Genomic DNA, 1,153,433 nt, shown 5'->3' on the forward strand with positions numbered 1-1,153,433 from the left:
TGCCCTCCCTTTGAAATGCTGTGGACCCCTACAGGTAGATCAGTAGAAGGAAAAGGGATGAAGAAGGCTGACAAGAGAGAATCTCCTCATTATTTCTGGTACTTAATTCCCATCAGCATCAGTCTCATCTTAAAATCCATGAATGTTTATATATCTTTTTTCTTTTTGGCCGCACCTCTCAACTTGCAGTATCTTAAGTTCCCCAACCAGGGATCAAACCCACTCACCCTGCAGTGGAAGCACAGAGTGCTAACCACTGAACCGCCAGGGAAGTCCCCAAATGAACAAACATTTTATGTCCACTTCACCTGTCCATTTTTCTGTAACCACTGAGTGAAGCGGTCATGTCGGGGAGGCTTGTAATACCAAGCAAGCATCTTAACTGTACTTGTTCTGATCAACTGTGAAACTATCCGTTCTTTCTATGGGCACAGCCACGTTAGAAAAAAAATGTCACAGAAAAAGTCAAGCTTTATTTCCAAATGTTGAAGGGATTCAGAAAGCATCGTTAGAATGATTTATAAAGTGTTCCTAAATGTTTAATTCTTAATAACTTTCCACTCTTTAGCAGCAGGCAAATGAATGGGCTTTTAAGACTCTTTATTTGAATCATTATGGGCAAAGAAAGCTACTAGGGTTGTTCATTAAAGGTGCATAAAATATGCCCTCCCCACTCACATTAAGGTTTTCCCACAGGAAAATAAAGCACTGTTCACGCAATGGCTTCAGGCTGCCACTCAGCACTGTTATGTCTGTAATAAACCATCTCAGGCACATGTGGCCCTTCCCCCGAGCACGTGGGTCTTACATATTCAAGCTCAGTGTTTCAAGATTACAAACCACATTGTGTTAAGATTTGGGCTAAAACATGGCTCTGTTTTTAGGAATTCTGTGATAAAGGAGTTTCTTTTTCATAATAATAATGCAGAAGCAATTTTAGTCTAGTTTGGAATTTAACCTTACCAGTTGTACACATGAGCTTTGATATGTAGTGAAATACTTGATGATATGCTGTGGAAAATAGCCATCTTACATGATGAGATAAAAATGCCTAATTTCTTATGTAGGACACCACCTTAACTTTGGAAAATAGTAACTTAGAGATTTCCTCAGCAAACATCATGGCAAATATAAAAAGTTTGTATGTAATTAAGACAAAAAAAAAAGTAAGGCACACACTGATTTGGAGTTACTGCTGAATAAGTCAGCGCCATAAAACTTGGATACATTTGGATGGCTTTGGACTTCCAACAGATAAAATCAGGTTTGGTGTTATGCAACTTTCAATACTGTTTCACTTATTATGCTAGGACAACTCCAAATAGTTTACTGAAAATTCTGTATTCAATTATAGTGGACTCTACCTTTTAAAAAATGTTTAGTTTCTGAATTTTATTCCTTATTGTAGCTTTATACTTCATGTTAACAATTTTACTGGGTAAACCTTATCCAGTGAGGAGACACTGTCTGGATTCCTTTGGAGATGAATGTTAGTCATCTTCATTCATATTACTTAGTTTAGACCAGTAATTTAGCATTTTTAATCCATAGCAATGCCAGATAGCTTTTAAAATAGAAGTGAATTGTTTTAACTGACTCTGAATACTAAGCACACATGCGTTGTAGAAAATTTAGAAAAGCCCAAAGTGAAAACATGCAGGAAACTTTTAACATTTATTGTTGCCCTTTCCAGCATCTAGAGATCTGCTTGGCTCATAGAAGCAGGCTAATATTTGGTGAATGGTTATTTAACAAAAAATGTGTGGTCACTATAGAAAGTTTGATTGATTAATGCAGAAAATAATGAAGGAAATAAAATGTATGGAAATTCTAATTCCTATATGGTGGACTAGATCATTGAAATACACCTTCCTAGGACAAATACAAAACTGGAAGAAATCTGAGGGATTAAAGAATAATCGCCTCTGTTCTCCTCTAGGAGTTTTATAGTTTCTGGTCTTACATTTAGATCTTTAACCCATTTTGAGTTGATTTTTGTATATGGTGTTAGAAAGTGATCTAGTTTCATTCTTTTACAAGTGGTGTACCAGTTTTCCCAGCACCACTTGTTAAAGAGATTGTCTTTACTCCATTGTATATTCTTGCCTCCTTTGTCAAAGATAAGGTGTCCATAGGTGTGTGGATTTATCTCTGGGCTTTCTATTTTGTTCCACTGATCTATATTTCTGTCTTTGTGCCAGTACCATACTGTCTTGATGACTGTGGCTTTGTAGTAGAGCCTGAAGTCAGGCAGGTTGATTCCTCCAGTTCCATTCTTCTTTCTCAAGATTGCTTGGGCTATTTGAGGTTTTTTTGTATTTCCATACAAATTGTGAAATTATTTGTTCTAGCTCTGTGAAAAATACCGTTGGTAGCTTGATAGGGATTGCATTGAATCTGCAGATTGCTTTGGGTAGTATACTCATTTTCACTATATTGATTCTTCTGATCCATGAACATGGTATATTTCTCCATCTATTAGTGTCCTCTTTGATTTCTTTCACCAGTGTTTTACAGTTTTCTATGTATAGGTCTTTAGTTTCTTTAGGTAGATATATTCTTAAGTATTTTATTCTTTTCGTTGCAATGGTGAATGGAATTGTTTCCTTAATTTCTTTTTCTACTTTCTCATTATTAGTGTATAGGAATGCAAGGGATTTCTGAGTGTTGATTTTACATCCTGCAACTTTACTATATTCACTGATTAGCTCTAGTAATTTTCTGGTGGAGTCTTTAGGGTTTTCCATGTAGAGGATCATGTCATCTGCGAACAGTGAGACTTTTACTTCTTCTTTTCCAATTTGGATTCCTTTTATTTATTTTTCTGCTCTGATTGCTTTGGCCAAAACTTCCAGAACTATGTTGAATAGTGGCAGTGAAAGTGGGCACCCTTGTCTTGTTCCTGACTTTAGGGGAAATGCTTTCAATTTTTCACCATTGAGGATAATGTTTGCTGTGGGTTTGTCATATATAGCTTTTATTATGTTGAGGTATGTTCCTTCTATTCCTGCTTTCTGGAGAGTTTTTATCATAAATGGATGTTGAATTTTGTCAAAGGCCTTCTCTGCATCTATTGAGATAGAACATAGGCAAAACACTCTCCGACATAAACCACAGCAGGATCCTCTATGACCCACCTCCCAGAATACTGGAAATAAAGGCAAAAATAAACAAATGGGATCTAATTAAAATTAAAAGCTTCTGCACAACAAAGGAAACTATAAGCACGGTGAAAAGACAGCCTTCTGAATAGGAGAAAATAATAGCAAATGAAGCAACTGACAAACAACTAATCTCAAAAATATGCAAGCAACTCCTGCAGCTCAAGCCCAGAAAAATAAATGATCCAATCAAAAAATGGGCCAAAGAGCTAAATAGACATTTCTCCAAAGAAGACATACAGATGGCTAACAAACACATGAAAAGATGCTCAACATCACTCATTCTCAGAGAAATGCAAATCAAGACCACATTGAGGTACCATTTCACACCAGTCAGAATGGCAGTGATCCAAAAGTCTACAAGCAATAAATGCTGGAGAAGGTGTGGAGAAACAGGAACCCTCTTACACTGTTGGTGGGAATGCAAACTAGTACAGCCACTATGGAGAACAGTGTGGAGATTCCTTAAAAAATTGCAAATAGAACTGCCTTATGACCCAGCAATCCCACTGCTGGGCATACACACCGAGGAAACCAGAATTGAAAGAGACACATGTACCCCAATGTTCATCACAGCACTGTTTATAATAGCCAGGACATGGAAGCAACCTAGATGTCCATCAGCAGATGAATGGATAAGAAAGCTGTGGTACATATACACAATGGAATATTACTCAGCCATTAAAAAGAATACACTTGAATCAGTTCTAATGAGGTGGATGAAACTGGAGCGTATTATACAGAGTGAAGTAAGCCAGAAAGAAAAACACCAATACAGTATACTAACACATATATATGGAATTTAGAAAGATGGTAATGATAACCCTGTATGCGAGACAGCAAAAGAGACACAGATGTATAGAACAGACTTTTATACTCTGTGGAAGAGGGAGAGGGTGGGATGATTTGGGAGAATGGCATTGACTATCAGGTAAGAAACGAATCGCCAGTCTATGTTCGATACAGGATACAGGATGCTTGGGGCTGGTGCTCGGGGATGATCCAGAGAGATGATATGAGGTGGGAGGTGGGAGGTGGGTTCAGGATTGGGAACTCATGTACACCCGTGGCTGATTCATGTCAATGTATGGCAAAACCAATACAGTATTGTAAAGCAAAATAAAGTAAAAATAAAAATTAAAAAAAAAGAATAATTGAAGAATGAAAGAATTAGGAAACTAGAAGCCTAGAGCCCAGGAAGGGCAGAGGGGCGAGTCTAGCCCTGGGACCCCTTTTTCTCAGAAACACGTGATGACCCCCAAAGAGGAAGATAAAGAGATGAGAGGCAAACACAGCTTTAAACAAAAAGGCATGATCACAGCAACAAAAATTGGAGTCCCAGGACTTGATTTGAGTCCTCAGGACTGGTTCCTAGAAGTAAAGGCAAACCCCAAGTGGACTAGTCCCTACACGTGCTAAGACCAGAGTTGAATCATCTCAGTCTCTGACGGGACTGAGCTGATCTAGGCTGGTTAGTATTGTTGTCACTGGCCAGATATGGAAGTGAACTCTTTCTGTAGAATGGTAACATCCTATTAGACTTCAAATAACAGTTATAATTTTCCATAACCTTCATCCATCCTAAAAATAGCTGGATGTATGGAATCACAGACAGTATGATCAACAGCCCAAAGGAAGCAGAGCCAATGGAAGTCCGGATAAAGTGTCATCCAGAGCAGCCCTGGAACGATTCAGCCTGTTTACGGACATCTAAAAGGACACTTGGAACATTGTTTAGAATGTATCCAGAATGAAGCACAAGGAGACAAAATAGATACCGAAGAGAAAAAAGAGAATAATAAACATGTGAACAGGAAAATGGATCTACAAATATCCTTGTGCCTGGAGGTCTCGGTGGGGTAGGTGTGACAGGATACAGCAGAAGCAGTACTTGAAATACTGGCTCAGAATCTCCCCAAATTTATGGAGCACGTTAAGCCACGGCTCTAAGCAGCTCTGTAAAAACTAACTAAGAAGCACAAAGGAAGTCTCATGGATACGCATTGTAATAAACCTGCTAAAAAGCGAATAGAAGCAGAAATGCCTTAAAATCAAGCAGTTAAAAGACTGTTTTTAAAGGAGCAATAATAAACATTCAGCTGACTTCTCAACAGTGAAATTGAAAGCAATGAAATACCTTTAATGGAAAAAAAAGAAAAAACTAACCTAGAATGGTATTCCTGAGAACATTTTTCCATTATTGTCAAATAATGACATTTTTAGATAAGCACGTTGAGAGATTTTATCACTGGAACACTCACACGTAAAAAATATGAGGGAGTGTTTTTCAGGCAGGAGTAAAGTGATACTGGGTACAGAATTATTGGAGATACATGAGAAATACACATGAGATAAAGGGGAAATGGGCAGCAGTAGTAAAAGTGTGAGTAATTCAGTTGACTTTTTGAAGCAATAATGTATTCAGGATTTCAAAATATAACATTTAAAGTATGATTCTCAAGAGAATGAAAACATCCAAAATATTTGCAAAAGACATGCCTGATAAAGGGCAAGTCTCCAAAACATGCAAAGAACTCTTAAAATTCAACAATAAAAACAAAACCAAATCATCCTGTTAAAAAGTGAGTCAAAGCCCTGACAGACACGGCACAGTGAAGATATTCGGATGCTCGGGGCTCAGGCCTGTCCGACTCTTTCGACGCTACAGGCTCCTCCATCCATGGGATTCTCCAGGCGAGAGCACTGGAGTGCGTTGCCATTTCCTTCTCCAGGGGATCTTCCCAACCCAGAGATTGAACCCAGGTCTCCTGATTCTCCTGCATTAAGCTGAGCCATCGGGGAAGCCCCAGTTATTCTTAATAGCAAGCTCTCATCTAAAGCTCTTATCTCATTTGCATATTTTTTCCCTTTCTAGAAGGCATCTTCTATTCTGTTGTGGAAAGAACTGTGTTTGAAATTTTGTGATATGATTAAAATTCCCGTGAGCATTAATGACAGGGCTTTATAGGTATATGTTCTATAACTTAATATCATGAAATAAGAGTAGTAAGCTCTCGTTCATGTTATAATTGTGTGTTGTTATTAAAGTAAATGACATTTTTAAAGGTTTTTTTTTGCTTCATTCACATTATATGCAGAACACTAGTTAGAATTTCAGTAAGCGGTTTAGATTAATTCCTAAAATAAACCTAGGTAATTATAAGAGCATTTGAGAAATACTTCTTATAAATTATTGATTTTGATTAGTGAATTTTCATGGACAGTCCTACATAGCCAGGACTTGAATGTCACCCATACTACATAACCAAGTGAGCCTTTTCATTATAAGGAATGGCATGAAATAAAAACTAATAAATGGCCAGCATAAAACAAAGTCCAGAATAAAGACATTGAATTATTTGTCATAGGAATACTTAATGAATAGTTTGCTCTTTAATCAGCTTATAGTGAAGCTGGTACACAGAGTTTAAGCCTCAATAAATCTCTGATGCAAACACAAAGCAATGATAAACACAGTAAACTGAAGAAATGCTATATATAGAGAGATAAGACATATAAATATGACATGTGTAGCAATACAATAAGGTAGTTATGGCTACAGATCAGAAGAGACAGACACCGGACGAACACTGGGCGGTCTGGCCTCTGCCTCTGAATATGAGAGTGGCTGTCTAGAGTTGAACCTCTGGGGTTTTAGGGACAAAGTGTGTAAAGTGGGGGCAGGCTTGCTATCCAAAGCAAGACCTTGGTTGGGGTCTGCCTTCACTCACTGATTCATTCAGCAAAGACACGAGCCCCTGGCACGTGGCAGGCATCGTTCTTGTGCGGGGTTTGTGTTTGTGCAGGCACGTTATAGTGAGAAGAAGCCCACAGGCTAGCTAGGAGAACCAGAGTGGGAGGGAGATGGAAAAGAGAGCCTCCCAAAGGACAGTTGAGACGTCTCACCAACTGATCTGTTGTATCACAGCAGAAAGGAGCTCTGGCAAATGCTCTGAGGCTAGGATTTCAACTAAGAATCTCAGGGATGGAGACAAGGTCAAAAGTGTTAAAAGAATAAGAGTGAAGGGACATACCTATGGCTGATTCGTGTTGATGTTTGACAGAAAACAGCACAATTCTGTCAAGCAATTATCCTTCAATTAGAAAATAAATTGAAAAAAAGAATAAGCATAAAGTCAAGCAGAAACAATGTAAGAATAGTTCCTATAAAGATGAATCAATAAGTTTGGGAAGTTAAACATACTGTCATCAAAAAAAAGCTCAATGGGTGGGATAAATACTAGCCTAAGTTTAATTTAAAGGAGAATCAGCCAATTTACCACACAGACAGACAGGGAGACAAGCTCAAAAGAGCAGTTAAGATACACAGGGGATGGTTTATGGTTTACAATCCACGCTGACCAGCATTATAGCTAGGGGCCACTCGTGAGCGTTTGAAGCATGTTAGTCCGTGAACACCCAGGGGCCACTCGTGAGCGTTTGAAGCGTGTCTAGTCCATGAACACTGTATGTCATCAGTTATTTTTGTGCTCAGTTACGTCCTGCTTGTGGCCCCTAGACTGTTGGTCCACCAGGCTCCTCTGTCCCTGGAATTCTCCAGGCAAGAATACCAGATTGGGTTGCCGCTTTCTGCTCCAGGGCACCTTCCCGACCCAGGGATCAAACCCGTGTCTCTGCTGTCTGCTGAACTGGCAGGTGGGTTCTTGACCACTAGCTCCATGTAGCACAAATGAACCCATCTACGGAAGGGAAACAGACACGCAGACAGGACAGACTTGCTGCCAAGCTGCAGGGCGTTCAGGGAGAGAAGGACTGGGAGCCTGAGATAAGCGATGTAAGCTATTGCATACAGGATGCATAAACAAGGCCCCACTGTTTAGCACTGGGAACTATATTCATATCCTGTGATAAACCATCGTGGAAAAGAATATAAAATATAGAATGTATATGTGTTTAACTGAGTCACTTTTCTGTACAGCGGAGACTGGCACAACATTGTAAATCGACTATACTTCAATAAAAAAATGAAACGAAATGTATCTAGTCCAAATTGTGATGTAATATAAATATTATAAAATACATCAATTCAGTTCAGTTCCATTGCTCAGTCGTGTCCGACTCTTTGCGACCCCATGAATCGCAGCACGCCAGGCCTCCCTGTTCATCACCATCTCCCGGAGTACACTCAGACTCACGTCCATTGAGTCCGTGATGTCATCCAGCCATCTCATACTCGGTCATCTCCTCCTCCTGCCCCAATCCCTCCCAGCACCAGAGTCTTTTCCAATGAGTCAGCTCTTTGCATGAGGTGGCCAAAGTACTGGAGCTTCAGCTTCAGCATCATTCCTTCCAAAGAAATCCCAGGGCTGATCTCCTTCAGAATGGACTGGTTGGATCTCCTTGCAGTCCAAGGGAATCTCAAGAGTCTTCTCCAACACCACAGTTCAAAAGCATCAATTCTTCGGCACTCAGCCTTCTTCACAGTCCAACTCTCACATCCATACATGACCACAGGAAAACCCATAGCCTTGACTAGATGGACCTTAGCTGGCAAAGTAATGTCTCTGCTTTTGAATATACTATCTAGGTTGGTCACGACTTTTCTTCCAAGGAGTCAGCGTCTTTTAATTTCATGGCTGCAGTCACCATCTGGATTTGGGAGCCCCCAAAATTAAAGTCTGCCACTGTTTCCACTGTTTCCCCATCTGTTTCCCATGAAGTGATGGGACCTGATGCCATGATCTTCGTTTTCTGAATGTTGAGCTTTAAGCCAACTTTTTCACTCTCCTCTTTCACTTTCTTCAAGAGGCTTTTTAGCTCCTCTTCACTTTCTGCCATAAGGGTGGTGTCATCTGCATATCTGAGGTTATTGATATTTCTCCTGGCAATCTTGATTCCAGCTTGTGTTTCTTCCAGTCCAGCGTTTCTCATGATGTACTCTGCATAGAAGTTAAGTAAGTAGGGTGACAATATACAGCCTTGACGCACTCCTTTTCCTATTTGGAACCAGTCTGTTGTTCCATGTCCCAAAACATAATGTAAAATATTGTTAATAATCTTTATATTGATTATATGTTGAAATTATAATACTTTTGGCATATTGGCTTAGAGCATATTATTAAAATTAACATCTGTTTCTTTTTTACTATTTAATGTTACCACACATGAAAAATATTAAATGATGGCTTACATTATATTTTTCATGCACAGTGTTGGTTGATATAATACTGAAACTCACAGCAACAGTTTAAGGAGACAAGATTACAGGGAATGGTGGAGAAAATATTTGAAGAGCTGTTAGAAAATTATTTTTCTATAATTGGAAAAAGATTGGGGTTGACACATCAAAATGTGCATCAGGCCATGCTCAGGATAAATAAAGTAAGGGCATATTCAGGGAGTCTGTGACACTGAAGAGCCTCGGGTATAGAGAGAATAATCTGAACCCTGGTAACTGTGTACACAGGTTACCTAGGAAGGAACAGCTGGATTAACAGTACATTTCTCTGGAGGACACGGATGATGGACTAACAAATTCATAAGCAAAAATAATATTGTCAATCTAAAAATGTTATACCAGATTTGACTACTATTCAAGTATAAGGGGAAAAGCATAAGGAAAAAAGATATTTTCAAATAAAGAACATGAAAATATCAAATTACTTTACCATCCAGAGATCCTCACTAAGCGTTTCTGAGGGATGTGCAGTCAGCATGGATAATGGGCCAGAGGAAGACATGGTTTGTGATAAACAGGGAGCATAGAAAGTGATAAAATATTAATGCCTTTAATTCATTTTAATTGAGATATAATTGACCTATGACATTATATTCATTTCATGATGATTCAACATTTGTACATATTGTGAGATGATCACCATGGCAACTCTAGCGAGGGCCTTCTCTGGCAGCCCAGTGGCTAAGACTCTGAGCTCCCGGTGCAGGGGCCCTGAGTTTGATCAGGGAACCAGATCCCATGGGCTACCCAAGGCCCAGCGCAGCCAAGTAAAAGTTTCTTAAAAGTCTAGATAAGATCCATCACTGCACATAGTTATGCTTTTTCTTGTGATGGGAGTTTTCAGATCTCCTCTCTCAGCAGCTTTCAAATATAAAACACAGTGTTTTCAATGATAGTCACCGTGCTCCAAAGACGTTTCCAGGGCATTTATTTCCAAACTGGAAGTTGCATTTCTTCTTTTTTATTCAATTAAAAAGAAAATTAAAGGCAGGTAAAGTTGAGTAAGAGTAATAAAATGAGTCAGATGTTCAATGTGTAGTTAGAGTATGTGTATGGTAACACCCAGAGTATAGAAAAACTAAATTATTTAACTGCATTGGACTCATTTATAACCAAGAATATGAATTATGAAACTAAAGATAATCCATAAAAAAATAGACATCTAACAGAGCTTCCAACGGAGAAGGCAATGGCACCCCACTCCACTACTCTTGCCTGGAAAATCCCATGGACAGAGGAGCCTGGTAGGCTGCAGTCCATGAGGTTGCTAAGAGTCGGACATGACTGAACGCCTTCACTTTGACTTTTCACTTTCATGCATTGGGGAAGGAAATGGCAACCCACTCCAGTATTCTTGCCTAGAGAATCCCAGGGACGAGGGAGCCTGGTGGGTTGCCATCTATGGGGTCGCACAGAGTCGGACGCGACTGAAGTGACTTAGCAGCAGCAGAGCTTCCAAAGTAGAAAATAAGAAAAAAAAGATTCTATAGAAATCTATGAATCCAACAGAAGCATGAAGTGAGAGAGGGAAAAAAAGGGAAAATGGATACAGTTAGCAAGAAACAGGGAAAATATAATGCACATATTTTAAAGTCCAAGTGGATTGTTAATCATCTCGTACAGAAGTCTATTAAACACTTATTAAAAGTCAGAAATTATCAGATGAGAAGGAGCAAAAGACACAGATAATGGAAAACAAACAAACGAAAAGGAATAGAAAAGAAATATATTGAGGACAGTGCTCACCACACACTAGCAATTCAATAAATGTTCCTTGTTTTTTCAGAGTTTTCTCCCAGATGATGGATGCTTTCATATTAAAATGATTAGGTTCTTTATTTTATCCGGTAACCCATTGAAACAGAGACAAAATGAAGAGAAATGCCTGAAGACAGCAATGTTCTTTTCTGTCCAAGGACAGCACTTACAAAGCGTAAGGGCAGAGGCGGTCCATCACTTCTGCACAGCTTCACTGAACCAGCTCCTTTACCCCGGCCGAGAGCCCGGTTTAAACACATAGCAACATGGGTGGACCCAGATGTCATCATGCCAAGTGAAACAATTCAGACAGAGAAAGGCCAGTATCATGTGATGCCATTTATATATCAAATCTAATGGATACAAATGAACGTATGCACATGCCAGAAACAGACTCATAGATTTCAGAAACTAATCTGTGGTTACCAAAGAGGAACCGTGAAGGGTGGGGGGATCAATCAGGAGTTTGGGATTGCTGCTTCTGCTGCGTCGCTTCAGGCGTGTCTGACTCTGTCCAACCCCATAGACGGCAGCCCACCAGGCTCCCCCGTCCCTGGGATTCTCTAGGCAAGAACACTGAAGTGGGGTGTCATCGCCTTCTCCGATACACACACTACTATATATAAAATAATTAGTGAGAACTTACTGTATAGCAAAAGGAACTCTACTCTATTTTCTCGAATAGCCTGTGTGGATAAAGACTCTGAAGAAGAGCGGGCATATGTGTACGCGGAACCGAGTCACTGCTGCGCCCATGGAACCGGCACAGCATCGCGCATCAAGCGCTCTTCAGCCAGCACGGCAAAATCCATCAGGCTCTCCCCATCTGCCAGGCAGTGGGCAGTCTGCCTCGGGCAAGCAAAAGAAGAAGGTGTGGAGATCTCGGTGGAGGGAAGAAATTCTTCACCGGGTGGCTGGGTTTCTGTGCAGATTCATGTTGGGCTTGAGGGGATTCTTGACGACGCAGACCCGACGCGCAGACATGTGGCTCCATGTCTGTCAGCGCGCTGGCCCCTCATGTCGCTGTGTTCTGGAAGGCCTGTGCCAGCATGTGCCAGGGCTGATGAACTCACGGGACCTGTAGAGCTCCGAGAGAAAACCAAGAGGCAAGCTTTGGTGTTTTTTTTGGTTTTCCCTAGTGATAATTTCACTTCAGAAATTAGGTTTCTCTTTTTCCAGTAATTGTCATCGGAAAGACTCTTCTCTCTCCATCTCTTTGCTGGTAAAACTGTCCTTACATTATTCAACTTGTGAGATTTAACACTCTGACAACCAGTTTGCAAATTGACTTTTGAGGCCCATTGTCATTAGACTTGCAAATTAGGGTGGATGAGTGATAAAAAGAAACTCTCAGATAGTCTCCAAACCTCATTTAGCCAATGATTTCTGCACTTTCCTCATTCTTTTTTTTTTCTTTAAACAAGAAGTTAAAATAGGTTTCAAAAATAAGCCATCTGGATCTCATTTCCATCTCCTGTCCCTCTAGGGAAGGTGTTAATGACCCAAAGCAAAGACCTGGAACCTTGTAAATGGCTCAGGAGTTTACCATGAGGTGATTTTCTCTTTTCTGACACCCCAGCTGCTTTTATCAATTACTTTCAGCCTTATGATAAATGCAGACAGAGGTGTGAATAAATAGTATAAAATACTTCATATGTGTTGTTCTCCTTTTCTCCCTCAGGCAAAATCTCCATAAAAGTTAAATAATAAAAACCCATGTGCAATGTTTCATTTAAATTTTATGATATGTTTATGTGATAAGATAAAATCATATCACTGTGTGTGGCTGCTTTTATAACAAACCCAAGCCTTGATTTCAGGTGGTCCTTTGTGTTCAGTAACCAAGATGCCCTGGATATGGCTCTGGGACCAGCCCATCCTTAATATTGAGGAATAATTTCGGATTATGTTTCAGAGGCAGAGAAAGAGATGGTTAGATAGCATCGCTGACTCACTGGACATGAATCTGGGCAAACTCTGGGAGATGGTGGAGGACAGAGGAGCCCAACTTGGCTGCAGTCTGTGGGGCTGCAAAGTCTGACACTACTTAGCGACTGAACAACAGCAAGTGTTTCAGAGTACAATGCCATTTATTACCAGAGAAGGCAGTGGCACCCCACTCCAGTACTCTTGCCTGGAGAATCCCAGGGACGAGGGAGCCTGGTGGGCTGCAGTCCATGGGGTCGCTAAGAGCCGGACACGACTGAGTGACTTCATTTTCACTTTTCACTTTCATGCATTGGAGAAGGCAATGGCAACCCACTCCAGTACTCTTGCCTGGAGAATCCCAGGGATGAGGGAGCCTGGCGGGCTGCCATCTATGGGGTCTCACAGAGTCGGACACGACTGAAGCGACTTAGCAGCAGCAGCCATTTATTACAGGCAGAGTGTCTTTTAGTGAGGACTCTCAGAAGAGACTACCAAAATTTGAATCCCAGCTCCTCTACTCCTTGTAACTAGTGTGATTTGGGGCAATTCACTTGACTTTCCTCAACCTTAATTTTCCAGTTGCTGAAATGGATGGTAGCCACACCATCACCATCATCAGCCCCGCCAACATCATCATCGTTTATAGAGTCATTGTGAGGACAAAAATGAGATCATTCTTGTAGCACAGTTATCATAGTTAATTTGCCCCTCTTCAGGAAAGGAATGTTTAATGAGATATTTCCTCTTAAGTTACCAAGTAACATCAGTCCTTCCTTCTTGCCACTTTATTGTAGCAAATGCGATAGCCTCTTTCCTCTTCTCAGTATTCCTAAATACTTCTGAGTATCCCTAAAGAATTGTTCTTGATCCTATAAAGCAGTAATCATGTGCCATCAACAACTGCATACAAACTAGGAAAGGATCTCCAATACTGGTTCAGAGCCAGACCCAGAAGATCACACACAGCCTGACCCTGTTTGTCTCTGGGGTGGGACAGACAGTGATTGGAAGGTGGACCTTCTGAGATGCGGAGAATGTTCTGTCTCTCAGATGGGGTGTTCCTTCCTTGGCTGTCTTCAGTCTGCACAGACTTATCAAGCTGACCATTTACGCACCAGTCCATACACTTCTGTAGGGGGATTTATTCATGAAAAAGGCTTGAAACAGAGATGCTGTCTTTCATTTTTATTATTTGTTTTTACAAAGATTTATAGGAGGATAGTTGATTTACAGTGCGGGGTTCTTTTCAAGTGTACAGCAGAGAGATTCAGCTTTACATATACAAAGGTTCATTCTCTTTCAGATTCTTTCCCCACACAGGTTACCACAGAATGTTGAGTCCCATGTTCTACACACTCAGTCCTTGCTGGTTATATTATGTATATAGTGTGTGTGTTTTAATCCTAAGGTCCTAATGCTGTCTTTTGTTTGTAAAACCCCAATCCACCTGGATGGATCAGTACTGCTTGGCACTCACACCTCATTCTTGGCTTGTTTCTGCTTGCTTTTCTTCCTTGCCCCTACCCTTTGCTTCACCCTCTTCTGTCTTGAGCTGCATGTAGCTTCAGACCACTGCTTTTACTGTCCAAAGCATAGAGGAGGACAGAATTTTAATTCCTCGTGAGAAACAAGAAGGAATGGAACTGCAGGCACAGAACACCTAGGAGCTGGGCCCCAGGCTGCAGGCCCTGCACGTGGCTCCTGGGGGTTCTGGTCCCTGGAGCGACCCCACCTGGAGCCTGGAGCCCCGCCCCTCACGCCCCCCCACCCTTCCCCGAGCACAGGCGTGGCTCTGACAGTACCTTGCTCCTCCAGCCAGGATTCTGGCCTCCTGATTTCTCCAGGGCTTGGGAAAGGGAGAGCCCCTTTCACCTCTCAGGTTCAAGTTTATCCCCCCAATAGCATTACCAATGAAGACAGCAAATTTGCCCGTGGTAGACGTGCCCTGGAGAAGGCAATGGCACCCCACGCCAGTACTCTTGCCTGGAAAATCCCATGGATGGAGGAGCCTGGTGGGCTGCAGTCCATGGGGTCGCTAAGAGTCGGACACGACTGAGCGACTTCACTTTCACTTTTCACTTTCATGCGTTGGAGAAGGAAATGGCAACCCACTCCAGTGTTCTTGCCTGGAGAATCCCAGGGACGAGGGAGCCTGGTGGGCTGCCGTTTATGGGGTCGCACAGAGTCAGACACGACTGAAGTGCCTTAGCAGCAGACGTGCCCACTTGTATGAGAGAGGCAGGACCGTTAGGGTCCGAGTGTCCATGGCCTTTCCCCTTGTCACGTGATGAAGGGAGATCCAGGCTCGCCAGGCGCGTTTTCAGAACTAAGTGGGGAGGGGAGAGCAGAAGCAGAGGAGAGATGTGGGGGCCGCCCTGGGAGCCGGGCAGCCAGGGGCTGAGGGGAGGGGACACGACGGGTGGGCTGTTCCCGAGCAAGGGGGTCGCTGAACTGCTGGAGGTGCGGAGCTCTGGGTAGAGAGTGGGGGAGGAGGGTTACTGGGAACTAACTGCCCCTTTGCTGCCTGGCAGTGGCACCCCACTCCAGTACTCTTGCCTGGAAAATCCTATGGACAGGGGAGCCTGGTGGGCTGCAGTCCACGGGGTCGCGAAGAGTCAGACATGACTGAGCGACTTCCCTTTCACTTTTCACTTTCCTGCACTGGAGAGGGAAATGGCAACCCACTCCGGTGTTCTTGCCTGGAGAGTCCCAGGGGCCGAGGAGCCTGGCGGGCTGCCGTCTGTGGGGTCGCACAGAGCCGGACACGACTGAAGTGACTTAGCAAGAAGGGGTCGCTTTATTACTTTGCCAGGCAAAGGGGGGCACAGTAGGGTAAACCCCTCAAAACTGCGGGTGCCCACTTTTAGAGGAAACGGTAAAGGCTCTCGGGCGTTCTTCCGGTGGGGTGAGGGCGTCAGCGCCGTCAGCCCTCTACCTCCCACCATCTGGGTCTACACGCTTGCGCCAGCGTGCTGTTAAGGGCTCCCGCTCGGAGGGGCTCCGGTATCTGCAGAACAGCTCACAGACGTGGCCTGTGTCCCTGGAAGGGGAGCCGGGGCCCCGCCCCGAGGCCGCAGTCTCGCTCCTCCGGCTGCTCCTCCCTGGTGGTCTCGCAGCCCCTCCCTTCCCCAGCCAGCAACTGCTTCAATCTGGAATTCAGGGAAGGTCCTGGAGGCTGAGTGAAGGCTGCTTCCTGTGGTTAGAAGAGCAAGGCGCACGGAAAGCCTTTGTGCCCAGGAGCCCCATAGCGACCCGATTTGTATCATCAACCGCATTTTCAGTTAAGAAGTACTAGGCTTTAGAGAGAGAGAAAAAAGAAAGGGATTCTTTTTTGATCCCTCATGACAGGGAGACTGGCCTTGAGAGAGGGCAAGGTGGTCCACTGTTACTAGATTACATGTTTCAATCCATATATAAAGATGCTATTAGAGTTCATGTACTGATCCATGTAAAAGCACTCACAATGCAGTCTTCCAGAGCTTGTCATGTAGGAGAGTTTTTTTTACTTTGTTCTTGTGTAGCTAAAGGATTCAAGGGCCTATTCCACTTGCCCGCTTTCCCACTAAAAGTAGAACCAAGGTACATTCGACCCCCCAACATCCTAACTATATTTAAAAGTGCTCCAAGCTGGAGTTTCTAAATTGTTTATTTTTCATCTCAAACTTTAAAAAATTCTGGAAAAATTAAAAAAAAAAAAAAAACCAAGGTCAAAAAACCTGGGCTTCTTTTCCTTCAGAATTTATTATAGTAGCAATTATAATTAGCAATTGTGAAGCCCTCTGTGGCATGCACTGTACTAAGAACCTTGCATTTTCATTTAGTTAATCCTCACAAGAAATCTACAAGGTGCTATCAGCCTTACAACTCTGATCTTCATTTTCCTGTAGAAGGAGCTCGTGCATGGAGAGATTGAGTGACTTGCCCAGGGTCACACAGCTGGCACGTGGTAGAGGTGAGATTCCCACCCAGGTGATCTGAGATGTCTCTGCTTTTACTCACTGTGTTTTACTGTCTGGATAAAGGTCACTTTGTAAATTCCATGCTCAGAATAGATAACGGTGATAAGAAATCAAATGGGAGGCGTTACTGAAGAGGAGGCGCTTATGATGAGTGGAGATTGAGGAGTGCAGAGGACAGGAAAAGACTTCTGTTACAAATGCTTCTGCCACAGCGTTGTAAAGCAGCTGCATTCTTGTTCAGTTGCCCAGTCCTGTCCAACTCTTTGTGACCCCGATGGACTGCAGCCCGCCAGGCTCCTCTGTCCGTGGGGCTTCCCAGGCAAGGACACTGGAGTGGGCTGCCGTGCCCCCTCCAGGGGGTCTTCCCGACTCAGGGGTCAAACCCGCATCTCTTGCTTGGCAGACAGATTCTTCACCCCTGAAACACCAGAGAAGCCCAAAGGCAGCCGCTGCCACCAAGTCACTCAGTCGTGTCCGACTCCCTGCGACCCTATAGACGGCGGCCCACCAGGCTCCCCTGGCCCTGGGACTCTCCAGGCAAGAACACTGGAGTGGGCTGCCATGTCCTTCTCCAATGCATGAAAATGAAAAGTGAAAGTGAAATCACTCAGTGGTGTCCGACTCTTAGCGACCCCATGGACTGCAGCCCACCAGGCTCCTCCATCCATGGGATTTTCCAGGCAAGAGTACTGGAGTGGGGTGCCATTTCCTTCTCCAATGCATGAAAGTGAAAAGTGAAAGTGAAGTCACTCAGTGGCGTCTGACTCTTAGCGACCTCATGGACCACAGCCTACCAGGCTCCTCCATCCATGGGATTTGCCAGGCAAGAGTACTGGAGTGGGGTTCCATTGCCTTCTCCACAAAAGCAGCTATACTCCAATAAAAATTAATTTAAAAGAAGTGAAGATACCAAATGCTGTTGCTGTACCTTATATTTCCTTTTCCAAGTGAACTTTGGTGTCAGCTGGTCAAATTCCATTATAACATGCTGTTTGGATTTTGACTGGGATTGTACTTAATATATAGATAATATTGGAGAACAGAAATCTTTAGAATATTGAGACTACTCATAGGGTCATAAAATGTTTTTCCATTTTATTTTCATCTTTTTTTACTAGTCAGCAGATTGGTATATTACTTCACCTAAGTTGTGCACATTTCTGTTATTTATTCCTGGTTTTATTTTGTGTTGCTACTATGAATGGACTTCCATGATGTTATAAATCCTATTCTTGGTATACCAAAGAGTCTTTGCATTGGGTGTATTGATTTTGCAGATGCACACCTTACTAAAATATCTTATTAGCTCTAGGTAGTTGGGGGCAATGATTCATATTCATCACTTAGTGTGTTGCCTGACTCACTATATAAGGACACAGCGAAGGTCACCTGTTATACTTTCTATGATTAAGCAACAGATTTAGCCTATTATTTTGTGTATGATTTTGCATCTCTATCCATAAATGATATTTTTGTAGATATTTGCGCTAGCATTTCTTTAAAAATCTGCTTTTCACTGTCTTTAAGAATAAAGCACCCACTTAGTGCTTCCTCCCTTGAACAGAAGACATTAATCATATTTATTAATAGCTAAATTCCACGTTCAGTCACCCCCCTACCCCCAGTTTTGTATCTTGAGGTTTCAGGTCTAGATGGTTGTTGTAACTAAATGAGTGAGCGTTTTCAGTGGTCAGGAAGTCAGCAGAAGCCAAGGGCAGTACTGGGGGCCTGGCAGATCTGGCTTGTCACCCACTGCTCTGTTCTCCACTCTCATCTTGTTCCCTTGAACCGTGTGGGGCCTTGTGAGCACCAGAGAGAATGGAAGAGCTTTTCTCAGTTCTGAGCCTTGTAACCAGCAACAGAGAGCCTGAGCAAGGGGCAGAAAGGGGCACATCCCAGGGAGAGCGCGACCTCCGAAAATGAAGGGACCAGGGTGGGGATGGATGGTATTAGTGCCAGATGTCTGTGCCGGCTCTCATGTAAGCCACATAGAGGCTGGGCAGCTTTCTCCTGCCCTAATGGTGTGGGAGGACTTGGGGGTCCAAAGGATTCCCCTGCCAAGGCCTCTTACACATTTCCTGGCCCTGCGGGTAGAGACTGCGATGTCCACCATCCTCAGGAGGATTGTCCCACAGGTCCCATCAGAGAAGAAAGTCCATTTAAGGTGCTCCAGCAATGAGAAGGCAAGACAGGGCTGCTGGAGGAGGCAGGCGACATGTGATTAAAAGGAATCAAAAGTGCTTCTGTGAAGACTGTCTGGAACTTAAAGAGTATTTTCAAGCTTAATAATTCAGGAGAAACACTGAAGAAGAAAATCACTGACTGGTTGGGGAAATGGAATAGCCAAACACAAGATAGTATGTCAGGAAGTATTTGTAAGAAACTTGGAGGATCATGAAGTAGGTGTTTTATGCAAAGGATGGTATTCTTTGTTTCCAGGGGGACAGAAAAGAACAGATTGAAAGGGCTGCACTGGTGAAAAAGCCTGGGATAGGCTGTAAAGTTCCTCATGTCTGAAATTAAGGAAGAAAACTTATAAAATTCTGCCAAGTCCATTGAAGTTTCCCCCCAAAGTCAGACTCATTGTGGTGCTTCTTTACAGCATTGAGATAAAAAGAAGAGTGAAATAGTGTCCAGATTTCGGAGGGAACCTCCTCCGTGTGACATCACTATGTTCAGTCAAGGTTGTTTGTGTTATTTAGTTGCTAAGTCTTGTCTGACTCTTTTGTGGCCTCATGGACTGTAGCCCGTCAGTCCCTTCTTCTGTCCATGGGATTTCCCAGGCAAGAATAATGGAGTGGGCTGCTATTTCCTTCTCCAAGGGATATTCGCAACCCAGGTATCCAACACAGGAATCCCACCCGAGTCTCCTGCATTGCAGGCAGATTCTTTACTGCTGAGCCACTGGGAAACACATATGTATTTCTGAAAAACAAATCGAGATATTAACAAAGAGTATGGTTGCTTGGTTGGCTTTTGAGGGTTTTATTTATTATTTTTTTTAATACTATAATTTTTCTACCATGGACATTGTCTGAAAGTGAAAGCAACAGTCGCTCAGTCCTATCTGACTCTTTGTGACCCCATGGACTGTAGCCTGCCAGGCTCCTGTTTGCATAGAATTCTCCAGGCAAGAATATTGGAGAGTGATCCTTCTCCAGGGGATCTTCCCAACCCAGGGATCAAACCCAGGTTTCCCACATTGCAGGCAGATTCTTACCATGTAATGCACCAGAGAAGCCCAAGAACACTGGAGTGGGTAGCCTATCCCTTCTCCAGCAGATCTTCCCAACCCAGGAATCAAACCAGGGTCTCTTGCATTTCAGGCAGATTCTTTACCAGCTGAGCTACCAGGGAAGCCCTGGGCATTGTCTCCTTAACCAAGAAACGGTAACTTTGGAAAAAATAGACAAAGATTAACTGTCTTTCAAGTCCAACTCTCAGTTCAGTTCAGTCGCTCAGTCGTGTCTGACTCTTGTGACCCCATGAACCAGAGCACGCCAGGCCTCCCTGTCCATCACCAACTCCCGGAGTTTACCCAAACTCATGTTCATCGAGTCAGTGATGCCATCCAACCATCTCATCCTCTGTCGTCCCCTTCTCCTCCTGCCTTCAATCTTTCCCAGCATCAAGATCTTTTCCCATGGTCAGCCCTTCCTACCAGGTGGCCAAAGTATTGGAGTTTTAGCTTCAACATCAGTCCTTCCAGTGAACACCCAGGACTGATCTCCTTTAGGATGGACTACTTTACTGATACATTTTTATTTTATTTTCTCTTGCCTTAAAATATGAATTTTATTTCACAATGTGAAGTGGTGTTTAGAACTGACAGAGCAAAACAGCAAGTATACTCTACTACATAACTTTTGGCAGCTTCTGGCTTGTCCAGCGCCCTCTAAGTATGGACCTACATCCAACAGGAGAGACTATGTTTTACCTTTTTAATTCATTATTGTTATTAATTTTTAAGAGTTCTCTTTAGTTTGTAGCACATAGGTTAGTTTTTAGCACATAGGAGGTGGGCAGACATGTTTTCCCTGGGATGTTGGTGTGCAGGCCTTTGAACCCCACATGAAGCACACGCATACTCTTCCAAAAAACATTTGAGTGCACTGTCAAAGTCCCCACAACAGTGCCCTGGGTGGGCGTTCCTTTGCCTGTGTTAAAGGCAGTTTTGATGATAAAATATCTTGAAATGATAAACAGTAAGGTAAATGTTTTCTGTTAAAATTTGTGGGACCAGCAAGAGATGCCCTCAAAGGAAAACGTATGACTAAAACACTATCGTTTAAAAAATCTGCTAGAAATTTAAATCACTTTAATGCCAACTCCTTGATGTCCACGTTAGGGAAAGCTGTCTGCAATATCAGCTCTGTGCTTGTCGTGGCCTTTTCATTCCCATTTTGTCCTTGCCCTTTTGAATTAGAGGATTTTGCAGAGGACGGCATCCCTTGACTTACTAGGAGCACAGCTTTGGATAGAAGGAGATTGTGAGTCAGGGGTCAGGGATTCAGAAACCAGAGCTACGAGCTCACTGAAATCTGGGCTTCCTTGATGTTGTAAGAAAAAAAATGTGCATTTGTGCTTAATTACTAACTTTCTTTGAGTGAAACACTTGGGGCTCTTATCGTACTCTCAGAGACCTACAGGAGACAACGCTGCTCCGCCCCGGCTGCATCTGCTGAGGTGTTCCTTGTTCCTGCCATTTGAAGTGTCTCTTTCCTCTTGTCCACGATAGTCACTTGTCAGCTTCCCCACCCCCCAATATTTTTGGCATTGTTTCTTCTATTAACATCATTTATCTTAATTTTATCCAAATTTTAGGATTTCTAGCAAGTTCCTTATATATAAACCCACCTTAATACGGCACGTTATTCTCTAGATGTTATCATTATTGTTTTTCAGTTCTGTTCATTTATTTACGCCGAGCGGGGTCTTTCCTGGCGTGCAGGCTTTCCTCTCGTTGCACTGAGTGGGCCCCCTCTCCAGTTGGGGTCCACGGGCTTCTGCTCGCAGTGGCTTCTCGCGTTGCTGAGTAAGGGCCCTGGGGTGTGTGGGCTTCATACTCGTGGCTCCCAGACTCCGGAGCACAGGCTCAGTAGTTGCAGCTTTCAGGCTTAGTTGCTCTGCGTCGTGTGGGATCTTCCCGGCCCAGGGATCAAACCTGTGTCCTCTGCATTAGCAGGTAGATTCTTTACCACTCAGCCACCAGGGAAGCCCGTCTAGCTGTTATTTGCTGTGACCTTTTTAGATATGAATAACCATTCAAAAGAGCTTTTTGAATTTATACTTATTTAATGAGCATTAATTTAATTGATGAATGTTCTAGACAGTATTCAACAAAACTTGGTTCAGGTCTTTACATCTAGTAAAGATGAGGTTAAAAGGTAGTTTGAGCCTTTTATATAATCCATATCACTTTCAGAAATGTTCTTGTTCTCCATTGCATTTATAGAAGGCAGTTGCATGAAGGTTATAAAGTTAGCTTTTTTTCTTTGTGCTAATTTTTGTCATATTTTCTGAAATGGAACAATTTCTAAAAGCTTGCAGTGTAGGCATTTTAGGTAACCTCTTCAGTCATTAATAGGGAGAATATTCATGCTTTTAAAAAGCAAAGTATTCTTTAAAAAAAAAATGTATTCTTGAGGACTTAACCGCTGCATATTTCTTCTCTGACTACAGCAACCGCATTTCCATTCCCTTCCTCCTGATGATACTTCTCTTTATCCTCCCGTCACCTCCAGTTCCTACTCACCGTCTGTTTGCACAGCGCTTCTTCAGTTCACAGGCAGTGCATAAGTACTTCCATGATGTTCAGTCCAGTAGGCCCTGATTCCTGTCTTTCAAAAATGCAGGATTTCCTGGAATCATCCCTTTTAGTTTTCTGTTGTATAGGGCTTCCCAGATAGCTCAGTGGTAAAGAAGCTGGCTGCCAATGCAGGATTCACAGGAGACGCAGGTTCAATCCTTGGGTCCGGAAGCTACCCTGGAGGAGAAAATGGCAACTCACTCCAGTATTCTTGCCTAAAATGTCCCATATTTGTGTTGCTGATACTCAGTCTTGGATAGTTCCTGCCACTGAGTATTTGTTTCTCTGCTTGCTGTCTCCAAAATTTTGCTGAAAATGTCAGGCAGAGGGCCAATTTATTCACCCACCAACTCACTTAGTGCAAATCCACCCTGGCGCCTCTCTCCATCAGAAACACTTGCAGTCAACTTGAATTCATCTCCTGGCTTCTTCTTCCCAGCTGCAGCTCCATCATTTTCCATTTACCTCAAGTTTCTGACCTAACTCTCTTTGCTCTGGAGACAACTTGTCTGACTCTTGATTAATTTATCAAGGTTATCTGAGGTTTGTGTTCTTCCTGGTTCTCCTTTCCACATCAGATTTTCCCTACATCTTCATCCATTTTCTCAGTCTTGCCTCTTATATTTGACAGAGAATTTTCGTCCCACTTTGAGCTTGCTTTCCACTTGGGCACTCAGTCCAATTTTGTCTGCTTCCCTTTGCCCCAGTCCTTACCTTTCTCATGATCGTAGCTTTGTGCATTTTCCTTTGTTACCCAGTCCTTCCAACACCTGTCTGTTTATGAGGCACTGACTCTATTCTCGCCTGGAGGAGAGCAGGTGATCCAGGCCTGGTCCATCATCAGATGGCCGTGACTGTTGGTTTAGAGTTGGAGCCACTCAGACTTAACTAGAGCATGCATTCCTCATGGGGGTGATTGTGCCCCCGAGAAGAGGAAAATCGGTAATTGGAGGATGGGAAAATCTTCACTGGGACTGTGGTTTGTGGCCCTCCAGAGCTCAACTCTATTGCAACATGACCTGACAAAGATCTTGGTCCTTATTTCCTGACAAGGGAGGACGTAGGAAAAAGTATTTTAAAAGTTTCTTTAGGGGGAAGCTCATGAAAGAAGCTTGAGAAACATAGAGTCACAGTGGTTGAGAGAGAGAAGCGCTTTGCTTTTCTGCAGGACAAGGTCTGGAAAAAAGACCTAGGTTTGAATCTCTGCACCCCTCTAATGCCACAAGCCACAGTGTATCCGACAGCAGAGCCAGAATGAGGACGCAGACCTGAGGATGAAGGGAGCAGGCGGGGTCCTGACCGCGTCCTCTGCGCTTCCAAATCCGGTTGTTGCTCGAGGAGAAACCAGTGATGGGCTTCTGAACTGTGTGTGCACTCCTGCTCTTGCTTAAGCCATTGGGCTGCTCTATTCGCCCTTATTTTTTCGCTGAAGCTTAGCTGGCTCACCGTGCTGTGCGAGCTCAGCTGTGCAGCAGAGTGACTCAGGCACACACGTGTGAGTCTGCTTGGTCTGCTGCTTTTCCCTTCTAGGCTATTACAAAGTGCTGAGCGCGGTGCCCTGTGGATACCGTCCGCCCTTGCTTATTTTTAGATGATAATGCGTAGAGGCTAATCCCAAGTCCCTAAATTTATCCCTCTCGGTTCCCTTTTGGTAACCGTAAGTTGGTTTTCCATGTCTGTGAGTCTGTTACTTTAATTTTTAATCGCTGTCCGCTGTAACAACCCTGAACGTTTCTCTGACTCTGCCGGTGTTTGTACATACTTCTCTCCTACCCATCTTCTTTCTCAATTTTATCATAAGTTATTCATTCATACCTTGCCATCTTTGCTTGAGTTTTTTTTTTTCTTAGCCATAATGTTCTTGAGTTTCTACGTTATAAACTTTTTTAAAGACATGTTAAATAAGACATATATGCCACAGTCTTCAATGAATCTCTCCCACATCTTCCTATAAGAGAAATTTATCCACAAGTTAATCTTAGTATGTCTATGCTATATTTTTGAAATGTCAATCTGTTTATATCTTAGTGAGATGGTGAGTTTTGGAGCATCCATGAACACTTACTCAGGTTTGGACCTCTAGTTTCTCGTAGAATGCTTTCAAAGTAAGACGTGCTCAAGAAGATGGATTTGATTACATTTTCACTAGCAAATTAATGTGCATACCTAATTTTTCCTCAACATTTCTGAAGAGGAGAGAGAAGCCGATGACCAGAATAATATCTATACAAATCTAAGAATGAAAACCTAGCCCAAAGGGAAGAGACTCAGGTTTCCATTCAGTGATGAATTAACTGAGTTGCTACACACTTAGGCAGTTTTGCCACTCGAGTGAGTGGGGTGTGAGTGGGGCTGGGAAGGCACAGTGGTCCAAGCCGGTGGTCGGTACTGGGAAGAGGGTCATCATCGAGCTCCGTGGTCCCCCAGGGATGCCCTGTCGCAAAATGAGTAAATAGAGGCTAATTTGTGTTGGAGCTACTAACATCCTTCATCGGATGAAAGGCAAGTATGCCACTTGATGGAGTTGCAGGTGTATAGCAGAGAGGCTGGGAATACTGATTTCGTAGCCTAACTGGGATTATAATAGGAAAAGCTGACTTGTTTCATTGTAGCAAAGCTGATTTTCTGAAACTTTAAAAAATACTGGATTTGTACCATATTACGAGACAGCAAAGCTTTGACATGGTCTTTTCTCCTCTCTTTTCGTCGTATCTTCAACCAGACTGTTTTCCCAGCTTTATTAAGATTGATTGATATACAACATTACGTAGGTTTAAGGCGTAAGGTGTAGCGATTTCGTACGTGTATTTATTGCAGAATGTGCCGCAATAAGGAGAGCTAACACGCCTGTCGCCTCACGCAGTTTTTCCGGTGTGGCAAGCACTGTATAAACCTACTCTTTTTCAGTCAGAATTAACATTGCAAGTTTGTCCATGTGCACCAAGTACACATTCTGTGGGGTTTACACATTTAGGGGTTTTCCCCTTTGATTTTACATCTCTCTCTGCCTCTGCCTAGGTTGGACTTAAAAAATTTAGGTGAAAGAATGAATAGCTATACATGTATCTACTATTCCTAAAAGCAAAAACCAAGGGCAACTTGTCTTGCCAGAAGTAAAAACGTATTATGAACTTACATTTGCTCTTAAAGGGACAGAATGTTAGAAATATTAACATAGCAACATAATACAGAGTTTTTTAATACCTGATGTCAAGGTGAGGAAAAAAATCACACTCACATAAAAGCAAGTTATCTTTTTGTTTTTTACTATGTGTAATTTTCTTCAAGTTGACCTAAATACTTAATTTAAAATGAAAGTATTAATATTCATGTAATCACTTGTATCTGGATATAGTAAGGATTTTCTGAGCATAAATCATTGTGTGATACTAGGAAGACTGATAGTTTTGACTTCACGAAAGTTAACAGCTCTTCAACATTAAAAGTTTCACAGATAAATGACTGTGTTTAACTAGTATGAAAAAGAAAATAAAAGCCTTTAATATAAAAATGTACTTATAAATCAGTAAGAAAGCTGTTAATTAAAAGAAGATGAACAACATTTACATTAATACAAAATGGCAGTGAAACTATGAGAGAATTGTTGAACTTCAACAATCTTAAAAGTGAAACCGAAGAAAACAGCATATATAGCCTTCACTTGCAGATTCTGAGAACATTAGAAACAATGCTCCTAATGGTGGCATTACAAGATGAACGACTGGCAGAAGCATACGATCTTGTTTCCTCTCAAGTAAGCAATTTGATAATAAATATAAAAGTATTTAAAGGTCTTTATTTTCACTTTCTTTGAGTCAGTGACTCGGCTTCTAGCAATTTGCTGTAAGCACTAATCATTGATGCAGCTATGAGTTAATTGCAGTAAATAAATATATACATATATATATCAGTGAAAGCATGGGATAGCGCAGATGTTCAAAAATTTAATAATCCAACACATTACCACAAAATATAAACATTAAATTATGCTTCCCAAAATGTTAGTTGTGGAACAATGATGAAAGGTTACCATGTAAAATCACTTATTATGGGCCAGGCCCTATGCTAGGTTAGACTTTGGTGCAATACTGCATAGCATTTTCACTGCCATCCAGGAAAGAGTTTTTCTGTTTTAAGCATAGTAAAATAAAACTCATGTGTGCTAAGTTACTTCAGTTGTTTCTGACTCTTTGAGACCCCAAGGACTGTAGCGTGCCAGGCTCCTCTGTCCATGGGATTTTCCAGGGCTGCCGTGCCCTCATCCAGGGGATCTTCCAGGTAAGAACACTGGAGTGGGCTGCCGTTCCCTCGTCCAGGGGATCTTCCAGGTAATCCCAGTGGAGTGGGCTGCTGTGCCCTCGTCCATGGTATTTTCCAGGTGAGAATACTGGAGTGGGCTGCCATGCCCTCGTCCAGGGGATCTTCCTGACCCAGGGATTGAACTCGCTTCTCTAACGTCTTCTGCATTGGCAGGCGTGTTCTTTACCTCTAGCGCCACCTTCGAAGCCCATAATAAAGCTCAGAGAAGTTACGTTACTTACCTTTGTTCACAAGCTAGTAATTATGAAGCCTGGATATAAATGCAGGAAATCGTGTCTAGAGGCTACTTGTAGTGACTGCTTTTAACTTCCGTACTAGACTGTCACCAGAACAGTCAACGATCGTAGTCCAAAGGGGTGAACGCAAGCACGACACTATGCTTAATATTCTGTAAAACCCCAGCGAGCCGACATGCTTCCTGGGGATCTCAGCTCTCCTTGGTCGGAGCCTCTTCCGGGGCAGTTAACTCTGAGCTCTCAGGGGAGCCACTGTCTCTCGACTGGAATAGGGCTTCGAGCCTGCATGCCTTTATCGGGGATGGGCCAGTGTTCTACCTATTTTGGGTCTTGTATCGTCCGTTGCTGCTGCGGATGTAAGATCCCACCCTGTGGCCAATGGTACCTTTCCCTTGTGGATATCAAGGCTGGTTTAGAATAAGGTGCCGACACGGGTGGCAGGGAGAATGGGAAACTGAAGTGTGATGAGAACCCCTTTGGGAAGGCTAAAATAGATTAATCGATTACCATTAGGAGAGAGACAGTACTATTTCCGAAGTCAACACAATTGTCAACTCTTGCCACTGACCTTTTAGTTATTTGAAAATGCAAGAAAGGTATCTGGATGCATTTTAGTTTATTTTATACCTTGCTACGGTTTATCTGGGAGCCTGTTTTTTGCATTAAACATTACTTGTATATCTTTACTCTTAAATAAAACATACGTTTGCCCTTATGATTACATTAATATTCTCTCTATAAACAGCCTAGACCAAAATAGTTCCGTGTCCTTATCTTCACCTTTAGAAGTGAGAGACTGGGACAAGGTCACGCCCTCTCAAATCCAAGAAGTGTTTTATTTATACTTGCTTTTTTCCTTCCTTTGGATGTTTTATTACAGGAAGGATTACCACATGAATAATTAAAGTTTTAAATGTACAGGGCAGAGATAAGCAAATAATTACAAGCAAAAACTCATTTTTATTTAAAGTAAAAGCAGATGCAGAGGAGAATTTAAGACGGTGCTGACTTTCTCAAGAAAGGACAGGTGCCCTGCTACATCTCAGTACACTTACTCAAAATGTGAGTAGCCTGGGGATTCAACAAAAGGGCTGCTATTCCTTTTTTGTTTCAAATCCATTAGTGGAATATTTTGGCACCCTTAGAGCTGCACAGAGTGGATTTCTGGGTTATTATTTCCTTTCTGGCAGTATTTTAATACAAGTACAGAAAATGGAAAAATTATCTTTATAGCCTCCATTTTATTGCAGAAGCAATGCAGGGATTAATCAATTTTCAGCTGGAAAAAATTCCCTAAATTATTAAGCAAACTTCTAAAATTTATTAATTCGCAGAAGGATTTTGTCTATCTTTGTTTTCTCTGTTGCTGAGAGAAAATTGGAAACTTACATGAAAAGTGGATTCACCCCAAGCTCATATTCTGCATGGTGGCATTTTTGTGAGCCCTGTTAAATCCCCACTTTTTTATTCTCCAGCATGACCTCGTTTTTGTCACTACTTTGGTTTTTTAGAACATTTCTAGTCTGATGTGAGTTTTCCTCTTAATAAACTCCCGGGATCCATGAATTCCAGTCTCCGTGCCTTTTACTGTGCTGCCTCTGTTGGGCACCTGAGCTGTTTTCCTGCCCCGTCTGAACAGTGCCCAGTGAGTAGTAGTCAAAGGTCAGGGACCTTTCTACCTTTTCCATCGCTAAGCTTCCTTCTTCATTCACTAGAAATCATTTAATGGGGGTCAAGGCAATGGTGCCATCTTAGACAAGTTGTATTTTAAAATAACTTTTAATCATTTTTGTTGAAGAATGTAGTGTTTAAAAAGTAATTTATTTAGCAAGGATGGCAACTTAAGTTCTCTATGTTTGGGAATTTATATGAAGAAAATATGGCATTTATATGAAGGAAAGAAAAGCTGATCTCTTTTTTTTTTTTTCTTGAATTGTGAAGTTTCATTCAGAGAGGTGACTAAATAACCTGAAATAGGGCATAAAAGACAATTTGGAATAAATTCCTTTCTAATATAATACTTGATTCAGAGTTTTTTTATACCTAAAATTAGATTTTCTTTGTTCTTTAAATAATGTGCACTCTTTTGGAAGTTTCAGGAAGTCTTAAGATCACCAGAGAGCTCTTTAATTACTATTACAGAGCTTTAAACTATGTTCCCTCCTGTTCTGTTCTCCTGACCTAAAAGTAAATGAAGCTTTAATGAGGCCAGAGCTATAGTATGGTATGGAATTTGATTATACATGGAAGAAAATCTGATTCAACTATTTAAAAAATTAAGGGTTATTTCAATTTTATTTGGCTTTAAAGGGCCTCATTTATCTTTCGTAATTTTCCCCCTAGAAACATATTTCTAGTTGGGTGATGTTATGAGCCTCTCATGCAAAAAAGCTGTGTAACTTCTTTGCATGTGTCTGATGTATTTTCCTTAAGACTTGCCTAGTTTAAATTACCTTAAGCCAACAAATTTTTTAAAAAAGCAAAGAGAGTAATTCTAGATATGCTGAGAACATAACTTTTAAGCAAACAAATAAGTACCTTACTTTTGACCTCTAGGTCTACACACTCACGTGCGCGCACGCACACCTGTTCCCTGAGAAGCTGAAGAGTCTGTGCAGTCCCTTTGTGTTATGACTTCTGTCCACATACTTCATGTGTCACACGCATGTGGTTGGAAGAAAGCACGTGTCCACATTCACGCAGATACACACATACATTCACAGTGCGTGTATATTCTGTGCATAACCACATCCTGTCCCACATCTTCAGCAATCATCCCCAGATGGTTGCCCTTCAGCTGCTGGTGTCAGGAAGGCCTCCCAAATCTCAATCCTCAGCCCAGCTGGACTCCTCAGATTCAGTGCTGTGATCGAAAGCTCTTTACTAGCTGCCTCGCTCAGTCTAATGTCTTCACTGTGGCATCGAAGCTCTTTCTGCACTGTGACTCCAATCCATCATTATAGATTCATCTTCATGTTTCTTCAGCCTTATTGAATTAAACTGACTCAAACACAACTTGCTGCCCCAGAAGGACTTTCTCAGGCACTTAATTTATCTCTCACTTACTTCCCTGTTCCCTTCTTCAGGGCTCAACTCCCATGCTCAGAAACCATAGGTCTATCCCTGTATTTTAAACCCTGGGCTCTAGAGGGGTAACTGGGGTTGGTTCAGTTCCTTTATTTGACTTTCAGCCACCAATGGGATTATCATCTTTCCTCCTTGGAGCTCTAATGCATATTTATACAGAACCTCTGAAGACACTTCAGACAGACTTGTATTTATTTTTGGAGTTGTGTTTTTCCCTGATCAAAGTGAACATACCTCGATTTCAGAGGTAGTTCTTCCACAGTAAAATGCCTAACATTTTGACCATTATCTTTAAATGTTAACTTGCTCTTCTCTGGTTTTATAAATCCAGTAACTCCATCCTAGAAAACTGAAGTCCATTCTTCCCACACCCCTACAGGCACTCACTAACAAATCTCGTCTCTCTGACCATCTGGAATATTACAGCCCAGGCAACTTACGTGGCAGCCGTAGCAGCCCAGGAACATGCTGAGGTCAAGATGCTCTTCCCCCACCTCAGTGGAGATGCTGGTTCTCCACGTGCTGAAGCAGCAGCATCCCATCAGCCCAGCATCAGTGCCTTCCTCCTGCTCCCTCCATACAGACGCGCAGTTTCTTCTTTACTTGGTTCAGAGGGTAGTTATTTAATGGAGCTATAGTTTCTTCTCTGTTATCATAGAGACCTTAATGGAGAGATAAAACTGAAGATTTGAAGACAGATCAGTCTTGGTAAATAAGAATATCAACTTAATAACATGCTGTTCTCCTGGAGGAACTTTGATGTATAGAATGTGTTCCAGTCCTGAATCAGGGCAGCAGGCACTGAAGGAAGAAATTTTTTTTTAATCACAAGGAGAAAAGTTGGCTATACTTTATATCCATAAATAAAGTTTCAGACTTATCATTTGCCAGGAAACTGGGAAAGAAGACTACTCTCTGCCAAATTCACTTACATGAAAACTGCCTTAAAATTGTAGATACCATACCAAAGGCATGATTTTTGAAGAAATAATTGAGAAGCTGGACTTCATTAAAACTGAAAATGTGTGTTCTGCAAGAGACAATGTAAACAGGAAGTGAAGACAAAGCACAGACTAGGAGGAAACATTTGCAAAATACATGTCTGACCAAGAACCCTATCCAGAGCATACAAATAACTCTAAAGACTCAAAAACAAGAAAATAATCTGATTAAAAAATGGTCCAAAGACCTCAACAGACACCACACCAAAGAAGGTATACAGATGGTAAACATATTAAAAGCAACTCCTCATATTATGTCATGAGGGAGATGCAAATTAAAACAACAACAAGATGTCACTGCACACTATTAGGCTGGCTAGAATCAGAACTCTGGCAGCGTCAGATGCTGGTGAGGATGCCAAATGACAGGAACTCTCCGTTGGTGGGAACTCAAGATGCTGGATCCTCTTTGGAAGACAAAGTTTGGCAGTTTCATATAAAACTAAGCGGATTCCTTATCAACTGAGCTCCAGGGAAACTTGAAACATGGAGAAACCTTAAATGCACAGCAAGTGAGAGAGGCCACTCCGGAAAGTCTGTGTCATGTCTGGCTCCAACTAATGACATTCTGGAAAATGGCAAAGCTGTGGGGATGGTAAAAAGTCCAGTGGTTAGCATGGTTGGAGAAGGGCATGAAGAACAGGCAAACCAAAGAGGACTTTTAAGGTAGCAAAAAAAAAAAAAAAAATACTTTGAATGATAGTGAGATGTTGGATACATGTCATAATGCCTTTGTCCAAATCCGTAGATTATGCAACACCAAGGGTGAGCCCTAAGGTAAACCGTGGGCTTTGGGTGATCATGATGTCAGTGTGGGTTCATCAGTTGCAATCGATGTCCCGCTCTGGTGAGGGATTTTGATCCTAGGGGAAACTGTACGTGTGTTAGGGCAGGGAGCATGTGGGGAATTTTCATACCTTCTCCTCAATTTTACTGCGAACCTAAAATGGCTTAAAAAAAAATGATGTCTTAAAAAAGTCCTTCATGAAGTCACCACGGGCAATGTAGCCATGCTTCTGCCTCATCCTCACCCTCATCACTAAGTGAGAACGGCTCAGATGAAGGATGAGAAAATATGGAGTCGTGGGGAGCTCTGGCTGTTATGGTTTCCTTACTCTCCTTTTACAAGGGGAAGGCTGCAGGCTTTTTCAAAGCATTTGGTGGAGAATTGGTCTCCTCTAGTAAGAGAGCTAGCTAACAACGAATAAGTTAGAGATCTTTATTCATTCTAACAGAACCATGCTAGAAAAATTACTGCTAGGTAGGAAATGAGTACTAAATATATTGTTTAGAAATTGTGTTTGGAAATTTCCCCTCCTTTCAAGATTCAAGAAAAAGATTGTAACAACACAAAAAGGGACAATGAGAAAACCAAAAAGAGGACCCGCACCCATCTACTGGTGTGGTGGTTAGCCATTGGTTTTTCTTGGATATCTTCAGCTCTTTTTCCACACAGGTGGTAGAAATGTGCTGCTAAGCCCCCTTGAAGTTAGGTGTGGTCACATGACTTGTTTTGTCCAATGACATATAAGCAACATACATGCATTGCTTCCAGGCACAAGACTCTAAGAGCTGGTGTGTCCACTCACAGTAGCTTCTTCCCTGTGGGATGATGCCTGGTGACACTGCAGGGGAAGAGCTTCTCTCCACCTGAGATTCCCTGTGATGGTGACAGGAGGTAGTTCAGTTCACCAGCTCAGTTGTGGCCAACTCTTTGTGACCCCAGGGACTGCAGCATGCCAGGCCTGCCTGTCCATCACCAACTCCCAGAGTTTACTCAAACTCCTGTCTATTGAGTCAGTGATACCATCCAACCATCTCTTCCTCTGTCATCCCCTTCTCCTCCCACCTTCAATCTTTCCCAGCATCAGTGTCTTTTCAAATGAGTCAGCTCTTCACATCAGGTGGCCAAAAGATTGGAGTTTCAGCTTCAGCATCAGTCCTTCCAATGAATACTCAGGACTGATCTCCTTTAGGATGGACTGGTTGGATCTCCTTGCAGTCCAAGGGACTCTCAAGAGTCTTCTCCAACACTACAGTTCAAAAGCATCAATTCTTCGGCGCTCAGCCTTCTTCACAGTCCAACTCTCACATCCATACATGACCACAGGAAAAATCATAGCCTTGACTAGACGGACCTTCATTGGCAGGAAGTAGAGCCTGGTGCTAACTGTAATGTGATCACATGGTGTGAACAAAAGGCTTACAGTCAAAACCTGAGCTAGTGGGTAAACTAAGAACTGTCAAGCCCAAGATTTAAGCAGAAACTGAATGTCTTTATAAAAGAGAAAAACAGAGAGGGTATGAGTAAAGCGTGTGAGACAGTGTCTGAGACACCAGCTCAGTGAGGAGCGCGGTGCTCTAGGAGCAGATAAATGATGACAGTTTAGGAGAAAAGAACAGAATCATATGCATATTTAGCAAACATGTGACTTTTTCCTTAATAAAATCTAATAAACCCAGTAATTCATGAATAGAGAGATTGCAAAGAATAAGTGGTTTAAGAAGGTGAACAGAAGCTTCCAGAGAGGAGAGCTGAGATTAAAAGAGAGCTGGATGAGATTGGAAAAAATATTTGGAGATTAAAAATACAAAAGTGAAATGGAAATCTTTCTTGGATATACTAATGAACAAAGCTGACACTATAGTAAAAGAGAAAGAATATTGAACTAATGACAATATTTTCATTATAAAAATAAATAGCATAAATAAACTAATGATTTTACTAAAACAAAGATGACTTAAATTCAATGACTCTTGGGGCAGATTTTAATTGAAAAGCAGAGTAACACAGTAATAATGGCAAATAAAATACCTGGCTACTTAAAAATAAATCATAGTTCTTAAATGCCTGATTATGTGAAGAGAGAGAATAAGAAATCCTCAAAATAACAATAATCATATTTTAGACATAAATGTGAAAAATTTGAAAAGAAGACCTTAAATGTGGTTGGAAACCTCATTGTGGTAATCATTGTTTAAGAAAAGATGCTTTGTCAAAATTGGTGCTGAAGAAGTAATAAGCATGTTTGTATAATCAACCTTGAGAGGTACTAAAAGTTCATCATAGGATTATATCCATGAGAGCCCTGGCCTCAGATAGATTCAAAGGTTATTTCAAAAAATTTCTTGCACATAAAAAGGAAAGTCTCAAGTGTACTTTAGAGTGTTCATACAGCATTGAAATTAATAGCAGAAAACTAACAAAAAAGAACGTTGCACATTAGTGTCTGGTAAAAATAAGTGTATTCAGGAATCTTAAATAAGATGCAAATAATTTGAATTCAGCAGGAAATAAATGAGGAACAAAGTGAATTTGACTTTTAAAATATATCTATTAAATCACAGAGTATAATGTTGTTTGTTACATTCAAAACACATTTCTGATAAAAAGTCCTGCTTAGTAGAAAAATGCATGATAGAAATGTTCATTTGAGAAGAAAAGCCTGCTCTTGGCATTTTCATTGGAAAGTATATTGGAAAATCTGCAACAGAAAGGAAATAGGGGCAAATGACAAAAAAAAAAAAAAAAAAAGTTATCAAAAAGGAAACAGGGCTTCCCCGGTGGTCCAGTGGTTAAGAATCGTCCTGCCGATGCAGTGGGCACAAGTTCAGTCCCTGATCTGGGAAAGCCCCACGTGCTGCGGAGCTACTAGGCCCATGTGGGGCAAGTACCGAGCCCAAGCCCTGCAGCTACCGAATCCCACACGCTTACAGTCTGTGTGCTGCAGCCAGGAAGCCACTGCCAGGGAAAGCCCACACACCCCACGAAGAGGAGCCCCCACCCGCAGCAGCCAGAGAAACCCGCCCGTAGCACAGAAGACCCAGCACAGCCGACACAGGATAAGTAAGTAAAGCTTCTGAAAAGGAAACAAACGGATTTTTAATGGAAGTTATATAGTTTTCAACATTAAAAGTGCACCATTAAATTGTATATAATCTAAAAAAATAAAATCAATGGTTGAATTTAATTATAGCCCGATGGTTTAGTAGGTAAACTGTAAACTCTTTTGTGACAGAAAAGATAAAAATACCACATAAACGCTGCTTTATGTGAAGATCACTCTATTGATCAAAGTCAAAGCAAATCTTCATAAACTGTAAGGGATGAGTCAACGATTGAAAGAGCCAACAGCTGTCCTGGGCGCACCAGAAGATCTGCAGTGGTTAGGACCTTTGCGTTTAATTGGTCATATGTGCGTGAACAGGGAGTCGGGGCAGGGGTCAGAACCCAGTTATGTGCAAGGTGGTAATGCCCGAAACTCGGCCTCTGTGCCCTGGGGCTGAATCGAATCTCCGAGACAGAGCTTTGGGTGAAGTGGAAAAGAATAGCTCTATTGCTCTGTCCATCAAAGAGGGACGCACACAAGAGGCTTGTGCCTGAAAACCTGTGTCCCACCTGGGAAAGGTTTGAGGAGTGTTATGGCGGCGGTTCAGAGGTCGGGCTGCTGATGAGGATGAGGGTGTGTGCAGAGCCTTCACTCCTTTAACCTGCCTCACGTGCTCTCCTGATGAGCCAAGTGAGTCGCTCAGTGGTGTCCAACTCTTTGCAGCCCCATGGACTGTAGCCTGCCAGGCTCCTCAGTCCATGGAATTCTTCAGGCAAGAATACTGGAGTGCGGAGCCATTGATCAAACTGTGACCTTCTTTGGAATCAAGAATGCTGACATCTTCCATTCGTTGAGGTTTTAGTTTTGTAAAGAGCTTAACGATACTGTTATGTACTTCCCCATCCCTTGAGGTGGAACAGGACCTGCCTCAAGGCTGCAAGACTGTTTCCTGACTGCCCTTCCCTTGTCTTGGCCTCTTCTCCTTCCCTGATTAGCTGCTGTGTGAAAGTCTTCCACGGAGCCCCACAGGCTCCTGCTCGTCTCACTGGGAGGTCGGAGATGCCACTGGTAGTCCCCATACAGCAGGCTGCTGCAGGGAGTGCATTTAGCTAGCTGTAAGGAATGGCAACCCACTCCAGTGTTCTTGCCTGGAGAACCCCAGGCACAGGGGAGCCTGGTGGGCTGCTGTCTATGGGGTCGCAGAGTCAGGCACGACTGAAGCGACTTAGCAGCAGCAGCCGCAAGGAAAGGTGGGAAGAGTGGTCTTTGCCCTAGCAACAGGTGTGGTCAGCGACCTATCACTGGTGCAGAAGGGAGTGGATATGGGGGCTTTGGGCTGGTGGAACAAATCCTGACAACTGTCAAAGAAAGTGTGCGTTAGTCATGTTCTCTTAGGATACAATTCAACTAATAATGTTAACTAAAAGGTTAACTGTTGCCTTTCATGTTTGAAAATCAGAGAATTCATTAAAATCGTATACCTTTTTGTGAAAACTCTCTTAAAATTAGGAGTAGAAGAAAACTTCCTATCATAGCTGCCACGAGACATTTAGCTAGTTCCCTTAGCTATAGAAATAAGACAATTATGCAAATATTCCACTTAAAATAACACAAATATTAAGTAAAAATAATTTAATGGAAGACATGTGAAGCCTTTGTGGACAAAATATTTGGATTTGTATAACTCAGATGGTAAAGAATCTGCCTGCAATGCGGGGGACCTGGTTTAATCCCTGGGTGGGAAGATGCCCTGGAGGAGGGCATGGCAACCCACTCCAGTATTCCTGCCTGGAGAATCCCATGGACAGAGGAGCCTGGTGGGCTGCAGTCCGTGGGGTCACAAAGTCGAACACGAGTGAATGACTAAGCATACAGCATACCCGGTATTTGGAAAAACGTTGTGTGTGCTCAGCACAGGCTTTGCACGCATGGATTTTCCTGGCAAGAAGAGTGGAGTGGATTGCCATTTCTTCTTCCAGGGGATCTTCCCAACCCAGGGATCGAATCTGTGTCTCCTGCATTGGCAGGTGGATTCTTTACCACTGAAGCACCTGGGAAGATGTCAGAACAATGTAAACCAACAGGGATAGATCCACGAGCGAGGCTAAAATGATAAGAACTGTATAACTCTCCAAATTAATCTACACCCTCAGTGTAATCCAATCAAAAGTGCAACTGAGATGTGCTGTCTGAATTGAAAATTTTATTCTGAATGTTAATGGGAGAGCAAAGGACAGAAAAAAAAAAATTATCCAGAACCATTTAGAAATCCAGACTGTTATCATAAAGCTAGTGTTTACTCTGAGAACAGATCTAAGCACACGTGTAAACTGTACATATCACAAGGGAACATTCAGGGGAATGAGTGTGAGCAGAGTAGTCCCAGAAGTCAGGCATGAGTGGTGTGTTCTAGAATTGTATTACCAATTGATAGAAATGCAAGTTAAAATCCCAGGGGGAAACCAATTCCCACACAGAAACTGGAATCAGAAATTAAAAACCTTTGACAGTATTACGTGTTGGTGAGTACATGGACCTTTCCCCAGACATATGACAGTCATGAAAATCGGTAAAGCACTTTTGGAGAGGAAAGTTTTTGAAAATTTTAAAATTAAAAAAAATTTTATTATACCTTGAATTTGTCAAGATACAGTAAAATTGAAACTACATTCCCCATGTTCTGGGACTGTGAATTGATTGTAGAGTTTATTAAAGCTCTCCTCCTATGCAGGTAAGCAGACAGGAGCAACGATGCTCATATATCAGTGTTGTCTGTAAAATGTAAGCATGTAAGCAGCATAAAGGTCCACATGCAGGAGAATGAGCATTTAGTAAAGTGTGCACTCTGGACAAATAATGGTACATACAGTGCTGAAACAAACTGAAGTGTCTGCAAGCATCCACATAGAAAGAATCTCCAAAGCACCATACGGAGCAAAGAAGAACAAATGGCAGAGAATAGTTGCAGCATGATACTCATTATCTAAGTTTTAAAAAGTGCAAGAAAGTAGTATATCTGCTAAATAAAGTATATTCCTCTATATCCTGGCACAGAACACAATGCCAAGTTCATATGCAGTGCCTTGAGATGACAAACCCTAAATTCATGTTAATGGCAAGCTCTGGAAACAAGGGTAAAGAGTGGTTTAGTGGAGAGGATTCATCAATTTTTTCTGTATTTCACTTATTAAGCATACTGGGAAATGCATAGGTTTTTTCCTCTACTTTTGTATGTCTACACTTCTTTATCCAACAAATAATCATTTCTTTTTATCAGTATTCTAATAGAACACTTTGCTTGTGTTGTTTTTCAGAGTATGGTTTGCTCGTACTTGTAACGTCTATGCCATGTCTGGAGTAGAGTCCTTCTTCGGGTAGGAAATACTCCCGTCATTTGAGTTCCTAAAGTCCTGTGGTAAAATAGAGACCTAAAGAGTTATTGAGGTATTAAAACAAGTGAAATAATGCCATTTGAAGCAAGAAGGATGGGCCTCGAGATTATCATACTAAGTCAGACAAAGACAAATACTATATGGTGTCACATGATATCACCTGTGTGTGTAGTCTAAAATATGACACATGATTACATGTGGGACAGAAAGCGGCTTACAGACAGAAAACATGCTTGGCTTGCCAAGGGGGGTGGGAGAGAGGGAAGGACTGAGAGTTTGGGATTAACAGCTGCACACTCTCATATGAGGGATGGTTAGACAGCAAGGTCCTAATGTGTCGTGCAGGGGGCTATATGCAGTATCATGTGATAAACCATAATGGGGAAGGATGTAGAAAAGTATGTGTATGTGTATAACCGAGTCACTTTGCTGTACAGCAGAGATTAACACATTGCAAATGAATTGAAGTCCACTGTCAAAATAGCTTTTTTTAAATTGAAATCAACTATATTTCAACTATACTTCAATTTGAATAAAAAAAGTCTCTTTTGCTGTCTCGTGTACAGGGTTATCATTACCATCTTTCTAAATTCCATATATATGCGTTAGTATACTGTAGGGGGGTTCAGGATGCAGAACACGTATATACCTGCGGCGGATACATGTTGATGTATGGCAAAACCAATACAATATTGTAAAGTAATTAACCTCCAATTAAAATAAACAACTTTATATTAAAAAAAAACTGGAAAGCTAGGTCAAAGAAGAAAAAAAAAAGTTATTTTGCCATTCTCCCTAGAACTGATTCAAAAGTAACTAACCTCCAATCAAAAAAATAAATTTATATTAAAAAAAGTTATTTTGGCAATGGACTGCTTCAATTTTGCTTTTTTGGTTTTTGTCAATTATTGTTGCTATATTCTAAATTATAATCATCATGTGAATCATAATCTTAAGAATCCATGGACATTCCCACAGCAAATTGTGTAGGTGTTATCCATTTTATTGGCTATTAAATTCTCCATCAGCCTCTTTAATTTCCACAGACCCAGTGAACCCTGAAAGCAATTTAAGAAGAGATGCCAGTTCATTATTGATAGAAGCATATTCTCCTGATACAAGCTCGCAAAATTTGAATTGTGATGGAAACTGCTTTGTGATACATTTTAATCTTAAACGGGCCTTGGTTCTGAGGTCTCTGTCCCCTCCACCAAATCATGTTGTCTTAAAATTAAATGGAATCAAAAGAATGTTGCTAGTCTTTATTTGAGAACAGTCTCGTGTAATACAGTTTTAATTGCCAGAGTTTGGTAGAAAAATAAAATGAAAGATCCTGAGTCCATGCCCGAGTACTTTCAGGAAACTTTTTAAAAAATATAAATTTGTTTATTTTAATTGGAGGTTAATTACTTTACAATTTTGTGTTGGTTTTGCCATACATCAACATGAATCCGCCACAGGTATACATGTGCTCCCCATCCTGAACCCCCCTCCCTCCTCCCTCTGGATTTCCTGTTTCTTGGAGCCTTGTGTTGTTTTGATGCCATGAAAACTGAATCCCCCGAATGGAAATGTGATCATTTTACGATCTCTCATTTTGTTTTGCATTTTAAAAAAAACTGTAGGCATGCGCATTAGCACAGGTTCCAGAATTCAGCTGGAGAGGCACTGGCGCGGCGCCCCGAGAGGAGAAGCCCCTCTGCTCACTCTGCGTGTGCTGCTTTGAGTTCCCTCCTCCAGCACCCTATTTAATGGCCCCTTGCATAGTGACCTTTAAGTGACCAAATCGGGTGACTTTCCCAAGTCTTTATTCTCTTTGACTACTGTGTCTGAAATTCTGAACAACCTTTAAAATAGTCCATCTTTAATAGCTTCTGTGTTCCTTGAAATTATTTGACTTAATTTTTTTTAAAGCATGGAAAAGTATATGCCTATTTTAATGAATCAAGTGATAGAGACACAGCTGGGAAGAAGCTCAGAAATTTCCTCTTTCCAGTCCTGTACCTCCACCAACCCATCCCCCAAAAGTGGTCAATATGAATAGGCTGGAAACTGCTTAATGTTCTCTGTGCTCAAAGCTATCGAAATGTGTTTGTAGATACATAGATTGTTTTTTGGTTTGGTTTCACTATTTACAAATATTGGACAAAAACATACATTGCACCTTTAAACATGCTTTTGAAAGGCAGTTGTGTGTCATGCACTTCTAGACCGATATGAAAACTCTTATAAAATTAAGAATAGAAGAAAACTTGCCATCATAGCTACTATGAGACAAACTAGTTGCCTTAGCCAGAGAAATAAGAAAAAGGTGTAAATATCCCATTTAAAATAAAAATAGAAATATTAAGTAACTAAGAGCAAGTTTAACGAAAGACACGTGAAGCTTTTATGGACAAAATATTTGAACTGTTTGAAAAGATGTCAGTAAAGGTGTAAACCAACAAGGATAAAACTGTATACATCCACACACCAGGGATATATCTGTACTGATGTATATGTGTGTGATTGTGTGTATGCATAGAGGTCCTTTTTAATTTTATATAGAACATGTCCACTTGTACGCTCTCCTACGTGTTTACTGTTTCAAAGAAGGATGTGAGCAGAGGAAGGGAACGTTAGGTCACCCAGTGCGCCAGTCCACTTGGCAACTCCACGTTCATTAGCCCTTTGCAGAGCCCTTCTCTAGTTAGGAAGTTTGCAGATCAAGGAAGCTGCCCTTTAGATCCCGTATCTGTCCCTCTAGACTTTGCTCTGGGTCCGCAGGCTCCTGAGGTCCCTCCAGGGTCTCTGCGCGCCTCTGCCCCCGACCGCCCTCCCACAGAGGGCAGCCAAGAGACCACTTTCCTTGCTAGCGGAGGGTGGAGGAGGCGAACGCTCAGCGCTGTGTCACCCCGGCGTCTAGGCATGCGTGTAACAGGCCTGACAGGAGAGGGCTCGGGCTGGGAGTGAAGGTGATGAGCCTGCACCGGGAGCCCGAGGCCAGCGGTCTACCCAGCCACCGCGACCTAGAGCAAACGCCGGAGACGTGCGAGGAGCCGAAGTCTGAAGCTCTCCCTCCAGGCCCTTGGCGCTTTCTGTTGGTCAAGATGGGAGAATCCAAGCAGTTTAATAGTTCACTAGTTCACGATGGACGCGAAATACGATCTGTGACATAAGTAACTGGGGGTGGGGGTGGGGAAGAGCGCCCGTTAATGCTTGTCCCGCAGGCTCTGCCCGTGTGAGGGTGCTGCTGTCTCTGCTGCGCTCTGCACGGGGACTCTGGAGACCCGCCATGGACTCTGCCCTGAGACTTCCGTTCCTGCATCAGCTCCTCTCCTTAAACTCTCTGGCTTGCTTTCACCCATAGAACACACAGAGGCGGCTCTCGGGGGAGGCCGTCACCACGACTGGGGCCAGCGTGCAGGGGGCGGTCACACGGGGCTCCTGCGGCGGCGATGGAGCGGCACTCCCGTTGCGAAGGGGTCCGCCGCCGGTCAGGAGAGCAGGGAGCTGAGGGCCTCTCGCTGAAGCGTCCTCGGGCTCCAGCTCCGTGTTCAAGACGAGCCCGTGTTTCCATCCGCCGGCCTCCAGCCCCGGCCCAGCAGAGTTGGGAGGCAGGGTCTGGCCACCTTGAGGATCTTACAGCCAAACATGTTGGGGATGTTTTCAGAACAGTTCTGCTCTAATTTACTCAACCTCTGAAAAAGACTGCCAGTTTTAGGCTAGGAATTTTTACAGCTTATTATTCAAGGGTAGAGAAGGAATTTATGGTTGTCTATGGTGTGTGAGTTCAAACACACGTTACTGTTATTGCCAGCACGATGGCTTTTCCTCTAATAGGAACACTGGAGTTTCCCCACTAATAATAACAGAAATTAATGGGCCATAAGCAAACATTTTCAAACCAATTATCACCCCGTAGTGAAGATATATGTAAGTGTGTATATAAATATAATAGTTAGACAGAGATAGACACTTAGTCCTCTGGTCGGATAACTGAACCCAGAGCTACTTAATTTCCCCATTTCTTTTGTTGAATGCTTCTTTCAAACGCAAAAGATATCTAGCAGCAGTAATAGATTAAAGGTTTAGTATTAGTAACTTTGGGATAAAATAAAAAATGCACCAAATTCTTACTGTCTTGATATTTTATTTATTTTGAATTCTTACAACGATCTAGAATTTCGCATCTTTTTTTTTTTTTTCTTTCAGCTGAAACTAGAGGCTTAGAGATGTTATATAGCTCAGCTGTCGACACACAGCTGGAGATTGCCAGCACCAGTATTCAAATCCTATTCTCTCAGATCCTGAGTGTCATGTTTTCTTTCATTTGATCTATTTTAGCCAAGCAATGTCCAATTAAATCCAGGTATCCATTTAGCTAGCCAGGCAGGCTCCTGAAGCAATGGAAATAGGGACCTCCCTGGTGGTCCAGTGGTTGAGACTCTGCTTGTCCACCTTAGGGGACATGAGTTTGCTCCCTGGTTGGGAAACTAATGTCCTGCATGCCAGGCGGCACAGCCAAGAAAAGAAAAGGAAAAAGAAACTGAAGGTAACATAGGCCTTATTTTTTAAAAAAGGAGGAAATGGAATTATATTCCCTCAGATCATGAACTCCTTATTGCCAAATTCAGACTTAAATTGTAGAAAGTAGGGAAAACCACTAGACCATTCAGGTATGACCTAAATCAAATCCCTTATGATTATACAGTGTAAGTGAGAAATAGATTTAAGGGCCTAGATCTGACAGAGAGAGTGCCTGGTGAACTATGGACATAAGTTCATGACATTGTACAGGAGACAGGGATCAAGACCATGCCCATGGAAAAGATGCATAAAAGCAAAATGGCTGTCTGAGGAGGCCTTACAAATAGCTGTGAAAAGAAGAGAAGCAAAAAGCAAAGGAGAAAAGGAAAGATAAAAGCAGCTGAATGCAGAGTTCCAAAGAATAGCAAGGAGAGATAAGAAAGCCTTCCTCAGCGATCAATGTAAAGAAACAGAGGAAAACAGCAGAATAGAAAAGACTAGAGATCTCTTCAAGAAAATTAGAGATACCAAGGGAACATTTCATGCAAAGATGGGCTCGATAAAGGACAGAAATGGTATGGACCTAACAGAAGCAGAAGATATTAAGAAGAGGTGGCAAGAATACACAGAAGAACTGTACAAAAAAGATCTTCACGACCCAGATAATCACGATGGTGTGATTACTCACCTAGAGCCAGACATCCTGGAATGCGAAGTCAGGTGGGCCTTAGAAAGCATCACTATGAACAAAGCTAGTGGAGGTGATGGCATTCCTGTTGAGCTATTTCAAATCCTGAAAGATGATGCTGTGAAAGTCCTACACTCAATATGCCAGCACATCTGGAAAACTCAGCAGTGGCCACAGGACTGGAAAAGGTCAGTTTTCATTCCAATCCCAAAGAAAGGCAATGCTAAAGAATGCTCAAACTACCGCACAATTGCACTCATCTCACATGCTAGTAAAGTAATACTCAAAGTTCTCCAAGCCAGGCTTCAGCAACACATGAACCATGAACTTTTAGATGTTCAAGCTGGTTTTAGAAAAGTCAGAGGAACCAGAGATCAAACTGCCAACATCCTTTGGATCATCAAAAAAGCAAGAAAGTTCCAGAAAAACATCTATTTCTGCTTTATTGACTATGCCAAAGCCTTTGCCTGTGTGGATCACAATAAACTGTGGAAAATTTTTCAAGAGATGGGAATACCAGACCACCTGACCTGCCTCTTGAGAAACCTGTATGCAGGTCAGGAAGCAACAGTTAGAACTGGACATGGAACAACAGACTGGTTGCAAATAGGAAATGGAGTACATCAAGGTGTATATTGTCACCTTGCTTATTTAACTTCTATGTAGAGTACATCATGAGAAACGCTGGGCTGGAAGAAACACAAGCTGGAATCAATATTGCCAGGACAAATCTCAATAACCTCAGATATGCAGATGACACCACCCTTATGGCAGAAAGGGAAGAGGAACTAAAGAGCCTCTTGATGAAAGTGAAAGAGGAGAGTGAAAAAGTTGGCTTAAAACTCAACATTCAGAAAACGAAGATCATGGCATCTGGTCCCATCACTTCATGGGAAATAGATGGGGAATTAGTGGAAACAGTGTCAGAGTTTATTTTTTGGGGCTCCCAAATCACTGCAGATGGTGACTGCAGCCATGAAATTAAAAGACACTTACTCCTTGGAAGGAAAGTTATGACCAACCTAGATAGCATATTCAAAAGCAGAGACATTACTTTGCCAGCAAAGGTCCGTCTAATCAAGGCTATGGTTTTTCCTGTGGTCATGTGTGGATGTGAGATGTGGACTGTGAAGAAAGCTGAGCACCAGAGAATTGATGCTTTCGAACTTGGTGTTGGAAAAGACTCTTGAGAGTCCCTTGGACTGCAAGGAGATCCAACCAGTCCATTCTAAAGGAGATCAGTCCTGGGTGTTCATTGGAAGGAATGATGCTGAAGCTGAAACTCCAGTACTTTACTTTGGCCACCTCATGCGAAGAGTTGACTCATTTGAAAAGGCACTGATACTGGGAAAGATTGAAGGCGGGAGGAGAAGGGGACGACAGAGGATGAGATGGCTGGATGGCATCACCGACTCCATGGTCATGAGTTTGAGTAAACTCCGGGAGTTGGTGATGGACAGGGAGGCCTGGTGTGCTGCGATTCATGGGGTTGCAACGAGTCAGACACGACTGAGCGACTGAACTGAACTGAACTGAATAACAGAATAAGGAGTAGATTCACAGCAGGTTTTCCTAGCAGGAGAGATCCTTGTGGCCCATGTAGAATGTCGCTTCATGCAGGAGGCTGACCGAGGAGAGAAGAAATTGTGCAGAGCCACCGAAAGGAGGTAGTTGTGGGGAGTGAAAACTGTATGCTCTTCTTCATAGAGCCACTTTGCTAGGGTACCCTGCCACGACATTACTCTTCTTACTGGCCTGGGAGAAGTATGCAGTGAAGCATCAGGGTTATCTTTACGATGACCACAAGGTGTCTAGAGTATATATATTCAATGCTTCCTCCAGAAACACAAGAGAATATAATAAATTATGGGAAAAAAGTACAACAAGTGTTATCATCTAGGAAATGTCTGAAGAAAAATAATTACTGAAGAAAATTTTTTAAAGAGGTAAAATGAACAAATATTTAAGGAATACAGCTGAACCCTTAGACTGGTATTTGTAAACTTGAATTATCTGAAACAGGTTGCTGAGCCTCACCCTGAGCTTTCTTTTTTGTTTTAATTTTTTTTTTTTAGTTTCTACTGGAGTGGTTTTGATGTACAATATTGTGTTAATTTCAGGTGTACAGCAAAGTGATTGAGTTATACATATACATATATCCAAGCTTCCTTGATGACTCAGATGGTAAAGAATCTGCCTGCAATGCAGGAGACTGGGTTTCAATCCCTGGGTAGGAAGATCCCCTGGAGAAGGGAATGGCAACCCACTCCAGTAATCTGGCCTGGAGAATCCTGTGGATAGAGGAGCCTGGTGGGCTACAGTCCATGGGGTTGAAAAGAGTCAGACATGACTGAGCAACCAACACTTTCAATTTTGATATCCACTCTTTTTCAGATTCCTTTTCCATATAGATTATTCTAGAATATTGAGTAGATTTCTGTGCTATACAGTAGGCTCTTGATGACTATTTTATATGTAGTAATGATATCTATGTCAGTCGCTAACTCCTAACTTATTCTTCATCTCCCTTTCACCTTTGGTAATCGTAAGTTTTGTTTCTAAAATCTGTGAATCTCTTTCTTGGTTTGTAAATAAGTTCATTTGTATCATTTTTTTGGGTGCCACGCTTAAGTGATATATGATACTTGTCTCTCTCTTACTTCATTTAGCACGAGCTTCTCTGGGTCGTCCATGTTGCTGCAAATGGCTTTATTTCCTTCTTTTATTATGGTGGACTCATGTTCTATTGTATATATATACTGCATCTTGTTTATCCATTGATCTGTTGATGGACACTGATGTTGCTTCATGTCCTGGCTATTGTAAATAACGCTGAAATGAACATTGGGATGCATGTATCATTTTGAATTATGGTTTTCCCTGGGTGTATGCCTAGGAGTGGAACTGGATCATATAGTGGGTCATATCGTATTTCTGTTTGTAGTTTTTAAAGGAGCCCCCACACTGTTCTCCGCAGTGGTCGTTCCATCTTACATTCCCAGCAACAGTGGAGGAGGGGTCCCTTTTCTCGACACCTTGCCCAGCATTTGCTTTTTGATGATGGTCAAAAATTCAACACCCGAGGTTTCTGATTCAGTGGTTCTGAAGTGGTACCTGTGAATTTTCTAGCGTAGAAAGGTCGCAAGTGATACTGATGGTGAAGTGGATTCTGCTGGTTTGGGACCAGCTCTGAGAACCACGGCCAACATGGAGGAATGAGGCTGTAGAATGCCTGAGGTGAATCTCCAGACAAACGTTTTCCATTTGGTGGAAAAGATAGTGTGTCGAACTGGAACTGTGTCCGACCCCGTCTACCGCTATGGAGCCTACGCCCAGCTTATCCTGCGCCTAGGTGCTATGCTAGGCATAACCCTGAACACTCCCACAGCTCATCTGTAGGAACAGCTACTGGGAGGGGCGCTCCCACAGCTCATCTGTAGGAACAGCTACTGGGAGGGGCGCTCCCACAGCTCATCTGTAGGAACAGCTACTGGGAGGGACGCTCCCACAGCGCATCTGTAGGAGCAGCTACTGGGAGGGACGCTCCCACAGCTCATCTGTAGGAGCAGCTACTGGGAGGGACGCTCCCACAGCTCATCTGTAGGAACAGCTACTGGGAGGGACGCTCCCACAGCTCATCTGTAGGAACAGTTACTGGGAGGGTGTCACTGAGCCAAGAGCAGTCTGTCATGTTGGCTGAAGAGGAAGTATCAGGTCAGTCACTAGAAAGAGAATGTCTGAAGTTTCTACATTAAAAGAACTGTGTACAACGTTAATATTTTACGGAGAGACGAGGAAAAAGACTAAATTGGGAACTCATGGTGACCACTCACAGAGGTGATCACGGACACGGTCGGAATTTAATCAGAAACAGCGAAGCTCCTGGTGCATTTCCGCTCCCTGCTGCTCTGACAGTGACTCTGGCTCTAGGATAATGGAATTGTAACAGCACACACAGTGACGAATGTCGTAGCTAGAATCCTCTCTGGGAAATTTCTGTACAGACTTGTTGGAGGGGTTTATAATGGACGGATGATGATAAGACGATATTTCAGTTGTACATGAAAGTAAAGTTTAGCATGCTGCTGCTAAGTCGATTCAGTCGTGTCCAACTCTGTGCGATCCCATAGACGGCAGCCCACCAGGCTCCACCGTCCCTGGGATTCTCCAGGCAAGAACCTATAGTGGGTTGCCATTTCCTTCTCCAATGCATGAAAGTGAAAAGTGAAAGTGAAGTCACTCAGTTGTGTCTGACTCTTAGCGACCCCATGGACTGCAGCCCACCAGGTTCCTCCGTCCATGGGATTTTCCAGGCAAGAGTACTGGAGTGGGGTGCCATTGCCTTCTCCGAAAGTTTAGCATACATAGTTGCATTTCTTGATACAACTAACTGATCACTTCTCCAAGGAAATGTTCAAAGCAATGGAGCTGATAAATAGCGTAGTTGCACTTATACTTTATTCAAGTCATTGGCAGCATATGTTGGGGACAAGTAACAGGCTGGGGAAAACAGAAAATGCGTTCTCTTGGAGATCCAGAACTGAAAAAGTACTGCAGATGCTACTTAGAATCATCTCTCAATTTCAGTGTTTCTGTAAACTTTTTGGTTCTAGTCAAAAAATGTCAGGAATGGAATGTGGCTCTAGTATATTCTTCTTAATTTCTCATGATCAAATACAGAAAAAGGTTTGCCATAGAAATTATGGCAATATTCTACTTGTATATGACCCCTTTCCTTATCTTTGAATTGGCCATGTAAAGCTATAATCAAATAAAAAAATTTCATTTGACATATATTCAGGCAAGTTACTTTCAAGTAAAGGTCTACAAACTTTTCCAGGTAGTCCCACTATGGGACAGTTATCTTTAAGGATGAACTAACAAAAACATATCCAAATTAAAGCATACAACCTGTTCATCCATAAATAGACATTAAGTACAATACTTAATTCCAGACTATATTCAAAATATTTAAATAAATGTGAGATGAAAACATAAGAACTACAATATATATCATTTTGTTTTATATTTTAAAGCAATAAGGACCAAAATTTCTAAATGTGTGTTAGGGCTCAGAAGATAAACTTTCCTTATTCCCTTCTTTAAAAACAAGAGCAACAAGAACAAAAAATATTTTCAAAAGCATATTTTTAACATAATGTTTATTTTATGTTAGAGTATAGTTGATTTACAAAACTGTATTAGTTTCAGGTGTATAATAGAGTGACTCATTTTCTGTATATCTATATAAAAATGAGTGTATATATATGTATATATATGTGCATATATCCATTCTTTTTCGGTCTTTTCCCATATAGATTGTTACAGACTACTGAGTAGAGTTCTCTGTGCTATATAGTAGGTCCTTTTTGATTTTTAATATATAGTAGCATGTATATGTTAATCACAAACTTCAATTCATCCCATGTAAGAGATATCACATGGTATTTGTCTTTCTCTGTCTGGCTTACTTCACTTAGCAGGACAGTCTCTGCGTCCACCCACATTGCTCCAAATGGCTTTATCTTGTTCTTTTTTACGGCTGAGTAATATTCCATTGTACATATGTACCGCCCCTTTCTTATCCATTCAAAGTGTATTGTAACTGTACTGCAGAGTTAGTCAATGATTTTTTTTTTTTTGGCCCCACAGTGTGGCACTGCAGGATCTTCCTTCCCTACCAGGGATAAGACTCCCGCCCCTGCCTGGGAAATACCGAATCTGAGTCACTGGACAGCTAGGGAAGTCCCAGAATCAGTCAGTCTGAAACTGTCTTAATCCATTTGAGCTACTGTAACAAAAATACCATGGGGTGGGTGGTTTAATGAACATTTATTTCTCACAGTTTTGGAGGCTGAGAAGTCTCAGCTCATGGCACTGCCAGATGCAGCGTCTGATGAGAGCCGGCTCCCTTTTTCAGGAGAGGCTGGCTTCTCTCTGTGACCTCACGAGGCAGAAGGGGTGAGGGAGCATTCTGAGTCTTTGTTAGGGCACATCCCAATCACCAGGGCTCCACCCACATGACCCAATCCCCTCTCAAAGGCCCCACCTCCAGATACCATCATATTGGAGGCTAAGGTTTCAGTCTATGAATTTGGGGGGACACAAATATTTAATCTAAAGCAGAAACTGACATTATGAGTTCATCCAAAACACAAGGAAAAAGCCAATATCCAATATTCTCATGGAGATAATAGAACATAGTATGATTATCTTGTGTGAAGATTAACCAATCTTTAATCAATTTAATAAATCCATCATGGTTTACATACCAAAACCTGAGAATGATAATGGAGGAAAATAAATTTCCTGGCCAGTGTTACATGTGAAAGTTGAAGTAAATATGTATGTAAACAAAATACTAAAATTTAATTTTCCATATTAAGAGAACAGTGTACAAGCAATAGGGTTTATTCTAAGAGTGCTGAAAACTTCCAATATTGCAAAATCTTATAAAGCATTCTATCATTCAGTAGAAAGTATTCCTAACAAAGTTAAAAAACAGGAAAGATCCCATTATCACAAACTCCCCAATATTTAAAACAGCTCAAAATGTTCTTGATAATGCAATAAGATAGTAAAAAAGTATAATCATTTTAGCTATTATAATGAATAACATAAAATCATCATTATTTGCAAATAACATACTTAATCAACTAAAATCTGTTGGTAATAAAGTTCAGTAGTGTACTTAATTATAAAAGCTTGATAGGGATGATATTAAAGTTTACAGATGGTAGGGTATAAAATTGAATAGAAAATTATTCATTTAATAATTTACTATGAAATTAATGTACCTTGAAATAAGATTATCAAGAAATATTTAGGACCCAAATGATTTTAAAACACACAAAGGGGCAGGTAATAAACTTTGATGAAAATTTTATATAACAGTAGAACATTTTTTTCCAACACTATGTACATGTTTAGCAAATCACAATGAATATTTCAATTTTGGGGGATTCTTTTCAAAATTAAGTTTGTTTGGAAAAAGAAATCAGAGAATAGTGAAGACCATTCTGACAAAGAACCATAAAGCTGGGGGAAGGAGGGCCGAAAGTAAGGGTTGCATTAACAAAACATGAAATAAAGTTAAAATCCTCAAAACACTGATGACTTGAATTCAGCAACTAAATATCGGGCATGTATAAAGGTTAGACGTCAGACTGAATTCAGCTTGCCATGATCTGATATTTAATATGGATGAACCATTGCCACCAACAAACATAGTTGCATCTTTCTTTTGCCCTTCCCCCTTCCAGCTTAGTCACTGGAGATTGATTTGGGGTTTCAGGTTGGTGTCACGATCAGACACTGTCGATGCGGCAGCAAAGCTCCGTGTGCTTTCCCCTGATCAGGACACCAGAGGAATGCTAAGAACAGCGCCCAGAGTTACTAGCAGATCCCTGAAAGAAGCCTAAGAAGGAGAGGAAAGCTAAAAGAAAGACAGGAGGAGGACGTGCAGAACAGAATGAGGAGGGGACAGAGAAAGGGAGAGGAGGAAAAAGAGGAGGGAGCCAGAGAAAAGAGGAGCAGAAGAGATGGAGGGAGGGAGCGGAAGAAATAACCCGTCAGTATGGAGAGAACGGTGCAGATGAATAACAGAAAAAAAAGACCCGGAAACTCCTAGCGTTTAGAACATGATACGGATGCTATATGAGCAATTAATTAGCAAAACCATCACTTTGCCTACAAAAGTCCATAGAGTCATGTACAGATGTGAGAATTGGACCAGATAGAAGGCTGAGCCCCAAAGACCTGATGCTTTAGAACTGTGGTGCTGGAAAAGACTCTTGAAAGTCCCTTAGACTGCAAAGAGATGCAACCAGTCCATCCCAAAGGAAATCAGTCCTGAATATTCATTGGAAGGATGGATGCTGAAGCTGAAGCTCCAATACTCTGGCCACCTGATGTGAAGAACTGACTCATTGGAAAAGACCCTGATGCTGGGAAAGATTGAAGGTGGGAGGAGAAGGGGATGATAGAGGTTTAGATGGTTGGATGGCATCACTAACTCAATGGACATGAGTTTGAGTAAACTCCAGGAGATTGTGAAGGACAGGGAAGCCTGGTGTGTTACCGTCCATAGGGTCTCAAAGAGTTGGACAGGACTGAGTGATTGAATAACAACAAAAATTGATTAATATTTGGGAGGCAGCATTTGGTTACTATATCAAATTGCACAAAGTGTAAAACATTTGAAAGTTTGCAAAATAAGTGACAAAAATAAAAACTGAGTATTTGAAGTCATCTTATAAATTAAAGGGAAAAGATTAAAATACCCAATAGAAAAAGTGGGCAAAGGACATTAGTATGTGACTTGTGAAATATAAATATAGTCAGTATTCACATACATGAAAGATATTTACTCTTAGTAGCAATAAAGAAATACACAATGAAGCATACATGAGTGATCATTTGTTAAGTCAGATTTCAATAGGATGAATGCATACAGAAATACTCACCGATTTTGGTAAGGATGCAAGGAAAAGGGCTTTCATGCATTCTTGCTATTGTTGTATTTCTAAAAGGCAGTTGGGAAGAATGTGTATGTGCTTTGCTTTGATGTTATTTCTCTTTTAGGAAATTATCCAAAGGCCATAATTACAAGGGCATGCAAAAATATGTATGTTGGTTAGTGGAAATGATTTAAAAAATCTTGACAAATCCATCCAAGGCAACACTATAGAACCATTAAAAGCTCTCATAGTTTGCAAGACTTGAAATGCCCAGAACATATTTATAAAGAGTTTGGAAGTAAATTTAAAACTTTCACACAGGCATATGTTACAGTTTTACTGAGTATTCTGTACATTGCTATTTTAATTTAAGAATACACCTTAGAAGCTTTTTCACCGATGGAGCTTTAATTAACTTGGCTGCTTTTTTAGTCTGAGGCATCTTTGACAAATCTCAAAGCTAACTCAGCCGCTTGTCCCGCCGGGGCCCATGATGGGCGTCTGGGGCTGGCCTGAGGCCGCTGTAAAGCCTGCTGGTGTCTGAGGCAAAGACGGTCTTAGACGTGTGTGCGTGCGGGTAATGCTAGTGTTACTGACCACGCTTCTTGGACTCTGTAACCAGTAGGAATTGAGAAGAAGCCAGAGGAGGAATCCAGGCAAGGCTTTGTGGGGGCCCCGCTGCTTTGTGGGGGCCCTGCTGCAGGCCGGGGAGGACGGAACAGACAACACGCCTCCGTGGGCCGAGCTGGTTCCTTGCGGAGATGGTGAGGGTAGGGTGTGTCCAGGGGCTGGCCTGGGCTGTCTTAGGGGTCTGCCCGCCCCTTTGGGGGTGTTGAGCGCAGCGCGGGGGGAGTGCGCGGGACTCTGCCTTTGCTCCTGGCTCTTCAGAAATGGCAGTGACTTTTTTGCGATTTTTCTGTCTCTCGTCTATATTTGTGCCGACTGTACAGAGTGTTTTTAGTCCCCGATGGTTTCTTTGCATTTTGTTGCTGGAGGAGACGTGGGTCCAGGTGCACGCACTGCAGCAGAGGGTCCCAGGTCCCAGGTCCCAGATCCCAGCCTGTCTGAGTATCATCGGTTGCGATTGCACGGTGAGAACGTCACTGTGCTTGTCTCCTGCCGCCTCTCAAGCGCAGTGATTCCCTGGTGTCCATCCGTCTCCTGCTAGCTCTCCCTGCATTCCCTTCGGCGCTGGGGACGAGGGTGCTGCAGACCAGGAGGGGGCCACGTGCCGCTCGCTCCTGGCAGGGGCTAAGTGGCTCTTGCCACATGTTCTCCCCTGAGCATCCGATCAGCTGCCCTGACCAGGTAGCTAGTCCTGCGCAGGAACCTGGCAGCGATCTCTCGTCACGTCCTTTGCTGACAGTCTATATGGGCTTAAAACTGTTTTCCTAAGAGTCTTCAGAAACAGTTCGGAACTTAGAAAGCCCCTGTTTGGCGGGGTTGGGGAAGTTGCGGAGTGAAGTCTCATGGGCCGCTTAAATATCCGACATTGAGCAGGAGCACTTTAAACAGGGATTTTAACAGATCCCTTAGAGAGCCTTAGTCAGAGTTTCCCAAAATAGAAGGAACGGATATTCACCTTTATTAAATTAATGAGAAGGAATATTGTTATTTTTAAAATTGTACGTTTTGTTGTCGTAATACAAATTATGCATTGTACGACAGATGAGGAATATGTTTTAGAAGATGTTTCTGTGGATTTTTGAATAGGCAATGCTGTCAGGAAAGAAAGAAAACCAAGGCCCCTCCCTTTTGAATCCCCTTTGATGAGAACTTTTTTGACGGACTGGTGAGGTGGTCTCAGCGCATCCAAGGTTGAAAACCTGAAAAAAAGTGCCTTTTAATTCTTCCTTCTAAGCCTCATGGTCCCCCTGAAAATTCAGTCGTGTTCCCTAATGAAAGGACAGATCGCTTGGAACCTTCTGTTAACAAGAGCTTTTCTGTTCTCCTCTTTTATGACAGAGGTAAATCATGAGAAAATAAGCACATATTTATTTATTTATTATTTTTTTAAAGCTTTTTATTTAAAGTCACATGCATGTATGCTTACAGTGTGTGTATGTGTGTGCGTATGTGTGAGATAGAGAGAGGGAGAGATTCAACTTTCCAGGGCACATTCTGGAACAGTTTATTGATTTTAAGTTTCTGTAACCATTAGATCTGCATTTTCAATGATCACTGATGTATACTTTTGTGATAAGGCAGGGGTACTAATAATAATACCAGCAAAAAAACTTCATTTATAGTAAACATATTCTTTTTGTGCACGAGAGTCTATTATTCAATTTTTAAGTGATATTGATTGGGATGATTGAAACAAAATGAGCATTTCCAGGTAATTTAAGAATTCGAACTCCTCTTACTAAGAGTATTTTTTAGAAACAAGAGTTGTTGCTTTGTTCCTTATGTTTGTGCAAGAGCACAGATGTTAGTATATTACACATCATGGAAGAATCAGGGAAAAAATCAATTAACTGATCTTACAGTTAGACCCAAAATGTGTTTGCCAGGTTTTGTATGTAAGTTGATAAATAATAATGCTGAAAGTGCCTTACACATTTAAAAAAAATCAATACAGTGAATCAAGAAAGAGTAGAATGTTACCTCTACAGTCCCGCAGTTTCTTATTTCAAACCTTCTCAGTGTGTCCTTACTTTATCTGTTTACAAAGGAAATGAATTTAAAAAGAAATGCCTCCGGGAAGTATTAACACCCCTTTGATTTCTAGATGATCCGGTCACTTCAATTTATGTATAGCTTCTGTTTGCTGCAATATAATTTGTGAGAAGATTTACAGCAAATACCCCTTCAAAGATTAAACGATGCCAGTAATACTAGACGGGCTTCCCAGGTAGCTCAGTGGTAAGAAGTCTGCCTGCCAGTACGGGAGATGTGGGTTCCATCCCAAGTTGGGAAGATCCCCTGGAGAAGGAAATGGCAGCCCACTCCAGGATTCTTGCCTGGAGGAACCTATGGACAGAGGAGCCTGGTGGGCTACAGTTCATGGGTGTCTCGCAAAAGAGTTGGATACCACTTAGCAACTAAACCACAAAAACACCGCCACTGAACATGCATTTTAGGGACGCCTGTCATTTGGATGAGAGCAAATTACCATAAACTGGCAACCAATCTTTGCATGAAAGCAAAGCAGATACCACTTTCCAATTAGAAAATTTCTCCTTTTTTATTCTCAGTTTCTCTGTAGGGGAAACAATGTTACAAAATAAACTATCAAATTTCAGATCTAGCCAGTATTTTTCCACCAGCTAAATGGAAAATAAGTATCTTCCATTTGTGATAGTCAAGTGTCTCTGCTTAGCTATGTGAAACTGAATATAGAGAGGGGTGGGTTGGAGGATGAAGTCTGGCTGAGTCTTTTATCACCAAAAACATTTCTGCTTGTTTAGAAGCACTCACACGGAAGTCTTAAGAGCTTGCTAGCCAATGCAGGGGATGTACAAGATGCGAGTTCCATCCCTGGGTTGGGAAGATCCCCTGGAGGAGGGCAAGGCAGCCCAGTCCAGTGTTCTTGCCTTGGAGAATCCCAGGGACAGAGGAGCCTGGGGGTGACAGTCCGTGGGGTCGCTCAGAGTCGGACACGACTGAAGCGAGTTAGCACACACAGCAGGCACAAGGTAGTCTATTGGAAGATACCTTCTCTAAAGATACTCATCTTACATGATCATCAGGCTCGTGATTCAGTTGGCTTACCAAGGACTCACCGCCTCTAATCACTGGTGAAAACTTACTTTTTCTATCTTTTGAGTTTGCATGAGGCCAGTTTCCAGCGGGTGATTCAGCAACACTGAATTCATTATCCAGCGGTCTACACATGTGCTCCGTAGCCTCTTCTCCTCTCTGCTTGCTTGGCTCTGCATCTCGTTCCTCCCACCTTTACTTCTTTGTCCCATTTTCTTCTGTCTGCCCTTTTAACGCAATAAGATATCCTTTCATCGAAACTGATTTTGCTCTGTCAAAATAGACTCTCTCAGAAAAAAAGATTTTCTTCTTTAAGCCTGCCAGATTCATATGCGTCTCCTCGGCCCTGACATTCTTAAATTATGACGGAATCTTCTGCCATTTCTCTCCATAAGAATGAAAGATTCATACATAGAGCAAGAATGCTCTAGTGGGAAGTGGCTATGTATGCCTAGTGTGGTTGGTTCCTATTTGCTTTTTTCTTATTTTGGTGGTGGTTTAGCTGCTAAGTTGTGCCCGATGCTTTGCGACCCCATGAACTGTAGCCCACCAGGCTCCTCTGTCCATGGGATTCTCCGGGCAAGAATACTGGAGTGGGTTGCCATTTCCTTCTCTAGGGGATTGTCCCAACCCAGGGGTCAAACCCAGGTCTCCTGCACTGCAGATTCTTTACTGAGTAAACCACCAGGGAAGTCCCTTTTCTTACTTTACATGTAATGAAAAGGCTTTTGGTTGTGCCTGTGAGATTCAAATCAGTCATAATGTCTAAAGGCTCTGGAAGGGTCCCTCTTCTTTGTGGTCTGCCGTACAATTTAGAATCCACACATGGCGTACAAAAGGTTCGGGACCCTTAAAAGATACCTGTGCCTGTTGATAATCCTTCATAGGCAATATTCCTTTTTACTGACGGATGCTGTAGTATGTTAGTGTAAGAGGAAGTCTGATGTTAATTTTCCTGTTGTCTTGAAAGGATAGCTAAGTATCCACCCGTAATAAAAAAAGAGAGCAGATGCATCGTGAATGGACTCATTGAAGGGCATTAGATTCAGTGATAAGAGCCCGACCTTCACTCCCTGCCCTCTTCCCAAAGATTCAGATTAATTCAAGGGTTAGACGTGACTGGAAATATATTATTCCTGTTAAGAGATTTCTCTTCCTTTTTTCTTTTTTGTGAGGAAAAATGGATGGAAGATGGTACCTGCCTACCAAATCCAGGGACTCCAGGAGAAATTTGATAGCAGCTAACAATGGCACCCCACTCCAGTACTCTTGCCTGGAAAATCCCATGGACAGAGGAGCCTGGTAGGCTGCAGTCCATGGGGTCGCTAAGAGTCAGACACGACTGAGTGGCTTCACTTTCACTTTTCACTTTCATGCATTGGAGAAGGAAATGGCAACCCACTCCAGTGTTCTTGCCTGGAGAACCCCAGGGATGGGGGAGCCTGGTGGGCTGCCGTCTATGGGCTTGCACAGAGTTGGACATGACTGAAGCAACTTAGCAGCAGCAACATTTATTGAGTGTTCACATACTCCATGCCAGGGGGTGGAGTAAGTGCATCACACATACTGCGAAGTCCTCTAGGGCAGAAGCTGCTGTTACTTCATATTTACAGATGGGGAAGTTGAGGAACAGACAGATATTTTGCTCAACGATGTATACAACTATCACTTGTCAGATTCTGGCTCCAACCCCATCTTTTCTGGATTCAGATAATTTACATATGAGAAGTTATATGGCCCTTCACTCCTAGGGATTATGGTGAGAAAGAAAGACTAGGACCTGTTCCCTGACTGGAATCTGCTTTTACATCGCACTTGTAGGTATGAGCTCTGTGCTTATTTACAGAGGAATAAAAGAATTAGAAAGAAACTCAGATGGACGGAGTGCATTTCCACTGTTTGTTCCAGTGGCTTGCACAGAGTCCTTGGGCATTAAATGGACACCGTGGTAAGTCCAAAGCCCAGGTTGGTATTTGTAATAACCTACCCAATAGTGGTGCCTCTCGTGCAAGGGGCCCGCAGAGTCATAATCACGGGGTGTTGCCTGTGCAGGGAGTGGGCGGAGGGAGCATGTGCAAAAGCTCACACCCAGGCCATTGCCATGCCTGGGGTAGGGAAGGATGGACCCTGCAGGGCTTCCCAGAGAACCAGGACCTCGCAGGACAGGGACCACTTGGTCTCCTGGCCAAAGGAGAGAATTGTGAACCAAGAAAAGATTCTAATTGCATCTTCATTTAAACATTTTTTAAGGTTAATCGTAGTTAAAAATATTATTTTGCATTGGAGTACAGTCCGTGGAATTGCAAGAGTCAGACACAACTCAGCCACTAAACAACAACAATAAAATGGTTGTTTCACAGAGCTGTGTTCATTTCAAGTGGACAGCAAACTGATTAAGTTACGCTTACACTTTGGCCACCTGACGCGAAGAGCTGACTCATTGGAAAAGATCCTGATGCTGGGAAAGATTGAAGGCGGGAGGAGAAGGGGACGACAGAGGATGAGATGGTTGGATGGCATCACTGACTCAATGGACATGAGTTTGAGTAAACTCTGGGATTTGATGATGGACAGGGAGGCCTGGCGTGCTGCAGTCCATGGGGTCGCAAAGAGTTGGACACGACTGAGCGACTGAACTGGACTGAACTGTTCCACGTATTATTCTTCTTCAGTTTCTTTTCCCGCTTAGGTTATTACAGAATGTTGAGCAGACTTCCCTGTGCTGTACAGCAGGTCTTTGTTGGTTACCTCTTTTAAACATAGTGTGTGTATTTCAGTTCTGAACTTCTGATTTATCCCTCCCCACCACTTTTCCCCTTTGGTAACGAATATATTTTTTTTCTCTAAGTCTGTGAGCCTGTTTCTGTTTTTTAAATGGATTCTTTTATACCATTTTTTAGATTCGATATATAAGTGACATCATATATTTGTCTTTCTGTATCTGACTTGCATCACTTAGTACGACCGACAATCTCTAGGTGAACACGCATTGCTGCAAACGGCATTGTTTCACTCGTTTTAATGGCTACTCCATTGTTTACACACCGTGTCGTCTTTATCCAGTCATCAGCTGATGGGTGCTTAGGTGGTCTCCATGTCCTGACTGTTGTGAGTAGTGCTGGAGTGAACTTTGGGATGCATGCATCTTTTTGAATGGCTCTCTCCAGGTGTATGCCCAGCAGTGGGGATGCTGGGTCATATCCCGTTCTCCTCTTTGTGTTAATTCCCTCTCTTCTCTGATGCTCCTGGATCCATAGCCCTGCCTTTGCTCTCGTCAGCACTAATTTTGCTCCCTTCACGTGCCCTTCTTCCCCCAGCTCTGTTTTCATTTTATTTTTTGCTTCTGTTTTGGGCAGTTTTAAGATAGGTTTGGTGTGGGAAAAAAAACAAAGTCTGGTGCCAAGAATTAGAATTTTGAGCTGTCTTATGCTTTGCAAGAATAGAAATAAGCATAAGTAATTGCAATGAGATGATATATGATATTATGTTTAAATAATTTGTGCCTATATTTTTTCTTTTTATCAGCTATGTAAACTGAAGTGAATACGTGGTTGGAATAACTGTGATCTCTTGTTATTTCTGACCATTGACTCATTCCATCCATTTTCAGGTCTGAAATGTTAGAACAGGAAAAGAGCTAAGGTTTTACCCTTTATTTTACGATGACGTTCTATATTTCTTGCCCTGATGTACTGATAATTTTTGGTTTCCATGAGAGTTCCCTGCATAATTAGCAAAGGCCAGTTATCACATTTAATGAAGAAAAAAGGAAGATGTGTGTGTCACCAACTGTAAAACACACGGTAAGGAGAAAATCACATATCTTTATTGTGATTTTTTCCCCAACATTTCCCAAATGCATTTTCTTATTTAATCCATAAAATAGCATGGATATAAGCAAGGCTGTGCCATCATCATTAGTTTTTAAAAATAATATTTGTCTTGGTATCTTTGAACGGTTAAGTTGAGCTTCCACGGCTGAAGGGTTGGTAGATCTGGGTCTCAAATGTTGGTCTTATGATTCTTGGTTCAAGTAGGTGTCTGGTAAAATCTTCTACATCTGTATAGGATCCCTATGCCAAGAAGAGCATTGTCAAAGCATTTACTGAGGTATAAATTGTAAGAGTGGCTGTCATAAATTACAGTGTCTAAGACAATTAAAGCACATACTTCTGGGACGGTGACTCTTTCCAACTTAAATTCTGAACTGATGCAAAGCATTGAATCCTAGCGTTTCTTCCCCAATATCCCAGAAGCACGGAAATGCTCAGTATGAACAATATTGCATTAATTCATGAAGAAACAAATTTCCATCTTAGTTTTGCCAGTGCCCATCATGACTGTCGCCATTTCCATTTTCCTAATTTTTAAAAAAGTAATATGCAAATTTAGTGACTATCGTCCACATTGGCATTCTGCCTGGGGAATCTTTCGATATCACATAAGGCGAAGAATCGACGCTTTTGAACTGTGGTGCTGGAGAAGACTCTTGAGAGTCCCTTGGCCTGCAAGGAGATCCAACCAGTCCATTCTAAAGGAGATCAGCCCTGGGATTTCTTTGGAAGGAATGATGCTAAAACTGGCCACCTCATGCAAAGAGTTGACTCATTGGAAAAGACTCTGATGCTGGGAGGGGTTGGGGGCAGGAGGAGAAGGGGACGACAGAGGGTGAGATGGCTGGGTGGCATCACAGACTCGATGGATGTGAGTCTGAGTGAACTCTGGGAGTTGGTGATGGACAGGGAGGCCTGGCGTGCTGCGATTCATGGGGTCGCAAAGAGTCGGACACGACTGAGCGACTGAACTGAACTGAACTGAAGGTTGTGAATTTTCTGTTATTTTTAAAGTTGATCAAAATATGCGTATTGCCTTTTCCCACCTTCAAACATTCATACTATCCAAGATGAAATAGGATATTTCCTTAGATAAGAGTATTCATCTGGCTTTCAAGTTTTTGAAGCAACAAAGTCTCAGTCCTAGGATTGGTAGAGAGATGTTGTGTTTTGAACCTCAGCACAAGTGAACTGTGTCTTTAAATCACCTCACTCTTACCTTGATAAATACAATGTAAACCTCCAAGAACCATTGTGCCCTGCAATTACCTTGATTAAAGAAGAATAAACAAGGTTCCACTGCAATCAGAGGGCTCTGAAACCTTCATGTCGCCAGCCTGTGTCTCCCTGCGCCTGGTCTGCAGGTGTGGGGTGAAGTAGGGGACTAGTTGTGCCTTCCTGACCGTCTTTGATTAATATCTGTTTTTCATTCTGCAAGAGCTAATCACATTTGTAATTTGCTAATCAGGTGTTTTTTTTTTTTTTTTGATTAATGCTGTAGTAATTATTTAAGGAAATAGAATACAATGTTAAATATCCCTCACTGAAAGTATGTTTTCACTGCTATAGATGAAGCATGTATCTTTTCTAGGTAGTCTCATTAGGTATTTGTGAGAAGGAATATTCTCAAGGAATTGAGAAATGACAATGGAGTGATGATAAACCCAGCTGACAAACGTGGCATATTTGATTTGATATTTAGATTGTGGTGACCAAGGGTTCATGGGATTTGGGCTCAATTAAAGGGACTCTGAATGAGCAGGACGGGGTTTGTCTTGCTCTCTAATCAGCGGATCTCTGGCGTATACCCTTGTCTGCTTCCTTACCCAGTCAAATTTGGCTGTAGTTTATTTTGATGATCATAAATGTTTTCAATTCTTTTTAGATTTTCAGTAGCTTTGTCATTTTGAAGTCTAGTGAAAAATATGCTTGGCTATTTCAGTATTTTAATGAAGGAGAATAAGAAACAAAGCTTTAATAAGGTTTTAATTTTATTGGCGTGTGGTTAACTAGTAATGTTGTGTTAGTTTCAGGTGTATGGCAAAGCGATTCAGTTACACATGCACACGTATCTACTCTCCTTCAAGTTCCTTGCCCATTTAGGTTATCACAGAATACTATAAGAAGACTTTAAACAGTTTGAAGAGAACTTTGCTGGAATCCCAGGCAATATTTTTATTTCTACTAGATGATTAAACAGAAAAGATTAAGTGTAGAGGGTTTCATTCATACGTACTTTACTTCCATCTTTTTTTCAGATTAGAAGCCTTTGCTGTCATTACCTGGAGATATTTTCATGTCCAGTCAGTCATACTGTTAGAAAGCCAGAGGGACTTAACAGCTTGATTGCAATGCAGTCTTGGTCAACCTTGGTGAAACAGTTCACACATAAATGAAGTTAAGATGGTGAGGCATTAAAAATCATAAGTGATTTATAGGAGGTTGGATTATCCATGTTTCCTTAGGGGCCTATACTGGACATTCGAAATGGTCTTTAATAAACTTATTGTCTCAATCATTATTTCCAGTCCTATGGTTTTCTATGAATCATTAATTTGTCCTCCTTATAAAGTTTTATGAGATATTGCAGTGTCCTCGTGGTTCTATTATGATGAAAAATGGTATCTTCTCCATAATTTCCATTTAAAAAGACAAAAATATTTGATTCTGATGTTGGTGTCTGGGAAGACAAAGAGGAATATCTTTCTCACGTATTCTTTTTCTTTCTTCTGTGTGCTGCAGCCTGATGGAGCACAAGTTTTGCTGAGAAGGAGAAGATAAAATTGAATTAAAAAAATCTATTTTAGATATGCACATTCCAGGGTAAAGGGATACATTTGAGGAGATTCTCAAGTTAGAATCAGTGAATTTGAAATGCTAGGTAATAAAAATATCATGTCTGTGCTAACTAAGCTCATTCTCTAGGGAATATTATCTAGAAGCAAAGAATATGTTTGGCCAATGGTAGCATTTGATGGTGACTAAGGTCTCTCTCTCTCCTTTCTGTAGGAAAAACCATGTACTTAGGTGAAAAACTGCATTGTCCACAACACATCCTTCCATCTTACCTGATTCTGACTCGGTGGGAGCTGTTCTCCAGTTCTGTAAATTGTAGATAAGCTCTGCAGGTACAAGAGAGATTCGGGTAGTATGTTACTGGTGTTGGCAAAGGTACAGATATTTAAGAGGTGCTCAAGATGCCATAGATGAGCTTACTCCTGACAAAGCCAGATGAGTAAATGAAATCCACCTGTGGTCCACAGAGAACAAATACACCGATCCTCCGAGCAGTGAGTCTTTTGACAATTCTCCAAAAAGGAAATATGAAGCAAAGTTTTGTGCGTAGGGGATCATGGCGATAGCCCAGCGGTAGATATCAGCAAACCCTATCTGAATTCAACCACAGGCTTCAGGAGACTGCTTCTGTCTGTAAAGATCGTTGGTCCCTGCTTCCTGAGTACCTGGGGAACACACGCAGGCAAGGATGGTTGTGAGGGTGGTATAATCATTAAGTCTCGGTCTGTGGCGTGTATTTACTGAGTGCATTACTGTCCTAGGAGATGAGGATTATAGAGTTAAACTCTAAGACAGAGACCCTTCCCTCAAGGACCTTACATCCCCAGAGGGAAAGAAAGTTATAAGACGAAAAATAAGATAGTTTCAGCTACGGAAAATATAAAACGGTTCGGCCTGCCTGGGGGTTCGACGGGTGGGGCTGGGGAGGACAAACGTGAAAAAAGCTTGCATGTTGAGCAGCAAGCAGACTTGGGAGGCCTGAGGGAACAGTGTGCGAAGATGAAGCGTTAAGGGCATGGTTTCGAGGTGGGAATGAAGTTGTTGTGTTTCAGGAAATGCAAGCCTAGTGTGTGGCCGGAAGCATCTCAAGGGCTTTGGGGGAAAGTGGTGATGGATTCAGAGACGCAGGCTGGGACCAGCAAAGTGGGCCCTTTAAAGGCATGGCTGGAAATTTTTGTTTTGTTGTAAGGATAATTTCTTTTTTCTCTGTGCAATCAATCAGCTTTATTTTCTTGTTTTTATCTTGAAATTGAGGGAGTCTTTGAACATTTTAAAGGAAATGTTTGCATGACAGAAAGACATTTTTGAATAAAAAGAAATGGCCAGATAGAAAGATTGTGTGGAAAATGAACCCAAATTAGTCTTCTCCAATATCTTTAAAACTTTTTACCTCTTCCCTTTCTTTCTCTCTTTCCTCTTCAATCATCCTTCCCTCTTGTAAAAGGAAACTATGATAATTGTTCCTTGATGATAACAGCCCAAAATAAAACACTGAGTGTGTTACTAACTGTGTTTCTAATACTTAATATCAGTGGATATAGACAAATGAGTGACCAGGAGACTGATTAGATGGATAGAGGGCAGGATCTCTGGTTCAAGACAGAGAAGGCGTGCGGGAAGGGATGTCAAGGAGAGACACTTCAGTAAAGACATCTGAGAGTGTTTGGTTCAGTCGCTCAGTCATGTCCGACTCTTTGCAACCCTGTGGACTGCAGCACGCCAGGCCTCCCTGTCCATCACCAACCCCCAGAGCTTCCTCAAACTCATGTCCGTCGAGTCAGTGATGCATCCAACCATCTCATCCTCTGTCCTCCTGCCTTCAATCTTTCCCAGCATCCGTGTCTTTTCAGATGAGTCAGCTCTTCACATGAGGTGGCCTAGGTATTGGAGTTTCAGCTTCAGCATCAGTCCTTCCAATGAACACTCAGGACTGATCTCCTTTAGGAAGGACTGGTTGGATCTCCTTGTTGTCCAAGGGACTCTCCAGAGTCTTCTCCAACACCACTGTTCAGAAGCATCAATTCTTAACCTTTTTATTAGGTTGGCCAAAATGTTCGTTCAGGTTTTCCCATAACGTGTTGCAGGAAAATCTCAGCCAAGTATTTGGCCAACCCAGAACATTTCAGTCCCACCTGTCCTGTCCCCTGTGGGTGGTCTGCAAGCGATAGCCCATGCCAGATGTATTTTATATTCTATGATAAAATGTATTGGAACACAGCCGTGCCCATTTGTTTGCATGTTGCCCACAGCTTCTTTCGTGCTAAAATGGCATGGGGTGAGTCCTTACAACAGGGACCTTCTGACCTGAAAAGCATAAAATGTTTCTTATTTAGCTCTTTGATGTAAAATATGCCAGTGTCTCAGATATATAGAACATTCTCTTGGACTCTGTGGGAGAGGGCGAGGGTGGGATGATTTGGGAGAATGGCATTGAAACATGTATATCGTATATGAAACAAATCATGAGTCCAGGTTCGATGCAGGATACAGGATGCTTGGGGCTGGTGCACTGGGATGACCCAGAGGGATGGCATGGGGAGGGAGACGGGAGGGGGTTCAGGGTGGGGAACACGTGTACACCTGTGGCGGATTCATGTTGATGTATGGCAAAACCAATACAATATTGTCAAGTAATTAGCCTCCAGTTAAAATAAATAAATTTATATTAAAAAATAAAAAATGAATAAAAACTTAAAAAAATATGCCAGTGTCTGCTCAAACAAAGCAGACAGCAATACTAGCTTGCATGTTACATACAAAGGTTTGTGCAGCCATATCTTCATATACTGAATGTAACATTTGCAGTGGAACTGAATGGAAGAAAATAAATCAGTTATTTCAGTCCTGTAATCAAATGGTCTCAGTCTGATTAGAAGGTAAACAATTCCTTGTTTCAAGGAGCAGGGCTGGTTTGCACCACTGCTGAGCCCCCGGGGATGGGCTTGGTGGTCCTAGGGCTGGAAAGCTGAGGCTGCCATTCCTGAAGTCACAGTGGTTACTATTTCCATTTTTTGTTGTTTCATGTTCCCAAGTTGAATAATGCATTTTTGTTACTAATTATTTAGCATACCCTGAAACAGCAAAATAAATTTACATAATAATTTGTCTCTAGTAGGGCATTCCCCCACTATAATTGAAAAGGTGGAGAAATAATATTAGCTTTATTTCACTTATTGGGATTCCAAGACTCAGAAAAACAAAATATTAAGAATTTATTTTTGTTTTGTTTTTCACTGCAAGTGGGTATACATTCAGTATTTTTCCTGTTCCATCAATGCTTTTTACTGCCTTCTATTTTGTTCCACATAAAATATGAAAAGTATGTTTTGCGCATTTTTTTTATCAGTTTAATTACTTAGAGCTTAATTTGTTTTTAATAATTTAATAGATGAGATCAAAATAGAGCATTTGATTGTACATGTTCCCTAATCTGGGAGTGCATTAGGGAAAGCAATTAATCGTTTGCACAGAATCTTTTACTGTGACAAATGAAGAAAAGTGTAATTAAAATAAAAGTAATGGTGTTTTAATAAAGTTAAAAGGAATTTTTTCTTAATCTTTCTGTAATTGTTCATCTGGGGTTGTGAGCCTGTCTTTCTTATTGAGAGGTATTGGTTTGACCATTGATCTTATTTTCAATGAAATTCTAATTTTTGAAAGTAGGAAAATCAAACCTTTTAAAATAAGACAGATTTATAATTACTGTTAACTTTGAAAATTCTTCTTGACCTTTTGTTTCTTAAAATAAAAATGATATCTAAATACACAGTTTAAAAAATCATATTCTGTGGTAAAATATATTGAAAAATAGACGTCAGTTAGGATTAGGAATTAAGAGATTGATTCTTGTATATTATGACAATGACTCTGAGGATATAAGCAGACAGAACTTTGGCTTAGAGTGGTCCAGACCACGGGTGCTATTCACCCTTTAAATTTGCACCATTGAGTTAGTTGGGACACATGGCAGCTACTTCCCAAATACTTTTTCCATGGACATTTGTTTTAAGTTCAGCTCTCATTTTGAGTCCTCTGAAGAGACCCATCACTTAGCTTAGTTCATTTATGAAAGTATTTGAATAAGAACATTGTCTTCTTTATGTTTTACAAATTAAAACTCAGAAGTAGCTTATTGCTTTAAATGATGCATGTAAACTTGTTTAGAATATTGTGTCAAAACATTGGCATTATAGTTGTCATTATATAACTCTGGTAGAAAAATGTGTTTGTTTTGTTTAGTTTTGTGAATGGGATGATACTGCCTTTCCCAGAGAAGATAAACCCACTCCGCTCAGGAATCTGTGCCTTGGCATAAACTTGAATGCTTACTCCTGGATAGCATTTGAGCAGCCTTTATCACATAACGGTAAAGTTGGGAGCAGTGGCCAAGGAGAGTGTTCCTTTGAGACATGAAATACAAATACATATCAGATTATAAAAATGGCACTTTTTCAGCTGGACTAAAAAATTTCCATCTCTGACACCTCTGCTTCCCTGTCCTAACTGTTCAGTTGAGTCCTTGACTGGCAAACTCTCCTAAGACTCTTAATATGACCTGTCTAATTTCTAACTGTGGTTTCTCAGGCTTCCCAGTTATTTTTCCAGGTATTATTATTAATTAGAGTCACCCTAGTAGCCTCTTCAGTGTAATGGTTCAATGCAAGATGGCAGTCAGCAAGCCAATACTTGTGAACAATTCCAATCAGCACACCTCTTCTGCCTCCTGGTTTTGTTTAAGCTCTCATTCCCAGGGGAAAAAGGAGTTACTGTTATTAACAAATCATTCTAATTAAGGGGAGGACATTGAGAAGTGTTATGAGCTTGAGTGAAGATGAGTATCTTGCTTTTCTTGTTGTTTCCTGTAAGGCGTGCCATTTTGGGGAGATGAGAATGACAAGTATTATGACCCAGCTCTCTTCCAAATAAAAGTGGCAGTGACCGCTAAGGACCAAATGGACAGAACGTTTTTGTAAATTGCTAAATTCTGAGGATAACAGATGTGTGGAGGGAAACCTCAGGCGTTGACAAAATCCAGAGCTGTAAGATTTATTTGAGTGAATTTAAGCTAGCTCAGTCATTTTACAGATGGAAAAACAGAGGCCAGGCTGGGCTGTGAAATTAGCTTTGTTCTGAAACAGAGGAGATAGCATATCAAGACTGAAAGAAGCGAGTTTTGAGCTGCATAGATCTGGATTCCAATCGAACTTCCTTATTAGTTATTTGATGCCGAGGCAAATGGCTTCACCTCTGTGTGACCTTCTTCTCCACCTGTCCAAGCAGTACCTACTACACAGAGGCTAAAACGAGAAGGCACAGGTGGAGACAGTGACGTGCCTAATATGCAGTAGGCATTGGGTCACTGACTTTTTCCCCTCTTGAAGAGGTCCCGGAATGTTGAGGAACAAGTCATTCGGTTTTGATTGTGCCTTCTATTTATGCCCATAATTCTATCACTTGGGGAGTTTAGACTGCTGACTCACAAGCCTCATGCCATAATCCTTCCATGACAAAAACTGATTTGATGGTGATGTGTTAGGGTGACGGCGACAAGGTCAATTGAGTTTGATTTGCTTTTCTCTCTAATCAACTCTATTCCTCTGGTATGTGAGACCTTAAGAGAACTGGAGGAGTTTTAAATGCTTCTATGGTACAAATGTTTATTATTCAGATATAGAACAGTGCCTTTAAACTCATTTGGCAGTAATATTTCACAAAAAGATTTTGTAATTTCATGATGAAAGCTTAAGTGTTTTGATTCATTTAAAAGTGATTCTACCATTGGCTTTTTAATCCTTAAATGTTCTAAGCCTGAATCTCACCTCCTCCAACAAGTCTTTGCTCATCATGTTATGTAACTAGGTCACCTTTGACTATAGTGTTTCTCTTTCCATGGTGAATACCATATTTTGCAGCTTCATTTGTCAACTGGGGCTTGCCGCATAGCTCAGCTGGTAAAGAATCCACCTGCAATGCGGGAGACCTGGGTTCTATCCCTGGGTTGGGAAGATTCCCTGGAGAAGGGAAAGGCTCCCCACTCCAGTATTCTGGCATTGAGAATTCCATGAACTGGATAGTCCATGGGGTCGCAAAGAGTTGGACACGACCGAGCGACTTTCACTTTCACTTGTCAACACCTTCTTCCTTCAGTAGTCTGTAAAATTCCAGGAGAATTGAGGTCAGGTCTATTTCACTCATCATTCTCTCCAAAGCACCTAGTTTTATTCATGGCATATAAAAATCCATGTTGAAAGAAAAAACTGTCCATTTTCTGAGAAGTCTGGAATAGAAGGCTAGAAGCACAACCCGAGGCAATGGCAGACCCTGGTCTGGAACGAGCTCAGTGCAGTTACCTGAATCCTTTTTCCTTCTCCTGGGGTGGAGAGTGGGATTTTAGAGAGCTGAACGTTCATTTCAGATAATGAAACTTGTTTTCCTTGCAGTGCAGTTCATTGCTGGGTGAACCTTTATTCACTAGGTCATCCAGCAAATATTCATCCAATAGATCAGCAGACCTAAGAAAGCAATGGTGAAATGAACATCCATCAGGTAAACATAAACACGAATATATTACTACACCTGGTGATAAATATGATGAAGAAAAGTGAAAAGTGAGAGTTAGTTGCTCAGTCGCGTCTGACTCTTTGCGACCCCGTGGACTGTACCCCACCAGGCTCCTCTGTCCATGGGATTCTCCAGGCGAGAACACTGGAGTGGGTTGCTATTCCCTTATCCAGGGGGTCTTCCTGACCCAGGGATCAAACCTGGGTCTCCTGCATTGGCAGGTGGATTCTCTATCGTCTGAGCCACCCGGGAAGCCCCTATAATGAAGAAAGCAAACAGAAAGCCTAATTTAAGCTGTGGAGAGACAAGCTTCTCTGAAGCTCCTCCCTAGGAAGAGACCGTAGGGCCTGAGACCCGCCCTGTCACCTGCAGCAGCTGCTCTGCTCCGACCCTGGGGGTCCTGACACCCTTGCACGCACCTGTCCCTGGTCCCTGCTGTGTGAGCAGGGCCCTGTCACGGGCTTGCTGTGCTCCCTTCACCCGGTGGGACTGCTGTCCTCCCTGACACCCGCTCCTCTTCCCTGAGGCCCGGCCACCCTCCTCCCTGCTGATGCTTTAGCCGAGGGGAAGCGCAGTTTCCTGCTTAGCAGCTCCTGGCTCGCTGCCTGTCCCAGATTCGCTGATGCACACGTTCACTCCCCTTCCCACTCACGGATTCCTGTCAGGACGTGGCCCTCTTTTACCTTGCACGTGACTTGACTTTTGAGTGGAGTTGATTTCCATGTCTCCAGCCTTCCCCTCTGTTTCTGGGTCTTCACTGTGGGCTCCTCCTTAATATGTACAGACTTCTTAGTTGTGGTGGACAGATTTAGTAGCCATGGGTCATTCGGGATCTTAGTTCCCCAAGCAGGGATTGAACCCACGGCCCCTTCATTGGAAGGTAGATTCTCTAGCACTGGACCATTAGGAAAGCCCCCTTCTTCCCCTTTTCTGTCCCCTATCTCACGCCATTCATGCCCCTCTGGGTTCCATATTGCTTATTTGTCTTTCAGATGATGGATGATTGTGGAATACGGCAGCTGGACATACTTAGATTTTTTTTTTTTTTTGGACTCTTCAATCATAGTTTCTCAACTTCAGCATTTTTGACATTTGGTGTCTGATCATTCTGTGTTATCGGGCTGCCCTGAGCACTGTTGGATATTAAGCAGCATCACTGGCCTGTACCCTAGGTTCTGGGGGTACCCCTCCCCCAGCCGCAGCAATCAAAAATGTGTCCGCATGTTGTCAGACGTCATTTCCCAGTTGAGAACCAAGCAGCCAAGCTTCCAAGTAGTCAAGGGTTATGTGGCTTACGCCTGTACTCTTTCCTTCACTCATTCATTTTTCCTGGTACCTGACTGGTGTCAGAAGCCATTCAAGGCAGTGGGAATATGGTTGTAGTCAACCCAGACAAAACTTTTGCCTCAAGCTCACATTTTTTTTAAAGTGGGAAAATAGAATCAATATGAAAGCAATATGCACTTTCCATGAAGTGAAAAGTACAACCAAGCTAGGAGATAGAACACTATTTTAAACACTATGGGTGAAGACGGAGTCTCTGAAGAGAGAACTTCTGAGCAGGTTGTTAGGCAAGTTGAGAGTTTTGAGACAACTTGGACAAAATCACTGTAGCAAGTGGGGAACAGACAGTGGAAAGTCCCTGAGCAGGAATGAGTGTGCAGGGGTTGGCAAGCTGAGAGGTGGCGGGGTGCTGGGCTGCGGGGAAGGGCAGTTGGCTGTGACGGACGGCCACGGGAGAGCTTCGAGCCAGGCAAGAGGGGATGCGGCTTCTCATCAGGGAGAGGCGTTCTGAATTCTCAGGACAGACTGACGGTGATAACACAGTCAAGACCGGCCTCAAACAGGCCCATTAGGAGGTTCCATGGAGGACGAGAGAAGGTCCTGCTGGAAGACGGATACTGGTATCAGAGGAGGTGAGGTGGTGTTGCATTTAGAGATGCTACTTGAGGAAGGCCCGACTGAACCTGTTGATGGACTGGAGGTTGGATGCAAGTGAAAGAAAGGCCCAAGAGTGACTCACAGGTATGAGAACCTAGGTGGCACTTTAAACAACGACTGTGTGTGTGTGTGTGTGTGTGTGTGTGAGTATAGCTGATTAACACTGTTGTGATAGTTTCAGGTGGACGACAAAGGGACTCAACCATACATATCCATGTATCTGTTCTCTCCCAAACTCCGCTCACATCCAGGCTGCCATGTAACATTAAGCAGAGTTCCCTGCATAAGCAGAAGGTCCTTGCTGGTTATCCACTTTAGACATAGCGGTGTGTGCACATCCATCCCAATCTCCCTAACTACCCCCACCCCCGACCCTGGCAACCATAAGTTTTCGAGAACCGAGGTGACACTTGAGGCCAGCTTCTGAGATGGAGAATGTGGTCTATTGTTGAAGTACAGCTGACTTATGGTGCTGTGTGGATTTCTGATATACAGAGGTTGTAAATGGTGGGAACTGTGCTCCTGGTAAGATACTGCACCCCTCTCCACCCAGCCTTTAACTGGGCTCCTGCAGGCTCTCTGGCGATTTTCTCTCTCTTCTCCAACTACCTAATTATATTGCAGTCTTATCTTACCCCTTTTCTATACTTGGCTTTCCAAGGAATGTAGAAGAACAGGGAGTTGGGGATAATATGAATGTAAGCAGGTGGGTAGGTTGGTCTCGCTGTTGTTCGGAGGCTGAGTCATGTCCAACTCTTTGTGATTCCATGGGCTGCAGCACGCCAGGCTCCCTGTCCATCACCAACTCCTGGCTGCTAAGTTGCTTCAGTCGTGTCCGACTCTTTGTGACCCCATAGACGGCAGCCCACCAGGCTCCCCCATGCCTGGGATTCTCTAGGCAAGAATACTGGAGTGGGTTGCCATTTCCTTCTCCAATGCATGAAAGTGAAAAGTCAAAGTGAAGTTGCTCAGTCATGTCCGACCCTCAGCAACCCCATGACCTGCAGCCCCCCAGGCTCTTCCGTCCACGGGATTCTCCAGGCGAGAGCACTGGAGACCAGCTCCTGGAGCTTGCTTAAATTCCTGTCCACTGAGTCAGTGATGCCCCCTAATCATCTCATCCCTTGCCACCCCTTTCTTTTGCATTCAGTCTTTTCTAGCATTAGCATCTTTTCCAATGAATCAAAAAATAGGTAGGTAGGTAAATAAATAATGATTCTGGGAGAGACGCTGTTAGTTAAATTAATTTAAGTGTGTTTCTCATACATATCAGTCAAATGATTATCCTCATCTAAATAATATAAAAATGCCATTAAAAAATTTCAATTTCTGGAGGATTCTATGAAAAATATATTTAATATAATTATGAAGTAATAGCGTAATAACTAGTTTCCTTAAACATACTGCCTGACTAAAACTTATTTTCAGAGAAAAACTGGTAAACACATTCTTCCAAATTGAAAATGGAGCTATAATTTTTGATTTTAATAAATTAAGCATTCAATGTTCAAAATTAAAACCATAACCAAAAATTTATAGTTGGATTAGCATTTTTATATGGGGTAAAAGAGAAGATACTTCTTATGTTAGAGTAAAAATGCTTCCTTTTTGAGAACATACAGATTTATAACCATTTTATTAATGAAGCCTTGTTCAGTATTAAGTAGAAAACTTAAAATTTCTAACTATCCAGTTCCTACCTATTTTATTCATCTTAGAGGAGATTGCAAAGAGATTTACAGCCAATCAAAACCAATTCTACTATAATTTTATTGAATACAATAATCACAGCTTTTTATTAGAATATATTGAATTTTTCTTAAATTCAGTATTAGCCCAGAAAGCCTGAGTCAAATGTGTTTGACTAACTTACAACTGAGAGGGGAACATATTCAAAATAATCTGATTAATTGGATTTTGACATTATTAATTGCACATACTAGGTACCTCTTTCATACATTGAGTTTTTGTTTTCTTTATTACTGATTTCTATCCCAACAATCCTTTTCTCTTTTATGTGGATTTTGAGGTTCTTGAAAGTAGGGAAGCGCAAGGTTGGTAATTCTCTTTTACAGAGCCTGAGAGAGGAAAACTGTTTTCGTAGTAAAACTATGATTTTCATTTTTTTTTTTTTTTTACTGTGTTGACATTTCCAGGGATAGTCAACAAAGCAAGGGTGATAAATGTGTCAGGACTTAGCACAGATCAAGGCCATGGTACCAATTCTACTAGTGGTTACTGGATTCTTCATACCGAGTGCAAATAATTTTTTTATTATGATTTCTTTTTTAGGTACAGTTTTAAGTTTACAGAAAAATTGGAAAGGAGATTCAGAGATTTCCCACATACCTCCTGCCAGCCCCCCTATATGCATAGCCTCCTTCATCATCAATATCCGCGCAGGTTGAGTGATTGGTTATGACCAGTGAACCTCCACTGACACATCATGGCTACCCAAAGTCCGTAGTTTGCATCGTGGTTCACTCTTAGTTTTTGACATGTATGGGTTCAGACAAAGGTATAACAACATGTATGGGTTATTATGATACCATGTAGAGTGTTTCAGGGCTCTAAAAATCCTCTGATTCCATTGAAGGATTCCTCCTATGCAGCAGTAAAGCTTCGTGCTTTTATTAAACCTCACACCTCAAGTATACACATCTTTTTATTATCCTGGTGGCAAAACGGGACGCATGCCTGCAGTGCTTTTGCCACAGATCATAATATGCCTCCAGTAACCGCCTTTGACAGCGCAATTCTGCTGCTAAAACTTTATCTTACATTATTGAAAAGTTTACGAAGGGATGTATCCAGTAATACTTATCCAAACACTAGAAAAAAGAAATGCCCCAAATGCTAAAGTATTTAGACAGATTATTTTCCATCTAAAGGATAAAACACGCCCAGAAGGGAAACAGCGATGTACGTTGCTATTTATCGGTGCCCACATTACATAGAAGAAGGAGAAAGTATGAGTTTAAAAAACCATCCCATGTGTGGGTGAAAATCTTACATGAATAGAAAATTAGTGTGAGCATTGACTTGCTTAATGGTGCTGGAGATTATAAAGTTAGTTTCTAATTATCAAATTTTTTTAAAGTTTATGCAATAAACAAAATTTACTTGTATATTCAGGAAATAAAATGTACTTTACAGTGAAATGTATAAAGAAATGGAAAAATAACCTTAATACAAGCCCAGAAGGGACTTGCTAGGTCAAACAAAACGCGTAGATTAGATTGTCCTGCTGGAGATCATCAAATGCTTCAGGAGACAGCTGTCAGTGGAAGGGGCAACCAGTCTGACACAAATGTCTTCTGTCTACACTGAGAAGTAAAATTAAATATGTGCATATAGATTGGCCAGTTTCATAAGCAGATTATTCATTTCTTTTTAATTTGCATAATTATGATTGTTAGTAAGACTCAGAAGTTTTAAAATATTTATTACTCATTTCCATTCCTTTCCTAATAAATTGTTCCGGCGTATTTCACACTGCATTGCCTCTATGAGAGATTCTCTCTCTCTGTAAGTGCTCATAAGGGAAATGTGTGTGTTAAGGTCCTCAAATGCTTTGTAGATTATATGTTAATATTTTCCTCAATTATGTCCTTTTTGCTTATGGTGTTTTTAAAAAACATACAGAAAAGATAGCTTTTAGGTAGCTCTAACTACCAAAATTTCTTTTTTTTTAACTTTAGGAAAAGATTTTTTAAAATTTGGTGTCTTGGGTAAGAGGGGGGCTCATTTCACTGTAATTTCCTTGCAGGCAAGGCCGCACAGGCTGAATAGCATTTTCTTCCCTGCCAATCTGGAGCGCCTCTCTTGCCGAGCCCATGCTTGTTTCCGGGTTGCGTCTGTGTCCTGGCAGTCGGGCTTTCCTGCGCCTGTGCTGCGCTGTCTCAGTAATCACCCTCCTAAGTTGTCCTGATGCGACACTTTCTTGCTATTATTTTCCAGTTACTCTTTTAGACCAAACTTGGAATGAATGACAGAAATCCCTAAGTAACTATCTTCACTTGAGATTAAAAATTAAGTTTCATTAAACCTGTAAAATTTCATACCAGAATACTGGAATTTTGTCATCAGTGAGTATCGTCATATCATGAGGAGGCGGACGGTCTAACCTTTAGGCAGAACTTTGCTTATCACCCTCGCCATTATTGAAAGGAGATCTATTATTAATGTACTGATTGAAAACTCTTCAGCTTTTATAACTGAAGGTATGCTGGATGATAAGAAAATGCTTTGATAGTTTACAGTTGCTGTGATTTTGAAGTCAAAGCTGAAACTCAAACCTGGTGAGCTTGCCAGCCTACTTACTCTCTGGATTACCTGCAACATGTGGTTTCAGCGACAGTAAATTCTACAAGAGGTCATACACTGGTGTCTTTGTCCTAATTCCTTCCTACTCCATCATCAAGAGTCAACAATTGTTTCCAACAGCTTAATAGAGAGCCCCTCACAGGTGTCTCCCCAACACCAAACCGTGACTTTTTCCTGTCCTCAAACCTGCTTTTGTGTGAATGGTGTTCTGCTTCGGTTCTTGTCATCAGTCTCTCCATCCTGTCCTGGTTCAGGAGATGAATGTTTGTCCCGAAGGCCTTTCTTCTTTGTCTCTAACACCCCACCAGTCTTCTTACTTTTCCGTCCGGCTTCACACTGGGCCACCAACATCCTCTTGAGACTAAGAGTTTATGGTGTCATGCTGGGATTTAAAACAGTCACTTGTTATTTCTGATGCCTAGAGATAAAAAAGATAACCTCTTATTATTTAAGCTTGGGTGAAGATGAGATGATAGGATGGCATCACTGGCTCAAGGGGCGTGAGTGTGAGCAAACTCCGGGAGATGGCGAGAGACAAGGAAACCCTGTGTGCTGCAGTGCCCGGGGTCACAGAGAGAGAGCATGACTGAGGGTTAAACAACAGCAACAACAATTAAAGCCTAGAGTAAGAGACACTCGTACAGTTTTGATCAATGTCAGGCTCATTTTGTCTAAAGGTGTTGGTGATTACAAAAAATTTTTTTTTTTTTGCTTATCAATATTTTTAACTTTATACAGTAATTAAAAGCTGGTTTGTTGTCATTGAAACTGCTCAGTTAGGGGTAATCAGGAGAGCAATCAGGTTGACTAGTTCACCGAGTCTGGATTTCAACTTCGACTTCAGCTTCATAGCAATTGTAGATCATAAAAGCACTTTCTTATCAGCCAGCCAAAACTCCCAGCTTTCATTTCTATCTTTTCAACTCAGAAATGCGCCTGTGCTTCCACCACACTAACTTGTTCAACTGAATCAAACGTGCTGAGCATTTTAGTGCCTGCGTGCAGACGCTGTTTCTCTTTCCCGTGATGCCCTCCTCTAATCTGTCCATCTCTACTGGATGCACTTGGGCCATTCTTCAGCATTGAGGGGCCGGCTTCTGCTGTCTTCCTCGGCCACCCATACAGTGTTAGTTAAATGAGGTAATGGGCGAAGCACTTATCACAGTGCTTATTCCTAATAATTACTCAATAAATGGCAATTACTTAAATTTTTTTAAAAAGTAAAATATTATCGATTTTTGATTTACAATATTGTGTTAGTTTCAGGTGTAAAGTTAAGTGATTCAGTTGTATTTATCACATTGGATCCCTGGGTCAGGAATATCCTCTGGAGAAGGATATGGCTACCCACTCCAATACTCTTGCCTGGGAAATCCCATGGACAGAGGAGTCTGGTGGGTCATCGTCCATGGGGTCGTAAAGACTCAGATATGACTGAGCGGCTAGACAACAACAACTACGTGTGTGTGTGTGTGTGTGCGCGCACGCGTGCACACACTAGCAGTTAGTAGGTAGGTTAGTTGCTTAGTTGTGTCCAACTCCGTGGACTGTGGCCTATCAGGCTCCTCTGTCCAAGGAATTCTCAAGGCAAGAATACTGGAGTGGGCTGCCATTTCCTTCTCCAATATATACAGTTACGTAAGGAGAGGGAAAGAGAGAGAGTGTGTGTCTTTTTTTACATTTTCTTCCATTATAGGTTATTACAAGATATTGAATATAATTCCCTGTGCGATACTGTAGATCCTTGTTGGTTATCTGTTTTTTTGTAGCTGTGTATCTATTTTAATCCTGAACCCCTAATTTTTTCCCTTCTCCCTCCCCTTCCCTTTGGTAACCATAAGTTTGTTTTCTGTGTAACTACTTTTGCTAACATTGGTTTTCTTATCTCTGCTCCATGGATTCTGTTTACACCTGTATCATATCAGTTTGCGATACAATGAGACACTTGATCACATCTGTCCCGCCTCAAGACTTGGATTTATAAGAAGGTGCCACCCGCATTCCAAGTTTCTTACCTTTGGGTCTATTTCCCCACAGCCTGGTGACTACTTACTCTTTTCTGATTAAATGAATGAATATCAAACAATTTCCAAATTGAGGAAAACTCATTTTGTTATGAAATCTAATCATCTATTCTTCCTTCCAATTTACCTTTACAAGAGTAGGTTAAAACATGTGCTTACAATTGCTTAAAACTTCCTCAATTTTTTTTTTTTTTTGGTTCTGAAGCAAAGAATATCACAGTCTAAATTTCACATTCAAATCTAGGAGAACAAAAGTCTTGGAAAACAAGTTTTGGAAATGTATCAATCTCTCTTTTTCCACCCTGAGTTCTTTATTCTCATTTCATTGATTTGAATTCAGTTGCATTTCCATTGCAGTTTTTAAATAACGTTTATTGAATATTTAATAGGTGCCAGATAGTAAGCTCAGCACTTTGCAAGCATTACCCATTCAGCGTTGGCCACAATCCGATGAAGTAAATCTCACAAACTCTATTTTACAAGGAAGACACTGAACTTTAAAGTGACCGTGCAAATTTCCCAGCTTCATACAATATCCGAATGACAGACATGGATCTAAAGATGGTACCCGTGGAATCTCAGCCCAAACTCTGAGCTACATTTCTGTTCACTTTCCTGTAGAAGGAGGTCCAAGGGCCTGGTTCTCAAAGGAGATGGCAGGTGATCTTGCCCTTGGTGGGACATTTGGCAGCATCTGGGCATATTTTTGGTTCCTACAACGGAGAAGGGGTTGCTGCTTACAGCTCATAGGTAGAAGCCAGAGGTCCTGATCAGGGACAGGATCCAGAGAGCCCTCCACAACCGGGTACCATCTTGTCCAAAGACTAGAAACCTTGGTCTAAGCTAAAGGCAGAGAAACTTCTAAAAACTGGGGCAGAGGCTCACTCAGAGATTCCCAAATAAAGAAACGGTTAGAGAAAGGGTTGCACAAAATCAAGGCTTGATGTCTGTAGTAGTTGCTTTGGTTTTTTTGTTTGTTTGTTTTTTGTGGAATACAGCCCTTTGTTTTTCAGTTGCTGAGTTGGGTCGCATTCTTTATGACCTCATAGACTGCAGTGTGCCAGGTTCCTCTGTCTTTCACCATCTCCCAGAGTTTGCTCAGATTCATGTCCACTGAGTCACTGATGCTATCTAACCATCTCAGCCTCTGCCTCTCCCTTCTCCTTTTGTCTTCCTTCTTTCCCAGCATCAGAATCCTTTCCAGTGAGTTGGATCTTCTCATCAGATGGCCAAAGTGTTGGGACTTCTACTTCAGCATCAGTTCTTCCAGTGAATATTCAGGGTTGATCTCCTTTAGGATGGGCTGGTTGGATCTCCTTGAAATTCAAGGGATTCTCAAGAGTCTTCTTCAATACCACAGTTTGCAAGCAACAATTCTTCAGTGCTCAGCCTTCTTTATGGTCCAACTCTCACATCTATACGTGACTACAGGAAAAACCATAGTTTTGACTATATGGACCTTTTTTAGCAAAGTGATGACTCTGCTTTTTAATATGCTGGTCTAGATTGGTCAGGTCCATACCATTTCTGTCCTTTATTGGTGCCCATCTTTGCATGAAATGTTCCCTTGCTTCCTAACAGAAGCAGAAGATATTAAGAAGAGGTGGCAAGAATACACAGAACTAACACAAAAGATCTTCATGACTCAGATAACCACGATGGTGTGATCACTCATCTAGAATCAGACATCCTGGAAAGCGAAGTCAAGTGGGCCTTAGGAACCATCACTATGAACAAAGCTAGTGGAGGAGATGGAATTCCAGTTGAGCTATTTCAAATCCTGAAAGATGATGCTGTGAAAGTGCTGCACTTAATATGCCAGCAAATTTGGAAAACTCAGCAGTGGCCACAGGACTGGAAAAGGTCAGTTTTCATTCCAATCCCAAAGAAAGGCAATGCCAAAGAATGCTCAAACTACCACACAATTGCACTCATCTCATACGCTAGTAAAGTAATACCCAAAATTCTCCAAGCCAGACTTCAACAGTACATGAACCGTGAACTTCCAGATGTTCATGCTAGATTTAGAAAAGGCAGAAGAATGAGAGATCAAATTGGTAGCATCCGTTGGATCATCAAAAAAGCAAGAGAGTTCCAGAAAAACATCTGCTTCTGCTTTATTGACTGTGCCAAAGCCTTTGACTGTGTGGATCACAATAAACTGTGGGAAATTCTGAAAGAGATGGAAATACCAGACCACCTGACCTGCCTCTTGAGAAACCTGTATGCAGGTCAGGAAGCAACAGTTAGAACTGGACATGGAACAACAGACTGGTTCCAAATCAGGAAAGGAGTACATCAAGCTATATATTGTCACCTTGCATATTTAACTTATATGCAGAGTACATCATGAGAAATGCTGGATGGGATGAAGCACAAGCTGAAATCAAGATTGCTGGGAGAAATATCAATAACCTCAGTTACACAGATGATACCACCCTTATGGCAGAAAGTTAAGAAGAAGTAAAGAGCCTCTTGATGAAAGTGAAAGAGGAGAGTGAAAAAGTTGGCTTAAAACTCAACATACAAGCTAAGATCATAGCATCCAGTCCCATCACTTCATGGGAAATAGATGGAGAAACAGTGGAAACAGTGGCTGACTATTTTTGGGGGCTCCAAAATCACTGCAAATGGTGACTGCAGCCATGAAATTAAAAGATGCTTGCTTCTTGGAAGGAAAATTATGACCAACCTAGACAGCATATTAAAAAGCAGAGACATTACTTTGCCAACAAAGGTCCATCTAGTCAAAGCTATGGTTTTTCCAGTAGTTATGTATGGATGTGAGAGTTGGACTCTAAAGAAAGCTGAACGCTGAAGAATTGATGCTTTTGAACTCTGGTGTTGTAGAAGACTCTTTGAGAGTCCCTTGGACTGCAAGGAGATCCAACCAGTCCATCCTAAAGGAGATCAACCCTGAATATTCATTGGAAGTACTGATGCTAAAGCTGAAACTCCAATACTTTGGCCACCTGATGCAAAGAACTGAGTTATTGGAAAAGACCCTGATGCTGGGAAAGATTGAAGGCTCAAGGAGAAGGGGATGACAGAGGATGAGATGGTTGGATGTCATCACTGACTCATTGGATATGAGTTTTAGTAGGTTTTGGGAGTTGGTGATGGACAGGGAGGCCTGGCGTGCTGAAGTGCCTGGAGTTGCAAAGAGTTGGACGTGACTGAGTGACTGAACTGAAGTGAACCGAAGTTGGTCATAACTTCTTCCAAAGAGCAAGTGTTTTCTAATTTCATGACTGTAGCCACCATCTGCAGTGATTTTGCATACAGCTAATAACAAGGAATTATTGATGGTAGGGTACTTATTTCTCTTATAAAACTTAAAACAAGAAATGGTCATCTTAAATTAGTCAGTGAAGAACAATTACAGTTGACACTTCTGTAAGGGTGGTAGTTAAGCAGGGATGCTAATGTCACATATCTACTTCAAGCTTTCACACTTTCTGGGGTAATTAACTGTGGTCTTAATTATTTCAGCAAAAATCTTTTATCTTTGGTGAATTTTTCTTCATTCAAATTAACATTGAAATCGCAAGTAGTTCACTAGTCTAATGCATTTTGTGGCTGAATGTTTGCAGTTTGCTGAGACAAGAGTGATTACTTGGCCTTGCCCTGATCTCAAGATTTGTGCACTGAGGGTCTTCAGATGGGCAGATGAGTGTGGAAACCCTTTTTGCTGACGTGCTCGGTAGATTCTCAAACTCCAGTAAAGTTCTTGATGAGGTTTTGGATTCCCCTGATGAAAGTTTATTAAACAGCATATTAAAAAGCAGAGACATTACTTTGCCAACAAAGGTCCGTCTAGTCAAGGCTATGGTTTTTCCAGTGGTCATGTATGGATGTGAGAGTTGGACTATAAAGAAAGCTGAGCGCAGAAGAATTGATGCTTTTGAACTATGGTGTTGGAGAAGAGTCTTGAGAGTCCCTTGGACTGCAAGGAGATCTATCCAGTCCATCCTAAAGGAGATCAGTCCTGGGTGTTCATAGGAAGGACTGATGTTGAAGCTGAAACCCCAATACTTTGGCCACCTGATGCAAAGTGTTAACTCATTTGAAAAGACCCTGATGCTGGGAAAGATTGAGGTCAGGAGGAGAAGGGGACGACAGAGGATGAGATGGTTAGATGGCATCACCGACTCAATAGACATGGGTTTGGGTGGACTCCGGGAGTTGGTGATGGACAGGGAGATGTGGCATGCTGCGATTCATGGGGTCACAAAGAGTCAGACACGACTGAGCGACTGAACTGAACTAAACTGAACTGACGAAAGGTTTCTTGGCAAGAAGGATTTAATTAAAAAAACATTGACATAGCCACAGGTTCAGTCTTCCTCACTCTGCACTATCAGAATATTTTGCCTTATGCTCAGTTGATCAGTGTTCTTGTGTATTTTTTAGACTTTTTCAAAGTATAGTTGATCTAGTGTGTGGTGTAATTACTGCTGGACAGCAACATGATTCAGTTATACATACATTGCATCAGTTCAGTTTAGTTGCTCAGTCATGTCTTACTCTTTGCGACCCCATGGACTGCAGCACGCCAGGCTTCCCTGTCCATCACCAACTCCTGGAGCTTACTCAGACTCATGCCCATCACGTTGTTGATTCCATCCAACCATCTCATCCTCTGCCATCCCCTTCTCCTCCCGCCTTCAATCTTCCCAGCATCAGGGTCTTTTCAAATGAGTCAGTTCTTTGCATCAGGTGGCCAAAGCATTGGAGTTTCAGCTTTAGCATCAATCCTTCCAGTGAACATCCAGGATTGATTTCCTTTAGGATGGATTGGGTGGATCTCCTTGCAGTCCAAGGGACTCTCAAGAGTCTTCTCCAACATCACCGTTCAAAAGCATCAGTTCTTCAGTGCTCAGCTTTCTTTATAGTCCAACTCTCACATCCATACATGACTACTGGAAAAACCATAGCTTTGGCTAGACAACAAGCCATACCTTTGTTGGTAAAGTAATATCTCTGCTTTTTAATATGCTATCTAGGTGGGTCATAGCTTTTCTTCCGAGGAGCAAGCGTCTTTTAATTTCATGGTTGCAGTCATCATCTGCTGTGATTTTGGAGCCCAAGAAAATTAAGTCTCTCACTGTTCGCATTGTTTCCCCATCCATGTGCCATGAAGTGATGGGACCAGATATATATCGTTTTTAAAAACATTCCTTTCTATGACGGTTTATCACAGGATATCGCATATAGTTCTCTGTGCTACACTGTAGGACCTTGTTGTTCATGCATTCTCTATGTAATAGCTTACACCTATGCAGTGGTGTTGATTTTGCAGCCAAGGCTGGTTTCATGCATGCATGACCTGTCCAGCAGCACAGGGCTCTCTGCTGTGTTTAAACCTTTTCTCTTAGTCTTGACAATCTTAACGTTGGAACTATGGGACCATGTTTTCATTTTACGCTGGGTCTCCAAATTATATAGGCGATTTTTCTGCATCACGTACAGTTTATTTATATATTGTCTGGTTGAATAAGCAGAGTATTAAGGACCATATTCACACACTCTCCTAAAGAAGCAGTTAAAAGCAGAATCATTCCAATCTGAGAAAATGACACTTTTTTTTCTAGAAAAAATAGGGGAAGGTAGCCTAGGGAGGGCAGTTATCAGGAATATACCCATCTGCAAAAGATCATCATCTCAGAATGCCATTTGCAGCAATGTGGATGGACCCAGAGGTGATCACACTAAACGATAAGTCAAACAGAGGAAGACAAGTACCATATGATACCACTTATATGCGGGATCTAAAATAAAAAGATGCAAATGAATTTGTTTCTAAAACAGAAAGAGTCTGATATACATAGACCAAACTTACAGCTACTGAAGGGGAAAAGCTAGGGAGAGGGATAAATTAGGAGGTTGGCATTAAATAGATACTGTATATACTGTACACACCGCTAAGTATGAAATAGATAACCGGCAAGGGCCTATTTTATAACAGGGGGCTATACTCAATATTTTGTAACAATTTGTAAGGGATGAGAAACTCCATGATATACACCTGAAACTAACACAATACTAAAAATCAACTAAACTTCAATTTAAAAAAATCACCACTCTGTTTGTTGAAATATTTTTTGATAAATCTGTTTCAACAACAGTATTAAAACAAGAATAAAACAGTTTCAAGTCTTTTTGCAGTTAAAAAAAAAAGGATACAAGCCACTCAGGGAATATTTGATCTATCTCTATAACGATATTTTCAATTTTTTCTTGTATCTTATACGATTGGACAGCACTGTGATTTGCTATATGTAAATAAAATTCGGGGAAATAACTTGATTGTACCCTTGCCTTGTTCTTTCCCAAATGACAGATTCAAAAGTGAGTAACTGTAATTACTTAGAAAATACTTGGAGAAGGAAATAGCAACCCACTCCAGTACCCTTGCCTGGAAAATCTCATGGACGGAGAAGCCTGGTAGGCTAGAGTCCATGGGGTTACAAAGAGTTGGACACGACTGAGCGACTTCACTTTCACTTAGGAAATAGGCTTCATGTAACTGTGCTATATGAAGACAGAGTTTTGTTTTTTTGGCAGAAGTAAGTTTCCATTTTATATACTTGTTTTGGGTAGTTTGGCTGATATCTCCATGAGAAAAAAATGTGGTGCCCAGTTACCCCTGAGGGGTGATCAGTACCCTCGTTGGCATGTGCTGAAGAGGCTTCTCTGCAGGAGGGAAGCACTGACGTGGCGTGTGCAGCCCTCCCACGTTTCCTCGTGAACCTAAAGAGAAATCCAGGCGATGCTATTTCAGCTTCCAACATTGAAAAGTTTGAAGCTCAGCATAATCTCAAATAGTGCACATTTGAACATTTCTCGGAGCTTTGAAAGTGTTTGTCAAAAACTATTGCTGTTGCTCTTCAGTTATTTATGAATTTATCAATACTGTATCAGTCTCTCTCTTTAGTAATTCCCAGCACAAAAAATCAACGCGCTGACCTCACCCTTAGGAAAGAACAATGCATAGTAAGGCACACACTGTGTTCTTGTATTTGCACACTTTAAAAGCAATGTTTCACATTATTAGATCCCTTAAAGAACAGGTCGGAATTTCAATGGTGGGATGTCCTGGGGGTAGAAAAGCACCAGCTCAATGCTTAGCAGACTCTCCTGCTGTCATGGTGAGGGGACTCCTTTTGAGTTCTGAGAAGCCGCACAATGAAAATGTTTCCCTTTACTTAGTATCTATTATTTTTCAGACACCGTACTGATTGCCTAAGCTTTATTATCGCAGCTGCTCCTGTGGAGGATGGGACTCTGGTTTTTGCTATGGACAAGTCAGCCCCACACTGACAAGTCAGCCGCCCACACTCCTGCTGGCAGGAGACAGCAGCCGCTGGATTCTACCTATGGATTGGAAGATGAGGGACTAAGAGGGGGCTTCAGGATGGATGTGGCTTGTCTGTTCCGCACGTCTGGGGTCACAACGGGGAGACTCAGGTCTGGGAGCACGTTGAATGTCTGGAGCAGAACTAACAGGGCTCGCGATCTTGAGACAGGCGAACAGAGCTGGGGGAACAGCACTCCCTGGCCTCAAGGTCACAAAGCACTGATCAAAGCAGCGGGGCGCTGGCGTAAAACGGACATGTACACTCATGGGGCCAAACAGTGGGCCCCGAAATAAACCCTCACACCTGTGGCCAGCTCACCTTTGGTAAGGGTATCCAGCGTGCGCAGTGGGGAAACGATTGTCTCTTTAATAAAGAGCGGAAGTGGAGACACAGATGTAGAGAGCAAAGGCGTGATTGCCAAGGGGGCGGGGGACGGGGCGTGGGAAATTGGGATTGACCTGTACGTAACAGTGACACTGTGTCTAAAATATGTAGCTATAGTGAGAACCTGCTGTGCAGCACAGGGAGCTCTAGGCAATGCTCTCCGGTGACCTGAACGGGAAGGAAGCCCAAAAAAGGGAGATTTCTGTGTACGTAGAGCTGATCCACCTTGCTGTGCAGCAGAAACGGACCCGACACTGTAACGCAAGTATACTCCCCAAAAGTAGAAACTAAAGGGTTCTTGGCAAACTGCATACCCAGATGCAAAGGAGTGAAACTGGACCCTTATCTTACCCTATACACAAAAATTAAGATGAATTAAAGAGTTAAATAAGAGGCCTGAAATCATCAAACCTCTAGAAGGAAAGAAAGCAGCTTTTTAGCAATGATGTGTGTTGGGGGGTGCGGTGGGGAGGGGTGCTGGCTTCTAAGTGGCTTCACCGCTCAGAGGAGAGGCAGCTGTGCTTGGGCATCAGGGAACTCACAGACAACCTCCCCTCTAGGCTGAGGCTCTCTCTGGTTGATGGATCCCTTCCAAGAAGGGGCACCCAAGGAGACAGGTGTGGCTTTGCAACTCTGCTGACATCTCCCGGAGAGACGAGCGTCAATTCTGGGGTGAAGGGCTCCCAGCACTCACTGCCTCGCTTCAGGTGAGAGGACCTCACCACCCCTCTTCATGGGAAGTCTGCTGAAGAGTCTGCAGTCTCCCTTGAAAACCTCCAGAGCAAGGAACTCATTCCCATTGCAGAGCTGAAGAAGTGGAGATTAAGGAGGCAGAATAATTTGCCCAAGTTCACAGTGCAAGTAAGTGAGAAAACCAGGATCTAAACCCCAAAGCTTGGGTTTCCTGAAGCGTAATGCCTGCCAGTTTAGAGAGACTTCTCTGTCATACAGAGGGAGATAAGTCAGAAAGAGAAAAGCAAATCTTGTATATTAATACAGGTATGTGGAACCTGGGATGTCCCAGGTGGCACTCCTGGTAAAGAATTCACATGTCAGCGCAAGAGACACAAGAGACATGGGTTCAAAACCTGGGTCAGGAAGATCCCTGGAGGAGGGCATGGCAGCCCACTCCAGCATTCTCGCCTGGAGACTCCCATAGATGGAGGAGCCTGGCGAGCTACAGTCCATAGAGTCGGCCGTGACTGAAGCGACTTAGCACACTGCATGTGGAATCTGGAAAAGTGCTGCCAATGAACCTGTTTGTAAAGCAGAAACAGGAGCATAACCGTGGAGCACAAATGTGGACACCAGGGGAGGAAAGGAGGGTGGCATGGATTGGTGAGCTGGGCTGATGCAGATGTGTGTTAACACTGCGTGTAACACAGGGAACTAATGAGCACCCAGGGTGACACGGGGAACTAGCGAGCACCCAGGGTGAAGCTTAGGGACACTGCTTACTGCTCGGTGGTGGCCTCAGTGGGAAGGAGACCCAAAAAAGAGGCCGTATATGTAAATGTGTCACTGATTCACTTTGCTGTACCCATAGAACTAACGCAACACTGTAAAGCAAATATACCCCCCCCCCATTCTTGTTTTAATTAGGGACTTCTATTTCTATTCTATATCCTAGTCTTAACTATTTGCAATTACTCATGTCATTTTAATTTTCTGCCTCCCTCTTTGGCACTTCATGAAAGGCAAGGATTGTGTTCTTTTTCTTCCTTATCTCCCCAAAGCTGAAATTAAGAGCTCAATAAATATTTATTGAACACAGGAAGAAATGGAATTTTAATGTCATCAAGCTTGGTTGGAACTTACACTGATTGGTCCTGTAGACGACGTGTGGTCATTATGCCTTTTCCAGGTGATTGGTGATTGTTAGATTTCTCTTCCATTAGCAAAGTGAATGATTGACTAGAGTCACCTTGATTACATTGGAATGCGAAATGCTGAGATCTGCCTGATTCTGGAAAACAGTCTTCAGAGAACAAGTTAGTGTAGTTAATGAACCATTGCATCAGGTTAATACAGGACTACCAAACTGTTGTCACATTTTTTGAAGACTTAAAACTTTATTATATGGTTTTGTTAACTTATTTATATAGAGAATAGAGTGAAATGCTTCTTTTGATGCATATACTCTTTTAAATATGTGGGAATTCTGCCTTACAAGTTATCCTATCAGAACACAGTGATAATTTTCATATACAGATTGTACACAAACTGAATTTCAAATTGTATAAAAATTGAAAAAAAAAAAAACAAGTCAGCTTAATTTGGGTGACTTTCAGGAACAGCACTGGTTTCCAAAACATCTCTAACCAGTCTTATCAAAATATGCGTTTTCAAGATCTCATGTTTTCCGTTGACATAATTGTAGGTGTAGGTTGCATGGGGCTTAAATGAGTCATCAGCAGCTTTTTCATTTAATTAAAAATCTGACATAAGTTTTGTTGTATTTATGTTGAGCATACAGGCTTATGTGTTTAGACTTAATTTAGGAAAAATGTTTCTGGTTTTACTACTGACCAAAAATATATTTTTCCAGTAATCAGTCAGCTTAATATATTTTAAAAATTAGCACTCTAAAGGACAGTTAACAAAACAGGAAATAGAGCTGTATTTAATGACCCAGGATAATTGAATGGAGTAGCCAACAGAGTTCAGTTTCCTGATACTTAGAAATTTAAAATGTAATAGAAAAGACAAATGAAATTCTGGGTGTGTATTAAATAAAACTCTAAGAATATAAGCATATAAATGAAATTGTGTATGTGCATGAAGTGGGATATGTTTAAAAATTGAAAAATGAGTGTTGTGTACGTGCATGTAATTGACAGAAAATGGCCATGATATATGCTCCAAACATATCTACTCAGATAATGTTAGTTCTGAAAACAGTTTTGAGGAGTTAAGCCTAGTAATTAGAATCCTAAGATTTCTAAAGAAGCACAGACATTATGTATCAGAAAAAGTGAAAAATGGCTGGGGAATAGGAGTGTGAATTAATTGGTAGTGTATCTCTCAAAGTGATTTCTGAAAGGATGTCTGTCCATTTTTCAGATATTCATGGTGGAACCAAAAACATTCAATTCTCTTTGCTGCTCCCCTTTCATCAGAGGCTAGGAAAAGAAAAGCTCCTAGAAGTTTGAATGGTTTAGCTTGCATGTCAAGCTGTACAGATACTAACCCCAAACCTTAATATCACAAAGTGAACAGTGGTCCTGTGCTTTTCAATTGGTTTTTTTCCTTTTTAAAAATTTTATTTTTTTAAATATAAATTTATTTATTTTAATTGGAGGTTAATTACTTTACAATATTGTATTGGTTTTGCCATACATCAACATGAACCCGCCACAGGTGTACATGTGTTCCCCATCCTGAACCCCCCTCCCACCGCCCTCCCCGTACCATCCCTCTGGGTCATCCCAGTGCACCAACCCCAAGCATCCTGTATCATGCATCGAACCTGGACTGGTGATTCGTTTTATATTTGAAATTATACATGTTTCAATGCCATCCTCCCAAATCATCTCACCCTCTCCCTCTCCCACAGAGTGTCCAAAAGACTTCTATACATCTGTGTCTCTTTTGCTGTCTCGCATACAAGGTTATCATTACCATCTTTCTAAATTCCATATATATGTGTTAGTATACTGTATTGGTGTTTTTCTTTCTGGCTTACTTCATTCTGTATCATAGGCTCCAGTTTCATCCACCTCATTGGAACTGATTCAAATGTATTCTTTTTATGGCTGAGTAATACTCCATTGTGTATATGTAGCACAGCTTTCTTATCCATTCATCTGCTGATGGACACCTAGGTTGCTTCCATGCCCTGGCTATTATCAACAGTGCTGCGATGAACATTGGGGTACACGTGTCTCTTTCAATTCTGGTTTCCTCGGTGTGTATGCCCAGAAGTGGGATTGTTGCGTCATAAAGCAGCTCTATTTCCAGTTTTTTAAAGGAATCTCCACACTGTTCTCCATAGTGGCTGTACTGGTTTGCATTCCCACCAACAGTGTAAGAGGGTTCCCTTTTGTCCACACCCTCTCCAGCATTTATTGCTTGTAGACTTTTGGATCGCAGCCATTCTGACTGGCATGAAATGGTAGCTCATTGTGGTTTTGATTTGCGTTTTCTGATAATGAGTGATGTTGAGCATCTTTTCATGTGTTTGTTAGCCATCTGTATATCTTCTCTGGAGAAATATCTGTTTAGTTCTTTGGCCCATTTTTTGATTGGGTTGTTTATTTTTCCAGAATTGAGCTGCAGGAGTTGCTTGTATATTTTTGAGATTAGTTGTTTGTCAGTTGCTTCATTTGCTATTAGTTTCTCCATTCTGAAGGCTGTCTTTTCACCTTGCTTATTGTTTCCAATGTTGTACAGAAGCTTTTAATTGTAATTAGGTCCCATTTGTTTATTTTGCTTTTATTTCCAATATTCTGGGAGGTGGGTCATAGAGGATCCTGCTGTGATTTATGTCGGAGAGTGTTTTGCCTATGTTCTCTTCTAGGAGGTTTATAGTTTCTGGTCTTACGTTTAGATCTTTAATCCATTTTGAGTTTATTTTTGTGTATGGTGTTAGAAAGTGTTCTAGTTTCATTCTTTTACAAGTGGTTGACCAGTTTTCCCAGCACCACTTGTTAAAGAGATTGTCTTTTCTCCATTGTATATTCTTGCTTCCTTTGTCAAGGATAAGTTGTCCATAGGTGCATGGATTTATCTCTGGGCTTTCTATTTTGTTCCATTGATGTATATTTCTGTCTTTGTGCCAGTACCATACTGTCTTGATGACTGTGGCTTTGTAGTAGAGCCTGAAGTCAGGCAGGTTGATTCCTCCAGTTCTATTCTTCTTTCTCAAGATTGCTTGGGCTATTCTAGGTTTTTTGTATTTCCATACAAATTTTGAAATTATTTGTTCTAGCTCTGTGAAAAATACCGTTGGTAGCTTGATAGGGATTGCATTGACTCTATAGATTGCTTTGGGTAGTATACTCATTTTCACTATATTGATTCTTCTGATCCATGAACATGGTATATTTCTCCATCTGTTAGTGTCCTCTCTGATTTCTTTCACCAGTGTTCTATGTATAGGTCTTTAGTTTCTTTAGGTAGAAATATTCCTAAGTATTTTATTCTTTTCATTGCAGTGGTAAATGGAATTGTTTTCTTTATTTCTCTTTCTATTTTCTCATTATTAGTGTATAGGGATCCAAGAGATTCATAACAAAATCAGTACTGGGATTTGGCTTTAAAGAAAACCTATCTTTCAAGTTCATCAGTGTGTTTCGGAGTATGGTGCTGAGCTGTGAATTGTTTCCTTTGGCAAACTTGGCTGTATGTTTTGGCCACCTACAGGTTAGTCATTTAACCCTTGTTTTCCAGTGTTGAGAAAGGTGATTTTTTTAACACCCAAGGTAGACAGCATGCTTAGGAGTGGACAAAGGAAGGAAAAAAAATAGCCCTTTTGTATGGAAATCAAGAACTGAAAAATAAGTTTGCTATTATCTCTAGACAGTCATAAATTCTAATGAGAAATATTCTGGAGAAGGACAGAGATTTGAAAAGAAATATATTTTGTTTTGTGTGAACCATTAAAATAATTGTCATCAGTTGCATGAATAAAACTTTACATTCAAAACATTCTTTCATTATCCAGGGTTTCATGGATCTGACCCCAGCATCTATTATGATGTTGAAATTCACTGGTCAAATATTGCATCAGGGAGTAAAAGCAGGGGTGGGCTGCCTCTAATACTGTCACTGTCCCTGAGATTGGTTGGAATGGAGACTTCACCCTTCATAAGGAGCCCAGATTGAGCCATGGTACTTAAATCCAAACCACTTTGCAGATTTTTCTGGAAATGATTTAGAGTGATTATTACTTGATTAGAGTGGTTCATCGTGACAACTTCAATCACATTTCCTCCCAATTTGTGGCAGACTTGGAAAATTTATCATCCTTCCGATAAGGCAGGTGCATCTAAATATTTTCCCCACAGACTAAAAAAAAAAAAACCAAGTTAAGAAAGAGAAACTGATCAGTTTTTTAAACTGCTTTCTTCTCTGGGGTTTTCACTAAGCCCTTCAAAGTTTCGGTACAGTGCCTATCCAACTATTTTATATTGTGGACAGCTGCTAAATCTTAAACAAATTTGCCATTTAAAAATTAAAATGCTTTCACCAGGTGACTTTAAAATGCTGAGTAAGGAGAATAGAAGCAAATGTGCTCTCCAGCTCTCCAATTTTTTTCTGATTTTTTTTTTTTTTTTTGCTTATTCTGTCCTTGCAAAGTCAAAAAGCTGAGTCATATCACACTGCTTCTAAATACGTGGGAACACACTGGTTTATGTGGACTTTGCTGCTATGAAACCAACAGTCTGCTTGCCTTGGAAAACAGAGATCACAGCTGGAGCAGCCCCAGGACACCTGTGTCATGTGGAAGGAATGCTGAAGCCAGGATGCTGGCGAAAAAAAAAATCAAGATATAAATACCATCTCTCTTTTTACTGTGACACTCCTATTAATCAAAACTTTTATGTTCCTGTATCCTTTTTCTATGGCAAAACCAATACAGTATTGTAAAGTAAATTTTTTTAAAAAAATTATGTTAAAAATAACCTTAAAAAAAACCCAAGAATAACCTAAAAGTAACTAAAATTAATCTATTGATTATTTTGCCTTCTCAACCTCTGGAACCTCAGAGTTTCTTGAATGCAGTATACAGGAGAGCTTTAGTCAGCTCAGCGGTTGAAATCACAAATATTAACTTCTCACACTTTGAAGGCTGGCAAGGCCAAGGTTAAAGCGCTGGCGTACCTGGTATCTGTGCCGCCTGCTTCCTGGGTTGTGGGTGCCGGCTTCGTTGTGTGTCCCACATTCAGAGAGCAGATGGGGAAGTCTTCATTGTCTTCTCCATCCCATCATGAGAGTTCCGTCCTTATGACCTCACTGTCTCCCTGAGGACCCCCTCCTCATACTGTCACTGTGGGGGCGAGGATCTCAGCAGGGATGGGAATCTTTCATCCATAACACAGTATCTCTAGCTTGCCATTAAATTCAAACTTATAGAACATAGAACTATTCACTTGGAAATCATTTCCTCATTGCTTTGGCAATTTTGAGGCAAGTGCAGACAACTTAAAAAAAATAAAAGGCAGACCATTTTGCATCTGGGATATGCCAAGGTCACAGTTCCTCAAGCATAAATTTTAGAAATCACAGCTGGTATTGAGACCTTGGAAGATTCAGTGATCTGATGTTTATTCATCTGGGTACATGCCAGGCCAAGTTGTATAGCAGAAGAGCAAAAAAATTTATCCAAAAATTTTTTTACCAAAAAAGAAGAAACAGCTGCAAGTAGAATGTTCCTAGTACATTCTATTACTTTTAAATATACCTGCGAGGCATGAAATACTTTCATTGGAAAGTTCCATGAAATATTAAATTCAGTGTATAGACTATGAAGCTACAGAGTAAAGTCATTTGTATTTAAGGGATATTAAACACAGTTTGAAATGCTATTTTAAACGTATCAATTGTACTTTGAGAACTGATGTGCCTGGAAGGGACATGAAATATTAATCATTCTAAACCTCTCTTTTTATATGTGATGATCCTGATTCAAGGTACTTAAGAGGTTCACTTTGATTGGAGTATTTGTTAAGAGGTAAAAGATAGAGAAGAAATTCTACATCCTGGATTGATAATGAGAATATACTTCATATTTATTACGCTCTACTTTTCAGTTTTTTGTATTTTCAATGTCTTTTCATGTTCAGTGCTACTTTGCTTCAAAGCTAAATAAGAAATATCTCTTGAAAGTCTCCAAATACTAACACAATTTCAAGATAAATGGCTTCACAAATCTTAGGCGGTTATAGCAAAGTAACACGTAGTGGCAGACTGCAGGTATTCTGAACCCTGGAGCAAAAAGTTTAATAATGACTTCCTTTTCAATTTTTTCCCTTAGGAAGGTGCTTGCACAGGGTACTAACACTTTTTGGAACTGTAGATTTTGTAAAGGTTCATTTAAATGGTGACCCACTCCAGTACTCTTGCCTGGAAAATCCCATGGGTGGAGGAGCCTGATAGGCTGCAGTCCATGGGGTCGCTAAGAGTCAGGCACGACTGAGCGACTTCACTTTCACTTTTCACTTTCATGCATTGGAGAAGGACCTGGCGACCCACTCCAGTGTTCTTGCCTGGAGAATCCCAGGGACAGTGGAGCCTGATGGACTGCCGTCTATGGGGTCGCACAGAGTAGGACACAACTGAAGCGACTTAGCAGCAGCATTTGCTAAAGGAAAAAAAAAATCTCAAGGGATTTTTCAGTAACTTTCTTCTGGTGGAAGAGTGCTAAGTTAAGGAAGAGATTTACTAAATGAAAGACTCGCTGTAGTCATGGACTGTAAATTTCTTGTTATCATTGTTAGAAATAAATAGTGGATAAATTCCAAAGGTGCTCTTACTGAATGGAGTGCTGAACTCCAGGCTTGCCAGGATCAAAGTTTGAACGTCTTCTGTTAAACCCAGACCATACTCTTCACCTGCTCCATGGGGCTGCAATGCAAGTTTGTGTGCTGGACACAGCAGGGCACGCAAGAAGGATATGTCAAAGTTTGGAGCAGAGAAAGGTTCATTGCAGGGCCATGCAAGGAAATTGGGTGGCTCATGCCCCAAAGAACCTCAAACTCCTTAAAGGGTGTCAGCAAAGCAATTTTAAAGGCAAGGTGAGGAAGGGGCATGGTTGATGGCTGCAAATGTCTTGGTGCTGGAATCCTTTGTTCTTGCAGTTTTCCACATAGATGATGTCACCACCTTCCTGCAAATCTCCAATGAAACAAATGCTATTCTCTCTTCTGCAACTTTTTACCTCTGACATGACTGGACTGTTAAAGATAGAGTCCTGAGAATATGCTATCCTGTATATTCTGGGCTATAAGCTACTGTCTTTTACAAAAGATGCAAAGCTAGCATGACTAAGCTCAAGAAAGGGACTAGATCGAATATGGAGTCAGGTTTGTTCTGTTATATAATTATTTTGCCAGGCTCAAAACCTGACAGTTGCCTTTTCCTCTTCCCTTTGAAACTGTCAAGTTAGCCACTGTGCTTAGGCCTGTTCTTGCCTTTCAAGCACTCTGGAACATTTTGTCTTTCATCCCCATGCCCGGAAATGGTGGTGGCAGGGATTCAGGTCATTTCCAGTGTCACAATAGTAGACTTATTCCTCTCCCTGTTTGCTGACTCAACCTACCTTTCAATACACACCTTTTAACACCACATTCTTTAGCTCAGAAATCTTCAGTGACTCCCTATTGGTAAGGAGATAACTAAGTATATTTTTAGTTTGGAATTCAGGGCCTGGTTGCTTTCTTACCATAACATCAAAATATTCACAACTAACTCTTGACAACTCTGTTTCTCCCACTGAAATATTGAGCTTCAGGGCTTCAGTATTAGTGTGACCGTGGGATTGAGAGCCACAGGCAGGGTTTGGCATGTTAACCCACACCACGTTAACTGACTGCTTAATGCTTCTCCTTGATGGTCTAGGGAGGCCCAGGTCACCTCCATTAACCCAGACAGGCTGACACACAGCCCAGTATTTCCAGTGACGAGGAACCCTTTGGATGATACTTTCCAGAGCTGGGTGATAATTTCCAGAGCTGGGTGGTAATTTCCAGAGCTGGGTGGTAATTTCCAGAGCTGGGTGATACTTTCCAGAGCTGGGTGGTAATTTCCAGAGCTGGGTGGTAATTTCCAGAGCTGGGTGGTAATTTCCAGAGCTGGGTGATAATTTTTAGAGCTGGGTGATAATTTCCAGAGCTGGGTGGTAATTTCCAAAGCTGGGTGGTAATTTCCAGAGCTGGGTGATAATTTCCAGAGCTGGGTGATAATTTTCAGAGCTGGGTGAAACTTTCCAGAGCTGGGTGGTAATTTCCAGAGCTGGGTGGTAATTTCCAGAGCTGGGTGGTAATTTCCAGAGCTGGGCGATAATTTCCAGAGCTGGGTGATAATTTCCAGAGCTGGGTGATAACTTTTAGAGCTGGGTGATACTTTCCAGAGCTGGGTGGTAATTTCCAGAGCTGGGTGATAATTTCCAGAGCTGGGTGGTAATTTCCAGAGCTGGGTGGTAATTTCCAAAGCTGGGTGGTAATTTCCAGAGCTGGGTGATATTGACTGGATGACACAGACTTGCAGAGGAGGCTGTTGGTTAGTCAGATCTGAAGGAAGCCTTTTGTGTACGTCCACACTTTAACGCTGCAGACCTAAGTTTATCCACTGAAGAAATTCACGTCACAGATGCATATCTTAAGACTGATGGAAGTGGACAGACCATCCATTGCTGCAGTTTTTCATTGCTCAGCGATTGACTATTGACTTTGCTATTGTTACCGACCAGGGTTCTTGGCTTCCTTAATCAATAGATATTGGTAAGAAGCCAGACACAAATTTCAGGCAAGGCTCTCCTGGGGCTCCTGCTGCCCAGGGGGAGGAGAGCAAGTACTGGGCAATCTTGCGTTCTTGTTCCTCAAGATGTGGAGGGCTGGGTCCTTACATGGAGCGTGTGCAGGGCCCTGTCCAGGGGTCAGGCGGAGGCGTGCGCCTTAGGTGGTCCGCCCCTTTGGCGGTGCTGAGTTCAAGGGGCATATGTGATATCCTGCTTTCGCTCCTGACTTCTGGTTTTGCTCTCGGCTCTTCAGAAGTGGCTTATTAGTCTTTCTGTATCTCGCTGTCCATCATTTGTCCCAACTGTGCATGCATGCAGTTCTTTTTAGTCCCTTATGTATTCTTCGTATTTTGCTGCTCAAGGAGACGTTTGCCTAGGTGCAATCACCACAGGGTCTCAGGTCCCAACCTGTCTCAGTATGAATTGAGTACATATGGTCAGGTGGCAGAGATACCTGACTTTGGCATGTTTTTTCTTAGTTCCCCTGATATAAAGTTTTCTTTCTCTTCTTACACAATTACCAAGCTTCTTCTACTTTTTTCTCCATCTCCAAGTTGGTTTCTTCTATGGAATCTTTCTTGGTAACTCAGACTGGAATAATTTGCTGAAGCTACACAGACATTATCATTTGTTTGTAGTGGGGTATTTCTGAGTATTAATTAATAAAAGTGAGGTCCTTCCTATCAGCTGAAAGTATTTTCTTTATTTGCAACCCCAGACATACCCCGCCCCTGCACCCTGCTTAAAGAATTTAACAAAAGTCTCCAAGTACATGTCTGGTCAAAAATCACTGTGGAGGGACAGACTTTAAAGCACTTAAGTATATTCTTAGCGCTTAAGCATGAATGTTGATGGTTTGGGTGTAAGACAGAAAGAAATGGGTAGACATTTGGAACCTAAATTTTCCTTTTTTCAGTCTGACTGATAATCCACGGACTGGAGAAGGGAAGGAGAGGGCTCATGTAGACAAGACAGTAATTAGAAACTCTGCTCAAATTTTCCCTCACGGCTGACTCTCCTTTGAAGGTAGCTGGCTTGTTACCTTGTGCCCATAAGGACATGTGAGGCTGACCTGTGCCTTGAGATTTTTCTCATCAGCCTTCTTTGAGGACAACTCTCTTCCAATGACCAAGTGCTTTAGCAGGATCTGTTTCAAACTGTCAATAGCAAAGGACCAGTGATGTATGCTTTTTAAGTTTTTATTTTCAACTGGCTGCAGATTGATACTTTTATAAAACAGCATAAAAATGAATGGCTATAATAAATAATACCAAAGTATTAAAAAGTTGAGTACAACATCTTCCAAGAATCAGTAGTCATAATGTTATCCTATCAAATTACTAGATAAGTCTTTAGATGGGTTTTTAAAAATATTTTTAACATTGTGTGAAAAGTCACATAATATAAAACATACTATTTTATGGATACATGTATATGTATGACTGAGTCTTTGGTTTCCACCTGAAACCATCACAACATTGTTAATTGGCTATACTCCAATATAAAATAAAACGCCTTTTTTTTTTAAAGAAAGAGATCAAATATGCTACCACTACTGCCACTCTTTCTGAGCAGAAAGCAAAGCCACATAATGTGAAACTGGTACTGCTGCTAAGTCGCTTCACTCGTGTCTGACTCTGTGTGACCCCATAGACGGCAGCCCACCAGGCTCCGCCATCCCTGGGATTCTCCAGGCAAGAGTGCTGGAGTGGGTTGCCATTGCCTTCTCCAAAGCATGAAAGTGAAAAGTGAAAGTGAAGTCGCTTAGTTGTGTTCGACTCTTAGTGACCCCATGGACTGCAGCCTACCAGGCTCCTCTGTCCATGGGATTTTCCAAGCAAGAGTACTGGAGTGGGAAACCTCTTTAAGGTAATTCAGCGCACAGTCCAGTGGCGCTCAGCACGTTGACGGTGGTGTGCGGCACCCCATCACCCATCTCTGAACTGTTTACCTTCCTAAACTGAGACCTGTCCTCGTCAAACATGACTCCACGGCCCTCTGCGCAGCCCCGCACCATGACAGAAGCTTCAAAGCAGTCACTTGCAGTGTCTGAACTGACTTCGTCTTGACAATATCTGGACAATGCTTGTCCAGACCAGCATTCTCCTGTGGACCACGCTGTTCCAGGTGGTCCCTGTGGTCCAGTGAGGAGCGGGCGTGGAGAACCGACAAGCAGAGTCGTTGCCTCTGCAGCACGGGTGCCCGCAGGCTGGTGTTCACCCCGCCTGGGGCAGTGAGTGATTCAGCAAGAGCTCTGCTCATTCATTCAGTCCTTAGTCACAAGTTAATGGGCAGCTCAGGTAATACCTAATCGTGAATTGATGTCTTCCTGCCGTCTCTGGGGTCGCACAGGGTCGGACACGACTGAAGCGACTTAGCAGTAGCAGCAGCAGGATATTTATCATATTATGGTCTTCAAAATTGCTTAAAGATATTAATCTTTATTCTTCTCTGTTTTTGCTTTATTTCACCCCCCCCACAAAGATCTTAAGGTTCTTGGGGTCACACAGTAAATCTTATTTCTCTTTGCGTTTCCTGCGTTTTCTGGTGCCGCATCTCCTGTAACTGCTAAGAAGCATTTATTTGTTTTGATGAAGCAAAAAAGCCAATCAACTCTGAAGAACATATAACACACTTGAAACTGTGCAGATAAAACATAACAGCCCTTTGGGTTATTTTTGGTATTCTGGATTGTTTCCTGCCTCCCCAGGGGAACAATATTTATTTAGGCTGTTAGAGAAAGGTGGAGTCAAGAGGGACCTTGGCTTTTCGAAACTTTAGCTTGTGTCCTCATCTGTAAAGTAAGCATAAGAGTGCTGCTAGGCTGTCTTGAAGGTGAAACGCATCGCTAATCCCCTGGCACCTAGAGCAGAGGACGCGGGGCAGGCGCGTTGGCTGTCCTTTTCTTGGCGGCGCTGCTCTAACTGCTCTGCTCATCCTGCGACCGGGATGCGATATATAGGACTGTTAGTGGAACGACTTTGTAAACATAGTGATTGCATGCAGACACATACAGCTACTCAGTGGGAGAAAGTAGTTCTCTAACTCCAGATTCTAGCTTGAAGAGAGGGACAAAGCTGCTCAATGACACTAATAATATGCACTCTCCCCCTTTGTTTTTAGTGCCGGTTTTATGATACTTTCCATACATATATATCCCCCAAGGAATCTTGTGTCCCTGAAGAATCCATCTTCAGGAGATATAAGTATCAGTTTTGCTTTTGGGGACACCAGGAACGTGGACCACATTCCCCAGAAGATCACTTCAATGGATCGTTAGTGGAGATTTGCATCATTAACGCAGCCGAGATTTCAGTGTCTTACAGTGTGATTTCCCATTACGACTTGTTTTTTGTAAATAATGGAACTTGCTTCCCTGCCTGTGAATTTGCAATTCTCTCTCAAGGCTGTAGCGGTGACAGGGAAATTGTGTTTGTGTTCATTTCTTAGCTCCAAATTTGCTCTCAGAGCAAACAGGACCCCAAATCACGGACTTTGTGACTTTGTAACTTCTTTCTGTCATTTTCCTCTGTTTGTAATAGTTCCTGCTGTTTCGGTGTCATCCCTGAGCTTGCTAATTTAGAGGTGTGTTTTGAAGGCTAGAAAGCATATATAAATTAGGCTTGTTATGCAAGCTAGGTACACATCTCATATCCCAGGTATAGCCTGGGATATTTTTCACTCCTTTTAAATTACCTAGTCCCAGGGTAACTGTCCCTCGTCTGTATTAGAACAGAGTCCAGTAGTATGCTGAGAGCTCCTTTTTCCTTCCAAATCTCCCACTGACTTCAGCAAAGCAAGCCAATTACTGATGACTCTGCATGGCACCCACTCCAGTACTCTTGCCTGGAGAATCCCATGGAGGGAGGAGCCTGGTGGGCTACAGTCCATGGGGTCGCGAAGAGTCGGACACGACTGAGCGACTTCACTCACTCGCTCACTCACTACAACTCTATGGCTTCTCTTATGTTTTTGAACTTTGACTTGTAAAATTTCCTACGCTGTAAATTGTTTCTTCCTCTGCTAATGACCCATGACTTATTCCTTTGGCTGAGGGAGCAACTCCTTCTTATAGGAGTTGGCAGAATCTGGAGGTTGGGAAAATTAGAATTTAACTGTTTGTATAATAGATTCATATCATGGAAACACAAAATGTTTATTTTCTAAGCGGGAGCAGCCTGGTTCTCTCCCAGTGCAGGGGACTAGCCCACAGCTTTAGGACATTTTATTACTCTGTTTAGTGATTACTTGCCCTGGTCTGCATGATCACGTTATGACCTCTATTTCAAAATACACTTCTACAGTGTATAGCTAAACTTTCAGTCAGCTACATGAAGTGATTTCCTGACACTATTGTCAACACACATGGCTTCTAGGAGAAATTTGGGATTTCTGCTCTTTTAAACATAATTTTGAAATAAGTTTAGATTTATAGAAGAGTTGTGTAGTCAAAACAGAAAGTTTCTATGTAGGCTTCACCCACCTGACAAAATGTGAACATTTTACATAATGATATGTTTTTCAAATCATGTATTTCGAATCAAATGCTTTTCTAAGACATCAAAAATTGGTATAGTACTACTAACTAAATCATAGACTTTATTCAGATCTTACTTATCTTTTTTCCCCAATGATATCCTTTTATGTCCCAGGATCTGGTCCAAGATACTGTGTTGCATTTCGTTGTGATGTCTGTTTACTCTCTTCCAATCTGCAAAAGTGCTTCTGTCTTTTCTTGTCCCCATGACCTTGACACTTTTCAAGAGGACTGGTCAGGAATTTTGTAGCCTGTCCCTTGATCTGCATCTGATGTTTTCTCCCGATCACACTGGCATTACTGATGTAGGGGAGGAGTGCTACAGAAGCCCACTTGCCCTTTGCTCCCTTCAGTGCAGGGTCCACGTAAGGTCAGCGTAGCTTCTTACGGGGATGAATCTTGGGCATCCGGTTAAGCTGGTGTCTGCCGGTTCTCTGCTTTAAGGTTCCCTTTCCCTCCCCGCTTCTCTGCTCGGTTGTTTGGAAGTGCATCACTGAGTCTAGCTCGCACTCCGGGGCAGGAATATTAAACCCCACCTGCAGAGAAACAGCAAAGAAAGAACAGTGTTAAAGTGTTAAAGACACCACAGTACTTAATAAACTTTAAGGAGAGGCAAATATTTTGTACCTTCTTCGACTTTTGTCACGATTTTTATCATCTATGCATGGATTTTACCTGCATCAATTACTCCTAAGATGTTCCAATCATGTGACTTTTCTACTTCTCTCCTTCCTTTTATATTTTTCTTTTCAAATTTTTCTTCAGGAAAGATCTAGTCCTTCTGCATTTACTTATGAATTCAGTCACTTATTAAGATAAGTATGGGCACATGGCAGCCTCCCTGGTGACTCAACGGTAAGGGAAACCACCTGCTAACATAGGAGACTTGCGTTTGATCCCTGGATAGGGAAGATTCTCTGGGGAAGGAAATGGCAGCCCACTCCAGGAGTCTTCCCTGGAGAATCCCAAGGACAGAGGAGCCTGGCGGGCTGCAGTCCATGATGTCTCAGAGTCGGACACGACTGATGACGGAGCTCACGCACGAATGCCCACGTGTGTGTAACATCACTATTCATCTACTGTAATACGTGCGGTTCTCATATTTATATATCTGAGTCAGTTTAGCAGCACGGGGTTCGTTCCAACCTTCCTTCTTTCCTTACTTGTGAGTTTTCTATCTGACTATGTGAAACACAGCTCCACTAACAACAATGTATGTATCTATTTAGTCCTCAGTTCAGTCCAGTTCAGTTGCTCAGTTGTGTCCAACTCTCTGTGACCCCATGGACTGTAGCACGCCAGGCTTCCCTGTCCATCACCAACTCCCGGAGTTTACCCAAACTCATGTCCATTGAGTCGGTGATGCCATCCAGCCAATTCATTCTCTACTGTCCCCTCCTCCTCCAGCCCTCAATCTTTCCCAGCATCAGGGTCTTTTCAAATGAGTCAGCTCTTAGCATCAGGTGGTCAAAGTATTGGAGTTTCAGCTTTAGCATTGGTCCTTCCAATGAACACCCAGGACTGATCTCCTTTAGGATAGACTGGTTGGATCTCCTTGCAGTCCAGTCCAGTTCAGTTCAGTTCATTTCAGTCGCTCAGTCATGTCTGACTCTTTAAAACCCCATGAATCGCAGCACGCCAGGCCTCTCTGTTCATCACCATCTCCCAGAGTTCACTCAGACTCACCTCCGTCAAGTCTGTGATGCCATCCAGCCATCTCATCCTCGGTCGTCCCCTTCTCCTCCTGCCCACAATCCCTCCCAGCATCAGAGTCTTTTCCAATGAGTCAACTCTTCGCATGAGGTGGCCAAAGGACTGGAGTTTCAGCTTCAGCATCATTCCTTCCAAAGAAATCCCAGGGCTGATCTCCTTCAGAATGGACTGGTTGGATCTCCTTGCAGTCCAAAGGACTCTCAAGAGTATTCTCCAACACCACAGTTCAAAAGCATCAATTCTTCAGCGCTCAGCTTTCTTCACAGTCCAACTCTCACATCCATACATGACCACAGGAAAAACCATAGCCTTGACTAGACGGACCTGTGTTGGCAAAGTAATGTCTCTGCTTTTGAATATGCTATCTAGGTTGGTCATAAGTTTCCTTCCAAGGAGCAAGCATCTTTTAATTTCATGGCTGCAATCACCATCTGCAGTGATTTTGGAGCCCCCCCAAACAATATCACAGTAATCCAAGTCTACGCTCCCACCAGTAACACTGAAGAAGCTGAAGTTGAATGGTTCTATGAAGACCTACAAGACCTTTTAGAACTAACACCCAAAAAAGATGTCCTTTTCATTATAGGGGACTGGAGTGCAAAAGTAGGAAGTCAAGAAACACCTGGAGTAACAGGCAAATTTGGCCTTGGAATGCAGAATGAAGCAGGGCGAAGACTAATAGAGTTTTGCCAAGAAAATGCACTGGTCATAACAAACACCCTCTTCCAACAACACAAGAGAAGACTCTACACATGGACATCACCAGATGGTCAACATCGAAATCAGATTGATTATATTCTTTGCAGCCAAAGATGGAGAAGCTCTATACAGTCAACAAAAACAAAACCAGGAGCTGACTGTGGCTCAGATCATGAACTCCTTATTACCAAATTCAGACTTAATTTGAAGAAAGTAGGGAAAACTGCTTGACCATTCAGGTATGGCCTAAATCAAATCCCTTATGATTATACAGTGGAAGTGAGAAATAGATTTAAGGGCCTAGATCTGATAGAGAGAGTGCCTGATGAACTATGGAGTCAGGTTCGTGACATTGTACAGGAGACAGGGATCAAGACCATCCCCATGGAAAAGAAATGCAAAAAAGCAAAATGGCTGTCTGGGGAGGCCTTACAAATAGCTGTGAAAAGAAGAGAAGCAAAAAGCAAAGGAGAAAAGGAAAGATATAAGCATCTGAATGCAGAGTTCCAAAGAATAGCAAGAAGAGATAAGAAAGCCTTCTTTAGCAATCAATGCAAAGAAATAGAGGAAAAGAACAGAATGGGAAAGACTAGAGATCTCTTCAAGAAAATTGGAGATACCAACAGAACATTTCATGCAAAGATGGGTGCGATAAAGGACAGAAATGGTATGGACCTAACAGAAGCAGGAGATATTAAGAAGAGGTGACAAGAATGCACAGAAGAACTGTACAAAAAAGGTCTTCATGACCCGGATAATCACGATGGTGTGATCACTCACCTAGAGCCAGACATCCTGGAATGTGAAGTCAAGTGGGCCTTAGAAAGCATCACTATGAACAAAGCTAGTAGAGGTGATGGAATCCCAGTTGAGCTATTTCAAAACCGGAAAGATGATGCTGTTAAAGTGCTGCACTCAATATGCCAGCAAGTTTGGAAAACTCAGCAGTGGCCACAGGACTGGAAAAGATCAGTTTTCATTCCAACCCCAAAGAAAGGCAATGCCAAAGAATGCTCAAACTACCACACAATTGCACTCATCTCACATGCTAGTAAAGTAATGCTCAAAATTCTCCAAGCTAGGCTTCAGCAATACGTGAACCATGAACTTCCTGGTGTTCAAGCTGGTTTTAGAAAAGGCAGAGGAACCAGAGATCAAATTGCCAACATCTGCTGGATCATGGCAAAAGCAAGAGAGTTCCAGAAAAACATCTATTTCTGCTTTATTGACTATGCCAAAGCCTTTGACTGTGTGGATCACAATAAACTGGAAAATTCTACAAGAGATGGGAATACCAGACCACCTGACCTGCCTCTTGAGAAATCTGTATGCAGGTCAGGAAGCAACAGTTAGAACTGGACATGGAACAACAGACTGGTTCCGAATAGGAAAAGGAGTGCGTCAAGGCTGTATATTGTCACCCTGCTTATTTAACTTATATGCAGAGTACATCATGAGAAATGCTGGGCTAGAAGAAGCACAAGCTGGAATCAAGATTGCCGGGAGAAATCTCAATAACCTCAGATATGCAGATGACACCACCCTTATGGCAGAAAGTGAAGAGGAACTAAAAAGCCTCTTGATGAAAGTGAAAGAGGAGAGTGAAAAAGCTGGCTTAAAGCTCAACATTCAGAAAACGAAGATCATGGCATCCGGTCCCATCACTTCATGGGAAATAGATGGGGAAACAGTGGAAACAGTGGCTGACTTTATTTTCAGTTCAGTTCAGTTCAGTAGCTCAGTCGTGTCTGACTCTTTACAACCCCATGAATCGCAGCATGCCAGGCCTCCCTGTCCATCACCATCTCCCTGAGTTCACTCAGACTCACCTCCATTGAGTCGGTGATGCCATCTAGCCATCTCATCCTCGGTCGTCCCCTTCTCCTCCTGCCCACAATCCCTCCCAGCATCAGAGTCTTTTCCAATGAGTCAACTCTTCGCATGAGGTGGCCAAAGGACTGGAGTTTCAGCTTCAGCATCATTCCTTCCAAAGAAATCCCAGGGCTGATCTCCTTCAGAATGGACTGGTTGGATCTCCTTGCAGTCCAAGGGACTCTCAAGAGTCTTCTCCAACACCACAGTTCAAAAGCATCAATTCTTCGGCGCTCAGCCTTCTTCACAGTCCAACTCTCTCATCCATACATGACCACAGGAAAAACCATAGCCTTGACTAGACAGACCTTAGTTGGCAAAGTTATGTCTCTGCTTTTTCCAAGGAGTAAGAGTCTTTTAATTTCAAAAATTTTCCACAGATTATTGTGAACCACACAGTCAAAGGCTTTGGCATAGTCAGTAAAGCATAAATAGATGTTTTTCTGGAACTCTCTTGCTTTTTCATTGATCCAGCAGATGTTGGCAATCTGATCTCTGGTTCCTCTGCCTTTTCTAAATCCAGCTTGAATATCTGGAAGTTCACGTTCATGTATTGCTGAAGCCTGGTTTGGAGAATTTTGAGCATTACTTTGCTAGCATGTGAGATGAGTGCAACTGTGTTGTAGTTTGAGCATTCTTTGGCATTGCCTTTCTTTGGAATTGGAATGAAAACTGACCTTTTCCAGTCCTGTGGCCACTGCTGAGTTTTCCAGATTTGCTGACATATTGAGTGAAGCGCTTTATCAGCATCATCTTTCAGGATCTGAAATAGCTCAACTGGGATTCCATCACCTCCACTACCTTTGTTCATCGCGATGCTTTCTAAGGCCTACCTGACTTCACATTCCAGGATGTCTGGCTCTAGGTGAGTGATCACACCACCGTCATTATCTGGGTTGTGAAGCTATCGTTATCTGGGTCGTGTGAAGAGTCAACTCATTGTTCTGTGTATTCTTGCCACCTCTTCTTAATATCTTTTGGTTTTGTTAGATGCATACCATTTCTGTCCTTTATCGCGCCCATCTTTGCATGAAATGTTCTGTTGGTATCTCCAATTTTCTTGAAGAGATCTCTAGTCTTTCCCATTCTGTTCTTTTCCTCTATTTCTTTGCGTTGATCACTGAGGAAGGCTTTTTTTAAATCTCTTCTTGCTATTCTTTGGAACTCTGCATTCAGATGCTTATATCTTTCCTTTTCTCCTTTGCTTTTTGCTTCTCTTCTTTTCACAGCTATTTGTAAGGCCTCCCCAGACAGCCATTTTGCTCTTTTGCATTTCTTCTTCTTGGGGATGGCCTTGATCACGGTCTCCTGTACAGTGTCACGAGTTCATCCATAGTTCATCAGGTGAAGAGAAGTTTCAGGATTATGAACCCATACAGTAATTACGTACAGTTCATTTTATGTTTAGCCTTGCAGTGTTACTCCAAGCACCATTTCCCGAATGGCCGAGGTCTGCTTTTACTCCCTAGCCCCTTGGGCGGTCAGGTTAAAGGCTGCAGCACATCCAGATTCGTTTTAACGGCTTGCATTCTGTCCTAGGATTGGCTGCAGTCAGTTCACTTAACTTTTTTAAATGGCGTATCAGGTTCACTCTTTGTGGCATGCAGCTGCATGGGGCTTGGCGAATTCATAGTCATGTGTCCACCACTGGGATCGCATATAGAACATTCCCTTCACCTTAAATTTCCTTGGTGTGGCCATTTTATTGTTGACACCCATCTCTCAACTGCTGTGAACTCCTAATCTGTTTTCACTGTAATTTTACCTTTTTAGAATGCCCTATAAATGGTGACATGCAGTACCCTTTGGGGTTTGTCATCTTTTACTCAACAAAATGCATTTTGTATGCACCCATGTTGTTAGATGAATAATAACAGTAGGATTGCTAGGGGCTCCGTGGTAAAGAATCCGCCTGCCGAAATGTAGGCAACATCAGAGATGTGGATTCAATCCCTGGATCACTAAGACCCCTTGGAGGAGGAAACGGCAACTTACTCCAGTCCTCTTGCCTGGAACACTCCATGGACAGAGAAGCCTGATGGGCTACAATCCATGGGGTTGCAAAGAATTGGACACCTTTGAGTAACTGAGCATGCACACACACATGGTAAATGTCTGTCTAACTTTATCAAAAATAAAAACAAAAACACCAAATTGGTTTTGAAAGCAGTTGTACTACTTTGCATTCCCATCAGGCATGAGTGAGAGGTCTAGTCCTTTGCAGTGTTGACATCTGGTCCCATCACTTCATGGCAAATAGATGGGGAAACAATGGAAAGAGCGCCAGACTTTATTTTCTTGGGCTCCAAAATCACTGCAGATGGTGACTGCAGACATGAATTAAAGACGTTGCTCCTTGGAAGAAAACACTATAACAGACCTAGACAGCATATTAAAAAGCAGAGACATAATTTTGCCAACAAAGGTTGTCTGTGTATAGTCAAAGCTATGGTTTTTCCAGTGGTCATGTATGGATGTGAGAGTTGGACCATAAAGAAGGCTGAGCACTGAAGGATTGATGCTTTGGAACTGTGGTGTTGGAGAAGATTCTTGAGAGTCCCTTGGACTGCAAGAGATCAAACCAGTCCATCCTTAAGGAAATCAATCCTGAATATTCACTGGAAGGACTGAAGCTGAAGCTGAAGCTCCAACACTTTGACCACCTGATGTGAAGAGTCAACTCATTGGAAAAGATCCTGAGGCTGGGAACGATTGAAAGTAGGAGGGGAAGGGGATGACAGAGGTTGAGATGGTTGGATGGCATCACCAACTCAGTGGACATGAGTTTGAGCAACCTCTGGGAGATGCTGAAGGACAGGGAAGCCTGGTGAGCTGCAGTCCATGGGGTCACAAAGAGTCGGACACGACTGAGCTACTGGACAAAAACAAGATTTTATATTCTCAGTTTTTACTTGGTTGTTTCTAGCCATTCTAACAGGTGTGCAACTGTATCTCATTGTAGTTTAAATTTGCATTTTTCTAAGAACTAATGACACTATGTTAATTTTATTCTAATTTGTGATTAATTTATCATCTTTGATTAAGTGTCCGTTCAGATTGTTTGCATTTTTTTAAAATGTAAGTGGTTTGTTTTGTTACTGAAAACCTACTGAATTTTAAATGTTCTTTATATATTCTGGATACCAATCCTTTACCTGTATATAATTTGCAAATATTTTCTTGTAGTCTGTAGCTTATTTTCCATTCTCTTAACAGTATCACTCATAGAACTTTCACAAAAAGTGTTTAATTCTGACAGAGTCCAATTTATTATTTTTTATTATGGATCAGGCTTTTTTTGATGTCTTATCTAAAAGCTCAAGGTCACAAAGACTTTCTATTGCCTCCTCAAAGTTTTATATTTTTACATTTGACATGTAAGTCTATGATTAATTTTCAGCTAATTTTTTAAAAAAATATAAATTTATTTATTTTAATTGGAGGTTAATTACTTTACAATATTGTATTGGTTTTGCCATACATCAACATGAATCCGCCACAGGTATACACTTGTTCCCCATCCTGAGACTCCCTCCCTCCTCCCTCCCCGTACCATCCCTCTGGGTCGTCCCAGTGCACCAGCCCCAAGCATCCAGTATCATGCTTCAAACCTGGATTGGCGATTCATTTCATATATGATATTATACATGTTTCAATGCCATTCTCTAAAATTATCCTACCCTCTCCCTCTCCTAACTTTTTAAATAAGATACATGAAATGTGTCAGGATTCACTTTCTTACCTGTGGATATCCTGTTGCTCCAGGACTGTCTATGGAATAGACTGTCCGTGGAATATACTGTCCTTTCTCCATTGGATTTATAGTTGTGCTTTTCAAACTCAGAAACCGTCTGTTAACGACAGAGTAAATTGTAGTGGTTTCCATCCTAAATTTAAAATTGTCCCTTAGTGCTGTCCATAAACAATATTCTACTTCTCAGGATGGAAATATTTAGAATATTTGTCTCTTTTCTCAGAAGAAGCATTTTTACAATAAATATTACTGTGATAAAATATGAGAATAAGTCATATTCAGAATATTCAAGAGTTATCTGTTGTGTCTGGGACTGCAAATGATGGGCATTGCCTTGTAAAATGTGTAGCAACCACTATGTAGGTTTTTTTGAGAAAAAAATTGTCTTAAGTATTCCTCACTTCAGCCTCAATTAAGGTAAAACAATAGGAATGGTTTTTTGCCTCCCTTCCAGAAAATGATGGATGTTGAATGTAATATCCTTTCCTAAGCCAAAGAAGCCAAGTGAATTCATTAAGGGCCAAAGGGCTGCAGGCTTAGAAATAACAAATCCCAGACCTGAGGCTGGCGCATCCAAATGTATGCAAGTGTGTAAACACAACATGCAAAATGAATCTTGTCCATGGTTTTGAAAATTCGTTGGGGATGGGCCAAAACTGAACCATTCAGACAACAGATAAGTCCAAGTAAAAAGATGAACCAAGAGACCGCAGACAGAGTAGCTGAGCCCAACGCCAAGAAAGAACAGACAAGGAGATGAGATTTCAGGAAGGATGAGTGGGTGGGGACAGTGCCCTCTAGAACATGGCGAGTGGTGGAGCGTTTGCCTGCCGATGCAGGAGACCCGAGAAATGCAGATTCCATCCCTCGGGAAGATCCCCTGCAGTAGGAAATGGCAGCCCACTCCAGTATTCTCACCTGGAAAATCCCGTGGTCAGAGGAGCCTGTCAGGCTACTGTCCGTGGGGTTGCAGAGTTGGACGTGACCGAGCACAGCACCTCCAGAACACCAAGGCCCTGCCAACTTCCCCACCGTGCTACACTTCCTTTCACTTTCCGTGTGTGGCTGATGTTCTGAGCCCATTGGTTGGCACTTACTTGGAGGAATGAGCAGTTAGGCTGGTTGGGCGTCTCAGACCATAGCGATGTGAGTGTATTCATTTAATCGCCCGCTAAACACAGGCTGCATATCTGCTACTTCTAAACTCCTCATTGGATGTTCAGGGTTCAATGTGCGTACATTTACTTAGTTGAACAGGCATTCACAGATGACATAACTTGTGTGTAGGATCGGTGGAATGTATTTATAATCTAATAGAAACAGTGGTCGAGGAAGCAAACTAATTATGCTTCACTTTGATATATGATGGAAGCATGCACTTAAAATGGAAGTGTTACAGATGAGGAAATGATTAGATCTATGGAGGCCAAGTTGGGGGATGGTAGTCAAGGAAGGCTTCTGGGAGGAGGTGGCAGGTATGCTGATTGTTGATAGAATTCTGCCTACAGCCTCAGTCTGGAGATGGACAATCTAGTATTTACTGCTTAGGTGTGGTTCAAGCAGGATCCTCGGGAACTGAATGGAAATTCAGAAGGATGGGGAAAGAAGGAAGAGAAGGAAGGAGGGAGGGAAAGAAAGAGGCAGAGAAAACAAGGGGAAAACATGGGAACAAACAAAAAGAAAAGTTAAAGTTGCTCACCTCATCTGACTTTTTCTTCCTTCTTCTTTTTGCGGACACTTAGTCTGCAAAGTGTCCGACTCTTTGCAACCCCGTAGACTATACAGTCCATGGAATTCTCCAGGCCAGAATCCTGGAGTGGGTAACTGTTCCTTTTCCAGGGGATCTTCCCAGCCCAGGGATCGAACCCAGGTCTCCCGCGTTGCAGGCAGATTCTTTACCAGCTGAGCCACCAGGGAAGCCCAAGAATACTGGAGTGTGTAGGCTATCCCTTCTCCAGAGGATCTTCCTGGCCCAGGAATTGAACTAGGCTCTCCTGAATTGCAGGCAGATTCTTTACCAACTGAGCAATCTGGGAAGCCCTAAATGGAAAGAAATACGTTGCAATTTGGAAATTATTAGATTTGCCAGAAGTTCATTCTGGTTTGTCCATAAGAGGCCATGGAAAAACCTGAACGAACTCTTTGGCCAACCCAACTCTGAGTTTCTGGAGTGTGGAAGATGTTAATCACTTCTTCATAATTTTCTATATTTTTTCCCATTTTTCTGCTAATGTATATATTTATTTTTGAATTGGGAAAATACTAAAAGTAATTTCTTTGAAGTTTCACCCATAAAAGTGAGAAAAGGCAGCTGAATCCTTTTAAGATAGCAGAGCAAAGGAGAATGCTTATTCTTAGGATGGAGCAACCAGGCAGTTGGCACGGTTATAGTTCCTCAAAAAATCATAGACCCACATGCGAGAACACTACAGCTGCACATGCAGCCGTGAACGTCAAGCTATGCCAACCCTCAACTTCATCTTCGTGGTGAGGGAGATGATAGAATTTTTTGATCAATTGAAATACTTACTAAAGTGGAGACCATAATTTAAGAGAGTTAAAGCTATACGAATGATGCAATATGATTTGAATGGCTATTAAAATTCCTCTCTAAAGGACTAGTGTTGACAGAGAAATTAAAAGGCAATAAACGTTTCCACTTTGGACTTCAGAGAGCCTGAAACTGGACAAAGTAAGTGGCATTCTGCAAATCACTTAGTACATTTGAAAATCAGGAAGTTTGCCAAATGCTTAATACTGTGTAATTTGGACCAGACATCATTGTTCAAGCTCCATTCCCCGGCTCCTGCCTTGGGTCAGTCTTCCTTGTACGTCTTGTTGATAAATGTGTGTGTATGTGTGTGGTGTGTGTATGTGTGTGGTGTGTGTATGTGTGTGGTGTGTCTGTGTGTATCTGATGCACAATCAAAAATTTTGAAACAGAACAAAATTATCCAGTGAGCAAAACTTAGAGTGTCCTTAAAAACTTAGCTGTTGTGAGTCAGGCTATCTTCTCTTGTTTAGATACATTCTTCTGCTCCTTTTCCTTTACTGCATGTAAGTGTTGGTGTTTGGTGCTTTCTTTGTTGTATTTTTTCATCGCAGGGTATGGAAAGTAATGCTAGTAGCTTTTTCCTTTTTAATGCAGAGAAAAGTAAAGGCATGTGAAAAGTATGTAAAATTGAATTTACTAAGCCATGAAACTTTGAGTAGAGGAGACGATGACAACCGGAAAATTAAGTTATTCAAATGGAGTGACCGCGTGCCCTTCTCAAATGACTTACAGATGTTCGAGATAACTGATTGTAAACTGCTGTTGTTCTTTTGTTCTTTCCAAGTGGTTTCTCACTGGAAGTTGAATGTCTTCAATAAAAGGTGACTGCAGCCATGAAATTAAAAGACGCTTACTCCTTGGAAGAAAAGTTATGACCAACCTAGATAGCATATTCAAAAGCAGGGACATTACTTTGCCGACTAAGGTCCGTCTAGTCAAGGCTATGGTTTTTCCAGTGGTCATGTATGGATGTGAGAGTTGGACTGTGAAGAAGGCTGAGCGCTGAAGAACTGATGCTTTTGAACTGTGGTGTTGGAGAAGACTCCTGAGAGTCCCTTGGACTGCAAGGAGATCCAACCAGTCCATTCTGAAGGAGATCAACCCTGGGATTTCTTTGGAAGGAATGATGCTAAAGCTGAAACTCCAGTCCTTTGGCCACCTCATGCGAAGAGTTGACTCATTGGAAAAGACTCTGATGCTGGGAGGGATTGGGGGCAGGAGGAGAAAGGGACGACCAAGGATGAGATGGCTGGATGGCATCACAGACTCGATGGACGTGAGTCTGAGTGAACTCCGGGAGTTGGTGATGAACAGGGAGGCCTGGCGTGCTGCGATTCATGGGGTCGCAAAGAGTTGGACACGACTGAGCAACTGAACTGAACTGAACTGAATGTTGTGAAGATAAATGTTAATTGTTTATCATTTCAAAAACCTGGAAATATAGAAATGTACTGAGGAGAGTATGAAAATTTGCCATCATTCTAATACCATTATTAATGATACCACTAATAATTTATTGAGCACTTAACACCACCAGGCCCTGGTTCACATATTCTCCATGGATTATCTTATTTAATTCTTCCAGTAAACTCATGAGCATTAAGTAACTTTTATGTTAGGAAACTGAAAAAAAAAAAAAAGAAGTCAATTGCTTAAGATGGCTCAACTGAACTGATAAAGAGAATTCAAATTCTACAGAAATGAATTCCAGAATTCCAGTTACTGGAACTTGCCCTGGCCCCCTCCACTCTTATCAGCTTTACATTCCCTTCTAAGACTCACTTTGTGTACGCACGTCTATTTCAAAAGGTGGCAGAGTAATGCATATATATATATAGTTGCTGTTTAGTCACTAAGTCGTGTCCGACTCTTTGTGACCCATGGATTGCAGCACACCAGGCTTCCCTGTCCTTCACCATCTCCCAGAGTTTGCTCAAACTCATGTCGATTGAATGAGTGATGCCATCCAACAATCTCATCCTCTGTCACCCTCTTCTCCTCCTGCCTTCAGTCTTTCCCAGCATCAGGGTCTTTTCCATTGAGTCAGGTTTTCGCATCAGGTGGCCAGAGTATTGGAGCTTCAGCTTCAGCATCAGTCCTTCCAGTGAATATTCAGGACTGATTTCCTTTAGGATGGACTGGTTGGATCTCCTTGCAGTCCAAGGGACTCTCAAGAGTCTTCTCCAGCACCACAATTCAAAAGCATCAATTCTTTGGTGCTCAGCTTTCTGTATGGTCAAGCTCTCACAACTGTACATGACTACTGGAAAGACCACAGCCTTGACTAGATGGACCTTTGTTGACACAGTGATGTCTCTGCTTTTTACCCATTGTCTAGGTTTGTTGTAACTTTCCTACCAAGAAGCGAGTGTCTTACTTTCATGGCTGCAGTCACCATCTGCAGTGATTTCAGAGCCCAGGAAGAGGGAATCTGTCACTGTTACCATTGCTTCCTCGTGTATTTGCAATGAAGTCATGGGACAGGATGCCATATCTTAGCTTTTTTACTATTATTTTAAGCCCACTTTTTCACTCTCATCAAGAGGCTTTTAGAAAATATTTTATTTTTATTTATTATTATTATTATTATTTTACTTTACAGTACTGTATTGGTTTTGCCACACATCAATATGAATCCACCACGGGTGTACACATGTTCCCAATCCCGAACTCACCTCCCCTCTCCCCCACCACACCATCCTTCCAGGTCATCCCCGTGCACCAGCCCCAAGCATTCTGTATCCTGCATTGAACCTGGACTGACGATTCATTTCTTATATGATATTATACATGTTTCAATGCCATTCGCCCAAATCATCTCACCCTCTCCCTCTCCCACAGAGTCCAAAAGACTGATCTATACACCTGTGTCTCTTTTGCTGTCTTGCATACGAGGTTATCATTACCATCTTTCTAAATTCCATATATATGTGTTAGTATACTGTATTGGTGTTTTTCTTTCTGGCTTACTTCACTCTGTATAATAGGCTCCAGTTTCATCCACCTCATTAGAACTGATTCAAATGTATTCTTTTTAATGGCTGAGTAATACTCCATTGTGTATATGTAGCACAGCTTTCTTATCCATTCATCTGCTGATGGACATCTAGGTTGTTTCCATATCCTGGCTATTATAAACAGTGCTGCGATGAACACTGGGGTACACATGTCTCTTTCAATTCTGGTTTCCTCGGTGTGTATGCCCGGCAGTGGGATTGCTGGGTCATATGGCAGTTCTATTTCCAGTTTTTTAAGGCATCTCCACACTGTTCTGCATAGTAGCCCTTGAATTCCTCTTCACTTTCTGTCATTAGAGTGGTATCACTTGCATATATGAGGTTGCTGATATTTCTCCTGGAAATCTTGACTCCAGCTTGTAATTCATCCAGCCTGGCATTTCTCATAATGTGCTCTGGGTATAAGTTAAATAAATGGGGTGACAGAAACTGCCTGTCGTGCTCCTTTCTCAATCCCAAGCCAGTCAGTCGCTCCACACGAGGGTCTAGCCGTTGCTCCTTGATCTGCATACAGGTTTCTCAGGGGACAGATAAGATCTTCTGATATTCCCATCTCTTTAAGAGTTTCACACAATTCGTTGTCATCCACACAGTCAGAGGTTTCAGTGTAGTCAGTGAAACAGGGGTAGATGCTTTTCTGAAATTCCCTTGGTTTCTCTGTGATCCAGAGAAATGTTGGCAATTTGATTTCTGGTTCCCCCGCCTTTTCCAGCTCAGACATCTGGACGCTCTCGGTTCATGGAATGCTGAAGCCTAGCAGGCAGGATCTCGAACATATGTACAATATTACATATACATATATTACATATGTATACATATATATTACATATATATCCCCAACTCCTAATTTATCCCTCCCCATCCATCCCCTTCTGTAACTATGAATTCTTTTCTATGTCAGTGAGTAGGTTTATGCTTTGTAAATAAGCTGACTTGTACTAATTTTTTAGATTTCACCTGCACATGATATTATGTGATATTCGTCTTTTCTGCCAGACCTGCTTAGTGATGCTCTCTCGGTCCATCTGTGTTGCAGCAAGTGACAATACTTCTTTCCGTTCTGATGGCTGAGCAGGTTCCCATTGTGTGGGTGGAGATGCTCTTCATCCACGCTTCTGCTTCCATGCTTTGGCTGTTGTGAATAGTGCTTTAGTGAACACTGGGGTGCATGTATTTTTTCAAAGTAGAGTTTTCCTTTTTTCCAGATATATGTCTTGTCGTGACATTGCTGAATCACATGCCAAATAACTCTGTTTTTAGTTTTTAATGAACCTCCTGACTGAAACCCATCTAATTGTTTCCAAATATCAGAATAAAAGTAGAGGAGAAAGATTTAAGGATAGAGAGGTTTAAGAGCTATTCCAGTAAGCAGGAAAGCAACTAAGCCTTTTCACACTAGAAGTCAAAATAAGAGAAAATTTTAACAAGGCCTCTGCCTCCTGAAGACTGTACTTGTGACATTCACTGGAATAGTTTCAGTGAGGTGAGTTGTGCAGAAGCCTGGGGGTTAAGAAACTAATTTTGAGGTTATGCACATAATACTTTAAAAATCAACTTTCTTGAAGCATGAATTGCATGCAGTCATATACACCAATTCTATGTGCATCTCAATGAGTTTTGATTAATTTATACTTACCACCATAATCAAGAGATAGGATAATTTCAGTACTCCAAAAAGTTCTCTTATGATCCTTCTCAATTCAATTCCTGAGAGTGTCACTCCAGGCAACCACTCACTTGCTTTCCGTCACTAGGGATTGCACCTGTCTTTTCTAGAATTCCTTGTAAGGATGGTCATATGCCACTAAAGAAGGCAATGTTTCTTTCCTGGCTTTCTGCACTCAGCATGATTTTGAGATTTGTTCATGTGGTTGTGTACGTCAGTATCTCTTTTCTATTATTGCTGAGCATGTAGAGTGTGGGTTTGAGCAGTGTTGTTGCTGAGGTCAGATACAGGCCATAAAAGACAAATGCAAACACATTTCTTGAGACAGCAGAAATCTAAGAGTGTTTACGAGCAGACAAGAGGACTCAATAGGGAAACTAAATATACTAAAAAGGAAATAATTTAAGGATCTCCAGAAGATTAAAAAAATTAAGGTATTCAAGATTTAAATAAGTGATTAGAAAAATAAGTAAACAAAATATTTTCAAAGGACCACGGGTTGTTAGAGGGAAAAGACTATGAAATAAGAGTATAAATGGGGACTCTACTCTTAGAATTAAACAAGCAAGCAAACCCCCTCCCCCCCTCAAAAAAAAAAACAACAGGAAAAACGTTTGTTGATCAAGACTGAAAAAGAAGAGCTTCTAGTTAAAGAGAAGGTTCAGGATGTAAATACGTTAGGAATTGTGGCAGAGAGGAGATCATGGAGAAAATGTACACCAATGGCCTGTGTGTTTTTCCAGTTTTATTTCTGTATTGACTTGCTTTTGGGTGGCTGGGTCTTTGTTACCGCAGCAGCTCCTTCAGTTGCTGCAAGCCGGGGCAGCTCTCCAGCTGCGGTGCTGGGACTTCTCCTTGCGGCGGCTTCTCTTGTTGTGGAGCACAGGCTCCAGAATGCAGGCTCAGCAGTTATTGTGCAGAGACTTAGTTCCTCTGTGTGGTGTAGAATCCTCCCAAACCGGGAATTGAACCCATGTCCCCTGCATGGGCAGGCAGATTCTTAACCAGTGGACCACCAGGGAAGTTCCAATGTCCTGACTCTTTTAAGAAAGTGAAGGCACTCTCTGAGTGTGAGAAATGTAGTGTTGCAGTTGAAAATTTGAGGAAAAGGGATAATACTATTTTATTAACACAGCACATAGAATCAGCGGGTGACTTCTTGGTATAATCAGCCCATTTCTTATGTATGTATGTATCTAGCAACATTTGGAAAGTAGAGAGGCGATCATCATAGATGATCTTGTCTTTGAAAACTGCACAATGAGTGGTGTATGAGATCAAGAAAATGAAGAATTTAATTGTGTCTCAGGAAGCAGCATTTCACACCTAATTTGAGGACCTACATTGATAAGGAAGGAAAGTCCAAGAAACTGATGGATGCTGAGAATAAGAAGGGGGGAAGGAAGAACCACGGAGAATCAGAAAGCATCCAGTTGTTAAATGCCGAGTGACTTGAATGGTCCATACGTTAGTCACCAGTATGCCCCTCTGGGTCCTTAGACAGGTGATGCTTTTCTGGGTTGGGTTGGGCTGGAAATTTCTGACAGCCCTTTCGGCTAAGTGAAGCTCACTGCTTCCTTGCCTTCAGCACCCTCCCTTTTCTTGGGGGCCCCCAGGATGCCCGTCATCCAGTGCTTCTCATGCCTTCTGTGAGACCTTGCAGTTCCCACTTCACCACTTGACCTAAATCCAGTAACGAATATTCTTAAGATGAACATTTAAAATCATCAGAATGTCTACAAACAGTAAATGCTGGAGAGCATGTGAGGAAAATAGAGCCCTATGATAAGTGGGAATGTAAATGGCTGCAAACATGATGGGAAACTGTATGGAGATTCCTTAAAAACCTAAAAATAGAACCACCATGTGACCCAGTCATCCCACTCCTGAGCATACGCCGGGGGAAAACACAATTTGAAATGATACATACACCTCTATGTTCATTGCAGCACTATGATGCCAAGATATGGAAACGAGGACATCAAGGCTGTATATTGTCACCCTGCTTATTTAACTATATGTGGAGTACATCATCCGAGAAAGCAATGGCACCCCACTCCAGCACTCTTGCCTGGAAAATCCCATGGATGGAGGAGTCTGGTAGGCTGCAGTCCATGGGGTCATAGAGTCGGACATGACTGAAGCAACTTAGCAGCAGCAGCAGCAGCAGCAGCAGCAGCAGCAGAGAACATCATACGAAATGCCGGGCTAGATGAAGCACAAGCTGGAATCAAGATTGCCAGGGAAATATCAATAACCTCAGATATGCAGATGACACCACCCTTATGGCAGAAAGTGAAGAGGAACTAAAGAGTCTCTTGAAAGTAAAAGAGGAGAGTGAAAAAGCTGGCTTAAAACTCAGCATTCAGAAAACAAAGGTCATAGCATCCAGTCCCATCACTTTATGGCAAATAGATGGGGAAACAGTGGAAACAGTGACAGACTTTATTTTCTTGGGCTCCAAAATCACTGCAGATGGTGAAATTAAAAGACACTTGCTCCTTGGAAGAAAAGCTATGACCAACCCAGACAGCATATTAAAAAGCAGAGACATTACTTTACCAACAAAGGTCCATCTAGTCAAAGCTGTGGTTTTTCCAGGAGTCATGTGTGAATGTGAGAGTTGGACTATAAAGAAAGCTGAGCATTGAAGAACGGATGCTTTTGAACTGTGGTGTTGGAGAAGACTCTTGAGAATCCCTTGGACTGCAAGGAGATCAAACTAGTCCATCCAAAGGAAATCAGTCCTGAATATTCATTGGAAGGACTGATGCTGAAGCTGAAACTCCAATACTTTGATCACCTGATGTGAAGAACTGGCTCATTGGAAAAGACCCTGATGCTGGGAAAGATTGAAAGCAGGAAGAGAAGGGGATGACAGAGAATGAGATGGTTGGATGGCATCACCAACTCGATGGACATGAGTTTGAGCAAGCTCCCAGAGTTGGTGATGGACAGGGAAGCCTGGTGTGCTGCAGTCCATGGGGTCACAAAGAATTGGACACGACTGAGTGACTGAACTGAAGATATGGATAAAACCTGAATAACTATCAGTGGAGGAATTGATAAAGAAGATGTGATACATTATATACAATGGAATATTACTCAGGAATTCATAGAAAAGAGTGAAATGATACTATTTGCTGCAACATGGATGGACTAGAAAATACTTTACTAAGTGAAGTCAGTCAGATGGAGAAAGACAAATATTATATGTCATTTATATGCATAATTTAGAAATATACAAATGAACTTATTTAAAAAACAGAAAGACTCACAGACTTCTCAAACAAATGTATAGTTTTCAAAGGGCAAACTTGGGGGAGGAATAAATGAAAAGTGTGGGATTAACATATACACACTACTGTATATAAAATAGATAACCAACAAGGACCTACTGTAAAGCACAGGGAACTCTACTCAGTATTCTGTAATAACTTACATGGGAAGAAGATATGGAGAAGAATGAATATATATATGTGTGACAAAGTTACTCAGCTCCACACCTGAAACTAAGACACCATTGTAAATATACAGTATTGTAAAGTAAAATAAAGTTTAAAAAATTGATGTAAATAATTAAGTATAAGGAGCAGAAAATGATGAATATTGAAAACAGCTATGAGCCCCATCCATTTCCTCATAAATTACCTATATTAAAGCTTCCGGAGCTTTCATGTACGTACGAATAGTGAGTCCTCGTCTTATGCAAAGCTTGTTCTGATCAAGTGGGTCTGGGTGAGGAGCCCGAGCTTCTACATTTCTAGCAAGCTACCAGAATATGCTGATGTGTTTCAGTCACACCCCGAATAGCAAGGATCTAGCCTCTACGTCTTCATCTTGGCCTTTGCAAGCAGAAATATGTCAAGGGAGAATGAGCTCAAAGATATGGTTAGACATGTGGGGAGATTGAATGGAGTTTATATGAAGGTCACTGGGCCTGTCAGCATCTCACTATTCAGAAGGAAAACCAACGCAGATGCTAACTCACGCCATGTAGGAGATGACAGACGATGCGGAAGAGGGAAACGCAAGACGAGTAGAGCGGGTAAAAAACATGCGATGAAACGGAAAAAGATGGCTGACTGACACGCACGTGGCCGGACGCTATAAATGGATGACCTAGACCGCAGGAGAGGCAGCTCGAAAGCTCGCCTCGGGGAAGAAAGTCATAGCAAAACACGGCGTATACGCAAATGAGATTCGCGTTCTGCTCAGTAACTTTAATAACAAATTGCTAAACAAACACAAAGTAATTACGCCACGTGTTGCCAGGGATACTGTTTTCACAGTTTACCAGTGTTTTCTCACCTGCAGATCGCAGAACAAAACAGCTGAGCTTTGCAGGGGAACTTCTGAAGTCTGGATAAAACAGCCATCTTCTAGGGATCAGGGGATTCTCAGCAATTTTCTGCTGAGCTCTTTGCTCGCGTCCTGCAGCTTTCTCCGGAGATGTGCCTTTCCACTGTGTGTTTATGAGTCAAAGATTCCTGCGGCCTGTCAGGCCGAGGCTCCTTGCTTCTAAGCACCTTGATCCCTGCTGGCAGCTTGCTTATAATTTTCATGTCCAGCTGTGGTAGAAGCAAACGCTCCTGAAAAACAAACAGGGTGTTTTGTTTTTTTTTTTTCCTTTTCTATAGAATAAATTTGGAAAAGGGGCCATCCATATAAAATGAGCAGTACTTAGATAACTTTTTTTCACTTCCATTTCCTTTGGAGAGTTAAGAGTCTTTTCCACTTATAGTTTCATTTTACACTGGCTCCCACTGGGGAGGTACAATACTTGGAAGTAGTACTTGGAAGTAGTTGGCAGCGTTTTAATTTCAGTGGGAATCCATGGTAGGTCAAGGCACTGGGAGTGGTTGAGAGAAGGCTTCTCTTGCTCGTTTAGATACAGAATCAGCTACTGAAAGGAGGTGTATGTGTAAAAGTTATTACAGCCAAACTCAGCACACTGAATGTGTTAGCATGACGGGCAAAGATCATCTGATTGATGTTAACAAGATCACATTTGCATTAGTTTCGCAAAGAGATGCTTTCTACATCTGAGATGCGTGTGAAAATTTGCTATTACTCTGTCTTAGTTGGGGTTCCCTCAGAGTTAGGTGTGTGACAAGGATAATTAAACAGTTTCTTTGGGTGGCGAGCCCAGAAAGTACCGATGGAGAAATGGGAAAGGGAAGCGGGCAGGGAAAGGCTGTGTGATCCTGTGGCTCCATGGGGGGCAAACGTTGCTTACAGCCTCTGACGGGAACCCGGCAGCTCACATCTCACAGACCTTACATCCCTCCAGTTTCTAACCGACACCGAAGAGCTGGGGGACTTGGCATTTATATGGCAGTTTCCATAAACTAGTAGTTGCAAGCTGCTTCTCCCAGTGCTCAGTCATGTCCAGCTCTTCGTGACTCCATGGACCATGCCCTGCCAGGCTCCTCTCTCCACGGGACTCTCCAGGCAAGAACACTGGAGTGGGCTGCCACGCCCTCCTCCAGGGGATCTTCCCGACCCAGGGATGGAACCCTCATCTCCTTTGCCTCCTGCACTGGCAGGCAGATAGCTCACCACTGAGCCACCGGGGGAGCTTTGAGTGGAGAGGAGCGCTTGCTTCTCTGGCACTACTGCCCATGTGGGTGCAGGACGGGCTTGGGGTGCAAGAGAGACTCAGGCAGGAACTTCCCCAGTGGTCCAGTGGCTAAGACTCTGTGCTCTAAACGCAGGGGGTCTGGGGTTGATCCCTGGTCAGGGAACAAGATGCCGCAACTGAAAGTCTGTAAGCTGCAACTCAAGGTCCCACGTGCTGCAGTGGAGACGGAAGGGCTTGCGGGCCACAGCGAAGACCACAACTAAAACAGACAAACAGAAGGCGCTGATTGTAAAGACAGACGCAGGCACTCACTGTTCCCTGGATATTGGGCTGGCACCCAGGCAAGGAGTAAGAAGGGTTCAGGTGGGGCACCACCACCAACAGCGTCTACACCTGTTACACCCTGTGGCGTCGAATTCCACTTCGGTGTCATCTTTTCCTCCAAGCATATGCTACTTGACATGAATTAGTTTTGAATGTAAGAAGGAAAGTAAAGGGAGCAAATGATTACTTATGAGCCATGAATTTAGGGATCTGAAAGTGTGACAAAAATTTTCAAAACATAATTTTACCTGTAACTGTAAGTCGTGGCTTCCCAGCTGATGCAGTGGTAAGGAACCCACCTGCCAAGGCAGGAGACGCAAGAGACACGGGTTCAGTCCCTGGGTTGGGAAGATGCCCTGGAGAAGGAAATGGCAACCCACTCCCGTATTCTCGCCTGGAGAATCCCGTGGATGGAGGAGCCTGGCAGGCTACAGCCCATGGGGTCACAAAGAGATGGACAGGACTGAGCGACTGAACGCTCACATGCACACACATGATTGTAAATAGATGTCCATCATCAGTCAGACATCTGTCCAACAGCCAACATCAATTAGACGTCTAGCCAACATCCAACATCAATTAGACGTCTATCAGACACTTTTTCCTGGATAGTAAGATATGCTAAGGAACATGGTGTATTTTCAGGAATCAGATATCCTGATGATTCAATTTATTCTTTGAAGACAGAAGAAGACAGAGAAATGTGTGTTCCAATTGGGTGATGAGCAGAGTTTAGAGTCAGAGTGTATGAACAGAGGTCACTGCTGGCTTCCAGGGTGGGTCTCCGGTGCCTGGCGGTGGGAGATGTGTCAGTCGGTGGGGCTGGGCTGGTGGCTTGGCAGGTCCTGAACCTCCTGACCAGATCCCCCCAGCTTCACGTGCCTGTGGGCAGTGATGAGGCCCTGTTACTGGCAAGGCTTGGCTTTGACCGGGTCTTGCCGTGACTCGCTCACCGCGGCCTGCCGCACCTGGTGGCCTCTGCTGCCGTGTTTCGTTGCTGTTGTTCTTAAGCTCCCAGCATGAGTGTCACTGGGTCTCAGCTGTGTCTCCCATAAGTCTGGTACCATTTGATCTCCTTTGCCAGCCACTGCAAAGCTTTCTTTAGCTCACTTTGGAGGTTGTTTACCATGGATTTGGTCCAAAGGGCTGACAAGACGTTTAAAATGTCTGGACGATACACCAGTGTAGAGAGGTAGAAAGGTGAACACATGCCTCAGTTAGAGACATTTAAACATTTTAAACACTCACTCAGATGAAATATACTCATGGGATATGCTCGTCTGCTCAGTGGCAGGTTTGAGACCATGACTACACTGAAGAATAAAAAATAAACAACTAAAATCTCCAGTTTAATGATGTCTTTTCTATGGTTGGAATAGTATTCCCCTCCTCTGAAAGCTACCTAGGTTGAATTTATTTATTTTTATATCTTATTGTCTCAACATGAATATCCTTCCTCCTCTGTCTTCTGCTGAGGGTCAAATTCATAACCAGTTTATCTTTTATTGCTTCAAGATAAATCAGTGCTTCCATATACTTGAACTGGGCAGGATTTTATTCATCTTTAAAATTCATACCTCCTTTGTACAACTATTTGTGGGCTTATTCTATGAAACGAGTATTAGATGCTGGGGATAGTCAGTGTATAATAGTGAATAAAATAGGCAAGGTCCTTGAGTTTATATGCTTTCACTGCAGTAAAGCTGGCTTATGGTAACCAAACAAAGTGCCAAAGCCTTTGACTGTGTGGATCACAATAAACTGTGGAAAATTCTGAAAGAGATGGGAATACCAGACCACCTGACCTGCCTCTTGAGAAACCTGTATGCAGGTCAGGAAGCAACAGTTAGAACTGGACATGGAACAACAGACCGGTTCCAAATAGGAAAAGGAGTACATCAAGGCTGTATATTGTCACGCTGCTTATTTAGCTTCTATGCAGAGTACATCATGAGAAGTGCTGGGCTGGAGGAAGCACAGGCTGGAATCAGGATTGCCGGGAGAAATATCAATAACCTCAGATATGCAGATGACACCACCCTCATGGCAGAAAGTGAAGAGGAGCTAAAAAGCCTCTTGATGAAAGTGAAAGAGGAGAGCGAAAAAGTTGGCTTAAAGCTCAACATTCAGAAAACGAAGATCATGGCATCTGGTCCCATCACTTCATGGGAAATAGATGGGGAAACAGTGGAAACAGTGTCAGACTTTATCTTTTTGGGCTCCCAAATCACTGCAGATGGTGACTGCAGCCATGAAATTAAAAGACACTTACTCCTTGGAAGAAAAGTTATGGGCAACCTAGATAGCATATTCAAAAGCAGAGACATGACTTTGCCGACTAAGGTCCATCTAGTCAAGGCTATGGTTTTTCCAGTGGTCATGTATGGATGTGAGGGTTAGACTGTGAAGAAGGCAGAGAGCTGAAGAATTGATGCTTTTGAACTGTGGTGTTGGAGAAGACTCTTGAGAGTCCCTTGGACTGCAAGGAGATCCAACCAGTCCATTCTGAAGGAGATCAGCCCTGGGATTTCTTTGGAAGAACTGATGCTGAAGCTGAAACTCCAGTGCTTTGGCCACCTCATGAGAAGAGTTGACTCATTGGAAAAGACTCTGATGCTGGGAGGGATTGGGGGCAGGAGGAGGAGGGGATGACCGAGGATGAGATGGCTGGATGGCATCATGGACTCGATGGATGTGAGTCTGAGTGAACTCCGGGAGTTGGTGATGAACAGGGAGGCCTGGCGTGCTGCAATTCATGGGGTTGCAAAGAGTCGGACACGACTGAGCGACTGAACTGAACTGAACTGAGGCTGAGATTTCTCAGCTTTGGTGTGCCGGTGAGACTCCCCTTCTTACCAAGTACCAGAGTGTGGTCCGTGGGAAATTTGTCTCCTGAAACTTTTGGAATCATAGCGACCTAATAAACAGCGTGGTTCCAACACCAGTGCCTTGAGGCTTTCTTGGGGCATTCATCCCTTTCTACCTTGTGTTAATATTTCGAGAGGTGTGGTGAAATAACTTTGCCAGCTAACTTTGAATGTTGAATCTAAGACTTATTCATCCTGATGTCTGCAGTGCATCCTCAGTGCTTTGTTAGTGACAGGCCATTAATTAATTTTTTTTTTTTTCCAATTGGGAGCCAATATGAATGTGAAATGCACAGAATATTCTACTTCCAGAGGGAAATCCTATCTGGTCCTGTGACAACATGATCAAGTTTTGCTTTAGAGCAGAGACTTCAGCCCAAGGGGCCAATATGCTCTTCGGCTTGTTTTTGTCCTGCCCATGGCTTCCCTTGTGGCTCAGCTGGTAAAGAATCTGCCGGCAATGAAGGAGACCTGGGTTTGATCCCTGGATTGGAAAGATCCCCTGGAGAAGGGAAAGGCTCCCCACTCCAGTATTCTGGCCCAGAGAATTCCATTGCAATTCCATTGCAAAGAGTTGGACACAGCTGAGTGACTTTCACTTTCACTTTCATGAGCTAAAGATGGTTTTAACATTTTCAAAAGCTTGTAGATTCAAACAAACCAGTAAAAACAAAAATGAGAGAAGAATATGAAACAGCAACTGCACGTGGCTCACAAAGCCTAAGCATTTACCATCTATGGCCTTTTATGGAAAACATTTGCCAAGTCCTGTGTTAGATTACCAAGACAAATGTGTGAAGTCGCACAGTCGTGTCCGACTCTTTGTGACCCGAAGCTGTGACATTATTGTGCTTTATCAATTAGAGTGTCATGTGACTAATTTCCTGTAATTATAATTGTTCTTTGCAAAGTGTTCTTTCCATATGAAATACATTTTCTGAGAAGACTGTGATTTGCAAACTTCTACCGATTACTTGCACTGAATTCAGTGGAGGCTAAAAAAAAAATATTTTAGTTAGCATCTTACTACCTCTAAATAAATGCAACCTAACCATTATGTTTGCACAGTCTTTCATTGGTTCCAAATGAACAATTTCATGTTCTTTTCATTCTAGTTAATGTAATTAATTTGGATGTGCATCTTAGCCTAGAATCTCGCAATTAAGTATTACTTAGTTATTTGTTCTCAGAAAGTCTATAAATGAGAGAACAATTAAATGCTTTTAGTATAAAGAGTTCTAGACTCATTACAGCTACACTATTAGTTTTTCCCTAATTTTACTTTTATTATGATAAAAAACAAGCATATACATTACTTGTTTCTCTTTACATTTTATCACCTAAATGATCATTATACTGCTATTAGGAATGGCCTTTTTGACTTACTTAGAATAGTCATTCAAAAGGGGAAACATATTAAGGCTGATTTCTTTAATGATGAGGGAATCGGGTCTGACATTTTAGACATATATTAGTTGCAAGAAAAGAGAGTTTCTTAAGGGAAACATCACTAATGTGTTTCCAAAAGGTCAAGGATTTATTACCTTATAACAGATGGATTGGAGCCACTTGATCTGAGCTAATCCATTTCTTTTTTTTCCTCCAAACTTCTTGATTTAAAAATCATTACAGGAAGATGTAAGCCCATGGGAACATAGTGAGATGGGGTGGAGAAACGGAGACAGAGTTATTTTGTGTTATTTTTGTCATTTTGTGGAGCAGAGGTCGACAGATGGGGAGTGGGGCGGAGCAGTGGTAGGCAAGGGGGTGGCGCAGTGTTTGATGGCCCAGCCATTTCCTCTGTGTCCTTTGTCTCCCTCTTCCCCTGTGCTTTGCTATCCACTGGGCATATCTGAACGTGAGTCTGCTGGGTCCTTCTTAAATGTGCCGAAGAAAGTACAGGTTTATGGGGAAGGAAGTTAGCTATAGGGATGCTGCAAAAATATTACTTCTCTGTTACCTCCACGTTTTATAAAATTATCAGCTGTGGGGCTAATAATCACCTCATATCTACAGGGGATTAGCAGGAGAAGATTTCTGGATGAAATTCACATTGTTTGGATGGCTTAGCTGTCTGCTGCTAGAGCCAGGGTTCATTTAGCTGAATTAGAAACGTAGCTAAACTAGATTTAGAAAGCAAGAGGGAGATGAAAGCATTCTCTGGGCGTGTGTAGAGTGATCCTAAAGACTCAGGGACAGGAAGCTGTGTAAAGTCTCAACAAAGTGTACCCCCAGCATACAAGTCACTCAGGAACCACTGGCAGCTTTCTTGCCCCGTTCCAGGCTCTGTCCCGTCCTCCATCGCCCTCCTGTCTTCTTACCCTCCCCGATCCTCCTGCTCCCGGGAAGCATTCTACTTTCTTTGTGGATCTGATTTCTCAGTACTGTATCCAGCAAGAACACACACATTTATTCCTCCACAATGCTTCCTAGGTCAGCCATCCAAATGAAACCCTTAGTCTTATCTCTGAGTCTAATTCCAGTCTTATCTCTGAGACTAAGTCACCATTTTAGAAAATAAGGTTGTCTGTGTTTGGGTCAGCTGCCCACCTGTGACACAGATGCATTGCAGCCTCTGGGATAAAGTTACATTAACCCTTGGCCATGTGGGCAGGTTCAGGGAACCAGATTATCTGAAAAGGTGGAAGACCGAGGTAAGAAAAGTAGCCACTGGCGTGTATGTACTCAGGACATATATTTGGTTGTCCAGTCATCGTGAACACTGAGAAACATTCATTTATTCATTGAGTGCTCTACGGAACTTCTATTATGTTCTAGAAGTAGAATGATGAATAAGACCTAGTCCTTTCTGTTAAGGAATTTCTAATGCACTGTTATGGACAAACAACTCTGTAAACACTTTCATTCTATTGAAATCAGTTCTTCATCTAGGCAAGCACAAAACACCCACAATAAGAGTTTGGGAGGACTTAAATATTTCCTGGAAAAACAAGTAAGAGATAAACTATCTATTAAAGGATTGTAGAAGTTAGCCAGATGGATAAGTTGAGGAAAACTGCAGAGGGTGATATAAAATTTAGAGTCTGAGCCCGTTAGTTTAAGATCAATTGTCAAAAAGAACAATCTGTGAAAAAGCCAATTCACAAAGAAAAGTCAGCTTTCCGAACTTGTGTGTTATCAAAACTTGTTTTAAGAGATGCCATCCTTTCAGTACCACTGATATGAATACATTATGGTTATGGGTTCCTACTTGCAAGGTTTATAATTTGGCTGAATTGATCATTTGATGAAGCTAATGTTTAGTAAATTTGTAATTCAGCGTGTTGACCCTGGTGTATTGGCCTGCTTCCAGGTAAATAGGTGCAGCCCGTGAGGGGACAAATGCTTTTTCCTTTTGGTCAGGGCAGTGCAGCTAGGATGCAAAGTGTGAATCAAGCAGAGGGAAGTGGTTTGGGGAGTGGGGCGGGGAGGGGAGGCGGAGGATTATCTCTTAGGATTCATCTATATCCATTTCATCCCAATGGGTTGTAGGCTTCTTTAGATTAAGAACCATATGCTTTCTTAATCTAAATCGGCTTGTTTTTAGTGTGGTATTTTAGGAAACACACATGTTCTTCTCATACGACTTTATGGGTTCTTCGGGTGTTATGTAAGTACGTGTTAACTGGAAAGCCCATATGCCATTAATGTTAAGCATAATTAGACTTTTCTAAGTCCTCGTTGACCTGTGGGTGCCCCTCTCGCTTTAGAGAGATAAGTGTAGCATTATTACATACATTTTATTATTTTTTCATGCTTTCTGAAATAGAATTGTTCCTGTTAAAACATTAGCTGCTGAAGTTATTAATGTAAAAGCAGATGTGTTTAACATTTGAAGATACAACTTACTGATTGATTATTGAGGCAACTCTGTAAGAATTAAGCATGGTGGTGCAATCGCCACACCATAGTTCCTTCCACAGGAATTTCCCCTAGGGGTTGGCTGATAAAAATGGTTCCAAATTTGCTCTTCAGTTTTCGATAGATTTCTTTCACTCAAGGCATTTCAGTAGAGGGCCAGATATGATCCAGAATGTGATAGTCTTAATTGAATATAACACAATGTAATTATGGATGAAGGAGTTGTCAAGGAATCTAGACATTAAGATCAGAAATGACATATGTCCCATTTCCCTGGTAAACAACTGACCTTCTTAAATGAATATCCATGCTAATACCCTGTCACTGGTGAGGCTGAAAATATAATTGTCTTATAATTTCCACGTGTATATCCTGAGTTGACTTTTGTGTGTGTTATTTGTACTGTTGCTTAGTTAAGTGAAAAAAAAAAAAACTAAAAGAGAGAGAAATGTTTCTTCTTTTAAAGACAGAACCCTGAATGAACATCGAGTGAATGAGTTCACTTAAGGGGCTGACGGCAGGTCCACTGGTAACTTGAATTTTTGCCAGAGTTCTCAAAAAATAGAAAAAAGGAATAAGATTATTTTAGGAATACTTATAATAAATAGTCATAGAAAATATATTTTAAAATGTCGGTACACGGGAAAGAAAATGGTTCGCTTATAGTTCATTTTTTCTACCCCATGCCAACTTAATTATAAAACTATCCTGATATCAGTAACATGATACCAGATAGAGAACAGAGAAATTTAGAACCGTTAGCAATGTAAACATGCTTTATTTTTACTACATCTGAATTCCTTCAGCGCATTGGTAACAGAGTTGACTCGTCTCCCATTGCTTTTGCCAGCCCCTTTACTTAGCTTCTACTAGTAAGTTTATTATAGCAGCTTATTTCATTTTTATTTATAGGACAAAACGTGCGTGGGAGCATTTGTGACATGTCTCTAAGAAGCTTTCTGTGTGGTAACTTCAAGATTTCCGAGGGAACGGATCATATCTGTTCTTGTTTTGTAGCTCTCCCAAGATATACATAGTGCAACGCTGTATTCTCAGTGTGCCTCGAGCGAATACTATGGGCTGCCTGGTATGAGTGGATCTGAGAAGCAGGGGCTTTTACGGCCTGCAGGTCTCCTCTGTAGTACCGTTGCCAATGCTCTGGGCGGCCATCTCAGAGACCGAGATGCGGAACATCGACCGTCTCATAAGGTGGGGACCACCTTGGAATCTGCACGTGCAACTGTGAACCAGCCCCAAGCATCATAGAACGGATGACAGAGAGTCCCCAAGACGCCTCTCCAGCCCATCGCTGACTCTCTAGGAGCCTTTTCAGCTTTAGGGGCCACGGTCCAATTCTACTCTTTCCTGGGTTTTGCCACCTTATAAATTCTGGAGACTGCTGACCACTTGTCATCTGACGGCTGACAATACCTGTCAGGAAGCTGCCTTACACAGGAGACAAACTCAAGGCCCCAGAATCCTGGCTGAGCCAGACACCGCTTCCCAGGAGGCACCAGGAAAGTATGTGACCCTTTTCTGTCATCGCTGTGATATGCCTTCCAGCTCTTTCTGAGACAAAGGAGATGTGGCTGAATCATTCCTAAAGATGTCCCACCAGCTTTTTCCAAAGACCTTTCACATGTATCAGAAGTTAGGAACAGTGCTTCCAAGAAAGTCCATTGATGGGCTTTCTTGTATGTTGGCATTTCTTATATGTTGTATTTTCAGTGAATGAATCTTTCCATCAGGACTTCTCTGATGGTGCAGAGTTGAAGAGTCCGCCTGCTGGTGCAAGAGGTGCTGGTTCGATGTCTGAGTTGGGAACATCCCCTGGAGGAGGAAATGGCAACCCACTCCAGTGTTCTTGCCTGGGAAATCCAATGGATAGAGGAACCTGGTAGACTATATAGTCCATGAATTTGCAAAAGAGTCAGACACGACTTAGCAACTAAACAACAGCAAGAACTCTCCTTCTATACCCCAGTAAAGTGGTTAACTGTTGTTTCTATTTCATAACATAAAGTAAAACCAGGAGAGAAGATGAGCATCAGTCTGAAGTCTTCCTTGGTTCCCAATTTCCTGCCTCAAATAGGAAAGAAAGACTTACGGCACAAATGCCATCAAGAGAACATTTAGATAAATTTTATAAAGCCTCATTTAGTATCTCAGGTTGTCTAACACACCAATTTGTTGTTGTTGTTGTTTATTTGTGACGTTTCGTATGTGTTTTTTCTCCAGTTAGTAACTGATTTTCTTTACACGTAAGCTCAATGGGAAAATGTGAAAATAACTCTACTTTGTCAAAGTTAGCAAATTAGGATGACTTTTGTATTTCTTTTATCATGACAGCCACTTTCACCTTTTACTTTTTCATGTATAGGTAAAGACTATTTGGTGGCTAGAAAACTACAAAAAAAATAGTATTTGCATGTTATTTAAACTTTAAACTTTAAGAATTAAAACAGGAATAAACAAAATATTTTTTTCAAGCATCTTCCTCCTGTTGACTTTCTCATCTCACTGACAGAAATGGAGGGAGAATGAGCTGATCTTATCCTGCCCCTTCTCTTGTCAAACTCCTATGTGAAGAATCCAGGTTGTGTGCTCTAGGGTCACGGCGGTCAGACATGAGTTCTGGCGCTTTCAGCTTCCTCTCTGACAGCTTCTAGTTACATGATCTTGACCTTTCTGTGACCTCCTGGAACACAGTCTCCACCTATAAAATCAGAAAAACACTTAGTACCTGTTCCTTAGGGTTTTATAATGATTAAATACATCGAGGCAGGGAAAATTTTTAGAGAGTTTCTAATATATGATAAATACCCACAATGCAAAATATTCACTGTTATTGTGACTATCTGATCCTCTTTCCATGAAACTTCCCATGTTATCCTGCTTCCTATTGAAACTACAATTGGTAAATTCTGTCCACACATCACGTATATGCATCTCTGTACTTGGCACTGTGTCCTCCTCTTCACTTCTTGGCCTTGCTGTCAGCTGTGGCCATTTCAGTCAGAACTCTGGCTTTTAAATCTGCCTTACCAGTATTTAATATGTATATGACTATGTATTAACTAATGCATATGTATTATGTATTACATATGTATTGCAATATTTAATACCAATAGTGTATATATGTCAACCCCAAAGACACAAGGTGGATCCCTGGGTCAGAAGGATCCCCTGGCGAAGGAAATTGCAACCCACTCCAGTATTCTTGCCTGAAAAATCCCATGCACAGAAACGCCCGGTGGGCTACAGTCCACAGGATCACAAAGATGAAGACTTGACTGAGCATCCTGGTTACAATCCCGCTGATCCTCCCACACCCCTCCCCCGTGGCATCCACAGATCTGTGCTCTGCATTTGTCTGTTTCTGCTTTGCCAGCAGCTCATCTATACCAGTGTATAAGCAGATCAGTCATGAGACCCTACTGCGCAGCACAGGCAACTCTGCTCAGTGCTCCATGCTGACCTGTTTGGGAAGGAAGTCCAAGAGAGAGGGGTTACGTGTGTATATCTGGCTGATTCATTTTGCTATACAGTAGAAAGTAACACACTGTAAAGGAATTATATGCCAATAAAAAGTAATTTTAAAAGAAAAAGAAAAGCTGTCTTACCGATATTTGCTTAGTGTTTGGCTGCAGCTTTGCACGTGAACAATGAGCATGACAGTGGGACGTGGTTCTGGGAGGAGCTCTGTTCCTCCCAGACAGTAAGAATGTGGGCGTGCTGGCCCTCTCCCTTCCCTTTCACTGCCCATCGTGTGCTTGCACACTGAACTTGCAGTCAGCAAGCCTCTCTCTCTAACTCGATGGAACCTGCCGAGGGCCCTTTAAACTGGGTATTTCCGTACCTAGCATCTTATCCCTTGGTGGAGACAAACACTCCCTTTTGGGTAGCTCTTGTGTTCAGCTGTATTGTCAATCAGTGTTGTTACTGGTGCTGCTAGTTTAAGGAGGCACTGAATAAAACATTCAGATCGTGTTATTTAAAAAGTCTTCATTTCCCTCTACGCATTTCTCTAGATGTAAGCTGTAATCTGCATTGAGCGGACAATTAGAGCTCAGTGAAACAGAGGAAAGAAAAGTGGAGGGGGCAGAAGTAAACACGACAAAAATAATGTGCAGATGGGATTTGGGGATTGTGTCTTTTGTTTGTTTCTCCCCCACACATCAGAGCTAAGAAATTCTGGGAACTTCAGAAATTTCAGATGAGAAGAAAGGCATTTGAGATCTAGTCAAGAAAGAATGATGCCTGTGATGGTCAGTGGTCAAGGGCGCGTCAAAGAGCAGTAGGTGGTGTAGGATTCAGGCTTCTGCAGGTGGCAAACGGAGACTTAGTGAGACCTACAGCAGCAAGCGAGTTGCTGCTCTGTCTTTCCACCAATTAATATGTAGCCTATGGACTATGCATTGCATTTTAAGACCACCATTTTCTATTTAAAAGAAACAGTGAAATCTAAATTAAGCAACTTAGTGATGAGGCAAGTTCTCTTGTATGAAGACTGAGAAAAATTTACCTGTTGAGTTGTTTACTTTTTCTATTACACATGCTTGCCTGCCATGCACATATTTTAATAATGGTAATACAAATATTGAGACTTCCCTGGTAGCTCAGAGGTGAAAGTGTCTGCTTGCAATGCAGGAGACCTGGGTTCGATCCCTGGGTTGGGAAGATTCCCTGGAGAAGGAAATGGCAACCCACTCCAGTATTCTTGCCTGGAGAATCCCATGGACAGAGGGGCCTGGTGGGCTACAGTCCATGGGTCGCAAAGAGTCGGACACGACTGAGCGACTCTGGGTGGGTAGATACAAATATGGGCTATTTATTTTGTACTACCATGAAATATAAGGGAGGAGAGCAATGTAAAGGGCCTAACAGGAGATTTTAAGAATGCTAAAGCTGTGTTTCTGTTGAGAGAAGCTTTTTAAAAAATTTCCTAGCTTTACAAATACTTCCTACTCAACAATACAGCAAAACCTAACTTTTCTCTCATTTTCAACACCTATTTTCTGGAAGTTTATTCATATAAACAAGGACTCATCAATTATCTCCTGTGTTTATAAGACAGATTTGTCTTTCACAATAAGGTTAGCACTGAATCGTCAATTATCCTGAAGCTGTCTCTCACTGAATGTACTTTTAAAAAAATAAAAATTAAAAAAAAAGAAAAGAGACAAAAATAAAACTCCATAGGTAAGGCTGCTGTTCATCTCCAGTTGAACACTGGAGGTCAGATGAAGCACTGACCTTAAAAAGTTAGATTCAAAATTTTAAATTGTTATCAAATAAACAAATGATAAAAAAATCAATCTTCATATGACTTTGCTGCAAATATCAATGTTCGCTTCAACACCACAAATCGAGAATACCACTGTCCTTTTCTTTCTAAATGTGAAATTGGTAGAAATCCATCCTCTATTTTTTTAAATTTACTTTTTTTTGAAGGATAATTGCTTTACAGCTTCCTCTATTTTTAAAGTTAACATTACCTTTGAAACTTACCAGGTGAGCTTGTCAAGTCCAGTTATTGGAGGCCTCCTTTCATTTTGGCTCTCTTTTCTGTATCGTTGCTTAAATTCTCACATCTCTTTATGATTCTAAACACAATTTCTGGGTCTGCTCCCCAGTCTTTAATTTGGATTTTTTAAACATTTTACTTTCTTTGCACTTTGTGTGTAAGTAATTCATGAATACATTCTTGGCAAATAGCAACACCTATTATAGAGGGCAGAAAGTAAAATAGGACATTCATTTCCAAATACGACAGGGTGGTTGCATCAAGCCAACCCTCTCTTCAAACACAACTACGAAAAATGACACAAAATAACAGCAGATAGCTCTTCAAATTCTGAACACAAAACGGAAGGCAAGATGCCAGAGAAAAGGAAACCACAAAGAAGTGAGATCAATATTTTAAGCAGCTTTTGTTCACCAGCTTCCTTGTTGCTACCCAGGCTTCTGTCTAATCCTACACTGTGGGGGTCGTGAGTCATAAAGCCTGAACAGGATGAGAGGACAGCAAGCGTGTGGTTCTGAGGGAGCTCTGACAGACGCACAGAGCTGGAGAGGCCAACACTGACTTCATGGTCTCGGGGAGCGCTCCCCAACTTTCACCGGAGACTCCGGAAGCCTCATACCCTAGGAGCAAGGGCCAAAAGCCCAGACAAAATAGCTCATGCTCTGATTGAATCAAGAGGATCTGCCTCAGTTCTAGGAGAAGGTCAGAAGAAACATAATCTTCCCTGATGGAAGACAAATATCTTCTGCAATCCTTCCAAATTTTTATACAGATTTTTCCATCATTCAATAAAAATGTTTGAAGCAAATCAAGAAAATTTACCCAAATCCAAGAGAAAAACTAGGTCTATAGACTAGAGATTATTCAGATATTAGCAATCTGAAATATAACTGAAGTTAATATGTTGACAAAATAATGCTATGATGTAGAATTTCATCAGAGGACTGGAATCTATAAAAATAAGCCAAACTCAAATTTTAGAACTGAAATACATAATCTTTAATTAAGAGCTCAGTAGGTAAATTGACCAATTAATCAAAGCTGAAGAGAGGTCTCTTGAACCCTTATATATCTCAGAAGAAACATCTGGAATGAAACACTGGTAGGAAACAAAATTGTGAAAATGCAGCAATAAAAAAGATGAAGATAAGTGATTCGTTGAGAAAAGTTCCCATGTTGGTGTAAGTCTAGTCCTAGGAGACGAGAGAGTCTTCAGTAGAAATAATATAGATGAAAAGCATAAGTTGCTCATAATGTTTGAATTATAGATCTCTAAATGTGAAAAGCAGAACTATAAACTTTTAGTAGAAAACATGAGAGTCTCTGCAAACTGGGTCAGAATAAGTGTTCTTGGGCATGCTACCAGAAGCATAATCCATTAAAGACACTGGTAAATTCCACTATATTAAAATTTAAAAGTTTTGCTCTGCAACAACCCTGTTAAGAGAAGGAAAAGAAAGACATTGTACTTAAAGGGAGAGAGTATTTGCAGAACTCAGGGCCAACATTTTGGAGGCATGAGATGAGGACTCGCTGCAAGATGAAAACGCAAGGGCTCTTGTTCAAAAGGCAGGAAAAATGGGTCATTTGGTAGCCAGAATGGAAAACTTGTCCATATCTTTCATGGTTTCTTTCTCAGTCTTCAGAGAATTTTTTAAGACTTGGCTTTTAGAGACGTTTTAGATTCATAGCAGAACTGTGAGAAAGGCACGGAGACTTCCTATCCACTCTCTGCCTCCAGAAAGGCAAGGCCTCCCCTGTTACCTGGACACCCCTACCTGAGTGCTGCATTGTTATAATCGTGGACCAACGCTGACGCGTCCTAATCACCCAAAGTGCACAGGGTGTACCTGGAGATGGACGTTCTCTGAATTGGGCAAACAGGAAATGGCAACCCACTCCAGTGTTCTTGCCTGGAGAATCCCAGGGACGGGCGAGCCTGGTGGGCTGCCGTCTCTGGGGTCGCACAGAGTTGGACACGACTGAAGCGACTTAGCAGCAACAGCAGCGGCTCAAAGACATGTATGCATCACATTTCGCCACACAGAGCGTTTTCTGAGCCCCCAAAGCCTGTGTGTGCTGCTCTGTAACCTCTCCACTGCCTCTCCAACTCCTGGCAACCACTGAGCTTTTTACCTGGCTGCAAGGTGTTGTCCTGTAGCCGGAATCACACAGTATGAACCCTTCTCGGTTTAGTTTTTTTCACTTCGTAATCTGCATCAGAGTTTCTTCCTTATATCCTCATGGATTGAGAGCTCATTTCCTTTTAGCACTGAATAATATTCTGTTGTCTGGACGTACCACCATCTCTTTATTTGCCCATTCACCCACTGAAGGACGTATTGGTTGCTTCCAAGTTTTAGAAATTATGAGTGAAGCTGCCATAGACATCATGTGTAGAGTTTTGTGTGGATGTAAGGTTTTGACTCCTTTGAGTGGATACCAAGGACCTTGATTGTTGGCTTATATGGTAAAAGTGAGTTTAATGAAAAGAAAAAAGAAAACCAAAACAAAAGCAAGCACAAATAACTGTCAGATGATCTTTCAAAGGGGCTGGACGCTTTTGCAGTCCCCCAGCAACGAGCGCGAGTTCCTGTGGCTCCACAGCCTCTCCAGCGTGTGACGTCATCGGCACTCTAGACAGGCCCCCTGACAGGTAGATGGTGATGTTTCGTTGTTTCATTTGTGTTGCCTGAGGCCACTGATGCGGCGCTTTTCATGTGCTTTCTTGTCATCTGTCTTCTTCGGTGAGGTGTCTTTTAAAGACTTTGGAGCATCCATTTTTTAGTCAGATTGTGTTACTAACCTGGGATTTTAAGAGTTGGGCATGTGGATATATGTGCCTCCAGATGGCGCTAGTGGTAAAGAACCCACCTGCGGATGCAGGAGGCACGCGAGACACAGGTTTGATCCCTGGGTCGGGAAGATGTCCTGGAAGAGGGCGTGGCCACCCTCTCCAGGGTTCTTGCCTGGAGAATCCCATGGGCAGAGGAGTCTGGTGGGCTGCTGTCCATAGAGTCTCAAAGGGTTGCGTATATACATGGCGTGTGTGTGTGTGTGTGTGTGTGTGTGTGTGTGTGTGTGTGTGTGTATTTCTCTTTCATTAACTTTTACTTATCTTAGCAATAATTGGAGGACTTGTATATAAACTCTGGGATTATTGGCAATGATCAGCATTAGTCAGGCTTATCATTCAGAAAAGGATATTACGTTTATGTTTGTTCTGTTTCTGTATATTTTGAATAACAGTGCTTTCTCAGAAGTATCTATTGCAAATATTTTTTTCCCAGTCTGTGGCTTGTCTTGTCATTCTCCTCACTTTCACAGAACAGAATTTTTAAAATTTAATGAAGCCTTGCTTATCAATGCTTTCTTTCATAAATTGTGCCTTTGACATTGTAGCTGGAAATCATTTTCGTGTATGTGGGTTTGACGGGGTGACAGAAGTCTTCTTTCCCAGTTTTCTGGCAAGTGACACTTTTGACTCTTATTTCTAGGCGTAAGGTGTGGTAAACTTTCTCCTTCTTGAGGTTAAGAAGAGCTCTTTCTTCCAGCACCTATTGTCCTGTTTCAGCACCTGGACAACATTCCGTACTGAAAGTTCCTCAGGAGAATGGCATATTACTAAGTTGATATTCTTTTTAAATTTTGTACTTTCTGTGTTTAGTTATTGCTGTGCTGTGTTTTCACGGCCGCCCGGGCTGCTCTCTAGATGCGGCGCGTGGGCCTCTCAGTGCAGCGGCCTCTCTTGCTGCAGAGCGTGGGCTCTGGGGCATTTGGGTATCCCTGACTGCAACACGCAGGCCCAGCAGCTGTGGCTCCCGGGCTCCAGAGTGCAGGCCCAGCAGCTGTGGCCCATAGGCCTGGTTGCTCCGAGGCATATGGGATCTTCCCCAACCAGGGATCAAACCTGTGTTTCCTGCATTATCGGCAGGCAGATTCTTTACCACTGAGCCTCTAAGGAAGCCGCAGGTTGATGCTCTACTTTACCAAGACTGGCCTTTCTATTTTCAGTTTTACCTGCTTATCAGTATTTCTAAGATAATGGAGAGAAAACTAGAGCTTCATTAAGTAGTGTTAGTTGCTCAGCTGTGTCCGACTCTGTGCAACCCCATGGACTGCAGCCCACTAGCCTCGTCTGTCCATGGGATTCTCCAGGCAAGAACACTGGAGTGGGTTGCCATGCCCTCCCTCAGGGGATCTTTCCGACCCAGGGATCAAACCCAGTCTCCTGCATTGTAGGTGGACTCCTTACCATCTGAGCCACCAGGGGACCTTGTGAACCAAGTAGGAAGAAACTGCACATCTGCACTGAGGTAGGAGGAGGAGGTTCCTGAGGCTGGGCTGGTCAGGAGGCTCTGCTCCTGCAGGTGGGAAAGCAGCGGCTCGCCTGGGAGTAAAGCCCTGTGTGCTCCTTGGGCGGCTGTGGCTGCCTTGAGTGGAATGGGCACTATTGTTACTGCTCAGTGCTCAGTCGTGTCTGACTCTCTGTGACCCCATGGACTGCAGCATACCAGGCTTCCCTGTCCCTCACCATCTCCCGGAGCTTGCTCAAACTCATGTCCATCGAGTTGGTGATGCCATCCAAACATCTCATCCTCTGTTGTCCCCTTCTCCTCCTGTCCCCAATCCCTCCCGGCATCAGAGTCTTTTCCAATGAGTTAACTTCGCATGAGGTGGCCAAAGGACTGGAGTTTCAGCTTTAACATCAGTTCTTCCAAAGAAATCCCAGGGTTGATCTCCTTCAGAATGGACTGGTTGGATCTCCTTGCAGTCCAAGGGACTCTCAAGAATCTTCTCCAACACCACAGTTCAAAAGCATCAATTCTTCAGTGCTCAGCCTTCTTCACAGTCCAACTCTCACATCCATACATGACCACAGGAAAAACCATAACCTTGTCTAGATGGACCTTAGTCAGCAAAGTCATGTCTCTGCTTTTGAATATGCTATCTAGGTTGGTCATAACTTTTCTTCCAAGGAGTAAGTGTCTTTTAATTTCATGGCTGCAGTCACCATCTGCAGTGATTTTGAAGCCCCCTAAAAAATAAAGTCTGACACTGTTTCCACTGTTTCCCCATCTATTTCCCATGGAGTGATGGGATCGGATGCCATGACCTTCGTTTTCTGAATGTTGAGCTTTAGGCCAACTTTTTCACTCTCCTCTTTCACTTTCATCAAGAGGCTTTTTAGTTCCTCTTCACTTTCTGCCATAAGGGTGGTGTCATCTGCATATCTGAGGTTATTGATATTTCTCCTGGCAATCTTGATTCCAGCTTGTGTTTCTTCCAGCCCAGCGTTTCTCATGATGTACTCTGCATAGAAGTTAAATAAGCAGGGTGACAATATACAGCCTTGATGTACTCCTTTTCCTATTTGGAACCAGTCTGTTGTTCCATGTCCAGTTCTAACTGTTGCTTCCTGACCTGCATACAGGTTTCTCAAGAGGCAGATCAGGTGGTCTGGTATTCCCATCTCTTTCAGAATTTTCCACAGTTTACTGTGATCCACACAGTCAAAGGCTTTGGCATAGTCAATAAAGCAGAAATAGATGTATTTCTGGAACTCTCTTGCTTCTTCCATGATCCAGCAGATGTTGGCAATTTGATCTCTGGTTCCTCTGCTTTTTCTAGCTGGATGATTCTGGCTCAGGGTTTCTCATAGGCTTCAACCAAGATGTTGGCCATGACATTGGTCATCTCCTGATGGCCACTTGGACCGGAGAATCCACTGACAAGGTGGTTCACACACATGGCTGATGAGTTGGGGCTGGATCTTGACAGGAGGCCTCCGTTCTCTACCATGGGCGTGTGCCTGCTAAGTCACTTAAGTCATGTCCTTCTCTTTGTGGCCCAGTGGGCCATAGCCCATCAGTCTCTACCCATGGGATTCCCCAGAAGAGCAGGTTGTCATGCTCTTCTCCTGGGGATCTTCCAGACCCAGGGGTTGAACCGTTGTCTCTGATGTCTCCTGAACTGACAGGCAGGTTCTTTACCACCAGCACCACCTGGGAAGCCCAGACCTTTTCAAAAGGTGACTTGAGTGTCCCAACGTGACAGCTGGATTCTCTCCAAATAGATGGGTTAGAGGGTGCAAGGCAGAAGCTTTATAATCTTACCTCTAGAGTGACACACCATTCTTTCTGCTTTATTTCCTTTTGTTGAATGTGTTGGCTTATTCACTGTGAGATGGGACTACACAATAGTGTGAATTCCAAGAGGCAGGGGCACTGCGAACCATCTTAGAATCTGGCCGCACAGTTTCATCTTCTGTCTACCAAGAATTTCTTCACTTGGAGGAGGTGATGGCGTTGATAGCCATCTCTGGCATCACAGCTTGCAAACTGGAATAAAGAAAAGAGCTCTCAGCATCTGAACATTCAGTATTGCAGAAGGTCTCTGATTGGCCCAGTGCTGGGTCACATGTCCTCCCGTGGAAGGAGCCGCCATAAGCCTAAGTCCTGGGGTCACCTCCTCACCCTGAGATCGTGGCAGGATCTGTGGTTGGTAGCTTCACCTGACTCATATAAGTCTGGGGAGAGGATCGGAATAAGGTCTATCTTTCTAGGACTGCTGGGTAAAAAAATTTACATCTTCTTTATCATTATCATCCTACCCTTGCCGATATGGGAGAACGTTCTCTGTGGGAAGAATCTTCCTTTGTTAACTGGATCTGGACATTTGCTACTGACTTTTTAGGGGCTGGCACTTCAGGATATTCTTTAGGTGTCAAAAGTAAGATATTGGGTATATTTCCCTTGTGTTTCTCATAAAGTATAATTTTAAAAGGCTTGCATTACTAATGACTGGGTCATTTTACTTCTTCACTAAAATCTTTTAAATTCTACTCTTTAAAATCTCTTAGGCTGTGCATCCAAAGCATTTATTCATTAATTACTGTTTTGCAAGGACTACACATTTCATTAGTCTCTTAATTTTTTGGAAAGTGATTTTGTTTATCACCTAAAAGGCTTAAACAATAAACAATGAAGAGCCGTATAAAAACAAAATGTTCACATCTTTCCCAAATAATAGCACAGAACTACTTTGTGGTATATATGTGTGTATGTGTGTGTGTGTGTGCACTGCTTATCAATATTACCCAAATTAATATTCTATTAACACAATCTAGGAAACACAATTCTAGTTTAAGTTTCTTTGTAGAGTTACTGGAGTAGTAGAAAGGATAAGGAACAGACATACTATATTTCAATTTTTAGAGGGCATTTGAAAAAATTATTTTTTATTAATTTAAGATGAAAACAATTTCTAGACGAGTCATCTTCAAACATTTTTCTTGTATAATCTATGAAAAATTTTTGAAAAATTAATCGTCTCACAAATTTTTACCTTGATGTCACGTTTTTCATCATACCTTAAAAATTATTTTTTAAAAAGTTGAATCAGAGATTCACAGAATTGATTTCACTGTAAATATTTTCCATGGCATACTCTGCGTTGGTCTCATACATATTCTATTTTTAGTTATTCATTTATTAAATCCGTATTTGTAATGTCAGTCATCAGTATTTGTGTAATAGCATACACAAACCCAACACCCAGAAGGAAACCTAGGACTTGATCTGACATTTAGCTGTTTATTTTCCTCCTGCTGTTCCATTCCCCTGGGTCACCTACCCTACCCTGAGTTCTGTGTTTGTTGCTCTCTAACTTTCTGTTTTATTTAGTTTATTGTATTTGTATGCGTTCTGAAGATATATATCATATATTTGTTATATATATATATAATTTTAAATGTTTTTGTTTTATAAAAAAGGCTTAAGAGTATATGTAATCTTTTGGAACTTAATATTTCATTCAATATTATTTTGGTAAGATTCATCCATATTTTTGAATGTCTCTATTGTTTAAAAAGAAATATTTTATCAAAGTTTATAACAAATGTAAAATACACGGACCAAAAAATGTGCAAGGCAGATCATAGGTACAACTGGATGAACTGAAATAAACACACCTGCACAATTAAAAAAAAAAAAAAAGCAAAATGCTCACGTTCTGCCATAGTATTCTCCAGCTCTACAAGAAGAATATGCTCAAGGGGCATCTCTGAGTGATTATGTTAGGCAAGAAAGTCCTACAAAGTCAATATAATACTCTATTTAAAATATACTTAACCAGACCAATAATAATTATCTAGCCCAATTAACAATATAGAAAGCAATTTCTGCTTTGCTTTCCCTAAAGAAAATAAAGACACCACTGCACTTAATTCCCTGTGATAAATCACAAATTGAAATAACAAATGCAGCAGTTTAATTAAAATTGGGCATATTTATTAGAGATGAATCACAAGGGTCTTGCAATCAGAGAAAACGTGTCTGAATAAGAAATTTAGGTATTTTTTTTAGCATTTTTAAAGCACATTTTAGAATTTCACAGAACATCCTTTGTAAACAGTAATTGTAAAGGGGTAGGTCATGCTATTGTTATTTTAAATCAGCTTAAATTACATCCCAAATTACAAGAATGGAAAGTGCTTATCTCTATTACATTTCTTAGTTTGTCTGGATAGATATGCTTAAAGGGTGGCAGCTTTATGGATGTATTGTAGAGAAGCATAAGGTAGTTGCTGGACGTCAACTGCATCACTTCATCTTACCTCAATTTTACGTTCTGGCTCATTCTAAAGGGTTTGTTCCACACTGCTCTGGTGCTCTTTATGTACCCTTGTCCCATTAGGGGTTGTGAAATTAACAATTGCTTCCCGAATTTGTGACTGTTAAGCATTAAGTTCTGGGACCACAGCAAAACCCTTAACACATTGGAGAAATTTTCTCTAGATAATTGAAAAGGAGATTTTCACATCTTTAAAATGCAATGGAGTTTACCAACATATGAACTAAATAAAAAATAAATTAGTAGCAAGAATGATCTATACTCAAAAAAATCTATCTCCTATGCCTTTGCCAGCATAAGAAATACACAACGTGAGAGTTGTGAGTTAAGTTGTATTTGGGGCAAAATGAGATTGAGGGCAGGAGGAGAAGGGGACGACAGGATGAGATGGTTGGATGGCATCACCAACTCGATGGACATCGGTTTGGGTAGATTTCGGGAGTTGGTGATGGACAGGGAAGCCTGGTGTGCTGCGGACGCAAGGAGTCAGACACAACTGAGCGACTGAACTGATCTGAACTGAAGACTATCGCTGGGGAGACAGTGTCTCAGAGAGCTCTGAGAAACTGCTCCAAAGAGGCAGGGGTGAAGGCCAGTATATATGTGATTTTGGTGAAGAGGGAGTATGTGCAATCAGTAGGCCTTAGGAAGCATCACTATGAACAAAGCTAGTGGAGGTGATGGCATTCCAGTTGAGCTATTTCAAATCCTAAAAGATGATGCTGCAAAAGTGCTGCCTTCAATATGCCAGCAAATCTGGAAAACTCAGCACAGGACTGGAAAAGGTCAGTTTTCATTCCAATCCCTAAGAAAGGCAACGCCAAAGAATGTTCAAACTTCTGCAGAATTGCACTCATCTCACACGCTAACAAAGTAGTGCTCAAAATTCTCCAAGCCAGGCTTCAATAGTATGTGAACCGTGACCTTCCAGATATTCAAGCTGGATTTAGAAAAGGCAGAGGAACCAGACATCAAATTGCCAACGTCTGTTGGATCATCGAAAAAGCAAGGGAATTCCAGAAAAACATCTACTTTTGCTTTATTAACTATGCTAAAGCCTTTGACTGTGTGGATCACAATAAACTGTGGAAAATTCTGAAAGAGATGGGAATACCAGACCACCTGACCTGCCTCCTGAGAAATCTGTACACAGGTCAAGAAGCAACAGTTACAACTGGACATGGAGCAACAGACTGGTTCCAAATCAGGAAAGGAGTCCGTCAAGGCTGTATATTGTCACCCTGCTTGTTTAACTTATATGCAGAGTACATCACATGAAATGCTGAGTTTGATGAAGCACAAGCTGGAATCAAGATTGCTGAGAGAAATATCAATAACCTCAGATATGCAGATGATACCACCCTTATGGCCAAAAGTGAAGAAGAACTAAAAAAGTCTCTTGATGAAAGTGAAAGAGGAGAGTGAAAAAGCTGGCTTCAAAGTCAACATTCAGAAAATGAAGATCATGGCATCTGGTCCCATCAGTTCATGGCAGGTAGATGGGGAAACAGTGACATACTTCATTATTTTGGGGCTCGCAAATCACTGCAGACGGTGACGGCAGCCATGAAATTAAAAGGCACTTACTCCTTGGAAGAAAAGCTATGACCAAGCTAGACAGTACATTAAAAAGCAAAGACATTACCAACAAAGGTCCATCTAGTCAAAGCTGTGGTTTTTCCAGTGGTCATGTATGAATGTGAGAGTTGGACCATAAAGAAAGCTGAGCACTGAAGAATTGATGCTTTGGAACTGTGGTGTTAGAGAAGACTCTTGAGAGTCCCTTGGAGAGCAAGGAGATCAAACCTGTCCATCCTAAAGGAAATCAGTTCTGAATATTCATTGGAAGGACTGTTGCTGAAGCTGAAACTCCAATACTTTGGCCACCTGATGTGAAGAGCTGACTCATTTGAAAAGACCCTGATGCTGGAATGGCTGAAGGCAGGAGGAGAAGGGGACCTCAGGGGATGAGATGGTTGGATGGCATTACTGACTCTATGGACGTGAGTTTGAGCAAGCTGCGGGAGTTGGTGATGGGCAGGGAGGCCTGGTGTGCTAAAAGTCCATGGGCTCACAAAGAGTAGGACATGACTGACTGAACTGAACTCTGCTAATCATGAGGAGTGGCTGTCATGGTGAAGGATTTTAGTGCTTTTCTAGATATGAGGAGATACAAGGATCAGGCTCATTAGATCAGCTTGAAAATATCTAACTTTCTAAATACCTGTTCTGCGGTGTCTTTCCAGCCCACAGAGTCCTCACTCCTGGTCTTTACCCTTCAGGAGATGTGGACGGCCTCAGCTGCAGCACCACGTAGTCTAATCCTTACAGAGGTGGAGGGCACGTGCCAATGGCAAGTGCCAGTTTGTAGTTGACACCTGGTATACGCAGCTGCCATCTCAGTGGGCAGAAAATGCAATCAGGACGTGCTCCAGCGGGTGGGCTGTTTTGTGGACAGAATGTCAGTCTGAGCTTCAAATGTCCCATCTTGTAGATTCGTTTTCCAACTTTGATGTATTTGAATATTATTAATATATTTGCCCACAAGTAATTGTTTTAGAAATTACTCCTCAGCAGCAATATAAAATCTCATACTGTGATGGTAACACTTTCCAAGAACACTGTTTTTATTGCTTCATTACACCCACTGGGCCATTTTTATTGTTGAATATAATGGGTAAGTGTTCATTTTCCAAACAATGCAAACATGTCAGGGCAAAAGCATGCTGGAATTAATAAAGGAGAACAGATGGCATTTAAGGGGCAACTTATACATGGCTCTGTAAGTAGAACTCACTTTCTGGGATAAACAAATACTATTTGGAAGGCAGTGTTTGTGCCTAATGAAAAAGGAGATACTTTCAACAGGACGTAAGACATGTAAAATCATCCACTTAGACCCCCTCTTTGCCTATTAAATCCTGCTTTTCTAAATGCTGCATGAAACAACTTTGAGCTATTTAAATTTGGCTTATTATCATTATTTAAAGAGAGACATGTGAGATAAGTCTAAAAATGTAAAATTTCTGATGGTGAGGAGGAGGCTAAAAGGCTTATTCCAATGATGCCTTTCTTCACATTATGTGAATGAATTTATTGAAGCCAATCTAGGAACCCTTCTAATCTGCCCAGTGTTATCACAGCTCTGTCCCTCCCGCCTTCCCTCTGAGTTCCCCAGCTCCTGATACTGCCTCCTTCAGTGTCAGTCTCCCACTTCTGTGCTGAAGTTAGTTGATTAAAATGTTGTGTTAGTTTCTGGTCTGTAGCAAAGTGAGTAATTCAGATAAGTCTTTCTATACGCAAATATATATATTTATATTAATCTATGTTTTCCAGAGTCTTGTCCATTATAATTTATTACCAGATGTTGAATGCACTTCCCTGTGTTGCAGAGCAGGACCTGTTGTCTACCCATTTTACATAAAGTGCTGTGTATACGGTAACCCCCACACTGCGGATTTATCCCCTTCCCCTTTGGTGACCATAAGTTTGTTTTCTGAGTGTGTGAACCCTTTCCTGTTTTGTACAAAGGTTCATTGCATCTTGTTTTAGATTCCACATGTAAAGAATGTCACATGGTATTTCTCTTTCTCATTTCACTCAGGATGACAATTCCTAGGTTCATCCATGATGCTACAAACAGCATTATTTCATTCTTTTGTGACCAAGTAATAATCCATTGTATGTATGTACTACATCTTCTTTATCCAGTCATGTGTTGATGGACATCTATGTATAACTTCCCTCTTTAAACAAAATTTCAATATTATGAGTTGGCCTGGGTCTAATAAATTGTTATTCAGAATATCTAAATATTCCTCATGATAGGAAATTTGTCCCCTCTTATTTCATTACTAATTCCATTTTCCCTGAAAAATGAATTTAAAATGTCTGTAGAATTTAAAAAGTATGCCTAGGTGTGTGTATGTGTTTGTGTGTGTATTTAGAAAGAGTGAGGAGAGAAAAATTAGTACCAGCAGGGAAGCTTTAATATTTAAAAAAATAGATTTTTGTAAATTAATTATATTAATTAATTGGGCTTACCTTGTGGATCAGCTGGTAAAGAATCCGCCTGCAATGCCGAAGACCTGGCTTCAATCCCTGGGCTGGGAAGATCCCCCGGAGAAGGGAAAGGCCGCCCACTCCAGCATTCTGGCCTGGAGAGCTCCATGGGCTGAGTTCATGGCTACAGTCCACAGGGTCACAGAGTGTTGGACACAACGGAGCGACTTTCACTTTTTGTAGTCTTAAATAGTTCTAAACTACCCAAAATGCTCCATTAGTTAGTATGAGCTTGAAAAATAGATTGTGTTAACAGAAAACTGAAAGACATACGGTGTTGACTGGTGCCTGTCTTATTTTAATAGATCTCAGTTAAATAAATGCCTGCAGATAACAGTTAAAAGTTGTTCCTGTACAAAGGTACTGAAGCAAGGAATGCAGACATTTCAGAGGAAAATGACCATACATTTTGTTAAGAATTTACACATGTATTTTCATAGGTGAAGGGGATTTTAGACTAGAATCTTCATTGGTTACAGTCTAACTAGAAGATGGGACTCCCCAGGTGGCACTAGGTGTAAAGAACCTGCCTCCTGATGTAGGAGACGTAAGAGATGTGAGTTGGGTCCCTGGGTGGAGAAGATCACTTGGAGGAGGGCATGGCAGCCCAGTCCAGTGTTCTTGCCTGGAGAATCCCATGGACAGCAGAGGCTGGAGGGTTACAGTCCATGGGGTCGCAAAGAGTCAGACACAACGGAAGTGGCTCAGCATGTATGCATGCAACTAGGAGCTATCACTAGACTCTCATTCTAGGGCTAGGACCAGAGTTCAAAACTCAGCTCTGGGTCAATTTCTTTGTCTGTAAGTCTGGGTTGATGATAGGACATACCTCATTGGTGACATTTTGAGGATTAAATGAAGGCATATTTGTAAACTGTTTCAACAGTGTGTGACATCTAGTGAGTGCTGTAGTAAGTGCTTCTAAATTATTAGTTTAAAAACCCTGACATTTTCATTAATGGTCTTCATTTTAAGGAAACATTAATTGTGAACACATTTCAAGCATGGTATTGTTGCCTGTTACTCTGGACACTTGTGAACAGGGTGATTTTATGACTATGGGAGTGTCCATCCAGGAACAGCATGAAATGGAGAGAGACGCCAGGATTTCAGCAGGAAATTAGTGCCCGAGATCAGAAGCACATCAAGTTTCTGTGACCAGCTCATCCTTCCCTTACAGACACGTCTTCTGATACAGCAAGCCAGGTCAAAATCAAATGGTCGCTTGCTGGTCATGTCCTCAGGACGGGGGCCCTTATATGACCTAAGAGTTTTAGAATATCAAGACACTGAAGCCTGCAGCCTCTCTCCCACCAGAGATGGTCATGCATGTGTGCTTATTCATCTTCAACTCCTTGTAACCCCATGGACCATAGCCCACCAGGCTCCTCTGTCCATGGAATTCTCCAGGCAAGAATCCTGGAGTGGGCTGCCGTTTCCTGCTCCAGGGGACCTTCCCGACCCCGGGACTGAACCCACGTCTCCTGTGTCTCCTGCCTTAGCAGGCAGATTCTTTACCACTGAGCCACCTGGGAAGCCCCAGAGATGGTCAAGCCAAGGGCTAATCCTTGTCCACAGGACTGGTATCCCCCAGATAGTGTTTTCATAAATCCATGTCACAATGCCTAGCAAACTCTTTCACCTGCTTCCTGGTTGACCAAGCCCTTGAAGTCAGTATTTCTTCATATGTCTGGATATCTGTTCAAGCCATATTTCAAGTTTCCTCTGAACTTTTGTTGCCCTGGGAGCATTCTTTCTCTCCATCATAACTTTGAAAAGCTCTTTTCTGACCCATTATGTATTTATGTCAAAGCTTAAATTCTCAGAGGCTTTTCTTATTTTCTAGGCTTTTCTTATTTTCTAAAAAAGAAGCCTCACTTTCTAAAGCCTGTTTGAGGTTGAGTAAACTTGCTTAGTTAAGCAATAGAAATGTCAAACCAGATTGAATTTTGAAATGTTTAAAAAGAATGTGAATGTTTGACCAGGAAAGTCTCAAGTTATGCCTATTTTCAACTTAGCAAAGTATCATTATGAAAAGTTGCATTAAAGTAAGCCAGCTGGACTTTGGTACAAAATATATACTCTTTCATGCCAGTTTCTATTGGTGCCCTGCCTTTAGGCAATAAAATTTGTTCTCAGAAGATAATCACCAATCACCATTCCTGAACATATTGCCAACACCACAATACTAACATCTCCCTTTCCGGTGGGACAGGGATCTTTTCTCCAAAAGATGGATCTCAGTGGTTTGCATCATATTTATATATATGTGAATTGTTTTGAGAAAAAGATTGCTGATATGCAAGCTTTTTGCACACAGAATTGTGTAGTTTGCACTAAAAGCTTGCAATAAAAGTTGTTTAACTGATAAGCATCATTGAGTTAGAAATGATTATGACATTGAGAATACTCTATCTAAACATTTGTCGATGGTGCCATTTCATTTGGCTTAAATGCTCTCTTAGTATTCTCTTTTTCCTCCTAATTCATCATTGATCTATACATTATTCCTCCAAATTAATGATTTTAAAGCTTCTACAGCTTTTCCACTTTCATTCCTGGCTCTTTGGATCAGGAAAAAGTGGATCTCATCTGGTAAATTACAGATATAATGAGCTGAAGTTGACAGTAAATAATATTCAATGTACAGCAGCACATTACTGATTTTGGAATGGCTGGGTGGAAAGCTATGTTTTTTCAAACATTTTTTATTTAAACATACCTCAAAAATTAGAGCAAATCTGGGTAAAACTTTCTTTCTAAGTACCCACATAGCAGTTCCATATATGTTAAAATTGAAGATATATAGAATATATGCTGCTGCTGCTGCTAAGTCGCTCAGTTGTGTCCGACTCTGTGTGACCCCATGGACTGCAGCCCACCAGGCTCCTCCATCCATGGGATTTTCCAGGCAAGAGTACTGGAGTGGGATACCACTGCCTTCTCCGATAGAATGTATAGAATCACAAATCTATAAAATCTTAGCATGTGAAGGAGCTTCATGGCAATATGGTATATTTTGACATTTTTTATTTTGGGGCTTTCAAACTTTGTTTGAGAAGTTTAATTCTGAGATGTGTTAATAAAATGCAATAGTCTTATCAATTAATATACTCGTTTCTGAAGATTTCAGATCTGGCATCATTTTAAAGGAAAATTACATGATGGTGTGATCACTCACCTAGAGCCAGACATCCTGGACTGCGAAGTCAAGTGGGCCTTAGGAAGCACCACTATGAACAAAGCTAGTGGAGCTGATAGAATTCCAGTTGAGCTGTTTCAAATCCTGAAAGATGATGCTGTGAAAGTGCTGTACTCAATATGTCAATAAACCTGGAAAACTCAGCAGTGGCTACAGGACTGGAAAGAGTCAGTTTTCATTCTAATCCGTAAGAAAGGCAATGCCAAAGAATGTTCAAACTACTGCAGAATTGCACTCATCTTACACCCTAGCAAAGTAATTCTCAAAATTCTCCAAGCCAGGCTTCAACAGTACATGAACTGTGAACTTTCAGATGTTCACGCTGGATTTAGAAAAGGCAGAAGAACCAGAGATCAAATTGCCAAGATCTGCTGGATCATCAAAAAAGCAAGAGAGTTCCAGAAAAACATCTACTTTTGCTTTATCAACTACTGCAAAGCCTTTGACTGTGTGGATCTCAACAAACTGTGGAAAATTCTTCAAGAGATGGGAATACCAGACCATCTGACCTGCTCCTGAGAAATCGGTATGCAGGTCAGGAAGCAACAGTTAGAACTGGACATGGAACAACAGACTGGTTCCAAATCGGGAAAGGAGTATGTCAAGGCTGTATATTGTCACCTTGCTTGCTGCTGCTGCTGCTGCTGCTAAGTCACCTTAGTCATGTCCGACTCTGTGCGACCCCATAGATGGCAGCCCATCAGGCTCCTCCATCCCCTAGAGTGGGTTGCCATGTCCATCTCCAATGTATGAAAGTGAAGAGTGAATGTGAAGTCGCTCAGTCGTGTCCGACTCTTGGCGGCCCCATGGACTGCAGCCTATCAGGCTCCTCCACCCATGGGATTTTCCAGGCAAGAGTACTGGAGTGGGTCGCCATTGCCTTCTCCATCACCTTTCTTATTTAACTTATATGCAGAGTACATCATGAGAAACGCTGGGCTGGATGAAGCATAAGCTGGAATCAAGACTGCCGGGAGAAATATCAATAACCTCAGATATGCAGATGACACCACCCATATGGCAGAAAGTGAAGAAGAACTAAAGAGCCTCTTGATGAAAGTAAAAGAGGAAAGTGAAAAAGTTGGCTTAAAGCTCAACATTCAGAAAACGAAGAGCACGGCATCTGGTCCCATCACTTCATGGGAAATAGATGGGGAAACAGTGGAAACAGTGGCTGACTTTATTTTTCTGGGCTCCAAAATCACTGCAGATGGTGATTGCAGCCATGAAATTAAAAGATGCTTGCTCCTTGGAAGGAAACTTATGACCAACCTAGACAGCATATTAAAAAGCAGAGACATTACTTCGCCAACAAAGGTCCATCTAGTCAAGGCTATGGTTTTTCCAGTAGTCATGTGTGGATGTGAGAGTTGGACTATAAAGAAAGCTCAGCACCACAGAATTGATGCTTTTGAACTGTGGTATTGGAGAAGACTCGTGAGAGTCCCTTGGACTGCAAGGAGATCCAACCAGTCCATCCTAAAGGAGATCAGTCCTGGGTGTTCATTGGAAGGACTGATGCTGAAGCTGAAGTTCCAATACTTGGGCCACCTGATGTGAAGAACTGACTCATTGGAAAAGACTCTGATGCTGGGAAAACTCAGGGCAGGAGGAGAAGGGAACGACAGAGGATGAGATGGTTGGAAGGCATTACTGACTCAATGGACATGAGTTTGAGTAAGCTTCAGGGTTTGGTGATGGACAGGGAGGCCTGGCATGCTGTGATCCATGTGGTCACAAACAGTTGGACATGACAGAGCGACTGAACTGAATTGAAGCAAGAAAATGTCTTTTAAAATGGTTTACTGAGCCTTAAAATCCAAACAAATACTAGATTTTAAAAATTATTTTGAAAACAAAGCACTATATTGCATCCCCAGCAGTGGTAGGGTTCACAGCACAGCAAGAAGCGGAGCCCCAGCCCCAGCCAGAGTGAAGCTTTTGAGTGGCCACAGAGACACAGCACCACCAGCAAGCAGCTAGCTAATTAAAAAAGCCAACCGGGGAGCTTCCTCTTGAAACAGTTAAATACAGTATGTTGCCTACATTTTCCATGAGGTGAAGTCATGTATTATTGTTCTTTCATCGATAGAAATAGAAGCTGAATACCACCTTCTATTTAATGACATTATTTTGTCTATTTTAAGATTGTAATTAAAGTTCTTCTTAGTCTTCTCTTTGCATCTAAGAAACCAAATCTTCTAATTTAAATTTATAATCTACTGTCTGCTGTTTAATGATCTGCCGCATTTCTTCCTAGACCTGCATTCATGTCTTTTAGGTTTCTACTTAGAGTTTAAATATGAATATAATGCATTTGAGAAACAAGAGTATAAGGAAATTGTCACTAAACTCTTTAACATATTAAAAAATCTCTATTAAATAGTCATTTTCTGTCTCAAATTTATCATCCTTTATTACCTTTTTGTTTATAATAATTGTTATAATTCAACAATGTCATTTTCAATTTTGGTTGTTTTACAGGGTCTAGAATTAGTCTGATTTGAGTCTGCAAACTTAATTAACCATCATCAAGCTTATCATTCTGATGATAGAAAAATATATTAAATGGCACTGTAGTGAAACTTGGCTACTGAGAGTTTATTGCATTTTTTTAAAACTGGTTTCTACTTTTTTGTAAGTCAGATCTGATCTATTGATTAGTGTATCTAGTACATAAAATGAGTCTTTGTCTTATATGGGAAATGTAAACAGTTGTCGGATAGCTGCATGTAAAACCAAATCCAGGGTCTGAAGGAAAGAGTGTGTAATTGATTAGTCTTGTTTGCCAGGGGTGTTCATCAGGGGTGTTCATCCCATGAAAATTAGTTCATGGGAGAAATAATTTTTCTTCTGTCTGTTTTACCCTAATATGCTTTATCTATTTGAGGTTAGGAGTACAGCTTGGGGGGGAAAAACAAAACAAAACAAAACTTAAACCATTTTGTAAAGCTTAGGTGATAAATTGTCATAGAAATGTTCTTTGATGAACAAACACATTTCCTTGGAAATCCGGGTCAATCCTCAGTTTTACTATTAATACCAAAGAGTTCACTGGCTTATTAGTTTTTTTATTGCTGCATGACAGTATACATTATCACAGGAAAGTTAATGGGTGAAAACAACACAAACGTATTATCTCACAGCTTCTAAATAGCGAGAGTCCACACATGGCTTATCTGGTGGTCTGGATCGTCTGCCAGCTTGCAGCTGATGAGCGCAAAGTGAAAAGTTGAAGTGTCATGTGAGTAGACAGTTAAAGTGCAGGGAGTCAGAGTCAGATTACTCAGTAACATACCAGTTACTTTGCGTGGGTTAGAAGTTTCGGAGCAAAACGGCTCTCAACAAAACACGGCCTCTGAGCGCATAGGGCGCTCGGCACATGAAGTACTGGGTCAGAAACCTGGTGAAGGGAAGCTGTGGCGGACCCTTCAGTTTCTTTCAGACTTCTAGAAGTCGGTACCAAGGTGTCTGCCTGTGCTGTGGCCACACCTAAGACGTGGCTGGGGAAGGGACCCCTTTCTTACTCTCATGCCGTTGGTGACATTCAGCTGCTCATGATGGCCTCAGTTCTTCCTTGGCTATTGAAGGAGACTACCCTAACCTCCCTGTCCCGTGGTCCTCTCCATACGGAAGCTCAGAACGCGGCAGCTTGCTCTTTCAAAGCTAGCGAGGCTGAGTCTCTCCTCACAAAATAGGCAGTAGAGTCGCTGTGGCTGTTGTTCAGACACTGTTCTGACTGTTTCTTTGTGACCCCATGGGCTGCAGCACACCAGGCCTCCCCGTCCATCACCAACTCTGGCAGTTTACTCAGACTCATGTCCGTCGAGTCGGTGATGCCATCCAACCATCTCATCCTCTGTCGTCCCCTTCTCCTCCTGCCTTCAATCTTTCCCAGCATCAGGGTCTTTTCCAGTGACTTGGCTCTTCGCATCAAGTGGCCAAAGTATTGGAACTTCAACATCAGCATCAGTCCTTCCAATGAATATTCAGAGTTGATTTTCCTTTAGGATGGACTGGTTGGACCTCCTTGGAATCCAACGGACTCTCAAGGGTCTTCTCCAGTATTACAATTCAAAAGCATCAATTCTTCAGCGCTCAGCCTTCTTGTAAAAATTTTTTAATTGGAGGAAAATTGTTTTACAATATTGTGTTGGCTTTTGCCTTCTTTGTGGTCCAATCTGTACATGTCTTATGTAGCACATGTAAGATGTAACATGCATGTACAGACTAACCAGCATCATACCCCTGTAAGCATGTCCATCTTTCCCATATTCTATTTATGGAACCAAGTTACAGCTTCTCCAGGGGAGCCAACTCTGCAAAGGTCTGATGACCATGAGGTGGAAATACTAGGCCCATCATACAGCGTGCCTGCCGCAGCTGGAACGAATACATTTTTAGGGAGCTTTCTCTTGATATGGGAAAGTATTCTCGAGCAACCTGAAGGCACCCGGTATCATCAGGAGTGCCTACTCCACTCTTTGCGACTGAGACGGGGACAAATGTGAAGGCAAACACAGAACTTAGAGTGATCGTGCTTTCTTAAGAATGCTTATGGAAACACCTAGATACAGGGAGTATCAGGAGTAAATGCATATATTAGAGAAAGACTAGGCAGGAACAAAACCCGAAATCACTAAAATATCAAAATCTATTTTGAGAAGTCAGAGTCCATGGGAAAAACAGAGGAAATCTTGGGATGGTAAGCACCCAGGTTGAGAGGGAATGCAACACTGCTCCTTAAAATAAGGAGACAACTTAGGCCTCCAGTGCTCAGTTGGCAATCCCAAATCTTAATCACGATAAATATCACAGTTTCACTCTTCCTTGGCATGTGATCAATTATTGAAAGTCATCCCAAACTCAGTATAGCCCACACTGTCCCCCTCTCCTCACACTCCATGGAGAACTAGGGTATTTGCCTGTGGGATCTGCTAACATTTAAGTGCCTACAGGAGTGCTGGACACAGAAGAGATGCTCTTAAACTATGTCTTTCCAATCACTTTTTAGTGATTCTCAGGCTTCCCAGCTCCTTCTTTGACCTAACTTTTCCCCCAAAACAATAAAGCCAAAACAATCTCTAATTTAGGTCTTCGGAAGTTTTTCTGGGGCAAGCCACTTTTAGGTTTTATATAAACTTTTTTAGTTGCAAAGTAAGGTACAGATGAAACCACAAAAATTTTTTGGCACATCCTCCAGAGAATGGGGCTAATATTTACAGTAGCTTTGTAAAAAATACGGCCTGAGAACTCAAGAGCTCCTGATTCATTCTCAAGCTCCCTCCTAGGAGAGCAGGGACATTGCTGGCATAAATTCCAGGGGGCCGTGTTTTGTCAAGGAGGCCCTGAGGACATGACTGATTCAAGAGAGACTACCCAAAAGGAAAACAGATCAGAACACAAAACTATTTGCAGCTTGTTTGTAACGATAATAATAATAATGCATTTTTTCCATAGGACTTTGAAACTTTGAGGGATAACAATAATTACACTGAAATGTAAGATATATCTGACCTACTATTGAATACATGTTCTAATTGAAGAATGACTTTAAAAATAAGAATTGCTTTCTTTTTTTTTTTCTTTCTAAGGTTTAGCTTATGAACTCCTGTTTTGTATCAGAGATATATTAGCCATGATTTTTTTATGATGAGTCTCTTAAAGAGTAAGGTAAAAGTTTCTGTATCTGAGGTTTGAAAGTGGAAATTGTGATGCTGAGTTTACAGTGTCGAACGTGTGCTGCCGAGACAGGGGAAAGGAGCGCGATGCAAGCTTCATTCTGCGCTTATTCCTGCCACTCCTGATTTAATTGTGTGTGTGAATCTTCGACTATTTAGGAAGAGTTTTGTCATCTTTTGAAAACCATAATCTGACTGAGACCAGCAAATTTAGTTTGGTACCGTGAGGTAATAAAAACTAGTTGAAATATCCCATTAATCTTGATTTGTTTCACGTCTTCTATTATTTTCCGATTATAAAGATAAGATTGGTTTCCCTGGTGGCTCAGATGGTAAAGATTCTGCCTGAAATGCAGGAAGCTCAGGTTTGATCCTGGGTCCAGAAGATCCCCTGGAGGAGGAAATGGCCACCCACTCCAGGATTCTTGCCTGCAAAATCCCATGGCCAGTGGAGCCTAGTGGGCTACAGTCCATGGGGTCGCAGAGAGTCGGACACGACTGAGCAACTAACACTGCTACTACTGTAAAAGTAAGATGTGACTGATCTATATGGCCTCAGTTCTGAAGTTTCAAAGTGATATTTATATTTAGCTCAGAAGTCCATGTAATAAACAATTGCTGCTTATCAATAATAAAAACACGATAATATGGGGTTTCCCTGATGGCTCAGTTGGTAAAGAATCTGCCTGCAATGCCAGAGACCCCGGTTTGATTCCTGGGTCGGGAAGATCCACTGGAGAAGGGACAGGCTACTCACCCCAGTTTTCTTTGCTTACTTTGTGGCTCAGCTGATAAAGAATCCATCTGCAGTGCAGGAGACCTGGGTTTGATCCCTGAGTTGGGAAGATCCCCTGGAGATGGGCAAGGCTCCCCACTCCAGTATTCTGGCCTGGAGAATTCCCTGGACTGTATAGTCCATGGGGTCGCAAAGAGTCGGACATGACTGAGCAACTTTCATATGACGATGAATTTAGTTTGTCAGCTTTTCTGCGACTTTACTCCAATGTATTTTAATCGTCTTACTTTTTAGTTATTAATGCAGAATTCATTAGAGATACTATGTATGCGTGCCACTAAAGCTGAACATTGTATATAAACATGTTATATGTATATAACACACACACATATATATATATATAAATAAAATGTTCTGCAGACATAGAGAACAGACTTGTAGACACGGAGGGGAGGGGAGGAGGGAGAGGGAGCAATGTGTGGAGAGAGTAACATGGACATTTACAAAGCCACATGTGAAATAGACGGCCGGTGGGAATTTGCTGTTTGACTCAGGGAACTCAAACAGGGGCTCTGGGACAATCTAGCAGGGCGGGATAGGGAGGGAGGTGGGAAGGAGTTTCAGGAGGGAGGAGAGTCGGCTGTACCTGTGGCTGATTCTTGTTGATGTCTGACAGAAAGCAACAAAATTCTGTAAAGCAATTATCCTTCAATTAAAAAAACAAAAAGAAAAATAAAGATATGTATGTATAACATACTTACAAAATTGCAGTGAAAGCTGCTCCGTTGTGCCCGACCCTTTGTGACCCCGTGGACTGCAGCCAGCCAGGCTCCTCTGTCCTTGGGATTCTCCAGGCGAGAACACTGGGCTGGGCGGCCAGTCCCTCCTCCAGGGCGTCTTCTGGACCCAAGGATCGAACCTGGGTCTCCTGCATTGCCAGGAGGATTCTTTACTGTCTGAGCCAGCAGGGAAGCCCCCAAATTGCACTACTGCTGTTTTTATGCCTAGTATTATGGAACCTCCTAGCACTGTTGTTTTAATTTTAAATTCACACTGCACTCTAGTGGGGAGTGGGATCAATGCTAAGTTTTTCTTACGTTGGTGCCTTTTACCTGGTGGGCTGCCGTCTCTGGGGCCGCACAGAGTTGAACATGACTGAAGGGACTTAGCAGCAGCAGCACTGATTATGGATTATTTATACTTTGAAAAGTGAAATGTAAAAGGGTGCTATGGTCTATCATTTTCTCAAAGCTGAGATAGTATAAATATAATTTATATATTCTATATAATATATATTTAATATTTAACCCTGGAGTTAAATATTTACTCCCGGAGTTTGAGCAAGCTCCAGGAGATGGTGAAGGACAGGAAGGCCTGGCGCGCTGCAGTCCACGGGGTCACAAAGAGAAGGACACGGCTGAGCAACTAAACAACAACAATAGTTAACCATTATAATACAATGTGATTTTCTTCTCTAAGTTGCTCTAAAGTAATAGAGGAAAATTCACTAATGAAACATTTGGATAGATTTCTTGTGGTATATTTGGCATATATATATATATATATACACACACATATAAATGTATATATGGATATAATTTACACTGTAAAATCCTAATATAAGGAAATATGAAATAAAAGATAATCCTTCATTTTTTTCTAACTAGAAGACAAAAGAATGGCCAATTTTCTTTCACAATTTTGAAAAATGAGGGTTAGATTTTAAAATATTGGCTTGTAAATTTTCTTTTTTGATCTTAGTTTAATTCAGCATGTTTATTGAAGCTCTGCAGAGGAACCTTTGGCAACAACGTCTTTGAAAGCACTAGAACCTCTTTTCAAATATCTAGTCATTTTCTCATTTTTTCTAAGTGATTTTAAATTAAATTAGTGCTCTTAAAATTCGTTTTTGATGTTGTCTCCAGAAATTTTATTCCAAGTAATGAGTACCCAATCACATAAGTGTAGTACATAGTTTTTCTAACTATTTCACTCCATGAGTGGTTATTTGCGATCTCCACAACCTTTTTCTATTTCTTAAGATCGCGTCTAAAAGGTTCTTGAAGATGATGCCCTACAGTTGCAGCTGTGAGATCGTGTCCTCATAAACACTGACTGGATCTCATTCTTTTCTCCGCTTCTTTTCTGCTGAGCCGATAGTGAAAAATTGCATAAAAACTATGAACTCCATAAGAATCTTTACTCCTCATACAAAGTACAGCTTTCCTTTAGTGAAACGGTCTGAATTGATGTGTCCTCCCCAGACAGTATTTTTTTCATAATAAACCGAAAAAGCTCCTTATAGTGGACTCTTTAAGGCATTCAATATCGGTAGATTCTTCTCTTCAGAAGAGATTTTTGAGAACACATTTTGTCCTGCATTTGGGTAATATTTAGACTCATTTAGACTTTGGCTTTTATTTTCTCAGTGAAACGGACTTTGAAAAAAACAGCTAAAATTTATCACTTGCCACCCTCTGAATAGATACTATTTAAACTGAAAGGAATGAACTTATAATTTCTATTTTTTTACTAAGCATTTGGCTACCACCCACCTTAGCTGGCCAACTGTGTCACCGTGAAATAGCTACAGTTCAAATGTTTATTTTGTTTGTATTAGATGAAAAATGACTGTGAGATATGCTCTCAGATCACGGTTCATAAAGGGGCTTCCTGTTTGCTTGTGTAGTATTGGCTATGCCACTATTTATCGCACAGTTTTGTGTTAAATATGTTCTGCAATTTTAAGTCCCTACCTACCTCATTAAATAATATTCTAAGGAAAGAGAAGCCATTGCAAAAACAAGAATATTTACGTTTGTTTTACTGTCCTGCTTACATTTCTATGCCTTCTTAGGTCACGGTTTACTGTGCTCTGAACTGCCTGTTGGCCAATGTTTTTTTTATTGTCATTTGATTGTCAGTGCAAATTATTGTAGAATCTTAAGGGGCCTTGCTGTTTTGACAAGGGAGAAAATCCAAGAACAAAGGATAAAACCAATTATAGGTGAAACAGAAGAACCTGACTTTCTGACTTGGAAGTGAGATATCAAAATTGTGTATAAGGGAAAGTCTCCATTTGATAAAGTTAGGGTTAGTTTTCAGCCAATATATATTCCTTCTAATTTTGTATTAATGCTTGTTGATTGTTGTGGTAGAGTTCAATACTAAAGAAAAATGAAATTTATGAGACCGGTTGAATAACACTCGTGTGTGTGTGTGTGTTTGTGTGAAAGTGGCTCGTACTTCAATTTTATTGGAACAAGTCGTGATTAGACACAAAGGCTCAGTGGGGGTTTGTTAGATTTTTTGTGAATAGGTTGGCAGGTTAGTTATTTTGTCAGCAAATTTGATTGAGAGGAACTGCCTTGGAGCCATGGTCCATTAGATTTCCCACTTCTCTGCACTGAATTTACCTCCAAGTCACACGCAGGGCACCTGGAGAAACCAGAGATGGTAAGCCTGTACACTGTATGTCTGTATATGGCAGCTGAGAAATAAGAGCATGTACTTTTTAGCCAGTCTGAAGCACAGAGTCAAGACGGCCAGTCCCCCGCAAGGCAGTGATCTTGCCGCTCATTCTCCCCGTCACGCCGTTTACTGTTCCTACTGTGGAGATTAATGAGCAAAGAATGAAGAGCAGAGAAGCTTCTGTCTTAGTTCTTTCCCAGAGTACAGGAGCTCCAAAGGAATTTCTGTTCTATTAGTCAAGAAGACAAATAAAGGATAGTCTCAAACTAGTAGCTTTTTTTCCGATTTAAATATACCTCTTGCTTCAGAGTGGCTTTAGGTTAGCAGAAAAGTTGCCAGCTTGGTTGAGTTCCACACCCCCAGCTGCATACTCTGCCCTGCTGTCAGCAGGCCAGTCTGGCGCACTTGCCCCGTCATAGAGCGGGGACGTTGCTGGCCCTCCATTCTTCATATTGCTGGCCCTCCATTCTTCATCTGGATTTATTAGGGGTTTTCATTTCCCCCCCGCCCCCGCCCAGATAAGGAAATAGCAACCCACTCCAGTGCCAGTCCTCTTCCCTGGAAAGTCCCACGGACAAAGGAGCCTGGTGGGCCACAGTTCATGGGGTTCTGTCCAACGGAGCAACTGAGCACAGGGCTTTTTTGAACCAATGTTTTTGCTCTTTTCTAGCATCCCATCCAGGACACCACTTTTTTTTTCTTTCCTATTGTGCAGTCAATTGGTTTTATAAAATTTTTGTTGAAATCTATTTGATTCACAATGTGTTAATTTGAGGTGTACAGCAAAGTGATTCAATTATATATACATACATATATAGATATAGGTTCTTTTCCATTATAGGTTATTACAAGACATTGAGTAGAGTTCCTTGTGCTATACAGTAGGTTCTTTTTTATTATCTAATTTATATATATATATATATATATATATATACTCAATTTATGTATTTTAAACTTAATTCCTAACTTAGAATTATTTTAAGTCATTTGTAAATAAAGAGTAAACTATGTATTCAATAGTTACTTTAATTATTATCTTAAGGTCAGAGATACTGCAATTGTCAGCTGATTTTTCTCTTAGATTTGAGTATGCATACCTTATATTTGTCCAAAAATAATGTATTCTGATATAATCCTTGGATCTGTCACATGATTTTTTGCATGCTATGAAGCTATCTTAGATGTTCAGAACATCTCATGTATTTGAGGTACAAACCGTATGTTTTTAGATACTGAAACAATTTTAGCTTTTTTATATATGTAAGATATGTCCATCCAAATGTAAGTGATTTTACTTAATTGATTGATATTAAAATATGAGAATTTTATTTAGTTGTAGAAATCAAGAAAGAAATCTCTAATGCATTAATGGTATCCCAAAATTATTGTGGATAGTGACTGCAGCCTTGAAATTAGAAGACGCTTGTCCCTTGGAAGAAAAGCTTTGACAAACCTAGACTGCCTGTAAAGAAGCAGAGACTTCACTTTGTCAACAAGGGTCCACATAGTCTTAGTTACAGTTTTACCAGTAGTCATTCATGGATGTGAGGTTGGACCAAAAAGAAGGCTGAGCACCAAAGAATTGATGCTTTCAAAATGTGGTGCTAGAGAAGACTCCTGAGAGTCCCTTGGACTGCAAGGAGATCCAATCAGTCCATCCTAAAGGAAAATAGCCCTGAATATTCTTTGGAAGGACTGATGCTGAAGCTGAAGCTCCAATACTTTGGCCCCCTGATATGAAGATTCTACTCATTGGAAAAGACCCTGATGCTGGGAAAGATTGAAGGCAGGAGGAGACATGAGGGATGACAGAGGATGCGATGGTGATGGGAGGGAAGCCTGATATGCTGTGGTTTATGGGGTTGCAAAAGTTCAGACATGAATTAGCAATTGAACAACAATGTATCCTTTGATGGATTAAACAGTTCCTTATGTCTATCATGCAAGCTTCCTTTTCTTTAATTCCCACCATAAATTTGAACAACCCTGGGAGATGGTGATGGACAGGGAAGCCTGATATGCTGTGGTTTATGGGGTTGCAAAAGTTCAGACATGAATTAGCAATTGAACAACAATGTATCCTTTAATGGATTAAACAGTTCCTTATGTCTATCATGCAAGCTTCCTTTTCTTTAATTCCCACCATAAATTTGAAAGGTTGGGAAGCTAATACAGGTACCCTCTCTTTTGGAAAGTTTGCTTGCTTTATACGGCTTTTCTTTTAGGAAGGCTTACATTATTTTATTACTTGATTTTGCTAATTGAAAGAAATTTGAAGATGATTTTTGATTTTACAAAATAAAAGATGAAAAGTGAAAATAGCATTCATTGTTTGTTTTCAGCAGCTGTGATAGGTGAAACACCTCCTTTACCAAGTCCAAGCTCACTCTGTTCACAGGACAGGACAGTGAATCCTCGAGATGGAAAGCTGAGGCAAAGTATATGGCTTTATTGGAAAGCCTGCTGACTGAGAAGATGGCAGACTAACGTCTCAAAATAACCATCTTGTCGGGGCCTGGATGCCAGATTGTTTTATGGATCAGAGATGAGGGAGGTGAGGGAGCAAAGTTTAAAAGACCATTTAATTCTCGCAAGTATTTCCTAGAATGGCAAGCCTCAGGCAGGCGGACGTGTTACTTTCTTTCTCTTACAGTCATTCCACAGGTGGTGTGGAATGGAATGTCTGCTGCCACACCAATAAACAAGCATGCCACAATTATCTTTGATTCCATCCCTCCAAACACCAGTCTCTGAGCCATGCTGACAAGCCACACTCCCCGCACAAGGAATCAAGGGTGGTAAAGTCATTAGTGATTTCAGCCCTGTGAGCTAGACAAAGGCACTTTAGTTTAAGGATAAAGCAAAGGAGACAGGGTTCTCTAAGGCAGGCCATTATGTGTGATTATACTGACAAAAGCAGCGAAAACAGGGGCTCAAGTCAAAGAAACAGATTCAGCATGAAATCAAAATTAACTCTTCCAGGTTACATTAGTACTTACTGTAGAGCATGGTGAGTAAGAGCTTGTGATATGGAGATAAATAAAATTGAACACTGATCCCAAAGGTACCATTTTTGGGGGCATGACCCTAGGTGAATTCTTTATGCGCTGGAAACCTCAGCTTCCTCAGTTCGAAACAGGAGAGACTGTAGTGCTTCACTGGTTCCTTTTCCGTTGTTACGATGTTTGTCATTTAAAAAGGCATTTAACATGGTATTTGGCATGGCAAAAGCAAAGTGAAACACTTGCCATTTTGGTCTCCAGTGGCCTCCGCCTGCAGTGGCTTGGAGTGGGGCTTGGGTTCCCAGCCAGAGACTGGACTGGTTCACAGCAGTACAAGCACCAGATCCTAGCTACTAGACCCCATCAGTGATGGGCCCTGGCCCTTCAGCTTTGCAGAAAAGAATTCCCACAGAGACTGAAAGTAGTGAAGCAAGTCAAGTATTTAGCAGGAGGAAAAGAGTACAATACATGTAGATACCCTCACAAGTAGGAGTTGTGCCCTAATGGCAGTTTGAATTGCTTTTATGGGGTGTTTCCTCCAGGCTTTCTTTAGTCAATCTTTCTTATTTGCCTGGTCCATGGTCCACGTTTAGTGTATCTCAGCATCCTCCCCTGTGTGCACATGCATCTCTTAGCCAAGAGGGATTCTACCACAAAGCTGTCTGGGTAGGAAACATCCCTTGATGTAACTCCCCTCTGGCCTGCAAGGAGTCTTTTCTGCACATATGTGGTCAGGGAAGACTCCTGACTTTGGAAATGAGGACTGTGTGGACCAGGCAGGGCCCAGCCTCCTCCCTTAATTGTCTTGCTATTCTAGTCCACAGGGAATCAGCCTCAAATTGCTTTACCCTGGGGGGCGGGGTGCTCACCCACCTCCTACCTCCAGTTGCATACCATGAGAGGTATAAAGATATCATGCACAGTGTGAAAGCAACCTACTAAAATGGGAAGACTTGGGCAGTTTGAATTGTAAGTGTCTCTGTGTGTGTGTTAGTCACTCAGTCATGTCTGACTGTTTGTGACCCCATGGACTGTGGTCCCCAGGCTCCTCTGTCCATGGGATTCTCCAAGCAGGAATACTGTAGTGGGTTGCCATTCCCTTCTCCAGGAGACCTTCCCAGCCCAGAGAGTGAACCCTGGTCTCCCACATTGCAGACAGATTTTTTTTAAGTTTAGAAGATGATTTGATATTTTGTGTTCTTTATGGATCTGTCCTTAGAAGGAGATTCTCTAAAACTAAATAAAAAATGTACTTTAGTGCTTCAACATTCCTGAGAATAACTGTAAAAGTTCCATTAGCCAATATCTTAGCAATATTCTTTGGCTGGATGATTTTTTTTTTTTTTTACTTTATTTTACTTTACAATACTGTATTGGTTTTGCCATACATTGACATGAATCCACCATGGGTGTACATGCGTTCCCAAACATGAACCCCCCTCCCACCTCCCTCCCCATAACATCTCTCTGGGTCATCACCGTGCACCAGCCCCAAGCATGCTGTATCCTGTGTCGGACATAGACTGGCGATTCAATTCTTACATGATAGTATACATGTTACAATGCCATTCTCCCAAATCATCCCACCCTCTCCCTCTCCCTCTGAGTCCAAAAGTCCGTTATACACATCTGTCTTTTTTGCTGTCTTGCATACAGGGTCGTCATTGCCATCTTTCTAAATTCCATATATATGTGTTAGTATACTGTATTGGTGTTTTTCTTTCTGGCTTACTTCACTCTGTATAATCGGCTCCAGTTTCATCCATCTCATCAGAACTGATTCAAATGTGTTCTTTTTAACAGCTGAGTAATACTCCATTGTGTATATGTACCACAGCTTTCTTATCCATTCATCTGCTGATGGACATCTAGGTTGTTTCCATGTCCTGGCTATTATAAACAGTGCTGCAATGAACATTGGGGTACATGTGTCTCTTTCAATTCTGGTTTCCTCGGTGTGTATGCCCAGCAATGGGATTGCTGGGTCATAAGGCAGTTCTATTTGCAATTTTTTAAGGAATCTCCACACTGTTCTCCATAGTGGCTGTACTAGTTTGCATTCCCACCAACAGTGTAGGAGGGTTCCCTTTTCTCCACACCCTCTCCAGCATTTATTGCTTGCAGATTTTTGGATCGCAGACATTCTGACTGGTGTGAAGTGGTACCTCATTGTGGCTTTGATTTGCATTTCTCTAATAATGAGTGATGTTGAGCATCTTTTCATGTGTTTGTTAGCCATCCATATGTCTTCTTTGGAGAAATGTCTATTTAGTTCTTTGGCCCATTTTTTGATTGGGTCGTTTATTTTTCTGGAATTGAGCTGCATAAGTTGCTTGTATATTTTTGAGATTAGTGGTTTGTCAGTTGCTTCGTTTGTTATTATTTTCTCCCATTCAGAAGGCTGTCTTTTCACCTTGCTTATATTTTCCTTTGTTGTGCAGAAGCTTTTAATTTTAATTAGATCCCATTTGTTTATTTTTGCTTTTATTTCCAGAATTCTGGGAGGTGGGTCATAGAGGATCCTGCTGTGATTTATGTCAGAGAGTATTTTGCCTATATTCTCCTCTAGGAGTTTTATAGTTTCTGGTCTTACATTTAGATCTTTAATCCATTTTGAGTTTATTTTTGTGTATGGTGTTAGAAAGTGATCTAGTTTCATTCTTTTACAAGTGGTTGACCAGTTTTCCCAGCACCACTTGTTAAAGAGATTGTCTTTACTCCATTGTATATTCTTGCCTCCTTTGTCAAAGATAAGGTGTCCATATGTGTGTGGATTTATCTCTGGGCTTTCTATTTTGTTCCGTTGATCTATATTTCTGTCTTTGTGCCAGTACCATACTGTCTTGATGACTGTGGCTTTGTAGTAGAGCCTGAAGTCAGGCAAGTTGATTCCTCCACTTCCATTCTTCTTTCTCAAGATTGCTTTGGCTATTCTAGGTTTTTAGTATTTCCATACAAATCTTGAAATTATTTGTTCTAGTTCTGTGAAAAATATGGCTGGTAGCTTAATAGGGATTGCGTTGAATTTGTAAATTGCTTTGGGTAGTATACTCATTTTCACTATATTGATTCTTCTGATCCATGAACATGGTATATTTCTCCATCTATTAGTGTCCTCTTTGATTTCTTTCACCAGTGTTTTATAGTTTTCTATGTATAGGTCTTTAGTTTCTTTAGGTAGATATATTCCTAAGTATTTTATTCTTTTCATTGCAATGGTGAATGGAATTGTTTCCTTAATTTCTTTTTCTGCTTTCTCATTATTAGTGTATAGGAATGCAAGGGATTTCTGTGTATTTATTATATCCTGCAACTTTACTATATTCATTGATTAGCTCTAGTAATTTTCTGGTGGAGTCTTTAGGGTTTTCTATGTAGAGGATCATGTCATCTGCAGACAGATTTTTACCCTCTGAGCCACCAGCAAAGTGTCTAGGACAATGCTTATTTGCTACTGAATTTAGTAATATGAAGGAATCTAAGAATTATTTTATTATTTTTATTTTTATTGATTTTTTAAATTGAAGTACAGTTGATTTACAGTGTTGTGTTAGTTTCAGGTGTACAGAAAGGTAATGTAGTTATATAACATACACACACACACACATATGTGAATATACATGTGTCTTTTTTCAGGTTCTCTTTTGTTATAGATTATTGCAAAACATTGACTTTAGTTCCCTGTGGTATACAAAGGGGCCTTGCTGTTTATCTGTTTTATGTACAATAGTATGTATCTGTTCATTCCAAGCTCCCAGTTTATCCCTCTGATATTTCCCCTTTGGTAACCATTAGATTGTTTTCTATGTCTGTGAGTCTATTTCTATCTTGTAAATGAGCTTGTTTGCATCTTTTTTTTTTTTTTTAGATTTCACATTTAAGTTATATCATATGACTTTTGTCTTTAACTGACTGCATTTAGTTTGGTAATCTCTGGGTCCACCCACACTGCTGCAAATGGCGGTATTTCACTGTATTTTATGGCTGAGTGGTATATACGGTGGTACATCTATCTACACATATGTATGTATTTATTCATTCATCGCTGGATGTTTTCACTGCTTCCATGTCTTGGCAATTGTAAAAAATGCTCCTACACTGTTGGTGGGAATGTAAATTGATGCAGCCATAGTGGGGAACAGTATGGAAGTTCCTTTAATGGGAATTTGCTGTGTGGCTCAGGAAACTCAAACAGGGGCTCTGTATCAACCCAGAGGGGTGGGATGGGGAGGGAGATAGGGGGAGTTCCACAAGGGAGGGGATATATGTATACCAATGGCTGATTCGTGTTGAGATTTGACAGAAAACAGCAAAATTCTGTAAAACAATTATCCTTCAATAAAAAATAAATTAATTAAAAAAATAGGCTTATCATATGATCCAGCAATCCTACTCCTGGACATATATCCAGAAAAGATGAAAAGTCTAATTAAAAAAAAAATACATATACCCTAATGTTCATAGGAATCCAGGAATCTTGATTGGCTTGTTCATAACTTTCTTTGTACCCTAGATTCTACATGTGTCCAAGATGGAGAGTGTGAGGCTGAGTTTTCACCTGATGGCTTTGAAGAGAAACCAGAAAAAGAAAAGAAACAAACCAGCTTCACTTTGTGCACCGTGTGTAACATTCAGCTGAATTCGACTGCCCAAGCCCAAATCCACTACAATGGCAAATCGCATCAAAAGAGAGTGAAACAGCTCAGCAATGGGATGGTGAGAAACGACAGTGGTAAGTGTTTCTGAAGCTGTGTTTTCAATTTTATATCATCAAGTTCTTTATGTACCTGCAGATGTGGAAATAAGAGAATAGACTAAGCTTTATTTTAAAAGCCGGAAAACAGTAAATAAAAGTTTAATCAGCATAGTACATTAAAAGAATTTCTCACAGCTATTTGAAGGACAAGGGGAAATTTGGTTGTTGTCTATGTGTAAATGTATCAGGACTGGGATTGGGATTGTGACCTACCAGGACACTTAAGATAATTAGAAAAAGTTGACATTAGATTTTGTTGATATTTGACTTCAATATAATTATTTGAAAATTAGCATTCTTCTATATTTTATGTAAAACAATTGTTTCTGTGTTTGTTTTATGCATGTGGGGGGCCTCAATTGGTTCACAAGATTGCAGTTTATTTTAAAAAATACATACTTTTCAAGTCGAAGTTTTAACCAATAAAATGTGACCTTTTAGTATGTACAGATTCTTTAAATTTGCTGGTGAAAATTCATGGTTTGCTTAATCACTTTAGACTACTTTTAAAAGTATAAGCTGAATTTAGGAGTAGGCAAATTTTAAAAAATAGCACATATGTATTTTGAACCAAATGGAAGATTATTAATAAAAGCAGAGAGAGGTGAGGGAAGGGAGGGTAGAATCCTGCAGCAGGATTTAGGGGAGCTAAAATAACAGTACTGCCAAAGAGTTAACAATATTGTGGTCTGGTTGGATGTTTCATCCATAAGATGTGTTTTATCTCAATTTTATTAACAATTAAATATGAGACTGGATTTTGATATGTTCTGATATTTGATATTGGAGCCAAATATAATTTTGAGGTGTTAACTAAAATAATTACACGATGTGACAGTTGCAAGTTAAGTTTTATTTGGGGCAGTATGAGGACTGCAGCCCAAGAGATAACACCTCAGTAGTTCCGAGAAACTGCTCTGGTGAGGTAGGGAAAGATGGTATATATGTGATTCTGGTAAAGGGGGGGTATATGCAGTCAAATACATACTTTTTTGTAGAAATTTTCCACTTGTATCATGAAGCTTCTGCTAATCAGGAGAAACAGTCATCACCATGGAAGGTTTTAATGCTTTTCTAGATATAAGGAGATACAGGAGCTGGGCTCATGAAATCAGCTCCTGAGAATGTCCAGCTGTCTGAAGGGCTGTTCTGCCAGTTTCTAGGAGCACAGAGTGCCTCGTCTCTCCGCTCCACCCTGAACTCCTTCCTGGGGTGTTGGAGGTCACCAGCTGCAGCCGCACAGATTTCATTCTTGCAGAAGTAGACGGCAGGCACCCACGGTGAATGCCAGTTTGTGGTTGACAGGGGTTTGCTTCAAGGCCACCAAAATGAGAAAAAAAAGAAAAAAAGAAAACACCCACCACAAAACAGTGTACTTTTTAAATGGAAAGTATTTCTACCTTCCTTTGTATTTTTAGTATGGATGAGCTGGAATATTCTAATAGAAAGGACTCTGTTTCTCTTTCTTTTGTATGACAAAAGGTTAATTATGGATCTTACTGGTCAAAGAGGTATAAAAAAATAATCATTGCAAAGTAAGTAAGAACTACTAAATTTCATAGCTCCAAGATGAGCTAGCGAGGCCGTGGACTTACTAAGTCATATTTAAAAATACAGATGTCATGACCTCTACTTTGAATGTCCTGAGGAGAAGCTTTTCCCTGTCATTGACATTAAGGTAAAATCATGTTAAGTGCAGCATTATTTAGTTCCAAGTTGTTTTTCTTTCAGTTGGTGCTGGTGTGAAGCCCAGTCTGGATCTCTGTCCATTGACACTGAATTAAATCGCGGAGACAAGAGTTTTGGGTGAAGTTAGAACAGAACAGCTTTATTGCTTTCCAGGCAGAGGGAACCAGAGTGGGCTAATGACCTCAGAGCTGTGTGTCCCCTTGGAGGGGATAGTGGGGGGTTCACAGTACTGGTTCAGAGAGAGCGTGATCGGCTCGTGAACATTCTTCCGATGGGTCAGTGGTGAGCTGAGTGGGAATTGGCATCGTAGGCCTTATGGCTCCAGCAGGTCTGAAGTCTGTGCGCTTCTGGGTTAACTTCTCCCGCCTGCGGGGGGCTCAGTATCTTCATGGCAGCTCAGAGACACTGTTACGTGCGGCCCTCGAAGGAGAACAAGGACCCTGCCCCGAGGCTACACTGTTATTCCTGATTCTCCTCTTGTCTGTGTGTCCCCTCCCTTCCCTGATTAGCAAAGGTTTGGACCTGCCGCTCTGGGAAGGTCTTGGAGGCTAAATGAAGCCTGTTTCCTAGAGTCAAGAAATGCAAGATTTCATGCCCAGGAGATCCACAGGGGTCCTGCTGGGCTTCCGTGGTGGCAATGGTGTGAGCTTCAGTGATTTACTTCACTTGCCTTGCTATTCACAGTCCTCTCTGGAGAAGTGATAAGTTACATCATAGAGAGAAACTCAAGAGTTTAGAAACTTGAATCAGAGCTAATCTCAGATGAAGTTTAGGATGGTCAACAACTTTCAAATCATAGGACTGAGTTCCTCAAATCAAATATTTTAAAATAATTGCATCAGTCCACATATAATGGACTAACATTGTACTAAAGGCTTTATGTACATTTCTTATTTATTTTTCTTTACACCCAGAGAGATATTTCCATTATCATCCTCTTACAGATGTGGAAATTGAGCAGAATGTCAACTGAATCCTGTACTGAAGGTCACCCAACTCTTAAATGGTCGAACTAGAGATCAAATTCCAGTCTTATTCATTAAATAGCTGCATTCTAAAGTATACTGTCTCCCCAAAATGAATATTCTGTAGAAGTGGTGACTTTATTTATTCAATGAGAGAAATTATTTTAAGAGAATATTAAAAAAAATAAAATTCTATCATATTCCCAACAATGCAATGATCAATTTGGTGCTTAGCAAATTTCATTGCTACATTTTCTTTGCATATTATTTTCCCAAGTTTCTTTTTAGCATCAAGTTATCAAAACTTGTGAAAATGATGATGAATTAATGGGAGCACTTGGTTGGGGTTATCTTGGTTTGATCTGAAATTATACTTCGAAGGAGCCCTCACCTCTGATGACAGGTGGATTTAACTACGGGTGGATCTAACTGCAGGCAATCAACTCTCAAGTTGTTATTTTACATTGATACACAAACATATTATTTCTTTTACATATCCCTCTGTCTTTCCACACTAGAAATGTACTTTTTCAGACCTTTTGGGAATAAGGAAGGAGCCCAGTTCTGAGAGTCGTATGATTAATTGTCCTTCCTTTACTCACACAGTGACCAAGCTAAACTCAGGAATTCTCAAGAATAACGGGTCATGTAGATATTTAGTCGAGCATTGTCACCTTTAGTTTATTCAGAGATAGAAATGGGACTAGAAGGAAACAGCCTTCTCCGTGAAGAGGCACACACAGAATGGCTGCTGTGAACTTCTTCCATCTTTAGAATATCATCTCATCTCAGATTTCAAACTTGAAGTCAGTGTGGGAGTGCCAAGGAAGCTAAGATATTAGAAACACTTACCTGGATGCATTCAGCCTTATCCACGGCTTACTTTTAGAGATGCAAATAAAGTAAGTAGCAGTTGCTGTTGCTGAGTTGCTGAGTCACGTCTGACTGAGTCACATCTGACTCTTTAGCAGTTGCTGTTGCTGAGTTGCTGAGTCATGTCTGACTGAGTCACGTCTGACTCTTTAGCAGTCGCTGTTGCTGAGTTGATGAGTCACGCCTGACTCTTTAGCAGTTGCTGTTGCTGAGTTGCTGAGTCGTGTCTGACTCTTTAGCAGTTGCTGTTGTTGAGTTGCTGAGTTAGTTGCTGTTGCTGAGTTAGTTGCTGTTGCTGAGTTGCTGAGTCATGACGCCTGACTCTCTGTGGCCCTGCAGCGGCCAGCGTGCCAGGCTCTGCTGTCTTCTGCATTCTCCTGGAGTTCGTTCAAACATGTCCACGGAGACACGGAACTAGATCTTATTATTCATTTGAGGTTGTCTAAGTGGAAAAAATTAGTAGCACTGGTACTGGATGACTGCAGAACATTGTATATGGCAATCCACTCCAATACTATTGCCTGGAAAATCCCATGGACAGAGGAGCCTGGTAGGCTACAGTCCATGGGGTTGCAAAGAGTCGGACACGACTGAGTGACTTCACTTTCACGCCTACAGGCGTATTCTAACATATGTGGAAAAAGAACAAGAATAAACGAGAGGGACATCACCCTAGCTAAAATATGGTTTCTGTATTTCTGAGCAAAATGTGGCATTTCTCATGTCATCTGACTTATTATCTAAAATGGCCTTCTGAAGATCACAGTGAAAAAATATACCATGTGTGCTAGTTAGGTAGGGGCCCCTGGTACCACAGGTGAGAACTGACTTCACTTTCTGACAGTTGCTGCTGTCTTGACGGAAGTTACGTTACCAAGGACACGTGTCCGCACATGCGTGTATGTTGTCCTGAGTCCCCAGGTCCCGCCTGATGACTGAGAGTGTTGCCTGCATAACTCCCCAAGCACTGCCTTCACGTGAAGGGGGCTAGCTCTTCTGAATTTGTTCCTTCCTTGGAGCAAAACCTCCCAACTTGGCTCAAAAGGCCATTCCAGCTTCAGCTTTACTGATAACATGGCTGCAATTCTATCAAGTCCAGCCCACCTTCCCCCAGATCTGCTTTCCTCCTGCCTCTCACTTCCTGATCACTTATCCACCACTTGCCCACAAGGAGTCTGCCTCCTGGGAATGCACCCAAGACATCACCAGTGCTTCCCATATATTCCTAAGTGATATGCATAATGTGCCTCATTGTGCAAAAGCACCAGCATTTAATATCCCCCATGTGTGCTTTCCATCTAAGCCTGTATTTAAGCTTTGTTATAGAAAATGCCGATGGAACAACAAAAAGTGAACTAGTATTTGTTATTGTTCCACTTCTTTTATATGCATCATCTATTGCACCCAATCAGTATTTCTGCAAAGCAATTGTTACTACATCTGTTTTAAAAAGATGTTAGCCAGGGAGATCAAAGTGACAGAGAGACTGGCCAAATAACTCTGTTTATTTGTTAAGTTTGTCATATTTATATTATCATAATACACGCATCTCCATGGTAGACTTACATTCTTCTGTCAACAAAATTATGCCATATATTTGGTATTTTCTTATGTGATTGAGTTTATGTCATTTTTAAAGCACTTAACTTACATTATTACAGGAAAACTGATGTTTCCTAAATTTTCTTCACCAGCAAAACTGCGGAGGACATTTTGTGCAGTGTAATTTACTGCTACATATTATTCTAGAAATGCGTTTATGTTCATGTTAGCACACTCTTTGAAGATGAGGTGAGATACAGAAGTGGCATAAAGGTATTATATAATTAAAAATTGCTTAAATGTCTAGAATTTCACTTATTTCAGAGATTGCATTCTTCACACTTTCATGAAAACTGTAAACCAAAGAAATTCCAATACAATCTGCATGCATGCCTTTCTTTCTATTTGGAAAAGGTCTTTGATTTTATATTTACGGGAAATGCGTGTTTTGCAAATAATGATTATTTTCTGATAATAATAATGTCCTGTCTGAGCTGTTCATAAATGTACAAAAGTAAAACAAAAATCATCAAGAATCCCACAAAGGTAATTACTTCTAATCATTTGTCACCATTCTACCAGGTATGCAAGTAAATATGAATAAACGATATTATATGTACAATATTACATGCATTATAGTATAGTAGTGTTTATAGATGATTGCCTTTTTATGACTACCTATTTTTAATTACCATAAAGAAATTAATTAGGGGATTGAGATTTCTAGCTGATGTTAAGGTTTTGCTTACGTTTGTCATTTGGTTTTCCAACTATGTGATATATTCTATAGTGGAAAAGCCTTAACATCATTATGAAGTATAAAATGAAAAGTTAAAATGAAGCATCCTAAGGATTTTTATCAGAAGACAGGAATTTGAACATTAGCCTAAAAATGCTTCTTTGATTCACAAGAGCATTTTGGAATACATATCACAAAGGGTACAACTTTCAGGTTGTTAAAAAGCTCCTATGGCCAACTAATATCATTCAATTTCAGGGCTCACCATGGTTAAACTCTTGCTAATGCTCATTGAAAGACTGAGTAATAAGTTGACAGATTGTGGCAGCTTTATTTTATAAGCACCGTCTTTGTCATATTTGAGTTATTTTATTAAGCCTGGTTGTCTAGTTTTATTGGGCTGAAACTGCCATCGAATAATTCAGTTTTGTCTACAGTGTTCCGGACCCTTTTGGTGCTCATTGTTTTGTGGCACATAGATTGTGAGCGTCGTCGCCCTTGTCTATCCCCTTAGCATTAAATTTTCTTTTATTTAACAAAGAAGCTAAATAAAATTGTACTTTCTAGCTTTCACTGATCTATTCTCTTTTCTCTTTCCATCGATTATCCTAGGTAAGGTTTAAAGTGTCAGTAGATTTTCAATCTACAAAGGTGTTCCCTGTCTTGCAACATTGGTCGTTAATTAAAATAGCTTCATAGAGTTTTCTGATACCTCATGTCTTAAGAGATATATATATATATATATATATATATATATATATGTGTGTGTGTGTTAAATGTTTCATTTACATATGTTTGTCTCATCTTTTAATCTCCAAGTACCATTCATGCTTTTGTAGAATGTCAAATGTCAATAAACTAATTAGCATTTGCCAATACCTTTGTTGGAGAAGGCAATGGCACTCCACTCCAGTACTCTTGCCTGGAAAATCCCATGGATGGAGGCGCCTGGTGGACTGCAGTCCATGGGGTCGCTTAAGAGTCGGAGATGCCTGAATGACTTCACTTTGACTTTTCACTTTCATGCATTGGAGAAGGAAATGGCAACCCACTCCAGTGTTCTTGCCTGGAGAATCCCAGGGACGGTGGAGCCTGGTGGGCTGCCATCTATGGGGTCGCACAGAGTTGGACATGACTGGAGCGACTTAGTAGTAGTAATACCTTTGTGGGTTCATAGTGTTCCCTTTCATTTGACAATGAAAGCTGCTTTCTTGATGCTGCTGTATCTGTATTGGTATATGACATACTGCAATGTGGCCATAAGCAATGCTGCTCTGCTCCTGCTTCTCTCCTATCGACCATAGCCTTTAGAAGGTTCAGCCAAGAGGAGGCAATAAAAAAAGTGCTAATGCTAAATTGACCAACATTATGTGGTAAGTTATTTTGTTCTTACTTGAGTCTTCTAAGTTTCTTTTTATCTCTGAGGGATAAGAATATGGGAAAAGTGACAAATGCTTACTGGACCATATTCAGATTGTGACTAGGTCTCTGGCGTTGGTTACTGATTTTCCTTTCTCCCTTAAAATAGGCATACATTGTTAATTAGTTCAATGGAAACATACCTCCTTGCTAATACTTTAATAGTTTGGATCAGACAGTTAATCCTCTTAGAAGCATTATATTTTGTGAACTCTGTTGCTTTATGTCTCATTTTTGTAACTGAATGTGAAGGGAATGAAGCATTTTAATCATAACTCTGCCAACATCTTTAATTACAGGCCAGTTGCCATTTTTTGTTTGTTTGTTTGAAATTTTTGTCTCCAAGAAAGGCACAGTTTTTCTCCTTCTAGACTGAGTTGGTGGTAGTGTAATTTTGGTTATCAAAATGTTCATAGCTTTGGGAGTTTGAAATGGTGAATATTCATGATGTGTGAAAAGGCATGGTATAAAACTGTATGATCCTAATTATACGAAAACGGATGCTTAGTTGTGTAAATACATAAAGGAGACCTGGAAGGACGCATCAGAGGTAAACTGCTTGTTTTGATGGATAACGTTGCTTTTTGCTTCTTGTGTTTTTGGTTTCCTGTTATGCACATGTTAACTTTTAAGAAATAAATGTTATTTAATGTTTTAGAACCTTTTTAAAGGGTTATTCTAATAAAATATTCTAATAAAAATCTCTATTGAAAAACCTTTAAAAAGAGAGAGCAAACACATTGATTATTCTAAAAGGGACAGATTTCTGGTCTCCAGCTACTTGCTTGGCCTGGACTTGGTAAGTCCATTGAAGGAAACCATCTTTTTCAACACAGAGATCTCTTTGTCTAATCTGTGTCCTGAAGAAACACTTCTTTACTGGGATAATGGTGAGGTTTTACAAGCTGAGGTGATAATCTAGGCTGACCCCTGTCTGGAGACCCTGGCACTGTGCCCAAGAAAAGTGTACTCAAGTTCCTCATGACCGCTGTTTGTATGAAAAAAATAGATGAAACGACCATTAAGGGAAACTTGAAGAGAGAAACGGATGAATTAAATGCATGCCATTTAGCTTGAGAACAGGATTTATCTGAGATAGAAGAGTTTCATTTGTGATTCTGTGTCCATATGGGGTGTGTATTTGAGGACTTTAGAAGAATTGCGATCAACCCTGGGATTTCTTTGGAAGGAATGATGCTAAAGCTGAAGCTCCAGTACTTTGGCCACTTCATGCGAAGAGCTGACTCATTGGAAAAGACTCTGATGTTGGGAGGGATTAGGGGCAGGAGAGGAAGGGGATGACAGAGGATAAGATGGCTGGATGGCATCACTGACTCAATGGATGTGAGTCTGAACTCCGGGAGATGGTGATGGACAGGGAGGCCTGGCATGCTGCAATTCATGGGGTCGCGAAGAGTTAGACACGACTGAGCGACTGAACTGAACTGAACTGAAGAATTGCAAGAACTGAGAGCTTGCAGTGGTGGTGGTATAAGCTGGGGGTGCAGAGTAATTTTACGGCCCATCTGAGCCTCACTCTGTTTAGCGGGGGTACAACCACCTCTTCTTTCCTCACCTTTTGCCCCTTCAGTCAATAACCACATTCAACAGTGACCTCTTCCCGTCGTAGTGTTTCTCTACCCCCTAATCTTTGAAAAATAAGCATTTTCCTGCTTTTGTAGGTTTGAAAGTATGTTTTGCCACGTTTGTTCTGTTTCGTTTATATTTCTTCTGAAAGCAATTCACTGCACGGCAACAGTGTTAGTAGGCGCTGGAGACAGGATGCTTTCAGGGATGGATTTCCCTTTCCTGAAAGAGTTGCCTTGCATTTGGAGGTCAGCCCCATAACTGGCTTCCTGGTGGCTAAAGCTCCACTCCGGGCATGTCACACTTCATCGTTTTGTCTGTGTTTCTCAAGAACACTAAGCAGTGGTATGAGCAGGTGTGTGTGTGTGTGTGCAGGAAGGTACACTAGGGTGGGGCAAATAGAGCCGCCCTGGCATGTGCGTCACTGTGCGTAAACCCAGCTAATGGGTAGCTGCTGTGCAACTCAGGGAGCTCAGCCTGGTGAGCTCTGGAGACCTAAAGGGACAGGGTGGGGATGGAGGGGAGGGAGGCCCTAGAGGGAGGGGGTCAGTGTACACTTGTGGCTGATTCACGTTGCTGTACAGCAGAGACTAACACGGCACTGGAAAGCAAGTATACTCCAATTAAAAATGAATAAAATAATACAAATAAAAACGAAGGTACAATAGAGTAATCATTAAATAGATCTTTAAAATTGAATTTTAAGTGTTTAAATAAGAAACTTTGACACAGTTTTCTAAGATAGAAGCTCAGATACATGTATTTCTTCTCCTTGTTTTCAAAACTGCAATGATACAACACAAGAAATTTGGGAACAGAAGTAAATATATATGTGGCAGCGTTGCATGCTTGAGAACAGTAAAACAGTGAGGAATTTCTGGAAAATACAAAGGCAGCAAGGGCTTCCCTAGTAGCTCAGTGGTAAAGAATCCACTTGCAATGTGGGAGACTCTGGTTCGATTCCTGGGTTGGGAAGATCCCCTGGAGAAGGGAAAGGCTACCCACTGGAGAATTCCATGCTGTATGGGGTCACAAAGAGTCCATGGGATCACAAAGAATTTGAGAAAATATAAAGGAAATAAGGTGAAAATGAGGTAAAACAATAAAGCTAAATGCAAACAAGAAAATACAGAGGTAGGGGGAAAGGGCCCTATTCCTTAAGGTTTCCAGAAAAATTTCAGACTGTCTCTAACGTTGATCTGAGGTAGCCTTAAGTGTAGGGCTCACCATTCGATGAACATCATGATGACTCTATGTACACTGATTTGCAGTCAGAAGCTGGGACATAACTGACCTGCCCAGCCTAATCCTGGAAAAGTGAACAGCAAATGAGTCTAGGGATTACAAGCCAGAAAGGTCAGAAAGTGAATGGTTTGCTGGAGATCAGGATGAGAGAGGCAGAGGAAATAGATGTGTCTGATCAGAATTTTTAATTTGTTGCCTTGTACGTGTGCTGTAATATCTTCTGACATCTCACCTATAGAAGCTTCAGTAAAGGCAGCTTCACTTACTGACATTTAATGTAGGATCAGAATCCTTTGTGGGGGATAAAATGTGTGCCAAGACTGTATCCAAGTTGAGAAAGATATTATCTTGCCGATAGAAGGACAAAGGAAGTATAATGCATGCACGGCTCATTTGCAAACCTTTTAATCAGGTACAATGTTGAAATCAAAGATGTGAGCAAGACATACTTACCAGTCACTTAAAATTTGCCATCTTTGAGAAAATGCATGAATTTCAAGTCAAGATTTTACCTCAGAGAAGATAGGTAATGAAAAACCACATGTGCTTTTATTTCAAGGTTTTCAGTGATTCAATAGCAGTATATAGTACAGAAGATTGTGTGAACTCATCGGTGAGTAAGAGGTGAAGGACTGTGGTTTCAAAAGTAGAAGAATAAAAGCAGAATTAATATAAGAGTATTCCACTTCCTTGATATGTTCCTGGTGGTCCAGTGGTTAAGGCTCTGCACTTCCAATGCAGAAGGCACATGTTCGATCCCTGCTTGGGGATCTAAGGTCCCACATGCTGTGCAGTGCAGCTTAAACAAAGAAATAAACGCTCTTCTGGAAAACAATCATTGGGAAGTATAATACATTACAGAAAAAGAATGTTTAACTTCCTTAGCACATATTAAGCAAACACGTGCATAGGTAATAGTAATTCTGATCAATAATTAATATTTTTGAATTCCAGAGAAGATTAGTCTTCTAACAAAGACAATCGGTCCAAAATACGTCACTGGCAGGAAGAACAGAATAGTGAATATAGTCTGAATGGGGAATTAACAAGGTTCTCCATTGGAGCCCTGTTTGTATGCTGTGTGTTTGGAATAGAGTGGTTGATGTTAAGAAATTGAACAGAGGAAAAACTGATCAGAGCTTAACAAACATGATAACTCCATCTACACACACATTCAATTTGCACTACTTCAACACGGGTTTTATCCCCACTGGTAGCATGGCTACAGTTGAGGGAATTATAAAATAGCCAAAAGAAAGAAGAAAGGGGGAGCAAACTCAATGTTTACTTGTAGGACGAGGAGAAAGAGGATCTTAACGATGTAATGAAGATGTCAGAAGTATATACCGTGGGTTACGTTTGCTGTGCATTTAATAGTATTTCCAGTCTTATTTTCAGTGCAGTCCAAAGGACCGATGAGATTGCCAATTGTGCTAATGACGTGTTGATATCCTCTTCATATTTTCCACAGTGAGGGCTCAATATTAAAAATAAAAAGACTTTATTTTATTGTTCATTTCACAGCTTCTCTCCCTGAAAATAAGTCCATGTGGGCTGGGGCTTAGGCCAATCTGAGAACCAGTCTTCTCTTTAAAGACAACATTACTGAGATGTCTTTGACATATATAAGTTTTACATATTATGGTATACAACTTAATGTTTTTATATGTCTGGATAAACTGTGAAAAGATTACCATGATCAAGCTAAATGACTTCTTCGTTGCTTCTACATAGCTACCCTGTTCTGTGTGTATGTGCTGAGAAGATTTAAGACTTACTCTTAAGGGATTTCCTGTGTGTAATGCAGTATCAGCTATAGTCACCGTGCTGTGTTAGACATCCAGAATTTACCATCCCGCATGACTAAATCTTTGTACCCTTTCACTGACATCTCCCTATTTCCCCCACACCACCTCCCAGACCCTGGAAACCACAATTCTACTCTGTGTTCTTACGAGCTTTGCTTTTTCGGTTCCACATATAAGTGAAGTCTGCAGTAGTTATCTTTCTGTGTCTGGCCCATTTCACTTAGCATTGTGTACTCCAGCTTCATCCATTCTGTCTCAAATACCAGGGTTTTCTTCTTTTTACAGACTGAATAATTTCAAATTGTGTGTGTATTTATGTACAGACACACAGTTTAACCTTGAATCACGTGGCTGTTAGGGGTGCTGACCCCCAAGGTACTTGAAAATCCTGACTAGATAGCTAAAAAATAACTAATATCTTTGTATAAGCCTCCTTATCTGTTGTTCTACAGCTTCAGATTCAGCCAACTGCAGATCCTGTAGAACCTATTTATTGAACAACAACAAAAACCCAGGTATAAGTGGCTCCACTCCAGTTCAAACCCATGTTATTCAAGGGTCAGCTTGTACACACACACACACACACCGCATCTTCTTCATCCACTCATATCTGCACACCTAAGATGCTTCTGTTTCTCGCCTATTGTGAATAACTCTCCAGTGAACGCGGAGTGTAGACGTTTGTTTGAGACACTGATTCCATTTCCTCTGGATCTACACCCGGAAGTGAAATTGCTGGGTCATGAGATTGTTGTTGTTTAGTCGCTGGGTCGTGTTCGACTCTTTTTGACCCCATGGACTGCAGCCCTCCAGGCTCCTCTGTCCGTGGGATTTCCCAGGCAAGAGTACTGGAGTGGAGTGCCATTTCCTTCTCCGGGGATCTTACTGACTCGGGGTTTGAGCCTGTCTCCTGTGCGGCAGGTGGATTCTTTACCACTGAGCCGCTGGGGAAGCCCGGATCGTAGAGTCGGTGATGGAGACCCATCGCGGAGACCTCCACGGAGGCCCATTGTAATCACGCCGTTAAAAGTCAGAGATGATTCTGAAAGCAGCAAAAGTGACTTGTTACATACAAGGTTCGGCAGAAGCCTTGAAGGCAAGAATGGTGTGAGATGATATATTCAAAATGCTTAAAGGGAGAAGACCCTGCCAACCAAGCCAGTGAACCTGGAAAGAGTAGCCTTCAAAAATGGAGAGGAGACGAGGTCTTCTCAGACAAATGAGAGCTGAGGGAGCTCATCACCACTAGACCTGCCCGACAAGAAATGCTAAATACAGCTCTTCAAGTTGCATTAGAAGTTCCCAGCTCAGCAAGACAAGAGCACAAGCAAGTATGAAACTCACTGGCAGCATTCAGATGTAGGCAAAACCAGGTTAGACTCTACTACCTTAATAGGCGTGGGTACTCATTTTTAATCCTCACTTCAGGGTTGAAAAGACAAACGTGTTCAAAATAACTGTAGCTAAATATTGTTAGTGAGTGCACACCATAAGCAGATGTGACCTTCGAGTGACCTTTCCCCTCAGTGCTCCCAGAGGCTTGGCTTTCGTCCCCAGGGGATAAACCTTTCCAAGAGGCTCAGTGTTCAGTCAGACTGTCTCCCGAGGGACCAGCCCCAGATCACTTCACACATGATCACATAGGTTGGAATTTTCACATGAGTGCTGTTCAGATGAAGCCTACTCTAGTTCTATTTATTTACATTTTACTCTGGATGCTCCACTTAGCATATTAAATATGTTTTAAAAACTAATATGTGGGTTCAGAACAAGCTTGGTAAGTCATATCTTCACCATGGTCCCTATCCTTCTATAATTAAATGTGTTATCAAATTAAGTGGGTTGGTGGCTTGAGGGAAGACATTAACAATATTTATATTTTACTTAATAATCAATGTTGAATACTCCAAGGTTTGTCTTCTATGGGAAGATTTCTTATTCAGAACCTAGAGAGAAGAGAATTGAAGAGAATTCTCTTCAAAAAGAATTCATTGTTGACTTAAGAAAAAAAAAAAAAAATTCTAGGGAGGCTATTCCAAGAATCTATCTACCACTTAATTTCTGTAAGTAAAATCTGGTATGAACATACTCTTTTTTACTGAGGAATATTTATGTAAATAAAGCAATAAAACTATGTATGTATATGTATGTCTATAATACACAAACACAAATAAGTAACAATTACTGTGTAGCTTGGAGACGTGTGTAAGGCCCTGTTTGAACTTGTAAGGAAAGATAGAAATGTGGCTGTTTTATAAGGAGGATATTCATAAACTGAGACTTATTTTGCTATTTCTTTTTCCATTCCTTCTAATTATTTATGGCATTATTTTGTTTACTTTGCCTGTTCAATAAGCTTCTGGAAAGAAGGAAATGAGACAGTGCAGGTAGAAGTATTCCAACAATATAGGCTTCCCTGGTAGCTCAGACAGTAAAGAATCTGCCTGCAGCACAAGAGACCTGGGATGACTCCCTGAGTGGGGGAGACCTCCTAGAGAAGGGAAAGGCAGCCCACTCCAGTATTTTTGCCTGGAGCATTCCCTGGACAGAGGAGTCTGGTGGGCTACAGTCCATGAGGTCGCAAAGAGTCGGACACAACTGAGCGACTTTCACTTTTTTCACTTTCGTCCGAACAGTCTCTTTTTCATCCAAAGATGTGAATTTTAATTCATTTTTTTTCCCTCCAAAATGACTTTGAATTATTTGAACCTAAGGGCTCCAAGAATTTAATAGGAATTTAATTCTATATTAAACCTAGACTAAAAGTCGAGGGGATACACTCTGAGGATGTGAGATTTCTGGAACGTTTCTTATATACGGATTCCCTGACACTCTGCTGTGCTTTACTCTGTCTGATACCATCAAAACCAAAAGCTATGAGACTTAGGGGCGGCAAGAGGAGGAGAGGTGGGGCAAGTATGCTGTTTTTCATATGTGTCCTTAGATGGGAGGAGAAAGTGGGCAGTGCTCACTATGGGGAGGAGAGGGACACAGACAGAAGCCTAGAACTGGCCAATAAAAGGTGTAAAAGAGGGTGAAGAATTTGCCTGCATCTGTGATCCCAGCTCAGGTGGCCAAATTGACAGATACTTGTATTTGGGGGCTCTCTCTTAGTGCGTCCAGTTAGAGTCACCTGAATACCTGGGTGAAGTGTGGTTCTTTGCAGCCTCCCCCAGAGTTCGTGAACCAGAAATACTGAGGGCAGCCAAGGAATCTGTGTCTTAAAGAGTTCTTTAGGTGCTTCTGTTACAGGCTGTTTGAGAATCACTGCCCTGTGTAATACATATCATCTCAGAAGCAATAATTTTTAAATTCAATAGTAATGTATGTCATGTATTTAGTAAAACGGGCAGTAAATTTTCAGTACAATAAGCTGTGGCTATAATGATGGTTAGTCCTTGTTAAACACTATAATCTGCTGGGAGAAAAGTCCAGGTTGGGAAACTAACATGTATAATCATAGATTTTACTGTTTATAGTGTCCTTAGAAAAATGGCCCAGGGCCCCCTCAGGTGACCTGTACACAGATCTCATGGGAAGTGAGAAGGGCTTGTGTGCGTGTGTGATCCAGTCCTGTCCAACTATTTGTGACCCCATGGACTGTAGCCCGCCAGGCTTCCGTGTCCATGGGATTCTCCAGGGAATACTGGAGTGGGGTGCCATTTTCTTCTCTAGGGGGTCACCCCGGACCAGGAATCAAACCAGTGTCTCCTGCATTGGCGGGGGATTCTTTACCATCGAGCCACTAGGAAAGCCCTTGACGGGCCTGAGTTTCAATAATTAAAATCAGCTCTTAGGTAGTGATGTTGCAACTGGTCCTCTGACCACAGCGCGAGCAGCAAAGATCTGGCCCACGGCCCCTTTTACTTATACTTGGCAGTCCTGTGCAGCCCCTGGAGCCATCCGAAACAGGAGTTTGCATGTTTGTGGGAAAGCGAAAGACAGAAGGCAGGAGCACGTTGGGGCTATCTGAGGTCATGGTCTCCCCTCCCTTGAATTGTGGCATTTGTCCGTCTGTCTTTAGGAAGCCATTCGATGCTTCTCAGAGAGTTTGGAAAGCAACCATACGTTGCTAAAATGTTTATGGTCACATTCTATTAATTTCACACCTTCAGAGGGAGACAAATATAACTTTAGATAAAAGTAAGACCATCGCACAGGACAAGCCGTACGTAACTCCTACCATGTAGACTGTACTGTGCAGGGCCATCCAGAAGAGAGCACACTCCTGCTCTGCTTAGGAAAGCTTTCACTTCAATTTTATTTTGAACATGAAAGCAGTTTCTTTTTTGAAACTAAATTTAGCTTTAATCGCTGACTCATATACGTGGATCTTGGTGTATAGCTGCAAGGATACTACCAAGGGAGCTTTTTCAGTAACCTACATTGTTTCACTGGGCCTCCCAGGTGGTGCTAGTGGTAAAGAGCCTGCCTGCCAGTACAGGAGGCATAAGAAATGCAGGCTTGATCCCTGGGTCGGGAAGATCCCCTAGAGAAGGGAACGGCTACACACTTTAGTATTCTCGCCTGGAGAATCTCATGGACAGAGGAGCCTGGAGGGCTATATAGTCCCTAGGGTCACAAAGAGTCGGACATGACTGGAGCAACGTAGCATGCCCATTTCCTTCTGCAGTTTGAAGAGTTTTCCAAGAAATGATTGAAAATATGGCCTCCACTTTAATAAAGGAAGCTGGGTGGTGTTGAGTAAGTGATTCTGTCCTTTAAGCAACACAGTTAAGTGCTTAAATGTGTGGCATGGCAGAGTAGTGATAGTGCAGCTTGTTTAAGTGGAGCCCATTTAAGTGGAAGGCTTTTTACTGCATCTGACTCTGCTCTTTTAGGGCTGGTGAACTTGTCCTTAATTGGATTTGATCCCTCCATCATGCATGGCTGAAGACAAATTTTAAAAGCATACGCTTTAACTCAGTAGAGTTTCCTTGAATTATGCAGTTTTATATTAAGGTCGTTACACAGATTTTACACAACTTGAATTCTATGCATGCACCTCAGTCTAAAATGTTATTGAATCAAAAGAATAAGCTATAGTAAAGCTATATTTTTATGATTAACAGTCCTAAAAACAGTAATTGCAGAGATGAAATATTTACCCTGTCTTGGCCTCAGAAACCTTGTTTTAAATACCCATTCCTGGAGTCAGGTTTTTCTGAGTTGAAGCTGGCATTGCCTACAGCTCTGGGCTTCCATTTTCCCAATGCTAAGCTCAGTAAAAGAGAACACCTCTTTTTTAGTAACTACAGAAGAAAGCCTCACTCATCACCAAATGCTATGGTAAATGCAGGGAAAGTGGGTAGGAGGTTTCAAAGTCAGCCCTGACTCTCTAATGGAGGAAGAAATATTTTCTGGATAGACGTACATGGAAAATTGCAAAGTCCTTCTGAGGTATTACAGAAATTTCAAAGGTAATACATATTAACCAAGTTCTGTATCAGTTCAGTTCAGTTCAGTTCAGTTGCTCAGTCCTGTCTGACTCTTTGCAACCCCATGAATCAGCACGCCAGGCCTCCCTGTCCATCACCAAGAATGAAATCTTTCTTTCTCCCCAAAATTTTCTATGGAAAATCACATAATCTTCATAAACTTAAAAAGGGCACTTTGGCCTGTAATAGATTTTATAAAAGTGCTTCTAAGAAAAATTGGGTCACAGCCTCAGTTTTATATATTTACCTTGCAGGCAGGATTTGACTGATTATTGGGGCTTCAAAATAATTTGAACTTACTTTGAGAAAATTTTTGAACTTGGAAACATTTTATTGCCTGTTGTTCTTTTATGACTTAGTATCTTAATATTTAGCGCTTAAAGTGATCTTTTTTTTAGTTATTAACAAACACTTTACTAGTGGATAGCCTTGGCTTTCAGTTTCATGTTATTCTTTTAAAAAGAAAAAATTATTTTATCAGGATGGACTGCAAGGAGATCCACCCAGTCCATTCTAAAGGAGATCAGCCCTGAGTGTACTTTGGAAAGAATGATGCTGAAGCTGAAACTCCAGTACTTTGGCCACCTCATGCGAAGAGTTGACTCATTGGAAAAGACTCTGATGCTGGGAGGGATTGAGGGCAGGAGGAAAAGGGGATGACAGAGGATGAGATGGCTGGATGGCATCACCAACTCGATGGACGTGAGTCTGAGTGAACTCTGGGAGTTGGTGATGGACAGGAAAGCCTGGCGTGCTGCGATTCATGGGGTCACAAAGAGTCAGACGTGACTGAGCGACTGAACTGAACTGACTGATTTCATGTTAACCCCTTTCAAAATTCCATCCAAAGCTCTTTTTTTAAAAAAATTTTTTAAAGTTTTTTTTTTAAATTTTTAATTGGGGGATAATTGCTTTATAATGTTTTTTTGGTTTCTGCCATTCAGGAATCAGCCACAGGTATTCATATTTCCCCTCTCCCCTGAACCTCTGTCTCACCCATCCACCCTTCCAGGGTGTCATAGAGCACCAGGTTGAGCTCTTCAGTCATAAAGCAAGTGCCCAGATGGCACTAGTGGCAAAGAATCTGCCTGCAAATACAGGAGACACAAGAGATCCCTGGAGGAGGAAAAAGGCAACCCGCTCCAGTGTTCTTCCCCAAAAGTTTCCACGGACAAAAGGAGCCCAGCAGGCTACAGTCCATGGGATCACAAATGGTTGGACACAACCGAGTGCATGTGTGCGTGTGCACACGGACACACACATAGACAGACACACACACAGAAACACACACAGACACAGATACAGACACACACACGGACAGACACACACAGACACAGATACAGACACACACACAGACACAGACACACACAGACACAGAGACACAGACAGACAGACACACACACGCACACACACTCACCCCCCCACACACACATGCATACACACGTGTGCACACATGCACACACACGGACACATGCACACACACATGCACACACACGCACATGCACACACACGGACACACATGCACATGCACACATGCATGCACGCACACACATGCACACACACACATGCACACACATGTATGCACTCACGCACACGCACACGCACACGCACACGCGCACGCATCTGCCTCCCTGATGGTCATGTGCGTGTCTGCATGCTGCTCTCGCCTCCCCTGCGCTCCTTCCCCCACTGTGTCCGCAGGCCTGTTCCCTGCGTCTGCTTCTCTGTAGTTGTACTGAAAATAGGTTCATCAGTATCATTTTTCTAAATTCCATGAATATGCATTCATGGACAGCTATGTGTAGAAGAATGAAATTAGAGCACTTCCTAATACCAAACACAAAAATAAACTCAAAAATAAACTAAAAACTTAAAGACCTAAATGTAAGGATGGAAACTATATATATACACAATTCTTAGAGAAAATCATAGACAGAACACTCTTTGACATAAATTGCAGCAAGATCCTCTATGACCCACCTCCTAGAGTAATGGAAATGAAAAAAAACAAAACAAACAAATGGGACCAATTAAACTTAAAAGCTTTTGCACAGCAAATGAAACCATAAACAAGATGAAAAGACAACCCTCAGAAAGGGAGACAGTAATTGCAAATGAATCAACTGACAAAGGATTAATCCCCAAAATATACAAGCAGCTTATGCAGCTCAGTATCAGAAAAGCAAACAACCCAATCAAAAAATGGACAGAAGACCTAGAAATTTCTCCAAAGAAGACATTGTGGTTGTTGTTCAGTTGGCCAGATGTGTTCAGCTCTTTGCAAACCCATGGACTGCAGCACACCAGGCCTCCCTGTCCATCACCATCTCCTAAAGTTTGCCCAGGTTCATGTCCATTGCATTGGTGATGCCGTCCAGCCCTCTCATCCTCTGATGCCCTCCTCTCCTGCCCTCAATCTTGCCCAGCATCAGGGACTTTTCCAATGAGTCAGTTCTTCACATCCGATGACCAAAATACTGGACTTCCAGCTTTAGCATCAGTCCTTCCAATGAGTATTCAGGGTTAATTTCCCTTATGATTGTCTGGTTTGACCTCCTTGCTCTCCAAAGGACTCTCAGGAGTCTTCTCCAGCACCACAGTTTGAAGACATCAATTCTTTGGCGCTCTGCCTTCTTTATGGTCCAGCATGCACAACCAGTGCGTGACGACTGGGAAGACCACACCCTTGACCACAGGGGCCTCTGTCAGCAGAGTAGTGCCTCTGCTTTCCAACACACTGCCTAGGTTTGTCATAGCTTTCCTGCTAGAAGGCAAACATTTTCTGATTCCATGGCTGCCGTCACCGTCTGCAGTGGTTCTGAGCCCGAGGAGAGGAGCTCTGTCTCTGCTTCCACCTCTTCCCCTTCTATTTGCCGTGAAGTGATGGGGCCGATGCCAGGGTCTTATTTTTTTAATATTTAGTTTTAAATCAGCTCTTTCACTCCCCCGCTTCACCCTCATCAGAGGCCCTTTAGTTCCTCTTCGCTTTCTGTCATTAAAGTGGTATCACCTTCATATCTGAGGTTGTTGATGCTTCTCCTGCATTGTCTTGGTTCCAGCTTGTCACTCACCCAGCCCAGCATTTCTCGTGATGTGCTCAGTGTCTAGGTTAAACAGACAGGGTGACAGCAGGCAGCCCTGTCAGACTCCTTTCTCTATCCTGCACCAATCAGTTGTCCCATACAGGGTTCTAATAGTTTCTTGCCTTGCGTACAGGTTTTTCTGGAGGCAGGTAAGATGCTCTGGTATTTCCATCTCTCTAAGAGGTTTTCACAGTTTGTCATGATCCACACACTCAAAGGCTTTGGCATAGTCAATGAAACAGAGATAGATGTTTTTTTGGAATTCCCTAGCTTTCTCTATGATCCAGTGAATGTTGGCAATTTGATCTCTGGTTCCTCTTCCTTTTCTAAGTCCAGCTTGGACATCTGCAAGTTCTTGATTTGTATAATGCTGTGGCCCAGCATGCAAGATTTTAAGCATGGCCTCCTTAGCATGGGTGATGAGTGCAGTTATCCCATGTTCAGCACAGTCTCTACCACTACCCTGCTTGGGAACTGGGATGAGGACTGATCTTTTCTGGTCCTGTGGCCACTGCTGGGTCTTCCAGATTTGCTGACATATCAAATGCAACCCTTTTATGGCGTCATCCTTTAGGGTTTTGAATAGTTCTACTGGAAATCCATCACATTCAATAGCTTTATTAGCAGCAGTGCTTCCTAAGGCCCGCTTGACTTTGTACTCCAGAATGTCTGGTTCTGTGTGGAGACCGTGCCATCGCAGTCATCTGGTTCATCTGGGCCTTTTTTGTAATTTTTCCATCTATTCTTGATCTCTTCTATGTCTACTAGGCCTCTCGTGTTTATATCCTTTATTGTGTCCATCTTTGGGCAATATGTTCCCTTGATACCTCCAATTTTCTGAAGAGATCCCTAGACTTTCCCCTTCTATTGTTTTCTTCTAGTTTTATACACTGCTCATTAAAGAAGACCTTATTGTCTCTCCATGCTGTTTTTGGAAATCTGCATTTAGTTGGATAAACATTTCCCTTGACACACAGACAACCAATAAACACATGAAAAAATGCTCAACATCACTCATTATCAGAAAAATGTAAATTAAACCTACAACGAGATGTCACCTCATACCAGTCCAAATGGCCATCATCAAAAAATCTACAAACAATAAATTCTGGCGAGGGTGTGGAGAAGAGAGAACCTTCTTGCAGAGTTGGTGGGAATGTGAACTTACCCAGCCACTGTGGTGAACAACATGGAGATTAAAAAAAAAACAAAACTAGAAATAAAACTACCATGTGATCCAGTACACCCACTATGGGCAAAGACCCTGAGAAAATCATGGTTGAAAAAGACACATGTACCCCGGTGTTCACTGCAGGACTGTTTCCAATAGCTAGGACATGGAAGCACAGAAGAATAGATAAAGAAGCTGTGATACAAAGTAACAGATTGGAGTCAGTTCTCATGAGGTGTTATACAGAGTTAAGTGAGTCAGAAAGAGAAAAAGAAAACTTTCATTCAGAGTACTTGAAAAACAAATTTGTTTGCTATTATTAATAGTATAAAATACTTTACTCTCAATAACAGCATTTGTATTTGCCTTGTTTTCAACCTGAGTTTCTCTTAGAATGGGAGCTTTTAACAACCATGTATTTTAAGGTACTGTTAATTGTATGATATATCCTAACAGTGGCATGGTAGCATTTTAAAGAACGTGTGTGTGTTCAGTTGCTCATTTGCTTCTGACTCATGCGGACCCCGTGGATTATATATTATAGCCCACCAGTCTCGTCTGTCCGTGGAATTATCAAGGCAAGAAAACTGGAGTGGGCTGCCTTTTTCTTCTCCAGGGGGATCTTCTCAGCTCAGGGACTAAAAATGTGTCTCTTGAGTCTCTTGCATTGGCTGGCAGATTTTTTTTTTTACCACTGTGCCACCTGGGAAGCCCAATGTAAAGAGTAATTACAATATAAAAAATAATTTTTTAAAGACTTTGGAACGTGTATACAGGAACAGGAACGTCGCTCAGTCGTGTCCGACTCTTTGCGACCCCATGGACTGTAGCCTACCAGGCTCCTCTGTCCATGGGATTTTCCAGGCAATAGTACTGGAGTGGATTGCCATTTCCTTCTCCAGGGGATCTTCCCGACCCAGGGATTGAACCTGAGTCTTCCACATTGTAGACAGATGCTTTACCATCTGAGCCACCAGGGAAGTCTGGAACGTGTATACCAAATAAAATCACATTTCCCATGAGAGCAATCGTTTTCTTTTTATTAACACACAAACACACACATACACACAAAACACAAAATACATACATATCGTCTGTTGACTTTGGGGAGAGGAGGAGGAGGGACATTCATACAGTAGCCTGCTGCTATGCAGTGTGCCTGTCATCGTTCTTAATATGGTGCTGTGTTATCAGAAATTTTAGTGGCAAATGTAAAAAAAAAAAAAACAACCCTCAAACTGACAACTTAAAGCCTGAGTTTATTGACTCGCTAATGAAAAGTTGTGAGTGGAGGTCAGAGAGCGGACTGTGGCTGGGCTGAAGCCTGGCCTCGGCCGTCGGGCTGTCCCGGTTGCACTGCTTACTGACTCCATGCAGTTTTGCTGACTTAGCGCTGCATACTGTGAGAAGTATTTTGCAACAAGTATTGGTAAGTAAGCGCTGCTTACTCAGCCTCAGTCTCACTGTGTGCGGTGTGCGGTGTTGCATGAGCAGACGGAGGCTTGGCCCCTAGAGAGCAGGCGGCATTGCCCTACACTTTCCTTTTCTGAGTCCTTTCTCTGCCCTTTAACCAACATTTTCCCGTTTTCCCCAAATCCCAGCCCCTGGCAACCGTCACTCAACTCTGTTTCTGTGAGTGTGACTTTTTTAGGTTCCGCATGTAAGTGAGACAATACATAGAGTGTTTGTCTATCTCTGACTTATTTCACTTGGCAGAATGCCTTCCCTGTCCACTCATATTTTCACAAAAGGCAGGGTTCCCTTCTTTTTATGGCTGAATAATATTCCATTGGGTATAAATACAGTTGATCCTTGAACAGCACAGGAGTTAGGAGTGCCAACCCTCCATGTAATTGAAAACCCCTGATTTCTTATAGATTGTACTTAATTGAGTCAGGTTTTCAATCTGTTCTGATAGTCTGTCTTTGTTGGTTTGTTTCAGCTATTTACACTGAATGCAATTACTGCTACGTTAGCACTGATAAATTTATCATTGGGTTACATGTTTTCTATTGGTTCTCTCTGATTTTCTTTCAATGTTTTCCCGTCCTGCTTTCCTGTACATTGTTGAATGTTCTGTTCATTTTCCTGTGTGGGTCACTCATGGGTCTGCTCAGAAAGGTATACCCAGAGTGAGGAATCCTTTCCACTGGCAGTTTCGTCTCGCATCCCCCTCCTTTTATTCTGGAGTCGGATGGGGAGAGTTGCTTTTTGCTCTCCTTTATTTACTTCTTGGTCGTGGTGAGGTTGATCACTTGCTCTCCACCCCACCACCTCTGCAGCTGAGAACGCTGACTCGGCAGCGTTACTGAAAGGTAGGGAGGGCGCCAAGGACCTTTCCTTGAGTGCTGAGGTCTCCAGCCAGCCTGCCTTCTTTTCTCCTTCAGTCTTCTGATGCTTGCTCTATATCTTTCATCAGGGGTTTTACTTGTACTTAGCAGAAGCAATGACGTAGAATGTGCCTCTTCTTGCCTCAAACTGGAAATGTGATCTGTAGTAAAGTAAATTTCTTAATCATTTGTATTATTTTAATGTGGCCCTTGTACTGTGCATAAAATAAAATCACACCATTTGGGGATTGTTGTTTTGTATATAACCTTCCCTTCTCTTTCTCTCTCTCTCCACACACACACACACACACACACACACACACACACACACACACACACACACGTGCACACAGAGTCTGTGTTAAATATTTAGCTTCACAGCCTGGTTGATCTGCTTTCATAAATCTCACAGTCCCCATGTTACTGAGTAGGATATTAAGGAAACTTTATTTGTGGGGATGAAGAAAAGAAGATGTTGATGATATGAATTATGTCCCAGAGCCAAAATACTATTTAAAAATACCACCCTTTGTTTATTCCTGCCAGGAAAGGAGTATTTGAGGACTTTTTATTTTAAAAAATCATTTATGTAAAGCTAGCTAGTGTTTTATTAAAAGAGATGAGTTAACGGCTCTTTCAGCTAATAAGCCATTTAGGAGGCTTTATAAAGATCTTGAATTTTATTCCTTGGGGGGACAGTGGTGGTTTTCTACTCTACTTCTTCATTTTAAAAAGGAATAATTTAAGACAACTTCACAGTATTTACACAGTCTGAATCTATTGTGTGATATTTTCATAAGATAACAGCATTTTCAGGGAATGACGGAACTAGTTAATCTCTTCCTTATGTGTTGAAATATTTTTAATATTTTATACAAAGTACATTTTCTGGAATTACAGAGTAGGAAGAAATCACTACTATATTCTGTAAATATACGTTTACTGACTTTTAGATCAGCTACTGTTAAAGACCTATGGCTACATTATTGCGTTTTTTAAGTATTAATATTTCCAGGGTGCTCAGTCCTTAGGCAATAAGTTTCTGCAGTGTCAATAGGTAAAGACCATTCATTCCTACTCCTGTTCAGTGACATCTCTGCAACTCAGCCGCAGCAATGTGTTTTCTATTTATTTATTTATTTTTTTATCTTTAAATTTCCCTTGGCTGTGCCCCTGAGCATGCAGGGCGCTTAGTTCCCTGACCAGGGAGCAGAGGTTGAACCAGCACCCCCTGCAGTGGCCGCCTGGAGTCCTAGCCGCTGGGCCGGCAGGGTGGTACCGCAGACCGTGTGCTTGATTGGACCCTGGCTGCGCGCATATTGAGGTGCGTTTTGAAACACCTTTGGGCTAAACAGCCTCTTGCACTGATCTGCCATCTACCCAGGGAAGCTTTCCCTCTCTTGTTCTTAGTTCTCTCCTTGTCTAGCTTAAGTCACACTATCCCCTTCACGGTCGCCCCCTCGCATGTTCCCTGGAGCACCGGCCGAGCCCCTCCCTGCTGCAGCCCGGTACCCAGGCAGGTGGGTACCCCAGCACAGGGGCCCAGGCTGGCTTGCTTCCTGCTGACATCAGCATCACTGACTTGCCCTGAGCTCCACAAGCTGCTGGGAGTCCGACAGTGTTGCCCTGGTGTATTTTTTTCTCTTGATCCACTCGGTGACTCTCATACTTCCCCTCACTCCCCAGACCTGCCCAGTTTTCTCCCCGTTTGGTTCTCTGTCCATGAACTCGCTTCCTCTTTCGCTGTGAAAACAGAAGCCACCAGCCAGGGCCCCCTCGAGCTCCCCTCATTCCTCCTTCTCTGGACAAGCGCACTTTCTCTTGCCCCCTGCATCCCCCTCCCTCCCGCCGTAGGTCCTGTTTCTCCTGGTCCGAGTCCACCCTGCAGTGGTTGGCCCCAGTGTCTCCTGACACGACCTTCTCCTTCTCAGCTGGATGTTCTGCATCATGATCCCAACATCCCATTTTTCTTTCATCTTAAAATTCTTCTTGTCACCTTGTTTTCCCCTCTACCTTACACCGCACTTCCCCTTTGTAGAAACCTCCTTGGAAGAGCTGTTTGCATTAGCGGCCTCCAATTTCTCTCCCACTTTTTTCTTTCCTTCACCTTGTCCCCAGACTGCTCTTGGAGGTTACCGGCGACGCCGTGCTGGTGAGCAGGTCAGCTCAGCCCTCCTCTCATCTGACACACAGGAGGCAGATCACTCCCTTCTCAGTGAGGGCGACCTGCCCTAGGCCTCTCCTCGTCTGATTCTTCTCCCCCCTTCCTGGTCAGTCTTCTCTGTCTGTCTGCTGTCTCCTCTCCTCCCTGACCTCGGAATATCAGGGGAACTATCATTCTATCTGTTTTATTTCCTTGGTGATTTCATCCAGTGTCCTGACTTTAAGTTTTCCTAAACATTGGTAACTCCCAACTTGTATTTCCTCACCTGGATTTCTCCCCTAAGCTCATATAGCTATGTGAGACCCATCGGGATGATTGCTACTTAATGCCTGTGTCAATATGTGATCAGCCCTCCAATCAGTCAGCCTCTCACTTGGAGCACGGCCCGACAAGCCCCTGTCGTTCCCCTTGAAGATCTGCTCCGCTCAGCTTCACGACCGTTTGCTGCTGGCTTTCATCCTCACTGTCCTCCTCTTCTATCTCATCTCATCCCATCATAGCCATTCGATACTGTTCTAATAATTCTCAGCAGTCTACCCTCAGCCAATCAGGCGGAGTCTTGCTATCGAAACAGAATTCAGATCGTGTTCCTCCTCTGCTCAGTATCCTCCAGTGTCTTTTAGCTGGGCTTGGGATAAAAGCAAAGTCCATATGGGGACCTTCAACATCCGTCTCCAACACATGTTTCTTTTGTTTTGTGCTCCTCCTTCTGAGTTCAAACCCATTGTCTAAGGCAAACACAGCACTAAATAAGACTACAAAATTCTGACAATCTGAGAAACTGGGATAAAATGATGGTACCTTCTATTTAGCACTGCTAAGAGGATTACACAAGTTATAGTGCATAAATCAGAAAAGAAAGCAGGAAATGAGTGCTATGTTACAAATGTCTGTGCAACTGAAGGCCAGGCACTGAACTTAGCATCAGCCCTGGGATTTCTTTGGAAGGAATGATGCTAAAGCTGAAACTCCAGTACTTTGGCCACCTCATGTGAAGAGTTGACTCATTGGAAAAGACTCTGATGCTGGGAGGGATTGGGGGCAGGAGGAGAAGGGGACGACAGAGGATGAGATGGCTGGATGGCGTCACTGACTCGATGGACGTGAGTCTGAGTGAACTCCAGGAGTTGGTGATAGACAGGGAGGCCTGGCGTGCTGCAATTCATGGGGTCGCAAAGAGTTGGACACGACTGAGCGACTGAACTGAACTGAACATCTGTCTGACCTGACGCCCTCTTTCTTACACGTCCCTTGTTCCTTTGCCTTCAGTTACAGCGCAGCACCCGTCCCAGCCTGCTTTTCTGTGTCTGATGGCAGACTAAGCTTGATTTCACCGCAGGGCCTTTGGATCCCTGTTCCCTCTGTCTGAACTACTCTTACCTAGAAGAGCGCATGACTCACATCCTTCCCAAATTAGCTCTTTACTGAAATGTCCTCATTTCACTCGCTCCTTCTTCATGCTTTCTGTGTCCACACTGTGACACCTCCATACACAAACCCTCTTTCCCCTTCCCTCCATATGACCTGTTATTCAAAAAAGCATTTATTGTACTTGTTGATTTTATCTGTTTTCTGTCTTCCCCACTTGAACCTAAATTCCATGAAAGCGAGGACTTTTGTCAGTGTAGTTTACTCTTGTACCTTCAATACCTAGAAAAGACTCTGGCATATTCTGGATACTCAGGAATGTTTATAGAATGGTTAGAATGAATTAACTTTTCAGGCTGGAAAAGAATTCATGTAATATAATTGTTATAACTTTATTCGAGAGAATATTGTTTGGGAAATGAGATATATAACTAGTTACTCCATAAAATCCAGAATCAATCATTGTAGGAAAAAAAACATTTACCTAGGGTAACAATCAAGTCCTGTATGTCTTTAGGGATTGTATTTTGCAGGCCACTGATCTCTTCTTTCTTTATAAGTGCAGGTCATACCATTCAACACCTTTCTCAAAGTTTTTAAGTCCGTGGACAGGCTGAACAGAGGTGTCTGCGGCTGGCTCTGCATCTGTGCACTGGAAATCCTCTGTGCGTCATTCGCGCACCTCCTCTTGCCAGGCAGGCTCACCAGCTCAAAGCACTTTCTTTTCTCATCTGAGCAGGCTCCCACTTTAAGATTTGTTAATCAATACCTTTTCCCATTTACATCGTATTAACAGGCAATTTAAAAGTTTAATCAAAGACTTCAGCAATTGGGCTGATTATGCATGCTGAATTAAATCTGGGGCTGCAGTCTGCAGATTGATTCATGGATGAGGTCCTCAGCGCTGGGAAGTGAAGGGAAGCAGGGCTTCTCTCTGTGCTGTGAACTCGGCGGGTGGGGGAGTATTGACCTATTTCCCTTTGTGCTTCAGTGCTCGCCTGGTCAATTATTTACAGATCACCGAGACGGGGATGTTCAGGAGCCTCTGAAAGAGGCAGGGTGATTTCCTGTGCTTAGAGGCTGGCGTTAATGATGAGGTCATAATATGAAAGCACGTGGTTGGAAAGAAACAGATTCGACCCTGTGGGTGATGACCAGGGGGCTTCATCAGGGTTTCTCTATTTTATTTTTAATTGATTTGTATTGGAGTATAGTTGATTTACGATGGTGTGTTAGTTTCTGCTACACAGCAAAGTGAATCAGGCATGCATATCCATGTACCCACTTCTTAGTTTTAGATACTTTTCCCTTGTAGGTCACTGTGGCCTGCTGAGCAGAACTCCCTGTGCTATCCAGTAGAGCCCTGCTGGTTATCCATCACATATATAGTGGTGTGTGTATGTCAATCCCAGGCTCCCAAATTGTCCCTCCCCCTGCCCCACACCCGAGGCCACCAGGAGTTTTCTACATCTGTGACTCTACTTCTGTTCTATAAATAAGCTCATTTGTATCTTTTTTTAGATTCCACATATAAGTGATATATGGGATTTGTCCTCTGTCATGACTTATTTCAGTCAATATGACAGTCTCCAGTTTCACCTAATTTTTTATTTATTTTGTATAGTTCCCTGTGATATACAAAAAAGGTCACTTTAAATAAAAACAATTTGGATATAAAGTGTCTCTGCATCTCTATGTTCTATTTTGTGTGGCCTTCCACGTGTCGAACATGGCCCCATCGGAAGGAAAGCACAAAGTTGGCGATTCATTTTGCTGTATGGGTGTAAAAATAGATGGTCGCTAATCTCCCTGCTGCTTTTAAGAGTCACTGCTGCTAATAGCCCATGGACGGAGGAGCCTGGTAGGCTGCAGTCCATGGGGTCGCTAGGAGTTGGACACGACTGAGCAATTTCACTTTCACTTTTCACTTTCATGCATTGGAGAAGGAAATGGCAACCCACTCCAGTGTTCTTGCCTGGAGAATCCCAGGGACGGCGGAGTCTGGTGGGCTGCTGTCTCTGGGGTCGCACAGAGTCGGACACGACTGAAGCGACTTGGCAGCAGCAGTAGCAGCTGCTAATATGGCACTCATTTTGTAATAAATATTTCTCAAGAGCCTGTTTGTTTCTAGTCCTATGTAATGTCCTAGGAATATAAAAAGTGAATAAGAAAGCACTTTAAAACTTCTTTTTCTAAGTCATTAATTATGAGTATTTTATGAGATAAATAATAGTGCTATGAACTAGATTATATTAATAGTCACAAAATGTAGATGAAGAAGTTGACAGTTTAGCGTTCCTTTGAATGATATATGCAGTATCACACCTCTGGGAAGCTGTGGAAATAGAATTCAAGCTCTGCTGGCCTGCATTCAGGAATAGTACCTCTGTGTGCTGTGCTATAGGCTAGGAGCTGGGTCGTGGCCCACCGAATCCATTCGCTGACACCCTACCCCGCAGTGTGACTGTATGTGGAGACTTGGCCTGTAAAGAGGTGGTTGAGATTAAACGAGGTCATCACAGGGCAGGGCCCCACCTAGCATGACCGATGCCTTTATAAGAGAAGGAAGAGGCAGCAGAGACATGGCACACGGCACAAGGCCATCTGAGGGCACAGTGAGGCCGTGGCCGCCTGCCACGCAGGACTGCCATGCAGGAGCCAGCCCTCCCGCATCTTGCCTTGGACTTGCAGCCTCCAGACCTGGGAGAAATGCTGTCGAAGTCAAGCCGTCCGTGATCATTAGCTACGGCAGCCCGAGCGACTAGGGTGTCATACCTTGTCCCAGGGGTACTAAATCTCTTTTGAAACTTGGCTCTGTGTACAATAGATGCGAAATAAATATTGACTAATAGAGGCCCTTCAAAGACACCCTAAACCAATTCAGCAGAGAGATCCCAGCCAATCCTGTGGCAGCAAACCCACTGGACTGATGATAAGCCGCCTATTGTCGAATCTATTGCGGCGGGAGAGGCCCCATCATCCAGACCTGCACGGTGGCTGGAGGACTTCCAAGAGGTCTCTGGAAGCAGAGTGAATGAAGCTGTGGAAGGAGACGCGGTGGCTCAAAGGTGAGAAATGACTCTGAATATGTAGAGGAGAAAGAGCCTGCTGTGGAAGCACAACTCATTTTAAAACAAAAGAGAGAAGAGATCAGTAAAATGTGATGAATACGAAATTTTTGAGTGTGCACATTCTCAAGCATACTCCACACCCCTGAATAGTTTCTAAAGGAGATGTATTTCCCAGCTCCCCTGGTGGCTCAGTGGATAAGAATCTGCCTTGCCAGTTCAGGAGACAGGGGTTCGATCCCTGGTCTGGGAAGATCCCACGTGCCTCGGAGCAAGCAAGCCGGAGCGCCACAACTACCGAGCCTGCGCTCTAGAACCTGGGACCCGCTGCTCCGGAGCCCGCCTGCCCTAGAGCCTGCACTCCGCACCAAGAGAAGCCGCCGCAGAGAGAAGCCTGCCCACGGCATCTAGAGTAGCCCCCACCCCTTGCCAGGACTGGAGAAAGCCCACAACCGTCAATAAGTAAATGAGTGAAAATTCAAAAATATTTTAGATGAAAATGGAGGTGAGCTGCTCTGGGATGAGTTCCAGTTCAGATGCCAGGAAGAATGGTTTTTGGTGCAGATTTATTCAAACTGGTGAAAGGCCCGTGCCTTCATCGCGTGTCTGTTTAGCATGTTCCCTGACAGTGTTACGGCGATGAAGATGTTGACTTGCGTCCGTAATCCATGCTGAGTAGCTGACTAGGTATTTATCTTATGTTTCGTTCCAAGCAAATCCTTTCTGAAGGCAGAGCCAGTGGCAGCCTTCACCTGACAGGTGGCGTTCCTGGCAGCCCACATGGACAGCTCATTGGTGGGCTCTGACGCGCCTCCAGAACAGTTAGTCTGGACTTGATTCTTCTCTTATATACGAGAATTAATGTTCCAAGTTTTTTTTTAAGAATTATATTGTCTGTGAAGAAGTAATACAAATAACAGGTGACAGCTTCCTGTGCACAATGAACGACTAAAAGCATCTTCCATTTGCTTGATGCTGTAAGACTTTAGCTGTCCAAAAACTTTTATCCAAAGAACAGCAGTGGAAAGTGCATGTGGAATGCTCATGTTTCCCCATTTGGAATGAACCAAGAAATGGTGTTGAGATAGTGCTTACAGCATGTTCTTAGGCCGGTGAAACTCCAAACCCGGAACTGCTACTATTAGCTGAGGATGTGCTAAGCCAGGCCAAGGACCTTAGGCTCCAGAGATACTGTACCTGTCAGATCTTTGCTTGCCGTAGTGGTTAGAGGCTGCACTTCTACTCCAGGACTGATGAATGTTTTACCCTCCCAATGACATCCTTGGAAAAAATGTTTCATTTTTTAATTCAAAATACCAGAAGCTCCAAAGGCACCATTTACACGTGTGCTGTCACCTAGAAATGTCTTATGGAGAAGACGCCCTTTGGAGATGCACAGTTCTGTATGTAGCAACTGTCCTCTTCCTCCTCCACCTTCGTAACCACAGTCCTTTACTCTGAGCACCACGTTTGTGTTTCTTCTTGTATTTCCTTTTCCTAAGATTTGTTACCTCTTGCTCCATGAAGGAATTTATCAGTTATAGCAAAACAGTTTATTATTTGGAGGGATTACCTACCTGAGGTCCTTTGCTCTCTGCTAGTCGTTTGAGATTCCTAAACTCAGGGAAAGAATAACATACTTTAGAATTATAACTTAAAGACCATAGTTCATAATACCGTAAGTAAAGTGTACCACATTTATTTTGCTTTACAATGATTGAAAGTGTGTGTCTACGTATCTGGTGACATTTACTATAAATTTAATATTCATGAAGAAAACAATATCGCTTTTAATTTCATGGTGGTACTGTTACTTGTCACAGGCTTCCTTTAAACAAAATTCCTTTTCAGTTCAGTTCAGTTCAGTCGCTCAGTCGTGTCCAACTCTTTGCGACCCCATGAACTGCAGCACGCCAGGCCTCCCTGTCCATCACAGGCTTCATTTCAGCAAAACTCATTTTGCTGATCTTTTTAAGGTGATGTATTTATTCTTAATGCTATTTATGTAATTTCCATGAGAGGGCAGTAGAGGACCTGGTTCTGATGTTAAGAAATTGTGCCACATGAAATTTCTTTTCAAAAAAGTCCCAGCCTTTGAGTTACTATTTAGATAGTATTAAAGCAGTTGCCACCTTTGTCAGCTAAATGCTGTGGGGAAAGGTGAAGCTTTTCTTTTAATGTATTCTTTTATTGGCAGTAGTAGACATCATTTCACATAAATTTTATTCATTAATAATATTCAATGGTTTTATTACCATTTTCATCAAGTTAGAGGGTTATGGCTTTTAAATTTATTTATAAATAAATATCTAAACTAGTCAATTTCAGTCTATTATTTTTTTTAATTGAGAAAGTATCAAATGTTTGTAGGAAAAAAAAATCGGATAAATTAGTGTGAATTCAGATGGCTGTTCTGTTTGCCCTGTTACTTTGTTGTTTGATGCTAATTTTGGATGTGTGAGAAGCCTGTGCAGCTGCCTTCCTCCCGAAGCCAGCAAGATAAGCATTTTCTTAATTTCAGAATCATCGTTTGTATGACCATCCCCCACATTTAAGTTGGCTCATAGCTAATATTCCCACATATCAAGTTAACTCTGCCACAAGAAACCCATTCTGCAAGCTGCTTATCTTGGCAGGACCATTATGAAGCCATATGACTCAAAGGATGGCTTATGAATGGTAACGGAGTTCCTGTTTAATCTCCGGGAGAGCACAGACCTCATGGCATCAGAAGCATGTTTCTACTTCTAATAATGTAAGCCATTATAAGCTCCGTACAGTATTCTGTTCATAACTGCTTAGGTATCATGACATTGGACCTACCCAATGGGAGCTCCTAACGCACCATAGAGCCTGGGTTTGGAGTCCTCAGCTTGGATTTTGTCCACGACAGAGACGCAGAGGGCTTCCCTGGAGGCTCAGACTGTAAAGAATCTGTCCGCAACGCAGGAGGCCTGGGTTTGATCCCTGGATTGGGAAGATCCCCTGGAGGAGGGCATGGCAACCCACTCCAGTGTTCTTGCCTAGAGAATACCCTGGACAGAGGAGCCTGGGGGGCTGCAGTCCATGGGGTCGCAGGGTCAGATAGGACTGAGTCATGGAGAAGTGATTTGGGGCAATTTATGTCACTCTCCTGAGACATTTTCCTGAACTGTTTGAAAAGAATAATACTTTTGCCTATTATATAGGGACGGGTATGATGGGTAATGGCCTGGCGCCTAGTAATGTGACTAGCACATAGGAACAACTCAGTGAATGCTTATGTTTAATAGTTTCAGTATTGCATATAGTTTATGTAAAAAGGCTACTAGAAACAGCTTTGTTTTTGAAGACAATAGTCACTATATTACAAGGCCCAATGGAAGGAATGTGTCTAATTTTAGCACTGTCGTGCCTCATGTCATGCTGATGATTGATCGGCTTCACTAATGATCGCTTTGAATCTGCTTGCTGTCATGGTTTTGACTTTGCATTAGTCGTTAGAAAGCTTACATTCAAAAACTTGCCTTGTTTCTAGAAAATTTGACCTTGTACTCCTACTTTTTTATATCTACTCCTTTCTATACATTCCCCCCTATTTTCGGTTATCTTAATCCACTTTTATTACTTTTTATTATGAATATTTTTTTGCAAGAGGCCTTAAATTTCTTCTTGGACTAGTTTTGAAGTGCAATCATCCATGCAGACAAATGAACAAAATGGATTTGAGTGGTTCTTGAGGAGAAGGTGGCCCTTGAGGAGGTCCGTCTAGTCAAAGCAGTGGTCTTTCCTGTGGTCATGTATGGATGTGAGAGTTGGACCATAAAGAAAGCTGAGCGCTGAAGGATTGATGCCTTTGAACTGTGGTGCTAGAGAAGATTCTCGAGAGTCCCTTGGACTGCAAGGAGATCAAATCAGTCTATCCTAAAGGAAATCAACCCCGAATATTCGTTGGAAGGACTGATGCTGAAACTCCAGTACTTTGGCCACCTCATGCGAAGAGTTGACTCATTGGAAAAGACCCTGATGCTGGGAGGGATTGGGGGCAGGAGGAGAAGGGGACGACAGAGGATGAGATGGCTGGATGGCATCACTGACTCGATGGACGTGAGTCTGAGTGAACTCCAGGAGTTGGTGATGGACAGGGAGGCCTGGCGGGCTGCAGTCCCTGGGGTCTCAAAGAGTCAGACAAGACTGAGCGACTGAACTGACTGACTGACTGAGGAGCAGACTGTAATTTACTGAGCGGCCGTGGTGTGTGTATCAGTGCTGGTCACTGGGTGTTCCACTCTATGGGTCCACTAACTTTGACCTCAATGAAAGTCATATTTGACATTAAACACCGAACGTAGATATGAAAGAAGCCTATGAGTATATAACTCATGTAGGAGAAAACGCAAAGGAAAGTTTGTAATTTGAGAGAGTGATTCTCCCAGCTCTCTCACTCTGAATATCTATTTACGATGCAAACTCACTAGTTCACAAGGAACATCATTCTATCCCAATGTGGTTGAAATCGTATTTATGTGTAGTTGCTAAATTCTCAATGCTCATCTTCTGTATGGACACAGGAAAATACAGAAATTAATCCTGCTTCTGAGATAGGAAAGTTTACCCCAAAGAGACTCTTTTTAACCATCTGAAAGCAGTCAGGACTGCAACCTTGGAAAGCTTTAGACACGGACATCAGCTTGCTTTTCGGTGCCATGAAGATTATATGTTGTCAAACCTCTGAGTTTTATAATTAGAAAAAAAAATGTTAACTTTTCTTGTCTAAGCCAGTATATAAAAATATGTGTAGTCTATGGGATTTTAATTACATTTTAAACATACAAAAATAGCACCAATAAAATAAAATACCAACAGTGGGGGAAAAAAGACCATACGCTGTCAAGATCATTTTCTTTTGAAAAGGCAAAAGCCTTTTGCCTTCGGAGGTTGTATCCCTGCCCCTGATGGTTTTTCCTTATAATTACTCAAATCACTCAAGTGCTTCAGAGGTGATATGACTAAGGCTGCAGTGCACCCATTTTTCCTTCAGTTAGGAAACCTATGACCAGATTTCACTCCAGGCTTTGCAGCAAAGCTAATTAAGCTCTCCCAGTCCTCACTGTGGTTCACTGGGAGCTTATGTTTCCAGAGCAGGCTGAGGCTCCTTAGCGTTCTTGGAAGTCGTTGGCAACCAACCCCTCATTCTCTCTGTCCTTGTTAATGTGGCTGCTGTGAAGCGGCGGCGTCCTGTCCTTTGAAATACGTTGGTGATGGTTATTCTTTCTCCATTCATAGCAGAGTGAAAGATGAGAGGCAGCAACCATGTGATACAAAATATCATGGGCTCAGGTGTCAGAGAGGATGTTTCAGGACATCCGAGGACACCTAGGCTCTGCTTTTGCTTTGTGCAGAAACATTTCTTCTTGTTCGTTTTTCACTACATTGTAAATCACTTGATTCCAAGTTCACCCATTTTACTAGAAACTCCATGAGGGTGGAGTCTGTGGTTCCCTTTCATCTCTGCAGTGTTTGGCATTCTCCCCTAGATGTTACAAATATGGTTGACGCCCTGAACAGACCTGTTAGGTTCTCACCTTCCACCAGTGACTTCCTGATAGTGGCTTGTCTGATGGATTCCTCTGGCCGTGGGAGAATACACCCTAAGCGGTCTAGAGGTGCCAGCGAGTTAACAACCCAGGGTAACTGATAGGCGTTGGTAGGAAAACACCCCAGGTTCTTAGCCCTGAGCTGGGAGAACTCAGGTACGTTCTGCACACTGACTGCAGGGGCCCCGGGGGACTGAGCCCGGTGTCCTCACATGAGTGGTCCACTCACACACGCACCTTCTGGGGGCTTCCTTTCTTTACCCCTTCTCTTCCCCAGCCTCCTAGAGTTCCCTTACATCAAATAAATCACTTGCACTCAAGTCTCTCTTTCAGAATCTGTGTTTGGGGAAAGACAAAGTAATACGTTGTGTGTGCCAGGATTACCATTGTTCCTGGTGAATGATGGTTGAATGGGTTGGCGCTTGGAGAGGGGTGAACGGATGCCTGGGTGGGTGGGTAGATGCATAGCTTCTGCCTTTGTCTTGGTTATCAAGTATTCTTATCTTAAAGAAAAATTCAGCTAGGTAGTGGCCAATTAGCTAAGGTACCAATCTAAACGTTTTATCTCTCTTTCCTCAAAGTTATCTGTTTGCTTCGTATGATGTCAACATAAGATAACTTGATAGGCAGGTAAAATGTTCGTTGTCTCAGTAACTAAGGTCAAACAAGCATTGTCCTCCATATGTAGTCAGGCCAATGTTGCTAGTTTGCATGGATGTCTATTGAGAACTGATACTGAACTCTGAGTTGAATACTGTGCAAAGTATCAATCTGTCAAGATGTCAGGGTCCGCTTTAAGCATAATACCTGCAATGTAATTGCTGTGGTGAGCAGGTATTGATGAAGGAAAGATGGTGTCACTGCTATTTCCATACATACTGTGTTTTATTTTTAAACTTGAGTGGCATCATTTCTGCAAGTTTTTTCTAATGAAAAATTGCAGTGTCATTATATTGCAGACATTATGTAAGCCATATGCCCTGTGATCTATGAATCTTGGAAAGTACTACTATTACTGGGTTAATGTTTTCAGAAAACCCTATACAATAATTTTATATGTGGAAAAACTCCAATTGTTATATGTTCACCGTGAGTAAACATGAAACATAACATTTTCGTGTAAAGTAAATGCCTTGTTATACGTTAAAATAACCTTTTAGCATTAAATTCTTGATCACCCTAGCTGCTGAAAGGACTTGAACTTCAAAAACAATATAAAATTGAAAAATGTGAGTTATTTTTCAAAGTGTTATAACAATACTAGCTGTATTTCTGGATGGGCTTGCTGGTGCTGCTGCTGCTGAGTCGCTTCAGTCGTGTCCGACCCTGTGCAACCTCATAGACGGCAGCCCACCAGGCTCCCCTGTCCCTGGGATTCTCCAGGCAAGAACACTGCAGTGGGTTGCCATTTCCTTCTCCAATGCATGAAAGTGAAAAGTGAAAGTGAAGTTGCTCTGTTGTGTCCGACTCTTAGCGACCCTATGGACTGCAGCCCACCAGGCTCCTCCATCCATGGGATTTTCCAGGCAAAAGTACGCTTATCACAAAACATTTTTTGCAGAAACTCTTTCATAATCTCTCCAATACTATGTCATAACTATAATATAGCCTTGCAACTTGATTCCAGAAATTTTGTAGCTTTTATTATTTTGTATTATTTAACAATAGTGAAAGTGAAGTTGTTCAATCATGTCCGTCTCTTTGCAACCCCATGGACTGCAGCCCACCAGGCTCCTCCGTCTATGGGATTTTCCAGGCAAGAATGCTGGAGTGGGGTGCCATTGTCTTCTCCAGGGGATCTTCCCGACCCAGGGATTGAACCCGGGTCTCCCGCATTGCAGGCAGACGCTTTACCGTCTGAGCCGCTGTAATTATTCTGAGTTATTATTGGAGTTTTTGCTTCCTTAGATATTTTTAAATTCCCTCATGCTTTCATTTTTCCTTTTCCCTTCTTATTGGAGGATACCTGCTTTACTATGCTGGATTCGTCTCTGCTGTGCAGCAGCGTGAACCAGCCACGTGTGCGTGTGTCCTCTCCGTCGTGGGCTCCCCCCTCCCCTCCATGCCCCGCCCCTCCCTCCCCTCCATGCCCCGCCCCTCCCTCCCCTCCATGCCCCGCCCCTCCCTCCCCTCCATGCCCCGCCCCTCCCTCCCCTCCATGCCCCGCCCCTCCCTCCCCTCCATGCCCCGCCCCTCCCTCCCCTCCATGCCCCGCCCCTCCCTCCCCTCCATGCCCCGCCCCTCCCTCCCCTCCATGCCCCGCCCCTCCCTCCCCTCCATGCCCCGCCCCTCCCTCCCCTCCATGCCCCGCCCCTCCCTCCCCTCCATGCCCCGCCCCTCCCTCCCCTCCATGCCCCGCCCCTCCCTCCCCTCCATGCCCCACCCCTCCCTCCCCTCCATGCCCCGCCCCTCCCTCCCCTCCATGCCCCGCCCCTCCCAGCCATCACAGAGCACCGAGCTGGGCTCCTCGCGCTAAACAGCAGCTTCCCACGTGCTGTCTGTTTTACACACGCAAGATATACATCTCAGTGTTACTGGTAGTGATGTGGATGAAACTAGAGTCTGTCATACAGAATGAAGTATTCCTTCGTATTTTTTACACTTTCTCAACTAACCATTTTTCACTCATCCTGGATCCAAGCATTAAAATATAATTTGAAAAATTGAAAATGTTTTTACAGTTATAGGTATCCTCTACTTTAGTGCACAGAATAGGAATATCAAACACATGAAGTATTTACACGGCACTGCTCTTCCTGCTATTGATATGTCTATTATTGATGGCAGACATCAATAATCAATCAGGAGTGTTCATTCCTGCTAAGAGAACATTCTTCAAACCCTTCTCGGTTTATGCCTCCTGAAAGCAGCTACCAGTGAGACCGAGTTCACAAAACAGGTTAGTTATATTTGCTCTTTATCTTTTTTTATATACAGAGAATATAATTTCTTACAACTCCATGTTTATATGCAACTTTGTAAATTGTATATTCACATACATGCACACACATCACATATGGCCTGTGTACCACATACAGCTACTCACATTTTATATTTGCAAATACTCATTTGAATTCATATTTATATTTCTATCACTATAAATATTCCATGTATATAAATTTTTATCTATGGATAATGTTTTCTAGAGAGAAATAAATATGCAGCAAACAGCTATTTTCACTTGGCCTTTAGCAGTGATTTGAAACTTACACAGTTTACTTTCACTCAATTGCTAACGAATTTAATTTTAAATGCTTGTAAAGAATGCAATTCCTGTTTTCTCATTTCCCTTATTAAATATGTATTAATACTGTTGATAACAATGATATCATCATATTTGTCACTTCTCAGTTGGAGCCTATGAAGGGCACATGAACAGTCTAACCAATGCCTTGCCTAGGATTGGTCACTCTTGATGTGAGGCGTGGACTCCAGTACTTCCATTTAATTCTTTTGACCTAGATTAGTCGAGTGGAACTCGACTTTAAATGCACTTTAATCCTGGATAGCAGATATGATCTCTGTGGATATACTTGTTCTTGATTAGCAGCCCGTTCTTTCACCTTGCGTCAGCAGAGCAGACTCCGGGTGAGCCTGCAGCAGCGGACACCCTTCCCTTTGTCTCTGGCATCACGCAGTCAGCCTCTGTCACCTGCATCCCTGGCCTGGAGGCTCACGCCTCGAATCTAGCAGTAAGACCAGACCTCTGAGCCCCTGGTTCTTGGGTTGCTCACTGTCTGTTTCAGTCTCCCCACCCTTAGTGACAGTAACGTCCCACACATTAGACCTTTTTATTTTGACTTATATACACATTTATCATCGACTTCATTTTCTCCAAGGTCTTCAATCATCATAAGTTAGCTATGTCCATTAATTAATTTGAACCAAGGTGTTAATGCAATAAGTCCCCTACCTAAGAAACTCCAAGTTGCAAACCTTTCAAAGACGTGAAAATGTATTCACATGTCCAGCCATGTGTTTGTTCACGTCTGGTGTACATTGTCACGTGTGTGTGTCCTCTGTAAGCTGGTTGTGCTTCTGTGTACTTTACCGTATGGTACTGTGCAGTAGTGTTCTTTATTTCAAGCCCAGAATGTCCAGAAGCAAGTGTAAAAGCTGCAGTGATGTAGCTACTATTGTCGTTTTCAAGGTACTGTACTGTAAGATGAGAAATGTTTTCTTTTTTGTTGTATTTGCTTGTTTTCATATATTGTTTGCCTTGTATTTTGGAAAGTATCATAAAACCATCATGGTGCTATAAAGGCAGTTGTGTTAGTTGGGCACCTAGGCTAACTTTGTGGAACTTATGAACAAATTGGACTTAGGAACATGCCCTCAGAATGGAACTCGTTTGTATGTAGGGGACTTTCTGTATTTCAGTCTGAATAGCTGCCTTCCTCACCTTAACCCAAGAGATCAACCAGAGAAATTTGACCAGCTGCATATAAAGGAATGCAAGTGAAAGCGATATTTTAAAACAGGGGTCCCCAACCCAGGACGCAGTCACACAGCAGGAGGTGAGTCGCAGGCCAGCGAGCAAGGTGTCCTCTGACTTGAGGCTGCTCCCCGTTGCTCGCATCCCCTTGGTCTGTGGAAAAGCTGTATTCCACGAAACTGGTCCCTGGTGCCAAAACAGTTGGGGACCGCTATTCTAAAATACTAGGACCCTCCCCTCCCTAAAGTCTGTCAAAAGACTGGCTGCTTTCCTCTGTGCTACAGCAGTATCGGTGGTCTCGATGCTGAATTATGAAGACAGAGGTTTAGAAATAGAAATCATGCAGGGATAAACCGATTAGGCAGTAGCAGTAGGCAGGACTGGACATGTCAAAACCCTGCCCCCACCCCATCCTTCCTTGCTGAGCGGTGACGGAGGCTCGCCGTCTGTTTCAGTTCAGAGCACCAAGTGGCCTCCTCCAGCCCAGTGGTACTGGCACTGATGACTCGTCCCTCTGGCCCTAATGCTCCCGCATTCTTACACATGAGACAGAGAGAAATTAATGGGGCTGGCCGAGGCCGCACTGTGGGTTAGTTGAAGAAGAGAATGTAATTCCGCACTTCCTTGGCATCTTCTCTCACTGCTGAGGATGCTGGATCACTCCATCAGTGAGTCATCTCTGGATGCTCTCAGAAGGACCTGAACTTGGTAGAAAATTGCTTCTATATGTTTTCCCCAGGGGAAAAGTGACAGTCCAGCCCCTGAGTAAAACAAACCCTTAACCCAGAATGGAGCCTACATTTCTTAATATTGCATCAAAGCTGTTGCCCTTTTTTGACAATGGAATTTATATCTCTTGATTCTCTCTGCCTAGCTTTCTCAAAATACCACCTAGGTTCCTTGTTCCAAACTGCATCTACAAAATATCCAACCCTCTATAAAGAGTGAAAATAAAGCTAAATCTGAAAGCATACGCATTAATAAAGTAAAATATATTCATAGATAATTTATGTAAACTGATAACATTGAAAAATATTATTTTTTATCAGCAGGAAAGAAATGAGTATTACAATCAGTAAAGTCCTCAGTCACCACTGCATTCTATTTGTGTTCTGTAAAACTTTTGGGCTCTATAATGTTTTTTTGCATTATTTCTTCTGGTTCCTGATGGTTAGAAGAAAGTGATCAGTCTAACATTATTAATTGCTGAAAAGATTTCTTATGGCTATCCATTAATTATTTTAATTTCCCAGACAATACTATTCAGGAATCATTCTTATAACTCAGGAAAAGGCAATGGCACCCCACTCTGGTACTCTTGCCTGGAAAATCCCATGGAGGAGCCTGATGGGCTGCAGTCCATGGGGTCGCTAAGAGTCAGACACGACTGAGCAACTTCACTTTCGCTTTTCACTTTCATGCATTGGAGAAGGAAATGGCAACCCACTCCAGTGTTCTTGCCTGGAGAATCCCAGAGATGGGGAGGCCTGGTGGGCTGCCATCTATGGGGTTGCACAGAGTCAGACACGACTGAAGCGACTCAGCAGCAGCAGCAGCAGCTTCTTATAACATACAAAAAAGAGAGACTTCATTTTGTAGCTGAAGCTAATCCGATGCAAGGGTAATAAATAATACCTTATTAAACGCTACTAACCCTTGTTGTTTTCTTCTTGTTAGTCACTCAGTTGTGTCTAACTCTGTGTGACCCCATGGATGGTAGCCCACCAGGCTCCTCTGAACATGGAATTCTCCAGACAAGAATACTGGAGTGGGTAGCCATTCCCTTCTCCAAGGGACCTTTTCAGCCTAGGCAGGGATTGAACCCAGGTCTCCCACATTACAGGCAGATTCTTAACTGTCTGAGCCACCAGGCAGAATGAAAGTGAAAGTGAAGTCGCTCAGTCATGTCCAACTCTTTGCGACCCTGTGGACTGTAGCCTACCAGGCTCCTCTCTGCATGGGATTCTCCAGGCAAGAATACTGGAGTGGGTTGCCATTTCCTTCTCCAGGGGATCTTCCCAACCCAGGGATTGAATCTGAGTCTCCCACATTGAGGGCAGACACTTTAATCTCTGAGCCACCAGGGAAACCCTAATAATACCCTATCATTGTGGTGTGACACACGATATGCTTCCCAGCAGCACAGTGGGAAAGATTCAGCCTACAATGCAGGAGGCATGGCCAGAGCTGTGGTTTCCATCCCCAGGTGGAGAAGATCCCCTGGAGAAGGAAATGGCAACCCACCCCAGCATTTTTGCCTGGAGAATTCCACGGACAGAGGAGTCTGGTGGGCTACAGTCCACGGGGTCACAAAAGAGTTGGACGTGACCGAGCGACTGAGCACGCTCGCAAATAAGGCAGAAGGTCCTCACATGCCACCCACCCAGGTCCTCTCTGATGGGCTGGGCTGAGCCTGGGACGTGCGGGTGTTTATTCCCTGCAGCTGCACCCTGGAAGACCTCTCAGTTTCCTCATCTGTCAAGTGGGAACAATGATTGCCCCTACCTCACACAAGTGTTGTGTGCAAGACATAATGTGTTGAGTGCTGGGTTTGTTATTTGGAAAATTTGGTTCTTTTTGATGATTTGTTCCCTAATAAGCCAATGTTTTTACCAGTGGTTTTCAACTCAGATAGCAAGGGAGACTAGCTCATGAAGTGTTTTGTAGCTGCAAAGACCTGGATCTTATTCCTGCTGCTACTGCTGCTAAGTTGCTTCAGTCGTGTCTGACTCTGTGCAACCCCATAGACAGCAGCCCACCAGGCTCCCCTGTCCCTGGGGTTCTCCAGGCAAGAACACTGGAGTGGGTTGCCATTTCCTTCTCCAATGCATGAAAGTGAAAAGTGAAAGTGAGGTTGCTCAGTCGTGTCCAACTCTTAGCGACCCCATGGACTGCAGCCTACCAGGCTCCTCCGCCCATGGGATTTTCCAGGCAAGAGTACTGGAGTGGGATGCCATTCCAGTCTTATTAAATTAGGATTTCTTGGAACAAAATATGAGGATCTTTAATTTTCATAGAATTTCAGGGGTAGTTTATCTTGTAAAGAATGACTAAACATATGATAGAGATGCTGTTTCACTTGCTAAAACTTACTTGATTATTAGACTGCAAGGATATCAAACCAGTCAATCCTAAAAGAAATCATTCATTGGAAGGACTGATGCTGAAGCTGAAGCTCCAATACTTTGGCCATCTGATGCAAAGAACCGACTCATTAGAAAAGGCCCTGATGCTGGCAAAGATTGAAGGCAGGAGGAGAAGGCGATACAGAGGATGAGATGGTTGGATGGCATCACCGACTCGATGGACATGAGTTGGAGTAAGCTCTGGGAGATGGTGAAGGACAGGGAGGCCTGGCGTGCTGCAGTCCATGGGGTCGCAAAGAGTTGGACATGAGTGAGCAACTGACCAACAAATTTGATTATGTACAGTAATACAGACATTATTGATGATTACTTAAAGCAACATAATAGCAACAGATTCATGTTGTTAGGTCAGTTCTCATGTTTAGAACTGAAATAACTCCTAGTCTCTGAAGAAACAAAAGAAGCAATATATAGTAATCACTGAGTTTCATCGTCTTATATGTGCCAAAATGCAGTTTGGTCCTTGTATTCACAACAGAAAAAGTGTCATTCTAATGATGCTGTTCCATGATTCTGATGTACAGAAGATCCTAATTTCTTCTGTCCACCTTCCGCTAGCCCTGCCAGATGCAAACGAATGAATGAATGAGCATTATCTAAGAGTGGTGTTGGAGAAGACTCGTGAGGGTCCCTTGGACTGCAAGGAGATCCAACCAGTCCATTCTGAAGATCAGCGCTGGGATTTCTTTGGAAGGACTGATGCTAAAGCTGAAACTCCAGTACTTTGGACACCTCATGAGAAGAGCTGACTCATTGGAAAAGACTCTGATGCTGGGAGGGATTGGGGGCAGGAGGAGAAAGGGACGACAGAGGATGAGATGGCTGGATGGTATCACTGACTCAATGCACATGAGTCTGAGTGAACTCTGGGAGATGGTGATGGACAGGGAGGCCTGGCGTGCTGCGATTTATGGGGTCGCAAAGAGTCGGACACGACTGAGCGACTGAACTGAACTGAACTGATCTAAGAGTAGATAGTAAAACTGAATACTTACCCTAGTTAGCAAATCTCTTTATAAAGAGGATTTCATTTCTTTTTACTGTGCAGAATTCAGTGTTAACCAGGTCAGCAACTGTAATTTTCTGGATCCCTTTGATTCTCTGATAGTACTAGGTTGGTATACAGGTGTCGTGGCAAGTATCAGCAGACATTAGCAGAACACAGGCCATCCTTCAGAACCCTCTTTCAAGTCCCGCAGCCATCACTGGGTTCCCTGGAGAAAATCTTTTAGTTAATTCACTCAAGTTCATAGAACCTCTGCTTTTGATTTCAGACTTTATACTTTCAGGCAGTGTGCCTTGTGGCACAGAATATGATTCATATTTGCTAGAGGGTACAGTTTATCTCCCGTAACAATTCTTTATTTTCTAGTGCTTTTGATTGGAATCATTTTTCTTTCTAGTGTGGGCAGAAAGAGACTAACAACTTTGGGATCATTTTTATGCTGCTGTTTCATGTTGTAGATTTTATGTAGCGTGCCCTAGAAATTCATAATTCTAAAAAATGAAGCAAGGGAAACACCACTAAGAAATGCACATCCCAACAGGAACTGCCTGCCAAACTCGGGGGGTTGTAAAGTACTGAATGAAACATTTACAGTCAGGGAAATAGAAGAAATTGCCGGGTTAAAAAAAAATGACTCTGAGCATCATAATACTACCTGCACAAGAACCGCATTATTCTTCCCCTAAAGCAGGGTGATGACAAGAGTCAACAAAGCAGATTATAGTGAACAAGAAATAAAACATCTTCTTTTCTCAAGCGGTCTTCCACGGCAGCAGGCACACTTGGTGAATTTTAGCGCACGAGAAAGCCGAGAGTGATAACCCGCTATAGAGGATGCCGTGTGTAGGGTGAGGGACCGTTTCTGCAGTGCAGTCACCAGAACCCCTCATGGTGGTGATGGCAATCGCCTTGGCAGAAATGCATTTTCCATAAGAGCTGGACAAGTTGGTTTCCAACTTGAAAAATTTATGGATACCTTTCAGACAAGAAAAAGAAAGACTCTCACAGGCTTCCACCCCTACCCAAGGTAGGCAGATTATTTTTATAGTGTGATTTTTATATATCACATATTCTCATATTTTTTCATATTTTTATGTATACATATATATCTTATCATATTATATATGTATCTTAATATATAATTATTAATGAAGAACACATTTCTAATGCTGCTAGATTTTATATAATTAAAGTAAAAATTGATTTACTGTTAAATTCAAATCAAATTTGAAAGCCATACAATTCAGGTTAATCATGCTCCTTTCATAGGATGGATGTTAGTGGTTTCTCAAAATGAGATTACCCCTTCCAGTGTGAAATTACCCCATCACAACTGCTGTAAGTCACAGCTTGCTGTTCCGACATGAACCACACAAGGGTGCAATCCTGTTCTTGGTTCCTGGCTGGACTGCCATGAGATTTTTACTCATCAGTGGTGTTGCTTGATCTTATATAGTACCAGGATAACCATAGGCACCAACCCAAACGTGGGCGCTGAAGTTGCAGAACAGCATCAGTTTCCTTTTTCTGGGTCACTCAGATGATCCAAAATGCTGTGTTGGGTTCCCAGATCATCAAAATGAAAAAGTGAATTGTTGAAGAGAATGTCTTTGTACCCTGAGATCATGTCCCCAGACCCACTTTGGGAAACAAAGAAGTGAACTGAAAACGCAAGCTCTGAAAACCTCCGCGTCAAAAAAAGAAAGAAAATCTCCGCATCGTCAACATCTCTCTAGGGCCGCCCAGGGCGGTCCGGCAGCCTTGAGGGGTATGTGGGACACATATGTATTTTGTAACCACATGAGTTAATTCTTACTTTCCCCCAAATATTTATTGAACATTTCCTGTCCTGTGCCAGGCGAAAGGGTAGACGCTGGTGAGCTAACGATACTTTAGATGCAGCCCTTGTCCTCAGAAATCTCAGAGTTTATCAGGACGGACAAACATATATTTTGAAAAATGGCCCCATGCGATTCATCAGTCCTGTCAAAATGACTCCAGAAACACCACTATGTACAAAGTGCTGTGAGCAAACGTAGAGAAGCACGTGGTTGCTGTTTTTGGTTTGTTTTTTTTTGTTTGTTTTTTTAATCTTAGAACTAGCGGGGGATTGGAGAGCAGTCAAAACTCCCTCTTAGTTTAAAGATGAGGTAATCTCGTTTTCCTCTTATCTGAGCTTTCCTTTCATCACTGTATTTTTCTCATCTCTGCCTGTACCTCGATGGCCAGTGATGCCCAAGAAGTCACCTACTTCCCTGGGAGGTTCTCAGTGTTCAGGAGCCATCCTCCTGTGGTCTTAAAATACATTTTGAGTAAACATATTGAAGCTCAGTAAAAGAGTTGGCTGAGCATAACCATTAAATAGAGGACTCTGACTCAAACGCCATGATTTGGCTCTAACTCTTACTGTCTGCGCAGACTTGGACACACGGCTTCATTCTGTTTTGGTGTTCGCACCTTTGCAATAGGAATAAAAATACCTGGACGACATATAGCAACTAGAAGAATGAAATGGAATTGTAAATGTACAGCACTTAGCCTAGTAAAAACCAGGTGCTTCAGGAAAGGGTGGTGAAGAATCTTCCTGCCGGTGCAGGAGACACGGGACGAGGGTCTGACCCTCCACTGGGAAGATCCCCTCGAGAAGGAAAGGCAACCCACTCCAGCATTCTTGCTGGGAAACCCCACAGGTAGAGGAGCCTGGTGGGCTACAATCCATGGGGTCACAAAAGAATCGGACATGACTGAACGAATAAACAGCATGAAGGCTGGCAGCCCTCAACAGATAAAGGTGCCCCCTGGGCAAGAATGCAGACCTGGTTGTCTTGCCCAGCCACCCTGGGACGTTCTGAGTTCTGAAGGAGAACTTAACGGTGGGTGATGCTTTTCTTTCATAGCAGGACTACACCTTCCCTTATAAACACTTTGTAAATTTTATGCTATTTAGGGGAAAAAACTGACATTGTACATTAACAATAGGATACTAAATCCCGTGAAACTTGATTTCTATAGAAGCTCAGCTCATCCACTAACTCATCCTGTTCCTTAGAGTAAATCATTTTGCCTCTCTAGGCTTTAGCTTACTCATTTGTAAAATTTAGAAGTCTACAGTCACCAGATGATTTAAAATGTGTCCTTGGGTTCTTTCTAAGATTTCCAAGAAGGGGGCTTTTTTTTTTTTTTTTTTTTTTGATCATTGATTTCATCTTCTTTTGGAGCCACAATTTATGGGCAGAAGGACACTGCTGACTTGGTATTATTTGCCAGAGAATCCTTTCTGTGGTTTGTAGTTGAACTGAAACTTTGCACTGAAACTTTGCAAAACTTATATATCCTGGTTGTTTTCCTTTTTTTTTTTTCATATAGAAGCTATAGTTGGAAAAATCAAATGTGTCAGTTTCTATTCTGAGGTTGCCAGTCTTTGCACATTATAAATAGAACTTATAGGAAAATGGTTTCGTGTAGGAGCAGTAATGTGCTATTTTTCCATCGTTCAGATTAGATTTTAATCCCTGTCTCTGCTGCTTGCTACCGGGCTGACAGGAGACATGTTATTTCACCTCTTTGAGGACACTTCACACATAGACCGGCACATGGAGCCTACTCAGGGAACAGACACATCTCTACTTTGCTTTTTTTACCAGCATCTTACATACGAAAAAGATCTTCACGACCCAGATAATCATGATGATGTGATCACTAATCTAGAGCCAGACATCTTGGAATGTGAAGTCAAGTGGGCCTTAGAAAGCATCACTATGAACAAAACTAGTGGAGGTGATGGGATTCCAGTTGAGCTGTTTCAAATCCTGAAAGATGATGCTGTTAAAGTGCTGCACTCAATATGCCAGCAAGTTTGGAAAACTCGGCAGTGGCCACAGGACTGGAAAAGGTCAGTTTTCATTCCAATCCCAAAGAAAGGCAATGCCAAAGAATGCTCAGACTACCACGCAATTGCACTCATCTCACATGCTAGTAAAGTAATGCTCAAAATTCTCCAAGCCAGGCTTCAGCAATATGTGAACCGTGAACTCCCTGATGTTCAAGCTGGTTTTAGAAAAGGCAGAGGAACCAGAGATCAAATTGCCAACATCTGCTGGATCATGGCAAAAGCAAGAGAGTTCCAGAAAAACATCTATTTCTGCTTTATTGACTATGCCAAAGCCTTTGACTGTGTCAGGTGTCAGGTGAAGTCACTCAGTCGTGTCCGACTCTTTGCGACCCCGTGAACTGTAACCTACTAGGCTTCTCCGTCCATGGGATTCTCCAGGCAAGAATACTGGAGTGGGTTGCCATTTCCTTCTCCAGGGGATCTTCCCAACCCAGGGATCGAACCCGGGTCTCCCACATTGGAGGCAGACGCTTTAACCTCTGAGCCACCAGGGACTGTGTGGATCACAATAAACTGTGGAAAATTCTGAAAGAGATGGGAATACCAGACCACCTAACCTGCCTCTTGAGAAATCTGTATGCAGGTCAGGAAGCAACAGTTAGAACTGGACATGGAACAACAGACTGGTTCCAAATAGGAAAAGGAGTGCGTCAAGGCTGTATATTGTCACCCTGCTTATTTAACTTCTATGCAGAGTACATCATGAGAAACACTGGACTGGAAGAAACACAAGCTGGAATCAAGATTGCCGGGAGAAATATCAATAACCTCAGATATGCAGATGACACCACCCTTATGGCAGAAAGTGAAGAGGAGCTAAAAAGCCTCTTGATGAAAGTGAAAGAGGAGAGTGAAAAAGTTGGCTTAAAGCTCACCATTCAGAAAACGAAGATCATGGCATCTGGTCCCATCACTTCATGGCAAATAGATGGGGAAACAGTGGCAGACTTTATTTTTGGGGGGGCTCCCAAATCACTGCAGATGGTGACTGCAGCCATGAAATTAAAAGATGCTTACTCTTTGGAAGAAAAGTTATGAGCAACCTGGATAGCATATTCAAAAGCAGAGACATTACTTTGCCGACTAAGGTCCATCTAGTCAAGGCTATGGTTTTTCCAGTAGTCATGTATGGATGTGAGAGTTGGACTGTGAAGAAAGCTGAGCGCTGAAGAATTGATGCTTTTGAACTGTGGTGTTGGAGAAGACTCTCGAGAGTCCCTTGGACTGCCAGGAGATCCAACCAGTCCATTCTAAAGGAGCTCATCCCTGGGATTTCTTTGGAAGGAATGATGCTAAAGCTGAAGCTCCAGTACTTTGGCCACCTCATGTGAAGAGTTGACTCATTGAAAAAGACTCTGATGCTGGGAGGGATTGGGGGCAGGAGGAGAAGGGGACGACCGAGGATGAGATGGCTGGATGGCATCACAGACTCGATGGAGGTGAGTCTGATTAAACTCCGGGAGATGGTGATGGACAGGGAGGCCTGATGTGCTGCGATTCATGGGGTCGCAAAGAGTCGGACACGACTGAGCGACTGAACTGAACTGAACTGACATACACATTCACAGAAGTCTCTTCATGTATCTTATTGTTTTGTGTATTGCTATAAATTAAGCTTCTTTATTCATTTACCAGCATCTTATATACACACTCACAGAAGTCTAGATAGATCTCTTCATATATCTTATTGTTCCATACATTGTTATAAATTAAGCCTTTTTTATTCGTTTACTTTACTTTTTAACTCCTAAATGAATTTTGAGTACTGCTAAAAAAGACAGCTGCTGTGGTTCAGTCTCTCAGTCAGGTCTGACTCTGCAACCCCATGGACTGCAGCACGCCAGGCTTCCCTGTCCATCACCAACTCTCAGAGCTTGCTTAAACTCATGTCCATTGAGTCAGTGATGCCCTCCAACCACCTCATCCTCTGCCGTCCCCTTCTCCTCCTGCCTTCAATCTTTCCCAGCATCAGGGTCTTTTCTAATGAGTCAGTTCTTCGAATCAGGTGGCCGAAGTATTGGAGTTTCAGTTTCAACATCAGTCCTTCCAATGAATATTCAGGACTGATTTCCTTTAGGATGAACTGGTTGGATCTCCATGCACTTCAAGGGACTCTTAAGAGTCTTCTCCAGCACCACAGTCCAAAAGCATCAATCAAAAAAGACAGTAGATTATTGATGTTTCCATGAATTGTAGTCCAAATGAAACCTGATTATTTATGAGCAGTAGGATTCAACAAGAATCTCATTTTCTCTAAGTTTCTATTAACATCAAGCTAATGCACCTCAGAAACCATAGCATTAACAGCTTTTGGGGTGACGCATTTATAACAGGCCCCGTGAATTGCACTGCAGACTGGAGTATTTGAATTCAATACAAGGTTGCCAGACTTCACACTTAACATTTTATTTATTCCTAAATCTCTAGTTCAACACTCAGAGTCTTATCATTCCTGAAAATATCTTTAAAAAACTGACATTTCGTATTAGAACTCTTTGATAAAGGGCACTCTTGATTCTTTGATTTAGCATTTTGAGAATTCTACAAGCAGACCCCGATCTTTTTATTCTTTTGTAGAACTTATCTATTTACATGTTGGCGGCGCTGGGGCTTTGTTGCCGTGCAGGCATCTCTGGTTGTGGTGGGAGAGGACTCTCCCGTTGCCGTGTGCCGGCTTCTCGTTGCAGTGGCTTCTCTTGTTGCAGAACAAGGGCTCCAGGGCGCCGGCTCACAGTTTGTGCAGAGGTTTAATTGCCCTGCAGCAAGTGGGATCTTCCCGGATCAGGAATCGAACCTACGTTTCCTGCATTGGCAGGCAACTTCTTTACATCTGAGCCATGTTTATTCTAGTCCTTCCACTCATGGTGAGGTAAACAGTGGACCTCTGGCCTTTCCATGGCCCCCTTCAGGACACACTGACCTTCCCTGGTATGTGGTCCTGGGTGTCCTTCCAATCCACCCATCAGTTGGTATCCCTCCTATGCTTTAAGGTCTGTTACGCGTTTGTTTTCCATAAAGCCCAGGATCACCACTCACCTTGCCATCTACTCTGCGGGCACACCTGAAAGATGATAGCCATTTCTGCTCTGTTAGGTTATCACTGAAATTATTTTGTCAGTCTTGTTAAGCACTTGTCCTCTACTCATACTTTTCCTATAAGTCCCACTCTCTCTGGAAAAAATCCACTCATTGCAAGGGCGTAAGAGCATAGGACCTGCCTCTCAAAGGCAGGGGCATCCGAGAATTGTGGACCTGGGAAACTCCATGGGTCTCAGCGTCAGTTTTTGCTTTTTCCAGGTCTCCTTCCTGTTTTGTGTCCCAGACAGCATTGGGGAGCTAGAAAATTCCCTTCATGTGAAGAGATCATGCCACACAGGGGTGCCTTTTTTATTAATTAAGTATTTTTATTTCATATTGGAGTATCGTTGAGTAACAGTAACCGTGTTACAGTTGCTGTGTTATCGTTCAGGAGTACAGCAAAGTGACTCACTTATACGTATCCATGTACCTATTCTTTTCCATTCTTTTCCCATTTAAGTGACAACAGGATGTCTTCTCAGTTTTGCTTTAGCAAAAAGCCCGTGGCTTTAATCTGAAGGGGGCAGGATACTAAGCAGAAACAAAATTCCTCCTCGGCATTTTTGAGTAGTTAAATTCATCGTCTGTGTAGTTAGCACTGGTCAGCATTATTCTCTGATGGGAAGAGTGTTTTTTTGTTGTTGTTGTTTTTAAAGAATCCTGTAGGTCTCTATTTCTTTTCTTTTGTTTTTTTCCCATTAGATTTTGGTTATAATTGATCAGTTTTTGTTTTTCTATTTTTCCAAGAAATCCTATGATAATTCAAGAAGCCCATGTTTCTCCCATCATAAGTCTCAAACATCCCTCAAATGTATATTTTTTGGCTCTATATTAATTACCAGTTCTCAATTGATTCCTCCTTGAGGGATGGTTGAATTTCTGCATAAATCTTCTACCATCCACTCTATTTCCAGTTTTCCACTTTCAAAACTAACCTCAGACTTTCAGCTTGTATTATTAAAGTCATATTCTTTAATCACATAGGGAAGCAGCCTCAAAATGAATTCCACACAAGAAGTCCAACATGGCATTAGCAGATACAACATGGTGAATACCAACTCTATGATTCAAGAATTTTGAAATACAGTATACAATATTTGTTAAATCAACAATTGCCTATTTCCTAATTAGTTTAAAAATTATTTATACTGAATTAATTTTTTGAATAGTAAAGATGTTTAATAATGCCAAGTAATAAAATCTTTTTTTCTTTCCAAACCAAATAAAATGAAGAATAGTTTTTTTTTTTTGTCATTTGTTTGTTTTAAAATTTTTGGCCACAGCACATGGCAAATGGGATTTCAGTTCACTGACCAGGCGTTCAACCTGTGCCCCTTCAGTGGAAGTGTGGAGTCTTAACCACTGTACCACCAGGGAAACTCCAACAGTTTTGTTTTTTAAAATAGTTATTCAGCAATAGCAACAAAACTAAAATAACGATGTTTCATTTTAGGCCATAGCTTTTCAAAAGCTGCACTCTGGAAAAGTCAGAGAGAGTAGAAAATGCAGTGTATTAAAGCAGCATTTCTAAAGGGAGGAATTTTATCCCAGGCTCACAGCATGCTGAATTCCAGAATAGTCAGGAGGCAGATGAATAACTCGAGAGCCTCACCCCATAGAAGTGGGATATACTGTAGTGTATACTTGCCAGAATCAAACTAGGTAGAAAATATTTAAGAAAATTCTCAAAGAAAAGCTCAGTACCCATGCCATCTGATGGAAGAGGGGAAAAAAAAATGATGGCACACAAAAAATCCCTTGAATAAAGATTCAAATGGATGTGGAGAATTAAGACATGGAGTGGTCCAGAAAAAAATAAAGCAATAATATAAAATCATTTAATTTCAAGGTTGATTTCAAGGTTAAAGAAAGACTTTCCAAGCGTCTGGAAAGGGATGATGCCTTGGCAGACTTGAAAGTGTGCCGTCAAGAAGAAATGTGCGCGTCAGTCGGGAGGCGCGTAGGAGCTGAGAGCCTGCAGCTACACTGTCTTCAAGATCCGCCGCAGCGTTGATCCGAAAGCCCGCATTTCCTGGTGCGGAAATGGAGGCTCCTGAGCCTGTGGAGAAGCTCAGTGCCAACCATTTGTCCCCAGCCCAGGACCCTGGATGGGCGGTTGTAGGAGCACGGCTCCCTGCTGGATGGCTGAGATTTCTGGGAACCTCACCTTATCTGAAGCTCTTCCATCCTGTCCTCACTTTCCACGGGTGTCAGATCTGTGTCTTCGTCTGGAATTTTTCCTTGCCGTACATCTCTCTCTCATAAGCGTTACCTCCAATAAACGTCTGGCACTTCTAAGTCTGTCTTCTTTTCCTTTTTTGGAGGATTCATTTGTACAGGGCCTTTATATTTCTATTGAGCAAAATTATAATACAGAGACCGTAGTGCAATGTCTACACATTTATGAATGTTTTTAAAATGTGAAGCTTAAGGACAAAATACCTAGCCAAATTACTGTTCAAGTGTAAGGGCAAGATACATGTGTATCAAATATTCCAAAGCCCAAAGAACCATGAGACTTTTTGGAAGAGCAATACTACTTGAAAATGCAATACAAACAGTCAAAATGTGAAGGAGATAATTGTTTAAAAGGAAAGTGATCAATAGAATCTTTGATGTCATGACTTTATATATAAGGGAGAGAGATACATATTTAAATACGAAGGAACTTAGGTAATATGAGACCAATAAACATTTTATTAAAAAAAAAACAAAAACCTGTTAACAATATGGTCTCCTGTGATTCCCAAATACTGTACATCCAGGATTTAAAGATTTCTTCCACTTTTTTTTTTTTAATCACTATCTACTGAAATCCTACTTGTTCTTTAGGAGTTAGCACAAATAGAACCTGTTTTAAACCTTTTAAAAAGCAATCTCTACTTAATATTAGATATAATGATATTAGGAGAAAGAGGCAAACAGCAAAGTGCTTTGGTTTCATGCTTCTCTAGCTGGGCAGCAATCAAAGAACAAAGAGTACTATTATGCACTTTAATTCATATTTTTTATGTGCCTACAGATACAGATTTTCTCTAAGTTTCTAATATTTGGCTTCTACAGAACAAAGCCTCTGACAAATGTCCTTAAAAATCTATAATCGTGGTTTCGCTTCATTATTTTAGGCTAAGAATAAGGACAAACATAGCTAATAGGATTTTGCAAATCCCTTATTTTCTTGAGATTCAACGTTGAGATGCCTTACGTTGAGATGCCTTTGTGCTTTTTATCTGTTCTTTCTCCCTGAAGAATACATTTTAATCAACAGAAAACTTCAACCTAATTGAAAACAAAATAAAAAAACAAAAACAGAAATCATGGAGTAGTTAAATCTCTTTTTTTTTTCTTTAAAAAACATATAGATTTTCTTTTTTCCTTTTTCATGAGCAGATGTTAAGTTGGTAAGTTGGTTTTCACATGAAAAAATTTCTCGCTAAACTGTAAGCATTTTGAATACCAGGATTCTAAGATCACCTACCGAATTCTTGGACCTAGAAGAGAATGGACCCTTGATAACTCCCGGGTGGCTGTGCACATGAGTGACTGAGCTTCCCCTAAGGTCTAAGAGGCAAAGCCAAAATTGTATTTCTGTTATGTAACATCTGTTATGTTCATTCATATTAATCTTTGCTAAAGAATTGCATATATAAAATATTTGCTCTTAATTTTAAGAAAACTTTCCAAGATTTTGGCTTCACTAAACCCAACATATTCAGTATTTTTATCAATAAAGAGGACCAAATTGTGTCTTCACATTTTTCTTATACTAGGTTTTTGGTAATACTAAATTTTAATATGTTTAATAATTTTAACTTTACTTAAGCATTAATAACATTCCAAATAATTATTTAATTACATAATTTTCTTTAGATAATTTCAAGAATAGATGAATGATAAGGTACTTAATTATTGTGATAAAGAACTTAAATGATTCCTGGGAGTTTTTGTGCTTTCTTGTTTTCTCCCAGCTAATGCCTCTTATATCATCCTTCAGGAGAAGATGAAAACACACAGAAACCTAAACCTCAGAAATTATTAGGTATGACAGGGGACCAGCTAGCAATAAATAAGCAGAACTGTGGCGAGCATAGTAAAAACAGATATATGAATAGGATCACAGGGACTTAAATACAGTAAGTGCCCTACATACGAACCTTGAACTTTCAAGCTGTGAACTTTCAAAGATGTGAGCATTCACGCATCTGGTCGTGTAAGTCACTTTATGTGTCGGGCACACATTGTCATGTGCGTGCACCCGCTGCAAGTGACTGTGCTTTTGTGTGCCTTCCTGTGCAGTCCTGTGTAGAGCACAGCGGTGCAGTAATTTTGTTTCAAGCCCGTGATGTCTAGAAGCAAGTGTAAAGGCTGCAGTGATGTAGCTGGTACTGCTAACAAGTGCCAGCTGTTGGACTGTACTGCTGCACATTTCAGGGTAATATACTGTAAGATTAAAAACTTTTTTTCTGTATTTTATGTTTGTTTTTTATGTATTATTTGTGCAAAAGTATTATAAATCTAGTACAGTACAGTATTATAGCCGGTCATTAGTTGGGTGTGCATGCATGCCCAGTCGTGTCTGACTCTTTGTAACCCCACGGACTGTAGTCCACCAGGCTCCTCTGTCTGTGAATATTCCAGGCAAAGACACTGCAATGAGTTGCCATTTCCTCCTGTTGGACTTATGAACAGATTGGACTCAGGAACATGCCCTTGGAATGGAACTCCTGGCTGTGTAGGGGACTTACTGTGGTGCACGATGGATGGAAAAGGATCTAGAAGATTCCCGCACACCATAGACTAAGATGTGAGCTTCCCTGGGGGGCACGACTTCTGGATAGTCTTCTGAGGCTGTGGGACTGCTCTAGGGGGTGCCAGCAGAAGCCAGCCACAGGAGGTGCCCGGGCCAATGCTAGTCTGTGCTGAGCCAGACTGGCCCTGAGCAGCCGTGTGGTGGCTGGAACTGGACACTGCATCAATGAGAGAAGCTTCCGGGCTGCTGCAGGAGCATAGCAGGACCCAGAAGAGAAACCCACCCCTCCTCTAGTGCTGGGAAAGCTGGACACTATGTGAGCTGGCAGAGGAGGAGCCTGGTGGGCTGCAGTCCATGGGGTCGCACAGAGTCGGACACAACTGAAGCGACTTAGCAGCAGTGTGAGCTAGAGAAGGAGATATGTTTACAGAGCCCAGCTCCGTTGCAGGGGAGAAGGCAATGAATTCTGGATTTGCAATGGTTGCTGGCATTTAGCAACGTCCACAATTAAATATTTTGGTGTTTAGCGACATCAGCCATCGGGTTACAGAAAATCAAATAACGTTTCCTGGTCCCCACTAGCTCCCTGCTCCTCAAGGTGTGACTTGAGCTGAGCGCTTGTTATTTTTATTCTGTAAGTGCTCAAAGGCTCCTAGAAACATCTGTCCTCTACCGCAGTCCTCATCACTGCCACAGTGGTCAGGTGCAGCAGCCACTGGGCTCTCCAGACACTCGCGGCAGTTGGCACTGTGTCACAGTCCCCCACAGGTGCCGCTTTGATTAACTGTGGTTGTCACCGGCTGCTCCGGGCTCCTGGAGCTCCATGTGCCGTTAGAGCGGAGCTCAGCTCTGCGGTCAAGCCCAAGGGTGCCACCAAGCCTCCCGAAACCCCTCTTTGAAGATCTATTACCTGGGACCACTCCCAGGGCAGAAAATCACATACTGATTTCAGCGGAGAAGGTATCAGTTAGTACTGATTAATGAGGGCTCTAAAGTAGAGGAAGAACATGCACTGGGAAGATCCCTCTCCCCTCGGGGTGAGTGCAGACTAAGAATCGCCAGGAAGGGGAAGGACCCCTTTCCCAGGGCTGAAATCCAGACCTCATTGGACACACGGCGTCCGAGATGCCCTGGAGAGCGAACGTTCCTGAGGCCCTGAGCCCCTTGGGGGAGTGGGGAGGGGAGCTGGCCCCAGACCGCTCCTACATGCCCAGGACCTTGCAGGAGCTGCTAGGAGCGGAAGCGGATGTTGTATCAGCGTCTTGTCCTGCAAGGGCCTCCGCCGCAGCGCCCCAGACCCAGATTCCACTTCCGGGTCCCTTGCGCGCCCCCTGCTGACAAAGCTTAACTTCATGCCCGGGACAAAGGAGAGCAGGCCTGGGGATTCGGATGGTAAAGCACCCGCCTGCGATGCAGGAGACCTGGGTTCAGCCCCTGGGAGGACCCCTGGGGGAGGGGACGGTCACCCACTCCAGTGTTCTCTCCTGGAGAATCCCACGGACGGCGGAGCCTGGCCGGCTACAGTCCATGGGGTCGCACAGAGTCAGACACGACTGAGCGACTAACACTTTCGCTGACAAATGAGAAATATTTAATGGGTTCATCAACAGTATTACAGAGTAGGCAATGAAGGGTGGATTTAAAGTAGAAAGATAAAAACTATAGGCTATCACAGAACACTATGTGATTATGGGCTATCCTATAGCCATTAGGATTATATTTGCAGAAAACTTTACAGAGCAAGTTTGAACACATCCTCTAATATGATACGGAGAATGGAGAAGAGTCAGCCATGCTTGTCTGTGTGTGTGTGTGTGTGTGTGTGTGTGTGTGTGTATGTGTTTTCTTTTCTTAGGAGTGGAGAAATCTATATGCTAGTATTGAAGCGATAGAGGACCAATATAGCAGTAATAATAATAGCGATAACTATAATAGAAACAGAAAAGAGACTCTGAGGAAAACTGAGCCTGTTTAATGCACTGGTGGTCCACCCAACATGACATTATAACAGATATATACGGAATAAAAGGAAAACATGGATAATTCTAGAACTGATAAATTTACCTCCAAAGTTATGTAAAGGAAGTTTCCATTAAGTTATTCAGCATCATTCTCATGCTACATTTTCATATAACTGTTTTACTCTTTCCCACGTCTCAGAAATAGTAAGAAATAGACAAATAAATTGTTTTAATCTTTTAAGAAAATCTGTTCAGAAGTTCTTTGCTATAATTAAAAGAAAGTTCTTTAGCATGGCTTCTCTTTGAAAGTTGCAAATATAGTGATCTAGAAAATTAGCTCATACCACAGTTAGTTGTATAAAAAGAATATACATCTTGATAGGTTCTTTTTACTAATCCAATCTTTCTTATGATCACTACCCACTGCAAAAGTAAAGAATAGTACAATGTAAACTTTTAAATTTCACATTATAATTTATTACAAGATATGGAACAGAGTTTCCTATGTTTTACATTATGACTTTGTGGTTTTCCTTATTTTATACATAGTACTATGTGTAAACTTCTAATTTATCCTTCTCCCCCTACTTCCTCTTTGGCAACCATAAGTTTGTTTTCTTTGTGAGCCTTTTTGGTTTTGTTTTGTAAATAAGTTGTTTCTGTGTATTTCACGTGTAAGTGATATCATATGGTGTCTTTTTCTGTCTGACTTACTCCATCTCCAGGTCCACCCATGTTGCTGCACATAGCATTATTTCATTCTTTTCATGGCTGAGTAATAGGCCACTATATGTATATCTTCTTTATCCATTCCTCTGAACATTTAGGTTGCTTTCATGCCTTGGCTATTGTGAATTGTAGTGTTATGAGTACTGGGGTGCATGTATCTTTATAAGTAAGAGGTTTTCCCCAGATATATGCCCAGGAGTGGGGTTGCTGGATCATATGGTAACTCTATTTTTTTTAGTTTTTTGAAGAATCTCCATACTGTTTTCCATAGTGGCTGCACCAATTTACATTCCCACCGACAATGTAGGAAGGTTCCCTTTTCTCCACCACCTCTCCAGCATTTATTATTTGTAGACTTTTTGATAACCAACCCAATACATTATTTCATTATTGCATTCCTGCTGTAAGACCTTTTCAGTCAAATCCATGTTACTGGCAGACTAGCAGGGATATTGATTAAAGGAAATAGGAGAGACAAGGGCCATTCATATAGTTCAAAAATAGCATTCTTCTTAAAGGTTTCTGGCTAATCACTCCTGTACTGTGTTATTTAGTTTTTCTTCTTTTAAAATTGTCTCACCATTCTAATTTCTTTTCTCATTATCAATAAATCATTAATTTCTGTTATAATAGAATAAATCATAATAGCACTCTGTTATCTATTTTATCAGATAGGATTAAGTGTGGCCTAAGTGACAAGACTCAAAATTAAAAGTTTTTTAAACTAATGTTTATTTCTGACTCAAGTGAATAGGAGGACCTCATGCAGGAGGTCCTTGGTTGGTATAATGGCTCAGAAATCACCAAGGATTCTCTCTTGTTGAGCCATCATCCTCAATAATTAAATTCTTCCTTGAGGTCCAAGAACAACTCCCTAGCTCCAGCCATCATGTTCCCTTTCAGCAAACAGGACAGAAGCAGAGGAAGGAGAAAGCATCCTCCTTATACACCTGGAATTCATACACTGAACTTCCTCTTACTTCCTTGGGCCAGACCGTAGACTCGTAGCATGGCTATTTGCAAGGGAGACCGGGTCACATGATCTTTTTAGTTTCTTCTGGACAGCCATATGTTTAGCTAAAAGTATAAGGGGATTGGAAGAAATGTGTATTGGCAGACATTTAGCAGTCTCTGTCACGTATATATTTTACAGATGGTGGCCACAGAAAGTGAGAAAATAGTACATTGTTTAATTTTACTATCTAACTTGAAATACAAAGACATCACTTTCAAGAGTAATCTGTGATATTCAAATAACCATTGCTGTCCAAAGAATATCTCATGAGTATATGTTCTGTTGATAAACATCCTCCTAACACCATCAGTGTGAAGAGCTGACTCATTTGAAAAGTCCCTGGTGCTGGGAAAGATTGGGGGCAGGAGGAGAAGGGGGCGACAGAGGATGAGATGGTTGGATGGCATTACCAACTTGATGGACATGGGTTTGGGTGGACTCCGTGAGTTGGATGGACAGGGAGGCCTACCGTGCCGCAGTTCATGGGGTCGCAAGGAGTCAGACACGACTGAGCAACTGAACTGAACTGAACTGAACACTATCGTTCCAAAACACTGATTTGTCTGGTTACATTAAAAATATGAAAGGAAGTAAAAAAAATAACCATAAAGCAAGTCACCATCTTTGGGAGGACTACTAGGGCAAGAAACAGACAGTAACTTGACGAGAATGTAAGGTCCTTGTCTTAGCTGTGGTTATACTATGTTTTGTAATCAAATCTAACAATGTCAATGTGTCTGTAGAGTGCTGGTTTGTGCTAACGTAGTGGATGGCAACTTTTCTGCAAAGGGCCAGATAGTAAAATATGTTAGGGTCTTCTGACCACATAGTCTATGTCACAACTACTCGGCTTTGCTATTTTAGTTTGAAAGCAACCAGGGATAATTCACGCATGTTTATGGTCCAGTAAAGTTTCACTCACTAAGGCAGATAGCTGTCAGGAGTTGGTCCTGACTTCATGTGGGTGTTTCCAGCCAACAAGAAGCGAAGACACTCAGCCTTCTAGATCATCAGTCTGCTAGGAGCACACAGGCTGGCTCTGTGCCTAGGGGCAAGAGAAACTGGTCTGGTGAATGGCTGGCTCGTCTCTGCCTCAGTCATTATTATAACAATTCTTCACTTTTATGTTATTTCGCAGTTTTAAAAGCATGTGTACCTCTATATTTCACTATAAAGCTGTCAACTATGTAATTTGGATATTTGATCAGTAGTTTTTAGGAGGTGGAGGTTAAGTACCTTGATCAAAGGAATGAGCTAAGAACTGTGAGAATAAGGAATTAAACTTATGTTACCAAACTGGTTCTGTAGCATCTTAAATTAGAGAATTCACTTGAAATAAAGGAAGATAGCTTAATTTGCACACATTTTTTGGATGCACTTTTTGAGAAACAACATAATTGTATTCAAATCTTTAGTCTCGAGGTTTTCCAGATTCAGCTTTGTGGATCTCATCCTTGCCTGTCTGTCCATATTATTTTGAAACTGTACCCTATATAGAAAAGTGATTTCCTAAATCCTTCTTCCAATTTATTACATGTGCTCCCACAACCTGCCACTGTTTATGATCCAGGTTCCTGACAGCTGTGCCTGAGACGTAGCTTGAAAACACACTGATTGCCCTCTGCTGTCACCACTGGAGATTTCTGTCTTGAAGATAATGTCAGCAAGGTGACCAGGCATTACTGCTCTTGCTGCACACTTCCTTGCCTTGCTAAACACTGTGCCTTCTGTGATTTTTCTTTTCAAAGTGCTGCAACCCCCGCTCATCTGTGAGTGTGGAGACAAAACATCTCAATACCATATCCACACATCTTTTGACAGGATCAGAAGTAATAAATAAATAAGGATACATGTGTGCTTGATGGGAGCACTCACAGCTGGATCATTTTCTCAGGTTTTGATTCTTGTCAGCATCATCTGTTATGATCACCAAATGATGACCCCCTCACAGTCATGTTGCCAAATGTGTCTCATTATTCAGGCTTTTGATTTGCCAACATTCTCTGAAAAAATGTAGATACTAAGCTTCTGGAAACACTTCCTATGACATAACAGCCATATAATTTACAACTTCTGATAGAGACCTATGACATGAGTTCTTTGAAAGAGGGTTTGCTAAGCATTCCCTAACCCACTCCAGTATTCTTGCCTGGAGAATCCCATGGATGGAGAAGCCTGGTAGGCTACAGTCCACGGGGTCGCAAAGAGTCGGACACGACTGAACGACTTCACTCACTCTTTCACTCACTGGGCCTAGTATAGCCAGCTGGATGTCTCAAATAATGAGCCTAGAAAATTCTCCTTTGATTGAAGTATTCATGAAAAGGAATCCAGGAAACCTATAAACGAGTGTTCTTAAACTTGAGTATTTCTAATAAAAGGACTTCGTCTTACCTGGTCCACCCTGTTTCATTCTTTTTCATCCTCTCTGTGTGCACGTCCATCCCTGCCCACCTCCACTTGCTGCCAGGATTCAGGCATCATAACTGGAGTCAGTGAACATTTTCTGTGGAGAAAGTTATCTCACTAGGAAAATGAAGAGATAGCAACATATTACTAATGCCTCTTTGAACTGAGATGATGCATTTATGGCAAGAATACACAGAAGAACTGTACAAAAAAGATCTTCACGACCTGGATAATCACGATGGTGTGATCACTCATCTAGAGCCAGACATCCTGGAATGTGAAGTCAAGTGGACCTTAGAAAGCATCATTACGAACAAAGCTAGTGGAGGTGATGGAATTCCAGTGGAGCTATTTCAAATCCTGAAAGATGATGCTGTGAAAGTGCTGTGCTCATTATGCCAGCAAATTTGGAAAACTCGGCAGTGGCCACAGGACTGGAAAAGGTCAGTTTTCATTCCAATCCCAAAGAAAGGCAATGCCAAAGAATGCTCAAACTACTGCACAATTGCACTCATCTCACATGCTAGTAAAGTAATGCTCAAAATTCTCCAAGCCAGGCTTTAACAATACATGAACTGTGAACTTCCTGATGTTCAAGCTGGTTTAGAAAAGGCAGAGGAACCAGAGATCAAATTGCCAACATCCGCTGGATCATGGAAAAAGCAAGAGAGTTCCAGAAAAACATCTATTTATGCTTTATTGACTATGCCAAAGCCTTTGTGTGGATCACAATAAACTGTGGAAGATTCTGAGAGAGATGGGAATACCAGACCACCTGACCTGCCTCTTGAGAAATCTGTATGCAGGTCAGGAAGCAACAGTTAGAACTGGACATGAAACAACAGACTGGTTCCAAATAGGAAAAAAGAGTACGTCAAGGCTATATATTGTCACCCTGCTTATTTAACTTCTATGCAGAGTGCATCATGAGAAACGCTGGACTGGAAGAAACACAAGCTGGAATCAAGATTGCCGGGAGAAATATCAATAACCTCAGATATGCAGATGACACCACCCTTATGGCAGAAAGTGAAGAGGAGCTAAAAAGCCTCTTGATGAAAGTGAAAGAGGAGAGTGAAAAAGTTGGCTTAAAGCTCACCATTCAGAAAACGAAGATCATGGCATCTGGTCCCATCACTTCATGGGAAATAGATGGGGAAACAGTGGAAACAGTGTCAGACTTTATTTTGAGGGGCTCCAAAATCACTGCAGATGGTGACTGCAGCCATGAAATTAAAAGACGCTTACTCCTTGGATGAAAAGTTATGAGCAACCTAGATAACATATTGAAAAGCAGAGACATTACTTTGCCGACTAAGGTCCGTCTAGTCAAGGGTATGGTTCTTCCTATGGTCGTGTATGGATGTGAGAGTTGGACTGTGAAGAAGGCTGAGCGCCGAAGAATTGATGCTTTTGAAGTGTGGTGTTGGAGAAGACTCTTGGGAGTCCCTTGGACTGCAAGGAGATCCAACCAGTCCATTCTAAAGGAGCTCAGCCCTGGGATTTCTTTGGAAGGAATGATGCTAAAGCTGAAACTCCAGTACTTTGGCTACCTCATGCGAAGAGTTGACTCATTGGAAAAGACTCTGATGCTGGGAGGGATTGTGGGCAGGAGGAGAAGGGGATGACAGAGGATGAGATGGCTGGATGGCATCACCGAGTCGATGAACATGAGTCTGAGTGAACTCCAGGAGTTGGTGATGGACAGGGAGGCCTGGCGTGCTGCGATTCATGGGGTCACAAAGAGTCAGACACGACTGAGCGACTGAACTGAACTGAACTGAACTGAACTGAACTAAACTGATGGCATTCTATTCCCTGTTTCTTTTACTGTTGTTTTTGTTTTTAGAATTGGTTCCTTAGACATTCTGTAGCTAGTTAAAACTGCTCTTTAGAATATCTGCTGTGAATTACTTTATGAAAGGATTGCTCATGGTAAACAAGAGCAGGTGTGTGTCAGAAAACATGAAATGTCCATTTGATTCTTTTCATGGGGGGTGGGAGGGGTAAGCAGAAAGTTTTGTGGTTTACGTGTGGGACCTTCAGTGAGTCTTAGCTCTACAAAAGACAGCCAACTTTTGGAGTAGTCTGTTGACAAGGAAGCTTCCTTATTTCAGTCATGGCTGAACAGGACAAATTCACTTTTAGCATAGATGGTGTATTCAGGTGCATACCAATATTGAACAGTTTTATCTTCTCTGTTGAGTCTTGGATTGTTTGAAAATTGTTCCACTTCTAATAGCAAATATGCTCTTTTGAGGGTAGTCAGGGAAAAAGGCAAATTTAAAGAAAAAGTTTAATGGGAAGGCAATCTATTCCAGGTGAACTTAAATTTCATCAGTGCAGCATACAATGATGAAGCAGAGAAACGAAGTCTCATACAATTTTCACAGAAAGCAGACACTCATTTTAAACTATTGCACGTGAAGATGGCTATGTCGGTGAGAATTACAAGAGAAAATGGGAAATATGCCAGGGTCCAGCCCCGGTTGATCCAGGGTAATTCGATGGGGAGACAGAGTAGGCATCCTAGGAGAAAACTTATTTAATTACAGACATAAAGAGAGATTAGAGAAGAATAGTGTAGTAGGAAAATAAGTGGAGAAAAAGAGGCTGAATAACTTGGTTTACGTGGGATACCAATAAAGCTTTGAGACAAGAAGCTTGCACCACCTACATAGGCCACAGGTGTCTTTCTGTTCTCCCGAAGGAGAGGAGGCACTGAGGCCTCTCCAGTCTGATCTTAGAAGCCCAGGCAAAATTAGCAGGCTTGGTGAGTACCCACGTTCCAGATGGGAATTCAGCCAGAAGAGGAAAGAAAGAATGACACGGGGGAACCAGTCTTTCCAGAAACTGATCTGTTTTCTTTATTTTTCAGGTTTGCTTATATAGTTTTTGTTATACATAGGGATGAATACAGAGTCACGCGGGGTCAGCAGACCTGACCCTTGTCAAAATCAGGTGCTTCATAGAAATGTATACAAAGGTTTTAGGGGTTTTACATCATCTTCTGGCCATGAGGCCTGCTGACATTTTATGGCCCTTTCTGATAACGGTCAGTCAACCAGAAAACTTATTTTTTCCAGGGGTGATTTTTCCTTAAACCAAGCGCCACCCTCCTAATAAAGTTGCATTCCTATAGGGTGAGGGTGTAGTGGGTTACAATCAAGAAAGGAATTTACTTAGCCTAAAGTTTAACATTAATCTTAAAGGTTAATACTTTTTTCTCCTATATGCTATTTATATTCATTATAAGGGCAGGGAATATGGAGATTTAGCAGCAAATATTAGCTCAACAAATGAAAAACCCTTCACCAATATAATTTCTAATCAACCCACTGTACTATACTAATAATTTTCTAACTTCTCAAAAGAGTCTGTATTTAGAAAGTTTTAAAGCATCTCGTCCCTCTCACGGTTGGGAGGCTGTAAACAATCACATGTGGCTGGACGAACCCGCTCAGGCAGGCTAGAGAACCTTCAGAGGAGTTTATAAGTTGAAACACTCTTGTCATGCCCAGGAATTTTTATTAACTGGAGCTGCAAGTTAACTCCTTCTCCGAGAGAAATGGTGATGGGGGAGAGCCCCCTGTAAAGTCAGAGGTGTAGGTGAGAGCATAAAACAGACTCTGGTTTTGGGGGTAGATGCTCGGGAACAGGGGGTTTCCTGAGGCTCGATCTCACCTTTGCATAATGCCGGGCCTCCTTCCTCATGACCTTTGCCAAGGGCAGAGTTCCTCACGCTGGCTCCTGGCAGAAATACAGTTTGAATCTACAGCTCTGATAAAAATATGGGGTAGATAAGAGGTGTCTATGTAGATGATATTCAGATCCAAGGGAAGGGATCAAAACTTCTTTGGAAAGGGTGTGCCTGAAAGAAAGAGAACCCAGGATTAAGTCCTGGGGATGTCCAAACTCCTGCAGTCTGAAAGAGAAAGACAGACTTACAAAAGAGCAATCATTCTGGAGGAGGAAACACAAGGGCATGGAGCATTGCAAACAATATATATATATATATATATATTTGTTCAAGAGAGAGAGGAAACATAAATGGGATGAAGAGGGCAGAGGAGCAACAGTTCACTGGCAACACCTGTAAGAGCGCTTTGAATGGTGATGAGAACAGAGTTCAAGGACTTCCCTGGTGGTCCAGTGGTTAAGACTCTGAGCTCCTGTTGCAGAGCACAGGGGTTCAATCCCTGCTCTAGGAACAAAGGTCCCACATGTTGTGTGGAGTGGCCAAAAAAAAAAAGTAGAGTTCAGATTGGAGTGCACAGATGAGTGAGTAGGGGTGAGGAAAGCGTGGTGATCCTGTGTGGTTTCAAATATATAGAATCTGGAGGGGGATTGTGACAGAAACTGGAAAACAGGAAAAGTGTAAGTGATTGGGGTGTGCATGTATGTTGATCAGTATAATCCAGTGGTGGACATGAGACTGACCGTCTAGGAGAGAGAGCCTTCAATCTCCAGTGGCTTCGACTCTAGTGTCATGCTAGAATCAGTTTGGAATTTTTTAAAATTTCAATGGTTGGGCCAATCCCAGGTTATGTTAATCAAAATCTCTGGGAGTGGGGTCTTAGAATTGGTGTTTTTAAATTCCCCACATAATTCAATGTGCGGTTGGTGTTGAGGACCACTAGACTCATTCAGTGGTTCCTCAGACCTGACCAGACTTCAGAAGCACCCTCAGCACTTCTGATTCAGGTTCCTGAATAATGCTAATGCCGTGGGTCTGAGGACCACGTTTTGACACCAGTGAAGCAACAGGACTGATGTACCGTATATAAAGAGGTGAAAGGGATGCGGTCCAGAGGACAAGTGGGAGGACGCAGACTCGATGGTCAGAGGCTCCCTCCTCCATTATCACAGGAGAGGGCATCGATGCTGGGGAAAAGAAGGGATGGGAAGGTAAGGACATGGTCGACTTCATGGAGTGTGTGTAAGGTAATCAGATGAGAATTGAGTGGAGGGTGGAAGCATACATTTTGAAGAAAGGAAAAGATTGTTTTCTTATATGGTGAATGTTAAACTATAGAAATATATAATTGTTGTTCAGTTGCTAAGTTGTGTCTGACTCTTTTGCAACCCCATGGACTATAGCCCACCAGACTCCTCCGTCTATGGGATTTTCTAGGGAAGAATACTGGAGGGGGTTGCCATTTCCTTCTCAAGGGGTCTTCCCAGCCCAGGGATAGAATTCATATCTCCTGAATTGGCAGGTGAATCATTTACCACTGAGCCATCTAGTGTTGCCAAAACTTGGCCTCTCCTCACCAGTGCCTAATATGAGAAAGAGTAGTTATTTTGCTCTGACAGGCAAAAGGGACCACAGGAGACTAATGCCCTCAAGACCGTGTGTCCTGTCCTGGAGTGGGTAGGGAGGAGTCATAGAGCTCCAGGAGCAGGGCGTGGTCAGCTTGTGGACATCCTTCTGATTGGTTGGTAATGAGGTCATGGGCATCAGCGTCATCAAACTTCTGGTTCTAACTGGTCTAGAGGCTTCCTGCTTGGGGGCAGCACACAGTTAGCTTCTCCCACCTGGTGGAGGTTTCAGGATTTGCAAAACAGCTCAAAGGACATAGCTGGTGGGCTGCCGACTATGGGGTCACACAGAGTTGGACACGACTGAAGTGACTTAGCAGCAGCAGCAGCAGCAGCAGCAGCAGCAGCAGCAGCAGCAGCAGCAGCAGCAGCAGAATATTACCCATAGTCTTTGAAGAAGAGCTAAAGGTCCTTGACTTTGTTCAACAGCTAAAATATTTTGTCTTGCCTGTTTTCCTTTCTGCATTTTTCTCAATTCTCTGATTAAATTTTTTCTTTGACTGACGTTGTTCTACAGACAAAAGGCAGGCGGAGGACATGGGGGTGGTCCCCCCGGGGAGGTCTCGTAAGGTCCTGCTCAGTTATAGTAGTGATGCCAGGCAGTCCCAGTTTAGGTTTGAATCAGGAATCTTAAAAGGGAAAAGAGCCTGCTTGTATAATTTTCACTTACAGCAGTCAGAAGTGACTGATATGTAAGATTCTTGTTCGACTACCATTTATTAGTAATCTTCTAGTATTAGGCAGTGGACAAAATCCTTTTTGTGTAGATCCATCCATAGAAAAATGGAGAGGTGGCTTCTCTGCTAAGAGCTAGATGATAGCAATGGATGAGATTATAGCTATTGAAACATTTCAAAGGCTGTTTATGGTGACGATGTATCTAATTATTCTTGCATTGACGTAATCAATGCTTTCACTCCGTCTGATCATTTTGGGATCAGCTTGTCTTTGCCTTTTCTCTTCAGAGCAAATGAGCTGGTGCAGGCAGGCAAATCGCACAGCTGTTGACACTTGTTTTGTTATAGCCACGCGTTCCAAGAAACAAACTCACTCAGAAGGACAATGCAGAGAGTGGAGTGCAGTTTATTGCCGGGGTCCAGCCCCGGTGGATCCAGGGAATTCGAAGGTGGGGGGATGGCGTCAGCGTCTTTGGAAAAATACATATTTAATTACAGATATAGAGAGAGATTAGAAACGGGTAGTGTAGTAGGAGATAGTGTAGTGGAGAAAAGGAGGCTGAATCCAGATGGGAATTCAGCCAGAGAAACGGGAGCAAGAAAGAAGCGACATGGGGAAAGAAGTCTTTCCGGAAACTGATCCCATTTCTTTATTTTGGGGTTTGCTTATATACCTTTTGTTACACATAGGGATGAATACAGAGTCACGCGGGGGTCAGCAGTCCTGACCTTTATCAAAATCAGGTGCTTCACATAAATGTATAAAAAAAAGGTCTTAGGGATATTACATCATCTTCTGGCCATGAGTGAGACCTGCTGACATTTATGATCCTTTCTTTCTGATAACCAAAAAACTTATTTCTTCCAAGGGTGTTTTTTCTTAAACCAGGGACCACCCTCGAAATAAAGTTACATTCCTATAGGGTGAGGGTGTAGTGAGTTACAATCAAGAAAGGAATTTATTTAACCCAAGGTTAACATGATTAATCTTAAAGGTTAATACTTATTTCTCCTATATGCTAGTTATATTCATTATAAGGGCAGGGAACATAGAGATTTAGCAGCAAACATCAGCCCAACAAATGAAAATCCTTTCACCAATGTTCCCCTTAAGATCTATTTAGTTTTAAGATAGTGATAAAGTTACATTTTCACATAGCAAGGACACAGTGATTTATAACAAAGTACAGTGATCTATTACAAAAGAGAAAATTCATTAACTCAAAAAGTCTAGTATTGCTAACCTTAAAAACTACTATATTTCCTTTTCTATATTCCAAATACATTGATTAATATATTCCCAGGTGCCTAAGGATATGGAGGCCTGGCGGCAATCATTGACTCAACAAGAAGAAAAAGCCCTATGCTAATTAAGACTCTCAAAATACTCCAAAACTCTCTGTGCTGTTTATGGTTAAGAGGTAGTAAACAATCATGTGGCAGGAGTATGGATAATCCTGTCACACAAGCTAGTCTGTCAGCAGAGAGGTTTGACCTGAGACATCCTTGTCCCACCCAGAGCAGGGAATTAGCAGCAATTATTGACACAACAAATGAAAAACCCTTCACCAATATAATTCCTAATCAACCCACTATACTAATAATTTCTAACTCCCCAAAAGAATTTGCCTTTAGTAAGTCTAAAACATCTCGTGCCTCTCAGGTTGGGAGGCTGTAAACAATCACATGTGGCCGGACGAACCTATACAGGTGGGCTAGATAACCTTCAGAGGGGTCCGTAAGCTGAAACACTCTTGTCATGCCCAGGAATTTTTATTGCCTTGGAGCTGCACGTTTACTTCTCCAAGAGAAACGGTTATGGGGGAGAGCCCCCCGTAAAGTCAGAGGTGTAGGTGAGAGCATAAAACAGACTCTGGTTTTGGGGTAGATGCTCGGGAACAGGGGGTTTCCTGAGGCTTGATCACGCCTTTGCGTATGCCAAGCCTCCTTCCTCATGACCCTTGCCATGGGGGGAGTTCCTCACGCTGGCCCCCAGCAGTTTATTATACTGGTGGGCTCAAGGTAGAGTCTGCTCTTAGCCAAGGACCCCGACCAGCATTTGTGAAAATCTTTTATACCCCACATGTACGTGTCTGAACCCACCACCCCAATTTCCTTGAGACTTACATAAAACAAAGGAAGGGTAAATACAATCACAATAACCCCATCATTCAAGTGTTAGGTGATCAGCAGTTGATAATCAATAAACCTGTGGTTACACTCCAATAGATACAGAAAGAATTTATGACCTGTCCAGAGACGGGTGATTAGAGTATGTTTTCTCTTGCTGCTGCTGCTAAGTTGCTTCAGTCATGTCTGACTCTGTGCAACCCCATAGATGGCAGCCCACCATGCCTCCCGTCCCTGGGATTCTCCAGGCAAAAACACTGGAGTGGGTTGTCATTTCCTTCTCCAATGCATGAAAGTAAAAAGTGAAAGTGAAGTCGCTCAGTCGTGTCTGACTCTTAGTGACCCCATGGACTGCAGCCCACCAGGCTCCTCTGTCTGTGTATTTTCCAGGCAAGAGTACTGGAGTGGGGTGCCATTGCCTTTTCCAATATTTTCTCTTAGGTGATGAGTAAACTGGCTGTGATCTTCAAGATTCCCCTGTCCAGAAGGGGGTCTTATCTTTCTGTTGTAGTTTCCATAGGCGCTAAGCACAGAGTTCAGAGCCCATTGGAGAAGTGGCCGAGCATGATCAGCATGAACAGGCCTAAGATGGGGTCCAGGCCCTATGAATTCCTTCTTCAGTTTCTGTAAACCCTTTGGGAATTTCACTCTCAATGTCTTCATCTTCATCTGTGTACCCTCATCTAGGTACACCAAAACAGAAAATTATTCTAGGGAAATATTAATGTCTACCCAGGGTAGGCTGCAGTCCATGGGTCGCTAAGAGTTGGGCATGACTTGAGTGACTTCACTTTCACTTTTCACTTTCATGCATTGGAGAAGGAAATGGCAAACCACTCCAGTATTCTTGCCTGGAGAATCCCAGGGTCGGAGGAGCCTGATGGGCTGCCATCTCTGGGGTCGCACAGAGTCAGACAAGACTGAAGCGACTTAGCAGCAGCAGCAGCAGGGTTGCTTCAGTTCAGTTCACTTCAGTCGCTCAGTCGTGTCCTACTCTGTGCGACCCCATTTGGCACCAGAATACTCAGGAACTAGATTTGAGGATCCCTGGAAATGTATGTGTGTGTGTGCTGAGTCACTTCAACCATGTCTGACTCTCTGTGACCCCATGGACTGTCCTCTGTCCATAGAATTTCCCAGGCAAGAATATTGGAGTGGGTTGCCATGCCCTCCTCCATGGGATCTTCCCTACCAGGGAATCGAACCCACATCTCCTGTGTCTCCTGCATTGGCAGGTAGATTCTTTACCACAAAGCCACTTGGGAAGCCTTGAAAACATGCTGGGATCATTAAAAATCAATGTGTAGGATAAGCAGAAAAAAAATTAAGGTAATAAGTTTTTAATAAGTATGTTCCTTTCAACATACAATAAGCTGCCCTTTTAAAGGATGCAAAGCCATTTGTGAATTATATGAAATAATCTAGCGTATAAAAAGTTGCTTTCTGAAAAGATTTAAATGCTTCTGCTAAAAAGGAGTGTATTGCCTTGGAGAAGTCTATGGGGTTGGCATTTAACCTCTTTCTGCACTTTTTAATGACACTAAAACGTGTATTTCGGCCTGTTCAGGGAACTTCCAGATGTATCCCTTAATTCAGGGAGCAGTTCCCTATCCCTACCGTGCAAGCTCCTCCTCCTGTAATTCCTGCTACAAACTTGAAAGGGAGGGAAGTTAATACAGGCATCCCCCGCTTTTCAAATTTTGGCTGTTTTATGCAACTTTGTTTTTAGGAAGGCTTACATTATTAGTTGGTTTTGCTAACTCAAAGAAATTTGAAAAGGACTTTCACTTTTACAAAAAAAAAAAAAGAAGAAGAGCAAAACCAGCATTCAGCATTTGTTTTGCCGCAGCTGTGACAGACGCAGCACCCCTGAGTCCAAGCTCAATCTGCTCAGCAAGAGCTAGGCCAGTGAATCGCACAGGCGAGGTGTTAGAAGAAGGAATGCGGCTGCACTCAGAATGCCAGCTGCCCAAGGAGACGGCAGACTACCGTCTCAAAATAACCCTCTTGTTGGGGTCTGGATGCCAGGTTCTTTTATGGATCAGAAATGTGGGAGGTGAGGAGACAAAAGGAAAAGGCCATGTAATATCGCAAGCACCTCCTAGAATGGCAAGCCTCAGGTTGAGGGGAGGGCGGGCTGTGTTAATTTCTTCCTTCCTGCCATCCACAGGTGGACAAGGTTCTGAACAAAGGCCCTATCCCTTAACAGTCGGGAAGAGGGGCAGGATTCTCTGAGGCAGGCCGTTCTGTCTGATTATAATAACAAAAGCAGCCAAAGAAACAGATCTCGCCTGGGAGAATCAAAATGGACTCTTCCTGGTTACACCCCGCCCCTCTGAGTGGCACCGCCTCCAAATCCTTCCCAGTCCTCCGGAACTACACTCAGCCTCGCAGCATTAGGCCACCTTGGCCGCGAACTGTGCCTGCGGGCATCGCTGCTTGACCTCAGTTTATTTCCTGCATTTGTTAGCCAGTGTAGACTAAGGTCATGCTTTTTCACTTTGTCCCAATTTTCCACTTAGGAAAGCTTCCACGGGAACACTCTTCACTCAGATAGCAGGGAAAGCTGTACTTCGCTCCTTTTACAGGTGAAGAGAAGTTAAAAGCCCAAACTCTTCAAGTCATCATAGATGCCACACATGGGACGAGGGGTCATGCTTTTTATTCTTTACCAGTATTGCTCCTCAAGAAGGGCCGTTGAGTATGGCTTTTTATGCTTCTTAAAAATAAGGGAATTATTAAGTTTCAGGAAAGACTGAGTTTCTGAAAGTGAAACTCCTATGCCCTGAGGAGTGAAGCGTTGATGAGGGGGAAGTCAGAACGGTTTGCTCCTCTTCCCCCAACCTCCTTCAGAGGAGACGGGCTCCTTTCCCTCCCCTCACCCCCGGTCTCCTCTTTATATGAAACAAACTTCAAACTGAGGTCATTCAGAGGATGAGAAGCATGGACCTGAAAGGGAATGTGATTGGGTTTGTCTCCAAACTGTGATTTTAATGAATAACTTGGGACTTGAAGATGACCACAGGTCTGGATTTTGACCAGAACCTGGCTTTGTTTCCAGCAGCTACATTCCAAGGGTGCTCAGCTTACCAAGCCCACTGTTTCTGCCCTGAGGGAAGCTGCTTTTTGTAATGACTGGAGAGCCTTCTAGTTCAATGGTGATTTGAGGTGCTAGGAGCTAGAAGTCTGTAATTTTGAGAAGAAGGAAAGTGCCTGGAAACCAGAGAGGTGAACAGTCTTCTCTGTGGACTGAGAGCAGAAGTGTTTAACTTGGCCCGAGTCTTCCAGGGAACCTCAGTTAGAGGCAAACAGCATGGCCTTAGGCGACTTCCTTATTCCAGGGCACTCAGAATCAAATCTGGATCTTCCCTTTAGTCTCACTTTCCTTGCTTCCTCCATCCCACCCTTCCACAGTCTTTAGTATATCCCCTGTATTTTTATCACCACATCCAAGCTCATACTGCTTGCTGCAAACAGGCCCGTAAATCTAGAGATAGGTGTTGGGCAAGGAAGAGAGACAGTTCGAAAAGCCCGCAGACCAGGAGGATTGTGGCCTGGTGTCCCACCACAGAGCCATCTCACCTGGGTTTGGCTGTAGTTTCTTTTACAGAATAAAGAAGGGGAGGTAACGAGGTAAAGGTTTTTAAAAAGCCAAGGTGTTGTTGAAGATTTTTCTGGGTTCTGGCCAGACTCCAGAAGGAATGTGTTAAATTCTTCCTCTCTGTAACTATTCACAGGAGGGCCTGTTCACGATGCTTCCTGTGAGCTAAACTAAGGTATTTTAGCTTCATGCTTATTACCTGGGAGGCAGGGTTGCCAGAGATGGGCCATTATTTGCACTTTAAGCTATAGGCAACACGGCTTTAGTGATAAAGCCATAGCGAATGCAATAGATTACAAAGATTAAAATAACAGAAATGGGTCTGATATGGAGTCAGATTTGTTCTTCCCCGTTACACTTTCTACTTGTCTGATTTTCTCATATCTCTCTGTTTCCTTCCTTCTTTCATTCTAACTCCCATTCCTTTCCCTATTTTGTTCAATTTTGCACACTTTATATGACAATATATCATAGACTTTAAAAGCATTTACTTAAAAAGCTTTTTACTCTGAAACTGAACTATAGAGGGCCATTTGAGAAGTATAAAGCTGAAGTACCAACTCCTCAGCAAGGAGCTGGGCTTCTTGAGTTCTAGTGATCTTTCAGGCATTCTTTAGAGGATACTTGATTCTGCTGGAAGACACAGAGGAAGCCTCTTATTTGAACAAAATCTTGAGTAGTTTATTAAAATGGTCATGTTCCTTTTTATTTTTCAATCCAGAAATAACTTCTGGGGAATATGTATAATTGGTCCTCTGTATCCACAGTTTCATCTCCAGCCAGCCACCAGTGTGCAGTTTGTGAACACAGAGGACTGACCACACTGGACCATCTTATATACGGGACCCGAGCATGTGTGGTTTCGATATCTGGGGTCAGGGTGGGGGGGCGGGTGGAACTGAGATTGCTCCTCTGTAGATAATAAGCAATACATGTAATGCCAAAGTATAGTTATTATATTCTGTAATACATGGTTTTTCCCCATGTTAAGTTAAGGAATTTCCTTGTGCAATTAAGAAATCCTACCCTTTTTCAGACCCCTTACCACAGGTAGCTTCAATCACTCTCTGTAACACTAAACTGAGATAAAAGTCTGATTTATATGCTCATGATTCAGTTTTCCCAATGTTTCAATTCATCATCGACACTAAGATGCAGAAATGAAAATAATAATATGACAACTTACTGCCGGTGTGTGTTACGGGTATAAATTATTATCCTTCTCAAGAAAAAAATTTTACATCATATTTTCCCTCTGAATTTGATAGCTTCCTACAGCTACCTTGATAAACAGAATCAGCTCCTGAAGGAAGTCTTAGCAGGGCCCGTGCATTGCAGGTTACTTCTAAGGGGTCTGAGATGAGGCCGTCGTTAAGTGTGCCACCTGGAAACAGGATGGCAGACTGAAAACAGCATGAGGATGTGCATTCGGCATTTAACTGCCCAGCCAGAGGGAAAGCTTAGATCTAGAGATTTTACTGACCTTCCTTGATTCCTTGGATAAAAGATAAGTTCCACGCTTCAGCTTCTGCATCTGCCAGCCAAAGAGAATGTGAGCTTACTCAGAAATAAGCAGGGATATTCAGTGCATCGGAATATTAAGCTAGTGCTTATTCTCTGGAGAGTGAGAGACATATAGAGGAGCAAGTGAAATTAACCTCGAAGGTTGCTCCAGAGTAAAGTGCGAGAACCATGATGGCAGGTTTGCAGTAGGATCTAATAACTAAAGTGATGATTGGGAGACTGACTAAAGAGCCTCTTGATGAAGGTGAAAGAGAAGAGTGAAAAAGTTGGCCTCAAACTCAACATTCAGAAAACTAAGATCATGGCATCCGGTTCAATCACTTCATGGCAAATAGATGGGGAAACAATGGGAACAGTGACAGACTACTTTTTTGGGCTCCAAAATCACTGCAGGTGGTGACTGCAGCCATAAAATTAAAAGACGCTTGCTCCTTGGAAGAAAAGTTTGACCAACATAGACAGCATATTAAAAAGCAGAGACATTCAGTTCAGTTCAGTTCAGTTCAGTTCAGTTGCTCAGTCTTGTCCGACTCCTTGTGACCCCATGAATCACAGCACGCCAGGCCTCCCTGTCCGTCACCAACTCCCGGAGTTCGCTCAAACTCATGTTCATCGAGTCGGTGATGCCATCCAGTCATCTCATCCTCTGTCGTCCCCTTCTCCTCCTGCCCCCAATCCATCCCAGCATCAGGGTCTTTTCCAATGAGTCAGCTCTTCACATGGGGTGGCCAAAGTATTGGAGTTTCAGCTTCAGCATCAGTCTTTCCAATGAACACCCAGGACTGATCTCCTTTAGAATGGACTGGTTGGATCTCCTTGCAGTCCAAGGGACTCTCAAGAGTCTTCTCCAATACCACAGTTCAAAACCATCAATCCTTTGGTGCTCAGTTTTCTTCGCAGTCCAGCTCTCACATCCATACATGACCACTGGAAAAACCATAGCCTTGACTAGGTGGACCTTTGTTGGCAAAGTAATGTCTCTGTTGGAGAAGACTCTTGAGTGTCCCTTGGACTGCAAAGAGATCCAACCAGTCCATCCTAAAGGAAATCAGTCCTGAATATTCATTGGAAGGATGGATGCTGAAGCTGAAACTCCAATACTTTGGCCACCTGATGCAAAGAACTGACTTATTGGAAAAGACCCTGATGCTGGGGAAGATTGAAGGCAGGAGGAGAAGGGGACGACAGAGGATGAGATGGTTGGATGGCATCACTGACATGATGGATATGGGTCTGAGTGAGCTCCAGGAGTTGGTGATGGACAGGGAGGCCTGGTGTGCTGCAGTCCATGGGGTCGCAAAGAGTCGGACACGGCTGAGCGACTGACCTGAGCTGAACTGGGAGTCTGATGCCAACGGCCTCCCTCAGCCACTCACTCTCCTCTAATGTGATGCTGGATGAACTCTTTCTCAGGTTTGTATCTAAACTACTGCTTCTTACTTGGAGGAAAGAATGTGGCTGCCCACTGTTTAGATAGGTTGCCATTTGCCTCAAATATTTTTGACATTCTGCATTGGATAGGAGTTTGATTAAGCTGATGTAGAAATATGACAAATGGCTTGGAAACTGGAATATTATTTACCTGTCAAATATTATAGATTGAGTTATTTTGGTAAGATAGGAAGGAAAGTTGCACTGCAGAAATATGCATTCTTTACCCCTGTGTGAGGCCAACATTTAGCATCCAGGGTTGAGCTACTTTATCAATGTCATGGTGCCTTTCTCTTTCGGAGGGTTCATTCTGTGAACATTTGTTACTCTGTTAATAGATTTGGTAAATAAGTAGGTGGAATATTCTAAATTTTGCCCAACTATAAGGAATGCTGAATTCATTTTTTTTCTCAAATACGATAACACCTATACTACTCATAAAACTATCTCCTAAGTATCTCAATATACTAAATGCTTTCTGAAGACTTATGAAAAGGGAACTTAAAGTGATTGAATTGAATCTAGTTGGAATTGTTGTTAAAACAATTTTATTGCTTTTTATTAATTACTTATTAATTACTTTAGTTTATATGTACTTTATTGAAGTAGAGTCATTTTGCAATATTATATTAGTTCCAGGTGTGCAGCATGTTGCTTGAGTATATTTTTATAGACCATACTCCATTTAAAGTCATTAAAAACAGTGGCTGTATCTCCTGCACCAGGTAGCCTTGTGGATTGTTTGTTTCATCCACACTACTTGTAGCTCTTCGGCCCACATCGCTGTCTTGCCTCTTCTCCGTCCTTCCCCACTGCTTCCCACCAGTTTGTTTTCTGTATCTGTGAGTCTGTTTCCATTTTGTTATTTACGTTTGTTTCTTTCATTCTTTAGATTTTACATATAAGTGTATAGAGTATTTGTCTTTCTTCATCTGGCCGAGCATCAGTTCAGTTCAGTCACTTAGTTGTGTCTGACTCTTTGCGACCTGATGAATCGCAGCACGCCAGGCCTCCCTGTCCATCACCAACTCCTGGAGTTCACTCAAACTCATGTCCATCGAGTTGGTGATGCCATCCAGCCATCTCATCCTCAGTCGTCCCCTTCTTCTCCTGCCCCCAATCCCTCCCAGCATCAGAGTCTTTTCCAATGAGTCAACTCTTCGCATGAGGTGGCCAAAGTACTGGAGCTTCAGCTTTAGCATCATTCCTTTCAAAGAAATCCCAGGGATGAGCTCCTTCAGGATGGACTGGTTGGATCTACTGGCAGTCCAAGGGACTCTCAAGAGTCTTCTCCAGCACCACAGTTCAAAAGCATCAATTCTTTGGCGCTCAGCTTTCTTCACAGTCCAACTCTCACATCCATACATGACCACAGGAAAAACCATAGCCTTGACAAGATGGACCTTTGTTGGCAAAGTAATGTCTCTGCTTTTCAATATGCTGTCTTGGTTGCTCATAACTTTTCTTCCAAGGAGTAAGCGTCTTTTAATTTCATGGCTGCAATCACCATCTGCAGTGATTTTGGAGCCCCCCAAAATAAAGTCTGACACTGTTTCCACTATTTCCCCATCTATTTCCCATGAAGTGATGGGACCAGATGCCACGATCTTCGTTTTCTGAATGTTAAGCTTTAAGCCAAGTTTTTCACTCTCCTCTTTCACTTTCATCAAGAGGCTTTTTAGTTCCTCTTCACTTTCTGCCATAAGGGTGGTGTCATCTGCATATCTGAGGTTATTGATATTTCTCCCAGCAATCTTGATTCCAGCTTGTGTTTCTTCCAGTCCAGTGTTTCTCATGATGTACTCTGCATATATGTTAAATAAGCAGGGTGACAGTATACCGCCTTGATGCACTCCTTTTCCTATTCGGAACCAGTCTGTTGTCCCATGTCCAGTTCTAACTGTTGCTTCCTGACCTGCATATAGGTTTCTCAAGAGGCAGGTCAGGTGGTCTGGTATTCCCATCTCTTTCAGAATTTTCCAGCATATTTCCCTCTAATTCCATCCACATTGTTTCAAGTCAAAGAATTTCCATCCTTTTATGACCCAGTGACGCTCCGTTGTGTGTGTATGTGAGATATAGCATGTCTTTATCCATTCATCTGTTGAGAGACAGCTGGGTTGCTTCCATATCTTGGCTGTGGTGAAAGATACTTCTATGAATATTGGGTACATATATCATTTCAAATTAATGTTTTCTCTTTTCTCTTTCTTTTTGAATATATACCCAGGAGTGGAATCACTGGATCATATGGTAGTTTTATTTTTAGTTTCTCCATAGGATGTATTGCTTGTCCTGTTTTTTTAACAAAAAATAATTTCAGCTGTACCATTTAAAAATAAGTGAACCCCTTTTCTTTATTCAGGATGTAAATTGTGCTTAAATAGGTAAAACCACAGGTTTTTTTTTTTCTCAAAATAATGTGAATAGATAATGTTTATAAATTGTAAGCTTACTTATGTTTAAAGTTCTAAGTGAGACATTTGTGGAAAATTTACCATATCAAGAATGAAATATCTATGTTTTTAATTGTAGGAAAATACCATTATCAACGTGAAGACACAATACAGAACTCAGGCAATTTGTGACACACAAAAATAAATCCATGAGACTAGCAGAGCAGTGGAAGTTTCACTTGCCCAAGCTTATTCTTCTGCCTAAATGCAGGAGAGAGCTCAGCACTCTGCTGTATCAGACAGCAGCAACAGAACCCTACGGGGGACACAGGGGCAAAGGGAGGTGCCTGCCTTTAGTCGGGGTCACCTCGATTGCTGGCTTGACCCAGGCTGTGTCAGGGGGCACTCGCAGGAGTCCCTGTTTATCAACTTTGCGGCGTATCTACTACCATTACACCTAGAAATCCGGTCTGGAATCCTGGGGTTCCGACTCCGTGCCTCCTTAAGGGAGGATTATGGAAAGAGCGAGTGAGTCCTTGTGGAAACATCACGTTTCTCCTTAGAGACCAACGCTCCAGCCGACCGCCATGTTCTAAACACTGCTTTGCTTGTGCTGTTCTTTTGTTCCGAACTCTTCAGTTTTCTAAACTCAGGACCAAAATGTTTAGAAGGCCGTCTTTCTTGTTTCCCTGACCTTTGCACCACCTGACTACTATATGATCTGGCCCTTTTGGGGTCTTGTCATATCCTGAGTGGGTTGTTTTTCCTCCTCCCACCCCAAAGCTGACACTGGTTCCTGCACACTCAGTAAACATCCCTTCCCTTCAGATATTCCTTTTCTACTCTAGGAACCTTGATTTGTTGACCAGTGGCTAGAGATCCTGTATTGTGAGCATATGTAGACCCTTATGCCATATGCAAGGAATTATCCATATTAGCCTGAGCCAGTCATTGTAACCTCATTTTTCTTTTGATCTAACACTGACCAGTAAGATATAAGGAGAGGTCAGCTTGGAAGAATTTATTAAAACATTGCATTTGCTAACACAGGAGACATCAGCCTCTGATCTCGCACTTTATACCTTCTTACTAGGTGAACACAGATGTAATTTCTGGAGACATGGCAGCCCTCTTGTGAATGAAACACCAAACGTGAAAACAAAATATTAAATTGAGGTTAATGGAGAGTAAATCAGAGCCGGGGTATGTAATGATACAGGTACCAATTCCAAGACACCTTCTTTCTATATTTGTTGAGTTAGCTTTCCATGCCATTTTGATCTAAGCCACTACTAATAGACTCTGTTACTTGTAGCTGGAAGCATCCTTCACACTGTGCATTTGCCATCGCTCCTATAGTACCCTTCCTCACATACCAGCTTGAGAAATTCAATCATCTTTAGCATGAGTTCAATTAAAGTTCAACCAGGAGTACGTAGAATGAAAATTTTATTATAAAAGATTAGATCTTAACCAAATATGGCATACAATGAGGAGAAGATTATGCTGAAAGAATCAGAGAAAAATCACCCACAGAACTGGTAGGAAGGTAGGTGCACCCAGGCCTTCCCAGGTGGCGCTAGTGGTAAAGAATCTGCCTGCGGAGTCGATCCCCGGGTGGGGAAGATCCCCTGGAGGAGGGCATGGCAACCCACTCCAGTATTCTTGCCTGGAGAATCCCATGGGCAGTGGAGCTTGGTGGGCTGCAGTCCATGGGGCTGCAAAAGAGTCGGACACAACTGAAGAGATTTAGCATGCACACAGGTGCATCCAACTGGTGGAGCAGATTTTCCAAAGGATATAATGAAGGTCAGAGTTCAAGAGTGAGTAAGGAATGGGGAGGAGGGAGGAAACAGAGAAATAGTTAGCTCTTAGACAATGGCAACCCACTCCAGTACCTTTGCCTGGAAAATCCCATGGATGGAGAAGCCTGGTAGGCTGTAGTCCATGGGGTCACGAAGAGTCGGACACTTACTGAGCGACTTCACTTTCACTTTTCACTTTCATGCATTGGAGAAGGAAATGGCAACCCACTCCAGTGTTCTTGCCTGAAGAATCCCAGGGATGGTAAAGCCTGGTGGGCTGCCATCTGTGGGGTCGCACAGAGTCGGACACGACTGAAGCGACTTAGCAGCAGTAGACCACTACACACAGATATCCAGTCAAGGATGCATTCTGAGTTTCTGTTTTGTCTTGCCTTTTTGCCATTCTGTGTGGCTTACAGGATTTTAGTTCCCTGACCAGGAATCAAACCTGTGCCCTTGTCAGTGAAAGGGCGGAATCCTGACCGCTGGGCCACCAAGTGCCAAAGAGGGGGCAGCATTTGAAGCACTGCTAGTGTAGAGTTGGAACTAAGCTGCCAAGGACACTGCACTTCCTGTGAAGACACAGTGTCCCTCGATGCAAAAAATGAGTGGAATTAGCACCAAGATATCTAGAAGTTATAAGACTGTGTGAAAGACCCTCTAAACCAGCTATGTTCAAACTGTTAAAGAAGAGAAAAGGAAGATAAGCCACAATTAAAGAATATAACCTTTTAAAATCAATGGATTTTGTATTTTATTGCATTTCAGTTAATTGTTATTTTTATTTCTTAATAGTCATAGATGGCCAGTGGTTGTTACTATATTAGAGATGTCTTGGATGATTTTGTATTCCTAAATAGTTGCAGAATAATCACTTCTTTGCTTCTTTCACTTTTGTCATTTGAAGTTCTGGGAGAAAGACATCTTTTCCCATTAAAAAGTTGATTTGTTTGCATAATAATAGACATCATTTTGAAAATTGAAGTGCAGCATCTCTGATGTTGACTCTGGTATTATGAGTCATTAGAAAGAGATAAAATGGAACCTGCACTTCTGTTTTGATATTGCTCAGAAGAAGATTTTCTAAGGCTTTTCCAAAGCTGTTGCCAACTCAGAAACTGCATTATACATATCTGTACTGACTTCATTATCTGTTACCTGTTATTGCCCTGTTGAACTAAAATAAACTGTTGTGTTATGTGACCTATAAAACAGTATTAAGCATTTTATTACTTGCTTGCTGTCAACTTGAACGTAAGACAGTTATTAAAGATTATGTGGAGAAGATTTAGAGGACTACAAATGTTATTTTACGGAGCTGACAGGTTGCTCTTAATGTTTCCAGTCATAAAAGACAAGAAACTGGATAAATCTGAAGCCAGTGACATAAGCTCAACAGGCAATGTGATGAACAGATCACAGACAGGAGCAATCTTCTTTTCCACATTCCCTTTTATTTTTCTAATGCCTACGCCATTACTTTAACAGCTTCTAACGGATGTAAATTGGAAAGCAAGAACATTAAAAGCGTAATTTCACTGAGAAGAAAGGACGCCTCTTTATAGTTGCATTAGATGCCTAAGTGTGATCTAGACTCTCATCATCCGCTGCTGAATTTATGGATGTTAGAAGGCAGAGAAACTAAACAGAGACGCGGTGCTTCTGACTATCGGCATCACTGATTCTGTGAAGCATCAGGAGAGCTGAAACTTATTCAGCAACCTGGCTTGGGTTTCCAAAGAGATGTTTGTTTAGTTTCCTCTTCCTCAATCTCAGGTCCTGTACAACCAACTAGAGAATGTGAGCTAAACGTAAATAGCCAAGTGCACACCACTTACCTTCTTAGGTGTCTCTGAATTTCTTCTTCTGATCTAGTTACTACTTGCAGCAAAGCTGTCCCCCCTTTCAGCGCCAACTGGTGCACAGGGACAAGATCATCACGCAGCATTTTTTCACCTTCCCCCCACCCTTGGAAGTAGCGAAGACTATATCATTTTAGTCTTTTCTTTCATCTTTGATTTGTTCAAAACTACAGTCATCTAATAAATGGTCCATTTTTTCTCCTGCCTGAAAATATCATTTAACCCTAGCTCAGTTTCTTGAATGGGCTGACAATCATACACCAGGAAAACAGATTTTATTTTCCCCCCATCACTCCTTTCAACCTTTCTCTGTTGGCTCTCCCTTCCCTGCACTGAAGGCATCTCTGCAAGATACATTAGCTCTCTTGTTACTTTCAATTATAAGGACAATCTTATTTTTTGATAATCCTCACTTTCAGGGATAAACAATCCTTCAGTGATGTGATTCAGCAATGGGGCCTCAGATACTGTTCACATCCCTCCAGTCCACTTAGCTTTGGCATTTTTGGCAAGACTGTGATCTGTTGTTTACTCTTTCTCCCTTTCCCTTCTGACTTTTCCAGAATCAGTGCACCAGGTCCAGAGATTAAAAGCAACAGGCCCAAACCCCTTTTCCCCCCGGTGTGGCCTGTGGCTCCCGGCGCCCTTCTGCCGCGATCGGTGTCTCTGTGCTTGTTCCCACAGTGTTTCCTGGTCTCTGGTAACGCAGCCGCTTTGCCCATTGGCAAAGCCCAGGATTCTGGTCTCGTGTACGTGCCTCATTGGAGCAATACGCGCACCAGCTTACCATTTGGTTATGCTCACACCTGCTCTTTTCCGCAACAAACTGATCTGTGTCCTTGGCCCAAGCAAGCAGCCCTCCCGGGCTGGGTCCCATCATGTTGGCTGACACCTGCATGCTGTCGTACGCCCGCCTGGCCCAGGGCAAACCCAGGTACCCCATCCACACCCACGTGAGTGTGCAGCCCACGGTCTCCTGTCGGCCCTACTCTTTGCCTCTGGGGGACGCTCCAGGTGCTTCCCGCCTTCAGGACTTTCTGCAGGGCCAGGCTCATCTCTCAGTCTAGCAGAGACAAACTCCCCCAAGCGCTGCAGACATCTGTCGGTGGGTGTCGGTTTGATTGTTCCCGCAGCTTTGCAGGCATCTGTCTAGCTGGGGTCTGGGGTCTATTTTGCCTTCTGAACTGTCCCCCTTTACTTGTAGCACTTCTCCTGGCAGGCCTCTCAAAGTCTTATGAGGAGGGCAAGAGAAAAGCCGAACAATTTCCTTACTTACTGACCCCAGAACGCTAAATAAGTTCCTCTTCTGTGCATATCCACCTTAACAGTCACATTTCTATTTACAGCTTACTCTATCTTCATACTATTCATGCTCGCATGATGATATTTGTACCAACTGAATAAAGATCAGATAAGGCCTGAAAGGCTAGTCTGCTCACCTTCTGGGGAACTTTGTGGGGTTTGTCTAGAGTAGGGAGGTACTTCTGTCTGTGGTTCTCATGTTTGAGTGAGATACGGGGCAAAGCCACTGATCAATGATCAATTTATCAATTACATTTCTTCTTTGCCCTGCCTTTTAAGATGACCCATTGCAAACATCAGGAAAGCCCCTTTCTGTACTTTAGCTTTTTGTGTTTATAATAAACATAGACACAAGTATGCAGCATTGAGGTTCTGAGACATGGAGCAAGCAGTGAAATGTCTCACAGGTGTCATCATTGTGACCACAATGATTTTAAGGGGTAGGTCTTAAGTTCCCTGGTTTATGTATATGAAAATCAAAGCTGGGAAACGTGAGCTAATTCATGTAGGGATTTATAGGCAGCAAGTTGCTTAACTTGGATTTCAGCTCACATTTCTAAGACTCTAGAGGCCATGCTCTTAATTCCAACACTATCCCATCAAAACAGGATTGGTGCTTGCCTAGGAGAATTACCCTATTGATACACTTGCATTAAGGATACATAACACTATTAAAGAAATTCACATGATAATCAACAATGGCTCTATTTTTTAATAGCTCTTGAAATTGTCCTTGAGTTACCATGCAAATTGCCACAAAATCTCTGCCCCTCTGTCCTCATCTAATTAAATCTCCTATTGCACTTGGCTTAGAGAAAAAATCTTTTCCACTGCCCTCTGACAGGATTAACCCTGCCTTGTCTGAAGAGCCTGAAATGACCTCCTATAAGACTCGGTGCTGAGTGTCCTCACCAGCCCTCTGTCCATCCAGACCCACAACTGGACTCAGATCCCCACAGACCCCTGAGCTGAAGTGCAGAGTGGGGCGCCTGAGGAGTTGCACCGCCTGTAATGTGTCACAGCTGGGGTCCCCAGAAGCCCATTCTGGGCTGGAGATTTGGTTACAGGAGGCTTCTTGGGGCCTGCCCTGAGGATGGCTAACTGGGCAGAGGAAACGCTGGGTGGGCCTGCAGTCACAGCAGAGGCCTCGGCCTCCCGTAGGGCATGTGGGAGCCACAGTGCTCTTCAGAGGTGTCCTGATCTGGAGTGAGGGAGCTGGATATTTAAGCGAAACATGAACCAGCGGCTGAGGCTGGCTGCCCAAGAAAGGGGACATGAAGTCGGGGAGGGCCGTTTTCTTCAGCTGAGCCTAATCCCGGGAGAAGGCCAAGCTCAGGGCTGTGAGCGGTGGCTGGCCCAGCAGCTGGGCACAGTTCCTGCAGCTTCGAAAGGGCGTCTGAACGTAGACTCCCCTACAGATGCACGGTCCTTCTCCTGCTATTTTCAGTCTGACCACTTTGAGGGACTGCATACATTTTCACGGGCTTTAGTGGGCTTTCCAAGTATTATACTTGTTTTACCCAGAAGTAGAAAGAGCGTACATAGGATGCATGATGTTTTTTCATCATTGTGTACGTATCATGTAAAATTTATATCATTGTGTACATACGATGGACTGTTTAATCCTCATAGTAAATTAGTGTGGGAAATAATATCATTCTCATTATGCAGGAGAAGAAACAGAGGCTCAGAGAGGTTACGTATCAGTAACTGCTTGAAGAATACGATCTTTTAGCAAAAAAAAAAAAAAAAAAGGTATATGTCTGTGTTAGTTATACCTTGTTGTGTAACAAGTCACCTCCAAACTATGGATAAATAAAGTTATCTTCTCATGTCATTTTTCCGTGGGTCGCGGGGGTGGCTTCGCTGGGTGACCCTGGTTCAGGGCTCCTCACTGGTCTGCCGCTGAGATGTTCAAGGAACAGTGTGGAGGCTATTAATAGCGTTGTGCCGGCGTGGGAAAGGAGTGATGGTAGATGAAGCTGCAGTCACTGACAGGCTCGACCAGCGCTGGAGGACCCGCTCTGACTGCTGGCTGGAGGCCTCGCTTACCTGCACGTGGACGTCCCTGAAGGGCACCGTGTGTTCCCACCACGTGGCAGCTGCGAGGAGCCGGAGGAGCGGCAATGTTTCCCGTGGCCTGGTCTCACGAGTGGCACACGGTCCATCAGGGGCAGGGAGACGGGCTGCACTCTGGGGTGGGAGGCAGCTGAGTGATGAAAGAGCTTGCAGACATCTCTAAAATCATCATGATGTTAAACATGATAAATATGTATACTTTATTTTCAAAATTTTCACCACAAATTGGGCCCATTATGATTGAACCTATTTTCTTATTTTCTATTGAAGTATAGTTGATTTACACTGTTATGCTAATACATTATGGTGTACAACAAAGTGATCCAGTTATACCTAGTCTTTTCATGTTCTTTTCCATCATGGTTTATTATAGGATATTGAATACAGTTCTTTGTGCTTTCCAGTAGGACCTTGTTGTTTATCTGTTTCCTATGCAGTGGTTTGCATCACTGACTCGATGGACATGAGTTTGGGTGAACTCCGGGAGTTGGTGATGGACAGAGAGGCCTGGCGTGCTGCAGTTCATGGGGTCGCAAAGAGTCAGACACGACTGAGAGACTGAACTGATCTGAACTGTATCACCTAATCCCACACTAACTCATCCCTCCTCTACCCCCTTCCCTCTTTGGTAACTATAAATTTATTTTTATGTCCATTGGGTTACAAAGAGTCAGACACGACAGAAGCAACTTAGCACACACACTATATAAGCCAAGGGAGGCTTCAGAACAAGAGAATGATGTGGCCTAATGCAGCGGTCCCCAACCTTTTTGGCACATAAACTAGAGAGGCCATTTTTCCATGGATCAGGAGGTGGAGGCGGGCTGGTTTCAGGATGATTCCCATAAGGAGGGCACACCCCAGCTCTCTTGTATGCAGACTTCACAGTAGGATTTGTGCTCCTCTGAGAGCCCAGTGCCACTCCTGAGCTGACAGGTGGCGCTCAGGCAGTGGCCTGAGCGACAGGGAGCAGCTGTCAACGTGGATGGGATGTCATTTGCTGGCCCACCGCCTGCTGCGTCTCCCCTTCCTTACTGGAGACAGAGCGGTACCAGTCTGTGGACCAGGGTGCACAGACCCCGGTTTCATGTATATTGAAGCCAGACTCTAGCTTCTCTTTGGAGAATGAACTCTAGTTGGGTAGGAGGTCTAGCAGGACCCCCAGCTGGAAGATGGCTACAGGCTGCAGAGATGACAGCGTCTCAGAATCAGTGGGATCACGACAGGGGATGGAGTGGTCAGACTCAGGTTTGACCGGAGAGAGATAAAGGGTGAAGGGTAGCCCGAGGCTCTGACTTTGTGACATCATTCAGTTAATACAGAAAGGACTGCTTTCCTCTCTAGCTTATGTTCATGGCTGAAATGTTTTCAGACATTGTAGTCTCCCAGAAGAAACTGCAGAAAACAGCTTAGTTTGAGAAACCATTCTTTACAACTACCAAGTTATTAAGTTAACTTTTCCCATTACCCAAGCCTTAGCCACATTAATACTCCACTCATTGAATGGAAATCAACAAAGCCATTAAATACTCATGATTTTTACTCATATACATTTATAAAAGCTATTTAATAAATATATCACTACTTAATTCTAATTTGGTATGAAGTGAAGTTTGTTATCAGTGTTAAATTTCTTTTGATAGCTTTTTCTCTATTTTAGGAGCCAAAATAATGAAGCAATTAGAAGTGGGCCTTAAAATGTTCTTTAATTAATAGTCACTCTTTTTATAAAATTTCTCAAGTGGATAGCTTTTCTTTCTTTTTTTTTGCTATTTTTTCATTTATTTATTTTAATTGGATAGCTTTTCTTACTAGATTCTCTCTTATTTTCTGACTGAGGAGTACTAACCAAGCAATAATCTACTGTGTTATGTTACATCTCTACCTTTCGTTTAAGTTTTCCAAACTTTATTTCTTCATGCTCTAAGATCAGTAGTTTCCATGGATGTTAAAATGCTTCAAATGAAAGTGAAATTCTTTGTTCAGAGAAGTTTTCAAAATATAAGTGAGCTAAAACATAAATATTCTTAGAATTTTCTAGAGCATGCAGTGTATCACTGTTCATGGTCTCTGTCCAAGAGGAAGTACAATTTACAAAATTAAAACTTCTTGATCAAGTCATGGTTTAATTTTCCCTTTAGTAAAATTCCCCTCAATAATATCACTCTATTTACCTAGGTAAGGAAAATAGAGTATATGTTAATAATAGAGTGAAATTCTCTTTGAATTTAGTCAGTATCATTCACTTTTCCAATAAATATTTGTTGAACACCTATTATGGATGCTTGCGGCCAGGGATATAACAGTGAGTGAACAGCATTTACAACATCTATGATCTTGAGAATTTATATACGGTCTTCAAATGGAGTCCCCATCTCTGCGGGAAGATTAAGAGACATTCCCAGAAACTGATCCATGGTTTTTAGGGACTGCAGCCCCAGACTGTCAGCTCTGTGCAAAATCTCTGAACTGATGTCCCTGAGAAAGCGCTAGCAAAGGGTTCTTGCCCAGCCCGCCCCCACAATCCTCTCACAAGGGACGTTTCTCTAGGGTTGCACAAGAAAGGGACGCCATTACCCTTCTCTTATCTCACTTCAGTGCCTTGTTTCATGGAGGAAAATCTTCCCAGCACCAACCCCAGGTTAGTGTTGATGCTCAGAAAACAAGGCTTCCCTGGTGGCTCAGCTGGTAAAGAATCCGCCCGCAATGCGGGAGACCTGGGCTGGGAAGATCCCCTGGAGGAGGGAAAGGCTACCCGCTCCAGTATTCTGGCCTGGAGAATTCCATGGACTCTGTAATTCTTGGGGTCACGAAGAGTTGGACATGACTGAGCGACTCACACTTCACTTTCTTTTCAGAAAACAAACAGCACTCATCCCCTGGTTCCTGCTCACAGCCCCGCTCGCACCTACACACCCCATGCCTGTCTCGTCTGCCTCTCTCTCTCCTTGCCTTCCTCCCGCCTTTCCCCTTCTCTTAGGCACACGCACACGCACACGCACACGCGCACGCACTCCTGTTCCGTAAGTGAGCCGTCTTGTTGTTCGCGAACCCTCAGTGCTGGCCGGCAGGGCGGTCCTTGGAGACTCACTTCTGCGGGGTTCACTCCCGAGCCACGGCAGCGAGTGACGTCCCGGCAGCTCGGCTGCCCCCTCGGTGAGGTGTCACACGAGTGTTCTTTTCCTTCTCCTCGAATCAGAGCCAATAGGAGGTTTGGGAGCCATTAGGCTGAAACTCCTGTGGGCTCAGCGACATTCCTGCAGATCCGTATCCCTGAAAAAGATGCTCCAAGGAAAAGGCTGGCCTTCAGGGAAGACACCGAACTTCCTGCCCTGGAGGTGGGCAGTGGTCCAGCGGTCGCCTGGCAACAGTCACCTGGCAACCCACAGGGCCCCAACTCGAGGCCCAAGGGGAAGTAGGCATGAACGTTACGATTTCAGGCTGGCTTTCAGAAGTTCATGTAACACACCATAGATGTGAAATAGTGTAGGTCTGCATTAAAGTATTTTAAAATAAAGTATTTTAAAATGTAAAGAAAACACATGGAAAGGCCCTGTTTTCCCTCTGTCGTCACTCAGTTATTTCATTATGAGAACTCTCAGACGAGCTGCCAGTCCTGAGATACTCTCTGGCATCGCTCACCTGCCTCCCACAGAAACCCTGTGCCTCGGGTGCCCCGGCCAGTCAGGGGTTCGGACCGCAGCCTCGCTCCCTGGCACATCCATGGTCCCCTCCGACAGGAGGCCGCGGTCGTGTGGAGGGGAGAGAGCCAAACTGTTCTGGAAGGTCAGGAGTTCAGGAGAGTTGCTACCTTTAGTCTCAGTCCTGAGGCCTTAGGTCACAGGGGACTGTTGATAATCCAAGGCAGCTAGTTGGAAGGAGCTTGCATCCGTTCTCCACCCATGATTCTTCAGTTATGTGTCATGGACTCTCTTTGAAATGAAAAGTGTGCTGTCTGATACAGTTTTGACCAACGAGAAAGTGGAATGATACGGCGCCATAATGCTAAATTCTCAAAACATGGATTACAGGAATTTAAGAAAGCAACTGTCTTTCAACCAGAGTACAGTTCTGTCCTGTTCTCCGCCAGCCCTTGTGGTGCTGTCTAAGGGTCCTGCGTAATCAGCAGTTGATTTTGGCTTGGTCTCTCTCCCTCCTTCCTTTCCTTCCATCCCCTGGCTTCCCTCTCTTCCTACCTGCCTCCCCTGTTTCATTCATTTCCAATTATACCGTTTGATTGGAGTAGACAAGAATATGGCCGAAATGCCAGGCTAGCAGAGGGAAACCGTGAGGTTAATGCTTTTTTTGTTCACCCGTCTTAACTTCAGCTGATCTAATGATCTGCCAATCTGGGTTTCCAGGGTGTGGCGATTCAATGAAGCAAATTGGATTTAAAAAATGCTTTGGAGTAATTTGCATTTGCTTTTAAGTAATGAGATTGTAGTATCAGTTGATATAATAAAAACAAAATGCTGATTTTCCTATTCCAAGTCCTTTTCCAAAGCAGTTAAGGATGATGTGGTCTAACATTATCATTTTGAATGGTTTGCTGTGTCCCAGAACAGTGCTTGTCACTTGATTATCTGATTTACTGCATAGAAACTGTGAGATAGGTATTAACCCTATTGTTGTTTCTATTTTAAGAAAGAATAAGCAGTAGGTGGGAAGAACATGTCTTTCAATACTAAACCCCGGGGGACATCCCTGGTGGTTCAGTGGTTGAAACTCCACACTTCCACTGCAGGAGGCACAGTTTGGATCTCTGATTGGATTACGATCCCTCATGCCATGTCGTGTGGCCAAAACAACCAACCAACCAAACCCTTTAAAGTATGAAATACACACTGGATTTCAAAGTCTTGGCACCAACAAAAAATAGGACATTTACGACTATTTTATAAAGATTCCATGTTGAAATGATACCGTTTTTGATATGTCAGGTAAAATAAAATTTGTAACTCAAGTTTCAAAAAGAAAGAAAGAACGAATGAGCTCCAGTTGAGAGAATTTAATGAAACTGCCCAGTGTCATACAGCTAGTGAGTGGCTTGGCTGGAATTCAAACCAGGGCTATGCATGTCTGGGACTTCCCAGGTGGCGCTAAGGGTAAAGAACTCACCTGCCATGCAGCAAACATAAGAGACCCTGGGTCGGGAAGATCCCCTGGAGGAGGGCATGGCAGCCCACTCCAGTATTCTTCCCTGGAGAATCCCATGGACAGAGGAGCCTGGTGGGCTACAGTCAGTAGGGTTGCAAGAAGCCGGACATGACTGAAGCAACTTAGCATGCACGCAGGCACACACAATTATATATGTCTAGAGCCTGAGATTTTACCACAAATACCTAGCCCAGCATCACACAGCAAATACTCAGATGTGGTTGGTTAAATTAATTAGATTCAATGCATCATTTCTCTGTGTTTTACTTCCCGTCTCTGCCTCAGCTTCGTAGTGAGTAAAGGAACCTTTCTCCTCTGTCTTCCTGTCCTGAGTGGCTGTTGCCCACTCTGCCTGGGCTCCACCAAGAGACCCCTGGAGCTGATCTGAATGGAGCCTGCAGACTGTAGATGAGCCCAGCCAACCCACTGAGCTGAGCTGATACAAATCTATTCACACATGTGAGCTTGAGAAAAAAATGGCATCTGTTTAACCCACTGAGCTGTATGTGTGTGTGTGTTTGTGTGTGGCGTAGTTGATTTAGAATGTTGTGTTACTTCCAGGTATAAGCAAAGTGAGTCAGTTATAACTATCAATCTAGCTATATATATAATCTATCTATCCTTTTTCAGATCCTTTTCGCTTATAGGTTACTCCAAAATATGTCTTTTGTTGTTTATCTATTTTATATGTAGCAGTGTCCCAAACTCCTAGTTTTTGCCCCACTGCCTCCCCTTTGATGTGTTTTCTGTGCCAGTGGGTCTGTTTCTGATTTGTATATACATTCTTTCCTGTCATTCCTTTAGGTCCACACATAAGCGACATCCTGTGATATTTGTCTCTGCCTTGCTTCACTTTGTGTGATAGTCTCTAGGTCCGCCCATGTTCTGGCAGCTGGCACGGGTTCATCCTTTTCACCAGCTGCGTAATATTCCGTTGTGTGTATATATTGCATCTTCTGTTTTAAAAATATTTATTCATTGAGTTATTTGGCTGAGCCAGGTTTTAGTTGCAACTCACAAGATCTTTCATTGCAGCACTCAGACACCCTAGTTGCAACAGGCAGGCTCTCTACTTGGAGCACGCAGACTCTCTAGTTCCAGCACTCGGACTCTCTAGTTCCGGCACGCGGGGGGTCTAGTTCCGGCGCGTGGGCTGTTTAGTTCCAGCGCGCGGGCTCTGTAGTTCTGGTGCGCGGGCTCAATAGTTGCAGCACATGGGTTTAGTTGCTCCATTGCACGTGGGATCTTAGTTCCCCGAACAGGGATTGAACCCATATCCCCTGCATTGCAAGGCAAATTCTTCACTACTGGAATATCAGGGGAGTCTCCCATATCTTCTTTATTCATTCAGTCCACTGAGTTTTCTTTGTTTGTTTGTTTTTAAATAGCATTATTATGGCAATATGTGACATGCTGCAGAACAGGAATTTGAAATGCACTGGCTAAATTTGGTCTGCAGATGTATTTGGTTATTTTGTTTTGTTTTGGCCAGAATTATTTTAACTTCATTCTAATCTGAATGGCTTCAACAGGGCAGGTGCCTTGCAGTGTACCATGGTTCCCAAAACTCAGACCAGTTCTACCTGGGATTTATTTCACCTATTACATTCTCACTCACATGACCCTAGATGGAATTTCAGCTTGTGATGTTTGCCATAGTCTGTAATAGAGAGCTCCTAAACTCACACCTTGTGTATTTTATATCTTTATTGGAGTCAAGAAAATTGGATACTCTGTGAAAGGAGGAAATAGTCACTATTTGGGGTTGTTTTTACCTAGTTTATATAACAGTGTACTGTATTTTGGGCTTCCCTGATAGCTCAGTCAGTAAAGAATCCACCTGCAATGCAGGAAATCCCAGTGTGTTTCCTGGGTCTGGAAGATAAATGCTGGAGAAGGGATAGGCTACCCACTCCAGTATTCTTTGGCTTCCCTTGTGGCTCAGCTGGTAAAGAATCTGCCTGAAATGCGGGAGACCTGGTTTGAAGCCCTGGAGAAGATCCCTGGAGAAGGAAAGGCTGCTCACTCCGGTACTGTGGCCTGGAGAATTCCATGGACTGTATAGTCCATGCGGTCACAAAGAGTTGGAGAAATGCTCCCAAGCTTGGGTTGTTTTTATGTAGTTTATATAAACATGTTATATTATACTATATTACATTGTAATGGATTAATAGAATTTCTGGATTTTTATAGACATAGTTTATTAAATATATAATATTCAATAGAATAATAGAATTTTAGAATTAGATTTGAGCTGAGAATTTGCCATTAAAATCTGCTTAGTTACTTGGAAAAATTATGTGGCTTGTATCTATCTAATGATTTAATCAAAAGTCAGAAGTCTTACTGATGATATAGAGAAATCAGGTGAACTGTTAATTTGTAGCCCAGTTATAATGTATACTTCAAATTCTTTAATTTTGTTTTCATGAGAATTAATATAAATTTCAGTAATTGTTCTTTTTTCCCCCCAAAGTTTTGTAATGTAATATATACTTATATTTCTCAATTACCTGTTGGGTCTCATGTAATATCATCTATTGTAAAATTTTCCTTAGTTCAACATTTCGTTTGTTTTTATGAGATAAGCCTTAAAACTTTTCCATAAAATAAATTACTTATCCCAGTAAAGTTTGATTTAGAAAAGTACCTGCTACTGACTCTTACAACATGCTCCAAATAAAATTCTCACCTGAGGACAACTCAACTCTACTCATAACAAATGGAATATAACTTGTCTTGGATGAATTAATCAACAAATGATGGATTTCTTCCATGTTCAGTTCAGTTCAGTTGCTCAGTCGTGTCCGACTCTTTGTGACTCCATGAATTGCAGCACGCCAGGCCTCCCTGTCCATCACCCTCTTCCGGAGTTCACTCAGACTCATGTCCATCGAGTCCGTGATGCCATGCAGCCATCTCATCCTCGGTCGTCCCCTTCTCCTCCTGCCCCCAATCCCTCCCAGCATCAGAGTCTTTTCCAGTGAGTCAACTCTTCGCATGAGGTGGCCAAAGTACTGGAGTTTCAGCTTTAGCATCATTCCCTCCAAAGAAATCCCAGGGCTGATCCCCTTCAGAATGGACTGGTTGGATCTCGGTGTTAAAAGTAACTAATTCAGTAAATCTCAAGGTATTTGCCATCGCTTATGTGAATGAAAATGAGAGGAAAACAATGAAAGAAGAAAACGTCACTGGAAGAAGAGCAGGCAGTTGCTTTCCTTCCTGAGCATTCCAGATGGAAAGGCAAGGGGATGCGGCTGGGCCTTGTCCATTTTGATTAAATGCCAGCTAGCTACCTGGAAAGGAATTTGGTTCAATCCACAGTGTCCGTTTTACATGAACATACATAGCAACAGACTGTCAAGGCGTTCTGTTTTTTAGAGAGTATCTCTATGGATTATTCTAGAACAGACAGAGAAAGATACGAAAAATAGTCCTGAAGACATATGGGTAATGAAACTGCAGCAAAAGTGAGCAGTTTTAGAAAAGTTTTATCCGGTCTGGTGCTTTGAGTTGCAACCCAAGTGGGTATTTTCCTTTGGCTTTTTCCTCCTAGTGGCCGTTTGTTTATCCCACTTAGCAGGTCCCCTGCTGCCCGCTCCACTGTCATTTTGGCTGGAACAGTTGTGCTGAGCTACTATCATCAATTTTCCTCCCAGTTGAATCTGCCAAGGCTGACAATTATTATCCTAACAAGTGCTTGTTCAGTAATGTTCAGTCATTCAGATTGCCTTCCTCATTATTTTTCTTCCCTGGAGGCAGTTGATATGAACAGTCTCCAACTCTTCACCTGGGGCTCAGAGATAGAGAAATTTGTTTAGATCTCAGTGATAATTCTATCTCTGATTAATGGCAAAGAGATTCGAGTCTCATTTCTCAAAAGCAGCTGGGGTCTCAAGTAGCCACATGCAGACAGCCTGGGTATGACCTCAGTGTCTCCAGGCTTCACTGGCTTGAGTAAAAGTTCTGGGAGCCAAAATACAGGGCCGGGGGTGTGGGGGGGGTGAGGGGGGGTTGGAGAAGCAGGATATTCTGAATAATTCTCAAAAGTGATTGCAGCAGTTTATATGTAAAGATCATTTTAAAATATCACCTCACCTCAGCAATAGAAATGATAATGAAACGTGTGGAGAACTTCTGACACTGTGCACTGGTGTCTGAATGAGAACTTTTTCGAAGAGTTCATCTCTGAATCTCTGAATAATTTTGCAGCAGCTAGAAATGGAGTGAAAGTTGAAAAGGAGGTAGAAGCTTGTAGCGTTCTCTTCCCGGGGTGACAATGGAAGTGTTCCAAATACCAGGAAAGATGAAATTTGGTTCTGTGTTCTGAATTGCCTTTCCATCCACATTGCTTAATAATCTCTCTGCATTAATTATCTCCTTTTTCTCTACTAGAAGATTTGTGTGTGTGTGTACACTGTATTAAATCACACAAACCAACAGTCTCTTTCCTTGCATTTCCTTCCTTCCCTCTCAGCGCCCCTTCCCCCACCCCCCCCCCCACCCCCGGTCCAATTTGGCATCACAATTCTAATCCCCTTTATGGTAAGTCATGACAAGGAGCTTTCCATATTCAGCATGTCTCTCCGTCATCACAAGGACTAATTCAGCTCCTCTCTGACTCTCATTCCTCACAGCTGGCCAATGCCTCTATGTTTTATATTTTTAAAGACTATTTTTATTAGAGCAGCTGTTGCTTCATAGCAAAATTGAGAGGAAGTTATAGATTACCCAAATACTTCTTGCTCCTAGTATGCGTTTGGAATATATCATCCAAAAAGCTGTCTGCTTTGTCCCTTCTAAACTGAATGACAGTGACTTCTGTTCTCTGAATGGCAGTCAGCCACAGTGGACTCCTTGGTTTGAAGCCTTGTTCTGCTCTGGGACACTGTAGACTATAGCATGTTAATAGAGTTCAGGAAATTGGAGAACCACAGCCAATCCTAGTTGTGAGAATTAGAATTTTAACTTAGTTCCTTGATTTGATGATTGCAAGCTCAGATCTCTTGCATGATGTAGTGTTTACAAAAAAAATTAGTATTTGACCCAAGTCTGTGATCTTTCATAGACTCAAACAAGTCAAGCCTGAGACAGAAGAGTTCCTTTTCTTTCTGAAGCTAAACAAATGTCTAGATGTCTTTATAGTAACTTCCAAGGATGTGTATATTTACTTCCAGACACTGTCTTTTTTTAGTGAAAAGATTTAGGCTTTTGATTCTTTGGAAGAGTGAGGTTCTGGAAGACAAACTATGGCTCTTTTATGGGCTTTTCCAGCAGAGAAATATTAACACATCACTGGGGTTTCACGGCAGTATTAAGAATTGGACTCGAATGACTCAACACTCAAGGAAATAGCTTGTTACGAAAGGATTACATAAACCTTTATAGTCTCTTTTTCTGTAGAACAATAATTTAAGACCCTCACCTGACTCTATTTTAGTAACAAAAAAGAAAAACGTTCTTAAAAACTCTATTATGACTAGATAGCAACCTTACTGTATTGCAAAGAAAGACACCCATGTTGACTACATGTTAATAATTTTTAACATAGCATGGGAAGACAGTGAGTACTCTGTGGGTATTAATCATTTAATTCAGCAGCTCTAACTGGTGTTCAAGAAGCCTCTTGAGAGTCCCTTGGACTGCAAGGAAATCCAACCAGTCCATTCTAAAGGAGATCAGTCCTTGGTGTTCATTGAAGGACTGATGCTAAACCTGAAACTCCAGTACTTTGGCCACCTCGTGCGAAGAGTTGACTCATTGGAAAAGACTCTGATGGTGGGAAGGATTGGGGGCAGGAGGAGAAGGGGACGACAGAGGATGAGATGGCTGGGTGGCATCACCAACTCAATGGACATGAGTCTGAGTGAACTCTGGGAGTTGGTGATGGCCAGGGAGGTCTGGCGTGCTGCGGTTCATGGGATCGCAAATAGTCAGACACGACTGAGCAACTGAACTGAACTGAATTGAAAAGGGATGGTCCGTCATCGTCATTTTCCAAACAGAACGGAGGTTTGTAGCTGTTGTGTTGTTGTTTCGTCTCTGAGTCATGTCCAGCTCGTTTTGTGGCCACATGGACTGTAGCCTGCCAGGGTCTGTGGGGTTTCCCAGGCAAGAATACTGGAATAGGTTGCCATTGCCTTCTGCTGGGGATCTTGCTGACCCAGGGAGAGAACCCACGTCATCTGCATTGGCAAGCAAATGATTTACCACTGAATCGCCAGGGAAGCCCAAAGTTTTTAGAGAAGTAAATTGTCCACAGTCTCATGACTCTCAAACAGTGAAATATGAGTTTAGGTCCAGCCAGTGGGGTTCTTTATAGAATGCCCAAACTGGGAGTATCTAAGGCCAATTCTTGTTCAGTAACCCAATCTGATAAATTGGGTTACATCACCTCTGAGAGGTGGTGATCTAACCTCTACTTAACACCAGCAAATGTGGGAGACATGGAGTCATGTTTCTCCTATTTAAACATATTTCTCATTTCTATAAGGCACTGAAATACAGCTTCATTGTGAGAGCCCCAAACCTCCATAGACCTCTACATAAACTGTGAGACATTGTTGAAAGATAAAATAATTTGACTATAATTTGGAATCTTCATCCATAGATCGTGCCTGATTGTATGTATTATAACTGTTACGATAGAACCAGTAATGATAATATCTGTCACTGCAGTGTACATTTAATAAGCATACTTAACCATAGAGTCTTGAGCATATATTTCTTTGCTTAACATGTTGGTATCTATGAGGCTTATAATTTATTATTATTTGACTTGATGTCAAAATATTAACTATTTTTTGGCTACAACCAAAGGAACTAGGATTAAATTCCCATGTAAGGCTAGTTTCACCAAACTTTTGATTGAGTAAGCTCTCTGGAAAGTAAATGAAGAATGTGTTTGGAGCTCTGCTCTGGTGGCATAAGATTTACTTTGGTCTGTAGATTCCGATGATAATGACAACAGTGACAGCAACACTAGTGACATTTTCCAATATTTTTCTCCAGGCTCTACTCCAGCTCTTCTGTGTGTATTATCTCATCAAATCCTTGAGAACAACTAAGTGAAACAGGTGCTGCTATTACCCCTGTTTTAATGATGAAGAAACTGAGGTCAAGAGCAGTTGGCTAGCAAGTCCAAGGGCAGGAAGATAGTAAGGATTCTAAGGAAGGTTGTTTGATTCCAGGGATCGTGAATTTAGCCAATAATTTACGAAGCCTCTCCAGTGATTTAAGAAGCCTACCGCTGACACAGTCTGTCTCATTGGGATGTTTATATTCAGTTGAGAAAACATCTTTCATGTCACCCTGTTATCTTTATACATCCTAGTTTAGCACTAGGCTGTTGGTTGTTGTTTGGTAGCTAAGTCATGTCTGACTTTTTGCAACTGCATGGACTGTAGCCCACCAGGTTCCTCTGCCCATGGAATTTCCCAGGCAAGAACACTGGAGCGGGCTGCCATTTGCTTCTTCAGGAGATCTTCCCGCCCAGGGGTCAAACCCACTGCTCCTGCACCGGCAGGCAGATTCGTTACTGCTGAGCCGGCAGAGAAGCCCCTTGCTATTGGGTGGTGCTTCATAAATCCAGGTGAAATTCAATTCCCTAGTCTATACCCCCTGATGTTTACAGCAGCACTATTTTTTCTCTTTCTTTCTTTCTCATGCAAGTATTTCCCACTATTCCCTTCCCCCCGGTCTGTGACTTTCTCACATGACTTTTGTCATCTGATACAGTGCTCTTGCATTTTCCTCCTGGACCACTTCATATACAGAAGGCTTGTTCCAACTATTGCTCTCAGGGGACCCACTGTTGGTGATCTGAGTTTGCAGGATGCTTTAGAATGTAGTCTTTTGATTGATGAACCATGCTCTGCTCTGGGGAAAATGACTCTTATCTGTATTCTCCCCTGTTGTTTATTCTTAAGAACAGTTGAGTGCTTTCTCCTCCATGTATCCATTCCCTTTTACCTCCGTGATCCTCATTTGATTTTGTTCCTACTGTTTATCTGAGTCCTTTTCTCTAACCCCTGAACACCACTGAATTTCATATACATTGTTTTACATGCTCAAGATGGAAGCGAGGCGAGGCCAGAATGTCCTTGTCTTCATGGTGGGCATCCTACATTGGCTGGTAGGATATCTTTTTAATCCTCATTGTCAAAGCCTGGGGAAATGGCTCTGTTTTGCTGGGCTCTCTCTGCTTCTGCCCTTCTGGGTCGCCCATGCCTTCTCTGGTTTGCTGGGCTCTCTCCACTTCTGCCCTTCTGGGTTGCCCACGCCTTCTCACTGGGACAGCTTGTGGTCCCTGTCTCTGGCCTCTCATCCTTGGGCCGCCCGGACACTGCTTGTCTCCAGGGCCTGGGACTCCTGGCCGCCGCTGCAGAGCTCCTGGTCACCGGAATTCACCTCCTTTACTGCGAAGTGGCCTTCATTTTGTTGCCTCCATTCTGAGACTGATCCACATAGATCTGTGATCCACATAGATCCACGCACATCACAGACTGAGCCACAGTCTCTCGTTTCTTTCAGACGCCCTTTGAAGATACTCCCAGCTTCTTCACTGAAGACCCTTCGGTGATGTGGGAGTTTGGAGGAATGTCTCTCTTAGGCTGATCTGGCCCTTTCTCTTCTTTCTCCTCTCTTTCTGCCACGTTTTCCCTTGTGGTGCAGCTTGTCAAAGACAGTGACTTCAGCAAGTACTCGTGGCTTGGAAAGTGGAAGTCGCTCAGTCGTGTCTGACTCTTTGCGACCCCATGGACTTTAGCCTACCAGGCTCCTCTGTCCATGGGATTTTCCAGGCAACAGTATTGGAGTGGTTTGCCATTAGCCGGCAGTGTTTCAAAACAAGGAAAACACACTTAAAACTCATTTTTAAAATGCTGTTTTCCAGAAACCACTTTTTTGTGCATGTTTGGTCATGCTCTGGGTTTAAATGATAAGTAATCAGTTTTTCTCTTTAATTGAAAGGGCATTATGCTTGGCTTTAGTGCAGCATTTTGCTGAACAATCCAAATACCTTTTTAAAAATGAGGTAGAGAGATTTTGCTAGATGAGCGCTGGGAACAGAACTCACAGTTCTGTGTCTCCTGGGAATTTAAATGGCATTCCTGGGCCCGATGGAGACAGGGGTGGGCAGTTTTGTCTGTTCTTCCCGTGTTTCTTCTTACTCTACTATGTTTTGAACCTGATAGCTTTTTAGTGGAGATCAGGCTAAATGACATAAGTGATTTAACGCACTTCAGCCAGAACACTTTCTGTTCACTATACAGTTCACTGATACCCAGATGCGGCTTGCACAGGCAGCAGTGTTATAAATCTGTAAATCTGCAGTGCTGAATTTATGTGCAAATCTTTTGGGTAACCTAAAAACAATGTAAAATGATTAAGTGGTACTATTTAAAAATCTTTCTTATGAAACATCTGTTTAAAAGTATCTGACATCTAAATCTTGAAATAGTCTCATTCCGAAGGATAAATTCAACACATCTCTGCACTTATTCTAGATATTTTCATTCTATTATCATATAATTTTCTTTCTGCAAAGAAAATCAAATAAAGCTTTAAAATGTGCAATATTTTATTGTCCTGATTATCACTTTTACCACATTTTATGCTACTTTAAAAAATATTTATTGATTTATTTTTGAATGAAAACATTTATGATAATTATAGTTTATTGAAAATAACATGCCAGTAAGATAGCTGGTGTGAATTAGCATTCTGTGATACTACTTATGAGATCATTTGATAGCTCCAACGTTTTTTATTTTTGTTGCACAATGTGTTAAATTCATGATATATATTCAATGTTTTCTAGTATACTGTATTCAAGTCGACTTCTTTCTTCCTCATTTTAAATGTCTTTCTGTCAATAAATTTTAACCATGTAAATTCCCTTTTTTGAGATTCAATTCATGATAATTATGATAGGAATTTAATGTATTATCCTGATAAAATGACCAACCACCTGGTTTGCCCAGGACTGTTAGGTTCTCTGGGAGCAGGACTTCCAGTTTTAAAACTGGGACTACCTGCCCTAGGAAAATCATTTCAGTTTGCTTGGATGCAAGCGTTTCCCAGGATGTAGCATTTTGTGTTAAAATTACGAAAGTTCTAGGTGAACCAGGAGGACCAACAGCCCTACATCCTGATTATTACTCTAGTTTTAAGCTAGAGCATTTTTCAGCATGGGTTCTTGCTATCAAAGTAAATATCAAAGGTAACCTGGTGTAACCTAATACAAACTGCTCAAATAAGTTTTTAGGGAAATTGTTGTTGTTTCTTTTATGTTCTTAATTTTTGTTTTTGATTTCTGCTTGATCACACATTATTCAAGGATGTTGTTCCTGGGTATCGTCACTTTGCTTTCGTGACGCTAGTCATGGAGAGATTTCAGTTTGCCTTTGGCTGTCAGGATGTGTTTCTCCCAGGGGAGTGACACTCTGAACTTTGACAGATAGCATCTCTTCTGCTTATAACTTCTGGGAAATGTGAAGTCTTAAAAAAAAAAAAAATAGTCCATCTGTATTCCTCCCAGGATCTCACTGCTTCCCTCTGTCTTCAACACATCACACTGGTTTTCTTCCCCCCTGGGACCTCACCCTATGCAATTGCAGTGTTGGGATAAGAACTAAATTTTCTGGATTTCACTTCGGTCCTCATCACTTGGTGTGGGGGCTGAGAGCAAGCGTTTCAGAACTGGGTTGTGTAGCTCAAATGTTGCCGCTTTCTTTGCTAAACCATGGGACGCTGGAAAAGATACCTCACCACTCCATGCCTCTGTGTTAGTGAGCACAAGTTCATGTGTCTGACACACAGTGAAGCCAAGCCAACCTAGATGCTAGAGTTTGGGGCAGAGAAAATTTATTGCAGGGCCTGGCAAGGAGACTGGTGGCTCATGCCCTCAAACCCTGAACTCCTCAAAGGGTTTCAGTGAAGCACTTTTACAGGCACGATGAGGGAAGGCGGGGTGCGTTGTTGCAGACTTCTGGGTGTGGGCATCCTTTGTTCTTGCAGTTATTCACATAGCTCAGGTCATGATGTTCCTATGAATCTCCAATAAGCTGACTACTATTATCTGTTCTACAACTTTTTATCTTAATATAAGAAGTGGGTGGTTAGTCACCCAGAACCAGACATTCTGGAGTGCGAAGTCAGGGGCCTTAAGAAGCACTGCTATTAATAGAGCTAGTGGGCACAGTGGAACGCCAGCAGAGCCATTCAGGTCCCTAAAGATGATGCCATCAAGGCTTTCATTCATCATGTCAGCAAATCTGGAAGACCCAGCAGCGGCCAGAGGACTGGAAAGGGTCACTCCTCATCCCAATTCCCAAGAAGGGTGGTACCAAAGAATGTGCTAGCCATTGGATAATTGTGCTCCTTTCCCATGCTAGGAAGGTCATGCTTATGTGCTAGGCTTCAACATTATGCAAACCAAGAACTTCCAGATGTCCAAGCTGGGTTTAGAAAAGGAAGAGGAACTAGAGAGCTAATTGCCAACATTTGCTGAATGATAGAGAAAGCTAGGGGATTAAAAAACAAAAAACAAAAAACATCTATCTCTGTTTCATCGACTACACTAAAGCCTTTGACTGTGTGGATCATGACAAACTGTGGAAAGCTCGCAACGAGATGGAAATACCAGACCATCTTACCTGTCTCCTGAAAAACCTGTTTGTGGGTCAAGAAGCAACAGTTAGAACCCTGTATGGGACAAATGATTGGTTCAAAATCCAGAAAGGGGTGTCAGGGCTGTCTGCTGTCACCCTGTCTGTTTAATCTATATGCTGAGCACATCATGAGAAATGCCGGGCTGGGTGAGTGACAAGCTGGAATCAAGACATGCAGGAGAAACATCAACAACCTCAGATGTGCAGATGATACCACTCTAATGACAGAAAGTGAAGAGGAACTAAAGAGCCTCTTGATGAGGGTGAAGGAGGAGAGTGAAAGGGCCGGCTTAAGACTAAATATTAAAAACCTAAGACCCTGACATCGGCCCATCACTTCATGGCAGATAGAAGAGGAAGAGGTGGAAGCGGTGACAGAGCTCCTCTCCTCGGGCTCAGAAGCACTGCAGACGGTGACAGCAGCCATGGAATCAGAAGATGACTGCTTCTCGGCAGGAAAGTGACGACAAACCCAGAGAGTGTGTTGAAAAGCAGAGAGACTACTCTGCTGACAGCGGCTCATATATTCCAGGCTGCGGTCTTCCCAGCGGTCATGTGCAGCTGTGAGAGCTGGATGCTAAAGAAGGCAGAGAGCCAGAGAATTGACGCCTTGAAACCGTGGTGCTGGAGCAGACTCCTGAGAGTCCCTTGGACTGCAAGGAGACCAAACCAGACATCAACCCTGAATATTCACTAGAAGGACTGATGCTGAAGCTGATGATCCAGTATTTTGATCATCTGATTGGAACAGCCAACTCATTGACAAAGTCCTTGATGCTGGGAAAGACTGAGGGCAGAAGGAGAAGAGGGTGTCAGAGGATGAGATGGTTGGATGGCATCACCTACTCGATGGACATGAGTTTAAACAAACTCTGGGAGTTGGTGATGGATAGGGAAGCCTGGCATGCTGCAGTCCACGTGGTCGCAATGAGTCGGACATGACTGAGTGACTGAATTGAATAGGATCTCCACTTATTAGTGGATATTATGAAGATTCAAATGAATGCTTCTAAAGCAATTAAGTCAATTCATAGTATACAGTATTTGGTAAACACTGACACTATACTTTGGCTACCTCATGTGAAGAGTTGACTCATTGGAAAAGACCCTGATGCTGGGAGGGATTGGGGGCAGGAGGAGAAGGGGACGACAGAGGGTGAGATGGTTGGATGGCATCACCAACTCGATGCACTTGAGTTTGGGTGGACTCTGCGAGTTGGTGATGGACAGGGAGGCCTGGCGTGCTGGGATTAATGGGGTCGCAAAGAGTTGGACATGACTGAGTGACTGAACTGAACTGATATTATTTTGATTTTCTTTATTCTGACCATTTTAGTAGGTTATCACTCACCTGAGTGCCCTACCCTTACCCCTGACTTTACTGTACTGGTTAATCTGATAAATCTTTGTTAAAAATCTAAGCGTCCAGAACTAGGAAAACCACCTCCTTAATCAACTTTGAAGAGTGCTTGGGCCTCCCCTGTCCTCAGCTGCGTGACGCTCTTCCAAGTCTTACATGTGATATTTGTTAAATTGTTCCTTTCAGCACTATGGATTCATATAACTCGCAGAATATTGGTATCCATGATGGAATAAAGTAATTTCGACTGAAATTTGGGCTTCCCAGGTGGCGCTAGTGGTAAGGAACTCATCTGCCAGTGCAGGAGATGTGGGTTCGATCCCTGGGTTGGGAAGATTCCCTGGAGGAGGGCATGGCAACCCACTCCAGTATTCTTGCCTGGAGAATCCCCAGAAGAGAGGAACATGGTGGCCTACAGTCCATAGGGTCGCAAAGAGTTGGATACCACTGCAGCAACTTAGCACTACTGAAATTCACCAAATGTATAAGATGCATTTCTTAACTTTCAAACCATTTTCAGAATGTCTTTTTGTTTGTTTCAGTCAACTTCTCTTCATTTGCCTTTGGCCTGAATCAGCTTTGTAATTTATCTAAACACACAAAGGGAAGAAACGTTGTCAAAATGACTCCATTTTATTCTCAGTGAAAATGTGTTTTGATGCAAAGCTTTAATTTGAAAGGAGAAATCAGATGTCATTTCTCAGTGTGGTCCTTTTTAGTGTCCTTTGCCGCTGGGTTTTCAAATGTTAATATAAAAGTGACAAGTGCATGATAGTACATTGTGAGGAGGTTTCCTCCTGTCCTGATTTTTGAGTTTAGAGCATATGGTCTGTAAGTCAGCTGAGCCATTCGGAGGCCCTAAGAGTAAATGAGTCCAGGTGGTTCCTGACCGGGCTCAGCTGCCGCACTGGGTCCTCCTGTTCTCACTGTCTTTCCATCCCCACGGTCTCCTTCTGCTCCTCCTCTGCGAGCACTGTTCCTATTCAGCCACGTGAGTTGCAAGTTTCCTGATAGCATGTCCCAGACAAAGCATGGGTAGGGAAGATGAAAACAGGAAGAGCCTCAGTGAGGGGAGACGCCTTATAGAGCAGGCTGAAATGCACGCATTTCTGGGGCATGGAGGGCTGTGCACTTTTATTCTATCTCTATTTCTCTCCTCTAGGTTCCCCGTTCTTATCTTCAGCTCTTTGCCTCTTCCCTGATCCTCACAGTGTGATCCTTTGTTGCCTTCCATGTGAAAGAAGCACACAAACCAGCCACAGTGGCCTTCTGACCCTTAAAAGTCATTCCCTTTCTTTTCCTGGTAACTATTTGTCCTATGTTATTTGAGAGAACAGATGCTATTTCTGAGTAAAAGAGCATGAGGAAAATTTTAAATGTTTTTTTGCTATTTATATTTTCCATTTAGTTTTCAATTCCTTTTTTATTCTTAAAAATTATCTACTACGTAACGTTGAGTGTGCTTAAGACTTATTATTTTCTTTATAGAACCATAGATTTCTGATAAGGTCCAAGGCATGCTATCTTAGTGTGCATGTCGTTTCTTTGCTGATCTTAAGAACTTCTGATGTGTCATTTCTTTTTTTTTAATTGACTTTTTTGCAATAGGTACAAAGAGCTGAGTTAGAATCATAGAGTGATGTGTTATTTTTTGATAATATTGGTTTTCTCTGAAGTTCTGAGAAGCTGCAAGTAAAAAGTTCATGCTGTAACCCCAAGTTCAGAAAATTAGAAATGGGAGAGGGGCCATTTACAAAATCAGTATTGAAGTCAATAAATCACTACAGAAATGGGAGTGCAAAATTCAATAATTAATGTGTGAAATGCTTGTGAGTTAAAAACAGAGTTGATAATAATAATAGCTACCATTCTTTAGGAGATTAACCATGTACTCATCTCTGTATTTATATACTTAATATGGGTTATTCTATTTAGATACTGTATTAATAATAACCCTCTGAGTATTATAGTTCTACATACCTTATTTACAGAGGAGAAAACTGAAGTACAGAGAAATTAAGCTGCCTTAATTGCAGAACTAGTCAGTGACTAAAATCTTATTCACATTCAGTTAGTTCTGCCTTTCAGTCTGGTGCTATTAACCAAACACAGAGTCCTCATTCTGTACTGTGTCTGCCCCACCGTGTCATGGAGAAACTGAGGCAAAGTGAGATTTTGTGCATGTTTGCTCATCTGTTCACAGAACAAATTGGAGTGGGGTTCTCAGACATGCAGGTACATTAGAACCAGCAGAAAGAAAGTGAAACTTAAAGTGAAGTCGCTCAGTCTTGTCTGACTCTTTGTGACCCGATGGACGGTAGCCCACCAGACTCCTCTGTCCATGGGATTTCCCAGGCAAGAACACTGGAGTGGGTTGCCATTTCCTTTTCCAGTGGGTCTTCCCAACCCAGGGATTGAACCCGGGTCTCCTGCATTGCAAGCAGACTCTTTCCAGGGAAGCTAAGGAACCAGCTGAGGTTTCTTTTAAATATTCCAAGTTCAGTCTACACCCTAGGGCGTGCATGCATGCATGCTAAGTTGCTTCAGTCGTGTGTGATTCTCTGAGACTCTATGGACTGCAGCCCACCAGGCTCCTCTGTCCTTGTAATTCTCCAGGCAAAAATACTGGAGTGGGTTGCCATGTCCTCCTCCAGGAGATCTTCCCAACCCAGGGATCTACTAGGGTTAAATGACAATTTCAGGGAGGACACAACATTGATAATTTTGGGGGATGAGATTTCAATTTGTATATGACTATGGGAAACATTCAGTTAGAGGAAATACTTGAAAGGGATTAGCTGTACTCATTCATAAGCCATTTCCCTTATTAGGCAGTCCTCCTAGCACCCATTGGTTGGGGATTCCCAAAAGAACCTTCATCAACTTATATCATATGGAGTACTTGATTATGGACCGACCCTTGAACTGAGAACTTAATTCACTGGATCCTCCCACAGAGTACATGAGAAAACCAAAGTGGAGAGAATTAAAGCAACCTGTTTAAAGTCACAGATCTGGTTACTGGTGGAGCCAGGATTCAAGGTGCAAGTCGGCTCGACTCAGAACCCGAGACAGTGGAATCTGGGAATACTATTCTATTTCAAAGTCATTTGGATTTTTTTTTGGTCGTTGTTTGTTTCCATCCTTAGAAGACCTGGGAGCCTGTCAGCGCTGCGGGTTCCTGACATTTCAGTTTGCTGACCCTGCCTCTCCCCTAGCTTTGGGATTCGGAGCATCTGTATTTAGCATGAGTCTGGTTGCGCCCGTGTTGAATCTTAATCATGATAACTGCTGTGCTCGGAGCCTTATCTATATTTAGGTTCCAGCTGTTCTTGCTGGTGAAACTGCTGGGGCACGGAAACTATCTCCACTTTGAGTTCTCCATGTGGTTCAACTAAACAAAGAACGTCCACCATCATCCCTGAAACCCATGCGTCGGGCACCGCCCCTCCGACCGGGTCTGCTGTCAGGGAGGATCTTGCCGGGTGTCCTTTTGTGATATTCGTAGCGCCCAGTCACAGCTCTGTAGCGCCACACCACTTTAAGAATTCCTTATCTTATACTGCGTGACAAATCAAGGGTTGGTTACACAGAATCTAGACCTTCCTAAGCACCTGTGAACGGAGATGCTTAGTTGTTGTTCAGTCACTCAGCTGTGGCTCTTTGTGACCCCATGGATGGCACGCCAGGCCGCCCTGTCCTTTGCTACCTCCCAGAGCATACTCAAACTCATGTCCATTGAGTCAGCGATGCCATCCAACCATCTCATTCTCTGTCGTCCCCTTCTCTTCCCACCTTCAATCTTTCCCAGCATTAGGGTCTTTTCCAGTGATTCAGTTCTTTGCATCAGGGGGCCCAAAGTATTGGAGTTTCAGCTTCAGCATCAATCCTTCCGATGAATATTCAGAACTGATTTCCTTCAGGATGGACTGGTTGGATCTCCTTGAAGTCCAAGGGACTCTCAAGAGTCTTCTCCAACACCACGGTTCAAAAGCATCAATTCTTCAGCACTCAGGCTTCTTTATGGTCCAACTCTAACATCCATACATGACTACTGGGAAAACCATAGCTTTGACTGTACAGGCCTTTGTTTGTAAAGTAACGTCTCTGCTTTTTAATACACTGTCTACATTTTTCATAGCTTTTTTTCCCAAGGAGCGGGGATATTTTAATTTCATGGCTGCAGTCACCTTCTGCAGTGATTTTGGAGCCTAAGAAAATAAAGTCTGTCACTGTTTCCATTGTTTCCCCATCTATTGCTGTGAAGTAATGGGACCAGATGGTGATTGCAGCCGTGAAATTAAAAGACGCTTACTCCTTGGAAGGAAAGTTATGACCAACCTAGACAGCATATTCAAAAGCAGAGACATTACTTTACCAACAAAGGTCTGTCTAGTCAAGGCTATGGCTTTTCCAGTGGTCATGTGTGGATGTGAGAGTTGGCCTGTGAAGAAAGCTGAGCGCCAAAGAATTGATGCTTTTGAAATGTGGTGTTGGAGAAGACTCTTGAGAGTCCCTTGGACTGCAAGGAGATCCAACCAGTCCATTCTAAAGGAGATCAGTCCTGGGTGTTCATCAGAAGGACTCATGCTAAAGCTGAAACTCCAGTACTTTGGCCACCTCATGTGAAGAGTTGACTCATTGGAAAAGACCCTGATGCTGGGAGGGATTGGGGGCAGGAGGAGAAGGGGACGACAGAGGATGAGATGGCTGGATGGCATCACCGACTCGATGGATATGAATTTAAGTAAACTCCGCGAGTTGGTGATGGACACAGAGGGCTGAGGTGCTGTAGTTCATGGGGCCACAAAGAGTTGGACACGACTGAGCGACTAAACTGAACTGAACTGAATGGGACCAGATGCCATGATCTTCATTTTTGAATTTTGAGTTTTAAGCCAGCTTTTTTCACTCTCCTCTTTCACTTTCATCAAGAGGCTCTTTAGTTCTTCTTCACTTACTGCCATAAGGGTGGTGTCATCTGCATATCTGAGGCTGATATTTCTCCTGGCAATTTTGATTTCAGCTTGTACTTCATTCAGTCTGGAAATGGCAACCCACTCCAATACTCTTGCCTGGAAAATTCCATGGACAGAGGAGCCTGGTAGGATATAGTCCATGGGGTCTCGAAGAGTCGGACATGACTGAGCGACTCCACTTTCACTTTCACTTTCAATCTGCATGTGAGTTAAATAAGCAGGGTGACAATATACAGCCTTGGTGTACTCCTTTCCCGATTTGGAACCAGTCTGTTTTTCCCTGTCCAGTTCTAACTGTTACTTCTTGATCTGCATACAGGTTTTTCAAGAGGCAGCTCAGCTGGTCTGGTATTCCCATCTCTTGAAGACTTTTCCAGTTTGTTGTGATCCACACAGTCAAAGGCTTTAATGTAGTCGATGAAGCAGATGTTTTTCTGGAACTCTCTTGCTTTTTTGATGATCCAACAGATGTTGGCAATTTGATCTCTGGTTCCTCTGCCTTTTCTATAACCAGCTTGGACATCTGTAAGTTCTTAGTTCATATACTGTGGAAACCTGGCTTGGGGATTTTGTGCTTGACCTTGCCAGTATGTGAAATGAGTAAAATTGTGCAGTAGTTTGAGGATTCTTTGGAGAAGGAAATGGCAGCTCACTCCAGTGCTCTTGCCTGGAAAATCCTATGGACTGAGGAGCCTGGTAGACTACAGTCCATGGGGGTCACATAGAGTCAGACACGACTGAGCGACTTCAGTTCCATTTGAGCGTTCTTTGGCATTGCCCTTCTTTCATGTTGGAATGGAAACTGACCTTTTCCAATCCTATGGCTGCTGCTGAATTTTCCAAATTTGCTGGCGTATTGATTGCAACACTTTCACAACATCACCTTTTAGCCTATGAAATAGCTCAGCTGGAATTCCATCACCTCCACTAGCTGTGTTAGTAATGATGCTTCCTAAGGCCCACTTGACTTCACGTTTCAGGATGTCTGTCTCTAGGTGAGTGATCACACCATCATGGTTATCTGGGTCATGAAGATCTTTCTGTACAGTTCTTCTGTGTGTTCTTGCCACCTCTTTTTGATATCTTCTGCTTCTGTTTGTTCTGCAACATTTCTGTCCTTTATCGAGCCCATCTTTGCATGAAATGTGCCCTTGTATCTCTGATTTTCTTGCAGAGCTCTCTCGTCTTTCCTGTTCTGTTGTTTCCCCCCACATCTTGGCATTGTTCACTTGAGAATGCTTTCTTATCCCTCCTTAGATTCTTAGAGCAGAATATGATTTGAATATTATTTGTACTACCTTTTTGTAATTTTACACATTTCATTTTAAAATCAACAGAGTTGCTAATTTTAACCTAATTAGTAAAACTTTTATAAAATACTCATGTAGTCATTTAATTGCAAATATTATTATTTTTTATTCATTTTCTGTCCTAGCACTTGAGATATGGAAAATTCATAAAAACACATTGAATGAAAGAGTGAATTTGGTTTATGAAATCCAGAAGTAGCAGACAGAGAAGGTGATGCTCTGCTTTGTATCTTGAAATTCTTAATGATTTGTAAAAAGGCCCTCCCGTTTTCATTCTCACTGGTTTCCAGAGATTGTGTATGGGAGTGTAGGCTCATGGAGCCAGTCTTGAATGGAGGGAGTATATGAAAGTATAACCTTAGGTGCAGAAATATTGGTTTTCCCAAAAAATTTCTTTGAGTTTTTCCATGCAATTTGATGGAAACCTGATGAAATTTTTGGCCAACCCAGTAGTTAAGTGGCACTGGTAGGGGTTATGGGGTGTGGGATTCGTGAATGCCTGTGTAAACATATTGGTCACAGAGACCTAAAAATCTTTTTTTTTTTTTAAATTCTATAGAATTTAAGACATAAATAAAAGGATTTCCCATAGAATTAGGTTGAATAATCATGCTGTATATAATCCTGCCTACATTTCTCATGTACATAATTGTGATTCATAAAACACAACTTCATTTACTACCTCTACTGAATTTGTAAATGCTAGAAGTTTAGCCATTAATATATGGGGGGGGGGGGGGGTGGGTCAGACAGTCAAGTCATCAATGACATAGTTGATGCCCTTTCCTGAACTTATCTGAGTGAATTAACATGACCTTTCCCGTCCCTGTCCATAGTGATAAAAACATGTGAAAATGTAACAGTAATTTTAAAAGAATACATATTAATTAATTAAATTCATATTCCAAAACTTAAGCTTAATTAACTTGAGCTTAATTAAATTCATATTCCAAAAACAAGTTACAAATGCCTTGCTCTGGAGAATTTCAGATCAGATACAGGTCCTGTATCATAGGACCTTGGGTTATTACCCACCTGCGGATAGGAGATGAGAGACTGGAATAGAGCTTCCTACATGATGCCAGGATCCTATAGGCATATCTCCTCAGTAAAAGAGGATTTAAATAACTCTCCCTGTGAAACTGGAAATTTCAAGGAGTTTTTCTATCTACTAGACCTGTCTGTGCATGTGTGGATAGAGAGAGGGCTGTGGAAATTACACTTCAGACCTGGGCTGAGTAGGTAGAGAGTCCAAATTTACACAGCTTGTGTATTGTGAATGCAATTTCAAAAAATGAGCATTTTAAACACCACCGAATTCCATGAAACAACGGATTACTCTGTAAAAACAAAGATCAAATATCTTTGTAGGGAAATGCCCACAACCCAGGGCACACAGGATTCTAATGTCATCCAGACTAAGGATAAGACATGATGGACACTTGTGAATAGACCACGAGGAGGGAGAGAGAGCAAACACGGGGAGAGGAGGACTCACACTTGAAAACCAGATAAAAGGGGACCTTCTCAGAGAGACTGAAAGACTGATTTCTGAAAATATTTGAGGGATAGAGAAGAAGTAGCCAATGTCACAGCAGAGAAAGTGAAAATCAATCAGAGAATTAGAAACTAATCAGATATAATTACAAACAAAAGTGTAGTGGAGACAGTTAAAACTCAATAGGTACATCAATAGGCGGATTTCATCATTTAAAAAAATTATTCATTTATTTTTGGCTGTGCTGGGTCTTCGTTGTTGCATAGGCATACACACACACACACACACACACACACACACACACACACACACACATATCTCCTTTAGTTCAGTTCAGTTGCTCAGTCGTGTCCGACTCTTTGTGACCCCATGAATTGCAACACCCCAGCACTCCGTGTCCATCACCAACTCACGGAGTTTACTTAAATTCATGTCCATCGAGTCGGTGATGCCATCCAGCCATCTCATCCTCGGTCGTCCCCTTCTCCTCCTGCCCCCAATCCCTCGCAGCATCACAGTCTTTTCCAGTGAGTCAGCTCTTCACATGAGGTGGCCAAAGTATTGGAATTTCAGCTTTAGCATGAGTCCTTCCAATGAACACCCAGGACTGATCTCCTTTAGAATGGACTGGTTGGATCTCCTTGCAGTCCAAGGAACTCTCAAGAGTCTTCTCCAACACCACAGTTCAAAAGCATCAATTCTTTGGCGCTCAGCTTTCTTCACAGTCCAACTCTCACATCCACACATGACCACTGGAAAAACCATAGCCTTGACTAGACAGACCTTTGTTGGCAAAGTAATGTCTCTGCTTTTGAATATGCTGTCTAGGTTGGTCATAACTTTCCTTCCAAGGAGTAAGCGTCTTTTAATTTCATGGCTGCAGTCACCATCTGCAGTGATTTTGGAGCCCCCCAAAAATAAAGTCTGACACTGCTTCAAGTTATGCATAATTATGCATAGTTCTAAATAGAGTGATTTTTAGTGCAAAATATCTTAAAAAGAAAACCAAAATGAAGAGAACATTTAAAAGGAAGCCAGCAGAAAAAGACAGTTTTACCTCCAAAAAATTAATTTGATTAGTTGAGTTTATATCAAGCAGAAGTTAGTAAATTATCTTCAGAGTACTAATGGAAAATATATATCATAAAATTCTATACCCAGCTTAATAGCATTTAACAGGAAATTTGAAATGAAGACAGGATGAAATCTGAATTTTCCCTTCATAGACCTGTACTGAAAAAAAATACCAAAGTTGTAGTTCAGAAAGAAATTGAATCTGTAACAAACAAGTTAGATGCAAAGAGAAATTCTGTTCAAACATATAGGTGAGTGTATTGATAAGGGCTTCCCCGGTGGCTCAGAGGTTAAAGAATCCGCCTCCAGTGCAGGAGACCCGGGTTCAATCCCTGGGTCGGGAAGATCCCCTGGAGAAGGAAATGGCAACCCACTCCAGTATTCTTGCCTGGAGAATCCCATGGACTGAGGAGCCTGGTGGGCTACAGTCCATAGGGTCACAAAGAGTCGGACATGACTGATAAATTAAATATAGATGGTTAAAGAATAAAATCATTTTGATTTTGGTAGAGTAAGGCATGCTAAAATATCAGAAAGCCATAAGATGAAAATGGGTGGAGAAATGTTATAACTTTAGACTTTGATGCCAAGTGTGCAGCTTAATATTTAAATGTAACTGCTAAAATCATTAAAAATAGTGAGTTAATTAACTACAAATGAGTATAGAATGGAACAATAAATAAATTAAAATCTATAAATCTAATAGGTCATCAGAAAGGGATGAAAGGGGAAAAAAGCAATGATTAACTTCAAAGAAATGGTAAAAATAAACCTAAATCAATCAAACTAAATATGACCATACTGCTTTTCCAGGTATAGTACAGAAATTATTGACAAAATTGGAAAAAAAAATAGTAGAAATCTGAGTTCTTTACAAAGGATATAGTGAAAATATAATGACAGAAAGATTGAAGCACAGCTTGAGAGAGATCTGCTAAAAGGAAGAACAAGCATGTTATACTAAAAGAAGACAAAATGGACTCTAACAAAAGCGTCACCTGAAAAAGCAAGAGATTACAGAAAAGCATCTGCTTCTGCTTTATTGACTACGACAAAGCCTTTGACTGTGTGGATCACAACAAACTGTAGCAAATTCTTAAAGAGATGGGAATATCAGACCACCTGACCTGCCTCCTGAGAAATCTGTATGCAGGTCAAGAAGCAACAGTTAGAACTGGACATGAAACAACAGACTGGTTCTAAATCGGGAAAGGAGTATGTCAAGGCTGTATATTGTCACCCTGCTTATTTAACTTATGTGCAGAGTACATCATGCAAAATGCTGGGCAGGATGAAACACAAACTGGAATAAAGATTGCCAGGAGAAATATCAATAACCTCAGATATACAGATGACACCACCCTTGTGACAGAAAGTGAAGAAAAACTAAAGGGCCTCTTGAGGAAAGTGAAAGAGGAGAGTGAAAAAGTTGGCTTAAAGCTCAACATTCAGAAAACTAAGATCGTGGCATCTGGTCCCATCACTTCGTGGCGAATAGATGGGGAAACAATGAGAACATTTTGGGGGGCTCCAAAATCACTGCAGATGGTGATTGTACCCATGAAATTAAAAGATGCTTGCCCCTTGGAAATAAAGCTTAGACCAACCTAGACAGTACATTAAAAAGCAGAGATGTGACTTTACCATCAAAGGTCTGTCTGGTCAAAGCTATGGTTTTTCCAGGAGTCATGTATGGATGTGAGAGTTGGACTATAAAGAAAGTTAAGCACCGAAGAATTGATGCTTTTGAACTGTGTGGTGTTGGAGAAGACTCTTGAGAGTCCCTTGGACTTCAAGGAGATCCAACCAGTCCATCCTGAAGGAAATCAGTCCTGAATATTCATTGGCAGGACTGATGCTGAAGCTGAAACTCCGATGCTTTGGCCACCTGATGCAAAGAACTGACTCATTGGAAAAGACCCTGAAGCTGGGAAAGATTGAAGATGGAGGAGAACGGGATGACAGAGGATGAGATGGTTGGATGGCATTGCTGATTCAATGGACATGAGTTTTAGTAGGCTCCGGGAGTTGATGGGCAAGGAGTCCTGTGCTGAGGTTCATGGGGTTGCAAAGAGTTGGACACGACTGAGAGACTGAGCTGAGTGACTGAATGAATTACCCTTGATGACGATTTCTTTCATCCTAAATTAAATTTATCTGTAATTTCATTTTTAAGGCATTAATATTGGTAAAATATATGACAAAATGTTAACCTGTATTAAATGTGAGTGGCAGTTTCACTGGATATTTTATATTAATCTTTGCACTATTATGTCTTTGAAATATTTTTGAGTAACATTTAAAAAGTTCAGTGGCTTTTGCATGTTAGAAATTAGGAATCCTTTGTTCCAAATGTCATTTGAACTAAGTTAGAGTTTTATTATGTGTGTGTATACATTTGTGCATGTATATATATATAAATTTATGCATTCATATTTATTAAATGCCTACTGTTCTCCAGCTATGAAGGCAGCTTAGGAGTTGAACATGTAAGGATGAATGTCAGAAGAATGGGTTTGGCTATCCCGTTGTTGTTTAGTTGCTCAGGAATTTCTGAGTCTTTTGTGATCCCATCCCACCAGGCTCGTCTGTCCATGGGGTTTCCCAGGCAAGAACACTGGAGCAGGTTTATCATTTCTTCCTCCAGAGGATCTTCCCAACCCAGGGATCAAACTTGGGATCCTGCATTGGCAGGTGGATTCTTCACCATTGGGCCAGCAGGGAAGCCCAAGTCATCCTGTAGAAATATCAAAATCTCCAGCTTTTTAACACAAAAGTTTATTTTCAACTGATGCAAAGCCCATTGCAAAATCATATGTTTTCAGCCTGATGTGGGCATCAGCAGCCTCTACAATTTCTGGAACACAAGTTTTTGTCTTTGTGGAAAGGAAAATGAGAAGACAAAGAAATCATAGGCCAGTTCTTGTATGTTCTCACCCCTGAAATTCTCAGTCACCCTTGTCTTCCATTGACAAAAGAAATTCCGATGGCCCTGCCTAAGATCAGATTGGCAGTGAAGTGTCAGGTAGGAGAGAAGAGCAAGAAAGATCTGCTCAGCTGGGTGTGTAAGAAACAGATTTTCCTGCCATCGTGGAACTAGCAGTCAGGTATAATGTCTAGATCAGAGTCCGTAGTCTCATCACTGTCGACATTTTGTATTGGCTCACCCTTTGTTGTGGGGCGTCTTCTGCATTGTAGAATGTTTAGAGACACCCCTCTAGTCACTAGACACCCCTCTAGACACCGCCTCTAGTCAGTTAATAGTGGCGGCATCTCCCAGGTATGACAGCCCCAGAGTTCTCCAGATATTGTCTTGCTCTCTGGATACCGGGGCAGGGGGCGAGGGTCGCTCCCAGTTGAGAAACACTGTTCTAAAAGAGATCAAAGAACTATTTTATAGAATAGGTGGTAAATCTATCAGATTTCATAAGAAGATGTAGCAAGTGATGAAAATATAAGTAAATTTGTCTCCAAATGTATGTTGATTCATTTATAGTCCTTCTTAACAATATGAGAAAAATCTCCCTTATCTCTTTTATTTCATCCCCAAAGGATGACAATCCTAGACTCTTAGTTTGGCCATTGTTTACCATGTCAGTGGGAAAGATCTTTTTTTGACAGGTATGTGGGCAATCAAGGTGCCAGCCAGAAATGATGTTTCCTAGAACCCTGGCCTAGGGGTACAAATGTCAGAAGCACAAGACTTGGTACCACAACTTCTTTATCCATTCATCTGTCAGTGGGCATCTAGGTTGCTTCTTTGTCCTAGCTTTTGTAAATAGTGCTGCAAGGAGCACCTGTTGGGGTACGGCTGTCTTTTTCAGTTGTGGCTTCTTTAAGGTATATGTGCAGTACTGGGATTGCTGGGTCATATGGTGGTCTTTGTTCCTAGTTCTTAAAGGAATCTTCATAGTGTTCTCCACAGTGGCTGGGGTGGGAGTTGGGGTTCAAGAGGGAGGAGCAATTTGTATACCGATGGCTGATTCATGCTGATGTATGGCAGACAGCAACACACTATTGTAAAGCAGTTATCCTCCAGTTAAAAATAAATGAAGCTGAAAAAAGCACAGGACTGAATTCAAGAGGTAATCATGGGAAGCCAGGAGATGGTGATCGGTTATTGGAGGCAATGCTGAAAGAATATACGAGGATGGTGAAAACGAGAAAAATACCGAGAACCAGGAGCCAGATGGTCCCTGCAATGAAGCACTTGAGCGCAGAAACAGACAAGAAGTATTGATGTTTGTATTCAGTCCTGGGCGAAGAGGTGCACGTACAAAGGTCCCTGACTGGATGAATGGGCAGGAAAGGTACTGAGTCACCACAAAACAAACACATTGATAAAAAGCAAAGGGCTGGAAAGGAACTCCAGGGAGGAGTGCGGCTGTCTAGGGAGGGTGGGGACAAGGCTTTCCACGGGGCTGCTACAGAGAGAGACACAGATAATCAGGCAGAAGTTGTGACAAGCCTGGGTATTTTCTGTCAAGTTGCCTTAGACGCTGATGATACGAAAGAGTTCGCATCTTTCTTCCATTGTGGAACAGGGAAATACAGTGCAGTGTGATATGCTTGCAATCTATTCAGTTATCATCAATATTTATATGCTAATTCATGGTATAATAAATTGAAGAAACATTCCCATAAAGTGGATCCACTGGCATTTCATGTAAAGCTTGAAACTAAACCTATTTGCTTTAAATTAAATCCTATAATTAGCAAGTAAGTAATTCTTTAGCATTTTTCCTCTATAAATTATTTTCTTAGATAAATAGCAAATAGATCCATCCTATGCGGACAGCTGTTTAATGTTTACAAAAAAGAATTATATATGCTTATTATAAATAATTCAAGCAATAAAGACGTATACAAGATGAGCGTTCTCTCTTCTTCTGCTACTAATTCAGTTCCCAAGCCTTTGTAAGAACCACCTTAAGCTGTTAACACTTTTCAGATTATTTTGTAGCCTTTACTTATTTTTTTTAATTTATGTAAAGTTTGTTTCCAAAGAGTTACTTTTGTAAACCATTTATTAATTTCTATTTTTATTGCATTCTGCATCTGTTTTGTGAATATTTACATAAAAATCCCATTATTAACAAATATATTAAGTTAATCACTATTCTCAGCAGCTTTGTCTGCTCCTTATTATTTCTTGTACATCTGTCTTCATTTTTCCCTTCAATTCATTTTTCCATTTGAATACACATGTCATATTTCTTATGCAAACTGGTAAGCCACTACGGAGAACAGTGTGGAGATTCCTTAGAAAACTGGGAGTAGAACTTCCATATGACCAAGCAATCCCACTGCTGGGCATACACCCTGAGGAAACCAGAGTTGAAAGAGACACGTGCACCCCAATGTTCACTACAGCACTGTTTGCAGCAGCTAAGACAAGGAAGCAACCTGGATGTCCATCAGCAGATGAATGGATAAGGAAGTACTGGCTTGTATACACAATGGAGTATTACTCAGCTGTAAAAAGGAGCAAGTGTGAGTCAGTTCTAATCAGGTGAATGAACCTGTAGCCTATTATACAGACTGAAGTAAGTCAGAAAGAGAAAGACACATACTGTGTGTTAACACACATATGTATAGAATTTAGAAAGATGGCACCAAGACCCTGCGTTCAGGCCAGCAAAGGAGACACAGACCTAAAGAACAGGCGTTTGGACTCAGTGGGACAGGGCGAGGGCGGGAGACTTGAGAAACCAGCACTGAAGCATGCACATGACCGTGCGTAAAACAGACAAGCTGTGTGAGTTCCGTGCATGGAACAGGGCCCCCAAGCCAGTGCTCTGGGACAACCAGAGGGATACGATGGGGAGGGAGGGGGGAGGGAATCAGGATGGGGAGGGCAAATGTAGGCCTGTGGCTGATGTTAATGTAAGCAAAACCATTACAATGTTGGAAAGTAATTATCCTCCAATTAAAAGCAATTAATTTTTTAAAGTTCCAGGGATTGTAATTTTCTGAATATATGTATATATATGTGTGTGTGTATATACACATGTGTGTATATATATACACATAAATATATACATATATATACATAAATATATATACACACACATATATATACACATATTCAGAAAATTACAATCCCTGGAACTTTAAAAAATTAATTACTTTTAATTGGAGGATAATTACTTTACAATATTGTGATAGTTTTGAACATACACCCACTCTCCAAAATATTCAAGACAGAGAAACATATTTATGTTTATGTTTTATTTCTGTTTCTCTATCTTGAATGTTTTGGAGAGTGGATATGTGTTCTTTGTTGTTCAGTTGCCCCCTGGTGTCTCACTCTTTGCAGCCCTGTGGACTGCAGCATGCCAGGCTTCTCTGTCCCTCACCATCTCCTGAAGTTTGCCCAAGTTCATGTTCATTGCGTTGGTGATGCCATCCAGCCATCTCATCCTCTGATGCCCTCTTCTCCTGCCCTCAATCTTTCCCAGCATCAGGGATTTTTCCAATGAGTCATCTGTTCCCATCAGATGACCAAAATACTGGAGCATTAGCTTCAGTATCACTCCTTCCAGGGAATATTCAGGATCGCTCCTTCCAGGGAATATTCAGGATTGATCTCCCTTAAGATTGACTTGTTTGATCTCCTTGCTGTCCAAGGGACTTTCAGGAGTCTTCTCTAGCACCACAGTTTGAAAGCATCAATTCTTCGGCATTCTGCCTTCTTTACGGTCCAGTTCTCACCACTGTATGTAATCACAGATAATTTATCTTTTGTTTTGGTTTTGTTTTATTAGTATTTCTAGTTACAAATGAGTTTGGTTTATATTATTGCTAGGTTGCCTCTTTCTGCCTTCTCACTGGCAGCTTGTAGGAGTCCTTTTTTAATCCTTGGCGATCACACTGTTCAAGAGTGGGGGTGTGGGAATGTACTGATACCTCTCTATTCTGTGTTTGAATGTCTTTTCTTGCTTTAAGCTTCTGAAAGCGAACATGTTAGTCACTCAGTCGTGTCTGACTCTTTGTGACCCCATGGACTGCAGCCCACCAGGCTCCTTTGTTCATGGAATTCTCTAGGCAAGAACACTGGAGTGGGTTGCCATTTTCTTTTCAAGGGGATCTTTAGGGATGGAACCTGCATCTCTTGCCGGTGACTCTTTACCAACTGGGTCACCAGGGAAGCCCTTTGAACTTCTAAAACACTGGTTTAATCTGTTGCCAGTGGTAACTCTATACTTCTGCTGAGTTTTCTTCTTTCTTTCTCTTTCCCATTTACCCTCCCCCCAGCCCGTTTTAGATTTCAGCAGCCATGCTTTTAATTTCTGGGAAAAGTAAACCGGGGTTTGGTTTGGGATTTGTCTTTTAAAGAACAGGTCTATCTGGGTGCTGTAATAGCATCTTGCAACCCTTTGAAAATACAAATCATACACTTATTTTTCTCTAAGATTTCTCCTCACTCCTGATTTAGCCCTGTTTGTCAGGGTTACTCCTTGTTTTCGTCTTCTCTGCCAATGGTTTTCTGCAAGCGTTTGTTGCTTTGGACAGTTTGCTTAGGTATGCAGATAAGTGGCGACTGACCAAAGCTACTGATGGAGGGGCTTCACTCAGTGCTCTTGAAGACCCCTGTGGTTAACTGTTGGATGCTGCTGGAAACCTGAGGCCAGTTGTCTTATGTCGTATGTGACTGTGGCTCACCTGCGTTCTAAGAAGGGGGTCTCTTCTGCTAGCCTAGGGTCCAAATGCTCCTTGGGGTCTGACCCAGCTTCATCCTCCAGCCTGTTCATCCACTGTGTGTTTCCTAAGGAACTGCTCGCTTTATTTAGCAAGATGTACTTAACAGGCTTCGCAGGTGGATAAGTGGTAAAGAATCCATTGCCAATGCAAGAGACACAAGAAAGGCGGGTTTGATCCCTGAGTGAGAGAAGATCCCCTGGAGAAGGAAATGGCAACCCACTCCAGTATTCTTGCCTGCAGAATCCCATGGACGGGGGAGCCTTGCAGGCTGCAGTCCATAGGGTCTCAAAGAGTTGGACATGACTGAACTGACTTGGCACACAGGCATGCAACTACCTTAATGCCATTTGCTCTGGTTTCTCAGTAATCGTCATACTTGGAAATTCTTGCAAGGAAGACTATCTAAACTCATTAACAAATGTAGCAGAACTTTCGTATATGCTGTGAGTAAAAATTAAGGCAGCTATTAAAGCTTTAAGTTCAAAGACACTTAAGCAAGTGTGTTTTTGAGTTTGTACTTTGTGTGTTTTGAAGCCTATATATTTTGCCAATAGTCAAGCATGTTTGTAGATCTTATGCACTGATCCTATTTTTAACCTGTACTGATTGTACATTTCTTAGCTCTTTTGGGTTTTACCTTAGGTTTGAGCTTATCTACTTAAAATCTTCCACTAAATTCCTCAAACTTGTGTTCTTTCCTCCATGACTTTTCAGGGCTAATGTTGATTTATGTCTAATTTACCATTTTTCCCCTGTTATTCTAATGAGATTTGGGGAGATAGAAAAAATTAAATAATACTGTCAAGTTGACAGTCTCTGACTAGGAGCCTGCAATCGTTTTTGGTTGAGAGAGTCTCACTTTTCTGTATGCATTTTTAATAAATATAATCTACTGCCAGTATTTAAGAGTAGGCAGAAGCTGACCCAGCAAATGTTCTGAAGTCTGTGCTCTAACGTGGTTGGTGGACACCCCTGGTGGAGTCAAGATGCTGCAGAAGATCAGAATAAGCCATTTACTTCCTTGCTGAGTGAGCGTGAAAGCAATGCCCGCCCTGGAAACCGTCCCCCAAGCTGCCGTGTCATATAATATTCCTGTCTCATGATAGTTATGTTCAATCCTGCTTTGATATGAGACTGTTCTCCTTATTAGGTTGCAATCTAGGGGCCATAATTTATCGGCCTTTATAATTCCCAACCTTGGGACATTTTCTGCAGCACGTGCACTTACTGGAGGAAAGAGTGAGAGAGAACGTGGAAGCAGACAGGGAGTGAGAGAGATCAGGTGGGCACACTGTGGTGGCTGTGAGTGCAAATGAGCTCGTAGTGGCAAAGCACGTTTGTACAAGATAGTGTAACACAGGAGTAGCCGAACCGCTGACCATCGTTAATGGAACCGGTTCTTTGGATAAAGTTTAGAAAGTGCTGAGCATGTCAGTCTCAGCCTATGAATGTCAAGAGTTCGGGACAGTAACTCGTGAAGATGGCAGGGAGGAGGTGGACCGTGTACCCTTTTAAGAACATGGTGTTGAAAACCATAGCTTTTTCTCCCCAGAAAAATGCAAGCGAAGTGGTGTCAATCACTTCAGAAAGGGGGTGGGGTCTCTGGATTCCAAGATGGGAATTCCTGTTGTAGAAAGTTCGACACTATCACGCACGTGTACTGATTGCTTCATGTGTCTTGAACTATCAGTTCCTGAAAGAAATAGAAGCTAGAAAGAGACAGAGGAGAAAGAAAGCTGCTACCTGCTGCGGTCCTTTTTAAAATGTTTTATTTATCTGTGATGTAAAATACAAGGATTTTTTGTGTAGCATAATCAGAGTCTTGAAGACCTGACTTTCATCTCTGCAGCTTAGCAAAGATGTGATCTTAGGTACAACTGCTGCGTCCCCGTGTGTCTCAATAGCTCCCTCCTTCAAATGGAATCCTGATCATTTCCTACCTTCTACAAGACATTATTGTCTGCATTAAATGACAGTTCTCTAGATTTGATTTTTGCATCAGTTGATGTTTACAACCATATTTATTTACTTTCCTAATTTACTACATTTAGATTTCATTCAGGACTTTATTTTATGCATCAAAATTTTAAAGTTTCTAAGAAATATCAAGTTATAGTATTTTGTGAATGAAATCTGAGGATAGAGATGTAGTCTTCTTGTCTTGAACTCGTCAGTGTGAAGACAGGTAGGCAGGTAATAGTCCAGTATTGGGTCCATTCTTGGGCAGTTTGCTTCTAATTTAATGATAGACATATTTGGGAAGAGCCAATTAAAGTCTGATGAAGTATAGACATGTGTGTTATTTTGTCAAAATAAGTATACTGTTCTTCAATGTTTCCGGTGCTTTAAAATAGCAATTGTCATACTTTGTATTTATTTCCATGAAAAGCTTTCTTACTAGGGATTTTTTTTGTTTACATGTACTTAAATATTTTGGAAACTGAATGGCGGAATTTACTCATAAATTATTGCAGTTATGTGCAAAAATAAATCAAGCTCTAAGTAATTATTTATTATGCTTCTGGGACCAATTTAGGGAAGATGCATTAACAAAACTTGTAGGAAGCCATGTCTCATGTCTTCGATGAGTTATATCAGTAGTGAAACGTTTTCAGTTATAATCTGGTGGAATATTCTCTTCTAGGATTCTGCCACATACATTTAGTTCTAAATAGATACTGTTTTCACTGAGTGGGGTGTGGATGCAGGAGAAAGGAAGGGGTGGGGAAAAAATCAGACAAGATTCATTGAAATAGCTCTGTTCCATTATTTTGCCTATTGCAAAGATAAACAATGTTTGTCCAAATAATTATTCTTAGAGAAGCACAGACATTGTTCTTATGAGCAGAGCGTGATGCATGTGGGAAAAAAGTACAGCTGGTTTTCTTTCGCTTGTGCGATGAGATGAATTCATAGAATCCGGTCTGGCCGCAAGATCTTTTTGTGGTATTTGGCCAGTGGGAGCCTCGTGTCCATCTAGAGCCCATCAGAGAGACTGTGGACTTCTAGGCTTGAAATGTGTTTATCACAACGACCTCATATTGCACTCCCAGCCTCTAGACAGGCAGGGGTGCAGATCCGAGTCTCAGCAGAGGAAACGCAACAGATCTCCTTTCTTTTCCCCCAAGAAGCTCAAGGGCTGGTTCAGAAGTGGGCTGACGTTGGGAGTAAACAGTCACGCCTGGTGCGAATGACCTCAGAGAGACAGCAGCGCGTGGCCCTGAAGAGTTCCGAGTTCACTGCCCAGGAGTGGAACCTGGGTGGCCTGGGGTTAAAACCAGGTGTTCTAGCTGTTAGAGCACCAGGGCCCAGGTTAGAAGAAAAGTTCCCCGGCTCTTGTTTCAAGCAGGCAGAAACTGCAGAGATAGGTCCAGAGTTTATTGTTAGAGACACAGCACAATAAGTGGGAGAGCACAGAGAGAGACAGTTTAGGTTTTTAAGACAGAAGTAAGGCAGAAATACGCATCCAGAGGGGAAGGTGCAGGCATTCTCTCTAATGCGGGGCAGCGCAGGAATGAGGTGACTGAAAGCGCGCATTTGGACAGCTCTGCTGGATATTTCTGGCGGTTGTTTTCCAGTCGTGTCCAAGCCTCTGTGACCTTGGACTGTAGCATGCCAGGCTCTTCTGTCCTCCACTCTCTCCCCAGGTTTTCTCAGCTTCACACCCATTGAGCCGCTGATGCCATCCAACCATCTCATCCTCTGCCAACACCTTCTCCTTTTGCCTTCAGTCTTTCCCAGCATCAGGGTCTTTCCCAGTAAGTCCCCTCCTCACATCAGGTGGCTTCAACTTCATCAGTTGAATATTCAGGGTTGATTTCCTTTAGGATTGACTAGTTTGATCTTCTTACTGTCTGAGGGACTGTTAAGAGTCTTCTCTGGCCCCATAATTTGAAAACAATTCTTCAGCGCTCAGCCTTCTTTATGGTCCAACTCTCGCGTCCTTACATGACTACTGGAAAAGGGTCATTTTTACCCTTGACTAATTATCTTGTTTGGTTCCTCGCATCTGACCTGTTCTAGGATACTCCCCAATAGGCATGCACAACTTTTTGCTGAGATGGAGTCCGCTGCAGAGGCCTGAGGGGTATGTCCACACGTATTATGGGGCGGCGCCCCTTCTCTTTTTGACTCCCAAGGAGCCCTCTTGAGCCTGTGCAGAGGGAAGTTGTCAGTAGTCAGGCATCTTATCCCCTTACTTCCAGAGTTCAGCTTCTGCCTCTAGCTTTGTCCTTGGCGTGCATGGGTGAGAACAAAGCTTCAATCTCACTCCCCTTGACAAACATGAGCTTCTGACATTTGTTTCTTCCTCACTGGCGTTTCTTTCCTCACCGAGGCAGAGAGAATTATGTTGGCAAATTATGTGTATGCAACTCTTGTGGGTTTTGCTCTGCCCCAAAGTTAATTTTGTAAATGCTCTTTGTCTTGTGACATAGAGGGGTTATATGCATATGGCAAGAACAGCCAAAATGTCTCTGGAGCTTTCTTCCCTACCTTTTATTATTCTGCCTTCCATGGGTACCCTACTTTACCATACGTACTACTTTTTAAAATGAGTAGATTTTCTTCACGTTTTATTCACTGTCATCTTTTAAACTTGATGTCTCTTAGAGGTTTTTTGCTTCTTCTCTTTTGCTTATTTGGCTTCATGCAATAGCTATTAAGGGCAATTGCAATCAGGAAGATGATGAGACTGGTTGTAAGGCTTTGATGCCAAGTCGAAGGGACTTTGCTCCTCCATCCTCCTCCTTCTCCTTGATTCTTTTTATCTCCATTCTGCTGTTTCTATCTCTACCGTTGCTTCTATTTATGTCCTGTTCCCTTACAATTTTTTTTATTTCTTCTTGTTTTGTAATTTTTGATATTATACTCTTTTCAAAGCTATAGATTCAAAGGACTAAAAATCTACATGTGTGCTGTGCTTAGTCGCTCAGGCGCGTCTGACTCTTTGCGACCCCATGGACTGTAGCCCACCAGGCTCCGCTGTCCATGGGATTCTCCAGGCCAGAATACTGGAGTGGGTTGCCATGCCCTCCTCCCAGGGATCTTCCCCACCCAGGGATCGAACCTAGGTCTCCTGCACTGCAGGCAGATTCTTTACCGTCTGAGCCACCAGGGAAGCCCCCCAGAATCTATAGACCCATCACTAAACTTAAGAAATAAAATGTAACAAAGCAGCCACTTGCAGCAACATGGGAGGATCATCATCCTAAGTGAAGGAAACAGACAGAGAAAGACAGATACATATGGCTTCACTTTTTGGTGGAAACTAAAAAATGATAAAAGTTTTAAATGATAAAAATTCTGTTCTGTTTTTACAGAAGAGAAACAGACTTACAGACATAGAAAACAAGCTTAGGGTTACGAAAGGTGAAAGGGCAGGGGGAGGCGTAAACCAGAAGTCTGGGATGAGCAGACACACACTGCTACACATAAGAGATGACCGAGCGGGGCCTGCTGCACAGCACAGGGAACTGTGTTCAATATCTTGGAAAAGAATCCAGAAAGGAGTATCTGTGTGCCCGACTCACTGTGCTGTCCGCCGAAACTAACACAGTCTCGTAAATCACCTGCACTCTGATTATAGAAGGGGAACAGTGACAACGCAGTGGACGACCCCTCAGCACCACTTTAAAATTCCTTTCTCTTCTTTAGCCAGAAGCAGCCACTATCTAGATTTTGGCATTTAAAAATCCCGTATTTTACTATTTCATTTTATATTTAAACTTCTTGCAAATTGTATATTTGCCATAACCTTCTGCAACTTGGGCTTCCCTTGTGGCTCAGCTGGTAAAGAGTCTGCCTGCAGTATGGGAGACCTGGGTTCAATCCCTGGTTGGGAAGATCCCCTGGAGAAGGGAACAGCTACCCACTCCAGTATTCTGGCCTGGAGAATTCCACGGACTGTATAGTTCATGGGGTCACAAAGAGTCAGACTGAGAGACTTTCACTTTCACTTTCTGCAAATTAATTTCTCCTTGAAATTATTTTTTTAAATAATCATTTTTATTGTATTTTCTATTGTGTGGATAAACTACAATTTATTTTTCATTTTCTGGTTGGTAGATATGAATATATATAATTTTTCCTATTCCATGCATTTTTGGAATAAACACTTTCACATAGATTTTAACACACTGTACACCTCAGAATAAGAATTCTGGGGACTGTTCGGCTTAGGGTAACTGGGTTTTTAGTTTTCATTTTATGTTTTTAGCTGATTTACAATGTTATATTCGTTTCTGGTGTACAACAAAGTGATTCAGTTATACATAAACAGGTATCTATTCTTTTTCTATTCTTTTCCCATTTAGATTATTACAGAATATTGAGCGAGTTCCCTGTGTTACACGAGTCCTTAAATAGATATTCCATAGTATACTCCAAACCAGTTTAACCAAGTTCCCTCTTCTCAGTGTATGAGGATTTGATTCCTTCACATTTTTCCTAATGTTAATATTTGTACAACTTTGTAACATTTTGATTTCTGTATTTTCTGTTGTTTATTATTTTCTTCCTTCTAACCTTTTAAAATGCATTGTGGCTTCAATTCTGTTCTTCTATGTTAGGCATCCCTCTCAGTTTTCAGAGTTCTAACATCAGAATTTATTTATTTATTTTTTTTACAAACAAAATATTTTTATTTGTATAGCAAATATCCTAAGAAATGATGACATGATAAAATTAACATAGTTAAAGTATGTCAAGACACAAATAGGTATGAAATGCTATTAATGATTAATCTTTCTTTCTCATCCAACCTCCCATCAATTATTTTACAGAGTATCTCGGGTACATCTCTGACTGAATCATAAGCATGATGTATCCAGGTGATTCAATTATGAACTCTGAAAGAACGGTTCCTTCCATGAGTCCTCATTAACTTTCTCTTTTTTATTGTTCTTCTTTTCTCTGCACTGGCAACTGCTGTGCTGGTGCATGGCTCTTCTTCAGAAAGTGGTTCTTCCTTAACGTGCTCCTTTTTGTCCTTTTTCTTCTTCTTCGCAGATGTTTCCTGCTTTTCTACATCTTCTACTTCTTCTTCTTCAACTTTAATTTTAACCTTGGCCTTTTTGGCCTTCTTTTCAATAACGTCATCCTCTTTGTCTACTTGCTCAATCTTGCGTTTTTTAGAATAGGTTGGTAGTGTGGAGTCACCAGAAGGATTGTAAGTCTTCACTTCACTTTTACAACATAAGAATTTAAATTTATGATTTTTATCATGCACACTGATGTAGCTCATCATTGCTTGTCTTGATTTGCAGTGGTGTTATAATTATTCAGTTTTAAGCAGTTCCTGATTTTCATTCTTGTTACTGAAAGTGTGTGTAAAAACCTCCACACACCTTTTAGTTGTCTTTGTTGCAGTTTTCGTTGCATGGAACCAAACATGTGCTTCCGGGCTTGATTGCATTGTGGTTAGAAAAGAAAAATCTGTCTGGAAGTGATTCTACCTTATATTGAAAGCATAGTGTTCTGAAGACCTGAATTTTATGAGGAGTCTCAGTTGCAATGCCTTTCTTAGTAAAGCTAGTTTTTGAAAAATAAATAATTATATGCCAACTGAATATGCAAAATGGAAAAATGCAAAATGGAACCCTACTTCTCACCAAACACCAGAATGAACTCCAAATTCGTCAAAGATTCAACGGTAAAGAGAAAAACTATACAAAGAAGACACCAGAAGAAAAGATGGTTCAGTTTCTTTATAATCTGGTTGCAGGAAAGCCTACCTAAGACTCAAAATTCAGATGTGATAAAAGATTGGTAAATTTAACCCTATAACAATTATAAAAAGAAACAATTTGTATAAACAAAAAGAAAACTCTATAAACTAAGAACAGCATAAGTGACAAAATGGGAGAGAGTGTCATGTGTCTGTTATAGATATGTATGTATATATCTCATTGCAGCTTACGTGTGATATTTTTATCTGATAAAGTGTGAATAGCCCCAACATGTAAATTCCTAAAAAAACAGAAGATTACTGAAAACCCAATAGAAGAGTAGATAAAATATCTGGGTGGTTCAGATTAAACATATACATACGAGTCTTACAAAGACAAACAATGATTATTAAACTTTACTAGTAAATTTAAAGTGTAGACTAAAACTACACTGAGCTATCGTTTCTCACCTTTTAGACTGGCAAGAATTCAAAACCTGAGTGCGTACCATTGATGAAACTATGGAGAATTTCTGCTCTCATACATTGTGGTAGGCATACACAATGCCTCTGGGGAAGTATTTGTAGCATTTATCAAAACTACATAAACATTTCCCATTGAACTTGCAGTGGGTGCCATTTATGGCTGTATACTCAGACGAGAAGCCTCTACATAACCCAGATAGCTTATGTGCAAGGTGATTTACGCAGTGTCATTGTAAGAGCATGATTCTGAAAACAGCCCAAATAAACATCTACAAAAGCCTGATTTGAATCAACTGTGGCAGACCTGCACAAAAGGCTTATTTCTCAGATGTTTAAAATTGAAGTTGGTCTCTATGAACACTTATGGAATGATTTCTAGAATATATTGGTTAGTGAAAAAAATCAAGGTGTGGTATTAGCATAAGAAGCATGGTCAAGATAAACAAAAGTGAGGACTAATGGTTGTCAGTAGGACCGGGTGGAAGCAGGGCAGAAGGCGTGTGGGTGAGAAGGAGAGCGCGCTGGTGTACCTCTGACACTGTGTTCTTTTTTTTAATATAAATTTATTTATTTTAATGGAGGTTAATTACTTTACAATATTGTATTGGTTTTGCCACACATAAACATGAATCAGCCACAGGTATACATGTGTTCCCCATCCTGAACCCCCCTCCCTCCTCCCTCCACGTACCATCCCTGCGGTTCGTCCCAGTGCACCAGCCCTGCGCATCCAGTATCATGCGTTGAACCTGGACTGGCGATTCGTTTCATATATGATATTATACCTGTTTCAATGCCATCCTCCAAAATCATCCCACCCTCGCCCTCTCCCATAGAGTCCAAAAGACTGTTCTACACATCTGTGTCTCTTTTGCTGTCTCACATACAGGGTTATTGTTACCATCTTTCTAAATTCCATATGTATGCGTTAGTATACTGTATTGGTCCTTTCACACCATTGTTAGTGAATGAGGATTTTTTTTATTATATGATTTCACTTTTTTTAAGATAAATTTATTTCTTTTAATTGGAGGCTAATTACTTTAGTTAAAACTGGGTCTAAAATTGAGTCTAAATCTGTGTCTAATTTTCAAAAGAAACTTCACACGTCACTGAGCCCAGGTCTAGATGTCTTTCTTGTGGATTTTGTTTGAACCCAATCCACTGGGCCTTCCCTGGTGGTCAAGTGACTAGGCTCCGCATGTCCAGTGCTGTGGGCCAGGGTTCATTCTCCGGCCCGGGAGCTGAACCCTACATGAGGCAGCTAAGGGTTCAGAGGCCTCAGTGAGGATCCTGCGTGCCTCGGCAGTGCAGTCAAAATAAAGAAATGGAGGTTTGCAAGCCCCTGTTTCTGCCACCGCTGTGCGAGCGCTGCAACAGTTTCTAACTGCTCTCTGTTTCCCTCTTGGTCTTCTTGTTATTTTTGGTATTTTAACTTACGTAGTGAGTGAGCAGCAACAACTTACATTTACATAATTAAAAGGATGTTTATCAAATTTTATCCAATATTTTTATGTTTTTGCAAAAGGTAAATTTTTAAGCAAACCAAGTTTGCTGTGGTGCCAAAAGTAAAAGGCCTTCTTTCTTGATGCTCCTGTTTTCCTCTTCTTCTTCCCTCTGTGCCACTTTTCTCTTCATTATGTTGATGTCTTTTTAATCTTATTGATGCATTTCCCTGGTGGCTTAGTTGGTAAAGAATCTGCCTGCAATGCAGGAGACCCAAGTTGGATCCCTGGGTTGGGAAGATCCCCTGAAGAAGGAAATCGCAACCCACCCCAGTACTCTTGTCTGGAGAATTCCATGGATGGAGGAGCTTGGTGGGCTAACGTCCATGGGGGTGGCGCAGAGTCAGACATGGATGAAAGTTTTATTCCTCATTTTCCATCTGAAATTTAACATCCTTCCTCTCATGTTTAGCCCTATTCATATTTGCTATAGTCAAAAAAGTATAATTATCCAGTCAATTTTATATAATCATGAAAGATCACGTAAAAATTATCTCCAAAAATATCTGTATATTTCTAGAAGTTGTAAATATGAAGTAGGGTGTCATAAGCTTTTCATTAAGTAAAAAGCATAGAGACACAACCTTGATTTCCTTGAGACTACAGAATACCCAAACCGTTTGCAATGGACTTCTCTGAAATAGATCTTCAATAAGGATACTGTTCTGTCATAGAAGCACTGCTTAATTCCTTTCCTTCCTCCTCTCAGAAGTTAAGCTATAGATAAGTGTTACCAAATTGTGTTAAATCTCCTCTGCTTAAAAACATGTATCTCATTATCACCTTGCACCAGTCAGAATGGCCATCATCAAAAATGTCTGCAAACAATAAATACTGGAGAGGGTGTGAAGAAAAGGGAACCCGCTCACACTGTGGGCAGGAATGTAAACTGATACAGCCACCAGGAAAAATGATATGGAGAGTCCTTTAAAAACTAGGAATAAAACCACCATATGGCCCAGCAATCCCACTCCTAGGCATATACCCTGAGGAAGCAAAAATTTAAAAAGACGCATGTACCCCAATGTTCACTGGAGCACTGTTTACAAGAGCTAGAACATGGAAGCAGCCTAGATGTCCATCGACAGAAGGATGGATAAAGAAGCTTGGTACATACACACAGTGGAATATTACTCAGCCACAAGAACAAACACTTTTGATCAGCTCTAATAAGGTAGAGGAACATAGGGCCTATTATACGGACTGAAGTAAGTCAGAAAGAGAAAGATAAATATCATATACTAACACGCATATACAGAATCTAGAAAGATGGTACTGAAGAGTTTATTTGCAGGGCAGCAATGGAGAAACATAGAGAACAGACCTATGGACACGGGGAGAGGGGAGGAGAGGGTGAGATGTATGGAGAGAGTAACATGGAAACCTACGTTACCATAGGTAAAATAGACAGCCAAGGGGAATTTTCTGTGCATCTCAGAGAACTCAAACAGGGGCTCTGGGACAATCTAGAAGGGTGGGGTGGGGAGGGAGATGGGAGGGAGGTTCAAGAGGGAGGGGACATGTGTACTTATGACTGACTCATATTGAGGTTTGACAGAAAACAGCAAAATTCTGTAAAGCAATTATCCTTCAATTAAAAAATAAATGAATTTAAAAAAAATGTTTCTAAAGATTTAAGCATGATCCAAGTGCAGACCATCCTGGAATTAGAACCAGAAGGTGTGTCTCTTGGGCTATATTAATACATAAAAGTGCTATTCTTTTCCTTTACATTTACAGTCAGAGCTCAAAAAGGCACATTCAGGAGGGAAAGAAAGCCTTGAAAACTTTAAATATCTGTGAATAGTCAGTTATTAGAGGTAGAGGTAGACCCCACAATAACAGTCTTTTGTATATTTCCGTTCCTGCTTTTACATACTCTAAGGCTCATTCCCATTTCTACAGATGTTTCCTGGAACAAAGGCTTGGACATTTTTGGTAAAATAGTAGCACTTTGATATTTCACATTTAGTGTTCTAAAAGTTGTCTAATGGATCCTTCTTTATGTTAGATTTTCAGAGGGCTTTACAGAGAACTAGTCCTTAAGTGGTGATGTGGGGAGGGATGTTGAACTGCAAGTGCTGAAACTCACATTTTATGCAAATAATGCACTATTTTCAAAGCTTAAGCAATTAGTTTAATGAGTGGACACTCACTAACACACACTTACTTCCCAAATGTGTTTTCATCACATTAATATAAATATATATAACATATAAACTATGAGTAACTATCCCTGCAGAAGAGACAATAGGAAAAGAAAAGGGATAAGAGAGAATGCGACTCTGGCAGAAAAAAGGAAAAAATGGAAAAAAGGAAAATAATACACTGTTTTTAAGTTTTTGACAGCAATGTTTTAAAATCTAAAACATCATACAAACTAACACCAGCCTTTTGCACCAGCAGCCTTTTGCACCAGCAGCCTTGTGCACTGCTACTAGACCCAGAGATCAATGAGGAATGATCTACGAACTATTTTAACTGCTTCATTCCCAAACCCAGTGTTCAGTTCCCATATTACAAGCATGTTTCGTGTGTTTTAATTATTTCTTCCAGTTTCCTTGGGACATAGTTGACACACAGCACTGTGTTTAAGCTGTGTAGCATAATGACTTGATTTGTGTAGACTGTGCAGTGATTACCACAATAAGTTAAGTGAATACCTGTCATCTTGAAAAGCAGAGTGTTAGTCGCTCAGTCATGTCCACCTCTTTGCAGCCCCATGGACTGTAGCCCACCAGGCTCCTCTGTCCATGGGATTTTCCAGGCCAGAATACTGGAGTGTAGACATCCCCTTCTCCAGGGGATCTTTCCAACCCAGGAATTGAATCTTGGTCTCCTGCATTGCAGGGCAGATTCTTTACCATTTGAGACACTAAGGAAGCCAAAAAAAAAAAACTTTTTTTCCTTGTGATGATGTATTTGCATTTCTTAGCTTTTCTCTCAGCTTTTCTCTCTTTCAAGGGATTAGAACTTTTTTGAAATCCCAGTAGGACAGTTTAATTTGCTTTACCTTTTAAGGAAATGGGCAAATTGTATCTTAAAGTAGAAACATGTTGATAGGAATTCTTAATTTGGGGTCTTTGGGGAGACTCCAGTAGTTTTTTGTTGATGTTTTTGCTGTTGTTTGGTGTCTATGTGGGTGTGGATGTCTGTGTAATAGAATTTTTAAAATTGTGTCTTTATTTTTAGTGCCTCTAAGGGAAGTACAGCATTTCTTTCAATTATGAGTGCAGATGACAAAGCGTAGTACATGCGATTCCTGTGACTTTGCCAATAGACATAATAGAAATCCATTGCTGAAAATATCTTGATGTAGTTTATATGTATCACCACCTTGAAATAATGATCCTTATTAGACCTTCTAAGACATGTTATTAATATTTAATGTGTTGAAAAATAACATATATGGTCCTCTCACACTTTAAAATATTTTGATAATGGAATTTTTAGATTCATTTGCTTTGTAATTATTTGAATTTTGGTATTTGAATTTAGGTCTTTTTAAAAGCAGCATTATTAGCAATGCCAAAGGGGCCTATCGCATGTGCTCATACACACACACACACACGCTGAAGAGTCCTTATAGTAATTTATACCATTACGGTAAAGTGGAAATTGTCTTTTGCAGTGTGTGCTCCTTGAGACAGAATAATACAGACTTTATTTCCTAGGTTCCCTGAGTTTAGGTTTTGAAAAGGCCTTTCCAGACTCCCTAAGTCCCACTGTTGACAAACATTCTCATGTTGAGTTTTGTTTTGGCATCGCAGCCCATATACATTAGTCAGGCTCCCTGAGAGGCAGAATTCCCTTTGCAGTCTTGTTGATGTTTTTATCTATAAAAAGCCAAGGGCATTGCACTGCATTAAAATACCACATAGAAAAACAAATATTTTCCAAGAGTTTTACTGACAAACAATTTCTCTGAAATTAGCTTGGTGTCTTCACTACTGCTGCTTCCACCTGAGAAGACACCTAAAGCAAAACAAAGCTGTGTTTTCTTCTTCCTGCCATGTCTGGCCTGAACACGTGCCTGCTAAGCTGCTTCAGTCCTGTCCGACTCTGCGACCCCATGGACTGTAGGCCTCCAGGCTCCTCTGTCCATGGGAGTCTCCAGGCAAGAACACTGGAGTGGGTTGCCGTGCTCTCCTCCAGCAGATCTTCTCAACCCCGGGAATCAAACTCTCATCTCTCTCTATATATCTTCTGCATCGACGAGCGGGTTCATCACCACTAGCACCACCTGGGAAGTCCTTAGGGTGGACAGCTTTTAATACCGTCTAAGCCCAGGAGATTAGAGCAGTTATGTTGCTGGTTGATTTCAATAGTTTGTGAGTACAGTTCTTCACATGAGGAGAAACAGCTTAACTTTCATCAACATTCTTGGACCTCCTGTCTTCTATCAGTATCCCCGTCAATGTCTTTAACTTCATTGTATTATTGGAAGGCAGACGCACAGCCTATGGAGCCAACCTGACTAATATTCAAATCTGATTCTGCCATTACTCTTAACCTTGAGCCTGACTAATGTCTCTTACACAGCGTTCCTGTTTATAAAATGAAAATTACGGCAGCTATATGACATGACTTTAAAAAGTCAGTGAAATTATATACACGTGTGTGTATACATAATATATATGTGTGTGTGTCTGTGTGTGTGTGTTCAGTGTTTCGTAAAGACCCTGGCATAGAGTAAGTGCACACAGGGAGTGCAAGATAAAGGCCTGCCATTGCTGTTATCACTTATTATTATCCTTGACTCCAGCCTAATTCTCTTTCAGGAGCTAGACTTCTCCTTTCCAGCTACCCATGCAGAGAAGGATGAGAGTCTTCACAGCACGGACACCAAGTGTGACGCTGCACTGCTTTTCTCTCTAAGGCAGCTCTCTTGCCTCCTCAGTTACGGTACGAGGATGAGCAGGAGGACAGGGTCTTCAGGCCTGCAAGCTGGGAGTGATCGCCGTATACTAACCGAGCGTGTGATCAGTTGGTGAACGTGGTTGACGGAACACACACAGGGTGTCGATCTAGATGTAGGTAATGACCTAACAAAGCTGAGGGTCGCCAGCCAGGGATGAGCCGGAGCCACGTTCAGTCAAAGCAAGGTTTACCGAAAGTGGGAAGCTGCGCTCCGGGCCAGCGCCTGGGAAGTCCCGGTAGGAGTGTAGGTGGAGGGGCTTTCGCAGGCCTGGGTTCTGGGGCATGGCTCTTAGCAGGACCTGGGAACAGCACCCGACTCCAGACTGACTTCAGGGAGGAGACAAGATGGTACAGGGCTGCCTCAGGCATTGGTGAAAAGCAGAAAATGCACCGAAAGAGGTGTCATCCTGCAGCAGTGATCAACCTTGGGAGAAACAGGGAACCGTTTTGTATGCAGTCCTATTAATGTCCCATTGGAAGCGATTGTTTTTGTTTCCATAGAACTTCACATTCTGATTACCAGCAAAAGCTCTCACTACACTTCTTTTAGAGCAAGGTAATACCACTACTGGTCTTGATTCAGTTTTTAAAGTATTCCATAGCACATCATCAAGAGCATTATTGATTAATGATGAATAAATCTGCAATTTAGTCAAACAGTGAAAAGTTGACTGAAATCCAGTCACCATGTTTTTATGGGAAGTGCTGATTAACGTCATTGAAGAGACTTCTCACTCTTTTGGGGATTCTGAAGGTCCAACAGACCATAAGAACATGTATTCTCTAGGAGCTCATAATCTAAAGAGACAAGAGAGGTAAATAATAATTCCACTCTGGTGGAATAGATGATGACATAATGTCACATGCCCAAACAAATGTTGTCTAGACAAGTCGGGAAAAACTTCTCAAATACTGTAATAATTACATTGGGACTTGGAGTTTTGTTGAATTCTATTAAAGGAAAAGCCATGGTTAACTGCAGGGAGAAGACTGAGGGCAGAGGTAGTTAAGAACGAGAAAGTATCGCCCACATGTTTTGTTTTCAATAAGCAATGCTTTTCTCCCAAAGCACCCCAGTGGAAATTGAAAAACAAATCAGTAAGAGACGTTCGAAAACCCTGGCACATTGATAAGAAACTTTAAGAAGACGCATTAGTAACAGGATTGGCAAGGATGCAGTGAAATAAGCAAGCTCAAAAATCGCAGGAGAGAGAACACATTACTGTAACATTCCTGGTTGGTGATTCGACAGTTTGCATCACAGGCTTTTGAAACATTCAAATACTTTGGCTTGGCGACTCCACTTCTTGGAGCTTATAGAAGAAACCAATCAACCCTACATACAAAGGCTTATACATGAAGATTTTTATCACAAGTCATTTATAGTAGCTAAGAGACTAGGAACAATCTAAATATCTGTCAAGACAGAAAAAGGTAAATAAATTCATTATGGCACAGCCATGCACTCGGACACTTTGCAGTCATTAGAAAACACGTTTGTGAAGAACACTTAATGATACAGGCAAGGTGCTCATAATACCAGAAGACTTCAATAGACTATAATAGCATGACCTTTAGCCTCAGACGGACCCAAGTTCTTGGCATATCTTTGCTAACTATCCATGTAGCTTGGGAAAAGTGGCTTACGTTATCTGAGCTGCAGCCTCTTCATCTACAAAATGGGTAAAACAATAGTACTCCCTCCACCCAGCTGCTGCGAAGGTTGATCAGAATGGCATTTAAAGAGTTTAGTGCCTGACACCATAGCACGGGCTGAAGGAATGACGCGATGGATGATAATGGTGATCTTTTTCTTCCGTCTCACAGAGACGATGACGCTGCCTTCTGCTGTGGTTGGCTGTTATTTGCATGTCTCCTATCGTATTTAGTATGAACTTGTTTGGGTGATAGCCCTAGTGTTCCTTGCATTTTGTGTGCAGAGCAAACAAGAAGGGCTTCAGATGCCCGCAGTTATTAGAAAACTTCTAGAGGCTTTTTAAAAAATATAAATTTATTTATTTTGTTTCTGATCTTTGCCCTTTGCTGGATCTCTGGCTTCTAAAAAACTAGCTACTATGTTATCTATTAAGCAGTGTTTATAGCACTGCTGGGCTGGGGTGGAGTGAAAAATAGCAGCCAATAACCTATGTAATGATGAGTGCCGGGTGTTACACACTTGTGCACAGAGTAACTGATTTAATTCTCATAGCAAATACATGAGACAGGACTATTAATACTGTCATTCCACAGATGAGCATACTGGACAGATGAGATCATTTGCCCAATATCACACAGATAATTAGTGGATCAGTCAAGATGCAAGCCCATGTGGTCTGGGCCTGGAATCCATAATTCATTAACACACGGAAGTGAACTCTAAAACCCATTCAGGCGGACACTATATCAGACGCATTACTAATAAACCTCCACCTCCTGCCCCTGTCATTGGTATAAAGTCACAACTCAGTAAATATTGCCGGAAGCTTGATTGTCTGGCCGAAGTGAAGAGGGTGGACACTGCGTGTTCCAGATTCAGACTGTTCCTGCAGCATTTCTGATAATCAGTCCACAGCTGACCTTTACCCTCTGGGCTTTCAGGTCAAATATCTGTGTGGAAGTGGCACTATAATGCAGTTTCTCATTGGAATAGCTGTCATGCCGGAGCATCCGTGTTTCTCGGGGGAACGTTATCTGACAGCCACGTGGCCAATCATTCCTAAAGCTTGGAAACAATCCACCTGAAACAATCCACCTAAACAATAAGATGGCTTCCAAATTATTTTCCTTATTTTCGCTGTATAAATGCTGCGGTTTTATCTCCCCTTGCTCCGAATGTTTGCTAACAAAACAAATGCGGTTTTTGTCTCACTTCATACTGAGCAAATTCACGGCTTTGTGATGGCATGTGGCTGCAGATCTCAAAGCTGAGCGCATGATTTTGGCTCTTGTTTTCTGTTTGCTCGACTGAATAGTTTATTACAACTACAATTTTAAAATTCCTTAGAAGCATGAGGCAGTTGTTGCCAGAAGTACAACTGCTTTCCATCTAAAATGCCAGCGTTTCAGTGTGTCTTGCAACATTTTAATTACTTTGCTTATGGAAAGAAGCAGAGGCATAAAATACTGAAGGCAAAGGAAAGTCTCCCTCACCATAATTACTTTTTGCAAAGGCTTACTTACATTTTCATAATTATCCAAATGTCTTTGTACAGGAAATTTTACATTTTAAATGGAAAATTATACCTCCATAAATGCCACTGCAAATTAGCCGCTTTAATGCGGCATTCAAATTCCTGGTACAGCTCACTGTTGATTCTGTCATCAGATCACCCACTGGCTGTTTAGAAAGACAGATTTGCGGCAGCAAACTGTTACATTTGAGTTATTGCCAGAGGATTTGTTGTCCTTTAATGTAGCATTCTGCTTTCAAAGCAAGTCCAAGCTGTACGAACTATTTGTCAATGGTTTTAAGGAGCTCAGAATTCCCCCATGGGGGTAGCAGTAGGTGTTTCACCTCAAAATCTTTTTTTCCATTGAGAAAATAGAGATTGACTGAGTTCCATGAAAAGAAAAGAAGGAAAGTGTTCAATAAGATTCTTGGACAGGGCTTCCCTGGGGGCTCAGGAGTCAAGAATCCACCCATCAATGCAGGGGACACAGGTTGGGTCCCTGGTCTGGGAAGACCCCACACGCTGGGGGGCAGCTCAGCCTGGGAGCAGCAGGCCTGAGCCCACAGGCTGCAGCCCCTGAACCCCGTGCACCCTGAACCCCTTGCTCCCACTGAACCCCGTGCGCCCCCGATCCCCGTGCTCCCACTGAACCCCGTGCGCCCCCGATCCCCGTGCTCCCACTGAACCCCGTGCGCCCCCTGAACCCCGTCACCCACTGAACCCCATGCGCCCCCTGAACCCCGTGCTCCCACTGAACCCCGTGCTCTGCAACAAGAGAGCTCACCGCGGTGAGCTCAGCACAGCCTTGAAGGGCAGCCCCTGCTCCCACACCTAGAGAAAACCCCTGCAGCAGAGAAAGCCTCACATGGCCCAAAACACTTCAGTAAATAAAGGAAATGAAGAAAGATCCCTGGACCTACGTTTGAATCAATTGGTAAATTGGTATATTACCCCTAGTATAGTATAGCCCCAGGTAGTTAACTAAGTCATATCTGACTCTGCGACCCCATGGACTATAACCCTCCAGGCTCCTCTGTCCATGGGATTCTCCAGGCAAGAATGCTGGAGTGGGTTGCCATTTTATTCTGCAGGGGATCTTCCTGACCCAGGGATCAAACCTTCCTTCATTGCAGGCAGAGCTACCAGAGAAACCCTATGTTTACACAAAAATATCAATAATTATACATTAATAAATAGAATAGAAATATATATTGGCTCCCAAAATTAATGTTAAGGAATTGAAATAATCAAAAATTAAAGATAAATTCTAATCTCACTACCAAGAAAAAAGTACAGTTAACATTATGAGCTCTTGTTCGAAATTAGGTAAGTTCACGCTCTAGTAATGTACCGAATGGAGTGTGGTGTCCAATGTCAACTTTGTGAAGAATTCCTTTCAGCTTCCAATTAATCAATGGTATTGACAAAACCTTTGTTGGATATAATTATGAGAAGAAGTAAATACCACACTTGTTTCACTGGCAGTAGATTCCCTAAGACGACAGAGTAATTTAAATAGAAAATCAGGAATTTTAGCTTCAGGGATTCTTTTTTAAAAGAAATTAAGCACCCTGTAACAGTTATTCAAAGGTGACACATCCTTGCAAATTCTTAAGGAAGATTGTGGATGAAAATTCTTTAAAGTAATAGCAGAATGTTGCATTTGGAGCCAGGATAAAATGTACCAAACTTTGTACCTTCCCATATAAGATTTGACTTTGATTAAAGCTGAAAATGAAGAAACTGAGTGAGAAATTGTTGTGATGTGGTCCTGGGAATGTATACAGAAAGCTTTGCTCTAAATCAAGCACACACATGAAAGCTCCAGGGAGACCAGAAGAAGAAATAAATTCCTGCTCAATAACCTGACATATACCATCAGCAGAAATGCAAAAAAGGCAAAGGCTGTGCCAAAAGAGATCCTAAGGTATCACGAGGCTGATTTGGGTTATCTGAACTAGTTAAAGCATTTAATGAGATTAAAATGAGGAGCTCATTCAAAGGTAATTAGTTGCATACTTACACACTGGATGGTTTGTCTGTGTGTATGTGTATGGACGTGGATGTGTTTAATGCAAAGAAAGTATGATCTCCTAAGAACATTCACCCAGTGCTTCTAAGGAACTGAAGAAACCAGCTTTCTGTATGTAGGATTGTGTAAAAATAAAACTGAAGCATATATATCATTTACTCAAATATTAGTTCCAAATCCAAAATGTCTTTGGAAAGACAGAATGATCATCATTTGCTAATAATTATCTTCTGCATGTCTAAACCAAAAGGTAATCCACAAGTAACTGGTTTCCAACCATTGCCTCAGAGCATTATGTCAGGAAACCACGACTGTATCGCCATGTGATTGTCGTCTGGAAAATGGCAAGCACATTGAACAGATGCATCCTGGGAGCCCTAAGCCTCATCTAAATCAGAAGTGAGACGAGTTGGTAGAGCTCCTGTATAGTCGGCTGAGCCATGTGGAATGGCTGACTTGTGACCTCCAGAAAGAGCTATCTCACATGGTTCACTCCAACAGTGGCTGTGTTTTATGACACCACTCTTCTCTTCAACATGACATTATGAGTTATCTCCTGCTGTGCAATAGATTATCCTGAAAGTTAATCATTCAAAACCAGATATGTTTGTTACGTCCCAGTTTCTATGAGGCAGGAATACAAAAGTGGCTTCTACTTCAAGATGTCCTGTGAGGTTACTGTCAAGATGCTGGCCGTGGTTACAGTTATCTGAAGGCTTGGCTGATGCTGGTAGGTCCACTCCCAGGACGGCCTGCTCACATGCCGGATGCGTTAGTGCTGGCTTTCATCAGGAGGTCTCAGCTCTCCGCCTTTCTACAAGGCGGCTCTAGGAGTGGTGACCCGGCAATGCAGCAGCTGGGTTACCCAGAGCAGTACAGCCAAGGGAAAGGAAGGAAGTCACAGTGCTTCTTATGACCCAGCCTGGGGATTCAGGCACCATCGTTTCTGCCATATTTTATTCATTAGAAGTGAATCGCTAAGTCCAGCCAAAAATCAAGTCGGGGAGAATTAGGTTCTGCCTTTCAAAGAGAGAAATATCAAAGAATTTGTGGACAGATATTTAAGCCACCACCACAGCATAGGTTATTCTCCAGGCAAACATATATGATCGACACTCAACGCTCTTTCCAATTTCCTTTGTTCTAAGGCTTGACATGCATTTTCCACCCTAGTCTTCATCTCTGATTACGTATCTCCTCTTCATCTGGAGCCTTCGTGCAGAGACTCCACTCTTCTTTCTTTCTCTTGTAAGCTCTTCTGTGGAGGTGGAGCTGCTGCGAAGTAGTAGTTGTCTCAAGGGCTTAAGAGAGAGAGGTTTTATGGAACTTTCTGGGTTAGAAAGTACATATTTTACTGGAGTGGAACAAGAGTGTTATTCCTCCTCTATTTCAAACCTCAGAATCACACTTTTTGAAAAGGGATGTGCCAACAGTCAGTTACAGGAAAACCTCCTTATTGTTGACCAGAGTTAACTAAGTTGTTCAGCTTAGTTACTAATTAATTGTCAAGTGTTGGGTAAGAGCTCAGTCTCTAGACCTCAAGCATAGCATTAAGGATTCCTTAATGCTATGGTAGAGTTGCCCTAAGCTGTTATTTAATTGTGAAATATTGTATGGTCATGACTAATAGTGATCTGTGAAATTGAAAGTATATAGGGTGTGTGCGTGTGTGCTGAGTCACTTCAGTCATGTCTGACTCTTTGTGACCCTGTGAACTGTAGCCTGCCGGGCTCTGCTGTCCAAGGGATTCTCTAAGCAAGAATACTGGAGTGGATTGCCATGCCCTCCTGCAGAGGATCTCTCCAACCCAGGAATCAAACCCCTGTCTCTCATGTCTCCTGCACTGGCAGGCCTGTTCTTTACCACTGGCACCACCGGAAGCTCATGTATTTAGTGGGCTCATGTATATATGAAAGTGAAGTTGCTCAGTCGTGTCTGGTTCTTTGCGACCCCATGGACTGTAGCCTACCAGGCTCCTCTGTCCATGGGATTTTCCAGGCAATAGTACTGGAGTGGATTGCCATTTCCTTCTCCATCATGTATATGTAAGAGGGGCTAATGTTTATATCCTTCTGTTTGGAGCAGTTGTACAGAGCACTGATAAGATAACTTTTTATCCCATTTTTATAATTTTTAAATTTATTTTTAATTGGAGGATAATTGCTCTTTGGAAGGAAGCTATGACAAACCCAGATAGTGTATTAAATGGAAAAGACATAGCTTTGCAACAAAGATCCGTACAGTCAAAGCTATGGTTTTTCCAGTAGTCATGTACTACTACTACGTGACGTGATGTGAGAGTTGGACCATAAAGAAGGTTAAGTACTGAAGAACTGATGCTTTTGAATTATGGTACTGGAGAAGACTCTTGAAAGTCTGTTCGACTGCAAGGAGATCGAACCAGTCAATCCTAAAGGAAATCAACCCTGACTATTCATTGGAAGGACTGATACTGAAGCTCCAATACTTTGGCCACCTGATGTGAAGAGCTGACTTATTGGAAAAGCCCCTGATGCTGGGAAAGATTGAAGGCAGGAGGAGAAGGGGACGACAGAGTATGAGATGGTTGGACGGCATCACCAACTCAATGGACGTAAGTTTGAGCAAGCTCAGGAAGTGGAGTACAGAGAAGCCTGGCGTGCTGCAGCCCGTGGGGTTACAAAGAGTTGGAAACGTCTGGACAATTGCCTTACAGCATCTTTCAGGTTTCTGCTGCCCTGCACCGTGCATCCTTCAGAAGTGTGCACGAGGCCCCTCCCGCTGGAACCTCCCCCCACCCACCCTAGCCCACCCTCCTAGGTTGTCACAGGCACCAGCTCGAGCTCCTGTGATGTATAGCAACTTCCCAGTAACTCTCATTCCATGTTTATAATTTTTGACCCTCGTTCGGAAAAATTCTTCTGGCAAATGAATTGTCGACTGCATACCATTTGGTCAAGGCGACCCCTGGGAGAGAAGCGTGTGCGCTAGAGGCTGTGGGAGCTCTTGTCTGTTGTTCTCTGCGTCATTGTGCCCGTGGATGGTTCCTGGAGCTGGTCTACCTGGATTCTTGGAAGCTGGGTCCAGAGGAAATAAGCTTTTAAACCTAAAACTTTGATTTTGATACTAATGTGACGTGGAAATGCTGTTTCTTCATAGAGTTCATGTTCTCCTAGGCTGTGCTTGTGGAGTAGAGGTCAGTTGTGTAGGATGCTTTTGTGGGAGTACTGAGCACCTTGCGAGAGCTGCCACGTGGTATCTTGCCTTACTCTCCAGGAAGACTTTTTAAAGCATTAGCTTGCCAATTTGTGATTTTCTTACTGATTACCTTCACAGGGAACCATCTAAGGCATAATTAGTGGAAATGCCTTGTACTCACAGAAGAGTAATCGGATAAAACGGTATACGGAAAGTTTTACCTAATATCCAGCCTGGACTAGAGACAAAGGCAAAACCTGATTGTAAACATCTGTGTCAGGTCACAGACAAACCCTCTAATCCCATAAAAAATTTAGCATGAGTTTTAGTCACACCAGGACAAACACATCACACAGTGCCTTTGCCAAATGATGGCGTAGTTCCTGGGTTATCTTCCTCTCTCTCTCCAGGAAAAAAAAAGCAAAGGCCAAGTGTGCACCGTATACAAACTACTAGAAGATTAGCCCCAGTTTAAACCCTGCTAGGAACAGGAAACACAGATCTTTTTTTTTTTTAGTACTTACTCTGTGACAGGTACTTGATTAGGGGATGATGACTCATAATGAAGAAAGGGAGCCTGCTCTCCAGGATATTCATGTCTAGAATCAAGAGAACCTAATCAGAACAGTATAAAGCAGTGAAAGAGGCTCTAAATGCACTTCGGACATCTTGCTTCTGGAAATGATAAAAAAAAAAAAAAAAACACAAGCAAGGCAGAAAACATAGAGGAAAACAAATCATTCAAGTCTTCATCTGGGAAAGAAGACTGGAGATACTTCTATTCGTTATCTGTTTATAAATTCTATAGTGGTGACATTGTTAATACCTGGCATTTTAAACTCTTGTCTGCCTACTAAAGAAGGAAGAGCTGGCGGATAGTTTGCCTGGTCATCGGCAGTGTCCACTGGGCTCGTTGCTTCAGAGATATACAAGGCTAGTCAAAACACAGACAGCAGACCTGAACAGACATTTCTCCAAAGACGGAACACACGTGATCAGTAGCCATGAAACGATGCTCAACGCCGTTAGATAAACAGTAGGGAAATTGTTCCAGAAACGCACACCAGAACTACAGTGAGGTGTCACCTGAGACTGATCGGAATGGTCTATCATTGAAAATAAAAACAACAACTACAAGCAGTAAATTCTGGAGAGGATGTAGAGAAAAGGGAAGCCTTCTGACTGCGCTGTTGGTGAGCGTGTAAAGAGACAGCCATTATGCAAAGCAGTAGAGAGAGTCCTTAACAAACTGGGAATAAAGCTATCACGCGACAGGGCGATCCCGCTGGTGGGCGTGTGCCCTGAGAAACCACGATTCGGAGAGACATATGTGCCGCAGAGTTCACTGCACCACTATTTACAAGTGCCAAGAGTCTCATCTTTGGCATATGCCAAGAGTGTCCCGAGGAGAAAGCCAACGTACAGAAAATTTAGTTTACCTTAATAAGATTTCCTTCTTCCTGAGAGCTGGCCTTTCAAAACTGGCTACTTCAGCAGTTCTCATCTTGTTTCAAATCCAGTGTCCAAAATTTTACCTATTTTTTATCTTTAGCAGGATTATTGGTCTCCTAGAAAATACCCCAACATAGCTGGAAGTGGAAACTCTAGGCTTGAATTTTTATTTTTCCTATAATTTAAAATAAATATTCACATGATAATAAGGTAAAGCTGTTGCCAACATTTAAGTCAGTAAATTAGGGAGAAGCGATTTGTCTTTACATTATGGACTTTTCAGAAATTTGAGCAAAATAAATCAGATGTGATTTCCTTGCCCAACACTGAAATAGATCAAAAGAGGCCAGCAGTGCTGGAATGAAAGCCTGAAGTGACAGACCATTACAGCAGTTTCAGAGCTTGATTTTCACAAGGACTCATTCTTCACAAGTCAAAGATAAACGTTTTCTTTGTAGAGCATATGATGGACAGTACTTTCCATAAGCCTTTGACCTTATTTTTTCCCATTCTGTAAATACTTTTACCTGTTTATACACGCTTTTAAGGTGTGCATCCATAGTTGTCTGCTCTAAAACACACAGGCAAACTCGTACACTCATAGGTATGTGTATGCATGCTTACTCTAAAGCATGGGAGGGAAACCTGCTCGTTGACACCAGTGGGTTTATGTGTGACACTCTGAGTTAGAGTAATAGATATAATGAGGAGCTCCGATAATGCAGCGTGTGCCATAGCCCTGACCCAGTCCGTGAAATGCTGGGAGAACTGAGCTGGAAGCCACAGGTGCATCTAAACTAACGTCAAGTTCACTTTTCTGCCTTGTTATGGGAGACGAAGTTGAGGTCAGTTCCTTAACTTTGAAACGTCAATATGCTTTTGAGATGTGCTGCTCATCGAGTTTGTTTTCCAAATAAAACTCCAGCTTTAGAAGCTGTGCCAAGTGTTCAGGGATGCTCTTCAATTCATTCAAGTCAGTAATATAATTCTACCTAAAGTCCTGTACTATAAATTATTGATTCCATCAAATCCACTGAGGTAGAACTGTACTACTCAATATGGAGCAAATAGGAAAGTGTTAGTCCCTATTCCTTACTGCTGAAATTCTAAATAAGACTGGCAAAATTTACTCTGGAAAGACAGATTCTAAAAGAAGGAAAAAAGGATGAATACTTGATAAACTTTCCACCTTCCCTCCATCAAAGTACCATTTGTTTTTGTGTAATTTGAAACTTACAGAAAATTGGCAAGAGCAGTACAAGGGCCTCACAGACAGACCTGACCCAGATTCATGAATTACTGGCGTTCTGCCCATTTGCTTTATTGTTATTCCCCCCTCTTGCCTCCTCCCTTTCTTCCCTCTGTGTTTTCCAGCCTTTGGAGGGCTGCTGGGAACTTGTGCTCCTTTACCTCTGAACACGTCAGTGTATCTTTCCTAAGAGAAATGATCCTCTTTTACAACAGAACAATTGGAAAAATCAGGACTATTGTTATAATATTCAATATTTTACTCCTAAATACTTCAGTGTGTCTTTCCTAAGAGAAGTTATATTTTCTTATGACAGAACAGTTATAAAAATCGGGAATGTTGTTATAATAGTCAGTATTACAGAAGCCAAGGTTCATGTTCCAACCTGTCGGTGGATCCAGCGGTGCTCTCCCTAGCCAGGGTCAAATCTAGGACCGTGCACTGCATTTGCGTGAAGTGCATTCTTGACACTCTTATTGCATTTGTGTAAAGTGCATTCTTCACTCTTATTGTACAGCCGCTCTGCGACCTTCATTTACCTTTCTTTCCTTGACATTTGTGAAGAGTACAGGCCAGTCGCTCTGAGGCACATCCTGAGTCTGTGTTTCTGCCGTGAGCCTCGGTTGCTCTGCGTGCCCTGGTAGAACACGTCTAGGAAAAGGCATCGGTCTTGTTCCCTGCGCTTCTTCACTGTGAGCCACATGTGTTCGAACCACGTGCTTACGGGTGGCGTGAGCTTTAGGCACATTTTTTCACTTTGAATCCTTGCCACAACTTTTCAATCTTATTATCTTTTAACCCATTTCTCAGATAAGGAAACCGGATCAGAGACGAGTAATCACCCGCGTTGCACAGGCTGTTAGCTTGCAGCCCCGTGGTGGGAAGTGACCTCTCTTTAGGTCAAAGGCCTCTGCACGTTGTCCACACACTTGCTCTTTCTTCCAAACATTTCTACGGGTGTTTGTTGTTGCTGCTGTTTTTGTTCGTTTCTTTTTGTCACACTGCATGGCTGGCTTAGAGGCTCTGAGTTCCCCAGGCAGGGACTGAACCCTGGCAATGGCAGCGAAAGCCCCGAATCTGAACCCGGGACCACTTGGTACTCGCCCTGCCTGTGGTCCCTCCGAACCCGGGACCACTCAGTACTCCCCCTGCTTATGGTCCCTCTGAGCGCAGACTGTCCCATCCTTGGAGAGTATTCCTCCCAGTTCTCGTGTCGACTTTGGAATTCGTTACACTGAAATCTATTAAGAGGAAACCATAGCTGAATGGAATGAAATAAACCTAGCAGCTAACATTCTTTTTATCTGCTTGATACATGAACATGTGAATCTTCCTAAATTCAGTAGCTTCTAAGGCTGTTTCAGTCTCACATTGCTTGTCTCCAAATCTAGTCTGTAATAAGAGAAGAAATTACCTTGGAACAGGAAACAAGATATTTCGTTGCTTCAGAATCTTTGAAATTGGCTTTTCTTCTCTTCTTTTTTTGAAGGACCAACTGTAGAGCAAGTACTTGAGAAGAATTCTCAGAAGAAAGTGTTTATGAAGAGCCCCAGGGATTTTTTTTTTTTCCATTTGTGAAAATGTTTTCAGTTTTTTGCAGACTAAATTATACCAACTCCAGCTTGCAGTGAATGAAAGATACAAAAAGAGATAGAAAGTTGTGCTTCATATTTGAAAGAGTTTAAGCATGCTAATATTGGTCGTTTTACCCTGGCTGATGATACTGGATTCATTCTTTACTCAAGATAACAACTTGAGGTGTGGGCCAACTGGACCATGGAACAAAACTGATACATTGTATCTAGAATATTATATAATGTCAATAGCAGTAACCATTCAAAAATTACTCAGCTTGTCACATTTCTGTTCTGAATTTGTCCTTTTATTTTGATTAGCATCATTGCCAGAACTATCATTTTATTTATATTTCATCACTTTTAGTGTATATTTGGAATCCTCGATATATGCACCTTTTCTAATTACCAAAAAGGAGAAATACACAGACTCGCATGGAGTGATCTCTTTCATTCACATTGTGTTATATCTCAAAGGCAGATGAACAGAGACATTATTTGACCACCAGGGTCAGAAAATTATTAAAAAGTGTTTTTAGAAGTGGAATTTTGGTTGGTATAGAGTTCCAGAATGTAGATTCAACTTAGAAAGTTTTATATAAGTGAACCTATCTTCAGATGTTTTGGCAACAAGGGTATTGATTTGGATACAGATGGAAGCAGTGACTGGAAAAATCAATAGAGCCCGTTGCCCTCCCAGTCCTTACTGGGGCTTCCCAGGTGGCGCAGCGGTGAAGAATCGTCTGCCAGTGCAGGAGATGCAAGAGATGGAGGTTCAATCCCTGGGTTGGGAAGATTTTCTGGAGGAGGAAATGGCAACCCGCTCCAGCATTCTTGCCTGGAGAATCCCATGGACAGAAGAGCCTGGTGGGCTTTAGTCCATGGGGTCACAAAGAGTTGGACATGATTAAGTGGCTAAACACACACGCACCCTTAACTACTTTTCCATAAGCTACACAGGCTAGATCCCTGACCATCATCTGAAAGGCTGTCTTAAGCACTGCTCGTCCCCCTGGAGCCAACATGGCGCCAACGCCATCCCAGGGGTGCAGGGGACCCGCTGGCCAGGTGATAAACCCCTCTGTCCAGATAATCACTGTAACAGAGTTGTGAGTGTTACCACCCAGTCTGCTCAAGCGTTAATAGCCAGAAAAGCAGATGAACAGCTTAAAGGATTTCTAGATTAGTCCTACTCAACCTCTTGGGAGAGGACTACTGTGGCTAATTTTCAAAGTTTTATTTTACTAAAATATAATATTAGAGTTAATTTACAATGTTGCATTAGTTTCAGGTGCACAGCAAAAAGGATTCAGTTTCATATACACCTGTATCATACATACATATTATTTTTCACATTCTTTTTCATTGCAAGATATTGAATAGTTTCCTGTGCTATACAGTAGGTCCTTGTTGTTTATCTATTTTAAAAAGTTATTGGAGTACAGTTGATTTGCAATATTGTGGTCATTTTGTTTTTTTAAGCCAGGATGGGACAATTGAATAAAATATACTTACCTTCTGGGGAAAGAGACTACTTTTTAACAAAGAGTTGCCTAAAATGCAATTCATAGTTATAAGAGATTATCTTGGGGAAAAAAAAAGTTTTGTTATCAACTAACTAAAGAAATGAGTCATTATCCTATCCCCTCACACATTAGACTAACAGTAACTCTAAGGCATCTTGCAAAATCAAAATCAATTTAACTTTGTTTAAAGAGATATTTCCCCAGTACATATTAATTTTTCTTCACCAGGAAACACACTTTTAAAACCACAAAACAATGAGAATATATGTGAAGCAAAAAAGGTAGGCCATCAAAAAACAAAATGATTATCAGATACAAAAAAAATGACCCATTCCCACGGAGGGCCAGACGTGTCACTGGCTAACGGGAACGGCCAGTAGCCAGCATCAATATTCTGCCAGATATCCCCTGTGGGAGCTGAATTGCTGTATTCTATCACAAAGAAATCAGTACTTCCCAGGTTTATGTTTTTAAGAAACAGCTAAGGAACCCAATTTTCTGTACTGTTTACTTAAAATCTGAACTTGATCTCTTTCTGGACTCTGCCCTGCTTACCTCTGAAATCCCTGTTCATCTGCGTCCCTTTTTGTCTGCCACCAGAATTTAGGCAAATGCATGGCGTCTCTATCTAGCAATAGCCTCTGAAACATTCTGTACCTGATTTTAGTTTCCATCGTCTGTCCTCCCCACTTCAGTGAGGAGGATCTGGGGGTTGTTCTTTTTGTTTGTTTGTTTTCCACTGAGCCTCTGTTTTCGTGTTCTTTTCCATTATGGTTTCTTACACGGTATTGAGTCGGGCGCCCTGTGCCCCACGGTAGGGCCTTGTTGCTCTCCTGCTCCATATGATAGCTTGCGTCCGCCGACCCCAGCCCCCAGCTCTGCCCTCCCCGCTTCTCCCTCGCCCTTGGCAGCCACCCGTCTGCTCTCTGTGTGAATCTATTTCTCCTTTACAGACAAGTTCCCTCATGTCATATTTTAGATTCCACATATAAGTGATATCATATGGTATTTGTCTTTGTCTGATTTGCTTCTAATGTGATAATCTCTGGGTCCATCCACACAGCTGCAGATGGCTTTGTCTCATTCTTTTTAATGGCTAATACTCCATCATGCATCTTCTTGGAGAAGGATCTTTGAAAGACAGTCCGTTGACCGTGTCTCACCCTCATTCTCCTGTGTCTTCGCTAGCCTGGCCCCCGGGCCCAGGATGGTCTCCCGGAGCCCCTGCTCATCTCTCTGAGGGAGACCCTCACTCTCACCCTCATTCTTTAGTCTCGGTCATCTCCTTCGAATTTCTCATAAGCACAATGGGCCTCTTCATTTCAGGGTCCTGCAAATATTCCTCCTCTTTCAAAACTGTTCCCCCTCCAGTGAGCGATGCTCTCCCATTAAATAATGGGTTTGTATGTGTCCTTCAGAACTAATGTCTCCAACAAAGTCTTCGCTGCCCCCAAATAGCTTCAGAAACCCCTGCTAAATAAGCAGTCACAGCCATCTGTTTCTATGCTATAGTATTGTTGCAATTTTCATCTAAGACTTAATTGGCTGATTCATTATGGAATGTTTATCTCTCTAACATTCTCTAACAATTAAAGAAAGACAGGGATACTGTTTTTCATCAGTAAATCCACACAGCTTAAAACTGAGCGGCTGAATGAAGGAGCAAAAGTTTGGGTGAATGGATGGATGGATAGATGGATGGGTGTTTGGTGGGTAAGTGAATGAGTAAATTTTCTATTACTTTTGTTATTCAACAATAATTTCAAAGGTGAGCTCTCTTTACTTCTCTTTATCCAGGTCAATTTACTGCAGAAATCTAACCTTTCTAGAGGATGGAACTATAACCTGAAGCTGTCCTTTCTGTCACTATTTCCATTTGCATCTCTCCTGGAGTCCAGTGTAAGGAGAACTTACTTTCTGCTTCTTTCACTTACTTTGACTTCCTATGCCACTTCTGAATTTGGAGTGATGTTTTTGGGGACAAGTCGTCTTTTCATTCAGAGAAGGCGATGGCACCCCACTCCAGTACTCTTGCCTGGAAAATCCCATGGATGGAGGAGCCTGGGTAGGCTGCAGTCCATGGGGTTGCTGAGAGTCGGAAATGACTGAGCAACTTCACTTTCACTTTTCACTTTCATGCACTGGAGAAGGCACTGGCACCCCACTCCAGTGTTCTTGCCTGGAGAATCCCAGGGATGGGGGAGCCTGGTGGGCTGCCGTCTCTGGGGTCACACAGAGTCGGACACGACTGAAGCGACTTAGCAGCAGCAGCAACATGTTTTCATTTGTTACCCACTGTCTGAAAGCTGCAATCAACTCACTTCCAAAATACTAGGAAATGAATTATTCATCAATTTGAATATAACAGTGTAATGATACAGTGTGTACAGCCCTACGTTAGAAATCTTATAGGTCTATTCAAATAAAAGGCATTATAGTTCAAATGCAAAATAAACTCTTTTAATTTATATTTTAATTTCTTCCAAGGAAGCTTTTCCAGCAATGCCATCATTTGTTTCTTTGCATTTGAACCATTTTTACAGTTGCTTAGTATTTATAATTAAACTGACTTCTTTTTTGAAAGGATTTTTGACAAAATACCTGTTGTAAACCGAAAAGAGGTGAAAAAAAAGGTAACTTTAAATTTTGTGAATTTTTGTATTCTGGAAACGTGATGTGAAGCTGGCCAGACTGCCGACAGGAATAACCCCTTAGGGAGCCTTTGTTCATGATTCACTTCATAGTTAGGCACTAAGGCCCTTCCCGCGTGGGCAGACCCCGCTAGGGACCGGCAAGTGTGAACTGAAAACAGCGGAGGACGCTGCTGCTCTGCAAGGCTGAGGCCCTGTGTAAGTCATGCGCCCCTTCTGGGTCAGAGCCTCTGCTTCGTCCTAGAGTGAAGGAAGCGGCAGATAAGCTGCCTTCCAGGGTGACCCTGTCCGCGGCTGTCGCAGTGGCCCAAGGCTCCCTTTCTCAGTGCCCATTTGGGGCCAGCCCCATCCTCCGCAGGGGACACGCCATGAGCCCCATCCTCCGGGGGGGGGGGACACGCCTTGAGCCCAATCCTCCGCGGGGGGACACGCCGTGAGCCCAATCCTCTGCGGGGGGACACGCCGTGAGCCCAATCCTCCATGGGGGGACACGATGTGAGCCCCATCCTCTGCGGGGGACACGCCGTGAGCCCCGTCCTCCGCGGGGGGACATGCCATGACCAGCCCCATCCTCTGCGGGGGGACACGCTGTAGGCCCATCCTCCGCAGGGGACATGCCATGAGCCCAGTCCTCCGTGGGGGGACACGCCGTGACCAGCTCCATCCTCCATGGGGGGACACGCCGTGACCAGCTCCATCCTCCATGGGGGGACACGCCGTGACCAGCCCCAGCCTCCACGGGGGGACACGCCGTAAGCCCTGTCCTCCGCAGGGGGACACACCATGACCAGCCCCATCCTCCACGGGGGGGACACGCCGTGAGCCCCATCCTCTGCGGGGGACACGCCGTGAGCCCTGTCCTCTGCGGGGGACACGCCGTGAGCCCCATTCTCTGCGGGGATCACGCTGTGACCAGCCCCATCCTCCTCGGGGGGACATGCCATGAGCAGACCCATCCTCCACAGGGGACATGCCGCGAGCAGCCCCGTACTCCGTGGGGGACATGCCGTGAGCCCCACACCAGCCTGCTGGGCTGAGGACTTCACCTCCCGTGACTCAGCTCAGGGCAAGAACCTCGGATGGCTGTTTCCAGGGCCCTGAACACATCACACTGAAATGAGTCCCTTAATTGCCTGCGCTCTGAGCTTGAGGCGAAGAAGGGAGATTAAATTTTGACTCTCTCACTCTTTCATCAAAAACACTGTGATATTTATAACTTTATGAATTATTTTCTCTTATCATTGTGGCCTGACTGGTGGAGGAAAATAAAGAATCCTGATGAGCAACTGCCTTCCTTTAACTGCTTTCGGCGAGTTCATTTGTTTCTCACTGTTCATTTCGTCCTATTTGGAACATGTCTTTCCTATCCATTGGAAGCACTAAGCTTAATTCTAATTCGAAATTTAAATAAATTTCTGAGTGATGAAAGGCACAGAAAGCTCACTTTGTTAAAACTAAATTTCCGACCCAGATATCATATGTTATTTGTGATCGTGTAAGAGCAAACACATTTTTGTAACTGAATTGTTGGTGGCAAAAATCTCTTTAAAAGTGATTTTATTATGCAATGAAATACAAACAGCAAATACGAGGAATCTGTATTTTATGCTGTAATCCCAGGAGGCACTATCTTGTAATGTTGTTTTATGAAATCTCAAGGCTTTAAATGGAGAACATTATGGTTTCCATTTTTTTCCCCTTATAGGAAACATTGCTCAGTGTTTCATTTACTTTCCATGGTTTCCTTTTCTTGGATTATTTGTAATGAAAACAAAAAATACTGGCACATTGTTGCAGTAAGAGAGAAAAGCAGTATTATAAACATACATGTTTTTTATTTATTGCATTTTGCAATTGTTAAACCTCAAGCCATCTCTGTTTATGGCTTAATATTTACTTGGATTTTTATTTCACATATGAAACTTTTATAATAATTTAGAAATAAAGGTTATTGTTTTTGTATTATTTGGTAATTGACTCAGCTTCTACCATGAGAGTATATTAATATTACAGGTGAAAATGTTCGTTTTCATTGACTAAGAGGAATTGATTTTTTATTAGATATACAGCTCCTTGTCACTGACAATAATGGTAATAGCAATAAAAAAGAGCTGCCAAGGCAACACTGTATAAATAATGTCCTATTTGTTCTCAGAGCAAGTTTATTGAGAAAAGCTGTTATTCCCATTTTAGAGATGAAGATACTGAGGTTTTGACATGAAATTTACTCAAGTCCCTGTAACCAGAAGGGCGTCTCTGGTGGCTCAGACAGTAAAGAATCCACCTGCAACGCAAGAGACCCAGGTTCGGTCCCTGGGCTGGAAGATCCCCTGGAGACGGGACTGGCTGCCCGCTCCAGTCTTCTTGCCTGGAAAATTCTATGGACAGAGAAGCCTGGCGGGTACCGTCAACGGGGTCGCACAGAGTCAGGCGCGCCGAGGGACTAGCAGGCAGATGCCTCCCTTTCACTCCGCTTTTCATTCCACTGCAGCTGGAAAGCAATGAAGTCTGAGCGCTGGTCTGTCTGACAGCAGAGCCCGTGGTCCTGACCTCCAGAGTCACTGCCCAACCACAAAATACAGGTCTTCTGATTGCGATCAGCTAACAAATGATTTTACCAGTCATTTCCTTGAGTTGGTGTTCTTAGGTAGGAAAGACGAAACATGATCCACAAAGCTTAGTTGCGTTCGATCTGAAAACCACCAAGGAGACACAGAGTTTTCAGAGAGAAGGGATGAGCCTTGTCCGTGTCCATTGGGCATTTCAGTGAATTAGAACAGTTTTATTAAAAGAGGCTGCCCCCACAGCTACGGTGCTCCCCCCACCTCCTAACCCCTCACGTGTGTGTAAGTCAGCCTGTTGCAAGCTCGCGGAACAGCGCTCGGGGGCGTCAGTGGTGACTGGGGAGTAAATGCGGCTTTAAATAGGGTTATCTCTTAAGCATTGTCTGCCCCCTGTATCGGAGAGGGCGATGGCACCCCACTCCAGTTCTCTTGCCTGGCAAATCCCATGGATGGAGGAGCCTGGTAGGCTGCAATCCATGGGGTCGCTAAGAGACGGGCATGACTGAGCGACTTCACTTTGACTTTTCACTTTCATGCATTGGAAAAGGAAATGGCAACCCACTCCAGTGTTCTTGCCTGGAGAATCCCAGGGACCAGGGGAGCCTGGTGGGCTGCCGTCTCTGGGGTCGCACAGAGTCGGACACGACTGAAGCGACTTAGCAGCAGCAGCAGCAGCCCCTGTATCCCCAAAATGGCGCTCAATTAATACATTGACTGGAACTACCGTGTTTATCTCAGGGCCTTATGTTTGCCAGCCGAGTGACAGTCCTGAGGGCCGGAAGCAGTCCTGTGGCATCAGAATGGAGAATTGGAGGGAAAAGCGCCAAACCCGAGCGTGGAGCAGGCGGACTGAGATGCGTTCTCTGTTAGCAGCGTCCAGGCTGTGAGGGAAAATCCGCGAGGGAGGAAACAGGATGGACATACGGGGAAGCCAGATGGTGATGTTCGGAGGCGGAGGGCTGGAGACAAAGCCCGCGGTGACTCCCTTAGCAAACAGCTCAGTGTCACCAGCCGCTTCTTATTGGCTTGCCCGTGCCATGCTGCACGTCGGATCCTAGTTCTCTGACCAGGGGACAGGCTTGGTCCAGGCAGCGAGAGCATTGAGGCCTCTCCTCATTCATCAATATCTTATGCACCGCCTCTGGACCTGTGCAGGCCAGGGCCATGTGAGATCATGGAGGCAGAAAGGAGCACAATTTACCTGGACAACTGTTGAGTAGGATTGTAGCAGAGAGCTTTTCCTTCTCCAGGAATGCCCTCCTCTACAGACCTGGAGGAGAGCTATACTAACCCTCAAGGACGCTGCTGTTTAGAGGGTAGGAAGGTTCAGGAAGCTTAGTAATGAGGCAGGAACAGGAGCGCTGGAAAACAAAAACTAGTCTTGGACTCATTACCAGAACGAAGTTATCAAGTAGAAGAAGGATTTTAAGGGAAGAGCAGAGGTAGAAACTACAATCACTGAATTAGGTCGCTTGCAGACTCTGAGGCAGGAAGCAATTAGAGTGTCAAGGCTAAGGATACAGAATTTCTGGAGATGCTAAGTCTTAAGTCAAGGTTAAGCTGGATCACAGGATAAAACAGTACAGATTGCTTTCTGTTTGAGACCCGCTTTCACTGGAGGGCTAGCACTGGCCCCTGCATCCGTCTCTCGGAAAGTGAGCTCACGTCGTGATCATGTTGAGAGACCAAGCTTAGCATAGCACGCTCTCAGATGAGCGGAACCCTGAAACTCTCTTGCACGCGTTTCTTACAAGTGGAAGTCTCCTGCATCACTGGGAACAGGTTCCTCTGACATGTTAGTTGTTTTAACCATTTCACTCTCTCAACCGCAAACTCTGTCCTAATTACTAAAAAGCTAAGTAAAATGGAAAGATTTTAGTTTCATTTGGATAACTTAGTTTTCTCCCTTTTAAAAGTTTATAGTTAGATCACTATAGAGGGTCCTTCTGTCTTTCCCATACCCAAACTTCATCATTTTCAAAGTTGCTTCCATTTTCTTTTTATTACTATATTACAATTTAAAAGTGGACAGGAATATCACATTTGTAAAACTAACTCCAAATGATAGGGTCAGACAGAATCAATATTTTTCTTGGGTAAAAGTTCAAACAGCTTTATAAAAATATAGAAGCAATTCCCGTCGCCCTCCTAGTCCATTAAGTATTAGGAAATTAAATAAATTCAATCAGCTTTTATCTTGAATCTATCACTTATTTATCTCTACTCTAAAAGCAATGGTTTCATGAAATCCAGATTGATAGGAATGTTTGGTAATTTTATGACGTTTTTAAGGTGACAGATACTCTGTTAGCTCACACTTTCCGTCTGCATCTGGGAAATCAGCCTTTAGTGAGTCAGTCAAGCTGGCTCATCACCGTGCATTTCAGTGTTTTAATAACCTTTTAGAAAGATTATTGTGCTGTGGTTTATACACGCCCTTAATTCTCAGCTGTAACTTTTGTATGTGTAGCAATGATTATTAAAAGATCTAAATCTTTTGGACCCATTGATCTTTTCAGAGCTGCTTCATTTTTCATGAGCCCTGGCAATCTGCTACCTATCTAATGATGACCTTAATCTGTTCCCACCATTTGCTTTAATTTATCTGTGACAAATTGGCCCTAATAAAGGCTATATCATTTAAATAAGTGGGACACTTCGTCATCTCCTTTAAACAATTTCTGCCGCCCATCATGTGACCAGCACAGCTGACAAGTAACGAAATTAAACGAGTTGATACTTTGTAATCCACCCGCCATCTGGTAGGTTATCAAAGCTCTGATGTCTGAGTTTTGACCTGTTTGCCACTTGCTTTGATTTCAACAGATGAAAATGTTAGATAGTCTAATACTCTTTATTAGCAAAAACATTGCTGATTATTGAGTTTTTTGCTCATTTACATAAAGGTTTCAGTGGTTCGGGACTTCCCTGGTGGCTCAGACGGTAAAGCGTCCGTCTGCGTGAGAGACCTGGGTTCGTTCCTTGGGTCGGGAAGATTCCCTGGAGAAGGAAATGACAACCCACTCCAGTACTCTTGCCCTGAAAATCCCATGGACAGAGGAGCTTGGTGCAGGCAACTATCCGTGGGGTCGCAGAGTTGGGCACGACTGAGCGGCTTCACTTCAGTGGTTCAGGTTAGACTTCTTGGCTGTAACTAGACAGCACTAGGCCATGAGTTCCAATGCTAACTCTTAGAAAAACAAAAAGGAATAAATGCATCAATGGATATTGATGAATGCCACATATTACTATCGCTTTGTTTGAATAAAGACAACAAAGCACTGTTAATAAAATTTGTTTCTGGTTGTAGCACACTTTTAAAAAATGGAATGGAATGTGCTTTAGTGAAAAATTAACCTGTTTTAGATCTAGCCATGCTAACTAAAATCCTGCCTGTATATAACAGCACATGAAGGGGATATAAAATACATCAGGATCTACTGCATAATTTTTAAATTGGCACATGTGACCAGAAACACATTTAATAAGACAATGCTAGAAGGAATTCCTTTGAAAGTCAGGAGTCCTCTGGATTTGTTCACTATCAGTAATATCATCTAAAATTATTCTGAATGTTCTAGCCAATTCAACTAGAAAAAAGAGAAAAGAAGTATAAGTGTGACAAACAGGAACACACATTGAACAATAATATGATTACCAGAGTACTACTAGGACTGTTATAAATTCAGTAAAATGATTGGTTATAGAATAAATTTCAAAAAATCCACAGCACTCTCTATAAGTACCCCAAACAGGTTCAATTGTATTTTATAGAAAGAGAGTATGCTTCCTATTCTTCGTGGAGACCTTCCTTCTGGCATGACTGAGTGGTTCCACCAGGCTTTCTTAGTTCGCCAATGTCCAGCCCTAGAGGCCAAATTGTGGATGCCTCGTCTCTGGATCACACTGGAGTTGGAGACCGGCATCTGGCTTGTGGCTAAGACTTGGGCTGAATAAAGTTAGGTGCTTATCTACTTGTGAAAATCCTTTGAGGATCTTCTATGAGTTATGGAAGAGTTAATTGTCTGTATAATTCCCGGGACACCTAGTGTGTGCTAACACAGAACTGACTTCTAGTAGATTTCTATTAATGATAAAGTGAACCCTCCAACTACCAAAACTGGAAGAGTGGATCCAGAATATTCAATTCTGTAAAATGTGACTTAATGAAATCACTAGTATGAGCCTGAGAAGCTGGCTGAATTTTTGAATAGATGGAAAATTTTAGACGAATCTAAGTACTTATTTGGTTGGCACCAATTTCTGATGCCTGCTTGCCCTGATGTAAGCATTATAGAGATGATTATAGATCAAGTGAACACCATCAGAGCCGTAAGGAATCACCTGTTTAGTCAAGGCATGCTGGCTAGACTTGGGAAGATGGGTACGGGAGCAGGATGGAGGTGAGACTCTCTCTCTCCATCTCCCTCTCCCTGTTTCTAACACTTGCAATTTCCATCCAGCCTCCTTCTCCCTTCATGTCCTATCCCACATCCACAGCAAAATAGAACCGTTAATCTGCTCTTGGTGGAGAGCCTCCTTTACCACACTTTCCCTATGGCTATTTTGAGAGCAGAGACAGGTTAAGAAGTCAACCATCCAAATGTGTGCTATTCGGAGAAGAAAGGATTTCACGTAGTCACCTTCCTTTGTTCTAGTAAAAAGCTTGGCCTAGCTTTCCACTGCGACAGTCTGTTCATAGTGCCATGGAACTCAGGCTTGGCTCTTAGCTCAAGAATTCAAGACTGACAGATAAGGTAGAGTAAGAGGAAAGGCAGCTTTCTTGAGGACGCCAGCGACCCTGGGGAGAGGGTGGACTTATGCTCCAAAGAACCAACTCTCCCTTGCCATTTGGGGGCAGGGGCTTTTAGAGGGAGCTTCTTGGCGAATGCGGGGCTGGGGCTATGTGCAGAACGGCACAGGCAGCTCTGACAGTCATCTCAGACTTGGCCGTGGTTATCTGATCTGCGCCATCCTGGTTGTTTTTGTGCAGTTCATCTTTAATTCCAGGTTCCATTTGTTTCCGTTTCCTTGAGGCCATTCTCGGAAGTGCATAAGATGGAGCCATTACTTCTTCCACTTACTGGGGGTTTCAGTATCTGTGAAACAGCTCTAGGGATATGACTCGGTATCACCTATAGTGTTTGAGGAGGAACTGAAGGCCCTACTTTGTTTAATGACTAAACCATTATTATTTTGACTGTTTCCCTTTAGATTTTCATGTTCTTACTGCTTTTATTAACTTTATTCTTTGGCTAAAGTTTTCAACTGATAAGAAGCGGACAGAGGACATGAGGGTGTCTGTCCCGGGAGGGCCCCATAGGGCCCTGCTCCATGATGGTGACAGGACACAAAATCCCCATTTATGATAATAAAAGAGCTTAAGTTTTCATGATAAAAGTGTTTTTGAGGTCATAGCTCCCAAATCATATGTCCAGGTGGTTCAAAGCACTTCAGGAAGCTCACACGACTGTCACCAGATATTCTAACTTTAAAAATCCACACAGCCTGTCAGACACTGTATACAGCACCTGATAGAGGCCGCTCACAGCCACAACCCTAGATCACATAACCTCTTTTCTGATGGCATAGTTTTGCAAGATTTAGCTTTTTGGTAGTTGCTGTGATTAAAGGCAAGTACAATACAAAAGTCAGGGACGAACAGGAAGTGGTCTGGAGATGATGTGTTGATCTTTTTTCCAAAAGTTTGTGAAAATGTTTCAAATAGGCATTTGATCCCATTATTCAGTAATTATAGGAATTTAATAATGAAGTGATGGGACTGGATGCCATGATCTTAGTTTTCTGAATGTTGTGCTTTAAGCCAATTTTTTCACTCTCCTCTTTCATATTCATCAAGAGGCTCTTTAGTTCTTCTTAACTTTCTGCCATAAAGGTGGTGCCATCTGCATATCTGAGGTTATTGGTATTTCTCCCAGCAATCTTGATTCCAGCTTGTGCTTCATCCAGCCAAACGTTTCTCATGATGTGCTCTGCATATAAGTTAAATAAGCAGGGTGACAGTATACAGCCTTGATGTACTCCTTTCCTGATTTGAAACCAGTCTGTTGTTCCATGTCCAGTTATAACTGTTGCTTCCTGACCTGTATACAGATTTCTCAAGAGGCAGGTCAGGTGGTCTGGTATTCCCATCTCTTTCAGAATTTTCCACATTTTGTGGTGATCCACATAGTCAAAGGCTTTGGCATAGTCAATAAAACAGAAATAGATGTTTTTCTGGAACTCTCTTGCTTTTCTGATGATCCAGCGAACGTTGGCAATTTGATCTCTGGTTCCTCTGCCTTTTATAAAACCAGCTTGAAGATCTGGAAGTTCACGGTTCATGTCCTGTTGAAGCCTAGCTTGGGGAATTTTGAGTATTACTTTACTAGCGTGTGAGATGAGTGCAATTGTGTGGTAGCCTCAGCATTCTTTGGCATTGCCTTTCTTTGGGATTAGAATGAAAACTGACCTTTCCAGTCCTGTGGCCACTGCTGAGTTTTCCAATTTGCTGGCATATTGGATGTGGGACTTTCACAGCATCATCTTTCAGGATTTGAAAGAGCTCAACTGGAATTCCATCACCTCCACTAGCTTTGTTCATAGTGATGCTTCCTAAGGCCTACTTGACTTTACATTCCAGGATGTTTCGGTCTAGGTGAGTGATCACACCATCATGATTATCTGGGTCATGAAGATCTTTTTTGTATAGTTCTTCTGTGTATTCTTGCCACCTCTTCTTGATAGCTTCTGCTTCTTTTAGGTCCATACCATTCATGTCCTTTATTGAGCCCATCTTTGCATGAAATGTTCCCTTGGTATCTCTAATTTTCTTGAAGAGATCTCTAGTCTTTCCCATTCTATTGTTTTCCTCTATTTTCTTTGCACTGATCACTGAGGACAGATTTCTGATCTCTCCTTGCTATTCTTTGGAACTCTGCATTCAAATGGGTATATCTTTCCTTTTTTCCTTTGCTTTTCACTTCTCTTCTTTTCAAAGCTATTTGTAAGGCCTCCTCAGATAGCCATTTTGCTTTTTTGCATTTGTTTTTCTTTTCGATGGTCTTGATCCCTGTCTCCTGTACAATGTCACAAATCTCCGTCCATAGTTCATCAGGCACTCTGTCTATCAGATTTAGTCCCTAAATCTATTTCTCACTTCCACTGTATAGTCGTAAGGGATTTGATTTAGGTCATACCTAAAGGGTGTAGTGGTCTTCCCTACTTCAATTTAAGTTTGAATTTGGCAATAAGGAGTGCATGATCTGAGCCACAGTCAGCTCCTGGTCTTGTTTTTGCTGACTGTATAGAGCTTCTCCTCCTTTGGCTGCAAAGAACATAATTAATCTGATTTCAGTGTTGGCCATCTGGTGATGTCCATGTGTAGAGTTTTCTCTTGTGTTGTTGGAACCATCACTTCATGGCAACTAGATGGGGAAAAAGTGGAAACAGTGTCAGACTTTATTTTTTGGAGCTCCAAAATCACTGCATTTAGTGATTGCCGCCATGAAATTAAAAGACGCTTACTCCTTGGAAGAAAAGTTATGACCAACCTAGATAGCATATTAAAAAAACAGAGACATTCCTTTGCCAACAAAGATCCATCTAGTCAAGGCTATGGTTTTTCCAGTGGTCATGTATGGATATGAGAGTTGGACTGTGAAGAAAGCTGAGCGCCAAAGAATTGATGCTTTTGAAATGTGGTGTTGAAGAAGACTGTTGAGAGTCCCTTGGACTGCAAGGAGATCCAACCAGTCCATCCTAAAGGAAATCTGGCCTGAATATTCATTGGAAGGACTGATGTTGAAGTTGAAACTCCAATACTTTGTCCACCTAATGCGAAGAACTGACTCATCTGAAAAGACCCTGATTCTGGGAAAGATTGTAGGTGGGAGGAGAAGGGATGACAGAGGATGAGATGGTTGAATGGCATCATGGACTTGATGGACATGAGTTTGAATAAGCTCTGGGAGTTGGTGATGGACAGGGAGGCCTGGCGTGCTGCAGTCCATGGGGTTGCAAAGAGTTGAACTTGACTGAGTGACTGAACTGAACTGACCTGAATAATGAAGTAAAAATAATGTTTCATTTTCATTAGTATCTACTATTTAGCCATTTGGCTATTAACTTGTTAGGACATATATATTTATTAAGTTCTTTGGGCCCAACTGCTTAGTATATAGGACACACATATTTTTTTGACCTGGGAATATTATATAAAAATAAATAAGACAGTAAAATTACCACAGAATGATAAAGTTTGGAAACCTCTGAGTTGAGGAGTTACTCTAATTGCTCTTTAGATCTTTGTGAGTCAGTGAAATAACTGAAAAATTTCCATTATGAGAATGTATCAAAAACTGCAATTTTGAGCAAATTGATCCCTATGTGGTTATTTGAAGCAAAAAAAAAAAAAAAAAAAAAAAAAGAACCAGAAGAAGAAGAAAAGAAAGAAAGACATTTTTACTTCAAGACAAGTTCCAACTGCCATGGATCTCTCTGGGAGGAATAAATATTTATTTACCTTTCTAAATTTTTCTACCTGGTCTAAGAATTAATGTGACATAAGACAGATTAACTGGAAAAAATCATATAAAAATTTAATAACTTATATCCATGGGCAAGACTCAGAAAAACTGAGTAACTTACCCAAATCCCTGAAACCCTCACTTTTAATACTATCTTCTACTTAAGACAAAGAAGGTGTCAAGGACAGTGTTTTGGGACTTCAAAGGGTAGGAAGGAATTGACATGAGATGGAAAAGCAAATGTTTGTAGATAATGTTTGCTGGATTAGCAGAGACAGCGGGATACAGGAATTTTGACAAAGAGACTTTGGTAGGTTCCTCCCTCCCTATGCATGTGGTTGACCCTGCAGCTCCCCATGGTGACAGCTCCCTTCCTGGAGTAGGACCTGTTAACACTCTTAGGTAGTTAGTGGGGGAGGTCAATGCTTCTTCCTGAACTTTTGAGTCTTGAATGTTTTCTACCCAAAATGATCAGCATACAAAAAAGACCTTTATAGTGGAAAGCTTTGCTCCTTTAAGGTAAAACATCACCCAATAAACCATGTTAAAATAGAATATTCAGTCTTTGAAATTTTCATTATAATTTCAAGACCCTTGTCATAGCAAACTGAAGAGAAGAGAATTCTATTTACACAGCAAAGCCCCGAGAGCACTGTGGCTCAGAATTCTGGGTTTTGATGACGCCAGGGCTTCCCAGGTGGCTCGGTGGTAAAAAACCTGGCTGCCCACGCAGGAGATACAGGTTCAACCCCTGGGCGAGGAAGATCCTCTGGAGGGGCAAGTAGCATCCCAATCTAGTATTCTTTCCTGGGAAATCCCATGGATAGAGGAGCCTGGCTGGCTATAGTCCATGGAGTCACAAAGACTCGGACATGAATGGGCACACACGTGGTACAAGGCATGGCTTCATTATTTCCTAAATGAGGAGGGAGAGCGGCTCTTGTCTTGTAATTAAGGAAGCTAAGCGCTAGTCTGACCTTTTCCTTAAGGAATTCAATCGCTCTGACGTGTGCCATGCTCAGTCACGTCTGACTCTGTGTGACCCTCTGACTGTAGCCAGCCAGGCTCCTCTCTCCGTGGGATTTTCCCAGCAACAACGCTGGCGCCTCCTCACAGAATCAGGGGTGCCTTAAGAGTGCCCTCCCGCGCTCGTCTCCCATTCAGCTCCAGCTCACAGTCGCCCACCTATTACAAGCACAGCTCAGTGAAGCAAGCTGTAGCCGCCTCGGTGTCTGTAAAGACTCACTGCTGTCTGTGCTGGGCCTTTGTCGCTGCGCGTCGGCTTTCTCCAGCTGCGGTGGGCAGGGCCTCTGTGGTTTGGCGCGCGGGGCTCTGACTGCAGCGGCTTCTCTTGTTGTGGAGCGTGGGCTCTCGGTGCGCGGGCTTCGGTATCGCCGTGTGTGGGTTCAGTGGTCGCAGCTTGCGGGCTCCAGAACGCTGGCACGGTGGCCGTGGTGCACGGGCTTAGTTGCTCCGTGGCAGCGGGGTCTTTCCAGGCGGGGGACTGAATCGGTGTCCCTTGCACTGCAGGGTGGATTCTTAACCAATAGACCACCAGTGAAGACCAGAAGTTTTCATTTTTAAGACAAATCTCTGGCAGAGTTTTTTGCTGCAGACTACATGTGCCTTCATTGTGAGTGTGTGTCTGTGCACATTGACTATTTTAATAGAAATCACATGTCCTAATTGCTTTAATATCAAAATACTGCAGAGATATCTTTGTGAAAGCCTAAATAAATTGCTCTTTCAGTCCTCACACTCATTTAAGTCACAATTTAGAAGTATGAATGACTGGGTATATTATTTGATAAAATTAAATGAAATTGCAAAAAATTTTCTGTATCCCTTGGATATTTAGAAAATACAGCATTGTGGCAAACCAGAAATAGGAGTTCCTGTCATTTTCTTGGAACCTATATGGTTTGTAAAGATTCACTGATAACCAAAGCTATTTCATAGATTGCATTTTAGCCACTTGGTGAAATGGCTTAAAAAAAAGTTTTACTTGGAGGTAACTATTCAATCTTGCTGAAGTTATATTTATTCAGGAGGCTCCAAGTATAGCATTATGAGCAGAGTCATGAAAGGTGAGTTACAGGATCATGATGTCAGGAAAGTCAGAGCAGGACTCAAGGAGTCACTCAGCTTCAGTGTTTCCCAGATGTTTTACTGCCACTAGAAAACTAAACAGCTACCCACTGAGCTTCACGTGACTTTTGAGAGGAAATGGTGTAAATTCTGAGCCTCTTGTTTGTAACCGCTACTGCTTGAAATCTGCGTTTCCCACATGACCTTTACAGACTTTTATTACATTTCATTAGACCGAGATGGGGGGACGGAGACGCTTGAGGGAAATTCAGACAGCGGCAGAGATAACATTGCAGGGCACTCAGGTTTGCTAATTGTGGTAGTTTGTAAGCCAGTGAAGAACATAAAGTTAGAAAGTACAGAAGTTGGCCACTTGTAACCTTATTTTTGAGCTGGCTGAATGTGTCCACTGGGTGCAGAGGAAGGGGATGTGTCTAGTGCACCATGGGGCATCTCTGGAGGCCTCAGAAATGAGCTCCTGCATCATTACAGTTCTCATGTGTCCTAGCAGTCCTACCTCTGGCATCTAAATGTCTTTCCTCGACTTAAGCTGATCTATGAAAATGCAAGATAAATGGATATGAGTATTTTTAGAATTCTTTGGAAAGCATCATAGAAGATAATAAGAATTGTTTCTGAACTCAAGTTTGCCTTCTTATGGCTCAAAAAGTCAATACATAAGACACAAGTGTTAGTTGGCAAAGGAAATGCTACTTTAATCGGGAGCAGCCTATCTGGGGAGAAGGACTCAGGTCCCAAAACCAACTCCAAAGAGTCTGAGTAGCCATGGAAGGTTTTATCAGGATAAAGGGGAAGCTGTCTCAGTTAATCAATAAAGTATTGGGTCACATTCTTCATCATCCCCCATTGCACAGAGACCTGCTGGCTTCTCCTGGTCTTTCATGCTTTATTGTCTGCATGGTCTGTCTGCAAATTTGCTAAGGGAGAAACTGGGGGTACAGTTAGTCATTGATTAACTACTCAGTTCTTCATTTTACTCCTTTTAATCTGGGCAGGGAATCAATAGGATAGGCAAAGCATTATGTACATTCAGTAGAGCATACATCAGGAAATAGGTCTAATGTTACCTAGTAATCTTATTTTTATAATTGAAGTCTGAGAAATGGAGATGGATAAACAGAAAAAGGGCAGAAGAGCTGCTTACAGACTAGGTCCATCTCATTATACTATTATACTGCAAAATGTTGATTCCTGAGATACAAAGGGAACATTTCATGCAAAGATGGGCACAAAAAAGGAGAGAAATGGTATGGACCTAACAGAAGCAGGAGGGATTAAGAAGAGGTGGCAAGAATACACAGAACTATACAAAAAAGATCTTAATGACTCAGATAACCATGACGGTATGATCATTCACCTAGAGCCAGACATCCTGGAATGCGAAGTCAAGTGTACCTTAGGAGGTATCACTGTGAAAAAACCTAGCGATGGTGGTGGAATTCCAGTTGAGCTACTTAAAATCCTGGAAGATGATGCTGTGAAAGTGCTGCACTCAATATGCCAGCAAATTTGGAGAACTTAGCAGGGGCCACAGGACTGGAAAAGCTCAGTTTTCATTCCATTCCAAAGAAAGGCAACGCTAAAGAATATTCAAACAACATACAATTGTACTCATCTCACATGCTAGCAAAGTAATACTCAAAATTCTCCAAGCCAGGCTTTAACAGTACGTGAACCGAGAACATCCAGATGTTCAAGCTGGATTTAGACAAGACAGAAGAACCAAAGACCAAATTGCCAGCATCTGTTGGATCATGGAAAAAGCAAGAGAGTTCCAGAAAAACATCTATTGCCATATTGACTATGCCAAACTCCTTTGACTGTGTGGATTGCAACAAACTGGAAAATTCTGAAAGAGATGAAAATACCAGACCTCCTTACCTGCCTCCTGAGAAATCTATATGCAGGTTAAGAAGCAACAGTTAAAACCAGACCATGGAACAGCAGACTGGTTTCAAATTGGGAAAGCAGTACGTCAGGGCTGTATATTGTCACCCTGCTTATTTAACTCATACACAGAGTACATCACGAGAAATGCCAGCCTGGATGAAGCACAAGCTAGAATCAAGATTTCTGGGAGAAATATCAATAACCTCAGATATGCAGATGACACCATCCTTATGACAGAAAGTGAAGAAGAACTGAAGAGCCTCTTGAGGAAAGTGAAAGAGAAGAGTGAAAAAGTTGGCTTAAAACTCAACATTCAGAAAACTAAGATCATGGCATCTGGTCCTATGGCTTCATGGCAGATAGATGGGGCAGCAATGGAAACAGAGGGAGACTTTATTTTCCTGGTCTCCAAAATCACTGCAGATGGTGACTGCAGCCATGAAATTAAAAGACACTTACTCCTTGGAAGAAAAGCCATGCCAACCTAGACAGCATATTAAAAACCAGTAGCATTGCTTTGCCGACAAAGATCCATCCAGTCGAAGCTATGGTTTTTCCAGTGGTCATGTATGGATGTGAGAATTGGACCATAAGGAAAGCTGAGTGCAGAAGAATTGATGCTTTTGAACTGTCGTGTTGGAGAAGACTCTTGAGGGTCCCTTGGACTGCAGGGTGTTCAAACCAGTCAGTCATAAAGGAAATCAGTCCTGAATATTCACTGGAAGGACTGACACTGAAGCTGAAACTCCAATACTTTGGCCACCTGATGCGAAGAACTGACTCATTTGAAAAGACCCCGATGCTGGGAAAGATTGAAGGCAGGAGAAGAGGACCACGAGGATGAGAAAGTTGGATGGCATCACTGACTCGATGGACATGACTTTGAGCAAGGTCCGGGAGTTGGTGATGGACAGGGAAGCCTGCGGTGCTGCCGTCCATGGGGTCACAAAAGTTGGACACAAATGAGTGACTGAACTGAACTGAGCTGCCTTCAAGAATTAATTTACACTTGTATTAATTATATCAGTAATTAATCAATACATAACATCCATTGAGTGCTTCAGCCCAAGGTTTAATTTGACTTATTTTGCTTGATCATCACAGCCACCTCTGATTTAGGTTCCATTATCATCCCCATTTTAAGGATGATAAAACTGAGATCCAGGGAGATCCCAAGACCACTGGAGAGTAAGTCATTGAATTGAGACTTGAACCCAACCCATTTGAGGCCAAGTTTATTTTTCCCCACATTTCAACATCTTGGAAATCAGATTGTATCTTAAAGTTAGTATAAATGATTATGCTTTATGATATATTTATGCTATGTTTTTAATGCCATCCCCCCATAAAGCCTTTCATTAAGGCCATCATGTGTCTTAAAAATATGCAGTATCTTAGACCAAAGAAATAGGATGTTAGAGGCTAAAGCAAAGAGCAGGAGGTCTTGGAGGTCGGGAAGCTTCCACGTAAGGGAACACACAGATCAGTAGGGAAACAAAAAAACCCACTGAGCACTTTGCTCAGGGGATCAAGTCCTGGGTTTTAAGTCCTAGGAGGGGAGGGGTCACCACTATCTTCTTTTCCTATCCGAGGACTGAAAGCAACTTTATGGGATAGGAAGCAACGATATACCTGGTTGGTTAACACAAATCCCTTTCTTTGCTCAAGAAAAGTTTAAGTTTAGCCCAAAGAGGGTCCAACCTACTGAGGCCCCTCAGAGTTCAAGGTTCTTCAGCAGCCAGCGCTGGTTAGAGCTGGTTTGAAGTGTAGCCTTCAGCTTTTGTTTCTTTCTTTCCTTTTTGGCTGCACCGTGTCTGCACGGCCCTCCCGGGCTTTCCCTAGCCGTGACCAGCGGGGGCTACTCTTTGCTTGGGGTGCACGGGCTTCTCATTGTGGTGCCTTCTCTTGGCCCAGAGCACCAGCTCCAGGTGCCTGGGCTTCGGCTGCCATGTGCATGGGCTTGGTGATTGTAGGTCAGGGGCTTAGCTGCTCTCCGGAAAGCAGGAGCTTCCCAGACCAGGGTTCAGACCTGTGTCTCCCACATTGGCAGTGGATTCTTAACCACTGGGCCACAATGCGAGTCCTAGGTTTCAGGTTTAATATTTCTAAGGCAAGCGCTACAGAAGTGAAGAGAGGGCAGTCACTTAGCATCATTGGAGATCAGTATCTTTCAGTTATAGTAATACTGAAAAGGGCCACCCTGGTGAAATGTACGGATATAATTAAGAAGTGAGAAGAGTCAACCCAACGAGGAAAAAGAAGAGCAACATGATGGGCTGACTGCTCACAGGCTATGAAAGCACTGGTGACTATCACAGTGTGACCGTGACAACAGAAGTCCAGTGTCAACCAGTGGGACGCATCGGAGAGCTCAGAGTCAGACACAAGCGCATACGGAAAGCGAGCAGAACTTTGACAGCAGCATTTTAAATCAGTAGATAAAGAGTGCTTTTTTCATACGGTATCAGAACAAAAACCTAAGTATGTTGATAATTAAAAAAATAATGATTGGCTATGCACTTCATATGAAACATGACTGAAACACTTGTTCAAAAGCAACAGATAAAATAAGATTCTAAAATTAAATATTGACATATATTGACATATATGACCTATATTGACATATCTATATAGATATATAGATATAAAATTCTGGCTTTGGAAAGGCATTTTTAAGCCAAAGATTGAAGAGGCAAGGTAAAAGATGGCTGAATCGAACAGTAGTGGAAACAGAAGATAGATGCACGATAGAGAAGTGGCCAGGTCAATAGGTAGACGGCTGCAGAGACGCTCCATGGCAACCGCCCCGAAATTCATCGGAACGGCGACTTGAAAGGACTTGAAACAATTTACAGTTGCTTTGGATATTATCTAAAAAATTAAATTGCACCATTGTGTAAATATATCTCTTCACCATTATAAACACTGCTCTACAGGTTAAAAAAAAATGTATCAAAGAGCTCTGATGGCAAGAAAAAAGTAAATTTATTAAAGAGTTGTCAATATAAGGCAAATTTGCCAACATTTATAAACAAGCAATTCAAAATTCTGAAAGAAATGGGAATACCAGACCATCTGACCTGCCTCCTGAGAAATCTGGATGCAGGTCAGGAAGCAACAGTTAGAACTGGACATGGAACAACAGACTGGTTCCAAAAAGGAAAAGGAGTACGTCAAGGCTGTATATTGTCACCCTGCTTATTTAACTCATATGCAGAGTACCTCATGTGAAACGCTGGGCTGGATGAAGCACAAACTGGAATCAAGATTTCTGGGAGAAATATCAATCACCTCAGATACACAGATGACACCACCCTTATGGCAGAAAGTGAAGCACTAAAGAGCCTCTTGATGAAAGTGAAAGAGGAGAGTGAAAAAGCCAGCTTAAAACTCAACTTTCAGAAAACTGAGATCATGGCATGTGGTCCCATCACTTCATGGCAAATAGATGGGGAAACAATGGAAACAGTGAGAGACTTTATTTTCATGGACCCCAAAATCACTGCAGATGGTGACTGCAGCCATGAAATTAAAAGACACTTATTCCTTAGAAGAAAAGCTATGACCAAACTAGACAGCTTATTAAAAAGTAGAGACGTTACTTTGCCAACAAGGGTCCATCTAGTCAAAGCTGTGGTTTTTCCAGTGGTCATGTATGGATGTAGGAGTTGGACTATAATGAAAGCTGAGCATCAAAGAACTGATGCTCTTGAACTGTGGTGCTGCAGAAGACTCTTGAGAGTCCCTTGGACTGAAAGGAGATCCAACCAGTTCATCCTAAAGGAAATCAGTCCTGAGTATTCATTGGAAGGACGTTGCTGAAGCTGAAGTTCCAATACTTTGGCCCCCTGATACGAACTGACTCATTTGAAAAGACCCTGATGCTGGTAAAGATTGAAGGCAGGAGGAGAAGGGGGCGACAGAGGATGAGATGGTTGGATGGCATCACCAACTCGATGGACATGAGTTTGAGTAAACTCTGGATGTTGGTGATGGACAGGGAGGCCTTGGGTACTGCAGTCCATGGGGTCACAAAGTGTCAGACACGACTGAGCGACTGGACTGAACTGAATTCAAAAATATGTTTAACCTATATGCTAAACCTATTATTTTGTATCTGTCTACTTGACCTGTGTGAAGTTCTATGTAAAATACTTTGTGGGCTACAGTCAGAAAGGGTTGGACATGATGGAAGCGACTGGGTGTACTGCACCTTTAAAACAAGTGGCATAGGAGCCGTTACACAGTTTCATGAGGGCGCATGGAGATAGTCACATCACGTTTGGCCCCAAAACTTGATTTTAAAAAATGCACTAAGGATTGAATCATAGAGATTTACGAAAGGACTTCTCAGGGAATACTGAGAAGGGATACTCAAACATGTTTTGTCAGGAGGGTCAAATGGGCCTCAAATCACACACCAAGACAGACAGTTATTTACAGAATCATAGTAAATCTGTCCATTGCAATATTATATGGCCTCTTCAAAAATTACTTTCTAGAAGACTCTTTACAAATTTAAAATATTATTCTTAATATAGTTTAACAAAATCAACTTTTAGGAAATTCTATTTAAAATAGATGTGAGAGAAAATACAGAAAAATTCAAAGCAGATATCTTCAGATACAGATAAATGCGGTTTCAAATTTGAGATGCCTGGAATGTAATAGGTGAGTGAGTAGGCTGAATTCTCTATTGGTTTTCTTGGTACCTGATACAAAATATTGATAGGTATAAAAACATTTATGTATACAAATATGTTAAAAAATGAATAAACTATACATGATTCAGTTTCTCTAATTGTCTCATCTTAAGTAAAGAATGGAAATGGTGAATTTAAAACAGAAAAGTTGGAAAATCAAGGAACTGGCCAGTACATCCTCAGAAGAAGTGATATTATTTTTGTGGTTCACCAGTGTATGACTTCGGAGAAAGCAACGGCACCCTGCTCCAGTACTCTTGCCTGGAAAATCCCATGGACAGAGGAGCCTGGTGGGCTGCAGTCCATGGGGTCACTAAGAGTCGGACACGACTGAGCAGCTCCACTTTCACTTTTCACTTTCATGCATTGGAGAAGGAAATGGCAGCCCACTCCAGCGTTCTTGCCTGGAGAATCCCAGGGACGGGGGAGCCTGGTGGGCTGCCGTCTCTGGGGTTGCACAGAGTTGGACACAACTGAAGCGACTTAGCAGCAGCAGTGTATGACTTTGGAGAAATCTATAAATATGTTTGGTGAACTGATCCATAAACTGACCAGGGGTTGGCTCAGTGAGCTAATTTGCCACGTGAATATGTACACTGCATTAAGTAAAATTAAGAGGTGATTACTGGGTTCATCTTAAATTCATATGACTGTAAACTGATTTCTTAATTCTTGAAGAGCTATGAAATTTAGCAGCATAATGAAGATTGTGGAATTCATCCTTAGTAACTTGAGTTCCTTAAAGAAGAAATGAAGCATTGTTCCTAGCCATTCGGGAATAAGCACGAAGTACCTGGTCATAAATGGGATCAGTATACACACTTGAGTATCTTTTCTCCTAAGATGTCTCACCGAGCTTAGCAAAGAGACGCCATAGGTTACTATGAGAATTCTAGTTAAGGGTATGATTGAGATGGTGCGTCCATTAGGCCCGGGACCGTTGAGCAAACACACATGCTCTTCCAGGCATAAATACGTGTTTGAAGACGTGTGTTTGCTGTCAGGCAACACTGTTCATTCACGAAAACCACCATCTGTGCAACCTACTTTATGTCCTATCTTTGACAGAAGCAAAATAATTTAATCTTGACAGCCTTCTGATTAGATGTCTATTTTATAGAAGTTGAAATTAAGCTTTTAAGTGAGTTGGCAGTTCACACAGTTAATAAATAGAAGAACCAGACTTTAAATTTCTACCCTTCTATGCAGAATCCCTAAAACAAACACAAATCTTACCACAAACATGCTTTGACACGCCTGAATGGCCACATTCATATAACAGCCAGATTATAAAAATTCTTTTGAAGTCCAGACAACACTGAAGGATAGAAGTATAGTCATAAACTCTGTCGAGTCAGATACCATTTTTCTGTCCCAGCCAGTGCTTAGCTAGCAGGAAAATCTCTCTCTTTCTCTGTGTACATTAGTCTGTATATATGTGTACATTTGTATACAGTCAGTGAATATATGCATTCAGAAATTGAGAAATCTTAACATGATTATGTATATTTTCCAAGAGTTTACCTATGTATAAGTTAAAAATAAATAAGAATTTCAAACAATTCCTATGTATAATACACTTGTTAATATTTTCTGTATAGAAGAGCTTTCCCAAACTCACTGTGAACTAATCAACTCTACTTAGCTGTGAAATGAAGACGAGGGTTTTGCCCTTCAATGTACTTTCCATATGTATCTAAATTTCTAGAATTCTAGTTATCAGTGAGTTTACTCATTTACTCTGAAAATAAATGTGTTCAGAAGATATTATAAGATAATCATCTGAATGTGACTTTCAAATAATTTCCTGGGGGTACCTTGGCGACATCCCCTCCACCTCACCCCATAAAGCTTAATGAGCATTTTCTCATCAATGATGGGAGCTGAGAAATCTCACATTTCTAAACGACTTTTTAAACCCAGTTGTTCTACCACTCTGCAGCTGAGCAGCTTTGAAAATGCAATGTGCAAAGCTCCAGATTAACAGTACTTAGATGTCCGAAGTTGATGCGATTTCAGGCTGCTTGAATTAACTCTCTCTGACAAGCCCTCCCTTGCAAACCGCTAACAGCAAAGTGCCGCTTTGTCCGCTGCTAGAAACCAGGCTCCGGTTCCTGGGAGTCTTCACGTTGTCTCTAATATATTGGTGCTGGACAAACTCGAATCAACCCCCATGAAAGCCTGCCTGCCCAAAGGGAATCAACTCGATTGCCAGTGGTTTATTCAGCTTTGACAGTTCTCAGTGTGATCCTAACAGCCTTTGGTAAAACAGGAAGATAGGGGAAAGGCTCCAGAGATTCCTCCTATTCATTTCTGTAATAGTTTTCTTGCCACAGGAGACTTAAGAAGATTTGTACAGCCTGCTCTCTTTTCATTAACAGCAAGTGCAATGCTGTTGGGTAAGTTAATGCATAAGACTATAAAAAAGCAGAGTGCTATGTTTACCTTTTTTTCCATTAAAAACAAAGTCCTTTTACTTAAGTAAGAAACAGCTGAAGACATAAAGAAATAGTAAATATACTTTTGTGTTTTCTAAATCATAGGCTTGGTGTCTGACTTGGTTCTGTTTGTTGAATGCAATATCATGGTTCACGGGGTTTTCGGTATAAACATGTGAAAATTATCGTTACTGAGCTGGCAAGGAAGCCTGATTTCAGTTTTGGCACAGCCATAGTTCTTGCCTTGGAATGTGACAGTGTCTAATGTTCTCTCTGTATCCATATGTGAGAAAAGCATTGGCATTTTCAGGCTTACTTTGGCTATCGCATTCAACCGCCAGAGCTCAATTACTGTTTGCGTAGCGTCCTTCTTTCCTTCTTTCTAGAAAAAGAATATCTGGTTGGTGAAATCTCTGACTCTAGTTAAGAAAAATATGTACATTTATCTTGGGTACAGCCCAGTATACTAAACTGTGAATGTGTTTACGTATGTATATATATGAGGAAGGTACTTTCCTGCTTCATGTAGGTAACATGTAGGTAACATGTAATTTCAATGGCAATATGATTTGTTGGGTTGCATGTTGCTCTTCATTTCTCTCTTAGAATTTGTCTTTTTATCATGTGGATTAATTTCTGAATTAAAGGATTGATGAAATACAACCTATATGTTATAAATAGTATATATATCATTTATATACTTGCAGTTATTATTGTCCAAGTTATTAACACTTTGAAGTTTAGCATTTGATAATTTGGAGCACAGAGAAAGAGATAAGAAAAAAGAATGAATCACATAAATAAGAGTTACTTATTTCAAGATAGAATAGACAGAACCAAAATGTGAAATGGGTGGACTAAACGAATTCTTTCCTGATTTTTAGGTCTTGAGAAATAAAACACTAAATTCAGCCTAAAGTTAAGACTCTTTTCTGGCTTGTCTGATACAATCTTTATTATTAGAAATATATTTTTATGTGAAATATTGTGACAGATAGGTGAGTGTTACATATTGAGAAGAGTCCGATATGAACTTCGAAGGGTTAAGTTGTAATGTCTCACGAGGAGAAATAAATGATGACTTTAACATAAGACAGATGAACTTGACATTCAGCTTTGGGGGGAATCCTCATGTTTTATAGAAGCGGCAGAATTGCATGTATTATATACCCATGATTAGAAGCATCTCAAATAAGGACTTGATTAAAGAACCGCAGATAGAAATGTTCTTTTCTTTCTCTGCATCCTTAGATTTTTTTCCCCTGACAGTTTGTGATGGTGCGTTGACATTTTGAAATATCAAAGCAGAGAATAACCATTGATACAGCTGTCTGACTTACCATGGTTCCTTATTATAGCAATCATGTTACCACGGGCCATACTTCTGTCAACAGCACTTCATCACAGATGCCCCAATTGCCCATATATGCATGGAAGCTCGGAGCACTGCCTGCCAAAGAGGTAATAAGTCAAGAAGCAAATGACGTGGTTGCTTCTGCAGTGCTCAGAGCCTCCTGTGTTCTCACGGCCGTGTGCTCTGATCCGAAGTTAGTAAGTCCCTAAACAATGCACTCGCTGGCAGACGAGTCCCTGCATTCTGCTGGGATCATATTTTATAGCACAGGAGGATGACTCACTAGAAATTAGAAAGTGGAGCAGAATCTTTAAGTGCCCTTTACTGGCACATGCTTTTAGGAAAGGAAACTGAAACAACTATTATTTGCTTATTCTCATTTGACTACTCACAGAAAGAGTTACTTTATTTCAGATACAGGCTGCTAGAGTGCCAAGTGGGTATGAATTCTCTGAAAATGATGTTTCATTAGTGTATCAATATTGGTACGTATATACGTGTATGTTGTACACATTTGCTTAATTAATGAAAGACAAAACTTAGTCGAGTAGAATTTCCCCAAATCAAAGAGCGTAATTATATATAACCTGATGGTATCTAATTATGTTACTTAGTAAAAGTACCTGAGTCTACAAAAGAGAAAGAAGCATGATATATATTTTTTATTTCGTATTTCTTACCTATCACAGAGCTTATAGATTTCATTGCCTCAAATTAATTGTAGAATGAAGTGGGCCATGATAAATAAATTAAAAACAATAGCATTAAAGGTACCAAAAGACTACGGGACGTGAGCAGCCCAACCACTCTGTGTATGTAGACCATTCTTTTCTTCGCTTGTTCTAGTCAAGCAGGAAGCTTTATTATCCTGACTCTTGATTTAGCTTTGTACATAATTCTATTTTATGTCCAAGGGCATCACCTTTTTGCCATAGAGTATACTGCTCTTTCCATAAAAATGGACTTTCCACAAAATTGGCATTATCGAGATGGTACTACGTAGGCCATATTAGCAAGCTTACATAGCTAAGAAAACCAGACCTTGAGAACCCGATATTTTGTTTCCTGAAGCTTCTCTTTTAATCACCAAACAACAGAAACAATACTCAGGTCTTTTTATTTAATAGTCTGTTGTTAAAATAGCAAAAAGTAGTATTTTCCTAATAAGGAAATATGTCAATTTTCCACTGGCTGAAATTACCCTTTTGAAGGCAAATTTGATCTTGTTTTCTCATTGATTATTGTCAGTTGTTTGTTTCAAGCCCTTTAGATATCATATCCTTTGTCTTTCAGCCATTGAAAAAATACTGATTATCTAAAAGTGCTTGGATGGGTCTTTTGTGATGGGTCTCTATTTGAAGTAAGTTCTTATAAAGTTGGTACTGTTTTTGCAGTATTCAGCTAAGTAGAAGCTTTTCTGAATCATCACATTTTGTTTACGATTTCCCTTGCTGTGTCAAAACTTGTGATGTGATTAGGTCCCATTAGTTTAGTTTTGGCTTTGACTTGTTTCTACCTTGGGAGATGGGCCTAAGTAAATGTTGCAATGATTATGTCGGAGGATGATTATGTCGGAGGATGTTTGTTGTCTTCTAGGAGTTTTATGGTGCCATGCTATGTCTAAGCCTGTAATCCGTGTTGACTTTATTTTCATGTGCGGTCCAGCTTCATGGTTTACATGAGGCTGTCCGGGTTTCCCAGCACCACTTGCTGAAGGGACTCTCTTTTCTCCATTCCTGGCTCCCTTGTTAAAGATTAAAGCCTTCATTATTCTTACCTGCCAAATGTCTTTAATAAGTTTCTTGCTCTAAAACTTTGTTTCCTCACCCAGAATTCAGAGATAGGCATAGTGCCCGTGGTGGTGTTATTCGTTAGTGTCCCGGTTGGTAAATACACGGATTTCCCCACTGTTGCACCCTGGGGATGAGAGCACAACATGGCTGCTCCTCTCCTCGGCTTACTGAGTCGATTTCCACGTCTTGCTCGGCTGTCAGCCTGGAAAACCAGTGCAGTGCCAACTCTGTCCCTTCAGTGTGTCGGTCAGCTCTGCTCTACAGACGCCAGAAAGCTCAAAACACGGGCCTGACCTCGGAGACCTCCCTGTCCAGTTAGATGAGGACCCGATGAGTTTGAAATAATTAAAAATAGCACACACACACGTATCAACTTCAAAACGATGCTTCAAAATAGAATGAAAATAGTTGAGAAGGGCTGACTTTGGATAAGGAGTCGTAAAAGAAGTGACCTTGATCTCCGCTGGGGCAAGGAAGGCCTGTGTACTGCGTCCAGGGGAAGGAGGACATTTCACAGCGGGGTGCTGGGATGGGCGTCGATTGAGGAGAGGAAGCACGGTCAGCAATGGATGAGCTCCGTGTGTGTTACGGGTGAGGGGTGTCAGCTGTGACTGACGTGGCGGGGGTCTGGCACAGTGAGAGGGGAAGGACATGACCGAGCCGCAGACGTGCTTGCAGGGTGACAGAGGCGCGTGGTGAGGCAGCAGAGAGAGGGTTGGAACTCACTCACCACCTGGGGTAGTGGCGGTGCAGCGCTGTCTGACACAGGGCCGGTTCCCGGGTGCGCAGGCCCGGGCTGACTGGGAACGCGTCCCGCTGCTGTGCCTCCTGGGTCTCTGCTCTCCTCAGGGTCCAGGGGCCCTCAGGCACCTTCTTTCGGGCTTGTACCTGCTTTCACCTGCTGCTGATAACTGACCGAACTGCCCCCAGGCACCTTCATCAGTGCTTCCGTCTGTTCTTCAACTTAAATGAGTGCATTAAAAAGCATTCATTATATAAGTAAAATTACACCAAAAAATGAAGCTGTCTATAATATTCTGTGCATTGGCATTTTGTTATGCTGAGTATTCCTTGAAGCAAATTTTAAAACTTTGACCATTTTTATTTGGAGTTTTGGCACTGTGTTAATATTTTTGTAGATTAAGAGTCTGGCATACAGAAACATTTGGACACTTGTTGCAAAGAAAAGAGATTTCTTTTGATCATATCATTTTCTACTTTTTGCTTGAGACTTTAACAATTTAAAAATGCTTATGTTAAGAGACTGCTTTAAGCTGTACACATAGTCTATATTGAATTTATTTTAGGAGAATGCTGGGATGATCAGAACTTAGAATATGTATAAAAAATGAAAATTACTGATGAATATTTCATCCACCAGAAGGAAAACACTAATTGCTTTCCTGTTGGCATTAAACTGTGAGAACACTTCCGGGGAGAATTTTCCCTTTAATTCCAACAAAAAGAGTGTAAGAATAATAATAATGTCCTTTGTGTTTTTATTCCTCAACATAAATGTAAAGATAAATGCATCTTGGAAATTCAAACAATTATGAGAAATTCAATATAGTTGATGATGCTCCATCATCAATAACACAAAACATCTTTTAAGTTTCTTGATTAGATTTTATAAAGACTTATTAGTGTGGCTAAGATTCCCCTACATAAACAATTATTAATACAATGTCAAATAGGTCCTTAGGTGAACTCAATTACCATGGCACAATGGGACAAGTCACTGTAGAAGTCATCGGCATTATTGTTCTCTGAAGGTCAAAGGCACTGGAGTGGAGAACGGTGAAATTAGATGGCAGGGCAGAATCAGAGGCTGTGATTGAAGATGTTCTGGATCACAGACCTTTATTGCACTTTGATTTTTTAAAGCTTACTTTATTTTGGGTCTTTCATCTGTGAAAAAAAATTAGTATATGCTGTACTACTTTGATTGAAGTATTTGAACTTTTATGAACACACATTTTTTCTCCCATTTGAAGAAGTATTTTTTCTTTCCTGTAGCGCTCCAGCTGGGAGGCTGACTTCTATTAGTTATAATGTAAATCTCTCTGATCCAGAGGAGTGCTTTTCTCTCTGCTTACTACAAGGTTTCATTACAAACTTTTGCATTCATAAATATTTCACATCCAAGAACCTAAAGAGTTGAAATGCTAATAGGGTTTAAGCACCTGGAAGGAGAATGTTTAAATTTGGCAATTCAACTATTTCTCATCTTTGATTTTTAAGCAAAACCCAGAAAGCTTATAGATTTTTATTTTATTTTTTAACATAGTAAAATGGATTGCATATTTCAGGTATTACCTTAGTTTTTTTAGTTTGTAAGAACGTGGCTTTTAGCGAGGAGAAGAAACCTGGATCATGTATTAACATTTATCTACCTTCTGTGCCAAGTGGTGCTGATAACTGAGCATAATCTGCTGTAAAATGGCTAAAGTGGGTGACTGCACGATTCCAGTCCAGCGGAGGAAGCAGGCCTTCAACAGGCACACATGTAAATGGTCAAACATGCCCGTGGTGATCAGTGCTATGAAGGAAAGCAGACCAGTTCCCCGGGAAAGTAATAGGAGATACTACTTTAGACTGATCACTTCCCAGACAGGGTCAGTCACAGGGAGGGAATTACAGTATTGGTCACAGGTTCCTCCACACAGACCAGTGCTGGTAGCCCAAAACATCATGTATCTCAACTAAGTCCCATTTTTACAAAGGTTCAGAATTTTTCGCCTCGTCGTGCAGAGCGGTGACTGGAACGAGCCTTGACGTGCGTTGTTCAGGAGTCGCGTTCATCTCTCCCCGCTTCATGCCGCCTTCTCTGGCCGGCTCTTCCTGACCGAGCCTGCTCTGGGCACCCATACCTGAAGCGCGGGGGTGGCCCCCGCCCTCTCTCTGCGTCTTGTCTTCCCTCTGGGCCTCCTCGCTCAGGTCACCTGACTCCCTGGTCTCTCCAGCGCTTCCTGTGTCCTCCGATTCCCTCTGCACCTGCCCGCAGACTAGTCCTCCTGGATGGCCTGCAGCTGCCGTCGGCCTCTCCAGGACCCCGCATCGGCCCCCTGTTCGTCTGCGTTTAGACCCAACCCCTCAAGCTGAGTGCTCGAGGTCCTTTCACACTGAGTTCAACTCAGGCAACCAGCTTCTGATGACGCTGCGTTGTGACACTTTCCGAAACATCACAGGGTGTGAGGCCAAGCACTCTTCCATGTCGAGGACCAGGAAGAGCAGCCGCGAGGGGTGTCCAGCTCAAGAGGAGGTGGCAAAGCCGAGCTGACACTCAAGTCCGGCGTCTCGTCCACCCGGGCCGATGCTCGCCAGGAGCCCGAGTCAGCCCACGCGGCCTTCAGTCTAATGCTGAGAAAGTGTTGGCCCCCCTCAGTCGTTTCTGACTTTCTCACCCCGTGGACTGTAGCCCGCCAGGCTCCTCTGTCCGCGGGATTCTTCAGGCAAGAATACTGGAGTGCCTGCCATGCGTCCGCCAGGGAAACCTCCCAACCCAGGCGTGGAACCCAGACCTCCCGCGTTGCAGGCGGATTCTTTACCTTCTGAGCTGCCAGGGAAGCCCCCTGTGATGATGACCCAAGTTCAAACCCACTTTCTAGCTTTGGGCCTCAGTGACCTGCTTCATACCCAGGTCTTGGATCCTTCATCATATGGGTTATTCCCTAATCCCAGGGTTAGACTGAGGAAGAAATGAGTTAATATTTCAAACAATGTGTGTTGCTTAGTAAGTGCTATGTGATTGTTCACTGTATAAAATAAATGAATCTGTGTTTTATGAAAGCAGTGTTCTCATGAAGATGACTTTAAGGCGTGTGTAGGGCTGAAAATCAACTTATTAATCACTAACACTGACAATGTCTGCTTTCCACGATCAGAGGACAGAGACACCTCCCACACCTTTTCCTTCTGAACAATCTATTACTAGATAATTGCACATTTAACTACATAAATCATCTCTAAGGAGGACTTATTAGACAAATCAGGTAAATTAATTGTAGTGTAGGTTTAAGGACCATCCTGAATGATGATAATACAGCTAAGAACAAAACTGTACCGAACACCATGGACGGTGAAGTAAAGCGGCTTCTAGTCAACGTCTTCATCACGTCATTTATGCCATAGTAATATTCACACAATCAATCTTCTGCATTTAAGTGGAGATGAGAATTATCTGCTAAATTAAAAAAAATGGAGAAACAATGTGTATAATGAAATCAATTATATTTAACAGATTTGTTTACTCATTTGCTTGCAAACCAAGTTCATCTGTTAGTACAGTCAAGCTGCCAGCCAAAGCCTTCCTCCGGGCTGAAACTGCTTAATTACCTCTTAACTGAGGCCGTTTGGTCCCCAAATCTGAACTGTGACTATATCGCTAGGAGTCCCTCATGCTGTGTTATCAACCTGGAGCCAACTTTTGATCAAAATATTTTAATGTCATTAATGATGGAGTCAGTAAATAGTTCAGGTCTTAGAAGTAAAAGCTACGTCTATTCTCTGAATATGTGATTACAAAAAGGGGTATCTGGTAAAAAGCTTTTTCCAGTTCTTTACTTGATGCTGAATATTGAAGAATGTGTTATAAATCTCAGTATAAATAATTGATGATGGATGCTAGTCAAGTGGCAACATGGATTTTTTGGAACTCACTGTCAGGCTGGTTTATTTATCTTTCTTGGTTCTTGTCTTGTCACAAGAAAAATTTGGAGTGATGGACTAAAGGGTGTAAAATAGCAGACAAGTTACAGCTCAGTTCAGCTCAAGCAGGCAGACCCTTCATTAGACAGACACTCCCAAGACACCGGAGCAGCCGGAGCCCCAAAGTCCTCCTCATCCTCATCCATCCGTCTTGGCGTCCCCCTTTCATACTCCAGTCTCCTCCTTTTGGTTATGATGTGTACAAAGTAGCGCTTGTACCCACCACAAATCAATGGAAAGGAATGCAAATCGGCATATGCTCGAGGCCAAGTGATGATTGTAAATTATATAACAGCAGGCTGTGTTGTTTATGTCTCCCCATAATTCAGTCTGTTGTAGTTAGACGTAGATTATTCATGAGCCCTTAGGGGCTCCTAAATGCCTGAGGTTACTTGAAGAAGCCCTTGAGGTTGTTTTGTATCCACTGTGTGCCAAGGGTGTATGTTGTCTAGAAGCATATCAGTGAGCTCTCCTGGGTGTGTTTGGGATGGAGTTTAGAGATCAGCTGGCATCCCTTTATACCAGGCTTCCCCTTGTTGCTCAAGTCTAACTTCCTGCCTAACATCATCCTCAGATCATCTCTAACCAGCTCCTTGTTTGGAAGAATTACACGAAGCATGGCGAGTATGTCAGCCAGATGCAGCCCCTGATATTCTAGGTTTGTAACTTTGGTGGTGGTGGTTTAGTCGCTAAGTCATGTCTAACTCTTGTTACCCCATGGGCTGTAGCCCACCAGGCTCCTCTGTCCATGGGATTCTCCAGGCAAGAATATTGAGGCGGGTTGCCATTTCCTCCTCCAGGGAATCTTTCTGACCCACAGATCGAACCCATGTCTCTTGTGTCTCCTGCGATGGCAGGTGAGTTCTTTACCACTAACACCACCTTGGAAGCCCAGCTCTAAATATATTCCTATCCAAAAAGAGAAATATAACAGGACAATAGTGATTTTCAGATAGTTTTCTTTTTTTAAAAAAATATAAATTTATTTATTTGGAGGCTATTTACTTTACAATATTGTATTGGTTTTGCCATACATCAACATGAATCTGCCATGGGTGTACACGTGTTCCCCATCCTGAACCCACCTCCCATAAGAACCAACAAAACTAGTAATATTTGCCTCTCAGAGGCAAGAAAAACAATTATGGAGTATCTTGAATATCAGTTCATTTTGTGTCTGTTTTTAATACTGAAAAGCAACATTCTCTCTAAATTTTCACTTCCAGTACTTTTCCTGTCAAAATTAGTTGTATTACCAATGAATCACTATGGAAATAATTAAAATGTTTTTAGGGATGGAGATGAGGTTTATTCCTTTAAACACTTAAACATGCCTTGCATATATGTCAGGAAAAGTAGAATCCCCAATGCAATTAGTACATATGGATAAACTTGCATTGTTAAAAAATTATGAAGTCCTTAGTTATTCCTTACAAACATAAAAATCAGCTATAATAACGAACATGAACACTCTAATAATACATCACTGGTGGAAGTAAGAATTTTTTATAAGCTTTTTATTTTTTTTGTTTGCTTTGTTTTTATGTTTTAATTGAAGTGTAGTTGATTTAAAATGTGTTATTTTCAGGTAATAGTTACTAATTTAGACCCAACTTTGCAGAGTACCTTATGCACATTATCTCATTAAAAAGTTCTTTGCAGTCATACAATCTAAGTGGAATTAAAATTACTTTATTTTTGAACTTAAAACAGAGGTTAAGTGAACATCAGTGCTATATTTAGGAAGCCAGGAGATGTGAAAATTGTACATATTTTACTGTTTTAGGCATCTTTGAATTGACTTGGAAATATTTTGACTTTCTCAATAAGATTTTATTCATTCGAAGACTCGCTGGTGGAATGAGACCCATTTATTGGAACTGTTTATCTATATTTGCTACATAAACAGTAATAAATAAAATTTCTCTGCCTTCTTCAAATAAAAAGTAAAATATTATATTTTTGTTTTCCCTGTCAATGCTAAGAACCTGGTTATCCCCAGCAGATAGAAAACAGATCTAGTGGTTTTAGGCCTGACATACTAAGGAAATTATGATCCATTGGCCTTTCAGTAAATGGGTGAAATTCTGTATATTAATATCTTGCTTAGTTACTGTTATTACCAACTATGATTCTTGGTCTTCTTGATCAATAGAAATTGATCAGAGGACAGACAAGAAATCCAGGAAAGGCTTTATTGGTGCCCCTGCTGCATAGGAGGGAGCAGGAACAAGTGACAGGTCCCCAGCTCCCTCACTTCCTGAAGGAGGGGGACCGGGTTCCTCACAGGGGGTGAGGGGTATAGGTGGGGGTATAGGTAGGGGTATAGGTGGCGCTAGAGGTAAAGGACGCGCCTGCCGATGCAGGGGACGGTAGAGACGCAGGTTCGATTCTCGGGTCAGGAAGGTCCCCCGGCGGAGGGCGTGGCAGCCCACTCCAGTGTTCTTGCCTGGAGAAGCCCATGGACAGAGGAGCCTGGTGGGGCTACAGTCCACGGGGCACAAACGGTCAGACACGACTGAGCGACTTGGCACGCACCCACAGTGGTGGGTCCGGGAGTGGCGTGGCGGGGCTGCTGGCGGTCTGCCGCGCCCACCCCGAAGGCGGCGCTGAGTGCACGCGGGGGTGCGCAGTACCCTGCTTCCCCTCCGACGCCTGTTCTTGCTCCGGCTCTTCAGAAGCGGCCGTGGTGTTTCTCGGACTCTTTGTATCTTGCTGTCCATGCTTTGCCAGGACTGTGCACGCTGGCAGTGATTTTTAGTCCTTTATATAGTTTCTTTGTTCTTTGTTGCTGGAGGAGATGTTTGTCGAGGCGCAAGCACTGCCGCAAAATGTCCCAGGTCCCGGGCCTGTCTCGCTGTCATTAGCCCCCTTACGTATCTACAAAGCAGCTCCCTCTTACCTGATCCACATATGAATTCAAGCATGGGTGTTAAATAGCAAAATCTAGACCAAGTTAGAGAAGTACCTTTTGGGGGCAGAGAAACAAACAAACAAAAAAAAAGAGCTGTGATGAACGTTTTTAATCCTTTAGGTCAAAGATCTGGAGAAGATCATAGTGTGGAGGGAAAGGAGGAAAGTAACCAAATATTTGTGATCTTTATCTCAAGTCCCCAAGTTAAGGCACAGGTCGATATTATAAAGCCCAAAGAGTCTTAATAGCTCCTGGGGTGAGTGGTGCACAGGGATGAGTCCAGAGCTGCGATGTTCAGCACATTTCTCTTTATTTCCTTTGGGTTCAGAACCTGGTCACCTGTGGAAGTGTTCTCCCAGCCTGGTTTGGAGAAAGCCAAGTGTCTGCTCCAGTCCTGACAGCCTGTCTCTACAGCCCCTTTCAGTAAATACTGTGCCAGGTCCAGGTAACCATGCGTGAGCAGCTACGGTTGCATAATCACTGCAGACCACAACCCTAACCATGGCTGCAAGAAGGAGCTGGCCTGCTTGTAGACTTGGCTTTAGATGCTGTTATTCTGTGGCATTTTCTAGCGCAGATATGACTGGATGTGGCTGATCCTGAGATGTTTTTCACCTGCTCTTTCTGAGAAACCAGGAAGGCAAGAAATAAGGTTTGGGGTGGTTTTAAGTTTCAGCATGTATTTTTTCCCCCCCCAAGCTACTTAACTTTCTCAAGAAAAGAGTAATCCTGCCGCCAGCTCAATTGACCGTTAAAGCTGATGGCTCCCCCACCTAACCAGCCTCACAGAATAACTGCACTCCAGATACTTGTCAAGGATTATAGCGGCAACTCTCTGCTATTCAACATTTAATCAAAAGCTAGGTAGAGAGAGGTAATACCTGCGGCAGATATCCCGAAGGAGGTGCTGCCTGAAGCTTCAGCATAAAAAATCTATCCCTGAGCAAGCCGCAGCCAGCGAGCTGCACCCTCACATGGAAACGTGCCTCCACCAGCTCCATCTCGCATTGTTGCCTTAGCCCCACATCTAGGCCATTTAAAATGTCAGCTAAGTCTGGTATGGGAAGGACGTCACTCAGACTATTGTTTCCTGTATCCTAAAGGACTTTTCCCTCTTTTACTTTGATCAACTCACATTCAAAATTTTTCCACGTTTATGGAGCTATCATTTACATACCATAGCATTCACCTATTTAAGGCTATGATCCCATGACATTTTAGTCCCTTTACAGAACTGTGAAAATCTCAACATAGTACAGTCTGAACATCTCCATCATCCCCAAAATACCCGTCTTGTCTGTTGCAGTCAATTACTGCTCGCGATCCCAGCCCAAGGTAACAACTGATATGTTATCTGTCTCTACAAATTTTCGTATAAATGAAGTCATATCATGCATGCGTTTCTCCTTCCACCCATCATCTTTCAGCAGCCTAGTGTTTTGGAGGTTCATCCCAATTTGGAGCATGTTTCTATTTATTGCTGGATCATATTCCACTGAATGAGGAGAATAAAAATATTTTGTTTATCCATTCACCAGTTGATGGAAATGTTGGATAGTTTCAAAGTTGAGTTATCATAGACAATACTAGAGTGTGTACCTGTTTACACATCTTTGTGTGAACATGTTCTTTGCATTTTTCTAATCTAGAAACCTAGAAATGCGATTGCTTGGTCATCTGATAAGTTTAACTTTTTAACCTGCCAAGTGGTTTTCTAATGTGACTGTGTCATTTACACTCACACCAGCCATTCATGAAGGTTCTAGTGTCTCTGCATCTATCCAGCACTTGTTGCTGTCTGTCTTTTTGATTATAGCTGTTCTATTGGGTGAAAAATCATCTCACTGGATTTTTAATTTTGCATTCCCCTAATTATTAATGATGTCAGGCATCCTTCCTATGGTTATTAGCAGTTTGCATATCTTCTCTTGATATTCAGATCAGTATCCCACATTTACAGTTGAGTTGCCTTTTAATATATAAGTTGTAAAGCTCTTTATATATTCTGGATACAAGTCCTTACCCATCATGATTTGTGTATGTTTTCTCCCCTCCTCTGGCTGGCTTTTCATTGTCTTCATGTGGTTATTTAAAGCACAAACGTTTTATACTTTGATGAAGTAAAAATTATAATCTTTAATAGATCATGTTTCCCATGTCATATTGAGGAAATATTTGCCCAGTCACAAGTCCTGAAGATTTTCCCTACATCTTCTCTTGCAAGCTTTATAGTCTACATTTTACCTTTAGGCCACTAGTAAATTTGGGAGACAGGGTTGTGTGTGTGTATGTGTGTGTGTGGTGTAATACAAGGGTTGAAATTTATCCTTTGCAACTGGATTTCCAATTTTCCTAGTACACATTTTTGAAAGATTATCCTGGTCACACTGAATTGCCTTGGCATCACTGTCGAAAATCAATTGGCTATAAATACAAGGATTAATTTCTGATCTAAATTCTGTCTGCCGCCTCTCCTTATGCCACCATCACACTATGTATTAACAAGGCTGATGTCAAGGCTTTCTGTAGTATTTATAAGACCTTAATATTCATGTCTACTATGCAATTTCCAAGAGCAAAAATGGGTAATGGAAAGAAACAGTTCCCCCAGTTCTTTAACCAAGGGCACCCCTCCCACACAAACACTATTTTTTTTCTTGAAAACCTTTTTCTATGGAGATATAATTACATAAGAAATTAAGTCGGTCTTTTTTTTAAATTTTTTTGCTCTTTATTTTATTATTATTTTTCTACTTTACAATACTGTATTGGTTTTGCCGTACATTGACATGTTAAATATACAGGTCAATAAATATTGAAAAATGCCTTTATTCATATAGCCCGCAATGCTAGCAAGACCAAACATTCATTCTAGAAAGTCAGGCAGGCTCTTTTTTCTCTTCAACTTTTTATTTTTTATCAGAATATAGTTAATTAACAATGTTGTATTAGTTTCAAGTGTATAGCAAAGCGATGCAGTTATCTACATGCTCGTATCTATCCTTTTTCAAATTCTTTTCTCATTCAGGCTGTTACAGAATGTTGAGCAGAGTTCTCTGTGACATGCAGTCGGTCCTTGTTGGTTATCCATTTTAAATAGGCGGTGTGTACACAGGGACCCCGAAGTCCCTAAATATCCCTCCCCCTGCCCTTCCTCCCGTAAGTTTGTTTCTATTTGTATCATTTCTTTTTAGAGTCCACCTATCTGTGATAAACCATATTTCTCTTCTCTGAGTTACTTTGCTCACTGTGACAGTCTCTAGTCCGTGGCAGGGAGATTCTTAGGGCCATTTTATCGCCACCCTGGGAGCCCAGAGCCTCCAGAGCAGGTAAGGTGCTAAGCTGCTGCAGCCGTGTCTGACTGTGCAGCAGTCTGGACTCTAGCCCTCCAGGCTCCTCTGTCCGTGGGATTCTCCACCAAGAACACTGCAGTGCGCTGCCATGCCCTCTGCCAAGGGGTCTTCCTGACCCAGGGGTCACCCATGCCTCTTACTTCCCCTGCATTGGCAGGAAGGTTCTTTACCACTAGCGCCATATTCTGGCCCAAATCTGGTTCTGCAGATTTTCCTATAGTCAAGAAAATAACAATGTTTCTCAACAGCAGCTATATAATTAATCACTGACAGCTCTGTGGGTAAGGGTGAGGTTTGTCTGAAAATCATTATTTTTCAGGAAAGAAAAACCACTGGCCCTGAGGACTTTGAGCTGATTCCAGGACTTTTGGGTGAAGAAGAGATGAGGGGTCCTTATAGCATCTTCGGGGAACCCCACTTGCGTGCTCTTCCACAGCTTAGCTGGGAACATCAAGTGCTCACTGCTAAAAGGGCAGCATGGCAGCAAAGGCTTACAGCCCTGAATCAGAACACCCATAACCTCGGGACTGGATAATAAACAGTGCACGCAGACTAACCCTTGAAAACAGCTCATTCTTTCTCGGGCCAAAATTGCAGATTAAGGACTGTTTGTCAGAGCCCAACTACTTCCTTTTGCTTCTTTACCAGGAAAATATCTATAGAAAAGTAGAGATTTTATATGTATATTATCGTGGTAAAGAATACGCCTGCCAATGCAGGAGATGTAAGAGATGAGGGTTTGATCTCTGGGTTGGGAAGATCCCTGGGAGAAGGGAATGCAACCTGCTTCAGCATTATTGCCTGGAGAATCCCATGGACAGAGGAGCCTGGAAGGCTACAGTCCAAGGGGTCACAAAGACTCGGACAAGACTGAAGTGACTTAGCATGCACTCAACTCATTGTGTTATGTAGCTGAGAGGATTTTCCAAGGTGAATTTTCAGATTGCTTTTTTAAGCACTGATGAGCGTGGCTTTATTTCTGGGCTCCCTGTGCCATTCTACGACTATGCTTGACAGTTTTGTGCTGGTTTTAATGTCTTCGTGGCCGGGCTGGGTCTTCGCTGCTGGCAGGCTTGTCTCTAGCTTCAGCGAGCGGGGTTCCTCTCCGGGAGCGGTGCACAGGCGCCTATTGCTGTGACTGCCTTGTTGTCAGAGTCGTGGGCTCAGCACTGTGGCTCGTGGTCTGAGGGGCCCTGCAGCACGTGGGATCTTAGTTCCCAAACCAGGGATCCAACCCCTGCACCCTGCACTGGCACGTGGATTCTTAACCACTAGACCCCCATGGAAGTCCCTGATCCACCACTATTAGTCTGTTTCATACTGTATCAGTTCTATCCACTCTAAATTGCCATACCTTTATAATAACACTTGCTATCAGATAGGGCAAGTCCATTCATTCTGTTCATCTGCAAAATTGTCTTCATTATTCTTTGCCCTTTTCTCTTTCACACAATTTTATCATCATCTCAAATACCACACAGTACTTTCTGAGATTTAGATTAAATTTGAAGTAAATTTATAGTTTCATTGTAAGGGAATTCACGATTTATGACATAGGGTGCCTTTCGTTATTTAGGCCTTGTTTAATGTCTTTTAATAGTCTTTTCCCTGAACAAGGTACTGCAGAGTTTCCATCATGGCTTTATTGATAAGTTATTTTATTGAAGTTGCTCTTGTAATGCCGTCTTTCTTTCCTTATTTTATTTTCAGCTCTTTACTGCTGCCATAGGGGAACAGACTGGTTTTTTGCTGATTGTGAGTCTAGCTGCACCGCTGAATGTTCCTAGTATTTTCAATAATGTAGAGATTCTTGTGGTTTTCTGAAGTACATTTGCAAGCAGTGAGCTTTCTTTATTTATTTTTTCTTTTGCAAACCCTTGAGCTTCTGAAGTTATTGTTCTCACCAGTGTTACTGACCCAAATGCAATGTTCGTGTTGACTACACATGGTGCACATACTCAAGTCATTGCTGGAAAGGTTTCCGCACTAAATATGATGATGCCTCAATGTTATCTTCAGTGACTATATCAATGCCTAGCCCATCGTTGAGATTTAATAAATATTTGTAAAGGAGTGAGCTTGAAATTGCTTATGTTTCTTAGGGAGCATCATATTTCATTTTGAATTATTCTATTTCTGATGAGTTTGTTTGCCTATTTTTGTTACTTTAACTTGTGATAACTAAATTTTTCCTCTTGAATTTTATGCTTCTATAAAAACCTGTTGCCCCCCTTGTATTTCCTTTGGTGTCCCATTGATCAGCATTTATTCCTACATCCATGCACAAATGGAAATAATGTCCTAGGCTGATTGCTACTCCCTGACACCCCTTTCCTGGAATACTTGTGCCTGTGAGCACAAGAGTGACACTCAAAAGGAAAAGGAGTTTGAAACATTAACGCAGATTTTATGTACAGGTTCTCAGGCTCACTTTTGATTAGTCACTTTTCACTCTACACAGCTTAAAATTGTAGAAGGGTTTGTAAAAGAAATGAAAATGGTTGGGGTATAGATTTTATTTTGGCATGAACATATCCTGAAAACCCTTTGGACGCCTTATCAAGTAACTGAGAACGTGCGTGTGCGTGTGCGCTCAGTTGCTAAGTCATGTCTGACTCTTTGTGACCCCATGGACTGCAGCCCACCAGGCTCCTCTGTCCATGGGGTTCTTTAGGCAAGAACACTGGAGAGGGTTGCCATTTCCTTTTCCAAGGGACCTTCCTGACCCAGGGGTAGAAAGCACATTTCCTGTCTCTCCTGTATTGGCAGGTGGATTTTTACCATTGAGCCACCAGGGAAGTTTGAGTACATAGACATATATAACAGCTATATTTTATAATTTTAGTTAACTTATGCTCAGTCTAAAAAAAACTGGAAGGAATAAAAAGTGTAGCCACTATAATATAATAAAACCTGTAACACTGAGAATCAACTCCTCTCAAGTTCTTGGTGATTTTTCTCTGTCTTTTCTTTATTCTTAGGATTATTCAGCAGGTACATTTTGGTATACCTTTAAGCATGTTTCTAAATCAATGCAACATTTTAATTGATGCGCAACACTTGACTATACAGTAAGTCCCCTACAAACAAACCTTCAAGTAGCAAAGTTTCAAAGATGCGAACATTTGTTCCTCTGACGTCAAGCACGAGTGATGCTGCAGCGGGCCCTGCGTCTCCTGTTGCTGAGGGTCCTTCAGCTCTACCGCCTCCTGCATCCCTTCCCTCCTCCAGGCAATAAGGCTTCGTGCCTGCTCACTCGATGCCTGCCCCTGGATGCCAGCTGGTGCCCTGTACTACTGTACTTTTTGTACCTTAAGATTAAGAATGTTTTCTTTATTTTTTATATTTGTTATTATGTCTTATGGCTCAGCTGGTAAAAAATCCACCTGCAATGCTGGAGACCTGGGTTCAATCCCTGGGTTGGAAAGATCCACTGGAGAAGAGAAAGGCTACCCTCTCCAGTATTCTGGCCTGGAGGATTCCATGGACCGTATAGTCCATGGGGTCACAAGGAGTCAAACATGACTGAACAACTTTCACTTTCACTTTTTCTTTGTATGAAAAGTATTAAAAATCCATTATTACTATGTAGCCAATCGTGTTAGTTGGGAACCTAGACTAACTTTGGACTTAGGAACCAGCTGGGCTCACCAATGCGCTCTCAGCACAGCACTCGTTTGTAGGGGACTCACTGTACAGAGACTGACAGCTGTCTGCAGCCGGAAGGGCCCACAGACTGGTTTTGCCCAGTCCATTGGCAAAAAATGGAACTTAGGTGGTTTTAAATATGTGCAAATATCAGCATAACAGTAATAACATGATATGTTGTAACACGTAACATTTATAAAATTCAACTTTGATCCTGTGAGTAGCCTTTTCTTGGAGCACAGCTGTGCCTCGTATTCTGCGTCCTGTCTGCAGCTGCCTCCCCACCACCAGGACGGAGCTGAGGAGTGATGGAAACTCGCTTGACGCCCAGAGACTGAAGCACCTATCAATCATCCTTCATAGCAGAATTTGCCAACCCCGGATACAGGCTCACAGTGCTTTCTGTAAACCTGCCCCATTTTGTTTAGCAGTGACTTGGTTCCTATTTTTTAGATTTTATTTTGTTGAAGTATCATTGGCTTATAACATTGTGTTAATTATTGTTGTACAGCACCATGGTTCAGTTATGCACATATATATATGTATCCTTCTTTATATTCCTTTCCTTCTGGTTTATCACAGGATATTGTCTGTTCTATGCAGAAGGGCCTTGACGTTTATCCATTCCATAATAGCTCGTACCTGCTAATCTCAAACTCCCGATCAACCCCAGCCCCTCTCCCTGAGGACAGGTTCCCAATCAACTCTTCCCCCCACCCCAGGACAGGTCACCAGGGTTCCTATTTTTTGGACCATCCCGCCGTGCTGTCTCACCCTTCCATGCTTCCGTTCTAGCTTTTCCCTCTGTATAAAGCCCCTCCCACCTTGTCTCCTTCAAGGTGAACTCTTTATCCCTAAAGTAACAGCCTTCCCCATATTAAGAGACAATGTAAGCCCTTCAAAATCCAATATTCCGAAGGCTATATATTTCATTCTCTTATTAATGGTGGCAATGTTAGTATGATAATAATTCACATCTGTTGAGTGTTTACTGTGTGCCCAAGTTTATGCTAAACCCTTTACGTCTATGTTGTTTAACCTTCTTGGCAACTCCATAGGTTGTGTCCAGCTGCCATTATCATTTTCTGTATTTGACCACAGGCTTAGGCAAATTAATTTGCCCCACATTACACAGCTAGGAAATAGAGGGGGAGTTCCCAGGGTTGCACTTTTCAAAACGCATTATAATTGAAATTGCCTGTGTCTGCAGCTAGGATACCCACCTCCTGAGTGCCAGGCAACATGGATAGTACATCTTTGGACTCCTAGTGCCAAGCCTGGTTCCTGATAGTGGTTGACAGTCATCCACGCTTGCTGAATAATGAATGAACGAGGACTGACTCCTGACATTATTCCTCAATGTTCTCTAAATCCCTCGACAATTTTACAATGAAACAAAGACAAGATATCAGGGACAACTATTCGAACAGATGTTATTATAAAAGACCACGTTCCTGATACCATTTAATACATTATGAAACCATTTGATAGCAGTGAAGAGATTTTTAAATCAAGGCTGTCTTTATTTGATAGACGTAGGAAGGATTTGAATATTTCCTCTTAGATATCAGGATCTAGGGTAAGCATTTGAAATAACCTTGGAGCTAATAAATAGCAAAGGCTGGGCCTGACGATAATGACATTGATTAATATCACAAGATCTCTTGGTCAAGAGTCATTGCAAGCTGGCAATTTAGCTTAAATGATTAAAAATTAAAGGAAGATAAAATGATTTAACCATCACACTCTTTAGCCAATACAAAGAAAAATATTGTAGAATTATAAAATGATATTGGAATAAAGAGGAAGAGAGGAAAAATGTCAAAAGAAATGAATAGTTTTTTATCTATTGTGTCAGATATGCTGATTACTAAAGTTATTGACAGAAATGTCAAAATGATAATCCTGAGTGTTTCATATGTATTCTCCAATCTGAGAAATAAAGATATTTCTATCATTCAGACAAACCATCTACAATTTCCTGAAATATCAAGGAAAAAAATTTAGAATTACAAACTCTACTGCAAAAGTCACTGATTCTAATTGCTACATTCTTAAATAAAAGCACCAATATAATTGTAACATTAGTAACAACTTCTTCCAATACACAAATATCACACAATGCAAGACTGAGTAGATAAATTTTTGTAGAACTTTCCAATAATTATTGTGAATTAATTGAAGTTGCTTTTGCAGAAAATGTTTACTTGAAAAGACTAGCAATTGAGTGTTCAAGTTAAAAATAATCTTAGCACTATACATGCTATATTGGAAAAATGTATGCCTAAATATATATGACTGAGTATATACAAGCATATTATTGGTGGTTAAAAGTTACTTTGGAGTTTATGCATATATGTATATTTTTGTTATTCTTTTGCTAATTCTAATCTCTAAATTGTGAAATAGGTATTATTTTATTAAATATAATATTTTAAATATAAACATACAATTAAAACTATGATCAGAAGCAGCCAAGGGCAGAATGAAAATCCAAAAGAAAATTAAATAAATGATGTGGAAGATGAGTTTGAAGAGCTGACTAAAAATTAAGTGAGGTTAAATTCAAATAGTACCAAAATGTGTACACAATATTCATTACTTAAGTTAATGACCTCTAATCGGGAAAGCCTTTATTATTTTCCAAATATTCTACTTTTTTAATTCTTTTTTTCTCAATAACATTTTATTATTATTATTATTTTTTTTTACTTTACAATTTTGTATTGCTTTTGCCACCATTTTTTTGTGTTTTATTACAGATTTAAATCTTTGTTTCCTTCAAGTAGTGAAACATTACCTGACTACAGAGGTTTAACATTTTGGTGTGTATTAAGCTTTGGTGTAGCCTAGAATAACTTCAAGATTCATGGACATTGAGAAAGAACCATTTCTGATAGTAAAGTAAGAAGTCTGAAAAAAAAGCCCAGTCTGTACTTGGTTATCTCTTTTGGTTTTAGGTTAGAATCTTATGGAACCAGTTTAGCTTTTAAGCTGCTGCTGGCTGGTATAATAGGAAACATAGCCAGTGGACCCAGCCGGAAAATCTCATCTTAAAATCATCCCTTGATGTGCATATTGAAACTTATACCGGAGGGACACTTTCCAAATAGCCCTCGGTTCACCAAGTCCCGTGAAAGTCGCGAAGTGTAAACAGTATCTTCCTCTGTGCTGCGTCAACCTGACCCTTGTTACTCCACCTTCCTAAAGCTCTGCTCAGCTGGGCCTCTGGTTTTGTGGACAGGTATATGCCCCACGTTTGCTGTTTGTTTTGTCGTTTTCTCCTTTGTGTGTGTGTGTGTGTGTGTGTGTGTTCAGTCACTTGGTCGTGTCTGACTCTTTGCGACCCCATGGACTGTAGCCCGCCAGGCTTCTCTGTCCACGGGATTCTCCAGGCAGCAGTACTGGAGAGGGTTGCCATGCCTTCCTCCAGGGGTTCTTCCCGACCCAGGGACGGAAGTGACTTCTCCCAGGTCTCCTGCGTTGCAGGCAGACTCCTTACGGGTGAGCCACTGTGGAAGCCCACTCGTTTCTTGGGGGGCATTAATTTCAGTCCCCTTGAAAGAACCAGCTGCTTTACTGTGACCACTCATGTAAACCACCGATATAGACAGTGTGTAGGGAGAAACTCTGCCTTATTCATTTTACCTGTCAACGGGCAAAAGAATGTTTGAAACAAGAACATGGAAAGAACGAAAACAAGGGCAGTCGGCTGACACTGAAGAAGGCGTGACAAGTGGCTTGAGCCACAAAAAGCTGCTCCACGTTTATGCTTAGAATATCTTTGCATTGTTTACCCCTGGCAAATACCTGCAATAGCACTGATGCCAATCTTAAAAAAAGAAATGTAGCCTCAACCCGAGGTGCCTTTTGGGAGATGAGAAGCACAGTGTCAACAGTTCTAGAGTGGGCAGGATTTTAATGACCTGTACACCTTTTCTCTGAGATTCTGAAAGTATTTATCTTATACCCAGATAACTAGAGTACTGTCAAGGCAACCACCTCAGGTCCCTGGGTGCTAAGAAAAATATGCTATATAAACAGAATGACAGAGATATGCATAGGGTGTTCAGAAGCTTACAATCATCTGTATTTTTACCAATTCTTAAGATAATTTTCAGTATGGTTTTCTATTGAGTATGGTTGTGTTTGATTCCCATGAACTGGGTCTCAAACTTCTCACCATGTTTGTGATATATGCTCACATACTAATTTGAAAATACTTTTTATTGCCATTTTTACCATTCATTTTTTTAATGTTCAAAACTATTCATGCTAAGTCTCAGGATACTTCATTACAACATTGTTAGATTTGATAGAAACTCTTCATAAAAGAAGGACTTTATCTTCCTTTGAACACAAACAGACCGAAGGCATCTAATATACTTTAAATAAACCTTTTTCGTTTTAAAGATGCTATAGAGTTATAATTTTATATCTCCTTTCATTTTTAGCAAAAATACACAGTTTTTATTGTAACTTCCAACACAATGGAATGATGTAATGTAAATAGATGCCTCTCATCATAATCTTTGGTTTCTAGAAATGTTCCTAATTTAAATAATTATGTATCTTGACTTCATGCCAATTAAGTTTGCTCATCTAGGGACTGAATTTTAATGAGGTCTCTGAATGAGTTTCCATTGATACGATCTTTTGGCCGGGACACAATCAAATGAGAAAAGGTTTAATCTCATATATTTTCATTTCTTCAATATTTGAAAAAGACAGATAAGACCCTTCTCCCCCTCCCTGCCCCCCAGGAAACATCACATAGAAGCAATGAGCAGAAGACGGGCTTAAGTGCATTCAAAGATCATTTACTTCCTAACACTTGAAGTCAACAGAGTTCATCTTGAAAATACAGTATAAAGTGTTCACCTACCCTCTTTCAGAAAATTAAAATAAGAAACACAGTGGCCAAGCTTGGTCTTGCTTGAATTAGCTCATTTTACGGAGGCTGTCCACCAAAATCTGGAGCTGGCTGCGTTAAAACAAACAAAACCAAACCAGAAGGTGCATCACTCGCAGTGTTAAACTGTAAGCTGCACGTGTCTTCCTGTGCCTGGACAAAGCATAGATCCCTGGAGGAAGAGGATTTCATTAACTAAATGCCTAACAGCTGCCTTGCAAGCCTGAGCCTAGATAAAGTAAACAAGCTGCAAATCTGTGCGCCCTGCATGAAGGCCGCACAATACAGGCTGATGACTTCAGGGCTTGTGTTACTGTGACTGTGAATAAGAGTAACCGACCAACAAATCCTTGCCGAATTTCAACAGCTACTGATGAGGAAATCGAAACAGATGGATCATTATGACATGTGGGCTTATGATGAATTAGCGTTGTGATCAAAGGCTGCGAGGAGATGGAATTACTAATCCCCACCAAGGAAGAGTTCTCATCTCTCTCTAGAAAGCCAAACATTTGGTCCTTTCATCCCAAATTGATAGAAACATGATAAACTTTATATGAGCAAAAAGAACGGCAAACAACTTTGGATTTACATTTAATGCAGACAAGATTTTTGATGTAGAAGCTTCCCAAAGATAAACAAAATAAACAACTGATATGAGTAACTGTTTGGAGAAATCCCCCTTTTCGATAGGAATGTGAGGAGCCATCACTTTAAGGATGGCAATAATACCTGGAACATGACTGCCATTTAGTAAATGCTTTTGAATGAATTTGCATCATGAAATGCAGAAATCCATGTAGTTGGCTGCTTCTAACATGAGGCTGGGTAAATGGAGAATGCTGACTTTTTCCAGTGTGTGCCATACAATAGCGGACATGTAAACCGAGGAGACAGTTGTATGTGTGGAAGATAGAGGTGCAAGAATCTTAGCGTGTAGGTCAAGGTCAGTACATACTGCAGCGCTGTGTGGTATTTCTCCTCGCCTAGACCTTCCCTTGGCATAATTCTGGTCGATACTGTGTAATATAATAAGCTGGATTTTCTCCTGTGTAAGTTCCAGAAGAGTGGGGAAGTTCCGCTGGTTTGTGTTTCCTACCGATGCACAGTCAGACAGCTGTCTCTGGGTTTCATGCACTAGGCAGTGATCCCCTGGATCACCTTGAATCGGACACGACTCCTAGATCAAAGCCTGACTGTTTCATTTCCTCTGCACATATTCAGACTTACCTGTCCACCAGTGGGAAGCACACTCTACCTTTTAACATCAAGAGGACATAAGATATCCTTGTCTTGTCTCTCTAGACACCATGACGTGCTGAGAGTGTGAGCAACGTGCTTGCGCTCATTCGTGCCCGACTCTGTGACCCCGTGGACTGTAGCCCCCAGGTCTCCTCTGCCCTGGGATTCTCCAGGCAGGAACACTGGACCAGGCTGGCGTTTCCTCCCCCAGCGGATCTTTCTGCCCCAGGGATTGAACCCTGTCTGCTGCATTGCAGGCGGACTCTTTACCTGCTGAACCACCGGGGAAGCCCCCAGCTACCGGAGTGTTGTCTTCAACCTTGGTGTCGACGCTCTGAAGTCCACTAGAGAAATCTGTCAGTGAGGCAAAGCTAAGTTTCGTAGACTTCCTGCAGCCAGGGAGGGCCTCACCGAGAGTTAATACCGTCTAAGAACAGGAAATGAGGCCAGGTATTTAAGTTGTGGTAGGGACAGGATGTGTAATTTTGACAGGTCCCGCAGAGGGGGTAAATGCTTTTGTGTGGACAGCAGTACTGGGGTCCTGAGATGCGTGTCCACAGGCAGGCTGAGTCCTGATGAATATGCTCTTCAGTTGACTTACAGCTTTAGGTGCCAAGTGCACGTATTCCTCGGAGCAAGAAACTAGCTTAATTTTCTTTAGTCCATGTCATGTATTAATACAGAAATAAGACCTCATTTCGGAGAAGGCAATGGCACCCCACTCCAGTACACTTGCCTGGAAAATCCTATGGACGGAGGAGCTTGGTAGGCTGCAGTCCATGGGGTCGCTGAGGGTTGGACATGACTGAGTGACTTCACTTTCACTTTTCCCTTTCATGCATTGGAGAAGGAAATGGCAACCCACTCCAGTGTTCTTGCCTGGAGAATCCCAGGGACAGGGGAGCCTCGTGGGCTGCCGTCTATGGGGTCGCACAGAGTCAGACACAACTGAAGTGACTTAGCATAAGACCTTATTTTGGTTTCAGTTCTCACTAATTATATTTTCAAAGTCCTATCTCTCAAGTTTATTTTTAGTTTGGTATATTGATAAACATCCATTTTGCTGTCTTCTGTGATTTTGGAGAAACTTAACAAAACTGATCATACTGTAATTTTTCTTAGAAACCCCTTATAAAATACAATTTTCTCCAGACCTTGGCATGATTTCCAAGTGTAATAAATGCCTACTTACAGAGACACAGTGAATCCTTCCTATGTCTCCAATTTTAATAGACTAACTAGTTGACTGTTAGTTAAATAGGGGAATATTTAATGATTTTTTTAGTGGAAATAAAAATTGGACAAGGCTAAAAAAGTCTTAAATGTTCTTAACATACACACAAAGAAGTTATTCATGGAAGTGTTCGCTAACCTTTTTGCGGTTATCATTTCACAATGGATGCTTGTATCAAATCATCACGTTGGATACCTTAAACTTACACAACGTTAGATGTCATGGTATCTCCATAGATCTGAAAAATAAAGAAAATTCAAAGCATTAAAAAACAGCAACAAGAAACTTCAGCTGCGCAGCTCTCACTTTTCAGCAAGAGCGCTGGACTACTTTGAGTGTTTCCAGCTCGTCCTGTTGAATGATCGATAGTGGCATTTCAGATCCTTTGATTCTCAAAACAACATTAGGAGGTCAACATTAGGGATATGTCGTATTGCCACTGCAAGGCGCTAGGGACCGGTGTGCCTCTCCTAGCTTCACATCCCTGGCGTATGGCAGAGTGTGAGTGTGAGTGTGCTTCCAGCCCCTCACACGGTGACCTTGTCACAGTGACCGGTTTGTCACCATGAAACCATGGACTTCCAAAACACTTTACATTTTCTTTGATTTCACTTAGCATCTTAACAATAAGCTTTACGAATATTTCTTATAGCATGTATTACAAATAAGAACGAGAGCTAACAAGTGCACATAAAATCTTATATTTTTTCAGTTTATTTAAAAATAGCAATTCTGTTAAAGTTGATCATTACCTAAATATTTCCAGTTTTAGGAGGCACGGTGGTGGTGGTTTAGTTGCTAAGTCATGTCGGATGGTTTGCAACCCCTGGACTGTAGGCCTCCAGGCTCCTCTGTCCAGGGGATTCTCCAGGCAAGAATACTGGAGTGGGTTGCCATGCCCTCCTCCAGGGGATCTTCCCGACCCAGGGATTGAACCCAGATCTCCCGCCTTGCAGACAGGTTATTCAGCAGCTGAACCACTGAGGAGGCATAAGTGTCTACAAATTCGCTTGGAGTTTCAGAATATTTCCAATATGATGCACAGGAGATTGATAAACTCTTATTGTTTTAAAAAACACGGCGTACACAGTGTGGACTCATGGCTGATTGATGTCAAGGTATGGCAAAAGCCACTACAATATTGTGGGGTGGTCAGCCTCCATTTGAAATAAATAAATTAAAAAAAAAATTAAAAATAGCATGGAGTATATCTATCTGTCTATATTTACATAAATAATTATTCTCATTGTTGTACAGCAGAAACCAACATGATACTGTAAAGCAATTATCCTCCAATTTAAAAAAGTAATGAAAACAAGTGTTAAAGAGGGAATCAAACTTTAAAATAATAAAACATAAAGTAAAAACATGGAGATAAGCACTTTCTGCTCCCCACACAGCACAATGCATACACGCGTTTCATTCTTAGGGATTTCAGAAAATAGGGTGTAGCTCTCCAAACGCTAATTAGAGGCGACTGCGTTTATTTTTTGTTTCAAACAAATGTGCATAGACATTTAGTCATCAAATATGGTTAAATTCTACAACAAAATTGAAGTTAAAGCCTGGGTGCTCTACACTCTGCAATTACGAGTCATATTTACCTTGTCCCTCGCGCGCCGCCATCCACACTCAGGGCGTGCGCGTGGTGCCGGTGCGTTCTCTCTGGCGCTCCCCAGAAAACCCTTCCTTGTTCCCCTGCCCCAGCTGTGTCACTTCCCACATTTCCATATTCAGATTTTGACCTGTCAATCGTATCTGTGCATGAATACTATTATCTCGGAGATGCTGTGATTTTGGGCTCAGTGTGATGGAAGTGCTGGTTGGACTTGAAAAGGATTTTAGCTCACTGCACTAAAGTAGCTAGATATTATTTTTTAAATAAAAATTTTAATGATTTCCTGAAAGTAGTAAATTCCATTTTTTTTAGTATTTGTATTTTTAGCAGCAAGCAAAGGAATTTAAAGGAAGTGAAAGTTCTGTGTATTTTGACATTTTAAAAGATTGTTGAGCTGAGAAATTTAAAGATGCTTATTTTAACAGTTTTTAACAGTATCTTACTGATTTCAGAGATCTGGAAATAACATAGGGTAGATATAATGTCTGGCAAATCTTATCATTCCCAACGGTGAACTAAATGGCTGAATGAAACTACAGCCACATTAACACATTGCTGTTACTGGCAGAGCGGTCCTGCTGGGGAGGGAAATAGGATGATGATGGCTTAGGAAGGAGAAAGACAATTGGCCATGTGTGCGTGTGTGGGTGTGTGTTAAACGTATTTTTAACCCATAACTAGTAGGGTCTATATGCATTTTGAAATAATTGGCAATGTGTCCGTGTGTGTGTGTTAAATATGTTGGACCCATGTCTAGTAGGGTCTATACGCATTTTGAAATAATTGGCAATGTGTCCGTGTGTGTGTGTTAAATATGTTGGACCCACATCTAGTAGGGTCTATACGCATTTTCAAATGCAGCAGTTAGTTGCAGTATAATACTTTCTCCAGCCATGTTTCGTTTTGTTTGTTGTCAAAAGCTAAAAAGAAATTTGTTGTGAATTCTTATCCCATATGAAAATAATGCTGTAGTATTCATACATCATTTATAAAGGTGGGTTTCTAATACCGGATGATTGATGAAAGACTGGTCCTATATCATGGCGCCCCACTCCAATACTCTTGCCTGGCAAATCCCATGGGCGGAGGAGCCTGACAGGCTGCAGTCCATGGGGTCGCTAGGAGTTGGACACGTCTGAACGACTTCCCTTTCACTTTTCACTTTCATTCATTGGAGAAGGAAATGGCAACCCACTCCAGTGTTCTTGCCTGGAGAATCCCAGGGACAGAGGAGCCTGGTGGGCTGCCGTCTATGGGGTCGCACAGAGTTGGACACGACTGAAGCGACTTAGCAGCAGCAATCCTATATCTAGTCTCATTTCCCCTTTTGTGCATAATACAGTCTCATTTGTGGTCCCATTCTGCATTCAAAGACGTGGAAACCCATCCAATTTTAGTAATTAAAAAAAAAAAAATACGTTGTCAGAATTACGGGCCTGGAGCACGTCTTCCTACTCCACACACAGCACTCTCTCCAGCTGACAGTGGCCACCAGACTTGTGCTAGTCCCGTAGGGAAATGGGGCCGAGATTCCAGGGCACTTCCTTCAGAGTCTTGACCAGGAGGTCCTAAGGATGAAATAGAATTGGAATGCCCACCTATCAACCTTGTCTCTCTTTAAAATTGACTGTGGAGCCCAGTGTTCAGCTATAGTTAGAGATAAAATGATTGTTACAAAAATTCTATTACCAGTAATGATTCCCACCTGCATATAAGCCAGAGGACAAATGTTTCTAATGTTGTTATCAGTAATATTTGGTCCCTTTTCATTCTGACATAATGGAAAATGAAATGGTGCCAAATTCTCAGAACCTCAGAGTTATTTTGCGATGTTAAGCTGAATACTTGCTGCATACAAAAAAAAAAAGTTGGAGGCAGGGGGAAGGTTGTATTTTGTGCAGCATTCTGTCAAATCCTTCCAAAAATAGGATGTGATTGCTTCCATATGCAATGCACATTCTATCTGGATGAACTTATATCTCAGAGGATGAGGCCATTCTGTAGGAAGTGAAGTTATTTAAAGAAATGGAACATCTGTGTTTTCTACACTTGAACTATCAATGAGTAATTAACTCTTTGTTCAGACCCTGAGACCTTTAGAGAAAAAGCAATTTACATATTGCAAACTGTACTTCTGCTGTGTCTTAAAATATTTTTAAAAGATTACTAATTTGAGTTTTCAGTAAATTTTTAATAGGCTAAAAAACTTGAGATTATTTACTATGTGATCTAGAGCTAACCCATGGAAAAAACAAGCCTCGTATTTTGTAGTAATAGAGTCCTTTCTTAGCAGCTGTGATTGTCATGACTTTGACTCATGGGTGTGCAAGTTTCTCCAGCAAAGGTTATTTTAAGGACCTAAGATGATCCCTCATGATGTTAATACCTGGTATACTGAGAATTTGCAAGTCCAGATGGAGATGAATTCGAGAGCTTTGCCCCGGCTCTTGTCTTCCCCTCTGCAGTCTAGCCAAATCTGCCTCATTCACAAGTTCTCGTTCACCTTCCTGCAGGTTACGTCCTGCAGGGAGACCTCCTCACTCTCTGGAGAGTTAATCCTTCTGTTCTTGTGTTCCAACAGCTCTGTACCAGCCTCAGATTGAAAACAGCCTGTGACAATGTTTCCAGTTATCCTCCCCTTCTGTAGACAATTCCTTTATAAACTGGAATTCCCAACATTTATCTTCAAATGTTCATATTCATAGTAGGTATTCAGAATTGTTTGCTAGACTAAATGAATTCACAACATAACACCATTTACCATAGAAAAGGTACTGCAAATAAAAGTTTAAAAAAAGGAAAAAAAAACTGCCTGCTTCCCAGGCAGCATCAAGAGAGAGGACTCTTTCCTTTTCCAAGGCAGCTTTGCATCCTGTGATATTTTAATTTTCCTTATAGTTTTTCATTATCCACCCATCTAAATTTCAACACATTTACTTGCATCTCGTTTTCATCTTTTTTCCCTGTTTCTGAAAGTCCTTGTTTTCATAAAATGAATTAAAAAGTAAATGAACTATTTTCACCAGTTTTTATCAGTAATGTTTTAAACATTTTTTCCTCTTCATGATGAATATAAGTGTCTGTTCTTTAAATGTTTCATCCTTTCACAGTCCCTTTTTTTTTTATCCTTCCATCAGAAGAGGTCTTTCTGGGCATGTTGTTCTGACAGGCACGTTCATGGACTGCTGTGTCCTGTTAGGATTCTCGGCTCAGAGCCTGAGTCGGGGGCGCAGTGATGAGCGTACCCTGTAGCAGCATTTTCTGTTCCTGAGGTAACAGTCCTTTCTGATGCTTCTGTAAACTTTTTCCAACCTGACTAATGCACATTTATGATCAAAATTTTCATTGCAGTGCTCTTTGTAATTGTGAAAAAAATGAAAATTACCTAAATTCCAACCTTAAGGAATTTCTCAGATAATATTGGTCATCTATACAATGAAATGCAGTTTAGTTATTTAAAAGTATATATATTGACATGGAAATGGATTTTCTGATATGAAAAAAGATTTCAAAGGGTAGTACAATGCCATTTTTCACAGTCATGATTTGTGTTTATGTACTGTAGATGTAAAAGTGTGAAGTGTATGCCATGCTGTTAGTATTGTTTGACTCTGGATGGTACAATTATGGCTACACTACTTTTTTAATCTTACTGAGTATATATACATGTGTGTGTACACATATGTGTGTGTGTGTACACATGTGTGGGTGTGTACATACACACACACACAAGGGGCACAGGTTCGATCCCTGGGCCACAAGATCCCTGGGAGGAGGAGATGACAACCTGCTCCAGTATTCTTCCCTAGAGAATCCCATGGACAGAGAAGCCTTGTGGGCTATGGTCCCTAGAGTCGTAAAGAGTCAGAAATGACTGGAACGACTTAGCACACACACACACATTTCACTAAAGTGAAATTTATTGCATAAAAAATGAAAAGTAAAAGAAAAGTTAAGATTAAAAGACCATAGTGTTGCCTAAGGAAGAGATGTGAGTTCCAATAAGTATTCGTGATGGCAAATGCAAGGTGCATTTTCCCATCATCTGATGGATTACAGGATGATGTTGAATGGATGCTGGTACGTGCAGCCTGATCTGACAGCACTCTAGTGAGAATGGCCACATCGCTGGCTCTCCAGCAGTGGGAAGCAGAGTGGGGCAAACTCTAGAATTAACACAGAGCTGAAACTGACCTCCTGTTACTGAACTAAGGTCCAGCTGCCCACTGGAAAGCCAGCACTCAAAAAGCAGGTGTTGGTAGAAAGAAAAGGTTGCTGGAGACTTCTGAGGAAACGTGGTCACTGGGGAAGGGAGTGGCAGGCCGCTTAATGGTATGGACCTAACAGAAGCAAAAGATAATAAGAAGAGGTGGCAAGAATACACAGAAGAACTGTACAAAAAAGATCTTCACAACCCAGATCATCACAGTGGTGTGATTGCTCACCTAGAGCCAGACATCCTGGAATGTGGAGTCAAGTGGACCTTAGGAAGCACCACTATGAACAAAGCTAGTGGAGGTGATGGCATTCCAGCTGAGCTATTTCAAATCCTAAAAGATGATGCTGTGAAAGTGCTGCACTCAATATGCCAGCAAATTTGGCAAACTCAGCAATGGCTGCAGGACTGGAAAAGGTCAGTTTTCATTCCAATCCCAAAGAAAGGCAATGCCAAAGAATGACCACACAATTGCACTCATCTCACATGCTAGCAAAGTAATGCTCAAAATTCCCCAAATCTGGCTTCAACAATATGTGAACAGTGAACTTCCAGATGTTCAAGCTGGATTTGGAAAAAGCAGAAGAACCAGAGATCAAGTTTCAAACATCCACTGGATCATAGAAAAAGCTAGAGAATTCCAGAAAAACATCTACTCTGCTTTTTTGACTATGCCAAAGCCCTTGACTGTGTGGATCACAACAAACTGTGGGAAATTCTGAAAGAGATGGGAATACCAGACCTCCTGACCTCCTGAGAAATCTGTATGCAGGTCAGGAAGCAACAGTTGGAACCAGATGTGAAACAATGGACCGGGTTCCAAATTGGAAAAGGAGTACATTGATGTTGTATATTGTCACCCTGCTTATTTAACTTCTATGGAGGGTACATCGTGCTAAATGCTGGGCTGGATGAAGCACAAGCTAGATCAAGATCGCTGGGAGAAATATCAATAACCTCAGATATGCAGATGACACCGCCTTAATGGCAGAAAGCCAAGAGAAACTAAAAAGCCTCTTAATGAAGGTGAAAGAGAAAAGTGAAAAAGCTTGATTGTTTTAAGTGCAGTTAATCTTTATTTCCAAGATTGGTTGTTCCCATTTCCCTGAGCCCAGATCTCAGAACTGTGTAAGACAGAACAGCTTACGTCATGGCTACAGTGTGCTCCTCATGTTCTTAACTTCTTCCACCTACTGGGGGCCTCAGCATCTGCAAAACAGCTCAGACAACATGGCTAAGAATATTATGTACAGCCCTGAGGAGGAACGGAGGTCCTTGCTCTTGTTTAATGACTAAAGTATTATTATTTTGTTCTATGGGACTGCTCTTCTTTGCTTCTGCATTTTTGAACTTCTCTGATTAAATGTATACTTTGGCTAAAGTTTTTCTGCAGACAGAAGGCAGACAGGAGACACCTGTGTTGGGGGGAGATGGGCGGCCATTTCTATTCTAGGAAGACCCCGTGGGATCCTGCTCCATTTCACTGGCAATGGCTGTCGAAGGGTGTTGGGAGGCTGAAGACGGAAAACCATAAACGCAGGGACTTGCGTTCATCGTTCATGCATCTATTTTTATCTGGGGAATCATCACTCTACAGTGTCGTGTTGGTGTGTGCCTTCCACCGATGTGGATCAGCCACAGGTGTACACGTGTCCCCGCCCTCTGAGCCTTGCCCCCGCCCTCGGCAGTCACCGAGCCGGGCTGAGCTCCCTGCGCTTCAGCGGCCCTGCACTCGCGGTCTGTCTCACACACGGTGACGCGCATGTCTCCGACCTACTCGGTGCATCCCACCCTCTCCTCCTGCACTGCGCCCACAAGCGCGGTCCCTGCACCTGCATCTCCATTCCTCCCCTGCAGACACTTCATCAGTACTGTTTTTCTAGACTCCATATATATGCATTGATATACAGTATTTGTTTTCCTCTTTCTGACTTACGTCACTCTGTATAACAGGCTCTGGTTCATCCACCTCACTAGAACTGACTCAAATTCCTTTCTTCTGTGGCTGAGTAATATTCCGTTGTGTGTGTATGTATGTGTATATATATATATCTCACATCTCCTTCATCTGTTCAGCTGTTGATGGACGTCTCGGCTGCCCCCGTGTCCTGGCTCCTGTCGACAGTGCTGCCAGGAACGTTGGGGCACACGTGCCTTTCTCAGCGATGCATTTCTCGGGAGGTAGGCGTGGTCCTTGGGTTGCTTGGTCATACAGGAGTTCTGGTCTTAGTCTTCTAAGGCATCTCCACTCTGCTCTCCAGAGTGGCTGTGGCAATTTACTTTCCCACCAACTTTTCTCCACACCCTCTCCAGCATTTATTGTTTGTAGTTTTTTTTTTTTTTTTTTTATGATGCCGTTTGACCAGGGCAAGGTGATAGGGGGAGCCACCTCTTGATCCTGGGTCAGAAGTCCTTTCAGGTGTTCAGACTGGTGTCAGCTGAGCAGGGGACAAAGTACTGTGGCAGATACACGGGGCCCAGGGTGAGAACAAGGACAGTATCCCGAAGCCAAACCCCTCAGTGAGCTGTTGATCACCCTGAGTCTCTGGGCAAGCCTGTGGTCTGGGGGCCCAGCTGGGCACAGGAATAGAGTGGCGCTGTCCAAGCCTGTGGGGGAAAAGCCCACAGAGGCCAAAGAGGGCGAGTGAAGGCTAGGTCAGTTCAGAAATTAGAAGCGAAAGAAGAAAGCAGAGGCAAGATCCGCCGGCAGCCTGAGAGTTCTGTCAATGTTCTCCAGGTCAGCGGTGGCAGAGCACCCGGGGTGTCCTGATGTCATCATATTTTTAGGGTTTTGTCCTTTGCCAACAAAGGTCCATCTAGTCAAGACTGTGGTTTTTCCAGTGGTCATGTATGGATGTGAGAGTTGGACTATGAAGAAAGCTGAGCACCAAAGAATTGATGCTTTTGAACTGTGGTGTTGGAGAAGACTCTTGAGAGTCCCTTGGACTGCAAAGAGATCCAACCAGTCCATCCTAAAGGAAATCAGTCCCAGGTGCTCATTAGAAGGACTGATGCTGAAGTTGAAACTCCAATACTCTGGCCACCTGATGTGAAGAGCTGACTCATTGGAAAAGCCCCTGATGCTGGGTAAGATTGAAGGCAGGAGGAGAAAGGGACGACAGAGGGTGAGATGGTTGGATGGCATCACCAACTCAAAGGACATGAGTTTGAGCAAGCTCCAGGAGTTGGTGATGAACAGGGAGGCCTGGTGTGCTGCAGTCCATGGGGTTGCAAAGAATGGGATACAACTGAGCGACTGAACTGAACCTCCCTTGAGAGGGCAGGGTTGACGCTAGCCACGATGAAGCTCCGCTGGGATGTGACCAGCTTAGAATCTGCAAGTCAAGGAGCAAGACTGCTCATCTTTCAGTGTTCACCTTTGTCCAGGCTGGGCCAGTTAGCTGAGGGTGTACAGGAGCTCAGAGTGCCCATGAGCTGAGACAGAGTCAAGGTGCCCTGTGAGCAGGTTCATGAGGATACAGAAGGGCACGTGCTGTGGAGAATGAGGAGCCAGGTGCTCTGAAGGAGATCCCTGTCCTTGGGGGGATGCTGACACTCTTGCAAAGGCAATGGTCATTTTCTGGATTGTGAGGGCTGAGCTGGGTCTGGGAGGGGAACGTGCTTTCCAACAGAAGGAAATGCACCCTTCCATGGGGTTGACACTGATTTCATGATATTTCTTTGGCAGCTGTGATTCATATAACCTCCAGTTATATGTCTCAGACTTTCTTTAAAAAAATTTTTTTGATTTCCATTTAACATCTTGATGCTCCTGTTAAAATTTAATCTTCAAAAAGTAAGATCATGATTGTCAGGTAGATATAGAATAAACATGTGGATTCTTTTATTTCATTTAATTCATTTGTTAGTGACACAAAAAGTAAGATGTTATGACTAATTTGCAGAGCCCTTGCCAAGTCAGTATATAACCATTTAACAAATTTTAGCTTAAGATAATTAAGTTGTTTGTTTAAAGTTATAGGTAAGGGTCCATAAGGCCATACATTTTGGAGTTATCTGTTTCAGAGGGAAAAATAGTTGCACTGCTATCAAAGAAAAATGATGAACGCACAATTTGAAGGGCAGGAATAGAGACGCAAACGTAGAGGGGAGACTTACGGATGACGCAGAGGTGGAGAAGGAGAGGGCGGGGTGGACTGAGAGAGGAGCGTTTCTGCATCTGTACCACCACGTGTAAACAGACAGCTGGTGAGAAATTGACGTGTAACTCAGGGAGCTCAGCTTGGTGCTCTGCGCTGGCCTGAGGGGATGGGGTGTACACACACACACACACACACACACACACGGCTGACTCATGTTGTTGTACAGCAGAAAGTCACACAACACTGTAAAGCAATTATATTCCAATTAGAATAATTAACAAAAATAATGTGTAACAAGTCAACACGTAACTCTACCAAATTTGATACTTTTAATCAATAGTAAATAAGGCACTGAACTGAGTATATTCCTTGAGATGATTCTTGAGTGGTCTTTGCCCCTGAATGGCATTGGAATGACAGACCACCGCCTTCGTACCGTGTGTCCGTGTTTTTGATGATTTTCCCTATGCTGTGTACTCCTATCATTTGTTTTCCTTACTTTATGTCTTATCCTCCAGCTTCCATGGGGTTTAGATTCCCCGGGCAAATCTGTGATTCTATCAGCTCTTCTTAGGGTGAGAAGTGTGCTCTGGTTTGAAATTGAGAAAGATTGCCTGATGCTGACAAGTTAGAGTGTGTGAATAAATGCAACCTTGGATAAAATTTAGCCTCTACGTGATGAGAGAAAGCCCTGCTGCTGTCTGTGAATATTTACCTGTACAACAGTAATCACAGCCTGGCCTAAACATGCAGAGTAGCAGCTATGTGAAATTGTTATTTTTGTTTGTCTGCTTTTTTGCCTTTGCCTTTACAAAAGTAATATAATCAAGACAGATTTAGTTATTTTTGTGTTTTTCATTAAGATACTGGACCATTCTGGGACTCTGAGGGGGGGCACTATCATTGATGATCAAGGTCCTTTGTAAATCCAAAATTTCCTAATGTCATAATTTGTAAAATGTATGGTTATTTCCACAAAAGACAAAGATGGGTTCAACTTGTTCCAATGAAAGATATTTTAATCTAGTATAGATCTTTTGTTGAAATATTAAGTAGATGAAACATAACTCCATTTCCTTTATATTTTCCCCTCCTTAATAGTTCTTTTTCTTTCTAATGTTTTCCTAAAAATTCCAACTTCTAGAACATTCCTTCTATCAAATCCAGTCTACTAGAAATTTCAGTGTCTGCTTTGTGTCTTACTGAGATAGCCAAAATTTTTTCTCGTTGTCCCATTAGCACCATAACTTTCTCCAAATCTAGAATAGCCAAAGAAAAGAAGGTATTGAAGGGGCGACAGAAGATGAGATGGTTGGGTGGCATCACTGACCCAATGGGCATGAGTTTGAGCAAATTCCGGGAGATAGTGAAGGACAGGGAAGCCTGGTGTGCCGCAGTCCGTGGGGTCACAAAGAGTTGGACGCGACCTGGCGACTGAACAACGGGAACAAAGGCAGTAATGAAGAGAGAAAATTTTCAGTTTATAAGGATAGAGCTTCAAATCCCTGAGCTGAGTTATGTGGTTTTATGTCATGGGGCATTATCTGGGCTAACCCCTTCATTACAGAAGCAAAATTAGAGATAGCGCCAGAGAAATGATAGTACTTTGCCAAGGTCACACAATCAAGGTGGTGTCTAGGACTATATGTTGCCTCTTAGTACATACAGTATTACATGTTACATATTTAGGAAATTAACCTTCATAAGGAATACTTCTTAGATATATTTTCAATGTGTGTGTGTGTGCGTGTGCGCGCGCTTAGTTGTATCCAACCCTTTGCAACCCCATGGACTCTAACCCGCCAGGCTCCTCTGCCCATGGAATTTTCCAGGCCAGAATACTGGAGTGGGTTGCCATTCCTCTTCCTGGGGGTCTTTCCACCCCAGAGATCCAACTCACGTCTCTTGCGTCTCCTGTATCGGCAGATGGATTCATTACCACCTAGCCACCTAGGAAGCTCTATATTTGCAAAAATCGCAGAGAAATGTGCCGCATTTTGTTTTCTTGAAATAACAAGAAGACATTCTATTCCTAGTTAATATGCATGTACAGGGATATAAATTTTAGAAACCATCGAGTGTGCTAACACACTCTGATCGGGCTGATAAAGGAAAAAGCAAATTCCAAACGCTCACGTTGAGAGTAAGATGATGTTCCCAATAGAGCTTCAACTGCCATCCCAATTTCTGACTAGGAGGTCCTTCTGCTCGTGACGGCACAGGTCTTGATTGCTACCTGCAATCTGTATCTGTGTGCACCCAGAGCTGACTCCGTGGCCTTCATTCCTTTTGCCAGAGAGGCATGTTCATGGGCAGCATGGACAGCTGTCATTTTTTAAAATCAACTTTATTGAGGTATGATTTCCATACAATGAAACATACTCATTTAAAATGTATGGTTCAATGAATTTTGAGAATATTTACAACCAAATAACCACTACCACAATCAAAATACAGAAAGATTCCATCAACCCATGAAGTTCTGGGACAGCCATCAGTTTTGATTTTCACAGAATGCCTACTTAGACACTTGGCCTATTGCCTTCCTGAGATGGTGCTGGTAAGCCAGCCTTGCAGACTCTATTTTTTAAAATAGAGCACAGCTGTGAATGTGATACAATAGACAGTGGGTCCTATTTTAAATGACTAAATCACTGCATCAGATATTGTATTTGGCCCCTGGCAGTGGTTCTTATTTGAAGTGAGCCTCCTCACACACACATATCTAATTCTGTGATGCTGTTTTTGAAAGAGGAAGAAATGCCTTTCCAAATCCATCTAACAGTCAATGTCTGCCCAGAGGCTGAAGAGCCTGTGCACGTCACTAGTTATTAAAATGGATCATCCCTTTTTAGAAGATGACAATGGTCTGGCTTATCAGATGGTCTCAAGACCTCGTGTCACGGTGTGACAGGCACCATCGTTTTTTTAGGTGTGGGCTTGCAAAGCTAGCTCAGCGAGGTGGTTTTTGGACTTAAAAATCACCATGCTAGAAACTCAGTTACTGTTCCACTAGGCCAGTCTTGAACTTTGAATCATGATCTTAAAAACTAAAGAAACAACTTGTATCGATGAAGCTAAATTAAAGGACAAAGACCATTATAATTCTATAAAAAATAAAGTAAAGCAGCTAATTATTCCTATTAAATAACCATATCACAAATCTTTTTTTTTAATGTCATTTTCATTCAGATACTATCGCCTTGCTTTCTAGAAAATAAAACTAAAATGTTAAAAATAAATACATATAGCAACCCAAGGAAAAATAAATTTCAGTGGTATCCTTTGGTTGATTATTGAATAAGCTCCACTAATTCCTCCTTGAAAACTCCATTTAATTCCACTTCCTTTCATTTTGTTTTCATTATAAGTGATTTTATCCTCTAAAATGAGGAAAGAACAGAACATAAAGTCAGATAATGGGATCTATTCCCATCAGATTAAAAGTTATTTCTTGTTGAGTGATCAAAAGTGTGAAGACTTTATGATTGTTGTGACCTGTGCACAAAATTGTGTAGCCTTAAAGGTTTTGCATGGAATCTAAAATGAATGTGTGATGAATTAAGTTGTAAAGGCAAGTGGATAGCATGTCCTTCTACAAATATTCTGGCATGGGGAAAGTAGCTCTGAGTCTGCTTGTACAGGTCCGGCATTGGCTTTACCTTGGACTCCCTTCTATTGAAAGGTGAGACTTGAAGTTTAGAATAAACCCTGTTAGCCAGTGGAGTGGGACACACATCGCCTAGGACAGATACCTCTGGACACCCTGCCATTCTCGGAAGCTGACCACGGTGTGATGAGCTGCACCTGGAACTTTTAACACCAGGCTGTAGGCTCATCAGGGCCTTCCGTCCTTTTGCAAAGGCCTTTCATCTGCGACCAAAGTCTTCCTACAGTCGTTTCTACCCTAAAAATAACCTGCTGCTCTGGGCCTTTCTCTACTAACCTGTGTCCTAACGGTTTTCACTCTCACCACGTTCTACAAAGCTGTTACATAGTTTAATACACTGGGTGTGCACACAGGCTTTGCCACTAAATAGTTAGGGAACAAAACCGTAACTCTACCAGTCATTGGAAAAGACCCTGATGCTGGGAGGGACTGGGGGCGGGAGAAGGGGACGACAGAGGATGAGATGGCTGGATGGCATCACTGACTGGACGGACGTGAGTCTGAGTGAACTGGATGATGGACAGGGGGGCCTGGCGTGCTGCGGTTCATGGGGTTGCAAGGAGTCGGCCAGGACTGAACTGACTGGCTGACTGATTAGTCAGCAGGGTACCTACCCGTTCTAGGCCATCCCATCACGCAAGCATCCCTTGGACTGCCTTACCCATCACTTCCCTCATCTGCGAGATGGAGACAATGGCGTGCCTTGAACTAAACGGCCTAGTGTCCGGGGCACACAAAAGGCAAGCCAGCCGTCGGTGTCAGTCTGTAATTACCTTACGTGTGCGGTTAGCGCATCACCACGTAGTGTGTATATCGCCATCTATTTAGCGTACTTTTTAAAAGTTAAAGTTATTTTTAATTTTTTTAAAATTAACTGATTTTGAAAATCGTGGCCGCCTGGGTCCTCGTCGCTGCCTGCTCTTCCTCTGGTTGCAGCGGATGGGGGTGCTCTCTGTCGCAGAGCGCAGGCTTCCCATCGCCGCGGTCTCTCTTACTGTGGCGCTGGGCGCTGGGCGCAGAGCTTCCGTAGCTGCCGCACGCAGGCTCAGTGGGGCCACGGCATGGGCGATCTCCCTGGGCCAGGGATCGAACCCGTGTCCCCGGCATTGGCAGGCGGGTTCTAGGTTTAACCACTAGACCACCAGGGAAGTACTTAGTGTTCTCTGTTTGAGCGAATATTAAGGACCGTTGTGAGTATTCAGATGTGATTATCATTTCCTGTCTGTGTGCTTACTGCAGGGAGACAGTGAAATTACACTGGGGATTTTTTCGTTTACAAGATCTAATGCTAAGTCTTCACTGGCAGCTTTTTAGATCTGCAGTATTGACTGTTTCATCTATTTCTTTTACGGTTTAAAAGGGTTTTCTTATTCACTGTTAACTTCAGAGAGTGTGTTTTTCTGATAGCTATTGGATGCTTGCTGGAATTCAAGAAATAACACTGACCTTTTTCAAAGAAAGAAATATTTTAGTAAAAAAAAAAAAAAATTAAATTCCCACCTTTCACTCTCTTCCAAACTTTAGAGAGTAAACCATTGATGAATTGAATAATGAAGATTGTAATTTAAACCAGAGTTTAGGGTTTGGCGATGAGGGTGGAAATTAAGAGCCAAATTAAGGTGGATAGTGTCTTCACACAAGGGCCTTAATTTCTAACAAAGTGCCAAATCCCCCTTTCAAAGATGGTCATCAGTAGAGAATTTGTTTCTCCCTCTGGACTTTTTTCCCCTATTTCTTTTCTCCTATTAAAAAAAATAAAATTAAAAGTTATTTTAAAAAACAAAATAGGAGAAAGTGGTTTCTGTGCAGGCCTTGAAATCACGCCCACGTGGTTGTGGGAGTTCTGTGACCCTGAACATATCCTCCTGCCTTTATCATCTAGAAATGGAATAGATAACAGGATTATACTGAGAACTGAATGGGATAATGCAGGCAATTTGCTTAGCACAGCACTTGCTACTCAATAAATGTTAGTCATTAATGGTATGAAGTTTATTGTCACCATCCAAGCGCAATGCCAAAATCATAGTAGAAAGAGGAGAGAGAAAGATGGTAATGGAGAAGGACACGGCAGTCCACTCCAGTATTCTTGCCTGGAGAATTCCATGGACAGAGGAGACTGGAGTAGTAGGAAGGCTTTGATGCCAGACAAGGGTGCGCTGGTCAGCTCATCGCCCTGGACATTAGCGTCTTCTGTAAAATGGAGATATGATGCTTTCCTGAGATGGTTGTGGTATGCCCTGAATTCGATGATATCCATAGTCACAGAAATTTAGTAATCACCAGCCCTTATCGCTGTTCAAAACAATTATTACAGACATTTTACCAGGCCTACCTAGTGAACAAATGGGTTTCTTTTCTTTTTACATGTCTGTATTGTCAGCCAAAAAATTAATCAGCTGATCTAAAAAAGGAATAGAAAATGTCATTCGAGCCAAACTGAAGGATATAACCCCAAAAGAGCAAGCATCTCTGAGAGCTCTGAGAGCTGCTCACCCTCAGAAGCCAGGGCACGGTTCCATAAGCTTTCTGAGACAGAGGGCTGTACCTTAAACGACGCATTATTGACAGCTTACACAATCCAGATCTAAGTGTCATCGTGGCCCCTTAAAAGATCAAGAAAGAATATTATTTTTAAGGAGTCATCCTGTTGATGCTAGGAAAATGTTGCTTTTTATGGTTAAGCAAGTTTTTCTGCCCATGGGGGAGGTTTGATCCATGTACAGTGCAGATGGGCCACACACAGCAGGGAAAAAAGAGGGGGTCAAAGGGCAGAGACACAATCTTCTGTTCAATTATTTTCTGGTCTTGCGATAAAATGTGAATTTTTTTTCACACCATGTATGTATGGAAATATACCAAGCACAATGACCTGAGCCTAATACCACTGTTTTCATTTTTTCAGTTTACCTTTGGCTTTTAGTTCCATAGTACAGTTCATCTCGAGTGACTTTGGTTCTCAGTTTTCCATCTATTGTTTTGTGATTTTTCCTTTTCACCTGAATGAGCACTTCTGAAGTATGCTTATGACCTCCTTTCCTGACGTATTTAAATGAATGTTTTTCTAAGAACTCTTCCTTTTCCTTTCCTTTAATGAACCAAGGTAGATTATCATCACCGTCAACATCATCATAATGAAATAGCTAAATATTTTTCCATAATCTAATTTTATTTCCTGTTTGGTTTTTTCACGCAATTTGATCTGTCTTCTGATCCTGTCTTCCTTCTACAGTGAAATCTGTCAAATAGTGCCAGTCATGTGTGTCCAGCATCGTCCCCTGATCACCAACATCAGGGGTTTCCTTTTTGTCAAAACAGAGAGAGTATACCTCTTGGTCCTTTCAACTGGCATTCCTCTGTTAGTTAGGTTGAACATGCTCCCATTAGCAATGTGCATTTCCTGGTGTGGAAACAGCCCATTTAGACCGTTTGTGCAGTTTTCACATGCTGTATCTGACTAGAGGGCCGTGATAAGAACCTTACCAGCTGTCCAACATGTGAAGTTCCACTGTTTCACCTGGTATTAAGGCTGTGACATTCACTTAGAAGAACTTCAAGTGTTCTGTTTTTTTCTTTAATGTGGTTCAAATTTTACTATATTTTGAACACAACCTTCCACTGTTTTGATTTTCTATTACACGGTACCAGTAACACGGGCGTGGTGGTGGGGGGAGGGATGAGTCATTTCAATGGGAAACTTGGTTAAAGCAATATGCCTTCAGTTAATTGCCTGTTTGGCCAATGAGAAAGCAGCAGTAACCCAGCGAGGTTAAGCTAGTTGCCCAGTGTCACAACCTCATGAATGCTCACTCCAGTCTCCTGGAGCATAATCTGACACAGTGGTTCTCAACGTGTGGTGAATGGGCCAGAAGCTAAGCATCTCCGGGAAACTTGATAGAAATGCAAAGGTCTGAGTCTCGACCCCAGAACTCCTGAGTCACCATCTCTGGAAATGGGAACCAGCAATCTGGGTTTAACAAGCCCTCCAGATAACCCTGCCATTTTCTCAAGTTTGAGAACCACCTGAGAACCACTGTCTTATAGATTCTATTTCCTTGTGGGAGAGACTATTGATTTATTGCTAATAGAACCTTCATTTTGTTCACGTAACAAAAGGCAAACCAACCAGGGAAGGTGACTGAAACCCTGGGCAGGGTTTCTCAGTTTTATCACTACTGATGCTCTGGGCCAGGTAGTTCTGGGTTGTGACTGACTGCCCTGTGCAATGTAGGGCTCACACCTGCCCTCTGCTCCTAGACTCTAGTAACAACCCCTCCCAGCCCCGCTCCTCCAAGCTGTGACGGCCAGAAATGTCCCCAGGTAGTGGCTGTTATCAGCTGGGGGCCCGCCCCCTTGTCCTGGTGGGATCACTGGGGGGACTCACTAGAGGAAGAGTCATATCTGTTCTAATCAGAGCATCCTCATCCTCTCTTGATTGTCTGTGTTGGCATTGGAGCCACAGGACTTCCTCTGGTCAATGAGACCTGAGGCAATGTCTTTTGAGAGGCCCTCAGCGAGGCTTAAAACTGGAGATTCACAGTTGGGTTTCCTTTGTGCCCCCTCTTTGGACCTCAGCTTTTGCATCGGAGATGCTTGGAGTTGTGGCCGCCCCACAACTGTAAGGGAAATGACTGAAAGATCAGAGGAAACTTGTCCTAACTGAGCTCTTACATCAGTCAGCCTGGAAAACAGCCGCCGTTAGGACTGCTGTTATTTGATAAAGTCCCCTGTCCTTTTTGCAATCGTTAGTTCGTGTTACTTGGCGCTAAAACATTGAAACTGATGTATGCTCGACAATTGGAGATATTGCTATTACAAATTTTGAACTACGTGGAAAAGAGAGTCTGGAAGTAGTTTATGCATGAACAACATTTTCTTCTGTGTTTATGGATGAAGTTTGTCTTCCAGTAGCAATGAAAATGAAACTCTCCAGAAATTACATTCAACTATCTACATTAGGAAAATTCCATTACAGTGAGCTATGTGAGTAGAGTAGTGCCGTTAGGCTAGATCTCGGGGTGGGGGGGTGGGGGGGTAGGCAGGGGCGGAGTTATTAGTGGATGCGTGCCCAGGTGTCTTTGCTGTTTAGTGATGATGAAAATTTTCTGTGTGATTGAACATCTTTGAAATGTAGTTTTATCTCTTTATTGATCATTGTTCCTTTTTTTAGTTTTAAAATAATCGTCCTCAAAAGTAATACTTAAATACTAGAGGAATGGAAAGTTGTACATTTTGAGGCATATATTTCATAGTCTAACATTTCAATGAACTTAAATACAATTACTGATGCTTATGATTCAGTTATCTATATTGTAAAATGAAACTTTAGGTGGGTAAAAATGAGGAAAGAATTTTGACTGATACAAAGATAGAAGCTAGATGGTATAGCTTATTTAAAGCTAACAGACATTAGCAATGAAAACTAATAAATCCATTTTGGATTTGAATCAGAATTTAGCTCCCTGCTTTCCTACACACCCAGTGGCCAGATCTAGTTGAACTACTATGATGTCCATAGATGCAGGTGTTGCTGTTCAGTCACTCAGTCGTGTCTGACTCTTCTGTGACCCCATGGGTTGTGGCCCGCCAGGCTCCTCTGTCCACAGTGTTTCCCAGGCAAGAATGCTGGAGTGGCTTGCCATTTCCTTCTCCTGGGGGTCTCCCTGACTAAGAGAGCCAACCCAGAGACCAGGGTTGGAATCCACTGCAGGTGGATTCTTTACCGTCTGAGCCACCGAGGAAGCCCATAGTTGAAGTTGTACACGCGTAATTCCAGATCGAGAATCTCCGCTGGATATTCATTTCTCCTTCTCAGTCACTATCCTATCTCAGTATACTGAAATCTAGGAAATAAGTTACAGATTTAGCCATAACCAGCACACCCTGTATACAGTTGTAAGCGGAAGCGAGGGAGAAAAGGGTAATTAACTAGTGTATCTAAGGGAGAAGGCAATGGCAGCCCACTCCAGGGTTCTTGCCTGGAGAATCCCAGGGACAGGGAGCCTGGTGGGCTGCCGTCTATGGGGTCGCACAGAGTCGGACACGACTGAAGTGACTTAGCAGCAGCAGCAGCACAACCTATATACAGTTGTAAGGGGAAGCGAGGTAGGAAATAATTGGCATATCTGAATGAACACGTGATGTGGTAAGGAGGGGGAATATTAGGAGAGTTGCCACAGCCCTGATTTCTGAAAATGAGGCCACAAATACTCAAAAGAGTTACTCTGGATCTCCTGAGTTCAACATATAATTTTCTTTCCTAAATGTGCTAAAGCACTCTACTTTCGCTTGATAATGAAGGTCAGTCACCCAGGTAATGTATTAGTCCCCCTTTGCCTGTTTTTTTCAATAACATGAGTACTCTGAAATGGCCATATGGCCGAAGAGAACCACTGTTATACTCACTGGGCTAAGCACTCTTATTCCAGCATTTAAAAACCTCTAAACCAGCAACGCCCGAAGCGGCAGGCCTACTGGAGCCTCTGCATAATCAAAGCCTTGCGTTCTGTGGGCTCTGCGTGTGTCCTTGGACGGCCATCACAGCAGCTGTTTCATGACTACTGTTCATGAATTACCGTTGCTCCATTCTCTGACAGCAACTGTTTCCTCCCTGCCTATCAACCCAACCACCGGGACACTAATCCCAGCTTCTTGTTTCCTTAAGATTCTGCTGCTTTCGATGACGTGTAATACTCTGTGTGATGGTCAACACTCTTGGTTGCAGACCACAGACTCACCTCTTGTCTAGGTTAAACACAACATTTTTAAGAATTCATTGGAGAAATAAAAGAAACAGACTCCAAGATGAGTGTCGAGAACATTTTCCTGTTTCAGGTCCCTCACCCCCCGAACCCTCACCACGCTCAGGCGGGAACTTTGGTCCCCATTGCAGCCTTGCCTTATTGACAGTCTCAGAAAACTACTGCTCATCCTCTGACTCTAAAACCACTCAATCTCTGCTCCAATCAGGGAGCTCCCAAAGGACAGCTGCTCCTGCAACTCTTGGTTCCAAAGGCATGCTGTCTCTCCACATCTCAGTTTAAAAACAGAGTCTTCCGTGAATGACGTCTGGTTGTAGAACCCGACTCACGCGTATGTGTCTTAGTGTTAGGGGAAGCTGTGAAAAGTAAACGTTTTTTCACTCTACTTTGGGAAGATGTCATGTACGCTGTGGGGACTATAAATTATGGAATTTGGGGGGCAGCCATGAGTGGGATAGATCAAAACCTCAGCACTTCCCAAAGGCCAGCCACTGTCCTCTCCCACTTCACCAGGTGCTAGAATGCAGGCTTCCCAAGCTTCTCCCTTCCTGGTTTACACCAACAGCCTTTCTAGTAGACACACAGTGTCACAAAATTTATTTTATCGACCAGGCGACGTTACTTATTCCCCATGTTAAAGAGAGGAATCCCTCAATCGGCCCCCAACTTAATCTTAATATGGTCCAGATAAGCTATTTTGCTTGAGAATGCAATTGCCATTGATGATATTACATACATTTCCAGTGACTTAATTCTAGACATTCTGCAAGTTGGATATTAGTTTGAATATAATGGAAACCAGGCTTCTAGGAGATGTCACAGACACATTCTCCTCTCTCTGGCATAAGCTCAGACCCTAACATTCCTTGACTCCGTCTGCCCATTTCCATTCTGCAGCCTCTGGCATTCACGTCCCTCTTATCATTTGTTTGTTTGTTTTTGTCTAAAAATGACCGGGCTGAACTCCCTGAACTTGGGTTTCCGTCCCTGTTCCCGTTCGCTTCTCGCACCACCACCACACTTCTCCTTCTTCACATGGAAGTATGCGCATCTCACGCCCTTTCTAAAAACCCTTTGGTGTTCACCCATACCAGGAACACTCCAGCTACATCGTGGAAACCTGGTGTCCTTCACATTCTGACCCCCCCCATATTCCTGTAAATTCTGTTACAAATTAGCAAGGGCATCTATCAGCAGTCAAATGGAAATACTTAAATTCCCCTATATTCTCAACTAATGTATGAATCTGGGCCTTTGACTATACTTTTTCTTTTCCCTGGAACGTCCTGCCTTCCAAACAGTGCAACTGTTGAGAAGTCGTCCCCGGTCTTCCTGCCCAGGGTCCCACACCCACTCTCTGCCGTCTCCTCTCCTCCCTGGGTTTCGTTAGGTGGCACTCGGCAGTGTTTACACACATCTGTGTCACTGCTTTAAACAGAGCTTCTAGGCTGAGAGGAGCTTCCCTGGTGGCTTGGTGGGTAAAGAACCCACCTGCTGATGCAGGGGATGCAAGAGATGCGGGTTCGATCCCTGGGTCAGGAAGCTCCCCTGGAGGAGGCCATGGCAACCCTCTCCAGAGTTCTTCCCTGGAGAATCCCATGGACAGAGGAGCCTGGAAGACTACAGTCCTTGGGGTCACAAAGAATCGGACACAACTGAGCCGCTAAGCATGAAATTGGGAAATTGGGATTGACGCATACACCCTATTGGTACCATGTATAAAACGGACAATTAATGAGAACCCGCGGTATAGCACAGTCGGACACGCAAAGAGTCAGACACGACTGAGCGAATTCACTCACTCACTGTATAGCACAAGGAACCTAGCCAGCGCTCTGCGGTGACCAGACGGGAAAGAAATCCAAAAGAGGGAAAATGTGTGTGTGTGTGTGTGTGTGTGTGCATGTGGCTGACTCACTGTGCTGCACAGTAGAAGCTAACAACACAACATTGCAAAGTGACTACACTCCAACACAATTAATTAAAATAATTAAGTAAATAAATGGAGTTCTGAGAGAGAGGTTGCCTCAGATACAGAATCTCCAGAGCTTGGTGTGGAGCCTAGCACATGTTTTAAGCTCTGTCATTTTTTTTTAAATGAGTAAACAGATGAATAATTTATGGCTACATGCTCACCTGATACTTAGCATTCCAAGATTTAGTCAGAGATTTTGAAACCATGGCTGATCGTCACTTGTATTGGTATAGTGATTTAAAATGACCATTTCAAGAGATTTGTGGATGCTAAATTAGCCACTGGAGGGCGCCCATATACCATGGATTTAGAGAATTATTACCATTTATGAGCTACATTATTTAAAAATAATTATAAAATAGACATTTACATTTAAAATAAAGTGATTTTGTCAGTTCTGAAGTAATAACTATTCTGTAATCCCAAAGGAAATCATATAAGCTTCTGAGTTTGTTTTTACCACAACAAGTTATATTATAGAAAAGGGAGAGAATAGATGAGAAAGAAAGAGGATATCCACAAATCACGGGTGTCTGGGGGGCTCGGAACATCGGTTCAGCTATTTTGTTTTACATCCATGATAGTATAATCTTCCAACTTATTTATTTTAGAAGCATGTTTTCCAAGCCATGATATTAGACAAATAGAGCAATTAATTATGACATATTAGTTCTTAAGACAATATCAGTCATATTAGGAATGTTTCATTAATAAACTTAGTGGCCTGAACGTTTTCATTTTAATTGATTATTATGTGTATAAAGCTATTGTCTTTCCTTTTAAGTTGTTCAAAGGGAAATATGTCAGAGATATTCTTGAGTAAGGCATTTTTAAAATATGATTTGATATATAAGAATATACAAGTTCAAAAATTTTAGAGATATTTAAGAAATGCGAAACACATGTCCTATTGTTTAGAAGCATACACACAAATGTTCTATCACTGGGTCTTTCAGAGCTAACTCCACCAGAACTAAGTCTAGCAGAAAGCTTCAAATACATTAAAAAATTGCTTTTGTAAATTATCTAAGGCAGTGATTATCTTGAGATTGATCTACAGCCTGTACAATCAAAATAATTTTCCTTCTGGGTGATAAAATCAAAAAAGAAATTCAGTCTCAAATGACGTTCTTATTGAAAATCCACATAGAGGAGACACTGATGTTTGCCTTAATGCAGGTCCTAAAATTTATAGCCGCGGCTTTGATAAAATGTAGTGTCTCTTCACTGATTCTGTAAGTTTTAGACCTAAGAACCAGACTTCCAATTATTGTTAGCTCTCAGTGTCAGTTCTTTTTATAAAGCAACTTTCAACCTTTGGGACACTAGCAAGGCTTTCTCTCAAGGCGCATTATAATTTCAGATGGACTTCCCTAGATAACTAATTTGAATGAGCTCAGTGGAAAAACTTTCAAGGAGCTAAGTTATCTAAGGACCCATTAAAACATTTACAGGGTTTTATATTTCACATAAATGCTAAGTTATTTTTCATCTAGCCTTTTAAACTGTTATTCACGGAGATCATGACTCATTGGTGTGTATCTCAAGTGCCACCTCCCGACGTGGTCCAGTGCAGTAAAAGGGGTTGATGACTTGGGTACCATTTAAGAGGAGGTTGTCTTGCTGCCACGTGCGAGACACCTTTTTTTGTTGTTGTTGGTTGGTATTTTCACCAATGATTCAAATTTTGTGCCATATATCCCTTGCCTCCTAAAATCTGCAGTTCACATTTGGAATCTTGATGATAAAGCAGATATGAATGAGATGTGAGGTCAATTGAATTTGCTCTGTCTCATGCTCAAGGTGGTTCTGAATCTACTGATATTTTTCCATTTCACCACTTGGAATTATCACTGTCATTTCAGATGAGGAATTTGAGGCTCCAGAGGTTACTGAGTCAGTGTCAAACGGGATGTTTGAGCCAGCTGCAGCTGGTGTGCCTCTCGGTTCCGTGCTCGGCTCCACCCCAGTGTTTCCCAGAGTTTCGTCATTGGAAGCTCTTCTAAAAAGCACACTTTGCAGTAGACCAGATGTAGATGCACACCATCAAGACGTTTCCAAAAGTCCTTATCTTCACAACATAGGACCGACTCTGCTCTTCTGCATTCTATTCTAATCGAGTTCCTTTGTAAGACATGAGACACCAAACTGATTTACCGATCCACAAATTGGTCTCAACCAGTGGCTAGAAAAACAGATTTTCATGTCTGGACTTTTCTGGCGGTGCAAATAGCTAGTTTTTGGAAATTAACCTCAGAGGGTCATGGATGCAATGAGGTAAAAGGACTGAAAGTTAGTGGAGAGAGTCAGTGTCTTTTCAATTATATTTAAATTCCATTAAAACCCTGTGTTTAGCTCCTTTGAATATAAATAGCACTTGTCAGGGAAGAAAACCACCACAGCTTAATCTTGATGCTTATTCAAGTGTATTTTTGAAAGACGTCAATGCTTATAGTCCCAACAGTTTTACCAGAGTAAATCAGTAAGTATAACCGTAGTTTTAAATCTAATGAGAGCAGAGCACAAACGAGTCAGCACTGAGTGAAGGGTAAGAGTGCATGCTGATAATGGTGTTTCTGAGTTGCTACATCCTCAGAGAGTCCGTGAGGAATTTATCTGGGCAACCCTGAGGCAGTCAATCACTGTTGTTTTTCCCGTGAGGTTTCCATGCCGAACCAGCATATCCCTGACACCGTAGGTTTTCAAGGCTGTAGACTGCAGGGTCTGAGAAATTTGGGCAACCATCTCTCTCCCTCTCTAAAAACTTAGCTTCTTCCATTTTCAAAGTGTTAAGATAAAGGGCCATCCTAGGTGTTTTCCACTGTTTTTAGCCATGCTTTCATTCAGACTGACTCCTACCCCGTGAAACAGGCATTGGTACTTCATTCTTTAAAGTTTGTGTTTAGTTTTGACTTCTCTGGGTCTTTCTGCTGCACGTGTGTCCTCTCAGGTGTGGTGAGCGGGGGCTCCTCTCTCGTTGTGGGGTGCGGGTTTCTCCGCAGGGTGCTTCCTCCTGCTGCAGAGCGCAGGCTCTGGGCGCACAGCGTTTAGTGGTTGAGGCCCACGGCTTGGTGGCCCCGTGGCATGTGGAATCTTCACGGATCAGGGTTCGAACCCATGTCCCCTGCATTAGCAGGCAGATTCTTAACCACTGGAACACCAGGAGTGTCGGTACTTATTTTTTGAAGTAAATTGCAGTCACTCTTGAAATGAGTGATACTGTATATATTGCAGTTGAATTAAAATAGGTATTTTACCTGCCCATATGGAAACCAAAATCTTTGTTGCCGTTGATAGTATTCTTTTGATTCAATATGTTAAGATCAGCTTAGAGCTCTATTTCCACCGTTAAGCCCACAGACTGGACCTTTGCTAAATCACATCAATGGCAGATAATCCTTCTATGGGGATTACTGAATTCGGGAAATTAGTATAGATTTAAAGTTAACAGAAACTTACTCTGTCTTTGGAATTTTACACGTGTACCACTTCTTAATACTGATAATAGAATATCACCTCGTTGCAAAATGTAACTCAGATAATTAGGAAATTTCAAGGCCTCTCATCTTGATTTCAAACTTGATTGAGCCACTTAGGCAGAACATTAGCTGGATATTCGCTATTGCTCTGAAGTCACAGCGTTCACTTCCTCAGCGAGCATTTATGTTTCCTGTGTGCTGGATTCTGTTCTAAGCACTAGATACATACAACTGAAACAGAGGAAACCCGTGCTTGCCTCGTTTACCTTCTTGTTAAAAAGAAAGATGATAAACAGCCACATAAGACAGTGTCCAGTTGGGATAAGGACTTTCGGGAAAAAACAGACAGGGTGATGGGGTTGAAACGTGAAAGTAGGGGGGAAGTATTTTAATCAGGTTGGTGGGGGAGACTCCCCTGAGGAAAGGATATTTGAACAGCTCACCCCCATTTCTTGTATTTGTGCTTCAAGATGTACAGATGGACTCTTCTTTTCCTTGCCCACCTCTGTCTCCACGTCACTGCCCTGTGCTTTTCGGGCAGCAGAGTTGGAACGGCATGCACCCAGGCCTTCCCCTTACACATCCCTACTTGCGGATTTCCATATAGTGTTCATCATCGCCTATGAACAGTGCAGAGGAGCTTCCTCTAGAAACTGCCTAAGGTGATAGGATTAAATAAGGGAACACTAATATTTGGTGGGCTTTCCATTTTATATGCATATTGGCCTCATTGATACCTGATTTTTATCCTCTGGATGCAATTAAGTTTTTGTTTTAATGTGGGTCTTATGACTTACAAGTTTACCTTGATTGACCATTCTGGTTGGTTACTTGGTTTGGGGGTTTTCTCCTTAATAAACGTTTACACGGTTTTACTCAGTGTTTTGCTGCGCTGCGTCTTCACTGCCGCGTCCGTGGGCTGCTCCCTCCCGGTGGGGCTCGGGCCTCCCCGCAGCGGCTGCTCCTGAGGTAGAGCCCAGCCCCTAGGATCCACGGGCTTCGGTAGTTGTTGCGCAGGAGCTTAGTTGCTCCACGGCGTGTGGAATCTTCCCAGACCAGGGGTCGGACCCGCGTCTCCTGCATTGGCAGGCGGATTCTTCACCACCGAGCCACCTGGGAAGCCCTGGCTTTGTTTTTAAAGGACGTTTGCAGCAAGTGCCATTCATACCGTGTTTCTCCTTCCCACCTTGAGAAGTACAGCTGACAGGACTGCTTAGCAGTCAGGGGCGGCATTTATTCACATTCACTATAGACGAATGAGGGACTCGCCAGTGAAGTCGAGCAGGGTGTGGACTGCCAGCTCACTGAGGACTCCCTGGTGTGGCTGCGGCAGATGAACCCTAACGCAGCCTCCGGCTAGCCCTGCCTCTTGGCGTCCTCACCTCTGTGCTCAGCCATGGGCTGCAGCCCCCCAGGCTCCTCTGCCCACGGGATTCTCCAGGCAAGAAAACTGGAAAGGGTCATCATGCCCTGCTTCAGGGGATCGTCCCAGCCTAGCGACCGAGCTTGAGGCTCCTAGTCTGCCTTGGCAGGCGGGTTCCTTGCCACTAGTGCCACCTGGGACGCTTGTGTGCGTGCGTGTGTATCTGTATATGTGCGTATCTACGTACAGACGAAGCACTTCATTGTAGACTCGAAACTAACACATAGTAAATCGACTGGATTTCAATAAAAATTTCTGGAAATAAAACAAGAAGTAAAAAAGGGGGCAGGGCCTCAGACACACACACACAGAGTTGCCCGTGAAGACGGAGAGTGCCACGCACCAGAGGACCCCGGAGAGGAGGAGAGTGGGTCAGGGCCTCCCCTGGCGCCCTCCGAGGACGCCCTGATCGCAGACGTCTGGCCTCCAGAACTGAGACCATCAGCTTCTGTTCTTTCAGCCACTCAGCCTGTGGTCCTGAGTCCCCCAGCCCTCGGGGAGGGCACGGATGGCCTGAGAATAAACACGGGTGACATGAGAAAAAGAAAGGCCCCCTCCCGCTCCCCCTGCTCCTTGGGTTTTGCCTGTTTCTGCCTGGAGTCTCTCCAGCGCTCTCCCAGGAAAGTTGAGCCACCAGGGTCTCTCTGATCACCAGCATTGTAAAGTGCATTTTGTATGGCCTGGCAGACAGGAAAAGTGCTTCTGTGGGGGCAGGAGGGAAGGGTTTGCCCCGACAATCTCCCAAGAGCTGAGGGCGGCAGTTCCGATGCAGGCCAGGCGGCCGGGCCTCAGTCCCAGTCTCGTCGCCGAGGGCTCGGTGCCCATCGCGGACAGACTCTAAGGCGAGCCCTGCGGCGCTCTGCACCTGCCGTCTGTCCTGTGTGTCAGGAGGACCCACGGACACACGCCTCCCGCTGGACATCGGCGGGGCTGCGGGTCGTGCAGGCCTCCTGCTCGGCCCCTTCGGGCTCTCCTCTGCTGGCGCCTTCGGAGCCAGAGGCCTGTCCTCGGGGCCTCCCGTCTCTCGCACCGAGAATTGTCCTCACCCGTCTCTCGCGGCAGGCCCGCGGCCTCTGCCACCCGCCTGGGAGGGGAGCTGCAGCGGCTTTTCCGGCGCCGTCCTGCGGGTGTTTCTCCTTGATCAGGGGTTGGCTGGAGGCAGGTGGTCGGGAAGAGCCCAGACCTGCCCGCTGCCGCCTCGGGGCCTGACTCAGGGGAACCGGCATCTCCCCGTGGGAAGACTCACCCTCTGCTATTTTGCCATCAGTTTGAGGTCTTGGAGGATCTGAAATACAAGTCCAGCCTTAACACCCCGTCCTCACTGAGTGTGTCCCCCAGCCCACCCTGGCCTGTCAATTCTTCTGCCATGTCAGCCAGCCTTCCTGGAAAGAGCAGCTGGACGCTTGTGTTCATTGCGCTCCACTCCCTGCTCACTTCTCGGTTCTGCCTCCTTTCGCTACAGCCGCAATGAAAGGTGTCTGAAGGAATTGCTGCTAAGTTCGTGACCGCATCACCCGAAGTTCAGATCTCAGAACCGAGCACTCCTTGGCATATTTGGATCTCACTGGACCGCTGGGAACACCCCCTCCTTCTTAAAATGCACCCCCGCCCCACGCCCCCAGCGTTCTCTGTCTTCATCTCTTCTTTTTTCTCTTGCCTTCTCCATCTCCTTCCAAAGACTCCTCTTCCCCTGTCCTTCATTAAATGTTTGTGGTTCACATCTTTCTTCCTTGACAACTTTTTTTACCTCTTGCTCTTGGCCATATAGCCCAAGATAAAATTTTCTTCTCTAATCACCTGCAAATCTAAAGGTCCAGACTAGCTCACTTTCCTCAATTCCAGATCTTTATTTTACTACCTAATGAACATTTTTCAAGTTAGACAATTTTTAACTGTTATTCTTGATGCAAATTTTTTTACATCTTCTTCCATTGTAAGGAAGAAGAATTACCTGGAGGAAGAATTACCTGGGATGAAAGATGTTGAGGAGATGATCGCCCCAAAAACAGAAGGAGTATTTACTGAGTTTGAATAAGAGGGAAGAAAAAGGAAGGGGAGTAAATTTTTAATCATTTCATCACTTTATGTTAAAAGTAATTTTATTCACTGTGATGTAATTTTCTTCACTAAATGCTTGTTATTTTATAAAATATTAATATGCTTTCACTTGAAATATGCCATCCATCTGGAAACATTCTGTTATAATTTTTAAAAGCAACATTTTAAGTCATTTTAGCAATTTATTCATTATACTTTTTTCTGTCTCTTCAATTTCTTATATTGTTCTGGATGATAAAGAAAAAGATAGTAGCCATTTTAGAAGTATCTTTTCTATACATTTTCTATCTGGAGATCATCAGAACCTATACCAAACTTTAACCATTTTGCTAGATGTTTTAAAATCGTCCTGCTCCCCTTGCTGAATGATTGTTATTCATATTACTTATTTTATTTTTGCTTTTATCACACTGTTTTGCCCCTAAACAACTTGCAGGAGAGCAAATGCCATCTGTGTTGTCAATTTTTGTCTCCCTCCCACACAGCAGCTGATATATAACTGTTATAAAAATGTTTCTTAAAAACTAGAATATCTTTTTTATGTTTATTTCTAAAGCATTTGTCAATCTGCTCAACTTCTAAGACTTTAAGGTTTTAGCTTCGTTGTTGTTTTTTGCTCTCTTAAATTCTCCAGCCACAAGTATTTTCTCTTCATTCCACAAAATCACTTTTATAAATTGTGTCATTAAACAGTGCAGTTATGGTTCCTTGAATGATTTCCAAAATGTTAGAATCAACTATTGGTAGTAGATAGCTGAAGGGCACACTCAGAAACAAGCTTGGTATTTAAAATTAAATCCACAGAAATTAAACATAGTTCATCACATTTCAATACATGAAATAGATTGTCACACTACAACTGAGAATTTACAAACTACAACAACCCAAGTTAAAATCTTGTCCTCATAAAAGTTTCCCCCAAATGCAATTTTTATGTGAGCCCCACCCCCAACCCCTGTGCAGAGGGTGGGGCCCATTTCTTTCCTCCAGTGGGGAGTGCTGTGGAGCAACTTGAAACATCCATGGAAATAAATCAATAAATGCTGCTTCCAGAGGGACATCCATGGAGAGGTGAGGAGAGGAAAGAGGCCTTGCCAAGTCTTTTGAAAAAGTCTGGCATCAAATGGGGTGACAGACGTTCTAGCCAGGTGGCCCACACATACAAATGAAAGAATATGCTGGAAGAGGCCTGTAGGGACACTGGATCCAACCATGACCACTGCTCAAGATTAAGTTAATGCCATTATGTAGGAAGAACTGTTAGAAACACAGACACAACCCATCGTTAGGTTTGCTTATTCAGAGCCAATGCTAATCATGCATTTGAACTCAGGCCTCATCGACTGATGGTTCTTGCCAAAGGTAAACCAGAGGGAGTTCCGTCAATAGGTATGTATCAACTGCCTATGTTCCTACTTCTTTGTGTAGAGTCACTCCAGTTCAGTACAGACAAGGAAGCATTCTACAGCTTAACAACACTAAGCTCAAAAGTGTACACATTGCTGGGGGGTTCTGAGCCTTGGATCACACTTCTAGCCGAGGCCCTATCTCTTCAGAAAGGATGCAGGATAGAGCTAGTCCCAGGGAGGTTGTGAGAGAGGGCGATGGTCAGGGAGGAGGTTGGAGGGAGGTCAGATGCAGGCAGCTCACCTTGGAAGGTCACTCAGTTCTGTGTACAGCTCCTCCCCTCTTTCTTTGGCCCGTGTATCAGTTCCTCCCAGGCCCAGCTACTGCACCCACAGTCACAGTGCTGTGAATTAAGTGCCCTGGGACAAGCAGAGCTGGTGGGAAAGAACTCGCCAGCCAGTGCAGGAGGCCTAAGAGAGGTGGGTTGGGTGGGGAAGATCCCCTGGAGGAGGGCATGGCAACCCCCTCTGGTATTCTTATCTGGAGAATCCCATGGACAGAGGAGCCAGGTGGGCTGCAGTCCACGGGGCTGTGGAGTCAGACAAGACTGAATGTCTTAGCACACACGCAAGACACATACCATGCCTCCTAGCAGGGGGGCACTTCACCCACCCTCCAGCTGCACCTCTGAAGTAGCAGCAGGAAGCTGAGCAGCTTGATGAAACCGACGGACAACCGGGGGTATGGGCCCCAGTCATGTGCTCTGGTGATGTTGACGTGTGCGTGTGTGATACATGTAGTTAACTTTATATGTCAACTTGTGTGGGCCATGACAGTCAGACAGTTGATCAACTCTATTCTGGATATTTCTTTTTTATTACTCACTTGCCTAAGTGTTTCTTTCTTCGTTTTTGGTTGGCTGGGTCTCGGTCGCTGTACCCAGGCTTTCTCCGGTTGTGGCGAGAGGAGCTGCGCTCCCTCCCCCGCCACGCATGTGCCCTCCCTGCGGGGGCCTCGCTCGCCAGAGCCTGGCTCTCGATGCCCGAGCTCCAGTCCTGGTGGCACGCGGGCTCGGTAGTTGTGGCACGTGGGTTTCCTTACCCCGCAGCCTTTGAAAACTTCCCAGACCATGGATTGAACCCATGTCCTCAGCATCGGCTGGTGAGTTCTTGTCCACTGTACCACCGGGGAAGTCTTTATTCTGGATATTTCTATGAAGATATTTTTGGGGATGAGATTATCATTTAAGTCAGTGGACTGTGAGTAAGAAGATTACCCTCTTCACTGTGCCTGGGTCTCATCTTATTAGTTAAAGTCCTTAATAGAAACAAAGATGGACCTTCTCGCGCAAGGAGGAATTCAGCCAGGCTGCGTCTTTTGGACCTGTCCTCGGGTCTCCACCTACTGTGTAGATTTTGGTCTTACCAAGCCTCTGCAAGTGTGTCAACTGAGTCTTTAGAATCAACCTGTCTCAGGCTTCTGGGGTGGCTCAGTGGTACACAGTCCCCCCTGCCAGTGCAGGTGATAGGGGTCCGATCTGAGGGCTGGAAGATCCCATACGCTGCAGAGCAACCGAGCCCAGGCATCGTCACTACTGAAGCCAGTGCGCCGTGGAACCTGCCGCGCTCCCCAACAAGAGAAGCCGCCACAGTGAGAGGCGCACGTTCCCCGACTGTAGAGTAGCTCTGCTCGCCGCAAGTAAGGAAAGAGCAAGCTCAGCAACGAAGGTCCAGCACAGCCGGAAATAAAGAAATATGTAAAAAAATAAATAAAATAAATAAATAATTTAAAAAAAAAAGAAATATGTAAGACAAACTCAGTCTTTCTCTCAAAGGCTCTCTCACTCACCTGCCAATCAACAAAGAAACCAACCCTTGATTTGTAGCCTTTGCTGATGATCCCGGTGTACATTTCCCCATTAGCACTGATTTCAAGCTCCGAACACGTGTGACTGTCCCTAGAGTTGCAGAGATTTGTGGAGGACCACACTGCTGTATAGTGTTTCCACCATGTGGTCAACAGTACATCAACAACCTCAAGAGAAGAGGTACTAGTAAAATAGTAAAAGAATGAAGAGCTAGTGAGTTCCAACCATTTATTACCTTTATTTTTAATATCACTTAATTGTAAGCACTTTTTATTTAATATCACTTAATTGGAAGGACTGATGCTGGAGCTGAAACTCTAATACTTTGACTCATTTGAGAAGACCCTGAGGCTGGGAAACACTGAAGGCAGGAGGAGAAGGGGACGGCAAAGGATGAGATGGTTGGATGGCATCACTGACTCAATGGCCATTAGTTTGGGTGAACTCTGGGAGTTGGTGATGGACAGGGAGGCCTGACATGCTGCAGTCCATGGGGTCGAAATGAGTCGGACACGACTGAGTGACTGAACTGAACTGAACTCTAAGCATAGATAATTAATATTTAATGTTGGCTAGGTAAAGCAACTGGAATGCACAAATTCCTGAATATTTAAAAATTCGCTCTTATGAACTGGTACAAACTGGCTCCAATGCATCACAAACCAGGGTCCGGAGCCAGCTTAATATCTGGATCAAGGCCATGAAACTATTCCAAAGGACAGCTAAGGGTTAGAAGCAGAGATGAAAAATGTAGACTTTAGAAGGGAAACTCAGTAAGAGCAATAAAGGAATACTTTACTTTGGCAACGGGGCTTATCTGGTGGCTCAGATGGTAAAGAATCTGCCTGCAAGGCGGGAGACCCAGATTTGATCCCTGGGTCAGGAGGGGACCCACTCCAGTATCCTCGCCTGGAGAACCCCACGGACAGAGGAGCCTGGTGGGCTCCCGTCCACGGGGTTGCAGACAGCCAGACAGAGCTGAGCGGCTAACACCTCCACGCCCTCTTCTTGCTTTTGGCAAAAAGCCGCTTTCAGAGCCGTCTTCTGATTTTCGAGGCACACTCTGTGCCAAATGCTTGATAATTTCAGTTCAGCCACATGCTGCGTTGAAAAGGATTTTCAGACTGGACCAGAGAATATAATTATCGTGTAAACCACTGTTTCTATGGGAAAATATATCTCAGGATCCAAACAGCCAGCTTGAAAAGGACGGTTTTAGAACACTGTGTTCATAACTTACAGACTGCCTGCGCGTTTACAAACGGCAGGGTCAGCTCTGCATGGGTAAAGCGTACTCTGCTCAAATAGTAGCAAATGGAATTCGTAGTAATAGTTGTACTACGTGTTTAATTTAGCAGTCTGAGTTTTTTTTTTTCCTTGCAAAATGGTAGCGAGCAATCAGGTAACCAACCTCGGTCTTCCTAGCCTGGTGTGGACCCACTGCATCCTGACCGAATCCTGTGCTGCAGACCAGCGCTCGAGTCTGAGTGTTCCTCCATTAACATGCCCTTGGGATGCCATAAAGCGCTGCATGAATTGATTCCCTTTGAAAGACAAGAAATGTGACTTTATAGCTATAATTTCCTGCTGAGGACAGGAAAATGGATGCGACGGGAGAACATGTCTCTGTCTGAGACCAACTGTTCTTACCTGGGTTCAGCCTACGTTAGCCACTGAGAACACCTCATCAATGGTGCTAGAAATGCCATGCTTCAACAAACAGCCACATTTCCCACATACATAAACCCCACTCTTACAGCGGCAACAATTGGATGCAACACAATAGAAATGAAATGACCTTCATTTTGTAGTCAATACGCTTTATTTTGCTCTGCTGAAAGCATCTTGTTTCACTGAAAGACATTTCTCATCGTTTCCAGTAAATCTATTTACAGCCTGCATCATTTCAGATTTTAGGAATCTTGGCAGAGTCTGCTAACTGTGGGTGCTCCTTCATGCCACGAAATTGTGTGAGTGAAGGCAAACGGTGCAATTGTGTCCTCATAGTTTTTTATATGAATGAATATTCTAAAAGCTCACCTCAGGTAAAACCTTCTCATTTTATAGATGTAAAAACAAAGACTTAGAATGTGTGAGTGGCATGATCGATTTGGCTGGATACTGTCTCATTAGAAAGATGCTTTTCCTTTTTATGAAGGAAAAAGGAGTTTGCTAGTATACTTTTAAGCATACAAAGGTTATTTTAAATGATAGTAATACATGTTTCTAACTTTAAGTTTGACTTTTCCCTCATGGATTAATTCTTGTAAAACAAATAGTTGTAGAATAAAAAATAGAGTTCTTGATGGGGAGACAGACTGCCAAGACTGTCATAAATCTGGACAAAAGGGTGAGATAATGATCTTTTATACATACAAACTAACCCATCAATGATGTATGGCGTTTTCTCGTGACACTTTTTTGTTAATGTGGTAGGAGACAAAGCATAAATCTGTCACCTTCAAATAACCATAAATAACATTTTTTTCAGAAGAATCTTTAAATGAGGATTTTATTAAATGGCAAGAACTGTTCAGTTGTACTCCATGCTCCAGAGTAACTATTCTAAATGTAAACACTATAAGTACAATTTCCCTTAATCACTGTTTACTTTTATCTCAAAGTTCCTGCACACTTTTTTGAGGACAAAGTAGAGAAACTGGAGAAGTTTCCAAAAAGGCTGTGCTTTGTACCAAAAAGTCCACATAATTAGCTAAACATAACACCATGTGGCAACTGCTCATGTACTTGGTCTAATAAAAATTAAAAACAAAATTAGTACTGACTCTATGATACAGAGCAATGCTTCTCAAATAATATATGAGAATCAGGGGATCTTGTTAAAGTGCAAATCCTGATTTATGAATTCTGGAACGGGGCCCGAGCTTCTGGTGTTCTAACAAGCTCACAGGTGAGACTGCTGATTCAGATCAGATTCAGGAGCAAACTCCTGCCGTGCGAGTCATTTTTATATTTCTGGAGCCTTGAGTGAGGGCTGGGGTGGAAAGCCACACGCACATTGGAAACACTTTCCCAGGCCTTATTTACATGTCATTCGCATGCCCTTCATATTGTTATATTTTTATGCATTAATTTATTATCATTTTTGACTGTGCTCTCGCCTTACAGGATCTTAGTTCCCCGACTTGGTATTAAACGCGGGCCCTGGCAGTGAGTGCGGGGAGTCCCGACCCCAGGACAAGCAGGGAATTCCGTTTATTACTTCTGTTCCCACCGGTTTGGCCAAACCAAAGTGGACTGACTTTAGGGCTCAGCGGAGCACAGGGGAAGGACTTGCTTGCTTACTGCTGCTTGTTTCCCCTGAAGGGTGCAGACATTAACGGGGAAGAAAGATAGTCAGCTCGCACCCCCTCTACCAGCGTGATAGCCCAGGGAAAACGTGACGCCAGCTAACAGCCCGCATGTTCCTGCGTTCTCTGATGCTGATGTTTGTAAGCAGCTTCCCAAATGCGGGCCCTCTGGGGCCCTTTTGAATGTGGCACCCAGTGGCTCAGAGACAACTATTTGTGTTAAGTTTAGTGCTTCCTGAATCATGTGACTGTTGTTTCATCGAAGTGCTTCTGTGTGTCACAGCAGCTGTGAGCCGAGTGTTGGAGTTAGACAGCGTGTGAAGGACTTGATACTTCAGTTAATAAATTCATCTTAATAGCTTCCTGCCTTTGAAGAAAGTTTGGTTTGGAGCCGATCACCTAATACACACAAGCCTACACCATTTCAGGATTACAGCCCTGCTCCTCATATGACGAGCTAAACAACTGTATTAAAGACAGAGACTGGAAGCAGCTACAAAGCAGAGCGAGCGTTCTGATCCCCGCAATGGCAATAAACGGGATACTGCGCGCCCTTTCCCGTGCAGACGTTCTGTCCTTCAGATCACACTGCAGTTTGGCAGGGATCATTCCTGAAAACAAACACTTTGGAGTCAAAAGGACTAACCTCTCTGTGCTGAAAGAATATGAAAACCAAGATTTCTCCCCATTTATGATCTTGTTGATTCCATAAGAGATAAATGATCATGTCATTTGATTTCTTGTTAGCGTCATTTGTAACAAGCAAAGTGTTGCTGTCTTGCCAGGTTTTACAAATTTGAGAGGACTTTGAATGACGAAAAATAAAAGGGGTACCTGCTTTGATTCTGGTGGTATGTCACAAGAGAACTGCTCTTGGCAGTAAGTCTTGTTCCAGCCCTCTGCTCTCCAAGTCAACAGAGTTCTTATTACAAAATATTTTTAGGGTATGTATAAACCTAAATAAATATGGTAGTCTGAAGCAGGGATTCCCCAGCCTCCAGAATCTAATGCCTGATGATCTGGGGTAGAGCTAATGCAATAATAATATACATAAAATACACAATAAAACAATGCACTTGGATCATACCAAAACCATCATCACCCCCACCTGCGGGAAGCTGTTTTCCGAAAAACTGACCTTTGATGCCAACAGGGTTAGGGACTGCTGTAAAGGACTCTCTGCACAGAGAAGCAGTTCAAAGGGGTTTAAGAAATAATGAGATTAATAAAGAGTTAATCTTAGGAACAAAATGCTATATAACAGATTTGGTACATCACAGCTAAAATATTTAAATCCTCTAAAAAGCAAATAGAACGGTATCCAAGACCCAGTAATTACAATTCTTGGTATATATCTAAACAGTAATTTGTTTAAATGACAACATTGAAATGTTTCATTACATGGCTCTTTATAATAGTGTAAACATGAAGATCGCTCATATGTCCATTCATGTAATGAAATCCTATTCAGCAGTTAAGAAAGAAGTTACCAAGTTAAAAGAATCCCATGCAAAAATTATTATTGAATGATGAAAGGAAAACAGAAACATTGCACAGCATGATAACATTCTTCTGTAAAAGCACACCGAATACCCTGTATTTTCTATTTTATACACATAAATGCCATCTTCATACTGATGGGGTCAAAGCAAACTGACAGTGGTGGTTTCTTAGGACACGGTCTTGTGAAAGTGGCACTTAAATCATATCTACATGAGTCCACGGGACAACACCTCATGGTAATGAAGAAGTTCAATCTGGAGCCAGATTGCCGCTGCTGCTGCTGCTAAGTCGCTTCAGTCGTGTCCAACTCTGTGCAACCCCATAGACGGCAGCCCACCAGGCTCCCTCGTCCCTGGGATTCTCCAGGCAAGAACACTGGAGTGGGTTGCCATTTCCTTCTCCAATGCATGCAAGTGAAAAGTGAAAGTGAAGTCACTCAGTTGTGTCCAACTCTTCGAGACCCCATAGACTGTAGCCCACCAGGTTCCTCCTTCCATGGGATTTTCCAGGCAAGAGTACTGGAGTGGGTTGCCATTGTCTTCTCCAGGAGCCAGATTGCTTACATTTAAATCAGAGCTCTGCTATTTACTAAATATATCACATTGAAAAGTTACTTAAGAGATCCTTGTGCTTCAGTTTCCTCAAATATGAGATGGGGCTAAAAGTACTTCCTTTAGAGAGTTTCTTAGAAGAGGACATCAGTTGTCCTGTTTTATTGAACCTAAGAGGTCACTGGGTTTCCCTGGTGGCGCTAGTGGTAAAGAACCTCGCTGCCATTGCAGGAGGCAGAAGAGCTGTGGCTTCGGTCCTTGAACTGAGAAGACCCCCTGGAGGAGAGCAGGCAGCCCCCTCCAGTATTCTTGCCTGGAAAATCCCACGGACAGAGGACCCTGGCTATGGCCCACAAGGCTGCAAAGAGTCAGACATGACTGAAGTGACTTAGCACGCACGCACACAAGAGGTCATCAGTTCTAAGATATGTGATTAAGATGCATCATTAACTTCAAAGATGCCAAAACGGGGAAAGACGATCGCCTTAAAATGGAAAAATATATGTAAACCATCTGTAAGGAGTAATTTATGCACGTTGCTTATCATTGTGTTTTGAAATTGTCATTTATTGCTGTTATAATTTCAATTAATGAAATTTTATGCATAAACTGAGATAGACTGTAATAATCCATCTATGGCTACAAAAGTAGGTTTATTTTGGGAAGCCATGAAACGGGTTACAACCACCTCCGTGAATTATCTCCACAAGCAGGCAAAACCAATGCCTCAGCTCTAAACATCAAGCAGCATTAGCGGAGTTAATTTTCTTAGGTGCATCCATTGCAAATCCCAATTCCAACAGCATCTGACACGCCAGGTCATGCATTCTACTGCAGGACCCTTAAGAAAACCAGGTTTATTAACTAAGTACTAAAAATAGTTTATAATCCAGAGCAAACAAGAACTGTTACACAGCCCAGCTGTGTTTTCCTTGAACCATTTCGGAGGCTCTCCAGAATCAATTATCACCAGTAGTCTATTGTGCCTTACAGTTCCAAGGAAAGGTCAAGTTAAATTAATTAACTTTCAATAACTACCAAAGTCTGTATGACGCCACTGCCATCCTTCTAATCTAACACGTTTCTGGGAATGTGCGTGCTACCTAGAATCACTGGCTCAGGGAATGGGTCATAGATTGAGGGCGTCTGCTCTTGAATTGATTTCATCAGTGGATCAAAATTCTGAGCCACTGTGCTTTTGAGACCTGACTGCAGGCTGCAATAGGTATCTGGGCATAAGGTTGCTGGGTTGATTCTCAGATTCACAGAGAGAGGAAACAGGATAGCTATTATAAGGTGTATTCCTATGCAAACAGAACATCCAAAATGACCTTGTTTATAGGATCTGAGTGCTTTGATGTCCTCCATGGGAAGCCTCACCTTCTTTCTGCATAGGTCACACAGGACAGAACAAACCGGATCCCGTGACACGTAAAACCCTCCAGGACCCACAGTCGTGGCGTTTTATTGCAAATGCAAATGGAACGTAGAAATTAAACTGAGCTTTAATTGTGTTAATAGTTCCTCTGAATTTTCCTTAGAGTGGGGAAAGGGTGGGAAAAAAATGCTCCTCTGGTTAATGGGCAAAGGCATAATGTAAACAATGATTCTTTGGAAGATTAGCAATCCTGAAGAAAGCAATTAGAGGAAGAAAGACCATTTAGGCAGAAGCTAATGCTTAGTAGCTTGCAGCATGCTGTAGCTGTGCAGAATTTTATTTCCACATTAGATGGAATCCTTTCAAAGCTTTTTTTTAACTATGAAATAGGAAAATTGAGTTTCCAATGATTTCAAATGACACCTAGAATCACAAAAAACATGAGAAAACTTTTCAAAACTCCTGGGTTACTTTCCGCCTGTGACTCGTTGTAACTGTTTTCTTCTTCGTGTATACCCAGCTGGGTGCAATGCCTGGGATACAGTAGGTGTTCAATAAGTGGAATAAGTGTTAGTTACTTGAAAGGATAAATGGATGGAAAGAGTAACTCTCACTAGAGAGAATATATATTGTATTCATTCATTGTCTTGAAGACAAATGCTTCATTAATTTGTATTAATAGCTGAGTGAAACGTTTAAGTGGCCAGGAGCTGTTCAGTGGTCCACGGTGAACTACTCTGTCTATCCCATTCCATCCAGGCAGGAGGCAATCACTGGGCAGCTCCCCTAGAAATAAGTAACAGAACAGAGAGGAGGGATCCCCAGATTCGAAACAGAAACTTTTACCACTATCACAATACATGTTTTGGTAAATCATATACATTTTCTGTCCCTCATTTTTTTTGCTTTTATTTTTACATTTATAAAATGAAAACAATATGTATTCATGATATCTCAGCATAAACTGAATACTTTATGTGTGAATATTTTTTGAAATACTATAAAGCAAGACTTCTCAAACCATGTATGATCTGCTTTATATTTCTTGGTTTTTAACTTCCAATCCATTGAAAATGGATACTTTTAAATCTCCACATGTTCATGCAACACTAATGTTAAGTTGATGTCAAGGATTTAAATACTTTCTTTCAGTTTCTACCTTATCTTAATGCAGAGCAGTAGGAAATGGTTAACTAACCATCCAGGGTCTCCCCCAGTTTACTCTTTGAGTTGTTGTTGTGTTGAGTCGATAAGTCCTGTCTGTCTCTTTCGCAGCCCCGTGGACTGCAGCCCGCCAGGCTCCTCCGCCCATGAGATTTCCCAGGCAAGAACACTGGAGTGGGTTGCCATTTCTTCCTCCAGGGGATCTTTCTGGCCCAGGCATTGAACCTGTGTCTCCTGCATTGGCAGGGGGATGCTTTACCGCTGAGCCACCAGGGAAGCTGCTCTGTGAGTAGCGGTGCTGTGATCGTCTGGAGGAGTGGAACGGGGATGGCGGTGATGACGAGATGATACAGCAGAGAGAAGGACACTGCCGCTTTGGCTCAGAGTGGACCCGCAGTTGGTGATCAAAGGCTGCACCGGTTTGTGCTGGTTGAGGGCAAAGGGAGGAGGCTTTGCCGTGTGAGGAAGTCTGAGCACAGCTGAGCTGAGACCCGCAGGCACTGTGAAGGCAGCTCAGTGGAGCAGGTCAGTGCCTGCAGAAACTAAGACCGCAGAGTGAGACCCTGAAAGACGCGTTGACCTCACGGGTGAGCAGTAGATGGGGAGGTATTGAGAGATGCCACACTTGGCGACTCCGGAAGCGATATGCTGAAGGTGGAATTCAGTTCAATGTTCAGGCCGTGAAGTGAAAAGGGTCTAAACCAGAGTGACCAGGGTGGGACCCAAAAGGAGTGAGCGGGTGTGAGAAATGCAATGGAGGGTGCGCCGAAGGAAGCCCTGGTCTGGTGGGAGGATGAGGACAGCAAATGAGTGAAGGGTCTGCGACCACAAAAACGCGGCTTAGCTCACACGTAGAAGGAAGTGATTACCACGGTGTATTTCATAAGCAGAAATGTACAGAACTCTGTGTGGGTCGTAACAAACTGTGGAAATTTCTTCATGAGATGTGGTATCAAAGCGCTTTACCTGTTTCTGAGAGACCTGTCAAGAAGCAACAAGTTAGAACGGGACATGGAACAACAGACTGGTTCAAAATTTGGAGAGGAGTTCATCAAAGCTGTATATTGTTACCCTTCTTATTTAAGATATATGCAAAATACGTTGTGTGAAATGCTAGGCTGGATAAATCATAAGCTGGAATCAAGGTTGCTGGGAGAAATATCAACAACCCAATATCAATAACCTCAGATATGCAGATGACAGTGCCCTAATGGCAGAGAGTGAAGAGGAACTAAAGAGCCTCTTGATGAAGGTGAAAGAGGAGAGTGAAAAAACTGGCTTAAAAGCCAACATTCAAAAAACAAAGATCACGGCATCGGGTCCCATCCCTTCATGGGAAATAGATAGGGAAACAATGCAAATAGTGACAGACTTCAACATCACTGAGGATGGTGACTGCAGCCATGAAATTAAAGGACGCTTGCTCCTTAGAAGAAAACCTATGATCAACCTACACAGCATATTAAAAACCAGAGACATCTCTTTGTCGAGAAAGATCCATATAGTCAAAGCTATGGTTTTTCCAGTAGTCATGTATGAATGTGAGTGTTAGACCATAAAGAAGGCTGAGCACAAAACAATTGATGCTTTTGAACTATGGTGTTGGAGAAGACTCTTGAGAGTCCCTTGGACTACAAGGAAATCCAACCAGTCCATCCTAAAGGAAATCAACTCTGAATGAAGATTCATTGGAAAGACTGATGCTGAAGCTCTAATACCTTGGCCACCTGATTCAAAGAGCCAACTCATTGGAAAAGACTCCGATGCTGGGAAAGATTGAAGGCAGGAAGAGAATGGGACGACAGAAGATGAGATGTTTGGATGGCATCACCGACTCAACGGACATGAGTTTGAGTGAACTCTGGGAGATGGTGAAGGACATGGAGGCCTGGTGTGCTGCAGTCCATGGGGTCGCAAAGAATTGGACGTGACTGAGCAACTGAACAACAACAAAGAAACACACAGAACAGGATAGTATCAATATATGCACGAAAAAGCAAAGAGTTGAGAGTAGTATGTCCTGTCTCTGCCTCTTTCTAGCTGTGTGGCTTTGGATCTTCAACTTTAGGAGATTAGTTCATCCATAAAATTCCTTTAAAAAATATACCCTGGGCTTCTCCGGTGGTCCAGATTAAGAATCTGCCTGCCAGTGCAGGAGACGCGGGCTTGACCCCAGGGGAGATTCTGCATGCCCAGGTCCCTGCACAGCAGCTACTGAGGCCCGCCCTCCACAAGAAGAGGAGGCACCCCCAGGAGAAGCCGAGCACCGCACCTGGAGGGCAGCCCTCGCTCGCAGCAGCTAGAGAGAGCCCTGCACAGCAGCAGAGACCAAGCATGGCCACGAGGAAATAGTAATAACATACACACATGTAGCTCCTGGGCTCACTGTGGCTCTGAAAGTGACGACATATGCAACATGCCTAACATACGCGAAGTGCTTATGCACACGCCTGCGTTCATAAACCCCAGCATTCTCTTTCCGTCAGCTAGCTGTCTACAGAAATGTATGCACTTTCCATTTCAAAATGTATCTAAAGTTATCAAGATCCATTAGATACGAAGACAGGTCGACTTTAAAAGATGGAGTGAGACTAAGTTGTGTGGTGCAGTGACCTTGGTTTGACCTGGACCTCTGCTTTCCGTTCACACAGATCCGCTGGTAGGAAATAGGGTCACAGTTTTGGCGTCGTGGGTTGGCTGCAGGACAGTCACTTGACTGTAAATAAAAGTTACAACTGTTCTGTGGGCATCCTGTTAGTAATACAGACGTTATCAATGTGTACGCTCAATACTCTGAATTACGCGGGTCCAAGTGCATCTTGAGAGGAACCGTGTTATCAAGGCAGGAGGCGCGTGGCTGTGGAATTTGCTGAAGATCTGCTGTTATCTTTGTGATAATCCTGCCCCTCCTTCACTGTAGGTTTGCGCACTCTGCAGACTTTCTCTCGGGCCATTTTACTACCCAGTGAAAGCAACCGCTTCTTCATAACCTCAGAGTCTGGTTATATATATATATACATATAAGTTCTAGTGGTGCAGGGTGTTAGGAATATGCATATAATGAAAGATAATTCTTGCCCTCAAAGAGTTTACAGACTAGTATAGAAAGCACTATGGGAAAATGCAGTGTCAAGCACCCTTAAATAAAAATAAACCTTATTACATCTGCATTGCGAAAAGGAGCTATCTCCAAATATATTTAATCATGCATCAATACCAGTAAATTTCTATATTGTTTTTATCATGTTATACATATTTATGCATTTATACCATGAATAATTTACTCTGATACCAATGTATATAAATATCTTCAAATGCAGACATGGAATGCTGCTGCTGCTGATAAGTCGCTTCAGTCGTGTCCGACTCTGTGCGACGTCATAGACAGCAGCCCACCAGGCTCCCCCATCTCTGGGATTCTCCAGGCAAGAACACTGGAGTGGGTTGCCATTTCCTTCTCCAATAGGATGTCTTAAAAACACTTTAATATGTGCACTTTATTTACATTGTATAGAAAAATATTTTATAAAAAATAACCATTAATCAAAATAACAGCATAATTTAAAAATCTGTTTCTCAGTTTAGTTAAAAGAAACTCTTGGCTGCAATTGTTACTTTACTTAAATATCTCACAAAGATACATAGTTCTAATAGAAGATCTAACCATTTACCAGACTGGTAATCACGATGCGTATTCATTTCTTTACACACTGCTCGGTTTAACAAGTATTTATTGAGTACCTACTACATGGCAAACATTGTTTAAAATTATGTGAGTAAATGCAGCAATGTCATCACCATCAAGGATAGGAAAGAGAGAGGAGACCTGAGGGTTACTCTAAGAAAGTGTGCCAGCAGATGCTCACATGCAGCTCACGGAGGAAAAGCTGGCATATACGCTTGTGATATGAAGGTGCAATCATACAGAATTGTATACATGTATAGTCATGCGTAGGCAGCTGTATGTGTATATACATATGACCCTTGAAGAACACAGGTTTGACTTGCAAGAGTCCACTTACATGTGATTTTCTTCAATAAATACGTACTATGCTACTACAGGGCTCCCCAGGTGGCGCTAGGCACCCCAGGCAGGTAAAGAACCTGTCTGCCAACGCAGGAGACATAAGAGACAGGGATTCGCTCTCTGGGGAGAGAAGATCCCCTGGAAGGGGGCATGGCAGTCCACTCCAGTGTTCTTGCCTGGAGAATCCCTGGGACAGAGGAGCCTGGTGGGCTGCAGTCCCTGGGGGCACACAGAGGCAGACATGACTGTGTGACTCAGCCTGCACGCACACTACTACATGTTACATAGTTGGTTGACCTCGTGGATGTGGGACCACAGATATGGAGGGCCAGCTGTCCAGTTATAATGGGGATTTTGGACAGTTTGGAGGGTAAATTAAATTCCTGTGCTGTCGAAGGTCAATTGTATAACAGTACATGTGTGTGTATGTGTAAAGCTAAAAGATTTTTCATTTGGATTATTGATAGCCATTTTTAATTTTAAGTTGACAGTAGTAAATATATATTTTTTTAATTACTAAACTTCACTGTCCAGAAGTTTCAGGTTTGAAGAACCATTGAGCAGATTTGTTGTTGTTACTGTTTAGTCACTAAATCATGTCCAACTCTTTTGCGACCCCGTGGACTGCAGTCACCAGGCTCTTCTGTCCATGGAATTCTCCAGGCAAGAATACTGGGGTGGGTTGCCATTTCCTTCTCCAGGAGAGCTTCCTGACCCAGGGATCAAACCCATGTCTCCTGAATTGGAAGGCAGGTTCTCTACCACTGAGCTACAGGGAAGCCCATCAAGCAGATAGCATAGCAAATTCCCAGATTTTCCCTATTATCAACCTGCTGCATCAACCTAATACTTTGTTGCAGTTAGTGAACCAAAGATGATACATTGCTAAAGTCCACACTGTACATTAAGTTTCACTCTGTGACCCACAGAGTGTTGAGCAATGCATGACATGTATTCATCATTACAGTATCATACATAAGGTTTTATCACGTTAAAAATTCCCTGTGCCTCACTTATTCACCTGTTTTCACTTTCCTGAGAATTCCCAGTAACCATTTCTCTTTTTACTTCCTCTATTGTTTGTGCCTTTATTTTAAAGAATGCCGTAAAGTTAGTGTCACACAAAACATAGCATGCTGTTTGGCTTCTTTCACTTAGCGACATGCATGTGAGTTTCCCCTCTGTTTCTGATGCCTTAGTAGCTCATTTTTCTTATTCACTGAGTAATATTCCATTGTATGGATATGCCACAGTTTGTTTATTAATTCAGTTCTAGAAGGGCATCTTGGTTACTTATAGATTTTTCTTGTTATTAATAAAGCTCTGTGCAGGATTTTGTATGGACATAAGTTTTCAGTGAACTGAGTAAATATATAGGAATGTGATCACTGGATCATATGATAAAGACTATATTTAACTCTTGAGAGTCCCTTGGACAGCAAGCAAATCAAACCAGTAAATTCTAAAGGAAATCAACCCTGAATATTCGTTGGAAGGACTGATGCTGAAGCTGAAGCTCTAATAAGTTGGCCACCTGATGCGAAGAGATGACTCATTCCAATAAGACCCTGATGCTGGGAGGGATTGAAGGCAAAGCAGCAGGGGGTGGCAGGGGATGAGATGGTTAGGTGACACCACTGACTCAATGGACATGAATTTGAGCAAACTCTGGAAGTTAGTGAAGGACTGAGGGGCCTGACGTGCTGCAGTCCGTGGGGTCACAGTGAGTCGGACACGACTTAGTGGCTGAACAACAACATCACGTTTAACTTCGTAAGAACCTGCCACACTTTATGGAAATGTGACTGGTCCGTTTCACAGTCCCGCCAGCGGTGAACTCTTCCTGCTCTACATTCTCACCAGCGGTCGGTGTTGTCAGATTCGGGGATTTTAGCCGTGATCATAGGTGTGTAGTTGTAGCTCACTGTGCAGTTTCCTAACGACTTGATACTCAGTGCTTTGCATACACTTATTAAACATCTAGATCCCTTCTCTATTGAGATGTCTGTTCAGCTCCTTTGTCCATTTGTAATCAGGTTGTTTGTTTTCTTATTGTTGAATTTTAAAATTTTTTGTGTATTTGGATACAAATCCTTTAACAGCTGGGTGTTCTGCAAATATCTTCTCCAGTTTGCGGCTTGTCTTTCAATTCTTTGAACAGTGTATTTGAAGCAGCAGACATTTTAAATTTTAACTAAATCCAACTTATTCTTTCTTTCGTGGCACACTTTTGCTGCCTAAAGTCCAACCTTCAGACCTGCAGTCACCCAATAATCTCTTCGGTGGTCTTCTGGTTCTACAGCTTTGCCTTTGGCCTTTACGTCTGTGATCCGTTTTGAAATAACTTGCATAGGAGTTGTGCAGTTAGCATCCAGACTTGCTGTTTTGCATGCTGCTTTTCCGTTGTGTCAGTCGCCTTTGTCACGGGACTGTCTGTTCTCAGCTGAAGTGCCTTCGCCCCCTATCAGAGGTTAATTGCGTGTGTGAGTGTATTTCTGGGGTCTGTTTATTATATGCCGTTTATCTATGTGTCTATTTCTTCACCCATCCCATGCTGCCTTGACTATATAGACTTTGATTACTTGATTACATATTATGTATCTTGAATTTAGTACACATATCATACATGATGTGTGTACACATATACATACATGAATTGGTATATGTTGAAGTATGTCAGTCCTTCAACTTTCTTCTTCAGTGTCCTACTGACCCCTGTGGGTCTTTTTCTCTCCATATAAATTTTCAAATCAGTTTGACAGTATCGAACAAACAAGTTGCTGGGATTGTGTCATAATTCTAGTTCAGGTTGGAAAGAAATGACAATATTGAGTCTTCTGTCCATATTGCTCCTTTCACGCAGTTATTCCCTCTTTTCCTTCCTCAGAGAGAGTGGTCTTCCGCATACAGATCCTGCGCATGGTGTTAGTTTTACCCTTATGTACATTTCTGTTATCCTTATTATTAACATAAAAGGTACTGTGTTTTAATTTAAAACTCCAACTGTTTCTGACTGGTGTATAGGAAAGCAAATAACTTTTGTATATTGCCCTCGTACTTTGTTATCTTATTGTAATAGTTAATTTACTCCTAAGAGCTTATATCTTCTATATTTTGTTTCATGTCAGTGAATTCCTTGGGATTTTCTGCATATACAGTCACAGCATCCGAATACAAAGACAGCTTTGTCTCTTCCCTCCCAATCTGTATATGTTTTATTTCCTTTTCTTGTCTTATTGCATTAGGCAGGCCTCCCAGTATTTACTAACTGAATAGAACTGGGAAAAAAAAGAACGTCTTGCTCCTGACCCTAGTGGAAAGGCCACCCCTTAAGCTCACTATCTTTTCTCACCATTAAGTCTGATGTTAACTATCAGGTGTTTTTTTTTTTTTTTCTTTTTGTAGATTTTATCAATTTGAGGAAGTTCTCTATTTTTGGTTTTCTTACAGTTTTTGTTGATGGATGTTGTGTATTTTCAAATGCTTTTCTGCATTTCTTGATATGATCGAGGGATTTTTTTTCTTCTATGGCCTGTTGGTGCAATAGATTATATACATTGATTTTGAACTTCCCTGGTGGCTCAAACGGTAAAGCATCTGCCTACAATGCGGGAGACCTAGGTTCAATCCCTGGGTCAGGAAGATCTCCTGGAGAAGGAAATGACAACCCACTCCAGTATTCTTGCCTGGAAAATCCCATGGATGGAGGAATCTGGTAGGCTATGGCCCATGGGATCACAAAGAGTCAGACACGACTGACCGACTTCATTCAACCTTGTATACCTGAACCAAATCTCATTTGCTCATGATGTATAATTCATTTTTATATGCTGTTGGATAAAATTTAATAAGTTTTTGAGAATTTTCACAGCTAACTTTATAAGATATTCATCTATAGTTTTTCTTTCTTATAATGTCTTTGTCCAGTTTTAGTGTTAGGGAGACGTATATCACAAGGAATGAGTTAACAGGTTTTCTTGTTTCTGTTCTCCAGAAGAAATTATAGAGAAGTGGAATCATTTTTTTCATAACTGTTTGGTATACTTCACCAGTGAACCCATCAAGCATGGTGCTTTCTTTTAGAAGGTTAATGATTTATTCAATTTCTTTAATCATTATAGGCTTGGTTAGCTCTGCATTTTTCTTTGTGAGAGTTTTGCTCATGTATGTGTTTCCGTAAAGTGGTACATTTCATCTAAATTATCAAATTTGTGGGCATAGAATTGTTCATCATATTCCTTTTATTTTCATTTTTACCCCTGTAGGAGATAATATTTCTGCTAATAGTAATTTGTGTCTTCCCTTTTTTTCCTGGCTAGCCTGGCTAGAGATTAACCAATTTTGATGATGTTTTCAAAGAACCAAGTTTCAGGTTTGTTGATTTTATTCTTTTGATGTCCTGTTTTCAATGCCAATAATTTCTAACTTTTATTATTTCTTTTTTCTGTTTGCTTTTGGGTTGCATTGCCTTGCTTTCTAGTTTTCTAAAGCGGAAGATTCAGTCACTCAGTTGTGTCTGGCTCTTTGCAGCCCCATGGACGCAGCACGCCAGGCTTCCCTGTCCATCACCAACTCCCAGAGCTTACTCAAACTTATGTCCATCAAGTTGATGATGCCATCCAACCATCTCATCCTCTACCTTCAATCTTTCTCAGCATCAGGGTCTTTTCCCTTGAATCAGTTCTTCGCTGGAGAAGGCAATGGCACCCCACTCCAGTACTCTTGCCTGGAAAATCCCATAGACGGAGGAGCCTGGTAGGCTGCAGTCCATGGGGTTGCGAAGAGTCAGACACGACTGAGTGACTTCACTTTGACTTTTCACTTTTATGCATTGGAGAAGGAAATGGCAACCCACTCCAGTATTCTTGCCTAGAGAATCCCAGGGATGGGGGAGCCTGGTGGGCTGCCGTCTATGGGGTCACACAGAGTCGGACACGACTGAAGTGACTTAGCAGCAGCAGCAGTTCTTCCCATCAGGTGGGCAAATTATTGCAATTTCAGCTTTAGTGTCAGTTCTTCCAATGAATATTCAAGCCTGATTTCCTTTAGGATTGACTGGTTTGATCTCCTTGTGGTCCAAGGGACTCTCAAGAGTCTTTTCCAACACCATAGTTCAAAAGCATCAATTCTTTGGTGCTCAGCTTTCTTTTTCTTGGGAAAATTAATAATCTAATTATTAACTAATAATATAATCAATTTATATTATTAATTAATCTAATATATAAGCTAAATTAAATTAGTCTAAATTTATTTATGTTATTAATTAATCTAAATTAGTTTATTAATTTTTAGAATTAGAAATTGTAGATTATTAATTTAGTAATAATTTAATTTAGAATTTCTAATCTAATTTCATTTTAATGGAAGATTAGATTTTCAAATTAAATTGTTTTTTCTTTTCTAATACAGGCCTTCTCTGCTATAGAATTGGGGCAAAAGTTCAACAGAGTCCAAATTTTTGTTGATCAAAGCCAGGATGGTCAAAACCGTCATTCCACCTTCCACCTGGGCGGGGACCCTTGCTCCTGCAGAACTCTAAGCTGCGCTGTTAGATCCCTTTCTTGAGGACTGAGGGCTGTGCCCCAAAGCCGCACTCCAGTTTCTTGCCGGCTACTTCCTCACTTCTTTACTCCCTCCCTTAAGACCTTTAATTACTGAGAGTCATTCCTGGTTCTCTTTCTCCGGGAAACCCCTAACTTATCTGCTTACACTACTTTTTACATGAATCACACATATGTACACTTGCAAGTTTTATTCAGCTTTGCTAGCAGTAAGAATGTATTTATTTAATGGTAAATTAATTTATTCACTGTGTAGAAATGCACTCAGATCTTGAATCCAGCCTTTGGTTACCATGATGAAACCAGAGCTAGGGGTTTGCCCTTTTTTAAGGACTAGCGTCTAAATAAAAAGAAATACCATGGAGGCATTTGTCTCTGTACGGCCTGCCCAGCATGCATGGACATTTTAAATTATAGCTGATAAAAAGGGTCAACGTGTTGAGCCATACTTACTGAAAACTGTGATCTTGGTCAGGAATGATGCTGAGAGCTCAGCCCGTGTGCACCAGTAAAGCGAAAGTGAAAGTGACGTCGCTCAGTCGTATCCGACTGTTTGCGACCCGTGGGCTGCAGCCCACCAGGCCCTTCCGTCCCTGGGGTTCCCAGGAGAGAGTTCTGGAGTGGGGTACCATTTGCACCAGTACTGAATCGAATTTCGAAGACAGAGTTTCGGGTGAAGTAGAAAAGAGGAGCTTTCCTTCATTGCCAGGAAAAGGGAGGCATAGCTGGCTCCTGTCCTCAAAGCTCTGTGTTGCAACCGAGAGGATCTGATGGGGTTTATGTTCCCGGGGAGCTTCCCGGGGAGCGCAAACAGTAAGAGTCTGCCTGCAGTGCGGGAGACCTGGGTTCCATCCCTGATCGGGAGGATCCCCTGGAGGAGGGCGTGGCAACCCACTCCGGGATTCTTGCCTGGAGAGTCCCGTGGACAGAGGAGGCTGGGGCTGCAGCCCAGGGGGTCAGGGCGAGTGGGACTGACACTCGGTAGCAGTGGCTCAAGGGCGCGGCTGCCGATCGGCTCAGGGCGTGAGCAGGGCCTCCGCTCCCAGTGTGGCCTCTGGTGGTCTTCCTGAAGACCGGCTCTGCTTCCTTTACCGTAGCCTCAAGCGGCCTCTCGCTGGTATGGAGAACGCTAAGGTCCATGGGTATCCCTCGGGCTGGACCAGGCCCCGCCCGAGCCTGCGCAACTGCCTCCCGTCTGCTCCGCCCTATTCTTGGCATCCCTGCGTGGGTCGCCTGTCCCCTCTCCAGGAGATCTTCCCAACCCAGCGATCGAACCCAGGTCTCCCGCATTGCGGGCAGATTCTTTACCAACTGAGCTATCGAGCAAGCCCTCTTCCCTTCCCAGATTGTTTCGAATCTGCCCTTTGGGGCTTAGGGAAGGTGATGGAGGCTGGAGTCATGAAACATGGGACTGAAAGTCCTCCATGGCCAGGAGCTCCACAGGGTCCTGTTTGATTTTAGACAGAATATAAACTTCCTATCTGGAGGAATTATCGCAAAAATATTTAACTCTCCACCAGTGGAAATGTTCTTTAAATTTTCAGCTGTAAATTATTTAGGAAATATTTTTGGGTTGACTTCAAACTTAAAATTGGGAATGTGTATTCTGTGCATTGGACTTTGTTTTAATTCCACAATGGCATATATAATCAGTGTCTTTTGTTTTATTGTTTTTACTTACAAACCTTCTATTACCAATTTTGACCTTACCTGTTCTCATCTAAGGGAAAGGGAAATTTGCCCTAATGTAAATTGCAAGTCTCTTTTTAAGAAACCCACATCTATTTTATTGAAAACTTTCGATACTCTGCTCTGGGAACAAAGTATTGAAATAACATCTTAGATTGGTTCTGATGCTGAAAACTTGTCTCTGGGCATCCAGTGCCAAATTGAATCTCAGAAACAGAGCTTTGGGTGAAGTAGAAAAGAGAGCTTTATTGCTTTGCCAGGTGAAGAGGCACATAGCAGGCTCCTGCCCTCAACTATGTGCCCCAACCTGGGGAGGGGATTTGATAAGGGGATTTGTAACAGTGGTTCCAAGGTGGAGTTACTGATAAGATGAGATTGGCTACAGGGTTTGCACTTCCTTAATCTCATCTGGACCATAACTGAAGGCTGAGCACTGAAGAATTGTTGCTTTTGAACTGCAGTGTTGGAGAAGACCTTGGACTGCAAGGAGATCCAACCAGTCCATCCTAAAGGAGATCAGTTCAGTTCCGTCGCTCAGTCATGTCCGACTCTTTGCAACCCCATGAATCGCAGCACGCCAGGCCTCCCTGTGCATCACCATCTCCCGGAGTTCACTCAGACTCACATCCATCGAGTCCATGATGCCATCCAGCCATCTCATCCTCGGCCGTCCCCTTCTCCTGCCCCCAATCCCTCCCAGCATCAGAGTCTTTTCCAATGAGTCAACTCTTCGCATGAGGTGGCCAAAGTACTGGAGCTTCAGCTTTAGCATCATTCCTTCCAAATAAATCCCAGGGTTGGTCTCCTTCAGAATGGGTCCTGAAGATTCATTGCAAGGACTGATGCTGAAGCTGAAGCTCCAATACTTTGGCCACCTGATGCAAAGAACCGACTCATTAGAAAAGACCCTGATGCTGGGAAAGATTGAAGGCGGGAGGAGAAGGGGATGACAGAGGATGAGATGGTTGGATGGCATCATGGACTCAACGGTCATGAGTTTGAGCAAGTTCCGGGAGTTGTGATGGACAGGGAGGCCTGGCGTGCTGCGGTCCCTGGGGTCACAAAGAGCTGGACACGACTTGGCGACTGAACAACAGCAGCAGCCTCACCTCAGGTCTCTGAGCTCCTAGTCTTGCCGCACTTCTCCGCTTTTCCGGTCCCTTTAATCCTGGCTGCTCTTCCTCTGATTAGTCCCTATTCAAATCTGCCCTTTGGAGCTCAGGGAAGGTCGTGGAGGCTTGAGCGTTGCAAAAGGCTTCTTGAGTCTACAAAAAGGCTTCTGTGCCCGGTAACGCTCACTTTTAGGCTTAACTTTCTGTTTTATAGTATAAGAATCTAATCTGGATTTAAAACAGGGGACATTAACAAATTACTATAATACATGCAAATTTTCTTTTTCTCTTTATATAGCATCAAAAGCTAAGAATATTATGCAATCTTTTTCGCTTAACAGTCCATCTGAAATGTATCATTAAGAGCATGCATTATTTCTTAAGCCTGTATTTAGCTTGTCAGTTGTTCATTATTAATCCTTCAGACGTAGCTTAATGATGCTTGTTCAAGTTAGTAGATTTTGCTGAACTGGAAACCTGACAATATCAGGGTTGCTCTCCAAATGTGGTATATACTCCTGCTTTAGGAAAGATACCTTTGTGGGAGGTAGAGATGTCCCTTGTTGAAGAGATATTTAATATGAAGGTTTGTGATAATTTCTATGGGCATTATAATTAATAACAATGACTATAATAATAATTTTTAAAAATGGGTCGATGACTTGGTGTTCGGGAAGTTGACAATAGAATGCACGTATATTGCCTCTGAAGAGGGTTTCAAGTCTCACCCAACTCTTATACTATTTAACACTGCGCCCCTGCCTTGTCAAAATGCTCCTACCCATTAGCACAGAGATGATGAAGTCATCTCTGTTACTGTAATCTATGTGCTAATGGGTTTTTATAGCTTTGTTTCTGGGTCCCTCAAAGCATTTTATGTAGCACACAACTTTTGTAGGAGGGAAAACAAGCCCTTTGAATGTAAAATAATAATAATAAACTCCAATTGAAATAGAAGTAAAATGAAGCTTGTTTTTCTTTTTCATAATTCTTGTGTGCTGATGTGTGATCTTTTAATGTTCCATATTTTAAGCAATCTATAGACTATGAAAGAACCTAAAACTTCACCTCTGAAAATAAAGTTTTATTTAGGAAAGTGTGGTTTGCCTTGAGCATCTATGTAACAGATGGATAACATGTCCACAAGGAACTAAGAATGCAGTTAAAGAAATTATTACTGTAATTGAGAACATGATGCAGGTAAAAATATACCATCTTCTGCTAACCTATTCAGAGGCTGAGAAAATAGTTTTACTTGTCATCTGATTTACATGTGTGGTCAGCTTTATCTGACCATGGTATATTAAATAAACATTTTGGGTTAATGACAGCATATTTAGAATTAACTTAAATGACAGAGAAAAAAAACCGTCTAATCAGGTTACCAAGCAATTCCTGAAAATGGCAAAATGGCTCGTTTAAAAGGAATGGTGAGAAGAGAAACACAGTGGAGGAAGAGAAACAAGTGTATTGTTAGTACACTGAGTTTACAGAAATACACTGAAGGCCATTTTGTACTGTGGATGAAGGATTAGTGCGTGTCTGGTGGTCTTCTGACTGCCATTACTGTTTCTTTCCTGTTGACTGTCTCTGCTCTGTTGAATTCTGTGTGCCTTGGAGCAGGTAAGTACCGATTGTCCAGGACAAGTCCTCACGGGTGGTGTAAGCATCCTTCACGTACACACAGTCACCACGGAAGTCTTCACCTTAGGCATCATGCAGCTCCACTCGGGCTCTAACGTGTCTGTGCTGACTCTACGTACTTTGGCGTAATTATAGATCATACAATATCAACGCTTGAGGGTCCTTGACCCTATTGACTTCTAGGAGATAGTTACAATCCTTTGACCTAAAACTATATTTTAGGCTCTTCCTATTAGGTGGCCAAAGCATTGGAGCTTCAGCATCAGTCCTTCCAATGAACATTCAGGACTGATTTCCTTTAGGATGGACCGGCTGGATCTCCTTGCAGTCCAAGGGCCTCTCAAGAGCCTTCTGCAGCCTCCTGGCCTGCAGTGTATTTCTGTAAATTCAGTATATTAACAATGTACTTGTTTCCCTTCCTCCACTGCAGTTTTCTTCTTACCGTTCCTTTTAAATGGGCCACATGGCCATTTTCAGGCATTGTTTGGCAACCTTATTAGAACTTTTTCTTTCTTTGCCATTTAGTTCTAAATTAACGGCAATTTGGAGAAGACTGGAGAATAAGTGACGCTTTGAAGCATCAGTTCTTCAGCGCTCAGCCCTCTGTATGGTCCAGCACTCACATCCGTGCATGACCACTAGGAAAACCATAGCTTTGGCTATACGGACCTTTGTTGGCAAAGTGATGTCTCTGCTCCTTAATACACTGTCTGGGTTCGTCACTGGGCTTTCCTGGTGGCTCAGATGGTAAAGAATCTGCCCGAAATGCAACAGGCCTGAGTTCAATCCCTGGGTCAGGAAGATCCCGTAGAGAAGGAAGTGGCAGCCTACTCCAGAATTCTTGCCCAGAGAATTCCATGGACAGAGGAGCCGGGGGACTGCAATCCATGGGGTCGCAAAGGGTCGGACACCAGAGCCACCAGCGCCACCGCCAGTGGGTCACAGCTTTCCTTCCAAGGAGCACGTGTCTTTCAATTTCATGGCTGCAGTCACCATCTGCAGTGATTTTGGAGCCCAAGGGATTAAACTCTGCCACTGCTTCCACTTTTTATGTGGTAGAGATACCTCTGAAGCTAGGCCCTTGGAGCGTCTTTTGGTTGTTTGAACAGTGTGTTCGTGCTTTTCCTCCTTAATATCCTAAAGTAAGTATCTTTGTTTTATTTATTTATTTTTTGTATTCTGTCAGAAGCCTCGCACAATTCTGAGCAAAGTTAGTAGTCTGCTGACAGTTAGTAGTAGGGAGCATTAATTGAATTGAACCGAATTGAATTTTAGTGAAAACTCATCTCTAACTTCTCCAAAATATTAATACATAGGATCCAATTCTCTCAAATCGACTTACAATAATTTATGAGCATTACATTTCCCTGCTGAAGCTCTATGTTTCCTGGAAAGAATCACGCCACATTATTCTGTATGTCACAACGGTATACGCACAGGACCTTGAAAATAACAGGCATTTAATTTCTGTTAAATAAATTCATAAACATATATACAGATGAGCATTTTGTACTTGGATTTAACAATAATATACATTCACTTGCATAAAGGTTTAACCGCTGTGTCATAACTCTCCCTTCTGGCCAGTAGCTAGACCCAAGCCCTGCCGTGTAAAGTCCCAGCTGACGAGACTCTTAGAACAGTGGGCCGAATAATAATATAAGGATATTTGTCTCTGAACAGATAACCAGGAGGGAATGTGTGGGAAGGAGTTCTTTATTATGGATGATACATGTCAAGAAATAGACTCTTTAGGTTCCAATAAAATAATAATTAGGGAGGGGAAAACTGAAGTGTGTGTGGTAGAAATAAAACCTTTGTTGGAGTGGCCACGTACTCACTTTCTGCTTGATTCTCCAGCTATAATATTATATAATTATCATGAGCAGGGGTCTACAAATTATGCCCCTCAGGCCACAGCTCACCTGCTGCTTATTTTATAAATAAAATGTTTTGCTACACAGCCACACTCACTTAGATATAAGTTGCCTGGGTATGCTTTCAGTGTAGCAGCAGAGTTGGCAATCTGCGACAGAGATTGCATGACTCAAATGCTTAAAATATTCGCTGGCTCCACATAAAAAAACGTACCAACTGCTTATCATGAAAATCAAATGAAATAATAAGTGCTCATTCCATAACAGAGTCTAGCACATAGTAAATCTTCAAAAATTTTATATCTGCCTATCCATATATCTCGGAGTGGGAACTGGCAACCCGCTCCAGTATTCTTGCCTGGGAAATCCCATGGTCAGAGGAGCCTGGCGGGGTACAGTTCATGGGCTTGCGAAGAGTGGGACATGACTGCTGACTGAGCGCAGCATAACATTTTAGTACATATATGTGATATTAAAAGTTTAGAAAATATTTCCTACTATTCATTGTACTCTGGTTTTGTGGGAGATTAAGTTTATCATTCAAGGCTGTGCTGTCCAATACAGTGGCTACCAGCCACAGGGAAAGTCGCTCAGTCATGTCCGATTCTCTGCAAACCCATGGACTATACAGTTAATGGTATTCTCCAGGCCAGAACACTGGAGTGGGCGGCCTTTCCCTTCTCCAGGGGATCTTCCCAACCCAGGAATAAGGTCTCCAACCAGGAGACCATTGCAGGTAGATTCTTTCCTAGCTGAGCTACCAGGGAATCCCACAGAGGGTTATTTAAATTTAAATTACTTAAACAAACATAAAGTTCAGTTTCTTAGGTGCATTAATCAAACTTTAAGAGTACAAAAACACAAATGACTATTTAATATATGGAACAGATACAGAAAATTTCTATCAACCCAGAAATTTCTAGTGGTCCAGCTCTGTTCTAAGCTCTCAAAAAACACTAAAAAAAAAAAAAGCCTGTTGAGGTTGTTTTCCTCCTAAAATGTATTTCCTCTTGGCATTAAGTGAGGAATTTACAGATATTGCAATAAGCTAATGAAATAGCATAACTTTAAAAACAATAGACATTGAGGTATATGCCTTTCTAGTAGAGCATTTATAACTATCTAAAAACTAGAGATTTAAATCCTAAAAGATGATGCTGTGAAAGTGGTGCACTTAAATTTGGAAAACTCAGCAGTGGCCATAGGACTGGATAAGCTCAGTTTTCATTCCAATCCAAAGAATGGATTGGAATTCATTGAATGGATTTGGATTTCATTCCAATCCAAAGAATGCTCAAACTACTGCACAACTGCACTCATCTCACACACTAGGAAAGTAATGCTCAAAATTCTCCAAGGCAGGCTTCTACAGTACGTGAACTGAGAACTTGCAGATGTTCAAGCTGGATTTAGAAAAGGCAGAGGAAACAGAGATTAAATTGCCAACAGCCGTTAGATCATCAAAAAAGCTAGAGAGTTCCAGAAAAACATCTACTTCTGCTTTGTTGACTATGCAAAAGCCTTTGACTGTGTGGATCACAATAAACTTTTTTGGAAAGTTTATTCCAAAAAGTGGAAAATTTTTCAAGAGGTGGGACTACCAGACCACCTTACCTGCCTCCTGAGAAACCTGTTTACTGATCAAGAAGCAACAGTTAGAACCAGATATGGAACAACACACTGATTCCAAATTGGGAAAGGAGTACATCAAGGCTGTATATTGTCACCCTGCTTATTTAACTCATATGCATATTACATCATGTGAAATGCTGGGCTGGATGAAGCATACGGTGGAATCAAGATTGCAGGGAGAAATACCAATAACCTCAGATATGCAGATGACACCACCCTTATGGCAGAAAGTGAAGAACCACAGAGCTTCTTGATGAAAGTAAAAGAGGAAAGTGAAAAAGCTGACTTAAAACTCAGCATTCAAAAGCTAAGATCATGGCATCTGGTCATTTCACTTCATGGCAAGTAGATGGGGAAACAATGGAAAGAGCGAGAGACTATTTTCTTGGGCTCCAAAATCACTGCAGATGGTGACTGCAGCCATGTAATTAAAAGACGCTTGCTCCTTGGAAGAAGACTATGACCAACCTACTCAACATATTAAAAAGCAGAGACATTACTTTGCTGACAAAGGTCCAGCTAGTCCAAGCTATAGTTTTTCCTTAGCCATGTATGGATGTGAGAGTTGGACTATAAAGAAAGCTGAGCATCGAAGAACTGATGTTTTTGAACTGTGGTGTTGGAAAAGACTCTTGAGAGTCCCTTAGACTGCAAGAAAATCAAATCAGTCAATTGTAAAGGAAATCAGTCCTGAATATTCACTGGAAGGACTGATGCTGAAGCTGAAATTCCAATACTTTGGCCACCTGATGCCAGGAACTGACCTATTGTAAAAGACCCCGATGCTGGGAAAGATTGAAGGCAGGAAGATAAAGGGGTGATAGAGGATGAGATGGTTGGATGGCATCACCAACTCAATGGACATGAGTTTGAGTAAGCTCCGGGAGTTGCTGATGGACAGGAAGGCCTGGCATGCTGCAGCCCATGGGGGTCACAGAGAGTCAGACACGACTGAGTGCCCAAGCTGAACTGAACTAGAGATTTAAGTGTTAGTAGAGAAAAGGCAAATATGTGATCAAGTCCGATTGGCCTCTTAAAAGAGACAGATTGGTTTGCATGTGATTATAATCCTCCTGAGCAGAGTACCATAGAGCGTGCTTTGGAACTCAGACCCTTACACAGCAGTTCTCAAGGGTAATGTTTAGTCTTAGCTTTGGCTACACCTTGGAATCGCCTTGAGATGTAGGGAGACCTGAGTCCTAACCCCAGAGGTTCTGACTTCACTGGCTCAGGAAGCAGCCTGGGCATCAGGATTTTTAATAAACTCCTGGTTGTTTCTAATAGCCAGCAAAGTTTTAGAACCACCAAGGGAAAGTCACTTGCCCCACCTGTAAGCTAAAGATGGGAGGCCCAGGTATTCATTTTTTTTTTTTTTTTAATAATCAGTCAACTCTGGTGATGGATTTAATGAATATGATGATAACAGGATAGTAAATTCTATAAATCTTTGTCACAATGAAGAAAAATAAGACTCAAGAAAGAACCTCTGGCTACTTTATAGTCCAAATAAAAATGAGGTATTCCAGAGCACTGGGCCTCAGAGCATGCCTCCCAGGCCCAGCAGCAGTAGCATTAGCTAAGTTACTTGTTAGAAAGCCATGGGCTTGGGTTTCACATCAGGCCCTCCTGCATCAGCAGCTCTCTCAACAAGGCTGCCTGCCATGGAGTCTGAGGCCGACTCCAGTTTCAAAACCCATGCCCCAAGAGCAGAACGCTGTATTCAGGAAGCCTGAGCAGTACATTTTTAAAATTCCAAATTATAAAATCAGAATAAAAGTGTTTTCTATAATTGTTGTTCAGTTGCTCAGTCGTGTCTGACTTCTTGCGACCCCATGATCTACAGCAGTCCAGGCTTCCCTGCCCATCACCATCTCCTGGAGTTTGCTCAAACTCATGTCCATTGAGTTGGTGATGCCATCCAGCCATCTCATTTTCTGCACATACTAATACACATTAATATGACACCAGCATACTCTAGGCTTCCCTGCTGACTCAGACAGGAGAGAATCTGCCTGCAGTGCAGGAGACTGGGGTTCAGTCCCTGGGTCGGGAAGATTCCCTGGAGAAGGGAATGGCAACCCACTCCAGTATTCTTGCCTGGACAATTCTATGGAGAGAGGAGTTTGGTGGGCTACAGTCCATGTGGTTGCAGAGAGTCTGGATGCAACTGAGGGACTAACACTTTCACTTTCAGCGTATTATAATTTTACATGATGATAAAATCTAGTATCATTTTCTAAACTAGGGTTTGGTCACTTGAAACCCAATGATGTAAAGTTTATGAATGTCCTTTGCACTGTCATAGCATCTGGTAGCTCAAACAGGATAAATTATAGCTCCAAGCTGCAAACGAAATATTTATTTTTGCACTTAAAAGTCTCTTGGTAGCATTGAAGTAGTAAGGTGGACACATCTGAGTAAAATGACAAGATCAAATATGCAATATTTGAATTTCATGGATCTTGGCATTGAGTAAAGTCATTTTAAAGGGAAAGAAATTCCTTGTAAGTGAAAGCTCAAGTTCTTCACCAAAGTAAGTTCCTCAAGGTGTAAGTTGCTCATTTAACAGCATACCCAGCAGTGTTCAGCTCTCTTCCCTATGTTAGCAAGTTCTCAATAAAAACATTCTGAGTGACTTCTAAAGATTTATTTTGTCATATGCAAGATTGTAAATACACAATCTTGTCAAGGAAGACATGCAGATTCCACTTTAATGAACTGAAAGCAAAGCCAGTGCTTGTCACAATGAACCCTCTGAGGTCCATTAACATACCTTAATAATAATAATCTTCTTTGAGAAAGATAAATGACCTTGTTAAGTCACTTAGCAAAGTTTGTTTTCTCCTTCCAAAGATAATGTAAAAGCACATTCTGTCATACCTATGTCCCATAAGTCACAGACTCTAAACTACCATGAGATGAGCTTTTGAGGTTTCATTGTGTATTGATTCCATCCATTTATAAGTTTGGATAGCAGATTCATGGTGTTTCTTAAGGGCTCCAGAAGCCCACAGTGTGCAGCAAATGCTCTAATTACTTGCAGTTCTATCATAAGCAAATCTTATAAATAATGACTTGGAGAAAAACAAAAGTATTATACCATGTGAAGCTAGATATCTCAGGGGTAGGCTCTTCTGAAAGTGAAAAATGCCTCCCCCCAACCGGGGGACTTTCTGCAAAAGAGCAGTGAGGCATCATTCTGCCAAGGTAAGACGGCGCCTCCAGGCTGTGATAATAGCTAACAGTGTCTGCCTACTTGGTCAGTAACACTGTTGACTCTGAAGGCTTCGTTTCACACACCGCCTGTATTTACGTGACCTACCCTTCTGAGTTATTGGCGTAATAAGAAATGGTACTTTACGAGGACTTATTTAGCCTCGAATACCAAGCTTCTCAGGAAGAAGATACAATGGATAGAATTAATCTATGTGACAGGAGAGAATAAATAATAGAATGGAAAGCTGTATAGTTATCTTCAGACACACCCACAGCCGAAAAGCTAATTTTAGAGTCATAACAGTAATAATAAGCCTGTATAGACCTTTATAAAATGGATAGTAATATTGGATTGTTTTACTAGTGTTTATGACTGTCATTTATGAGCATTCATGCTATGCCATTCATGACGTTCACTTTAAACATATTGGCCTGTTTGATCTACGGAAGTACACGTATTATCCATCATTGAAAAGTAGTGGAAGTGAGGCTCATAAGGATGAAGCAACTTTTCCAGCCATTCAGCTAGAGCCAGAGGAGAAGGACTCAGAAAGCCGAGGCAAACAGCCCAGATCACAGATGACCTAGCTGATACTCAGAGGATATGTAAATTTCCTAAACCCTCCTTATCCAATGCATTTCATTTTTATCATAAATGGGGTTCATATGGAGGAAGCTTACCTGCCCAACTCATCAGACTTCATGATAAAAATCAAATATCATGGTCAGTTCGGTTCAGTTGCTCAGTCATATCCGACTCTTTGTGACTTCATGGACTGCAGCACACCAGGCCTCTGTGTCCACCACCACGTCCCACAGCTTGCTCAAACTCATGTCCATCAAGTCAGTGGTGCCATCCAACCATCTCATCCTCTGTCGTCCCTTTCTCCTTCTGCCTTCAGTCTTCCCCAGCATCAGAGTCTTTTCCAAGGAGTCAGTTCTTCGCATCAGGTGGCCAAAGTATTGGAGTTTCAGCTTCAGCATCAGTCCTTCCGATGAATATTCAGGACTGATCTCCTTTAGGATGGACTGGTTGAATCTCCTTGCAGTCCAAGGGACTCTCAAGAGTCTTCTCCAACACCACAGTTCAAAAGCATCAATTTTTCAGCACTCAGCTTTCTTCACAGTCCAACTCTCACATCCATACATGACTACTGGAAAAACCATAGCCTTGACTAGACAGACCTTTGTCAGCAAAGTACTGTCTCTGCTTTTTAATATGCTTGTCTAGGTTGGTCACAACTTTTCTTCCTAGGGGCAAAGGTCCTTTAATTTCATGTCTGCAATCACCATCTGCAGTGATTTTAGAGCCCCCAAAAATAAAGTCTCTCACTGTTTCCATTGTTTCCCCATCTATTTGCCATGAAGTAGTGGGACCATATGCCATGATCTTGATTTTCTGAATGTTGAGCTTTAAGCCAACTTTTTCACTTTCCTCTTTCACTTTCATCAAGAGGCTCTTTAGTTCTTCTTTGCTTTCTGCCATAAGGGTGGTGTCATCTGCATATCTGAGGTTATTGATATTTCTCCTGGCAATCTTGATTCCAGCTTATGCTTCATCCAGTCCAGCGTTTCTCATGATGTACTCTGCATATGAGTTGAACAAGCAGGGTGATAATATATAGCTTTGATATACTCCTTTCCCTATTTGGAACCAGTCTGTTGTTCCATGTCCAGTTCTAACTGTTGCTTCTTGACCTGCATACAGATTTCCCAGGAGGCAGGTCAAGTGGTCTGGTATTCCTGAGTCTTTAAGAATTTTCCACGGCTTGTTGTGATCCACACAGGCTTGTTGCTGGTGAATACAGATTCTTTTTCATGATGGATAGGACATCTGCATGTAGAGCTAAGAAAGGTGTGAAGCACAGCGGTTACTCTAAGGAGTAGAAGGCGTGCTCTTCTCCTGCGAGAACTCCAAAACTACAACTCGCTGTTGAACAGTCAACTGGAGAATACTGGATCCCAGCAAAAAAAGATACCCCACATCCAAGGGCAAAGTAGAGGCCCCAGCAAGATGGTAGGAGGGTGGAAATCCCATTTAGAATCAAACCGCTTACCCACCAGAGATGCTCAGAGGGCTCAAACAAGGCTTATGTGCACCAGGAGCTGTGTGTGAGTATCTCCTGCGAAGGTTCGGGTCAGCATGGGCCGCCACAGGGGCAGGGGCTCTGGGTGCAGCAGCTTTGGGCGTGGCATGAGCCGTCTTGGAGGAGGTCGCCATCAGCCCAGCGCAGAGTGGCCGGAACTTCCACGGGACTGGGAATTGGAGGAGGTCGCCATCAGCCCAGCACAGAGCGGCCGGAACTTCCACAGGACTGGGAATTGGAGGAGGTCGCCATCAGCCCAGCTCAGAGTGGCCAGAACTTCCACGGGACCGGGAAACAGACCCTTGGAGTGCACAGTCAGCACCTGTGAGAACCAGGATCCAGGAGAAAGGAGCAGTGACCCCACAAGAGACTGGCCCAGACTCGCCTGTGAGTGTCCAGGAGTCTCTGGCAGAGGCGTGGGTCGGCGGTGGCCTGCTGCAGGGTGGGGCACTGAGTAGGGCAGTGTCTGCATGGGACCTTTGGAAGGAGGTCACCATTATCCTCATTATCTCCACCTTAGTTTGGCCCCAGGTCAGATAACAGTGAGGAAACACAGCCCCACCCATCAACAGAAAATTGGATTAAAGATTTACTGAGCATGGCCCTGCCCATCAGAATAAGACCCATTTTCCCCCTCAGTCAGTCTCTCCCATAGGAAGCTTCCATAAGCCTCTTATCCTTCTCCATCAGAGGGCAGACAGAATGAAAAGCACAGTCACAGAGAACTAATCAAACTGATCACATGGACCACAGCCTTGTCTAACTCAATGAAACTATGAGCCATGCCATGTAGGGTCACCCAAGATGGATGGGTCATGGTGGAGAGTTCTGACAAAATGTGGTCCACTGGAGAAGGGAATGGCAAACCACTTCAGTATTCCTGCCTTGAGAACCTGATGAACAGCATGAAAAGGCAAAAGGACAGGACACTGAAAGATGAGCTCCCCAGGTCAGTAGGTGCCCAGTATGCTGCTGGAGAAGAGTGCAGAAATAACTCCAGAAAGAATGAAGAGATGGAGCTGAAGCCAAAACAGCACCCAGCTGCGGATGTGACTGGTGATGGAGGTAAAGCCCAATGGTGTAAACAGCAGTATTGCATAGGAACCTGGAATGTTAGGTCCATGAATCAAGGCAAATTGGAAGTGGTCAAACAGGAGATGGCAAGGGTGAGCATCAACATTATAGGAACCAGTGAACTAAGTGGACTGGAATGGGTGAATTTAATTCAGATGACCATTTATATCTACTACTGTGGGCAAGAATCCCTCAGAAGAAATGGAGTAGCCATCATAGTCAACAAAAGAGTCCAAAATACAGTACTTAGATGCAGTCTCAAAAAAGACAGAATGATCTCTGTTCATTTCCAAGGCAAACCATTCAGTTTCACAGTAACCCAAATCTATGTCCTGACCATTAACGTTGAAGAAGCTGAAGTTGAACAGTTCTATGAAGACCTGAAAGACCTTCTACAACTAACACCCAAAAAAGACGTCCTTTTCATTATAGGGGACTGGAATGCAAAAGTAGGAAGTCAAGAGACACCTGAAGTAATGCAAATTTGGCCTTGGAGTACAGAATGAAGCAGGGCAAAGGCTAACAGAGTTTTGCCAACAGAATGCACTGGTCATCGCAAACACCCTCTTCCAACAACACAAGAGAAGACTCTACACATGGACATCACCAGATGGTTAACACCGAAATCAGATTGATTATATTCTTTGCAGCCAAAGATGGAGAAGCTCTATACAGTCAGCAAAAACAAGACCAGGAGCTGACTGTGGCTCAGATTATGAACTCTTTATCGCAAAATTCAAACATAAATTGAAGAAAGTAGGGAAAACCACTAGACCATTCAGGTATGGCCTAAATCAAATCCTTTAAGATTATACAGTGTAAGTGACAAATAGATTCAAGGGATTAGATCTGATAGACAGAGTGACTGAAGAACTATGGATGGAGGTTCATGACATTGTACAAGAGACAGTGATCAACATCATACCCAAAAAAAGAAATGCAAAAAGACAAAGTTTGTCTGAGGAGGCCTTACAAATAGCTGAGTAAAGAAGACAAGTTAAAGGCAAAGGAGAAAAGGAAAGCTATACCCATTTGAATGCAGAGTTCCAAAGAATAGCAAGGAGAGACAAGAAAGCCTTCCTCAGTGATCCATGCAAAGAAATAGAGGAAAATAACAGAATGGGAAAGACTAAAGATCTTTTCAAGAAAATTAAAGATACCAAGGGACTATTTCATGCAAAGATGGGCTCAATAAAAGACAAAAATGGTATGGACCTAACAGAAGCAGATGTGAAGAAGAGATGTCAAAAATATACAGAAGAACTATACAAAAAAAGATCTTCATGACCCAGATAACCATGAAGGTATGATCACTCACCTAGAGCCAGACATCCTGGAATGTGAAGTCAAGTGGGCCTTAAGAAGCATCACTATGAACAAAGCTAGCAGGAGGTGATGGAATTCCAGTTGAGCTATTTCAAATCCTAAAAGATAATGCTGTGAAAATGCTGTACTCAGTATGCTAACAAATTTGGAAAACTCACCAGTGGGCACAGGACTGGTCCATTTTTATTCTAATCTCAAAGAAAGGCAATGCCAAAGAATGTTCAAACTACTGCACAATTGCACTCATCCCACATGCTAGCAAAGTAATACTCAAAATTCTCCAAGCAAGGCTTCAGCAGTATGTGAACTGTGAACTTTCAGGTGTTCAAGCTAGATTTCGAAAAGGCAGAAGAACCAGAGATCAAATTGCCAATATCGGTTGGATCATCGGAAAAAATATCATGGTACCCTTCCTTTAGAGATCTTGGTTGTTGAACTCTAGGTTTTCAAAATGGGAGCAAAAGAACTGGTTGAGAACCAAACTATGAAATAAATGCTCTCTGTGTTGCTGTATGCATGCACACACACACACACACACACACACACACACACACACACAGGTGCAAGCAAATCATATATACAACGTTTATATCATCGAGGCATAGTCATTATCTGGAACTCTCGTATTCATTGTGAGGGTCCTGTTTCTTTGTTAAAAATCTAAGGTCCATGACCCAGCAGCATGGATGAGTTTTTGGTAGCTCCTTGGAAATGTAGAACCTCCCCTAGACGTTGCGAATCGGAATCTGCGTTTTGTGTTAAGATTTCCCGATGATTGGCGTGGACATCAGAGTGTGAGAATCACTGTTAACTCAGTGTGTTCACGTCATGCTGATGTCTGGGTCCGGCTGTCCACTGCCTTGGATCTGCACAGATGCACTTCATTTCTTTCTCAGGCAGGTCGAGTCCTGTCTTCAAATTCTGGGCTTTCTGCACCAATCATCCTGACGTATATTTGCTGTGTTCCTTTGCAAGCCCTTTTTGTTTTCTGAGTTACATCCTTGTTGATTTGGTGTCTTCTAGGCTCTAGTAGAACCTCCTTAGCTTCTTACCTTATCTGCTCTATTAAATTTCCCCAACTCCAGAGTTAAATGCTTCTTGGTTAAACATTGGTTTGTTCTGGGAAATACAGGTTTAAAGACTACGATTTGATGGCCATTCTTTGTGTGTTGAATGTGAAGACTCTTTATCGATATTTCTTTATATTTCAATGTGAATGTCTTTATCGATATTTCTCATCACCAAGGGAGAATTCTCAAAGAATGAAGACAAATGTTTAAGATGAGCATTTTGACATTTATTTACTTATTCATCCATCTAAACACTTAACAAGTAATGAGCATCTACGATGGTAGAAAATAAAAGCGATGTTGTGCAATATAATCAAATGCTGACATTTCTTTTAAAAAAGACTTAATTATTTTCAACATTTAGTTTGATGACATTGAAAGAAAGGAGACAAGTGATGACATGTGTCAGCTGCCTCTTGAATGTTCCTCCCCTCCCCCTCCCATCGCCTAGGTCAGCACAGCAAGAGCACCTTTTAAATGATACCTTCTAATCTGCTATGAGAAAGTTACTCTGCCTTAATGTGGATTCCCAAGATGGTTTTATGCTACAGGCATCTAGGATTTTGAGAACAGTGGACTCTGAATATTTATGTGTGTGTTTTAAAATATGGACACCCCTTTGCAAGCATATTATTTGCATATATTTCACATATTTGTGCACAAAGTGAGGGAAAGTCAGAGAATTAAGAGTAAACTAAGTGGAGTGGGAGGCAGGATGATATTCCTCCGCATCCATTAGGCTCCAGAAATTCTGGAAACAACCAAGGCCCATGGTAATGGAGCTAACGGTTCAGTCTGACTTGAAGTTAGCTGTGTCTTAGGTCAGGAGAGCGCTTGGTACAACACTGTCTGATTTGTAGTGACGGATGCTATAGGGCCCTTGCAAATAGGAAAAGGGCCTTCAGAAAGAAACACGGCTGCTTGCCTGGACACAGGATGGGCTGTAGGATGACACACAGCACAGGAGAATGGGGAGAGAACTCCTCCTTCAAACACACCAGGTCTAGAGTCAGCGGCAGAAGGCGCCTGCAGCCTCCTCGTCAAAGTGTCGGCTCATCTTTGGTCGGCAGCGATGGTAAAGGAAACTCTTTCTCCTGTCTCCCTTATCCACTTTCCATCCTTATGATCCCAGTGTTAGATCAGGATATCAGATTGGTCCACATTTCGTACCGATTTGTACCACTTTGATCATGTTTTCAGTATCGAATCAGTTGTGTTTACTGCATTTTTTAGACTTTTAACCACCCCAGTTTGCTCCTAGAGTTATCCTGCCTCTAGGACACAGAATTCATAAATATTTCTTTCCCTGGTGGTACTGTTCCTATTTCTAATTACTTGAATGCTGAACTATGAGTTAAGACATTCTACAACAATTTCAACTCTTTTTTAAAAGGGATTATCTGTCAGTATAGAAAAGTATCAACATTTCCTAAAACAGCTTCATATCTGTCCTAGTATTCACCCTACTTTTCTGTATTTTTGAAACACGTTATAAATTGAAGGTGTAAATCACACTTACAAAGCAATGAAATGGCTGTTTAGTTCGTGTGTTCAGACAGTCTAGTTTCAGGGTTGGTTATGTTAACTGCAATTCTGTCTTCCAGGTGTGGTGTGGCTTTCCTCTTTTTCACAGAGTTGCTGGACTTTTTCTTGCCTCACTTGCCCTGATTATGTGTGAGGCACCCAAGGAGTGTTGGGTGGTGATCAGCACATCTCAGCCCACCCCTGCAGCAAGGTGATGAGGTCACCTTGACAGGGGTAGACGTAAAGATTCTGCCCCAAATTCGCCCACTCCGCACAGCAAGAGAAGGGACGGCTCTTGAGGAGGCGACACACGTTCAGTCCCTTCTCCGCTGAGGCCACATGCACCCAGGGCTGCTGGGTGGATCGCCCCACCGTGTTCCGTCTCACTTTCCCAGCTAGACTTTGGGAAGCAATGCTGCCTGGCTAGTGGTTTTGGTGTAAAAGTGTTTCCAGTCATTTCTAATTGGTCAAATTCTCCCCGCTCTCATTTTAATTGATTGCGCTTACCTAAGTTTCCCCTTTTCACATGAGCGTTTACCTGTTTTCCAGGTCATATTAGAAATATCATCAAATTGCAGCACATTGAGTGGCGTGCATGAAGGCAATTAGATAAATGTATTCTTGTGAGCAGCGACCAATGCCCCTAAATGAAAATGTTCCCTTATTTCTGAACACAGCAAAATGGTAATTATTCTAGATTTTCCAGTTTATGATGAGAAAGTGTGTTGATAAGGTTCAAACACCTGTACTATAGTATGATAAAAAAAAAAAATAGAGCTTGCTTTGAAAGCAGTCTGTTTCCTTGGGTTTTCCAGATGTACCAAAGCTGGTTCTGTGAATAGATTAGTGAGCTGCTCAACCTTATTGGCTTGGCAGCACGAGCTCAAATAGCTTAGTTTGACCTTGAACTGACAGTTCAAGCTCTGCTCTTTGCCTGCTCCATGCTGTATATTTTAAGCATTGTACGGTATGGAGTGTCTTAATCAAACCTTTACCATAAATCAGCCATAAAAATAAGCACTGGCAGATGTGCCTAGCAACTAAAAGAAATCAAGTCAACTAAATGAGAATCAAGCAGTGAGTCTAAAGGGATGTTATTACATTCTGCCCCTTTTCATCTGGTTTGACAGGAATATCCGAATAGAGACTCTGACTGAAGTTGCTACAGACAGATGTTCAAATTCCCTTAGCCCAGCCTTCCCTGGAGCAGCAAAAAGCTGTTGCAGTGGAATTGCCCTGGGTACCAATGGCTGAAATTAACGTGTGATTTTGAGGCGAAAGTTAGAGAAAATATTTGCGAGCCTGGCATTGAAAAATATTAAGATTTTATTAAACCTGATGATGAAAATGTTACATCTAATACAGAGAGGGTGCTTGATCTGTTCCCAGGAGCACTTTGATGCCAGCCATGTAAATGTCTCCCCTCTTGATGCTGATGGGGGTGGATCTGTACTCATCCAGCTGATGAAAGTGGGCAGGGATTTCTTAGGGGAATAAATCAGCTTACAAAAGTAGACAATATTGTATGTTTTTAAAAACTGAACTTGCCAGGTAAAAATTTTAACTAAAAATTTGTTCCACATCAGGGGTCGTCAAGCTGCAGCCTGCAGGCCAACTCTGTTTGACACCTGTCCTTGTAAATGCAGCTTAACTGGGACACGGTCCTAACCCTTTGTCCACACAGGGCAGATTTTGCAAGGACAGAGTTGGGTATTTGTGATGGGGATCATGTCACCACAAACCCTAAGATATTTAGTGTCTGGCCCTTGACGGGAAAAATGCACTGAACCTTGATCAATAACAACCCTTTTCAGGAAGACAGATACCATGTGACATCACTCACATGTGGAATCTAAACTATGACACAAGTGTGTTTATCTGTGAGACAGAGCAGCTCGCAGACACAGAGAACAGAACTGTGGTTGACAAGGGGGTGGGTGGGGGGGCTGGACAGGGAGTCTGATCAGCAGATGCAAACCATTGTGTGTGTGTGCTGTGCTGAGCTTAGTCGCTCTGTCGTGTCTGACTCTATGAGACCCTGTGGACTGTAGCCCACCAAGCTCCTCTGTCCATGGGATTCTCCAGGCAGGAATACTGGAATGAGTTGCCATGCCCTTCCCCGGGGGATCTTCCCAACCCAGGGATCAAACCCAGGTCTCTCGCATTGCAGGTGGATTCTTTACCATCTGAGCCACCATGAATGACAAGGTTCTACTGAGTAACACAAGGGATTTGTATTCAATATCCTGTGATGAGCCATGACAGAAAGAATATGAAAAAGAATATATGCGTACATAAAACTTAATCACTTCCCTGTACAGCAGAAAATAACATAACCTTGTAAATCATCTACACTTCAACGAAATAAATTTAAAAAAATAACCTCTTTCAGAAATGCCTCTTTTTTTGCAGAAAAGAATGTACTTCTGCAGTTGTCAATGTGCTATTTCAGCATTCATAGTTATTAATATTAATTTCATATTTTTTACCCAACAGAGAGCCTCACTGTTACTAAAAGTTTCTGAGTCCCAAAGAATGGGTCCCAAGTTTTGTTTTGTTTTTTTTCCTCTTCTTTTTTGAGTTTTGATACTTTGTCAAGTCAAACTCTGTCTCAAATGATTTCCCCATTTCAGCAGGATACAGAGCATGACATCCGCCGTGTCCCGGGGAAGTGCGGCATACATAATGTATGAATCTTCAGCAAGATCTGAGCCCTTGAATACGCAATTACACTTTGGGCTTAAAATGGAAAGCGCCACGTTTGGAAGCAACTCGAAGTTTCCCAAAATATTTGTTTGCAGTTCTAATTTCAATAATTAACATACGGATTAAAACGTTTTTCTTATCTTCCAATTCCAGCAGTGAGGTCAACACCTCATAGCTACAGGGGAAGAAAACGCCTTTAGAACTTCTACAATCAGAGCCAGCAAAAAAGTCTCAGCAGCAGGATGTGTGCAAAGAGGCCTCAGCTGCTGAGCCGTGCATGGGCCTGCGCCCTGACGTGGCCTGAGACGTGCCGTTTTCCTTCTTTTTTCTTGAGTGTCCTGTTCAGCGAACTTCTGACAGGACTAAGGGAGGAAAAGCAGAATGTTCTTTTCATCTTGGACCATAAAATGGGCAATTCTATTCCGCCCCTTATTGTTTATCCATCTTTTTCTATTCTTTCTTCCCAAACCCAGCTGCCTAGGAGGAAAGTTCTGGCCGCATGTGCATAGCCCCCGACTCTCCAACTGGTGGGCTTTCCAGGGGCTGTGTTTGCCCCTCTCTTTCTTCCTGAAGCAAAAGTATGTCTGCAGACAGAGGATAAAGGGCACTTTTGCTGAGAGAACTTCTTTGAGCTTCTGGGCTCCCTTGCAGCAGAAAGGCTCAGTTGCTGCTTTGCGGTTTTCATCTCCTGCCTGTGTTTCCTTACTATTAATATTGACAGGAAGCATCCATGCCGCTTCCAGGCGGTCTTGCTCCTGAAAAGAATCCCTTCCTCCAACCTCAGATATGAAAGTTGAGGTTTGCTTCTTTCTCGGGTCATAGGCAGGGTTGATGACGGTGATGCTGGCTATTCTGACATCAAATCAGTTCCCAGATCTCTTGACATAAAGCAGAGCTCGCCACAAGTGGGGTTGACCATCCAGGAATGCCGGCGCCATGTGCCGTTGACAGTGAGGTCCTGTGACTGGATCGGTGGTCACTGTGACACCCTCGGCCTTGCCTGCATGTTACATGGTCCCTATGGCAGGCAGCTGATTAATAATCCAACCCACGAATGCCAGCCAGTTTAACAGAGAACTTAGGACTATGACCTTGGAGGACATGGAAATATCTCCACCCATTTTAATTCGATCACAGTCGCCACTGTGTAAAGAGCCCTTCCTCAGAGGCTCCTGCTGGAGCATGTGAATCTGCCTCTTTACCTTAGCGCTTCTCAGACGTGCCTCTTCTGAGCTTTATTTGGATTTTATACCCTTGGCATTCAAACAGATATTATTTGGGTAGAGTTAGTTTGAAATATTTCTAGTATACAGCACGGTGATTTAGTTTTACGTGTATATATATTCTTTTTCGGATTCTTTCCCATTATAGTCTGTTACAAGATATTGAATACAGTTCGCTGTGCTCTAGAGAGGCCCTCCTCTGTGTTATATATGCTAGTGTGTGTCTCTTATTCCCGAATACCTACTTTATCCCTCCTCGCTTCCCCCTTTGGTAAGCATAAGTTTGTTTTCTATGTCTGTGGGTATATTTATGTTTGGTAAATAAGTTTACTTGTATTATTTTATAGATTCCACATATAAGAGATATCATATGATATTTGTCTTTCTCTATCTGGCTTCACTTGGGCTTCCCAGGTGTTGCCAGAGGTAAAGAACTCACCTCCCAGTGCAGGAGACATAAGAGATGCAGGTTCAGTCCCTGGGTTGGGAAGATACCCTGGAGAAGGGCATGGCAACCCACTCCAGTATTCTTGCCTGAAGAATCCCATAGACAGAGGAGCCTGGCGGGCTACAGTCCATGGGGTCACAAAGAGTTGGACAGGACTGAAGCAACTTAGCATGCATACTTGCATCTGACTTCACTCAGCACGATAATCTCTAGGTCCACCCATGTTTCTGCAAATGACGTTCTCCAATTCTTCTCGTGGCTGAGTAGTCTCCCATCATGTGTGTGCTTTCATATCTGCCTCACATCTTCATCCGTTTGCCTGTTGATGGACATTCAGGTCGCCTCCGTGTTTCTGGTATTGTAAAGAGTCCTGCAATGAACATAGGGGTGCCTGGACCTTTTACACATATTTTTCCCATATATATGCCCAGGAGTGGGATTCCTGGATCTTATAGTAACTCTATTTACTCTTGGCAATTTTTTAAGGTCTCTGAGATGAACAATCATTTGGGTTTAATTTCTAGATTCCTTTTACACTACATTCTGAGGAAATTGCCTTGCTTTGTTCCACGGCTATTTGCTAAGCTGCCCTGCGCGGTGTTTTCCGCTCGCCCCTCCGACCCGTTCCTGCGCTTCTCCCTAGTGCTGCGCTGGGGGGCTGACCTCCGGCCTGAACTGCTGGGCTCCCTTGACCCTGGCTTTCCATGGCTTGGCCAGTGGATAACTTCAGCAGGAGACTCCAAGCAGGAGAGGACGGCGGTTGGGGCTTGTGGCCCCTGCTCCCTCCTGTTGCGGGCTGTGTGCCCGGGGCCATTCCTTTTCCTGCTAGACCGCAACTCCTGGGGGGCACCCCCCCCCCCGGGGCCTCAGCCCTCCTTGACCTGGGGCCTCTGTGTGCCCCCACTTCCTCCTGGGGCCTCAGGACTGATTCTGGGTGCCCCCAACCCATGCTTAATTTCCTTTCTCCATATGGAGTCTGCACGAAAAATAGAAGAAGAAAAGGAACAACCCCCACCCCACCCCCCCAAAAAAACCCCTACTCTTCGAGTTGAATTTTATTTTATGCTGGGACCTGAACCATACAACTAACTGTGTGCTAGGAACTGTAATAGCTCAGAATACAGTGAATACAACATCAAAAAACCCAGACCTTGTGTCATCAGCCTTTTATAGGGGAAAAGGACAATAAAAACATAGAAATAAATAAATCAAAAAATAATATGTCAACGGTGCTATCAAGTGATGTAAAAGAGACCAAAGGGAGAGTTAGTGAAGGCTGAGATCAGGTTATCAGAGTTTTAAATATAGTGAGGAGGGAAGGTCTAGATGGGAAATGGACATGCTATTTGTATTTCTGTGTTAGTATTAATTATTTAGTATTAAGTATTCTTCTTAGGGGGTATCAGGGAGCCAAAGGGCTCCTACTTCCCTTAGCTCCACCTAGAATTTCTCCCTTGAGAAACTTTGATTTTATATCTGTGAGTTTTGTTTTTAAGATTTCTGATGTGATCACTTGGAATCAATGACTAATTTCTTTTGAAACCATCGTTTAAGAACATTGCCTTGCATTTGCTCAAAATGTGTCAGTGAGCGGGTTGTTCCTCATCTGTCTTCCCAGGGGCACAGGGACAAGAGGGAAAATGGGTCAGTTTGTTAGAATCTCAGCAAAACGTGATGGTGGCTTGGAGTGGGTGGCAATGGTGGAAGAGAAGAGACGCAGTTGATCCTGAATTTACTTCAAACTTGAAATGATGAGTTATATGCAGTGTGTGAAAAAAATTAGGAAAAAACGCAAAAGTCTGAGACTTTGTGCCTGGGCAGCTGATAGGATGAGACGGATTGCAGCTAGAGCAGGTTCTGAAGAGAGGAGCTGGAGTTTCCGCTTGTGTGGGCTGACTTGGCTATTTCAGTGAGATGCCTCGGGCGTAATTGAGTTTCAAGTTCACAGAAGGGGTACAGGAAGAAGAGAAAGACTACAGAGTGTAACGTAAAACCAAGGAGCCAGATGACGGGAGCGTGGAGGCCCGTGGAGAAGTGGAGAGGGCCACGGAGACAACCAACAGCGGCACTTCTGTTGTTGAAACGCAGTCAGTAAAAATGCCTGTGAAGAAACGATCAGTAAGAAAGGCAAACAACTGGGAGAGACTGGTGTCAACCAGGCTGAGAACTGCTTCCCATGACTGGCTGCTGTTGGAGAGTTTGTCAAGGAAAAGTTACCCGTGAGGAGCATTTTGTAACGTCGACTCTTCCAGCTATTCTTGGAGAAGAAAGACCCTTAAAAGCACGTGAAACACACACACACTGTGCATAAAAGCACGTGAAACACACACACACTGTGCACATATGTATGTATATACACGCGGGCTTCCCAGGTGGCTCAGTGGTAAAGAGTCTGCCTGCCAATGCAGGGAAGCAGGAGACAGGGGTTCGATCCCTGGACTGGGAAGATCCCCTGGAGGAGGCAATGGCAACCCGCTCTGGTATTTTTGCCTGGGAAATTCCATGGACAGAGGAGTCTGGCAGGCTACAGTCCATGGGGTTGCAAAAGGTTGGACACAACTTACTGACTGAGCACACACTCACATATACACATATACACATTAATTCGTATATATATATATATCCATAATATATATAGATAAACATAAACACATATATGTGTGTGCTATATATATATGCATACATAAACATATATATACAGTATACATATAAATATTACATACACTATATATGTGTGCATAACATATATATATACACACGTGCACCATAACTCACATAATAAACATATTTTATGTACGTCTGTGTGAAGAAAGATTGACTTCATCCAGGCCTGTGTTTGGTACTACGTTTTCATTAGCTACCTCTTCTCAAAATCTTTAACAAAATGTAAGTAAACAGAATTCACATCAGAGTATATTGGCGCTATCACCGCAGCTCATTCACAGGATCTAGATCGGCCCATAGCCCTTCAATTATATTTACACTAAACAGAAGTTTACATGCCGCCACGTCACGTTTACTCTGAAAACAAGTCCTCGTTCTCTACCAATTGCACAAACGGTAAAGAAAAGTCTGCGTGAAGACACAGTTTCTGGAAGTAGGAGGCCTCCAGTTCTGTACTGGCCTATAACTCACATGGATGGTTTTTCCTGAAATGCGTAGGAAGGAGGGAACTAGAAAAGATGCTTTCATCGGACTATGATTAATGCAGCAATTGTAGTTTCCTGTAAAAATGGGAGAGAAATGAAATCCAGACTCACAGAGCTGAAATGTTAGAAATGGCAGGGAAAGCCTTAGTTGCACAGCGGGCATGTGACATGGGCGCTGGTGCCTTATCTTCAGAAGAAGCCCCACTTCTGGGGGGACGTGGCCTGAGCATCTCGCCCTGCGCCATGCTGTGATTAATGCCCTGGGGGGTGCAGATGCAATCTCAGCTTGAGCTAGGCGGTGTGCCATGGCTTCATCAAGTGAAACCTTAAAGGGAGGAAAACAAGTCATCCTGAGCCACTGTAAGGACTAGATTATAAACAAATCCTAGAGTAACGATATGCTAAATTACTTTCCAGGATGGATATGGGAATGGGTTTGGGGAGTGGTAATGTGGCTTTTGGCAACAACATTACTCATTTATTAAAAGACCTAGACTATTCAGCACTCTGTAATGGCCTATGCGGGAAAAGAATCTAAAAAGAGAGTGGATATATTTATGCATATAACTGAGTCACTTTGGTGCACACCTGAAACGAAACAGCACTGTAAATCAACTATACTCCAGTAAAAATTTAAAACAAAAATTAGTGCAAATTAGGTAAAAAGATCTAGCAGCCATTGAGAAAGGCTCAGTGAGAACTCTGGTGGAGGCTGGGCATGGCAAAAATCATGGTGTCTCCAGTAGCTGTGCTATAGGGGTTTTCCTCTGAAACAAATGGCTATTGCAGTGTGCCCAGCACCACTGCCCGAGCCACTTTCTCCTGTTCCCTGTCTCTCACTCCACTGACAAGGAGTAACTTGCCAAATGAGTTGCTGAGGAATGATTTTATGAGGTTACACGATAATCAGTGTTGAGAGGAAAATTAGACAGAAAGCCTGAAAACTACACGCAGCATGCCTAGAACGTGTTTACTCTGCCCAGCTTCACCTGCAGTTCCTATCGTGGTCTTTAGAGGCAGATGAGCTGCACAGGGACAGTGGTCTCTCTTGTTTTGGTCCAGAAATATGAGAGGAGAACAGTCAAATCAGACTGTCAAGGAGGGGGAATGCTAGCTGGAATTGCCAGCCAATCAAGTTTTCTGGCACAGACTAGGCACCTAACGTTTGCTGATGAAATTATAGATCTGACCAATGAATGATTGCAGCGTTGAATTTACTCCTCAACTGTTTATGTTTCTTAGTTTACCCATATCACTCCCTTGCTCAATAACATTAATTAATTCACTCTGATATTAGTTCATTCATCCAGTTAGTAGGTCAGTTAGTCTGTCAATCAACAAATACTCACTAACTGCCTATTAAATGCTAAGGGTTAGACTAAGTTCTTGGAATAGAAATGGAAAAACCATAGTCACAATTTAAGGGGTTCTTGCTAAATCAAAGACTCAGAGAAATAAACAGTAATTCTCAACAACAACAAAAAGATGCTGACACAGGTACAGCAAAAGGCAGAGGAGCAGAACTGGGTACATAATTCCAGGACCTAGTACAAAATGGAAATGCATGTTCTTCTGTTGAAAAATTAAAAATTTCAGGTTGGCTATAGCAGAATGTTGACCAAGAACTTTCCAGGAGACACTGGGCTGCCTCTGAGGTGGCATGCCACAGTGCTAGGCCTGGCAAAGGAGGACTGGTATCTCTGAGTAGAACATTCCTGGAAGAGTTTTGGAGTGTCATCAGAGCATGTTTTAGAGAAGACATGGAGTTTGCTTGGCGAGTTTGGAATAAGATATAAATAACTAAAGAAGTGAAACCCTTACATTTCTTTTCAACTGTATAAAGGCAAATATTGTGGCCAGAACAGAGTTGGTTCAAAAGTAGATTGAAATCAGAGACTGGAGAGGCCACACTTTAACACAGAAAAGTAAATAAGAAGCAAGTCATGACTGTCCCTGTGGCCATGCTAAGGAACAAGGCTGTCTTTCTTCTATTTATTTTATTGAGGGGTGTGTGTGTGTGTGTGTGTGCTGTGTGTGTGTGTGTGTGTGTGTGTGTATGTGTGTGTGTGTGTGTGTGTGTGTGGGTGTGTGTGTGTGTGTGGGGGGGTGTGTGTGTGTGTACTCAGTCACTCAGAACTGTCTGAGTCTTTGTGCCTCTCTGGACTGCAGCCCGCCAGGCTTCTCTGTCCATGGAATTCTCCAGCAAGAATATTGGAGTGGGTTGCCATTTCCGCCTCCGGGGATCTCCCCAACCCAGGAATTGACCCCACATCTCTTGTATCCCCTGCATCGGCAGCTAGATTCTTTACCACTGTGCACATTATTACGACTTTTAATATTGCCTGTAACAGTTTTGCCACTGCCAGCATACATGTATAGAATACTTTGTCAACCTAGAATGTTCCTGAATATTCCTTTCCAGTCAGCAGCCTAATCTGTCGTAATCACTATTCTGATTTCTATCACTATTCTTTTGCTTTGCCTTTCTTAAATTCATATAAATGGGATTATACAATACACACTCTTCCTTTTGTTTTTAACATTTATATTTTAGTAAATGACTTCACACCAGTTTTTCAGTTAATCTTCACAGCAATACTGTGAAGATTTTTTGCTCCTCCTTTTAACGGGGCGGGGGGTGGGGATTAACACTCAGAGTTACAAAATAACACATTAGGTCATGTGGTTAACAAGCATTAAAATCAAGGCTCAAAATCCATTCTTCCAACTCTAGGCTAGAATTCCCTTCCATTTTTTCCCATAACTGCTGATCTGGACATTTATAACTGATAAAGTAACAGAACAGAATTCAAAAAGAATAGGACTGTACATTTTGAAAAATTATGTTTTAAAACACTTGAAAATTTTAGCATTTTCATCACCAAACATAATGTTGGATTTTAACCACTATCATCCTATAGATATGAAGGTGAAATGACTTACCAAACATGATTTCTAAGCTAATAGAGATGACTACCTTTTTTTTAATTTTCAAAATAATGTTTTTAAAACTCCAAAAAGGAAAGAGATAGTTTTTAAAAAAAAAAAAACCAGTCAGCCTTGTGGATCATTTTTTTTTTAACTCTTTTATTTTTTTTTTCCCACTGGAAAGAACTTAGGAATTTCTTACCCATAATGAGAAAAAAATTCATCTCCATAAGTAGGTAAGACTATATAACTTTAATGACACCTAGTTTTAACATATTTTCTGTGTTTTAAGACCGATACTCTGATTATATTTTCTCATTGTTTGGTTAGCTTTATCACAAACCGCTTTTAATTTCTTTGGACGTCTGATTTTTTAAATGCATGCAGAACTTCAGTTGGCTTTGACCACTGGAAAGGAAATTTAGAAATAATTACAAGCAGATTTTGCATTAGTTTGTGGAGGGAACAAATATACAAAATTAAAACTGAATTCAGGGATCCCACAATGTTTCTGAGCACGGATATTTGATTTATTTTCCTCATGGGATTATCCTTTTGTTTTTTGTAATGACTTTATCAGGGACTTGAAGGGGGGGTCACATTTTCTCGTTGGATACAATTTCCTCCAGGTCTCATCATCTTTCAACATCCTGTTCTATTTTCATTAAGGTTTGATTATATCCCACTGACCTTGATCCCTTGAAATAGTTTCTCAATTTATAACTTCTCATCTTATCCACCGTTAGATTCTTAGTCAATTCCTAGTAATTACAGCACCATCCAGTCCTAAATACTTGTGTAGAAATAATAGAACCTGCTGCTCAGCTCAAGACAGTAATTACCACCTAATCGTACCCTATTCAGAATCGCAACGTTTCTTGAGAATTCTTCTGAGAAAATAATCCCTTTCCAATCAAACATTTAGTATGATAGTCATTTTGTTTCTGACTTTGATGCCCCCAAAGTAAAAGTGGTGTGGAAATCAATAAAGTCACGAGTCTAGAAATGACAGTTTTCGAAGGAATACTGTCTATTACAGTCACTTAGGGAGGCTCTTTTATGAATAAGATCTAGCAACGATGTTGGAAATGTGCTGAGGGAGACTACTATGCAATTAACCAAACTCGCTGAAATTTCTGCCTGCTCTAAATTGTCCTACAGCCAAAATTTCCTTAGAGATGCACAGCCAAATGAGGGATATACGGCATGCATGCTATAGGTTTAGGAAACAATCATTCATGTTGGAAAACTGAGCAATTCTTTGGTGATTGCAAAAGGTCTTTTAAACAGGGATGCTTACAAAAAAACTTGTATTCATTCACTGACTCATCCACCAATTAAAAAAATAGGTTTTGAGCACCTATCAGGCACAGTTCTAGGTAGTGGAGAGAAAAATAAAAGACGAGAGGTTTTGATCGTGCTGCCATGAAACACGTTAGAAGAGGGAACAAGGCGACAGCAGCAGACGGTGGCAAGTGGTGGGGAGCAGGACAGAGCGACTAGACGGGGGGCGCCTGCAGGGCTGCTCGGGGTCCCGTGAATAACCAGGGGGCAACAACGTACGTGGAAATGAACTTGACCAGTTTCAGAAACAGAAGGGCATCTGAATCAGGAACCAAGAAATGGAGAAGGGTAGAAGTGTCAGGTCGAAGAGGAGAGAGTGACGACCTTCAGAGCTGAGGAGCCTGTAATTTATTCCAATTGCAGTGCACACATAGGAGGGTTTAAAAAAAATCATTATCTTTTTTTGATTGAATTTGTTTATTTTTACTTGAAAGATAATTGTGTTACATTATTTTGTTGGGTTCCACTGATCATCCACATGAGTCAGACATAGGTGTGCCTGTGTCCCCGCCCACCTGAAGCTCCCTCCTATCTCCCTCCCCATCCTGCCCCTCTCAGTTCAGTTCAGTTCAGTCCTCAGTCGTGACCGACTCTTTGCGACCCCATGAATCGCAGCACGCCAGGCCTCCCTGTCTATCACCAACTCCTGGAGTTCACTCAGACTCACGTCCACTGAGTCAGTGATGCCATCCAGCCATCTCATCCTCGGTCGTCCCCTTCTCCTCCTGCCCCCAATCCCTCCCAGCATCACAGTCTTTTCCAATGAATCAACTCTTTGCATGAGGTGGCCAAAGTACTGGAGTTTCAGCTTTAGCATCATTCCTTCCAAAGAACACCCAGGGCGGGTCTCCTTTAGAATGGACTGGTTGGATCTCCTTGCAGTCTATGGGAGTCTCAAGAGACTTCTCCAACACCACAGTTCAAAAGCATCAATTCTTCGGTGCTCAGCTTTCTTCACAGTCCAACTCTCACATCCATACATGACCACTGGGAAAACCATAGCCTTGACTAGACGGACCTTAGTCGGCAAAGTAATGTCTCTGCTTTTGAATATGCTATCTAGGTTGCTCATAACTTTTCTTCCAAGGAGTAAGTGTCTTTTAATTTCATGGCTGCAGTCACCATCTGCAGTGATTTTGGAGCACCCCAAAATAAAGTCTGACACTGTTTCCACTGTTTCCCCATCTATTTCCCATGAAGTGATGGGACCAGATGCCTTGATCTTCATTTTCTGAATGTTGAGCTTTAAGCCAACTTTTTCACTCTCCTCTTTCACTTTCATCAAGAGGCTTTTTAGTTCCTCTTCACTTTCTGCCATAACGGTGGTGTCATCTGCATATCTGAGGTTATTGATATTTCTCCTGGCAATCTTGATTCCAGCTTGTGTTTCTTCCAGCCCAGCGCTTCTCATGATGTATTCTGCATATAAGTTAAATAAGCTGGGTGACAATATACAGCCTTGACGTACTCCTTTTCCTATTGAGGGGACTGGAATGCAAAAGTAGGAACTCATGAGCTACCTGGAGTAACAGGCAAGTTTGGCCTTGGAGTACAGAATGAAGCAAGGTGGAGGCTAATAGAATTTTGCCAAAATAATCCACTGGTCACAGCAAACACACTTTTCCAAAAGCATAAGAGACGACTCTGCACATGGACATCACCAGGTGGTCAATACCAAAATCAGTGATTATATTCTTGGCAGCTGAAGATGGAGAAGCTCTATACAGCCAGCAAAAAAAAGACCGGGAGCTGACTGTGGCTCAGACCATAAATTTCTCATTGCTAAAATCAGACTTTAATTGAAGAAAGTATGGGAAACCACTAGACCATTCAGGTATGGCCTAAATTAAACCACTTAGGATTATACAGTGGAAGTGACAAATAGATTCAAGGGATTAGATCTGATAGACAGAGTGACTGAAGAACTATGGACGGAGGTTCATAACATTGTACACGAGGAAACGATCAAAACCATCCCCCCAAAAAAAGAAATGCAAAAAAGGTAAAACAGCTGTCTGAGGAGGCCTTACAAATAGCTGAGAAAAGAAGCAAAGTGAAAGGCCAGGAGAAAGGAAAGATACATCCATCTGAATGCAGAGTTCCAAAGAAGAGCAAGGAGAAATAAGAGAGCCCTCCTCAGTGACCAATATGAAGAAATAGAGGAAAACAATAGAATGGGAAAGACTAGACATCTCTTCAAGAAGATTAGAGATACCAAGGGAACATTTCATGCAAAGATGGGCTCAGTAAAGGACAGAAACAGTATGGACCTAACAGAACCAGAAGATGTTAAGAAGGGGCAAGGATATACAGAAGAACTGTGCAAAAAAAAGATCTTAACCACCTGGATAAGCGCTATGGTGTGAACACTCACCTAGAGCCAGACATCCTGGAGCGTGTGCCTGGAGTCAAGTGTGCCTTAGCAATCATCACTACAAACAAACCTGGTGGAGGGGATGGAATTCCAGGTGAGCTACTTAAATTCCTAAAAGAGGATGTTGTTAAAGTGCTACACTCAGTACGCTAGCAACTTTAGACAACTCAGCAGTGGCCACAGGACTGGTAAAGGTCAGTTTTCATTCCAATCCCAAAGAAGAAGAAAGCTATGACTAATCTAGACTGCATATTAAAAAGCTGAGACATTACTTTGCTGACAAAGGTCAGTTATGATTTTTCCACGTATGGATGTGAGAGTTGGACCATAAAGAAGGCTGAGCACCAAAGAATTGATGCTTTTGAACTGTGGTGTTGAAGACTCTTGAGAGTCCCTTGGGCTGCAAGGAGATCAAACTACTCCATCCTAAAGGAAACCAACCCTGAATAAATATTCATTGGAAGGCCTGATACTGAATCTGAAGCTCCAATACTTTGGCCACCTGATGCAAAGACCCGACTCACCATAAAAGACCCTGATGCTGGGAAAGATTGAAGGCAGGAGGAGAAGAGGCGACAGAGGATGGTTGGATGGCATCACTGACTCGATGAACATGAGTTTGAGCAAACTCCGGGAGACGGTGAAGGACAAGAAAGCCTAGCGTGCTGCAGTCCATGGGGTCGCAGCGTCAGGCGTGACTGAGCTACTGAACAGCAGCAATGCTGCTTACAATTCCTTCAGATGAGTGTAGCATGGGTTGTTTATCCATTAGCCATTTAAGGATGCTTGGAGGATTTCTAGTCTGCAGTATTTTAGGTAAAGTTTTTATGTCTGTTTTTGTGGAAATAGGTTTTCATTCCTCTTGTGTTAAACACTTAAGATTGGAATTGCTCTGTCATATGTTAAATGTATATTTAACTGTAAAAGAAGCTGCCAAACCAAAGTGGTTGTACATTTTACACTCGTATCAGCAAAGTGTTACAATTCTGACTGAGTTGTATCCAGTTATATTATTAATAGATTTTTTTATTTTACTTTATTTTACTTTACAATACTGTGTTGGTTTTGCCATACATCAACATGAATCTGCCACAGGTGTACACGTGTTCCCAATCCTGAACCCTCCTCCCACCTCCCTCCCCATACCATCTCTCTGGGTCATCCCAGTGCACAGCCCCAAGCATCCTGTATCCTGCATTGAACCTAGACTGGCGATTTGTTTCTTATATGATATTATACACGTTTCAATGCCATTCTCCCAAATCTTCCCACCCTCTCCCTCTCCCACAGAGTCCAAAAGCCTGTTCTATATATCTGTGTCTCTTTTGCTATCTCCCATACAGGGTTATCATTACCATCTTTCTAAATTCCAGATACATTTCAGAACTTAAAATTTTAGCCATTCTAGTAGAATGTTGCTGGGGTCTCATTGCAGTTTTAATTTGTATTTTCATGATTCTTAATTATATTGATATCTTTTCATGGAGCTATCTGTAGACTTTCATTTGTATGTGTTAAACTATTTTACCATTTTTTGAAATAGCTTTTCTTTCACTACTGAATGCGTTTCTTTACAAATTTTGGATAAAGTATTATTGTTAGGTATACGCATTCGAACTATTTTCTTTCAGTCTGTGCCTTGCTTTTCATTTTCTTAAGCAGAAACCAGACAATTTTAAAATTAAATAAAACCAAATTATTTTTTATTATTTTATGATTAATGCATTTCATGATCTGAGAAATCTTCACCTCACCAAAAGACACAAAATTATCTCCACTGTTTTCGTCTAGAAATTTTGTGAAAAACGTTTTTCGTGCATAGCTCTTTGATATATTTGAGTTCAATTTTGTGTATGTTGCAAAGAGTCAGACACGACTGAAGGGACGTAGCGTGCACGCGTGCTCACACACACACACACACACACACACACACACACAGAGTGCAAAGTAAGCGTCAAGGCACATTTTTTCCCATTAAATAGCATTGACACATTGAAACTTATTGACCATTTACGTGTTGGTCTGTTTCTGCCGTCTCTACTCCATTCTACTCACCTCCCTATCTTCATTTTGGTCCAAATGCCGCAGTTTTTCATCAATGTAGCTTTATAACATGTGTAAGTCCCTCACATTTGTTCTGATTTTTCAAAAATTTTTCACTAATCTGTGTTTATGCATTTCTACATTATATTTAGAAACGGATGGTCAAGTTCTACAAAGAAGCATGCATAGATTTTGAATGGGGTAGTTTTGAACATGTAGATCCCTTTGAAGAGAATTTTGTTTAACAATATTGAGTCTTCTAATCCATGAACATGATATATCTTCCTACTTATTTTGGTTTCTTTAGTATTTATGAGCAGTACTTTGTTATTTTCAACATGTAGATTTATTAAATTTATCCCTTTGGATTTTTAAGCTTTTTTATACCTTAAAATGATATTTTAAAATATAATTGTTGATCATATATATAAATATAGTTCTTCTTATATTGATCTTGCAGCTACTGCTAAGTCGCTTCAGTCGTGTCTGACTCTGTGGGATCCATTAGACGGCAGCCCACCAGGCTCCCCCATCCATGTGACTCTCCAGGCAAGAACACTGGAGTGGGTTGCCATTTCCTTCTCCAATGCATGAAAGTGAAAAGTGAAAGTAATCTTACATCCTATAATATTGCTATAATGCCTATTTCTTGTGTTTTCTGTATACTTGAAATGAGCATATATTCTGTACCTGTTGTTAGGGTTCTACAAATGTCTTTTAGGGAAGTTGAGTTATTTAATTGTAATGTTTATCATGAATATTCATACTTGTCTCTGATAGTGTGCTTATCAAAAATCAGTTCAGTTCAGTTCACTCGCTCAGTCGTGTCCGACTCTTTGCGACCCCATGAATCGCAGCACGCCAGGCCTCCCTGTCCATCACCAACTCCAGGTGTTCACTCAGACTCAGTCCATCGAGTCCGTGATGCCATCCAGCCATCTCATCCTCTGTCGTCCCCTTCTCCTCCTGCCCCCAATCCCTCCCAGCATCACAGTCTTTTCAAATGAGTCAACTCTTCTCATGAGGTGGCCAAAGTACTGGAGTTTCAGCTTTAGCATCATTCCTTCCAAAGAAATCCCAGGGCTGATCCCCTTCAGAATGGACTGGTTGGATCTCCTTGCAGTCCAAGGGACTCTCAAGAGTCTTCTCCAACACCACAGTTCAAACGCATCAATTCTTCGGCGCTCAGCCTTCTTCACAGTCCAACTCTCACATCCATACATGACCACAGGAAAGACCATAGCCTTGACTAGATGGACCTTAGTCGGCAAAGTAATGTCCCTGCTTTTGAATATACTATCTAGATTGGTCATAACTTTCCTTCCAAAGAGTAAGCATCTTTTAATTTCATGGCTGCAGTCATCATCTGCAGTGATTTTGGAGCTCCAAAATAAAGTCTGACACTGTTTCCACTGTTTCCCCATCTATTTCCCATGAAGTGATGGGACCAGATGCCATGATCTCCGTTTTCTGAATGTTGAGCTTTAAGCCAACTTTTTCACTCTCCTCTTTCACTTTCATCAAGAGGCTTTTTAGTTCCTCTTCACTTTCTGCCATAAGGGTGGTGTCATCTGCATATCTGAGGTTATTGAGATTTCTCCCGGCAATCTTGATTCCAGCTTGTGTTTCTTCCAGTCCAGCGTTTCTCATGATGTACTCTGCATAGAAGTTAAATAAGCAGGATGACAATAGACAGCCTTGATGCACTCCTTTTCCTATTTGGAACCAGGCTGTTGTTCCATACTTTATCTGAGATTAATATAGTCACCTCAACTCCCATGTCTAGTACTTTATGATGCCCCTTTCCCATCCTATGCCTTTTATCTTCTTCAGTGCTCACATGTAAAGTGCTTCTTTTTAAACACTGTTGCAGTGTCTGCAGTGCATGTGGTATATTCAGACAATTTGCATTTAATCTAAGATCTGAGTTTCAGTCTTCCACCTGGCTATTGGTCTTCTCTTTGTCTCATTCACCCTTTTTTCCTTTTATTCTATCTTTCTTTTTACATTTTTTGGAGTGAGTATGTTTCAGTGTTCCACTTTATATCCTTTAAATTGACTTAAAGGCTAAACTTCTATGTTTAGCTTTGTGAATTTCACTCTAGGGTTTACATTTTTTACTTTTAAATTGTTACAACCTAGCTTCAAATACCATACCATTTTCTATGTAGAGAAAAAACTTTTTAACTGTACATTTTTATTTTTATCCACCTTACTGTTTATTCAGATATTTTATTTTTATATTTGATGTAAACCTCACAAATGTCTTTAAAGAAATGTAGTAACGAGAGAAGCATGTTTTTCTTCATGTATACTATTTATTATACTATTCATTACTTTAGATTGAGCCAAATTTCCATTTTGCATAATAGTCCTCCAGGCTAAAAAGCATTATATAACATTTCTCTTACGGCAGCTCTGTTGGGGACAAAATATCCCAGCTTTTGTTTCTCTGAAAATATGTTTTGTCTTCATTTTTTAAGAATAATGTTTCCAGCAGTAGAATTTTAAATTTGCAGGTTTTTTTTTCCCTTCAATTACATTATTTTTGTCATTTTATTGTCATGTGGCTTGCACTTGGTGTGATGAAAAACTTGGTGAGGTTATCCATTTCTTTATATTTAATATACTTTTCATAATTGCTTAGCATTCTTTTAATTATTTCAGCAATTTTCTTATAATGAACTTTAGTGTCCTCTTTGGTTTATATACTTTTCTGCTTTATCTACTTTTCTGCAGGTTCTTTGAGCTTCTTGGATATGTGGGTTGATGTTTCTCATCAAATATGAAACATCTTTGGCCCACTCTTTTCTTAAATTACGTCTCTTTCTTCTGTTCTAAGAGTCCAGTTACATGTGTTGGGGCATTTTGATATTGTCCCACACGTTGCTGAGTAGTTTTTAAATTATTTCAACTTTTTTCACCTCTCTCTTCTTCTGTTCAAATAGCTCATAAGGCCTGCCCATCAAGTCCACAGATAACTTTCTTCAGTTGTTTGTAACGGACTCCCAGGCCTACCCGGTGAACTTTTCATTTCAGACGTGTTTTTCATTACACCGATTTCATTTGCTTCAGTTTTTACAGCTTCTATTTATCTTTCTTTTCGTTCATATTTTCATTTAAATCTTTCAACATGGTAATAAGAAAAACTGCTTTAAAATCCTTACCCTCTTTTTTATCTTTTAGTTTGTTTCTGTTGATTATATATTGTTTTTTTCTGCTTCTTTACATGTTAATTATTCTTGACTAGATCTTAGATATTTGAATGATACATTGTCATTTATGGATTTTGTTGTTTTCCTCTAAAGAGTGTTGCATTTTATTTTGGCAAGGAATCCGTTTAGTTTTTTGTCAGTGTTCTTGTCTTTAGCATGTCTTAATTTTTTTTTTTTTTTAGGACAGTTAAAGAATAGCTTTTATTGTAGGGCTAATTTATTCTTCCTTTTAAAGAATGGTTTTTATGGAATCTCAACTGAATATCTCAAGTGTTCAGCAACACTTGGCTGATGAGAACTTTTAATTTTTCCTGTAAACACTGGAATGGAATTTAGTTTTCTAAATTTTAGCTTCCTGAAACTTGTTGTATCTCCTAGTTTTCATTTGCCTTGTTTTGTGAATTTTTACCCTAATTCTATCTTTCTTTCTGTACATTATTAGAAAATAATTCTTTTAAAATAATTTCTCAGTTCTCTAGGCTCTTTATAAAAAGAGTCTGGAGTAAGTTACTCTATCATAAGCAGAATCTTGATACTGTTAATATACTTTTATATTTATCATCCACTGAACCTTTGAAGGAAAGATATAATAGCTTTTATAGCTTTTAAAAGATATAATATTTTTACAAGTCATTGTTGATGAGCACTTACAGATCACCATCCTTTGCAACTGTTTAAGTTCCAAATAAAAAATTTCAGATCTTCACTTAATATTATGCAAAGAGAAAAATCCAGTTTCTCAGATGTTTGAGGCAGTTTGTAAGCAGTAAGTTTAGAATACATCTACATTAAGAGGCATTAGAGAAGTCCAGGCAAGCACTGCTGGTGTGTGGGGTGAGGCTAGTGGTGAAAGTGGAAAGGGGCATGTTTAGCACATAGTTTAGAAATATAACTTCCACTTAGAGCATAATTGGAAGAAAATAACTAGGAAAACTATTCTTTCATTATTTTAAAGTCCATTTTGGGGTCTGTGCTGTATATTCTGTCCTTTAAAAAAAAGATTGTGGTTTTGGAGAAAGAGCAGTTTCAGTATTTAAATTTCATATTCTCTTGTGTTTAAAAACAAACATAAAACCAAGCTATTAGCAATTCATAAATATTTAAATATATAATTCATAAAACATAAAATAATACTTAAGTATTAGCTCACTCCTTAGCATTATTTTACACTTCTCTTTCTTACCATACAAGAAGTTTCACTATTTTATTGAATATATAAGATGCATACAGTTAGACATTCTGAAAAGAAATTACTTTGATGATGTTAAGAGATATAGTGTGTAAAAATAGTAAAATACCTTGAACAAAAAAGTGTAGATGTACCAGATACACACATAGGTATAATTCCCAAACGCCAATAACACAGGCAACAGCGGGCTCCATGTGGAGCTTGAGTCTGTGATAGAATGCAGACGTGATGAGGGTGATTACGGAGAAGGGTTTTTTTCACTGTTAATAAAATCTTAAGTATGTTAAATGAGTTTATAATGAAAATTTTCATGGGAGATAATGTTTATGTCTCTGAAATAATGTTTATATTCTAAAATAGAATACCATGATCTCTATTCACCAAGAATATGTGATGTCCTTTGGCATTTTTTAGAGTCCCTTTCAGGTCAGAGAAAATGATCATAGGCTTCATAAATGCAATATGGTTAGTTATGTTCTGTTTTCTGATGGAAAAGAGAATCTATATCATGATAAAAAGAGCTTGACATGTCTGGCTAACCACGCAGTTTTCAAGGTTTCTAACTCATTTAGTGATTAAGTGTATGTGACTTTGGAACATTTCTATCCAGCTGCGGCTCAGCTTGATTAAAATACAATACACTAGGTACCCAGATGCTTAAAATAAGATAGCAACATCCTGTTAGTACTTTAAATGCTAATCCCTATTGGTAAGTCCATAGAAATCCACTTTAGCATGACTTCAATTCTTTAAAAAAACGTCATTTTTTTCCCCCATGAGATTTATGGACAATGTCTAGAATTCAAGAAAGAAAAAGCATTTAAAATAGTACTTTAAAAACTATTTGAAAGGTCCTTTCATCTTTTAAATGTCAAATAATTATTTTCAAATTTATTTTCATGTGACATCACATTACAGAGAAAAGTAGCCAAAAAGAACACAAAGCCTTTTTCAATTTATAATTTTTCGTTGTTCAGTGAGATTAATCTGGGTTAGAATCACCCGTGACTGTAATAATCTGTCCACATCTCTGATACTTACTTCGCTGGCAGGGGATGTGAAAGCCCGGGGCACAAGCAGCTCTCGGGAGGGCATAATCAAACGGGCCTCTAGTTCAAGGCCGCTGCTTCACGCCTGGCAGGCGTTTCTCCCGAGAATCCAAGCCCAGTGGCTGAGCAACGTGGTTTTGCTCCTGCTGCAGGATTCTACCAGCTGTGCACAAACGTTCGGAGAAACAGGAGAAGGGAGGGGGAAGCCGTGGGAAAATTGTTTATTACGCAGGATCACAGGATGAAGCGAAGCATCTAGCAGCTTTCAGGAATCAGATTCAACGTTTAGTAGGAAATCCCCAAATTTCACCAGCCAGTGTTCCTTTACTTCACCCTTCCCACTATTGGTACGAACCGATATTTTGAAAAAGATGTTTTTCGACTTTTCATTTTTTAAATTATTCCTTTTGAAAAACAGACTTTTAACTTTGATGAAGTTCAGTGTATTCAGGTTTTCTATACTTGCTGGTTTCTATAGTCTGTTTAAAAAGTCTTTGCTTCACTTGAGGTCACTATATCTTCCCCTTTTGAATATTAGAGAAGTTTTATAATTTTGTCTCTCACATTTAAACCTATAATCCTTTGTTAGTATTTGTGTATGGTGTGATGTAAGGATCAGGTTTCATTTATCTAACTTTTTTTGCATATCGATATCCAGTTACTTCAGCATTAGTTGAAGTGACTCTCTTTTGTCCATTGAGTTGTCATGGCACCTTGAAAAAAGTCACTTGGTCACGTGTGTACGGCTGTATTTTTGGACTGTTTATATGTTCCGTTCATCCATTTGTCCATTTCAGCCTAGCATCACATTGTCTTGATTACTATAGCTTTAACTGCAAAGTTATAATCCACAAAACCATGAAATGTGACTCCTGCAATATTGTTCTTTTTTACCAGCTGTATTGCCCGTTCTAGGTCATTTGGACTTATATACGATATATATTTTCAATTTCCATATTATATACTAATATGTATACATATATTTTCAGTTCAGATCAGTCGCTCAGTCGTGTCTGACTCTGCGACCCCATGAAGAGCAGCATGCCAGGCCTCCGTGTCCATCACCAACTCCCAGAGTTCACTCAGACTCACGTCCATCGAGTCCGTGTTGCCATCCAGCCATCTCCTCCTTGGTCATCCCCTTCTCCTCCTGCTCCCAATCCCTCCCAGCATCAGAGTCTTTTCCAAAGAGTCAACTCTTTGCATGAGGTGGCCAAAGTACTTGGGTTTCAGCTTTAGCATCATTCCTTCCAAAGAAATCCCAGGGCTGATCTCCTTTAGGGTGGACTGGTTGGATCTCCTTGCAGTCCAAGGGACTCTCAGGAGTCTTCTCCAACACCACAGTTCAAAATCATCAATTCTGCAGCGCTCAGCCTTCTTCACAGTCCAACTCTCACATACATACATGACTACTGGAAAAACCATAGCCTTGACTAGACGGACCTTAGTTGGCAAAGTAATGTCTCTGCTTTTGAATATGCTATCTAGATTGCTCATAACTCTTCTTCCAAGGAGTAAGTGTCTTTTAATTTCATGGCTGCAGTCACCATCTGCAGTGATTTTGGAGCCCCCCAAAATAAAGTCTGACACTGTTTCCACTGTTTCCCCTTCTATTTCCCATGAAGTGATGGGACCGGATGCCATGATCTTCATTTTCTGAATGTTGAGCTTTAAGCCAACTTTTTCACTCTCCTCTTTCACTTTCATCAAGAGGCTTTTTAGCTCCTCTTCACTTTCTGCCATAAGGGTGGTGTCATCTCCATATCTGAGGTTATTGATATTTCTCCTGGCAATCTTGATTGCAGCTTATGTTTCTTCCAGCCCAGCGTTTCTCATGATGTACTCTGCACAGAAGTTAAATAAGCAGGGTGACAATATACAGCCTCGATGTACTCCTTTTCCTATTTGGAACCAGTCTGTTGTTCCATGTCCAGTTCTAACTGTTGCTTCCTGACCTGCATACAGATTTCTCAAGAGGCAGGTCAGATGGTCTGGTATTCCCATCTCTTTCAGAGTTTTCCACACTTTATTGTGATCCACACAGTCAAAGGCTTTGGCATAGTCAATATTTTATATGTCTATAAAAGGCCTGCTTGGATATTAATTTGCGCTGCTTTGAGTCTATAGGTCATTGTGAAGAGAACTGACATCTTAACTATTTTGTCTTAGATCCCTAGGCAAGCATCAGTTCAGTTCAGTTCAGTTCAGTCACTCAGTCATGTCTGACTCTTTGTGACCCCATGGACCACAGCACAGCAGGCCTCCCTGTCCATCACCAACTCCCGGAGTTTATTCAAACTCATGTCCATTGAGTTGGTGATGCCATCCAACTATCTCATCCTCTGTTGTCCCCTTCTGCTCCTGCCCTCAATCTTTCCCAGCATCAGGGTCTTTTCTAATAGGTCAGATCTTCCCAGCAGGTGGCCAAAGTATTGGAGCTTCAGCTTCATCATCAGTCCTTCCAATAAACACCCAGGTCTGACCTCCTTTAGGATGGACTGGCTGGATCTTCTTGCAGTCCAAGGAACTCTCAAGTGTTTTCTCTAGCACCGTAATTATAAAACATCGATTCTTTGGCACTCAGCCTTCTTTAGGGTCCAACTCTCACATCTGTGTGACTACTGGAAAAACCATAGAGGTGACAATATGGATCTTTGTCAGTAAAAGTGTTGTCTCTGTTTTTTAATATGCAGTCTAGGTTTGTCATAACTTTCCTTCCAAAGAGCAAGCGTCTTTTAATTTCATGGCTGCAGTCACCATCCACAGTGATTTTGGAGCCCAAGAAAATAAGGTCTGTCACTGTTTCCATTGTTTCCCCATCTACTTATGATGAAGTGATGGGACCACCTACCACGACCTTAGTTTTCTGAAAGTTGAGTTCTAAGCCAGCCTTTTCACGCTCCTCTTTCACTTTCATCAAAAGGCTTTGTTCCTCTTGGCTTTCTCCCATGAGTGTGGTGTCTCCTGCATATCTGAGGTTATTGATATTTCTCCTGGAAATCTTGATTCTAGCTTGTGATTCATCTGGCCTGGCACTTCTCATGATGTGCTCTGCATATAAGTTAAATAAACAGGGTGACAATATACAGCCTTGATGTACTCCTTTCCCAATTTTGAACTGGTCTCTTGTTCTACATAAGGTTCTGACTGTTGCTTCTTGACCCACATACAGGTTTCTCAGGAGCCCAGTGAGATGGTCTGGTATTCACATCTCTGATTTCCACAGTTTGTTGTGATCCACACGGTCAAAGGCTTTAGTGTAGTCAATGAAACTCCCATGGCCCAGGTGAAATGACCCGCTGTCCATTTTGACCTTGGAGAAGAAGTTTTCTGTTACTAGTGGCCTCCCTAGCAATCAGGACTGCAGTAGAGGTGTCAAAGCTGACAGGCTCTGGCTGCTTTACGCTTTGTATAGAGTTATTTCCTGATCATTACAATGCGGTTAATTAACTTTTCTCCGATGGTCTGCTTTTGTGTGAATCTTCAGGCATCCCCTGCATTCAGGTGCATTTCCTGGGCTGACGGCGATGGAGAAGTTGCAGTCAAGGCCTGCTTCGAAAGTCAGAGGTGTTGACTCTTGGGGCACATTCTGCAACCACAGAAACCCCATCTGTGGCAGTCGAGTCTTTCAAGCCCTCTCGCTTCACATCCTGGCGCTGAGGTTTCTCAGGAGTCTTTTCAGAGGGTACATTTATCCATCAGAAAGCACTCACAGGACTGTGGAAATGCCCTTCCTTGGGCGAGATTGTGATGCTAATAGGTTTTCTGAATTAATGGAAACTGGCATGGTTTGTTCACTTCATCTTTCTAAAATTTAACACTGCACAAAGTTATTTTTGCTTAGAAAGATCTCCCTATCAGTTCAGAGAGTAGATTTCCTAACTTAATAGGGATTTAAAGAAGAAAGAGAAGAGGGTGAAGAAGAAATAGAGACTAGGATAGCTCCGGTTATAGGAGCTCCTGTGTACTTGGTGCTTTTATGTGTGAATTCAGGCCACAACCAAAATTATCACCCCTATTGTATTTCTGCTACACCAGAAGTCAAATTCATGCAAAAAATATTGCCACTAAGCAAATTAAATCTCCACACTCTTTTCCCCCCTCCATTTTTAATTTTAGGAAGTGTATTCTGTTACAGATAGCAAAGGCGCAGTATACGTGTAACCGCAGATCGCACGTTCTTAGAACGAGATGAGAGAGTAAATAACTAACATGACTCCAACCATGTTCACTCTGAGTGATTCTCTGGGAGAAGGGAGCTGCAAAGTAGCGTAAAAGCCTGGGTCAGATATTAGCAACGTCTGTTTCTTTTCCCTCATTGTTGTCGTTTGCCCCTGTTCCTGGTTTAGCAGTACATCAACACATTTTAAACTGTCAGGAATACAACAATGCTGTAAGTGAAGCCAGTGTCTGCGAAACCAATTCGAAAGTCGATCAGGAGCTCTTGAATAATCTCAGGATCATCACAAGGAGGCTGTACACCGATGTTTGTGCCTGAATTTGAATAAGGCAGCTCTGTAAAATTACAGGAAAATTGATCTTATTTGCCTTTTAAAGCTCAGTGAAAATGTCAGCTCCAAGTAAAAGATGAATAATTTAGTGAATAATTTTGCTCATTGTGCCAAATTCCTCATAGATCTCGGTATTTCAGAATTTTAGTCTTTCACTGAGTTGAATTTTGAAACTGAGGTGATGGTACTGAGAATGTGAACTATTAGTTCACATGCAGACCTGATGCCTTACTCTGGTAGGGCAAGCTTTGTTACCCACTCCCCCACCTCAGACACACTCAGCAACCAGGTCGCCAATGAAGAACGCCAAAAAGGTCAAGAAAGCATCACCGTAAGGCCCGATCACCTGACGAAGCAGAGTAAAATAAGTCCCGACTTGAGATGGAGCAGGCAATGGCACCCCACTCCAGTACTCTTGCCTGGAAAATCCCATGGATGGAGGAGCCTGGTGGGCTGCAGTCCATGGGGTTGCTAAGAGTCGGACACGACTGACCGACTTCACTTTCACTTTTCCCTTTCATGCATTGGAGAAGGAAATGGCAACCCACTCCAGTGTTCTTGCCTGGAGAATCCCAGGGACGGGGGAGCCTGGTGGGCTGCCATCTATGGGGTCGCACAGGGTCAGACACGACTGAAGCGACTTAGCAGCAGCAGCAGCAGCAGCAGCAACTTGAGATGAATTCCCTTCAGCGAGAATGAAACTACTTCGACTCTTCAGAAAATACACGTTGAGAAGTGAAACAAAACGACAACAGAAGATAGCAAAACATCCTCCTTTTAAAACAAATGCTTTAGTTGGCTAACAATGCTGTGTTAGTGTCAGCAAGCCATTGACTTATACACATGCCTGTGTGCTAAGTCACTCAGCCGTGTCAGGCTCTGTGCGACCCCATGGACTGTAGCCCGCCAGGCTCCCCTGTCCATGGGATTCTCCAGGCAGGAATACTGCAGTGGGGTTGCCATTTCCTTCCCTGGGGTTTCTTCCTGACCTGGGTATCGAACCTGAGTCTCCTGCATAAGGAATCCTTTAGGAGGATACCTTATCACTGAGCCACCTGGGAACCCACTTATACACATACCTATTTTTTTTTTTTTTTCAGATTCTTTTCCTACTTAGGTTGAAAGTGAAGCGAAAGTGAAAGCCTCTCAGTCGTGTCCGACTCTTTAGTCCATGGAATTCTCCAGACCAGAATACTGGAGAGGGTAGTTATCCCTTCTCCAGGTGACCTTCCTGACCCAGGAATTGAACTGGGGTCTCCTGCATTGCAGGCGGGTTCTTTACCCGCTGAGCCACCAGGGAAGCCCTGGGTTTTTTGAAACAACCAAAAGTACACAATGGACAGAGATGCTGACACGGAGGTGGCTCTGAGACCTCGCTGATTTAGTTTCTACTTCCTTATCCTGCCCCATTTTCACTCACAGAACACATGTGAAGGTTGGTTGGGTGGGTCTTTTCTTCTCTTTGTGCTTCTGAAATACACTGGGCTCGGGCGTCTGAAGCCCAGACGCCTTTGTAGCTCTGTGTATCCAGCAGGAACTCCGAGTTCAGCAGACCTGCAGTTTAGTTCTAGGCATGCGACCTGGGCAGACATGCTTAACCCTTCCCCTCTGCAGTTTCCTCATTTGTAAAATGAGAATTCTATCATTTGGCTCATAGAAAGTGAGAGTCGCTCAGTCGTGTCCGACTCTTTGTGACCAGGCCAGAACACTGGAGTGGGTAGCCTTTCCCTTCTCCAGGGGATCTTCCCAACCCAGGGATCAAACCCAGGTCTCTGCATTGCGGGCGGATCCTTTACCAGCTGAGCCGCCAGGGAAGCCCTTAGAGGTTATTATGAGCAAAGCTCCCTGAGCTCTACAGTAGGTCCTTGTTGGTTATCTATTTTGTCTTTAGTAGTGTGTGTATGTCAGTCCCAAACAAAACCCTCCTCTCTTGACCCAGCTTTTCTCATCTGTCAAATGGGGATAATAAGTCGAGGCCTGACTTGGATTCCCCCTCTCATGGTGCTTTTTAGATTACAGTTTGATGATGACGTAGATGACATAGATGATGATGATGACGTAGATGATGATGACGTAGATGATGATGACATAGATGATGATGATGACGTAGATGATGATGACGTAGATGATGATGACGTAGATGATGATGACATAGATGATGATGATGACGTAGATGATGATGACGTAGATGATGATGACGTAGATGATGATGACATAGATGATGATGATGACGTAGATGATGATGACGTAGATGATGATGACGTAGATGATGATGACATAGATGATGATGATGACGTAGATGATGATGACGTAGATGATGATGACGTAGATGATGATGACGTAGATGATGATGACGTAGATGATGATGATGACGTAGATGATGATGACGTAGATGATGATGACGTAGATGACACAGATAATGCTGCAAGATGCACCCATTTCCCCAAACGCTCGCCCTCTGGCCTCCTCGCATGCTGAACATTGTAAAGCAATTATACCTCCCCGCCCCCCCCCCCAAAATTAAATAAATAAAAAGAATTTAAAAAGAATTCACCATCTGTTGGGATTTATTTTCTTTTAAAACTTGGTGGGGCTCCCCTAGTGGTCTAGTGGTTAAGCATCCACCTGCCAATGCAAGGGACACAGGTTCGCCCCCTGGTCCTGGAAGATGCCACATACCACGGGGCAGCTCGGGCTGAGCATCACCACAGCAGAGCCCGCACCCCCAGAGCCTGTGGTCCTCGAGAGGAGAAGCCACCCAGTGAGCAGCCCACCGCAGCTGGAGGGCAGCCCTGCTCCCACAGCGAGGGAGAAGGCCACACACAGCAATGGAGACCCTGCACAGACAAAAATAAAAACAAACGCATAGAACTTTAAACATGAACACACAAATTAAAAAAATAAACACATACAATTTTAAAAAGAGCTCAGGGAAGAAAATATATATTTTTTAGTTGGTAATTCCTCGACTATCCCTCTGCGCCACACTCTGACTCCAATACGCAGGTGCCATTAGGGAGCCCTTTGGTTTTTCCTGCTGAGCTTAGTCCAATGCCCTGTATATTTAAGGGTTCAGTCCATTTTAGTTGAATTGACAAACTGATATTTTCAATTGTTGCCACTTTCGAATCAGACTCGACCTTTCGATTGCTTGGACCACAAAGAGTAATAAACGAAATGATTTTGGATCCCAGAGCTCACTTTTCTACAGTAACAGGCTTGCGCTTCCCCTGTGCTGACACACAGCCTCGGGGGCAACTCAAAGGGCCAACACAGAGCTGCTGAGCCGCCAGTGTCACCCTGTGACCTTTTGGGCGAGGCACATTTCAAGGACCCGGCAAAGGGCAAAGTGAAAAAGGAAGTAAGACTGACCTTCGAGTGCTTCTACCTGCGAGTTCTGAAACCTTCTCCCCGCACGAGAGAGCTAGCATCTTGACACCATCTTCTAACGGTTCCTAGCCCTCTACACAGAGGAGGTCCTGTTCAGCTTGTTCTGAATCAGAACCACCATCATCCCCTAGCAATTATCTGGGAACTACTTTCTAGGATAAACCACAGTTGTCAATAAAAGCCAGCCCAGCTTCTAAAGAAACTCTTCTTAAAAGCTTTCTACTCTAAACTATTTCAAACAAGAACCAAGCATTCTTCGGAAAACAGAATGCAGTGCAATTTGAAAGAGGACAGATTTTCAGAAGTGCCCCAACTCTGTCTGGAAGAATACCATTTATTTGACATTAATGGGTAAGGCCATAATGTTCTTGTTTTGAATTCTGTCTTTAGTAATGGCCTTATCAAAATAATCCTCCTGCATCAGCTTAACTGCTGTTTGACAGGAGATCAAATGTGGAAGTAACCAAAGCTGAAAAGTATTGCATTTCTGCACCATTTTGGCATTCAAAATGTGATAGATTGACTATGGGGCTGAATTAAGCAAGAAAAGACTTTCATTCCACAACTGTAAAACAATCCTTCGGGTATAAATTCACATCCTCTGACTCATATATAAGCAACCATTTCAAAGCTCTAATTACAGCATTAATATAAAAAAGCATCACCATAATCATCCACCAGGGCTCCAAAGGGGTTGGTCAAATTGAGTTTGAATTTGTCTTTTGTGCCTACCAACTAATGCCTGGCTTTTCAAAAATGGGTCAAATCCAATGCAAAGTGCTGGAAATAAAGTGGTGGAAAATGATTCCCAGGTAGCTCAGTGGTAAAGATTCTTTCTGCCAATACAACAGATGCTGGTTTGATCCCTGGGTTGGGAAGATCTCCTCTAGAAAGAAATGGCACCCCACTCCAGTATTCTTGCCTGGGAAATCCCATGGACGGAGGAGCCTCCTACAGTCCCATGGAGTCACCAAGAGTCAGACATGACTTAGCAACTAAACCACACCAAGATGAATCAGATTTGATAGGGATCAGAATTTGAGCAGAATCTGAGGTAAAATTCATTCTTCCTGTTTTACTCCATCTGCCAATCCTTTATTAGCACATCCATCCAAAAGGCGTGATATTCCAGGGTTCAGTCATATTATTCTACGTCGAGGTTATGTTAGCATGGACCCCAGAGCAAAGTAGAATGGAGTCCCAGCTGAGCTATAGGTGTGCAAAAGATCTAAATTTTAGAAATAGTGAAAGCATTAGAATAGACTTTCAATTCTTATTTGTGTTTCCTTGAGGTATAGGAAACTTTCTTGAGGAAGATCAGATACTTAAAAATGTATAAAATCACAAAAAAATGCATAGTAGCAAAACCCTGGAGGTAGCCTGAAGGTCCATCAGTGGAGGAACAGTTGAATATGTAGGATTCCTGTGAGGCTACTGGAAAGAGTGAGCTAGGGCTGTTAACCCTGATTAGCAGGCTGTGCACTGATGTGTGGTGGGAAACACACGCTGCAGGGTACCATGGAGAGCTGGCAACATCCTTGCTCTTGAATGGTCTTGCCTCTTTGCCTTTCACTTGCTTTACCCCTCTTCCTTACGAGCCATTTATCAGCTATCTTGTCTAGTTCTTACATTTTTGAAATATTCAGCAGGAGCCTCAGCTCACCAGGAAAGCTAAAACCGGTCAACCCAGGTGAGCTATGTGTTAATCACCTTTGTTACCAAGTCATCCTGAACAGACCTCAGTCACAATCATTTATGCAACTATTGGTTTCTTTGAGACTACTAACTCTTTGACATGAGGGAATAATCTCAGCATCCCCAGCATGGTATGTGATATAAGGGGTGATCCATCAAACTCTGTTGAATTGATGAAAAGGTAATAGGTCCAATTATGTTCCCCAGATTAGTATCTAAATAAGTAATGGTAGGATATAAGAATTAGATGGAACATCACTGGAAACTGGAGACTGTCCTCTGCTAGGTACTTTCTTGCTTAAGCGGTCTTATTCCCTTTGAAAGCGAAGAAATCCCCAATACATTGTGCACAGACGAAGGCTGAAAACGAGGCCTTTCTTGAAAGTTCCCAAAGTTGCTCATCAAGGACAGAACTTACAGGATTTCTAATACAGTCATCCATATGCTTGCAAAAGTTTGAGCACTACTTCCTGGAGGATGATGCCCAGACTTTAGCAACCATAAGAGAAGGGGAAAAGGAAGGAGCTGAATGTCTGAATGAAGATGTCTGGGACCAGAGGGCACGCTGCTTCTGTGCAATGATCAAAACTCCTTTACCCTGCCCTCTGAGAGAGAGAAAAGTTACAGTGTTCCCACTGGCCTATGGATTTTCTCCATTCTGTTTTGATTTTCAATCTTTGAAGTCTTAATTTGCCTTTTTTTAATTTTTATTTTACTTTACAATACTGTATTGGTTTTGCCTTATGAGAGTTAACTGAGTGATACCTTGCTACATGTCCGTGACCAATATGCAAAAAAAGTCAGCATAATGAGCAACAGACCAGGTTTTGGTCTTAGAAAGACCAAGGACAGAGTCTCGGCTTTGCGTTTATTGACCATCTGACCTTGAATGGGCTTCCCTGGTGGCTCAGACAGTCAAGAATCTGCCTGCAATGCAGAGACCTGGATTCGATCCTGGGCCAGGAAGACCCCCTGGAGAAGGGAACGGCTACCTACTCCGATATTTCCACTTTGACTGTGAATAAATGACCGAATGTCTTGAGCCTCAGTTGCCTTGTTCATACACTAGGAATTAGAGTAACAGAAAGCCTCTCATAGCCTGTTAGGCACTGATGGGGGGGCGGGGGGGTGGGCATGAAAAATACTTAGCAGTCTCCTGTGCTAATCATTTAGCTTGTGTTTTAGTTATTATTATGTGTAAACTCCATCAGCTCTAAAAAGCATCTTTACTCCCAACTTATCTCTGCAATCAGTCAGGATGCATCTTGTGATATCTGGGGCCCCTGATGGTACTGCATGTAGGTCAGGAGGCAACTTGCAGTCGATGGCACCTCAGGTGTGAGGAAAGAGATTATCGTTAGTACCACTGACGGTTTCGGAACCGGGCTGTGTTGAGCATCGGGTCTCGATGGCTTGGGTCAGTTTGCCGTCCTGGAGCAGTACTATTCCTGACTGCATATCTCCTCCCCATCAACTGAACTGCGGAAACTCAGAGCCCCAGTGGTGTCCTAGTGAGCTTTGAGAATGTGCTTTCCAGTGTCACAAAAGATGGTGTGATAGTCTCAACAAAGAAGGTCTTAAACCTGAACTAAAAAGACTCGAACAAGGAAGCTGGTCACGTAACCATGGCTCACACCCAAGCTCACTAGGACAGTGTCTGGCAGCTCTTCCTGACCCAGCTCTGGCTGTGTCCATGACCAGAGCCATCTCACGATCTCTGTTTCGACCATCTTTACCGTGCATGGCTTCCTTTCTCCAAAATCCTCCTGGTACCTGTTCCCAAGCCTCTCCTCGCCTGGTTGGGGTTCCCACAAGGTTTCCTCTGTGGGCAGTCTGCGTTGTCTCCACCGGCAAGCTTTCTGAGTTTTCTTTATTACCAAAACGACGAGGGCCAGGACAAACCAATTTTATGAATAAATCTAGTCTTATAAATGGTGTTCATCTGTGTTCTTCTTGAAATCTCATCACAAAGCTTTGTAACCATATCAAAAGAGTGGTTTCTCTTAATATTCAGTCATGAAAGCTGGAATGATTCAAAATAAAAGGCATACTTGGCACCCATAGCTTCCACAAGCCCTGAAACAAGTGTGATGTGATAATTGTTCAGTGGCCACAAATTCCCTGTTGAATCTAGACTGTTATTCTGATCTGCTGGGAACAATACAATTTGGAGAAAATGATGGCATGTCATGGAAATTCAGGAGCCTGAGCTTCAAGACACTTTGCATCTTCTACCTGTGCTGATGTTAGAGGCTGCCCCAAGCTTCCATCCCCGGGGAACCCTGGATGACCCATCCATCCCCAGGGAACCCAGGGATTCACAGCTGAACCCAGCTTCATGAATGAGCTCCGGAGAGACCAATGGAGAACCACGGTCAGCCAGCACACTGCAGACATCACAGACTATTGTTCTTTGAAGACATCACATTTAGAGTGGATTTCACACACCAGTAGGTAGGACTGAAGGAAGCAAAGGCTTTCAGGAGTCAAAGTGCATGTGACTAAATTAGAGACTGAGCGAAGGAGGCCTGCAGGAAGAAATCCGACAATAACACGTGAGAAGATGTTTTACTTTTTTCTGAACTTTTGTTTCTGCCCCCCCAGTGTCTGTGAAAGACTTTAGGCTTAACAGAGCTGTAAAGATGAATGCTTTGAATTTTTTAGGCATCTTTCATAAAACTGATCAGATGCTCTTCAGAGAAGCTTCATGTCCCTATTTAAGGTTTCTCATACTGTGACGTTCAAAATTGACCCGATCAGCTCAAAAAGGGGGAAGTATCCTGAATAAGGGGTGATGCTTCCTGGTTTTTTCCACTTTAAGACATTTAAGAAGAGAGTGATCTAGAACAGGATCAGAAACTGTGGCCCAGGGGCCAAGACTACCTGTCATATGTTTTGTTTTGGAGAAGACTCTTGAGAGTCCCTTGGACTGCAAGGAGGTCCAAACAGTCCATTCTGAAGATCAGCCCTGGATGTTCTTTGGAAGGAATGATGCTAAAGCTGAAACTCCAGTACTTTGGCCATCTCATGTGAAGAGTTGACTCATTGGAAAAGACTCTGATGCTGGGAGGGATTGGGGGCAGGAGGAGAAGGGGACGACCGAGGATGAGATGGCTGGATGGCATCACTGACTCGATGGACGTGAGTTTGGGTGAACTCCGGGAGTTGGTGATGGACAGGGAGGCCTGGCGTGCTGCGATTCATGGGGTCACAGAGTCGGACATGACTGAGTGACTGAACTGAACTGAACTGAAGCAAATAATGATTTTTACAGTTTTTAAATGGTTGACAGACAAAATCAAAAGAATCAGAATATTTCATGATATATGGAAATTGTATGTAATTCCCAGTTCAGTGTCCATAAATCATTATGGGGACCCAGTAATGCTCCTTCATGTATGCACTGTCTAAGGCTACTTGTTTACTACAGCAACAAGGCTGAGTGTTGTGAAGGAGGTTGCATGCAAAATCTAAAAGATTTGCTACCTGGCTTTTTATAGAAAAAGTTTGCTACCTCTTGGTCTAGCATGCAGATCTGAGCATTTTCTTTTTAGATTGCTGTCATATGTTATATCCCAAGGCAGTATTTGTGAATCCATAAATAAACATACTCAGCTGATTTCTCCACTTCATCCTCACAGGCCTCACAGCTTGCTGGTCTAATGTCGAGAAGCATAAAGGTGTTAACTGCCTAAACTAGGGGAAGTGTTGAGGGTGGGAGAGGCAGAGCAAGAGAAGGGTGAACCACAGAATAAGCGTTTGATGATAAAATTGAAGGAGTGACTTGGAAAAAACCTTCTATATGTTTCTTCTTGATGCTTCTTTTAAATACAGTTTTTGTTTACAGATCAGAGCAGTTTTTGAAGAGTTGGAATAGCAAACCACTAAGAGTATTAGCCCCAAAGAATGACTTTTTCTTTCATATTTGCTTCCATCGTCAGCAATTAAAAGTCTTCAGTGGATCTTCTTGTGACAATGTCATTGACAATTGATAAATGAATACCTAAGCAAAAAGCCGAGACACATCTTGCCTGCCCGGCCTTCCCAGACTGCAAATTCCTCCTTCTCACCCTAACGTACAGGTGCTCCCAAATCATCCTGTGCATTATTTTAAAGTCATATTCAGATTCATTCATACACTTGGCTTCTACAGCAGTTTGAGGCATTATGGAATGTAATCTCAGAATACCAAAGAGATCCCGAGGGACGCATTTGGTTAGAGGAACAATCATTGTTAGACATGGAAGAACTTTTCATTGTTTTCTGGGAATGACACACCATTATACGGAATGGAAGAGAAGAAAACAAGTGAGGTTCTCTCCGCACCACTATATAGTTTCAAGTACGATTTCTTGTGACCAAGGAACTTTCTAAATAACATATAAAACCTTCCGTTTCCTGGGCTACACGCCTCTTTTCCCATTTCTTTTTAACTTTTCCTATTAGGCCATGTGCTAATATTTATTACTTGTGTGTTTTACCTTTGTGAACATATGTATGGGTTTAGGTAGTTTTTGCAAGTAATTTCGCTTTGATCCACCTCCCAAATTACCTTGTGTTTACCGCATCCCGAATATGCTAAGAGTAGTTCAGCAGGAAGCATTATCCGACTAGAGAGTTTCGGAACAAGCATACATTATTATAATTACCTTCTAGAGTGAAAAGTGTTCAAATTTTACAATGGAAGGAACAGGAACAATTTGCTATGTAGTCATATAGAATCTTGGAGAAGGAAATGGCAGCCCACTCCAGGGTTCTGGCCTGGAGAATCCCAGGGACGGGGGAGCCTGGTGGGCTGCCGTCTGTGGGGTCGCACAGAGTCGGACACGACTGAAGCGACTGAGCAGCAGCAGCAGCAGATAGACTCTGTTAAGCACTAAGAGCTACATCTCTTGTTGCTTCATTTCCCCCGAACCCAAGGAAGCCTGAAAGCTATAGATGTGCTCACTACATTCTCTAAGCCTTAGCTGCTGAGAGTTTTTGGTTCTTGGTCAGGTCTCACATATGACACTACTTGTGTTAGATTTTAACCTAAATATTAACTGAATTGCAGTAAAGGGATGCTCATTTAAAGCCATGACTGTGAGTGAGCAAATGGATTTATGTAGGGCCGTTTATCTAGCATTTCTTAGGCCAGCCTCTCACTTAGGATACACAGGTAATAGAAAGTAAAATATAAAATTGCCTACGAGAAAAATGAACTGTTTTGCTGGCTTGCTTAGCTGAAGATGCAAACGTGGGGTGAAGCTCAGTGTTGGCTGATTCAAAAGGTCAGTGCTGGAGCCACTATTCCTGTCTCCATTCTATAGTTCAAAGTGCTAACCTTCTTCCTAAAATGGCACAGGATGACAGAAGGGTCACTGTTTTTTACTATAGAAGAAAGAGAACTCCATCTCTCTGATGTAAACGAGAAGGAACTTCCTAAGAAGACCTCAATAAACAGGTCTTCTGTGTCCCGTTGGTCATACTGTGACACTTACCTATTACGGGCCAATCCCTGCACAGGGATGGAGTTTCGGTACTTAGACTTGAGGCTCAGGATGAGCCGAGGTCAGCTCTGAATCTCATGGGCTGTGCGCCTCTTTGAACATACTTCAGAAAGAGATGGGGATAGGTGTCCGGTGTCCACTTGACCCAGCTCTGTGTGTGTGAAAATATAGTAACACTAATAGCACAGAACAACTGCATCTTTCTTCCTTTTTTGTCTTGTTTTTATACTGTTGTTAAACCAACAAAGGTGGCAAATAGATGGAAGATGTTACAGGTATTAAGTTCATTATCACAACTAAAGCAATTCTAAAATGAATTTTCCTTATTTTCAATTGAACTCTAAAGTAACTGTCTTATATAATTTTTAAAATGACTGCTGGCTAGATTGTGCAACCTTGACCGCAACCAATTTTAGAACGTTTTCTTCATTCCACACCCATTAGGAATCACTTCCTATTTGCCCCAAACCACCAATCCACCTTTTTGTCTCTATAGAGTTGCCAGTTGTGGACATTTCATATAAATGGACTCATGCAATTTGTCTTTTGGGGTCTTTTTATCCCATTTAAAAACGTTGCTAAAATTTGTATAATGTGAAATTTACCATTTTAAATTTTGCAGTTCAATGGGATTAAGTACCTTCACATGTGCAATCGTCGCCACCATCCATCTCCACAACGCTTTCATCTTCCCAAGCAGAAGCTCTGTACCCGCTCAGCAGCAGCTCCCCTTCGCCTCCAAGCAGCCTTCTCAGCCCCGTGCTCCTCCTGTCTCTGTGAGGTCTCGTCTGAGTGGAAGTGGCCTGACTTCATCGTTTGTGTCTGGATAATTGCACTTGGCACAATGTCTTCAAGGTTCATTCGTACTGTTGCATGCATCTGAAATTCATTCCTTTCTCTTTGTGTGTGTGTGTGTGTGTGTGTGTGTGTGTGTGTGAGTTGCTCAGGTGTGTCCTACTCTTTGCAACCCCATGGACTGTAGCCCACCAGGCTCCTCCATCCATGGAATTCCCCAGGCAAGATACTGGAGTCGGCTGTCATTTCCTTTTCCAGGGGATCTTCCTGACCCAGGGACTGAACCCCAGTCTCCTGCACTGTGGGCAGACTCTACTGTCTGAGCCACCAGGGGAGCCCCCTTTTCCTTTGCCCATTCTAAAGGACAGCTCCTTGCAGTGGAGGGCCAGCCATTCTGGACTTGGTGAGCGCAGTGGGTAGCAGCCATGAGAACACTGGTGAGTGTCTCTCCAGGTTTGGACTTTTGTAACCCCCTCCTTTTTTTAACTGACATGTAGTTGACACACAATATTATGTGAACCTAGTAAAAACCACCAAACTCTACACTTACCTGGGTGAATCCCATGGTATCTGAATTATATCTCAATGAAGGTGTTGAAGAAAAGGGGGAAAGCTACAAATGTTCAATATAACATTATTAAACATTCTTGAAACTTTTCAAAGAGGAGGTAAAAAGTTACGGCTAAGTAAATGACGGTAATTTTATGGTAACTCAATTAAATATTATATATGCATTAGAAGTAATCATGAGTATTCTTTCCTGGAGAATCCCATGGGTAGAGGAACCTGGCGGGCTACAGCCCTCGGGGGTCGCAGCTGCAGAGTTGGATGTGACCGAGCGACTCAGCACGTGTACACTGAAACCATATGGAAATGTTCTGTAATTAATGGTGTAAAAAGCACAAGACACCAAATTGGAAAAAAAGAAAGAAAGAAAGAAATAAGAATGTGCACGGATAATGACCAGAAGGGAAATGGGGGAAAAGTAACAATGTGTTGAAGTATTTGGCTCGGAGGCAAATCTCTAAACATTTTTTCTCTCGTTATTGTTTTATAAAGATGGGGAGGGGACATTGCACTGACTGCAAAAGACTAAAAAATGAAATGGCAAGTTCATAACTTGGAAAAAGGACTGCTGGCTGTAATATCCAAATGGTTGAATTACTCTGTGTTCTTACTGTCTAGGTTTACCTCTCAAACACATGCTACTTTTTAAAAAAATTTAAATTTATTTATTTTAATTGGAGGCTAATTACTTTACAATATTGTATTGGTTTTGCCATACATCAACATGAATCCGCCACGGGTGTACACATGTTCCCCATCCTGAACCCCCCTCCCAGCTCCCTCCCCGTACCATCCCTCTGGGTCATCCCAGTGCACCAGCCCCAAGCATCCTGTAATAGAAGGTAGACAGTGTCTTTCCATCACAGAAGAGGAAGTGATTTGCAAGGATCCTGCATGTTACTAGGCCGCTCAGCTTGGAGCAGCGTCGAAGGCTTAGGCGCCTCGGTTTTGACTTTCTGTGCTGTTTTGTTTTGGGGGAGCTATTGTAACAGCTGACTGTACACTGGGGACTTGAAACACTGGAAGCACTCTTCCCCCGTTCTGGAGGCCAGGTGTCCACACGGTCACCCTCCCTATCGCCTCGCTCGGCTCTGGCGGTTGCTGGCGTTCCTGACTTGTGAGCGTCTCGCTGTCTCTGCTGCAACTCCGCATCGCTTTCCCCACTGTGTGGAGTTGGCCCTCCTCCTCTATTAGAAGGATGCAGGTGACTCCACTTAGCACTCACCTGGATGATCCAGGAAAAACTCTCCCCAAGGTCTCTGATGCCTTTTGCCACATGAGGTGATATTCACTCTTGCTGTAGAAGCCAGTCATCATGGGCTCCAGAAACTCAGATCCAGACCTGTCTTTGGGACCACCTTTCAGCCAACTAAACATTCCAGGCTAAAAACCTGGTTAAAAGGAAATTCCTGTCTCTCTCGATCTCTGATGAGTTCCTAGTATCTAACACAAGACATTGTTTCACAGAAAGTGAAAGTGTTAGTCTCTCGGTCCTGTCTGAGTCTTTGCAACCCCGTGGGCTATAGCCCACCATGCTTCTCTGTCCATGGGGTTCTCCAGGCAGGAACACCAGAGTGGACTGCCCTGCCCTCCTGCAGGGAATCTTCCCAACCCAGGGATCAAACCTGGTCTCCTGCATTACAGGCAGACTGTTTACCATCTCAGCCACCAGGTAACATTTGTTGAATGAATAAATGAATAAATACTTCAGTCTATGGGCGCAGAAAGTGTCCTGATTCTGGTAGGAGGTGCCCTACTGTGGAAAAGAAGCTATGGGTGAAAGGACAGCTGAGGATGTGCAAACTGTTTTCTATTAGAATCGAGAGTCTCATAAAAAGTTTTGACCACAAGAATGCCCCAAGTGAAGTCAGAGGCATGACAGAATAGCCACTGCGTGAATCTTCTCCTGTGACGGCTGAGAAAGGAAAGAAAACGTTCAAGGAGCAGAGGACCTCTTAAATCAGATTGTCTTCAAGTCTGGAAGGACCTGAAATGCTGTCTAGCCCAGCTTCACACCCAGTGACAAATAATCACAGTTGGGAAACAGAGAGCTTCCATTTAAATGCCCCAGAGCTGAGGATCACACCGCATGACTGTTCAGCCCATGTTATCATTGGACTGGCCCAGGAGGGTGAAGATGAGTTAATAGAAAGCAAGTGTAGGTGGTGGGTTACACAGGTGTCTGCAGCAGCCGCAAGCGCAGTCCCGTATTTTTTTAAGAACATGAAGTTTGTTTTTTAAATGAGGCTGAGCTGGGCCTTGGAAGCGGCCTGCAGGCTCTCCGCCGGTCATGCGCAGTCTCTCACTGTGGCGCGCGTGCTCTCCGGCCGCCGCCGGCCGTGGTCTGCGGGCCGGATTGCCCCTCGGCGGCGTACGGGATCTTAGTTCCCCGACCAAAGATCGAACCCTCCTCCCCTGTATTGCAAGGCAGATTCTTAACCACTGGACCAACAGGGACTTTCATGTAAGTTCAGTCTTGGGAGTGTTTCCTAGCAGAGAAGACCAGCTTCCCATTTTGTCAATTTCTATGAGGTTACTTGCTTTTCTAATCCATGAGAATGCTAGGCCCTCTATTGAATGTTAGGTAATTTCTACTCAGAAGAAAGGACCAGCACCAGTGATTTTCAAATTATTGATTGAAAGCAATGTTTATTTTTCATCCTAAAACCCTGACAGCATGTGAATGAGCCTGACATAAAAAAGGCTAGAAGGCAGACAACATGATAGAGATGAGGTGATTTGCTGTAAGACTTATTACATTAAAGAAAAACACTGTAATTATTTTTCATATTTTTATTGAATCATTTTTAAAATGAAAGTAGATATGAAGAAAAAAGAATCAAATAAGACATGTGGTTTATTAACACATGCAGCATTGTAAAATTTAATAAAAGGAAAAAATGCAGATATATAGGCTTGAAGGAGGAGATAAGACAGTAACAGACAGAAGATAAATTATTTAACAACACTGTCTAGAAAATTGACTGGATTGATTTTTGACATTTTTATAAGGAAATCTGGAACGTCAATATCCAGGCTAGTTCAAGGGATAGTGCCTTTTAATGTCAAAATGCTTATAATTTAAGAGCAAATTTCTCACCCCATTTCTCCTAAGATGCTGTTTAAGCATAAAGGCATGCATTTAAGTTTCTTTGAATATTTTCAAACTGTAGGGTTTTTTGGCATGAGCGCAAACTTTTTCAATATTAAACACATTATGAAGATATAAGGTAGCTGAAATCCTTCATGGCAAAATCCGGTGGAAAGGTCCAGACTTCGTCGGAGGCAGTTGTCTGACTGCAGTGTTGGGACGCGGCCTGTGGAGGCGTGGTGTGCACGTTTACACCCCTCAGATGGGAGGGCGTCCTTCTCCGTGGTCAGGGCAGGGCTTCAGTTCTTTTGGGCCTGTGTTCCCAAAGGTTGCGTTTATGAACTGAATCGGGTTGATTTGAACCAGATTGAATCTCAGTCAATATTTTCTGACTAAACGAGTAGTGAAGTGGGTGGGTGACCTCTGAATTGAGTGTGGAAAGGTCTGGGTTTGTGTTCAAACAACTGTCACTAGCTGGGAACAAAGCTGAGGTTTTCTTCTTTCCAGTCTCGGGGTCTTTCATCAAGAAGAATTTGTCAATGGACCAATTAACTATAAAAGGGCTGGAGCAATATTGAAAAAATTACGAATGCATAACGCATTTGCATGCCTCTGTGTCTCTGCCACATAACTGTATATATTTTCTTTTGTGTATAGTGTCCTGTGAGGTGTGATTTCCGCCCCTCACTGCCACCAGTGAGGTTAGATCAAGAAAGGTCCTGGAACAGTTAAATTTAAAAAATAATAAAACATAAGAGAAAGGGCATTCCAGGTTGCATGGGAGAGGAAATTTTTAAGAAAACTGTTTTTACACAGTTATTGAATTGTGCCTTGAAAAACAACCTCAAGTGTTGATTTGTTTTGAAAAAGAAATGTCAAGAAAACATTTCCTTTCATGCCTAGATCTGGTCTCCAGCCTCATTGTGTACATAAATTCTGAAGTCCCAGAATCTGCTTCCTTTAGTTTCATAAAACTTTACTCTGGAAACCCAAATCCTATGGCTTTTTTGGACAGAATATTTCATGTATCAGGTTTTAATGCCAGTTTTGACACAGCATCCTCTGATGAACTTGGGTAAATACATGAGATCAAACTGCGTGAATCTTGTCCTCCAGATACATTGCAGGATTTCTGTCTATCCCAAGTAAACAGCAAATATGGACATGCTCTTTTATCCCCCTCCAGGAGTACAAGTTTTTTTTTACCTCAAGCAAAATTTCCAGACACAAATATTTGCTAAGGAAAAGAACTCACAAACATGGGACACCTACTTAAAACTTGCCAGGTGCATTCCAAAACTGCTAATAAAGATGCTGTGAGCAGGATGTTGGCTAGAGCCTGTGCCATCGTAGGCAGAGAGGGGCAGGGGTGTGAAGAAGGGAATGCAAACTTTTGCTTTGTCTGAGTAAGACTGGCTCTGCAAATAGGGTTTTGGCTACAAAGTCAACTGGACATCAAAGGACCATCAGGAAAAAATATATGTAGAGGCATTCCCCAAGTGTAGGCAAGAAAATATCAACCAAGATGCTTACAAGTGGCTTTACATCAAAGGAATGTGAGGTCACAGCCCAGGATACCCCAGAGATGGTGACAGCATTCTCAGCATCACTGAAACAGCAGATCAATCCAATCCATTCAGCCAAACGGATGGTCAGCTCAGTTAAACAAATATCAGTCAAGTCGACTGCCAGACTCGGTTAAGTGGGAAGCGACCCGCCAAGACTCATGCCTGCTGTGTATGTGCGTAGCAGACACCGTGGTGATTTGGTGCGTGGGAAGGTCGTGTTTTCCTAGAGTAATTAGAGATGTGAATGCAAATCTTTTAGGAGGTATTCCGTATATTTCAGGGCTTCCCTAGGCTTCTCTTCAGCAGTGGAGAATCCACTAGCAATGCAGGAAACACAGGAGACCCGGGTTCAGTCCCTGAGTCTGGAATCCCCTGCAGGAGGGCATGGTTACCCCTTCAGTATTCTTGCCTGGAGAATCCCATGGACGGAGGAGTCTGCTGGGTTACAGTCCATGAGGTCTCAAAGTCGGACACCACTAAAGTGACTTAACACTATATATTTTAGTAACTTCTCAGCATTTTCCCCAAGACACCCTGGTATCCTTCCTGGGTGCTGACACTTCTCTTCCCAACAGCCCCTCACCGCTGCCAACTTCACCCTCTGTAGTCCACACTTTTAAGTAACAGCCAAATTGGTCTTCTTAAAGGATAAGCTATATCATGCCTTCCCCTTGATAAACATTCCCCTTTGCCTTTTCTTCTAATATGCATAAAATCCAAGCTTTTCAGTATGACCTGCAGAGATCTATCTGGTCAAAGCAGAGCCTTCCTCCCACAGCCTCTCCTCTGTCCTGAAACACCCAAGCGTGTTACTAGTGCTGGGCCTTTGCACTTGCTATCTCTTAAACACCTGGAAAGTTCTTTCCCTCCCTTCTCATCACTTAGCTCTGAGGTCTCCTGTCTCAGAGGCTTCCTCTGACTGCCTCAAACAAAACAGCCACTTCCTCCATGCCAATTACTCACCTTGCTACCACCCTTTCCAACTCTCCATAGTACATTATTCATTCCGAAATTATGCAGTTGCTTGACTTGGTTTCATATTTACTGGCTTTCTCTTAGAAGGTAAGCTGCTTTAGAGCAGGTACCTGCTGTGGGAGGCAGCATAATGCCTCAAAGACGTCAGCATCCTAATCTTCAGAAATGTAAGTATGTCCCCTTACGTGGCAAAGGAGCCTTTGAAGCCATGATGATGTTAGCATCCTGAGATGCGAACAGTTCTCTGGGTTATCCAGATGGACCCAGTATAATTCAAGGGCCCTTGTAATGGGGAGGCAGGAGGATCAGAGTCAGAAAGAGGAGTTGGAAGAGAGAACGGGTGGTCGGGGTGGTGTGCTTGGCAGATGGAGAAAGACACAAAGAGCTGATCCCCTGAGCAGGTGGCCCCTGGGAGCCCCCAAAGGCAAGGAAACTGAACCCCACTCCTGTCTCCAGAAAGAGCTCACCTTGAAGCACCTTGAGTTTAGCCCAATGAAACTGCCTTCAGACTTCTGACTTTCATGACCGTAAGAGGGCGAGTGTGTCGTGCTTATTTTCTAGGGCAGCAACGTGAAACCAAGGCACACTCTTGCTTTGCCCCATGCTGATCTGTCCTGCCCATACCTGCCTAACACACAGCGAATAGTCAATAAATATTTGTGAACCAAACAAGCGGTGGACTGCACGCTGCAGTTTCCTATGGGAAGATGTGAGTGCCAAAGGGACTTAGACTGTGTCCACCTAAGGGTAGCGTTTCAGGCTCCAGCTGTGTTAGAAAGCTGCAACTGTCCCCTCCCCGTTCTCTGTCGGTTATTTCTCTTGGTGGTGGGCAACAAAGCATGGTGAATCATGTGCTGATTGTGTCATTCAGAAGACATTTAAAATATGACCCCTGCCAACTCCAAGCTCTGCTGTGAGCAGCTGATGAACACTTACCTGACTGCTTGGAACCGACCCACAGAGATTAGCATGTGCAGGACGAACACAGGTGACTCTAAGGGAACAGACTTTCAGCACAGGGGAACAGACTGGCTGAAAGGGAACAGCTGGGTCAGGGATATGGCTCTGGTTTACTTATGACCATCACTGGTGTGCATGGAGCTGTCCCTTTGGGACATAGATGGTATCCATTATGTTTCTGATTAGTTTCTTGCCGTGATATTCCCATGGGCTTATTTCCAGGTACAGGGAAGGAGAAATGCAATCAGAAGAAAATGTATAAACTGTAAGTCAGGTTACTGTGACTATCCAACGCGACTGACTCATAATGACATTTATCCGGGTAAATAAGCTGAAGATTAGTGCAGAGCCCTTTACCAATGCCCTTTGAATATCAGAGAAACACGTGCTACAAATGCAGTGTGTCTCCTCCTGCAGTACATACGCACTTAGGGAACGGCAGACTCCAGAAGGATCAGGGATTGCATTCGAATGAAGAGCCAGATGCCATGCACATTTCAAAGCCTTCTCTTCTAGAGTTGCGACTCCTGGGAGAATTCATCTTTCTGTAATCTGTCCTCCTTCTGAATTCAAAAAACACTTATAATGCTTCAAAACAGAGGCGCTCTAATATACTAAGATAAAGAGGCTGTGGGTGTGATCACGGATCTTCCTCTATGAGCTCTGAGTAAAATATAAACTATTTACATGGATTCAGTTCAACAAGTGATTTTACTGACCTAATGTGGCGTGCGGCATCTTAGACATAAAGCGAAAATGAGAGTTGCTCAGTCGTGTCCAACGCTTTGCGACCCCGTGGACTATAAAGTCCATGGGATTCTCCAGGCCAGAACACTGCAGCGGGCAGCCTTTCCCTCCTCCAGGGGATCCTCCTGACCCAGGGATCCAACCCAGGTCTCCGCATTGCAGGCAGATTCTTTACCAGCTGAGCTGCAGGGGAAGCCCTCTTGAGACATAAGCAAACTTTTATAAAGATTATTTACCCACAGTGCCCGGCATGTAGGATCTTAGTTCCTCCACTGAGGAGCAAACCCACACCCTCTGCATTGCATTGGACCACCTTACCTGCCTCCTGAGAAACCTGTATGCGGGTCAGGAAGCAACAGTTAGAACCAGACATGGAACAATGGACTGGTTCAAAATTGGGAAAGGGCTATGCCAAGGACATACATTATCAGTCTGCTTTTTTTAACTTAAATGCAGAGTATATCATGTGAAATGTCGGGCTGGATGAAGCACAAGCTGGAATCAAGATTGTTGGGAGAAACATCAATAACCTCAGATATGCAGATGACGCCACCCTTATGGCAGAAAATGAAGAGGAACTAAAGAGCCTCTTTGTGAAAGTGAAAGAGGAGAGTGAAAAAAACTGGCTTAAATCCAACTGATCTTAATTTTTTTTTTTAGTAATCATTTTTTTTTAAATTTTAAAATCTTTAATTCTTACATGTGTTCCCAAACATGAACCCCCCTCCCACCTCCCTCCCCATAACATCTCTGTGGGTCATCCCCATGCACCAGCCCCAAGCATGCTGTATCCTGCGTCAGACATAGATTAGTGATTCAATTCTTACATGATAGTATACATGATAGAATGCCATTCTCCCATATCATCCCACCCTCTCCCTCTCCCTCTGAGTCCAAAAGTCCGTTATACACAGCTGCGTCTTTTTTCCTGTCTTGCATACAGGGTCATCATTGCCATCTTTTTTAATTCCATATATATGTGTTAGTATACTGTATTGGTTTTTCTTTCTGGCTTACTTCACTCTGTATAATCGGCTCCAGTTTCGTCCATCTCATCAGAACTGATTCAAATGAATTCTTTTTAACGGCTGAGTAATACTCCATTGTGTATATGTACCACAGCTTTCTTATCCATTCATCTGCTGATGGACATCTAGGTTGTTTCCATGTCCTGGCTATTATAAACAGTGCTGCGATGAACATTGGGGTACATGTGTCTCTTTCAATTCTGGTTTCCTCGGTGTGTATGCCCAGCAGTGGGATTGCTGGGTCATAAGGGAGTTCTGTTTGCAATTTTTTAAGGAATCTCCACACTGTTCTCCATAGTGGCTGTACTAGTTTGCATTCCCACCAACAGTGTAGGAGGGTTCCCTTTTCTCCACACCCTCTCCAGCATTTATTGCTTGCAGATTTTTGGATCGCAGCCATTCTGACTGGTGTGAAGTGGTACCTCATTGTGGTTTTGATTTGCATTTCTCTGATAATGAGTAATGTTGAGCATCTTTTCATGTGTTTGTTAGCCATCCATATGTCTTCTTTGGAGAAATGCCTATTTAGTTCTTTGGCCCATTTTTTGATTGGGTCGTTTATTTTTCTGGAATTGAGCTGCATAAGTTGCTTGTATATTTTTGAGATTAGTTGTTTGTCAGTTGCTTCATTTGCTATTATTTTCTCCCATTCAGAAGGCTGTCTTTTCACCTTGCTGATATTTTCCTTTGTTGTGCAGAAGCTTTTAATTTTAATTAGATCCCATTTGTTTATTTTTGCTTTTATTTCCAGAATTCTGGGAGGTGGATCCCAACTGATCTTAAAATTAAGATCATGGTATGTGGTCCAATCACTTCATGACAAATAGATGGGGAAACAATGGAAACAGAGACAGACTATTTTCTTGAGCTCCAAAATCACTGTGGACAGTGAGTGCAGCCATGAAACTAAAAAATGCTTGCTCCTTGGAAGAAAAGCTATAACAAAACTAGACATTGTATGGAAAAGCAGAGACATTACTTTGCTGACAAAGGTCTGTGTAGCCAAAGCTATGGTTTTTCCAGTAGTCATGTATAGATGTGAGAGTTGGACTATAAAGAAAGCTGAGCACTGAAGAGTTGATGCTTTTGAACTGTGGTGCTGGAGAAGACTCTTGAGAATCCCTTGGACTGCAAGGAGATCCAACCAGTCCATCCTGAAGGAAATCAGTCTTGAATATTCATTGGAAGGACTGATGCTGAAGCTGAAACTCCAATACTTTGGCCACCTGATGCAATGAACTGACTCACTGGAAAATATCCTGGTGCTGGGAAAGATTGAAGGCAAGAGGAGGAGGGGACAGCAGAGGGTGAGATGGTTGGATGGCATCACCAACTCAATGGACATGAATTTGAGCAAGCTCCGGGAGTTGTGATTGACAGGGAGGCCTGGCGTGCTGCAGTCCATGGGGTCGCAAAGAGCTGGACATGACTGAGTGATCAAACAACAACAAGGATAGTGCTAATGAGCTGGGGAATACACAGGGAACTAACGAATCCAGACCTCTCACGTGGTTGGTGAGCCACTGAGAGAACCCTCGGACAACCTAGCACTAACACCCTTTATTAGTTTCAAGCAATAGAAAATATCCAGCCCATTTTAGTTTCACAAAAGCAATTTGACTGATACAGGGAGACGAATCAGAAATACTAGAAATAATTTGAGAAGAATACAAAATAGTGTGTATTCAGGTGGCAAACTAGTGCTGGCAACACATGCTGTAGGTAAGAAAGGAGTTTGAAATAAGCTTCATGGAGCTCTGTGGAGCTTCCCTTAAGTCTCTTCTGACATTCTAGTAAAGAGAAATTGTCCTGTTCTTTTTCTTGTTTGCACTGATGTATGCATTTATCGGGAAAGAGCAGGGAAGACTGGCATGCTGCCGTCCATGCGAGTCAGACACTACTGAGTGACTGAACACAGCAAAATGCACTCATCAAATACTGGCAGCGGGAAAAGACACAAATATCGGAAGGAAAATAAGTCTTTATGGATGACCTAGGTGGTACTGCTAATTACAAACTTTGAAAAAGATCTCATATGGACAGTTGAATCAATGTTTAAATGATATAGGAAAGTCTGTTAGCACCATAAAAATATGCATATATCAATTTCCTAAAAAGAGCTTATACGTAACATTGTCAATGGAGGTAATTTTGTTTGAAATGCCACATTACCATATTATAGTTACCATCAGCATTATGGTGCAGAAAGGTCACTTCCCTGACACTTCCTTAGAGTGGAAAAACCATCACCGAATCTCAGTTGTCAATTTTAGAAAATTTTCTAGTTTTTCCTTAAATTCTCTAATTCTTTCTTAAGATATTAAATTGTGCCATTTTCATCCATTGCTAATATTTTTCACGTATTGGAGCATCTACTTTGGCGACAACCACTGAGGGGAATCATTTCCGGTTCATTTTAGTTCTTGTTCAGTCTTACTACTGCTCAGCATCGAGTTGTTTGTTTGCTTGTTTTTCTAATTGGAGGATAATTGCTTTGTAATGTGTTGCTTTGGCTTTTAACAATGCCAAGCAGTCATACATATACTGCCGGTATCAAGTTCCTAAGGGACGATCCAGGAGATATATATATATATATATATAGCTACATAACTATACATATAACTACCACACAATTGCACTCATCTCACACGCTAGTAAAGTAATGCTCAAAACTCTCCAAGTCAGGCTTCAGCAATACGTGAACCATGAACTTCCTGATGTTCAAGCTGGTTTTAGAAAAGGCAGAGGAACCAGAGATCAAATTGCCAACATCCGCTGGATCATCAAAAAAGCAAGAGAGTTCCAGAAAAACATCTACTTCTGCTTTATTGACTATGCCAAAGCCTTTGACTGTGTGGATCACAATAAACTGTGGAAAATTCTGAAAGAGATGGGAATACCAGACCACCTGACCTGCCTCTTGAGAAATCTGTATGCAGGTCAGGAAACAACAGTTAGAACTGGGCATGGAGCAACAGACTGGTTCCAAATAGGAAAAGGAGTACATCAAGGCTGTATATTGTCACCCTGCTTATTTAACTTATATGCAGAGTACATCATGAGAAACGCTGGACTGGAAGAAACACAAGCTGGAATCAAGATTGCCGGGAGAAATCTCAATAACCTCAGATATGCAGATGACACCACCCTTATGGCAGAAAGTGAAGAGGAGCTAAAAAGCCTCTTGATGAAAGTGAAAGAGGAGAGTGAAAAAGTTGGCTTAAAGCTCAACATTCAGAAAACGAAGATCAAGGCATCTTGTCCCATCACTCCATGGGAAATAGATGGGGAAACAGTGGAAACAGTGTCAGACTTTGGGGCTCCAAAATCACTGCAGATGATGACTGCAGCCATGAAATTAAAAGATGCTTACTCCTTGGAAGAAAAGTTATGACCAACCTAGATAGCATATTCAAAAGCAGAGATGTTACTTTGCCGACTAAGGCCCGTCTAGTCAAGGCTATGGTTTTTCCAGGAGTCATGTATGGATGTGAGAGGTGAACTGTGAAGAAGGTTGAGCACCGAAGAACTGATGCTTTTGAACTGTGGTGTTGGAGAAGACTCTTGAGAGTCCCTTGGACTGCAAGGAGATCCAACCAATCCATTCTGAAGGGGATCAGCCCTGGGATTTCTTTGGAAGGAATGATGCTAATGCTGAAACTCCAGTACTTTGGCCACCTCATGCGAAGAGTTGACTCATTGGAAAAGACTGTGATGCTGGGAGGGATTGTGGGCAGGAGGAGAAGGGGATGACCACGGATGAGATGGCTGGATGGCATCACGGACTTGATGGACGTGAGTCTGAATGGACTCCGGGAGATGGTGATGGACAGGGAGGCCTGGCGTGCTGTGATTCATGGGGTCGCAAAGAGTCGGACACGACTGAGTGACTGAACTGAACTGAACTGAGACATACACGTAGTTATACAGATGGAGTATAGAACTATAGGTAGTTATATAGGGCTGGCTGAAAAGTTCATTTGGATGTTAGTAACCTGTCACAGAAAAACATATATGCTTGTATATGTATATGATGTGGACCAGGTGAGGCACATGTCATACGTGTGTGTATGTATGTATATGATACTGGACCAGATGAGGCATATATATATATATATATATATATACACATGTGTGTATGCATGTATATATATATGATGTGGACCAGGTGAGGCACATGTCATACACATGTGTATGCATGTATATATATATATGATACTGGACCAGGTGAGGCACATATATGTACACGTGTGTATATGAAGGTGTGTTCATGTGCATGTCTGCCTGCCAATGAAGGAGATGTGGGTTCGATCCCAGGCTCAAGAAGACCCCTGGAGAAGGGAATGGCAACGCACTCCAGTGTCCCTACCTGGGAAATCCCATGGACAGTGGAGCCTGGCTGGCCACAGTCCATGGGGTTGCAAAGAGTCGGACATGACTTAGCAACTCCACCGCGACAGCAACAGCACGTGCATAAATACAGGGATGTGTGTGTGAGCTTTGGCCCAAGGAGCAGAACTCTGTGTTTCTTGATTGTGTGCACTAAGAGTGTTTACAGCTGCACACACTCTTCCTCGTGCGCGTAGCAAATGCATGGTCTTTTTCCCATAAAACATCAGTGCTGTATAGTCTTTTGAATAAAATCCTCACAGAAATCTTGCTTGAAACATGAAGTTAATTCAAACCGCGTGAGGGGTGACCCTTGCTGTTTCTCTCAGAAGTTCCAGGGCCTCGAGTGGTGCTCTGTACTGTGATATGGTGAATCTCGAAACAAGTCTTGTTTTAAGCAGTCACCTTTTGCCGTCTCCTTTTAGGTCTAGGTTTGCACAGACGGCCATTCTGTCTGTGGGGAACAGGCAGAAATGCACTGTTTTGCATGCCTGACTCAGCCTGTACCCAACATGGTTTTCTTCGCGACCGCGTCTTGCTTTCATGTCTCATTAAGTGACACAACGATCGAATGGCTTCTCAACAAAGTGCCGACTTCACGTCAGGCTTGATGCACAGGTGTGTGAGATCCACGATCACGCGCTGAGTTTTAAAACCTAAGAAGAAGAATCCCCTCGGGAGTCGCAGAGGCAGAATGATTTTTTCCTACTGCAAACTTACCTGATAAATGTGCCCCGTCAGCTTGCTCTTGTGCTGTTTCCTTCCCCGTCTGCCTTAGCTGGTGTGTTCTCTAGGAAACGTGCCCTCCGTGGTTAAGGGTTTTTCTGCTCTGATATTGCTATTGAATTTTGTTTCACTGGTTGAGTTTTCTGGTTCACTTCTGGGATATTGCTATTGACTGTGTGCAAAATTATCTCCTTGGGCCAGAAAATTCATCTGAACATAGTAACGCTTGACTGCATCCCAGCAGAGAGCCTGTAACATCTGACAAAAAGAGAAGTGAATTAAAACAAAATGTGTTTATATGCTACATACGCATAGTGTGTGCATTTCGGAGGGTGTAGGTGGTGGACAGGTCATGAATGCAAGTTGAATAGATCAATGATTGGGGTAAAAATAAGAATTTCCATCACCCAACGAAGTGTCATGGTGAAAATCTGGCTACAACAATTTAAGTCTGAAGTTGCCCCAAGTGGTATGTGACTCATGTGTATAACGTCAGGTCTGGCATGAATAAGCAACCACATAAAGTAGGATGTTTGAATTTTTCCTGCTCCCTAATTATACAGTGTTGGAAGGTTTTTATGCAAGACACCATTAATGCCTCCAAAACACACAGAATGCATGGACGCAGGGCAACAATGAAAAGGACACCTGTGTACCCGCGCTGCAGCTTGGGAAGGAGGGAAGTCACAGGAACTTTGAAGTCTCCTGAGTTACCCTCTTTGACTGCAGGCTCCTCCTCTTGCTTGCGCCCCAGGTAACTGCAAGCCTGGACTGTAGTGACCCACTTCTTTTCCTTTCTTTGCGTCTCAATAACATAGGCACGTATCTCTAAACAACACTTTCTGCAGTTTTTGCCTGCCTTTGCCCTTTAGGCACACCCAGGGTTCCACGAGCATTCTTCCATCACTGCTTTTTTCCCTCAATGCTATGTTTCCGAGACTCACCCTTGTCGATGTAGGTCACCGTGGCTTCCTCCCTTTCTTGCCTTTTTCGAATCCACGCGTGCCCTGCAATCCATTAAGCCATTTTACACACCTTTGACTTGTTTCCAGAGTTTGCTCTGTTGATAATGCCCCTGTCAACTCTTACGCTAGTCATCCCTTGCACCTTTGCACAAGTTTCTGTAGATGACATACCTGGGAATAGCATCACTGGTTATAGGATACACAAATCCTTCACTTTCCTAGGCAATGACACATTGTTTTGAAAAAATTATCATACAAATGTACATGTCCACCAGCAAAGTATGAGGGTGACCCTCAATTCACCAACACTTTCGTTTATACAACTTTTAAATTTTGGCCAGCTTTTGAGCATGTAGTGGCATCGCTTTATAGTTTGAATCTGCATTTTCTTGCTTACCATGGGCTTCCCTGGTGGCTAAGACAGTCAAGAATCCACCTGCAGTGCAGGAGACGGGGTTTGATCCCTGGGTCGGGAAGATCCCCGGGAGGAGGGCATGGCAACCCGCTGCAGTGTTCTCGCCTGGAGAATCCCATGGACAGAGGAGCCTGGCAGGTAGGCTGCAGTGCATAGAGTTGAAAAGAACCAGGCAAGACTGAGCGACTGACACCTTCACTCTCCTTTTTCTCTCACTGATTACCCATGAAGATGAACGACTTTGCACACAACCTGGTGGTAATTTTTTTTTTTTTCTTCTTCTCTGGAATGCTCATTTAAATCTTCTGCCAAATTTTCAATTGGGCTTATCAGCATTATTATTTCTGTGTTTAAAGTGAATGTTTTGCATTGTTACTAAGTATGATGTTTGATGTAGATTTTTAAATACTTTTTATTTTTAGAAAGAGCTTCCTTCAGATTTTAGTAGGTTGAAGGTTTTTTCATGTAAGTGTACTTAAAAATTGTCAAGTGCTTAATAATTTTTCAGTCTTAGGATGAACATATGAATTTTTCACTTGAACTAATCTTGCTTTTTTGAGACAAAACCAACTTATTTATGATAGCTTACATTTTTAAGTACCCTCCTTGTTGAAGACTTTTTTCATCTAAGCTTACGACTGACTTTCCTGTAATACAGATGCCTTCTACTATCCTTGTCTCTTAAAATTACTTAGACTTTTCCCTGTAAAATATTATGTAAAAGTAGAGTTTATACAAGATAGCAATTATCTACTTATTGAAGTTTGTAAGCAGTTTTGAGAAGCTATCTGTGCCCATATAAATATCTTAAATGCCTGTTTCAATTTAGTTCATCGTCAGTTTATTGAGGTTTTTAATTTTTGAGTCTTCCCTAATACTGTTTGTTTATACTGTGATTGGAAAGAATGTATATTCTACAGTTTGTAAATAAAGTATTTTATATATGTCCATTACACAAAACATATTAAGTATGTTACTCACACATTCTACTTTTTACCAGTAAAAAAGAATCTGTTTTATATGTTAATATTAGACATATTAACATTTATGATATCTTTATACCTTTATATTTATGTTTTATAGTAAACATATAAATTTATAAACAATTTTATATGTTTAATCTACTATTACCAAAAGGTGCATTTATATAAAACATAGTTCTGTGTTATGGTGATTCATTGGTCTCTTCTTGTATTTGTTTCAACTTTTGATTTCTACCTTTTGATATTTTGTGTTATCTGACTTGTTTCTTCCTGGGAAATTGTCTGCATCTGTGTAGTATGTTTTTACTGTCTATTAATATTTTTGTGTAGCATAATTTTCTTACATTTCTATAAGAGCAGCAGCTTTCTTTGTGTTTAGTATTTGGCTGGTGTTCATCTTACCACCCTTTAACTCTCAGACCTATTGTCTTAGGTTTACGTTTGTGTTAAAAAGCATGTAGCGATTCCGTTTTCCAGTCTTGTCTGACAATCTTTGTCTTTTAATTCTAGAATTTAGTCTGTCTTCGCTGATTGTGGCTGTTGACACATTTGAGTTCACTTCTAGCATCGCATCCACATGCTTTTCGTTTATTCTGCTTCTTTTATGTTTCTGTTCTTTTTGCCTTTTTCTGACTCTTTTTTCTCTATTTTATTTCTACCTTTTTTAGTGGTTACTTGAAAACAGTTTAACAGCATATTTACTACGTGCCTACGTGTGCTCAGTTACTTCGGTCGTGTCCAGCTCCCCACGACCCCATGGAATTTCAAACATGACCAAAACGTAGCATTTGGTTAATAGGTCTCTTTTATCCATAAGAGTTTCTTTATTTTTTTTAATTAACGGAATCAGGTTATTTTTGTGTGTATAGATTGAGTGATTACATTCCCTTGGTGGCTTTTAATTTGCTCCTCTGTGCTCTGTGTGTCTTTTAAATGAGTACTTATATCTATAGAGTTGATGAGGTTTAGGACTGATTTTTTTTGTTTTTTTGTTTTTTTTGGCCAAAGTATTTTGTAGGTGCTTCTGTGTACTTCCTACTGCATTCTATCAGAAGGTATAAAATGTTTCATTGTCTCTTTTTCTGTCATGTTAAAATTGATTAGTGGGTTTAGTTTTTTTTTTTTCATTCTAACCCATTTATCATACATTTCATCATCAATCAATCTTTTTTCTAGAGAATTTGTGAAAAATTGATCATTGTCTATGTATATAATTTCACTAGAGTTTGCAAAAAGGTACTGTTCTTTCTTTCTGCATTAATTAGCTGGAATTCCTTGATTAAGAGGTACCTTATCAATTGCTTGGTTTCCTGAAATATAGTTTATACACATGCGCCTCATCTTTTTTGAATTTCCTTCCCATTTAGGTCACCAAACAGTGCCAAGCAGCGTCCCCAGTGCTGCACAGCAGGTTCTCATCAGTTACCTATTATGTGTGTGCATCTGTGTGTGTCTGTATCAGTCACTTGTCGTGTCTGCCTCTTTGCGATCGCCACGAATGTAGCCCACCAGGTTCCTCCGTCCATGGGATTCTCCAGGCAAGAATACTGGAGTGGGTAACCATTCCCTTCTTCAGGGGATCTTCCCAACCCAGGGATTGAATGCAGGCCTCCTGCATTGCAGGCAGATGATTTACCACTGAGCCACCAGGGAAGCCCCATCTATTATACACATAGTATTACTAGCGTGTGATGTCAGTCCCAAACTCCTTTCCTTCACCAGTGTTCAGAGTAATTAATTAGGGCCATATATAAGCAATCCAGAAGTAGTGACAGATTTTATTTCTTGGGCTCCAACATCACTGTGGACAGTGACTGCAGTCATCAAATTCAAGAAGCGTGCTCCTTGGAAGGAAAGCTTCCAAGCTTTTTTTTTTTTTTTTTTTTTGGACAAACTTAGGAAGCATATTAAAAAGAAGAGACTTCACTTTGCCAACAAATGTCATTATAGTCAAAGCTATGAATTTTATAGTACCATATATGAATGTACGAGTTGAACCATAAAGAAGGGTGAGCACTGAAGAGCTGATGCTTCTGAACTGTGGTGCTGGAGAAGACCCTTGAGACTCCCTTGGATGGCAGGGAGATCTAACCAGTCAGTGGTAAAGGAAATCAACCTAGACTATTCATTGGAAGGACTGTTGCTGGAGCTAAAGGTTCAATACTTTGGCCACCTGATGTGAAGAACCGACTCATCGGAAAAGACCTTGATGCTGGGAAAGATTGAAGGTGGGAGGAGACGGGGACGACAGAGGATGCAATGGACCCCATGGACTGCAGCACTCCAGGCTTCGCTATCCTTAACCATCTCCCAGTTTGCTCAGATTCATGTCCATGGAGTTGATGATGCCTTCCAACCATCTTATTCTCTGTCTCTCCCTTCTCCTGCCTTCAATTTTCCCCAGCATCAGAGTCTTTTCTAATGCGTTGACTTCACATCAGGTGGCCAAAGTATTAGAGCTTAAACTGCAGCATCAATCCTTCCAGTGAATACTCTGGGTTGATTTCCTTTAGGATGGATTGGCTTGATCTCCTTGTAGTCCAAGGGACCCTCAAGAGTCTTCTTCAGCACCACAGTTCCAAAGCATCTATTCTTCATCACTCAGATTCCTTATGGTCCAACGTTTAGTCTCTCCCGCCAGAGAGCTTGCACAAGCCTCTTATCCTCATCCATCAGAGGGCAGAGAGAATAAAAACCACAATCACAGAAAACTAACCAAAATGATCATATGAGTCACAGTCTTGTATAACTCAATGAAACTATGAGCCATGCTCTGTAAGGGTCACCCAAGATGGCTGGGTCATGGAGAGTTCTGACAAAATGTGGTCCACTGGAGAAGGGAATGGCAAACCATTTCAGCATTCTTGACTTGAGAACCTCATGAACAGTATGAAAAGGCAAAAATATATGACACTGAAAGATGAACACCCAGGTCGGTAGATGTCCTGTGTGCTACCGGAGAAGAGCAGAGAAATAGCTCCAGAAAAAATGGAAAGGTTGAGCCAAAGCAGAAGTGGTATCAGCTGGGGATGTGTCTGGTGACGTAAGTGAAGCCCCATTCTGTAAAGAACGCTGTTGCATAGAAACAGTTAGGTCCATGAATCACGGCACATTGGAAGTGGTTAAAGAGGTGGCAAGAGTGAGCATTGACATTTTAGGAATTGGTGAACTAATGTGGATGGGAATGGTAAAATTTAATTCAGATGAACATCATAACTACTACCGTGGTCTAGAACCCCTTAGAAGAAATGGCGTAACCCTCAGAGTGAACAAAGAGTCCGAAATGCAATCTCAAAAATGACAGAATGATCTTGGTTCTTTTCCAAGGCAAACCATTCAATATCACAGTAATCCAAGTCTATGCCTAAACCACTCATGCTGAAGAAGCTGAAGCTGAATGATCTATGAAGACCTACAAGACCTGCTAGAAGTAACACCAAAAAAAGGCATTATTTTCATCATAGGGGAATGGAATGCACAGGTAGGAAGTCAAAAGATATGTGGAGTAACAGGCAAGCTTGACTTTGGAGTACAAAATGAAGCAGGGCAAAGGTTAGCAGAGTTTTGCCAAGAGAACGCACTGGTCATAGCAAACCCCTTCTTCCAACAACACAGAGATGACTCTACACGTGGGCATCACCAGATGGTCAACACCCAAATCAGATTGTTTATATTCTTTGCAGCCAAAGATGGAGAAGCTCTATACAGTCGGCAAAAACAAGACCTGGAGCTGACTGTGGCTCAGATCATCAGCTCCTTATTGCTAAACTCAGGCTCAACTTGAAGAAAGTAGGGAAAACCACTAGGCTATTCAGGTATGACCTAAATATAATCCCTTATGATTATATAGCAGAAGTGGCAAATAGATCCTTTGAATATATTCACCAGATATGTGTACTCAAAGCCCTTGGTTTAAAGTCACTGAAATAAATCTAGTTTCCTTTGATTCATTCTGTTTAATAAATCTGTAAAACATTTATGTGGATGCAAAACCAAATTTGTAAATAAGGATAATTCAGATAATCCACCTTAATCTCTGTTCGCTCCACTGTGTTCCATTTCTTCCCCATAAGTAAGCAATTTCTTCTGTTCTCATATACATTTTCATTATTTAACACAGATACATATTTGTGTGAGTGTAGTATGTATATATGCATACATACAGATATATAGGCTTTTAAAAAATAAAAGTAGCATCTTTCTTTTCATCATGAATAACAAGTCCTTTTTCCACCTCAATTGATACAGCTGTGTCATTTTCATCTTTAGACTAATTGATCTGTATGTATTGTTCCTGCCTTGCATTCCTGCTATAAACTCTACGTTATCATACGGTGTATTTGTATTTGCATATATTGCTGAATTTGCCAGTTTTTTATTGATGATTTTTCTTTCAACGTTTATGAGGATATCGGTCTGCATTTTTTCTTTTCTTTTGTATTGTCTTTGTCAGTTTTGGTATCAGGACCATGCTGGTCTCATAAAATGAATTGAGAAGCGTTCCCTTCTCGTCTGTTGTTGGAAGAGATTGTGTAAAATGGAGTTATTTCTTCCTGAAATGTTTGGGAGAATCCTGCAGTGAATAACGTATGAATCTGTGCCTAGACGTCTCATTTCAGAAAGCTTTGGTTTTTACAGTAACTTAATTTCCTTCCTGCTTATACTCTCTTCTGCTTGTCTGTAGGTTCCCTGCTTATCCCCTTTGTGTTTTATGTTCTGTCCTCCTTTGCCTCCTTGTTAATGTTTTCGTATTCAGTCTTCAGTTGTCTCCAGTGTTTTTGAATGTATATCTTCACAGTGGTTTAGTGTTTGCTGTAGAGGCTACATATATTTCCAAGTTATCACAGTGCATGATCTTGTTTCAATAAGTTATTGCATCAAGGTGAATGTAACCACCTTACCTGTCTTGAGGCCTCTCTCCCACTTCCACCTTTATAACAAATTGCCTTAAATATTACTTGAACATGCAGTGAAAACCACATCAGACAGTATTATAATCTTTGATTTTAATCATCAAAAGTAATTTTTAAATTTAAAGTAAGAGCAGTTTTTGAATTTACCATCTCTGTTTCTCTTTGTTTATTATCGACATGTTCCTGAATTTCAATTACTTTTCCTTTGCTGAGACTCTTTTTTTCCCTCCATGAGCATTTGTAATAGCTTGCTGGAGCATTTTATGGTAGCTGCTTTAAGGTCTTCATCACAGGATTCCAGCATGTGAGTCATCACAGCCCTTGGCCTCTTTTGATGATCATTCCTCATCCCAGTTGAGATTTTCCTAGTTCTAGAGATGATGAACAATTTCTCATCATATCCTGGACATTTTAGGTTATGAGACTCTGGTTTCTATTTAAGTCATCTATTGCAGCATGCCAACAACCCCTTGAAGTTTAGAATACGTGTCTTTGTGGGCCGTAGTTCAAACAGCGATTTCATTTTCAAAGCCTCTGAAGCACTGTTTGTTTTAGCCTGCCTACTCGTGTGCTCAGCAGCGGCTGGTCTGAGAGCTGGGCAGTGTTCAGGTCTCCAGGCTTGTACTGTTTGGGTTCTGCTCAGTTTCACTCAGGAGTGGCTCCAAGGTGTGCCCTGGGACTTCTCATGCTGACTTAAAGCCTTGCTTCACCCAGATCCTCCCGATGCATCATCCTTCCCCGCTGTCTAGCCCTTAGTGTCAGCAGGGGAGGAACAGTGGACCGAGCCCCCCAGGACGGTCTGTGTCACCCCAGAGCTGACAAAGGGCAGGAGAAGTGCTTGCCTAGGTTACTGCAGGGCAGAGGTGGTCAGCCAGGAAGCTGTCCTAACAGTCTCTGCCAGTGCGAGGCCCAGGGTGTGTGTGCGTGTGTGTGTGCAGGGCCCAGGGTGTGTGTGTGTAGGGCCCAGGGTGTGTGTGCGCTCGCGCATGTATGTGTGTGTGTGTGTGTGGCCTGGGGTGTGTGTGCATGTGTGTGTGCATGCGTGTGTGGGGGCCCTGGGGTATGTGTTCATGAGTGTGTGCATGTGTGTGTGTGTGTGTGTGTGTGGCCCGGGGTGTGTGTGCATGTGTGTGTGCATGTGTGTGTGTGTGGGGGCCCTGGGGTGTGTGTTCATGGGTGTGCGCATGTGTGTGGCCCGGGGTGTGTGTGCATGTGTGTGTGTGTGTGGCCCGGGGTGTGTGTGCATGTGTATGTGCATGTGTGTGTGTGTGTGGCCCGGGGTGTGTGTGCATGTATGTGTGCATGTGTGTGGCCCGGGGTGTGTGTGCATGTGTGTGTGTGTGTGTGTGTGTGTGTGTGCCCTGGGGTGTGTGTTCATGAGTGTGTGCATGTGTGTGGCCCAGGGTGTGTGTGCATGTGTGTGTGCATGTGTGTTCCAGGGTGTGTGTGCATGTGTATGTGCATGTGTGTGTGTGTGTGGCCCGGGGTGTGTGTGCATGTATGTGTGCATGTGTGTGGCCCGGGGTGTGTGTGCATGTGTGTGTGTGTGTGTGTGTGTGTGTGTGTGTGGGCCCTGGGGTGTGTGTTCATGAGTGTGTGCATGTGTGTGGCCCAGGGTGTGTGTGCATGTGTGTGTGCATGTGTGTTCTGGGGTGTGTGTGCATGTGTATGTGCATGTGTGTGTGCGGGCCCTGGGGTGTGTGTTCATGGGTGTGTGCGTGTGTGCACGTGTCTGTGTGTATTTTATGAGATAGCTTCTTTTCTTTTTTAACATAAGTTTGCCTGTATTTATTTAATTCAGTCCTTCAAGTGTCCTCAGCTTGTTTTTTTTTCATGCATTTGAAATAATCCCAATGCACCTTTGTTTATACCGTGTCACTTTTATTTCACATGCAAGCAGGGTGAGTAGATGAGCACTTTATTTTTCTAAGGTAAAGACTAAGCTCCTTAATAAATAAACTAAGCTCTTTAACTTTTTCTTGCCTTTATCTTTAACAGTTAAGTTACTTGAGAAAAATCATGATGGTATTCATGGCTTATAGCATTTCGTTATTGCATACATTGTTTTTAAAAGGCTAGCACTCACAGTTATAAGAGAACATAATGAGTCCCTCACATACGTGAGAGTAACGTGTGTGCTCGCGCGTGTATGTTCTCAGTCTCTCAGTCGTGTCCAGCTCTTCGCAGCCTCGCGAAATGTAGCCCATCAGGTTCCTCTGTCCATGGAATTTTCCAGGCAAGAATACGGAAGTAGGTTGTCATTTCCTGCTCCATATATATGTGAATGTACAGATATGTAAATATAGCTCATATTACTATTAATCTAGTCACATTAAAAGGAATGTATTAAAATATTCAGCCACTAGCTTAGCTGTGATCTCTGGCATGTTCAAGTTTTCATAAATTAAATGCTTGCATATATCATTTACTATTTTATTAACACATATGAAATATGCTCAATTACATAATTCTTTGTTTCCCTAACGTGTTTACTGTATTTCTTAATTTTTTACTTGTTCTTTATCTCTAAAACTTTTGGTTTCTACAAATGCTTTCCCTCCCTTATAAAACTTATCTAGATGCAGTTGTTTCCTCTGGAAAGAGCTCTAGTAGGTTGTAGCAAAATCCGCTTCAGAAAATGCATATGAAAATCGATGACTGACAGCAGCTTTCGTTTTCCTGGTGGAATCCAGCATCTGATAAAGCGTCTGCATCTGAAGCAGATGGGCAATCATATGTTTTCTTAAAAGTCAAGGGGAGACAAGCTTGTGCACTTGGCATGTGCTGGCCATCACGATTGACTTTCTGGGCAATGAGAGTATCAGGCTGAGCTCAGGAACAGACAATTTGGAAAGAGCAGATTTAAAAATCAAAGAGTTTATATATTATATGTAAGAAATTACTTTCTATTTCTTATCAGCACAATGCAGCTCCTGTCTGTGGACAGAGCCAGAAGCTTCTGACGGCGTGTGGGGACATCCTGAGTCAAAGCACACTGCCTGCTGGTATTCTCGACTCCGGACTTAGCAAAGTCAAGACGACCCTACTAACAGCTTTCGTCCCCGTGGTCAAACCTTCCAAAACTTTTTCCCAATCACTGATTCCCAGCCACAATTTCATCATGCCCTGTGTTAGTAAGATGCTAGCCAACATCCATAAAACTATGCCAGTGACAAGAAAATGCAGGAAACCAGGAGACCTAATGTTAACTAGATGCAGAAGCCTGTCATAGAGGAGAGGATTTTATCAGTGAGCTCCCTGTTACTTCTGAAAACAATGCTAATATTTCTCATATGTTCTCAATGTGTTCCAAGACTGTCTGAGATTTTCAGGGCAAGTTACTAAGCGGACCAGTTTGAGCTTTCGTGATGGAAGGCTGACACAGGAGCCGTGACCCGTGATGCCAGTGGGCTCTCAGACTGTCTCGACTTTCTGCTTCCCCATCCTTGGGCAAGCTGCCCTCCTCAGACATTTGATCCAACGATCAAGAGCTATTAATACTTTATCTCCAGGCATCAACTAAACAGTCTCAGCAACAAAGAAACGTGGAGTGTGGTGAAAAAGTCACAAACCAAGTCAATCTTTTGTACAGTAAGGGCCTCAACTAAATGCCTGAACCAGAGGCTTTTGCTTACACTTAACTGATTGTCACCGTGTCACACAGGCAGCCCCGACTCCAGGTGGGCTGGGAACCTCGGACGCCCCAACCACAGGCAGCCCCGACTCCAGGTGGGCTGGGAAACCTTGGACGCCCCAACCACAGGCAGCCCCGACTCCAGGTGGGCTGGGAAGCCTCGGACGCCCCAACCTCACTGTGTTTCCATTTGCAAAGGGAGCTGGAGGGGAGAGCGTGGAAAGTCAGTGTAAAGCTGTGCCCGTGTTTGATATGACCGCTGAAATTTCCTTCATATGAGGGTCACAGGAGATGCGTGACCGTCTTTCCTTATTACTACAGGTCTGTGTGTGCGTGTGTGTGTGTCTTTGACTATAAGAAAAAGTAGGAAACACATGTATGCAGCAACCCGTGTATGCAGCAACAGAAAGGAAACTGTTACCCCTCTGCCTGCTGCAGAGAGATGTGTGGTTGCCAGACGCTTTTTGATTTTTTCTTCCTAACCCGACTTCTGTCATCCTATCTCACGATCACGTCATTGTAATATCAGGGAGAAAACGTAAAAATGAAATCAATACTGAGCTACTCTCTTCTGAAACACATGTGGCTATACATGAGGTTAGATTTAATGTAAAAATAGGTTTGAACATTTGGCACATTACAAATGTCACGGAAATAGTTTTCTTCTGTAAGTTTAGCTTATATCCTAAAAACAGGGTAAGAAACAGGATACCGTGACCACCTTGTGCTTATTTTGACTTTGCCTACCTCGAGGAGCAAGGCTTCCCAGGTGGCACAATGGAGAAGAATCCTTCTGCCAGTGCAGGACACCGAAGAGACGGGGGTTCCATCCCTGGGTCGGGAGAGTCCCCTGGAGGAGGGAATGGCAGCGCACGCCAGGATTCTTGCCTGGAGAACCCCACAGACAGAGGAACCTGGCCGGCTACAGTCCATGGGGTCACAGGGAGTTGGACACGACTGAGCGGGCGCGCATACGCATACTTCAAGGAGCAGATTTGTCTCCACGTGTTATCAAGGAAACGCATTGACTTTGGAATCCAGGTACTGACGCTTTCCCTTGGTCTGTAGTCTTACTCTATCTTAATAAAATAATTATGGTGAATGCAACTGGACCTCATTTTTAGGATCACATATGAAGATTGAGGAAGCTGTAAAAACTGTGGCAGGATCTCAAAGACTTTCAGCAAACCCTTCTCAGAAGCGGGCCTTGTCAGAAATCAATGCGTTCAGAGATGGCATCGAAAAAAACTGGCATTCTGAAAAACTTAAGAAAAAGATAAACAGAGCTGATGTTTTGTTAAAGATATAACAAAAGAAGAAAGTGAAATATTCTAAGGAACATTTTCCCCATGGCTCCATCCCCCAAATACTGAATAATTATTTAAACATATTCTAAGTGTGATGTGTAATTGGTGGGCTTCCCAGGTGGCGCTAGTGGTCAAGAACACAACCGCCAAAGCAGGAGACGTACGAGATGCAGGTTTGATCCCTGGTCAGGACGATCCCGGGAGGAAGGCATGGCGACCCACTCCAGTGTTCTGTCTGGAGAATCCCATGGACAGAGGGGCCTGGCGGGCTACAGTCCACGGGGTTGCAAAGAGTCAGATATGACTGGAGTGACTTAGCACGTGCATGTTATTGAGATGGTAAGAATTAACACCTAACACCTGCTACTTAAAGTTAGAATGTACTCTGTTACGTTTACTGGCAGCACAGGTTTTTAAGTGATGACGATGAAACGCCGTCTATAAGAAACTCTAAAGCTGGGCCATGTGGCTTCTGCTGTTCCTTGTTTTCTTTTATTTTAAGCTTAGCAAGTCAAACCATCATTAAAATGCCCGCAGATGGCTGTGATGTTTTCCAAGGTAAATGAGTGGGGTAAAGCCGGGTTATTGTTTGCTCCATCATGTCATAAACCTGTATATTCTGAATCACCACTGAATACGGTGACCATCCAATTCTTATAAAGTGGCAAGTCCAAGCAGAACTTGGCACCGGGTGTGAGTTAGACCTTAAGACTTTGTTCTAAACAGGCATGCAAAGCATTTCAGTAGTTTTCTATTGTTTACATACGAAAACAACGGTGCTTTGGATATGTTGAGTGATATGAACCATCCTGTTAAAACTAATGTCAACTGTTCCTTCAGATTTTAAAATATGGCTTCTGCAAACCTGAAAATTACCCACGTGGTTGGCATTATGTTTTTACTGGACAAGACTATGCTAAATCCTCCATTTTCTCTTTCTTCTGATCTCCCACGACAGTGTGGACTATGGAGTGGGTTAGAGTCACATCAGGAAACAGGAGGAAGACTGGCATTGATTTCAGAAGAAGCACGCATGGGCAGCGACATTTCCATTCTGGAGATAAATGAACGATCTCCTAACTTGGCTCTTGTTATAAGAATTATTGCTGATGTTCTGAGCAGGCAGAGTCTAAGATTTCTCTCCTTGAGAGTCTCATTTCAGGTCAAGGGAAAGATTGCAGGGTTTGCATTTTTAAACACAAGCCTCAGGTATGTTTTCTGACCGTGAGATTGGGAGGCCACTAATACAGGGACATAAAAACACAAAATTTTTTGAGTCAATTGGGAAATTAGTTGTCGTTACTGTGAAATGACACAGATTTTGCACTGACAACAAAATCTATAAAAAATTAAGCGTGTGTGGTTTAGAGGAAGAAATTCTGGAATGACAGCTCTATCCTCCTGTAAAAACAGCACTAGCTTCACGTATACTTTTATTATGACCTCAGTGAACCATAAAACAACCTCTTTCAGGCCCATATCCCTTCTTCCAGTCCTAATTAACTAGTATAAAATGGTGGTATTATATTTAATGGAGGGAGTGAGCAAGGCTTTGAAGCCCTGTTGGATCCACATCAGCAAGAGTGTTCCTGGCACCTGTGTGCTAACATCCTCTTTTCAGGTAAGAAATGCAAAAGGAGTCTAGATTGATGTAACAAACAAAAGGAAAAAGGAAGGATGGAGGAAGCAGAAGGGGAGAAGAAAGGAAGGTAGGAAGGCAAGCCCCACTTGAGTAACAGACAAACAAGCTTTGCTGTGTGGCTGATACATCAGTTTCACTGGGCAAATGAGAACGAGGGCACTCGCAAGATTGTATATTCAATGCTATCGATTTATAGGCGTTATGTTTTATGATTTCCAAACATACTGAAAGTGACGTCTCAGGTTCCCATCTGGTGGTCTAGGGGAGGTAAGCAGTAGCAGCGCGCAGCAGGCGTTTATGCCACATGCTAATTATCCAGCGAAAGTGCTTCATCTCCTGTGAGGTCCCCCGCCCTGAGCTGCTCCCTGTTTTTCCCTTCGTCTGTGTGATGGGCCATTTCCCTGCTTATCAGCGCCTCCACTTGACAGGTGGGCGAGGATAAGGAGGAATCTGGTCTTGTCAACACTACTGGACGCCTGGCAGCTCTGCAGAGATCTGTGGCAGGGAGGACTCCAAATGTTAGAGGCGGGGTGGCCCAGGACGGCTCAGCTTATTCATTTTATAAACGACAGTGGCCTCCAGGGGAGGCACGGGGCTAGGTCACACGGGCAGAGACAAGTCTCTGAACCATGGGGTGCTCTTTTGTGATTTCTCCTAATCACAATGAGTCGGCTGTTTGACTTGGGTTGAATGGACACTGTTAACTTGTGGGTTTCATATCTGTAAACACGAATCACTGAGAGTCAGCAGCCCTACGTTTCAGAGTCTGGTTTGTATCTGAGTCCACATAGTGGACAGATTGCACCCCTAAGCACCCTAAACACCTGCGTTTACACCCACATTGATAGTGAACTTACACACATCACCTAAACAAGCACATGATCTTGCCTGTTTCTCACCACCTCCTGTGTGCATGCACATGCATGGGGCACACACATGCACACACACGCACACACATGCACATGCACACACATACACACATGCACACACACGCACACACATCTAATCTGCATTACTCTGATTTGGATAATCACCTAATTTTTCAACACCACCCAATAGACTCCCTGCTCCTCTGTTATCAGCACGTGGTACTGCTTTCCCACATGATTCGTGTCGAAGGGGAAGAGGTGGTCCAGTGAACAGAAGACTGGGGAGGAGGGTCTCCTCTGGACAGCTTGAGAATTCAAACCCCCTAGAGACACAAGCCACCTTCATGAGCGTCAGATTCCTCCAGCACTCTACCTCCAGGGGTCCATAGGAAAGAAATGTTTGCTTCCATCCAAAGTGGCGCTTGCTTTGCCTACATATTTCCCCACTTGTATAGAAAAGAAGCAGCAGGTGGGGAAGCTGGTAATTACCGAGTGTCTTCGCATCTGGCGCCTTGTCTTCTTGTCTATAGAAGACTCTAAGCCGCATCTTGCCTGGAGTTCGCACTTTAGCAAGTCCTCTAGGCTTCTCAAGCAATGAGAGAAAATGTCTGTGTTTCCAAACCACTAGGCTTATTTGTTATTTTGCGATGTGTTTCTACGTTGCTGCATACCTGACGAAATGCTTAAAGACGAGCTCTGTCATCTGTGGTTATGGGGGCAGGCTGAAACACCATGCCTAGGAGTAACACAAAACAACACACAGAAAAAAAGATAGTGACGATAAGACACAAGGGCGGAAGCCTGGAACCTGGACTCTAGCTTGCAGCATCCAGTGGAAATTTCTGTGATGAGGAAGATGCTCTTTATCCCTGCTCTCCAATATGGCAGCCAGGAGCCACAAGTGGCTCTTGAGCACTTGAAATACGACCCTTGCAAGGGAGGAGTTTGTCATTTAAAGAAAATGGATCGCATGTACACCCGTGGTGGATTCATGTCAATGTAAAGTAAAAGAAAGTAAAAATAAAAATTAAAAAAAATAAAGAGCTCATGATAAAAAAAATAAAAATAAAAAAGTTTTAAAAATGGCTTTATTTACATTGAGATAGCCAGGTGTGACTGGTGGCTATCATAGCGGATGACATCACTCTATCTAGAGTTTTCCAGAGAGTCTCTTTGTGTTTTGAACTTTAATATCTCAAAGCAGAAACTATGATAATTATTAAAGGTTTAGCCTGAAGAGTGACTTTCCAAGCCACATTCTTTTCAGTAATCGAGCGATAGAAGTAAATCGGATAAGACAGTGGGAACAGTTGGTGTAAAATCTTGCTGAAATGGGATCCACCTTCATCATTTACCATCTTGGACCAGACACTTAGGATCTCTGATCCTTGGTTTCCTCGTCTGTATAAATAAGTGATGTAAATAAACATGAAAAGTTTAAGTTGGGTAAATTAGGAAGCATCTGAAGACAAGAGATGCTGAAATGAAATGTGCCAGGATGAGCAGCTCAGAAGGGGAAGCTGGAATTCAAGCCCCTGTCTTCCGATGGTGTGCGTGAGCTTTTCACAGGCTGGGCCAGACTTGAAGGGTGAGAGAGAAGCATCACTCCCTCTGTTGAATCATCTCTTTCTCATAGTCATTCTGCACACCCTGGAGAAATTTAAGTTCTTCCTTGTGATCGATTTACTTAGTGTCCCACCCGATTGGCTCCTTAAACGCTTTCTTCTCAGCTGGTGACTGCCGGCGCCACATGTGTGCTCATTTTAATTGCAGCTTTTTTGCAAACAGAGGTCGATTTAGCCTTTTCCAATCAAGGTGGCAATTCCATATCATCCTGTGAGAAAGGAAATGAAAAACTCATGGAGGACAGTAACTGTCAGCATTAGGCGAGTGGCATAAAAACATCTTACTCTGTTTACTAAGGCCGTCATGGCAAACATTTGTTTTCTATTCAAATTAATTTCTGTTGGAGCAGGTGCTTTGCAATGGTGCGTTAGTTTCCACTGTGCAGGAAAATGAACCAGCCATCCATCGGCTTTGGACTCCTTCCCGTGCCGATCCCCGCAGAGTGCTGAGCTGAGCTCCCTGCTCCGTGTAGCAGGCTCTCCTTAGCTGTCTGTTTCATCCATGGTGTCTTCGTGTCAGCCCCAGGCTCCCAGGAACTCCCATCCCCCTTGGTATCCATGTCTGTTCTCTACGTCTGTGTCTCTATTTCTGCTTTGCAAATAAGATCACCTATAAAATGGCACAAACATTTCAATTCAGTCATAATTATATCCCAGTCATTTTATTCTGGGTAAAAACGTGCAGGGATTTTCATTTGTCCTGTGGCCGTGTTAGTTTTTCCATGGAAATAATTTGTACCTTTGTAAAATTCCCTACCTTTGATTTTTGATGAGTTGAAATGCTTCTAGCAAAAACTCCTTCGTTGTCTACACCTGAAATTAAATTCCACAGAACCTTAAAATATCCATATTGAGACTGAAGAATACTGAATCTCTCATCCTCAAATGACGGTGCCACAGATGCCGAGCGCACCTCCAAAATGAGTGATGATTGATTATCCCACAGGGACCCATTAACGCATTTTCCCCATCCACTAGCTCATTTCCGAAGACTCTTGGGATAAATGATTCCCTTCAAATTCTATCTCATATGGAGATACTAAAAAACTTCTTGAAAGTGTCCAACTTCAGGAAGCCTAAAAAACGGTGAAGCCTGAAAAGAATGCTTTCGTTTCTTGATGTGCTTGTCTGCACAAGTTACATTTTACTTGAATTATGACAGGGATGGTACATGTATCTCTTATGTACTAGAACATACCTGGACATTGTCTAAATTGTTTTCACATCTGTCTGATATAGTTTTAAAGAAAAATATTTTTTCCTTATTGCAAACTTAAGCCAAAAATGGAAACATTTGGAAAGGCTATTTTTTTATGGAATCTTTAAGGTTTATGCTGAGTTTTCAAACCATAATAGGTTTGCAGTTTTTAAAGCATCTTGATTTTAAATAGCAGTGACTGTATCCACAGGACAAAACAACGCTGTCTAGACAATTTTCTGGAAGACTGTTAAAAAATGGAAGTCTGGGAAGGAGATGGAACGCTGAGAGAGGTGGTCGTGGAGGACGCGCTCAGCAGATCCGTTTCACCGTTTAGAGCAACCGCCCTCCCTCCTCGGGTTGGGGGGTTTGTCTCCAAGATGCCACCTGTGTCTGGGACTCTTTGGAGGACTGATGCTGGTGCCTGGAGCTGCTTGCTCCCAGTAAGCTGGAGCACCTGCGGGGTTTACAGCCCGTGGTGGGGACCTTAGCAAGGACCGTCTGCCGTCTCGCCTGAGATGAGAGGCGTCCTGACCTAAGTAACACTCTCCAGCTGCCCCAGAGTCAGCATCGCCTAAATCTTGCCCCTCCTCTGCCCTACTCCCTTCCTTGTTTCTTAGGGGAGGGAGCGCTTCCCAGCCCATCACTGCATGTAAATCCTTGCAGACTTGACTTTGCTTATGTCTGTGGCTTTCAAAGCGTTTTGTCAGCCTTATGATTTTCATCTGCTGAATGGGCAGGTGAGCGTTTTTGTCCCAATACAAAAGGCTCAGAGGTTAAGTGACTTGACTGGGATTCACACACTGAGACGACCCTCCCGGGACCACGCTCTTAATGAGTGTGTTTCCGCCTCCAGGGTAGGACTGTCGCCGTCTGATGCAGCTGGTCTGTGTGGACTGCACTGCTGTGGCCCAGGCACATGCAGTTCAGGTCGTACCTGCTACTGTTTGTCACCCAGAATGGACCCAGTCTGCAAAGAAAGTTATCTTTCTGCAAGACAAGATGCTAGCTCAAGTGTTGTATTTGAGGATGTCTATTACATAAACATTGCTTTGACTCTGTGCTTTGAGAGGTCTCATAACCTTCTGCTTAAGGAGTCTTAGGCAAAGAAAAAGAAAAGTTGTTTTGGAAACAATGTGAAATCCTTTCCAATAGACTGAGTCCATTTCCCTATGGAAACAGAGATTGGATTTATCACAGAAATAACTCCATCTCCATGATGGAAGTGCAAAGTCTTTCTTACTGTCCACTCTAGTTGGGAAGAAAAGACTCCTGACTCCTTCATCAGTATAATAAGCTCCTGGGCAATATTGTAATTTTGTAAATTTGAATTGTAATTTGTGTTAGATAATGGGTATCATTTTCATGAGCCATAAGTTAGATTTTTATTCACAATTACGTTGTTTTTAAGGAAGTGTGTCTATTAGATATTTTTGTAGCTGACTGCCTAGTGGATGACCTAATTTGAGAAAGCGATCCAGTCTCCTGGAGAAGTTGAAGGTTATGTTCCTTCCCTTTTATGGAGAGAGGTGCATTTTCTTCATTGTTTGTCCTCCTTTCAGCGTTTAGGAGGCAGACATTAACTCCTTATAGTTCCTCTATCTTCTAGATCACTCGAGCTTTGATACCTCTAAGATAATCATAGTAACAGCTCTCTGTGGCTCCCAGTTTCGAGCTGGCAAATTATCTGCTCTCTCTCTCCAAGCAGCGGCAGCTGCAGGAACTGCTGGAGCCCACTGCACTCTGACCCGGTCTTCCAGTTAAAGGAAATGATGACTTTGCCACAGTGGATTCAGAATGCCAGTGCTTTGGCCAAAGAGAGAAAGGAAACAGTGTCTCAGTGAAGTTCCAACTACATCAGCTAGACATTTATAATTAAAAACAGATAAATACAAAGGTAATGAGAGTGACTTGGTAATGAAAAACAAAAACGAAGGCCTCTAGCGAAGAAAAGTGCAGGACCAGAGTGTTCCACTAGTGAATGTTACCAAACATTTTAAAATGAATCAACACCAATCCTTCTATTAATAAAACTCTTCAGGAAATCAAGGAGGGAGGAACACTCCCTAACTCATTCTGTAAGGCCAGCATTACCCTGATAATAAATGAAGCCCGAAAAGACATTAGAAGAGAACTATAGACGAATAACCATTTTTAATACTGATGCAAAAATCATCAAGAAAATGCTGACAAGCTGAAGCCAGTAGCCTTTAAGAGTACTAGACATCAGGATCACATGGGATTTATCCCAACAAAGCAAGACCAATTCAACTCAATAAAATTCAATTTGATAATATCAATCTATGTAATACACCACGTTAATAGAATGAAAGGAAACAAATATACATGATCATCTCAACTGATGAAGAAAAATCATTTGAGAAAATCCAATACCATTTCATGATTAGAAACAAAAACAAAACAATCAAAACTAGGAATAGCCTCCATCTTTCTCAACACGGTAAAGGACGTTTATGAAAAACCCACAGCTAATAATACAGTCATCGGTGAAGAAAAAGCTTTCTCCCTGTGATCAGGTATAAGACAAGGATGCTAACGCTGGAAGATCTACGAGCAATTAGGTAAGAAAAGGAAATAAAAGTCATATAAATTGGAAACAAAGAAGTAAAACTGTCTCTATTTGCAGATGACATGATCTTATTCATAGAAAATCCTAACGAACCCAAAAGAATCTACAAAGCAAACAATTAAAATTAATAAATGAATTACACAAAGTTTTGGAATACAGGATCGATGAGCAGATATCAGTTGTGTTCTATCGATTAGTAATGAATGGATAGTCTACAAACGGAAACTAGTAACAAGTTCCATTTATAATGCCATTAAAATACTTCAGAATAAGTTTAACCTAGGAGGTGCCTAACTTGTATAGTGAAATCTGCAAAACATTGCTGATGAAAGTTATAGGCAATCTAAGTAAGCTGAAGGATGACTCACGTTCCTGAAACGAAAGACTTAATATTGGTAAGATGGCAATACTTACTGAAAGCAACCTACAGATTCAGCGGACATATCTCAGTGGACATTTTTGCATAAGGTGATCCTAAAATTAACATGTAATTGCAGGGCAGCTCAAATAGCAAAAAGAATCTTGAGGAAGATTGGACTATTCACAGTTCACAATTTCAATGCTTAGGACAGAGCTACAATAATTGAAATGATGTGAGACAAGCAAGAAGACAGACATGAAGAAGTGGATTAGATTGAGAATCTGAACATACACCCCTAACTCCTTGATCAACTGTTTTTCAGTATAGGTGCTGTGCTTTCTATTGGAAAACAATCTTTTCAACAAATATTTCTGGAACAACTGGGTATGGAGCATGCAATAAAATGAATTGGACCCCTGTCTCACACCATACATAAAAACTAACTTAAAATGGATCAGAGGCCTGAGTGAAAGTGCTAAACTGTTCATGAATTTGTCAATGAATTCTTAGATGAGATTCAAAAAGAGTAAGGAACAAAAAATAAATAGATAAACTATAAAATTAGCTTTATCAAAATTAAACATTTTATTTATCAAAGTGAGTAGAAAAGTCGCTTAGTTGTGTCCGACTTTTTGCGACCCCATGGACTGTAGCCTACCAAGCTCCTCTGTCCATGGGATTTTCCAGGCAATAGTACTGGAGTGGACTGCCATTTCCTTCTCCAGGGGATCTTCCTGACCCAGGGATCGAACCCAGGTCTCCCGCATTGTTGACAGACACTTTACCGTCTGGGCCACCAGGGAAGTCCTTATTTATCGAAGGGCAGTATCAAAAGAGTGGAAAGTCAACCAGCAGAATGGAAAAAAAAATGCCTGCAAATCATATATCTGATAAGGGTCTTGTATCCAGAACATACAAAGAACTCTGACAACTTTTAAAAGAAGACAGTGAATTGAAAAAACAGCCAGTGGAATTGTTTCTTAGGCATTTCCCTGTGGAAGATGCAAAAAAGGGCTAAAAACACATGAAAAAAATCATTATAATACTGCATCATTAGTGTCATGGAAATGCAAATCCCAACCACAGGGAAACGGAACTTCATGCCCCCTGCAATGGTGTAGCACTACTAATATTTTTTTAATCTGTAATAGCAGGTGTTGGTGAGGATATAGTAAATTGGAACACTCACATATTGCTGAAAGATTGTAAAAAGATGCAGCCACTGTGGAAGACGCTTTCCAGTTACTGTATTACCCAAAATTCCACTTCTAGGTCTAGACTCAGAAGAACTGATAGAATATTCACACAACTTAAACAGGCACGTTCACAGCAGTCTGTGTTTCTAGTGGTAACAGTCCAAATAGCCATCAACTATTAGAGGCCAGACACAGATCGAACTAGATATTATTCCAAAATATACAAAATAGTGAGTAAATCCTTAGGGACAAACAGCAGGTTAGTGGTTTCCAGAGGCCAGGGGGGAGGAGGTGAGGTGTGACTGCTCCCGGGAGTGGGGTCTCCTTCGGTGATGAAAATATTTTGGAACTCGATAGAGGTGATTGTTAGAGAAGGCAATGGCACCCCACTCCAATTCTCTTGCCTGGCAAATCCCATGGATGGAGGAGCCTGGTGGGCTGAAGTCCATGGGGTCACTAGGAGTTGGACACAATAGAATGACTTCACTTTCACTTTTCACTTTGCTGCATTGGAGAAGGAACTGGCAACCCACTCCAGTGTTCTTGCCTGGGGAATCCCAGGGACAGGGGAGCCTGGTGGGCTGCCATCTATGGGGTCACACAGGGTCAGACACGACTGAAGTGACTTAGCAGCAGCAGCAGAGCTGATTGTTATACAACACTGTGAATATACTAAATTTCGCTGAATCGTATATTGTAAAATGGTTAGTTTTGTGTCATGCAAATGTTACTCAACAAAAAATTAACCGTGTATCACAGAGAATTCAAAGCGAGCTCCCAAGGGGCTCCCTTGGGAGCCTCTCCCCTGCAGTGGTAACATTCTCTGTGGGTGAAAGGACCGAAGTCCTCATCTTCTTTGAAGAAAGCATTCAACAAAGGGACCCAGCTTGCAGAGCAGGCACGGCGTTTATTAGAAGCATGGTACTTGTGGGGGAGCACACAGCTGAACTTGAAGAGTGAGTTGGACCTGATAGGGGCAGCTTAGGTGTTAATTAGGGGTTAATCTTCCAGGGTTTGGATGGGCACAGCTCCTTTTCCCCCTCCCCTGTGATCACGTCATCCACAATTCCTCATTTGAGTTTCCATCGGGTTCCGTTTTGAATCTTCCCTGTGGGTGCCTAAGGGACACCTGTGGGGAGGGGTCAGCCCTCAGTGTTAACACTTGTAATGGTATTACAGTGCAGCCTGAGTCAGAGGACAGTCTGAGACCCGTCTGCGTGGGTCAGACTGGGACCTCCTCTCGACCACAAAAAGGCTGCGGCAGGTTGCTCTCTTTTTCATCCAATCAGGGTGCCTCATTCCCCTGGTAATTTGTCTCAGGGGGTCAGCATGGAACCAGCTGCAGGCTGACCCCAGGCCCGTCACCTACTGAAGCAACAGAAGTGGCAAACGGCCTGCAGTAGTGCCTATGATGAGGTCACATCATGTGGCAAGGTGAAGAATTCTGCAAGTGCAACCTAAGTCGCTAATTGTTGACAAAGTTTGAGTTCATCAATGTGAGAGTGTCTGGGCAGGCCAGACCTAATCAGGTGAGCCATTCCCAAAGGCCAGCTGCTGCAGAGGTGCTGTTCTGCTGGTCGTGTGGACAGAAGCTGCCGTCCTGAGCGGGGAGGAGGCTGGGCGGTAGGTCCCTGAGGACAACTGGAGGGGGACAGTGGCTCCTGGTCTAGAACCAGCCACAAAACATGGACCCCACTGTCCAGACTAAGAAGGAAGCTCTCCCCGCAACCTGTAGGCTTGGAAGAGGGTCCCGAACTTGGGCACTGCCTCAGTCTCAGCCTGGGGGTCCTCTAGCGAAGGGACCAGCCAAGCTGTGCCCAAGCTCCTGTCTGTAACTCTGAGATGATAACTTTGTGCTGTTTTTAAGCTGCTTCATTTGTGGCCCTTCATCACCAGTGAAAGAAAATTAAGATGTTAAAAAGCAGAGACATCACTTTGCTAACAAAGGTCCGTCTAGTAAGGCTATGGTTTTTCCAGTGGTCATGTATGGATGTGAGAGTTGGACTATAAAGAAATCTGAGCACTAAAGAATTGATGCTTTTGACCTATGGTGTTGGAGAAGACTCCTGAGAGTCCCTTGGACTGCAAGGAGACCCAATCAGTCCATCCTAAAGGAGATCAGTCCTGAATATTCATTGGAAGGACTGATGCTGAAGCTGAAACCCCAATACTTTGGCCACCTGATGCGAAGAGTTGACTCATTGGAAAAGCCCCTGATGTTGGGAAAGATTGAAGGCAGGAGGAGAAGGGGACGACAGAGGAGGAGACTGCTGGATGGCATCGCCGACTCAGTGGACATGGGTTTGAGTGAACTCCGGCAGTTGGTGGTGGACAGGGAGGCCTGGCGTGCTGCAGTCCACTGGGTCACAAAGAGTCGGACACGGCTGACGGACTAAACTGGACCGAGGAGTGAAGCTCTCTACGGCATCTGACTCAGAAAACTCCAGAGGACTGGGGGAGCCCTGGCTTAAGACGACTGCAGCGCTGCTGGCATGGTGCACGTGTCAGATGCCGAAAGAAGGGAGTGCTGTCTGGGCTTTGCTGAGATGCTACTGCTCTGAACCTACTTCCGTTTGCGTAGCTGACCGTAGACTCCTAGATCTTTCGAATATAATACTTTTATTGGTCTCTGTAGCTCACTACCTGGAACACAAAAGCATTGCAGGTCTTAAATATGAATATTCATAGACTTTCAGTTTTGTTAAAAAAAAAAAAAAGAACACTATTTTCCATTTGCCGCCAAGCATACTTTCCTCGGCCATGTTGTGCGGTGGTTGCCCCTTCCCCAGATTTGAGTACCTGTAATCTGAGCCGGTGAACGATGGGCAAAGGGTTCTGGGTTGCGGTTGTTTTCAACACACTTGCCAAGCAGCCACAGCCAGAGTGTCTTCCCTTGGACTCACCGAGTGTTGGCGCCTGTGGACCTCGTGTTCCAGGCTCCCTGCTTTGCTTTCTCCCCACTGGGAAACGCCGTGACTTCCTCTTCCGTGGAGATAATGCGGTGACTAGGGCTTCGGGAGTCAAGGGAACTTTTCTGTTTTTAATTCCTTCCAGCTTGGGCTTTCCCTGGGTGACATCAAGAGGGCATCGCCTCCCTCGCTGTCAATTATTTTCAGACCCAGCTTTCCGTGTGGACACGGCTGCTTCTTCACCAAAGGAGGACAGACGCTGATGACCATGTCCTCCCCCAGGAGCCAAGGGTCTGGCAGCAGCCCCTCATAAGACCATCTGTCACTGGGGAGGGGCCGCAGCCCACCGCGGCTGCAGCTTGGGGAGGCACAGACTTTCCAAGCTCCTCTTTCATTAGAATGCCAGCGGGGCCCATGAGGTCCAGGCAACTGTGCCCGTAACTGCACGCACAGCTCTGATGATTTCTCCATTCGCCCTGGGTGAGCTTCGAGCAGGCTGACACTCTGCTTGGACACCAGGCTTGGAGGGTGAGCTGAGGACAAGCAGGACTGGGACACTCACCCTTAAGCCGTAGATTCTTGATTCATTTTACACTTTGGTTGTGCTTTAATGAAGGATCAAATGAATCTCGGATGCCACCGTCAACACACAGTGGGCACTGGGTCAGCAAGCCGCGCCTTCAAGGGAAGGGGGAGACGGGATGGACGTGAGGCAGGCACTCACAGCGTCTGCGCTGCGCAGTCCTTGTTCTACGGCCTTGTCACAGTAATGTTGCGTGACGTGTGTGCGTGCGTGCTAAGTCACTTCAGTCGTGTCCAACTCTGTGCGACCCCAGGGACTGTAGCCCACCAGGGTCCTCTGTCTGTGGAATTCTCCAGGCAGGAATACTGCAGTGGGTGGCCATGCCCTGCTCCAGGGAGTCTTCCTGACTCAGGGATCAACCTGGGTCTCTTAACTCCTCTGCACCTGGGAAGCCCCAGTGCTACGTGCATCTGACAGGGATGCGTGGTCTGCATGGAAGCTCAGAGAGGTGATGGGGCAGTAGTGGCAACGAGCAGGGCTGGGACGCAAGCCCGGGCTTCTTTGAGCCGAGACACTCTGCCTTTCCTCTAACACCTCCACGGTGAGCAGCAGCAGCAGTTTCCAAGTTTATCATTCTGTTTCCCCTATCTTTTGGCCAACCTGCACAGCACGCAGGATCTTAGTTCCCCAACCAGGAATCACATCTGTGCTGTCTGCAGTGGAAGTGTGGGGTCTTCACCACTGCACCACCGAGAAAGTCCCCAGAAGTTGCAATGCTTTAAATTCGTTCAGCTGGAGTCCTTCTCCCTTCCACTCTCATCTACCGTGCTCAGGGTTCTGAAACAGTTTAAGGAAAATGCTTCCACCCGACTTGTGGGACCTGCTCTGAATCCTGGTTTCTCCCTCGCCTCGGTGGTCTGCGCTGGGCAACCGAGGAGCTGCTTTTCCTTCAAACTGGAGCCGGAGCCTCTCAGCCCACTGCCTGCTTCCATCTCCCCGAGTGGCACCCCCAGCTCCGCAGAGCAGGGGTGGCTCAGAACCTAGAAACCCTCAGCAGTGTCCAGAGGTTCCCAGTTGTCTCAGCCCCACCCGTTTCACCGTTCAGTGGAAGCTCTCTTCGGTGAAGACTTCCCATTTCTCCGCACTTCGTCTCCTCCCCTTGGCTCTGAGTCCGGAGCCCGCTGAGCTGCAGCTGGGGTGGAGGATGGGAAGAGGAAGGTGCCTTTCCCTGTCACCCAGACAAACACGGCTCCCCATCCAGCCTCTCAATTATTCTCTTGATTTTACTGTCAGCAGCAACGTTTGTTTGTTTGTCTCAACAATCCCAGTTATTCTCTGTTCCTCTCTTCGCATCCTTGTCCATGTCCTGTCCTGATCTTGCTGTTTTCTAGGACTTCTGTCTTTCAAGGAAGAAGTGATTTGTTGTAGGGGAAGTCGCCGGTAAAGCCTACACGGTTCCCCCTCTGCTTTTGCTCCATCGCAGTGAGATATCACAGGGAAACAGACACGGCGCTTCCCAAATGACAATTCTGCAGATAAAAAGGGATCATCTAAAAATCTACAGCTTTTGCCCTGATGACGGTTCCGTGACCACATAATAAGAGATGGCAGCTCTCTGCAGATCTCAGCATCTTGATCAAACTGTTTTAGAACTTCCCATAGGATGTTGTGTTTGTTTTCTGAGATGTCTATCTTGCCTAGGCTGTGAACTCTGTGAGCACAGAATATTTTTTTTTTAATCTTTATTTTATCTTGGATTATAGTTGCCCAGGTGACTCAGTGGTAAAGAATCTGCCTGCCAAGCAGGAGATGTGAGTTCCATCCCTGGGTCAGGAAGATGCCCTGGAGAAGGAAATGGCAGCGCACCCCAGTATTCTTACCTGGGAAATCCCATGGACAGAGGAGCCTGGTGGGCTACAGTCGATCGGGTAGCAAAGAGTCAGACACGACTGAGTGACAAGCACCCACAGTAAATGATGAATCCACAGCCAAGAGGGCCTCGGCGGTCTGCCCTGTCTCGTTAGCAGCAGAGACAAGGCATAAACCTGTGTTTTGGGCTCCTCATCTGATATTCTTTCTGCTATATCACATTGGCATTCAATCCTATATAGTAGTGTATGCAGCTTTGGAATATTATACAAAGGACCGCATTCAGAAGCAGTGGTGGGCATGTGTTCTGAAAACTTAGACTAGTATGAACCACCCCCTCCCAGGAAACCGAGTGTAAGGGTTGTGGGAATTATGCAAGCACGTTTTCCTATAGCAGGGTCCACAGCTTTGATCAGATTCTCTAAAAGGTCAGTGACCAACCAAAAAGTTTGAGTCCTGGTCAGAGATTAGTTAAATATAAAAAGGGAGGCTAATTTAGGGCATTTTTGAAAGACAACATCATTTGGCATCAAATATCAATATATTTGGGCTTCCCTGGTGGCTCAGACAGTAAGGAATCTGCCTGCAATACAGGAGACCCAGGTTCAGCCCCTGGGTGGGGAAGATGTTCTGGAGAAGGGGATTGCTAGCCACTCCAGTGCTCTTGCCTGGAGAATCCCAGGGACGCGGGAGCCTGGTGGGCTGCCGTCTAGGGGTCGCACAGAGTCGGACACGACTGACGCGACTCAGCAGCAGCAGCAGCAGAACTAATGAACACACACACACACGTTCCTGATGGTGCTGGTGGTTTAGTCGCTCAGTGGTGTCCGACTCTTGCAACCCCACGGACTGTAGCCCGCCAGGCTCCTCTGTCCATGGGATTCTCCAGGCAAGAATACTGGAGGGGCTTGCAATTTCTTTCTCCAGGGGAATCTTCCCAACCCAGGAATCGAACCCAGATCTCCTGCACTGCAGGCAGATTCTTTACCGACCGAGGCACGAGGGGAGCTTCATGGGGAGCTTCCTCTGTGAGGGAAGCTATGAGGGGAGCCCCATGTTTCTGGTGACAGCCAGTCTTTTAATCTGCTTATTCTGGGCACCTCCTAGGTGCCCACCATTCCAAGGGGCCACAAAAGACCCTAGTGGTTTAGGAAGCTTCTAGACCAGGGGTTGGCTGACTCCTCCTGGAAAAGGCCAGGGAGTGCCTATCTCGGGCTCTGCATGCCAGGTGGTGTCAGCGCAGGTATTCAGGGTGCCCGTATAGCCTCAACATAGTCCCACACTCCAAGCCAACAAAACAGGGCTGTGCTCAGATGGCCCGCTGGACTTGACAGAGGGCTGAAACATGCTAAGCCCTGGTCCCTTTACAGAGGTTTCTGAAGATAAACGTTTACTTTCCTAGAGGCAGAGAGTGGTTGTCATGACTTTATAAATTCTTAATGTCTTTCTTTTAATAGAGAGGGAAAGTGCTCCACAAACCAAGAAAATAAAACAAGACTTCCTCATTGAATGTCAAAGTCTGGAGGGAAATCAGAATTTATTTGACCCATCACTTGGCACTAGTGATAAAGAACCTGCCTGCCAGTGCAGGAGACATAGAGATGTGGGTTCGATCCCTGAGTGGGGAAGGTCCTCTGGAGAAGGAAACGCAGCCCACTCCAGCATTCCTGCCTGGAGAATCGCGTGGACAGAGGAGCCTGGCGGGCTACAGTCCATGGGGTCAGAGAGAATCGGACACAACTGAAGTAACTTAGCATGCACGCATCACTTATTCTGTAGATATGGAAAGTGAAGGCTCAGAGAAGCAAACGGTTCAAAACAATACACCTTATGAAAGGAGCTTTCAGTTTTGAGTCCCTGTCTTTTGATTTTGTTGTTGTTGCTTAATCACTGAGTCATGTCTGACTTTTTGCGACCGCGTGGACTATAGCCCATCAGGAGCCTCTGTCCATGAGATTCTCCAGGCAAGAATACTGGAGTGGGTTACCATTTCCTTCTGCAAGGGATCTTCCCAACCCATGGATCAAACTCGCATTTCCTACTTTAACAAGTGGATTCTCTGCCACTGAGCCACCAGGGAAGTCCAATCTTTTGATTATCAAGTATCTGCTGCAGAAAAGGCCAAAGAGAATCAGGAAAGTGATTGAGGTCAGGCCCAATATACAGACTGTGAGTTGTCAATACCTAGAACTTTCTAAACTTTGCTTTAGTTATCATTCATTTGTAGCCTGACAGAAATCAGTAAATAATGGAAACCATTAGCATCACTAATGTTTTGTGAAATACCCCCTGCGGACACCACAAGCATTAGCAGAGTTCCAGATTTTTGTCTCCAAAGCAGAAGGGAAAATTAAAGGTGCCTGATTTCTTCCTTGGGAAAACTTTCAGCTGAAGACCCTAAACGTAAAAGGCTGATTTTGTGTAGTGCAGACACTGCTACCACAGCTCCCGCCTGGCGTTTCTCCTGGGTAAACGCTTGCCATTCTCTCCCCTCTCACGGTTCCTGCACAGCTATGCCTGCCTTAATTTAAGCCATTGAAGGAACGCAAGAACAGGAGCAATACTGTAGCATGTCGACGTATGGCAGAACCAATCAGTACTGCAAAGTGAAATTAAAAAAATAATAAAACATAATTTTAAAATAAGTAAATAAATAAAATGCCCCCCACGGGAAATCTTTTTTAAAAACGGATTTATCAGAGATTAAAACAATGTACTAAGTGGAAGCAAAGCAGCTTTACCTCCTCCTATTATAGAAAAGGCATTAAAAAACAGCTTTCTATCGTGTTCCTTTTACAGACATAAGGAAAGGACAGAAAACGCGCGGTAAAGCTGCTAGATCCGGTGCTGACCTTTGTAACGGCGTTTGCTTGCCATGAAGAGGACCTGTGAGCTTTAGCGCTATCACCCCCGGTAGATGGAGAGTGCAGCTTCGTGTCACTCTGAAACGGCCCCACGCTTGCCTGGCCCGAGGGCCGCCGGTCCGTGAATGTCCTCATCGAGGCTTTTACTGTGCTGTTGGTGTTGTTTTGGGCCCTTAGCCCCTTGTTTTCACATATCTGGCAACTCAGGCAGCAGAAAGAAAAAACAAAGACGCCTAGAGGACAAGTGAAAAAATGATGCCCCCCACCCCTACCCATGTAAGCTCTCACAATTTCCTAGTCTATAATTTACAAAGACAAAACAGGAAGAATTAATTTTAAGTGCTTTAAATCAATCTATGCAATTGGGGTTGGACTAATCTTTATATACATGTAGCAACATCTTTTATATATATTGACAACGTTGCTAATCTGCTATATATATATAACTATCGATCGATAGGTAGGTAGATAGCTGATTATCAATGCCGTGCGATGGTTTCAGGCGAGCAGCAAAGGGACTCAGCCATACATATTCATGTGCCATTCTCCCCCAAACGCCCCTCCCATCCAGGCTGCCACGTGACCCTGAGCAGGGTCCCCTCGCTATACAGTACCCTACAGTCCTTGTTGGCGATCTGTCTTAAATACAGCACCGTGGACATGTCCATCCCAAGCTCCCTAACTATCCCTTTCCCCCGCCCCCCGGCAACTGTAAGACTATTCTCTGTGCTTCTGTTTTGTAAATAAGTTCATTTTATCTCTTTTTATATTCTGCATATGAGGGATGCCATGTGATACTTCTCCTTCTCTGACTTACTTCACTCCTTACGACAATCTCTAGCTCCATGCCTACTTCTGCAAATGGCAGTTTTTATGTACGTTAGCCCTCTCTGATCGAGGCAACTTGGACTGGACCAATCTTTTTTCAAGTTTTTATATTAGTATAGCCAATCAACAACATCACGTCAGTTTCAGGTGGACAGCAAAGGGACGAAAACTGATTTCAGTAGTGAGGGAACTCCTTAAGAAAAATCTGAGCAGATGCTGAAATCACATATCGGAAAGAGAAAAGTCAAGCATAGGAAGAACCGAGCCTGCCAAGGTTTAAATAGCAACTGGTGCTTCCACAGCAACAATCTTCTTTGAGAAAATCTACCATATGCTTTGTGTGAAGTCCATCTGTAAATGTAACACCCAGATGCTTACTCTTCCTCCCGGAAATGCTACACCGTGGCTGAACGTCATCTGTGACCTAGAGAATTGATAAAGGGATGCTGTTTTCTCCTCTTTCTTCTTTTTTTCATTTTAAAAGCAATAGAAAGATAGCTGTAGAAATTGTAAACTTCAAAAGAACAGGAAATAAGAAACAGCACTCTTTTCAAATCTCACTCTCCATCTCATAACCAACTGTGTGCTTCTTTTACATAAATACGATCATATTCTTTCCCCCCTTTGTGTAACTTGATAGACCATTCCATTTCCATTCTTCTGCAAGACCATCTATTTTAGTGGTGGTATTGATAAGCACTGGCATTTTATTTACCTTTGTGAAAATAAACCACATATGCATAAGGTTAAAAAACCAGGATATTTAGGAGTTTGGGATGAAAATACGGATTTTCCCCATGAAAGGCAGACACTTTAACAGTATGATAAAGATTCTGTTCTTCCCAATTGGCCTGTGCATCCTCAAACACAAATACGTGTGTGCACAAATACGTGTGTGCACAAAGGGAATCGCAAAATACTGTTCTCTACAACTGGATCTTTATTACTTAACATATTTAAGTAATAAATATGGAGATCTTTACATACTGGAGACCTTTACAAATAGATCTGTCTCAACCCAGTAACAGCTGCAAACTGTTTCATTTTAAGGTCTGGGCATACCTTCAATGTCCCATTGAAGATTTCTGAGTCCCTTTAGTTTCTTGCCAAATTCTGACAACACCGACAAACTGAAAGAAGCCAAGAAATCTTATCCATGAAGGTCATAGAATATGCATTAATTGCATCCAAAATCTGTCACAGGAGATGTGATAAAGGCAATAAAAATGAGATAGTCCTACTAAATTCTGTTAAGCATGTTGGCTCTTTGTTTAGTATTTAACTGAATTTCTCACTTTGCATTATGTAATTATTTTTAACATAAACATACAAATCCAGAATTTTCTAATGACAGACTATAAGTAAGGTTGTTTTCTGACCTTGCATATCAGTGATTTCTATCTTCATTCCTCAGGGAGAGTTATTTGCAGGAATGCAGGTCAAAGGCATCTATTAACTTTTGAAAAATTATTATTAATTTATATGTTTAACAAATGAACACATGCTCATACTTTGAGAGTCTCACCAATCTTTAAGATTTACAGCAACATGCAAACCAGCATTTCGTCCTAACTCGTCCCCTCCCCGAGTTCTGCTCTGAACCTGCCACTTTCAGTCCTGCTGAGTCTCTTCTGTTGAATGTTTAACCAATAACAGGGAGGTTATTGGTTTTGGCTGATTTATAATGTTAGACAGTGCGTCCTGTATTTTTCAATTTGAATGTGTGAGGCACCCACCCCTCCCCCATCCTCCAACGATAATTGTGTTATGGATTTAATTAATTCAGTATTTTGTGTTTTCTTTATTGTGCCTATTGGCATAGGGTTCGCGGGGAAGGCAAATGAGGGACTATAATTACTTTTGCTTTACTGTCTGATTTCTTCTTGTATTTCCTGGAGTGAAACACGGTTTGACTTTTTTCCGTTGCTTAGGGCTTTAGGGATGCTGCACCATCCCCCACACTTTTCAGGAGCACGTGGCCCAGCCTGTCAGACTCTCTGTCCGACCCCGTCTCCTCTTATTCTTCCTTCCTGACGCCCTCTGACTTCCCACCTCAATCTAGGACAGCAGCCCTCAAGTCTTCTGCGTGGCTGTTTTATCACAACGTTGGCCGTCACCTTCGGAAATTTCAGACTTCTAGCAGGTGTTGGAACCCCTGATTCCTATTTCCTGGGTTCCATGCTTTCTCTGGAGAGAGTGTGAGCTCCTTACAAGGAAGCACCTCATGCTGTGATCAGAGAGAGCAGAGGTTATTCGTCGGGAAACTTAGTCTCTAAAATGGTTTTCGTCTGCCCGCACCCTGCATGATGCGGTATAAGTGAGGGTCCTGATTCCCATTTTTTAAAATTTAACTTGGGCCCTCTCTCTCAACACGTGCTCTTCTGTGTAGGATACGTGTGTGTGTGTGCGCGTGTGTGTGTGCGTGTGTGTGTGCATGTGTGTATGCATGCGCGTGTGCTGTGCCTAACTGCTTCAGTCTTGTCCTCCTCTCTGCTACCCTGTGGACTGTAGCCCGCCAGGCTCCTCTGTCCATGGGATTCTCCAGGCCAGAATACTGGAGTGGGATGCCATGCCTTCCTCCAGGGGATCTTCCTGGAAATCCAGGAAACAAACCTGCATCTCTAGAGTCTCCTGCATTGGCAAGCGGGTTCTCTACCGCTAGTGCTGCTGGGAAGCCCATGTGTGTATCTTTGTGTGTATACATGTGTGTGCATTTATGTGTATACTATATATGTGTGTGTGTACATATGTATATATAACTTATTCTCAACTTTATCTCTGGATTTATGTTATACAAATAGAAAATTATATATATATACTCTCTAATTTTCTTATCATTTCTCTTACTTTCCATCTAATTTTTATTTCTATTCCTTGCAAGACATCTTAATTTTACCTTCTAACGCTTCTATTGAATATGTGACCACTCCTTTCATAGTTTAATTTCCTAATGCTCTTCTCATCTGATTGCCCCCCTTTCAAGGCATTCTTCTTTTTTTTTTGGTAAGCTGCAATATTAACACGCACATCTTTGAAGCTGTTAACTATGGTTTTTCCTTTTTGAAAAAGGTATCCTCAGCGTCTTGATTTCTGTGTTTCATGGAGAGTCGCCTCAGATATGCGCTGGTCTTTCTGCTCATTCATGTTAAAGAATGACGCATTCCAAAGATGATGGCGCAGCTGGGGGCTGGTGAGCTTCGCTGCGGTGATCAGGTGGAAAGCTGGCCTTTTCTTGGCAGCCTCCGAAGTGCCCGCCTCTGAGTGGCGTTTCTCGGGCGTCTTTCCGCTTCTCCTGAGATGGAGCGTCTAGCGCCCCGCAGGGCAGCGGCGTGTGGGGTGGCGGCCCCCGGCGTCTGCAGGGCGAGTAGGAGCAGAGGCCTTGCGCGCAGGGCGCTGTTCCCCTGACCGCGTCCACCCGTTTCTGTTTATTTTCTCCCTCTGTCTCTCTGCCTCACATCCCCACGTGGTCTTTGGAGTCTCCTTTCTTCTGCAAAAGTAGAGGAGGATCGCCCGCTTCTCGTACCTGCATCTGTGGAGGAAACTCACAGCTCCATTTCCCAAGTCTTTCAAAGAACCTGGAAGGCCGGCGCGCTGACCTCCCCTGCGTATCTCCCTTGGGCACTTCGCTTCAGCTTCCCTTGCTTTGCTTGATCATGTATTTCCCTCCATTCCCTCTTCATCCCCCCAAATGAAGTTGACGTCGTTTACGTATTATTGTTTCCTCTCCTTTCTCTGCCTGTATGGATTTATACTTTTCTTTTTTCCTTGCTGTCATTGAAGTGTGGTTTCCAAGAATGAAGATAAACACATGTGTTCAATCCATTGTGTTTTATCATGAGGTTTAAATAAATATAAATTTTCTTTCTCCTTTATTTTGGTAGTGTAAGTCCTGAAATAACATAATGGGCTACTTCACATGGGGCTCAGGGAAATACATTTGGAGGTTTAGGTTTGAGAAGTTGTTTCTGGTTTACAAGATAAGGTTCATTTATATAGAAAAAAAAATCCATTCATTTCATTCATTAGCATATGCCCACAAACATTGCAAAGCTGAATGCTAAAAAAAAAAAGATGACTTTGATGGAACTTGGTTCCATCAAACAGAAAAGTATAAACATCTTCTGTTGCCACTGAGGCTATACTGTTCCGGATCATAGTTTTTGCAAAATGGGAGGCGTTTGAGAGTTGTTTTTCCTCCCTGATGCACAGCATAGATTGAGTCAGAGATAACGTACAGGGTATGTGGTTTCAGGGCACTGGGAATTCGAGAAAAACTTCTGATTAAAGCTTTTTGAATAATTCTTGCTGGAGGCGCTGTATTCCATTTACTGTATTGTGTATATTTAACATCTGAAATATGCCGAAGCAAACACTGAAGATTAAAAATAAATAAATAAATAAAACGACTTTCCCAGAGAAGTAGTGTGTTTTCAAGCCCTGCTCGACTTTCTTGGAATGAGACTGTCAGAGGCATCTCTGGTCAGACCATTAGCTGGTACACGGTGCCTGGGATGCGGCGGCCTGTCCTTTCCTGGACACCAGGATCTCACCTGGCATTCGCAGCAGCTTGTAGATTTCTGCCTGAGGAGCACTGGAAAAGGAAAGCCAGAAAAAACTGAGTTTGAGTCCCATTTATGGCTGTGATGTTGAGAAGTTAGGAACCTGCGTGACCCTCTTTGAATCATAACGGTACAGATGCTGTAGAAGGATTTCATAAAAGGTGAAAAGGTGTGTGCACGTGTGTGCGTGCGTGTGCGTGTGTGCTTGCGTGTGTGTGTGTGTGTGTGTGTGTGCGTGTGCTAGAGGCAGAGCGAGAACATCTAACAGATTTCCCTGGTGGCCCAGGGGTTAGGGTGCTGCACCTCCAATGCAGGGGCTGTGGGTTCGATTCCTGGCTGAGGAACTGAGATCCCTCGTGCCTCAGGGTTTGGTCAAAAAAAAAGTTTAAGAAAGGTAGACTATTTGTCATGTCTTCGTAGCATCCGCTAATTTGAAATAACCATCTTGAAGTCAGGTAGACAGAACAGACATAACTTCCCCTTAGAAACTCCCGGGCAGACAGAATGGGGAGTGTGCTTGTGTTGGTATTTGTGGAGTGTGAGGCCCAAAGATAGATCCCTAGGTAAGTAAGTGGCCCACACTGAGAGTCTGCTAGGGAGGGAGGTTTCCATTTTTAAGAATACCCATCCGAAAGCTGATTAGAGTTTCCTTTTAAATATTTGGATTTTGAAGCCATAGAGACATTCTTCCTCTCTGTAGGCTGATTCTGAAAGTTCTATTCTTGGCAGAATTCGCTCCCACTAGCCTGGTCCTAATACCCGTAGTGCACGAAACGACAGACTTCTTCCAGGAGACGGATAAGCCCGCGCCTGCGAGGCCTGGCTGCCCAGAATGAGTCTGGTAGTGCTGATAACAGTGCTGTCGTCTCTGAGCTCTGATGGAAGAGGAGGGAAAAAAAGAAAAAGAAAAAACTCACTGCCACAACTTTCTTTTGGAAGACTTGACTACATGCTGTATTTTTAGTTTTGTCAGAGGAAGTGGGTGTCGATCAAGATATTTTAGGAAAGGCTTAACTTTCCCCAGCTATATTGTGAGCTTTTGAATGTGCCCTGATTCACAGAAATATGCACACATTGGTGAGGGAAAAGATCAGTAGGCTTTGTCCGGGGGCTGCTATTTTATTTCCTTATTTATTTTTGCAGAAAGCATCTTTCAGCTGGTGCCTGTGCGCAGAAACGCCAGGGCAGGGGCCCGCGCTGTGGGAACAAGGCTGGAGAAACCGCTGGCTCAGATGAGCGCAGGGCGAGGAGGCCCTTCCCCAGCGCGGCAGTTCCGCGTGAGCAGGAACCTGTGCTGTGCGCGCTTTGTTAGATCCCTGTTCTAGACGCACTGTCTAAGTGTAGTGAGGCCGCTCTGCAAATGCTTTTGCCAAATGGCCATGTGTGGTGACACTTCCCAGGTGGCTCAGAGGTGAAGAATCTGCCCGCCAGTGCAGGAGACGTGGGTCTGATCCCTGGGTCGGGAGGATCCCCTGGAGGAGGGCATGGCGACCCACCCCAGTATTCCTGCCTGGAGAATCCCGTGGACAGAGGAGCCTGGAGGGCTGCAGTCCATGGGGTCACAAAGAGTCGGACACGACTGAGCGACTGAACAAGTAACATCTAAAGTATCTTCCTAAGAGAAGGTGCTTTTCCTTCCATGGGGACGATTTTCAGGCTCTTCTCTCTGCACTGTTATGATGGAATGCTTGAGAATCTCTGGGGAAGCTTAATTTTGAATATGATTTAATAAAAACCCTGATTGAACAAAACCCTTTACGAATAGAACTCTGAGTCAGTGGCTCTTTAATCACCTCTTCAGTTCTTTCCTATGTCAGGTTATTTCCCATGTCCACCTGTTTCTACCACCAGAAAATTGCAAGCTGTGGGGGCTCCCAAATAAGACTTTTCAGTGGAGTGTGGTATTCTCCTCCTAGGATGATCTTGAGATATTGAGCTAAAGGTCAGGAGGATTAGTGGCCACTTACTCTGCAGGGAGATTGGGAGTGTGAGTGGCAGCTCAGGGGAGGCGTCCGTGTTGTCCTGAGGCCTCACTTCGCCAAGTCTGCACAGCAGGTTTCCCGGTGGGTGGACCCAAGTATCCAGGATGCGAAGGTAAATCAAGTCCCTGTCCACTCTCCCCCTTAACTGTGTGCAGCACACCTTAACTCTCATATCCGTTACATCAAGCCTTTTATCACCCTCCCTCACCCATAGAGCAATGGCAGGGAGCTAACATTAATCACATTCTCATTGTATTAAATATAATATGTTGTAGACCATGTTTTGTAAAAGTGTTGTGTTCTTTCATTGTCTCAACAACCCTAAGACTGTTGATTCAGTTATATTAGTCTATATTAGGCAGGTGTCTTATAATTCACATTTTATTTGTAAGGAAATAGCTTCAGAGAGGTGAAGTGACCTGCTCAAAGTCACACAGCAAATCTTTAGAGGCTGAAAGGTAACGACAGGTTGAAACAAAGATACAAATTAATTTATTCATCTACCCATAGTATGAAAATTAAAATGATCAAAGTCTAGATAAACAGGTCCTGAATTAGAAACTCATTTGACCTGAGTCAGCTGATAACGTTGACAAAACCGCTCCATCTCCCCCAGCCTCAGTTCCCTCATTTTAAAACGATGTATTATATTTATTCTGGTCCCTAAATCCCCTCCAGGTGACATATAAGTTCTCTCAGTTCCACAATGCTCTCCAGTTGGCAGGCACCACTGAGTGTTGCCCAGATACAAACACAGACAAGCGCGCGCTCACACACACACACACATGCACACACACACACACGCACACACACATGCTCTTGCAGGAGGAGCTGCGGATCTCGTGAAAGCAGAACACTGTCTTCTCAGAAAGAATGATGCTAGTGCTTCGTTAGATGAGATGATGAGAGAGCTTCAGTCTTTGCTTTTAGTCCTGAAATGAGCTGCTTTTCATTAAAGAGAAGCATCAGAGAGTGTAGGGCAAACCATGCACATGAGTCTTCCCTCTGGTGGAGATGAGAAACAGCTGAGAAAGTGAGGAGCCTATTTTATTGATAGAGGCAGTTTTCAGCAGTTTGCACAGTGATGAAAGTTGCTGGTCATTCCATCCCCATTTAGCCCTTTCAGCTCTCACTAAAGGTGTTTTTTGTTTTTTTTTTTCTTTCACCTGGGTCAAATGCCATTTCTGGGATGCCAGTTATTCAATTCATTTTGACCTGTGGGCTGGAGGTCTACTTGTAAGAAATTCCTGAATAAACAACAAGATCCTATTGTAGAGCACAAGAAGAATATTAAGTATCTTATGATGAACCATAATGGAGGAGAATATTTAAAGAGAATATATATAAAAAAGAATATATGTGTGTGTGTGTGTGTATGCTGTGTAAGCTTCCCAGGTGGTGCAAGTGGTAAAGAACCCATCTGCCAATGCAGGAGACTTGAGAGACACGGGTTCGATCCCTGGGTTGGGAAGATCCCCTGGAGGAGGGCATGGCAACCCACTCCTGTAGTCTTGCCTGGAGAATCCCGTGGACAGAGGATTCTTGCAGGCTACAGTCCATGGGGTTGCAAGAGTCAGACATGACTGAGTGACTAAGCGCACACACACAGATATACGTGTGTGTGTATGTGTGTGTGTGTGTATGTGTAACTGAGTCACATTGTACAGCGGAAATGAACACAACATTGAGAATCAACTATACTTAATTTTTTTTTTTTTAATCAGGAAAAAAGATTTTGTCTGCCAGTCTGGTAAAAGAGGGAGTCTTAAAAGCCAATGTTGCTTCAAGCCTGTAACCTTCACTTGGAGCTTAGGAGTCATAATAATAACAAGACTGCAGTGTTTGTTCAAGGCGTTTGGCTTATGTTGTCAAGAACAGCAAGGAAGCCTTGGTCTTTCTCCAGCCTGAATTTAGGTGAAGGATTATTAGAGCTGTGGCTCATGAAACACTTGCCCCAAATCACTTGTAAAGGAATCATTACTCAAAAAGATCTCTGTAAAGAATTCCTAATTTTCTCAAAGTATTTTACATCTCATGGACACTCAAGACCTTGACAGTCCTTGGCACAGCCTTCGATACATTGAATATTTGCTGTTCATGATTTGTTTCCAGATGAAGTCTAGAGGCAGTTGAGATAAATTAGGAATTTGTGGTGTATTTTAGGCACTGTATCTATTTTAGTTGTGGACAGGCTGATCACCTATTAAGGTAAGAGAGAATTCAATTTCTACCTCCCATCCCATCTAACATTTTCTTTGAAAATGCAATTTTTTTTTCTCTTGCTCAAGTCCATTTTCCCATCTTTATCTTTCAAAGAAGGAATAATTATCCTGTTTCTAGACTTCATATTTATCTTGTACCCTTTTCTTTCACTTTCTGAAAGATTAGTCTAGCTGACCTTACCTTCTCTTCTTCCCTCTGTTATAATCTCTCAACTGCTCCATCCAAGTTGAGGAAACCCATTAAAAGCATTACCTCAAGATTTCTCAAGTAGAGAACATCTAAAGCTGATTGTTTCAAAAGTTCACGTGTTATGTTAACTGCTGTGACCGCTTTAGAAATACCCAACCAGCAGTCATGCTGAATGGATCTCCCCCAAAGTCCTTGGTTTTGCGGTTGTTGTTAATATGTGAATGTTTTTATTAGTCACCTGATGGAGAAGGTGCTAGGAAAAGGTTCATCTGGGGTAAGCTGGAGAAAAACGGTTTGGGGACAAGGCAATAGCCCCAGGAGGTCCTGTGAGTCACTCTGCCAAAATGTGAGGGCCACCCCCGCTGCGCCTGTGGACACTCACACGTCTGTGCGTCCCCGTGTGAACTGCCCATCTGTTCTTCACGTATGACATCTTAAGCATTCAAAGAGAAAGGAAAAGGAAGCAGTCGGCCAATTCACTCTTCAGATTAAAAAAGAGAACATGTTCATGTTTTCTGTAAATAATACCGATAAATAGTGTAAATGCATGTTTTATCCATGTATACAAAGAGGCGGAAGAGCACACAGGCGGAGCCACAGAAGCAAAGCAGGAGCGGAAGAGAGAGGTGTGAGGGAAGCCCAGGGAACACGACGCCCTTGGTAGATGTGCGGCGGGTGATGCTGGGAGCTCAGCTTCTTTACACACCGATGCCGGATCGAATCTCAGAGACAGGGCTTTGGGTGAGGTCGAAAAGGGGAGCGTTATTACTCTGCCAGGAAAGGGGGACACGGCGGCCTCCAGCCTCAAAACACTGTGTGTCCCGCTCGGAGAGGATAGCGCAGTGAGAAGGTTCACAGTCAAGGTTCAGAGAGGCCGTGATCAGCTCATGCGCGTTCTTCTGATGGGCTGGGGGCGAGGTAAGCGTGGGGGGCAGCATCGCAACCTGCAGGTCCCGCTGGGCTGCGCTCTGCATGCGGGTGGGCCGCACGCCACTGGGTACGCGGTGACTCCGCCCACCTGGAAGGGGTTTGTCTGCAAAACCGCCCGGGGGCACTCCTGCGTGTCCCCTGCCGGGAACCCGGCCCCGCCCGGAGGCGGCACTGTGCTTTCTCTTGGCTGTTCTCTCTGGTCTTGCGTCCCTTCCCCCTTGAATCTGCCTGCTGGAGCCCGGGGAAGGTCGTGGAGGCTGACTTGAGACCCGTTCCTATAATCAGAGGACGAGAGCACACGGCGGCAGAAGGCAATGGCACCCCACCCCAGTACTCTTGCCTGGAGAATCCCATGGACGGAGGAGCCTGGTGGGCTGCAGCCCATGGGGTTGCTAGGAGTCGGACACGACTGAGCGACTTAGCAGCAGCAGCAGCAGCAGGGCACACGGCAAGGCGGGGCGCCCAGGCCCCCACAGCGCCCTGCGTGGTATCAGTAATGGGCCCTGTGTCTAGAAGCCTCTGGACGCAAACACTCTGCTAAGCTGCTATCGTGCTTTGAAACGCGTGAAATTCGTCTCATAGGATTTTTAGGAAGATTAAAATAGTTAATAGAAGTGACGTACTCAGAATAGCGCCTGGCACGTGGTGCGCGCTGCGAGGTTTTGTTATTAGTGGTGGTGTCGGTGCCCCAGAAGGATTTGTCTCCTGCCCAGACGGTTGTGTACCTGTATGAGCATACTCAATATTAGAAGCCACTCTCACATAAAATAAGTAAGCTCACTCTTCTTTATTCTTCTCAGTTATCAGGTCAGCCTTGTAAGACAAGGCGTGGAGATGACATGTAGAAGGATGGTTTCTTCTGAGTCTTTTTTTTTTTTTTTAATGTACATTTAATTTTCGGGCTAACTATAAGGAAATATTTACTGAGGACAAAAAAGAGGACAAAACATTATTTTGAGTAATTGAGTTAGTAGATACTTACACTTCTCAACAGAAGTCGAGTTAGTAAGTGCGTCTACCAACTCAACAGAATACAGAATCTGCTCAATCCAAGGCCATACTTAAGATTAACATAAACTCATCTAGATATGTGAGACCTTGTGGTTCTAAATAGGTCTGTATTTCATCTTCTACTTACTTTTTTGTCGTAGATGTCTTGACTGGACCATGCTAAATGAACTCACATGTCACCTGGGTGTTACTCAGAAGGTACTCAGTCAATGTGAATTCCTGCCCCTTTCTTTTTCTCCAAGGTAGAAATTAAAATCAGGAAAATCATTTTTTTTTTACTGTTCAGAAAGAGCTGTTGTATAAATTCAATGTGCTAAATTCACTAATTATAATCAATGTTTAATTGCCTCTATCATATTCACAATATAATTAAATATGCTTCAGGCTATGCAATTTATAGAAAGGCAATAATCACCCATTTTTAAATTTTTCCTCACATTTTTGAAAAGCTTTTAGAAATATAAATCTATTTCTCCAAATGGGATGTAGATGCATTTCTGAATACAAACATTTAAACCATTTGGAGCTTATGACCATGGAGACAGAAAGCAACTTGATGTGCATAACCTCCTTTCTCTAACTGAAGTATAGTTTATATTCAATGCTAGTTTCGGGTTTTTGGAAAGTGATTCAAATGTACATATATGTATATAATTTTTCAGACTCCTTTCTCTTATGAGCTTCCCTGGTGTCTCAGATGGTAAAAAACCTGCCTATAATGAAGGAGACCCGGGCTCGATCCCTGGGTCGGGAAGTTCCCCTTATAGGTTGTTACAGAATGTCGAGCAGAGTTCCCTGTGCTGTCCAGCAGGACTTTGTTGACTGTTTTGTATGAATTTATAGCAACAGGTTTATGTTAACCCCAAACTCCTAACTAACCCCTGTCTCCCACTTCCCCTTTGGTGACTGTGACTTTGTTCTCTGTGTCTGAGGGTTGGTTTTTGTTTTTAAATAAGTTCATCTGTATCATGTTTTTAGATTCCACATGTAAGCTGTATCATATGATATTTGTTTTTGTCTGGCTTACTGCACTTCCTATGATCACCTCTAGGTTTATCCGTATTGTCGCAAAAGGCATTATTTCATCGTCTTTTACAGCCAAGTAATAGTCCATGTGCCTTCTTTATCCATTCATCTGTCGATGGACATTTATGCTGCTTCCGTGTCTTGGCTCTTGTAAATAGTGCTGTTATGAGCAATGGAGTGCATGTATCCTTTCAAATGATGGTTTTCTCTGGATGTTTGTCCAGGACTGGGATCGCAGGACCACATGGTAGCTCTTAGTCTCGTACAAAATCGAGTATTTTGAAAGTTTCTGCCCTAAAACGCGCAGTGGCCTTACTGACACTGATGCTGGTGGCTCTGCCCCTGATGTTGAGAAAGGCAGGTGTGTGGGTGCTCAATCCCCAGGCACCTGCCCGTCTCCCAGTCGTGACTGTGGCTGATCTTTTTCCACCCCAGGCAAAATGGCATATGCCTCTGCTGCGTCTGCCGTTAGAGCCCTGCTTCCTGAGTCCTGCTGAAAGAATCTTGTCCTGCAACCTGGCCCTGCCTGGGGAAGATTGAGTTCTGCCTGAGGAAATAAGCTAGGTTTGTTGTCCTTAGAAAAGCAGGGATATTAACAGGATCTTGTCCACATATAGTAATGTTCCAGACCATGTGCCAGACAGTCATTTTGTTTTATTAAATAGTCTTTTCATCACAGTATTTTTCCTTGAGTTTGCTGACTCTTCATAAAACGTTGAGCCACAAGTGGCTTATCGATTCTGGTAAAAATTGATTCATACCATAGGCAAAAGAGAGTTTGGACTTGATTTTTAAAATTTTATTTTGAATTAAATCATAGAAGTGTTCCTCTTTTTATTGCGAGAAGTCATTAACGAAGACAAGGGGTGTGATTTTTCTGCCTCATTTGAGACATGTGTACAGATATTTTTTTCATGATTGTAGATTTGCTTGTCATGAGCCATGCCCTGAATCACAATTGTTTCTCTGCATCTTTCAAGAGCTGGCACTGAGAGCTTGCCTGATTGACTATGGAGAGCTTCAGTGTTTAGATTACCCTGCAAGATGAAAAGGAGATGGAAAGGCTGGCTTGATTTCTGAACTCAACCATCACCGCCCCTAGCTCAGATTCTCTGCACCTCTGTGGGTAGGGAAAAAGAGAAATAGTTGGGATATTTGAAGAGCAATGACTAGGTGTGTTGAGGGGCAAAAACGTTTGTAGTGAGAAATGCTTCTTAATAAGCCAATAGATAGAAATGCTTCCAGCAGATATTACTCAGGCATCAAAAAGAATGAAGTGATGGCATTTGCAGCAACATGAATGAGCCTGCAGATCATCATACTTGGTGAAATAAGTCAGAAAGAGAAAGGCAGACTCTACATGGTATCACTTACACGTGGGTCTAACATACGCTGCAGATCAACGCATCTGTGAAACAGAAACAGGCTCACTGGCACAGAGATCAGACATGTGGTTTCCAGAGACGGGGGAGGCAAGGGATGGAGGGGGTCTGGGTATCAGCAGATGCCAACGGCGACAACACAGAGAACGGGTGAGCAGCAGGGTCCTGGTGTGTAGTGTAGGGAACCACATTCAGCGGCCTGTGGTGAGCCCAATATGAAAACGTTACTGTATGTGCGTAGCTGGGCCACTTCGCTGTACAGCAGAAATTAGTGCGACATTGTGAATCAACTAAACATCAATAAATTTTTTAAAAAAGAAGTGCTCCCTTTAAGAGGTGTATCTCAGCCGCCATAAAGCAGAACCTGAGAAAAGTGAGCAGCACCGTTCCGACATGAGGGGCTCTGATGGACTTTCTACCCAACTGAGGGGCCTTTCAATGTCTGAGTGTTGCATGGCGTGTGTAACTGGCACTTTCTAAAGCTTCTAAAGGTATTTTGAAAGTGAAAGTCGCTCAGTCGTGTCCGACTGTTTGCGACCCCATGGACCGCCACCCGCCAGGCTCTTCTGTCCATGGGATTCTCTAGGCAAGAACACTGGAGTGGGCTTCCATTTCCTCCTCCAGGGAACTTGCCCAGTGCAGGGATCGAACCTGCATCTCATGCCTCCTACAGTGGCAGGCGGGTTCTTTGCCACGAGCATCACCTGGGAAGTCCAAAGATGTTTTATCACTTTATATTTTTTTAGTCTTTTAAATTGAAAGAGAATTGCTTTACAATACCGTGCAGGCTTCTGCCATGCATGGCAGGAATCAGCCGTAGGTTCACACACGTCCCCTCCCTCTCGAACGTTCCTCCATCTCCCGCCCTACCTCTGTTCCACATGCCTCGCATACTCCTTGGACCAGCAGGCGCACCACAGGAGGTTTTTCTCATAGTGATTCCAGAAGTGCAAGAGAGCTAGGCTCAAATATGCCACACTTCATCCTGTGAGTTGAAATTGATTGTGCAACCAAGCCCAGCAGAAGGCAGGGGTTGAAATCTAATATATCCATTAGAGGGAGGGAAAACATTGTCACATGGCAAAAGGTGTGGATATGGGGAGGAGTGAAAATAGGGGCCAACGATGTGATGTGGGGGATTTGTAGGGGCACCTTCACAGACGTCATGAAGAACCTAAGCGTGGAGTCTGTGAAATGTCTCAAATGATTCTTCTTTCCTCGTTGGATTGTTCTGAAAGCCTTTCTTTCCTGTAGTCAGAATACTCTCTATTCAGAAGTCAACTGATATTGTCCACTTCCATAGTGCTGGGATGTGTGTGTGTGCACGTGTGTGTGTGTTAGTCGCTCAGTCACGTCCGACTTTTTGTGACCCCCATGGACTGGAGCCCACTAGGCTCCTCTGTCCGTGGGATTCTCCAGGCAAGAACACTGGAGTGGGTCACCGTTCCCTGCTCCAATAACTCGCAAAAAAGACACTATGCCCATCTCCTCTCACCATCCTGCTCCAACCTGGGTAAAGGGTGAGGTGTTGGGGAGGAGGTGGACTGGAGGGAAGGAACTTATGCAAATCTTGCAAATAATTATTAAAGGAAGAAAGTAAATTCAGATTGATGTGATGAAAATGAGTTCCTGACAAAGATCAAAACCTGGTTTGGAGTCAGGGTGGATTTATCAAAATGCAAATATTTCAAACAAACCAGGATGTTGCCAGTGCATCTGGGAGCTGTTCCCTCAAAGCCTACTGGGGACATTTTCTAGTTTACATAATGTAATTAAAGTCAAGCCTGATGAATTCAAATTTATCCCAAAGATGTTATTGGCAACAGGATCCCTTGTGGTGAAAAGACTGAGGAAACAGCATGTTTGGGGGCCGAGGGAGGGTTAGAGAGTTGTATCTGAAGCTCACAGCGATTGTTCGCAAAGACTCCTCTGCAGCTCCACTCAGCAGTGATGGGGAGGTAACTGAAGAGCCTTCGGAACCTCATCTTTACTCTAGAATCCACACGCGTGCATGGACGGAGCGTAAAACCTTCCATCACTGCCCAGAAGTGTAGCAAATAAGCTTCTCTCAGAGAGTTTTCAGAGCTGTGAGGGATAAAGTGTCTTTTAGCTTTCTTTAATTATGATTTGTAATTATCATTTTCACAATTTAGCTTCATTTTCCCTTTTATGGTAATTTCTGATGCTCCATTTAGAAATTACATTTCCAAAAGTTCAAATAAAGCTTGTTCTTTCAGTTACCTGTAAATTACATCAAATTCCTTATGTTATGTAAGGTAGAGTGCTAAGTACCAATTAAAAGATGGGGAAACGATGAGAAGAGAAATCCACACACACACATTTTTCCATGAAAACATTAGCTTACTTTATTTAAAAAAATGCAAGGAACAATAATCAATGTTTATTTGATGGGATACACACACACACATATACACAGAACTGTTTGCGACCCCATGGACTGTACCCCGCCAGGCTCCTCTATCTTGGGATTCTTCAGGCAAGAACACTGAGGTGGGTTGCCATGCCCTCCTCCGGGGCTCCTCCCAGCCCAGGGACCAAACGTGTGTCTCTTACATCTCCTGCACTGGCAGACAGGTTCTTTACCGCTAGTGAAAAAAAAATACAAGTAAGTAACAATAATCGATGTTTATTTGATGGGATACACACACACGTACACACAGGCAGACACACATCCATGTACATTCCCTTTCTTAACGGTAGTAAATAACCAGTGCTGGTTATGGTACAGTGAAAACAGACACATATAATGCTGATTATAAGCCAGGACAGGCATACACTGTAAGTCAGTACAAACCTTTCATGAGCACATGGACACTGAGTACCAAAGTTCTGTTCAGAGATTTTGCCTTTTAACCTGATAGTTACATTTCTAGGACTTTATTTAAGGAAATAAAGAGTAATAAGTACAAAAACTAATGGAAGGGGAGGTCCATTGCCATACAATTTACAATAATGAAAACTTGGAAACCATTTACCTGTCCAAAAATAGAATATTTAAGTACATAGGCACAGTCGAGACAGAAGATACTGTTCAGCAACTAAGATTATATTCTGCAGAATCTAATGACGTGGGGAAGGTGTCGATTAGTATAATATTAAACAAAATTTTAGAATACAAAGAAATACTATAATAAATATTCAATATGTATATTGTACGTGCTGCTATGAATATAAGTTATAAAGTTGGCTATCTGATAGGAAGCAGTACTATTAGTAATATTTGTGTAAAGGATTATGAATACTTATTTTCTTCTTTAATTTTTTTTCTGAATTTTGCAAATTCTTTAACAGGAGCATGTCAAAATTGCATAATTAGTGAAAAGCATCACTTTTGAAAAAATGAGCTGTATTAAGAAAGGTATACTATGTTTAGCTTGGACAATCCAAAAATATTCTCTAGAATCACATTCTTGTATCAATAAGAAAATGATTCATTAATCCCCTCTCATTAAGAACCTCCTGTAGTATTTCAACATAAAAAGTTAATTTCTGGAGATACCAAAAGGGCAAACATGTAGGGAGGAAGAAAAGGTGCCCATATAACTGAAACCATCATGACGAAATTGCAGAAGATTCAAACTTGGGAATCAAGAGAACATACAAGGCCCCACGTGCGGAAGGCCATGCGCAGAGGAACAAGCTTCAGATAGGTACAGACAGGGTCGCAAAGAGTCTAGAGTATACTAGAGAGAGTCGAACCGTGAGGTCAGTTGGCAGGCCCTCCTCACCCCTGCCCCTCTAAGTAACAAGAAGCAGTCTTCTGTAGTCCAGGCTTCAGATGACCTTGGGCAGTAGCGGGTGGCACAGCTGCCAACCGTGAACCTTCTGTGCTGCTTTAAGGAACCAAGGCAAGATTTCCTGCAAGCACTAAGCAACTGGGCCCGAAAGAGGCACAATAACATAAAAGGAAATGCAAATGAAACAGGAGCAGATGACATGTGAAAGCCATCCCTTAGCCAGAGAAGTGAATTCAAACTTGGGTGACTGTTTCATGCCTTTGACTCTTTCCTCCTTCTTGAGTCAGCCTTCATGTGATGAAACTGGCTTGCACCTCTTCGCAAGAGCCAACCATGCCTGTCTCTTCCGAAGCTCTCTTGGTTGTATTGATGCCATAAAATTGGTGTCTTGGTGAGAGTGTTTAAACCATGGAGATTGGTGAAAGCTACAAATCAGGGCTTTGTCTCACTGGAAAACCCGCTGTGAAACATTTCCCCAGAATATCTCTGGCCTCCATCTGCCCCTGTTTCAGACCCTTTGCTCAACTGTCTGTCACTTTTATTTCCTTGTGTCAAAGGAACCACGAAGATCTTAACCAAATCTGTTAACTCTCCCCTGCACCGGGCATCTTCAGAGTTCCCCCAGGTGCCTATATCAATAATAAGTCTTGAACTGGAAACGCCCTACATTATTCCTAATCATATCCACTTCATCAGCCCTACCAGCACCATCATCCTCTGTCCAGCTAGTCCACAAAATCTCTTCAATGTTTCCACATTAATCCACTCTGCTCAATCTGTGCGCCTATCAGAATATCCTTTTGTGGACTGCCATTTCTTTTTCATGCCTTTGGGCTTTAGGAGACCATGAAACTGAGTTACATCTTTCTTGGTTCCCCTGTTCCCTTCCACCAGGGGCTTCTTTATGTCAAGGCGTCACTTCTTGTTGACCCCCGTTTTTAACAGAGAAAACCCATGTGAGTGAGGAGACTGGAGAAGCCTGAGGTGGCCAGGCATGAAAGCAGGGCAGAGTAAACTTATCTTTCACGTTCATGTAACTCTTTTATTTATTCATTTATCTTTTTAAAGTTTTACTTTATTTTACTTTACAGTACTGTATTGGTTTTGCCATACATCCACATGAATCCGCCACGGGTGTACACGTGTTCCCAGTCCTGAACGCCCCTCCCATCTCTCTCCCCATGTAACTCTTTCAAATGTACAGAAATTAACATGATGCTATTAAGAGGACAGATAATCACTATGCGCGTTTCTATGCTTGCTGTCCGTCTCTTTGCGACCTTTTGGACTGTAGCCCGCCAGGCTCCTCTGTCTATGGGGTTTTTCAGGCGAGAATGCTGGGGTGGGTTTCTCTTTCCTCCTCCAGAGGGTCTTCCTGACTCAGGGATCCAGTCTGTGGCCCCTGCACCTCCTGCACTGATGGGTGTGTTCTTTACCCCTGAACAACCTGGGGCGCCCCGATAAGGATGAGCGCTGCTATTTATTATGTGCCTACACGACAAAGCAAAGCAGGGAACGTCCTCCCCATCCTACTGATGATGAAATGGAATCTCCAAAGGTTAGGAACTTTCCTGGGGTCACACAGCTGCTGAGAGGCAATGCTTGGACTGACTCCCAGGGCGGGACTGCTCCAGAGCTGTGTTTTTCTGCTGTAACATCCTGTCCTCCCAAAGCCCTCGGGCCCCATTGTCCCTGGTTTCTGTAACAATCTTGCCTCAACTCCATTAGAAATTAAAGATTCATTTTGATGTTTTATTTTCTAACCGTATCATCTGGCTAACTCCAACTTTCAACCTTATGTTTACCCAGTCCAGTTCCTTTGTGTGTGTGCTTAGCATTTTTTTCCATTTCTTTTTTCTTTGGAATATGATTTAAAAACACAATTCTTAAGTCTAAAATTGATTTAGGTTGGCAAATGTACCCACGTGACTACCACCTAAACTAAGATATGTGGAATTTCTACACCTGAACACTATAAAACCGGATTTGGGAATAAAGTGATTTATAGGGTTTTGTAGTTAAATAGTAATAAATAAGGGACTCAGATTTCACAATATTCGTCCAGCACTGTCCAGATGAGTGGGACTGTAAATTTTAATGGTGTTAAGTGTCAAAGACATGGGATGGGAGCTTTGCCAAAAACTTCCCAGTGACCTGGATAAACCTTTAAGTCTTTCCATCTTCATCTGATTTGATGTTGTATTTCCTAAGAACAACGAATTATCTAACTAATATTTCTCTTCCACAGACCGAATAGTGTGAGGACCTGGAGAAGATCTGAGATGGGAAACAGTGGCATATCAGCCGCTGGAAAAAGGGTTTCCTGTCTTAAGATGGTATATTACTATTCTGGCAGGGACAAAGTGAAACAGCACAATTTTCAAGGCAAAATCCCATGCTCCAATATCCCTTTACCATCTTTGCCAGAGATTCATCCAAGAAAATGTACAGACGCCCAGTCACACGGTCAGTGATGACTCTCCCTCCTCTTGAGTGTGTTCATTCACTCCCTCCCACATACGTCCATTCGCTCATCTCACGTGGACAGCTCAGTGGAATCCAGGGGCACAGACATGAGCGAGGTAAAGATGGGGCAAAGCTCTGTCCCAGGGAAAGCGCTGCCCAGGGCAGGAGGACGTGCAAGCACGGGCAAAGCCGCTGGGAAACTGTCTTTAGGTTGAAAGTGACGGAGAAAGATGCGGGCCCTGCATCTTCCTTGGGGAGAGGGTAGTGGACGGAGACTCTCCGCAGCGTTTTATTCTCTAAGATGACCTTGCCCGGTATGGGCAGACCTGTTAATTGCACCTTGATTCTGCTTCCTTAAATAGAGATAAACAGGAAATAGAAGGTAACAAGGGAAAAAAACAGCACTTTGGCTTTAAGGGAAAGTTCTGGTTAATTATCAGCTTCCTTTTCGTGTGTTTAGTCACAGTATAGCACTCTTTCCTCAACGCTCGGTTCTGCTGATGAAATGGGTCATGACTCTCCCTTCCGGAAGATCCTCTGTCTTTGCCTGTCACCTGAAGCAGGCTGACGCCACGTGGCGAGAAGGGCCCCAAGGGTCCTCTCGTTAGCCCCTGAAGGAGCTTCATAGACCACTAAGATATCTCCCTCTAAGACCCTCTATTACCTGGAGCAGGGCTGGAAATGGAGACGAGCATGTTCACGTAATCCTCTCATGCTTAGACGGATAGTTGGACAAATTGTCATCATGTAAGAATTCGAGTATCTTTTCCTTGTTGGCTAGAATCTATGCTAAAGGGCTAGCCCATTGGATATGCAATGGGGGTTCACAGTGATATAAAACTATCATTTTACTTTTGTGCTTTTCCCTAGCACTATAAAGAGAGTTCTCATCTTTCATTACTAAAACGTTCCGAAAGAAAGGTCATGTCTCTCTGTTATCCAAATATCTACTGATGCGACTCCCAGGTCATATGCCTAATCACAGCATGTAATCCTTCCTTCCTCCTCTCTGTAAGCCCCTCCCCGCTCCTCCACTCTCCACCCTAACTGTCTGCATCACCATCCATCCATCCACACATCCATCCATTTAACAGGTATGTATTGGGTACTTACTGTAAACCACATACTAGGCCCTGGAGATGCCGTGGCCAGTTCACTGGGGCATCTGTCTTCAGGAAGAGTCTTGCGATCCTGTCAAAGCAACTGTCCAGGCTGTTACAACAAATGCACTATCACCAAGGAGACTGTGCTGAGGAAGCACGTGGGAGGGGTATCTGCAGGGCCATGAGATGCTATGGAAGAAGTGACTTGAGCTTGGAGGTCACATGTATGATATTTGTCAGAAATAGGAGGGACTTGAGCGAAAAACGTATGTGTATTTTGTAAGATAGTTACACAAACCCAAGACGCGTGTAGATTCAGCCTTGTTTAAAGGTGGCTATCTCCAGAAAGACTGGTATCATATGATATTGCTTATATGTGGAATCTTAAAAAAGGAGGGGTACAAATGAATTTATTTATAAAACAGAAGTAGATTGATGGATGTGGAAAACAGAGTTACCAGGGGATGGTGGGGAGGGGTGAATTGGGAGATTGGGACTGACCCATACACACTAATATATAAAATAGATAACCAGCAACAACCTGCTCGATAGCACAATAGAGCTATAGAGCTCTGCTCAGCAGTCCGTAATGGCTTATATGGGAAAATCGTCCAAAACAGAATGGACATATGCGTACATTTAACTGAGTCCCTTTGCTGTACACCTGAAATTGATGCATTGTGAATCAACTATACTCTGATAGAAATTTAAATAAAACAAAATGCTGAATTTTGAGAGTTCAAAAAAAATAAAAGGGCGGGGGATGGCTCTCTTACCTTGTCCTGCTATTCCCCTAAGACCTGTGACTTCTGTGAGACTCCCAACTGAGTATATTTGTCACCAAATTTCATGCCAATTTAGGCTTATACAGAAGTTGTGGGGTGTGCCTACGTGTGTGGTGGGAAGTGTTTGTACAATCTTTTTAGCCACATTTCATGAACAACAGCAAAAACGATTGGATTTGAGGAGATCTTAAGTCTTTTGGCTACATTAAATGTGGTCACTGAGCCCACAGCTTGAGTCAAGCACTGGATTAGAGAAGGTTTATATTAATAGAACCACATCTGGCTGTGTTCTTTACCCACAGCCCCAAGTCCTTTCAAGGTCTCTGGTTCCACTCCAAACAATTTTTCCAGTAAATGTTATTTGAACTGTGTGTTTTTTATTTCAAGAATCTCCAGTATTTTATCCTGCCTTCTAACTCATTATAGCCTTTTGTTCAACCTTTGGCTCCATTTAATATACCTTCTTTCAAATTCCATCTTTTCCAACTTACTTGTCTTGACCTTAACTGTTTATTCATCTGTTATGCTTCACCCTCTCATGGACTTTCCAGAGTGGTTTAATGAGACTTTCTCTGCCCTCTTGCAAGATTTCCTCTGAGATTTGCGTCATACAGCAAATCTGGTAGATGTGTTGTGAATGATCAGAAAGAGAGATAAAAGAGAATATCAGTGAATCCATGTTACTCCTGGCCAATAATGGGCCAGACCCTTACTGTGGCTAAACACAAACTCTTCTCTAGAAAGGTGCTGAGCATGCCTCAATACAGGGGCCAAAGTCACGATTTGGGTTCTAACACTTCAGTAAGCAAGTCACTCATCCACAACAGACAGGAAATCATTTAGCTGGGAAAGTTTAATGCTCTTCGTCACTCTAGTAATTAAAGATGTTTGATTATCAGGAAAACACTGCATAAAAGCAGAGGGAAAGCAAGCCACGTATCAATTCTCAGAGTCAAAAGCCTTTACATTCATTCTCCACGGTCACATCTTCACAAAGCGTTAGCGGAAAACAAAGGTTGAAAGAGACCAGCTCTTCGATCTGGAGACTTAGACGCCACTGTCATCCCTTCTAGAAACCATCACCATTGGCCCACACCTACTCTTAGTCAGCCCCTGAGTACCCTGGGGTCCCACAGCTTGACTGTCTCGTTCCTTCTTTCCTGGACCACTGTCTTCCCTTCTTCACCAAGCTGCCATATCGCGCTCTCTTCTTCAGGAGAAATGGTCACAACACCCTCCCCTAGAACAGAACCTGGCCGTGACGCTTCTGATTGTCAGTCTGTGGAATTTCCTCCAATTAACTAAGGGAGAAAAAATTAAAAAAAAAAAAAAAAAGACAGTACTCCTGAAGGAACAGAGACGTATTCAAGCTGCCTCGGGGTGAGAGACGGATTACTGGGAAGGCCCACGCCTGCCCTGGCAGGACGAGCCTCTCTCTCCGCCCGGCGTGCAGCCCGCCGCTCTCTCACCGCCTCTGCCTCTCCCTGTCTTTTCTACCTTCTGCCTTCCCCATTGTGCACAGGCGCCCACCGGGCCGCGGTTTACATGGCCTCCCACTTCCAGGGTCCATCGCCTAATGACAAGCTCCTTCTCTATTTCTTCGTTTATATTTTCAACAACAAACATGATTCTTTCAGTTCATCTCTTTAAGACAGGCTATACAAGTCACAGGCCTCAGAAAATCCTACTCAGAGGGCGCTGTAATCAAATCAGCATGTCCAGGGGTGAGTGAACCCTGAATATTTCATATGGAAAAAAAATTTCCCCAGAGAGGAAGATGACTTGGCAGCTACCTTGGAATATGTCCAAGTCCCCTGTATTCCTATCAGGATTGATGCTTTGCTTATATTTCTGGGAAAGAAAGACAGTGAAAGCTCATATATGCCTGTGTGTGTGCGTGTATGTGTGTGTGTGTGTGCATATATATATATATAGTTGTTGTTGTGTGGTTCAGTTACTCCGTCATGTCTGACTCTTTGCGACCCCATGGACTGCAGCACCCCAGGCCTCCCTGTCCATCACCAACTCACAGATCTTGCTCAAACTCATGTCTATCATGTCAGTGATGCCATCCAACCATCTCATCCTCTGCCGTCCCCCTCTCCTCCTGCTTTCAATCTTCCCCAACATCAGGATCTTTTCCAATAGGTTAGATCTTCCCATCAGGTGGCCAAGTATTGGAGCTTCAGCTTCGGCATCAGTCCTCCCAATGAATATTCAGGGTTGATTTCCTTTAGGATGGACTGGTTGGATCTCCTTGCTGTCAAAGGGACTCTCAAGCATCTTCTGCAGCACCACCAATTTGCAAGCATTGGTTCTCCAGCACTTGGCCTTCTTTATGTCTTTGTGTGTGTGTGTGTGTGTGTGTGTAGCTGGTTTACATACATAACATTTAGGAAGTGGCTGCTTTTATTTCTCAGAAATAAATGCAATAACCAGCTTATCTTTTGAAAATACTACTGTGATTAGAAAGACACTCATTTTTGAAACTTTACAGGAGAAACGACACATTCCTGGCCGCCGCACATATGTACGACTTCATTTCTTCGAGGCCACCATAGGCAGGACAGTCTCCCAGTACTCCTCAGCGCTTGAGCATCTTCAAAAACAAGGTCACCCATAATGCGAGAGATGCTAGTTATGAAACTTGCAGGCAGAGAGGATAAACAATTTAAAAACTTGGGCTCGTGAGCCGGAAAGGTGGAATCATACTAAAACTGGTACATGAACATAAACACTCACGACGCTCGAAGCACCACTTCTCCCATTTTTTCTATGAATTGCATATGCACTGTACACAACACACACATAATGTACATATGTCTACACTGGGGCTTCCCTGCTGGCTCAGACGGTAAAGCGTCTGCCTGCAATGTGGGAGACCCGGGTTCGATCCCTGGGTCGGGAAGGTCCCCTGGAGAAGGAAATGGCAGTCCACTCTAGCACTCTTGCCTGGGAAATCCCATGGATGGAGGAGCCTGATAGGCTACAGTCCATGGGTCACAAAGAGTCATAATTACGCGCCTATAATATGTACATGTATAATGCTACAGTCCCCGTTCTAGCCAACACGCTGGCTCCATCATATGAAGGCTGATCTGGGTCAACTGTCAAACAGTCAGAGCTTCAGTTTGCATTCTTGTGCTCAATGCTCAGCTCCCATGACAGCTAAAAAGGCTGTCTTACCCCGAAACTGGTTGAATTAGTGATTCCAAACTGGACAAGGCCAGCCACGCGGAACACCCCTTTTTTATCTTGCCCTGTCTGCTGGGTTTCGCTGGATGACACGCAGATGGAAAACCTGACCCAGGAGAAGTGGGCGCACGTTGGAGATTTGGGGCCTTTCTGCCTGTGCTTCTCTCGAAGCCGCTGGCTACGTGAGCGCCTGGTTCCCACAGGGCACCAGGTGGGGAACTGCTGTGGCGCTGGAGAGTCAGCAGCCACATGGTGCCCCCTCTCCTGGTGAGCCCTCTGCAGGCTTCTGTACCCTTGGTGCAGGTTCCTGACAGCCCCCGCGCCCCCGACTCACTCACTCTGGACCACTTTCCGCCTCTCCCAGCCCCTGGCCTCATGCTGCCTTTTTTTTTTTTTTTTTTCCGGCCTTTTCCTATGCTGTTAACTATGCCTAGGACACTTGCTCCCTGTTTTTTTTATCAAATTTGAAATTATCCACACTCTTCAGCTTAGACGCCATATGCTCACGAATCTTCCCTGACTTCCCTGACTGCCCACTTTCCCTCCCTTTTGGCCCATCAGAGCTTCAGAGGCTATGATTGCTGACAGTTTCTTTAGACTCTCTGCATATATTTATGCCTCACATTTTTTTTTAAGATAAAGTATTTTCATTGTTGTTCTTTACCTCCAGAAAGAGTGATCTGATTATTTAACTGATGCAGTGTTATTTTCAAAGATATGTGACGTGCATTTTAGCTACTAAAGGACATGATAAATAACTCAGTTTAAAAGGATTTCCCCGCAAACTTTTATGCTTCAAAATGATGCAAGTTCCTAAAAGCTATTTCTTCATGCTCCAATGAGTTAGGGTCTGTCCTCTAGATTTTTTTTTTTAAATTGAAGGTGAAGAGACAGCCTGCCACTATGTAGAATTTCAGTGTCTTTTCAAAGTAATGGCACCTTCTAGAAAAGATAAAATGATGAGTGATTACCTTTGTTGAAAAGAAGGAGGAGAGCTCTGTGATTGAGCATCTCTTGGCAGGCCTGACAGCTCTGAGCCGTCACTGTTACTCAGACAGAGCATGTGGAGCAGGGCATTCCTTTAAATTCTGGGCTTTTCTTTCTTCACACTGATTCCCAAATCAAAAAGTCTCTGGAGAATAGGTGGGTCTTCTTTCTCAATTATCCGGCAATTTCAAGGACTTCTTGGGGGGTCAGCCTGCTTTCTTCTTTGTGAAATTAATCTTGTTTGACTTTAGGTACTTGGGACTTAGTTAAAGCACCATGTACGTACTGCGTGCCTCCTCGTCAATGGTGTCACGTGATGGGTGGTCCAGGAAACAGAGATGATGGCCTGCAGGCAGGACATTTCTCCGGGGGCTCTGTGCATCCACACTGTGCAAGGGAGGACAGGAAAGGGACTGGGGGGAACAGGAAGTCAAGCTGGGATAAAGTCCAAAGGTAGCTTCGGACCCTCTGACGCTGAAATGGCCCAACCTGACCAGGTTGTTCCAAACTGGTCTGAGGTGGCCAGACCTTTCATTTCCGCTTTGGTCACTGATGTGGTCCACCACATGGGGCAGAAAAACCTTAGCGATGCAGGTCCTAGCAGCTGAGACAATCAATATCTGAAAAGCCTTCGCCTGAAGCACTCCCAGCAGCGGAGTGAGAACACATCACAGGGAGACCTGTGAGGTGTGTCCATGGGCCAACATCGCTAAAACACTCAGTGACAGTGAAATAAATGAGACATGCTGACCCTTCCAAACAAGGCATCACAGTGGAGAGGGGGGCGCACCTAGGAACGCTATCGAGGGATAAGCAGTGTTTCTGGAGGCATAAAAATCGTAGTCGCTAATTATGAGCTTGGCGACCATCCTGGGGGTGCTCATCCTTGCTGCTCAGTTTCTGACTTAGGGGTGAAGCTGTGCAGTGTTTCTGGATTTCGTGGCTCCTCTGTCCACAGGGTTATCCCAGCAGGAACACTGGGGTGAGTGGCCATTTCCTCCTCCAGGGGATCTTCCCGACCCAGGGGTGGAACTCAGGCCTCTTGCGCCTGCTGCATTGGCAGGTGGGTTCTTTACCACTGCACCTCCTGGGAAGCCCCATCGTGAGTTGCACTGAAGATGCTGGTCATAGCAGCGGGTGTGCGAAGGCATGACCTGCGCTGATGAGTCCACTTCCAAGGGGGCTCAGTCCCAGGCCTGGTGCGCTGGTGATGGGTGTTGGCTGTGAACCTCTTCACAGGCTCACAATGCGCCCACACAGCATGGCAACTCCCCTCCCCCAGAGGATGCGATCCCACAGAGGGAAACCAGAGCCACTTGGCCTTTGCTGACCTCATCCGGAGAGTCACACTCGGTCGTGTCAACAATATCCAAAAGCCGCTCAGGTCGGGCCTATCCACCCTGGGAGCAGGCCACAGAAGAGGGCGAGCCCCGGGAAATGAGACTCATGGGAGAGGGGCTTCCCTGGGTCTGGTGTTTGAGCATCTGTCCTTCCACTGCAGGAGGAACGGCTTGATCCCCGGTGAGGAACTGAGATCGTGCGTGTTGTGCGGCATGGCCAAAACACACATAAATAAAAACAGACTGAAAACAGAATCACGGGGGTCAGTTCTGGAGGCTGACTCCCACACATGAGGAAGGAGGCCCTGTGCCTTGTATTTCTCCATCAGAGCCACCAGAGAGGAAAATCACTGGTGATTTCCTTTTCTCGTTCTCCATGCCTGTCCCACAGGACAGCTGACATTCATGAGCCAAAATGTGATGACATGTTACAAACTCATTCCAATTTCTTTCTCCCTTTTTTGGCTATGCCGTGTGGCACATGAGATTTCAGTGCCCTGACCAGGGATCAAACAAACCCCTGTCGCCTGCCTTGGGACTGTGGACTCTTAACCACAGGGAAGTTCCCTAGTTTCCTTTTAGTAAATTAAACTGTGGTCAGCATGGAAAAATAATGCAAAGCAATGCACCTAAGTAAAATTATACTTAGAATCTGTATATTTTAAACTAATCTCTCAAAATTTTGACTTACAGAGAGGGTGAAACTATCACTGAGTATCCACTTGCTTCATTCCACCAGTTAAACCCAACGTTCACCCTCTTACCAGTGTTCAGTGAGAACGTCTGAGTTTCTTCTGATTTATAGTCTGTATTTCATTAGTACAATTCATGATAATGCATTAAGCAAGTCTGTTCATGATAAGAATAGAAAGAAAAACATGACCTTTTATTGCAAATATATATTCTGTGTACAGACTTTTAATCAGTTTCTCAGCTGGGGACAGAATAGATGTTTATGTTTTCTGTGACTTTATGAGCTCAAATAGGAAACGTGAGGGTTACTTCCATATTAGAGAAGCACCAGTAATGTCTGTCTGCATAAGAGCTCCCTACCATGAAGGTGAGCCTTTGTTTACCTTTTGAAAATGCTTTTCCAAGAGGCTGTGGGTAGCCATTGCCTGTGCAGAGCAGGCCAGCTGATCAGATAGCAGCAAAAATAATGAGAAGCATCATGGAAGTGACAGCAAGATTAATTAAGTTCCTCCGGCCGCATTCACGTATGGCTGTGCAGAGCTCCTTTGGGCACCGCCGCAGTTAAATGGTATTCATAGTGACAAATACTGTAGATTTCCAAAACTGACACTTTTGAGTCAAGGGTAAAAATCACATTCGGTCATTTTATCCACCAGAAAGTTCAGAGATGAACCCTTAGAATTGTTACTACATTTGAGCCAAGCCAAGGTGGAAATTGAGACATAATCAAAAGAATGCTGAAACTGTAATATTTTGTTTTCCATTTACACATTTCCTTTATGTGTTTTAGACATTTTGACAGAGGGAGCCAAACAAATTTCCATCTACAGTATTTGACTGCAGGCACAGAATTAAGCACACTTGGAAACACTTTCAATTGCCTTGTGAATTCTTGCAGTGCTGGGGCACGCTGCACTGTCTTTCTGCTCACTCGATACAGTTATTATCACAGTGTATATAAAAATGGAATGCCCATGACCTAAAGCATCCAAACTTACTCGAGCTATACTCAATTTATCTTGAAAGATCTTTTTTTTGGAAAGCAAAACCTGGAATTCAATACGATGTTGTTTTCTTCTTCCATTTGGTTTGCAAGCACATTTGTTGTGGGGCTGGGTGGGGAGAGGGCTCATCTTCAAACTGCTGCCCAGGATCCATAAATGAATTTTATTTTAAGAAAAATTGGAAACCTCTGGAGTGTGTAAGATCTTTCAACCTGCTATACAAGATGTATTAACTCATGTTAGGGTGTCACCAAATATCTTGGGAAGCATAGTATTACATTTCTGTCCTTGGAAGCACATTGAGGTTCATTCACATGTTCATTCAGGAAACACTTCTTGCATCATGACTCAAATTAAATGCAAAAAGCTTTCATCTGGGACATGAGATCACATCCAGCGTGGGCTCTGTTTTCTTCTTCGGCTGCACTTTGCGTGAACGTATTTCATGAAGCTTTCTCTTGAGCGCTTTTGTTTGTGATTTGTCTCCCAGACACATCATTCGCAATTTCACTCTTGCATTATATCCTCTGCCAATTGTTTTTGCATTTTATCCATCCCAGCCACTAATAAAGACTGAGCCTAAGTGCTTCCTGTTCTCTTCAGCTTTCCAGGTTTGCCCTGAAGCCATTACAATTTCGTCCTTTATCAAACCCTTACGTGTGTGACCCAGAGTTTTCATTTACCATTTACATAGTACTGCCTTTGTTTTTACTTTTTATTTTTAATAAAATCATCATCTTCTTAAATAAGACATCAAATCTTATGTGTGTGACCCAGAGTTTTCATTTACCATTTACATAGTACTGCCTTTGTTTTTACTTTTTATTTATTTTTTTTATAAAATCATCATCTTCTTAAATAAGACATCAAATGCTTGGAGGAGCAGAGCAGTAGCTTAAATATTTCAGTTCAGTGTCCTGTTAGGTAGACTCTTCACTTATATTTTTTATCAATGATGATAATGGTTATAATAATTTGACCTACTATGAGTAAGGCGCCAAACTAGGGGGTGTCCACTGATTTTTGAAGAAAATATTTAGATAAATATAAATACATAGATAGAGATAAACCTCATCAGTTCAGCTCAGTTCAGTTCAGTCGCTCTGTTGTGTCCGACTCTTTGCGACCCCATGAATCGCAGCACACCAGGCCTCCCTGTCCATCACCATCTCCCGCAGTTCACCCAGACTCACGTCCATCAAGTCCGTGATGCCATCCAGCCATCTCATCCTCTGTTGTCCCCTTCTCCTCCTGCCCCCAATCCCTCCCAGCATCACAGTCTTTTCCAATGACTCAACTCTTCGCATGAGGGGGCCAAAGTACTGGAGTTTCAGCTTCAGCATCATTCCTTCCAAAGAAATCCCAGGGCTGATCTCCTTTAGAATGGACTGATTGGATCTCCTTGCAGTCCAAGGGATTCCCAAGAATCTTCTCCAACACCACAGTTCAAAAGCATCAATTCTTTGGCGCTCAGCCTTCTTCACAGTCCAATTCTCACATCCATACATGACTACTGGAAAAACCATAGCCTTGACTAGACGGACCTTAGTCGGCAAAGTAATGTCTCTGCTTTTGAATATGCTATCTAGGTTGATCATAACTTTTCTTCCAAGGAGTAAGCGTCTTTTAATTTCATGGCTGCAGTCACCATCTGCAGTGATTCTGGAGCCCAAAAAAATAAAGTCTGACACTGTTTCCACTGTTTCCCCATCTATTTCCCATGGAGTGATGGGACCGGATGCCATGATCTTCATTTTCTGAATATTGAGCTTTAAGCCAACTTTTTCCCTCTTCTTTTTCACTTTCATCAAGAGGCTTTTTAGCTCCTCTTCATTTTCTGCCATAAGGGTAGTGTCATCTGCATATCTGAGGTTATTGATATTTCTCCCGGCAGTCTTGATTCCAGCTTGTGTTTCTTCCAGTCCAGCGTTTCTCATGATGTACTCTGCATAGAAGTTAAATAAGCAGGGTGACAATATACAGCCTTGACATACTCCTTTTCCTATTTGGAACCAGTCTGTTGTTCCATGTCCAGTTCTAACTGTTGTTTCCTGACCTGCATACAGATTTCTCAAGAGGCAGATCAGTCAAGAAACACCTGGAGTAACAGGCAAATTTGGCCTTGGAATGCAGAATGAAGCAGGGCAAAGACTAATAGAGTTTTGCCAAGAAAATGTATTGGTCATAGCAAACACCCTCTTCCAACAACACAAGAGAAGACTCACCAGATGGTCAACACTGAAATCAGATTGACTATATTCTATGCAGCCAAAGATGGAGAAGCTCTATACAGTAGACAAAAACAAGACCCGGAGCTGACTGTGGCTCAGATCATGAACTCCTTATTACCAAATGCAGACTTAAATTGAAGAAAGTAGGGAAAACCGCTAGACCATTCAGGTATGACCTAAATCAAATCCCTTATGATTATACAGTGGAAGTGAGAAATAGATTTAACGGTCTAGATCTGATAGATAGAGTGCCTGATGAACTGTGGAGTGAGGTTCGTGACTTTGTACAGGAGACAGGGACCAAGGCCATCCCCATGGAAAAGAAATGCAAAAAAGCAAAATGGCTGTCTGGGGAGGCCTCACAAACAGACCTCATAGAAAACTAGATGAAAATATGAGCATGTCCCTGGTGGGCTTAGAAGTGGGAAAAGAGAAAACACAAAGACAGAGGGATGTGGCAGGGAGCTAACCTGAGCACCTTCAGAGAGGCAGGCTGTGAGGCGCCTGTTACAGGGGGGTCAGGGCCCTCAGTCAGTCAGGGAGAATGCGCTGGTAAACGCCACCTGGAAGAGCAGCTGGGTTTTGATTAGCTCTCCCCGAGCTCCTCTCTGCCTATACTCTCTGTTCTTGGCTCCAGGAACCCTGGGCTCCCTACTGGGCTCCTGACCCGCTGCCCACGCCTCTGGTCTGCCTCTCGCCCCCCACGCCTCTGGTCTGTTTTTCGCTTCCTGGCTTACAAGTCTCTGGGCGCTGGCTCGCCTTTCCTCCGTTTCAGGGATTCTCTTTCCCCTGCTAGGTGGCTCGTGGTGTCTCCTCCTTGTCTGTGTAGTTCTGATACTTGCCTCCAGTCTCAGCAGAGGCTGCAGCTGCCTAAGGTGCGGGTGTTGATGGTGCACTCCAGTCACTAACCCGAACTGCCAAATCCTTGGCATGCATTTCTGCTATATTCTGAGCTATGTTAAAATGCTAAAGGAATGAATATTTATCAATTTTTCCATGACTGCAAAACACCTTCATCCTACTTCAGGAATGCTGATAACTGGACCAGTGATTGGAATGCGTTCATGCTGCGTGCTTAGTCGTTCGGTTGTGTCCGACTCTGTGTGACCCCATGGGTGTAGCCCGCCAGGCTCCTCTGTCCGTGGGATTCTCCAGGCAAGAAGCCTGGAGCGAGCTGCCATGCCCTCCCCCAGGGCATCTTCCCCACCCAGGGATCGAAACTACACCTCCTGTGTCTCCTGCATTGCCAGTGGGCTCTTTACCTGTTGAACCATAAATGCACTGTAATAAAGTTACACAAACAGTGTTTGGAAATGTCTTAGCGAAATGTGAGTCAGAAATAAGCCCAGGGAAGACTTCTTAGAAAACAAAGTATCTTAGCTGTTTTGAGTGATGAGTGTAACTATCTTGACACTTAAAGGGGAATATAAAAGGACATTCCTGGTAGAATACAACCATATTCTCAGCTTCCCAGGTGGTGCTATTGGTAAAGAACCGGCCTGCCGATGCAGGAGACACAAGAGCTGCAGGTTCAATCCCTGGGTCGGGAAGATCCCCTGGAGGAGGGCCTGGCAAGCTCCTCCAGTATTCTCGCCTGGAGAATCCCATGGACGGAGGTGCCTGGCGGGCTACAGGCCACAGGGTCTCAGAATCAGACACGACTGCCGTGACTCAGCGTGCACACATGCATTCTCGGTAGAATCAGGAGGGTGCATCGTATGGAAGACTTTTGAGACATTCATTCATTCAAATAAATGATAAATTAATAAGAATGAGTACTTACGGCATGCCTCCTGTTGCTGAGACACTCTTGAGGCACTGGTACAGCATAAGCGTGGTGGACATACCCTGCCCTCACTTCATTCTATTGGAAGCACAGAAGCAATACACTGTAACCGTGAGGGAGTGAGATGACGGAGGCTGTAATTCTTCCTCTGCGTAAGACAAAGGTAGAAGAGGTTCCACATCCTCCTGGATAGAGTAAGCTGTGGAAATCCCAAGAATGCAAGCCCTGGAGACTCTGTATTTGCATCAATTGTACCTCAGCACCTAGAACAGTGTTTCGCACATGAGTGCCCAGTAACTATTTTTTTGAATGCTTAAATATACCTAGGTCATAGCCACCTCCAAGGTTAAGGATTCTAAGAAGGTTCTCAATGCTAGTTAGTAAATTTTATTTTTTTAAAAAGCCTCTGTTAACTGATCACACATACAAGGGGTTTATTAGATGTCTTGGAAGTTAGGAAAATTCAGATACTTAGAATTTTAGAATATTTTAGTATTTTTAGAATTTTTATCCTTACCACAATATCAACACTTCTTTTACTACGGGATATTAATTTTCCATGCTAAGGTCCCTAAGCATTTAATTTCAATGGAAGCATCAAATAGAAATCAAGGAGTAAAAATGATTTATGAGTTTGTAGTTGTATCCATACAATCTGAAAAAAATCTGATCACTATACTACATGGATCCATTGAACTAGTCATTTGTTCATAAATTACTTATTTCTTCATTTTTCAAACTGTTTTGACATTGGGTGGTGGTATGTTAGACAGAGGCAAGCTCAAGCTTAAAATAAATAGCCTTCCATCAAACGTCATTCTTATGTCAATGAATATCCATTCAACAGATTATTGTGCTTTCAACAAACATTCCATCATCTGATACCCACACACGGCCTCTTGCCTGTGTAATTCTCCAGGGTTCATTGTTGACCCTACTCTGCTTTTCCATCTATATTCCCTTGAAGGTTTCACCTGGTTTCATGCAGTTAATCACCATTTATAAGATTATGACTTTTTAATTGGAAAATACAACTTTCTTTTTTAAATATAAATTTATTGCATTTTTCTCCTCTCTTTTTAAAAAATTTAAGTATAGTTGATTTACAACGTGTTAGTTACAGGTGCATAGCAAAATGATTCAGTTATGCATCAGTTCAGTTCAGTTCAGTTCAGTTGCTCAGTCATGTCCGACTCTTTGCGACCCCATGAATCGCAGCACGCCAGGCCTCCCTGTCCATCACTGACTCCCGGAGTTCACTCAGACTTGCATCCATCGAGTCAGTTATACATACATATATATGAAACTGAATCATATATGCATGATTATATATATATATATATTCATTTTAAGAGTCTTTCTTGTTACAAGTTATTACAAAATATTGATTATAATTCCCTGTTCTGTAGAGTAGACCTTTGTTAGTTATCTATTTTATATATAGAAGTGTGTGTGTATTAATCCCATACTCTTAACTTGGTAATCAGAAGTTTTTGTTTCTATGTTTGTGAGTCTATTTCTGTTCTGTAAATAAGTTCATTATAAATGTTGGAAAGCGTGTGGAGAAAAAGGCACCCTCCTAAACTGCTGGTGGGAATGTGAACGGGTGCAGCCACTATGGAGGTGCCTTCAAAAGCTAAAAATAGAGCTGCCATATGGTCCGGCAGTCCCACTCCTGGGCACATGTCCAGAGAAAATCATAATCTAAAAAGATACACCCCTCCCCCACCTCGATGTTCACTGCAGCACCACGTGCAGGAGCTGAGCCACAGAAGCAACCTTCGTGTCTGCTGACAGAGGGGTGGGCGGGGAAGATGCGGTGTGGACGCAAGACGGAGTGCTAGGCACTAAGACGAGGGAAGTAGCGCCAGCTCTAGCGGCATGAATGGACCTGGAGATTATCGCACTAAATGAAGGAATTCAGACAGAAAAAGACAAAGGTCATATGACATCACTTATATGTGGGATCTGAACAAATGATTCAAATGACGAACTTAAATTTAAATATGAATTTCAGACATTGCCCCTGAACTCCAGAGTCACATAAGCCAAACTTCCAGGAACATTTTCACTTGAATACGTAGGAGGGCTCAAATGAAATGTGCTCCATGTTGCCTACCTTCTTACTCCCACCCAAACGTGTTTCTCCACAGTCTTCTTATCAGCTAGTGGACATTTCATCTTCCGATTGCTCAGGCCCCAAATTTCAAATAATCTGTTACTCCTTTTTTTTTTCCATCACTTTCCCAACTCATCAAGAAATCCCACTGACCCACTTTGTCATGTGTACAGATTCAAATCACTTTTGACCTTCTCCACAGCTTCCGTCCACTCCAGATCACCGTTTCTTTCTATATTATTACAAAGTCTTCCTAAATTTTCCTTTGCTCCCTTTTATCTACTCTCCATACAGTAGCCATAGTGAACCTGTTAAAATATGTCAAAGTGTGTTGCTCCAAAGGCATTCTATATAACTCAGAATAAGAGTCTAAATCCCTATGATATGGCCTACCAAATTCCTGCTGAATTAGGTTCCATGTGACCTGTTTGACTTCAGTTATTAAGATCCTCCTTAGGACCTCCTTCTGCTTGAGCAGGTCTTTCTGCTCTTTCTGGTAACCCTCAGGCGTGTCCCCACGGCCCTGTGTACTTTCTTCTGTGTTCTTTATCGTCTAGTGAAATGTAAGGCATGACGTAGACCTTCAAAAGATATTGACTTTATTCAATAAATAAGGGATGAATGAATAGATAAATAATGGATTTATTCATTAAACGCTGACCTGTGCTAGGTCTTGGAGATTAAAATGAAGAAGATCACCCCCTTTCACTTAGGAGATGCAGAAGTAAGGGGAAATTCCCACACTGTTAGGTGCTAACGCAGGAACTAGGTAGTATGCGGCATGAAGAAGTATCAGTACCGCATTCAGTCTTGAGGTTATGAAAGGTTCTCAGCAGAAATAGTCCTAACCCAGAGGCACAGAGGGTGAATAGGAGCTGTTAGGTAAGGAGCGAAGGAAAGAGGAACAAAGTCTTCAGGGGACCTCTAGATGGGATGGGCTGGAGTGAAACTTGCGGAGGGGAAAGCGTTCACGATGGAGGGGTTACCGGGGGTGGCTGCGAAAGGGCCTACGTGCCCGGGGAGGTGAAATAGACGGTGAGCAGTCTGGAGCAGGGAGTGACTTGATCACATCCATTTAGAAAGATAACAATGGATCTATTATGGAGGATGGGTTGGACATGGGCAAGCCTGGAATAAGGAAGACTGGATAAAATTTTCTTGCTGAGATATAAATAAGAGCTGACGGTGGACAAAACTAAGGCTCCGGGGAAGGCAGTGGAAGACTCCACCAGCCATGCGACGGCAGCGGTGAATGGCCTTTGCGTTCAGCCTTGAGAACTCGACAAGCAAAGCCCACAGACTGCGGTCTGCAGGACCACCTGGCGTCTGTATCGCCTGGAATCTGAGAACAGCTGCCGCTAAGTATACGTGCCTGCGTGCTCAGTTGCTTCAGGCGTGTCTGACTCTGCAACTCCACGGACGGTAGCCCACCAGACTCCTCTGTCCATGGGACTCTCCAGGCAAGAAGACTGGAGTGGGCTGCCAGGCCCTCCTCCAGGGGATCTTCCACGCCCAGGGGTCGAATGCATGTCCGCCGCATCTCCAGCACTGCAGGGGGATTCCTGGTCACCGCGCCCCTGGGAAGCGCTGCCACAGGTACAGACACACTCAGTGTGTGTAGTGGCTTCGCACCAAACACCATCAGTCTCAAAGAAATGCCCGCAGGCACATGGAAGAAGCGTGATGTTTTACACACAATTCGGGCGCACTCCGCTGTGTTCATCCCTGCATTCCCGAATGTTTACCAAGTAGCAACAAGTGCCACGTACCCTTGGAAGGGCGGTGGAGACACCAACGACCAAACGCCCTCGTGTAGATGACTTTCCAGTGAAGAGAGATCAAAACAAGCAGACGCCCACAGTAGTGGCCGATGGTGAGAAATGCTTCGGAGACTCAGAGAGGAGCGACCGGGTGAGGAAGAGCCAGGGCTGAGGGAAGCCTCTGAAGGCACAGAGAGCGCGCGGGGAGACCGCACACAAACCCCGGAGTAAGACCTGGGGAGACAGCAGAGCGGGGCGGCGGCTCCCTGCATATCTGAGCAGAGAAAATCCACGTCTTCCCAGAAAGCTTTCACTCCCACTAAGCGACTGGTCTCAGGGCGCCTTTTTCTCACCGGTGAGCGGTGTATTTCCACCTGGAGAGCAGCGACCTAGTTCTTGCTCGGGACCTCTTGGCTCCTCAGACGCTCCGAGAGACAGAATGAACGCGGCTGTGAGTGGGGACCACCCTGGGCCGCGGGCCGGCTCCCTGTCCGGGCTGGGAGGCACACGACCCCACGTCCAGCCAGCCTCAGCTGGGCCTTTATTTAGATGTAATTATGTTTCCAGATAAAAACAGTCACGTTTTTTCTTTATAATCTATACACACAATGTCACTTTAAAAGAAACACTAATAAGTCTACAATGAAAATAAAAATCACTTGTTTTCCATCCAGAAATAAGCCACGCTGAGGCCTTGACATTCCAGATAACCCTGAAATGCAGGTGGGTGGGGCATGCATGTTTAAATAAAGCAGACAACCTCCTTTTTTTGAACAGAATTCCCCTGTATGAATGCAGCGTTCAGTTGCTCCCGGATGCCATACTCTTTCAGAGGCTACACGTGGCTATCTCCGACCCTGCAGAGGCTGGAATGTTCTAGTACCTAATACTTGCTGCCTCTATTTTCACAGCACGATGACAGATACATACATTTTTCTGAAACAGGCAGCGACATAATGTGATTGGAGAAGGCCTTTAGGTGAGTCATTATAAATGGGAAATTTAGAATTTATATATTTGAATAAAGAGCTCTGCTAGGGACTCGGACAAAAATTCAGCATGCAAATAGCAAGACAACTATTCTGTACAGAGATTTACTGATGTCACTGAGAAAGTTGCCTAGATGTCTCTGTAATCGTGATTATAATAGGCTTTCGAGATCTCAGCTTGCAAGAAAGATGACATAAGTGAAAAGAGCTTGTGACTGCAGAATGCCATGCAAATTCAAGAGTGTTGTTAATGATTAAAAACAGCCCTTTGCTGTCTTAAATCTCCTGCTTTAAAGGCAACTCTGAACTCTCACACCTTCTACCTACAGCAAGTCAAAAGGACCAAGAATGCGAACATTACCCCTCGGCGCCCCCTAGCGTGCGTGGGCCGTCAGGACAGCCGCCGGGCTTCATGAAGAAGCTCGACCACAGATGGTTCTCCTGCCTAAGGGAAAGGCCATTAATTGTACTTTTGGATGCCTTCCATCTGTCCAAAAGGAAAAACACTTATGTTTTCCTCAGGAATTTCTTGTAACATTCTTTTTAGTTTTAAATTAAAAATAGGAGAAGGAAAAGTAAATATTCTTTACTATTGACATTTTCTTCCTCCAAATTGCTTTAAATGAAGAATACTTCTAAAAGAGCACCAGCAGATCTGTGCTGAGACTCACTCTAAAGTCTGATTTATGTATTATAACCTATTTGCATTCACCAACTCCATTGTCAGATTGCAGAGAAAGCTATTAGGAGCTTCAGCCCCTCCTAATTCCAATATGCATTAAATCCACCGACCGACACAGAACTGGGAGTATTTCAGTATCACGATGTAGAAATCTCCACTACCACGGCTGATTAGAACACCCTTGAGACATGTCAAGTGTTTCCTTCCCTAGGCTACCACCGTTCTTTCTTTACCTTCAGGTTTTTTCTTCCCTTTCTCTTTGCATTTTCTTTTTTACATTCGTTTCCATTATGGCTTATCAATAATATCTTCGATTCTTACCTTAATGGATTTTTGTGAAAATGATTACGTTTAAATGGTCCAGTAGATAAGCTGGGTCTCAAAGAGATGAGTGCTTATGAGGCTGAACTTGCTCTACGGGTTTATTTTCTCTGCAGAGCCTTTAAGTATTAATCAACACAGGGTTCAGGGATTTCTTTCGAACATGCTTTTTTTATGTAAGATAAGGACTGCAATTCATTAGACCATTGGAGGAGCCAGAGGCTTTGCTAAGCTTTGCCTCTCCTGACTGTTCGTCTCAGATTTAACGGGAGTGCCTGTGTGTGCGCGAGTGTGTATTACACTGGTGACCCGAGTTGCATTATGCCACAGTCTTGGTTATTTTTCAGGCTGAAATGCCTGTCCCCTTTCGGGGTCAAGGACCATTTCAGCCTTGGTGCCCTTCTGGTTCCCGCTCAGGGAGACACAGCAAACGCGGTCTGAAAGTGCCAGGCGACTTGCATCGCCCGTGATTTTCCCGTGCGTCTCTGTCAGCCTAGCTCAGCACATACTCAAGAGATAAAGGTAACTCTTCTCCCGGTTCTGGGATCTGATCTCCTCTCCGTGGAGACCTCTATTACCCTAGCCCTGGCCCCTCGAGTCTTTAGGGTGAACGTCACTGCCCGCAGCCAACCCTGAAGCCCCCGCCGCGGGGGTGCAGGCGCGGGGCACGATCCCTCCCCACGCGCGTTCAGCTCGGGAGGGGAGGCTGGCTGCGGCGAGGACGCTGCCTTTCCCGCGGGAGGGCGGGGCGCGCGGGGGTTGCATTTCGCTTGAGGGGCCGACCTCGCCCCCCCCCCCGGCCCCCCTCGCCCGGTGGGGGTCCCCAGGGGGCGCCTCCGCGGACGCGGGGCCCGTCCTCGCGCTCGGCGAGCCCCCCGCGCGCCCCCGGGGCTGCAGGCCGGTCCGGGCGTCGCGGGCGCGGGCCGGGGGCGGGGTGGGGGCGGCCGCCCGCCGCGCTCCGGGCCCTGATGTCACAGGCGCGGCGGGGACACCGCGAGGCGGAGCCGGCGGGCGGCGGGGATGGGCGGCGCGGGCGCTCGCTCCGGCCGCCGGGGACCGCGGGCCGCGGGGGAGGCGGCGGCCTGAGCGCCCAGGCCCCGCGCGCCGCCGGGGCTCCGGCCGGGCGCCGGGAGACGCAGCATGTATCTCGGTGAGTGCGCGCTCCCACGGCGCCCTTCTGGCGGGGGGCGGCGCGGGAAGCCCCGCGATCCGTCCCGGTGACTGGCCCCCCCGCCGGCGGGCACGGGGGCAGCGCCTTTGCGCCGCGCGCGGGGCCGGGCGCGAGGCGTGGGGGAGTCGGAGTTGGACGAGAGGAGAGCCGGGCGTGGGGGGCCCAACTTCCCCCGCCGCGTGTGCGCGGGGCGGACGCCTCCGGAGGGGCGGGCGGGGGGCGGCGTGGGAAAGTCCGGGGCGAACTCGCTGGGGTGCCAGGCGAAGTTGGTCCTGCGGATGCTCCGGGAGCCCGGCCGTGCCCGCGGCTCAGAGGCGTGTCGGCGTGCCCCCGGTTCCGAGGAGGACGGGAGGACAGCCCTGGCTCCGCGCTGCCAGAGCCGCTCGCAACAGCCTTCCTCCCCATTCCCGGTTTGCCATCGAGCTCCGGCGCCTGGCGCGGAATGCACAGTCTTTTAAACCTCTGGAGGGCTCGGAGCCGTTAAATGTGTGTGCAGTTGGGTTGCGTGCGGCGCTGGAAACCTCCCGCAGGTCTCCCCGGAGCCGCCTGCCTTTCGGGAAAGCATGTTCAGGCTGACTTAGAGCCCGGCTCGCCGGGGAGCGATGTCAGTGGGCTGGGAGCTGAGCGTTTGCACCGGAACGCGGCGCCTGACGACCGCGGGGACGGCGGAGCCCTGCCCTGAACTGCAAGCCCAGGGTTAGACGGACACCCTGTCCACCTCCCGGAGCTATGCTTTCCTTCTGTAAGTGCCATCCCGCGTCAGCACTGAAGGGTATCTGTCCGATATTAACAGATCTGCGAGAGCCGCTAAGGGGCCGGAGAGGGAGTATTCCAAGGTGCGGATGCTCCGGGTGATTGGTTGACTTGCTTGAAATAATAAAGCTAGGGTCATTTTTCAGTTAAAGAGGCGTTTGGATTAACTTGCCTTGGGGCAGTGTTTGTTTCTTGGGTGTTTATTTCGGTGTGTACTTATGTTGTTTGCTTGAGCCTGTGAAACATTTGCCAAAGTATGCAAAAGCTGACCGCTCTTTCAATTGTCTTGATCGCAGTTCTGATTTCCCTATAATTTGTGTCATATTGGAAAAGACGGCTTAAAAATAACTAACAATGATTTGAAGGAAAGGCTCATTGCATAGCCAGATTTAAGCAGAATCCAGAGTTAATGCTCCAGGCTGCGATAGAAATAGAGGTGGTAAGCGTCTTGATAGGCAGTTCATAAAATAGCAAGTGTTTACCGTGAATATGTTTTTGATACCTGCAAAAGACAACCTGTCTTTTGAATCAAATAACATTTTATCACCGGTAATGGTATTTGAGGGATGGAAAGGAAGATTATAATATTAAAGTTTTCAGCCTCTTGCAGCAATGCCTGAGGTGATGGTGGTAAGCATGTAGCGTTAACCGGAGCAGTAGTGTGGTCTCGGAGCAGTGGTCCAAAGGCCATCTGCGCTGTATTGGATTTTCCTGTGTCTCTTGGAGAAACATTCACTGGGCTAGCGCGTATTATTAACTGCATGATCGTCCAGCCGTCTTGTAAAGCAGGGTGATTCACAGGGCCATTAGTTTCACTGTGCAATGCAAGTTTATAATAGCTCCCCCTGAAATATGATGTCCTGCTTGAGACGAAATTGTATTCTTTTAAAGGCAAGGCTCAGGTTGTTCTCTGTGTCATGAGCACGGTTCGGGCTTGCCATAATCCCCGCATGAGATATGTTTTTCTATTCTTGGAGAAAATCCTGTGCATTTAGGAGTGATGTTTCTTCCAGGATCTGCCATGCACCCCCTCTCCCAAGCTGTCTGACATCCGGAACTTGGGGTGCACCTGTGTATTTAGGAGTGATGTTTCTTCCAGGATCTGCCATGCACCCCCTCTCCCAAGCTGTCTGACCTCCAGAACTTGGGGTGCACCTGTGCATTTAGGAGTGATGTTTCTTCCAGGATCTGCCATGCACCCCCTCTCCCAAGCTGTCTGACCTCCGGAACTTGGGGTGCACCTGTGTATTTAGGAGTGATGTTTCTTCCAGGATCTGCCATGCACCCCCTCTCCCAAGCTGTCTGACATCCGGAACTTGGGGTGCACCTGTGTATTTAGGAGTGATGTTTCTTTCAGGATCTGCCAGCACCCCCTCTCCCAAGCTGTCTGACATCCGGAACTTGGGGTGCACACCTGTCTGCCATGACATGTGTGGTCCATTATCTCGGGCCAGAACTGACCTTGCAAGCCAGGCATGTTCAGATTCAACAGCATTTTAACGTTGCACCTCCCTAAGAGTGTGAATGTATGCATGCAGGCACACACGTGTATTTATGTGTACGCAGCTATTTCAGGGCATTTTTTCAAAACAGTGCTTTCCCTTTGCCATTTGGCTGCCCGTGACTGTCTTCTTCACATTTCAACAGCCAAGTGTTTATCAAGTCGGGGAGGACGGAGACAGAGGGAAAGCAGGGCTGCATTCTCTGGCCTTCTTGGTGATTTGTGGGAGCGGGGTCGAGGTGTCAGAAGTCTTTCCTTGTGTCCCCAGCAGGGAGTGACTAAGAGCAGGGTGATGCTCAAACACCCTGGGAACTGATATGCAGGCAGGACATTTGCTTCCCATGTAAACCATCTGATTCATCAGTGGTGCTCCGCTGCCACCCCCTTTCAGATATGACGGAGGACTCATTGCCTGGACACACTGGCCCGCCCTCTGCCCCTCTGGAGACCTCCTTGCCCTTAGGGGATGGATGCCCGGACCCTGTCTTTCTCAGTCAGAGTCATCTGTGTGCGTGCATGATGGTGGAATCTGTACTATTTCCACTTCTCCAGAATAGCTCATGTTTTGAGTGTGTCTCAGACTCGGGAGACTAATGGATTCTTCTGATGACTTAAGCCTCACTCTTATCTCCTATTGAAATGTGAGTGCTGTGTTTTCAGTAATTGTGCATTTGCACTCACCGTGCTGTGATTTAAGAGTTTGCTGTTCAGCCACCGTGGATACTTTTGTCACTTATTCTATCGATCTTGCATCGTTACTTGGAGTTACGGATCAGGTTCACCCATAAGGAGGGAGGGAGGAAAAATCCCAGTCAGCCAGCGGGTTGGGATTTACTGTAAAAGCAGGAGAAAGATCAGGAAGACTTCTGAGGCCATCCTCCTCACGCCCAGGAGTATTTGACAGACTTAAAAGTGATGTGTGCCCAGGATGAAGAGCCATTAATATCTGGTCTGGAAATAGCAAATTCCCTAGTGGTCCAGTGGTCAGGCACTTTGCCTGCCGAGGGCATGGGTTCGATCCCTGGTCAGGGAACTGAGGTCCCACAAGCTATATGGACAGATTAAAAAATGTTAGAATTGCGATCCTCAGTTTGCAAATGAGACCTAGTGACAGTGTATTAAATAATAATAATAACTGACCCAGAAATAAAAGCCAGTAGCTGAGAGGCTCCCCTAGACGGGGGCGGAGGTTGGGGGCGTTGTGGGTTCTGCAGGCCTGCCCTGTGGCGACAGGTGACAGTGAGGTCGGGGCGGCAGCGCGAAGGGCAGGTGGGTCTGCGGGAGGCAGAGGCCGTCCGCCAGCCCCGCGGCTTCAGGTCTGACTTGTCATTGCCCCTTTTCCACCCTCCCTGCACTCTTCTCCGCGGCCGCCCGGCCCTGCCAGCCTCACGAGTTGTCCCCAGTTGGCCAGAGAGGTGTCGTGTCCCGAGGCTTTGCCATCCGCAGAGAAAGCGGGAGACTTCTGACACCGAGGAGACTCTGTGTGGCCGGAGGTCAACCAGACGGAGACCCCGGGGAGGTCACCACCAGGCAGGGCCAGGGGCTTGCTCCCTGAGGACCCTGCCGCGAAAACAAGAAAGGTTGCACCTTCAACAAGTGAGCAGAACTCAGAGGCAAATAGTAGAGCTCACTCTGAATGCTGTTATTGATGGCATAGTCATTAAACCCAGAAAAAAAGGGCGAGCAAAATTTAGAAAGTGCGAGCCAGCCTTTCAAGTTCAGCAGAGGTGCTCATTGTGGATCAGCTGTTTCCCTTCAAATGCTTTAGAAACAGAAGGAAAAGACCTGAGTGGTGTGCCTCTCATAATAGGAAACACTTGATGGAGGAAGTGTTTCGATATAACAGCTAGAAAAAAAAAATGTCTTGCAGGAAAATTCTAGACCAGGAGCCTGTTCCCCTGCCTATGAAGACACCTTGGTACACAGTCATAGGAAGGACTCTGTGTTTCCGCTGGGATGCTTAGAACATTCTCTACTCAGCATTTACACTTTTGCTTGCGGCTGGGCCGTCAAGTTTCACCTCCAGAGCAGTATGTTAGGAAAACAGATAAGCCACAAGGTTACGAGAAAGGAAATGAGCAGCAAGCAGCAAGCAGCAGAGAAAAGCGTTCCTCTCTCGGCGTGTTTTCAGTGGAAACATTTAACTCATCCTGATTAGTTTGTACTGAGTGATCTGTTACGGGGATTAGGCCCACCTGAGTTGCTCAAACACACTGGACAGGTTGCTGTTTTCCTAGGCTTCCAGGGGAGAGGGTGATTCAGGAGGGAATTTGTGAGTCCAGGTTACCCTTTTTAAAGTTTGAAGTCATTACCACTGTGTGTTATTATAAATGCTTCCAAACGACATGCAATCAATTACTACATAACAGGGGTGGAGAATGTGGCAGGTGAATAGTAACTCATCTGAGAGTTGAGTTACTTCTCTTCCAGAGTCATATGACTTTCTCATGTCCAGGAACCAAAGTTCAAGTATGATCAGGATGTCAGTAACATGGATTCTTTATTAGGACCCTTACATTTTGAGCTAAGGTTTTCTCTGTTTTTTTAGAACCTTCTTAGTGGCTGTAATTATATGGAGATGAGATGGGTTTATTTAAGGGATGTGTTCCAAATTCATGAGATAATGATAACTCGCAAATTCACCCTTTTGTGGGTGGCATGATTGTTCCAAGAAACAAATGAAAAATTTAAATTAGTGGTTTCTGACTCCCATTGCATTACATTTGGTCACAGCTGCTTTTGACTGAAACCTCCCATGATAACCACCAGATGAGTTGGCTAGTGTGTGTGTCTTCAGGGGTGGTGATGGTGAGTGTGTGTGGGGGTGTGTGTGACTATGTGTGTGGTGTGTGTGTGTAGTGTGTGGTGTGTGTGTGTGTGTGTAGTGTATGTTTGTGTGTGATGTGTGTGTGTATAGTGTGTGTGTATGTGGGGTGTGTGTGTGTGTGTAACACTGGATCATCAAATAGTGCCTTGTTATATAAATACCCTGGCATTTATTTCTCATTCACATCTTTTGTAGATTCCTAAATCTTTTCACATCCTTTGCAAAGCAAAACTTTTAGAATTGATTTAATAAGATGGATATGAAACTATATTTTGAGCACAGCTGGCTTTCAAGTTTATCAACCATTATATGCCTTAGCGATTTTTAAAGTCAAGTCATAAGGATAATTTTTGTGGCCTCTCCTGGTCAAGAAAGAGTGATGCTTGTATAAGCAGAAAACTATTTCGACTTTGACCTTGAGAAAGAGCTGTTTCGATTTGTGTTACACTCTGAGAAACGTCGAAAAACAGCAGAGGTCGTAGACACTGCCCTTTCTCTGTGTGTGTCTCTTTAAAGAAGTCATTACATATCATTTCCCACAAAGATTAGTTTTGCAACAGAATTTCACACATGATTGGTGGCATTAAGAGAAAATACAGCGTAAGAGGTGACTGGAAATATCAAAGCTTAAAGTGGTTGAGATCATGTTTGAACCAAATTGCTAGGGTTGAAAATAGGAAGACGCTTTGCTCTGTTGCAGCGTCAAAATCCTTATAAAGCAGCTGGAAGTCGGCCTCCTTTGAGTGTGAACTCCAGGCTTGCACAGCCTTTAAAACTGAAGGCTTTTCCGTGAAACCCTCTGGATTCTGACGCCTGGAACGCACATGAAGCTGCACCAGAGTGCTGAACGGCAGGCACTGAGCCTCTTCTTCTTAGCCTTTAAGTTTCTTTTTCTCTTTTGCCCAGTTGCAATAATCCCATTTCTGTCAGTCGGGAGGAAGGAGGAAAGTTACCTGGCCAGGGTCACAGGGGAACCAGCAGCAGCAGTCTGGGTTCCAGTGATGCTGTCCGCCCCGAGCACCAGGGTGCCGGAGGGAGGTGCAGACTGCGGCCCGGCCAGGGTCAGGCCTTGGGATTGCAAGATGGACTGGGCATTGGAGACCAGAGAGGGGAGGTGTCCACTTCTTTAGTGGATCCGATGTTCCCTAGCGGAGCTGGTGTCTGTGTGTTGATAAGAGAAATGCACATCTCTGCTTCTGAAATGGTAGCTGCTTTTTTTTTCAATATGTCAAAGCCAGGACTCGTCCTTAGAAATTGGATCTTTAAATAAATGTATGGAATTCCACAGCCTCTTTTCTTTTGGTTTGCTTCTTTCTTCATGGGACTCTGCGGTGTAAAAAGGAGAGGGACAGAGCTACAGAATATTGAATCTAATGTTGGAATATGTTGGAAGAACGTGTGAAATCCTCAGATGAGATGATAGAGCTGTTCTGTCGTCAGTCTACCTGGTCACAACGTCAACTCTCAGCTGCACCTGTCTCCTAGGCGCTTGCCCCAGATGTTGGCATCCTCTGGCCTCGGGGCTGGGATAGGCAAGGGACCTCCTTATGCATAGGTAACCAGAAGTGCCCGGGGGGCCACCAGTTTTGAAAACTGCCATTTGTTGAGGTTAGGCAAAGTGGAGATAATCTGCCTGCTGTTTGCAAGGCTTTCATAAAATTGTTCTTCACACTTAAAACCTTTTTCATACTCATGCGTTTTGCTGATGAAGGAACCCACTTGTGGCAGATTGCTCTGGGGATAAAAACACAAGAGTGAATGTAAACGTGCTTTAATAAACAGGATCCTTGTAGAGAAATTTGTACTTTTTATCATGCATCTACATTATGCTTTTTTATCCTCAAAATGACCCATTTCAGGAGGTAGACACAATACAATCATTCCTATTTTTAGATGAGGAATCTGAGCCTCAGATGGCTGAAACAACTTTCTCAAGGTCACACGTGTCAAGGCCAAGACTCCGATTCATGGCTTTGGAGCCGATTTCAATGTTCTTTTCTTTTTACAGCAGAGCAAGGAGCGGCATTTTTATGAATGGAAGACTATTTATAATAATGCTAGAGTGAATGTTCCAGCTAATTGCTAAAGGTATGAGTACAAATGACTGAGGTCTAAGATATATTTGTGTTTTGACTTTGTGGAATCACAATAACAGAAATCTGAATTTAATTCACACTTTTATTTATTCTGCTTTTTTTTTAACATCAAATAATCAGAAAAAATCAATTGAGAGGCATGAATTGGCTTCTGGCAAGACCCAGACTTTCTACTGCTACAGTGATTCCAAAGTATTGTTAGATATTGAGGACTGTATTCATTATGTATTAAACATACCTGCTGTTTCACAATTTAACTCAATGCTTGCAGAAATGATACAAGTCATTTCTGTGACTGGCTACACACTTTGATATTTACAACATTATCTCCAGTGTTTGTTCAAGATAAGAGTCCCAACCTGGTCATTTCCCACAACTGATAAAGAAGCAGAAACAACCCCGTTAGAATTTCAGCTGCCCCACTTGCTAGCTCTGTGTTCTTGGGAAAGTCACCTCACATTTTGGTATCCAGTTTGTTACTTTGTGTGTGTGTGTGTGTGTGTGTGTGTGTATGTGTGTGAATGGAGAATAATGCTAACATGTTTCCTACAATTCTATTTTAAGGATTAAATTATGCAGGCATATAAAAGTGCCAAGCCCCAGGAAGTCTGTGGTGATCCGTTGTCAGTAAAATTTGACTCTTCCTTGCTTTTTCCCTCTATGTCCAACCCATTGTCCAAATGTATGAAACTTGAAAAAAACTGATGAAATCTTTTAGGGTCAAACCAGAAAACAGGAACCGTGCCAGCTAGGGCACCAAGAAGGGCTTGAGTGCTGATCCTTTGTTCTGTGGGTGAAGCAGCTGAGAAGCCCTTCCAGGAGGCGGGAGGCACCCAGGGCTTAGCGACAGCGGGAAACGGGGGCTGTGAGATGGGGAGAGGGGAGAGGGGCCTGGAGGCCAGGGAAACGGGGGCTGTGAGATGGAGAGGGGGGGAAAGGGGCCTGGAGGCCAGGACCCTGGGCTCCTGCTCCGGGCTGGAATCGTGGCGGGCCGGAGCGAGACCCTGGGGACCGGGGATTCAGCCTCAGGCACAGAGGGGGGATGTCCTGACCCCTCCTCTGAGCCCCCTCTGGAGCATCACCTCCGCCTCCCACTGGGGGCTCAGAGGGCAAAGCATCTGCCTGCGAAGTGGGAGACCGGCTTCCAACCCTGGTCAGGAAGATCCCCTGGAGAAGGACATGGCAGCCCACTCCAGGATTCTTGCCTGGAGAACCCCATGGACAGAGGAGCCTGGCGGGCTGCAGTCCGTGGGGTCGCACAGAGTCGGACACGACTGAGCGCCCTCACTTCCCTTTCTCTCTTCTCTTCGGTGGAATCCAGGGGCCAGCAGGCAAGGCCGCCTGGGCAGTGTGTCCTGTGCAGTCCGCATCTGGGTGGTCCTGGGAGAGCTTGGGACGGATCTCAGAGCAGACTGGCCAGGGACCCGGAGGGAGGGTGTGAGTGGCTCTTTATTGATGCGTTTCATCTGCGCTGGAGCGTGGTTGCTTTCCGTGCTGTGCTCGTTCCTGTGGCTCGGCGAGGTGAACCAGCTGCGTGTGTGCATGTAGCCCCTGTCTTTCGGGGTTTCCTTCCCATCTAGGCCAGTACGGAGCCCTGAGTCGAGCTCCCTATGGTATACAGTAGGTGCCTGTTATCTATTTCATGAAAAAGTGAAAGTGTTACTCACTCAGTGGTGTTTGGCTCTTTGCGCCCGTGGACTCTATACGAAGTATCAATAGGGCATGTAGGTCAGCCCCCGTCTGCCTGTACCTCCCCCAGTCCCCCCCTCTTTCCCCCTTGACCTCTATACTTTTCTCCTCAGCATCTGCGTCTGCACTTCTCTTGTCTCTGCAAAGGTATCTCAGATATCAGTGTGCTGTTCCTTGGGGGAGCTGCAGGTAGAAGGGAGGGGAATGTAGGGGAAGGGCCTTCAGCGGCTCCTCACCAGTCCTCTGCATTCACGGTCCTCCTTTGCCACTGTCGGCCACTGTAGCATGGGGCAGACTAGTGGCCCTCTCTCTGCCTCAACTTTCCCCTCTGTCCAGCGGGCTAAAGGCTCCATCTGACAGAGATCCAGTCCGAGGCTGAAATAAACTTCATCATATGCAAAGCACCATATGAGTGGGCCCTGGCATGACCCTGCGAAAGACAGATGGACCACAAAGGCAAGGGTGGGGGCTACCCTGCTGGCTCAGTGGTAAAGAGTCTGCCAGTGACCCCTGACCCGAGAAGATCCCGCATGCTGTGAAGCAGCTAAGCCCTGTGCCGCAGCCGGGGATGCGCAACCACTGAGCCCGTGGGCTCCGGCTGCTGAAGGTCCTGCTCTGCAACGAGAAGCCCGCGTAACGAGGGAGACCCAGCACCGCCAGAAATAAACAAAGAAAGTCAGAGGAAGACAAGAGCAGAGTGTGAAGACGTAACAGTTTGGAAATACATGCTGAGTGATGCCGGTAACCATCCCTTCGGAGCAGCTGGGGTCACCGAGAAAGGGAGCGGGTGGTTACCCTCAGGCAGCCGCTGATCCTCTGGAGCTGAGATGCCACCCAGGCCACTGCTGGCCTGCTGTTTGTTGTTATGTTCTGATGTAGCAAAGGGAAATGTTAACAGCAGAGGCAGGAGAGAGATGAGCAGGCCAGGAAATCTCTATTAGGGCTCCATGCCCCGTGTTCCTTCCTGCCCGAGACTCTAATGGGGACAGACACGTTGAAAGCTGAGGGAGTTTATTAATAGTTACTTGGGGCGGGAAGAAGGATTTGGTATTGATTTTTTTTTTCCTATCCTTCCCTATGTTGCTTGACTTTTAAACATGGCTTTCTTTGGCTGACTGGCTGTGCTATTAGAAAAAAAAAGAAAAGGAAGGCCCAGCATTCTCCCCTCTTGGATGGGACTGTTAGCATCGCTCTTCAAGCTGACTCCCGAAGCCTCGTGACCCTTTATAACGTTCGGTGCTCTTATGTGGTCATGTGAAGGTAACCGGCAGGGAGTGTGGCCCCGTGATGCCCAGCCCGGCAGGCACATCGTCACCACACGTGTTTCCGTTCGCAGCCCCAGGAAGCACAGGCTGTATCTCACATCAGTGGGGGTTCTGGGAGCCATGTCCTAAGGAAGCTCTATCAGTTAAATGGTGCGTTAGAAGTAGATGGCTTAAAATATGTTCTTTTTCCTTAAAAAAAAAAAAAAATGTTGCATAAGATCCTGAATACTAATCTTCTGGCAAACTAGCTCTTTTTGGGCACTGTTGCCTGGTTTTTCCTAACTTTAAAATGCTTCATGGGACTTCCTGATGGTCCAGTGGGTAAGACTCCCCACTCCCAGCGTGGGGGACACAGGCTTGACCCCTGGTAGGGCTTCCCCTCGGAGAAGGCGATGGCACCCACTCCAGTGCTCCCGCCCGGAAAATCCCACGGACGAGGAGTCATGGGCTGCAGTCCATGGGGTCGCTGAGGGTTGGGCACAACTGAGCGCCTTCACTTTCCCTTTTCACTTTCATGCATTGAAGAAGGCAATGGCAACCCATTCCAGTGTTCTTGCCTGGAGAATCCCAGGGATGGGGGAGCCTGGTGGGCTGCCGTCTCTGGGGTCGCACAGAGTCGGAAGCGACTGCAGCAACTTAGCCACAGCAGGGCTTCCCCTGTGGCTCAGGGGTAAAGAATCTGCCTGCAGTGGAGAAGATGCAGGAGACAAGAGTTTGATCCCTGGGACGGGAAGATCCCCTGGAGAAGGAAATGCCAACCCACTTCTGTACTCTTGCCTGGAGAATCCCAGGGACAGAAGAGCCTGGTGGACTGTAGTGCATCGGGTCGCACAGAGTTGGACACAACTGAAGTGACTGAGCACAGGGAAACCAAGCTTCTGCATGCTGCATGCGTGGCCTGGCCCCCAAAACAAAAAGCAAATGCTTAATAAGGGAGCCCCTGGCGGCCTGGTGGTTAGGATTCTGGGTTTTCACTGCCATAGCCCAGGTTCAATCCCTGGTCGGGGAACTGAGATTTCATAAGCTGTGTGGCGTGGCCAAAATAAATAACTACATAAAATAAAGTAGAATAAAATACTTAATAAGCAAGGACATCACTGTGAGGATCCCAAGCAGTGGACTCTACAAAGCTCTTGGTATTCTCGGGGAATTCCTCAGCCCCTGTTCGTGGCGAACAGTACCCCGGCTGGCCGAGGAGGGAACTTCTAGGAGCGCAGATACCTGCTTTGGTGCCAGATGCTGGCTTGAGTTACATCAGTGGCACCTCACCACCGTCCTCAGAGGCTGCCCAGGGGTCTGGGTGCTGGCCGCACCCAGGAGTCCCCTGGGGATTCTGGAACGATGCTCCGGTCACGGCCCTGTGACTGTCGGAGGACCTCTGCTTCTCTGGGGCGGGCCCAGCACCTGCCTTTCTTCTGGAACGCCCCAGTTGATTCTGAAGGACAGCCAGATTGAGAGCCACCGAGGTGGGTGGTTCACAGACTGCCCTCTGCACCCCAGGAGTGCCCAGCCGGCTGGGTCATCGTGGCATACGGGTCAGGACCCCACGCCAGGTCAGTCTGAGTCCAGAGCCTGTGTTCTCCGCCCTCAACAGGCTGCTTTCGTGGAAGGAAGTCTGCCCATGGCCTGAGGTCTGGACCCTACTGCGAGCAGCTTTGTGCTACCACTGCTTTCTAGGTTGGTCCCTGGGCTGAGCCCTCCCTCTCCGCCTTCGGGGCCCCTCGTAGAGCTGGTGCCCCAGAGAGCTCCATGATCTGCTCCTTGAGTCAGGGTCACAGACGTTTGGTTCTGGGAAGGATTCCAGAAGCTACTTCTCAAAATTTAATGTTCATACGAACCTCCCAAGGATCCTATTAGAAAACAGGTCTCGATTCCGTAGGTCTGGGGTGACCCGGAATCCTGTCTTTCAGCGAGCTCCCAGGAGATGTCCGCCCTACAGGCTCACTGACCACGCTCTCCGTAGGAAGTCTTCAGTGATCGTCCAGCTGAGGTATGGCTTCCTGCTGATGTGAAAAATCAGGCCTGCGTCCTGAATCCAAGTTCTCTGTTTCTACTGCACCAGATACCGAAGGGTCCTTGGCTAGAGCTCCACGCAGGGGGACCAAGCACCCTACATTTGCCTGAGACAAGAGCGAGGGGCCCTCAGGCTGTGGGCCTTTCAGCAATGCTGAGATGAAGGGCATCTCACGCAGGCCGACATGACTTGTTCCCTGTGGTCCCAGTAGCTCAGGTTTGAGTCCTAGCTCAAGTTCAGATCCTAGCTTCAGTGTTCAAGACCCAGCTCCTCCCAGAGAACTTGAGCAAGTGACCTGCTTTCTTGGAGCCTCCACTTCCCTGTCTGTGAAACAAGAACAATAAATGAAACTGCCTGCAACAACGGTAAGGATGGAATGAGCTGGTGTCCACAGAGCCTGCTGTCCCAGTGTCCCTTCCACTGAACTCTGAGCTGACTCAGCACTCCCATACATCACTGGGAAGAAGCACCCCGAAGACCAAGCGTGCGTGGCTGTGGATCACCTTCACTGCACCAGCTGTCCACAGAGAGGGCAGCCTGTGGGTTACCTTCTGTCCTCAAATATGACTGGCAGGCCGGTGAAGTCATTCTTCATTCCGCCTGCAGTCTGCCTACCCTGAATATCGATCCTAATGATCTTTGTTTGTTGTTTAGGGGAAGAAAGGCCTGGCTGAGGCTTGGCCACCTCGGGACATGGTGAACTGGCCCCTTGTGTCCCCGCTGACCTTGTTTATCCATTAGTATTGCTCTGAGCCTCGTAACAGCTTATGAGGGCGGCTGCTGCTAATGACTGTTCCTCCATCTCCTGACCCATCGCGGCCGTAACAATCAATAGTCTTAAAACAGCAGGCGCACAGACAGACAAAGCTGTGTCCACTGAAGTGCCCGCGCTCGGCCGGCCTTGGGTGAGAGCTGCAAGCCGTGCCCTCCCTTACCTGGGAAGGCCAGTCTGCTCACCTGTCAAGTGCCATCTGCTTACCCGAGCGCTTAGTCTGCCAACTGTGTGACGATTATGTGCGAAGCAGCGCGCGCTTTGTTTTTCTGTGATGTGTGGTAAGTAGGTCTGCTCCAGGCAGCAAATTATTCCCCGGTAGGGGTTATCTGGCCTGGACTGCAGCCGACTGGCATTTCAGACAAGAAAACAAATGAGCAACAAAGCAGAAGCTACTCCTCTCCTGCTTTCCTTGAGCCTAAAATACGACTTACGGGAAGTCTCAACACAGCTGCACTCCCACTGGTGAGCATCTTGAAGGCGAAATTGGGAGACTTTATCCCTGGGCTCATCCCTGCTTGCGGTAGCCAGGGCACCTTCTGTTCCGGCGCAGGCCCTTTGATAGACGGAGTCACAGTCTCCACCTTGTAGACGGGAGGAAAGAGGCCGTGTGTTTGGTAAATGCAGGCATCTGGCTGGTGCCCTTCTCCACCCACAGCTCACAAGCCAAGCCTTGACTTAGTGGCGTGAATTTGGAAGAATGGCCGCAGCCTCAGCTTCCAGATCAGTAAAGTGAGAATGTGGTAACTCATCAGGCAGCCTTCTAACTGCTAAAAATAGCCGAGGTGTATTAGTGCAGGGTGCCTGCCAACCGCTGTTCCCAGGGCTCACCCACTCCTCCTGATGCCCGGTTGGAAGGGCCATCAGTGAGCCTGGCTTGCAGACGAGGGAACCAAGTGCAGAGAGGTGAGCAGGGAGGCTGCCGTGAGAGGGCAGGCTGGGCAGACCCCAGAGGCCCAGCGGCCTGGCTGCACCGTTGTGGCCTTGGGAGAGCTCAGCCTCTGAAAGCCAGATCCCTGAGCACAGCCTCAGGCTGCAGGGGGAAGCAGGTCACCAGCGGATGCGCAGCCCAACCCAGCGGCAGAGCGCACCTCAACTCCAGGGCCAAGCCACCCCCTGGGGGTGGGGCCCGAGGCTGAGAGCAGGGGATATCTGGCTCCTTCCAGAAAGTCTGGACAAGGGTCGGGGATAGGAAGCCATTTTCATGGAGCCTGCACTGCTGCAAACCAGAGCTCACCGTAGCGCACGGGCCGGCTCGGGGTGCCTGACCCAGCGGCCGCCCCCTTCTAGGTGGAGCAGTGTGTCTGTGCTCCTGGCTCCTCCCTGAGTCCACATAAAGCGCCCGTTGCGGGCCAGGCTTTCTTACTGGAGAATAATCAGAACTTTCGGGGACTTTTTGTAGCGCACCAGGAACTGAGGGAGGCCATGGCATCTTTCTGTACCCGCGATAGAATATTTTCAACTTTTGAAAAGCTAATCCATGCACCATTTTTGAAATACAATGTTGTAAAAGGATTTCAATAGTGAAAATGAAATCTCCTCTCCCCACCCTGGTTCGCTTTAGTTTATCTGGGAGACTGACCTCTCCAGAAGGGGAGGGTGGATGAAGCTGGCCCAGTTATAAGATAAAAGCATCCCAGGGGGGGTCATGTGCAGCGTGGTTGCTATAGTTAACAGTGCTGTACTGGGTATTTAAGAGTTTGAGGAGAAGTAGATCTTAAAAGTGCTCATCAGAAATAAAAACTTGCAACCATGAGAGGAGATAGATTTTATCTAGACTCACTGTAGCGGTCGTTTCTCAGTGTATACACACATCAGGCCATTATGCTGGATGTCTTCCACTTACGCTACGTGTCAATGATATCTGAATAACACTGGAAGAATAAGCTCTGTGGGAGGGTATGTGTATACACCCCCTTTTATTTTTACATGGAGTGGGAGCCTACCATGTCCCCTGTTTTTCATGTTGCTTTATTTAGCATACACTGATCTTTCTATTTTTAAAATGTTATGGCTAAATGATATTCTAATGTAGGAAAATACTGTGATCAATTTTACTGGCCCTTTTAAAAGATAAGTAAATTCTTTTCAATATTTCTCTAATAAAAACGAGTATCATTGTGCATACACAGTCTATCGTATGCATGGTCACAAATATCCACAGGGTAAGCTTATAAATGTGGAATTCTCATGGGCATTGCCAGAGTGTCCCATGGAAATTTCTTATTGACCAATTTCTACATATATATCTCTTACAAAGGAGGGAATAGCTGCTTCCCAACTGGTGAACTGTTGATGTGAAAATGGTCTTGGCACCTTCTCAGAGCATGAATTCTCAAACTGGAACAAAACAAGTGACTTCCTGCCTTCCGTCCTTGCCTTCTCCCCCTGTCTGTTTCTCCACTTAACTCCATTGTGCTAATTCCATACGGATATGATTTCAATACTGAAGAAAGCAATAGAACAGGCTTTTGGGAGAATGGCATTGAAACATGTATAGTATCATATAAGAAACAAATCGCCAGTCTAGGTTTGATGCAGGATACAGGATGCTTGGGGCTGTGCACTGGGATGACCCAGAGAGATGGTATGGGGAGGGAGGCGGGAGGGGGGTTCAGGATTGGGAACACGTGTACACCCGTGGCAGATTCATGTTGATGTCTGGCAAAACCAATACAGTATTGTAAAGTAAAATAAAAAAAAAAAAGCAATGTACAAGCTTTTTTGTACATTGTAAAAACTCAAAAAATAAAATAATAAAGAAAAAATAAAAAATAAATAAATAAAATAAAATTTCCTCTATTTGAAAAAAAGAAAGAAAGCAGTGGTGCTGTAAAGTCAAAAGAAGCGCTTTGCTTTCAGAACGGGGGTGTCTGCAATGGAAAGAATGGGTCATCTAGTGAGGTGGTGCCATCCCACCTCAAAATTAGAACGTTGATCCTTGAAAGAGCTCTGAATCAGTTAAATCTAAATTCAGCTTCCGTTGGAAGCTTCATTTTCTTTGGAGCCCGTGAGCCTTCAGAGGTAAAACACATTTGCGTAATTCCCTATTTCAGGGGTTTTTTCCTTCTGCATATTCCTAACTCTCATGTTCTTCTTCATACTTTTCAGCGTCACGATTTAGAGAGCATTAGACCTAGAAATAGTCTGGGCCGTCTACTGCATGTCTGTGATAAAAATGCCGTGTTTATTGAAGCCCCCAAATCTCTAAGCAGTAATGATGACCACCATTTATTGAACCCTTGAGCTGTTTACAAACATCAGTTCATTTATTCCCTAGAGCAGCGATACTGTTTTAGTGAATGAGGTATCATTCTGTGTCATTCTCTTTACTTTACAAAAGAAGAAAGGTTCCCTCAAAGGTTCAATTTCTTGTCCAAAATTGCATAGATTGAAAATAGCAGCCTAGGATTTGAATCCAGCACCTCGTGACGGCATATCTTGGGTGCCAAGTGTTGCCACCACTCTGGCATTTTCTGCCCAGCACGAGACTCCTGGGCGCTTCTGTAGAACCCTGATAGGTGGGGGCATTTCTGTAAAATGGAGGTTCTCACTCTCCTGGTCTGTTCTGTGGGAGGGTCTTACGAACAATCACAGCCACCCCTGATGAAGTGTAACCAGTTCCAGGAGCCATTTCTGTGGGAAGGCTCCGAGGAGCGGGGGGAGCAGCCTTCTCTTTTTCTCCTGTTGGAGAGATGGTCTCTTCTGATACCTGCTGGCTCTTTGTGCCATCCTAGCAGTTAAGTAAAGGAACTCGGTAAGTCACTGCACGTTATCACATGCTAACTGGGAGTAGTGGGTCGAACTCACTCTCAAGTGTCCGGATTGCACTTTCCTCTGTTGCTTGAGCTTCGGAGGTTCTCTCTCATCCTAGAAATGACACAGGCCTTGTGGAATTTGTATTAGCAGAGCTTCCTAGTCTGGATAGCCTGTTCTATCCCATCTCACCCCAACATCCTTATCCTGGGAGGGGAAAATGGGAACTCGGTGGGTTTCATTGTGTAGCCCAAACAGAGGGCCAGTAGTGAGTGGGGAAGCTGGGCTGCCTAGAGTCCAGGTTACTCCTTCCCTTGGACCAACTGACCCTCCCTCCTCAGTGCTGGGAAGGAGTTGGTAGCCCACCATAGTGTTCTAGCCTGAAGAATCCTTGGACAGAGGAGCCTGGAGGGCTACAGACCAGGGGGTCGCAGAGTCAGACACGAGTGAGCCACTCGGACGCACGACTCAGGGTGTAAGGGGTGGCTGTTCTTCTGCATAAAGGGCTCTCCTCGCTTTACAGACGGAGGGACGGACGGCGTCCCCTGGCTGATGTTACCCAGGGGGAAGGCAGGCTCTCTCTGCTTCCCGGGCGGGGCTTCCCCGCCGCCCCGTGCTGGGGTTTCTAGGTGGGGGGACCATCTGCCCGTCTCGGCCTCTAAAGGAGCTCAGAGGCCCCGCTCAGCCCTGCGGGTCTCTGCTCCTACCCTGGCTGCGGGGTTAGAGGGCAGCTCTCCCGGAGCCTTAAGTCCCCAGGAGCCGAGGCAGACCGCCTCCCCCGCTGCGCGCTGCGGGTGCAGCTTCCTCTGCGCAGCCGAGCACCGCTGCGCACGCGGGCCTGGCCTGGCTCTCCTCTGCTGCCAGCTCGGCCTGCTCTGCAGACCCGACAGCCCTGGCACACACACAGTAACACACACTCACAACACACAGACATACACACACACTCACACCACACACCGCACACAGACACACACAAACACACACACACCACACACACAGGCACAGACACACATACTCACACACACAGACACAGACACAGACATACACACCACACACACACACACACACACAGACATACACAGACATACACACACAGACCACACAGACACAGACATACACAACTCACACACCACACACACACAGGCACAGACACACACACTCACAGATCCACTCACACACACCACACACCCACTCACACAGACACAGACATACACACCACACACACACACACACAGACATACACAGACATACACACACTCACACACCACATAGACACAGACATACACACACTAACCCTAACCCTAACCCTAACACACCACACACATACACACACACCACACACACACATCACCCACACATACACAGACACACACCACACACACACACACCACACCACACACACACACCACACCACACACACACACCACACCACACACACACACACACACCCCAACACTCACACCCCTCTGCTAGGGCAAGGCTTAGCTGCAGACTCAGTAGCCCCAACACACAGACACACACAGATGCCCCTTTAATTCTTGCTTCCTCATTCAGAGCTCCAGAGCTCTGTCTCCGGGTGGTCAGCACAGCCCTCGCTCTGGCCCTGGTTTGCCTGCCGTTTCACTTTTACCAGAGTCCCTCCTCTCACCCCAAGCCTGGCCCTGCAGAACCGCTCCTAGCTTCTAGCCCTTCTGAGACTTTGCCCCAAGTTGTCCTTCTTGCCTGATTCGTGGTTGTCTTTGCCTCTGTGTCTCCGAAACTTTAAGCATCCATTGTTTTTTCGCTCACTTTTTTCTTTAAACTCTCTTTTAACTCTTCTATGTATTAATAGAAACATGATCTTACTAATTCTTCATCAGAGTCTGCTTCCAACGTGCCTCCTCTTCTTAGAGACCATCTAATTCTTCATAAAAGGAGTAAGCGTGCTGTTTCTGAATTTCTAGGTATGGTATTTCCCAAGCTCATCTGAACAACACCTGGAGAATTGGAAAAGGTCTGTGTCTTCTGTTTCCCACTCTGGATTTCCTGAGTTGGACAAGCAGGGAAAGAGACCGTGGATGTATTTCCAACTTTGCCCCAATTTAATATCATGAGATTGTTGGCTTTTCACAGATAAATCCAGAAAGGTAACGCAGTAGCGCGTAAACTACTGATAGGATTTAACTGTGAACTAGACAGAATGATTCAATTTATTGGAAAGAAGATATATAAGCAAACCCTTTTGGAAATTATGAAAAAGATTGATCTGACAGGAGAGACTTATCCTAAACCATATCATCAACCCATAAAAATTAAATAATTTGTTTTTCAATAATAGGTATATTATAAATAAATAAAATACAGATTAGAACTTTTAGAAGCAAACCTCAATACTTATGTATAAGGAAGTGCCAGTTACAATAGAAATGATACTAAAATTCACTGTAGAAAAGCAGGAGCTATTAATCAGTGGTTTGGGTCCCACTGGATATACATTTAGACAAATAGAACAGAGGCCTATTCTGCTTTTTACACCAAAATAAATTATAGATTGAACAAAGATTCAGACATAGAAAGTAAAGCCATAAATTTATGGAAGGAAGCCTGGGTGAATAAATTTATACTCCTAATGGAAATGGCCTTTGTAATCAGGACACAAACCCATACTATAAAGGAGAGAAAGGGTAAATCTAACTGCATCAAATATTAACTTGTGTTTGGGAAAAATAATTCAAGAACTAAGTGAAAAAAAAAGACACATTTGGAAAATAGTATTTAAACATTATTGTCAGATAAATGGCTAATTTCTTTAGTTACTAAACAGAGCTTATAAGAATTAATAAGACAAACAACGAAAGAAAAATGAATATGAGCAGATACTTTACAAATAAAACTATATTGCCAGTGAAAATATAAAATTATGCTCATTTTCAATCATCATAACAAACAGAAACAATGGGATATAGAGTCATTACTTGGGAGATTAGTAAATTTTTAAAAGTCGGGTATGACAAAAACCACTCTTACACACAGTTGTGTGCAAAGGGAGTCATCTTTTCTGAACTCTGTACAAGATGCTTCAGTAATACTTCTATATGCTTATTTTTTACATCAAATGCTCTTACTCTAACAAGCTTACAAGCTTATTACTAGCAACACACTGCACATTCCCCAGAGCTCTCTCTGCATGACTCAGGGGGTTTGATACAGGGTGAGTTTTTGAAGCTCACACTGGAAACAGTGGAAGGGAGCATCAGTGCAGGGCCTGCTGTTGGTCTCCATCGGCAGAGATCGCTAGCAGGCGCTGGCTTTGGGCAGCACTTGTGCTTCTTAAGTCACCTTCTGCAGCTGGAATGTTCCATGGGCCAGGGGATAGGTTGCTTGCTGCTCTGTGCCCAAGAATCAGAGGTGCCTTGTGGCTGCACGTGGAGTCACTGGCTCGCTTTGCTTTTCTCACTGAGGGTTGTCTGTCCTACGAGCCGCTTTTTCAGTTCTCTCGTCCTGTTCCTCTGCACTGACAGACATCTTGCAAGAACTGTATTATTTTTTATTAATTTTCTTGGACTGTAGCTGCTTTACGTTGTTACGTTAGTCTCTGCTGCATAGCAATTGAATCAGCTGCGTGTATGCCTATATCCCCTCTTTTTTGGATTGAGCAGAATTCCTTGGGCTCCCCAGCAGGTTCTCGCTTCTTATTAGCTTCTCTATGTTACACGTGGTATCGATACTGTATATGTATCAGTCCCAGTCTCCCGATTCACTTCACCGCCTCCCCGCTTGGCGTCCGTATGAGCGTTTCTTCCCTACTATTTCTGCTTTGCAAATACAATCATCTATACCATTTTTATGAGCACCAAAGAAGTGATGCTTTTGAACTGTGGTGTTGGAGAAGACTCTTGAGAGTCCCATGGACAACACAGAGATTCAACCAGTCCATCCTAAAGGAGATCAGTCCTAAATATTCATTGGAAGGACTGATGCTGAAGCTGAAACTCCAATATTTTGGCCACCTGATGTGAAGAGCTGACTCATTTGAAAAGACCCTGATGCTGGGAAAGACTGAAGGTGGGAGTAGAAGGAGATGACAGAGGATGAGATGGTTGGATGGCATTACCAACTCAACGGACATGAATCTAAGCAAACTCCAGGAGACAGTGGAGGACAGGGGAGCCTGGAGTGCTGCAGTCCGTGGTGTCCCCAAGAGTCAGACATGACCTGGCGACTGAACAACAACATACCATTTTTTCTAGATTCCACAGATGTGTGTTAATATATGATATTTGTTTTTCTCTTTCTGAGAACTGTATCCATTTAAAAGGATTGTGAGGTTCACATCAAAGCTCCCCAGGAGATGCTCTGCTCAGCCAGAGCCGAGGCGGGCTGCCCTTTGCCATCTGTCAGGGCGGCCATCCCTTCCCACGGGAGGATGCTGCGTGGCCGGAACCCTCTGTTTCCAGGCCTCTGTAAGTGGAGCTGGCCCTGGCGGAGGACAGTGACCCCAGGTCCAGTTACCATGCCGCCTCTTGTGCCTGCTAACAGAGGGGCTCTGGCCAGACCTTCCCGTGTGCATCTCAGCTTCCTTTCGGCGTGCTTCTTAATGAGATGTGAGCATGGCTTCCCAGGTGTCTCAGTGGTAAAGAATTGCCTGCCAAGCAGGAGAGGCGGGTTCGACCCCTGGGCCTGGAAGGTCACCTAAGGAAGAAGTGGCAACCCACTCCAGTATTCTTGCCTGAGAAACCCTATGGATAGAGGAGCCTGGTGGGCTGCAGTTTGCGGGATCGAAAAAGGGTCGGATAAGACTTGGTGGCTAAACAACAACCCAGCTGCACACAGCGCAGTCCTCGTAGTTGACGGCAGCTTCAGAGAGTTGGGAATCAGGGGCGGATGCCCAGCGAGGCAAGAGTCAGCGAGTGGGCGGAGCAGGGCCCACGCAGACCGTGCTGCACCCCCGCTGCTCTGCTCGGGATCTGCTGAGACTCACCTGCGGATTTACTCCAGACCAAGTAGGAGGCCACTTCCTTTCTGCTACCAGGAGACCTGGGACTCGCTTTATTCCTAGCCCTGTTCCCTGGTGCCCCGAAGGTCTGGGCCCTTGCAGGGGTCATGGTTACCTTCATCGCTCAGGCTCAGGAAGGTGTTTCCTCTCCCTCTAGGCTCCTTCCAGAACCCCCTGGGTTTTCACTGGATGCCAGAGTTCTCATCCTGTCCATTGCTAGCCCAGCTCAGGGCTGAGCTCTGAGAGATTACAGAGCCCCGCCTGGGAAGGCGCTGGGAGAGCCCAGGACCTTATCTGTAAAAACCTCCCAGGGAGACAGAAGCCTCTGTAGGGGGGAGTGCTCAGCAGTGACAGGATCTCAGGAGCCCCGGGTCAGGCCGCCTTCCACTGCAGCTGGAAATGACAGTCTTATCTTCAGAGACGGTGGAGTGGGGGAGATAACCCACTTTCAGTCAGGGTTTATAAAGCAAGCCTTGCCTCTTCTTCATGTTAAAATAGCTTGAATGAAGGCCTGTTGGCCAGTGACTGGGAAACCACTGTTTAAATAATTACACAAACTCATGGTTACCAATGGGGAGAGATGGAGATGGATGGATGGGGAGCCTGGGATGGACTTGTCCACACGGCTGCGTCTAAAATGGATAAGTGTTGGGGACCTACTGCACAGCGCAGGGAGCTCTGCTCAATATTTCGTAAAAACCGAAACAGGAAGAGAATCTGGAAGAGAAGAGATGGGTATATATAGAAGGTGAATGTGCTGTGCTGTGCTTAGTGGCCCAGTAATGCCTGACTCTTGGTGACCCCAGGGACTGTAGCCCGCCAGGCTCCTCTTCTGTCCGTGGAATTCTCCAGGACGGAAGACTGGAGGGGTTTACCATTTCCTTCTCCACATAATGTGTGTATGCATAACTAAGTTGCTTTGCTGTTCACTTGAAAATAACACAACATCATACATCAACTACGCTCTAATAAAACAGAAAAATTTAAAAAAGAAACGCTTAAAAAATAAAAGAAAAAAATTATGCCCTTGTGAGAGATTCATGTTTAGGTTTTTATTGCTTTTAAAGTCTGATTGTTTATAAATCTTTACATTTCAAGATATGAGGCATACTTGAATGTTATTACTTGGGATTTTGCTGTCGGTGAACCTGGAAAGTGAATCATTACCAGGAGGGTGACTCTGCATGGGGGCCGGGGGATGGAATTTCTGTGTCTGCATGCACACGGGCAGGGGTGGGGTTTCCCTGTCTGCACATGGGCAGGGGTGGGGCAGGGGCAGCGGCGGGCACAGGCAGTGGTGGCATCAACCCTTCATGAGAAGGTCCCTCCCCTCTATGCTGAGGTATGCCAAGGCTTCTAGACACCGTGGGTAAGTCAGTGAACAAAACAAAGATCCTTGCCCTTGAAGAAGGTCCATTTCCTTGGGAAGAGACAGACCTTAACTAACAAGCACACTGAAGTATGTTTCCCGTCGCTCAGTTGTGCCTGACTCTGTGTCCCCAGGGACTGCAGCACACCAGGCCTCCCTGTCCTTCACTGTCTCCTGGAGTTCGCTCAGACTCATGTCCATCACGTCGGTGATGCCAGCCAACCAGCTCATCCTCTGCCATCCCCTCTTCCTGCTGCCTTCAGTCTTTCCCAGCATCAGGGTCTTTTCCAGTGAGTCAGCTCTTTGCATCAGGTGGCCAAGGTATTGGAGTTTCAGCTTCAGCATCAGTCCTTCCAATGAATATTCAGGACTGATTTCCTATAGGATGGGCTGGTTGGATCTCCTTGCAGTCCATGGGACTCTCAAGAGTCTTCTCCAACACCACAGTTCAAAAGCATCAATCCTTTGGTGCTCAGCTTTCTTTATAAGTCCAACTCTCACATCCATACATGACCACTGGAAAAACCATAGCCTTGATTAGACGGACCTTTGTCGGCAAAGTGATGTCTCTACTTTTTAATACACTGTCTAGGTTTGTCATAGCTTGTTTTCCCAAGGTGCAAGCATCTTTTAATTTCATATAGTAAGGTAGAATATGGTAAACACTGTGGGTAGGAAGTGCAATTCAGGAGGGTTCTGGCAGAGCAGGGCAGGGGAGGGGTGGCCGGCATGCAGGAGGGGGCCTTGTGGGGAAGGTCGTGTCTGAGCCAAGTGTGGATGAGTTGGAGCTCTTCTCTGCCACCGACTAGCTGAGTCAGCTGGACAGGACCCCTGACCACACTGAGGCTGTTTCCTCACCTATGAAGTGGCAACAATATTTAACTTACGGTGGACAATTAAAAGGGCAAACAAACCTTGACAAAGCAGCAGGCCTATACTATGTCCTCGGGAAGCTGTAGGGTTTTATGACTTGTTTTATTACGACCCGTTCGGTCGGTCTCAATTTCCGTTTCAGAATGATGAGTGACTTGTTTGGAAAGCAGAAATAGACACAGAGGCAGAGAACAAACACTTCGATGCCCAAAGGGAGGTGGGGGAGAAACTGGGAGATTGGAACCGGCACACAGACACTGCTGCTGCTGCTGCAAAGTCGGTAACTGATGAGCACCTCCCGTTCAGCGCAGGGGACGCCACCCCGTGCTCTGCGGTGCCCTGGATGGAAGGGGGTCCAACACACAGGGCGCGTAAACACGCGTAAGCACACGGCTGACTCATTGCTGAACAGGAGAAATTAACACCACATTAAAGCAAGCATAGCTCCAATAAAAATGAAGAAAATGGTAGGTAGAAGTGTTTGATCGAATGCAGTTTTTAAGGGGATACATGTTCTGGGATGGTATCACACAGACCTTGAGCTTCTGTGACCTGATAAAGACTTGATTTTTTTTTTCCCTCTGTTAGAGAAGCTGAGAAAGTAAATGCTAGGGTACTGCATGGGTGGGCACTTGATCTTGTCTTCCTTTCACCATACGGCATGTTGGGGATCCACCTGGGTCCTGACCTCCACAGGCTGGGTGGGCAGGAGAGTGAATCGGGACCACGTGGGCCCGGGAAGCTGACCCCTAGACAGCCAGGTCAGGGGCCTCCTTTCACAGGGACAGCAAGTCCACAGAGGTGTGTGGACGGCCGCGGGGAGAATGGGAAACCCTGACAAGCGACACTAGATTTGGAGGCAGTCAGGGTTCCTTACTGACGCTGACACGGAAGTTGGCTTAGACAGCGAAGAGTCTGCCTGCAGTGCAGAAGACCCAAGCTTGACCCCCGGGTTGGGAAGACCCCATGGAGAAAAGCATGGCTTACTTACAGGTTTGAAGACAGTTGTTCAGTGCCAGCAGGCTTCCAAATTGCTTTGAAGCCCAGAGAGAAGGATCTAGTCCCCTGGATATGGAGCTTGGCCAGAGAATCTGGGTCACATCCGGCAACAGGAGGCAGAGGGGGTTTGCACTGTGAGACCTGGGCTCCTGCAGGGCCCAGGAGAGCCTGGAAAATCCAAGCTGCTTTCAGTGACCACAGAGGCCCCAGGCCTCTCTCTGGGTTAGCTGCGAGCAGGACAAAATCCTAAATTCCTCCAGCGGGAGGGGCTCTGGGGCTTCGGAATCTAGACTCTGGTGGGTTGGGGCGCTGAGTTTACTGCTGGGAAGGAGCGGACTAAAGCAAGATGGACGGAGAACCTAAGTACAGGACAACCGGAAGCTTTGTTTTTCTGTGTGTTTTTTTTAACATTTTGTTTTCAATATTTTTTTTTTTTTTTCCGGCCATGCCCTGTGGCATAGGGCTTCCCTGGTGGTGCAAACAGTAACGAATCTGCCTACAATGCAGGAGACCTGGGTTCCATCCCTGGGTCTGGAAGATCCTTGGAGGTGGAAATGGAAACCCACTGCAGGATTCTTACCTGGAGAATCCCACGGACAGAGGAGCCTGGCGGACTGCAGTCCATGGGGTCACAGAGAGTCAGACAGGACTGAACGGCTTTCACTCTCTCACTCCCTGGGGAAGAAGGATCTTAGTTCCTGCACTGGAAGCACAGAGTCTTAACCACTGGCCCACCAGGGAAGTCCTTGAAAGCACTTTTTCAAGGGTAGAGGGGAGAGGCAGAGAGAGATTGGATATCCTCCCAAGTGCCTAACTATACACACACCAGTGTCTCAGGAGGGGTCTTTGTCCACAGGTCTCTGCTGGACCACAGGGGCTGCTGGAAGCATCACTTTGCTGGGGGCGGTCCTTGACTTGCGGCTTGTCCCCCTGGGGGCCAGATATCTACCCCTTGCCCTGCTATTTGGTGGCAAACATCTCTAGGATATGGGATGCTCTTATAGTTTACACAGAAAATGCCAGGCTGGCCTCCAGATTCCATGCTGATCTTTAGAAAATGTAGTTCAGAGGCTTTGTGTACTGCTAAATGCATCTTTTCTATAAAGTGTAACTGTTCTCTTGCGTAACCTAACATAGCCTGAATTAATATTGCTATAATTGCTAAGGGATTTAAGGATCAAAAGTATTTTCAAATAAATTAGGTACTTTCCAAAATAGGATTTCTTGTCCTCGTTTTGATTATGAAACCTCAAAGAAACTCAAGGCCCAGGGAAATGATGGAGATTTTCTTGTTTTGTGGCGTCCTTTTAGGCTGTGCCAACATTTGATGCTCTCTTCTCTGGATGATTTCTTTTTATAACCATGGAAAGGATGCTTCAGACCACTGAGAGACTGTCTGCAGCAGCGGCCCCCAGCCCTTCTGGCACCATGGAGCAGTTTCATGGAAAACAATTTTCCCATGGACCAGGGTGGGAGGGATGGTTTCGGAAGGATTCAAGCACGTTACATTTACTGTGCACTTTATTTCTGTTATTATTATATCAGCTCCATCTCAGATCATGAGACATTAAATCCTGGAGACGGAGTACCCCTGGACTCTTAAAAGATTTCTCCCTGCTCTATGAATGTCCAGCTACGTTCATGTCTCACGCACCTGGCTTCAACCCTCTGGTTGATGGCGGGAAGGTTAACTTCTTTGGCAATTGTGGGGCTTAGAACAGGCAGAGTGTACCCACACGTGGGACTTACAGGGGACTCAAAAGCAGCCATCCAAGCAAGGAGGGAGAGGTGGATAGGCCCCTTTCCAGAAATAGAGGCCACGGGAGTCTATTTACATTGAAGCTTGCTCATTAGGAAAGTTTCCGTTGTCATTTCTCTTGAAAATGAGAGAGATGTTTAAAAGCAAAACATAGACTTCTAAGCAAAGTGTGTCCTTCAGCAGATGGGTTTTTGCTCTTCAGGCCCCCTCCATTCTGGCATTGATCTCACAGGAAAAAGGTGCAAGTAATTGCTGACGAAGATCCATACAGTCAAAGCCAAGGCCAGAGTAGTCACGCGCAGATGTGAGAACTGGACCATAATGAAGGCTGGACCCCGAACAACTGATGCTTTCAAACTGTGGTGCTGGAGAAGACTCTGGAGAGTCCCCTGAACTGCAAGGAGATCAAATTAGTCAACCCTAAAGGAAATCAACTCTGAATATTCATTGAAAGGACTGATGCTGAAGCTCCAACACTTTGGTGCTGGTGCAAAGAGCCAACTCATTGAACTCATTTGAAAAGACTCAGATGCTGGGAAAGACTGAAGGCAGGAGAAGGGGATGACAGAGGATGAGATGGTTGGATGGCATCACTGACTCAACGGACATAAATTTGTGCAAACTCAGGGAGATGGTGAGGGACAGGGGAGCCTGGTGTGCTGCAGTCCAAGGGCTCTCAAGGGTCAGACACGACTGAGCCACTGAACAATGGAAGCAGGGCTTCCTGGCTGCTGTCAGGGATCTTTCATCCCCATTTGGAAATCTTACTGAAGATCTCTTCTTTCTTCCTCATCCCCCACCCTAAAATAGGTCTTCCAGTGAGATGTCTTGGGCCTCATGGAGGAAACATACAGTTGACATATTCCCATCAGAAATATATGCTGACGTTACAGCTCTGTAGAATGAAGGGACCATGATAATTCTCTTGAGCCATGTTCTAGAACTGGGGTGTGCACAGGAGCCTGGAAGTCTCTGGAGACTGGCAGGTCTTGTGAACCACAGACCCCTGGGTTCCTTGCCCTGAGCCTCTCATCCAGATCTGAGGTAGAATCCAAGAATATACCTTTCTCACCAATGGCCAAGTGCTGCTGATGCTGCTGGCTTAGGAAGATGCTTTAAACCTCCATTCCAGGCCAGTGATTCTCAACGATTGAATCACTGGAGGTGTTGCAAGAAGGGAGACCCCCTCCAGGGCCTGAGAATGGGCTCTTGTCTAATAAAGAGAAATGAGTTGTCCAAGGAGACCGGTGTGCTGACAAGCAAGAGACTTTATTGGACAGGGGTGCTCGGGTGGAGAGCAATAGGGTAAGGGGACCCAGGAGAAGACCTCTGCCACGAGGCTCGCGGTCCTGGGTTCACGGTGATGGGTTAGCTTCTGGGCTGTCTGTGGCCACTCATTCTGGTGCAGGATCCTTCCTGGTGGCGCACGCATCACTCAGCCAAGATAGATTCCAGCAAGGAGGATTCTGGGAGGACATGTGGACTGGTGTCTCCTCTCTCATTTTGTCTCTTTCGGATTCTTCCAGTTGGTGGTGGCTCATTAGTCCCATGTTTCTTACCAGGATTTCCTGTTGTGAAACAACGCATCCAAGTGGCTACTGTGGTGCCTGGTGGGGTGAGCAGTTTCTGTCAGCGTCTCTCCTAACTGAGGGGGTTTTTAAAATCACAGGTCTCAAGCCATGTGCGTGTGTGTGTGCTAAGTCACTTCAGTCGTGTCTGACTCTGTGAGACACTGTGGACTCTAGTCCTCCAGGCTCCTCTATCCATGGGATTCTCCAGGCAAGAACACTGGAGTGGGTTGCTAGGCCCTCCTCCAGGGGATCTTCCTGACCCAGGGACCCAACCCGCATCTTGTACGTCTCCTGCAGTGGGTTCTTCACCACCAGCGCTGCCTGGGAAGTCCACTCAAGCCACACCCCTGACCAATCAGATTCCCTAGAGCTGAGAACTAGACATCAATTCTTTTTTAGTGTTTTTGAGATTCCCAAATGATCCCAGTGTGCAGCTAAGTTTGAAAACCACTCTTCTAGGTCCACCTTTCTCCTTATTTTTCTGGTGAGAAATGGAGGCTGAGAGCAGTGAAATCATTCAGGGCCATCCAGCCACTTACGTGCCTTGGTTCTCTTGATGTCTGGACCAGGGTATCAGACAGGGCACCTTCACTGCATGACAGTTCTTTACTGATATATTTGGAATTGAAATTTAGCATCAAGTAAGTAAGAGTCTCCAGGGCTCCTGTTAAAAAGTGGATTCTGACTTAGCATGTCTGGAGTGAAGTCTGGGGTTCTGCATTTTTAAGGAGTCCCCAGGTTTGGTCCTTATAGCTGGTTCCCAGATTGCACTTTGAGTAGTAAGGTTGAAATGTACCCCTACCTAGGCTTTACTGGTGCTATTTCAAATGCAAATGTATGGAAACCATGAGGCCAGATAGAAGATTATGGCTACTACAAGGAAAGTTGGTGTAGCAGAGCCAACCTAAGCCCACAGTGCTAATTGCTTTAAAATAGATTCACTTATATTTCCCATTTCTGTTTGAATGTTCTTCAGTCAGTCATGTTGGGAAGGAAATACTTGAATTGTTTTAGGCTTCTCTTTTCTGAAGTCATATTTAGGAGACGGTAATATGGCATTCTGACTGCAATTTTGACCTCAAGTGTTCAAATTCAAGCTTCGCCACTGAACAGCTAAATGATGAGTGCAACACTTCATCCTGATGAAGTTCAGTTTTTTCATCTGTAAAATGCAAATAGTAATGATGCTTGCCTCCTGGAGTTTTCGAGAGGACCTAATAAGGCAGTGCATGGAACGTTCTTATCACTATTCAGGCATGCAGCGAAAGCTTAGAGGAGTCCTGGCTCTCACTGAGGTTCTGCCTTGCTGGCTGGCTGGCCGACGTGGCACCAGGGCCCCAGGACTCAGTCTTCTGACTTGGCTCTCAGAAAGGCCCCTGGAAGGATTTCTCAGGAGACCAAATAGGAACTGTATTCGAATCAACCCCAGGGATCCAGTTGCAGAGTGGAGTTGTCTGGGGAGGAGCGTGGAAGGTACTGGCACCCCAGGAAGGCTCCCTGTGGAAGAGCACAGACTGCCTAGTTCTGGAGGGTACTTTGTGGACCTCACAGGGTGAGCCAACGTGTTCATTTGCTGGCCCAGTGGTTCCAGAGCTGTGGTTTTAGCACCAGCAGTAACCAAGCCTCCCGAGAAGTCATTGGAAATGCAGATTTTTTGCTTCCACCTGAAATGGACTGAATTTGAAATTCTTGTGTGAGATTCAACAGTCTGTGGCTTAAGGAGTCCTCCAGGTACTTTTAATGCAAGTGGAACTTCATGAAGCACTGCTGTGGGCATAGGCAGCCCTAAAGGACGTTAACCAGAGGCATGATAAAAGTGGGCTCTTATCCTGTGGAATGATCATGTTGGCGGAAGAGTGAAGCGTTGGCTGTAACCTCTGCGTCGGGGCTGCAGAGAATTCCCGGAAGTTATCACAAGGGTAGTGACAGTCTCACAAAGTTCTGCATATCCTCTTCGAGTATGAAAATCCCAGAGTGGCTCCAAATACTCTCTTGCACACATCCCTTCCACCCTCTGAATGTACCAGATGATTCTGTGGCTAAAAAAGAAAAAATCTATTTAACGGCATAATTGCATTTATAAGTGCTTGTTGCCATGTATTTCTTCAATCAAATGATAGCTGGAGGTGAAACATTTATTCATCCAATATTTAATGAAGATCTGCTCTGTGTTGGGAGCTTTCTAGGTCCTGGAGGCAGAAGAGTGAGCAAAGTGATAAAATTCTCTCCCCTGATGGGGTCACATCTTTGGTGGAGATGCAGAGATGGGATAAGTTAAAGAAGCAAAATATTTCCTGTGCTGTATAGGGATGCATTTTTAACTTATTTTATTGAAGTATAATTGCTTTACAGTGTTGTGATAATTTCTGCCGTATAGCAAAGTGATTGTGTATATGTATTTATATATATGTATATATATCTGTGCTATATATGTATTATATATATAATACATACATATATACAATATGTAATTATATATAATTACATAATATAAAGTATGTGTGTGTGTATATATATATATATACATACATACATACTTTTTCAGATTCTTTTCCACTGCGGTTTATCCTAGAATATTGAATATGGGTCTCTGTGTTGCATGGTAGGAAACAGACATGGAATAAGGACTGGTTCCAAATAGGAAAAGAAGTGCGTCAAGGCTGTATATTGTCACCCTGCTTATTTAACTTATATGCAGAGTACATCATGAGAAACGCTGGACTGGATGAAGCACAAGCTGGAATCAAGATTGCAGGGAGAAATATCAATAACCTCAAGTATGCAGATGACCCACCCTTATGGCAGAAAATGAAGAGGAACTAAAGAGCCTCTTGATGGAAGTGAAAGAGGAGAGTGAAAAAGTTGGCTTAAAACTCAACATTCAGAAAACTAAGGTCATGGCATCCGGTCCCATCACTTCATGGGAAATAGATGGGGAAACCAGTGGACACAGTGACAGGCTTTATTTTCTTGGCTCCAGAATCACTGCAGATGGTGACTGTGTGCTGTGTGCTGAGTCACTCAGCCGTGTCCGACTCTGTGTGACCCCACGGACTGGAGCCCACCAGGCTGCTCTGTCCATGAGATTCTCCAAGCAAGAATACTAGAGCGGGCTGCCAGGCCCTCCTCCAGGAAATCTTCCCAACCCAAGCATCGGAGCTAGGTCTCTCACACTGCAGGCAGATTCTTTACCTTCCGAGCCACCAGGGAAGCTCCAATGGCAACTGCAGCCATGAAATTAAAAGCCTCTTGCTCCTTGAAATAAAAGCAATCACAAAACACAACAGCATATTAAAAAGCAGAGATATCACACTGCTGATAAAGGTCTGTATAGTCAAAGCTATAGTTTTTCCAGTACTCACGTATGAATGGGGAGAAGGTGATGGCACCCCACTCCAGCGCTCTTGCCTGGGAAATCCCCTGGATGGAGGAGCCTGGTAGGCTACAGTCCATGGGGGTCTCGAAGAGTCGGACATGACTGAGCGACTTGACTTTCACTTTTCACTTTCATGCACTGGAGAGGGAAATGGAAACCCACTCCAGTGTTCTTGCCTGGAGAATCCCAGGGATGGGAGCCTAGTGGGCTGCCATCTATGGGATCGCACAGAGTCGGACACGACTGACGTGACTTAGCAGCAGCAGCAGCAGCATGTATGGATATGAGAGCTGGACCTTTAAAAAGGCTGAGTACTGAAGAATTGACATCTTCGAACTGTGGTGTTAGAGAAGACTCTTGAGAGTCCCTTGGACTGCAAGGAGATCCAACCAGTCCATCCTAAAGGAAATCAACCCTGAATATTCATTAGAAGGACTGATAGTGAAGGTGAACCTCCAATACTTTGGCCAACTGATGCGGAGAACTGACTCATTGGAAAAGACCCTGATGCTGGGAAAGATTGAAGGCGAGAGGAGAGGGGGATGACAGAGGATGAGCTGGTTGGCTGGCATCACCGACTGGATGGACATGAGTTTGAGAAAACCCTGGGAGATGGTGAAGGACAAGGAAGCCTGGCATGCTGCACTCCATGGGGTCGCAAAGAGTAGGTCTCTACTGAAAAACAACCTACATGTGAACAAGCCCTGTTCTAGGAGTACTTTTGTAAGTCCAGTTTGTTTGTAAATCCAACAAAGTCTAGGTACCCAACTAACGCAATCAGCTATGCAGTACTGTAATACATTTATAATATTATAGATACATTTATAATGTTTTTCGCACGAATAATACATGAAGAACAAGCACAGAAAATGAAACAGTTCACCCGTGCTGTATCGTCCCTGGTGGCTCACAGTAACGCGTCTGCCTGCAATGCTGGAGGCCCGGGTTCACCCTCTGGGCCGGGAAGATCCCCTGGAGAAGGAAAATGGCCTCCAGTATTCTGGCCTGGAGAATCCCAGGGACAGAGGAGCCTGGCGGGCTACAGTCCATGGGGTCACAGAGTCAGACACGACTGAGTGACTGACGCACACACACACATAGTACTTTGAAAAGCACCACAGTGCAGGACAGCAGCGGGCACCCAGGGCTGGCATCCGGTGAACAGGCAGGAAGGGCCCTGACTGGCTGGGCCGGGAGACGGCGCAGAGGGAGCCCGGCCGCAGCGGCGCTCGTGCTGACGTCGCTGGCGCGGGTTCTCCTCCTGCTGGAACCGGATGTACGTTCGCATCTTTGAACGTGCCCGACTTGAAGGTTCGTGTGTAGGGGACTCACTATACCTAAAATCCAAAGAGAAAGGTTCTGCAGGTGGAGCGATATGAGAACACGGCACTGTCTTTAGTGGACTCAGAGAGTTTCTATGGTGAGATGTGAGCAGCGGCTTGGTGGAAGTGGGATTAAGAGAGAACAGGAACAGGGATTTTGGTGACAGCTAACAAATGTCTCAAGGAACTTCGCTGCAGAGGGAAGGAGAGATTAAGTGTTACCTCGAGAAGGATGTTGGTCCAGGAGAATTTTCTGCTTGCTTTTGTTTTTAAAGACAAGAAATACTAACATGTAAAGAGCAACAGGACTGATTTAGGGGGAGGGGAACTGATGATGTGGGAGAGAGGGATGAGTGATGTCCGTGCAGACTTCAGGACAGGGATCAAGAGGAGGGTGGGCCTTAGCTCAGAATACTGTTCATTCTTGGAAGCAGGGGTGCGCGGGATGTAGGCTCGGATGAGATTATGACAGGGTATGGTATTTATCCCTTATTGCTTCTGTTTTCTCAGTGAGGTGTGAACCAAGGCCATTCGCTCAGAGGTGGATTAGGGAAGAGGTATTGAAAGTTGCATGAGGAAGCGGAAAAAAGATAAAATACTTGTCTAGGCGAGAAGGAGAGCAGCTGTATGAACTTGTGAAAGTTTGCTGGGCAGAATGAGTGGCCCACTTGCTGCTGAGATGGTCCTGGGTTGAAGCTGGAGCAGTCCGTAAGGCACGCTGAATCCCTCCTGCCCAGTTTCATCTGCGTGAACACATCCATCGGAGTGTGCAGAGATTTAAATCTAAGCACCGTTTCATCCAGTCAAAGGGATAAGCTAGAAAAGGGCTGGGCAGTTGAGGATACAGGCAGGAATGTTAGAAGGATTAAGCTGAGTGAGGACAGGAAAGCGTGAGCTGGGTGAAGAACTGAACCTGTGGAAGCAGCAGATTCTGGCCTCAGGGCTGGAGGCCTGCGGGACTTGCTGTAGTCAGAGGACCTGTCAGGACGGAGGGTGGCGTCTGCAGCGCAGAACGTTTGAACCTGAGATTATGGTGACCTTGCAGTCACTGAGACTGACACAGTCTGGCCTCTAACCGTGGGAAGGAGTGGTTAAGGTGGGGTGGAAGATAAGATTGGTGGAGAAGGGGGTGCCAAAGAGGGAACCTCCAGGGACTTGGAAATATTGGCTGTGGGTATCTTGAAATTATCCTAAGGTGCATCAACAAATAGTACTGGGGACAGTGGTAGAGAAACAAGTGCTGAAACCATCAAGAACAGAAAAAGTGAAACCGAGAAGGTCCCTGCACGGCTCCAGGCCACGGAAGCCTTTCTCGGCCCCCTGTTCTTGGTTTCCAGAGAAAAACTTCAGCCTCCATCTTCCCCGAGTTCCAAAACGCAGATGCTGACATTTGCTCGTCAGGGAAGGGGGCTATGGGAGCAAGGCAGGAGAGCCAGGGAGCCGGCGCAGACACAGGGCACGGTCCCGGCTTCCCCTCGGGAGATCCACAGGACAGCATCTCTGAGTGCTTCTGCAGAATGGAGACCCCACCAAATGGAAGGGGTTTCTGATGAAACACTTCATTTCAGAGATAAGGTCACAGCTTGGTAACCCCCAGAAGGGCTGCCCTGGTGACTCAGATGGTAAAGAATCTGCCTTCAATGCAGGAGACTTGAGTTCAATCCCTGGGTTGGGAAGATCCCCTAGAGGAGGGCATGGCGACCTCTCCAGTGTTCTTGCCTGGAGAATCCCACGGACAGAGAAGCCTGGCGGGCCACAGGCCATGGACTGAAGTGACCAGGCACACTGGCGCTGGACTCTAGGGTATGGACAAGTGGGGGCCTACAGAGCGATTAGCTTTTCTCTGGAATGAGGCTGGCCTGTACTTTGCTAGGGGATTGGTCCTTGGCGCCTTTGGGAAGGATTTTTTCACATGTATAGATTTGGTGTTTGGTAACAGAATACCAGCGCCACCTTACCTCATGTAACTGGCTACTCTCTTGGCTCTCTCCATTGGAGGCCCCAAGGTTGGTCAAGTTAGCCTGGTGGGGAAGGAAGGACATTCTTTTTACTGTGAAAAGTGATCCTTATATGTAAGAAAGCTGCCACCACTGGTTCATGGAAAGCCACGTGTGTGCATGTGTGTTGCTGTGTGTAGTGTTGAGACTGAAAGCCTCCACGCCACTTAGGGGTTCCTTGCAATATTTCAGGAGACAAATAGAGATTGGATTAATTCATTGGCAGTAGAGGCTGAGAGAGTATGATGCATTAAAGAAATAAGTTAATCCTGATTGAGTAAAGAAAGCTCTATTTGCTCAGAGTAGATAAAAAGGCAGCTAACAGATTTTATGTATTTAGACAATAGTAAAATCCATGTTTTCAAGAGCTTATGTATTTGCAAACCTGCATAATCTTCATATGCAGTCTTCTCATTTCCTTCTGCATGAAATTTTCACATCGGATGCCAATGTGCACAGTAATTTCTCCAAATCAAAGTTTTATTTAATAAGATTTTGCAAGGGTGTCCAAATTACTGAGAAATCTTTTCCTTTAATCTATACTTTTCTATTATTTAAAATAGCATTATTTCCTGGTGGTTGGAACCAAGCAAATAGGAAGAGGTGACAGGGTGTAGAAACTGTTGGTTGAAATATGATGTGTGCTAGTCACTTAGTGGTGTCCAACTCTCTGCGACCCTGTGGACTGTAGCCTGCCAGGCTCCTCTGTCCATGGGATTCTCCAGGCAAGACTACTGGAGTGGATTGCCATTTCCTTCTCCAGGGGAGAGTAGTTTTCCGTGTAAAGAAGTGAGAAGAGACGATGAACTCAGCTCGCCACAGGGCTGTGCTGTGCCGGCCGGTGGGTGAGGCCCTCTATGGAGGACCGCCGGTCTGGAGGGGCAGGGATATTGCTCCTTACCTTAACACGGCCACCCACTCCCTGCAGTGTCACCTTGAAAGCAAGCGTGACCAAGGGAGAGAAGGAGGGGCTGCAAAAATTCATAGCAATTTGCAAGAGGAAGAGTATCTTAGGGCAGAACTGCGTAGTGAACACAGGTGCAAAGATGTGAAGAAAGGTAGCGAGTTCAGGGGGAGGGTGCCGGTCATTGTCAAGGACATCCGTGGCCACGAGGTGGGTTGGGGCAGGCTGGGAACGGCCATGGGACCTGTACAAGAGGCCTCTAGTGCTCCACCAATTAAAGGTTTGTGTGTTGTTGTCCTGATAGACTGTAGGGGTTGCAGAAGGCTTTCAATTACCAAAAGGACGTTCCTGTATGTCATTGCGGGTTTTTAAGATGGTAGCTATTTGGTCAGTAATTCTATATTTTTTCATGCCCAGTGATATGGGAAAGGCAGAAAAATGGCTTTTCCTAATGGAATGTCAGTCTCCGGGCTGCTGTCCTGCTCCCTGCTCAGAATCTTCTCTCCCAGCCCTTAAGAGTTTGCTGTTTACTTTCCTTTTAAGCTCTTTGAAAATGTGTATGTCCTTAAAGCTACATATGAATGCCCAGATTACTTGGATGTGCTGAAAAATTTGAAAAGACAGAATAACTGAGTTTTTTGGGACGATTTCTGTTCCTTTTCTCCCTATGACTGAGTGGCACCGGTGTAGGGGCTTCAGGGCGTCAAAACTGGTGAACTGATAGTAGAATCTCCTATTATTCTTGTTAGAAAACAGTGTTGAAATGAGTCAAAGGTGAAGTCTTTCCAAATATCCTAACCATTTCTCCCATCTTTCCAAGCTTATTAATAGAACATAAGAAATTCTGGGTTCATTACAGAGGGAGAGAATTATATATTTGATTTCTAGAAAATCTGGAGGGATGGGGAAGTCAGGTCAGGAGTGTTAATTTTCCCAAGGACAGAGGTCACAATAGCTATGGTAGAGAAAGGCATAAGGAAAAATTAGAGAGGCTTTCAATTAGCAAAATGACTTGAGTATTTTAGTTTATGAGAAATGAGTGAGTGTTATTAACGAACAGTTTCTTAACATCAGACTGTGGAAGAATGAATCAGCCTGGCTCCTGGAGCAGCGCCCTCCCCGCGATGAAGTCTCTCCTTGGAGGAGCCCGTAGAGGGGATGGTTGGACATGGTGTTTCGGGGACCTTCACTGTCACTGCCAACGCTCAGATCTGTGGATTAGTGCCTCCCCTTCCTGACTCGAGCTGTCATTTAGCAAGTCCTGCCACAAACACGCCTGTGCTTAGGAACTCAGTCGTGTCCGACTCTGTGTGACCCTGTGGACTGTAGCCCACCAGGGTCCTCCATCCATGGGATTCTCCAGGCAACAGTACGGGAGTGGGTTGCCATTTCTTTCTTCAAGGGATCTTCCCAACCCAGGGATCGAACCCAAGTCTCCTGTACTGCAGGCGGATTCTTTACCAGCTGAGGCACCAGGGAATGAGGATCAAACTGGGAAAATAGGTGGGCTGTTTAATGCCAGCTCAGAAATGCAGTGCAGATCGGGCCCTCCTCACCTGTTTGTTCCGTGGGGCTGGAGATCCAGTCATCAGAGGATGGCGGCGTGGGGCAGAGAGTCAGGAGACAAGTGTCAGCCATCTCCTGGAAACTCAGGAAAGGCCTTGCTGTTGGGCTGCACCCTGCAGGCAGGCAGACCCTGGATTGACAGGCCTTGTTGTTCAGTTGCTCAATCGTGTCCAACCGTTTGTGACCCCATGGGCTCCAGCACACCAGGCCTCCCTGTCCATCACCGTCTCCTGAAGCTTGCTCAAACTCATGTCCATTGAGTTGGTGATGCCATCCCACCATGTCATGCTCTATCGTCCCCTTCTCCTCCTGCCTTCAGTCCTTCCCATCAGGATTTTTTCTAGTGAGTCAAAGTATCTGAGCTTCAGCTTCAGCATCAGTCCTTCCAATAAATATTCAGGATTGATTTCCTTCAGGATGGGCTGGTTGGATCTCCTTGCAGTCCAAAGGACTCTCAAGAGTCTTCTCCAGCCCCCTAGTTCGAAAGTGTCAATTCTTTGGCCCTCACCCTTCTTTATGGTCCAACTTTCATGTCCTTTCAGTCCTGAATACTCATTGGAAGCACTGATGCTGAAGCTGAAGCTCCAGTACTTTGGCCACCTGATGTGAAGAGCTGACTCATTTGAAAAGACCCTGATGCTGGGAAAGACTGAAGGCGGGAAGAGAAGGCAATGACAGAGGATGAGATGATGGGATAGCATCACTGACTCAATGGACGTCAGTTTGAGTAAACTCACCTTTGAGTTGGTGATGGACAGGGAAGCCTGGTGTGCTGCAGTCCATGGGGTTGCCAAGAATCGCTCACAACTGAGTGACTGAACTGAACTGAACTCACATCCATACATGACTACTGGAAACACCATAGCTTTGATTAGATGGATCTTTGTCAACAAAGTGGTGTCTCTGATGTTTAAAACGCAGTTTGTCACAGCTGTCCTTCCAAAGAGCAAGCACCGTTTAATTTCATGGCTGCAGTCCCTGTCCTCGTTCATTGCTACTGCTGCTGCTGCTAAGTCGGTTCAGTCGTGTCCAACTCTGCGACCCCATAGACGGCAGCCCACCAGGCTCCCGCGTCCCTGGGATCCGCCAGGCAAGAACACTGGAGTGGGTTGCCATTTCCTTCTCCAATGCATGAAAGTGAAAAGTAAAAGTGAAGTCGCTCAGTCGTGTCTGACTCCTAGCGACCCCATGGACTGCAGCCCACCAGGCTCCTCCATGGGATTTTCCAGGCAAGAGTACTGGAGTGGGGTGCCATTGCCTTCTCCTCGTTGCTAATAGTAGTAAAAATTAACCCAAAGTGCCTTGTTATTTTTCCCCTTTTTTCCTTATAATCACTAACAATTTTGAGGGTGATTCTCAGGAGCTTTGGCCTAATAATCAAAGTGGTCATGGAGTTTGGGTACTGAGGGGAAGTCCAGCTGCTCTTTGGACAGATGTGAAAACTGAATCACAGAAGGTTGTTACTTTCCAAGGTTCCACATGCATTTTGCACCAGAGCCAAGGCTGAAACCCAGCTGCCTGTTCCCAGCCCAAAGCTCCTCCGCGCCACCACGGAATCAGTGACTTCGGGTCATTTAAGCACATACACATATAATTCTACTCACTCATTTCTCATCTTTTAACATTTTAAAGAGCTGATCTGTCTTCTTCAACAATTTGTGCTCTCTCCAGTCTCTGAGGGCTGATCAGGGAGCAGGTATTACTGATGGGAAACATTAACCAAAAGCCACAGTCAGAGAGACCAGTGCATTCTCAGATGGTCTCACCTTCAGAGGGAATTTATGGCTGCTCTCAGCTCAGCCTGCCCTTGCCAAATGCCTCTTGCCCAGGGGAGTCCATTGCAGGTTTTGCCCATATTAGCATGCGCTTCCCTAATCTGAAGTGTTTTTTTTTCTCCCCCTTAGAGCATTTAGGGAATTCAGTGTTTTCTGTGTGTATGATTTTAAGAAGGAAGCACTTGCAGGGCTGTTAGGCCGGTACTGTGGTAGCGGTGGAGTCTTCAAGTGGACCTGCACTGACAGTTGTTTCATGTTTTTAGACTCCTTGTAACGGTCCTAACAATAAAACGGCTCTTACTGCACCATGAGATGTAAATGAAAGCTTGACTTCCTTCTACACCAGAGGACTGCAAACAGTCCCACACCTGTGCACAATTTATAGCGAATCATGCATTTGGAATCTCGTTTTATGTTGACTATTTTAAGTGACTTTAACAAAGATGATGTGACTCGTAAGCCACACAGTGAGGCCAATCTAAATCAGTTCAGTTCAGTTCAGTCGCTCAGCCATGTCCAACTCTTTGCGACCCCGTGAACCGCAGCACGCCAGCCCTCCCTGTCCATCACCAACTCCCGGAGTTCACTCAGACTCATGTCCATCGAGTCCGTGATGCCATCCAGCCATCTCATCCTCTGTCGTCCCCTTCTCCTCCTGCCCCTAATCCCTCCCAGCATCAGAGTCTTTTCCAATGAGTCAACTCTTCGCATGAGGTGGCCAAAGTACTGGAGTTTCAGCTTTAGCATCATTCCTTCCAAAGAAACCCCAGGGCTGATTAAAAAGAACCATAACTATTTAACCAAGCATCTCTCTCCCCAGGGAGTGGGATCCAGGTCATCAGCTTACTCTGTTTTTCTTTAAATAATAGCAAATACTCTTGGCAAGTGAGGCCCACTCGAGTTTGAATCACACTTGAGTTTTATTTTAAGAAAGCAACTGAAAGCCTTTGAACTTGAACTTTAAAAAACTTCAAATTATCTTTGGATATGTCCATACACATTGAGCAACATGGGCTGAGGCAGCCACTTGAAAGAAGTGGGGAAAAAATAAACCGTCAGCTTTCTAAACCTGATTTTGTCCCGAGTGTTAGAATATTAATATCTATCTACTATCTGTCTATTGCTTGTCTGTTTATCTCCCATATAAATGTCCCTCCCCTAGGACTGGGATTTCAGAACTGTGACTCTGTGACCCCAGCAACTGCCCTCATGGTAGGTGCAAAGCAGTAGGTTTTTGGGTATTGATTGTATTATGATTAACTCTCTGACATCTGAAAAGTTTAGAAACTGGAATAAGCCCTACTGGTTCATGATCACTTTTTAAATGATTATTTATTTTTCTGTGTATTTATTTGTTTTTGGAGTGTGCTGGGTCTTCACTGCTGCACAGCTTTTCATCAGTTGCAGGCGTGGGCTGCTCCCCATCGTGGGGCTGCTCTCCATCATGGGGGCGGGGAGCTGCTCCCCATCGTGGGATGTTAGTGGGGCTGCTCTCCATCACGGGGTGGGGGGGAGGCTGCTCCCCATCGCTGGGGGCTGCTATCCATCGCGGGGGCAGGGAGCTGCTCTCCATCTCCGCAATGCTGCATCGCGATGCCCGGGCCTCTCCTGTTGCCAATCCCTGGCTCTCGGGAGCGGGCTGGGTAGCTGTGATGCATGGGCTTTGTTGCCCTGCCGCACGTGGAGTCTTCCTGGACCAGGGATCAAACCCACACCCCCTGCGTTGGCAGGCTGGTTCTCAGCCACTGGACCACCAGGGATGTCCTCACGATCACTTCTGATGGTAAGATTATAAAGCTAACACAGACATCGATTGGAAACCACGTGCCTCAGAACCCAATTCCTGACTCTACTAAAGGCGCCAACAATAACTTAAAAAAGTGTTGCCAGACTTTCTTTACTGTGTCTTCAAGTCATAAATACGCTGTGACTCATGAAAGTGAGCCCCTGGCCTCCCGGTAATTTCTGCGAGAAAATGCCCCTTTTTCTGGGGATGTGTGGCCTTTCACTGCCTCCGGGGTGAGAAGTTACGGGTGAGCTACCAAAAGCGGGCTGTTTCAAAGGGATGGGCTGTCTGTGCTGTGAGCTCTATACCTCAATCGAACCGTTATGCGCAGGAGAAGTGAGAGAAGCTGACCGCACGACAAGGAGCTCCGTGTTAAGCCCAGTGCGCTGGTGTAAGGCTGTATGGTCTTGCAGACCCCTGTTCTATTTCTGTCCTGTGGGAAAAGCGAGGAGATGTTTCAACAGTGCTAGTCCTGTCCCCACTGGGGAACTGCTTTAACGAGGGCCAGTCACGTGGAAGTTAAGCCCTTGCAGGCTTGCAGCAGCGCCTCCACGGTTCCACGGGTGCGTGATGGCACCTTTCCACTTCCCACCCCCCCTGCCCTCACGGAGCCCACCTGGGCACAGGTCCCAGGCTGGGGCTTTGGCAACCAGGGCTGGGCTGGGGGTGGCGGAAATGAACGGTAGGTCCTGCGGGGCAGGAGGCACCAGGCAGTTGGAGAAGCGGACCCCCTGGGGGACGGAGCAGCCCGCTGCATCTAGAGCACAAATGGATGCCAGGGCGGGGACCCGGTGGGTTCCCTTCCAGCTCTGCCCTTACAAGCCCTCGGGTAAGTCTGAGGCTCCCACCCGAGTTTCCTCAACTGCACTCAGGCCGTGCAAAGACGAGATTGGCAAAGCGGCATCTGACTCTCGCAGTCTGTGCCCTCCCCCACTTAGGAAAAAGACCTGTGACAAACAGTCTGAAGGTCATGGGACCCTGGAGATCCCTGGGTTTATAGCGCAGAAGATTCACTTTTGATTGTTTCCAATTAAGTTCTCATTAGTGGCATTTTGCTTCATACTCTTTGTGTCTTCTAAGGGAAAACTTGAACAAATATAGGAACATTTGTTGCTGTTTCTTAATCTACATTAAGAAGTGGCTTTGGATGTCTTTAAAGGAGTTCTCAAGTCTGGGTAACCAGGTGCCATCCCAGGGTTGGGAAGGTCCCCTGGAAGAGGGCCTGGCAACCCACTCCAGGATTCTTGCCTGGAGAATTCCATGGACAGAGCAGCCTGGCGGGCTACAGTCCATGGGGTCGCAGAGAGTGGGGCACACCAGAGTGACTGCCACTTTTACTTTCAAGTCTGAGTACTGGTGTGTGTTAAAGTGTGTCCTTAGTTATGGAGATATTGCCCCATCTAAAGGGATGGGGCAGACTTCTTACACTGATGGCCTGCTGGCTGCCTCCCACGTGCAGACATTTCGCTTGGGTGTCATCATATTTTACAGTGTTTTAAGTTGATTGTCACCTTTGCAATGGAAAAGTTGTAGCTTAGAAAAATCCATACCTTTGACTTTTCTTGAGATACAGAGAGACCAGGGAGTGCTGAGCCTCCATTCTCAGACAATAACTATGGCTGGGGTTGAGAAAAGCCGCCCTTTCTTGATGGCTCAGACTCGGAGGTAACCATGGTTACTACCCTGCCCCAGGAGACCTCTTCTTGGAAATGCATGAACTGGTCAGCATGCCACTGTGGTGGTGCTGGAGTCACACTACCCCGCATTCAACTGAGTGTTTATTAAGCACCTACTCTGTCCAGCCCTGTGTGAGAAGCACGAGGTGATTTGCTCATTTGTTGATACAGTATGTGTACTGAAGTTCCTCTATGTAAACGCCACTGAAGGTAGTATTTTAAGTACAGAGATACTGTGATGAACAAAATATGATTTCAGTGAACTTATCCTTTAGCGAAAGGAAAGGATAATGGTATGGAAGTGAGCAAATACTATCGGATGTCAGTAAAGATGTTAAAGAGTGAAGGGTGACACCTAGGGGAGGACAGGTCACTCGGTGATGACAGGACGAGCTCAGGACTCTGCTGGAGGTATTCACACACAGTGTGCACACGAAGTAGGGCTCTTAGCCCAGAGTGCAGGGTTGAGGGGTGGCTCTCAGCAAGAAACTGCACCTGAGTACAGTCCTGTAGAACAGAGAGGAATGCTGATGGGTGACTGAACAGGCAAACCGACCATAAGCTGGGTCTAACAGTGCCACGTCACCACAAAACTGAGTTTGATCCCAGGGAGCTTCGTGGGGTCCGAAGGCCTGGAAAACTCTGATTCCCAAATACAGACCTTTTGTCTTTTACAGGTGAGTACTGCTTCTCTTAGCACTGCGTGTAGAGAAGGGCACGCAGTTTCGTTCTGGCGTTTGGGTCTTGTTCGGGAGCTGAGAGGGGCGAGCCGCAGGAAAAGCGGTGTGAGCCCTGGTGATGGGTGGTGCGGGCACAGGGCACAGAGTTTGCAGGGAGCTGGGCACGTGCTGTGAGCTGACTGTGCCCCTTCCCAGCGTGAGGGTGTGTGCTTTGGGGAAGGGAGCAGTGAGAGCTGGCCGTGCAGGGAGAGCGGGGAATTATATGCAAGCGGCTCAGATTAAGCCCAAAGATCAGAAAGGGGAGGAGTCATGGGCAATGGATTTAGTCAGCTCATCAGCCTGGAGGTCAGACTCTTGGACCACAGAAAGAAAGAACCATCTTCAGCGCTGTCTCTGAGGAGGGTGGAGGTCCTGGATTTTTTTCATGAGAGAAGGCACAGCCTAAGTTACTTTTATGAGGTTGCAATGACTGCTTTCTCATTTAAATAGTTTATTTTACACATACATCGTTATTGACAGTCAGGGATTCAGTAAGAAACAGATGGCACACTCAAACTGTGTCACAGAAATAATTTAGCAGAAGGACTACTTACAAAAGTTGGTAGGACCTAAAGACACCAACAGAACAAGGAGAAGAAAGGGCACCTTTGAACTGTGTCCAGGGTGGTGCCTCATAGGAGGTTTGGTTGGCAGAGGTACCCATCAGGGAATAAAAACCCTAAAGTTGAACTTATTCCGCATTCAGATCACTTGTGACTTCCCGTAGCTATCAGACACTATATGGCAAAGGAGCCTTGGGCATAGTGCACAGAGGTGAGCAACTCAGGGCACAGGGAAGCCTGGGAACTGCTAAAGAGGATGTGTGAGGGGCAGAGAGCAAATGTGCAGATCAGTTATTGAATTTTTTTCCCTTTAAATCTGAAGGACATCCTTTTTGACAGAAGGCATCACAGGCAGTTGCCAACAAAGGTGAATGAGAATGGTTTCCAATTTCTCCCCTGTGCGTTTCAATAATGAAATTAGCATGGGTATGTCATTTGAGGATTCCAGTGTAATTTAAATAACTTTCTAAAGCTTAACATTGTTTTCCTACAGAAGAGTCAAAATTCTTATTCATCTCTTTCCTCCATGTTAATGCTAGTAAATGAGGCTCAGAAAGGCCAAATGGGGAATACATATTGATTCAGCCACTGTGGAGAACACCAAGGAGATTCCTTAAAAAGCTGGAGGAAAAAACTTCCATGTGACCCAACAATCCTGCTGTTGGGCATATACCCTGGGGAAATCGTGAGTAAAAGAGGCACACGTACCCCAATGTTCGTGGCAGCACTATTTACAGTAACTAAGACATGGATGCAACCTAGATGTCCATACACAGGTGAATGGATAAAGAAGATATGGAATGTATATTCAATGGAATATTACTCAGCTTTAGAGAGGAATGCATTTGAGTCAGTTCAAATGAGGTGGACGAACCTAGAGCCTATTATACAGAGTGAAGTAAGTCAGAAGGAAAGACACATATCGTATATTAATGCATATATATGGAATCTAAAAAGATGGTTCTGATTTGCAGGGCAGCAGCGGGGACACAGCACACGGTGGGGGAAGGAGAGGGCGGGAGGATGCGAGAGAGTAGCATTGACACCTACACATTTCCACGTGTAAAGGAGACGGCCACAGGGAACTTGCTGTGACTCGGGGCACACAAAGATGATGCTCTGTGACACCTAGACGGGAGGAGAGGGGGGTGGGAGGGAAGGTGGAGGAGGGTGACATTTGGATGCTTATGGCTGATTCATGTTGATGCATGGCAGAAGTCATCACAATATTGTAAATTAACTATCCTCCAGCTAAAAATAAAATTAAATGAAAAAAAAAAAAAGGAAAGGCCAAGTGAGTTACTGAAGGTCCAAAGGTCACAAAGTTGTCAGAGCCAGAGGTGCGCTCAGGCCTTCTGTCAGTCCAGCTGCCTTTCTGTAATCCCTAAAGATAATCCTGGCTGTTCCTTCTTGGAAGAAGATTCAGTTCAGTTCAGTTCAGTCACTCAGTCATGTCCGACTCTTTGCGACCCCATGAATTGCAGCACGCCAGGCTTCCCTGTCCATCACCAACTCCCGGAGTTCACTCAGACTCACGTCCATCGAGTCAGTGATGCCATCCAGCCATCTCATCCTCTGTGCAAACTAATTTTTGAAATCAGTCCTATGGTGGGAGTCCCCTGGTGGTCCAGTGATTAAGAAGCCGAGCTTCTGCCACAGGGGGCGCTGGATTGATCCCTGATTGGGGAGCTCAGATCCCACATGCTGCATGGCCAACAAAAAACAGGTAATCATGTCGTGTAAAAGCAGAGCTGTAAATATCAGTCCAGGTTCCGGGGCCCAAGGAATCATTAGAGCTACACTTGCTCCTCCTCGAGGCCTGCCTCTTCTTGTCGTGTGGCACAGATTATCCCATTTCTCTCTGAATCTCCCTCTGTCTGGATGCGTCTTCCCTGGAACACACGCGGCCCCCTCCTTCACTTCCTTGCAGTCCTGCTCCAAGGTTATGCTATTTGGAGAGGTCTGTCCTGACTGCTTTACACATCCTCAGCCCCAGACCTGGCCCATGTCCGCTTCTAGCCAGAAGACACAGGAGTATAACATGAGCCACAAATGAAGCCACATAGGTAATGTACAACTTTCCGGCAGCCACATTTTAAAAAGCAGAGATACATGTATATCTCTTATTTAACTTCCTATATCTCAGGCATTATAATTTCAACATTCAGTCAGTGTAAAAGATTCATGAGTTATTTTATACTCGCCTTCATATTAAGCATTCAAAACCTGGTGCTTAAATTTAGGGTACATCTGGTAAATACTCTGAACTGACTCTTAGAGCACACTTCAACTTGGACCAGCCACAGTTTAAGAGCTCAGTAAGCACATGGGATTAGCATGTTTATGTGTTGATTTATCAAGTTGCTGTCTTTCTTTATGTGATTATAGTATTTATATATATAACATGGTGTGTGCTTAGCTGCTCGGTCATGTCTGACTCTTTGTGACCCCATGGACTGTAGCCCACCAGGCTCGTCTGTCCATGGGATTCTCCAGGCCAGAATACTGGAGTGGCTAGCCATGCCCTCCTCCAGGGGGTCTTCCTGACCCAGGGGTTCAGCCCGTGTCTCCTGCATCTCCTGCACTGGGAGGTGGATTCTTTACCACTGAGCCATGTGGGAAGACATATATAAGGCATACATTGTGTGTGTGTGTGTGTGTGTGTAATATATATAACGTTTTTAGGGCATGAACATACACAGAGTGGTGCCTCGCCCACAGTGAGCACTCAGATTTTTGTTGGATGGATCACAGTCTGAGGCAGCAGGTTCGTCTTTGACCTCCCCATTTGCAAGAAGAGGAGGAGGAGCCAGCAACTCAGGAGATGTCCTCTCCTGAGGACACATGGGGCCACATGGCTAGTGAGTGGGTTTCCACCCAGGCGGGCAGCTCTTTGAGAGCACAAGCTCATTGTTAGCTTTTGTTCTGAACTGAAAACGTACACAAATATGTTCATGAGAATGATATAGTCTCACTTGCTCATGCTTTCCTGATAATTTTACTTAGGACATTATAATAAAATCATAATAAAACAGGGCATTAAGAATATTAATAAGACACAAGTTGATTAATAAAATAATAACTTCTGGTCCTTAGCCACACAGAGCCAGGCCCATCCCCTTTCAAGTGTGTTTTTGCTTGTTTTATTAGATTCAGTGAAGTTAAATAACAAGCTTGACCCTGCACAGTTAGAAAGCTGCAGATCTCAAGTCGCTTCAGTGAGACACGCCACGAGAAGCATTCCAGGTCCCCTCTTTCATTGTCACACGTTCAAATACCCGAGTCCATCTTTTTCTGCTGCTGCTGCTGCTGCCAAGTCGCTTCAGTCATGTCCGACTCTGTGCGACCCCATAGACGGCAGCCCACCAGGCTCCACCGCCCCTGGGATTCTCCAGTCAAGAACACTGGAGTGGGTTGCCATTTCCTTCTCCAATGCATGAAAGTGAAAAGTGAAAGTGAAGTCGGTATGAGCACTCAATTCTCCTAGTTACGACTTCTCTCTCTCTCTCTCTCTCTTTTTTTTTTTTCCCCAAATTATCTCCCTCTGTTGAGTATGGGCTTTTTCAAGACCCAAGAATTCTCCCCTAGTGCCCAGATCTGGTTGTCGAGACCAGTTTCCCACTTACCACTGTAGGAAATTGGGTGAAATGATGTATCCCATGAGAACCTCACTTTTCTTATTTGTAAAATGGGACTATGATACCACTAGCACTCTTATGATGCAAGGTTGTGTGTCAAAGTTGCTTAGCGCAGGTCTGGTGTTGACAAGACTCTGTAATGACAGTTATTTCTCTGGTTACAAAGCATGGTACTTTGCACAGTACTTCAGGATAATGAGACGCTGTTCCTGTTTACACCACATATTCTCGCCCCAACAGGAGGTAGCAGCAATTACAATTGGAAGGGGGAGCGTTTCTACCTTGATTTTTTATTGGAGTGTGGTTGCTTCACGGTGCTGTGTTAGTTTCTGCCTCAGCAAAGTGAATCAGCTACACACACACATATCCCCTCTGTGCTGGATTTCCTCCCCGTTAGGTCACCACAGGGTGCTGAGTCGAGCTCCCTGGGCTGTGCAGGCGTCTCTCTTTACTGCCTATTTTATGCAGAGTGCCAGTAGCGTGTTTGTGTCGACCCCAGTCTCCCCATCCCTCCCGTCCCCTGGCCCCCTTTGGTGTCTGTGGGTTTGTTCTCTACGTCTGGAACGAGGGTGTTTTAGAGGAATAAAGTGGAGTCTCCATGGACTCTCTATGTAGAATATATATATATATATAAAACATCTGCAGCTTGACTACAGGAGGAGGCTATGAGCAGGGCTATCAGATATCATGCTTCTGGGCATGGCTCAATGACTACTGAGGTCAGAAAGAAATCCTCTCTTTGCTGATGCAGAACATGGTGAAGAATATTTGATGGTTCCTATACTTTCCATGGAGGCATCTGGCATTATCTGGGGAGGAGGCCTGGCATTGACCGGAGGGGCTGTGGATGAGTTCCACTCAAGCTGCCATCCACACTGTGTCCTGCAGTGATGCTTGCTTAAGACCGCATGTGGCTGCAACCTTGGAGCTAAAAAGAGCTACGCAGGGTGTAGCTGATGACTCAGGGTGTAACTCTTGCTGATGACACACATTTTGCAAACCAGACTGTATCCCTTGGGTATTACCCCATACTGTGGATCAGCTTCAGTTTCAATCAACTCTTGAGAATCACCCATCTCCAGAGGCACCGAAGATTAATTTAAAAGGGAAAAGAAAAGCAATTTCCAAAAGCTCCTTCAGAGGAGAAAAATAACTGCATTCCATTGCCCTTCTTTTGATGTCTTCTGCATGCCCAGCTCTCAGCTTTAGCCTCACACGTCTGTGTTCTGGGAGGTGGTGTGATGCCAGCAGTCGTAACAATGGCGATGATGACAGCGCTGATAGAAGAGGTCCATTTACACGTGACTCCTGCGTCCCAAACACTTTACATGCCCCGTATCCCATCTTCAAAATACTGTATTCACTTTACAGAAGAGTTAAATAATTTGTTAAACAATAAGCAATTCTTTGGTGAAGCCAGGATCCAAACCCAGGTCAGCCTAACTTTAAAAGCCAAGCTTCTCCTTCTACCCCTTTTCCTTTTTACTCTTCTTCCCTTTCTCCTCATTTTCTTTTCTTCCCCTTCTCTTAAAAAAAAAAAAAAAAAAAAGCCTTTTTATGCTTGTTTTAAGTGGACTCAATAGAGTTAAATAAGCAGCTTGGCCCTGCGCACTTAGTAAGGTGTAGGTTTCAAGTTACTTCGTTGAGATCCATCACAAGAAGCATGCTCAGTTCCCGTCTTTCATTGCCATGTGTTTAAATACTCGAGTCCATTTGTTTTCTAGATGTACACAGCGAGAACTCAACTTGCCACAGTTATGATTTCTCTCCCTTTTTGTTTCCAAATTTCTTCCTCTTTCAAGTGTGGGATGTTCTGAGACCCAGGAATTCTCCCCTGGTGCCCACATCTGGCTGTTAGGGGCTGATAGTGTTCTGGAAGGGCTCACACAAAGCAGATTCAGGCCACGTGGAGAAGTGACACCTCCTAATTGGAGCTCCTGCTACTTTGCTCTTGAGAATGTGTCTAAGTTTCACAGCTTCGCCCATGGGCCCTTATTGTATCAGAAGGTACTCCTAACAGACTCTACTGAAAAGTTGTCTTAAAGCTTCACAGTGTCAATTGCTCTGACTCTAGCATCTTCTCCTCTCCGGCTAGATGATGCATCATTTTCAGTCATTCATTCATTTCTGTTGCTTTCTCTGGTAGTGGTTGGAGGAGGCAATGGCACCCCACTCCAGTGCTCTTGCCTGGAAAATCCCATGGACAGAGGAGCCTGGTGGGCCACAGTCCATGGGGTCGCTAAGAGTCGGACACGACTGAGCGACTTCACTTTCACTTTTCACTTTCATGCATTAGAGAAGGAAATGGCACCCCACTCCAGTGTTCTTGCCTGGAGAGTCCCAGGGACGGGGGAGCCTGGTGGGCTGCCATCTATGGGGTCACGCAGAGTCGGACACGACTGAAGTGACTTAGCTTAGCTTAGCTGGGAGCGGTGCACCAGCTCCTCTCTGTGCTGGCTTCTCCTGTCAGGGACCTTTGGCTCTCGGGTGCGCAGGTTTCAGTGACTGTGGCTCATGGGCTCAGTGGTTGCGGATCCCGGGTTCGAGAGCCCGCGCTGAGTGGTCGTGGCGCACAGGCTTAGTTGCTGCATGGCATGTGGGATCTTCCCTGACCAGGGATCGAACCTGTGTCTCCTGCATTGGCAGGTGGAATTCTACCCGTTGCACCACCAGGGAAGGCTGGGGACATGGGGAAAGTCACGAAGCTGTAGACCAGCTGCTGTGGGTGGGCAGGAAGCAGACTGGGGACGGATGAGAGATAGGCCAGGTCGCAGAGAGCCAGCGGTTGAGGTTGGGTGGAGAACTTTTGTAGCGGAGCCAGGGAGCAGAGCCGTGCTGCTTTTTTGAGCAGTTCTTGGCAACCGAGGAACAACCTGGAGAAACAGGGAATTGGATTGATTTAGGGTATGGCATCGGTGAGACAGCTATGGTCAAAAGTTAAAGAGGAAAGGGAATTGAGGATGTTTGTGAGAACATAGTTTAATCGGTCGGCCTTGTGGTTCCAGCTGGAGAGGAAAGAAGATGCGGTTGAGAGGCTGCGAGGAATCCTGAGAGCATTTCAGGAACCAGGGGTTTTAAGCAAGAGGAAGTAACAAGAACTGTGATCAGAGGTCAGAGCACCAGGGTTCTAGAGTAGCTTCAGATAGTGACCAATTATCAGCCTAAATGCAGCTGGGTGTGGTTCTCAAAAGTCAGGTGCATGAGAGTTACCTGAGGATTTTTTTTTTAAATTTCTAACTTTAATTAATTAATTTATTTATTTTTACTGAAGTATGGTTGATTTACAATGTTTTGTTAGTTTCAGGTGTACAGCTATGTGATTTGGTTATATAGATTATAAATATACACACACACACACACACACACATTCTTTTCCAGGCTCTTTTCCCTTAGAGGTTATAACAAAATAATTGAGCATAGCTCCCTGTGCTCTACAGTAGGTCATTGTTGATTTTATATATAGTAGTGTGTATATGTTTATCCCAAACTCCTAATTTATTCCTTTGTCCCCTTTTCATTTTGGTAATCATAAGTTTGTTTTCTGTGTCTGTGGGTCTATTTATAATTTGAAAAGGTATGTGTACCCTAATGTTCATAGTGGAAGCAACCTAATATCCCATAATAGATGGATGGATAAAGAATTAGTGGTACATATATACAATGGAATATTACTTAGCCATCAAAAAGGATGAAACAGTGCCATTTGCAGCCACACGGATGGACCTGGAGATTATCATATGAAGTGAAGTAAGTCAGACAAAGAAAGGCAAACGTCATATAATATAACTTATATGTGGAGTGATCATAAAAAAAGTGATACAGATGAACTTACTTACCTGAGGTTCTTTAAAACATGCCTTTTAGCTAGACTTTCTGATTCCAAGACTCTGGAGTGAGGCCAGTGACTGCATTTCTGACAGGTTCCTGTTTGATGGTGAGCCTGCTGGCCTGGAGACCACACTTTGAGAACTGCTGGAGGCTGGCGTGGAGTGCAGAGGAGAGCCTGTGGTTGGGGCTAGGGGCTCTCTCTGGTGTGGGTGTCATATGTGGAAGGGGGTGGAGGAGGAATGCTCTGTCCCGCTGCTACAGTTTCCAAAGATCATGAGGAAATGACCTGGGGCTCTGAAGGTGATGATGGGGAGGACAGAAAACTAAGACTCTAAGAGGGTGAAGGCTAAGCTCACTGAGCTCAGAATTGGTGACGAGATCCGTTGTTTAAGGCTTGGCCGGGCGGCCCCTGTTCCCTGGAGATGTTAGTGAGACGGGGTGGGGTTTTCTGTTTCCCGGGCCGCAGACGTTTCCGGGCCAGATGGCTGTCCCCCTGCCTCGCCTCGCCCCTTCCCTCGGTCCCGGCGCCGACGCCGGCACCTCCCAGGGAAAGCCCCGGGTCTTGCCTCAGGCTCTGTTTCCTGAGGAGCCAGGTCTGAAGCGCCGCTCCAGCCCCGTTACCCCGGTCGCCTCTGTGAAGACGTCTGTTAGGATCCAGCGTGAGCTGCGGTCACCACAGAATCTGCAGAGATTTCCGGGCAGAGGCTCAAAAGCTGAGGTCCCCAAAGAAGTAGCGCTGGAGTCTCCTCAGAACATCTGAGAAATGCAGATTCTCAGGTGATGGGGCCCTGACTTTTCTGATTTTTAAGCCTTCCAGGTGAGTCTGGTCAGATTTGAGAACCCTACTTTTGAGCTTCTTGTTGATTGACGCTACCTGACTAGCTTCCCCTTCATCAAACACTGCAACACCTGGCCGCAAGCTGGTTCTCAAAGTCTGACATCTACGAACTCAATGCCGGTGGAATCTACACCATGTGTCTAATTGCTCACCTGTAGTTGAGTCCCTTGGACTGCAAGGAGATCCAACCAGTCCATCCTAAAGGAGACCAACCCTGAGTGTCCATTGGAAGGACTGATGCTGAAGTTGAAGCTCTAATATTTTGGCCACCTGATGTGAGGAGCTGACCCATTGTAAAAGACCCTGATGCTGGGAAAGACTGAAGGTGGGAGGAGAAGGGGACGACAGAGGATGAGATGGCTGGGTGGCATCACCAACTCAAGGGACAATAAATTTGAGTGAGCTCTGGGAAATGGTGGAGGACAGAGGAGCCTGTCCCCACTGTCTGTGTGGCCACAAAGAAGTGGTCAGGACTTAGCCACTGAGCAACACAGCACTTGGGTCTACACTGAATTTCTGTGATTGTTTTATCTCTAGCTGCTTTTCAAGTCCACCCTTTCTAGGTTCTGAGAAGTAACAGTTGATATGTAGGTGACTTGGTGAGTGTGGGAGAAAAAGGAAGCTGAGCATTCTGAATGAGAGGCAAGGAGCCACTGGGAATTCCGGGCGGTTTCTGCTGTCCCGCAACAGAGTGCTCATCTCCAGCGACTAGAGACGCATTCAGTGTGGTGGTCGTGCCTTCTGAACAGAGCTAAACAGCAGAAGTCTCTTGGGGCCTCTACTTTTATGGATAGGGCAGTAATCAGAACACAATGGGTGTGAAAGTCAGTTGTTCACTTTAAATGTGATAGACTCTTTGTGCTTCAAGAAGGCAGGGCAGGCCAGGTCATTGTAAATATCTGGACACCTGAAGTATCTCCCTACTGGGGACTGTACAGCATCAGCCGTGGGAATGTCTAAGATTTGTATATGCAAGTTCCCTTTCATTGGTTGTGAAGCTTATTTTTCGTAGTTTGCTTGTTTAAGCAGACAGCACTCTTCTTGGCTACGGATGTCTCTCCATGGGCACTGAAGGTGTTGTTGGGAAACCAGCGCATTTCAGTAACTCCATAGCGTCTGCATGCTGTTTGCAGCTATCCTGGTGTGCCCTTAGCTGACCTTCTAAACATACGGCTAGAGTATAAAGCTGTTGCATGGGAACTGAGAAATTTCTCTTTGTCATCTTACAAATTATGTGACTTGGCATTTAGTTTTCATATTGCATTTCTAGAGCTATTAATTGAATATTAGGACATTGGGATTGCCTCTAAGTACTGCATTTTGGACTCTTGTTGACCATGATGGCTACTCCATTTCTTCTAAGGGATTCTTGCCCACAGTATTAAATATAATGGTCATCTGAGTTAAATTCACAAAGTCCAGTCCATTTTAGTTCGCTGATTCCTAAAATGTCGACGTTCACTCTTGCCATCGTAACAACAGTTATGGCAGAACTCATGAATTTAAAAAAACAGTTTACTGATACACATGCACGGTGGAAGGAGACACATTGCTAAAGACTTTTAAAGCAACTGAGACTTAGAATGCAGTTAGTATCTCGCTGTGATAAAGACTAATTTTGCATATTTTATTATATAAAGATAATTAATGAATAAAGTTATTCTGTGTTTCATGATACGCTTTGCCTCTTCCTCCCAATTTATTGATTGCTTTTTAATCTTATTTCATTTGAAATAACTTATTTAAGATTGTAGAATTAGTTTGCTGCTGCTGCTGCTGCTGCTAAGTCGCTTCAGTTGTGTCCGACTCTGTGCGACCCCTTAGACGGCAGCCCATCAGGTTCTCCCGTCCCTGGGATTCTCCAGGCAAGAACACTGGAGTGGGTTGCCATTTCCTTCTCCAATGCATGAAAGTGAAAAGTGAAAGCGAAGTCACTCAGTCGTGTCCGACTCTTAGCAGCTTTATTTATAATGACATGTATTGGAAATATATAGAGATATGTGTATATATAAATGCTCAAGGTGAAGCCTTGGTTGTCAGTCATGGTATAATCCTAAAAGAATGTGATTGTCAGAATTTAAACTGAGATTTTAGAAGCATATTTGCTAAGATGTATGGTTATTCTCAATAGAACAAAGGCAGTTTCAAATGATTTTGTTTTTGTAAGCTAATGTGTAAATTAATGTGTCAGACCTCCCTGAAGAATATGTTTCAACAAGGATCAAAATAGTAGAGATGCCCAAATAACAGAGGTAACTTCTGGTATTGAGATTATAGTGATTTTAACTAAAACTTCTATCTCATGCTTATTTATACTGTCCCTTTGTTTGTTTGTGTTTTTTGTTGGTGGTGATGATGTTGATGTTGGTGGTGATGGGCAGGGAAGCCTGGCATGCTGCAGGCCATGGGGTCTCAGAATCGGACACGGCTGAGCGACTGAGCTGAACTGGACATGGTTTTCAATGAACATAAGGCCTCATTAAGCTATTTATCTAGTTCTCAATTGGGACAAATTAAACCTGCCTTGGTTATCACTGATGAAACATTGTTTCGCCTTTTTGTGTTGATTCCCTGTGAATGTAAAAGTACCTTTTGCTTTAGTCAAGAAAACATATCACAGGTCATGGGCAATAGTTTTGCTATCTGTTGCTCCATAACACGGAGAAGGCGATGGCACCCCACTCCAGTCCTCTTGCCTGGAAAATCCCATGGACGGAGGAGCCTGGTGGGCTGCAGTCCATGGGGTCGCTAAGAGTCAGACACGACCGAGCGACTTCACTTTCACTTCTCACTTTCATGCATTGGAGAAGGAAATGGCAGCCCACTCCAGTGTTCTTGCCTGGAGAATCTCAGGGACGGGGGAGCCTGGTGGGCTGCCGTCTATGGAGTCGCACAGATTCAGACACGAGTGAAGCGACTTAGCAGCAGCAGCTCCATAACAAACCAACTCCAAAACTAACTGGTTTGCAACAGTAGCAGTGTTTCTCGTGATACGTTGGGTTTTGGCACCACCGTTGTGGATTTTCTGGTTCATTTACCTGGCAGCCTTGATCTGTAGAGTCTCCTGGGCTGGAAGTTCCAAGATGACATCACCCCCGCTTCTGGACACTGGTGCTGGCTGTTGACAGTGGACCCCCGTTCTCCTCTTTAGGACCCCCCTTCCTTCACTAGAGTAGACCCGTGTCCTTTCCTGCCGGTCTTGGGCAGGCTTACCTTCACTAGAGTAGACCCGTGTCCTTTCCTGCCGGTCTTGGGCAGGCTTACCTTCACTAGAGTAGACCCGTGTCCTTTCCTGCCGGTCTTGGGCAGGCTTACCTTCACTAGAGTAGACCCGTGTCCTTTCCTGCCGGTCTTGGGCAGGCTTACCTTCACTAGAGTAGACCCGTGTCCTTTCCTGCCGGTCTTGGGCAGGCTTACCAGAGAAGCAAGGGGCAGTGGAGCAAGGCGTCCTGAGGCCCAGACCTGGAATGCACAGGGCGTCACCTCTGCCTTCTTCTATCGGGAAGGCAGACCTCAGGCCATCGGGATCCACAGGACCAGAACACAGTCTCCTCTTATTTATCAGAGGGATGACCGAAACACCAAAGGCAGAATCCCAGAGTCATCGGTCAAAAGTCATTTGCTGCTCTCACATCTTGAGACTATAAGTAATTCCATTGTTATTTCAAAACGTTACATTAACATTGAAGCTGAAACATGTGGAATGTTTAGGTAAGAGTCATCAGTATTCACATTTTTTAATGAATTGTGTTATTTAATCGCCTGAGAAACTGTAAGGCTAGTGCGGTGGCTTTTCCCATTTCACAGAAAAGGGGCATGAGGTTGAGAAGTGTTAACCGGGCTTTCTAGGTCGCAGCTAGTGGTGGGGATAGGGTTTAAGTTCACAGTGTGATTCCAAAGCCTTGATTTCTTAATGTCTATGCCTATGGTGCCAAACGTGGTAGTCATCAGCCTATATGGGTACTGAAGGCTTAACATGGACTGGTCTGAAATGAGGTGTGCTCTGAGTGCAACATACACCCTGGTTTATCAAGATTCAGTTGAAAAAACGAGAGTGTAAGCTAGCTCCTTTTTTAGATTTCTCTTACACTGAAACGCTCTTTTGTGTATAATGAATTAAATAAAATTAAATTTTTAGTTTCACTTGTTAATTTTTACTTTTTTCATGTGGCTGCTTGGGAATTTAAAATCACACATGTGACTCACATCTGATTTCACACTATACTGCATCTAACCAGTGTTGGTATATATACTGATGCTTTCTTAAAAATCATTTTACACTGGAGCATGTTTGTTTAACAATGTGGTGATAGTTTCAGGTGTACAGCAAAGTGATTCAGGCATACACACGCATGTATCTATTCTTTTTTCAAATTCTTTTCCCATTAACGTTATTACAGAATATTTAGCAGAGTTCCCTATGCCATACAATAGTTCCTCATTAGTATACATTGACACTTTTCATAGTTTCTCATACCTCCTACCAATCCTGAGGTTTTTACTTACATGGCTGGAAACTATTCAGTTCAGTTGCTCAGTCATGTCTGACCTTTGCGACCCCCAGGACCGCAGCACATGAGGCCTCCCTGTCCATCATCAACTCCCGGAGTTCACACAGACTCATGTCCTTCGAGTCTGACGCCATCCAACCATCTCCTCCTCTGTCATCCCCTTCTCCTCCCACCTTGAATCTTTCCCAGCATCAGGGTCTTTTCCAAGGAGTTAGTTCTTCACATCAGGTGGCCAAACTGTTGGAGTTTCAGCTTCAGCATCAGTCTTTCCAGTGAACACTCAGGACTGATTTCCTTTAGGATGGACTGATTGGATTGCCTTGTAGTCCAAGGGACTCTTAGGAGTCTTCTCCAACACCACAGTTCAAAAGCATCAATTCTTCAGCTCAGCTTTCTTTATAGTTCAACTCTCACATCTATATATGACTACTGAATAAATCATAGCTTTGACTAGACGGATCTTTGTTGGCAAAGTAATGTCTCTGTTTTTTAACATGCTGTCTAGGTTGGTCACTGGAGAAGGCAATGGCACCCCACTCCAGTACTCTTGCCTGGAAAATCCCATGGATGGAGGAGCCTAGTGGGCTGCAGTCCATGGGGTCGCTGAGAGTTGGACACGACTCAGTGACTTCACTTTCAGTTTTGACTTTCATGCATTGGAGAAGGAAATGGCAACCCACTCCAGTGTTCTTGCCTGGAGAATCCCAGGGATGGCGGAGCCTGGTGGGCTGCCATCTGTGGGGTCGCACAGAATTGGACACGACTGAAGTGACTTAGCAGCAGCAGCAGCAGCAGCTAGGCTGGTCATAGCTTTTCTTCCAAGGGGCAAGCGTCTTTTAATTTCATGGCTTCTAATTTCATTTCAATCACCATCTGCAGTGATTCTGGAGCCCCCAAAATAGTCTGTCACTGTTTCTATTGTTTCCCCATCTATTTGCCATGAAGTGATGGGACTGGATACCATGATCTCAGTTTTCTAAGATCTTAGTTCAACTTAGATCAACTTAGTTTTCTGAATGTTGAGTTTTAAGCCAAAATTTTCACTCTCTTCTTTCACTTATCAAGAGGCTCTTTAGTTTTTTTTCACTTTCTGCCATAAGGGTAGTGTCATCTGCGTATCTGAGGTTACTGATATTTCTCCTGGCAATCTTGATTCCAGCTTGTGATTCTTCCAGCCCAGCATTTCTCATGATGTACTCTGCATATAAGTTAAATAAGCAGAGTGACAATATACAGCCTTGATATACTCCTTTCCTGATTTGGAACCAGTCTGTTGTTACATGTCCAGTTCTAACTGTTGTTTCCTGACCTGCATACAGATTTCTCAGGAGGCAGGTCAGGTGGTCTGGTATTCCCAATCTGTTTAAGAATTTCCCATCATTTGTTGTGATCCACACAGTCAAAGGCTTTAGCATAGTCAATAAAGCAGAAGTAGATGCTTTTTTCTGGAACTCTCTTGTTTTTTTGACGATCCAGCGGATGTTGGCAATTTGATCTCTAGTTCCTCTGCCTTTTCTAAAACCAGCTTAAACATCTGGAAGTTCACGGTTCATGTATTGCTGAAGCCTGGCTTGGAGAATTTTGAGCATTACTTTACTAGTGTGTGAGATGAGTGCAATTGTGCGGTAGTTTGAGCATTCTTTGGCATTGCCTTTCTTTGGGATTGGGATGAAAACTGACCGTTTCCAGTCCTGTGGCCACTGCTGGGTTTTCCAAATTTGCTGGCATATTGAGTGCAACACTTTCACAGCATCATGTTTTAGGATTTGAAATCCTAGACTGTATGTAATTTCAAAGTTGTTGTTGTTTAATTGCTAGGTGGTGTCCAACTCTTTGCAACTCCATGGACCGCAGCCTGCCAGCTTCCGCTGTCCATGAGATTTCCCAGGCAAGAATACTGAAGTGGGCTGCCATTTCCTTCTCCAGGGGAATCTTCCTAACACAGAGACTGAACCCGTGTCTCTTGCATCTCCTGCATTGGCAGATGGACTCTTTACTGCTGAACCACCAGGGAAGCAAATTTCAAAATGCAATATTTGAATCTCTTACCAAAGTATAATCTGCACTTGCAAGAATCAACTAGAGCAACCTTAAAAGCCAAGCACAACAATAATTTGGCTTTATCTCAGTGAAGAGACTTCAAAATAAAACTATTACAACCTGAGTGCGCGTTTCTGCCAACGATAATATTGACCACTATCAAATCGCTTGGTGCTTTAAGAAGTTTCTTTCTTCATTCCCCTTCGTGTCTGTTGACTTATTCTGTGTGATTTATCTTTAATTATTCTTATGTGGGTCACAGGAAAGGCGAGAATGTTTCGATTTGCCTTTTTGTCCTCTGCCAGTGTAGAAATCCAGTCTGGACATCTGTGCTGGTCTGGGTGTCTGCCTGCTAGTTTTCAGGGTGGTTCTCTCCCCACTTCTTGGCTGACCCAATCTCTGTTCTGATGGCCTCCACTGAGGAATTATTGCCCCTGGAATCCCTCGTCTTGCTGCCACATGTGGGTTTTTCTTCCCTGGTCCCTTGGCCTGACCTCAGGGTGGGTGATCATTTATGCTCTAGCACTTCATTTGCTAAATTAAGAGAGGCGACATGTGTTATTCTGTGCAGGAAGGGCTCTCCAGAACTCTTCTTTCATTAGTAACTCAGTGTTGCCCTGAATAATTTCATCATTTCCTGGGTTTCTACTTGGTCTTTTTCTCAGTCATGCTATCTGGAGCCCTGGAAATCTAACTGGAGTATTTGGGTTAAACATCAGGTGAAGCTTTGGAGCTGATGCTTCCTCTTCTTGAAGCAGAATTTTGTGCGCCAGCTCATCTGTTGGGCTTGTCAAGTTCATCACATACAGGGTTAGAGAATTCAGCTGGAAAACCCGAAGAAACACAGAAATTTGAAACTCGGATGCTGTCTGCCACTTCTGCTGTCTTCTCTGAACTGCTAGTCTGTGCCATGCTGCGCGTTTCTTTCTTTTTGTTAAGCCTAAGATTGCGAAAGCATGCTTAGATTTCAAGGGTGGGTTGAATTCTTGTTACCAAGGCAAATAATGTTTCCAAATAGCCAGTAGACACAAAATCTTCAGGGAGGCTCCTCTCCTTAGCATGTGTTGAATATTAAAGCAAAAGAAGTCTATTTTTTTAAGCACTCAACAAGAAGGGAGCTATCTAATAATCTCTTGCTAAGACAAAACAGGAAGGTAATTGTGTAAGAAAATAGAATTTAACATGTTTTCATTTTACAGTATTTGTCAGCACTCGTAAGAGGTGTTCCATCCATTACACACAAATTGGAAAAAAAAAAACACCTGTTGCCAGTATCCATTGGACTTTTTGTGAGGCTTATAGATGTGATTGGTTTCCTTGCTAAGGAGTAATGTACCTGCCATTAAGCATGAGCTTAAAAATTATAATTTTGCAAATTGCCATGTAAATTTGCTGAACTAGCAGAAAGCATCTTGTCATTTATTTCCCAAGCTGTACTTCCCCTTCATTTAAAATGAAGACATCCCTTTGAACAAAATTAATCATTAATTTTTTTTACCGAGTAGGCTCTTGAAAAATGTGACATTCTTAAGTAGCTAGATGCTCAGAATAAAAAATAGGAAATTCTTTGAAAATCTGTTTGCAACATAGCTTTGCTCTGATTAATAACCCTTGCAAATGTGTGCTTATTATACCATAAACATGACCTTTATAAGAACATTAGAAAAATCAAACTATGGATATGCCACGTCAGAAAGTTTTTAAATGTCAGAAAATGTAATGCTTTTAAATTAATAGGATTTTATAATACTTAACTGTTGAGGGTATTTTGAGCTTTCTGTGAGTTTGGGGCTTATTAAAGATTTTAAAGGGCTCTGTCATTGAAATAGTTGAGGTTGGCTCAAGGGAGATGCTAAAGAATGTAAACATCTTTGGAAAGAAGAATCCTTAACTATTTTTAGGTTTAGTATGGCTGTGCTTGCCAAACATAGAAGCTACTTCTTACCTTGGTTTATTTGAGCCCCTGACCAGAGAGGAGAGTGAGCTGAGTAGCCAGAGAGTGTTTTAATTCAAAGGGAGATGCTTTCGAAACCATGCTTTAGGAATCACCTGTGCAGAGCGGGCAGTGGGCAGGCAGAGCACTGGGGACCATGGGAAGTGCTAGTGTTGGCCAGTGGGTACGCAGCCGGTCCAGCAGAAGAGGCTCAGCTCTAGGGCGGGATGTGCACCACGTACCGTAGGAGATTTCTATTCCTGTGAAATCAATTTACCAGAAACTCCCAGGGGCTGAAAACTTGTATTTATTTCATTAGTTCACAGGTCTGTCAGTCTGAAGCCCATCACTGGTGTGGCTGTGTCCTCTGCTCAGGGCTTTGCATGGCTGAAATCATGATGATGGCTGGACTGAGTTCTCATCTGGAGACTCTGGGGTGAAAATCTGTTTCCACGTTCATTCTTGTTGGCAGAATTCAGACCCTGTGGTTGCAGGACAGAGGTCTCAATTTCCTTGTCACTGTCAGCCTAGGGTTGAGGTTACTTAGCTCTTCAACATCTGGCTTCCAACAGCACACTGAATCCTTTTGGTGCTTTTGTGACTGAAGAAGAATATCCTTTGCTTTGAAAGTCCATATGTAGTTAATGCAGGCGCGTTTTAATAATCGCCTCAATTTTGAGGTCATGTCATATAGCATACTCTAATTACAGGGGTAATAACCACCGAATCCACGGTCTTGTGTACACAAGGAGGCTGGAAAACTTAGGGACCATCCTAGAATTCTGCTCATCTGGGCCTTGGGCTTCTCATTTCTGTTCTCTGGCTTCAGGGTTCTCAGTGTGTGGTCCTTGGTCCCGGAGCATCAAGATGACCTGGCACATTGTCAGAAATGCAGACGAGCAGCCCTCAGTCAAGACCGTCAGAAACTCTGGGCAGAGGCAGGCTTCCGCGGTCTGTTTAACAAATCCTCTAGGTGTTTCTGACGTTCACTGAAATCTGAGAACCAACACTTCAGACCAGGGTCAGCAAAGAGCTGGTGCCAGACAGCAAAGTCTGGCTTGACGATTGCTTTCATGAATAAAATTTTGTGGAACACAGCCATTCCGCTTTGCTTGCGTGCTTTCACTCTATAGGGGCGGAACTGCAGCATAGACCATAAGGCCCGCACAGCCTGAAATATTAGGTTGGCCAACAAGTTCCTTTGGGTTTTTCCAAAACTGGAAAAAGCTGAACCAACTTTTTGGCCAACTCGATGTTTAGTCTTTGGCCCTTCCCACCCCTCCCCCCCCCCCCCAAAATTGCCTACCTCTGTTCAGGAAGTAGATGACCTGTTTGCTCAAGTCTCATTTAGTTCTGACTTGTTCTGATTTTGTACATCTTTCCATATAAATTCACAAAATTACGTGAGATTTAGGGACTCATTCTCCTAAAAAGAGTTAACCCTTGACCTATTTCCTATTATGGCCTGAACCCCTAATTCCTATTAGGGGGCCTGAGAGTGGGTCATTTCCTCTAGACTTGATTGCAACTAAAATCATTCTTTCATCCTTCCTCTTTACTTTTAGTCCTCTGTCTGCTTTGTGTGTCTTAAGTGAAACTGGAGACCATCTGTTCACCATCCTCCCCATATTCCTTTTCAAATAGTTGAAGGCTATTAAGGCACACTGAGTGTCTTCCCATCAGGCAAACATCACCCATACCTTTCACTTCCCCGTCTTCCCTTTTCCTATTTGCCTACCCCTTAGTCATGTATGGCTCTCTACTTGGGATGTTTACTAGACTGTGTATATCTTTCAGAAATTATTTAAGTTTGAACATATTTTGCCACTCTTTCTGGCTTCTTTTAAAACAAAACAACTAAAACTCCCCGACAGTCCAGGCTTCAGCTCTTTATGTTATTAAAAGTTCTGTGGAATTGTGTATCTTCTGACCTTACCTTTGCTTGAAGTTCAGTAAAGGTGGCCTGCATCCCTTACTTACCCTTCCTTCCAAAATCAGCCCAACAATCAGAATAGAGTTAATCCTTGCTTTCTGAGGCTGGACTCAATGATGTCGAACATTTGACTTAATGGAGGTTTTCGCAGGTATCTGATTAAGTAGTCAACCGACTGGTTCTGCACACTCCGAGTATGCAACTCGTGTTATGATCCTTTCTCACTTCCTTCTTGGAAAGTCAGTCGTCAGCGAAGCGCCTCTCTCTCTCCCTCCTTTAATCGCCTTACGGTTGATCCTTCGTCTTGATATTTTCTGATTTGTGATGCTGGGAATACCCATGGCCGCATTTGTCTGGTTGCTTTGTTTCGGCTCTTGTCATTCTTAGTTTGGATTCTTCCAGAATACGTGTTTTTGTGTGTCTACCAAATATATGCAGAGCTGTTGTTTTGTTCCCTCGAGTTTCTTTTCTGCCCACTTTATCTGTGATGTACGTTTGTACTCTTGGTAATATGAGTTTCTTTGAAGAACAGCCAGTTTTCCTAAGCTTGCCCCTTGAGGTAGGCCCTGCCATTTCCTTTAGCAGATTAAAGCCTGCTTATTTGAAATATCTCATTACTGAAATAATCACTTTTAATTTACCAATTGTGCAGGCTTTACCTTTCCAGAAACATAATGAATAATGTAATTTGCTCCATGCCAATCAAATTTGTATCCCATGTGCCAAAAATGTAGGATGTTACTCATAGAATATATTCACATAAGATTTCTGAACATATGACTTATTTAATATAAAAATAACTAGCTTTGTGAGGAAATTTACCTTATCACATTTTCTCTATATTTTCAGGGGAAAGCTATATTCATATAGTCTAATACTGTGAAATGTGGTGGGAGAGTCTGCGTTCTTTGCTAACAGTTCTGCCATGCTTATATCTATAAATGGAATATATCAATCAGTTGAGACCCCACCCAGACTAGCTAAGTGGAAATGTAACCAAGTGCAATTGAAAGTGGAAGATAAAATTAAAAGCAAGACTAGAAACTGTCTAAAGCATCTACCTGGTTTCGTGGCAATGGCCACTGAAGAAAGGCTGTGTATACGCATGGCTGTCAGTGGGGAACAGAGCATATGAGCTTATGAACTAGTGTTTAAGGATGGAGAAGAAAGCATGTTTTTCTGTAGAACTGTGCAGCACTCATGATTTGGCTAGAGGTATTTGAAAAAAGAGCCAACTAAAATTTTGGCTGGACTAATTGAATTCCTCAGCTACAGGCAAGACTGCCATAAACAATTTTGATCAATTTGTGTTGATATGCTATCGAAAACTTTGTCTGCCTGGAATAGTGGTAAGAGGAAAGACATGGATAAGAAAATCACTCATAACATTGAGTGGTCTTTATTCTAGTCTATGTGAATACCAGAACATAGCACATTTTGACCAAAAATGTCATCTAATGCTAGTAAGTAAACATCACACATGTCTTTTTAGGAAGGAAAGTGAATTTCAAGCTATGTGAAAAAATGGAGGAAAGACCAAACTGAGGCTAACCAATGTCCAGTTAGAAGCTCATTTGCTTTTGTTAATATATACACTAATATTGGGCTTCCCCAGTGTCTCAGATGGTAAAGAATCCGCCTGCAATGCAGGAGACCCCGGTTTGATTCCTGGGCTGAGAAGATCCTCTGGAGAAGGGATAGGCTACCCACTCCAGTATTCTTGGGCTTCCCTGGTGGCTCAGCTGGTAAAGAATCTGCCTGAAATGTGGGAGACCTGGGTTTGATCCCTGGGTTGGGACGATCCCCTGGAGAAGGGAAAGGTGACCCGCTCCATTATTCTGGCCTGGAGAATCCCATGGGCTGTGTAGTCTATGGGGTCTCAAAGAGTCGGACACGACTGAGTGACTCTCGCTTTCATGCTAATACTAACACAGTGTGCTTGTTTTTACTTCATAGTTCCAAAGAAGATTTGATTTTGTTAAAAAAGGAGAAAACATCTGCAAAAGGGATTCCACAGAGAACAGGATGGAGAAAAATATTTTGCTTATTCCCTTGCTGTTGCTTTTGTTTTTGTTTATTTAAAGGGCTTGGTGTCTTTGCCAGTGCACTCAGGAGAGTGGGCCACTGATAAATACCTCATGGGTGCTTGCGAGAGAATGGATGAGCTAAGTATGTCGGAGTGGAAGGAGAAGTGGGGAGAGTGAAGGAGGGGGTGGCTGAGAGGGTGGGCTATTTGAGAACTGTGAAAAAGGGGTGGATAGAAGTTAGTGTGTGTCCATGTTCCCACTGACCAAAAACGACATTAAATGCTTCCATGGCAGATTCTGAATCAGCTAATATGTTCCGAGTATCCACTGTGAGTTAGACACTGAGCTGGTCTCTGCTCCATGCAATGCATTGTCAGATATTATCACACACTTGATTGGTTACTTTCCAGTTTAAAAGCTAGAAATGCTACTATGAGTTACCATGAGTCCTTTAAGGATATTTACATGTAGGATGTCTCTGGGGACAGTTTCCATGTTGCTCGTGGGATGTTTCAGTAACAGTTCTGCCTAGGTCAAGTAAGTCACCTACATACCTGGTTTGGATGTGGTCGTTTCCCCAGATCATTCCCCCTTTTCCTTCCTTATTTATTCCTCTTTCTTTTTCTCTCTTTTGAGAATACTGTTTCCATTTCCTACCACCACGATACTCAGACATTGAAAATAGGCGGCAATAAATGTTTATGTTGTTAACAGGAATCAACCAAATGGTGTTAATGATATTAAATATACTTTGCCATTTCCCCTTACTCATTTTGATTAACTTTCAAAGAAACATTGGCTTATTTATCCATTCATTTATTCATTCTTTGACTCCAAACCACTTGAGTGCCTGTAATGTTCAAGCACTTTAGGCATCATGGGAAAAAAATTAAAATCATGCAGACATGGAACATCCCCTTTAAAAACTTTTAAGCCAGAACCAAATATCTTTACTACTAAACCAGAAGTAATACCCACGAGACAAAGAATGATTAATGATTTAAATAATAATTTTAATAAAATAAAAATTAATAAAATGTCACATATTATTTATTTCCTGTCATTTTAATAAAATGATCCTTGGAGGTTCAGTGGTAGATAATCCTCCTGCCAACATGGGAGATGAGGATCTGACCTCCGGGTCATCTAGATACTCTGGAGAAGGAGATGGCAATCCTCTCCAGTATTCTTGCTTGGAAAACCCCATGGACAGAGGACCCTGGTGGCAGTCCATGGGGTCACAAATGAGTTGGACACAACTTAGTGACTTGTCGTTCAGTTCGCTTAGTTGAGTCTGACTCTTTGTAGCCCCATGGACTGCAGCACGCCAGGCCTCCCTGTCCACCACCTCCCAGAGCCTGCTCAGACTCATGTCTGCTGAGTCTGCGATGCCATCCAACCGTATCATCCTCTGTCATCCCCTCATCCTTCTGACTTCAGCATTAGAGTCTTTCCCAGCATCTTTCCCAGCATCAGAGTCTTTTCTAATGAGTCAGCTCTTTGCATCAAGTGACCAATGTATTGGAGCTTCAACTTCAGCATCAGTCCTTCCAATGAATATTCAGGACTGATTTCCTTTAGGATTGACTGATTGGATCTTCTTGCAGTCCAAGGGACTCTCAAGAGTCTTCTCCAATGCCACAGTTCAAAAGCATCAATTCTTCAGCTCAGCTTTCTTTATAGTTCAACTCTCACATCCATACATGACTACTGGAAAAACCATAGCTTAGACTAGGCCTTTGTCAGCAAAGCCATGTCTCTGCTTTTTAATATATTGTCTAGGTTGGTCATAGCTTTTCTTCCAAGGAGCAAGTGTCTTTTAATTTCATGGCTGCAGTCACCATCTACGATGATTTTGGAGCCCAAGAAAATATAGTCTGTCACTGTTTCCATTGTTTCCTTGTCTATATGCCATGTAGTGACGGGACCAAATGCCATGATCCCAGTTTACTGAATGTTCAGATTTAAACCAACTTTTTCACTCTCCTCTCTCACCTTCATCAAGAGGCTCTTTAGTTCCTCTTCACTTTTTGCCATAAGGGTGGTGTCATCTGAATATCTGAGGTTATTGTTGTTTCTGCCAGCAATCTTGATTCCAGCTTGTGCTTCTTCCAGCCCAGCATTTCTCATGATGTACTCTGCATATAAGTTAAATAAGCAGGGTGATAATATACAGCCTTGACATATTCCTTTCCCAATTGTGAACCAGTCTGTTGTTCCATTTCCAGTTCTGACTGTTGCTTCTTGACCTGCACACAGATTTCTTAGGAGGCAGGTAAGATGGTCTGGTATTCCCATCTCTTTCAGAATTTTCCACAGTTTGTTGTGATCCACACAGTCAAAGGTTTTGGCATAGTCAATGAAGCAGAAGTAGATATTTTTCTGGAAATCTCTAGCTTTTTCGATGATCCAGTGGATTTTGGCAATTTGATCTTTGGTCTTTCTGCCTTTTCTAAATCCAGCTTGAACATCTGGAAGTTCACAGTTCACGTATTGCTGAAGCCTGGCTTGGAGAATTTTGAGTTTTACTTTGCTAGCATGTGAAATTAGTGTGATTGTGTGGTAGTCTGAGCATTCTTTAGCATTGCCTTTCTTTGGGATTGGAATGAAAACTGACTTTTCCAGTCCTGTGGCCACTGCTGAGTTTTCCAAATTTGCTGGCAGGTTGAGTGCAGCACTTTAACAGCATCATCTTTTAGGGTTTGAAATAGCTCAGTCGGAATTCCATCACCTTCACTAGCTTTGTTCGTAATGATGCTTCCTAAGTCCCACTTGACTTTGCACTCCAAGATATCTGGCTCTAGGTGAGTGATCACACCATCATGATTATCTGGGTTATTATAGTTCTTCTGTATATTCTTGCCACCTCTTCTTAATATCTTCTGCTTCTTTTATGTCCATACCCTTTCTGTCCATTATTGTGCCCATCTTTGTATGAAATGTTCCCTTACTATCTAATTTTCTTGAAGAGATCTCTAGTCTTTCCCATTCTGTTGTTTTCCTCTGTTTCTTTGCACTGATCACCAAGAAAGGCTTTCTTATTTATCCTTGCTATTCTTTAGAACTCAGCATTCATATGGGTATATCCTTCCTTTTCTCCTTTGCCTTTAGCTTCTCTTCTTTTCTCAGCTATTTTTAAGGCCTTCTCTGACAACAACTTTGCCTTTTTGCATTTCTTTTTCTTGGGGATGGTTTGGTCACCACCTCCTATATAGTGTTCAAACCTTGTCCATAGTTTTTCAGGCGCTCTATCAAATCAAACCCCTTGAATCTATTTGTCACTTCCACTGCATAATCATAAGGGATTTAATTTAGGTCATACTTGAATGACCTAGTGGTTTTCCATGCTTCCCTCAATTTAAGTCTCAGTTTTGCAATAAGGAGTTCATGATCTGAGCCACAGTCAGCTCCTGGTCTTGTTTTTGCTGACTTTATAGAGCTTCTGCATTTTCAACTGCAAAGAATGTAATCAGTCTGATTTCTGGTACTGACCATCTGGTGATGTCCATGTGTAGAATTGTCTCTTGTGTTGCTGGAAGAGGGTGTTTGCTATGACCAGTGCGTTCTCTTGGCAGAACTCTATTAGCCTTTGCCCTGCTTCATTTTGTACTCCAAGGCCAAACTTGCCTGTTACTCCAGGTATTTCTTGATTTCCTCTTTTTGCATTCCAGTCCCCTATAATGAAAAGGACATCATTTTTTGGTATTAGTTCTAGAAGGTCTTGTAGGTTTTCATAGAACCATTCAACTTCAGCTTCTTCCTTATTACTGGTCAGGGCATAGACTTGGATTTCTGTGATACTAAGCGGTTTGCCTTGGAAACGAACAGAGATCATTCTGTCGTTTTTGAGATTGCATCCAAGTACTGCATTTTGGACTCTTTTGTTGACTTTGTTGGCTATAGCAACTAAACAACAACATACAGCAAAATAAGAAAGGCAGTAACGATAGTTACTGTAATTTAGTATATCGTCTGTAAAAAATTTCTCTGTATAATCTTACAGAAATTCTGAAATATGGGTGCCATTTTCCTAAATTTATAGAAGAAGAAACTAAAAAGCTGTTAAGTTCCTTAAGCTATGAAACTGTTGGAATTTGGATTCAGAATTCTAATAACAAAGTCTGTTCTCATAACCACTTAAAACCATTTTGTAAAGTTTGGGAAAGAGAAAATTGATTATGGTGCTAAATGGACAGGGTTGGGGGGGATGGCGCTGGAAGAAGTGACATTTCCCCTAAACCTTGAAGGACTCAGAGGAGTTAAAGGAACAACAGACTTTAAAAAATTTAACGCATTTCCCTTAGCTTAGGTCTATGAGGATGCTGAACGCATTTCCCTTAGCTTAGGTCTATGAGGATGCTGCTACGCTGTACGAATAGACGAGGCAAGGTCAGAGTGACATTGATGGCACAGAGACAGGCAGTGAGTTCTTGGAAGCCGTAATGACTTTTGAAAAGTCAGATCAGGATTGTTCAGGAAAATACAGGGCCAGTTTCAGAAAAGCTTCTCCTCACAGACTTGCCTCTCTCAGCAGGCTTTCCTGCTCAAAGCAATTTGACTCATTCTGTTTTGTTCTTCCTTTGGGATTAATGTCCTTTCAAAAGCACAAAAATAATCTTTACAGTTTAGGGCAAACCAGCCCATGAATTTGCAAGGCTAGCTCAAATCCCTCATGTCTATGATCAGAGCCCCTGACCAGGTATCTTTTGAGGGCCGGTCGTTTGCCACGTGACTTCTGAGGTTTCCGTGGGTATGTTCGGGCGTCAGCTTCTCCTCTGGGCGATGGATGGGTGGGGAAGGGTGGCAGTGAGGAGACCGCATGGTCTCAGGACGGCAGGGCATGCCTGGCTCATCACAGACGGGTCACGCGGGGATCCTGCCCAGTGTGCTAGCTGTGTCAGTACTTACTGATTCAGAAAGGAAAAAGTGGGCGCCTCCCACTCACTGAGGGGCGAGTGCAGCTCTCCAGACTTCCTGCTCCTCTGGGCACCCATGGGGAGAGAAGCCCTCCTACCAGGTTCTACCCAGAAGCAGGCAGAGCGCTTCCCCTGATGGCTCGGCATAAGGAAAGCAGGAGGACTTTCCCCCTCCGCCTTCCAGGGGCTTCATGCGTCTTCTCACCTCGTCGATGAGCACAAGGGCAGAGTTCAGGATGCTCTGATGGTACCACGTGGCCCATTTTGAGTGTACCTGGCGAGCTGCCGTAGATTCCAATGGTAGGCTGTGTTGTAGAAGGATTTTGAGACCCACTAGAAATATGGTTGCTGGGTCATATATGCCCTGAGTGCTAGAAAGGAAAGCAATATCATGGACTTCTATCTTTGGTTTAAAGGGACAAGGGATAGAAAGTGATTTTTACAAAAAGCTGGAGTATTGAAATCAGTCAACCTATGTTACATCCCTACTTTGCTGCTCTAAAGCACTTAACCTTATGCAGCTTCAGTGTCCAGTGTTAAAAGCTGGATTGTTAAGAACTAATAGAACTGTTGTGAAAATTAAAATCATATATTTATGCGCATGTTCAGTGTATACGTCACATATACCTATAAGGTTAAAATCATGCATACATATACATGAAGTGCTCAAAAACTGAGAGTGGTATCATCATTATTATTATTTTAGTAGTTATTATTATTTGAAATTAGAATTGTTTGAATAATTCCATCTGTGTGGTTCACTACATACCAGCAGTGTATAATTTAATCACTGGAATATTTTACTCTTATTTCTAAATTAAATTTTCCTCTTAGAAATTTGTTTAGGCCTGTGCTATTCTGAATACTCCAATTCTAAGGGACAATGAGAGAATGAGCTTCCATTAAATTTTCAGTCAAACAAAAATTGGAGACAATTTCTATGATATCCTGCATCAGTCAGTGACTTCTGGCTCACTGTAAGTGGAGTAGAATGGATGAGAATTAGTAGCACAAGTCCAGATGTGTGTGACTCGTGGCAAGTCAGCAATTCATATCATAGGCAGCACTACACAGGGAAGTGGGAGATGGGTCACGGCAACCAAAGAGCTGTGTTCTCTCCTGCACCATGGCCTCTGACCTTGACCTCTGGCCAGTGCCTGGCATTCTCTGGGCACAGGGCCCCTCCAGAAGGCTGTCTGAAAAGTTTGTTTTTAAATTGGGATGTAGTTGCTTTACAGAGTTGTGCTAGTTTCTGCCTTACAGCAAAGTGATTCAGTTACATATGTGTGTTAGTCGCTCAGTCATGTCTGACTCGTTGTGACCTCATAGACTGCACCCTGCCCGGCTCCTCCGTGGGCCTCCCTGGCGACTCAGACGGTAAAGAATGCACCTGCAATGCAGGAGTTTTGGGTTCGATCCTTGGATTGGGAAGATCCCCTGGAGAAGGGAACGGCAACCCACTCCAGTACTCTTGCCTGGAAAATCTCATGGATGGAGGAGCCTGGCAGGTTCCATGGGGTCACAGAGAGTCAGACACAACTGAAAAACCAAGCACAGGCTCCTCCATCCATGGGATTCTCCAGAGAAGACTCCTGGAGCGGGTTGCCATGCCCTTCTCCAGGGGATGTTCCCAACCCTGAGATGGAACCCCAGTCTCCTGCACTGCAGGTGGATTCTTTATGGTTTGAGCCACCTGGGAAGCCTGATCCAATTATATATACACATGTATCCCTTTCCTTTTGGCTCCCATGGAGGCTCAATGGTAAAGAACCTGCCTGTCAATGCAGGAGACTCAGGAGACACGAGTTTGATCTCCGGGATGGGGAGATTTCCTGGAGGAGGAATTGGCAAGCCGCTCCAGTGTTCTTGCCAGGATAGGCCCAAGGACAGAGGAGCCTGGTGGGCTACGGTCCATGGGGTCGTGAAGAGTCAGACGCCAGTGAATGCCGGAGCATGCGCTTTCCTTCTTTTCAGGATTTCCTTCCCATTTAGGGCACAGCAGAGCACTGAACAGAGGTCCTGGTGGTATACGGCAGGCTCTCACTAGCTACCTATGTGGGGCATTTGGTGGTGTATTCTCAGTCATTTTCGACTCTGTGACCCCAGTGGACGGTAGCCCACCAGGCTCCTCTGTCCATGGAATTCTCCAGGCAAGAATGCTTGAGCAGGTTGCCATTTCCTCCTCTAGGGGATCTTCTGGACCCAGGGACTGAACCTGTGTCTCCTGTGTCTCCTGCATTGGCAGGCGGATTCTTTACCTGCTGAGCCACCAGAGAAGCTTCCTTTTAGGGAGAGCAGTATATCTCTGTTGATCCCAATCTCCCAATTCATCCGTCTTCTCTTCGCACCTTGATACCCATAAGTATGTTCTCTACATCTGTCTGTTTATGCTTTGCAAGAAGTTCCTCCCTGCCTTGTTTCTAGATTCCACACATATGCGCTCATATACAGCATTTATTCTTCCCTTTCTGACTTACCGCACTCTCTATGAGAGTCTTTAGGTCTGCCCACATCTCTGCAAATGGCTCTACTTCAGTCCTCTGTGTGGTTGAGTGATATTCTGTTGTGTATATACACCACGTCTTATTTATTCACTCATCTTTCGATGGGCATTTAGATTGCTTGTAGGTCCTAGCTACTGTAAATGATGCTGCAATAAGCATTGGGGTGCTGGTATGTTTTTGAATGATGGTTTTCTCTGGGTATATGCCCTGGGGTGGGATTGCTGGCTCATATGATAGCTCTATTTTAGGTTTTTGAAGAATGTCCATACTGTTCTTCATAGTAGCTGCACCTGTTTACATTCCCACCAGCAGTATAAGTGGCTTCCCTTTTCTCCACAGCTTTCCCAGCACTTATGGTTCATAAATTTTTTGATGGTGGCCATTCTGGCCCGTGTGAGGTGGTATCTCATTGTGGTTTTGACTCGCATTTCTCTAATAATTGGTGATGTTCAGCATCTTTTCATGTGCTTGTTGGCTCAGGTTGCAGTTTTAACTCCCGTCATCTCCTAAGGGGGCTCCTAGAGCGTCCGCTGATCGTTTGCTTCTCCTTCGTTTTAGTTTCACTTTAATCTCTGTATTAACTGCAATATTTTATAATGCCCCTTATTTTATCACAATGCTGATACCCCTTTTCATTACATGTTACCTTTTGGGGATGGCACTGTAACCTTGGTGTCTGACTTTCTCCTCCCTGAGGCTGTAAGCAATTTCTGCTTTCTTTCCCCCCCCCCCCCCCCCCCGCATTTGTAAATACTGTATCTGCTGACTCCCAGCTATTTGAATGTGGAAACTTAAGTCCTTTCCTCAGAGGCAATTTTCACTTTCATCAATTACTCTTTCAGATTAGTGGGACTCACAATGTGGTAGGTATTTGAATGGGTCAAGGATGTAATATACTCAAAGAACATGGGCTTTGGAGTCAGACCTTCCTGGCTTCTAGTTCTTCTTAGCTCTACTCCGTAAGAAGGCAGTTTATCTTTGGAAAAATGACCTCACTAAGCCTCCATTGCTTCACCTGTACAATGAGAACAAAGATATCTTCATTGTTTACATAAATAATCTATGTAAAGCCATTTAGCACAGAACACAGGCTATAATAAGTACTCAAAATGACAGAGCTTCTTATAAAAATAAAGTATGGTTATGTGTATCTTCTTGCTTGCAATCACTTATACAAGCCAAGTTTTATTTGTCTTCCATTTTAAAGCCACTCATTTCCAGAATACTACAATTCCTACAGTTCTATTAGTAACTGATTTTACATCTTTTCCAGGGACCAAATATTTGAGAATTAAAAGAAAATATAAAGTTAGGTCTGTTTTATGCAAAACCTGCCAGAAGAAACAATCACATGAGGCCGAGACTAAACAGAGCCCATGTCAGCTCCACAGGGAGTGTTCTTGAGGAAATTGAAGTCAGAATTTCTTTTTGCTATTACAGAGTTTGTAAGAATGTTCACCAAACTGATGGAAACCAGAACTCACCGTTCCTAAATCTCGGGAGTTAATGGATGGTACAAATGGGGTGTACTAAGCATAGGCCTCTTAAGATAGCAAAAATGGGATCTTCCTTGTTCTTGATGCATTCCATGTAATTTGGTGATAGCAATGATGGCGTAGTCTTTTTGTATATGGTTATTTCTCAATATCACTAAGTGCTAACTCCAGAGGCATTTCTTGGGATTTTGTGCCATGGCTGTGGTGAAAGAAAATTCAACTGAAATATGGAAAAAATCACAGTGAAACAGTGACTGAAAATATTCACAAGAAGTGAATGCTCTAGGATATATTGAGGCTTCCCTAGTAGTGGTAGAGAATCTGCCTGCAATGCAGGAGACCAGGGTTTGATTCCTTGCAGAAAGGAATGGTTGCCCAATATTACCATTAAATACAGTAGAGTTAATTATGATGGATATACGTTTAGTTTCTCTGTTGCCCTTCTGGAATATGTAGACAGAATGAAAGGGAGAGCTTCCCAGGTGGTGCTGGTGGGAAAGAATCTGCCTGCTAATGCAGGAGATGTAAGAGACAGGGGTTTGATCCCTGGGTTGGGAAGATCCCCTGGAGGAGAAAACGGAAACCCTCTCCAATGTTCTTGCCTGGAGAATCCCATGGACAGAGGAGGTCGCAAAGAGTTGGCCATGACTGAAGTGACTTAGCATGCAGGCACAAATAACAGGTTCATCCAACAGAGTAAACACCTTCTACCTTTGGAGGAACATGAATAGGAATGTGTTCCAGTCTATTTGGGCTGCTGTAACAGAACACTGTGGTTGCTTATGATAAATATGCTTTGGCTTTTCACAGTTCTGGAGGCTGGGACGTCCGTAGTCAAGGCCCTGGCAGACTTGGTGTCTGGCGGGAGCCTGCTTCCTGGGTCACAGATGGCCCCCTGCCATACTGGAAAGGATGGGGGTCTTTCTGGGGTCTCCGTGGCAGGGCACAGGGTCTGTCCTTGAGGACACTGCTCTCATGGCCTAATCTCCCGCGGAGTGGTGTAAGTTTCAGCCTGTTTATTTTGAGGGTGGGGGACACGAGCATTCTATTTATAACATTATGGTATCTGCCGAAGCAGGAAATGCAGGTTAGACCCCTGGGTTGGGAAGATCCCCTGGAGGAGGAAATGGCATCCAACTCCAGTCTTCTTGCCTAGAGAATCCCATGGACAGGGGAGCCTGGAAGACTGCTGTCCGAGGGATCACACACAGACTCAACATATGCATAAATGTCTTATACTGGATTATAAGCCCCAGAAAAGACAAGACACAAGAATTGTTGCTTAAATAATCTAGTGTCTTACAAATGAATGAATCTTAACATAACTGATGTAATTGGCTTTGGCCTAGTTTGACTAAAACCAGATTTTATTTATGAAATTGTGTTTTCTCTATTACTTTTTTTCTCCTCTACTACAGGTCATCAAAAGAAAAGGAATCCCTGAATAAAATGTAAATGTAAGAGCTTAGGCTTTGGAAGCAGAACGCTGGTTTGCAAATTCCGCCCATAGCATTTTGATATCTGGTTAAGAATCTGCCTGCCGATGCAGGAGATGCAGGTTTGATTTCCTAGAATTTATTATTTGACCTTGAACAACTATCTTAACTTCATCATGGCTCCATTTCCTTAAGCCAGTGCTTTGCTGTGCTTAGTCACTCAGTCATGACCAAATCTCTGGGGCCCCACGGACTGCAGCCCACCAGGCTCCTCTGTCCATGGGATTCTCCAGGCCAGAATACTGGAGCGGGTTGCCATGCCCTCCTCCAGGGGATCTTCCCGACCCAGGGATCAAACCCAGGTCTCCTGCATTGCAGGCACATTCTTTACCAGCTGAGCCACCAGGGAAGCCCAAGAATACTGGAGTGGGTAGCCGATCCCTTCTCCAGAGGATCTTCCTGACCCAGGAATTGAACCAGGGTCTCCTGCTTTACAGGTGGACTCTTTTACCAGCTGAACTACCAGGGAAGTCCTTTCCTTAAGGCTGTGAGAGCACAAAGGAGATATACTCCATGGAGTATCCAGCATTCAGAATGTTCTGCCTTTATACCTGCGGAGGAAGGGGGAACTGTTATAAGAGAGAATAAATTCACACCTAAAAATGAAACAGGTTTAAGAAAGTTATGTAGTGCTGAGAAAACAATGTTAATAAAATTATAGTCTAAGAAGATTAGAATTATAATTGACTCAGTTCTGTTCAGTTGCTCAGTCGTGTCCGACTCTTTGCAACCCCATGAACTGCAGCACGCCAGGCCTCCTGTCCATCACCAACTCCCAGAGTTTATCCAAACCCATGTCCATTGAGTCAGTGATGCCACCCCACCATCTCATCCTCTGTCATCCCTTCTCCTCCTGCCCTCAGTCTTTCCCAGCATCTGGGTCTTTTCAGATGAGTCAGCTCTTTGCATCAGGTGGCCAAAGTATTAGAGTTTCAGCTTCAACATCAGTCCTTCCAATGAACACCCAGGACTGACCTCCTTTAGGATGGACTGGTTGGATCTCCTTGCAGTCCAAGGGACTCTCAAGAGTCTTCTCCAACACCACAGTTCAAAAGCATCAATTCTGCTGAGCTCAACTTTTTTTATAGTCCAACTCTCACATCCACACATGACCACTGGAAAAACCATAGCCTTGACTAGATGGACCTTTGTTGGCAAAGTAATGTCTCTGCTTTTTAATATGCTGTCTTGGTTGGTCATAACTTTCCTTCCAAGGAGCTGCTGCTGCTGCTGCTAAGTTGCTTCAGTCGTGTCCGACTCTGTATGACCCCATAGATGGCAGCCCACCAGGCTCCCCTGTCCCTGGGATTCTCCAGGCAAGAACACTGGAGTGGGCCTTCCAAGGAGCAAGTATCTTTTAATTTCATGCCTGCAATCACCATCTGCAGTGATTTTGGAGCCCAGAAAAATAAAGTCTGACACTGTTTCCATTGTTTTCCCATCTATTTGTCATGAAGTGATGGGACTGGATGCCATGATTTTAGTTTTCTGAATGCTGAGCTACTTATTTATTAAAGAAGAAAAAATCAACCATGGAAGCTTTTATTAGCTTAAATGTCTGTGATACACTGTTCCTCACCTTTAAATGGTGGGGACACTTCAATAAACTCTCTGTTCGTCCCCTTGTGTTCGAGAAAGTTCCTGGGGTTTGAAGTGGGGAAGACTGTGAGTTTGGGCACAGCAGAGGGAAGCGAGCAGAATCTAGCAGGCTGTGGCTCAGCTTCCCTCAGTCACCCCACCGCTCGGCCATCTGTACAGCCACGCATTCATTCCCGGAAAGACACAGACTGGTAGGTGCCAGGAACCTACCTCCCCGTGCACAGGAATCTAGAAGGACTACACCAGATATGCTCTTCAAGACCCGGCATCCTCACGGAGGGGGCAGACCCGGAAGCACGGCGATGCCTGTGCAGATGGAGGCACGGGGCAGCGGAGGGTACCAAGCGCGTGCTCCCTCTACACGGACGGCTGTGACGCCCTGCACACGGACAGCTGTGACGCTCTGCACACGGACGGCTGTGACGCCCTGCACACGGACGGCTGTGACGCCCTGCACACGGACGGCTGTGACGCCCTGCACACGGACGGCTGTGACGCCCTGCACACGGACGGCTGTGACGCTCTCTACACGGACGGCTGTGACGCCCTGCACACGGACGGCTGTGACGCCCTGCACACGGACGGCTGTGACGCCCTGCACACGGACGGCTGTGACGCCCTGCACACGGACGGCTGTGACGCTCTCTACACGGACGGCTGTGACGCCCTGCACACGGACGGCTGTGACGCCCTGCACACGGACGGCTGTGACGCCCTGCACACGGACGGCTGTGACGCTCTCTACACGGACGGCTGTGACGCCCTGCACACGGACGGCTGTGACGCCCTGCACACGGACGGCTGTGACGCCCTGCACACGGACGGCTGTGACGCTCTCTACACGGACGGCTGTGACGCCCTGCACACGGACGGCTGTGACGCCCTGCACACGGACGGCTGTGACGCCCTGCACACGGACGGCTGTGACGCTCTCTACACGGACGGCTGTGACGCCCTGCACACGGACGGCTGTGACGCTCTGCACACGGACGGCTGTGACGCCCTGCACACGGACGGCTGTGACGCTCTGCACATGGACGGCTGTGACGCTCCTTCTACACGGACAGCTGTGAGCGTCTACCAGCATCGAGGAGGCCGGGCTTGAACTGTGTCCTCAAGCAGGACACGACGACTGGTTGTTCGCCATAGGGTGACGCGGGTTCAGAGTGCATGTGGAGTGGGATGTGACTGAAATGAATACAGACTACAGTGCTTAGTGCACTGCCGTGGCTTCACGTTGTCTGGGCTTAATTGCTAGTTGAAACTTGCCTTTCAAAAAATGAGTTATATTAACTACTCTAGATTGAGTCAGTTCCTTTCCATACCTTGGAAAAATATTTACCCATATCAGTAAGGCCCTACTCTACTTTTCCTTTCCAGCCAAGTTGTTCAAAATATTTTTCCCCACTAGACTCCATTCTGAATTCCTCCTCCATCCCTGACCCTTCTCAAAAGGGTCAGACTTCCCTTTTTTTTTTTTTTGCACATATACATTTTTATTTTTATTGTGTGGATACCTAGGAGATTGCAGGGGATTGATTACACTATTCATACAGGAACTGAATATAACTTTGTAAGATATTGCCAAATATTTACAAAGAGCTACCTTAGTTTGCATTTCAACCAACAAGTATGAACTTTCCAGTTGACCTACATCCTTGCCAACACTTGGTATTGTTTTTCCTTTTAATTTTAGTCTTCCTAATAGGTGATAGTAATATCTAATAGTTTTATTTTACATTTCCCCAGTGATGCTAAGGAGATTTTTGTTTGCATATTTGCTGTTTGTATTTCTTCTTTTGTGAAATGTCTGTTCAAAATTGTTGAATATCTTTGAGTTAATATTTCATTATTGAACTATAAGAATTTTTAATACATTCCAAATGCAATTTTTTGTTAAATATGTGTGTTGTATATTTATTTTCCTTAGCAACAGCTGGCTCCCCCTCCCCCCTTTTTTTCACTTTTTGTTTTATATTTGTGTATAGTTGGTTAACAATGTTGTGATAGTTTCAGGTATACAGCAAAGTGATTCATTTGTACTTATGTATGTATCTTTTCTTTTTCAAATTATTTCCCTATTTAGGTTATTACAGAATATTGAACAGAGTTCCCTGTGCTATGCAATAGGTCCTTTTGGTTACATATTTTAAATATAGCAGCATGTTGCCTTCTCTTTATGTTTTATGCTGTCTTTCAAAGGTAGGAAGCTTTAATTTTGATACACATTCAGCTCTCTCTATTCAGAAATTCTGTATCAGCAGATCCAACCAACTGCAAGTGGAAAATATTTTTAAAAACTCTAGAAAGTTCCAAAAAGCAAAATCTGAATTTGCTGGGCCGGCTCAGGCATCTATTTACATAATATTTACATTGTATTAAGTATTATAAGTGATCTTGACTTAGCAGCAGCAGCAGCAGAGATGATTTAAAATGTATAGAAGGGTGTAAGATATATGCAAATCCTATGCTATTTTACGTAAGGGACCTGTGTATCCTCAGATGTTGGTATTCAGGCAATCATGGAACAAATGCTGTGTGAGAAAATGAGAAACACTGGACTGGAAGAAACACAAGCTGGAATCAAGATTGCCGGGAGAAATATCAATCACCTCAGATATGCAGATGACACCACCCTTATGGCAGAAAGTGAAGAGGAGCTAAAAAGCCTCTTGATGAAAATGAAAGAGGAGAGTGAAAAAGTTGGCTTAAAGCTCAACATCAGAAAATGAAGATCATGGCATTCGGTCCCATCACTTCATGGGAAATAGATGGGGAAACAGTAGAAACAGTGTCAGACTTTATTTTGGGGGGCTCCAAAATCACTGCAGATGGTGACTGCAGCCATGAAATTAAAAGACGCTTACTCCTTGGAAGAAAAGTTATGAGCAACCTAGATAGCATATTCAAAAGCAGAGACATTACTTTGCCGCCTAAGGTCCGTCTAGCCAAGGCTATGTTTTTTCCAGTAGTCATGTATGGATGCGAGAGTTGGACTGTGAAGAAGGCTGAGCGCCGAAGAATTGATGCTTTTGAACTGTGGTGTTGGAGAAGACTCTTGAGAGTCCTTTGGACTGCAAGGAGATCCAACCAGTCCATTCTGAAGGAGATCAACCCTGGGATTGCTTTGGAAGGAATGATGCTAAAGCTGAAACTCCAGTACTTTGGCCACCTCATGTGAAGAGTTGACTCATTGGAAAAGATTCTGATGCTGGGAGGGATTGGGGGCAGGAGGAGAAGGGCACGACCGAGGATGAGATGGCTGGATGGCATCACTGACTCAATGGATGTGAGTCTGAGTGAACTCCGGGAGATGGTGATGGACAGGGAGGCCTGGTGTGCTGCGATTCATGGGGTCTCAAAGAGTTGGACACGACTGAGTGATTGAACTGAATTGAATTGAGGTTACTCACTAAGTAACACAAAGGTCCATATTGTCAAAGCTATGGTTTTTCCAGTAATCATATACGGATGTGATGGTTGGACCTTAAAGAAGGCTGAGCACTGAAGAACTGATTCTTTCAAACTGTGGTTCTGGAGAAGACTCTTGAGAGTCCCTTGAACAGAAAGGAAATCAAACCAGTCCATCCTGAAGGAAATCAGTCCTGAATATTCATTGGAAGGACTGATTTTAAAGCTGAAACTCCAGTACTTTGGCCACCTGATGGGAAGAGCTGACTTACTGGAAAAGACCCTGATGCTGGGAAAGATTAAATACGGGATGAGAAGGGGGCAATAGAGGATGAGTTGGTTGGTTGGCATCACCAACTCAATGAACATGAGTTTGAGTAAACTCCGGGAGATGGTGAAGAACAGGGAAGCCTGGTGTGCTGCAGTCCCTGGGGTCTCAAAGGCCAGACATGACTTAGTGGCTGAACAACAACAAGAAGAAGAACAAATAACTGATAAAGATCACGAAAAAATGTTGATGACATAAAGTCTCACTGAAGCTGACATCTTAATTGGTCCTTCCGCGGGCAGCCTTCGACTGTGCTGACCACTTACTGTTTCCTTTTGTAAACATGCTCTTCCTCTTGCCTCTGGGGGTCATTCTCCCTGTCCCTATCCTTTATTCCCATCCTGCCCGGTCTCCTTCTGTGGGCTGATGAGCCTCCAGGTGCAGGAGGCTGGCCTCTCTGCTCTACATGTTCCCAAGGAGATCTTGTTCACGTCCGTAACTTCAGTTCCTGCGTGAGGGCTCTCCAGTGGTCCCTCAGCAGGAAGTCTGCGCAGAGCTGTCTTCTCAGTGCTAGGACCCACTTCCACTCACACCTCAACCTCAGGATGCCGAAACTCCCAGCTTGTCTTCTCCTCTTAGACTTGCTCTCCCTCACCATCTATATCTTGAAGACACTTTAGGAAGATGAACAAAGGTGTTCTCTAATTTGCGTGATGCTTACCTAACTTACCTTTTTGGTATTGGGAAACCCACCTTGAACAACTGAAGCTCAGGAAATGTCTCATGATACCTTGGTTTGCACTGATTGCCTCCACAGATTGGCAAATGCTTGGAGAGGAAGCAAAGGATGTATCACAGTAATTCCAAATGGAAAGAACGTGGAGGCAGAAAAATATTTATCAGCATGTGAGGAACAGTGAGCTGTATGCCCAGCTGTGCTGGCGTAGAGACGTTCACATGGGCCAAGGCCCAACTGCAAGGCCCAGATTATACAAAACAAGACCATGTCACAAGATGACATCATCTTTTTTTCTCATTAAAGGGTCAGATGACTAAAGCCTGGTTATTACGAACAGAATTACTCCTCAGGGTGGTTCAGAGGTATCTAGGGAAGTTCAACTGCCTACATTAGCTAGCTTTGAACATTTGGCTATTAGTGAGACTAGATTGCGACCCACTTTGGTGAAATACAGCTTCCTGGTAGCACTCTCAAGAATGAACAGAATTTTAAAAAATACCTTTGCCCCAGGACTGGCCCTTTTTGCATCTTTGGTTTGCAGAAGTGTTGTCATTTTTATGCAAGGCACTCCTTAACTCATTAATACTGATTTCAGCATTAAATTTTTTACATTAACTTCTCCTTTGAGGATAATCATCATTGATCACAAAAGATTCCTAGACTGGCCATTGTCTTCTCCAGGAATGGAGGGCTAATTCTTGTTGACCCAATCCTAGCAGGGTCTGCCTTCTAACAGTGGCCAAGTCTGCCTCTGGGAAAGCTCTCCTGGCCGTCCCCCAAAGGAGACGGACCCAGGGGAAAGCAAAGTGTTCTCTCCTATCAGCCGTGCTTTCTGGAACAGACTGTATCAGGCACCTTGTCTGTAAATGATTCCTTACTGGGGAGCGTTGGTTTTGGATTGAAGCTACAAAGTTTGATGGAACCCTCTGCAGTGATGGAAGTGTTTTTCTTCTTTCAATTAATTAATTTACTTTAATTGGAGGATAACCACTCTACAGTATTGTGCTGGTCTTTGCTCTACATCGGTATGAATTGGCCATAGGGATGCATTTTCCCCTTCATCCTGTACCCCCTCCCATATCCCTCCCAAGTCCATCCTTTTTTTTAACTGCAATATTCTATTCATTGAGGTAGCCTTGGTCACGTGTGGCTGTCAAGCCCTTGAAATGTGATTGAGAAAGTGAACATTTAATTTTATTTAGTTTGCACTTAACCACACACAGCTAAAGATTACCATACAGGACATGTCAGCATTAGACCACCTTTTTGATTAGTTACAAATGATTTTGTGAAATTAAATCTTGTGAGTTCTTCTTGAGGAAAAATTTCACATTTTTACATTCACTGTTGCAGACTTGAGAGGAAGTTTCCAGGCAAAAATGTTTGATTGCCTGAGACGAGTTCCTTGTCCTGACTCACGTGCTGTCTGGCAGAGGGGCTGAAGTGCAGAGACACATATAAGGTTAAATGTCCAAGAACCCTTACTCTGGCACTCTTAGAATCATCATAGCGCTTTGCAGGCTCCGGGAACTGTCATGAGAGTGGGGCAAGTAAGCGAGAGAGTCTGCTTGGCTTCTGGCGAAGCCGTGGCAACTAGCAGAGAGCAGTACTTTGATTTTGGTGCCAGTATTCAGTGATGATGACCGAGAAAACATTGCTTAGTCCTTTTCCCTTAGCTCTCTTCCAGAATGAGCTTTGACACAATTTACTGGGACATCTATTTAATCGTATTCTTTTCCATTATGACTTACAATGAACATGAGTCCCTGTATGAGAGCTCACCCATTCTCTGTTGGTTTGGGTCCCAGACTCCCGCTCCATGCCTCTCACTGTTCTTCCCTTGTGGACCACAAGACTGTTTTCTGTGTCTGTGAGCTGTTTCTTTTTGCACATAGGTTTATCTGTGTCATATTTAAGACTCTGCATATACTTTTCTTTCCCTGACTTTCTTTGCTTAGTATGATAATCTCTAGGTCCATCCATGTACGTGCAAATGGAAAGGATTATTCCATCCTTTTTACGGCCGAGTTCTATTCCACTGGATGTCCTGGAATATTTAAACTCCATGACTTAAAATGAATAGATAAAGACTTTAAACAAGGATAACAGATCCCTCACATGGGCTTTCTTTTATGGGTAAAGTGAGAGTCAGTTAACCTGGGCAAATGTTTCTGCATCATGGTTTCCAGGTTAGTGTTAGAGTTGCCGTAACTCACTCCCCTTCTTACCTCCTTCCCCTCTGTGGCCACGGGAAGAAGGGCTGGGGCAGTGGCCCACAGCAGGAACAGCTCAGTGCTGCCCACTGCCCCTGTGGGCCAGATCCTGCTTTAATATCCAAACTGACCTGCCGAGGGCAACGCGCTTTACACCCACAAGGAGCTTCATCCTCAGGTAGAAGGTGCTGGATCAATTAGCAGGCGAATCAACAATTCAGAACAGAGGGAAAATGAAAGCCATGAAAGAAAAATTGTGACCAAGTCACACCAAATTCAGTTTTATCTCCAAATCCATTTCTAACTGTATCATTCCATTGGGAACAATGTTTAAACAAAGATGGGAACTGAATGGGAGTTTGGATCACTGACATTGAAGGGACTATGGTAAACGTACAGCTTTTCTAGCTAAGGAGAAAAGATAACCTCAACAACAGACTGCCCATTGTAATCCCCAGCCAGCAGCCTTGAGTATTTGGGAGGCAGCCACACAAGGGAATGTGACAAGCACATATTTGTTTTTCTGATTTGGCAAGTAGATGTTAAAGAATGCAAACTGGAGGGCTTTTGAAACATTTGCTATGAAGCCCATGTGTTTCTGGAGACTTTCTCAAAGATAGGGCAGGATCAGCATTTTCCCACGTAGACAAATATTGGTAATAAATACTGAACGTTTCTTATCATCTTCTATACAAGGAATGAGTCTACTCCTGGTTTTTTTGAGCAGTAATAAAATCTTCTCACAAGACTTCCGATTTAGTGCATTCCATTCTGGCTGCAAGGCAGCTGGCTTGCCTTGCAGGAAAAACCTGATTTCACAGTGTTCTTTTTTGTTGTCATTTTGTTTGTGTTTGTTGCTTTAATTTAAAGGCTGTTTGTATCAGTGCATTGAAACTTGTTAAGATTACTCAGCGTAACGATGAACGCCATTTATTACCCGAGTGATTTTTAGATGCAATGTATTTTAGGTGATAGCTTTGACTTTTGAGTTTGTAAATTTGGCATTATAATAGATTCCTGGCAGAATTATTGTGCATTTTAAAGGAATTAAGGGTATATACTAGAGTGGGTAGCTGTTCCCTTCTTCAGGGAATCTTCAGGTCTCCCGCATTGCAGGCGAATTCTTTACCATCTGAGCCACCAGGGAGGGCCATAGCAGGGCCTAGCACATACCAACTACTTAACAGATTTGTAAAATTTAGCTTTTTCCTCAGCATTCACTCCCTTTCACCCTGGCTGGTCTGTTTCACCAGCAACAGCACTTGATGGCCATTGTTTTGTGTCAAGTCAAGTTTTGCTTTTATGCCCCAAATCCATCCTTTCTTTTCTACTTCCTGTTCTTAGTATCAGATATAATTCTCTACGTCCTCGATCACGTAGGCCCCAGAAACCCTGTCTTGCCCTTCCCTCCCTCAGCACACATGGCAAATTCAAGCTGAAGTAGTTGGGATTGGATGTCAGTAATGTTCCACGTCTGTCAGAGTATTGCAAGTAACTACTTACGACTTGATGTATAAAACGTTCTCAGTGTTTTCCTACTAGATTAAATATTCGGAGCAGTTTAGCAGTTTAACTCTGGCTCACTGTTGATGCTATTGAAACATACGTGTATATTTCAGTATGCTGCTCCTAAGTCACTTCAGTCGTGTTCGACTCTGTGCGACCCCATAGACGGCAGCCCACCAGGCTCCCCCATCCCTGGGATTCTCCAGGCAAGAACACTGGAGTGGGTTGCCATTTCCTTCTCCAATGCATGAAAGTGAAAAGTGAAAGTGAAGTCGCTCAGTCGTATCTGACTTGTAGCGACCCATGGACTGCAGCCTACCAGGCTCCTCCATCCATGGGATTTTCCAGGCAAGAGTACTGGAGTGGGGTGCCATTGCCTTCTCCGATATTTCAGTATAGGTAAGCGTATATCTGGACTTCCCTGGTAGCTCCATGGGTAAAGAATCTACCTGCAAGGCAGGAGATGCAGGTTCCGTCCCTGGGTCGGGAAGATCTCCTGGAGGAGGGCGTGGCAGCCCACTCGAGTGTTCTTGCCTGGAGAATCCCATGGACAGAGGAGCCTGGTGGGCTATAGTCCATGGGGTCACAAAGAACTGGACATGAATGAAGCAACTTAGCACAGCACACAAGCATATGTATACATATACATATGTGTATATATATATATATATAATTAAATTTATACTGAAAGAAAAAGATATGCTAGAAACTATTTCTCCCATCAAGAAATCAGTGATTTCTTCTGCTTTCTATAAATACAGGTATTGTATATACATGTGCGTGTGTGATAATAATGTATTTTAACAATGAACATTATATATTATATTGTTTTTCAACGATTCACAGTTCTACAGCACACACAGCCATGAATATTCAACAGCAGCAACCCCTGACCATTTTTAACTTCGGCTTTGCCATTTGGGGAAATGAGTGATTAAGTAGTAGGTTAAGCTGTGAGACAGGACGTCTGACTGATTCATGAACCATGAATGGACCGAGTTCAGAAGTTCAAGGTTAGAAGTGTTATATTATGGAAAGAACACTATTTTACTCTCAAGGAATATTTCAAAATGTTGATTTACAAGGTAACCTCTTAACTGTGAAGTCTCTCCTTCTGCAGGGGCCAGAATCAACCAAGGGCAGAGTAGGCAGGTGCCTTTCGAGTGGCCTTGCTTGACCTCCCCCAGGGGCCCAGATATGCATCTGCACCGACCTGGACATCCCTTTGGAATTTATTGGGTTCGTTAAAAACACCCGCCTCACTTAGCACCACCTGGTCAGGCTCTCTGCTAGGCACTTAACCTACATTTTCTCTAATATTATGCTTCAGCTGACAACCAGTGGTTTAGAATTCCTGTTTGTCTGTATAAGTTATTAAAATGAATATTTCCAAATTGGCATTTTAATTAGGTTTTCAAAGCTGCAAATTGCTGAAGTGTATAATGTCTTATTTTCTCAGATAATCTCTATTAACAAATGTCCTACAAACAGGTTATTCCAGTATTTTTTTAAGTTCACAGATTTGCACTTTTGTGAATACAGAGCTAGCTGTCTTGTGAATGGACCAAAGTATGCTCTATAGTATATGTTTGCTCTATAATTCAATTCTGAATTCCAAATATGAATCTAGGCTGGCAGAACCAAACGTCAAGAAGGGCCAGAGAGGAGTTTTACGAGCTTAGATCACTTGCTTCATTGTATTTATCTTATTTACTTTCATTATTCAATACCTTACTCAGTATAGGTCTAATAGCTGATGTTTGTTTAATGAATGTTTTTTAGTTTATTGAAAAGAAATTTGGAATGGAGAGATATTAACTGCCCTGAAATCTGAATATTCTGTTAAGGCTTGATTTTTAAAAGCTATGTAAGTTAAAACTGCATAGGGTATGAAATACGTGATGCCAGAAGTCGTACCATAGAGCTTTCCATACAGAGGGCGTGCATTTGTGTTTTTTCTGTTCCCAACCCATGGAGGCTTCAAAGGGCTTTTCTCAAAGTAAGAGCATCAGTATTTCCAGAAGTGACGTTCGGACGAAAGAAGTGACACTGTGGTAAATGGTAACAACACAGTGACTCTCTGTCACCTGCAGTCCTGTCTACACATTCATATGTGCCCAGATGCTTATTATCGTCAAGATAATTTTATAACAAGAAAATAACAGTGAACATACATTCATGCCCTAAATGTGATAAATTCTTTTAAAAAATGAAAGAATGAAATAGCTGTTTTCTCAAGGAGCACATTTTAATCTGCTTTACAGGAAACATGCTATGTTTGCTGATTTTAACTTCATACTATTTTCCAATAGTATTCTTACTGCTGAGCATATATAGATTGAAACAAGCAAAATATTTTCAGAATGTATCCTAATTTTAAGAGCAGAAATGTCAGTCATAGATAATTTTTAAGAGACAGTCTTAATTTGGGGCCTCAATATTAATATTATAGTTAGTTCAGTCGCTCAGTCGTGTCCGACTCTTTGCGACCCCATGAACCGCAGCACGCCAGGCCTCCCTGTCCGTCACCAACTGCCGGAGTCCACCCAAACCCATGTCCATTGAGTTGGTGATGCCATCCAACAATCTCGTCCTCTGTCGTCCACCCCACCTGAGTTTGCATGGCAAGTGGCTGAAGAATGTACGGTCACGCCATGTTCTCTGTTTTCCAGTGATCTTTCACTTTTCTCTCTTCAATTAGGTAGAAAGGGCTGAACTCAGATAGTATCAACAGCTCCCCTCCAATGTTACGACTCTTCCTCGATGTCTTCTTATCCCCTACGTAGGAAGCCCCAGTTGCAACCTTAGGAGAGGGCCCTGAACTCTCTGTATAATAAAATGCAAATGAAACCCACATCTCAGAGGAAGAGAGGTATATTTTGGAGGAATTAATTTTCCCTAGCGGTAGAATCAGTGTATGTTTATTCTTTGTTCCTCTCAGCGTGGTGGATAAAAAAAGAAGCCTGAGGTTTTCCAGAACCTCTTTGACTCTCCTGAACCAAAGGGGAACTCGTAAAGGAAAGAATTCCAGAATACGTTCCTGCTAAACTGCACTCTTATAATTAGAAGAATGGAATGTTTGTGTGGAAGCAGCATAAGCAGCTAAAGAGTCGATCAGCTTATTTCCTCTCCGTGATATTATGCTATCCATTACCTGACTTCTGAGATTTTAGGGCCAAACAAGGTAATGGCTATACATGAGTGAATACCTTTTGCAAAGTGTGATTCTGACACAGATAATAATAATTTAAAATGATATGTTTAAAGCTCACTATTATTTATGGACATGTTGAAATGCACCCCAGATTTCAACCCAAACTTCTTTTACTTCTGAGTTTTCTAAAGAGGCACCAACCAAAATTTTATTTTGGTTCTTTAACTTTCCATCAAAGGAGAAATTGGTAGCAGTACTAAACTCATGACAGGCCTATCCCCGACGTTTTACGGATGCCCTCTCTATACCGCCAGCTGGACAATAAAGGCAGCTTGTAGCGTGCTCTGCTGACTGTAACGGGCTGTATTTTGCTTCTGTCTCCCTCTGTTTTAACATCAGCCCTCTATTTCCTGACTCTTTACTATTTTTCACTTTAATTGGTTTGTTGTTTCAAACTGGATGTTGTTGGCCTTGTCATTGAAGAACGTTTCAAGAGGGTAGTAAGAAAGAGTGGGAAAAATACTGGTTATGTTAATTTGGCTCCAGCTGATTTTATACCTGGAGCCAGGAGACCTGATGATGTTTTTGGTATGGTTAGTTGAATCCTGTGCTGATGGCCTCTGCTGTGGATGTTAGTCACCCACCTTGTTAGTAGATCCTCCGGTCCAATAGGGTTGGATCTGGCAAGGGGGAATCGTTTTTTAAATGTTCATCTTTGTTCAGGTGACTGATGGGGTGCAAGAGGGTGGTCTGTGTGCAGCTGACCTGGTAAGATCTGTAAAGATAAGTTGGATGGGATCTCATTCCAGGTTGTTTGGGAACTCATGTACACCCGTGGCAGATTCACGTCAATGTATGGCAAAACCAATACAGTATTGTAAAGTAAAATAAAGTAAAACAAAAAAAAAATCAGATTGTGAGAGTAAAGAAAAAAAATAATAAAAGCAAGATGGCAGGCAAGGAAGTGGCCCAAGCTGGAGCCTCTCTCCTCTCTCTGTCTCCCAAGCTGGAGCCTCTCTCCTCTCTCTGTCTCCCAAGCGGGAGCCTCTCTCCTCTCTCTGTCTCCCAAGTGGGAGCCTCTTCTCCTCTCTCTGTCTCCCAAGCGGGAGCCTCTCTCCTCTCTCTGTCTCCTAGAATTCTTTCCCAGTGCGTTTTGTTCTCCTGATGCGTCTCTGGATCCTCCCCAGTAGGTTTTTACAGTCTGATGCCTGCCTCTCAGATTAGGAGAACGCTGGCATATTCTACCAGTTTCCTAGGATTCAAACAGCCTTTAATTAACGACAAATTGATGTTTTGGAATGTTACCAGCGTATGAGAGACAGAACAGGGAGGTAGGCTCCTTTCAGCTTCCGAACGCAGTGAAATCCTAGAACAGGGGGCAAAGGTGTGAGTCCCCTGCGGACAGCCTTTGCCCACTGGTGTGCGAAGGAGGCGTCTGTGTTGCTGCCACATTCCATTGCCTTCTCCTTGATGGCCTTCCATATTCCACCTACTTGTGACTGGGAAGGCAGGGGGCAGGTAGTCTTGAATCTTTAAAGCCACAGGGGTGCTGCGTAGCTCAGGGATCCCATGATTTGTAGCTGGATTTGCTGGTTTTAACCCTCCAGTCGCCGCGGCTGGCAGGTACGGCTGCCCATGTTCGTGGTTAAGTTTCTTTCCTGTGCCAGCCTCATGTCATCTTGCTGCCAGAGTTTGGGACGTGGTGGAAAAGAGCAGTTCTGTAAAAGAATCACTCAGACTGGATGCATATTTTCAGCCAAAGTTCGTTTTCAAAGAGGGTTAGGGGATCATCGAAGGGGTTTTCCCTTTGAATCAAGGGATCTTAGTTATAAGTTTGCTGTTGACTCAATCCAGAGCTCAAGGCAGAAAAAGAAGAATGGACTGCGGGCTATGAGATGTTTGAAATGGTAACAATTACTTATGTAGGCAGACAGTCCTGATCCAAGAGGGCCAGGAGCAGCTAGGGTGCTCCCTCTGCTCACCGGCGCATCTGCTGGGTGGCGGCTTTGGGGTCAGCTTGCTCTGCGTCTTGCTTTCTCCAGTGGCCCGGAAAGCTGGCATTTTGGTCTCAGAAGAAGCCTGGGTGCCTGTGCTGTGTGTCCCCTGTGCTCCAGGTCCCTGACCATGCCCTCTCTTCTCCTCTCTGCAGGTGGCACGTGCCAGAGCCCGGCCCTCCCAGCCCTGGTCCGGCCGCCAGCCCCGCCTCTGCAACAGTCGCTGGACATTAAGCCGTTCCTCCCATTTCCTCTCGACACGGCGGCCGCAGTCAACCTCTTCCCCAATTTTAATGCGGTAAGTCCCGCACCATCTGCCTGGGCCAGGGTGGTTGGCCCTGGAAAGCATCCAGGGCGGGGGTGAGCTGGCCCCAGCCTCCCTTCTACTCTGCACTTTACTCCGTAGCTCGGCCGAAAGGACGCCGAGGTTAGTTGTCTGCCTGGTTGTGTGAGGTCTCCAGAGCCAGCCTCCTTCAGGAAAGAGGAGCAGAGCTTGCATCTGATGGGGTGGATCCTGAATCTGTGCCTCCCTTTTACTGTCTTTCTGGGCAACACTAGACATTTGATTAGTTTCTTTTCCATGCCAAGTTCAGTTTAACTGAAAGGTAATGAATGTGTTAGAGAGCATTTGGATTCATGTTGATGTCTGAAAACTTAAACATGTGTTTCTTCTCTCTGGGCCTTCTACTCGCTGATCGTCACACTAGAGATACATTCTGTGGATAAAGCACATTCTCCCTCTTAAGTTAAAAGCAGTTAGGGTTCTGGTAGAAAGAATTTTCGTTTTTTTTTCTTTCTTCTTAGACACAGCTCCTCAACTTGAGTCTTTCTTAAATGACCGTGTTTTGGGAGCTTTGCCAACAGCTTTCTCAACACCAGTACAATACTTACTTGCCTCTGTTTTCACTCTTGTTCTTGTCTTTAAAAGTTGACAGATTCCTCGTATGCATCATCATCCTTTTTTTTTTTTTTTTTTGTACAAGCACTGAGAATATTCTTAGGATAAAAATAGAAATAAGGGTTGAAAAGGTTAGAAGCCAGTAAGTGACATTGTTTTCTAATATCTGATTCAGTTTTCAACAGTTGTTATAACACAGGTCTGAGTTTATCAATGACAGAACTTGTCAACACAACCAAGGCCGAGGGGATTAAGATGTAAGATCTCTGAAGGCCCAGTGAGCTAAATAATACAGACTTCTTGTTGTAACATCTAACCTTCATGATGGATTAAAAAGAAAAAACAGTCTGTCTACAATCAGGTCATTCTCCTTGAGGAGACAGAAGTGGGTCTCTTGTACTTTAATTTTGCTTCATCACAGGGACTTTGGACCTGCCGCGGAGATGGTGCAGGTGTGTGTTCACCTTTACTGAAGGACACTGAGGGTCACAGTGGTTGCTTTGCTTTGGCGAACATGAAGAGTTTTCCATCGGAGTCTTGTTTTGAAATGGATGAAACATAAATACAGCAGCATAAAGATCGTATTTCCAAAGTAAAGGTTTCTAATTCTAGGTATTTCAATAAAAGTAGAGAAAGACCTGGCTCAGAATCAGATTTGTTGGTCGTTGAACGACCACACTAAAGTCCTGGGCTCCGTCTCTCTGAACAGCCTGCCTGCTCCGCTGTTAAGTGGCTTCTTGGCATCGTCTCGCTTCCCAGACCCTGGAGATGATCCATCAGGTGCTTTACCAGGCCTCCGAGACCACTTGGCCTCCTGTCTCTCACAGCTTTGGAGAAGCCGGTGTACAGTTCCTGCAGGGTTGTGAAAGACTGGGTTTTAAACTTTTGATTTGCCCTATGGGAACCATTAAAAGCAAAACAACTAATTTGATTGACAGTGAGTGTTCTTTGTCATTAAACAAAGATGAGTGATATATTGAGCTATAGGACACTGAGTAAATCTCTTTATCCTCTTTGCTGCTGTTTCCTCATCCTTAAAACAGAGGGAGTGGGCCTGATGATCTCTTCCTTTGCGTTTATAATGTTCGAAATACTTGAGCTTTTGTGGACAAAGACAGCCTTGTGTGGTGGTCCAGTTGGCTTCTGAGCTAGACTGCCTGGGTTCAAGTCTTAGAACTGCTCCTCACCATCATCATGGCCTTGGCTAAGTCACATAATCGCTATGCATCTCAGTGTCCTTGTTTGTAAAATGGGACTAATAATTAACCTACTTCTTAGGCATGTGGTCATGATTATGTGGGTTAAATCATTTAGAACGGGGCTCAGCCTATAATAAGCACTGTTTGAGTGACAGGTATTATGCTCATAAGTAGCCTTCTTCTTTTGAATGTGGAAGTTCATAAACTAATGGATTGCCAAAGTTTTACTTGATTCCTTTTCTTATGTGATTGATTTGGATGTGTGTTGGTGTTTTCCCCAGTTAAACCAAGAGACCCTATGTTGCTACACCTATTGGTTATTTCCTTCTAGTGCTGACTAAGTCACAACCAGTCCAAGATTAAGTCAGTCTGTGTTTCCAACTGAGTGGAACATTGCAAAGCCCCATATCCTGTAGTTCTGGGCTGAGAATTACAGCCCCGTATCCTATAATTCCCAGATGTACAGAGCATCTCTGAGTAACACCCAGAGTTCTTGATTTTGTCACAGGTGTGAAAATCTCAATCCACAAATTCAGGGTATATTAACTATACCATTTTATTGCTGTAAGTTGATTTTGTTTTTGGTTCAAAAGCTCATTCCATGAATCTGTAGGGAAATGAAATTTAATTGTTTCAGAATGTGCTAAGGTTCTGGAATCTAACAGAGTATCTACCCAGCTTTTGGTGGGAGGGTTCCTCTGTTCATCAAGTGACGGGTCTGCATAGACGAGTGTGGGATGATGAGCCCCTGATGAGCATGGTTTTGGGGGCCCCAGTTCTCAACTGTGGACACACAAACGTATGGGGCTTCAGTGGCCCCTCTTACCCAGATGTGCCCCAGTGCGGCTGCCTGTCTGCTGCCTCACGGCCTTCTTTCCTCTGACCTTTTTGAGTTCAGATATGAGTCAGGAAGAATCATGAAACATCTGGAGAAAAAGAAGTGCAGTTAGGAGAGAAAGAAACAATGGGTGTAGGATGGGAGCTGAGCTGCAGATGCATAGAAGGACATTCAGCAAAGTCGCTGGGACCCCTTAATCTCCTTACAGCACGCTTCTGAGGGATGGCAACAGACGCTGCTTCCTTGACCTGGGTCGTTGCAGCCAGCGGCTTTCAGACAAGAAAAGCTTCCTTGACTTTTCCTCGTACCCCTACTCTGTCCCTCCGTCTCCTTAGACAATGGAGTCTCAATGCTTAGGGCCACTCTTATCTCAGTGATCCCTTTCTGCACCTGCATTTCTTGAGAGGAACCAATCCTGGAAATAGGTTAATGCTATTTATTGGTAGGAAATAAATATTTCTTTCCTACGGAGTATGACCATGGTCCATTCAGTCAACTGCTAGAGTTATCAGGCATCTATTATGTGCTGCTGCTGCTGCTAAGTCACTTCAGTCATGTGCAACTCTGTGCGACCCCATAGACGGCAGCCCACCAGGCTCCCCTGCTCCTGGGATCCTCCAGGCAAGAACACTGGAGTGGGTTGCCATTTCCTTCTCCAATGCATGAAAGTGAAAAGTGAAAGTGAAGTCACTGAGTCGTGTCCAACTCTCGGCAACCCCATGGACTGCAGCCCACCAGGCTCCTCCATCCATGGGATTTTCCAGGCAAGAGTACTGGAGTGGGGTGCCATTGCCTTCTCTGCTATTATATGCTAGGAATAGGGATAACAAAATTTGTGTTGTGACCACTGCCATGAAATAATTTATAAAGGAGAAGCTGGACAAATAAAGAAATATTTGTAAATGCAGGTGCTTTTATCGAGAATGATGTGTAGTACAGAATGGCCACTCAATGGCAGGAGTGAAAGGTTGTCTTAGTGAAGGTTTGGTGAGAAAAATGGAAACTATTCTTGACGTGCAAACAGGAAGGGAATTAATAGAAGGATTTAGATGCTTACAAAACATTTGGAGGTGCCGGGCAAACAAAGGTCAGAGCAGGCTGTTGCTGGCTCTTGGTTTTTCAGGTTGTTTTCATGGAGTTCGGAAGTTGCAGAAATACAGGATGCCTGGTAATCCCAGTCACTTTCATCCAAATCCCATGACTTTGGATTTTTTAAAAGATAACCATAGATAATAACCCACTCAATGAACTATGACTCTATTATTCCACATAGATATAAACAGAGAGAAGGTAAATCTTTTACTTACAATCGAATGCAGTGAATAGACACAGGAAAATGAAATTAAAAAATTACCATTCTGCAACTTATCCAGCAAGAGACCTCAATGGATGATAAGCATAAGTAGATGAAGGCACAATAGGGAACATTGTATTTACATAGCCTCCGAATATTTCCACAAGAAAAAAAGGAATTTTATAGTGGAGACACCTAGCAGGCAACGTTGATCTTGCTCAAGTGATCGATATTGTCATCCGTAATTCAACAAATAAATACCGTGTACCACGCAGCAGAACGTGATGATAAGACAGCATCGCTAATGTGGTATCCCAAAGACGTGTATCCCAAATCTCCAGCGACTCTTAGACTGAACTTCGCGGGCAGATCTCTGTGGGAACGTAAACCTCGAGCTTCCTGTCCTTAGGATGCCAGGGGACCACACGGAAGGAGGGGCAGTGCGGGGCTGCCGACAGAAGGCGTGCCTTGACGGCAGAATGGAAAGGGCTCCGAGGAACCTGAAGCGCGAAAGTTCCAGCTATTCAGAGCAAGAGGTTAAGTGCCCTGGAGCCCAGTGTCCTGTTCCATAAAAGAGGAGTGACTCAGTCTCGCTTAGGTTTGCTATCAGAGAGGTAGCTGGGCTTTAAAACGCTGGAGGCGGAAGCCAGGAATGGGCTTGAGTAGGTAAGACCTTGGGGTATCCTTCGATTGGACCTAACTCATTAAAAAATGACTGTGTTCCCAGACAACTTTCTCCGAGGGTTTCAGAGCTGCCTTTCTGATTCTCATTCCTCTAGCACCCTTTCTTCATATTCTGCTCAGTCGTCATGACAATAATGAGCATTCAGAGTGTCATTAAAAAGGTGCAGTGCGTGGAGGATGTGTTGATGAGAGCTGACGGTGAACCTGGCTCTGCGCTCCCCTCCCAAGACTGGGCTTCTTGTTGGCATAAAGATTAAATGGGTAAGCTTGACCTGCACATGCCAGATGCTGAGCAAGTACTGAGTCTTGTCTCTTCCAGAAGATGCACAGGGCAAGGTGAGGAGGTCGCGCAGAGGGCAGGAAGGCAGAAAGGTGTGCAAATGTAGGAGGTGACACGTTTGCTTTGAGGGTGCTCTGGCTATCACGTTGCTGAACAATAAAGATGGAGATTAGCATAGAAAGTTTACCTCTGTGCTCTTCCTCTGGGTCATATTGTTTCATTGCCAGACAGGGGACAATTGGGAAGGAAGGAAGGGGAAAAGAGGGTGAGAGAGAAAGAGATCAAATCCTAGCGTCTGACATCATTTCTCAAAAACAGTAGTAACCTTACAAACAACTAGCCCTGTGCACTTGAACATGGCGTTACTTTGGGTTGGGAAGTTTCATACATTGGAGGCAGAAAAGTGAACTGACGTGTTTTATAAGAACGCTTCCCATGTTTGGGGAGGCCTGGGAAGAATCAAGGGGATTGTGTCACGTGCGGATTCTGACTTAGCAGTTCAAGGATAGCGCCTGAGCATTTATGTGGGCAGAGGGAGGGGCGTCAGGAGAGGGACGCCACGCACCGGGCAGGTCTCTCCTTCCCGTCGTCCCTTGGTTTGTTTGTTGGCTGGGCTGCACCTTTGCTGCTGCCTCGGGCTTTTCCTGGTCGCGGGGAGGGGAGCAGGGCTGCTCTCTAGCTGCGGGCTTTGCTTGTTGCAGAGCTCAGGCTGGAGGGCGCCTGGGCCTCAGAAGTTGGGGCCCCGGGCTCTGGAGCCCCGGCTCTGTGGCTGTGGACTCGGGCTCAGCTGCTGCATGCATGCGGGATCTTCCCAGACCAGGTATCTGACCCAGCTCTCCTGCGCTGGCAGCTGGATTCTTTACCACTGAGCCGTCAGGAGAGCCTCACGAGACAGGCACTAAACACTCCTGCAGAGCATTTCTTCTTTCACTCAACAAGTATTTATGGAGGGCCTACTATGTGCTGAGCCCTTAGGATTCAACTGCAGAACTAGGAGCCAAGTCTCTGCTATTCTGGAACTTACTTCCTTGTATTTGTCTGCTGGGCTTTGGAGACCCTTGAAGGTATCGGTAGCCACAGCTCTACCTCACACGATCCTTTTATGGTTGTGTTTGTAGCTCCCAGAAGTACTTGGAGTCTTGCTTATAGGGAGACATTGTTCAGGATGTTGGTTCTAGCCGCCAGTAATGAAAAACTGATTATGGACTAAGTATGTAAAATCATCACTTGTATCCCAACTGGTTAAAAGCAAAACTATTTTCTATGACATTTTTAAACTTTTATGTGCATTACAATTTCAAAATTGTTGTCGAGAAAAATATAGGAGTGAGTGTTTCATTCATTTACTCATTGAATGATTTCTCCATTCTGTAAAAGTTCAAGTCTCACTGGAAAAATTCTATGGATTGAAAAATCGGCCTCTGCAAAATATCTCCATCAAAAGCCTGTGTGGTGGTATATCCCCGGCGGCCCCATGGTGGAGAGTCTGTGCCTCCGATGCAGGGCGTGCGGGTTCAGTCCCTGGTTGGGGAACTGAGAGGCCACATGCCATGGGACACGGCCAAAAATAAATGAGTTCGTAAGGAAGCATCTGTGGGTAGGATAGTGCTAATAAGAGCGGCAGAGTAAGAGGAGGGTAAGAAGTACTTTTCTTACTCGCCGATTCACTCTGCACATTTATGAAGCACTGAGTGTGTGTCTGACACCCTAGTGGACCTAGAAATACAAAAGCAAAGATGGGAAGGAGACGAAGAGGAGACGAGGGGGAATGGGCTTTGTGATTTATCACTCTTGAGAACGCCCTTCTGTCAGCAGGCGGTAAAACATCTGGATATAAGGCACCCCGTTAGGCAATGAGCTCTATGCAAGCGTTTTGCTGGGGAAGTGGGGAAGAGTAGTTAAAATGTTCTATAAAGAACTCAGTAATTAAATCAGTAGTGAACGTGCTACCTGAGGTCAAGGGGAGGAGAGGTCACTTGGAGAGGAGCAGAAAAGCTACACGGTATTGAGAGAATAGGACTGAAACAAATACTACACTACCGTATGGCAAACAGATGTCTAGCGTGAGCTCAGTGCATGAAGCATGGCACCCAAAGCCGGTGCTCTGGGAAAACCCAGAGGGATGGGGTGGGGAGGGAGGCGAGAGGGGCTTCAGGACGGGGGCACATGTACCCCTGTGGCTGATTCATGTCAATGTGTGGCCAACACCATCACGGTATTGTAGAGCAGGCATGCTCCAATTAAAGTGAGCAAATCACTTTTTCTTAAAAAGCTGTATGGTAAAGGTTAGGTTGAATTTGGGGTCTGAGGTCAGCTCCATATTCATCTTGTTCATCCAGGTACAGAGCTCGGAACATCGCAGAGACTCAGTGCACGTCTGCTTTTAACGGAAGGATGGCTGGCGCGCAGTGCTCTAGTTTCGGGCGCACAGCACAGTGACGCAGGCTCATGTGCATGTGCCTCTATTCTTTCTCGTAGTCTTTCCCGCCGTGGTCTGTCACAGGGTACGGACTGACTATAGTTCCCTGTGCCGTGCAGTAGGTCCTTGCTGGTTATGTAGTTTACACATGGCGGTGTGCACCTGTGAGTCTCCAGCCCCTGAGTCATCCCTCCCCCAGCCCTCTTTCCCTTTGGCAGCCAGAAGTCTGTGTTCTGTGTCCCTCAACACACATCTCTTGAGTGAATGAGTGGAGGGTAGATGGATGCATAGACAGGTAGCTCGGTCGGTAGACAGAAAAATGCATGGCAGATAACTGATGGAGGAGGCAGAGTCGTCACAGTTGTGTGATAAGAAGCATGACAACATGAAACTTTGGAAAGTCTTAGTGCTCACTGCTTCATACGTTAGGTCATGTCTATATAACAGAAGTTTTTAATTTAAGCAATTATTAGGAAACATAGGAAGCACAGCATCAAACCATCCCCTTAATATGCATTTGCAGTCTTATATTGGGTTGCGTGTTTATTTACTCCAGTTGTAGAAAAGGACAGTGGTGTGAAAAATCCGAGCGGCTGCCTACAGAATCTAGTCTAAAATCAGTCCTTCGTATTTCTCATCAGCAACTTCACGTGAGTCCAGAAGGGCTGTCACCATACAGGGTTGGTGAGACACTTTAGGACTTTAAAAGGACAGCTTCAAATGTGTTTTAATGTATAGAGATTATTCTACAGATTAAATATGCATTTATAATATTACAAGTGAATGACAAAAATACAGAACTCAAAATAGAAAATTTCAAGTTTTTTTTTTTTTAACCTTCGGATATAAATCCTTCAGGATCTTTATTTCCTCCATATTTAAAATGGGAGGGCTGCCATATTGACTGGCACGTTTTGTCTCCTTTCCTTTCAAAAATCATTCTTGACTTGTGCTTGCCCCCACGCCTGTGCAGCTTGCTTCCTGCTGCAGCTACGAAGTCGCCCCTCCTCTCTCAGCCAGTGTGGGAGTTGCAGAAACAGTCTTCATCACACCTCTGTTTGTTTGGTCCGGAGAGATATCAACTGAATTCAGTTTACACATTAGTAACTGTTTCTAAGAAGTTTTTACAACAGCTGCTCTCGGTAAATTAGGTAGGGAGCCAAGGTGAAATTATGGGTAGAAAAATAAACCTGCCTTTCTTAGTCACAACTGGTAGAAGGTATGGAAATTTTGCAGATGAAAAATACCGTAGTAAATACAGTATTGATTACTAAGTTCCTTGCCCTTTAAAGACAAGTGAAGCAGATTTCTAGCCAGTTCTATGCATTGTGTGCCATATTTGTGCAGCAGAGGCATCTTAAAAAATGTATGGTTATTAAATCTTTCATTACATGTCTTCGTGTTGAAATAGCTATATAATATTCGCTTGAGGCATACCTCTTCCTGTGAACCAAAAATTGTAAAAGTCAAGAATACTTATAAGGACCCTCAGACACAAAATGACTTAAATGCAGAATATCCAGGCTTGAAAATAAAGGGCTAAACAATTGCAGACAGCACAGATATTTTTCCTTTTTAATGCTTGTGCACTCTTTGACCAAGAAAGCTATTTCCCTATTATTCCAAACACGATGTAATGAGAACAAGTTTCCCTCCCTGCCCTCCCCTTGGGCCTCCATTCTCTTGTCAGGGGTGGTTAGTGGTTTTGTCTCTGTCCTTCCAGTGATATTTTTAAGTGTGAGCATGTTTCTCTCACTAAAGATTGAGGCATGATACGCATTATACCTTTGTTTTCCTTTCTCAGCCCATTGAAGCTTTACTTTTGCAAAAGTATATATGGGACCTGTTTGCTTAGTCTGTATTTCATACTAACTGTGATCCTGGGTCACCAGGAGGACCCAGAAAAGAGAGTGTCTAAGCTCCTTGTTTATTGTAGCATCCAGAGACTCCCTGGGTGATTTCCTGTTCCACACGTATAGACACTTCAAAAAGGAAAGAAGCATTTTAGAATTAATTTGTATCTGATGCAAATAGCTTCTTTTACAGAGAAGCCTGGAGTGATGGAGACATTCCCAGTTTCATGGCACAAGAGTGGGTGAGCTAAGAGAAAACTGAGGCCCCTGACCTCTCTCACACACGGATGCTTCTCATTGAGTCAGATCGTTGTGGGTCGCATTGTGTACCCCCAGCATTCATAACCCATGGTGCCTTAGAAATGCAATCGTACTTGGAAGTAGGGTCGTTAAAGATATAATTTGTGAAGATGAGGTCATTAGGGTGTACCCTAATTTATTATGACTGGTATCATTATAGAAAGAGGACATTGGGACCCAAGGCAAGCAGAGAGGGCAGATGCATACAGACACAAGAACACTCTCTGTAAGCCGAGAAGAGACCCAGAGCACATCCTGCCTCCCGGCCCTCAGATGGACCCAGCCCTGCTCACACTTTGGTTTTGGACTTCTCGCCTTCAGAACTGTGAGATAATACACTTCTGTTGGTGAAGAACACCCAGTTTGTGATACTCTGTTGTGGCCACCCAAGCAAGAAAGGATTCTTAGAGCCATCTGGTCTACCTACCTACACTGGCACTCCACAGTGTTCCTGACGACTTGTAATCCAGCTTCTCATTTAACTGTCTCCCATGACAGTAAATAAGGCTACCCCTGGGAGAGAGGGGCTCTCCACCACTGGTCACACGTGCTGTAAAGTTCTCTATCTGGAGCCACTGCGGGCTCCCTATAACTGCTATAAACCAAGGAAGAAGATAAAGCACAATCTATTGCTTTTATGAAAAAAAAAATTATTGATCACAAATTAAGCAATAAGGGCTGCTAAGGAATGCAATTTTACACCCACCTTTAAAAAAATCCAATTTCATAAGGGCCTTACATCTTAAAGGTGTTACCCGGATGACATTGGTTAGGAAACCCAGGGCCTTGGGGTAAAATAACTTGCCCTGATTTTATATATATATATATATATATACTTTACTGGTAGCCCAGATGGTAAAGAATGCACCTGCAATGTGGGAGACCTTGGTTTGATCCCTGGGGTGGGAAGATGCCCTGGAGGAGGGCATGGCAACCCACTCCAGTGTTCTTGCCTGGAGAGGAGCCTGGCTGTCTACAGTCCATGGGGTCGCAAAGAGTCGGACATGAATGAGCGACTAAGTGCAGCACATCGTGCGTGTGTGTGTGTGTGTGTGTGTGTGTGTGTGTAGATATATACACACATACATGTATCTATTCTTTTGCAGATACTTTTCCTATGTTGGTTTTTACAGAATATTGAGTAGAGTTCCCTTTGCTTACAGTAGCATCTTATTGATTGTTTTATATATTACAGTGTGTGTGTGTTAATGCCAGCCTCCTAATTTATCCCCCATTTCCCTGTTTGGTGACCACAGTTTGTCTTCCAAGTCTGTGAGTCTGTTTCTGTTTTGTGAATAAGTTCATTTGTATCATTTCTTATTGTACTATCTTTGATCTATTGTTAGAGCCTTAGTATACATTACAAGCTAATTAACTAAATAATCTTCAATTCCTTAGAAAGCTTAGCTCTAAGATAATAAACTATTTCCTAATTAACATCCTGGCTGTGAATGGACAGTTATGAAAAAGAATATCTAGAGCTTCAGTCACCCTCACAAACGTTCACGTTGAACATGGCCAATCATTGTTAGGGGAATAAATTACTTATAGTGATAACGAATTTAAAAAATCTTCCCATCCTGGTAACAATTTTAAGGCTCAAGACCCATCTTCACATGTACGAAAAAATTACTAAATTTAGGCTTTAAAAGATCTGAGCTCTAGGTCTAATATTTTATCTTCGGCAGAACCCTGAGTCCTCATTCTCTCATCTGTGAAATGGGAGTAATCATATTGATCACATAAGAGCATCTAAAGATGTTAAAGATGAACATTAGGCATTTCTGTATAATAAGGACATCTATTGAATTCTGAATTCTGGGGTCTGGTGTGGGGACCCTAATGAACATCTTTTACAACCTCCCGCATGTGATTCCTTTGCCCCTTAAAGGTTGAGAATCACTGAATTCCACTCTGTGGTCAAAACTGGTGGGAAAATCCATTTTCACGGCAGAGCGCAGATGAACCAGCAGCCTTCTCAGACTGTCTTTTGAGGGAAGCTCCACACCCTCCCAACGCAAATGCAAAGAACAATGTTAAGGCTGTTTCTCATGACTCTTCGTCAAAGGAATGAGAACTTTTTGCCAGCAGACTATTGGGTTTTATGACTCAGTGCTTCTCAAAGTGGAGTTCTCAGACCTGTATGTGCTGGTCCAAGAACTGATTCCAGGTCTGCAATGAGATAAGTGCTGAGACGGGGGCAGGGGGTGCTAGCAGCCTTTAGAAGATTATAGCAATTTAGGAGAGCAGACTGACATCTGTTGATGCTAATACAGAGTTATGGCTTGTGTTTTGCATATCTTTGTCGTTTTGTTTTTTTCTGGTCATTCACTTCTGTTACATTTCCTGAGGCTGGGGCTGTGACTGATGGGAATGCTGGCCCATTCGCAGAGGGCGTTGGGGAGCAATGCTCTCTTACTGTTAGGGCTTCAGAGCTCCATCTACATGTTGGAAGCAAAGGGATTTTGAAGCAGTTATTGAATTTAGGTAAGTTGCATGGTATATGGTTGAAGAAGCTGAAAATGCAATTTGACTCAAATTCTTTTAGCTCTACCCAGTTTCCCTGATTCTGGTGAGGTGTGGCAATGGCAAGTGGCTCTCCCTGAGACTCCTAAATCAAGACAGTAGTAGAAACAAAAGTGGAATAATTTGCATTGTGCTTCTCTCTGAAGTACTCATTTTATCATGAGTTAAAGCGGTAAAATTAACAGTTAACTCCTGAACTGTCTTTTGAACACTCTGAAATGGAATTTACTTCAAGGACCTCACTGAGGGATTTTAGAGAACTAAAGAAAAAAGGAAAACTTCAGTGACTGTACCTGAGGATATTTCATTATCTTGATTTCTAAATCCAGATCATTTTTAAATAGAAAGTAGAATAAATAGTCCAGTACTAGGGCCTCCTGGTGGCTCAGCTGGTAAAAAATCCACCTGCAGTGTAGGAGACCTGGGTTCCATCCCTGAGTTGGGAAGATCCCCTGGAGAAGGGAAAGGCCACCCACTCCAGGATTCTGGCCTGGACAATCCCATGGACTCTATAGTCCATGGGGTCACAAAGAGTCAGACATGACTGAGTGACTTCACTTTCACAGTAAGTTGGGAACATTTAAACCGGTTTTTCAAAAGCAATCCCACAGAGGAACAATGAGTTTTAAGCAAACATCCTTGTGTTCTTCAGAACACCTCTGTATATCTACTGCTTTAGTGCTTCCGAGACTTTTGTCACCTGCTTCATTGAAAAACAAGTCTCTGCTCTTTTAGGAATTTAGAACAGGAAAGACAGACAGAAGAGGCAATCAACCCTCTCTGGCACTTTGTACATTTATAGATGTATTTATTCACATAGATGCTGCTTGTGTGTGATGGGCCATAAGGGGAGATGGCCTTGTTTTTCCAGATAATTCTGTTTTTTTTTTTTAAACAAAAAAAATTGGAAAATACTAATTTGATTTTCAGAATCAACTTAATTAATTCTAACTGAATTCGCTCTTACACTACCTCTCAGATCCATTGACATGTCCTAGGTCTGAGATCCTGCTTTGGAAAGAGGGAGTGAAATAAAGGAGAATAATTTTAAGCTCTGGGTTTGTTTTTATTTTGCTTACCTAAAACCATAGTAAAAATTCAGAATTTGGAAAAAAATACATACACACGTATGTGGATATATAAGTTTATGCATGAACACATGTTTTTCACTGGGGGTCGTGGTCAAGCTTAACTCGAAAATATTCACTGCAGCATTTTTTTTACATTTATTTTATTGAAGTATATAGTTGATTGATTGACAATGTCGTGCTGATTTCTGTTATACACCGAAGTGATTCAGTTATACACACAGGCACACACAGACACATATGTATGTATACATTCTTGTTCATATTCTTTCCCATTATGGCTTATCCAGCAACAGTTTATTAGCCCAAAAAAACCCCAAATACATAAAAGCTAATGTGTTATCAAAGGCAAACTAGATATATAGATATTGAGATCTTTTTACCTTTAGAAACATTTGAAGTGAAAGAATTGTTTTTATGTGGGAATACCATAAAAGCATAATGTTGGGTGAGAAAGAACACAAGTTGCAAGTTGTACACAGAATTCTAGAAAATTTCTGTGAGTATTTTTAAATCACGTGGCAATGAGAGAGAGAGAGACAGACTGATTGTCGGTGCATGACAACACGGGCTGGAAGGTCACACGTCAGATCTCAGTTTGCAGATGGCTCTGAGGAGAGCCAGACACACAAGCCCTGCTCAGGGAGCAGGGACGTGTCTGCGGTGCTTCAGTGTCCGAGTTCTCTCATTTTAAAAAAGATATATCTGGAAAAAAAAAGTAACATAGCGTTTCATTCTAAGTAAGCAGTACATAATTACTATAGTATTCGATGTCTTTTATGTGTTAGAAAAACGTTGAATTTTGTAAGTTGCATATATCTTCAGCGAAATACTTCATTGCAACATGTACTACCTACAGTACATGAGCAGCTAAGGGCTCAGCCGATAGTAACACTCGCATGTGCCCCTAATTTGCATTTTCCGGTCAGTGTGGCCCAGCTCTGAGATTTCTGTGTCACCCTTAGGACTTCACTCGTTGAAAGGCCAAAATCAATATCTAGATTAGTATCTAGGTAGAAAGGCTAGTGCGCTGACTCTTTTTACCATCTGCGATTAGGGGAGATTCCAAGGTCAGTCAGAAAACGTGTTGGCCGAGCTTGGCAACTTATTTCTAAAATCGAATTTCAAATTTAATTTGTGTAGACATTATCCTTTAAACACCTGCACATTCGGTAAAGGTCAAAGAGGTTAGTAAATTTTCTGGATTTTATTATTAATACCGATTGTAATGAAATTTGATTGAGGTAGTCCTAGGCTCTATCAAGTTTCCAGCATAGCAGGGATGATATTTCAGAGTCATGGGCAAATTAATATCCCCGTTTAAACACTGCCCTTTGAGCATTTCTCAGAAGTGGTCAACTTTATTTACACATCTTTTAGAGCAAGTTGCTCCAGACAGCAAATGTAAGATGTCAACACTTAATTTTCTGCTGAAAAGTCTTTGTTTTTCAAAGGAATTTTGTTTTTCAAGGAATTGCCATACTTTTTGGGGAAGGCAATGGCACCCCACTCCAGTTGTCTTGCCTGGAAAATCCCATGGACGGAGGAGCCTGGTGGGCTGCAGTCCATGGGGTCGCTGAGGGTCGGACACGACTGAGTGACTTCACTTTCACTTTTCACTTTCATGCATTGGAGAAGGAAATGGCAACCCACTCCAGTGTTCTTGCCTGGAGAATCCCAGGGACGGGGAGCCTGGTGGGCGGCCCGTCTATGGGGTCACACAGAGTCGGACACGACTGAAGCGACTTAGCAGCAGCAGCAGCAGCCATACTTTTTAAATAAGCATCACATTATTATTTTTTTTTCCAGTGTGTTCATGGGCTTTCTTTTTATTTGATATGCATATTATGTATTTTGCTTGGAGAATGAGTGCCTCGCAGTGTCGCGTTCGTTTCTGCAGTCCAGCAGTGTGACTCAGCTGCACGTGTGCGTGTGTGCGCATCCCCTCTCTCTTGCGACGCCCTCCTTCCCGCTGCCACCTCCAGGGTTGTCACCGAGCCTGAGTGCAGCCCGCATGCTCTGCCGCAGCCCCCGCAGCTGTCTGCTTCATCCACGCTTGTGATGTGTATCCGCACTGCTCTCCCCATTGGTTCCGTGTCCACATGCCTGTTCTTCACATCTGTGTCTCTCTTCCTGCCCTACACACAGCTTCATCAGTACCATTTTTGTACATTCTGTATATACTGGGATTTTTTTTTTTTCCTTTTAGAAGCAAGGATCATTGAGTTTACTACACCATACCTGTCATACAACTTCTTCAAGAAGTTAAAAAGTCCAATTTAAATTTAAAGTTCATTGACAGGACCTGTCTATACATTCCAACCACTTTTAATAATAACTCAAAGAAATCTCTCATCACCACTCAAACAAGAGGGAAAACAATCCAGACTGCTGAGATTCCAACTACAACAGGACCAAAGTACCGTTTCCTCCGCACAACAGAGTTTAGTGATCACAAAAGCTCTTTATGGAACATCTGATGAATCTGCTTAGTTTTAGTTGAATGAAAATATCATAAACCCGAACAGAAATGAGGTGATAAATTATAGGCTTTCAGCCTCAGAAATTTCCTTCACTTTTTTCTTTTAAAAAATGTCACGGAGAACAGACTGGCGGGTGCCAGGAGGGAGGAGGCTAGGGGAGGATGGGTGGGAGGTGAGCTTAGCAGAGGTGAGTGTTTATGTACAGAATGGGTGAGCTACAGGGCTCCACCCACAGCGCAGGGACCTGTATTAAATATCCTGTGACAGACTGGCAATGGAGAAGAATATGGACCTATAAGCACTTAACGCAAGACTATAGAGCAGCTGCCAGAGAAGGCAGTGGCGCCTCCCTCCAGTCCTCTCGCCTGGAGAACCCCACAGTGGAGGAGCCTGGTGGGCTGCAGGCCACGGGGTTGCGAAGAGTCGGACACGAATGAGCGACTTCACTTTCACTTTTCACTTTCATGCATAGAGAGAAGAAAATGGCGACCCACTCCAGTGTTCTTGCCTGGAGAATCCCAGGGACCGGGAGGCCTGGTGGGCTGCCGTCTATGGGGTCACACAGAGTTGGACACGACTGAAGCGACTTAGCAGCAGCAGCAGCAGCAGAGCGACTGTACTTCATTAAATATGTCAGATAATTGTATGAGGCTGAAAACTATATTGCTGGCAAAAGTGAAAATATAAAAGCTAGCATACACCTTAAAAAGGAAAACAGCCCACATCAACTTCAGCAAACTTCGAATCTGCTCACGACTTCATCTGACGTCTCACGATGACTTCCCTCTTTTCAAAGTCGAATGCACTGTTCTCAGAAGCCGTGGGTTTGTGCAGTGAGGAGGAAGCACTCCGTGCCTTGTGTGGCATTCCCTGGCGTCTAACTGCCCTGAAAAGTGTCAGGGATCTGACAGGAGAACGTGCAGAACGGGAAGCCTGAATGGCTCTCAGAATTCTTTTGAAAGCACGATCCACTCTGCTCTTTATCCTAAATAGCTTGTCACTTGCAGATGCTGATGAGCTATTTGAAGGAATTTTGAAAAAATGTATCCCTTAAGGACGTTCATGCTGAATAAAGACAAATGCATGAATGTAAGCACTTCTTTCTCCCCTGCTTACTGTGCTGCCCATTTGACCCGGTTAAGAATGCTCCAGAGGTAGCTGGCAGTGAGAAGGGTATCAGCTTGACTCATGATAGAGCCAAGTAAGCTTAAAAGAACACCCTGGAAAAACACTGCAAGAGCAAAGGAACATGTTCCAAGCTGAGTTTTGGCTCTTGAAGTCATTTCTGGGATTTAAAATTGACAACACGTGGGATTGGTTTACATTTAATATGCAATGCTATAGGTGTTTGGAAGCGTTGATTCCATATGCCATGCCTCATTTCTGCTTTTATTTTGGCCACCCTTCCCACACGTTCAGGCTTTGAAATACCAGGACTCTGAATGCATCCCTGCCTGTTGCATCTATGAATCTTCTTGCCAACTTCAATGTTTGACTGTAAATATCATAATTAGTTCTATAATCCCTGTCTGATTTCATGTTTAGGACATTGGCTTGCTCAGTGGAGGTTTTCTGTCTTTCTATGGGTGTATTGGCTGGTTGGTTGCCATTATTTTTAACAGATGTTGCCAACTTGTGTGTTTCAGTAGAAGATGTAGAAGAATAAATCACTCTAGTTTTCTCTCCTATCCTGGGCATATCTGCTCCAGTTTCTTCTTTTTCTTACTTTTTAAGAAAAACAAAAGTGTTATAGATATGATGTGGTCTACAAAGCACCAATATAATAAAAACCTGTATTTTATTTATACTGTTTAAGACAAATATGTCTTTAATGTGGAACACTGATGTGCAAGGACTTGACCTAAGGAATTCTGCCTCAAAATAATTAGCTTATGTTTCATAATTATGAGCTTTGCTCTCATAAATATTGGCTCTTGATAATGTGAGTATCAAGATGTGAGTATCAATAAAAGAAGCATATATATGAAATGTGAAAATGTGTTTATGAGCTTGATTGCCGGCAGATAATATAGAACCACAAATCATATGAACTAGTAGGAGATAACTATAAACGGAAAACTTCAATAATAACTAGTCTCATTTAGGGTTTTTAGGACGTAAAGATTCCATTGTTCACTCACATTGTGAAGTATAAGATATTCCTGCTATTGCTGTGAGAGTAGGTGTTACTTGCTTGTTGACATTAACAATCCGCATGGTCACTTCAAGAATGGGGCAACTTCCTACTTCTTTGCAAGCTTTGACTCATTCATTAAGTCAATAATATTGTTACCATTAAGGTTATAGTCATGGGACATAGACAGTGACCAAGAGCCTGTCTTTCTCTTTAAGATCTTAGACTCTCGATCTAGGGAACCTGGAAGAAATTATTTTGATTTATGAACGACAGGCATTTATTTATCATGTGACTAACAGAACTCTCAGAGATGAAAATAGCAGAATTTATAAATGTTTGTGGAATGTTTAGAATAAATGAAGAATAAAGCTCATAATTTAGATGAGGAGGCAGGCAAAAGAAACCAACACACTTCATGTAATTTTAGTAGTAAATTCAGTACTATTAATCTGACAGATTGATTGCTTTTAATGAATCAGTTGGCTTTTATTTGGACAATGTTAAAGAATTGAACAAAATATTCCATCCTATCTCATTGTCTTTTAGCTGGCTTGCATTTATGATAAAAGAGCTATATCCAATTTTACATCCAATATAAATTAATTAAGCTTGGGTTTTGAACTATATAAAACATATAGTAACAGGACTGAAGCTCTAAATATTTTCTAGTTCTGAAGAGTTGTTTTGCCAGGGTTCCTCCTTGTATACATGGAAAGTCTTAGGGAATGGGTTTCTTTCATTATATCCTCAGAAAGGACATTAAGTGTTACTTTTGGTAAGAAAGCTTTTGATGTGGTTGGACAACCCTTCTGAGGCAAGTTCAGCAAAATTCCATGATGTCAGCCCGCTAAGCAGTTTCTGTGGACATGAATTCACGACCACTCCCTTCGCCATTCTCCAAGAGTACAGAGTGTTCACGGTATGTTTATAAACTACAGTACCAAACACTCACTGGTGCTATCCAAACAGACTTCTTTTCTTCCAGAACATTCTTCCTGTTTGCCTTCTAACCTTCTTTTGCCCACAGTTAAGCAGTATGCGTGCATGCAGTTCTAAGCAATAAGGAGGCTTATAATGTAACACACACTTTTTCAGCCACATTACTGTTACGTGGGGCGGGGCCAGTGCCCTCCAGCACCAGTGCACAGTTAAAGCAGAGCACCTGCTTCTAACGGAGTCAGAGGCCAGGCTGGTGCCGCCTGACTGTGAACCACGCGTCAAGGAGCACGGCTTACAGCCGCAGGTTACGGTGTGGGGTCAGTCTGAGGCTTGTGTTCTAGGTACGCTACAACTATGTATGTAGTGATGGGGAAGTTACTTGGTCCATTAGGCCTCAATTTCCTCATCTGTAAAATGGAACGGATGCTACTAATCGCCTTGTGGGTTAAGTGAGATACCATGTAGTTAAGTGAGATAACACTGTGCTGGTTTGGAGCAGTTCTGAGAACAGCAATGGCAGTCTCTTCCTTGTTATTTCCCAATGGGTCTTTTCCAGTTCTTTCGTCACAGCCTTAAATCTGTTGAATTCCTGTTTGGGGACATTTTGATTAAGTAATCCTAAAACATGGTAAGACTCTCACAGAGTATAATTGGCAATCTTTGTTTGTATCGATGTTTATAGCAAACAAAAACTGTAAGCAGGATCGTGATTCCCTGCCTTCTCTCCCCACCTTGATTTGTGTGAGAAGCAATTTGCACAGCAGATCTGTAAGAAGTAACTCCAGACCACCCAAGTCTCTCTGGAGTCTCATAACCCTTCGGGTCCTTTGCATGCAAAACATTCTCATAAAGGAGATTAAATGAAGTGCTCTCCAGATTTGTCAAGTCTTAATGAGAAAAATCGCTTTAAAATAAATTTTAATAAAGCATCTTAAGTAACAACTTAATCAGTTGAAGTTTACACCATTTTTCTTAATAGCATTCAGATGAGAAAGATCAATGATTATTTTATTCTGCTCAGCCTATAAAATTGATAATGGATGACATATAATATTATAGCACATAAAATCTACAGTTAACTATAGGCAGTCGTTAACCTGTTTTTTTAAAACTACATTTAAAATGAAAAGTGATGTACTTTAAGAAATTATTTTGTCCAACCAGTCAGGGATAAACAAAGAAGCACTTTTTACGACCACAGTTAATTCTATGGGTAAAAGAAACAGACTCATAGATAATGAAAATGCAACAAAATCATTGTTTTAGGAATTCAGCTGTGTTAATGGGTATTATGTAATTGGCTCTATTACCTGACAGTCTTCGGAGCTTAAAATACTCTTGAAAAGCAAGCATTTGTTGCACCCATCTTGTTAGTTGCTCAGTTGTGTGCCATTCTTTGGGACCGCATGGACCTTAACAGCCTGCCAGGCTCCTCTGTCCGTGAGATTCTCCAGGCAAGAACACTGGAGTGGGTTGCGATGCCCTCCTCCAGGGGATCTTCCTGACCCAGGGATCAAGCCCGGGTCTCCTGCATTACAGGTAGCTGAGCCACCAGGGAAGCCCCCTAAAATGCTCTTGAAAAGTAAGCATTCATTGCATCTGTGGTGGTAAGGAAATTGAAAGAAAGAGGGAAATAAGTAAAAAAGGAAGCAAGAAAGAAAAAGAAAAAAGGGAGGGAAGGAAGGAAAACAGGAGTGATTCATCACTACCACTTAGCGTCTTCTGCCAAAGATGTGGATGCCTTGAACTGATTTCCAATAAGATCATAAGAAGACTTTCATGTTGAAGTTTTGTGTAGTTTTATTACATGCTATTTAGGCAATCTGTTTAAAAGATTAGTATTTAGAAAATGACTGTAATTTGCTTAACAGCCATATGAGGATTTTGATAATGAGAATTATTTCTGAACATTTGGGTTGTCTGTATAATATTGAGATATTTAGATCTGGCTATACCTGCTGTTTTTCTTGACTATTCTGTTTTGCTTAAAAATGAGAAGCTACATATGTTGTTGAGGCATTGATTACTGATTGAAAAGACCTCAGTACCCTAGGATGAATGTCAGATCACAGAATCACTCTGGACTGGCTGCCACTCTGCCCAGCGCTGACACCAGCAGGCCGAGGAGTCAGGCAGAGTGGGCCTGGGCAGTGCTGTCCTTATACACAGAAACCCAGGACTTTCCCTTGCTTCGTATGCATGATCCCTGAGCTGAGGCTGTTGGCTCCAAATGCCGGCTGAAGACATTCCCAGAAAAAACATGGAAATAGAGAAAGATCACTGCAGATGGTGACTGCAGCCATGAAATTAAAAGACGCTTACTCCTTGGAAGAAAAGTTATGACCAACCTAGATAGCATATTCAAAAGCAGAGACATTACTTTGCCAACAAAGGTCCATCTAGTCAAGCTTATGGTTTTTCCAGTGGTCATGTACGGATGCAAGAGTTGGAATGTGAAGAAAGCTGAGCACCGAAGAATTGATGGTTTTGAACTGTGGTGTTGGAGAAGACGCTTGAGAGTCCCTTGGACTGCAAGGAGATCCAACCAGTCCATTCTGAAGGAGATCAGCCCTGGGTGTTCCTTGGAAGGAATGATGCTGAAGCTGAAGTACTTTGGCCACCTCATGCGAAGAGTTGACTCGTTGGAAAAGACTCTGATGCTGGGAGGGATTGAGGGCAGGAGGAGAAGGGGACGACAGAGGATGAGATGGCTGGATGGCATCACCGACTTGATGGACATGAGGGTTGAGTGAACTCCGGGAGATGGTGATGGACAGGGAGGCCTGGCGTGCTGTGATTCATGGGGTTGCAAAGTCGGACATGACTGAGCGACTGAACTGAGCTGACTGAAGTAGGCCTCTGATGGTTGAAAAGTGAAGAAGTTAATTTCATTTTTTTTTTCACTGCCTCTGAAGTGGGTGGAGGTTATAGACTTGTCAGAGAGATCAGATTTTCTCTAGATTTGACATGTTACTCACATCCCCTGTTTGACGAGTTCCCCACAGCCTTCGTGAGCACACGGCAGACACCCACTTAGTATGGGCTGAACGGATCAGTCTTGGCACTTCTGGCTGGTAAGTCCTTTTGAAAATTTGCAGCTTACCTCTGAAAATGAAGATCTGGTTCAAACTGAAGCATTGCCATTTAGCAGGTGTAGCTTTCAGGCCATTTATTTCAGCTCCCTTAGCAGCTGATTCTTTATGTATAAAATAAGGAGAAAAGTGCCTAAAATAGTAATAAGCAAAACTCCCAATCTAAAATGGTTTATACTGTTGTGCTGAGCACAGTCCCAGGTAAGTAGGTGCTCAGTGAATGGCATTTTCCTTCCTTTTCTTCCTCAAACCAAACCCACGGTTGCCTTTCATTCCAAGGTTGCCTTTCATTCCATGGTTTGTTTTCATGTCCCACAAGCATATAGCCTTCTTCCTCAATTTTTGAAAAGAAAAAGCCATTTAAAAGTCTTCCCTGAACTTTTCCTTCTTAAAAAATGTAGTTTGGCCCTGTGGCCACGGGCAGCTGCTCCCCTTCCAGGCCTTTTCCCAGCCCCTGTACACTAGGGCCCTCTGAGTTTACGGAGAGGCTCATCTCAACCCAATTCTTGCCATCATCTGCCCTTTGAGATAGAAGACAAAATTGAGATTCAAATGTATTGAACTATAAGCTAATAAAGTGCAAAAACTAAAAAACCTTGCTGGTGAAAGAGATCCTCGCTGCATGTTTTATTTTATTTTATGAAAGTGTAGCTCACATAATTCTGCCTGAGTTTCAGGTGTACAGCAAAACGGTTCAGTTTTATGTATATCCTCTTTTAGATACTTTTCCGTTATAAGTTATTCTAAGATATTGAGTTCAGTTCCCTGGGCTATTATAGAGTAGGACTTTGCTGATTATCTATTTCATGTACAGTAGCCTGTGTATGTTAATCCCAAACTCCCAATTCATCCCTCCGCCTCTCTTCCCCTTTGGTAATAACCATAAATTTGTTTTCTATGTCTGAGGGTCTATTTCAGATAAATCCATTTGTATCATTTTTAAGGTTCGTTAATGTACGGTTTCTGTCTGTACCTCATAATGAGCATGGACCTGAAAAAGCTAACCATTCCCTTGGGCCCGGCTGCTGTGACTTCAAGTCGAGCAGGGAACCCCAGGCCATTGAAATGAAGTCACTTTAGCTTTACCGAGTCCCCTTCTTTCTGTCTTTTCTTCCCCTGCACAGAGACTGCTAGTGCTGGGGAGGGTAGCTCCCTGCCTCGGAAGCAGATGGGGACTGCAAGCAGCCTCAGCTTTTCCAGGAACTTGAGTGTTGTGCCCCCTTCTGTAATTGACTAGCTGACTGGCTAATTAACCAGAGCTGTATTTCTCAGATTCCCAGTCCAGCTCGAAATCCCTCAACACAGCCTGCCAGTGGATTTGGAGGTTTATCATTCATTTCTGAGTTCTGCTGTCATCCTCAAAATAGAGGCTGTACAGCAGGAACAAGCCCCCTGAGACTGACCTTTTATCTTCTCTCCTTTCTGTCAGTTCCAAGTGCCACTGAGATCCTGCCTAAGTGGGAGGTTAGAGATGGAGGGTGGGTAGGTTGCTTATTCTGGAGTCCACCACCCCTTCCTTCCTGTGCCTCTTCATTCACGCCCAAGCCCCAGCTGCTGGTGTGACCTCACCAGCCTGTACCATCTCCCTCCCAACAACTGTTTATTTTATCAGTGACAGCCTTGGCTGCAATTGGATTTGGACAACTGTTAACTGATGAGCGTGGCTTTGACGGCACAGCTGTTGCCAATTCTGTTACTGCCCCGTGGAGGCAAGAACCTGGGAACTCAGTTTGGAATGCTCAGAACGTTCTCAGGCAGGGCTGCCCGAGGGCTGCTGAGCTTCCTGACTTAGAGGGAGCCCGGGGTCCACTGTCGTCTCGTCTCAGAGGTCATTTTGTCCTTTTTATATCCTGAGGCTTTTGTTATGCTCAGATAGGCACACACTCTTATTTTGTGTTATTTTGTGTGTTTATGAGAAACTGTGCCAGAAGTAGCCATCAGAGAAACGATCTTCGACTGTCGTCCATAGACTAGACGCCAGCTGGGCGTTTCATTTAGGGGAGGATCAAGACAGGATTTTATCTTAAAAAAGAGGTGCTGTGCTCACTTTCACACAACAGGGAATTCTGTTCCGTCTCAGGGAAGTGCCGTCTATCTTTTGTAACGCATAAGGGTATGTGTGCAGTAAACTTTACTTTGAAAAACAAAAACCTGAACTTCGTATCTGCAGGCATCCTGCACCACCACTCGCTGTTGTTTCGTCACACTTCTCAGATACTGTGGGAGCTTGCGTTTGTCTTTTTACGAATCGAAGCTCTGCGGCAGCCCCATGCCAAGCAGGTCTCTGGGCACCATCTTTCAAAACTATTGCTCACTTTGCGTGTCCGTGTCAGACTTAGTCATTCTCACAGGTTTTCAAATCGTCCACCGGTAAAAAAGATTATGACTTCAATGAAGACTCCGGTGATGTCTAGCATTTATTTTTTGCAGTAATGCATTTTTGATCTAAGGTATGTACTTTATTCTTCTAGGTAAAAGACTACTGCACATTTCATGGGCTGCAGTATAGAGAGCATGTCTGGTTGAACTTTGTGTCCATATTAGCTCCAAGTGGGTAGCCAGGGCCCATTTGTGAGAATTTGAACTGTGGTCATATGCAACTGAGGGCCTGAACATTTTGCTGTATTTAGTTTTAATTTACTTGTACTTCAAGAGCCCCATGTGACTAATGGCTACCGCATTGGACAGCACAGTTCTGAAACATGGGGTCTCTGCAGGTTGCTTGGATTCCAGCCATTTCTACACACTGTGAGGGATCTTAAATTCAATCCTTTTCCCATGATGCGCTAGATCCTTGGAAGATCTCGCCTTCAGGAAGAGTGCCGGAGGGGCCCGTGCATCCTGTGATGGTGTCACGGCCCCCGGTGTGTGAGACGCCTCGCACGCACGGCGCTCACTGAGCACTCTGGTTCTCTGTGAGGCTGCCTCACTCGCTTGTCCACCCTTACCCCGCGTAGATGTGGGCTCTGCTCCTGCCCCACAGCGAGCTCTGGGCACAAGGCTCTGGGCTCCCGCTGTGTTGCCGGCTTTTCCTGCTGTTGGGGTGAGGGGTGAAGCTCCCCTCCTGTTCTCTCCTTTACCCAAAAAGCCCGTGGTTGTCTGGTCACCTTGCCATTCAGCCTGAGTTTTATTATATACAGACCAACACTAAGTTTTTGTCTTCTCCTCTCTGCCGCCTGCCTCAGCCCGGAGAAGAGTCTTATTTTCTGAAGTGAGAGAAAAGGCTGCTAACTTGAGCATGCATGTGTCTCCATTTGTCTTTGGATGGCGGCTCCTCTGTACACTGTGGCCTTTCGAGTGTGTGCTTTTAACTCAAGGGCCCAGCTCTTAGAATTCAAAAACATTCGCTTTTAAAAAATCGATTGCCTTTCCGTGGCTTAATCTTTTTTTACCATGTTAAAATATATATAATATAAAACTTCCCTTGTTAACCATTCTAAGTGTATTAAGGGCATTAAGCATATTCACACTGTACAATCCTACCACCGAACACCCCCCAAAATGTTTATCTTCCAACTCTGAAACTCCGCAAGCCATTCAATAGCAGCTCCTCTCTCTCTCTCTCTCTCTCTCTCTCTCTCTCTCTCTCTCTCTTTCTCTCTCTCGGTGCGCGTGTGCGCAGTCGACAGCGACCTGTGTCTATGACTTTAAGTACTTGGCGCGTCTTGTAAAAGGAATCACACAGTGTTCGCCTATTGTTTTGCTCCACTTCAGATGTCTTCAGGGCTCATCTGTGTTGTAAGCGTGTGTCAGATTTCCTTCTTTTTAAAGGTGGAATGAAGTCCCATTGTACGTTGATGCCACCTTCTGTTTGTCCATTCACGATCGATGGATGTGTGTTATTTCTGCCTTTGGCTCTTCTAGTGGCAGAAAGTGAAGAGGAACTAAAGAGCCTCTTGATGAGCATGAAAGAGGGGAATGAAAAAGCTGACTTGAAACTCAGCATTAAAAAATACTAAGATCATGGCACCCAGCGCTGTCACTTCACGGCAAATGGATAAGGAGAAGGTGGATGCAGTGAGGGACTTTATTTTCTTGGGCTCCAAAGGATGGTGCCTGCAAGCCATGAAATTAAAAGGTGCTTGCTCCTTGGAAGGAAAGCTATTACCAACCTAGACAGTGTATTAAAATGTAGAGACATCACTCTGCGGACAAAGGTCCATCTAGTCAAAGTTATGATTTTTCCAGTGGTCATGTATGGATGTGAGAGTTGGACTATAAAGAAAGCTGAGCACCAAAGATTTGATGCTTTCAAACTGTGGTGTTGGAGAAGACTCTTGAGAATCCCTTGGACTGCAGGAAGATCCGAACAGTCCATTCTAAAGATCAGTCCTGAATGTTCATTGGAAGGACTGATGATGAAGCGCCAATACTTTGGCCACCTGATGTGAAGAGCTAACACATTGGAAAAGACCCTGATGCTGGGAACGATCAAAGGCACAAAGAGAAGGGGGCGACAGAGGATGAGATGGTTAGACAGCATCACCGACTCAGCGGACCTGAATTCCAGCAAACTCCAGGAGATAGTGGTGGACAGAGGAGCCTGGCATGCTGCAGTCCGTGGCGTCACAGAGCCGGACGTGACATTGCAACTGAATAGCAACATTGCCACTAATGCTGCTGTGACCACAGGTGCGCAAACATCTGTTCCAGCCCCTGCTCTCAGACCTTTTGCGTATATACCCAGAAGTTCCTGCTTTAAGCTGATGAATGCGGCTAATTAAATTGGGGTTAGAGTGAAAATATCTCAAAGTTCATCTTGACTTATAAGGAGACTTTAAGGAGATCCTATAAGGAGGATGATTTGTTCTGCATAATAAGTGAGGAAAAATTTATGTTGTCTGATTGTAGTAGGTAGGAGATGCGTGGGGTAGAGAGAAGTGATGATGAGTCGGGAAGCAAGAGGAGACCGAGTGCTTGGCAGGAGGCCGAGCAGTAGAGGGACAGGACCCGTGCAATTCCTAGTGACAGGGACTCGTAAATGATAGCAAGAGTAACACAGAATTGTGCAAGACATTGCATAGTTTATGATGTGAATATTAAAAGAAAGTAATTATGACTAATAATAATTATAGTGATAGATTGATATTAACACTATAAGTATAATAATGATTATGATTCTTTTTTCTCTTCCTCCTTCTCTTTCTCCCTCTCCTAATTGCCTTACACTCCAACTTGACTAGTCTCATGCACTCTTTCTCATGCTGACCTTTAGGTCTCTCTTAATTGTTCATAACACTCTCATAAACACAAGCGCTCTAGGAAAATTGAAGATAAGGGGTCAACTCCAAAATATACCAAAACCAACCAGTGAGAAAGAATGCTAACTGTAGGAACTAGTGGGGAGATCCTTCCAGCAAAGACAAATACTTCGCTGGAAAATTGTAACTTTTTTTACAGCTGTTAGAGATATTGATGAGAAGTTGGGGCCTTGAACTGTCAAAAGTTTGTAAATAACAGAAGCAAAACCAATGAACCACTGAAATAGTCATTAGTAAAATTTTATGGTATACCCTGAAAAGAAAGTTTGCAAACCAGGAGCTCTCAAATCAAAGCTGAAATGAGGCTCAAGGTTCTATTATCATAAAGCAGCTTATAGAGTGAGAAAGCAGTGATTATTTATTCTTCACAGTGATTGGTTGTAGTGTTTAAATGTTCTTAAATGACAGGGAATTGCTTAGTAGCTACCTGGTGTCAGTTTTGGGAAAGGGTTAAGTTTTGCTTGTGATTTCCAGGGACGTGAGCGAGAAATGAGCCAGGCCAGGCCAGCTTGTCAAATAAACCAAATGAAGCTCCCTTTGCATGGCCGCACTGGCTGGTCTGCTGCTCAGGGCACGTTCACGGCTGGTCTTTGTTTGTTTTTATTTTAAGTCACCACGTGTAGATGGCACCAAGACACTCTTGCTTCTGAGAGAGTGGACTGAAAGCCTGAATGACTTGATGCCATGTAGATCTGAATATCTCTGTGACATACATGGTTCGAATAATTTTGTGCAGTTAAATTGTCTCCATTTTTAAAAAGGGCACGAGACACAAAGGTAGTAACCAATGTACCCATGTTCATAAAGCTGGAGATTGACTGGCCCACGCTTCAGGCCACCTTTTTCTATTCAGACGTCCAAAAGTTACCTTTAAAGTAACTGAAGCAGAGACATCAAATATGGCATCTTATCAAATCCCCATGTGTATGTGTGTTTATAACAAAAATATTCAGAGATCTATGGTGATTTTCTTATTCCATGTTTTTGGACATACATGCCGGTATTCTTTAGCACATTAAGACTCTAGGATTCTATAACTGGTCGTGTCCCACTCTTTGCGACCCCATGGACTGTAGCCCCCAGGCTCCTCTGTCCTTGGGATTCTCCAGGCCAGAATACTAGAGTGGGCACCCATTCCCTTCTCCAGGGAATCTTCCCCACCCAGGGATTGAACCCAGGCCTTTCGCGTTGCAGGTGGATTCTTTAATGTCGGAACCACCATCTGTATACCCGTAAATGGCATATAGATAGTGAATCTAAGGTCCTGAGTAGTTAGGTGATTTTCCTGCGCTTAGCCACTGTGCCGAAAGAACTGAGACCCTGAGACTACAGCCTGTGAGTCAAATCCAGTGGGTCACTGATTTGCAAATAAAGTTTTATTGGAACACAGTCAATAAAACTTGTCTCTGACAGCTTTCACGCTGCAACAGCAGAGATGAGTAGCTGAGAGATAGACAGAGGCCTTTTGGCCGGCAAAGCCTAAAATATTTACTCTCTGGCTCTTTACAGAGAAAGTTAGTCAGTCCTAATCTATACGAGCCCCACTTCAGTTCTCTCTGCCTTATAATAGCATATATTGTTGCTGCTGCAAAGTCAGTTCAGTCGTGTATATCAGTGCATTATAATAGTGTATATTAGAGCATTATAATAGTGCTTATTAGATATTGCCCACTGAGCTCTCAGTTCTCACTGCAGTGAGTTCACAGACCACTGAGGAGAGTTGGCACTGCCGTGAAAGTCTTCAATTTAGTGCCTTGCAGTGACTTTGACCCTGTGGTCAAAAAAACAGAAGGGGCCAACTTACCATGATCTTTGTCACAAAGAAGCTCTAACTTCCTGTCAGGGGTCTTCTCGGAGCTTGTAAGAAAGCACTGAAACCTTTAACTACTGGAGTTATCACACCATCTCGCTCCTTCCTCCATATTTCCTGGCAGGCAAAGCTGTCCAGTCCTCAAATGCGCCGTTACACATACCAGACAACATCCTCATGGAGACTCCTGGAAAGTTGTTACAGGTGTTCCATTGAGGGCCCCAGATCATAAGAGAAACTTTCCCCTTTAAGAGCCATTGTAGTTCTTAGTGTCTAGGAAAAAAAAAAAATGTAATAGGTTTGGAAAATAGTAAGCATCTGAGTTCTGAGAGCGGTGAATCTAAGATGCTTCATAATTTGAAGGTAGACATCAGGAGGGCTTCCCTTGTGGCTCAGCTGGTAAAGAGTCTGCCTGCAATATGAGAGACCTGGGTACCTTAGGAGCATGGTTTACATGAAGTGGAACCCACTTTCACATTTTTATTTATTTATTTTTTTTGCAAATACAGTGGCTCAATATGAAAGTGGAAGAAAAGCCAGAGATGGAACTATGATAATGAATTACTGTAATAATCTCAGTGTGTGTGTGTGTGTGTGTGTGTGTTTCAGTTGTGAGGCCCACTTTCCACCTTGTTCATTGCAACACATGTATGAATTAGAAACATTGGAAGGAGCAGTATAAGATCTTCAGCGGTTCCATGGTACAGAGTGGCTTTCAAGCTTATTTTTTCTCAGAGATCTGGAAAAAGAAAATAAGTTAAAACTTTAAGCAAGGAGAAAAAGAATGCTAGTTTTAAAATCCAAGATAATTTTGCGTCAACAATTAAATGTTAAATTACTTAAACTGTTGGGAAAGAGACATAACACAGAAAGACCATTTGAAAGCTGTTAAGTATGGCTTTCATACTTTCACGAATACTTGGACAGCTAGTGTTATAATAAAACTATGAAATGTTTGGTCTCAATTTTTCTCCTAAACTATAATGGTGTGCTGAAAAAAAAATTCTCTTCAAGAAACTCATATGATGAACATTTTTTAAAAGAAAAAATATGTTACTAATACAAATAATTATACTTTATCATTTTTAAAATAATAGAACAGACCTGCCACAAAATGGGCTCTTCACATAGAATCATATAATCAGGAGTTAACTGACATGACGATATCCTGTCTTGGAAGTGCTATGATAGCCAGAGATTAATAGTCACTAGAATATATGGTAGGATCATCTATAATATCAAACACTGGGCTAAAAGCCAAGCGTCCGCCCTAAGGAAATATTTAAGTTATCGTAGATCAGTAAAATGGAATTTTATATTGCTGTAAAAATAATGGCTTTAAAGAATACTTAGTTAACATAGGGAAAGACTAATTTTTAATTTGTAAAGTATAATGTAAAATTGCTTTTTTCAGCATTTCCCTAATTTTATGAAAAAATCAATTAGCACATCTATTTATTTATTTCATATATTTATTGATTCATTCATCACTGATTGGGTACCTACTATGTATCACATTTTGTTATTGATCTGGAGGTCATACTACTTGCATTTCAGTAAAGAGAGAGAAATAATAAGTAAACAAGTAATATACAAAGTATGGAAGAAGGTGCTAAGTGAGCTGGAAAAAAACATAGCAGAAATGTAGAGACTCCAGGAGTTGTGGGCTCTGTGTTGTTGAAGGACTTAGCTATGAAAATGACGTATATGATGATTATGTGAGTTACTCTTGAATAATTAGAAAAGTTGTGATTGATTCTAAGTTTTGAAATTTTAATAAATCACAGAGTGGTAGTCAAACTAAGTGGAAATATGAGGTCTACTCTTTTCGAGGTTGGGATTGGTGTATATCTGTGTGTGGGGGTGTGTCTTTATTTATTAAATTTAGGAACCTATCTCTTGTGATGTCTGTCAGAACTGCCATTTCCCTGTCGTTTCATACCAGTGAGTACAGGTGGGCGCTCCACCTGTTGAGGGCATGTCTCTAGGTTAAAATTTGCTCTGTGATTGCCACTGGGTCATTTCTTGTCAAGTTCAAGTATAAGCTCCTGTTTCACTATGCATTCTTCCAGAAAGCTGAGGATTATGAGAAGTAGATAAAGATTTCAATGCAGGATAATTAAAGTATCTTTCTAGACACAAAGTACCTCTTACTGAATTGGACTGAGTTAAGAACAGGTCCAAAATCACTGCAGATGGTGACTGCAGCCAAGAAATTAAAAGACGCTTTCTCCTTGGAAGAAAAGTTATGACCAACCTAGATAGCATATTCAAAGGCAGACACATTACTTTGCCAACAAAGGTCGGTCTAGTCAAGGCTATGGTTTTTCCAGTGGTCATGTATGGATGTGAGAGTTGGACTGTGAAGAAAGCTGAGCACCGAAGAATTGATGGTTTTGAACTGTGGTGTTGGAGAAGACTCTTGAGAGTCCCTTGGACTGCAAGGAGATCCAACCAGTCCATTCTGAAGGAGATCTACCCTGAGATTTCTTTGGAGGGAATGATGCTGAAGCTGAAACTCCAGTACTTTGGCCACCTCATGCGAAGAGTTGACTCATTGGAAAAGACTCTGATGCTGGGAGGGATTGGGGGCAGGAGGAGAAGGGGACGACCGAGGATGAGATGGCTGGATGGCATCACCAACTCGATGGACATGAGTTTGAGTGAACTCCAGGAGATGGTGATGGACAGGGAGGCCTGGCGTGCTGTGATTCATGGGGTCGCAAAGAGTCGGACACGACTGAGCGACTGAACTGAACTGAACTGAACTGAAGGAGAGGTCAGGATCTGAGACATTACGTTGCTTGCAAGGTAAGAAGCCCGCCCCAGCTTTACAGATGCTCACAGGAGACCCCTAGCCCAGAGACACATGACTATGCCTGACAGGCCATCATGCGCCAGGAGCCCAACATTCCCTGTGGTTCCCTCTGCCCACCGAGGCTGCTGATGCGGGCACAGAGGTTCAGCCTGATGCCACATGCAGTGGGTCTGTGTCACAGCTGAGGAACCCCGAGCTTAGCAAAATCACAGTCTTATAAAGGAGACTCCCAGCAAACCTTCCTAATGTTTGCCCCAGAGACAGGCACCATATCTGTTGTAGTGCCAGGAAAAAAATATCCTCTGCCCAGAGGAAGACACTAATTTCCCAGGCTGCTTGCTTTATAGACATTCATGAGAAGATAGTCCAGACAGCTGGCAAACCCCTTTGCTCAGAAGTGCAGAAACACAAAAAACTCATGGAGATTTTTCTCCTAAATGAGTATTGCATGTTTAGTCTTTGTGAGTTCTTTGTATTTGCTTAGAATTGTGTCTGCTTGCTCGAGTTCATTCGTATTTGTTAGCAAGCTTAAGAAAGTGCAGATGAGCATTTCTCTGCCAGTGTGTATACAGGATAAGCTGGTGACCCCTATTATTTTGTTTGTGCTGCCCTGCTCCTTTTCATTTCTTCTGATGATCGGTGTGGACCTTGGTGAATGCTGTGTTTAGTAACAGACAAGGGTAGGAAAGTATAGAACAAAGGCGTTTGGACTAAATATCCGTTTCCATTTAGATCCATAGTCAGTAGGAGATATTTTGGATGTGTGGGCATAATCAGGACGTCCTAAAAAGTGTATTTCCCCTTTTAACAAAGAAACTATTTCCTCTGAGGCCCACTGCTGAAATCATCCAAAATCTTGAATCTAGGTGTTGTGGGGAGAGATACTGGGAAGGAAAAGCAGGAGATTGGAAAGGGAAACTGGACTTCTTACAAACAGCACATTATCTAAACTCCACACTGAAAATTCTTTGGCAAATATGGACTGTGGGGGTGTACTCACAGCTGGGTATGAGAGGTCCCCGTTTGAAGACTGTGGACTCTGGAGCAAGACTGCTTGAGCTAGAATCCCATCCCAGCTGTGCTCAGAGTCTGGGACAAGTCACTTCAATCTAGTGTGCCTCAACTTCCCGATTTATTAATACATAAAAGGCATATGAATATGCCCTGTAGGATTATTGTGATGGTTAAAATAGCTAATATATATCCGTCACTTTCACCACAGTCAGGCACGTGGTGGGCACTTGATATATTTGAGCTTTTTTGGTGTCGTGTAATTGTTTATGCATTTTTTTTCCTTAGATAATAATGACTGAATCCATTTAGCCTAGCTTGCTCATCATTATATTTTCAGGCAACCACAATGCCTCATGCAAAGTAGGTGCTTAATCATATATTTATTGAACGGATGGATAACAGAAATTTCCAAGTTAAAATCCTGAAACAATCTATAGGGACATACAGAAAGGCCGTGACATTGTCCTATGCATACATATGTGTCCATCTGTAGGGACACACAGACAGGCTGTGACATTGTTCTCTGCATACGTGTGTGTCCGTCTGTAGGGACACACAGACAGGCCGTGACATTGTTCTATACGCACATGTGTGTCCGTCTGTAGGGACACACAGAAAGACTGTGGCATTGTTCTCTGTGTACGTGTGTGCCCATATGGCTAAATTCATTTTCTTGACTCTCATTTTAAACTGCATGTCTTCTAAGTGACGATTCTCTTCTTTCTGTAGAGTAAAATCTAAAAGAAAAAACTTTGCAATCCAAAAAAAATGGGTGAGCCTGAAATCATACTGAAGGAAAATCAGGTTCAAGAACATTGGTTAATTTACATATAATTTGATTAGCTAGATACTTGTGTACTTTTAAGAAGCCATCACAACCACATACATGCAATTTACTAAAATATTATGTAATTGGAAATACTAGAAGGATGTTACTTAGCCTCTATGTCCTTATGAGTAAGTATATTTCTTATTCGCCTTTTTATTGACTGGAAAATGATTAAATTTTGATAAGTACCTCTCAAATTTAATACTAAAAATATATTACATGTTCTAAAATATAACAGAGATGTGTATACAGTGCTATTTAGAACTTGAAGATCAGGAATTTCCTTCAGGGCTAGTTTTATGGGAGTTTTTTGCTATGAATAAAGAAAAACTATCTTTTCCTTTTATTTGCTTTATTTAGCCACCAGTACCCCTGGTTTAAACATTGATAAAGCATATAAGATCAGATTCATTAGGTCATTCAATGTTACGAATAATGCAATGTATACATTAATGAGAAGTTAGAGATGGGAGAAATGTGCAGTTTTACGAAACATTAATACTTCGTAGTAAATTTTCTGTTTACTAGAATCATTATAAGAACACCATTTTAAAACTTCCAGCTTTCAGAATGTTAATGAATTAATTTTTTTGTTTTTTTTTAAATATAAATGTATTTATTTTAATTGGAGGCTAATTACTTTACAATACTGTATTGGTTTTGCCACACATCAACATGAATCCGCCACAGGTGTACACGTGTTCCCCATCCTGAACCCTCCTCCCACCTCCCTCCCCATGCCATCCCTCTGGGTCATCCCAGTGCACCAGCCTCGAGCATCCTGTGTCATGCATTGAGCCTGGTCTGGCAATTCGTTAATTATATAAATAACTTAAGAAGTATTGTAGGTTTCCTTAGTGAAGTCATGGCATCCAGAACTAATAATCAGTACAGCTTGAATGTAGTAATCTGGCTGAGTAACTGAAAGCAAGTAAATATATTACAGGCTTTTTTCTGCCCCACCTTTTCACTTTTTGTTGTTTTTCTACACTTGCACATCTACTCCAGTTTAAAGGTTAGTCATTCTGACACCCAGGCTCATGCGACTTTATGTAATTCAGTGCTATATATATAGCCAGCTCTTATTCAAAGTAACTGAATAATCATGAAATAGAATAAAATAAAGATAAAATAATAGAATAAAATAAAAACTGCTACCATTCTAATGTTTCACTTTAATTTCATTCCCGTATGATATGGGGCCAAAATGAATGAATTTCTTTTTTCCCCCTGCCTTTAAAATCCAGCTTGTGATAGCTAGATAACTGATAATTTTATGTTAAGTCTTACAAATATGCCAAATTTTAGATTTCTTTCCTCAGTGTGTTTCAATTCAACTAATGGTTAAAAATCAATTTTAATAACATCATAGGTTTATTCAAAATAAATATACAGTCTATGGAATTCTCCAGGCCAGAGTACTGGAGTGAGCAGCTGTTCCTTTCTCCAGGGGATCTTCCCAACCCAGGGATCGAACCCAGGTCTCATGCATCGCAGGTGGATTATTTACCAGTTGAGCCACCAGGAAACTCTAATAATATCATAGATTCACTCAAAATAAATATACTGGAGAAAACATATATGAATAATCCTCCCATATATTAATTCATCGAATAAATAAGTTAAGGAGGTATAATGCAAATATCCCAGTTATTCAGATTATGTTTGTGACTAAGACATAAAAAGACAATTTCTTAGGACCTCAACTTGTTTGATGACTATGTAACTTGATTCGAATTTTCACACCAAATGATGGTTTCTATTTTGTTTCCCCTCAATTTTCTCACATCCAGTCAAACAGAGGATGAAGTATGCTCCACTACAAATCGGGGGGGGGGGGGTGCGGGGGGCAGCAGTCCGTGTCGACTGCATCTGAAAATAAATGTGTTACGTCTCCTTTATCTGGTTTCCTTCATTAAAGAGTACACTCTGTGGTCCAGTTCATATCGTGCATTATTGTTCAATCTCCCAGAGCAAAATGCTATTACATTGCCTTTCCCCCCGCCTTCCCTACATTCTTTTGCAAATTAACTCACTGGATTTCATGCAGAATTGTTTTGAACTGACAAAAATCAGCATGAGAAGTAAGTAAATTTTTCATATATTTCCCAAGGGTTTAAACTAATAGTATCAACTCAGTAAACGAATACATTAAGAAAGCCAGTCTCAAATTGGTTCCTTTTAATTAAAATTTACCAGCTTTCATTACCTCACCAATGTGCCCTGCCTCCTTTCCAGGACTGGTTTTCTGCATGACACTTACCAGACTCTGATATGATAGTACCTAGTTCAACTTTTGAAAATGAAGGTTGTGGATTTGGAAAAAATCTTGATTTTGAATGCTGGTTGTACCGTTTACTAACTGGATAATTATAGGAAACTTTCTTAAATCTTATAATATTCACTGTCCTCAATGGCCAAATGCTCATGATTTGTAGGGCTCCATTTGGCTCAGATGGTAAAGCGTCTGCCTGCAATGCGGGAGACCTGGGTTCGATTCCTGGGTCGGGAAGATCCCTGGAGAAGGAAATGGCAATCCACTCCAGCACTCTTGCCTGGAAAATCCCATGGACAGAGGAGCCTGATAGGCTACAGTCCATGGGGTCTCAAAGAGTCAGACATGACTGAGTGACTTTGCTTTCACATAAAGCCCTACTTTATGGAATACATAGGAGGGTTCATTGAAGAAAAATATACGGGGGACACTTTCTCCAAGGGCTCTCCCAGAGAAAACACCATAAATATGACGAATATTTGATCACATCCTGGCAGCAAATGTCAGGATGGGTTTCCTCGCCCTTCTTTGTCGGAGGCCGGTGAAATGCTTCAAAACACCAGGCCATCAAAGCAATTCTAGAGTGAGTCAAGACAGTGTGTTCCCATCTTGCGTCTTTCTATGTGACCCATGAACAGATTTCCAAAAGCTAGATGAGTTTCTGTTCTGTATGGCATTGTTGATTCTGGAAACTAATTGCCTGCAGAGCTTAAAATAGTCACCAACCTGGGAATCTAGAGCAGGTATATCTTCTTAGTTTTTCTTCTGTTTTAAGAAAAGACCTTTCTTACCTGGTAACAACAGCAAAAGAGGTCTGGAGAAAAACAAGTGGAAATCAGAAGTCGATTTTCATAGGGTGCTGTGTGGGGAGGGACCACCAGCTGAACACGCATCTTGGTGAGACCCTCAGCTCCCACCCTGACACGCAGCAGCTGTTACCTATGAATACAGCATTCATCGGGGGGATTTTCTTCAAAAAATAGTGTCCTGCTCTTAATAAATATAATAAATATTTCTCAGGCAAAATACGAATGGCCAGCCACATGCAGTCATAAATCCATGGAGTTGGACGGCCATGTGGGAGTTGGGTGTGCTTCTGCAGAGTCTGGCGCGTGCCAAGGGTTGGGAAAGGTGAGCGGTGTTTGAGAATGATGGCCCCTGTCGTGGTTGTGTGTTCAGACTCCCCGGTGCCTCCTCATTATTACTCAGTGAGTATGCTCTCACCAAATGAGAGTCCGTGCAGGAGATCTCTGTCCCGGGGAGCCCACGGAATCCCACCCCACTAGCGTCTCCCCGGGGCTCAGGATGGAACTAGCTGCTGATAAATGCTGCTGCCTTTCTCTAAAGACAGAGGCTTGGAGAAGCTAAGCAACTTCGTCTTGTTTCATCAACTTCCTTCTTTGATCTAGGCTGTTTCTAGAAGCCATGCCAAACCCTTTCTTTCCTAGAGAACCTAGACTTCAGGAAATGCATAGAAACACCTTGACCATGGTGACCTGCCTGTCGGTGGCAGATCTGGGAACGCAGCCTCCTTTTTTCTTGCTGCCAGTCCACGCGCGCCCCCTCCGTGAACTCCACAGCCGTCCTTAGCTAATGTCATTGCTCAGCAGCAGAGGTGTGGTGGCGAGCGATTAAACTGGGTCTGTCTGCCCAGGAAATGCCACTGGATGCCCTGGCATCGGAACAAGGGGTGTGGGGGAGCCTCTGCTCAGCTCTGAGTCCTTGGGACCCACCGCCTCCCCGCACACGTCCAGTTGTCAAGAAGGACCAACCTGTCCTGCGGCCCAGGGCTCATCCACAGCCTCAGGCTGAAGCAAGAGAGGCTCTGAGGGGGCGGGGTACCCGAGTGCTCCTAAAGTGCGTGGCTGAATTTTGTCTTGCAAATCACAGAGAAAAGGATTATTCATAGTCTCCCCCCTACCCCCTTGTAGAATAGATTTGCAGAGAAAACGCTTGGCATGTTCGGGTCCGCTCTGCTTGCTGTCTACACAACAAGATGTAAAGTAAGCTCTTTAAAGCAGATGATGTGCAGAACCTCCCAGCACAGGGGCTTGATTCAAAAGCAGTTAGATGACTAGCAGACCTCTTTTTGCATAGCTGGCTGGAACAGGGTTACATTAATAGAGCTTTCCTTTCAGCTTCAAAGCTGTAGACACTTCAGGGGCCATGCTTGCTCCAGAGACATGCGTTTTGATGTGTTGTTTCAGCCTTGGACTGCTGTGCGTTGCCTGAGACAGCTGTTTTTAACCTTTTATTTTTTTTTTTCAAGTTTTTACTTCTTCTGTATCTAGTCCGTTGTTTGTGATTTGCACAGCTAAGAAACCCTGATGAACAAAGAAGGTGTGAAGAATTTCGGTAATTGGGTGGGACAGTGAAAAAGAAAAAGAAATTGATCTGTCACCTGATTCTCACAGTGTTTCTTTGTCTTGTAAACCCTCAGCTTCCCTCATAAAATATGACATGCTGATTAAAAGTCATTTTTCAAAAGGTTCAGGACCCAGCGTAAATTGGAAGTTTGGGGAACTTTGGGGTACAGAGATGGGCTTAGCTTCCTCACTAGCTGCCCCATAGCACAGGGGTTCCTAGACTTGACCTTCACAAGCTAGTAATAAATTGCACACACACCTGAATCTTTTTGAGCTAACCGAAAGTGGCCAGTATTTAATTTCACTAAGGACGGATATGAAAATGAACAACCAGCAGTACTATCAGTTCAGTTCAGTTCAGTCGCTTAGTCGTGTCTGACTCTGCGACCCCATGGACTGCAGCATGGCAGGCTCCCTGTCCATCATCAACTCCCAGAGTTTATTCAAATTCATGTCCGCTGAGTTGGTGATGCCATCCAACCATCTCATCCTCTGGCGTCCTTCAGTCTTCCCCAGCATCAGGGTCTTTTCAAATGAGTCAGTTCTTCACATCAGGTGGCCAAAGTATGGAGTTTCAGCTTCAGCATCAGTCCTTCCAAAGAATATTCAGGACTGATTTCCTTTAGGATAGACTGGTTGGATCTCCTTGCCATCCAAGGGACTCTCAAGAGTCTTCTGCAACATCACTGTTCAAAAGCATCAATTCTTCAGCAGTCAGCTTTCCTTATAGTTCAGTTCTCATATCCACACATGACTAGTGGAAAAACCATAGCTTTGACTAGACAGACTTTTGTTGGAATATGCTGTTGAGGTTGGTCATAACTTTTCTTCCAAGGAGCAAGCAATGCTATCAATGTCATTTAATTTTAAAACATATATTTCAAAGCCCAAAGGCATAACCACAGAGGAAAAAACTAACCCTATAATTGTAGTTATTTAGTTTTATGGGGAAATTAAAAAAAAAAGACTTTCCTAATATTTTATTTTATTGCAAAACACTGAAAAACTCATCCTTGATTGGTGCTAAATCCCTAGAGACACTTACTTCCCCCCCCAAACCCCTCAATGTCCTAATCTCCTTAACGGGCCTGTCAGGACCACATCTGTGTGCACTGAGGCCCCAGCCTTGGCCCCTGGCTCTGAGATCCATTTGGATCAATCAGTTGATCCATTTGGATCAATGTCTCCCCATTCTGCCTCTGAGTATGTGCCCTGGGTTTCTCGTGTTGGCGTCCAGCTTGGACTCACTTTTCAGGCCCCACTTGACAGTTCCCATCACGTTCAGGCCCTGGTATCCAAGGTGGGGAGTGCTTCCTACCTGCCCAGCCTTCCCAGTAGCCGAAGGGGTCCTGCAGTAACCAAGGTCACCACAAGGTGGGGGTAGCGATGCAGCTCCTCAGGCTTTATCTCTCCAGATCCACTGGGGAGTGGCCCGTCCGACAAGGGAGAGAAGGAAAGCCACAGATCAGAACCAGCGTGGCCTCAGGAGATGACATTTCATCCACTTAATTACTGAAGGCACTTAGCTACTTAAGCAGACCAACACTCCTTGTCTGGGTTAAGTGTGTACCTCATTTGGGGGTCTTTTTATACTTAGTCGCTCAGTCATATCTGACTCTCAGCGACCCCATGGGCTGTCGCCAGCCAGGCTCCTCTGTCCAAGGGGTTCTCCAAGCAAGAAAACCGGAGTGGGTTGTCATGCCCTCCTTCAGGGGATCTTCCCCAACCAGGGATCGTCTCCCACGTTGCAAGTGGATTCTTTACCAGCTGAGCTACCGGAAAAGCCCAAGAATACTGGAGTGGGTAGCCTTTCCCTTCTCCAGGGGATCTTCCCAACTGAGGAACTGAACTGGGGTCTCCTGCATTGCAGGGAGATCATTTACCAGCTGAGCTACCAGGAAAGCCCTTGGGCTCATAGGGTAGCTCTGAAAATTAAACGGAGATGACACGTGGAGGGTACCTGTCTGGAGTATGATTTAAGTAAAATGGAAGCTTGAAGAAATCTGAAAGGAGAGAGGGCTTGGTGACCTCAGATTGCTTCAACTACCTTGGCAATTAGAACTGCCCGTTAGAACTGGAGGTAATGATCAAAGCGTCTTATTTTTATCCAGTGTGGCCGCCGCTCACCACCCGCTGTGGCTGCTGAGCAAAGGAGATGTGACTGGTGAGGTCAGGGAGCTGGATTTGGGGCTTGGAAGGGTTTAAATTTAAGCAGGCGCATTTAGCCAGTCTCTGTGGTATCGGCAGCAGAAGAAAAGAAGTCGTAGGACACTGCTTCTGTCTCAGTCACTCAGGCGTCAGAAGGGACAGGAGGCAGGTCTTCCCGCTCTGCTCTTCACCAGGGGCTGCATCTGGGTCAGGTCAAGGCTGTCTCCTAATGGTGTCAGCAGCATTGTTCTCCTACGTGGCTCAGACGGAGTGAATATGTGTATGCGTCTGCAGCCATCAGTGACAGAAGAGAATGTGTTGCTGAGAATTCCTCTTTAAGAGGACTAGCTTCAGAAACGGGTGCAGCGGCTGACCTTGTCCTGAGATCCTGAAAGCTCTACCATAGTTGCTTTAGAAACTCTCGGTCTGAACGTGCCCCGTGGAATTCTCTCTCATGAAGCCCTTCCTGCTGTTCCTTTCCTCTTTTGACTGTCAAGAGAAGGGGCAAAAACATGCGATATGCCTGCATCTGTGAGAATCTGAATTTGGGAAGACCGAGAAAATCTTTTATCCCGGATTTGGAATCATTAGCAAATGTTTTCTTTACTTCTTATTTAATAAAGTTAACTGGATTACAGCTGCATAACTTTATTTCACTGTTGGGGTCTACCATCAAAATATTTTAGACCAACTTTTCTGTATAACTTTGACTTTTGGGATCTACCATCTTTTAAATCAGTTTTGTTCTGTCTTGTTACATTATACTCTTACTTTATCCATCCATATACTTGGATCAAAGAAAGTCTTCGAGAGACAGGCAAAAGGTACATCATAAAAATATTCATGAGTGAATGCTGCTGCTGCTGCTAAGTCACTTCAGTTGTGTCCGACTCTGTGTGACCCCACAGACGGCAGCCCACCAGGCTCCCCCATCCCTGGGATTCTCCAGGCAAGAACACTGGAGTGGGTTGCCGTTTCCTTCTCCAGTGCAGGAAAGTGAAAAGTGAAAGTGAAGTCGCTCAGTCGTTTCTGACTCTTAGCAACCCCATGGACTGCAGCCCACCAGGCTCCTCTGTCCATGGGATTTTCCAGGCAGGAGTACTGGAGTGGGGTGCCCTTGTGATAAACACCTACAAGTCTAATTTTTAAGGACTCTTAACCCTCCCTTTCAAAGCCTCCAAGTTCGGTGGTAGAGATCAGGTCGGGGGTGCAGCTCGCTCTAGGCAGCAGGAAGCTTTTACCTCCGTCTTTTCATGTCTTCAAACTCGGCTTGAACTCAGAAATAGGAAACAGTCTGGAGCCTGCAGGGTGGATTCTGGTTGAAATAAGATGTTCTTTCCTCACTTTCTAGGATCTGGATCCCAGTTGGCTCATGCTTTTCCTGGAATCCTGAGAACCAGGCCTTCAGGAGACCCAAGCTGGGTCCTCCGAGGCAGGTGGGCGGGAGTGGGGAGAGATGCTTTCCTTCCTGAGTTCCGGGTGGGACTCCAGGTTCCTCTGGCAGTTGCTAAGTCAACGTTTCCTTAGCGGCTTGGATTTCCACCAATTTGGTTCTTGCCAATAGTCATTATGAGGCCTTGAGTATGACTAATTCTCAGATTTCTGTTATTTTAAATAAGCTAAAGCTTTTCCAATTCTGGTAACATGTCTTTCTCATCTCTTACAGGTATCCATTTGACTAAAAAGTAGCATATCATTTTTATTCCAGCACTTTTCAAAAAGAAAAAAAAAGAATTACTTCCTTTCATGCCAGTTTTTCATATTGGGCTAATTTTTCAGGTCACCCAGAAAGCAGATATATGACAAGGTAATCCTTTGTACAAGGATTATAAATCCCTTATAATGTTTGTTGGCCAACCTAGAAAGTTCCAAAAACAAGCCAAACTTCTATTTCTGAAGCTGGGTTGTGATGGCAATAAAAAGCAACTTTATCAACAGAGGCATCTCTTCAGATAGGACTGTTGGTTTTCACAATATAAATAATTCATTCATTGGTTGCACGTGAAGTGGGAAGAAGAAACCCAACTGAGTCCTGGACCATCTCCTTACCGTGTCTTGCTCCATCTCGACAAGAGGCATGGTTCAGTCCATTTGTGTCCCTGAAAAAAAAATTGAATAATAAATCACCATAAAGCATCATAGGGTCCTTGCTCTCTTTTCTTAATGCACTCTGATGATTTTTACATATTTCAACTTTTCTCTGCAAATCCAGTGCTAATTTTTGTCAAAGTTGTACTGCCTTACTTTTGCAAGAATGAGAATGTGCAGCTCAGATTGTCATGACACTCTGAATGGAGCAAAATGGCTTAAAATTAGGACCATCAGGCTGTGTGTCATCTAAAGAGGCAAAGCAGAACGGCTGTGGTTCTAGCCATCCTCCCATCTACTGTAGTTATTTTAAGGCTCACGTGCAAAGTCATTTTCTTCTTGAGATTTGTGGTTAATGTGTAATAAAAGTGTTATGAAGAAAAAACACTATTTTATCATCTGTGATAAAATAATAGGAACTTGTATTTATAAACATGTTCTAGGCCCCAGGGCCTGTGCATAATTTCATGAACTACATTGCTTGGATCCATATAACGTGGTAGCTCAGAAGGTTAAGAATCTGCCCGCAGTTTGGGTTTGATCCCTGCAACCTGGGTTTGATCCCTGGGTCTGGAAGAGCCCCTGGAGGAGGGCATGGCTACCCACTCCAGTGTTCTTGCCTGGAGAATTCCATGGATAGAGGAGCCTGGTGGGCTACAGTCCATGGGGTTGCAAAGAGACACAATAGTACTGTGTATATGTCAACCCCAACCTCCCAATCCATCCCACCCTCTCCTTCCCCCACTGTGTACCCAAGTCTGTTCTCCCCATTTGCATCTCTATTCCTGCTCTGCAAATAGGTTCATCAGGAGTGAGCAACTAACACTCCCACGTTTACTTTACAACAGTTCTGTGTGTGCTGTGTCACCTTTGTGTACAGATGAAGAAACCGGGGCCCGAATCACACAGCCATGGAGACCAGAGCTCTGATGAGAGGGAACTGTAAACCCAAGTCTCTGTTCCCGAACGCAGTCTGTACTGCCTCTGATTAGAAAGAGTGGGAGTCCTAGTTAAGAGCATTGTTTGGACATGACTTTGTTTCAGTGACAAGTTGGAAAAGAGAGACTAATAAACGTCTTAATTTGGTGGCAAGATTTTCAAATCATAATTTCCCTTTGCCATACATTTTGCTTGGAGCATCCGCATAAATCATTCTGAAAGAACTGGTGAATTAGTTGGAAGACATGAGTCTTAGTTAAAATGAGCCTTGGTCATAGAAGTATCATAGCCTTCGTCAAGTCCAATGAGGATTAGGCAAACTACACCATCCACTTTACATTAAAAAGCAAAATAATAATTATGTCCAAGAGGAATCTAAACTAAGACTTCTTGAGCTCTATAGGTGGATTTAATTCAGCATAGAATTGTTGACTGAATATATTTTAAACATATATATATATATACATATATTCAATAAAACAAGAGCATAGAATTGTTGACTGAATATATTGTAAACATATATACATATAATAAAACCAGAGCAACAAGAAAACAAGAATCCTCCCCACAGAATTGCACGTAGCATGTGCAGAGCATGGGCAAATTCTATTTGAAGGAGCTCCTGTCTGTAAAACACGTTGATAACAAAAAGCTGCTAAATTCATGGGCCTGTATAGAGATCTACTGAAGAAAGTTTAGAATAATACGTGGAGAAGAGCTCCTTGTGTGTCAATAATCTTTGCTGTCCACTCAGTGCGGATCAACGTTCTCTGTAGCAGTCAGACGGCATCAAGCCCTGTTCTCTATTGGCCAGCGCAGCGTTCCTGTCGATTCCGCGTCTCCCCCTGGAGAGGAGGGAGCAGCGCTGCTATCGCAGTGCCAGGCCTCTCCAGAGCAGGCTTAGTCTGAGACAGAAGAGCCCCTGTCTCTGCTTTTCCTAAACACTGTTCTTTCTCTGGGCGGGGCCAGGGGATGGGGTGCGGGTGGGATGGCTTCCCTGGTGGCTCAGCCGTAAAGAATCTGCCTGTGGTTCAGGAGACATGCGTTTGATTCCTGGGTCAGGAAGATCCCATCAGGGAGAGCATGGCAGACCACTGCAGGCTTCTTGCCTGGAGAATCCCATGGACAGAGGAGGCTGGTGGGCTACAGTCCACAGGGTCGCAAAGAGTCCGACACGACTGAGCGCAGGCACAGTCATTAAAAAAATATATATATATATCGGAGTTTAGCTGATTTACAGTGTTCTGGTAGCTCCAGGTGTACAACAAAGTGAATCAGTGTACGTACCTACACATATGCATGCACACGTATATGAATTTCCACTCTTTTTTTGGATTCCTTTCCCATTTAGGTCACTGCAGAGTATTGAATAGGGTTCCCTGAGCAGTACAGCTGCACAGTAGGCGCTTATTAGTTACCTGCTTTACGCACGGCAGTGTGTACGTGTCAGCGCCAATCTCCCGGTTTAACCCTCTCCCCCTTACCCCTGGTGGCCGTAAGTTTTCTTTCTACCTCTGTGACTCCTGTTTTGCAGATTAGTTCAGTTATTCCCTTTTCTCAGATTCCATGTTTAAGTACGACATGTGTTTGTGTCTGACTCACTTCACTGAGTCTGATCATCTCTAGGTCCGTCCGTGTTGCTGCAGACGGCATGACTCTGTTTTCTATGGCTGACTCATGCTGCGTTGTGTACACTTACCACATCTGAGCTATTCGTCTGTCAATGGATACTTAGGTTCCTTCCACGTCTCAGCTATTGCAAAGAGCGCTGCAGTGAACATTGGGCTGCATGTATGGAATTACGGTTTTTTCTGGATATAGGCCCAGAAGTGGGCTTGCTGGCCCATGTGACAGTTCTCATTCTAGTTTTCCAGCTGCAGTGTAGGAGGGCTCCCTTTGGTCCACACCCTCTCCAACATTTGTTGACAAACATCATTCATTTAAGGGCCATTGCCCTGTTCCTGGTGAGCTGCCTTATCCATCCTGCTCCCAGTGAAGACTGGCCCCCAAACCCTCTTCAGGGTCCTTCCTGCATTTCCCCCTTGACAATACAGCATGCAAATCTTCCCAGGTTTGCACGAAACCGTGAAGGGTCGTTCTTCGGGGCTGACATTAAATATGCTGTTGGGCTTCTCCGGCGTAACTGTAGAATGTTTTCCCCTGTGTTCTGAATGGTTCAGCGGGTGGTCACAGCCTGTTAGAAGGTGGTCTCTCCTATGGAGGCTGCATCCTCTGTGCCAGGGCAGCCAGTCCTGGGGCCAGAGCTGAGGGGAGAGGGGAGTGGGTGCCTTCATGTGCCCACAGGTCAGACGGGGCAGGAGACTGCTGGCCCAGCCTGGGAAGCCCCGAGGAAGGAGGCAGAGGCTGCGGTGGGGGGAGGGGTCCTTCCTGGGCGATGGGGGTGCACAGGGCTGGGGTCACTGCCCGCCTCTGTCAGTGCTCTGGGCCTGGGGAAGGTCAGAACAGAGGGGAGACCCTGGCAGGGCACACGCCCCTCGTTCCTTGTGAGCGGCCGCCCGGGATGGGATGGGATCATCACGGCGGCCTGACCTCCGGTGGGAGAAGCAACGCCTGGGGCAGCAAGGGTTGGGGCGGGGGGGGGGGGACTGGGCTGCCCTCCTGAACTGGCCGCAGGGGTCCTGGGCCTCCAGGCCCTAGGGCTGCAGTGCCTCCCGTCCCAGCCCAGCGGTCGTGATCTGCTGGACCCGCACGGACCCCACGTCCGTCTCTGAGCAGCTCACGGAGGGACGCAGTTCAACACAGAGAAGTCACTCACGTTTATGAGCCCTTTCCTGTCCGTAATCTCCCGCGAAGCCTTGAACACTCAGTACCTCCTTAGGAGAAAGGAAAAGTGTGTGCTGACGTGACATCCGTTGGGTGGACGGAAAAGTCTAACTTCCAGGTTTTTGTCTCAGTGACAGACAGACCTAGGGTTTCAGCCTTCACCTTTTACTCAAAATCGAGGACCCAGTTTCAGCAGCCGCTTGACTTCCTCAAATCCTGCCTTTCCACATCTTCTTGTGTCCATTCCTCTGCTGATGGACATTAGGTCGCTTCCAGTCTTGGCTGCTATACTTGGCGCCTCTGTAAAGATTAGGGTGCAGGCACCTTTCACATCGGAGCTTTCGTCTTTTCTGTGTGTGTGTGTGTGTGTGTGTGTGTGTGTGTGTGTGCTCAGGAGTGAGAATGATGGGTAATTTACTCTAAAGCATAGGAAACTATATTCAATATCTTATAATAAACTATAGTGGAAAAGAATTTTAAAAGAATATAGGTGTCTATATATATATGTATAACTGAATCAGTTTGCTATACACCTGAAACTAACGCAATATTCACAATATTGCAAATCAACTATATTTCAGATTTATAATGTCCTTTCCTCTGCTTTGTGAGAGTCACTATGAACCTGTCTGAAAAAAAGCAAGCCCTGCAAATCTGGGAAGTTTTAAAGTGAATTATCTCTCAGACTAATGTTAACTCTTTGCTGTCAAGGCAGATTTGGGGTGTTGAAAATTAGAGGGCAAATTAGAGGGCAAAAGAATGCTTTTGAAAGCATTCTTTTCAAATGCCTTCCTCCTCAATCACTTTTCTCCTGTTAAAAGGATTCATCTTTTTTTTTTTTTTTCTGTGAAAATACCTAAGGGAGATTGTATTGCATCAGAGTCTCAATTTGTGAGTAATAGAAGATGAGCGGAAGCTCTCAGTGTCTCCTGTAAAAGAAACTGCATCCTTCATTAGCAAATTGAGTCTCTTCTGGACTGTAAAGCGACGTCACACATGCTTCTGGCTAAGGAAATAAAAGCAAAAAAAAAAAAAAGAATTAAAAATCCAGAAGAGTAATAATGCGTCTCCCTTTGTGTGCTAAGGACCAAACAAAACACACGCATGAAAACATGCCGTGCTGTAAAGGGTTGGCAGGGACCCTTCACATTAGTACATGGATGGAAGGCAACAGTATTAGTAATCAAACCGGAGCCCTCTGTGAGGAGGGCAGCAGGTGTGACAATGTGCTCCATTCATCTTCCAGGCTTAGCTCATCTAACTCTCCCTTCCACAGCTCTCAGCTCTCTGTTCTTGCATTATTAGCTGGAGTTGACATTTCCCACTTAAAGGTCATCCTTAGTGATGATCATTTGCTGCTGTGTAAAACAAACAGTTCACACACACACACACACACACACGCTTCCTCTTTAACTGATGACAAGGCAAGTTGGCATTCCCTTGCGTACTGCACCGCCTGCCCTGTGAACAGCTTGTGTGGTCATCTTTAGTAGCCACTGCTCGGCCTGCCTTTAATGACTCTCCTTAAGCTTTTACCATCACTCCTATTCAGGTATGTTTTATTTTTCCCCACCACAAACTATTCTTTACAGAAGAATGTTAATTAGTAACTGATAGATAAAAAGATTGCCAGCGACAGCCCATTAATTCCATTTACTTTAATAGGACTTCGAACTTAGCTTGCAGTACAGCTGTATTCAGACTGGATTATAAATGTAATTCTTTGCATCATTAACTTCCTTGATTAATCTTAGACAGCCGATGCATAATCATCGGGGGTGGGGGGAAGCCACCCAGTGTGAGCAGAACGAGTCCCCTTCCCAGGTTCTGCTTTCGCAGCCTCCTTGTTACATCCTGGTAAGAAGTGCAGATTTTTAACATGGAGACAATTGCTTTCCGTTGCTTAACGGTTAACCCATGCTAGGCATTTACTGCTTCAGAAAATAGGGAATGACTGTGTGACTCTGTGTGTGTGTGCTTGCACACGTGTGCACAGCACAGGGGCACACGGACTTGCTTACCTCCTCTGTGTTGGGTTGGGTTCTACCAAAGGATTTGTGTAGTAATGACACCCATTGGCGGTTTGCATCTGTGGATTTCCAAGGTGGAGCTCAGAGGCCCTGGCCAGTTCTGCCTCTTGAGCCCTTTGTGGACCACCACCACCTCCCATGACCTGGCGGGTGAGGACGCTGGCAGGCGTGGGGTCACAGTCACCCACGTTCCCCTTGGTGTATGAGTCGAGATTCGGGATACTGGGCGAAACGGAGACACGCAGTCCAGCAGGTGAAGGGCGCTCAGTGGAAGCCCTGTGGCCTGGGACTGAAATGCTGTGCCTGCCATCCTGTGCAGTCTGCTGCGTAAAGACACCCCGGTGCTGGGAGAAGAGTGCCCTGCATAAGGGGCACGTGAGTCTGAGTTTGCGCCCAGCCACTGCTTTGAATCAGACTAATTATTGGCTTTTTAGTGTAAAATGGCATTCTGTTCGCACAGAGTTTCCTGCTAAGGAATGTAGACATAGTCTCATCCCCATCTCACATCTGTTTGCTGAAAAGAGCCAAGAGGAAGGGACCCAGGAGGTATGGGCAGAGAGGAGGAGGTTTCAGAAACTGGCAGGAAGACCCTTCTGGAGAGCTGCAGTTTCACCTAAAGAGCAGGCAGCCCCATTTCAGCCATGCTCCTGTCTGAAACACAAGACACGGTAAACTGGGTGCCTCGGTCTTTCCTGGCCTCCCTGTGAAATACAGAGAAGTCGGAGATCTCTGGTGTCCTTTCTTTTCAAACAGGAGCGTCCTCATGATGTATTTCTGACGTACTCTGTTGTCTTCTAAGATAACTTTCCCTGGCACTGGGATATATACAAATGTTTTGCTAACAGGCCCTCAAATACTTGCAGTGCTAATCCCGAGGGGTTTTCAGTCAGGTTGCATGGACCTTGCACTGAAGACCGCTGCTCGAATGGCATCCAGGATAGGGGGCTGACCCCTCACACAGGAAATGATCACCTTTCCTGTTCTTTCTCGGGTACATCACAGGCAAATCGCTAGGGCTTGGGCTCAGTGGAGTCCCAGTCTTCTCTTTATCCAATGCAGTTTCCAGAATCGCCTGATCAGTTAGCTTCAGAGCATCAGGGGGCCTGCCCCATCCCTACCCCCCAGGTGGGTCAGGGCTGAGAACACTAAGGCTGCTGCAGAGCTCTCGTTCATACTGCTCTTCTCCAGTGACCCCTCTGATATGACACAGACAATGTTAAGTGGGAGGAAAATGTGATCATCAGAGTCGTTTTTTTTTTTATCAGAGTTGTTGTGGTTCCATAATTGAGTATGAATTTAGAAGTTCCCCTGGAGAAAGGAAAGGCTACCCACTCCAGCATTCTGGCCTGGAGAATTCCATGGACTGTATTGTCCATGGGGTCGCAAAGAGACAGGACTGAGTGGCTTTCACACAATAACATTAGAAAGGAAAGCTCACCGGTGTTACCACACTGAATAGAGTTCATGTGCCCTGGCACAGTGGAAAGACCAGATAGAGAGGCAATGGTCTCAGCAGAGAAAAATTACTGCAGAGAGGCCAAGCTAGGAAGACAGGAATAGAAGCTCAAATCTGTCTTCCCAACAGCAAGGCGAGGTAATTCCCAAACCCACATCTGGCCGCTTGCTGCTCAGAGTGCAATTCCCTAGAGAGAGGCCAGCATTGGTAGAGAGGAAAGTTGCTCTGAGCAGGATGCCAGTGATCTGGGGATACAGTGGGCTCAGTGTTCCCCCAAAACCACGTCTGAAGATTCTGCTCAGCCATAAACGTTTTCAAAGGGAACAAGGGAAGTGATCATCACCCCACACTGTGCGGATCTTGCTTTAGATGCTTCTGGTTCAGTGAGTTCACAAGGTGATTTAAGGGGAAGCTGGGGACTAGCTCAGTCATCTCTTAGTTATTTGTTTCTCCTTCTTTAGCCATATCTTTTGGGGGCCTTCCCCGGTGGGTCAAAAGGTAAAGAATCTGCCTACAATGCACTCAGGTTTGATCCCTGGGTTGGGAAGCTCCCCTGGAGAAGGGAATGGCAACCCACTTCGGTATTCTTGCCTGGAGAATCCCATGGACAGAGGAGCCTAGTGGGCTCCATACAGTCCATGGGATCACAGAGTCAGACATGACTGAACTACTAACGCATCTTTTGGGAAGCCACCATTCAACTCACAACATAGGCAAAAATGAATCATTGTTCCCCGAGTCTGGGGTTCCATTCACAATGGGAGATGTGTCTCTTGTTAATTCAGCATTTAACTCCTACAGATGGAGAACTAGAAGGGACTTTAAGGATGTGTATAGCACAGATGATTGATGGGCATCCTTCCTGGCTACACAGAGCGTCCTCAGGGTGCAGGGGCAGAAGGCCAGTCACTGGTCCCTGGCCCAGCTGCCCTTCCTTCCACCGTGTGACTCGTCTCAAAACCCTCGCCCAGGACGCTGGATCTAGGTGTTTGATGAGAGAGAGAGATATAAATGAGAGCACAGCGGTGCTGGAAAACCCCTTAGCAGCCCAGCGGGATGGCTGGGAGCACTTAGGCCTGGGCTGAACCTGCTTCTTGCCCACTTGTTGTTTTGACTTTGGGCCGGATTATTAACTTTGCCATGCCTGGGGTTTCTGCGTCTGTAGAGCAAAGGTTATTAAAGTACCCGTCTCTTGGGGTTGTTCTGAGGATGAAGTGAACTAGTACTCTGAAAGCACAGAATGTATCCGGGTCGTGTGACCACTCTGGACCCTTAGCTGCCTTTAGCCAGCATCACACAAATACTGTTCCTAGTAGATGAGCTCACGGGGGCCTCTGACGTGTGTTGGGTCACGGATACACAGCTCTTTCGTAACAGAGCTGGTTCCAAACCCAGCTCTCTGGAGCCTAGTTAATGCAGCTCTGTGTCCCCATCTCCCACGTGTGTACTTCAGGTTCTTGCTGGAAAACGTTCATGAAAGGACTTAGCTTATTGGTTTCAGCAGATGAGCACTGAGACAACTGAACTCTCAACTTTATTAAGTAGAAATGAAAATTCGGTATCCTCAGGGGCTAGAGAAACCAGAATTCTCCATTACCCAACACATTTAGGCTTGTGAACGTAGAATTTGTTATTGATGACACAGGTTCCAAGGACAGAGAAGATGGTGCTGAAATTCAGGCTCTTGGAAGGGAGGAAAACGTCAGGTTTGTGTTTGTAAAAGCTGCAGCGGGGCAAAGTCAGTGTGTTCTAGTGTTTTATTCACACACAGTACCTTCTGACTCTTTTGAGGCTTCTCACAAAATAATCAGCAAAGAGGAATTTATAATTTGGATATTGCTGCAATAAAGAACTCTGTTGCAGATTCATAAGTCATGACAATGTACATGTTCTTTTTATAACACATTGAAGTTCCAGCTTCAATGTGACCTATGTTGGTAAATTGTCTTGTTTATCAGAAGCCTACAAATACCATGGAAAAAAAATGTTTTCGACACTTCTAGACACCAGATATGAGTGAGTCTTACACACATAGGCACACATACACATGCTTCTATTTTTCCAGAGCTTTTCACTGTTGTTTGAAGATATTTAAACAAACCATTGATTAAGCATAACAAGCACTAAAAATAATCAGGAATACCTGAGTTGTTCTTTTTTTAAAAAAAATTATTTACATGGTAAAACTAATCAGACTTGAAGAATTTGTGATTTACGAGACTGAAGGTGCCCTGCTTTGTAGAGGTCATTTTAGGAATAAAAATGTGCTTTGCTGGGACTCGTTATTTAGCATAAGAGTAGAAGGGTCCCCAGCTTTCTTCAGAAACTCTTCTGCAAGGAAATTGATTTTCTGGCGGAAGGTACTGAAGGGTATCTTTAGCATCAGTGGAGAAGCAGCTAATTTAGCCCTACCAGTGAGTCAGATGTTCATATATTCCCAGCAGTAAACAAGAATTAAGTCATTCCTTGCTCTGCCTCTGGTACCGGGATTCCTTTGCAACTAATAATGATAATAATGTGAGTTGCACCCCAAGTTCTCCATCAGCTGACTCTGTGTGCTTCGACCCCTGCACTGACCTTCATTCTCATCGCGTCCTGCACACGGTGTGATTGCGGTTATAGTTCCTTTTCTTTGTTGTCTTTCGTTCATTTTTTATTATGAGAGGAGAAGGTAGTCTTTGGGTGATTTTTATTTTTAAAATTCTAATAGATTTCAGCTTATTTAAATAAAGCAAACTTGAACCCCAATGATGATTTTTCATTTATTTTCCATGCTTTAGCTCTATTCCTTGATTTTTATATTCATTAATTCTGATTAGCCTTTTGGGAACTTATCCAAACATGAGGTAAATAAAGCTGCTCAGATTCCTGAAGCTGAAAGTTGAGATTAGCTTGTTAGGCTTTTAACTCCCTTTCACTGAATAATGAGATCTTTTGAAATTGATCATTTTTTTCCTACCGCTCTCCCAACACACACACACACACACACACACACACACACACACGTGCCCCACGTTCTAGACAGTTATTCTCTCCAGAGATTAGCTGGAGGAGGCTTTAATAAAATATAGTTTAGCAACCTGAAACCCTACGTATACAAAGCTTTTTAAATGGAAAATGAAAGATAAAGCAAAAGGGAAACTGCAAGAACAATGACACTTGAATGTTTTAAATAAGAGGCTTGAGTGCGGGGTTAAAGGGCAATATCAGTAAGATCCAGGGATGAGAGCAGAAGCAAAAGCTGATGGAAGACAGTCATGTCAGCTGAGCTCTTGCTGTGTGAGTTCCAGGCCACGTTTCAACAAGGAGCCCACGGGTGTGAACACACAGCTGCCACAGAACCACCTCCCTGCTCACCAGAAACCTGTCCCACCTCCCACTGTGTGAGCTTTGCTGGGAGGGCCTACACAGGGGCACTAGCTCTCCAGCCTTCTGGGTGTGAGCTCAGTGGAAGCACTCAGACTCGAGTTGATGGCCCTGTACATTGGGTCAGGCTGATAAAAAGTCACCCAGTGTTACTTCTCTCTGTACTTCTTTCCACTTTGGTCTGACTGGGACCGAGGGAACCCTCAAGAAAACTGTTTTGGATTAAATTGTATACCCCCATTCACATGTTGAAGCCCTAACCCCCAGACCCTGTATATTTCGAGAGAGAACCTTTAAAGAGGTGATTAGGCAGGAATTCCGTGGTTCAGTCGGTTCATTTCAGTCGCTCAGTTGTGTCTGACTCTTTGCAACCTCATGCACTGCAGCACGCCAGGCCTCCCTGTCCATTACCAACTCCCAAAGCTTGCTCAAATTCATGCCCATTGAGTTGGTGATGCCATCCAACCATCTTATCCTGTGTCGTCCCGTTCTCCTCCTGCCCTCAATCTTTCCCAGCATCAGAGTCTTTTCTAATGAGTCAGCTATTTGCATCGGGTGGCCAAATATTGGAGTTTCAGCTTCAGCATCAGTCCTTCCAATGAATATTCAGGACTGAGTTCCTTTAGGATGGACTGATTGGATCTCCTTGCAGTCCAAGGGACTCTTAAGAGTCTTCTCCAACACCACAGTTCAAAAGCATCAATTCTTAGGTGCTCAGCTTTCTTTATGGTCCAACTCTCATATCCATACGTGACTACTGGAAAAAACATAGCTTTGAATAAATGGACCTTTGTTGGCAAAGTAATGTCTCTGCTTTTTAATATGCTGTGTAGGTTGGTCATAGCTTTTCTTCCAGAGAGCAAGTGTCTTTTAATTTCATGACTGCAGTCACCATCTGCAGTGATTTTGGAGCCCAAGAAAATAAAGTCTGTCACTGTTTCCATTGTTTCCCCATCTATTTGCCATGAAGTGATGGGACCGGACACCATGATCTTTGTTTTATGAAATGTTGATTTTAAGCCAACTTTTTCACTCTCCTCTTTCACCTTCATCAAAAGGATTTTTAGTTTCTCTTTGCCTTCTGCCATAAGGGTGGTGTCTTCTGCATATTTGAGTAGTGGTATTTCTCCCTGCAATCTTGATTCTAGCTTGTGCTTCATCCAGCCCAGCATTTCTCATGAGGTACTCTGCATAGAAGTTAAATAAGCAGGTTGGCAATATACAGCCTTGACTTACTCCTTTCCCTATTTGGAACCAGTCCATTGTCCCATGTCTGGTTCTAACTGTTGCTTCTTGACCTGCATACAGATTTCTCAGGAGGCAGGTAAGGTAGTCTGATATTCCTGTCTCTTCAAGAATTTTCCACAGTTTGTTGTGATTCACGCAAAGGTTTTAGCATAGTCAATAAAGCAGAAATAGATGTTTTTCTGGAACTCTCTCGCTTTTCCTATGATCCAAGAGATGTTGGCATTTTGATCTCTGGTTCCTCTGCCTTTTCTAAATCCAGCTTGAACATCTGGAAGTTCACAGTTCATGTACTGTTGAAGCCTGGCTTGGAGAATTTTAAGCATTACTTTACTAGCATGTGAGATGAGTGCAATTGTGCAGTAGTTTGAGCATTCTTTGGCATTGCCTTTCTTTGGGATTGGAATGAAAACTGACCATTTCCAGTCCTGTGGCCACTGCTGAGTTTTCCAAGCTTGCTGGCATATTGAGTGCAGCACTTTCACAGCATCATCTTTCAGTATTTGAAATAGCTCAACAGGAATTCCATCACCTCCACTAGCTTTGTTCGTGTGACCCTTCCTAAGTCTCACTTGACTTCACACTCCAAGATGTCTGGCTCTAGGTGAGTGAGCACACCATTGTGGTTATCTGGGTCATTCAGGTTTTATTTCTATAGTTCTTCTGTGTATTTTTGCCACCTCTTCTTAATATCTTCTGCTTCTGTTAGATCCATACCATTTCTGTCCTTTATTGTGCCCATCTTTGCATGAAATGTCCCGTTGGTATCTCTAATTTTGTCGAAGAGATCTCTGGTCTTTCCTATTCTCAGTGGTTAAGAATCTATATGGGTCAGTGCAGAGGACATGGGTTCGATCCCTAGTCAGGGAAGATCCCACACGCCATGGAACAACTAAGATGGTGCACCACACACTGAGCCTGCACTCCCCAGAGCTGTGCTCCGCAGTAAGGGGTGTCTCCACGATGAGCAGCCTGTGCATGGCAACTCGAGGGGAGCCCCACTTGCTGGAGAAACCCACGTGTCCAGGCGTGGAGACCTAGCACAGCTATGAATAAGAAATTAAAGAAAACAAAAACAAATACTGCTTTATCAATGCAACATTTTTTTTTAAAGGTAATCAAGCTAAAAGGAGGCCATTAGGATGAGCCCTAATCCAGCCTGGCTGGTGTCCTTCTACAGAGAGGAGATTAGGGTGGACAAAGAGACAGAGTGGCTGCACAGACAGACAGACAGACGGGCTGCACACACGGAGGAAACGCCATGTGAGGACATGGCAAGAAGACGGAGGGACCCCGGGAGAAACCCAGCCTGCTGACACCTTAGTCTTGGACTCCAGCTTCCAGAGCTGTTAAAAATCAAAGTTCTGTTGTTGAAGCCTGAAGTCTATAGTTGTTTTTTTTTGTTTTTTTGTTTTTTTTTTTTTGGCAGCCCGAGCAGAGTCATAGAGTGGCCTTGGAAGCCACGTGCTGAATCTGCTGGTACGTCTGTTTTCAGGGTCCCTGGGTGACAGCATGAACGGGAGTCTTACTTCCACCCTGCCGTCCCCTCAGCGCTGATTTGTGCCTTCCCTGTATGTGAGTCATTCTTACACTCGGGGGCTACTGGTTAGAGAAGTTGGCACCCCCCTGCTTTGTAGAGGTGGTTTCTTCACAGGCAACCTTAGGATGGAGGGGCAGGGACTGAAATAAACATGGGCATGGCCGGAGGAGGAGCTGAGGGCCGGGGGGGCCGCTTCCCTTCCCAGGGAGGCGTCTGGGCATCAGCTTGACTCCAGTGTCAAGCCCAGGATTCTCTCTCTGCCTCCAGCTGAGGGTACAAGTCTGTCCACTGACTGTTTCCAGAGGTCAAAGGACCATGTAATGAATTTAAAAGCAGAAGTTTAGGTCATTACAACAAAGCAAAGCTCATCAAACCAGACTTAACCAAACTTCCTGTGATGCTGGGGTCTCTTCTGTGTCATCAGTAACACACGGAGGAACGTAACAGAAATGTTTCGATCCTAATATGAACCAATTCCCAACAGCCTGGCACTGAAGCTGTGTATGCCACAGGGGAACAGAGAGGCATACAGTGGTGAGACCAGACACTAATCAATAGAGAATCATCTGGTACTGTTTCGTAGATAAATATTTTGTTTTTATTTTAAAAATCAGTCAACTGTACCGGAGGAGAAACTGATCTCTATCTTTAGTCTCTTTACTGAGCACTATGGAATCACGGGCATATGTAGAGGCAACCCAAGAGGACGTGGCAAAAAGATGGAGGGGGAAATGTGTTAGTAAGGAGGCTGATGTTTTTTCTGAATTTTATTATGTTTGAAGTGTCTGAAATTGTTTTTTTTTTTTTTTTAATTTGGAGTCTGTTGTACATTTCCTCATTATAAAAATACTCTTTTTCTAATCTAATTATGCATTTGTAAGCATGTGTTCTTTTTCTTAAAATCCTCACCAAAATGGTGTCAGTTTCCACCTGAGGCCTCAGAAAACCTGAATCTGCCCCAGCGATGAGCCGTGGCGTGAGCTCTGTGCAGACCTTCCGGCCCACCAGGGATCTCCTTCCGGGCAGGGCCGCCCACTCAGGACAGGGTTTGTTTGCTGTTGCTGCTGTCTCCGCCTTTGTTTTGGTGCAGCTGTTCACCGCAGCACAGGGTGTGTGTTCTTAGCTTCTCTGGTGAAAGGAGATTCTGCAGGAGGGTGTTTGCTTTTGACCATTACTTTAAGTTAAGTAGGTCCAAGATTGGATTTTTTTGTCCATGACTGTGATAATTCCTTACATTCATAGTGCTTTATTTTCACAGATATATTGAATAATTTGTTACCCAGAGCTGCTTTGTGAAAACAGAGCAGAGAGAATTGACACCATTTTTACAAGCCTTGGGCTACAGAACCTGTCAGTTGACTTGGACCCATGACTGTCTAGCAATACAGCCAGATGTAGGATGGTGTCTTTTGAGTCCCAAGTCAATGGTTTCTCTTTACAAAGCTTGTGACATTGAATCTGACTTCTCATTGCTTTTATATGTCCATGACTGACCTGTTGTGAGAGCTCAGTTACCTCGTGGTGATGTAATAACTGGATAAATGAATCAATTCCACCGTGACACACACACACACACATATATGTGCATGTGTATCTGTATCTACAGAGATTTAGATAGATATATCCTCTATTTATCCAACTTGAAGAAGTCTTGAGTTTTAATTCTATATTGAAAGTTACACAGCATTTCTGATTCTTTGTTTCCTAATCTGAAGTTAGAACTAGTGACTATTTTACAGAGTTTCTGAAGGTTGAATGAAGTAACATTCATGAGTTGCCTAGAACAATGGTAAGTTATAGAAGATGCTCTCTGGAGGTGAATTTCCTTCATTTTTCCATACATTGTTAATGTATGGAAAGACCTCTCTCTAAGTCTAGCCAGGAAAGAAGTATTATGGTCTGTGACAAGCAGAATATGGGTGAATTTGGACAAACCGCGCATCCTTCTAGTCAGGGTTCTCAAGTCTTATCTTCCAGAAGCTTATGATGATTCCTTTATGAAGACATATTCTTATGTTTATGCATACTTTCATATGTGTCTGTTTTTATAGATATGACTAATGTCTAAATTGCCCCTATAATTTTAGGCTTTGAAATGAAGCAAGCCTTAACAATATTAAAGAAGGTAATCCTGGTGTAGTGACTTATTAATCAAGACACTTTGATGGCAAGTGTCAGAAAAAGAAAAGTTTAAGAAAAATGGGAAATTTAGAAGCTTTGTAACTGGAAACGGTAAAGTGAGGAGCAAATGGAAAGGAGGGTTCAGATGCCATCAGGCCCCCTTTCCATGCTCCCTGGCCTCTCGTCTCTGTTTCTCTCTTCGTGTAGGTTTCATGTGTCTTTGTATGGCTTTGAAAATGGCTGCAAGCCAGTCTAGCTTATATGTTAATAATTCCCAAACCAGAATTTCCAGAACACATCTCTCTTGGCTTCCTCTTAAAACGAATCCCAGGGATGAATATCACTGCTTCTTCTGAGTTTCTGTTCGGACACTTCATGCCAGCGAGGATGAGCTCTGTGGGCCACGGTGCTCTTAGAGGCTAGGGATAGTTCATGCAGCGACTTCTGTTCCTGAGTGGGTGGCACTGTTCCCAAAATAAGAGTGAGAAGACGTGTTAACTAGACAAAACAGTGGTGTCTGGAGTTTATTTAGCAGCATTTCCCTCGAGTCTCCGGGATTCAAATGTTTACTACTGGAAAACCTGATTTGGATGGTATCCTCCATAAATGAGCCATTTGGCTTTGCTAACAGATGATTATGAAGCATAAATTGACTCTACACTTCTGAGCACTTTTTTCTCCTTTATTTTAATTAGGAATTCTGGAATGAAAGGCCCAGAGATTGAAATCTGAAAACAATTAATGGTAATTCTATCTATAGCTGACCCTAATTATTTAACTCGATTGTCTGGAGCTGTGTGATAATGGGGCCGATGTAGTGGGCAAATCCCTGTGAGGACCAGAAGGTTTCACTCATTGTGGAGGATGAATTCTGTTCTATTCTAAGCTCCTTCTGGAAACACCTTCTTTGGGATGTGGAACAAAGCAAGTGAAATTATTTAGCACAATTCTATTTAGCACAGCTCGGAAAACAACACCGTAGCCACTCCTCGTGAAAGGCATTTCCGTTTAGGAAGGACGGCACAGTCATTTTCTTATCAGGTTCTTGAATATGTCCCAAGGCTGTCAGAAGTATCACTGACAAGATGTTTAGAAATATGCCCCCTCCTCTACCCCTGTTTCAGTGAAGTCTTACTGTCCCAAGCCATTCTTAGGAGAATGAATGAAACACTGGAAAGTTAAACACCAACAGAGAAATAACTATGAATGTTAATCCGATAACTATGGCAGACCATGAGTTTCTTTCACAACTGGATTTGAAACCCCTTTCATTTGTAGATGGAATTTTGACACTCCTGTGTGTGCGTGTGTGTGTACTAAGTCACTTCTGTCATGTCTGACTCTTTGTGACCATATGGACTGTATCCTGCCAGGTTCTTCTGCCCATGTGATTCTCCAGGCAAGAATACTGGAGTGGGGTGCCTCGCCCTCCTCCAGGGGATCTTCCTGACTCAGGCATTGAACCTGCATCTCTTATATTTCCTGCACTGGCCGGCAGGTTCTCTACCACAATCACCACTTGGGAAGCCCTTTGATACTTCTACATGAAACCAAAAATGAAGCTTTTTCTAGAGAATAAAATAGGGAAAAGTAACTGTGGGTATGATCAGAGTGAAAATAAGAAGGGAAAAAAACCTGACAATTTTATAGTTCTTTGGGTCAGTTACAGTGATAACTGATTTCCATATATTAATTTATTTTCATAACAAACTTTTCAGGTAAATTATTTTATTTTCTGTATTCAACAGGAAAAGAAACAGAAGCAGAATATGTAAAAATAACTTGTTTTATGTTATACTTCTGCAAAGGTTTGAACCTAGGCATTCTGAGTCCAAAGGGCACAATTTTAACCACTATCTGTTAATTCTACATTTTCCGTTATCTGTCATTCCACTAGTGATTGCTTGTGATGTGATAACCAGCAACACCCAGAATTCATGTTCATAATAACATTCCTAAAAGGAGCACCCAATTGTCAGAAAAAAATTATAGTTCTGCATATAAGTTACTGGATTGCAAGTAACACAATACCGTTCAAACTTGTTTATCTAAATTAAAGGAGAAATTTACTGGAAGAATAAAGAGATGTCTCATAAGACTCAAATTCACGACTGACAATCAAGCCTCTTAAAGGGCCAAGACCAGACAGCCCTCTCTGTATAACTAAGCAGCCTCTCATTGGTCTCTCTCTAGAGATATGCATTCTCGCTATGTCTGTAACCAGCTCTCCCTGGTCCTACATGAACATGAACATGACCTCCAGCTCACAGTCTCAAATGATGTTTCCATTTGAGCACCAACAGAACTCAACCCAGTGTCTCCAAGACTGAAACACTGATACCTAGACAGAACGGGATTTGACCAGAGGGTGTTGTCTCTTTAAGGGTACGGGAGGGTTTTCCAAGAGAATATAGGGACGGGAAAGACATGACTGGCAGAGGGCATCCCTTGGCCTCATCGATACAGTTATCGTCCATGGATCAGTGTGATAAGGAGCACCAGGATCATAGAGTGCCAGAAAAATGGAAATACTTTTTATATAAGAAGGCTTAGGTTCAAACTTGCTGTTCTTTACTTACTAACCATGCTGGTTTAGGCTGATTTTATTAACATCAATATGCTTCAACTTTGTCACCTATTAAACAGCAATAATAAAAAGCCACCTCTAGTTATTGGAGAATTCCATAAGCTCATTAATGCGAAAGTTTCCTCACCTAAACAATATATAAATATTAATCATTCTTTATTGTAGATTAATCAATTTTGTATAAGTTTTAAGGAGTGTATTTGTGTGTGTATATTGGCATACACTTGTGTACATGCCTGTAAGCGTGTGTGTGTGTACATGCCTGTAAGCGTGTGTGTGTGTGTTTTGTGTATTTAAGATGCTCTTCATTATTGCATCTTTTAAAGACTAATTTTGGGGAGAAAACACAGCTAGAAAGCTACTTTTGATTAATGCAAATGAATTATATTCTCTGCAAATGCATCAGTGTTGCGGACTGCATTCCTCAACTTTGCCTAATAATATCTGATTTGCTCTAAGTCTACAAGAGAGGATGAGAACTACCCCTCCACCCCGACACAAGAAGTGGATACAAGAACTTCGTCCATTTGCAGCACAATTGATCAGAAGAAAATAGTTTTGACCCTTAAGTAACATTTCTTTTTGAAAGCTAGCAGCTTTCTGCCTTGGACATGGAGGTTAAATCCTAATTGTCTCCACAGAGAGAGATGGCAGGGATGTTCTGACAATGGGGTGGAAAGGGCTGAGAGGGGAGTTTATGTAGCAGAAGCCACGGTCGCTGTCTTGCAGCTGCTTCCTCTAATCAGAATCTTTTGTTTTCCAGCTCAGGTCCCCCTGGAGGGAGCCTGCATGCTGGGGCACAAGCAGTCTGCTGTGCGAACTGGGAACTCGCCCTGCTCTGGTTTGCTGGACTCGCTTTGCAGCCTGGGAGCCAATTTCCTTCCCCAGCCTTGGCTTTCTTTCTCTATTCCAGAGGCTTTCCAGGGTCACCTCTGGATCTCAGATATATTAGGAACGTTCCATTTTGCACATCAGATGTAATTCACATACACTCAGTGTAGCAACAGGAAAAACATCTACTCAAAAGGGTTTCATGGGAGCCAATTTCATGGGGTTTCATGGGAGACCATTAATGAGAGGACTTTGCCCAGAGGTGAGGACAATGCCAGATGAACCCACGTGGAGATGACGCTGGCCTGGGGAACATGGGACGATCATAGTCCCGGGGCCAGGAGAGCCGGGCCGAGCAGGACCAGCAGGGCTCCTGCTGGGGGACAGAGAGGCAGTCCCCATCCCGGGGGAGGAGCCATCAGAGGGAGGGGGAGAAGACCTCTGCTCTCACCTCCTGCCCTCTTCTGTTGGTGCCTCCAAGGGCCAGACATAACCGGATGTCAGGTGGATGGGTGAGGGAGTCACAGCGTGAGCCCCTCAGGGAAGAGAGGAGGCAAGAAACACAGTCCGGGGCTTGATGGAGCTGGCAGAAAGACAGTGACCCGTGTAGTCTGCACATTCTGTGGCATGTGTTTTGTAGGTTTCCTCTGTGTAGTATACATGAGTCCTTCTGCATTTGATTCATCCCATGTTAGTGTGGGGTGTGCTGCTATTGTGGCATGTTCATGTTCATTTCAGTTCAGTTCAGTTCAGTCGTGCAGTTGTGTCTGACTCTTTGTGACCCCTGGACTGCAGCACGGCAGGCCTCCCTGTCCATCACCAACTGCTGGAGCTTGCTCAAACTCATGTCCATCAAGTTGGTGATGCCATCCAACCATCTCATCCTCTGTCACCCCCTTCTCCTCCTGACCTCAATCTTTCCCAGCATCAGGGTCTTTTCCAATGAGTCAGGTCTTTGCATCAGGTGGCCAAAGTACTGGAGTTTCAGCTTCAATATCAGTCCTTCCAATGAACACCCAGGATTTATCTCCTTTAGGATGGACTGGTTGGATCTCCTTGTAGTCCAAGGGACTCTCAAGAGTCTTCTCCAACACCATAGGTCAAAAGAATCATTCTTTGGCATTCAGCTTTCTTTAGTCCAACTCTCATGTCCATACATGACCACTGGAAAAACCATAATCTTGACTAGATAGACCTTTGTTGACAAACTAACGTCTCTGCTTTTTAATATGCTATCTAGGTTGGTCATAACTTTCTTCTCAAGGAGTACGCATCTTTTAATTTCATGGCTGCAATCACCATCTGCAGTGATTTTGGAGCCCAGAAAAATAAAGTCAGCCATTGTTTCCATTGTTTCCCCATCTATCTGCCACGAAGTGATGGGACCGGGTGCCATGATTCAGTTTTCTGAATGTTGAATGTTAAGCCAACTTTTGCACTCTCCGCTTTCAGTTATGTTAACAAAATCATTAAAGATCACAGTAAGATTCTCAATTTCTTTGTAACTTGGCAATTCTTGATAATCCTTAACTTACCGGATACTAGTAATGATTGAGATAAAAACAAAAAATAGTCTTCACGTGAAGCCTATGGTGTCTGCTGTGATCATCTTACAGATGGAGAAACTGAGGCATAGAGAGTTGTGAACCCATGGGAGTGAGTTTGACGTCTGCAGAAGAAATGGTCTCTTTACTGTGATCAGCTAAAGCTTCATCGCTTAGGTTTCTCTAGCTGCCTGTAAACAGCCAGAAGGAAGAGGGATCTATATCGGGTCTGTATATGGAAAGGTTGTCTTTCCCTCCTGTTTATTTACACATCAATTAGCTGTAATTAGCGCGTTCATACTTCCTTCCCATTTGTGGCCAGGCATTTAGAAAATTCAGTGATGACCTTACTCTTCTCGCTCAATGTAAGCCCACAGAGACCCCCGTTCTGTTTTGCCCACTCTGCTCGCAGGCAGCAGTGCCCACCTGAAGATATTAGCAAGCATCAGCATTGGGCCCAGTACACACCCTGCCTGTTTGTATCTGAATCCCCAAGGGGTTCAGTAATCCTTGTGTTTCTTCCTTCTTAACTCCCTGTCTGTTCCTAGAAATTAAATGTCCCCAACTCCTGCAGGGCCCTGTGCAGCAGTCCTCTCCCTTCTAAAGGACTGGCAGCCTCCATATTCCTATGAAAGGCGCTCGCCTTTTGTTTCTGCTGTGAAGCATTAGAATTAAACCTAATTTCTGTGTAAGTGTCTCTTCATTCAGAATCTTTCCATGGCTTTACCCATTTCCTTGTGCTTCTTGCTTGAGTCCTAGCTACTCTCTCCACCTGAGTATTTGATTTTACCCATCACTAACACATGGGACGATTGTTACCAATCTTGGGCCCTACTGCTGTCACACCCAACAGGCCAGCATATTAACAGATGAGTTTCTGGGGGCAGGGAACAGCCACCGACCAAGATGATGGACTACTGGCTCAAAAAACCATCCTACCTGAGATAGAATTTAGGTTTCTTTTTTACTAAATGGAGAGTAGGTGTTGTTGGTTGTTGCTAACTTCTCTGATAGAATTCTTTGTTCTTGCAGTTTTCCACATAGGTCTAGTCATGATGTTGCTATAAACTTGTAACAACACCAATATTATTCTCTGTCCTGCAAATTTTTATCTCTATATAAATGGAAAACTGTTATCCCCTTAAAGATTGGGGCCCTGAGAATGGGCTGTCTGTACATTGAAGGCTATAGACAATATTTTTCCAGCAAAAGCAATGAAATACAAAGGTTAAAGTAAAAGAAACAGACCCAATATAGATCTTCCATATTCTACCATGAACCACGAATCACCACCCTCTAATGTCCTTTCTGTCTTCATGGTACATAGCTCCTCTACGTTCACAAATATTTCATTATCTTCCCTATCCTAAAAAATACTAAATATCTTAAAGATTAACTAAAATTTCTATAACTTTTAATTAATTTTCTTCAAGCTGTTCCCATCTCTCCCTTCTTCCTTCTGCACATTTCTTAAGGGCTTCCTACACCAAGTGACCCCATTTCCTTACCACCCACTCACTTTTCAAACTCTTACAACCTAGTTTCTTTCCACCTTATTCTACTAATTACTTTCTCCAAGTTCATCTGTTAATGAGCAGCATCACTTTAATTCTCAAGCCTCACTTTATTTCACCTCCTCGGTTCACACCGTGAGCCACCCATTTCTTCTTTGTCCTTGGATTCTAGAATGCAGAACACTCCTATTTTTCTCTTTCTCATTGCTCCTTTCTTTGCTGAACACCCAGCTTCCATTTTCCAAGCTGGATCTCCTTTTCAATGTAGCACCAATGGGCTAATTTTGCAAGTAATTGAAATCCCTAAACTGTGATCATGTCACTTCACACTTACAGCAAACACAAGTCAACAAGAAGAATAACAGCAAACCCCCAAGCAAACAGAAAACTTTCAGCAATATGTTAATCCAAAGAAACAGAAGTCAACTCTTCATTTTGGTGGTCAACTTCCTTTACTTTTCAACTCCAGGTCACTTCTTTAGCATCCGTCCATCTGTCTTTCAATGCGCAGAGACTCTCAGTCTTAAAAACATCACTGTTGCTGTCTACTGTCTAAGTCATGTCCAGCTCTTGAGACCCCATGGACTGTCGCCCCCAGGCTTCTCTGTCCATGGGATTTCCCAGGCAAGAACATTGGAGTGGGTTGTCATTTCCTTCTCCAGGGGATCTTCCTGACCCAGAGATTGAACCCTCTTTTCCTGCTTGGCAGGTGGATTCTTTCCCACTGAGCCACCTGGAAGGCCCCTTGTAAAACATAGGCTTATATTTTTAAAACCTTTCTGTATATATGATTTATTTCCTCTTCTGATGCCATCTGTATCATTCAGGCTAGGCTTAGCTCTAGGAACAAACACCCCCTGATCTCAGTGGTTTTACACAAAGAAAGCTTATCTTTCATTCCTGAGGACCCGTGTGACACAACAGAACTGCTGTTCTCCTTGAAGTTATTCAGTGATGTTTTCCACCGTCTCCTTCTCTTGTTATGCCCAAGTCGCGAAATCTCCCAATGACCACCAGGGAGCCGATATCTAATGCAAAACAAGAGAGTTTTTATTACCAAGCTGGAGCTGGGGCTCCCACCAATAGTGACGCAGCAGCTATAGGGAGGAGGCCCGAGCTCTGGGTTTCATTGCTTATATAGGGTATTCTCACTCGAAAAATTTGAAAAAATGGGAGTTTCCGGGTTGGGAGACGTCTAATTGGTTACCTTCTGTGGAATGATTAGGTGTTGGGTTCTGATGATTGGTTTTCATTTCCCGGCTTGCCACGGATTCTGATTGGTCCCCGGGTGGAGGGGTGAGGTTAAGGGATTTCCAAAAAGCTCTTTTCTGGGAATTTTTACAAAATGGAGTCTTCTTTAACAAAATGGAATAGCTTAGGTCCTTCATTCCCCCCTTCTCTAGGATCCAGGACAGACCCAATCATGGGTCTGAGGTCAGCTCTGTATTGTCTCCTGCTAAGGGGACCGTTGGCAGGGCCACATATTGGGATCTGAGTACCATGAGCTGCACCGTGTTGATGTGGCTTTTAATGAAGGCCACCAATTTGTTTAGTAAGCATGGCCCGAAGGTGAGCAGTAGTAACAAGATAATCAGGGGCCCCACCAAAGAGGATATGAGAGTTGTGAACCAGGGGGATGAATTGAACCAGGATTCAAACCAGGTTTGAGACATTTCTTTTTTTTTTTTTTTTTGACTCAGCCCTTCTTTTATCTTGGCCAGGGACTCCTTGACTACCCCTGAGTGATTCACATAAAAACAACATTCTTCCCCGAACGCAGCACATAGGCCCCCTGAGAGACTTCATACTCAAGATACTTTCTGGGAATTGGGGCGGAGGTCTCTTTCTTCTGTAACTTCTTCCTGCTGTGCATGGGCATAGGCCTGCCTAGCAGAGCAGAAGTCTCTCTCTCTACCTGATTTAAGTTGGGGTTTTCCACATCTGAAACCAGCTTCTACCCTTGTAGTTGTAGCAATTTAGTTGGCCCCTCTCAGAGATGAAATAGACAAGGGCCAAACAGGAGACCTAACAGGATGGTCATCTCTGGTCTCCGGAAACAGAAGGCAACATTTGGGGTGAGGGTTGCAGACTTTGTGACCCCTTCTGATTGGTTGGTGGTGAGGCAACAGAGCTGTGCTCCAGGAATCTTGTGTTTGGTCTGAAGTTAACAACTTCCACCTGGGTGGGAGCTCAAAGACAGTGTTATGCCTATTTCTTTGAGTAGGAACCAGGACTCTGTCTGGAGGCTGTACCAACCTTTGATTGTTTTTGTTTTTGTATCCCCTCCCTTCCCTGATTAGCAATTGTTTGAATCCAAGCTTTGGAATTCAGGGAAGGTCAAGGAGGCTGAACAAAGTCTATATCCTACAGATAAGAAATGGGGAACACAGAACTGATCTGTACTCCAGAGCCCCACAGAGTCCCTCTCAGTTTTAATTTTAGGGAACTAGGCAACTATGAATGTGATAACTTCCTGTCAAAATGGGGCATAGGACTGCCCCAGCTTAGAGCAATACAAGCTCTAATCTGAAAGTACACCCACAGCATCACCTAGTTATTTCCCAGGATATCTGAACCATAGCTACTCTATTTTGACTTTTAATTGTAAACTTTTCCTTAATAGCAAAAGCAGATTTCACCATTAATGACTTCAGTGTTTCTCTAGGTACGAGAAGATGCAAGAATTGGGACTCATAAAATCTTCTCCTGAAAAGATCTAACTATCTGAAGGCCTGTTCTGCCAGTTTTTCCTCAGAGCACAGAGTGCCTCATTTCTGATTTTTACCCTGAACTCCTTTCAGGGGCATTGAAAATCAGCAGTTGCAGCGGCCATGATTTAATCTTTGTAGATGCAGATGGCGAGTGTCAGTCTTCAGTTGGCAGAACCCCTTTTTGCTCATAAACTTGACCATGATTATGAGGGGGGCACTTCATGACTATTTTATCTCATGGTGCTGAGAGTGTCCATTCTCAGGTAAACAGGCCACTCAATGTGCTGTTGCTGGACTAGGTCGTGAAACAGTGTCCAAAATTCTCTGGACCACCTGTCTTACTAGCTTCTTGGTCCAGGAAAATATTCCCTCTTGTTGCTTCTTGCTGTATCTAGAGTTACACTGTTACCATCATCGATCCCATATGGGACTATATATTATTCTATTAGAGGCCTCACACACATATTTGACAGTGTAAGAAACAGCAATTTTGTAAAACAGGTGAAATACAAATAACATAGCCAGCAGTATTAGTAAAGTCACAAGTAAGACTTATGTTAAGAACTTCCATTAGATGTAGCCCAGTATATCTTCAGGTTATCTGACTTAGTCTGCCCTGTAGAATCTTTATCTTCCAGGGAAATTATATATTGGCACCATCTATAAGGCACATAGCCCAGTTTTCTAGTGTTACTAGACTGATTATCTTTAATATGATTTTTTTCCCCCTAATACAGAGGAGACTTTAAACCTAAATTACTGTAGCCTAGTGTTATCCATATAAATCCATCCCATAATTGTGGGAGATTTTCCCCTCTTTGTGGAAACTTTTCTTGTTCTGATTGAGCTTGGGTAATAGAAAAAAGCTCAAATTTATAGCCTGAGTCAGAGCAGGCATTATTAATTGGCCCAGTGAGGGGATCCTATCTAGTAATATCATACTGACCTGAATATGACTATAATTTTTTTAAGTAAATTTTCTCAGGGCCAACCAGTTAGACTCTGGTAGTAGAGAAATTTACCAAGGTAACCCAGAACTAGACACAGGTAATTGGGCACAAACCCAGCAATTGGATTGATTTTTAAAACTAGCGTAGGGGCAAATCAAACAATGTAATTCACCACATTAACAAATTGAAAAATAAAAGCCATATGATTATCTCAATAGATGCAGAGAAGGCCTTTGACAAAATTCAACATCCATTTATGATAAAAACTCTCCAGAAAGCAGGAATAGAAGGAACATACCTCAACATAATAAAAGCTATATATGACAAACCCACAGCAAACATTATCCTCAATGGTGAAAAATTGAAAGCATTTCCCCTAAAGTCAGGAACAAGACAAGGGTGCCCACTTTCACCGCTACTATTCAACATAGTTCTGGAAGTTTTGGCCACAGCAATCAGAGCAGAAAAAGAAATAAGCGGAATCCAAATTGGAAAAGAAGAAGTAAAACTCTCACTGTTTGCAGATGACATGATCCTCTACATGGAAAACCCTAAAGACTCCACCAGAAAATTACTAGAGCTAATCAATGAATATAGTAAAGTTGCAGGATATAAAATCAACACACAGAAATCCCTTGCATTCCTATACACTAATAATGAGAAAGCAGAAAAAGAAATTAAGGAAACAATTCCATTCACCATTGCAACGAAAAGAATAAAATACTTAGGAATATACCTACCTAAAGAACCTAAAGACCTATATATAGAAAACTATAAAACACTGGTGAAAGAAATCAAAGAGGACACTAATAGATGGAGAAATATACCATGTTCATGGATTGGAAGAATCAATATAATGAAAAGGAGTATACTACCCAAAGCAATCTACAGATTCAATGCAATCCCTATCAAGCTACCAGCGGTATTTTTCACAGAACTAGAACAAATAATTTCAAGATTTGTATGAAAATACAAAAAACCTCGAATAGCCAAATCAATCTTGAGAAAGAAGAATGGAACTGGAGGAATCAACTTGCCTGACTTCAGGCTCTACTACAAAGTCACAGTCATCAAGACAGTATGGTACTGGCACAAAGACAGAAATATAGATCAATGGAACAAAATAGAAAGCCCAGAGATAAATCCACACACCTATGGGCACCTTATCTTTGGCAAAGGAGGCAAGAATATACAATGCAGAAAAGACAATCTCCTTAACAAGTGGTGCTGGGAAAACTGGTCAACCACTTGTAAAAGAATGAAACTAGATCACTTTCTAACACCATACACAAAAATAAACTCAAAATGGATTAAAGATCTAAACATAAGACCAGAAACTATAAAACTCCTAGAGGAGAACATAGGCAAAACACTCTCCGACATAAATCACAGCAGGATCCTCTATGATCCACCTCCCAGAATACTGGAAATAAAAGCAAAAATAAACAAATGGGATCTAATTAAAATTAAAAGCTTCTGCACAACAAAGGAAACTATAAGTAAGGTGAAAAGACAGTCTTCTGAATGGGAGAAAACAATAGCAAATGAAGCAACTGAACAACTAATCTCAAATATATACAAGCAACTTATGCAGCTCAACTCCAGAAAAATAAACGACCCAATCAAAAAATGGGCCAAAGAACTAAATAGGCATTTCTCCAAAGAAGACATATGGATGGCTAACAAACACATGAAAAGATGCTCAACATCACTCATTATCAGAGAAATGCAAATCAAGGCCACAATGAGGTACCATTCCACACCAGTCAGAATGGCTGCGATCCAAAAGTCTACAAGCAATAAATGCTGGAGAGGATGTGGAGAAAAGGGAACCCTCTTACACTGTTGGTGGGAATGCAAACTAGTACAGCCACTATGGAAAACAGTGTGGAGATTCCTTAAAAAATTGCAAATAGTACTGCCTTATGACCCAGCAATCCCACTGCTGGGCATACACACTGAGAAAACCAGAACTGAAAGAGACACATGTACCCCAATGTTCATTGCAGCACTGTTTATAATAGCCAGGACAAAGAAACAACCTAGATGTCCATCAGCAGATGAATGGATAAGAAAGCTGTGGTACATATACACAATGGAGTATTACTCAGCCATTAAAAAGAATAGATTTGAATCAGTTCTGATGAGATGGATGAAACTGGAGCCGATTATACAGAGTGAAGTAAGCCAGAAAGAAAAACACCAATACAGTATACTGACACATATATACAGAATTTAGAAAGATGGTAATGATGACCCTGTATGCGAGACAGCAAAAGAGACACAGATGTATAGAACAGACTTTTGGACTCAGAGGGAGAGGGAGAGGGTGGGATGATTTGGGAGAATGGCATTGAAACATGTATACTATCATGTAAGAAACGAAGTGCCAGTCTATGTTCGATACAGGATACAGGATGCTTGGGGCTGGTGCATGGGGATGATCCAGAGAGATGATATGGGGTGAGAAGTGGGAGGGGGATTCAGGATTGGGAGCTTGTATACACCCATGGTGGATTCATGTCAATGTATGGCAAAACCAATATAGTATTGTAAAGTAAAATAAAGTAAAAAAACAAAAAACAAAAAACTAGCATAGGATCAGGCCTACGATAGAAAAGCATTTGACTTACATGCAAAGGTCTAAGAAGTCAAGAAAACATAAATGATGATACGAATCAGGGCCCGCATCTCGGGGAAGCTGTCTCCCTCTGATGTCGTCGTCTTCTCATCCTGGTGTAGTGTAGTTTCTCCTGATAAAAAAAGTCCTTCCATCTATGTTGGAGACAGTCCTTTAAATTATGTCTTTTTCCAGTCCTGGTTGCAGGTCATGAGGCATCTGATCTTCATCCAAAGATAGATTGCTGAGATAAGCTTCAGAAACAAACTTAGGGTGTCCTTCAATAATTCAATTAAATTTTACATCAATATCACATAACAGCAAAGAACTATCTAAGATATGAGTCTTACTAGATGCAGACCTCCATTAACAAACTGGTATTTAACATTTTGAAATATCTTTTTTTCCTTAAAGTTACCCTTATTTTTATTAAATATAACAAAATTAAGGCTAGTTTGTTTGCAAAATAGGTCTGTTCTCACTAATTTTGGTCTGATGATTTTTATAACCATAATTGATTATAGGCTTTTATTTTGCTGAAACATTTATAGAGTCTCAGACTGAACTTTTAAAATAAAACAGGGCTGGGAAACTCACACCAAAGGCTTGTCACAGATTTTGCCTAACAAATCTAGGTGAATTCTTCCCTTTTAAGGTCTCAAAAATTTCTTGAAATTTTTGTACCCATGAGATAACCTTCCTAACTCATTTGATAAACTTACTGGAAACCTAAGAACTTCCAATTTTTGGAGGAGTCAGATAGAAAATATAACTGTTTTGTTTATAATGTTTAATTTTACCAAAGTATTGTCATAATTAGTTTGAGAGGAAGATTTTCCCTACTTCCTGAAAACATAAGATTTAAACCCATAATTTTTCAGATAGAAACCATAAAAGTTATAAGCATATTCGCTGGTTCATTCAGTCCTTTTGTTAACTTTTGTGAAGTCATCAGGTTTTCCATTAAAATACCAGGACATATCAGAATGTTAAAAACTCCATATAATTTTTAGGATATCTGTATTAGTAATTTTACCATACATTATAACATGAGCAGATTTATTACTCATCTGATAATCTTTTCCATGTAACTTAACCAACCAAATAAACATAGTTTAATATCTCTCTTTGGGATGTTCCAGGGGCCCTCTGAATCACCCCAAAGTTAGCTAGAGATCAAAAGAACTTCAAAAGAGTTCTATTTAGGAAGTTTTATCCAAAAGATCAATTAAAAGGGTTTAGAACATTTGGTCAGATTTAGTCAGTGTTGACGAGTGTATCACTTAGCTTGTTGACATGTCACAATAGGCCTAAAACCAAGGCTCAAGGTCTAGTGAAAGTCAGCTCCGCCATCTTGGACCTAGTTGACTCTAATTTCCTTGTTGACAAACTTGTAACAGATATAATATTTAACTTATATTAAACCTAGGTACAATGAAAATATTCTACTTAACGTTAATTACTCTAAGACATGTCTATATTAGATAGGTCAACAAACAAACATTAATATCAGGTATTTAACATTGAATGTTTCCCAGTTCACATGAACCTGGAATTTATTGTTTAATTTAGAATTACTTGATTTGTAAGCCCTTACCCCTTTTTTAAGCCAAATAAATAGAGCTCACATACAAATTAACCTCAAAAATATCACCCAGAGACAGAGACACACTGAGACATATTTGGACAGACACAGTGCAAGATGTAGCTTCAAGTCCTTTTTTCCCTGTTTCCTCAGTGTCAGGAGTTAGAGATGGTCTAGATAAGTGTTCCTGAGAGCCCTGGTCTCAGGCACAGGGAAAGAAAATCAAGTTCTAACAAAATGGCGGCACGTCTAAACCACATGGTGGCCAGACAAAGCAAAATTTCCTTCTCCAGGGGATCTTCTCAACGCAGGGATTGAACCCAGGTCTCCCACATTGCAGGCAGACACTTTAATCTCGGCTCCACCAGGGAAGCCCTTAAATACAAGAATACAGTCCCTCAGAAAACCTCCTATAGAGACACAGAACTTCAGATCCAAGTACTAACATCAAAGATTTCAAGGGAGGAAAGGAAGCCAGGTTGAAAAAAAGGGGGAGGAGGCGGGAGAGGGGGGCCATAGGGGTGGCTTTACAGACGTCTCCTGCCACCTACAGATACCCAGGCATTACCGGACTTTTCCCTGGGCCTCCAGAGAAGGGAGGACTGGAACTCGGCCCTACCAGAAATCAGAACCAGAATTCGAGTTCTCTGCCAAGAGGAGGTGATCAGTCTCCAATCCTCAGCTCAGGCTGAGGGCCCTTCAACCAGATTCCTGTGTCCAGGACCGGGGGACTAGAAAAACAGGGAAGGATAGGAAGGGTTAAGGAGAGGAGACAGAGAGGGAAGGGGAGAGAGATCAATAAAGTCCCTTGTTCCTTACGGTCAGGGCACTCTGGCCAGTTGTCCACGTCAGGAGGAGACCAGGGACAACAGTGTCCCAGTTGCGGCCGCTGGGTCTGGTCCATTGGCAGGCAAGCTGGCCCCTCAGTACCCCGAGTGGTTAGGATGTTAGTCTCGGCAAAGAAGAGTCCCCGCCAGAGTCGCCATTTGTTGCAGGAAGAGGGACCCCTTCCAGGGCCCAAAACTGGGCTCTTGTCTAACACTCGAAAATGAATTGTCAGAGGAGACACATGTGCTGACAAAGGGAACTTGGTCAGGGTGTCTGATCCGCAGTCAGAAAATGATATCTCGGACTCGGTGTACAGTTCCCAAGTCAGAGGTGCCTTCTGAGGGCCAGCCTACACGGAAGGTCAGCCATTCTGTGCTGCAAAAAGTGATTAATTTATTCCTTTTATTTTCTACACTGAGGTCATGAGCGTGCATCTTGACCTCCTTAAAATTATCAGTAACCACGGATAGAGGTGTGGGGCTAGAATGGCATTGCCCCATCATCCCTGGATCAGTCAGATGTTGGTAAATTAACACAGACAATACGAACAGCCACACAGACAGACAGAGAGACAGGAGAAATACACCTCCAGGAGTCCAGAGGTAAAACCGAATGATGTCGGCCTCCGGCCACTCAGCAGGAGCGACCCGCTATACTCTACAGAGAACAGGGGCACTCCGTCTGCCCCCGCCGGGGTCAGGGACGTCTCCCAACGACCCCCACCGGTGACTCTCCAGCATGTCCGCCTGAGTCGTATACCGGTCTCAGAAACCAGACCCTGCCAGAAAGGAAAAGAAAGACAGAAAAAAGCTTACTGGCTGCAGATGACTCTCCAGATCGGTCTTCCCGTGGAGCCGGTGGGAGATCCCAGATGAGCCCCCAAATGTTATGCCCAAGTCGTGAAATTTTCCCAATGACCACCAGGGAGCCAATATCCGATGCAAAACAAGAGAGTTTTTATTACCAAGCTGGAGCTGGGGCTCCCACCGGTAGCGACACAGCAGCTATAAGGAGGAGCCCCGAGCTCTGGGTTTCATTGCTTATATAGGGTATTCTCATGTGAAAAATTTGAAAAAAACGGGAGTTTCCGGGTTGGGAGATGTCTAATTGGTTACCTTCTGTGGAATGGTTAGGTGTTGGGTTCTGATTGGTTTTCATTTCCTGGGCTGGCCACGGATTCTGATTTGTCCCCGGGTGGTGGGGTGAGTTTAAGGGATTTCCAAAAAGCTCTTTTCTGGGAATTTTTACAAAATGGAGTCTTCTTTAACAAAATGGAGTCACTTAGGTCCTTCACTTTGTGATGGAATGATTATGCAGGCTTTCCCTGCTCTGCCCTGGAGAAGAGATGTGCTTCCACGTGTATTTCATCGGCTGAAGGGACTCCAGCGGCTGTGTCTCACGGCCGCGTGCTGGGAGTGTGCTCCACTCTGCAAGAATCCTTCTGGCATGTTTGCCTGTTGACGCCTTGTTTACCCTTCAAGGCCTCTGTCAAATAGCACTATCTCATTTAATCTCTCCTCAACTAGGTAAACACCTGCAGACTTTAAAAACATCATTTTAATTATAAATACTTATCAATATGACAGCTCTTTGTAGTTGTAAAATTCAAATATTAGAGAATAAATAGAGAAAAGTAAAGACCAATCCTTACCTATACCCTCATCCCACTTTCTAGAGAGAATTAATCACTACTTGCACTTTTACATTATATTTTTATCTTAATGTATATAATGTATTTTTGTGTTTTCTCTTTTTAAACAAACAGAATTATATTTGACACATTCTGGACCTTGCTGGATTCAGTTTTTATGTCTTGAGTTTTATGTTATGAGTTTTCTTCTACATTAGCTCAGGACTAGCTAGTATCTGTATACTATTACATAACAGGTATGATAGAATAGATATAATTTATGTTATGTCCTCCTGTAAGCGAACACTTATTTTACCAGTTTTAGACTCTTATAAAAACTGCCACAGTCATCATTAACGTATGAGAAATTGCTAGCAGCAAAGTTGCTGGTCCTCTGGGACAGGTACTCTTCATGTAGAGGAATGGTACCCCCTCCCTTCACTAGGAAACAAAACTGCGGGGCTGATTTGCATCCCTGCCAATTATGTACAAAAATGTTTTCCTCTTCCTCTCTTACCAACTCTAGACATCATCGACCTTTTCATCACTGGACTAAATTGTGTGCTTCCTGAAGAGAGGTTTATTATCCACCTTTTGGTCCCCTCTGTTGCTTGGTACCTGGAGGAGGGCATGGCAACCCACCCCAGTATCCTTGCCTGGAGAATCCATGGAGAGAGAAGCCTGGTGGGCTACAGTCCATGGGGTCACAAAGAGTCTGACACGCCTACGTGACTGAGCATGCATGCTGCTTGGTACATTGAAAGTATTCAGTGTTTTATTTCTCTTTATTTTTTATAATTGAATGTGAAAGCATTTAAGCTGGGCCCTGAATAATAGTCAGTTTGAGGTGGTTAAAGATAAGGACAGGGGTTTCCTGGTATCGACAGAGGGATCTTAAACAGGAGCTGCAGGGGCAAGCTGGGTTTTTCTCAACAGTAAGCAGATCTTTTTGTTAGCAGATGGAAGGGGAGTGGAGGGTGCGCAGTGGATAAGGAAGTTACAGTCCTTTTTCTGTGGCTCTGGACTGTGTGCCAGGGAGCTCTGGTTTCACACTTTGGGCAAAGCAGGAAGCAGGGATGCAGGGGGCCTACATTCCGCCCCTGGTTTGGCTCCTGACAGGCCCTGGGCTGGCGGTGGTGTCCCTACGACTGCACTGCCTTGTATCCGAAATGAAGAGTCCTGTGTGCCCATCCATTCTCTCCACTGATCGCTGTCCACCTGCCAGGGTGCGCTGGACAGTGTCTTAGCTCCACACACGGCAATGAATGAGGTAGCCTGGCTTCTGATTCTCTCTGAACATAGAGTGTCAAGCAAAACAGGGACCAAAGGAAAAGATCGTGAAAATTTTGAGGATGTTCTCAAAATGGGAATGCATAGGACCTCTGGGCCCAGGGGCTGGAGCACCTCATTACCCAGAATGCACTGATCAGCTTAAGCTCTCTGGAGGAGAGGACAGGCACAGTCATCTCAAGGACCAGATGCATTCTACATCACTAATGACTACAGTACATGGTTTGGCAAGAAAGAGGCATCTTTGGATGCTTCTGAGCAAAAATGATGTGATTTAATATTCTGTAAATAATTAGCATTAAATATTGCCCTCTTTAACTGGTTTTGCTTTTAGAGTCACTTTATAAAAGCAAAGCACTTGCTCTAATCCAGACTTGTCAGTACTGGTGAGTGTTGCTTTTTTAGAGATGTTCATTTGCAAAGGAGGCCAGATGCTTCGCTTAACTCGCCAGTCCTCATCCCCAGGGGTTTTCTCCATTCTGGAAGAGCAGCCTCCAAACTTATTCGTTACTTTTTACTCTTGAGGTTTCCTTGTAACAGTTTATGCTAATCAATTGGAAGTATTCAGGCTAATGAATTTGCACAAATGGCCTCATTAGCTGAAGTTTTTATCTTTCTTGAGGTTTTGAGTATTTTACTTTATTCATGCAAATGAGTCAGCAGGAAGAATTTAGATCTGTCTTGATCCATAGTTCTTTTTTCTAAAATGAAAAATCTTGCCGGTTCACACTGAGGAACTGATCTCTAATGTCATTTACAAGTGACTTATTGGTTATTCAGCCAGCGTAATATATGGATTCAGCTTCATCTTGTAAAATTATTGGTGGGTTTTCAAATAATTATTATTATTTTAATTTTTATCAACTTTAGTCACATACATGGTAAAACTAATAATGATAAAATGCTCCTAAAAAATGACAACAGCAATAAAAATAAGTATTCCTTCGACTTCTACTACAACTTCCTATACTCAGGAAGATCTCAGGGTTTTCTTTTTTTTCCCTGAACTGTTACTCGGATGTGGGCTCTTGAGGATCAGTCTTTCATTTTCCTAACTTTTGATGTCTTGCTCATACTTTTGCCTTGTTTTTCATCTTGATATTTTCTTAACTTTACCTTTAAAATTTTCTACTGTATTTTGCACGTATATGTCCTCATTTATAATTTCTCAGAGCTTTTTCGCATTGGAATATTCTTTTTCTTGCATAAATACAGCCTGATCTTTACAATGGAAATTAAACCTTCTTCTGTTGCCCTCCCTGCTCCTGTTTCCTCTGCATTTCCTCTCTGTGTGCGTGTGTGTGTTTAGTTTTTGTTTTTGCATAGGTCTTCATCTTCCTTGTTGGGAGGTTTTCTCAAGTGTCTTGGGATCCTCAGCTTTGAATTTATTTTCAAGAGCAAATCATGAAAATGCTCCTTTGATGACCCGTGTGAAGGGTGATGGCAGGCAGCAGTGTAGGTTGAGAAGTCTGAGAATTATTTTTTGCCGGGAAACTCAAACATAGCTCTTACTCTGGAGCTTCCAGGTTTAATCGTCTCTCTGGGGGCTGTACAGTGGCCATTTCTGAAATGCAGTCCAGTAAAGCTGTCTGTTCTGTGATGGCAGGCATGGTAAAGACAGCCACTGTCACTAAGGAGCTGGGTTTTTACTTTATTTCATTCCCGCAGCCACATCTGACTGGCAGCTACCATATTTGACAACATAGCTCCCATTGTTGGGAGGATGAAACTCGATAAATTTCAGTGACCTTCCTGGCCTCTCCTAAACTCCAGCTTAGTCATCTGCTCCTCTCCAGATGGCTGAGGGGCTTGACATCTTCTGGTCTTGAACATTTCCAGAAAGTGCACGTCTTAATCTCTGTGATGGTGGACAGAGTCCGCATGAACCAGGAAGCACAGGCGGGCTGGGCAGTTAGCCGCCCCGATAAAGCTCCCTCTGCTTTTGAGGGAGCCCCCGGTCACCCTCACGGGGCCTGGCTTCCCCAGCGCTGATGCTCACTGTGACTCTGAGCTGTGAATTAGACTAATATTTTTTGTTCTCACTCTTGAAGTCTAGACTTCATCTTTTATGCTTTGTTCCATATTTGTGGTTTAGGGCCGTAAATACTACCTGCTGACTCTGGTTCTTGTGTTCCTTGAATTTTCTGAGGTGATAAATCAAAGGAGCTAGGCATAAACATGTATTTATCCCCCTGCTAGAATTGTTTCAAATTTCATGTGAATTTGTTTTGATTTCATAAAATAATCCTTTGTTATTTGACTTTTGTCAAATATTCAGTTCAGAAATTGTGCCAACTACTTTAAAATTAAAATTTCTTAAAATTTTAATCTCTCTACTCTTAAAAAATTTGATCATTTAGCCATATGTTGCATAGGAATTCATAGTATCAGTCCAGACCTATCTAAGACAATAATCCATATTGGGTTAGAAAATCTTATTTAATTGTCATATTTCATATTTTTCTTTTAGAAAAGCAATAAAATAAATAATTGATACATCTAGTGTATCTTATTGGAGAAGGCGATGGCACCCCACATCAGTACTCTTGACTGGAAAATCCCATGGATGGAGTCCATGGGCTGCAGTCCATGGGATTGCTAAGAGTCGGACATGACTGAGCGACTTCACTTTCACTTTTCACTTTCATGCATTGGAGAAGGAAATGGCAACCCATTCCAGTGTTCTTGCCTGGAGAATCCCAGGGATGGGGGAGCCTGGTGGGCTGCCGTCTATGGGGTCACACAGAGTTGGACACGACTGAAGTGACTTAGCAGTAGCAGCAGCAGTGTATCTTATGAGTAACTATAATTTAATTTATTATGAAATTTTATTTTAAAACTTTGCATTAAAAATAAAAATAAGGCCTAATGAATCCAATAGTTTATCCTTTTAAAAATCAGTATATGAATGATTTTATATCAGTTGACTTTACATAACTGATATTAATCAATACAACTGATTATATCATCTTAAAAAAAATCAAAATCAGGCTGGGCATTTTTGAAACTGGAAAAAAGTATGAGTACATATCAAAACAGAAATGCTTGGCTGTTAGAAGTCCAAAAATTTGAAGACTATTATTTTCTTTCAAGTTATGTACTTTGGGGCAGCCTTAGATATTTGCTGTGCATACCCTGTGACTTTCGTAGATACCCTCTCTGAACATCCTTTGCCCCTTCTGTGAGACAGCGACGGTGACAGCAAGCTTCTATTTGTACGGTGGGTCAGTGTTAGTCAGTAGATGCCAGTGCAGGCAGATACTCACAAGTGGGAGCCGTTCCTGTTAACCTGGAGAAGTCGCCTCCTACCTGGATCTTACAGGGAGTGCTTAGGCAACTGAGGAAACCTTTGGTTTTAAAAATGTAAAATGCAAACTTTATGTTTAATGTTTCTGTTGGTTGATACTACCCATAACTCGCCTATTCTGTACGTTCACACATTCAGTCCGCGACTGTATCTTCAGTGTTAGGTATTTGCCAGCCCTATACTTAATGCTCGGGGCTTCCCAGTGACTCCGTGGTAAAGAACCCACCTGCAATGCAGGAGCCACAGGAGCCGCAGGAGATGCGGGTTTGATCCCTGGGATGCGAAGACCACCTGGAGGAGGGCCTGGCAGGCCACTCCAGTGTTCTCACCTGGAGAATCCCATGAACAGGGGAGCCTGGTGGGCTACCATCCATGGGGTTGCACAGAGTTGCAAACGACTGAAGCAACGTTGCATGCACATACTTAATCCTGTACAGAACCTTCCCAGAGTCCTTTCTCAATTTCTCTTGATTCTAAGTAATTTTTGTTGGAGCATAGCTGCTTTACAGTGATGTTGGTTTCTACTGTACAGCAAAGTGCATCAGCCGTCCATGCACACTACCCCCTCTTCTGTGGGTTTCCTTCCCGTTCAGGTCGCCACAGGGCACTGAGGAGAGCTTCCCAAGTCAGTTCTCACTAATTATCTAGTTTGTACACAACACAGTGTCATACACAGTCTGTGCACAGTATCATATGCAGTGTATGTATGCGAATCCCAACCTCCGTCATTCTCTCGCATGCAGTTAACATTTCAGCCAGGTCTATAAAATAGCTCTCCTTGCATTTGCTGTAAGAAGGACGGATGTCTGTCTGTAACGGGAACCAGCATTTATTCAGCAGTGACCTCCTGTAGAAAAGTGAGTGTGTGACCCCAGAGTCAAGTTAAAAAATAGCTGGTGTTCATTTAGAAATCACTGCCTTGCCCAGGGGAGTTCTCTGAAGCCACTTTTATAAGCACAACATTGGAAATCTTTTTGAACATGGTGAGTAGGCTCAAAGACGCCTTGTTCCAGTCAGGTCAGTCATGTAGAGGAAACCTAACTAGGATTTTTCTGAATATTAGACAACCTGGTGGATTTGTCTGAAATTATTGAAGAAGTTGTATAAATAATACATAGTTTTGAACTTGAACAGACATGTGTTTGCCTGAGAAGTCAGAAGGAATGCTGCTGAGACTGGCTGTGTTGCAGCAGAAATCTGGATTCATAGTTCAAGTCCCAAATATTGATTTATGTTGCCTAAGCCACAGTACCTAGTCTGTGCTTTAAACTAGGGCACACCGATCCATGTAGTCATAAATTCACTAAGGGCATAAATAGATGCTTGAAGAATTTGTTTTTTTTTCCTTCCAGAATCCAAGTCAATGGAAATTGAGACTCAAGTGTTTTGTCTATTGGGCAGAAATCCCACTTTTTCCAGTTTTGAGCAATGACATTGCTCCACTGTCATTAAATCCAATTATAGCATTTGGTCCAGTTATATTGTTTATTCACATCTAACTGATCCAATTGGGAATATGTTACACAGTACCTGCCAGCTCTTTCTTCTAAATTTCCTTCTTAATGACCAAGCTTAAAATGCTTCTACATTTTCTAAAACGATTATTGTGGATTTTTCTTCCATTAGCTAAAAGCTGCATGTCTGTGGTTCTCTACTATTGTCTCTCCTTACCTTTCTGAAACATTATTTTAAATATAGAATTTAAAAATAATTTAGAAGTGAGCTGTGTGTTTGTACAATTGTTTCTGTATAAAACATTAAGCTAAATATACCCTCATAGGTATTAAGTTCGAAAAGGATGAAAAAAGGTTAGCACTTATTTCCGAGAATGATTTCTCTAGGACTCTCATGATTATATCCTATTATAAATAATTCAGCCCCTTATGAATTCTTATAAATGTATTTTCTAAAATGTGTTCTATAAAGTAGTAGGTTTTTTTTTTAAGTGGCTATGAATCAGTAGACATGTTGCTAATCCCATTTATTTCTTCCATTCTTTAATCTCAGTCATTCTTCCAGATCATCTTCTTGTTTTCCGTCACACATTCAATGATGCCTGGACCATTCTATAAGCATATCTTAGTTTTCGTGTCTTCTCCATTCTTCCCTATTCAACCATTTCGCCACAGGAATGTTAGATTCAACTTTCTGAAGACTGTGTCTGGTGCCATATCCCACCCATTCAAAAATGCATTAAGGGCATTTGGTGAGCTTATCTTAAAAAAACCAACTCTGGATAAATCACGAAAAGCTCCATTGGTTGATAAAGGCTTGCTACTTCTACTCCTTTTCCATTTCATCCATTTTTAAATGCCACTGACTTGTCTGATGTGTCTCTCACCGATCCATTGTTACGGTCCTGTTCTTGGGCTTAGAATCTCAGTCGCGTCTGACTCTCTGCTACCCCATGAACCGTAGCTCCTCTGTCCACGGGAGTCTCCAAGCAAGAATATTGGAGTGGGTTGCCATGCCCTCCTCCAGGGGATCTTCCCAGCCCAGGGACTGAACCCAGGTCTCCCACAATGTGGGCAGATTCGTTACCAGCAGAGCTACAGGGCAGCCCGAGAATACTGGAGTGGGTAGCCTATCGCTCCTCCAGGGGATCTTCCTGACCCAGGAATAGGACTGGGGTCTCCTGCTTTGCAGGCTCTGTACCAGCACAGCTACAGGGAAGCCCTAGTCCACTCTCAAGCCTAAGCTTCAAAGCCATTTTCCACTGAAATCTTCCTCCTTTACTCCTATCAGGAAGCACCCTCAGTTTCTCCCATCCAGACCCCTAGGCCATTTTATTTGTATGTCGTTTGTTACTCTGTTTGAAATCTGTTTATGTTTCATGGGATTAGATATAATATCTCATTTTTCTTCAAATGCTTATTTTTAGTAACATGGTTTCTAGCTCACATAGGTTGAATACAGATGCAGGAATTTTGCTTCTTTTTTTGTGATTGATTCCAATTTTATTTATTTATTTTGTAATGAGGCATAGTTGGTTTACAATGTATTAAATTCAGGTCTGGAGTAAAGTGATTCAGTTAGACATATATATGTAGATACAGCTATTCTTTTTCAGAATCTTTTTTCTTATAGGTTATTACAAAATATTAAGTATAGGTGCCTGTGCTGTATACTAGGTCCTTGTTGGTTGTCTATTTTGTATGTGTGTGTGTGTATGTGTGTGTGTACGTGTGTGTGTATATGTGTGTATATGTGTGTATGTGTGTATATATGTGTGTATGTGTGTGTATATGTGTGTGTGCATGTGTGTGTATGTGTGTGTGTATATGTGTGTGTGTGTGTGTGTGTGTGTTAATCCCAATCTCCCAATCTTCACCTCCTCGCTATCGCCTTTGGTAACCATAAATTTGCCTTCTATGTCTGTGTATCTGTTTCTGTTTTGTAAATAAGTTCATTTGTATCCTTTTCTAGATTCCATCTATAGGTGGTATGACATTTGTCTTTCTTCTGTTTAATACGTATCAGTGTGGCACACGCTGCAGGAGTCCACATAATAACACCGTTTATTATCTCTGCGTGTTCCCAAAGAGAAGAAAATGCAGCCGCTATTTAAGTAGGTTATACATTACAACTAGTTGACTAAACGTTTAACTGAAACATAGCTTTATTGTTAAAGCAAGCCCTAATTAATTAATTAAAATAGTTTTAGGTCAGTTGTCAAAATCTTTTTCAAATCTCTGGGTGCACCAGCTGTTGGCTATCACATTGTATAGCATCAAGATTGCTGGTCTGGTGGTTGAGACTGTGTTCCCACTACAGGGGGCACAGATTCGACCCCTGGTCAGGGAACTAAGACTCTGCATGCCACGTGGCCAAAAATAAATGAAAACAAAATTGACATCTATAATATTGAAAAAAAGAATTACTGGCATAATCCAACACCCAGAAAAACAGAGAAAACTAGTGTAACTGGTATAAAAGTAAGACTTGTCATGCCCAGGGTGTATCAGCGAAGGGGTACATTCTCAGACTGAATTAGTAGTTTTCAGATCGGGAACTGGGGAGAAAAGTCAAAATGTGTGTCACCAGGCTACACTCTGTTTTTCCATCGTTAACCATGACTGTGCCTTCTACCTGTGAAGAGAAAAGAGAAGAGGGGCGGGGACTCAAACCCTCATCCTGGAGAGCAGTTCTAATTGTATCTTACTCCTGGCTTCCCTTTCCTCGTTCTATCGCCTGAAAAAAATCGAAGGATTTTGGACACATGAGAAGTCCATCTTCCGCCTGCGTCATCCAGCATGTGAACTGTTTGAAGAGGAGACGAAGCGTCTCCCCACAAAAAGCAAGGTCCCCGCTTAGGAGACGTCCCAGCTCTGTAAACTGAATAGAGTGGTCTGTGATTTTAAATCTTATCTGTGCTTTGTAATTTTATTTATCCTTTTAATTTTTAAAAAATTAATTTTTAATTTTGTTAGAAAATGACTGAAGTGTCTGTCAGTAAATTATTCTCCAACTCAGTTCCCTGCTCTCCCTCTTGCACCTGCTGAAATGGAACTCAGAACCACTTTCAACAGCTTGCTTCCTTGTGCCATCTCTCTTTGTTGTTGCTTTTAATGAATAGGTGATGGAGGGTGTTTATGAACTTTTGCAGGTAAACGTTGATTATGTTTTAGTCAGAGAGGCCAAATGGCTGGTTTTTATGACCGGAAAAATAAAAGTTCCTTCACATTGTGAAAGTGCATTAATGCTATTCCTCGAGAGTGACGTAGAAGACCCTCAAGGCACAGTTAAGTTAGCGAAAGTCGCTCGGTCGTGTCCGGCTCTTTGCGACCCCACGGACTATACAGTCCATGGAATTCTCCAGGCAAGAACAGTGGTGTGGGTCGCCTTTCCCTTCTCCAGGGGATCTTCCCAACCCAGAGATCAAACCCAGGTCTCCCGCATTGAAGGTGGATTCTTTACCAGCTGAGCCACCAGGGAATCCAATAGTTCGGTTGCATGCATGTTTTTAGTGGAAAACCACCTCAGAATGAAGGACTGGGGGCTGCTGCTTCACATATTAGTGGGACATCACTGCAAGCTCGTCTTCTTTACTTATTCTTTCTTGCTGTAGTAGACTTAGGTCTGAAGACAGGTTAGTCTGCTTCACCGGGAGGCCTTTATCATGATTTCTGCCTCTCACTAGGCACCTCACTTGGAAAGGCAGCATCAGCTGAGGGTGAGCACCCCTCCGTGGAGAGGAGGCGCTGCCTCAGTGCGTGGGGCGTATCTCAAGGAGAGTGGAGTCCTGGGATGGAAGAGGAAACCTACGAAACTGGAAGTTCCGGGAGGCGGTCTGGACGCAGATGCTGCTCACGTAGGGGGTCCGCTATTTCCCTGTTGTGCATATGTGTGCGCTCCTGGCGCCAGCTGCGCCCATGTGAAGAGTCCCACTGCGATCGTAGGGCTTGGCGGGTGAAGTAGAGGGGAGAAGTCGCATTGCTAAGATTGCTCAGAGAGCGCCAGATACTGACCTCTGTGGGCCTCTGTTGGGCCTCGGACAACCACAGACTGAGCTTGCAGGCGAGCTGCGTTCTTGCCCCGGGAGAACTGGCAGGAGGGCTCGATGGGGTCCTGCCCCACGGTGCCGCCAAAGGCCCCGGGCTCTGTGAGCTCCCGGGCTGCTCCCCGGTCCCACTCTCCTGTTTCTGTTCAGACACATGTACTCTTTGCAGGCCTAGATTAGAGTTGTCAGGACTACCTACCTATTTCCTGCTGATTATAAAAGAGTACGGATGTGAGAGTTGGACTGTGAAGAAGGCTGAGCGCTGAAGAATTGATGCTTTTGAACTGTGGTGTTGGAGAAGACTCTTGAGAGCCCCTCTGACTGCAAGGAGATCCAACCAGTCCATTCTGAAGGAGATCAGCCCTGGGATTTCTTTGGAGGGAATGATGCTGAAGCTGAAACTCCAGTACTTTGGCCTCCTCATGAGAAGAGCTGACTCATTGGAAAAGACCCTGATGATGGGAGGGATTGGGGGCAGGAGGAGAAGGGGCTGACAGAGGATGAGATGGCTGGATGGCATCACTGACTCGATGGACGTGAGTCTGAGTGAATTCCGGGAGTTGGTGATGGACAGGGAGGACAGGTGCTGCGATTCATGGGGTCACAAAGAGTCGGACACGACTGAGCGACTGAACTGAACTGAACTGGAATGATGAAAGAGTAAGACATTGAATTAACTGTTGGTTTTGCCTGTAGTAACAAATGTGTAGTTTAACTGTGTAATGTATTGATATGATCCATAAATGTGTGTGTGTCCATGCATTTTTAAAAATGTGTCTGTAATCATCATTATGGCTCAATAGCTGATTTTAAAGGGCAATCATATCCTAGGTTGTGGGTTTATTTTGCCTCTTCTTTATGGGTCATGGCTGGAGGAGCTGCATGACATTATAAATGAACATAGAATTAAACAACGAAAAGTTTAAGATAGTTTTGTGGGCCCAAGACAAAGTGGAGGAAATCTCCTGATTTAGGGTCGGCTTATGTTTTCTCCAGTTCTTACAAACATCACACTGAACAGTGAGCTTAAGGTCTCCAGTGAGTGTGTCAAGCTGCTGACGGGGCCTCCTGTGGAACCTGTCTGTTAGCCACCCAGACCCTCTCGAATCCGAGTGTACCTGCACTTTTGCCTGCTACACTCTGAACTTCTGACTCTTCTTCATAAAAGTACTCTTGGGCTGCTAAAGCCCAAACAGAGGGCCAGAAACCTCTGGAAGGTGAAGATGCCCTTGGGAGGCCCTTAGCAGTGATGGGCAGATGCGGGACTATGCGCGCCCAGCTGCCTCACCTCGGGTCAGGCTGCACTGCAGCGAGCCTGTACCCTCCAGCCAGCTGTGCAGGATCAGGCTGAAACCACGCTCTCCACTCTTCTTCTCTTTGTCTTCCCTGCTTCCCCTGCAGGTCCACTGGTTTCTTTTAGGAGCCTGTCTTTGAAACTCACTTGTGCCATATAATCTTTCTCTCAGAGTCTGCTTCTGGGAAAGCAAACCTCAGACAGGTCTTTTCAAAAACAGAGTTACACAGTCTTTATCTGTTAGCTAGCTCTGTTCCTGTTTGTTATTCTGTACCTCGATGAGGAGGCAACACTCACGGGAAAATCCACACTGCAAAATACTTGAATGATCTCTACAGTTCTGGTGGGAGCATTACATAGAAGCCCATATGGTTTCCATTGATAAAGGAACAACTTTTGAGCATTCCTGAAATGAACCCACGTGCCACGCGAAAGTGCTGTCTGCTTGTCTTGCTTCTTATCTTCCTTTACCAATGTCCTTCAGGGACTGCAAGTCTAGCAGAAAGTTCTCTGTGTTCTGTCTTCTTGGAATGGTACTGCTTTAACCATTTCACCTCCACCCCCTGCATGTTAAGCGCTCCACGGGGAAGCCAGGGTTTAGATGGGGAGTGGGCGTGGGGTGTAGGTCTTCATGCAGGAAAAGCTCATCAGAAAGGCTCTTGGCTCTGGCCAGTGACCTGGGACTTTTCTTTTGTTTTCTCCTTTTGAAACCACCCTTTCCCCCTTTATGTCCCTACCGTTGTCTCCAACTCACTTATCTTCTGGCCTCCCTCTTTTCATTGCCAATAGCGTCGGATCACATTTTCTCTCCTGTTTTCCACTGTGATTTTAAACAAAGCCTATAATATATTCCTTGGGACCAAGATACAAAAATAAGTTCTGTTCAAGCTTTTGAAATACATTGTACATGTTCATGCTAAGTTGCTTTAGTCATGCCTGACTCTTTTCGACCCTATGGGCTGTATCCCACCAGGCTGCTTTGTCCATGGGATTCTCCAGGCAAGAACACTGGAGTGGGTTGCCATTGCCTCCTCCAAGGGGATCTTCCCAACCCAAGGGCTGAACCCACATCTTTTACGTCTTCTGCATGGCAGGAAGGTTCTTTACCTCTAGCACCACCTGGGGAGCCCTGTGCATGTGTGTGTGTGCATGTGTGTTTGGCATAGGGTGTGGATTATGCTTAGGAAGGAAGACTGACTACAAATACTACAAGCAAGGGATGGCAAGATGGTATTCTACTCTACTTAGGTACCCCTGCCCCATTTTTCTTTTTTTTAGTTGAACTCTTTTAAAAAGACTGAATTTTGTTCACCAAGGATAGAGTAAGAGTCATTTACATTTCAAAAGTTGTTTTGGATGTTTCAACCCAGAGCTGGGTCTAGGCCAAGGGTGAAGAGAGCAGGACAAAAGATTTATCTGGGAAGTGAGAAGAGGGACTGGGAGCTAGAATCATCGCCAAGATCACTGCTGTGGACGCCAGAGGTGCGGGGAAGGATGGAGAAAAGGCAGGCCCTTGTCACCCCATCTCAACACTAGTCCCTGGGTCCTTGTTTTAAAGGGAGGTAACCCAAGTCCTCATTTCAAAATGAGGAGTGCCCCTGGGTCAAGAGATCTGAAGCAGGCCTGGTGGGAAGTAACCAGAACAAAGAGGAGAGCTGAAACGCACGAGAAACACAGCATGCATGGCCGGAGAATGAGGCATCGGTGACCGGGGTTGCCTCCCCTGGGGCTTCAGGTGTGTGCAGGACGCTCTGAGCCAGGCACAGACCTGCCGTGCAGGGTCCCTTTGCAGCCGGCCAGCAGCTTGCTGTGCCGCCTGTCTCAGCTCTCGCTGTCCCTCCGCCATTGTGGGGCCTGGAACACATTCAGAAAAGGGCCTGCCTAAGAGATCCACCTTTTCGTTTGATTTAGATCAGTGGACAGCTTTATGCTCTGGAAGGCTTTTCCCTTGCAGAAGTTTTGTCCTTTGATTGACAGATTCTAACTGCTTTCTGCTTAGAAGAAAATGGAATAGGTTTTATTCTTGAAAGGTACCTGTTGCTGGGATTTGAAATCTTAAAATAGAAGTTGCCATTCCTTTCACATCTAAAAGATCTGACTTCAGAGCAGGAACCTGAGCAAACTAAAGCTTTACTGCAGAGATTTTTAAAAATCGTTTTCTTCCCAAAGCAGAAAATTACACGTGTTGCAATAACTGTTTTATTGTTTTGTTTTGTTTTTGCCAACAACAAAAGTGAAAAAAAGGCTTTATGAGAAAATATAAATTCTATTATAGGGGACACAGTGAAAAGAGGGAAACACAAGACACATTGATACATGGCCGCTTACAGCAGTCATAAACTTGCTTTCTTGATGCTTATTTTTAATTTTAAAATTAGCATCCTTTCAGCAAAGACACGGGATTGTAATAGATAAATGGTGGTTTAGGTGGTTTAGTGGCTAAGTTGTGTCTGCCTCTTTGCCACCCTATGGACTGCAGCCCTCCAGGCTCCTCTGTCCATGGAATTTTCCAGGCCAGAACACTGGAGTGGGTAGCCATTCCCTTCTCCTGGGGATCTTCCACACCCAGAGATCAAACCCAGGTCTCATGCACTGCAGGTGGATTCTTTACCAACTGAGTTAAAAGGGAAGCCTCAATAGATGAATAAGTAATCAAATTGGAACGCAGATGGAATAATGGAGAATCATATCATTTAAGAGCAGGGCAGAGGAGCAGGATTTTGTCATGGGATTTCTGGAGAAGCCACAAGAGTATGAAGACCAAGTAGGAAATCTACATGATGGTTTCGTGTGTCACAGATAAGTTAAGAAAACTACAAATAAACATCCGTTCAGTTCAGTTCAGTCGCTCAGTCGTGTCCAACTCTTTGCAACCCCATGAATTGCAGCACCCAGGCCTCCCTGTCCATGACCAACTCCTGGAGTTCACTCAAACTCACGTCCATCGAGTCGGTGATGCCATCCAGCCATCTCATCCTCTGTCATCCCCTTCTCCTCCTGCCCCCAACCCCTCCCAGCATCAGAGTCTTTTCCAATGAGTCAGCTCTTCGCATGAGGTGGCCAAAGTATTGGAGTTTCAGCTTCAGCATCATTCCTTCCAAAGAACACCCAGGACTGATCTCCTTTAGAATGGACTGGTTGGATCTCCTTGCAGGCCAAGGGACTCTCAAGAGTCTTCTCCAACACCACAATTGCAAAAGCATCCATTCTTCAGCGCTCAGCCTTCTTCACAGTCCAACTCTCACATCCATACATGACCACTGGAAAAACCATAGCCTTGACTAGATGGACCTTTGTTGACAAAGTAATGTCTCTGCTTTTGAATATGCTATCTAGGTTGGTCGTAACTTTCCTTCCAAGGAGTAAGTGTCTTTTAATTTCATGGCTGCAGTCACCATCTGCAGTGATTTTGGAGCCCAAAAAATAAAGTCTGACACTGTTTCCACTGTTTCCCCATCTATTTCCCATGAAGTGATGGGACCGGATGCCACGATGTTAGTTTTCAAATAAGCATAAGTGGTTAGTATGATAGTTTGTTGTAGTCTAGAAAATACACTGAGTCCTTTGCAAATATAATCTCTTGTGATCTCCTGCAGTATGCTGACATGGCACCAGTCATCTTAATTACAAACACTCAGGTTTAAAGAGGTGAACTCACTTGTGTCATGTCTCACTAATCAGAGGGGCTGAGAATTCAAATGTTTGATTGATCTATGATGGGAATTTTATATAAAAAATGTAATGGCAGTGTAGTGCAAAAAGGCAGGCAGGAGAACCATCGATACGAAAGGTTTTAGGCTAGATATTGGAGAAGGTGTTACACTTAGTAAGAACTAGGGTTGTGAAGGAATATGTGGGAAAAAAGGAAGTAAACCCAAAGCAGCTCGTGGAGAGAGTGAATGATGCATTTAAGATTTGACAGTGAAGTTCCTGGAAGACTAAGGTTTAAGGAATAACTCTAAGACTAAGTCGTCTCTGTGTGTGCGCTCAGTCACTCAGTCGTGTCCAACTCTTTGCAACCCTATGGACTGCAGCCCACCAGACTCCTCTGTCCATGGGATTCTCCAGGCAAGAACACTGGAGTGGGCTGCCATTTCCTGCTCCAGGGGATCTTCCCGGCCGAGGGATCAAACCCTGGTCTCTGGCATCTCCTGCATCATGCCACCTGGGGAACCCCACGACTAGGCTGATACTTACGAAATTAATCCCCTGTGTGTTTTCTCTATAGGAGGACAGTGTAGTCAACACTTACGTGAAGTAGAAAACTAATTGATGTTCATATTAAACTTCATATGATTGACTTTTAAAGTCAAACATTGATTATCATAGTATGTAATCATATATTCAATTCATTGTAAGTACGTCTGGGTAAATAATGATTTTAGAAATCTTTTGAATTTCTTTTACTTTATTCTGTTTCCTTAACCATGCAGTGATTCCTCCTTTTTCTCAAGAAGCATTTAGGAGGAAATAGACCCTCCCTTTCCTTTTGGAGAAAGAGAACCTTGTCTCCCCAGTGACTCTGCCTCCTCAGTGTAGACATTTACCATGTGGAATTTCAGCTTATTACAACGTGATTCAAAGAGAATGTGAAGACGCTCAAGAAACATTTTTCATACTTATTTTCCTGAGGGGCCCCGACCAGCATGGGATGTGAAGATGGTGGACACATACTTAAAATGTTCATTTCCTTCTAAGAAGTGTGGTCTAGTTGAGATTCGTCTGTGTATATTGTGTGTCGTTTCTCCTTGATTAGAGGAAGATGTTGATAGCTGTTACAGTTTCAAGGGGGCCTCCAGCATACCATCACAGCTGCATCCCTTCTAGTCCCTGCCCTTTTCCATCCCTAAATGAAGAAAAAGGAGAAGTAGAAGGAATCTCTGCCTTCATTTAGTGAATTTTAATTCACTTAAATTCCTAGAAGTATGAGCCATTTTTCAGTGGTTCTCTAGCATAAAAATTCAGTAGAAAAGAAACAGTGTAATTCATTTTTTATGGTGCATTTTGAAGGTTCTTTGTAAACATTCTTTCCTAAACTCTTTTTTTTAGATGAAATATTTGATGTCAGGGAATATTGGATTGGCCAAAAAATTCATTCAATGTTTTTGGCCAACCCAATACACTATTTTAGTATGGAAACTGTAAAGCATAATCAAATGTAAACATCATGTCCTTCCAATCCAGCTTAAGAAACTGAACATTTTAAGTTTTAAAATAATTTGTTTTTTGTCCCCTGCCTTCCAGTCAGAGGTTATCTGTATCCAAAATGTTTTATCCACCATTTCCATGTTTTACTTCATTGTTTTGGCCCCTAAGGATATACCTTTGCATAAAGAATGATTTACTTCTGCCTGTTTTTGGCATCATAGAAATATCAGCGTGCCCAGGTAACTCCTCTGTTACTTATGTTTCCAGTTAGAACCATGTGTCTGAGCTTTGTGTCTGTTGGCACACTTAGCTGTATTTCCATTCTTACCGTGCTGAAAGATGTGCAGCTGTGAACGGGTCGGAGGGCCGAGGTAGGTCTGCTCTCTTGCAGATGGACGTCTGTGTCTGTTTCTACTGACATGAAGTCCGCTCCTCTTAACATCCTTGCTCGTGGCTGTTTGTGCACAGACAACAAGCTTCTCTCCAGAGTCCATCCCTAGGAATGGGAGGCTGGATCAGGCAGTTCTTGGTTCTCATCTTCAGCAGAAGTTCTCCAGGAATGGTACCACTTTTCCCTCCCACCTGTGGGTAAAGGATTCTTTTTGTTCTAAATTTTTTTCAAATGGTTGATGGTATTGTACAATTGAAAAAAAATTATGTCAATTTCTTGTCTGAAAAATAAACTCTAAGGTAATTTTGTATTTTCAAAACTGTCCCTGAATACTAACGGAGTTGGTCAATTTTCTCTATATTTATTGGCTGCTTATTTTTCTTTTTCTGTGAAATATCCATTAAAATTTTTTTCAATAATATATTCATGGTTCCATGTAGGGTTTCATTTTTATTTTTAATTTTATTTGTTATTATTTTTAATTTATTAATTGGAAGATAATTGCTTTACAATGTTGCGTTGGTTTCTGCTGTACTACAGTGTGAGTCAGTTATGAAGTGAAGTGAAGTGAAAGTCACTCAGTCGTGTCTAATTCTTTGCAACCCCATGGACTGTCCATGGGATTCTCCAGGCCAGAACACTGGAGTGGGTCGCCTTTCCCTTCTCCAGGGGATCTTCCCAACCCAGGGATCGAACCCAGGTCTCCCACTTTGCAGGTGGATTCTTAACCAGCTGAGCCACAAGGGATGCCCAAGAACACTGGAGTGGGTAGCCTGTCCCTTCTCGAGGGGATCTTTCCTACCCAGGAATTGAACCGGGTAGATTAAAGAATCTATCTGCAAATGCAGGGGATGCAAGAGATGTGGGTTTGATCCCTGGGTTGGAAATGGCAATCAACTCCAGTATTCTTGCCTGGAGAATCCCATGGACAGAGGGGCCTGGTGGGCTATGGTCCACAGGGTTGCAGAGTCAGACATGACTGAGCGTGCACATTCATACGTAAAATAGACCACAAGGCCCTACTGCACAGCACAGCAACTACACTCAATACTGTCTAATGACCTGTGTGGGAAAAGAATTTGAAAATGAATAAATACGTGATGTGTAAGTGAATCACTTTGCTGGACATGTGAAACTTATACATTGTAAATCAACTGTACTCCAATATCAAATAAAATTTTTTAAAAATTGTATGTGCTAACAACAGGTTTCATATAAGATATGTAGCAGATACATAGGATATTAGCAAATAAGTCCCAGCAGTTTAAAAGTGCATGCAATGTAGCATTGAGGTTCAGTTTTAGTAATTTTGGGTATAATTGAAGAGATGAGAATGGATGATATGGAATAGGTTCTTGATAAAGTTACTCGATACTTCTCCGGGAGCACTGATGTTTCTGGGGAAGGCAGAGGGAAAAGGTCAAAATGGAGCCAGAAGAGATGAGAGTCGGGGAGAAAGAGGAACAGTAGCATCTGAAGGGAGGGAGCACCTAGGAGGGAGGGCTCCTCCACGGCGTTTGCAGATGTTCCTAGGAGTATATTCTGTGGTCCACTTTGGATGCCCAGTGTGAATGCCCAGAAACTGATGGTGCCTGTCAGCCCCTGGCAGGCACGGTGCCTGCTGACACAAACACAGGGGCGAGTAGCTGGCCTCCATCAGTGCACCTCCAGCAAGGAGGAAAGGTGAGTGTGGAGAGAGCCACAGCACAAGGCGCTCTGTGATCATTGCTGTGGAGCACAAGGGAGAAACTAGTGCACTCTGTTGGCGATGGGTCACATAAGCCTCCACAGTGGGAGAGAAGTGGTAAGTTAGGGACAAAGTGTTTTTTTCTCTTAAAGCCTTCTCTGTAATTTTAATTAGGTTCTTCTTTTCAGATTATCATCTCTTAGCTAAATGGAAAATTTCTGATGAATTACAATGACCAGCTTCTTTCAAAATCTTACTTTTATTCAAAAAACCCATGGTATTTTGTGATCTAATTTTTAGGAGGTATAGTGTCAATGTTTAGTTAAAGATAAGAATGTCCTCGTGTAGCTGAAGAACATATGAATAGCTTTATGGCTGTAAGAATAGTAAGAATTTATCAAAGAGTGCAGGACGTTGTAGAGACAATTGTTAAAAAATTTATTAAAGGACATTACAGAATAACTAAATAAATAAGAGCTATATCACAGTTATGGACAGAAAGATATGAAATAATAAAAATATCTCTATTCTTTCTAAATCAAACTACACGGTATACTGTGAATCGAATAGCTATGAGATTTTTTTCACGGACACAAAAGGGTGGTTCTAAAACTGGGGTGAATCTAACATTGCCATAGGAGAGGAAATTACCAGAAATAAATAAGGCCCCTTAAAGAGGGAGAACGTGGAGACCGTGCCGTGCGAGACAGCGGCCCGATAGCAAACGCAAATTCACTACAGCAAGACCGCGACCCTCGCCCAGGGAGAAAGAAACAGACCAACGGAACAGTCCGGACGCCGCGAACAGACCCATTTCCAACATGCAGTGTGCTCGTTTACCCACCCAGTCAGCACGTATTACGGGGTGCTGACCAATGCCTGGCATTTTCTGGGTGATGGGGTTCCTGCAGTAAACAAAGCGGAGAATCCTTTCTCTGCTTTGCGTTATGTTATAACGGGGGGCGGGGGTCACACAGTCAGAGTAAGGGTGAGGGAGCGAAGGGCAGCGGGAGAGGGATTGAGCAGATCCGGGGGAGCGTCGGTTTCTGAAGATCGGTGGCTGTGGTCTCACTGAAGCAGCGGAGAAAAGGCAGGCAGGGCCCCTGGAGGGCGCGCGCCTCGGGCAGCGGGCGGGGACTTGGCAGCGGGAGCCGCGCCCAGGCAGCCGTGTTCCTGAGCCCGGGACACAGCGGCCGCGCAGGGACTGAGCCGGCCGCCCGGGCTGGTGTGTGAGCAAGGCCGAGCTGGCTTTCCACCTCCCACCAGACACAGGGTCTGACCTCCTGTAGGTGAGAGACTTCTCTGTGAACGGCAAAACTTTAAGAAAGCGTTTTAATGGCCTTAAGGTAGGAAATGGTTTTTTACTTAAATAAGTTCAAAAACTTTGAAACTAAGAACGTTTGTCATCAAAAGTCCCTAGAAAGACATCAAAAACACAGGTCACAAGTCTGACAAAAGACTGTGTCAGTGGCTCAGCGTGTCCGCCTCTGTGGGACCCCATGGACTGTAGCCCACCAGGCTCCCCTGTCTGTGGGGCTCTCCGGGCGAGAACACGGGAGGGGCTGCCATGTCCTTCTCCGGGGGTCATGGAGCCGGGGTCTCCTACACTGCATAGCAGGCGGATTCTCTACGGGCTGAGCCACAGGGGAAGCCCGCAGGAATAATAGCCTGATCAGGTAAAGAGCTCTAACCATTCGGGAAAGAGACAGCTAGGGGGAAGTCGCTGTATAACACGGGGAGCTCGGCCTGGCACGCTGTGATGGCCTGGGGGGGAGGTCGGGGGGAGAGGCTAGATCGTTGTAACTGACCCCGAGAGCTCAGCTGGTGAAGAATCAGATATGTCATGGTGACCGACCCCGAGAGCTCAGCTGCTGGAGTCTGCCTGCAGTGCGGGAGACTGGGCCACCCTGGACGCTCCCTACCTTACGTGTGGTGCGTGTGTTAGTCCCAGTCTCCCAATCTCTCCCTGCCCCGCCACCTTCCGCCTTGAGTGACCGTAAGCCTGTCTTCCGTGTCTGCCAGCCTGTATCTGTTTTGCAGATAACTTCACTGGTGTCCTTATTTCAGATTCCACTGACAGTTTCATATCTCCCCAGTAGTGCACATCCCCCTACCCACGGAAGCATCCACACACGCCTTTCTGACATGCGCCGTGTCTCCCTGTGCACACGGAATGCTTGGTGTCCTCTCTATCGTTTCCCCAAATGAAAAGCACCCGTCTTTGTCGCGCTTTATTTCAGACAGATGATGTTGACTTTAAAGCCTCTCTTCTCAAGCTCTCCCCAGCCCTGCCCCCAATCTCCCAATTGCTGCTGGCTAAATTACAACGGATACTGTTCTGATGGACTTCTGAAACAGGCCCTGGTCTGTCTTCCTGACGCTAGACTGATTTTTGACCTTTAGGTTCTTCTCTAAATAATTTTTCTAAATATGGAAATATTGTTACATATACTTTTAAAAAATGAATATTTATTGGAGTATAGTTGGTTTACAATATTGTGTTAGTTTCTGCTTACAACAAAGTGCATCAGTTATATGTATATATACATGTATTCACTCTTTTTTTAGACTGTTTTCCCATATAGGTCACTACAGAGTATTGAACAGAGTTCCCTGTGCTACACACTAGGTTCTTATTAAGGTAAGCTAAGGTATGGTGAAGTCGCTCAGTTGTGTCCGACTCTTTGCGACCCCATGGACTGTAACCTACTAGGCTTCTCCATCCATGGGATTCTCCACGCAAGAATACTGGAATGGATTGCCATTTCCTTCTCCAAGGTTCTTATTAGTTATCTGTTTTATATACAGTTCAGTTCAGTTCAGTTCAGTCGCTCAGTCGTGTCCGACTCTTTGCGACCCCATGAACCGCAGCACCCAGGCCTCCCTGTACATCACCAACTCCTGGAGTTTTCTCAAACTCACGTTCATCAAGTCGGTGATGCCATCCAGCCATCTCATCCTCTGTCGTCCCCTTCTCCTCTTGCCCCCAATCCCTCCCAGCATCAGAGTCTTTTCCAGTGAGTCAACTCTTCGCATGAGGTGGCCAAAGTACTGGAGTTTCAGCTTCAGCATCAGTCCTTCCAAAGAACACCCAGGACTGATCTCCTCTAGAATGGTCTGGTTGGATCTCCTTGCAGTCCAAGGGACTCTCAAGAGTCTTCTCCAACACCACAGGTCAAAAGCATCAATTCTTCGGCACTCCCCTTTCTTCACAGTCCAACACTCACATCCATACATGACCACTGGAAAAACCATAGCTTTGACTAGACAGAGCTTGTTGGCAGAATAATGTCTCTGCTTTTCAATATGCTGTTTAGGTTGGTCATAGCTTTTCTTCCAAGGAGTAAGCGTCTTTTAATTTCATGGCTGCAATCACCATCTGCAGTGATTTTGGAGCCCAAGAAAATAAAGTCTGTCACTGTTTCCATTGTTTCCCCATCTATTTGCCATGAAATGATGGGGCTGGATGCCATGATCATAGTTTTCTGAATGCTGACTTTTAAGCCAACTTTTTCACTCTCCTCTTTCACTTTCATCAAGAGGCTCTTTATTGCTTCTTCGCTTTCTGCCATAAGGGTGGTGTCATCTGCAAATCTGAGGTTTTTGATATTTCTCCCAGAAAATTTGATTCCAGCTTGTGCTTCATTAAGCCCAGCATTTTGCATGATGTACTCTGCATATAAGTTAAATAAGCAGCCTGACAGTACACAGCTTTGACATAAGCCTTTCCTGATTTGGAAGTAGTCTGTTGTTCCATGTCTAATTCTAACTGTTGCTTCTTGACCTGCATACAGATTTCTCAAGAGGCAGGTCAGGTGGTCTGGTATTCCCATCTCTTTAAGAGTTTTCCACAGTTCATTGTGATCCACACAGTCAAAGGCTTTAGCGTAGTCAATGAAGCAGAAGTAGATGTTTTTCTGAAACTCTCTTGCTTTTTCCATGATCCAGCGGATGATGGCAATTTGATCTCTGGTTCCTCTGCCTTTTCTAAATCCAGCTTGAACATCTGGAAGTTCATGGTTCACGTACTGTAGAAGCCTGGCTTGGAGAATTTTGAGCAGTACTTTGCCAGAGAGTGAGATGAGTGCAATTGCACAGTCATTTGGTGTATATATAAATAGCAATCTCTCAATTTGTCCACCCCAGCTTCACCCTTGCTTACCATCACTTTGTTTTATACATCTGTGACTGTTTCTGTTCTGTAAATAGGTTCAGTGGCTCCATTTTTTAAAGCCCATGTATAAATGTTCTCTCATGGTATTTTTCTTGATGATTTCACTTTGTACGATAACCTCTAGGTCCATCCATGTTGCCGAAAGTGACATTATTTCATTTCATTTTATGGCTGAGTAAACCTAGACAGAGCTTCCCCAGTGGCTCAGATGGTAAAAAATCTGCCTGCAATGCAGGAGACCCAGGTTCAATCCCTGGGTTGGGAAATACCATGGAGAAGGGAATGGGAACCAACTCCAGTGTTCTTGCCTAGAGAATTCCATGGACAGAGGAGCCTGATGGGCTATGGTCCATGGGGGTGCAAAGAGTCGGATGCAACTAAGCAATTAGTACTTTCACTTTTTGAACTTAGTCTTTGTATTAACAAGCAGAGATATCACTTTGTCAACAAAAGTCCCTATAGTCAAAGCTATGTTTTTTCCAATAGTCATGTAGGGATGTGAGAGTTGGACCATAAAGAAGGTTAAACACTGAAGAACTGGTGCTTTTGAACTGTGGTGCTAGAGAAGACTCTTGAGAGTCCCTTGGACTGCAAGGAAATCAAACCAGTCAATCCTAAAGGAAATTGACGCTGAATATTCATTGGAAGGACTGATGCTGAAGCTGAAGCTCCTATATTTTGGACACCTGAGGCGAAGAGGCAGCTCATTAGAAAAGACCCTGATGCTTGGAAAGATTGAGAACAGGGGAGAAGTGGATGACAGACAGTGAGATGGTTGCATGGCATCACCAACTCAATGGACTTGAGTTTGAGCAAACTCCAGGAGATGGTGGAGGACAGGGAACCCTGGTGTGCTGTAGTCTGTGAGGGTGCAAAGAGTAGGACACGGTTTAGCAACTAACCATTCTGCTGCTGATGGACACTTAGGCTGCTTCCATGTCCTGGCTGTTATAAATAGCAGTTACATAAACCTGGTAGCTCATAAGGTAAAGAATCTGCCTGCAATGCAGGAGACCCGGGTTCAATCCCTGGGTCAGGAAAACCCCTGCAGAAGGAAATGGCAAGCCACTCTAGTATTCTTGCCTGGAGAATTCCACGGGCAGAGGAGCCTGGCAGTGACCATCCATGGGGTCACAAAGAGTTGGACACACGACTGAGCAGCTAGCACTTCATCCTCTAGAATTAGATGTCTTCTTACAGCTGAACATTGCTGCAAGGACGAGTGTACAAGCTCATCAGCCCGGCACACATGGCGTGCACGTGCCCGTTTCCCTCACTCTTTCCACGTCTTCCACTCACACTGTTCTCCTCTCACACCTAAATTTTAAATGTTTACAGACAGCGTCACATTCCCTTCTACCTGAACATGGGTTGTTGGTGGTATGCTTGTCATTTCCATCTGAATAATTCCGACTTGTTGAGCTCATATGGGGTCGTTCATGGGAAGCCTTCTGGGACATCCCACACCAGTAAAGATCTCCTTTCCTCTGACACTTTGCTCAGATGTTTATTTTCACACTTGCTGATTTGAGCTAAAATGTGCGTATGTTTTTCTAACTGTATTCTAAGTTCCTTTCTGAAGGCTGGAGCTGTTTGTTTTGCATCGTACCTTCCTCTGGAGTTAAAGGAAGGTGTTTGTCCTAGTGCCGATCCAGAAACCATCTCTGGCTGCTCCCCAGGGTGTCCTTCCCTGTCCTTGACACCTTGCAAGCCTAAATGGTCAAGGTCTTGTCAAACTGATGAACCTTCCCAATTTATCTTCAATTCATTGCGCTCTGTTTGTTGTCATATTAACTAATGTCTCAACAATCAATCCAGAATATTTTAAAAAGATTCTGTGTTCAACCATGATCTTAGCATCCCTGGAAAGTGAGCATAGGCGCTATTAATTTTTCCATAAATATCTAGAGGATGAGAGTATCTGGAAACTACAAAATCACTGTGGATCCTGAACATGTCTGCCTCTGTATCAAGGGCTACACATATATTATCTCATTTAATCCTCTTAGTACTCCTTCCTGAGGCCAAAAGGTGAGTAGGTGACCATTCTAGAATGTGAATACAAGCCTGTCCACTACAAGACCTGTCCTCCAGGGTACTTGTTGGTCTCAGAGCCACTCTCGGCTCCATCTCCCAGGGCTCACTCTCCCCTTCATCGCCTGTTGAGCCCTGTCTTGCTTCTGTTGTAGCCCCTGTGGGTTTATATGAGAGAGAGCGAATGCTCATGGGATTGCTGGCCAGGCCCTGTCATGCCATACGTGGTCTTTTCCTGTTCATTGTTTTGGAATTGCTTGAAATTCAGTTTAGGAGCCTGACACTTGATCTGTGCTGGGTTTTTCTGAAGAGTGAACATTTCTATCCCAAACCACTCAGGCAGCTGGATTTTTTGCCTCTTTTCCCCCGAGGTAATTAGCAGAAGTCTTTAGCGTTAGTGCATTATCTCCGTTGTGATTGCGGCTCTTATGTTTGCTTTTTTTTAAGCCAAGAACTCTTTACTGAATGGAAATTGCTTTCAAGAAATATCTGAAGAACTAGTTTAGAAAGTTCACTTAAAATACAAATAAATTCAGCAACAGAGGAAGTGTGAAACGTCATTTTTTGTTGTTGTCATTAATTATCTTCATGACGAAAGGAATTACATAGTCTAAGAAGTGAAGGAAATCATCTTCCTTTAAGATTTTCTGAAGATTTCAGAGCAAGTGACATGATCCTAAATCAATATTCTTGATGTTAAAATATTATTTAGAAGAGTGGTTATTTTAAATGGAATAGATTTTTTGATTAAATATGACCAAGAATAATCCTTTACCTGCAAACTATAATTTATTGATATCAAATATCGGGTATTTTGGACTACTGTTTTTTTTTTTTTTTTTTTTTAGGAGCCAGTTCAGTTCAGTTGCTCAGTCGTGTCCAACTCTTTGCGACCCCATGAATTGCAGCATGCCAGGCCTCCATATCTATCACCAACTCCTGGAGTTCACTCAGACTCATGTCCATCGAGTCAGTGATGCCATCCAGCCATCTCATCCTCAGTCATCCCCTTCTCCTCCTGCCCTCAATCCCTCCCAGCATCAGTCTTTTCCAATGAGTCAACTCTTTGCATGAGGTAGCCAAAGTACTGAGTTTCCTTTTATTCAGATTTTTAAAATTTAAAACACATTTAGGTAAAACTTCTAGTTTTTATTTCAAAATGAGGCAAACATGGTACAAGTACAACTTCTTTTCTCTGAAGATATCCTTGAAATTAAGCTAAAAGAAATTAAAAAAAAGAGAGAGACAGAGAGAGATAGCCACAAAAGAACAGAGGTGTTTTGGGTCAGCGTGGATAAAAAAAAGCATCTCTGGATGCCAGATGGTGGAAAGCCAGTGTATAGAAAAAGAAAGAAGAGAAAAGCATGAAGTCAGAACCTTGGGGAAAGTGTGGAATTAGGGTTTGCTGATACCATGTTGAATGAATAAAGCAAAAAGTATCAGACAGGTGGGACTGAAAACGTGAGGATTGATTTAAAGGAGGAAATTTTTAAATTAAGATAAATATACATTTTTATAGGGAAAGAAAGACAACAAAGAACAATAGAAAAGTATATTTTATATATGTAGCAGTTGACAATAATAATTTTGAGCAATTGATTGGTAATAAGAAAGTAGAAGCTACTTTGCTTGAAGCTAAAGCATTCTCCTTTGAATGGACCAGTTTTATAACATTATCACTTGGAAAATGTATAATCTAATCCTATCATCTTACCTGATCAGTAGACAAAAATATTGATGATGTCAAAACAATGATAATGCTGTTTTTGAGCTTTTAAATTTTAGATTCATCCTTGAATAAAGCCTGGAAAAATGGATAGTTCAGTTCAGTTCAGTCACTCAGTCGTGTCTGACTCTTTCTGATCCCATGAATCGCAGCACGCCAGGCCTCCCTGTCCATCACCATCTCCCGGAGTTCACTCAGACTCACGTCCATCGAGTCAGTGACGCCATCCGCCATCTCATCCTCTGTCGTCCCCTTCTCCTCCTGCCCCCAATCCCTCCCAGCATCAGAGTCTTTTCCAGTGAGTCAACTCTTCGCATGAGGTAGCCAAAGGACTGGAGCTTCAGCTTCAGCATCATTCCCTCCAAAGAACACCCAGGACTGATCTCCTTTAGAATGGACTGGTTGGATCTCCTTGCAGTCCAAAGGACTCTCAAGAGTCTTCTCCAACACCACAGTTCAAAAGCATCAATTCTTCAGCGCTCAGCCTTCTTCACAGTCCAACTCTCACATCCATACATGACCACAGGAAAAACCATAGCCTTGACTAGAAGGACCTTAGTCGGCAAAGTAATGTCTCTGCTTTTGAATATGCTATCTAGGTTGGTCATAACTTTTCTTCCAAGGAGCAAGCGTTTTTTAATTTCATGGCTGCAGTCACCATCTGCAGTGATTTTGGAGCCCCAAAAAATGCAGTCTGACACTGTTTCCAATGTTTCCCCATCTATTTCCACTGTTTCCCCATCTATTTCCCATGAAGTGATGGGACCAGATGCCATGATCTTCATTTTCTGAATGTTGAGCTTTAAGCAAACTTTTTCACTCTCCTCTTTCACTTTCATCAAGAGGCTTTTTAGCTCCTCTTTACTTTCTGCCATAAGGGTGGTGTCGTCTGCATATCTGAGGTTATTGATATTTCTTCCGGCAATCTTGATTCCAGCTTGTGCTTCTTCCAGCCCAGCGTTTCTCATGATGTACTCTGCATATAAGTTAAATAAGCAGAGTGACAATATACAGCCTTGACACACTCCTTTTCCTATTTGGAACCAGTCTGTTGTTCCATGTCCAGTTCTAACTGTTGCTTCCTGACCTGCATACAGATTTCTCAAGAGGCAGGTCAGGTGCTCTGGTATTCCCATCTCTCTCAGAATTTCCCACAGTTCATTGCGATCCACACAGTCAGAGGCTTTGGCATAGCCAATAAAGCGGAAATAGATGTTTTTCTGGAACTCTCTTGCTTTTTCCATGATCCAGCAGATGTTGGCAATTTGATCTCTGGTTCCTCTGCCTTTTCTAAAACCAGCTTGAACATCTGGAAGTTCACAGTTCATGTATTGCTGAAGCCAGGCTTGGAGAATTTTGAGCATTACTTTACTAGCTTGTGAGATGAGTGCAATTGTGCGGTAGTCTGAGCATTCTTTGGCATTGCCTTCCTTTGGGATTGGAATGAAAACTGACCTTTTCCAGTCCTGTGGCCACTGCTGTTTCCAAATTTGCTGGCATATTGAGTGCAGCACTTTCACAGCATCAACTTTTAGGATTTGAAACAGCTCGACTGGAATTGCATCACCTCCACTAGCTTTGTTCATAGTGATGCTTTCTAAGGCCCACTTGACTTCGCATTCCAGGATGTCTGGCTCTACATTAGAGATCACACCATCATGATTATCTGGGTCATGAAGATGTTTTTTGTACAGTTCTTCCGTGTATTCTTCCACCTCTTCTTAATATCTTCTGCTTCTGTTAGGTCCATACCATTTCTGTCCTTTATTGAGCCCATCTTTGCATGAAATGTTTCCTTGGTATCTAATTTTCTTGAAGAGATCTCTAGTCTTTCCCATTCTGTTGTTTTCCTCTATTTCTTTGCATTGATTGCTGAAGAAGGTTTTCTTATCTCTTCTTGCTATTCTCTGGACCTCTGCATTCAGATGCTTATATCTCTCCTTTTCTCCTTTGCTTTTCACTTCTCTTCTTTTCACAGCTATTTGTAAGGCCTCCCCAGACAGCCATTTTGCTTTTTTGCATTTCTTTTCCATGGGGATGGTCTTGATCCCTGTCTCCTGTACAATGTCACGAACCTCATTCCATAGCTCATCAGGCACTCTATCTATCAGATCTTGACCCTTAAATCTATTTCTCACTTCCACTGTATAATCATAAGGGATTTGATTTAGGTCATACCTGAATGGTCTAGCGGTTTTCCCTACTTTCTTCAATTTAAGTCTGAATTTGGCAATAAGGAGTTCATGATCTGAGCCACAGTCAGCTCCCCGTCTTGTTTTTGTTGACTGTATAGAGCTTCTCTATCTTTGGCTGCAAAGAATATAATCAATCTGATTTCGGTGTTGACCATCTGGTGCTGTCCATGTGTAGAGTCTTCTCTTGTGTTGTTGGAAGAGGGTGTTTGCTATGACCAGTGCATTTTCTTGGCAAAGCTCTATTAGTCTTTGCCCTGCTTCATTCCACATTCCAAGGCCAAATTTACCTGTTACTCCAGGTGTTTCCTGACTTCCTACTTTTGCATTCCAGTCCCCTATAAAGAAAAGGACATCTTTTTTGGGTGTTAGTTCTAAAAGGTCTTGTAGGTCTTCAGAAAACCATTCAACTTCAGCTACTCAGCGTTACTGGTTGGGGCATAGACTTGGATAACTGTGATATTGAATGGTTTGCCTTGGAAACAAACAGAGATCATTCTGTCATTTTTTAGATTGCATCCAAGTACTGCATTTCAGACTCTTTTGTTGACCATGATGGCTACTCCATTTCTTCTAAGGGATTCCTGCCCACAGTAGTAGATATAATGGTCATCTGAGTTAAATTCACCCATTCCAGTCCATTTTAGTTCACTGATTCCTAGAATGTCAATGTTCACTCTTGCCATCTCTTGTTTGACCACTTCCAATTTTCCTTGATTCATGGACCTGACATTCCAGGTTCCTATGCAATATTGCTTTTTATAGCATCGGACCTGGCTTCTATCACCAGTCACATCCACAGCTGGGTATTGTTTTTGCTTTGGCTCCATCCCTTCATTCTCTCTGGAGTTATTTCTCCACTGATCTCCAGTAGCATGTTGGGCACCTACTGACCTGGGGAGTTCCTCTTTCAGTATCCTGTCATTTTGCCTTTTCATACTGTTCATGGGGTTCTCAAGGCAAGAATACCGAAGTGGTTTGCCATTCCCTTTTCAGTTAGAAGAGTTTGAATGTTTAATAGTGTATGTGTAGTTGAGAGAATTTGGAAATTTGAAATCAAGGAAGAAAAGATGTACAAAAAAGAGTAACTTCAAGCAGGGAATTTGAAATCCTCACTCAAGTTAATGGAACCATGCATAAATATGGAAACATATTATGCATAGTTGTAAAATAATAATAGAATATTTAACTTAATAAAATTTGATAATGTTTGTAGAGGAGTATGAAAAGAAAGAAACTAGTCAAGAAAACGTGATCTTTTCTAGTGTCTATAAATGCATTAGTATGTTATTTAGAGCTGTGATATCAATTGGCATAAAATAATAATAATAAACATTTCATTTCAAGCATTTATTAATATCTCTGGGCTGAAGCTCTTTGTACTCCTGGGTTTGTTACCATGTGTGCATTATTTGATAACAATAAATGAAAATAGAAAAGAAACTATAGCACAGTATTCTGAGAGTCCCTCTGGAAGAAGACTTGAAATGCATGGGAATTACAAAATGTACTAGTTAGAGTTCCAGCTAACAAAATAACTTTGTAAATCAGAGCTTCTCAACATGCTTGCTCCTGGGAATCCAGCTGAGATTTGCAAGCCCCTTCAAGCTGTGTGAAGAGAGGCGTAAGTTTATATTTTACTTTTCATAGTTTATGTAGAAAGCCATCAGTCATCCAATGGCATTGTATTTTTTTTTTCAAAAGTATATACAAGTGTTTCTATATGGTAAACATAATTAAGTGTTTAAAATACAACCAGATGCAACTACACCTTTAGTGTTAAAGAGGTCTGTAGGTACTGGGGTACTTACTGGGGTACCTTTACCCGGTTCAGATGGATTTGATCCAAAGGACTTCTGGACAGACAAGATAGCTCAGCTTCATCATTCCATGACCTGAACAATTGAGAACCTCTTTGCTGACCACTTAACTATTACTATACCTGACTCAAACTTTTAACTACAGTTCAACTTGACAGTGGTTCCTTTAAGTCCTTAATAAAGGCAAGGAAGTGTATGGATGTAAGAGTTGGACTGTGAAGAAAGCTGAGCGCCGAAGAATTGATGCTTTTGAACTGTGGTGTTGGAGAAGACTCTTGAGAGTGCCTTGGGGTGCAAGGAGATCCAACCAGTCCATTCTAAAGGAGATCAGCCCTGGGTGTTCTTTGGAAGGAATGATGCTAAAGCTGAAACTCCAATACTTTGGCCATCTCATGTGAAGAGTTGACTCATTGGAAAAGACCCTGATGTTGGGAGGGATTGGGGGCAGGAGGAGAAGGAGACAACAAAGGATGAGATGGCTGGATGGCATCACTGACTTGATGGACACTAGTTTGAGTGAGCTCCAGGAATTGGTGATGGACAGGGAGGCCTGGCATGCTGCAATTCATGGGTCACAAAGAGTTGGACACGACTGAGTGACTGAACTGAACTGAACTGACCATGTCATTTGTTAACAAGCAAGTCAATTGTTAGAAAGACTTTACAATATCCCTTGTTTATTGTAGGTTGTTCTGGCTTACTTTTGTTCATCAGTTCTCCTTAAAAAAAAAAAAAAAAAAAAAAGTAACTTGCGTGTATTTCTGCTGTCTTTTGCCAATTACCTAGAAACCTAAATACAGACCCAGTTTTCATGTTGATTTTGGAAGTTTGTTGAGCTCTGACATGTGTTTGAGAGTCAGCTTGATATGTAGGAGGAGAATCGGTTTTTAATAAACCTGAGTTTAAATCTTGGAGCTGCAAACATTTATCTTTGCTATTCCTTGGTTTTTACTTCTGTAAAACAAGGATAATAGCACACCCTTTTTAGAATTCTTTGGCTAAAAATTATTTATTTCTGGGAAAGAAGACAGTGGTTTCCAGGAAACAACTGGTGAAATATTTTAATCGTAGGAGGTTGCTTCTCTAATTTTCTCTATTTACCTTTGGTGTGCTGGGTCTCCATTGCTGCACCTGGGCTTTGTTCTAGTTGCCATCAGGGGCTCCCCTCTGGTTGTGGTCAGGCCTCCTCCCCGGTTGGGAGGAGGGCTCCTCCCTGGTTGTGGTCAGGGCTCCTCCCTGGTTGTGATCAGGGCTCCTCCCTGATTGTGATCAGGGGCTCCTCCCTAGTGGAGATTCCTGGGCTGCTCATTGCGATGCCTTCCCTTGTTGTAGAGCGCGGCTCTAGGGTGTGGGCTCCGTAGTTGTGGGACATGGGCTTAGTTGCCCTGCGGCGTGTGCGATCTTCCTGGATCAGGGATAGCACTGCTTCTGCATTGACAGGCTGATATTTTCTCCCTCACTGAGCCACCAGGGAAGCCGGAAAGTTGGTTCTGTTACGCAGGTTTTGACCAGTACTTCTTAGACATCCCCCATGGAGCCTTTTAAGCCTTGAACTAATTTGCCTTGTGTTGGGATCTCAATCTATACTTTTAACAAGCTCCCCAGATGATTCCTGGTGTATTGCCAGGGTTGAGAATGGTTGCCTTAAATATGTGGCATGCATTTTAAGAGCTATTATTGTTTTTTATTTTTTCCACATGCAAGTTTATTTTGAATATCTACATCAAGACCCCCAAATGCAGTCAACTTCAGACGACAATGCAAATTTTCTACACAACTGAACTGAACTGTGTGGCTTCAACCGAGAATCATATCCTTGGCTGCCTTTTTCTCCTAAAAATGCTTGACAGCAGCTGAAGTGGTTGCTTTTACTTATCTAATTACTTCTTTCAACAATAAAGCTTTTCTGAGCATTTTCTGTTTTCAGGTACTTGTTTTTCAAAGATGAGCAAAACTGACTCCATCTTTTGCAGTCTTGGGAAGGGAGGACTGTAAGCAGAATATCTGGGAGATGAATACTGTATGACAGGATGTGGGAACATGTAGCGTGTTGTGAGAATGGGGAGGAGGGCTCTTTGGCTCCATCGGCTATGAGACCGGAGGGGCTCTTCTTGGAAAGAGAGCATTTTGGATAAACAGACAAGAATTACACATATACTATGTAAGCAATAAAGACTGGAGGAAAGAAAGGGCCTACAAAAGATAAGGAGGCCATAGACCACACCAGATTCGGCAAGAACTTGCCAGTAAATCTGTGCTACTGGAGCAGAATATCGGAGGCCAGAAGGAACGGGAGCGAATCCAAAGACACGACCCAGGTTAGTTTGTGGAGGCAGTGCTTGCCAACACAAAATGCCTCTGATGGCATGAATTCCACATCGCTGGCTAATAAAAATAAGCATATGGGCCACCTATAGGGGATGGGGGAAATGTGTGTGTAAATTACTGAATGAATATTTCAGTGCAAAGAGTAGAATAATTCAAGGAAGTATCAAGTCTAGCCCAAACACAGAACAGAAGAAACTGAGTCCTGCCAAATTCAAAACAATGAGAGATTTTACGTAGGGACTGTACCAACTGGTACATGAATTGGTACATAAACAATATGCATGCATGTGTATACACGCACAAACATATGTGCAGACATTTGCATTTTTGAGCAAAACATAAAGAGAAGTAAGGATATTCTCATGTGCTTAATTCCATATATAACGTGTTATCTTGGGATTTTCATGCTAGAAGAGATCATATAAATTACTTATGGAGATGGAATTTGTTTAAAAAGAACCACCCCACACACCATTATGCATTCTTAAAGTCACGAAAGATTGATTTACAAAAGGAAACAAACAAGCAGGGAAGCAAGAAGAAAAGGGACATTGTAAAACATGTACCCCTGAATTTATGTCTTTTCTACTTTAACCAAGCATTTAAAATCAGGATAGTTGCTCACATAGCTCATATCAACGTTTCATTGTTTAATTTTTCTATAGCCTTTATAACTTTCATTTTGTGAAATTTTCAAATTACCTCATCTAAATCATTTGTAGTATATATAGTATAGTGAAAGTCGCTCAGTCTTGTCCGACCCTTTGCAACCCCATGGACTATACACAGTCCATGCAATTCTCCAGGCCAGAATACTGGAGGGGGTAGCCTTTCCTTCTCCAGGGGATCTTTCCAACCCAGGCATTGAACCCAGGTCTCCCGCATTGCAGGCGGATTCTTTACCAGCTGAGCCACCAGGGAAGCCCAAGAATACTGGAGTGGGTAGTTATCCCTCCTCCAGGGGATCTTCCCGACCCAGGAATCAAACCAGGGTCTCCTGTATTGCAGACAGATTCTTTGCCAGCTGAGCTATGGGGCAAGCCCTAAATCCTCTGTAGGCGCCCTAGTAAAGACAGGCTTCTTTCAGTTCTGTCAGCCTCCTCTCTGTCTCTGTGTATATTTCAGTTTCTGAAATGCATTTCTTCTTTCTAGGTTCTTGGGGATCACAGGACTCTTTGAGGCTAAAATTGATCATAAACGGTAGAAGGCAGACAAGAAATGGTCTCAGTGATCCATCGATTGCTCCAGCTTTCCCTTTCAGACACTAGCCAAGAAAATAGATTTTGATTTTTCCTTTAATCAAGAAATCGTAGAATTATTGCCTGAGTAAAATTTCACAGTGGTTTGTAGATTTTTAAAATTGTGTTTTCCACCAAGTCACTTTTTAAGCTGGGTTTCTTTATTTTTGGCCGCACTGGTTCTTGACTGCTTTGAGCACGTGCTCTCTTGGTGCAGTGGCTGGGGGCGGGTCTCCAGTCGCGGTGCGCACGCGTCCAGGTGCCTAGGCTTGTCTGCCCTGAGCGCGGGCTTGGGGCGCACCGGCCTCGGTAACTGCCCGTGGCTCGGTCGCCGCGGCTCTCAGGCTCCAGAGCGCGGGCTCGGTAGCTGCGGTGCCTGGGCTCAGCTGCTCCGTGGTGAGTGAAATCTGCCCGGAGCAGGGATGCAGCCCACGTTCCCTCCATTGGCAGATGGACTCTTACCCACCGGGCCACCAAGGATGCCCAGTTTGTGAATTTGCATGTTGCCTATTCAGTTTGTTTTGTGTTGAATCTTGTACCCCCCAAAAGTTTGTTTTAATCCTAACTCCCAGTACATTAGAGTGTGACCTTATTTGGAAATAGTCACTTTACAGAGATAATCAATTTAAAATGAGTTCACAAGAGTGGTCCCTAATCGCATATGACTGGTACTCATAATAAGCAGAAATTTGGACACAGAGACACACTCAGGAAGAATGGGATGTGAAGATGGAGAATTAGAGTGATGCCACTGTAGGCTAAGGGTTGCCAAGGATGGCTGGCAAGATACCAGAAGCTGGGGAGAGGCAGGGGGGTTCTCCTTACAGACTTCAGAGGACTTAAGTATGGTTTCCCAGCATCTTGACTTTGAGCTTTTAACCTCCAGACTGTGAGGTAATGCATTTCTGTTGATGTCAGCTGGTGGTCCTTTTTTTATAGCAACACTAGGAAATTAATGTATGGTTAGAATATTTGAAAGGTAAATTGATGTCATACTTTAATGTTGCAGTTGTTTTCATCCATCCATACTACATCTGTCCGTCCATCCATCCTCCCATCCACCCATCTGTCCATCCACACAGCTATCTTTCCATCCATACCTACATCTGTCCATCCATCCATCCATCCATCCATCCATCCATCTAATAGCACCATGATTTTGAAAAAGAAAGGAATTTAACAAAAGTAGCGAGGACATAATTTCAGATTAAGGGGAAAAACCCTTTCATTCAACCATCCATGATTTGTACAAAAAAATGTCCTGTCCTCTCCTGTCTTTTCACTTCAGATTCCAACACCCAACCCACATTTCAGTGACCTGCAGAGAAGCCAGATGTGATTTTGAACTTCTGGTGCAGCTGGTCATTTAATGAATTTCTGAAATTTATCCTCCAGCCCAATCCACAAGACTATGCTCTTCGGGTGCTCTTTGTAAATGGAGTCCCAGCTCTGGAGTTGTTAGATTTTGTTACTTAGACCTTATTCAGAGACAGGCCTATTGAACCTTGGGTGACGTGACTTCTGGCTCAGCCAGCCCCATAGGCATTGCATTGCCTTCCAAAGAGGTTTTGCCATTTAAGTCCATCAGAAACAAGATTCCAGTAAAAGCATTTGAGTCAGATTCTGTCCCTGTATTGCTGATAACAGGGTGTCCGAAGTGTCCAAATTAAGGACTAGAGTCTTCCCCGCAGGGTGATATTAGTGTGATCAGTCAGCAGTCTTCCCTTTTAAAGAAACTTAATATTCTTTTAAGGTACATTCTTTTAATATCCCCCACGTCTAAGGTAAGAGAAACCGAAGTAAGATGGTAGGTATTGCAAGAGGGCATCAGAGGGCAGACACATTTGAAACCATAATCACAGAAAACTTGTCAATCTGATCACACTAGGACCACAGGCTTTTCTAACTCAATGAAACTAAGCCATGCCAGTGGGGCCACCCAAGATGGGTGGGTCATGGTGGAGAGGTCTGACAGAATGTGGTCCACTGGAGAAGGGAATGGCAAACCACTTCAGTATTCTTGCCTTGAGAACCCCATGAACAGTATGAAAAGGCAAAATGATAGGATACCAAAAGAGGAACTCCCCAGGTCAGTAGGTGCCCAACACGCTACTGGAGATCAGTGGAGAAATAACTCCAGAGAGAATGAAGGGATGGAGCCAAAGCAAAAACAATACCCAGCTGTGGATGTGACTGATGATAGAAGCAAGGTCTGATGCTGTAAAGAGCAATATTGCATAGGAACCTGGAATGTCAGGTCCATGAATCAAGGCAAATTGGAAGTGGTCAAACAAGAGATGGCAAGAGTGAATGTTGACATTCTAGGAATCAGCAAACTAAAATGGACTGGAATCGGTGAATTTAACTCAGATGACCATTACATCTACTACTGCAGACAGGAATCCCTCAGAAGAAACGGAGTAGCCATCAGGGTCAACAAAAGAGTCCAAAATTCAGTACTTGGATGCAATCTAAAAAATGACAGAATGATCTCTGTTTGTTTCCAAGGCAAACCATTCAATATCACGGTAATCCAAGTCTATGCCCCAACCGGTAACGCTGAAGAAGCTGAAGTTGAACGGTTCTATGAAGATCTACAAGACCTTTCAGAACTAACACCCAAAAAAGTAGGAAGCAAAAGTAGGAAGTCAGGCAATTTGGCCTTGGAATATGGAATGAAGCAGGGTAAAGACTAATAGAATTTTGCCAAGACAATGCTCTGGTCATAGCAAACACCCTTTTCCAACAACACAAGAGAAGACTCTACACATGGACATCACCAGATGGTCAACACCAAAATCAGATTGATTATATTCTCTGCAGCCAAAGATGGAGAAGCTCTATACAGTCAGCAAAAACAAGACCAGGAGCTGACTGTGGTTCAGATCATGAAATCCTTATTGCCAAATTCAGAGTTAAATTGAAGAAAGTAGGGAAAACCGCTAGACCATTCAGGTATGACCTAAATCAAATCCCTTATGATTATACAGTGGAAGTGAGAAATAGATTTAAGGGTCAAGATCTGATAGATAGAGTGCCTGATGAACTATGGATGGAAGTTCGTGACATTGTACAGGAGACAGGGATCAAGACCATCCCCATGGAAAAGAAATACAAAAAAGCAAAATGGCTGTCTGGGGAGGCCTTACAAATAGCTGTGAAAAGAAGAGAGGCAAAAAGCAAAGGACAACAGGAAAGATATAAGCATCTGAATACAGAGTTCCAAAGAATAGCAAGAAGAGATAAGAAAGCCTTTCTCAGTGATCAATGCAAAGAAATAGAGGAAAACAACAAAATGGGAAAGAGTAGAGATCTCTTCAAGAAAATTAGAGATACCAAGGGAACATTTCATGCAAAGGTGGGCTCAATAAAGGACAGAAATGGTATGGACCTAACAGAAGCAGAAGATATTAAGAAGAGGTGGCAAGAATACACAGAAAAACTATACAAAAAAAGATCTTCAAGACCAAGATAATCATGATGGTGTGATCACTCATCTAGAGCCAGACCATCCTGGAATGCGAAGTCAAGTGGGCCTTAGAAAGCATCACTATGAACAAAGCTAGTTGAATCACCTTGATGGAATTCCAGTTGAGCTGTTTCAAATCCTGAAAGATGATGCTGTGAAAGTGCTGCACTCAATATGCCAGCAAATTTGGAAAACTCAGCAGTGGCCACAGGACTGGAAAAGGTCAGTTTTCATTTCAATCCCAAAGGAAGGCAATGCCAAAGAATGCTCAAACTACCACACAATTACACTCATCTCACAAGCTAGTGAAGTAATGCTCAAAATTCTCCAAGCCAGGCTTCAGCAGTGCGTGAACCATGAATTTCCAGATGTTCAAGCTGGTTTTAGAAAAGGCAGAGAGAGGAACCAGAGATCAAATTGCCAACATTCACTGGATCATGGAAAAAGCAAGAGAATTCCAGAAAAACATCTATTTCTACTTTATTGACTATGCCAAATCCTTTGACTGTGTGGATCACAATAAACTGTGGAAAATTCTGAAAGAGATGGGAATACCAGACCACCTGACCTGCTTCTTGAGAAACCTGTATGCAGGTCAGGAAGCTACAGTTAGAATTGGACATGGAACAACAGACTGGTTCCAAATAGGAAAAGCAGTATGTCAAGGCTGTATATTGCTTACTTAACTTCTATACAGAGTACATCATGAGAAATGCTGGACTGGAAGAAACACAAGCTGGAATCAAGATTGCCAGGAGAAATATCAATAATCTCAGATATGCAGATGACACCACCCTTATGGCAGAAAGTGAAGAGGAGCTAAAAAGCCTCTTGATGAAAGTGAAAGGGAGAGTGAAGAAGTTGAGTTAAAACTCTACTTTCAGAAAATGAAGATCATGGCATCTGGTCCCATCACTTCATGGGAAATAGATGGGGAAACAGTGGAAACAGTGTCAGACTTTATTTTTGGGGGCTCCAAAATCACTGCAGATGATGACTGCAGCCATGAAATTAAAAGACGCTTACTCCTTGGAAGAAAAGTTTTGACCAACCTAGATAGTATATTCAAAAGCAGAGACATTACTTTGCCAACAAAGATTCGTCTAGTCAAGGCTATGGTTTTTCCTGTGGTCATGTATGGTTGTGAGAGTTGGACTGTGAAGAAGGCTGAGCGCCGAAGAATTGATGCTTTTGAGCTGTGGTGTTGGAGAAGACTCTTGAGAGTCCCTTGGACTGACAGGAGATCCAACCAGTCCATTCTGAAGGAGATCAGCCCTGGGATTTCTTTGGAAAGAATGATGCTGAAGCGGAAACTCCAGTACTTTGGCCACCTCATGCGAAGAGTTGACTCATTGGAAAAGACTCTGATGCTGGGAGGGATTGGGGGCAGGAGGAGAAGGGGACGACCGAGGATGAGATGGCTGGATGGCATCCCTGACTCGATGGACATGAGTCTGAGTAAACTCCAGGAGTTGTTGATGGACAGGGATGCCTGGCGTGCTGCGATTCATGGGGTTACAAAGAGTTCGACACGACTGAGCAACTGAACTGAAATGAATATTCTTTTGGCCTGAAAAAAAATATCCCATTGCAGAAAAAGAATGACCATCCATAGAAGTAAATCACTTTCTTTTCTTCCTTTTTTTCCTCTGATTTTTTTCCTTCTCTCCTGGTATACCTTTTCTCACTTATACAGGAAATATGTCAATAAAATTTAAATATATATTAATCTTCAGTGGGTTCCAGGAAAACAGATGAGAACCACAGGGAATGAGAACATGGGTGGCACATAGCCCCTACCCTTCTCCCTGAAAATACCACATACAGATGGTTTTTAAAGGTGAACAGGATTAAACTTCCATGATGAGACATGTGTCAGTAATATGTCCACAAACTCAATTAAAAATCAAGGAACTATACTCAATATCTTATAATAATCTATAAAGCAAAAGAATCTGTAAAAATATATGTGTTACATACAATAATGAACTGATCTGCAAAACAGAAATAGACCCACAGACAAGCTGAACAAACTTGCTGTTACCCAAGGGGAAGGAGGCTGGAGGGACAAACCGATGGATTTGGGATGAACAGAGATACACACTGGTAGACCTAGAATAGATGAACAGCAGAGGCCTACTCTACGGCCACAGGGAATTAGACTCAATATTTCATAATAACCTATAATGAGAAAGAATCTTAGTAAGAATACATGTGTGTGTGTGAAACTGACTCACTTTGTTGTATACCTGACACTAATAGTATCATGAATGAAATATGTCAAATATTTTTTAATTAAAAAAAGAAAAAAAAAATCTCAGAGTGCAATTACCTGTGGGAATTCCACAACAGTGCCACGATACATTGGCTGAATGCAACTTTCCAGAGCACATAAATGATTCCAAGAAAAATAATCTCTTACGACCCCTTCAAGCTCATCGTGCTTTACTTTGAACCCTCTGTTTCACGTTATTAGTCTGCTTGGAGAACATTAGCGAAAATAGCCATGGCAGAAAGCTACTGAAAGGTCTCTTGCATTTGGACGTGTCCCGAGTACTTGGAGAGCATCCAAAAGGTTTGGCCCATTTAAGTTCAAGCTCTGGTTTTCTGAACAAAATCAGCTTCTCCTGAGCTGAGTAGAACAGTGTCTGTTAGCCTTTGCCTGGGAAGACCCCTGGTGGGGAAATGGTCTGATGTTGACCTGTAAAGTAGAAAGAGAACCAGCGAACCATTGCTTCAGTGCTTCAATGAACCTGTGTCTAGAAATGCGTTCATAAATGAATGTATGCAAGTCCTGTGTGGCGGCTGCCAGCTGCAGACTCCGCTCTGAGCATCTCTACCCCTGTCGTATCCTGGGGTCATTGACATGCTCTCACTTTTCATAAACTCTCCTCACGCCTCATGCGTAAGGTTCCCTTGTGAACCCAGGTTTTCTCACTGCTGCAGTTAACACCATTCCAAGACAGATGTTAAGTTTTGATATCAGGCTTCAATAATATTCAGTTTATGTTTTAGCAACTCAACAGTCATATGGTGGGCCCTGGCCCAAGTGGGAGCCACTCTGTTAATTCCCAGGTGCAGAAAGCACAGAGGGGTGGCCGCCTTGACTTTCCCCATTTTGGGTGAGACCCGAGAGAAGAGCGGCCTTTAGATGGGGCGGTGGAGTGGCATGAAGGATGAGCTGGGGACCTGGCCTCTCTGAAGGAGGTCAGCTGAGAAGAGACGGGTTCTGTCTGGAGTCCCGAGAAGTAGGTAGGCATTAGTCAGAGGAAGATGAAGCAGAAGGTGTGGGGAAAGGGTTTTCAAGGCAGAGGAACAGGAATGTGCAGAAGACTTGAGGGTAAAAGAAAGCTGAGTGCATTGAAAAATCGGTTGTGCCCTTGTGTCTTGAATATGTTGTATTTCCTACATAAACGTATCAATTTAGCAGACTTGAGCCTGACCTGATTAGTGAGCTCAATGGAGAACGCTTACCTCTAGTTGAATGAATCCGTCTGTGAAAGGACTCACACATGTCCTTTGCTGTTGGGCAAAAGCAGAGAAAGCAGGAGGCTTCACGGGCAGCCTCCCTCCAGCCCTGCTCAGAGCTGTGTCTTGGCCTTGGGCGACTGGCATTCCTGTCAAATTCGCTCCGTCCCTCAACCTCAGAGAAAGGGGGAATGCTGAAGTCCTTGGTGTTCTTGATGGGAATGGTGCCTGGCAGCAGGCGCATGTTTGAAAAAAGGCAACTAATGATACATTTAAGATTTATATTAAAAAAAACATGCATGCGCTTTTGGGTATGGAAATTATGTGTCTGTTTTTAAAAGAGGGCAAAAGTTGCAAATTTTCTCAAATGGAAAAATTTGTTGAAGAAACGCAATTATTATAATTTTTAATAATGTGTAAGTCATATAATGGAGAAGGAAATGGCAACCCACGCCAGTGTTCTTGCCTGGAGAATCTCATGGACAGAGGAGCCTGGTGGGCTACAGTCCATGGGGTCACAGAGAGTCAAACACTACTAAGCAACGAACACACACACACACATGAGTCATATAAACACAAATTTTACTAGTTCATAGTCGATGGAATAAACTGTGTGTCACTTAATACTCAGTTCAGTTCAATCGCTCAGTCGTGTGCAACTCTCTGTGACCCCATGGACTGCAGCACGCCAGGCCTGCCTGTCCATCACCAACTCCCGGAGCTTACTCAAACTCATGTCCATCGAGTCGGTGATGCCACGTTACATTACAGGGTCACGCAGTCCAGGACACCATTATCACAAAGCTGTACTGTGGTGCCGGATGGAGGGGGCTAGGGTGGGAAGTTGTGCTGCTTATTACTTCTGTGATATTAGGCAACGGGCAATGAGAGCTCCTCGGGAGGTTGCTAGGCTAGAAGCAATGCTCACAAGCACAGACGCACCGTGAGTGCCAGTAAGTGTGACCTCAGCCTGATTGTCACAGGTCACTGTCCCTAGAAATACCAGCTGGAAGAGGCGACCTTTATATTTCTAGACTTCTAAACACTCTGGCATTTAAATTCTTATTCTTTGATCTGAAAACCAAGCTAACAGGAACAGACAAACTGACAGGAACAGAGGGAGGAGGTCTCTAGAGCAGGAGAGATAAAGGCAAGGTTCAGCCCCATCCATCCTCCCTGAAGACACGGCAGCGACCTAGGGAAGGGCATTGGGAAGGGAGCCTCAGCGACTCACCGGAGGCTGGCCCTGGCCGCTCAGCTACAGACCAGTTTAGCAGAATGCCCCGAGGGAGGTGAGGGAAAAGCAAGGCCTGGGAAGAAACGCAAAGATCCTTAAACCTGAAATGAAGGAAAACATATTCATTTGGCTTTAAATAAGGCCTTAGGCTGAGTTTCAAATTGAATTTTACTCTAGAGTTGGGGTGAGCATATCAATAGCTAGTGTATCATTCTTCACTTGTGTGTGTTGGTTTGGGGAGTGTTGGATAATGTATTTGGAAAATATTAGCTTTCAAAATATCCCACTTTAGGTGTTATATAACTATGTCTTAAAATACCATGTAGCTTTTACCATTTCTTTTTAGTTTTTAACTCAGGGCTGCATGGGTTCAGTGAAATGTCCGACTGCAATTTCTGGGTATTACATTTTTAGTTTAATGACTTTATTTTTGCACAAAAGCTTACATTTTATTCATATTCATATAATGATTTTATTTTACAGGATCACATTTTTTAAACTGTATGTATTGAACAAAGATGCTAACTTTAAAAACAAACGACAAAAGCTTTGGTTATATTATTTTAGAAATTAGTTACTTAAAGCAGATATTTTGTACTGTGGGACATCTCAGAGGATTTAATGTTAGATGTGTGCTGTGAATGCCCAGGCTGTGGCACCTAGGTTCCCTACAATTTATTTAACCCAAGAACTCCTTTTTTCTTTCCTGCACACATTGGCGTTTCTTGAGACTGCTTTTGCAGAGAGATGTCAAGCGATGATTCTCATACACACAGGAAAGCATGATTATTTTGACAGCTCGGACCTGTCGGTTCGCAGGGAGGAGACCGACACACGTGCCTTTCTTTGGGACACAGTGTTTGATTCCAGCGCATCCGCGTTTGCCCCCACAGCACGTGTGCAGCCCTCTGTCCGCCTGACTCTGTGACCCCGCGGACTGTAGCCCGCCAGACCCCGCTGTCCATGGGGTTCTCAATGCTAAATGATGCCGTGTTTGGGCGAAATGAACAAAGTGGCTGTGCGTGTCCCCCGAGTGACAGCAGGTGCCATTTTTAGTTATTTACCAAGTACTGCGCTTAGTCGCTCAGTCGCGTCCGACTCTTGGTGACCCCATGGACGGTAGCCTGCCAGGCTCCTCTGTCCATGGGGTTCTCCGGGCAAGAAGACTGGAGCGGGTTGCCATTTCCTTCTCCAATATAGACCATGTGGTATCACTTAATTACCTGTTTAACAGCAGAAATTACTTAGATGTAGCCCTTGTTAATTCCTTGTTGTAAACGGCTTTCCATATATTTGTAGCTGTATCTATTAAAGAGGGGACTGACTTAAGTCCATTATTGAAAGTATTAAACTTTCGTCATTTTGTTGTACTAGGCTCCTGGAATAATAAGAGAGAATTACGTGTAGTGGCGTAACTATAGCTTTTATTTCATCATTAAAGGATAATTCAATTAAAAATGTATACTGGAAAACAAGATCGCCTTTGAAGAACACAATACTTTGCATTTTAAAGTCTGATTTTTTTAGCTATAGTGATCAGAACAATATTCAGTTACAAAAAAAAGAATTAAATCTAGAGAATATGCCACATTTGCCTAAAGTGTCTGCTTCTAAAATACCTCCCACACCGATTTGGATTGAATGCAGTCAGTGGAAGTGACCAACATTCCTGAAAGACAAAAATAAATAGCTACTCCCGAAATGTGATCAACTCACAGCTATGTATTTTCAGAGAGCATCTTCAGTATGAACATGTTGTTCCTTTTTCCTTCGCACTGTCATTATAAAGGGGCTCAGGATTCCCGAGTAGAGTACGGGTGTAATTCACCTGATCCCGAAGAGAGACGGAGCCTGTTTGTGCAGATGGGACACATGCGGTAGAATGGGGAGGCAGCTGCCTCTGAATCAGTGCCTCTTTCAGCGTTTTCGTTTTCCTTCGTTGCTGGCCAAAGAGCAAGCCCCGCCCCGTGCCCTCTGCGCTGTCACGGAGCCCTGTGGCGGCATCTGGATGCGCTGTCACCGGGACCCGGCAGGCGGGAGGCGGGCTCTGCAGCTTCCTGCACGCAGCCCTGTGGCTGCTGGCCCTCGGGTTCTGCTCGAGCTCCATTTCGGTTCTGAGGACATAGGGATGAGGCGGGGCTGAGGAAAGTTTGATTTAACTGGGGTGGGAGACAGGGCAGTGTGGGTAGTGAAGAATCCTGTGCCATGCCCTATGACCTTTCTCACGAGCACTTGAGGTTCAAACTAAGAAAAGTAAATGGCAACTTCATGTTCATTTTTAATGTTTGGATTCAGATGCAGAACTGAATTTAGAAATGAGCTTAGGTCATGTATTAAGATTTGAAAAACGTATAGAATTAACTGGAAACAATTCAAACATTCATCAGCTAACACACGGATAATCACGTTAGGGTGAAAGTGAAAATGTCAGCTGCTCAGCCGTGTCCAACCCTTTGTGACCCCATCGACTGTAGCCGCCAGGCTCCTCTGTCCATGGGATTCTCCAGGCAAGAATACTGGAGTGGGTTGTCATTTCCTTCTCCAGGGGAATCTACCAGACCCAGGGAATGAACCTGCGTCTCCTGCACAGCAGGCAGATTCTTTCAAGTCTGAGCCACCAGGGAAGCGCACGGGTTCACCCATACAAAGGGCTACTACTCAGCAGTAAATAGGAATGTTACCAATGCGTGCAACGACATGGGTGGATCTTAAAAACATCATGCTGAATGAAAGATGCCAGACACGGAAGATGGTATAGTGTATGATCCCATTCGTATGAACTTTGAGGAAAGGAAAAAATATAGTTACAGAAAGCAGAGTAGTGATTTCACCAGGTGGGGTGGGAGGCAGGAAGTGACCTCACGAGGGAACTTTATGGGTAATGGAAGTGTTCTATGAGGTAATTATTAAGACTGTATCTATTTGTCAAATCTCACCAAACTGTAAATTTAACATTGGTGAGCTTTATTGTATTTAAATTAAAATCAAAACTGGTTGAAAAGAAAGTATGGTATAATTCACTAGTGGGGGAGGGGATCCTAGAATCTGTTAATTCCTGGAAGTGACCAGAAAAATTGTGGGGCAGCTGAGCTTCATCCAAAATCTGGGATGAACATCAGGAAAAGTGTAAAGTGATGAAAGCTACAAATGAGAACCCATGAGCTCTTCTTGGTCACAGCTGTTTAATATAGAAACCATCTAGCCTAGCACTTAGCACAGAGAGGCACTTAACAAATGCTGAGTGCTGTCATTTTTTTGTTGATGCTATTATTTTATTATTATTTAGAATAGTGCATTATGAGTGTCTAGACAACATTATAGAAGTTGTGAATAGAGAAAACCTTTATCCTACCTACTGGTGGAAAGAGTCTATGAGTTAATGGGTTCTGATGATTTGAAACACACAAAAGGAGGTAGGATTTATCAGTAACTGATTTAGGCTAATTAGTGAACTATAATGTATCACCGAAGTGCTCAGAGCGTTATTTCAGACATATGCTTAGCTTTTGTGTATGTCAAATCTTGTCTGAACTGATTCAGTCCATGGGGAAGACTCTCAGAAGAACTTTGTATCGGATGAGAGTTAAGAGTTCCAAAGTCTGCAAGTATTGAACAGAATCAGTGGCTGGTGTAGGACATTGAAATCATTTTGAAACGATTTTTTGGACATGTGAGAGATAGAAAGTGCCAACCAAGACCGTAGGAATGCGAGGCTCCTGTTACCCCTAGTCATCACATACATGTACACAAAACAGAAAACATAATAGCCCAGATTTATTGACTTTTAATGTGCCTGGCACTGAACTGCACTAAGTGATTTCAAGAATTATTATGACTAAACTTCATCACACGCTTAAGAGATAATGCATATGAGCACAGAGGCTGTGCGTGTATTAAGAAGACAATCAAAATTTGAGTCTGACTATCCTTTGGGAACCGTGGATGAGAACCCTGGAACGAACCTTGGTGACATTCCATTTTACCAGCATTGTTTTGCCAGCATCATGCTTTGGATGTCCTGTATCCTGTCCTGGGAGTGGGATGCAGAGAGAACTGACATCTGGCCCAAACTCTCTGACCTGTGAGTAGTGAGCCCATAGGAGAGCACCATGTGTTAGGGGATCAGTCAGTGATCGTGGAAAGAACTCACAGTTCCACATGTTTGAATTCTTAGAAAGCAGAATTTGTGTGCAAGCAAGCCTTGCTTTTTCAAAGTTTGTTTTCTACTTCGATTTGACCAAAGACCTACATTAGTACCTGCTTTCACTAAACAAAGCAAATCCGAAGAGGATTTGCAAAAAAAAAAAAAAAAAAAGGACAAATGGTGGAAACGGCGTCCAGCCTTTGTTTTTGCAACAGCCCTTGTAGAGGCGGCAGGAACCGTGATCAGCAAGGTCGGGGTTGCCAGCTCTTTCCCCAGGGAAGCATGCTCTGCGTCCCAGCAGCCAGCCGCCAAGGCTTTGCGCTGTGTCTCTGGGCCTCTGTGCTTTATCTCCGTTTGCTTTCTGCAGCCTTCCGCAAGATGGGTCCTAAGGTAGTGGCTTCTCCTTTCAGATGATAGCAGGGGAACCCATGCTCGATTCTTAAGGCAGAAAAGACACCCAACATAGCAGAAGGTTAATTATGCGTAAAGAGGCTCAAGTTATTTTCATGGCCACTTGTCTACTTTGAAGTCCGTTTGAGGCAATGGTACAGACTCACTGCTGTGTAAGATTTCACACAGTCATGATAACTTGAGTTTTGATAGATCTTTAATTATATAGGAGGGTTATCACACTGGGACAATTGTGGATCCTAAATGGGAGAAGCGGTTAGTATGCAAACTCTAATGGGTACATTTATCATTTCTTTATCACACTGTGCTTCTGGCTTGTTGTTGTCTCTTTTCTAAGAAAGTAGAAATGCCGTTTCTTAGAATAAAAGTGTTCTTTCTAGTGCAGGCAGTAGATTGAAGCTGTCCAGATTGGTTCTTTAATGAAACAGGCAACATTCCAATGGAACTGACAAGCTTTATTTCTATTTGTTGTATTTTTTTTTGTCATTACAGATGGACCCGATTCAGAAAGCTGTGATAAATCATACTTTCGGGGTTCCTCTTCCTCATCGAAGAAAGCAGATCATTTCGTGCAACATTTGCCAGTTGAGATTTAATTCTGATGTAAGTTTACCGTTTAGTATTCACTGAAAAAATGCAGTTTGCTGTTCTAATCTTGCAGAAGAGATTTCTGAAACATTTTTCTCCAATGACTGAGCATGTCAAAATTCAATGATAACATTTTAACTCCTTATGTGCTTTAATTTCGGAGTTTACTATATTATGAAGCAAACTGCACTTGTGGTTTAATGGTACTTCTTAGTCTCCCAGGAATGCTAAATGTAGATAACACACTTGCTTTTGGGGAACAGTCTGAATTTAGGACTAACGAGATTTTCAATAAATACCATCTCTGAAATAAGGTAGGTCCCAGGTGATAGTTCAAGGCCATAGCAGCCCATATGGAAAATACTGCCACTCCTCCTCAACCTGCCCTGGTGTGGAGTTGGTCCTGAGATAACAGAAAAGAAAAGGAATGCTGGTTTGGAAGGAACAAAACTTGAGCATTTGTGGGTGTGCTTGGCACACTGAGGACCCCAGCCTATCAGTGTGACCCCTCTAGGGTGCCCTGAGCTGGCCCTAAGTTGATGTGCTCTATGGAGATGACCAAACAAATCTGGGTTCTAGAGAACGTTAGGCCTCCCCGCATCTAACCGCCCTCGGCAAGTAGGCCCCTTAGGCGATGAGGAAGGCAGCCCATGGATGATCAGGCGGAGGAAACAGGTGTGTCCCAGAGGGGCTCTTTCCTCCTGTGAGGACATTTCATTTTGTATGAAGTTTGGTACTGTCTTATGATCGCATCCTTAAACTGGTACAATCACCAGATAGTTTTATAACATTTCCTCTGCTGACTTAAAAAAGCGGAGAGGAGGCTGCCAGCATAGCGCTCGAATGGGCTACTGTCAATAGTAAGAGTACAGTAAGCATGCAGCGTTTTATTTGAAAGGATGTCTTTTGTTTCTTTTTGTTTGTTTCAGTGTTTGTTTTTTTAATAATTAGCACCTTGATTTGAATTTTAAGAAGATTACTATAGCTTGACTTACAAATATTTCAAGTGATTAGTATTATGTAATATTCTCTTCCAGGTGGTATAAAAGAAGTTTCCCTGACATACAAACAAGAGTTCTGAACTTAGTAGTGCAGTCTTGATCATTTAAAAATACTCAGCAAACAGTTGCATATTTCCATACTTGTTAAGTGTGTCCTTCTTTATTCTGAAATTTCACTTTGGAACTGGTTGGATGATGCTGAGGAAGTCTTTCAGGAGCCACATTTCCACTCTTTACAGCTGACGAGGCTCCTTCAAGTATCAACCTTTCTGCCAACAGTTTCATTGTTAATGTTTTTGTCCATGTTAAGGAAACTTACTGTAAACGAAGTCTTAGAAAAAGACTTCAAGCTTATTGAACCCAATCTCCCACTAAATGAAAAGAAACCACTGGCTAGATCAAGGCTGTCTTTGGGTTGGCTATCTTCAGTAATGGGTGACTCACCGCTTCATGATAGTTTGTCATTTTTTTTCTTTTTATATCTTTTTAAGTGTTTCTACTCGGAGAAGGCAATGGCACCCCACTCCAGTACTCTTGCCTGGAAAATCCCATGGGCAGAGGAGCCTGGTAGGCTGCAGTCCTCGGGGTCGTGAAGAGTCTGACATGACTGAGTGACTTCACTTTCAGTTTTCACTTTCATGCATTGGAGAAGGCAATGGCAACCCACTCCAGCGCTCTTGCCTGGAGAATCCCAGGGACGGGGGAGCCTGGTGGGCTGCCGTCTATGGGGTCGCACAGAGTCGGACACGACTGAAGCGACTTAGTAGTAGCAGCAGCAAGTGTTTCTACTAATCTTCCAGATGCATATCAAAATCAGATTTTAAAAAACTAGAAATGCTTTTAGATATGCTTTAGGAAACACTATATTATGATTATTAACATAAGGAACATAATAAAAATAAAGATTTGCATACTTCTTATCTAAAATGTAAACTTATTTTATTTCCATCATAAGAGAGGATTTAAAAAACTGTATTTGTGTTCATTTGCTAATGAATTTTCAAGGTGATGTAGGGACCAGGATGTATATTTTAGGGAAATCGGTTCTCACTCCACAACTGTGCCATCAGATTCCTCTAAAAGGAAAAGTTCCGCGGTGTTTGGAGGCGTGGCAGGTACCACTGTCAGTCATAACTGAGCAGTGCAGGCGTGACTACTCGTTAGAGGGTGCTGTGTTCATCTTTTCTTGCTGCTGTAGCAGAATTCCACACGTTCAGTGTCTTAAGGGGACTCCGCTCTGTGACTGTGAAGTTGTGGAGCTGAGAGTCAGAGTTGGTCTCACAGGGCTGCAAGCAGGGTATCAGCAGGGTAATGGCCCTTCGGGGGCTCTGGGGAGGTTTCAGTTCCTTGTCTTTCTTTTCTAGAAGCTGCCCTCTTTCCTTGGCGTGATACCCCCTCCCAGCCTCAAGACTGCAAGGCCGAATGAGTTCGTCTCGTATGGACTCACTCTCACTCTTTTGCCTCACTCTTCCACATTTAAGGACCTTTGTGATCACAGTGGACCCACCTGGATAATCCAGGATAACTTTTCTAGTTTAAATTTAGCGGTTTAGCAACCTACTTTCATCTGCTGACTTCACCCTCTTTGTCATATAATGTAACATATCCATCATTTCCAGGGATTAGAACTTAAATATAGTTATCACACCTCCAATAGATACTCATGTGGATGTTTGATTTAGCTTTTAGCTGAATAGCATGACCACCTGAATTTGTCAGATATTTACCCAGGCCAGTTCTTTGATCTGTGCAAACTGGACACATACATTCATTGCCCTTACATTTTTCCTTGTTGAACCTTGACTAAATATACTATGCTGTGCAAATTTTTTAAATTGTAGTTGTGTGTTTTTTTTTTTTTTTTTAAGTAGGAAGTTCCAATATTATTGAGTTTTTAAATTACATAGCTACCTATTAACTATGATTTACAAGCAAAATATAATTATTGCAAAATTGAAATATAGGAGTGGAAACTCCTTTAGAGACCTTAAAAATGTGTCTATGGCATTATGATGTCGATAAAGGGGAACTAATGTGCTGAAAATATAAGATTTGTTTATTCATTGACTGGTCATATCTATAAATACCAATTTTGTGAAATTTTTAATACTGAATGCCAAGATAAATTGGATTTATGATCCATTCATTCATATATAAATGTCTCTAAATAAAGAGAAAATACATATATATGTGCATATAGATCATTTTATTCTTCAAAAGCTTTAAATCCCAATAAAACTGCTTGTTTGCTCTTTCCACGTATATCGAGCATTTATCATCCTGTCTCCATTCTTAAACCTAGAATCTGGAAAAGTGACGCTGTAATTCACTTGTATGCTTGGTTGAATCCTCTGTCACATAGGAAAGTATTTTTGCCTTATGAACCTTTTTACATTTCAAAGCTTCTTCCTCTTCCAATGAAAATAATAGCTTGTAGTTCTTTTCATCTCTACATCATGAAAATTCAATTTCCTTTCCCTCTAAGCTTTTATTTATTTCTTTAACCCTTTGTATTATAAAGCCTGCAGTTTGGTGTTATGCCATACATGTTCCCAGTACATTTTTCATTTCTTGCTCTATGGATATTTTTCTAAGTAGCACATTATATTGTATGCATTTTAAATCAGATTACCTTCTCCTGGTGCAGGCATTCACTTTGGGGAAAAAATGAAACTCTTCTTGACATTTATGTGGGACACACATGGAGTTATGCAAAAAGGCTTCTAATTAAAGAATGAAAGGTTCTAATTTGTCCAATTATTTTATCAGCATCTTAAAATAAGCGTCAATTACCGTTGGCCTGGACCAGTTGGTAAGTGTGCCTGTGAAAGAAAACTTACAGCAAGGCCAGCGTGGCTGTAAGATTATTAAGTGAGGTAGAGAATGATTAATTACTCAGTGACTGTTTATAGCATGGAAAATAAGATCTGAGGCCCCGAAACTGAGGATCACAAACTTGTAGTATCTAAGCGTCAGTCTGGTGGATGTCCCCCAAATAGCACTTCCTGGTGTGTTAGAGACTGAGGGAAGCTTGCTAATTTCAAGGTGGAAACAAGGTGTGAAGCGCGGAGGAGGCTCATCCAAGGCCGTGTGGCAGAGGCGGGCCACGCCGGGCCGGTGTGCGTGTCCAGGCCTTTTCTGCCTCACCTTCTCCAGATAGGGCGGTGAGTCCACCCAGAGGGCCAGCCTCCCCACAGCGATGGTGTGGCTGGTCCATCCAGAGAGCCAGCCTCCCTACAGCGATGGTGTGGCCGGTGCCCTGTATGTTCCCTGCCCAGCATCCAGAGGGAGAGTCCCAGGGCTCCTTGCCCCGTGGAATGACCTGGGGCAGTCCGCTGTGCTGGGCTGTTCTCCCCATGGGCTCCGCTCCCCACAAGGTCTGCAGAGCCTTCCCAATGCCCCTCCACTGCTCTTCACTCACACAGTTAGTCATAAACACCAGGAAAATGCAAGTGTCGGTGTAAACCCCTGAACTAGAATACAGCAGGAACAAATCCTTTACGACTTGAGACAGCCAAGCGTTAATGACTTTAGGGGACTGCTTGATGAACCAGAGGGAAAGCAACCTCCTTAGACGTCATTCCTTACAGATCACAAGCCCCTCCAAAGGGACTCCTTGGGATCATCACTTCTATAACTGATACATTTTCTGATGATATTGTAAAATAGAAATCATTGTTCTGCCTTTTAGAACCCAGAAATGTAGTGAAACCAAACAATAAATTTGAATATAGTTCCTATCTCTGTGAAAACTTCCATAATCAAACGTGGCAAGATAATGATGAAGATGCTAATGGGAATATTTTTTCTTACCAAATGACCAAACTTAGGTAATTACACTGTCTTTAACATAAGATCTTAGGACACATCTTTTAAATATTTAAATCAATAATATGGGGGTGGGTGGAGCCCTGATATTTAAAGGAAGTGCGGCTGAGATGGAGAGAAAAACCAAAACCAATGCTAGTTTTGGAGTGGAAGACCTATTCTTTTACTTTATTTTCCAAATTTCCTTTATGAGTATACTTCAGTTTATAAAGAATTTTTGCCTCTACTATCCTGTTATGGTTTTCAAGCTACGTGTTTTATCCCAAAGCGTGTCTCAGTTGCAATATTCTAAATATCCCATGCCTGTTTCTGGCAATATCTTCAGTCTCAGAGATGCCCAGGAAAGTTGAGTGATATTATTGTTGTTTCATTAAAATTTCAGCTTTTTATTGATATCTTAGGAGAAAGGTTAGTACACACCTATGCATGGGGAAACCCGTGTAACCTCAAACCTGAAGATGCACAGCATCCAGAGAAGCTGAGTGAATTGGTAGAAAAAATATTCAATCAGGAATTTGACAACCATTGTTGAAATGTGTTTTCTCTTAATAGGTTGTGTTAATTTTGTTCCACAATTATCTCATTTGAAATGATGAGCCATTTCTTAGAGCCATGTTGTAAGGATATAAAATGCAACATGTAGGCAATGGGATTATTAACTCTATAGTGAATGAAATGGAATGGTCATTTTTATTTTATGGGATAAATAAGTAAGTTACAGCTATTTCACTCTTCAAATGTTAAAGTACTTGTTAAGGAATATAGAAGTTTGAAAATATCTTCCTTTAAAAAAAAAGGTGCTTGCAGAGATTGACCCTGTTGAAAGCGTCTTTGTGTATCTTAGTGTTAACATTGGAGATGCCTGCTCCAGGTCAATCTTTACCTTTCACCTTTAAAACCAGCAGGTACCATATGTCCTTGGCACAGCCGCTTTTATAAAAAAAAAAACTCTCAACCTCTTTAAGTCTGTTGCTGCTGCTGCTGTGCCCCAAAGGATCTTCAGAGGAACCCAGTTATAAATTAAATTTTCAGGCAGCTTTGAAGCATCTCTTTCATAGGCGTGTGCTCTTTGTCTCCGGGACTCGCAGAGCTATTGAGAGCTCTGGCCTGTGTGTCGGGCTCTCCCACTGGGCGCTTTGCTTCTTCAGATGTGGTTCTAGGATAGGGCCATCCAGGGTCTGTGCCCGAGGACTCCATCTGGGCCCGTGGGCTGGAGTCGCCAGGCCAGCCCTTGGGAGGAGCTCCTCGGAGCAGGTCCTCAGAGAGTGCTCGGTTCATTCTGCGTCTTGCATAGAGCCCAGGGCCCTGCCAGGACTTCTCAGGAAACAAACCTTGAACAGAAAGACTGAACAGGAAACATTGGGCCTGGCTGTTCTAGACTTTTGGAGCCAGCGAGCCTGTTGAGAGTAGGGGAATCTACTGAAGAGGCAGTGTGTTTCTTTGGCAGGCTTTTAAAATAAAACTTCAGTATTGGGACCTTTCAGGACTCTGAGTCGACTTGAACATTCTAGACTTTCATCTGCGGATGGAATGAAGGGTAAGGGACTAAGAAAAAAAGAGAAATTCCCAGAAGAGTCCGTATTTCTCTGGGCTTCTTTTCTTGATAAACAAGGAAAAACAAATATTAAGATTCACCTTTGTATCAAATTGTCCTAGACACGGAAAATTTGATTTTGAAAGTCTAGAAAGAGAAAGTTGATTTTAGATGTGACAAGCAGATGTGTACATAGCCTCCACTAACCACAGGTGAGGTGATGAAGTCGCTCAGTCGTGTCCGACTCTTTGTGACCCCATGGACTGTAGCCCACCAGCCTTCTCCGTCCATGGGATTCTCCAGGCAAGAATACTGGAGTGGGTTACCATTTCCTCTCCAACTAACCACAGAGATTTTCATCTTTCTGTGAAATACCCTGAGTCCCTCAGAGACTAGTTAAGACTTAAGAGATGTCTAAGAAAGCATTCTGTCTGTTTTATAGATTGTATGGATGGAAAACCAAAGGCCAAGATGGTGAGTTTTTCGAGGTCTCTAAGCTGCTGAAACTTGCTGGACTTGAAAGCCAGGCTCCTAGGTCCCACCGCAGCGTTTTACTTCTCTCATCAAGGGACCTTCACTAAAGAAAATTTATTTCGAGACTTGCATTGGTGTCAGCTGAAAGTTTTCAGCTAAGACAATCGGTCACTTCAGCTCCACAAATAACGAAGAAGTTAATCAAGGTTAATGTCAGTAGTAAAATTGCCAGTAGTACAGATCGCTAGAACCTAGGAACATAATTCAAAACTGAGAATTGCCTCAAGGGCAAGCCACACTACTATAGTAAGTTTTGAAGGGTGGGGACAATAGAGAATCTATGCACGTCTGTTTCATCAAATGCCACGTATTGAACGCAGTTTGAGAAGAGAGTTAGGCATGCGTAAACCATTCAAGGACAGAATGTCATGGGGAGGGTTGAACGTGGTGAGCAAGAGGTATGATTCCGATTAAATATGCTAAAATGCTTTCTTTGTCCCTAAAGATGAGGCAGGCAGCCTGTTAATGTTGGGAGAGCTTGACGACTCTTAAGTATCACTCAATAAATATTGAATAAATAAATGGCCGAAGTACTCAAGACCAGAAACATTTTTCTTTATTGCCATCTCAAGAAAATGAACATTGAAACAGGATTTTCCAAGACAGTGTCTGTTGCAGCTTCACTAAGAACATTTAGAATAATTGCTGCATTTTGATAAAAAATGGAATTTTATGTTGCCTTTTCCCACTGCCTGCCTACAAAGCAGGATTCGTATCCTAAGCAACTGGTTCCCTGAAACCTGAGTAATGGAAATTCACGTGACTTGAAAAAGAAATGAATAAGTGGAATTAGATTTGAGAACCGCCCTGAAGCTGGTTCTTGTGATGAGGAAAGCTTGCCTTGTAACAACCTCTGAATTTTCGGTTATTTGCAAAGAAATCAGTGTAGTTCAAATTCCCCAATTTTAACTTTATGATTACACCCTGAAGATTTCAGAGCATACCAGCCACCTCCTCACTTTCTGACTCATGAAGTCTTTGTTAGCCATGGAGTGAGATGCTTGGTGTCGCCCTGTGGCCCAGAACCTGCTGCTGCGCATGTCTTCTATAAACGTCTTCAGTTGCTTTGTATCTCTTTCTACCACCATATGCATTTCTCATAATATCACTAGGCACTAATGAGCTTGTAGAAAACAAAAGTAGCAGCTGCATTAATGGTTGCTAATAATAGAAAGTCTCAAAATTTGAAAAACCAAATTTGCTCAACCATTTCCGTTTATTGTACTCACAGTTTATTAGGCTCCTTGCGTTTTTTCATTATATCTCACTGTAAGTTATTTCAGCATTTCATACATTATCAGTCTCACCATAGCCCTGGAAACTTAGAACCGCATGGGGCAGAGGTGCCGGGAAGAGAGGTAATTCATAAAACTGTTCTTAAGTTATTTGGGGTTGTATGGACTTTTCCTTTCCTTATAGTTGCGTTTGTTATTGTCTCTTCTGCTAAGTCCTGTTCTCTGTATTAACTATAGTGTGTGTGTGTGCTAAGTCACTTTGGTTGTGTCTGGCCCTTGGGGACCCCATGGGCTGTAGCCCACCAGGTTCCTCTGTCCATAGGATAATCCAGGCAAGAATACTAGAGTGGCTTGCCTGTGCCCCCCTCCAGGGGACCTTCCTGACCAGGGATTGAACCCACATCTCTCACCTTTCCTGCACTGGGAGGTAGGTTCTTACCACTAGCACCACCTGGGAAGCCCTAATTAACTACAGTAATTGTGATGAAACATACCTTTTTTGCATGTCCCCGTGACCCAAGATCTCTCTAGAGATGAGATGAAGCTACCTTCCTCCCACTGAGTATTTTAGGATGACTAGTTGAGGAGCGGCTGTTTGGTTGTATCATGAATTGATGGAGAATGACTTTGTACCGGGCATGCTATAAACGGCACACATTTTGGGTTGCATTGCTAGAATATGGTGGTAGAACCAGAACTTGAAAAGAGGGATGCCTGTCTCCACAACCTGTGGATCTCTGCATAACCCAGCCGCTGTCTCATAAACCTGTACGTGCACCCTATGTTCTGGCCTGGATGCACCTTTCCCAAGCCTGCCAAACCTCATTTTCAATGCAAAACACTGCCTCTGGGATCTGCTGTCCGCATCCATATCTCAGTTTTGATACAAATTGAATCTGATGGTAGTAAAGGTTGCAGTCCTTTGGGGAGCGCATTCCTTGTGCGGAGGAGCGGTGGAGGACACGTGGAGACGTGCTCTGCTGTGAAAGTGTAATGTTCTGTGTCCATGTGCGAGTCTCAGTGATAATTTGAGACATGGAGAGAGAACTTTTAAGAATCACAGGCATAGCACTGAGAGCGTGTGGTTTCCATTTTATTGGGCCTACATGTACTTTTAAATCCTGTACCTAGCACTCTCTGAAGATTGACGTGTGGCAGATTTATTCTTATCAGGTTTATTGGGACATCAGGCTCCTCTGTACGACTTTAAGCCTTCTCTTAGATTCTATATAATAAGGTTTCAGGAGGTAGTCTCTGAACAGGTTTTATCCATTTCCCAAGCAGAGGCTTATTTTCTCTGCATCAGTGAACTTGTCATGATAATCAACTTTTTTGTCCCAACCATCAATCACTCTTGATTACAGCTGGGTAGATGTTCTGTTCTGCTGATCAGCTCATCAGTGCACATAATATTACACCTGGAAGGCCAGCACAGACCATCCCGGGAAGGGAAAAGCACTTGCCTTCAAGGCTTTTGTCCGTGGTTTGATCATTTCCATCTGGTCTCATGGAGGCGTCGCTGCTATCTTCGCCTCAGCCTGTTCCCTCACACAAAAGATGCCCCCAAAATAGCACTCAGAATCTGGTGTGTAATTTCTACTGTATTGTTCTTATCATTGTGCTTTTGCCCTCTTCATTCCAAAGAGTAGCTCATAATCTATTTTTCCTTATTTTTGTATTAACTTTTTCCCATTCTTAATGCAGTTATGGTAGAAATTAAAATCATATTCAATGAATATTTAATGCTGCTGTAAAAAACAGTTTAGCATACGTTTTACTAGAATGTTTGCAAGTCTAATTTTGTTGATTTGAAAATGGTTTCCTAAGTTAGATTTTTTTTTTTCTTTTATGTTTTGGCTTGGGCTTGGGAATATTTATCTTAAATTTTGAATTTATTTTAAGTAACACTAGCTCTCTTCATGGTTTAAAAAGACATTGAGAAGTAAATGTTTTTAAATCAATTGCTCAGAGTCAGCATTCCTCTTAGCTATGACTATAATGATATTTTTGTTAAAAGACTTGATTTACTATGTGTTAATTTCTGCTGTACAGCGGAGTGATTCAGTTGTCTGTGTATGTACTTTCTTTTCTATATTTTTCTGGTTATGGTGTGTCACAGCATATGGAGTGTGGTCCCCTGTGCCGCACAGCAGGACCTGTTTGTCCATCCCGCATAGAACAGTCTGCGTCGGCTCCCCTAACCCTCCCAGCCCTCCTCTCCTCCACCCTGCTTTGCAGCCACAAGTCTGTTCTCTGTTGTGATATGTGTGCTGTGCAGGAAGAGGAGCTCTTATTTCTCTAAGTCAACTCTTATTTCTTAAGACAGCAGCATTTTCAGAGTAGTACTGGAGTAATGATAGACGTTTTCATGGTAAAATATTTATTGATTTCATAAAGTATTTAAGATAAATATCTGATTAAAGAAACATTTGATCTGTCATTTGTATACCCCACAAAGACAGTTTTTCTTCCTTGAATTTCATTGGCTTCGTATTACTTTATAAAATATAGAACAGTAAGTTAGAGAAGGATGAAAGATATTTTTACTTTTAGAGTACAGCATTATAAAAAAAACAAAAACACGTAGAGTATGGAAGTATAGAATAACATGGATTTAACTAGAAATCAAATAGGAAAAGGAGTACGTCAAGGCTGTATATTGTCACCCTGCTTATTTAACTTCTATGCAGAGTACATCATGAGAAACGCTGGACTGGAAGAAACACAAGCTGGAATCAAGATTGCCGGGAGAAATATCAATAACCTCAGATATGCAGATGACACCACCCTTATGGCAGAATGTGAAGAGGAGCTAAAAAGCCTCTTGATGAAAGTGAAAGAGGAGAGTGAAAAAGTTGGCCTAAAGCTCAACATTCAGAAAACGAAGATCATGGCATCCGGTCCCATCACTTCATGGGAAATAGATGGGGAAACAGTGGAAAGTGTCAGACTTTATTTTTCTGGGTTCCAAAATCACTGCAGATGGTGACTGCAGCCATGAAATTAAAAGACGCTTACTCCTTGGAAGAAAAGTTATGACCAACCTGGATAGTATATTCAAAAGCAGAGACATTACTTTACCGACTAAGGTCTGTCTAGTCAAAGCTATGGGTTTTCCTGTGGTCATGTATGGATGTGAGAGTTGGACTGTGAAGAAGGCTGAGCGCCAAAGAATTGATGCTTTTGAACTGTGGTGTTGGAGAAGACTCTTGAGAGTCCCTTGGACTGCAAGGAGATCCAACCAGTCCATTCTGAAGGAGATCAGCCCTGGGATTTCTTTGGAAGGAATGATGCTAAAGCTGAATGCGAAGAGCTGACTCATTGGAAAAGACCCTGATGCTGGGAGGGATTGGGGGCAGGAGGAGAAGGGGATGACCCAGGATGAGATGGCTGGATGGCATCACACATCGATGGATGTGAGTCTGAGTGAACTCTGGGAGTTGGTGACGGACAGGGAGGCCTGGCGTGCTGCGATTCATGGGGTCGCAAAGAGTCCGACACGACTAAGCGACTGAACTGAACTGAATTAGCAATCATACCTTTTTGTCAAAAGGTTGAATCAACAAAACCTACAGTTTCTTCTATGGATGGACTGCCTAAGATAATGATTTATTTCTATTTTTTAATATATCATTCACTTTTTTGTTGCTGGGAATCATGAGTTTTAAATTTTTATTGAAATATAGTTGGTTTACAATGTTTGTGTTCCTTTCAACTGTGCAGCAAAATGATTCAGTGATACACAGATATTTCTTTTTTATACTCTATTCCTTTATAGATTATTACAAAATATTATAAATTTCTATTTTTGTGTGAAATAGGACTACAAAGAGACTGCTGTTTTCATTTGATGCATTTAGATATTATTAATTCTTACATTAGATATTATTAATTCTTACATTAATCTGTGAAACAAAACAAGGGAAAATGCGAAGAGCTTTTCATTGGAAAAGACCCTGATGCTGGGAAAGATTAAAGGCAGAAGGAGAAGGGGACGACAGAGGATGAGATGGCTGGATAGCATCACCAACTCAATGGACATGAGTTTGAGTGAGCTCTGGGAGTTGGTGATGGACAGGAAGCCTGGCGTGCTGCAGTCCACAGGGTCTCGAAGAGTCAGACACGACTGAATGACTGAACTGAAATGAACTGAACAGACTCAGATTGTCTGAAAAATGTATTATTGTGTTTTGGAGACATATATGAAATAACAGATCTTTATTATAGGTGAATGACCCAGGGAAGAGTTCCCTTTCTCCTCTCTCTTTCTCCTGTGTTCCCCCTGTGGAGGTGTTTAGTTACCTTGTAATTCTGTTAGCACTTTACAAGTTGACAAAAAAATGAGATGCAGATTTTGGGAAGTTACACATTTGTGACATCATTACTAACATTTGACCTTGTCCTTTCCTCTTACCTGAAACACCCTGTCAATGTTTAAACTGAATAAACACTACGAGTTGAAACTCAGTGGAAACAAAACCTGACCACAGGTATTTCACTGAGAATCCAGTTTCTTTTGCTTTTAAGTAAACTCCTCGGAGATGGCAATGGCACCCCACTCCAATGTTCTTTCCTGGAGAATCCCAGGGATGGGGGAGCCTGGTGGGCTGCCGCCTATGGGGTCACACAGAGTCGGCCACGACTGAAGTGACTTAGTAGTAGTAGTAGTAAACTCCTAGGCCGCTGGAGATCCTCAAAAGAGTGAAAGGTAACAAAGTGCTCTCTCATGAAGAGAGGTCTTCTGTACACAATAGCGTTTTCAATTCCAGTTCATGGAAGAGTGGCTTCAGTATCTGGAGGTGAGAGAGGGGGATAAGTTGTCTATATAGATTTCAAAGTGTTAGTCACTCAGATGTGTCTGACTGTTTGTGACCCCATGGACGATAGCCATCCATCCAGTGATGTCTCAGGGCAACAACATTGGAGTGGGTAGCCATTCCTTTCTCCAGGGGACCTTCCCGCCCCAGGGATGGAACCCAGGCCTTCTGCAGCACAGACGGATTCTTTACCATTGGCACCACCAGGGAAGCCCCACAGAGACTTCAAGGTGCTGTCAGTATCTTATTTCCAGCTGAAATCTCCTCCTCTACTTCTTGCTCCCATGTCAACTAATCACTGTGTGTGCTCACTTGATGGGCACATAGATACCTCAGATCTAAAACAGTCAAAACTAAGGGCCACGGTCCACTCTCTGAAGCCTGCTCTCTGTTACAGCAGTCCTCCGATGATGGCAAACCCTTCCTTCTGGGTCCATCTGAAGATAATATTCCATCTTCCTCTCCTCCTCTCTCACTCTCCGTCTAGTACTACACCATGTTAGTTCTACCTCCAAAATGTATCTATCCAGCCACAGAAAAGTGAAATGATGCCATTTGCCACAACATGGATAGACCTAGAGATTGTCATACCGAGTGAAGTAATTCAGAGAAAGACAAGTATCATATGATGTTGCTTGTATATGGAATCTAAAAAGATGATACAGTTGAACTTATTTACAAAACAGAAATAGACCCACAGACATAGAAAACAAGCTAATGATTACCAAGGAGGAAAGAGGGGAAGGGATAAGTTAAGATGTTTGGATTAACATATATACACTGTTATATATAAAAGCCCCTTCATGGACCATAGCCTTCTGGTGAAGGAGCTTGTATAACTCAATGAAGCTATGAGCCATGCCATTCAGGTTCACCCAAAACTGATGTAGTGAAGAGTTCTGAGAAAATGTGGTCCATTGGAGGAGTAAATGGCAATCCACTCCAGTATTCCTGCCTGGAGAACCCCGTGGACAGTATGAAAAGGCAAAAAGACATGACACTGGAGGATGAGCCCTCCAGATCAGAAGGTGTCCAATACACTTTTGGGGAACAGTAGAGGGCAATTACTAACTGCTCCAGAAAGAAAGAAGTGGCTGGGCCAAAGCAGAAATGACACTCAGTAGCTGGGGGTGAAAATGAAGTCCAATGATGCTGTAAGAACAGTGCAGCACAGGAACCTGGAATACGAGGTCCGTGAATCAAGGTAAGTTGGATGTGGTCAAGCAGGAGATGGCAAGAGTGAACACTGACATCTTAGGAATCAATGGATGGGAATGGCCAAATTAAATTCAGATGATCGTTGTACCTACTACTGTCGGCAGGAATCCCTTAGAAGAAATGGAGTAGCCCTCGGAGTCAATAAAGAAGTTCAAAATGCAGTACTTGGGAGCAACCTCAAAAACGATAGATTGATCTCAGTTCATTTCCAAAGGGGCTGAGCACTGAAAAATTGATGCTTTTAAACTGTGGTGCTGGAGAAGACTCTTGAGAGTCCCTTGAACTGCAAGAAGATCAAACCAGTCAATCCTAAAAGAAATCAACCCAGAGTATTCATCAGAAGGACTGTTGATGAAGCTGAAACTCCAATATTTTGGCCACCTGATGGGAAGAGCCAACTCACTGGAAAAGATGCTGATGCTGAGAAAGATTGAAGGGAGGAGAAGGGGATGACAGAGGATGAGCTGGTTGGATGGCATCACCAACTCAATGATCATTAAGTCAAGCAAACTCTGAGATAGTGGAGGACAGCGGGATCTGGTGTGCTGTAGTCCATGAGGTCTCAAAGAGTTGGACTCGACTTAGCAGCTGAACAACAACAAATACATAAAATAGATAATTAACAAGGACCCTACTGTATAGCATGGGGAACTCTGCTCAATATCTTGTAATAACCTGAGTGCGTGTGTGTGTGTGTACACACACACATGTGTATAACAGAATCATTTTGCTGAATACCTGAAGTTTCACACGGTACCACACAACATTGTAGGTCAATTCTACTTCAACCAAAACAAACAAAATGCCCCCAGAATCAGCACTTCTTCACCACCTCCCTCTGATCCTCGACACGGTCATCTCTCCTCTCTTCTCGAGTACTATAATCATCTTCTTAGTCATTCTCCCTGATTCTACTTTTGCTCATCATTTTTACAAGACAAATTGAGATTAGGTGGCCTTTCTGTTAAAAAAGAAAAAGCCCTCCGGGGTGATGCATTTCATCTGGATTGAAAGGCAGAGTCTTTGGACCGGGCACAAGGCCTCGAATGTGGCCTCCCGCGGCCTTCCTGGCCTCACCTCCTCCTGCTGCCGCCTCTGTGGGCACGTGGCCCCTTCACAGCCCAGGCCTGGGGTGAGGTGAGCAAGGCACACGCTGAATTTAAGTCAGGGCGGGACAGCTCAGTCACCAGGGCGAATGATAGACGCAACAGGAAGAAGTCAAACCTGGCCCACTGAGGCTCACTGGCTGGCCACCAGTTTTTGTAAATAAAGTTTTTATGGGAATGGTGTGAGTGAGGCTGGGCTGGATGGTGTAGTCAGATTCTGTCCCATATCAAGTGTTGCTGTTTTGTACGCCTCAGATTTCCGTATTTTGCATGGACTTTGTGTTTCTCTGACTGTGCACACAGGCACGTGGGGTCTTAGTTCCCCATCCAGGGATGGAATGGGCACCCCAGCCATGGAAGCACAGAGGCTGAACCCCTGGACTGCCAGGGAAGTCCCGTTTGGCATGGACTTTAATGTTTACAAAATACTTCATTAAAATAGTATTCATCTTGATTACTGAATCCTTTAGGATCCCCTTAAAATATCCTCCCGAGTCAAGTATTTCCCTCCCTCCAGACTAGTCCCAGCCCTGGGCTGCTGTGATTGGTGTTGTTCACTTGCCCAGTCGTGTCTGACTCTTTCCAACCCCACAGACTTCAGCACGCCAGGCCTCCCTGTCCTCCACCAACTCCCTGAGTTTACTCAAACTCATGTCCATCGAGTCGGTGATGCCATCCAACCATCGCATCCTCTGTCGTCCCCTTCTCCTCCCACCTTCAATCTTTCCCAGCATCAGGGTGTTTTCCAATGAATGAGTTCTTCACATCAGGTTGCCAGACTATTGGAGTTTCAGCTTCAGCATCAGTCCTTCCGGTGAATACTCAGGACTGATTTCCTTCAGGATGGACTGGTTGGATCTCCTTGCAGTGCAAGGAACTCTCAAGAGTCTTCACCAACACCACAGTTCAAAAGTATCAATTCTTTGGTGCTCAGCTTTCTTTATAGTTCAACTCTCACATCCATACATGACCGCTGGAAAAACCATAGCTTTGACTAGATGGACCTTTGTTGGCAAAGTAATGGCTCTGCTTTTTAATATGCTGTCTAGGTTTGTCGTGGCTTTTCTTCCTAGGAGTAAGCGTCTTTTAATTTTGTGGCTTCAGTAACCATCTGAGGTGAGTTTGGAGCCCAAGAAAAATAAAGTCTGCTACTGTTTCCATTGTTTATCCATCTATTTGCCATGAAGTGATGGGACCGGATGCCATGATCTTACTTTTCTGAATGTTGAGCTTTAAGCCAACTTTTTCACTCTCCTCTTTCACTTTCATCAAGAGGCTTTTTAGTTCTTCACTTTCTGCCATAAGGGTGGTGTCATCTGCATATCTGAGGTTACTGATATTTCTCCCGGCAGTCTTGATTCCAGCTTGTGGTTCATCCAGCCTGGCATTCCTCATGATGTGCTCTGCATACAGGTTAAATAAGCAGGGTGACCACATGCAGCCCTGATGGGCTCCTTTCCCGATTTGGAGCCAGCCCTTGTTCCGTGGCCCGTTCTGACACTTCCTGACCTGCACACAGGTTTCTCAGGAGGCAGGTCAGGTGGTCTTGTATTCCTGTCTCTTGAAGAACTTTCCACAGTCCTGACTCTGTCTTAAATCCCCAGGCCTTCCCACCTCTAGTTCTTTGCATGGACTCTTTCTTCTGCCTGGACACTCTCTCCTCATTGCTGCGTGGTCTGTTTCTTCAAGCTTTGCCCCAGAGTCACCACCTAGTGGTGTTTACTCTGACCTCTGTGCTTTGGGTCTGAACACCTGCCATTTCCCTCTCCTTACCTGGTGGCGTTCATTCAGGAGCTAGTTCCCCTATCTGTGCTACGTCATGTACTTACTTGTTATGCTGATTGTCTACTGTCAATCAGACTGTAAGCTCTGAAGGGGTGCCTGCTTGGTTCACTGTTTTGTCCAGGTACTCAGAGCAGTACTTGATATATCATGCTTAATACATATTTATTGGATGCATAAGTTAACAACTCAATAAATGCCCTGATACATGCAGTTAGATAGATCTGAACTTGGTTTCACCCGAGCTTGGAAGCGTCTCCGCCCTCTCCCAGCTTGGCTTTCTTGATTTCCCTTGCCACACCGTAAAAGCCCACACCCCATGGCAAGGAGTAGAGGCGTTCTCAGAAGAGGTGAAGGGAGCCCCTCTGCCCAGCGTACCCTCCACCAGTGAAGATCCGTCCTCCTGAGAGCTGCCTTCCTTCTCTGACACCACAGCATTTGGTCCCCCCCTGGACAGTAGGTGGTTTCACGGTGGATCCAGGCTTTGTTTGGTATTCTTAGCACCAGATGTGTTGCTGGGGTCCTCCATCCTGTACTGCCAAACCAATTAGGATGAGTGCCCCGATATGCGATTCAGGATGATCAGGGGCCTTGTCACTGCCCTTGGAGAACAAAGAGGGTATTTGTTAACTGCGATAGGTCCCACCCACCCCCCTGTTGTTGATGGGAATCCAGGTGAGTTTCCTGACCCCAGTTGAAGTCCCACCTTCTCTACCAGACAGGTGGGTCAGTAACACAGATGGCTGTGTATCTAGGTCAGCGTGGGTAACCGTGGTGGGATGGGTTAGGGAAAAGCAGGACACACACAGGCTGAGTCCTGCCCCGTGTCCCTTTCTGCTCTGTGCATGTCGCCTCCTGTGGAGCAGGAAGTCCGGGAGAGGGGGACAAGCGAGAAGCATGTCACAGGCCCTGAGTGTTTCTGGTCTGCTGCCCAGGTGGTGCAGAGGTCAAGATCCCACCTGCCAGGGCAGGAGATGCAAGAGACTCAGGTTCAACCCCTGGGTCAGGAAGTTCGCCTGGAGAAACCACTCTAGTATTCTTGCCTGGAAAATCCTATGGACAGAGCAGCCTCATGGGCTGCAGCCCATGGGATCCCAGACACGACTGAGCAACTGAGCACAAGTTAAAACAGTCAAAGTGAAGTTACTTAGAGGACGAATGTTTCTCTGTTATATACAAAGCCAAATGGAGACTCTCATTAAAAACACCCAGAGCGGATTCATCTTCCCCTGACTCTTCCCTCCTTAGAGCAGTCTCTCATTATTTGTTTTGTTTTCTTCTAACTGATTATTAATATCAAGTCATATAGCTTAACATGATATCATTTGTAAGCAAATGATATAATTTATAAGTATATATGCTTATATATGAATATACTTTATACAGATGAAATATATTTATAAATGTTTTACTTTAAGCATTTTATATATAATATAAAATTTAAAATAATACTGTATATATAATAAATTTTACATAAATATATAATGCATTGCTTATATTTATATCTATAAGTATAAATATGTGACATGTATAACCTTTATTGTAATATATTCATATATATTTATGAATTATATATTTTTAAGAATTTAATTTATAGCCTCATAGAACACACTTTTTCTGCTTAAAATATTGTCTTCAATAGTTTGTATCTCTCAAAGTGACACTATCAACATAAATAAATTTCACCCCATTATTCTTATTCTGATAGTTCTTTGAATTGATCTGAAGCTCTGCAGTCATTATCCTCATGCCTAATAAAACAGGATCAGGTGGAGACATACATTCTTCTCTTGCATTCTCTCTGACAGCTGCCATCAGATGAGATCTGCATAGATATTCCCCAGGTTCAGGTTCTTTTAGTCACTCAATGGAAAAATAAGACACTTCCTCATAACCAGGACTGAGTATTTTCTGAGATTTTGGTGGATTGAAGGCCTGAGGATCAAAGCTGTGGAACGATTCCATTAACACTTCTCACATCAGATATTCTAGGAGGTCACTGTTGGCTGGCAAATTAGTGGATAAAGGGAAGAGACCCTGCATCAGCTTGGATAATTCCTAAGTGGGGTAGCAGGATCCTGTGAGCAGGATCAGTGATAGGTGCTAATTTTTCCATTTTCTTGACATCATGAGGAATTCTAGACAAATTGTTATATCTGGTTGTCTTGTCCTTTAGATGGTTTAGCCCTAATGCAGTGAAGTCCTGCGTATGAAGAAGCTGTTCTCTGAAGCTTAGCATCCACATCTGTCTTCTGTTCTCTGATTTACTTATATGGAAGAGACAACTGAGGCAGATTTTAAACACCTGGACCCCTTTTCCCTGGGATTTCAAGCCCCTCCTAAAGGGCTCTGTTGCTCCAAAGCAAACAAATAAAAGCAAATGGAAGCTAAATATTTCTGCCTCTGTAATACTAGAGGGCATTAGAGATGTCTTTCATGAACTATTGCTTCAAAAGTCATCCATCATCGCAACAGTTTTTCTGTAAATTAAGGACCAGATTTGCATTCTAAATTAGTTCTTCCAACAGCTGCTGTAAGATAACTTGGCTGTAAGTTAGGAGTTTGCATTTGATCCGCTGCCAGGGAAGATCATAAAATTCAGCTTGGCAGGAGAATTTAGGAAAAGAGGTCTCCTCAGCCCAGCTGTGCTTCCTGGAGTGAGTCGCATGCCAGAAACTCTGCCCCAGCTCTCCCCTCCAGTCAGAGCTTGAGGGATTGCTGCTGAGGAAAGACGAGTTTCATTCCAGCTTCTCTGTGATGGAGAGCTGAACCACCTTTAGCTGGGGAATGGAGGGGGGATTATGTTAAGCCTGCTGTAGTAAACAGCTTTAGGTGTTGATGGAGCAAACTGTTTAAAATCGCTGGATGATCCCTTGAGAAATCACCAAGACCCAAGTGTCAGATTTGTAGCTGGCCCACTGTGGAAGTCCAGGTGGCAAAACAGTTACTTTCCAGGTTACTGCCTGCTCAGACTTCAGGAATGTAGAGTCTAAGGGACTTGGACCCACCTAGTCCTACCTCGGTGCTTTTTAGCAGTATAATTTTGTGCAAGGCTCTTTTTTAACGTCTATGAATGTCAGATTTTCAGCGGTACAGTAAAGATACTAGCATCACAATATAAGATGTCTCTGAGGATTAAAATAGGACTTCCCTGGTGGCTCAGATGGTAAAGCATCTGTCTACAATGTGGGAGACCCGGGTTCCATCCCTGGGTCGGGAAGATCCCCTGGAGAAGGAAATGGCAAACCACTCCAGTACTATTGCCTGGAAAATCCCATGGACAGAGGAGGGTGGTAGGCTACAGTCCATGGGGTCGCAAAGAGTTGGACACGACTGAGCGACTTCACTTTCACTTTCACTTCTCAGGATTAAAGAGAGTATTATAAGCAAGATGTCAAATTCCCAGTAATTTAGAGTGAACTGTTTTTTCCTTCTTATGTATGATATTGACATAAAGGTAGTCATGTGATCCGTACTCGGTATCTTTCCAAAGTTGCACATTGTGTCTGAGGCAAGGCTTGCCAAGTGCCCAGTACTTGGATCATTCTTCCTCAGTTGGATAAGTGATGCCCGTTAGGCTCTGCCAGTGAATAATCTATCCTTTCGGTTGGTTTGTCTTCCTCTAAAGCTGTGAGCATGTGTAGTCACTATGCTGCTTTTTAAAATACAGATAAATGATTTCAGTTAATTCTGAGAGCAGTTTGTAGCTTGACTCAGAGACTGACAGGTTGATTCTGGGTTTTCTCTTTCTAATCCTCAACCACAAGATCATGTGTAATAAATGGAGTTTTGACCTAACATTTTTCAAAATGTTATCCGGTGAATTGCTACTCAGGTATCAGACAGCTGGCATTTTGAGTCAGAGAAGTGGGTAATAGATGCCCAGTCATAAATAAACGCATATGCCACTGACAGACTCACGAGAAGCCTACTGCTACAGAGGTAGGGGGGCGAACTAGAGCTTAAACGGTTCGTGCACCAAAATGTGGCACTGTAAGAGCCGGTCTTTATCTCCATACATAAGACAGCAAGGGTGAAAAGGCCAGGTGTTTTCCAACTGACAAGCAACCTCCTGGTCTTTGTGATTTTCTAAGTGGGGATAAGTTTCTTGTGTCAGCAGTTCATACGACAGGCCAGTGATGAAGTGAGGTCCTTCGCTCATGTGAAACGGTGAAGTGCCTATTTCTGAATCCACGGGGAAGAGTTAGGGCTGCACTGTCCCCGGCGAGGGCCACTTGTCCCCGCTCCCTGCAGATCTGGTCGTTTGTCAGGACTTTCAGGGACCTGGCGTGGCTTGTGGCCTGTTTGTTACTGCAGCTAATTTATGGCAAAGATCACATCCATCTTCATGGGATACAGACTCAGGTTCCAGGTCACAAGATCTTTGCCCCTCGAATTTCTGTACCTGTGGGAACCAACTGCAGAAGGTTTTGGAAGTCAGAGACTGTGGATATTTTGCAGAGCCAGATAATAAATTCTATACGCTGTTTGTCTCTCTAAACACCCTGCCATAAGTGTGTTTTTGAATGCACAGTATCTAGAACGCTTTTTGGCCATCGTAGGCATTCAGTAAGCATGGACTGAACTCAGTATGTGCTAGAGTGAATTGGTGAAGGATAAACAAGGACATGTGAAGAAGAAAATGATCTGGGAAGATGTTGAATGTGTTTCTACTTGAACTATTTACTTAGAATATTTCATCACGGACCACTGACAGAAACTTTTGTACAGTGCTGCCTACATTTATTTCAGATATAGGGTACAGATGATTCATTTCAAAGGTGTTTTTCATTAGACTTGGATAACTCATATTAGAGCTGAAACCAGAAGGAAGCCAAAATGTTCCATTCTGAAGAATATCTTAAAGTCTAATGATCAGAAATCTGTACTTAGTCAAGTGTGATGCTGAATAGCCTGAAATTTTCACAGCGTGTTCTGTTCATCACTCTGTGTTCCCCTTCCCACGCATGTCTTTTGATGCCCACCTTCTCACTGGTGACATACTATGATGGACATATGAAATCGCTGGTTTTATAGGTCACAATGGCCAAATGCTAGCAATTCAGTATGATTCACGCATATGTGCATGCAAATTCACTTCGGTTTTTCTTACAGCAATCCAGTGTGGGAGACACACTTCAGCTGAAAGCAGATTGCTCTTTTTTAGTCATTAAAAAAAAATGAAGATCTAGAAATCCGCTAAAAACCATATCCTGCACCAGGGTGTTCTGTGTGTCATAATAATTGCAGTGTTCTGGGCAATCTGAGATGTAATGATTATATATTAAGAACTTAATGTGTTTAAACTTAGTCTGCTTTAATCCTAACAGTGCTAAGCTTACCAAGTACAAGGATTGAGTCCTTTTTTTTTTCAGCATTAGCCCTAGATCTAGCCCAGAATTGAGTCCACGGTATGGATTCTTATAACATTTGATGAATGAGTGAACAAGAATGAGTGAACAAATAACCAAGGGTTTTTACTTCACCTTTACTAATTAATGAGAAGCTCAAGCTCTGGCTATGTAAATTCCCTGTGCCTTCAAGGGGTGAGGCTAGCCTTGGAACCAGGTCTTCTGACCATAAAGTCCATGCATTTCATTAAACATAGTGATTCTTGCAGCCATCACAAAAGGGAACACACATCTTTTGGCAGTTTGCACTCCAGTTTTGTTTCCTGTGTTCTTGAAAGATCTGGGAAAATGTGACCCACCTCTGAATTATAGAGAAAATGAGAGTGGAAATTGAAACTAAGAACTACGTTAGTCAGGTCAATGTTTAATTAAAAAAAAAAAACAGTAAAATAACCATTTTTCCCCACCATCTGTTATAAGAAAAAGTAAATCAGAATTTTGTCTTTTTATGTAACTTTAACCAGAGTTAGATATTCAATTAAGAAGACAGAGGAATGCTCCTGAAACGCTACATATCTTGCTCCCTGTTTCTTTAAAATATACTATGATGGTGACAGCTAAGGTGTTATATGAAAAGATATCTCTGACAGCATCCCTTATCTCCACCCCTTCCCCTTGAAGGTCCCAGAGAATGTTCTTAAGTTCCATCTGTAGAGACATGAAGCAGCGTCTGTGAGGAGGACAGCCACGCAACCAAGGATCGTTTCCCCCATCCTTCGACCCCTGGCTTGCAGACCAGCAGCTCCTCTTAATGCTCTGTCACCGGCAAGGAGGAGGCATTGCTTTGCAAGCGCTTGTGAGAGCACAGCTATGCCCGTGATACCAGCTCGGGGAGATCTAGCCTTTTGCCAGTAAGGAAATCACACGCCAGTTGGCTGAGCATATTCACAGATTCATTTACCTCTCCATTCTAGCATCTACCCATCCACAAAGTCATGCATCAGTCCCTCCGGATGGGACTCGGGAATTCCTTCCTCCGCATTCCCTCCTTCCTCCATCCATTCATTCATCTCCTTCATTCCCTCTGCCCCTGTGTCCTCGGTCTTTCCCAGCTGTGGCAAGCTCTTCTCACTGTTTCTCTGCCAGATGGACTGTTGGTCCTCTGGGCCTACCCTTCCACCCTGCTTCCCCTTAGCTGGAGCTGCGCAGGAGAGGACAGCTTCAGATCCCGCATTCTCTGGGCTGGGAGGGGCACTTAGATGTCTCAAGTTCCTTAGAGTGAAATGCCCATGAAACAGGTTTTGTTTGCTCATGCCAAAGCTCTGTTTCAATATAACCTTTGTCAGTTATTATGAAAACATTCTTAGCATCGATATTTCTATGTTACTAAGACTACTGATGCAACGTATCCTCCTCCCATTCGTGAAGCTGGTTGTGGGCCATTCGTAGAGGTTCCCCAGGAGATGAGGCTGAGGACTGGATGGGAGAAGAGCAAACTCTTCCGCAAAACGGTTGCGATGTGATGAAGAGTTAATTAAATGAAAGACGAGATGGAGATTCCAGAAATCACACTCAAATTTAGGCTTTGTTTAAGGCTCTGAAAGTTTACTTATTTAAATTTGATTCCCACAAAGTAAAAAATAGCCTTTCCTATAATAATTCTGTAAGTAAAAAGCCTGAGGTTTGAAGAATAGTCACTTGCCTGAGGTCATACAGTTCGTGAGTGGGAAGCCAGACTTTAAGTGAAAATTAGTTTCCTTCCATTTTACTTAGAATAAGATTAATGCCTAATGCTTAAGTAACCTGGGATCATGATCTTCTGGGTTGTATTAATTGTAAACTGATTTATATATATCTATATTTTTGCATCTACACACCAATGTTGAACCAATGTTTTGTATCTTCACTTGAAGTTAGTGAAAAATGAATGATTTACAAAAGTCGTCTAAAATAGATGGTTGAAATTCGGGTAAGATTGAAAAAAGAATCACAAGATTATATTTCTGTGCCTCCTGGAAACTTTTTCTTTCAAAGGCATGAGTAAATTATTTTAATTTTTAAGCTTTCTTAGTGTGTGATGGGAAAGGGCAGCCAGGGAAAATGAAGGAACATGAAAGGCTATAGATTTGAAGGGTTCCTGGGAAAAGTAGTACTTAGTTTTGAAGTTCAAGATGTTAAAATCTTGGGGAATTTCATCAATCATTTGTGGGTCCCTTTAGGAAGGATAGGGTCTTTTGATGTATTCTGTCAAAGTCAAATAGGATCTCAGAAACTTAGATTCTATTGCACGGTGGTATGAAGACATCACCTGGCTTTGATGAGAAAACCCTTGAGTCTTGGCTTCAGGTAGAGAATTGGGGAAAGTGGGTGTGCCCGCCATACCAGGAAAGCAGTGATCCAGTAAGAGCCGACAAGGGATTGTATGGAAGGCGTTTGAGTCTGTTCAGGGCTGAGACTCAGCATCTCCCCTAGACACTTATTTACTCCACGCTATCCAGAGAAATACTTTTAAAAAAGAAGGCACGTTACATTCTTATGTCTCTTGAAATCACAAAGCTAGAGAATTGCAGAGCACTTTGCTGCTTCATTTTGGCGAACATCAGCTGGAAAGTAAGTTTTGCAGGCTTCGTCAATTGCACCTGTCTGCTCACTTGCCCTTTCATCTTTCCATTGGCCAGGCAGCCTCTCTTTGTCTGTTTATCAGGTTTAAAGCATAATAAGAAGAATGTAGATGCAGTCATTACACTAATGTAACTCTGGCTGTGGCATAAACCAATCAAAATATGTCCACTGGCTCTGATTAATTAAATGTTCCTTATGCAGCATCCAATGGTATCCTTTGTCCACTGGCAAATCTCTTCCAAGTGGTGAGCTAGGAATCCCGAACTTTCCACCTTGTGGTTTTAACACCATTAATGTGGAACTTCCAAACTGGCTATGCTTGTCTGCATCAAAGGGGCAGCAGTGGAAGGAGGCTGGAAGACCATTTTCAGAGTCTAGGGAGCCCAGCGGGACATACAGCGGACCACTTCCACTCCTCGTGTGTCACTCAGACACACAGCCACTGAAGTTTAAGTGGCTTTTTAATTACACTTCAGTGGCTGTGTGTCTGAGGAGTTCAGCTGTGCACCAGAGAAGAAGAAATCTTCCAGACATTGTGACCCAGAAACTGGCTAGAATATCACAAAAATGATTCTGTCTAGTTTCTGTGCTAAAGATAGAAGATCATAGGAGAAACTGGAAAATCTCTATCAGAAAGATACTTCTTTTTAAAATCTTTTCTCTTCCTCCTGGATCTGTTTTTGTTTTGTTTTGTTTTTGACAAGTATTTGCATTAAAGGCAGAAGTATTTGAAAAATTCTGTCTGGTATCTGGAGAGACTGTGAACCTTGGAGATAGAAATGCCTGGTTACATTCATATCTCTCCTTTGGAATTTTCTCCCTACAGATCTCAGGTGAGTCACCTAAAAAGTATGAACCTCAGGGTCCTTATCTGTGAAATGGATACAATACAATGCAATTTTGAAGGAAACTTCACAGCTTATACTAGTCCCATCAACCGTATGTAGAATATGTTAGCTGGCAAATATTTGACACAATTAGCTACTTGTATGAGGGTCAGGAAGTAATAGGACAGGACACAGAACAACTGACTGGTTCAAAGTCGGGAAAGGAATACGACAAGGCTGCATACTATCACCCTGCTTATTTAACTTATGTGTAGAGTACATCATGCAAAATGCCAGGCTGGATGAATCACAAGCTGGAATCAAGATTTCTGGGAGAAATATTAATAGCTTCACATATGCAGAGGATATCACTCTAATGGCAGAAAATAAAGAGGAACTAAAAAGCCTCTTGATGAAGGTGGAGGAGGAGAATGAAGAAGCTGGTACTGGCACAAAGACAGAAATATAGATCAATGGAACAAAATAGAAAGCCCAGAGATAAATCCACACACATATGGACACCTTATCTTTGACAAAGGAGGCAAGAATATACAATGGAGTAAAGACAATCTCTTTAACAAGTGGTGCTGGGAAAACTGGTCAACGACTTGTAAAAGAATGAAAGTAGATCACTTTTGAACACTGCACACGAAAATAAACTCAAAATGGATTAAAGATCTAAATGTAAGACCAGAAACTATAAAACTCCTAGAGGAGAACATAGGCAAAACACTCTCCGACATAAATCACAGCAGGATCCTCTATGATCCACCTCCCAGAATTCTGGAAATAAAAGCAAAAATAAACAAATGGGATCTAATTAAAATTAAAAGCTTCTGCACAACAAAGGAAACTATAAGCAAGGTGAAAAGACTTCGGAATGGGAGAAAATAATAGCAAATGAAGCCTTCGGAATGGGAGAAAATAATAGCAAATGAAGCAACTGACAAACAACTAATTTCAAAAATATACAAGCAACTTATGCAGCTCAATTCCAGAAAAATAAATGACCCAATCAAAAAATGGGCCAAAGAACTAAATAGACATTTCTCCAAAGAAGACGTACGGATGGCTAACAAACACATGAAAAGATGCTCAACATCACTCATTATCAGAGAAATGCAAATCAAAACCACAGTGAGGTACCACTTCACACCAGTCAGAATGGCTGCGATCCAAAAATCTGCAAGCAATAAATGCTGGAGAGGGTGTGGAGAAAAGGGAACCCTCCTACACTGTTGGTGGGAATGCAAACTAGTACAGCCACTATGGAGAACAGTGTGGAGATTCCTTAAAAAATTGCAAATAGAACTCCCTTATGACCCAGCAATCCCACTGCTGGGCATACACACCGAGGAAACCAGAATTGAAAGAGACACATGTACCACAATGTTCATCGCAGCACTGTTTATAATAGCCAGGACATGGAAACAACCTAGATGTCCATCAGCAGATGAATGGATAAGAAAGCTGTGGTACTTATACACAATGGAGTATTATTCAGCCGTTAAAAAGAATTCATTTGAATCAGTTCTGATGAGATGGATGAAACTGGAGCCGATTATACAGAGTGAAGTAAGCCAGAAAGAAAAACATCAATACAGTATACTAACACATATATATGGAATTTAGAAAGATGGCAATGATGACCCTGTATGCAAGACAGCAAAAAAGACACAGATGTGTATATGTATAGTGGACTTTAGGACTCAGAGGGAGAGGGAGTGGGTGGGATGATTTGGGAGAATGGCATTGAAACATGTATACTTTCATGTAAGAATCGAATCGCCAGTCTATGTCCGATGCAGGATACAGCATGCTTGGGGGCTGGTGCATGGGGATGACCCAGAGGGATGTTGTGGGGAGGGAAGTGGGAGGGAGGGGGGTTCATGTTTGGGATCACATGTACACCCGTGGTGCATTCATGTCAATGTATGGCAAAACCAATACAGTATTGTAAAGTAAAATAAAGTAAAAATAAAAATTAAAACAAAACAAAACTAAACTAAACACTTAAAAAGCAAACATCGTCACTTAGCCCCATCACTTCATGGCTAAAAGAAGGGGGAAAAGTGGAAGCAGCGACAGATTTTTATTTTCTCGGCCTCCAAAATCTCTGCAGATGATGACTGCAGTCATAAACTAAAAGCAGCTTGCTCCTTGGAAGGGAAGCTATGACAGACCTAGACAGCATATTAAAAAACAGAGACATCACTTTGCCAACAAATGTTAATATAGTCAAAACTATGTTTTTCCAGTAGTCATGTACAGATGTGAGAGCTGGACCATAAAGAAGGCTGAGTGCTGAAGAATTGATGCTTTCAAATTGTGGTGCTAAGGAAGACTCCTTGAAAGCCCATTGGACAGTGAGGAGATTAAACCAGTCAATTCTAAAGGAAATCAACCTGAATGCTCATTGGAAGGACTGATGCCGAAGCTCCAGTACTTTGGCCACCTGGTGTGAGGAGCTGACTCATTAGAAAAGACCCTGATGCTAGGAAAGATTGAAGGCAAAAGGGGTGGCAGAGGATGAGATGGTTAAGTAGCATCACTGACTCAATGGACATGAATTTGAGCAAACGGTGGGAGATAGTGGAATACAGATGAGCCTGTGATGCTACAGTCCATGAGGTCGAAAAGAGTCAGACACGACTTAGCCACTGAACAAGAGCAACGTTTTCATCATTCTTAGGGCACTGATATGTGCTCTGCTACTCACCTGAAAATCGATGCAGAGTATTTGTGTTAGTTGGATTAAGTCTAAGCTGTTGTGACCAATGGACATTAAACCAGACAAAATCAGAGATCTCTGAGGGCCATTTCTCCTTTGCATGATCTCTGCAGTGAGCATTTCTGGGGGCCACCAGCTCCTCTCCACATGATTTCAGCGATTTAGCCAGTCACAGCCGTTGCAGACACTGAGGATACTGAGCATCAGAAGGTAGCCAATCTGAAACTTTCATCTGTGGCGGAAAACCTAAATTAATATTTCTGCAGATAATTAAGATTAGACACATTTTTAGTCTCTAGCAGTTTACTTTCACAGTAACGAAGAAGTTTTTTCCACTCAGTGACCTGATAATAACCTTTTGTGCCATCACTCTATTTTAGGGACAGGGAACATTTCACACTGGCAGTGGAATGATTTATGTCGAGTGCATGAATAAAGTTGGGAGATGATTCAGGAGGCTCACTTGCACTTTTCTAGCTTTTGCCTACTGTACCAACCACATCACCTCTCCAGAGTGACAAGCCTCATGAGGATGTGAACCCCCAAATCTTATCGAATATAGAAATGTTGAAGACACATTAATACGTGAATAAAGTGTGTTACTTAAGAGTAAAGAATGTCATGTCATCTTTTTGAATGATAATATACAATTGCTGGTGGTGGTTTAGTTGCTAAGTCACATCCAGTTCTTGTTACCCCGTAGACTGTGGCCCGCCAGGTTCCTCTCTCCATGGGATTTTCCAGGAAAAAAACTGCAGTGGGTTGCCATTTCCTTTTCCATAATATATAATTATCATTCAGCCAACAGATATTATGCAACTCTGATATACTTAATGATAGAAAATAATTCTTGAAAGTCCCTACGTGTCCTGTTTCAGTAATACAAGATAATTTGTTTACAGGTAATTCTACATTATTCCTCCTCTTTATTTAAGTTTTTCAGATTTGCTACTCCATGGAATATTTTTAAAAGTGAAAGTATTTTCAGACAACTGTTATTAAAATAGTAAGCCATCATTGTGCTTTTACAAATGATGGAATTAAAATGCAGGTCTGCTTCCAGATATACAGAAGCAGGAACATATAAATATACAGAAACATATAGTAGTCAAATTAAGTAAGACAGTAGTGCCCAGTTCAGAATGATAGTGTCAGAAGGATGCAGTTTGCATCTGGAGGCCCCCTGAATTGGCAACTCTATGACCGAGCATTCCAATCCATCATTTATTCCAGGCCTTTCCAAAATCCTTTGTTCCAATTAACTAAGCATCAGATCATCCTGTCCTATATCACGATCACCAACACTATACATGTTGCAAAACCCCAGTGGGTTTTCCCTTCTGTACCCGCCTTTTCCCTGACATGGCGGCAGCCGCAGCCAATGGTGATAACTGTTCCCCTCCAGAAGCTCTTCTCTCTCTTGACTTTCACGATACCAGATTCTTTACGTTTTTGTCCTATTTCTGTCCATTGCTGCATCTTCTTCGTCTCCTTTTGTTGCTCCATCTCTGCAGTGCCTATCTGTGTGTTGGAACGCCCACAGCATAAACATGTTGAATACATGAATATTTAAATGAGCAGATAAATAAGCACATCACTGAATCTCATCTTTAACTCAAAGGCGTGACACACATAATGCAAGTTTCAGGAAGTGGGATCCCAGTCAGCAGAGCAGCTCATCCCTTTGAAGTTTGTTTGCAGGACTCACCCTGCAAAGGTGAAAACACTTCTTTGAATAAATGACCTCAACAAACAGGGACTCCACAATTTCTTGTTGAAAACTGAATTTTGGAAAACATTTGTAAACTCCATGCTTGATTTTTTTCTTGGGTTCCGTGCAGCTTGAATCACTGAATCATTCTTGAAATTCTTTTGTTGTTTTAACACATTAAATTAGCTCATTACAGCTGAATATGTAGTGGAAAATAGCATCTGTTTACGCTGTAATAATATAAAAATTACTTACTAGTAACAGAATAAAGAGCAATTTGCAAAAGCTAATCATATTTGTGCACTTATCTGCAAAAGTAAATTGCTAATATATGCCCAAGGGGGGGAATCACTTGCTGGTTTAAGCAGTAGAACCAGTGGTATTAACAAGCACCTCTTAGACAACTCCTATATTTAGGATTGGATCCAAAATATCCCAGCTTGTCGTGAAAATATAGATGTTTATTAATTTGTTCACTTACTTGACCTTGGAAATTCAAGCAACCTAGAGATTCAGATCATGTCACAGAAAATCCAGTGGTCTAGGAATTTCTCAAGCTTTGCCAAGTGAAAATTTCAGTTACCCTTATTTAGAGAAAGCTCCCTTCTCTACTTTTTTTAGTGCTAATCACAAGTATTATGGGAAAAACACCTGTCAAATATAGTTCTTGTTTTGACCTTCTGCCCCAAACCATAGAAATCAGAAGTCTGTTTAAAAATTTCAAACTAACGTTAGTAAATGTTGAAAACAATGGTTTCAGTAATCTCACTGCGTTGCAGTATTTTGTTTGTTTCATTACATATAGAAACCAGAGTGCAAAAAATGTACAATTATTGAGAATTTTAAATAACACATTTATAAAATTTTAATACATTTTAATACATAAAATGATTAGAGAACATATCTTGGCTCTTTTGATCATAATAGAGACAGAATATTTGAAATTAAGATTAGTTTTTTTGTTCCTTGTACTTATCAGGGGGAGAGAACGAAATCTGTATGAAATGTCTTTAACTTCTCTTTTTCTAGAAGCCAGAATGAAACCTATTTCAACTAAGATAGTTTCATTTCAGACATGTTAATAATATTCATTAAGCACAGTCTTCTTCTGCGTTTAGTCAGCCTTTAATTAGGACTCCCATCCTGCCTTCTTGCTTTTGACCTGCCCTTTAATAAGGTTCCTGTAAATGGCTAATTTCATCCACTGTAATTTTCACTTACAGAGAAGGACCAGGCTCTGCCAGGTTGGGAGGCTATTTCATGGTAACTGGCAGCAGTCAGACTTTATTAATCCTCATTTTACTGCTCTGCTGATACAACCTTTATCTGTATGAATCTGGTTTCTAGAGACCAGACACTGAGGACATGATATCTTGTGTAACAGAGAGAAGTGTATCCTCCTGAAGCCACAGAAATGCACTTCAGGGGGTTCTGAGGAGCTCTGGATCTGTGTGTCTCCTCGCAGAAAGAATTTAGTGAGAGGCAAGCGATGGGTAAGGAGTAACTTGTTAAAACAGGCTGCTGTGAGCCTTACATGCAAGTGATCGGGGAGACCCACATGGAGAACTTCGTGGGCTACAGTTTTATAATGAAAGGAAAGGTGGGGGTGTGGAGAAGACCATCTTCTTTCTCATTCTTGAGGAGACATCAAGCTTGCGTCATCAGTTCCTCCTCCACACGGGTGGGGGAGTTTTCTTGTGCCCACGTGGTCAGACTGGTGTTGTCATGGAGCAATAGAAATAGTCAAAAGGTGGATGGCCCAGGTGTACTAAAGGGTGGCGAATCATCCCAGGTTTCAGTGTAGAGCCACCTTTTATTATATTTTCGTTTATAGCGCAGGCAGAGGAGCGGGTCCTAGGAACCATTAAGTTACTGAGGTCACCACTGTTTCACTGTTTGGGGGCGTGTCTCATTCTTCTGTTGCATGGTTTATGTTTTGGATTTTTTGCTGAGCAAGCCTGCTTGGTTTGTGGCTAAACAAACCTACATTCTTGAGTGATCATTAACTTACAGGGTCTCGTATACTTTTTTCTTTACTTATCATTCCTTTTCTTATGATTCTCAAAGAGTTGGACATGACTTAGCAACTGAACAACAGCATGATTCTTTAGTGGAATTTCATCACCTACTTTGTTCCTTTACTCTCTTCCTTTCACTTTCTTTCTAGTTAACTCACTTTAATGTGAGGATAAAAAGAGAATGATTCACTCTATGGCTGAAACTTGAAGATTTCAAGCACTTTAAGAAAAACACTTTTTTAAAAAAAAGCTGAGTGATGAAGTATACTCTAGTTCAATGGAGAATCTGAAAATCTGTTATTTGGAGTCAGTTCATTCATTCAAATGTTGCAGCTGATTAAGAATTGTGTTTCAGTGGTTAAACAGGAAAAAATCTTTTATTTGCCTTTCAAATAGCATTTCCCAATGGCTTCAGTTACCATCTGTTGCTGATAACTCCCCAATTTAGCTACAGCCCAGACTTCATCTCTAATCTCTACACCATATAGCTAACTGCAGAGTGCACATTTTATTTAGTTGTTTTAAATTCCACATTTCCCAACCCAGCTCACGCTCTTCCCCTAGACATCTGGGCCTCTTGGAATATCAGCAGTTCTAAGATGGAACCTCTAATCATGCATTTACAAGCAGAAACCACTGAAGCATCTTTGTGACCTCTCGTCAAAATTCACCATGAACGCTTGACAGTTATAACTTATGTATTAATCACACATGTGCACTCTTCCCTACTCTCACTGTCATCATCCAGCTATTAGATGTGGGCATCTCTTCATGAACTTTCAGAAGAGAACCCGCTGCTTCTTACCCATTCTTGCTCTCCTCCTCCCATGCAGTCTCTTTGTTCCTGCCCAAGTGAGCTCATAAAAATGCAAACGTGTTTCTATGTCTCTGTTAAGACCTTTGAGCAGCCTTCCATTTGAACAGAGAGTAAAGAACATAATCCTGAAGTACACCCATAGGTCTCTCTGTGCCAGAGCTGATGCATGGCTAAAGATTCTCCCTGATGCCCCGAAGGCTTCATATTTGGGGATATCATCTATTACTTCAGTTAGCACATCAGCACTGATTTATTGGATCTGGTATTGAGAGAATTGAACTAGCGGACCCTCGCATAAAGCGATACTGATAAAAGTATCTAAAGCATTGACCTGCAACGAACCATGAGTGAAATGCTATCAACTAATGATCACAGATATCAACGACTTTTATCAATGAGCTTAATATCTGTTTAGTCTCACATTCTATGCAAGATGAGCCATGGTAAAGTCACATAATAGGATTGCTTTCCATTGTCCACTCTCCCTGGGATTGAGAGGAGTCACACGTGCGGTTTCTGGAATACGAGCCCTTCCTATAGGGCTGAGCTGCTTTAGAGGATGGGATGGCTGGATGGCATCACTGACTCGATGGACATGAATCTGAGTGAACTCCGGGAGTTGGTGTTGGACAGGGAGGCCTGGCGTGCTGTGATTCATGGGGTCACAAAGAGTCAGACACGACTGAGCGACTGAACTGAACTGAACTGAACATGCAGGATCTCAGTCTCCTCATCCATAAGATGCCATTGATAAGGGTAATTGCCTTGTAGGTCCTTGTAAAATATCAGTGAGAATGTTCGTATATAACCGGTAGAGCACACGTCACGGCCCAGAGAAACACTCCGTGCATGCCCTACTCTACCACTGACGGGGAAAGGGCCTACTCTCCCACTGACGGGGAAAGGCCCTACTCTACCACTCACGGGGAAAGGGCCAGGGACTTTATGTCCTTACGACACAGTGAACTCCTCTTCCAAGCACTGCCCTGGGAAAAAGCCCCCTGGCAGGAATGCGCCGTGAATCACTGAACAAACACGAGGGACACTAACGTTGTGCTGTCAGCACCTGTTGTGGACATTTTCTTTAAACACTAAACTCTTGGGATTAGCACTCTTTCTTGCTATCACAGCTCATCTGTGATACCATGGGCAATCAGGAAACAAACATAATTGTGTTTATGTAAGGAGAAGAAATTTTGGCAGAACAAGAAATCAGGCATATATATGTGTCCAGATAAATCAGTCTTCTGGAGTCATTACTCAATCTTCTCTGAAAGTTAATCCAAGGCTAAAGCCATTTTTTTCTCTAACTTTGGTGAATGAAAATTGAAAACAACAGTGAATGCTTTTTTCTGCCTACCAGATATTTTCTAAGTCCAGGAAGAAAGTATTATTTGAGACTCTGGGTGCATTTCCCTAGGTTTTGCCAGTGAAATGTCTTCCTGCAGACATCTTTGGTCAAAAGGGCATCCTGAGGTCAGGTCAGGTTGGCCAAGCTTCTGTTTATTTAAAAGCGTGTTCTTTTCCTTTCATCCGAGAACCAAACAATTTCCACAAAAATACAATTTTTTCACAGTTTGCATCCATTTCCAGAGTTCTAACTTTGAGGCACCAAATTGACTTGTACAAATGAACATTAGTTTTCCTTTCTTTTGACAAGAAAATTAGCATTTGTTCTCATTATTGAGTCCCTTTTCTATCCCAGGAAGCCATAGGTACTTTGCTATAATTTATTTCACTGGATTGGGTGAGCACTTTGCCAATTTTTCTAATGGTTGTTACTTTTTCTTTTGAACGGTGGTGTAGGAGAAGACTCTTGAGAGTCCCTTGGACTGCAAAGAGATCCAACCAGTCCATCCTAAAAGAGATCAGTCCTGGGTGTTCACTGGAAGGACTGATGTTGAAGCTGAAACTCCAATACTTAGGCCACCTGATGTGAAGAGCTGACTCATTGGAAAAGACCCTGGTGCTGGGAAAGATTGAGGGCAGGAGGAGAAGGGGACAACAGAGGATGAGATGATTGGATGGCATCACTGACTCAATGGACATGGGGTTGGGTGGAGTCTGGGAGTTGGTGATGGACAGGGAGGCCTGGTGTGCTGCGGTTCACAGGGTCGCGGAGAGCCGGACATGACTGAGCGACTGAATTGAACTGAACTGAACTTTTTCTTTTCTCGTGATTTTCTAGATGCTCTTTATGGAACATAGAGCTTAACATCTTTGCAACAGGACTTGCAAATATGTTCTGTATTTTTTCCTATCTCTTGAGTTTCCTATGGTATTTTGGGGTGTTAGTGATAAGAATCCACTGCCAGTGCAGGGGACACAAGAGATGTGGGTTCGAGCCCCTGGAGAAGGAAACGGCTACCCACTCCAGTACTCTTGTCTGGGAAATTCCATGGACAGAGGAGACTGGCAGGCTACAGTCCACAGGGCCACAAAGAGTCTGACATGACTGAGCGACTAACACTTCCACTTTCATGGTATTTTTTATAGAGATTTATAAATGTAGCTGAATTTATCAGTCTTCCTCATTCTCCATTCTCCCCCCATAACTGCAATAGCGTTTGTCCACCGTTCAGTGAGTCTTTCGTGAATTAGTGCGCAGTGAAAAGGCTGGAATGTGGCTGTGCTCTGCCTCTCAGAGTCGAGGTTCTCGAGGTTATTTATGGCCTGAATATCTCTTTTCCCACTGCACCAAGTCCTTCAGAAAAACGCCATGGTACTTAACACTGACAAAACATCTGCTCAACTATATACCATTATTTTGTGGACTCGACAAATCTCATTAACAATTGTATGTTTCAGAAGGGATCTTTGAAACAAATTCATTAAAGGAACAATCAGAACAATTCTCAGATTCACCAATTGAGATGAGGAATGCAATAAAACTATAAAGGGAAGGCTTTCCTTGATTTATGGAAAAGTAGGGAATTTAACAATTTTCCCCTAATGGAAGGTACTCCTTTTCAGCAAATACAGGGGTATAGATTATTATGTGGATTTGTAAGAAGGAAAATGGATTAATGATATCATAGTTAATCTCTCTATATTGTTTTAAAGCATAAAATATTTCATTTGGAAACAATAATAATAGTGTTGATAGAGAATTAGCATTTTCCAAGTACTGAAATACGTCTCTATGTGTATTTAAGAGAATTTGGACTTTTAGAAAAACCTTATAATGGAAAATCACTACCAGAAATATTCATTGCACTTCCTAGATTAAAAAAAAAAAAAAAACTTGCTCATCAAAATTTTTTAAAAGTGAAACAATCTCCATATTATTCCTTGTTGCATCCCGTGCAAAGAGAGCTCCCATAAATAGCACAATTTGCAGTTGATGGTAAGCTTCTCTCAGGGAAAAAATAATAGTTTGTGTTTGTGCCAGATGCTTTTCCAGAATTAAGTGCTATAAAAATTCCCTGAAGTGTGTTCAACAGATAAGGCAGAGTGCCAAAGAATGGCAGAGAATTAAGCTGAACCCTGTTCACATACAGAATCCACTGAGACACCATATGCATATTTCCATTTTAAAATCAAAATGTGGAATTAATTCAACATGTGTTTAGTAGACACCTATTTAGAGATCTCTGCTAGGTCCAAGGGATAAAATGATGAGGTCTTTCTCCATTGAGGAGTTTACTCTCTATCAGAAGAAACAGACATTTAGCCCTCATGGGAAGAACTGGTGCTGAAACTGAAGCTCCAGTACTTTGGCCAACTGATGTGAAGAGCTGACCCTTTGGAAAAGACCCTGATGCTGGGAAAGATTGAAGACGGGAGGTGAAGGGGATGACAGAAGATGAGATGGTTGGAAGGCATCACCAACTCAATGGACATGAGTTTTAGCAAACCCCAGGAAATAGTGAAGGACAGAGGAGGCTGGTGTGCTGCAGTCCATGGGGTCACAGGGAGTCAGACACGACTCTTGCCTGCCAATGAAGGAGACACAAGATGCAGGTCTGGTCCCTGGGTCAGGAAGATCCCCTGGAGTAGACATGGCAACCCACTCCAGTATTCTTGCCTAGAAAATTCCATGGACAGAGGATCCTGGAGGACTAGAGTCCATGGGGTCATAGAGTCAGACACAACTGAGTACGCATGCGTTAATAAAGCCCTGCCTCAGTTTCTTCTCTGGCCTCCTGTCAATTTCTAGTGACTGGGGAAGGCCAGGAACCCTGGTCAGTTATCAGATCATGAGGACCAGCTTCCAAAGCCCACCATCAGCCAGTTTCCCTTAATCAAGACCCCACCTCCGCACCCCTGCCATTAGAGGTCAGAGAGGCAGCTGTCTGTATTCCCGATAAATAAAAACAGTGATTTCATGACAGAAGCCAGGAAAAATCTCTCAAATTAGACTCTTTTGCTCGGATAAGCGCTATCTTATCATCCACATTAGATACTTGAAAACATTAAGTACTTACTATTTAAAAATCATCAAGTCTCTAGATGAGTTGAGAAGCTGTGAAAAGGTAAGTCAGTCCATCTAGATTATTTTCTCACAGCCACACAGAGACAAGGTAAAATGGAAGTTTTGCGTGCCCAGTCACTCGGCCGTGTGCAACTCTCTGTGAGCCCAGAGACTGTAGCCCGCCAGGCTCCTCTGTCCATGGGATTCTCCAGGCGGGAATACTGCAGCGGGCTGCCATTTCCTCCTCCAGGGGATCTTCCCTACCCGGGAATTGAACCTGAATCTCTTACATATCCTGCACTGGCAGCTCCTTACCACTAGTGCCACCTGGGAAATCCAAGTAAAAGCGAGATTTACCTAATATAGCTGAGAAATTTTTATATGTCTCTCTTTCTCCATGTTTATTTAGAATTTCTTTTTTTCAGTGACGAGTGGTAGTGTATAAAAATGACTTTACCCGTGTGGCATTATCTTCTTTTTCCATTTTTCTGTTTCTGTGGCAGTTTCTATTCATTTCTGTATTGAAGAGTACAGAAGACAGGAGCGCATTTAAAGTAAGGCATCAATCATTTGAGCTCAGAAAGAACACTCTTAATTGAATCATGTTTTTCACTTTGAGACTCAAGCAAGTAAATTTTCACTTTTATTCATACTGTAGTCATCTACCTCTCTGTTAACTGCACAATCACAAATTAAAATAAATACTCTTTATGGGATATGTAATTAAGGAATGAAAATATCTATCTCACATCATTTTCCCCATTGAGTAAGAGAATTTGAAAAGTACATGTCTTCACATTAGAAAGGAAAATGTATAACAATGAGCTATTCTATCTTCAAATTTCTCCTTCCAATATTTTGTTAAATATTTGAGTATTTGAGTAGAGTAACTGTGAGTAAGTAAGCCACTCTTTTGGCTTACTAGAGTGGCCTTTATTTGCCTACTGGCTAGGAGTTTCCTTCAGTTAAAAGAGCCTTACATAGATAAGGAAAAACATTTTACTCATGGCTAACACTGAATCAGTTAATGCTTAAATATAATAGTGAATTAGATACTTGTTATAGTGAAGTTTTAAGAGTTATAACACAGGGCTTTGCTTTTGTTTTGTATTTATTATTGTTATTAAGCTGGTGATTCCTCCAGGCTCCACAAAATGGATCATACCAAAACATCCAACACTGGCACAAATATTGGGGTCAGAGTTCATGCTGCAACAATAATTAGCTTGGAGAGAAAAGGTTAAATATACAGAGAGAGCCACAGGACTTGGAGAGCATTCGTGTGGAGGTTGAGAGTTATATGATTTCCAGGGCTGATCTGCTGTTTTGCATTCGTCCCTCTTGGATAGAAGTTCCCCAGTTATGTCTGTTATCTGAGTTATTTTTAACTTGTTCTATGGCTTGTTTTTTTTTTTAATTTATTGGAGTATAGTTGATTTAGAATGTTGTGTTGGTTTCAGGTGCACAGCAAAGTGAATCAGTTAAATATATACATATACCCACTCTTTTTTCAGATTTTTCCCCCTGTAGGTCATTATAGAGTATTGATTTGAGTTCCCTGTGCTATAGAATGGTCATTTATTTTATATATAGTAGTGTGCATTGGAGAAGGTAATGGCACCCCACTCCAGTACTCTTGTGTGGAAAATCCCATGGATGGAGGAGCCTGGTAGGCTGCAGTCCATGGGGTTGCAAAGACTCGGACACAACTGGGTGACTTCACTTTCATTTTTCACTTTCATGCATTGGAGAAGGAAATGGCAACCCACTCCAGTGTTCTTGCCTGGAGAATCCCAGGGATGGAGAAGCCTGGTGGGCTGCCATCTGTGGGGTCACACAGAGTCAGACACGACTGAAGTGACTTAGCAGCAGCAGTAGCAGCAGTGTGTATATGTCAGCCCCAACCCCCCAATTTATCCTGCCCCCATTTATCCCCTAGTAACCAGAAGTTGAGCACAGAAAAATTGATGCTTTTGAACTGTGGTGTTGGAGAACACTCTTTAGAGTCCCTTGGACTACGAGGAGATCTAACCAGTCCATCCTAAGGGAGATCAGTCATGGGTGTTCATTGGAGGGACTGATGTTGAAACTGAAACTCCAATACTTTGGCCACCTGATGCAGAGAGCTGACTCATTTGAAAAGACCCTGATGCTGGGAGGGATTGGGGGCAGGAGGAGAAGGGGATAACAAAGGATGAGATGGCTGGATGGCATCACTGACTCAATGGATATGGGTTTGAGTCGACTCTGGGAGTTGGTGATGGACAGGGAGTCCTGGTGTGCTGTGGTTCATGGGGTCGCAAAGAGTCAGACACGACTGAGCGACTGAACTGAACTTAACTGAACCAGAAGTTTGCTTTCTGTATCTGTGACTCTAATTTTTTTGTAAATGAGTTCATTGTACCCCCTTTTCTTAGATTCCAGGTATAAGTGGTGCGTACGTCTGTCTTTCTCACTTCACGTCACACTCCCCTCGCTCGGTATGACGCTCTCCAGGTCCATCTCTGCTGCTGCAGAGCTCATTACTTAGTTCTTTTCATGGCTGAGCAACATTCTATATATACTGCCTCTTCTTCCTTTATGCGTTCATCTGTCAATGGACATTTAGGTTGTTTTCAAAGCCTGGCTATTGTAAACAGTAGTGCAGTCAGCATTGGGGTGCACGTATCTTTTTGAATGATGGTTTTCTTGGAGTATATGCCCAGGAGTGGGATTGCTGAGTCGTATTGTAGCTTTATTTTTAGTGTTTTAAGGGACTTCCACACTGTTCTCCACAGTGGTTGTACCAATTTACATTACCACCAACAATGTAGGAGGTTTCCTCTTTCTCCAGCATTTACTGTTTGTACATTTTTTAATGGTGGCCATTATGGCTTGTTTTTAAGGAAAGAAACTTCTGATCATTTTTCTTGAGTAACACACATTACTCACAGTTAGACATATGTAAAGATTCAATCTCCAAATTACTATATGTTAATCTGTAAAAATATAGATGTTAGCTACTTATACAGGATGGAGCTGTCTCTGGAGAAAATGCACTAATACTTAACGTGAGTGGTTCCAAAACTGTAGTATCCTTCAGGAAAATGCAGACAGCTTTTAAAATATCGGTTGCTGAGCCTCATATCTGTAGTTTTTGATTCAATGAGTTTGAGATAGAAGTTGAGAATTTGCATTCCTTTTTTTTTTCAAACTCACAGAATATCATCTTATTGCTTTTTTAAAAATTGAAATATAGTTTATTTACAATATTGTGTTGGTTAAAGTGCACAGCACAGTGATTCATTGTTGTTTATTTTTCCAGACTATATTCCATTGTAGATTCTTTTCTTTTTCTTTCCTTTTAATTTAGTTTAATTGGAGACTAATTACTTTTCAATATTGTAGTGGTTTTTGCCATAAATTGACATGAATCAGCCATGGGTGTACATGTAAGTATTGGGTGCAATTCTCTGCATTTCTATCAAGCTCCCAGCTGCTGCTGCTGCTGCTACCGGTCTTGGGACCACACTTTGAGAACTAACGCTTTATATGAATCGGACACGACTGAGCGACTGAACTGAACTGAAGTGAAACTTAGAGCTGATAATAAACAAATTAAAGAGAATCATTATAAACCTTAAAACCCTTCTAATGGTATATATAAAAGTGATCTCTAAAATATTTACAAGCCACTGACCAGGGAGAATGCACATTGATCTTAAGCCATATGGCTGATCCTGTGCCCTTGCCCTGGATATTAGATTTGAGTGAGTGTATGTTGACTGTGTAGATCACAATAAACTGTGGAAAATTCTTCAAGAGATGGAAATAGTAGACCACCTGACCTGCCTCTTGAGAAACTTATATGCAGGTCAGGAGGCAACAGTTAGAACTGGGCATGGAACAACAGACTGGTTCCAAATAGGAAAAGAAGTACATCAAGGCTGTATATTGCCACCCTGCTTATTTAATTTATATGCAGAGTACATCATGAGAAACACTGGGCTGGAAAAAGCACAAGCTGGAATCAAGATTGCCAGGAGAAATGTCAGTAACCTCAGATATGCAGATGACACCACCCTTATGGCAGAAAGTCAAGAGGAACTAAAAAGCCTCTTGATGAAAGTCAAAGAGGAGAGTGAAAAAGTTGGCTTAAAGCTCAACATTCAGAAAACGAAGATCATGGCATCTGGTCCCATCACTTCATGGGAAATAGATGGGGAAACAGTGGAAACAGTGTCAGACTTCATTTTGGGGGGCTCCAAAATCACTGCAGATGGTGATTGCAGCCATGAAATTAAAAGACGGTCACTCCTTGGAAGGAAAGTTATGACCAACCTAGATAGCACATTGAAAAGCAGAGACATTACTTTGCTAAATAAGGTCCGTCTAGTCAAGGCTATGGTTTTTCCAGTGGTCGTGTATGGTTGTGAGAGTTGGACTGTGAAGAAAGCTGAGTACTGAAGAATTGATGCTTTTGAACTGTGGTGTTGGAGAAGACTCTTGAGAGTCCCTTGGACTGACAGGAGATCCAACCAGTCCATTCTAAAGAAGATCAGCCCTGGGATTTCTTTGGAAGGAATGATGCTAAAGCTGAAACTCCAGAACTTTGGCCACCTCATGCGAAGAGTTGACTCATTGGAAAAGACTGTGATGCTGGGAGGGATTGGGGGCAGGAGGAGAAGGGGACGACAGAGGATGAGATGGCTGGATGGCATCACTGACTCGATGGGCATGAGTCTGAGTGAACTACGGGAGCTGGTGATGGACAGGGAGGCCTGGCATGCTGCGCTTCATGCGGTCGCAAAGAGTCGGACACAACTGAGCGACTGAACTGAACTGAACTGATGTAACATAAGAAAAACTGTATGGAAAAGAAAACAGACTTCAAACTTTTTTTTTTTTCCAGGAATAGTTTGTCAATAGTTTTCAAAACAAAAATTTAAAGTAGGTGTTTTAGTTTTCAGGATACTATATTATTTTATCATTTCATGATTTTTGATCTACAAAACAGTCTAAAGTTTTGAAATCAGATAATTTTCTTTAAAGAAGAAAAAAGAGGGCTTCCCTGGTAACTTGGTGGTACAGAATCTGCCTGCCAATCAGGAGACACAGGTTTGATCCTTGATCCTGGGAGATCCCCCACCGGGCCACAGAGCAGCTCAGTCCTGGGGCCGCAACTGGTGGAGCCCACGTACCGTACAGCCCGTGCTCTCCAGCAGGAGAGGCTACCACAAGGCAAAGCTTGGGCAGCTGAAGGGCAGCCCTCCCTTGAGACAGCCAGAGAAAAGGCCTCTGAAGCAGTGAAGGCCCAGCACAGCCAAAAATAAATGAATAAATAAATACATTTTTAAAAAATTCCTGTCTTTAATAGTAAATCTCTTCTTTCCCCAAAGAGGATGGTAACTTCTTTGATAACCACTCCTTATTTTTCCAATGTTACATTTTAATAGGATAATGTTCATTTTCTCTTAGTAAAAACTTAATGTGACACAATTAAATGATGTCAGAAACTAGCAAAGTCCATCTTGTTCTTTTTGAAATCATGGGTTTGTGAAAATTAATTGGCTACATAATCAGATATCTGTTTATAGTAAACTTCCTTTTAAAAAAAAATCATGTTGAGACACTTTATGCAAAAGACAGGTAGAGTAAAACTGTACAAGGACTTGGTGATAATGGAGCAAAAAAGAGCACTTATCTGTAAAATCTGCAGTGGGTTTCACAGAAAAACTGATTTATAACAAAATCTGTAAAATAAATGTGTGTGTATGTGTGCATTTCTTTCAAAAGGCTGCAGCACCTCTTTCAAATGTTAGCCATTAAGCGATTATTTTTATCTACTCTGGAACGTCAGCTGCATTTAAACTGGAAGACTTCTTGAAATGCTAAAGACAAAACTTGAAGATTGAGAATTCTGACTGGCTGCTGCTGACGGATGTGGGAATGACATTTAAAGTGGCGGCACACTTTTCTGCAGGAATGTGTGTACATATCTTTAATGTCAGCACTTGCCTCTGGGATGACACTTGTCAGATTTCCTGGTGTCATGTGCTAGTTCAAGGTCATAGTACAGATTTTTATTGCGCAATACCTGAATATTCCACTTATGATCTAAAAGCAACTTTTCGAAGCCAAATTTGTTGGCAAATTTGAAGCAAAATTGTTGAAGCCAATTCTTCTCTTACTGTTCCCTTCTCTGGGTACTCTAATCCCTTGCTTCTCTTTGAGTTTCAAAATGCAGAGTTCTGACATCTGTGATGAAGTCGTAGACTTACTTAATCTTGAAGTCATTCCTATGAAAAATAATTGTTTGCTTGTGTTGGATGGTTCCCAGGTTTCTGGAGATGACTTGACTCAGAGACTGGCTAATAAATAACAGGAGACAATCTCGGAGGGAAAAAGGCATACTACACATGCCCAGCACCTTTCTGCCCAAAGGAAAAGCAGATGAGACTCAGAGAGACATCTCTGGCCTACTACTGCTTTTTAAAAAAATTCTCCCAGAAGGATTCCTTCCTAGGCTGAAGTTTTGTCTACAATCACAGAAAGGTTAGATGTGGCTGAAAAATCTATCCAGTGCAGTGAAGTGAGATAATGGGGCAAGGAGAGCTGGATGGACCTTCTTTCTTTACACAAGAACACAGCTTTATGCAACGCACCTGTATCAAAATGAGCCAAGGGTAAGAGGCTTGCATAAACCTGGATTGAGCTAGATGTTATCACGGGCTTCCCCTGTGGCTCAGTGGCAAAGAATCCACCTACAAGGCAGGAGATGCGGGTTCAATCCCCGGGTCAGGAAGATCCCCTGGAGAAGGAAATGGCAACCCTCTCCGTACTCTTGCCTGGAGAACCCCATGGACAGAGGAGCCTGGGGCGCTACAGTCCATGGGGTGGCAAAGAGCTGGAAACAACTGAGTGACTAAACCACACAGATGATCGTACTAAGCGCAGTAAGTCAGAAAGAGGAAGACAGATACTGTGAGGCATCCCTTACGTGTGGAATCTAAATATGACTGAAATGAACCTAGCTGTGAAGCAGGAACAGAATCACAGTCGTAGAGAACAGACCAGGGGTCGGAAGGCGGGTGAGGGTGGGGACGGGGGAGGAATGGTGTCAGAGGGCCAGGTAAGCAGATGCAGACTGTTGTATATGGGATGGATTAACAGCAAAGTCCTACTGTATAGCACAGGAGACTACAGTCAGTATCCTATGATAAGCCACAGTGTAAAAGAACATCTAAAAAGGCAGGGCGGTGAAGCAGTGTACATGGATATAAAAATTAATACCCATGCAATTAATGCAAGAGCAGTCCAATAAATTCTTCAAACAGGATCAATGACAAAGAACACTTGAAATATCCAGAGGGTCATCTGTCTACACTGCGTTTCCAGCTCGTAGCCCCACACCCACACCCCGCACCTACCCTGCAGCGTCACATGCAGCCTCCACCCCGCATCATCACTTCCCAAAATTCTACATGCCATGGTCTCTCCATAGCATTTTTTATTTTATTTTTTTTAGCTTTTTTTAATTAGTTTTTTATTTTTTTAATTTTAAAATCTTTAATTATTACATGCGTTCCCAAACATGAACCCCCTTCCCACCTCCCTCCCCATAACATCTCTGTGGGTCATCCCCATGCACCAGCCCCAAGCATGCTGTATCCTGCGTCAGACATAGACTGGCGATTCAATTCTTACATGATAGTATACATTTTGGACTTTCATACCACTCAACCTTTATTTTTTTAATCTGTGGAAGGCTCAGTGGCTTATTTAATAGCAGATTTTAAAAGATTAAGATAATTATTATCAGAGTGCTTTGGGACTATAATTCAGTTAACGAGTGCATATGCTTTTTGTCTTGTTTTCTTTTGCTTTTTAATATGTCGGGTCTTGACTGGGGCTCACCGATGGTCGGTAATTTGATCACTCCCCTTTCCCCACAATGCCCCGAGCTATTTCACTTGTGGAAAACATGGACTCAGCTGTATCTGTGCAGAGAGTATTTGTTTTTTTAATGTAAGTACAGCCTTAACTGGCAGTGTTCCTTTGGAGTAACTTTCTTAATATTCAAAAGAGTGACAATCACTTAGTCCTAAGGTGGATGGAAATACCACTGAGAGTATAGGTTTGCCAGGCACCTTAAAAATACATTAAAGGTACATTTTGAAAGTACCTGCGGGGATAGCACTGCTCACCTCGCCTGTATTTTCATATGCGTTGTATATGCAGCGTTCACTTCTGTACCAGGAGAAGGAGATGAACTTTGCTCTAAGGGAAAGTGCATCCTGAGCTGTCTGAGAAGAAACCTGACTACATGTTGTGGATTTAATTGAATACAGCATCATGCCCTCAAAAGATATATCCAAAGGATTTGATTTATTAAAAATAAGTCAGGCAGGAGAAAAAGGGACATCGCTCCATCCTTCAGAATAGCATTCTCCATGTAGGCTCAAACCAGTCCAATCCGTGTTCCTCAATGAACGATAATAAGTCTTAACTCCAGACTTTGACTCACACTCTGTCTTTGATGTTCTGTGTTGTTGGAAAACTGATGCGTGAGTGTCCTCTCTGTTCAAACTGTTTCTAATATACAGTTTCCTTGTCCAGTGTTCTTTCAATAAGGGTACCTAGGCCTTTGAGGATACTTGTTAGAATGATGCAAATGAAGGTGTGGATTATATATTTCTCTACTTATAAAAAGAGATTCTACCGCAACACCCTCCCTACCAGAGTTGCAGTGACAAAGAGGACAGTGTGACTCTTATTTTCTGGCAAAATGGAATGTTGAGATTGAGTCACAGGAAGTGATGTCTGCATACTTGGTCCTCCACTGCGATTTCTTCCTTGTGAGGTGGCAATTTTAAAATGTTTGAACTGGAAAACCTTCCAATCCAAAATCTCCCTGCCTGCTTCCACCTCACCTGAAGCCATGACAGGCCCCCCTCCACCAATAAGTTAATAAACACATTTTTAAGATGATGTTCTAACTCAGCTAATGTCTCTCTGGTACCAAAAAATAATGTTAGGAAAATATAAATGTGGGGAAATGCAGATTTCTATTTATAAGAATCTCAGAAAGCACAAACAAAAGAATTGCAATGGCCCCATGAAGTAGTCGAAACACAGGGGATCTTCCTGGCAATGGACCAGGGTGCAAAAGACCCACGTGTTGCAAGAATGCCCCTGCCTTGGACTTCCCAGACTACCCTCTGTGAGAAGCAAGGAAAAGGAAAGAAGGGTAAAACGGCCTGGCTTCCGTGGCTCCATCTGGACCTCACAGGGCGTTCGCTTTTGAACTCTTACACATCAGTCTCAGCCTCTGGGGCGCCTACTTGTGTTGTTATTAGTGAATTTTTCCTGGTAGACACCTGTTGGGTCCTGTGTCAGTAATACCCACTGTAGAAGGAAAAAGCACATTGCCTGAGTGCAGAAGGTGAGAGCTGCTCTTTTCCAGGGCCCTTGTTAATCTTGGGAGCCCAGCATCTTTGGTGACAGAAGAAATGCAATACAGTTGTAAATTCTCATTTCTTTCCCCCACTCCACAAAGAAAGTGTTGTTGATATGTTAGTGTGCAGCTCCATTTCTCTGAAGAGAGGCAATAGAACATTTCTCCCTTCCATCTAGAGGTTTTAGAACTTGCTTCCCATTGCTTCGTAGCATCATTCTCAACAGAACCCCGCTGCTTGGCCACGGCCAGGATTGGCATGAATGGTACCTGTTATTGAAAGGGAGTCTGTATTTGCAGTAATACAGAGAACACCAGTTCAGAAATGAGCCTGATTGCACGGTTCATTTTGTTCTCCTTTGTAGAGCCAGGCTGCGGCCCACTACAAAGGCACGAAGCACGCCAAGAAGCTCAAAGCACTGGAAACCATGAAGGCCAAGCAGAAGTCTGTCGCTGCCAAGGACAGCGCAAAGACTGCCTCCACCTGCACCACCACCCATGCCATCAGTTCCAGCTCTGACGAAACAGGTTACGCCACGCTCTTTGTTGTCTGTTGTCCTCCTCATCCTTGTCGTGTGGGGGCTCCTTCCCTGCTCTGCTGCTGACGCTCCTGCGCCTTGGTTCACATCTGACCCATCTCTCTGTGTAATGGTAATGCCCCCCCACCCCACCCCTGCGTTTTTCCAATACCCTTGAGAGACAGATGATCACTAGTAACATTGCAGGTTTTGTACTGGAAACAGTCCAATGGCTGCTTTTGAGGAACCCAAGAGTCAAAAGGGCATCTGAAGCCACAGCCCTTTCTGAGAAGGGACCCTTTCAGAGTGCCTCATCTGCATCTTGTTTGCAGCATCTGCACCCAGAACTGCATGGCAGATTTGATTTCCCTGTGAGTACACAGCAGACTGTGCTAAATGAACCACGAAGGCCCCTGTAAGGGCGTTACTACCGACAGGGCTTATCCTCATAAATCCCGAATATTGCATTCTCTTAAGTAGTGGCTGTGTGAATCTGGGCTTGTTATGGCTGGGTAACCTTCCCTCTGCATATACAGGTAAGTGTTATTGATGCCAATTATTCTTTTTAACAGTCCTCACAGTGAAATAACGGCCTCTGAAGGGTCCCTTGACATAGCTCCTCAAACAGTTAATTCATAACAAGGGAAGCCGGGGCTGGGGTGGGGGCGGGTTCTGGAAGCTTGCATTTTAAAATATAAGACCACTGGTCCTCAGAACTTACATAACAGGAAAGCAGTGTGATCCCTGGATGCGCCTTGAATAAATCACTTTCTAAGAACACAAGGGCTGCTATGTATCAGTGGCTTCCCAGGCCCCACAGATAGCAGGAAGCATTGATGTTGTCATCAGTGGTAATGTCTTACCTGGAAGAGATCTGCTGGCCTTGGCTGATGAAAATATAAAACCAACAGTGAATGAACACAACAGATTAAAGCAACTTTATTACACGAGGTACACCCGTGAGATGTACGCAGCATCCTCAGAGGGCCTGGAGAGAGGCTTGCTCCTGTGTGAGCCTGTAAGGGGTGCTGGTATTCCCCCGAGTCCCCAGGATGCATTTCACATACTTCACAGGAGCATCACTGTGGACGCAGTCTGCCTCCTCTGTGAGGACCCTGTGTCTCCTCTGAAGCTGGGACCTCTTGTCGCCTTCATACCCTGGCACCGGTCTGACGGGGTGTGGGTGCTGAGTAAACTGTTGGCTACGTTTTCTCTCACCCTTTTAATTCTCTGATTCATCCAATTTTGTGTCCCAACATATAAAAGGAAAAAAAATTATCATGTTCATTTCTTTGAAGGTCTGAGTAAGAGCTGAATCATACCATCACATTAGTTCAGATGTAAGACCTTGTATGGAAAACATTACCCTTTTCTCTGTTAATTGAAAATTCATTGCCTTATTTTGGGGACTGTAGGAAAAGTCATGAAGTAAGTGAGTGTCATTTTTCTCCCAGATATTGGGGCACAAACTGGGATTCCCTAAAGCCATGCTCACCACAAAGATCTATGTTTCATTTGCAAAATGATGGTAGGTAGGAATACTAAAGATGTAAATTTGATGTAAAAGATTTGATATAAAAAGATGAGTTTGATGTCCAGAGTGTGATGTAAATTTTTGCTTGCTCTCAAACTTTTCTATTCCTAGACATTTTTTTATCAATAATGGCTATTTGGGTTACTTTGACGTCTCTTTAAAATGCAAAAAAATCCCTCTATACTGAGAATGAGCATCATTTACTATATATACATACATATATGTATACACACGAGTATATATATGTATGTACATATTTATATGCACATGCTGAGGAGAGCTGCTCATTTGGCTTAAGAAAGGCTCCCTTGTGCGTCCATTTCTATTATTTGATTGCCTTGTGAATGCACGCCTCCGTCCCTCACCTTAGGTACTAGAATGGAAGGGATCACAGCCGTCGGGGCCCTCTCTTCTAAGAGGATGAGTGGAAACTAGCTGGGGTTGGTGGTGGGAAAGAGCCCACATAAAATGGGCAGATTCCCAGTGGAGACGCCAGGCTCACCTAGTGGTTGGAGTGTGCTGAAGTGGTGAAGGGCCCTTTCTAGCTGAAGCTGGAGGAAATGTTAGAAGCCAGAGGGAGAATAAAGTCTGCAAAGTTAGTACAGATATCTTAAAGCCAAAAGAAGCTGGAGATGGACATCAGGAAGGTCTCTGCCATTCTGAGCCATGGGGGCCTCTACTTGCAGAGAGACAGACTGTGCAGGTTGAAGCACTGATAATCACGGCACGCTCACCGGATGTCTTAGGCCGAATTCTATCCTTCCCTGGGATTTCTGCAAAACTACCTATGAAAAGTAGCCCAGAAAGCTCTTGGAATATTATAGACTCTCATCCCATTTTATTGCAATATGAATCCAAGGCACCTATGCTGGCAAACTGGGGTTTTCTTAGCTGTCCTTTTTATTACTGTCCGTGTCCTCATACTGATTAGAAAGGGATACAACTCTAAAAACACAGTGGGCCTCTGAGCTAGTTTCTTAGAATAATTAAATAAGCATTTAATTATTTATTTAATCTCCTTCTTGGAAGCAGAAGGAGAGAGAAGAGTCTGAAATCAGGGACCATGTATGTTTTAATAATAACAAATTGTAACTTGCTTAACGTACAAAGTTGTGAGGAGCTGGAGGCTGATCACTGAATGGTGTCTACAGCTCACCACTGCATTTTTAAAGGCAATTGGTTTATATATATATATAAATTTGGCAAAATTAGTGAAAGTGATTTAACCTTTCTAGACATTTTATGCATGCGTAAATCACACAACTTTGCCAAATGTATGTATATATATATATATATATATATATACCAATTGCCTTTTAAAAATGCTTGAGTATACAGTGATTTGATAGATAAGAGAAGGTTGGGCAACAATAGTTTAAAAAAAAAAGCAAGAAGTGGTGTGGACTTGAATTTAAAAATTGCTTTGGATTCTCTAAAATACAAGAAATAGAATACTCATGAAAAAAATATCATTCCAAATCTACTTATTAAAAAATATTTTTACAAATAATTCCTTTGAAATTCCTATATCATATACTATGGCTTTTAATTGCTGTCTTAGGCTAACAAATATCTGACATGATCCACTGGCTAAGCTCTTAGTCGCTGGACTTCCTGACCTTCCGTCCCTTCACTCTGCAGGCTGCGGTAGTGAGCAGTAGATGCCACTCAGTGATCAGCCACCAGCTGCTCCCAGAAAGCCTTCTTCCCCTGCTGCTAAGCAAGAGCACGCTCCTTGCAGCAATGCTTGATTTTAGTTCTTTCAATCTAATGAGGAGTGCTAGATTGGTGGATTTAACACAGAAAAATTTACAGGCAAAAATAAGATTTTAAAAAATATTTGGAACACTCAAAATTGTTGGTATGGGAGGGTGATTACTGGTCATTACAGAACATTTCAAGGAGCAAACATTTCCAAAGGTGACCAGAATAACTGATCTAGTAACTGTTTTAGGATTTTTAATTATTTATTTATTTTAAAATTGAAGTATAATTGATTTTACAATGTGTTAGTTTCAAGTGTACAGGTGTGTATATTTATATGTATATATGTACATATATCGGAGAAGGCAATGGCACCCCACTCCAGTCCTCTTGCCTGGAGAATCCATGGACGGAGGAGCCTGGTGGGCTGCAGTCCACGGGGTCGCTAAGAGTCAGACATGACTAAGTGACTTCACTTTCACTTTTCACTTTCATGCTTTGGAGAAGGAAATGGCAACCCACTCCAGTGTTCTTGCCTGGAGAATCCTGTGGATGGAGGAGCCTGGTGGGCTGCCGTCTGTGGGGTCACACGGAGTCGGACACGACTGCAGCGACTTAGCATGTACATATATATATATTCTTTCAGATTTTTTCCTTTATAGAAAATTATAAGATATTGAGTATAGTTCCCTGTGCTATATAGTAGGACCTTGCCATTTATCTGTTTTATATACAGTAGGATATATCTGTTAATCCCAAACTCCTAATTTATCCTTTCCCTTATGTTCATGCAAATTCTTCATACAAAAATGTAATCATGATATTAAGAAATTATGCTTAAAGTAACTTGGGAAATGTAACTCCGTTGGCTCTTTCTGTGAAATGACAGTTCACAATTGCTGGATTAAGTCTCGTTGGTTGGAAGTTACCCTCTGGTCTTTCTTTACTTCCCCTTTCTGGACACTTTTATTCATTCCCATCATCTATCCGTTAGTTAGGCTAGGTGATACTGCAGTAACAAACCACGCTTTCACAGCCACTAATGATCTCTCACACCCCATGTAGCAGCCCAGCTGTCTTTCCCATGTTAATTTAACTCTGGGGCCAGGCTGATGAAGTGGTCACTACGTGGACATCACCAGTTCTTTGGAAGAGGGGAAGAGAAGGGTGTGAATCAGTGGACTTCTACAGTTTTTAATGGGAGTGACACATAACTCTGCTCTCACTTTCACTGGTGAGTCACATGGTCAAGCCTGGGTGGAAAGGGCGGGGAGGGATATTCTCCTCCGGGAAGGGAGGCAGCATCACTTCCCACCGCGGCTCCCACTGCCCCATGCTCGAGTCTCAGCGGCCACATCTCAGCTTTGTCCTCCTAAGACCTGACCTGACCTCTGTGGCTTATGGGTCACTCACTTGGCTGGGTGGGCAGCACCTCTGTTTTGCAAGTTCAAAAAAGAAGAAGAAGCCTAACTGACCGTCGCCTCCAGCTTTCTCTCCTGCTGTCTTTCTGAGCCCTGCAGCCTGTGGCTCTGAAACCTTCCGGCTGCCGTAGCCTCTGCCTCCTGCCTCAGCCTGTGCATCTCCTCAGTGGCCAGAACACACTCCCCTCATGTTCCGAGGAAGCATCTTTCACCCTTTCAAGCATGATTTCTCCCCATGTCCTGGCCTCATGGACCTCTGATTTTACCCTTACCCTTGCCTTCAAGTCAAAGTATTAATCACTCAGTCGTGCCCGGCTCTCCCCACGGACTGTAGCCCACCAGGCTCCTCTGTTCATGGGATTCTCTCCAGGCAAGAATACTGGAGTGCATGGCCATTCCCCTCTCCATGGAATCTTCCCAGCCCAGGGATCGAACCTGGGTCTCCTGCATTGGCAGCAGCATCTTTACCATCTGAGCCACCAGGGAAGCCCCTGCAGTTGCCTTCAGTTCAGTTCAGTTCAGTCACTTAGTCGTGTCCGACTCTTTGGAGCCCATGAATCGCAGCACGCCAGGCCTCCCTGTCCATCACCAACTCCCGGAGTTCAATCAGACTCACGTCCATCGAGTCAGTGATGCCATCCGCCACCTCATCCTCTGTCGTCCCCTTCTCCTCCTGCCCCCAATCCCTCCCAGCATCAGAGTCTTTTCCAATGAGTCAACTCTTCGCATGAGGTGGCCAAAGTACTGGAGCTTCACCTTTAGCATCATTCCTTCCAAAGAAATCCCAGGGCTGATTTCCTTCAGAATGGACTGGTTGGATCTCCTTGCAGTCCAAGGGACTCTCAAGAGTCTTCTCCAGCACCACAGTTCAAAAGCATCAATTCTTTGGCACTCAGCTTTCTTCACAGTCCAACTCTCACATCCATACATGACTACTGGAAAAACCATAGCCTTGACTAGATGGACCTTTGTTGGCAAAGTAATGTCTGCTTTTCAATATGCTATCTAGGTTGGTCATAACTTTTCTTCCAAGGAGTAACCATTTTTTAATTTCATGGCTGCAATCACCATCTGCAGTGATTTTGGAGCCCCCCAAAATAAAGTCTGACACTGTTTCCACTGTTTCCGCATCTATTTCCCATGAAGTGATGGGACCGGATGCCATGATCTTAGTTTTCTGAATATTGAGCTTTAAGCCGACTTTTTCACTCTCCTCTTTCACTTTCATCAAGAGGCTTTTTAGTTCCTCTTCACTTTCTGCCTTAAGGGTGGTGTCATCTGCATATCTGAGGTTATTGATATTTCTCTCGGCAATCTTGATTCCAGCTTGTGCTTCTTCCAGCCCAGTGTTTCTCACCATGTACTCTGCATATAGTCTCCATGCAAATCCAGCTGCCTCCATCCGGGGCCCTGACAACCACAGCCTTCACCCCCCGCCCATTTACAGGAGCCAGTGTAAGTCCGAGCACTCACCCATCAGAAACCTTCAAGGAGCCTTTTCGGTGGACCTCATGGTCCCCCGTGGTTTGACCGCAACCTACCTTTTCAAACGTTTTTCTCTGTTATTTCCCTGCAATATTCTTCCCTAGAGACCATTCCCCACGCGCCTTTGTTTCTTGCACTGTGCTTCTAAATTTCTCCCTGAAAAGTGGGTCACTTTTCTCTTCTTCATCCTGCCTGTGAAGTCTCATAAGAATCCATACCTCCCTGGCTCCCTATCCTATTCTTGCTCAAATATAATTTCTATGACTTGCCTATTTCTGTTGCCAGATGACATGCTCATTTAGAAGAAGACATACTTGCATAATCCTTTTACTTATCCTTTTTTCTTTGCAGAGCATTTTTATATAACAGATAGCTTGAAAACTTGAAACAATCAGTTTTTCTCTTTTGTTCTTGAATTAAAGCAAATCTTTGGATGTTCTTATTAGTGAGTACCTGATTCCATGAAAGAATGATAATTCTCAGTTATCCAAGGAATTATAAGATATTGCTCAGAGAATTTCAGAATTGCAGGTTTTCATAATGATAAAGTCTCACCCCTAAAGTTTGCTTCCTGGTTGTTTTTTTTTTTTCTTTTGAGATTCTTCAGTTACACAAGTAAAGAAGATTTGACATTTCTACTGTCCCTTCAGTGACTATCAATCAGGAGTTAATTAGTTGGTTGAGATTTTAGATTTATGTTAGCCATCTTGGCTTTCCAAGTGGCTCAGTGATAAAAGAACCCACTTGCCAATGCAGGAGATGCAGGAGACATGAGTTCAATCCCTGGGTTGGGAAGACCCCCTGGAGGAGGGCATGGCAAGCCGCTCCAGTACTCTTGTCTGGAGAATCCCATGGACCGAGGAGCCTGGTGGGCTACCCCCATGGGGTCACAAAGAGTCAGACATGACTGAGCGACTTCACTCACTCATTCAAATCATGAAAATGGTGACCTGGAAATAAAAGTGGCAGCTGAGTAGTCTGCAAGGAAAAGCCAGGCTGGTGTCATTTAGAAAAGAGACAGTTTTCAGCGAGGACGGGTGGGACTTAGCTTTGTTTCTGTTTTCCTAAGGATGACGGGAAGAGTTTGCCTTTCTTGACAAAGGCTTCAAACAAAGGTCCCAAATGTTTAAAGTTATAACAGAATACAGGCTGGGCTTGACATCAGAAAGCCATGCATTTGAAAATCTGTGTTATACCTTTGTACACACAGTACACTATGGAATATATTAGATGGTATTTTATTATATAAATGTGTAATACACGTATTTGCCAATATGCAAGATTCCGTCTTTAATACATGTTCCTGAAATACCCCAGTGCACCAGGCATTCATTATTAGCATTGTGCATTTTCTTTAAAAAGAGAGACACAAGCTTCTGTGGCTTATGAAGCCATAGCTCTGTCGACCTTTCAGAGGCAATACACAGTCATTTGTAAGGGGACACATTTCTATTAGCACTTAGATCTGGTGGAGTGGTGTACACAGGCCGCTCTTGGCAGAGTGGATATTGTGCTAGCTCCTGAGGTCTTTCTTTTCTGGCTCATTCTCCCAAACAAAGACTCCCTGGGACCATCACTGCTACAGTAAAGGACCCCTTTGCAAGCATCTTGGCAAGGAGTTGAAGTACCATCATGAGAACACTGATGCCTTAAGTGTTTTTTCTTTTCTTAGCCCTGGCTCATGACATGCTTCACTTGGTCAAAGAAAGAGACTTTATCGAGTATTCCCTGATCAAGATGCATGATGAGTACCAGCAGAGTGTACTAGGAGCAGATTTCCAGCAAGATTGAAACAGAGAAGGGGAATTCAGAAAGGAAACACACACACACACACCCTCCTGATGCTTATTTGAATACTGTGGTCCTGGGACCGTTGTGTGTGAATCAGTGATGGCGGATTCTACATTGAAGGTGCCATGGAAATCACAGATAATATTCTAGTCTGTCCTTTTTGCGCCTGAGGAAATCACAATGAAGGGTATTTTGCTGATAAAAGCGTTGACCCAGATGCATTACGGAAAACCACTCCTGGAACCAGAGAATTTCACCAAAAATTCCTCATCTGGACAGGAACATGTTGTCTTCCCAAACACAATGAATGAGTGGAGCTGTGTGTACCTGAGTCTCGAAGGACCTGCCATCTGTCTGTGGTCAGGAGCTGGGGTACAAGTGCCTGATAGGAGGGGATTAAGACTAGATTGACAAGATAGACATAATTTATGTCATGCTTCAAAGAAACAGGGTGCCTGACTTCTTGTGTGTGAGTGTGTGTATCTTTCCACACTCCATGTGACGGTCTTTCTTTAGGAGAAATAGCAAATCCATAAAATAAATAGAAAGCTGAACACCTATCTTTTAACAGTATCTATGAAATACCAGACATCTGGATGAATTTTACGAACTAAATTAAAACTCCCAGTGGCTTTATCTACAGCTGCCAGACTTCCGGAAACATCTGTGTCTACATGTGCACTTGTGTGTGTGTTTTAAATTAATGGAGGGATTTTTCCCCTATTTTTATGTTCTTCTTAGGAATTGAGTGGACATAAGCTTCCATAAGGACTTTCCAGGTGGTGCAGTGGTGAAGAACCCACCTGCCAATGCAGGAGATGCAGGAGTGTGTTCTGTCTCTGGGTCAGGAAGATCCCCTGGAGGAGGAAATGGCTGCCCACTCCAGCATTCTTGCCTGGAAGATTCCACGGACAGAGGGCTTGGCGGGCTAGAGTCCATGGGGTCACCAAAGAGCAGGGCATGACGAAGCGACTAAGCACACCTCACGTCACACCGAGCTTATATAGTGATAAAATATTCCAATGCAAAATAATGATTCTTAATGTAGAATCTTAACTATAACACCAAAGTTCAACAGTGATCAAACATGACAGAACACGAAATGAGCATGTGTAAAAGTCACATGGACCATTAGAGGACTTTGTTTCCAAAGTGGGAAGGTGAAGGGTTGGATATCTACTAGTAAGGGACGTGAAACAAATGTGAAGCAAAACATGTTCACAGCAGATTTATTACAGGCAAGTGACATAAAGCTTCTATGGAATTCTTAGCAAACCACAAACTGAAACAGATATTTAAATTAAAAATTATATTTGCATTTATGTTCTATGAATTCCAAACTCTTAAACACAGCATCAGATCTTTCTCTTTTTTTTTTGACTGTGTTGTATGTTGGCCGTGGCGCATCACTCTCTAGTTGCATGCTTAGTTGCTTTGCAGCATGTGGAATCTTAGTTCTGGGACCGGGAATCAAACCTTCGTCCTCCACATTGCAAGGTGTATTCTTAACCTCTGGACAACCAGGGAAGTCATGCATCAGGAAATTTTATGATCTATCCCTTGCCTACCATTTCTCGAAGTCCTTCTCACCTCTCCTGAACTCTAGCCCAACAAAATCACTTGAGGATCCCAGGCAAGGCCTACACATTCAAGTGCTTGGAAAGCTCCCTTGTACTTCATTCCAACCCATGCGTCACCATGCACAGAGGACGCCCGTGTTACACGCTGATGATACATGCATGGACAGACACAAACCTGGGCAGAAGATCCGGGCTTCTGTGTGAGCCCTGTCCCAGCACCTACGGAAATTGTGGACCTTCAAACTTGTCAATCCCACCGAAATTTTACCTACTTGGTGGACCATACACCTTTATCCCATATGTCTTTATTCAGCCACTGAGAGTTTTACAGTAAAACTGTCAATAAACAGGGCATTCCCTGGTGGTCCTGTGACTTAAGACTCTGTGCGCCCAATGCCAGAGGCCTGGGTTTGACCCCTGGTCAGGAAACTGGATCCCACATGCTGCAACTAAGACACTGTGCAGCCAAACATATCCGTACATATGTAATTAAAAATAAAACTATCGATAAACAGTGATGCGCTCCTTTTAATTTCAGCAGTATCATCCTAGGAATTCTTTCAACAGTCAAAACTGACACACTCCCAAAATGTCTAGTAACCATTTCCATGCCTAGAGTCAGTACATTTTACTAATTGAACTCTATTACTTGTACTTTATAATGCAAATCAAAGATATTAGCCAGTGTAGCTCAGAATTTGAATGTACAACCGTTGTGTTGAACATTTCCCAGAGACAGAATGAAATTAAGCTGCTATTTTAATTATCATAATTGCATTCAGAGTCATCCCTAAATTTCCCTGCTACTTCAGTTTCTCATGAAAATTAAGAACATTTTTAAAAGCTCTATTGAGTTAGATTGACTCTGCACTAACTAAGTTGTGTCCCTGGTGTCAGGTTAAATTTGAGGGCAGGGGGCGTGTTTAACTGCATAGGGTGGAGTCTGGGCCGTGCAGCCAGCACCCATCATTTGCTTTGCTTTGGCTGTGACTCAGTCTGTAGACAGCCTTGCCAGTAGTTTACGCTTACGTGATTGCTCGAGTCAGTCACCCTCAGATTATAACATTTGGTGCCTGGCCAAACTCCAACGTGAAGGTCAAGATGCAGTATGTGTAGCCATCAGAATACTGACCCATTTGGACCTTATCTTACTTTTTGCCCAGCTTTCTGCTTCCTTACCAACTCTCTAGTACAATTCAGGAAATCCAGATTAAGAAAAACTATGCCTTTCTTTCATGCTGTCCAGGAAGTGGAACATATGGAAAAGAAAGTCTTTCCCATCCTTCTCTGAACTGGTCAGAGATTTGAGCATTTGACTCTTGAACTCTAGGGTACTTATTCGTTCTTTGATTCACCTATTCATTCATGCCTACTCATTCTTATTCAAATACTTTTGCGATATTAATGATAACTGCAGGGGTGGAAAGTGAGGTGCAGAACAGGAGTGCTCCTTGCAAGCTGTCTCCAGTCTGGCTTGGGAAAACAAGAAATAAACTCCAGATATAATCCAGGGTAGGAAACGACTCATCAGGAGACAATAGCAAATGAAGGGCCAGAAGAGCCCAGAGCAACCGGAGTGACCCTTTCATAGGAAGGGGGTAGAGGGCTCAGAAATGTTACTAAGTGCACACCAAGGGTATGCAGTCCCTGAAAGAACTCCTGAACCATCTCACTTAAGCCTTTTAGGGCATGCTCAATATTTGCTCCTGTCCTCTTGTGGATTCGCTTCAAAGAAGGATTGAGCTGCAGCACAGTGCTTTAGAAGTTCTATGTCAGACAGCTGCGAGGTGGTCAGCGGCTCTTGGGGCCAACAACGTGGCTTCTGTGCTGCCCTGAAAGGAGGAGCGATGAAGCTGGCCTATGCATCCCAAGAAAGACATCGCCTTGTGTGTAGAGAGGCTCTCCAGGATCTTTGGCAGGAAGGTTATGGAAGAATCTGACTCTTACTTTGCAGATAAAGAAACCAGGTTCTGAGTGAAATAACTTGACTGAGGTCAACACGTCTATAAGAGGCAGAGTTGAGGTTTGAACCTCCTTCTGATTCCGTCAATCTGTGGTCTCCACTTGGGCAGCAAATTCCTTAGTCCTCTCATCGTCCTAAATAGTGCTACTCAGATTTGGGAGGCTACTGGACTACTAAGTCACCCAGGAGAGTTCCTCTTATTTTCAAAACCCTCTAACACCCCCTAAGAGTGCTGCTAAAATTATTTGCCTTTGCATATCAGATATTGGACCTGTTAAAAGATTCTGACATGTGTGTCTGCCCACATTTAAGCTCATCCCATCATTGTGATTTTTACCTGAGAGGAGGGTTCTAAGAGATGATGAAGTTGAGGGCCAAAGCTTTTGGTTTTTCTCCATTTTTAAATGAAACCATGCTGCAATTTTGATTATTTTCTCAGATAGAAAAAGCTTCATGTATATTGAAAAGAAGCATCTTTGATTCCTCTATGTAAACTTTATATTAGTTCATTTAGAAGCTGCATGTGAAACCATTTCAGTCTTGGATGTTCTGTGTTCATTGATTTTGTAATGCTAGTTAGACAATACAGGATTTTCTGCAAGATCAAAACTCAGACCTTTAATACAAAAGGAAAAAAAAAAAGGTCTAGGGTTTTGGGGGAGTCAAATGTGAATTTTTCTAAATGAATACACAAAACTATCAAAGATATCAGAAGTCTGCCTTCAGTGGAAGGGACTGGAGTCTGGTAGGATATATATTCAGTTCAGTTCAGTTCAGTTGTTCAGTTGTGTCCGACTCTGTGTGACGCCATGGACTGCAGCACGCCAGGCCTCTCTGCCCATCACCAACTCCTGGAACTTGCTCAAACTCACGTCCATCGAGTTGGCGATGCCATCCAACCATCTCATCCTCTGTCGTCACCTTCTCTTACTGCCTTCAATCTTTCCCACCATCAGGGTCTTTTCAAATGAGTCAGTTCTTCGCATCAGGTGGGCAAAGTATTGGAGTTTCAGCTTCAGCATCAGTCCTTCCAATGAATATGCAGGACTGATTTCCTTTAGGATTGTCTGGTTGGATCTCCTGCAATGCAAGGGACTCTTTGCAGTCCAAGGGTATGTATTATCTCCTAGAAATTTTCACTTTGGAAAAGTGCTTTAATTATTTCAGTCAACTAGGCAAACCACTCAATATCATCATAATCCAAGTCTATGCCCCAACCAGTAATGCTGAAGAAGCTGAAGTTGAACGGTTCTATGAAGACCTACAAGACCTTGTAGAATTAACACACAAAAAAGATGTCCTTTTCTTTATAGGGGACTGGAATGCAAAAGTAGGAAGTCAAGAAACACCTGGAGTAACAGGCAAATTTGGCCTTGGAATGCAGAATGAAGCAGGGCAAAGACTAATAGAGTTTTGCCAAGAAAATGCACTGGTCATAGCAAACTCCCTCTTCCAACAACATAAGAGAAGACTCTACACATGGACATCACCAGATGGTCAACACCAAAATCAGATTGATTATATTCTTTGCAGTCAAAGATGGAGAAGCTCTATACAGTCAGCAAAAATAAGACCAGGAACTGACTGTGGCTCAGATCATGAACTCCTTATTGCCAAATTCAGACTTAAATTGAAGAAAGTAGGGAAAACCGCTAGACCGTTCAGGCATGGTATGACCTAAACAAAATCCCTTATGATTATACAGTGGAAGTGAGAAATAGATTTAAGGGTCTAGATCTGATAGATAGAGTGCCTGATGAACTATGGAGTCAGGTTCGTGACATTGTACAGGAGACAGGGATCAAGACCATCCCCATGGGAAAGAAATGCAAAAAAGCAAAATGGCTGTCTGGGGAGGCCTTACAAATAGCTGTGAAAAGAAGAGAGGCAAAAAGCAAAGGACAACAGGAAAGATATAAGCATCTGAATGCAGAGTTCCAAAGAATAGCAAGAAGAGATAAGGAAGCCTTCTTCAGTGATCAATGCACAGAAATAGAGGAAAACAACAGAATGGGAAAGACTAGAGCTCTCTTCAAGAAAATTAGAGATACCAAGGGAACATTTCATGCAAAGATGGGCTCGATAAAGGACAGAAATGGTATGGACCTAACAGAAGCAGAAGATATTAAGAAGAGGTGGCAAGAATACACAGAAGAACTGTACAAAAATGATCTTCCTTACCCGGATAATCATGATGATGTGATCACTCATCTAGAGCCAGACATCCTGGAATGTGAAGTCAAGTGGGCCTTAGAAAGCATCACTACGAACAAAGCTAGTGGAGGTGATGGAATTCCAGTGGAGCTATTTTAAATCCTGAAAGATGATGCTGTGAAAATGCTGCACTCAATATGCCATCAAGTTTGGAAAACTCAGCAGTGGCCACAGGACTGGAAAAGGTCAGTTTTCATTCCAATCCCAAAGAAAGGCAATGCCAAAGAATGCTCAAACTACCACACAATTGCACTCATCTCACATGCTAGTAAAGTAATGCTCAAAATTCTCCAAGCCAGGCTTAAACAATATGTGAACCGTGAACTTCCTGATGTTCAAGCTGGATTTAGAAAAGGCAGAGGAACCAGAGATCAAATTGCCAACATCCGCTGGATCATCAAAAAAGCAAGAGAGTTCCAGAAAAACATCTATTTCTGCTTTATTGACTATGCCAAAGCCTTTGACTGTGTGGATCACAATAAACTGTGGAAAATTCTGAGAGAGATGGTTATACCAGACCACCTGACCTGCCTCTTGAGAAATCTGTATGCAGGTCAGGAAGCAACAGTTAGAACTTGGTGTGGAACAACAGACTGGTTCCAAATAGGAAAAGGAGTACATCAAGGCTGTATATTGTCACCCTGCTTATGTAACTTATATGCAGAGTACATCATGAGAAACGCTGGGCTGGAAGAAACACAAGCTGGAATCAAGATTGCCGGGAGAAATCTCAATAACCTCAGATATGCAGATGACACCACCCTTATGGCAGAAAGTGAAGAGGAACTAAAAAGCCTCTTGATGAAAGTGAAAGAGGAGAGTGAAAAAGTTGGCTTAAAACTCAACATTCAGAAACTAAGATCATGGCATCTGGTCCCATCACTTCATGGGAAATAGATGGGGAAACAGTGGAAACAGTGTCAGACTTTATATTTTGGGGCTCCAAAATCACTGCAGATGGTGATTGCAGCCATGAAATTAAAAGACGCTTACTCCTTGGAAGAAAAGTTATGACCAACCTAGATAGCATATCCAAAAGCAGAGACATTACTTCGCTGACTAAGGTCCATCTAGTCAAGGTTATGGTTTTTCCTGTGGTCATGTATGGATGTGAGAGTTGGACTGTGAAGAAGGCTGAGCGCCGAAGAATTGATGCTTTTGAACTGTGGTGTTGGAGAAGACTCTTGAGAGTCCCTTGGACTGACAGGAGATCCAACCAGTCCATCCTAAAGGAGATCAACCCTGGAATTTCTTTGGAAGGAATGATGCTGAAGCTGAAACTCCAGTACTTTGGCCACCTCATGCGAAAAGTTGACTCATTGGAGAAGACTTTGATGCTGGGAGGGATTGGGGGCAGGAGGAGAAGGGGACGACCGAGGATGAGATGGCTGGATGGCATCACTGACTCGATGGACATGAATCTGAGTGAACTCCAGGAGTTGGTGATGGACAGGGAGGCCTGGCATGCTGCGATTCTTAGGGTCACAAAGAGTCGGACACAACTGAGAGACTGAACCGAACGGAACTGACGGTGATATTTAGTGCAGTAATTTTGGCAATTGAAAATCCAGTCACTTAAGAAAGAATTGATTCAGGGTCCATAAATGGAAGGTTTTTCCTGTGTTACTAAGACATTTTACATCTGTATATAATGATATTTAAAAATAAAGTAATGCAGTCTAAAGTTCACAGTCATAAATAGCTTACTCTATAAAGTTGGCAATTTCCTAAAGAGGAGAAACAGGGTAGCTTTTATTTATATAGGTTTTAAAATTTTAATAGGTCATCATATAAATTTGTAAGTTTTTGACATCCCCATAATAAGGAATTTACAGAAGACCATATCAGAAATGAGACAGAAATCATATTTCCCTACCCATTAGTAGAAACATTTCATAAATCTCTCATTTGCCAGATATTTGGGAAAGTGTGTTAGTGATGTTGTACTTGTCTTTTAGTTATTTCCAGGTTCTAGTATGTGTTAACTTTTGTGGCCTAGGAAGGATCTTCAAATAATCATCACCCTGAAAGGTGAATTGATATTAGAAAGGGTTTTGAAACAGTAGATGAAAACCAATTTCTTACTTCACAGTAATCCAAGATTCTAACCAGAGTATGTCTTTGTGCTAAAAAACGACCAGTCTAATAACTGTGGTTGGAGTAGGTATAGAATAATTTGCTTGCCATGGCTGCAAATCCATTGAGTATTTCTGTCCAGTAATAGTCTCTGCATTCAAAAGGGTAAAGGTGACATCTTCTAGCAAACTTGCAACTAACAGGGGAGGGTAGGACAGTTTTTTTGAGTTGCATCTTGTGGAAATTAGTTTGTTTGTTTGTTTGTTTGTTTTGTAATGCCAAAAGGAATGAACAAAAGAAACCAAATGCGACTTCATAGACAAAGTAATTTTTCTTTTTCAGGTAGAACACATTTAGAGTTATAAAGAAAGCTTGTTCAGTATGTGGGAACTTTGTCATCAGATTGATTTAATTTAGATGTTGGTTTTTTCAGAATATTTTCTTTTACTTAAAAACCTGAGAAAGTCTTTGTTTTGTCTTCATCAAAATTCCACCCAGTGTAAACTTCTGCACATTCAGGAGCTGCAGTTTTATCAGCTGTCTTCTTCTTCCAGAAAGAAAAATAAAGCAAGTGTTATAATGTGCCCTATACCCTGGGTTGTTTTTTTCTCCAACACTGGCAAATTTTGCTTTTTTAAAAAGATACTTACACAGATGAATGTGTGTAAATGTATATATATATAATCTTTTTTTTAAAGAGACAATCTTTATTAGGTGCTCACCTCCATCCCAGCTCCTGTTAGAAATGCAGTTTTTCTGTTAGCTGGGTTAAAGGGTTAACCCTTCATGACTTTGGTGATAACAATATTGCTGAAGTTTAAAAAAAACAACAGCAAAACACTTAGAACTTGATATCGTTTATCATTAGTACAGTTGTGAACTTTCAAAGATGAGCATGTATTATGACCCTATCACAGTACTGCATAGCCGACAGTGTTTGTGACCCTGTCACTGCATAGTCGACTGTGTTTGTGGCCCTGTCACAGCACTGCATAGCTGACTGTGTTTGTGACCCTGTCACTGCATAGCCGACTGTGTTTGTGGCCCTGTCACAGCACTGCATAGCCGACTGTGTCTGTGACCCTGTCACAGCACAGCATAGCCGACTGTGTTAGCTGGGTATCTAGGCTGACTCTGGGCTTCCCCGGTGGCTCACATTGTGAAGAGTCAGTCTGCAGTGCAGGAGACCTGAGTTCCATCCCTGGGTTCGGGAGATCCCCTGGAGGAGGAAACGGCAACCCACTCCAGTAATTCTTGCCTGGAGAATCCCATGGACAGAGGAGCCTGGCAGGCTACAGTCCATGGGGTTGCAGAGTCAGGCACAACTGAGACTAAGCACAGCACATGGCACAGGCGTGCTTTATTGGAAAAGTTGTAGTGAGAGTCACTCGGTCGTGTCCGACTCTTTGTGACCCCATGGACTACACAGCCCATGGGATTCTCCAGGCCAGAATGCTGGAGTGGGGAGCCTTTCCCTTCTCCAGGGGATCTTCCCAACCCAGGGATCGAACCCAGGTCTCCCGAATTGAGGGCGGATTCTTTACCAGCTGAGCCAACTTTGTTGGACTTACAACCAAATCAGACTTATGTGTGGGCTCTCAGAGCGGAACTTGTTCATATGTAGGGGACTCGCTGTATCTCCCATGGTCTTGGGTATATTGCCTGTAATAGTATCAGTACTACATTGTAAGACTTCTCACGATCCCAAGGTTAAGCAGCCAGTTCTTGCTTGGGTGGAGGTGTGAGGGGAGGTGTCCTGTGTTCTTACCGTCAAACGATGGCTTGTGGTGAGCCGTCCCCAGACGTGCTTCACCCCCAGGTCAGGCTGTCAGTGACGCCGCCTTTGGTTGGAGCCTCGGGGTGGGGCTGGGGGTGCTGTCTGCCGGAGGTCCTACCGGGGGTCTTTGCATGTTCTGAGCACCTCATACACAGCATCTCCATTTCAGAAAGACAGCCAGGCTGGCTGAAGTTCTGGTTGCTTTTATGACCCAGCATCTGAGTCCCCGAGACCCTTCACTGAACTTACTCCATTGCAGAGGGGAGACCCAGTGAGGGCAGAGGCTCAGCGTCAGCGGCTCGTCTGGGATGGGAGTTCTTGCTCAGGCCATCTTTTAAAAGGACACGACCACAGTGGTGTTTTAATCTAGCCTGTCCTGCTCTCTGCTATTTGAACAGCAGCCTTAGAAGAGGCAGGACAGGGTGTGGAGATCAAGAGAGGGGTTGGGACCGTAGTACGAAGAGCACTTGGATCATGGGGACAACAGCAAGAAGGGGTGAAACCCAAGTTTTGGAAGCTCAAAGCACCAGAGCCACGTGTCGGCATTAAAGAATTTTAGGGATGTACCTAAAAGATGAACACATAGCCTCCTGATTTCAGAGGAAGCTGTGGCTCCAGCCCAGACCTCCAGGGCAGGGCTTCAGGAAGAGGCTTCCACGAACAGGAGAGGGAGATGCCCTTGACTTGGAGGTTAGAGCCCGTCCTGACCAGGAGCTCCGCAGCCGCATGGCCGTCTGGAAGCTGTTGCAAGCCCAGGACAGCCCGTGGCATAGAGTGGGACAGACAGATGGACGTGTTTACCTCGGTGGGGAGGGAGAACCAGGTTTAGATGGTGAAGCTGAATCCTGGCAGGTGTCCCCAGAGCAAAAATCTCACCCAAACGACTGCGTCAGCTGGTTGCTTTGACATCACGATTCCAAAAATAAATGCAATGGCCCATCTGGGAAGTTCAAGAAGGAGGCGAGGATTCAGACTCCGTCCCGTGTTCTCTCCTTTCTGTGCTCAGTCAGCCACTCTCTGCATCAGGGTCCACAGAGGAGCCCTGTGAGCCTCGCCTTGGTATCAAGCCCTGGGACACCTGTCGGGCCATTTTACGGCTCCTCCCCACCCCAGGCTGCCTCTGTTGGCAGACCACATCTGCCTAGCTTTTGCTCTGTTGATTTAATAGACCCAGAAAAAGCTGATAATGCAAGCACAGAAGTTCTGAGTGGCAAGTCTCCAGTTTCATCTCTATCCTTCCTCTGGGGCTCCTTGGGCCCTGTGGACTCTAGGTTCTGCTCCATTCCAGCCGCTTTAAGTGAAGAGCCTGTTGAAATACATTTCTCAAGAGTGTGTGTGTGTGTGTTTGTGTGTGTGAGCTACTGTCCCTCTATGAGCTGCAAGAAAAAAAAATGCCCTATTATTTAGCAGGTTTTAACAGGTTTCAGTCCATTAAAAGCAAAAGAGAGCATTAAATCGCATTCTTCAGCTTTTAACCAGGGAGCTTTCATCAGTTTATTAATCGTCTCTAACTGCAAGTGTGTCTGTTCACCGTAGGGCTGGGCCCACTCTAGCAGTGACAGTCCTCTGGGACCACAAATCCAATTCCAGGTTCTACCTCCAGGTAATGCTTTCAGGCTGCTTTGGAGAGATTAAACAAATAAATGGCACTGCTTTCCTTCCAGAGAGTCGAAGCGGACTGGATTTATTTATGCTCTAAAAACCCCGGCCTCAGAAAACAGCCAGAACCGAAGGAACAGATGGCCCGGCGGGCACACGGCTCTTCCATGGCAGGCTCCTCATTGCCACTCCTGTTTCTAAAAGGCTGTGACGCTGGACAGACAGAAAAGTGAGAATTGGAAGAATGGAAAGGATACATCTGAACTGTAGCCACGAAATGAAAAGACGCTCGCACCTGGGAAGGAAAGCTATGATCAACCTAGACAGCGTATTAAAAAGCAGAGACATTACTTTGCTGACAAAGGTCCATCTAGTCAAAGCTATGGTTTTTCCAGTAATCATGTAGAGATGCGAGACTTGGACCATAGGAAAGGCTGAGCACCCAAGAATTGATGTGTTCAAACTGTGGTGCTGGAGAAGACTCTTGGGAACCCCTTGACAATAAGGAAATCAAACCAATCAGTCCTAAAGGCAATCTACCCTGAATATTCATTGGAAACACAGATGCTAAAGCATCAATACTTTGCCACCTGATGTGAAGAGCTGATTCACTGGAAAAGACCCTGATGCTGGGGAAAATTGAAGGCAAGAAGAGAAGGGGGTGGCACAGGATGAGATGGTTGGACGGCATCATGGACTCAAGGGACGTTGAGTTTGAGCAAACTTCGGGAGATTTTGAAGGACAGAGGAGCTCAGCGTGCTGTGGTCCATGGGGTCACAAAGAATCAGACACGACTTAGTGACTGAACAGCGAGATGCACTAGAACCAGGCTGGGAGCTTTGCCTCGATGGGACAGGGCGGGAGATTCTGCTCTAAACAGGCGGGCACGTGCAGGCAGGGGAGAAGCGCAGTCAGCATTAGCCTGCTGTGTGATGGGACAGGGCGGGAGATTCTGCTCTAAATAGGCGGGCACGTGCGGGCGGGGGAGAAGCGCAGTCAGCTTTAGCTTCCTGTGCTGGTGGAGCTCCTCCTTTGTCATAATGAGCTGTGTTTCCCTTTTTGCCTTGACTGCTAGGAAGGTTAGAACAAATCTGATGAACAACTGTAATCTTCCTGAAGTGGTAATCTTCCTGAAGGGGACGAGGAAGTGATCGATTAACCACGAGAAGAGAGAGAGAGATAAAATCTTACAGACTTAAAATCATAAAATCGTAGAAGAATGAAAACAGCCTTGCTCTGTGAGGCATGAAGGTGCATGACCAGGCTATTTGGTAAAGAAACACAGAAGAGCTCAGTGGGTTCAATCTTAGGGACTCTCCATCACATTTGTCAATAACTTATTTCTTGTGCCGTTTTGTCTATTGTCTGCCACCTCCCATGGAAGGGATATTCCTTAACAGCAGGAATAAGTCTCGTCTTGTTCAAAGCTACTTTCCTTGTATAGTCTTGGCTCATTGAGAAAACATAGTGTAAATGAATAGCCGTCCAGTGAATGAATGGAGGCCTGAATGGACAGACAAAGGACTTTCTATCAAAGAGCATTCCTGATGTTTTGCTGACTGTGGAGGAATTCTGCTACAGGCCATGTGACTAGCTGTTAGGAATGTTCCGGATCAAGCTTTGTGTTGTGGTTCTACTAGACATGAACAGTATTTCAGTGCCCAGACTCTCTGCCTTTATCTCTTTAGTTTCAAGCCTTCATGAGAGTTCAAAGCCTTTTGCTTTTTACTCCTCAGCTGATAGGAAATCCAGTCAAGATATTTGTTGTTGCAAAACCACAGAGGAATATTGCACGCATTTTTTTAGCCCTACCTGTGTGTGAGGATATTTATCATCTTTTGATAACATGTCATCATCTTCAGAGAAACGGGCAGCCTGTACTTTATAATCGGGACGGGAGGCTGGGGTGTGACTGATGGGAGCCTTTATCAGGCATCGTTGTCAATCGGTGTCTCTGAAAAGTGTGTGTTTGAAAGGCAGTGCTCACATTAATGACACTTGGGTCCATTTCTCCTCATGCAGCTGTAAAGTAAAGCATCTGTGCCTGTAAATTAATGCAGCCTCATCTCGGGTTGGGTGCTCATATACATGCATAGCCAAACTCTGATCACCAGTCAGATTAGCCTCATTATTCAGTGAGTATCCCTTCTACTCAGGTCACTGACTGGATTTGTGAATCTCTAGATAAAGTCTTTTAATCTCTCTGCTAAGTCGGTTTCCAGACAGGACAGCCTCTGTATTGGCAGCTATGAGAGTCGACAGTCACTCAGAGCCTAACACAGGATACTGTGTTGGGTTGGTGTTTTGGGACCTAAGAAATTCACTGCCATCAAGGAGACTTCAGTCTTGGTTAGTGAATAAACCAAAGTGGAAATGCTATGATGCGTGCCTAACACTCCAGATAAAAAGAGGTGGTACAGACATGTGCTAGAAGGAGTGAAGGCAAGGGGTGGATGGGGAAAGGGGGCGGCATTGGGAAGCAGACTCTAGGTAGAGCTCTCCTGTACCATTTAGCTTTCTTCATCTGCTAAATAGGAAGTTGCAGCGAAGATGATCAGTGATGCAATTAAGATGCCTATCATAATTCCAGGCACATCACGAAAGCGAAAGTGTCTCACTCATGTCCAACTCTTTGCGACCCCATGGACTTTACAGCCCATGGAATTCTCCAGGCCAGAATACTGGAGTGGGTAGCCTTTCCCTTCTCCAGGGGATCTTCCCAACCCAGGGACTGAACGCAGGTCTCCCACATTGCAAGTGGATTCTTTACCAGCTGAGCCACCAGGGAAGCCCAAGAATACTGGAGTGGGTAGCCTATCCCTTCTCCACGGGATCCTCCCGACCTGGGAATTGAACCGGGGTCTCCTACATTGCAGGTGGATTCTTTACCAAGTGAGCTATCAGGCATTTCATAGCTACTTTGAAATGGTAGAAAGTTTACTACGGTTACTATTTACTGTTGTAATTATTATCATTATTATCTTGTACCCACTCCTCTGTGAGTCTCACAAATGGAACAAAAAAATGGGAAGGGCTATTAAAAGGAAATCTCCTGGAGGAAGCTGATAGCTGGCAGGATCCAAAATGATGGTTTAGCCAATGCAGTGCCGAAGTGCCCAAGCCTTTCCTGTGTCAGGAAGGCGAGTGCACTGCCAGCTGGAGTCCAGGACAGTTCACGTTCTTTCCTCGAGTCGGCTCCACCATTTAGTTTAGTTTGCCCTTCATGGTAACACGGATACCTCTTTAATCCCATATTATGGCCCAGGTCCAGCTTTAGCAAATAAGGGGGTCTTGCAGATCAGGATCCCTGTTTTCAGAAGGAATCTCCCTGAGCCAGCTGCTCATGGCAAGACCCCAGCTCAGGAACACCTACACATGGAACAAGCCTGGGGAAATAATTGGTTTACACAGTTTCCGGTTCCAAAGAAGGAGGAGTCGGCACGTTGCACCCCATCTTCCTGCTAAGCACAACCAGAAACCCTGGACAAAGTACAGAGGACAGCCATCAGAAGACTGTGGCAATGGAGAAGAGGAGAGGTGGCCAAGGAGTTGCGGGATGACCCGGTAGGACATTCCCTGGTCTTCTGATCACTGTTTCTTTTGTTTGGGTCTGTTTGCTTTCATGCATGTTCGTGTTTTCCTTTGTTCGTTTGTTCTCCTTCTATATATGCCAACCTACGTGCTGCAACAGCTGGCAACCTGGAACTGCAGTGGTGCAGACCCAGCGCCTGAAGGGCAGCCGCTCTCTGGAGCCCTCTTGCAAACCTGGAAGGTGGTGACCTTGTGGGATGGAGCCCTTTTGACAACACACATTCTACTCCAGGCACACAGGGCAAGGAGCCGGGCCTCCAAGCGTCCCACGCCCCCTCACTTGACCCTTCAGAACCTGGGGGAAGAGTCCCGCTGACGGTCTCTGCCTGTCACTGAGGCAAGCGGATGCAGAGCTCCTTCCATCAGGCCCTGCAGGTCTCACCCTGTGAAGACGGATCCTGAAACTCTCTTCACCAGCTGCGGGATGCTCCACTTCATCAGTAGAGGGCACAAGAGAGACATGGCAGGGGAGGGATCTGGCGTGGCCTCCCTGGCCAGTCTCCTAAGGGGTGGGCAAAACCAGCTCCTGCAGTCCATGCAGGCTGCAGTGTCTCCCAGCACAAAAAAATGGCACTTGTGTAGCTTTGCGTCTCCAGTTAGGTTTTCTCCATGAAGAGCTTGCTCTGATGCCTGGAGGGTGGATTTCCAGCGAGCACCACCAGGGAGGCCCTGCATCGTCTTTGCAGCCTTTCACTGAACCATGATCACACCCTCTCCTCCAGCAAGGTCTGGAGCTTGGGCTTGGGGGGCCCGAGGGAAACTCTTCCTTAGACCAGGGACTCAGCTCTAGGGGCGGGGCTGCTCCTTAGATCTGCTGGTCCTGTGTCCTTTAGAGATCTCGTTACTTCTTACTAGGCAATTGCCATTAAGCAAGAGCTTAAGAGAAAATTAATAGTAAATGTTTCATGTTCAAAGTGCTCTTGTGATTGGACTCTGAGTGATAAAGACTGACACCAAATGCATGATCCATTAACACAAAAAATGGATATGTTGGCTTTCATCAAAATTAAAACTTTAGTTCTGTGGCAGACGGTCCTCCATCTGGGAGAAAATAATTTCAATTCATACAACTGACAAAGATCTTATATCCAGAATATACAAAGAACATGTTAAACTCAACAGTAGGAAGACAAACATCCCAATTAGACAATGGCAGAAGGCTTGAGCAGATACTTCAACGAAGACTGCAGAGATGGTAAATAAGCACATGAGAAAATATTGAATACACTTAGCTATTTGATGTTCAGTGACTCAGTTGTATCCAACCCTTCGCAACCCTATGGACTGCAGCACACCAGGCTTCTGGGTCTTTCACTATCTCTTGGAGTTTGCTCAGACTCATGCCCATCGAGTCAGTGGTGCCATCAACCGTCTCATCCTCTGTCACCTCTTCTCCTCTTGCCTTCAGTCTTTCCCAGCATCATAGTCTGATGCTGTTTCCAGTGAGACAGCTCTGCGCATCAGGTGGCCTAAGTATTGGAGCTTCAGCTTCAGCATCAGTGTTTCCAGCGAGTATTCAGGGCTCATTTCCTTTAGGATTGACTGGTTTGATCTCCTTGTCCAAGTGACTCTCAAGAGTCTTCGGCACCACAGTTTGAGAGCATCAATTCTTTGGCACTCAGCTTTCTTTGTGGTCCAGCTCTCACATCTCTGCATGACTACTGGAAAAACCATAGCTTTTACTATAAGGACCTTTGTCAGCAAAGTGATATCTGTCCTCTTTAATGCAATGTCTAGGTTTGTCACAGTTTTTCTTCCAAAGAGCAAGCATCTTTGAATTTCATGGCTGCAGTCATTGTCTGCAGTAATATTGGAGCCCAAGAAAATAAAGCCTGTCACTGTTTCTATCTTTTCCCCATCTATTTGCCATGAAGTGATGGGAATGGGTGCCATGATCTTTTGAGTTTTAAGCCAGCTTTTTCCTTAGCTATTAGCGAAACACAAATTAAAACCATAGGAAGACATCACCACACACTTACTAGAATGGCTACAATGAAAAAAACAACAAAATTTATTTGTTAAATTTGTTAAATAATCCAATGTACTTAATGAAGATGCCAAGCAACAGGAATTCATTGCTGGGTGGAATGCAGACTGGCTCCACCAGCAGGGAGAGGGCTGGGTGGCTCCTACACAGGTGCATATGCACACTGACCAGTTGACCCAGCAGCCCTATTTCTGTGTATTCAGCTCTCAGAACTGAGAACTTCTGCTCACAAGGAAAACTGGATATAAATCTCTATAGAAGATCTATTAACAACAACCCAATGTCCTTCAGTGGGCAAATGGATTAGCCAGCTATGGCACGTGAGACAATGGAGCGCAACTCCACAATGAGAAGGAATACATTATGAGTGCCTCTGCGGCTCGGGTGGCTCTCAAGGACAGTATCATCAATGAACAAAACCAACCTCAAAAGACTCAATACTTTACTGTTCTGTGAATGTAGCATTCTCCAAATTAGACTCTGTAGTAGTTTTTAGGATTTAGAGCCGGAGAGAGTCTGTAGCTGCAATGGGGAACATGAGAAAGTCTCTTTGGAGTGATGTAACACTGTTTCCTGATGGTGATTGGTGGTTACCAGAATAGATATATATATGGATATATATAATATATATGATAAAATTTTAAAGAAATGTACACTGAGAAAAGGTCACCTGATAAAATCTAAACTCTGAATAAGGTCTCCAGTTTAGTTAACATGCTTAGTCACTCGGTCATGGCCAACTCTATGTCACCCCGTGGACTCTAGCCCGCCAGGCTCCACTGCCCATGGGTTCTCCAGGCGTGACTACTGGCGTGGGTTGCCATGCCTCCTCCAGGAGCTTAGTTAACAGAACAATTCAGTCAGATTTCTGATTTTGATACATTTGTTGTTGTTCATTCGCTCAGATGTGTCCAACTCTGCAACCCCACGGACTGCAGCACAGGTTTCCCCGCCCCTCGTTCTCTCTCAGAGTTTACTCAGACTCGTGTCCATTGAGTCGATGATGCCTTCCAGCCATCTTGTCCTCTATCGCATTTCTTATGGTTGTCTAAAATATTATCATATTATCCCTTGGGGGGAGTACGGATGGACGGTGAGGGAACTCTCTCTATACTAATTCTGCAGCTTCTCTGCAGGTCTGAAAACGTGTGAAAGCAAAAATGAAGTCAGCAGTGCTGCCTTCAAGGCATTCTATGCAAAAGCTGGCTTTGCCCGGAGGGAGTGGCTTCCCTGGGTCCCTGGGTTTGTGGGATTTGGTGGCACTGCTTATGTTAGACTGAACTTTTTTTAGCTTTTTCAAAAATTGAAGTATAGTTGCTGCAGAATATTGTATGTTATAGGTGTACAATATAGTGGGTCACAAAATTTTAAAGGTTATACTCCATTTGCAGTTAATATAAAATACTGGCTATATTCCCTATGTTGTATAGTATATCCTTATAGTTTTATTTTGGGCTTTCCCACTGACTAGACAATAAAGAACCTGCCTGCAAGGCAGGAGCCGCAAGACACACGGGTTAGATCTCTGAATCGGAAAGATCCCCTGGAGGAAGGCGTGGCAACCCACTCCAGTATTCTTGCCTGGAGAATCCCATGGACAGAGGAACGTGGCGGGCTACAGTCCATAGCATTTTAAAGAATCAGACACGACTGAAGCAACTTAGCAGGCAGCCTGTTTTATACCTGATCATTTACACCTCTCACTCCCCTACCCACGTATCTTCTCTTCCCTCTCCCCACTGGTAGCCACTAGTTTGTTCTCTATGTCAGTGAGTCTGCTTCTGTTGTGTTCATTCCTGTTTTGTTTCTTTAGATTTCACATATAAATGATCTCATACAGTGAACTTTAACTGGTCCTAGGCAAGGATCCACCACCTTTTATATAAGGGATCAAATGGAAACGTTTTAGAATTTGCAAGCCATGTGGTCCCTGTCATGGCTACCCAATTCTGCCATTGTTGTGAAAGCAGTCATAGGTGATACTGGGTTGGGGGAAGAGTTCGTTAACCCAATACATAAAAGAATGGTTGTGGCTGTGTTCCAATAAAGCTTTATTTACAAAAGCAGACAGTAGACCAGAGGTAGACACTGGCGGAAAGGATTGAGTGAGTGATGCAGTTAGTAGATGTCAACCATGGGATGGTCCCAGCCCATGAGTGTTTACAATCCTGCTCAGAAATAAATCAGTCCAGACTTAAAGAGCCAATGGCTCCTGTCAAACCATACTTAAAGTGTTGCACTTAGTTTTGGTCTCCTTGCTTTAAAGCAAGTGTATGAAGCTTTTCAAAGCCAGAAGAAATCACACAGGATGGTGAAGGGCCTGGGAAGCACACCGTGGGAGGACTCAGAACAAGCGGGACAGGGGAAAGTGTTGAGAGCGAGAACGATGTCCGAACACTCCACTCTGCTGTTTGGAAGAGAGATTATGAGTTTATGACAACATTTATGGTTGTTTATTAATTTATCCAACAACTATATATAGTAACACTTCTTAGATTCATGTGCAGAGGCCCAAGAGATAGATAATATTTACTCCTTATCCATAGGATACCAGACTCTCACTGGATTCCTGAAACTACAGATGGTATCAAATCCTGTAAACACGATGTTCTGACTTATACATTCATATCTATGATAACGTTTAGTCTATAAATTAAGCAGGGTCATGTGATAATTCTGTTTTCAGCAATCCCACTCCTGGGCATATACCCAGAGAACACCATAATTCAAAAAGGTACAGGCACCCCAATGTTCATAACAGCACTGTTTACAATAGCCAAGACATGGAAGCAACCTAAAAGTCCATAAACAGAGGAACAGATAAAGAAGTTGTGGTACATATATATGTAGTGGAATATTACTCAGCCAAAAACCAGAATGAGATCAGGTCATTTGCAAAGACATGGATGGACCTAGAGGCTGTCATACAGAGTGAAGTCAGAAACAAAAAAAACAGTTCTTGTATATTAGCACTTGTATGTGGAATCTGAAACAAACTGGTATATAAGTGATCTTGTTTACAAAGTGGAAATAGAGACACAGTTAGAGAACTATTGATGAAAAAGTGAGATACTACGTATAAAATAGGTAACTGCTGAGCATGCACTGTGTAGCTCAGGGAGCCCTGCACAAAGCACTGTGCAGACCTGAAGGGGAAGAAAGTCCGAAAGGAGGGGGTACGTGTGTATGGATGGCTGACTCAGGTTGCTGTGCGGTAGAAACTGACGTAATGTTGCAATGCAAGCATACTCCAATAAAAATTTTAAAAATTAGGCACATCAAGTGATTCACGACTAATAATAAAGCAGAACAATTGTAATAATAGTGATGAATAGTAATAATAAAAGTTGTGTGAATATTCTCTCTGAAAACATCTTATTGTGACACTCATGCCTTTCCCTCCCTCACTAAGCAGTCCTCGCGCACTGTGCCCTGACTTTTGCTGTTTGAAGCACAATAGCGAAAACTAGCAGGAGTTTCTTTTTCTTTCTTCCCAGTTTCAGATAGAAGAATTTTTCTTATCTTAGACCTTAGGATTCTCAGGATAGAATTTCTTTCTTTTCTTATTAAATCAAGAACTTTCACCTCTTCACTTAAAGCAACCATTGTATCGCTTCTTGGTGTCATATCCAAATTCTAGCATCATTACTCCTGAGCTTTGGGGCTGTTACTAAGGAAAATAAGGGTGACCTGATTGAACACAAGCAGTGTAATACGTGACAGTCCATCTGATAACTGAGAAGCTGCTAAGTGATTAACACCGGACAACTGAAACTCGTTCCCACTCTGGCAGGGGCAGAGCGGGATGGTCCATTTGGGTGAGGTGCAGTTTAAAATTGACTGTGTTTATTTCTGGAATTTTTCATTTCATATTTCCAGACCCTGGTTGACTGTAGGTAGCTGAAAGTGCAGACAGCAAAGCCCTGGCTCTGGGGGAATTACGGTACTAACCAAGCAGGCAGGGAAAGGAAGCTGCAGGAAGGTGAATTTCAGTTCCGTGAGACCGATGTCCCTAAAAACGTAGCGATTTGCAAGTGGACCCAGTTACTCTGGGAGGTGATTTCTTGATCTTTACAGTTAAACAAAAGCAACCTAGCACAGAGAATAAGCTAGTCCAAGGCCTTTCAGTGAGGAGTTTATGTGGACCAGGGTTTGCAGTCTCCCCAGGGAACCCAGGACTCTTGCTGGACTCCATGAAGCATCAGGGGAAGAGTCTAGAACTCTGGGTTCCTTTTTCTAGTCTGAGTTACTGTGCCCATCTATTGACAGCTGGACTTCTGCACCATCTTTCTCAGAAGAAAGAAACCCTTGGCAAAAAATAGATTTTAAAACCACTGAGATAATAATTGCCATAAGTGTCCTGTGAGATAGGTCCCTTCAAACTAATAGTTTATCAAAGTAGGCCGTAGCAAGTGGAGCCATTCAAAATTAGAATACATGGTCAGCAATCTGTAGATTTGAAGAGACAATTTATAGGAATCTGAAAGGTTACGTTCTCTGTAAGGAATAGTATCTACTTTTGGAGTTTCAATAGTGTCTAAATTTGCTTTTCCCTGGCCCTTGCCTTCTAGCTCTATGTCAGCAGTTTATATTTTGTCTCATTGATTGCATCCCTTTTGAGCAGTCTTTTACAGTCTGTACATTCTGATGTACATTATGTGTATTTCTACAATTCAACCAGCTTCTGACTCGGTCCCTGTTTTTATGACAGTGGGAATCTGAATTGTATCCCTTCTTGATAAGCTGCATCACTCAGTGATGGGGCAGCTGATGTCTTGATAGCTTGGAGTTGCCCAGCCTGAAACAGGCCTCAATAAATCAACTCATAAACTTAGGGACTTTCAGAGGTAAAATCAATGTTTCAAGATTATCACGTGATAATTAAACTAAAAATGTGCTTTCGTGATTCTGTCATCATCTAAATGGAAAAGAACTTGAAAAAGAATAGGTTTACGTGCATGTGTGACTGAGTCACGAGCTGTGCACCTGAAACTAACGTGGCCTTGTGAGCCAGTTACCATCCATATCGATAAAGATGTGAACATGAATAATAACAGCCAAGCAGTAAATGACATCTAGTGACTTAGGTGACTGTCGTGAAGTGACCGTCAGCGACACAGACATCTGATATCTGAGAATATCAGATCCAGATATCCATCTGAATGCACCTGAATCCTGGATAGTTTACACCGCTTGAATCTTGGATGGAAAGTGAGCTCTGACTCCATTTACTGAAATGGATTTCGGGGAGACGACTATGTTTGTGGGCTGAGCTTACAAAATGGAACACGTCAAACACTGCCAGTCAAACAACTTATTAGTGAATCAGGCCGTGTGTGCCATGCTTCTTAGTGATCCTTGGAGTGAAACCAGAGATCCCTCTTCCTCTTCCGGGCCTTTCCTTGGTAGGAGCGGGCTTCTGGCTGCAGGCAGTGAGGGCGGGGCCGCAGCAGGGACTTCCGGTGGCTGAGCCGACAGTAAGCGCGGGGCTGCGTTGCAGATTCCCCAGGAGCCGCCTGCAGTGTGGGAGACTGGTTTGAGCCCCTGGGTCTGGAAGGTTCCCTGGAGGAGGGGATGGTTACACTCCAGTGTTCCTGCCTGGAGAATTCCATGGACAGAGGAGCCTGGAGGCTAGTCCTTGGGGTTGCAAAGAGTCGGAAGTGCCTGAGAGACTTTCACTTTCATTGTTAACGTCATTATGATAAATAACTTCTCTGCCCGAGATCACCCTTCTTCTCATACAAATGAGGAGTTTATCCTTTCTTTACATTTTCTTATTTTCTCTGAGTAAATGTGAGCGCACCGTGTTTACCATGTGTACCACTTTCTGTGTGTGGCTCTTTTAATATGGGGAAATGATATTCATACAAAGTGTGCTTAGAAGGCAGCCAGTTCTAATCTCTTGTGACAGAAGATTTTATTTCCATTTTAAAATAAAATACCAAAAGAAATAATCTATGTGTTTAAATAGCAATAATTACCATAGGTTCTGCTTGCATTAATACTGTCTGAGTACTTTATGAAGCATTTCTCATAGCTAATGCATTTCTGTCAAATCAAGTAATATTAGATGGGGACTTTTGTAATGAATATGAATGTGAGAGACAGCCGAAAGTGAAGCAAATTGTAGAGGCAGGCAAATGTAGTAGTAGCTGCAACTGCAGAGTAGCCTTTCATTACAAATTAAGTTCTTCTGATATTTAATAAAAATGGAAGGTTCTACCTAGAGAGTCTTCATCAGGAGCCTGCTGAACACTGATAGGGGTTTGGAAAGACTATTCTAGTCCTCTGAATTATAAATCAAAAACCTTAAATCAGTTCATCATGTAAAAGAATATGTCCTTGTCTTAATTTTTAATTCTTGCCCTTTAAAAAATAATCTTTTATAGAAATCTACTCTTTCATGGAGTTATTTTTAGTCCAAAGCTAGTTCCAGATGCATGTATTTAGAGAATAAATTAAGTAAATAGAGTACTCTGTGTTCACTGAAGCTACATGCTGTATAAGTAAGAGATCATTAACACATCATTACATGTGTTAATTACACATGCTAAATTATGGATCAGATCTGAGGAGGAGAATTTTCAAAAAAGTTACATAAAGCCATGAGAAATTTCTCAAGTGGTATCCTAGGTGAAATTATACAGAGAGAGATGCATTTTCTGCCTGAATATTGAACTAAGTAAATTTATAACTCTAGAATCTTCCAAAGTTTTCCTAAGAGGGAATAATACAATATTTCTAGGCTACCAGTGTAAGTACAAAAATATTCACTTGATAATTTGTGTTTTGATCTGAAATAGTTAATATCATCACCCAATGTTTGGAAGACATTTCTGGTTGTTGTTTTATTCTGTTGTATACTTTTTCTCATTACTACTATTTTAATTATACATAGTACAATCTCATTGTACACATTTTATGAAATTTATATGACCTAAAAGTTACAAATAAACCTTTCTAGAATCCACTCTTTCTCATATTTGCCCTCTTATCAAATTTTAATAAAGGTGAAAAGAACAAGAAAGGTTTGTCTTTTTCTGTCCACTTGGTCTCGTTTCTGTTTTACCGGGACAGTGTTTTTATACTGAAGATGTCCACAAACCTGAATAAAAGGGAATGCCCCTTTCTTTCTTTCAGAAACAATAGCCACTACCAAGAGAGAATAATTCTACTGAAAATATTTGATTCTCTCAGTATCAGACAGCTGAGGCTAAGTTGGGAAGATCCCTCTGGAGAAGGAAATGGCAGCCCACTCCAGTATTGTTGCCTGGAGAATCCCATGGACAGAGGACCCTGGTGGGCTACAGTCCATGGGGTTGCAGGGTCAGACATGACTGAAGTGACTTAGCACACACGAGGCTATAGATAGCCTCAAAATCTGAAAGGCTTACAAAACAAAGACCTGTTCTTTGCTCTGATTCTGCTGAAGATGCCTTCATTTTGGACATAGTTTGACGTGGCACGTGGGTCTGGGCATTGCTTGTCATATATGGGAAAAATGAAAGAAATGGCAGGCATCCATAACCTTTTAAATGGCTTGCTCTGCAGTGGCATGGGTCAGTTTGGGGCATGTTTGGGGGAAGGGCGAAAGTCAGTCCCATGTGAGTCCTAATGTCAGTGGACCACAGGCATGTCCAGTCCTCTGGTAGGGAAGGACATTTGGATATTTGAAGAAGACATTTGGATATTTTCCACAACCATGCTGATATCCATGCAGTAAATATTTGTCTATGAGATACATATTTTGGGACATCTAATATGTGCTAAGATCTGTGTTATGGTTTAGGCTTGAATAACAAATAGCATAGCCATACTTTCGTTCTTTTATTGATATTGCATTGCTTGATATTTTATGTTACTTTCCTAGAGACTACAAATGCTTCTTTCTGAAAAATTCTCATCAGGGAGAGGGAGGAGGTAATGAGCCCAGCACACTTTGATACACATCCCTGGAGACTCTGATCGATTCTGCAGGCCGCCTCCTCCAACTCCATTGTACTAGCAGAGAAAGTCACTGATCATAAACGGGTGTCCCTTTAAAAGGCGGGGTCTTTGCGTATAGGGCGGAAAATGGGTGGCCATGCGTTTCTATTGACTGGTTTTCATCTCTGAGCATGAGGCTCCATGAAATTTGCCTGGACACAGAATTTTTTGAGATGTCAGAGAAAAAGCCAGCCTGGACAAAAACAGGGATGCAGGAATAGACGTTCTGCTGGTCAATAGGGAGTTAGGAAGCCAGGATTGGACTCGGAAGGCGGAATGCCAACAGGAAAAGGCCAACACAGTCGATTAACGGCTCAGGGCCTCACAGAGAAACCAATCAGACAGCTGGTAGGATGTTTGGGAGCCAGCTGTGGCTTGACAAAGGACCGCTAGGGAGAACTTAGCTGAGTTGTAAATTATGATGCAGCCGCTACCCAGAAAGGAGAGGAGATAGGACAGAACGGGAGGACTGAGCTGAAGTGGCGCTGCAGTCTCGTGACTGGGTCCTGCAGACACAGTAAAAGAGGGGTCGCAGGGCCCAAAAGACCGACTTGGAGGACTTACAGACCAACGAGGGTGTGCGGTGTGATGGGTGACAGGGACCTGGACGCCACTCCGACTCTGTGGTGGACCAGCGGAGGGGTGGGGGCCAGGCTGAGTCTCTGCCTACAGGAACCGTCACCCCCAAAACCTCTTCCCTGGAAGACAAAGAACGAAAGCGTCACGTGATTCCTGTTTGAGGGAGAGCTAGGTTTTACCCAGAGTGGAAAGATGAAAGGAGATAAGAAATAGAGTTTGGAAAAGAACATTCTTTCTTTCATTGAGGAAACATGCGCTAGTTTCACTATGACCTAAATTTAGGTTCTATAATCTGATAATGGTGGCCACTCTCCCATAAAATAGTTACATTGTATATGAACAAATGCAAAATAAAAGGGAGGATATAAAATGCATGAGAACGTATATATATAATGGAATCACTTTGCTCAGACACCTGAAATTAGCACATTTTAGATCAACTATATTTCAGTTTGTTAAAAAGCAATTCATTGTCCTTCACTTTCAAAAAAAAGAAAACATGCAGGCTTCCTTCCAACACACGCTCGCACATACACATACACCACCCCACCCAAGCATGTTTTCTAAAAACCTGAGTCAAACAAATACACAGTGTCTTCTACTGTTAAGAAGGGAAAAATTGAGTTCAATGTAACTAATAAAATTTTTTTCAATCTGTATGTGAAAGGAGTGGAGGCTTTAATTTTTAAGCTCCTAGATGATAAGTTTAACAATAGCTTTAACAGTTAGTCCATGGAAAGCCATCCCCTTTCATTCTTTCTTCTTCACTTATTACCATGCTGTCACTTCTCTTTGAGGGACTGAGTGAACACTGAAATGAGGAATGGTCTTCCTTCATGGAGATAACATTTAAATTGTGCCTGAGACCACAACTAAAGTAGATTTAATTTTGTGTTTAAAATCTGTGCTTGAAAAAGTAAAGCAGCTATGCACGCTATCATTGCTCACAGCTTCTCTGCCCAAACAAATTTCAGTTGTTTAAACGTCTAACTGCAGTTCAGAGTTGAGGAATGTTTACAGAGCTGTGTTCAAATAATCAGGGATATTTAACAGAGCTTTCTTAATCCATATGACCAGCAATAGCTGAGAAAGCATCAATGTTTAGATGTCTGCTGATGATTTACTGGGCATGCTAAAAGCATGTGCACAGGAGCTCTGTCTAAATGATGAGATCTTTTTCATGCATAATACTCTGGAAATGATCTTACATCAAGCCATAAAGCCCAAGAGAAAAGAAATGGATTTTCCCAAGTGTGCCAATGGAAGCTACTCTAAACACTAAATATAAGTGTTTATAAAATATGATCTTTTTTCCTGTCTTAACTTTGATTTACATAATAGAAGTTTGCATTGGCTGTTCCTTAGGAGACTGAAAACGTCAATGAGGGTCTAACATGTTCAGTGTGTGAACCTTCAACAGCAGAATGGTGCTCCTTGGCTCATGAGAAAGCTAAAGATGCTGGAATATTTGCCCAAATGTAGAATGCTGGATTGGGAGAGGGTTTCCTCTTGGTTCTTTTCAATATTTGAGCAGTCAGGATAAGTAAGGGCAACAAATTGTTTTAAAAAGGAGAAGCCTTTGGTTTTAGTAGCTGAGAGAGTTAAAAACATACATCAAATCTCTAATTCCTTCAAAGAAAAAGTTGATCAAAGGGGCTATAAGGTACTTTGAAGCAAACCTATTTTATACGTGATATTATTTACCTAATCAGCAAATACAAGAGTTGACTCCTTCATTATATGCCTTCAGACATGTTGCTATAGAACACCTATATAATATAATAAAAAGTCTAATATAAATCTCTAATATAAACATCTAATCTAATACCAATATCAATTCAGATGTAATTGTCTAATATAAACATCAGTTTAAATACTGCTGCTGCTGCTGCTAAGTCGCTTCAGTCATGTCCGACTCTGTGCAACCGCATAGATGGCAGCCCACCAGGCTCCCCCGTCCCTGGGATTCTCCAGGCAAGAACAATAGAGTGGGTTGCCACTTCCTTCTTCAATGCATGAAAGTGGAAAGTGAAAGTGAAGTCGCTCAGTTGTGTCGACTCTTAGTGACCCCATGGACTGCAGCCCACCAGGCTCCTCTGTCTGTGGGATTTTCCAGGTGAGAGTACTGGAGTGGGGTGCCGTTGCCTTCTCCCAATTTAAATACCAACTAGTAATAAATGGAATAACACAAAACAATGATTGCCTCCCTCAAACAAAAATTTTTTTGATATTTTTTCTTTTGAATTTTTTACTGTCTTGGTATCACTGTATCACTGTGTATGCTCTGAAAAATGAATAAAATGTCATGGATTTAGCTGTAAAACAAAATATTTTCTTAATTCATCCTGTGTTTTCCATATAAGCAGCTAGAGGGAAAGGTCCTTATCATTTATATCAAATCTATCTTAGTCAAAATTAAAACATTGAAGTATTTAAGAAATGTGCCAGAAGGAATGTAGTCATTAATATGAGAAATTTATCATTTCTATATAAGGTTTATAGTAAAGACCTCGATCTGGGTTTCAAGCTGTTTAAAATCATTTTGGATTTTGGGGATAGCACAGCTTGTGAGAGAATTTTGATTAGAAAATATTCCATACATTTTAAATTTTAAGTACCCAAAAGGTTATTCCATTTGCCCTCTCAGGATTTATAAAAAATGAAATATATTTCTGACCTCAAAAAGTAAATGAGAGAAATTTCAGAACTATGGATGTTTCAACTGTAAGAGAATGGTGTAAGGAAAAGGATAATTTCTGTGAATCTGATTATACTGGACTTAGAATCACCTCCAAACAACATAATTGACCTTGGAGCATGCTAACCTGCCAGGACCACAGGTTACAGGTGGAAGGCTAGAGTGAGATCTGTTCATTCACCGCACTTCTCTTCTTGAGTGCCTGCTCCATGTGCAGAGACCTGCTCGGGCTTGGAGGATGGACAGGACTGTCCCCAGGCCTGGCCAGCCTGTCCCGGGCCCCTTACACCCCTGACAGCACCCCTGGTTCCCTCAACGGTTGGGGGGCTCCCACAGCCCCTCTGGACAGAGGCTGCCCTCTTGGTTTCCACACTAAGTCACAGTCAAATGAACAGCCATGAAAGAAAAACGGGCTGGTTGAAATGTTGGATGATTCCTAGAAGCAACAAAATTCATGTTTTAAATATTTGTGCTGTGCAATCTGCAAGGTACATAGGTGCATACACATTGAGGAGTAAGTCGCAGGACATACAAGTTAGTGGCTGAAGTTATGATTAAACAAATTGTGTAGATATGGGTCTGTCTTACATATGAGATAGAAAGTATCTGATACTTTATGATATGTCTATATTTTATGGTTTATGTTCAGTATGATTAAATTTAAACACAGAGTGTTTGAGAGGAAAACATCGAGGCGTACCTAAGTCCAGTTAACCAGCCAGAGACAGTGTCTCTGAGGAGCTAAAATTTGTTTCAAGAGACAAGACACACGGAACCCAAAGAAGGCAACCCAATCAAGTAAGAAAGTATGTACAGAGACCTTAAAACAAGAGAAACATCGGCACATTAGAGAAACTGACGATAAATACATCACTCAGGGTTGAAGAGCAGGATTTGGAATTCACCTTAGCTTGCTTTAGTAGAAGGGATAAAGTGGATTACAGGCCCATTAAGAGAGCAAAAGAGAGACAACCTTGAGAACCAGCTGTATCAGGCTGGGGTCTTGAAAGCTGCAACCAGACGCTGGACTTCGATGACCAGTGGGAAGCCACTGGAGGGTTTTCAGCGGGATTCATCTCCTTCGTGCTTTTACCGTAGTGCAGGGACTGGGTTAGAAAGTCAGGAGTGAAATCTGTGAGACCACACTATTGAAGGTGACTGCATCAGTCTGGGCAAAAAGTGATGGTGACTTGGACGAGTGTGGGGACAGATACGGCACACGTGATCAGGGTCTCAGGCGTGTGTCACGTCCAACTCCCTGTGACCCATGGACTAGCCCACCAGGCTCCTCTGTTCATGGGATTCTCCAGGCAAGAATCCTGGAGTGGGTTGCCGTGCCCTCCACCACAGGATCTTCCCCACGCAGGGATCGAACCTGGGTCTCCTGCATTGCAGGCAAATTCTTTACTGTCTGAGGCACCAGGGTGGCTGGAAAAGAGGATTTGCTGATGGACTGGTGGTAAGAGGTGAGCAATGGAGGTGCCCTCTGTCTCTGAGAATCAGACTTCCTACAGGGAGGCGTCACTTGCTCTTGGGTTTCCATATTGCTCCTGTGCTATGACCTTCCTCTTATGTCCCCTTGCACTGAAGGGAGCGAAATTCTTGTCTGCTTCTTTTTCTTAGTTGTAAACTCTTCAAGAAGAGAGATCTCTCATCATACTTTTTTAAAAGTCTACTGTCCCTCTCCCTAAAGTGCCTAGCAGAGTTCCTGCTTCAGCAAAGGTTAAAACAGGATTAAAGGTTCTGACCTTTGGGAACATGGTGGTGTTATAAACAGGGAATTATTGCTTTAGAAGCTTCTGGAAACTTCAACTTGAGAACTCATCAAAGAGTGATACAAGTTAAAATCCTAGGTCACACTGTTTTGAACATATTTCAAGATGAAAATAGTGCCAACCCGACTTCATATAAAACCAAAATTTCTCCCTAAATTAAGGGATGTAATTTAGCAAACTTGAGCATTTTGTTTTCTGAACTTACGTGTGTCATGTAATGAAGTGGGAAGACATAATTATGTTTCCCTGCAACAGGGAGGAAAAAAGTATAACCAGCCAATAACAATTGATTTCTTTTGTCTCTGAGATATTTATACAGAAAGATATTCAGAAAGACCCTGTAAATATACTTGGAAAGAAATCGTTTTCCCAACTTATTATAACTAAAGAGTCTTAAGGGGAATGTTACATATTTCAGGTTATTTCAAATAAGACAAAATTGATTAGAATAAAATAGCTTGATGTTTTAACTTCAGGGTGAGACGTGTTCTCTGTACTTCATCTAATGGGGATTTTTGATCATTAGATTTCCTGTAGTAGATTAATTAACAGAGAAGTATTCCTACCATAAATGTGAGAGGCTGACATTGTGTTGCTGAGAAATGAGTTTGCTTTTTTGCTCTGGGCTCTTCAGTGAACCTATCAGATGCTTTAGGGGTTGTGTATTAACAGGACTTCTGCAGTATCAGAAGACCATGGCTTTGAACTTTGTTCATAAAAATAATATCCTTGTGTGAATAGATCCTGCCAACTAATGGTAAGAGAACAAGTCAGGGTGTAAGGGCACCAGAGCATGAAAGCCGGATGTTTCTGAGACCCGCCATGCGATTCCCAACTTCTGTGATTTTATAGATCACTAGCCTCTCTTGTCTTTCACCAAGAACTGGATTTGGAATATGGATTTGGAGTTTCACCACACGCGTGAGCCCACCGTCAGTCTTTAAAGGCCACATCATGTTGGAATATAATTGAAAACCTTCCCACAGTGTGTCTCATGTATGTACAGGTATGTTGTTCAGTCCCTAAGTTGCGTCCACCTCTTTGTGACCCCATGGACTGCAGCACACCCTGTCCTCCACAGTCTCCTGAAGGTTGCTCAGCTTCATGTCCACCGAGTCAGCGATGCCATCCGACCATCTCATTCTCTGCCGCCCTCTTCTCCTTTTGCCTTCAGTCGTTCCCAGCATCAGGGCCTTTTCCAGTGCATTTGCTCTTTGCCTTTATATTAAGATATGAAAGTGAAGGTTAGTGGTTCAGTCGTGTCCCTGTGGACTGTAGCCTGCCAGGCTCCTCTGTCCTTGGGATTCTCCAGGCAAGAATCCTGGAGTGGTTGCCTTTTCCCTCCCCACGGGCTCTTCCCCACCCAGGGATCAAACCTGGGTCTCCCACATTGCAGGCAGATTCTTTACTGTTTGCACCACCAGGGTATACTTTTACCTTTTAAAAAGTATACCTTTTTTTACACCTTTTGAAAGGTATATGAAAGTGAAAGTGAAAGCTGCTCAGTTACATCTGACTCTTTACGACATGTCCATGGAATTCTCTAGGCAAGAATACTGGAGTGGGTAGCCATTCTCTTCTCCAGGGGATCTTCTGACCCAGGGTCAAACCCAGCTTTCTTGCATTGCAGGCAGATTTTTTACCCTCTGAACCTCCGGGGAAGCCTTTCAAAGGCGTATGCTTTTATATACCTGTATATAGGGGTATACTTGAGCCCAATGGTGGCTGTAGGTTGGGCGTGGCCATGCAGGAAAACAATTGCATCTAAAGGATAGTTGACTCCAGGCTCTTCCTGTATTCTTTCACCTCCATAGTCAATCCCAGAGGACACTTATTCTATCTGTAGAAACAGTTCCCAGATGGTAGGTCTGGCTCAGTTTAGATCTGTGTCATGAAAATAAAGAACATTACCTGATAAAATGGTAGCAAATCATTTGTTTTTGTTCTCTCAGAAAAAAAAAAAAAGCTAGAAATCCTATTAGATACATATGATACACAATTTATCCTTTAAAAATATATGTTCATGCCACTAATTTATTTTGAATGATACCTTTCAATATTAATTGTATAAAACAATACTTAAACATTTTTAAAACATTTAGTTGGAAATGTATATTGTGTTTTCTTAGTCATTTTATACTCTGACAGTTTTACAGAAATCTGAGGATAGTGTAGGCAAGAAACACCCACTCCCGTCACATTTTAAAGCAATGTTAGTGACTTTGGGCTGAGAATTCTGCATCTGGGTAACTGCCTACTTTGTCCAAGCTACCTAAATAATTACTTAGTATCAGGCATGTTTTAATGTGAAGATCTTTACAAACGTGCTCTTAGTTCTTTGGTTCTATCGGCACTTGTTTTTGGAAAGTCTGCAGCGCTGTACTAGGCAAAGCAAGAAACCAGAAACCAGTGTGTGCTCTATCCCCCCCATGATCATGCAATGAATTCGTATTTTCAAGGTGAGAGGACGCACTGTACGTGCCTAGCATGACACTCAGCGAGCAAAGGGCTGGGAGAAGAGCCGTTCTGCTACGTTGATATGACTTCCATTTTATCCAACTTTAAAATCAGCACATTCCATTAGAACCTACATCCTTAGTCCTCTTACCCATCAGTTATTTCTTAATGCACCTGTTTTGTGGTGTGCTTTGAAAGAAACATGAGATCACTCTGGATCACAGATCACTCTTAAACTTCAAGCCATGAAACAATTATAGACTTTTCCCCCCTCTTTAAGTTTTCTTTGTATGGTGGTTTAATACCTTGAGTTCCATTTTAATAGCTCTTTCTTGAGCTTTAAGTGGCCATGCCTGTATCAAATGATTGGCCACACTGAAATACGGGAAGCAAAACTTTAAAACCTTCCTTGAGTAACTGACTTTCCATCAGCCTGTATAGTTATTTTAAAAAAAGAGAATGGAACTTGAACATCAGCAGAATAACTTATAACAAAAGCATATTAGAAAACTTTTCCCATCATATGACCTAAATCAACTTTTATCTGATAGATGTCCAACTAATATCAATTATTACAGTTGAAAAAATTACTCCACTTAATTTGAGACTCCCTATATTTCTTAAATTCCCTTTGAAAACAGCTGTTTAAGAGAGGCTTGCACAATGGCTTATATCTGGGCTCCCAGAAGAAAGAAGCGTGAACTCAGTCGTGTTTGGTGAGACATGAGACCAGCTGGGCGTGAACTCAAACTAGGCTGGTTGGGGGAGGACACAGCCTGGGTGAGGGCGGCACTGACTCTGGTGAGACCGTCGGGCAGGACGGCGTGAGCACGTGACCAGCGTGACTGTGACTCTTTCCCAAGTTCAAGGGACGGAAGTTAATGCCCTCCTCCCATGTCCTTGTACAATATCAGAATCGGTCTGAAGGAAGACATTTCAATTGCTTTACTCCTTTGTTGAGCCATGCTTCATGTATAATCGAGTGCACAGGTTTTGAATGAGATCAATCTTTCCACCAGTGTAATCATCGTCCTGGTGGAGATACAGGACCTCGTAGAGCACAGGGAGCTCTACTCCGCGTTCTGTGAGGACCTGTGTTAGAAAAGGGCCTGAGAAAGCGCAGGTACATCTGTGTGCTTAGTCACTCAGTCGTGTCCGACCCTTTACAACCCCACGGACTGTAGCCCAGCAGGCTCCTCCGTCCATGGATTCTCCAGGCAAGAACACCGGGGTGGGCTTCCTCCTCCAGGACATCTTCCTGCCCCAGGGATCGAACCCACGTCCTCTGTGTCTTCTGCATTACAGGCAGATTCTTTACCTGCTGAGCCACTGGAGAAGCCTGGATATGTGTATAACTAAGTCTCTTGGCTGCACACCTGAAATTAACACCACATTGTTAACTGTAGTCCAATATAAAATACAAAATGAATGTAAAGAAAGAAATAGGCTTTTCCGTCACCCAGAAAGTCCACTCATGCGCATCCAGCCAGTCCCCTTCCCGCCCACTGATATTCTGTTGCTGTAGGCTAGCCTTGCCTTTTCTAGAGTGCGATAGATGTGGAATCATGCACTCCTACACCTAGTGCTTTTCTGCAATGCAGGGATTTGAGTTTCATCCATGTGGCTTTTATATCGGTTAATCAGTTATGAATTTACTGCCAAGCATTCATTGACCCGTTGATGGCTGCTTCCGTTGCTTCCCAGCAGTGTTTTTAATGTACAAAGCTACTCTAAACATTTGTGTATACCTTCTTGTGTGGATATATTCTTATTCTTATTTCCCTTGGTAAATATTTAAAATAGAATTGTTATATTCTAAGATAAAAGTGTATTCCAGTTTATAAGAAAGTGTCAAACTTTCCAATGAGATTGTATCATTTTAGAGCCCAAAGACATTAGACATTTGCCCCCATATTCTTGCTGACAAATGGAAGTGATATTCTTTTATTTCAATTTTATTCCTTTCAAGGGGATGTTATGGGATTTCCCACTCTGGTTAATACACCCATGTTATAGAAGCAGAAGCTTTACTTATTCAAGTTCACACCACAGAGCAGGGGCAGGACCGGCGTTTCCAATGTGCTTTCCACTACTATGCAAATGGCAGTGGAATTTCTGGATCCTGAAGAACGTAGCACCCAAATAAGCCTCAGATAATCATGGACAGGAAGACTGGATTTGCTGGGGCAGAGCCAGGGTGCGATGGATCCCACAAAAGATGTCACTAAGGCCAAGACCAAGGCCTCTCGGGAGAAAGGAAGTGAAATCAGCAGGTCTGTTAGCACTATCCTTTCTCCTGTTTGCACGTTAGACTCACTGGGAGATGCTTAATATCAGAAAAGAAAAATGCCTTATGCTATTTTTTAAACTATTTTGCTCCCCTGATACAATAAAATCTGTATATATTAGTAATAATGTCTCAAAGAAACTTATTGAGTTTGTCAATGTATGTGCACTTAGAACATGCCTTTGCAAAATATATATATGTATATTATATACTTAATATGCATGAAACTAGGTAAACCTTAACCACGACAACTACAGCACCCATGAAAAAGAAAACTAGATCTTGATTTTCACAGTTTGAAAAAGCTGTCAGATTCCTGCGTGAAGAAAGGAAGTGCAGATTCAAGTTTTGGCACAGAATTTTACTGACAAGTTTCCTTCTCAGCTTTGCTCTGGTGTATTCTTAATGAACACATTGAGGAAGCGACAAGGATGAAATAAGCTCCCTCCCCCCATCAATATCTGCCATTGATCCGGGGGTGAGTGTTGACACAAGAACCTAGTTGGAGGGAGAGCCTGGTTGGTGAGGAGTTCCTGGTCATTGGCTGGCAGCTTGGTGCCGTCGAGAGCGCTCGACCACGACTGAGAAGGACTGTGCTCAGGTCTAGAGCCTGCCCGTCCCCTGCCCCCAGCATCCTGGGCAGGCTGTCTCCTCTCTGGACGAGTGTACTCTCATTTATCAAACGGGGCGACAGTAATAGATACCCTGAGTTTCCAGTCTCCCGCAAGTTTCTGTACTTGCTCATCAAGGCCAATGACTCACAGACCTGAGGCAGGAGGAGGGAGGGGAGTGGAGTTAGAGGAGATGGAACTTGCTTTCATTAATTTAACTCATTTCTGAGCCTAATAAATGCCTTGGGCAGGAATCACAAGACATACTGGAGAAGAAGATGAATATGTTATCATTTCTTAGGGAGCTTTCAGACTCTGGGGGATGCAGCTAACTGGTGGGCAGGAAATTGGGTGCACATGTTGAAATCCATGACTGTTGGTCACACACACAGGAGGGGTTGATAGTCCACCTGGGGGGATCCCTGCAGGCTTCCTGGAAAAATAATTCTCTTAGCTGAGAGAGGAATGGCACCTGGATGTGGAGGACTGATGTTAAAGGCAAAGGTGGCATCATGTTTGAGGCCTTGAGATGAGAATGATTTCCAAGGAAACGCAAGTTCACTATGAGTAGAGCCAAGCGAATGTGTGGAGGGGAGGGCAAAGGGCGAGCTGAGTCCAGGAAAGTCCGCAGAGCTCACACCTTTCAGGACCCCACAAGTCATGTCTAGGGCATTGGCTGTGGTCCCCAAAGTAGTCAGCAAATGAATTTATCAGAAGCTATAAACCCACTCCAGTATTCTTGCCTGGAGAAGCCCATGGACGGAGGAGCCTGGTAGGCTACAGTCCATGGGGGTCACAAAGAGTCGGACACCACTGAGCGACTTCACTCATAAACTGAGAATAGATTTGCATGTTAGAATGGATTGAATTGGTGTCATGGAAGATATTCAGGCATCACTTATGGGGCTATGTCAGTGGTGTAGGTGGGAAATAATGGTGCTCTGAACTTGTTATCAAAACAGATGGAGATAATAAAATCAAGCATGTTTCACACATCAGTGTACATTAAAAGTTATAAATAGTTTCTCGACTTAAAAATGCACAGTATGAGAGCTGCAGGTTAAGTTTTATCTGGGACAGAACAAGGACCACAGCCCAGGAGACACCATCTCTGAGGACTCAGAAGGTGTCCTAGGGAGGCCGGGCAAGGTCAGCACATGTGTGAGTTTGTTAAAAGGAGAGCACATGCAAGGCAGAAAGCAACAGAGAAATCATCCCTCAATTAAAAAATGAAATGCATTTTTTAAAAGCCCAGCACCTATTTTTCCAGAGGGTTTCTACTAGTTTTGTGAACCTTTGCTACTCACAGGAACTAGTCATCACTGTGAAGGATATCAGTGCTTTTCTAGATATGAGGAAATACACAAATTGGGCCAATCACATCAGCTCCTGAAAATCCCTAACTCTCTGCAGACCTGTCCTGCTGGCCCCCACTCCCTCCCTGCCTCCGAGCCTCCTTCCTGCTCTGCCCTGAGCTCCTTTCAGGGGCTGCTGGAAGTGCACAGCAGATCAGTCCTTAGAGGCAGCCAGCAAATGCCCGTGGCAAGTGGTAGCTTTTAGTTGACAAATTTCATAATAAAAAGGGAATAATGTTTACAAAGTAGATGGAGATAACGCCTTTTCAAGATCCTTGCAAACCCGAGGAGAGGCGTCCCCCAGGAGCCAATGCAGGGAGCCGATCCCCTCGCGCTCCTGTCTGTCTCTGGAGCCCGAGCTGCTGCAGCTCAGAGAAGGGTCAGCCTGCAGGCGGTGAGTCTGGTTTTGTGCCAGATCCGACTCCCGGCCTCAGGCTTGAAAAGTGAAAAGTGAAGTCACTCAGTGGTGTCCGACTCTTTGCGACCACATGGACTGTAGCCTACCAGGCTCCTCTGTCCATGGGATTTTCCAGGCAAGAATCCTAGAGTGGGCTGCCATTTACAAATGTACAATGGGTGATCATGAAACACTGTAGAAAGTGTACAGAAATCCACGCAGGTGGACTTTGCCTGGCTTTGTTTTCATAGAAATGGAGAAGTAGAGTCAGGACAGAAAACAAGAAGCCCTGAGACTCACACAGATGTAAAACCAGAGTGCCAAGAAAAGTACGTAACTCCAGCACATTCTTGCAGGAACTGAGAACTTAGGCTTAAACCCTGGTGATGCTGGCAAGCTTGGCTTCTGATTCATTCATTCTTTTCTGACTTTTCCTGGATTTTGAGATGTTTTGTCTTGAGATAGCTACCCATGCTGGGTGATGGGAGGCTGTGGTCCTCTTGAGAGCAGAGGGGCTTGCAAAAGCAGACAGGAAGGGAGAAGTGATTAGATCCGTGCTCTGCATGAAATATTTCAATGCATGATTCTTCCCATTGAGAAAAGAGAAAGCATTTCCAACTAACAGATTACATATGATGTTGGTAGACCATTTCTTAGTGCCTAACATTACCGACCGAGGATGGGATGGCTGGATGGCATCACTGACTCGATGGACGCAAGTCTGAGTGAACTCCAGGAGTTGGTGATGGACAGGGAGGCCTGGCATGCTGCGATTCATGGGGTCACAAAGAGTCAGACACGACTGAGTGACTGAACTGAACTGAACATCACCATGCTTCTAAAAAACATTCAGTGAAGAGAAAATCTTTGAAAATTTGTGCTTTTCATTCAACATTTGATGGGTTATATAAAAATATAACCTAAAAGCAAAAGAAATGGGGATGACTCTGGATTTAAACGTAGTCACCTACATGTAAATACAACTTAGGTTTTCCAGGTAGGCAAGGCGACCATGAAGACACGTGTGCCTAAAATATTAAATGGAAAATGCCTTCTGTAAAGAGACATGGCTGGAAATCTGTTAAACACAGGACATGGTGTACTGGGTCGAAAGTCTTTCTGTGAAGATGACTAAGTATTTAATGAGAAGGAAATTTATAGCTTCTTACTTTGTAGCAGCCTTTGGCCGGCAGTGGGGTCACATGACAGCCTCATAAATCAGCCTGGGTCCCCGGGCCAGCACCACTGCAGCGGCCGCCTGGCTGAGTGATGGGGGGTAAGCGGGAGTGCTGTCTCATTTTCTCCTGGGTTACATTTCTGCAGACATTGTAATGTGCTCCACATCTGCTGGAATTCTTTCTGTTAATCTAGAAATTATTGCAGAAGCACTGTTCATGCAGAAATGGTAACGTGAGTGTACGTGTGTGTTTACTCTCGGGTGGCTGTCAACAATTGAGTATATGTGTCTATGCTTTTCACAAACAAGGGTTTTTGGAGACTATGGGTTGCACTCATGGCATAAACATATTAACTTTTGACTGCTGTCTCTAACAGCTGTGGTTTTAACACTGCAATTCTAGAGCCTCTTCTATTTGGAGGCGACTTAACTGCTGTTGTTTCTGAAGCCAATACAATGTTCCAGAGAGACAGCGGCCACACGCATTTGAGTGTTTGCAGCTTCCTGCGCGCACATGCATGCAATGTGTGCTTCCGCCTTCAAGGGAGGAAACAGACAAATACAGAGGGAAATAGCATGGGAATATGTGTTTGCGTTTTTTAATGTGTGTGTAATGTGCTTCTTAGCTTTAACATTTATTTGCTTCAGGTTAGCAGACCCACTTACAAGCAGGCTTTTGGTGTTCCACTTGAGAATATAGGGTTACAGAGTTAACAAAAGCAGTATATGTGTGTAACGCATTAGCCTACCTCAACATTCCAGTCACTGATTATAGAGGTATTTTGAAATCTCTGCAATTACTTTCTCAAAAGTCTGCTTTATGATTTGAAGCGTACTTTAATCAAATACTCTGAGAATAGTGTAACCTAACCTTGGGCTTTAGGAAGAGATGTAAACGTGTTGAAGGCTGACTTTGGGTTAAACCAGGAGTTGTGTAGAGCGCTTACTTTGGCGGCACCCGTCTCAGCTCGTTGCTTAGTTTCTGTCAGTCCGTTTACACGGGTACACAGACCGCCTTTACCTAAGATTTGCTGTTGCTCAGTCATGTCTGGCTCTTCTGCGACTCATGGACTGTAGACGGCCAGGCTCTTCTGTCCGTGGAATCTTCTAGGCAAGGATACTGAAATGGGCTGCCGTTTCCTTCTCCAAGGGATCTTCCCAACCGAGGGATCGACTCTGCATCACCTCCGTTGTCAGGGGATTGTTCACTGCTGGGCCACCAAGGAAGCCATTATTACCCTCCGGCCTCCCTTTAAAAATAAACAGGACGCATTTTTATAAAAGTGAGATCCCAGGATATGCAGTGTCTTTCAGTCGTGGTAGGCTATTGGATGGGGCTTCCCTAGTGACTCAGACAGTAAACAATCTGCCTGCCATGCAGGAGACCCAAGTTCGATCCCCTGGCTGGGAAGATCCCCAGGAGGAGGGCGTGGCAGCCCACTCCAGTACTCTTGCCTGGAGAACCCATGGACAGAGGAGCCTGGTGGGCTGCAGTCCGTGGGGTCACAAAGAATTGGACACGACTGAGTGACTACACTAATGCTTTTCCTCTTAATTTATTTTATTTTTTGTATATTTTCTATTTTAACTACCTAGACTAATAAAACTGTACATATTACTATTAATATCATTATAGCTTTGTCTGGCATATTTGTCTTCAAGTTTGTGTGTTTATTTTTCATCAAACACTTATTTCAAAAATTGTTTTACTTGGTGTTGCCTGCCTATCTTTTTAGCCGACCACATAAAGCACTATAGTATTTCTTTACTATATATAAATACATGTAATTATATAATTATATATAATAATACATTATATATTGTTTTAATATATATTTATATATAACAGATAATATACATTATGATATACTTAATATTACATAATGCATTATAATGTTCTATTTGTATTATTTAATATATTATCTGTAAACATCCAGTATAATATGTAATAATTATAGTCATAACATATGATTATATGGTAGTGTTATATAATGCAAACTTTATAGCATTTAAAATTCATTTTAACTTATTTTGTCTCTTGCCTCCATTATGTTTTTATCCTTAGCCTCCTGAAAATTGCTTTTTACTGTTAGCATAGTGAAAGTGATGGCAGTCCACTCCAGGGTTCTTGTCTGGAGAATCCCATGGACAGAGGAGCCTGGCAGGCTGCAGTCCATGGGGGTCGCACAAGGTGGACACGATTTAGTGACTAAACCACACAGTTAAAGTTAAAACTGAAAGTGTTAGCTGCTCAGTGATGTCCGATTCTTTGCGCCCCCATGGACTGTAACCCGCCAGGCTCCTCTGTCCATGGATTCTCCAGGCGAGCATAGTGGAGTGGGCTGCCGCGCCCTTTTCACAGGGATCTTCCTGACCCAGGGATGGAATCTGGGTCTCCTGTGTTGCAGGCAGATTCTTCGCTGTCTGAGCCACCAGACGGTTACACACGTTTTAATGTCTGCTTTTTACTCTTGAAACACTATCTCCCTGTTTACCTACTTCCTGTCTGCCTCTTTGTCCACCTATCTCCTGTGAGGTTCCCTCTTTTGACCTACTTAAGTGAAAGCAGCATCAGAGGAGGTCAGGATCAGCTGTGAAGTGAATCTCTTCCAGTTAATTTCGTGACAGCTTCTCTAGAAACTCTGTAAATCTTTACCTCTGCATATTGAATCCTGTTCACAAAATGATAGCCTAGGGGGGAAAAAGAGATTAAATTCAAAGTATAAAGTTGTATTTAGATTTGAATACAACAATTCCCACCCCCAAACAACTACAGGACATTCTAGAATTTCTAGTCCACAGGATATGTTTTTGCTTGTCATTGTTGGGTTTGGATTAGGGTGAGGGTTATGAATAGAAATATTGTAAAGGACCAAAAATTAACTCACTCATAAAATATTTATTAAGCAAGGACTATACTTTACGTACCAACTTGTGTCTATTGTACTTGAGCCACCAGGGAGCCCAGAAAGTCACAGGGAGTCTCTAAACCCAGTGGAAAGTGTTCCAAGGTTAAAATTACTTTAATAGGGCTGCGGATGAATTTTTGTTCCCGTGTGCACCAGCAAGGAACTTACTGGACATTTACAGCCACCAAGGTAGCATGCTCCCAGAAGATCGTCCCATTTCTTTCCATGAACATTTGCACGTACAAGTGGATACTGTGTGCTTCAACTAGCTAGAGGCCTAATTAGCTGCTGTGCAAATTGGCAGGCAGTTAAGTTACTATTTAACATTTGGCCCAACATGAATATTTTAAATTTATAACTTTTTTTTTTTTTTTACCAGAGTTGCTATCTTAAATTTTCTTCTTCAAAACTTAACAAAATTAAAACTTCAAAGAGAGGCTTAAATTTTAAGATTTCATATATTATTTAAAATGTGAAAACCAGAGAAAAAATTAAAACTTGAAAATGATTTTAAAAGATGAAAAGCAGAGAGACTCCTTCTATTTTACATCCTTCTTTCACCTCAGTTCCCTGACACCATACGTGATGGGAGAAGTCAGCCTTGGTCTTGGAGCTGCAGTTCAAAGCTTGTGTCTTTAGGTGTGCTAGGACAAATCTGTGAACTTTTGTCTCCACGTTTTAAAAGAAGCAAAAACAGTGCTGCTCTGATTTAAAATAATTTTGTGAGAATGAATAGGTATGAAGCATTTAGCAAATTATATGGTGATAAACACACCTTAAATATTACTAAGGCCATTAATTTAATACATTTTTCACGGCAGAAGGATGAGGCTCAACTCTTTCAGGAAGCAGCTCACAAGTCCAGTTGCTCTTATTAACTGCTCTTTTCTCTAGAACATTCTATATCCTGACTCTGTATCAAATAAGAAAACCATCAGTTGTAGAGATGACAGCTGCTCTGATAGGTGACTGTTGCATCTTCTTTCCTGAAGACTTTTGTACTTGATAGAAAATGATGTTAAATATTACTTCTTACACACGTAACACAAAGATTGCACGTGTGAACCCTGTGTGTTTATTAAAGGACCAATTTGTTGCAGCTTCCCTACAAGATGATATACGAAGATGTAATTTCAAAGCGGCATGCAATGTTGCGTTTTCAAGAAGATCAGCTCCTTTACTCTTTTTGTCCCCACTGAAGTACCCAGTTTAAAGGCTTGCTGTTAAAGCTTTATACTGAATATAATCTGGTATACGCCAACTCATATTACAGACAGCCCATATCCACCAGCTTCTCCAAACTCTCTCATGCGATCTGATGTCTACAGAACAGTTACACAGAGCAGTAGGTGGGGGCATGCAAATTTCAGACTGATGGAAGCCAAACCCTCCAGATCTACCTCAGTCACTCACGCAAGCTAGGACATGCGACAATAAGCTACACATGAACTTTGTTTCATCCAGTGCTGGAAAGGAGAAAAGACAATGTTACCAAAAGAGCATCTGAGTGTGAGCCTGAGGCCAGGCCCGGGCTCTCGGACATCTCTGTGAGCCAGCGTCACAGAGACATGGGTGCAGAGAGCAAGCTTGACATGGAGGGAAGGCACGGGAAACTCAGAAGACCTGACAGGGGATTCAGCAGCAGCCAATAGGCTTAGGGATGTGGTCTCTTGCTGCAGCCTGGCTTATGAAGCCACATTGGAGGACACTGCAAGCGTCAGACAGACCCGGAGCAGAATCTTGAGTCTGCAGCCTTACAGAGTGGGGCTCCATCTGGATTCTAAATCCTTCATCCAAGGCAAAAAGCAGGTTTCATCAGAGCTGTGCACAGACATCCCCTGGAGAGGTGGCCATCTCTCTTGAATGCCCAGCCAGTTCCATTTCCATCAAGCAGTGCGGTGGGCAGAGGGTTTGTGCTTAGGTGCTGTATCGTCTAAAGTGAAGCGAAGTCACTCAGTCGTGTCCTACTCTTTGCGACCCCATGGACTATAGCCTACCAGGCTCCTCCTCCAAGCAAGAGTACTGGAGTGGGTTGCCATTTCCTTTTCCAGGAGATCTTCCCGACCCAGGGTTTGAACCCCAGTCTCGAGCATTTTAGGCAGATGCTTTACCATCTGACCCACCAGGGAAGTCCAAGTATTGTCTAAATGTAAAATATGTTCATCATACCATGTTAGAATGCTCTCTGGATAGGGTTGAGAACTCATTGAGAGGAGAACATATCCAAATCCAGAAATTTGTGCTTTTTCTACACCACTGTCCACTCATTGACTTTGTGATGGCCCGTGCAAGCTCAGTAAGTTCAGACTTCCATTTCATTTCTAAAGGATTCGTCACTCTGCCTCTCCTTCCTTCCCTGCAGAGCAGAGATGTCAAGCAGATAGTTAAATGTGAAACTAGATTCCATCTCTCATCCAGCCACCCAGATAAAAAGGATTTAATGTAAGCACTCTTGTGCTCTTGAGAGATACAGTTTGGGGAAAAGATTAAAAATTTAAAAAAAAAAAATTGGATTATAGTTGCTTTACAATGTTGTGTTAGTTTCTGCTGTTCAGTAAAGTGGGTCAGTTATACAAATACATATTGTTGTTTTTCAGTTGCTAACTTGCGTACAATTGTTTGTGACCCCATGGACTGCACCATGCCAGGCTTCCCTGCCCTTCACTATCTCTTAAAGCTTGCTCAAATGTATGTCCATCAAGTCAGTGATGCCATCAACCATCTCATACTCTGTCATCCCCTTCTCCTCCTGCCCTCAATCTTACCGAGCATCAGGGTCTTTTCCAATGAGTCAGCTCTTCACATCAGGTGGCCAGAGTATTGGAGCTTCAGCTTCAGTCAGTTCAGTTTAGTTTAGTCCCTCAGTCGTGTCTGACTCTTTGCGATCCCGTGGGCTGCAGCACGCCAGGCCTCCCTGTCCATCACCAGCTCCTGGAGCTTACTCAAACTCATGTCCATCGAGTCGGTGATGCCATCCAACCATCTCATCCTCTGTCGTTCCCTTCTCCTCCCACCTTCAACCTTTCCCAGCATCAAGATCTTTTCAAATGAGTCAGTTCTTCACATCAGGTGGCCAAAGTATTGACGTTTCAGCTTTAGCATCAGGCCTTCCAATGAATATTCTAGACTGATTTCCTTTAGGATGGACTGGTTCGATCTCCTTGCAGTCCAAGAGACTCTCAAAAGTCTTCTCCAACACCGCAGTTCAAAAGCATCAATTCTTCAGCTCAGCTTTCTTTAGAGTCCAACTCTCACATCCGTACATGACTACTGGGAAAACCATAGCTTTGACTGGACGGACCTTTGTTGGCAAAGTAATCTCTCTGCTTTTTAATATGCTGTCTAGCTTGGAGAAGGCTATGGCACCCCACTCCAGTACTGTTGCCTGGAAAATCCCATGGATGGAGGAGCCTGGTAGGCTGCTGTCCATGGGGTCACAAAGAGTTGGACATGACTGAGCGACTTCACTTTCCACTTTCATGCATTGGAGAAGGAAATGGCAACCCACTCCAGTGTTCTTGCCTGGAGAACCCCAGGAATGGCAGAGCCTGGTGAGCTGCCATCTACAGGGTTGCACAGAGTTGGACATGACTGAAGCAACTTAGCAGCAGCAGGTTGGTCATAACTTGTCTTCCAAGTCACAAGCGTCTCTTAATTTGATGGCTGGAGTCAGCATCTGCAGTGATTTTGGAGCCCCTCAAAATAAAGTCTGACACTGTTTCCACTGTTTCCCCACCTATTTCCCATGAAGTGATGGGACCGGATGCCATGATCTTCGTTTTCTGAATGTTGAGCTTTAAGCTACCTTTTCCACTCTCCTCTTTCACTTTCATCAAGAGGCTCTTTAGTTCTTCGCTTTCTGCCATAAGGGTGGTGTCATCTGCATATCTGAGGTTATTGATATTTCTCCCAGCAATCTTGATTCCGGCTTGTGCTTCATCCAGCCCAACATTTCTCATGTTGTACTCTGCATATAAGTTAAATAAGCAGGGTGACAATATACAGCCTTGATGTACTCCTTTCCCAATTTGGAGACAGTCTGTTGTTCCATGTCCAGTTCCAACTGTTGCTTCTTGACCTGTATACAGATTTCTCAGGAGGCAGGTCAGGTGGTTGGGTATTCCCATCTCTTAAAGAATTTCCCACAGTTTGTGGTGATCCACACAGTCAAAGGCTTTGTCATAGTCAATAAAGCAGAAGTAGATGTTTTTCTGGAACTCTCTTGCTTTTTTGGTAATCCCAACGGATGTTGACAGTTTGATCTCTGGTTCCTCTGCCTTTTCTAAATCCAGCCTGAACACCGGGAAGTTTATGACTCACATACTGTTGATGCCTGGCTTGGAGAATTTGAGCATTGCTTTGCTAGCGTGTGCGATGAGTGCAACTGTGCGGTAGTTTGAGCATTCTTTGCATCAGCATCAGTCAGTGGTGTGTATATGTCAATCAGAATCCCAGTTTATCCCTTCCCCACATTTCCTCCCTGGTTACCAGGATTTAAGAAAATAATCATAATAACATAATTAGTACCAAAATAGGATTATGGACAAGATATTGAAAGTATATGGAGAAGGAGTAATTTCTAAGGTGGCATTTGTCCTAAGCCTTAGACAAAGGGTGCCCACAAAGCTCAGAAACATCGTAGCACCTGGGGCCTTCAGATAGCTTGACAGGATCATCTGTGCATGGGTGAAGATTGGCTGGAGTCGCAGCTCAGAAGCTTTCAAGGGTCAGCCTGCTTTTTCTCCAGAATTTAGACTTTGTTCTACAAAGCTCTTAACAGAGGAGTGATTTTCTTAACATTGAGTTAGGAGGGTCTTTCTGGCTTGAGATATATGATGATTTGCATCCTATTTGCATGCTTTAATTTATGAGGGTCAGCATCAGCAAAATGTAGCCTGAAGGCAGATGCAGCATGGAGTCCTGCCTCTCTCAGTGTATCTGAAATCCACTCCGTGCCTATGGAAGAGCTGGTGTACACAACGCCCCTCTCTGGTCATCTCAGCTGACAGGAGTCAGCATTTGACCTTGCTTCTTCAGGGTAACTCAGAAACAGAGCCAGAATTTTCACAGTGTGTTACTTTTTATATTTTTGAAAACAACTACTGGAGTATAGTTGATTTAAGACTAGTTAGTTTCTGCTGTGCAGCAAAGTGAATCATTTATACGTGTCCATGCATCCAGTCCGTTTTAGATTCTTTCCCCATATACGGCATTAGAGAGTACTGAACAGAGTTCCCTGTGCTATACACTAGGTCCTCATTAATTATCTATTTTAAAAATTGGGCTTCCCTGGTAAAGAATCCGCCTGCAATGCAGGAGACCCTGGTTCAGTTCCTAAGTTGAGACATTCCCCTTGAGAAGGGATAGGCTACGACTCCAGTATTCCCAGACTTCCCTGGTGGCTCAGATGGTAAAGAATCCACCTGCAATGCAGGAGACCTCAGTTCGATCCTTGGGCATGGCAAGCCACTCCAGCATTCTTTCCTGGAGAATTCCATGGAGTGAGAAGCCTGGTGGGCTGCAGTCCATGGGGTCGCAAAGAGTTGGACACAACTGAGTGATTAAAACCGCACAACACAGCATTTTAAAACTTAACTGCTTTACTGAGGCCTGAAAGAGATGGGAATACCAGACCACCTGACCTGCCTCTTGAGACATCTGTATGCAGGTCAGGAAGCAGCAGTTGGAACTGGACATGGAACAACAGACTGGTTCCAAATAGGAAAAAGAGTGTGTCAAGGCTGTATATTGTCAACCTGCTTATTTAACTTCTATGCAGAGTACATCATGAGAAACGCTGGACTGGAAGAAACACAAGCTGGAATCAAGATTGCCGGGAGAAATATCAATAACCTCAGATATGCAGATGACACCACCCTTATGGCAGAAAGTGAAGAGGAACTAAAATGCCTCTTGATGAAAGTAAAAGAGGAGAGTGAAAAAGTTGGCTTAAAGCTCAACATTCAGAAAACGAAGATCATGGCATCCGGTCCCATCATTTCATGGGAAATAGATGGGGAAACAGTGGAAACAGTGTCAGACTTTATTTTTTGGGGCTCCAAAATCACTGCAGATGGTGATTGCAGCCATGAAATTAAAAGATGCTTACTCCTTGGAAGAAAAGTTATGACCAACCTAGAGAGTATATTCAAAAGCAGAGACATTACTTTGCCAACTAAGGTCCGTCTAGTCAAGGCTATGGTTTTTCTAGTGGTCATGTATGGATGTGAGAGTTGGACTGTGAAGAAGGCTGAGGGCTGAAGAATTGATGCTTTTGAACTGTGGTGTTGGAGAAGACTCTTGAGAGTCCCTTGGACTGCAAGGAGATCCAACCAGTCCATTCTGAAGGAGATCAGCCCTGGGATTTCTTTGGAAGGAATGATGCTAAAGCTGAAGCTCCAGTACTTTGGCCACCTCATGCAAAGAGTTGACTTGTTGGAAAAGACTCTGATTCTGGGAGGGATTGGGGGCAGGAGGAGAAGGGGACGACAGAGGATGAGATGGCTGGATGGCATCACTGACTCGATGGACATGAGTGTGAGTGAACTCCGGGAGTTGTTGATGGACAGGGAGGCCTGGCGTGCTGCCGTTCATGGGGTTGCAAAGAGTCGGACACAACTGAGTGACTGAACTGAACTGAACTGAATCCATACACCACACGATTCGCCCACGTTTGAACCATTGAAAGTGTACAGTTGGATGGTGTTTGGCATGTTCTCAGAGTGTGCACACATCATCCAATGATTTCAGAGCCCCTCCCCTTAGAAGCCCCACCCCCACTAGTGGGCAGTCTCTCTTACCCGGAAACCCCTCTCCCATGGCAGCCACTGAGAGACTTCCTGTCTCATTGATTTGCCTTTGCTGGGTGGTTGATGCAAATAGGGTCACATAATCCCTGGTGTTTTCTGACTGATTTCTCTTACCTAACTTAATGTCTTCAGGGTTCATTCATGGTGTGACATGTACCATGATTTTATTCCTCTTTAACCAGAGTAATTATCCATCACATGCATAGATCACACTTTATTTTTCCTTTTTTTTTTTTTTTGGTGGGGAGCGTGTTCATTATTAAATTGAATCCTTTTCTTTCATTAGTATCGTGAATTAGTAGAATTCCTTTTCTGTAATTAATTTCAATTTTCTTGCAAATTAATTTTTAAAACTTTTTATTTTGTATTGGGGTATAGCTGATTAACAACGTCGTGATAGCTCCAGGTGAGCAGCGAAGGGACTCAGCCATACATATTCGTGTATCCATGCTCCCCCAAAGCTCCCTCCCATCCAGGCTGCCGCATGACGCTGAGCAGAGTTCCCTGTGTCGTACAGGAGGTCCTTGCTGGTGACCAGTTTTAGGTACAGCAGTGTGTACACGTCCATCCAAGACTCCCTAACTGTCCCTTACCCCTCACAAGCATGAATTCATTCTCTAACTTCCTGAGCCTATTCTGTTTATAAGTAAGTTAATTTGTATCATTTATTTTTAGATTCCACATATAAGGTGGGAGGGGGAGGTTACCTTTCTTTGTGAAACAAAGTGTTAGTTGCTCTGTCATATCTGACTCTGTGACCCCATGGACTGTAGCCCACCAGGCCCCTCTGTCCATAGGATTCTCCAGGCAAGAATACTGGCCTAGTTGCCATTTCCTCCTCCAGAGGATCTTCCTGACCAGGGGATCTAACCCGGGTCTCCTGCACTGAAGGCAGATTCTTCACTGACTGAGCTACGAGGGACACTGTCATATAGGGGAGGTTGTACACTGTTTCTTCTCTGTCTTAACTCCACTCAGTATGACAGTCACTGGGCCCATCCATGTTGCTGCTCTTCCTTTTGATGGTTGATGTGTTTGGCTTTTTCTGCTTTGGGGGTGTTATCAATATCACTGCTATGAACATTTGTGTCCTGGTTTTGGTCTGGACACCTGTTTTCTTTTCTCTGTGGTGTGTGTGGAATCGGACAGGATGGGGAGGCTGAGTCACAGGTTAACTCTGAGTTTAACTTTTTGAAAAACTGCATCAAAATATTTTCCAAAGTGGCTGCACCAACTTATTGGCTATTAGGTTTAAGATTATTTACTCCCAGCTACCAGGTCAAAAATTACTCATAAAGGATCCTTAGGTTCCTTAAGGTTCTACTCTTAGCAGATAATCTGATAGAATAAAGTAACTGAGTATATGTTTTTACTCAATAATGGTGCTTGTGTGGAAAACATATGAAATAGACAAGCATAAAGTATGACTATTAACTTGTCCTAATAACATGAAATTCATTTAGTTTTAGAACAAGGTGTAAAGAACATTAATATTTAGTAAGATTAAATTTTTTTCTTCCTATTTTTACTTGTGGTTTTAGAGAGAAAGCCTCAATCTGTTTCTTGATGTTGAGTCACATTTCTTAGACTTTACACAACTACTTGATGATTGAGAGTTCAAAATTTCCCACAGTCTTTTTTCCTACATTACTAGCTTTTATCTTAATCTCTTTTTCAGCTGTTTAAAGTTTAGTTGTATTTTTTTTTTCCTCCCAAGAGTCTCAGAAATATTCTTTTCTGGACCACATCATTCCTTTCTTCCTTGCCTAGCGGGATGGCGGGAGGGGAGAGAAGGGTGTGGCAATGCCGTCCTGGTATAACTTTCCAAATACAGAAAATTATTTTCCTTATATATCATATCTAATTTAGATGACAGGTTTTGGTAGTGAGGAATTATCTGTGGGTAATTCTCAAATTATTAATCACTTCCTTAGAAACTGTGGGACTTACAGCTAAGTTTTCATAAAAATGTTTCTCAAAACATCATTGTATTTTAGAGCCGAAATGGATTTCAGAAATCATGGAATGAGATATCTTATCAAAAAATCATAACCACTTTTTAAAATTAATCACTTAGCTCACACTTGCACTAAAACTATTTTTTTTTTAATGTTAGAGATTAAAAAATCAGGTTTTTACATGACTGAGATCACACACTGATGTTGGATCTGCCGGCTTTTATGATTCATTCTTCCTTTCTGAGCATCATTTTATTTCCTTGGTGGTCTCATTTGTTCATTCATTCATTCAAGAAATATTCAATATTTATTGGGAATCTGTCATGTTTCAAGTAAATTCCTAGATGCTGAGAATCAGCAGAGAGCAGAACTACCAAAAACCTTTGCCTTGTAGAGTTTACATTCCACTGGGGTGAGGAGGATGATAATAAAAACAACAGTTAGGTTGTTTATATTTCATAGCATTTGAATGTGATAAATTCTATGGAGAAAAAGAAAGCAGGGAGGAGAAAGGGGCATTGTAGGCATGGGAGGTGGAATACAGTTTCATCCAGGATAGGAAGACAGCGCTTCACAGAGAAGGTAATACAGACTACAGACGGAGAGAGGAGGCTTTCTGTGGTCATCTGGGGGAAGGGTATCCCGAATAGACGAAACAGCAAACTCAAAGTTCCTGACCTGTGGTCATGCTCTGGGTTTTTGAAGAAGAACAAGAAGGCCAGAGCAGCATGGTTGCTGCAGAGAGAGCAGAAGGGAAGACAGTAAAAGAAAAAGTCAAATAGATGATGGGGAACCACACCAGAGAGTCTTCTGGCCATTGCAAAGACATCCATCATCCATCAGGTTAAAATTTTTTATATAGAAATAAAATTCACATGACTTAATGCACTGTTTTAAAGTGTACAATGTGGAGTCTGTGCAAGTGCTGTGCAACCATTACAGCTTGCAAATTTCTTAATATTCCCATCACCACCGAAAGAAGTCCTATACCTCTGAATCCCACTTTTCCTCTCTTCCCTGACCACCTCTAATCAATCAACTTTCTGCCTCTGTGGAGTTGGCTGATGTGGTAAATGGAATCATACAACATGTGGTCTTTTGTGACTAACTTCTTTCACTTAGCATAATACTTTCAGGGTTTACCCACATTGTAACACTAACATGTGTCATTACTTCATTTCTTTATATTGCTGAATAATATTGCCTTGTAGGGACAAACTTGTATCCATTCATTAGTTGATGGATTTTGGGGTTGTTTCCACCTTTTGGTCATTATGAAGTGCTGCTATGAACATTCATGTACATGTTTGTGCATAAAAACATTTTCTCATTTACCTTGGGTGGGTATGTACTTAGAAGTAGGATTGCTGAGTCATATGTTAACTCTGTTTAACTATTTGAGAAGCTATCAGTCTTTTTCACAGCACTGCACCATTTTATATTCTACCAGCAATGTGTGAGGATCCCAATCTCTCCAAAGCCTTGCTAAAAATTGTTATTTTCTTTTTTTTTTATTTTAACTTTTCATCATTATTATAGCCACAATGTGAAATGATATCTCATGTGGTTTTATCTGCATTTCTCTAATGACTTGTAAAGTGGGCCATCTTTTCAAGCATTGATTGGCCACTTGCATCTTAGTTGAAGACATTCTATTCAAATCACTTGTCCTGTCTGTTTATTGTTGAGTTCTAGGAGTTTTTTATATGTTCTCTGCTCTAGACTCTTATTAGATAATTGATTTGACAATACTTTCTCCCATTTTGTGGGTTGTTTTCATCGTTTTTTGGATAGTGTCTTTGATATATAAAATTTTTTTTATGAAGTCCAACTTATTTATTTTTGATCCTTATGGTTTTGATATCATTTTAAAGAAATCACTGCCTAATGCCAGGTCACTAGTCTTTGCAACTATATTTCTTAGTGGCATGGCAACCCACTCCAGTATTCTTGCCTGGAGAATGCCATGGACAGAGAAGCCTAGTTGGCTACTGTCCATGGGGTTGCAAAGATTCAGAGACGACTGAAGCAACTTAGAGTGCATGCATTCCTCATAGGAGAGCCTACATTTACGCTGTTGATCCATTTTGACTGGCATGTGGCATGAAGCAGGGGTCCAACTTTATTCTTTGGCATGTGGCTATCTATTCTTCCCAGGACCATTTGTTGAAAAGACTATTATTCATGCTTTGAATGATATTTTCATCCTTGTCAAAATTACTTATCCATAGACATGTGAGTTTATTTCTCAGTTTTATTTCATGAATCTGTATATCTATCTTTATGCCACACCATTTTGATTACTGTGGCTTTTTAGTAAGTTTTCAGATCAGGAGGTATGAATACTCCACAACATTCTTCTTTTACAGTATTGAAAAGCATTATTGGGATCCCTTTATTTCTATATGAAATTTTGCTCAGCTTATCAATTCTGCAGAAAAAAAAAGCTACTGGAATTTTGATAGATTTTGCATTTAAGCTGTAAATCACGTCCAGGAATAATCTTAGCAATATTAAGTCCTCCAATCCATTAATTTTAAAAATGTCTTTCTGTGTTTAGGTATTTTCAGATTTCCTTCAGCAATGCTTTATAGCTGTCAGTGTACAAGTCTCACACTTCAGTGATTACATTTATTCCTCAGTATTTTATTATTTTTATGCCTTTTCATTTTGCTTTCAGATTTTTCATTGCTATAATATAAAAAACACAACTGATTTTTGTACATTGATCTTGTATTCTGCAAATTTGCTGAACTAGTTTATTAGATCAATTTTTGAAAGGTAGATTCTTTGGAGTTTTCTACATGTAAGATGATGCCACCTGAAAAGAGAGGTAGTTTTATTTCTTTCTTTAAAATATGACTTTTATTTCTTTTTCTTGTTTAATAGTCCTGGATAGAATTTTTAGTAGTTCTGAATAGCAGTAGCAAGAGAGACATCGTTGTTTTGTCCCTGATCTAAAGGAGAAAACTTTCAGCTGGACGTTCACTTTTACCTGGGGTGAAATAAGGAGCTGTTGTGGTCCTTTGAGAAGAGTGATGGTTTATAACTCTAATTTTGAAAGGATATCTTTGTCTCTTTATTTTTTAAATGATTATAATTTATAAAAGTAATGCTAAAAACCTTAGTAACCATGTAAAGCTTGTATTAAAATCTAATTTGTTTCATTAAACAATATAGTAATGTTACCACACAAAAATGTTAATGTATTCCTCTATTCTAAATACTATAAAATTTCTAAATTAAATATATAGTGTGTCCTAGTCATACACATTGTCTTAGCTATAACATTTCATAGAAATAAAAATTGCTACCACATGATTCTTCAATGTCCTATTGAAATTATGTAATTTTTTGCACTTAGTTCTTGATGATAAAGAAATCTCTTTTATCAGTTCAATTCAGTTCAGTCGCTCAGTCGTGTCCGACTCTGCGACCCCATGAATCTCAGCACGCCAGGCCTCCCTATCCATCACCAACTCCCAGAGTTCACTCAGACTCATGTCCATCAAGTCAGGGGGCAATAAAAAAAATCTAAAAAAATCTTGCCATTGACGATGGCTTTCTTAATTAATCATTATGTGATTCTAGCATGTGATGTTATATCAATAAGCCAGTTTTCTTTTTTATAAGATAAGAATTCCAATGTCTATCTCACAGTATTTTCCTGAGGATAACAAAGAAGAATCTATAAAGTATATTTGAAAACTAATAAGGACCAAACTATAGTAGGATATTACTATTATCTTGTATCTTTGAAGGTTTCTTTGCCATACATTTGTTTAATTTTGTAATTATTTAGGTTTATATTCAAGAAAGTATACTGTTATGCTAGATAGCTGATTCCTGTAACAGTGATGACATTTAGAGTCAGGACCTATAAAACTAGATAGCTCAATTGTGGTCTAACTAGGGAGAGCTATTCTGTATCTTGCAAACTTCAAATCAGCAAAAAGTAATGAGACATAAAAGGAGCTGAAGAAACAGTCTTTGTCTCATTTTGAGTGATGCCTTATCTATCGAGTGCGTGATATATCTTGTAAAGCCATGTACAGACTTCTTTGGCATTCACCATTCATCTGCACGTTTCAGTGATATTCACATCAATCCATAAGTCATCACACTTAGTGGCACCTTTTCTGTTAGCATATCAGAAATCTTAACAGGATATATTCCTTCAATAGAAACAGAGCATCTGTGATGATGGGACCTTCAAAGATCGAAAGAGAATTCCATGCAAATCCTATGAATTGGTTCACCATATTGATCCATCTGGACTGACTGATAAAAATATCTTTTAAGAGGAGTAGCTCACCAAACTTCCTTCCTTATAAAATCTGCAGTTTCAAAGGGCAAATAAGACGTGGTTCACTTGCTTTTTTCTCGTTTCCTTTGTTTCTAGTTCTCTCTTGTCCCCCCCCCCAAAAAAAAAGAGTTAATAAGAAAATATAAATAATTTCTATCTCATTCAGATATATTCACCTTAAATTAATCAGTCTGAGGAAACATGTATCAACTCAGGTTGACGAGTCGAGCAGTGAAACTCCTCTCGGCTTTGGAGTTGCATTTTGAAGATTAGGTCACAGAGGTATTTTTCTGAAGTGTTAAGTAAAAAGTATGACTCCTGATATCATGGCATGGCAATGCTAAAAGTCCATAAATCATGTGCTGAGTAAAAATAAGTTGGTATGGAACTAAAATATATTGTCTTCAAAATCTAAGCACATTCTTCAAGAATCGCCCCAACACTTAGAATTACCTGTCTACTTAAAATACCTAGTCATATTTATTTGGGGCTTCAATTTTGATAAAAAAAGCCTTGTGTTTTTACAAGGCAAGCCTGAGCTGTGATGTCCTCTGAATGAGCTTCTGAGAAAAGATGAGCCAGCATATAACTTAATTCTGTGAGTCAGCCTGCCTAATTCTTGGCCACTCTTTTCCCCCCAGCTGACCTGGCAAGATTTTTAAAGTTCTGTTTTCTCTAGAAATGCCTTCAATGAGTGGTGGCTTATAGGGACAAATTAAAATCTCAGAGGGAGATATATATATATATGCCTCCATGTGTTAAGTTTTTATACTGTTATTTTTTAGAAAGTCATTTAAGTCCTTATTGACTTTATTCCAGTATTGCTGCCACGGTTAATGTTTTGGTTGTTGGCTGGAAGCCTGTGGGGTCTTAGTTCCCTAACCAGGGATTGAACCCGAACACCCCTGCACTGGAAGGCAAGTCTTAACCGCTGGACTGCGAGGGAGGGCCTTGTCCTGTTCCTTTTGATGAGGCTGGGAGTGGGCTCCTGGAGCAGAAGAGGAGGAAGTCAAGTCCTGTGCTTCCTGCCTGTTCCTCCCAGTGGGGCCCCGACCGGGACCTGCGGAGCAGACAGACCCGCCCGCCGCTCTCCTCTGCCTCTTCTGCCCTCGCGGGTGGTGGCCCGGCACTCTTTCCCCAGTACATCCACAACGGGCGTCCAGGACATGAGGCCATTATGCTAAAATAACCCGACAAGGTCACCACCGCCGCCGCGCCCGCCTGCCTTGGACCAGGGCCGCGTCCTCAGATGCCCCAGGGCCGTTTCTTCCCAGCACCTTGCCTCTGTCTCCAGCCTCTCTCTCCCCGGCCCTGTGAACTGGCTGCGGGGCCTGGCTGGGATCTTGACCTCTCGGCAGCGGCCTCCCAGCGCCAGGCGTCGATGTGGTGCCTGCCTGCACACTCTCCGTGCCCCCAGCCGTCGGACTCCCCACGCCCAGCCCTGGACTCGGGTTCCTGGCCGGGCTTCCTTCGGAGCGAGCCGAGCTGCCAGGGAGGACGGGAGCGAAGCCAGTCACATGTGGCCACGGGCTTTTGCACGTCTAGAGAAACTTCAAAGGAACCCAGTGCTGATTTAAAACAGGTTTACTGACAACAGGACACATAAAAAAAGAAGTTCTTCTCTCTCAAGAAAATTAACTTTAAGAAAGCGATCTAGGAAGCAAAGGGATTAAGAATTATATTTTTAAATTACTTTATCCAAATTAACGGTGAACTTCAGAACTTCTATTCATATCAAATTGTCTCTAATATAGTGTTCTGGTTTGACTCATGAAATGAGATCCCAAAGGCTGAGATGAAATAGAAATGCCATCATCCTTTGAGAGGTCAGGTCATCTGAGACCAGATTTCTACCCCTTTGTAGCTATAAAAATAGTTAGCATTCTGCAGGATCAAAATTACCATACAGACTAACCGTCAAAGATAATGAAATTTTATTTTTAAGTTAATTATCTAACTGTATTCTTTATTAACCACAGCTCTATCTTAAAATATATTTATCCTAGCATATTGAATTAAATCTTAGTTGATAGACCTAACCAAGAACAAGTGTATTTTTTCTTAATTATATACTCAAAATATTGAATACATAATTAGATTTGAAGCTGTTGAAATAATGTCAAAGTAACTAGTCTCTTCAATAAGGTCTAAGGAATATCTAATTGGTTATTCTGCATTATTCAGACAAAAGAAAGGTTAACACTTTTTGTTTTTAGTGTTTCAATTAGTGTTTTGGTGAAATTATGATACGATTACAATCAAATATATTCTCAAAAACATAAAGAAAATGTTATGGTATGGTGAGTTTTAGTGCAAGAAGCAGTCTGCTCTAGCTTGGAATTTCTGAAACTGTGTGATAGTTTATGACATCATAATAAGAGAGACAATTTTATCTGGAATTTTGTGAAAACCTGGTTTATATGGTTTCTGTAGCTGAAAAGGGGAATATTGGAAATAGGTCTGTTGGCTTTGCCTTGAAGAGAGGCATTTGCTCCAGAATTTTATTATGTCCAAGCAGTTCTATTAATTTTTCAGCAGGCAACCTTTCAGTAAATAACGAGTAAAATTCTGATTTCTCCTATTTATTTTGATGTGCACATTCTCCCTAATGTTTCTGTGTCCTCCAACTCTTAAAACTCTTCTTGGCTGAGGTGTATTAACATTACATGGAAACAACTTTTTCAAGGAGAGAAATTCTATCAAAAAGTGATTGTATTATGTAATAACTTCCCCCTTTTTCCCCTTTCCTGCAGTGGGCAAAATAATAATAAATTGCTGTTTTGGATGAAATAATTTGGGTAGTATGAATCTTGAAACAATGCAGTTTATAGTTTAAATGGAATGCCTAGTAGTTGAAAATTTGTTATTAAACCTATATGTATATATTAATATGATTTCTTGATTTTTTTAAGGTCTTCTTTTTTTCCTATATTTCTCTCATCCTTGCCAGTCATTCCCCATAATTTGTCCAGTAGAACTTACTCTCTGAAAACTTCTTTCCTGGTTCTGAAATTTGAAAGAAGAATGTATATCAGTTTATCATGGTATCTGTCTGATTAAACTGTTGTCTTCATAGTCAATTTATGAAACATTATTGTATTAAAAACTAGAACTCTTTGTGACCCTAAGGACTGTAGTCAGCCAGGCTCCTCTGTCCATGGGATTTTCCAGGTGAGAATACTGGAGTGGGTTTCCATTTTCTCCTCCAGCTGATCGTCCTGACCCAGGCATCCACTGAACCCACGACTCGTGTCTCCTGCATTGGCAGGCAGTCTTTACCGCAAGAGCCACCTGGGAAGCCAGGTAACTCTTACTTGCTAAGTCGCTTCAGTCATGTATGACTCTTTGCAACCCCATGGATGGTAGCCCGCCAGCTTCCTCTGTCCATGGGATTCTCCAGGCAAGAATACTGGAGTGGGTTGCCATTTCCTCCTCCAGGGGATCTTCCTGATGCAGGGATGGAACCAGCATCTGAGATCTCTTGTGTCGGCAGTTAGGTTCTTTACCAGTGACATCTGGAAAGCTTCCTAGCGGTGTTAGTAGTAAAGAACCGCCTGCTAATGCAGGCTGAAGTAAGAGAAGGGGGTTCGATCCCTGGGTGGGGAAGATCCTCTGGAGGAGGGCATAGCAACCCACTCCAGTATTCTTGCTGGAGAATCCCAAGGACAGAGGAGCCAGCAGGCTACTGTTCATAAAGTTATATGTGACTCTTAGCACACAGTAAATTGCCTCAGACCAAATGGGTTAATGTTCTAAATCATTTCCACACTAAATATTTTATCATTCTGCCATCCCTTATGAGAGAGCTCATTTTCTTATCTTCGAGACAGTCTACAAAATTTGAAGAGCTGGCAGTTATTTCTTCCCTTTAATTATATGGGCTGCCTAACAGGATTCTACAGCAAGGATTTGTGTCCTCGATGGCTTGACATGACTGTCGCCACCTTCTCAATTCACCACAGGCTCTAAATTCACTAGTCAGAAAGCAGGTTCTCCCTCATTCTGTGTTCAGTTTTAATTAGTAAAAGCTTTCAAAATTCATGATTTATCAAGTCCTAATTCTAAATAGTTAGTTACTATAGATTTAAGCACACAAGGCAAACCCTCACTTTTGCCTAAAGCACACGGTCAGAAGGAAGATCAGTGCTGTATAAACACAACAGATTACCAAAGGCAACTGCTGAAAAGCCATGCCTTGACTTTTTGCCAAAATGAAAAATTTTCAATATACATGTCTCCTTGTTAATGAAATGGGAAGTGTCACTGTGACATGCAGTGCTTTTTATTCTCTGCAGCAAATTCCTGAAAGGGGGGAACCACCATTCATAAATTTGGAAAGGTTTTAGTTCCTTCTCCTTTTACTAGGGAAAAGAAAAATCTCTATTACAAACTCCACCCCCAAACCCCTCAAAAAACCTGTTTCCTATGCCTTTTAGTATCATCCAGGTCCCTTAAAATAACTTCGGAATAAATTGATTTTTTGTCCTCTTTCTCTTTTGTTATGTTCATCAGAAAGCTCACAGATTCTGACAAAACTCCCCACTTCTTGGTGCTTATCAATTGTATGAACAGTGGTGGACCCCCTGAATCAGCTCTCCCAAGCACTCACGGTCCTGCCTTCCAAGTAGCTTAGTATTGTGTGTATGTGAATTTTATTTTTATCTCTGTGGGTGTGTAAGTGATTTACACTGTTGTGTTAGTTTCTGGTGCTTAGCAATGTCGTTGTTACACATGCACATGTGTCTATTCTCTTTCAGACTCTTTTCCATTACAGGCTATTAACAAATATTCCATACAGTTCCTTGTGTTCTATAGTAGGTCCTTGATGGTTGTGGTTTGCATATGCTACTTTGCACATGTTAATCCTAAACTCCTAATTTACCCCTCACCTGCCATCTTACCCCTTCGAAACCATAAGTTTGTTTTCCAAGTCTGTGAGTCTGTTTCTGTTTTGTAAATAAGTTATTTGTACCAGTCTTATTTAGATTCCATATATTAATATAAGTGATATCTTATGATATTTGCTCTAGTAATTTAGTTTTGAACTAATTTACTTTGGATAATTTATGTTTGGAAGGAAAGGGAGGAAGCATACTTTCTGAGTGCTGTAGGAAACAGATTCCCTTGAAAACGTAGATTCTAGGTTAGGGAGAGGAGACCGTCTTACAAAAAGAACCCCTGGTTTAAAGGCCAAGTGGCAGATTAATTAAACCCCATAGTTATTTTTCTCTGTTTTAAGTATCTGAATGTATCTACATTCTCCTTCATTTATAAATTACATGAGTCTCCAAAAATGTATCTTTTAAAAGAGATACTCATTGCTTGCTTAGGTACCTAAAGTATTTTTAAGAGTTTTCCTTAACTTATTCCGAATTCCTTCTTAGGGTGGTCAACTTGTCCTGACTTGCTGGGGTGTCCCCCAAAGTACTAAAAGTCTCATGTCTCAGAAACTCCCTTAGTCACAGACAAAACAGGACTGTGGTCACCCGATTCCTCTTCCCCTGTTTTACACTCATGACTTTCTATTTATATGTTATTATAGCTCTAAAGCCGAGACCTGTTACTAGACCAGAAACTAGTTGACAGGCGTGTCACTGGTGGGTCCTGAAGAGTTGTCCTCAACCCCACAGCAGCGGCACTGGGCTATTTGTCAGAAATGCAGATATTCAGGCCCCAACCCAGACCTAGGAACCATAAACTCTAAGGGCAGAATCTACAGTCTGGGTCCGATTAAGCCTCCAGGTGGTTCAGTGTATACTGAAGTTCTGGGACCTCTCCTTTACAGGAACAGGATGACCTGGTTCACAGATGTTTCCAACTTCGTGGCTGTGTTCTTGCTGGATGTTGTGAGAGGCAAAGGAGCGCAGAGAGAGGGGGAGAAAATTAGGTGAAAATGGTTCAGGATGAAAACTTAGATCATAAGGTCAAAGATTTGCTCTTTGTCCTGCTGTCCCAGGGTGCAGTCTAGTACCTTCTGGGGGTAGGACCCCAGCTTTTGAAAGAAAGGCAAATGCCTGACAGGACAAATTTGCCGACAGCACCTGTGTATTTATCAGTTACCACATATCTAGCAGGCTTGTTGTCGCTCCGTGTGGAATATATTAACTATGAGATAAGCCGCAAGAGTAGGGAACACAGTCCCCACTGACTTAGAGAAACCAAGGCTGCAACACGATGAGGCGGTGATAGAGACATCAGGCTGAGGTGACACCGAGGTATTCGGCCCTACTCCCTGAGGCCCGCGGACGCCTCGGCGCTGTCCTGGAGGGAGCCTCTGCCTTGAGAGAAAGGAGGGAGGGCAGGTCCTCTGGTGAAGAAGAAGCTGAGAGGAGCCCTCAGCAGCCTCTCTCCTTGCAGAGAGGACTCGCCTTTGGCCGGAGAGCGGCAGGCCGGCTGGGAGCCGGCTGGGTCCCGGGAGCGCTGTGAGGGGCCCAGCGCTCAGAGCCCACGGGCAGGTCAGAATGGCGCGGGCAGCCCCGCGGAGGCCGGCGTCCACACAGGCCTTTCACGCACACTGACGCACACCGCGCACACCATGCACACCACGTGCACGCACGCACACCACGTGCACTCACGAACACCACGCACACCACACATACCACATATACTCACGCACACTCACGCACAATATGCACACTCACGCACACTCATGCACACGGCTCCTAACCCCGAACACCCGGAAATCTCACGTGAAACTTTCTGGCCTTCACCAAAATAAGAACCACAACGACTGGTAAAACTGGGCATGCGTTTCTCAGATGGTGACTGGATGGCACAATGGACTCCACCTTCTGTGTGGGGTTGTGTGCTCTCCGGTGAGCAACACTATCGGTGTCACCGTTACACTCCTTTATACTTTCTGCCTCTGCCTGTTGTGTGTGTGTGTGTGTGTGTGTGTGTGTGTGTGTGTGCAGGGGCTGAGGTGGCGGGTGGTATGACTGCTACTTAGATGAGGCCTGCTTGTATGTGGGAAACTATGGGTTTAAGCTAATACTATCAGTTCAGTTCAGTTCAGTCGCTCAGTCATGTCCGACTCTTTGCGACCCCATGAATCACAGCACACCAGGCCTCCCTGTCCATCACCAACCCCCAGAGTTCACTCAAACTCATGTCCATCGAGTCAGTGATGCCATCCAGCCATCTCATCCTCTGTCATCCCCTTCTCCTCCTGCCCCCAATCCCTCCCAGCATCACAGTCTTTTCCAATGAGTCAACTCTTCGCATGAGGTGGCCAAAGTACTGGAGTTTCAGCTTTAGCATCATTCCTTCCAAAGAAATCCCAGGGCTGATCTCCTTCAGAATGGACTGGTTGGATCTCCTTGCAGTCCAAGGGACTCTCAAGAGTCTTCTCCAACACCACAGTTCAAAAGCATCAATTCTTCGGTGCTCAGCTTTCTTCACAGTCCAACTCTCACATCCATACATGACCACAGGAAAAATCATAGCCTTGACTAGATGGACCTTTGTTGGCAAAGTAATGTCTCTGCTTTTTTAATATGCTGTCTAGGTTGGTCATAACTTTTCCTCCAAGGAGTAACCATCTTTTAATTTCATGGCTGCAGTCACCATCTGCAGTGATTTTGAGCCCAAAAAACAGTCTGACACTGTTTCCCCATCTATTTCCCATGAAGTGATGGGACCGGATGCCATGATCTTCGTTTTCTGAATGTTGAGCTTTAAGCCAACTTCTTCACTCTCCTCTTTCATCAAGAGGCTTTTTAGCTCCTCTTCACTTTCTGCCATAAGGCTGGTGTCATCTGCATATCTCAGGTTATTAATATTTTTCCCGGCAATCTTGATTCCTGCTTGTGCTTCTAGCCCAGCGTTTCTCATGATGTACTCTGCATAGAAGTTAAATAAGCAGGGTGACAATAGACAGCCTTGACGTACTCCTTTTCCTATTTGGAACCAGTCTGTTGTTCCATGTTCAGTTCTAACTGTTGCTTCCTGACCTGCATATAGGTTTCTCGAGAGGTATTCCCAATGTCTTTCAGAATTTTCCACAGTTCATTGTGATCCACACAGTCAAAGGCTTTGGCATAGTCAATGAAGCAGAAATAGATGTTTTTCTGGAACTCCCTTGCTCTTTCAATGATCCAGCTGATGTTGGCAATGTGATCTCTGGTTCCTCTGCCTTTTCTAAAACCAGCTTGAACATCTGGAAGTTCATGGTTCACACACTGATGAAGCCTGGCTTGGAGAACTTTGAGCATTATTTTGCTAGTGTGTGAGATGAGTGTAATTGTGCGGTTTTGAGCATTCTTTGGCATTGCCTTTCTTTGGAATTGGAATGAAAACTGACCTTTTCCAGTGCTGTAGCCACTGCTGACTTCTCCAAACTTGCTGGCATATTGAGTGCAGCACTTTCACAGCATCATCTTTCAGGATTTGAAATCGCTCGACTGGAATTCCATCACCTCCACTAGCTTTGTTTGTAGTGATGCTTTCTAAGGCCCACTTGACTTCGCATTCCAGGATGTCTGGCTCTAAGTCAGTGATCACACCATCATGATTATCTTGGTCGTGAAGATCTTTTTTGTACATTTCTGTGTATTCTTGCCACCTCTTCTTAATGTCTTCTGCTTCTGTTAGGTCCATACCATTTCTGTCCTTTATCGAGCACATCTTTGCATGAAATGTTCCCTTGGTATCTCTAATTTTCTTGAAGAGATCTCTAGTCTTTCCCATTCTGTTGTTTTCCTCTATTTCTTTGCATTGATCACTGAGGAAGGCTTTCTTATCTCTCCTTGCTATTCTTTGGTACTCTGCATTCAGACGCTTATATCTTTCCTTTTCTCTTCTCTTCTTTTCGCAGCTATTTGTAAGGCCTCGTCAGACAGCCACTTTAATTTTTTGCATTTCTTTTCCATGGGGATGGTCTTGATCCCTGTCTCCTGTACAATGTCACGAACCTCAGTCCATAGTTCATCAGGCACTCTGTCTATCAGATCTAGCCCTTTAAATCTATTTCTCACTTCCACTGTATAATCATAAGGGATTTGATTTAGGTCATACCTGAATGGTCTAGTGGTTTTCCCTACTTTCTTCAATTTAAATTTGAATTTGGCAACCTAAATGAGAACAGAGTTTGAAAAGAATAGACACATATAACAACATGTGTATGTGTGACTGGATTACTTGACTGTGCACCTGAAACTAACACAACATTGTTAATCAACTAGGAAAGTGTGAAGGTGTTAGTTGCTCAGTTGTGTCAACTCTTTGTGACTCCATGGACTGTAGGCCTCCAGGCTCCTGTGTCCATGGGACCCTCCAGGAAAGAATACTGGAGCGGGTGGCCATTCCCCACCAGGAATGGAACCTGGGTCTACCACATTGCAGGCAGATTCTTTAACATCTGAGCCAGCAAGGAAGCCAACTGTACTCCAATATACAGTCAACTATACTCTAATGTACAATCAAGGATACTCTACTGTACAATCAGCTATATTCCAGTATACAACCTACTGTACTCCAATATAAAATTTAAACAAAGACGTAAACTAGAGATATCCATTTTGAGATCAAGGACATTTGAGGCTGAGGATACAGAGTAGGTCGTCTCCGCTCCCGTTGGCCAGCTGTTGGGCCCTGGGTCACTGCCTGGGGCCTGGGGGGCTCCTGCTGCCTTCCTTCTGCTTCTGGAGCCTCTGGTCTCCCTTCTTCTTGGGCTGTTCCTCCTGCCACTCCCCATTTCTCTGCTGCCTCTCCAGCTCAAGCATCCTTTGATCCAGTTTTGATCACCTCCTCCTTTTGAGAGCTTCTGCAATCATTCACTAACCTGGCAACCTGACTCTCTAGCCTTCTTCCTCCCAAATTGCTGTCAGCAATAAGAATATCCTGAATTTCTGAAAAATTTTTCTTTGAAATTAAAGCAATCTAACAGTATCTTCTCAAATCACATAATTCACATGGTGTCCAGTCCCCATGAAATGGTCCTGGTTTCAAGAGGGAAATTCAGAAGATGGATAAGCTGTTTCTTTTAACAGGCTCTCTCTCAAATACTTTTCAGCAGAACAATTGATGTTCTAATCTGCATCTGGTGTGCCCAACCCAAGGTGAGTTCAGCAGGTCAGTAACCAGGATCACTGAGTCTGAATCTACTGTTGATGTAATTGCCTCAAGCAGTCATAGATTAAGCAGCTTCGGAAACATCTCAGAAGTTGCAGTGAGATATTTCTGGGGTTTCTTAAGTTTTTGAAATCACTTGCCTATCTAGAATTTCTGATGCGCACAAGACTTGGAAACTCTAGTTCAAACGATGTAAAGATAGAAATAATTACTCACCTGATCCCTTGGGACATTAAGTGCTTTAATCAGGTCTCTATAGGACTTCATTTAAAAAGGACAGTGGATCGTTGTTATGCATGATACTTCCAAGTAGCCGACCTTTGGAGGTGTGGTAAAGTTAGAATTTGAAGTGCAAGTATTTCTCTATTATTTTCTGGAGATGTCTCCTCGACCTCTTCAAAGACAGCAAATCCATTGTTCCCTTCCCTCTCATGGTATGCAGCCTGGTTGCTCTGGTCCACAAATAATGTCGTTTTTTACCTTTTAACATCCAATGATTAACACAGGGTCTAACACAGGAGGATTAAATCAAGCCCGCCTGAAAAGTTTCAGGACCAAGTCAAGAGCTCAAACGGAGACCATACACTATACAGTTCAGTGCTTACAAGGTACCTCAAGCATCGCTGTCAGTCCCGTAGGCTGTATCCAAGGATTGCCCTTGTAACCCGAAGGTCAAGGGCTCTCCCCACCTGAGTCAGCTCAGCCCTGCCAAGTAGAACAGATGTGCAGGAACAGGGCAGACGCTGTACCCTAAGTCAGCCCTTCGGGTGGCAACTGAAGATGAAAGTCGCTTTGTCGTGTCCAACTCTTTGTGACCCCGTGGACTATACAGTCCGTGGAATTCTCCAGGCCAGAATACTGGAGTGGGTAGCCTTTCGCTTCTCCAGGGGATCTTCCCAACCCAGGAATCAAACCCAGGTCTCCCTCAATGCAGGTGGATTCTCTACCTGCTGAGCTACCAGGGAAGCCCTCGGGTGGTAACTGGACCCACTCAAATCTGGGAGCCCAGTGGGGAGGCAACCTTTCTCCCCAACCTCATTTTGTGGGCTCAGGATTTCCAGCCAATCTGAAGCATTTTCTCTTCAGAGAGGGAGGCAATATCTGGGGGGACTCTTCTGTGTAGACTCACATTTGGTGACTTGACATCATTTGGTGTTTTGAAAACAAGCCTCTTTCTCTGGTTTCCAGAGAGAGGCTGTGATCTTTTATCTCAACACACAGAACCACACCTGCACATAGACACATAAAACTGCATATGCACACACAAAACATACACGCACACACATAGACACACGTGCATACACAAAACATACATACATAGACACACGCACACAAAAAACATACACGCACACACATAGACACGTGCACACACAAAACATACATACATAGACATATACGCACACATAAAACATACATGTACACATATAGACACACATGCACACAAAACATACATACATAGACATATACGTGCACACAAAACATACACACACATAGACACATGTGCATACACAAAACATAATACATAGACATATACACACAAAAAAACATACGCACACACACATAGACACAACACACACAGAGACGCACGGTCATAACCTCTACACACATGCGCTCACACACACTTGTGAATTCTCTGACTCTGTACTCTGGCCTTCGGGGCACCCAGTCCAGTTCTCACTTCCCTTCCTAATTAATATCCCCATTTGCTTAGTTGGTTATCAAACTTGAAAAAAGTGTTTTTCATAAGATCAAAAAATACAAAAATAGACTTTTGTTTCAGTGGCTTGTGATATGTGGAACCCCCAAAAGTACTGAGCCCAGTGCAGGGCCCGTTCCTGCCCGTGTCTAAGAGGGCGGTGCTGCCCAGATGATGGTGGTTAAATGAGGTAAAATCCAGAGGAAAGAAACAACTGCCAGTAATAATTTCTAAAAGCTTGCATGTGTGTGTGTGTGGTTTTATTTTTTTGGTCACGAAACACCTTTTTATACTTCAGAATGTCAGCATATTTAAGAGGAAGCAGCTGTTCTCGTCACTTGCTTGCAAGCCTGGTTGAGACTTAAATTCTCACAGACAAGAAGGAAATAAATTGAATATCATTCTGAGTCTTCAGTGAACCAGAAAACACGATGAGAATCTTTGGGTCATAGTATTAATTTGTCAGGGCTTCCCAGGTGGCTCAGTGGTAAAGAATCTGCTTGCCAACGCGGGAGATATGCCTTTGATCCCTGGGTCGAGAACTATCCCTAGAGGAGGAAATGGCAACCCACTCCAGTATTCTTGCCTGGAGAGTCCCATGGATGCAGGAGCCTGGCAGGCTACGGTCCGTGGGGTCGCCAATAGTCGGACGTGGCTGAGCAACTGAGCATGCATGCATTCATTTCTGTTACCTGGAAGGAAATTTCCATAACTTACCTCTGGTTCTCTGAGTTGGATCATGAGATCTGTAACTAGGAAACTGCTTTCCTTACCCAGACCATGTGAGTTGGCCGCTCTATTTTATTATCTAGAATTCAAGTTATTATTTTCTGGAATCTTTTCTTATGCTTTATGAAATGTTTTAAAAGGTATTTCCAGTGTTTTATGCAAGAATGAGGGCCAAGATGGGCCACTCTGAATACTGACACGTTTCCTTTCATCCTCCACGAGAGCACCGTTCCACAAAGTATTAGCAATCTGTTTTGATGCCAAAGCCAAACAGTGACAGTTATAATAATGAATATTTGCTTCAGGGCATTGGCAGAAAAACAGCACAGAAATGCAAACCTGTACAATCTCAAACCTTGCCTTCCCCCTAAAGCACACCCATTACTTTCGACTCCCTGTCACATATATCGTTCCTAGAGGATCACTGGTAGAACAGTGCAAAGAAATCTGAATCAGCCCCTGGGAAACGTTAAGAAAAGTGAATCGTGGTTCTAGTTTCACATCGTTTGGGGAAAAAAAGGAAAAGTTTACAATAAGGAGGGCCTGTGGGTTGCTCTTATCACTTTGCAGAAGAGATTGTTTGAAAACTGCAGGTTTTCCTTCTCTCCCCTCCCCCTAATGGACTCCAACAACTTAATGTGTTAGCATGAGCGGAGGATTGGGCATACCTGATGGACTCTAGCTCGGGCCTTGTTTTGTTTCTTTTGAAGTCAAATTTTTAAGATGCTATCTTCCAACAATCATAATAAATCATGGTCAATTGGAATAAACTGAAGGGATGTGATCAGTTCTTTTTTTTTATGAAAAAAATTCAAAATTTTAGCAAAAGAACATGTGCTTCTGAGCCAGGCTGAATTCAAATCATTGCCCTACAGCTGGCAGCTTTGGCATTGGGCAAGTTCCCAAAACTCTCCATACCCCAATTTCTTCTCTAAGGTGGGGAGAAAGAAGGTATGCCTATGTTTTTTTTTTTTAAATTGAAATATAGTTGATTTATAATGGTGTTTTAGTTTCAGACATATGTCAAATGATTCATGTGTGTGTGTGTGTGTGTGTGTATTCTTTTTCAGATTCTTTTCTTTTATCAGGTTATTAGACAATATTGCATATAATTCCCTGTGTTATAGAGTAGGTCCTTGCTGGTTGTTTATTTTATACATAGCAATGTATAAGTGTTAATCCTGAACTCCTAATTTACCCTCTTAGTTTTTATGATGATGAGTGTATTAGTATCTATAACTGCTCTAACATTGCTTCTGCCGTCTTCAGCTATAATTGTGTCTTGCTCATTCATTTGCTCATTTATTCATTCATTGTTTTCTTTGAATAAATATTTATTGAATGCATTTTTTACATCAAGTATAAATGCAAGGGTGTATGAATGGACAAAATGGATGGAAGAACGGCTGGTATATTTATTACTGTTATTTCAGATCATTATGGGATGTCTCATGAACCACGTAAGGGACATTTATTATCCTTCCCGTCTCCAGTGGCTTAGGTAGAACCTAGTGCAAAACAGCAGCTCAAAAAATGTTGATGGAGTGAAGTTCAAATACATGAATCACTGCAACATAGAATAACAATTTGGACCTGAAATAAGGATTTGGAAGTGGGAGATGCAATGTCAAGTCCCAGTTTTATGGAAATTTCCTCGTCTAAAAACCAAGAAAGTGTAGCATGTAACCACTGAGATCACTGCTGTGATTCTACAAAGTAACTGAATAACGCACTGTGTGGTGACAGGTTCTAGTTCTTTTTTATCAATAAACTTTCATTTTAAGACTAGCTTTACATTTACAAAAGAGGCGCAAGAATACTACAGAGGGTTCCAGTATATGCTGTTAAGTTTTCCTTGTTATTAGCATCTCAGGTTATTGTGGTGCATTTGTCAAAGCTAGAGAACCATAACCAATACATTGCTTTTACTAGATTCCATACTTCCTTTGAATTTCCTAAATTTTTTTACCTAATGTTCCTTTTTTCTTTTTGCCCCAGGATTTCAACCAGGACGCCAGACTATATTTAGACATCCTGAGTCCTTAGACTTGTCTGGACCATGACAGTTTTTCAGATTTCTTGTTTTGGTGACCTAGACATTTTTGAGGACTCTTGATCAAGAATTGTGTAGAATGTCATTGAATTTAGGTTTGTTTATGCTTTTCCCATGGTTAGACAGGGGTTACGAGTTTGGGGAAGAATATCACAGGGATAAGTCTCATCACATCCTAGCAAGAGTGTATGTTATTAACATGGTCAATGATATAAAATTTTATTTTAATGAGTGGATAGGTATTATGCATAACTAGTAATTTAATCTTCCACACTAAAGAAAAGAGCTTTGCTATATGTCATTGTCTGTGCACTGTACAGTCATCTGTTGATATTCATGGGGAAATGGTTCCAGAAACCCTGTAGATACCAGAATCTATGGATGCTCAAGCGCTTCTATAAGATGAGGTAGCAGATGCACAACCCGCTCCAGTGTTCTTGCCTGGAGAATCCCGGGGACGGGGGAGCCTGGTGGGCTTCTGTCTGTGGGGTCGCACAGAGTTGGACACGACTGACGCGACTCAGCAGCAGCAGCAGCAGTTGCACGTGACCTGTACACATCCTCCCATTTACTTTAAATCATCTCCGGATTACTTCTAATACCTAAAACTGTGTAACATTATGCAAATCGTTGCAAATACAATGTAAACGGTATGTAAATAATCACCTTCCCACGGAAAAATTGTGTTTTCTGGAAGTTTCTGGAATTATTTTTTTAATATTTTAAATGGATGCAGAAACCAAGGGCCATCTAAATAGAATAGTTGGTTCCTTTATGGTTTGATCTTACAATATATTTACTTTACTTGTTGAAAAAAAGTCCTCTTTACTACTGAGAAATTAACAGTAACTGAAAAATTCATATCTTGTTATAAATTAATAATACTCTTACCTTTGTGGACTCAAGATCTATATATTAAATTTAAAGTGAAAAACATGACTATATTTCACTCAAACTAACCTTAATCTTGAGAAAATATTAATATTAATAACAGATCTTTGTTCAGCTAAGTGGCCTACAAAATGTAACAAGGTTAAGTGAAAGTGTTAGTCATTCAGTTGAGGCCGACTCTGCAACGCAGTGGATGGCAGGGCTCCTCTGTCCTTGAAAATCTCCAGACAAAGATACTGGAGTAGTTGCATTTCCTCCTCCAGGGGATCTTCCCAACCCAGGCATCAAGTTCGGGTCTTTTGCATTGGAGGCAGATTTTTACCATTTGAGCCACAAGGGAATTAAGTGCCAGAAATTAAGTATTTAGATCCTGATTTCCCTGAGCCTGTCTCGTGCAAGGGACTTCCCTTAAGAAACATTAACATTTTACTAAGCCCAAGCCATAGATGGTCTGGGGTCTCTAACCTTTGACATTCTTGGTATAAATGTACTTTATCCTCTAGGGATAATGCCGTGCCATGTAGGGCCAACCAAGATGGACGGAGCACAGTGGAGAGTTCTGACAAAACATGGTCCACTGGAGAAGGGAATGGCAAAGCACATCCGCATTCCTGCCTTGAAAACCCCAGGAACAGTTGATGTTGTTTAGTTGCTCAGTGGTGTCTGCTCTTTGCAACCCCATGGACTGCAGCATTCCAGGTTCCCCTGTCCTTCACCATCTCCCAAAGTTTGCTCAAACTCATCTCCATCGAGTCGGTGATACCATCCAAACATCTTATCCTCTGTCGTCCCCTTCTCCTCCTGCCTTCAATCTTTCCCAGCATCAGGGTCTTTTCTAATGAGTAGACTCTTCACATCAGGTGCCAAAGTATTGGAGCTTCAGCTTCAGCATCAGTCCTTCCAAGGAATATTCAGGACTGATTTCATTTAGGATGGACTGGTTGGATCTCCTTGCAGTTGAAGGGACTCTCAAGAGTCTTCTCTAACACCACAGTTCGAAAGCATCAATGCTTTGATGCTCTCCTTTCTTTATGGTCCAACTCTCACATCCATACATGACTACTGGAAACACCATAGTTTTGCATAGACAGATGTTGGCAGAGTAATGTCTCTGCTTTTTAATATGCTGTCTAGATTGGTCATAGCTTTCTTCCAAGGAGCAAGTGTCTTTTAATTTCATGGCTGCAGTCACAATCTGAGGTGATTTGGGGGCCCAAGAAAATAAAGTCTGTCATTGTTTCCATTGCTTCCCCATCTATTTGCCGGAAAGTGATGGGACCGGATGCCATGATCTTCGTTTTCTGAGTGTTGAGCTTTAAGCCAGCTTTTTCACTCTCCTTGTTCACTTTCATCAAGAGGCTCTTTAGTTCCTCTTCACTTTCTGCCATAAGGGTGGTGTCATCTGCATATTTGAGGTTATTGACACTTCTCCCAGCAATCTTGATTCCAGCTTGTGCTTCATCCAGTGCGGCATTTCTCATGATGTGCTCTGCATAGAAGTTAAACAAGCAGGGTGACAATATAGCCTTGATGTACTCCTTTCCCGATTAGGAACCAGTCTGTTGTTCCATGTCCAGTTCTAACTGCTGCTTCTTGACCTGCATACAGGTTTCTCAGGAGGCAGGTATGGTGGTCTGGTGTTCCCATCTCTCTCAGAACCTTCCACAGTTTGTGATCCACACAGTCAAGAGCTTTAGCATAGTCAATGAAGCAGAAGTAGATTTTTTCTGGAAATCTCTTATTTTTTCTATGATACAATGGATGTCGGCAGCTTGATCTCTGGATCCCCTGCCTTTTCTAAATCCAGCTTGAACATCTGGAAGTTCGGTTCATGTACTGTTGAAGCCTAGCTTGGAGAATTTTGAACATTACTTTGCTAGTGTGTGAGATGAGTGCAATTGTGCAGTAGTTTGAACATTCTTTGGCATTGCCTTTCTTTGTGATTGGAATGAAAACTGACCTTTTCCTGTGGCCACTACTGAATTTTCTAAATTTGCTGGCATATTGAATGCAGCACTTTAACAGGGTCATCTTTTAGGATATGAAATTTTCTAAATTTTCTAATTTCTGATATTTTAATGTTGGTACCTTAGAAGACAAGTAAAGACTAGTCAGGAAGTGGGCCTTTCAGTGTTCAAGGTAATGCATTCTTATGGCCAAAATTGGTGTTAGTTAATTTTATTTATTTTTCTCTTGCCATGAGAAAAACTGGTGATGGCACTATGATTATTTTTTCTAACATGGGTATAAGATGTTCTCCATGATACTGCAGGGGACCTTAACGGCATTATGGCTGAATAAGTGGTTAAAAGTATATGAAGGGTCAGGGCAAAGGGAAGATCCAGATAAATTGTTCTATTCAATATCCCTCAGCATCCCTCTATAATGGAAAAGAATCCGGAAAAGAATATATTCACATACATACATATATAGTGTGTGTGTATATATATATATATATATATATATATATATATGCATATACACTCACAAATATGTAGATATATAATAGCTAAATATATATATATTGCAGAATCACTTTGTGTATACCTGAAACTGTAAATCAATTATAGTTCCAAATTTTTAATAAAAATTAATTAATGAAAAACAGCAAGAACCCATCTTTCTTCTGACTGACTAGTGTTTCCGTGCCATATTTGGGAAAGAAGCCGTAACTAGGCTTACCGATATTCCCACCTCTCTCTCCAGATCAGAGTGAAAATCCAAGTTCAAAGGCTTGTTGGTAACAGAAATGAACAAGAACTACATTTTATGAGGACAGCCCCTCACTGCAGGTACCACTGTCCCTTATAGCCACTGCCCACTCCATTCACCATGGGCGTTTAGGGCGGCATTGGATAGTGAGCACGGCAACCTGTGGGAGGAGAGACAACCCCAAGAGTGGCTGTGGCTGGAGAGGCTGCCTGGGAGTATTTTAAGTAGGAGGTTAAGAGTTAGCCAGCCAGGAGGCAGTGAAAAGGGAATATAAAAATAGAAAGCACAGGGCCTGGAGCACATTTGCAATTCATACTGGACTTGGCAGACGCTGCTCACACTGTGTTAACCAGCCTATTTGGGTTGGGAGTTGTGTCTACCCAAGTGAAGCTAAGACAAGGCTCACTTTGAAAGTTGACCTCTCCAGATTTAGAGTCAGACTTCAGAGCCAGAAGGGTTGTAGGGTTACAGTGCATCAAAGCCTTCCTGGTTATCATGCTCTTGAAAGCTGGGACATTAACATGGTGTGACCAGTCCGTGACCCCATATGAAGAGTCGCCATTGGTGTTTGAATGCTGTTGTGTCACCACTCCCTGAGGTCATCCCGGTGCAGGGCATGTGCTAAATAAATATGCCAGATTAGAATTCGTCTTGTTTGTATATGGATGATTTTTGTATTTGTTGAACATACAGCTCTTTGTAAATAAGGCAAGAATTTTATAAACCTTTGATCTTGACAAAGCAGTGTGACATCAGGGTTCTTTACTTCCCATATATTTTGCACAAGCACGCAAAGGATCACAACCAACTTTTTAAAAGGGTCTTGGCTGTGATTTTATTTCGTTTTATTTGTTTTTGACTGTTCTGGGTCTTTGTCGCTGCACACGGGCTTTCTCCAGCCACGCGGAGTGGGGGCTACTCTCTAGGGGCAGTCTGCGTGCTTCTCATTGCTGTGGCGTCTCTTGTTCTGGAGCACGGCCTTAGGGCATACAGCCTTCAGTCATTGAAGGATGTAGGCTCAGCAGTCATGGCACACAGGCTCAGGTGCCCCGCGGCACATGGGATCTTCCCAGACCAGGGATCGGTCCAGTGTCCCCTGCGTTGCAAGGCGGTTTCTTAACCACGGGACCAACAGGGAAGCCCTATTTTACCTATTTTGTTTTAAAGGAAGAGACGTAGAGGAAAATAGAAAGACAAGTAGTAAAGAGAAATGAACATCCCTTAGACGCATTTACTCTCCATTGCATTTTTTAAAGCCATCCTGGGAGACACATGCAAAGTGCAGCGCCCTGTAAAGAACACTTTAGTGAAAGGCCGCACACTGACAGGAGAACCTCGAGCATGGGTATTTACCTCGAGGAAGCATGGTGAAGCCTATTTGTATGTATTTTCAAGAATTGTCCAAGTGTGTTCTATCGATAGACACAATTGTAAGTGTGCGTCTGTGTCATTTCCTCAGGAGATGATTGCCGCGTGGTCGACACGGGGTCGCGGCTAGTTGCTCTTCTCATTATTACCAGCGTGCAATATCGGGGATGCGTTTTCAAATAGGGAAAGATAATGCCACTGTCTTTGCCTTTTCTCCTGTGCTATTTTGATTGCAGATAGTACCACAGGGACACCAGCAGTATCAGCGACGACAACTGTGGAAATTCGCAAAAGCAGTGTTATGACGACGGAGATCACCTCTAAAGTGGAGAAGAGCCCCACCACAGCCAGCGGCAACAGCTCCTGTCCTTCCACGGAGACAGAGGAAGAGAAGGCGAAGAGGCTGCTCTACTGTTCTCTCTGCAAGGTGGCCGTCAACTCCGCCTCCCAGCTGGAGGCCCACAGCAGTGGTGAGATGCAGCGATTGCCTCTCTGTCTCAACAGCTCTGCAGTTATGCTCCTCTGAATAGATGAGATCTTTGCAGCAGGGGGCAGTCGGGGTGGGGGGCGGAAAACTGGCGATTATTACACGGAGCTCAGTAACCACTAAACAGTAAGAATGGCAAGCGAAGAGTCCTTGGCATGAGGGCAGGGAAGGGTTTCCAGGGCTCCCGTGCCGCGCTGTGGATATATGTGTGTGTGTGTATAAACACAAGGAGGGTCAGTGAAATATAATTCTAAAGCATAAGCTTTGTGTTTATATGATTTCTAGATTGCTATGTTATTTCCACGCATTTGCCTCTAAATGAAATTTTCTAAAGTTGCACCAATAATAGAGCTGCAAAATTGGGTTGCATAATTCCATGCGATTTTGGTTAAAGCCTCCTTATTATGGTTTTTATGATAAATAATGTTGTTTGGGCTAAATTTATTTGAACTGGATGATTAAACTTAAGAAAATGCTTCCTATAGACAGAAGCAAGATAAGATGTTTTACCTTATCTTGAGGTAAGATATCTACGTGAAAGATTTTACTGTTTCTTTCTGACAACCTAAAGATACTATTCCCCTGCTTTGATTGAGGCTCAGAGAAGACAGATGATCAGTTAGGTGATGAGCCATTATTCAAACCCAGGTCTCTCTAACTTAAACACTAAACTTTAATATAGAAGAACTGAAAATATTGATAAGCCAGTATGGAATCCTCTCTAGATATATTTTGATTCCATCCACTTGCTCTTTCTGTATAGCTATATCTAGATATATATTTAAAGATGTTATATAGCTCTATATAAGCCTAACTAGGTATGCATATATATATAATATATATATATGGAGAGAGAATTTATTTATATCAACTTATATAAAGGTTTTATTTATTTTTGTTCATTTATTTATTTATGTCCTGCCTGAGATTTTAGCCAGCCCTTTGGCCTAAGATCAGCTTTTCTCTGAAAGACTGGGTTCATCTCCAGGTCTCTATCAGCCGTTACAATAGGACAAGAATCATTTGTGAATCATGCCCTGAGTTAATAGTGCAGCTGTGCACCGATGGAGTCTTTGACCAATCACTGCTGCCCAAGTAACATTGCAGTATTGACTTCAACCCTTTAAGGGTGTAATTGCAGGTGGGGGACAATTCCTTTTGCACATGCATGCCCCTCTTGCAGGCAACATGGGTTGTAGTCAGGGAGAGTTCTGGAGGCAGGGACTGGGACACACAGAATAGCATCTGGCCCCAAGCCGGAATCTAAACCTTCACATTTCCCCCTCTTTCCTCCTGAAAAGACGTGTTTCCTGGGTGCATAGTCATGGAAGAGAGTGGACATCATTGGATGTCCATTCAGTGCTCGAGAATTCTTGGTCATTCCCCATCATGACAGAGAAACATTCATTTTGAGGGGAGGCCCATTTTGACAGATAAACAATCCATACCCTTGGAGGCTGCAATTAATTTATTAAGAATTTGGATGTCCTTCCTGAATTCTGATCAGAGACAGCTGATTAAGAGCAAAGAAGGAATGACTTATTTGTTTTTATCACATCAGGTCATTTTCCATATTCCATTTCTGTGGTCATTTATGGTTTGTGTGTTAGAATTGCATTTGGAGCCTTAAATATGTATATATTTTATATGTATGAATATATATTCATATATTTTATATAGATAGAAAAGTATATCCATATATTTATATATATTTATTTATTTATTTAAATATATTTAAATATGTGCATTTATGCTTATTTAAATATATTTCTATATGTATTAATATATACACATCCAGGGATTCTGATTTATTGTATATCCTGCTGCTGCTGTTTCTTCACCCAGTCATGTCTTGACCCTTTGCAACCCTATAGACTGTAGCTCACCAGGTTTCTCTGTCCATGCAGTTCTCTAAGCAAGAATACTGGAGTGGGTTGCCATGCCCTCCTCCAGGGGATCTTCCTAATTCAGGGACTGGACATGCGATTCTTTACCACTTAACCACCTGGAAGGCCCATATATCCTGCAAATATATCCTATTGTATATCCTAAATATATTTCCTACATATATATATATATATATATATTCCCTACATCCAAGGATTTTGATTTGTTATATAGCCAGGGCCTGGGAAGCTATAGTGTTTGGAAAAAGGAAAAAAAAAAAAATGCAAAACTGTTGCCAAGTGTTTTGTAGGCAGAGCAGAGAACTAGCGTAACCTTCTCACCTGGAGGCTTAGGAGGTGATGGGTTGTCACCCTAACTCGAGCCCCTTTCTAGGTGTGTCCCCTCCGAGGTTTCAGCCCAGGGGGACACCGTGACCCCCACGTCTCTTCCCTCTAAGGCGCTTTTCTCTCCGCATCAGACATCTCCCCGCGGGTTACGCTGAGCGGAAACGCGCAAGGGGCCTGTAGATGGCGAGGCCCCACGCATGCCCCTGTCCTGCCCAGGGTGGGAGTGGTCCTCGGCAGACTCGCCATAAGATCGCTGAGCTGGGTTCTCATTTGGGGCCACCGGAAGCAGGCACGGAGACATTGGTGTGAGGGTCCGTGGGCTTTGGGGGCTTATCCAGGTGGGAGAAGGAGGCGGGGACGCGAAAGCACCCAGGACAGGCCGTGTCACCTAGCCAGCCGCTGACGAGGGCCAACGGAGCGCACCTGCACAGAGCGCCTGGCCCATCCCTCACAGGCCAGACCTGCAAGGGGCCGCACAGAACAGCAGAACTGAGTCTCCTCAAGTCTGGGACGTAGTTGTTCACAATGCTGTGTCCGTTTCTGCTGTACAGCAAAGGGGATCAGCCACCTCTATACACGTGTCCCCGCCCCCTGGAGCCCCGCCCCGCGGCCTCCAAGCCCCACCCCTGCAGGTCATCACGGAGCTCTGAGATGGGCTCCGGTGCTGTGTAACGGCCTCCCACGAGCTGTGCGACACGATAGTGTGCGTGTGTCAGGCCCAGGTTCCCATTCACCCTCCTCCCCGCTTCCCATGCGCACGTCCACTCTGCGTCTGCATCCCTACTCCTGCCCTGCCGATTGGCTCATCAGTATCACCTTTCCAGACTCCACGTAGATGCATTAATATACTCTGTTTTTTCTCTTTCTGACTTATTCACTCTGTGTGACAATATTCTCGGTCCATCCATCTTTATGATCACATTGCTCTTCTTGCCCGTTTTCAATCTGTTGTTTACATTACAAAAGGTCGCACTACAGGCGCATGAATTGCAGCCTTTGTGAGCTCAGACGATTGTGAACTACTCTGAAATGACTAGTGAAACTAAAGCTTGTAGCCGAATTTGTGTGTTTCTGGGGATGGCTGCATAATAGAGAGTTCGACAGATGGAGCTGATGGTTTGCTAATTTAATAAATACTATATCTCATCAGAAGTACATCCATTGTTTAGAATATAGACCAGTAAAATAGTTGTCAGAGAGGAGTCTGCACACTGACACTGTTTGGAGTTGTCAGTCCATGAAGCAGGACCCCTCTGATAGCAAGCAGCCCACTGAATCCCTGTTTTCTAGTTCTCTTAAAGGACCACCTTGCCAGCTGCACTCAGAGCAGACCACAGTTATGCCCACCACTGCTTCCTCCTCTCACCTCTACCCCATCAATAGATCTTTAAAGGACTTCTCCAGTTCTTCTTAGATCCAGATGTTATTAATAGGAAAACACTGATGAAGACCTGGCTGTGTTTTCAGGGAATCAGGTCTGAATGTAAGTTGTCATCGGAAGCAGCCCGGCTGCAGAAGGGGACATGTGTCTTCTGCATTTGATTGTGATTCTAGGAGTTTCCTTCTTTATCCCTTTGGAAACATGTCATAGACATGAGCTAAGGCCTCTTGAGAAACCCATGCGCAGGTCAGGAAGCAACAGTTAGAACTGGATATGGAACAACAGACTGGTTCCAAATAGGAAAAGGAGTACATCAAGGCTGTATATTGTCACCCTGCTTATTTAACTTCTATGCAGAGTACATCATGAGAAATGCTGGGCTGGAAGAAGCACAAGCTGGAATCAAGATTGCCGGGAGAAGTATCAATAACCTCAGATATACAGATGACACCACCCTTATGGCAGAAAGTGAAGAGGAACTAAAAAGCCTCTTGATGAAAGTGAAAGAGGAGAGCGAAAAAGTTGCCTTAAAGCTCAACATTCAGAAAATGAAGATCATGGCATCTGGTACCATCACTTCATGGCAAATAGATGGGGAAACAGTGGAAACAGTGTCAGATTTTATTTGGGGGGGCTCCAAAATCACTGCAGATGGTGACTGCAGCCATGAAATTAAAAGATGCTTACTCCTTGAAAGAAAAGTTATGACCAACCTAGAGAGTATATTCAAAAGCAGCAATATTACTTTGCCGACTAAGGTCCATCTAATCAAGGCTATGGTTTTTCCTGTGGACCAACCTAGACAGCATATTATAAAAGCAGAGACATTACTTTGCCAACAAAGGTCCATCTAGTCAAGGCTATGGTTTTTCCAGTGGTCATGTATGGATGTGAGAGTTGGACTGTGAAGAAAGCTGAGTGCCGAATAATGGATACTTTTGAACTGTGGTGTTGGAGAAGACTCTTGAGAGTCCCTTGGACTGCAAGGAGATCCAACCAGTCCATTCTGAAGGAGATCAGCCCTGGTTGTTCTTTGGAAGAAATGATGCTACAGATGAAACTCCAGTACTTTGGCCACCTGATGTGAAGAGTTGACTCATTGGAAAAGACTCTGATGCTGGGAGGGATTGGGGGCAGGAGGAGAAGGGGACGACAGAGGATGAGATGGCATCACCGACTCAATGCATGTGAGTTTGAGTGAACTCCGGGAGATGGTGATGGACAGGCCTGGAGTACTGAGATTCATGGGGTTGCAAAGAGTTGGACACGACTGAGTGACTGAACTGAAGGCCTGTGACACTGAGTGGAGAGTTACGCACTATGGGCTGTTCACGGGAAGTCAACCACCTTCAAGACATGTTTTACTCTTAATCTTGGAAAATGCATTCTTCTTCTTTTTTTTAATGGGGAAGCATTTTATTTTTTAATATAAATTTATTTATTTTAATTGGAGGTTAATTACTTTACAATATTGTATTGTTTTGCCATAAAACTCTTTTTAAAAGTTTATTGGAGAATACATGATTTGCAATGTTGTATTAGTTTCATATGTATGACAAAGTGATTCAGTTATATGTCTATTCATTCTTCTTCAGATTCTTTTTTCATATAGGTTATTATAGATATTGAGTGGGCTTTCTTGGTGGCTCAGACAAAAGAATTTACCTGCAATAAGGAGACCTGGGTTCGATCCCTGGGTTGGGAAGATCCCCTGGAGAAGGGAATGGCTACCCACTCCAGTATTCTTGCCTGGAGAAGTCCATAGACAGAGGAGCCTGGCAAATTACAGTCCATGGGGCCACAAAGAGTCAGACATGACTGAGTGACTAACATACACACACAGAATATTGAGTAGAGCTCCTTATGCTGTAACGTACGTCTCTGCTGTTGACCTGCTTTAATCATGACCTCCTAATTTGCCCCTCCCCTTCCTTGCTCCCACTTTGGTAGCTGTGAATTTCTTTTTGAAGTCTGTGAGTCTGTTTCTGTTTTGTAAATAAGTTCATCTGTATTATTTTTTAAGATTCCACTTGTAAGTGATACCATATATTTCTTTATCCGACTTCCATCGCTTAGTATCATGAGTGATTTCTAGGGCCATCTATGTCACTGCAGATGGCATTATCCAGCCTTTTCGTGGCTGCGCAGTTCTCCATTGTGTGCGGGCACCACTTGTCTTCATCCGCTCATCTGTTGATGGGCATTTAGGCTGTTTCCACATTTTGGCCGGAAAATGCATTCTTAATCACAAATATTGGGAAACCAATTTCCATCAAACACTGCCTTTGTTATGGCTTAATGGAATAGACTAGAATGAACTAGAAGTGATCAGATTTAATTTTTGCCTAAAATCTGCAGAGAACTTTTCTATGTGAACCTTGGCAAGGCAACTGTCTTTAGGCCCCTTTCTCTCTCGTTCTCTCTCTGTTCGTCTCTCTGTCTGTCTGTCTCTCTCTCATGGAGTTAAGAGGCCATATGCACCTTGTGAGGATGAAATATTATGACATGATTATTAGCAGAATCACAGCAGCTGCTGTCTGCTCAGTCGCTCAGTCGTGTCTGACTCTTTGTGGCCCCATGGACTGTAGCCCTCCAGGCTCCTCTTTCCATGGAAACTTCCAGGCAAGAATAGGGAGTGGGATGTCATTTCCTATTCCAGGAGATCCTCCCAACCCAGGGATGGAGCCCGCGTCTCTCGTGTCTCAGGCATGGCAGGCAAGTTCTTTACAACTGAGTCGCCTGGGAAGCCCCAGGCGGGTTACCGTGTTATTTCATGTGCTTCCTCTTTATTCTTCACTGCAGTTTAACCATTCAAAGTTAGCCAAGTTTTGGAATAGTACTGGAATATAGGATTTCTTTTTTTTTTTTTTTTCTGACTTTGGAAGGAAAAGCGATTTTCCTGAACTTGCTAGCATGAGTCACAAAACTTTCCAAGAATGCTTGCAACACCTTAAGAGGACATACTGTATATACGAGACCTTGAAGTCTCCTCTTATTTTTATGTTATGGACACAGATATTATAAAAAGATACGTTTTATCTCTTTCTTTACAGAAATTCCCCCCAAATATCCTGCTAGGTAATGCTTTGCTTAGCCAATTTTAATGAGTTTCTATATATAATTGAAAAAAAATCCTTTGAAATTTTATAAGCAGCCTCATTGCTAATTTGGCAGATTTTTCTGGTGATGACTTAAAGTGGTAACATTTGATCATTTTCACTAAGCACATTCCAGGTTTTTTGTACCTACACAGAGCTTATTTTCCCTCACTAAGTTTTAATATAGAGAAAAGTCACATCATGAAAAGGCAGACTTGACTAAATTTTAAAATGCTTAGAGATTTGTAAATTTTTCCTTACACATGAAAACAATGTTAAGAAGAAGAAAGAGAGGATTGTCTAAAGTTTCTTGAGCATGTGGGCAGGCCAGAAATAGTACCTTAGAATAAAAAACGCATCTCCTGCAACACTTCAGTAAACTGAAACCTCACAGCTAATGGAGACAACTCTGGCTTATACCATCTCAGAACCTGAGCTCATAACTCTCTTTATGAATATGTGTTTGTTAATCTTTATTAATATCCAAGACTTCGCTAATCTTCACTGATTGACTACCACGCACTGGGCCCTGAGAATGAACATTTGAGCAAAACCCATGAGTTGCCTTCAAGAAGCCCAGGTCGGGTTTGTGCCTCTGTTCAGGAAGAGACTGTATAAAAACTTGTTTCCTCTAGAGATTTGTCATTTCATGTTTCAAGTGAAAAACTCATTTAAGCCAGTCAGCGATAGTCCAAGTTCAAGACCTTGTTATTATTAAGGCCCAGAGATATCTATCTCAGCTCTTCAACATCTTCTGGGATGATGATAAGACTTCAGTTGGATGGAAAACACAGATGGAGACTCTTCTATCACAAGTCTGCCAATGTGCCTTCTTTAAACTTTCTACAAATGATTAAAAAAAGACAGCTCAGCCACATAGCCTCTGTGTTACACATGTTCATGCAGGACATGATTGAGTACAAGAGCTGTGCTATCTAATGTGGTAACCACTAGCCTTAGGTGGTGATTTAAATTGAAATCAATCACCAATTCAGTTGCAGTAGCCTCATATCAAGTGCTGAAGAGTGTGACTAAAGGCCACCATATTGGTGCCTACAGATCAAGATCATTTCCATCATCCCAGAAGTTTCTATCAAAGAGTGGACTGGAGCCACAATTCTCTTTTTCAAAATATTTTCTTGACCTATAGTAGAGTTACAGTGCTGTGTTAGTTTCGAGTGTACAGCAAAGTGAATCCATCGTACGTGAACGTGCATCTACTCTTTTGGTTGTTGCTGTTGTTCAGTCACCCACTCGTGTCCGACTGTTTGAAACCCATGGACTGCAGCACGCCAGGCCTCCCTGTCCCTCACAATCTCCTGGAGTTTGCCCAAGTTCCTGTTCATTGCACTGGTGATGCTGTCCAACCATCTCATCCTCTGACTCCCTCTTCTCCTGCCCTCAATCTTTCCCAGCATCAGAGTCTTCCAAAGAGTCATCTGTTCACATAAGATGACCAAAATACTGGAACTTCAGCTTCAGCATCAGCCCTTCCAGTGACTATTCAGGGTTGATCTCCCTTAAGATTGACTGGTTTGATCTCCTTGCTCTCCAAGGGACTCTCAGGAGTCTCCTCCAGCGCCACGGTTCAAAGGCATCAGTTCTTTGATGCTCTGCCTTCTTTCCTGTCAAGCTCTCACAACTGCACACGACCACTGGGAAGACCACAGCCTTGACTATACGGACCTTTGTCAGCAGAGTAATGTCTCTGCTTTTTAACACACTGCTTAGGTTTATCATCGTTCTCCTGCTAAGAAGCCATCATCTGATTTCATGGCTGCCGTCACCATCTGCAGTGATTCTGAGCCCAAGGAGAGGAGCTTTGTCACTGCTTCCACCTTTTCCCCTTCTATTTTCCCCCATGAAGTGATGGGGCTGATGCCATGGTCTTAGATTTTTTTATTTAGTCTTAAACCAGCTCTTTCACTCCCTTCCTTCACCCTCGTCAAGAGGCTCTTTAGTTCCTCTTCGCTTTCTGTCATTAGAGTGGTATCATCTGCATATCTGAGGTTGTTGATGCTTCTCCTGCCTCTCTTGATTCCAGCTCGTCACTCATCCAGCCCAGCATTTCTCATGATGTGCTCAGCATGTAGATTAAACAAACAGGGTGACAGCAGACGGCCCTGTCACACTCCTTTCTCAATCCTGAACCAATCAGTTGTTCTCTGCAGGGTTCTAACTGTTGCTTCTTGACCCGCATACAGGTTTCTCAGGAGACAGGAAAGATGGTCTGGTATTCCCATCTCTCTAAGAGCTTTCCACAGTTTGTCATGATCCACACAGTCAAAGGCTTTAGCATAGTCAATTAAAGAGAGGTACATGTTTTTCTGAAGTCCCCTTGCTTTCTCTATCATCCAGCAGATGTTGACAATTTGATCTCTGGTTCCTCTTCCTTTCCAGCTTGGACATCTGGGAGTTCTTGGTTTGCATAGTGCTGAGGCCTGGCATGCAAGATTTTAAGCATGACCTTCCTAGCACAGGTGATGAGTGCAGTTGTCCAATGCTTAGCACTTTCTTTGGTACCACCCTTCTTGGGAATTGGGATGAGGATTGACCTTCTTCCATTCCTATGGCCGCTGCTGGGTCTTCCAGATTTGCTGACATAATGAATGCAAAACCTTGATGGCATCATCTTTAGGGATTTGAATAGTTCTGCTGGAATTTTTTAGATTCTTATAATTCTTAAATAATGCACCTTGGAGATTGCAATGTGGGTGATTTGGAATATATTATCTAACCAAAGAATTGTATGTAGCTGTCAACATTCAGAGCTTAGTTATTTCATGTTTAGTGACTTCTCATGGATGAACAACCAGAACGAGTGATTTCAATGTTGTGTCAAGATGCATTTTCTTACCATGTACTTTTATGTGCCATTTTTTAAAGAGTGGTTTCATGCTCAAGCCAAACAGAATCTTCAGTTCAGGTGAGTCCGACTCTTTGCGACCCCATGGACTGCAGCACGCCAGGCCTCCCTGTCCATCACCCACTCCCGGAGCGTGCTCAAACTCATGTGCATTGAGTTGGTGATGCCGCCCAACATCTGATCTTCTGTCATTCATTCCTCTTCCTGCCCTCAATCTTTCCCAGCATCAGGGTCTTTTCCAATGAGTTGGCTCTTCACGTTGGGTGGCCAAAGTATTGGCATGTCAGCTTCAGCATCAGTCCTTCCAACTTGCCATTTGGAGGAATAAACACAGAGAGAGGCATGGAGGCTCTTGGTGCCAGTTGCACAGTTCAGGTGTAGAGACTCAAGATAACTTTTTTCCCTTCGGACACACAAAAGTTAGACTATCGTGCCATTATATTGAAAGTTATAAATAAACACCTCAAAAAGCACTTTGTTGTTTGTATGGATACTGACCACTTTCCTGCCCACATATCTATAATATGGATGATCTGAACTGGTCAGTGAGAAGGTAACTAAATGGCCCCTGGCTGTCACCTGGGTTTGCTGACGTCTGTGCTGTGCTAAGTCACTTCAGTCATGTCTCACTCTTTTTGACTGCATGAATGGTAGCCCACCAGGCTTCTCTGTCCATGGAATTCTCCAAACAAGAATCCTGGAGTGGCTTTCCATGCCCTTATCAAGGGCATCTTTCCCACCGTCTAGTCTGAGGCTATTAAACCTCAGCTCATGAGCATTCTGGAGAATTGAACTTTAAGGTATTGAAATTTATTTTATAGAAGGGCAAATTTTGCAAGATACATTTCCCTTCAAATGAATCCCTCTGAAACTTCCTTTGCACTGTTTAGACAGTTAATTTGTCAGCTTGAATCGAGACTTAAAAATAGTCATATTTTGTCCCTAGAACACCCCTTATGAAAATCTTTCATAAGGAAACAACCTTAGGATGTATTTTAAAAGATTAATGAGTAGGATAATTATATAGGAAAAGAGGAAAATAATACAAATATCTAATTTTAAGCGAGTGGTTAAATATATAGCATTCATGTATTGTAAGCCTATGCTGTCATTAAAAATCATGTACATTTTTAAAAGTATGTATAATTCCAAGGAAAGTTCTATACATAATTACTTTGTTATCCAAATGTTTTAAATGCACATGCACAAGTAGAAAATAAAAGACTGGCACATGATGATCACCATTAAGATTTTCATATGCCTCTGTGGAAAAATTCTTAAAGAGATGGGGATACCAGACCACCTGACCTGCCTCCTGAGAAACCTGTATGCAACTCAAGAAGCAACAGTTAGAACTGGATATGGAACAACAGACTGGTTCCAAATAGGCAAAGGAGTACATCAAGGCTGTATATTGTCACCCTGCTTATTTAACTTCTATGCAGAGTACATCATAAGAAATGCTGGGCTGGATGAAGCACAAGCTGGAATCAAGATTGCCAGAAGAAATATCAATAACCTCAGATATGCAGATGACACCACCCTTATGGCAGAAAGTGAAGAAGAACTAAGCCTCTTAATGAAAGTGAAAGAGGAGAGTGAAAAAGTTGGCTTAAAGCTCAACATTCAGAAAACGAAGATCATGGCATCTGGTCCCATCACTTCATGGCAAATAGATGGGGAAACAGTGGAAACAGTGAGAGACTTTATTTTTGGGTCTCCAAAATCACTGCAGATGGTGACTGCAGCCATGAAATTAAAAGACGCTTGCTCCTTGGAAGAAAAGCTGTGACCAACATAGACAGCATGTTAAAAAAGCAGAGACATTACTTTACCAACAAAGGTCCATCTAGTCAAGGCTATGGTTTTTCCAGTGGTCATGTATGGATGTGAGAGTTGGACTGTGAAGAAAGCTGAGCACTGAAGAATTGATGCTTTTGAACTGTGGTGCTGGAGAAGACTCTTGAGATTCCCTTGGACTGCAAGGAGATCCAACCAGTCCATCCTAAAGGAAATCAGTCCTGAACATTCACTGTAAGGACTTATACTGAAGCTTAACCTCCAATATTTTGGCCACCTGATGTGAAGAACTAACTCAATTGAAAAGACCCTGATGCTGGGAAAGATTGAGGGCAGGAAGAGAAGGGGATGACAGTGAATGAGATGGTTGGATGGCATCACTGACGTGATGGACATGAGTGTGAGTGAACTCCGGGAGTTGGTGATGGACAGGGAGGCCTGGTGTGCCTCCATGGGGTTGCAAAAAGTTGGACATGACTGAGCAATTGAACTGAACTGTGAATAGCTCTCCTTGGAGGAATTGTAATTTTTTTTTTCATTTTAAAGAAGTTTCCCCAGTTTCCCTGATGACCTAATGGATGATTGGTTTATTTTTAGAGAGCCATCCCGGTTTCTTGCTTACCTCCCTTTTCTTTACACCAGTTCCTCACTCAGGTGCCATCTAGGGGCTTCCATGGTGGTCCACTGATTGAGAATCTGCCTGCCAGTGCAAGGGACACGGGTTCATCCCTGGTCCCTGAACTAAGATCCCACATGCTGAGGTGCAGCTAAGCCCATGCTCCACAACTACCGGCCCATGCTCTAGGGCCTGAGCTCCTGGGGAGGAGAGGCCACACGATGATAAGCCTGCAGACCCCATGGCTAGAGAGGAGCCCCTGGTCGCTGCAACTAGAGGAAACCCCACGCACAGCAGCTAAGACCCAGTGCAGCCACAAATGAATGCATTAAATTCAAATTAAGAAAGAGCCATCTGAAAAGTAGAATCTGTAAAGATGATGGGGGAGTAAAGGGAAAGTTAACTTCCATCCACTCCACACCACGTATTACTTTGATTTTTGCAGATAAAATGTCCTGATCCAAGGCAATCGAAAGCAAACAAAGAAAAAACAAACAGACAAAATTAGTATTTCTAGGAGCATTATGACTTGCTGGATCTAAACTATGGTTGGAGAACGATTTTGCATTTCAGGGAACATGGAAGCTTCAAATGAAGGTCACTGTCAGGCCAGCCTTTTAAAAGTGGTGGGAAGAAAACAGCCCATTGAAAGTACAGAATACTGCACCCCGAGGGCCCTGCTGTGCAGTCACAAGGAAAGGCACCAGCCTGGAGGGATATTTACACATGGATGAAATCGGAGGTGATCAAACCGGCCATCACAAAACCACTGCTGTTCATAGAGCATCCTGGTTCTGGATCCTCTGCCGAGCAGAAAGGCATATTACAGGGGAAGAACGGAAGAATCTGAAAGACTCAAATTAAAATCCGAGTTGAGAAAAGACAGCATTAATAACATAGAGAAATTAAAGGTGGTGTGAGAGATTCCTGTGGAACTGGAATGCAGCTAACTCAGACATCCTTGGTGGATTTCTAGCTAAATCCCCATAGTTCTAGGAACTTAGTTAGAAATCCACCTTCTACCCATCGGTAACTTCAAGTAGTGTTTGCTTTGTGAACCAGGCAAGTAACTTAATCTTTCTTAGTCCCAGTTTATCTCTAAAATGGGCATAATCTTGTCACCGATCTCATACCACAGCTAGGAGCGGGTAATTTAGCACAATAGGGGCAATGCTGGAAAAATAAAATGAGCACAAATCCTCCCAATAATCACTATTTCTAGATTATTCATGCACGTCTGAGCTCTCAAAAAAGGTAAATGCTGGAGAATTAAGAGTACATGTTTTCTTAATTGTAGCTGTACTTGGAGCAAATATAGCTACCCTGACAGGCTACTGAAGCTTTCAGCTCTTTTGAAACTATCTAATAGCAATTTAATTATGACTGAAAATCTGCTACTAGTGCAGGAGGTCACACTGTACAAAAGTTCCACTCTGGTAGACGATGAATGCTAACCCCAGAGTCAAAGCTATTAGCTGGAGTTTTTCACCCAATCTTGGCATGATTTTAAACATGTGTTTGGTGTGTGTGTGTGTGTGTGTGTGTGTGTGTGTGTGTGTGTGTGTTTGCTTGCATCCACGTAGGGCATGCATGAGTGGATATACTTAATTTTCCTGTCTTTAGTAGCTTCGGGGGAGGGACTGCACTGAAACAACAAGGCTCACAATGCAGTGATTTTTCTGCAAGGTTGGAATCTCTCCAGCGTTCACATACCTTCTGTTCCTATCTCTTCTTCTAGGGTCAGACATAGGCGAGTCCGAAGACATTAAGGAGAATATTTTGTTTTCTGAATCTTTATCTACTGTTGCTAAGATCTTTACCTACCTTTGCTCACCCCCTACTACTGGGGCCAAATCTTTAATTCCTTCTCCTCTTCCTAATCCACTTGACACTCAATCTTGAGTCAGATTACCCAAGCCAGGCTTTCCTATCATCCTCCCAAGCAAGATAAAGGACTTCTATCTGCACACAGGTAGGAACAGCTTTCTGACTCAGTTTGGTTGCCACTATCAAACACCAGCTCAAACCACAGGAGATATTAACCAGAGTGAGTGGAGGGGCCTTCAGGCAAGTCAGGATGATAATTCTTTTAGTATTTACTTATTTGGCTGTGCTGAGTCTTGGTTGCAGCACACAGGAGCCTCACTGCATCATGAGGGATCTTTCCTTGTGGCCTTGGACTGTCCAGCTGTGGCATGCAGGCCTAGTTGTTCTGTGCAGTTCCCCAACCGGGGATCGAGCCCCCATCCCCTGCATTGGAAAGTGGATTCTTAATCACTGGACCACTAGATGATTTTGAACTGTGGTGTTGGAGAAGACTCTTGAGAGTCCCTTGGACAACAAGGAGATCCAACCAGTCCATCCTAACGGAAATAAGTCTTGGGTGTTCATTGGAAGGACTAATGCTGAAGCTGAAACTCCAGTACTTTGGCCACCTGATGTGAAGAACTGACTCATTGGAAAAGACCCTGATGCTGGGAAAGATTGAAGGTGGGAGGAGAAGGAGACGACAGAGGAGAGAAGGTTGGATGGCATCACTGACATGTTGGACATGAGTTTGAGCAAGGTCTGGGAGTTGGTGATGGACAGGGAGGCCTGTTGTGCTGCAGTCCATGGGGTCGCAAAGAGTCAGACATGACTGAGCGACTGAACTGAACTGAACTGAACCAGAGAAATGCCCAGGGTGAGAATTTTCTCCTACCCACTGCTGCTTAGACATTCCTAAGCCACATAGGCCCTGAGAATTCTCCATCAGTTTGACTGAATAAGCTGCATGGAAAAAAAATTTTCAATAAAATCATCAGTTTGGATATAGACTGTTGGATAATCATCTGCTCACATAGTGACACAAAAGCTTCTCATCTGTACGAAGATCACACACATGAAAGCTTGGCAAAATGATGCATGTGTGTATGATATAGACACGTTCATTCGTTCATTATGTGTGTATATACGTATGCACTGCTCCCCAGAATGTTCTTTGCCTTACTCTCATTTATGGTTCTTCTCACAAAGTAGGAAGCCTTGGGTCATTAGACCACAGGGGGAGGGGTGAGAACAAACCCAGGACAGCCTCACCACCCCCACAACCATGGACAGATGCCCTAGCTCCATATTTCAGCTGTTCTGGTTTTTTCCCAACATGTTGACTATTTTCTCTTTCCTTAATATGTTGATATATGAATACTGCTGTGCCTAAGGATAGAGGTTCAAAGTGAGGGATCTAAGTTGTAAAAATATGCATTTTTTAATATTGGACTCAGTAAAGTTATCATTTTGCAAGAGAGAAACATATAGCTATAAACCTGTTCCCTGTATCCATTGCCTCTTATTGAAGACATTGGTGACTGGCTCCCACCTGAAAGCCCTCCACATCTTTCTTTATTGACGTTGAATGGTTATGAGAAGCTGGTTCAAGAGCAAGAAGTTAAGAATCTCTTTTTTTCCTGTGCTTCCAGAACTGATAAATGAAAGGGAAAGTCTCTCAGTCGTGTCTGACTCTTTGTAACCCCATAGACTATACAGTCCATGGAATTCTCCAGGCTAGAATACTGGAGTGGGTAGCCTTTCCCTTCTCCAGGGGATCTTCCCAACCCAGGGATCGAACCCATCTCATAAACACAGTTAAAATGATAAAACCTCTAAAACAATTTTTTAAACCCAGAATGGCAGGAAGAATATAAATGATGACAAAAGAAAATTTCAGAGCAAAAACACATGGCTAAACAGGAAAAGTAAAGAATATTTATCAACTCCAAGAAGGAAATTGTGAAGAGAAATTTTGAGAGAACACTGCCATCCTGAATTTTAGTGTTTAAAAAAAGAAAAAGCAAATGTTGATGAGTAGAGTAACATTAGCTACGTGAGATGGGCAAATGTGGCTGGTGTAATAAAGAAGAAGCATTTCTTAGAGTGTACCCACCTAGCCAGTGAATCCCCCTTTTATAGTATTTTTCTTCTTTTTAACAATTGAAATTTGATAGCCAATCATTGTGAACTTTGCTATCCTAACAGGACCTTTTTTTTTCAGAGTCATTAAGATCTCTATACTGTTATGTTCCTTCTTTGAGCCTAAACTACACAGCCAGGAAAGCTTGTTTGCATTCTGTTCAGAAAGCGGGTATTTAATTAGTGCTACCTCGGTAAGCACACCCTGTTTAAGCTGATTACATTTGTTACACCTCACCTCCAACTATACCTGTAGCAACTAAATGACCCTTCCTCATCAGGTATCCTTCATGTCTCATCAGCATCAAGAGGAAGCCACGCCCATGTAAGGTCACCTCAGGACTTCTGCGTTTACTCCTGTACCGATGGTGCTTGTTTGTTGCGGGGACATAGAAGCCTGCGCTCTAAGTCCTGTTACACGCGGCGGTCAGAGCGCAGGGTTGCAGTTTTCTGAGTCATGAGTGGGTTTCAAGCAGAACCCCCGGAAGCGCTGCACTCAGACAGCATCACATCACGCGGTGTTGCCGCATCGTGTCTTGGAGGCGATTACTAGCTAAGAGTTCTCTCCTCTTTTCTTTTTTTTTTTTTTTAACATTTCTGGCAGGTACCAAGCACAAAACGATGCTAGAAGCTCGGAACGGAAGTGGGGCTATCAAAGCCTTCCCCAGGGCAGGTGTGAAAGGCAAAGGCCCAGTGAACAAGGGAAACACAGGCCTGCAGAACAAAACGTTTCACTGTGAAATCTGTGACGTGCACGTCAACTCGGAGACACAGCTGAAACAGGTAGCGGAACCGCCCGGGAAGTGGGGGCGCGCGGGCCCCCAGGGGCCGCCGGCCTGCCCTGCGCCCTTTCTGCTCTTCCGCTCCCTCCCACCCATCCATCCACCTAGCTTCTTACTCACTCCCCTTCCTTACTTGTGCATAGGTTGGTTGCTTAAAGGAATACTGAAATGTAGGGGCGTCTAAAGTGAGTCTGTCTGAAGTGAGTCTGTGCTGTTGTTACAGATGAAGCGTGGGAGGCGAGGGGCCTTCAGCAGCTCTCTTCTTTACCAGGTTTCCCACTCGAAAGGGTTGCTTTTCGTTAAAGGTCAGAGTGCAGCATTCCACGGTTCCTTGTTTAGATATATATGCTGCGCTACTTCACGTTGCTGCTTTATTACCCGGTGGTGCACTGTAGTTCTGAATCCTGCGGCCACCCGCGAAGGGGATGGAGTCACTTTCACTCTAAAGCCTTCCGGAGGGATCGGGTCTACCGTGCTCGCTGAAGTCCCAGCCCTCATGTTGTATTGTGTTTTATATGCGTACGTACCTTCTTGCACTGATTTTAATGCACCCCAGTTATTTACCTTTAGAATTTAAGGGGTTGACATTTGGCTGTGCAAATGTGAGCGTAAATATTAGTATGGAAATAAATCCGTGCTGCCTGGCCACCTTGGTTTATTTGCACATAAAATTCCTTCAGACATTTCTTTCCTTTGTAAATGTCCATAAACTGAGATCTGTGCTCTGATAAGGAGAGAAGCTGGGAAAAAGAAGACCCTGCTATGTGTTAAAAATAGACTAAAACGGCAGCATAGAAGTATCTCTCCTGGAGGCATCCACAGCCAAGGACAAACGTGCATGCTCTTTTATTTCTGTCTTTCTGCAACTTGCATGAAATAATTAACATCCTTCCCCAGGTTAAAACAATACTTATGAGGGGTTTGGAGGATGACTTCTTTAAAGCTCTCCCCTTTCGTTGCTTTTAATAGCACATTAGCAGTAGAAGGCACAAAGACAGAGCTGCCGGCAAGCCCCCGAAACCTAAATACAGCCCTTACAACAAACTGCAGAAGGCCGCGCATCCACTGGGGGTGAGTGTCACTTCTGCTGCCAGGCAGAGCGGAGCCTTTCTTGGAGGATTTCATTTTGTCAGTTCCTAAGGGAGATAAACGGAAGACGCCCAAGTGAAAACGACTGATTAAGTCCAACCCCTATGCCGCCAACAGAATCACTGGTTTCCTGAGCTGGGTGGGCTCCTGTCCCGGTTAGCTAAAGTCAGACATCTTTTCAGCTGGGCTCAGGTTTATAGAGCATGGGGATGGAAGGAAACCCAGACTCTTTTGTGTCAGGTAAGTAATCACAGGAAATCTGAACCTGAAGTTAGCAGGTACTGTTAAGAAAGGTTGGTGAGGAACAAATTCTTCCAGCTTCTTTATAAGAGCTCCAAGAGATAAAGCATTGCTGTTGTTTTCCTCAGCAATTCTGGCTTTTAAACAACAGTCTGAAAGGCGTGGCTCGCTTAAAAAGAAAATTCACCTTAGGACACTATTTAAGGCCTGGGAAATAGTTCCTGAGACTTGCCCTCTTGTTTTTTACACTAGTACGCATATTAGTACTGATGTCCCAACCTGGAATTTTTACAGGATTTTAGGGGAAAACTGTAAACCTCCTGACATTTTAAGCTATTTGTTTATAAGCATAGGCTTCCCTGATAGCTCAGTTGGTAAAGAATCCAAGAGCAATGCAGGAGACCCCAGTTTGATTCCTGGGCCGGGAAATCCCCTGGAGAAGGGATAGGCTACCCACTCCAGTAGTCTTGGGCTTCCCTTGTGGCTCAGCTGGTAAAGAATCCACTTGCAATGTGGGAGACCTGGTTTCGATCCCTGGGTTGGGCAAAGACCCTGGAGAAGGGAAAGGCTACCCACTCTTTATAGGATTTTAGGGATCTACCCACTTTTAGGCCATCTACCCACTTTTTATAGGATTTTGGGGGAAATCTGTAAACCTCCTGACATCTTAAGCTAATGCTTTATAAGCATAGGCTTTTTTTCTGGTTGAAGTCACCATAGCTTGCATCTGAGAGACGCAGGGTTCTGCACTGTTTAGCTATAATAAACTATAACTGTGTGTATAAAAAATTAAGATGGAGAACAATTGCTCTACAGTATGTGCTGAATTATGCATTTTGAAATCTGTTTTCTTCAAAATAGATCTTATTAATAATCAGTGCTATTGTGTGCTGCCGACACGTGAAAACACAGTTAAAGGAAAACTGCAATCATCTATTGTGAGACCTCAGAATGAGTTGACCCAATTAATTTAGTAGCATTACCCATTTTTATGCAAATGAACTCCCTTTGCTCTTTTGCATAGAATGCATTTTAGCTGCTGTAAGAGACTTTGAATTCTGCTCAGAGTGGATGTTTCAGCAGCACCAGCCATAACCTGAGTGCTATTTCTGACCGGTGGAGATGCCGCTTTCAACAATCAAGTGAATAGTTCTTAAATAAACAGAGAAGTCAAATTGTGTTAATGTTAGCTTCCAAAGCCTCCTGCTTAACTAGCACTGTTTCCATAAAAGGGAACATTCCCTTCATGAGAACAGCCATCTTACTAACACTAGTCGTCAGAGAGTAAACTGGTATTGCAGCGCAGTGTCAGAATGTTGGTACCAATGAAAGCAAAGCATGGCAGAGTTTTCGGGGGAGGTCATTTTTCTTCCCTTCTTTAGTGAACGCGGAATTTTATTACTGTTACATCTCTTGACTGGCACTCACACCTTCCTGTGCTACGCTCCTGTCACATCTGCACAGTCAGAGTAGCTGACAGCATTAATCAGTTTCTCTTTAAAAATGGCTATTCCCTGGCACTTGCCTAGCCCATCCAGTGGTTGACATTCCACACTTTGACTACAGGGGGCGGGTTTGACTCCTGGTGGGGAACTAAGATCCCAGATGCCGGCAGCCCACCCAAAAATAAATAAAATAAAATAAACATTTTAAAATGACCATTCTCTCCTAGTTAAAATGTGTGTAAAGAGTGGAATAAAAAAATTCCCTATTTTTTCTCAAGATGAATAGTTTCCTCAGGAGGTATATTTATCATGAAAAATAAGATAGCAGAGTCCTTTTCTGCACATCCATTCAACTCCTAGATCAGGCCATTTTCTGGGATCTTCCAGTTCCTCCAAAAGGAAAGATGTTCTACCGTTTCCATTATTCTTTTAAAATTTGTTTTATTGCCGTATACTTGATGTACAATGCTGTGTTAATTTCTGCTGTACAGAAAAGTGATGTTATACATATATAAAATTTATACATATGTATTCAGTTATACATATATATATTATATATAATAACATAGCATTGTACATATATATTATATATATATTGGGTTGGCTAAAATATTTGATTAGGTTTTCCATAAGGTGTTCTGTGTGTGTATATATGTGTGTGTGTGTGTGTGTGTGTGTGTATATATATATATATATATGTGGGGTTAGCTAAAAAGTTTATTCAGATTTTCCATAAGATGTTCTGTATGTGTGTGTGTATATATATATTATATATATTGTACATATATATACTATATATATATTGGGTTGGCTATAAAGTTTGTTCAGGCTTTCCATAAGATGTTCTGTATGTGTGTATATATATGTGTATATATATGGTATATATGTTGTATATATATTGTATATATATATAATATGTATATATATATCGGGTTGGCTATAAAGTTTGTTCAGGCTTTCCATGAGATGCTCTGTGTGTATATATTAGATTGATAGATAGATAGATTGGGTTGGCTATAAAGCTTGTTCAGGTTTTCCATGAGATTCTCTGTGTATATATATACATATAATACATATATTGCATTGCAGGAGATGCTCTGTGTATCTATATATATAATACATATATTGGGTTGACTAAGAAGCTTGTTCAGGCTTTCCATAAGATGCTCTGTGTGTATATATTATATAGATAGATAGGGTTGGTGAAAAAGCTTGTTCAGGTTTTCCATGAGATGCTCTGTGTGTACATATATATATATAATACATATATTGGATTGGCTAAGAAGCTTGATCAGGCTTTCCATAAGATGTTCTGTATGTGTATATATATTTATAGTATATATATAATGTGTATATATATAAATAATACACATATTGGGTTGGCTAAGAAGCTTGATCAGGCTTTCCATAAGATGTTCTGTATGTGTATATATATATATATATAGTATATATATAATGTGTATATATATAAATAATACACATATTGGGTTGGCTAAGAAGCTTGATCAGGCTTTCCATAAGATGTTCTGTATGTGTATATATATATATAGTATATATATAATGTGTATATATATAAATAATACACAGATTGGGTTGGCTAAGAAGCTTGATCAGGCTTTCCATAAGATGTTCTGTATGTGTATATATATATATATATATAGTATATATATAATGTGTATATATATAAATAATACACATATTGGGTTGGCTAAGAAGCTTGATCAGGCTTTCCATAAGATGTTCTGTATGTGTATATATATATATATATAGTATATATATAATGTGTATATATATAAATAATACACAGATTGGGTTGGCTAAGAAGCTTGATCAGGCTTTCCATAAGATGTTCTGTATGTGTATATATATATATAAATAATACACAGATTGGGTTGGCTAAGAAGCTTGATCAGGCTTTCCATAAGATGTTCTGTATGTGTATATATATATATATAGTATATATATAATGTGTATATATATAAATAATACACAGATTGGGTTGGCTAAGAAGCTTGATCAGGCTTTCCATAAGATGTTCTGTATGTGTATATATATTTATAGTATATATATAATGTGTATATATATAAATAATACACATATTGGGCTGGCTAAGAAGCTTGATCAGGCTTTCCATAAGATGTTCTGTATGTGTGTATATATATATATATAGTATATATATAATGTGTATATATATAAATAATACACATATTGGGTTGGCTAAGAAGCTTGATCAGGCTTTCCATAAGATGTTCTGTATGTGTATATATATATATAGTATATATATAATGTGTATATATATAAATAATACACAGATTGGGTTGGCTAAGAAGCTTGATCAGGCTTTCCATAAGATGTTCTGTATGTGTATATATATATATATATATAGTATATATATAATGTGTATATATATAAATAATACACAGATTGGGTTGGCTAAGAAGCTTGATCAGGCTTTCCATAAGATGTTCTGTATGTGTATATATATATATATATAGTATATATATAATGTGTATATATATAAATAATACACAGATTGGGTTGGCTAAGAAGCTTGATCAGGCTTTCCATAAGATGTTCTGTATGTGTATATATATATATAAATAATACACATATTGGGCTGGCTAAGAAGCTTGATCAGGCTTTCCATAAGATGTTCTGTATGTGTATATATATATATATAGTATATATATAATGTGTATATATATAAATAATACACAGATTGGGTTGGCTAAGAAGCTTGATCAGGCTTTCCATAAGATGTTCTGTATGTGTATATATATATATAGTATATATATAATGTGTATATATATAAATAATACACAGATTGGGTTGGCTAAGAAGCTTGATCAGGCTTTCCATAAGATGTTCTGTATGTGTATATATATATATATATAGTATATATATAATGTGTATATATATAAATAATACACATATTGGGTTGGCTAAGAAGCTTGATCAGGCTTTCCATAAGATGTTCTGTATGTGTATATATATATATAAATAATACACATATTGGGCTGGCTAAGAAGCTTGATCAGGCTTTCCATAAAATGTTCTGTATGTATATATATATAGTACATATGTTGTATATATATTGTATACATAATATATACATATATTGAGCTGGCTAAGAAGCTTGTTCAGGCTTTCCGTCGATGCTCGGTATGTATCTTTTCCTTTTCACGTTCTCTTCCGTTAGGCTGGTCCCAGGACACTGAGCAGGCGTCCCCGTCTTCCACGGTTCTACTGCCGTTCCCAGGGTGCGACTTTACCCGGGTGGGGGGTGCGAGCCAGCCCCTCTTCTGGACGCTCCGGCTGAACCCCGAGACTTGAGCTCACCTGCTCTTCTTTCTCCCCGCCCTGCAGGTGAAGCTGGTCTTCTCCAAGGAGCCGTCCAAGCCGCTGGCGCCGCGCCTGCTGCCCGGGCCGCTGGCCGCCGCCGCGGCCGCCGTGGCCGTGGGCTCGCCGTTCGGGCTGCGGGCCGCGCCGCCCGCGCTGCTGCCGGCGCTGCCCCCCGCGCTGCTGCGGCCGGCGCCGGGGCCCATGCGCAGCGCGCACGCGCCGGTGCTCTTCGCGCCCTACTGAGCGCGGCCGGCCTGCAATAACTCGCAAACCACACGCCGAACAGAGAACTATGCAGCGTTTATTTATAGTTTAAAGTATATCTGAAGAGCCAGGACTTTTGGTAGTGAACTGACAAGATTATGGAAAAGATGAAGTAAAAGAGGGAGGTCCGGGGGCGGGCGGGAGGGGCGGTACTGTCTCCAAATTAAAGCATTCCTCTTGAACATCGAGTGTTTAGAAGTGATCTCCGGCCTTGACTTGTAGTGGCACCTAGAACCTCCGAAGCCTTTGCGACACGCCTTTTGGGCACCTGTTTCCCCTGCATTGTCTTTCCTGCTTTATGAGACAACTTATACATTGTCTGAGGGCATTAACTGGTTCCAGTGTGTACATAGATAATCATTTACTCTGTAGATTAAAATAATGCAAAAAAAGAAAAAAACAAAAAACAAAAAAAAAACAAAGGCAACACTGTGAATAGTAGTACCCGTGGTCCTCTTGCTCTGACAGCAATTCCTGGGTATTCATCCCAACCAAGGTAGACGCACTAGGTGTCTTGTGAAACAGTAGTGCTGCGTCTCAGTCTAAGCCACTAGGTTCTCAAGAATTGCAGAAGGTAGGGCGAACAACTGTTTCATGCCAGTAAGCAGTCAAAAGATAAACACCGCCATCTGATGTGGTGAAGGTCCCCAGCTCACCGTCTCCCCTCCTGCCCAACCTGGAGATGACTTTCAGTCCAGAACAAAAGAACAGGGCTGACCTAGAATAGAGTTGGGGAGACTTTAATAAAAATAGTTTCTCACAGAGTGCTTTCCCCCCAACACTAAGACAGTGTTGCTGGAAACAGAATGTTTTTCAAATGCTTATATTTGAAAACAGGTAACCCCATGCATCATGGGGGTCCAGAAAGAAACCAGTACAACTATTCTGTTTCGAAGATGAGGGACAATCCTAACCTAGCATGATAATGCAAAGTGCAGATTTTTCACATTAGTACAAATCCACTAAAAACAAAGAATATTACACCTCTGCAATATCTTTATATCATACCAGTAGGGTTGTCTCTTAGGCAAAGTTTTCTGCTTTGACTATAATGGTAGACATTAGCTATTGTTGGTGGGTTATTCTTTTTTTCTTTTTTTTTCTAGATTTCCTACTGACATGATATAAACAAGTAATATATATATATTTAAATATTAGAAAAAAACAAAGAAAAATGAATCTGCATTCATTTCACACCAGGGGTATAGAGTTAAAAAATACTGTTAAGTTGCACTTGGCCATCATTTCTCTAGTGGAGTTGTGAAATACTAACAGCCTTCAATATTCACCATAAGGCTGAAAGGAGTTGATGTTTTACCTTTAAAACAAGATTTATCAGGGGTATATATAAATATATGTATATTGTATATATGTTAGAAAGATTAAGAGTATAACTTATAAAAAGAAAATCTATATAAAATAATTATATATCCATCCCATGTTACATGTTATCATTAAGTTGGTAACAAATGGCATAAAAATAGCTGTGCCTTTAATTTGTGGTAAAGGCTATTTGCTTTTTCCCATAGAAAGCTAACATATACCTATCACCTATGATGGGGTTTGAGGCAGCCAGTCTGTTGCGTTAATAAGAATAATAACACTCAAACTTCAAACAATGGAAACGTGTACAAATCCACTCTACCAGATTTAGGTTTAGAGAAAAAAAAATATTTTTGAAAAGGTTTTGTAGAGAACTATTTAAAAATATACAGAAAGGCTGAGTATGGCCTTCGTGAAACTGCTCTTACCTAAAATGTAGTAGACTTTTGAGCATCTAAAGATGCAAGGTGAAACCATTAGAGAGATGGGTATTTAGCATTTGTCATTTTATATTTAAGAAACACCCGTAGCGTGCTTGGTGCTCAACATTAAACATGGTCTTTGGAGTTCTTCTCCGCCACCTAGCTAAAGACATTTGTCATATAAACACATCTCTAAAGGAGTTGACTTTGTATATCTTTTGTTAAACAACCAACCAAAAGCAAAAAGGAAGAAAGGAGAGAAGGAAGGAAAGAAGGGAAAGAAGAAAAGAGAAGGTGTCCCATCAGTCTTTGGTAAGAGGGGTTTCAAACCATATCTCCTCTGCCTGAATATGCTGATTGGGGCTGGGACCTGTTTCTGAGAGCGTCTGGCGATGACGCGTGTGCCAGCACCTCTACGTTCTGGCCTCAGCGAGCATTTCCTCTGTTTCACCCTTAGACCCCCTGTTCAGCCAGGTGGACAGCTAGCTCATGTGTTTTGTTCTCTGGGTCTGTCTGTGTCTTGTGTGACCAGTTTTGGACAGTCTTGACAGTTAGTTTCTGCTTTGTCAGAACTTTTCACTGTTCATACCCGAATCCCTGTCCAACAGCATTCACGCCTCTAGAGCCTCCCCTTCTGTTGGAGAACACAGCGCTGATCGATGCAGCCTCGCTGCAGTGGACTCTGCTGTCCTTCCCCATTCTCACCAAAGCGGAGGAGCCGGTCCACCCAAAGTCAGGGCCTGTGCAATCGAGGGGTCCTGGATCACGAGATGTGACTAACTTTAATGATTTGCTGGGAGACAAATAAATCAGCCATATTTTCTCCATCAGCCATATGAGAAACCTCAGAAACACCTAAATCCCTTCAGCTTCACTTCACTATGGAACCATTTTTGTTTAAATGGTCTCTAAAGTTGGAGTTGTAATCATCCGTTGTCTTTACTCACTACCTAATAAAGGATGAAGCCTAACCATAGAACTTAATGCTGGATTCTCTGTGAATTGTTTCCCCACATGCCATGTATTTACCAACGCCACATCCGTCTCTATCATGGTTCAAGCTGCTGTCAAGTTCTATCCTTTCCCTGAGGGAACTTCTTTTCATGAATAAAGATCAGATTGGTCAGCAGTGGTGCTCTGAACATCCCAGGCGAGCTCTGACTTTACAGTTTATGTCCCTTCTCATGCCACATACCCACGGGCAAGGGAGTGATAGACAGGCATCTCTGACCTCATTTCAAACAAATATAAATGCATTGCAAGAGCCAAATGCTTCAGGAAAAAGCATTGTTGTACCTCATCCAGATTACCCAGGCAAATGGAAACAGTTGTTGGGAAGGCACTGTATTTCTCTTCTGAGAAAATAGGTGACAGATCACTCCTCCCCCTGGTCCTGGACTTTGAAGGGTGGTCGTTCTATACACATAAGCAAACACTGTCAGCTCTTGGCCGTTAATATCATCACCACCTCATCTCAGAGGACTGCAGTCTTCAGGTCCCGTTGGGTTTCCGTTTTTCACGTGCATTAATTTAGTGCCATTATCAGAGATATCATTTGGTGTTTTGAAAGGTGCTACATATTTTGTTGCCAAGGAACTGTTTAGCCAAGAGAACTTTTATACTTGCTTGGAAATTAAAAGGACAGGAAATCATAACACAAAGGAATAAAAATGAAACGGCTTAAAACCAGGATTATTCAGTGTTTATTGTGGATGTGCTCATGTATGTTTCCAAGGCACAAAACCATTGCATGGTGGTTATGGGCAGTGAGTTTCACTTGCCATTAATGCTTTAGATTAATATCTTTGTCTCCACACCATAGAATATTTCAACTTTCCTGAAGAAATCAGATCAAAAAGCTAAAAAAAAGATGGTTTAGAGAGAAAACGTCCTTGAGATCGCAGTTGACCTCTGGAACCACCTCCCTGTGCAGTAGCATGGATGGCATCACTTTAGTCACTCTTGGTGCACAGGTGGCGCTAGGGGTAAAGAACGCGGCTGCCAATGCAGGAGTTCGATCCCTGGGTTGGAACAATCCCCTGGAGGAGGGCATGGCAACCTGCTCTAGTATTCTTGCCTGGAGAATCCCATGGACACAGGAGCCTGGCAGGCTGCAGTCCCTGGAGTCACAGAGTCAGACACAAGTAAAGCTACTTAGCAGAGCACAGCACACAGGAAAGTGTCCATGAAGGAGTGAGGAAAACAAGGAGCCTGAAGGAAGTCGAGCTTTGCTGCCCTGGGGCACGTGGGATCTTCCCGGACAGAGATGGAAACCACACCCCTCGCATCGCAAGTGAAAGTTGTTCAGTCGTGTCCGACTCTGCGACCCCATGGACTATCCAGTCCACAGAATCCTCCAGGCCAGAACAGTTGAGCAGGGAGCCTTTCCCTTCTCCAGGGCATCTTCCCAACCCAGGGATCCAACCCAGGTCTCCCACGTTGCAAGGCAGATTCTTAACCACTGGCCCACCAAGGAGGCCCCTAGCAATGAGGAAAACCAGGAGCCCGAAAGGACTCAGGGCTTGTCGTGCGCTTGGTTTCTGCCCAGCAGGGAGCATTTCAATAGCCAGCGAATGCTTGGCACTCGTTTCTCCATCAGCAAGGTGCGTGAGAGGGAGTACAGACTGAACTGGCTAAATATTCCTGCATTAGGGGGGCTCCTTTCTCACCCTCACTGCTTTGTACCCTGCATTAGGAGCGCCCCTTTCTCACCCTCACTGCTTTGTACCCTGCATTAGGGGGGCTCCTTTCTCACCCTCACTGCTTTGTACCCTGCATTAGGAGTGCCGCTTTCTCACCCTCACTGCTTTGTACCCTGCATTAGGGGGGCTCCTTTCTCACCCTCACTGCTTCGTACCCTGCATTAGGGGGGCTCCTTTCTCACCCTCACTGCTTCGTACCCTGCATTAGGGGGGCTCCTTTCTCACCCTCACTGCTTTGTACCCTGCATTAGGAGCGCCCCTTTCTCACCCTCACTGCTTTGTACCCTGCATTAGGGGGGCCCCTTTCTCACCCTCACTGCTTTGTACCCTGCATTAGGGGGGCCCCTTTCTCACCCTCACTGCTTTGTACCCTGCATTAGAAGGGCCCCTTTCTCACCCTCACTGCTTTGTATCCTGCATTAGAAGCACTCCTTTCTCACCCTCACTGCTTTCTTATAGCAAACCATACAGCTGCTCAAATATTTGCGTTTGCCCAGACAAGTGTCCTGTACGCCTTTCCTTCCTGATGACACATCACACAGTAGGTCCGTCCATCTGACTGATCAGAATGTGGACTCATGGAAAGCTGCTAGAAGGAAAGAAAGGCTTAGTCGCTCAGTGGAGTCCCACTCTGCGACCCCATGGACTGTAGCCCGCCAGGCTCCTCCGTCCATGGGATTCTCCAGGCAAGAACACTGGAGTGGGCTGCCATTTCCTTCACTAGAGGATCTTCCCGACCCAGGGGTCAAACCCGGGGCTCCCACATTGTAGGCAGGTGCTTTACAGTCTGAGCCACTAGGGAAGACCTGACCACTCTTAGGGGACTTGCAATCACATTAGATTCACGCCAAGTCACGTAGGGTATACCGCATCTGTTGTCTCAGTCTAAAACATAAAAAAACATCTGAATGAAACCAGTCCCAGTAACAGCAATGGAAAATCAACGGTGCGCCTGTGGAGGGAGCCACAGATACTCGCTTGCCTCATCCTGTTCTGGCTGTGCTGTCTCCCTTCAGCAGGAAGGGACCCCATCGGAGCCAGTCCTAACCCTGTCCTGAGTTTGCCTGTGTTTTAGGTAAGAGCCACCCTGTTTAGACCACTTCCTCCACAAACAGAGGATATCAGTTGTGCCCTCTTGTTAGTGACACAACAAGAATTTTTTGGACAATCCTGACAGTGAATGTTTTACAAAATGGTAGCTGTTGGTTTTCGCTAAAATCACAGATGTATTTGCAGAGCATCTTGGCCAGTCTTTCTACAGTATCCTCAGCCACGACAGCAGTTACTATCAGGAAGTGAAGTAGGTGGTGTCTTTGATGAAGTCTGCATTGCCTACTTCCTTGTGCTGAGAGGGGTATCGGAGCTTCCAGGAAAAGATGGGTATGATGCCTCATCTTCCTCACGTGGCCTACAAGGTCGTTACTTCCAGAAACCGGTTTGTAGCTTACCAGAATTACGAATGGTGATGGAGGACTGGTTCTGTACTGGGAAAGCTTCCTCTGGGCTACTTGCTCAAAAGCCCGGTTAGACTGCAAAGAATCACAGAGTTTATGTTGTCAATGCACAGACGCAAAAGGACCAAGAATGGCCTTCAGTCTGATCATCTTTCCCCACTTCTCAGTGATGGAAGCCATTCTTCCCAGACGGTTGTCTCTAGAAAATGCCAAAATTTCAAGTCAAATTTGACGGTTAACACAGATGACCAAGTTGAGAATAGGGTCAATGAAAAACGGAGTTACTTTCTTCATGACTGACAAGTCAACCTAAAAGTAATTTCCAAAAAGTAGAGCTAAAATGATTTGTGAGCAAAGTTATAACTAAGCATTAGTACTTGTACAGTAGCCAGGTCATAAATCACTACATCTAATCTAAATGTGTATGGACAGAGAGATACATGCGTCTTTTAAAAATGTAAGCCTCAATACCTATTTTACCTGCTACGACTTTTCAATATCTTAGTTTAGAATGATTAGGTTGATTTTACTGTAAGAAGAGGAGCTCTGATTTAATCTCAGTCACTTTAGGGCATTGGGGAGGTTGACGAGCAGCTGTGCTTGTCAAGGTGCTATGCTCTCTAGCGAGGCTCTCTGCTGGCAATTTGCGTTGGGTCATGTAACTACATCATTGCATACAGCCTCTGCATTTTGACCACAGGGACTGAGCCCTTATCCAATCTTCTTCCACTCCAGGCAGTGTGCAGGACCAGGTAAAAGAAAGCTAAAGAAAGCTGGCAAAGGGAGAATCCTTTACTGGGGGCCCAAATTGCATTTTTTTCCAGGAAAAACAGTTTTTTAAGCCACTCTGTTATTTGTTCGAACTTAGTGAGACATGAATCCATTGAGAAACAATGTTACACTTTTATGGAATTTTTAAGCCATGGTGAGAGTATAGAGTTTTATTAACCACAGATAACAATATGTGTATCCTTGGATATTTGTCAACTCAATTTAAAATAGGTTATCTTATCATTCCGGTGCTCTGATGACCTGGGGAGGGGGATAATGAGGGGTGCCACAGGAGGAAGTTCTCAGAGGGAGAGAAGTGTGCATGCGTACTGCTGATTAACTTCATTCTACAACAGAAGCTAGCACAGCTTTGTAAAGCAATTATCTTCCAATAAAATACATTATCTTTTAATTTCAACACACAACACTAGGGCTACAGGTGGCTAATACTGGGTAGAGATCTTCCACCAAATGCCTTCTGTCTCTTGTTGACTGTGAGCTGATACTACTAGATGGAGGAAAGTCTTCAAAATTCTAGTTTAGTTTTCATGAACTAGTCAAGAAGAATTTCTTGCTATGCCATCTGTTTTTTAAGGGGATTATGGAAACATATGTGGACATGTTGGGTACTGGGGAAAAGCCTTGCAGCCAAAGGATCAGGACACAAGACTGACCATCACAGAATGCTGAGTGTGGTTTCCAGTTTCAACACAAAACATCTCTGAGGAAATGGAGCCAACTCGTTATTTTGATGATTCCGTTGTGGAAGAAACAAAATCATAATGGAATTACTTAATAGAGATGTGCTTTTAAAACGGCTGAATTTAGTAAAAGCAAGTCATTTGCCTCTCAAACTTTGTTCCAAACCTGAGTCTAATTCCTCTAAATTTCAATAAAAATTAAAAAAAATGAACCTTGTAATTACAGGTTTCATATCCGTGCATACTATTTGAAATGGAACTGATCTGATTCCAAAGCATTATATGCAGCTATATTAGACACATAATTTTGTCCTGAAAAAAAAAGAAGAAAGTTGATAGATTGTTTCAAGAAATACTGCCTTAAACACACATGAAACTATATGCTGAGAACATTGCTTTCCTTGGGAATTTTGCTAGTCCTTTTTTTTTTTTTTCATTTATTTTATCAGTTTAAATCTTATGTCAGTTCAACTACAGTTTTTTTTTTTTACATAATTGTATGAAAATATAGTATTTAGCCAACATATGATAAGACATTCAACTGTCAAAAAATTGGACATCTGGTTATTTTTATTTTTTAATTTTTCTCAAGTTCGGTTGATTTACAAGGTTCTGTTTGTCTCAGGGGTGCTGTCATGTGACTGTGTTATACATGCTTATGTACAGATCTTTTTCAGAGTCTTTTCCACTATTGGTTATTACAAAATCGTGACGCAGTCCAGCGGTTAAGACTTCGCCTTCCAGTGCAGGAGGGAGGGTTCGATCCCTGGTCGGGAGCTAAGCTCTAACGAACTTTGGGGCCAGAAAACCAAAACATTAAAAAGAAATACTGAGTATAGATCCCGGTGTGGCTATTTTTAAATGGTGATTCTTAACAACAGAGCTACCGACAGATCCTATCAAGTGAATCGAGTGATGGCCCTGGATATTTACTGACAGGAGCCAATTGAAACCTTAGTCTCCAGATCTAAAAATAACCTAATCCACTCACATTTAGTGACCGCAAATGGAAGGCTGTGTTTGTTTTTGACAACTAGACTTCTAATGGGAAACTCTGGTGTGAGCATTTTAAACATTTGAATAGTATTCTCAAATTTTAAAAAATACGTTATGGTTTGTCCTACATTTGTGTTACTGAGGGCAGGGGGACCTACTTCAGGGGAAAAAAGGGTGTAATTTTTGTCCTCCTATATTCTCATAGCTCAGAGAATGCAGGCAGGGCTTTGTCCAATATCAGCTGCTTTGCAAAAGGTTTCATAAGATTTTCAGCTCAGTTCAGTCACTCAGTCCTGTCTGACTCTTTGCGACCCCATGGGCAGCAGCACACCAGACCTCCCTGTCCATCACCAACTCCTGGAGCCCACCCAAATCCATGTCCATCAAGTTGGTGATGCCATCCCACCATCTCATCCTCTGCTCTCCTGTTCTCCTCCTGCCCTCAACCTTTCCCAGCATCAGGGTCTTTTCCAATGAGTCAGCTCTTCACATCAGGTGGCCAAAGTATTGGAGTTTCAGCTTCAGCATCAATCCTTCCAAAGAACACTCAGAACGGATCTCCTTAAGGATGGACTGGTTGGATCTTCTTGTAGTACAAGGGACTCTCAAGAGTCTTCTCCAACACCACAGTTCAAAAGCATCAATTCTTCAATGCTCAGCTTTCTTTATAGTCCAACTTTCACATCCATACATGACTACTGGTAAAACCATAACCTTGACTCGATGGAGCTTTGTGGACAAAGTAATGTCTCTGCTTTTTAATATCCTGTCTAGGTTGGTCATAACTTTTCTTCCAAGGAGTAAGCCTCTTTTAATTTCGTGGCTGCAATCACCATCTACAGTGATTTTGGAGCCCTTAAAAATAGTCTGCCACTGTTTCCACTGTTTCCCCATCTATTTCGCATGAAGTGATGGGACCAGATGCCATGATCTTCGTTTTCTGACTGTTGAGCTTTAAGCCAACTTTTTCACTCTCCTCTTTCACTTTCATCAAGAGGCTCTTTAGTTCTTCTTCCCTTTCTGCCATAAGGGTGGTGTCATCTGCATATCTGAGGTTATGGATATTTCTCCTGGCAATCTTGATAACAATAATAGCTCATATTCAAAAGAGCATCACCAGAAATACCAAAGCAGTGTAATGAACATAACTAGCTTTTTATGAAGAAACGGGGAAAAAAAAGAAGAATGAAAGCAAGGGTTTTAGAAACTGACTTGCTAGTCACACAGATGAAGGTCTCTGACCCATCACTTAGCTACACTGATGATGCAGGGGTCAGAGCCTCTCCAGCCGCTCACGTGGGGACATGGCAGAGCTGCAGGGATCTGAAGGGACACGGGGGACCTGCAGGGATCAATGGCGACATGGCGGAGCTGCAGGGATCCAAGCGCTCAGGCTGCAGACCTATGAGGCTTCCACGCCCGCCTGTGCAGTGAACGGCTTTGCTCTTTTCCTCTTGCCAAATCATGCTGAATAACCTTTCATCAAAGGTTCTGGATGTCCCCAGGTGGACTTGGACAGTTGAGATGGAATTTTTTGCATGTTTTACATTTTGATAGCTGCGTGATGACTCTTTGCGTTGTTGCTATTCTTTCTTTCCATTGCAGACCCAAACAATGTTCCCTGGTATGCCAATAGGGTCCTAAATTCAAAATAATAATAATAATCAGAACAATTCCCATCATTGGCATCATGCCATTCTTCTGTTTTAAGGAATAAAAATCCCCTCTATGCCAACTATTTCCACAGTATGAAATGAATCAGTTTTATTGACTCAAATGTAAAACATAACACATTCTATCCTGACTCTGGTCCTGTACTACGTCAAAGTTGCAGCTGTGAACAAATTAATCTATTTTTTAAAAAACCAGGAATTCTTTTAAAAAAGAACCTATTTCAATTTTTTAGAAAAGACACTAATGCTGTTTTTATGTGATGGAAACTCCCTAGTTCCTTCAGCAGCTCCAGGAACATCGGTAGGCACTGTCCTCTGTCTCTTTGACGGTTTCAAAGTTGTCCAAGTAAATAAGATATTGCTGCCTATTTCAGGAGTTTGGTTGATTCAGGTCTTTATTATTCACCTAGTCCATGAAATAAATATGGGTGCATATTATTCTCTCATCCATAAATAAGCCATAGGCAATGTATCCAATTTAAGACACATTTTTATTCTTACTTGAAGCTTCAGGGCTTTTGAGAACAAAGTTTACAAACAACATCTTCTACTCTGCTTGTTGGCAACATCTTACAGTTCCAAGAAACACAGAAAACCTGTATACCACAATTGTCCCAAGTGTCAACTAAGACATTTAGTGACTCACAGGACAAGTATCTTGTGACTGTCTCTCAAAGAAATGTACTCTTTGATGGGGGAAGACAGTAAAATGCTATGTGTTTATTCATCTCTAAAGGACAGCGTTCCATGGTCCTTCTTTCTCTCTTGTTAGAAAGATACCAATTCTCATTTTTAATCATTTAGTGCATTTCAGTTAAGTGTTAGGCAGAACAATCATTTTATTTACAACTTTGAAACCCAATGGTTGGTCCCTGGTGAAATAAAATGTCACTGCAGACAAGATGTTGCAGGATAATATTCCATGTTTCCATAGGGCAGAAAAGCTCTTTTTTGTTTGTTTGTTTTGCCTGAACAGTGCCTAAACAAATTTTAATTAGCTCCCAAATGTCTTTTAGAAAAAAGAAAGAGGATTTCCTTTAAAGTTAGAAATTCTGATTCCTCTTGAAAAATCAGAAAAACCTGAGGGCCCTAGTTGCTCTTGTTTAGTTGCCAAGTTGTGTCCAAGTTCGTGACGCTACGGACTATAACCCACCAGGCTTCCCTGTCCGTGGTTTTCCAGGCGAGAATATGGGGCTGGGTTGCCATTTCCTTCTCCAGGGGATCTTCTTGAAGCAGGGATCGAACCGGGTTCTCCTGCATTTCATGAGAATTCTTTACTGAGCCATCCACATTCCTATTAGGCAACCATTGGCTGCGAACTGAACTGCCTCCTGCTTTGGGGAAAGGAGGGAATTTGCTGTGATCTGCACTCAGAGGCCCCAGCATTGCTTCCTGCCAGGCCCCTGCTGTCACTGGGTTTGCAAACCCCAGAAGGGCTTGTTGGCTCTCGGCTATCCCAGGCTCTTCTGCAGGTACTCTCCAGGGTCTCGTACATCCTGTACCTTCAGCCCCGTCAAGTTATTGTTCCTAGACTCACCTTGCATATGCTTTGATTCTTGTTTTGGATAGGCAGCTTCCTGGGGAACCTTGTTTTGCCATCTGTTTCAGTCAAATTTCCCTTTACCAGAATGTAATTTGTGAGAAATTAAGCAGTGGAGTGTGTGTGGGTTTCTTGGAGTTGAGACGTAGGAACTGTTTGATTCAGGCGGTGAGTAACTTTATTTAGAAAGGGAGTCTGTCATTTTCTTTGCACCTTCCTTTAGGAGAGTCTGGCGGCAGCTAAGAGCAGAAACTGGATTTCAGAAATAAATACCAAGTATCTTACACATGAAGAAAAAAAATTTCTTTCTTCCTTTCTTTCTTCAAGTTGAATATGATGAAAAATTCTGAAACAATAATGTTTGTGGATATAAGTTTGCTCCATTTTTTTTGGTGGGGGGAGGGGTGGAGAGGAGCCACATACAACTTTCCCAAAATACCTGGAGGCTGCCAGACTATTCGAAAAAAAAATCCACACAAAAGATTTTTATTATTAATGTTCAAAACAACCTCTGCTCATTCCCATATTTCAGAACATATTTCCCATAGAATTAGCCATACCATACAAAATATCTATCCTTATTACTGAGCTGGGCAATAAAAGGACACACTGATGCTGATTCACATCTGTGATTTTTAAGTTGCTAATTATCTAACAGCAAAGGTCTCCTTCCTGTTGTTTTGCTTAGAAATGGAGCGCCATGGCTGATCATAAGTTTCTGTTGAGTATTCCAAGCTAGGAGGCTGAGCCAAAGCTAGATTTGGAATCTTGACTAACACACAACTTCGCATTTTTCAAAGTGTGTAATCCAGGCATTGCAAATAATTTCTGGCCAAGTCCTAGGAAACTGCTCATAGTCTTTCTAAACATAGCTGGGAATTGTTATGCTGAAGTTAAAACCAAATGTCAGCTAAGGTCTGATACTGGGGAAAACAATTAGCACAGCAGTGAATTACCCTCCTGTGAAAGAGTTCACCTTCAAGTGCTAATTATTAGTTGATCATGTTTTATTCATTCATCGGAATTATTTTCGAGAGCATCAGAGCATTTCAGGTGGGTTGGGCTGTGATGGGAAAGACTACACAAACATCCCCTCTACAAATGTGTGGTGTATTTAGCTAAAGATGCAGGGTTCCATGGAAGCAGAATGCCTTAGAGGGCAGGACAAAACAAGGCTTCTTTTGCCCAGTTTTTTTCCTCTGGGTTAAGTTAGGTGAGACGTGGAGGAGGCCAGACAAGTTTCTCAGCAACCTCTAGTACAGAGAAGGTCCTGCCAGATTTATGAACGAAAACCCAGGTTATTCTGACTGATGCTGAAGCTCCAATACTTTGGCCACCTGATGTGAAGAATGGACTCATTTGAAAGGACCTTGATGCTGGGAAAGATTGATGGCAGGAGGAGAAGGGGACGACAGAGGGTGAGATGGTTGGATGGCATCACCGACTCAATGGACATGAGTCTGAGTAAGCTCCCGGAGCTGGTGATGGACAGGGAAGCCTGGCGTGCTGCAGTCCATGGTGCTGCAGAGTCGGACATGACTGAACAACTGAACTGAGTGGACACTAACTTAGTGCCATCGTATAGTTAGACATATTAGTTCCTAGGGCTATCAAAACAAATGACCAAAAACTTTGATGGTTTAAAAACAGCAGACATTCACTCAGTGTTCTGTGGTGGTCTAAAGGGAAAGGAAATCCACAAAAAAGAGCCGATACCTGTACACATGTAGCTGAGTCACTCTGCTGTACATTAGAAACCAACGCAACGCTGTAAAACAACCATACTCCAATAACATAAAGAAAACAAACAGCAGAGACTCATCCTCTCCCGGTTCTGGAATCCAGATGTCCAAAGTCAGGGTGCCGAGAGGGTGAGTTTCTGCTGTGGGGCCCCGAAGGACAGTTTGTCGCATGCCGTCTCCCGGCTTTCTGCCGTGATCTTCAGTCCATGACTGTAACCCTGCGCACGACCCCATCTCTGCCTCTGTTTCCACATCGGGGTCTCCCTGTGTGTCTCCATGCCACCTTTATTCTGTGGGGCTGAGTCTCCTCTTCTTCATTATAAGGACGCCAGTCACACTGGATTAGGACCTCATCTCAACAGTCGTGTCTACCTAGATCTTGTTTCCAAATAGCGCTACATTCTCAGGTGCTAGAGGTAGGGCTTCAGCAGACCTGCTAGAGGGAGACAGATCCGCCCCTTCTGCCTCAGCTCATGCTTCCCAGGGAACTGACACACAGCCTGCACCTGTACCTTCAACAGATTATTTACATGCTTAGGACTTTCCCAAGTCCAGCAAGCACCAGCAAGCCTTCCACCTTGATCGGTTTGAGGGGCAGGCAAGCAGAACAGGGTCTCCCAAACTATCTTTTCTCCAACTGGTCTCTCTCTCTTTTTTTTTTTTTCGAACATTCTGCCCCTTGCTTCCACAGCCTGTCCTGTTGTCTTTGATTGGGTCTCCCAGAAGCAGAGGCTGAAATGGGACTCTCACGAGAGTTGTTTTTCTCCAAGGGGTGCTCTAGGGAGAAAAGGAATGGAGGAAGCAGGACAGGGCCAGAGCAGACAGCTAAGGGAAAGCTTCAGGGTGGCTTCATGGGAAGCTCGAAATAGTTTTAATCATTCTTTAAAATATTATTTAATCAATAACATAAGAATAATGTATTAAAGAGATTTCTCCTGTGGCTCAGTGGTAAAGGACCCGCCTGCCATTGTAGGGGACATGGGTTCAGTCCCTGGGTTGGGAGCAGATCTCCTGGAGGAGGGCATGGCAAACCCCCCTGCCCCGTATTCTTGCCCAGGAAATCTCAGGGACAGAGGAGCCTAGTGGGCTGCAGTCCATGGGTTTGCAAAGAGTTGAGACACAGCTGAGTGACTGAGTGAGCACACATAACCACAGTAAAAGAGACAGGGATGGTCAGGAAAAAAGTGCTGAACTGAGGAAAACAGAGAAGACTCACATCACATGGATTGTCTTATGTAAGCTGATTAGCAATCCTAGTCAGCCTGGAACACTTCCAACTGCCACCTGTGGCACTGATGACATCGTCACTAGTGCTCCCTTTCAAGCACAAAAAATGTCCTGATTTGGTTGATAAATTGCATGGACAGTTTATTTTTCACTCTCCTTTATCCAGTTTATAATATGAATGGGTTGGAATAGATGACATAGAGGGCTCTTCCAATAATAAAGTGTTCCATGTAGTACTTTCTATTAACTCAAACATGCTGCTTTTTGCGGGACTCTGCTAAAGGATAGTTGATATTTTACCTTATAAATCAAGTTATCACATTTTCTATTTGACCATTCTTCCATCCCCCATGCTTCCATTCATGCGTTCTTTATTAGTGGGTAGTTACTACATGCCCTCTACTATATCAGATAAGTGAGGGAAAGGTAACTAAAACATATTCGGTCTCTATACCAAAATCCTTTGCTTTTTAAAAACTTTCATCTTATCAATGATCACAGGGGTAAAATCTTACTATCCACATGTGACAAATATGAAATAAAAAGACCACAGAGACAGAGCAGCTGCCCCAAGATAAACAGTAAGTGAGCTTTGCAGACAATACTTAGAACACGAAAACAAATTCTAATCAGACTCTCACAGAATAACAAATCTGCATAGGATCCAGCTAAAGAATAGATCATTGTTTGCAGCCCAGGTGAAGGAAGCAGTTATACATCAGTTTGGTTGAGAAACAGTAGTGTTGACCGGGATCACAGTGATAGAGGCATGATGGTGCTGACGACGCTGAGCTTATTCTGGTTTCAGAACTCTTCACTGTCTGTTTACCATCTCTCCTTTTACTGCACAGGGATCTAAGACGTGCAGGTCAAAGTGCAAAATCTGCGCCCCGCCATCAACTCTTCCTCTATACAATGACAAGATTGATATTAGAAGGGTCATCAGTTACTCAGCACCAAGGAGAGGCCCTGCTGAATTAATGACTTCTTTTCTATAGTTAATATTTATTTATGTTTTAAACACCAGTATTATTGATTTACAAAGTTATGTTAATTTCTGCTGTACAGCGGAGTGGTTCAGTTACACGTTTGTTCTTTTCCATATTCCTTTCCGTTATGGCTTATCACAGGATGTTGAATATAGTCCCCTGTGCTATGCCCTAGGACCGTGTTGCTTTTCTATATATAGTCGTTTGCGTGTGCTAATCCCAAACTCCCAGTCCTCCCCTCTTCCACCCCTCCCCGGCAACCACATCTGCTCTCTGCGTCTGTGAGTCTGTTTCTGTCTCATAGACGCATTCATTCCTGTCATAGTTTAGGTTCCACATATAAGCTATATCATGTGGAACTTGTCTTTCTCTTTCTGACTTAATTCACTTAGCTTGATCATCTCTAGGTCCGTCCATGTTGCTGCAAATGGCATTATTTCGAGTCCCACTCCTGGGCATCTATCCTGACAAAATTCTAATGAATTCTTTTCCAGCAGTTGGCAAGCATAAAACCCTGGGCTTCTGGGCAAGGGATTTCTCTGCCTCTCCTGTCTTTGACCACCTGATTCGAAGAGCTGACTCATTTGAAAAGACCCTCATGCTGGGAAATATTGAAGGCAGGAGGAGAAGGGGATGACAGAGGATGACATGGGTGGCTGGCATCATTGACTCACTGGACTTGAGTTTGAGTAAACTTCGGGAGTTGCTGATGGACAGGGAGGCCTGGCGTGCTGCAGTCTATGGGTTCGAAGAGTCGGACACGACTGAGTGAGTGAACTGAACTGAACTGTCTGTAGACAAGGGCTCCAACCAATGAAGGTGAAATGGATGACAAGGGAGGGGCATCTTAGCTGTGGGAGAAAAATCCAAAGACCACATTTGCCTTCTGATTTTCTGTATAAAAATAACTGCACATCTTGGGATCTAATGACCTGAGGGTCAGGAGATTGTGTCTGTAATTCTTTACAGGTTTTAAAGCATTTAAAGCAGATGGTATCAACTATTAAACAACTGAAGATGCCCTTGAGCACTGTTTGTCCAAGTCTGGTTCACAGGCCACCCCCACCCGAATCCCCAGGAGAGCTCCTGATAAATGCCTGAGAGAGGGAGTCAGAAGGCAGTGTCTCTGCCATTTCCAGCTCTCTTGGTGATTCTTTCATGCACTGAGGCTGAAGAACTGTGTGCTCTGTCGTGTCTGACTCCTTGTGACCCCTTGAACTGTAGCCCACCAGGCTCCTCTGCCCATGGAATTTTCCAGACGAGATCCTGGAGTGGGTTGCTTTCTTCTCCAGGGAATCTTCCCAAACCAGAGACCACACCTGTGTCTCTTACTGCAATGGCCATCCAATTCTTTATCGTTAGTGCTACCAGTCCTGGCTAAAAGAGCTTCCTGGGACTTCCCCGGTGGGCCAGTGACTAAGACAGCTTGCGCCCCACATAGGGGGCCGGGCTTTGATCCCTGATCAGAGAACCAGATCCCACATGTTGCAACTAAGAGTTCGCATGCCACAACTGAAGATCCCATGTCCTGCAGTGAAGATCCCGTGTGCCACCACGAAGATCCAGCATGGCCAAATAAATAAATAAATAAATATTTTTCCAAACATAAATAAGTAAATAAAAGAACACTGGTTCCGACACCCTGTGGTCGCCTTTCTCCACACCTCTGGCGTAGCGCACAACACTGGGATGCTGACACCACTACGGTTGGGCCTTTTCCATAAAAGGGATTTTCTTCCACTTTGGTATAAATTTTCTGTCATGGAAAATACACTATGTAGGTGAAAGATGCTTGATTTGGGGATTTGCTATCCATTTATACTACTCTTCTTCCATAGATAAAGCAACTAGGGAATACGTGTATGTACGTTTCATTTTGTGTGATATATCTCCATCTTTCTCTGTAATAGAGAACAGGTATGCAGATCAACCAGAATAAGGCTTAGATACCAGCTGATGTGATTGCAGAGCTGAGGGAGCTTCCAGAAAGTTTACATGCCCCAGCTATGGCTCCAAAGACAAAACACACACATAGTATTTCCAGCTCCAAATCCAAGTGGCTCCCTGGGTATCTACACTGAGGACCCCTGCCTGCCACCCATCATGCCTGAAGGTCTTGTACCTTGAGGTCCCAGAAGATACAAACAATCAAGGAGCACCATTCACAGGGTGAGAATCTGAAGACTTCTGACCCAACCACCACATGCATTTTGGACTTGCACAGGTGTTTCTCTAAGTCCTCTCCATGATGTTTTTAGCTGGATAAGACTGGGTGTTTTCTGATCTGAGAATGTGGGCTAGTTCTTGCCAGCCATCTGTTTCACAATGAGGTAACTTTGTATCATAACCTGGTAGCAGTCAGTGACTACAGCCATGAAATTAAAAGAACTCTTGCTCCTGGGAAGAAAAGCTGTGACAAACCTAGCTGCTGCTGCTGCTGCTAAGTCGCTTCAGTCGTGTCCGACTCTTCGCGACCCCATAGGCGGCAGCCCACCAGGCTCCGCCATCCCTGGGATCCTCCAGACAAGAACACTGGAGTGGGTTGCCATTTCCTCCTCCAATGCATGAAAGTGAAAAGTGAAAGTGAAGTCGCTCAGTCCTGCCCGACTCTTAGCGACCCCATGGACTGCAGCCCACCAGGCTCTTCCGTCCATGGGATTTCCCAGGCAAGAGTACTGGAGTGGGTTGCCATTGCCTTCTCTGGACAAACCTAGACAGCATATTAAAAAGCGAAGATACCACTCGGCTGATAAACGTCCGTGTAGTCACAGTCATGGTTCTTCCAGCAGTTGTGTACAGACGGGAGAGATGGTCCATAAAGAAAGCTGAGCACTGAAGAATTGATACTTTTGAATTGGTGTTGGAGAAGACTCTTGAGAGTCCCTTGGACTGCAAGGAGATCCAACCAGTCCATCCTAAAGGAGATCAGTCCTGAATATTCATTGGAAGGACTGATGCTGAAGCTGAAACTCCAATACCTTGGCCATCTGATGTGAAGAACTGACTCATTTGAAAAGACCCTGATGCTGGGAAAGATTGAGGGCAGGAGAAGAAGGGGACGCAGAGGATGAGATGGTTGGATGGCACCACTGACTCAATGGACATGAGTTTGAGAAAACTCTGGGAGATAATGAAGGATAAGGAAGCCTGGCGTGCTGCAGTCCGTAGGGTTGCAAAGAGCTGGACACAAGTTAGTGACTGAACAACAGCAATGGCTTGGTATCATCGCTGCCTAAATGGACTCGCCTGACAGTTATGTTATTTACCAACCGCATGAGCTTGAGCCAGTTACTCAATTTCTCTGTGCTGTTTCCCCGCCTGTTAAATTGGCTTAAGAATCATCCATCCACATTATAGTGTTCTTTTATGTCAGTAGCTAATATAATGTAGTAAAGTGCTTGATCCAGCACCTGGCACATAAGCTCTGTGTAAATATTGTTATTATTATTATTATCCCTTAAGATGACTTGTGCAAACAAGTAAGAGTTCTTTGGCCAAAAATGGTGTTTTCAGGGAACAATATCCAGTTTATACTCCTGATTGTATATGTCTGTCTGTGTGTGTGTGTGTGTGTGCGTGCGCTGCATGAATATATGATAAATCATCTCTTGGTTCAAATTTCAATGCTAAGGAAACTATGTCTATCATGCATTTGTGTATTCTGGGATATCTTTGATTATTTTTATTTAGAAACAGAAATATATTTTAGAGTATAGATAGGTTCTTAGGTTTAGAAATAATAGTAACTGCCATTAGGTACTTAGAATTGACCAAACCCTTTCTATTCATAATCTTGTTTCATATTTATAAAAATCCTTTGAGCCAAGCTTTAATAGGCCCAACTTATAAAAGAGATAGTTCATGGTCCCAGAAGTTAAGCAACCAGACCAAATAGCAATAATATAGTAGATATTTAAGCCCAGTTCTTTTTTCTTTCTTTTTTTTTTTGGCCAATGATTTTTCATTTATTTTCAGAAATGTACATCATTCACCATAATCTAATCTTAGAACATTGTTTACCATCCCAACTGTTTTTTCTTTAAAACCAATTGCTTCTTTCACTCTGCTTAATCATCTCCCAAATTAATGATATTTAATTAGTGAGCTTTAAAGGTAGCGATGCCAAGATTTCTGTTAGGTCTTCTTATTTAGTTTGGTCATCTACCCATCCACCTATCCAACAAACTTTTCTTGAAAAGACAATTTGCTAAGCAACTGGGATTTTTAAAAAAGCTTAAGACCTAGCATCTGCCTTGAGAAGTTCACACTTTGGAAAGCAAATGGATGTGCACACGAATAAATGCAAATTTGCTAGGCTTCCCTGGTGGCTCAGACAGTAAAATAATCCTCCTGCAATGCAGGAGACCTGGGTTCGATCCCTGGGTTGGGAAAATCCCCTGGAGGAGGGCACGGTGACTCACTCCAGTAGTCTTGCCTGGAGAATCTCCACGGACAGGGGAGCCTGGTGAATACAGTTCATGGAGTCACAGAGTCGGGCACGACTGAGAGACTAGTCACACACACCATACTAGGAAAGTGTACAAAATGCTGTGAGAGCCCAAAGAGAGGTGCCTAACTTCTAGGTGGAAGAGAGACCAGGAAGTCAGCACAGGCTTGCAGATGAGACGAGGAGTTGAAATGAGTCTAGAGCCAAATAGGAAGGGATGCTACAATCTTTCTGAAGGATGAAGTGCTGGTCCTCAGAGGCAGGGCACGTTTTTCAGAGAGCTAGAGACATTTGATAAGAGGATTCTTTAGCTTGTGTTAAACCCCTCACCATAGACCACGGGGAACAGAAGTGGGAGAGGATGAAGGGTGAATGAAAGTGGAATTGCTTGACATTTCAACAGAGGTTACTTGGAACTGATTTTATTGGTTCAACTGCCTAATTCCTCAGGCAATTATGTGTGTAAAAACTATTTAATGTTCTACCTTGTATTTTTTTTTTCTTTTTTCCACCCCGCTATCCCCTTTTCTGAGCAAACTGCAAGGTTCTTGAGAGGAGCACAGTGTGAAATGACTGGAAATGAAATCAGAACAACTCCTCAGCCACATCACTGTTCTAGTGGTGGATTCGGAAATGACATCCGACAGAGATTCATCCTTTCAAATCAAACTCTCATCCCTGACATTGTTTCTCCTGTAACTCCAGAGAGTTTTGAAACACGGTGTTTCACCATCCCCTGAAAACCAAAGCACTTTCCACTTGTGAGAATAATTTACAGAGAGGGAAAAGAGTTTGTGTGACTTTTTAGATTCAACACAGGAAGGACTGAACATCAATTGCTATTCAGATGCAGCAGCTAGATCCGGAAATCTCTCCTCAGTGAATAAAGTTATTTGGAGAAGCATTTATTTATTAAAAATGTGCATGTTGCTAAGATACAAATCTGCAACAGGCAGAGTGCTTTGCTAAAGTTGCCAGTTCCTGGAGGGCAGTGTGCTGTGGGTGTGGGCTACCCTGGACTGCCAAGCGAGAGCCCTCTGTCCCTTCCAGGGCAGTGGAGTCTGGACATCGTGCCCCTGTCCTGCCCTTTTCTGGGGGCCAGAACTAACTCCTCTTGGAAAATTGGTGGACAAATACCCAGATTCAGTGGATTGCTTCTTATTTTCATTTTCCATCATAAGAAAAACCCCTTGATCCCTTTGTAAATTTTAGACAGAATTTTGGTCAAACACATTGTGAAACATTTGTCTTCTTGCTTTAAGTTACCTGTATTTGTTTTGTGCCTTTTCCCCACAGTAGCTTTAACAAATGACTTGTGATGTAAAGTTAGTGAAGCAGGAACACTGGGGTGGGTGATGAGCGATGCGGAGCCTCAGACAGAAGGAAAGAGGACATTCTCATGGTTCACTGATGTGTGCAAAGTATTGATAACAAAAGCTAAGACCAAGGGGTTAAAATTTCACAGAAAGAGTTTGGCTTCACATAGAAACACGCTTTGGAACTGATAATGTCATCTGGCAATCAAGCCAGGGTGCCAGATGCTGAGAAAGCCGGCTTCGGAGATGTCATGCCTGGCTTAGAACTCTGGCTCAGCCACTACCCACGTGTCCTCAGAAAACTTGTATCACCCCTCTGTGTCTCATCTGTGTTATTTGTAAAATAAGGATAATCGTAGTGCAGAAAGCACAGAATTACTAAGAAGATCAAGAGAAAGACGTGAATGGCTTAGCACATTGCCCTATAAACAGGAACAATAAAAACAACTCACAGTCTTGTTAACATTTACTGAATGCCTCATATGTGCAGTCACGGTCCAAAGAGTTATATATATGACCTCATCCTATCTTCATAATGTGTTGCATGCTGTCACTCAGTCATGTCTGACTCTTCGTGACCCCACGGACTGCAGCCCACCAGGCTCCTCTGGGCATGGGATTCACCAGGCAAGAATATTGGAGTGGGCTGCCATGCCCTCCTCCAATTTTCTCAGTAACTGTGAGTTGTCAGAAATCTTATGACTCTCCACCTTAGAAACTAAAAATACAAAGGTGTTAAGTGAGGTACAGAGGCCCAAGCTCTCACAAGCCTAGGATAAAGATTCTAACTCATGCAGTGATTTCAGAGTCCGAGGTTAAAACCGCTGATCCTGTTCTGGGTTTTAGAATATGCTTGGCACATTGTAAGCCTTACATAAACGTTAGCTATTCCTTCTCTTATTATTAACTATCAGTAGATGCCTTGGAAAGCAGGGACCTGGAACTATTCAGAATTTGGTTCATCATTCTCAAAGAATTCTGGATGAAGGATAACTGCGGTTTGTAGAAAATTATTAATTGGCCTTAAATGACCCTTTCAACTCTGCATTGGCTTTGGAAACAAGCTGATGTGGATTAAAATTCTCATTCTGCCACTTTCTGCACTTCCCCAGTAGCAAAACAGTAAAGAATTCACCTGCAGTGCAGGAGCCAAAGGAGACGGGTTGGATCCCTGGGTCAGGAAGATCCCCTGGAGGAGGGCAGGCAACCCACTCCAGTGTTCTTGCCTGGAGACTCCCATGGACAGAGGAGTCTGTCCTGCTGCTACTGCTGCTGCTGCTGCTGCTAAGTCACTTCAGTCGTGTCCGACTCTGTGCGACCCCATAAACAGCAGCCCACCAGGCTTCTCCGTCCCTGGGATTCTCCAGGCAAGAATACTGGAGTGGGCTGCCATTTCCTTCTCCAATGTGTGGAAGTGAAGTCCTCAGTAGTGTCTGACTCTTAGTGACCTCATGGACTGCAGCCTACCAGGCTCCTCTGTCCATGGGATTTTCCAGGCATGAGTACTGGAGTCCATAGGGTCGCCAAGAGACAGACAGGACTGAAGGACTAAGTACGTATGCTCAGCCACTTTCTAGTTCTGTGACCCTGGACAGGATGCTTAACATCTGTGAAAATTTCAGTTGCCTGAAAAATCCCGAGAGTAACATCCATATTATAAGGGTTGAGTAGAAATCATGTGTGTAGAATTTCACATGCTGATTGATACATGGTACTTGGTGGGTGATAGCAATAATGTCTGATATTATCATATTATTTATTGATCGGTTTCTTACTTCTTCAGTGGGTTTCATTGTCCAGTCTCATCTTTTCATGTTGTTGGACTGCTTGGTGTCTTAGAACAGAAACATTTTGCAGATGGTTCTGTTACTCTGTCAAACAAAAACACAGAACTGGGTACCCAAGGTTAGAGGAAGACGGAAAAGACTAGAAGGAGCCACTGAAAGTGGAGGGAGTGGTGCTGAAAACTAGCGGAGGAGACCAGGAGATCTGTGCGGCCGACTCCTCACGGTCGCCTAAATCTGGGGCCATGAGGACGGCTAACGCTGAAGAGGAATGACAGCGATGGGCATCCACAGGTCACTGCCAAGCTGATGCGTCCCTAGCAGCGATGGTAAGAGGGCTGACCCGCGCGGATCGAGTGGACTCACTGGCCCTGGTTTCCCCTCGAGGCAAAGGCAGTAAGCGCACCGCAGTCGCTCCTGGCCTCCCGGTGAGAACCGTGGTGAGTTCTGCACTGGCTTCCACGGCAGAACGAGGGTGCTTAACCAGAGGACAAAGACGGCGTTCCAACAGGGCTGAGCGACCCTGATGGGGCGGAATCCAGGGGGATCCCCCAAAGGCAACACATGTAGGTAAACATCTTGGGTTCAGATTACACGTCTGACTCCTCGAGGATGGCCTCAAGCTCATATTTTTTTTATAAAATTACCCAGATCCCAAAGAATTTAAAGTCCTTTTTATGAGAGGAAAGCAGAAAGTATTTGCAGGTTCATTTTACTGTGAAGGGTTTCTATTCCTTTGCAGGTTTCAGGCTGTGAAAAGGGAGGGGGAGTGGGAGGCCAGAGTATCACAAAGAGAACGAAGCGGAAGCAGGAAATTCAGACTCCATGCGCTTCTCACACTATAGTTACGCTGTCACTAATGTAGCTATTAACTTTTCATGTTCAGATTTATTATGCTGTCATTATAGCACTTTTCTTTGCTGATGTATCAAACCACTATTACATATTTGTTGGCATCTCATCTATTTAAGGGAAACAAGTGATTACCCGTTGCCAAGGAGACTAATAAGGAGTGTGCAAGCAAAGACTGCAGAGCTCTTGTTGGAAGATAACAAGTGGCTGGTATTGTATTTTCGATTAAATTGTAAACTACCTCATTGTTTGAAGAAAAATTATCTTCTTTCTCCCATTTAAAAAACAAAAACTAGAGCACTTATTTAAAAGGCAAGTCCAAAGACTTTTGAAAAATGAAATAGATGAACATGATCGACCAAAAATATTGTGGAAAATAAGAACATCTGATAAGTCTCCCCAGAAAGAAAATTAATTCGGGGGATTCTGAAAAGTTTTCCTCTCCATCAGAGAAACATGCAACAAAAATATGGCCCAACTGTTTCTTTTAAAAAATTAAATAAGACACGAAGCTATGGATATGAACTGTAGATTTTCAGACTCTGTGACACATGTTTCAAGGAAGTCACATGGGCTTTAAATAAAATCAGGGAGATCTGGGTATTCTTTCTCAGCCTCAGTGGGTTAGCTGCCAACCTTGCCCAAATGCTTGTCTTCTTACATTCCTTCCTTTGCTTATAAAACAGAGAAAATGACATTTCCCACAAGCATGGTTGCAAAAGTTACATGAGACAGCATTTATTAATCATCTACAATATGTAATTTTCATGTACCTCTCGGTACTGTGTCATCATTCATTGAGTTCAAGCTTTCATTGAATATCTGCATTTACTTACAGTTAACAAATGTGAATAAGACACCTCACAGTCTCTAAACCCAGAATTGTTACAACAGTCTAATAAGTGATTCAGATAAATAAAATATAATCTTAATACTAAGTTTGCAGTATGATTACAGAGTCCACAAGTGGTGGTAAGACCAGCTTCTGTAACAGATCAGTATCTAAGTCTTAGCAGCTTAACACTTCAGTGATTTCAACATATGTGTTTCTAATGGTTAGGTGGCCGGGCTTCCCATGTTTATGTAGAACCCAGGATCCTTTCAGCCTCTTCTTAAAACATCTGCTTTGTCTTCAGTGTAGCAGGCAGAGAGGACCAAGGATTATCCTGGAGAGGTTCTCTAAGGCCAGACCTGGAAGAATCGCAGGTCACTTCCGCTTGAATCTCATTGTAACTGGTTGGCTAGAAATCTGTTACAAAGCCACACCCACCTGCACGGGAGACTGGGAAGGGTCCGCTAGCTTTGAGCTCAGGAGGAAGGAAGTGGTTTGTGAGCATCGGGATCGTCTCTGCAACCCAGAATAAAGCACACATACCAAGGCAAAGCAAAACACGGCTACAGACTTCAGTCTAAGGTGGGTGGTAAAAGGGAGTGAGGAAAGACTTCCTGGGAGAAGGGATCATTGGGTTTTGCTGGAAAAAAAAAACCCACAAAAAACGCGTTATCTAGTCAACATTGGACACGACAGGGTGCTTGAGGAGGTGGAAACAAAAGAAGTAGAGATTTAGAGAATGAGGGGCTTCCCTGGAGGCGCTGCAGCAAAGAATCCGCCTGCCAGGGCCACAGACGTGCGTCTGACCCTGACGCAGAGATGCCGCGTGCACGGAGCAGCGCAGCCGGTGCCGCAGAAGCGGAGCCCGAGCAGCACTGGGGCCTGAGCGCGCCGCTTCCCCCGCGCCCTGGGCTCCCCAACCTGAGAAGCCACCGCAGCAGCAAGGAGCCTGCTTGCAGCAACTAGAGCAAAGCTCGCGCAGCCACGGAGACCCAAGGCACCAAAAATCATTATGACTTTAGAAAAGGCTCCGAAAAATTCACGCTGTATGAAGTGATGGGATAAACAGTGTAATACATAGAGGGTACCGTGGTGGTTCAGTATTACTGGAGCGAAGCAACACGCGATGGAGTGTGATATTAGGTAATAAGGAAACGGTGGAAGAAAAATAATAAATAATTTTTAAATTTAATATTTATTTTTGTTCAGTCGCTCGGTCATGCCCGGCCTTTCAGACCCTACGGACTGTAGCACGCTGGGCTTCCCTGTCCTTGACTACTTCCTGGCGTTTGCTCAAACTCCTGTTGGTTCTGTACAGAACCAGACACCGCACCACTGAGCATCGTTTCCGCTTTGGCCCAGACGCTTCATTCTCTCAGTAATTGCCCCGTGCTCTTCCCTCCTGGCATACTGGACACCTTCCGACTTGCGGGGGTGGGGGGTGGGGGGTGGGGTGTGTGTGTGTGTGTGTGTGTGTGTGTGTGTGTGTGTGTGGTGTGTTCATCTTCTGGTCTCAAAATTTTTGCCTTTTCTATTGTTCGTCGTGTTCTCGCGGTAAGAATACTGGAATGGGTTACCATTCCCTCCTCCAGTGGACCATGTTTTGTCAGAACTCTTCACTATGACCCAGCCGTCTTGGGTGGCCCTGCACGGCCTGGCTCATAGCTTCACTGACTTGCACAAGCCCCTTTGCCATGACAAGGCAGTGATCCATGAAGGGGAATATTTCTTGACTACTTATTAAACACCAGGCCCAGTTCTAACATTTTATGTGCATTGACTGATTTGATCCTCAGCAATCCTGAGTCAGGCAGATCTCCTGGAGGAGGGCACGGCAACCCACTGCAGTATTCTTGTCTGGAGCGTCCCATGGACAGAGGAGCCTGGCGGGCTGCAGTCTATGGGGTCACGAATTGTTGGACATGACTGAAGTGACTATGAGGTAGGCATGGATTACCCTATGACAAGGGTGAAGAGATTATCCATAGGACAAGGGTGAGGAAACTACATAGTTTGTCCATGAACACAGAGTGGTTAAATGATAGATTTAACCACTAGGTCTGGGATTCAGACCTAGGCTACGAACTCCCAATCATGACCGTCAACATTTGAACACGTCTAGTATAAGATCCTAACAGAAGATCGCATTGGCGATGGGTGACCTATGACATCAGAGTGAGCAGGGAGAGGAGCTACGCGGTGAGGCGTGCGCTCTGAGTCTGTAGTTCACTCTGGTGGTTGGTGGGGGTGGATTGGGCTTCCCAGGTGGTGCTAGTGGTAATGAACCCTCTGGCCAGTGCCAGAGACATCAGAAACATGGGTTGGATCCCTGGGCTGGGAAGATTCCCCAGGGGAGGGCAGGGCAACCCACTCCAGTATTCCTGCCTGGACAATCTCATGGACAGAGGAGCCTGGTGGGCTGCAGTCCACAGGATCGTACTGAGTTGGACATGACTGCAGGGACTTAATACGTGTACATGCATGGAGGTGAATTATTAGAATGTTTATCAACATGAGTGTATGCTGAACTCCCCTGAGGTTATTAATCCACAAACATCTGGGCTGAACCAGCAGAGTTTCTGCTTTGGTTGCGCTGGAGTGAGGTCTAAGATGTGTATTTCTAAGACGTTCCCAGGAGATGCTGTGCCCACATTTTGAGAATTACTGATGAGAAAGGGTAAGATTGAAATAAGCATATTTGGGCTGGCAGTAGTTAACACCTGGAGTTAATAAAGAGTAGGTATGTAATATCATATTCCCTGCTCCTTTGTTAGAATATCATCATTTTTTGTTCTATTTTCTGAATTATAAAATGTCTATGAGATGTTTTTTTGATTGATACTGTGAGCTTAGTCGCTCAGTTGTGCCTGACTCTTTGTGACCCCACAGACTTCAGCCCACCAGGCTCCTCTGTCCGTGGGATTTCCCAGGCAAGAATACTGGAGTGGGTTCCTCCTGACCCAGGGACCCAAACTGCATCTCCTGTGTCTCCTGCGTTGCCAGAGGATTCTTTACCTGCTGAGCCATCAGGGAAACCCCTTTTTGATTGGTAGTTACCACCAACAGGAACAATAGACTTAAGTAATTACACCACAGTAAATACACTGTGTTAGCTTGCTAGGGTTGCCATGACAAAATGTCAGAGTATGTAGCTTAAACAGCAGAAACTTTTACTCTCTGTTCTGGTGGCCAAAACTCCAAGACCAGAGTGTTGACAGATTTGTTTTCTTCTGACGCCTTTCTTCCTGGCTTGTGGATGTCAGCTTCTTGCTGTGTCCTCACATGACCTTAATCTGTGTGTTTGCAGCCGTGGCGTTTCTTTGTCTTTTTGTAAGAAGACTGGTCATACTAGGTTAAGTCGCATTGGATTAGGGCCCCACTTTATAGGCCTCATTTTAATCTAAATACCTCTTTGAAGGTTTTATTTGCAAATACAGTTGTATCTATTAGAATTCACCCATATATCTGATTTTGACTCAGTTATCTCTTTAAAGGCTCTATCTCCAAATACAGTTATATTCTGAAGTACAAGGTTCTGAGACCTCAATATATGAATTTAGGAGAGATATAATTCTGTTCATAAATCTGCTAATTTAAATCTACTATGAAGGGTTAAGTTTTCGATGTATGACAGCAGCAATACTGGGGGTGCTCGATTTCCCCAAATCGCCTTGCATCTTGTTATTTAGCCACATAGCTAAAGCAAAATTTTTCATCTTTCAGATATAGACAAAGATTCAGTGTAACTCTGCCATTCAGCCTGTATACTCAGGACAAAATATTCTGTTGAACACAGGTATCTCATACATTACTAGAGGGCATATTAAATGGTACAGCCCCAAGGAAGGAGAATTTGGTAATGTATAGCAAACTTATATTGCATTTTTTTCACCCAGGAATATCAGTTGTAAGGATATGTACCATACATACACTATCAAAAGTATGAAAAGAATGTCAAGATCATTCATTGCACTATTATAATTTTACTAAAATCAAAATACTGAAAATAATGCCCAAAGATTAATGTGTGTCAGTTAAACTATGATATATTCACAGTGGAGAATTATGCAGATGAAAAAATGAATGAGGAATATATCCATATACTACCATATCTAGGGTATATAATTATATGAAAAAGCAAGGCAGAGTAAATTCTATATGGAATGCTACTATTTATTTAAGAAATAATATAAATTATGCAAGCAATTTAAATGTCTGTAGAGGAAGGGGAGATAGGGTAGAAGAAATGGAAAAATACTGTTTATAAAAGTATATTTTCTATAGTTTAAAAAATGCATTATTGAGGTATAATGATATCCAATAAATTGTATATATCTAAGGATAACATTTACTAAGTTTTGACGTGTATACACCCATTAAATTAACATCATAATTGTGAGAATAATTATCCATCATTCCCAGAAAATCATTTGTGATCTCTTCTCTCTCCAAATACCTTTCACATCTCCACAGGACCATCTCTAATATTCTTTCTGTCACTAGAGATTTTTAAAATTTTTCTAGAACTTTATTTAAATGGATTCACACAGGATGCACTTTTCTTTGTATATTGTTTCTTACTCAGAATAGTTATTCTGAGATACATCTGCATTGCTGCCTGGATCGATACGTCATTCCTTTTCATGTTTAGATGGTATTCCATTGCACTCACATTGGCATGCCAGTTTTTTATTGATGCTATTGATAGATATTTGGATTGCTCTAAGTTTCTGGCTACTGCAAATGCAATTATTATGAATGGTTGGGTGCATTGTACTGATATATGGTTTCATGTCTCTTGGTTAAATATCTCCAGGTGAAATGGCTGGGTCTTATGGACCGTATATGTTTTACTTTTTAAAGAAATTGACAGACTGTTTTTGCAAAGTAATTGCAACAACCAGCAGTTTATGAGAGCTTCCGAATTCTCTGTGTTCTCCCCACATAGGACGCCGACACACAGTATGGTCAGGTCTTTCGGTTTCAGCCGTTCTGGTAGATGTGTAGGAAGGGCTTCTAAGGTGGTGCGGTGGTTAAGAATCCGCCTGCCGTGGTGCGAGGTGCAGGAGACGTGGACAGAATCCCTGGGCTGGGAAGACCCCCTGGAGGAGGAAATGGCAACCCACGCCAGTGTGCTGTCAACTAAAAAAGATGCACAACGTGAGCATTGTGAGTTAAGTTTTATTTGGGGCAAAATGAGGACTCAGCCTGGGAGACAGCACCTCAGAGAGCTCTGAGGAACTGTTCCCAAGATGTAGTGGGGAAAGTCAATATATGAGATCTTGGTGAAGTGGGAGTTCAATGCAAGCAGGAGCTTACTTTACTTAAAAAGGTTTTCTGCTAGTCACGAGGAGCTGATGTCACCATGAAGGGATCTGGAGCTTTTCTAGACGTGAAGAGATGCAAGGGTTGGGATCAGGAAATCAGTGCCTGAAAATAGATCTAAAGACCTGTTGCACCAGTTTCCCTGGAGCACAGGGTGCCCCTCTCTCCACCCTGACTTCCCCTCGGGGGTGTCAAAGGTCTGCAGCTACAGCAGCTCAGGGTTCAGTCTCAGCAGAGGCAGAGGGCAAATGCCCTTGTGGTTCAGTCACTGGTAAATGCCCTTGGCAAATGCCAATCTGTGGTTGCCAGGGCTTGCTTGGACAGTCCCAATCCCAGAGGAGCCCGTTGGGCTTCAAAGAGTCAGAAACGACTCATGGGGTCGCAAAGAGTCAGAAATGACTGAGCTACTGAGCACGAAATAGATGTGTAGTATCTTATTGTGGTTTATTAGATGAAGGTCCGTCTAGTCAAAGCTATGGTTTTCCCAGAGTCATGTGTGGATGTGAGAGCTGGACCATAAAGAAAGCTGAGTGCCAAAGAATTGATGTTTTTGAACTGTGGTATTGGAGAAGACTCTTGAGAGTCCGTTGGACTGCGAGGAGATCCAACCAGTCCATCCTAAAGGAAATCAGTCCTGAATATTCATCGGAAGAACTGATGTTGAAGCTGAAACTCCGATACTTTGGCCACCTGATGTGAAGAACTGACTCATTTGAAAAGACCCTGATGCTGGGAAAGATAGAAGTCAGGAGGAGAAGGGGACGACAGAGGATGAGATGGTTGGATGGCATCACCGACTCGATGGACATGAGTTTGAGCAAACTCTGGGAGTTGACAATGGACAGGGAGGCCTGGTGTGCTGCAGTCCATGGAGTCTCAAAGAGTCGGACACAACTGAGCGACTGAACTGAACTGAACTGAAGTATCTTATTGTGGTTTTAATTAGCTTGTTCTAAAGACTGATGTAAAAAAAAAAAAAGGTCACCTGTATATCTTCTTGGTGAAATGTCTTCAATGCTCTTTGCAATCTTTTAATTTACAAGAAAAATATAACTTTGGTCCTTCTGAAGACCAAAATACATTTCTCATATTGTATTTGGTCTTCCTTCACAGTTCCAGGCTCATAGCTCCCCAAACTCTTGGAATTTCCTAAGTGTTCAAAGTGACAAAGTGTGTCTTTTGCTATGTTAATAAGGAGACTTTTGGAAAGTCCTTGACCATCTGATTAGGGAGCCCCACCCCTGACCTCCAGGGAGGGAAGAGGGGCTCGAGAGTGAATCACATCGATGGCCAGTGCTTTAACCAACCATGCCTGTGTGATGAAGCCTCCATAAATACCCAAAAGGACGGGGTTCAGAGAGTTTCTGGTTAGGTGGCCATCTGGAGTTTGGGGACCACGGTGCTCTCCAGTGCATGGAAGCCCCATGCACTCTCCCCGTAGCATCTGGCTGTTCCCAACTTACATCCTTTATAATGAACAGGTCATCAAGTAGGTATAATATTTCTCCGGTTCAGTGAGCTGCTCTAGCCAATTAATCAAACCTAGGAAGGGGATCATGGGAGCCAGTGGGTCAGAAGGATAGATAACAACTTGGGCTTGTGACTGGCATCTGAAACCCAAAGTGGTCACTGGAACTTCCAATCTATAGCCAGTGGTGTCAGAAGGATTTGGACTTGTAATTGGCCTCTGAAATAGGGGTGAGTGGCAGTCTTGTGGGATTTAGCCCTCTACTGATGGACTCTAATGCTGTCTTCAGATATATAGTGTTAGAATTGAGTTGAATTTTCAGACACCTAGCAGTATCCAAAGATTGCTTGTTGGAAGGTGTGCGAAATCCCTCACTTTCATGTTTAAATTGGGTCCAGGAACCCTGAGTCTCACCTCTTGTCCCTTTTAACTAAGCTGTTTATTTTCTTATTATTGAAGTCTAAGGAATATTTACATATTCTGGAGTCAAATCCTATATCAGATATTTGCTTTGAAAAGATTGTTTTTTCCCCAACCTATGGGTTTTCTTTTCATGTTCTTAACAATGTCATTCAAAAGGCAGAAGCTCTTGCATTTAATGACTTCCAAGTTATGTTTTTTTCTTATATTTCATGTTCTTGGTGTCAAATCTAAGTAACCCTTGACTATGTGTGGTTACAAAAGCTTTCTCTTGTATTTCTTCCAGAAGTGTTATAACTTTAAGTTCTACATTTGGATCTTTGAACTAATTGTAAAAATGTCTGTATCTGGTGCAAGACCTGAATCCAAAGTGGGTTTTCTGTTTGCCACATATTTCAGCTGAGTGTTTCAGGAGTATTTGTTGAACATACTGTAGTTTCCCCCGTGTAATTTTCCTTGCACATTTACTGAAGATTCATTGGCTACATAAGTGTGGGTCTATTTCTGGGCTATATATCTATGTTTCATCACCCTATTTGTCTGTCTTGGTGTAAATACCATATTATTTTTAATACTGTAGTTTTACATTCCCTTAAAATAGGGTAGTTTTAGTCTTCCAACTTTGATTGTTTCAGAAGGCTTTTTGGCGTTACCATATGGAGTTTAAATTCAGCGTGCTAATTTCTACAAAACATTCCACTGGAGTTGATTGAAATTATGCTGAATCTATAAATAAGTTGCAGGAGAATTGGTAGGAAGCCAGTGTTTCACTCATTTGTTTTGGTTTTCTTTAATTTCTCTCAATGATGTCTGGAAGTTTTCAGCTACAGTTTTTCATATTTTTGTCAAAATTTTCCCCATGCGTGTATTTCATATTTTATGTTTTTCTAAGTGGAATCTTTAATATTTAAATATCTGATTATTTGTTGTCAGTATAAATAGAATTGATTTTTGTATACTCATATCTTAAGATCTTGATAATGTCACTTCTTAACTGTAATACTTTATTTTAGATGCTATCAGATTTTCTACAAAGATTATCATGCCGTCTGAGAATATTGACCATTCTGCATCTTCCCTGCCTGTCTGAACTTTTTTTGGTTTTGGTTTTGGTTTGCATTATTGCACTAGCAATCGCTCTAACACAATGCTTGACAAAAGAATGGCTTCAGTTTGTGGCTATTACAAATAAAGTTTCCTTACTTCTTATTTTAGAGGGAAATAATTTAGCATTTCATGATTAAGTATAATATTAACTGGAAGTTTTTGTAGATGCCTTTTATTATGTTGAGAAAGTTCTCTTTTTCAGTTTGTGCGTAATTTTTCTCATGGATATTAAATTTTGTCAAATGCTTTTTTTTGAATCTATTGAAATGATAATATAGTTTTTCTTTTTTATTATGTCAATATGGTGAATTCTGTTTAATGATTTTTAATGTAAATCAACTTTGCATTCCTAAGATAAACCTTACTTGGGAATGATGTATCATCTTTTTTATATATTGAGTGACTTCCTAAAATTTTGTGAAGAATTTTTGTGTCTGGTTTAATGTGTAATTCAGGTCTATAGTTTACTTTTTTGGTAATATCTCTGCTCTCTGGTTTCTGTTTGTTTGTTTGGATTGTTTTGGGCATCAGACTCATTCCTTCCTCGTAGAATGACATGGGAAATATACTTTCCTCTTGAATTCTTTGGAAACTTTATGTAAAATGAGTATCGTTTATTGCTTAAGCATTTACTGAAATCCTCAAGAAAAGCCATCTGATCTTGAAGTTTTCTTTTTGGGAAGAATTTTCACTGCAAGTCCCATCTCATTAATAGATGTGGGACGATTCATGTTACCTAATTCTTTTTCAGTGAGCTTTAGCAGTTTATGTCTTTAAGGAATTTGCTCATTTTATCCATAAAATATGTTGGCATGAAATGGTTTCTATTATTCATTTATTATCTTTTTAACATCCGCACAACCTGTTTTGATGTCACATCACCTTTTATATTTACAGTTGACCTCTTTTATAGTGATCAATCTGGCCAACATTTATCGGGTTGTATTGCTCTCAAGTGATGTAATTGATTTTTCCCTTTTCTTTCCTTAATTTATAGTTATTTCTACTCTGACCTTTTTTGTTTCCCTCTTTTGTTTTCTCTTAAGGTTGGAAGCTGAGTTCTTTGAGACCTTTTATCTTGCTTTCTTTTTTCCCTAATGGGAGCACGATTCCTCTCTCTTTCAGTACTCTATTAACTGTATTGTGATGGTGGAGAAGGGGGCAACAGAGGATGAGATGGTTGTGTGGCATCACCAGCTCAATGGACATGCGTTTGACCAAACCCCGGGAGAGAGTGAAGGTCAGGGAAGCCTGGCGTGCGGCAGGCTTGAAAAGAATATGTATGCTGCTGGTTTTAGCTGGAGTGTTCAATAAATGTCAGTTTAGGGCAAGCTGATTGATAGCCTTGTTCAACTGCTCTGTGTCTTTACTGAGTTTCTGTTTCCTTATATTAATTATTGAAAGAGACTTGCTAAAATCTCTGATGATAATGGTGGATGTGCTTATTTCTTTTCTCAGTTCTGCTAGTTTTTGCTTTATCTATTTTTAAGATCTATTGTAAAGTGAAGAAACATTTAGGATTGTTACCTCCACTTGAAGAACTGACCCTGTGGTTTTGAAATTACTCTTTATCCAAGTAATGTTCTTTGCTTTAAGATCTGCTTTGCTTGTTATTAATATGGCCACTCACTTTATTATCATTATTATTATTGTGAAATTGCCATCTTTTACTTTTAGTTTTTTTGTGTTTTTATTTTTAAAGTGAGTCTTTAATAGGCAGCATACTCATGTGCATGCTAAGTCACTTCAGTTCAGTTCAGTTCAGTTCAGTCACTCAGTCGTGTCCGACTCTTTGTGACCCCGTGAATCGCAGCACGCCAGGCCTCCCTGTCCATCACCAACTCCCAGAGTTCACTCAGACTCACGTCCATCGAGTCGGTGATGCCATCCAGCCATCTCATCCTCAGTCGTCCCCTTCTCCTCCTGCCCCCAATCCCTCCCACCATCAGAGTCTTTTCCAATGAGTCAGCTCTTCACATGAGGTAGCCAAAGTACTGGAGTTTCAGCTTTAGCATCATTCCTTCCAAAGAAATCCCAGGGCTGATCTCCTTCAGAATGGACTGGTTGGATCTCCTTGCAGTCCAAGGGACTCTCAAGAGTCTTCTCCAACACCACAGTTCAAAAGCATCAATTCTTCGGTGCTCAGCCTTCTTCACAGTCCAACTCTCACATCCATACATGACCACAGGAAAAACCATAGCCTGTTGTGTCCAATTCTTTGAGACCCTAGGGACTGTAGCCCGCCAGGTTCCTCTGTCCATGGGATTCTCCAGGCGAGAACACTGGAATAGGTTGCCATGCCTTCCATCAAGGGGATCATCCAACCCAGGGAGCGAACCTGTGTCTCCAGCATCTCCTGCACTGGTGGGCAGATTCTTTCCCACTGGTGCCACCTGGGAAGTCCAGGCAGCATAGACTTGAGCGTTATTCTATTATTTATTTATTTGCAAGAGCCTGGCTGTCTATTTAAAGAAGACTGAAGAATTATTCACAAAATGGACTTGAAGTTAAACATCTAAACAGCAAATGCTTTCCTCTTGGTTTCACTTTGTTCAGTTTCCTGGGCACTGAATCACTAAGTCATGTCCCACTGACTTTGTGACCCTGTGGACTGGGGGCCACCAGGCTCCACTGTCCATGGAATTTTCCAGGGAATAATACTGGAGTGGGTTGGCATTTTCTCCATCAGGGGATCTACCTGACCCAGGGATGGAACCCATCTCCTACACTGGCAGGCAGAGCTTTACCACTGAGCCACCTGGGAAGCCCCTCCAAAAAGCGCGTCACCCACTTCTCCTTCCAGGACATTGCAGCCTTGTGTCATCCCAGGCCCTCCAGTGGGGGGGAGCGTGTAGGGAATGGGACAGTTATCAAGGCAGCGTTTCAGGAGTTTTAGTGGCATACACTCCATTTTCCTCTCAACCTTTGAGTCAGTGCTCAGCTGCAGGGCGTATCAAGCACTTTAACAGCAGAGTTTGCTAGGAGTCATGTATGGATGTGAGAGTTGGACTATAAAGAAAGCTGAGCACCGAAGAATCGATGCTTTGGAACGGTGGTGTTGGAGAAGGCTCTTGAGAGTCCCTTGGACTGCAAGGAGATCCAACAAATCCACCCTAAAGGAAATCAGTCCTGAATATTAATTGGAAGAACTGATTCTGAAGCTGAAACTCCAATCCTTTGGCCACCTGATGGGAAGAGCTGACTCATTTGAAAAGACCCTGAAGCTGGGAAAGATTGAAGGCAGGAGGAGAAGGGGAGGACAGAGGATGAGGTGGCTGGATGGCATCACCAACCCGATGGGCATGAGTTTGGGTAAACTCGGAAGCTGGTGATGGACAGGGAGGCCTGGTGTGTGGGGAACGGGACAGTTATCAAGGCAGCGTTTCAGGAGTGTTAGTGGCACACACTAACATACATTTTTTGTGTGTGTGTCCATGGGGTCGCAAAGAGTCAGACACGACTGAGCGATTTCACTTTGCTAGGATGGGAAATCCAGATCTTCACAGAGCTGTGCTGCACAGGTGTAACTGTCTGTAGGCACACACACCTGAAACAGCGGCTCTCATGAGGCCCCTTCTCCATGGGAATCAGGGTAAAATTCAAAAGATTATCCGGCTTCATGATTCATTTCTCACCACCCCCCACTCATCCTCCCACACTCCATTTTATTTTCTTTTTTAAAACTTCTTGTTTTATGTTGACATATAGGTGATAAACAATGTTGTGTTAGTTTCAGGAGTACCGCAAAGTGATTCAGTGATACGTCTACATACAACTGTTCTTTTTCAGATTTTTTTCCCATATAGGCTATTACAGAATATTGTTCTATGCTACACAGTAGGTTCCCTGTGCTACACAGTAGGTCCCTATTGGTTATCTATTTTGTATATGGCAGTGAATATTATTCTTTTACCCAAGCCTACATTCTCTGCTTTTTTGGGTGGACTATTATATTTAAAGTGACTATAATATTCTGTTTAGATTTATTAATTTCTTACTTATTTTCTATTACTTTCTATTTGTTTTCTTCCTTTTTGTTTTCCACATCTGTCTTGAGAAACTTGGATATTTGTTGAAGGGATATTTGTGATATTAAAGCATTACAGCTTACCAGCTATCAGGAGCAGTAGTACAATTGTGATTGTATTATTAACATAAACACAATTCTTTTTTTAGATATACAAAGTGAAAATTTGTGACTGAAATGATATGATTGTTGAGATTTTCTTCAAAATAATGTGAGAAGTTTAAGTATTCGGGTCTATGGATGAAAAAAAAATATTGGTTCTAAGTTAATAAAAGTGATGGATTCCTGAGAGTTTATTATACTGTTCTATCTTGTTTGCATTTGATGTTTTCCATCATAAAATATTTTTAAATAAGAAAATCCAAATCAGATTTTAAGAGTGACCTGACAGAGTTGTGTTTAGGATCAACTCTTGGTGCAAATCCCATAGCAAATAACTGGCCTGTAACGGGGACTTGATATATCTCAGTTATTGCCATCAACTTCACAAACAGATGTAAAGTCTTACAATAAGGATTTGTACAACATATGCTTCACTGACGTATAAAGCTTTGGGAACTGTCTCATCCCTACCTGAATCCACCCATTAGTAGCAGTTAGAAAGTTGTCACTTCTTTCTTTAGGGCACAGCCTTCAATAAGTTGCTATGGCGATGTGTTACATAAACACTCAGGCATTCACATCATGGCAAGTAGATGGGGAAACAATGGAAAAAGTGGCAGACTTCGTTTTGGGGGGCTCCAAACTCACTGCAGATGGTGACTGCAGCTATGAAATTAAAAAACGCTTAACTCCTTGGAAGGAAAGTTATGACCAACCTAGATAACATATTAAAAAGCAGAGACACTACTTTGCCAACAAAGGTCAGTCTAATCAAGGCTATGGTTTTTCCAGTGGTCATGTATGGATGTGAGAGTTGGACTATAAAGAAATCTGAGCACCAAAGAATTGATACTTTTGAACTGTGGTGTTGGAGAAGACTCTTGAGTGTTCCTTGGACTGCAAGGAGATCCAACCAGTCCATCCTTTAGGAGATCAGTCCTGGGTGTTCATTGGAAGGACTGATGCTGAAGCTGAAACTCTGATACTTTGGCCACCTGATGTGAAGAACTGACTCATTGGAAAAGACCTTGATGCTGGGAAAGATTGAAGGCAGGAGGAGAAGGGGACGAGAGAGGATGAGATGGTTGGATGGCATCACCGACTCGATGGACATGAGTTTGAGCAAACTCTGGGAGTTGGTGATGTACAAGGAGGCCTGGTGCTCTGCAGTCCATGGGGTCACAAAGAGTTGGACACAACTGAGCGACTGAACTGAACAGTCATTCAGTCCTGGAGTTTTCTGTGTCCTTAAAAGTATAGGACTTAAAAACTTAAAAGAAAATTAAGTATAAAATTTTAATACTTTCCCACCTGTTTTTCTGTTTTGGTTTTGTTTTTTCCACCAAGTCTTGACCAAAATCCTTTATTGCACCACCCAATACTATTACAAAGAAATAATTTACATCCTCATAGCTAACTGTCAAATATTTTTAACATCTCAAAGCAAATAGGATATCCCAGGGAACATGCTTCCCAAAACAACAATATGCTTTCTTTGGCAAATAATCAATTTTACTAATTATGATTTTATTTACATTAAAAAGTTAGAGATGCATAGCAATAAATATTTAATTGTATAATTAAATTTTCTTAAAAAATCATAATATTTACATTTATTTTTGGTGTATTAAATACTTTTGTATAGGTTTTATAGATATTTCTAATTCTCAGAGCTATGATAGAGATTCTTATATGAATTTTATACATGAAAAATAATCCCTGAAATTCTAAAGAAGCTTTTTAGCATGCCCAGCGTCTCAAAACCCAATGAGTGGAAGATCCACAAACTTGTCTGAAGTCTATCACATTGAAAACCACAGTTCTTCAGTGAGGACAGCAAAATCATATACTAAATTACACTTTAATACCTAATATGTATATATTAAAACTGTTTAGAGAACATTTAGGATCTTCATATAATAAAGGCTGAATTTTGCTGTCTGATAGAAATATATATTTTATACATAATGAAACATATTCATATGCTTCACATTAAAAGAACTAATAATAAAAATAATTTTAAAAATGGAATTATTTCTTTCCTCCTAACAACAGCTACATAGACTTTGATTAGTAGATGCGGATCTTTACTTTGTTTAGTCGCTAAGTTGTGTCCTACTTTTTCTTGACCCCACAGGCTGTTCATGGGACTCCCCAGGCAAAAGTCCTGGAGTGCGTTGCCATTTCCTTCTCCGTGGGATATTCCCAACCCAGGGAAGCCACGTCTCCTGCATTGCAGGCAGGTTCTTTACTGCTGAGCCTCCAGGGATTTAGTTTATTGCAAGGTTTCATATTTACACGGTGTGAGGAAATACCTCCCAGTTACATCACAGTAGCTTCAACGTCCCCAAGTGAATGCTCACAGCTCTAGAATGTTCATACAACATCCTATTACTGAAAAGAATATATTATGACTCCTGGGAAAATTGGTGGGATAAAACCGGTTATCCCTTTTGCTAATCTTTCCCCCTGACCCCCCACACTTTATGGCAACTGGTCAAAAGAATTAAAAAAAAAAATCAGTTGGGAAAAATTCATTTAATCATTACTCTACCTAAGGAATGGTCCAAACCTCTCAATACAAGTCCAGAGGAATTTCTGCTATATATAGCATCACCGACTCAAAGGGCATGGGTTTGGGGGGACTCCGGGAGTTGGTCATGGACAGGGAGGCCTAGCGTGCTGCGGTTCATGGGGTTGCAAAGAGTCGGACTTGACTGAGCAACTGAATTGAACTGAATAGAAGCGATTAGATTGTTTTGAAAGTAAAACTCAAGGGCCAAAACATGACTTTTCCTCCAAAAGAATGATAAGTTATTTCCACAATCACATATTTTGAGCAAAATGTAATAAATCAAATAAATTCAAACACATGCACTGAAAGGTTCTAGAAAAGCAAAGAGTGATTTTGAATCCCCTTCTGGCCACCTTCTGACAAATACTTAAGTGACTCTTCTGAGTCGGGTACTGTTTTGAGGCACTGATGACATCTTGGGGATCAAGGCAGACACACCCCAGCCTCCAGCAGACCTTCTATTTTAGAGGGAGCCAGAAAGAGGGGAAATAAACCAACAGATTAATGATAGGATGCCAGGTAGCGATCATTGCAAACCCACCTAACATGGTTCAAAATGGAATAACACCTGTCTGTCAGTAGCCACTCAGAACTGGAACTTTCTGAGGTCAGTAAGTCTATTCTCAGAAAAACCACACCTCACAGAGACGCTCCCACCCGGAGACTGCTGGGGGCCAGAGCAGACCTGAGCTCACCCTGCTGTCTCCTGCAGCTTGCCCGTTGCTGCTGCTGCTGCTAAGTTGCTTCAGTCATGTCTGACTCTGTGCGACCCCATAGACGGCAGCCTACCAGGCTCCCCCGTCCCCAGGATTCTCCAGGCAAAAACACTGGAGCGGGCTGCCATTTCCTCCTCCAATGTATGAAAATGAAAAGTGACCCCATGGACTGCAGCCCACCAGGCTCCTCCGTCCATGGGATTTTACAGGCCCGTTAGAGCTCAACAAAAGGCTCAAACCAACACCCTTGGGGCCCACACCACTCCATGTGTCTGGCCCCTTTCCTCTCTTGGAAAGTGAATAAAAACTCTCTTCTCGTCTCTGGTTAATACTTCTGTGAGTTCTTTCACAGCCTGGCTCTGCAACAATCATACGATGAAGACAGATGACATCGTCCACGCATACGTACAGCTGTGTCCCTGCGCGGTCCAGCATTGCTGATTGGCTATACCCCAATATGAAATGCTTTGGTGTTAAAAAAATAAAAATTAAAAAAAATGACATAGTCCAAGAGAATAGAAAGGGTGGGGGTGGAATCTTACAGACGGAAATATTGAGGAAGGAGCCTGAGGAAGTGGCACTTCTGCGTGGCCGTGAATTAAATGAGTGAGTCAGCATGTAAATAACAAAAGGGAGAAGCTCCCAGGAGCCACATGCGCAAAGGCCCTGAGGCTGGGATGCGACTGACACACATCAGGCTTGTACCAAGTTGGCTAAAAGTTCACTTGGATTTTTCCAAAACATCTTATAGGAAAACCCGGGGGAACTTTTTTAAGCCAACCAATGCTTACAGAGCGAAGAGAAACTGTGGCTGCATTTTTCTATGGTTTATATTTCTTAGTAACAAGTTATGTAAGTTTCTTCTAATGTTAGGGGTATCTTCTTCCAAATCTGAGCCACCATGGTCTAGAAGTTGGAAGAAATCAGAGGGAAATAAGGACCAAGCAAAGAAATACTTGTCTTCCCAAGTGGCACTCGTGATAAAGAACCCACTGCCAGTGCAGCTTAGACATGAGCCGTGAGAGACTTCCCTGGCTTGGGAAGATCCCGTGGAGAAGGCACAGCATCCACTCCAGTGTGTTGCCTGGAGAATCCCCACATCCACTCCAGTATGCTTGCCTGGAGAATCCCCATGGGCAGAGGAGGCTGGCGGGCCACACTCCAAAGAGTCAGACATGACTTAAGCGACAGCATGCACGCGTGCAAAGGAGTATGATTTCATGCTTCCAACTAATAGCTGTGAGAGTATCTTCATAGGAGATAAGTGTTTGTCCTTACCAAACCTAATGCTGATAAATCACAAAAGTGACTTCGAAACCAACGTCTCACCAACTCAGCTGGTCCGCCATGGTGATGGAGACATTTCCAGAAAAGGAAAAACAATCTCCTAATATATTGAAAAGATGACATGAGCCAACCATACGCTGTCTGTAAGAAACTCACCTCAACCAGAGGGAGGTCAAAAATAAAATGCTGGAAGGTAGTATATCATATGCCAAGATTTCTCAGAGGAAAGAAAGAGTGACTCTATTAATACTAAGTTCTGTAGTCTTCACAGCAAAGAAAATAACCAGGGAAACAGAATCATTAGTCAATGATAAAAGGCAAGTCCGTCGTGCTGCAAAGCAATCCCACATGTGTGTGCAGCGAACAACTGACCTGTCAGATGTGCGAAGCGGGAACTGACAAAAGCAGAAAGGAAAATAGAAAAATCTCAAAATTTAAGTACAGATTTAGCACCATTCTCACAACTGACAGAACAGCTAAAGAGGTAATCAGCTAGGCATTAAAGAACTGAAAACCATCAACCAAGAGGATCTCAGTTACATTTGCTAAAAGATTCTACTCAACATCAGAGTATACATTCTTTCCAAGTGCCCACAGGACATGTACTAAGAAAGGCTGTATTGTGCATCAAAACACAAATTGAAAAGACTTATACAAATTATGTTCTTTGAGCGCACTGGGATCAAGCCAGAAGTAATAACAGAAATATAAATGGGAAATCTCTGAATAGTTGGAAACCAAGTGAAACCTTTCTAAATGACTCTTGAGTTAAAGAGGAAGCTTCAAAAGAAATTAAAGATACATTGAACTTGAATAAAAATAACACTATGGCATGAAATTTGTGGATACAACTGTAGCAGTTTTGAGAGGGAAATTTACAGTGTTGAATATTACATTATATAAGAGGAGAAGCATCCAATCATTTATATATCTCAGATCTCAAGGACTTACTTAGAAAAAGGGGGCACAATAATTCCAAAGTGGTTATAAGGAATAAAATAAAGATAACAGATAAAATCAATGAAAGTGAAAACAAGCAAGAACAGTAGATAAAATCCATGAGACAAAGTTCTTCTCTTTTAAATAATAAAACTATCAACTCTCTAGTAAGACTGACAAAAAGAGAGAGAGAGAAAGAAAGCACAAATTCCTAATATTAGAAGCGAGATAGAAAATATCACGCTAGTACAGACTCCCAAAGGATAATAAAGTTATACTAGTAACAGTTATACACCCATAAATTTGACAACTTAAAAAATATATACAAATTTCTCAAAAATCACAAAATACTACAACTCATACAACATGAAATAAATAATTTGAAATACCCTGCAACTATTTAGTAAATTAAATTTATAATTAATAAGATCCTTAAAAATGTATTCAAGTCCAGATGGTTTCATTGAAGAATTCTACCTCATGTTTAAAGAATTAACAATTCATAATCTCTTCTGAAGAGAATACTAAGATGAAGAGAAAATTTCCCAAGTTATTCTGTGAAGTTAGTAACCCTGATAACAAAAACAAAGATAGCACACACACACAAAAAAAGATAAGTTAAAACACAACCCAATATCCCTCTTGAATAGAGATGTAAAATTTCTTAACAAAATAGTACCAAGTAGAATTCAATATTCAGCGATTCATAAATAATTTCGATAGTGGCCGAGTGGGACGAGAAACTGGAACAAGATGGCGAGGATGAGACAGCGGGCAGGTCACGGAATGGCTGAGAATGGAGCCGATGTGGCCAACAGCTGCAAGCATGCACAATGTCAGTCTACATTATAGCACAAAGTCCAACCTTGAGCTGTTTATAAGAGACTAATGAAAAATCTATTCAACGAGGCATACAAAAAAGATGAACAACATTAAGATGTTAAAAAAAAAAAGTTTTCTGGATTCCAATTAATCGTGAGTAAAATGTTTCACTTTATAAACTTAAAGAACACCGAAGGGGGCTTATGTGGAAGACACTATGATGACACACCTTTAGGCACCATGCAGTCAAACGCACAAGCAAAACAAGTTTAAGCAGAGTGCCAAGTGAGAACTGGACAGCTACAAGCACAAGGAAACCAGAACACCTCCTAACATAATACACAACAATACACTCAAAACGGGCTAAAGGCCAGAAGCTATAAAGCTGCCCCTAGAGGACAGTACAAGCGGCACGCTCCGTGACGTAAATCACAGTGAGGTCCGCTGTGACCGCCTCCTAGAAAAATGCAAATAAATGCAGAAATGAACAAGCAGGGCCTGATTCCCTTAAACCTTTTGACACAGCAAAGAAAATATAAATTAGGTGAAATAACAACCCTCAGAATGGGAGAAAATAATACCAAAGGAATCAACGGACAAAGGATTAATCTCCAAAATATACAAGCAGCTTATACAGCGCAATACCAGAAAAACAACCTAGTCAAAAAGTAGGCAGAAGGCCTAAACAGACATTTCTCCAAAGAAGACATGCAGATGACTAATAAACAGATGAAAAGCTGGTCAGCATCACTCATTACTCAGTTCAGTTCAGTCACTTAGTCGTGTCCGACTCTTTTCGACCCCATGAATTGCAGCACGCCAGGCTTCCTTGTCCATCACCAACTCCCGGAGCCCACCCAAACTCATTCATTGAGTCAGTGATGCCATTCAACCATCTCATCCTCTCTCATCCCCTTCTCTTCCTGCTCTCAATCTTTCCCAGCATCAGGGTCTTTTCAAATGAGTCAGCTCTTCTCATCAGGTGGCCGAAGTATTGGAGTTTCAGCTTCAGCATCAGTCCTTCCAATGAACACTCAGAACTGATCTCCTTTAGGATGGACTGGTTGGATCTTCTTGCCATCCAAGGGACTCTCAAGAGTCTTCTCCAACACCACAGTTCAGAAGCACCAATTCTTCAGCACTCAGCTTTCATTACGGTCCAACTCTCACATCCATACATGACTACTGGAAAAACCATAGCCTTGACTAGACGGACCTTTGTTGACAAAGTAATGTCTCTGCTTTTTAATATGCTGTCTAGGTTGGTCATAACAAGAAAGCTGAGCACCAAAGAGTTGATGCTTGTGAACTGTGGTGTTGAAGAAAACTCTTGAGAGTCCCTTGGACTGCAAGGAGATCCAACCAGTCCATCCTAAAGGAGATCAGTCCTGAATATTCACTGGAAGGACTGATGCTGAAGCTGAAACTCCAATACTTTGGCCACCTGATGCAAAGAACTGACTCATTGGAAAAGACCCTGATGCGGGGAAAGATTGAAGGTGGGAGGAGAACGGGATGACGAGGATGAGCTGGTTGGATGGCATCACTGACTCAATGGACATGGTTGTCAGTAAGCTCCAGGAGATGTGGCAGACCGGGAAGCCTAGTGTGCTGCAGTCCATGGGGTCACAAAAAGTTGGACACAACACAACTGAGTGACTGAACTGAACTGAACTGTGTGGGCCTTTATGAGTCAACTGCCCCGTGAGAGTCCCTGTGACCAGACCCTGGATGCTGTGAGCACCTGTACTGCGTCACATGCCGACCACTGCAGCTCCAGCACGTTCCGTTTCACTCAGACCACAAGGATAAGGTGATTCACATAGGAAGATGAACCCATTAGTTTCCAAAAAGAGAAAGCATGCTGGGGAGGAAGACACAATATTTTTTCACTATAAGGATCTGAATTTCACTATAAGGATTTGAATTTCACTACAAGGATATTCAATTAACAAAGGTAGCCTTATAGATACAGACACCTGAATGTCACCCAGCTTCCTCCTCCTTATGTGCAAATAAGGTCAAATTAATACAAACATCATTGCTGCCTTGCAGCCCACTACCTTTATAGCAGCGTTTTCTCTGTCATTATACTTTGCCTCCATCTATGCAAGTTCTTCAGGCCTTCTTACTTCTCTCAGCAGTTCTAGGCATCTGTAGAGGTCTTCCATGCTCACAGGTAGCTTTTCAACTGTCGCTGTTCCTGCCACCCTAGCTACGTAGGAGCCCTCTTCTGTGGTTCCAGCTGGGTGATGCTCTAGACGCTGTGCCTCCCCTTTGATCAACCTCCTTGTCAGCACCAAGATTTCACATATTTCTTGTACATTTTCATCGTGGAGTACTGTTGGTGTATAGAGTTTATATTCTCTTGCCCACCCATTTTCAATCTTGTGTATAAATCGCCTTCCTCTATTCCCTGTGGTCTTGCAGAAGGCTGGCAGTATTGGATGGATTTTATTAAAGAACAAGTGGCAGATACTTTGTGGGCTCGGATAGCTCTTGGGGTTTCACCACGGCATCTGTTCTACCTGCCTCTTTGCTGGCTCCTCGGCCATTGCCTCGAGCTCCCGTTTCCATGAGAAAGCCTACACTTCTTAGTGTGAAGTTCAAATAGGGTGACCGAATTTTAGAAAGGCAGCTCAGGACAAAGGCATATCAGACAAAAATACTATAATAATAGAATATATGAAATAATTGTCTACATATTAAATTATGAGTTATTACTTTAACACAAAAATATGAAAAACAGATGCTTGAAATTCTGTATTCCTTTCTGTTATCTAATTTTTTTATTGTTGTTATTCTCTGCTGTGTCCGACTCTTTGTGACTATATGGACTGTAGCCCACAAGGTTCCTCTGTCGTGAGATTCTCCAGGCAAGAATACTGGAGTGGGTACCCATGCTCTCCTGCACAATATTTCCTGACCCGGGGTTCAAACCCATGTCTCCTGCACTGACAAGTGGGTTTTTTCATCACTAGCTCCTCCTGGGAATCCTCTGTTACATACAGCTATTATTTCAGCACAACAACAATAGGGCTAGTAACAGGGACAATTGATAGGAACTAACAGTAGGGTTAATAAACGGCGACATGTGGGAAAAACATAGCAGTAATTTTATGTTCCTTTCTGCCCTTTGATTTTGCCGTTTAACTTTAAAAATTCTTTATTTTTCAGGTCACATTATTCTATATTCTAGAGGTACAAAAATTTAAGAATTTTTAAAGGAGACCATCAACATAATGGACAGTTACATAAATATTACCTAAATTTCATTTAAAAATAACAATGATGTGGGTTTTTTTTTTTTCCATTCCACAATAGAATAGGATACTTTTAATCTTTCTGTTTCTTTTCAGTAATACTTCTCTGAACTTCATTTTGCCTTTAGGATATCTTTTTATTCTTTTATGTAGTGGCAAAATTGAACACAGTTAAAGGTAAAATTCACTTTGACTTGAAAATTTGTTCTTATCAAAGCTATTACTACGTTGATTCTTGGTGCTAGTCTAATATGGCAGCATCAAACTAAACAGGCTTTCAATAGAAGTATAAGAGCGTGGAGTGCTTAGGGTTTTACTTACCAGCAATGGCAGTCCTTTTCAATTTGTAGGAATAAATTATCAATTTTCCAATAATGTCACCCAGGGACTCCTGGCTTCTGGTCTGACATGTAAAGAGGTGGGAAGCTATGAATCCTGTCCCTGAAATAGGAAAAAAAGGTAAACAAACTGAAAATCACCAACTATTCCTTGATCTATCAAAGAATTGAGGTTATAGATCAAGACCCTACCCTAACATCGAAGAGACAGTTGACTAAAGGGATTCACAGCTTACTTGGAGCAAAAACACATGACTGAACTGTGTAACAGAAGGAATACTCAAGTACTAATTGCTGGAGGCTCAGCACTGCCCAGCTTAAGAGTTACAAGCTCCTGGAGCGTTTTCAGATATAACACCAAAAGCACAATCAACCAAGAAAAATTGATAAGTGGAATATCATTGAAATGAAACATGCTATGAAGGCACTATTAAGAGAATGAAAAGATAAGTTACTGATTGAGAAAAGACATTTGCTAAAATCATGTCAGACAGAGGACTTGCATGGAAAATATATAAAGAAGTCAAAACTCAACAGTAGTGGGTATAGAGAGAACATTCAGTTCAGTTCAGTTCAGTCGCTTAGTTGTGTCCGACTCTTTGCGACCCCATGAATCACAGCACGCCAGGCCTCCCTGTCCATCACCAACTCCCGGAGTTCACTCAGACTCACGTCCATCGAGTCCGTGATGCCATCCAGCCATCTCATCCTCAGTCGTCCCCTTCTCCTCCTGCCCCTAATCCCTCCCAGCATCAGAGTCTTTTCCAATGAGTCAACTCTTCGCATGAGGTGGCCAAAGTACTGGAGTTTCAGCTTTAGCATCATTCCTTCCAAAGAACACCCAGGGTTGATCTCCTTCAAAATGGACTGGTTGGATCTCCTTGCAGTCCAAGGGACTCTCAAGAGTCTTCTCCAACACCACAGTTCAAAAGCATCAATTCTTCGGCACTCAGCTTTCTTAATAGTCCAACTCTCACATCCATACATGACCACAGAAAAAACCATAACCTTGACTAGACGGACCTTAGTCGGCAAAGTAATGTCTCTGCTTTTGAATACGCTATCTAGGTTGGTCATAACTTTTCTTCCAAGGAGTAAGCATCTTTTAATTTCATGGCTGCAGTCACCATCTGCAGTGATTTTGGAGCCCAAAAAATTAAAGTCTGACACTGTTTCCACTGTTTCCCCATCTATTTCCCATGAACTGATGGGACCAGATGCTATGATCTTTGTTTTCTGAATGTTGAGCTTTAAGCCAGCTTTTTCACTTTAGCTCAACATAAAAAAGGCCACACATGACAAACCAACAACTAACTTCATACTCAGTGGTGAAAAGTTTAAAGTTTTTCCTCTAAGACCAGGAAAAAGACAAGGGTGCCCACTCTTGCTGCATCAACGTTGCAGATTGTTTGGTAGATAAGAAGGATGCATATGAATGAAACATCAGACCCTTTTTCTTCACTAAGAGAAAACTTGGAAGATGCTGGCGCATATCTGGAAGAAGGAATGCATTTCTGCATCATCGTGGACTTTGAGAGCAACTCTGTTTAGACTTATATTTAAATTGTCTTAAGTGCTTTAAAAAATAATCTATACAACCCCCAAAAAACTTCAATAAAAAAGAAAAAGCCCAATTATAAAATGTGAAAAATATTTGAAACTCAACAAAGAAAATGCACAGATGGCAAATAAACCTAAGAGAAAGATGCTAACATCATATGTCATTAATGAACTACAAATTAAAAGAACGAGATGCAGCTACATGCCTTTTATAGTGACTAAAATAAAAAGCGCAATGAAGCCATCCACATTGTATCTATATGCTTGTTTGGCAGATGAACAGCTTGCCATTCAGGTCATTTTCATCTATAAAGTTTTTATATAGGTTTGCCATGTCTAAATACCCATCATTTTTAAGCATTCAGAAGTTCAATGGATTTCATCATAAGTTGCATTTCTACAGGAAAATGGTTTTAATACCCAGAGATAATTTGAACTTGTAAAATCAAAATTGGATTCCAAATTTTAAATTACAGTTTTTGTAAAGATATTGAGAAAGTCCTATTAAACTTGGCTTCCCTTTTCTGTAGACGCACTTTTGAATTTCCAGTAAATGTGTCATGTATTTCATTATATGAATTTTTGCTGCGACCCACACATAATATCAAATAACTCATGAGCAGTCAGGTCATCCTTTTTGCGACTCATTATGGCCCCTTTAAGATCATTAAACAGTTTAAGAGAAACAGCACACAAGTGTCTGTTTTATTGTAATTCTTTTCCCATTTTTCCATCCTCCATGTAAATATTTCTGAACTGAAGAACATTTTTCTTGTCCTAAACTTTTGAAATATGATTTTACAATAGGCCAACATTTTAATGTATCTCCTATGATTCAGTGGTTAAGAATCGCCCACAGTGCAGTAGACACATGAGGTCAGCCACAGGAGACCAATCTCTGAGTCAGGAAGATCCCCTGGAGAAGGAAACGGCAACCCATGCCAGTATTCACGCCTGGAGAATCCTGTGGACAGAGGAGCCTGGCGGGCTGCAGTCCATGGGGTCGGGAAGAGGCAGACACCACGACTCCCTTCATCACAGTCATCCTCCAGATATGTGAATGGCTATCATCTTTTATTCCAATGAAGTCTAAAACACCGTAAATGTTCCTCTGCACATTTCAAGGAAACTGAAAAGTGATTAAAAAAAACAAATTCTCACTACGAAATCCTCTCTCTCACAGACAAGCAAACCACTCATTTTAGCACTGTTGTGTGAAGGTTTGCAGGAAATTCAACAACGTAAAATCTTTTTGTTTTCTTTTGGAAGATGTTTATAAACTGAATGGAATTTTTCAAAATTTGCTTTATTGGCCAAATCAACAGTTTAATGAGCAAAGTTTAGAAGGTATTTGGACAGGATATCAACAATTTTTTTTTTACATGTACTCATGTTTCATTAAAATCTTCACAGAAATTTAGAAACCAATTTCAAACTATCTTCTTCAAATCAAAGTACCTGATAGCTAGGGATAACATTTTCATGTGTTTGCTTTTTCTATGATTCAGCTCATCACTTGAGATACTATAAAATATATGATTGTTAATAAGATATGACAGAAAGGGCTATACACTCCAAGGAACCAAAGGATTTTCAAAATTTCTCCTTTTGTTTTTACTCATAAGACAGTTCAGCTTGTCTCTCCGAACTAGGAAATGCAGCAACACCTTTTCATCGCGTAAGAAGCAGAACGATGCACTATCATCCGGAGGGCAGCCCACTGACTGGAGGTGCCGTCTTGGCCTCCACTGTGCTCTGCCAGGGTGGGGCCCTCTCTTGCAAGTACCCTTGCCAATCTGGGTAAAGAGGTAATCTAGGGGAAGCTTAAATCCCATGGACCTCATGCAATGTTCATTGAAGCATACTTAGAATCGAGGTCACAGAAGCAATCTAGAGGTCCATTGACAGATGAATGGAAAAAGTTATAATACATTTATACAATGGAATATTACTCAGCCATAAAAAATGAATTGACTTGAGCCAGTTGTGGTGAAGTGGGTGAACTGAGAGCCTGTTATACAGAATGAAGTGAGTAGAAAGAGAAAAACCAGTATCATATATTAACACATACACATGGAATCTAGAAAAATGATACTGAAGGACCTAGTGGAGAACAGACTTATGAAAATGGAGGGGGAAGGTGAGCGTAGGACGAAATGAGGAAAGAGCATTGACATACACACACTAACATGTGTAATACAGATCATGGGAAGTTGCTAAATAACACAGGGTGCCCAGCCTGGTGGTAACCTAGAGGGGTGGGATGAGAGGAAGGGAAGGAGGCTCAGAAGGGAAGGAATATACGTATAATTATGACTGATTCATGCTGTGGTATGGTAGAAACCAACAGAAAATTGTAGGGCAATTGTGCACCAATTAAAAACTTATTAAAAAAATAAAAAGGACCTGCTGTATAGTATGGGGGACTCTATGCAATACTCTATAATGGCCTATATGGGAAGATAGTCTTCAGTTGACTTCAGTTCAGTCGCTCAGTCATGTCTGACTCCTTGCATCCCCATGGACTGCAGCACACCAGGCCTCCCTGTCCATCACCAACACCTGGAGTTTACTTAAACTCATGCCCATTGAGTCAGTGATGCCATCCAACCACCTCATCCTCTGTCATCCCCTTCTGCTCCTGCCTTCCGTTTTTCCCAGCATCAGGGTCTTTTCCAATGAGTCAGTTCTTCGCATGAGGTGGCCAAAGTATCAGAGTTTCAGCTTCCACATCAGTCCTTCCAATGAACACCCAGGACTAATCTCCTTTAGGATGGACTGGTTGGATCTCCTTGCAGTCCAAAGGACTCTCAAGGGTCTTCTTCAACAACACAGTTAAAAGGCATCAATTCTTCAGTGCTCAGCTTTCTTTATAGTCCAACTCTCACATCCATACATGACTACTGGAAAAACAATAGCCTTGACTAGACGGACCTTTGTTAGCAAAGTATTGTCTCTGCTTTTGAATATACTATCTAGATTGGTCATAACTTTTCTTCCAAGGAGTAAGTGTCTTTTAATTTCATGTCTGCAGTCACCATCTGCAGTGATTCTGGAGCCCAGAAAAAAATAGTCTGTCACTGTTTTCATTGTTTCCCCATATATTTCCCATGAAGTGATGGGACCAGATGCCAAGATCTTTGTTTTCTGAATGTTGAGATTTCAGGGGCTGGGTGGGGGGTGGTGGGAAGAGTGGATAAAAAAATAAAATAATTTGGGAAATGCAAATTGCAGCCAACTATGGGCAAGTCTGGTGAGAGTTTGGGATGGGTTGTATTTACAGGCAGGGAATGCAAAGACTGCCTGAGGGTGGGATGTCCAGATTCGAGTCCATGTTGTAAGCTAATTGGCTTAAGGGGGGAGGGACTCTTGGCAGACAGTCATTGGTCAGGAGATCAATTGCAGTTTTCTGTAGATCAGGCAGGGGAAATGAGTTTCCCTGTTCTTGAGATTCTCCCCTTTGCCCACCTTGCCCCCTGCCGCCTTAAATGTGTGAGATTCTCCATGTCATTTCAGATTGAAATCCTTTCACATTCTAGATAATAGCTGGCAGAGTGACAAGCAAATGTAAGTTTTGGATGTGACCTTGCCAACGGCCCTTGGGGTCAAGTCTCCCTCTTCTCCCAGGGCCCTCCACTGTGTGCCTCTTAGAGAAGACTCCCGTGGAGCTTGTTAAAGCTCCACTGTTTTTGTTTGAATGGACTCACTCAGCCTTAGCGTCACTACCCAGACAGTCCTAAGCCCTGTAGCTGTCTCTGCCTGAGCCCTGCGTTGACTTCCCCATGTGGACCCTTGAGGCATGCCGCATACTTCTTTCAAGATCTATCAATGTTCAGTTCAGTTCAGTCACTCAGTTGTGTCCGACTCTTTGCGACTCCATGAATCACAGCACGCCAGGCCTCCCTGTCCATCACCAACTCCCGGAGTTCACTCAGACTCACGTCCATCGAGTCCGTGATGCCATCCAGCCATCTCATCCTGCGTCGTCCCTTTCTCCTTCTGCCCTCAATCCCTCCCAGCATCAGAGTCTTTTCCAGTGAGTCAATTCTTCGCATGAGGTGTCCAAAGTACTGGGGTTTCAGCCTTAGCATCATTCCTTCCAAAGAAATCCCAGGGCTGATCTCCTTCAGAATGGACTGGTTGGATCTCCTTGCAGTCCAAAGGACTCTCAAGAGTCTTCTCCAACACCACAGTTCAAACACATCAATTCTTCGGTGCTCAGCTTTCTTCACAGTCCAACTCTCACATCCATACATGACCACAGGGAAAACCATAGCCTTGACTAGACGGACCTTAGTTGGCAAAGTAATGTCTCTGCTTTTGTATATACTATCTAGGTTGGTCATAACTTTTCTTCCAAGGAGTAAGCGTCTTTTAATTTCATGGCTGCAATCACCATCTGCAGTGATTTTGGAGCCCCCAAAATAAAGTCTGACACTGTTTCCACTGTTTCCCCATTTATTTCCCATGAAGTGATGGAACCAGATGCCATGATCTTCGTTTTCTGAATGTTGAGCTTTAAGCCAACTTTTTCACTCTCCTCTTTCACTTTCATCAAGAGGCTTTTTAGCTCCTCTTTTTTCACTTTCTGCCATAAGGGTGGTGTCATCTGCATATCTGAGGTTATTGATATTTCTCCCAGCAATCTTGATTCCAGCTTGTGTTTCTTCCAGTCCAGCGTTTCTCATGATGTACTCTGCATAGAAGTTAAATAAGCAAGGTGACAATAGACAGCCTTGACGTACTCCTTTTCCTATTTGGAACCAGTCTGTTGTTCCATGTCCAGTTCTAACTGTTGCTTCCTGACCTGCATACAGATTTCTCAAGAGGCAGGTCAGGTGGTCTGGTATTCCCATCTCTTTCAGAGTTTTCCACACTTTATTGTGATCCACACAGTCAAAGGCTTTGGCATAGTCAATGAAGCAGAAATAGATGTTTTTCTGGAACTCTCTTGCTTTTTCCATGATCCAGCGGATGTTGGCAATTTGATCTCTGGTTCCTCTGCCTTTTCTAAAACCAGCTTGAACATCAGGGAGTTCACGGTTCACATATTGCTGAGGCCTGGCTTGGAGAATTTTGAGCATTACTTTACTAGCATGTGAGATGAGTGCAATTGTGCGGTAGTTTGAGCATTCTTTTGCACTACCTTTCTTTGGAATTGGAATGAAAACTGACCTTTTCCCGTCCTGTGGCCACTGCTGAGTTTTCCAAACTTGCTGGCATATTGAGTGCAGCACTTTCACAGCATCATCTTTCAGGATTTGAAATAGCTCCACTGGAATCCCATCACTTCCACTAGCTTTGTTCATAGTGATGCTTTCTAAGGCCCACTTGACTTCACATTCCAAAATGTCTGGCTCTAGATTAGTGATCACATCATCATGATTATCTGGGTCGTGAAGATCTTTTTTGTACAGTTCTTCCATGTATTCTTGCCACCTCTTCTTAATATCTTCTGCTTCTGTTTGGTCCATACCATTTCTGTCCTTTATTGAGCCCATCTTTGCATGATATGTTCCCTGGGTATCTCTAATTTTCTTGAAGAGAGCTCTAGTCTTTCCCATTCTGTTGTTTTCCTCTATTTCTTTGCATTGATCGCTGAAGAAGGCTTTCTTATCTCTTCTTGCTATTCTTTGGAACTCTGCATTCAGATGCTTATATCTTTCCTTTTCTCCTTTGCTTTCCACCTCTCTTCTTTTCACAGTCATTTGTAAGGCCTCCCCAGACAGCCATTTTGCTTTTTTGCATTTCTTTTCCATGGGGATGGTCATGATCCCTGTCTCCTGTACAATGTCACGAACCTCATTCCATAGTTCATCAGGCAATCTATCTATCAGATCTAGACCGTTAAATCTATTTCTCACTTCCACTGTATAATCATAAGGGATTTGATTTAGGTCATACCTGAATGGTCTAGCGGTTTTCCCTACTTTCTTCAATTTAAGTCTGAATTTGGCAATAAGGAGCTCACGATCTGAGCCACAGGCAGCTCTATCAATGTTAAGCTTCTCTATTTCACTCTCCTTTCATTGAATCCAGGCTAACTATCTTACAGTAGATCCAGGGTTCTACTTGCCAATTATTAATTTGAAAAAGCAAAAAGAGACGTGCGCTTGCTAAGTTGCTTCAGTCGTGTCCGACTCTTTTCAACCTTATGGACTGCAACCCACCAGGCTCCTCTGTCCACGGGATTCTCCAGGCAGGAAGGCTGGAGTGGGCTGCCATTTCCTCCTCCAGAGGATCTTCCTGACCTGGGATGGAACTCACATCTCTTAGGCCTGCCGCATGGGCAGGGCGGGCTCTTCACCACAAGGACACCTGGGAAGCCCGTCAGATAAGTGAAGTGAAGAATGTCACGTTGATTCAGTGGTTGCTTTTTATTGAGCATCAATATCATTGGGGGAGATCAAAAAGCTTTTAATTGGTTCAGGAGGACTTGCATATCTAATCCCACACTCGTGAGACTGTCTACTTCTCCCCCAGTTCACGTCCAAGTTCTTCCTTGCGTATGATTGACATGCTCTGTTCTGATCGTTCGCCTTCCTCATCCAGCTGCATTTCCACCTGTTATTAACACAGGCACTTAGCCTTCTCGTTTGGTGTTGTCTGGGTCATGCTAGTCATGGAATTGGGATCATTCTCATTTTTACTATTTAAACTCTTAGAATACGTGATCACACTATTTACAATGTTAAAAGTTAAATTTTTATTCTCTTGATAAAAAAGTATAGCTGTTCATCTACAAGAAAAGACAATGAATAAACTCATGATTACAATATATTTAATATTTATATTGTTGCATTGATTAGGCCTTACAGTTACAAATACAACAATATTGGGTTTTCTATTATGAATTTTGCTTTATGTTTGCATAAATAGATACTTCATTCAGGGGGTTTTGTAAGTCTGATAACTTATGTGCCCAAAGGTGTCCTCAAATCCTATAAAATCAGCTCACATCTTTGTTTCCTTAAAAATAATTTTTAGTGGAATATAGTTGCTTTACAATGCTGTGTTACTTTCTACTGTACAGCAAAGTGAATCAGCTATACGTATCCATATATCCCCTCTGTTTTGGATTTCCTTCCCTTCTAGATCCCCACCGAACACTGAGGAGAGCTCCCCGTTCCAGACGGAAGACTCTCATTAGTCATCGATTCTATACTTCGTGTCGAGAGTACACACGTGTCAGTCTCCAATCTCCAGTTCTCCTCTCACCCTCCCCCTTTCCTTGCGCCCATGCACATGTTCCCTAGGCCTGTGTTTCTACTTCTGCTTTGTACAGAGGGTCATCTACACCATTTCCCTAGATTTCACAAATATACTCACATCTCGGAATGCCTGTTCTTCCAGGTTCTACTGTTGCAACGAATAGTTCCAACTTCTAGTCAAGATTGACTGAGGTTCCCAATTCTCTATTTACTCTGCAAACTGAAAATATGTCTGGAAATTCTGTAGGTGGAAAACTATTAGAGACAGTATTGGTGGGATTAAGTTTTCAGAGAAGGTGATGGCACCCGACTCCAATACTCTTGCCTGGAAAATCCCATGGATGGAGGAGCCTGGTGGGCTGCAGTCCATGGGGTCACAAAGAGTCAGACATGACTGAGTGACTTCCCTTTCACTTTTCACTTTCATGCATTGGAGAAGGAAATGGCAGCCCACTCCAGTGTTCCTGCCTAGAGAATCCCAGGGACGGGGAGCCTGGTGGGCTGCCGTCTATGGGGTCGCTAAGAGTCAGACACGACTGAGTGACTTCCCTTTCACTTTTCACTTTCATGCATTGGAGAAGGAAATGGCAGCCCACTCCAGTGTTCCTGCCTGGAGAATCCCAGGGGCGGGAGAGCCTGGTGGGCTGCCGTCTATGGGGTCGCACAGAGTCGGACACGACCGACGCAACTTAGCAGCAGCAGGTGGACGTCTGTCAATCATTCCTTGGTGTGTTACCACAGGGGTCTACAGGTTACTCCCTTTGGAAATCCACACATGAAATATAGTTCAGTCATCTCAGGAGTCTAAAAGAGTCAGGAAGTTCTTAGTTTTACATGATATATCCTTAAAAACTCCTCTCAAGGAGCGCTTGAGAATACTCTGGACACAGGTGCAAATAGCACATGGATATGCTACTCCGCTTAATGCTGACGTTTGGTTGATACCAGGAATTGCTTCCCCATTGTCTAAGGGTAGATTGTGTTTATTTCAGAAAGACAGTAATGTCTGCGTGATCAAGTTATCATTACCATTGCATATGCGGGAATATGGGGGTTCTATTTTCTCCCCTGTGATCTCAACCTTATGGAGAGAATTAGACATAGAACGCAACACTGTTTTCTACCAAGTGTCTTCGCTTAGCATGATACGGCTTTCTTAATTTTTTCTTTTTTGGTCTGAATTCAGTTTTATTTGGCTGTCAGAATTGCAACTGATGCTTTCATATAACTCTCCTTTGCCTCTGTCCTCGTCTTTATTTTTAGCCTTTTTGAATCACTGTTTTAGGTATTCTCTTGCATACACATTGAGGTAGATTTTGCTTCCTGATCCAATTTTTAAAAAAGATTTTTTTGGTGTGGACCATTTTTAAAGCTTATATTGAATTTCTTATGATACTGCTTCTGTTTTGTTCTGATTTTTTGAGCGTGGGGCACGGGGGAACTTAGCCCCCGCGCCAGGGGTCAGACTCACTCCTCCTGTGCTGGAAGGCCAAGTCCTCAGCACTGGAGCGCCGGGGAAGCGCCCTCACCCAACTCGGGAAAGCATTTCCTTCAGAACACAAGCGAGGCCCATAAGCTTCTGCTGTGACGGATACATGTGGGCTCCGCTGCTTTGTTGCTCCACGTTTACTGTGCATTTCGTGTTTACTGTGACGGGTCATGTGGGCTCAGCTGCTTCGTTGCTCCATGTTTACTGTGCGTTTAGTGTTTACTGTGCTTCTTTCTGCATTCAGTGTGTCTTCTCTGCTTTAAATTTTTACTTTGGTAAACATGAAGATTTCAGTTTCTACTTTTGCTGTTTATTCTGGAGATAACTTTATTTTTACACTTTTTAAAGTGCTCTCAATCCCCCTTTCTTGTGCTTTTTACTCACTTATCACTGTCTGGCCAGCATTCATTGGTATCTCTACACAACAATCCATGACTTATTCCCTTTTTTCCTCTCTCTCGCATATGCTCCTGTTCTTCAGTCACGTTCTTTATTTTACCAGAGCGTATAATGTGTGCATATTCTTCTGTCACATTTTGTTTTAGACTCAGTTGTAAAATTCAAAGTATAAAACTCTCACTATTGTTCTGTTGGTCAAAGCTTTGCATCCTGATTGGGTCAAGTTCATTTCTAGTAGACTCCACAGAGAGAATGCATGAGTGCAACCTTCTCTGAGCACCCAAGTGTTAAAAATTATTTCCCAACAAACTTGGTACTTAATAAAGAAAGCATCAGCAGATGAATGGATAAGAAAGCTGTGGTACATATACACAATGGAGTATTACTCAGCCATTACAAAGAATACATTTGAATCAGTTCTAATGAGGTGGATGAAACTGGAGCCGATTACACAGAGTGAAGTAAGCCAGAAAGAAAAACACCAATACAGTATACTAATGCATATATATGGAATTTAGAAAGATGGTAATGATAACCCTGTATGCGAGACAGCAAAAGAGACACAGATGTATAGAACGGACTTTTGGACTCTGGGGAGGGAGAGGGTGGGATGATTTGGGAGAATGGCATTGAAACATGTATAATATCATATGAGAAATGAGTCGCCAGTCTAGGTTCGATGCGGGATATAGGATGCTTGGGGCTGGTGCCCTGGGATGACCCAGAGGGATGGTACAGGGAGGGAGGTTGGAGCGGGGTTCAGGATGGGAAACATGTGTACACCCGTGGCGGATTCCTGTTGATGTATGGCAAAACCAATACAGTATTGTAAAGTAAAATAAAGTAAAATAAAATAAAATAAAGAGCAAAAAAAAAAAAAAAGAAAGAAAGCTTTCATTAACTCTGCTTTTAGGAACTGCTGCTCCATCGTGCCTTGCTTTGTAACTTGTTTTGAACACTGATGCCTGTGTAATTATCTTATCCTTCTGTTATTTCATCCTTTTGCCTGGAAACACTCAGGATATATTCTTTCCCTTTGAATTCTAATCATTTTAGTAACACATACCTCAAAACTGATTCTTGCCCATCCACATTTTTGGCAAGTTGGTGGGACCTTTCAAGTTTTGTATTATATCTAGGAATTTTTCTTGGGTCATAATTTTGCACATCTATTCTGTTCAGATGTTTTCCTCTTCTTTTCTAGTGCGTATCATGGTGTCTTTCCTTCTTTTCCATTTCAACCGTTTTCTCTCTGACTCTTTTTTAACATTGTCATCTCATTTTCACTCTCTTGTCTGTTTATATAATAGCGAAGTCACTCATTCATGTCCGATTCTTTGCAATCCCATGGACTGTAGCCTGCCAGGCTCCTCCACCCATGGGATTTTCCAGGCAAGAATGCTAGATTGGGTAGCCTATCCCTTTTCCAGGGCATCTTCCCGACCCAAAGATTGAACCCTAGTCTCCTGCGTCTCCTCCCTTGTCTGTTTATAATGTGTCTTATTTACTTTTCTTTTACACTTATTCTTCCTTGAGTGCCTTATAATTTTATCTTCTTTTCAGATATCATTTTGTGTTTTCCTTCTATATCTTTTAAAATCTAGTCAACATGTTTGCTTGCTTCCTGCTTTTGTACATTTCTGTCTTTAAGTTTCAAATGACAGATTCAAATTGCTTTGCATATTCCACAGGCATGTAATAGGATATTTAATTTAGCTTAGTGAGTGACTGTGGTAAGATACACATATCCTAATCCCTGGAACTTTAGAATGTTACTCTATATCATGAAAGGAATATAATTGCAGATGCGATTATATTATGGATCTTGACATGGGAAGATTATCCTGGATTCTCTGGATTGACCTTGAAGTAGTTATCATTGCTGTAGTTTAGTTACACAGTCATGTTTGATTCTATGCAACCCCACAGAGTATAGATCGCCAGGCTCCTCTGTCCATGGAACTTCCCAGGCAAAAGTACGGAGTGGGTTGCCATTTCCTACACCAAGGGACCATTTCCTCGACCAAGGGATCAAACTTGGGTCTCCTGCATGGCAAGCAGTGTCTCCACCATCTGAGCCACCAGGGAAGCCACCATTGAATATATCTAGTGGCCGCAGGACTGGAGAAGGTCCGTGTTCACTCCAGTCCCAAAGAAAGGCAATGCCAAAGAATGCTTCCACTACCACACAATTGCACTCATCTCACATGCTAGTAAAGTAATGCTCAAAATTCTCCAAGCCAGGCTTCAGCAATACGTGAACCATGAACTTCCTGATGTTCAAGTTGGTTTTAGAAAAGGCAGAGGAACCAGAGATCAAATTGCCAACATCCGCTGGATCATGGAAAAAGCAAGAGAGTTCCAGAAAAACATCTATTTCTGCTTCATTGACTATGCCAAAGCCTTTGACTGTGTGGATCACAATAAAGTGTGGAAAACTCTGAAAGAGATGGGAATACCAGACCACCTGACCTGCCTCTTGAGAAATCTGTATGCAGGTCAGGAAGCAACAGTTAGAACGGACATGGAACAACAGACTGGTTCCAAATAGGAAAAGGAGTACGTCAAGGCTGTCTATTGTCACCCTGCTTATTTAACTTCTATGCAGAGTACATCATGAGAAACGCTGGACTGGAAGAAACACAAGCTGGAATCAATATTGCCGGGAGAAATCTCAAACCTCAGATATGCAGATGACACCACCCTTATGGCAGAAACTGAAGAGGAACTAAAAAGCCTCTTGATGAAAGTCAAAGAGGAGAGTAAAAAATTTGGCTTAAAGCTCAACAGTCAGAAAATGAAGATCATGGCATCTGGTCCCATCACTTCATGGGAAATAGATGGGGAAACAGTGGAAACAGTGTCAGACTTCATTTTGGGGGGCTCCAAAATCACAGCAGATGGTGACTGCAGCCATGAAATTAAAAGACGCTTACTCCTTGGAAGAAAAGTTATGACCAACCTAGATAGCATATCCAAAAGCAGAGACATTACTTCGCTGACTAAGGTCCATCTAGTCAAGGCTATGGTTTTTCCTGTAGTCATGTATGGATGTGAGAGTTGGACTGTGAAGAAGGCTGAGGGCCAAAGAATTGATGCTTTTGAACTGTGGTGTTGGAGAAGACTCTTGAGAGTCCCTTGGACTGCAAGGAGATCCAACCAGTCCACTCTGAAGGAGATCAGTCCTGGGATTTCTTTGGAAGGAATGATGCTAAAGCTGAAACTCCAGAACTTTGGCCACCTCATGCGAAGAGTTGATTCACTGGAAAAGACTCTGATGCTGGGAGGGATTGGGGGCAGGAGGAGAAGGGAACATCCAAGGATGAGATGGCTGGATGGCATCACTGACTCGATGAACGCGAGTCTGAGTGAACTCCCGGAGTTGGTGATGGACAGGGAGGCCTGGCGTGCTGTGATTCATGGGGTTGCAAAGAGTCGGACATGACTGAATGACTGAACTGAACTAAACTGAACGGAACACCTAAATGTATTTTGTGTATGATATAAAAATATTTACTATCTAATCCATGGCATCTTATTTTCTGTGACTCTTGTACAATGTGAAACTAAAGGTCCATTTACAAAATTGCAGTTTAAAGGTGTGTATTCAACTTTACCATGACATTAAGATATAGAGTATAAAGCCTGCAGAGACAAACATATGTGTACCAACTGCCTGGTGTCCATGTGAAAATGGTGTCAGGGATGAAAATTAGGAACTATGACCCTTTTTCCTTGTTGCAGTAATATCTGACTGGTAACTTTCTTGAAAGTAGCTCTTGAGATCCACAGAGTAAAGCATTTTGCGTTCTTCTCAGTGTTCACAACAGCCATGGGCTGAAGAAAGGGTAAGCGTCTGGCATCAAAGCACGAGAGAGCCTGTGTTTTGAGACTTGCTCCAGGTCATTTTCCATCACCCCGTGGGATTCATGGCGGGAGGTTACCCTGTCTCTTCAGGAGCCTTGAAGGCTCTGCTGATCAGGGGCCTTCCTAATATATAGCAGTTGTATCTAAAGATTCACATTCAGAGAAGATGCTGTTACAGCCAAAAGACAAACAGAAACAGTGCAAAGCATAGGCTGGGGAGGGGGTAAAACTGTGATGTGACCACAGACCAGTATTAGTGAAACCTCATTCACTTCCTGCCTCATCGTGTTCCTTCCTTCTCTTCCTCATTCCTCTCCTGCAGGCTCCCACCTCCTTCTGCTAACACTGCCCTGGCTGTTCGTTTAAATTTGAAATGGCGTGGTGGTTCCCAGCTTCTCAGCTTAAGATTCTCCACGGTAGCCTGCAAGTATGGCTACATTTTTCCATTTATGCTTTCCCCTTCTACTACCTCAGAAATATCTGAAATGTGATAACCTCTGATTGGAATAGATCATGGTTGAAGAATCAGGGTAGTAGGTTTACGGAACTAGTGTGAAATTGAAAATAAAACACAAGAAATTCTCTTTCAAATTTATTCTGCAAAAGCATTACTGGCATACTGTGGAGATATTGGGTGTTTGGTTCTGGACCACCTCAATAAAGTGAATACTGTGATCAAGGGGAGAACATAAATTTTTTGTTTTCCTAGTGCATACAAGTTATGTTTGCATTATACCATAGTTTATTAAGTGTGCAATAGTATTATGTCTTAAAAATGTACATACCTTAATTAAAAAGCCCTTATTGATAAAAATTGCAAACTGTCATCTGAGCTTTCAATGAGTTATATTCTTTGCTGCTGGAGGGTCTTGCCTCACTGTTGATGACTGCTGATTGATCAAGGTGGTAGTTGATGAAGGTTGGAGTGGCCATGGTAATTTCTTAAAATAAGACAGAAATGAAGTTTTCCACAGTAAATGAATCTTTAATTTATGAACAATTTATTTGTGCATGCAATGCTGTTTGATAGCATTTTAACCCATAATATAATTAGTTTCAAAATTGGAGTCAGCCCTCCTAAACCCTGCTGCCGCTTCATCAAATGCGTGCATGATAAGTCGTTTCAGTTGTGTCTGATTCTTTGTGACCCTATGGAATGTAGTGCGCCAGACTCCTCTGTCCATGGGATTCTCCCAGCAAGAATATCTGAGTGGATTGCCATTTCCTCCTCCAGGGGATCTTCCCGATCCAGGGATTGAACCCACGTCTCTATGTCTCATGCATCGGCAGGGGGGTTCTTTACCACTGACACCACCTGCTAAGATTTATCACATAGGATTATGTAATATTCTAAGGACTTCTCGGGTGACACTAGTGATGAAGAATCTGTTTGCCAATACGGGAGATGTAAGAGATACAGGTTTGGTCCCTGGGGTTGGGAAAATGCTTTTGAATTGTGGTGCTGGAGAAGACTCTTGAGATCCATTGGACTGCAAGGAGATCAAACCAGCCAATCCTAGAGGAAATCAATCCTGAATATTCATTAGAAGACTGATGCTGAAGCTGAAGCTCCAGTACTTTGGCCACCTGATGCGAAGAGCTGACTCATTGGGAAAGACCCTGATGCTGGGAAAGATTGAAGGCAGGAGGAAAAGGGGATCATAGGGGATGTGATGATTGGATGGCATCATGGACTAATGGACATGAGTATGAGCAAACTCAGGGAGACAGTGAAGAGCAAGGACACACTGCACACTGCAATCCATGGGGCTGCAAGGAATTGGACAGGACTTAGTGACTAAATAATAAGAATGTTTTAAATCCTTTGTTGTCATGTCAATCGTCTTCACAGCACATTTATCAGGAGCAGATTTCATTGCAAGAAACCGCTTTCTCTGCTCTTCCATGAGAAGCAACTCCTTATCCTTTCGTGTTTTACCCTGAGGTTTTCCTAATTCAGTCGCATCCTCAGGCTCCACTTGTAATTCTAGTTCTCTTGCTATTTCCACCACATTCACAGTTATTTCCTCAACTCACACCTTGAGCACCATGACGTCATCCATAAGGACTGGAATCAGTGTCTTCCAAACTCCTGTTAATGTAGATATTTTGACTTCCTGTGAATCACAAATGTTTGAAGATGACATCTAGAATGGCAATGTCTTGGGACTTACTTGGTGGTCCAGTGGCTAAGACTTCACACTCCCAATGTAGAGGGCCTGGGTTTGATCTTTGGTCAGGGAACGAGATCCCACATGCAGCAACTAAGAATCTGCTACAGCTAAAGGTCCCACATGCTGCAGCGAAGATGGAGGGTCCTTTGTGCTGCAACTAAGACAGAGCAGCCAACTAAATACACAAATATTTAAAAAATAGAATGATGAATCCTTTTCAGAAAGTTTTAAATTTTCTTTACCCAGATGCATCAAAGAATCACAGTTATAGCATTACAAAATGATATCTGAAAAAAAAAAAAAAGACTTGAAAATCTAAGTGACTCCTCAATACATGAGCTGCAGAATGGACGTTGTGTTACCAGGCATGAAAACACTAATTTTGTTGTACCTGTTCATCACTCCATCAGACCTCTTGGGTGACCAGGTGAATTGTTAGTGAGCAGTAATATTTTAAAAGGAATCTGTTTTCTCCAAGCAGTAGGTCTCAAGAAAGAGCTTAAAATAATCAGTAAGCCATGTTTTAAATAGATGTGACATCATCCAGGCTTTGTTGTTGCATTTAGAGGGCACAGAATAAATGTAGCATAATTCTTCGGGGCCCTAGGATTTTTGAAATGGTGAGTGATCATTAGCTTCAACTTAAAGTCTCCAGCTGCATTACCCCCTAACTAGAGAGTCTTCCTGTCCTTTGAAGTTTTGAAGCATTGACTTCTCCTCTCTAGCTATGAAAGTCCTCGATGGCATCTTCCAAAGTAAAGCTGTTTCATCGACATTGAAGAGCTGACTTTCAATGTAGCCACCTGTGTTAATTATCTTAGCCTGATCTTCCAGATAATTTGCTGCTGCTTCACCTTGCATTTTTAAACATTTATTTATTTGGCTGCTTTGGGTCTCAGTTGCAGCATGTGAGATCCCTTGCTGAGGTGCACAGAGTCTCCAGCTGCGTCACTGGGCTCAGTAGCTGTGGTGCACAGGCTTAGTCGCTCTGAGGTATGTGGGATCTTAGTGCTCAACCAGGGAAGGAACCCACATTTCCTGCATTGCAAAATGGATTATTAACCACCAGACCACCAGGAACGTCCCTTACCTTGCAGTTTTACATTATGGAGACTGACTTCCTTTCTTTTTCCCTTCGTTGTTCATGAACTAACTTCTGCTACCTTCGAATTTTCCTTCCGCAACTTCCTCATCTTTCTCAGCCTTCACAGACTTGACGAGAGCTAAGGCCATGCTCTGAACTAAGTTTCGGCTTAAGAACATATTGTGGCAGATATGACGTTCCATACAGATGATTAAAAACTATTGTGGCGGATATGACGTTCTATACAGACGACTGAAAACTATTGTGGCGGATATGACGTTCTATACAGACGACTGAAAACTATTGTGGCGGATATGATAAATATTGTGGCAGATATGACGTTCTATACAGATGACTAAAAACTATTGTGGCAGATACGACGTTCTATACAGACGACTAAAAACTATTGTGGCAGATATGACGTTCTATACCGACGACTAAAAACTATTGTGGTGGATATGACGTTCTATACAGATGACTAAAAACATATTATGGCGGATATGATAAATATTGTGGCAGATACGACGTTCTATACAGACGACTAAAAACTATTGTGGCGGATATGACGTTCTATACCGAAGACTAAAAACTATTGTGGTGGATATGACATTCTATACCGATGACTAAACCTTTCCGCACGTCAGCAATAAGTCTGTTTGCTTTCTTATCCTTCTTGTGTTCATTGGAGTCACATTTTAAGAACTTTTCCTTTGCACATACAACTTGGCTAATTGTGTGATTCAAAGGGCCTAGCTTTCAGCCAATCTGGGTTGTTGATATGCCTTCCTCAATGAGCTTAATTATTTCTAGCTGGTAATGGGAAGTGAGAGGTGTGTGACTCTGTCACTTCGACACTTGCAGGCCATTATAGGCACATTATTGACTAGTTTCAGTATCGTCATGTCTCAGGGAATAGGGGTACAGAGGAGAGGTGGGAGCCTGACGCATCCATGGAGCAGCCGAAACACGAACTATTTGATTAAGTTCACTGCCTTACATGGGTGAAGCTCGTGGCAACTCAAAACAATGACAAGAGTAACATCAAAGACCTCTGATCACAGATCACCGTAACACATATAGTAATAATGAGAAAGTTTGAAATATTGTGAGACAGAAACAAAGCATGATACAGAAACACAAAGTCAGAAAACGTTGTTGGAAAAATGATGCCAAGAGACTTGCTTGACACAGAGATGCCAGAAAACTTAAAGGCCTAAAAACTGCGATATCTGTAAAGCATGATAAAGAAAAGTGCAACAAAAAGAGGCGCGGCTGCTCGAGAGAGTACGGTAAAGCAGCTGCCGCCGCCTGCGCTTTTGAGATGTAGCCATTTGTATACGGTTTAATTTACCTTAGAAAATGATTTTATTGTAAGGGAAACAAAGCAACTTAAAGTTCACTTGAAATTTTTTCTTGTGAAAACAGTTGGGGAATCTACCCCATACAAGCATATCAGGAAAGATGATGGTGTGGCTCATTGTGGAAATACTGGTGTGTCTTTACCAAGGGGCTCTGCACTTAGGGACAGCAAGTCCTTTGAAGCCTGTAGCAGGGCAAAGCAGGATTTTCCACACAATCACCCATCTGTGCCAGGCTTTTCAGTGAAACAGTTACTTCCCAAGGATGGAGTAGGGGCTGATGCAATTATAGCCAGGAAAGGGAAGACAGGGGTGGCCTTCCAGGCGTCTTACAGATAGTAGACTGTAGATGCTCAGAGTTTGCCCAAATAGACTGTTGATGGAAGAATCAAAATATCACAGCCCTCTTGCTCTACTGCAATAAAAAACATATTCCATAGTATATGCATCTAAATTTTAGAATTAAAAAGAAGCAGATAGTTAAATATTTCTGAATGTCTTGCAGTACATGCATGTGATGGTCCATTTACACGGTGTTCTGTGGACCAGTGAAAGTATATCAGCGATATTACTATGCAAATGCAGTGATCTGTAGACTGCCAATCTTACTCTCTAAATCAAAAAACAAATTTTTCGTTTGGTGAATATTCATTTTTACAAAAGAGCCAAACTTCCAATTTTCCACACCATTTTCTGTTCTTGAAAATTTCCACTGACCCTGTAGAAATGGCATGATGCTGACATTTAAAACTAACAAATAGGAAATAACTTAATCCATGTCATGCCCAAACCCTCATATGACCTTGTATTGGAAAACGCTACTTATTATATCCAGAGATACTTTGGATTTTGATCCAGAAAGCAGAAGCAGGGACTTTTGCCAGCATTTCCATAGAAAAATAGTTGAAGCACGTCCTCTTTGCTTTCACAAGTACGACGGCCTTGGCTCAGGGTCATGAAGGCTCCCTGCTCCCTTATCTTGTGCCACTTGGTGATTTAAAACCACCACCCTGTACTATGTGTTGCTCACCCTTCTGAAAGTCGGGAATTGAGCCAGGGCAAAAGATGGGTGTGTGTCCCCGCGGTGTTCAGGGCTTCAACAGATCAAGTCCCAATACTCAAGGGCTGCCCATGACTGCCTTCGTGTCACATGTTCAGGACCTTAGTTCCATCTCGGGGCTATTTTCTTTCATTGTGCTCAGTTTGGCCCCTGTCAACTGCAGGCTGGCACTTGCCAAGAGCGTTTGCCAGCGACTGAGCGACAAGAATAAAGGCACTTGCCATCTGCCCCTGTGGGGACTGAGCTCTGTGCTGCCATAGCTGTTGACCCTCAGCACCTGCCGAGGAGTGCAGGGTGGAGTCAGGCGCCCTGTGCTCAGGGAAGCTGGTGGGACAGGTCTTCAGATAGCTGGATGTTTTTAGAGACAGATTTTATGACCTCAGTCCTGGCATCTCCTCATATCTAGAGAAGCACTAAATCCCCTCATGATGACACCAGACCCTTGTGACTGGCAGGAAACCTTCTATAAAGTAAGCGCTTGATGGCATTGAACTGTCCCTTCACCAAAGTTCCATATATTGACCTTCTCAGCAGTCTCTCAGACTAACTGAGGTGCTGCCTCCCGGGCTGGGGTGTTGCCCCAGATAAAACTTAACTTGCCGCTCTCAAGTCGTGCTTCTTTTTCAGTCGACACCCCCGCTGTGTGCTTAGCTGAGCTTCCTCATAGTATGAGCGGGCTTCCTGGGTGGCTCAGCTGGTAAAGAATCCACCTTCAATGCCAGAGACCTGGGTTCAGTCCCTGGGTTGGGAAAAGCTCCTGGGGAAGGGAATGGCTACCCACACCAGTATTCTTGCCTGGAGAATTCCATGGACAGAGGAGCCTGGAGGGCTACAGTCCATAGGGTTACAAAAAGTCGGGCACGACTGAGTGACTAAGGACATAATATGAGCATCTCAAAAGGGAACACGCAATGTGCAAATGCTTATTAATTCTCTGCTTGCATCCTACTAACTGATGCTCCATTGGCCAAAGCAAGTCCCTTGGCCAAGTCCAGAGTCCATGTGGGAGAGGGGCATGCAAGGAATGAGTGCATGAGGCAAAGCTCACTGAGTGCTACCAGTGGAACCGTCTGTTTCAACCTCAGGACTATGGTCTGGATGTCTGTGCCCCCACCCCTGCTCATATGTTGAATCCTGTTTTCCAGTGTGATGTTATTAGCAGGTGAGAACGTCCATAGGTGCTTTGATCACAAAAGTGGAGCTTGTTAGTGCTCTTATAAGAGAGACCCCACAGAGCTCCCTGGTTCCTTTCGTCATGTGAGGCCACAGAAAGAAGGCGGCAGTCTGCAACCTGGAAGAAAGCCTTCACCAGAACCTGACTGTGCTGGCATCCCAACCTTGAACTTCCAGCCTCTAACACTGTGAGACATATAAGTCCCCCAGATTGTGGTACTTTGTTATAGCATCCCAAATGAACTAAGACAGAATAAGAAGTTAACCTAGCTTTGGGTTAGAACAGGGTCTTTTGATCTATAAAAGCAACAGCATTAAAAAAGGAAAGATTGTCTACTTGTTGTTTAAGTCCCAGAGTCGTGTCTGACTCTTTGTGACCCCATGGGCCGTGGCCCACCAGGCTCCTCTGTCAGTGGGATTTCCCAGACAAGAATACTGTAGTGGGTTTCCATTTTCTTCTCCAGGGGATCTTCCTGGACCAGGGATTGAACCTGCATCTCCTGCACTGGCAGGTGGATTCTTTACCACTGAGCGACCAGGGAAGCCCAGTATACTTTTTAGCACAAATGTATAAATTTGGACATTGAAGAACTGTCGTTATGGATGAAGAGATGCATTCATAACAATAAGTCGATTATCTCTTCTTTTTGAAATGCTGTGGCTTTTACAGATCAAAAGACACGGTTCTAACCCAAAGCTAGAGTTAACTTCTTCTTAGTTCATTTGGGATGCTACAACAGAACACCACAGTCTGGGGGGCTTATCAAACTCTAGGGGACTTGTAGGTAGGGCCCATCCTTAGAAGCCGAGTGAGGTACCTTGATAAGATACCCAATGTATCTTGATGAAATGCCTAGGGCTGGGGAGGGGGCTAGATGATCTCTATTTGGTGCAATGTTAACTATTTAAACACAGCTCAATATATTAATTATTTACCCTTGACCCTTGACTTACGGTCACTATCTTGTCCTTAAAGGGGCCTAAACCTGAACTTTTACACTTTGATTTTTCCTTCATAATATTGGAATCCTTTAGAGTACCCAGAAGGTATTTAACACTCCATTAACTTTTTTTTTTTTTTAATCTTTGGCTTTGGGCATTGTTTCCCAGTTCTCAGAAATTCTTCTTTTGCCCTCCTCCTCCCTTATCAGACTAACTCCCGCCTTGTTGGATCTGTCAGGCCTGTCCGCCAAGCAGGAGCTTAGACAATGTACATCTACTTTTATGTAATTTTAGTAAAAAAATCCAAAGAATCCTCCCTTATTGCTTAAGGGTATCTTTTGAGGCTTCCAGTTTTCACAGTATTGAGTCTCAGCCCTTTATATCAATAGCAATACATTTGGAATCTAATGAGAAACGTCTACAAATCCAGTGTCCAGGACCCGAAGACTTCATATAATCTAGTTAACTAGTAGTGCAGACTATGGGCCCCACCCCCTTCTTTTGATAACAGGTAATTTGTAATGCTTCTTTAGCATCCTGAGATGATAATCATATTTACTGAACCATCTATACATATCAAAAATTAATAGAAATTCATGAATTCTAAAGCAAATAATGTAAAAGGAAAGTAAGTGATAACGAAATACTAGTTTTGATACACAAATCCTAAAAGGTAAATTAAGTAGCCAGATGTTTCCCCCAACTGTAGAATTCCTGGAATGTGACAACTACAAATACTGATTAATATAGGAGTGTGCAATGAAGTCCCAAATATCATGAAAAGCATTGCTGTCGGGATGTAGTCTTCCGAAGTAACAAACAATGCTACGTAAAATTCCTTACAAAACAAAGGAAGATCTTTACTCCATACATACAATAGTTCCACTTCCTGGAGCCTTCAGCATATATTAAAACAATGTCATGGAACTCCCTGGTGGCCCAGTGGTTAGGGCTCCATGCTTTCACTGCTGAGGACCAGGGTTCAGTCTCTAATTAGGGAAGTAAGACCCCACAGGCCACGTGACACATCCAAAAATAAATAAAATAAAACTGCTAAGATACTTAGAATTTTATGAAACCTTGCTGTTTGTGGCTTCAGATAAACACAAACAGCTTTTCATTTATTTGACTATGTAGTGGCTAATTTTTTGAAAATTGTGTATAATAAAGATCATTTCTTGCTTGTGCCAGATGGTCTCAAGAATGGCAAGATGTCTTAACAGATGGCCAGTAGGCACAAGAAAAGAGGCTCAACATCACTAATGATGAGAGAAATGCAAGTCAAAACTACAGTGAGGTACCAGCCCACACAGGTCAGAATGGCCGTCATCAAAGTCTACGAGTGACCCCCGGAGAGGGTGTGAGGAGAAGGGAGCCCTCTCACCCTGTTGGTAGGGAAGCAAGTTGGAGCCGCCGCTACAGAAAGCCGGTATGGAGGCTCCTCGGGAAACGAGGCCTAGAGCTACCACAGGATCGTGCAGGCACAGCCCTGGGCAGAAACCCGAATGAGACTGGTTCAGAAAGACGCTCGCACCTCTACGTGCACAGCGGCACACTCGGAATAGCCAAGATGGGAAGCCACCTAAACGCCCATCAACAGGGGACAGACAAAGAGGATGCGGCGCACCCTCACCACTGAAACGCGGCGGCACCGCTTTCCTTCGATTAATGCCAGTGCGGCTTAGTGGTAAAGAATCCGCCTGCCAATGCAGGAGACACAGGTTCAACCCCTGACGGGGGATCCCCTGGAGAAAGAAATGGCAACCCACTCCAGTATTCTTGCCTGGGACTTCCCAAGGATAGAGGAGCCTAATACAGTCGATGGGGTTGGGGTTGAGAAGAGTTGGGCATGACTTGTGACTAAACAACAGTCCTAATGTTTATACCAATAACATATTTTGGCATTCCATTTTGTTTCATTGGTCTTACTGTCAGTTAAGACATGGGTTCCTCACTCTTTAAGGAAAAAAAAAAGATGTGATAATGCATAGATACAATGGAATACCACTCCGCCATAAAGAGAGTAAAATAATGTAGTTTGCAGCAACATAGATGAAGTTCCAGGTTATCATACTAAGTGAACTAAGTAAGAAAAAGACAAACACCATGTGATATCACTTATATGCAGAAGCTAAAATATGACACAAATGATCCTATCTATGAAACAGAAATAAAATCACAGACAGAGAGATCAGGCTTACAGCAGTGAGAAAAAGGGGATGGAATGGGAGTTTTGGGATTGGCTGAAAAGCAAACTAGGACATTTAGAATGGATAAACAACAAGGTCCTACTATTTAGCATGAGGAACTACATACAACCTCCTGGGGTAAGCCATAATGGAAAAGAATATAGAAAATAATGCATATGTGTGTATAACTGAGTCATTTAGCTGCACAGCAGAGCTTCACACAACATTGTAAGTCAACTATACTTCAATTTAAAAAATTGTAAGATGTCTATCATCATTAGACTTCCTTCTAGTAAATGCCTGTTAGCATTCTTTAATCAATACAATTTTTTAAAATATCCAATTTCCCCATAGAGGGTAATACCATGCCACTGAATGATATCTTTTTTTTTTTTTTTCCAGGAGATTTGACTTTGTTATTATTATTATTATTTTACTTTACAATTTTGTATTGATTTTGCCATACATCAACATGAATCCACCACAGGTATACCTGTGTTCCCCATCCTGAACCCCCCTCCGTTCTTCCTCCCCGTACCATCCCTCTGGGTCATCTCAGAGCACCAGCCCCAAGCATCCAGTATCACGCATCGAACCTGGACTGGCGATTCATTTCACATATGATATTATACCTGTTTCAGTGCCATTCTCCCCAATCATCCCACCCTCTCCCTCTCCCACAGAGTCCAAAAGACTGTTCTATACACCTGTGCCTCTTCTGCTGTCTCGCATACAGGGTTATCATTACCATCTTTCTAAATTCCATATATATGTGTTAGTATACTGTATCGGTGTTTTCCTTTCTGTCTTACTTCACTCTGTATAATCGGCTCCAGTTTCATCCTCCTCACTAGAACTGATTCAAATGTACTCTTTTGAATGGCTGAGTAATACTTCACTGTGTATGGACCACAGCTTTCTCATCCGTTCGTCTGCTGATGGATGGAGATTCATCTAGGCTGCTTCCATGTCTATCAAGCTAAAAGTTTGTCAGACCCAAGCAGTTGATTCTGAGAGAGGCCAGGTCCAACACCATTAGAGAGGACTGACTTTTTGTACTGATTGATAAGGTCAGTCCTTAAACACCAGATTCTCTTACTGTTTGGAAACATGTAACTGTATTCTGAGCTTTCCCTTTCATTGTCTAACCACACTCTGACAAGAATTCTCACTTATTTAGCTTAAATCTCTCTAAATTTAGTGAAAGCACAATTCCTCCTATAGAACTAAGAATGTTCAGTGGCATCTTAAAAATGTATAATCATATTAGAAAATAAGTTCATCTCTCATTTTTTTACCTCACCCAAGAAAAAATGTGACTCCATGATTAGCAGGCCATCTCAACAGGTGGCCATCTTCCAAGGTATTGTCAGTTTGGCAAATCAAGAAGTAAGTTACTTGAACTGTTTACAAAGTGGTATTGGTATTTTGGCATCACGCAGTCTCTTTAACAGGTGTGTGCATCTCAATTTCTCGCTTTTGAGAAGGATGAAAGATGAACGGAGTTGAGCATCCCTGGGTTTGTGCGTCTCTTCAAGACTGCTACAAGACGGCCGGCTTGTTCTGTCACCCTAAGATCAATGTGAGCCTGTAGCCGTGGGGAAGGGGGATGTGAAGATATTGTCAGAGCCCGAAGTCAGCTGTCTGCCCAGAGGCACTGTGGCTTGCTCTCCTGTTTACAGTGTGCGGTCTCTGAGTTTACGCTGGGCATGCTAAAAGGACATGGGGTCAGTGATTACCTTGGGGTGTACCCACGGCTTGCTGTGACTAGGCAGATCGTGCCAGCATCAAGGGGTTGTAGAATGCTCCAACAATGGCAGAAGGGGGTGAAAACTTGGCTCAGAGGATGGAAAGACAGTAGGAAAGATTTACCTAGACTGACTGGAAGGATATAGAAACAGACAATGGAAGTGCAAAGCAACATGGCTAGAGTCAGCTCTGGAGAATGATAATTTTTTTTCATTATTGTACACCCCTGGCATCATGGACTCAATGGACATGAGTTTGAACAAGCTCAGGGAGTTGGTGATGGACAGGGAGGCCTGGCATGTTGCAGTCCATGGGGTTGCAAAGACTCGGACATGACTGAGTGACTGAACTGAACTGAAGTTCACTCTGTTTATTTAGTTGGTTATGTGTAGTTTGAGACATTGGTGTTAACCACGACAGTGGTTTTATTGGGAAAATTCTGAGGGTCTTTACTTCAACAAAGCTGTTCTGTGACCCTGTGGACTGTAGCCCACCAGGCTCTTCTGTGCATGGGGTTCTCCAGGCAAGAACACTGGAGTGGGCTGCCATGCCCTGCTCCAGGGGAGCTTCTCAACCCAGGGATCGAACCCAGGCCCCTTCCATCTCCCACATTGGCAGGTGGGTCATTTACCACTAGTGACACCTTGGGAGCCCAGTAAGAAGTCAAGGGACCAAAATGGATTTTCATTTTCACACACAGTTCAATCCACTCTGGAATTTACCCTTAAGAGAGATCCCATTTCCGAACTTCTGAACTTTTGGGAATAGATCCAGCTGTTCACTCCAGATCTTTTCTTATACCTTCTCCCTCCTGCTGCAGCACACACACACACACACACACACACACACACTATTTTCTATCCTGTTACCAAAGGGCTTGAGGGCAGTATCTTTTATTTCCTTATTGAAATATTTTAGGCTTCCAGCCCGTCATCTGAGCAGAAATTAATTTTGGTCTAAACACCATTGTTAAGTATGTCATCATTATTACTATTCATTGATTTTAAATGGAGAATTTTCTAAAATTAAACTAGAAAAATATTCTTTCACTTGCAAATGGAGGAAATTCTATCTACTTTCAAATCTTTTGAACTACTTTAAGAAATTAAAAGATGCTTACTCCTTGGAAGAAAAGTTATGACCAACCTAGATAGCATATTGAAAAGCAGAGACATTACTTTGCCGACTAAGGTCCATCTAGTCAAGGCTATGGTTTTTCCTGTAGTCATGTATGGATGTGAGAGTTGGACTATGAAGAAGGCTGAGTGCCGAAGAATTGATGCTTTTGAACTGTGGTGTTGGAGAAGACTCTTGAGAGTCCCTTGGACTGCAAGGAGGTCCAACCAGTCCATTCTGAAGGAAATCAGCCCTGGGATTTCTTTGGAAGGAATGGTGCTAAAGCTGAAACTCCAGTACTTTGGCCACCTCATGTGAAGAGCTGACTCATTGGAAAAGACTCTGATGGTGGGAGGGATTGGGGGCAGGAGGAGAAGGGGACGACCGAGGATGAGATGGCTGGATGGCATCACGGACTCGATGGACATGAGTCTGAGTGAACTCTGGGAGTTGGTGATGGACAGGGAGGCCTGGTGTGCTGCAATTCATGGGGTCACAAAGAGCTGGACATGACTGAGCGACTGAACTGAACTGAACTGAAGCCCAGTAGACATGCATTGTTATTTTTCTTTTAGCTTTCCATCATATTTTGATCTTATAAGCCCCATGCCACAGTTTCTTATTTCTGAAAAATTCCTCACTTCAGTTCAGTCACTCAGTTGTATCCAACTCTTTGAGACCCCATGGACTCCAGCACGGCAGGCTTCCCTGTCCATCAGCAACTCCTGGAGTTACTCAAACTCATGTCCATCGAATCAGTGATGCCATCCAACCATCTCATCCTCTGCTGTCCCCTTCTCTTCCCACCTTCAATCTTTCCCAGCTTCAGGGTCTTTCCAGATGAGTCAGTTCTTGGCATTAGGTGGCCAAAATATTGGAGTTTCAGCTTCAGCATCAGTCCTTCCAATGAATATTCAGGACTGATTTCCTTTAGGATGGACTTGTTGGATCTCCTTGCAGTCCAAGGGACTCTCAAGAGTCTTCTCCAACACCACAGTTCAAAAGCATCAATTCTTGAACACTCAGCTTTCCTTATAGCCCAACTCTCACAACCGTACATGACCACTGGAAAAACCATAGCTTTGACTAGACGGACCTTTGTTGGCAAAGTAATATCTCTGCTTTTTAATATGCTGTCCAGGTTGGTCATAACTTTTCTTTCAAGGAGCAAGCGTCTTTTAATTTCATGGCTGCAGTCACCATCTTCAGTTATTTTGGAGCCCAAGAAAAATTTCTGAAGAGTTCCTTATATTCTTTTTAGACCTGGTTTCCTCATTTGCAAAATGCAAGTTTGGGTCTCCATGATTCTCCCACTTCTCTCTGTGACCCCATGGTTGCTGCTTTCTCTCTCTTCTTCTTCTTCTTTTTTTTTTAAAATCTTTTGGCCACACAGCAGGTGAGATCTTATCTTCCCAACCAGGGATTGAACCTAAGTCCCCAGCATTGAAAGTGAGGATTCTTAACGGACCACCAGGTAAGTGCCTTTTCCCCTCTTCTTAACTGCAGAGTAAAAGGCTGCACACTTTTATAGCTGCATTTATTCTATAATAAGGGAAGTAATTTGAAGGGTCATCAGTAATTCTCAGCTTTCCTATAAAGACAGATCACAAAGACATCCGGCTATTTCTTTTCTGGTCTCAGGCAGAACTCGGGCAAGTCCCAAGGCATTGCATGCACTTAAGAGTGTTTTTGCACCTTTCATCATGACGGTGACAATGGATCCCTCTCCTTTTCCTACTTAACTAATACGTCATTCAAAACGCCAGTATTTCCTCTCACTCATCACACTGAAGGCCACAAACGTCATGTAGAGGCGGGTGTGTATTAGTTATTATTTCCTTTATTTTTGTTAATTAGGTTAAACATCAGGGTTTAAAACAAACAAAAACAGTATTTTGGAAATCTTCTGCATCTTGCGACTAGGTTGAAATAATAAATCCTTTATACCTAAAGTCAGAAACAAAATTATTTATTACCTATTTCCACTACATACTTTTACATTTATTTGTCAGTTTACTTATTTAATAACTGCTGCTTAATGTATATCCACTTATTTCTAAAAAGCATTTGAGGCAGTTTCAAAGACATACACATGTTGAGGTGAACTTGAAATGGTTAAATAAAATTAAACTTTAAAAACTTGTACAGAACTTGCATCTGGTTTGAATAAAGCAATGTGGACAATATTTATTTACAAAAGTTTGGCTTTTTCATATGGGATTTTCCTACCTTTCAGTTTTCACAGTAGTAGGATATACATCCTATGTTTTGTCGATAACTTTTTTTAAATGGCTTCATCTCCTGTGAATGCCAGCACGCCATGGATATGACATGAATCTTTCTCATTGGTATTTTCCTCTTTTAGTAACTTGTAAATTAGAGTTGAAGAACAGTTACAGAGTTCAAAAGGCACAAACACTTATGTTTGGCAACAAATAGTGGATCCCTCAGTGTTACTGCTCTCGGACATTTCTACTGAATTTCTTATTTAAATCCTAACATGATTTCAGCTTTTTATAACTAATCCCTTTATATGAGGAGCTAATTTTCATAACACATTCTGGCCTGGTCTTCAAAACCAGGTCAGCCCCTTGTGATACATACATTCTGACCAATCAGGACCAAGCACACCCTCATTCAGTGGTAGGAGTACTTCAGAGTGTTCCAGGCCCGGGGAATATCCGCTATGCCTCCCCCTAGGTGCTGGCTGTTTTATAAACATTAAGCTTTTTAGTTGAAAATTCAACAGTCAACATTAAAAAAAAAAAAAAAAAGCAAAACATGAGAGTTATGAGATAAGCTTTATTTGGGGTCAAATGAGGACTCTAGCCCAGGAAACAGCCTCTCCGGTCACTCTGAGGCATTCTCAGAAGAAGGAGGGAACAGGTCAATAAGGGGCAGGCACGACATGAAACACACACTTGGATAGAAGGCTGTTGCTAGTCACAAGAAAGTTGCTGCTGCTCACGAGGAGCAGACATCTCTGCTAATGATTTCAGTGCTTCTCTAGATGTAAGAAGGTGCAACAAAGCGGGCTCGTCAGATGTTCTACTGAAAATATCTATTTGAAGTCTGTTCTGGCAGTTTTTGCCAGAGTACCGAGTGCCTCGTTCCTGATCTCCACCCTGAAATCTTTTCAGGGGTTGTGGAAGGTCAGCAGCTGCAGTGGCTAATGATTCAATTCTTCTAGAACCAGATGGTGAGTGACAATTTTTAGTCGGCACTATAAAGCTGGTGTTATTTTAAGGCTGAAAAGAAGAAGGTTCAGAGAGAAGAGGAGACTCACCAAGATGATGTGCTTTATCACCTACTAATTTTTGTTCAGTTCAGTTCAGTTCAGTTGCTTAGTCATGTCCAACTCTTTGCGACCCCATGGACTGCAGCACACCAGGCCTCCCTGTCCATCACCAACTCCAGGAGCATGCTCAAACTCATGTCCATTGCATCAGAGATGCCATCCAACCATCTCATCCTCTGTTGTCCCCTTATCCTCCTGCCTTCAATCTTTCCCAGCATCAGGGTCTTTCCATTGAGTTAACTCTTCACATCAGGTAGCTAAAGTATTGGAGCTTCAGCTTCAGCATCAGTCCTTCCAATGAATATTCAGAACTGATTTCCTTTAGGATGTACTGGTTGGATCTCCTTGCAGTCCAAGAGACTCTCAAGAGTCTTCTCCAACACCACAGTTCAAAAGCATCCATTCTTCGGTGCTCAGCTTTCTTTATAGACCAACTCTTACATCCACACATGATCACTGGAAAAACCATAGGTTTGACTAGATAGACCTTTGTTGGCAAAGTAATACCTTTGCTATCTAATGTGCTGTCTAAGTTGGTCATAGCTTTTCTTCCAAGGAGCAAGAGTCTTTTAATTTCATGGCTGCAGTCACTATCTTCAGTGATTTTGGAGCCCCCCCCCCAAAAAAATCTCTCATTGTTTCCATTGTTTCCCCATCTATTTGCCATGAAGTGATGGGACCAGATGCCATGATCTTCGTTTTCTGAATGTAGAGTTTTTAGCCAACTTTTTCACTCTCCTCTTTCACTATCATCAGGAGGCTTTTTAGTTCTTCTTCACTTTCTGCCATAAGGGTGGTGTCATCTGCATATGCGCGGTTATTGATATTTCTCCCAGCAATCTTGATCCCAGCTTGTGCTTCATCCAGCCCAGCATTTCTCATGATGTACTCTGCATAGAAGTTAAATAAGCAGGGTGACAATATACAGTCTTGATGTACACCTATCCCAATTTGGAACCAGGCTGTTGTTCCATGCCCAGTTCTGTTACTTCTTGACCTGCATACAGGTTTCTCAGGAGGTAGGTAAGGTGGTCTGGTATTTCCATCCCTTGAAGAATTTTTCACAGCTGGTTGTGATCAACACAGTCAAAGGGTATTCTGTAGTCAATAAAGCCAAAGTAGATCTTTTTCTGGAACTCTCTTGCTTTTTTGATGATCCAGTGGATGTTGACAATTTGATCTCTGGTTCCTCTGCCTTTTCTAAATACAGCTTGAACATCTTTACATTCATGGTTCATGTGCTCCTGAAGCCTGGCTTGTAGAATTTTAAGCATTATTTTGCTAGCGTGTGAGATGAGTACAATTTGTGGCAGTTTGAACATTCTTTGTCATTGACTTTCTTTGGGATTGGAATGAAAACTGACCTTTTCCAGTCCTGTGGCCACTGTTGAGTTTTCCAAATTTACTGGCATATTGAGTGCAGCACTTTCGCAGCATCATCTTTCAGGATTTGAAACAGCTCAACTGGAATTCCATCATCTCTACTAGCTTTGTTCAGAGTGATGCTTCATAAGGCCCACTTGACTTAGTATTCCAGGATGTCTGGCTCTAGGAGAGTGATCACACCATCGTGGTTTTCTGGGTCATGTAAATATCTTTTTTGTATGGTTCTTCTGTGTGTTCTTGCCACCTCTTCTTAATAATATCTTCTGCTTCTGTTAGGTCCATACCATTTTTGTCCTTTATTGTGCCCGTCTTTGCATGAAATGTTCCCTTGGTATGTCTAATTTTCTTGAAGAGATCTCTAGTCTTCCCATTCTGTTGTTTTCCTCTATTTCTTTGCATGGATCACTGAAGAAGGTTTTCTTATCTCTTCTTGCTATCCTTTGGAATTTTGCATTCAAATGGCTATATCTGTCCTTTTCTCCTTTGCCTATAGCTTCTCTTCTTTTCTCAGCTATTTGTAAGTCCTCCTCAGACAACCATTTTGCCTTTTTGCATTTCTTTTTCTTTTGGATGGTCTTGATCACTGTCTCCTGTACAATGTCATAAACCTCAATCCATAGTTCTTCAGGCACTCTGTTTAACACACTTAATCCCTTTAATCTATTTGTCACTTCCACTGTATTATTGTAAGGGATTTTATTTAGGTCATACCTGAATGGTCTGACCATGGCAAACCTTTCAGTATCACGGTAATCCAAGTCTACGCCCCAACCAGTGATGCTGAAGAAGCTGAAGTTGAGCGGTCCTATGAAGACCTACAAGACCTTCTAGAACTAACACCCAAATAAGATGTCCTTTCCATTACAGAAGACTGGAATGTGAAAGGAGGAAGTCAAGAAACACCTGGAGTAACAGGCAAATTTGGCCTTGGATTACAGAATGAAGCAGGGCAAAGGCTAATAGAGTTTTGCCAAGAGAACGCACTGGTTATAGCAAACACCCTCTCAAAGACTCTACACATGGACATCACCAGATGGTCAACACCAAAATCAGATTGATTATATTCTTTGCAGTCAAAGATGGAGAAGCTCTATACAGTCAGCAAAAACAAGACAGGGAGCTGAGTGTGGCTCAGATCATGAACTCCTTATTGTCAAATTCAGGCTTAATTTGAGATTGCACCCAAGAACTGCATTTCAGGCTCTTTTGTTGACCATGATGGCTACTCCATTTCTTCTAAGGGATTCTTGCCCATAGTAGTAGAGGTAATGGTCATCTGAGTTAAATTCATCCCTTCCAATCCATTCAGTCCACTGATTCCTAAGATGTCAGTGTTCACTCTTGCCACCTCCTGTTTGACCACTTGCAATGTATCTTGATTCATAGACCTAACATTCCAGGTTCCTATGTTATATTGCTATTTACAGCATCAGACCTTGCTTCTGTCACCAGTCACATCCACAACTGGGTGTTGTTTTTGCTTTGGCTCCATCTTTTCATTTTTTCTGGAGTTATTTTTCCACTGACCTCCAGTAGCATATTGGGCACCTACTGACCTGGGAGTGAATCTTTCAGTGTCCTATCTTTTTGCCTTTTCATACTGTTCATGGGGTTATCAGGGCAAGAATACTGAATGATTTTTTTTAGTTAACTGTTAACCTAAACATAATACATATTAACTTCATTCACAGGTTAAGCACATTCAGAAGTAGGCACTCTATGATTCATATGGAGCCTCCGATAAGTCTTCGTAGACCCATGCTATTTCTGTTCCTGCTCTGCCAAACTATGCACTTGACATTCATTTTCAAGTTTGCCTCATTGCCCAAAGTGGCTGCTAGAATTCTGGAAATCGCATTTACAGTTCACTGAGGAAGCAAAAGGAGTCACGAGGGAGATAGAACTGGTGCAATGCAGATTTGTGCCCCCTCTTAAGGACTTTCACTGGAAGCCATCCACATCGAACGCCTCTCTCTTAAGAGCCACTGGCCAATCATCGCAACATACAAATGAGAGCAATGCTGCTGGTGGGGGTGTGGGATGGAAAGAAATGTTTCTATTTCTAAATCAAAGTCAAGGATGGATTTGGGGCAGAAACTAATAATCTCTGCCATGATAGGGGCAGAGTCAGGCTCTTAACCCAGATGTCACAGGTTTCAGTTCCTCCATATACAGTATAAGCCACCAGAGTGGAGAAGGCAAACATTACCTCTATTTCCTTTTGTATATACCACAGTTTGAGCATAGTATAGCATCATATGTGTTTGTTAAATGGATAGGTGAATGAAAGCATGAGTCATAGGAATGTGTGAAGGATGGGTGAGCAGGGCTATACCTGCTGCTCAGCCAGGGGTGCATAGCCCTATCTACTAGGGTTTTATTTTATAAATAATGGAGGTGCAGCTTAGGATGGATTGGTGTTCATGGTGAGAAATGAAACAAGTTGAATTCTCAAATTTAAATTCTGTGTGTTACTGTTTACAATTAGCAGTTAAAGTGCATGTGTTAAATAGACAAGATTTGAAAATGATCTACATATCCACCAACAGAATGGGTAAATCAGACGTGGCATATATATACATGTATATATATACACATGCACACAGTTGTGTACACAGTAAAACAGTACTCAGCTCTAAGAATGCATGAGGTCATGCCATTTGCAGCAACATGGATGGGCCTGGAGATTATCACCCTAAGTGAGATGAGTCAGACAGAGAAAGACACATATCACTGCTGTTGTTCAGTCGCTAAGTCCTGTCCAGCTCTTTATGACTGCACGCAGCATGCTAGGCTCCTCTATCCTCAACTGTCTCCTGGAGTTTTCTCAAATTAATGTCCATTGAGTCAGTGAGGCTATCTCATCCTCTGCTGCCCTCTTCTCATTTCGCCTACAATCTTTCCCAGTGTCAGGGACTTTTCCAGTGAGTTGGTTCCTTGCATTAGGTGGCCAAAGTACTGGAGCTTCAGCTTCCGTATCAGCACTTTCAATGAATATCCAGGGTTTACTTCCTTTAGGATTGACTGGTGTGATCTCCCTGTAACCCAATGACTCTCAAGAGTCTTCTCCAATACCACAATTAAAAAGCATCAAATTTTCGGCACTTTGCCTTCTTTATGGTCCAACTCTCACATCCATACACAACTACTGGAAAAACCATAGCTCTGATGATGCAAACCTTTGTTGGCAAAGTGATGTCTATACACTGTCTAGGCTGGTCATAGCTTTCCTTCCAAGGAGTAAGTGTCTTTTAATTTCATGACTGCAGTCACCATCTGCAGTGATTTTGGAGCCCAATAAAATAAAGTCTGTCACTGTTCCCATTGTTTCCTCATGTATTTGCCATGAAGTGATGGGACCAGATGCCATGATCTTAGTTTTCTGAGTGTTGAGTTTTAAGTCAGCTTTTTCACTCTCCTCTTTCACTTTCATCAAGAGGCTCTTTAGTTCCTCTTCACTTCACTTTCTTCCATTAGAGTGGTGTTATCTGCATGTCTGAATTTGCTGATATTTCTCCTGACAATCTTGCTTCTAGCTTGTGCTTCATCCAGCCCAGCATTTTGATTGATGCAATCTGTATGGAAGTTAAATGTGTGGAACTACAATATCAGCCTTGACATATTCCTTTCCCAATCTTGAAACAGTCTGTGGTTCCGCTTCTAGCTGTTTCTTCTTGAGCTGCATACAGGTTTTTTAGGAGACAGGTAAGGTGGTCTGGTATTTCCATCTCCTGAAGAATTTTCCTGTTTGTTTTGATCCACATAGTCAAAGGCTTAGCATAGTCAACGAACAGAAGCAGATTTTATTGTTTTTTAATTCCCTTGCTTTCTCCATGATCCAACAAGCGTTGGCAGTATGATCTCTTGTTTCTCTGCCTCTTCAAAACCCAGTTTGTACATCTCAGAGTTCTTGGTTCACGTACTGCTGAAGCTTAGCTTCAAGGATATCAAGTATAATCCTTCTAGCAAGGGAAATGAAAGCAATTATATGGTATATTGAACATTTGGGACTGGAATGAAAACTGACGTTTTCCAGTCCTGTGACCACTGCTGAGTTTTCCAAGTTTGCTGACAGACCGAGTGTAGCACTTTGACATCATCTTTCAGGACTTTCAACAGCTCAGGTGGAATTCCGTCACCTCCACCAGCTTTGCTCACAGTAATGCTTCCTAAAGCCCACCTGACTTCACACGCCACGATGTCTGGCTCTAGGTCAGTGACCACACCATATGACATCACTTACATGTGGAATCCAATATATGAAAAAATGGACTTACCTACAAAACAGAAACAGACTCACAGATGTAGAGAACAGACTTGTGTTTGCCAAGGGGGAGAGACCGTGAGGGAGGGAGAGACTGGGAGTTTGGGATTAACAAATGCAAACTATTATTCACAGAATAGATAAGCCATAAGGTCCTACTGTATAGCACAGAGAACTATGTTCAACATCCTGTGATACGCTATGATGGAAAAACATCAAAAGGAAATTGTTTCGCTTTGCTGTACAGCAGAAATTAACACAATCTTGCAAATCAACTCTACTTCGATAAAATAAATTAAAATGAATAATAAAGCACGTGTGTAAAAATCTTTGAAACACAGAAGGGGCTAAATAACTATCAGCTTCATTCACTCATATTCATTCCTTTTAGCAAAAATTCATCTCACTTATATGCATAAGTATATTTCTCCTTCTAATGAATGTATTTGACAAGTTTCTGATTGTCAATGTCTCAAAAAATCTGTATTTTGAAGTGAAAAATGAGATGGATAAGTAAAACAATTATCTGAATATTTCAGAAATCTTGTCTCAATTGCTGTAAAAACCATTATCAAGATATTTCCCTTGATTTCCATTTCAAACACTGTGTTTGTCAATGAAATTAAATCAACCATTCAGCTCTTGATTATTTTGTATTCTCTTTTTAAGTTAAACACACACACTGCCACGTAGTTAACCTACTCTGATTATTTCATGCACTTTTCATTGTCTAGTGAGCTCAGTTACTCTTAATGAAGATGCCAGATTTGGCCTTTTGGCAAGTAATAATTAAGTGTGTAGTGAATCTGTTAGTCCTTATTTGGGCAAATTGCTTATGCGCGACAGCACACCTAACTTTGGGACATAGTGGGAAGCAATAGACTGTTTCAAGCTCAGTCGGTTCTAAGTTGCTTGGCCTTGAAGCAGAGATTCTAGAATCACCCAAACCTTCACTTAGCTAAACCCATCAGAGCAGGAATGCCGCTAAACTGCCCACAGGCCTTTGATGCAGTAATATTATGCTATGTCAAATAACACTTAAAATAGATGGGCTGCTGATTAAGCCTTGGAAAGAATTTTACAATGTGGAACCTCAGGTTTTAGTGACATTTGTTGGATAATAGTCTGCCTTCTTAACTTATTGGTAAGCTTTGTCTGAAGATTCAGGCTTCCTTAATAGCTATATATATTCTACACATGTTGTTAGGCCAGTTTTCAAGGTTCAGTGTGTTTCAAAATAATAACCAAAACTAAATGTGGAAAAACAGAGGTAGAAATGAATTACCAAAAGCAGGGAAAGTGTATTTTCATTTCTGGTAACAAATGTCACGTACTCCATTTTCTATTTGCTAGAAAAAAATTGATTTTGCTGGGAGAGAATATTAAAAGGAAAATGAACACAAGGAAGAGACTGCTTGTAGCCAACTCAGGATAGCTTGACACTGGCAGAAATCAGATGCGTTTCAGGGAACATGCGAGAGGAGTGAGATTCACCTTCACAGACAGAGAGTCTCAGCCTGAAGTGCTAACAAGAAGGGAAAGCTGGTTGAGGCCCGCATCTCACCGCCCCGTCACAGCTGCGCTGCTGCCTTTTATTCTCGGCACCACAGTTGGGTATTTTCTTCCTCTTTCTCATTGCTTCAGTTAACAGCAGCTGGCAGTGGATGCCTATTTCCGTTACCTGGGCCTGTCAGCCTGGATCAGTCACCGGTGCCAGCACTCAGAAGGCAATCACTTACCCGGACGTCGCATCAGCCAGTCGTGCAAGATAAAGGATCTTTCCAATTTAGAAGATCAGCTCTTGAGGAAATGGGCTGTTAAAAATGATAGCACCTTGCTCCTGACATGCACACGCACACACACACACACACACACACACACACACACACGCCCTTCCTTTTCAGCTGCCTCTATTGCTCTTGGGCCCAAGGTTAAACAGCAGTATTGGAAGAGGGCAAGAAGAGAGTAGATTCATCAGATGAGCAGCGACTTGTGAGAAGGCTGCGTGCAGTACTGGCAGCTTACGGTGAACCGTGTGGGATCTGTGATCTCCGAAGAAGAAGATTTAGCTTTGGGACCGGGGACCAGCCTTGATCACTCAGGAGCTTTTGCGTAGCAGAGTTTCATTAAAATATGAAAAGGGGCGGAGAAACTTATGGCAGAGACATCAGAAGGGGACGGGAGAGTGTCCCCTCACTAGTCTAAGCAAGGGAGTTGTACACTTTTCTAATTAGTTATTACAATAAATCAGAAGAATATCTCAAGGTGGTAAAAATTTACCAGACCCATTCCCACAATTTACAGTTTAAGGGAACAGGATTAGGGCATAGCAATAGAAAGACCTTACCAGACCCACTCCCATAATCTACATTTTAGGATGACAGGATTAGTCAGAAGGTTTTCAGGAAAGAGAAACTGTCCTCAAGCAGGATACATTCTTGTTACATAATCCTAAACTGAGTTGTTGGGTAATCATCAGTTTCAGGCTTAAAGAAAAAAGCATTTTATGTGACTGAGACTAAGGAATAAAGAGGGAAAAAAAAAAAGGTGTTGTCCTTTCCTCTGCCTTGAGAATTCCAGACCCTTTTCTCCTCCTTGGGGATCGCAGACGTCTTATCGACCTGCCTAGGGATTGACTCTCAGTGTTATGGGGTGGAGTTGAGACTGGTAGCCGACAGCATCCCTGGGGACACCTTCAGGAAGCTTGGGCCCTAAGGGCCGGAACACTGATGCTGGGGTTGAGATGCTTTGCAGCAGTCCCAGAACAGCAGCCGGCACACACGCCCATTCTTGGCATCTGAGCAAGATTGGGAAGTGCAACGCGCACACCCCGGTCTCTTGTCCTAAGAACAGACCAGTCAGAAGTTAGTCCTGGAGACACTCATGGAGGGGTTGACATTTGAAAATAATAATTATCATTTCATCTCACTTGAAGACAGAAAATACACCTTAATCATCAATAATTACTATATGGCTAGAACGAAGAAATTCATAATTCCTTTAATATGATAAATGTGAAAAACTCATCATAGCTATGGGTGAAAATCATTCTGACATCAAAATTTCCTTGACATCAAAACTGACTAAAACGTACCACTCTATCAGAGCAAGCTTTGCAATATCAATCAAAACACAGTTGACCCCGGGACAGCAGGGATCTGAATTGCATGGGTCTACTTAGAAGATGATTAAAAAAAAAAATGTACAGTCACACCCCACCCCCACCACCCCCGCCCCATATCTGTGGGTTCCATGAGAGGCCTGGGGCCTGGGTGATCCTCCAAGGCAGAGTCGGAGAGGATGCATAATTCACGAGCACGGAGGACCACGGGGCCTGCGCACGGTGGAGTCCCTTCTGGGCAGGTCCTGGAACGGACCGCCCTGAAGATAGGGCCGGCCAATTGTAGCACTTTCTAATTGAAAATCAATACACATTAAATAGGAAGTGTTGAGAAACACAGAAGAGCACAGAGACAGCAGGCACAGTTTTTCTAGAGTCTAGAAAACCCATCTAAACGTCTCGGGGCGTGTTCACCTTATACGTATATATACACTGTTATTTACTCATCTGTCTCTTGGCTGCGGTGGGTCCTTGTTGCTCTGCAGGCTCTTCTCCAGTTTCGGGGAGCAGGGGCTGATCTCTGGTTGTGGGGTGCAGGCTTCTCTGGCTGCGGAGCAGGGCTCTAGGGAGCCTGCGCTTCGGTAGCTGCAGCTGCCACGCTCTAGAGCCCGGCTCAAAAGCTGAGGCACAGGCTGAGTGGCTCGGCGGCGTGTGTGATCGCCAAGGAGCAGAAAGTGAAAGTGAACGCAAAGTCGCTCAGTCGAGTCGGACTCTTTGCGACCCCACCGACTGTAACCGGCGGGCCCCTCCGCCCATGGGATTCTCCAGGCAGGAGTCCTGGGAGGGGTGCCATTGCCTTCCCCCTCTAGGGGCAGGAATCGAACCTATGTTTCCTGCATTGCAGCTGATCGTTTCTCCCCTGAGCCACCAGGGAAGCCCTCGCGGCATTTCGTTTTGGATGTCTTTCCCTTTCTTTGCCTCTTTCGCATCTCTTTATAATCAAATTCTATGCACGCTAAGTTGTTTCAGTAATGTCCAGCTTTTTGTGACCCCACAGACTGTAGCCCACTAGGCTCCTCTGTCCATGGGATTCTCCAGGCAAGAATACTGGAGTGGGTTGCCATGCCCTCCTCCAGGGGATCTTCCCCACCCAGGGATCGAATCTGTGTCTCTTACATCTCCTGCTTTGGCGGGCAGGTTCTTTACCACTAGAACCACCTGGGAAGCCTCATCAAAGTCTATACCTCCCTTGTTTTTCACTCAGCATTGCATTATGAAACTTATATGTCTTACCAAGAATTCTTGGAAATCATGATAGTAGGAGGCGGGGGTCATTCTATCCTGAAGGATGGAAGCCACTCAGTTAATTATCTCGCATCTTTGAAAAGTATTGGAGATTAAATTCTCCAAGATTAAATCAACCTTGATGCAAGACTGTCATCCAGGAAGTTAGTTAGGGAACACTGCGCATGCGAATTAGTGTGGGAAGGACTCAACGCAGAACTGGGCAGAGGAAGAAGCTGGTCCATGAGGCAATCATCGCAAAGACCCCAGATGACCCCACAGAGTACTGGGAAGTTGGGATTGTGCCTTCATAATTATCCCAAGGTTAGGCAAAGGGGCCAGGCCTTTATATCCTATTTCATCAGATACAGGCTGCCCACAGAACTGGTGCAATTGTGATGAGGCAGCCCTCTTCAGTTTTGGGCAATTAGATAACATCTGTTATAGTCAACTTCAGAAAGCTCATGTTATGTCCAGATGGTTAATGCATGCTGATTAGATGGTTTGCTGTGGACCAAACTCAGCCTGTTAGCCAGCAGCACTCTTAGCATCTGGGGAAATAAGGGGCATCTGAATGACTGACCCACCTTCGAGGCCCATCCCTTGCTTTGCTCAAACACATTTCTTTCTGTGCTTAAGTTCTGAAAGTCACTCTTTTGGGATTATATTGGTCTCATCTTCCTGGAGTGAGTTAGTAAGACAAAGATTAGGGGAATGAATGGTAGTTTCTGGCACTGAAGCTGGTGTCCCCAAATCTATATTCACTGTTTCCCTCCTCTGCAAAGCATCCCAACCTTCTGCCACCCTTTACAGTCCTCTCTGCTGGTCTGGCTCAGATCCTCCTTCCTAGTGTACCTAGATCTCTGGTCACTGTGCCCGTCTCCGGCCTACACTGTTGCTCTTGATCACTCCCTATTAAAAGTGGGCAAGGGAGTGCCCAGAATTGCCTAAGGAGATTGTCTGGGTGCTGAACACACGCAGCCCTGGCCCCATTGTGTAAGAGCAGCCTTTACTTCCTCTGGTTACTTCCTACCGGTCCTTTTGCACCTAAGGAGTCTGAAGTACGTAGTGGCAACCATATGCTAAAGTTCCACGATGCTCTCTCTGTGTCCCTTGGTAGAAGAAGAACCATTTGGGAACTAGGATTTGAGCCTAGATTTGTGGAGATGGGAAGGAAAAGACTTCTGAGGTGGGTTACTCAAAGTGATCGTTAGACAAGCAGCCCTGTTTTCACCCTTTGGTTTATGGACCCTGCATTCTAACTTTGGGGAGCAAAGCACGATATAGTACATAGGAATTTAGAGTTTATTCTGAATACAATATCATCCTGATGAGGTATAGTCTTTAAAATGTTGCCTCACGCCTACCTTCTGTATGAGGTTAGAGAAGGAGGCATTTTTGGGGAAAAGTAAAGAAGCAAGATAGCACAGGAGGAAGTGACTGGCCCCAGTATCACCACAGCAAAGTCTTAATTAAGACAGCAGAGGAGCCCAGAGGGAAACTCTAAAGCTGAGAGTCTTTCAGTGTTGATTCAAAGAGCAGCGAAGAGGTTGGACCTTCACACCTGCACATTGACAGCCGGTGGATGTAACTGCCTCAGAAGAGGTCCTGGGCAAGGACTCTCTTCGGATGAGGACAGTTCTTGGAGGGAGCCGACGTCTGAGGGCTGGAGGCCTCTAAGCAGCACTCTAAGCAGCTGTCCTTGTCCTGCGTAGATCGTCTGGACAGTGTCCGCAGCCTACAACTACGCCATGTCCAACCTGAACAGATACTCTGCTAAATGTTCACAGATGGATAACCTGGTGTTACGAACTTTCTGTGGCTTTTCTTCACTAGATTTCCATTTTTCATTTAAAGAAAACCTCTATTACCCCTTTATACATGAAATATTGCTTTCAAAAGACATTCGTATTTTTAGACTCTTTCCTTCAATTAAGTGTTGAATGATCAGATTCCACATGTGTTCTATCCATTTCTGTTTGGAAGGGCTATGCATTTTTGATTGGTTCCAGCTCTCAAAGAAAACACATTCCTGAGTATGTAAGAAATGAATTCTGTTTCCAAAATGCTGCTTCTAGTACCTGTGTTTGGTTTGAGACTGTTACCCTGGCCCTTGATTTACCAGTTGCTGACCAAAGCATGTGGTTGGTTATCAGCCCCTACTCACATGAGCCTGTCTGCTGTTTCATCTTGGTGTCAGACATCTGTAGACTTGTTGATTCTGTACTTTTAATGTTGGTTCTTACCATATTCAGTTCTGACCTTGTATTAGCCAGGGTTCCCCAGAGAAACAGAACAGCAGGATATATGTGTATGTGCCCTAAAACGTGATAGGAAGACAACACCCTGTTTCTTTGAGGGTAATTCTCATCTTTCTGCTCTCTCTGCTTTTTCAAATACTTCAGTGGCTGCCATAGAGCTAAATGGTGTAATCCCCAGATGAGATTCCTCATTTCACGTCAGTCTTTATGTGCTTTTCATCTTAAAAAAAAAAAAAAAAATGTACATAAACTCACTTTTCGCAAATAACCCATGAAACTAAAATGTGTTTAAGTTATATATAAACTGAAATGCAACTGAAATACGTTTAAAAATGAGTATAAAATAACATCATCAATAAAAAATACATAGAGAGGATATAGGTAGATATAAAAGTAAAAATTAGGTTGATAAGAATGGAGATATATATATATATATATATATATTACATGTTCCCTGGAGGCTCAGAAGCTGAAACTTCTGCCTCCAATGTGGGAGACCTGGGCTCGATCCCTGGGTTGGGAAGATCCCCTGGAGAAGGAAATAGTAACCCACTCCAGGATTATTTCCTGGAGAATCCCAGGGACGGAGAAGCCTGGGGGGCTACAGTCCACGGGGTCGCAATTGCAAAGAGTTGGACACGACTGGGCGACTTCACTCGAATGAGAATGTAAGTCATATATGTAAGTTGTAAGGAATTGACCAGCACGATTATGGAGGCTGAGAAATCCCAAGTCTCACCTGTAGTCTGTGAGGTGGAGGCCCAGGAAACTTGATGACATAGTTCTAGTCTGGCTCTTAGTCTGAAGGCAGGGAAGATCAACGTCCCAGCTCAAAACAGTTAGTCGGAGAGAAGTTCCCTCGTATCCAGCGTTTTTGATCTAGGCTTCAGCTGACTGGATAGTCCACCCACATTACAGAGAGGGCGAGCTGCTTTGCTTAGTCTAATAATTCAAATGTTAGTCTTATCCAAACTGCCCTCACAGATATATCCAGAAAACGTTTAACCAAACGTCTGGGCGCTCCATGGATCAGTCAAGCAGATAAAATTAACGATTACAGACCTGTATCTTTCAGGTTTTTCTCTGATAAACATTGTTATCCTAAATTTCAAATGACCTGAAGAAAAGAACTTTATCATGGTGGATTTATTGCTTTACTCAGACAAAGTAATCTCTCCCCCTATTTTCAGAATATTTTAGACTCAATCAAAAACTGAAGCATAAACTGTTAGATCAATACAAAGAGCAGCTCTTATGTGTGGTCTATTCCTGCTTTTTCTTCACGATCAAACCAGGGAAACCAAAGCCATGAGCTGTCCAGTAGAGAAACTCTTTTAGCAATTTTTTAAATCTAATTTGATTTTTTTAATAATCTGTGGATTCTGAAATCACCTTTTGTATGATGGACATATTTATTATTATATATTGTATTAATTATAAATGTAATCTCTCTGATTTCTAAGTTCCAGAAAGGTCACATATAAGAAATATATGCATATTATAGTTACATGTTCTATATAACACATAACACATATTCTGGCAGTCACGGCCTGCATATGTGGCCGCGTACTCAGTCTCTCAGTGGGCTATCAGGGAACCACAAACGAGTGCATTTCAACCTGAAGGAATGTTGCTCTTCGTACAGGTTTCTCTAAAGCCGACCTTAGTGTTTTCGTCACTTAGTTCTAATTTCACTCTGAGTTGGTGGACCCCAGGGTCTGCTGAGCTACTTTGCTCTGCATAGTCAGCCATTCTCTCCTAATGTTCCTGTTCTACTTGGCTCTGACCTGCAGGAATTTGACTCTCCTTGGTCTTCTATATCTATAATTTTAATTATAATAACTGTTACATTTTAGTTCACTAACATTTTGTTTTGAAATATTTCCCTTGATCTTCCCAACAAATAACTGATTGTATTTCAATTTGTATTTATTTTTTTACCTTCCGTATTGTAATACTTCCTTTTCATACTGTTCATGGGGTTCTTCAGGCAGGAATACTGAAGTGGTTTACCTTATATGCAGAGCACATTATGTGAAATGCCAGGCTGTACGAATCATAAGCTGGAACCAAAATTGCCAGAAGAAATATCAAGAACTTCAGCTATGTAAATGATGCCACCCTAATGGCAGAAAGAGAAGAGGAAATATAGAGCATCCTGATGAGGGTGAAAGGGGAGAGTGAAAACGCTGGATTAAAACTCAAAATTCAGAAAACAAAGATCATGACATCTGGTCCCATCATTTCATGGTAAACAGATGGGGGAAAAGTGGAAATAGTGACATATTTTATTTCCTTGGGCTCCAAAATCATTGCAGATGGTGACTGCAGACTTGAAATTCAAAGATGCTTGTTCCTTGGAAGAAAAGCTGTAATAAATCTAGAGAGTGTAGGAAAAAGCAAAGACATCACTTTGCCGACATAGGTCCCTCTAGAATTAGACCATAAAGAAGGCTGAGCACAAAAGAATGGAGGGTTTCGAATTGTGGTGTTGGAGAAGACTCTTGAGAGTCCCTTGGACTCTCAGTCCAAGGAGATCAAACCAGTCCATCCTAAAGGAAATCAGCCCTGACTATTCACTGGAAGGACTGATGCTGAAGCTGAAGTTGCAATACTTTGGACACCTGATGTGAAGAGCCAGCTCATTAGAAAAGACCCTGATGCTGGGAGAGATAGAGGAAAGCAGGAGAAGGGGACGACAGAGGATGAGATGGTTGGATGGCATCACCGACTCAGTGATGTGAGTTTGAGCAAGCTCAAGGAGATAGTGAAGGACAGGGAGGCCTGGCGTGCTGCAGCCCATGGGGTTACAAAGAGTTGGACACGACTGAGCGAATGAACAACAGTTTCAACTTGAAGCTCTGCCATGTTTAGATTTTTTTCACATTTTTTGTATCCTGTTATCTTGAAATATCTTTTCTGACTATTTCCATCTTTATCTTGAGCCATTTTTCTAGAAAGATTACATTTTCAGATTTTTTTTTTTTTTGAGAAATGAATAGATATTTATTAGAGTATCCCCTCATTTCCCTAAGTCTTCTTCAGGGGTATAGTTTTTATTTATATCTGGCATATGTTCTTTCCCCCCTTTCCCTGCATCTGTTTCTTCCACATTTCTGCAACCAAAAAGTCTGCATGACTTAACATTCCATGTAATTCACAACGTAAGATAGAATTTCACTTAATAAACGTTTTACCCAATTCTTTCATTTTAAATTTTTTTCATTTCTTGTCCATATTGAAATAAACTTCTTAAAAAATTACTCTGAGAGTTTGAGATACAGAATGACAAAAATCTCTATCAGCAATGAATATTAATTATCCTCAGTTATTTTAGTTAAAATGATGAATCTATCTCTTTTGCAGAAGCAGCCTTGAAGCTGAAACATGTAATGGAAGATTTTCCTTCAAATCATAACTCTAAAATAGTCACATTACTGCAACCATGATTAAAGCAAGAGAGCTCACCATGTCCGTGAAGGCCATGACTCCCAGCAGTCCAACGGCACCCGCAAAGTGTGAGCTCATATCTCCTTGGAGCATATAATGTGCTGTGAGCTTGGTTTGTGATTGCAGGTGTAAACAGCAATCTGACTTGCAGTTTGGCATCTGAACGTGCAATTTGCCATTTTACGATTCTGCCTGTGCCCGTGTTCAGGTGCAGTGGTAAACATGCCGTGAGGGGCAGGCGCTTGGGGCCTGATCTGTCCTGATAATCCAATAGCAGCCCCAAAGTCAGAGAACATGGAAAATCAGCTTGGCAGGTGAGTCTCTATTATCAAGTCTACCTCTGTCGATTATTTACAGATCAAACACGATGCAACTGTAGAGCAAAGCTATTCATAGGTCAGTTTCAGTAACTTATTTTTCAGGGTGGTGTTACAAGTTGATATGGAGGATCCTGTGAAAACTAAAAGTAGAGCTACCCTAGAATCCTTCTGCTTTATTGACTACGCCAAAGCCTTTGACTATGTGGATCACAACAAACTGTGGAAAATTCTTCAAGGGATGGGAATATCAGACCACCTGACTTGCCTCCTAAGAAACCTGTATGCAGGTTAAGAAGCAACATTTAGAACTGGACATGGAACAACAGACTGTCTCCAAATTGGGAAAGGAATATGTCAAGGCTGTATATTGTCACCTCGCTTATTTAACTTATCTGCAGAGTACATCATGTGAAATGCCAGGCTGAATGAAGCAAAAGCTAAAATCAAGATTGCTGGGGGAAATATCAATAACCTCAGATATACAGATGACACCAACCTTATGGCAGAAAGCAAAGAGGAATTGAGGAGCCTCTTGATGAAAGTGTAAGAGGAGGGTGAAAAAGCTGGCTTTAAAGTCAGCATTCAAAAAACTAACATCATGGCATCCGGTCCCATCACTTCATGGCAAATCGATAGGGAAACAATGGAAACAGTGACAGACTTTATTTTCTTGGGCTCCAAAATCACTGCAGATGGTGACTGCAGCCATGAAATTAAAAGATGCTTACTCCTTGGAAGAAAAGCTATGACCAACCTAGACAGCATATTAAAAAGCAGAGACATTACTTTGCTGACAAAGGTCCATCTAGTCAAAGCTATGGTTTTTCCAGTGGTCATGTATGGATGTGAGAGTTGAACTATAAAGAAAGCTGAGTGCCAAGGAATGGATGCTTTTGAACTGTAGTGTTGGAGAAGACTCTTGAGAGTCCCTTGGACTGCAAGGAGATCCAACCAGTCCATCCTAAAGGAAATCAGTTCTGAATATTCATTGGAAGGACTGATGCTGAAGCTGAAGCTCCAATACTTTGGACACCTGATGTGAAGAACTGACTCATTTGAAAAGACCCTGATGCTGCGAAAGATTGAAGGTGGGAGGAGAAAGGGATGACAGAGGATGAGATGGTTGAATGGCATCACCGACTCAGTGGACATGAGTTTGAGTAAGCTCCAGGAGCTGGTGATGGACAGGGAGGCCTGGTGTGCTGCAGTCCATGGCGTTGCAGAGTCGGACACGACTGAGCAGGTGAACTGAGGGTCCTGCAACCCCACGCCTGTGCGTATATCCAGAGAAAACCATAACCTGGAAAGGTGCATGCGCCCTACGTTCTCAGCAGTGCTAATCACAATAGCCAAGACACGGAGGGAACCAGAAAGCCCATTAACAAATGAATAAATAAGGAAGATGGAGTACATCCATCCATCTACCTACCCAATTAATTCCATTGCATGTAATGGAATCGTGCTCAGCCATCAGATAAATGAACAAGTCATCTGCAGCGACATGGACGGATCTAAGATTATCATACCAACTGAAGTAAGTCAGAGAAAGAAAGGTAGACAGCATATGATACCACTTATGTGTGTGATTCAAAAAATACAGATAAATACTTATATGCAAAAAGAAATAAACCCACTCACATAGAAAGCAAGCGTGGTTACTAAAGGAGAAAGCAGGGAGGGATAAATCAGGAGTTTGGAATAAACACAGACTGCATATAAAACAGAGAGCCAGCAAGGGCCTAGCGAATAGGACAGGGACCTGCACTCAGCATTCTGGAATAGCCTCCTCGTAACCGGACCGTTTGTCGCACGCCTGAAACTAACACAGCACTACTATGTTTAAGTTTAAAATATATCGGTCAATACAAAAGTTAATCTGTTGAATTTAAACTGGTTCTTTTTGACAGAAAGCAGTTGGAGTTTAATCCACATTTGTCAGAACAAAAAATAATGTAGATTTTTTTGACAAAAAAAAAAAAAAAAGACAGAAGCAACATAGTGTACATTATTCTAAATACATGTCAAGGAGCAAAGAAAAATGGGAAATAACTGTTTTATGTGATAATATAGGTCTCTATAAGATTTACATTGTGAATAAAGTAAATTATATATATGAACATATATACAGAAACTGATAGAGAAAAACGGAGTGTAGACAAGAAGTGGAAAGTGAATCTTTTTGTAGATATAACATTGTAACAAGGCAAAGTTAATACCTTTGAGACATGAGTTTGACAAATAAACACTATGCAAGTTTTTAAAATCAAGTTTTTACTTTAGAATAGTTTTAAATCTATAGAAAAATTACAGAGAAAGTACACAATTGTCATACGCCCTGCATCCAATTTCTCCTACTGTTAACATCTTATAAAAGGATGGTCTATTTGTCACAATTCATGAACCAATGTTGATATAAGAATATTCACCAAAGTGTATACTTTGTGTTTTCTTAGTTTTCACATGGTGTCATTTCCTGTTCCAGCCTCCCATCCACAGTATATTCACTGTCTGTATATATATATATTTATTCTCTGATATATATATATATGTCTCCTTAGGCTCCTCTTGGCTATGACAGCTTCTCAGACTTATTTCGCTTTTGATAACCTTGAAAGTTCTGGAGCGTGCTGGTCAAGTGTCTTTTCAAGTGTTCCTCAGTTGGAATTTGTCTGGTGTTTTCTCATGTTTAAACTGCACTGATGGGTTTTTGGAAGAAAGATCACAGAGGTCGTCCATTCTAATCACCTCGTGCCAAGGCACCACAGTTTAATGACTGGTCACTACTGATATCGTGATCCCCGGACGGAGGTAGTGCTCGGCGGTTCTGCCCTGAGCCAAATTTGTAGTCAGAATGCTATGATGATGAGTGCTTTTTCTAGAAATAACTTCTATAGCTTTTATTCATTTCTCAAAGAGGCCTGGGAGGCAATAACACTGAAGAATCATTATATAAACTTAATTCTTAGCTTTGCAATCTTGATTTATGAATCAGAATCTTAGAAATGCATCAGGGACAAAATATATCTCAGGATCCTAACATTCTTGTGATGACACACATTTATCAAAATATTTTCAAGCTATCAGAAGGCTTTAAACATAACCTTTAAAAATCACTGAATTATTACGTATGAAGGTACTTTTAAAGTAGCTCTTCCTGTTGGAGCCATGCTGGGTCTTTGCTGCTGGGGGCTTTCTCTGGCTGCAGCGAGTGGAGGCCGCTCTCCCAGAGGGGCACGTGGACTTCTCACTGCAGAGGCTTCTCCTGTTAGGAGCAGGGGCTCTGGTAGCTGGGGCTCTGGGCTCTCTACAGTCGCAGTAACTGGCTCACAGGCTTATTTGCTCCACAGCATGTGAGATCCTTCTGGACCAGGGATTGAACCTGCGTCTCCTGCGCTGGCAGGTGGACTCTTTACACTGAGCCACCAGGGAAGGCCCACAAATGGCATCTGCAACCTTTCTAAACCACCAATGAAAGAGAGAGAAGGTTTTGCTCTGTCTCTCTTTCAATGTATTTCTAATTGATGACAAGTTAGTTCCTATACAAGGAAGTTATCAAACACATATTTCAGGCTCCTCAATATGCAGCAGGCACACTTTCATTTCCTCACACTCAGTTTGTTTTTAGATGTGCTTCCTCCTATCACCTTGCTACTGGCTCTGATGTTAAGTAAAGGACAATTTCCAAATTTCAGTTAACTGCTCTTCAGGAAAGCTAAGACTCTGAGACACTTCCTGGTATACCATTCTCACAGAGAAAGGGTATCTTAGTTTGGAATGAGGAAGCAAATATTTTGATTCTGTTCCACTGCTTTGTCAATAAGAAGACTTGAGCAAGTCATTTCATATTGTAAAAACTTCTTTTCTTTGTTTGCAAAATGGGGGTGGGTTTCCTTTCGATTTTTTTGAATTATTGTGGATACAATAGATATACAAGCATACTTATGCATATGTGGAATACATATATATATATAATACACATTATATATTATGAAAAGTGAAAGTTGCTCAGTTGTGTCTGACTCTTTGCAACCCCATGGACTACACAGTTCATGGAATTCTCCAGGCCAGAATCCTGGAGTGGGTAACCTTTCCCTTCTGCAGGGGATCTTCCCAACTCAGGGATCAAACTCAGGTATCCCGCATTGCAGGCAGATTCTTTACCAGCTGAGCTACATATCTATGTAATTGTCATCTTCCAGATAAAAAGTGCTAGTTATTATAATAAACTCTCTTCTATTGATTTAGATTACTGTTTACATAAATAAATGCTTTTTTAAAAAGGAAAAATACAAGTCAACACTTAAACTTTATCAAAGTTTCTTTTTTTTTCCCAACTTTATTGCTATATAACAGCTATAAAAGATATGTGACATTGTGTAAGTTTAAGGTACACAGTGTGATAATAGTTTTATATGGTAAAACATTTTCCACAGCAAAAGTTAACACATCCTTTGCTTCATATAGTCGATTATTTTTTGATTGTTGCTGTTATGATTTGAACAGTTAAGATCTATCCTCCTAGCAACTTTCAAATATACAAGACAAATATTGTTAGCTATAGTGACCATGTTGCATTAAACCCCTTGACTGTACCCCTCTATTAACTAGAAGTTTATACCCTTAAAACCCCACGGTTTGAGTTTTCTCACCTCAATCAATTTTTTTTTTTTTTTTGAGAGATGGACTATAAGCTAAAGGATACCTTGCTACCAGTGTTTGGAATTTATCTAATTTTAGCAATGGAGCAAGCCATTCAAATGTTTCTAGTGATTCCCAGTTGAGCTTTTGTTTCTAACAATAAAAGTGTGACTTCAATGGTGTTTGAAGGAATAAACACCGTGGCATCAAAAGACAAGCTTGGGATCCTGCTTCTTGGTCACAGGGGTTTCCTAAAACCCAGACCAATTTGAGTTCGAATGGCTGCATTGATAAGTTAGTTGGAAACGATAAGGGCCTCATTTCTGAGAATTAGGGTTCTGAATTTTGGTTGCCCTTTGAAATTTTTGGGGAGCTTTTAGACGTCTTGACAACCAGGTCAAAATCCAGAAAATTTAACAGATCTCTGCCAGTAGCACACAGGCATCAGAGTATTTTAGAACTCCAAGGTCATTCCCATGTGAAGCGAAGTTTCAGAACCATTGTGCTTAACCAGAGTCAGCTGGCCATCACCGAAGCAACTGGAAACACTGCTGCGAGGCCCTTTCTAACCACGGCCTGCTCCTTTTCTCCACACCCAGCTGCCTAACCAACCAGCATAAAACAGTCAGCTTAAACTAGTCGTACCCGAGGAACAGCTATCCTATAAGACATATCTGATGCTCCTTGTTCTTAATTTAACGTTCACTTCTGATATTTTAATGTATTCTGGGGTGAATTTATTTATTTCTTTTTAAGCTCATTTTGGCAGAACAACTTTGAACAAAGAGCTTATGTTGCATGTTTGAGTAACTATATTTGGTATTGAGTACTGAATTTTCTTTACCTTTCTTTACCTTGTTTTAACATCCACTCTGTAGTATAATATATGTACTGTTAATCAATGATATCTCTTTCCAGCTAATAGTGCTGTAAACAGCAAAAGTTACGTTAAGACAGATAGTAGTGGTGGTGCCAACTCCTAAGCAATCCTTTTACTGTCTTACCGTCACATGATCCATTATCTTCAGGCGTTGAGGAATGACAGACGCTGAGAGGTATCTCTTCCTCCTTTAAGCTGGTCTAGCTCTTGGAAGCCCTTGTAGATAAGCCCAAAGCAGGAACTTGCTGGCACAGTGAAGCACGCATGGATGTCAGCAACGGAGCTGTGCATCTCACCATCGTCTCATCACGGGGTCAGATGCAGAGACTGACAAGAGGAGCACCTTATATTAGGTTCGCTTGCCCCACATTGAGAGCAGAGGTGTGCTTCTATCCATTAGAAGAGAGAGATAAAAAACCACACCATTTTCTTTTCTTTGTATATCCAGAATGACATAATGCCTTCAACAGAATCAATTGCTTTGAAAGTAATTGGGTGATGCTTTGAAAGTAATGGGGTGATACTTTCAGCTCTGGCTTTTTGCCAAGTCCATCCAACAGACACTGTAACTGAATTCAGCGACTTGCACATTTTGTATCTGCAAATTTAGGGTTTTGGGATTCTTCCCCTTTCAGTCCCAATGCATACACACAAACACACTCCAGGGAAGTAAGGGCTGGATTTCAGCAGTTTCCAGGGGGAAATTCCTTTCAGAGCTTATGAGTGTTAGTTCTGATATCACACAGCCTTTGTGCCTTTGCTGAAAAATTCTAATTTCACAAACAGCATTCTTTTAAACAGGCTGGATAAGAGCTGTTTTGGGGGAGAATGGCTTTCCTATGGTGCCGGTGGGTCACTCATCATGACTGAGACTTAATTGCCACTTTACAAAAAATGCCATCAACAGAAAGGAAAAAAGAAAAAAACACCCTACCAGCTTAATTTAATCAGGGATGGGTCTGAAGAATGCAAATAAGGATGATAGCATCTAATTATTTTTCCATTTTTATCTCCATTAAAGCACATTAATTCTAAAAATTATTTTCAGTGATGAACTCTGATTTTCAAATTGGGATCTGGAATATGCCTGGGCTTCTTCTTCCTCAGGAGCATATCTTTAAGAGAGTCATCATATGTGGGAAGACAGGGGTTCATGCTTTTATCTAATTAAACATATCTAGATCTAATTCTATCAATATTTGAAAAACAAATATAATACGACAAGGTAAAATCTTTACAGTCACTTATCCACTTAGAGAAAAATTCTTCCATGTGGCAAACTTTTCAAAGATGCAAGACATTTGAAGTTAAATCTGGTCTCTGTACTCTGATGCTGAATTAAATCTCTGAGAGAGTTTTGGTTGAAGTAGAAAAGAATAGCTTTATCGCTTTGCCAGGCAAAGGAGGCCACAGAGGGCCAATTCCCTCAAAACTGTAAGTCCTGATCTGGAGGAGGTAGTGAAGAGTTTTGTAGTAAGGGTTCAAAGAGGACGTGGTCGGTGCGTGGACATCCTCCTGATTGACTGGTGGTGAGGGAGGCGGGGTCAGCATCCTCAACCTGCTGGTTCTCACTAGTTGGGAATCTACATGCTCTCGGGAGCAGAGAGCCAGCTCCTCCCATCTGGTCGGGGCCTCAGGATCTGCCAACAGCTCAAAGCTACTGTCACGTGTAACCCTGCCCCAAGGCTGCATTGCTGCTTCTTGACTGGTCTCCACTTTCACTCCCTTCCCTGACTGGAACATGTTTGGACCTTTGGAATTCGCCCATTTCCTGTAATCAAGAAATGAGAGGAACAGAAAGGCCTTTGTGCCCAGGAGACACACAGGGCCCTGCTTGGTTTCATTATTATGGAGGTGCCAGAAAAGGATATGGCAAGACGCGTCACTCCCAGCCACTTCGGATTGGCCAGATTTGGAAGGCAAATTTTTGCAGCAGAAAGAGAGGAAATGTCAATTTCCTCAGAGCTTATTTCAAAGTGACTTGAGAACTTACTTAGGTCCATTCAGTGGAAATTCATAAAGAATTACTATATACTATTTTGACTTATTTTAAATTCCTCAATGCTTAATTTTTTTTTCATATTTACATATACTTTAAAAGTTCCTAAGAGATAAGCTTTGGAACAATCAGCATTTCTTTCCCTTTATTCTGGTTCTAAGACTACCTTATGAAAAATAAACCAATAAAAAAATAAAAATGAATAAATAAAAGGTGAGAGAAGCAAGGGGAAAGTGGCTTTCAGGAAGCATCAGATAAAAACAGATTTTTATCACTCTGAGTCCAGGGGACAGAAATAGAGGACCTTTCAAAAGTTACTTAAAAGGTTAGGAGAAAACCTTAATACTGCCAAACCACTCAACAAACTTAGCTGAGTCAGGATATCTCTCCTTCCATGGATTTGGGAAAGACCTCAGAAAATTTCTTCATCTGTAGTCTTCAAACTTTTCATCACCTGGAATTCATATTTTTGAAAGAATTGATTGACCAATTGTATTCAACATGAGTAATAATAATTCGTTGTGATGATTAATTGTATGTGCCAAATTGGCTAGCCCACGACAACCAGACATTTGGTCAAATACTAGTCTAAAGAAGCCCAGCTAATTCTTCTTATTATTTTTGTTGGCAGATGAGTTAAAAAATTATTATTCATCAAAGTCACATGTGTTAGGAAGTGAAAGAATGTATTTCAACAACTGCTACATTAATTTGAAAAGGTAAAAATAAGCAAGTTAAGTCATGTAGAGTGGAAAATGAGAACTCACGGACAGAAAAAGGTTCCAAAAAGTAAAGCTTGATGGTTTTAAATAGGACGTATCTTGCTCCAGGAGAGAGTCAGAGAGGAGGGAAGAGAGAAGAGGTGGTGGAAGCTTAGCTAACACGTTGTTGTCATTCATAGACTGTTTGGTGTGGAGGATTGATGGCCTGGGTTTCACACCACGGTCAATGTTGGGCAGGTAGCCGAGGTACGGGACTGCCCGCTTGTGTGGGCACCAGGCAGGTAGGGCCCGTTTATTGCAGCTCTCAGTAAGTCAGAGGGATTTAAGCTGATCTTTGCCTTCTGACCAGTGTAGAATTATCACTGTTACTTTTTTAGAGTAGGAAATGGCAACCCACTCCAGTGTTCTTGCCTGGGAAGTCCCAAGGACAGAGGAGTCTGGCCAGCTAGAGTCTGCTGACTAAAAACCATGCACAACTGGAGAATCGTGAGGCAAGTTTTACTTGGAGAAAAATGAGGACTGCAGCCTGGGAGGCAGCATCTCAGAGAGCTGAGAGACTGCTCCAAAGCTGCAGTGGGGAAGTCCATGCGTAAGGTTTTGCTGGAGGGGGAGTTCAGTGCCATGAAGCACTCCATTTACCAAAGGTTTTCTGCCAGTCACAAGGATCTGATGTCACCATGAAGGGATTTAATGCTTCTCTAGGTATGAGGAGATGCCAGGACTGAGATCATAAAATCTGTTCCTAAAAGCATCCAACCATCTACAGACCTGTCCCATCAGATTCCGTGGAGCACAGAGCACCTCACTCCACCCTGCACTCCTCAGGGGTGTTGAGGGCCAACAGCATGGGATTCCATCTCCATAGAGGCAGATGGCAAAGGCCCTTGTTACTCAGCTGTTGGCAACCCTCTTGGCAAGTGCCAGTTTGTAGCTGACCAGTCCATAGGGTCACAAAGGGTCATACATGACTGAGAACATACGCTTACTTACCTTTTTAGAATAGACTTAAATCCAGCTAAAGCAAAGAGGGTTATCAGCCAGATGAGCATTTTTATTTTACATATTGAAGCAAAGTGAAACCCTGTGGGGCCCCCAGGCATGAAGGTCCTGTAGCCCCCATTTCTTCTAGGCAAGACCCCAGCCTCCATGACTTGCCCTGAGTTCCAAAGGGCAGATTTGAACAGTTGTGAATCAAGTGATTTTTAGGACTCCAAAATCACTGCAGATGGTGACTGCAGCCATGAAATTAAAAGACGCTTGCTCCTTGGAAGAAAACCTTTGACCAACCTAGACAGCATATTAAAAAGCAGAGATGTTACTTTGCCAACAAAGGTCCGTCTAGTCAAGGCTATGGTTTTTCCAGTGGTCATGTATGGATGTGAGAGTTGGACTGTGAAGAACGCTGAGGGCTGAAGAATTGATGCTTTTGAACTAGGGTGTTGGAGAAGACTCTTGAGAGTCCCTTGGACTGCAAGGAGATCCAACCAGTCCATCCTAAGGAAATCAGTCCTGAATGTTGGTTGGAAGGATTGATGCTGAAGCTGAAACTCCAATACTTGGGCCACCTGATGCGAAGAGCTGACTCATTGGAAAAGACCCTGATTCTGGGAAAGACTGAAGGCAGGAGGAGAAGGGGATGACAGAGGATGAGCTGGTTGGATGGCATCACTGACGTGATGGACATGAGTTTGAGTAAACCCTGGGAGGTGGTGATGGACAGGGAAGCCTGGTGTGCTGCAGTCCACGGGGTCGCAAAGAGTCAGACAAGACTGAGTGACTGAACTGAACTGAATCAAGGGTGCAGAAGCCAGGAAACCACCTGAGGCAAGATTAAAGGGACCAGAGAAGGCCATCAGGATGCGGAGGTAGGCCACCTGGGACCTAGTCTTCTCAGCAAGCTTAGCCTTGGGCCACTGTTATAAAGCCTCTCATCACATCCTTCAAGGTTAAGTCACGTAGATTTTCAGGAAGCCCAGGCTGTCCTCCTTTGCCTGGCAAAGTAATAAGGCTATCCATTTCTACTCTACCCAAAACTGTCTCCAAGATTTTTTTTGGCAGTGGTGTACCGGGAGGGCAAGCTTTCGGCAGCAATATAAAGACCACTTCCACTGGCTTTTGAAGCAGGGCATGGCTCTAGAAATTCAGCGAGAACAGGCTGGGGGCACTTGGCCCTCCTCTGCATCTCTCGTCTAACTGATGAGGAACCAGAGGCCCTGCAGAAGGTTTCTGGGCTGAATCTTTCTAGACATCTTTCTAGACTGAGTCACGAAGCCCCTGGACAGATTGATCATCAGCTTTCACTCTGACTTTAGGTTTTAGGATTTTTTTTTTTAACTTTATAGAGCTCTAAAACTCTTTCCTGGGGGATGTTTCAGTTTCTGAGAAGCGGATGAGGGTTTACAAGCTCCAGATTTCACTTGCCCCCAACGTCTCCATTCATTTAACTGTTTGGGAAATGTTTAAAATGGAAGATATATTTTGCTGGAGTTTTTGTTCGGTTTTGTTTTGGTGAGGGGCGGTTCTTTGGCCATTCCGCATGACTTGCTGCTGATCTTAGTTCCCTGACCAGGGACTGAACCTGTTCCCCGTGCAGCTGAATCACGGAGTTCTAACCACCCGGCCTCCAGAGAACTCCGTGTATTCTGGTTTAAAGGAAGCCCCTGACAGTGCCTGAGTCAGATCATGTTTGTGGCTGACACAGCATCCTCACTGCTGCCACTGGCTCGTCAGCCAGGGTGGCAGCTTATTCCATCTTTCTGACTTTCTGGACCCCATGGGAATCACTAACCATGAAACAAATCCTTGGTTTAGGGGACTAAGAGGTGGCTTGTAAATTAAACCTTGTGGGTGAAAGGAGCTGGCAAGCCCAGTGTGTGCCATGTGTCTCTGAGATCAAAAGTGAAAAACTTAATTAAAATTTTTTCTCATCTCCTCTTGAAAAACAACACTAGGGCAACACACACATTTGGGAATTGGAGGCCAGCATGTGACTAAGACAATGGTTTAATCATTCAAGGAAAGAAGACCAGGACATTGGCTTGGGTTCAGGGGCTGAGACAATTTTACCCCTTTTTAGATCTCCCAGAAAAAAAGATCTTTTTAGGACCATTCAAAAATGGAACGCCTTGAAGAGTCACCTTTTATTTTAAGGACCTGCAAGGAATGTTTGAGTCATTCTAATTTCACAGAGATTTTTCTGAAAGGGGAGGAAAGCATCTCTTTGCTGTGCGTGTCCTTGGCCTTAAATGTACTGAGTGGATGGGGGAATTTGACAGCCTTTGTTCTAAAGTTAGACCTCATTCTCTATTTCAGACTCCACAGGGTGAGGACTGAACTTTGTAATTAATACTCAGGAAATTAGCAATCAGCAACAGCAGAGAGACAAGACAGGCATGTGGATGCATCCCAGCGGCCCCAACAGGCAAAGACCAGGGGGCTCACAGTGGCAGAGACCCCAACCACAGCACCTCCTCATTTCAGCTGGTTATGATGCTTTCAAAGGCACTTTATGCAGTGGCTCAGAAGTGTAAAAGCGGCTCTTGCTTTTGCCACTGTGCCTCTGGCTATTTACCTTGGAATCTTTTTTTTTTTTTTTTTTTTTAAGGGGAGGGCTGTTTCTGCTGCGTTTAGATGTACTTGGATAAAACAAAGGTAGGCGCTTCACCAGAATTCAAGAATATTTTTCCTTCTCCTCTCGCATAAAAGTAAGAGTAGTATCTGAGAAACAGGTTTTGATCCAGCAGGCTTTGAGAGGGCAAGCTGTTTTTATTTCCTTAATAAGAGAACATTAAAACATGAAAATTGAACATTTCTTAAAAGGGCAAGCTGTTTTTTGAAAGGGTCAGGAACAAGAGTCAGCAGGAGCCCTGGGGACTGATTTTGGAGAACTTACATCTGTTGGGGAGAACAATAAACTCTTGACTGACTCCATCATCTGCAGAAGTGGCAGAGCATGTTCACAGAATTATAAATTCTAAAGGGGTTTTTTCTGCATAATCACAGTTATAAAGGCTTCTATTAGTCTAAGCGTGTGTGTGCGTGTGTGTGTGTGTGTGTGCGCGCGCGCACGCGCGTGTGCATTTATGTGCATACTTAGGGCAAATAAGTCACTGTGTCATTTGCTCAGTTTTAGCCACTTCTTGGAAACCCTGGAATTTGATTTCTCTTACCCAGTCCTACCTTTTGTTCAATAAACACTCAGCAAACATTCTTGCCTTCAAGTACAGTGTGAAGCACTGACACCATCCTTGAACCAAAGCAATGGTTGACTTCCACGGATCTTTCATTTCTCTATCATTCTGTAATTTTTTTCAGAAAATTTTTATTTTATGTTAGAACTTAGTTGATCAACAACGTTTGTGTTAGTTTCACGTGTACAGCAAAACGATCCAGTTATAAATATATATACAATGGCAACCCACTCCAGTACTCTTGCCTGGAAAATCCCATGGATGGAGGAGCCTGGTGGGCTGCAGTCCATGGGGTCGCTAAGAGCAGGGGACGACTGAGCAACTTCACTGTCACTTTCCACTTTCACTTTTCACTTTCATGCATTGAAGAAGGAAATGGCAACCCACTCCAGTATTCTTGCCTGGAGAATCCCAGGGACAGAGGAGCCTAGTGGGCTGCCCTCTATGGGGTTGCACAGAGTCGGACATAACTGAAGCGACTTAGCAGCAGCAGCAGCAGCAGCATACATCTATTATTTCTCAAGTTATTTTCCCATGCAGGTTACTAGAGTACTGAGCCGCATTCCCTGTGCTGAATAGTAGTCCTTGTTGGCCACAAAATTTAAATACAACAGTGTGGACATGTCCTTGCCAGACTCCCAGTCTGCCTGCCTCCACCCTTCCTCTCTGGCAACTGTAAGTTAGTTCTCTGCGTCCGAGAGCCTGTTTCTGTTTTGTAACCTTTTTTTTTTTTTTTGCAGTGGCCTCGGTTTCTGTGGTGTTTTCCAGGTCACGTGCTCTGAGTCCTGAACGGAGTTTTGTCTGCCCCGGGCTCTTTGATCGATCAGACTGTGTCTGGCTCATGACTCCTTCCTGTTTTCCGGTTTTAGTGCTTTGTTGCTGTTGTTTTGGCATTTTTTGTGATCGCCCTGCACAGCTTGTGAGGTCTTACTTCCCCCACCAAGGGTCAAACTTTGGCCCGCTGCGCTAGAATGGCAGTCTTTAAAAAAAAAAAAAAAAATTAATTTATCTTAATTGGAGGCTAGTTACTTTACACTATTGTGGCAGTTTTTGCCAGACATTGACATGAATCAGCCATGGGTGTACATGTGTCCCCCATCCTGAACCCCCCGCCCATCTCCCCATCCCATCCCTCTGGGTCATCCCAGTGCACCAGCCCTGAGCACCCTGTATCCTGCATCGAACTTGGACTGGCCATCTGTTTCACAGATGGTAATATACATGTTTCAATACTATTCTGTCAAATCATACCACCGCCGCCTTCTCCCACAGAGTCCAAAAGTCTGTTCTTTATATCTATGTGTCTTCTGCTGTCTTGCATACAGGGTTATCATTACCATCTTTCTAAATTCCATATATATATGCATTAATATACAGTATTGGTGCTTTTCTTTCTGACTTACTTCACTCTGTATAATCAGCTCCAATTTCATCCACCTCATTAGAACTGATTCAAATGTATTCTTCTTAATGGCTGAGTAATACTCCATTGTGTATATGTACCACAGCTTTCTTATCCATTCGTCTGCTGATGAGCATCTAGGTTGCTCCCATGTCCTGGCTATTGTAAACAATGCTGTGGTGAATATTGGGGTACACGTGTCTCTTTCAATTCTGGTTTCCTGGGTGTGTATGCCCAGCAGTGGGATTGCTGGCTCGTAGGGCAGTTCTATTTCCAGTCTTTCAAGGAATCTCCACATTGTTCTCCATAGTGGCTGTACTAGTTTGCATTTCCACCAACAGTGTAAGAGGGCTCCCTTCTCTCCACACCTCTCCAGCATTTATTGACTGTAGACATTTGGATAGCAGCCATTCTGACCTGCGTGAAATGGTACCTCATTGTGGTTTTGATTTGCATTTCTCTGATAATGAGTGATGTTGAGCATCTTTTCATGTGTTTGTTACTATCTGCATATCTTCTTTGGAGAAATGTCTGTTTAGTTCTTTGGCCCATTTTTTGATTGAGTTGTTTATTTTTCTGGAATTGAGCTGCAGGAGCTGCTTGTATATTTTTAAGATTAATTCTTTGTCAGTTACTTCGTTTTCAGTCTTGACCACTGGACTGCCAGGGAAGTCCCTGTTTTCCTATCTTATCTTACTTTATATTGATATCTGGTCTGACACCATCATTTCTCCTGTCTCCTTGCCCCCGTAGGCATTTGAGTTTGCAATGCTCTTCCTTGGGTGTAATCTTTTTTTTTTTTAATCTTCATGACAAAAATCACAAAGGACCTTGTTTTTAATATGGATATAGACATACCTCATCTACTTCATTGCATTGCGCTTTGAAGATACTATGTTTTTAACAAATTGAAGGTGTATGGCAGCCCTGCATTCTTAGGTGATGGTTAGCACTGTTAGCAGTAAAGTACTTTTAAATTAAGGTGTGTACATTTTCTTTTTAGACATAACGCTGATGCATAGTTAATTGACTACAGCATTGTATACATAACTTTATATGCAATGGGAAACCAAAAATGTTTGTGTGACTCACTTTTTTGAGATATTCAATTTATTGGATTGTTTGTGATATTTGCTTATTACTCTGAACCAAACCCGTGATATCTCTGAGGTGCACCTGTAATTCAACAGTAACACACTCCTCAAGAGAGGCTGAAGGTAGTATATTTAACTCTGTATTCTTGGGAAAGTCATTTAACTTTTCTAGTTGTTATTTTCTGGTTCTCTCAAGTGCAAAAGTTTGGCTGGATAGTCGATGCTCAAATTTTAGGCTGCAAAAACCTCACCCAAATAATTTGTTAAAAATGGACATTCCTGGGCCTTAAAATTAAAGTTTTAAGTTATATATTTCTAAGCATGAACATGTGACATTATTTGAGCATGTCCTCCAGGTGATTTTTGTTGAGATGGTATAAGGATCATACTTTGAGAGATAATGCCCTAGATTATTTGTTTTTTGAAGATGTCTCCCCATCATGTTCCATCTGACCTGGTCTCCTTATAATGCACTGTTGACATACCTCCCACTGAGAAAGGAATTTGTAACTTCCTTTGGAATCCAGGCAAGCTGTGGCTATACTATGTAACTTTTGGTTTATAGATTATAAAAGATGGTGTAGCTTCTTCCTGGTACTATTGGGAGGGTTACTTTTGGGATTTAACTGCTACACAAATGAAGAAATTACAATAATCTATGCCAAAAGCCACATGAAGCCCTGTGCAGGTATTTCAGCCAAATAATCCCTGCAAAGTGCTTGGCTGACAGCTGGAATCAATTTGCCAGCCAGGTAAGTGAATCTCCTTAGAATTGGATCCTCAGAACCACCCATGTGATGCCCTGCTGAACCCTACCCAAAGAGCAGACTTGTGATTGAGTAAGAAATTGTTGCTATTGTAGACCACTATGCAGGCCAGGAAGCAACAGTTAGAACTGGACTCGGAACAACAGGCTGGTTCCAAACAGGAAAAGGAGTGTGTCAAGGCTGTATATTGTCACCCAGCTTATTTAACTTCTATGCAGAGTACATCATGAGAAACGCTGGACTGGAAGAAACACAAGCTGGAATCAAGATTGCCGGGAGAAATGTCAATAACCTCAGATATGCAGATGACACCACCCTTATGGCAGAAAGTGAAGAGGAGCTAAAAAGCCTCTTGATGAAAGTGAAAGTGGAGAGTGAAAAAGTTGGCTTAAAGCTCAACATTCAGAAAACTAAGATCATGGCATCCGGTCCCATCACTTCATGGCAAATAGATGGGGAAACAGTGGAAACAGTGTCACACTTTATTTTGGGGGGCTCCAAAATCACTGCAGATGGTGACTGCAGCCGTGAAATTAAAAGACACTTACTCCTTGGAAGAGAAGTTATGACCAACCTAGATAGCATATTCAAAAGCAGAGACATTACTTTGCCGACTAAGGTCCGTCTAGTTAAGGCTATGGTTTTCCCAGTGGTCATGTGTGGATGTGAGAGTTGGACTGTGAAGAAGGCTGAGCGCTGAAGAATTGATGCGTTTGAACTGTGGTGTTGGAGAAGACTCTTGAGGGTCCCTTGGACTGCAAGGGGATCCAACCAGTCCATTCTGAAGGAGATCAGCCCTGGGATTTCTTTGGAAGGAATGATGCTAAGGCTGAAACCCCAGTACTTTGGCCACCTCATGCGAAGAGTTGACTCATTGGAAAAGACTGTGATGCTGGGAGGGATTGGGGGCAGGAGGAGAAGGGGACAACCGAGGATGAGATGGCTGGATGGCATCACGGACTCGATGGACGTGAGTCTGAGTGAACTCCGGGAGTTGGTGATGGACAGGGAGGCCTGGCGTGCTGTGATTTATGGGGTCGTGAAGAGTTGGACATGACTGAGGGACTGAACTGAACTGAACTGAAGCCTGAGGGTAGTTTGTTACACAGTAACAGATAATTCAGATCCTTTCTAAAATTTGCAGTTGGGGTCTGCCAAGTGTAAAGATCAGATCCCGTACCTTAACACCAGACAGACCCGGGCTTATACAGGGTCTCCAGGATTAGTTATGGGGTTACTGGGGTCAAGTGCTTAGCATTCTCTGACGCTCAGAGACTTTCCTTTTAAAATGGCAGTAGCATATTATCAGCTATTCCTTGGGGCAGTTTTGAGAATTACATGGGTTTCAGAGCCAGGCAGGCAAAGGGTATGTCCTGGGCTTCACCTGCAGAACTGGAGGCAGCTGTCTGTCCAGAGACTCGCACCATGGAGCGCGGCTGAAGGAGAGCCAGAGGTGGGGAACGACAGCGCTGGTGGAGGGAAGACGGCTTCCTCCCACTCGGCGAGCAGCAGCGCAGTGGGAAAGGGGCCAGGGCACTTCTGTCCCTGAGAGGAGCTCATCAGACCCCTGCCTCTCAGCGACCCAAGGGGCAGGGGTCTGTGTGTGTGTGTGTGTGTGTGTGTGTGTATGTGTGTGTGCGCGTGCTTTGCTTCTTTAAAAAAAAAATCTTTATTGGAGTACAGTCAATTTACAATGCTGTGTTCGTTTCTGCTGTACAAAAGTGAATCAGTTATACATATACATCACTTTGCCAACAAAAGTCAAGGCTACTGTTTTTCCAGTAGCCATGTGCCGATGTGAGAGTTGGACCATAAAGAAAGCTGAGTGCCAAAGAACTGATATGCCGGGAGCCAGCGTGAGGAATTCCACCTGTGACAAGGTCATGCGGCAGAGCTCTGATGGCAAGGCTAATCAGACCTCAGGTTTCCCCCTGGAATTTCCTGAGCATCCACCCCCCAAAAAATAAGAATCTACCTGCTTTTCCACTCTTCTGACATTCTGTGGAAAAAGTCAATTCAGGGCTTTAGTCTTCTGCATTTGAAAGGGTGTTTCAATCCAAAAACCCCTCTGATGGCCTTTTAGCCTACCTGCAGGACTCGTACAGCTGCGCATGTGATTGTTTGAGGCCTCCTGACTGCAGGAGGCTCAGGAAGCTTAAAACATCCTGGGAATGTAGGGGCTTCCGAGGAGTCAAAATCTTTAGAATAGGACTGATTAAAGGTTTCATTTGTTGAGCCAATACTTGCTGCCAAATTTTCATATCCTTTATTTTTAGATATAGTTGGTATACAGAAAAACATTAGCAACATTAGATCTTTGAGTTAAGTACCTTCTTTGTTATAACCCCCTGCGCCTTTGTTCTATAGAGATGTAACTTCAGCGCTTTAAGGAGATGCAGATGAAAGAAAAACACTTAGGGGAAACGAAATTAACATTCATTAAGGAGGAGAGCCCAAAAGTGTTAACAAGCGTCTTGGCCAGAAGATAATGTAAATCACCGGAGACCTTTTGTATACAAAAAGATATACAGAAAGAGTCTGGGCTGTGAACGCTACATAATTTTGTATTACCCATTGATCTCTATGTATAATCAAAAGTATAAAAGGCCTTGAAGGACAATAGAAGGGGAGCCAGTCGCTGGACTGGTTTCCCTCCTGTCTCCTCTTTACTCTAATTTCAGGCTGAATTCCCATCTGGGGCATGGAGGCTCACTGTGTCTACTTACTTGTCCCGGCTTCTAAGATCCGTAAGAGAGAAAGCCCAAGACGGGGCACTCTCCGATATTCAAACGGGTGCCGGTGGCCTAATGTAGACGGTGCAAGCTCCTTGTCTGGAACTTTATTGGTTTTCCACATAACCCAAGTTAATCAGCCTCCTCTCTCCACTTAATTTTCTTACTACACTATTTCTTCCTAATCTAATCTTATATTAATAAATAAATAAGACTTTCCTTGCCAATGCCATCCCCACTTCGAATTCCCTGGATCCACCGGGGCTGGACCCTGGCACTGATGCTTTCAAACTGTGGTATTGGAGAAAACTCTTGAGAGTCCCTTGGACTGCAAAGAGATCCAACCAGTCCATCTTAAAAAAAAAAAAAAATTAACCCTGAATATTAGTCAGAAGGACTGATGCTCAAGCTGAAGCTCCAATACTTTGGCCATCTGATGCAAAGAGCTGACTCATTAGAAAAGACCCTGATCCTGGGAAAGATTGAAGGTAGAAGGAGAAGGGGATGACAGGATGAGATGGTTGGATGGCATCACTGACTCAATGGACATGAGTTTGAGTAAGCTCTGGAAGCCGGTGAAGGTCAAGGAAGCCTGGAGTGCTACAGTCCATGGGATCTCAAGGCATCAGGTACAACTTAGCGACTGGCAAGCAGCACATGCACGCACCCGTTTCTAGATTGCTCTCCTATGTAGGCTGCCTCTGCAATCGGTCCCTATCAGTCACCCATGTTCTGTACACTAGTGTGTACATGTCAATCCTTGAAGATTAACAGATGACTCCTTCACACACAGCCTCCGTGCTTTGCAAACTGCTGCTTCTGGGCTGGGCTCTGGGGTGAGTGAGTCTGGGTGCAAACCTTTCAACAGCTGTTTCTCAGTTTGCAGCCCTGTGGGTTTGTGGAAGCAAGCCCCACTGGTTCTCAAGACAGATGCTTGGAAGGCTTGTCTCTCAGAGGCAGGTGTTAAGAGCTGGGAGCTTGGTGTGGGGTACTAACCCTTCACTCCTTGGGGAGAAGCTCTGGGTTTGAGGTCCTTCCTGCCAGTGGGTGGCTGGGCCAGTGGTGGAGTTTATGGCAAGACAGCCCCAGTCCGTCCTGCTGGCCTCACGTGGGCCTTTGCTTCTGTGCTGATGCAGACGAGCTGCTCAGTGGTTGTGTAGGTCCTTTTTGCAGGAGACTGTTCAGTAAGTGGCTGTCGGTTCGGTGTGTCCTCAGGAGGAGTCAAGTTCAGAATCTTCCTGTGTTGCCATCTTGGAGGCCCACAATACTTTGTTTTCTTTTTCTTCCTTTTCCTGCCTTCTTTTGGATCAACTGATTTTTAAAAAATGACTTTCATTAATCCCCTTTGTGGACCTTTTAGCTGGAATTCTTTATATTGTTTTAATAGTCACGTTAGGTTTCATAGTGTGCATTTTTATTGTAAACTACTTTCAAATGATAATATTTTACTGTACAAATAGCAAAACAAACTTATACAATACTGATACAGTTCATTCTTTTCCTTCTTGACCTATGTGCTGTGATTGCTATAAAATTTTTTTATGTATATGATTAAGCCCAAAGTGTACTATTATATGACTGAAATAGGTGGCAAAAATTTTAAAATTTCAGAATCATCATTATACAGCTACAATGTGATACAGTTGACCCTTGAATAGCATGGGTTTGAGCTCTAAGGATCTATGTATATATGCATACATCTTTCACTAAATACCACAGTACAGCATGCGGTTACTTGAATCCGCTGAAGGAGGTACAGAAGTCAGACAAACATACGTGGATTTTCAACTGTGTGATGGGTTTGCACCCCCAGCGCCTCATTGTTCAAATGTCAGCTGTACTGGATTCTAGCAGGGGGCATCCAATAAATATTTAAATCTTTGGGTGAAAGGTTATTGAAAAGCAGAATCTTTGTCTTTTAGCCACATACATGTAGACTCTTGAGTACTTATAAAAGGGAAAAAATTCCTTTATGAGGAAGAGATAAGATATCTGAAGTCAGATACAAAACTTAGAATCACCATTTATGGAGCAGACAGATATTATGTGCTCCTAGTGGAATGCAATGGAAAATAAGTCGTCTCATCTTTGTGACGTTTGTGCCAAAACTGTTTCTCTTGAATCTAACCATGAGGAAATAGTCATAGAACCCTAATTGTGGGGTCTTTTAGAAGACGGCTGAGCAAGGGGGAGCAGTGAGAGAGGTGAACTGATAGGGAGGGGATAAAGCAAATGTGCCGCAATGATGCCGGCAGTCATTGACTCCAAATGAATGGGAAACGAGGGTCTAACGTACGCCTGTTCCCTCAACTTCTCTGAGCCAGAGATTCTTTTCAAAATTTAGGGGGTTTTGGAGAGGGAAGAGGTTAGTTTTGACTATATCCTTGGAAGAATGTCCTTAACTCTGAATGCTACCTGGCCTGTTATACCTGTAGCAGATAAAGAGCTGAGATTACCTGTAACAGCTGCGTTCCAACAGATTTCTCTGTATGTTTTGGCTCTACGAAGCTGCCATAAGCAGCATAATGCCACACGGAATTCAAACATGACTCTATCTTTCTGAACAGAGGGGAAAATCCCGAGCACCTTTAGCCCTGGTCTTAAGTTTTGAGATGAATGTGGAAAAAGCAGCAATGCCTAAGGGCTTTTTTTTGCTCCTATTATTAGTACAAGGTCAAAAGTAGTAGCAGTGAAAAAACCAACTAATCCCAAGTTGCCATTGTGGGAATAAGAGTTCCAAGGACTGTCTTCACCGATTGCCAAAGGGAATGCTAAACTCGACTCACAGCTTCAGCCCACCCAGGGTTCAAAGCTGAACCAGGTCAGGTTCAATACCGTGATGTACTGACTTAGTGACAGAAACTTGAGTAGGAGGAAGTTGTGCCTAATGAGAGTTCAGCTCAGTTCAGTTCAGTCGCTCAGTCGTGTCTGACTCTTTGCGACCCCATGAATCGCAGCACACTAGGCCTCCCTGTTCATCACCATCTCCCGGAGTTCACTCAGACTCACATCCATCGAGTCCGTGATGCCATCCAGTAGCAGCCAATTTTAATCTCCTTCAATGGATCTGGGTTATCAGCTCAGTCTCACCACTCTTCCTTTTGGTGTTAGGTTATCCACTTTAACAGAGGAACTGAGGTGTAAGCGGCGTCCACCCTCACCTTCAGGGTCTGCCTCACCTGCAGCCTGCCACCGAAGATTTCCCAAGCAGACGCTATTGCTCTGTTTTTCTTTTTCTGGGTAAAATGCAAATACCCTTGGAAGCAATATTGTTTGAAGGAATTTGACTAACTTTTATTGAGTGTGAATGTGCTTGAGATGATATTTGGTAGACTAGAGAAGATGTCGACAGACATAAACATATCTGGGAGTTAGGAATTAAGGAAGCAGGATATGATAAAGAGTGGTAGAAAATGCCAGAATGTTGAGGAGTAAGAGGACATGCAGTCCACGTCATGATTTTTGCAACATTCACCTCTGTTTTCTAAAACAGATACTGATTCTTGGTTCAATATATAGTATGGAAATCACCACCAAGTATTTATTCTCTGCCTTCATAAAAATTAGATATATTTTTTAAAGTGTTTACTCCCAAAGAAGAGCTTCCGAGATCAGCCTGAGTCCACTGACACCTTATGTGTGTGCACGCTAAGTCTCTTCAGTCGCGTCTGACTCTTTGTGACCCTAAGGACTGTAGCCCACCAGGCTCCTCTGTCCATGGGATTCTCCAGGCAAGAATACTGGAGTGGGGTGCCATTTCCTCCTCCAAGACTGACGCCTTATGGGCTAGGATTTTGTCTGCACCATTTCTTCATTCCTAGGGGACACAGAGCTCAGTGTCCCCAGAGCTCAAAGCCTGGTGAAATGAATGAATGAGCAAACCTCAGTCAGCTGCAATTCCTCCGCAGGCCTCAGTGCTGCTTCCCCGTACCCACATTTCCTGGAGTTTTCTTCCATTACGTGTCAAGTGCCAGAGCAGACTCTTCTTACCTGAACTCACTTTAGGCTGGCAGCTTCCCCTCCCAGTGCAAATGAGGGCATGCTCCACAGTGCTTGCAGACTGGTTTCTGACAGCTATTCAGGGGTATTCCATCAAAGAAATCCACTCTACAGCTAAGAGGAGTCATATCTAGTGCCCCAACTTATAAAAGTTAACTAGCTTTAACTTATGAGTAAATAATTGTCTGATGCTAATGAATATTTCATGCATAAGTCCCTTTTCATGTCTTACCAAACACTGAGTTTTTGTGCTTTGACATGAAGTTTTCCTGAGATTCATCTTGTGAATGCAAATCTGGAAAGGATGTGAGCTGTGAGAAGAATCCAAGGAAAATAAGCCGTCATCTTGCAAACAAAATCCTTCAGTGATTTATGTGTTTGGCTTCGACTAAGGGTTATCATTACTAAAATATTTGAGCTAGGAGATAGCTGAGCTGTAGTCTTTATCAGAGACCTTTAAATTATTAACCAGAGTTCCAGCTAATTTGCCAAATCATGAAATATTATCTAGAAAAAGTGGGCAAACACAGTGGAGGGATCTTTGAATCACGAGATCATGTTTTAATAAAAGGCAATGGTACAAATATATTGATTAAAGAAGTTAACTTTGTAAACTTAACTTGAAATTTGGGAATATAGTTATCCTCTGGTTCCAGTGTATAGGTCTCTCCTGGTGGCTCAGAGGGTAAAGAATTTGCCTGCAATGAAGGAGACTTGGGTTCAGTCCCTGGGTTGGAACAATCCACTGGAGAAGGGAATGGCTTCCCACTCCAGTATTCTTGCCTGGAGAATTCCATGAACAGATGAACTTGGGGGAATACAGTCCATGGGGTCACAAAGAGTCAGACATGACTGAGTGATTAACACACACACACACACACAAACACACACACTGTGTATTAAGTTGAATGGTCATCCAGAAATCTGTCAGGTATATTCAAGAGCAATAACAATCATGTTTTAAAAAGGAGAATTACCTCAAAGACATTATTTTCTAAATGTTTCTGGGATCATGTTCTGATGACATGTTTCACTATTATTCCCACTTCACTGTGCGTATCACATGACTGTACAGTTGAACATGGATATTTTACAGATGTATAGAACAGTCTTTTGGACTCTGTGGATGATTTGGGAGAATGGCATTGAAACATGTATAATATCATATATAAAATAAGTCGCCAGTCCAGGTTTGATGAATGATACTGGATGCTTGGGGCTGGTGCACTGGGACGACCCAGAGGGATGGTACGGGGAAGGAGGAGGGAGGGGGGTTCAGGATGGGGAACACGTGTATACCTGTGGCGGATTCATGTTGATGTATGACAAAACCAATACAATATTGTAAAGTAATTAACCTCCAATTAAAATAAATAAATTTATATTAAAAAAATAAATCCATGACCACAGACAGGTGGATGCTCACTAAAAAAGTAAATAAAAAAAATAAAATATGTCCAATGATTTGACTAAGGGAAAAGACATTGAATATAAACTGTAATAGTAAAAAATATTATGATCAAGAACACCCACACACATTTATGCAGTTGTCACTTTTTGAGAGCAGAATTTTAGCTCTGGAAAACAGACTATATAATGGGGTCTATTCATCTATATTTCTTTATGCAATGATAAAAGGTGATTTGGAGACTTTGGTGATACAAAACTGTAGATAAAACTTCCAAAAATTCAGAGAACAGATGTATGAGCAAGTGCATCCTAAAGAATATGCATAGTTTGAAAACAGCCAAAGTTGCTATTAATGTGTCTTCCCATTCATTTGCTCATCTTATACAGATATACTAGGGATAAGAAAAATGATCCTACCCTTCTATAGTAGAAAAGTGGAACCTCCTCTTGGGTAGAAAAGGTGCATACGTAAGAGAGGCTACTGAAACAAGGGAAAGCAGGCACCAGGTAAATACTGTAGAGGCCACACAGGACTCTGTAATGGGCTGGGTAGTGAGAAAATGGAAGGTTAAGAGCAGGAAGAAGTCCTTCAAAGAACTGGAGCTAAGTTCTTAGAGAGTAGTTGCTTTCATAAAAGTAGAGAGAATGAGAGAATAGAGAAATACTATAATGGGATAACTAGTTCAGAGGTAAGGTTGTGGATGACATTCTTTAATTTAAAAATCAGGCTGGATTGGAAAAATGTGCAAAAGAAGAGTTGTCCAAGTTACAAATAGAATTTTGAAATGAAGTTTTGTGTAAAACATACAAATGAATTTAGACAGAAAATAGATCAAATGTGCAATTTCCTTACTGATCTTCTGTCTGAATGACCTAGCCATCATGGAGAGTGAGGTACTGAAGCCCCAGCTATAAATGTGCTGCTTTTATTTGCACTTTTAGCTCTTTTAGGTTTTTCTTTATACATTTAGGTGTGCCGCTATTGAAAGCATATGTATTTGCAACCATTGTGACTTCTTGTTGGGTTGACCACTCAATTATTGTATAAAGACTTTGTTTGTCTCTTTTTACTATTTTTAGTTTAAAGTCTACTTTATCTAACGTAAGTGTAGCTACCCCTGCTTTTGTTCGCTATCATTTGCTTAAACTCTCTTTTTCCATTCTTCACTCTCGGTTTATGTATTTCTTTAAAGTGAGCCTCTGTAGGCAGCACATCCTCAGATCCTGTTGTCTAACTTGTCATTCCATGCCCTTCATTAGAGAATTTGACCTGTTTATTTATTGTAAATTGTTGTCTGATAAATACTGACTAGGGCTTCCCAGGTGGCTCAGGGATAAAAGAATCTGCCTGCCAGCGCAGGAGCTGCAGGAGACTCAGGCTCAATCCCTGGGTCGGGAAGATCCCCGGAAGAGGCTGTGGCAGTCCACTGCAGAACTCTTGCCTGGAGAATCCCTTGGACAGAGGAGCCTGGCGGGCTACAGTCCATAGAGCTGTAAAGAGTCAGACGTGACTAAGCGCCTATGCGAAGATTTACTGTTGCCATTTTGTCCATTGCTTTCCTGGATTTTTCTTTTTCTGAGGGGGCAGGGTAGAGTCATTGTTTTTTATCCTGCTGTCTTTTTTCTTTTAACATCAGCGCTTTAAGTTGTTTATCAAGTCCTTTCGTGTATTTGCTACAGTTCCCTTGGGCTTACATAATCTTAAAATTACAACACTTTATTTTAAGTTGGTAACAACTTAACTTCAATAGAATTCCTAAACTTAATATTTTTATTTCTCCTTCCCCTCACATTTTTTGTTATTACTATTACAATTTACATGTTTTAATATTGTGTAAGTAATGGGAGATTATTGTATTTATTGTTATTTTTGCTATATTCATTTTTTCAACTTTCATATTACAGTGGTTAGTGAATTATGCACCACCACTATCATATACAGAATCTAACTCTGGCTGTATATTTACCATTCCCCGTGAATTTTATGTTGTCTTTTCAAGTTTTTTTGACATTAATTAGTGTCATTGTGTTCCATTCTTGCAAAGCAGGCATAGAGGCAGTGAACATTCTCAGCTTTTGTTTTTGAGAAAATTCTTTATCTTTCCTTTATTTCTGAAGCATGGCTTTGCCAGGTGTAGAATTTTTGATAGACTATTTTTTTTCCTTTCAATATTTGTATATCTACTTTTATTCTCTCCTGGCTTGGAAAGTTTCTGTTGAGAAATCCACCAATACTCTTATATGGATTCTCTTGTATGTAAGTTTTCTCTTTAGTCTGATTGCTTTTTTTTAATTTTAATTTTAATTTTTTTATTTTTGCTTTATTTTACTTTACAATACTGTATTAGTTTTGCCATACATTGACATGAATCCACCACGGGTGTATACAAGCTCCCAATCCTGAATCCCCCTCCCACCTCCCACCCCATATCATCTCTCTGGATCATCCCCATGCATCAACCCCAAGCATCCTGCATCCTGTATCGAACATAGACTGGCACTTTGTTTCTTACATGATAGTATACATGTTGTCCATCAGCAGATGAATGGATGAGAAAGCTGTGGTACATATACACAATGGAGTGTTACTCAGCCATTAAAAAGAATACATTTGAATCAGTTCTAATGAGATGGATGAAACTGGAGCCGATTATACAGAGTGAAGTAAGCCAGAAAGAAAAACACCAATACAGTATACTGACACATATATACAGAATTTAGAAAGATGGTAATGAGGACCCTGGATGCGAGACAGCAAAAGAGACACAGATGTATAGAACAGACTTTTGATTGCTTTTTAAAATTATCTTCCTTTGACTTTTGATTATAATATGTCTAAGTGTAGGCCTGTTTAGGGTCCTTCGGGCATCCTGGTCTGAAGGTCAGTCTCTCTTCCTGCGTTTGAGACGTTTTCAGCCATTCTTGGTCTAGACACACTCTCTGTCTCTTGCTCTCTCTTCTGCTTCTGGAGTTAACAAAATGTCAGTTTCGTTTCTTTGCATTGTGCCCTTTTAGTACTGTAGGTGGTCTTCACTCCAGTTTATTCTCTGCTCCTTTTGTAGTTCTGACTATGCAATTTCGAATATCTTTCAGTCACTGATACATTTACTGCATTATTGAGTTTAGTTCTGAAAAAAAACCTCTATTGAATTATTCAAATTGAATTTTTTTTCAACTCTAGGGTTTCTGTTTTCTTAAAAAAATGTTTCTGTTCCTTGTGGAACTTCTCATTTTGTTCATGAATTGCTTCACTAATTTTAATTTGTTGTCTATCTGTGTGTTTCTTAATTCACTAAACTTCCTTAAAACTATTATCCTGATGCATCTCCATTTCTTTAGAGTCAGTGACTGGGAATTTATTGGTGTCCTTTGGGACCGTTGTATTTACCTGATTTTTCTTTACCCATGTTTGCTTTCCTTGTCTCTGCTCATTTAAGTGATCAGACTTCCAAATGTTACAGGTCTGCTTTGGCAGAGAACTTCCTTCATCACTTGGCTTAGTGTGGGGGTCTTGGTGTGCCTGTTGGTAACGTTCTTGGGCAGGTAAGACCTGCTATTATCTTCTATATGGGGAGCAAGGCAACTGTTGGAACTCTGAGGTCAGGGATGGGGGCTGTGCTACCAGCTGGGAACAGCTGAATAGGATTGCAGGCTTGGCCCCTACGGTAGTCCAGCTGTAGAACAGTCTGCACAGTAGCCTGGGTTCTCTGCCAGACTTAGCAGATTCTTGGGACTGGGTATCACATGCAGTGGTTCAGCTCAGTTCAGTTCAGTCTCTCAGTCATGTCTGACTCCTTGCCACCCCATGAACCACAGCACACCAGGCCTCCCTGTCCATCACCAACTTCCTGAGTTTACCCAAACTCATGTCCATTTAGTTGGTGATGTCATCCAACCATCTCATCCTCTGTCGTCCCCTTCTCCTTGCACCCTCAATGTTTCCCAGCATCAGGGTCTTTTCAAATGACTCAGCTCTTCGCATCAGGTGGCCAAAGTATTGGAGTTTCAGCTTCAACGTCAGTCCTTCCAATGAACACCCAGAGCTGATCTCTTTTATGATGGACATCTCCTTGCAGTCCAAGGGACTCTCAAGAGTCTTCTTCAACACCACAGTTCAAAAGCATCAATTCTTTGGCATTCAGCTTTCTTTATAGTCCAACTCTCACATCCATACAACAAGACTACTGGAAAAACCATAGCCTTGACTAGATGGACCTTTGTTGATAAAGTAATGTATCTGCTTTTGAATATGCTGTCTAGGTTGCTCATAACTTTTCTTCCAAGGAGTAAGCATCTTTTAATTTCATGGCTGCAGTCACCATCTGCAGTGATTTTGGAGCCCCCCAAAATAAAGTCAGCCACTGTTTCCCCATCTATTTCCCATGAAGTGATGGGACCAGATGCCATGATCTTCGTTTTCTGAATGTTGAGCTTTAAGCCAGCTTTTTCACTCTCCTCTTTCACTTTCATCAAGAGGCTCTTTAGTTCTTCTTCACTTTCTGCCATAAGGGTGGTGTCATCTGCATATCTGGGGTTATTGATATGTCTCCCGGCAGTCTTGATTCCAGCTTGTGCTTCTTCCAGCCCAGTGTTTCTCATGCAGTGGTAGATGGGGCTATATATCAGCTTCCTTGACCTGGCAGCAGCATAATGGGACTCCGGACCTGTACAGATTACTGTTTGACCCCTTGCATTGGACAAGGGCAGGCACTGAATCCCCTGGTCAGGTGAGTCCACCAGTTTCTCTGTGCAGCTGGAAAACCATGGGCCCTGTGCTCTGTTCCACTGAAAGCAAGGCTCCGGGATGAGCTCCCTACGTGTTCTGGTTAGGGTCCTGGCTCAGGCAGGCTGAAGGTTATGTTCAGCAGTTAGTGGGGCTATAAGCTGGTTTCCTTGTCGCTGCAAAGATGGTCAAGTTCTTTGCTGTCTTAGCTCACTCCAACCTGTACCCCAGTTTCCCGGTCAAGCAGGACCACTGGGTTTGCAGACGACGGACTCTATCTGCGCTGCTCTTAGCTCAGGTATGACTGACCTAGCAAACTTCCAGATGATTCTTGCCAGCCCTTCCTTGTCAGGCCGCGGTGGGAGGTCCTCTCTGCAGCAGCCGGGCTCTATCTCAGCCCCTCGCAGGCAGGATGGAGAGAAGTTGCTTCAGGCTTATCCCCGTGTTTCTCAAAGAGGCCTTAAGACGGAAGGGCCCCAACTGCTCTGAGCCTGAGCTGTGACTCCCACTGAGGACCGCAGGGGCCATGACGGAGCTCGCTTTCCTCGGGCGGTCAGCTCTGCCTTCCCCGTCTTGGTTCCAGAGGTGGGCTGTGCAGTGTCCAGCGCTCCTCCAGCGCGGCGGTCTGCGTGGCATCGCAGCCGCGATGGACGGGCTGTGGCTTAGGTCACAAGTCCGGGGGGACACCCAGGGCCTCTCCTCAAACCCCCGGTGCTTCTCTGACTTGCCAGTGAGGAGGAGCTGTGCTACCTGCAGGCTTGATTTCAATACACGGCCGGCCTGGGCGTGGTCCGGGCTCCGCTCCGGGGGCCTCGGCTCCCCCGCCGCCCCCAGCCCAGGGCCCCGGGCGCACAGCCGGCCTGCGGCGGCCCAGCCCTGCTGACTGTGGGCGCAGATGGCGTCCCTGTAGGCGGCGCTGCGACTCAGCTACCTGTCTGGTGAGGGCACTCACCCAGAACTCCTCATAAAGGACATTATCGAAGAGGGGAAACTTTCTGCACCTCACCCCTCGCTGTCTACCACACTGAGCTCACACTGCATCACAGATGCCTCTGGTGATTGCTTTCTTTCTTGGAATATGCCCCCATCTCTATTCTTTTAGGCAGTTAATAGGAAAGTAAAAAGAAAAGATTCTTTCTGAGTATTCGATTTGTTTCTCATGCCAAAGGGGCGGGCGGGGGCGAGGGGGACACATCGTGAGCAGGGGGGGATTTTGCTTCGCTGCCACCACATCAGATAGATCTGCACCCCAAGTTCCCTGACCGGAGCACACCGCCTGCTCTGTTCTGCAGAAAAGCAAAGCTTCCCATGGGGATGACTGCTTGAGCAGGGATGGCCGCGAGCCCTCTCCCCCTGCCTGTTCAATCAGGTTTCCAGTGGCTGAGGATTGCAGATGCCTCTGCAATCCCGGGTGCAGGGAGGGAAGGTCAGAACAGAAACAGGTTCCCGCCAGGTGACCCACCTTTTCCTGGGCGCTGTTTCCCCGCTGGAGGAGCACAGACTTGGGGAGACCTCTCTGCGTTGCCACCTTGGCTTGCGGAGGGCGATGCGGCCGACGTTTAATCGTTTCCTCACCTTCTAATGCAGTCTGCCTTGGTCTCTGCATGCATGGGGCTCTTCAGCCTCAAAACACCAGGTTCCAGGATTCTCTCAGCCGCGTCTTCTTCATCGAGAGCTGTTAGTTGCTCTCCCTATGAGGGGAGCAAAGTCCAGAATGACTTATCTTGCCACTCTGGGCATCTGCTCTTAAGAACAGATGTCCAGGATGAGAAAGGAACTGCCGGGAAATTAGACCTAGTTTCGTGGAGATCAATGTCCTTAGCAGTTTTCTTACAAGGGATTATATCCTGTCACCTGTCTGAATGTGTGATCAGAGATCCTTCAGTCTCTTCCATGACTGAGACGGAAGAACTCAACTTCATCTGTATGAGAACCTCTGGGGTTAACTATCCAGGCCACGGGAGATGCTAGTTACCCATGGGATGCCCATCCGTTACCCTCCATATATCGCATGTGCATCTCATCCTAATAATTTAGGAGTTCTATTAAAAAAAAAAAAAGATTGTAACAAAACAGATACAGACACAGATAAAGAGAGTAAACTAGTGGCTCCCAGTTGGGAGAGAGATGCCGGGAGGGGCAAGTTAGGGAAAGGGGATGAAGAAGCACAAAGTGCTATAAAACAAACAAGTTTTCTAATAACACAGAAATATATATTACAATTATGATAATAAATAATACAAATAAATAATCCTACTAATATAATACACCACAGGGAATATGTTAGATGGAGTATGATCTATGAAAAAAGCTGAACCATTGTTGGATATTTGAAACTAATATAGATCAACTGTATTTTAATAATATGTCTATCTGCTCAAAAAGAATAAAAATATCTAGATGAAATTCATTTGTTCAGCAAATACTTCCTGAGGCCCTGTTGCTTGCCTAATCCCAGATTGCTCACTGAAAATACAGCGGCAAAGAAAGTGGATATGCTCTGAGCCCGAGGGATTTATAGACCAGCCAGGCTCTCAGGTGGCCTTGTCCTGCAATGACGTGGAGCAGAGCTTGGGTTCCCAGCCAGAGACGGGGCTGGATCGTGGTGGTGAAAACTCCAGATCCTAGCCACCAGACCAGGGGTCGGTGACAAGGGTCCTGGCCCTTCAGTTGTGCAGAAAAGAATTTTCACAAAGATGGAAAGTGCTGAAACATTTTCCAAAGATGGAAAATGCACAGTATGTGCGGATAGACGCACCGGCAGACTCAGGGAGAGACAGTCTGCGAGTCGCGCCCTGGCGGCAGTCTGAATCACTTTCACGGGGCATTTCTTCCAGTTTTCCTTTGACCAGTCATTTTGCTTTGCCTGGTTCACAGTTCGTATTTGGTGACTCTCAGGACCCTCCCATATGTGCACACATCTCTTAGTCAAGATGGCTTTTACCGAAAAGGCATCCAGGTAGAACACCCCTTGAGGTAACTCCTCTTTGACCCCAAGGAGCCTTTCTGCGCATGCGGGGTCAGGGAAGTCTCCTGACTTCAAGAAAGAGAAACACGTGGTCTGTGCAGGGCCCAGCCTCCTGTCTTAATTGTCCTGCTATTCTCGTCTTGGAGTTTTGATCCACAGGGAATGAATCCCCAGTAGCTTTACCCTGGGGGTGGGGAGCATCCCTCCCCTGCCTCTGTAGGATTTAAAACCTTTTTTTGTAAAATTTCCCTCACTGCTTCTCATGCTACTTGACTTGTTGCCTCTTGCTTCATCACACTACAATTTGCCCTAAATAGTGCTTCTGGCTTAAATTTCATAAAGTATAGGTTTGAGCGCCTATTTTTCATAATTAACAATCCTCAGTAGCTACCTGTAGCTTACTTTTCTAATTTTGAAAAATATTCGTTTGTCTGCACCTGGTTTTTGTTGCAGGACACGGGGTCTTTGGTCTTCGCGAAAACTTGAGTAAGCGCTCAGTTCTGGCATGCGAGCCCAGTTCCCTGAGCAGGGATTGAACCTGGGGCCCCTGCATTGTAAGCGTGAAGTCTCAGCCACCGACCACCAGGAAAACCCTTCCCTACACCTTGTTAACTGAAGGATCCTCTCTGCCTGGTCTCAACATCGTATTCCTAGCTTGCCTTTCTAGGCATCTCTCTCTAGATAGCGAATTTCCAGGCATATCTCATTAGACTGTGGGTTCCATGAGGAAAATAATTAAATCACAACGTTTTCATTTCTGTCATCCTATTCATTCAGTGACTGTTTTCTATTTTCTCCTTGTACTCTGGCTTCTAACCTAATTCTGGTTCTTCTGATTGGAATACTTCCTTCACCAAGTAGTCAAGTTGTGTCTCAGATAACAACATCTTTAAAAAAATATGTGTTAATTTCTATCTCCCACGCAAAGTACTAGTTACCTCATTTAAATTCCCAGAACAGTTCTGTGAATTGCTATGTACTTCAGCTTCAGTTTCAAATCTTTGCCTTTTGAGGATTTATGAAATAATTAATAACAGTGACTAGCATAATAAGCCAAGGCAAATAATTATAACCTTGTTAGGCAGAGATTGGCAGCAAAAAAAAAAAAAACAAACAAAACCAAAAACAACACTCTGTAAATGCTTTCAGACGCACTTGATAAAAATTTTAATTTCCTGATCTTTTAGCTATCTACAGTTGAAACAGAATAAAAATTAATGGTGGTTCTGGTGTAGTAAAAATGAAAACTGCTCAGTCGTATCTGGCTCTTTGTGACCCCATGGACTATAGCCCATCAGGTTCCTCTGTCCATGGAATTCTCCAGGCAAGAATACCAGAGTGGGTTGCCATTCCCTTCTCCAGGGGATCATCGCAACCCAAGGATCAAACCCGTTTCCCCTTCTTTGCAGGCAGATTCTTTACCATCTGAGCCACCAGGGAAGCCCAGTGACCCCAATTCTGAGGGATGATTGATTGAAACCCTCATGGGCTTACAGGTAGATCAGCATGAGTAAGAGCTTCAGAGTCAGTCAACTGAAATGACTGATTAGAAATATTATGTAGAAACACTCCTTTACAACATCCCAGAGAAACACACTGTTAATGTGTAAATATGCCATCTATTATCTACATTACTGCATCTATTGAAAAGGATGGAATGAAACTAATCTCCTTCCTTCCTTCAAGATTAGTAACTTTTAGTTCTTGTCATGAAACAGGAGGAAACTGTGATCCCCGATCCAGTGGGGGAAGTGAATTACAGTAAACGGCTGTCCTTCCCCCTGAAGACTTTATTCCTTTCCATGAGGTCCATCCTCCCCAGTGTAAGCCACCTCTCTGCTCCTATAGACAGGAATGTACGTAATTTTCAGAAGGAATTGCGATGGGCTTTCATGGCGTCACCGTCACTAATACGTGAACACGTTCCTCGTCTCTCTCGTCTCTATCCTCGGTGTTGAGCACAGAGTTGGTCCAGGTAAATGGTAAACATTTGTTGAAAACATAAACTAACAAAAAATGAAGATATGTTTTTCTAGAAAGAGTTGCAGATTTCCAGCTACAGAATGACTAAGTCCTGGGGATATAATGTAATGCACAGGGGGAGTATAGTCAATAATATTGTAACAACTTTGTGTGGTGACTGATGGTAACTGGTTTCACTGTTGTGATCATTTCATAATTCATAAAAATATTGAATCACTATGTCATACACCTGAAGCTAATAAATTATTGTACATTAATTATAACTCAGTTAAGAAAAAAATAAAGTGACATTTGGGTTAATGCAAAAGTCCTGGGGGGCGGGTGGGGAGGGTCACATCCCATGACAGAGAAGAGTCTCTTCAGGGCCTGAAAAGCAGTTTGCTTCGAGCTGGCCCTGGGAATAGAATTGGAACCTTGGGAAGACCATCAAATAGCATGTTTTAAATCTAGCCCTACCATTATGTTACTGGATTATCAGATTAAAACCTCCGGGTTTTTCTACCTACAAACTCCCCTAAAGTTTGTATTTAGTTTCTATAGCTAAATAAGTTTACATAGATAAAGATACTTTCTCAGTAAAATTACTGTTGGGATGAATACATTCATGGAATGCTACAAGTCACATTGTGTTTCTAAGAGACTTAGCTGTTGATAAATTGGAGACTATGGTAACAACTTATTGGGCTAAAGAAAGTCACTGGATGTCTGAACTGGCTGGGTGAGTTGTTTCTTTCCTTGGCTTCTATTATGCACCTGGCTTTGAGTCATAGTTAAATACAGTTTCTCAAATAATTGAAACCCATTTGACCTGAAAGAAATCTCCTTCCCAAGCTGAGGGTATCTTAGAACACATTATAGAGCAAGAAGTTTGTTGTTTTACAAATGACAGGAAAATATATGTTTTGAAAGAGGTGTTACATTCTTAAAGAAGGAAAATGTTGTCTTATCATTTAATTAAGAGTGCAGAGATTATTTATTCCTTGATGGTTCTTAGCTAAATGCCCTCACTTAGCTGAAAAGACATTGCCTCAAAAAGCCTCTCAAACAAAATGAGTAAATTCTCATTGGTGTAAAAAATTTTGTAAGGAAGATTTGGCTTTATTTCATTTTTTTTTTACCTTTTATTTTATGATATTTTTAGAATTGCAGAAGAGTTGCAAAAATAGTACAAAGAATTCCCTTATCCCCTTAAACCTGGCTCTCTTAAAAAAAAAAAAAATCGGAATTGATTTACAATGTTGTGTTAGTTTTAGGTGCACAGCAAAGAGATTCCGGCCCTCTTAGTGTCAACATTTTATGCAGCTCTACTCTGATCATCCGTCTAAGGCGTCAGCATTGTTTGCTGCCACAGACTGTTTTCTGGACCACAGACCGTTTGCATTTTGCATCCTGTTTCAGGATCTAATCCAGGTTCTCACATTGCATTTATTTTCATGTCACCTTGGTCTCCTCCAACCATGAGAGTCGCTCAGTTTTCCCCTGTTTTTCATGACCCTGAGACTTTTGAAGAGCACTGAATGGTTATTCTGCAGAATGTCCATTGTAGGTTCGTCGTATGTTTTGTCATGACTGCACTGGATTTATGCAGTGATGTACTTTCCTGTGCATTGGATCAAGGGTACATTAGGTCAAAGTGTTTTGTTGCGGATAATGTTAACCTTTATCCTTAAAGTGGTTTCTTCTAGTTTCTTCCCTGTCAAGTTACTATTTTTCCCTTTGCAATTTATAAATAATTCTTTTAGAGTAGATGCTTTGAGGCTATGCAAATCCCTGTTCTCCTTAAACTCTGTACACTAATTTCAACATCTATAAGTGGTTCCTGCCTGCAGCAAATTTTACTGGGTATTCTAACAAGAACTTCCTATTTTCACCATTGCTTCTACATTTGTTTATTTATTTTGTTTTTATCAGAATGGACTCAAGGATATTTATTTTACTCTTTGGATTGTATTACAATATTATCATTTATTTGCTAAACTTGTTCCAGCTAAAGCCACTAGGCACTTTGATTTTTGTTTTCCTTGTTTTAAAAATATGTTCTTTAGAATAGCTTTAGAGTTACAGAAAAATTAATAAAATAATATATGGAGTTCCCATATACTCCCAGTTTCCACTATTATTAACATCCTACATTAGTATAATACCTTTGTTACAATTAATGAATTATATCAGTTCACACTGATGCCCAATATTGATGCCTTACCCTTACATTCAGATTTCTTTAGTTTTTACCTAATGTTCCTATTCTGTCCCCAGATCTCATGGGATACCATAGTATATATTTACAGGTTGTTGTCTTAGACTCCTTGTGGCTGTGATAGTTCTTAGACTATGCTTGGTTTTGATGACCTTGACGATTTTTGAGTAGTACTTGTCAGGCATTTTCTAGGATACCTTCCTATTGAAATTTGCCTTAATATGTTTTTCATAATTAAAATGTAGTTATGAGATTCGGAGAGAGGTAAATTTGCCATTTTCATCACACCACATAGAGAACACACATCAATACGACACAATCTATCGGTGTCGGTGTTAATCTTGATTAAAAATCTACTTCCTTTTAAGCATTTTATAATTCTTTAAACTTTTTATTTTGTGTTGGGGTATAGCCGATTAACAATGTTGTGATCATTTCAGGTGAATGGTGAAAGGATGGAGTCACACATATCCATGGATCCATCCTCCCCCAAACCCCTCTCCCATCCAGGCTGCCGCATGATGCTGAGCAGAGATCCCTGTGTCATACAGAAGGTCGCCCTTTTTTGCTGCCTTTCCATCCTTGACTTTTTGGATGGAAGCTGCTAGGCCTGGCACATACTTAAGGAGTGGGAAGTTAACCCTTTCTTTTGACAGCAGGGTATTTATGTAAGTTATTTGGAATTCTGTGTGGGAGACTTGCTTATTGTTCCACATTTATGTATTTATTCACAGATGTATATCGTTATAGAACTGTGTGTATTTACTTTATATTTCATGTAAGTATTACAGTACTGTCTACTGTGTTAAGCCTGCTTTGGCTTTGGCCATTGGAGCTGGGGAAGAAGTGAGAGTGAGACTGGCTCTCGTGTTCCTTTGACGTGTCCTCTCAGTGTGGTTTGTTTGCTTAGTTTGGGAACTTGCTGACTTTCTGGTGTGCAGGGTGTTCTTATCGTCTTGTGTATCTCCTGCCTCCATTCTAGGATCAGTCATTTCTCCAAGGAGCAGTGCTGATTCCTTTTGGAACAGACCACGGTCTGGTTTAGGATGCCTTTGCCTTTAGGCCCTCTCATGGAACAGAGTGGAACAGACATTCCTATAGTAAGCCAGGTATATGCACATATATGCACAGAACATTTCCAGCATTTCCATACGTAGTGGCCTGTGGCTGCCCAGGTGGCACAAATGGTAAAGTCTGCTTGCTGTGCAAAAGACCGAGGTTCGATCCCTGGGTTGGGAAGATCCCCTGGAGAAGGCAATGGCAACCCACTCCAGTATTCTTGCCTGGAGAATTCCATGGACGGAGGAGCCTGGTGGCTATAGTCCATGGGGTCACAGAGAGTCAGACACGACCGAGCGACTTCACTAGCTAGGGATCTGTACCAACTGCAAGCTAAACATAAATGCACAGGAATGCCTTCAACTCTAATCCCTTACTATGTGCACCACTTTAGCTTCCTCCACTTGCTGATCTGAGCTCTTTTGAGTTCCCACAGCTCAGGCATCATCCCATTCCTGTCCTGGCAACCATCCATCTCCACACCATCTCCATGGTTTCACCATCTCTGTGATTTTTGTCTTCCCTAGAAGGTCATGTAAGTGAAAGTATGTCACTTTTTAAAGGTTGGCCTATTTTATTTCCAATGCACATTTAAGTTTCTTCCATATCTCTTTTGGCTCGACAGATCATTTCTTTTTATCACTGAATAATATTCCATTGTACTTACATATCGACTCATTATCATTAGTTTATCAAAAAGACATTTGGGCTGCTTACAGTTTTGATGACGATTAGTAAAACTGCTATAAATATTCACATCAAGATTTTTGTGTGGACATAAATTTTTTTGATTGGTTGGATAAATGCAGCCATAGGGCCCCCTGTCTGTGGTGTATGTGGTAAGACCTCCAGTGGGTGCCTAAAGCTTAATATAGTACAGAACTGTGTATATACTTTGTTTTTTCCTATATCAGCATACAAACTTATAATAAAGTTTAATTTATAAGTCAGCATGGGGTTGCTAAGAGTTGGACATGACTGAACGACTTCACTTTCACTTTTCACTTTCATGCATTGGAGAAGGAAATGGCAACCCACACCAGTGTTCTTGCCTGGAGAATCCCAGGGACGGGGGAGCCTGGTGGGCTGCCGGTATGGGGTCGCACAGAGTTGGACACGACTGAAGTGACTTAGCAGCAGTCACAGCAATAAGAGAATGTTTAAGTTGCCAGTATCACTACTCTTGCACTTTGGGGCCATTATTAAGTAAAATAAGATTTACTCTCAAACACTGTAATACCATGACCGTTGATATGATAACCCAGTAGGCTACTAAGTGACGAATGGTGGGTAAGGTATCCAGCATTGTCATGCTGGATAAAGGAATAGTTCACCTCCTGGGCAGGATGGAGCAGGATGGAGCAAGATGGAGCAAGATTTTAGTATGCTACTTAGAACAGGGTACCATTTAAAACTTATGAATTGCTTATTTCTGGAACCTTGACCTAACATTTTTGGACCACAGTTGTTTGCAGATAACTGAAACTGCAGACATTGAAACCCAGGGGCCCAGGGGTGGGGAGCTGCTATACTTGGAGGGCGATTAATACATTGTCCAGTAAGATTATGTTGACTTTGGGAGAAACTGCCAAGCTGTCTCCCAAAGTGGCAGCACCATTTCTGCGTTCCCACTGGCAGTGAGAGCCTCCTCCTCTGGACTGCATTCTCACCAGTGCTGGGTATTGTCAGTTTTGTTTTGTTTTGCTTTACCCTTCCTAATTGGTGTGCCTTAATTTGCAATTCCCTAGTGGCAAGTAATGTGGACCTCTTTCCACATCCATCATTTCCCATATGCTGATTTTCTGTTCAGATTATTTGACATTTTAAAAATTGTATTCTGTTTTATTGTCTCATTGCAAGAGTTCTTTGTAGATTTTGGACCCAATGTTTTATAAGACACATATTTTTCAAGTATTTTATCTAAGTTTCTGTGGTTTATCTTTATTCTCTTGATAGTATCATAAGAGAATACAAGTTTTTAATTTTAATGAAGTCCAATTTATTGATTTTTTTGTCATTTATTGTTCTTTAGGTGCTGTATCTCAAGACTCACTGCCAAAGACAAGATCACTTAGATTTTCTTCTATATGTTTATAGTTTTATATTTATGTATGTAATTTGTTTTGAGTTAATGTTTGTGAAAGATGTAAGATCTGTGTCTTGATTCACATTTTTGCTTATGAAGATTCAATTATTCCAGCACTATTGGTTGAAAAAGGCTATACTATCTGCATTTAATTGCCTTGTTCCTTTCTAAAAGATCAGTTAACAATATTTGTGGGTTTATTTCTGTGCTATTTTGTTCCATTGACCCATATGCTTGTATTTTCACCAGTACTACACTGCCTTGATTACTCTAGCTTAAAAGCAAGTCTTGAAGTCAATTAGTGTCAGTCTTCTAGCCTTATTCTTCATCAGCATCACATTGATTATTCTGAGTCCTTTTCCTTTCCTTATAAACCTTTGATCAGTTTGCTGACATCTACAAAATTTTCTGGGGTTTTGATAGATATTACATTGAATCCAAAGGTCAAGTTGGGAAAAACTGACATCTTAAAATTGCTAAGCTTGCCAATCAATGAACATAGAATATCTCTTAATTTATGTAGGTATTCTTTTATTTTTTTTATCAGAGTTTTGCAGTTTTATACATGATTATCTGGTACATATCTTTTAGGTTTATAGTTATCGTGTTTTTAATGCTATTATAAATAATATTGTGGTTTTATATTTCAAATTCCAATTGTTAGTTGCTAGTATATAGGAAAGGAACTGACTTTTGCATCTTTATCTTGTGTCCTGAAACCCTTTTATCATTGCTTATTAGTTCCAGGAGCATGTTTATTGATTATTTGGGCTTTTCTGCATAGGGGATCCTGTCAACTGTGAACGAAGAGTTTTATAGCTTCCTTCCCAACCTTCATGGCTTCGGCTTCCTGTTCTTCTATTGCGCTGGCTAGAGCTTCTAGCCCACCGCTGTGTGCTAGTGGTGTTTCCACTGTCTTGTTCCCAAGCTTACCGAGAAAGCAGCTAGTTCTCACCAGTAAGGACAATGTTAGCTCCAGGTTTCTTGGTAGATGTTCTTTATCAAATTGAAGAAGCTTTTCTTTAGGTTCTTGTGGGATTTTATTTGTTCTATTTTTTTAATAGTAGGTAAAATGTTATCCCTGAAAAAAAAATCTACAAAGTTTCTCCAAAGAATAGAAGTTGAAAATTACTTAATTCTTACGATAAGAAGAAAAAAGTTCCAAAAATTGTATCTTTAAACTTAATTCTGTGACATCTTTTCTTCATAAATCTCTTTATGAAATGATTGGTTGACTTGTTGAAGCTCTTCCAATTTCATTTAGGTCACACATCAATTATACCCATCATAGGCAAGTTTTTTCATGGACATAATTGGGAGAGACCCTGAAATCTCTGTCCAAGGAGAGCTGTTCAACACATGGATATATTCTGTGACTTCCTGTTGTGGAGAGGATAAGTCTGGATGAGCTGACATGATGAGTTCATGAGCTGGCATGAAACTCATGCTTGTGTCAACAGTTCTAATCTCACACTGTGTAGACCACCATCTTATTGGAAGCTGGCTCCCGTTATCCTGCATACAGCGATAACTTGTGCCGAATTGAGAGATGAATAAGTTTCCTTCAAAAGGGAAAATAAAGAGAGATTTTTGGCATTCAAAATTTATTCATTAGCATTATGAGCAATCTCATATGACTCTGTTCTTAAGGGGTAAAGATGGTCTTGAAATGCCAAGAAGTGAAACTTCTAATCCCTCAAAGTCTAGGAATTATTTATCAAAATTCATTGAAATTTTGAGATTCTTGAAAATTTTGAAGTTTTGAGTGAGAGATGTGATTCTTGGGACCATCAAAGTCTACCATATGACCAGTCCTCTGGTTTGGAAAGAAATCTGTTGCCAGAATAGAGAATGTACTCTGAGAATGGGATACATGGTAAAAAACAAGTGGCATAGATAGGAATCTGCATAACATTTTAAGTCTGCACTGATGACTATAGTTCTCAGGGAATCTTAAGAGATGAAGAAAGCAATAATTGGAGTATATTTCTTTAGGCCCATAGTAACAAAGGATCTTCCCTTTTCTGTCCCTTAGGAGGTAATCAGAATTCCAAAGAAAGCTAGATAAAATGGAATAATACATTTTGTATAAGGAGTCTTAGAATTTTTCCATTGTAAAGTAAATATATATATATATATATATATATATATATAATAATAATCAGTGGGGAAAAAAAAGAATTTTTCCAAAGTATTGTTGGCTTTCTTTGCTTCAGCCTTGCCACATTTTTGTTTCTCTTCATCGTCTAACTACTGATCTCAAGCCTGAGAAATTCTTTCAAGGTAGACAGGAGGTGTGAAGAACGATCACGATGGTATTTTCTCCAACGCTTTCATAGCCATGTTGCCTGTGAATCTTCTGAAGCAATCAGTCACTACCTTAGGTGAAAGAAATTTACAGTCCTCTAAAGCTTTACATAAAATTTCTCTTAAGTCACATGAGTAAGTAGAAAGTGCTCAAGATTTAACAGATTCAGACCCATTTCTGGTGATTCAACTCAAGCTCACCAGACCAAGCACTTTGGCGACTTGCAGTCAGTCGCTGAACCCGTCTGGCCAAGTAGTAGCACTCTAGTCGCCCAGTGAATGCGCTGGGCTTGGTGGTGTTCTAACTCTCCTCCAGCTCTTAGATTATAACGCTCCTCGGAAACTTAATATCTTTCCCATGTGTTCATTTTATGCACTTTGATTCGTTTTCCTTCTAAAATAAGGTACTTGTATTGGTAGAGAATAAACAAAATCCAGATTTCACAGGCTAACCGAGCCAGAAAGCAGAAAGCCGGAAGGACTGAAAAATCTAGTAAGATGCTCAGATTAATGTTAAAGATGTTGTGGTTAGCCACAATCAGAGAAGGTTTTAGACAGACACCCAAGGTCCCAGTGCTTTCAGCATTTGGAATTCCTGCTAATATTTCAAAATGATTTTCCATAATAAATCTGTTGTATTAAAGAATGTTAACACGCTGTATTTTATCATCTCTTATATTTTACAGATGTTACTTGCTTTAAGAGTTTTAAATTTATCTTACTGGTATTTACATATTTAGGAAAAAACAATAAGAAGAGATTTTATAAGAAAACAATAAGAAGAGATAGAATCAAGTTTTGACATGGATGAAACACCAGGTGTGACAAGGAATTTTCCTATTCACGTATCCATTCCTTTATTCATCACATTTTTTTGAATGCTTACTATGTGCTGGGTGATATGAGAATTGTAGTGAATAGAAACAGTTAAGTTTCTGCCTTCACAGTATTTACATTTTAGGAGAAGGCAAAGCAATTAGAATGTAATGTGGTAAGTGTAACAGGTATCCTGGGGCATGCAGAGAGAGAATGCCTAATTGGGACATGATATGTTAGGAGAGCTTTCTGGAGAAGCAACCTACTAGCTGAGGCTAACTGTGGGTCACAGAGCATCCAAGCAGAGGGTTATGCATGCAAATGTTTTGAGAGACCAGGGAGATGATGCTAGGGAACCAAACAGATTTCATCCTAAGCTGCGTGTAGAGAACAAGGTGGGAAGTGATGGAGAATCAGACTGGAGGTGTCAGCAAAGCAGACTCTGAAGGGTATGGTTAGCCATGAGAAGCACATCTGATTTTGTTCTAAAGGCAATGAAAAGCCATTGGAGGTATTCAGATAGTCATTGACATGATTTAGAACATTTACTGTGGCTAAAGTAGAGAGTATAGAATGGAAATGAGACATTACTTTAAAAGTCACAGGCACCATACTTAGAAAGGATGGAATATAACAAGTTGAGGTGGCTGAACTGGGTTGTGACAAGGGGCATTCAAGACAAGTGAAAGAATTTGAGTCAAGAGTCAACATGACTTGTTGATGGATTTCAGGTGGATCAAAATAGAAAGCTGTCAGATTTGATGCCTAATTTCCCATCTTACATACACAGTTTGGTGGCAGTTGGGAAAGCTGTGCCTCCCAGAAAAAGGAGCAAACTGAGAATGAGAGATAAGAAGAAGGATCTGTGTTAGAGGCAACTTCTCTTTGGAGTTCCTGTGGCCTCTGAGTGGAAATGTCAAGGATGTTGGATGTGGTAGTTTCAGGGTTCAGGGGAGAGATTTGAACTGAAGGACTCAAGTAGTCCTCAGTGGTCCTCATTGGAAAAGACCCTGATGCTGGGAAAGATTGAAGGTGGGAGGAGAAGGGGACGACAGATGATGAGATGGTTGGATGGCATCACCGACTCCATGGACATGAGTTTGAGTAAACTTCAGGAGTTGGTGATGGACAGGGAGGCCTGGCGTACTGCAGTCCAAGGGGTTGCAGAGTCGGACACGACTGAGTAACTGAACTGAACTGAACTGACCTGACTAAAGCAGTGAGTCACCAATGGAAAGACAATAATGGGGAGGACAATGAAAGCTTATTCAGGACTTTCTATGCTTTAAGGACTGATGATTATTCAATTACTTGAAGTATACTTCATTCATATTAATTCCTTAAATCTTCAAAATAACGCTTTGATGTAGATACTACTGTTATTCCCATTTTATAGATGAGGGAACAAAGACACGGAGAGGGACAGATCCAGAACTGAATCCTGAAAACCTGGTCCAAGGGTCCATGGCCTTAATCACCGAGGTCATTGGAGCCACAGCAGCGTGGATACATGACCAAGGAAAGTATGCACAACGCCAGCAGAGCATCCTCAGAGAGGACCCGACATCACCGGTATTTCAGAGGCTGGGAGAAAGGGAAGACATGCAGAAGAGACTTAGGGAGAAGAAGGTGATAGAGGGCAAGACTGCAGGTGAGCAGTGGTAAAAAACCTGCCTACTAATGCGGGTGAGGCAGAAGATGCGGGTTCGGCCCCTGGGTTGGGAAGATCCCTTGGAGGTGGGCATGGCCACCCATTCCAATATTCTTGCCTGGACAATTCCGTAGACACAGGAGCTCGGTAGAGGCTACAGCCAGGGGGGTCTCAGAGAGCTGGGCACAGCTGAGCAACTGAGCACGCAGCAGTGTGCAAGGAAATGCGTCCTGAGTCGTAAGGAGGCGCCAGCGCGTTCAAATTCCACGGAGAAGTCTATGAGGGTCAGCCTTAAAACCTGCTCCTTGGGCCTGACAGGTCATGGGCCCAAGAGGAATGGGCTTGTATGTCAGCCCAAAGTCTGGCTCTTGTCCCATGGTCTAGAGATGGTCTGTCTGGGTTTTGTGCAGCAGAGTCCCCTGGATCCTATTTAGGCATCCAGGTGCCCCTGTCTCCAACCCCGATCCAAAGATCCAGACACTTTTGAAGTTGAGAGGGGAGTACAGACACTTTGAAAGCTCTGCAGGAGATTTTGATGCCCATCCAAAATTCATAGTCAGTGCTCTTAGTCACTGGGGACCCCCTGCTCACGTGGGGGCAATGACATTGATCCATTGAAGTTGTAGGAAGATTTCTCTGACGGTTGTGCACCAGTGTGGGGTGGGGCTGGTAGGGAGAATAGGGGCCAAACAACAGCTAAGAGAGCTGGACAGGCAAGCATTTTGGATAGACTAAACCTGGACTGAAAGGTATAGCTACTCCTTGAATTTCTCATACTTTTTACTTTCTTGAGGCAGAATCTATTAATATCACGGATACCTCCTTTCTGAAACCCTGTGGTCTTTGCACAGGAAAAGTTTTTCATGGTGAGGTTTCAATGACTTAGTCTGGCAGATGTGAAGTTCAATCAAAAACTAGCCAGTCTCAGATATAGTTGGATACAAAGGGCTCCCCTACATTGTGTTGTTTGTTAGAAACGTGCGATTTTTTTTCCCATTGCTTAGAAACAATGCTTTAATACATCTATAATTCTAAAAGCATGGGATGGGGTTCCAGTGGAAAGCATTGGGTTTATTTATTTATTTCAAAGAATTACAAAGAAGAGAGAAAAGGCATTGTTTTCCTTCCTGTCTGCTGCTTTTCAAAAAGCCTTAATTGAGCACAGCTGTGATATAGCCCAGACCTAAAACAGGAAATGAGTGTTTCGATAATTCTACATTTGCAAAGCACTTCTTAAATGCCATGGTGAAAATACCAACAACAGTGTCTTTTGAGATTAACTGTGAAGGGATTGGATTTAACTCACCCAATTATTTCAGAACACCCCACTTTCAAAAAGATTCTGAGAAGAATCTCTTTTCTCTAAGCTGTCAGGGTGCAGCAAACATAAAAATAAAAAGCAAGAAAAAAGAAGCAAAGTGAGTGTATAGAATAGAGTGAAAGGCTTTAAGCAAATTTCTCTTCCCTGCGCTGGGGCTGCCAAGTACATCCTCACATTGATTGATTTAGGAGCAGTCTTCGCTAGATCATTTCTTCAGTGGGAATGTGACTGGCGATGAAGCACTTGGGCTGGTGGACCAAGCTCTTAGTACTTTGCAATGATGTGCTTCAGGAAGGGATATATATATATATATATATATATGACTTCCAAGGTCAACACATTTTAAAGTTAATAGCAGCCCTGAGTCACACAGAGCCTTCCCCACCACCACCCCAAGTTCCTCTCATTTGGATTACTGACAGATAATGCTGACCTGCTGGCCTTGCTGCTGGCAGCGTAGGAAGACGCTTGCTTTGGGTCCTTTGACTACAGTGTTCTTGGTCATAGGTTGTTGGGTTTGGGTGAGCTGCAAAGTGTGCTCAAGACAGCAAAAATTTTGTGTCCTATTTTGTAAAACCGGCTTCCTTGAGAAAACAAAAAGAAATTATGACCATTTCATCCTGATTTTTCTTAGGAAATTCACCGTTTAGTTCAGTTTGAAAAGCACTTACTGAGTATATAGAGCTCCAGGCGCTGTGCTATATGTTGGTGTCCCAGAGTTCTACTGCAAGGAAGTAATAGTTCAACGCAAGAATATGCAAGCTTTTCCATAGAAGGTCAAGAAATCAATATCTGGGGCTTCGTGGGACAACATACAGTTTCTGCCACACGCTCTTCTTGTGTTCTTTTTCATGTTCACATGTTTTCTCCTTTACAACCATTTAGATATAAAATCCATGCAAAAGTAAATCGCTGATTTAACAGATAAATAAATAATACAGAAAAGACAGCCCCACACCTGGAGAAACACTAGTTTGGGCCATAGGGAATTGCTGATAGTTGACCATCTTTTGATGGCAATTTTTTTTTCCATTTCATTTTTTATTGACATTTATATTGCTTCCATATCTTAGCTATGTAAATAAGGCTGTTTTGAACACTGGGATCCATGTATTTTTTCAAATTAATGTTTTCCTTTTCTTTAGATACATCACTAGGAGTGGAATTGCTGGATCATATGGTAGTTCTGTTTTGAGTTTTTTGAGGATCCTCTGTATTGCTTTCCATAGTGGCTTCTCCAATTTACATTCCCACTGGCTGTGTACTAGGGTTTCCTTTTCTCCATATCCCCACCAGTATTTGTCTTTTGTCGACTTTTTTTTTTTTTAATTTTAAAATCTTTAATTCTTACATGTGTTCCCAAACATGAACCCCCCTCCCACCTCCCTCCCCATAACATCTCTGTGGGTCATCCCCATGCACCAGCCCCAAGCATGCTGTATCCTGCGTCAGACATAGATTAGCGATTCAGTTCTTACATGACAGTATACATGATAGAATGCCATTCTCCCATATCATCCCACCCTTTCCCTCTCCCTCTGAGTCCAAAAGTCCGTTATAGACAGCTGCGTCTTTTTTCCTGTCTTGCATACAGGGTCGTCATTGTTGATGGCAATTTTTTATGATTCTTTCTATGCGCTAAGTCCAACCTACAACACAGTTAAATTAAATTAAATTAAATTCCAGACAATTTTGCAGTCTATAATGTTAAATATAAATGTATCGGTGAAGGAATTAATAAGTTCTACCTGAGAGTATCTCATCAGGAGGATGAATTTTGACTTATATTTCGATAAGCAGGTAGAAAGTAAGACGGGAGGAGTTGGAGAGAGTCCAAGCAGATAAAACAGAGGAGCTGCGGCCCCATATACCCTCACAGTGGCTCTGAAGTACAAAGTGGGTATGAAAGATATACTTGGATAAACTTGGGAGTGAGCGTCCAGAGCTTTGTGCTACTTGCTAAGGAGTTTAGAGTGTATCCGACAAGTGTCAAGAATTGAAGACTTAGCCAGAGAAATGCTGCAACTCTACGTTCTAAAAAGTTAACTTTATCCAGTGTCAGCTATCTCATGTGGCACCCGTGTGCAAGAGGTATAAGAATTCCTTTCTTAAATCACTTTTCTTCTATACACGGGGAACGTTATCAAGCATATTGATTTTGTTACAACAGAGTACTTTATCATCTGATGGAAATCCACCATAATAAAATGTAAGAATCTATGGTGTCTGTCATGTAAATAGTTTTTCTAAGGGGTAACTTTTTTTTTTTTCGTATGAATTACAATATGGTAGCCATGCCTCTGGAAGCCTAATAAAGTTACTTTATTCTGAAGTAAGTTAGGAAACTCTAAATAATCCAGATCCAGACAAGAGTTGTTGAAGCACTGGGCAGCGGAGCTCATGGATGTTACCAACACAGAAGCTCCATGAGACGCTGATGTAAAGATTAATAAAGAGAAGGGTTTACGTGACTGTGAATTGCTTTTATCTGAGACAACTGGCCAAACAGCTTCACCTTTAACTGTGAAAGGAAATGCGTGAGCTGTGATGAGCTTACGGAGAACTTGGCAAGTTGAAATTTGGAGATGCCTCGTGTAAGGTAAGTGTGTTTGTCTGGATCTCAACAGAGGGGCTAACAGCACGCACAGGAGTCCTCCGGGTGTGAAGGCAGGAGAAAGCCGTAGCGTGAAGAGAAGACTGGGTAAGAGAGAGGAATCAGGCAGGAGAAAGCTGTAACGTGAAGAGAAGACTGGGTAAGAGAGAGGAATCAGCTGAGAACACAACATACAAAGTTTGAAGGAAAATTTCAAAGGAAAACCAGATACAAGTGTTATCATGGATTCAGAAAGGAGCAGAAACATTTCCAAAGGTGTGGACATCAAAACCATACCCCATCCTTCCATGCGGGTCTGAGGGCTGCGAAGCTAGGAGGGCAGCAGTTACTTTGGTAAGAGTGGTTTGGATAGTGTGGCCAAGAAAGAATTCAGATTGCTGGATACTGAGCAAGATGAAAGTGAAGACTGGGAGACAATGAGTGAGCGTCAGGTGCCGTGTCATCACCGTTTCAAAAAGTCTGACTGTGGAGTCAAGGTCAGGTGAATGAAACTCACTATGGAGTCAAGGTCAGGTGAATGAAACTCACTGTGGAGTCAAGGTCAGGTGAATGAAACTCACTGTGGAAAGCTTTTGGGGGGTTTTAGAGTAGGAGAAGAGAAGGCAATGGCACCCCACTCCAGTACTCTTGCCTGGAAAATCCCATGGACGGAGGAGCCTGGTGGGCTACAGTCCATGGGGTCGCTAAGAGTTGGACACGACTGAGCGACTTCACTTTCACTTTTCACTGTCATGCATTGGAGAAGGAAATGGCAACCCACTCCAGTGTTCTTGCCTGGAGAATCCCAGGGACGGGGGAGCCTGGTGGGCTGCTGTCTATGGGGTCAAACAGAGTCGGACATGACTGAAGCGACTTAGCAGCAGCAGCAGCAGCAGCAGCAGGGTAGAAGAGAAATAACAATAAAAGAAGATTGCATATTCAGTAATTACATGTATGAATAATGTATGAAGGACAAGTCACAAAGAAAAAAACACAGCAAATGAACTTCCAAGTGTAAAGATCAACAGAAAAGTATGCAAAGGTAGCAAGACATGACCGACTGTCCAACACGCAGCCTGCAGCAGGTGTGCTGTGAATTTGGGTGTTATCAGTGTTGCTCCGCTTCTCCACCTGAGTGCCCTTTGCATTTTTACCGGCTGCAGGGGTTTGGAATCAGAGGAAAGGAGGAGAGGTAGCATTGTCTCTAGGGTCTGCAGATATTTGAGGATACCTGCAGGAACGGAAGGCCACCGGCAGTTCGACTCTTCTAAGCTCCCTGCATCAGAGAGAGAACAGCAGCTCTGCTTCTCTGGGACGACCCTGTCTTGGGTCTGAGGATGAAAGACAAACCTAGAGATAAAGTCACTCATCCTAAATGGGAAAGCTCTTTCTCCACATGTGAGCCCAGTGTATACAAAGTACTGTCTTTTAAAAATTTATTCTCAGTTCCTCTCCACACATCTCCTCCCCATCACTGCCGTTGCCATTGAAGCCATAGGACCCATCAAGCTGGTATGTTTGTTTTCTGTTTTTTAACTTTGTTGGAGTGTAGTTGGTTTACAGTGTTGTATGAGTTTCAGGTGTATAGCAAAGCCAGTCAGTTATACATGTATATGTATTCAACCTTTTTCAGATTCTTTTCCCATATAAGTTAGTACAGAATATTGAGTAGAGCCCCTGTGCCATACAGTAGGTCCTTGTTTCTTATCTATTTTATACATAGCAGTGTGTGTGTGTTCATCCCAAGCTCCTGATTTACTCACACCCCACCCCGTCCCCTAGTTTTGGTATGTTTAGACTTTCCAAAGACGTGAACTTGTCCTGAGGACAGGTTTGTGAGCAGATTTCCCTTCCATGATTAAGTGAAACTAGCGCTTCTTCTGACACCAAAAACACAAGCTCTCTTCTTCCGAGATGGATTGATAAACATCATCCTCTGCCTTGATGGCACTCCTGGAGACTGCTCATTTGTGCACAGACAGCAATCTCCCTCTGAATCTCAAAATGGATGACTCCATACATTATTCCTGGAAAACAGAGAGAGCTGAATCACTTAGAGTTCACCCAGGTCCTGATCTGACACAATGATACATTCAGGAGGAACACGCTGGACGCCAGCAGCATAGATCATCACAGGCTTATTGAGCACACCTTAAGAACTAAATTTGTAGTCTCTGAATCTTCCTAAACCATTGAAATGCTCTTTGCCCTTCCCTGCTGTTCAAGAGCCTGGCAGGAATGTAGAGAACTTAAGGTATCCAGGGTGGATGTTCCTAAATTTCAATCAGATCGGCAGGATGGGAGAGGAGCTTCATTCTGGTGAAGAGATATGAAGGGTTCAAACTGCAGCTTGACGTTTCTGAAATCTATCTGCATGTCTGAAGGTTGGGGCTGAGGTTCACTGGGCTTTGGATTATCTATCTTTAAGGTCATGAACAAGGAAACTAGGAGACTTATTCACGTGCAACTATGGCGTGATCTCAAAAATATTGGCGCTAACAATCGAGTAGCATTAAGAATTAAGGTGTAATTGATCAAGAGGCTTCAGGGACACATGATGATGGGCTTGTTGATTTCAGCCTATATGGTTCTCACAAAGATAAAAGGCTTTGCAAATTTCTTTCAAGGGCAGTGTATCCAGTGTACCAATATTGAATAAAGTACCTGCATGTCCGTCTGCTCAGAAGAAAATGAAGTTGTCCCTGCCTGTAAAGGTCCCAGCTTGTCCTTTACAAGGTGGCTCAGTTGTAAAGAATCTGCCTGTCAAGCAGGAGACACAAGAGATGTGGGTTCGATCCCTGGGTTGGGAAGATCCTCTGGAGAAGGAAATGGCCAGCCACTGCAGTCTTCTTGCCTGGAGACCCCATGGACAGGGGAGCCTGGTGGGCTACAGCCCATGTTTAGTCACAGCTCAATGAATGAACAGCAGTGCAGCAACAGCTTTGATAGTCTGGAAGAGGTGTTCCTATTGTTGAGAGAAGGTGTGTGAAATCTGAATCGGGATAACATTAATTTTTAATAAAGATTTTTTAATGTGGACCATTTATTTTAAAGTCTCTATTGAATTTGTTACAATATTGCTTCTGCTTTATGTTTTGGTTTTTTGGCTGAGAGGCACGTGAGATCTTAGCTCCGCAGCCAGGGATTGAACTCATACCTCCTGCTCTGGAAGGTGAAATCATTTTTTAGAATATTTTTAGCACATTTTTAAAAATTTTTAATTGGAAGGCAGTTACTTCACGGAAGGAACTTCCATGAATGAATGGAAGCAACTTCATGGCAGACTGGAACTTGTGGACACAGGGTAGAGGGTGAGCAGCATTGCCATGTATGTACTGCCGTGTATAAAACCAATACCGTATTGTAAAGCAAAATAAAGTAAAAATAAAAATTAAAACAAATAAATAAACTAAAAAAAAATAGATAGATAGCGGGCTTCTCTGGTAGCTCAGACGGTAAAGAATCCGCCTGTAATGCAGGTGCCCCTGGTTTGATTCCTGGGTCAGGAAGATCCCCTGGAGAAGGGTTAGGCTACCCACGCCAGTATATTTGGGCTTCCCTGGTGACTCAGACGGTAAAAAAATTTGCCTGCAATGTAGGAGACCTGGGTTCCATCCCTGGGTTGGGAAGATCCCCTGGAGAAGGGAAAGGCGACCCACTCCAGTATTCTGGCCTGGAGAAGTCCATGGACAGAGGAGCCCGGCGGGCTGCAGAGTCTGAGGCTGAGCACCTGAGCATGGCACAGCGCAATGGGCAGCTGCTGTCTAACCAGGGAGCCCAGCCTGGGGCTCTGCGAGCTAGAGGGGTGGGATGGAGGGGGCGGGAGACTCCCGAGGGAGGGGTATACGTACACATATATGACTGATTCGCTTTGTATGACAGAAACCAATGCAAGTTTGGACAGCGAAGTCCTGACCACTGGACTGCAGGGGATTCCCGTGATGATGCTCTCGACCTGGTTTTTTTCTTGCTGCTGCTGCTGTCACTTCAGTCGTGTCCAACTCCCTGAGACCCCATAGATGGCAGCCTACCAGGCTCCTCCATCCCTGGCATTCTCCAGGCAAAAAAAAAAACACACTGGAGTGGGTTGCCATTTCCTTCCCCAATGCATAAAAGTGAAAAGTGAAAGTGAAGTCACCCAGGCGCGTCCGACTCCCCGTAAGCCCATGGACTGCAGCCTACGAGGCTGCTCCCCACCCCCCCAACCCCCTGCCATGGGATTTTCCAGGCAAGAGTACTGGAGTGGGGTGCCATTGCCTTCTCTGATTTTTTCTTAACCTATTGCAAATATTTTCATATTTAAACATTTACGATAGGTCAGATGATGCTAAGTCACCTCAGTCATGTCCAACTCTTTGCAACCCCATGGAGTATAGTCTCCAAGCTCTTCTCTCCATGGCAAGAATACTGGAGTGGGTTACCATGCCCTTCTCCAGAGGATCTTCCCAACCCAGGGATCTAACCCAGGTTTACCTGCATTGGTAGGAGGTTTCTTTACCAGTAGTGCCACCTGGGAAGCCCACTATTTTAAAAATTTACAATAGGTCCAGATGGTACAAACATACTAATAAACCTCCCTGCTGCCTCTGATTCCTCTTTTACCTATGACTCTTCAGATCCTGAGGATGTTTGTGGATGTGTGCAAGGGCTAATAGACTATTAGATTTTCGGAGGACAACTCTTCTCTGGAAATTCCCTAGGCTGCTCCCAGCCCTTCCTCCTTTCTGTCTTGGCTTCAGTTAAACTGTTCAGTTGCATCCCTTCAAGAAGTACAAAAGAAGGAGAAAAGTACAGATGGACTGATTTACAGAAACAGACTCACAGATGTGGAAACGAGCTTACGGGCACCGAAGGGGAAAGGCAGAAGGAGAGACAAATGTGCAGTTTGGGATTAGCAGACACACACTATTGTGTAAAAAACAGAGAAAAACAAGGTCCTTCTGTATAGCATAGGGAACCATGCTTAATATCTTATAATAAATTACAACAGAACAGAATATGAGAAAGAATATACATGTATGTATGTGTAAAAAAATCACTTTGCTATACACCTGAAACTAACACAATATAAATCAACTATACCTAAATTTAAAAAAGAAAAAGGAAATAAAATTCTCCCTAAGCTGCATGAGGTCAGATCTGGAACAAGGGCGGCCAGGGGTAGGATTTGACAAGCATCCATTAAGTTGAGCACCAGTGCTTCCATGTGGATTTCCCTTCTTATCACGTGAAGTGGAAAGACTGTCTTCTTAAGATACAAGGGCAAGATTTGAACAAGGATTTTTATGAATACCCATGAACAGCAAATGGTGTCACTTTGTGGCTGGAGATGACTCCATTAAATCCCAAACCCAAAAGCTGTGTGATCCAGTTGCTAGTAGATGTCAGGGAAACAAACAAGAAGAAAAATAAGGTATCAAGAATTGTGGGGCTTCCCTGGTAGTCCAGTGGTTAGGAATCAGCCTGCTAACGCAGGGGACATGGGCCTGATCACAGGTCCGCAAAGACCCCGCCTGACACAGGGCAACTAAGCCGGCGGGCTGTAAGTAAGGAGCCAGCGCTCTAGAGCCCGAGCTCTGCAGCGAGGGCATGGCAGTGAGAAGGCTGAGCGCCACAGCTCGAGAGCAGACCAGACCCCGCACCCAGAGAGAGGCTGTGTGCACGGCCAAAGACTAAATACAGAAATAAACCTATGAGAAAAACATTGGGAGGTATTCCCTGGTGGTTCGCTGCTGGGGACTTTGCTTTCCAACGCATGGGGTGCAGGTTTGATCCTGGTTGGGGAACTAAGATCCCACATGCCTTGAGAGGAAAAAACAAACAACAAGCAAAGCCTAAAACAGAAGCAACATTTTAACAAATCCAGTAAAGACTTTACAAATGGTCCACATAAAAAAGAAGTGCGTTTTGACCAGGTCGATTCCACCGACAGGGCTCTTGGAGGGCAGCACAGGAAGACCACATCTTCTTTTGGGAAATGTCTCACTTGGTTGCAGAGGCTGCTCTCTGCAAAGAGGCTCTAAAATAGCGTCATTGAAAGAAATGGAAGTTAACTAATGGAACCTCAGCGAAGATGAGATCTCAGCAATGAATGCTGATATCCCCTCCCTGACTTAAAGTGACGGTGCCAAATGAGTCCTGCTCGGGAAGTAACGTAAATTATTCATTGAAATTCTCTTGCCTCTCCTTCAGCCACCCCTTGCCAGAGAAGGATGGATCCCCGTAGAAATCTACCCTGAGCTTTCTGTCAGGAACGTTTTCGATTCCTCACTCGATGGTGCCCACACTGCTGGTAGGGGCAACTGGACGCCCCACGTGGATAAATGCCACGTGACAGGCGTTGCCTCGGCTGGACACACACTCTAGGAGACAAGGACGCAGGGAGGGCTGTGTCTGGGAGGGAGGCACATGTTTCTCACTGTTTATAGAGTTCAGCTCAGTTCCCTTTCCACTCACTCTCTCTCTTGCTCTTGCTCTCCTCCAGCCTAGAGTTCCACGTCAGAGGTGGAGACTCTACGACCAACTGATATTCTCAGCGCATCTCTATAGTGGATGTCTTAGGCAAACTGTGAAGCTCTTTCTAATTTTTTATTCCTTATTATCAGCTTCCACCAGATGATGCCCCTGACTGGTGTAACACAGAGGACTTTCTGCACTGACGGCTTAAAGAAAGCAAATTAAGAAATACCAACTTATATGCTTTGAAATTACTTAGTTTTTTAAATGTACATTTTCATATTTTAAATGATAAAAATAACCTGTGAAACTTAGCCTGAAAAAGATCTGTAGTATCAAATCCAAACAGAGCCAAGAACAAGAGGAGCAATGATCACATATTTTCAAATATAGTAATAAAGCGATACTTCTACTGGTTCAGTAAATCTTACTCTGCTGCTGCGGCTGCTGCTAAGTCGCTTCAGTCGTGTCCAACTCTGTGCGACCCCATAGATGGCAGCCCACCAGGCTCCCCCGCCCCTGGGATTCTCCAGGCAAGAACACTGGAGTGGGTTGCCATTTCCTTCTCCAATGCATGACAGTGAAAAGTGGAAGTGAAGTCGCTCAGTCCTGTCCGACTTCTAGCGACCCCATGGACTGCAGCCCACCAGGCTCCTCCATCCATGGGATTTTCCAGGCAAGAGTACTGGAGTCGGGTGCCATTGCCTTCTCCGAAATCCTACTCTAGTTGGGGGTAAACAGTCTTTCATTCAAAGCACCGGCTCCATTGATCAGTGTGCTCTAGGGTCTTCGATTGCCAATATCAGTTTTGATGGCCATATTAAAATATTCTTTGCTAGTACATTGCTGAAAGAAGCATCACACTTGCTATTGAGCATTTATTTGTTTGAGTGTTGTCTGCTGTGAGGTCACTTAGCTTTCGCATCTCCCAATCAAAAGTCTCAACATAGCCCAAGGCAAGCTTAACCCTGAGGTCACTCTTCCTCCTGTAAAGGGAGTAGGCGATTGCACTGTGTATGGTCCCCAAGCTTCTCCTCACTTCCTGCTGACTTTCTGTGAGCCGAAGACTCAGCCCGACTCAGCAAGAGGACTTTTCAACCAGTCAAGTGTAACTGTGAGACATTTCTTTATAATCATAATATTTTATAAGCACAGGTTTCTTTTCTGAGGAAGTGACAGCCAAATGGGATAAACATATTAAGGGCCGCGCTCTCTCTCATTTTTCCTTCCACTTCCATCAATGTTAAAAATAATGGGTACAGAACAAGGAAGCTGTTCTTAGCAAGGAGGCAGCATAATAATATTATTTTCTTCATAGTTATTCAGGATTAAAGAGTGAGGATAACAACAAATTGAATTTACTGGAGGCGTCTATTAAATGCATTGATGTGCTGTATATATAATACGGGCTTCCCTGGTGGCTCAGAGGATAAAGCGTCTGCCTGCAACGCAGGAGACCCGGGTTCAATCTCTGGGTTGGGAAGATGCCCTGGAGAAGGAAATGGCAACCCACTCCAGTATTCTTGCCTGGAGAATCCCATGGACAGAGGAGCCTGGTGGGCTACAGTCCACGGGATCACAAAGAGTCGGACACGACTGATATATATATATATATACCTGGAGTTGAAGAAACATTTTCTGAATAGTAGAAAGAAACTGGACAAAACTTTGAGTGAGATAACAAGTGTTAAATTTTCTAGTGTTAAGTAGTTTCACAACCTTGAAATATACTTTGCTTCTCTGAGTATGTTTATAGCTAAAAAAAAGAGATTAAAAATAACCTCAGAGGGACTGCCTTGGCAATCCAGTGATTAAGACTCTGCACTTCCACTTCAGGGGTGCAGGACTGATCCCCGGGGGGATAACTAAGATCTGTCACGACATGTGGTGTGACCAAGAGAATAAAAAAAATTCACAAAACGAGCATCTAAATATGGACAGGACCTGGCTGAGGGCGTTCAGGTGGAAGCTGACACTATGGATGAACGCCCTTCACACAGATCTGTCTTCTGCCTGGAGACTCCCCACAATGATTCTCACAGCGGGGCTGGACGTTCCTGGCTAGAGATTTTATCTTCTGCAGCAACAGTTGCAGAAGGCTTTCATGTATTCTTGAGAACAGAAGTATATATCATTAAATATTTCCCCAAAGGTATATAGCACATTTTAAAAATAATCTGTGAGACAGTTCAGTTCAGTTCAGTTCAGTCGCTCAGTCGTGTCCGACTCTTTGCCACCCCATGAAGCGCAGCACGCCAGGCCTCCCTGTCCATCACCAACTCCCGGAGTTCACTCAGACTCACGTCCATCGAGTCGGTGATGCCATCCAGCCATCTCATCCTCGGTCGTCCCCTTCTCCTCCTGCCCCCAATCCCTCCCAGCATCACAGTCTTTTCCAATGAGTCAACTCTTCGCATGAGGTGGCCAAAGTACTGGAGTTTCAGCTTTAGCATCATTCCTTCCAAAGAAATCCCAGGGCTGATCTCCTTCAGAATGGACTGGTGGGATCCCCTTGCAGTCCAAGGGACTCTCAAGAGTCTTCTCCAACACCACAGTTCAAAAGCATCAGTTCTTCAGTGCTCAGCCTTCTTCACAGTCCAGCTCTCACATCCACACATGACCACTGGAAAAACCATAGCCTTGACTACACGGACTTTAGTCGGCAAAGTAATGTCTCTGCTTTTGAATATGCTATTTAGGTTGCTCATAACTTTTCTTCCAAGGAGTAAGCGTCTTTTAATTTCATGGCTGCAATCACCATCTGCAGTGATTGTGGAGCCCCCCAAAATAAAGTCTGACACTGTTTCCACTGTTTCCCCATCTATTTCCCATGAAGTGATGGGACCAGATGCCATGATCTTCATTTTCTGAATGTTGAGCTTTAAGCCAACTTTTTCACTCTCCTCTTTTACTTTCATCAAGAGGCATTTTAGTTCCTCTTCATTCTCTGCCATAAGAGTGGTGTCATCTGCATATCTGAGGTGATTGATATTTCTCCCGGCAATTTTGATTCCAGCCTGTGTTTCTTCCAGTCCGGCGTTTCTCATGATGTACTCTGCATAGAAGTTAAATAAGCAGGGTGACAATAGACAGCCTTGACGTACTCCTTTTCCTATTTGGAACCAGTCAGTTGTTCCGTGTCCAGTTCTAACTGTTGCTTCCTGACCTGCATACAGATTTTTCAAGAGGCAGGTTAGGTGGTCTGGTATACCCATCTCTCTCAGAATTTTCCACATTTATTGTGATCCACACAGTCAAAGGCTTTGGCATAGTCAATAAAGCAGAAATAGATGTTTTTCTGGAACTCTCTTGCTTTTCCATGATCCAGAAGATGTTGGCAATTTGATCTCTGGTTCCTCTGCCTTTTCTAAATCCAGCTTGAACATCAGGGAGTTCACAGTTCACATATTGCTGAAGCCTGGCTTGGAGAATTTTGAGCATTACTTTACTAGCATGTGAGATGAGTGCAATTGTGTGTCAGTTTGAGCATTCTTTGGCATTGCCTTTCTTTGGGATTGGAATGAAAACTGACCTTTTTCAGTCCTGTGGCCACTGCTGAGTTTTCCCAATTTGCTGTCATATTGAGTGCAGCACTTTCACAGCATCATCTTTCAGGATTTGAAGCAGCTCAACTGAAATTCCATCACCTCCACTAGCTTTGTTCGTAGTGATGCTTTCTAAGGCCCACTTGACTGCATATTCCAAGATGTCTGGCTCTAGATTAGTGATCACATCATCATGATTATCTGGGTCATGAAAATCATTTTTGTACAGTTCTTCCATATATTCTTGCCACCTCTTCTTAATATCTTCTGCTTCTGTTAGGTCCAGACCATTTCTGTCCTTTATCGAGCCCATCTTTGCATGAAATGTTCCCTTGGTATCTCTAATTTTCTTGAAGAGATCTCTAGTCTTTCCCATTCTGTTGTTTTCCTCTATTTCTTTGCATTGATCACTGAAGAAAGCTTTCTTATCTCTTCTTGCTATTCTCTGGAACTCTGCATTCAGATGCTTATATCTTTCCTTTTCTCCTTTGCTTTTCACCTCTCTTCTTTTCATAGCTATTTGTAAGGCCTCCCCAGACAGCCATTTTGCTTTTTTGCATTTCTTTTCCATGGGGATGGTCTTGATCCCTGTCTCCTGTACAATGTCACGAACCTCATTCCATAGTTCATCAGGCACTCTATCTATCAGATCTAGGCTCTTAAATCTATTTCTCACTTCCATGTATAATCATAAGGGATTTGATTTAGGCCATACCTGAATGGTCTAGCGGTTTTCCCTACTTTCTTCAATTTGAGTCTGAATTTGGTAATAAGAAGTTCATGATCTGAGCCACAGTCAGCTCCTGGTCTTGTTTTTGCTGACTGTATAGAGCTTCTCCATCTTTGGCTGCAAAGAATACAATCAATCTGATTTCGGTGTTAACCATCTGGTGATGTCCATGTGTAGAGGCTTCTCTTGTGTTATTGGAAGGGGGAGTTTACTATGACCAGTGCATTCTCTTGGCAAAACTCTTGTTAGTTTTCACCCTGCCTCATTCTGTACTCCAAGGCCAAATTTGCCTGTTACTCCAGGTGTTTCTTGACTTCCTACTTTTGCATTCCAGTCCCCTGTAATGAAAAGGACATCTTTTTTTGGGTGTTAGTTCTAAAAGGTCTTGTAGGTCTTCATAGAACCGTTCAACTTCAGCTTCTTCAGCATTACTGGTTGGGGCATAGACTTGGATTACTGTGATATTGAATGGTTTGCCTTGGAAACGAACAGAGATCATTCTGTCATTTTTGAGATTGCATCCAAGTACTGCATTTCGGACACTTTTGTTAACCATGATGGCTACTCCATTTCTTATGAGGGAATTCCTGCCTGCAGTAGTAGATGTAATGGTCATCTGAGTTAAATTCACCCATTCCAGTCCATTTTAGTTCGCTGATTCCCAGAATGTCGACGTTCACCCTTGCCATCTCTTGTTTGACCACTTCCAATTTGCCTTGATTCATGGACCTGACATTCCAGGTTCCTATGCAATATTGCTCTTTACAGCATCGGATCTTGCTTCTCTCACCAGTCACATCCACAGCTGGGTATTGTTTTTGCTTTGGCTCCATCCCTTCATTCTTTCTGGAGTTATTTCTCCACTGATCTCCAGTAGCATATTGGGCACCTAATGACCTGGGGAGTTCCTCTTTTGGTATCCTATCATTTTTCCTTTTCATACTGTTTATGGGGTTCTCAAGTTTTAATACATAGATAAACTTCAGATTCCTCTCTAAGTAATGACAAATGTGTAGGTTAGTCCCCTCAGTCCTATGAAAGCAGGACTGGGTTGAGGAGTGGCACGTAAAATGTCAGAAAGGCTCTCACCTGTCACCAATCTCTAGTCAATGAATTTAAACGCTGGCATCTCAGCTGACTGGTTTGTCATCACTCTGCGTGGAGAGTCCCTGATTCCAAGCTGAAGGAGTCACTGTTGTTCAGTCACTCAGTCGCTCAGTCGTTTCCGACTCTGCGACCCCATGGACTGCAGCCCACCTGGCCTCCGTGTCCTTCACCATCTCCCAGAGCTTACTCAAACTCGTGTCCATTGAGTTGGCGATGCCAGCAAACGATCTGGCCCTCTGTCATTAAATCCTCCCTAGCCACCTCATGCTGTTGCTCTTTCTTCTAAAAAAGCAGGACGCCCGGCTCTTAGATGACCAGAGGTCACCAAGAAGCCCCGTCACGGGCAAAGTAGGACTCCATCCGCAGCCTCTTGCAGGAAAAGGCAATTACTTCTGAAGATTCCCAAACAGTAACGCAGAGGAAGAGAGGGGGTAAAGCAAGTAGGCTGATTTTTAAATTAGTATCAATAGATATAATATGGAGAAGGCAATGGCATCCCACTCCAGTACTCTTGCCTGGAAAATCCCATGGATGGAAAAACCTGGTAGGCTATAGTCCATCGGGTCATGAAGAGTCGGACACGACTGAGTGACCTCACTTTCACTTTTCATTTTCATGCTTTGGAGAAGGAAATGGCAACCCACTCCAGTGTTCTTGCCTGGAGAATCCCAGGGACAGTGGAGCCTGGTGGCCTGTTGTCTAAGGGGTCGCACAGAGTCAGACATGACTGAAGCGACTTAGCAGCAGCAGATAAAATATAGCTACACTCCTGCTATCTCCAAGGTAGGGAGCAGAAAGGGGCCACATCTCATGTTCTCAGGGATGATATTTACAACAAGCTACACTAGAAGAGAGACTGGTGGTTGCCGACGGGGAGAGCACGTGGGGAGGGATGGATCGGGAGTCTGGGTTTAGCAGATGCAAATTATTATATGTCCGATGAATAAACAAGGTCCTGCTGTGCAGCACAGGGAATTATACTCAATATCCTGTGACAAACCACAATGGAGAGGCACATGAGAAAAAGAATGCATTATATGTATAACAATGACTTCGCTGTACCGGAGAAATTAACGCAACACTGAAAATCAACTATGCTTCAATAAAATAAACCAAAAAGCAGACAAGAAAACAGTCTATAGATAGTTTAGGGTCACGCGTCCTTAAAGGAATGCCATCTCCTTTGATTTGGAAAGAGAATGGATTGGCATAATACCTTTTTGTCCAGTGTTTTTGTTAGACTATGGTTTCTTAATTATGATAATAGAGGTCTAAGCATATTTATATGATTGTGAGGTACAATATTTTTAAAAGTGACAGAAAGACGTTCCCTGTAATGCCAACAGAAAAAAAAAAAAAAAGTAGTAAGTAAGCCGGGTGAAGCACGGTTGCAGTCCAGCAGGATGGGGGGGGGGGGGGGGGTGGATCCCGGGAAACCAGGCTTGACTCCAACCCGGCCACTGCCTGACTGTGAGCACCTGGGCCAGCCATTTAAGCTAGACGAGTACTGGCCAATCAACCAAAAGTCAAGCAGCAAATACAGGCCTTATATGTATTACTGAATATTCTAGTAGCCATATTAAAATTTTTTTAAAAGAAATATGTGAAGTTGTGGGCTTCCCAGGTGGTGTTAGCGGTAAAGAACCCACCAGCCAATGAAGGAGACATAAGTACCCTGAGTTCAACACCTGGGTTGGGAAGATCTCCTGGAGGAGGACATGGCAACCCACTCCAGTATTCTTGCCTGGAGAATCCCGTGGACAGAGAAGCCTGGCAGACTGCAGTCTACAGGGTCACAAAGAATCAGACAAGACTGAAGTGCCTTAGCATGCACACAAGCATGTGAAGTTAACTTTAAACCTATTTTAATTGACCACATATATAAGATATTATCATATAAACATAAAATCAATTTCAAGATTATTGAGATATTTTACATTTTTTTCATTATAAATCTGCAAAATAGAGTATTTTATATTTCTAGTACATTTCCACTCAGACAAACTCCATCGCAAGTGTTCCTAGCCACATGTGGCTCACAGCCACAGGAAAATGCAGTTTTAGACTGTTAGGGTCTTCATTTGTAAAAGAAAGAAGATGACCATCTCATCCATGCCTAAGAATATTTAATTATTTGGTGCTGCCTTTTACCAAGAAAGAAAAAAAAAAAAGGCCTTGTATGCATTACTTTGCCGACTAAGGTCCATCTAGTCAAGGCTATGGTTTTTCCTGTGGTCATATATGGATGTGAGAGTTGGACTGTGAAGAAGGCTGAGCACCAAAGAACTGATGCTTTTGAACTGTGGTGTTGGAGAAGACTCTTGAGAGTCCCTTGGACTGCAAGGAGATCCAACCAGTCCATTCTGAAGGAGATCAGCCCTGGGTGTTCATTGGAAGGACTGATGCTAAAGCTGAAATTCCAGTACTTTGGCCACCTCATGCAAAGAGTTGACTCACTGGAAAAGACTTTGATGCTGGGAGGGATTAGGGGCAGGAGGAGAAGGGGACGACAGAGGATGAGATGGCTGGATGGCATCACTGACTTGATGGACGTAGTCTGAGTGAACTCCGGGAGTTGGTGATGGACAGGGAGGCCTGGCGTACTGCGATTCATGGGGTCGCAAAGAGTCAGACACGACTGAGCGACTGAACTGAACTAAACTGATGCAATAACTTCAAGCATCGACCAGATGTTTCTTTCTTTCTAAAATCACACGTTACTTAAAATGTTGAGAGCAAAATTTCTTGTGAAAAATGGAAAAATTTAATACCTCCATCAAAACTTTTTTGTAGGACTTAAATTGTGTATATCAAATGACCTAACATGATAAATGCTCAATATATATTTTTTGACATTTGGAATTAAAATATACTAAAAAGATGGAAGAGGAAATGGCAATCCACTTCAGTATTCTTGCCTGGAAAATCTTATGGACTGAGGAGCCTGGCAGGCTACAGTCCATGGGGTCACAAAGACTCAGACATGACTGGGCACGCACACATACTAAATATGAAGGCCGAGAGAATGGAGAAGTCTGTCGTGGGGCAAATCTGAAACCATGGAACATGGCATGTATTAAATATTACACTTGCCAGTTCATGAAAATTGACGTCTATTATTGATTGCCCTTTCCTTTTTGGGGGGCTTCCCTGGTGACTCAGCTGGTGAAGAATCTGCTTGCAATGCATAAGGTCTGGGTTTGATCCCTGGACTTGGAAGTTTCCCTTAAGGAGGGCATGGTAACGCATTCCAGTATTCCTGCCTGGAAAACCCATGGACAGAGGAGCCTGGTGGGCTTCAGTCCACAGGGTCACAAGGAGTCGGACAGGACTGAGCAACGAAGGACTTGCACCCGCTTTTTCTGGATTTTTCTTTCAGGACAGTTAACGATTCAACTCTCACTCTAGGTACCTGACTTTCCCTGAAAAAAGAATGCTATAGGATCCAAACCAGCCCAATCTGACCACCCGCACCTGGAGTTTGAGTTTGAGGAAGAAACTCCAGGAAGGAATATGGTTGGAGGATTCCCCTCCTAGTGGGACATTCTAGGAGAGACTGTCCATTTCCTCCTCCTGCTCATTTCTCTGGACCATCGCAGGATGCTGTCCCCTGTCTGGTTACTTAGCCTTTCCTTTCATTCTGTAGCATTCCCTACAGCTTTCACAGAAATTCCCCCTCTTTGATCAATACAGATAGTTTCTGCCAAACACCCTGATTGGGCTAGATCAAAAAATTATACTTTTAAGCTCCATGAACCCTTCTCATTTGAATACCCCTCCAGTTGAAATATCAGTTTCAACACTTCGGACAGCTTCTTTCAATTGACATATGAAATCAATAATCACTCACACTTGCTAAATTTCTGCTGGTAAGTTTTCTGGTCTTCCAGGCTACGATGTAGAGATCAAATTGCCAACATTCACTGGATCATCGAAAAAGCAAGAGAGTTCCAGGAAAACATCTATTTCTGCTTTATTGACTATGCCAAAGCCTTTGACTGTGTGGATCACAATAAACTGTGGAAAATTCTGAAAGACATGGGAATACCAGATTACCTAACCTGCCTCTTGAGAAACCTATATGCAGGTCAGGAAGCAACAGTTAGAACTGGACATTGAACAACAGACTGGTTCCAAATAGGAAAAGGAGTACATCAAGGCTATATATTGTCACCCTGCTTATTTAACTTCTATGCAGAGTACATCATGAGAAATGCTGGGCTGGAAGAAGCACAAGCTGGAATCAAGATTGCTGGGAGAAATATCAATCACCTCAGATATGCAGATGACACCAGCCTTATGGCAGAAAGTGAAGAGGAACAAAAGAGCCTCTAGATGAAAGTGAAAGAGGAGAGCGAAAAAGTTGGCTTAAAGCTCAACATTCAGAAAACGAAGATCATGGCATCTGGTCCCATCACTTCATGGGAAATATATGGGGAAACCGTGTTAGACTTTATGGGCTCCAAAATCACCACAGATGGTGATTGCAGCCATGAAATTAAAAGACGCTTACTCCTTGGAAGGAAAATTATAACCAATCTAGGTAGCATATTCAAAAGCAGAGACATTACTTTGCCAACAAAGGTCCATTTAATCAAGGCTATGGTTTTTCCAGTAGTCACGTATGGATGTGAGAATTGGACTGTGAAGAAAGCTGAGTGCCAAAGAATTGATACTTTTGAACTGTGGTATTGGAGAAGACTTTTGAGAGTCCCTTGGACTACAAGGAGATCCAACCGGTCCATTCTAAAGGAAATCAGTCCTGGGTATTCATTGGAAGGACTGATGCTAAAGCTGAAACTCCAGTACTTTGGCCACTTCATGTGAAGAGTTGACTCATTGGAAAAGACTGTGATGCTGGGAGGGATTGGGGGCAGGAGGAGAAGGGGACGACAGAGGATGAGATGGCTGGATGGTATCACTGACCTGATGGATGAGTCTGAGTAAGCTCCGGGAGATGGTGATGGACAGGAAGGCCTGGCGTGCTGTGATTCCTACGGTCGCAGAGTCAGACACGACCAAGCAACTGAACTGAACTGAACTGAATGCTACAATGTCCAAGATTGTAGCCACTCGTTAGCTACATGTGGTTATTTAAATTTAAGTTAATTCAAATTTAATTCAAATATAAATTTAGGTTCTCACTCACACGAGTCAACCAAGTGCTCATTTAACAGCAACATGTGACTAGCGGTCACTGTCCTGGGCAGCCCAGAAGCAGAGTCTCCTCACCTCAGAACACTGTACTGGACAGCACTGGTCTAAGGATTTTCCAGAACATTTGTTTTAAAAAGTTCATTAAAGTTTGAGATACTTCCTATTGAAGGCTACTGAGTAGAAACAAAATGAAGTATATGGTAGGAAAAAAGGATCATTTGGAAAAAATGGAGGTAAAACAAAAAAAAGAAATAATGACCAAAAATGACAGTGTTTTTATAATTTCAGTTACTCCTTGCTCGTTGCTAGTACATAGAAATGCAGCTGATTGTTGGATGTTCATCTTGTATCTTGCAATCTTGGTAAGTCATTTGTCAGTTCTAGTAGCTCTTTAGTGATTTCACTGGATTAACTAGATAGGTGATCAGGTTGTCTGCGAATAAAGAGAATTTCATTTATTTCTTCCCCTCCAAAGAAAGTTTAAACAAATGTGGAAGACCGGGTTAACAGTTTTAATGCTTTGAAAAAGAGTCACTGTGGAGATGAACACACAATCAATATCTTAATTTCCCCTTTAAAGGTAAGGAGATCTTTTTTAACGTCCTCCTCTTTTCGGGACACCGAACTATTAAATTACAGACACTCATTTCCTAGTTACAGTTAGTCACCCTCACTCACTTCTGAGCTGCCTGGGTAGTCCAGAGAGCATATGCTACTTTCTGGGTCAGCCCGCTCCCTTAGCTGCAGAAACAACACATCTCCTCAAGTCCCAGTCTAAACAACTGGCATCTGTGGGACAAGGTATATTCAGGACATCTTCCTAAGAGTCATTTATCTGAACTAGAAGCAGTCAAAGCAGAGCCTTCAGAACACAGCCATCCTGGTCTCCTGTGAAGTGGGAGGCTGCTCCGTGACCATTCTGCAGGTCCGCATCATAGCTGCATGTAGCTCTGTTTCCCCAAGGACCAGGGAAGAGGAAGTAAGCCGTCTGGTGTCATGTAACCAAACCTGACCCCAAATCGTCTAAATTTTATCCCCTGACGTTTGCAAGTCTCTATCAACGTTCTCAAGCAACTTGGGGAAGTAAGTCCTTGTTGGGAGGTGCATTTGGTGTAGATGAGGGTCTTCGTCGCTAAAATAATGGGCTTAATGAAAAGGAAAAAAACATGTGTAGGATTCTTTGTGATGCATCCTGCAAGCCAGAACCAGAGAGAGCATTTCCTATCACTAAATGGAATGTTTTGTGTGAGGAAGAGAAAACTGTCAAGGATATAAACCTGCTTTAAATTAGGTCAGTTTCCAAAGAGTCATATTCATGCAAATGTAAGTGAAAAATATACTTTTGTCCTTGGGGCCTAAATCTGCCAGGTCTTGAGTTCCGGGACTTACTCTGGACATTCTTAAGTTTTACATTTCCTTAAGTGGTTTAGCGTTGGCTTGGCTAAACTTTCCCTGCCTGCCTGCCAAATCTCCCTGTCTATTGCACATTTGATGGCTTCTTTCTGGGGCTGCTAACTTTTGCTGTCTGACAAATGAATTAACAAGAGGACATCATCAAAGTGGATCCTAGATAATTAATGTACATTTGACATTTCAGTGTGTTTCTGCATTGAAAGACATTTGATTTTAATGTGTACTCTTATTCCCAACTTGGGATTTTTTTCAGCTCTTTACAACCTTTTTGGAATAATAATCATGTTTCTTCTCCCAGGCTAAAGCAAATTCCATTTATTTTGCTTAAGTTCTTTCATGATTCTTTGTCTCCTTTGCTGAAGATCTCTTTGATTCTAAACCAGATCATCACTTTAAGGCCCACTGGCTGATTCAATTTAACACATGTTTTTGCTTTCTCCTGAGTAGGTTAAGCTGGCCCTCTGCATTGGAAATGGTCTGTAATGCCACTTAATGGGATCCATCCTTCCAGGAGGCTGGAGATCTGAATGCTAAGAAAAATCATCTTAGAGGGGTGACTTACTTTCTGAGGAATGGAAGAATGAAACTGAAAACTATTCTTTTATTGAGGTCTTCTGACGCTGTTCATCACCTCTTTGGAGCAGAAGCCAAGCAAAATGGCCCTAACACAACCACAAATAGAAACATACCCACTCCTTTTACTCACCAATGAACACGTTGTGACGGCTTCGTGTGTGCAGCAGAGTAATTCAGTTACACGTACACATGTGCTCACTCTTTCAGATTCTTCTCCTGTATAGGTCATCACGGAGTATTGAGCAGCGTTCTGTGTGCTGTGCACTAGGGCCTTGCTGGTTGTCATTTTAAACAGAGTAGTGTGTGTAAGTCCATCCCAATCCCCTAATTCACCATCCCCCACACAAATGAATTCCTTTGCAAAACAGAGATAGATTGCTTGGGTTCTGATCCCAGGTGTGACTTACCTCTCTGCTTCAGTGTCCTCATCTGTAAAACAGGAATAATAATAGCATATACTTTATAAGATATTGGGATTGAAAAAGAAAATATAAAGAAAGCTCTTAGAACATTAGTTCATCATTACAAAACTTATTTTGGTAGTAGTTTATTATGATAAGTTGGAAATCTATCCCTGGTAGCCTAAGGTAATTGATGCACACCTTTTTTATGTTTCTAGGTTCAAAGAAGCTGGGAGGAAGCAGACACCTGTTAATATTGGGTCTGGGAAACCTAGAGAACTAAATTCTATTTGCAACTGATATTTCCTTAGTTAAAGGCAAGAAGGTGAATCATGTGTTAGTATAAATGCAAACTCAGGAGTGCATGCAAATCTATTCTTATTCCTTAGGATACTAGCTAAGCAGCCAAATTAAGAGCCCAGATAAAAGTGGTTTAAAATGATAGATTCATTTCTCTCTCTTGTCACATAAGTCATCCAGGTCTGATATGGTCATGCTCCTCAGCTCTCACTATCACAAGGATATTCTATCTGTAAAAAGAAGAGAAAAGGACAAAAGAAGACATAGCCTTTTTATTTAAGGCATCAACTGAAAGTCAAACTCACGATTTCTATTTATATCCTCTTGGAAGAAAAGTTATGTATGACCAACCGAGATAGCATATTCAAAAGCAGAGACATTACTTTGCCGACTAAGGTCCGTCTAGTCAAGGCTATGGTTTTTCCTGTGGTCATGTATGGATGTGAGAGTTGGACTGTGAAGAAGGCTAAGCACCCAAAGAATTGATGCTTTTGAACTGTGGTGTTGGAGAAGACTCCTGAGAGTCCCTTGAAGTGCAAGGAGATCCAACCAGTCCATTCTGAAAGAGATCAGCCCTGGGATTTCTTTGGAAGGAATGATGCTAAAGCTGAAACTCCAGTACTTTGGCCACCTCATGCAAAGAGCTGACTCATTGGAAAAGACTGTGATGCTGGGAGGGATTGTGGGCAGGAGGAGAAGGGGACGACCGAGGATGAGATGGCTGGATGGCATCACGGACTCGATGGACGTGAGTCTGAGTGAACTCTGGGAGATGGTGATGGACAGGGAGGCCTGGCGTGCTGTGATTCATGGGGTCGCAAAGAGTCGGACACAACTGAGCGACTGAACTGAACTGAACTGAACTCTTGGTCAGAACCTCCACGGCTCGACTTGTCTGAACAGGGGCCTGGGAATGTCTTTAGGTGGGAGACCATGCTACACCCACACCCCATTTAAGGTGAGAGGTTCTGTCACTAAAGGTAGAGAGTGGGAGGGTGGAAGAAGGAGAACTATGGATGGAGAACTAGAACCAGCTTTCGCAAGCTTCTTCGGGAATGCCATCACTAGCTCCTACCCAAAGGAGTCAGAGTCCCACTGAGCTGTTCCCTTTGATCCGAGGCTTGAGATCTTTGGGTTTGTGAGGTGTTTCCTGTTCTTAGTGTGTCCTTTCATTGGTCCACTCCCTAAAAGCTAGAATATAAGGCGTTTGCCTCAGTCTTAATCCCTACTATGCCCAATTTAGAATGATGGAGAATGTAGCAAGCAGAGAACATCTGTAATAAAAACATTTCCTTGCAGGAGGTGTGGAATGGGGAACAACGGCAGTTGCTCTTCAGAACAGTTATATCTTCCGGGCAAGGGCTCTGACCATCCTTGGTCCTGGCCCGCAGGTGAGTTCCTGGTCCACAGCACATTTAGTAGTTGCTAGTTCGTTTGGAGACCATTCTCTTCAACAGTTTGGGGTGTTTGCTCTTGGGAGTTTTTTCCTTCCACGTTGTACTCCATGACCACCTCTGAAATGGGCACTGGGGAGAGTTTTCTTCTTGCAGCCACAGCAGTCCTCGGGTTGCTTCATATGTCAAACAACAGTGGGCTCTGAAGGTCGGGCTGGTACTTCCTTAAAGAGCAAAGTGCATTCAACAACCTAGTCTGCTTGGCTTTGATCAGTTCTGTGTGCCAGAAACTTGGTGAAAAATATAATGTGTGTATATATATATTTTTTTGTACTTGATAATTTTGCTCCTTTATTTCCTAGCCTCAGTGGTTTGCACAGCTCCACAGTTTTCAGTGTAATGGGGGCCAGTGGAATGCTATTGAAATAATAGATGATGTCTTTGGATTCCCACGAAGCACAGCCTCAGACAAGCGGCCTTGTGACAATGATTCATTAGTGAGTGTGATCGAGGAGAACCAACAAAGGAGTCGGAAGGGTGACCAGGAGGTGAAGGATGGCAGGCAAGGTCAGGGAGGGCCCTTTGCCTCCACTGTTCAGAGGAGATCCAGGGATGGTAGAGTGATGGAAATCATGCCTTGAAATTCATCCTAATCAGGTACTAAGGGAGTTAGAGCATTTATACTTCTGTACCCGCTGGTCATTATTCTGGGGGCTGCCCCAGGTTAATTAAAGTGACTCCTGGCTCTCTCCCAGTTTGAGCCAAAGTAGTTCCAGCAGCAGCAGGGCGGCCTGCCAAAAATGAGACGTTGGCTCCAGGGAGAGGAAGCAGTACTCAAATGTAAAGCAATCACAGTGAATATTGGCACAGTGAATATATCCCAGTCTCCTTAGGATGTGGAGGCAGAATCCTTAATCGGAGAATTAATTCAATGAGCTGACTCACAGCCTCACATGCTACTTGCACAGGTTCTGTGCAGGGATCTCTTGTAAGCGTCAACAGTGTGCTGCGATGAGATCCTGAAAAGCTGGCAGAAGCTGGCAAAGGGCGAGAATTCTTACCAAAGTCAGGTGTCCTGGATGAGAGGGATTAAAAAAAAGACTTATAGAGATAATCCTGCAAAAATATTTACTGCAGTATTGTTTACAGCAGCATCAAATTGGTAATAACCACGGGCTTCATTTCATTACATAGAACATCTCACCATATTGCGCAAACATTACGTTTCTTTCAGAGAGCTATTTTAAATTTACAAAATACATATTTATGTTTATATAGTCCCTCAGATATAAAAATATATACAGATAAGTCTCTCAGATGCCCCATTGTCTATCAGCTGAAATCCCAAGTATCCAAGCCACAAAACATCACAGATATACTTATCTTCCGGAGTTTTTTAAATGCCCATTCGATCATACAAACATAGATTTTTCTTTTTCTTTTTTTATACACAATATGTGGCAGGCCATCTTCATCATTTTACAGTATGTTTTTATCACTTAATGATGTCTTTATGTTCTTTCCATATAAATACAGGGAAGGATTCCTGATTTTTTATTAATTTGCAGATCATAATTCCATTGTGTATTTAACCAGACTCCAATTCATAAACCTTTGGGTTATTTTTATCTTTTGCTGTTACATCAAGTACTGCATAAATCAACTTGTACGTTCATTACATACATAATTTTGCACCTGTGTAAATACATCTGTAGAATAATTCTCTAAAAATATGATTGTTCAGTTGAAGAGAATAAGCTTTTGAAATGTCAGTAGGTATTGCCAAATTGCCATCTACAAAGGAGTGCATGAATTTTCTATCTCACCAGCAGTATATGAGAGTTTGCTTTTCCCCATAGCTTATACTAAAGTGCATTGTGAAACTTTTGGATTTCTCTCAATTATGTACATGAAAATGGCATTTCAGGATGTGGATGATCTATTTCTATGTGACAACCCCCGGCCCCAAGCTTCCCTGGTGGCTCAGATGGTGAAGAATCCGCGTGCAATGCAGGAGACCTGGGTTCAGTCCCTGGGTCGGGAAGATCCACTGGAGAATGGCTACCCGCTCCAGTACTTTTGCCTGGAGAATCCCATGGACAGAGGAACCTGGTGGGCTACAGTCCATGGGGTCTCAAAGAGTTGGACATAATTGACTGACTAACATTTTCACTGCCCCCCAAAAAGCACTGATTGCCAGGAGAAATATCAATAACCTCAGATATGCAGATGACACCACCCTTATGGCAGAAAGTGAAGAGGAGCTAAAAAGCCCCTTGATGAAAGTAAGAGAGGAGAGCAAAAAAGTTGGCTTAAAGCTCAACATTCGGAAAACGAAGATCATGGCATCTGGTCCCATCACTTCATGGGAAATAGATGGGGAAACAGTAGAAACAGTGTCAGACTTTATTTTTGGGGGCTCCAAAATCACTGCAGATGGTGACTGCAGCCATGAAATTAAAAGACGCTTACTCCTTGGAAGAAAATTTATGACCAACCTAGATAGCATATTCAAAAGCAGAGACATTACTTTGCTGACTAAGGTCCGTCTAGTCAAGGCTATGCTTTTTCCTGTGGTCATGTATGGATGTGAGAGTTGGACTGTGAAGAAGGCTGAGCACCCAAAGAATTGATGCTTTTGAACTGTGGTGTTGGAGAAGACTCTTGAGAGTCCCTTGGAGTGCAAGGAGATCCAACCAGTCCATTCTGAAGATCAGTCCTGGGATTTCTTTGGAAGGAATGATGCTAAAGCTGAAACTCCAGTACTTTGGCCACCTCATGCGAAGAGTTGACTCATTGGAAAAGACTGTGATGCTGGGAGGGATTAGGGGCAGGAGGAGAAGGGGACGACCAAGGATGAGATGGCTGGATGGCATCACGGACTCAATGGACGTCAGTCTGAGTGAACTCCGGGAGTTGGTGATGGACAGGGAGGCCTGGCGTGCTGTGATTCATGGGGTCACAAAGAGTTGGACATTACTGAGTGACTGAACTGAACTGAACTGAAATAGCCATGCGTCAGCTGGTGCGTCGCTCTGGGAGGTGGCTGGGCAGCTCTGGTTTTTACTAGGCTTACTCTTGCAACTACATTCAGCAGCAGGTTTCCTGGGACTGGGTCTGCTGAATCTCCTTGGAAAATGGATTGTGTCTCTCCATGTGGTCTATAATTTCCAAAAAAGCCACACTGAACATTTTTACAGGGTGGCAGGAACCTTCCAGGAGGTGATCCCAAACACGCGTCACATTTTCTGATGTCCTAATGGAGAGGCGACTCCCAGGACTCAGGCCAAAGTCCCAGCGCAGGGAACCTCACTACCATCTGGAGGCATGATTCACTGAAGGGGCAGTTGCGGTGAGTCTACCAAATTTAATGTGGTTAGTTTACATTTCTCTTATTGTACATGAATTTGAGGAAACTGAACATCTTTTTACATGTTTAGCAGCATTTTTTTTCCTTTTCTACTAAATGTCTAATGTATCTTTAGCCAGTTTTATTTCTCCATAGCTTTATTGGATTTTTTCTTCTAAAGTTTTAGGAATTTTCCATATAATAGGGAGACTGTTCACTTTTCTATGGTGTGAGGTAGATATCTTTCTACAAAAGCACAGTGGCTTTAAACAGTGGCCTATGGTGGCACTGTACTGGTGGGTCTTCTGCATTTTGTGTAGGCATTACTACTTGTAAGATATTTTTGAGGAATTCTGTGCAATGCTACATCAGAACCCTTTTTAAAAAATTACCAATTGCTGCATTAATTGGATTTTTCCAAACTGATCTTTATAGATTTTTCTGTGGTATTTAGTTTTTATTTGATCCACTCTAGTATTTTTCTGGTTAACAGTCTTTATGTTAACACGGTACACTAAGTCCCCAACATATGAATGAGTTCTCTTCTGAGAGCGTGTTCATTCTTAAGTCCAATTTGTCCATAAGCTCAACAAAGTTAGCCTAGATGCTCAACTAACACAGTCAGGAATGTATGCTGCCTTTACCATTGCCTTCTGAACATCCTTGGTCTGAAATGAAGCTGCTGCACTGCTGTACTCTGCACGGTCCTGTGAAGTGCACAAAAGCACAACCACTTGTGAAAAGTGCATGCACGGCACCGTGGATCCAGATTCGTGAACCGGCTCGTGTGACTGGACGTGAGAACACGCACTAGCAGCTTTGAACGTCTGCAGCTTGAAGGTTCCTAGGTAGGGGACTTTCTGTTAGTCTTTTCCGCATTTTCATGAGGCATCTTTCTGCTGTGCCAATTGATTACTAGCTGTTAAGTTAGGTGGATTTCCATGTAGTGGTTTTTGCTGGACTTTCCTGAGTGTGGGGAGACAGCAGGGAGCACGCCAGAATAGCCATGCTGATGACGTCACTGATGCAGGTGGTTTCCTGCATTTATGACTTTTATGTGGGACTCACTGAATCCCTTTGGCAAACGAAAAATATACCATGTGTATTTCAAAGCAATCTTTCTCCAAAATGAACTATTAATTGTGATGCTTTCCACGATCTGTTGCTGTTGACCCTTTCACCACCACTGGGCCTTCTCCCTTCACCTATTCCTGTATAACTGACAATCTTCTCAGTTGTCATTTTCAACCTTCATACATATCATCTATGCTCCTAGTTTAACTGAAATGAAGCTTATGGGGATTTTTCTCTCATTCCCTTTTTTACGTGTATAAAGTTTTGGTATGACATTTATGGCTATAAACGAAATATATAGTAGAAGCTTTATTCTTATGGAAAATAATTTTGGGAAAATCTTATTGTATAAGTAAGGAGCAACTTCCACTATATAACCATAAGGGATTTGAATTAGGTCGTACCTGAACAGCCCAGTGGTTTTCCCTACTTTCTTCAGTTTAAGTCTGAATTTTGCAATAAGGAGTTCAGGATCTGAGTCGGCTCCTAGTCTTGTTTGCTGACTGTATAGAGCTTCTCCATCTTCTGCTGCAAAGAATATAATCACTCTGATTTTGGCATTGACCATCTGGTGATGTCTATGTGTAGAGTCATCTCTTGTGTTATGGAAGAGGATGTTTGCTATGACCAGTGCTTCTTGGCCAAAACTCTGTTAGCCTTTGCCCTACTTCATTCTGTACTCCAAGGCCAAACTTCCCTGTTACTTCAGGTATCTCTTACTTCCTACTTTTGCATTGTAGCCCCCTATGATGAAAAGAACTTTCTCTTTTTTTGGTGTTAGTTCTAGAAGGTCTTGTAGATTTTCACAGAACTGTTCAACTTCAGCTTCTTTGGCATCAGTGGTTGGGGCACAGACTTGAATTACTGTGATATTGAATGGTTTGCCTTGGAAATGAACCGAGATCATTCTGTCTTTTTTGAGATTGCACCTAAGTGCTAAGTACATTTAGTACTTAACACATTAGTAATATACTAACTGCATTTCAGACTCTTTCATTGACTATGAGGATTACTCCATTTATTCTCAGGGATTTTTGCCCACAGTAGTGGATAAAATGGATGAATTAAATTCACCCATTCCCATTCATTTTAGTTCACTGAGGAAAAGCTGTGACAAAAATAAACAGCATATTAAAAGCAGAGATATCACTTTGTCGACCAAGGCCTGTATGGTCAAAGCTATGGTTTTTCCAGTAGTCCTATGTGAGAGTTGGACCACAAATAAGACTGTGTGCCAAAGAGCTGATGCTTTCAAACTGTGGAGCTGGAGAAGACTCTTGATAGTCCCCTGGACTGCAAGGATAGCAAACCAGTCAATCCTAAGGGAAATCAGTCCTGAATATTCACTGGAAGGACTGATGCTGAAGCTGAAGCACTGATACTTTGGCCACCTGATGTGAATAACTGACTCCTTGGAAAAGACCCTGATGCAGGGAAAGACTGAAGGAAGGAGGAGGAGGGGATGACAGAGAATGAGACGGTTGGATGGCATCACCGACTCGATGGACATGAGTGTGAGCAAGCTCAGGAGATAGTGACGGTCAGGGAAGCCTGGTGTGCTGCAGCCCGTGGGGTCATAAAAGCAAGACACAATCGGACAACTGAGCAGCAACAACAAAAGGACCAACCATCTTTCTGCAAAATTAAATAGGGAAAGTCCCAAAGGTAGTTCTGAGAGAGTATGGATTTTAAAAGTCTGGAAAGAAAAGGGTTTTGGAATTCAACCGGCCTGGGTTCATAAGGACCCTCATCTAATTGCTAAGTGATTTTTAACAGATGCAGATTACTACAAAATTCTCAGATTCAGTTTCCTCATTTGTAGTATTATACTACTAATGTTTCTTCCATGTGTTCTTAGGAGGATTGAGCACAATATATTTTAAGCGATACAGCCATAGTTGTCTTTTCTGCTGCTGCTGCTGCTAAGTCACTTCAGACCTGTCCGACTCTGTGCGACCCCATAGACGGAAGCCCACCAGATTCCCCCATTCCTGGGATTCTCCAGGCAAGAACACTGGAGTGGGTTGCCATTTCCTTCTCCAATGCATGAAAGTGAAAAGTGAAAGGGAAGTCGTTCAGTCATGTCCGACTCTTCGCGCTGCCATGGACTGCAGCCAGCCAGGCTCCTCCATCCATGGAATTTTCCAGACATAAGTACTGGAGTGGGGTGCTATTGCTTTCTCCGAGTTGTCTTTTCTATCACATATTAAAAACAATTATTTGATATAGACAGAGTAATAGAACAATGGCTGGGTATAAATAGCTTTAAAATCACTAAATATGTTGAAAAATTGACATACTGTAGAAGTTTTTAAATTTTGTAGAATAAATGGCTTTTATCTAAACAGTTGTAAAATGCTTATTAATGTTGAAAGGTGTTGAGCTTTACCTCCCACTTAAAGGTAAAATATGTCATAGTACTGATGGTTCATTTTATGTGTCATCTTGGCTAGATTAGGTGAACAGCTAATTGGTCCCACATCCATCAAGATGCTGCTATGGAGGTATTTTTAGATGTGATTGACACTTTATTTTCTTTCCCCTTCCCCCAGTTTAATTGAGAGATAAATTGACATGTATCAGTATGAGCTTAAGTGGTGCAGTGTGATGCACTGTCAACTGGCGATCACAAAGGGTTTCAGTAACACCCATAATCTCACAGAGAGACAACGAAGAAAAGAAAGCACATTTTCCTTGTGATGACAACACTCGGATTCTGCTCCCTTAGTAGCTTTCAGTATCTCATACAGCAATGCCGACTATACTCACCAGACTGTATGTTACATCTCTAGTACTTTTTATCTTCTAACCAGGACTTTCTAACTTTCGACCAGGTTTTTCCAATCTTCCCACCTCCTTCCTCCTATCTCTGAGCACCATAGATCTGACCTCTTTTTCTTTAAGCTTTGTGTTCTTTAAATCTGTTTTTTTGAGTCCACATAAGTGAGATCATAAAGTACTTGTCTTTCTCTGTCTGACTTTTTTCACATAGCATCATGCCCTCGAGATCCATCTTCAGTTCAGTCAGTTCAGTCGTTCTGAATCTGTGACCTCACGGGCTGCAGCATGCCAGGCCTCCTTGTCCATCACCAACTCCCAAAGCCTACTCAAACTCATTTCCATCGAGTCATGATGCCATCCAACCATCTCATCCTCTGTTGTCCCTTCTCGTCCTGCCTTCAATCTTTCCCAGCATCAGGGTCTTTTCCACTGAGTTAGTTCTTTGCATCAGGTGGCCAAAGTATTGGAGTTTCAGCTTCAGATCAGTCCTTCCAATGAATATTCAGGACTGATTTCCTTTAGGATGGACTGGTTGGATCTCCTTGCTGTCCCAGGGACTCTCAAGAGTCTTCTTTAACACCACAGTTCAAAAGCATCAATTCTTTGGCACTCAGCTTTCTTTATAGTCCAACTCTCACATCTATACATGACTACTGGAAAAGCCATAGCCTTGACTAGTCGGACCTTTGCTGGCAAAGTAATGTCTCTGCTTTTTAATATGCTGTCTAAGTTGGTCATAACTTTTCTTCCAAGGAGTAAGCGTCTTTTAATTTCATGGCAGCAGTTATCATCTGCTGTGATTTTGGAGGCCAAGAAAAGGAAGACTGTCATTGTTTCCATTGTTTCCTCATCTATTTGCCATGAAGTGATGGGACCGGATGTCACGATCTTAGTTTTACGAATGTTGGGCTTTAAGTCAACTTTTTCACTCTCCTCTTGCACTTTCATCAAGAGGCTCTTTAGCTCTTCTTCACTTGTGCTCAAGATTGCCGGGAGCAAGATCCATCTACGTTGACACAAATAGTGCAGCTTCCTCACTTGTTTTTTACGGTGGAGTAGTGTTCCATTGTGTGTGTCTACCCAGCTGCCTTATTCATTCACCTATTAATAGAAAATCTGTGGTTGTCCTGTCTTAGTTATAAAAATGCTGCTGCTGTGGGCACTAGGTGGCAGATATTTTTTCAAGTCTGTATCTTCCTTTCCTTTGTGTATGTTCCCAGAAGTGGAATTGCTGGATCTTACAGCAGTTCTATTTTAAATTTTTTTGAGGAATCTCTACACCATTTTCAGCAGAGGCTGCACCAATTTACATTCCCATGTGCTCTGCAAATGAGGAGAGCATGGGCTTTCTATGGGAAGGGCTGTTGGATGGGCGAGCATCTCCCCATGTGCTTGGGTTACATTCCCTGTGTGTGTAGGCTGAAGGCTGCATTTAGCAACAAATGAAGATATGAATTAGCTTCCCATTTCAGGCACCCAGGAGACGCAGCTCTTAACCTAGTAAAACCCTCTGTTGTCTGAACTCAAGCTGGCCTGCACCACAAGCACAGTGCCCAAGCAGGGCTGGTGGCCCTGCTCTGCAGACGCTCATCTCTGCCTGCCCACATGTTGGCTGGAGCATTGTCATCTTACCCAGCGCCCTGGTCAGAGGGGCCAGGAGACACTCTCCAAAGTAGGTGGTGCTGTTTCTCAGCTACCCTACCTGGATGGGATGAGGAAAGGACACTCCAGGCTGCACCCAGCGGCATTCATCCTAGTTTAGGACTGCGTCTTGAGTGCGTTCTCCTGACTTGGCCATCTACTCTCATCCCAGTTCACCACCAGGAGCCCTCTGCCCCATGGGGTCAGCAAAGCAGAGAGCTGTGATTATAATCAGTGATGGAAGGCCAGTGCAAAGGCGGGTGTCAAGAGCAGCCGCACCAGGGGGGTGGACACTCACATGTGAGGAATCGGTGCCCCTTTGGCAGCAGCTAGAGTCTTCTGGCTCTTCCTGCTTCAAGTGTTGGCAGCTGACATCTCTCCAGTTCTGGTGGAAAGCGTAGGAGCCCCAGGATTCTCAGACCTTCTGTGGAGGTGACTGCTCTTGCTAGGTACAGGTATTAAAGGTGAAAGAGGTAAGAGAGCCAGTTAGGAGAGTAGGGCCAACAAGATATATTTGGCTGTTCCTTCCTGACAATAAGAATGAAATAATGCCACGTGCAGCCGCATGGACGGACCAAGATTGTCAAACTGAGTGAAGTAAGTCAAACAGAGAAAGAGAAATATGGTGGGGAATCTAAACGGTAAACAGACTCTCAGACCTAGACAATGAATTTATGGTTCCTGGGTGGAAGGGTAGTGGAAGGGGTGGAGAGGGAGTATAGGACAGACATGTACACGCTGCTGTATTTAGGATGGATTACCACCCAGGGCCTACTGTAGGGCACAGGGAGCTTGGCTCAGTATTGTGGAATAACCCAATTGGGAAAGAAATTTGAAAAAGAATAGAGAGAGGTGTATGGATAACTGAATTACTTTGCCATACACTGAAAATAACACAATGTTGTTAACTATACTCCAATAGGAAATTTTAAAAGTTAAAAAAAATCAGCAAGGAAATCTTCAGGAGAGAATAAGTCAGTGGTGCTGTTGACACCATAGTTTAGAGCAAGAATTAATCTCATATCAGCATCTACAGAGTTTGAAGTCACAGGAGAAGACTGGAGACAGGAAAATGAGTTTCTAAAACTGGAAAGAAAAAAAAAAAACACTGAGCAGTCACTAAGTCAAAAAGAGATAGCATCCAATGTCACCTGGGCTCGAAATACCTGTCATCAAGAGACTTTGGTTTTCTGCAGTTAACCCCCAACACTAGACAATTTGGATAAGCTATCTAATTTCTTTTTTTTTAACTTCCTTATATTTGTCCTTTTAAAATGTTTTCACTGCTATCACTCTAATTCAGAAATGAGACTCATTTTGCAGGAGATGTCTGATTTTTCTAGTTTATCTCGACCGATGATTCTCAAAGTGGGTTCCCCCAAATGCAGGATCAGCAGCTCCTGAGAGCAACTGGAAATGCAGTGTTTCCAGCTCTGCTGGAGATACTCTGAATCAGAACTCTAGGGATGGGAGCCAGCAAGCCATGTTTTAACAAGCATGGTGATGTCAATGCATGCTTGAGCCGAGAACCACTGAACTGGTTAATTGGGCCCCCCTGGTGGCTCAGATGGTAAAGAATCCGCCTGTGATGCAGGAGACCTTGGTTCAGTCCCTGGGTCGGGAAGATCCCCTGGAGAAGGGCATGGGTCCCCACTCCAGTATTCTTGCCTGGAGAATCCCATGTGCACAGAAGCCTGGTGGTCTACAGGCCATGGGGTCACAAAGAGTTGGACACAACTGAGTTACTAACACTTCACTTCAATAACCCCCTCAATTTCAGAGATGCAACATATTACATGTATTTTTATCACTCATTCAAAGTGTTACAGTAACCTCTTCAGTGCACTATTTTTCCACATGGTGATTCAGAAATTCAAACAATTTCTATCCTGTGGCTTCTACCATCTCAACACAAGCCCTCCAGGATCACAAAGACAAAGGGAGAGAGAGCTGGTAAGGTAGTCTATTAGCTTTTAAATATTTTATTTATTTTTTACTGAAGTATAGTTGATTTACAATGTTGTGTTAATTTCTGCTATATGGCAAAGGGACTCAGTTACACACACACATACCTAACTTTTGCATGTTCTTTGCCTTTAAAGTTTATCCCAGAAATGTGGACACTGTGCCCTGTGCTGTAGAGGAGGGCCTTGTTGGTTGTTCATCCTGTATGTAATAGTTTGAATCTACTAACCATCTGCTAACCCCAAACTCCTGATCCATCCGCCTCCCTCTCCCTGCCCCTTGGAGGGGTTCTGTTCTGTGTGACATTTGTGATCACAGCTCATCTGTCAGAATTATCATGCAGCCTCTCACACTCAGGGAAGACAGAGAAGAACAAGGGCCCTGAGGGAGCTTGACCCACTCCGAACGGCGTTAGAGCCAGCATTTCCCTCGATCAGGCTAGTCAACGGGAAGACAACAGAATTGTTCTTCCAACCTTTCTCTCTGGTTTTCCCTCCTTCAGAAGGATCAGTTTCCATTGTGTAAGATTCAATGGATAGATGTAAATCATGGTCACGGCATTCAGTGATTTTCACAATCTAGTGCCTTCCTACTTTCCCGATCACTGCCCTTAAACACAAATTTGCAGCATTAGCTTTGATTGCTGCTCACTAATGTCTTCCTTTCATGTCCCCATAATCGCCGCCTGTGAAAAGTGCCCCTTCTCACTTCATAGGCCTTCCTTGTTATACTTCCTTCCTAGCCACATATTTCTTGTCTTGCAAGACAGCAGTCAGCAGCTCTTGGCACGCATGTCACTATTAGAGTCCTGTATTAGGAACGACTCTCTGGTGCCCAGGATCCTCACCTACACTGTTCCACTCTGCTCCAGTGGTCGTTGCCAAGGGAACCAGAGGTAGACATGTCGCTGTCCGAGCCACTCAGACTCTGTAGCACATGTGCAACCATGTATTGTGAAAAGCACGCAAAGGTGTCTAATGGTGGTGCGCTTGGTTTCTATTCCATCCATCACTCTCTTATAACCAGGAGGTTTCTTAATAATGTGGCAATAGATGGGGTGGGGAGCATGGTCGGTGTGCAAGATCAGAGGTTGAGAGGGCTGTGGGGAGCAGGGTCGGTGTGCAAGTTCAGAGGCTGAGAGGGCTGTGGGGAGCAGGGTCGGTGTGCAAGGTCAGAGGTTGAGAGGGCTGTGGGGAGCAGGGTCGGTGTGCAAGGTCAGATGCTGAGAGGGCTGTGGGGAGCAGGGTCGGTGTGCAAGGTCAGAGGTTGAGAGGGCTGCATCCAGAACTGGCTCTGGTTCTACATCATCCAGATACTTTGTATTTTGTCTGGAAAAATTAAAGAGTTTTGTGGACTTTAGTTTTATTTCTGTATAAAGTAGTTAGTTTAATCCTAGAGTTCATGGATCATTGACACTACCTTGAATAATCCTTTGAATAGCGATTATTAAGGAACCTTTGTTTAACCAAATAGGTATATCTGTAAGGCTTCTCAGATGGTGCTAGTAGTAAAGAACCCACCTGCCAATGCAGGATACATTAGAGACACAAGTTCAATCCCTGAATCGGGAAGATCCCCTGGAGGAGGGCATGGCAATCCACTCTAGTATTCTTGCCTGGAGAATCCCACGGACAGAGGAGCCTGGTGGACTACAGTCCATGGGGTCACAAAGACTTGGACAGGACTGAAATGACTCAGCATGCATGTGTGTGTATATATATATATATGTATATATATATATGCATAAAATTATATTGAAGTTTTAGTGTAATATAGTGCCTGTAATAAGAAGTACCATAGAGTTCATTTCTTTGTAAGCCCATCAATTTCACGAAGGAAAGGTGTATTTTGATCCTAGCATCCCCTCCTGTTAGAGACATTGAAAACTTCCCAGGACATTATCTGCTAGTTCCCAACTTAGGAGAGGGAAAAACACTTTACCTCCGTGTGTTTAGCAAGACCAAGCAGTTTCAAAACCAGCTCTCTTGGCTCCCACCAGAGAAACAAGCCTTTAATGAAGGTCTCCAGTTCACAGCTTCTGCCTGTTAGTCCATCATTTGCAGCCTAAGTGTTAGAGGAGAGACTAATCCAGTAGGTCTTTTAATGAGTTTCCAGAATTATCAGAGAGAGAGATAATTCTCTGAGGCTAAATAACTGAAACAGTGATTGACCTTGGTCTTCTTCTTCAATTCAGGTATAATTAATTCCTCAGCTGCTTACACGTTGGTTGCACTATGGAGATTCACATATTCCTGACCTTGGTCCAGACTGTATCTCTTTTGCATTAATTGCCTAGGAATGTTGCCCACAAAGGGAACACCATCACCTCAAGTCAGGTTGATTAGTATATACTTACATTGCAAACTTTCCCAAAATAGATTGGAATAAATTCAAGGTTATATACAGGAAGGAAATTACCTTTGCTATCTATAGAGTTGATCATATATTATATTTTTCATTAACTTTTTGAATGCATGATTTAATTGTTTGAAACACTCTACCAACTTTTCATTTATACTTTATCTATAGCTACAATTTTTAAGTTTTCTAGCGTTCCTTTTTAAGTAGCTTGATTATGGACCTGTGTACTAAAAAGTAGACATAAGCTATAGAAGTATTTTTCATTGAAAACAAGATAATCATTTTTATATAATTTCCACAAATACAGCACTCAATTAAAACAGCTGGACATTAACAAACTGCTGAAGAAAGATATGTTGAAATAAAATTGCTTATGTTTATGTCTGAATTATGATTTTGAAAAGAAAAATAACATATGTGCAATCCCTGTACAGAAAATTTAAAACAAGACTTCCCTGATGTCGAGTGGTTAAGACTCCACACTCCCGATGCAGGGGCCACAGTTTCAATTCCTGGTCTGGGAAGATTCCACATGCTGCACGGCCAAGAAAAAAATGAAAGAAAAAGAGAAAACTGAAAGGTTTAAGAGTGACGGTGGAGAGAATGAGATTATTAAAAAAGGTTTAAGAGTGTTGACGGAAAGAATGAAATTATTTTTTAAAAAAATTTAAAACATAGTGATAAAAGCAAAGATATCCAAACGCATCTGAATGTCTTCTCACCAATAAGGGTAATTGGTTTAAAATGATTTTCCCTAGTATTTCATCACATGAGTATGCTTTTTATAAATGGCAATAAGGCTGTAGGTTAAAGTTTACCACTTTATTATTTCTAATCTAAAAATTTGATATTCTTGACTTATGTGTCTTCAATATTCATAATTTTAACTTCTATATTATATCTCAATAGATGTTGGTAACATAATTAATTAGTTAATTAATTATTCCCCCATAATTAAGCTTTTTTTTCCACTGTTACACTAAAATCAAGTTTTTGTGTATTGATAGTTTTCTATACTTTGCATTATTTTCTTAGAAGAGAGTCTAGCATGTTTACTATGGGAATAGAAGTTATAAATAATTTTGTAACATTTGCTATATATTGTCAAATTGCTCAAGATAAAAAGCTATATATCACCTTAATACTATAAGAAAAATGCCATTCCAATTTTCAATTGCTACCATAATTCCTTTATCACATACATATTAGTATGAACAATATTATCATTGTTATCTTTATCTTTAACACATAAAAATGTCAAACTGTTTTGTCTCCTTTATCATTAGATTTTCCATTTTTTAATACAATGCTATTAGTACTTACTCGTTAACACTTATCTATTCAGGCTCTTAACTTCCACTGTTTAAGAGCCTAAAGTTTTTCTTATAAATATTGCAAATATTACACTTACAAAATACTGTCTTTTGTTTTCATTTTTACAGTAATTATCTTTCAATGTGATTTTGCATTTTTATTTATTTGTTGGGAAGATTAAAGGAATTACAGATGCTTTAAACTTTTAAGGAGTCAAATGTATGTCTATGTATGTTTAAAATTTATACATCATTTTTATGAAGAGTCATCCCCTTTTTCCTTTATGTACCTGTTCCTTACACTGTATCTTTTTCAATGATGAAATTGCTTCTATGGACTGATTCTTTTTAATATTTGAAATTCCATCTGTATTAAGTAATGAGAATTCTCCAGAAAAACAGAATCTAGATGTGGAGAGAGAGAAAGTGGGGTGGGTTTTAAGGATTTGGCTCTTCTGGGTAAATCTGAAATTCTCAGTACATTAGGCAGGTTGGAAATTTTGGCAAGAGTTGATATTGAAAGGGTGCAGAAAATATCACCCAAAATATGCTTTGCTGGTTCAGTAATTATTTTCAGCTGGTTGTTTTTAAGAAGCCAGCACAGGAAAGGCTCTGAAAACCAGGCAGCAGTGATACTTTTGTAAGGGACAAGAACGCTTGTAAGGGAAATCGTCTTTTTAAGAACATCTCCCTCTCTAAACCAGGAAGAGAAGGATGACAGATCTCTAGGAACTTATCAATAGAGGAGGCATGGAATTAAACCTCCCGAGCAGCCATATCCTTACGTACTGCACTTTGCCTGATGAACTCTCACACCGGCACCCCGCCTCCCCCCGCCCCGACCACTCCAGCGTCTCCTCTCTTTAGCTGAAGACGGTGTTTAACGTGGTGGCCTGGAGCATTTGGGAGAGTTACTGGGTTTACTAGCTGTCTCCCATGTGTAAAAAATATACACGTGTTATCAAACCTTTGCTTGTTTCCCTCCTATGACTCCATCTGCCTGTTATTCTCTGTAATAATAGAAACTAGAATGGTAGAAGGAAAATTATTATTCCTCCTCTACAACTTGGCGGCCCATGATGTGACTTGCTAAGACGACATATTCCCTGCAGACCGAATCCTGGGAAACATGGATGCTGGCAAAGCGAAACCTTTTTACCAGTCAGTTCTCCTGGCTCTCACGCTGCAGTGCTCAGTTGGGAGAGGAAGGTAAAAATTGAACCTTGCCTTTTCCTTTCCAAATGCAGGCTGGAAGGAGAAAATATCAGCGGCAGCGCTGCTCTGGTTTTCTACTGATCCTTTTTTCCTTCCAAAGCTGGTCTTTACTTTTTCCCCTTGGCTTTTGTGTTGTTCATCGTAAGGATGAGACCCACAAGACGGCTGTGTTTTCCTCTCCTCTTATTCTTGTGTTGAGAGCTTGGCTTCATGACCCTGATGATATTTTCTGGTTGCTGCCCATCAGAAGATGCCTGCTGTTGGCATGCATCTGGCAGGCAGCCACGCCGGCTGTGGATCTGGGAAGTAGTGTTCTCTTTGTCCCAGCATGCCAGCTCTCAGGAGAGTTTGTTATAAGGGGTTTTGGTCCATAGGGAGTGTTTGTTGTCTTGTCAGTGCTGTGAAAGTCCCATTCCAGAAGTACCCACCTGGTGCCTCAGATCAGTGTTACCATAATGGGAGGTGCCTCGTGTTCCGGTGGGAAACCGGAATCACTGTTTTCATGGGAAACTGAGGGCGCTGTTTCCATGACGCCACTCACACTGCCCCTGTCAGAGAAGGTTTTTGCCCTTACAGGCTAAGTTCATGAGTGAACATTCTGGATCTAGTGTGGGCAGCATCTTTGGGGATATCTCTTATTGCCACGGTTATAGCCATAAAAAGGCTTAGTGGTTTGAGTCACTACTTCAATTAATATAAGATCCTACTCATCAATGGCCAGATGATGGCTCTTTTGAATTGAAAATACTTCTATATTAAAAAACAATACAGAATACTCATCCTGAACAATTGCCTTATTGGTACCAATGGAAAGATTAAATAGAAAAGGAGACTCAAAGGAGCATGGCAGCTGGTCTTAGGGACTTTCCTAACAGGATGAAACCGGAGAGCCTTTCTTGCCTCCACTGTGGTCTCTACACGCAGAGGGGAGCTAGATCAATGGCCGCTCACAGTTGACACGGACCCCACGTACAGAGATCCTGCTTGCTTCTAAGGAATGTTCTTCCCGCCCATGACTGCACTCTAACAAGCCAAACAGACCCTGGAATTTTCCCTAAAAGGAAAAAAATGACTGTAATTTCCTCCAGGCCCTCCTGCAAATGATCAGAGGATGGGTCACCTTAGAACCAAGGGTCAGGTCTGACTGAAGAAATAGGAGAGACCTTTCCCCCAAAGGTGCATTGACCTGAGTTTGAATTGCACAGTCAAAAGGAGGAGAGCATTTAAAGGCCTCTGTTGAATGCTTTACACAGACATTATAAAGCCATACCTCATTAAACCCTAAAGCTCTAGAACAGGAAGCTTTTGATTTCCACTTCAGTTGAAAGGCTTCTCCCTGATATAAAGAAGCAAACTGAAGATAACGTAGTTGGATGGGCAAGTCAGCCCCATGACATCATTAAGGCTGCAAGCCAATTACTAGAGGAATTAAAGCTAACTATGTTTCCTTACAAATCTTTACAAAATCAGACGTGTGGCTGGAGAAGTAAAGCCTGACTCTCCTTTTGTCAACCCCAAACCCTGGACTCTTCCTCTCAATGCTCCGGCAAGTTTCAGGACGTTGGAGACAGAATGATCTCACACTTAAGAAAGGGAAGGAAGCACTTAAATAGCAATTATTCTAGGCATCTGATTATTTGCAAATGAGCCCTGAAAACTCCTGGGAGAAAGTCTGGATACTATTTTTGTGCCTTTGTTATATAGATTTTTCTATGCCATCTTTTTTGTGATCTAAGAGCCACTTCTTTCAAATGTAAACTTCAGGGAAACGATTTTCATGAGAAAAACAAAAGAGCTTTTGGGGAACTGGGCTAATGAAAACCTAGTGTCTCTTTAACAATCATTAAGAAAAAACTTTGGCCATCTGTAAGGGTAAAGGGCCAGAAACACAATTTGAATCTGTTATGTATAACATAAACTAGTGAGTTTTGTATTAAAGTTCAAGACTTTAGCATAGTCAACAAAGCAGAAATAGGTGTTTTTCTGGAATTCTCTTGTTTTTTCCTATGAGTCAGTGGATGTTGACAATTTGACCTCTGGTTCCTCTGCCTTTTCTAAATCTTTGCTCTAGTGCCACTGAAACTCAACTTGATGGATTTTGAGTATGGCCTTGCTAGCATGTGAAATGAGCACAATTGTGCAGTGGTTTGAATATTTTTTTCGCATTGCTCTTCTTTGGGATTGGAATGAAAACTGACTTTTTCCAGTCCCGTGGTCACTGCAGAGTGGATCACAAGAAACTGATTTTAAAGAGATGGGAATACCAGACCACTTTACCTGTCTCCAGAGAAACCGGTCTGTGGGTCAAGAAGCAGAGTTAGAACCTTACATGGAACAACTGACTGCTTCAAATTTGGGAAAGGAATAAGACAAGGCTGTACATTACATACCTGTAATTATTATTTTATACCTGGAAGTTTGTACCTCTTAATTCCCTTTATCTATTTTGCCTATATGTTAGTAATAATAATTAGTATGTATAATTCAAACTACTAGAAACAATAAGTGAAACAGCTCTGAATACAAAGAAAGTAGAATATGTTTTAGAGTAGGAAAACCTATGAGATATGGAAATGTGTTTTTGTTAAGTGAAATGGAAGTAATTTTGTCTTACAGTAAAAGAAGTTGTTTCTGAGTGGGAAAGGGGTAATAAAGGACAGTCAGTATATTGAGGGCTGGGAAGAAAGAGAGAGGGAGAGAATTTCTCCTATGTGACCAAGCTGGCAAAAGCTTAATGAGTGTATTATAAGTTTCAAAAAGAAACTTTAATATCAACACTGTACTTATGCAAAACTAAAGCTTAATTTTTTATACATGCTGAAATAACAAAGGTTTGTTGGACTATTGCTCTACTCTTGACAAGGAATTATAAAATCTTTTTATTTAGCTTTGAAGTAATCTGTATAGAAAGCAAAGTATTTCTGTTTTATCAAAATAATTTCCTGCACTTTATCAGACTTAACTATTCAAGAAAACTGAGTCTTAATATTAACAGCTAAATTTTGCTCAGAACTATTAATCTTTTGTGTTTCCCTTTGAAAACTTACTGTCATTAAATATTATTTTTGAATGATGTGTGATCCTTTTTAGTCAATGCCTAAAACTGTTGCTATTTTTGATAAACCTGCAAAATCAAATTTTAAATGAATTCTGGTTGACATTGAATTAATTTGGGGATTTCCCACAGGGTCCCTAAAACATCTCAAAAGATTTGTTCTCTCTTCTTATTAAAAAAGAATACAGGTATATTAACTAATTACGCTTATTTGCTGTATTAAATTATACAGAAATCATTGTCAAAGAAGAAGTAATACTAAGCATTCTTTAAGTTGTATTTTTATTGGTATATATTATGTATTCCAAAAATTGTTAGATGGAATACATAAAATTCATATATGTCCTGGTAAAAAGTTATCAGTCATAATTCTACTTATTATCTTGAAATGTGTGTCACAGGCATAAGCAAATTTCTTTGTCAACTGCACTGTAATAAACTCTAACCAGATTTTAACCTTGGGCATTTTTAACTATTTTTGTCAGTCATAGATTTTTTTTTTTTTAATTCAGATGCTTTTGTGAAAGTATTTCATCTTCAAAGAGATTCATAGAAAGGACTCGAACAAGTACTCTAGATACAGCTTCTGAAAACCTTTAAATCATAAAATTGAGCTGCGTAAGAAATTTATAAGACTTTTATGAAAAAACTGGATTCATCAAACTGGCAACAAAAGATAAAAATCAACAAGAATTAATTTCATGGGATTAATTCTTGGGATTAATAAACTGATAAGGGTGACTATAATGCACATGAGTTTTAATTGAAACTATTGCTGGTTCTTTAACACTGTGTTTTTCCAGATTTAAGAAAACTTTCTCTTAAGCTATAACTTACAGCAATCTCGTAAATTTTATCTTTGTGAACTAAGATAAAACATTTAATTTTTATCCCTGCCTGATCCCTCCAGAATTTGAAGACTTCTAGTGACTATTTACATAAGTTATTTATATAAATCCAATAAGAATTTGCCCTCTTGTAACAGGACACAGTTGGAAATGTTGGTTATATTTCCGAGGCTTTGACTGGAATGTGGTATTTGAGAATGATAGACTTAGATAAAACCAGGCAGCTTTAAGGGACTCAGGTTGTACAGAGCCAATAAAGCCTCTTGGGAAAACGTCCTGATATCTTGCTCACAGGGTTCATTTTAGCCTTACCAGTTGACTAAAAAGCTCACTTCCTGGCAGCCCAGGAATTTTGAGATGTTTTGTGAAACTAAATAAGAGAGGAATTTACCCAAATCTTTAAATATTATAGGCAAAATCAGATGGCGAGCCTTGCCTCGTCTTGGCTTCCTAGCCTTTGGCACTTTTAAATGTTCAGTCTGAGATTCCTTATTCAAAGTTTCAGCAAGGCTCATTTAAAAGAGTCCATATGATTGATATGTTCTATATGGACTTACTAGATGGTACTAGTGGTAAAGAACCCAGCTGCAATGCGTGTTCTATCCCCAGGTCGGGAAGATCCCCTGGAGAAGGAAATGCAACCCGCTCCAGTTACTCTTGCCTGGAGAATTCCATGGACAGAGGAGGCTGGCGGGCTACAGTCCATGGGGTCGCAAAAAGTCAGACACAGCATGACTGAAGCCACTCAGCACATATGGTCAATAGTTATTCTTGCTGCACTTACGTAAATAACCAGGTCAAGTTTATTGAAACTAGACATAATTTGCAAACAAGTTAGTTTTTCCATGATTACGTTTGGTAGAAATGTGGGTGATTTTAGAGAGAGAGAAAAGCAGTGTGTTTGCCCCCTGATTGGTGTTAGATTCCCGTGCTGTTCCCATCTCTGGAGCTTTGTCCTCTCCCCGTAAACTGGCCTGGCTCCTGAGTTCCCGTGTCCTTAACCATGCTACGGATCTTCAAACTAGCATTCCCTATTTTCTCCCACTCTTTGGACTTGGAGTCACTAAGAACAAAAACTGTCCTTTTCCCTGAAGCCTTGAAAGTTGAAGGAGAATGACTCAACATAAATTTCAGAGATGTTAGCTCATTTTCAGAAAATCCGCAAGCCTGCTGCTATGTGGGCCACTTAGAAAGTTTACCTGAGTGCACAATAACACCATCAGAAGCGTTAAAGGATGCTCTGATCCCAACATCTGGAAATCTTCTGGACGAGCAGTTCCCAAGACTCAGATTAGACATATAGCCTTTCCTGACAATTAACATTTCTCTGACTTGTATTTCCATGGAAAGGCCTCTTAGGAAATTCCTCAGTGTTTACACCAGACAGGCCTAAGTTGAAAAGCTCACCTGCAAGTCCTCCTCCTGAAATGAGACACGACTGCCTAACTGGAATGACTGACTCTCAGGGCTGGGAGACTGGCTCAGTGAGGTATGGAGCATCTAGCTGTTTGGTTCTGGATTGTGAAACACTTTATTGAAAGTTTCAAAGGTGAGAACTGAAAAGGAGCTGAATATACCACCTTAGAAAATGCCTTTGGGTCATAGCGCTTATTTTGAGCTGGTTATTTTAAAGAAACTATAACATAGAAAAAGCCATGAAAATTGAGAACTTGCTCTTCTGTTAGAGACATTTATGTATATGTAATGGGAATCTATCTTTTTAAGGGTGTCTCCCTCTATCAGGAATGGTCATTTGGTCTGTCAGGAATGGAGAATGACCAAATCCCTGGAATTTGTATCAATAGAGAAGGTGCTCTGTTAAGTCTGTGTGATAACCAGACCCTCATTTGCTACGCTTTCCTGAGTATCTCCCATAACTGGCTACCCCCTGCTCAGCACTTTTGTCTTTAGCTGAAGATAGTATTTAAGGTGGTGCCTTGGGCCATTTTAAAGAGTTTTTCAGAGAGGAATGCATGTTACTAAACCTCTGTTTGTTTTTCTCTTGCTTATCTGTCTTTTATTACAGGGGTCTTTTAGCCAAGACTCTGGAATGGTACAGGGAAAATTACTTTTCCTTCCACACAATATTGTAGTTTTGAGTCTGAAAACTAGAAAATCAGGCAGGACTTTTAGGTTACAGTCTGGAGGAAGAACTCCTTCCTTTGGGGGACCCTCGGTTTGCTCGTGAGGCCTGTTTGGATGAAGCCTGTACACATAATGGAGGATAATCTGCTTTACCCAAAGGACAGACATAAATGTTCTCAGGGAGATGATGGCCCCAGGACAGCCCCACAGGTTGCCGGCGATCTCCCCTCTTCGCAAGAAGGTCTCACAGCCTCCCTGAGCCCCCAAGAGACCCCGGGACACAGAGCAGAGCGGGAGGCCACCCCTGCCCCACGGACACGCGCCCACCGCCTTCAGAGGGAGAGAAGCAAGGGCGCCTGACAATACTGTGGGCCCCGGGATGCGCCTCCTCCCGGAGACTCCCCCGTGAGGCCCTCACTTCTCCAGTGGGAAAATGCAGCCCCGGGGAGACTGAAGGCGCCCCAGGATCGTGAGTCACTTCGTGCAAGGCCTACCCCGGTCTTGCTCAGTGTAATGGCAGGGCGATCATGGGCTCAGCTACGGGAATCCCACCGTGGTGCACACGGGGGAAGGGGCGTGTGTCAGATACCAAGCAGCACAGAGATCCGGCCAGCTGGACTCGTTCCTGCAGTGTTCAGGTACAGCGGCCACCAGCGACGTTGTCATCCAGACAACCACGTGGGTGGCACATCCTGCCCACGGAACTCACGGAGGCACAGAGCTGCCTGGTGGTGGTCCTCAAATAGTTCTGCTGGCCTGAGAGCCTGGCTTGCCCACGCCATAGCCCCACCCGCTGTGGAGAGAGATATACCCACCACATGGCCAGAGCCGCCGGCCAGGGCACCAGTAAGCTCTGTAGTCCAGCCACATTCAAGCTGAGATGCTGGCAGGTGAAGCTGAGCACTCAGAATGCAAAGGCACTGCCAGGCGTGGGTGGTCCCCCCACTACACTCAGGAGGAGTAATCCATAGCCAAGGCTTAAGGTAGCTCCCAGCCTCTTCCAAAGAGAAAGCCTGCTTGAGGACAATCGGCCTTTCCCTATCCTGCCCAGGCACATGAGCTGAAACGTTCTGCATTCTGACTGTGGGGATCCCATTGGACCCAAAGGACTGGTAAGAGTTTCTGGAAGCTGTATAATCAGTAATATTCAAGTTGAGAGGTGGCCGGGCAGAGCTTGTCACCTCCAGAGTAGATCCAGGACTGGGTATAAAGGGTTTCCTTGCTATGTCCCAGCAAGGGTGTTGATTTATAGCTCAGACTGAGGGTATCTGCAACTCCTCCAGCCAGAAACTTGTTTGGGAGAAATTGGCAGAAACCTGGTGTGTCCCTTCCCCATCCAGCCAAGGCAAGGGAACTAAGACAGCTCAAACCATTGCAAAGTGTCTCCAAGCTCCATCTGACCAGAAAGGATGGGAAAAACAAATGAACAAAAACCAATACACTGAAAGCTATGTTTAACAGCAACACTGAAGCAAAGAGGCATGCAGGCAGAGCTGGTGGTCGGAAGAGCAAAGCCAGCGGTCCTGATCGGCCGAACATGGGGCGCGAGTCAGCCCGAGTTACGACAACACCTGAGACTTTTACTGGCTTATAGCTGCTTCCTCCGCTGCACACACACACAGGGACACTAAGCTGTTCTCTGCTCGTTGCTGATTGCAGCCTTCAGCCTGCTCGACCAGGATATGTGTTGCCTGTGAGAAGGGATGAGCCCGTCCTACCACCCTGCTTAAAGTGACACTTGGGAGGAGAGCTCCGCCCGCTGCTTCCCCGCTTGCAGAGCAGAACCAGCAACTTTGCCTGACCAGGGAGTTCAGTGCACACTCTTGCCTGATTCAGCAGCTCAAACGCAAGCCATATAGGCCCCCGATCCCATTCTTCCACCCCGCCAAGGCAGGGAGACTAATTCATGGCCCAGTCTACTCCCCAGTAGAGGACACAGCCACAGCCACACCGAACACTGACCAGGGAGGGGGCCCATCCTACAGCGTCACTCGTCCAGGGAGCCAAGCCTGCAGTCCTGGTCGGCTGTCCTCAGCCAGCACACACTGGCCATCCCAGGCCTCAGGTCAGACAGTTGCCTCACCCCAAAGAGACCGGAATGGGAGCCCCCGCTTCCCCGGAAAGCCAGACTGAACTGAACTTTACCAACCAACACAAGGAGTCAGGGCCACAACAGTCAGATCACTGTGACACCACTGAAGAAAGCTAGCAAGGGGCCAATGACTGACTCTAAAGGAAAAAAATCTATGCACTATCAGGCAAAGACTCAGAATAATCTTCTTAAGGAAGTTCAGAAAACTGCAAGAATACAGATGCAGGCCGCTAGATGACGTTGGGAATATAATGCATGGACAAGAAATGAGAAGTTCAAGAAAGAAAGGAAAACCATTAAAATGACCCAAAGAGAAATTCTAGAGTTGAAAAGCACAGTAACTGAATTGAAGAATTCAACAGAAATTTTCAAAACACACTTCACTGTGACAAAGAAACAGGGACGTGGGCGACAGGACAGTGGGAATTACGAGGTCAGAAGAGCAGAGGCTAAGTGAGGAAAGCTTGCAGGACTCCGTGAGAAGAAATACCTGCCTTCTGGGAATTCCAAAGGGAGAGAAAGATAGAGCATATTGAAAGTAAGGATGGCTGAAAACTTCCAAACCTGGGAGGGACGTGGACATTCACCCTATGTAGCTCAGAAGACAGCACATAGATTTAACCAAAATAACCCTGCACTGAGACACATCATAATTAAATTGTCAAAAGTCTAAGAAAGTAAGAAATATCCTTTTCCATTCTATCACTTGATGTGTGCTTTTAAGACCTAAGTGAGTCTCTGGTAGCAGCATATCTTTGATTGTTATGTTTTTATCCCTTCAGCCACCTGCACCTTTTGATTAGAAAATTTTATCTATTTATGTGAAAATAATTATTGATAGGTAAAAATTTAGTATCATTATTCACCTGTATGTGAATTCTAAACCAGAAGCAAACAAAAACTCCCTTTCAAATTAATAGAAAAAGAGATCAGATTGCAGGCAAGGTTTGGGGGAAGAGGGATTTGAAGGCAATTATTTAAAAGGTACAGACTTTCAGTTATGAGATAAATAAGTACTAGGGATATAATGTACAACACTGAATATAGTTAACACTGCTATATGATATATAAGAAAAAGCTTAATATTTTGTCTATATGAGATGATGAAAGCAAAAATGTCAGTCACTCAATGTGCCTGACTCTTTGTGACTCCTTTGACTGTAGCCCACCCGGCTCCCCTGTCCATGGGATTCTCCAGGCGAGAATGCCAGAGTGGGTTGCCATGCCCTGCTCCAGGGCATCTTTCGACCCAGAGACTGAACCCGGGTTTCCTGCACTGCAGGCAGGTTCTTTACCATCTGAGCCGCCAGGGAAGCCCAGCTACTGTGGTCATCATTTTACAGTATACGTAAATCAAACCTTTAAGTGGTATACCTTAGGCTATATGATAATGTTTGGTAATTATGTCTTAATAAAACTGCAAAAAATGTGTTAAATATTAACCAACTGACGTTTCCATCTGCATATACACCAGCCTGCCAATTGCAGTGTTTCTGGTGGAAGATGTTCCCTATAACCGTGGCCTAGGCTGGAGCTCTGCCAGGCTGTGGTGCACTTTGCTGGCAAACGGAAGACCATCCACCTACATCTAGCAGATGTCACAACAGTATTTGTTGTAACCAAGGCAACCACCAGTGGTGATGTGTGGCTGGATTACTGGCACTCTGAAGAAAGTAATGGAAGACTAACTTTCCCTTTAAATCTAGCATCCTCTGGTATGCGTGCAGCAACAGAAAAACATTTCCTTTCCCATGGCTTTACCCTTGAATGGGCAACCTCTCTAGTTAAAGTCCTATCATCCCATCTTAGATTGTGGAGGCGAAACTTGAATGATCATTAGAAATACTTGGGCAATTTTTCTGAAACTATAAGCTATTGATAACCAGTATGAGAAATTCTTATTCACAGACTCTACAGTGGAGGTTGACAACACACACAGTTTGAGAAAAATGTTCCCCCTGTGACTCTGATCATCAGCCAGATTTTAGCAGCACTGATGTAGGAGCGACAAGGAGCAATCGATCGGACAAATAATACCAGATGCCTAATCTGGGGCTCATGGCCTTGAAAACCGCTACCCAAGGGCCTCTGCTGGCTCCTCCTGCTGCCAGCGACCTCCTGGATTGTCAGACTGGACAGGGAGAGACCCATGCCTAATTAGTCCTTGACTACCTTCCAAAGCAGATGACCACAATCCCGGCTCCCCCCAGCAGGCTATTTGCTCACTTCATTCATCCAGTATGTGACTAAGACTTAAGCATTTCTGTGGGGGACCTCTGAGCAAGGAAAAAATTGGCAGCAAACTACAAAATTAATTCTCCTTGAGCCGTACAGCTAGCTCCCTGCCTGGGACATTTCACCCTTTGTCAGCCATCTGAGATGATACTGATATTCCCCTTTTTTGGCAATGAACATCCACAAGGAAGGGAAGTTTTTCCTTTAATTTTTGCAAGATCCTCCCCTTTGCATGAGTCTGTCCTCCCAAGTGAGGGTGGGCTGTCCTGACTGTGCACGGAAACTCCCAACATCCTGCCAGCTGCATGTAGCTTTAGGACCTTTCAATCACTAAAAATGTAGCATTTACAGGTTCTACTGGCAGAGACAGTCCTCTGGGATGTTCAGGATGGATGTGTGTGTGCAGTCTCTGCAGCTGGACCTAACCAGATGTAAGAAAGAAATACCCTCCCCTTGTGGTGCAGAGTGGAGTCTCAGCATGAGGTCAAACATGCAACGAGGAATAACTTTCCTTGGGTGTCCCTTCTCTACTGCCCTATATATCCAGGATTCCGTGTTGTAAGAGTGTATCCACCAGTCCTCTAATTCCTTCTGGGCTAATTATGTCTTGGCAGGAGACCTTTATCAACCATTTGTAAATCTCACCTACAGACTTCAAGTCCTATTCTCTGAACCTGATGCTCAACTGTGCACCACTATGAGGGATGTGGTCAGGGATAAAAGCTAGGTGTTCGGTATTGTTAGTTGCCAGTGGGTGGGTGACTTAGCCCTTCTGGCATAGTGCAAGGCTCAGAGAAGCGTTCGAGAAATGTCTCCTGAATGAAGGAACATGTTTGCATCCAGACCAAGTCCTCTGGAAATGATGCTTCAATCACAGAGTAACTGGTTATTCTGGATATTTTCATCTGGCTTTAATTCAAGTATGACTTCTCATCCTGCTTATGCTTGAGGTAGCCTCAAGAATTGGACTTGGAACAGAAACAGTGAATTTTCAGTAAAGGGGCAGGATTGAGCCAAATTTAATCTCCATGGGCTACAGCCTTCCTGAGAAGAAACCACCCCCGGAATAAAAATAGGTGTTGAAAAAGGTCAAGAAAGGACAGCAGAATAAGTCCAAAAAGATCAGAATCGGGGTGATTTTTCAGCATAACTTTGGAGAAATTTCCACACATTTCAACCTCAAGAAGGTACTGAGAGAACCCAGGAGAAAAATATGTTTAGTGGCCTAAAAACAATTTCAAAGAAATTCTAGACTTGTTCTTTCCAAAATAATAGTTTTCAAGCACTCAGCTACTTAAGAACTCATTTTTGCCTCCCTGAGATCAGGCTCACAGAAACTACCCAACTCTGTCTCCACAACTTACTAACAAAGGAACATTCTCTGCAGAGCACTCTTCTTAACCTGTGTGCTGTGCTGGCCTCAGTCACTCAGTCGTGTCTGACTCTATGCAACTTCATGGACAGCAGCCCACCAGGCTCCTCCGTCCATGGGATTCTCCAGGCAACAGTACTGGAGTGGGTTGCCATGCCCTCATATGGGGGATCTTCCCAACCCAGGGATTGAACCCAAATCTCCCACATTGTAGGCAGATTCTTTGCAGTCTGAGCCACCAGGGAAGCCCAAGAATACTGCAGTGGGTAGCCTATCCCTTCTCCAGAGGATCTTCCTGACCCAGAAACCAATCCGGGATCTCTAGCTGAGCTACCAGGGAAACCCCCTTCTTTAACCTAGTAGGCACATTTATTTAGCAAAACTCTCTTTCCTCACTGGTTCTCTCTTCACTTATTCAAAGTTCATTGACCCTTCAAAATCCCAGCCTTATTCTTTTTGTTTCAAACTATTTAAGATTTATTTTTGACTGTGCCACAGGGCATGTGGGATCTTAGCTCCCCAACCAAAATTTAAGCCTGTGCCCTCTGCACTGTAAGCACGGAATCTTAGCCACTGGACCACCAGGGAAGGCCCTCTATTCTGGTTTGAAATAGCCATTCTAATGACTCTGGCCCTTTCTTTATTATTTTTTTCACCTCTTGTCTTTTTGTACTTTCTATCTTCACCACTTGAGACTATTCCTTGTTGTTTTACAACTATTTTAAATGCATTGTAAATTATCAAGGAAGTTAAGAAGCTATTTGAGGGCAGGATTCCTGTCTTCAGTATTATCATAGATAATCAGAAACAGAATCAGATTTCTTGAATTGGGTAGCATCAAACTGACCATTGTCATTCCTAAACCTCATAGTCAGTCAAAATCATTACAAACCCATGGGTGAGGGTCGTTCAGGGAGCAGGGCAGGGGATCATCTTCTGTTCTCCACACCTCTGCTTTTGAATCCGTGTTAGCAAATGTTTCTCTGAGATTCCACGGGCCCCAGGGGGCAATCACGCATGAGTAAAGTTTCCAGTTTCAGGCCTGTGTGGTTTGCATTTGTTGTGATGCTAAGCTAAGCTATTTACTTTGTTTTATATTGATGAGGGGAAATTTGTATATTTTGAACACTCAGAAATTCGCTGAGAAGTCTTGTGTGAACAAATAAAAGTGTGTGCAATTATTCAATTTACATGGCCAAATGTTACCTACTGGCCTGTTTTTCCTAGAAGATAAAATCTCTATCAAGTGAACAACACACATCCTTTTAACTGTTAGTGTTAGTTAGTGTTAGTTGCTCAGTAATGCAACCCCATGGATTGTAGCCTGCCGGGCTCCTCTGTCCATGGAATTTCCCAGGCAAGAATACCGAAGTGGATTGCTATTTCCTTCTCCAAGGGATCTTCCCGACCCAGGGATTGAACCTTCATCTCTTACACCTCCTGCATTGTCAGCTGGGTTCTTTGCCACTAGTGCTGCCTGGGAAGCCCTACCACATGCTAATCCTTACAGAAAAATTGGATAGAAATAAAAATAGCTGGTGCACATGACCACTTTGTCAGATATTGTCTTACATTTACATCCATCAGCAAATTTACTATCCTATGTTACCTTTTTCACATTGTTTCAAATCTTCTTCCAAAGCAAGTGCCTGATCTCAAGGTTCCCATGAACTCTGTTCCCCCATCCCCACCCCCAGCAGACGCTCAGTGAAAAGGCTGAATAGAACTGTCTTGAAACGTGTCACTGTAACTCGGGGTTCTAAGGAGAAGGAGTCAAAGTAACTCTAGCGGTTTGTTTTTCACAGTGTTTTCAGTTTACCCTTTTCACTTCAATCTAACAGCTGAGTGCAGTGCTTGTCATCTACCTGGTGTATGCCAAGACATCTTGGCCGAAATTTAGGTTAAATTCTGTCTTTGTTTGAATAATTGTTGAAAGGATACCCAAATGCTAGCATGCTCAGTGACTTCCAAATACAGAGTAAGTTATCAGTGTAGGGCAGTTATTGCTCTTATTTTATTCATGGAAACTGAAGTGGGAGTCCCTGTGAAGTCACAAGGACTGTTGTTGCTTTGGGAAAGGTACTGGCTTTTCTGGGCACCAATTTACTTATCCATAATATAAAGCCATGATGTTGGAGGGTAGATTGAACCAGAGAATTTTCAAGGTCCCTTCTGAATTTCACATTTATGCTTTCATAGGAAGAAAGGCATCTTAAGAAATGTCTGTGTCTTAACTTTTTACATCAAGTTGGAAAAAATAGAAAAAGATATTAGAAAGAGAACTTTTACAGAGATTATATTTTCCTGGTTGATTTAATTGCTTGGTTTAAGCACTCAGGCTGTGAAAAGCAAGAATTTGATGAATTCATCAACATTTGCAAAGAGTTGTTGGTTTTTCAGGGCAATTGCGTAAACCCAGAGCTCTGGCACTTTCAGGGAGCAATTGCAATAACTTCCAAACCCAATGACCTGCTTTATCAGGTTGAAATTGATCCCCTTTCCTTTAAAACATGATTACTGAATGAAATTTACACCGAGTCTTCTTTCTTAGAACATGCATTTTTCATTCATTATGCATTAACTTATTATTTTATTCACCGAGTCGTGGGCTGCCAAGTTCCGTGTGCTAAGAGAACTGCAAAACTGAATGAAATCTCCTTTTAATCATCTGCAATATTAATGAAGCCACGAACCCCACATCGGGAGACCCAATTATGCAGAAAGTTATGAATCCCCTATTGGCCTTTTATATTCTCTATGTGATTACTCATAAGAGGAATGCTGAAAATAACATGAATTGAACATACTTTTTTTTTTTTTATACAATCCCCGTGTTTTATCCAAGAATATAGGGTGGACTAAAATATAATAAGCAATCCGTGTTGAAGCAATGTGTCGGAGTGAAAAGAACAAAAACATTAAAGGATGTTACAGAAGTCACCCATGTGTCATCTAGCCTCATCTCCATTCAATCATTTATCCATTTATTTATTCAAAAACACTTATTAAACACCTATTATGTGCCAAATACTGTGTTGAGGAAGAAGATTGAGCTCACATTTTCCAGTGGAATGATGGGAGCATTAAGATAGAGAAACCTTCTTTTATTGATGATAGATTGAAATGTATGGGTACCAGAAGTCAAGGATATTGTCTTGGATGAAGGAGCATTTCTGAGATCTGTAGTATGAGTAGGAATATTCAGGTAAAGAGCAGAGTGAGCAGTGAGGCAAACAAGGATTGTGCCCCTCAAAACAAACAGCAAGAACCAAGGTCAAGAACAAAGAGGAAACAGGAAATGGAATTAATTTAGTTTTATAGAAATGATGACCTCCAAAAGGGGAAGGGAATGTTAAGAAATAGGCCTGTAAATGTAAGCAGAGAAAATCATACAGGGTCCAGCAGGAGCTGTAGGAAGAAAAATGATGTGATTGGATTTGCCTGTTAAGGCGATCACTCCAACTGCAGCACAGAAAAGATAATGAACCCAATGAGGAGACAAGCTCAGAGCCTGCGGCAAGAACCCAAACATGAGATGATGAAAACTTGCAGCAGGAAAACATCTGCAGTTTCCGGAAAGAGGCAGTTTTGAGTTTCTTAGTATGCAGAGTGGACATGACTTGCTGCCTGAATTCTGGGATAAAAGGGAGCTCTGGTGAGTTTCTTGCTGGATTATGGTGCCACTCGTTGGTCAAGATGGAATAAGAGTCGGGGATGAAGAGAGTTATGGAGGGGGGATAGGATGGCTGCTGTGTTCAGAATTCTGAATTTCATGTGCGTGCGATATGTCCACCTAAGGTTCTCCACTGGGCAGTTTGTTTGGTTTGGTTCCAAAGTTTAGGGAAGACAGAGGAAGTGATATTTGAGAATCATTGTTATAAGAATAATAATTGATGACAGGGAGATCCAGGGAGAGTATGAAATCATCTGTAAGAATGATCAGGGACCTCGAAGGGGGAAGGGACTGAGCAAGGGCTTTGAGTAATAATAGTATTTAGTAACATTTAAGAGGAAGAATAGCCTAGTAAGGAGATAGAGCATGAGTGGTCAAAGATGGATAAAACGTTTCTGCATCGAATGTCGCTGGAAGGTTCAGCTTGTCCTTCACCTGTTTGCACTCAGCTCTTTCCTGTGCTGTGCTCAGCTGTGCGCGACAGGGAAGGGGAGCATGCGAAGCTACCTCCCCAAACTGGCTTCCACCTTGATTTGAGCAAGGAGAGAGGCTCTCTGGAAACTGGAAGGTGTGAGAAGGGAGAAGCTAGTGGTCTTCCGTCTCTCCTCCTGTCTCCACCAGTAGCAACACTCCTGTCTGAGAGGCGTGGGGGCTCTGCCAATGCCGAAGATTCCCAGGCAGTGACTTTTTTTTTTTTTTTTTTGACTGCTCCAGGCGGAGAAGGCAATGGCACCCCACTCCAGTACTCTTGCTTTGAAAATCCCATGGACGGAGGAGCCTGGTGGGCTGCAGTCCATGGGGTCGCTAAGAGTCGGACACGACTGAGCGACTGACTTCACTTTCACTTTTCACTTTCTTGCATTGGAGAAGGAAATGGCAACCCACTCCAGTGTTCTTGCCTGGAGAATCCCAGGGACGAGGGAGCCTGGTGGGCTGCCGTCTATGGGACTGTACAGAGTCGGACACGACTGAAGTGACTTAGCAGCAGCAGCAGGCATCTTAGTTCCCCCACCAAGGATCGATCTCTCAGCCCCTGCAGTGGAAGCACAGTCTTCACTGCTGGGCCAGCAGGGAAGTCCCTCCCAGACAGTGATTCCACCCGCAGCAGCATTCACAGCTGCCGGAGTCAGCTGCCGGTGGGCCCCTGAGCTGCTTCCTGCTTATCATGCTCCTCTCGGGGTGGCTGAAGCTTCTGGAGTTGTGTCCTATGCTAACGCGCCTCCTGTTCTTGCTCCCTTACCTCTTCAGACACCCACAGCCTCTCCATCACCTGTCTTTTGAATAATTTTCTAACTTCACCTTGTGCCATTCTAGTCCCTCTTTTAAAAGTAATACTTCAAGCAGATTTGAGGTTATGTTAATCTTCCACTTTTGCGATGATTAGCTTGTACTGAGTCCCCTCCGTTTGAAACGCTTAGCATGGTGCTTGTGTTTCTGGTTGGACCTTAGTTGACTGAGAGCTACTTCTGAAGGGGTAAGACTGCTGTCGTAGGTGGCGACAAGGAACTCGCTGGGGAAAGAATCATTTCAGTATGAAAATGAGGCCATGGCTGAAGATGTTGAATGATGACTCATTCCCGAAAACAAGGATAGCTATTTCCTGTAAATCTGGCCAAGAAAAAGGTAAGAGAAAGCAAGTAGAACAGAGTCCTAGCCTTGTGTTATCAGATGCGATGGCCATAGTTGTGTGTAGCTACTGGGCACTTGAATTGTAGTCTAAGTTGATATGTGTTGTAAGCGTGAAAAACAAGAAGCACTGGATTTTAGATACTTAGTAATAACAAAGGAAATATCTCATTACTATTTTTCTGTGGATTATATGTTGACATAGAAATATAATAGGGTCAATAAAAGTACTGTTAAAATTAATTTAATCTATTTCTTTTAAATTTTGCTGAAGGTAGTTATCAGAACATTTAAAATTACCCATGTGGCTTAGACAGTGCTCTGATAGACTAACTTTGAAACAGCCAATAGCATCGTGAGCCCTCTTTCTGTATGGCAGCTTACATGGCACCTGGCTTAAAGAGTTAGGACCAAAAAAATGTAATTTGTACATGATGCAATCTTGCATCAAAAGACACAGAGGTAAGTCAGAAAAATGATGATTATTCCTGTGCTCATATTTAAAAAGTATATGATACTCTATGCTCAGAAGACTCTTGTGAACAAATGGGATTTGTAGGCTGTGTTCAAGGCAGAACTGAGAAAGAAGAGAAAGAAAGCACAGTCAATCGGAGGACTTCACCAGGATTCCTGGGAAATGGGGATGGGTGTCTGAATTAGGGCTCTGTAGGTGGGATAGAGCGTGGGGTATACAGAACATTATGGAAACAGAGTTGCCAGGATTTGAATAATGATTAATATGGAAGTTCAGGGAGAAGCCACACTGCATATCAGATGTGAAGAGTGCTGTGCACTTAGACTGAACACTTAGGTTTCAGAAAGGAAACATTAGTCCCTTTTAGAAGGTGTTTGCTTATATTGCTGGTTTGCCCAGGACCAGAGACAGCACTGAATGTTCTGATGGGGTAGCCAACTCTCCTGACAGCAGGCATTCTCCTGAATCCGCAACTGGCTAATCTAATTGCCATCAAGTCTGACGCAACCATCTCAGCTCTCCCCCACAGCCAAATGTCTAATCTTCATATCAGTGTCCAACACACCATCACTCTCAAAGGAGGCTGAACAGCTGCACACAGCAGAAACCGCCCTGGAGGTGGAGGTAGCAGATAAGGGGTTCAAGGCCTGGCTCCATCAAAACCAGCTACAAAAGTGACATTACCCAGTGGAACATCAATTTCTTCACCCATAAAATAAAGATGAAAATACCTGCCACCTGAGTGCTCTAAAGCTATACAAGGCTATGCGAGTGAAGGTACTTTATGACAATGGAAACTTTGCCTAAATATACATAGAGTGCATTTTTCATGGCTTCTGTTTCAAATTTACACACAGGCTTTATTTGGCGGAAATATGAGTTATTTCCAGAAGTGAACTTAAAATGATTAACCTCCTGTACTGTGGAAAAAAGAAACTCTGAGCTAAATGATCTATTAATAGGGCTTCCAGCACTCATCCCCACCCCCAGTAAATATGTGTTGCCATGTGTGATAGTGTCGCAGGGGTGAGTGGGTGTGCTTCAGAGTGGAGTGTAGACAGAAAGCATCACAGCTTAAAACAGCTACACTTGACTGCTTTGCAGAAACGGTTTCTACAACTAACCCTACTCATCTGTTTATAGCCCCAAAATAGTACAAGCACACAGTTGTGTTCATTAATTTTTGATAAGCAAAAAGACTCACAAATATTTCATTTCCAAGCATATGTTATCTGCATTTGGCTTCAGTGGCAGGCATATGCTTTGACATATGAAATTCCATCTTGTGCCAAACACATATGACTCAACATCTCAAACAATAAGTGAACCACACGTGGGCATCTCGTTGGCAGAGAGTTGGGCTTGTTTGTATTTAGAGTTCTTTGAATAAAACTTTAAGCAGGGGAACCACTAAAATCCCTAAATCTGGGACACTGATTTTATGAATGCATGTTACCTATCCATTCTGAAAACAGTAGTGGAAAGAGCAGATTGGCTGTCTATAAGTATACTTTATTTGTGAATTTCTTTCCCCAACCACTTGTATGTATCCTCAACTCCACATTTGTCCTCAAATAATCTGATCACTAGGCCTTGTCTGGAAACATAACAGATACAGCCATTGTTTTGTTTTAAGCAATCCAAGCAAGTTGAATGCCTTTTATGCATTTAGCACAACTCTTGGTGCAATGTTTTTTAAAAGTAGCAAACGATGCAAATAGCAACCTGGCAGTTGGAAAGCCAAGATTTACACACAAATTAATTAACAAGCCTGTACTCTCTCTGTCTACAAAATTCTATATTATTCAGTGAAAACTAGTAGGTTTACCATCAATCACTGCAGGCTGTGAACCCTAGAATACCTGAGGAGTTAAAGGAGATAAGATAGGATACAATGAGGAGATGATCACCAAACTGAGTACAAACCACAGGCAAGCTGAGAACTTCCAAAGAGAGGTGTAAGGTGTGCTGGTTCAAATCACATCACAAGCCAAGATGTGAAGGCTGGGTCAGTGTTTGGGCCAGTTTCAGGGAGACTGATCTTCCCAGGGCAATCGCACCTGGGGAGGGATTGGTCAGAGTTGAAGTTATCTAGAGACCTGCTCCTAAGGAATGTAAGGGACAGGCAGAAGTGATAAAAATTGGTGGGTAAACATTGGAGCGCAGCGCTGGCTCTTCATCAGGGACCAGTGGGAACAGAACTGGATTAACCTGGGGCAGTGTTCAGGAAGTATTAAAGGCAGAGAGTGATGTCATCCACGTGGCAACTGAGGTTTCATTATCAGCATCCCTTTTACAAGAACAACAGCTCACAACAGTTCATGGATAAGATGATGCTCTGGATCAGAGGAGGGAGTGAGGCTGCACCACCCCCTACACCACACAGCCAAGACAGGCCACGAGACAGTGAGAGGAACGGCTATTGCCGACTGGCTGCCTCTCCCCAGGCTGCCCCAGAATCGTGCTTGGAAGGTTCCCTGAGCCTCCAGTTGCTCTGAAGCAGAAGGGAAGTGGGCAGGGAACCTTTAAAAGAATAACATCGCCTGAGGACATGACATGAACTGATTAGAACCGAAGAGATCCAAGATGGCAGACAGCTGGCGTCCCCTAGGCCCCGAGTCTCGAGGTTGCTGGGTTCAGCACAGCAGCGAGCCCCGTGGCGCCTGCATGACAGTCCCGAGGTCAGCCTTGAAGGTCAGAAGTGGGTGTTGACCCAATTCCTGGAAATCCTCACCCCCTCCCTAAAATAGCTGGAATATTTTCCCCAATCCTTAGCCTGTGAAATCGAGTACCCTAGAAAAACAGACGAGGCATACCCTGGGGCTATTCCAGCCCTCTGAGAAGGCCCGCATTCTGCGGAGTGTGCTGCTCGCTAAGCAAATCCACGTCTCACCTGTCTCTTTGTCTCTCACTGGATTCTTTCTGCAACGAAACATCAAGAGTCTCAGAGTCATCACGCCCCAAGATGAGGTGGAGTCTCAGTTAAAGGACCATGGGTTCAAGTCCCAGTCTGAGTTTTGGCTGAATTTGAGTCCCAGCCCTTAGGTTCAAGTCCCAGTTTGAATCACAGTTTCACCTCCAGTGGGAAAGGAGAACCCAGGGTGACATCCAGTACCCCCCACACTGTGGGCTGGTTAGCACCCAGTTCCCCAGCACAGAGGGCTGGTTACCACCCCGTCCTCCAGCACTGAGGGCTCATTAGCACCCAGTCCCCCAGCACTGAGGGCTGGTTAGCACCCCGTCCTCCAGCACTGAGGGCTGGTTAGCACCCAGTCCCCCAGCACTGAGGGCTGGTTAGCACCCCGTCCTCCAGCACTGAGGGCTGGTTAGCACCCAGTCCCCCAGCACTGAGGGCTGGTTAGCACCCAGTCCCCCAGCACTGAGGGCTGGTTAGCACCCAGTCCCCCAGCACAGAAGGCTGGTTACCACCCTGTCCTCCAGCACTGAGGGCTGGTTAGCACCCCGTCCTCCAGCACTGAGGGCTGATTTGTGGGAGCTCCTACCCTGATTATTTTTCACAGGGATATCAGGAGAGCAGCGGTGCTGAATCCCTAGGAAACTGACTATGACAGAGAAGAGAGGAGGACTTCCAACACTGCCCTTGGCAGACAGGATTCCTACCTCCAGAGCTCAGGTAGGAGTCCCGACCTGCAGCTCTGCTCATCTGTAGAACCAACTCAATGGCCCAGTCTACCAAGGGAGTGCAGTGGGAGACAGGGCTTCCTAAGTCAGGGCACCAGATAGGGGATTTTGCCCAGCCTGGAGCCTGGTCTTTGCATACTTCAGGCAGAGGGTCTGAGTCCCAACCCTGCCTCCAGTACCTCCAGACAGGAAATTTTACTCAGGAAGATTAAAGAACTCCCCAAAGTGGGCCTTCTCAGTTCTCCCAGGCAGGAACCCGAGTTGCAGCCCCATTGCTGTGAAGCCTGGCCCCCAGCCCCATCTTGGCAGGAAGTGCTGGCAAAGCACTTGGAAGCAGCACAACCCAGCAACCCTAGACCCAAGAGGTGGGCAGGCAGAGCTGGTCACATCCGAGCAGAGCCAGTGGCCTTATCCAGGCAGAGAATGGGGTCATAGGTGGACTTGAGTCAAAATCACAAAGAGCATTTCTGGTTTTGGAGCCCTTCTTCTTCTGCACCTGGGTGGGAAACTAATTTGTAACCCGCTTGTTGCTGACTACAGCCTCCAGGCTGCCCAGGCAGTGACCCTTAACTCGGGAAGCCGCGTAGCCCATGGAACAGCCCAGCTTGCAGTGGTGCTTAAACAGAGAGCACAGCCTGTGACTTTCTCCCATCTGGAAGCCAAGCGGGATCCTGGGGGCATCCTAGGGATGGAAGCCTTCACACAAGATTGTTGATCAGGGCAGGGAGGGGTGCAGAGACGAGAGAGAAGCAGACAAGGAACACTAGTGCAACCTTGGGGCAGCTCCTTGTTCTGCCTAAGGGATGTATACACCAATAGCCTCGAGTTCTTCTGCAGAACTGAAACCCACAGCAAAGGAAGATGCTAGCATTCTTCACTCCAGAGGAGATCACAGCTGGAAAACCAGAGAAGACCATCAAGAGACCACCTGAGGCAGCTTAAAGAAACCACATCAGCTCATCAGACCATCTCAGGCCAGGTTAAAGGAGTGCAGGCCCTGCACTCACCCTGATCCTTATCAGCAGCCCTGCTGTTGAACCACTGCTATAAAAAGTGCTAGTCCCTAAGTTGTGTCTGACTCTTTGTCACCCCATGGACTGCAGCCCACCAAGCTCCTCTGTCCATGGGATTCTCTGGGCAAGAATACTGGAACAAGTAGTCATGCCATTCTCCAGGGGATCTTCCCAACACGGGGCCTGAACCTGGATCTTCTGCACTGCACCATAAAATGCTTCACCAATTCCTTCCTGGTTGGGACACATTGTTCTGAGAGGCATTAGCCCACTGTGTCCCCCTTTGTCTGGCAAAACAATTAAGCCATTTTTTTTCTACTCCGCCCAAAAATCTGTCTCTAAGACTTAATTCGGCACTGGTGCATGCAGGCCAAGTTTCGGCATCCATTTGCAGAGCAGAACTGGTGACCTCACATAACTGGCATGTTCGGTGCACACTCTTGACAATTTCAGTCCCCAAACACTGAGTTCTGCAGGCCCTGGGTCCTGTCCTCTGCCCAGCCGGGGCAGGGAAGCCAACCCATAGCCCCATCTACTGTTCGGTATGTACCCAGTAGACACTTACTTCGTGACAATGACTGAATACTCAGTACATACCAGGTGCTGTGCTAAGTCCTGTGTGGGCACTGCCTCTCGATCTATATATCAGTGTAGCAGGTTTTCTTTGCCTGTTGTTTGGATGAGTAAAGTGAAGCTTGGGGAGAAGGGCCTGGCCCAAGTCCTCCAAGGGGGAGTCAGGATTCCAATTCAGATCCGCTTGACACTGAAGCCCAAATGCGTGACTGAAACTCATCATCAGATCCAACGCCTATATTAACACGGGGTGGGCAGTCACTCCTTGATTATTCTTATCTCCAGGTGTTCTTTATTTTTAAATCTTTATGTAACTATATTAGTAAAATATCCTTATTAAACACACACACACACACACACACACACACTAGCTGAAATATGAAGGAAGTAGACCCAGGACAAGGCAAACATTCCACTCCTTCCTGTGTCCCTCCTGCAGCTGATTTCCATCCCCTCCCTGGAGGCGACTGATAACAGCAGACTCAAGTGTGGCTTTCCGTATCTTTTTCAGCACTGACAGCAATCTTTGCTCCCTGAAGAATTCGCCCTGCTTTGAATCTGTCTTGATACGTAAGTCAGATCCTGTCTTCTCATCGTCCCATTCCCTTTGGTATGGTTAGAGGAGCGGCGGGAGGGAACAGGACACTCAAAACACGATGGCCTATGGGGCAGCTTAAATCTTTTGATAAAGTTTTCTTTTTTTCTTCTCACCCAATTTGATAAATATAAACAAACAAATTCACACTGTACATGGACTTAAACTCAACAAATGCCTATTGAAAGTCTGTAATTCAAGCAGACACCTATAAAGCAGGACCCCCGTCTTCCAGATGCTCATAGTCTAGCAAAGGATACGATCATAGAGAGAGATAAATGCAGTGACTGGAGCTTAGCGTGCAAAGATAGAGAGTCTTTGAAACCAGATAAACTGTATGCAGTTAATTATTGCAACATAACAGACCACATCAAAACTGAGTGGCTTTAAATAGTTTGTGGATTGACTGGGCTCAGCAGGTAGTTTTTGCTTGGAGTCTAAAATTTGATTACAGTCAGATAATGGGGGCAGTTGGTGTCGTCTAGTGACTCAACGAGGCTATATGTCAAAGCACTGCCTGGATTTTTCACTCAATACCTGGCACCTAGTGCCCCTCTTGGCTATACTTCTGTCTGTTAGCATAGCCTGGAGTTTACCTGGGGGTTTGATCCTGCCAGAAGAAGAGGGAGGAAGTTGAATTTCCAGGCCACTTAGGGTTGTGTCCATAGGAATTATGCATCATTTCTGTCTGGGGCTAGTGGTCAGAGCTGTCACGGGGCCTGTCCAGGTTCAAGGACACGGAGAATTAGATCCCGCCCCTTGGTGGGCAACTACCAACGGCAATGTCCAAACATAAAATTACATATGGTGTTGGATACTGTTACAGTCATCTTTGGAAAATGCAATCTGCCACAAAGAGTACAAGGAATGTGATAATTAATATTTTGAGAAGACAAAGTTTCCTGAAAAAGGCAAAAATTGACCTAAGTTTTGAATACTAAATCAAATTTCAGTGGTAAGAAAGATGAGAAGCAGGGTAGGTGAAGCATATTCCAGATAGAGTATAGATGTTGTCCAAATACATTTCATGCTGAATGTTGGGGAAAGCATAGAGGCTTATGCTTGCACAGGATTATAAAATACAAGGCCAGAGCTTTGGCAAATGGGAGAGGATGGTTAGACATGGGAGAAATAGTGAGGAATCTTGTCAACTATATTCAAGCAATGGAGAGTGTCTGAAGGATTTAAAGCATATGACCAGTGGGGTTATGTTACTTTTAAGAAAGCTCAGGCTAGTAGTAATGTAAATTAAAAAAAAAAAAAAAAATGAGGGCAAGAGAAGAGACAAGTAAAGTAGCAGAGCGCTTCCTGACCAAGAGACAGGATGCCTTCGGTGCACTTGGGATCAGTCTACCTAGGTGTGAACCCTGGCACTGACATTTGCTAAGTGAGTGAGCTTATGCAGTTGACCTGGCCTCTGTGTTTGTCTCTTTTTCTTCATCTGAACAATAGATGATGCTTTTGAACTGTGGTGTTGGAAAAGACACTTGAGAGTCCCTGGACTGCAAGGAGATCCAACCAGTCCATCCTAAAGGAGATCAGTCCTGAATATTCATTGGAAGGACTGGTGCTGACGCCGAAACTCCAATACTTTGGCCACCTGATGCGAAGAACTGACTCATTGGAAAAGACCCTGATGCTGGGAAAGATTGAAGGCAGGAGGAGAAGGGGACGACAGAGGATGAGATGGTGGGATGGCATTACCGACTCGATGGATATGAGTTTGGGTGAACACCGGGAGTTGGTGATGGACAGGGAGGCCTGGTGTGCTGCAGTCCATGGGGTCGCAGAGAGCTGGACATGACTGAGTGACTGCACCAAACATACACAGGGCTGTTAGAATGATCACATGAGCTGATCTCTATGAGGCATGCGGAATGGTGTCTGTCATATGGAAAGGTAATATTTTCTGGATTTATTTAAACCCGTAAATCACCAGGCTGGTGCAACAAGAGCTTACCACACATCTGCCTCACTTAACACCTTTAACAACCAGGTACATTATCAGCTCCTTTGACAAATGAGGACAGTGAGACATCGAGACTCATGTAAATTTCCCAAAGTCAGCCATTTACAATAGAGACCAAATTCAGCAAAGAGAGAATGATAGCAGAAACATGTAGAACCAGAATCAGTTTTCCATTCTAAACCCTATATTTTCCAAACAGAGAATCTATGTATTTCTATTTAAACAACCAAACCATTTCTTTGCAGCGATGATGATTTTTTTTTAAACATTATCTCTCAACCAAATTATTAAATTTTCTCTGAGTATATGAGTATAAAGCTTACCAGTCGCTAAAAGTCAAATGTATTCAGAACCACAGATCACCATTTGCTTCGATAGAAAGACAAATTAGACTTCCTATCTGTCCAAAGGAAAATAGCTGACGGATCTATTTTGCATGAAGCTTCGGAGCTTGCGTTTGGCCTTTGTTCATTAGCAGCACCACAGAAAACTTCCGAGATCTGGCCCAGTGGTTTCTCCTGTCCACTAACATGCCCCTCTCAGAAGGCTCAGCCTGGAATAAATGAGTCAGGATTTTCAGGCCTGAGTATGGAAGCAACGGGCGGCAGGGGAGTGTGACTTCCTTCAAGGCAATGTGCTAGTAGGTTTCATCCGCTCTTTCTTCAGCTATTGTTTTGTATCCTGTCGTGATGCAGAAGATGCTTTCGTCGGATCAGGAATAAAACCTTAGGAGACATCTCTACTGAAAAGAAGGAAGTAAAGAAAGGAAGGAAGGAAGACAAAGGAAGGAAGGAAAGAAAGAAGGAAGGAAAAAGAATGAGAATGGGAAAGAGAAAGACATTAAAAAGTAAAAATAAAAACAGATCATGCTGACAACAAGCCTTTGCCAAGTAGATACTTCTATTTCTTTCTCTGAGACAAGTTTTGCAGGGTTTTGCAATGACCTGATCAGAAACCCTCCACGCGCACACCCTGGCATGCTGGTGGGCAGCTGTGAAGTCTACACCCCGCAGGCGCCAAGTCCTCCTACAGCCCCGCCCTGCTGCTGCTCCGGCTCTCACACCCCCTATCCTCTGGAGAAGGAATCTGTGGGAAATGCGTCATCTTCCTTTCACTCAGCCTCCAACCAACTCTTTCACAACCTCTTTTATTTGATCGATATTGCACCCATAAGACTTAGCTGGAAGGTTGGTTTTCATTCAAGACAGTTTAGAAACCATGGGAATCAAATGGGCTAAAAATTCTTCACTTGACTGAAAGGAAATAAAACAAACAACACACACACACACACACACACACACACACACACACACACACACTTCTTTTCTCATTCTTTTTCTGTTCCTCTGATTTTATTCCAACCAGATGGATTCAGTGACCAGAACCCCACAAACAAAACAAAACAAAACAAAACAAAACAAAAAAACACAAACCAACTCTAACATGAAATTCTACCTTTTCCACGATGGGAACCTGTCACAGAGCTGGGAGGAGAGGTGTTTCTCGGCTCTAATGTGGGGTTCCACCGAGCCCCAGGGAGACAGCAGCCTGTCCTTGACACTCCCTCCTGAACCAAGCAGAGGCCAAGACACAGGATGAAATGCCAGGGGCTTTCTTTGACCACATTCCCTTTGTTTAAAGAGCTTGGTTTTGTATATATGACTCACATTGGCCAAACAAAGGAAACAAAATCTTCCTCCTTCCCTGAAGTCAGGAAAATTCAATTACTTTAGGATTACTCAGAACTATTATCATCACTTCTGGGGCCACTCATGCCAGGAACCTGGGTTCTTAGCAATGGAACCAATTCCCAGCTTTACTGTTTTTGATACTGTGTCCCGGGGCTTCCCAAATTGTGCTAGAGGTAAGGCATCTGCCTGCCAGTGCAGGAGAGCCCAGAGGAGTTCCACCCTTGGGCCGGGAAGAAGCCTTGGAGTAGGAAATGGCACCCCGGTCCAGTGGCACCCCACTCCAGTATTTTTGCCCGGGAAATCCCATGGGCAGAGGAAGCCGGCAGCTCTAATCCATGGGGCTGCAAAAAGTTGGAGGCAACTGAGCACACACACTGTGTCCTAAGCCATGCAGACTGTTGGGATCTGTTTCTCAGAGCTTGGGGCAGAGCAGACAGAGGGGCCAGGAACCAAAAAAGCCACAGAAAAGATGACATAACGAACTTGAATGCACTTCAGGGGCATGGTTTTAGCAGTGCTGAATGTACTGGTTGTGTTCCATAAGGTTGGGAGTCAAGGTTTAATAAGAGAAAGATATCTGTATTGGGCTTACCAGGTGGTGCTAAAGGTAAAGAACTGGCCTGCCAATGCAAGAGATGCAAGAGCTTCCAGTTCAGTCCCTGGGCTGGGAAGATCCCCTGGAGGAGGGCATGGCAACCCACTCCAGTGTTCTTGTCTGGAGAATCCCATGGACAGAGGAGCCTGGCAGGCTACCGTTCTTAGGGTCACAAAGAGTCAGACACAACTGAATGGCATGCATGCAGTTATCTGTGTTGATGCAGGAGACACCAAAGCAGACTCTAGGCCCGAGGCCAGAGGGAGAAGCTGGTAGGGGAAAAAAAAGAGAGAGAGACAGAAACAGGGAGAGATCTTGTGAGACTGTGCTTGAGCTCAGATGTGGTAACTTGCAGAGAGCACTGGAAACAGAGCAGGGACTGGTTCACCCACACCAGGAGGTGTTTAAACAAGGAGACTGCACACCTTCTGTTCACTTTCCACTCAGGAATGTGTCTCCTCACTTAACACACACTATGTGGAGACTACAGACTTCCAGAGCCCTAGACCCAGGTACGAAATTTCCACCGGATATCTTATCACCCTTATCACAGTTTAGTGGCTAAAAGTGTCACTCGGTAACCCGAACAAGCAAGAAGAGGCAAACACAGACATTTAGATTCATTTCCCCACAAATGTTCAATGAAAGCTCTGGCAGAGTACTGGGCTGGCCAAAAATTTCGTTTGGACTTTTCCATGCCATCTTGTAGAAAAACCCAAACAAACACCCATTTGAAGGCAGAGTTCCAAAGAATAGCAAGGAGAGATAAGAAAGCCTTCCTCAGTGATCAGTGCAAAGAAATAGAGGAAAACAATAGAATGTTAAAGCCTAGAGATCTCTTCAAGAAAATTGGTTGGTTTTTGCCAACCCAATGGTAGACTGCTATCAATCCCCAGTTTGAATGTTGGTACATGCATTTGGAGTGTGAGACCTGTTTCAGAGTCAAAAGCATGTCTGCTTTCACTCTTCTGACAAGTCCCAGTTTTACATTACGTTGAGCAGAAACCAAAGGAGAAGCTATTAATCCTTCTGCCTAAGTTTTCTGGTCAGGCAGTCAGTTTTTATTGCTGGCTTTAAGAGGCCAAATAGGAAAAGGAGTGCGTCAAGTCTGTATATTGTCACCCTGATTATTTAACTTCTATGCACAGTACATCATGAGAAACGCTGGACTGGAAGAAACACAAGCTGGAATCAAGATTGCCGGGAGAATTATCAATAACCTCAGATATGCAGATGACACCACCCTTATGGCAGAAAGTGAAGGGCAACTAAAAAGCCTCTTGATGAAAGTGAAAGAGGAGAGCAAAAATGTTGGCTTAAGGCTCAACATTCAGAAAACGAAGATCATGGCATCCAGTCCCATCACTTCATGGGAAATAGATGGGGAAACAGTAGAAACAGTGTCAGACTTTTTTGGGGTGGAGGGCTCCAAAATCACTTCAGATGGTGACTGCAGCCATGAAATTAAAAGACGCTTACTCCTTGGAAGAAAAGTTATGACCAACCTAGATAGCATATTCAAAAGCAGAGACATTACTTTGCTGACTAAGGTCCATCTAGTCAAGGCTATGGTTTTTCCAGTGGTCATGATGGATGTGAGAGTTGGACTGTGAAGAAGGCTGAGCCCCGAAGAATCGATGCGTTTGAACTGTGGTGTTGGAGAAGACTCTTGAGAGTCCCTTGGACTGCAAGGAGATCCAACCAGTCCACCCTAAAGGAGATCAGTCCTGGGATTTCTTTGGAAGGAATGATGCTAAAGCTGAAACTCCAGTACTTTGGCCACCTCATGAGAAGAGTTGACTCACTGGAAAAGACTGATGCTGGGAGGGATTGGGGGCAGGAGGAGAAGGGGACGACAGAGGATGAGATGGCTGGATGGCATCACTGACTGGATGGACGTGAGTCTGAGTGAACTCCGGGAGTCGGTGATGGACAGGGAGGCCTGGCGTGCTGCGATTCATGGGGTTGCAAAGAGTCGGACACGACTGAGTGACTGAACTGAACTGAACTGAAGAGGCCCACCCTCAAAATACACTTCGAGAACGGAGTCGGAGGTCGTCTAGGGAATTCCAGGAAGTCAAGAGGAAGAAGTGGAAACGTCACTTCCGATGGACAGTGCGGCGCGCTTCCTGCTAATGGCGCTGCCGGCTCAGGTCGAGGAGCTGGAGCGCCGCGCGGCCGGCAGAGGTCCTGCCCCGGGCCTGGGGTCACTGCGGGGCGCTCGGACCCGCGCCAGCTGCTCTCACAGCCGCTCTCGTGGCAGCTGAGCTCTGTGTGTGGCTGGCGGCGGCCACAGCGGACGGAAGTCAGAGCCGCCTCAGAGAGAGCGCGGGGAGGAAGTCGCCATGGGCTCAGGGAGCAGATGAAACGCGTCTTTCTTCGGTGAGAAGCCTGTGATGGAGGCTTGAAAAACAGCAGCTTCAAGCTGAGCAGCCTGAGGTCCAGCTCTTGGAAACGGGCAGGTTGTTTGGAAGCGGGGGCTTCAGAAGGAAGGTGCAGAAGACCACCGACGTGATCAGGGAAGGCAGCATGGCCTTCGTCACAGGGGACTAAGGTCTTGCCCACTGTCCACACATGTCTCTGAGGGGACATGGAGCTGACATAGATCTTTCCTGAACACATTTATTCAAACAATATTTATTGGGTGCTTATCATGAGCCTGGTTACTGGTTACTGGTGCTTATCATGGGCCTGGAAAACTGAATGACATGGCGCAGTCAGGATCAAAACCAGACACAAAAATCCTTTTTCTAATGTTTGATGGAGACTCCCCAGCATGTGCCTTGAATTTACTCTTTAAAGTGGATTATAAATAAAATTTAAACTTGGCTAGAATGAATTCTAGGTTTTGAATTATGTCTTTTTGCACAAAAAGTTCTCATTACTTCAGTTACTCCAAGAAATGTTCAGATATCCTCCCCAAAGTTAGCTACAATCTGGACAATTTAAATATTTGAATTATTTTTTCAATAAGAAAAAAAATTCTGATTTTTTTCTGACCCTGAACATAGTGTTTCACAAAAATTTTCAAGTACTTTGTATATGCCTGGTTAAAATGGTAAAAACTTTGTAACGGAGTCAGCTACACTCTATGCCAACAAGAAGACGTTGGATTTTCAAGGACTTGATTCCTTCTCCTTTTATATTTATAAAGCATTCCACAGCTAAAGTGAGGACTTAGTATATATCAGACCAGGTCTTAATTCATTTATGTACATTACTTCTTTAAACCCACACAACCACTCCTTCAGTAGTTACTACTATATCCCCAATTTTCAGATGAAAATAAGCCTTGGATCCAGGAAAGGCTTAAATGAGAATAGATATGCAGTCAGAGGAGTACATCCAGTCCTCTTTTCAACCTGATACAAGTTACAGAAAATTACTGATGGGTTTAGTCAGTAAAGATAAATCATGAAATTGATAGTTGCTCACTTGGGAACTTTCCCAGCCCTAAAGGGCTAAAGGAAATCCCATCTGGCTAAGAGTAAGCTTCTATCCATATAAAAGCAGTATTGAAGAAGAAAACCATTGCTTAACTATCCTTGCTTCCTGCCATTGGTTTCCGGAGCTTACCGAGGACGTATTATTTCAATCATCCATCTAATGCTGGATTACTCATTTCTTTATACAGATAGCTCATATAATCACATGTATTAAAGCCATAATCTTTGTGAGGTCAGAGAGTATGTCAGCTTTCAGCTAGACAAACATCAGGGGCTTGAGTCATCCATTCATGTCTGTATATGGTTCACAACAACCGCCAAAATCTGCCCACTCCTTTAATAAATATTGATTTTTTTGTTTTGCACCAGCGAATCTATATGTTAGGGATTTAGTGGTTTGAAACAAACAAAAAAAGACAAAATTCTTATTCAAGAAGAGAAATCCAGGCGAGGGAAATAGCAAAGTCAAAACCCCTGAGGTTAGAAATAAGCTTTGTGTGGAACAAAACAGAACAAAAATGAAGTGACTGTGGAAGCAGGAAATAGCCCAGAGGTCGTTGCAGGTATTACAGAGAGATAGTTGCTGTCTTCCACTATGGCAAGAGAGATGGCGAGATGTGGGCACAGGTTTCAGGTCTAATATCAAGGTGTCTGTCTGATCATGTGAGAGCAAAAGTGGCTTCTAAGATTGATTTGCCACAGGAGGAGCAGGATTCCTGTGAAGGAGACCAGCGGTTCTCTGTGGACTCTGCTAAGCAGGAGATGACTATTTCCTTAAACACGTCATTCAGGCCACTGGAGGTCTATGTCTGGTACCCAATACCGAAGTCACAAACATGGGTAAGCACAGTCTCTGAGCCCAGTGGCCTCACAATCAAGTGTGCTTTGTTGGTAGTGATTTTGGTTGCTGGAAACATAGCTCTTGTTTCTTTCTGGACTAGTAAGTTATATTTATCAGGGCAGGAATATTCTTTTGTCCATCTCTGAAGTTCCATTCTTTAACTGGACGCACACCATACCTTTGTAAAGTTGGGCTGAATGTAATCAGTCCAAGCAGACACATACTGGACCAGCACATCAATAAACACATGGGCAGAACACAGTTCATATAAGGTGTAACTTCTGTTCTCCAGGGGCACAAACCTTAGATGAGGCATACAATACATTCGCACTCATCCCACAATTGCACTCATCTCACATGCTAGTAAAGTAATTCTCAAAACTCTCCAAGCCAGGCTTCAGCAATACATGAACCGTGAACTCCCTGATGGTCAAGCTGGTTCTAGAAAAGGCAGAGGAACCAGAGATCAAATTGCCAACATCCGCTGGATCAGGGAAAAAGCAAGAGAGTTCCAGAAAAACATCTATTTCTGCTTTATTGACTATGCCAAAGCCTTTGACTGTGTGGATCACAATAAAGTGTGGAAAACTCTGAAAGAGATGGGAATACCAGACCACCTGACCTGCCCCTTGAGAAATCTGTACGCAGGTCAGGAAGCAACAGTTAGAACTGGACATGGAACAACAGACTGGTTCCAAATAGGAAAAGGAGTACGTCAAGGCTGTCTATTGTCACCCTGCTTATTTAACTCCTATGCAGAATACATTATGAGAAACACTGGGCTGGAAGAAGCACAAGCTGGAATCAAGATTGCTGGGAGAAATATCAATAACCTCAGATATGCAGATGACACCACCCTTATGGCACAGAATGAAGAGGAGCTAAAAAGCCTCTTGATGAAAGTGAAAGAGGAGAGCGAAAAAGTTGGCTTAAAGCTCAACATTCAGAAAACGAAGATCATGGCATCCAGTCCCATCACTTCATGGGAAATAGATGGGGAAACAGTGGAAACAGTGTCAGACTTTATTTTGGGGGGCTCCAAAATCACTTCAGATGGTGACTGCAGCCATGAAATTAAAAGACGCTTACTCCTTGGAAGAAAAGTTATGACCAACCGAGACAGTATATTCAAAAGCAGAAACATTACTTTGCTGACTAAGGTCCATCTAGTCAAGGCTATGGTTTTTCCAGTAGTCATGTATGGATGTGAGAGTTGGACTGTGAAGAAGGCTGAGGGCCGAAGAATTGATGCTTTTGAACTGTGGTGTTGGAGAAGACTCTTGAGAGTCCCTTGGACTGCAAGGAGATCCAACCAGTCCATTCTGAAAGAGATCAACCCTGGGATTTCTTTGGAAGGAATGATGCTGAAGCTGAAGCTCCAGTACTTTGGCCACCTCATGCGAAGGGTAGACTCATTGGAAAAGACTCTGATGCTGGGAGGGATTGGGGGCAGGAGGAGAAGGGGACGACCGAGGATGAGATGGCTGGATGGCATCACCGACTCGATGGACGTGAGTCTGAGTGAACTCTGGGAGATGGTGATGGACAGGGAGGCCTGGCGTGCTGCGATTCATGGGGTCGCAAAGAGTCAGACACGACTGAGTGACTGAACTGATAGTACATTCTTAAAAACTAAAATTAGAGAAAACATATGCTTGCATGCTAAGTCTCTTCAGTCATGTCCAACTCCTTGCAGCCCCACGCCCTGTAGCCTATCAGCCTCCTCTGTCCACAGGATTCTCCAGGCAAGAATGTTGGAGTGGGTTGCCATGCCTTCATCCAGGAAATCTTCCTGACCCAGGGATCGAATCCGAGTGTCTTAATCGCCTGTATTGGCAGGTGAGTTCTTTACCACTACTGCCACCTGGGAAGCCTGAGAAAGTATATACTATGTGCCAAAGCATGGATAGTTGAGAGACTTGTAGGGAATGAGGTACTTGTCAGGTACCTGAAGGTTGAAGTGGCCAGGGAGAATGTCAAGAAGGCATATATCCCGGTCTGAGCCTTGCAAGGTAGGTAGGATTCAGAGTCCTGATGATAAGCTGCATGATCACATGTACTGTATCATATTTTTATAAACTAAGCCAGTATAGGCTATCAATTTGAACAAAAAGATCGAACTTATTTGAGCACGTCTTTAAATGCTGGATAAATACCTGGAATTTATCATGTATACAGATCACCGAAGAGGAGACTCTCTCCAGGGTTTATGCAACTAGAGCTTAAGAGTCTCTCAACTCTTCTTTAGGAAAAAAAATTCTAATGTTGCACCAGTGGAGTGGATATCATGCTAACATGTGAGGACTTAAGAGGCCATGGGAAAATCCCCCACACACTCAAATAACCCCTCTTTCACTTCTCTCACCTACCTCAACAAGAAATGCCCTCATTAAAGGACCACTTCTTTAACTGCAGACAGCTCACTGGTTTTCTGGTTGGAATCTAGAGTCTTATGCATTTGGTTTTAATGCTTTAAGGGACATAAGTGGATGGTAAAAAACATCCGACCTTAGATGAGTAAGTGGGGCCCCTGAAGTTGAAAGAGGCAGGAAGAAAGCTTAGGAGCTCCAGTTTATCCTGGGATGGATATCTTCTTCTTTCCCTCTCTCTCTGTTTATTATTTGCTTATTTATTTATTTGACTGTAACAAGTCTTAGTAGCAGCACGTTAGGGCTTCCCCAGAATGTTGGGGCACAGTGGTAAAGAACGCACCTGCCAATGCAGGAGACACAGGTTTGATCCCTGGGTTGGCAAGATCCCCTGGAGGAGGGTATGGCAACCCATTCTAGTATTCTCGCCTGGAGAATCCCATGGATAGGAGCCTGGAAGAGTCCATAGCTTCACAAAGAGTGGGACACAACTGAAGTGACTTTGCATGCACACACGTGGGATCCAGTTCCCTGACCAAGGACCCAACCTGCGCCTCCTGCATTGGCAGCGTGGAGTCTTGGCCACTGGACTACCAGGGAAATCCTTCTTGTTCTTTCTGGAGTTTTGTAAACACAGTTTCTCACAGTTAGAGAAGAAATCCCTCTTTAGAAAGAAAAGACAACCACCATATCATTTTGTTTTGTTTTTAAAGCATCTGGGAAAAGACTGAGAACAAAGAATAGCTTCCTTCCGCTGCTAGACAAATGTCCGAGCCGGAAACAGAGGGCGGAGAGGGGAGAGGGGAGGGTTCCTGTAGAGGCTTTGAGTGCATGCGCGAGTCCTCCGCCGGACCGTTTTTGCTGCCCTCCTAATTAAAAAAAAAAAAGAAAAAAGAAAAAAAAAACAACAACAACAAATGCCCGAGTGTCACAGGCAGGGGCTCCTCGCTCACAATCTGGCCTCTTCCTCCCCTGCCAGGTCTACCTCTTCTTGTCATTACCTGCCTTTTGCTGCATGTCTCCCCCTCAAGTGCGCCTGCACAGCTTTTTTAATATTCACTAAGGGAGCTCGCTGACTGCTCTTCACAAGAAACGCCAGAAGGAAAGCGGGAGAGCTTCTGAATATGAAAGCAGACACGCGTGACAAATGAAGCGCGAGCCACCTCTTGTCCCCTACAGCCGTCCACTGTGAGTGCCCCAGAGTCGCCACACTATGGATCAAGCTCTCCTGCTTCTGTCCTGATGTCAAAGCATCTAGCTAGATAAAGGAGAGCTCCACTTCAAAAGGATGAAAATTTGGGGAATTGGGCAGCTAAATAGAGAACTCCCTCTAATGAAGATATTGGAAGAAGTATCAATTTTTGCTGGTTACCCTTCTTGAGACTTGGCACATTTGTGCAATCTTTGAGCTACACTAGGTTACTGTGAGCTACACTAGGTTCTAACAGAAGCAGAGGATATCAAGAAGAGGTGGCAAGAATACACAGAAGAACTGTACAAAAAAGATCTTCATGAACAAGATAATCACGATGGTGTGATCACTCACCTAGAGCCAGATCCTGGAATGTGAAGTCAAGTGGGCCTTAGGAAGCATCACTATGAACAAAGCTAGTGGAGGTGATGGAATTCCAGTTGAGCTATTTCAAATCCTGAAAGATGATGCTGTGAAAGTGCTGCAGTCAATATGCCAGCAAATTTGGAAAACTCAGCAGTGGCCACAGGACTGGAAAAGGTCAGTTTTCATTTCAATCCCAAAGGAAGGCAACACCAAAGAATGTTCAAATTACTGCACAATTGCACTCATCTCACACACTAGTAAAATAATGCTCAAAATTCTCCAAGCCAGGCTTCAGCAATATGTGAACCGTGAAATTCCTAATGTTCAAGCTGGTTTTAGGAAAGGCAGAGGAACCAGAGATGAAATTGCCAACATCTGCTGGATCATGGAAAAAGCAAGAGAGTTCCAGAAAAACATCTATTTCTGCTTTATTGACTATGCCAAAGCCCTTGACTGTGTGGATCACAATAAACTGTGGAAAATTCTGAAAGAGATGGGAATACCAGACCACCTGACCTGCCTCTTGAGAAACCTGTATGCAGGTCAGGAATCAACAGTTAGAACTGGACATGGAACAACAGACTGGTTCCAAATAGGAAAAGGAGTACGTCAAGGCTGTCTATTGTCACCCTGCTTATTTAACTTCTATGCAGAGTTATTCATGAGACACTCTGGGATGGAAGAAGCACAAGGTAGAAATCAAGATTGCTGGGAGAAATATCAATAACCTCAGATATGCAGATGACACCACCCTTATGGCAGAAAGTGAAGAGCAACTAAAAAGCCTCTTGATGAAAAAGAGGAGAGCGAAAAAGTTGGCTTAAAGCTCAACATTCAGAAAATGAAGATCATGGCATCTGGTCCCATCACTTCGTGGGAAATAGATGGGGAAACAGTGGAAACAGTGGCAGATTTTATTTGTTTGGGCTCCAAAATCACTTCAGATGGTGACTGCAGCCATGAAATTAAAAGACGCTTACTCCTTGGAAGAAAAGTTATGACCAACCGAGATAGCATATTGAAAAGCAGAGACATTACTTTGCCGACTAAGGTCCATCTAGTCAAGGCTATGGTTTTCCCTGTGGTCATGTATGGATGTGAGAGTTGGACTGTGAAGAAGGCTGAGGGCCGAAGAATTGATGCTTTTGAACTGTGGTGTTGGAGAAGACTCTTGAGAGTCCCTTGGACTGCAAGGAGATCCAACCAGTCCATTCTGAAGGAGATCGGCCCTGGGATTTCTTTGGAAGGAATGATGCTAAAGCTGAAACTCCAGTACTTTGGCCACCTCATGCGAAGAGTTAACTCATTGGAAAAGACTCTGATGCTGGGAGGGATTGGGGGCAGGAGGAGAAGGGGGCGACAGAGGATGAGATGGCTGGATGGCATCACTGACTGGATGGATGTGAGTCTGAGTGAACTCCGGGAGTTGGTGATGGACAGGGAGGCCTGGCGTGCTGCAATTCATGGGGTCGCATAGAGTCGGACACGACTGAGCGACTGAACTGAACTGAACTGAACTGAGGTTACTTTGTATGAAAGCTGACCAACTTTGCAAAAGAATATGAGTACCATCTCTAGCAGAGGAATTAAGATCCCACAAGCTGTGTGGTACAACCAAATAAATAAAAATAATAACAAAAGGAACAAACAGCCATTGCCTGCTCTAAAGTCCTGTTAAAATGGACTAGCCTTATTTTTCTAAGGTCATCCTTCTCATATCTAAAATTAGGGGGCATAATTCAGCAAGCAAGCCTGAGAAGACTCTGAAAGTTGTAAAGAAGTCAGTAGATGGACTAGGGGTGGTGGGAGCTGAAGACCAACATGATGTTGAGGTCTGGGGTTTCCCTTCCTCACAAACATTTTGAGCAACGTTCTGCAGAAGCCTTTATCTCAAAAGTGGTACAGATGAAAAAATCTCCATGGAAAGTCTGTTCTTTTCTCTATTTTTAAAACCAACGTCACCCTACTCTATCCAAAATAGGAATTGAAAAACACTCACCACCACTATGGCCCCTGAAGTTTCAGCAGACCCAGCTGAGATTTGGCTTTCACTCCCCAACCTCTGCATGGAAGTGTGGAAGCAGGTGGCAGGCTCTGGTTCCCCCTTCCCCACCCTGCAGGACTGGGGGGCAGAGATGTCCAGTTCCTGTTGGACAGAACCAGGAGGTGCTGACTGCCCCACCCGGGCACCGCTGACAATGCTCAGATCTTTCACTTCCTGTCTGGCTGAAAAAGGCTGTGTTCTGGTTCTCACATCAGGACAGTATCAGTAGAGTCCAGTAGCTGACTGAGCCTTCACCCTGAGTCAGCAGACCTAACCAGGTGGGATAAGGCGGGGCTAGTCACCAGAAGGTTTCACCAGTCACCAGCATCCATTCCCATCTGGCACCAAAACATGGTGAGGAAATTCGGGACTAGTCATCACTGCACTGTCTCTGCTTCCCAGGCGGTGCTAATGGTAGAGAACCTGGCTTCCAATGCAGGAGACATAAGAGACAGCATTTCTATCCCTGGGTTGGGGAGACCCTCCGGAGCAGGGCATGACAACCCAGTGTTCTCACCTGGAGAATCCCATGGACAGAGGAGAATCCCATGGACCCGCCATGGGATTGCATAGGGTTACAGTCCATAGGGCTGCACAGAGTCAGACACCACTGAAGTGAGTTAGCATGCATGCTGTGTCAGCAAGGTCCAGTGGGTGGCTGAATCCCCACACTCACTCAGGAGCAAGGATTCTTAAGGAAGCAGTATTAACAAGGCCTAGCCAGCCTTTCTGCTCCCTTCTTCTGATGTCTCTGGGGCCGGATGGGGAGTTGAGACATAACACTATCCAATATCAATAAGGCATCAGTGAGGCACAGTGAGGTAACCTGAGGTGCCCTGCTTTCACTAGGAAGCTGTCCGGGGGCTGAGGAGAGAGGTGAAGTTGCACACCACCATTCTTCAGAGAGACTGTAAGAGCAAATGCTCCACCTTTGCTGGAGTGATGCTGGCAGGACCCAGTAGAAAGATAAACATTCTCATTCCTCTGGTACTTGCACTACACATCAATAAGATGGCCACCTACTAAAAAAAAGAAGACTAAATAGGAGCCGAAGTCTCATGATGCAATATCCAAAAATGACCAAGATACATTCAAAACTCATTTATATCCAGAACCAGGAAAATCACTATATGAACAAGAAAAATGCAATCAACAGATGCTAACATTAATGTGAATTTGGGTTAGAGTTGGAGAAGGAAATGGCAACCCACTCCAGGGTTCTTGTCTGGGAAATCCCATGGAGAGAAGAGGCTGGTGGGCTATAGTACATGGGGTCACAGAGTCTGACCCAATTGAGCGACTAAGTGCCTAAGCACACAGGGTTAGAATTATCTGACAAGGATTTTAAGGACATTATAAATTGCTTCAACAATAAATTACTGATTCTCTTGAAATGAATGAAAAACAGAAAAAATCTCATAAAATAAATAGAAGTTATAAAAAAAGAACCAAATAGAAATTATAGGACTGACATAGGTAATCAATAACCATAATAAAAATATGTTAGATAAAGGTGATAGAAGATAGAATCAGTGAACTTGAGGACAGGTGATAGAATTTATCCAATCTGAACAACAGAGCAACTGGAAATATAAATGAGCAGGACCTCAAGGATCTTGAAGCAACAAAAGCATTCATTTTTCTCATGTTTGGATATCTCAGAAGGAGAGAGGGTGTATCATAGTGTTTCCCAAGAAATAATGGCAGTAAGTCTAAATTTGGCATAAGGTTTATAAACTGACAGATTTAGGAAAATGAGTGAACCTCAAACGTGATAATCCAAAGAAATACAAGCCAGCTTGCATTGTAATTAAGTTTATGAAAATTTATAATAAAAGTTTTGAAAGCAGCTAGAGAAAAATAACAACCCATCACTTGTAGAGGAATATCAATTTTTATCTGAAGCCATGGAGGCCACAAAGAAGTAGGCTAACATATTTCTAAAGTACTGAAAGAAAAGCACTGCCACCTGTGAGTTCTGCATTTGGTGAAAAAATATCTCAGGAATGAAGGAAAATAAGGATATCCTCAGATAATGTAAAACTAAGAAGATACATTCTTAGCAATCTCACCCCTAATGAATAACTAAAGGGAATTCTTAAACAGAAAGGAAATGATACAGAAGAAAGCTTGGACTATATTATTTATTTATTCATTTGGCTGCATTGCACCTGAGATCTTAGTTCCTTGACCAGGGATTGAACAGCACACTGCTCTTCCAAATAATCTGTGAGGCAAGAATGAAGTCTTGAGCCCTTATATTAAGATCGAACTATATCTAGCCCTTAACATGTGAACGTAAACACAGGCAAGTGGCTTGACAGAAGGCCCTCACTTCTGTGGACTGGGAGAGGGAACCACCCCGGAGATGTGCCAGGTGAATTACAGGCTGCCAAAGGGGGAGGGTCAACGGGGAGCCACCGTTTATCCGAAGGTCTGCCGTCACGGGCACAGTGCTAGAGTGCTTCCAGGAAGCATCTCATTCCCTCCTCACTATAGGCTGAGTCCTGACTTGCCTTATGTCACGATTTCGTAAGACTTGATACAGCCTCTGACTAGTGACAAGGTTTTACTGTCCTAATTTGCAGTGTAGTTATTGAGGCCAACAAATAGTACACTCCAGGTCACCCCAAATGAGATCGGGGGGAGATAAATTAGGAGTTTGGGACTGGCATGTGCACAGCTGTTGTTGCTGCCGTTGTTCAGTTACTAAGTAGTGCCTAGCTCTTTGCGATCTCGTGGGCCGCAGCGCAGCAGCCCCACCGTCCTCCACTGTCTCCCAGAGTTTGCTCCGATTCATGTCCGCTGAGCCAGCGGTGCTCTCTAACTCTCTAACCCTCTGACATCCCTCTCTCCACATCACTAGATATAAAATAGGTAACCAACAAGGACCTACTGTATAGCACAGGGAGCTATTCAAAGTCTTGTGATAACTTATATGGGAAAAGAATCGGAAAAAAGAATGTGTGTGTATATAGATATATGTATGGATATAGCAATCACTCTGCTGTACACAGGAAACGAACACAACAGCGTCAATCAACTAGACTCTAATATAAAATAAAGGTTAAATTAATTTTCTTTAAGAAAATAGACTTTATATCAGAACACATCTTAATGAATTCCCAGCTAAGCAAATTTTTCTCAGACGTAAGTATAGAAGAAACCTTTTTAAAGACAGAAATTCTTAAGAATCTTTAAATGTATGTCCTAAAGGATCCTCCCAACACAGCTTGAGAAACACTTAACTTGAGCAGAGAAAATCTAATTCTTTGAAAGCATCCTTCAGCTGGACTTCCCAGGTGGCTCAGGGGTAAAGAATCCTCCTGCCAATGCAGGTTGCTCAAATTCAATCCCTGGGTCAGGAAGCTCCCCTGGAGAAGGAAATGGCAACCCATTCCAGTATTCTTGCCTGGAAGATCCCATGGACAGAGGAGCCTGGCAGGCTACAATCCATGGGGTTGCAAGGAGTTGGATATGATTTAGCGACTAAATCACCACCACCATCTTTCAACTGCAAATCAGTTCTGCAAAGAAAGTGTATCTTTATAACTGGTAAGATATTTCTAAAGAGAAAGGTACTCCTAAAAATATATACAATAAGTTTATATTTTAATTAAAGTTTAAAATATAAAACTTTTCATAAATTTCACAAGCATCCAAGTACTTTTAGACCCTGGTTGCAAAAATTAGCTTACTAGAAAACATCAGACCCCCAAATTACACTTACATTGTTTTTTGAGGGAGTCAGCTCCTAAGAAGGCAATTGACTATACTTTCCCTTTTGTCAGAACTGATGTTGGTACCACTCCAGCCGTTCTTTACACAGGAGACTCTGAAGTGTTTTGCCCACTTTCAGGTTATGAGGGATAGCTGCCAAACTCTAGATCCACTATTTATTTTTCTAATTAGTTCCTAATTGGGGATGCTATTGTGTTTCTCCTTAAAATGCAGAGAAGTATGCTGCGGCTGTAAATGTCTATGTTCACCATTCAAAACCTACCTGGCCTGAAAGGATGATAGACTCTTTAGTGCTTTCCCAGAAGAGGGCAATTGGTTTTCTGTTTGTAGTCTATTGTGCTGTTGGTAAATCCTAGGTTTTTCTCCTATGCACATAAGTCAAAGAAGGAGGAATTTGCTTCTGGTTCAATCAGTATTTCTCCTGGAAGGTAGGAGAGCCCAGGAGAGCTGTTAATCCAGTCTGCTGGGGTAGTATACGGCGCGAGTGCAGAGGCAGGCTACTAAAGCAGTGACGTGAGTGGTGGGGCTTGATGATATATAGACTTCACCTGCTCTGCAACCAGAGCCTATAATAAAGTTTACAGTTTATAAAACACCATCCTAAAATATTTATGTGGCTCTGTAGGTGAATTGGATCTGTTTTTCAACTCTGTATGCAATCATGCTGTACAAAAGCCACTGACCTTTATAAAGGAAAATATGGCGCTTCTCCTAAGCTGTTCAGTGAATTAATGTTCTAAATTTAATGCTTTACTTGAGTGGAGGTTTTGTGTTCTGGGGATAGTTGAGGGAGAGTAGGGGAATGGTGGGAAAAGAAAAAAAAAAAGGTTGGCTCCTTTAATATGTAGAGAGTAATTCTCCTTTTGCAATTCCTTAAAATGTTGACTATCCTCTGAAGTAGCACTGTCTAGTGGAAAATATTTTCATCATCACAGGAAGTTTTATCTGTACTGTCCAATATGGTAGCCACATGTGGTTACTGATTACCTGAAATGCGATCAGTGTAATTAAGAAACTGATTTTAAATCTTAAATTTAAACTTAATTTAGATTTAAGCAGTTACACATGGCCAGTAGATTTTCAAGCATTAACTTTAATGCTTGTGGTTATAGTATTCTTTATAAACATTTTGAAAACAGCCTATTTCTACCTAGAAAGCTGTTTGATGCAAATACACTTTCCAAGTGTTCACAGATCATCTGATTCACACTGTGGGTCCATAGATGTCTGTGCACCCTGAGGACTCACATTCTGCAGTGAGATACATGAGATTTGAATTATGATCACAACTAGCTGTGTGAATTGAGTTAGATAATATTCTTAAAATGTGTTCTTTCATCTGCAAATTGAGCCTATTAATAATACCTACTTCATAGACTTGTTGAGAGGGTTAATGAAAACATTAATCATCACTCTTAGGTTAATGGTTGAATCTATGAAAGAAATTATAGAACCATTTCATGTCTTAATTAAAAGGGATTTTATGAAGTTTGGTCTATACCACCCAGTTTCTGTCAGGAGAATGGAGCCACTTATAAGTACTATGGGAACATGGTATACATAACAGGAATCAGATCTTACACAAGTACGGGAGCGGATGAAGAAAGGAAGGTCTACAAGGAGGAAGTGGAAATTCAGAAAAGAGTAAACCATTTCAGTCTTAATGCCAAGGATGTGCCCTTTGTGCACCAGTGCCAAAACAGAGTTTCGGGTGGAGTAGCAAAGAACAGCATTATTGCTTTTCAAGGCAAAGAGGGACACAGCAGTTCATGCCCTCAGACACTGTGTGTCCCAGCTTGGGAGGATTTGATGAGGCGTTTTATAGCAATGTGCAAGAGCTGGCTTCCTGCTAAGGATCAGGGTGTGTGCTGTAATCTGGCCTCATATGATCCTAGGGAGCTCCTCTGATTCTTGAGGTCATCAAACCATGACTTAAACTCTGGAATGAGGAATGGTTCCTCAAGTACTAACCTCCCCCCCGCCCCCCCCCCCCCCCACCCCATTTGTTGTGGTTTTGATGTCTGTTAAGATCCCCTTCATGGATCACAGCCTTGCCTTGATGAAAGGAATTGCATAGCTCAGTGAAGTTATGAGCCATTCTGTGTAGGGCCACACAAAATGGACAGGTCATAGTGGACAGTTCTGACAAAACATGGTCCACTGAAGAAGTGGCAAACCACTCCAATATTCTTACCTCGAGAATCCCATGAACAGTATAGAAAGACAGAAAGATATGGTACTGGAAGAAGAGCCTCCCAGGTCAGAAAGTCCAATATGCTACTGGGGAAGAGCAGATGGCAGCTACAAATAGCTCCAGTAAGCAGCTGGCAGGTTAGCTCAGTGGTTAGAGCATGGTGTGAATAACAGATAGCTCCAGAAACAATGAAGTGTCTGGGCCAAAGCAGAAATGATGCTCAGTTGTGGATATGTCTGGTGGTGAAAGTAAGTCCAATTCTGTAAAGAACATTATTTCATAGGAACCTAGAATGTGAGGTCCACGAATCAAGGTAACATGCACATGATCAAGCAGGAGATGGCAAGACTGAACATCAGCATCTTAGAAATCAGTGAACTAAAATGGACTGGAATAGGTGAATTTAATTCAGATAGCCATTGTCTCTACTACTGTGAACAAGAATCCTTTATAAGAAACGGACCCGCCTTTATCAGAGATGGACCCCGCCCTTCACAGTTAGCAAGAGTCCTAACTGCAATGCCTGTGTGGGGCCTCACAAACGGCAGAATGATCGCAATCTGTCTGCTCCATCCAGTCAGCAGAAAACAAGACCTGGAGCTGACTGTGGCTCAGATCATGAGCTCCTTATTGCAGAATTCAGCCTTAAATTGAAGAAAGTAGGGAAAACCACTAGGTCATTCAGGTATGACCTAAATCAAATCCCTTATGATTGTACAGTGGAGCTGACAAATAGATTCAAGGGATTAGACCGGATAGATACAGTGCCTGAAGAACTACGGACCCTGTTTGTAACATTGTACCGGAATCAGTGACCAAAACCATCTCAAAGAGAAAGAAATTCAATAAAGCAAAGTGGTTGTCTCAGGAGGTTTTACAAATAGCCAAGGAAAGAATATACATTCAAGACAAGGGAGAAATAGAGAAATATACCCAAATGAATGCAGGGTTCCAGAGAATAGCAAGGAGAAGTAAGGAGGCCTTTTTTAAAATGAACAATGCAAAGAGGTAGAGGAAAAGAACAGAATGGGAAAGACAAGAGGTATCTTCAAGAGAACTGGAGACATGAAGGGAACATTTCATGCAAGAATAGGCAGGATAAAGGACAGATATGGTGAGGATCTAACAGAGGTAGGAGAAATTAAGAAGAGGTGGCAAGTATATACAGAAGAACTATACAAAAACTTTTTAACGGTGTGGTCACACACCTAGAGCCAGAAATCCTGGAATGTGAAATCAAGTGGGCATTAGGAAGTATTACCACAAATAAAGCTAGTGGATGTGATGGTATTCCAGCTGAGCTAGTTCAAATCATAAAAGATGATGCTGTGAAAGTGCTATACTCAATATACCAGCAAATTTGGAAAACTCAACAATGGCCACAGGACTGGAAAAGGTCAGTTTTCATTCCTATCTCAAAGAAAATCAATGCCAAAGATTGTTCAAACTAAATTACAATTGTGCTCATTTCTCATGCTAGCAAGGTAATGCTCAACATCCTTGAAGTTAGCTTCAGTACTTGAACTAACAACTCCCAGATGTACAAGCTAGGTTTCGAAGAGGCAAAGGAAACAGAGATCAAACTGCCAACATTCTTTGGATCATGGACAAAGCAAGGGAGTTCCAAAAAAATCTGTTTCTGTTTCATAGACTATGGTAAAGCCTTTGACTGTGTGGATCACAACAAACTGTGGAAAATTCTTAAAGTGATGAGTATCAGACCACCTTACCTGCCTCCTGAGAAACCTGTGTGCAGGTCAGGAAGAAACAGAACCAGATAAGGAACAATTGACTGGTTCAAAATTGGGAAAGGCATATGACAAGGCTGCATATTGTTCCCCTGCTTATTTAACTTATATACAGAGTAGATCATTTGAAATGCAGGAATGGGTGAATCACAAGCTGAAATCAAGACTGTCAGGAGAAATTTCAACAACCTTACATACGCAGATCCTACCCCCTAATACAGAAGGCAAAGAGGAGCTAAAGAGCTTCTTAATGAGAGTGAAAGAGGAGCGTGAAAAAGCTAGTTTGAAACTCAACATTCAAAAATCTAAGATCATGGCATTGGGTCCCATCACTTCATGGCAAATAGAAGGGAAAAAATTGGAAGCAAGGACAGATTTTATTTTCTTGGGGTCCAAAATCAGTGTGGACAGTGCCTGCACAATAAATCAAAAAAAAAATGCTTGCTCCTTGGAAGGAAGGCTATGCCAAGCCTAGACAGTGTATTAAAAAGCAGAAACATCATTCTGCTGAAAAAGGCCCATATAGTCAAAGCTGGGATTTTTCCGTAGTAGTGTACAGACCAGAGATTTGGACCATAAAGAAAGCAGAGTGGTGAAGAATTGATGCTGATGTATTGTGGTGCTGGAAAGTATGTTGAGAGTCCCATGGACTGCAAGGTTGTCAAGTCAGTCAATCCTAAAGGAATCCAACCCCGCCTTCATTGAAAGGACTGATGCTAAAGCTGAAGCTCCAATACTTTGGTCGCCTGATGTGAAGAGCCAACTCACTGGAAAAGACCTTGATGCTGGGGAAGATTGAAGGGCAGGAGGAGAAATGGGTGACAGAGGATGAGATGGTTAGGTGGCATCAGCAACTCAATTGACATGAATTTGAACAGACTCTGGAGATACAAGAGGACAGAGAAACCTGGAGTTCTTCAGTTCATGGGGTCACAAAATATTGTACAGGTCTTAGCAGCTGAACAACAACAACAGTATAGCCCAAAGACCTTGCTGTCTGTATCCCTTCGGGAGAACAAGGGCCGCACCTCAAGGCCACACTGTTGTTTTCGGATGCTCTTCCTTTGTCTTTGCACCCTCTTGCTTCCTTGGTCAGCAATGGTTTGAACTTGCCCTTGATAACTCAGGGAAGGTCACGGAGGCTGCAGCCTGTTTCCTCAGAAACAAGAAATGTAGGACAGAGAGTGAATTCCATATCTAGGAGCCCCACAATGTCTTGCTTGATTTCAGTCTGAAATGCTGGAACACATGGACAAGTCAGGGTTTGCAGGAAAATTCAAGAAGGAAAGTATCTGAACATCCCACTGGGCCGTGAAGGAAGAAGTAGTTGGAGGACTGTGGTAACTGCCTCTTCTGAGGAAGCTGGGGTCTCTCTGGGCTTGTGCCTGGTGGGCAATGGGTCAGTGCTGGCTGACAGGACCAGCAATTACGGTGACAAGACTTACTCAGATTGTGAGGAGAAGAAAGACAACTGTTGTTCATGGGACACTTCTGGTCTGTGGTCCCAGGATCTGATTGCCAAGTTCCTTCAAAGAGTAATGGCCTAGTCTTCATTTCTACCTTCCAATCTAAATGAGTTGCTTTCTTGGCCAACTCGATTCTGAAACCACACAGGAAAGGTATTCTGATGGGGACCAAAAAAAAAAAAAAAATTGCCTGTCATTTTAGCAAATAAAAATGTTGCCTGCCATCAAGACATGAGCCACTGTAACTGCCACCTGCCCCTGACACTGTGCCCCGAGGGGATTCAGGATGGAGAAAAATAGGATACTGGTTCTAGATAATTAAGATGTTTATCAAAGGAATAATTTCAATGTCTCAGACTCTTGCATTTTCCCATACATAGAAAACATTAAGATCTTTAACTTGAGATGTCTGGTTTTTGGATTAGCTTTAGTTTTTTGGTGTTTGACTCGTTCTTTTTTTCAGCTGCGGCTGCTAAGTCACTTCAGTCGCATCCGACTCTGTGCGACCCCATAGACGGCAGCCCACTAGGCTCCTCTGTCCCTGGATTCTCCAGGCAAGAATACTGGAGTGGGTTGCCATTTCCTTCTCCAATGCATGAAAGTGAAAAGTGAAAGTGAAGTCGCTCAGGTCGTGCCCGACTCTTAGCAACCCCATGGACTGCAGCCTACCAGGCTTCTCCGTCCATGGGATTTTCCAGGCGGGAGTACTGAGAGTGGGTTGCCATTTTTTTTTCAGCATAAACTCCTATAATGTTAGCCATGTTGATAAAACACATTCAAGCACATAGCTCATCACCTTATTTTAGAAATGATTTTGATTTTATTATTTGCAAGTTATAATGATTTTAGAATCATTTATACATGATTTTATAATAGACACCACCACCAGCACCAAAAGTCACTCAGTTGTGTCTGACTCTTTGCGATCCATGGACTGTAGCCCACCAGGCCCCATTCTCCAGGCAAGAATACTGGAGTGGGTTGCCATTTCCTTCTCCAGGGAATCTTCTGGACCCAGGGATCGAACCCAGGTCTCCCGCGTTGCAGGCAGATGCTTTAACCTCTGAGCCACCAGGGAAGCCCCTTATAATAGACATATGCTCCTTAACTTGCAAATGAGTTTCAGAATATTCTGTCAGTGACTGGCACAAGAATGTCTAGTAGGGGTTGTGATTAGAACACTGGTTTCTTGATCCTCAGTACCTGCAGGACTCTGTCTGTACACAGCTGGAAAGCATGCCCTGGAGCCATCCAACTGCTCTTTCTCTTATGCTGATGAGAGAGGATAAAGGCCTGAATAACATCCAAAGACAGTTCATATTTCCATTCAAAGACAGTGACTCCAGTGGAACCAGCCAATTGATCACTGGCAAACACAGAAACACCTCAAGGCTAAATTACTCCTAGAGCTTTCTACCTCCCTGTGGATTATTAGCCTTTGGCTGAATTCAGGTATATCTTTATAAAATAAAAGACTAGTATCACCTTCTCAGCAAAAGAGACTGAGGCTAATTATTGTGCTCACATTTACCCATTGTGCCCCCCCCCCCCCCCGCCCCTCAAGAAGACGAATCAATCCGCATTTTCTTTTGTGACAAACTTGTAGAAATAATGGTGTATAAGCAAAAGAAATGCGAGGGAATTATTTATGTAATGGAGATTTTTTTCTCATAAATTGTCAAATTATAAATAGCTGCCGACCTGCTGGATTTCCCTAAGGCTGTGCTCTCTGCTTTTATCAACTTTATGTATGACTTATGCAGGGAGATGCATCAGATTGAGAAACGATGAAGAAAATGTGATTTGCCTGAAAACTGAATCCAGAGATAAGCTTGTGAGTTTTAAAGCACTGTATCAGAATATAAAATTTCACTGTAATGATGATATAAAATTTATCTATTTTTCATCCAAAAATTGCCATGTAAAATACTGTATATTTAATCACCAAAACTTTGTGATGTGATATTACATTGTTCGTTTTGCATAGAAAATACTTAAGCCTCAAGGATATGCAGCAACTATTTTACATTTGCTGTCCAAGCTAGTGGTGAAGATGGATGTGTCTACCAAGAAATTCAGAAAGCTACAAATAAGAAGTTTATCAGGGATCTTAAGAACTGCAATTCAGGAGGCACTGCTTCAACTAACAATTCAAATCTGTTCAAGGAAAATAGAAAATGGCAGCGGTTATAAGACAAGACACAATGCTATTCCAGAGAAACTGTGTAGGTTATTTTTACATAACTATGCTTGGTACCAGTGTAACAGGAGGGAAGGGGGCGGGGCACAACTTTGAAAGAAAGACATAGCCTGAAGGCACAACACAACTGATTAGAATCGAATGAGTCCAAGATGGCAGAGAAGTCAGCTTGACTAGACCTTGGTCCTCAGTATAAGCTCCTTGTAATACATCAGCACATCGGCAAGCTAAATGACACAACCAGAGGTGCCACGACAGTTCCCAAGTTGCGAAAGGCCAAAAAGTGGGAGGTAGCCCAACACCTGGAAATCTCTGCCCCGTCCCAAAGTTGTTGGAATAACCTCCTATTCATTAGCCAGTGGAATTACTCAGCCCATAGAAGATAACCACATTATATTTCCAGGCCACACCACCCTCGGTGATGGCTCACACTCTGTTTGTGGAGTGTTTCTCGCTGAATAAAATCTACTTCTTGCCAACCACTTAGTCTCTCAGTGAATTCTTTCTGCAATGAGACCACAAAAACACATGAACCTCAGTCAGTCAATTCAGTTGATCAGTAGTGTCCAACTCTTTGAGACCCCCAAGGGTGGCAGCACACCAGGCTTCTCTGTCCATCAGCAACTCCCGGGGCTTATTCAAACTCATGTCCATCCAGTTGGTGATCCATTCAACCATCTCATCCCCTGTCGTCCCCTTCTCCTGCCTTCAATCTTTCCCGCATCAGGGTCTTTTCAAATGAGTCAGTTCTTCGCATCAGGTGGACAAAGTATTGGAGTTTCAGCTTCAGCATCAGTCCTTCAAATCAATATTCAGGACTGATCTCCTTTCAGTCCAAGGGACTCTCAAGAGTCTTCTCCAACACCACAGTTCAAAAGCATCAATTCTTCAGTGCTCAGCTTTTTATAGGCCAATTCTCACATCCATACATGACTACTGGAAAAAACCATAGTTTTGACTATATGGACCTTTGTCACCAAAGTGATGTCTCTGCTTTTTAATATGCTGTCTAGGTTGGTCATAGCTTTCCTTCCAGGAGCAAGTGTCTCAATTTCATCGCTGCAGTCACCATCTGCAGTGATTTTGGAGCCCCCAAAATATAAAGTCTCTCACTGTTTCCATTGTTTCCCCACCTATTTGCCATGAAGTGATGGGACCGGATGCCATGATCTTAGTTTTCTGACTATTGAGCTTTCAGCCAACGTTTTCACTCTCCTCTTTCACTTTCATCAAGAGGCTCTTTCATTGCTTTCTGCCATATGGTGGTGTCATTTGCATATCTCAGGTTATTGATATTTCTCCTGGTAATCTTGATTCCAGCTTGTGCTTCATCCAGCCCAGTATTTCACATGATGTACTCTGCATGTAAATTAAATAAGCAGGGTGAAAATATACAGCCTTAACGTACTCCTTTCCTGAATTGGAACCAGTCTGTTTCCCCATGTCCAGTTCTAAGTGTTGCTTCTTAACCTGCATACAGATTTCTCAGGAGACAGGTCAGGTGGCCTGGTATTCCCATCTCTAGAAGTATTTTCCAGTTTGTTGTGATCCACAACAGTCAAAGGTGTTGACATAGTCAATAAAGCAGAGTCGATGTTTTTCTGGAACTCTCGAGTTTTTGATGATCAAGTGGATGTTGGCGATCTGATCTCTGGTTCCTCTGCCTTTTCTAAACCCAGCTTGAATATCTGGAAGTTCAGGGTTTCATGTACTGTTGTAACCTTGCTTGGAGAATTTTGAGAATTACGTTGCTAGTGTGTGAGATGAGTGCAATTGTGTAGTACTTTTGAACATTCCTTAGTATTGACTTTCTTTGGGACTGGAATGAAAACTGACCTTTTCTAGTCCCTGTGACCATTGCTGAATTTTCCAAGTTTGCTGGCATACTGAGTGTAGCACTTTCACAGCATCATCTTTTAGGATTTGAAACAGCTCAGCTAGAATTACATCACCTCCACTAGCTTTGTTTGTAGTGATGGTTCCTAAGGCCCACATGACTTCACATTCCAGGATGTCTGGCTCTAGGTGAGTGATCACACCATCGTGATTATCTGGGTCGTGAAGATCTTTTTTGTACAGTTCTTCTGTGTATTCTTGCCACCTCTTCTTAATATTTTCTGCCTCTCTTGGGTCCATACCATTTCTGTCCTTTATTGAGCCCATCTTTCCATGAAATGTTCCTTTGGTATCTCTAATTTTCTTGAAGAGATCGCTAGGCTTTAACATTCTATTGTTTTCCTCTATTTCTTTGCACTGATCACTGAGGAAGGCTTTCTTATCTCTCCTTGCAATTCTTGGAACTCTGCCTTCAAATGGGTGTACCTTTCCTTTTCCTCCTTTGCTTTTTGCCTCTCTTCTTTTCACAACTATTTGTAAGGCCTCCTCAGACAGCCATTTTGCTTTCTGCATTTCTTTTTCTTTTGGATGGTCTTGATCCCTGTCTCCTGTACAGTGACACGAACCTCCATCCATAGTTCATCAGGCATTTTGTCTATCAGATCTAGTCCCTTAAATCTATTTCTCACTTCCACTGTATAAACATTAGGGACTTGATTTAGGTCATACCTGAATGGTCTAGTGGTTTTCCCTACTTTCTTCAATTTCAATTTGAATTCTGCAATTAGGAGTTCATGATCTGAGCCACAGTCAGCTCCTGGTCTTTTTTTGCTGGCTGTATAGAGCTTCTCCATCTTTGGGCGCAAAGAATATAATCAATCTGATTTTGGTACTGACCATCTGGTGATGTCCATGTACAAAGTCTTCTTTCCTGTTGTTGGAAGAGGGTGTTTGCTATGACCAGTGTGTCCTCTTGATAAAACTCTAGCTTTGCCCTGCTTCATTTCGTACTCCAAGGCCAAACTTGCCTGTTACTCCAGGTGTCTCTCGACCTCCTACTTTTACATTCCAGTCCCCTAAAAATGAAAAGGGCAACTTAGGCTGGTGTTAGTTCTAGAAGGTCTTGTAGGACTTCATAGAACTGTTCAACTTCAGCTTCTTCAGCATTACTGGTCAGGGCATAGACTTGGATTACCATGATATTGAATGGTTTGCCTTGGAAATAAACAGACATTTTTCTTTCGTTTTAGGGACTGCATTCAAGTACTGCATTTCGGACTCTTTTGTTGACTATGATGGCTACTTCATTTCTTCAAAGGGGATTCTTGCCCACAGTAGTAGATATAATGATCATCTGAATTAAATTCACTCATTCTAGTCCATTTTAGTTCCCTGGTTCCTAAAATGTGAATGTTCACTCTTGCCATCTTCTGTTTGACCACTTCCAATTTACCTTGATTCGTGGACCTGACATTCCCAGGTTCCTATGCAATATTGTTCTTTATAGCATCAAATTTTACTTCCATCACCAGTCACATCCACAATTGGGTGTTGTTTTTGCTTTGGATCCATTCCTTCATTCTTTCTGCAGTTATTTCTCCATTGTTTTCCTGAGCCTCAGTAAGTCCAGACATTGGGTGAGTGATTCTAATTAAAAGACCATGCATTCAAGTCC

The 1,153,433-nt window shown here is 42.9% G+C and overlaps 1 protein-coding gene across 1 annotated transcript; it reads left to right on the forward strand.

The window, feature by feature from the left end:
- The first annotated feature begins 140,322 nt into the window (after positions 1-140,322).
- On the forward strand, positions 140,323-922,708 carry ZNF385D (zinc finger protein 385D). Its single transcript, XM_052661397.1, has 9 exons — positions 140,323-140,431; positions 167,001-167,219; positions 647,757-647,899; positions 769,872-769,982; positions 817,315-817,477; positions 899,251-899,484; positions 916,049-916,227; positions 917,196-917,297; positions 922,367-922,708. The coding sequence occupies exons 1-9, from the start codon at positions 140,323-140,325 to the stop codon at positions 922,583-922,585; spliced, it is 1,479 nt and encodes a 492-aa protein (XP_052517357.1). The 3' UTR covers positions 922,586-922,708.
- The last annotated feature ends 230,725 nt before the right edge of the window (positions 922,709-1,153,433 follow it).

Source organism: Budorcas taxicolor, chromosome 24, assembly GCF_023091745.1.
Source record: "Budorcas taxicolor isolate Tak-1 chromosome 24, Takin1.1, whole genome shotgun sequence".
NCBI lineage: Eukaryota > Metazoa > Chordata > Mammalia > Artiodactyla > Bovidae > Budorcas > Budorcas taxicolor.

Coding starts and splice junctions, on each gene's coding strand:
- ZNF385D (XM_052661397.1), top strand. CDS start 140,323: ATGGGAGAACGTTCTCTGTGGGAAGAATCTTCCTTTGTTAACTGGATC. Junction 769,983..817,314: donor AGTTGAGATTTAATTCTGAT/GTAAGTTTACCG, acceptor TCTCCTTTGTAG/AGCCAGGCTGCGGCCCACTA. Junction 899,485..916,048: donor GCTGGAGGCCCACAGCAGTG/GTGAGATGCAGC, acceptor CATTTCTGGCAG/GTACCAAGCACAAAACGATG.